Source organism: Lagopus muta, chromosome 17 (genome assembly GCF_023343835.1).
Source record: "Lagopus muta isolate bLagMut1 chromosome 17, bLagMut1 primary, whole genome shotgun sequence".
Taxonomy (NCBI): Eukaryota; Metazoa; Chordata; class Aves; order Galliformes; family Phasianidae; genus Lagopus; species Lagopus muta.
The window spans coordinates 7,347,084-8,477,022 of record NC_064449.1 but is presented as its reverse complement, the minus strand read 5'-3'; the positions used below and the strand labels follow the sequence as shown (position 1 = coordinate 8,477,022).

The following is a 1,129,939-nucleotide window of genomic DNA, read 5'->3' as shown; positions in this document are numbered from 1 at the left end:
GAAAGATTCCTAGTGGAACAAATTGTCCAGATCTGCATGTCACATAAAATGTAATTCAGGCAATTAACTGAATACACTGTGGGCCACCTGGGCATGTGCAGAGAAACCATTTACAAGACCAAAGACAACCAGTAATGGCAGATATTGTGGGAACACTGTGATATGTAAGTCTTGGTGTAATGAAACCTGCCCAGCCCTCCACTAAAACAAAGAGCAGAGTGAAAATGAGTAAGAGTCTGGAGCAATAATAGACTGCACAACACAGTAAAGGCAGTAGCTTAAGAGACAACTGCTGGCCAGTTGGCCAGGGGAAGAAACAATGCCATAAATCATTGGGCTACAGGAATCCAGCTCTAGGCATTCTTCACAGCTTAGGCATTTGTATCACTATTTACTTTCACTTGGAGAAAAACTCTAGCTAGCTGTAGCAAAGGCATCAGGAATGTACAGCTCTCCCCTTTAAATGCTGTGTATCTTTAGGTCATACGCTGTTCTGGGTATTTATCCCATCCCTTTTCCCTAGCAGTTCCAGGAATTCTGAATATGGGTCTGTGTATCTTCTGCTTCTCCTTTACCCTGAAAAGCAGGGCCAAATCTCAATATTTTCCTCCTTCCTTGATATGAAGGTGTGACGGAGATGCACGGATGTTTGAATGGACATTTGAGTTACCAGTCCTTTGTCATTCATTGTATAATTTTATCCCAAGTACATCTCTGTGGCCATTCTGACGTGCCCACTTGCTCTGCCAAAGCAAATAAGTGAGATGCATGGATTAGTTCTGTGATGCGCTTTATATCTGCCCCTGCACTGAGGAAGCCCAATGAATTTCAACTCACTACAGGAATGAGAATTCAGTAATGAACCAGAGAGACATAAAAAGAAAACTTTAGTCATTCTAAAGCAACAACTACGTATTTGCTATCTAGTCTACAGCAACATCTAGCTCTTCCAGGCAAGGCTGAATGTGTAGTGTGAAAACCTGTCTGTACGTACAGGATCTTGCAGCATAAGATGTCAAGTGGCATGAAAAAAAATGTGAGGAGAGTAAGGCAGTCAATTATATCTATAAAGAGCCTGTTCCCACACCCATTATGGAATCTTTCTATTAAAATGAACCCTAGCTTTGGACTAAGGCCAGGTATATTTGCAGTGGCAGTGAATCTATTGTTATATCTTTCTGTCTGTGAAAGCAAGCTGTAGTATAGGGAGAATTCTTATAGTGCATAATATACTAAGCTATCACCTGCTCTTGGCAAAAAACCTGTAATGTAGTTTTCCTGTAATAAAAACAATAATAATTCTTCAGTCATATCTTTATGATTAAACAACATTGAGACAAAGATTTTTTTCTTGCCTTAATCTGTATAATTCCCAGGCTGCAATGCAGAAAAACCTTTTGAGATATTAACTAGATTATAAAAATGTCATGACAGATTTGAAAACTGCCACTAACGTGAGAGTTTTAATTATGAATACGTTGTTTTTTTTTAAGAGAGAAACTGCTTTTCCTGTGGCAATAAGATTTTGCATTATGCACAAATACTAAAGCTTAGAAATGTTCAAAAGCTGAAAAGTAAAAGTGAGATAAGAGAATGGATTATTCTGGAAAATAGGTGAAAATAAAACTGATAAAACACTACTATTCAAATGATATATTTATAGGAGTCATTACAACAGAATTAACGTTGTTGGAACATAGAGGGAGGCAAGGTTATAAACCATTCAGGCCTGTATGCCAGATTTATTTCAAGAAATGAATCCTAGTGCTTGTAGCAGCACATTAGAGCCCTGATCCATACAACAGTGGGCAGGAAATGCATGGGAACTTATGCTATAAAGCATACATGCACAGCTCAGCAGCAAAGAGAAACTTTACACTTGGCAGGAGGAGATTACCTGAGTGCCATGAAGGATTCACTGGGGTTGCTCACATGCTTCTGTTCATCCCTCAGCTCTAATGTGAGCACCTGGCTATGTCCTGAACATCTGTCTGCCTTCACAGCTAACAGACATCAGCAGTTTCCCCAAATATTTAGCTACTGAGTAGATCCACGGGCTCCTCTCCCTCATGAATGCACCCAGAGCCAAAGCTGACTTAATATGGTCAAGATAACCAAAAGAAAAAGGCAGTACAATATTCAGCATCCAAAGGGAGATGCTGTTGGGATACAAACTATGTCACAAAAATATACTACATCGAGAGGGAGCCACAAACTCTTTAGTATGGGTAACCATGCACCAAATTCAAGCTGGAAGCAGTTTAGCTTCATTTGCCCTAACTTGGCAGCCGACTGCCAGCATTGCACAGGCACAACTTGATGCCAGCCAACCCAGTGCTGCTCTTCAGCTCATGGTCCTGCTGGCTTTGCTTAGTGCTAGCCTAGTGCTGGCTGCATCACACCCCATTGTACAACACAGAAATACTGCAGGGGACACCTACAAGTATGTACCCACCAACAAATATGTGCCTTATGCTAATTGATGCATCTTCACTGCTGCTGCTTTCTCTTGTTGCCAAATAAAGCATCTCCCGTGCTGCAGCTACAGTTGTCACTGCAGTGTAGGCAAAACCTTGGTGAATGTATAAGGAGTCTTGGGAAGACTGCTTAACTCACAGCAGCACCATCAATATCACTAATAACCAGGGTGGAACCCGTGCATCTAAATCAAATAAAAACATTATTCTCTCTAGAGACAAGAAAGATTTGCAATTGTTGAGATATATGATTAATTTAAAGCCCCCAAATAAATAAAATAATTATTGCCATCTATTCTTGAGACAAAGATTTTTCAAGACAGAAGACTAAAGCATCAGCAGCCCCCCATTTACATAGCAGCTGGCATATCTGCTGAAGTGGTATTTCATGTTTAAACAGACTTGAATTTAGCAGATCTAATGGATAACAATATTTCAAAAAGAGACTTAATCTATTTCATTACATTTTATATGACTTTGTTTAATAAATCATCTTCCACTGGAAGCCCGGTTTAAGATGAATTTAACAGACTTTTTAAATAATGGGTCAATATCAACTTTGTCGTAAATTCATTTTTACTTTGGATGCAGGCCCAGTGGGAACTTTTGTATTGCTTTTTTGCAAATGATCCATAATTCATAATTAATGTTGACTTAAAAATGTGACAATGAATTTTCTTTTGTCGACTGTGGGTTTTTTCCCCTTAATTTTTCAGTAAAGAAAAATGAATTCTTCTTTAATTAAATTAAAGTTTTGATAATGCTAATTTCAGTTTACTTGTCTGTGCTACGTGGAGTGGTTTGAAATCCCTCTAGCGACAAGAAGAACAGGATTGCAAACACAGACTGGCAAAAACAATACATGGAGGAACAAGTTTAACGGTTGTCAACAGTTTGGGGAAATACAGAGGGGATTCGTGTTCTTAGTGCAGCCAAAAAATTCTCTCTTTAGTTCTCTTTATTACCCAAAAAATCAGCTTTTGCAGATGTTTAGAGCAAACTTAAATATACCTGTGTTAGGATGGAGAGGACACTGAGGCAACAGGTTTGTAGTGCAGGTAAGACCACTGACTGGAAAAATCCCATGCATTTGTGAGACCTGAGGTTGCCACTTGCCAAGAAAGACGAGAAGTAGATGGCACCTGAAAACATTTTGATGCCTTTCTATTGCAAGATGATTGGTTGTGATTTGTTTGGAACAATCGTGAAATTTTATTGTGAGGGTTGAGAATGTCTCAGGTTTATTGTTTGGATGGGAGCAACTGTGAGCTTGGCAACAAAGTGGTGGGGGGTTCAATTTAGAAAGCAAGTCAGCTAAAGAGATTGAGTAGAGTCTTCACCTATGCATTGCACAGGCATGTGGAATGAAAGAGGAAAGGAAACCTAAAAGCAAAATGTCAGTGTTTATTTTTGCCTCAGAAATGTGACTTGATATCTGCTGACTTTTGTATTGTTTTCTTTTCTGCAGTTAATGATTTACAACAGTCAGTCTAGAAGATGGGACTGTGGATCTGCTGCTTATGAACAACTCTGATGTGCGTGTCACTGACAAGAGTTGAGTTGCTGAATCCAATCTCTATGCTTCTGTTTTCCCTTAGTTTCAGTGATCACAGTGCCTTCTTCTAGCTTGTTCAGCCCCTACAAAGGCAGCTTTGAACCAACCCTCTTGTGGCTATTTCTCATTGTCCTGGGCATGGAAAAAGCCTTTGGCTGTGCAGGGTTTTCATAAGCTTATCATCACACCAGAGATGGGATGCCAATAGCATCTGAAGAGAATCCCTATTAAATTCTCATATTTCTTTCTGTTGTCTTCTTCTTTTTATTTTTTTTTTTAAAGCAAAATTATCTTTTTCCCCTTTGTGTGTACTCCATCTGAACTGAGGGTATGGTAAATTTGTCATACCTTGTTATCTTATTTGGTTACACTTATCAGATCACAACCTGGAAAAAATTCTCAGTGGAAGTCTTTTTGAGGAGTGATGGATGAGTTGCAAAGGAAGAAGCGCGTAGCTTTGGGAGGGATGGATCTGTTGTGTGCTGTCTTGGCCTGGGCACTGCTGTGTTTCAACTCTGCTTCACAGTTCTTCCCTACCTGATCACTGATGCTGTTTAGAAAGATCTCCCTTTTCTTTACCATTAATCATCTCTGGCACATCACTGGTACATATTCTTTCTTGTGTTCAAGGTCAGCCTTGTCCCATGATAGTAAAGCACACCGTGTCTTTCATTTGTAGATCTGAAAATGTATAAAACCTGTACAACTTTGATTTCTTAATCTGTTTTATGCAAGAAATCTTCTGCTACTGCAGCTTAACGTGCTGCCTGATAAATGCATTGCAGGCACATCAGCAATCACATTTTTCCCCTAGTTTTTCCAGTAGGTAAATGAGGAATGATTTGACTGAGGTCAATTTGAATGTTGTAAGTTAGACCTCAGGCCCTCTGTAAGAGCATGGTGCACTTGCTGGGACATTGGTGAGTTCTGCAAGAGCTTTCAGATCCTAATTGGTTCTCTCTGTTGGAACTATGTGCGGAAACACAGCACTTACAGTTATTGCTCCTTTGCTCAGGGCTTTTAATATATGGTGGCTAGAGCTGCTTTTAATCCCTGGTGGGAATTTGAAAATTAGCCCACAAACATAGGATTTTAATACCTTAGGTATCTTCAGGTTACCAGAATGTCTTCGCCTGGCCACCTATCAGTCCAGTCTTTGACACTGTATTTCTGTTGTAATAAAGCATCATGAGAAGCACTGTCTTTATAAGCAAGCAAGTAAATACAGAACCAAATCTAAGAATAGGCAAAATGGGTGTCAACTTCACTGGAAGTCAAGGATGGAGAAAGAAAATACAACAAAAAGAAATGCAATTTTGCTTGTTTGCAAGCCAAATTTGTTTCTTCTTAGAGCTGGTGAGAGATAATTTTCTTAGTAATTTCCTGGAGAGTTTGGAAGTAAGCAGGGACAGGGACCAAGAAAGAGCCTTTATTCCCAAAGCAAAGACCAAGCAAACATTAGGACTGGGTAAATGAGCAGAAGAACTGAGTTGTGTTGTTTTGTTGAAAGTCCTCTGATTGGGCTAAATTTCATTGCTAGGTTAAGAATGACAGCCAGGTCTGCACCCATTGAGAGGTGCAGTTATGTTCAAGTTTAACTGGCCACTTTTTGTTCTAGGTTCCTGTTGCCTATGCATAGCTGGCCCTTGGCAGCACAATTTCTCATAGACCGCTTTTCGTACAGATGGATAAGCCATCTCAATCATCACAACCCTCTGAGTTAGTGAAAGGTGTTCTCAGAAACAGACATTTCCAAATGCCCCAGGGAGATTCAGGGAATGTGCTTCTCATTGCAGAGCCCTTTGAACAGAGCTTCAAAACAGAATTACTAAACCTTTTTCAGTTTCAGATTCTTGGACAAAACCTCTGAGGTCTTGTTTTGTATACCTGTCACATTTCAAACTCACTTTGAGTGTCATACTTAAACAGGAGCTTCATGTAGATTTGGGCCTGCTGCCATTCTCCATTTTCAGAACAATTTGAGAGCAAATTTCAGAATTCAGAACAATTTGAGAGGGACCAGACAAAGTCTTCATAGTATTCATAAGTGATAGGAATGTGGGTTTTTTTGCCTTTTGCAAAAGATAGAAAAAAATCTAGAGATAAAAAGTGAAAATATTCTGCATGATAGCATAAAGCATTGATTTTGCCAACTTAGGAGCAGCTGTAATGGTGTGAAACATTTATTGACAAGTGCTACAAGCTTCTTATGAGAACTTGGCCATTTAATAAGTTCCAAGACAGCAAAGTAGGGGGAAGGTGGGGAAGAGATGTGATAGGCCAACAGGAGTGTTGAACCTTGCTAAGATAATTCCAATGTAGCGAAGGTTTACATCCTTCCTCCTTCATAAAAATAAATCAAAATCTACTGAAGAAGCTAAACAGTACTTCCAGATTTAATTATTCTTTAGCTGAATAAGCAGAGAACAAGTGGTTCAATTGATCATACTTTCTTGTGTACGCAGGGCTCCTCATGCATTTTTCATCTTTAACCTTACTTAGCTCATGGTCTCAAGAAAATCAAAATGATTTTTTTTTTTAAATAAAAAGCAAAAACAAAGGAACAACAACAACAACAAAAAGACATGAAGTCTGACTGGCATGTTGCTGGAGGGAGCTAGCAGTTGTAGCTGTGCTATTCCTCACTTTTTTTTGTGTCCCCATTCTGCAACCGTCTGTTGTTTTTACTGTTTTGAGCTAACTCCTGCTCTCCCTGGATTCCACTGTCTTTAATGGAAGCAATAATAAGCCTTGAGATATTTGTACCATAACAGCCTCTGTTCACAAGTGCCTCTTATATCTTGAGAGAACAATCCTGGAAGGAAAAATCTGTTGTGTTTCTGAAGCACAGGAATTGGTACTTTAGACAAGTTGCTGCCCTCAGCTGCCATTTGAAAAACTGGGATTTTAATAACACTTTTTCTCCTGCCCTTGTATTTTTAGGCAGAAAACTCATTAAATTACAGTAATTTGTTGCTTTCCTCGTGGCCAGTGAGAGTTTGATCTTGGTCAGGTCCTCAGCACACTCCAACTATATACTGAAATATCTGATTGCGGTTAAGTTGTCTTGGCAAGGGATTTTCAGAAATGTGCAGCTTTCAACTTGAACCCGTTCAAAGTGAACTTAAAGGCTGGATGTTGTGTTGAGGGACATGGTTTAGTGGGAGCTATTGGGAATAGGTGAACGGTTGGACTGGATGATCTTTTAGGTCTTTTCCAACCTTGGTGATTCTATGATTCTATGATTCTATGAATTTTACCAGTGACTTTAACGGAATACTAGTGACTTTAATGTGAGGCTTATTAGGCCAGCTTGAACCACGTTTCAAAATCCCATCAGTAAAGATGCACCACATTTGCCATCGTCTAAGGCACTGAACTGGACTTCACTGGTTTGTTTGTGCAAACACTGAGCACAGAGGTGAGTTTCACTGTTCTAGTATTACAAATCCATTAATGTACCCCATGATCATAGGCAGTGGGATGTGAAGAATCCGGCCTCTGCTATTAGCTGAGTAGGTTCTAATGGAGCTGATGAACGTCAGATTTGAGTAACACCTGTAGGATTTGGCTCCAGTATTTGTACTGTTATTAATTTACTGTTGTGAATTGTAAGCAATTTTTCATCTTTAGGGTTTTGGGACGTCTTGCCGTGTCAGCAGAGACAAGATTGATGCAGGAAAGGACATTCCAGTTATTTTCTTTCTGATCATACTGCTCAAGATTCTGGCATTTCTGACATGAGTGAAGGATAAGAAAATATGAGAAAGTCTAAAATTTTATTCATAACATGCCACAGACAACAAATGGCAGATAAATTGACATGTAACAAATTTCACAATTAACCACATTTCTGCCCCTGTTCTCAGTTGCAAAGTGAAAAAACAATTCAGGATAATGCTAAGACATGCAGAGAGTGACCTGCTATGTCGTGTATACATGAATAGCTTTTATGCATTTCTCTATGGTGATGTAGGTGATATACTTTGCTTTGCTGTTCACTCGAGTAACCAGGAGTAGAGCATTTTATCTACCTTGTTCCTTGTTTATGATCTCCATTCCTTTTGCAACACAACTAATTAACAGCTGTACTGAACCTCCACTTTGCATTTTGGAATAATACTTCAGAACTCCATTTTTTGCTCAGTAAGCTTAAAAGTGGAGTATTAAAGAGGTTAGGAGAAGGATGGTTTCCACCAGAAAATAGCCATGTATCATGTTATGGACTCATTGTCATAACAACTATATGCACATCAGCATTAAGTTCATCAGAGTGGAGATTTTTTTGTATGCTTGTTTCTTGGCTGGATTGTTATTAAGAATGGAAAGCTTTTTTGACTAATAGCTTAGAACAGGTGCATCTGCTGTCTTTGCATAAGGTATCAAAGTGAAATCTAATGCATTGCCCCATCTCCTAAATATTAATGGGCCTCTTGATTTTCTGAGTTTCTATCTTCAGTAAGTACTTTCTGTAATCTATTCAAAGATCAGCTTCAGATCCTGAATAATAACAGTTTTCCATTGAAGGAAATAACATCCAGGGACTCCAAGCACAATGCTTCATATTTAGATTGTGGGCATACAAGCATAAGAAAAGCAAAAGTCATTGCTCTGAAGGATGACAATGAGCCTTTGAACAGCTCTTCCTAAATGGTGGGTTATATTCTCCTTCAGCTACAAATCACTATGTTAAACGTGAAGTGAACAAATAGTTTATTGATATTCCAATGTACCACCCTAGTATTTACTCTGAACATTTGGGAAACCCATAGAGGACTTTCTAAAACTCATTATATTAAAGAAAAAAGGGATTTCAGTTGCACGATGTGAATCATTCGGATGAGTGAGCACCAGTAAACAAGCTTATTTTAAACTGATACCTTGGAAAACCTATTTCTAAAAACAATTAGTGATGAATTACTTCTAGCATTTGGGAAGGTTATAAAATGGTGTTTGCTACCTGAGAAAATGCAAAGAAAATTTACAGCTCAGAGATGAGGAATGGGAATCTGTGAAGTTTTTTTCCAGCCAAGAAAATGAACTGGGCAATCTGAATTGTCAGCCTGGGTTTGGGAAACAAAAAGCGTTCCTGCATTCTGTGCATATGGGAGAGAAGTTCAAAGAGGCCAAAACCTACATATAACAGGAAACTATTTGAAATCCTCCATCAGCTCTCAAGCATCACGTTCATCTTAAAAATATTTCAGGATTCCAAATTGACTTAAAATTGAGGTCAATATTTGTTGTGCTGCTGTAGCAGTTCAAAAACATATCCATTCTCTCTCCTTGTAAATGCTGCTCTATCAAACTCTTCTGTCTCCATCTTGCCACTGTGAAGCCAGAAAGCAGAAAAATGAGGAGACCAAGAAAGTGCAATAGATCTACTGTCAAAATTGTATTTGAGGCAATCCATCTGTAAAATGACCTAGGAGGGGTTCCTAGGGAGCCTCAGCATTCTGAATCTGCTGGGTTTGGGTACCAAGATAGTTTACAGAATTCAAAATTGAAGCAAAGAGCTTACTAGAATTTTTTATTCTAATCACGTGTAAATTGGGCTGCATATTATGATTGTCTGAAGGAAGATCTCCTGGATACAAAATCTACCAGAAACAGAAGCAACAATTCACTAAGGCAGCCTGTGTTAATTAACAATGTGGATTAAAAAGAACGTGGATTAAAATATTTAAAGAACGATGCCAATTGAAGTGGCTAGGTGTGAATAAAACAAGGGACTGGATCTGTGGATTCAGCTCTGCACTTGAACTTCAAATTTGTCATCCTTGAGACTCCATCTGGGATTCAGCTACCAACATGAAGAGGTACAGGAACTTCCCTTCATTTACTCACAGATCATACCAAGGCAACAATATCTTTTAGCACACCCTGCCCATTTAGACTGCAGTGTATACCATGTGCTCTATGAGAGTAGCTCATCATTTCATCTGCCATAAGACGCAGGTAACGCAGGCTGCAGCGGGTGAGCTATCTCACCCTGGTATAGCAAGAATGTAACCTGAAGAACCTCATGACTGGGCACGCATTGCAAACTCCAAAAGCAGACTTTGTAACCTTTCTGAAGCACAGAAAAAAATCCACAAACAGGTTCAGAGGTTTTCACGAGCATCTGCACATCAGAGCTGCTTCTCTTCCTCTAAAAAAGCAACAAAAACATATGTGCTCCTAATAAGTTTGATGCTTAAGTAAAAATTGGGTTAATAACTGTGGTTACTATAAACTGTCCTCTATTTTTTCTCTTTTGTGACAGGCAAATACTCCTCTGTATAAAACCTGGAAGATTTGACAACTCATACAGACAGGATTTGGTTTCAGCAATCACTGAAGTCATTTTAAAATAAATCAGTTATTTGAAACAAATTTAGTCAGAGAGGAGAGGCAAAAAAAAAAATAATCAAAAAATGAAAGATAAAAAAATTAGTTTCAGGGTCAGATATCTGCCTCAAGTCATGTTTTCTTCTGGTCAGATAGATTATGATGTCAAAGGTTTTCCTCATCATACATCAGAGCAGCATCTGCAAAAGAAGTTCTCATTACTTTAAATGTTTGGCTTAAATTGGCAAAGAGAGAGAAGTAGGTTTTATCAGAGCTCTTCAGCATGCATAAACAGCTTGGTGTCTAATGCTGTTTACACCTTTGACACTCTCTCTTGAAAGAGCCAAATTGGACAGACTTTCCTTAGGTAAAACACCCATATAAATCAGTGCATGGGAGGCAAAGGGACAGGAGAAGGAATGAAATTGAGATCCTTTGGGCTACGGAATATATGAATTCCTTTTAATGAGATTTTGATTACAAGCAGTAGTGCCTTGGAGCAAAAACTACAGCAATAATCTCTAATGTATTATTTTGAAGGAGAAATTTAAACATCATAATGTTCATCCAATGAATGTCCATTTAGGCTAGCTAATGATGGAACACTGTATATTACACAGTGCTAACCAACTAATATGAGGAAGGATGTCTTTTATGGGATTATGTAAAAAGAGATCGGGTTCATCAAGAATGCAGTTCCTCACTTGGAAACCTTCCCATTTACTGAGTCTTGAAAATCACAGAGAATAAAAACCAGATATAACGAGATCATTTTCCTCAAGTAAAAATGGAATACATGCCTAGCAATTATTGATTATTACATAAAATGGAGTTCCACGTTCTCTCACCTGGTGAAATCTGGCTTATAAAGACCACTTTTTTGACTGGAGGATCCAAGTTGTCTCATGACGAAGTTCTTCAATGGGAATGGTGGTATTATAGCCAACAGACAGTTTCCTCATCCTGTTCCCGCTCAGCAGTATCAGCAGCAGCACACGTTATTTGTGCCCACACATCATGGTGGGCCATCCATTGTGATGCTATTTTTTTGACACATCGATCAACCAGAAAAGAGGACAAGGGATCCAAGGATCAGGACTGCGCCATGCAAGAAGGCCATCTGCAGCGAAGAACACAGGATAGCGTTTTCCTTACTACTCTCTCAAGCCAAGTTAAGAATAGAGGAGAAAACTGCACATCTGCCACATCTGATAGAACGAGTGTGATCAGACTGTGTGTTGTGCCTGCACAGCTGAGAGATCTCAGCAGAAACTGCAGTTCCCAGACAAAAGCTGGGGCATGCTAGCGTGTTGGGGATCCTGGGTGGGTGTATGATGGCTTCACGTCTCCTCTCTCATGTACATCTGACACAGGAAAAGGAATAACTTCCCATAGCATCTAAAGGAACTGTTCCACGTGATAGTGCCATCGGAAAAGTATCTGGTGCTTTTCTGTTGTATTTCAGGAAGGTTTAACTGCTGGAAATGGGGGAAGATACCAGATACTGCCAGATACTCAGTGGAATACCCAAAGCACCTCACACTCCTCATGGGAACCCAGCAGAGCAGGAGCTGTTGGTGGCACAGAGCTGCTGATCGAGGCTTGCCTCTCTGTTTGCTTAGCGGATCACAGAAGGCAGCGAGGCTGGGTTTCAAACAAACTCCGTCTGCATTCTACAGACCCAAACACAGAGCGTATCCCGACACAGTCAAATGGAAATGAGTTAAGATGAAGCTGTAGACGAGCTAAAAAAGTTAAAAAAAAAAAAAAAAAAAAATCTTTTATTAAGCAAACACAGAACACAGCGGAAATAGAATCTGTTGCGGACAAGATGAACGCTGCTGGAAAAAGAGCAGATCAGCAGGGCAGGTCACCAGGCTACAGCAAGAGCAGAGCGCTAACGGTCAGAAAGCAGCGGCCCAGGAGAGCCGTGAGCATCGGCAGCCTTCATCCCCCGCAGCTGCGCCCGGAGGCGGGGCGGAGCGCGGCACCAATGGCGGAGCGGCTCAGCGCCCTGCAGGGTCGGCCGGCAGCACGTGCGTCCGCATCGCGGCACAGAAAGTTCCAGCAGCAGCTACACGGGGCAACCGGGGGACGGCGGCAGCTTAGGGACGGCTTTCTTGAGCGCTTTTCGGCTCGGCTGATCGAACGCCCGGGGCTGAGGTGAGTTGTGATTTTTCTTCTTGGTGCGCCTTGCCTCCCGGGCTGCATGCCTGCGTGGAGGAGATGCAGCAGACCCCCGTGGGTCGTCGGTGTCCCGTGTAGCATTTTGGGCAGGAAAAAAACTGGAAAAACGGATGAAAAACCCCGTGCTGAGATGGCGGTGAGAAATGTGTGGGGAGCGTACGTGTGTTTATTTGTCAGGATCCCAGCTTTCCGTTCAGAGTTTTCTGGTGCAGGTTGACTTTTGTTAGTTTAAGAATGGTGTGTTTGAATGTAATGGATGTCTTTATCTTGAGTTTTTTCCTGTGTCTTCAGGATGTTATCTCTGATTCATAGTCATAAAAAGCGTTTCTTGGGAGCAATCATGGCTGCTTTGCTGCTGAGCTTCTAGTGTAATCAGTTGGTTTCAGCTGGAGAATCCCTAAATGCTCTGGGTCACACCTGCTAAAATCAAAGGCAAAATCAATATCCAGCCAGGTGCAGGGCTGGGAGAGCTGCAGAAATCAGTGATGTAATTGAAAGCAGGTGCTGAGTTTTAGAACTAGAATCATAGAATACCTCAGGTTGGAAAAGACCTTAAAGATCATCAAGTTCAACCACAATCTAACCGTCCTATCCGAACTCTGACAACCCTCCACTAAATCATGTCCCTCAGCACCACATCCAAACGCATCTAACAACACATGCAGGGATGGTGACTCAACAACCTCCATGGGGAGCCTATTCCAATGCTTAACAACCCTTTTCTATAAAGGGTTTTCCTGATATCAACCTACACGATGTTTAAGGTCCCTTCCAGGCCATTGCTGGGTGGTTTCTATCAAAGGGGTGGAGGCAGCAGGGAATGGTGTTGGGTAGGGGCTGAGCATGAGAGAAGAGCACATTGAAATCTGTTCTTGGTGAAACTGTGCAGTTGAGCTTCTCTTTACAATTATCTTAGGAAAAAAAACAACATTCTTAGCATGAATCCACTGAAGGAAGCACAGCAGTATGTGTTTGTGGCACCTGAAACTTGATGGCAGTTTTAACATTTGGTGTCTCTTTACTAGAATCAGAACTAATAACCACTCATTGACTGTTAGCATATATTGAACTACTCTTCTAGATTTTGGTCTTACTATAGAGTTGGTGTATTTTGGTTAACTTTGTGCCCAGTTGTGCTTTTATTCCAAGCTCCCAGGTATTTTGTGTCAGTAGACTACAAAACTAAGGTAACTTTTTATGACTGGGGGCTCGCTTCTCTTCGACTTTCTCAGACTGTTTTCCTTCTGCAAGGCATACATTCTGTCTGTAAGTCTTACCTGGAGGCTTTTTGGTAGCTATTGGTATCAGCTGATGAGAAATTCCTTCATTTTGGTTACATTTCCTTTCAGATCTTTAGCTTAGTAGCCCTTGCCAATAAAGAAATACACTTACATACTTTGTTACTCTCAAGAGGCTGCCTTGAAAGGTGAAGCTTGGTCAAGCTGGGGCTCAGCAGCTTTTTTACCTCCTGCTTGACACAGTGGTATCAGTTTAAAAAACAAGGCATCTGTCCTTGAAGTTGACCCAAAATATCCCTCACATACAGCTTTCAAATTATTCACCCCAAAGAAACCAACACTTATGTGATAAATTACTTCTCCTGCTCCCTGCTTACACTGAGGACTGTTGCACTGTTTCTGTTCTGGTCCTGAAGTCTCTTCTGTCTTTCAGATGAGATGTAAAACCGGAGAAGCAGCCAAAGCGTATTTCAGTGTCCTTTAAAGGCAGTAGGGAGGCCACATCTTAAGAAGGGGTCATTTCCTACAGATACCTCATTATATATGTTTGCTTTGTGGGTACACCACAGCAAGAAGGTCTCACTAAGATATCTGACACACTGGAACAGGCTGCCCAAGGAGGCTGTGGATGCCCCATCCCTGCAGGCATTCAAGGCCAGGCTGGACGTGGCTCTGGGCAGCCTGGGCTGCTGGTTGACGACCTGCACACAGCAGGGGGTTGGAACTGGATGATGTTTGTGGTCCTTTGCAACCCAGGCCATTCCATCACGATATTGCCACAGAGGTCCACAAGCTTCTGACAATCAGTTGCCTTATTCATCTCCAGCATGCCTTGGCCAAAACCTGATGGTTTCTCTAGAGAAGAGTTTTGTTTTTTGTTGAGCTCATTTGTGATTGTTAGGACAAGTTTACTTTCTTAAAATGGTTCTCACAAAAATTTCAGAAAGGAAAGGAGAAAGAAACAATTTGGGTTCAGTGTATTAATGAAAAATTACTGCTCCATGACTCCAACAGATAGCTTGAGTATTAGTCCTAGATAACTTTAGTGAGGATTAATATAAATTGCTGTCTTTTGGCTTACATTCCTCTTTTGTGTCTGAAAGGTTTTTTTTTCTAGCGTTTGTTTTCCAGTGTATTCAAACATTTTGTTCTCTACTTTTTGAGCTTAACGTTGTTTCTAAGGAAACCTTACAAACCATTGACTATGATTATGTCTGTCATTATTTCTCATTTTTTCAGCCCTACTGAAATTACTACCATTGTGTATCAGTGCAGAGAAGCTGCTTTAGTACACCAGCTAATTTATGGACAGCGTGGTTTAATGGGAGTGTCAGTAGAAAGGCAATCAAACCAAACAGTTCTTATGGCCCTCATTATTCTTTTAATCAGGGTTAGAGGAAAAACGTGTAATGCGAGGTTCTTCGATGAGAGGGAAAAAAAACAGTGCTGAGCCAGCCTTAAGATTTGCTGTTTATCTACATCATCCCTAATATCAATCAAACAACATGAGTAGCATGGATATGGCTTATTACAGCTGTGACAAATACATTTGTTTTCTCTGTTATAATTTACCAAGTTGGCAGATGCTAATGCAGGAAAATAATTACGGGTTAGGTATACATGCTGTACACAGTGTTATTCTAAAAGGTGCCAAGTGGAGCAGAATGAAAATGAGAATTTCTTACCTTTCTGGCAACTGGGAAATTCGGGATGAAAATTACTCTACGACTTTTCCCTAAAACCGCCTTCATCAAGAAAGCAGGTGGAAATTCCTGAAGTTTTCAGAATTGTCGTCTTTGTTAGTTTCTTGGGGTCTTCGTTTGTTTTCTTTTAACAATAAAAAAGAAGAAACGAAGGTGAAGTTAGAACCAAAATAAGCTCTCACGTTTTCTTTTGAGTTCACTGGAAGTATTTTGGAAGAAACATTTTTGGAGTTTTGAGAAATAACTTACTGTGGAATTAGGCAGAACAGATTCTTGAGATTTCACACAACTCATGATGTGGAATCTGCATGCTGATTTTTTTTTGGGGGGGGGAGGGGTGGTAGGAAGTCTTAGTAAAAATTCTGACTGGCCATGTATGACTTTGTAGGAGTATGGAGAGACAGATTGTTGTGATATCATAGTGGGTATGGAGTAGGCAACATGCTCTTCAGCATTAGCTGACAATAGGCTGTTTGGCTTCTGAACTACAGCTGAGCTCTCTGCCTCCCACAGTGACTGCTCCACTCTTTGCTGCTGCTTCTTTTTTTGCTGTGTGCTTCCCATTTCCATTTAGCTTGGGTGATGATGTGCTAGAAGAAAGTAAATAAGCAGTGTTGTGCATTAGATAAAGGATCTGATGTGCTCAGTGCATTGTATGTTGCAGCAGATGGATGTGTATGAGATCTACTGGTACAGAGTTAAAACTGTACCCTCTCCTGTGTCATCCAACTGGTTCCATTCCCCTCTGACACCTTTGTGCCCCTTTAACCCATCTAGAGCGGGTGTTTAAAAGAATATCATGATATCATGTCAGTTCCTCCCCTTTACAACTGTACTGCGGTACTGAAAAGTTGTATAGGAGGTGGAACTTTTAAAATATGTTCATAGAAATAATTTTAAATCACAAGAATAACTCAGTACAGAATGTTCCTGGCTGCAGGAAAGAGAATCCGACTCAAACACTGTCAGATTTCTGGAATCAGAAAGGTATTGAGTGTTGGAGGTAGTTCAGAGGGAAGAGCGAGCTGTAGGGGCTCGTATGAAAAGCAACATTAAAGGAGTGAAGTACGTGGAGTTTGGCTGAGCAATGGCTATAAAGAGACAGAATGGCACACAAATGTTTGAAGGATCTGAGCACCAAGAAGGGACTGGTATTTTGAATGCAAAAAAAGACTTTTTTTTTTTTTTTTTCCTAAGCTAAGAGCAGTGGGTGAGGCTTTAAGCAGCACATCAGGAAAACTTGAGCCCTGAGCTCTGGAACCCTGGTGTATTAACCACCCCAAGAGAGCTCTGAAGTGCCAGAAGTACTTGGCTAGACTGCAGTTGGCACTGGAGGAACTTCTCAGTACCAGGCAGGCTCGTGTTTTCTGGTGGGTTGAATTTTCTGAATGTTATTCTTTGTCTGCCTCCTCCATCAGCTTTAAAAAAAATAAAACATGAAATATCTATGACCATTAATTTGCAGGAAGGCAGACTTGGTATCAAAGGAATGAAAAATTCTTACCTAATCCTTTATTCCCTCATAAGGTGGGAGACCACTAACTGCCATAAAACAGGAGTCATTACATATACAAATGAGCACCTGCATTAAAGGCTTTACCTAGAAGATGGTGATGAGAGCAATGATCTGCGGTCCTTGTTCAGGAAAGAGAACAGCTCTGTGCTTTGAGCTGCAGATGTCCCAGCCTTAAGCAGCAAAATGCATCACCTATTCTCTGTGTAGTTTCTTTGGGAGTGGAGTGACCTTGACAAGGCGCTGTCTTTGTTGAGCCATCCCCCAGCCAGGAGTAAAACCAAGTCCTACCATGCATTTTTCTACCAAAGCTTTTCCATATGGCTTGTCTCTGATGTTGTTGTTGTGTATGATGGAATATCATTTACCTTGTCAGAATAGCTCTTTCTAGCAGGTCATTTTCATATGCTCATGAGATAGAAATGAACTAATTCAATCACTGAAGTAATACAATTTGGCAAGTGAAGAGGAACAGCATTTCATTGTGGAAATGCCTTCTGTAACCATTAGCAACTCTGATTCAGTATCAAGTTAACTGTTCCTCCAAACTGAAATTCCTTGTCCTTTGAGATGCTGTATAACATCAGGTATCTCTGGTAGCAAACAGCCGTGTCCATCTGTCTTGCTGTTGTGTCTCTTCTAGATGTAGAGAGATAGCTGGGCAAAAAGAGCAATCTCCATACAGAATTAGTAGCAAGAGGGACTGCCTTAGATAAAAATATAATTACTTCTTAGTTTTTCATTTATCAGTTTTCCAAGCAGGACAACTGATGAATTGGAGGTCTGGTTAAATACGTCCACTGCCTAAGGTCTCACTGAGAGAGACTCCAAGAGCTCAGTGGGAGTGGTTGGAATAGGGAATTAAGAAGATAATAAAATGTGTGTATATAATAGCTAGTGAAGTGAAAGTCAGAATGTGATTAGAAGTTGAATATCCTGCAACGCTGTGTTCTGTTTTCATCTGAAAATGAAATAACTTTTCATTGGAAGCTTCAGGGAAGAAAGTATTTTCAAGTTTACAAGTCCTGATGGGGGGGAAAAAATCAAGGTATGCATTACTTGTCTGGAAGTCTTATAATGCCCTTGAGATAATTTGTTTTCAGGCAGAGAATTAAAAATGCAGGGATCTCTAGAAATCTGTTGAATGCTTGTATTTCTATGTAAGGCTAACAGTTAAATTTAATCCAGCGTTTACCCTTTTCTTTAGTGATGCTTTTCAGTAATGGGAGAAATGTCTAAAATGCATTGCCTTTGATGCTACTTATAATATGCATGATGGCAAGGCATGTATAGCCACACCTTGTTGTGCATTTACCATCTCTCCTTGCAAAGTGGAGACGGGGCAAGTGATGCTCTAGTGTAAATAGGTGTGGTCCTTGAACCCGTTTACCCTTTCTTGTCTAGGTCAGCATACAATCCAGAGAGATAAATATGTTTTCTGATAGATCTGGTGTTTGTTGTGGCAGAACTTGATCAGAATTCCCACTGTGTGTGATCAATAAATGTGGCTATTGAAGCAGAAATGGAACAATTAGTAACCCAAGTGAGCAACACTGGGGGATGGGAAGAGCAGGCTAGTGAGGAATGACACAGATAGATGCCAGCAGTAAAAGTGGGAAAATAAAGAAAAACATCTGTCCAATTTACCTAATTGTGTAATAAAAATAAAGGAAATCTTCTCGAAGTACTGCACTGGAAGTTTGTGCACAAAATATTCAGAGCATGGCACAGTTTAAGGAAAAGGAAAGGTGATGATACCCTGTGTTGCTGGAAATGTGGCTGGCAGGTTTTCTTCTGGTGAAGGTCACAGAATCGCAGACAACTTGGATTAGCAGGCTGAATGCTGTCGACTTGGTTTCTCGTTCCAGGTCTGCTCCTAGCCAGCTATTTTCTTATTATTTTTACCTTTTGTCTGCCGTGTATAAATGACAAGATCAGGGAGGTGGTGGATTCAGGAAGCTGTGACCTCAGTCCTGGCTGGAGCCAGCAGATGCTACAGCGCTACAAACAGTATCTCTTAATTAACAACTTAATTTTTAATATATATATATTAATATATATATGTATATGTGTGTATGTATATGTGTGTACTTAACCTGAGAAATTTGTGCCCAAATATCGTTGTGTAAGTAAGAAAACAAATTTTTCAGAGCCTGTGATATGTAAGTGGAAAGAGAAGAAATGAGTCTTGATAAAGCAGTAAGGGAATGTTCTGCCTGAATTTATTTCATTCCTTACTTTGAAAAAGTTCAGGTATCTGTACTGTGAGATGGTATTAAAAAATAAAAAGAAGCAATAGGTATGGCCAACCAAAACCTGGAAATTAGAATTCAGAACTTTATAAAATTCCCTATGTCTTTACTTACATGGGAACCCTAAAATGGAGAATTATTCTGATTCATATGAGAAAGAGCTTTGAAATGTTGGTGTTTTCTGCAAGGTGAAAGCTGTGGAGTTTGACTCAGTAGTGATCTAATGCAGCACAGGTAGACACATATACATATGTACACTGAGGCCAGTACACGTTGTGCTCCGTACCATGGCAGCCATTAGCAAAACAGGAGGAAACAAAAGCTTCAGAGTTGTGTGAGGAAATTAGGCTTTGAATTTCTAATAATAAGGTTAATTTTATATCCAGAGCATTGTCCAATGCCCCCGTGTTGAACAATGGGAAGTGTGAGAATCCCATAGACAATGAATGTTGAAAGCTGTATAATAGTCTTATCGCTTTCTGTAGCAGCCTGGTTTGAGAGAGCTGTAATTAATTACAAGAAGATGACAAATGGTCAGGGCTATGCTGAAAGCAGTGGCACTGGAACTTGACATTGTAATGCAATTGAGGAAAAGCTTGTCAAATCAAGGTTGTGCTAATTTATGAGGAAGATATTTGTGCCAAGCTGAATGAAAGGAAGAAAAGAAAAAGGTGAAACGCTACAGCAACTATTAAATATTTGGGGGATTTTCATCTGTATACTTTAAAGAGTGAAGGAACTTTATTCATCTGACTTCTGGCCTGGATGTTTACTTGCCAATTGCACTTCACACAGTAGGCCACCACTGAAAGTCCGTGCTTAATTATTTGTTGGTTATCTGCTACAGCCTCAGTGCAGTTTAGACGTTCAGCCAAGTGTGGGATCAGCTGCTTGTCAATAAGTGACAAGTCTTTCACACCCTTTCTGGTGTAATTCTTGTCAAAAATAAATGTTTCAAAATATTTCCTCCAGCTTGTCTGATTCTTCATCCACGTAATCTGCAACATCCAGCATGGTGCCATGGTTAAATTGCTGGGTTGGTGGTCAGGGGTGTTAGAATCCAGTTCTGGATGTGCCTGTTGAGTTCCCATCTAGTCTTAAGTCACTGCTTATTACGCTTTTCTTTAGTGCCATATTCTCTCTCATGTCGATTCCAATCATGATTCCTAATGACAGGAACTTTTCTTTAGCTATACAAATCCCACCAAAACTTTCAACAGGAGTAAAAGAATCCCGAATTTATTTGTCCTTAGAAAGTGTCATTGTGTTCTTAGACTTTAAAGAGCGTCGTTAAACTCTCCAAAGAAACTTGTGTGGGAAATATCTTCTAGTGCAGCCCTATGATACAGTGAGAACTTCAGGGCAATAATCCTAGAACCTGCAATTTTGACTTTGTGACAGAGCACAGATAACAGTTGTTATTTAAAAAAAAAAAAAAAAAAAAAAAAAAGGATCTTCAGAATCCTCTGATCATGAATCTGCCTTGCTTTTTTGAAATGTATAACAGTTTATAAAGCATTTTTTTCTATCTCTACAAAAAAGATGACACATGGCTTGTAATTTTTTTTTCTCTGAATATTGGCTGTCTGGCTGTTTAACTAGATAGATTTGCATTTGACCACCATCACATTTTAGGCCATGATGCGATAATGTGTGATAGTGCTGCTTTTGCAAGCTTTCTGTGTGGCTGTCACCAGCTCATCACTCACCATTCATTAAATCATACTGGGAAGAGCTGAATGATCTAACTGAAAAATTACTCCCCAAATGAGTAATTTTTTGCTCCATCAGTTGATGACTACAACTTCTGCCATTTTGCAGCATATGCCTAATTAGAAACACCTTTGGCTGAATGTTAAGCATACGTTACTGTGATGCGTTTCCAAGCTCTGCTATCGATGCCTGTGTATGTGTCTAAGATATGGCTAGCTTGCAAAAATTGGTTGAAGTGATGAATTCCCAGTTAATTTCTTCATTTATTCTGTAGCCTCCAGTGGTGTGTAATGTTTCCTCTAGCAGACTCGTTCAAAGGATTCTCTTTGCTGTATTGGCTTGATGTGGTCATAGTCCTCAGAGTTGCATTGTGGGTTTTTATACATATGTTATGTGCTTAAATACACATACCTCCTGGTATCATATTGTACTGGTGATGATGTACCAAAGAGTGGTGCCACAATGCTGAAGTAGCACAGCAACCCACTGCTCTTGCTTGCAAAGAGCTGAGAGACAGACTGGTTCCTATGGCTCTGATGAGAATGGCCAACCTCTGAACAGTGAGCAACATACTGCAGTCAGTTTGTGACCAGAGGTGGCCGTTCTTATCCAGACATGGAGAGGTATCTTGGTGTGAGGCAGAGCACTTTCACTGCAGTGATGCAAAGCTTCCCCAAAGCAATTGGCAAGCTGAGATGAGGCTTATTTTCTTAGTTCTGACTGAAGATGAGTATGTTGTTTTTTTGTTGTTGTTGTTGCTGAGGATCAAGGCATGAAAATGTCTAAAGACTTTCATTTCCACCTATTGAAAATGCCTTAAAAAGGAAAGAAACAAACAGATGGCTCTCATTAGCAAAAGAGTGCTTTAATCCTTTGCATGTTTTAAATTTTATTTTCCTTTCGATGTTTGTAAGTAAATTGGTATAAAATTAAGACTTCACCAGAGCAATTGAATTTCGCACATTTCAGTCCATGAAAGGAGAGGTGGACTCCATCCAAATTGCAACAGCTGATGTAATCCTGGCATCACAATTACCTATTATGATCAACAAATGCATTTTAAGTGAGTGGAATGCAGTGAGACTGGCCTTACGCATCTTACTCAAGCAAAACTCATCTGAAGTCTGTGTACAACTGGGTTTCTTGTCTCTACAATTCAACCAAATTTTTATTTTAAGCTGGAAAAATGCAGGGCTCATCATTTTAAATGACACGTGCAAGAGACTGCATAGAATTTGCAGTTGGTGCCACTTGCTGAAGTGGCAGGGGGTCAGCAGTGCTATGCAGTCCTCACTACAAAGCCATCTTCTAGCAGGGGGCTGTAGTGATCCCTTGGCAGATGCTACAATGCTTAAATCCTTCTTGTGGCTCTGGAGCTGGTTGGGGTCTTGTTGGTTGATAGCTGTCATATAGACGGTATTATATTTTTAATGCTTGTTTTCTAAAGTGGAAATGAAGCTCTGATCCTGTGCTGTTAATTTGGGGGGGGGGGGGGGGGGGGGAAGTTGAAAACTATAGAACTGGTGGGTTTGAAACAACAAAAAATGAAGTGGGCTCTTAGAAAACATTTTTATTCTGTCCCTTTTAAAAACAGAATAGAGTGTAAGGTGGGTTTTCTAAGAGCAGCTTTCTTAGTTTCCAAGAAAAAAATCTTTATTTTCGGTACTGCTGTACAACATTCTAATTCAAAAGCAAACAAAATCCTTAGCATTTCGTTTACATTGAGGCTTTTTATTTTGAGCATAACCTTTTAAACTACAATATGTTTTGATATGAGTACTCACACTTAAGTACTACAAGAACTTCCAGGTTTTGATATTTAACTGCATTTCTTTAAATATGGGACGTTTTAAAAATTGCTTGTTGAAATCTGAGCAAGTTAGAAGAGCCTGGCATGATTCTTCCTTGCAGAGTTTGCTTCCTTGATATTTAAACAAAAAGCAGAAATACTATTGCCTTATTTTTAATGCCACTGCTTTTGGCTTGAAGACCACAGTCACGTTCCTCCGTCAGTTCTTCTCCCTGTGCATACATGGATGCCCATCTGAGGCAGGTTTAGATAAAGCCATGGATCTCTCTGCTCAGGGTAACTGCTTGTTTGAACAGAAAAGAGACCTTCCTTCATAAGTGTTTTACAGAGCTGTCTTTTGCCATCTGAGCTATTTCTTGGATAATCCAGATGAAGTTATTACAGTGACAAGTCAATTATATGGCAACATTGTTGCATGAAAAATAATTTCCAGTAGAAAGTCATACATGGCTCTGATTGACTTTAAATCCACGAGCACGCAGCTGATTTTTAAAGAAAAATGCTGCCTGCTCTGTGTGCTGCATTTAGTTTCAAACACAGATGTCCATATTCTTGGATGCCACCTTCTAAAAAGCTAATTTTGCATTGTCATGTTGATACCTCTTTCTTCAGCATTGCCTTTCTTTGGCAATAATTGGCACACTGCAGCTACTGCTGCTGTGATAGCTGTGCACTGCAAGGGTTGGTGCCACGTTGGAATCCATCCAGCGCATGTCAGCTGAGGAAAACATCTGGAGGTGGAAGCACACAAGTAGCAGATCCCTCAGCAGCATCGGTGTGGTTTACTTGAAGACTAGGAGGTTTGGGGGATTCAGGGAGAACCATGCTGCTGCTATTTTGCCCAGTCAGGAAGTACAGCTCATGATTTCCCTTCTGTAAGTCTAGAACCCCACATGGTGTCGGGCAGAACCTGCCCCTCTCAAGCTATGTATGCTGCCAAAGTATCTTTATGTAGTGTAAAGATACTGAGCTAGAATAAAACTGCCTGTTGACTATGTGTTTTCACTTTGGCTCAGAAACTATTTGCTTTGCCTTCTATGGACAGAAAAATGCAAGGTCTGATCTTGGACTCGGTCAGTCCCATTTCACACCATAACTTCATGTGCTCTTACTGAGTTACTTCTTGCTTTCAGCAGTGTGCATTAGGTAAGAATCAGGCCTCCAGCTGGTTGAGCTGAAGTGTATGTAACCAAATGTCAGCAGCAGTTATCTGATCTCAGAATAAGAGATAAAAGGCAGTCCCAGGAGTAGAAACCCCCTTGAGCTGATGGAGAAAGAAAAAGGCAATTTTGTGAACTGCTTGCTGTTCTATCAAGAGCAAACACTAGGAGGACTCGGCTGAAATAAACTTGGCAATACAGTTTCAACACTTTCTGTACATTTATTTCACAGGTCCAGAGGAGCAAATAGAAAAAGGGGAGAAGAAAGGCAAATAAGAACTTCAAAAATTAGAATTCCAATTAAGATTATTGACTTTTCATTTTATTTGAAGAGTGAAGGTTTTTCTGATGGTCTTCCCTTCCTCCTTTTCTGTTTCCTGGTAGCAATCAGTAAAGAGTCTTTTCTTTCCTACGTGGGGTCTACAAGCTCATGAGTTCGTGGAAAGTTATTGGAGACTACGACCTCTATTCTGAACACTTGAGTGTGATGACTTAACAGAGGCCTTCTCACACAACCAAAAGAACTGACATTGTCAGCCTCAGAAGTATTTATTTAGTTAGATATCCATTTTTCTAAAACTGAGTGCAAAAAGTCCTTCTGGCAAACCTGAAAAACATTTCCACAGTATTTTTTTTAAAGTTTTATCCAGTCAAATCTTCTACATGAAAGGGGTTTCGATCTCTGAACCTTTGGAGTATTTGAAAAGGACACTGAAGTCCTCTAAAGTACCAGACCTTTCCAGTTCCGTTGGATGAGTTGTTGGCAAACCATGTATTTATGTGGGGTGGTGACTTTTTGGATTTTTTTTTTTTTTAATGAAATTTGAAAAGGCCTTTTTAAGTGGGGAAAAAGTCTTTTTGGTGCCAGTATTCTGAATATGTATTTATATATATATATTAAAAAAAAAAAAACCCAAAACAAAATTGCAGCTGCTAGAAGAAAGAGTAGCTAATTATCTGTATAGGTGCAATCACATGTCTTTCTGCCTAGCAGGTTATCCCTCTGATGTTTACTCATCCCCTGGAATGTGGGTTTGGTATTATTGACTTGTCATCTTCCATTCATTCCGTGCATCTCCTGTCTTTTCTAATAGGCCTTTCTTCCTTAATGCTGTCTGAAGGCCTCTTTCACTTTGTTCTCAGTAAAGCGGTGTTCTTCTTCTCTTCGCCAAGTTCTGCCCCCTCAGACATCAGATCACCTCCCTCTTTGCCACTGTACCCTCCTTGAGCTGTGTTTCTCCTTCTGCCGGCCATCATTCCTGGCATGCTGTCAGCTTAAAAAGTCCTCCTGTCTGCCACAGCCACTGTCTTGGGTCATCGCTGGCTTCCCCTTTCTGTTACAGTGCATCTCTTCTCTATCTCCAGATGAAAATGTAATCTCTCAATTTAATAATGTGGTGATTCTGTAGATGTATCTCTCTGAGCCCTTGCCTGAGCTTTTGTACTTCTGTCAAATTCCTGCCAAATTCAGTTTCTTAGCTCTGATATGAGGATAGCCCATGTAAGGAAATGCAAGGTGATAACGGCAGTGAAGCTTGTTTTCCTGAAAAGTGTTTAACAAGTGTTTTTATTCCTCTGGGTCTTTATTTTCTAGCTGTCCTGACAAAACAAAGTGAATACATTTCATGGCATCGGGAGACTTTGGTTGAAATTAGGGCAATTTGGAACTTTAATATTGTTGCTTTGCTGGTATTATTAGGGCTGCTGCTGACAGACTACTGAAACAGTGTGTGGGACAAATATACAGTGCTTGTTTCCCTGGGCTCCTACTCTAACACACAGCATCTGTGCTCACATGCACTGTTCTTCTTCAGCCTTTGTTAAGAACTCTTCAAGTTTAAATAGCAGAAAGAGAATATGATTTCTGTATTGTTCCAGGAAGAGTGAGACATTGCAGTTCTTTGGTATGGGTATTTTTGTGTCTTTTTTTTTTTTTTTTAAAGTGCCTTAAAGAATGCAACTGTCCAGTACTGATGCCAAACCAATTGCTTTGCCAGGCTTTGAAGCACTGGCTTTATCTTTAGCATTGATCTAAACCTTAAGGAAAAACTGTCAGGAGATGAGCTGCTTATTGATTTGGGCTTCAAGGCTTTCTGGTGTGTCAGCTTCTGTGAGAAAGCTGTGCAACATAGAAAACTGGCCAAGTACAACTTTGTTTTGAGTTGGCAACCCTTCATTTTGGGCACACATCGTATTTCAGTGTTTAGTCTTTCTTTTGAGCTTGTGTTACAATTTTGGTCCATTTCTAAATTTTGTAATGAGGAAGAAAACTTCAGGGTATGGCTTCCCCTTCTCTTAGTATTTGTGTCCCAAAATAGGGATTTCCTTTATTCCTAGCAACATATGATCTCTTCTGTTGCAGTGATAAGATCTGATACTTTGGTCCAGATTTTGTGTTTGGTGTTGTTCTACTAATGATCACTGTTGGTGCCATGGCTGACATTGCGGCTAAGATACAAGTACCTGTGCTCAGCACTGTACTTAGCAGTCTAAATAGCTGATAAGTGAAAATGTCCAAGAAAGCAAGTTACCTTTAGAAGTTCAGTGACAGAGCAGAACATAGCTGCTCTTGAATCTTGGAGCTCTATTCCTGGTTCTACTCTGTCTGCAGGTGAGTTTGTTAAATCAGAGTTGTAAGTCTAATGCTGTTAAGAGGAAAGATGTAAGAGCAGGTCAGAGTATTTATGGTATGCTTACACCTCACTTTTTCCCTATTTTGAGGTACAAACTTGCCATCAGGTTTAGCAATAATGCTGCTTTTACTAAGTAGAAACTAAACTTAACCTTGATCAAGTACCTGTTTGGATGAATTTATTGCTCGCTTATTAAGATGTTGAAAAGAAGTAGTCACCAAAGTCGAGTCAGAAGCTAGCATTCTTTGCATCACGAGCTACTTCCCTGTCATTTGAATTTGAACTTTCAGCTTTCAGAATAGTGCTGATTGGAGAAGCAGTGCTTCTCCAATGCTACTGAGGGAAAATGTCCATCTGTAGCCAATGCATCTGAAGACATGAAATAGTGAGAGGAGTACAGACTGGAAGGAATCTCTTTTCGGCAGTTGAAAAGAGTACAGACTTGCAAAAGAAGCTTTCTTGCACCACAGAAGGATGAAGTACAGGAAGGATGAAGCACAGGAGTCCTTAAAATCAGAGCACTGAGTTTCTGCAGGTAATGCTGTAATGAAGAGAATGACCCTAAAATACCCTTGGCCAAGTGGGCTCTGGGGCAGCAGTAGGTGTGATTTATCACTGTAATTGACTTGTGGGAGGTAGCATCCAAGCTCACCAGAGTTGCAGCTGCAGGCAGTGTGCCAAGTGCCGTACCATGTGGCCCCAGTTCTTAAGATTACTTTAGAAGGAAAAAAAAAAGAGAGAAAAGAGTGCTAGTTGGGCATGAGCTTGAATGCACCTTAGCTTTTATGTCCATTACAGAAGTAGTATTTCAGGCAGCCTTTCTTGCAGCACTGGGTCCCTAGGAACTGGGATGGGAATCTAATGGAGGAAACAAGTAGTATATTCCAGTGCATCTATAATAAAACACTAATTCTGCCTCTTTTTTCTGAGTTAAACTTCCAGAAGTACATTGCTCAAATTGGGTGCAGAGTTGGTTGTTGGTTTTTTTGTTGTTTTTTTTTTTTTTCCTTCAACACAATGACTAACCAGTATATTAAAGTAATGCAATTTGATGGGCCTGCATTCCCGTTGTCTTTTTTCCCAACTCAAACGTTACATCTGTTATCGTTTGTGCTGGAGGGTGTGATTATCCTCTATAGATAGAAATGTTCTATTGACTGAGTCAAAAGCGTTTAGTTTGTCCAGAGAAGTTATTGTTTGGAGGCTAGAATGTCTCCAGTTCATATCCTAGTTCTCGTTTCCATTATTACATGTGTGATATTAATTTCTGTCTTTGAGAGTACAAAGAAATCCATCTACTGCTATGAGGAGAGGGTGGAAATGAAAGCGAATGACTGTGGACATCTCCCTTGGCACAACTTTTCATCTTGGTAACAGCATATCAGAAAGGTTTCAATTTAAATTCACAAATAATGCAGAAAAAAAAAAAGTAGTTGAAAGGTGCTACAATTTTTATCTGGAGTAACTCAGTTTTCTTCTATTTGCTAGGACAGGGCTTAAATCTTTGTATTAAATAGTAAAAAATCTAAAAATCTTGAGGAACCAAAAAATCCACTATAATGTATATAATGTTTATATGAGAGAAGTAAATCTCTCTGGCAGGGCCTCCAATATCAATGTAATCAAAACAGCAACACAGATCTTTGCAGTACATAGGAAAGAAACTGTGAAACAGTCAAGCCAAGTAGTAAAACAGCTGCTGTGATTTATAGTTAAGAGAAATGCATTATAGTCATCGTTGCCTTTTATCTCAGCTATAGCATGGTAAATTTCATTCTACCATCACTGCTTACAAAATACTCTTCTGAATGTTTATTGCCAATATGCAATCACTACAATGGCAGAGAACAAGTGAGATTTTTTTTTTTTTAAGAGCTGTACATGTTATTCAAGTGGTGTTTATACTAAAATTAGCCAAAAATCAAGAGAGACAGAAAAACAGAAGTAATTAAATTAAGTTACTTTCCACTAATGAAGACTTAAGAACTGCAAAATATCCCAAAAAAAGTACTTCATGTTGAGTAAGTGTGAATGTTCAGAGAGGGTAAGTGAAGCAGGGGCCCAGCTGATTGCTGTGCTCCCTTCCTCAGCCTGTAGGTCTTCCCTCAAGCAATGTTTTCCTGTCTTCTTGTGCTGTTACTGGGAAAATTCCTTTTTAGCCTTAAAAGATCCACACCTAAAATACAAATCTACTTTTTCGGCATGCTTCCTCCATACCCAAAGCCATTTAGCTGTGTTGCTGTATGGCTGACAGCAAGCCAGAGCAACTTGAGTGTTGTGGACCAGCCATCCAAAACAAAACGTGCACAAAAAAAGATTGAGGGCAGAGAGCATTTGAGTGACTACCCTCTCCCTTGCCTCTGTGGAAGGCAGCCAGTTAATTTATTTAAAATAAAACTATTTCAACCAGCTGGATAGTTGCACTTGGCTGCCCTTGTAGGGCCTCCTTGGCATTTACTCCAGTCATGAGGTGACATAAATATTCACAGAGTGTGGAGGTAGCTGTCAATACCTAAGGCTGTACATAAGAGGAAGCAATACAATGCAGTAGCCCAGCAATGGGTAATTCAGCATAGGAAGTGAAATCACCCGAGCCTGACCTGTGTAGATCAGCCACTATGCTGTGCCTCTGCTTGGAGAAATACCCTTTGCTTTGGGTCTGTATGCAGTATGGAGCAGTGTGCTCTGGCAGGTAGCAGTGGTGCTCAGAGGATGCTCTTCCCCTTGCACTGCAGGCTACAGCAGATCGGAGCTGTGGGCTGCAATGTGCACAGAGATCTGTTTAGACTTGAAAAAGATGCATTTTCATTAATTCTGGGATTCAGCACAAGAACTTGCTGCTTTAAAAGTGCAGCACAGGATTGGCATTATTTAAGCAAGTATTAGCCCAATTTCTTCTGCTCCCTGTAAGAGGCTGATGTATGCAAGGTCATGACTCACTCTGCACCAACTTCTAGCCAAGGGATTTAGACCTTCAGTGAAGAAATGTATTGTGAACCAATAATCTCTTTCAAAAATTACTAAAATTTCATGGTACACCTTTTAATTGTTAATATTTAACCAGTGGAAGTATCACTGCCCTTTTCTATTACTACACCCTTTGGAAAGACCACTTAAAAGACAAAAGCCCCTATAGGTGACCTGCCATGATGTTTGATAGCTTTAGTAAATACTTTCAAAAATGGTAAGCATGATCAGCCAGGTCCTTAGTTGGTACGTATCATCCTCTCCCCACTGGATTGCACCAGCTGTCACCCTCTGAAGAGTTGTCCAAAAAGAGCTTTTCAGTGGATACCTGGCAGAGTTCAGCTGTGTCATTCTGAGCTCTCGGTGGCTCTGTGTGAATTGCTCCTGATGTGAATTGAGAACTGGATCATCCTCCCAGCGTCATGGGCACTGGGAGACTTCATGGAAGCCAAACAGCCTCACTGCTATGGGACGAAACTACAAATGATAGCATCCATTAACTGAAACTGAGCTTATAGGTCTGAACCACGGCTAAGCAAAGCTTGGTTAGTGCTTGTTTGAATCTTTAAACCAGTTTTCTTCAGCCATGACTTCCCCATGTTTAGTTTTCCACCATTGTTCTGAGTCTGACTGCGGTAACACGCATGCTTATTCATTTTTCTTATTTTCTCGTTTTAATAGAGGGAAATAGAAGCAATAAAGCAGTGTGGCATTCATAACCACAGAAATTCATGCCAGGAGCTGATCTCTGTAGATTTGCCTACTGCACCAATTTGAAAAAATTTGAATATCAGGGTGAGCAATGTCCCAGAAATGCTGCAAGTTCAGGAATTATTCCTCAGAATTACTTTGTTCCGATTGATTTGGGATCTTTTGGTTCCTTTTCTTTTTTTTTTTTTTTTTTAACATTTTGATTTGTTCAAAATAAAATTAAATAGGTGTAGGTGTGTGTGTTTTTTGTTTTTTTTTTTTTTTTGTGGTTCTATGCATTCTGTGCCCAGTTGTGCTTTGCTCTTCATTTACTTCTTGGTCGTATCTGATATGTTGATACGTTTGGAACAGCATCCAGACATTCAGGCAAGGATTTTTGGCTACAAAGATGGGTGTTCAGTGAAGTTAGGTGCAAAGCCCTTCTCACTGTACATACAGTTGCAAATGGATAAGTGGATTTTGGCTATCCATTATCACAAGAGTGAAGGAACATGGCTAGATCAGTATGACAGAAGGGGAAGACAGATTTTGTCTGCTGTTGCATTCCATGGATGATGGTGCTGCTTGTTGTTACCATCCATCATTATCTCATGCTAAAACCTCAAGTATCAGCATTGTGATGTTACAATACAATATCAACAAAAAGAAGGAAATTGTGTTTCTCTTAGCTACTCTTTAAGCTTGCTTTCTCTGTTCTCCACTCCAGTACTAAATATAAAGGAGAGTTGTGGCTCTGGAGTCCTCAGTTTTTCCTCCTTTTTTATGAGCCTCTGCAGGAGGTTGCAGAAGGACATCAATTTTTCTGCGTCATTTGATGCTATGCCACTGCAGCTTGCTTTAAGAGCAAGTAGTTGGGTCCTTCAAGCCTCTGCTAGAAGAAAAACTCTGACCATTTCCTCAGGTGATTGCATTCTTACATGGAATAAAATGAGCTTGGATCTTGGAAAAATAAAACCCTCTCCTCCTCACCTACTTTCTGTTTAGCATTCCGCACCATGGATTGTAATGCTCAGGCTCCAATAAGACTTCATCAGTCATGGGTTTTCAGTCCTGCTGAAAAAAGTTCAGATGTGATTAAACAATGCAGCACAATGAATTGATAGGGTAAAATTTAGTGAGATTAGCTGGGCTACCTTTTAGATGCCAATCATATTTAAAGCAATGAGCAATGTCAAGATATATGGTGTTCTGGAGAAGTGTCCCCATTGGGAATGAGGTAGTGACTCCCACATAGAACCAGAGATGTATGTATTTGTTTTTAATAATGCCTGAAAGAGAATCTCAGTTTTAATTTTTCATAATGCTATTTGGCAGATTTTAAAAGCTGATGTTTTCAGGAAAGACTCAAATCTCATATGAGAGGTGAGCAGGAAAGAAACCCTTCACCAACCTTTTCCTGTTAATTGTGTTATTATTCACATACTCTTGTAATTATTTTAGGTACTGTTCCAAATATATTTTTTTTTAGCTGGATCCTGATGATAATGAACTTCCAAGGTCTGTTTTCCTACAGCTGGCAGTGTCATGCTAAATGGACTGCAACAAGAAACATTGCTGTGCCGGAGCCAGATCATAATTTGCAAATGTGTTTTTTGGGAGCTGCTGAAATTTCTCACCACCTCCTTGCAGGGAGAGCAGAACAGTGCGGAACACTTCCCACTGCTCAGATCTGAGTGAGAATTTCTCAGGCTGATCTTCTTGACAGTGACCAGTAAAGCATAAACCAAGGCTTTCAAAAAACTTTCAAAAAAGGCTGGGGAATTTGGGATACAGCATTTCCCTTTTGCTCTCTGGTAGGCATTTGCAAACAACCTGGCATTTCAGAAAGACAATATCTGCCTCCTAACAGATAAGCCTCACCTTAGGTATCTCAGGTTACCAAGATCACCAGTAACATGATCACTCAATTACTGGATTATTTAGGATTTTCTCAGCCAGGGATGTGCGTGTGTATATTTCATACAACAGCACCTTGTTCACAAGTCTTCCTGTTCAAAAAAAAAAAAAAAAACCAAAACCTAAGGAAGGCAGAAATGGTGAGAAGTAGGTGACAGAAAGATCAGAGCACTGATATAATGTGATTAATAACTGAATGAGATGCATTAAACTATGTGGAGCTCAGGAGCTTTGTTATGAGATAATGCTTGCTGTCACAAGTCAATGAAAACTGAATGTAGACCACAGGTGCTCAGTAATGCTGCAGCTTTAGCTTGAGTTCATGGATAATACAGAGAGGATGGAAAGGCTGATCCACCATTTGTTTAATTGGCAGTCATTATAGGAGCTTGGGTTTCTGCAGCAGTCAGTAGAATCCTGCAAACCATTTGGACACGAGCATCTCAAATTGTTTTGGAGGCAGTCTGGTTATCTGGACTGTCATTCTTCCTGGTTCTAATGGAGCACTTGCAGTCTTGCATATTTTCCACTTTTCTCACAAAGAAAAAAAGCTTTATATAAAAGATAACAACTTGGTTTTGTCCAGTGGTATCAGGAAAGCAATGAAAATGGCAACGTTCTTAGGTGAGGTAATAAAATTAACATATTCTTCCTGCAAAAGGACAGTGCATTTTCTTTTTCCCTGTGACAGAGGTGTCTTGATGGCAAAGTTGAGACAGAGGGCAACAACATACTGTAGTGAAGACATGCTGTTGGTTTTTTTCCTCCCCATTATCACACATTTTATTGTTCAGGAGAAAGTTTTTCAGACCAAAACGCAGCATGGGATGAATGAGCAGTGTGCCCACTGCTTGCAGAGATGAGCACGAAACAGAAAGGAAATGAAAGGCTCCCCCCAGAAGGGTCTTTTTTGTTTCTTATCACAGTGCAAACGTTTTCCTCAGCGCCATAATAGAAACTTCTAATGTCAAATATTAAAACACTTTCTGAAAATAACTGCTGTGATGTGACTGGAATTTATATGTAAATGGGTGACTCCTACCACGTGGACCAAAAACGTGCTTTGATTGCCAAGCCCAAGATTGTCACTATTAGCATCTCTCACATCAGGCTGTATTTCTGCAGATGCTTGTGCCCTGCCCCACGGAGGTGTTTGGTTGTTGTGCTGCTGGGGAGCCGTGCTTCTCAGTCTCTAACTTAGCACAGTAGCGCAGGAGAAGCGCATTGACAGATCTTGTCTTCAGTTCTGCTCTATTCTTAGAGGAGCTACTTTAGGAAGATGGGTTGTTTTAAAGAGTTTGCCAGCAAATGATAGATCATCTTCTGGGTCGTGAATTCTTGCCACCTTGTGTATTAATAGGAACTGCCGAGGTTTCTCTATAAGTTTCGTTGGTTACAGCAGGTCATGTGAGTAACAGAACCACAGAGCTGAGCAGCTGTGACCCATATATTGGAGAAGAGAAGGGAAGAACAGTGGAATGAGGACACAGTGTTTGAGTCGGTACTTGATTTGGCTAAGCAAGCGTGTTTATGCAATACTCTGAGAACCAATTGCAAAGTGCTGCAGCAGCGTGGAGCGTTGTAACAACTAATGGGTTTTATCCTGATTACCGTGAGCCACCTCACACAAGCAGCATGTGGGTGTTGTAGGGAGATCTGGGGGTGCCTCTCTCAAGCACTGTCCCCTCCACCTTAGACAGAAATCCTTGTGAACTTCAGGCAGATTGCTTGTCCTGCATGTAGGGACACTGGCACTCATGCATTGCTCTCTTTCATGCTGTACACGGGGAATGTTCATTTCTTGGTTGTTTTCTTGCATTTTGAATGGTCAGATATTAGAAATGCTGTAGAATAGAAGCACAACAGACACACCCCTGGGGCATCTGCCATGCCAGGTTTTAATAGGATTGCCTGTTGGCATACAGAACGTGTTCCTTGGCAGGCAGAACATTTTGGTTCCATTGACAGTCGATCCAAAAAGACTTCCCAGTAGGACCAGAAGAAGGAGGAATGCTGTGACCACCACGTATGTCTGTCACTTTGAGATCTGATGTTGTGGTCGAGTCAGCTTGCCAGTTTATTTGAATGAGAATAGGTGGTACTGGCTGAAGATTTACCCTGTTAGAGTTGTTCTCTTAGTGATAATGGAATTCCTATTGGGGAAGGGGACAGCGTCCCTGCTGCCCTCCATTGCACTGTTTACTATCAAAATCTGGAAGCAACTGGGATTATCCTCTGCTTACCTCTAAGCATCACAGATATTTCCTCTGCACTGCTGTCACCCATGGCAGTGCTTCAGTTTCAGAGTATTGCCCTATGCAGTAAGCTTCTCTGTGCTCCGTGCCACGTTCCTGCAAAATGATCGTGGCCCTGTCCTTCCTGCCCTTCTCACGTGGAGAAATAAACCCCCCTCCAGAGTCACTGAGAGGTGATGTGCCAGATGTGACCAACAGCGTTGTTCTGTGAAACAAGGGAACTGCAATGTGTCTGCTGATGGCAATACGGAGCAGCCAGCTTTTTAATTAAACAGTGAAGAAACAAGTGAATAATTAGCATATAGATAATGTAAATTAGCCCTTATGTAATACATGAAACTGTTCCACTTATTGGACTGTAGTGCACAGTTGCGAAGTATTAAGCTGAAATCTGTGCCCTAATTATTTGCCATGATGTGCATGTCTCAGCTTTTATACTAATGAATGTAGGTAAAGATAAAAACATATTACAAAAAGCTGGGATTCTAATGTAAGATAGGACAGTGCTAATTACTGGCTAATCATTGTGTTAGAGTAATTATATTATATGCTTTCGCAGCCTTGGTTAATGCCAAATTGAACACCAGCATGTAATTTTCTAGAGAGAAGTTAATTTTTTTTGTTATCATAACGAGGTAGTATTTTCCCTTTTTTTAATCTATGGTCTTCAGAAATGTAGGACGTTACCTTTGTTTTGAACAATTTTCCCACCTTGTTTGGTATAAGGAACCATTTTAGTGTCAAATTTTAGGGTAGTTTTCATTCTTTGTTGTGCTAATGGGGGAAAGCACTAGCAGGTTGTGACCCATCAGTGAAGAGGTTGCAACGGTTCTATCAGGCAGCATTTTCAAATTGATTTTTTTAGTAATGACCTCCTTACTGCAGCTGGACAGAACTTTCCTCTTGAAGGTACAAGAGCAAAGAGCCACTATTCTGTGTAGCTGGCTGGGAGATGTCCCAGGCCTGATCCAACATACCTGACAAGCCATGACAGCCTTTCTTTCCTGGACCCAGCTCTTGTTCTGCAGTGAGTATCTGAAATAGGCACACTCATGCAAGCTGACTGTAGTGAAAGCCAACAGAGTATTTTTAAAGTACTGCTTACCATGATAGCAATTATGGGAAGATGGATGGTGCGAATCTGTAGAGTAAGCGAACAGTGAGAAACAGCTATCTTCCTTGTTTAACTTCTGTTCCCATTATTCCAAAGGCATGTGGAATATATCATTAACTTTAAAGAGGGAAATAAAACCAAATTGAAGGACCTAGATCCAAAGGTAGTACCTAAGCATCGCCGTTTATTCGCTCTGTAATGGCTTAAAAATCTGTGTTGAGCTTCTTATGACAGAACTGGCAGAAGAATGCTTCCAATTACATACAGATTCTTTGTGAATCAAATTGAAAACCTTTGCTAGCTGAAGGGAACAGCGTTAAACTTGGTGGGGAAAATAGTTCTTGGATTCCTATGTGTTATAGTATGTCTGCTTTCTTTTTTTATACACGTGTACAGGCAGCTATTTCTGTCTGGCTCACCTAACACAAAACATTTTCTTTTTTTTTTTAGTTTTACTCAAAAGTAATGATTTAATTTCTTTCCTGTGAGATTTCTCTATCCTTGACATCGTAACTTATTTTAGTACTTAAGATAGACATAGAACTCTCTTGAAAAATCTTACCCCAGCTGTAATCGGAATACATCTGGCATCTGACTTGTTGTTTTTCAGCCAATAGATAGTGAGATAATTATCTGTCTCTAATATTAATAGTGTGGGAGAAATGTGCTCCCAGTGTCTTGCCTGGTACTCCGTGACTGCATCTGTACTGATGAGTGGGCTTTGGGCACAGGCACCCCCAGTGATGCTTAGCGTTCAGGTTCTCCTAAGGGCCCTTCAGCTGGCTCTCTTATAGACAGTTCCTAGCCAGGGTTTGGGGTGGCAAAGGACACTTCCACTATGGATAAATATATTGCAGTGGGGCTGAGAGCCTGAGCATTTGTATGGGTAAGAGGAGGAGGCAGGAAAGAGGCAGGATTAGCTCACCATTTAAATGGGCTGGTATCTGAACAGGCTGCTGGATCTGTCCAGGGAGGCTGACAAGATGATGATGTTGATGCAGGACTCTGAAACAATACTTAGTTTTATCTACTGGTAATAACAGATTCTCACGCATCTACCTGTTTACAAATGACTGATCTTTTAAAGAGGAATGTGCTCTTCCAGTGCTGCCCTGAATGGAAAGAGTACTACCTTGTCTGATTTATGGAGAGTATATATCTAAACTGATGTCCTAAATATTGCCTAAAAGGGGCTCTTTCTCAAAGCGTGCTGCTACCTAGCAGTTTGCCTCCATGTTACAGGATGACAGAGGAAGCTCATAGTAATGGGTCTCCTAAAGATGTCACCAGAGTTGACTCCCATGATAGAAAGTGTTAGAGCTATCTGTTATATGTAATATTAATGCCTTCAGTTTTGAAGAGATGAGCTAGAATCTGGGCTGTCAGAAAAAATACCCTCTTAGATGAATCCAAAGAACTGCATGAATCTGACAGTGGAATCTCATTAATGGGGGAGAAAATGCAGACATGTGAAGACTTCACAATAAGCAAATCTGTGGCAGGAGATCTCACCTCTCTTTTATGTTTATATTCTAAGAAAATGTCACCTAAGAGACTCTACGCATCTTCTGCAGAGGCATCAGAAACAACCTGTGTTATGGGAAGTGCGCAATAAAGCTTGATAACTGAAGGGACAAAAGTTAAATGGCCAAATACTTCCAGTTAAGTGTGTAGCAGCATTAACTCATGTATAGGTATTCAGTGTTCCCTCATTCTAGCTTGATTCTGTTGCTTTCCGAAACTGGAGAATCTGAAGGAGCTGCACCCTGAGTCACAGCCAGAGCTCAGGAATTGACTGCTGTGGTGGCAGAGGCAGGATCACAGCACTGACCTTCTGCAGGTTCTTGGACAGACCTTTCCCTTTTTGAGTTTCTATTTGCTGCTTCCACTATTTGCCAATGTAGATTGCCAGGCTCTGAGGAGCAAGGATTGGTTTTCATAATGTTTGCTGTGCTTTTCATAATAGCCTGAATCTCAGGTGGGCTGCTATCAGTCATGAATTATGTATTAACTGCAAAATTATGGAGTCGAATCACAAAATCTAAACTGATAACTGACGTGGATCAGAATTACAGGCTATATTTTACAGTGATGTAAATGATGCTGTAAGTGGCAGAGCTGGGGGATTCAAGGGCAGAGTTGCTATGGGAATACTAACAGAGGGGGGAGAGGAAAAAGGTCTTAACATTTTTTTTTGAAGCCTCTTCCAGTGCGTGTCATTTCTCAGGTTCCTTTGCAACCTTATGGGAGATGGAAAATCAGTTAATCTAGCAGGCAGGGTCATCTTAGTAATGACTGAAGGAGAGAGAAACTCTTGAGCAGCCCCTTGTAACTTTGAGGATTACCCCAGCGTTGGTCACTCTGAGTCTGATGGTGGAGTTGTTGGCACACACAGGTGGGAGGTAGACCTGCTTCACAGATGGTGGTAGTGCATGCAAGAAGCCGTAGGAGGGACACGTAGTGCAGATTATGCCTGCAGTTGGGTACAGGTGCAGAAGGAGGAGGAGAGGACACACAGTACAGTGAGGTAGATGAGGAGAAACCTGTATGCTGCAAATCTCCCAACAGCCATGGATAGCTGCTTTGGAATTCTGATGTAAATTGTGTTGAAATTTCCCTTTCTGTGAAATAAACAGCGATACAATAGAAAAGGAAACATTTAAAGTAGTAAAAAGGAGAACAACTGCTTCCAGTACTTAAGCAAAGCAAAGAAATCTACAAATAAATACAAAGTGTTGTATTACCAGAAAAGAGAACTGCCTTCTCCTAGAAACAGTGGCACAGATCTCATCCTGACCATTGCAGTAAATTTACATCTGTGGTGAATCAGATCCAATGAACTGAGTCTCTGGCATGCGATCCTTGGGTTTCAACTGGAGGGGAGCTAAAGTGTAATGTGCTACATGCAGGCATCCCTGGACTGCTGAAAGACAGGAGAATGCAACAGAGCAATATCTGTGAATGGAAATGTTTGGGAAACCGCTACCAGGCCTGAAATGCAGCGTGTTCTTACTGGTCACTTTAAAATCTTGATGAAGGATGGCCAGCTTTGCGCTGTGCCTCTTGCAGAGGGTTGCTTTAGAGCAGAAATCATCACCCTATGATTGACTATAAAAAGGAGGATGTTACTAAAGCCTTGGTCAGAGAAATGCTACACTTAAAAATAGTTGCCAAATTGGTCCCTGAGTTGTAATTTGCCTCTTGATGTGCTTCTGGGCCCATCCAGGAACACCAGGCAGTGTGCAGCATATGGCCATCTTTCTAATCAAGGATTTAGTGTCCTGAACCTAATCCAGGCTCTGGCTGGTTGCTTAACGCCACTGGCACAAAGCGTGGAAGAGGGCAAAATACAAAATAGATGTGACAGTGAAGGGTGGCTCTTTGAAGAGAGCCTCGGTTTGCCTGTGTTAGCTGCAGTCAGAACTGTGGGAATGAATAGAGAAGGCAGAGGAAAATAAACATAACTGTGCTTTCCCCAATGTCTGTTGCCTCCATCTCTTGGCTAAGTGCTGTGCAAGGTCCTTGTCCCCAGACCACACATGGTTAGTGCAGAGAAGTTGCAAAGAGGCAGAGATATTCCCAGGCAGGACATGGCTTGCAGAGAAGGAGAAATTAAACAGGGCAGGATCCATCGGCTTGAGACAGACTAAGTGCAAGGTGCATGAAAAGGAGCTGGAGAAGGCACATACCAAATAATTATTCACTCCTTTATCACTTTTTGTAACACAAGAGGCAGGTTTCATTGCTGGTTCAGAACAAATATGAGGAATTAATTTTTTATACAAAATGTGATTGAACTGCAGATTCTTGGTATCAGAGGATGCTGTAAGAAGCCAAAGGAGGTGTAAATGGTGTCAGGCAAATTCGTGAGAGATTGGATGGGTAAAAGTGATTCTTAGCAAGATGTCCTGGCTGCAGTTTCCAGCTGAGAGGTCACTGAGGCTCTGACTGCTAGCAGCAGCTCAGAGTGCTTAGCAGAGGCAGGGTCACTTACCTGATGCCTTCTGCATTTTGCCTGGGTGGTCTGTCTACCTTTTGCCAGAGTAAGATGCACTTTGATCTGATGCCATGCTGCTGTTATGCTGTTCTGTGGCATAGCCTGTGCTTGCATTCATTTTCATTTAAAAAAAAAAAAAAAAAAAAGTTTGTAAAAGCTTTGCTTTCTTTGCTGTTGTTTCAGGATCTTAATATTGTTTAAAAGTTGCCTTAGCAGCTTCTTTGAGTAACTCCAGGAGCCTGACGTGATGCTGTGGTGTGCTGCCAGGGCTTGAGCAGAACTTCAAATTCCTGTACAATAAATCCAATAGTAAGAAGTGCTGCCTCATCTAGAGTCACAAATAAAAGCTAAACTCGTTCAGCAAAATCTAGTAAATGAAAATGAAACATATATATATGACTCATTCAAAAAGCTCTGTTTTTCTGAGGTTGAGCCACTTCTCAGTTTTCCTTAGTTTATGATGTCTGAGGAAGGCAAAATGAGATGTTTCAACTTTGTCCAAATTAGCTATTTTGGAGTGCTTTAATGGTAGTTTTTTGCCTTTTTTTTTTTTTAATGTTTCAGACTTTTGGCAGTCACAAGAAACAAACCTTTATAATTAGATTGAGCTACTTGCACTAGCTTCACTTGTGCACACCAACACCATCTGTGTTGTTGCTGTCAGTTTGCACTGTTCCTACATTTATCTGCTGCAATATATTCCCAGGTAGACTTGTCATGGAAATGCCTTTGAGACTTAATTTTCTTGGGGATGGGTAAGGGATGTTTGTTTGAAAAGGCTGTAAATGGAAAGAGCACGCCTTGCTGCTGTCCCTTTATTTCATGCTCCTTGAAACATCCAGGTAGATGCCAATGTAGCAGTGTTAATTTGTCTCCAAGTTATGGTACTAACTTCATTGTGGTATTAGGCTGTAACTGATCAGCAGAGATTAAGATGAAGGCTCCTAATGCTTTCTGGCATATGACACTCCAGCTACCTTTCATGTTCTATTATGAGGATAGAGACAAGGTAGCAGTCCTACTACAGCAAGGGTGGTGAAAATTATCCACCATCCCCTGCCATGCTGCTACTGCTGTAGCAAGGTGGCCAATGCCATGATGTTGTTCAGCAGGCTCTGGGTGAGAAGAGCCAGCTCATCAGCTGCAGTGTTCTGCTCAGTGTTAATTGCAGGACAACACTGTGACACCACTTTTCTTAAAGAAACGTGGAGCTGTGAGTGTTGCGATGTTGCAGGACTTGTGCACCGACCGCACGGCAGCAGCCAGTGGATGGCACTGTTGTTGCAAGGAAACTTTAAAAAAAAAAAAAAAAAAAAACAAAACCCACAAAAACTCAACACTTCCGAAATGTTTGGATGGAAGTTTTCCATTGAAAACAGCGGTTGTGTCGAAATGGAAACATTTCATGGCACAGATTGCTTCGCAGTGAATTTCTAATGGAGGAGAATGTAAATGACTCAGTTTGACTTTATAATTTCAGTTTAGCTTTTTTTTTTTCCTGTTTTATTGATTCAGTTTACTCGTTCCTGCGAATACACAATTTTAATGTAATTATTTATTTTTGTGGTGTTTATTTATTTGATTCCAGTGACTTGAACTCTCAAAATGAAGCGGTCTTCCTTAGTGGAAAAGAAGCATTGCTTCCCCCCATTTGTAAAACTAAAACACTTCTTAAATGCTGTCGCAGAGTAAAAAATAATAATAATAATAATAATAATTAAAAAAATAAATTTTGTTCTCAATGTTGGAGAAAAATAAGGTTTTAGGGTCAGAATCTCAAACAATCTGATGTTCTGTGTTATGCCCTCGTTCAAATGGAGCTTCTTGCAGAATGTGCCTGGAGGGGCTTTTGATGTTATCCAGCAACATGTGTTCTAGGAAGGATGTTGGACAGGTGGTACAATAGCCCAGGATCATGGTAAGCTGTCAGGAGCAGGAATTGGTGCCAATGTGGGCTGGAATCTCAGGTAGCTGTTGCTTTTTAAAAATAGCTGGCTGATGGGGTCTGACTGGGAACAGTTTGCCATCTGCATGAGTTCATGCATCCATCATGAGCTGCATGATGGGTGTTTACAGGATGACTGGATACAGTGCAGAAGGAAAGAACTCAGTGAACTGGAGAGGGAACACCTTTCCTCTTTCTTGTCTTCAAACAAACAAACAAACAAAAAAAACCACCATTTATTCATATGTGGCTTGTCTTGTTATGGCAAATATGCAAAATGCAGTTTTGTTCTACATAGACAGGGTAAGTTATTTATAGTGAATTTTAATACAGTCTTGTTGGAGGAAGCCCAAATGCTTCGTTCTGCCATATGAAAAACTTACTGCAATTATTGCAGACTTCTCAGATTCTGCCCACTTCATGTCAAGTTAGCAGTGCTACATCTTCACTCTGCAGAGCAGTAGGATTTGGAGCAACATACACGGGCCCTATGAAAATAAAGTGACAGGGATGTTGGCTAAGAGATCCAGATCTGATATCCATAAATACACTTTTTTTTCTTAATTGGAAGTGAATAATGGCTTTATAAGCAAATGTGAGCAGCCCATGTCTCTCTGGGGTGTATGGCACAGCTGCTGTAAGAAGTGTTTAAGCACACACAAGTATCTCAGTGAAATGAAGATTCCTGCTTAGGTCAAAACAAAAAAAAAGTTGTGTTTTTTTCTTTGGAGCAGTTGCTGTGGTATCTGTCAACAGTGAATTACCACCTCTGTCAGTTCTCGAATGGCACAGCAGAGTCCCCTCTCCTCCCCAGATGAGGAAGAGAAATTCATGCTGTAATATTAATAACTGTAGGCCCTTTAGCCTTTAATAATTAACACATTGCTAACTGTAGCTGAATGTTCCTTCTTCAGATTCCAATTACAGACCCATTTGGACTCAGCTCAGCAGAGGGAAGTAGTAAAGCAGTAGTGTTATAACAGAGACCTACATCTGAGTGAAATTGTTCTCCTTTGGCCCACGCAGTAGATGAATGAAAATTCTGTCCCTCTGACAGATGTGAAGTCGAAGTATCAGGTGTTACAGAAGAATAAAGTACTTTTGTACTGCAGTTATTCCAACCTAGGGGACTACTTGAGCATCAGAGCCAATTCCTGGAGCCTGCTGACAAATACACTCATCTATGTAATGAAAAATGTTCCTTTCTGCAGATGACAGCTGTTCATCAACTTGATACTTTTCCCCAGGTTACTGCCTGGTAGGAAGCTCTGTGCTTTGTTCCTTGTGGGACGGCTGTATGTCTTCGTTGGTAGGGGATGAGAGTCCTGGTCAAAAAACACTGGTCTTACATTGGCTGGGCCCAGTATTTTCAACCTAAAATAGAATTGCTAGTGGAGCTCTAACAAGAGGTTTAGCATGTAGCAAACCTACTGTGATCTCTGCAACCTGATTTACAAGTCTTAGATAAATGTTGTTTGTGTTTACTGCAGCATCGTGATGTTTTGGCAAGATTCCTGCTACCTCAGACACTCCTGTGAGCAGAAGGGCTGATTTAACCATAACAGCTCAAATGTTTGTCAGCTTGTAGCCTTATTTCAGGTCTGCTATTATGCAACCAGGACTGGGAGGAAGGCAACTAGCAGATTCTAAGTGGTGGTAACCTATCCGCTAGAACTGAGCAATGGAGGCTGCCATGTATCCTGGGTTCTGCAATCTGTATATTGAGAAAATGGAGGGAGCTGATCCAGCTGAAAACCAGGCTAACGAAAACCAATTCCAGTTTTGTTGGTGTGGCTTTCCAGTTGTGTTCATGTTAGCCTAAGCTGTTGTGCTGTTATAGACCAGGAGTAATCAAAAGAGCTGGTAGAAAAGGCTTGGAATTGTATTGGAATACATTATGTAGTGGGATGTTTTTAGTAATTCTATCAGTTCTATTGTCAGGCTTTTGTAATGCTTGATGAAATGTTAATTCTCACTGTTTGTGGCCTAGCCGTGGGTGTGATCATTTTCAGCTACCTGCTGACAATTAATACGAGCCTCAAGAGATCTTCTGATTTTTCAAATTATTTTCTAGCTGCTTTAAATTTGAGAAGTTGTGAAGTGGAAACAGAGTAGGACTGAGTGAGAAGTCCTTTAGCTCCGTGTAAATGTGGGTAGTAGTTTTCAGCAAAAATCAGATCTTGCTTGAAACTGAACGAAACTGATTTTTTTTTTTAACTGGGTATCTAGTTCTAACAAAAAAAATCTGATGGATCTGTGCTAACTCCTTTATTGACTTTCTGTCTCCATGGATGGGGCATTCACCACCTCTCTGTGCAACCAGTGCAGTGCCTCAGTGCAAAAACTTCTTCCTTGTATCCAACCTGAATCTCCCCTCTTTAGTTTGAAGCCATTTCCCCTTGTCCTGTCACAACAGATTCTGCTGGAGAGTCTGTCCTCTTCTTTCTTACAGCTCCTTTAGATACTCTATAAGCGTTTGTTATGGAAGCATAAACACTGGAGTAGATGAAACCAAGAAGGGTTAAATTTTGAGTATAATCAGATTTTTCAAAGATGACATTTCAGAATTTTTGGCATATGTGCAGAGTTTTTTTTTTAAAGTTTTTCAGATGTTTTTAATTAAAAGAGTTCTAACAAATTCGAGTTGGAATAGTGAGCGCTCACATTTTTATCTAACGGCAAAACAGAGACAGGATTGCTTCACACATTTTGGATGTTTTGGTTGAGGTCACTTTCTGGTTTCTCCAAGCCTGCTCAACCCATCTGTGATCCTCTCAAATGCCATTAATTGAAAATGTTACACCAACAGTGAAGAGAAAAAATCATTTTTAATAAGAAAGTATGTTGTTTGGCAAAGCAATAAAAGCAGAAGAAATTTGACTACAGAAGAGAATCCAGTGAGGAAGATGACTATAGGCTAAGAACCAGTGGTTTCATCTGTACCCTGTTAGCACTTTATAGACTTATGCTGGAAAGGCAGTCAGCTGGATGGCAGATGGATGATGACTACTTGAGAAAGACATTGGACCAGGTTGTGAAGTCATGGGTTGGCCTTTCTCCACTTCTGAGACAAAGATGACAATATTTAGAGAAGAGGCTGTGTGTTCATTTGAGTCCTGGTAGCAGCTAGCAGAGCCCTGCTACTACTTCTCACCAGCTAAGGGAGTCTTGGAGGTTTGCTTTGGTTTGGATGTTGTTCTGCTGTGCAAGAAGCAATTTTGGAAAAAAAATCTTAGCAGATTCCAAGTAGTATAAAATCTGGGTTAAACTTTCCTGAAATGCTGGAAAACACCAGCTGAGTTCTCCTGCTTTGGTGCCTTATGTGTGGATTACCCCCATTTTATGGTCATGCAGATCCTAAGAAGGCAGTGGGTTAGCAGAAAATGCAAGTCAGAGGGTAAAAAGTTGCTATGTAGGAGACATTTGAAGTTAGAGTGCTGGATTTACCTCACTACTAAAGTGAGAGCAGAGCTGTGACACAAACTCCAAAGTTAATGAGAGGATGGGCACAGGATGTTTTGTCTGCATTTTGGTATCCTTTCAAAGTCTACAAAAGGATGCACATGTCATCACCATAGAAAGTCAGGATATTCTTAGGAGAAATGGCCAACATAAGGGCACGTTTTAAAGGTAATCCATTTCCAATGAAAATGCTTAAGGGGAGAAGATCACATTTTTAGTGTCAATCTTTTCTCCCTGCTGACTATTGCTCCCACCTTATCAATGTTTTATGAAAGAAAGAGAAACCTTCTGCAGCTGCAGAGGCAATTTGGAGGGATTAAAAATTTATCCTGTTTTGAGCAGAGTGTTCAGCAGGTGCTAGAATACACTTAATCACAGGTGGGCAACCTGCATAGCTTCCCCTTCCCCGGGCTAAAAGATGGAGTCAAGGTCTGGGCAGTTCTTTGGGGCTGGGGTCTTCTGTCAGGACCTGCGTTCAGTTCCAACCGTATCCATCCTCAGGCTTTTCCTAGAACAGCAGCAAACTGAAGTCCAGGGAGGAAGAGACTTCTTTTCTCCTAGTTGGTTTCATTTGGTGAAGCAGCTTTCAAGCACTCCTGGATGTGCTCCGTTACTGCAGCAGGATTTCACTGAGCTTTGAATTTGGATCAGCATTTAAAGAGCGTAGACTTTATTAAGAAGTGTCTCCATTGGCAATAATTGCTGAAATTAAATCAGCTTTTTTTTTTCCTTAAGCTAGTTCCATATTTCCTTAATACTAGTATAGAGTAATATATATAAAATAGTAATTTATGTTCCATATTTCCTTAATACTAGTAATAGAGTGGTGGTCATAGCATTTGTCAACTGGATTCCATTTGATGGCAGATGGTCACTTCTTCCAGTGCTATTGTAGAAGACTGTGTGGGGATCTGATAAATGTTTTTACATATCTAAATGGAGGTGGGAGGGAAATAGATGAGACCAGGCTCTTCTTGATGGTGCATAGCGATAGGACAAGGAGCAATGGCCTAAAACTTGAACGTACAACATTCCATGCAAACATGCAGAAATACTTCTTTACAGTAACAGCGATGGAGCACTGGAACAGGCTGCCCAGAGAGGTTGTGGAGTCTCCTTCTATGGAGATATTCAAGACCCATTTAGACACCAACCTGTGCAACCTGTTGTAAGGAACCTGCTTTAGCAGGGGATTGGACTCAGTGGTTTCTTGAGGTCCCTTCCAGCCCCTGCCTTTCTGTGATTCAGTGGAAATTTAATTTCTAAAAGACTCTTGAGCATATGTTTTCTTCCCATCTCTAAAGGGAACCTAATTAAAGCATCTCCTTTCAAGTGTCTTTTCAGTGAGATTTCATGATGATTATAATGTTAAATGGAACGCTTGGCTTCAACAAACCAGCATCTCTGGGCTGTGAAAACGTTACCTGGGAGGTGAGGAGACTCCTTCCCTTTGTTAGTAGGTCTGTTGGCTGCTATCGCGGTTGGTTTCCTAATCCATATGAATGAGCAAATATTCACCACTGCTAAGGACAGAGTGCTTCTAAGTTTTATCTCCAGAGAACAAGTGGTGGCTGACAGTGACACACTTGGTACGCTCTGTACCGTTTGTTTACAGATCTACATGTAGTTTCCACCCACCAGAACTAATTGCTTTTATCAACACCAGTAATTAGAAATGCCAAAGAGGCATCAAATTTCTTAACTTAGCACAGTATAAAACTGTGCATGGCAGTGTGCTGTGACAGGTTGGACTGGGGAAGGCAGGGATTGGGGGAAAGATTGTAGTCAGAGGGCTTGTTGGTACAGAGAACTGATAATTGGAGCTTCCTGCTGCAGCTGTGAGGAAATAGTGTAGATCTCTCTCTGAATTCTCTTGGTCATTTTCTTTAGAATGCTGTGAAAACACAGTGGGATTTGCAGGGCCAGGCTGCTTTTGGGGAGCCTTTTGTTGAGAAAGTTTTCTCAAATAATGGCACGACAGAGCAGAACTGCTGTCTGATGCAAGTGGAGCAATTGGATTGCTGGGACGGACAGGTAAAAGGAGAGAGCTCCAGCACAAAAGCAGCTCTTTGAATCTAAAAAAGCCTTTGAATCTATATCTCCCACAGCATTTTTATCACCAGGGTATTCAGGTGTTGTCAAAGAGGTGTGTCTGTCAGCCTGTTCCATCCTAAAATAGGGTCCTGTCGCATTATAGAGTGTATTGGAAAGCTGGAATGCGCATCCTGCTTTCGGGCTGAAGGTTCAAGCTTCCTACCTCAGTGCCAGACAGGTTTCTGCATCATTCCTGATAGGTAATAGTGGAAATCAATTTCTGACTAAGCTCTAAATAATTGCTGCCAGAATGCCATCGTGGTGCTGATGAGTATTTACCCAACAGAAGAAAAACAGCATGTTGATTCTCGAACCACAGAAAGCCGTAATTGTCATTTAAAATCTGGCATGTTTAAAATACTAAATTCATTATCTTTCAGAATCTTTAGATGTATAATTATAAACTATCACTCTGAATACATTTGCAAGGGTAAAGAAATAGGCGTTGTTTCTTTCTGACAAGAGATGAGGCTGTTGATTTGCTCCATTTTTAAGATCTTCCCTAACCCAGATACCCGAGGCCCAAGCAGAAAGCAACACTTCCTACCTGCACAGAAAGTAAATCCTGCTCAGTTTCAGAGCTATTTATTCCCATTAGTTACTCCCAAAGTTACAATTTTGAGGTTGCAACGCTTGAATTGTGTATGTTGCTCACACAATAACCAACGTTCCTGCCTCTCCTCTTTCACCGTAACAAGTTGTCTTTCTTTTTTTCTTAAGGTGTCGGGATAAAAAGCCAACAGAACATTAAAATTTCTCAGTTCCAGGGGTGCCAAACTGCTATCAAGGGCTGTGACAGGGTGTACGTTTTCAGAAGTATTGAAAGGAGGGGGGGAAAAATTCAAGCTTTGACATAAAGGAGATGATAACAGCCATTGGCTCTTGTTCAGTAACTGCCAGCCCTGAATTTCAGCACTGAGACAATCCGACTTTCACTAACTTGGATGGGAAGGGATCTGACTTAGATTGTGCTCTGCTCTGATCTGGCTGTTCTTATGTGCAGTTATTTGCTGGAAGAATTTAGACAAAAATAATAATCCCAGAGTATGGTTTTAAGAACAGAGAATCTGTGGTAGGCAGGTAAATCACAGACAGATCCAGATCCTGGAATTAGCTCTGCCCTTGGGTGCTTTCTGTATGTAAGGAGAGCTCTTGAAAATCCAGAGCTTTGAAAGCTTGAGAGCCTGAAGGATCTATCTGGTGTAATGAAATGAGGATCTCAATGTGAAGTATTCTGCCAGTAGGATGGGAGAAAAAAACAGATGTTGAACCCACTCAGCAAAGAGTGCTGTGGCTTCCTTTTGTCATACTTTAAATAGTGAGAGAAACATGCAAGGCATTATCAAAAATTGGAGAGTGATAGAATCAGTTTCACATCATTTCTTCCAGTTGCAAGTGGAGAGCAAGAAGCAATGGCCTCTCCAAGCCCAGTGGTTTGGTGCATCTGCTCAGTCACTCCTTGTTCCCATTCTGCTCGCCTGCCTTTGCTTTATTGCAAGGCAAGTTATTACTTAGATAACACTCCTGTTTCCTGGAGTAATAGTGTTTTGGACTTCAGCTGGCTATCACCCTAAAGATCAGCAAAGCTTGGTTTTCATAATTGCAAGCTCTGGTGTGTTTGGACAGCTGAGGCATCTTTTATATCTTGGATGTCTGGAGCATTATTTGTCAGCAACACCAGGAATTTACAGACTGGGCGTCAAGATTAGACAGGGAGCTCTACAAATGAGAAACATGACAAGAATGTGGCCAGGTGCTGTTAGCATGTGTCTGCAGGCATCCCCATATGTGCTGGGCTGGAAACTGCATTTCAGCATCATTGCTATTGATTACACATTTTGTGCTAGGTGCTTTTGGGCCTCAAGTTAATTCATCTCACACTTACATTTGAGATGATCTAGCTATTTGCCAGGGAGCATCATATGTGTTGTTTGTGCGTTCATCATACAACCTGTGCCATTTTGGCAAATAGAGGGAGAAGAAAAATAGTATTAGTCTTTGCTTTAAAAGAAACTCTTCCCGAACTTCTGGTGTATATGATGGGTTTCGTAGAAAGGGAATTGAGCTAAAATAGTACTACAGTGAAATGCTTGATCACTAAGGAGAGGAGATGTAATGATTTTGGACAGCAGCTGTCAGGGTTAAGAAAGTTATTTGTTCCATTGGTTTATAGCACAGACCAGTAGTATTTTATTGTCAAACAGAATTAGTTTTATATCAAGAAGAGTGATTACTTGGGTTCACTGTGTTTGAGATTAAACTTGATGATTTCATGTCCATTATTGATCTAGGCTTTACATTCAGAGAAGTAGTGGTTTATATTTTACTTAAGGGGATTTGATCACAGTAGATGTAATCTTCAATGGTTTCTGCAAATAAATTAGTAAAGTTGCAATGCCTCTTACAGTGTCTGAAGGAGAAAAGTGAAAGCGAATAAAAAACACGTCACCTCAATGAGTCTAGTGCCAAAAGGCCTAGAAAAATGGCAGAAATACTTCTTACCTTTTCCTGTGTAGAGGGGACATTCTATCTAGTACATGAGCATGGCATGCACACAAATGGGAACCTTACAGAACACAGCCTGTCAGTGGCACACTGACACCTCCAGCTTGGATGGGCGTTTGACAAAGGGATACCAGAACTTGCTGCACATCATCTCCTCTGATTTATCCTGAGATTACACCAGAAGAGAGAGGGACAGCCAAAGTGCTTTCTAGCATTAGAACAGGGTCAATGAAGCACCAAATGTGGGCTGCCTCCGTAGGAGGGAAATGTGTAAATGTATATAATACGACCCTAAAAATAGTCCCTTTCAGAATATCTTAAATCAGGTTGTTGGAACATGCCAAGCAGTGCAGCCTGAGATGGCTCTGCCTTTGGGAAACCTGTAGCTAAGAGAAGACAGGTGGTTGTGGCACCTAGAGCTCTGCTCTGCTGGGCAGTAGTGTGTGGCTATAAGGGAGGGAGAGAGAATGTCATAGAAGGCACTGTAAGCTGGCTGTGTCAACTTGAGAGCTGCGCAGCATTCCCCAGGAGATAGGTGGTATGGGATGTTGTACCTTCACTGTGAGCTGCGGGAGCAGAAACAAGTCCTGCTGGTGTTATTTACAGCTGTCCCATTCAGGCCATCATGATCCCTACCTCCAAAATGCAACACTTCGTTTGTGCTCCCCACATTCTCTACAATGTCTTTGATTCTTTAGGGAATCAGTGGTGTACAGATCTGCCCTCTCTATCATACCTCTGTGTCAAGTGTGTGATCTTATTCTTCATGCACCATCCCTTGCTGCATGGCAGAGCGTGTTTCTCTGTGACTGAAAAGTTCAACATCTGTTTAATTGCTTACCTAAGGTAACGCTCACATTTTGTTCATTTTGCTCAGGATGCAGCTACAACAGAACAGAGCAGTCCTTATGTGTCACCTATCCCTGATCCACCCTTCCTCAGCTCCATGCCAGAGGAACAGGTACGTAGCTTGCTCTGAAAGTAGTGCCTCCTACTTATTTCCACAGGCATGCATGCCACGTTCATAAAAATCTATGCGGCCATCTGGAACGTGGCATCTTTCACATCGCTGCCACTGCTGCTGCAACACACCACCCACTGCCTCACAGTGCTCACATCCACTGTTTGGTCTCCATAAACATTCAGTAGGTGTCAGTGGGTGCCATTTCTTAAGCATGGAGGAATTTGGTGATACTTCTTTGATTCATACACACGTCCATTTGACATACCGCTTTGTCAGACTGCCTCTGGTGAGTGCAGAAGTGAAAACAGTATTCCAGGTTTAGTCTTAGCAGTGCTGAGTAGCTTTTCCTGGCCTTGGAAGGATGTATGTAGACCAAAGGAAAGAGAAAAGAGAAGGAGAAAGCAGGTGCATGGTTTTGAAACTAATTGGATGGGTTCGATGTGATGGGAGTTAAAAAGATGTTGCCTGAGGCATTACGATTATTATTTTTTTACTAATTTGGGGATTTGTTTTTCATTTTAGTTTCTCTGCTCAGTGAACTGGTTCATATTTAATAGCTCACTAAGTTATGACTATAGTCGAAATGACAGAGCATGTGTTTTCTAATTTAGGAATAAAGAGAAGTGCCCCTTTCTGCAGCAAAGAGGAAAAAAGCTCGCATTGGACCAAGTCCTTCTCAGCAAAGGTGGCAAAGTCAGTGGCAGGTTATCTGTCCTTGTGGCTCCCATAAGCTTCTCTTGGTGCATGCACTGCTTAAGCATAAAAAACTGCAAATGTGACCGAATGGTGCTGCCAGACTGTGAGGTTAAGGTCGTAAATCATTGATGGCACTTGGAGAATGCTACCCACTGGAACTGGGGAGCACAAGCCCTGTTAGCTTTCAGGATGATCTAAGCTTATGCCTACCTAAAAGGTTTGTTAAAGGCATTTGAATTCTATAAGGGATGTCAGAAAGGATGTAAATACCAAAGAGTACTTCAGAATCCCAGCAGCTTTTTAAAGAGGGCTCAGCCTGGGCCAGAGTCGGCTGTCAGCACTGCTGAGCAGTGCTCTGGTATCTGCTGTTTCCTTCCCACCCGTGTGCTCTTCTTTCCCTTTGAACAGTTAGAACACCTATTGCTGCCTTCTTTCTCTCTGGTCTGCACCAGTGTAGGAAGGCAGCTACAGCATTTTTACTTGATGGGATGTGGGGGAGGAGGGAAGGGAAGGGGAGGTTGTTTGTTTGTGCTTTGGTTTAACTTTAGTGTTGTGGTGTGTTGTTTGTTTGTTTGTTTGTTAACATTTTGAATGTGTCCATACTTAAAAAATGGCAGAAAATAAAAGCAGGAGACAGCCCCACACAGCTGTATGTCTCCCAGCATGGCCCCAGTTACCAGCTTCTGGCAAGTCGAGGGAACTAGCTGCTTTACAAACTCTATTATATTGACAAATGCATGCTTCCATTATTCAGACTGCTGGAACACACAGTGCTTACTAGCATTTCCTTCGAAAATACCATACATCCTCATGAGTTACAATGACCAAGAGCCTAACAAAGTAAGCCATTGTAAAGAAACATAGCCCAGTCAAATAATAGCTGAACATACAGCAAAATCCTTGCTTTGATCCTTGTTTGCCTTCGGAAATACTATGTCAAGTGTCTTTATTTAAATGAAGCTTAGTTTAAAGTAGAAGCAGTTGTTTCAGGAATGCCATAGTGGCTCCTGGGTGTGTAATATCTTTTCCTATTAAGAAAATGGTTGACTGATTTATTCTTTGTTACTCAAGTGCAAAATCCTTACCAGTACATTGAGCTTTGGAATTTACTATAAACATTTTCTTCCTGCTCCCCTGCTATCCCTGTCTGGATTCTGATGCACCATATATCTTCACCTGTGTGCAGGAAAGTCACCCTAAGGAAGCATGTCTCTGTTCTACTTTGGACAGGGTCCAGAAGGTGGTGCAGTTGCATGGCTTACAGCATGGCAGTCATCAGCATCTTCCTCTTCAAGAAGTAATTGGGAATGCTGAAATGGCTCCTTACATCCCCACCGTGATCAGCTATCCTGCCAACTTTCCTTTCTCAATGTATTTTCTGCTTGTGTTGCAAATAGAAAGAAAGACAGCAAGAATAAAAAGAACTCTTTCCAAAGTAGGGAATGCCCTTAGAAACTTTGGCTTTTACTAAACCTTATCTAAAGGAATGCAGCTTTTGTGGGGCTGCAAATTAAATCCCTTTAGTTATTTGCTCAGCTTCTTCTGGCACAAGCCCTAAAAGCCTGAAATCCTTTTCTAATCTATATTTTGGTGATGCATGCTTTGGTCCTTTTACAGCAAAGTTAGATTGCAAAGTTAAAATGAGGCATTAGAGATGGCTGAAAGCCAGAAAAGGAGTTCTGCACTGGGCTAGAACTAATATGAATCAATGTAGGCACGACACACCATATTTACAAATACATCAGACAGAGGAGCCACTTTTATTTCCAGTAACCACGTAAGCTTGTACCTACACAGGTGTATATACTTCCATGTTTTTATATTACGGAGCATTTGTTGTATTAAACCACAGCCAGTGTTTGTGGTATTGGCCAGACATTCTGCCTGTTGGTCTAACAGAGCTGTTACTGCAGACATCCATGCTGTAGGTTTTCTCAACGATTGCTGTACCATCTTATTGTGGTTGTGGACTTTAACAGGGTGTAAGCATAGGTGGCAAATTACTGTGAGCTGATGTAGCAGACCTCAAGGTAGATCTTTCTTCAAAGAAGGCTGAATTGCTCTGAGCCCTGCGTTGTCAGAAAGTCCCTTTGCTAACTTGCTGGATAACACAACATAGTGGCCATTGCCTTTATGCCACAGGATGTTAAAAGAACATCAGTAGAAGCCCTCTCTGGCAAAGACCAAGAAACAAGCTGAGAGCTGGGTGAGCTCTCTGATTTCTCCCACTCCTGCTGAGCCCTTTCTCTTACTGTCCAGAGGTTGCAGGTGCTCCTGCTTGTGCAGTCCTCTTCCATTTCTCTGGAGGCAGATACCTGTAACACGTCAGGACAGGAGCAGTGCCAATGTCTTATTACTCTTAAATGCAAAAAAAGCTACTGAAAATAGCCTTTTGTGCTTGCTGCAGAGTGGGTGGGGATCCCAGCTGACCCATCTTATTTGGTAGCTGATCTCAGTGGAAAGCTCCCAATTAACATCATCTGTCTTTGGTTAAAGTTCTTTAATTTTGTGTATTTTTTAAATATCCTGCTCTATCCCAGCCTCTTTGGTCCTTGCTTCACTCCTCCAGAAAAAAGCTTCCTGTAACCTGTCTTCATAAATCAGGCCTTTGGAAGTGACCTAGCAGTTTAGATTTAGAAAAGATTTCACAGTGTTTTCATTTGTATGTGTCAAATTTGTGCAATCAGCAGGATATCAGTGATGCTGCACTTACAGTACATGCATATTTAGCATAATGCAACTAGAATGTTTACCTGGGATTAAAATGGACACCCATACACAGTTTATACCAAGGGCAAATGTTTGGACAAAGTCTTAATTACTCCCAGACAAAGATATCCCTGCTGTGGTTTATTTCCTTGCACTAGCCAGGTGGCTGTGTATGGATTCTCATCCTGTCTGGTTTTTGGCTCTGAACACTCATCTTATTCAAAATTGAATTAAACTGAAAATGAAGCACTCCCAATCTATCTATTGGAAATAAAGTACTTGTCAAAATTAATTTACCTGGGAAGGTGGAATATTTTACCTCAAGTGAAAGATTGATTTATAGCCTGCAGTATAAGTGGCACCTATTTATATATGTGAAACACTTCAGAGTGTTTAAAACAAGTTGCTAATTTACAACAAACAGTAATGCCTCCTTGGGATTTAGCGAAGAAGGTAAGCTTTCACTCTGGGGTTATTCTTGTTAAAGAAGATGCAGCCAACTCATGTATCTGTATGCCAGACAGGGTCTGGTTTGGGCCGATCCAACTTTTGCAAGCCTTGGTCTGGCCAGCAGCATTGCACAAAATACTGGGAATGCCTGACTGGCTCTGAAATCATAGCGATTCCATGGCACCGAGTTTATATTTTATTTACGACATCCCATAATGCCTGCCAGCAGGGTGTGTGGACCCAGGAAATCATTAATGGATAAGGTTTCTGTGTAAATATACTATGAAATGGCATCATTATTTGCAACGTGTGTAAACTAGAGAGGCAGACTTAGTTGGAAATGAATGCTTTTGAGCAGTCATATATTTCAGTAGGACCACAACGTTGTTCACGCTACATTTTTTTTAGTGAATGTTTCTTAAAGTCTACTTATTTTTAAAAACCTTCCTAGAGATAATATTGAGGCATCAGAGTGTATTCTGCTCTCCTCACTGCAGCTTTAAATTGCAGGATTAAAAATATCCACTGTTTATTTCCACTAAATCTTGAGCTCATTACTTGGGTTTTATATCATCAGATCCCATTGATTTTTTTTTTTAATAAGACTAACCCAAGATTATCAGAAGGAATGATATAAGCCTTTATCCATATTGGTTTATAAATCCTTAATCCAATAGGTATGCTTTTGGAAGCAAGTAACAGCATTACACATTTGAGGAGCCTCAGAGCTCCCTCACCTTGGTGCAGTTTCATGACTAAGCTGCCTCTATCAAGAATACAGCTCAGCTTTATTCCCTCATAACCTGACTTCTGCAGGCTCTGCTCACAACACATCACTGGAACGGAAACAAACAGGAATGTACTGCTACACTAAAAGGAATGTAATGGGAGGGTGTAGACTTACAAAGACTAGTTCATTTTGCAACTTGCTCCACTTAAGCAAAACAGTATCTCCATTCTTTATGGATGCCACACAGTGCCAGGTGTCATCAGTTGTGCAAACTCTCAGCATGACCACTTGTTCTGTTTGCTACAAGCTAGAGGTGTTACTGACTGCAAACAGCAGCATCCAGTGCTAGGTGCTATGAGGCCGTATCCGACCTCTCAGACCTGATGGGTAATTGTCCATCTCTGCTTTTTCCTGTCATAGCCTATCTCCTAACAAGGCCAGAGGGAGTTTCAGCTGAGACAGCCTTCAGGATCTGACCTATTTCATCTGTGACACACGGCACTGTGAACTCTCGCCTGCCAAATTCCAAGGGCTTGATTTCTGGAAGAAAAAAAACGTATTTCTTCGCCTCTTAGATTTTCTTAAAGGAATGCAGGTAATTATTTTCAGTTATATGGCACGTACACATTGGGAGTTCAAATTTGCTCCTGTGATAATTGTTTAGAAGAGGAGACTGTTTGACTCTTGTCTGGTAGCTTCAGTAGCACTGTGGTGTGTGTAGACGTACTGGAGATCTCTTCACTAAGATGCTACCAGGGAGAAAGGTCATAGAATGGGTCAATTACGGACCAAATATCACTGGTTTTAAAAAAGTGTCATTTACAATACATGCTTCTTATTTTACTGTTGAGAATACTAAGTGGTGACAGTGGAACCTGTGCCCAGAAGACATTAAAATTGTTTCTCTGAGGTACTTTCTAAATCAGCATTCAATCTATTCATTCAATCGACTCTGTATAACAACAAATTTCTATAAGCTAGAAATGACAATAGTGGTCCTTAAATTATTCACATGATGTTAAATTGCCCCTATTAACACAAAAACAGCCGACAGGTTTGCCTGAGTTTGTACAACTGGATCTCAGCTCTGGTCCACTTGAAAACAGCAAAGGACTTTAATAATTTTGAGGCTCTGTGATTCTCATGGGAACATAAGACATCTTAAAAGGAAATTAATAACAATGAAGCGAAATCTGTTCACAACAGAGAGCTAAAGGGGCAGGTTAAGTTACCTTTTTATTGTACTTTGCAAGACAGTGGTCATCTAATGATCATTACGTTCTTCATGATCACTGGCCCATTTTTTGCTGAGGAAGGATCACTTACTGCAGAAAGAGATGGCTGCACCACTTTGCAGGGAAGAGTGAGTGAAACCCCTGGATATAATCTGTAATTCATGGTGTTTCAAGCAGGGAGACACCCAAACAGTTGGCAGTTGGGCACATCGCTATTTGCTGTTTGCACTCCAGGCCACATCACCCTCAACCCAACCAGTAGATCACCTCGATCAGTACAAATGGAAAATGCCTTAGAGTCAGTTTTAAAAAATCACACCAACAGTATGTTTATTTCTCCAGAAGAATCTGTGTCTTTTTCACAGTCTTTCAATTGCTTCTTTTCTGAAGAGTGAAGTCTTTATTTCAGACATCTGCCTATAGAAAATCAACGTGGTTGTTTTAAGGGCACATTTAAAGATGAAAACTGAGGCTTGAATAACTTAGCATACAAATTACACAGATATAAAAGTTGTCTTTCATTGTCTTAACTTACAGTTTATTTTGTACAGAATTCATTATGTTATACATCTAAGACTTATTATATCGTATAAACATCTTGGGTGTGATGTATATACATATTCAGTGTTATAGATTCAGCAGTTAATGTATGCATTTCACAATACACTATAGTGTATTTCAATGTAGTGCACATGATATATTTCAGAAAAGAGCATTTCCTCTATGAAAAAATGGTATTTCATTCATAGGGCACTCTACCTTGAAATACAGTTTTTGTTTTTTCTCCACTCTATCATGGACTGTTTGTACTGTGTCATATGGCTGTAGGATTTTCTTGTACATTCCCCAATATGAATTAAGAAACAGCAGCTCAAAACATTACTCTGTGTGGTTCTACATCAAGAGGAGAGCAGGGCACTCGTTTCCTTAATTCTTATTAAATGAGAAAGAATGCATAGATGAGCCACATGGAGCTAGGCTGTGTGTGATGTTCGAATGGAGTAAGTTCCAAACAGATGAAAACCACTAGCTCTTCAGTGTTCTCTGAATGCCAGCTCTTCAGCTGGCATCACTGCCCCAGCTCTGATTTACAAGAGCTGAGGGTCTGGCATCAGCTCTGTTTTCACAGTTCACAAACTCCCTATTTTTCATTAACCCTCTCTTTGCTTGTTGAATTGTTCTTTCTTTATGCATTGACACTACATATTGTCTTTTCTAGGTATCAGGCAAAGAAACTCGCCTGCTGTGCCTTCTCTCTTTATGCTATAAATAAGATGTTCTCTTTATTCAGCATTAGATTACAGGTGTTGCTTCCCTGGGCACCTACTGAAGCGCAGTTCTAATTAATCTGTAGAGTTTGTTTTCTTTTCTAGACAATTCTAGTTTCTTGCATGCTTACATATTATGCCTTTTAATCACCTGACTTCCTCAGCTCAATAATCTCAAAACCAGAGACTCTTTCATTAACCTACAGATGCTGTTCATTTCACAGCAGAATATGATATATTCCATGAATAAAAGATTTTTTTCATTCCTTTTTTAAATAACGAAGAGCTTGGACTCCCTGGGAAAAAAAAAAGAATAGGTGCATCTGAAAATGGTTTCACTTGTTTTGAATTATTTTAAATTAAATTTACATTCAAAGCAAGTTATTTTGATAGTAAAACGTGAGATATTGCATTTTAAAAGTACTGCACTTCAGCCCAGGGCTGTGCTTCATACCTACTATGTTCATCTAAATTCTTTTCCTTCCCGTTTAGAAGCGGCTGTTGATTTCTGTTACGTAGCAAAGATTCAGAAGAGCAAATGAGCACAGCTGTAGGTCTCTCCATTCAGTGTGCCATAGTGACTGGAGTTGGAGTCCTATATCATAGGGCCAGAATTCAGCATCTGCTGATGCAGTTGGCAGAACTGCGGCCACCATGAAGTTGGTTACAGAGCTGAGTACAGTGCATACAAGATCCTGGTTGCTGTAAGCTGCTGGGTATGCATTCATGGAAACAGCAATGCTGTTTGTCCTGCTCAGGTACCATCGCCGTGCTGTCTCATGTCTAGTTTGGGTTTATTGGTGATGGATTTATGCAGGGGAGGACCAGACTGGGTATCAGGACAAGGTTAATCACTGTGAGGTGCTCTCAGATAAGAGCATGTTGGGAAGAGATGCTAAATCTTTTTCCTGTTCTTATTAACAAGGATCATAGAAGGAATTAATGGTTCCTCGTGAGATCTGGAGCATTTAAAGAGGAGGGAAACGTTTGTTAGACAATCTGAGATTTCACTTCAGTACAAGTACTGCATCCCTTATCAAATGGAAGCATCGTGGGGGTTTGGTACTTTATCTGCTTAAAATTGGATTATAACAGATGCTTTTCCCTGACTTTGCAGTTCAACGCCAGCAAGCAAAAGTCTTTAATCACTTTCATAAGCTTGGTGTCCTCATTTTGCTTTGTAGCCTCACTATCTAAATTCTAGTATTCTACAGTAGTTATACTAAACATGTTCCCAATGGTGGATTAGGATCCAAATGCATAATTTGCCAGAGTAAAGGTTATCTGGTCTGTTCTAATAGCAGAACAGAATCATAAAATTAAGGTTTTATCTCAAAATGTGGGAGCAGCTGTATGTAAGGCTGTCATAGTTTGGATCTTATCCATCAGAAGAACCTGTGCTTTATTGTGTGTTGGTTTTTTCAGCTTTTTTCTAAATGTAATTTTCAACATATTTCAGTTATTCTTCCACACAAATACACACATAATACCTGTGCAAGGGCAGCTTTGAACCTTCAGCATGTGTTCCTTGTTACAACTGCAAATAATCACTTCATAATGCGCCCAGTGGGCCTTTTCTTTCCTGCTCCCTTTTTAATGAAAAATGACTTTATGTAGGTTGGTTGTGTGTTTTCTTCTTAGCAGCCTTATGGTCAGTGATGGCTTAGTGGGTGTCTGGAGCATAATCTGATGTCCTGCTAAACTCTACCATCAGTGCATTAATTTATTAGTAATGTGCAACACTGACTCCAAGCCTTTGCTTCTTTGCTATTTGCTCCTTCCTATTCTATGCATTTCAGTACCATATTTGGCTTTCTCCCTCTGATAATGTGTATTGTCAACGAAGCTGCTGTGTTTTCCTTTGAAGTATGTGCTGTTTGTTTGCAGGTTACCTTTTCATGTAAGCAGTGACAAAAGTAAACCCGGAGTTGCTCCTTGATTTTCGTATTCCAGGGTTGTTTATTATTGTATTTACAGTTCCCTGTAAGATAAAACCCTTTCCCAATAAGAGTTCTAACACCTTTCTATGTTTCTAATGACCCATATACTGACATGGAAAGAAGGAAGATAATCAGTGATGAAGGAGGTATCTCTAGGAGCTGATGCCAATGAATGGAAAACCTAAATTGTTATAAATATTACTGTACTTCACTTTGGTACAACAGAAACAAAAAAGATCAATGGAAATAATGTTCCCTAAGTCAAATAAAATTCATAAACAGTACAAAAGGAAATTAACCACGTGGGGTTTTTTTATATGTGTAAAAAACAGTAGGACTACTTGGCTGCATTGCACGTAGGCAATAAGATAAGATTCATTCATATCCCTTTTAATATAAGCCATGTTTCAGGCTGTAAGCAAGAAATGTCCGCTGTGCTTTACAAAGAATGACGACTAGAAAAATCAATGCAAACAAAGATCCCTTTCTTTTCTGATTTACCATTTATCATGAGAAATGACAAACAAATGAAGTCTCCTCTGAGTCTGAGCGCAGTTGTATTAGCATTTTGCTAGTACCAGGCAGTATACAAAAACAGCCATCGTGTGTGACACCTTCAACACCTACAGGTAGCTGCTTTAGGGGCACATCCTGGTTTGTGGTGAAACAGGTTTAACTCAGCCAGCCTCTTGTACCTGCTCAGTGATGCCAGATTATCATCTCAGTAACTCCAAGGTTGAACTGTCTTGTTCCTATTGCTGACTGGACTGACCGCTCCACCATCCATAAACAGAAGGCATAAAGGTGATTACAAACATAAGAAAGTAGTTTTACATATTGTCTTGCAGTCTTTCCATATAGTCCCTAAGTTCCTTGGAATCACCAAGATTCATATCTTGGCATACCCATTTAATATTATCATCACTGTCAAATAGAATTGAGTTGGTGTAGGGGCCTCCATCCTCCGGCAGTATTGTTGTGTAGGAAGTGAACTTCACTCGCTTCTGCTTTGGCCCAGAAGGATTTATAGGTTCACTTTTAACTTCTTTTTCACAAAGGTACTCAGAAGATCTGAGGATGTGATTATGAAGAGTCTTCTGAGAACTCCCATTAAGGAGAAAGTTGCTTTCTTCAAACTGCATTCCTCTGTCAATCATGGTAGTGCACTCCTCTGATGGGAGTGAAATGTCAACTGGGTTCTCCAGCAGTTCAACCTCATTTCCAAGCCAGACCCAATCATGGGAATGGGGGATGTTGCCTTGCTCACTCACAGCAAACCTTTTATGCCTGTATTTCCAAGCAAATGCCACACAGTTAATCAAAAAGACCAAGATTGCTAAGCAGAAAACACACAGCAGGGCATACATGCCGATCTCTAAATCTGTTAATCCTCTTGAAGTCAATGTGAGATCACTGGGATTGTTCTCTCCTGGTATTTCTACTTGGGCAGGAAAACCTGTGAAGGCAGTTGGGTTATTTTGGAGCTGGTCATCCTCCAGGGACTCCTGATCAATGGGAGATATGAAAGTTGTGCTTTTGTTTGCATTGTCCTCATGATTACTAAGGACTCCATTTTTGGACCATTCTTGTGCTGTCCTCTCTTGTTCTGCAGTTTTTTCTATGGAATTGCTTGCATGGCTTTTAAAATCTTTATCTGTATCATCAATGTCATTGGTGCTTTCTTTTTGATCAGAATCTTTTTGACCAAACTTCACTTTGACGCTTCCCTTTCCAACAGCCAGAATGCTCTTTCGCTTTGTCTTCTGACACGGTTCGCTGATGACCATTTCAATTTTAATTAGAGGTCCTTGACCATCCCCTTCTGCCACCACCCCAGGCCATTTTGACTGAAGATTCTGGTGTACAGATACTACCATCTCATCCAGTGAAGTGATGGTGATTGAGAAATCCTTGGAGTCATAAATATCTAATGGTGTCACTGACCCATCACTGAACAAAATCCAAGCACTGACTATGGCTTCCTGCAGGGAAAAGAGGATTAGAAAAATGGTGTGTGAAATGTAAGCGAGCACATAGGCAGTGCTCAGTTTGTTTGTCATCAGCTAAATAAATACACAGTTTGGATTTGGTTTATCTTGTTGTTCAAAGGAAAAAATGAAATTGTCTGCTCTGCTTCCCATTTTTGCAGTTTTGAGCTCTCTAGGCCATTAGGCATTTATCTCATCTTTAGGAACTATCAGACAACAGTCATCTAACTTTAATAAAAATTACAAAAAAAAAAAGTCTTTTAATCTTAAGCAAGACTCTATCTTGGAACAATGGAGCGCTGCTAGGAAAATAATTGTATTTTCAAAGTCCTGGTTAATTAATTTTACAAGTGCCTTATAATGGGAAATCTCTGTAATGCTGCAGTTCCATTGCTATCTTTAGTACAACATGTGGAGGGGTTACAGACTGGAATGGTGATTCCCATTCAGCCTGCTTAAACAAACTAGGTTAAGAAAACAGCTCAGTGCAGCGTTTTCAATGTTCTACCATGCTTCCAAATGCACACAACTACATTAAATACGCAAAAGTGATTGCAGTTCTTTATGGAAACTACAAGAAACGCTGCAATCCCCCCCATGTTTAGGAAGATTTCAAAGAAAATGATTTGTCTTACTGAAAACTGCTGGTGTGAAAATAATAGTTGCACTTTTTCTTCTGTTACAGAGTATCAATTCTATATAAATATAGTGAAAAATACTTAAGATACTTCATTCAGTGGTCGTATCCAGAACTTTGTAATTTCCCATGTTACATACTCTATTCCATACCTGTTTTGGTGTATGAAGGATATCGTATGCAGAGGTGGTGGATACAATAGCTCTCTTATTTCCTTTGCTGGTTTGTAAGGAGAGGGACAAGCCTGAAACTAGTTGTACTCCTAGATCTGTAATAGTTACACGGTCATCTAGAACTACCACTGTCTTCTCTGCCAAGATGGAATCAGAAAGAGGTGACAGAACCTTGAAAGAGAAAACAAAAGCCAGTCATGAACAGCAACTGTGTTAGAAAGCATTAGTCTCATCAGCATAACACTGTGGTTAATCTCCAGTTTGTCACAGTTATGTATAAACTGTAAGTCGTGTTTCCCCCAAGAGGTTGGACTCATTTGCTACTGAATTACTATATTTACAAAAATAATTTAATAAAATGTCATAACACTTCAAAAATGGCCACCTCATCTCAACTATGGAGCATGGTTTCAATTAAACAAATTTGTTTGACAAAAAAAGTCATTTTTGTATTGTCTATGACATTTCCAATGAATGCAGTGCAGCACAAGACACCATGTTAATCTGGTATGTTCAGCATCCCAGTTAATGCTGAAACTCATTAAGGATTAGTGCACAAGGCTGAGCAATGGGAACTTGCCCTGGTGCCTTTGTGAGAACAGAGGACCTCCATGAAGTGAGAGATCTGCAAAATGGATTTTGAAAAATCCCAATGGATGCCCATCTTCATTTTCCTTGTGCCAAAACAGTCCTGTCAGTTTGCTCTAAGACCTTGTTTCTGAGATACTCCAAAGGAGATAAATCATCTTTCAATTGATTCCTGAGTCAGCTGGATCAAGCCCTGAATATTTGACGTGTAAATCATCTACCATAACATCAGATACCTATGTTATAGATACCTGCATCTGTCCTGGCTGCCTTCTGCACTGCTATAGTTACTAGGGAGAAAGAAGTACTTCAAGGGCAGAAATCTCTTGCCTTCTGTGTGTTGTTTGTTGTAGGCTGACAGGAACTGAGCTCTGTTTCTGCGCATTGACTACTAAGGAAATTTAGCATGACTGGAACATTATGAATGCTTACAGTTTATCCTTGATGCTTGTATTCCTTTATTTTGATTTAAAAATCTGAATTAAGATAGATGGGTGAGCATGAACGCTGAAAGATTTCTCAAGATTGTTTTTGTGTTTATTTTTTGTGTTTCATTTTGTGAATGTTTAGAGACCAGTTTTTCAAAGACATCTAGGCATGTAAAAATGCTGGTAAATCTTAGGTAAATCTTTCTAACCAGGAAGTTAATAAGGTCCCAATTTAAAAAGAAGCTGGTTGTATGGATGATGTAACCTTCATTGTTCATAAAATCCCACTGTATTCCTTAGTCCTTAGTGAATACAACCCTCCCAAAATTTCACCTAAAGGTATTGCATGGAGGTGACAAATAGCAAAAATGAAAACCTGTTCCAACTTCTTTTTAGGCTTCTACTAAAGCAGTGACACCCGTGGCAGTACCTGGACCGTGGTGATGCCATGCTCCCGACCCACCAGAACTCGGCCATCTTGAAGCTTAGCAATCCTGGGATCTTCCACCTTCATGAAATCAGTCACAAGGTCAGTGATGTCAAACTGCCACTCAGAGCCTAGCATATAGGTCAGGTAGCCTCCAAACTCAGAGGATTCGGCTACAAACTGTGTGAGGACTCGCACCATGGCATGCTGATACTGAAGAGTGCAACCTCTTCCTTTTTTCTCATCGTCTTCTTCATCCTCGCTGTCACGGGTAGGCCTGTAAACATAGTTATGTTTATTGAATTGCCACAGTCTCCACTCAACACTGCAGAGCTCCATTTGCACAATATTTTCAGTTAGATTAAGGTTAGTGTCATCTATTACTGCTTGATAAACAGGTAACCAGATTTTGGAAGAACACTTAAGTCTGAGGGTTACGCTTCTGCAGATTTTTGTGCTGTACAATTTAAAAGCTGACGCTGTATCAGTTAGTTAGCTCTTTGTTATTGGAGAACTGCCCAGCAACCTGCAAGTGTGGCTGTTGGTGCTGCTAGTTCAGTGGATCCACCACTCGCTCTCCTTACCATGGTTTGGCAATCAAATCTTGTGAAGTGCTAAGGAAAGCAGTGTGAAAGATCCATGAGAGGGCCATTTGGGAATAAACCCCTACAGTAGCTCAGCAGGGGTGGGAGCAGAAGTTTTAGCATCCCTTCCTCCACCCGTGCTCATAGCATTTGTATTACATTGCTTAAGTCCTCAAAATGCTGCTCCACCTCACTACTGTGTTTGAGAACCTCATATAGTCAGTGCAAGTGCTACATTTAGACCACGCAGAACTTCAAAAAGCCCAATTTAGGCATTTAAATTATGACATTATTCATTATGGTGCTCTACAAACATCATCCCAGACTGGTGAGATTCACCCTCAGGAATAGGTACAGCGTTACATACACTCCTATTAAAGTTTTCTACCTTGTCCCCTATGCAAAATATAATTTCTGCCAATATCACAGTTTTGCATAAGCCTTTTATCAGTGATTTGTACACGGTGTTAGGGCTGGTTACATCTCACAGTTTTCTCTAGTTTAAAACTTAGTTTCCCATAAATTCTTTGTTGTTATTCATTCCTTGAGGGAAACACATGGATTTTCCTTATCTATTGCAAGTCAGGCATTAAGTCCTAGGTGGTCAAATTTTTACTCGTTATGCCCTCACACTGTGGAATTTATTGTTCAGAAATATTTTGCCTTTCTCTTTTGCTTGTTTATTGGAGCTGAAGCGACTTTATAGCAAGGATGTGAAATACTGGGTAAGCCTCTTATTTTTCACAGTATTTTGGGAAGTAGTTTTGTGTTTACTGTGGTCCTTTATCTTCCTTTTTGAAATACCAGCTATGAAAAACTATTATAAAACAGAATTGCTTTTGTTATAAATTGTTTTATGACAAAGTTGGCAAACTGTAAGCTGAAAATGTATCTAAGAGAAGCCCTTGTGCTCTTCAAAATGCTATAAAGTCCTGGTGTTACAGAATCTCATTCACTAGAAATATATTCTCAATGCATCATTTTGTTAGGTGGATGTACGTATATATTCAGCCTGAAATAAGCAGCATTTGGTACAGCCCTTTTGGTTTTATGTGTGCAAAACAGCAGTGTTCATCATTAGTCACTGAATGAAGCACCGATGGATTTTTATAACAAAAGAGGATCTTAAGATAGGATTTACATTGCACAAAGAAAGGAGATCAGCTGAGCAGCCAAGGGAAATTTTCAGTTGTTCTCTCTTTCCCAGCCTAAGTTTCAAACTGGACCATGAGCTGACACAGCTAGTCAGCAAAACAGCCACAGAGGCAGAAAAGGGACGCTGATAGAGTTTTCCTGACCTATTTGGATGTATTTTGGCTTTATAGTGTTGTAAAAGAGTTCACAAACTCCTTCAGGTTCCCACTTCCAAACTATTCCTGTATTCTAATGCTCTTTAGCTCACCTAAACTGTAACCCAGCTCTGAATAATCACAGGCTTTGGGAAAACCAAGCCCCCAGGATGTGGAGCTTTAACCCTGCTTTTTGACAGTGCTATTAATACCTGTGCAGAACCAGAGAAGAATGTGCAGGGGCCATTCAGGTGAGAAGTACTTGCCAGATTTGGGGGAAAAAAGCTGCAGAATCACTGGGAACCAATATTCTTATGGGAAAAGACATCACAGCACCACCATGCTGTGATGTGGAGAGAACTGTTCACATGTTCAACATCCACAATGACTCATTTTTCTTACACCACTCTGTTTTCTCCTCACCTTTATACCACCAGATGTTTTGCTCAGTCAGATCCAAAGCGTTTCTGCTATTCACATTTCTTTGGTACTGATTTACTTTTAATTTCACTCTCTAAAACTTGAGACTAGTAGACTGCTTAGGAGGAAATACATTTCAGACAAATTTGAGCAACCCATTGTGGGCAGCATGACCAGGAGTTAAGGAGCATGGTGAAAGGGCAGATTTTCTGGGCAGCCAGTGCTACCAAAAGATGATTCAAGCCCATGTATTTCTGTGTGTTACCTGACACAGACAAAGGTAAGGGCTCTGTTTCCCCTTCAGTAATATTTATAACTCTTAATATCTGTACATTTCACCTTAGAAGTTCTTGGCTTCTACTGCATGCAAATGTGGAACAGTGGAAGAGCATCCTTAAGTCATGGACTGGGCAAGACACATTCATATGTCAGTGCAAAGGAAAAATAGAGGTGTTTGAATTTTCAGTACATGCTTTGCAGTTCTGCTTTACCAGGTACTGACTCAGGTTCTTTTTTTTTATTTAAATAAATGATATCCATTTCCACTTCAAAGCCACAAATCCCTGATTCAGTTTATAAGAGCATTTGAGTGTTCTGTCTCCACAGACCCAACAAAATGTTTGAAATCTACTGAATCACATCGTTCCCTTTAGAGTCTTAAATTTCTTGTTCCAGTGTTTTCAGCAGGATTAAAATCCTTCCCTCCTTAAGCAGTGAGCTCATTTTCTTTCTAAGACGTGTCCTCATGAATATGAGCTATGGCTGCATATTTTGCTTTTCTTTCCCCTTGGTCATCTCTGAGGTTAGCTCTGGAACTTGCTCAGAATCCTTATTATCCAATTTTGTGCGGCTTTTCAACCTTGTTTGGAAGACTTCTTTATTATTATTATTATTTTTAATTTTCTGGAGCGAAGCAAGGTTGCCAGAATTACATTTCATTTACATTTCACACAGAAAAGCCTTTGCCAGAGAGCTGAGTGAAAGCAGCAGCCCTGTAGTGAGGGTGCCTGCTAGCACTGATCTAATCAGTGATCTGTCAGCTCCATATTCCAGACACGGCCTTCAAGCAGTTTAAGTATGTCCCTTTTAATTTGCACCACTCTCAAACCAGGCATCAAGTTCTTGGGCCAGATGCTAATTCTCTGCTTAAAAAAACCCCAACGAGATCAGTTTTGCTGGTCTTGAATTGGAAATATCCATTGTGAAGAGACACGTATTTCAAAACCATGTGCAACACTCCCAGCTGGAAAAAAAAAATCCATTTCAATACAAAACTCAAGCCACCAGAAGGTGATTTAGTGGAAGATGGCAGAAGTTGTACATAGCTCCACTCAGAGCTCAAGAAGAGAAACAATTTCACCGATCCCTCTGCAAATCCTGAAAATGCAGCCTGCCTGTGAACAAAAGCCACCGTGGCCTTATCTCCATAGCTTTAAACTCAGTTAATGGAAGGTGTGGATCTATAATGTTCAGGCTTTGCGCAGATGTTACCACTCACAAGTGAAATGGTTTGAATCCAGTCTCACTTGATTCTCATTAAAAAGATGGCTTCCTTTCCAGGTGACAACGCTCACAAGGTCTAGTTCAGCACTTCTTTTCCCTTTGTTTAACTCCAGCTGACTTCCCTGAGTTTGTCTCCAGAATGAGACCAGACTGAAGTAGACTCACTGCCAAATTAACCATATGTTCAACAGGGTGCCACTCACAAGCATTGCCATATCTGGCTTAAGTAGGTCGTAGAGGTGTATGTGATATAAGTCACCATGATCGAGTAAAGGCTTTATTAGCTCCTGCTCAGTGACCAGATGCTGGTACAAGTCCAACACACCATGTGCCTGACACTGAAGCATATGCTGGAGTCCTGCTGTGTGATGTCTGTTTCCCTGGGAGCCTCACAAAAACAGAGTGCTATTCCAGTTGCAGATATGTACTTAGATTAAATTTTGAGCTTGTTCTGTGAGGCTTTAGCCGTGCAGTTCCTATTAACACAACTTAGAGCCATTCATCACATGTAAATGTACTGGGCATAGAACTAGTGCAGGAGCTTCAGAAGAGGATAATTATTTTTCAGATGCATGAGGAATCAAAGTAAATGTCCTTGTTAGACTGGCAGAGACTGGCTGGACCTCTCCTCCACTCCAATATTTGACTTTAATTTAAACATACACCTTCTGTTTGCTACAACTGTGAGCTTCTCTGCAGCCCATTACAAGGAGGAGCATTTCTGTAAGCCCATGCTGGATCAAGGACCCTTCACCACACCCACGTAGCTCACTTCCATCTGCTCTTCCTCCCTCAGAGCATTAGGGAAGAAAGCACTTATGAAAGAGATGGAGGAATAAGGTAGGTTGAAAATCAAAGAGAAAAATCCAAAAAACAACAGAAGAAAAGCCATTAAATCTCAGGTAAAAATCCAGCCAGATCTAAAAATAAAAGAAATGTAAAATCCTTAGGTACAAAGTAAATAGCAGACTGAGCAAAACTGATGCTAGTCCTGGGCTGCTTGTTGATTTATAATATCCCCACAAAGTTTAAAAAAACAAAAAGAAAACAAATGAACATTCCATAAAATAAGGGGTACATTATTTCCAGCTCATAAGTGCACGGATTGCTGACATGCAGTGTCATAAACTTACCAGCTGCAGTTCTGGGGAATGGTACAAGAAAGTCCCTACTCCCACCCTTGATGGCAAACGCCTGCCAGAGCCATGCCAGCAGTTCAGATGCAATGTGAGCAGCAGCACACTTCCACAGCTTGCCAGCTTGCAAACAGAGCAGGCTCTCAGACCACGTCTTTATTTCAGCTGGCCAAATAAATCAGAACTAGGCACCGGGGGGTAAATTTCCAGCAATCTGTATAATGGATTTAAAGTCAGAATGTCCACGACTGTTAACCACAGTTGAAAGTCTAACTTGCTGAGCTTTCTGCTGGAAGTTTACTCCTGCAATAAACACCAACAGCCTCATCCTGCAGCCATTTACTCAGCGAAATCCCCACTGGCTTTGGTAGGAGTTGTGCCTAAGGAGGTGTTACAGTATCAGGCACACTGCATGCAGGAGGTAAGTTAAGTGAGACTGTAAGCAGCTGGCGTGTGTTCATTCACTGCCTAGCACATCTCCTCCTTCCACAAACAGCAACTTTGCCTTTATCGCTGAAGCAAGCACACATTTCTTCTGCAGCAGATCCTCATTGTGTATTCTTCTGTTATAGCTGGAAAAAACATCCACATAGCCAAGAGGAATGGCAGTCTCTTTCTTCTGAGCTCATTACCTGAGTTTCTTGTAGGTTTTCTATATTACCCTGAGTTTTATGCTCTCATAAAGTGTTAGATAACTCTCCTCTGCTGCAGTCTGCCCAGGCTCTGTAAGGCTCTTCAGTAGCTGAGATGTTCTCCTGGGCAAACCGAGTGCTTTAGTTAGAACTGCCACAGTGTTTAGGACTCCTGGTACTGCTTTCCCACTGTGTTATAAATGTGATTTGGTGTCATGCTTTGGTGCCCTGTACCATTTTTCAACTTCTCCTGAAATCCACCAATATAGTAGCATTCCTGGAAGTTATTAATCTAGCAAGTTGTCCAAATGAGTGTTCTATGAGAATGGATATTTTCAGTAAGGAAGGATAAGAGAATAGAACTTAAAATCCACATGTGTTTATTGTCATCATTGTTTTTAATCTGTGTGAGTCCTGGTAGAAACTATTTGTATGAAGATAGCCTTCTATAATGGCGTGGGTTTTGTTTGTTGTTGTTGCTTTTGCCTAATTCAGATCTGTTAAGTGGTGCTTCACCCAAGTCTGCTGTACAAGGGTTGGATAATCATTCAGAGCCCTGTTGATCCTTCTTGTACCTCTTTGCCACCTGCATGATTTCACATGTTCCCAAGCTGTTCCATCTGCCTCTCTGTGAGACTGCTGATAGTACAGAAATTTTGCCTTTGAGTCAGTTTTGGTTTTGCCTTCACAAGCATGCTGTTTTTTAGTTACTGTACCTAACCTGCTACGGTGCAAAACTGTATGGGACAGTGAGAGTGTGCAGAGACCTGAAATATGGTCAAAGCAGGTCTTAGAAATCACTGTTAAGAAGCCATTATTCTGCTCTGAATTTGTTAATATTAAATATTATTCATTGCTACAATCAGAAAGGTCAACACAGTGGAAGGGCGATACAGCAGCGTAACAGCGAAAGAACTAATGTGAATAGAATGGTGTTACAAAGGAAAAGGAAAGATGCTCACCTGTCTCTGAAGATCTAAGCTCACAGAAAAGACTCCACAAGGAAGGGATCTCCAACCAGAGATCCTTCCCCAGTAGCAGTCGGCCCTTAAATGGGGTCTAAGAGAGGGGCAGCTGGGCTCCACCCCTTCCTATCAAATAGCTGAACTGCCTTCAGCTGTGTACCCAGGGCTGACTGGCACCTTTCCCCAGGTGCTCAATCAGTGCTTCAGGCTGGGACTCCACAGTTACCATACACTCATTTATAAAAAGGTGTCTAGCACATAATCCAGAGCAACAAAACAAAACGACAGAAAATGTACTGTGTAAAGTGTACTTTTGCTGCTGCTCTAGGATTTGGAAATACCAAGTTATGCTAAGGAAAAATACAGAGATATGCTTTTTCCAAGCTTCAAAGTCTCTCAATTTTTATGAAATTTAAGTATTTTGCATAAAATGATGCCTCACACTACAGAGGAATGGGCTGAACAGCAGCCTCCCAACACGATGGTGAAACCAGCACATTACTCAAGTATTTAATGAATACAGGAAAGCAAAATCAGAAACTCTGACTGTTCTTAAAATCAAACAGCCACAAAATATCTGGATTTTCCTTCCCAAGGCTCACATTTCCCTCTCTAAATGCTATGGTAGCCTGCTGAGTTCATGATGAATGGCTATTGCTGTATGCCACACTGAGATGTGCATGTCCTCTGGACCTGTGTGGTGCCCTTTGGTTTCTGGTGTAAGCTGTCCCCTGAGCCGTGCCCAGGTTGAGTCCTGCAGAGCATAGCCTGACATGCACTTGTGCAACATCCAAGTGCTGTGTGTTCTCAGTGAATGCCTGACTCCTCCCTTGCCTTCTTTTATTCAGCCACATACGCAGAAACCAGCACTGGTAGTGCTGAACATCACACACACAAAAACTTTTGTATATGGGGCTGCAAGAGGTCCAGGTTCTTTGTGTCAGATTTGCACATTGGAGTTTGTGGTAAAATTTCCTGAGATTGCGTGGAATTGATTACTGCTCTAAGCAGAGCTACTGACTTTTTAACTATACAGGTCAGGGTAAAATGCAGCCTACTCGCATCATTGTTGGGCACTGTAATGAAGGCAAAGATGGAGCATAGATCTCATTTCAAACAGGAGAGTTGAGATTCTGAGAAACACTAAAAATTCGAAGCGTTCTAAAACCAGAGGCTCAGGATGGTGCTCGTGCTGTAAGCATACCTCTTATTGGAGGTGACGGGTATCCTCCAGCCTTTGATCTGGCTGAGCTCTGTGTCAGAGATCTCTATCTGCAGCGGCAGCCGTGGAACCCAGACCGTCACTTCTAATTGGGTGGTAAAATGCTCATAAGTGAAGTTAACAATAGTATCCACTTTGCTTTTCATTTCCTTGCCATTAACGAAGATGGAGTCACATCTGTCAGAAACCTTAAAAAAAAAAAAAAAAAAAAATTAATTGAGGAATGAATAAAAGTTCCTAAGGAAGCACAAGGAACAATGCATCAGTCCAAAGACAGCGCAGATAATGCGAATCATGCATATTGTATTTTCAGTTTTCTAATTAGGAGCAAACAGTGATAAATGGACGCCAGGGAAACAGTTTTGCCTTCCTCAATGGAGCCTACTCAAACTACAAAAATAATTTAATGATGTTATATAACCTACGTGAATCTTTTATACTAGGCAAATTAAACTCTTCATGAATCAAACTCCATATGCATCAAAGTTTACGTTTACAACTTGCTTAAAGAACCTGGAAAAATGGGGCCATATGTTAGTAAGAAAAAGACTGACTCAGAACCATAAAATAGAATCCTTTTCTTTTTCCTTGAGCACTGTAATACTGAAAGACAGAAGCTCCCCGTATGGCTTGTGAGCAGAAGTGCAGCAGAAGCATTAATTTTTAGAACTCTGTAATTGTTTTAGCAAAATGTATTCATAATTGCTGTGTGTCATTATATGAAATTATATAAGGATTCTGGCATAGCGTTGCATTTGACTTGCATCCAGGAAGGATGGAACTTCTTGATAAGGCACGTTTTTTATATTCTTACTTGTGTATACGTACACTTTTAGACCATGCATACATTTAGATTAACATATTGAGTTTATATATATGCATATTCATGCATATACATGTATATAACACGCCTATGTACGTGTATTCATTACACATCTTCACTCTGCTTTGAAGCAGAGCCGTGGGTCACACGAGGTGGGTCTGTCACTGAAATGGGCTCCGTTCTCCCATCAGGACTGTTCTGTATTGCATTGTACTGAGGCTCCGGTATAGAAACACAGCATCATTAAGGCTGGAAAAGACCTCTCAGATCATTTAGTCCAACCATCCACCTACCACCAGTATTGTGCACTGTGTCAATAGGCAAAGATACGAAGAGATACTGGCTGAAGGAGGGTCTAGATTCCGGTTACGTGCAGTTCAAAGAAGCACAGAATATCTTAATATCCTACAGCCTTGTTAGGAAAGCTCACTATGTGATGGTTTTCTCTCCATATATGATACTCACACACACAGCAGAAGAGCTGCACCTCCACTTATGCCATTTGCATGTCAGCTTGTCAGATTCTAATCAACATACCCAAACTTGAATCATTTTTTTGCAAAGTAAACCAAGTTACAAGGAAAGGAGCACAGGAACCTAAGTCACTCTCAGAAAGAATAATCCTTCCACACCAATGCTGAATAAATACAAGAATTAAAAAAAAAAAAAGAAATTTAAATATGAAAAATAAACTCTATCTATCTGATAAGAGAGCTCCTAATGGATTCCAGTCTCAGGAGTATCACAAATGAGATGGAGCATACTCAGAATCCTCGTTTCCCCCTCATAATGTGTCACAAGTGTCTCTGGGAAGTTTAAGCACGTTAATCAAGCCCATTAATTGAATGAGCAGTTGAGATTCTAAATCATAAAGCCCACATCTAGGGAGTTTTCTGAGAATTAAAACAAGGCAGAAATAATTAAGAAAACCCAAAGAGGGAGGGATAAACATCAAGGCCTGATCGAGGGAATAACTAATACCTGACAAGACGGCGGCTAATATTTTAGATTACTCTTTGTACTGGCTTAAAAGGTCCTTGGATTTTTGTCAGCAAGCAGGCAAGGCTCTGAACTGGGGAACAGAAAGATGGACTTTAATTGTAGCTGTAAAAGTATCATCAGGCTTGGCTTACACATTTCACAGATTGCATCGAGACAGAGCCATCCATTCACATATATCCAGACCAAGAGGTAAGTGTACATCTTTACATCTGTGCTGTACAAGTACAGGGGCAGGACAGGAGACAGAGGGCTGCAATTAACCTCTCTGGGCTTTGAAGCAGGTGGTTGGCTGCAATCCCCACAAGTAATTGTGAGAAGCACCGTTTGCCCTGCGCTGCCTCTCACAGCCTCATCAAGCGCTGGCAATCCAAAGAGTAATTGGGAAAGCATTCCCTGTAAGGGTCAGCGCAGGTTTACACACTCTTTGGGAGAACAGGTGAAACAGAGGGGATGGGAAATGACAGGAAAACAAATCAGCTTGCTGTGTGGTTAATTTTTATGGCTTTCCATCAAGGTTTTGATGAAAATCTTGCACTTCCTCCTCAGCTTGCAGGTCATTCATTGCATAGGGAGACCGAGAGACAGATGTGACAGAAATCCAGCCCAAATCCTTGTGTTCATTAACCAGTGAGCAACTGTTCCATTTTTGGACAGCAAAGCCCAACTTGCTATAGCTCACCTAATAATCTTAAAATGCTAATTTTGTGATATTCCTTGAATGCCTTCTTTTCCCCTTTTCTGCTATGCTGTTCTTGGTGTTGTCTTGTTAGCCCATTAGGAAGGACTTGCTTGCTACTCCTAGCCCTTATGCTGCGATTTTTATTTCTCCATAAGCCTGAAGAATTTGATTTCCTGTATGAGAAACAAGCACAAGGGGCAGTGAGTCTAATGTCCTCCTCCTCTGTTGGTGAGCACAGTGCCTCCCTGGCTCCACTCTTTGCATTGCTGGAGTCTTCCCTCAGCCAACAACAGGGTGGGAAGATAGGGCTTATGACTTTATGTCTGGAGACAGAGAAACAAAGTGTTTTCCCAAGCCTTTTTCAGCTCAGCAAAGCTGTTTTTATTTAAACTCATAGTTCTGCTTGATAGTAGTCAGCCTAGAAAATGTCAGACTTCTTGTTTTGGCTGCAGTCGTACTTTATGTCACGACACATTAATTAAAGCACAGTAAAATAAAAGGTTGTCCATTGTGTTAACAAAGCATTGGATGCACTGCGAGGCTTCTGACAAAGCACGCAATTCGACCACAGGCATTTCTCTGTGCAGTTGATTCTGAAAATAGTTCTGCTTCCCTGTGTCCCAGCTCATGGTGTGCAGTGGGGTCTACAGATACTGTCTCCAAGCAATTGGAGGCAAATGGTAGATTGAGAATAGACAGAGTGCAGGGAGGCAAAGGACACGGTGCTGACACTGGAACTAACGAAAGCAGAAGTTTTATTCCCTTTTAATTTTAGACACGTGCAGAGTAGTCTTGGAAGTGTCATTTTTGAAACAGCCTCTTCACATGAAATTGTTTTTATTGGCAAATCAGTTCTCCAAATACTGTTCTCTGGAATAGCTGCCGTAGTTTCAGATACAAGGGTTGGCCGTGAGAATCCCTCGAGATATGTTCTGAAGTTTGTTTCCTACTTAGAAACAAAAGCAAGAGTTCAAATCAAGTATTCCCCAATGCGGTGTATGTGTTTGCTTTTCATCTTAGCAGTGAGTAATAATGTCACATATAAACGATACACAAACAGCATGATTCAGTGCACTCCAATAGCTATACTTAGAAATATCATTACAATGGAAGTTTCTCCCATCTACCAGCTTCCACGGGTCAAGACGGGCCTGAGAGATTTCCCATGTTCTACATCTTTGGATGTCAGATGCAGACAGTAACATCCATAACTCAATTTGCCAGATTGGGCCCATTCTGAAGACTACTTATTGACACTGGTACAAAATACAAACTGTAATTTATGCTCTGAAGTGTAGCGACGGGCAGCTGGAAGCTAGAATGAAAGGAAGATCCTCTGTCCATGGAACTGAAGGTTTGGAAAGCTGCATGGCAAATGGAAGAGCTGCATGAGCAACAGACCACAGAAACGTGATGGTGTGTGCCATAGGCTTCTGGAGGGATGATCAGTCACACGGCTGCACAGAGCTCTACATGGACAACGTGAGATCATTTCAATACAAGCTCAGCAGCAATTAGCACAACAGAATTAGTGACACTCTGTTGTCTTATTAAAGAAGCTTCATTTCTCTCTAGATGTCACTGTTTACTGATGAGGAGAAGCAGGAGGAGGGAGATGGGACTAAGTGTAGCTTCTAATGATGTCAGTGCCTATTTGAAGTTTTGGAGTGCTTTTACCTTTTAACCCCCATTGAAATGCACTGAACTAGAGGGAAGGACAGCATGGAAGACATTAACATTTGGGTTTGACAATAGAGACAATTGCTGTGGCTTAGAAAAGGTGCAATGATCCATAAATGTACAATGAGAATTTAAAAACCTGCTGTACTGAATGAAGTGTGTACTATTCAAAAACTGTTGATCTATGCAAAATTATTAAACAACACATGAGATCTGCCAAGATTTGAGTCCCAGGTGCAGAGCAGCTGCTCTCATTCACTTTCCAGCATGCCATGCAGGGGCGTTCCTGCTAGAGATGATAAGTTTGTTGGGTGCACAGGTTAAAAGAGGAGGACCAGAGAAGGTGGATGTGCTTTCAGGCTCCAGTTTGCTCCTCGGCCTGACATAATTCAGGCTCAGTAATAACCGCTGTGCATTCACAGTGGCTGTGCAGCTGCAAGGATGGGCAGACACTCTGGCATTTTGTTCTCACTGATTCTGCAGAGTGAATGCTGGAAGTGGTTTGGGGCAGCTAATAGCAGTACATGGTTCCTGCCAACATGATTTCTGCTCCATGTGCAAAGACCCTTTACTAATCAGCTGAGCTTTTATCTGCTTTTTTTCCTACAAAAATCTGAGGAATTCTCTCAGAATTAAACACAACCATTTCTGCTCTTCCCAGTGATTCAGCACCACTTTGTACAGATTACAAATGAAGAGATCATCTTCATTAGGTGAGATCAGTGGCCAGATTAAGATGATATCTTTGGAACATCTTTGCTTGCAGGACCTGGTGGTTGGTCCACCAGGGTTGTCAGCTCCCCTGCATATGAAGAAATGATGCTTGATACCTTTCCCACTTGCTATGCAAGTGGTTCTCATCCTTCCTCCCGGAGTTTCTGTTGCTTAGGCAGTCTGGTACACAAGTCAGCTTGGCTTCTGCTTGTCACTCGAAGCAGTGCTGCTCCTGGGCTAGCAGCCTTCTCAGCCAGCCATGCTTATCTCTAGACAGACATCTTCATTCTTTGCACTGAGATAAAGCATCTCTAACCAGCACAAATTCTAAGCACATACTTGTATGAGGTGTCTTTAGCTTAAGTGTTTGATCCTTAAATGTCTGCAGATTAAGCATTACCAACACTTGGTAGTTTAAGTAAACATCCATGTGCTTCATATTCATCAGCCGGTGTCCCAGGAGGGATTAAGATCTGTTTACCTGGTGAAACCCCAGCAATATGGTGCCAGCTCTTTCTTGCACCAATTCTGATTTCGAACGCTGAACCTGTACTGTAGAAACTGGTCATTGGATGAAACTAACACATGTGTTTGAACAATAAACTGCTCTTTTCCTCAGTTGTTTCTTTTTTTCTTTCTTTTTTTTTCCCTTCTCTTGAATTACACAAATGGGGTTATAGGCTGACAGTAATTTACACATTGTTGAGAAAAGTGAGAGGGGAGAATATTTAGGCAGATACAGCATACTCCAGTTGCACTGAAGTCCTTTGTTAAATAATGGGCTTAAAAAGTAATCTTCTGTGTACTAAGTAAACTTATTGTTCAGATTCATGGCTCTAATCCCTGTGACTGAAATTTAAGATCTAAGGCTCCATGAAATTAAAAGAAAAAGAAACAATTACATGCGTATTCATTCAATTTCATATGTTGCATATCCTTCAATTTTCCCAATGAAATTTTAAGAGGGAAAATAAAGGTTTCTAAAGAACGTGTTATTAAAAAGAAAAAAAAAAACCTGCAGGTCAGCTGTAATTGCTGAAGCTTATTGTGCCTGCTGCTTTCTTCTCACTCCTGGCAAACGCAGGTCACCTCCTCATTTCCCCATCTCTCACAAGTGCTTCATAGGTGCTACAACACAGCATGCAGAAAGCTGCAGGACACTCAGTGTGTTGAGCCCTGGTGTAGGACACGGGCACCCAGCCCTCCCACTGCACAGTGGAAAAGAAGGACTTCAGAGCAGGGCCAGGACTGCATGCCACGTCTTTGTGCTGGATTATTCCATAGGGAAAAGGAGAATATATGCTTGCTTCTGCATCTGAAGGACACCTGCACCCCTTCCCTTGGAATGGGATTTGAATATATTGCAACTACAACAGCACCATAAAGCCACAAGACCATCAGACCAAAAGAGTAACAAAGCTTGCAGGCTTAGTGTAGTATTTAACTGATGTGTTCCATCATGAATGTTGGCCACACCAATACAGCCTTTAATCTTGTACCAGTCAGGAAAGGAGACACCATTTTTAGCATAAGGAATCACTTGAGAACAAGAAAAAAAAATCCAGGAGGAGTTTTTAAATACACAGCAGTACACTTCTATTTTGCAAAGGAAGCTTTGGTCCTATGCCTAGATTTTAGTGCATCTACATTCATAAGTCTTCCCTGCTAGCTTTTAGTTTCTGAGCAACAAATAATTCATTAATTAGGAAAAATAAGGAAAAGGGGACATTTAGAAAGCAAACATGGCCAACAAAAACAGCCCTTAAACCACTTTCACTCAGCCAAGTGCTTCAATATAATTATCCAGAGAGAATGCCAAGTGCTAAGAAATTGTCTTCCTTCTCTGGTCACATAGGTATATATATTTACCCTCTTACCAGAATGCTTTATACATTTAATACAAGTTGACAGAGAAATTCAGCATTAAGAGAGAGAGATCCCTATGCAGTAAGTGGAAAAAGCCAAGGGATACAGCTGGGTATTGTTCAGAGAACCAAATTTAGAGCTGTACAGACAAAGATGGGCAAGATCCTCACACGTACAAATACTCCCAACAGCCTCTAGACATTGCTGGATCACACATCCCAGGGTATTCCAGCAACACAGCACCTGCCCTTTGAGTCCCAGTTCCTGTGCTGGTGTGGCTGTGCGATGCACACTGCTGAGCTGTGCTCCTGCAGATGGAGCTTTGCAGGGAGAGCTCTCGGACAGACACTGAAGGAAACACAGGGAGGTCCTTCAGGGTGAGTGCACTAGAAAGAACAGAGTCTCGGTGTATCAAAAATGCAGCTAGGTTTCCATTCAAGTGCAGTCTCAAGGCTCTTGAAATTGTCAGGAGGTGACTGAGTGACAGAGCAGATTTTTTCGAAGAAAATATTTCATCTCTCTTTAATGTCAGAATGACACAATTGTGAGACTGAGCTTAACTCCTTAGTGCAAAGTGCCAGATTTGCTTGCTTTGGTATGTAAACAAGACTCTAGGACTGGGCTAAAGATGGCATGGTTCAGTCGTGACACAACCTTAAATTAGAAACTTAAATTCTGCATAAAAATTCAAAGGAATTACTACATCAGACATACATAAACTGCACCTCAGTCAGCTGGAGTCTCTTGCAAAGAGATCCTTACATAACCTGCTGCCTTATAGCCCCGCTATCCCTCCCACTCCTGGCTGAGGTTCCTTGCCGGAGCAGGAGGAGAAGCCCAAGAAATGAGGAACAAGGAAAACTCACATGCAGAGGGATCAGAGGAAGCAAACCAGAAGGGGCCTCAGGGCACAGCTCACCTCTTGCCACCCACACAGGGACAGCAGTTGCAATGCTTCTGAATCACAGAGGGGTTACACACAGCCCATGAGTTAAAAGCATGACAATCTGATCACAGCAGCAGCTGCTTTTATGTTCTCCAGCTGCAACAGCAGAGGAGGGAATTGTCCCTCCAGTGCAGGGAGTGGAACAGGACAAATCCTGCAGGGCTTAAAAGCAGGAGCAGCCCTGTTTGGGGAGAGCACTCAGGTGAAGCGTGTTCTGTTGCTGCCTGTTGTCTGACTTTGATTGCATCAATAAATCCACACTCCAACAAGGGGGAAGGCGACACATCTCAGCTACCTTGAACAGAGCAGAGAAACAACATGCCTGGTGCAAATGCCTGTCATACTGATGTTTGTCCACTGCACTGATAGAAAAAGAATCTGTTGTACCAAAGATGAAAATGTCTTTTGATTTACAAGCTCTCTAACTAAACTCTCTACAAGGCTAAGAAGGGTCACTGCAATCTCCCACCATCTCCATCTGTTGTTTGGTCTTTTCACTGAAGTTTAAGTATCTTCCAAGGGCAAGGGACAGAGTTAAGGGGCATGGCATAGTCAAGGATGGCATCTCCCCCACACAATCCTTTTCACCAGTGAGGGAACACAGCTTATTGAAACCACTGACCAGAAGAGGAATCCTGAGGATTGCTGTGGTGTTGGCCCAGAATTTCCAAATCTCCAAGACAAAACAACGACAGCACAAAGGCCGTAGAAGGGGCTGCAGACCTAAGGACTATCAGGATCTGCAAAATGCATAAGAGGACATGGAGTTTTCTCTTTGGAAAAGAATCTTACAAACTTGCTAATGACAGTGAGAACAAATGTCAGAACACCTACGTTTAGGATGACACAAAATCTACCCTTCTTCCACAGAGCTCTTCAGGAACAATGATGTATCAAAATCCATAGTTTGCTATTGACTTTGATTTAATGAATTGTCAGGAGGATCAGTGTTGAGCTACCTGACTCCTCCATGGCTCTAAGCCCACATGACCTGGGTGGACTGAACTTCTTGCTCACCAATCTAAGACCCTGTTAAAATCCAGCTACAAATGAATGTTTTTTTTCTGTCAATCTTTCTGCCATTTACAGCTGTTGTGCCTTCATGAACTCTATCTAAATGCCAAGATAGATCTGCAAAGCTCTCGAGCTCCCCTGTCAAATCTGGGCCAAAACAGCCATTCCAACTCATGCATGAAAGATAAATGACTAACCGCAGAGTATTGCTGTTAGTTTTCTGTTATACTTTTGGATTTTTCCTCTTTTGGGTTGTTTTTTAGCATCTCCCCCTAGGGCTGCATAGATACAGAAAAACAGGCTGCAGTCAAAGAATGTAAAAGCACAGGAACACGAAGAAATGTTTTTTCTTTAGACTAATTATCTTAATCACGAGACAAGTATATGTAAAAGCTATCTACAACATAAAAATGCATCCTAAACCTTGGAATCACAGAAGACATCCACTGAGTTGGTGCTTCTACTAAATGCTGTGATTTCTCTTTCCTAGCCTAAAGGTACATTATGGAATTAAGAGGAAAGTATACTCAACCAGTGGTATAAGCAAAGCATGAGCAAACTGGGAGCAGTTACTTGCTTTGACCCACATGCATTTCTTTAATAATGATACTATCACTTTCTCCTTAGAACCCTCTGGCATGGGACTCAGCAATTATGGGCTCGTATAGTGCCTCTGCCATGTAGAGCCCATCATCCTTAGATGGCATCCCCTTGTGCATGTCTGCAGATGTGTTGCCACTCCCCATGCAGTGACAAGTGAGGTTGGAGCTGCAGGTCACTCCAACACTGAGGCAAACAGGCACATAGATGGTAAATTTGGTGGCTGAATATCAATAAAATATCTTCTATGTATATATGTATATATATATATATGTATATATCTTTGCCCTTTGCAAAGATTCCAAGAGAAGTAGCTGTCATTTCCTTATAGTGAGACTTCATCTCTAGAGGTGCCCTTTCATTCTGGCCTTTCTTTGGACAGAGGATTCCTCTGATGTTGGAACTGATCTTTAAGGGCCCTACCAACCCAGGCCATTCTGTGATTCTATGAAAGCATAAAAGAGCTGGAAACAAACAAACAAACACCAAAAAAACTTCTAAATTAAGTTTGAATGGAGCTACATTAAAAATCTCAAGAAAGAGGCAGGGAAAGTCTAGGTTAAAAAAACCCTGGAACAAGAGAGACCTGAAAACCAAAATGGAAATAAATCAGCCAGGTAATCCAAATGCACAGCAGGTTCACAGCTCTGGCAAATACACCTGAGCAAGCTGTGTATTAGCTCACCTGGGTTTTGGGAAAAATGTATTACATCTGTCCATGTCTTACATGTATCACTGACTCAGATCTGTTAGCCCAAGCTGAACTGTTTGCATTGGCTGCTACCAAAAGTAGTTAAAGTTAGCATCGATTCTGTGCAAATGTTACTCACACTGACAATCCAAAACAGGCTTACTCAGAGGGATATCATAGCTCTACCAGATGAACGACCACATAGGAGCAATCAGATGCAAAGTATTCTGTGCACAAACACAGAAACTACTTTCCCATGAAATCCTAGGTTATCTTTCTTTCTTCTCCTAGCTTGCTATAGCTACCAAAAAAGAACAAGTTACAAATTAATATGAAATACTGATTTCATTTTTCTACTTAATGCATAATTTTTCTTTTGTGCTATTGTGCTCTGAAGACACTTTCTTCCCTGCTTGCATTAAACAGAGAGACAAAATTAAATAGTGACAAAGAACCCAGTGCTGTGGCTGTCACATTTCTGCCTAAACAGAACACAAATCCTGTGCAGCTAATACTGTATCCCTGGCATGCCCTACGCAAGGTAACCAGTGCTGTCCTGTGGTTTTATAGTTATGAGCACAGCACTGAAGGCTTTGTAAATTATTTTGCTCTTAAATGTCTTTAAGAAGCTCATGTTCTCTTCAAAACTACTGCTTGACTTCAAACTTTCAGCGAGAGAGAGAGCATGACTTTGAAGGAAATTATTCCTGCCTGCCAGTAATCTCACCTTGATAGCAGGGCATTCTCTTGCAGCAGGCATCTCTGAAGTCAACTTGTAGCTACCAAAACTATTAGATTCTGTTTACTGCAATGACTCTATTAAGGTCTCATGTTTTATGCAGGTCAGAGATGTAGTCCTATCGATTTAATGTGAAAGAGCACTTTTTCTGTGGTAGTAAGATGTTTGCTTTTCTACACTTTGCAGCCTTCCTTGTTACCTAACATGGACTGTGTCTGCAGCAGGTCGGTGGATTTTAGTGAACTCATGTTCAGTGCAGGTGTTTGTGCTTATTGACTCAGCATTAAGGACCATTCTTGTGCAGCTGTACGCTGCCTCCTCAATCTGCAGCCCACACCACTTCCATCTATGTCCATCACACACACCTGTGCTGCTCAATGGCATGCTGACAAGCAAACATGCCTGCACTCTGCAGCTCACATCTCACACACTTTATGGCACTGAAAGGTACTGACCAAGCATTCCTAAGCCAAAACCAGAACAAAATAATTCAGTGGACAACAGCTGGGCATCCCCTCTGCCTTCCAGAAAGCATGAGCACAGCAGCTGCAGCACAGTGTGCACCAGTGTCCAACCCTGAGCCAGGAGGGATGGAAGGGCTGAGCTACTCTGCTTCCACCCCTGCTTTTCTGTATGTGTTGTATTTCTTTCCTTTAGTTTTCTTTTTACCTTTCAGTCACATCCTATCTTTCTTTATTTAGAATCACCTTCGCTTTCAGGTACCTCCGGCTTTTTCCTGCTGCAGCTCTTTCTGAACTCCCAGTGACAGAGAAACAGTTATTTGAAACACAGGCAATGGCAGACACCTTTCCAGCTCTTTTCCAGTCTCACTAAATAGGATCCCTTCCTGTCCTGACCCCACAGACACTCACACAATGCCAGCAGCCTTCTCTAAAGAGTCACGATCGTATACAAAACCATCTGTGTCTCCTTCAAATGGGATGAAGCTGGAGGCATTTTCTTACCAGAATTAAGGAGATCAGAGTTGGCAATAATACATTTTTCCTCGGCAAAAATTAGTTAGAGAAGATGAAAATATCAATAATAACATAAGGCGATTAAACAAGCCACATTGTCAAGTTTGCAAAGAACAGAAGGTCCCAGCAAATGGCTGTCTACTAGACTTTAGACAACCATACTCACCAACAACACTGTAAAAAAACAAACAAGCTGTAACCTAAATAGTTGGAATCACATTGCATTGCAGAGAACAGTGGGAAGGATGCATAGGTTGCAGGCATTGGCTTTGTTCTACAAAGTGCACCCAGGAGAAGCCTCCCAGCATCTCCACAGTGAGGCTGCTGGATGGATCTTCCCAATCTCAGGGTAAATGCGGTCATTCAGGACTCAGCTGAAGGGGCTGCAAGGAGACACCCAGCTCTGGGCATCCGCTGCAAGGAAAACGCAGCTGATATCCCCTCCCCATCCTTATTTGCTTCTGTGTTACTTTGCCCCTGCCTGTGGCGCTCTGGTCCTGATCACCACTCGCTAATTTTGCAAATGTAGCCTTGGCATTTATAACGTACAGAATGTGCTGAAAAGCACAACAGTAAGCACTTTAGCCCAAGGAAGGATTATCTTATTTTACGCTGATAATCTTTCACGCTAAACTCGCTGCAGGTTGGGAAAATCCAGAAGGCTGCAGCTTCTGCATGACAGGAGCTCCTCAGGTCTCCAGTTTTCCAGTACTGGCATATTGAAATTTTTGATTTCATAGAATCATAGAATCATAGATTTGTGGGGTGGCACAAAAAGAAATGGAAAAAAAATCTCCCCTGGCAACGTGGACTGCTGGAAGGCCCCTTCAAAGCATTCCAGCAGTGAGAAACCTTTGAGCACCCTGCATTCCCAGCTTCTCCGCCCATCCCTCCCTGCTTCCCCACCCTCAGTACTGGAATCATGCATTTCTTTGTGCTCCATATTACACCATTTCTGGAAAGAAACTCTTTCATATTATTTTCACGCATTCGGCCAGGGGAGTCCTCACAACCAGGTTATTTTCTTTCACGCAGCACTGTTGAGATTTTATGTTTCTTTGAAGCCAAGTGTCATCAGTTGGCCATACAGCATTCATGTTGGGGGGGAAAAAAAATCACTGTATTCTGAAATGCTGATTGCATCAAATGGCAACTAGATTGGAGGACAGTAATCACGCTGGGCTCAGGCGATTAAAAACTCGCTTGGAAAATTGGTCCTTGCTGAGCCTCTATAGAAAGAAATGAATTAAGAAGGAAAACAATAAGGAAGGGTGTGCATTAATTTTGCTCTGCAGCAGATAATGGTGAGTGTAAGAGACCTAAGGAAGGACTGCATGTCTTAAGGATTTTCCCTTATTTTTTCAGGAGGAAACCAAAGAGTCACTGGGGAGGGGCTGTAAATTAAATCCAGGCAGTAATCGTAGGAGCAGGAATCGGAAAAGCGCAAATAAATACAGCATATAAATAGGAGATCGTGCTTCCTGCTAGGAACTTATCATTTCTGCCAGTGCAGCTCCAGCACAGCACTCCCCCTCGCTGGCAGTCCTGCTGGGCAATCTCTGTTCTCTGTTCCCTGGGCAATGCCATTCCCTCCTCACTGCTAAGCTGCTCTGGGTATTTGTACAAGTAACTCAATAAAGGATTACCTCCCAGAACGTCTATATTGTAGCAAGCCCTGTGCAGCTCTCATTCAGCTGTGAGATCTGTAGGATAGGCACAGCATCTGCACTGCTTTTTATACAGAGCTGAGTACGTCGTCAATACTCCACAAATAATAAATGCATGCAACTCAAAGGAGTGCTCAGATCTTCTTCAATGAAGGATATGTGTATTTAACAGCCCATTCTTGGCACTTCAAGGAGTTCATGCATCTCTGCTCAGCAGTCTTTCATTGATTACAGTACATCCCTTTTTCTGGCTCATGACAGATTTCTGATCTGCACTCACGTTTAAGGGAGGACTTAACACAGGACTGGATGGCAGCAGTTGTTACTCACTGCAAATGGGACCATTTGCACAATAATTACCACAGCAAAAATAGAACAGGAGCAATAATCATTATGCAGTCTGTACTGTATACGTAACACAGATTTTATATACAGGGATGCATACATCTTTATTTCCAGCACAGATCTGTCTGCCTTTGCTGCCTTTGCACAGTTAGTCGTTCGCTGGCCAGAACATGCTTGTATGCTCTGGCTTCTCCCCATTTGGAAAACTGTAGAGGTAATGGATTAAGTTGGTATTTCCCATTGAACAGATGTAAACTTTAAAGATCTAGAGATGCTTGTGCTGTGATCCCAACACACAAAGGTAACTGCTGACCTCTAGCAATGGAAACAGATCTCTGATGTGGGAGTGAATTACGTGCGTTACAGTTTTATTCCTCTTCTGTTTCAGTCCAGTGACATTTGTATAAATCAGACCTTAAGCATCCACAACACAGAACAAATGGTTAAATCCTGCCACTTAGGGACCGCTCAGCACTGCTCCAATGGAACCTGGCGGGCACTTGCAATTACAGCACACAGCAGAACTGGAGGAGGACAAAGCCACACCCCAGCAAGCACTTCCATTCCCTGTACTTCATGTAAATAGAAAATACCACTGCTAATTTCTTTTTGTTCCTTCATCCTTGTCTAACTCACTAATCCACTATTTAGCTACCATCCTTTCTGGCTGGATTTTCCCAATTCCCCTCTCGATCACAGATGCACCCCAATCCTGATGCAACCATCGAGCTAAATATATTTCTCATCCTGCTGCTGTTTCAATGGAGGCAACATAGTTCTCATTCTGGTTTCCAGTTCTGTACAGTAAGAATGTAAAAATGCTTATTAAAAATAGAGCAAGAACAAAACTGCCTTCTCCCACAGCAGAGGAGGGGAGCTGGTTGCTGTCAGTGGTAGGTGCTTTTCATGTCAAATGAATTAACTGCACTTCAAAACGTGTGTCAGGCTCATCATCCCCAACCTCTGCTGTTAAGTAGCTCAATGGAGTGCATCTTGGAGTCACTGAAATGTGGGCGTGGAGCAATTAAACCCCAAAGCAAACCCTCAAGTTACATTCTAACACGCAATTGAGGCCCACAGAACCAGGGGGAGGGATGGATGCAAAGGTCTGGTAGCAGAGAGTAGTGGTTGCTGCCTCAGCACAAAGCTCTCTGCAAATAAAGCCTGTTGGGAGGGTTGGAAGATTCAGCATCATATGCCCATCTTGCTGCTACACAGCACCTCCATGCTCAAAAAATTGTTGCTTAGCTAAAATGGGAGGCTCTGCTGTCCAGAAAGCATCATTTGCTGCCCAGTCCATCTTCTCTCAACTATGGCCTCTGCAAAGAGGGTGGAGATAAGGACTTTTTCCTCATCCCTTTGCTAACAGCTAATGGCTGTTGTCGCATTCACATGGAGCAGACTCTGCCCTCTGGAACACCTCTGTCACCTCAGTGCCTTTCACACAGACATTAGCTGGAAGCACGTTTTGGCCCCAGTTATGATGACAATGGAAATCTGAGTTAATTTGCCCAGCCAGAATGACAGTTCAAGAGGTGTAAGTGCCTGAGAATCCATGAGGTTCACACAGCCTCAATTAAAATATTCAAATGGCCCCACCGCATCAAAGTTTATAAAGCAAGGTTAATTTCCTACAGAACTTGGAGAAAAAGCCTCCAGATATTTGTCAATTTTCTCTCAACAACAGTTTCTCATCGCTACATTTGCTTCTGTTGAGCTGTTTACTCTGTGCATCTCTTAGTATAAAATATTCAGAGTTGATCCTGAGCAATATTGCAGTTCAGGCTAATGATTGTTTCCCAGGACTGGGATCCATGCCCTTTGCATTTCTGCTCTCAGAGCAGCCAAATGCTACGCCATAGAATTGTTTTCTTCCTCTGAAGCAGCAGCTGGTCTCTTGGAAGACACCATAAGCATCTCTGCCGAAATCTGTGTAATTGCACATGTCGGCATGGTCTGTTCTTAACGGATCCTCTCCCAGACTAAACACTGTTTTCTCAAGCTGGCTTTGAAGACTGTGTTTAAAAATAGCTTCAGGAAGACACACACATATATTTTGCTATAAACTGTGTACAATGTGTACTGTGTACAGAATATTAATTCTTCAATATGTGATCTCGTACACTGCCTCGCTGTCATCCTTATTGCTATACATGGAGCTGTTTTGTGTGCAAATATGATTCTCAACCCAATGTTTTAGCTTGGCACATTCATAGAACACTATAGACTTCAACCTGTTGCTGTCTTACAAGTGTGTTTTAAGAGAAATCTGTTAATATTCAGTAAGTGGCTGTGCTATTCTTTTCTGATCGTGCTTTGTCCGGATAGGAAACTAATTAGCAGAACTGGTGACCTAAATGTCAGAACCTCTGATATTTTGACAAAAAGCAAAATCCTTAATTCAACAGCTGACATATTGCTGAGAGATCTGCCATGTTCTCCTGTCTCTCTCTTGTGACTCATAGAGATGAATTTTATTTGGGGGCAAAGAGGCTGTTTTCTGGCAGAATAACTAGAAACCAGCAGCTCTAATTACAAGTTTAATGCATTTCAAGCAGCTCAGTGATACTCAGTTATTTCCCTAACTTAGGTAAACCTGTCCACAGGTATAAAATAAGACAATCCACAGTCTCCAACAGGTTTCTTGCCAATAAATTCTTCTGAGATAGACGTATTCTAGTCATCCCTGTGGCACTAGTGCTACAGACCAGTAACTTCACAGAGCAGGGCTGGAGTAATGCAGGGAAGTAAAGCAAACACCTAAATCCAGGGCGGGATCCTCACCTCCTAAATCATCCTTGTGATTGGCCAAGGAACACATTGCTGCCATAAGCATCATGGTTGGGCCAAGCATCAGGGGGAGTCATTATTTCAGGATTTGTGATGGACCGCAGAGTCCACCGCCTCCCAGCTGTCAAAGATAGATGAAACAAAGTCAACAGTGACTTCAGGTTGCTACCAGCTGATTTCATGGAGTTGATGATACTGACCCAGTGGCACTAATCAGGTGAGATTAAAAGCACTGCTTGGGCACGGAGGTGGATTCACCCAATTAAACACCCGCACTTGAAAAGCTTTCTAGCTGCACAGCTGCCTGCTGCAGCCCCGAGCTGGCCCTGTGCTGGGGTGAGCAGAGCAGTTAACCCTCCGGTGCTGTCAATCTCAAACCCCTCAGCAGCACTAAAGAAAAAAACAAATCACTTAAAAAATACGATCCAGTTCAAAATGAATTGTGTAATAAACCAACTGGCACCAAAAGTAAATCCATCATATAAATGAGAACGTTTTCACTGCTTACTGAGTTTGGACTCCTAGAATGAGCTAATTTCTGAGCGAGTGATGACAAATAAAGCTCTCAGGTAATGCAGTGATAGGCACTCAAAAATATGATAAATGGAGAAATAAGATTAGCTCCACTTTATGTACATTACATTCTTGATCGCATACTTTAATGGTGATGCAGCTGCAGAACTCGCTAATTACAAGCACTGCTTTTGTTTTCAGACCTTCTGCATAAACCACTGTGTTAACAACTGCAGGCAGTTGCTTCTTTCTGTAAGCTGTCCTAAGAATGTGCTGCAGGTTCGTTCCCAAAATTCAGCATAATCTAAGTTAAAGAACTGCAGTATCTCTCCCCTATCCTTCCTCTTTTTCCCCCTTATGGCCCACGTAGCTGTGGCTAGAGATCACTGTGCTCAGTGGTTGAATAAGGTCCTCAGTCATTCATCTGCTTTTCTCTGAAAGAGGGAAGAACATTCTGCAGATTCAATCCAGTTCAGCTATTACCTTTCCTCCCTCTCTGACACTTGTTTTACTGCGCATTAGATAATGCCTAGCCTACTGCTGCTAGCAAAATTAGGTCTTCTATTGTTTTAACATTAATTATGGAGAGTTCAAGATAAGGTTTGTGTTAGAAAAGTAGGGGGTGGGAATGGTTTGAATTTGACTTTCATTATAATTAGGCAGGAAATTATGAAAAGGTGAAAAATAATTCACTGAAGTGCTTTTCTCTAGCAAGCTAACAAGAGAGTGCATTCTTGCACAGATGGAGTTCATGGTATATTATTGTAGCACCACTGTTTTAATGTATGCCACTGCTTGGGCACATTGAGCCTGTTGCTATTGCACTTTACATGTGGGCAGAAATGAGAAGGTTGAGGCCCTCTGGTTCCCTTATGTTCCATTGAGGTCCTGTTCTGTTACAAAAAAATCAGGCTATATTAGTCCACTGCATAACTCCATGGAAGCCATGTGAATTACAGCAGACATTAATTTGAACCATCAGTCAATTTCTGTGTAACTTGCAAAGAACATGAAAATATAACTACTGAAGAATGAATTAATTGGGCAGCTGTCTCCCTTTCATTTGTACACTACTGAGATAAACATTTGGACTAAGAAGCTGTCCTCATTATAATTTCCTCACTTGATGCCGCTTTGTGGCTGATGTTTCTGACCAACATAACTACAGTGTTTTCAGAATTTTTCTTCACATGCAATTATTACAGTTCAGGCTTTTAAAGGCAGGAAAAGGAGTTCACAGACTTTGCATGGAGCATCTGTGAAGCTGTAAAGACTGACAGCCACCAAAGTTCATCAGGTTAGACTTCTCCATGCAATATAACCATCCCGAAGTGCCCCCTTCATCACTGCCACTTCTCTCTAGCAATGGCTCAAAGGCCAATGAGGAGCATGCAAAACTCACTGTAGCAGACCAGCAAAACTTCAGCAGTGCTTGTATATACTGACAGGATGGTCAAGAAAAGGAGGTCCCTGCCATGGTACTACTGCTTTAATCCTTTTCTTCAAGGCTTTTTTTCCCCACCAGTGAGGACTGAAGCCCCATGGTTTGGCACACACATAGAGAAAAGCACATCCCTCTTTGTCTACAGGCTCCTTTATCTCCCAGAACAGAACAGCTGAACAACTTGTTTGTAAGCTTTTTCAGCTTCACCCCCCTATTCAGTTCTGGTTTGCAGCAAAAACAAGACTTGGGAGAAGACCTTCAAGAGAGTCCATGGCAGAAGACCACTGAAGTTAATGTGGCTTTTGGAGATAAGGATTTTGTCCGTTCAGAGTCATGTAGCTTGAAAAATTATGTAAGGCAGGCTGAGGATGGGAAAGATTTTTTTTCTCAGCCTTGTTTGCGGATAAGGAAGTGAGATTCCAAGAGGAATGACTGACTTACCCAAAATCACACAGGAAATCAGCAGAAGATATGAAAATAAATGCTGAGAAGCATTTCAGCGCCTTAATCATAAAGCCATTCTTTTCTCTCAAATGCCAAAAACATTAAACATTCCTTTTCAATGGTGGAATAAACATGAGAGTTTCACTGACTCAAGAATGATGTTTTCATCTCAAATTTTCACAGCGTAAGCCATTTCAAGGCAAAATGGTTGGTCAGTATTATGGCCTGTGCCCAACTGCAGGAACCAGGGATGCCCACCTGAGTGCATTTTGTATCAATACATAACAGCCTAGGCCAAAGTCTGTTTCTGTTTAAATTAGCTTCAGTTCATTGTGTCTTAATTGAAAATAATGGTGTTACAGCAGTGATCAAAGAATCGTCTCATTTATCGTCTATTGAATCATTAGCTATTAAACAGAAATAAAAGGCTAAGAATGCAACGTTCTGTTCTGCCCAAAAGAATATGAGTATCTCTCCAATTACAAGGAAACAATAAAGGCAGAATTAACAGTGGAATGATCAAAATTAGGTAAATACATCCAAAATGCCTGACAACTCTTATTAGAGGGTTTAGCAGTGTGACCATGACAGAAAAGTCAACACAAATCCAGAAGCAAAGTCAGTACTGAGTTTACCAAAGGGGCTTCTAAAGGCAGATACACGATTTTGTGAAAAAAAATATAGGCACATCCAGCATGTACTAAATTTTAACTCAGCTAATTCATCGTTATGAATTCAATCTTGCAACCAGTACCTGTATTTCCAGTTAAAAAATTAAGCCTGAATAACACGCAGCCTGGAAGCACCTCTCAGTGGTCTGTGACTGAAATCCATTGTAAGGACACTCAAATTTTCACGAGAATAACATTACACCCATTTTGAGACTGTTTGTATCACCAAGATGGGGTAAGCAGAACTAAATAAAGACCATATTCAAACCTTTGTATTTTCATTAAGTTAGCAAAGTTGGGTACCAGTTCTGGGAAAGCATCCCCAAGGCATTGTCTTCTATCAGAGACTTGATGCCCAAAAAATTGCACAGAGGAGTGAAAGGAAGACTGGACTTGTCCCAATGTAGTCATCAGAAATAAGTAAATAAAGGATGAGTTGGGGGAAAGTACAATGAAAATCTTATAAGACCAGTGTGGCATTTTGGCCATTGTTTTGGTCTGGTCTCCCCAAATCACTAAAGGAGATGGAAGGACTCTCATCAAGTTGAAGGTGTTTTGGAACAAATCTATTTCCACCTAGAAATACAACTCATTTTTAAAAGCTGGAAAAGATGATGGTCAAAGGGCAACAGCTTTGCTTTCTTGAAATCCAGGAAATCCAGGAAAGCAACTGGCAATCATGTCTCCGCTCAAAGGGATCACGTCAAGCTTTAAGTAGTTGCCAGCTTCAGTGGACCTTTTAAATTCAGGAACCAGAACAACTTCATAGCCAGCTTTGACAGGACATCCATACGGTCAACTGCTGATTGAACTAAATGGACTTTAAACAAGCAGCGCTTTGAAATAATGGAAGGGGAGTTCTTTCGCTCATCTTTTTGTATCTGGTTCTGTCCCATATTTTCTCATAGTGAGTCCTAGAAATCCAATAAACTCAACAGAAATAGAAGTCCACACATCATCTTTTATATCATTTTATCGTTTTATCTTATATATCGTTTTCTGAAGTGCAAAGAGGAGAAGCCTGAGCAATATGTTGATGATATATAACTTGGTGCCTGTGTTTATAACACGAACACTTCATTGTCAACTGATAAATAATAGCCACAATTAGAGACAACTAGCTGCATAGGACACAGCAAAAAAAAAGAACAGCAAAATGTATCAAAATAAATTGTTCCTTTGAGAATTAAGTCAGTTATAAACAAAGACAGTCATTTACATTCTTTTTGGTAAGAGCTTTCATGGAAATTTGGTTACTAGAAAAACAAAATGTGATTTTTCTTTCCCCATCCAACATACAGCGAGAGCTCAGGACAGAGATTTGAGAAGCTGAAGGTAAACATCACTTTCATGAAGAGTCACTTTCATAACAAAGGAGTATTACACTGATTTCCTCTGCAGAATGCTTTGAGGTTTGGAAAGTGCCAGACATCACACTCTGAGGATCCAACTGCACATATGCCTTTTCTCACTAACTTCATTCTTAATTATGAATAATTTGCCTTTGTGATAAATAGACATAAATGTACATGAAAAAGGTTGAAAGAAAGTAGAGTTAGCCTGACTGAGGCTTTTGCCCAAACCCACAGCATCTTTCCTAGGGCTACCTAGGATCAAGTGAATGTCATCTCTCATGTGAGAGTCTCCAAAACAGGACAGCCCTGTAAGCAGTTTAACTGCATAGGAATTTCTTTCTTGTTGGAATTAAAATGCAATTTAAATGTTGTTTGTTTGTCTTAGAGGATATCATTTCTTCCCAGTATTGGTAATGAGCTCATTCGGTGTGTCAAAAATAGGAATTGTATTTAATAATGGATGCAGAAAACCCACACAAGAATAAAGATTCCTGCACAACAAACTGACTTTTCCCAAGAAGGATGTATCAGACAACACATTCTTTCTTGCTAGCTCTGTCCAGCAGCAAAGACCAGAAACACGTTTTCAGCATCCCTCACCCTCTCCCACACCTTATGGAAAGCACCAGCACAAATGGCTCCATGTCAGTCTACAGAAATGTGCTAATCCTGCATAACCTCTGGAGTCCTTATTGCACAGTGGAAGCCACCCACAAGTGGCTATGACTATAAAAACCATGCAAAATCCCAAATGTGGGCTAGGTCCCGGTATACTGGTGGTGGAGAAGGCAACAGAAAAAACTTGCGATTCCCTCGCGCTCATCTCACGTGGGCGCCTTACCTTTATGACGTCTTCATCAGCTGATTTGCACTCAGTGGACTCTGACACATCGACCACCGACCCATCCTCCTGCACTGCAACAACCTTGACTGGAACTGACACCGTTTTGCCCGTCAGGATGGCCGTGTTAAGGACTTCCGTGTCCTGTATGCACACACACACAATTATGGGACAGGCATTAGAGAAGCAAAAGGCACAGAACACTGCAGAGATCAGACCACAGAACCAAAACCTTCTTTCGGACAGAAAGGGGAGTGACACTTCCTTGCACACAGCCTGTGAGCTCCCTGCAATCAACACTGTCACAATTTTCCAGGCCAAGATTTGTGTCTGGACCACCAAGTTCTGGTCTGACAGACATACAGATTTATTCTTTCTGAGCCCATTTACAGGTTTGGCTGTTATGGAAATGAACTCCATAACGCAACCATGCGCGAAGGCACATCTGTGGGTTGGCAGAACCTCAGCATGTTTCAAGCACCATCTCCAGGGGTGTCAGCGGCTCAGCCCACCCTTATGTCCCAAATCATGCCCTGGGTATAGGAGGCAATTGCCAAGCACTACAGCAACAGTATTTCTTTCATGCTGGTTCAGCCAACAGTTGAGCCAGTTGTCCCTTTTCTGGACATAAATATATGATTAGAAAAACCACTCATGAGGCATGCTATTACCAACTAAGCAGTGTCACATACAATTTTTCTAATCTTTCCCCATCAAAATCCCACCTGGAGACGTTTTACCACATTTCTCTCTAATCCTGACGAATTCACAGCACTGGCACTTTAATGACTGCATTAACACAGCCTTCCTCGGCATCTCAGTGTGGCTGCAGTTTGATTAATTGTGCCAAGTGAGTTGCCCAGAGGACCCTGCCTTGCGTAAGCAGAGCAGACGGGAGGGGAACAGCTCTGATGGAGGCCTGCAGAGGAACACGTCTCTTCTTAAGCACTGCTCACTGCAGGCCCAAAGCTTCACACCACCTCTGCATCCGTAGAGATTCAGCTCAGCCTTCTAGAGAAGCCTTCAAGAGGAAATACTGCTTTAAATCCATCTGCTGCTCATTTTTCAAATTCCATAAAACTAATTGCTTGCCAGTTGGGGGGAAAAAAAAAAGTTGCTTCCAACTAATCTAACTTTAAATTCCATTATTTGAATTGGTGGAAGAATAAACAGATTTTAGTGGAAAATCTGATGGCAACTTGCATAGGAAAATATATTCACTATCATTTACTTCTGTCTGCTAGCTAGATTGATGGAAAATAATGGGCATTGACCACCAGCTAAGGACAGCTGGAGAAGTCCAATAAATACTTGCAACTAAGATATATTATTAATCAATATTCGGAAAGTTCTACAAAAAGCACCCTGAATTAAATGAGTAGAAGTACTAATAATACTGGTGCCAGCTAACTAATATAGTCTAGTAGAGCTTTATGGGCAGTCATGTTCCAGAAAGGCACTTAAACGTGTACTCCAGTCCATTTCTGTTCAAAACAGCACTAAAAGTATGTGGCTCAACTTGACACTTAGACTTCTCTGTGATTTAAGCACATGTGTAAGTGCTGTCCTGAATAGAGATGCTTTTCTGAATTACACCTCATGAAATAAATACAATCCTCTTTGTCCTGCTCTCTGCCAGGCACCGGCCAGATGTTTCACACAGTAAATGACTGGGTTTTGTTTATGCTGAACGGGATCATTTATCACCAGCTGCCACCCATGACAGAGGGACACCAGCAAACAGAGATGTGAAAGAATAAAAGTGTGAAAGAACAAGTGGAGAACCTTTAGAAAGACTGAGGCTCCAACAAAACTAAGAAAATTCACTGCTCTGTGAGAACAGTTAGCTGCAGCACGGGTGGAAGGGGGTTGTGTAAACCAGGTGAAGATGAGCGGAGGATGCTTGACGCGCAAATACATCAGAGGTAGGCAGATGGCACCAAACCAATGGCAAATACGTCTCCACCATCAATTTGATATAAACGTGCTGAGTACGTGATGTGGACATGGTGTTTTTGCATCCTGGTTTGTCAGCAGGACACTTCTAAGGTGCTCCTCAACAACCGCCTTCAGTGCATCAGGAGAAGCAGTATTCTTGCCAAGGTCACGGGCAGTGCACGTGTGCCTAATTGTGCTTCCAAACCCCCTATTCTTAGCACAGCTCCATAGCTCCTACATGTCAGGGGCAGGCAGCACTCACAGTCCAATCCAAAGCCCTACTGAACAACAGATGAAAGATTTCTTCTGACTTCAGTGGACTTGGAATCAGGTTCTCAGCAGAGCTAGCTGCTTTGCTTCTGCACCGTTTGTTGTATCACCCAACTGCTGACTGTCCATGTGACGACAGCCAAACAACCTCTAGTCTAACTAGAGAGCTAACTAGTAAGAGCTGCTCAGTTTCCAAGCTGAAGTCACACTTTGATGTTCTGAAGGATAATGCAGAAAGATTTACATTCTTCTGTGAACTCAGTGTGAGAGAAAAGGGCTCAGAAGTGACACATTGCCACTCCTCCATTGGTAGGTGCACTGCAATATGCTCACCTCTCTCTTGACACAGCACTGTCCCGAACCTCCCTTCCATCCCAGTAAGTGCAGATACCTATCCACAGTGCTAATTAGCTGGTGCTGCTTCACAGAGCTGCACTTCACTCGTAAGCAATTCTACCACAGAAATCAATGTTTCAGGTGCCTGGTGCCTGCATCGGGTGTTACAATAGCATAATAGGCCGTGTAAAGACCTTTTTAAGAGCTGGCTATTTATAGACTGACAGAACGTGTTTCCTCTGAGGAAGAAATATGAAGGCAGAACTGAACTAATTGACTGTCTGTTAGATTTATAAGCAGAACTCTTTTTTCTTTTTATTTGCATCTTCAGTAGATTCTGTTAGGTTTGTCTTCTATTTCCACAGCAAGGTTTTCTGCAGAAAGGACTGTCACTGCGTGTAAAACAACTCTGCTGGTTACTGTCAACATCACTGAGCTCTAGAGAGAGGTAATAACACTGGTTTACATGGGCAGGTCCCACAGCATCCCCAGACATCTGGAGCACCACCCAGGGACCAGCGCCAGCCTCTCACCTCCAACTCCTTGCAGCTTCCAGGTGAAAGATGGAGTCCTTTCCTACTTCCTCTGCCATGGGTTTATGATGGGATCTTGACCAAGATCTGGAATTTAAGCAGCTGGGGCAGAAACTAGACATTCGCGTTGCAGCACTATCCTTGAATAACAATTATGTGTGTGTTTATCTCCATTCCTTCTCTGTACCTGAATGCATTAGTACTTCAGCAGAACTCTTCTTAATTACAACTGTAACCTGCTAATAGCGTTTCTTTGTTGTCTGAAGGAATCTACTTCTTATCCAGCCTAGGCTAAATTAAAATTTAATACAACATCAGGTCGCAACAGAACTAGGAAGCAAATGACAGCTGTTTAATTAAAACCTAAAGCTGATTAGATGGCACTACTGAGAGAAATACTCAAGAGGAAGAGTAGAAAACTACTGAAACTCAAGGCCAGGATAATGGCTTTATTTAAATATAAATAAACCCTGCACACAGCCTTGGTAAACGTTTGACAACTCATTGCTTTGGACAAATAGGGGAGAAATGTGAATGGGAGAGGCATCAAGAGCCACAGCAGGCTGTTACTGGGGATGTGAATAGGAGTAGGGATCCCTGAGGAACTCCAGGCACTGAGGTCTGATATTTAGGCTTTAAACAATGCCACGTTGACCTAAATCCTCACCAGCTCACTCACCCAACCAGTGCAAGCCAAGAAGATAGTGATGTATCACACAAGGAACCATCTCAGGGGCCTTATTACTCAAACCCCAGCCTAGGACCACCAGCACACCTTTCCTGCCCTTCTCCTTTCCACAGAAACCCTGCACTGACCCAATTTACTGTAACAGACATCATCCTAGTGATTAATATACAAGCTGGATGTGCTTTTTCAGAGGTTAACCAAACACGCTACAGTACAGCAAACCCAATAAACACTCAATTGTAAATCAGGAGGGAAACCTAAAGCCAACCCTATTCCACTGACAAATGTTACAGCTAAATGCCTTTTGGCATTTAGTTGAAATGACTGTCTTTAGTGAGGAAGGCATAGACCCGAAACATTTGTCTGCAGAATTGCATTGCTTCGTTATTATTTTTTCCCCAGAGTGTACCTCATAAAAATTCATTTGTAACATTGGAAAGAATCTTTAGGAACCAGTTCTCCTGCCTGGAAATGGCATCTCTTAGAAAATGGAAATTATAGGGCAGGTTGTGATGTGTGGGCCGGGCCAGGAGATTTTTTTTTTAATATTTGATAAATTATTCAGCACCTTTTTCTTCAGATCAAAGAGCAAAGCAGTATAAGCCCATTAAGCAAGCTTAATATATAAATTAGATGCTTTGCTGAAATTATTATAATCCAAAGCAATTCTGTACTTTTTGCTCTCATAGCTGACTACTGTTTTAGATTTCCAATACATATTAATGAAGTCAGGTTGCTGGAAAGCTATTTCTGTGTACCACCATTAGATCAGGTAAGATTTACCATTTTGCAACCCACTGGTGAGAACAAACAACTAAGATTGTGTTTATTAAACGCATAAACAATCTTTGCAAAGAGCTCACATTGTTCTTTAACATTTTTCCTCCCTACTTTTACACAGCCAGTCCACATCACACATGGAACCAGGCCCACAGCAATGCAGGTGGTTTTGGTGGTCGGTGCTGCTGAATGTCCTCAATGAAGAGCTGAACAGTGCTAATTTCTCATCCTGCAAATTTCACTTGTGGATTCACCTGCAAAATCACCCGCTTGCCAGCTTTTCAGGTGTCACAGCTACACACAAGTCCTTCAATGGGCTGATGGCTGACTAGATGATCTTAGTGGTCTTTCCAACCTTAATGACTATGATCCTGTGATTCCACCCCACCAAGCCACACCTGCTGCTTGAAGCTCATCCCCATTCCCCTCCAACTCCCTGTCTCCAGCTGTTCCCTCATTTCAGCTTTTATGCAGTATATTACTATCAGGAGTCATCAGTTATGGCAGATGGTAAATCACAAATGCTGCTGTCAGAGTTAAAGGTCATCCTTTACCTCCTTTTGTTTACCTGCAAAATAGCTTTACTTCATATTGGGATCCCCAAGGAAGAATAGGCAGGTGTATACATTCTGCAGGGGAAATTAATTAATGGAGATTGAACCACACAGAGCAGTTCTTAATCACTGATTCTTTGGGAACAATGTAAGCAGCAACTATTAGCCTAATTGAATATTATTCTGGATGCATATTACAGTGCAGGCTGCAAAAACAATTTGCTACAGCACAAAAAAAGCATGATACAGATTCCAAAGCGGAATCTCATTCTATAGCTTGTCCTTTTGTCACAGATACACTGAAGGAAGCTCTTATCTTGGCAGAGTGTACCTAGCAAACGTGATCAGACATTGGAAACTCTGCCTTGGGAGTTTGCAACAACTGAAGTTGAGATTTATGCCATTTCCGTGTTGGTTTTTTTTTTTATGATGGAAATTCAGCTCATTTAGAGGTTTATGTAGGATGAATAAGCAAAAGCTGCTGCTGAAGGTGAAACCTGATTAGAAGCAGACACTGTCATATCTAGGACCTGAGGCAGTTTTGTTTCATTTTTTTTCATAACTCAGAACAGATCTGCCCCCATTAAGCAAAGGTTCAGAATGCAGCCTGGTGCACTTGGCAGAAGTAATTGCAACCTGTCAGGCAGTCTCCACTGGCTCAGCTAAGTACCAGTGCCTTCTACATCAGCAACAGACCTTTCACGGGACGGGCTCCTGCTATTTCCTTCAGCCCATTATGTCCCAGCAGACTCTATTCTCCAAACCTATGTTAAACATCATGACACCATCACTCCGAAGCACATGCCTGAAGCAGCAGGAATGGGAAATTCTTACAGCTGAAGAGCAGCTATCACACATCTGATTTTAGTTGTTTGCACAGAGAATACAGACTCCAAGAGCTCCTGGCTTGCATTTCTGGCCTTTTTTAGCATGCTATGAAATAAAGGACCTAATGTCAGCCTAAAAATATTATGGTAAACTCTGCCAATTGCCCACACTGGAATCTGCACTATGTTTAACAATCTGCAACACACCTGAGCATTCATCTGATAGATCTGTGCCAGTTGTTCTCAACAGAATATCATAGATCACTTCATGCTGTTGGTGTTTCTTTTATTCCAGACAAACAAGACCATATTCCGTTGTTTAATAAAAGTATGGGCCACCTCCATTTGAAATTAAATTATATCTCCCTGACCTCAGGAGGACTGCAAGTGGGTAGAGCTGTCTGCTGCAATGACGTATGCTTCCATATGAAGAAATAATTCTTTTTAGATGACCACAAAACAGTCACCTGAGAATTTGTCAAAGGCTTCTTGCACTGACGAATCTAGGGAGGCCGTGTTTTGTCTAGTTTATGAAATGTAACTTGGATCCACCTGAGTATCAGCAGTCATCAAAGATAAATTCTCCTAATCAACATGAAATTTTGTTTCTCTATCTTTGTCCCACCAGTTTTAGAGCATTTAACAACATTCCTGGTAACCATTTCTAGAATTTCTTTTCTACTCATCATAATTTCGGCTGGATCGGGCTGCAAGAAGGGCTGGGTTTTTTTGTTTGTTTGTTTGCTTTGTTTTCTTTTTTGAGGAAATTCTATGCTATGGGAGCAATGGAAAAGTTGGCAACTCACCAGCTTGAAAAGGCTTCAGTTTCACAAGTGCAAAACTACAGACACTGAAACATAAGGTTGCGTATCACGTGAGTTTACTGCTGCAATCTGTGTGCTCATCATCTACCATGAGCACTACCTGGGCAGAAATCCACATCCTTCTGTAATAACAGCTGCTTAATGCTATAGCAGAGTGCACAAATTAATTACGGCGTGTCTCCATGACTTCCAAACATCCTGCAGGAGCATCCTCTTAAGGAAGGAGCATGGCTCTTTCTCCCTTGGCACACATTAGGCCATTCACACAATGGCTGTGGCATAACAATACTCGTTTATGAGCAAAACAAAGTATGTGGGAAAGCAGCTGTGACATAGAATCATTGAATTGCTCAGGTTGGAAAAGTCTTTCAAGATCATCAAGTCCAACCTTAACCTAGCCATGCTACCCTAACTCTAACCTTAATGATTCTGTGATTATCCAAACAAGATTTTGGGGTTTTTTTTTCCATCATGACCAGATTGCTACACATACATACTTCACCTGTGGAAGTAATTCCATGGGCTTCCATCTGACGGCTCCCAGGATGTAACACCCACCAGCACAGCACAGCAGCAGTGCCATTCAGCAGACCATGCCAGCTCTCACTCACACAGCAATCCTCCCAGTGCCCACAGTGTGCCATTCCCTGCCTCAGCCACGTATCTCAGGACAGCATAAGTGACACTCTGGAAGTTTTCTCTCTCTCTGTTGCCTCTTAAAGGGCTCACATGTCTAGTTTAGCCTTGATGGCTAAAGGAGAGAACTCTATTCCCTCCTGTTTTCAATTACAAACAATCAGCATCTATACATTTCTGGTGTAAGACAACATTAGCAAGTACTTATGCCACTGCACGATTCCTAACTGTGACACAGACTTCTACAGCCATGCTTTTTATCTACTTCACTTCACAAAGCTGCCTACCACTGTATTCAGTGCAGCAAAAATACAAAGCAAGAGAACATGCCCATAGCCAGCCCAGGCAGCAGCCATTACTAAGGTTGCAAGCTCAGAGCTTTCTGGTGCTTCATTCCCTGATTGTGGGAGCATCCCACACTGTACACCCTGTGTCCTTGCACTGCCACTGCCCAAACAAGCTGCTCCTACTTTTTGCTTAAACAGAAACCACAGAAGATGCCTCCTGCTTGTGTTTAGAGCTGCCCATAAACTTTCTGGATGTGCCAAAGATAATGAGGCAAAACCCAAGAATGGTAAGAGAGCACCTGTGAGAGCGTTTGGGGGAAAAAAAAGAAAAAAAACCTGAAGTTAAAGAATGATTTTTTCAAATGACAACATCCATTTATTTGAGAGTTTGAGAGTCTTCTGGCTGGCCTATGGATCTCTGGAGGCTTTTCCTTCCTTCCTTCCCCTGCTGCTATGTGACTTGCATTTTTGCTCTTCATTTTTATTTTTCTATTTGTTCACCTTGTACCTCTTCAGAAGTGCTGTCAGATCCATCCTGCCTCTATGTCTGATTACTTCTTTTTCTGCTCAACTTTATAAAGAACGACCTCTGCTTTATTCAAGTTCAGAACAAAATCCCATTTTTTATCTTTCATGATTGAATTTCGCAGCACAGCGTCTGTATTTGCTGCAGAATAGGACAATATCATCTGTGTATCACGAGAGTTGAGCCACTGCTTTCAGAACCACGGTGTTCTTCCAGAGTCCATCAGCTCTGGGGACACACAGACCCTCAAACTGAAGAACTTCTGAGTAAAGACTGGATTCTGTTCCTGACTAGACTGGTGCAAGAGAGCAATTACAGCAAAGACCATGGAATTACACAAATGTAAAAGTCCTGTGAAATCAGCATCAAACTATTTAATCTTTCATCTTTTCCCATACGGCCTTCATCTGTTCTAAAAATTACATTCTGAATGTTTAATTCTAGTTACTCCTTATAGCATCTTATCCTTCAACAACACTTTAAAAACAGCTCTGAGCTTTGCAAGGGACAACAAGATGGTTATCTCCATTTTACAGGTCAAATAATGAGGCAGGAAAATCCCACCAGGCCAATGACACAATGAGAAACTGAATCCCCATTTCCCATGTCCTAGATCCATGCCTTTCCTGCAAGATTACACTCAAACCTGCTGCTGTTCTGCACAGTTTAAATACCAATTCTCTCATCTTTCCTACCAAATGGCCTTTTTGCTGTAAATGCTGAGCATGCAACATCTCAAACAGTTAATTTATTGGTTGGTTAACTGAAATTCAGCTGTGCAGCAAAACAAATGCCAGTGATTGTAAAGAAATACAGAAGGCCACAAATAAAACGACCAGTAACAGATGCAAGGAAAGAAAGACTGTCTTACTTGCTGCCTTTCCTAAGTGGAAAATGATAGCAGCATACTACCATGTATTCTAATGCAGTAGATGACTACATGCACTCAAGAGAAAAGAATACCTCTTAATTTGAAACTACTGCAGAATGTTCCATTTAAAGAGGGCTTCTGATGCCATCCCACAGGTGGTTTGAAATGGGGCAAGACAATAAGAAGACAAGGGGGATGACATTAATGCTTCTCAGGAACAGGAATAGAAGGTGACAGTATTATTGGTTTTTGATAGAAGCATTCTGTAAGCAGACAAAGGTCTTCACTTGTGATTCTGTGAAAGCAAGCACGTATCAAAATCACAGCATGTTTCTTTGATAAAGAATTTTTAACAGTGGTTCCTTGTCCTTACCTCTGTGCCAAACTCAGTTCAAGTAGAGACTCCAAAGTAACATTAAAACGTTTAGTTTTAAAATGTCTGCAAACTGCACAAAGTAGTGGCTGCTTTGGTTCCCTGTCCCAACAAAAAGCACTGAATGATAGGAAGAAGATGAAAAAATATCTTCTATCTTTGCTTGCAAAGCATTATCTTCATAATTAGCCTTTAAAGCATTAAGGCATTATTCAATTCAAACTTTACAATTATTTCTTTAAAACCTGCTACATTATGAATAATGGAAAAAACACCAATCTTCCAGAAAGACAAGCTAGGTACAGTAAGTGAGTAAAAAGAGAATTACTCACTTCACGTTAAAGAACTCATCGACAAGAACTTTCATGGAGGAGGAGAATGTCTCCCATTTGCTGCCATTTTACTTACCATGAAATAACTATACAGCCCAGCTCACTGGCGAGGAGAAAATAGATCGTCATCACTGGACTGTTCAAAGAGAATTAATAGTTGCCATTTTCATCCATTAAGGAAATTTATCTTCCTCAAAACTGGCTGTGTCAACTATTCATTCCTTCCTTTCTCTCTAAAAGTGGGCAAATTTCCAAATGACAGTACATGTATTTCTTCTTTTGCAGTATGAATTTCAAATTGTTTACCGTTGTGAGGTAGGAAGAAGGCCAGGTGTAATACCCTATTCTTTCTTGTACTGAAGCTGATGGGGTCCTCTTGCTATATAGTCATTGCTCCTGCTACAGGGACAGACCAGTACAAAAGAATATGCTTTTTACAGAAGATGGAGCTTAAGAAAAGATACGGTTCTGTGGCATTTTGACACATCATTTTAGTGAAGGAATGACAGGGAGAGAGTGTTGCATTTCGAGGTCTTTGTAAATGTACCACAGAATTCCAGATCAGAAGTGCTCTCACTTGAAAGCACCCCTATACATTTACGGCTTCGAAAGGAGCAAGGGCTCCTTACTTTCCATTTCTTGTTATGCTGGCTTTTTCTCCTCTCTTTCTTACACCACGCATTATTCAGCCCTCCCTGATGGCAGCTGACCTCCTCAGTGCTTGAGATGGGCTCACAGGGCACTGGTAGGGGCCAGTGCTTCCCACAGGTGGAAAGAAAATGAAAGAAAATGCCCTTTTCCCCCCCACTTTCCAGTAGTCCTTAAGTCCCACTGTAATCACCACCTGTGCTACAATTCTCTGAGAGCCAGCACTGCAAATCTGCTTTCAAAGTATTCCTTTAAAATGGCAGAGCCTTAGATACAGTGAATGGTAACCCATCATTCAAAGAACCAACTTCTTGCATCTGTTTGCAGAACCTCAGTGGGGGCATTCACCTACAAGAGCTGAACCTCTGACAGCGAGGAACAAGAAAGAAAAGAAAAATAAACAGAGCACAGTGTCTCATTTAGTAATTTCAGATTTCCTTGGCAGTGGGAATCTTCTGAAGATGGATAAACTGGATCTGGAAACAAAAGCTGTTTCAATAAATCTTTGAGGTTTTTTTTTTTTGCTATGCTGCAATATCATCACTTTCCAAAAGGCCATTAATTACTGCCAGAAGGCATCTTACCACAAAACACAGAAAAAGACAGTCAACAGCTTCACTCCACATTCTCATGCTTCACTGCAAGCCAGCTTTGAGTAACAAAGGTTTGTTCTCATGGCCAATACAGCACAAGGTGGCTAACTAAAGCCATTCTTCTAAGATCAGCAGCCAACACAAACGCATTTTCCTGCATTGTTTCATTTTTTCTTGTTGAATGACACTGACTTTAACAAACTGTCCAAAGGTTGTGCGTTCTTAAATGAAGCAATACCTGGCACTTTAAAATTCTTCTTCTTCATTATCAGATGTAATTGTGTAAGCTGTTGATTTAGTTTTGGATCTTTCCCTCAATAATCTTGTAATTCAACTGTGGTATGCACATCCACTGCAATGTGACAAAATCTATTACAGAGAACAACCCAGAATGAAACTGCAGCCCTATTTCTTCCTAATGAGAAGCTGAGACGGGAGAGGAAGATGAGGTGAGCTTGCTCTGAGCAAGTCACAGAGGGCTGGAAGCAGGCTGACTCAGCCTTGGCCACATGAAGCAGGAGCCTGTCCCAGCTGCCACCCAGCAGCTCCTTCTGCAGGCTTTACAATCCATTCAGCACGGCTGTGCATAGCTCTTGCAGCCTGTGTTTCCTCAGCTTTTACAATATATTCTTCCCGCTTATTCAATATGGTCTCTTGAGGAAAACAAAGCCAGAAACCCTACATTTCATTAAAAAAAAAAAAAACTGACACGAAATGTGGACGGGGATATGAGAAGTAAAGATTTTGCTATTTTTACATGAGCGGTGATATTTAGAAAGGTTGGAAGCGATGTTTAGGTTTTACCTATTTCTGGTCACACGGATTGCCCGTGGATTTTTTCTGAGAATGTCTATCTGCAAATTGATGGTACTGAACACGTAGAAAATGTGCTGGGTTCCAAGACTTCATTCACAAAGCATTGCTAGTGATTCTGATTAACCATATCCTGTCCTGAAACTACCATAATCTGGCTGCTGAGATTAGCTCCTATGTTACCAACTTGCATTTCATGAGAGCCAGGGTCAGACTGAAGACAGCTTTTCCACGCACAGGTTTTCCAGCACACATTTTGGTGCTGACTAGTAAAGCTTTGTATTTATCATTCTGTCCACATGCCCACAAAGAGTGCCATGAGCATTACTATAAATTGAAGGGAAAAAAAAAGGACACGGTGATTAACGAAGCAGATTAACCTCCAAAACACTCGGACAGCTGTTTCGACATACTGAATCTTGGAGGCCAATATGCTGAAACAGCTGTTCTTATACACAAGGCAAACTTCTCTGTGTTGTTTTTCGAAGTGTATCCTCTAGGTCTGTTTCAGATCTCAGTGACTTCAATGCACATCTGGAGCACTGTCAACATTTTTGAGTTTTTATCCTTCTTTTTCCCCCCATGTTCTTAGCAATTTCACCAGTGTCAACTCATTCATTCAGCAGGATGCTCAATGACAAAGTCAAGCGGCTTCCCAACATCTTACCAGGGACCTGCACTCTCAGGCTGCTGCCTGCCATAAGCAAGACGTTACGGAATGGATGAATGAATGCCATCATTTTTGCATGTAGCTTTATAAGAGCACAAAGTTCTTTGAATGGAAAGCATGCTATGGTTTGTGATGCTTTCTCCCTTTGTTTCCAAGGCAACCCAATAGACACACGCAAACACACACATGCATGCTAATACCCTTCATCATGTGAGAGATTTCTTCATTTTTCAATGAAGAAACAGCTCCAGCAACAGGGAACGCCTGAGCCAAACTTCTCACACAGTGACACACATCAGGGAAGCATTCAAGAAACTTTTCCTTGTCACTGTATGCTTAGACAGTTTGTTGCATCCCTCTGCTTTCTACAAGGCAGTGCTTTCAGGCAAGCTCTGCCAAAGACAAGGTAAGACCCAGGAGGTTTGGTTTGCACACGGATGACACAATTTCCTCCTAAGAGAAGGAAGCTGATGACCATGGAGGCAGTTGGTCCTATGGAAGGTCCTACAGCCTCGGGAAGCCCCGCAGGAGCTGAGTGCAGAAGTTGCACTGACACTTGGCACCCAGACACAGCCGTGTCTGTCTGTGCTTCTAAATGAAACTCATTTCAGAAAAGCAAGGTCTAGGCACAAAAATGATTTGTCATGCTCAGCACTCCATGCTAAATCACTTTTATACCCTCTGATTCTCAGTTGTAATCCTCTTTGGAATTTGCTTAATTGCTGGGCTTTTAAGAGCTGGAGGTCAGATACAGACACTGAGTAACAAGTAAAAAAACGTCAAAGGCAAAGCGAGAGCCTCACAAATTCTGCTGTTTAGCTGAGAACTGAGATGTGACAAAGAGGAGAGGCAGCTGGAAATTGCAAGAGATGTTTTGAAAGAAGCACTTTGAATCATTGTTCTGTTATTGTTGTTTCCATCTATCTGATTTTATCCTCTGCATAACAAAAAGCCCTGCTGATTGCTTTACTGCCTGGGGTTTTGTGCTTGTCCTTCCCACTCGGAATGTCAGTGCAATGCAGGTTTACAGAAACAAGTCAGACTTTGGCCCAGAGTTGGCCCTGGCCTATCTAAATATGATGTTAACCACAACAGGACACAAACCTGCTCTGTCTTTAGGGGTCAAGTGCCATTTCCATATAAAAAACCTTGCTGTCAACATGGCAGGAGTATTTGGAGTTGCATTATGTTGCACTTCTCGTTTACAAATAATTCTTTTAAAAGTGCAAAGTGCTTTTTACTAAGAGCCATCAGTAACTTCAACAGGGGCTGCACTAAGAAAACAGTTTATGGATACAATTTGCTTAATTCATGCACTCACTAATTTTTCAAGATTGCTACTATTAAGTTGCGCACCATGTAGCCTTAATGATTTTATGTTACATTTTATATTACATGCTTCTATTTATAAATGGTTTATAAGAGACTAATCAATATTTAATAGGCACTTCAAGTGTGCAGAAGACATGAGTAGCATGCGTTAGCAAAGGTTATGGGCAAGTCAGTAGAGGGTCATAAACACCTATAAGCTATGGCTCATAAGTAGCTCATTGGGTCATTTGGATTTTGTAGCAATTATCCAGTTAATTTTAAAAGTATTAATAACTATTTGTAAACTGTTTGTAAGTGGAGTCCTATTAAAAGGAGGCAGTTCCATGACCTGTCCTGCCTACAAGCATTAGAGGGAAATACGTAGGTTTGTTTTTCCATGCCACGCTCTTCCTGTAAGCTCAAACTAATGCTTGTTTCCAGTGCAAACAAGTTACAGCATCATTCTGGGATTTGGGCATTTTATCATACATCCTTAGGGTTAAATTCTGCTTGAAGATGCATAAATTTAAGTCTCACAGGAGCCACTGGAGCTGCTGGCTGTGCATATGTGCGTGTAGGAGGATAGAACTCAGCCCTTTTATTTACAGTACCATTAATTAAATTACTGCAATTAGATATCAAATCAAATTGCAGTAAGGTAGCACTAAGAACCACAGCTTGTATGAGGGTTGATGAAAACACATGGTTTTTAATGTGCCACTCTATAAACCATGCCCCAAAGGATATTGCTTGAAGTAACACACATGAAAATAAAACTTCATGCAAATACTTTTTAATGATGTCCCAGTTTTTGTTATCGTATCCAATCATTCATGTGGGCTTCCTGCTCTTGTTTTCTTAAAGGCGAAATAAATAAGTAAGAAATGGAAGAGCTCTGATCAAATGGAAGAGTTTCTGATCAACTCAGAGCAATTGACAGCGTGCCACGAAATTAACCTGCAGTTAGTCCAGGGCACATGCTCCAATAACAAATCTATCTGACTTTACGATTTTCTGATTGTGATTATAAAACTTACTGATTTTCTAATTTTCTGTGACTTTCTAATTAACTTCAATAATAATTGACATTTTTGCAAACAAGCCAAAGGATTAAAAGCAGAAAGTTTTCTCCCGTGCCAGCCTTGCCCTGCGCTACTGCTGAGTGCTGCTGACTCCTTAAGGAGTCGTACAACCACTCAGTGAAAAACCATCACTGAAACAGAAAAAAATATTACTATTATTGCATCACAGCCCTGGAAGACACTTGTTGTGCTCTGAATTTAATGGGGTTTTTTTTGAGAATTTGACAGCAGAATTTAAAAAGTTTGCTTCTCCACTGATCAAATCAAACAGAATTGTATGGGCCTCTATTTACTGCAGGAGAAAAACATTAAGGAGGTTCAATATTTATGGAGTATTTCATGGAAGATCACTAGAAAATTCCAATATAATTTCCCAATTAAAATCATCTGCTAGCTGTCATATCCATTAATATTATCTCAAGTCACTGTATACTGAAGCTATCCACACAACAGTGCTATGTGAACATCCATAGCTTAAAAATTAGTAATTACTGTCTAGACAATTCAGTTAGCTACAGCTGAGAGAATATAATGAATAATTTATTTGATGAATTTTTACATTCCTTTTCCTCCTTGTGAATTGTTCATGACCAGTTAGGACAACTTGAAAATGCACACATTGCTTAGAATTATTTTCAGCGAATAATTGTTAACCTGAATATCTTTCCACTGGATGGAACCATTTGAATTGCAGGTTTGATACTCACATTATGGTATACAGACCAGATTTGAACCAGAAACCCAGAAGTAAAAGGCTAAGCGACCACTGCAACTCCCTGCTCTGACAAGGAATTCAAAGGTATGTTTTTCCCTTTGAAATTCAATTTTAATTAGGTGAGCCTCCAAATGGAGGCTGAAACAATGAGCGTTTTAACTCTGCAGCAGATCAAATGCATTTTGACATCCATACAGTAAGGAAGAAATTGCACACTAATGAGAGCCTGAGATCAAATGCTCCGCATTGTCACCCCAACCTGAAGCAAGGTGAAGTGTTGGGCCGTTAACCCACGCCTGGCACCCTGTGCTGCTGCAGTTACTCAATGGCCCACGGTGCCTTCATATCAAACTCCAGCTCTTGTGGCCTCTCCTCTGGCAGGAATGGGGATGAATCATAGAATCATTAAGGCTGGAAACAACCACAAAGATCCCAAAGTCCAACCCCAGCCCACCCACCATGCCCACTGGCACATCCCTCAGTGCCACATCTCCACATTCTTCAACACCTCCAACTCCGCCACCTCTCTGTGCAGCCTGTGCCCATGCCTCCACACTCTGGGAAAATAAACATCACCTAAAATCCAGCCTGAACCTCTCCAGCACAGCATAAGGCCATCACCTCCCATCCCGTTCAATGAATGAAATGCTCTAAGCAGTCTGCAGTTTCTCAGGGACATTCTCTTCCTGCATAGAACACTGTTGAATCCCACTATCAGAAAGCGAGTGCACTTATCACCTCTTGAGTAACTTGGAACTTGTAACTCTGCTCCCCCAAGCACTGCTGGCCCCACTCCTGCTGTGGGCCAGTGCTGCCTTCTGCACCAGGCTCAAGTCTCCCAGTAGAGAACACAGTTTTACCTTCCAGCTCTATAGGAGGTGTAACTGTGAAACTGCTAAGCCAAGGTCTTCAGATCAGAGCAACACAGAAGATTATGAGGCTGTCTTATCTTCATAAAGCTGTAGCACAGCACTTTCAGTAAAGCTGAGGCACCTCTGGAAGAAATTTATTTAAGCACAATAGCTGCTTATAGGCTACCTTACAACTCCTACCACTCCCTGATTGCTGCTCTGCTCCATCGTTACAATGCTGTTTTAATTGAGTTTAAAAAAAAAAACAGAAATTACATTTAAAACAATTAACAAACCCAACTGATACTGGGGCCACAGAAAGCAGAAGGAAGCAGATGGAGGTCAGTGCCAGCCCTGAACAGGAGCTAAGTACAAATGCTTAAAAAGAGAAGCTTTCCATGCAGCAGTGTGTGCACAAGAAGTATGGCATTGTGTCTGTCTGGCAAGCACGTGGGTGCTTAACTATAGAACTGTATGTATCACTCACACATAACACACCATCAGTACATGCAGAAGGGACCCAGTTCACTGTACATCTCACTAACACAGGCTGACAATTAAACAGTCCTACCAGGACTTGCTCTCCAGCTAGCAGAACAGTTAACAAACAAACATAATTTTGTTCATGTGTGCCCATTACACTCATGTGCTGATTTAATTAACAATAATTTCAGCATCTCTGAGATTTCTTCTCTGTTTTACAAATGATGCTGTTTTGATGAGGGCTGTAGTTCAAATTACTGGCCAATCCACTGCAGCCCAAGACTGGAATGCTACATTAATTGGCAGTAAAACCAAAATGAGCACTCTGGAAAAAGTTATTGATGAGCCAAATTATTGGGTAATTGCTAAGGAACAAGAGGAGTCTCGTTTTAGGCAGACAACATAGAAGCTTTGGAGCTCCCCTCAGCAAAGTGTTGTTCCTGTTTTGAGTCTGCTCACGTGCTCTCAAAACTCAGTGCAGGTTGGCTTGTGACTTTCCTCTTGCAATCGCTCTGCCAAAGGCTCCCCACGTCCCCAGCAGCCTGCCCAAGGACCCAGGCATCCCTCTGACAGCTCACGCTGAGCTCCCACCAGCAAATCCTTATAAAGACAGAAGCAGCAAACCTGAAGGAACGGAGGCAAACAGCCCTCTGGAGGCAGCACAGCCGTAGCAGCTCAGCAGCAGAGCACCTCTTTGCATTTTCCTCTGCGCAGTTATTATTGGAACCACTTACTTCTAACAAGAATTTAGTGCCTATGCATCCTTGGAGAGGGTTTTCTAAGAATAGTAACTCTGCAGATGGAACAGGAAGACCTGAGATCGCGCTGGCTACAAGAATACCTGGATGTCCTCCTACCCTTCGTGCAAGGAGAATGTGGCAATGCTTCCAAACTCAGCTTTATTTAGAAACACCTCACCGGAGTCTCTACTGCTCTTTGTCAATCAAGTCGGAGCTGCTGTTCCTTTCCGCTGATGCAGGTGTGCAGTGCAGACTTCATTTGACCAGAAGCAGAATCTCCAGAACAGCACGCCTTTAATAAGGAAGCAGGGCAAGAAAACAGACAGGCAACGCATGCAGCCTCATAGAATCACCAAGGTTGGAAAAGACCTGCAAGATCATCCAGCACAACCATGTGCCTATCACCAATAGCTCTCACTAAACCACATCCCTCATCATGTCATGAAACAAAGGCACTTGGGACACTCCTGAGCATGCTACACAAGGCCAGGTGCAGGTGAGGGATGTAAGCAGGCACTGCTAAGGCACAGGCACCTGTGCTCCACTCCTGGTGGCTGAGAGGTGGGCAAGTTCTTAAAAAGAGAATACTCAAAGCCATCTTGCTGGGCTGGGAGACCTTCATTTCGTGGGGTAATCAGTGCTCTTCTGATCTGCAAACAGCTAGCAATATGTGGTCAATCACTGCAATCATGAAAGCATCCGAGTGATTTCCAAGAGGGGAATTAGTGGAAAATAGTACCTTTGGGACTTGATTCTGAGCTAGCAACAGGATCTCTGAAGCTCTTGGCATCAGCATGTCCTGCACAGTCATTAAGGTTTTGGACAACGGTTGTAACAAGTATCAGCAAGCGTATCTAATGTTATGAAAGGAAATTATTGGTTCACAGTGGAACAACACGGTGCTTTTACCCAAGCAGGCATCAAACATGGGTATGAAATCCCGCACATAATCTCTAGCTGTTGTCATTCAATGTTTATCATCCAACACAGTTGAATACAATTCTTATCTTTGATGGATGTGGCACACAATAGCTGTTTTCTTGAGTGCTTCATAAATATTAATACTATTCACAGAGCTTCTTAAAATTTGTCATGTCACATCGCTTTCATAGGAACAGTCAAAATGCCATTATTTTTGTCCCACCAATAGCAAACTCTTTTTTTGGTTTCTTTCATTTTTGCTCTAAGAACTAAATGGCAGAGTATGTTTAACTGAGCAGAGGGAGAGAACAAGGGACAATGGATGGCACTGATCAATTCCAAGAATGAGTTCAGATGCCCAGAATGAGAGTGAAAGGGACAAATTGTGATATTCTTTGGAAAATACAGTTCAGCCAAAACTGAAACACTTCACGAAACAGAGGAGAATTGGCTGGAATTTCATTTTTGGAAGAACACCAACAAAGAAGTTTGACGTTATTAAAATTGTCCTGCTCTACCACATTCAGAATGGGGTATTTGCACTTAAGGAAAATACTTCTTTTTTTTTTTTTTCCCCAAAATTAAATATTTGCACATTATTTAATCGACTTTAATCAAACAGCTGAGTACTGCAAGGAAAGATGGTTTTTCTCTGTTAAACAATTTTGATTAATCCCAAATAGCTTCTCTGAATGTTCCTTCCCAAACGAGGCCAAAATTGCCTGGCTCTGAACAAAGCCCATTTGGGCGCCCTTCATGACGTGCTTTCCCCACACACAGCTTTCAGCACAGTCAAAGCCTTCCCCTGGATCCAACTTCATCACATCTTCAGTGGTTTGTATTTCGGCTGCTACGTTTCAAGGAATCCTTTTGAATTTAATCTTTCTCCATAAAGTTCACCCTGCACTTGTACAGAACAGCCGTACCAAACAAAGCCACTTAATTCCCTACAACAATTAATTTGACGATGGTAATAATTGCAGAAGATCCTATCTCTGCTGCAGAGACACAGAACGCTCATTGTGGGCATGAGAAATACAACAATACAGATGAAGAATTTCTGGGTTTTTTCCTCTCCACAGTATTTAATTTGCTTTGAGTTGAACATCTTCCTCTGTGGGGTTTTAGGGATGCTCAAGGCTTCAGTCCTGCTCCCATTAATCAGTGTTAAAATACGCTTTGAAATCTGTGATCTGAGATTCTCAGATTCTGATTTTAGAAGGAGAAAAGGAATACAACCTTGATAGTCCTTGATATATCCAGAAAGACTTACTTTCTGCTGAATGTACTTTTTAGTATTTTTTCCCTTGCAATTTTCTGACTGTCACTATCATGTTCTCGTGGTTCAGGTACAACAGAGACACACTGACCATCTTAAGGGGAAGTGGAAGGCCAAAGGTCTGAATGATTTCAGGTAAGAAATACACATACAGCGCAGTGGATAAACGCATACGGGACTCTGTACATAAATCCATTTTAACCAACCATTAAAAAAATATGTAAATCAGAACTGACTGACCCTACTCTGAAACTTCTGCCACTCCAGCATTGTGCATTCTGAGGTTTTATAACTGACACAAGAGAGAGGGAAGAAAAGTGGCTGCTGCCATTGACATTTCCTTCATCTCAATGGGCTGAAGGTAAGCCTCTGTCAGAGGCCAGGTCAGCTTCCATCTTGGCTTGGTGCTGCTCTTTGCTAGGCATGCGAATGCAAGCGATACTGCCATCAGCAAAAATGCTTTCTGGAGGAAAAACAAAAATCTTTAAAGGCTGCTTTATTTTTAAACACTCCCTTTCAGACAGCGGGATTCAGCAGAGTTCTGTGCAAGAACATGGACGCTCCAATTCACCTTACTTCAGACATCCTTCAGCTTGGACTGAGTTAAAACAAACGTGCCAGAGAAATCTTTTCCCCAAAGAAGGGCTCAGGAGCTGTCACGACTGAAGGCTGCCTTTGCCTTCCTATGGCTCATTGCTACTTGGCAGCCAAAGCGAGATGTGCATAAAAAATAAAATAAATAAATCACCCTGCATTCCTGCTTTTCCTAAAACAAATAAGCAAAGTGTTGCACTCAGCAATTCCCTTTCAGCCTGAGTTATAGAAATGGGCATCTTTGAGGACCATTTTTCCTGGGTGTTCTTGTCAGCACGTTTGCTAGCAGCAACTGGAGATGCTATTATTCAGGCTCCTGTTTAAAAGAACCTTACTAGAGTATATACAGCCATCTGTGGCTCTAAGTGATTCACAACATTAGTCAACCATTAGTCAACCAAGAGATTACATTTTGGGGGAGAAAACGAGATTTCTGAAGACACAGATTAAATACTTTTAACATATACAGGAATGTTTCAGGCTGCGAGAACCAGTGAAATATTGATTGCTGCCTTTGAAAAACAGTTTAGAATAATGACAGGGAATTACAATCCTATTACTATACCAGAAAGGCTCTGTACCATGTATATCTAAAGCACTAGTGACGCCAGTCACAGACCAAACCATCATTTTCCTAGATAAGACAAGCACACTAGAGATTCATCTGTTATTAAACCCATTGTTCCTCAAGCCTTCACCCTCACAAAGAAAAAAAAAAACAGCCCCAAAACCAGCTGTATGCATCTCCTCAGTATCTTGTGCTTTACTTTGACAAAGTTCCTCGTTGCCTAGAAACCCTCTAGAAGAATTGGAGTTTCCTTTTTCTCTTTTTTTGCCCCAACTGTTAGCTAGATAACAGATTAATCCAATCACGTTTATTTGTGACAGAAACCTTCAGGACTGGCTGAGGACTTGTGAAGTGTTTGCTCCTTGTACCCTAGGAGCCAGGCTCTGCCACTGGCCTCGTTATCAGGAGCTTTCTATAACCATGGGAATTCCAGCCTACAGCTGGTTAGATCAATGGAGGTCACTAAAGACTGCATCCCTGCTGGACAGATTGCATTTGTTAGTGCCATCAGTTTGTGTGATTAGCAGGACATACACTTCACAAAACATCACCCAATCCACAGCTCACATCTGACTTCACTGCCATACCGTTTGCTTTAAAAAATCCCCCACAGTGTTTATATTTAATAACTGTAATACCAAAATGCTGATTCTGATATTCACTAGCAACAAAAAAGACCATGCAAAGTAGTTTACTTCCATTTTCTACCCTCAGTCTCTATTCTGCTGGGCACAATGAAAATGGATAACTTATACTTCTGGGGACTTCAGCTCCACGTGTCAATCTGCACACCAGATGTTGGAAGAATCAATTACCTAAGGTCGTTATTGTCAAAAAGAAAAGAAATAAGCCTCGAAGGAGCACAGCAACTGACATTTTCACCTGACAGTGCATCAGTGAACAGCCATACCGATCCTCAAAGGCTTTTAGGGACCTCTCAGCACCATGCAGCAGTACCCGAGCTGGAAGGCATCACACAGCCAGCCCAGGCAGTGCTCCATCCCATTCACTTCCTATGGGCCACACATCTCAGCAGTTCTTTCCTCTTAAAAGCTTACGGTGAAACATTAAGACAAAACTCAGTCTTCCTCCTGTTCTCACCTAAAGAAACTTCCTGGAGTCAAATATTGCAGCTCCCAAGTAAACTTCAAATTAAGGGAGTAATCCCTCATCCATACATTTTTACCTGAATTAAATCAGCTTAAATAGTTCTGCGCAGCATAAGACGATAAAGCAGCATTTACATTCTTCAGAGCCACTCATCTGCGCTGTCATTAGCTCTTGACAGAATAAATTCTACCTCTTTCCTAAGCGAAACGTTTTTAGGGATATTAAGCAGTATTACTGTGAGATTTTTTTCCCTAAGTGTTTTAAAAAGTACCTTTAGGGGTATGGAAAGTGACTCACGCATCATTCAGGAGCAGGTAAAACTGAGCAAGAGTGCCTTCATTTCCATGTAATTTTCCATTCTTATTAAGCTTTGCTTATTCAGGTCTGATTAATTCATGCCTATAAAGTGTTCTGAAAATATATAATGCTACGTAAATACTAAATAATAACAGTGCACTTCAAGTAAAAATAATTTGTTAATTTGCATAGAGTTTTAGGAATTAGCATTTACTTTCCCTAATGTAAACGGGTCCACCCGATCCCTTTCAGCTATCAGAAAACGTGCCAGCAGTTTCAGGACAATGTGGCATTGTGTATTTTACGTGAGACAATTCATACAGAATGAATTCGGAATTATTTGTGATGTTGTATTTACAGAGGAACACAGATATATCCTGTTTGCATTCGTTTTCAAATCCACATTCCATCTCAGCAAAAACCACGCTGCGCTGCTTATGGGATTAAAATCATTAGAATTATTCCAATTTCAGGGGTTGCTACAGCTTGGAGCTGTGTTTTCTGAGTCCATTGTCCAAAGACCCTAGAATTTCACCTTCTGCTTCTAACGCAGTCTGAAAAAGGGCATTTCCCTACATCTTTATATCTGGGCATCTTATGACACCTGCTCTCAATACGTTTATTTTTATGCTTCTATATGAGAGCACAACTATGCATATACCCAATTAGGAAATCCTATCAATAAGACTTCTTTGCTCAGAAGGGGTGAATTTTCCAATCTAGCTCTATCTACAGAAACAAGACCTTCCAGGAACAGAAGACAGACTATGAGTATCAGCGCTTCCAGGACACACGTCATCTTTTAGTTTCAAACACACACAGGAGGTATGATAGGTATGGAAGACCCTGAGTCCCCTTTGATCATCACAGCATAAGTCAACGAAGTGTGAATACCAGACAAAATAAACAGTCTGTTTCTAAAATGGTGTAAAATGCACACAGCAATACCATCTGGGATCAGCTCCTAAGCAGGGCTGGAAGCAGTGCCAACGGTACAGTGAGTGCTTCACACTTGGAATTGATTTTGAAACCAGTGCTCATCACCTGCTAAGAGGTACTAAGGCCATGCATAGATCAAAAAAAAGGGTTGTTTGTGTGTGTTTATTTGTTTCAGAGGTGCCATTTGCCCTCTTACATCCTTCCATGTCTTCAAACAATCCTCACATAAAACCCAATGGTTTTTCCCACAAGGCTTTGGTTGGTTCCTCTCCCACACCGGTCTCAGCAGCCACAGATGATGGAAATGACAGCATAACGTAATGAGAGCCTTCGCCACCATGGTCCTGTAGTAAGTGCTATAGGACTGAAGCTTCTAAGCACTGATCCGATTTACAGGAGGAGACAAAAACAACTCCACAAAGAAAGCTGGTCCTTCCTGCAGCACTGGGGTTATCACAGCTGTCACCCAAACCCAATCCTGAGACAGCAGTAGGATGCATTCAATTGTGATCACCCCCTTGGCATTTCTCTTTTCTTTGTTGTGTCAGCCAGCAATGGTCTGCGTTCCCACTGCATCCTGCCCATGTGCTTTCCTACTGCACACAGCACCTACACTGCCCACCCAGAGGCAGAGAGATGACTTTCAGAAAGCAAACCCTGAACCACTGGACTATGCCATTTCCATCTGGCTGTCATTCCTCTGGAAATCCCAACAGCCTGGCCCCGTGCAGCTGTGGAAAATGGAGGTTTCAATTAGAAGGAGCTTAAGGACCTGGGGAGAAGCGTCCAATGATGCAGAAAGAGGACTCTTTTCCAGTACGAAATTTGTTTTGTTTTCTCTCATTAGTCCTAATGTTTATTTATCTATATATTTTGAATGCACTGAATTTGGCAAGAAATAAGTTAAAGAGATTTATTAGATGGAGGATCATCCAAATGAAAATGGACAGTCTGGGGCAATTCCCTGCGATTACGTTTTAGTCCTCCTCTTCCAACTAAAATGAAAATAAAATCCCCCATCTTATTTACAGGTATCATATAGAGAGAACGAAGCGTAGAGCAATTGGTAGACCAGTGTCTCACCTGGAGACCCTCCCTGACCATGCCATCTTCTGTGCATCTCAAAACAGTGCCTATTAATGTGCTTCTGAATCGACACCAAAGGATTAGCCAGAAATAAGCTGCAATATCAATTCATTACAGCAAGATTGTCTGCTAATAAGGAGCTATTTTCTTGCTAGACAATGTGCAAAAATCAGCTGTCTTCGCTCAGAAACCCCAAAGCGAAAGACAAAAAAAAAAGACAAAAGCAACAAAAAATGCCTTTCAAGCTTGCTACAAAATGTAAATGTTAAGAACATCAGATTTTATGTTAAGGGCTTCATAAACCCACTAAAGCAAGAAATCAGCTCTTTTCATCAGGCTATTATTCAAATGTTACTGTGCAGTCTGCCACATCTTTATCTACCACAAAAAAATAAAAAAAATAAAATAAAAAAATCAGGCTGCTAATGAGGAAAATATCCCCACTGCTGTTTCCAGAGCCACCACAATGCAATGACAGAATAAGTCATCTGCAGCTCTTTCTGTTTCCTATCGCTTGTTTAAGAAAGTAGCACAGAAAACGAACTTCTGATCGACTGCAGCAACAAAACAGATACTCCAAACAGTACAGATGTGGATGTCTCCACATTAAAAGGCCCAAAGCAGCCTACAGAGGCACACACATCTTGGAATGAAGGAATCACAGCATATCCTGAGCTGGAACAGACCCACAAGCAGCACCCAAACCCAAACCCCATGTCTGAGAGTACCATCCAAATACTCCTCCTTTTGTCCCTGACTGTGCAACGTAGTGCCAGAACTTGCATCAGTCAGTGACAATTAAATGGAGCAGCACTGCAAACTAGCAATCGTAAGGGAAGGAAATGCAAATACAAGCTGCTGCTCCTGCCACTGCTGCCATCAGTTCTTCTATCAGCCTAGCGCCAAGCCAGCCAAGGATGCTCACATGCAGCAACAAGTGATAGCCCACGTGAGACCCCTAATTAAGGGGTAAGGGCATAAATCCATAAAGCTTTTTGCCCTACTCCACAGTTATCTTATAACGATGAACTGTGTGAGATTAGCTCCACTTCAAATTCAGGTTTTGCCTCAGATTTTGTCCAAGGACATTTAGAGATTGCTTAAAGCAGCTGCCATAACTGCAAAGAGATGAAGTGAAGCCCTGGCCAAACCCTGGCAGAGAAAGAAGCAAAGCTCTGATCCAGCGTTGACAATGAGCTTTGGGGTTGGATCTGCTTTTCCTGCATACCCACAGTGCTCTGCATGGCACAAAACCTGTGCTATCCATTTGGAACCAGCAGTGCTATGTGCAAGTCAGTTCACGCACTACATCGCTTTTATTTTATATCTGATTCATCACTGCTACTTGATAACGTTCCATCCACACAATTAGAGGGTTCTTTCATCTCCTCTAGTCATGCTTACTGTTTATTAGAAGAAAATTCTCTATTGACTTTTCCACACATCATTTCTCCTCTATCCCTTGCTGTCAGTAAGCATAGCCTTTGGCAGTAGGAACTGGAAATAGGATTTATTTAGGGCCTTGTTTACCTTTAGAAGTATCTTTCCTTGTTTTTGCCATATTAGGAGAAGCCAGTGGCCATACAGAGAAAAATACCAATATTCCCTGGTTAATTAGTAGCACAGAAAGAAAAGCAACACAGGCAGAGGGACAGATTGGAAAAAACAATTTACCCTTCAGAAGTGCTTAGCTCAAATTTACAGAGATATGGCTGTTACCCTAGTCTATGCACCTTAAATCCTGCCTGGAAAACATGTCCAGTACCTGAACCTTCAGAAAGTATTTTGTCCTTTTCCTGTAACTCCAAGAGCACCTTTTGTTAAACGGACACTTTGCAGCTCACTGGTCTGCATGGTTCTCAGGGGAAAAGCAAAGCAGAAACCAGCCCAGTTGTTTGGTTTAGCAATGAAGTTTCTCCTCACTTGCATGATAATTTATTTCATTGAAAATGTCCCAGCTAATTGCAACATTTACCCTTAGAGCACATGCACGGCAGTCACATTAATACACCAGAAGACAATGGCTCCAAAGGAGCTATTACCATGTACCAGGCCAATAATCCACAAACACTAAAGGATTTACACAAAAGACTCAAATAGTTTCCTAGGAGCCATTATGGCATATCAGGTAAATAAAATATTATTGAAAAGTATTTTTTGCATTTAAATCATTTGCAGCAGGTGCACAGGAAGTAGCACATAATAAAACGGTTCACATTCCCCTGAATACTAACGAGAATCAGCGGAAGCACTGAGCAGAAAGAAGCAGCAGCAGGTTCTTACCATGGCAAGAGGAACAATTCCAGCAAACACCGTTCGGCTGACAAAGATCTCAGAGACCACCAGCTCGCTCAGAGAATCATCTCGAGGGTATTCCACCTGCCAGGTGATCTGCTGGGCCCCCGCCAGGCTGCTGGTGTTGTCGATCTCAAAGTCCATCTGCAGGATCTCGTAGGAGGTGATGTTTGCTCTGGGAAGAAAGAAAACAAAATTGTCCATAGAAGAAATGTCAGTAGGATGTTACTGACATTCTGACTTCTCTTTTCAACAGAAGATTTACCATTCAATTTAATGTGCAGATTTGAAAACGGAAACCTAAACCAGGCTATACACTGGCAACAGCCAGTATGGGCAATAGCCATCCTTTATAGACAGGTGACAACATCTTCTAGTTTCCTGACATAGAGCCATCCTTCCCACTAAACCCAAACATTCATTCCATGTAATCGTGAAGAACACACAGAACAAGCCCCAAACCCTGGGAACTGCATTGCTGAATTACTCAATATAATACATTATTATAATGGTGCTGCAAATACTGATGCTCCAGAACAACAGAACAGGCCAGAAACTTTGGTGTGCCCCTTCCCACAGCAGTGATTCAAGGGCTGTGCTCATAGCGGGCTGCCTGTATGCTGCTACAAAGAACAGACACTTAAACATCCTTTTCCTCTTCCCAACTGCACAGAGGCAAGAAACTGTTTTTGCCATATGTTTTTGAAGGCACATTGTAAAGGGAAAAAATGAGCAGGAATTATTGATTTTCATGTTTTCTTTCTGACAAGAAACAACACAAACATATGCTTCAATGGCTGGAGGATAAATATTTTCCATGGTGACAGAAGATAATATCCACCTTCAGGCAAAACTAGAAGCATCTTTGGGTGGCCAACCAGGCAGCCAGCAAAATCTCTTTAAGAGAAATATTATTGTACATTACTATGGATGTAATTAAGGCTGTTCTGTTAAAAGATCTAACCACTGTGGGCACTAAGACGGCACACTCAACTTCATGGTTTTCCACTTATCACTTCTGGCAGTTTGTTTTATCTACACTACATAAAATGAATTTGCTTGCAATGCAGAAATAAAATCTTGAGATGAGCTTTACATTAACTATGGATGTGGTTATTAGCCCTGTTAAGTATGTCTGGATCTGCAATTTAGGTTCAATCTGTTCGAGCCAACAGTTGCCACTCACAAACACCCACAAGCAGCTTCCAATTCTGAACAAAACTATTGATGGAGGGTTTTGCTTTGGATTCACCAATGAAATAAAGTCCAAATACTGTCAGGTCAGTCTGTAGTTATCAATCAAATCAGCAAGTCAGCAAGTTTGCTGACGACACCAAGCTGAGTGGTGCGGTTGATACGGTGGAAGGAAGGGATGCCATTCAGAGGGACCTTGACAGGCTGGAGGGCTGGGCTCGGGTGAACCTGATGAGGTTCAACACGGCAAAGTGCAGGGTTTTGCATTTGGGCCGGAAGAACCCCAGGCACCTGTACAGGCTGGGAGGAGCGGTCCTTGAGAGCAGCTCGGCAGAGAAGGACCTGGGGGTCCTGATGGACGAGAGACTGAATATGAGCCAGCAGTGCGCTCTGGCAGCTCGAAAGGCAAATGGGATCCTGGGCTCCATCAGGAGAGGGGTGGCCAGCAGGGACAGGGAGGTGATTGTCCCTCTCTACACGGCTCTTGTGAGGCCCCATCTGGAGTACTGTGTCCAGGTGTGGAGCCCTCAGTACAAGAAAGACATAGAGATTTTGGAAAGGGTCCAGAGGAGGGCGACTAAGATGATCAGGGGGCTGGAGCACCTCCCCTATGAGGACAGGCTGAGGGAGTTGGGCTTGTTCAGCCTGGAGAAGAGAAGGCTGCGGGGTGACCTCATTGCAGCCTATCAATACCTGAAGGGAACCTACAGCCAGGAGGGGAGTAAACTCTTCAAAAGGGCTGACAACAGCAGGACTAGGGGAAATGGTTTTAAGTTGAAGGAGGGAAGATTTAGGTTAGATGTTAGGGGGAAGTTCTTTACTAGGAGAGTGGTTAGGCCCTGGAACGGGCTGCCCAGGGAGGTTGTGGATGCCCCGTCCTTGGACGTGTTTAAGGCCAGGTTGGACGGGGTCCTGGGCAACCTGATCTGAATATGTATGTTGGTGGCCCTGCTAGGCAGGGGGGTTGGAACTACATGATCCTTGGGGTCCCTTCCAACCCGGGTGATTCTGTGATTCTGTGATTCTGTGAAATTTGTATGTCCGACTGATGGGCCTTTGCTCTGTCTGTCACGCGTTAAAGTTTTCCTTTCCCCGTTTTTCTTCTATACACTCCCAAGGTAACCATAATAGCGATTTTCTATTTTTATGGCACACCAGGACTCAGATCTCTATAAGAAGAACATGTGCATCTTGTCTATATAAGCAAGTTAAAGTAATACCTGGGAGTAAATGACTCCTGCCCCTACAAATACGCAAAGGCCTTCACTGCATCCTTAGAACAGCGAGGAGCCTTCACCAGACAAAAGTTTCATTTAAAGACAGACGTGACCATTCACTGCTGGGCTGGAAATGAGCAGTGACACAACAGAAACTTTCCTCAGATCCAACTGATAGTTCATGCACACTAAAGCAGAGCTGACTTTCCAGGCAGGCGGTGGTCCTGCTTCAAAGGAGAAGCCTTATTGTTGCCTGGAAAAACAACAGGGCTCACCAACTGCTTTCTGTTTTTGTCTCAGTAGCAAACCATGTAAGATGAGATCATAATACTGCATGAAAGTCCATTTCCCATTTGGAGTTTTGCTGAAAGGCCGGGACTTACTGTATGCAGCTAGCTTTCACTCTGGAGTCTCCATCGATTGTGCAGCTTTAGCAAACAAGTGCTCAACTTTCTGCACCCCTTTGTTTGCCAGCAGGTTTCCAGTTTCCTCCAGAACAGCGGGTCAATGGATTTTCTCAAAGCTATGGGCTCTTTTTTACCTCCTCAGGACAGAGTCAGCTTTCATGCAATGCCAAGTGTGACAATATGTGGGTCACAGAGTACCCCCATGGACTAACCCACCGTCTTTGTTCTGAGCCTCTTCCTGGGTTACAGCTCGAACAAAACCATGATAAAACCTGAAAAGTTTTCTCAGAGTTGAGCTTTTCTGCTCACCACTGCATCTCCTGCAGAGGCTTCTTTCCTAGCAAGAGGATCGGCACTATATTCATACTTCATGCAATTTATTATCCACCCTCTATAATACCATGTGGGAGAGCGCTGCCTTTTCCAATGAAATTGAATGAGGTTGCCAAAGTAAAAGCAGAATTATATTAAATCATAAGCAAGACTTTAAAGGTTAGCATTTACCTCTACCAGCTCCATCAGCTGGTAACTCCACATCACAACGCCTGCATCTAGATTTCTCTCCTCAGTGTGCAGCACTGCACCCCTTTATCGAAGGAGACATCCCACCCTGCCATGGCCAGTCCTCAGCTTCTCCTTGATGTGACTTTCAGCAGGTGACCAACGCTGGTCCCTGTGGTCACTGTCAATGTGAAAGTGTTTGGTGAAGACAAAACACTACGAGTGGGAAAACCCACTAACAGAGGAGATGATGAACGTAACTCATGCTGTTATCAGTCGTTAAATCCCACTAAACCATATTTTATCCTTTATCCTACTTCAGCTTTTTCTTGAGGTTTATTCCATTTTTCTCTTAAGTAAGTCTGCACTGTTGGGAAGAGCCTGATGGAATCTAAGGACTATAAATCACTTCCCCTTTCCAAATCTTTCTTCTCTTCTTAGTTTAATACTTCTGTTGCCCGGTGAATTCTTTTCTTGGTTTAGAAGGATTTTGCCAAACCTCAGTTTGAGTTTAGAGGAGCCATAAAAAATAAAAAGTCAAAATTACTTTTATAAAAAAAGATTATTTCCTGCAAGCACAAGGAAAAGACCTTATAATTTTAGGCAGCTGGCATGGTTGCTAATAAGTCCATTTCTATGGAAATGAGTTCATAACTATTAATTTTGCCTGCTCCTGATCTATTCTTGATGAGCCTTTCAAATTTAGAAAAGCGCTTCATGATTCTCTCAATTTGGTAATTACTAACTCCCTTTGATGAATCCAGCCCAGTATTTCAGACATGAGACATTCATTAGACATTTTTCTTTCTGGTGAGAGGAGAAAAAGAAACCATGGCCTTGGATTTATTTCCTCTCCCAAACTCCAGCAAGTAGACCTTCTTCTTCCTACTGAAGTTTATAATGCTCTTTGTGTACTTTCACAACACCACCTTTGGTGCTGGAAGAACCCCCACAAAGCCCTGACATTTGGGCTCAATTTCCTGATGTCGCACCTCATGTACCCCTCACCCACCTCACCAAGCTGAAACTTAAGTATTTCCACTGGATGTTAAGCCAGAAAGCAGCATGCACCCACCCACAGGCTGCCTCTTCTCCATCAAAAACACTCTCCCAACACAGCAAAGCACAGGCTGCACAAAGAAAATAGTAAGACCTGGGTTTCAAGTGCTTAAGGAGCTTGAAGAGGTCTTCCATCCCTGCATTCAGGTGCTTTTTAGAGATTCACACTATTTTGGAGGGCTGTTACCTCCTTACATATATTCTGATGGACTCTCTTCCTGAATCTGCTAGTATATGCAAAGAAATATATATATATATATATATATATATATATATATATATATATATATATATATATATAAAATATATATATATATATAATCTGAATCTAGGAAAAAAAGCCATATTTTGCTTCTCCGCATTTATTATCTTATTAGGAATTAATATGGAATGGCACAGGCTCATCTCACAAAATGACAGATTACTGTGAATGCCCACTGTAGCATTAATATTAGCGATTTCTCTAAGAACTACAAAATCACCTGGCATTGAAAAAGTAAAGAATTAAACTTATTCCTAATTTTTGTCAAAGCAAAACATGGGATTACTGAATTAAGTACCGGAACGGTGCACAGTGATTGATGTTGTGGTGTCAGTGGCAGTATAAATAGTAGTTATCACAAACAAACACCCACTATTAGCTATAAAGACTTGCATTGCTAACCTAACTGAAGAGCCTGCCCTGCACAACTTCAGAGAGAAGGAAATCTGGCCCCCACCACAATGCATCGACAACTCAGCTGACAGACAGAACCTCCTGCTGGTGCTGTTGGCCACTAGAGGAAACCATGAGCTTCATCCATTCATAAAATAACTTTTCCTGTAAACAGCAAACTAACTGTTTTTGAGGCACACGGCAGAGTAAATAAACTCATAAAAAATGGAGCAGACACGAGGTAATTGAAAATAATAAAACGTCTGGTATCGTCTTGCCTCCAAGTCTCCTCGAGGTTAATAATGGTCAATTCCACTCTCGCTGACAAATTGTCACCAAATTCAATGAGAACAGGATTATATAAGCAAAGTACATTAGTTTATGAAATATTTCAGAAATACAGGTCTCACTCCTTTGATCTCAAGAGGATTAATTTCACAAGCACGGCTTACCAAAGAGCAAACACAAGAGGAGAGTTTTCAACAACTGATTGGAAATGCTCGTGACCCTAATTTCATACTGAAGTCAAAGGAAGCAGCAGACGGCCAGGATGTCTTGGGGAAAAGATCCAGATTGCAGGTCCTGACCTTCTTCCCCTTTAGGAAATTAAGACTCCAGTAGTCCAAAACGAAGGAAATGAGACTCAATGTCTCCTAACAGAGCAGCATCCAGTTTATGAATTGCAAAGATTCACGTACTGTCAGTCCTTATACTTTGCTGAGTGTTGCTCTTCACAGACACATGGGCTATGTGAACAGTATATAGGATAAAACCAAGCTGTTACATATGTTAAGAATGCATGGACTGACAGAGTAGGCTTTAATAATCTAGTAAAAGGTATAAAAAACAAAGAAACTTTTGTTTGAAACGCACCACCAGGACCAGGTATTATTCATGGTATTTTTGCTTAGCCAACATTTTCCCACAACTGAAAACAATAAATCTAGGTAATGAGCAAACCTTTTAAGCTTTTCAGCTTCATCCACTGCCAATTCACAACTGTGCTGCTCACTAACAACTTGCAATAACTTTATTTGATTTTATCAACATCATCATGACAACCCTGGAGACAACTGAGACAATTGCTTCAATTATTTTTATTTGCTTCCACCCTTGTGACAGCACACAGAAATTCTTCCAGTAAAAGAGTCCTTAGATACTATTTTAGTTAGCCTTTAGCAAAACAGGACTTAAAAGAACCAAAATCAGTCTGGATGTAATTGGAAGAGTCCATTGCTGGGTACTGGGACTCCATTTGCTCCTTTGTTACAGCTCTCCCTTTTGAAACAGCATGTAAGCTTTTCGGGGTTTATAAAAGCACTTTGATTGCACTGAATATTTTTCTGGCTACTATTTAGAGCCTCTTTATTGCTGTGCTGTGTATTTCTTGAAATAAAGCTCCTCTGCCAGGAGAAAGCATCTTGCTGGGGAGTGCAACAAACCCATCCAATAAGAAGCTGGGGCCAAAGTTTAGCTGATGTTGGATGCAAATATAGAGGCAACTATTTTTGTACACAAATAATAAATGATTTTTTGATGAAAGATTTACACTGAATTCTAACCAGTTAATAAATACCAGTGCCCAAATGGTGCTTAGAATTTTTCTCTCAACTGTTCAGAAATCTTTGTGTATTTACCTACCATAATCACATGGTGCATGTTCACACTGTTATGCAAGCTGCTGAAATACACCATCAAGCAGTGATGGCTTTTTAAGCAACCAATGACTAAATTTTCAAGACAATAAATCCAGTGATACAAGAACTTCTTTGCAATGCATAACTTCCATTACAAACATCTCCCTCCAGAAACTCCCAGAAGGCCTTTAAATGAACAAGAGTGCAATTCTGGGAGACACTTCTTTTACCATTTCTGATACTGCAGTTTAATAACCCAAGGCATGTCTATATTCAGCCAAGCTGCACATAACATCAGGGCAGCAAACACTGCAGTTAACCTTCAAAGAGAACTGAATGGTCTGGGTCACTCAGGGAATCGATGGTGCAGCCACTGAAAATAACCCAAAAGTTACTTGCTAGAAATCCATTGCCATGCAAGGGGACAGGCTCGATCTGCCTATAAAGTCACCACCTTACAGCCAAACAAATGTGCTCCCTGCAGGTAATTAAGTAGATGAAAAAGGCTGATCTCCCACACAGCTCCTCCATCCTCTCTACCCCATATGAGTGGCTACAAGCTCAGCATAGAAAAGGTGCTTCGCTCCGTCCTGTTCCTCCCCAGCCAACTATGAGATGGAAGACATGTAATTTAATTTCCCTGAACACTTCCAAATTTACCACAGGTTATCAGGAAGAACGACTCTACACGGCAGCTCCTGAGCCCATACCACTATGCAAGGCTCTTTGATCCTTACAAACACACACAGGCTCCTCATCTTCCTGAGTGAAGAGCTTTGTAAATGAAGCCTGGGTTCATCAACCCCAGGGTTGAGTTCTTCCTCAACTTACACTTGCAACAAAAACTTTCCTTGGCATTTTAATACCTTACGATTTCCACATGGCCGACATTGGTACTAATTGATCAAACTCATTCATATACACCAGCTGCATGGGTACAGAGAAATGTGATTTGCCCCAGGAGATGTTACTGGTGATCCAGTTGCTCTTTTGATTTCAACTGAAGCTGGCAGCCTCTCGGCTGGGCAGAAACAGCAACCAGAGGGGATAATCTAAAGATGCAAACTCCCCACGTGCTGCATTTATGAATGAAAGGGAAGAGGAGACAGGCTGCAGATGGTAGCACTCACATACCTAATTCGCTGGAGGATGCATGAAAACAGTGACAAATGGTGCTCTGTTCTCGAGGACTTTAAAAGCCTAATGTGACACCTTCAACTTAATCCTCTGCTTAATGGGCAGAGGGTGGAAACAAACATGTAGCAGAATGCCAAGCAGTCGGCAAGGACAATGGAAAGTTAATAAGCAATGGTTTGTTCCAAAACTTGCTTGAGTGCACAGAACTCATGAATCTGCTGCAGAAGATACCCTAATTCCAACTGCACAAAATAAAGAACAAATCAAAGCAGGAGCACAGGCGAGAATTATTTGCTTCCTCCTACATTCTGTTCCAATTTCAAGAGTCAGCATCTAAAGAATTAGACAGCTATCTTCGAACTTAACGTGCACTCACATGGAGAAGTACAAGCTGGGCTGTCCTGTGTCTAGTTCACATTTCTGCTAAGAAAAACATGGCCATGATAACATCTTCAACGAAGCTAACACAGAGATCAGTGCTGTCTGTCAGCGTTAACACAAACAGGACCTCCTCTCCCTCCACGTCCTTCAGAGAGACCTGGGGCACATATGATTGCTTTATTTTGTAGTCTGGTAATTAGGAGAAAAAAGAGCTATCTTTTTCCTGCTGTTACTGATATCCACTGAGCAGACAGTGAAACTGTTAAAATTAACTGGCATCTAAAAGTTTCCCACGTTTTAAATGATAAAACAGGATTAACTCGGCTGAGCAAGCAGGGTAAGAGCAGAACAGGGCCAATCACAGTTCCACTCCATACCCCTTCCTCTTGTAACAGAGATCTGCTTACAGCCCTCATCTTCACAACAAAACCCAAAGCAAGAGAGCTGAGCAAGGAAATTTAATGTAATCCACTCCCATAAAGCCTATTTTTCTCCAAGAAAGGAATCCCAATTTCTCCAGAAGTGCCAAGATAACTCCAATTGACAAAAAGCAGAGAGGCGGATTTAATATTTCTCTCTCTCTTCTAAAATCATTCCACAATTAGCTTCTAATGGCATGTAAGTGAGGTCAGCACAATGGTCACCACATAACATCTCGGGGTCACCTTTTTAAAGGGTAATCATTACTTTGTCACACTTGCAAGACAATGATTTCCCAACATGTGATGGATTCCCATGCAGTGACAGCTAATGACGTGCACTGGGTGGCTGCTGGGGTATTGCTGAGAGCTAAGGTCAGCCCATGAATTAATGAGCCTGGCTGCAAGCTAGCAATAAGTGAGGTTAATGCATTTAGGCTCTGGAAGGGAATGATTAGAAACAGGAAGGGGAGAAGAGACGTTCCATCCCACCTTCTCCATCCCTCGTCTATAGGACAAAATGCCCCCCAGAACCACAGTTCCATGGGTTTCCTCAGCAATGGAGACTTCACTGCTCAAAACCATTCCTTCCTCCCTCCTGCCCCCTCCCAGCTCTCTCCTTTCCCCATAAAAGCATGTTCAAGCCTGGAAAATTGTTCAGCTGAAATCCTCAGATTTTGTTGAGTCCTGGCGTTCCCTGAGACAGCCATATTTACACCATTGCTGCTGGAAGCAATCCACTCTCAAGTTTTCTCAGTTTTCCCTTGCAAAAACTTTGAGGTTCCTCACTGCTATCAGATGTAGAGACACATCCCAAAATAAATAAAATATTCTATTAACCTAATTCCTCATAACCTAACTAACAGCTGGACCGGATGATCTGAGATGTCTTTCCCAACCTTAATGATTCCACGACTCTATGATTCTAATTCAAATGCAGCAACCTCAGCTCTCCACCACCTAAATACATCCCTCCACATCCATGAATGTGTTTCCAAGGCTCTGAAAAATATCACCAAACTACCAGATCCGGCTTCCAACCTGCTAGACCCACCAACCATACCAGCAGCCATCTCTCATTTGGATCTACAGTCACATTTGAGCATCTCCATGGATTTAACAGCATTTTCAAGTGTCCTCTATGTTTACTGAAAGAAATTCTGTCGTTGGACCATTTAAAAGGAAAAAAAAAAATAAAAAAGGAAATGGAAAGAAAAACACGGTATGATAAGACAGCAGCTAAACGTATACTGATTGCAGTAATTGCATCCATTCCTCTGTTGGAAAGCCTTGTATTGTATTTCTAATATGTGCTGATAAGTGCATTCACAACATAAGATTAACAGCCTCCAGACAAGAATGGCTATTATGTTTAACAGACTGATTAGCAAGTGACAGAGCTGCAAACTGTAGTCCTCGTAAATCGGTTGCTTTTAAATTACAGCAGCATTTTATGGTCCCATTTTTAAAATGCAACGGTTTGTTACACATATGCGGTGTAATTCCTATCTGACAATAATAGAGGACAGCAAGATTTGAGCTTTTAATCTTCAGATCTCAATTAAAGCACTGCTCATTTTCTTTTTAATTACAGTAAAATCTGTGCTGTACGTGGCACTCTTTATGGAACCTCCTGGCTTAAACATCTCCCAGACACCATCCCCAAGCACAGGGACAGCCATTCTAGCCAATGTCTTTTATAAGTCCTACTTCAATCCAGCTGCCATCTTTGTGCCTCCACCAGCCTTCTCACCTCCTGGAACAGAAACCAAAGCACAGATTTCCAACTGACGTCCATTCAGATTTGCCAGAGCAGGCTTGCCCCTGCTACAACCAGGTCTGCTTACACCTCAAGTGAGTGGAGCTCCTAATTAATTCCCTGTATTTTCTAACAGCCAATGGTAGGATTTAGGCACATCGTTCCTTGCGGTGCTTCTGAAAATCCTGCCATCAAATGTGTGATTCTGTTTTTGTTGACTGCTCTTATTTTTCTCGCTGTAACATATGAGAGCACCAGTCTTGGATTTGGGCCCTCTGTGTATTTCGTACAAACACAACTATAAAGGCAGTCCTGACCCCACAGAGCGTGCAGTCCACAAGACAGAGACAGAAAAGAGATGCAACAATCTGCACCACTTTAAATTCATACACAAAACAGAAACCCTTTAAGCATGAATTTATCTACAGACTTTCAAGCTCAATGACATCATGCACTTCAAACCAGTTTATTTATAACATAAAGCTTAGTATAACTTGTAAGGAGACAGAATAAATGAATTTGTTCTATCACAGAACTTCATCAGATACAATACAGATGGCTCTGCTACCATGGTTAAAAATAGCCTACACATTTTGAAATCAGCTCAAGGCATTTATCAAATTAGGAAACCGGTGAAGGAGGATGTCTAGCTTGTATACTGTAATTGGAATACCCACCCCGTGGTTTGGTGCTTTTGTTTTTGGTTTGCTTTTATTAATTCTACCTCACATTGGTCCCGGACAGTCAACTGAACTGGGAAAACTCAGTCTCCCAAACCATTTTTCTTTGCTAAACAGCAGGAAAGAACAACAGAACAACTCGAGGTTGTTTACCGTACGTAGAAGAGAAGGGGGAAACCATCCAGAGAGCAATCCAGGGTAGAGCAGAGAATCACAGAGTGCTTAAGGTTGGAAAGACTTGTCAGCTGGTCCAACTACCAACCCATCCCCACCATACCCACTAACCTTGTCACTCAGTGAGACAGCTACCCTTTTCTTGAAGGGTAAAATACTTCAGAAACAAAATGACTGTAAAGCAAACCCGGCATCCAGGCTGAGCAGCCCAACGCATCATGCAGGATGTAAAAGGAAAATTGCAATGAATAGATCCCAAGCGGTAAGACCTGCAGTTAATTAATTGCCAGTGAGATTGCACCACAGAAGTGGCCTCGTTGATTGTGGCTTCCTCCTGCATGCTCCTCGAGCCATCCACGTATGTTTCCCAGCTAATCTGGAGCAGAAGGGAGACAGAGTGCAGACCCCCCCCACAGTCCTGCAAACACTGCTGTCTGAGGAACAAAATCCATTTGCTTCTCAGCTTTCATGGCTCTTTTCTCACATTCCACCCACAGATGGAAATTAGGTGTTGATGTTCGCTGAGAACTTATTTACTGAAGGATTGAAAGCAAGATTTTTGAAGGAGCTCTGTCTTTACTAAGCTGCAGCAAACCCTGGGGTCTCCAGAGCCCTGGATGCCTCTGTGTCCTCTGCAGCCCCCATGTCACAGCCCTGCTCCCTGGGGGCCTCCTGCAGAACCTTCCTCACTGCCAGCTTCAAGCCACATCTATTGGATTCCAATGACAGGGAATTCCGTGCCCAGGTCCTTATGCAATCACCTGAGGTCAGAACACCAACTGAAGTATGATCTATTACCAGCTATCTGACCAAGAAGTACCTCTCATATTACCCTGCAGAGCAGGCGTACAGAACAGGACCACATGGAAGTTTGAATTTCTGACATCAGTGTGAGCTTTGCAGCTGAGATCCGTGGGCAGATGATGAAGATCTGTTTTCATCTAAATCTAATACTTCCTCCGGAAGGGGAACATACATTTTGAAAGATCAACATATAGTAATTCCTGGCTGGAATATCGAGTTCAAAGTTTACTACTGCCTTGGCAGGATGCATTTAAAAGGCAGAAAGATACCATTAGAATTCATAAGATCCACACCGTGGACTTATTGCTTACTAAGATAGGTATTAGCTGCTTCCTCCTACTTCAATTTATCAGCTGCAGTGTGCCCATATTTTGTTTTCAAGAGGATTACAACAGCACATCTAATAATATGAATGTTTCTGCAGGTAATAATTGAAAATGATATCAGTTGATAAACTGCTTTGATAAGAATTCCAACACGTATGAGGAGAAAAATATGACATGCATCCCTTCTGGACTTGCTCCTTTGCAGTGACCTTAGAAATGAAGGAAAATTGCTTCTCATCAGCTCCTGCTCATGTAAAGCCTACCTCAGTCCCTCTGGATACTGCTGCTCACAGCATTCCTCCCTTTGCTGCCTCTATCTCCATCTCTGAAACATCAGGAGAGCAGGGAGAAAAATGATTTAAGAAAGCAATGGAAATTCCTTTTAGTGAAAAAGGGGGAAAAAAAAAAGATTTCAAAAAATGCTTTCCAATTTCTGTTGGTTTTTTTTTTAATGCAAACCACTTGCCTCCAGAATCCCAACCATTCAAACTACTTAGTGCCCAGGCACCAAGCACACAGAGCAGAACGTGGGAGGGAAGTGTCGCTTATCAGCTTTAGCTGCAAGATTTGTACTTCTGCATTCTCTTTCAGCGGAGGAAATGCAGAAAAACAAAAACAGCAAAACCTTTAAACTCAGGAAGCAGGTTGGAAGGCAATCCTGCTCTCATCATAGGGTTTTCTTAACGTCTGTGAGCGATTGGAGGAGTTACGACTTTAATTTCATATAGAGCAATTTTTTATTTCAGTGCTAACATGTGGGTGTTCCAAGGAGACCTACAAAGTAGAATAAACAAGATAAAGGCTCTCTTCCCCTTAATCAGTACTTGATGACACATTGGCTTTAGACCTCCTTTTACTGGTATGTACAGTTTGTATTTGGCTTATGAAATAAGAGCAAGAAGATCTTCACTGAAGGGACCTCAAAGATCTTTCAGTTTCAACCCTGGCATGAGTCCACAGCCCTGCCCAGAGCCCACCACAAAGCAGAAGTGGCACAGAAAGGACAAACTATGCACTTAAGCGAGGACCACCTCTTCTCCCCACCCCGTTTTGAGCCGCATTCACCGAGCATCCAAAGCACAATTGGAAACCTGCTTCCAGAAAAGGAAGAATCAGCAAAAAAACCCCAAACCAATAAGAACATCAACCACGCAAACATCTGGAGAACAACCCAGCAGGGCACAACATTTCTTTGGAGGTCTGCAAGCAGCCAAGAGATGACAATACTCTAATTAAAACGGCAGGCTGCAAAACACATCCAAATGGCTTTCGTTCCAACCCAGCCCCTGCTCAGATCCTCGGTGCCGAAGAAAACATCAGGTTGCACTGCGAGTTGTTTCCATAAAGAAAGTACAGATAATGATGCATCCCTAAAACTCTCTTCTTTTAATTTAAAACTGAGAGGACCACGTGCATAAATGGGGCAAGAGGCCAGATGATTCTGCTTCCAGAGCAGTGCACAGAAACGAGGCTCATCGCAGGCCTTTTATTTTACCCAGGGTTTCTTTTTTATTTATTTACTCTTCTTTCTCTCTTCACTCATCTATTCATCTACCCACTGGAGTACTGAAAATTCAAGTTCTTGTTCTTCTGATTCATATTCAAATTCAAACACATATAAACACACAGCACAGCCTACAGTGTGAAAGTTTGAAGAGTTTTGTTGTGGATTTAGGGTCTTTTTAAGTGTATAACAAGCCAATTAAAGAGGCTGAATCAGTACCTTTCAGATGAATACACAGGAAATGAGAGGAACATGGCAGTAGTGATACATTTTCCAGCCTGAACTCCCAGGAACATGTGGTATGTGCTATTATTTTATGTATAATGAGTAACTTGTAATGTGTTTACCTCATCAAGGAAACCACTTTTCCCATCACTTTTGCATTCCCTGTGTGCTTAATGAAGTGGGTTTGCTTTTGATGAAGGTAACTGCATAACTAATCTCTTCTGAACGACTCCTGTGGTTTGGTCACAGTCTCCATAGATGCGCTCATGTCCTCAGCTGCCAGCCAAACACAGCCGAGGCCACCTGCTCCAAAGGTCTGAGGGTGCAGGAGACTGTCTACAGAACACCGCAGTCAGATACAGTCAACACCATTCTCATAGTTGAATGCATGCACGTTACTGATGCTGACACCCCACTCATACGACAAAGCAGACCCCAACCCTTGCAGCAGCTCCCAGACACACGGGCTCAGGCCAGGTCACACAGCACATCTCAGACCCTGCAGGACAAGGACAGTTTGGCCGCACTGAGCTCTCTGCAAGGACCCCTGCCCAGGTCCACGACCACCAGGTCTCTCTGGCTCTGCCTCAAAGCAGACAGCTGAGTCTAAGGCTTCCCAAACAGGCAACAGGAAAAGCTTTTCTCTCTGGAATGACTGATCCAGAAGAGAAAGGCAGCGCCAAACAGAACAACGTCCTGCTGGGAGCAAGCTCCTCGATGTTTCTGTTGAATGGATGTAAATCAACACATTTCTGACAAGCCCAATAAAATTAAAGACTCCAAGTCAGAGTATTTTGCCCCAAAGGGAGGCACTGCAGTGATAGTTTACTTACTGATCATGTAATGCTTGCATAAAAGCTAGGATATCCAGGATTTCCTGCTGGGAAATCATTCTGAAAACAATTCCAACCATCACAGAGATGGGTGGCCCCTTCAGTGGGGCTTGGCAATTTAAGGGACACGGGCTAAGGCCTTCCAGATGGCCCCTGCTGTCTGAATTCTCTGCTTACAATAGAAGCACCAGAGGACCTGCTAACATGGCAGGCAGCAGCCCCACAACCACACTGCCATACAGCACCTAAATTTGGAATGAAAGGGAAATACATCCAGCAGAGCACGCAAGAAAAGTTTAGGGAGACAGAGTACACTCAATCAACCAGGATGTGGGAACAAATAGCAACATTTCTGCAAATACCAGAGACCTACAGATAGGAAAAGCAGTCAAGAGGGACCTCATTTTGTCATTTATGAGAAAGTCATCCTGGATCCACCTGGATAACGCTCCCTTTCTGGAACAGCAGAGCAATTGCTGTCAACCAAACCATCAGGACTACAATCTGTAACTTGAATGATGCTTTTTCTCCTGTATATAACATATTTCCTCCTTGCACCTTTCCTTCTGTCTTCCACCTTAGAAAAAAATACATATGATATTTGTAATAACAATAATAAAAATGGATTTCAAATGAACAGTCCTTAAGATCACTGAAATAAATATATGGAAAACACATTTAATTATTACCACAGCAATCTGGGAAGTGTTTTGCTATAATTAAAAGATTAATTACCTTTCTCTACTTTAACAAACTCATGAATTAATAATTCAGGGCAGCTTTGCCAGAATAAATTTATTTGCAAATATTACAAATAACACGCTCTCATGGTATGATCACTTTGGATCTGCAGATCCAAACTCACAAGCTTGTCTTGCTTGAGCAAAACAACTGCTTCAATAAGCAAAGTAGGACCCCAGAAATCTCTAGCCAGGGTGCAATCCTTACTGCATGGGAAACGGTACCGGATGTTGGGCCATGAACCTACTTGCTCATCATTAGTACCACATGCAGAAAGAACACTTAGTACCACACTCGTGCCCAGACCTACAGGCTATGGTCATTTATGAAATTTCTTGCAAAATCACTTCAGAAGTCAAATAATGTGCTCAAATCACAAGCAGCTCACAGACAACCCAAACCAAGCAGAAGCAAAACAAAACATTTAGTACAAATTGTACACCCAGCTCAAAAAATTGCCTTGAATAACTCACTGTTATGTTTTGGTTTGTCACCTGCTATGATACAGTAAGGAACAAAAATCTTTGCTGAAGAATAAATGTATCCTATTTGGAGTTCCATTCAGCAATGATGTTATAAGGTCTGTGGGTGTAGGTCACAGATGAAATATAGACCGTGAGCTCTGTTGCTTGAAATATAGATCACTATAAAGAGTATTATAAAGCTAGTGCTGTCTGGAAAGCTGCCATGCTTTTTTAGATAGAAACAATGGACACGTGTTTGTGTCTCAGTTGAAATAAAGATGCTTATGAAGACTGCAAAGGGAAACAAACTGAAATTACAACAAAAACTGAACTGTAAGGATGTTTAGTATGTAATTATTGAAGCAGAAACATTGAATCATTCAGTAAGGAAAGACCGCTATGATCATCCAGTCTAACCATCAGATCATCTTGTCCAGCCATCAAAGATCCTTAATAAGTTACACAAATAAGCTTAGTATATAAACTTAGGTTTAAAAAACTAGTTCAGTTTCTGGAAGGGAAAAAATGAACTATTGTTAGGTCAGTAATGTACATTAGTATGGACCCTCAACTTGATGTATGAGATATATAATATTAAATGTGTCATGTTGAAGTGGGACAAAATTATTTATGGCAAAGAATCAAGACAAAGCCCCTACAGACTTGGTAAGCCCAGGCATTGAACAATCAAAGGTGAAGCACGATTTTCCATCGGACTCTCTCCACAAACAAATGGGAAATGTTTGACAGTGCAGTGCATGTACCTACGTACACACACCTTCAACTTGTTTCACTCTTTCTTCAACACAAAAACTTTGGAATGTCACATCCTGATGCATGCTCGTGCATTCTGCACTGCTCTCTCACTACGAAGATGATGCACAGGTCTCTGTGGGTCAGCACTAAGCCTCCCACAAGGGCAGCTTCCCAGCAAACGGAAAGCCTGAAGCCCATGTCAGTACATCTGCAGTCTGGCATCACCACGCCTTGTGGCTGCCAATTTGAGATTCCCATGGATGGTGGTGTTCAGCAACACCAGTGACCATCTGTTTCTTCCTCCTCCTCCTCCTCTTTCTTCTCCTTATCTCTCGCTATAATAACCCAGGTATCCTGGAAGCAAAGGGAGTTTAGAATTTGCAGGGGATGACACAACATCTGCTGATGTAATTCCCAGTGAAAGGAAGGAAAGAAAGGTTTTGCAAGAGGGTGTAGCGTAGAGGGTTAATGGGGAAGATGGAACGGCTTGGAGCTGCAGTCAGGCAGCAGTGTGATTTGACAGCCTGTTTCCCTGCATGGAGGGTGGAAGAGCAAGGCTCCATACAGGGTGTGTCGGAAACAGGAATGATGTGATTGCTGCAGGCAGGAATCAAAAAGAAAAGCAAGCTGACCCCTGGCTATCTCTGCAGCAGCATGCTATGCAGGGGGGGTGAGCAGGAATGGAGATAAATACCTTCATTCAAGTGCATTGTCTCTGCTTTCCACATTAAGCGCTTTAAAGCAAGCGATCATTTTGATGCTTTGCATTTCCACGCTTGCAGCCCACGTTCTCCCATGACAATGTACCAAAGGAGTTTCAACTTTCCTTTTAGAGCTTCATATTAAACGAGGAATGCCCACACCACCTCTCACTCTGCTTTGGAATGAGATAGGGCTTTGCCTCAGGAGAACTCAAATCTGGTGTCAGCACTTCATCAGGCTTCTGGCTAAGGGAAGTATTAGAGGACAAGACCTGGTTTTGCAGCCAAACGGCCACAACAAGGCCAACAAACTGCACACTACAGATTCCTGTTACCCTACTGCATTCAGGTGAGGGAGAAGGGCAAATATCCCACATGGAGGAGCCCAGCCATCTCCAGAACTGCCCCCTCCTCTAGGAGGCACAGAGCACAAGAAGTGCTGTGGCTTCAGCATGCCTCATCCCTGCCCCATCCCACTTTGTTCCAGGGCTGTCTCTCAATTAAGAAACAAGCAGTGCTGTGCAGAGGAAGGAACAGAGCCCCTTCTTTATACCATAGGTCTGCCTAGCATCCAGGCTTTGTGCTGCTCCCACTGCTCTGCTCTAGGGCTGAGGCAGACCAAGGGCACATCCCTCTCCTCACTGTGGCCCCAAAGATTCCTGAGGAAAGGTGTCTAAGGGATGAAGGGGGGTGTCAGGACAGCTCAAGCATGCAGCAGTATATGTCCCAAGCCCTCCCAAAACTAGTAGTGACATACTACACAGATACTTCCCCCAAGAAATGAAATTTAGTATTATCTAATGCATTTTTCAAAATATATCTTTTGATCTTCCAAAACCCACGTAAACTTTTATCATCTCCAATATCCTCTGACTTTCATGGGTAATGAAACGCAACACCTTCTTTCACACCAAAGCTGCCAGCTGCCAGTTTCAGCTGATGCCACCAATTCTTTTTTTGGATAAGAATCTCCCTATTCACCTGACACAGTGTTCGTTTCTTCAGACCACATTTTCTCTGAGGCAGGCATCCACATTCCAACAGATACATTCCCTTTCCTGCAGAACACAGATGCCACCTTCTAAGCTGCTAATTTTTCTCTTTCCACGTAATTAAAAAATACCTTCTGCCTCTTCAGTTTCATAACCAAATGTCTGCTATATATAAGGTAAAGGAATTTATGGAAATTCGGTTGAAGAAAGTACATATATTTCTTTAAGTAATAAATACTTAGAAAGACATTCATTAAAGCAAATTAAAATAATGGTACTCTGAAATGAAAAGGCTACAAGTAATAATTTCTTTCAAATACAGAAAGCATTCCAAAGCGGGTTCAGTCTGCAGCAGCAAAAGATGTGGCACTGCATTATGTTTTATATGGGAGTATTTCAGGCAGTCAGCCTGGCAATTTCAGCTCACTGAGCATTATGTAAGGATGGAAAACTAAACAGTTCTCACATTTAAAGAAATGGAGTCACTTTGACTTTGCTCACCAAGATTCTGCTCCAAACAGCCACGTGTGCTGATCCCCACCAGGGCCTGTTTTGCTGCTGCCACTGTTACCTCCTGGAGAAGAGGACTTCCTGCCTGTGTGGAAACTAGAGCCTCTAACTTTTCTAGTTGTGAAGGTGAGACGCCAAGATACAACGCACATCTAACATAACGATGACTCAACAAACAAGCAACCTGTCCTGCAAACAACTGGAGGATCCAAAAGAAAGAAAACAGCCTGAATCTAAAATAAGATGGTATGCTTGAATGAGACAGAAATCTCAATTGCTTCAGCAGCAAAAAGCTGGAGAAAAACAACTGCCAAATATCACAAAACCTGTAACCATGGCGTGTCTGAGTTAGCTTGCAACCAAGCATTACAAGAAAGGAATTTCAGTGCTGAGCACAACTTAATTTTAGAGGGAAGTGGATGTTCTGTTGTGATATAACATAAATGAATTAAACCTCTTTAACGGGTTCTCAACAATAATGCACGTTAAATGCTCGGAGAAATTCCTCCAGGCAGCAGTGATTAAATAAACGTAAAATGATTCCACATTACAAGGGCATGATCCTGCATCAGGAAAGAGAGGTTTGGCTTCCTTTTAACTGCTGCTTCAAAGCACCTGCACTGAGCACAGTGCCATACACACGACAGGTGAGGCAGCATCCAGCCCTACACGGGAGCAGCACGAAGCTCATCAGCAGCGAGATGAAAGCAGCACCAGCTGCCTCCGTGCCGCAAGGAACATGATGCTATCAGCCCCACACAGGTCCCAAGGTGAGTAGGACCTAATGGGAAGATAATGTGAGGATGGGAGCTCTTAGAAAAGAGCCATGCTGACCAAGTGCTGGCATTGGTCAGTGGTTGCCAGTGCAGTGCTATCAGTGAATGGAGACATCCCGCCATCGCCCCAGGGCAGGGCACAGCCCAGCTGTGCAGCCAGGTGCAGGGCTATGGGTCAATCACACGCTCCAGGGCTCAGCTACAAAGGTCTCTGTGCTAATGACTGGTTTCACAATTATTTATGCACAAACAATCTCCCAAACACGCTCTGTTTAAAAACGTTACGGCAAGTTTTTCACTGATTCGACCCCAGGCATTCCACATTTGTATGACTGGGATGAGGTTGCACACCTAGTCGGAGGCAACTGAGCCATGCCTTTGAGCCGGTTAAAACATGAGACAGCTTGCTGCTGAGATGCAAAACATTCTTCCTCTGAACAGCATCTCAGGAGCTCACCTTGTCTGGGCTCCCCTTCCCAGCCAGCGGGCAGCAGTGCTGCTGTCAGGGGGCTTGCAGGAGCCTGGCAGCTGTTCTAAGGCCTCTTTAGTGGGCATATATAATTCAAACCTCACTACTAGTTTTACTTGAAGGTGAAACATAAAGCAAACACCAGGGATGTCAAAGCCAGAAGAGTGTTTTCACATGTTAAAAATATATCCACAAAACCACAGTTTTCAACAGATCTTCTCAGGAGCTGCTAGCAGGAATTCAAAATGTTGCTCCTGAACATGGCTCCTAAAGCAGCACCTCTTGGGACAGGAGATGCCCCATCAGTAAGACAGGAGCAGTCAGCATCTTCCCAGCACAGGAACTGCTGTGATGCCGTCTGTGGTTCCAAGCAAAGCCAGCTGCAGACCCTCGCACTGACACACATGGACAGAGCTGACTCATTACACATTCAATTCTCCCACCTCCACATGCCAGGGAAATAAAAATATGGCATTTCAGAGACATGGGACATAAATTTGGGCTTGGTTTAGAACCCTGTGGGCAGTAAAGTGTTTTGCCCATTAAAACATAAATTACCATTGGAGGATGGCTGATGAGAGTCTGGGGCTAAAAGGAAATGGCACTAAATCAGAATTATAGGGATGCTCTTTCCAGGCTGACTATGGGAATTTACTCTCCTCCCCAGTGTGTCTCGAGATGACAGATGAAAATTAAGGCTGGTTTGTATGGGAGATCAGGAGTTACTCTCCCCAAAAACACCCTTATCAGTAAAACACCTTCTTAATCCCATCGGCTGTGAGCATACAATACCTGTCACTCCCCAACCTCCCAGTCTTTATAAAAATGAGGTATTTATTCTCATAATCGTCTCCTGCATTAGGTAGCAGCAGCTCAGACATATGATGGAAGGCAGGTGGACCTTCCTCTGTACCAGAAAGTGGCACAGCCAAAGGCAAACCTGGGAACAAAGTGGGTCCTCCCGAGCCTTCCTCTCGTTAAGGATCACAGCTGAGGATCTGTAATGAACAGCAGCCTTAGAAAGGAGCCCTGCTCTCCTCACAAAATCTTACTGCTTCTTTTGTAACAGTGCCTATAGTATTGCTGTACAGGGAGTCCTGTTCCCTGCTTGTACAGACAGAGCATCGGGGCAAAATGCAATAACTCAGCCATGTACCCAGCGCAGCACTGAAGTCCACAACAGACCCAAGAATTTAATCCAAAACGTTTCAACTTTTCCCTATGGTTTTAACCCAGACCAGCTCTTAACTCCTCTTCTGGGAATTAGAATAAAGTAATCAGGACAAATTTAAAGTGCTCAGAGGGATTGAAACTGTCAGCTTATGTATGATCTACAGATAAATCAATACATTCAGATAAACTTTCTATTTGCCAGTAATAAGTTCTTTGACTCTTGAATTCACCCGTCTCTCCAGATGCTTGTTTCCTAAGCAACACCAACTCATACTTCTTATTTATGGCCCATTCTTTGCTAAGATTCCACAACAGGGCTGAGACACAGCTCCGAGAGAAGGGCTGCTCACCAGCTCACATCCAGAAAGCACTGGCAGCATCGTAATGGAAGATGGCAGTTTGCTGCCATTCCTGCAATCTGCACAGCATGCTTCTGGATCTTCTGGGTACGTCCCAGGGCACCGCTGGGAAACAGGACTGCTGACATGATGTATAGCTCAAAAATGATGATTAAAAGCCCAAACAAATCAAGTGTCAATGTTTAGAAATAGAACATAGCCATGGGTTCACCCACAGTTGCTGTGTACAACTCTTTTAAACTCAAGGTTTGGCTTCTTATGCTGCTGGTTCTATAACTGATGCTCCTTAAACTCTTTTAGAGACATATTTAGAGCAAAATAGACACGTTAAGGCACACTGCACTGGCTTCTTGATTTTTTCGTCCCAACAAAGTGAAGTCCTATTCCCCATTATAAGTGGAAAATTGCTCCTGCATTGGAATGGCCTCTGCAACAAGCAACACAATTGAATTGTGTGCCCATGCCACCAAAACTAAACAGCTAAGGAATGGTTTACACAGATCCCAGGATGCCCACTGATGCAAGATGTGGTTCTTATTTATTGGAGAAGAAAGACGCTTGCATGCACTGGGAGAAAGTTATTTGCTGGCCTTAAATCATCCGCACAGGAACAACTGAAGGCAAGTACATCAAAGAAGGGATTCAGGACTGAATACGGCAAGACAGGGCTGAAGCAGCCAAAAGAGCTTAAGCAAAGTTAGGTTCAAAAGCCAGGGTTGCGGAAAGCAGAGTAATGCTGCCTCCAGTGCTCCCAAAGGCACAAAGGTACTTTGCACTTTCAGAGCAGGACTGCAGGCTGTGGGGGGGCTGGATGCTCAGGGTAGGATTTGGAGAGGACCAAACCAAAGCCACCACCTCATTTGTTTCATAGCGCCCCAAAATGAACCACCGGGGAAGAGTCCAAAATAATAGGAATGGTAAATGCTATTAAATTCCCAAGAGTGCAAAGTATGCCTAACCCAGATATCACTTCCTTGTCATTAATTTGTACTCTACACCTCATAAACTTTTATTGTAAAGAGTGCACTTGGAATTTCAAGAAACGCTGAAATTCAGCAACATTCAATGCCCAACACGTCCCCTGGATGAGAGAGAAATTGTTGTGCTTGTTTGCTCTTGTTGTTATGAAGTGGTAACCCATATGTTCCTCACATTAGGAAGATATTTAATGTATGCCCTTGGCAAACAGCAGACTATGGAGCATGTGAGACAAACAGAACCATCACCCAAAGATGATGCATATTTCTGTTGAGAGAGAGGGAGGCTATTTACAGTAAATTAAAAAGATATGTATCAAATCTCATTTATGGTAATATAAAACTATTTCTGAACTTTAATTATTATGATGAACTGGTCTCCTGTGGCTTGTTCATTTCATGCAGTTAAAAAAAAATGTTAACAGACTTCTAATTATATCAGTTTTCTGTGTAAAAAAAAAAATACAGCTCACATTTATTACTCTGTCTAGGGAAGCTATGGATCATCTTGCTATTCACTTTATGCTTTTAATTTACATATCAGAAATACTAATAAGTACAGCGTTATTAGATCATATTCCCATTCGCTTCCCATCCAAGAAAATGGTCCATTTTGTTTAGCTGCCACGATTAAATTAATTTATTTTTTCTATGGCTGGTTTTTTGATAAGGGCTTTTATCAGAAGTTTGACTGTATTAAGCCTAATAGGACATCTCATTAAAATAAAGTGCAAAAAGAAAATGCGTTTCATTAAAATCAAACAATGGCTTTGACCCCCACCCAAACCCATTTTAGGCTTCATTAGCATTTTTAATAGAGGACGTAATTGCACCTTTCACTTGAACAAGAGCAACACAATCTGAAGGTTTGGATTTGTTTAAAATTCAGTAGATTATTTTGGTATCATTTGATGAGCAGCACTGCTGTGCCGTGAGATGGCCAAAGCAGAAGTGGCAAGGAAGCTGGATCTGGCATGTTCTGCATGTGTTTGACACTAATTTTCTGTTGCACTCACAGCACAGTACCCAATAATTTGGTCTTCAGTCCCTAGAGTATTTACAATATATTCCAATGCTATCAATTATAAAATATCCTGTAGTCCACTCTTAACAGACATAGAAGCATCTGTTAAAAAAGGAATCGAGCCCCAGGCTACAAAATCGACTCCAGAAACCTTTAATTGGGAGAGCTAGTTCTTCTCTCCAGCAGAAACAATCTCTAGCGATCACTGGGCTCATTCCTGGTTGGGCTGACAAAAGAAACAGGAAAATGTAAATCACTTAACCAAAGAAAAAAATAAATACCTGAGAAAATCAGCTTTCAGAATAACACGGTCTTTGGGAGAGGTGCTGAGGTTTCGCTTGCTGTTTCATCCTAACTTCAACACCTCCTTCTCATCTGTTCCATCAGGGCAGGGCACAGCATCCCCTAACGTGCCTGGATGTCCAAAGGCTCTGTGCTTTTGGAGCTCCCCCACTGCTTCCAGCACGTACTTCCAATAAAAGACCAACCTTAGGGGCCCAACAGATACCAGCCTGACAAAGAAAAGAGCACATTCTGCTTTTGGTTTGATGCTGGACAGGGACAGAGAGCTTAGGAAAGGTCTTGTGGTTGATTCAGAGCCAAACAGTGATCCTTTCCCACTGCCAGAACAGCAGTCTCAGGGCATATGAAACCAGGGCCACTCTCAGAGAAGCAAAAACCGCTAAGAATGAGGTGATACACCCTTCTGGTAGGCAGCAGACAGACTAAGGAAATAAAATGCACACTGATCAATGTTGTGTACACATCCCATCCATCATTGCCTGAGTGGATCCAGAGAGCGATTTTATCCTAATAACGCTTTTTCAGTTAGCATCATTCTTTTGTTCTTCCCCTGACACCCACTTAATTCTTCTTCTCTGCCTCCTTGAGAAGTTTCTAAAGTTGAAACTTTCACCTAACCAGCTGCACTGCTATCTTACAGTCTCTTTAAACAGATTTCTGCTCCCAGAGGAGCAGACATGAGCTGCCGTAACAAAGCAGCAGCCCATATGCAAAGCGTGCTTGGTTGCACCACCATGTCCCGTGCCTCAACTCCAAGCCAAAATGCCCATATGGCCCTGGAAAAAATGAAGGGGGGGGGAAAATGTAGAGTAAAAACGTCGAGTTGCTTCTGCTGGAAGGAAAGAGGGACTGTCAACACCAAAATTGGATTAACACCTCAGCTGTGCAAACAAAGTTTGTCATTCTGCCATACACATTACACCAACTGGGGACTGAAGAGCAGTAGCGCAGCAGTTTCTCCTGAACACCTTCCTTTTCTTAACCCCTCTGAGCACTGAGGGAACCTCCACGACCTGCAGGGATTACAATGCATACTGCTGGTGTGAGCAGCCCGCACACACCCAAAAGGTGAAATTGCACACTGAGTTCATCACTATTTGCATGAGATGTTTTTTCTACATGCTGTTATCAAAGAGTTCTTATGCTGCTCATTTATCAGATCTGTATGTAGAGGAGCTGAATAAGGAGGGCTGCCCCCAGTGCCAGCGTCTCCTCTAGGAGAGAACTCAGGCCTATGGTTACATAGACTCTCTGTTTGAATTTTATTCTAGTAGTTGATGAAATGTAGTCTCAAAATTCCAGCCAAAAATAAACTTTAAAAAATCCAAAATTCAAGTCTCCAGATCTCAGCATTTCTGGTTTCAAGGGCTGGCTTGGAGACAGCACCTTTTAAGCAGCAGTCCTCTGAGAGCCCCAGCATCAGGAACACGTAAAGCAGAACTGGAAATGATTGTGTGGGTTTGAGACCTGCATTTGGGCAGGGGAACAGCAGCAGCAACACAAATGATTGCACAGAGGAAGCAATCTGCCAGCCCCTGCGGAGAGTACCTAGAGCATATGTTCAGTGCAGCATGCAAACATCTCTGATTGCAGCAGGCAGATCAGCAATGCTCTGGCTACACGTTTTTAGCAGTAGGAAGCAGGAGATTGTGGTATGAGGCTTCTCTAACTCTGCTGCTGCTGTCTGAATTTATTACATTTATACCTTTTATGGATCATCACTTCAGCAACCCCGAACGTAGAGCGTGCAGGTCACAGGGAGGGGAGATGCATGGGGCACACAGTAGGTCCTGGTGAGAAGCAGGCTGGCTCATCTGCTTCTGCTGCAGATCTCTACAGACTCTTGCCTGTGTGCTATTTGCACTTGCAGTCCTGCTGCTGCTTGCATTTGCTCCTGAGCCAGGCTGAATTCTGATGTCCTTCCCACCTGCACAAGGTTTCCCCATGCACAGCCCCCAGCCCTTCTTCAGGCAAAAACTTATGGACGTCTACACAGCCGTAACATTAAAGCTTTGCAAAGAATACACACGTTTTTTCAGTATGACTAAATCTGAAAAACAGAGAAGTAGCAATATTTTGAAACAACAATGAAAATGTTGATCTGTAAAATAAAATCACCCAGTTCACATCTGGGCCAGGACATGGGCTAATAGCAACATTCCTAAGAAGAGAACGCTGACATCCCTTCTATCTCCATGTACAACAGACTCATTTTTACAGCCAAAGTACAGCACTAAACCAGCCTTTTATTTCCTGCTCTTCCCAAGAGGGAATGCTTTTCCTGGGGTACGTTCCCCTATTTACCACTCGTGTCATTTATTTTCTGAATCTTGCCGAGATGCTCAGCTGCTCTGTAAGCACAGCCTGCAGTCCTCCAACCGCCAGACATCAGTCTCTCTGCTTCAGTCACTCACCCACCCCAAAAGCTGACAGCTTGAAGAATTACCAGCTCCCCGAACATGAAATCTAACTACGCCCGGACAGCTGTACAAGGGAACAACCCTGTATTTCCATGTTCTTCGGGCCCTGTGTGACACAGAACACTACAGGTATTCTATCAGCTTGTCTGGGAAAGGCATTCAATCTCCTTACAGGTATAAAGCAGGAAAGAGACTGCAGATTTTGCCTAACTGATTTTACCACGCGCTTAGATCAGCATCTATAGCTAAAAAGAAATGAAGAAGTTGACTGGATTGGTGGTAGGATTGGGAAATAGAGACTTCCCCCATCTGAAGATGCCCAGTTACATGGGTTTGCATTGAAATTTCATCAAAATCCAGCACAAAAGGGATGTCAGTGACATAAGAGAAGAGCCAAATGCATCTGGCTTTACTGAGTATAATTGCAATATCAAATGCCTTGTTGGATTGTGTCTTTCGGAAACAAAAACAATCCATTGTGATACTTTGGAAAGGCTCCTTCTCATCTGCATGGAACTCATTTAGAAAGGATGATTTAAAACAAAAGAAATATTATCCAATATTAGAAGTAACCGTTAGCAAGGCTCATTATTGCAGAGCACTGAAGCTACATTCTCTGCAATTCCATTGCACAGCTAAACTACTGTAATTAAACCATAGTTCCTCTGTGTTATTTAGCAAAGTAAATAATTACACCATGCCCCTGAGGCTTATTGTTAATTTGCAGCATCAGGCAGAAACCCTTGCAGTCATTTCCAAGCCTCCATTTTATGGGTCCATATCCCTGTAGCACTGCCCTGCAACTGCACAGAACATCAAAGTAACTGCACTGACATTCTGTGTGTTCCACCTCGTGAATAGTTGTCATCATACAGCCTTAGGTACACCTGTATCTGAGGCAGCCATCAAAGCTTCCTACCTCACAGGTAGGGCTGAAATGATGGGTGTGGGTTTATTTCCTAGTGTGGGACAGCTGGCATTTCCCCCCATGCACCAAACCCAGCCTGGATTCACGCACTAATTGCAGTTTAACTTTCTGTTAAAAAGAGCAGGGTTGGTCCCTTCCAGCATCGTTCCTGCTTCAATAAGCACAGTTCCTCCTGTACTCCTGTCATGGGCACAGCTCTAGCCTCAAGGTCCCAGGACTGAAAGCCAGCCCTTTGGGGAATAAGAGCACAGCCAGCAGGATTCCAGCCTGCCTCCCAGCCCAACAGCAGCAGCAAGAGGGCTGGCACTGCACAAAGTGACATTGCTAGTGACACACCTAGACAAACGACCAACATTCCTATGCAGTTTTCGAGCACAATGACCTAATAATACCACAATTCAAGCAAAAAAAAACCAACCACACGACAAAACAAAACACATATACACCGCTATCCCAAAAGAAGAGACCGCTTAATTCTCAATATCAGCAGTTAAACTGAACGCACGGCAACTTCAGTCTCTCCTGTCTGGGAGCAGCAGCTCTCTGCTCCTCGGGAGGACGACGCGGTTTCTCTTGTTTTCATGCACCTCCCAGTGGCTGAACAGAAAGCCCTGACTGCTGCTGCAAAGCAGAGAAGTGCTTTATTCCTTTGCTTCGGCCATCCCCACTGTCCCTTATACCCAAGAGCCAGAGAATACTCATCACAACGCTCTCTGCGTTCAGGATGAATCAGGAAAAAGCTCTTGTGCAGAAGCACGAATTTATTATTCTGTTTTCTTGGAAAGCCTGTGACTTACATATCACATTTCATCATAGTACAGGTGATGAAATATAAGCACCCAGGGAAGGAAAAGGGAAGGAAAAGATTATTTCCCCAAGACTTGGGTTTGCTCTGAGACACTCCTCAGATCCACTAGCATTTAAATCAGGAGTTTGTGCATACTTGCCCAGGACAAGAGATAACGCTGTGCTTCCTCCCCAGTTTAAATCAATAGCATCCTCACTGTACTGTGCATTACTGGAAAGAAAACAGTGTGAGTTGTGAGATACACCTCAAGTGACTCCTGAACACCAGAATTTTGCCTCTGAGAGTAGTGCACTCTTTTAATACCTTTACCATGTTTCTCATGGTCTTCTCAGTCTTTTCCTTCTGCTTTTCTGGTTGGTATTTAATTTACAGAAACAAAAGAATCACTGCTGGATCTAACCATTAGACTGTGGTGTTTAAATGCCTACCCACCACATTATTTTTAAGCAGCACTTTATTTAGCCGCACTGATTTGCCACATGTCTAAGCCAACTTCACTGTGTGTTGTCATTTGGAGGATAAAATATTGTCACTGCTAATTAGTGCAATACACTCTATATTGACTCAGAGAGTCAACACACAGGAAACAACTAAGTAAGGCTGTAGGTGCCCTACTGGAAGATCTGAATGATTCGGCCTGTTCAGAAGGTTCCACAGGCAACTGCCCTGCATCATGCCATTTGTCAGCTCCTTGCAGTGCACAGTTGCAGTCCATTATTCACATGCTTACCATGTCCTTTGCATTAGCGGTCCTTACAAATCAGAATACCTCAGTAAGGGCGATATTTCTCTTTCGCTGCCCATGTCTGATTTCATTTAAGTCAGTGAAAGAACGACAAAGAGTTATTTATGGAAGGATTTGTCTTACAGAGCTTTATAGGCAGCAATCCCTCATCTTGATAGCTTTTAAAAGTTGGTTGCTTTCTTTTTTCTTTTTTTCTTTTTTTCTGTCAGTTGCTCTCTCTATCAAAGTACAACTAAGCAAGCAGACTGGATTGCAAAGTTTTGACAACAGAAATCCCACTTCTCTTGCCTTTTTGGCTGATTCTGTCAAGTCTGTCTTTAAATAATGCTTTAAAATGTTGCTTCTACCATGAAAACAAAGAGAAGAAATGAGAACAGAAAGAAAGAGGAAGAAGGCAAAAAAGAAACAGGAGAATAAGAAGGAAAAAAAAAAGATGAAGAAAGAAAGGAAAAAAGGAGGTGGGAAAAGGAAGGGGAAAAAGAAGAAAAGGTCTTGATGGATTACAACCACGGTCCTCAGAGCTTCCTGCTTACCTCAGTCTCTTAGGAATTCTGCTAATTCAACAGCTCCGTTAGAACCAAGCTCTTTTCCTAAGGAAGTGAAGCAGGAGTCACGTTCCCAACACCTCTGCCCTCTCCCTCTCTCTTGTTTCCACTTAAACCTGATGGACGGAAGGTTCTTGGGTGCCGGCCAGGGGAGGTAAAGCAGCAAAAGTTCACAAACCCTGCTACGTCAGGGAAAGAACAGCATTCCCATGGGTGATGTGTGTGACAGCAGCAATAGGCCAGGGCTTTAAACTCACTTCTACAACAAAAACTGGGCAGTCTCCATCACTGCTTTACAAATAAAAAAATCCTTAATCCTTAATCCAAAAAACTTGTTCCTATAGGTCTGCAGAATACTTCCTTGCCTTTTCCACCCTCCCCCCCCCTTTCCTGTATACGCCAAGTGCCTGAATCCATTACCTTGACAACACTGTGCATCACTGTAACAGCATGAGTCAGACTTGTGATTTTTGTGACCATAACAAAAGCAGACTCTCATCGATTGGCCTGGAGCTCCCTGTTCAAAACTATAATTTCAGAAGGATACTTGTTTTAAATCTTTCTGCTCTTTGCTTTGCATCTTGCCAAACTTGCACATACACCAAAGCCCATGGCTTGTTTTATGGTCTCATTTTAATGGGTTTGTATGTATTCCAAGGCCCAGCAAACAGAACAGAAACCTTCTACAAGGGTTTTCACCTGGGGCTGTTTCTTCATCCTTTACATATCCAGCCTTCAGAGGCTCAGTTCAGCGTTTGGAACTACCTCCCCTGTTTCCAAATGAAGGTTGCCAAGTCCTGTTTCAGACTGAACTCCAAGCATGCAGGTGCTTCACTTGTAAAGCCCCTTTGGCATACACGGAGCTGAACCAAAGGCTTAGACTGGCAAAGGAAGGAATGAAGGAAGCAAACAAAGCTATATGTCACATTTTCTATTGGAAAAACTACTGCTACTAGCAGGTATTGATCCAAAGACAGGGAAGACTGCTGGCTAGCACGTATTTGGCTGACAAGCCAAGAAAGTGAACAGGTTACAATAGCGACAAAAAAATGTAAGTCACCACAAACACACAGCAATACATCTTCTTAAGAGCACCCAGGAGAAAGAGGGCTCAATTTCCTGTGGTTCAGTCTCCTTCCACTGTCAACAACCTCCTTTGATCAGCTGTGCTGTATCGGGTTAGTTCTCAGACACATGGCAGGGACATGTCTTGCTATGAGCTGCTGGCAGAAAAAAATGCTGTTTCAAGGAAGCATGTAAAAAAAAAAAACCAACACGTGCAATCCAGTGGTGACCAGATTTCTCATCCATAACGTGGGTTATGAACTGGCCTATAGGGTTTTCAATAGGTCATGTTTTAGTGCTTTTTTCTGGCACCCATTCATCAGCTTGGAAACATCTAGCACAAGGCAGAAAGGTACAAAGCTCTCTATCAATTGCATAAGCCGCTGACTAGTGAATGCTGAAGCAGTGAGAGAGGTGATGGATGCCTCTGTCTTAGTAGATATTAAGATCAGAAGATGAGGCGTGAGCACCACTGAATACTGGTGACTACTGTATGTATGACAAGAAAAATCTTATAGTACCCATCAATGTCGCTTTTCTCCTAAAGCCAAAACATAGCACCATATCAGACACCACAGAGAAAAAAATTACCTCCATCCCAGCTGAAACTAGGACAGTGGGGAGCCTCTAAGGTCAACAGGAGCCTGCAGCACACCACAGGCAGTAGGAAGGGTATCCATGCTGGACCAGCCCAGTGAGCCTCAAAGGGGAGGACTGGTATTGATGGTTGTACTTGTGAGGGGGTACACACCATGGAGGACCACTCCTCAGGCCTCTCAGGAGACCCCAAATATTTCAGAGCCCTGAGCCTCCCATCTGTTCTTGAGAAAGGGATGAAGGATCTAATTAAGGTGAGATTCACAGCAAAGGCTTGAGGCAGCAGAGTCCCTGCTGGAGAGAACTCAGTAACCTGCTGGAGCTCTTTGAACAAGTTAATACAATAGTAGAGAACTGTGAAAAGGAACATAATTTTCCACAAGTTTTCAATAAGTTTCCATGTAATAGAGCAAAGGCCCTATCCTACCCTTAGGGAATACAATGTAATAGTTCAGAGGAAAAGAAAAGAAGGAAAGAAACAGGTAAAGCAAGATAAAAATTGACTTTCAGCTCAGCTCTGACGTACTTGGTGATGCACAAGCAACAATGCACCATCGTGTCCCATTAGAAAAAGGTCCCATCTCTGTCTTTCAGCGTCCCAACATGCACATCACATATTCTACCTGTACAGCACAATGACAGCAGCAACCAGCCTTTGCTGGACTAGCCAATGGCCACCAAAGAGGATGGAGAGGCTCTTGGGTCAAGTCCCCTGAGGGGAGCAGTGGTAGTAGACACAAATAGAGGTTTCTTGGGATCATCTGTTATACGACTGCAAACTTCAGTGAGTGTTAAGTATTTCTGAAAAGCCCAAGGAATTTCGCTGACATGCTTGTGCAGGAGAGCATAGATTTTACAGCCTTCTCTTGATCATTCCTCTTGCTACAGAAGCTCTGTAACTAGTGCATTCATTTTCCTCAGCTAAGAAAACAGGCCAAACCAGACTCAAACCCACGGGTGTTGCTGCCTGCCTGTCTGAAGAACTCACGCCATTCCCCACAGCACTCTCGAAGAGCACTTAATACCCTGATTTCTGTAGCTAAGTCCCTTGTAAGACAGGTAGATGTTCATATTTGCATTTTATGATTAGAAACTGAGGCACAAAGAGTCTAAGAGACTTGGCCAGAGCCTCAGAGGGAGCATCTGGCTCAGCAGCGAGCTGCAGCCCAGCACCAGGCTGGCAGCCAAACTCCTGGAACAGCTTCTGTCGGGAACAATTCCCATGTGGAAACAAGCCATGAACACAAGGACAGCCTAATTACAATTAAAAAGGAATCTTCCCAGACCCAAATAGGGTATCAGCAACCAAGGTACGGTTAACCCCTTGCAGCAGGAACCAACAGCAAGCAGGAGGGGTCTTGCCACCCAAAACACTTTTGGAAAGAGTCTACTCCCCTCTGTCACTGCCAGGAGGTGGACTGAGGGCCCAGCAATGGCCCAGGCCCTGTGGTGCTGCTCAAGATGGCCACACTCATCCTACAGCATCCTCTCCCCACCGCCTCAGACATGCTGCCATTTCGCTGCAAATACGCTTGTTCACTCTACTTAAATCCTCTCTGTGCTTTCCTTTGGAAGGGAGGATTTCAAAATTTGATTTGTTTAAGTCACTAAGTACTCTCTGGTATTCCCAGCAGCTCCTCTAGCTGACAAGGTTTATCCTTGTCGCCACTTTGTTGTGTTTTATGAATAGGGACCCAGCAAAACCCAAGACACCATTTAACACAGAACACATTAGTCTTCTACCCGCCTTGCTCGGCGCCTGGTACCACTTTCTCTACCAGAGTGTTACACACAGAATGGTCCCTCTAGGCGATGTTCTTAGTCAGGAAGGATATTAGCTGCCCCCAGCAGAGCATGCGACTGAAATTCCCACAATCCCTGCAGTTTACAGCACAGCTGGTAAAACATTTGTGCACGTCAGAGAGACCCCAATCTGGTTCCCACCATGGCGGCGTCAAGCCAAGCACCCTGGGTGATGCTGGGAGGTGCCACCCAGCCATGTGTGAACGCCTTGGTGCTTTCCTCCCAAATTCCCCATCCCTTTTCTTACAGCACCAGGGTCTACTCTTGCCTCCTTCATTAAGGACACGAGCTGGGCAATGTGGAGTTGCCACCAGGAGGCATAGTATGCACAGGGTGAAAACCACGTCCTGCCCATGGTGGGTCCCCTAACTGCAGATAAAGAGATCAGACACTCTGCACTGATAAAGATAAAAACCTCAAATGAAGGTGCTACCCAGCAAAACACAACAGCTGATACCAGAGGCACTGCAGGCAATCAGAGATGGTGAACCACACAGAAACACAATGAGAGCAAACCAGAGCAAGGCAAACACAGAGTGCTGCTGAGGCACTGGGAGCTGATGCTTGGCCAACCCCATACCCATGCACCAACCTCCCACAGCAAACAAAGAATCAAAACCTGTCTGTCCATCAGGAGAGGTGCTGCACCCACCTTTGGCTGGCAGAAGAATCAAAGACACTCTTCCCTTCCCATAATTCATCAAAAGAATTTGTAAAATTCAAGAGAATCTCAGTTATGCTTAGAACACCCAGAATCTTACTTATTTTCAATATAATTTCTTTTCAAAGCATTTAACAGGGTGAAACTAAGATTTTCCCAAGTATCACCATTTTCAAAAATTATGATGTATCACATTCACTATCATCTGTCACACTGTGCTTTGGGATGGAGTTTACTGTGAGTGACAGAACGTGGCAGATCAGGAACATGCAGGTGTGTGACAAACAAAATCAGTGTAATCACAAGTCTCAGAAAATTGCTTTTAATGTTATGTTTATACGTGTAATTCCATTAAATTACTTGGGCAGGATATAGATGGATTTCACTTTATACAACTGCCTAGAAATCCTAAAATTGCATGTATAATTACTATACAGTTATGATGCAGACTGCAAAGACGTGTCAAGTAGAAAGATGACACTAAAAATGCTGGTAATAAAACAACATTCAGTTGTTGCAAATCAATGATGGGAAACGGTTTCATATATACTTAATTAAAGAGTTGAGCAGGTGAATGTATTCTCTTCCAAATAGGGACATAAGTATTACCCACTTCAAATGTTTTACTCACCTTGACCCTTAAACTTTAATGGGAAGATTTTCAGGGTAGTCGGTAATGAATTACTCGACTGACCTCTGTTAAGAGCTCTAGAAATCGCCCCAAGCCTCTTGCTAACAGCATGAAGTGCCTGCTGAGAGGCTCAAGAAGTTGATAACGGGATACAGAGCGTTTAATTGCTGGTCACTAGTTCAAACCTCGCGTAAAGCAGGGATGGCCAGGAGTCATTGCCACGGAATGCAGTTTGGCTCCTGATGCGAAAGGAGATGTGGAAAGAGCTATGAATCTTCCCCTCCTCAGCAGAGCCCATAACGTAAATGTCCCTGCCACATTCAGTGCTATATGGTCCCTTACCATCAGTAATGGGGACACTGCTACAGGTAATTGTCCATGGGCAGAGCATGGGGGGCTGCTCTGCACTGCTTCTGTCCCAACCTCAGGCAGCCCCTCTCATCTAGACAGAGTGGAACCTTTAGCAAAAAATCAGGGGGGAGGAAAATACATTTGTAACTAAAAATAAAATGCTATTTCATTTGGTGACTGTGTAATAGTGATTTTATACAGTGCCGTTAAAAGTAAAATTCAGATAGGAGGAACTGCTGACTGCTGCTAAACTGCAGAATTTTTACGTTCTTTGAGGCAGGAACATGTCAATCTTTTATATGTCTGCAAAATGCCATGAACATCTATGGCACTGTATAAATCACAAAGAGAACGATGCAAGCAAACAGAAGTTATGGGATCTTATCTCTTCGGCAGATTTTGCCCTATGGATAAGGTAGCTTACAAAGCAATAATGAAATACTATCAGCAAAATAAAGTTTTAGTGGCTTTTTATTCTTAACAGCATTTTGCTAGCACCCTGTCAATAGAAGCAGAGCTTCAACTGGGACCAAAAAGTTCTGATTTGCATATGTTATCATGCAAAATGAGATTTTATTCTACTCTTGCCTTCAGAAACACTGAGCCATGCATAAGATCACATCACCAAAATTAAAACAATTTATTGTACTGGAAGTCTCTTCTGTTAGTTTTGGCCAAGTTCCCAGTTCAAGTGATTAGTGAAACCACAGAAATACTAATTAGCAGTGCAGGGATCCTCAGAACTTCCAGTGTTTGTGTTCACGGTGTATTAGCAAGTAGACTGACCATGTTCATCTTACAATTACTGACTGCTCCATCACTAATTGTCGAGACAAGAAATCAAATCACTAGCAGAAGACAGATGACTTAGGGCTGACCATGTGGAAGCCTGCCCTACCACAGCATGCAGTCCAGCTGGGCTAATGCAAGAGCCCTCCTCAGCATCACCAACGTGCAAAAATCCCCTGCACATTCATGAACTCATCCTAAGGAGTTTTTTTCACTGTTCTCTCTTTGCTTTCTTGTCTTTTGAATCTCATGAAATTTTCATAATTTTTTCATGACGAGAAGAATCTTGCTTTTGCCTTTAGATCTGAGATGAATTCTTTTATTAAATCACACCAGGAGTCTGTGACTTACTGAATAAGCATTTGAGGATACATGATAAAAACTGCAAGACTTGTCAATATGCATCACCAATACTACTTAATAAGGCTATGCATCACAATTGATTCCTCCACAGCACTTTGAGAACTTAGAGAGGAGTTCAACCACTGGCCCAAGGTCAGGTGCAGACCATGGACCCATTCGATCCTGATCAACTCCCCAACACTTTGGTTTCTGAACAGCCACCGTTATACAAGACACCATTTTGACCAGAAGTGAACTTAGATTTTCATCCAGAGACCCAATTAAAGCCATCTAAAAGACGATTAAGTTGGGTACAGTGTGTACAAATGAGTGATCTGCCCCAGTCTTTTGGGGCGCGTTTTGACTCCAGTATTACACCAATCCAGCACCAAGCATATTATTTGCAATACTGACAACTGAACAAAACTTTCAAAGGCAAAACATAGAAAGCAGCTATGAAGGGAAATGGGTCTTTCCTCGCCTCATCAGATGAAAAGTGCATTGGCAGCTCCACAGAAGATATCCAAAACTCTAATTAAAATGTTCTTCCTAGAGCAGGCCCTAACCCTGCCATATCCCAACTGCAGCACACACTTCATATTCCAGAAGGCATCTCCCACATAATAGTTTAGCAACCTACACTGTTGCCTGGAATAGAAAAGTACATCAGACTTGAGCAATTAAGCTTTTCTGTGCTACATAAGCTGGAGAAGAACCACACAAAGAAAATAGCACAGAAAATGAACCGATGGATTACAGGCATCAGCACTTGCAGATAAAGGAGTAGTTTCTTTCCCTCATTCAGTAATATATTTGGAGGAATAAGGCTCGTGCTGACAAAGAAAAATGTAACAGGCAGGACTACAAATAAACATGCATTTAGCATTCATTTCATCACAGAGAGCTCCAAGTTCAATTTAGGATTCACATTCTACCTCTGTCACAGAGATATCCTACAGTTTAGGGTATGGAAACATTTAAAATGAATTTTATTTGAAATAGGGAGATAAGTGTCGTTAGGGAAGGTCATGCATGCTGAAAACATTTTATTTCTGTATTTAAGCGTGGGGTCTTATTGCAAAAAAATAACAGAATAAAGCTTAAATTTGGGCTTTTGTGCATTAACACGCTTTGTTAAAAGTTCCTGATGTACAGAACTGAAAGATATGAGAATCAACCACTCACGGCAGGAACCCAGAAGCACACTTGCAGTGTGCAGCAGATTGTCGTTCCACCATGGCTGCAGCAGCACTACAGCTCACATTGCCACCTCAGTTCTGCTGATCTCTGCAGAGGGAAGGAATCCAGCAGACATCCTCTCATCAGAAGAGGTGAATATAAGTGAGGACTAACTGACAGCCCAACCAAAAGCTCCAGGAATTCACTGGATCACGAGGCATGAGCACAAATTGTCCCACTGCAGGTGGTCAACTCCTTATTCCATTCAACTAGTTGAATGAAATCCTGCCCCCGGCCACCCAGTTCTCCAGCTTGTTACGATACTTACTGTTATTATATTTTTAAAAAGTAGAGAATTTGTACTGTAAACCACAAGGAATGGAGCTCCAGTGCCTTTAACCTTTAAGCATTTGTGCTAAGGATAAACACACAAATGGCTGAGCACCTCCAAACCAATGCAAGTCCGCTGGTACTTTCAGCTCCTACATATGATGTGGTTTTTTAATTCCTCCACTAGGGATCTTTTGGAACATGCAGAAGTTCACCTGGCCTAGGGCAACAGCGTACATAAAACCTGAATATTAGAAAAGTTGAGTGAATTATACACTGGGAAACAGGAGGGAGCTGCGGTGCTGTGCTTGACCCATTCTGCAATGGTGTCAAACCTCTATAAAAGAAAAGGGCAGTTTCTGCATCCATCCAAGAACTGCCACCCATGCTCTGATCCCTCACGTGCTGTGACGTGGATGACATTTATTCAGCTGAATAAGGAAGGAAGTGGCAAATTTCCAACATCACTAAACACCAAGCAACCCTTAGTCCAGCTGAACACAGAGCAACTATCCAATTACTGGATTTCAAAGGAGATCAGCAACCCCTCAAAAATGATACAAAAAAGTGGAATCAAGGTGTGCAAACCAGCATGGATATCTGCTCTTTGCTGTGTGAATTTCAAAGGACTGCAGAATTCTAAAATACCCCATCTCTCATGGTAGACCCTTTCTGAAAGGCTCCTGAAGGAAATTCTCTTCTACAGCGTGTTTCTCAGGCAAAAGACTCAAGGTGTTGTTCATTAAATAAAAAACAGTTTTCATTATTAAAGCAGTCACAGTCAATATGTCCCATACTCATCCTGAACATTTTTATTTTCTTCTTAAAAATTATTATCTACTTTTTTTTATGGCAAGGCTCGGCAGTGACAGATGATCCATCAGATTATCTACTGATTTTTAATGACAGCATTTTGCATTCATTATTCCCTACTTAAATCACTCTTTTTAAAAGAGGAGTAACTTATTTCCTACTCCTGTCAGCAGAGAAATTAAAGAGTACACCATTAAGAAGAGTGCTTATCTAACAAAAAGATCCACCAGTCAGATGTAGAAAAGCAGCATGGCTGAAAACTGCCCAGCAGGGAGAGCAAAAATACCTCTGCTGCCCGCTCACCGCTCAGACCGATAACTTCTGGAGTCAAAAAATCCTAAGAGAACAACCTAAATTTCTTTTTGATCGCACAGTGCTGAGCGCACCCTTGTTTAAAGAGTTGAAGCACTCTATTTGGGTGGGTGATGCCAACCCAAAGAGCTGCATCACCTCTGCGGTTACCTCAGAGGACCAGAGGATTTGCAACAGTGACGAGTCTCCATTTACAGATTCATCGCACCGCTGAATGTGCAAGGGCTCTTAGCTTTCATCTGGTTTCATGTTCTCCTCAAACAAAACATTGAGGTTCTCCTCAAACAAAATACTGACACTCAGCTTACTTTCTCTTTTTGCAAGAGTTACATTACGGGTTTCAAAAATAATCTTTTCAAGTTATAAACACGGGTGAGGAATATCAATGGGAAAATGACTGAAAAATTCAAACTAAAGCAAGAACTAATTCATGCAAACTTAATGCTGGGATATTATATAATTTATTTGGCACAGATGATTCAAATAAATCACACTAACAAACTTAATATTTGCCTGTACTTAAATAGTTGCCTAGCAACATCACCTCCTAACAATAAAATGAGTTCAATTTTTGGCCAAACGCCTAATAAATGAGTTGTTAGCTTTGGTACTTTCATGCACTGGCTGTTAAGTAAGCAAGTCAACACACACTGCATGGAATTCCTACGTGTGCAGGAGGCTCTGCTACAAGTCGAGCTCATAAGCCGGTAAAGGTGCGAATTAAACATGCCACACATACCAGCTCTCCGATTTCATACACATTCAGTAATCTCTTCCAGTCCTATTATATCAAGGAACAATCCAATTATGGCTCTCAAATCTCTGTGTACAGTTGCCAAAAATAAATCCCTTAGTAACATTTCTAATATGCTCAGGAACATTTCTGTGCGACAGGAGAGTTCAATTTCCAATTTCAACAATATTTTCAGGTGTGACACACTAATGCCTCTTATTATATATAGTGTGTCTTACCATCAAGACCTGTATTTTCCACACAGAGCTCTCCCTAATTGCTGACTCCAAGTACCTCCTTTATCACTGTAACAGGCATCAACAGAACCAAGTTAGGTACTTAAGAGCAGGCAGTTACTTAAGTGGCACTCTTCTGAATCTAGACTTCGGTTTGCCAGAAGAACAGGTTTTATTACTGGGAGTATGTGCCTAAGTACAATATTTACAGAAGAATCAGGTCACGTTTGTGGGTAATGGTATTGACCATGTGTTCTCCATCCCTCTCCACTAAGCTCACTGAAACTTTCCTATCAGCAAGGATGGACCTTCTGTGGTAACTCACATGCAGTAATTCAAACAACCATGAAAACAAACAGACTGGCAGAGCCTCAGAGAAGCCCACTGACTCTTGAGTATGTCATACTCCCTTTGGCAACTAATATGGAAAAGCCATGCAAGCACCAACGGATGAATAACAATTTGAAGTCATTCACTCATCAGCATGCATTAGGTATTTGTTCCCAGCCTTCCTGCTATATTCTCTCAGCCCTAATTATGCAGACTATCCTACCCTGAAATTAAACTTTCCCAACTGTTACATTAAGATTCGCATCTAGGAATGATATACCCAAAATGAAGTTAATTAGGTCAAATTCAAAAACAAGACTCATTTCAGAATGATCAGGCTCATCTTTCAGAGGAAATATCACTCAAAATATGCACTGAATCAGGTTTTGTGGAACACACTGGTGAAGAGGTTATTGAAGCCACTTGGTATATTTGCTGTTGAACTGAGAAAACCAAAGTATCATTGAGTTGCACATATGTATTTTTTGCTATTTAACCCAGATAATATACAAAATCAAAGACACTTATTAAGAAATGGCTTCCATTGGCTTACACCTTCTGAACTGCCAATATACATATATGGAGATCAAAATTGAAAGGGCCGAAATTAAAAGCTCAGTGTTTGTCTGTCAAACCGCTTCTAGAACCAGGAAACAGACTAAAAAAAGCCTTAAGCCTCAGACACAGCTGTGACCTATCGAGTTGTCAGAAATCAGAATCAGCTCTTCTGATCCCAGCATCACACCTAGAGGTGAGCAAGGCCTGATGATCTAACTTAGATACTCCTTATGTCAGATGTTACCAGCTGTTAGTTTTCCACATCATTTTCAAGCCCCTGTACCACGTCATCTTAAACCACTGAATACAGGTGAATACTGTTGAGTTCTTCCAAAAAGAAGTTTCCCACTTTCCAGATTTTCCAGACAACTGTCAAAATCCCTTGCTGTACTGCTCGACGGGTTTTTCCAGTTATCAAAGATGCATTTGTTCAAAAACATCTCCTTGGGCCATAATAAAAGTACTGCACCAGCACAGCACGGCTGCCTTAAGAAGAGCCACTACTTTCTTGGATGCATGAACCACAGTAAAGAAGCAATTATCCAGACTAGCAGTAAGTAATCCCTCTGACCCATCTCTTCTGGGGACTTTACCAGAGCAGCAGTGAGTTTAACTAAGATAGAGGAAGAAACAGCCATCTGAAAAAGCCGGCTGGCCAGGAGAGGAATCATGTGGTTATCAGGCTATTAGGCTCCCAACAGGAGATGGACAGACAATTTCATTGTTCTTAGCCTTGAACGAAAAGAAGAAAAAAAAAAGAAAATATCCTCCTGAAATGATACATTTCCATTTGATCCTAAAATCGCAGCTTTCTACACTAAGTGGTCCTTCCTACTGCTGTTAATTGTCTATTATTTTTTATGTCCTCTTTAAGCTACTGCGAGGTGTCAGCACTTTTATCTCACTGAAACATTTCCAAGCCTGCTTGGATTCTTTCATACAAAAAGGCACACATGTAAAGAATAAAGGTTAGTTAAAATTCTTCTTATCGGGTTTCCTGTGTGACACCATTGAGTCATTTGTGTTTGAAAATGTGTGTGGATGCTTCTCAGTGGAACACTCTTTACACAAAGCAGAGCAGACTCCATCACTCATAATAGAGGTCGCAACCTTAAAACCGGTACGTTGAAGATAAAAATTCTCTTCATCAATGGCTCAAGAGACGGTGCAGCCTTGGGGTCTGGCCAAGGCCAGAGAATGAACTCCTACAGGATCTACAGGCCACCCTCACTCCACATTCAAAGCACATTTCTTTGCCCATGACACTTCTGACCTAAGCAAAGCAGCAAGTGCATAAGAATAGCAGAGGAACACCCAAGGCAGTACACTGCACCACACAGTCTGCGACTTCTGCCCACACCTTCAGCTCCTCTTTTCCTTTTCAAGCAAAACCTTCCTTCCCAAAGATCCAAGGCTGCTGTGATGGATGCAGTGCCCAAGGACAGGAGCTCACACTCTTTCTGCCTCCCCTACCTCGGTCCAGGGCCAAGCTTTAAAAACAAAACCAAACGATACAACATTTTTGCTCAGTTCATCAGCTCCAATAACAGATTTACTTTAAATAAATACGTGCCCATATCTTAACTGACAGCCAATTTCACATCTTTTTTTTCTTTTTTTTTTTCTCCTGAGATTTCAGGTTCAAAGGGCATTCCCAAGTGCAAAGAAAAAGAAGTGAATTATTTCAAAACAGCGGGCTCTATTTGCATACCTATAAATACATGAAACAACTGCTTTCCCTGATTTAAAGATACATATGTATAAAGATACATAGCACACGCTATGGTCATAATTTTTTAAAGTCATTTAAATTATTTGAATTCTTTGAACACCTTTTAAAATGGCAGAGAAATGGAATATCATTGCAGAATATTAATTTTTTATTCAAGTTTGAAGATAGATAAAGTCAAATGCCGAACAGCTGAGTTGGTCTGCATCAATTAAAAAAGATATAAATTGTCCATGCAGCAGAACAAATAGTTCTGACAGAAACTTAAAGAAACCTCTGAAGCTTCCAGCTTCCCTATTTCTGCCTTCTGAGCGTCCCTCACGCAAGTTTAATTTATGCAGTGATGGATATCCTGAGAGATGGAAGCTGCATTATTGACACGGAGATAAAATAATCCCTGAGTGAGAAGAACAGGTTTGGTCACTTTATGCTCAGCCTGCAGGTGAAATCAATTTCAGTAACTTCGCCAGTTAGCATAAATACAACCTTTCTGATTAAAGTACTACTTTGTCATGGAATTAGATTCTCCCCCAGCTAATAATCCAATAAAATGTAATGACAGTTATCCTGAGTGAGGAGAACGACGTCTCTTATACTCCCTTCCAAAGGAGAGCGGACACTTCTCAGCCTCAACTTTTGAGTCTGTCCGCCTCGTTCCTGTGAGCCAAAGGTCAGGTCACACCAAGGTGCTGTCCTTCAGCTTTCCAGCAAAGTAGAAACCCAGCACCATGAAACATTTTGCTTTGTGGGGCCTTTCAAATGAGAACACCAGCGGTCTGAAATAACCCAATCCTAAAACAAGCAGGATCACGGGCAAAGTTCCTGCTATACCATGCCTCTGGATATCAGTGCAAAGTTATGGGGCACAGCAGCTTGCAATAATCCAACATGTCACCCTACAGCACAGGGTAAGATGCCAGTCCTTCACACATACAGCTGTTCTGCATGGACAGCTGGGAGCTCCTGATTCTTATCTAAGCCTGCCAGCCCTGACTTCCTCTGCTCCTTGCAAAACGCACTCTGCACTCAGCACAGAAATCCATTAAGGTTCTTTCCTATGAACCTTTTCCCAGTTGCAGGCATCATCCAGGAGTGTGCTTGAAGTAGAAGCTGTATCTTTTTGAAGCAACAAACTTCTGATCCAACTAAGTCTCCCACAATGAGATTCATGGAGTTCCGCCCCCAGCACAGAATAAGCACAGAGGACAACCCATCTCCTTGCTGAATGAGCTCCCAAAAAGTTCCTTTGAGATGACAGCAATGGGGGCAAAGCAAGGCTCTGCACAGAGCAGAATAAGTGCATGCAATATACTTGTGTATATTTAAAATAAATCTTTTTATACCCTTTGTTCAACTACGTTATCAAAAGAGGTTTTAAATACAAGCTTCTGGGACGACTAAAGAGGTGAATTTATGAATGTATTCCTAACAAAACACACTCTGCAAAGCTTTAATCTGTGAATTGTGACAAGCTTGGACAAAATGGATTTTTAATAGAATATAATGTAAACTGCCTGAAACATTGTGATAAGGATTATTTTTTTTTAAAGTAATGCGCAGAAAAGGCACGATGCACTCCGCATGAAAGGAGGAAAGGTCTTAATTTAAACCATTTTAATGAACACTCAATTTGCGTAGGGAAATGTGAGAAACGGAGATGAAAACCTCATGATAACGATAACATTGCGGAGGGGAGAAGGAGAAGATTAGGAAAGTAAGCAAGTTTGAAAAGGCTGCCACCGATAACAGCGGCTGAAGGGAATGGAGAAGGGATTGCCACCGCATTGCAGCCCAACAGGGCAGATCTCCTTGCAGCAGGGAATGCTGCAGGCTCTTACTGGGGTCATGCACTGGGGAGGAGGGAGCAGCCCAAGTACAGAGCAGTGGAGAGGCAGTGGACAGACAGACATCAGCATTGCAGCAGAGACATGGCAGGATGGTTCTCGTTTTCACCAAACCTCTGCTCACATATAAACTGCCCTTAAGAAGCTCCCTGAGTTTCTCACAGGCAGTTTTGCCACACTGACCTCAGCAGCAGCAAGTTCAAGCCTCCGCTTGTTTACCCAAAGCATCAGAATCCCTACGAAACACTTAACATCTCCAAAAGAAACAAGAGGGCCACCGCTATGACCAAAAAGGCAAATTAAAGTAAAGATCAAAGCTAAATATTTACTCTAAGCACTACAGTATTTGCAAATCTGGAAGCGATCTTTCAGCAGTTTCCATTTGCATACTTTAATTAATCCAAAAATATTAAAACTAATCTCACAAAGGAAAGGGTCAAAGTATTAATTAACTCGAGATTCCTTGCTTTTGTGCAATTTAACAGTTCAATACAAAGCAAAAATCAGTTTTAATAAAAAGTAAGTTACTGTGACAGGTATAATTCCATGGATTAGTGAAACCACGTACAAGGCAGTAAGTTTCAGTACCTTGCCTGTTCTTTTTTAACCTTAAAAAAAACCAGTTGCATTAGGTAGAAAGTCTCCTCTGTCCCACCAAACCATCTTCAGTCTTCCTCTTGCCTCAGCATTTCACAGCGCTGCACCCCCAACCCCAGAGCCACCGTACCATGAGCTTTCCACCACCAGTGGGTCCAAGGCATTGGATGAGTGAGGAAATGTAGTTGAAAGACAAAGGATTTGGTGACAAAGCTTATTCCAGCCGCCAGAGCCCTGCTTCACCACTGCAGGAGCTCACGGAACCCCAGCAAAAAAAATAAAGCATGAGAGGCAGCCACAATTTGCAACAGCACAAATTGAGACTTGCAACTGTGATGAATGGAAACAAGAGGGAAATCTTTATCGCTGATGTTTGTTTTTCAGTGGGCAGGAAGGGCATGAAGCAGGTAACAAACTGAAGTGTTTCTGTGACTTTTAATGCCAGAAAACTCTGCATCACTTAAGAGACTAAACGCATAGGAACCGCCTCCCCTCGCTTTGTGTGTTTGCAAAGCAAATGCCCACATCCCACTCAGTCACTTCCACTCTCCATCCTTACTGAAGAGAAACAGGAGCTTTCAGTTTGCCATGCGCTAGGCCTGTTTTACACATCCAGCAGTTTTCCTTTTTGTCACTGAAAAGTGAACCCAAGGTGAATAGCTCTCACCTCAGCACTCATACTGCAGGTACCCAGAACTCCTTTGCTCCCCAAATACAGCTCCAGAAGTTCAACAGAGCAGAACTACACTTTGCATGCCAAACCTTTGGCAATAATCTTCCTAGCTCTAAACAAAGAGCTTTCAGGAAGAATGGGTGCAGAAGGCTCCTCAAATCAAAGTTTTGACAAAAAGTTTTGTGCTTTTCTAATTATGATGCAATTTAATGCTAAATGTATGCACAGTGTACTCTAAATGTACAGTAACTGCATGATAATGAAGAGAAATTGCTTGTATTGTCAAATACATAATTCTGACTAACAATATAAATTTCTCATTATGTTTGATATAGCTGGCGGGAGCATTACCATAACAAATGCACCCAGCATTCACTAGACAGTTCATAGATACTCATAGGTGTTCTGCACCATTAATAAGGAACACTTAATAGCTATTACTTCTGCAGCTTTTCAAATAAAAGAGACAGCATTGTCCTATTTCGATTATTTCTCAATTATTCTCCATATTTTTCTATTCTAATCCACTTATTTATCCATTGGCTCTTTGGCAACGGGACTTCTGCTGCCCTTAAGGTGCAAGAAAAGAAAATGTGAGCCAGGACGAGTTGGCTGCCTCTAGTTACACTCAGCCATCTATTTCTCAAGCTCAGAAGCGAAACGAAAGGAACAAAGCTCTAATCACAGCACTTACAGTTCTTCCAACACAGACAAGAAGGAGCAAATGCTACCGTTAAAAGAGCAATAGTACTCATCAGGAAAGTTTCCATCAGCATTTCAGCAAGAGTTAATGCACAGAGGAGCCTACCTGCTTTCAGGGTCTGGGTCATTGTGCATGCAGGTGATGGTGGCAGTGGTCCTGGCGCTGTCAGTCTCCTCTTGAACTCCCCACTGGTCCGCATCGCTGACTCTGACGTCCAAGATCTTCACACCTGGGGCAGTCTTAATTCTGTTGGAGAACCACAGAGATCTCCTTAGTTACAGACCCCATACAAATAAATCCACAGAGGTAAACAGAGGAGATGAAAGAGGAAATATTCCCTCTTGCATTAGTAATAGACTGATACGTTGCAACTGCAAGTCAGCCTGCTTCAAAAATAAAACAGGCCCAATTATTTTAAACAGATGAAGTATGAGTTTCATTATACGCAAAGGTGGTTAATTTTCAGCTGGAACAGTGTAGAAAGAAGAATAAGAATGCTTTCTGCTTCAGTGGCACCAGTTTGATACAAATGAAACAGATGTGACTAAGCATAAGTTGATTTAATTTGTTGCATCTGTCCTGAGATGGAGGTTCAGAGCACTGTGATATAAAGTAGATCCTCCTGCCTGCAAACCTTTGGGAGTGAGGTGGCTCTTAATATTAGGGGGATTTGCACGGAAAAAAATGTGCTTTGCTGCTCGAAGACCACAGCACGGGAAGAGAAGAGAAGGAATGTGTTAGGATAAACCCTGGACACAGGCTGGAAATAATGATGCCATTGCACTGGGATCTACCACATGGAGTATGCAAAACTAGCTGATGGAAATAGTGTGTTGACATGAAAAACCTTAACTTCCCAAGCACAAGTAGCACTAAAAGCATGCAGTACTTGGTAAACATCACAATTTTTTGCCATTTGCTTGAACAACAAAAAAAAAAGTCCACGCTCCAGCAGGGCTCTGCATTAGGAACAGATTGCTAAGGAATAGGAAACAAACTGCTTTTAATAGCAGGAACTTCATTTGTGCAGCTTGACTCCAGAAACAAGCCTGGGATTTCGACAGGAGTGCTGCAAATATGCCTGGAGAACAATTAGGCTGAAAGCAACTGCTATCGTGCCGCGTTCGCCACTACTGTGACTTAATTAATTAAAAGCAAGGCCAAGAGGGACCTCTTAGTTGTATGGTGGAATTAAACGGCAACTGCTGTGACATGAAGCGTTACTTAACAGTGAGTTGTGATGGATTGGCCCCAAAGCCTCGTGGCCAGTCGGCCCTCACTCCACTCGATTAAGAATCTCCTTTAAGTTGCAGCTGAGTTCGTGGTCCGGGATCAAACTCACTTCAGCACTCAGTGAGTGGTCTTTTCCTCTGAGAAGGAATTAATTTGTCCTGCTTTTATGATGCCCGTGTTTCTCCCTGCGAGGCTTTCCTGACGTGATGGACCAAACCCATGCCTGGCATAACCAAGCTGATGAAAAATGGTTCCTGGCGGGAGAGAATTTCATTTGATATTTTTCTAATTGTTTCCTTCGTGTTTCTCCGCAGACATTCATATCTCCAGACAACATGCCTCAAAGCTTATGTGCCCTTTCCGTATCGTTTCCTCTTCTTTTTTTCCATAGGAACATTCATTTATTTTGTAGTAATTACACTGGACCAAATCATTCCTGCAAAACACCTACATGGCTTCATTTCAGACGGGCTTGTAGTTTACATGAGAGAAAGAACCAAGCCTTCAGCAATGGAGCCCATCCTTTTTTCTTTAGACATAGTCAACTGCACTTCAGGGGGATCAAAAAAAAAAAAAAAGGATGCTATTTTAATTTTCTCTTTCCCAGACAAAATTATATACTTTCAACAAATTCACCTCCCCACTGTCCCTTCACTTTACTAATTTTTTCTTGACAACAAGCTTGGAAAACTCTAACCCAGCTTTCCACCCAAGTCAAGGCCCTGGTGAATAAAAGTTTCATTGAAGGGCAGGAGATGCATGGGGCCAGGACAGCTGGATTACACCACGATTTCAGGATTCATCAGCCTCTTCCCATCTGTCAGAAGCCTGTTACGCCCTCCCACACAGCTCTTGCACTATGGATACCCTCACTCCACAGCACGCTCTGTCTTCTGCTCCACTCTGAGCCTGGTGGGTCTCAACACCCCAGCAGGACGTGGTTCAGGAGGAGTGGGACCTTTGCACAGCTCCATCCTCCCTCTCCTGGGTCTGAATGCAGCCCATCTGAGCAGCAGCTGAGGTTCTCCTACTGTCCTGCTCACCGCTGGGCTCGTCCTTCAGAGCACTGTTCCATAAGAGGAGCTCATTGACCGCGCTTGCAGCCTTCATTCACTGCCTATCCATCTACTGTCTTGCTGGTTTAGCATCAAGTGAACATCACATCCACTGCTTCCCTGCTCTGTTTTCCAAAAACATCTCCAAATGCTGCATTTTAGGAAAATTTCCAGTCTAATCCTTTGCAGTGCGTCTGCTCTGGTGGGCTGAGACAAGATGTCATTTTGCATTTTTGGATATCAGTACAGCCAGAAAGGTTGAAAGAAGATAAAAAAAAAAAAAGTGAATTCAGATTCTCGCTTAGGAAAAAGTCAAGAAATTCAAATCGAGCAGCCTACATATGGAAGGTCGGAGCCTACTACTCTTCTGATAAGTGATTCATGTCTTTTAGTCAGCCCCCAAATCCTCAGGCACAAAACTGCTGTGAGAGTTGCTGACTCAGAGCATGGAAAAGAATGGGAAAACCCACTGGGAGTTGACAGGAATTGGAACAGAGATGGTGAATGGCCAACGCGAGAGCCCAGGCGTTGGGTGTACTGCCTGCTATGTGCCAGGCTTCAGTGACAAGCTTGGGCAGATTGCTTCATTTCCTTACATCTCCTTTCCCCATACAAACTACAGGGAAGTGCTGTTCTTCCATCTCCTAGGGAGCTGCAACAATGCACAGAATGGATCGGAAAAAAAAGAAGTCTGACGTCCTTTAAATTTACCACCTGTATTCACAGTCTGTACCACAAAGGAGGTGACCATTTATTCATGATGCTCTCTTCTTTAGGGCTGGAGGGAGCCCAAGAGAAATGTGACATTCTCAAGCACAGCCTTTCATGACACTTATGACTGTGAGATCTTCAGAAGAGAGAGCTGGTGGGGATGGAGGGGGTAGTGTCAAAGCTATTCAGAAAGGGAATCAATGACAATTACTTCACGAGTGAATCTTGCCCTCCTCTCCACCTATAAATGCAGAATGGAGGAAGCTGCTTTCGAGTTAGATTGCAGAATATATTTGCTATCCCCAGCAGAGCTTTTTCCCCAAGCAGTGTGCCCTCCATGTACTGGGTAATATAAAGCTGGAAACATGATGGACTGAATGGAGTGGGTAAGAGAAGTGTCCCCAGCCTGCCAAGTTGGAACAGCTATTTTAAAATGCAATCCCAGCCTTAAATGTATGCGACCCCATGAATTCAGCAGCTCTCTCATTTAGTACAAGAGGAGGAGAGGGGAAAGTACGAGCAATCACCAGGGCTGGGATGTAACTGAAAGGCTGCAAGAGGGATTTAGGCAGATGAGCACCAGTGAAACAGTGCCGGGACTGCCACTGCCTCCTGGTCAATTAGCTGCAGCATCTGAAAGGTAAATGTGGGCAACACACCCAGCACCCCTCCTAGCAGCAGTAATTGGAACTAAAATCTTGGTTAAAAGAACTTTAAAATAGAAACAGAAGAGAAAGATGTTTAGGAAATAAAGCAGGAATGTGCTCACAGCAGATGGAATGTGCTCAAAATGATAGGAAAAAGACTTTTCCAGAGCTATTTTAGAAATCCGCTCATCTCTCCCCAGCCCATTACAGGGGAAAACATAATCCGAGTTAAATCCTCTCTCAATAACGTACTAATAATAATGGTTCTGATCATACATTTCCTTTGCAGTTTCCAAGCACTTCTGCATTCAGTCCTTCAACGCTCCTTTTTAGCCCAATTAAAAATAAAATCATCGTCCTTCCCATACAGGCAATCTAAGCTGTAGGCCAGCTTAGCTAACCCACCCAAAATCATACAGCTTGTGCAGAGCCAGAAAGGCTCCCATCCACCCCAACTCCGTGCTCACACATCGGCTAGACACCCCGACCCATCTTTAACTCCACACACCGTGGAGCTGAGTAATTCCAAGCCCTCACAGAGCATTTTACAGATTTGAAGAATCGCACAAACAGCGAGCAATTAGTTCTGAATGAGGTCCCCGGGGAGTTTCTAGTTAAAATACATGTGTTTTAAGATACATTAAGCCAAGCATTATAAATTAAAATAATCACTGAACTCAGACGTAACAGCTGAGAACTTTCAGGAGTGTGGGAGAAACAGGCAACTGCTCCCGTATGGCAGGGACACAAGCAGCCCTACATAGGGGTAGAGCATATTTTCTGAAGTATTTATCCAAGAATGTTATTTCTTTGTTCTCTTATGTTTTAAAAGACTTGTCACAGCTTTATGTTCAAGCTATTTCCCTATCAAATTCTTCTTAAAATAGCAATGCTAGGCCAGCTGTGTTTGTATTAATGTCACAGCGAGTAAAGCTATCAAAGTATTTAAAATGCACATCAAAATACACAAAGATCCTGGAACGAACCAAGCCTTCTTCTAGAGGCCACAAGTATAGGAGCACAAACAATGTGCCTTTTTGTCACATAAGTGAAACAGGCAGCCTGCAAAGCCTGGAGGAGAAGTGTGGGCAGATGTGAAACAGAGGGCATTGCAGTGCACCAAACAAAAGGAAAACCCCAAAGTGTTAGAATGATGACATCAGGCGGTTGAAAACTTAACGTGACCCTGGTACAAACCCAGTGACAGTATGTACTACCAGTAAAATGAAGTGGGAACTTATGGTGGGACAAAAACCCACCATATTTGGCTTTATCCCTAAAGAGAACTCAACAGAGACAGAAACAACGACATCCTGGGTCAGCTGGAGTGTTACTCAAGATGTTGCCTCTTCATTTCAACCCAGCTGAAACCTACTCCACAGGCCGCTCCTTCATTGCCAGCCCAATGCATAACTGCTCCAAATTATTTATCAAAGCAAGACATAGATTCACTGCGCTCTGCCTGTTCTGAGACGCCATCATGGGGCCAAGGTTCCTCGTCACCAACCCACAGAAATGCCTCTCACCTTCACACCACATCAGGAAGTTTGCCTTTTCCTCTCTCCAGGATAACTCAATTTCTCTCAGCGTCTGCTATTTTTATATAACCTTTTGTAGCTGTCTTATTTAACCCCATCAAGCAGTGGGGATGCAGTTGCTAGGAAAGCAGTTATTACTGCTGTATATCAAAATATCTCCATCCAACAGGCGCTCAAGGAATAAAAGTCAATGCCAAAGTACCAGGAAGAGCAAAGTAAGAGAAAATAGCTGTGGTGACCAGTGCAAGGCAAGGCAGGAACAACGCTGACATGGCGGCCAAAAAAGCAGAAAGCCCTGGGGAGGTGGAAGCCCTTTGCAACCTCAGAGAGGACTGATGCTGAAGACTCAGAACGACACAATTACCACTCTTCTAGACAGACACATGAAGCTATCAACCTATTTTTTCAGCCCAGGGAATGGATCAAAATGTGCTAGGCATCAGACTCGCTAGCATATTGGATTTTGAATAATGAGAAGAGTAAACAGGGCTTTTCATTTGGATTCTGACAGTAGAGTGCTTTCCACGTGATAAATCAACTGTTAAGAAAGACAAATTAACACAGCCTACCCTTGAAGCATGATGGCTTGTGATTCAAAGGAAGCTTTTACAGAAGCACAACCAAAATAAGGTGTGGTATGACCAACAGGAGGTGGTGCTGGGCAGACCAAAATCCTCCCCCCGCCTTTCAATCGAACTCTACATAGAACTTAGCTAAAAAAGTACTCCAAATTTTCTCCAGAGGTCCCACTTTTCCTAAAAGCTTATAAATATTTTAGGAGAGATTCTCTGCTCTGTTCTAAAGCACCAGAGATCACTGAATTTCACATGGAATTCATGATATCGAGAAGATAAATTTCACATCTGAGAAGGTGAGCCAAAGCAGGAGGGGTCACTTCTCATGAGTTTGTTCAAAGGGAAAGTGCCTCAGAAACTCTTACTAGATATAAGACTGCATTCATAACATCAGCAAAGAGCATGTGAGCATCTCCAAAGCAGTCCAACATTATCATGTCTTTACACATCCAAAAGGAAAATTCCAAGTTTTTGCCTTTTTTCTTTTAAAGGAAAGAAGGTATTGAGGTATTTTTAAGTGTTATCGTCACACGGTAGCAGAAAGTCCATTTTTCAGTTTGCTCTCTCTCTTACTCAGGTACATAAAACAACAGTGGAAAGACACTCTAATAGGCTTGAAATTAAAGCTATTAATTTTTATCCTTATTTATTGCTGTCACAAACCAGACCTGTTTATATGGGTTTGCAATGCTGCTATGGGAATCTGAGAGGTTCTGAAATCTTTCTGCAATACAAAATCAAAACACTGTCTCTCAGCAATCTCCATTTCTATCAAAATATGTCAGCAGTGGAATGTTTTCCTTCAGGGAGAAAAAGGCTGCCACATACCTGGGCAGGAGATGCTGGGTGCAATCCCTTTGGCTCACAGCACTCTATTAGCCATTTAACTCAACTGGCACATTCAAAATGGGAATAAGCATCTTTTCTTGCCTTGGTATAGAAATCCATTCCAGGGGAAAAAAATAAAATAAAATAAAATACTGCAGGTCAAAGAGTTCTGTAGCAATTGGCATTTTCGTAATAAAACTGAAAGCTGTAATTTTTATTTTTTTTCAATCCACCTGAAAATATCGTTGGGTCTTTGACACATTGATGACTATAATTGTAGCATAAGCAGATGTGGCTTGAGATTGCGCTGAAAGCTCTTCAGTCCCACAGCCCAGCCCCCTGCCCACACCACGGGGAAGCGTTCCAGGCCTTTTGGCTTGGCTCACCTGGAGGGCAACAAGCACAGAACACCTGCAAAGAAAAACCCAGATCCAACAGCTGCCTGACGCTGTCAGAGCATTCAATAAACACGAACTCAGTATTATTACTATTGATCAAAAGGGAGGGGGGAAACCTTCCCCAAACTCTGATTCTTGTGCTACCGAACAGCCCTTCCTCATTGGTATGCACACCCTGCTCTGAAAGAGGAGCGATGTTTTCCTTTCCTCCACTCAGTTAGCTGAGTTATGATGCAGTGATCGTTATTCAAAGAGCTCAAGAGTGCCTGCTGCCCTGCACCCCTCCAACACCTGCAGGAACTGAATTATGTGCCCTCTCTTCTGCAACACAACAAGCCGTGCCGTCCCTCCTCCGTGGAGAGGAGAGGTAAAATGCTATAATGGTTTCCTGTAACATAGGGTTGTAGAACAAAAAATCAAAGCCTGCTCAGACTCTTCAACCTTTCTCTGAAAGATCTGATGCACTCCCACTATGTCCTTTACCTTGAAACCAACGCAATGCTATAATAGATGAAACTATCCCTTCAAGCCTAGAAGCACAGGAGAAAATGCATTATCAAGTCTGAAGGTGTCCGAAGTATTTGAACTTGGGATTCTTGCAATCATGCAGAAACACAGCTTTGAAAACTGTAATGAAAATATCAAAGCAAGTCAGAGGTTTCTTCCTGCAAAGACAAAGATACTTATAGGTTTCCTTTTATTGAAAGGCTCCTTTCAGAAATCAGTGCTGCGGAGATGTTTGCAGCCTGAACAGAGTGCAGTCCTCCTGGGAGACGGCGAATCTTTGTGAAGGGGTCATTTTTCTGCCTCTACAAGTGGGAGGGAAAAAAATATAAAAAAAAAAAGAAATAAAAAAATAAAAGAAAGAGAAGAAAAAAGCCCTGAAGGTCACAGTTTCTGAAAGCACCCAAACAACAATAAAGAAGAAAAAACTTCCCATCCATCTCTCCTTGCAAAACCAGATAATGAGCTCCATAGCCCTGTCTTGGCCAACATGGGATGGGGTTTTCCAGCATTTGAAGTCATTGATCACGGTGGCTAAATTTGGTCACCACCTCAGAGACTCATACATTTCCTACAGGGAACAAGTCTATTCAGTATGTACAACTGAAATCAGACTGTGACAGCCAAGCCCCAAGGAGCAGATGCTTGGGAAGCCCACGGCAGCCCACCTGCAGCCCATCTCTACATGCCACAGCACAAACAATGCACCTTTAGGGCACCTATCACCATTTTTTGATTCTTGCTCTGTACTCCAAACCAAAAAGAAAAACAATAAAGGAAGGAAGGTTGTCAGGAGCACTGCCCAGACTGTGGAGAGGAGACAGTGACCTGAGCACAAGGGAGGGGGAAAACAAAGCGCTGCAATGAAAATCCATCCGGAATTAAGAAGGCCACGAGAACTCTGCCTGAACTAGTGGTTGTTGTTTTTATTGAATTATTTTATGGCGCTTTATGTTGTTTAATCGAAGAAAGAAAATGGATGCCATAAAATATGCAGAGCTAACTGGGGCTGCAGAGTACATTGCTGAATATTGCTAGTAATGCCATTTCCCCTTTACTGTCAAAAAATGAAAATATTGTTCTTTATATCCCTGTCACACGGAACAGAGGTCCGCCAGCGCTCACGATCAATCTTCCTAGAGTGCACCTTTACCTTGAGCAGCGTGTGCCAGGATGGAGAATAAGCAAAGCTCAGGAAATAATCTCCCTTTCCACAAGATAGAATTCAATTTCCAGTACAGCTCAGACCAGTACTTTTCTTGAAAAGGTGGTACCATAAATTACAGTAAGAAAGCATTTTTCTGCTGCTAGCAAAAATTTTAGTGAGCATTATGATTACGTGGTTTGTACTCCAGGCACCAATGACCACCAAGCAGGCTAATAATGCGTGAATTCTGATGAGAACCAGCCCTCCAGCTGGGATAAGCCATCAAAGCCTTCTTTCCTGCTTTTTTCCCTCTGCGTTCCCTCTTGTAACAATTTTTTTCTACCTGCAGACAACAGCCTTCCAACATTCTCCTAGAGAGCAAGCATTTCCCAAAGAAAGGGGCACCCCAGGCAGCCCTTTGACCATTGCCCCAACAGTAGAACGAGGCCATGAGGATGCACCCCTGAAGCCACCCAGCCCTGCACTGCTGTCAGGAAGATCTACCGGCCACAACACAAAAGCTGCTTGCCATTTGTGACCGTGATTGATGGTAATGCAAGAAACTAATGGCATTTCACTTGCTCGTCAAAAGAAATTACTCACCCCGCACCAGCAGGATTGGGAAAGGATTATTTAATACCTGCAGCAATTTTTAATGTAAACTTGAGTGTTTGTAGAAGAGCAGTCAGGCAGCAGCCTGCTTCAGGATGGATCCAATCATGAAGGAGCACATGGCAGATCTGTTCTGTTTGCCAGCAGGGCTGTGCTGCTCAGCTTTGTCTGCAGACCCCATGCATGCAGGACAGATCCTGCAGCCCGGCTCAGCCCCAGGATCCCTCCTGATGAGAGTCACACCAGTTTTGGGACAGGTAGCACTCCGTCATCAGCCACCAGGACAAGGGGTTCTGCAGTCCTTCAGCAAGAACTCATTCCTACAGGTGGGCTCCAGCACTAAGTGCTGTCCCTGGGAATTTCAGTGACACAAACCACTGATTAAAAAAAAAAGTCCCTTAAACCTTGGGTATTTCAAAGCATGCACTGTGTTTGCAATAACAAACGCACTAAAAACAGGCTTTTCCCCTGGGGAGTCGGGGGGCACTGAATCAACTGCCAATAAAAAAGGCTTTGATGCTTTTTAACATGTTCAGTGGTTTTCAGTGAAAAACACTCAGTGAGATACTTTGTCCCACTGAGCATTAAGCACTTACCATCCCTGTTCTCCTTTTGCAATCTCAACTCCCCACCCGTCAGCCATGAATTTGCGATTAATGAGCCTTGTTTAGAGGATGCAAATGCTGAAATAGTTCTGATATACTGGGCTGGAAGCACAGAAAGACGAGCTCATTCAGTGAGGGAATCTGCTGTCCTTGGGGGGAATCCAACCCTCCCAATAAAGGAAACCAGCTGCTCAGTGACTGCAGCAGGGCAGCATGCTGTGCTCTGCCCCGAGGTGCCCAGCCATGCTCTTGCAGCTTGGGATCCAGGACAAAACCATCCCTGTGCATTAAGGATGCCAAACATCTACTTGCAAGTCTGGGGCTGGCCAAAAAAAATGGCTGTGATTGGAAGGAGGATGGGGTAAGCATAGTTTCATTCTTAACTACAAAAAACAGGCACAAGCTTCAGGTTTAATATAGCAAAAGACCAACAACCTAGGGCCAAAATAGCTATGACCAGTTACACTTAACCAGCAAAACAGCAGCCGCTCCCCTATTGCTTCTCCCCGTGCTGCTGTTTTCCTGCTTCAAATTGTCTGTTACGTGCCCATCAGTACTGACGTAGAAATACTGGATTGGAGGAGGAGAGGCTTCAGTACTTTTGACCAGTTTACGAAGCACAGCAGGATGGAATGCACTGCTCTGTTGCAGCATTCACTACCAGACACGTTTCAGGAAGCTGACACTGGACACCAGGAGACTCTGCACCTCCAAACTGCAAACCAAGCTGGAGCTTTCCAACCAGTCTCCTGCAGAGGAAGGGCTGTCAGTGCCTGTGCCCTGTGCTGTAATTGTTTCCTCCAGCAGTTACTGCACTGCATCCAACACTATCACAGATTCACGCGCCAAGGCATTAAAGTGACAATATCTTCTTTGCCAATAATTGCTGACTCAAAACCATATTCTCAATTACTTGCATCGATAGCTTGCGAATACTCAAAGGGAAGCCGCTGCTTTACTTTGGCTGAGTTTTCTTTCTAATCCGGTAGTTTGGGTATAAATTACCTGATTTGTTGATGAAAACCTCAAATGACAAAGGCACCATTCACAAATCCACTAACTGCAAGGATGTGTTCCTTTGATTTTAAATGGCGTTAAGAATAGCAGTCCGTTCCTCCTGGTACCGCAGCCTCCCTGACTTGAATCTTCACTGTCAAGCCATCACTCTCAATTAACTTCAGGCCCAAAGACTTCAGGTGTAACACACTGCTTGCCAGCAGAGCAAAGCCCTCAGAAAGTGAGCCTTCAACCCACAGCACAATGCTCATCTGTCCAAAAGACCAACACCGTCCCCCTGAGCTACCAAACACCCTCAGCACTGCTGGTGCAATCAGGCTGTATTTCCTCTTGGGGAGGCTTTGCCTCATTTTCACTTAGGAAAACCCTTTCTTTAGAGATCTTTGCAGGACTTGGCAAAGCAAAGTGGCTAACATCATGCACGAGGTGCTACAGAGAGTAAATTGTGGCATTAAGGGAAGTCAAGGTTCAATTTCCTCACACGCAGCAGGGAGATATGTGCCCTGAGAAAGGCCAGATCTGGGGAATGTAATCAACAGCTGCAGATAAATATAAAATGTAACTGCAAAATGCATTTCTTCGTATTTATTACATCTTTCACATCTACATCAGGCAGATTTCATTCCACAGATTGAGCCTGATCTGAAGTCATTTAGTGGGAGGCTGGTAGCTGAAACAAAGCCACATTTCTAGAACAATGTAAGTACACTGAATTTAATGGGATTTCCTGCCACTGGTTTTGAGGTGCAGCCTCTTCCATACCCTCCATTTACACTGAGCATGGCACTCAATGTCAGACCACTTTTACACCATCAAGTAAAGCACCGCGCAAGGGAAGAAGTGCTCTAGGATTGCCTGAGTTTTCTCCCCATGTCCCTCAGGCAAAAGCTGCTGGCAGAGTGCAGAACCAGAAAGCACCAGGAAAAATAAGAAAGAAATGCAGTGATTCAAACCTGAACCAAAAAATGAGACAACAACTTGGCAATGGTGAGAGCCTCCCTACATCAGCAGGGAGGTCTGTAGGGCTCATCAGGGCTTTCATTACACAGCAAAATGACTGAAAAAAATCTCTGCTCACCCACCAGCACTACAGCAGTTAAGTATTGAGATTTCTTTCTGGAATAAGTGCATATTCATTTTGATTGACATTTCTTCACTTCATACATTCAGATCATGTCAGGAGAAAAGTTGACTGCATTCACAGTGTGGTTCCGATTGAGTTTCTAATAGGTACAGCCGTCAGGAGGATGTGTAGGAATAACTTTCAGAACCACCCTCACTTGGTCTTTCAGCACAAGGGGCAGGCAGGACGTGCTGGGACACACAGACAGCCCTCAGTGCCTTCATCCAACCCAAGGCACGGAGCTCGTGAGGGACCAGAGGTGGTAGGAGGGCCCAGCCAGAGGGAGCAGCCCCCAAACTGGGGCAAAGACGCCAAGGAAAACTGGCACAAGAAGAAACTCAGCTTAAAGTTTGAGCCCTTGGAGAGCCCCAGCCTTGGGCTGTGCTTCCTGGCGCAAGATAGGCAGCTCCCATTGATCTCAAATCACTGCCTAGGAATCAAAAAGCCCCATGGTTTTCCTCTGCTCATGATCCTTCCTCTGAAGTTTTCTCATTCCCTCAGAAAGACCCTCACGATACAACTTTCAAATATGCCAAGGCTTGTCCAGATGTTCTTCCTTCTCTGCACAGATCTGGGCGACCACGAAATGACCAACCTTCAGCACTCACAACATGGGCACACAGGAGCTCTAGCAGCCTCCACCCATTTTAATTTAGACAACGGAGAAGGGAAAAAAAACCAGGGCTCTTCAAACTTAAAACCAACTAGATTCAATAAAATATTTAAAATTGCCCTGCCTGTTAGAGCAGCAGCATCTGCAAAGAGACTGCAAACGTTGCCATTGTTTTGCAATACGGTTACCTACAGCTGGAGGCCCCGGGATGCCATTTCAATCAGAAATGTTCCATTCCAAATGCATTTGGCAGTTTGTTCGTCGTGAGAAGTGCTTCTCAAGGCGGGAACTTTCAGAAAGCTGCGAGGAGCGGAACGCAGGTGGCTTTTCTTAAAGCCTGGGTCAAAACACAATTTCTCAGGTTGCTGTAAACATTCTCGTTTAAAAATAAATAAGTAAGCAAATAAGAAAGGAAAGGTGCTGTGCCATGCCTTCTGCACTGCTATTAGGAAGCCGAGAGGCTCCCGCTACACCAGACAAAGCCTTCAGTCAGTCCCACAGAATATTCACAAGACAGAATGAAAAGAACAGTGGGAGGAATTGGCTTAAAAGTGCATTCATTGTACTTTCCTTTGCTATAAATGTAATAATAGGTAACAGCTCCTTGCAGCGGTGAACAGACAATGCCATTAACTCTTTTCTTGCTCCAGCATTCCAACCAGTTACACCCACTCTAAGTGCTAATATCCATCACGTACTACAGGACAGATCTCGAGGTCCTCGCTCGAACCCTTCCTTAGATGATTTCCTAGGATGATTTTTGCATGATGCTTTCATATTTTTCCACAATGTCACTCAAAAGCCTGAAGGCACAGAAGCCCTGCAGGAATTAATGAAAAGTACCTGCACGTTTGTACCAGGAACCAATCCCCGAAAGAAAGAAAAAGGAGAGTGGAAATAAACCTGGAGGATGCATTAGCAGGAGCAATTCTGAGCAACTTCCCATTTAAAGCACGTATGGGATAAATTCATCTTAAGCATCGCTTCAAAGGGAATGGCTCATAATCGAAATAAATCACCACTGATTTGGCTGGAGGTTTGTGCCCCAGGGGCAGGCAGGCTCTGCAGCCGCAGCCACAGGCAGCGCCAATCCCTCAGCTGTGCTGGTGCCACCAGAAAATGCTGCAATGGGATTCAGGCCAGATTTGCTTATCGGCTCTGAACCATGAGGCCAGCCGGCAGTATGTGCTGAACAGTGCTCTTTTTGAGGATGTCATCTTTCTATTTATGTTACCTAATTCTTCTCGTCCAACTCCCCGTGGCAAACCAACAGTTGAAATCACGCAGTATAAGCTAATAGGGTTATGTAAGTGTCCATTTGCTGCACATATGCTCTCTCCCCTAAGGCAAGCGATCACCATGACAGTCTGCAATAAGAGGCACACCTTCCATTCCTGATGCGTAAGCACGTGCAAGTTGTGCCCCTTTTGGAGGGAGAGGTGTGGGTGGCTGAGCACAGAGACACCTGAAAGCACCGACAGGCAGAGGGAAACCCAAAGGAGAGATGTCCCCAGGTCAGGCACCTCCTGCCTCGTGTCTGCCCGAGATACAGAGCTGCACCGAAACAAGGCAGCTCCACACACAGCAGCTCTCCGTGCAGCACAGGACAGCACAGCCCTCCTGCCCAGCCCAGCTCCTGGTACTGCCTGCACAAGAAACTCTCTGCTTTCATGCTTGTCAGTCTCCACAAAGCCAGACTTGCTCTTCCAGCTAATCCTACAATCACAGAATCATTACGGCTGGAAGATACCTTTAAGATCATCCAGTCCAACCATCAGCACCATGCCAACTCTTTCCTCCCCTTCTGGTTTTCTCAGCATCATTCTCCAACTCTGCTTCTACAACATAAAGGCAAAATAATTTACATAAACAACTAAACTGTTTCAAAGCAAATTGTGTGCATGGACATAGATACTTCCTTAGTTTCAAATGCATTTGCCTTTGTCTACTTAGAGCTCCACATAAAAATACTCATCTCTGTAATGTCTTAATTCCTGCACCCTTCACTCCAAGGTGCACAGAAATGGTGTAGGCCCTACTTTGGAAACTACATCCCTTGCTTTCTGGAACCTCTGAAAACACACCTAGAAAATATAAGGCCTTGCAACATAAAATTTTAAGTATACATTTTGCTTACACAGATTCACTTTTTTTTGTTGTTTTCTATTTTTTACCATTCCATTTCATCTCTAGTTCTGGAACGACCCCTTTCCAGATACAGTCTGAACTTTTTTCCAGAGTGGTCCAAGCACGTAACCCAGTGGAGGTGGGGGCTTTGCCCACTTGCACGTACACCTGCTGTCTGTACATCTTCCCCTTCACACCTCCCAAGACTGCCGCCGCTCCCTCCTTGGCAGTTTGCAGGGTGCAGATGCTCCAAGCACACAGACAGCAGTGCCGTTCCCAAACTGGCTGCTCCCTGCGGTTTTCTGGCCAAATCCATTAATCAGGCCTGATCCAGGGAGCCTGTGTGTGCATGTACTGTGAAATCCCCTCACAGGGCACTGTCTTACACCAAAACACACTGCCCTTTGCCAAGCTCCCCCACGGCACAGCAGCAGACAGCACCAGCATGCAGCCATTTGCCACACATATGCTCCACGTGCTCTCCAGAGCCCTCTGCTTGTCTGCTGGACTGAAGGGAAGGGACAGTTTCATAGAATCATACAAAAGACCACTAAGATCATCCGACCAGCAACCCGTTATCACCAGGCCCACACTGATTCATACTGCTCATCCTCTTCCATACTGAACACGTCATCCAGGGAGGAGGCTCTTCCCAGGGCACAGCATCACCAAAATTCACTCCAAAATATTAGTGTTTGAATCTAAGTTTATGTGGCATTTCCCCAGGACACGTGAAATTCAGAATCCAGCATTTCCAGCTGCTGTTTCTTATTGCATTTACCTCCTGCCAGCAGACAGTCTTTACTGAGCCTAACAAAAATGATTCGAGCCAGTGTCAGGCTCCAACATCACACAATAAGAACAAGCAATCGCAGCACACAAGGAATGTGTCATTTTCTTCATCTTTTCTTGAATAGTAAAACAGAAGCACAGGAAAAGCAAGGAAATCATTCAAGATCACACCAAAATAGCACCAAAATCCCCCACCACAGGACAGGCTACATACTTGTAGTAACATAAATATATATATGCCACTGCACGTCACACAAAAGCTCATTCAAACCAAAAATTTATCACTTGCTTCGGACTCCAGCCAGGTGACAGCACATACATCACAGAGCTGTCAACAATCTGCTAATCTTGGCTGTGAAATGTAGGATAAGAAGCTTAAAAATACACTGCTTCTCCAGAAGCCATAAATTTTGCTGGCTCTCTCTTACATACCACTGGGTAATAGGTCTGCTCCAGCCATTTCACTCCCATCCAATGCAGTTAAACACTTCCTTTTTAAAAGCCTGTTTAGGGCATGGCAATCAGACAAAATAGTACAAAATAGCAGAAATCAGACATACATGACCAGATAAGTAACAGAGACCCTCTTTCACTCTCTTCGCTGAGAAGAATTACCAACTTGCACCTTTCTGGAGGCAGAGCCCCATCAGTGTAGGTTCAAGCAGTCACTTCAGTGTTTGTTCATGGCATCTCACATTGGGCACATGTTGAGGAGAGCCTAAAGAAAATGCAAGCCTGTCTACAGGTCAAGTTACGATACTTTCCAGTCAGCAAGCAAACCAATGACTACATTACCCTGGCTTAGCTTAAATGCTACCCCTCCAGCTGCACAAGTCGGCATTCAACCCACCACGCTTTGTGCAAACCCACTTCTCTGAATGAATTTCTCTTCCAGCAAATGGCTCGGTGTGTACCTGCCATTCTTTATTTCTGACTCTGGCCACAAACTTCAATTTCTCTCCACAGCACTTAAACAGCACATAATTACAACTAATTATCGATCACTGAGGAATTACTAGTTGACAAATCCAATTTTCACACTGTTATCAAGCATGACGGCAGACCAGAGAGGGTCAGGGTACCTGCAGGTCTGTACACAGGATGGGACCAACGCTGTTACCACAACCATTCTTTAACCCAACGTTGGCCCCTGAAGATCATTATGTTTAGGGACCTATAATGTAAGGCACCACAAAGCTATAGGAAGTGACAGCTCTCACCCCAGCGAGTTTTACAAGCCTAAAACAACCCAAGCCTTCAACACCTGTAAATATATTCAATTTGGCTGCGTTGATACCACCCCTGAATTCCATTTCATGCAAGCTGGCTGGCAGAGATGCTCAGAAACAGCTCATTTTGGGGAAAAACACCCCTCGGTTTTCCTCAAAGCAGATTTCAAATTTGCACACTGCAGTGCACCTGCTGAGCCCCAGCAATGGATGCAGCACGGAGGGCAGAGCGCTGCACAAGGCTCAGGCGGCCCCTGCCCAGCCCACACGTGAGCTGCAGTCGCCATCAGCCACAAGTGGGTTGGCTCTAGGACTTGGGGACTGTGCAAAGGGGATCTGAGAGGGGGGGAAAAAAAAAAGCATTCCAAGAAAGTCCAAGGGAACAATACATGGAGCCGGTCGCCAGGCTGAAATGGAGCAACTTGTTTTAATAAAAAGTCGCCTGATGGATTTTTGTTCCCCCCAGCTGTATTTCAGTGGAGTTATTCGCATAATTCAAGTAGACACAAATTCCAGTGAGACAATATCCGCGCTCTCATAAGCCCAGTGGCAGCCCTTCCAACATGACATACAACCAAGGATAGGGAAAGTCCATTTCCCGTGGTTCACACAAATTGGTTTATTATTAGAGCTCATCCAGCACCATTATTTTCTGACAGAAAATGTGTTTTTCACAGAATTGAAACTCAACGCATTATTTCTTGCAAATGCTTAACTTTTCTTTTGGGAAAAAACGCATTTTGTTTCATGTCTGGTTAACATTAAGATACATTTCCCCTTCTCTTCAGTTCCAAAAGAAGCACAGCACAATTTGGAAAACGTGGCTCTAAACCTCCCTGGCTCCTCAAGCACTGAGCTGAGCACGAGTCTCATGTACCTTACTGAGGGCTCCATTCTTACACCAGACTCAATTCTGCTCTGTTTCCAGTCTATGCAAGCGAAACATGATTTTATTAAATGAAGCCCTTAGGACTCTGTCACCCTGAACATTAACTACATTTCCATTGTCTTGCAAGTTCACAAAGAAAGCAGCCCTGCAGCAAGACAAACTCATTCCCAGCTTCTTAACCTATAGAAAGAAAAAGAAAAAAAAAGGTTGCATGTATTTAAATTTTGGGTACATTGATTCCCTGGGACAGGACTGCCTACATCAAGTCTTGCCAAAGAAGGATCCATTCCCCCACAGCACTTTGGCTTTTTGCTCCAGATGCCATCAAACCTGCTCTGCTCTCTTCCAGCCTCCACACAGGTCCAAGGCCATGCAGCCCTCCCAAAATCACACCCAGAGGTAATGGAGAGGATCCAGGTAGGCACTGACAGACACAGGCAGGCAGAGCCCCCAGTGATGAATGGAGCCATTCCCACTATGGGGCAGCGTAGGGGGTGTGCATGGGATGGCAGCTCCCTGCCCAAACTCACCACCCGACTCTGGATGTTCTTTTGGCCATTCAGAATTGATCTTCCCTGGTGAGAGAGCTACAGGAAAGAGCAGGAATGGCACTCAGCCCCGTGGTCCTTCTTTAAAGACAGCAGAGTTTAGGGGTAGAGGTGCTACTGCCTTCCTACTTTTGGAAAAAATCTCATTCTTGAGAAGGACCTCTGGAACACGAGCAATAAAAATAGCAATTTGTAAAACGAAAGCAATGACTGACTCTTCTTGTAAAAACACTGCGAGACATCACAGACAAAATAACATTACATAAATAGGCCAGGCATTAGAGCCACGATCACCGACAGCAGCACGGGGCGCACAGCACTTTAGCAAAGGAAGTGAAAAATAGCGAATGCGATTTAAGAGACAGACAGAATCTCCACTGGCAAGTTGTAATTACTGCCACTGAAACCCAGCCAGGATCCTGCTTGACTGCCTCTGGGCTTGTGAAATGCAACCCAGAATCTTTAAATGACCAAATAATTGCGACCCGGGCTTCGTGTCGCTGGTGAGATGCTGCCATCCACCTGGCCCTGCAGGACACAGCCCAGTGCTAAGACAGAGGAGGAACAACGCTGGTGATTTCAGAAGTCTCTGACCAGATATTGACCTGAACCAGTTCTGCACTGCGTGGTCATTTTTCTTCCCCAAGCAGTACAGCTGCAGGTTTCTTTCAATCATTTCTCAACTTCAACAACCTGTAGGCACCCAACGTCTCGGCAAAGGACATCATTCATCCATTTGATGTTCCCAGAATGCAGGGATATCTACCCAATTTCCTAAGAAACATTAATATTACAGTATGGCTTTCTCAGCCCAAATCATGAAGGCTGAATCAAGCTCTCCTGACGTTTTATGACAAGGTGATTAATAATACCAAGAGAAAGAATGAAATGATACCAGATTATAAACTATTGTAAATCTTTCAGTCATCCTGGGAATAATGAATGTACATTTCTTAGGAGAGCAGTACAGGTTTAAACAGAATCCTTTTAGTTTTCTTGTCAATCAAAATGCTATTTATATAATAGCAGAAACAGACAATGAACTCGTCTAATCTTAAAATGAAGGTGCAGCATATTGAAGGCAAGGGTTACCAGTGCTTTAACTTTTTTTTCCCATTAAAAATGGGAACAGAAAAAAAAACATCTTAGGCTGTAAGCTCCAAAGTCACTGAAGAAAATGTTCCACCATTGCCAGCATTTCTGAGTACAATCAGAATTTCTGGTCAGGACCCACAACAAGAAGTTCAGACCTCACACCAACCAAACTCCATCCAACTTGGAAAGCCTGAGCTGACATGGCCTATTTTTCATTTTTTTTCCCCCCAAATACTTGAGTTAAAGTTTAAGAGTACGGTCAAAACTGAAGCAGCCCAAGCATCCACTGGACCACAATGCCCCACGCTTCCTTGGCATGGATTACGGTGTCAAGCAAAAAGCAAACGCAAGCTCTTTGTGAGCAGTTCCACAGATGCCACTGACCTGCAGCCCCCACCTGGGACAAGGATTGTGCCTTGTTCTGCTTCTGGCCGCACAGGGGACCTCTGCTCTCCAACCCCTTGTAGGCTGTCCTAGACATTACCTCTATACAATAATTAATAAATAATACTGAACTTGAGCTCATGCAACTCATACGAGGCACAGTCTTCCAAAGAGAAATGAATAATGCATGTAGAAAAGATTCATTTGGTGGGGAAAAAAAAACTAACTTCAGTTTGAAATAAAGCCCTGGTTGCCTTGGCAAAGAGGATTTAATTGCTGTAATCACTACATCTCCCATAAGGTCGCTTTGAGAGAGTCCACAGTACTCTATTCATTCTGTGCCTGCTCCATAGCAAATGAAGGATACTGGTCCCAGGAGCATCGGTCAAATACTTCTGAAAATGCTTACGTTATTTTTAAAGGGCTATTAGCTTTGGTAAATGAGTCAAAAGTCATCTCAGTTGGAGAGGAAAGGTACTTACACCAAATTATGGAGATAACAGCAGGAAACGCCATAATTAAGATGGTACTACCAGTGTAAGTGTGTGTCATTAACATCAGGACCCAAAACATGACCACTCCCTGTCTGACACCCCAGGGCCCCCGCTGCCCCCAGCACATCTCACAGCACTTATCAGGTTCACAGCACCAAAGCACTGCCACACACGTGTGCCTTGCACATCACCAAATCCACATTCAAACAGTTTTACTGGCACAAACCCTAGGCAACTCCATGGAAGTTAATTAAATCAACCCCCCCTTTTCTGCTCATAAGAGAGAAGACTCTGGCCAGGCAAATTAAATTAGAGATGGGACAGAGCCAAACTCCCAGACCCAAAGCAACCCAAATCTCACAATGCACTTGGGTCCCGGTCCAGGTTCTCACAGTCTGCTCCCACTTCTCCCTCACCCTCTGCCTCCTCCCAGGATGGGACAAACCTTTCAGGCTGCCCCCAAGCACCACTCAGTGCATTTTATCACCATCTTCCACTGGGGATCTGTACCAAAGCGCTCATACGTGTGCTTCCTGTGGCACATTTCTTGCCCAGACTCTGATTAACTTAAGCAGAAGCCCCTGAACAAGGCTCCATCTATCCCTCACTTGTCCTTCTCTTCCTTTCCCACTTGCTGTCTTCTAGAAGCGGCGCAATTAGAGATGGAGATTGAATGAAAACACATTTGACTCCTTCATTAATCCCACAAAAGGTTGGGCCACACAGAGAGAAAAAAGCAACCGAGAAAGTCTGCTTGCCAGGAAAATGAAAACAAAATAAAAAGAGAGAGGGAAGCAGGGAGGGGAAGGTATATATTTTGTATGGACATTCTTCTCTTACGTCAAACGAAGCACTGCTCTGCACAGGGTGCTGATACACAGCCTCCATGGGCTTGAGAAATAGCTGCAGGTGCCAGCCCTGCTCACTGCACCATAGAACGGCACATCATTTGTCACTGCTTCCTTCTCCTGCAGCTCCTCAGATTCACCTGAGATCCAATAACTTTGTTAATACGATTGCTTTCATACACTGGTCAAGTACAGCATCCAAGGCACACATGGCTACTCTCTGAAGCAGAACAAGCCACACACTGAGCACAGGTCCCTGCTCTGCTTTTTCCAAAACCAGATTTTCTCATGAGTTCCTTATGGCCATAAATTGCAACGGGAATACGGAATGTATCTTCCAAACCAGGAAGATACACCAACCATTTTCTTGCAATACTACATCTCCTGTCTTCCCCAAACCTTCCCTCTGCAAGGCCACCAAAAACTTATGGGGAAACACAAGGATAAAAGCAATGCTGTTGCAACAGCAGGAACACAAAGAGACTGAGATCAACTGCTGGCCCCAAGCAATACCTCACTGCTTTGTGTGATTGCACTCGGACAAAACAACAGCAAGGCACAGTCTGAAACATCATCTCAGGAAGTAAGCAAATTTCAAAGTACACACATTTTTAATACGTTTAATACTATTCATTACACATGAGAAGCAACTGCAGCAACAACTGAACACTGTTGTGCCTGAGTTGTTACAACAAGCCTGTGATTTACTGCACTGCCAGCTAATGAAGAGCCCTACAATGCCCCCCTTGTCAGGCAGCACAAAGCAGAGACCCGCAGCAGATTGTCCCAAAGACCCCCACCCTGTGCTCCCTTTCAAGGGCTCATGCAGTGGGACAGCATCCTTGGCTGGAAGCAATCACTCCAAGACAGCAACCTGTTCTGACCTGTGTTCTCAACATGAGTATACAAGGTGCAAAAAATATCATCAAAATAAATAAAAGCAGATGAAGATGATGTTGATCTTGTCAGGCGCTCAAATTCTGCAATCCAGATGCTCCTCCCAGTGCTGACCTCTGTCCACCCGCGCTCAGCTCCCGGCACATGGTCGCAGTTGGGATGGGCTGATGGTTGGACTGGATGATCCTAGAGCTCTTTTCCAACTCTAATGATTCTATGGAAACCTGCCCTGGCACCAGCCCCAGGCAGCCCTGCATACCCACCTGTAGCTCTGCACCCTGGGGAGAAGATGCCCACCGCATCGGCTGACTCAAAACCCAACATAAATGACATATATTTTCCTTCCTGCTTTATGGTTCAGAATACGAGATACAGCAAATCCATTTACACAATGTTACTACATCCCTCAGTGCTCATAAACTCAGATGGGCTGATGAATGAGATAGCTGTGCTGCTGGCAGGGCTGAATGCAGTGCATGGGGTCTTTCCAACGCACTGCGAGGCGCTGCCCCATTCCAGCTGCATTCAGTGTCCATCCACCCCTTGTCATAAGCACGGAACATCCTCCATGAATCACAAGTGAAAACAATGAGACAAGTTATTCATCTTCTTAGTGAAAAAAAAACACCCTAGTGAAGCACATCCAGAGGCTAAATATTGCCAGTTAAGAAATCAGGTTAATGCTCCCAGCTCCTAGGAATGGTTCCCTTCTTTCACAGGATAAGAAAGCATTGCTCAGCCATGACTGCTCTACTGGAAGGAGCACCTCTATTCAGACACAGCCATCCAGCTGCAGTGATGACCCCAGCTGCAGTGCAGGGCTGCTGCTCCCCACAAAATCCCTATGAGGAGTGACTGTGGGCAGGCAGCTCATTTTTAGGTAAAATCGCACCAAACTGCTTTATTGGCTGTGGTCTTACAGGTCTTTAAGGATTCGCTCAGTCATTAAGTCACTGTCAGTTATTTGGTGGCTTTTAAGCTTTTAGGACTGTTTGAGCTGTAGGAAGGAGCTAATTTATTTTTAGCACCTGTAGCTGCTTTCAAGACAGTAAAAAGGGCACGGATTCTCCTCTCTAGGTGCCTGGGGCAGAAAAGGTTATCTCAAAGCATGAGCAAAGGAGAGAGCCTGGGGCCTTTGCACTTCAGCCAACACCAATTCCAGTCCAACTACGTTATGCAGTGCCCCAGTGAAACGTACAACTCCATCCCACCCATCACAAAGACCATCGATTAAGATGCTTAGAGCACTGCCAGGCTTTCATCAGCTGAAGTTTCTTCTTCTGAAACAAACGCCTGTCTCAGAAATCAGAAAAGCAAAAGAATGGTTCAACCCTCTCACATTTATAGAAATGGTTTATCCGAGCTAAAAAATCCCAGTGACAGGTCCCAGGCTTCACAGGAGGGCCCTGAAAGGATGTCATTCCATTTTCTATCTGGGGATGAAAAGAAAACAAAACAAAACAGTGGGAGCAAGACAGTCTCTATATCTAATGAGGCAAGCTATCTGGGAAAAGGTAGTGTGAATTCAGCTTTGAGGAGTTAAGGGGCTGAGTTAAGACTGCACGGATACTTCTGGCACTTCCAGACTTGCAGTGCTCAGTCTTTTTAATTGATATCGAGCACTGGTGTTTCATATTTTACATTTAGTACAGCGTGCATGTAGACAGAGGAGAGAAATAATCACTTCCAACATTCATTCTGGGTTTATTAACGCCTTTAAGTAAAAAACAAATATTCCCAAGTCGCCGGTAATGCCTTAATTCCGTAATTATTTCTAAGTCTGAATTAGCATTTCTGATTAGTTCCTGAAGTATGTTTTTCTCCTTCTCACCACTTTTGCTTCTGCTGAATTTTCGTCCTGAAGAGATGCTTCAGTTAATCATTTATTCCTCTCGCCAGCAATAACCCTGCCCTGCATCCCCCCCCAGAACAGCTTGCTCATGGCAGCAAGAGCCATGCAGAGCCCACTCCTCTCGCTGCACTCCCCACAGTCTGCACTCTCATTTTTCTGTGCATCCCCAGATCTAAAACCTTTTGTTTTCTTTCCCTTGTTTGCTCTCGGCAGCTATTGGCAGGAGACATCCTCTTAATGATCTTTTTCTGGCCTTCTAGACGACTGCTCAGACTTCTACGGATCTTTCATTATTAACGCGGAAGCCTTGTAAGTCAGTTTTAATGGCCTGTGCAATTTTTATCCCTTAGCAGGAGACATAACCTCCTCCATATGGATATATGTTTATTAATATAAATCCTTAATATCATCTTTCCTAGGGAGAATAATCAGCAAAAGCCAACCGGCGTGTATTACACCTTGTAGCGGTTCACCCCAAAATCAAAAAGTCATCTTAGCCCTGCAAGACGTGGAGCACAGCAGAGAGGATAATCCTTCTCCCTCGGGTTGCCAAGGCACCGACGACAGCCAGCTCTCTCTGCAGCCCCGATCCCCTCCAGACGGAGGGCCACAGCCGCTTTCATTTCTCTGCCGTGGGATTCATTACCTGGTTTCAGTCCCTTCCTATTATTCCTGGAATATCTCCAGTCTCCGTGTCTATTCTGACCGGGGATGAAAGAAGGATGGGCCGTTCGCGTTGGGGACGTGTAACGAATGCCAACAAACCCACTTTTTTGTCTGCAACCCGACAAATTGCTGCGAGTGCTCAGCCCTCATTACTGGAACATCCTTGCGGACGGTTTAAGAAGGGAGACTTGGGAAACAGGACAAAACTCCGCCATTCATTTACAAAGAGTGCCCTGGTTTCTTTCCTACAGCTGCTCTGCAATTGTCCATTTTTTCCTTTAGATGCTGTATAAAATGACTCTCATCTTTTCCTCTAAATGCACTTTTGAGTCTCAAGTTGGAGATAAATAATGCCACATCTCTCCTTTTTACCATTCTCTCATGTGTTTCATGGGACTTCTTTAGTTTAGCAATTAGCTGCTGTCGACCCTTCTTTCATGGCCATTTCCAGCTTCCCCTGTTCACTATGTGACAGCCACGTTCATCAGTAAATGAGATATTCCTGTGCATGGAAAGACAGAAAGTGCCCACAAATTGGTGACGAATGTGTGTCCAGTCCTGCAGGATTCTCAAAGCTATGCTTCGTCTTTGCTTTTTTCAAACAAGGCATCTCATTAAAAAGTTTACTCACAGTAACTTAGTGCATTTTGCCTATCTTTACTGTCATACCACACTCAGTAGCAGCCCGCCTCACATAATGGCCACAATTTATGCTCACAGATGGCAAATTTTACAGTACGAACCAGAGAAAGGCCACAAATTAATCTCCAGTGTCACAAGAATTTCAGTGTACACACATACAGATCATCTGTCAACAAGGGGAGCAATATGACTGTCAGACACAGCAAAAGCATAACATCCATACTTAGCCTCCAAATTCTGCCCCTTGACATATTTCAGCCCTTCAATTACACCCAGCAACACTGTCTAGATTGCAGAATAAAAAGAAATTCCCTGGGGCACAACCCACAGCTCTAACTCCATCTTAAATTCCAGTTATGGAATGAAAACAAATGAAAAAACTTAGCTTAAGCTGAGCAAAACCAGTGAGGGGTGAGGAAGGGAGCTTCATGCACACCCTGCAGCATCCATCCTCTGTCCAGCAACACCAATGGAAGGATGGGGGTTAACAACTGAGCACAGTGCTGGACCAGGAAAGTGCTCCCACTTGCTCTCCAGTTTCCCACCTTAATGAAGAGCCTGCGATTTTCCTCCAAAACGAGGAAGAATTGGCTCTTTTAAGAGAACAGTTCTGCTAGAGCAAAATGCAACACCAAATTCAATACTGCACAACGCAGCATGAAACTGTGAGGAGATGCATAAAATTGAGCAGATCTGTTCTTTTGCAGTGCCAGAGCCGTGCAGAGGATGACGTAATTTTGATCCATCATCTCCTATGAGCCAGGCTGCAGTTTCCTCCACTCCACTTATAACAGATATGATTAAAAACAATCAGTTATATTAGGCAAAAAATACTTTTCCCAAGGCAAACATTTACTTCAGTGTATTTTTTCCTCTGTAACACACAGAAATTCGATGCATATAAAAACCTTCTGGGTTTTTACATTAACATTGAGCTCCATCCTGCAGGATGGGTGAGCCACCAGAGCTGCAGTTTGCTTCTTACTTACAGCTTCCAACCCAAGGTTAAATAGAAATAATTGCAGTTTCTGTGATGAAAATCACAACACAGACAAAGCCAAGGAACAGACAGGACAGGCCAGGCTACCAAGAGCTGACTGTGGCTTTTCCAAAGCAGTGTTTCTGGGTGCACCTATTTATTCTAACAGAAACATCTCCTGGAGACACACTGATTCTGCACACTTCTCCAAGGAAATCCCCATGGAAACTGACTGCCTTCCCCTTCCCAGCAGCTCAGGAGCTCCATTGGCTCTGGGAAGCTGAGGTCACAGCAATGCCTGTGCTCCTGGGGCTCATCCTGGGGCTCATCCTGGGGCTCCTGGCTTGGAGGATCCCTCTACTTCTGCTTCCTCAAAACCTCACTCTGTGACTGTGCTCAGGAGTTCCAGACACTATTTTGGTTTTATGCTTTTGAGGACAGCATTGCAAAACTATTCCCTAAAGGTGAGTTTTGGTGCTTTCCTGACCAGCAGAAACTTCAAAACAACCATCTTCACTGCCGTTTGTTACAAGGTTCTCTAACACCTCAGGAATTTCATCCATGGTGTGGCAAAGGACAAAAACCTGACAAGAGCTGATGCAAAACCTTGAGCAAATCTCATCACCTCTCTGTTTTAGAGCTGAGGATCAACAGGCAACTGCTCAAGTCCATGAGGTCCATCTACTGCCCTGCTCAACAGCAGCTGCTGACCAAAACCACATTTAGCGAAGAAAAACCAGCAAACACGGACAGAAGTAATAACAGAATAACTTGGTTTAACAGGAAGAGTCTTCCTCACCCAAACCATTTAAAGTCTGCTTAAACCCTATGCTGTGATATCCTGTCTCATGTATTTCACCCTACCGCAACGAAACCTAAGAGTTTGACTCAATGATGCTCACGGGCCCCTTCCAACTGAGGATATTCTATGATTGCATGAAAAATGCTTGGGTGCAGGTGGCCCATGACCTACTGACTGCATACTGTGTCCTGGTTTGTGCTGCAATCTCATCGATACGCATGCACTATTTCACAAAAGCTGAACGCTGTGCAAGCACTGCATGCAGCTCGCTGTCTGTTTTCTCAACATCTGTCCCTGAAGTGCATTTCTGTCATGTTCTGCTCTCATCTTCCTCAGATCAAAAAGTTAGAAGTAAGGCACGAATCTGTCTGAGGTTGCCAGCGTGGACTGCAGCTCCTTTCCTCCCCAGTGTCTCACATTCTCACTGCAGATGACACTTTCCAATTACCTTTTGGCCTCTCTATTCCCCAAGTCTGGCTCACATTTCTCTCTGAATTCAATCTCTACGCAGCTCTGTACGTAGAGTCTGACAGCTAAGGACGTAACAGACATGCAGCACTAACCCTCAGGGGGGTTAGAAATGCCTGATTTCTCCTATTACAGGCATATTCATGAGTAAAGGTCACCAAAAAATGTCTAAACTTAGAACAAAAATGGCTCATGCAACAAGCAGTCATGAGTTCGAGGAGGTCAGACAGGCTGTCTTGCAGCAAAATCAAAGCAGGACTTGAAAAGCTTGGGTTTGAATGTTGGCTCTGCCAAAGACCTCCTACACAAGTTGAGGCGCATCTGATTTCTCTCAGCTCCCCTCCACAATGCAGTGAAGTAGGTCCTTGCTGCATACAACATGCACAAGATGCAGCCTGTGAGCTTTGGAAAGATTATCTGGGAAATTGAGGCTACTTCACCAAAGCAACAGAAAGCACTCCTGCAAACCACTTAGCAAAATGGGTTGTGGCAACTATGCTGGCAGACTTAAGAGAGGAGTAATTTAAAAGAAAGAAGCATTAGGAGAAGCGAACAGAATTAAAACAAAAGATGATGATGCATATGTTCATAGCACATACTTTAAAATCAATTGCCACATCCCAAACAGAGTCATCCACACAGATAACTCAAGAGTATTTATAGTTTTCCCCAGTTGGAGAGCTAATACTTGAGTTCTCCAAGGAAAACACTGAATGTCACCAAAGCAATTACATCTGAGATCAATTTGTCCTTATTTGTAAACTGCTTAGCATACAGCACTTCAAATATTCTCTTACCTTAATACAAACTGGTCTGCCAGAGAGTCATCTGCCAGGGAGACATGGAAGGTCACAACGTCCCCTTCTTTGACCGGGCTGAGTGGCAAGCGGATTACGACATTCTCATCTAGCCTCAGTGCAGACTGTTTTAATGTGTCTTGATTTGGGTAAACAACAATGCTACCAATCCTCTCCATAGCTGGCAAAGCCTTCCGTGCGTTATCTTGATCCGCGTGAATATTGTTCTCCCACTTTTCATCCTCTGGAGAACATTCCCCATCTGCTGTATCAATCTTATAGAAGAGCTCCACGGTAATCCCTTCCAGGGGAGCTGTATCCTCTGACACCAGGGGTGGAGGGGAGCTGAACCAGCTGGGAGATAACTCCAGCTCTGCAACGCATAATCCCAGTTGGCCTGTCAACCTGCAGCTGGCCACCACTCCTCTAGATTCCAGGAAAGCAAACATCTTCACGCAAGGCAACCTCTCCTCAGGGTCATAGTCGTCCCAGTCTTTCCCCGCAATATAGAACAAGGTTTGTATTTTAGGTTTGTTGGAATAAATCGAGCTGTCTATTATGTGCGATTTTAATTTCCAATTGAAAGTGAATTCATTTGTGAAACCAAAAGATGTAGAAGACAGCATGAGGTCTAAAGGAACAGCCTGCTCCACAGAAAAGGGTCCGTACGTGGCATTTAGGACAGGCGGCAGTTTGGATTTGTATATAAGGAATGAATCCACCCTGGACTGCAAACTGGAGTTCCTCGTGATGTCCTGGTTGGTTTCCTTAAGGAAGAAGAAAACATCAGCGTTGCAGATGTGATAGCTGGCAGGGAGGTACGTTGGCAGGTTTGAGAATCTCTGTACGCTGTCCATGATCCCTCCTCGGCTCTCCACCACTGCAAGCCAAAGGAAAAAGGAAACAAAGACAGTTCTAACGTTTGCTTAGCATATCCCACAAGAGCAGATCGGTGCTGTTATAGGTACTGTGCAACAAACACAGAACCATCTGAGTTCTGTGATGGGACCCTTAATGGCCACCTGGACCCACTCCCTTGCAGTGCATGGGAACACATACAGCTCCATTAGGTGCTCAGAGCCCCACCTCTGGAAACACCCAAGGTCACCAACCACCACCTCTCTGGGCACCCTGTGCCAGTGCCTCACTACCCTTAGCATAAATGTTTTCTTTATATCCTGCCATTGTAGAGCCAATCCTCCCACTGGATTGGCTCTAGTAGGCAATGAAACTGTTCCTTTTTTTTTTTTCACCTCCAACTAAAGACAATGCAGGCTGAGCTGGGGTTTGCAAATCAGCATCACTTCCCCTCCACTTTTGCTAGGTCAGTAGTTTGGAAGTTAGCTGCAATCCAATAAAAGACTGGTATTCGTGAAAATCAAAGGAAAGGGGAAAAAAAAAGAAAGAATAAAAGGAGTTTTCATACACAAGAAAATATAGGGTTTGGTAGAGTCTCAACGGGACAGATTTAAAGGCTAGGGTGAGTTTGAGAGAAGGAGAAATCCTTTACATGCAGAAGGTTCACAGATGCTTGGAAGGATTTGTGTTTATTTGTTTAATTCCAGAGGAGAAAGAGATGCATTTGTAAATCACAGAAGTTTCTCTACAACACAATGGTCAATCCTCCAGCCAGCACTGGGCAATTTTTCCTGGGCAAGAAAAGATTCCAGAGGGAGGAAGGGTTCAGACTGCTGCCTTTGGTTGGGGCTGATCTCTAATTAATAGTGAGATACATTCAATCTGGGCTGTGAGACTCTACCAAAAAGAAGTGGTGGGTCTTTCAGACTAACAATTCATACGCTGGTGAATGCAAGCTTGCTCCTGGGAGCACCACAGAGGAAATAAACAGGAGGCAAATGAATCAAAATGAAGCGGCTCCATAATGCAGAGATAACAAAAGCAACAATGACAGATCCTAAGGTCAGAGCTCTTGTTGTCTCCCACTGGAGCTCAGCGGCGATTTCACTGTTTGTCAGGGCTGGGGATGGCAGATACGCAGCGCAACAACTGCAGGAACAAGGACACCTGTTAGCAGCTGGGCGATCGCGTCCGTACAGCCACAATTTAGCACAGATAAAAGCTGGGATATTTAAGCTGTTTTTTTCAGGTTGTGTATTTTAAAGCCTGCACTCCTCAATGACAGCTGCTAGGGCAAACCTCACCCATCCGACTTCGCTCCATTCTTGTTCTCTGCTGAAATTCTGCTCATTTACTTTCAACGGCTGGGATTCCTCCCAGCTCCACGAGGCTGCATTTGAAAGCAATACTTTTTAACAGCCTCATTTATCATAAAAACTGTGCTGCTGTATATACAGAGGACAGACAAAAACAAGAGTACCTTCTGCTTTTGGGGGAGGACTGCTAGGATCTGCCCCCCCCCAGCACACCCCACATTGCAGAGGAGACTGACGCAGCTCCCGAGCACGCAGTGAAAGCAAAGATGAGCCAAGGCTTAAACGCATCTGTGTTTATATGACAGCACTTTTTCCCCTCTCCTTATCCTCCACGCAGATACTTTATCTCTCTCGAGCACTGATTTACAGGAAGTTTGAAATGTGTGTTTTTTCCTTTTCCTCGCTGCATTACAGTGGCGACGCTCAGTGCTGCTGCTGAGAGCTGGTGTGAGAGCCAGGCCATCAGCCTGCTGTAACTCAAACTAAACGAGACACAAATTTTGTCTGAAAGCTTATATGGGAAGCCATAAACACCAGTAGACAGGGCTGGGCTTTGTCCTAGAACCAGCCTGCAACAAAATATGATGTCTGAATTTAGCAGCATTTTACGATGCTGTAGGAATATCTGAAAAAAAAAAAATACTTCATAGGATGGCAAGGCAACAGCCCGCCTTTTTAATTCAGCACGTCAGCCCCACAGCATCCATCTCCTTACAGTAACCATCACCAGCAGAACACACATCCAGCTCCTGACAGACAACAGAGCAGCTATTCAATCACCTGCTCCTTTAGTAACCCCTCCAGTGAGATCAAAAGTTGGCAGGACGTGTTTAGTCCTAATTGCAAAACAAAGGAGAGCACGACTAGAACAAGTCAATGGAGGCCAATGGGCAACTCCAGAGCTCAGAGCCACCTCAAAGGCCAGGCACCATTTTCAGATGACTTTGGGACTGAGGGGTACGTGGGAGCAATAGGGCTGGATGTGATCTGACATATTAAAATAAGTCCCGTTGGAACACAAATATCTGCCCTCTCAATTAACTAGCTATTTAACAGGAGTCAAGTCTTCCATCAGCTCCAGAAGCTGAAGGAGCAAGAAGCATTTCAAATATGCAACTCTTCCCATATTCTTTTTTTGGGGGTGGAAAACAAACAAGAAATCTAATCTCACACCTGTGAAAGACTGAAAATGTTAAAATTCATCTTTTCTGCAGCATCATCAGAATTGTAGCGTGAGATCATACAGACACTCCTCTTTGTAAGAGGAATAATTTCAAGTAATGTGGTGCCAGTAAGTACTATGATGTTATCCATGACTCATACGGAGGCAATCAATGGCTTGTCTGTATAGGAGAAAAATCACCAGCCCTTCCCACCAGCCCCCACTAAAGACCATAAAGACCAAACTACACATGTACATTATTCCACGATAAAAATGGCTCTATTCATAATAATTATTTTGCTCGGGAAAGGAAGGCATTATCCTTGAATAAAAACACACTGTATCCCCAGAACGGGCCGTCCACACAAGGAAAGCTATTCTAGAACTGCTAAATTATAGGAGAATATTTGACTCTGGACAAGTTTAGTAGGTTCCTTTCTCTCGTGCACACAAAGGCTGAGACCTGCAGGCTGAGAGGACCCCAGCCAGGAGCAGCTCAGTGCGCAACCTGCCCTGCATATAGATCACCCAACACTCCTTTAGCTCTAAAGTCAGCCCAGAAGCTGTGAGCATACCAAAAATTGTAATGTAAAAAAAGATGATAGGATCCCTTTAAGCTTCTCATTTGCTTTCTAGTTTGGTGTGAGGATAGAACTTGATATTGGACCCATGAACAGTTTCAATTTGGTCTTGATTAGACTTTAGTGGAGACGTTCACTTTGCTAGCTGGGCATGTTGTTATGAAAGATGAAGAAAAGAAAAATGATGCAATTAAAAAAATAAAAAATCCTATTTAATCGAAATATCTAAAGCTGAAGAGAGGTTAATTAACTTCTGTAGTCTTGGGACAACGTCTCGTCGGCTTATCCCCAAATGTCTCATCAAACTGTTGTTCCCCAGATGTCCCTGCAGCTGTGCATCACAGTCATCACCAGCAGAAGTCCATCTCTGAACACTCCCATCCACCAAAACACATTTTTCAGTGAAAAATTAAACCATGCATATGAATAAAACCCTCTGAGCAGATCACAAGTTCACCAACAAACTGCATTACTGCACTTGTCAGCAAGTTCAGCAGCGTGCCTGCTTTCTGCTGCCAAAAAATGAAGTTGCATGGGGAAGTTCCTGAGCTGTGCTTACTGCACTTTCAGCTCGTGTGCGTTTTGCACAGTCACCCAGACTGAAAGACACACACACAGCAAGGCCACCTACAGATAGTAATAAAACCACACTGTCTGAAAGGCTGCCTATAAATCTTATTAAAGTAATCCCTTCCCTGAACCCAGATTATTACATTCACCTTTATGGCAGAATAAAAATTAATTTTCTCAGCTATAATAAGTGTATGATAAGAAGGCATCACTTGAGACTAAATAAAGATTATAATTAACTCCAACTGAATAAATTTAGCTTGGACTAGCAATTTGTTTTCATAGATTTTCCTCTGCGGCAGTGAATAGGTACAGCAGGATTAGCATCCCATGCCACTTCCAGCACTGCTGGCACGGAAAGGAACGAGGAAGAGTGTAATCCAATACCCAAATGGCCTGAAGATTAATTCAGGGTTCTCTATCAGCAAAAGCTTAGAGAAGAGCTCAGAACTGCCTTTAGCCCTGCAAAGGAAAGCTCAGAAACCACTGGACCCCAGCGAAAATGATGCTTGCTGCGCTGCCTAAATCAGCATTAGCCAGGACAGGACCTCTGACAGAGGGTGCTGAGAGCACATTCAGGGGAAGTACCCCCCTGTATCTGCCTGAGCTCGCTCATCCAACTGAGCAGCAGCCTTGGGGTGCCTCAGCAGTGGGCTGGGCCAGGCAGATCGCTGCAGCCTTACCAGCCTGCTCCCCTCCACCATGCTCAGGGCAATCCATAGAGCAGCTGCAGAACAGGACACAGCACTGCACAACACAGATCCAAGTGAGCAAACAGAACAGGGGGAAGCAAAGGCATCCAACAGCTGAACAAAGTTTACCCTGAATTATTACTTCTTTTTTTTTTTAAGTCACAAATAAAAAGCCTTACAGCAGCACAGCACATCACAGCTTTATTTATCTTTCAAGGAAACGAGGCTCTGCTTATACAAGGTTGAGGAACTGCCTTGTTAAGCCACTGCCTCATTATTTGACATTCTCGGAGAAGATGATCGTTAACTACTTTATTACGGGGAAGGAGGCATTCAGGCTTGTTTATCAAAATAGATCACATATTTATCCTGGCCAGGGAACAGCATGCAAACCCAAGCAATAACACTATTGTGTTTGCTCCCCTGATTGCCATGCTGGCCCATGCAGACATCAGATCTGCCCGCAAAAGAAGATTTTATCAGGCATGCAGCTGAAGCCGAGCCATTATCATTACAGCAGTATGGTTCTCCGAGCGGATATGTTTATTTCCAAAGATTGGAGTTCTTTTAGCTTAAAGTTGACACAGTCTGAAACCAGAAAATAATCTTTTTAGGGTGAAATCAGCGTGTGTATGTAAAGCATTACACCGCTATAATAACTTCAATTTGCATCTCGTGAGGGTTTAACTTTCCTAGACCTTGTGCTGAAGGATGCAAGCCCCAATCATTTCTTTCTGAAATCTACCACACGTAAGCACAATTCCTGCCCAAATGTGAAATTTCTTAAAATTATGCTCTCTGAACCCGAGGAGTGAAAATTCCCCCTGGATTATTTGATTTGTCAGAGCCTCTAAGCCAAAGGTCCTGCACCGCTGCAAGCTATGAAGTGGGAAGTTTATTCCACCATGGAGATGTGAGATCTCCTTTCCTCCAGATGTTCCATCATGTCAAGGCCAGGAAGGACCTGAGAAACAGGACATCAGACCTGTGGCATCTATAACTGCAGGAAGGCAATGTTAGCTAAGTTTTAGAGGTTCTGTTGCTCCCTCTGAATCCTGTACAGTGGGAAACATGGTAACCGATGCACCTGGTTTTACAGGGAGGAGTGATGGAAAAAATAAGTCACAGTAAAAAGAACGCTAAAACTCTCTAAACATCCCCAAAATAGCTTTTCTTGATAAATATCATGGATGGTTTCACCATCCGTGAGCAATGTTGCCATTCCCACACCCCATAAAAGCTTTGTGCCACCACAGTCTGTTTATTAATCTCACACACACGCTTCTGGCCAAAGTCTTCCTTCCTATAAACATCTATTCAAAAGTGTCTGATAGTAAGAGCAATAAGTCAGATCAGGAAGCATAAATTACGTTCCTGTAACACTAACTGGGAGTTCTGCAGAAGCACTGCTGGTCCCATCCATAGATCATGCAAAGCACCAAGCAGTCAGTGCAGATCCTCAGCCCTGTACTCATGGCCTCCATGGCCAGCAAGCTCTTGCTCCAGTCTCTTTAGTCCAAAATATTCTCCCCATTAGGAAAATGGGATCATTCCAATGGGTGAAGGACATAGAATAAACATCAGAGTGAAGCTATAGGAAAACAACGAGCATGAAGGGAGCAGAGATGAACGCCTCTCCAAAAACCAAGCAGATAACTGATAAATGGCAGTGCAGGGAGCAGGCAGGAGGGAGGAACCTTGTTGCATTACCTCCTGCAGTCGCCTACAACAGAACCTTCCCAGAAGTTTTCTCATTTAAGCAACCATTGCAATCACTCCAGTTACTCCGTCGGGCTGATCACTGCCCTAAACTTGTCATTTGGGTTTCACTCACAGGCATTGATACAGTAGTTAAAAGTCACAGGTTGCTCTCGGTGAGTTTCTCTGCATCCCCCCTACAACGGCAACGGGAAATTGTCCTGCCAGTTACAATCAGAGGCACTGGCACGGCGGCTAAAGGTCACAAATTCATCAGCTGAATGAGCTGAGCTGAAGCTTAAAACACACCTGATTAACCAGGCAGGGTTTCCATTCTGCTTACCTGCGGGGGAGAAAGCTGCTAAGGCTGCCCACGTGCACACACACACACACACACAGAGGTTGTGCACACCTGCCCCAGGTCCTGCAGCTCTGCTTGCGCTGCTGCTCCCGGTCCCAGAGCACAGCTGATGCTTCCAGCACAGCAAACCCTCCTGAGATCTGATACACAGGGTTTGTCAGGGCTGATGCAGGGCCTCGCTGCTAGCAGGAGGTGAGCAGAGGGCTCCCTGCTGCCGCTGTCTGAGGCAAAACTCATTTTCCCGTGGTGGTATTTCATAAACAACAAAAAACGAGTAGGAGCGTGTGGATGTTTTCCTGCACAAAAGAAAGGCCTTACAAGAGGAGCTCATTCACCAGGCGATTGCAAAAAGTAAATCTCTTAAATACATGCCCCAAACTATTAGCCAACTGTGAAATATTTGTATTCAGAGTCAAAACATCTATGTCACAGAAAGCCAAGAGACTGACAGGAGAAAGGCCAGGATTTATGTTCGCTGGGGCCTATCTGTCATAGAGATAGGAAAGCTGAGCGAGAGTCCTTTTATTAAAATCACTCTCCTGCTGCAGATATTGATCTCAGCAGCTAAGGTTGAATAGCAAAGTGCATCCCCGTCTCTCACAAAGTTACTCACCGGTACAGCCGCAAAGGAGCGGGGGAAGCTCTCTTACACAGACATGGAGCCCCACAGACAGGGGCCAGGGAATGGGGGGCACTGATGGAAACTGCATCCTGCAGTGCCACAGAGCCAAGTCCCACTCAATCCCACTCAACCCCACTTCACCACTTTCCACGAGGCAGTTTTGCTTCCCAAATCACTAGCGTAGGCTGCCTTTGACTCCCAGACTAAATTCCCCATTAAAACAAGGAGAAACACAGCGCTGACTGCATTACTTATAATCCCACGCTACCCAGATGAAAGAAAAAAAAAAAAAAAAAAAAAAAAAGCCATTTCATAAGCATCCATCCCTAAATCTGCTTCAACATTCTCAATTTTTCCCCAAGCAACGCTAGCTTGGCTCCATACTTCTGCTCCTCTCTGGGCTGACCCTTCCTTGGCAGCTCTCCCCTGCTCCTGGAGGACCTGCTGGCTGCGTGTCTCTGTGCAAAGCCCAAGCTTGTGGCTGCCATCAGCAGCCTCAGGCGTTACACCTAACCATGATATGAAGAAGAGCAACTTGAATTTCAACATGCAACAGACTATCTGCACTCATAGGATACACAGATGCATCATTTTATAGCGCTTCTGATTCTCCCCTCAGAATCTTTAGAGATATTGAGAAAGTCCTTGCACGAGCCAGAAATTAGAGGATCCTGAAACGCTGGCAGCAGTTCCTCATTAGCACTGTCACAAAGAGGTGATGTTGGTCCAAAGGCTTTCCCCAGAGCAATGGGCTTTCTCCATCCCCTTGTTCTGGAAGTCCAAAACAATGGGCCCAAACAGCCACGGGAAACTACAAAAGCAGCTTACAATAAAACCCCTGTAAAGTTATTAGGAACACAGATGTGTCCTGAACGCACAGAAAATCCTCTGTCTTACAGCACTCATCCATATCCCACAGTGACTGTAATCCCAGAAAGAGGACGTGCCACACACAGCCACACCTGGGGCTGTGATGAGGCAGAACAGGATGCACAGACACCACAGCCAGGTCCTGGGGGCTGCACCAGCCCCACGCTCTGCCCCAGCACCAAGTGCTGCTCACTGTGCTCCCCACTGCTGTTGGATTTCCCATCTGGACAGCCACGTGCTTCCAATTTAAAGCACAAACTGTGAAGTTTTCAGGATAGGAACCCATGTAGCCACCAGCCTTTAGGCCACAGCAGAAAAAGGCAAATGAGAGCACCACAGCTCCCGCTATTAGATCAGGGACATTAACCTCTCATGTCTCTGAACCCAGCCTCTACCCTGCTCTTCACATTGCTCTCACAGGCAGCCAACATCACACCAACCAGGCTCCCAAAGCAAGATGTGTGCTCTGGCTCTCGGGGGAATAACCACACCACCCTACTTCTAAAGTTCAGACAGCATTTCATTATCAGTTCATAAGTTATCAGTTTATACCAACCTGTCAAGGAGCAGTGCAGGAAATATGAATTCTCTCCTTTCTAATGACAGCAGTCTTTTTTTTCCCACACCCAGCACACCCAGAACAAAAGTTTCTGTGCTCTCTCAGATTCCTTTGCTTGATTCGACTTTTTATTTTGTAAATGACAACAGCCTCGAGCAACTCCATTAATTTGTTACGGAGTAAAAGAGCTTTGCATTCCTGGGGTGATTGCTGACCTCCCCCCTGCTCCCTCGCTTACTGAAACACTTCTCTTCAAGCACGTCCCAGTAGCAGAACAAAGCATAATTTTTCACACCCGAATGCATTATTTTATGTTCTGAATACGACACTGACATATTTTACAAATTCATGGCAGATGCTGTCAGAAAGGACAAAACAACCATCCCTCAGTACCACTTTTCTCTTACTACAACCACCAAAGGCTGCAGCTTGTCACTCACGCAAGGAGAGCAGCTCCTTTTGGGGAGAGGAGAAGCAGCCCGCAGCCTCACCCAGATCTTCCTGGCTGCTCGTTTGGCTGCCCGGTGCCCTTCAGCAATTTAGAGTTCCATTTCCTAAGCACCAGGACGATTCCCAGCTGCTTCGGGAGGCAGCAGTAGGAGATCCTACCAAAATACTGGCACACAAAGAAAGCGAAACCGTACTACAACCTTCCTACCGCAACACACCAAACACAGTTATCTCCACCACAGAAATTACAGGCAGAGAATTAAAACTATCAAGCAGAAATCAAAGTTGGATAAGTCATACAAGCTGCGTGGTCCTCGTGTGTTCACATGAGGCAAATGCAGAGTTATGAGTGCCTCAGCTAACAGCAGCATTCTGCACAAGGACAGCACTGCACCCACACAGTGCTTGTGTGCACTGGGGATGCCATGCCACGATAGCATTTGCCCACCCAAAGCTGCCCAAACTGGAAGCAAGAGTGAAGTGAAAAAAGCTGCCTGGTGGCACCTCCAATAAACCTCTGCGTGGAAATATCACAAGTGCACTTCAGGTTTGAGTCAACTCAAGTTCAAGTCATATCTTATCACATCGGATATTGCTCATCTCCCCGTAGCCTGGAGAATCAAATCCTGCAGGAGCTGGGCACACAGGTCACCTCAGTGCTCTGCTCCGCCTGGCATTCATAAGCAGAGCTGAGCCCATCGTTGGCACCGCATGACTTATCCATGGGACTTAGCCCTTGGAACACGCACAGCACATAACAATTGCTTTGTGTCTGTTTATTTATTTAGAAAATTCAGTCAACTTTTCCTCTGCTTCATCTGAACTCTCCAACAAGAAAATTATGAACCTCTGGCTACATTCTTCCAGGGCTTGAGCTCCTGGATAGCTGTAATGTTAGATTAATTCATCTATTTTTCAGTCTTATTGCCCTCAACTATTCTTGTTTCCTGAGAAGAGGAAAATGTGTGCAAGCATTAGATCTCAAACATGCCATTCCAACATTCGGATTCCGTTATCCTAGAGATAACATATAACCCTGTAACGATATGTAATAAATTAACATTTCATCTCGTATCAGAAAGTTCAAAGGGATCACAGCCAGCTGGTGTTAAAATAAGCATTTGCTAGAGGCTGCAAGTGGGAGCCGACAGCGAGAAGAGAGATCTAAGCTGCTCTGATGCTTTGGCTTGGCAAGGCTGGTTGGCAAGGAAAGGATTAAACAAATCTCTGATATGAAGGAAAACATCTCCAAAATCAGCCCATCTGAATGCAATCCCTGCAGCCCACCCAAGGCAGACAAAGGGAAGGTTTCCTCTTGCAGAGCTAGCAAGGAAGGTCATTGGCACGCAGCACTGAGCAAAGGACTCAGCTGAGTGCTGGATACATCCACGGGTTGTCAAGGTGCAGAGATGCATTGAAGCCGGGCACTCTGAGCTCCCAGCTGCACCCTATGGCACAGCACACCTTGCTGAACATTTGCAGACCTTAACGTTTAGTTTTTGTTCATAGGAAGCAATAGAAAAAGAAAAAAAACCTGCTGCCATCAGTCAGATTCAGGTCCTTTCTCCGAATCCACAGACACACTTCATTGCTCCATCTCATACCGGAATACAGTATAAAAAAATAAATAAATCAGGAAGCCAAGAAAGCCAAGAATCCATCACACATAGAGACAGTATTTTGAAAAACTACTGCAAAATCTTTTTGCAAGCTTTCAGAGGAGACGCATCCACCTTGCTGCCAAATTAGCTAGAAAGTAAAGGCATTTAAAAAGAAAAAGAAAGAGAACCCCAGACATCGCGGCCAATAAAAACGCACCACAGGCTGAATTTCCCAACTCCTGACAGTGACCACAGCTCTGTTCTGAGGAAAACTTCATAAATAAATGTAACAAAAAAAATCTTAAGTGTTATGGAGTTGTCGTTGCTCTAGCACATAACACAAATTTCTACTACCCTTTCCAGATTAGCCAATTGAAGATCAATGTATCTATAAAACTCAATGGCATGTTAATGCAAACCTTAAAAAAGATAAAATGCCTTTTATCTCAGTGTAAGGAAAACCTAATAAAGAATTAACAGTCCATGAAGCCATGGAATTTCACTCAAGGCTTTACTTTATGCCAGGACTTCCTACTCCATTAATTTTTAACAGACAGGTTTCCCCAGGCTTTGGGACATGTAGGGCCAGTTTTAATGACAGTGTACAATTGCACTTACATTTTCTTTAGGCAGGATAGGAACTCACTGCAATACACAGACTTACAATACAGACAACCCTCGCTATGAAACCTAAAAGTCAATCCAAAGCAACTCTTGAATAAATACGCCAAAAAGGAGGAACAAATATTGATTTTGAAAAATCATCTTTTTGGCAGATAACAAATACAAAAAGCCAAAACTTCCACTCCTTCTCACACCTGCAGAAAGAGCACTTTGGATCAGAACTCATTTGTAACATCAGCATTTCAAATTTACATCAGAAGCGACTGCTGGGAATCTACTAACCCGACACCAGGTGTTGAATCTTTAAAGGGATGCAGTCAAATATTAGTCTAGGATTTGGTTCAAGATTGGCTGCCAGAATTAATGAGCCATTAGTGACAGCCACAGGCTCACCTCCTCCTCATTCTCTGGGGCACGAGGCGATGCACAGTCATGTCCAAAGACTTCAGCTCAGGGTAAGGAGCTGAATGACTCAGTTGTTCTCTGTGTGAATGCAGAAAAAGGCCTGAAGACGGAGCCATGGGTACTTCTGTTTCTACCTACAGGTGTTGGATATGGAACAACAGCCCCGGATGCATCCTGTGCAGCAAAGCCATTTGTTGGCAGAGGATGCTTACTGTGCCGTCTTTACTCGACAACATCTCACATACACCAAGTACACTTGGATCACCAAGGGGGGATGCTAAATTAATCAACAGGAAGCGCTGCCTTCCAAGGCAGCCTCTTCTAGAGCCATTCCTGGCTAATCTTCAGGCAAAGCTCTGCCACTCTTACTCACACAGAAATATTTTAAGAACTGTAAACAAGAAAATATGGCTTTGTGCAGCAGGGAGGGGTTCACAGCAGTATCATTTGTCACCTGGCATGGAAAATTCCATCACCAGACCCCGGAATCTGAGAAGAGTCCCTTCTAATAGTCACTAATTCTGAATTTCATGTCAAGATCTGCAGTAAAATTCTAAAAAATTAGTATAGACAACAAAAATAATGGTAAAAATCTCAGCTCTTCAAACTCATCCTTTAACCTCACCATCTTCATTGAATTTTAGATTAAACTCAGAGCCAGGAATTTCTAGGCACCAGACTCTCCCTTTTGCTGTTGCCCTCCTAGCCTTCAGTTCCCAGCCGTGCAAGACAGGGACGTGAACACAGAGGGTGAATCAGCTCCAGGGGGGGAACCTGTCAGTCAAAGCTGTTAATGCAAGCCCACAATAAATCTCCAGTTTAACCTCAGTGGTGACCGCCCGTCATAATGTGGCACTTTGACTGCTTGTCAGCAACCTGCTTTGAAGAACAAGGGTGCTGCAAAAAGCCCTTCTGAAACTCAGCAAGGAAAAAATGCACCTGTCCGCTGGTCAGCCATCAAGGCTTCCCAAAGTCTGCAACCTAATGAATTCTCAACAAGGTCCAAGTAAGCTATAGGGGGAAAAAAATCATGGTATAAAGGCTTTATACAGGTACAGGCTCTGTGATGCTCCCCTGTATGCAGCTCCTCCTTCCTCTTGATAGGGAGCTGCTGTTCAGCGGCCACAGAAACCGCAGGTACTTGAGAGGGAGATGGCAGCCAGGTGAGTGGGCATTCCTGGGCATTCTTCTTGCTTCCTGCCTCCCATACTGGGTGCAGCTGTTAAACTGGGCCCTACAGATGGACTGCAAGCAGGTTCTGTCTTCATCACCTTCTTTACATCTGTACAGCCCTCAAGCTCCCCGTTTTCTCCAAAGCACTGGTATCTTAGAGGCTGGTCTGAATACAGGTACATACGGGATTGACAACAGATCATCATATTCTAAACAGAACATGTTTGCAGTTTTCTTCAGGAGCATTAAGTTTTCAGAAACGTAGCATATTTATTCATACAATTATTGATTAGATTCCAATAAAATCAAAAATATCCATGCGTAGGAGCAAAGAGGAATAACACAATTCTAACTGACCAGGGCTCTCTAATCTTACTCCTCCTCCCTGACCGTTTAATCACATTTCCAGCATATGCAACTTGTAGAAGAGACTCAAACTAGTTAATTTTCCAAAAGCAAGAGGCGTTGCAAAACCCTGCAAAGCAAATGAGCCAGTTCTTCACTTTTTGAATATAGACATCCCACAGGAGTGGGAAACCCACCCCAAGGGAGCACAGGCTGCTGGCTGCACCTCAGCTGTCCCTGATGGCAAAGCTCAGATCGGTGGCAAATGTTGTCGTTTTAATCAATGAGAACCAGAGATGCGAAAAACAGCTTTCACTGCACTTTATGTTTTTTAGCATAAACTAAAAATCGACAGTGTCTCGTTAACAAAATTCCGCCACAACGAACCAATTAGTGAGACTCATTAATTTTTTAAGCGTGTTACTGATGTGCACAAAGCCAGCTCACCTTTCAGTGACGAGTGTAGCATACATTACACACTTCACGTCTCTCTCCTTCTTTTCTTTGATTTACAATAGTTGCCATGCATTTTTCAAGAAGCAAAGCCTGGCTTTTCAGTGCCACTCAAAGCTGAATTCTCCACTCCACCTCATCCAACCACACTTGCCTCATCCAGCATGGCCAAAGGACTGGGGAAGCACAAACACACCTTCAAACTACTTCCGACTGTAGAAGACAGGTATGGAGACAGTCCCTCTACAGGAGCAGATAGTGACAAGGCAAGGGGGAATTTTTGTTTTCTATCAAAAGAGGGAAGAGTTAGATTAGATATTGTGAGGAAATTCTTCACTCAGAAGGTGATGTAGCACAGGTTACCCCAAGAAGCTGAGGCACCCCATCCCCTGGGGCTGGACTGGGCCCATTGCTGCCCAATCTGGTGGAGGAGCAAGCAGCCCACGGCAGGGGTTGGGACTGCATGACCTGTAAGATCCCATCCAACCCAACTGTTCTATGTAGCCCGGGGATACAGTTGTCACCATAAGATCTCCATCCCTGCAGGGACCAAGAAAGGGCAGCCCCTGTCCTGCTCACCCCTAGCCAGCTCTCAGCCCACACACATGCTCACAGTAGAGTACTCTTGCTGCTGACTTCCTAGCAAATAACCCAAATGCCAGCCAGTCCACCTCAAACTGGCCCCAAAGGGCGGAGTGCGTGGCTAACAGATGCACACGGTCGTTAAGCCAGTAAAGCAGAAATAAAAGAATTCAGAAATAAAATGAAACTTCTGCCTGGCTAAGGACCTCTGGATCAGGCATTAAATCTATCTGGTATCTCTCTCCAGTGTCACTGCACACCTATTTTCTCCTTGTAAAGCACACTATCGATTTTTAAATGTTTTCATTCACACTTAAAAGCCTTCCAGGATTGGACTTTATTCCTCAATATTATCCACTGAACGGTGAAACACTGGATCAGATCGCCTGGCAGCACTGCAGGCTCTTCATATCTGGGAGCCCATAAAAACAGACTGCACAGTGATGTCTGCAAGGAATAGCTGAGCTGTCCTTGGGACAGAGGGATGGGCTGTTTGATCCCACACATTCCCTCCCAATCCTATTTCCCTATGAGTAGCCAAGCACAACAAACAAAAGTGTTGTGTTAATCCGCCCTTTGAAGCATCAGCAGTATCTCAGCAGCTGGGAAGCCCAGAGGTTATCTCACCCCTCAAAAACCTGGTTATCTCAACATTTACCTATGAACACACTGAATTTTCAGATCTTACCAGCTGCCAAAACGTACTGCTCAAAAAAGGGCAGTAGCTCTGCAGAACTCTAAACACATCTGGAACAGTTCCTATTGGATCCCTTATGGTTTCATCGCAGCATGGGCCAGTTCAGCTCAAGATTACAAATACACACACACCATTTTTAGCCACGTGTGGCTTTGAATTTGATTATGACAGAAGTCAAGGGCTAAGGGTCCTCTTAAAAACAGTCCACAACCACCAGAGAGGGACTAACCAGCAGCTTTTTGTCACCCATGGGTAGGCACCAAGCCCTTGGGAAACCCAACCCGTATTCACCATGGCTATCAGTCATGTTCTGAGGGTTAATGTGTTAAAACACAGCAAAGCAGCGAGTGCTAAGGAGTGTTATCCAACAGACAAGTGCTTATGCATATTTTATGAAGCATCTTCAACCATGGTTCACTGTATCCAAGAACGCGGATCTGGAGAGGAAATAACATATAGAATAGAAGGACAGATGTTGCTAATTTACGATGCAAAGGCCTCTACTGAAAAGTGCACATTTCACTTAAGATTCTCTACAAACGCTATTTTAATGCTGATTTCCTCCTCTTTAGAATTTCACAAACTCTTCTCTATAAAAACTTCAGCTTGGCTCAGAAGTTTAGCTTGGATCAAAAGCAGCATCTGTAACCAGCAATTAAACCAAGGCTTCAGTACTGTGCATACAGGCATCTTTGAAGCATATCCACTTTTAATGATGCCATTCGGAAAAAACATGGATAAGATGTTGTAGGAAACGTGAGAGCTCATTCTGCCCTCCTGCCTTCCATGTGCACCAGGATGATTGGAACTTTCTGACCAAGGGCTAAATTCAGAGCAGTGACAGAACAGGAGCTCTGGTTCCTAATACCCAATAAGGTCAGAAAATAGAAGCGAGATTCTCTCTCAAGAAATAAATATAAAGCAATATATTGGTCCAAGTGCTTCATCAGTCTCTCATGTCTTTCTTGCAGGTGCTGTGTTCATTTTTTTATAGCGTATCAGCCCTTCCACACATGCTCCTCTGCAGCTTTACAAAGATGATACACATGCACTACAGAGCAGATTATTTTCTACAAGGGGTTCACTTGCTGCACTTCCAAGAGTCTGTGAAAACCTTCCTCCTATGTAAATAAGTTAAAAATAAAAAATAAGGAAAAAAACAAAAGCTATACCAAGTTCTGCTTGCTGGATCATGGCAAAGTGCAAATGAGTGGCCAACGTGGTCGAGTGTAGATGCTGCACTGAGAAACCTGACATAATCCAGGGCTTGCACTTGATTGCAAGACAGTTTCTTCTCCTGAATTAAGGCTGCATCAATATTTCACACAAGGTGTCATAAAAAATAAACAAACCAAGGTTACATAAACCAACAGCCACAAGTTTTAGAATTAAGATTCTCCTCACAACCCTACTGAGGACAGGGATGGTAGCACCAGAGCTTGTCACAGCTGCTTGGCTTCACATCTGATGATACAGCTTTTAGGTCATACAGTTTTTCCACCAGCCTTGATTAGGATGAAGCAAAATCAGGTGCTCAGTTAGGCAGCAGCAAGTCTCTGCTTCGCTCACTGCATTCCTGTGTGCTTTGGTTTTTGGGCTGCTGAGATGGAAGCCTAACACACAAGGAGAGGCAACCAGAAATCCTCTGGTTGGGTCACATGGATTTCCTTAACATCACACATGAAATCCATGGCAAAAGCAAGGGGTAGAAGTCTTACAGCTCAGTGACAGCTCTCCAGCTGTGGATCATTACTACCTCAAAGAAGTAGGAGAGCAAAGGAGGCTCCATGCACACCCATAACACACGCGCTGCATCTCCAGCCAGCTGCCCTGCTCCCCACACTGACAGTGTCACAAGAAGGGTCACGTTACTATGGACCCCATGTTGGCAGAGGGACTCAAGCAGGGTCCTGCTACCACTGGGCACAGGCTGCACTGCAGGCACCTGGCCAGATCCCACACAGCCCCTCAACAGCTGGAGCTGAGCTCAGCAATGCTTCACACTTGGGTATTCCCACAGTGCTTTGGAAGAGAGTGATTACCCTGCAGAATGCTATCTCACCCATCACAAGCAGAATTTATATATTTTTATTTTATTTTATTTTTTTTAATCTGATAAGTTCAAATTTCAGTGCACTTGGCTACAAAAACACTGCATTACAAAGACATATAACAAACAGTGATTGTTTATAGACTAGGTTATTTATTCCCAGTGCATCCTCCTGCCTTTTACTGGCCGCATCTTTTATCAGTGATAACCAAGTACCTTTCAAGTTGACAACCCGTTTGGTTTACGGCAGGGAAACGCATCCGAGTACGTTTCAAGCCTCCTCTTGCTGTGTTGAATTCAAATAACTCAACAAATACCATTCTTGCAAAGTTTAGTTTTGATATGAATCGTGGTCTCGTTTGTTTTAATATCAGTAAAATCTTGAGATGGGTTTCTTAAGGTCAAGAAAACTCTCAAAATCAACAGCGACTACTGTTCCAGAAGCTGTTCCCCCAGTCCACATAGTGCTGTAAATGATAGAACCATAGAATTACCGAGGTTGGAAAAGAACTCTAAGGTCGTCAAGTCCAACCATCTACCCAACCCCACTGTGCCCACTGACCACATCCCTGTGCCACATCCCCAAGGCTCATCAACACCCCCAGGGACGGTGACCCCACCACCTCCCTGGGCAACCTGTGCCAATGCATTACCACTCTTTCCAAGAAGGCATTTTTCCTAACATCCAACCTGCATTACAGCATTTACAATTACAGTGTCTAAAAAGAATAACCGTAATCACGGCCAAGATAATTTTGACTTTATAGGCCAGTTTTGGTCAGCATTAACACCCAGACTGCTGGGACCTGCAAGGGACACGCTCAACTGCAAGATTTCAGGGCAAGAGGAAAAACCCTGAAAAGAGACGACGTGTGCAAGGCAACAGAAAGGAATGCTGAGAGCTGGCCTGCAGACTTGCTACATCAGCTGCACCACAGAGTTGTTTCCATTTCCACATGCAGGGGAATGGCAGCATTGGAGCACCTCCTCCAGCCATCCCTCCATCTTCTCACTGCAGCACTGCACATCACTCTTCCCACCATTTACCATTTGAAAGAGCTGATTCATAAGCGACAATCAGGCCTTTGTATTTTAACGCTTTGCTTGTACTCAGGCCCTCCTTTTCCCTCAAGCCCCCTCCAGATTCACTGGTGACACCTTCCTTCAGATTTCCTCTCCAAGAGCTTTCATTCACTTCTCTCCCTAACCGAATTGTTGTCATGGAAATCATTCCTCCCCTCTGCCTAACTGGGCGATTTATGACAGCAGCCCCGACTCCATCCATCGCTGTGCCCAGCCTGCCCTACCCCACACCACAGCCACCCCCACAGCACATGGCCATCTCCACAGCTCCTCCATCCCCCCCCAGAAGCACAAAGTCCTCCCAGCTTGGGGAGCCCTCGCTACCGAGCACAGACCAGACCACTTCAAGTTCATTTGATGGAGGCAAAGACAAAAGCAAAGGTTGTGAAGCCGAGGACAGCTTTCAGATAGGGCTGCACAGAGAACCACCATTAAAACATCCCAAACCCCAGCGAGGAAGGCATAGGCAGGCACTCAGCCATGACTAATGCCCCAAATACTCTCGAGATGGAAATCTGCTCCATGATCATTCACTGACAGACTCCCATAAAGCTACTAATTAGAACGGTGTTTACAGTCTATATTTCATTTCACTTCATGTTTTTACTCTGATTAGTTATTCCATCACCTGCAGAGAGCTAGTTAGCTGAATGCAAAGATGCCATTGGACTTAATCAAGTGAAGTAGCATTTCAGTGACGGAACTCAACAAACTCTGCCCTGCTCACTGCTGTCACCTTTTTAGTAACTTCTTTAAAAAAATCAGAATTGAAAGCTAAACAGAGTCAAGCTGGGGCAGTGCTCAAACGAGACACCTCCAAGGCAACGGGTGAGACACAGACAAACTGTGCACTGCGGATCATTTCCTCTGTATAAACACTGCAGCTGGGCATCACGGTTTCTGGAGAAGATATAAAGCAAGGCTCAGCACTCCTGCAGAACCAGATGGCACAGTGCACCTCCCAGAAGAACGCTCCCCCAGCACCTCCTCACACCCAGCCCACGTGAATTGCTTTGAGATTTCCAGCAAGACATGAGGGCTTCCTCCCCTCCCAGCCCACAGGTCAGCAGCCAGGCTCCCACACCACTGAGTCCCCCCAGGCTGCTGGAACAGCAGCATCATCCTCATGTCTTCCTTGCACACAGTCCTGCAGAGCGCTGCTTTCATCACTGCTGATTTTTGTCCTGCTGATAGCCTACTGTAACCCCAGATCCTTTTCCTGAAGCACTGCCTAGCCTGCTATTTGCCATCTGCAGCAATTCTCGCCCCAAGCTATCACTTGGCCCTTTTATCCTTTTTTCCAGATCACCATTTCAATCTGTCCAGATTATTTTAAGAAGGCACTCCAGTACTTTTTTCCCCATGAATCTGCAGTCCCTCCTGACTTTGTATCACCTGTCAGTTTAACAAACGCATTCTCCATTCCATTAACCAGATTGATAATGAAAATATTGAATAGAGATGGACAGGAGCCAGCCCTGCAGAGACTCACAGATTTTCTGGGAATCAGAGATAAATGTGCTGCTCCATAAAGCCCCGACTCCTCTTTTAAACAGCGGTACCATTCGCACCATTGGCTTCCTTACAGGCACCATGCCCTCAGCACCCACAGCAGTGCAGGGCTGCAGCCAAGTTTCTGTGGTGTCTGAAGCTCTGCAGCCCCTGTGCAAATGCTGAAGTTGCAGTTAATGGAGAAGTGTCCCCTTTGTTGTAGGTAAACGTGGGGCCTCTCGCTCACAGTGAAGCACTCCAGAGCCTCCAGCACTTTCCTGCACAGCACCCACCACCAGCACACAGGTTGGTGGAGAATGCAAACATGCACCTCCCTTAGAACAGAAGTTGCTGGGTTTTTCCCCCCCATTTAGCTTTCTAATCACAGCAAGCCAAGCTTGAAAATACAGCCCTGCATTATGCAATAATGCACTGAGAGCAGGGGGATTTTGCACAAACTGTGTGCAGTAATGAAAGGCTTCCCCTCCCCCCCCCCCTCTGCTGGGGGGCAAAAGTAAATAAAAAAATAAAAATGCAAGAGCATACAAAGCAACTAAAACCTACGTCCTCTAAGAGATGCTCACTTCTAGCAGCCTTTTGTTCCATTTTAGTCATCCATCTACTGACAATATTCAGAACAAGAGCAGAGACGGCTCAATTTGCGGAGAGCTGGGCTCACCTCTGCAGAAGCCATACACAGTTTTACCCCAAATTCTATTTGCAATAACTAAATAAAACAAAATGCAGGAAAGGTTGGTCCTCTGGCTGAGGGTCTGGAGTTTCTTTTTTGAAGGCAAAAGGCCATTATTGAGTCATTAGAGCGGAGAAACACCACTCTCTACAAGAAACAGAGCAACAAAAAGTTCCAGAATTAATAAACTGGACTACTTGGGGCATTTTAAAATTATAGAATCTTTTCAGAGAACCCGTATACAAAGTTGCAGCCTGATGCAAATTCAAACAGTAATAAACACTTCAAAAACACATTTATAATGGAAACTCTAACAAATCCTAAACTAATGGAAAATGGCTTGCCAGGCAGCTCCACAATGTTAAATTAATCCTTAACATGTCTTAATCTTTTTTTTTTCCACTGGGTCATTTAATAATGTGATAACTCATTTCTTCCCTCTGCCTTCATCTCTCACATTGCCATGGAGACAATTGTGAATCAGATATAAATAAAAATACTCTAACGCTGTGGCACCACATGTTCTTTTGATCCGCTGCCAGGACGATTTTGAAATTACAGGAATTCACAGGAGCGCAATAATTAACAATTCATTTGCTCCAAAATCACTTCTTTTTAGCCAGTTTCCTGGTGATTTGCTAACTCAGGGCCGCTCGCAAGCATGAGCAACAAATTAAAAGTTCTGTGCTTCCTTTCCAACACATGCCTTGCACTTCCATCTGCAGCAGAGAGGCAAACAACCGGTGCACCCCCAGCCCTCCGCCAGCACCGCGCTTCCTTCTGCGGCCTTAGCAATCTCAGCTGCTTCTTAATGGGAATACGTTTTAAGGCACTTTTCACCCGTTTGAACTAGTTTATTGCTTCCTTCCACTATGAGAAGTGGTAAAACCAGTGCAATTTGTTTGTGAAGCCCGCATAGCCGTAGGAAAAGCAGGATTAATTATGTGTTAGTGATCCCGACAGCCCCTAACTGCTGCCCACTGGCAGAACTTCCCCAAGTGTTTCAGCCCTTGAAGTCAGGGAAGAGCTTGCTGTCCCAGCTTTTACATAGGCTCTTACCCAACCCAAAATATTAGTTGCTGTCCTCCCATTAAGCAGCACTGTTGCACATCATTCAGCCTCACCAGACGTGTCCAGTACAGCATCCCAAGAGCAGAGCTTCGCGTTTCTCCGCACAGCATCTTCTGTCTTCCACTTCTTTGGAAGGAGAAAGGCCATCGTGGGCTGGCCGAGCTATTAATCATTGCTACATCCCTGTCATTACAACACATAGGCGGCCGCTCTGCAAACACCTCTGTGTGTCACAGGGAAGTTTCACAAACATGAGGTCTTGTAAAAAAAGCCCCCAGTTCTAATAACTACTTTGTCCATAAAGAGTCAAAGTGATTTAAGAGCTCAACTCTGACTCTCGAGAGCAACATAAGCACCTACGGAGTTTAAGTAATTGCATACTCAACAGCTCAGAGCTTGCCTGCCCAATATAACTCCTGCTGTAACGGCTCATTTTAATTACTGATACAGCAGGTAACGGCTTGATACCAGCCCCATCCTTTTGATGACCTGCAGCGATTCTAGAGCAGACCGGAGGAAGGAAGGGGGAACAAAGAAGAATGAGGAAGAAGAAAGGTCACAGTTTAGCACAGAGGAGCTGCTCAGGGCTGTCCCCTGGGGGCACAGCACACGGCCTCCAGCCCCACCAGCTGTCTGCACACACAGCTTCCTCAGCAGCTGCTCCAGCACAGCACTGCCCTCTCCTCCTCCTCCTCTGCAGGAACTCGCAGGTGGACCCGATGCTTCAGAAATGGGGACATCGGTGCACTTGAGGTATTCACCCTTTCTCTGTCAGCACATACAGGATGAAAGCACTCAAATCCAGCTTCCAATCCAAATACTAAGTACATGCAATAGTTACTAATTGGGTCAAACTTAATAGGGTCCCTATGGCTGGCAACCAGCAAAGAAAGATAAATACAGAGCACCCGTTTCGCTGAAGGTGAATTCAGTCTTTAGTGTTCCCCTGCCACTAGGTGAGAGACCCGGTACCTTATCAAGCAAAGCAAGCTGCTGTAGTGCTGGGAGACACAACCTAAAGAAACAGGAAAAACACATGGTGTTTTGTTCTGCCTGGCTGATAACACTCAGAGAAGGGACACACGGGCACACTGCACACAGGCAAAGCACCTTCAGGTTCCCAGGAAATGCCAAATAGTGCAGGATGACAAGGCTGAGGATGGGGAGGGCTGAGGCAGAATGGAGTCTTTCTCACTTTTTGCAGTTTTACCTGAATTATGTGCTCACACTAAGCAGCCATGAGTGGATTCAGGGAAAAGTAGAGTACTACAGGAACCTCAGCCTCCTTCATGGCCCTGCCACAGGAAAGCTACCTGATTCCTCTGTCTCTTAATGGGCAACCTTCCATTCTGCTCACTGCCTGTGTCCAACTTCTCCCCTTGATCTGGCTCAGGAGGCTAAAAAAGCTTTAAATATAAACAGCAACATTCATATCACAAAGAGCATCAATGCAGGGCAGGGTTTTTGGTTGAGGAAAGGGCTTAATCTACTGAATAAGTCTGACAGTTTGTTGTACTTGCTAAAAACTTTTTTGAGACATACAGCTTGGGTAAGAAATGTAGAAATACAGATGAGCTTCTAATCAACACACAGCCTATCCCTGGAAGGAAAGCAAGGTGCAATAGTGCCACGCTGTATATCCACTATCCCAGTCAGGCAAATCAATGATCAGTGGTACTTCTGAACACCAGGCATCCTCCACCCCACACATGGAGCTCTGAAAGAGACTGAAAATATTTCAGCGATGGAATGAATCCATCTACTGGTCTTATCCACCCCTGGAGATATTCAAGGCCAGGCTGCATGGGGCCCTGAGCTGCCTGATCTGGTGGGAGGCAACCAGCCCACAGCAGGTGATGTGAATGGGTGATCTTTAAAGTCTCTTCCAACCTATGCCATCTTATGATTCTCTGACCTCAACCGTAGTGCTTGCTAAGAAATCTCAAAGACTAACCCCAGCCTCAACAGCGGGCTGTTAGAAAAATGAACTGCCCCTTTAAGAAGCACCTTGCATGGATTGGGAAAACCATGGGACACAGGGAAGGCTGCAGCACAGAGGTTGCTCACATCCCTCAGGCACAACGCCAGCACTGCCCTGCAGTGCCCGTCCCACGTGGGGAAGCAGCAGTGCCCTGGGTGCCCAGCTGGCCGCACAGCCCTCGCTCACAGCACAGCTGGAGCCGGCAGCTGTACGAGGTCCTCTACCTGGTTCAGGGCAGCCAAGCAGCAGTTACGATGGCAGCCTCATTTTGCAAACATTATCTCTGCTTTACAACCAGAGAATTGAGACACGCACAGACCAAGCGTCTTCTGAAATTCCGAGCCGGCTGAATGCAGCTCTCCCGATCCCAGCCTAATAACTTAAAACGCACGGCTATCTCCTACTCTCCTCTGCTGAAATACCTCAGTAATCATTAAAGATTCAAAAGGGAGTAGGAAAGCTTACGCACCAATTAAGCCGTGTTTCAGTAACGTATCATTTCTGTGATGGATGCCCCGCTATGTCCCGCGCGCTCCTTCTGCAGGGCTTTGCCTTCCATCAGCTGCCGCAGCGCGCAGTTAATGACACGCGAGCTTCCACCCTCGTTAGGATGCTGTTGCCTGCCTTTGCCCATGACGGCTCCCCGTATTTATTAGTGGTTTGATAACAAAGCGAAGCATTTGTGAAACCGGCCCCAAGCTCCACTCGGTGACCTGTGAATTAACTGTAAATATAATTAGAGCTGTTCCTCACACTCGGGACTGGGAGGAACAGGAGGTCTGCCCCAGAGCTGTTACTACAGAAAGTCCAGGGCCGATAAAAATAGCAGCCTGAGCTAAAAGAGCAGAATTAATTACATCAACTGCAAAAACAAGCTCCACAGAGTTAGTAAGTGGTTGTGCTCCTTCACTTCAAAACCAAGAGGAAATTTCTCCATCTCCTGCACTGTATGAGGAACCAACGATGGCTCAAGAAGCTGCAGTCACCTCCTGCTGCATTACTGGCTTTACCTATATCTGGCTCCATACTGCACTGCTCAGGCATGGAGGAAAAACAAGGCCAACAGATACCCCAGCTGAATGTCATCTGCACCCTTCCAGCCAAACCCAGACTTCTGTAGGATGGCAAACACTGCCATCATGAGCAGCCAAAGCCCAACCCCAACAGCGATCCAAAGCAAGGTGAGCAGTGCTGCATTTCCCATCCCCACAGCAGCAGCAGCAGGGCACAGCGTGGATAAACGCCAGTAATCCCAGGTCCCTGCACCCACCCTCACATTTCCACATAAATCTCAGACCAGCAAGGCAGGCAGCACGCCGTAAATCGAGCGAAAAGCCTCGTAACATAATGTCTCCTTGTGTTGCCTCCTCCCATAAACAAGCAAGATTTATGCGTTCCTGGGGCTAATAACAAGAGCCATTTGTCTTTATTTCTGCACGTAACTAATAGAGACACCAGCAACATTGATGAGCCTCGTGGGATTAATTACCAACGCCGTTTTCAAGGGGTATCTCTGGACTTGCCTTCCTTCATACTGCAGGAAACGTCAAGCATTTTTCAAAGCACAGGATGAAATTTCATTTAAGAGCCCAATGGCCCATGTGAGCGCAATCATTACCAGGCTCAGGCGCGGCCCAGCGAAAAATTACACGTGTCCAAAAGGTTGACGACTTCCTCAAGTTTTCTTTAATTCCTTTGTTTTCCAGATATTAAAGCAACACAGTGAATCCAATCCGACCAAAAAGAGAAGACAATCCAGCAGGTCTGTGAGGGACCAGTCTGACCCGACGGTGGCCAGAGTCATGCTAGTTCCCTCAGACACCCATTCCAGCCTGGAAACACAAAACTTACTTCATCTGCATAAACTCAGTGCTTTTTACCTTACAACTCCAGTCCTAAACCATCTCCAAGGCATAATTCGCCCAGATTACCCAACACTCAACCTTCACATGCTGCTCATCCTCAATGAGTCCCATCTATACATCTACACATCTATACAGTGCAGCAGTTCCTAGGACCCACTCCCAGTCCTTCCTTGTGGATCAAAACCCAAGACTTCATCCACCTTTTGCACCTACAACCCTCATGTGCCTCAGCCCCTGGTTTGAGGATGGTCCCTTCTCCAGGGAGAGCACAAACCAGAAAAAAATAATTCAGAAAATCTAACAGTGCCAAAGTAAATCAAAGAGTCAGGAGGGCTCAGGACCCCGCACAGCCTCATGTCTTCCATAGGTTCACCCTGCTGCAGGGCAGAATAACCAGACAAGGAGTGCAAGGACAGGGACAGGCTGGAGATACTGGTGACAAAGTTTAACTTGGTAAATGTGAGCTTTCACCAAGGCGACACAAACAGAAATGAGTCATTAACTTAATTTATTTTACGAAAAAGTTGAATAAAGGTTAATAGAAAATTAGTCATCTTTCCTCCGTTTTTTTCTACCCTGCCTACATAATTTAATTAAAACCGTGCTATGGAGTTCCAGAGGATGATTAAAAATAACCTCTCATTTTCTATTAAACTCCTTAGGTTTGCACAGGAGTTCCTATAGAACCTTATTAAATTTCTGTTTACCTCTGCTACATTTCATTTTTATTCTATACATCTTTTTCTTAAGTCCAAAGGGATTTTGTGATGGGGATGGCTTATTAAATAAATATTATTTCCCACGGCTGGCAATCCAGCCTTTAGATCAACATTAGATCAGTGCAGGAGAACATCCACAGGGGGAAAACTGTTTAAAAAGCAACATCATTGGCTTTTTTTCCCCAAATGGGAGACAGAAAGACCTTTTCTAGTTATGGCTGCTGTAACCCAGCTGAAGAAGATGGTTGGTACTGCTGTTGGGTTTTTTTCAGCCTTCTCTGTATTTTAATTTCACATTGGCGCATGCGAGAACACAACCCACAGCAACTCAGCTCTGCAGGCTCACAGAACGCCAGGAATGTTTTTTTTCCCAGTGTTCTCACCCAGTTGCTGTGGAGCTAAAGCACAGAGCTACGTAGCATTTATTAAAACAAGGCGAGGTTGCTCTACAACAGGTAGGGTATATTCAGCAAACCCAAGGAAGAACGCAGAGCTCGCAGGCATAAGAGACCTCTGCATGATGCAAAGGACAGCCCCATGTCCTTGCTCCAGCAGCAGAGCTCATGCTGTCACCCTCCCTGAAAAGCTGCTTGAGCTAATTCTGCTCTCAGTCCATCTGTGCTGAGCTCGAGGCAAGTGGGACACCCGGAAAGGCTCAGACGATGCAGCCCGGTTTGTTCTTGGACACGAAGGAGCTGCGCTAGACCTATTTCTTCTTCATTTTGCTTTTAAGGAACACCAACAACTCAGTAGGGGCTGCTGTCCCTTAAGACACACAATGAAATCCCCAGGGCCTCGCAGCCCCATCTAGCTGCCACAGACTCTGTTCCCTAACACTTTATTGGCATTGAACATTGCCTATCTCCCCATCTTAATATAAGATTTTCTTTTCTGAACAGAATAGAATTATCCCTAATTTGAATTCCACAGCACAACAGAAACAGCCTGTAAAACCTTACAAAGAAGCCAGTTCCCTCCAGCAGAATGGAAGATATATTAGGCTTCAGGACTGCGTAGAGCAGAACATAAAATTAAAATAACAGACATCATAGAGTTTGATAGCATCTTCCAATCTCAAAGATCCCAAAAATAACTAAGGAGTTACACGACAGCCATTCCTCTGTTAGATGACGACCTATCTCCAAAGTGAATGGTACGTTCAGGAGGGGAGTTTAGAAGTCTTCATGCGAATGGGAGCTGGTTGCTGAATGCTCCCAGTCCTGCAGGGAGCCCAGCAGCACACTAAGGTTAGAGCAGCCCCTATAGGTGCGCCTGCTGCCCCAGCCCAGCAAGGGTACATCTGCATTTCCTCTCACCGGCAGAGAAACACCATCCCATCAGCGTATTTTCATCAGCATTATAACTCAGGCTCCTCATTTTCTTTGCTCTCCCCGGTACTTAATGACGAAAGAACAAGTTCTGTGGTTAAAAATTGGTATTGCTATAAAACGGCATAATAATAACATCCTTCCTCAAACCACAGCTCCCAAAGGCTCCTTGTGAGATGGTTTAATCGAAAATGATAGTTAATAGGTGCTTCAGAGTTTTCATTAGTGCCTTCTTCTTAGCTTTAGTTTCCGAGGAGATAAAAAGAAAACAAGCATAAACTGTTCTAAAAAGTCACTCGAGCTCCCAGGTCAGTGCTGGTGAGTCAAAGCGGGCCGACAGAGGGGGATCTTTAAACTCTCATTCCTCTTCTTATTATATGTCTTTAACAAATAAGCTTGGTTTATCCTTTATCCTCTTCTGACAGACATGGGAGAGTCAGATCTATACTCAGTATCCAACTTCCACAAAGAAAAACTCATTCTAAGAGGGTGGGTTTTTTTTATTTCTTAATGCAAAACCTAGAATTCAATTTTTAGGTCTCTCAAATACCTCCCGATGCTGATAAACAGGAGCATAATCCAAGCAAAATAAGTCTCTTGAATCCTCACAGCTAAATTCCAATTTCTGTGCAAATTTCCAGCGTTGCCCCTCAGTCCCAAGAGCCTCACGTTGCACAGCAGATAGGAAAGGCAGCGACCCGATCTGCACCACTGAGTGCACAGCGTGTCATGGAGCGCTGCTGAGGAAGGTGCAGAATTAGCCACTGCAGCACCTCTGTGATCAATGGCAAAAAACACAGGGCTCTCCCCAGCCACCCAGCAGGGCTCCAAGGCCTGACATTTGCTTTAGCAGTGCTCTCTTTCCAAGTGTTAATTTGCTTGTGCAGCATTTCACAGCTCCAGAACAGCAGCCAAGCATGGCGCCTTGGAATCAGAAGCCCAAGTACCTCCTTATTTCTCCTACCTATCCTGCGAGGACCTCTTGGCAGCAAATAATAAAAGGGAACCAACATGGTCTGATTTTTGGGTGGTACTGTGAGGAGTCAGGAGTTGGACCAGCACTCCTCTCTTATGGTCCCTTCCAACACCAACACAGCCCCAATCCCCAGCCAATCCCACAGAGCAACCTTCCCCACGTCCATTTGCACCAGGAAGCCCTGTCCTGCATTTCTGTAACTCACACTCTCCCTTGTTCTCAACATAACAACCACAGGTGCAGGCTGCAGAACAAGGAGCCACGCAACCTGGGACAGCAAGCAGATGCAACACGGCAGCCCTTTTAATAAAGCACGACTTTATTAGTTAATCCTGTCCTTGCACGTGGCATCAGAAGAGCACAGCTACATATGGGAACTCACAGATGGTGGGCACGAAGAATGCTTTACCAATAGCACCCCTCCCCAGCACCAATAAATACATAAACAGGATTTCATACTTTATCAAAACGCACTTCAGCTTTGGCTATGCCCTGTGCCACCCACCTTCTGTATCCACTTTCCATTCAATTTAGTGCAGTACGATGAACATGAGCAGGGCCTCCATGCTATCCTCACACCACTGGACAATCCTGGCTGGCACCACAGCTCAGATAGCTCTAGACTGCCTCACTGAGATGGTAATTCCCTTTGCTTGGACAGAGGGAAGAAAAACCATTGCAGGTGAGGACTGGGAATACAACAGCTTCATTTAGACTAATCCTGCAAACCAGTGCCAGAAATGCCATCCCAGCCAACACACTGCATGTTGACCTATGGAGGAAACACGTGAGGACTTACTGCAGAGCACAACGTTAAAGCATCTCAGTCAGCATGGAGAATCATCCTCAAAGAGGTGAGCAGAAGCAGGAGAAAACCTGAGATGACCAAAGTTTCCTTTGCTTGCACATCCTGCCAGCCAAACACCCAAGTGCATCCCACCTCCCCAAGGTTTTGCCTTTCTATAGGCACTTACAGGACAAGTAGGAAAGGAAGCCCAAATGTCACAAGGAGCCACTCGAGGCCAGCTAGGCTAAAAGGGACACAGCAGTGCCTGCTCCTGCAGCATCCCTGCCAGGACAGTGCCAAACAACCCTGCATGCACCACGCTCTCCTACACGCCATGCACGATCCGTAGGGCTGCACGCACTCCATTACCTGGGGACACGTCGGAAACTGCTACCAAGGTAACACGGACAGGAATACAGAGCAGCCAGGGGAGCACCGCTGCCAGAAACACGGCGCCTTTCCTCAGGTTATGTTCCTATTTCCTCTCTCATAACCTCCTTGGTTATTAACATATCAAATATTGCGTTTCTATAATTTGACATCTTTTGCATTTATTTGAGAACTAAGATCCAAGGTTCTCATAGCTCCGCTGAAAGAAAGACTCATTACCGACGGGGAACTGAAGGCTGAGAGATTTCTTACACAAGGGCTCTCCAGAGGAGACATATTTTTGTGAGTCAACAGCATATGTCGCTCTCAGAAAATACCGCATCTGAATGAGATATTTCCCCGCTCCTTTTATTTAACGAACAAACAGAACCAATCCTCAGCACGTCCCCTCGCAGCGCTGCCTGGCGAAGCAGCAGTTAAGCCAGCGCTCAAACTTCTCCACGACAGGCAGAGCGTTTCCTGACACCGCCACGGGTCTGGGGAGAACGGATGCGCAGGGCAAACAAAAGGATTTATTTCCCTTTTTATGATAAGATGACAATTCAGGAGCCCTGCAAATCCTGAAAAAGAAGTCTCTGGAGGATGGTTTCAAACTGAAATGAGCCTGGGAGCCGCCGCCGCTGTTTTGCTGATGGCATTTATATCCCCACTGCAAGCAGCAAAGGAAAGACTGGATCTGGAGGAGGGGGGGCAAGGCTTGGTCAGAGAATGCATGGAGAGCTGTCCCACCTTCAGCCCCCACCCCATGCACCTGCCTCACACAACGCCTCCTGCATCGTTCACACCATTGCCTTTCACTGTTACCCTTGCTGAAGGGAGGCTGAACCAACAGAGGGAGGCAAGGTGGAACTGCTGGGACCAGGCACACTGTCCTCAGCCACAACCGTCCCCGAGGTGGCAATGGGAGATGGGGACACCAAGATGAAAACCTGGCCACGGTGAGCTGTGGCTGCTGCGCAACACCACAGAAGAGAAACTAACATTTGCCTCCAGTTCCCCATCGTGCATCTGAAAGGCTTGGAGTCATCCCCAAGGCATCCAACGAGATGTGTGTGTTTGCAGCATGTTTGTGCATGGAAAATGAAAGCTCTCTGAGAATCATCTCCAAATACCAACACTGCACAAATGCTGTACCAACAGCACTATATCTATACATATCTAATGTCCCTGGGCTCCAAACCATGAAAAGAAAGTAAAATCAGCAAGCAGAGGTATGCCGAGCACCTCCCTTCCAGACACAGGGTAAATGCAAAAAGCATTTTATTCCCACATCTCCATTTTGCTCAGAACCGATCGCGCAGCCGTTCCACTCCAACTCAAGACCAACCAACGCAGAGCAGGATGCTCAATGACATCCATACATTCATGAACTAACCCAACCGCCACTCAATGCGATGCAAAGCGTTTGGTGGTCAATAGCTGCCAGCATCGATCCCTGCAAGCAGCATTCCCCAGCCCCTACAGCAGCCTCTGCCTGCACAGCGCCACAGTCACTGCCATCTCCCCTCGTCAATGCCATCGATGGGGCTGCAGATGGAAGCCCAGCGTGAGGCCTTGGTGCCCACAGGGGTTGCTCAGCAGCGCTGCCTGCACCCAGCAAAAGGAGAGGTTTGGGCAGCAAGCAAACCACAGGCAGGGAGAGGCACGAGGAACTGCTGCATGCAAAATAAAGAGCGAGCGCTCTGCCTTTTCTAAGAGGTTTGTAGAGATGTAAAGTACGCTGGTTATTATTAAAGGTGACCTGCAATGAGCAGAACAAATCTTCAAGCGCCTGCCAAAAGCCCCAACCTTGTGTTTGGGAAGGGCCTAAGGGAACTCTTAGGCCCTGCTGTGCATCTGCTGTGTGTGAGCAGTGAGATCCTGCCCGGTGCCTTCAGCGCTGTGGGGCACGGCATCATCGTGGGGCCACGCGTGTCCCAGCAGCGCCTCATGGGCACAGCCTGAGCATCCCCGTGTCAAACGCTGTCAGAGCAGCTGGGTCCTCAACTAGTAGCTGTCAATCTCCATTTGTTTGCAAAGCCACGAAGAGGGCTTTTATATTCCTCTTAGAGATACGGAACAGGCACTCCGATTTGGCTTTAAATGAAAGCATGAGATAATGCTGGCTGCCGGTAGAGCTCAAAGACAGCGTTTAAACAGCATCAGAAACATCTGCAAAGACAAGAAGGAGGCACCTTCGGGCTGCTGGACCTTCAACTCCGCAACCAACATCCCACAAACTTCTTCAGCACGCTGCAGGGCCCATCAGCACTGCCATCCCCCAACAGGACCACGCTTGGGCAGAGGAAGCGATGACAATCTGATGGAATAAGGCATGCTATTCTCTTAGTGATTTAATTTTATTATTATTTGGAGGAGGAGCCCTGGCATGCATGGCCACAGCTCCTCCACTGCAGTCCTTGCCTGGAGGCCAGAGATGACACTGCTCGGCACCTTCCTCCTGCAGACTGCAGGGCAGTTCTGAAAAGCACCAGGTGTGGAAAGGCGCTGGTAGGAAGTACGGTTAAAAAACCCCAAAACAACAAAACCACCAAAACCCTCTAGGTGAAAACCTAAAGCACAGCAAAGCAATGGAATTGGATGCAGCCCTCCAGCTACACCAGCCCTGTCGCTTCTCCTCTCCCCTGAAGTTAAATTGAGGCAATTTTCATGAATATGTTAAATTGGCAGGAAAAACTCCGAGCAAAGAACAGCTTGTTTCTGCTTTGGAAATCCCTCTCTCAGCCTCATCGGGGTCCTTGCCAGTACCCAGCATCTCCTCCGCCATTAAGTTATGCTGTGTGTTAGCAGAAACCCTCACTGAGAAGAAAAAACCACCAGTAATGACTCAGCCCTCGGTGCAGGGTCATTTTATGGGGATTTCAGCTGCCCATCACGGTGCGACCAAGGACCCCGGGCTGCCCGTATCGATCCCACAGGTGCTGACCTGCTGAAATCAAAGCAACGCCCAGGGTGTGATTTTCAGATGGGAAGATGTAATGCTGCCTAAAACGACCCCCAGGTTCTGCTGCGGGGATGGGCATGCCACCATGTGCCTCTGCTTTATTACGTTAATAAGCAGCCATTCAGCTCTCACGGTGTCTCCAAGCTGAAGTGACACACGGAGGTCTCCCCCTGCTTCTCTTCCCCATTTGATTTCTTGTTCCCACAAAGGCATGCCCATAAAAACGCTTTTTTTTTTTCTTTAATTATTATTTTTTCCTGTTTTCCTCCAAGACACAGCCTCAGGAATAATACGTTTTGTTGTGGAGCTTTTCTGCCTTGGCAATGATGGGTATTAACTCACAAATCGTGTCACACCCAGCTGTTCACCTTTGCTACAACCACAGTTATTTTAATGGGAATGGTAAAAATAACTTGGGGAGAAAAATAACAGCAACTTTCCAGTTGGGTTTCCAGATTGAGACCTGACCTCACACACGCCACATGCAGATGCTGATGTTAAAACCAAACTGAGCTTGTCCTACATGGAGAACAGAGCTCAGTGTGCCAAAACAGGCCCCAAAAGGCTCAGAGCTCAGCCCAACTGCGTCTCCCTGCCCATCACAGCCAGGGCAGCACCAGGCACACATGGCAGGGACAGAAATACAGCAGCAGACACATGGATGTCATCTCCCCACTCTCCAGTGAACACTGCAGGGCACCCCACACAGCTGGAGCATCCCAGCCCCAGCACTGCAGGCAGACCCAAGGCACAGAGTTCTTTCATTTGCAGCATCTGGTTCCTTGGCAGGCTCCTCGGGCTATTCTGTCCCTAGCTGTTAAGCTGTCTCTAGCTCTGCTTCACGGGTTTGCTGCCTTTGGCATGTAGCAGTCTTTTCTCATCTTTCCAGTTCGTTATTTTGGCTGAACGTTGCTCTTAGAGCACGGCAATCAGACTACTCGCATCTCCCTCTAAGAGCCACGATGCTCTTTCAACACAAGCACTTGCTTTACTTCCCAGCCACAGCCACTCTTGTGAAGCACCATGCACTTGCAGCTCCATTGCAACCACCATTGCATCCATTGCAACCACCAACACACCATAAGCAATTGCACCCCAGAGGTCTCCAACAGCACAGAGAAGGCTCTGCACCTCTGACAGTGGAAGGTGGCAGCTGGAGGCCTGGGACAACCAACAGGAGCAACTCAGGCATCCCCAAACCTGGGAACGTTTTTATGGAAAAACACCCTTCAGCCCTTTTCCTTGCTTTTGGGGCAGACTTACAGCTTCTCTGTCCCCATGCAGAATCAAAGCCTCCACAGTGAAGAACAGAAAGACCAACACGAGCAGTGCAGCCAAGGGCACTGCTATGAACGGTTTGAGTTGGAAGGGACCTTTGAAGGCTATCTGGTCCCAGTCCCCCGCAGTGCACAAAGACACCTACAGCTCCATCAGGTGCTATGAGCCCTGTCCAGCCTGACCTTGAGTGCTTCTCTCCCAGATCACAGCAAGGACCCACAGGATCATTCGTCCTGGGACTCAGGGCACATTTATCCCTCCTGAAAGAATAATCCCATAAAGGAAAAATTACAACAGATCTCAGAGTATTTAAATGCATTTCCACAACCATTCATAACGATTCCCAGACAGCAGCCTTCATTAAGCTGGAGCAGAGGCTGAGAGCACCAATTAGCAGCAGAAGCATTAAGGAAGAAGGATGGAAGCCATCCCCAACCTGCCTGGCTTTGCAGGAAGCAGCGCAGGTCGGCACTGGTTGGGACACAGAACCAGCTCAGGTCCCATGAAGGAAATAAAATAACACCTTTTTCCCTCCCATTCTCCTTTTCAGCAGATTCCTTAGCTTTACGCTGTGCAGTCCTGTTGATGGACCATGGCAGCACAACCCTGCTGCTGAGCTCCTACATACAGCAGCAAAGTCACTGACTTTGACCCCTTCCAGCAGATGCAATCTGCTCAGCCCCATTAGAAGCTTGGTCAAGTTCAGCCTCAAACCGACAGCAAAGATGCTCACCAGCGCAACATACAAACCAACAGAAAAGATCAAATCAGCTATTTAAAGGATAAGCGTTATGGATTTTTGTTTTCCTAAGAGCCACGAGCAATTATTTTTGAGCACAGAGATCTTAGCCATTCGTTTATCCCAAAAATAAAAGTGGGAGAAAGAGGAAATGATTGCTTTTTCACTATTTGTCAGGCTGCCGGCACTGAAACAAAGTCAGAGGGCTGCCAGGAGATCTCCTTTGATCCAAGTAAGAATTGTCCTCAAACATTTCAAACCCACAGGGGAAAAAAAAAAGAAAGAAATAAAAAAAGTCAAATCTTTCCACCACGATTCTAAAGATAAATACCCGAGCAACAAAAGAAACCCTCCTCCCACATGCACAAGATGCTGCTGCTCACCCCAAGCACTGAGGCTTTATAAAGATGCTGTTGGGGTGCACCAAAACTGGACCAGGAACGGCCAGGCCCAACATCATCATTCACAGCGAGTTAGAGATATTAAAAAATATATATAGAAAAGATTCTACATCAGGAACCAATTTACTTTTGCTGCTCCACAGAGCAATCATGCCCCAGGACCTGCAGCTAAATGGCTGGAGCTCACGTAACTGGAACAGCAAAGGCAGCGGCAGAGAACTTGAATGGCTTATGAAATTCAATTGAAATTGATGGTTGGGAAAGGGAAACATTTAACACCCTGCCAGTTTAACGTCAGAGCGCACATGTGTGCATTTATACATGGACTGAGAAAGGTGGGAGCTTGTTTTCTGCATGCTTACAAGCCCGTGACCCCCCCACGGTGCTCAGGGAAGGAGGCTGCACCTTCCTGCAGCAATTTAGCCAACACTTCGGTATCTCAGCACCCCAGACTCCTCCTCCCTGTGAGAACCTTTAACACAAAATCCATCATCAGTGCATTGCCGCCTTCACAACCTGCAAGGCTGGGAGCCCACATCCACGCAGCTGCAGCATCCCCACCGCTTGGGAGGTGGGAGCAGCGCCGGCTGCCGCTGTGCCTCCAGGCGCAGATCACTTCAGTGCAGAGCCCATCTCTGATGAGCGATAGAGGAAAATTGTTGACAGGGCCGTGCTTCTCAATCAACTCAAAAATATCGTTTTGCAGAGTATTTTCACAGCTCAGCAGAAGGGGGAAGGAAAGACAATATTACAGTTGCACAGGAAAGAATGTAAGTCGTTACAATTTGCTTACAGTCATTTTCTTGTTGGTTCAACCTTCGGAGATGAGGCCCCCTAACTGGTTCCCCTTCTGACTCAGACATCAAACCTCACATCAGATGGACACAGGTAAAATGTTCAGGATTGGGCCCCCACTCCCAACTCCTCCAGGACCCCCAGTGCTTGCTGGGGTTTGCAGTCAGTGCTGTGATCGCAGCAAGCACTCAGCCACGTGGAGGCAGAGCTCTCCTCCATGGCGCTGCCCATTGGTTCGCACTGGTGAGAACCAAGCAGCCTTTATGCTTTGTGCCCTCATGGTTAATGGGAAAGGAAAAAAAGGAGAAATGCACAAATAATGAAATGAGGTTGTAAAAATAAAACAACGCTCCTGGACTTCTCCATCCAAGGCAGCGCCTGGAGCAAATTCTTACAAACAAATTAAAAGCTTTGAATATTAGGCCTTTAATGCAAACACAGCCAAGCAACTGAAGCAGGAACGCACCTGCATAACGCATCACCCACTGCAAGAGACACACAGACATCCACCACCTGAGAAGCATCCCCTGCCAGTAATGGCTCTGGTCATCCACTGGGGAGAGCGTGGGGGAGGAAGGAATGGCCCTGAAGTGTTACAGCAGATACGGGCTACCCAAAAACCAATGGCAATCTATTGTTTCTTGTATTATTTTTTTTAATTTGGTACAGTTTCTATTTGTCAAAAGATGCTTTAAAAAAAAAAAAAAAAAAAAAAAAGCCAAGCAAAGCCCCACTGACTCTGAGCACATTAATGGGCTTTAGATTTTGCCCGTTCTCTACATTAAAGCAAGAAACCTGCAGCAGTTTTGTTTCTTTAAACACCAGGGGACTGATTACTGTGCAATGAGCACAGGTTCCTCCCACCAAGCAGACAGATGGGCTGCTGCTCTGCAACCCCTCCACTGCAGGGCTGAGCTGAGCTGCTGGCAGGGGGACATTCAGCCCTCACCCTAATTGCCAGCAGTGAGACTCACTAAAGGCCCTGAGCACCTTGGGACACCTCTGTTCTGATGGGGAAACACAGGGTGAGGAGGAGAGCTGGAGCAGGGCGCTGAGCACCAAGGGGCTCTGCAGGAACCCACTGCTGGTCTCCATCCCACCAAGCCAAGCAGAGGCCCACAGCCCTCAGCCCTGCCCTCCTGCACAGCCCTGTGTGCTTCACCCCGCTCATCCTCAGGGAACAGCAGCAAAGCAGAGGAGGAAGCAGGCAATTCCCCGCCATCTGAAAGCTCACTTTCTAAATCAAATCAATTTTTCTAACATAATTTGCCTAATCTAAATCACTGACCCATGCATTTTCTCACAATCCTTTGACAAGAGCTGCACCAATTGAAGCAAAGCTAAAACACTTCAACCAGACCAATTCATAGGAGTCTTTAGAGGAATTCTTTCATCACTGTAATTAATTCTTTAAGTACCACAGTGGGATGCTCAGAATTCAAACCCAGTCCAAGGAGTAATGATTATACTAATGGGAGAAGCTGTGAAGTAAATAAATGCAAGTGCCCCACTGGAAGAGAGAGCCTTCATAGGAGATAACAGCAGGACGGGGTCCTGCACACTGACTGGGGCCCAGCTCACACCAGTGAGCTCATCACAGCTCCAAGGGTGTTGCACATGCAGATGGCTTTGCTGTGTGTGATGCGGATGGGTACCTGGGCTCTAAAAGGCTGTCTGTAGAACGGCTCTGCAGCACAGCCCCTCAAAGGACAGCCAGGGTTGGGTGCTGATGTCAGCCGTAAGAACGTCACCTCCATCTCTCACCCTGTGCCAAAGACTTCCCATAACTCTTGTAATGGGGCAGAACCCCACTCTGCTCCTCGTGCCCATAGGTACCGTGCTCCCAGCACATGGACTGCAGCCCAGCAGCACCTGCTCTCATCCCCCCTCTGGGAGCTACAGATGGAAGAATGAATCATATTTGAAATGGGGAAAAAAAAAAAAATACCTCAACTGCAATAAAATTCAAGCTGTCTTATGTTTCACTTGCCTTCTCCTTTTGAAATGATGGAGTTGAACCTTTCTTTGCACCAATATCACGGTAATAACTTTCAGCGGGCTACTCCTAAGCAAAAGACAGAAAATGAGTAACTGAGCTGCATTAAAAAAAAAAAGAAAACAAGAGGAGGAAACCTTTGTATATTAATTCTCATGGCTGACAGCGATGAGGGTTTAATGTTAGTAACCAAGCTGCTCCATTACTTCCAAACACCTTGGAGGAGAATGCCTTTGAGCAAGATGAGTGCCAACGCAACGGCCTGCTCTGCACCTGTGGAGCACAACCCACAGCTCAGCACCACCAGCATCCCTCACCCTTTGTTCTGCCCACAGCCTCCACCTGTGCATGCAGGCACAGCCCAGGCTCAGCTGCTCCTCCCCAAGCAGCTCCCACCCCTTCAACCATTGGACCCATTCTGTGACAGCAAATGGATCGAGCGGGAGGCTGGGCTGCTTTTGAAACTGAACAAACTGATGGTCGACAAAGGATGGTGTTTATGTTGCCTCTCCATAGACTGCTGACACACGTCTCTCTCTCTCTCTCTCTCTCTCTCTCTCTCTCCATCTCATGGCCAAGATTTGGGAAGAAAGCGTTTTTAAAGGAAAATAATAATAATAAAATAAAGCGAGAAAGCTTACTCGAATCTGGAGCACATCATAAATTCATGAAGCTTTCTGAACGCTGTCAGAAATCAAACACGTTTACATAAACAAAGAAAAGCTGAAAGTGTGCAGCAAGAGGATTTCTGGATAGCGTGAAAGAAATGTTAATATTTGCACTGCACCTGAGCCTGCAGCCCAACCTGTGCGAGTAGGAAACCCTCCCAGGGAGCGCTCCATGCATCACAAGGCCCTTCCCATCAATTCCAGCATCCCAGTGGGGAACGAGAACTCTGAGAGAGAGGAAATGCACGGAGATCCCCCACCCCGCTCAGAGGAGCATATCCCTGCCCAGAGGGTCAGCGGGTTGCTGATCCCTCCTCCGTGAGACGCAGAGGGGATGGGGATAAAAGCTGGAGGAGGGAGAGCAGGGATGCCTGCAGTCACAGCAACTCACATCACAGCATGAGAAGTGCACGGAACACGTCTCATTGCCACACTAAGCTGCCTTAAACACAGAGCTAACAGCGCTCAGGGTGAGAGCTGCGGAGCCCCTATCATCCCCTGTAATAATACAGCACATTAATTGGACTGTATTGATTTGTTTTTTAATGTAACTGTTTTGGCATCCAAACCTCAGGAGAATCTATCGATCAGCTGCAGTCAGGTGTCAGTACATGGAGCTCTGCAACCGAGCTGCAGAAAGCAAGCAGACCCAGGGGTAGTGAGGGCTCTTCCCTCTCAGAAGCCCCACGGTGCCCAGGTCACAGCGTTGCCCCCACGGTGCCTAAACCCACAGCAGCTTCACCACCTGCACAGCAGCTGCCGGAGGATCGCACAGACAGAAAACAGAAGCCAAATGCCTGAAATGCGTTGCCCTGATGGGTGTGAGAGCTGGAGGCAGCTGGCGATGTCAGCCTGACCCCGGCGCCCCTCAACCACATCCATTTGGAGTCTGATTGGGCAAAACGCTAAAACCTGCACCGATGTGCAGAAAATAACCCACAACTCCAGGACTGCACTCTGCAAACCTGTTGTGCAGCAGCCAGCACAGCTGCTCCTCGTTGCTCCTGACGAGCCTCACCACAACATGGAGGCACTCGTTATGCAAAGCAGCACGGGGACAAACACCCCGAAGCATGCACACTGCCTGCCCCACAGCTCTGCTCAGGTCTGAACACAGCAGCCAGAGCCCTGCAGGAGAACTTTGGACCAATGGGTGGCTGCATCCTTTGGCCTCATGTTGGAGGTCGTGCTCCAGACAGCTGCCCCACACTGAAGCCGTGGCTGCGCACCCGCCTCAGCCCCACAGGGAGCCATAGGGAGCTACAGGTGTGCATGGCACACACCCACAGCCTGCTGTGCCCCCAGAGCCTCCACCCACAGGGCGCAGCACGGCCCGGCGGGAGGCCCGCAGCCACAGCCGGCTTTCCATATGCTGAAGCACTCGGATCCGTGCTGGAAGCATTACACCCACAGCCCGATCTCACCATGGTAGCTGCCCACACAGGAGGAGAGGGGAACAGCAGAGAAAAGATTACCATTAACGTGGCAAAGCAATAAGGAAAAAAAAAGGAAAGAAAGAAAAAAAAAAAAAAAGAACGAGAAAGAACACATTCCTTCGCTGTTTTTAACTCTCTCCTTGGTTAAACGCTGAGGACTCAGAGCGGAGCATCGCGGTGCCCGCAGGAAAGCATTGCTGTGCCCATCACCTGGGCTCGGCGGGATCCTCATCACAGCCCGGGCAGGGAAAGGGCCCTCCTGCCCCACGGGAACCCTTCCCACATCGTTTCTCCTCATCCTGCAGCCGCTGTCTGCGTCCCTCCGCTCGGTTTTTCCCCCCCCGGTTTCGTTTCGGAAGTTTTCCCGTGTCGCGGCCGAGCGGAGCGCCGCGCGACTGCAGCCCCGCCGCTCCGTAACGCCGGGCTCCGAGCAGCCGCTGCCGGGCACAGCGGGCGGCACGCGGGGAGCTGCTCCGGGAGCCCCTTCCGAACCGGGACCGGGGACTGAAAGCGCAGAGGAGAAGCGTAGGAGGCATTAACCCCCCTAAGGGCCCGACCCTGCCCGCGTAGCCCCAGTTTTATTGCAAGTAATTGCAAGAAGCCCCTCGGCAACAGCAGAAGAGCGCGTTCCCGGAGCGCTCCCCACGTCTTCCTCCCCAGCGCCCGCGGACCCCCAAACTCCTCCACCCCCCCCCACACCCGGTGCTCCCCGACCCGGAGCGGGCAGCGCACGGAGCCGCGTTCAGAAAAGCGAAGTGTAGAGGAGGGGGAAAAGGAAAGGAAGATTAAGGATAAAATTAAAAAAGAAAAAATAATAAAAAAGAAGAAATAAGAAGAGTCGCCGGGTCGCGGCGGAGGGGTTACCTCGGCAGAGGAGCAGCAGCGGCGGCAGGAGCAGCGCGGGGCCCGGGGGGAGCATCCTCCTCGCTCCATGCCCAGAAGTAGTCATGGTGCTGATTTATGGGCGCGGGGCGGGCGGGGGCCGGGGGTGTCGCGGCGCCGCCGGTAACCACTCCCCCGCCGCTCCCCCGCTCCGGAGCCCCGCGGGGGGTGGGGATGGGGTTGGGAATGGGGGGGGGGGGGGCACGGCCCCACCGCCCCGCTCTCACCGCCGCATGGCCGCCGCTGCTCCCCGCTCACCTGCGGGGACGGGACGCTGAGCGAGGGCTCCGCGTGCGAGCCCGACCAGCTCCCCGCTCCTCCCCGCCCCTCCCCCCCCGTCCCGGGGCCCGCCCGAGGCCGCTGCCCCCGGGGCCCGGCCGGATCCCCCCGAGCGGCGGCGGGGCTGCCCCGGGCGGCCCGAGCGGAGCGGAGCGGAGCGGAGAGAGCAGAGCGCGGTGGGGCGGAGGGAAGAGCGCGGCTCCCCCCTCGCGGCCGCCGCCGTCACTGCGCGGGGCTGGCGGGCCGGGAGGGGCGCGAAGGGGTGTGCCGAGCTGAGGGCGAGGAGATGGGAGAAGCGTTCTGCAAGGAGCGGTGCGACAGGGTTTGCGAACAGCCCTGCGAAGCGGGAGTTTGCAAAGCGGCGCGCGCAGCGGTTCGCCGAGAGCCGTGCAAAAATGCGCTGCGAAAGAACGCGCCGCTCGCGGAGCCTCGCGAGGCGCTTTGCGAAGGGGCGCGCGGAGGAACGCAGGCGGCGGTCAGCAAAGGGCGCAGCCCCGGACCTCTGCCCTTGAATGCCGCGCTGCTGGAAACCAGATGGCGCTGACAGCCAGCGCGGCCCTTCGGGAAGCCGTTGCTGCGATTGCCATCAATCCAGCAAGGTAAAACAGGAGAATAACTGAAGAAAGCGTCCCTCTGGGATCCTTGCAAACAGGTCCCCGAGTTGGGTTTTCCGCTCCCTGCACAAGCATGCTTTTCTGTTCCACTTGCTGTCCTCTGGTTCGCAGTTGTTGCCACTCTTATGAATGTGGTACCAAATTGCAGCCTCGTATTTTACTGCTGCACCCAAACAGAGCGATGACGGCTGGGAGTGAGGCCTCTTCTACATTCAGATCATAAAGCATCCTTTGGTTATCCCTTCTTTATTTGCCATAATAGCTGGTCGTAAAACCCACTTTTAAGGAAATAATTGTGTACAGAAGAATCAGTCGCATGCCACAGAGATGCTGTTATTTGCATAATTACGAGGAGCCTGATTTTATCTCTTAGTTTTGTCAAAACAAAGAGGAGCAATCTTGCACCATGTTTCTGATGCCCTTGAACCAACCAGAACATGCAGCCCTTAATTCCACTGAGCCTGGGCTCATGGGCTTCACACACAGTTTGTGCTGTGAGGTCTCCTTGCTCTCTGCCCGAGGCTGGGGCAACCCAGCTCCTGCTCCCCTGTGGCAAAGCAGCACAGATGCTCAGCGAGGGGCTCTGTGCTTCTCTGGCTCCACAGCAGGTGGAGCAGATATGGGTTTAATCAGCACCTCGATCGGATCCAGCTGTTCTTTTTCACAGGGCTCCATCCCTATTAAGAATTACCTTTGCATCAGAAGCATGCCGTGCTGTCACCTGTACTGCTTGGTGCCAGCAGGTGGGTGGGAGGGCACGAGCAGCACAGAGCCCCAAGGGAGGGCAGGGAGGTGTTCCAGGCCAGATATAGAAAAGGGATCTTCTCAGCACAAGCCCAGGCAGGCAGCACTTCACCCCCCCATCCTCAGAAATTCAGGTCTGCCTCTCTAATGAAGAGGAGAGACTCCTGCCACCAGGAGCACTGCAAAAAATTAATGGAGATTACAGCTGTAACTGCTCGAATCGAATGCAGACCCATGTGTGGCACGGCCCTTTTGCAATTTTAGCAGCTTGCGGCGGCCCTGTTTACAGCTGTCCCTGCCTGATCTGAGCCCAGCAGGAATGAAGCTGATAGAAAGCGAGCAAAGTGAATTAGGAGCAGAGAGGCTGTGAGCGCAGCGCATCCCGCTGCAGCCGCTCCGGGAGATTCGTCTTTCAGACAGCACCAAGTGCTCCCCTCCCCTTTGTGTGCAAAGCGCCCCGGCGTTGGCACTGAAAGGACAGCACAGCCCCCGGGTCCGGCAGGGAAGGGCTGATGGCTCTGAGCACGGCCCCGCTCCTCTGCGAGCTCCGGGGGAGGAGAGCTCAGCCCAAGCTTTCCTCCTTCCTTCTATAGGAGCTGAGGGAGAGCTCAGGGCACCGCTGGGGCTGCTGGTTGAGCAATGCTTGCAGGGTGTCTGAACGCAGCGTTCGTTGGGATGCAGAGATGAGGAGACCTGAGGGCAGAAGGACCCCGCTGCTCACAGCTCAGCCTCAGATCCTGCTCTGCGGGACAGGGGCTCCCAGGCACAAAACTATTGATTTTCACCTCTACTTTAACAAATGAGTGGGGAAATTTCCACCCCTTAGAGCAGGAGATGCTCTGAATATTTATGTTATTGTTCACCGATGGAAGAAAAGAAAAAGTGCCATAAATGCACATATTTGGTGACCCAATTTGAGTGGCTCATTACAATCAGATCAAGCTAATTGCCAGCCTTGTATTTCATTTGGCAACTTGTTAAGCTAATTGAACAAAATAAAACTAATGAACAATTATAATGAAGTTTATAATTAGACCATTGAAAAAACCCAGTGTGAGAGTGTTTAAGGCATAATGAATGTTCAGGAGGCGCGGGAGGAGTTGGGCAGCGAAGCCAAATGCTCCTTCCCAGGCCCAGAGATGGTGGTGTGTCACTGCTCCCAAATCACATCAAGGCAGCGTAATATTAATTACATTCATGCCCTTCAAGTATGCACATGGCATTTAGCGACCCTAAAGCGAGGGCTGAGCCTATTAGAGAGGCAGCTGAGAGCCGGGTGCTGTGCTGAGCTCCTCGCACTGCCATGCATGTCTTGGCCCCATCAGGGCAGGGCTGTTGTGCTGCAGGGGCTGCATCCAGACAGGAGGATGCATCGCTCCAATGCAGAACTGCTTTGCCAGTTAAGAGCCAGGGAGACAAACCAGGAGGAACAGAAAGAGTGGGAGATGAGAGAGCGATCGCACAGAAATCCAATGGGGCAGCACCAAGCGCAGCTGGAACAGTGATCCCAGCACACAGCAGCCTCCTCGTGCTGCTCTGGGCTTCTCCTTCCTCGGTTCCCTGTTCCTGCACAGCAGCACAGCTCAGCAAACAGGAATAAACCCTAAAGCAAAGCATGAAACAGGCCCCGCGATGAGAGAGAACCGGGGCCATTTGCAGCCTCGCTTGGCATTTGCATTGAAGAACAAACCCTGTACCAGAACTTCTCTCCATGCTTTACACTCCTGCATTAATTCATGAAGTGTCGTGTATCTGGCATATTTCATTATACATAAGTACCAGGCCAATTAAAACCCTCAGGTGAGTGCAGCAGCCGCACAGCCAGGCTGGCACAGCCAGGCCCATGGAGGCGCAGAGCCGGACCTGCTCAGCTCAGCTCCCTTCCTGCAGGCAGGTTATTTCAGCTCAGTGGCACCTTTTTGTAGCTAACAGCAGCTGAAGGGGCTCAACCCCACCGTGGGGTGGGAATGTTACCCTGCACCAACCACTTCTGCCTTTAAATGGCTACAGGAAGGGAATGGCACTGACAAAAGGAACTGGAGAGCAGATTCCTTAGCAGTGTGAACCTCTGTGTGCTCTTCAATATGTCATCATAATCAACAATCCTGAGTACATTTTTTTTCCTATGGGTCCTCATTGTGTCAGCCAGGACCTCAGGCAGAACGCTGATAACCCTCTCGAACTCTGCAAAAGCACAGCTCAAAGCGTTAGGGCAAGAAAGGAGGTCTTGTAATTATGAAGTAAGGAGGCCCAATTAATTCTTTGCTAACACTACAGAACAATGGCTCAGCAACAGCACACTGAGGATTCCCTCCCCCCCACACTGCTCTGTCCCCAAACTCTGTGGCTGAGGATTCCTCTGACCCACGGAACCATGAGGAGAATTGCACGGACAGCTGAGGCTGCAGTGCGAGTGCTGGGGGCACCCTGCAGTTCTGCAGCTCAAATTGTTCACTACGCCCTCAGACCCACTAACAGCAATTCAGGAGCTGCTTCCCACTCCTCTGCACACCAATTCACTCCTGCTTTGCACACAGCCCATCAGAGCAAGGTGCTTCAGCTGAGGCTGATCAGCACTTCAATGGAGCACACGCTATCAGCAGCTTGGCCACGCTGCACCAAGCTTGTGCATTCCTGCTACAACGCAGGACAGCACTCAGCTTCTTTCTGGTGACCCTACAAACCCCCCAGCCCCGCAGTTCCATCTCAGGATGAAGCTGTTACACTCCACTAATGCATTTTAATATTGCCTTAACGCTCATTTGCCTGTGTGACTGACTGCTCTGCCTTGCCAGCAGTATCCTTCTCACTGTGCATGCACTGAACAAAAGACATCAACAGCCCCAGGGAAGGTGGACTCCATCAGGCAGTTACCTTTGTCTTTAAAATCACCGACTTTGTAATTCACACAACCAATTTCTCTTTTGCACATAACTTCTATCAGCTCCATCCTGCTCGGGCAGTGGCCCTCCTGCTCATTTTCTTTGGAACCACTGCTAACCATGGAAATTAACTGAAATCAGAAGGCAGTGAGAGGGAAAGTACCTGCTTTGAGAGGAGCTGACAACAGCACGTTTATGATGGCAGCAATAAAACTGTGAGTCAAGGACAAATGGATGGGGCCATACAGTTCTATGGAGGTGCTCTCAGATTTGCAGAAGACCGCCTGAGAAACGCCCCCAGCTGTGATACTGCTGCTCTGAAGTTCCCCCTGTTGAACACTTATGCCAGAGGCTTACAGTGATCTGCAGTGAGCTCTCTGCATCCCACACGTGCCACAAGCATCTGTACTTTCCAAGCAAAGCACTGCAAACCCCAGATTGGGAATAGGCAGCACGCATAACTGGGTGCCACTGGTTACACACTGACGGCCCAAAGGCAGCAGATCTTGGGACAGAAGACCTGAGCTCACAAGAATCCTCCTGAAACAGCATTTGCCCCCTATTTCCCTATGTTTGATCACTACTTCCTTACATCCAGGCTCTGAAGAGAGCACAGCGAGCTTATAGCTGTAGATGGGCAGCAGGAAACTACCTTCTCTGCTCCTTATTGCCAGCTGGTGAGCTGCCCCCACCTTCCCAGGCATTCTGAACTACCCCCCAACTGGACAGAGCTGTGTTGCAGTACCTAAAGAAACAGGTCACTTGCATTTCTCTTTGCTTACCTTTGGTGTACATTGGCTGTTTGGAGGACAGTAGGAGCCGGCCTCAGGAAGCCTGAACAACAGCCAGCTCTGCCTCCACCTCCCTCAAGGAACAACTCACCCCTCATCTCCATCAGCTGCGTCCCCAGCACTTCTGAAACTCAGTTCTTTAAAACCAGGTGAGGCACTCAGAGCTCACTGTCAGCAGGGCATTGAATTTGTATCACCTGTCAAGGCTTTGCAGCTAGCAGGTCATTTCCAGCACACAGACCTACACACACACACACACACTTTTTTTCCCTGTTATACAGTCTGGGAACACCTTTGTACAGTCTGACATTTGCAGGAGATCAAATTAGATCTGTTAAAGCTTCCTATAATTTTTCCAGTATGATATAGGATTAAAAAAAAAACCCAGCCTGTAGGCACTGTATATGTTTTTAGCATATCTGTGCTTCTAAACTATCTTTAATTAATGAAATATCCCCAAATTACTTATTAATAAGGGTCTGTGGGCTTTGTAAACAGACATTTTGCATGAATTAAAGAACAATATGATGAAGTTTTAATGAATACAAAGTCACAGTTAATGTAAAATTTATATATAGCACGCCAGAGGGGAAAGGAATTTAAAAATACTTTTAATCATAGGTTATTGGCAGCTGGATAGCTCATTTTTATACTTTCCTAACGGGTGCTTGGTATTTATGTGCTAGCACTTCTCACGCCAGCATCTATACTGTCCAACTTGGTACAGTTCAAAAAGTCAAATGGAAACCAACTCATTTAAAGACTCATTTGCTAATGAGGCATTTCTGAGCCCCGCAGTGGGTGTGGAGCTGCTGCCCACAACGACTGCGTTCTTCACACTGTCACAGAGGGGCATTTTCACCCTGTGTGAATGAACAGCCAGACTCGATGAGCTCTGCAGCAGCATCCAGCTTACTGAGCTGGCTGAGATTTGTCACAGGGGGAGGAAACTGCAGTTCACATCGACTGTCTGCAGCAAAACATCACCACCACCAACTCCTTGATCCTGCCCTAAACAACAGGCCATGCCCTTCCTCCCCTGTTAGCAGCATGAACACATTGCAGCTCCTTCCCATAATGCCACCAGCACACGTGCAGCACATCTTCTCCTGTTTACCTGTGACCTTCTAAACGAGCCAGCCAAGCATACATAGCCAGCACCTATGTTTGCTTGTCTTGGGCTCTGCACCAGAAAGAAACAGGATAAAACAAACAAGAGCAAACATTTTGCTGTGGGGATAGACTTGGCTTAAAAACCCATTAAAATCATCAGCAGAAATTAAGTTACAAATGGTTCCATGACAACCAATCTAAAGAAAATTAAGACAATAGCTGAGTGAAAGTGTAAACAAATATATATTATATATATATATGTATATATATATAAAGAATCAATTTATTTTAATTAACTCTATTACTGTTGAATGCATTCAACACAATTGTAAGGACATCCATTACTTTAATGCATTAAATACTTAACCCACAAAACTCAAATAGTGCAGGAGATGCTGACTGCCAGAGGTTCAGTACAACTGCTGCCATTCTATTTTCCTCGTGGGAAAAGAAAACAACGTTTTAGTGCTTCCATTTCACTGTTTTAGTATGCTCACTATGGTATTTCTCCCTTTATGAACTGGAAGGGTACAGGGCTAGAAGACATGTTAGCCTTTCATTTTCACGGTGACATTTAGTAAAAAAAAAAAAGTGTTACAAAATCATCAGCTTTCAATAAATGGACACACTGGAATCCTTCAGCTAACGTAACGGTGGATTGCTGCCAGTAAAGAACTTCAAAACAAGGAGGCAAACGCTGCCTCCAACTACAGTGATGTTAAACTCAGAGTAATTACAATCATTTCCACAGACAGACCCCAGAGCTACGCCAGCAATACAGCAGCGATTGCTCCTCCACCTCTGCAATCCCCTGAAGTCTATGGATGAAGAGCTTGAAACAACAGGAGGGCTCCATCACAAAAGGGAGCAGCAGTTGCCTTCAGAAGTACCACCAGCTGTTTGGGGCCTGGAATTATTCTGAGTCAAGTCAGATAGATTCAGTGCATTATGATTTGGCTTTATAAAAACATGCAAACGCACGCGTAGGATGCCTCTGTGTTTCACAGACAAGTAGTTACAACTGCTGCACCTTCCTTGCAGGTGGCTCTAAAATGCATTGAAAAAGAAAAACGTTAAAAATCCAGTTTCCTTTTTTTTTTTTTAAAAACGTGAACATTTTGTGAAAGAAATATTCTATTATCAACTGTAACATCTGCTAATGGTGCTCCCATCTGATGGGCTGCTGAGGGGAGTCTAAACCAGAAACAACGCATTCGGCATAGATACAAAAATCAGCACAGGCAGGTTCCTCCTTCCAGGCTGGACGTATGGCATACTGAAGCAATAAAAGGGAGCTAAGCTTCACCCGAGCCTTTCAGAATGCACTTTACAAGATATTTCTTTTTCTTCTAAAAGAACCACTGGTATTAAATAGAGCTTTTTCTTTACATACAGCATTGGTATATACAAAACAAACACAGAACAAAGACAGACGCAAAAAAAAAACCCCAAACCAACAACCACAAACACGTGGCTTCAGAAATTCTGAAGCTCAGGAATATTTTGGTAGAGGTCCAAAGTCTCTGGGTTTGAGAAAGCTCCCCGCTGCTCTACTTCTTTCCCCGCAATTATTTGCTTCACGGCCACTTCCACTTTCTTCCCATTGATCGTATACTGAAAAACAAAGCCAGCAACGACAGAATTACACTTTTCATGCAGCAGCTTCATGGAAGGATTAATAAGAATGCCTACCTAAGAACCCAGCCACAGTGCAGCCTCACACCTTCCCTTTTCTGCTACGTTTGATCAGTGTTTTTCAGGTCAGGATGGGACGGTGAAGATTTGCACACAGAGCCCACAATGTTTCTGAACACCTGGAGATCTCATGAAAAACAATGCTCTGCATTACTGAAGCACAGCTGTGCTATTTCCACCAGTAGGCAATGGCAGCATAAAGTCAGGATTAGACAGGTTTCTATCCCCCCATCAGAAAATACATTCTATAAGTAGCAGAAAAGAGGTTTCCTTTCCAAGCAAAACCTTCAAAGAAAGATAGGAGACAGCTTTGATCGTTTTACCACTGGAATATTTACCTGAAATGTAATTAAAATTCACTCCATTTTAAATTCAGTCAAAGTGTGAACTAATTAATGATCTAAGCATGCTTTCCTGGGGGACAGACCGTCATAAACACTTCACTGCCATCAACTTTATGCTGTACATCCAAGTGATTTATGCAGCTTACAAGTTGAACACTTCATGCAGAAACCAAACCACAGCCTGGAAAAATCTAACCTTCACCATTTGTCAGATGCAGGGGCTTTTATGTTCATGCTATGACAGCACTGTAAAGCTAATACTATTGGAGAAGAGCAACTTGATTCAGAAATAACCCAACAGATCAGATCCAGATCGCTGTGTATTATGAAATTGGCAGTCCTGTGCCCTGGAACAGTAGATGAGGTACCAGAACACAAAATGATTGGTCTGAAGCCTCAAACCTATGTGCATGTGGCCTCAAGACAACACAGCCTGCATCCCCATCCTGCAGTAAGGTGTCCATAGAGCTGTTGAGGAGGCTGTAGTATCAGAGAGGCCTAGGTAAGAGATGGGCTTCCAAATAAGAGTTCATACAGCAAGGAGGAGTAGGGTAGAATACTACAGCTCACAATTCCAGAAGACTGAGCATGCGGTACCTTTAGCTGTACATTTTTCCTCTCTGCCTTTCACAAGCAGAAAGATTTTTAGTTATTGCTACTGGGAAGACAGTGATAAAGCTACGTTTTAAATGGCTAAACAGATGTACAAGTGAAACGGTTTGCAAAATGATTTCATAAATTTGCTCAGCGCTCTCAGCTTTCATAAGGATGTCATTTGAAACTGGAAAACAGAAACAAACCAAGCTTATGGGTAGCGTGAAAAGCTTAAGTTAAATTACCTTCCTAATATTTTCCTTTAAAAGACTTCAAGTATATATTACTGAGGAAAAGCAGCTCGTATATTTATAAGCTGAGAATGGGCATTTTTAGGTATTGTTAAAAAAAACAAAAACACACTTAGCTGAAAAGGAGATGAAATGATGTTGCTAGGCAACATAGACAAACTATTTATAAAGCTCGAATACACTTTTGAGATGCTAAAATTTCCATGCATGTGGGCTTGAAGAGCAATGACAACTGCTCCTTAATTACTATTCAAGGTGACAAAGAAAAAAAGTAGGCAGCATTTTTCATGACATACCGGAATGCCTTTGGTTTCTAGAATGAGGCTTGGAACATGCCTGGCAGAAAGTGCTACACGGATTGCATCTCGAATTCTTTTCACCAGGTCCTCGCTGAACGCATGGTCTGAAGCCATCTTCAAGAAGAGTATCACCCTTTCCTCCCCATCCTTGTTGTACTGAGGGACACAGAGGCTGTCAGAAACCTCCTCAAAGGCCTCAACTGGAAATCAAAGAAGAGTCATTTTTTAGTGCGTGTTTTGTTTTATTCTGAACACAGGATTTCTATGATTGCAAAAGAAAGCATTACTTCCTGGGATGTACAAAGGGAAAGCAGACTTCCTGGCTAGGTCATTCTGCAAGCCTTGCCTCCAGGAGCTTTGAGATTCTAACTCCTGCTCAGCTGAAGTTTTAAGGGCCACTTGTATGTAGGCCCAGGACAAAAATGGAGCTGATGGCGGTTTTTACACAAAACTATTGTCTTTGGTTTGTCTCCTGATCTCCAGTTGCTGCTTAGACAGAAATCTAACACGTCTGATCACATAGGAACAAGGTGTGGCAACAGGTGCCCAAGGGAAGATTCACACCTTGGCACGCAGCTACACCGCCCTCCACAAGGCAGACGTTTGAGATACGAAGCAGTTTGCATCTTGACAGTCTCATGGAGGCTGCACTAGATTCAAATTGTAAGGATTCAAACCAGTCCCTGCTAAAACTGCTATTTATACTACAGAACCCTGTTCCCTATTCTGGGGAGGCAGAACCAGACGTCAGTTGTACCAGGGTAAGCCTTCCAACACGAGAAGCCTGTTACCCAGCTAAAGCACCGCAGTGCAGAAATGGAGCATGACCCAGGGCAGCTGCCACAAACACCCACACAGCTCTTCTGCAGCTAAGGGAACTTGATCCTCCAAACCTCACACAGCACTGGGAAGACACCGTTCCCAGCAGAACACTATTTCAATTGAACAGGCTTCAGCAGTGCATCCTAGCCTCCCCATCCCTTTGCACTTTCGGCTTCACCTGCAATCCTTCTTTTCAATCAGTTACTGTAACATAAGCTCAAGTACTTATCAGGAATGATGAGATAAAACAAAATAGTGTCAAGAGCTTGGCTAAGGGAAAAAGAAAGCATAGCTTCAGAAGTACTCTCTAAATTTGATTGAAATACCTGTAAGATCTTGTTATATGAAAGCAACATCTTACAGAGAACGTCTCAAGTCACCTGCAGTGACTTGACTGCAGTCACCTGCACTATCTGCTCTAGATGCTTTAGGAAGGCAACCAATTTCAAGTCTACAGGACAGACTTTTATTGTTCATGTTAATATGTACCATTTTCCATTTGAAAAAGAGCAAGTTTTATCACTCAGCCTTTCCAGACACCTCTATAGCACTCGTATCTCAGATTTATGGCAACAAGGTTGTAGTTAAAGGATGTGAAAAGTTGATTTCATACCTATATTATAGATTTCAGAACTTCCGAATCTTACTCCATTTGGATTTAATGTACCATCACTGAAAGTCACACACAAAACAAAGAGGCATTAAAATGTAATTACAGCTTGATCAAAAGAAAAAAATGATGCAGTTAACCAAGTTTCTCCACGTTTCATGCAGTGAACATGCAGACAGCCACATAAGAAACAGAATTTTAAAATAACTCGATGCTGTGAAAAAGGCCTTTTGCTCATTACAACAAAACTGTACAGAGAAATCCAGCATTAACCATTCCCATTTCCCCCCTCCTCCTCACAGTAGCCCAAATGCAGCTAGTTCTCTCTCCTTTGCTTAGAGGTGTACACTGACAAAACAGGAAGAAGACTTCCTAGAACTTCACTGCACTGCAGTTGTGTGCCATTACTTCTCAGCAACTGAGAAACTCGTGTTTCACACACAGCAGCCTCACACCTTATGCCTGCAAGTAGACCTGTTTGTGACAGAGCCACACAGCTCCAGCACAGTCACTCACCTTTATTTTGAACACTAGAATGCAAATGCAAGCATAACATTTACCCCCATTTGTGACCTCCAATTTTTCTATCATCTCTAACAACTCAATGGCTGCCTTTCTGCAATAAGGGTAAGTTTGCCAATTTTAAGGCCCGCTTATGGAAAACCCTTTCACCATCATACTGTACCTGCGCCCAAGCATGACAATTCCTCCTGTCTTGGGATTAATTTTGCAATAATCACCATGGGCCCAAACACCTGTGAGAGAATGACAACGCTTTTAGCAGATTTCTCATTCTTCCACTTACAAAATTCATTTGTGTAATAACTCGTGTAATAACTCTGCATCTTCTATTGTACAGCAAGAATCCTACTGCATCAGATGTACCTGAAGAGCCACCCACAGCAAACACAGCAGTACTTCAACACAGCGTGGATTGTTTCTGCAGTTATCACAACAAGCTGGCACACACAAAAGCAGCTCACACGTTCTGATCAAACCCCAGATTATTTTCTGATTGCCTGTTTGCAGGCTACGTAGCAGTTTTCCTCTAGAAAACTGACAAAACTCTGCTCTGAACACCACAATTTAAGGAAACAAAGAATCTTTCACAAAGGTAACAGTATTCCCGTTGGTCTTTCTTGACCCACTTCTTTCACAGTGTACAATTGTGTGCAAGAAGCTCTCTGGGTTTGCACAATAGGTCTCAGCAGTTCACTAAGGAGCTTATGTGCTTAATACTCTTGATAACATAGTATCAGATTTGACTCTTCAGAACAGGAATAATTCTCGTATTATTTTTAAGACTGAGACCAATACAGCAGACTGTCACAAGCAGAAATTCAAGCCAGCTCTATTAAATTTTTCCTAAAGAAAAACAAGCCTCGATTGCATACATCATGTAACACAATTTGCCATCATTGCTGTTACAACTGCAAGCCTACTTACAAGGAAAAGAGTTTCACACAAACCTCGGAACCATCATTACTTCAGCCCAACAACTCTCAGTGTCTTTCTACTTCTTATTGTCACACTCATGCTGACCAACTCCCATATTCCCTCAATCTTCCTATATAATTATCTCCTCTGCACATCCCAGTTTTTCTTGTGCTTCTACGCTGCTCTTTATAGAAAGCCTTTCCAGAAAGAAAGGGCTCAAAGACTTGCTCCTATGAGCCCCTGTCCGGTGGGCAGCAGGGAGTACAGCATCACCACTCTGCATATGCAAAAGCTGGATGAACAGAGTTCTCACAATGATTAGGATGAAAGCCTATGGCTGTCAGCATCATTTCCTCTTACTCTTAGCAGCACTGAAAGCCTGGATGAATGCAGAATATGCACGTCTGAGGCAGTGCATACCTAAGCCTCATGCAATGGAAGCAGCAGGCTAGCACTTATCCCCTAGGATCCATTCCTGCCAGGCAGGAGCAGCCTGGCAGAGGTGCTGTAGAACTCATTAATGGAGGATTGCTCCCTGACCTATCGAGCACTTTTGCTTCACACTCATGCCAAGCAGTTTATGTCTGCATTGCAGATTACCAAGCTGTTGTAGCCATATATCTGCCTAATGAGAGCACGAGCAAAATAGGATTGCAGCTTTCCAGACATTCTTATTAAAGTGATTTGAATCCGTATTTAAAACACCAAAAATAATGGAGTGAGAATTATCAGATATGCCTTGGAGTTCCCATCCTCACAGTCTCATTTTAGAGCTGCACCTGCCTATCCCTGGGCAGGAACAAACCTGTACCTTCCCAATAGCAGCAATACAATCTTTACACTTGGCAGCTAGAGCGACATCCAACCCCCTCCATCACATACCTGGGAATTTTGAAAAATAAGCCTTCCTGTATTTGCTTCCATTCTCATCATTCCAGAAGTGTGTAGGCTGACAGGGAATGGGCTTGGTACAAACCAGCTCTCCACTCTCACCCCAAACTGGTTTTCCTGTTTACAAAGAAAAAGTTACTTCCTGCATTTCCCTTCCGTAAACAACTGAATAGCAAAGCAAAAAGCATCTTGCATGTAAATAACAAATGTTGATGTAGATATGAGGTAAGGGATGACTGATGATCTTACAGTTTATTTAATTCATGAACTCATCCCTACCTCAGCTTAAGGACTTATTAACTTAGTAACTTAAGGACACTTATACCACAGGGGAAGGACAGACTGGCATCTACAACAACACAGCTGATTAGCACACACACACACACACACAGAGGCTACAACTTGGCCCAGTGTGCTTCCTCAAGGCAATGGAAAAGCAGGGTTTTTTTTTTGTTTTTTACACATTTATTTTCATTGTAATGCTTCCCACTCCAGATCAGACAGATCCAGAAAAAGGTTTTGTGGAACACGTTTCTATAGTGAAATCACTACTCACAGCTGACAGCCATCTGATGACTGGCACACTTAACATCATAACTGCTGTTCTGTAAGTGCAATAACGTTTTGAGAATAGGTACCTTCATCATTCCATGCTTCCACAGCCATCCCAAGATTTCTGGCCTGAATTTCTCCTTTGTAAACTGGAATCGTAACATTCTGACCCATGAAACATGAAATTATATCTGTCCCACCTAAAACAGAAGAAGTCTATAAGAACTCCAGAATGTCAGGCTGCTGCCTTTGTCAAATGTTTCTAACCACGTTATGCAGCACAGACAACAGTCAGTACTACCACTGCTATATGATTTCTCACAGCAGAGCTTTCTTCTCCTGTTTTGTGTGTGCAATTCTTCAAACATGAACACCTTTCATGCAGAAAAGTTCCTTAAGGCATAGCTTTTCTTCCAGTAGATCCATATCAGTAGGTTCTTGAGGCTCATTAGAAAAAATCCATTTATGTAAGAATGAGAAAAGAAACAAGCCCTACTGCACTGACTTCGATATTCAAGACCACTTGGAAATCTTTTCTTGTTTGTTTTCATTAGCTTGAACTAGCTCTTCCACTCAATACATAGCTTCTATTCCTTCTTCATATTGGCAGCCAAGGAGGAGGCAACCACACTCAGAGGATGAGCAGTTCTCCCAATAAAAATAGGCGTTGAGAAAGTGCACACAACTGGAATACTTACAGGTCTTTAAAGATGTAGAATTCTGAGACAAAATCAATACTGCTGGCTTTAGTTATCAAAACAGTTTTCCACATTTGAGACCATCAATGTCTGTAGTAGCAAGTCTAGAATCCAGCACTACTCTTACTAAGAGCAGAGTGACTTCAGAAGCAGAATAGTCAGACTATAACATCAAACTAAACGAAGCTTAAAAGCCCTGGGAAAACTCAGTCTTCATTACAAAGCAGCATGAGGAGTTATGAGGGACCTTCTATGTACAGAAGTTGCCTCAGCCAGCACTCCTCACAACAAACTACGCAGTATGTGGGCTTGATATTTCTCTAATTATATAATTTACAAAGATCTGTCTGCTGTGCCAATTATGTGGCACAAAAGAATTGAAACGGGAGCATGGAAAAACCTCTCTAAGAGGCATTTCCTGCTGAAGTCAGCTATTTTCAGAGCCCTATGTTCTGTAGGTTAATAGACTCTTTTCTTGATCTCACCCTGCAACCCCTAAGGACAGCGAGTCAAAATAAATGATCCTGCTTCAAAAAAAAAAAAAAAAAAAAAAAAAGAATCTAAAATGCAGAACATCCACCATATCAGAAACATTCAATCTAAAAGCTTTCCTGTATGAGCTTCATTATGGCATACTGAATTACTCATAAGGTATCTGCACAAGAGAGAATTAATTCCAGTTTAACTCTACCCAAGCCCGAATGCTCCAACGTCTAGGTTTCCTGAAGGCACAGTAGGAAACAAGCAAAAAGGAAATATAAAGGCAATGAACAGAATTAAGATGCATATAGCACAGAAGCATCACCTGAAATGGATCCCAGGAGGACACTGCTCTTTATGTGCTTGTAGACATACTCATAGCTTTGAGATTTGAGAGGCGATCCTGTAGACAGTATAGTATGGAGCGTTTGGAGGTTGTGTGTTTCACCTTTAAAGGAGGAAATCCACAAACTAAGGTCAGGTTGAATCTTCACAAGAGTTTGTAACCGTTCAACACTACAACCCACAAAAATGAGGTAAGATTTGTTTGTGACAAGGGCTGGAATCTGAGAAGAAAGGCAGGGCAGAGGGTAAAAAACAACAAAGGAGATGCAATAGCTTTCAGAAGCTTACATGGTTTTAAGTTTTTCTCTTCTAGCACAGCAAGCCACTTGGCACCCGTTCCAAGGATGGTGATCCTAGAGGGAGAAAAAGTTTAAAAGTTTTACATATTTAAACACACTATGATTCAGAAGGTTGGCAATCCCCATTGCAGTAAGCAGAGGCTGAAGGCACTCCATGCATTGATTAGTCAAGCAATGAAGTCTCCCAAAGCTTTAAGTGCAGGGGAGCATTCCTTCGAGCCATCAAAATAATTCAGACCACACGTCATTTCTGTAGCTTGGAAACTTTTAATTCTATCTTTAAATATTAAGCAAAGCCTTCCCACCTCCTGGAAAAGGTTCACTTTCATTTACAGGAATTCTTAACTGCCGAACGCTCCAAAGACATCACAAAACGTTACAACATTTACTTCATTAATTGGGCATAATTGCCACTGAGCTGTTTAACACAGACCTGCTGCCTTGTTACACTGCAACATAGCAAAATTTTGCCGTTTTGGGGCACAGTGTAACAAAGAATACTTGCCTCTGAACACAGCAGTTGGGGATTTGCTCTGTAGATACATGTTCCCACTGATGGAAGTCTGAGCTGCAGATGTCTAACTGAACATGAAGCTTGGCCTAGCTAATTTAATAAATGAATTCTGTCACTGCAGTAAGTACATGCAAAGGCAGTATTCAGTATCTGGCTGTATGTATCCTTGAGAGGGGGGAAGGTTCAGGGAGAATTCTTATTTCGGCTGCTTTTGGCTTCTCATTAAATCACAGTAATCCTATGTTACAACAGCCAGTGCACACATTAAAGTACAGACATCATGCTTAGCATCTCCAGAACCGAGCAGACCATTCTACCTCCCAGTTGCACATCACTGGTCTTTATGACAATGCAATCAGACCCAGAGCAATTACATTAAATAGGACGTTCACAACAACACTGAAGGCACCGTGTTAAATATTTCAATTAATGTAATAAATAAAATACAGCCTTGAGAATGTTGTCCATTTTGCACATTGGACAAATTAGAAACATGACACTCCTCATATCTGTACCCAGAGCAGTGGTGTGGAGAACAATTTGTGCATCAGCAATAGAAGTACTGAACTGAGCAGACAGCAGGAACTGAAGTTCAGAACCAGTGCACCCATCCTGCAAGATCTGAGAGAGTTCTGGGATCTGTTCCCTGTGAATACATGAGGGATGTAATCTTCTGTGTCGAATGCAATAACTGCAACTCTGGCTTTCTGATCAAAAGGGGCCTTTTAATACATCCCTATCTTAATGTATTAAACACCCAACTGAACGCTGGGGGGGAAAGAGAAAGAGAGGGAAGACATTTACCCCGGGCTGATGAAGGAAATGCAGCCCAGAAACACCACCTCCCAGTTCCTACATACTTTCTAGAAAACCCACAAAAACAGCACAGCACAGCGAATCCTTCCCAATCCTCCAGAAAAGTAATTACTGCATTTGCAAAAACTGAGCTATTTTCTGTAATCAATGAAAGCCAGTTTAAGAAATCAGCAGGCTGAAATAGAATCTTTGTTTACTCCTTTAACAAACAGGCTCTGAGGTCCCATTAATCTCAACAGGAACCCAGAGAAAGTTTAGAAAGTTGCTCAGGAGCCTCCTATTTATTACCATGGAAGTTACCACAGATACAAACTGCACAATAGCACTATTCAATAGAGCAAATTCTCAGCTGCTTCAAAACACTGTTTTTCAACATAGTTCTAACCATGAGCCACTCCCATTTGTCATACAGCAACAAAATGTAGCAGAATATTGATGGGGAGGTTCAACTTCTACCACCCTACCACCACCATCTGACATTGTGAGCAGACATCATAAAAGAGGAGGCATTACTTTCAGAGCAGCCCTGGTAATTTTTGGAACTCAAATCAAGTAAAGGAAAAAAAGAGAAAAGAGCTTTCCAGTGCAATGTGAAACGAAGGCTCTACCCCTTCCAACTCCATCAGGGGAAGTGCTAGCTGGATGGTTCTGCTGACCTTCAAGAAGCCCTGCTCCCTGCTAATTCATTTTATGTTACAGCAATAAACTCACTCAAGAACAAGAGCAGAAACAAACTGGGATAAGGGCTATGGGCTGAACGCACAGAGCTAGGGCAACACATACATCAGTATAACCAAGTTAAAACAAGGTCCTATCTTCACTCCAAAGGCAAGATGCAAGGTAGAACAGCACTTGAGATAACCACACCATTTCAGAAATGGAAAGAGAGCTACCCCACTGCCATCAGGGGTGCCTTTCTTCACCGTTCAGGTGGATGAGATGAGTTGAGAGGCTTCCACCCCTGGGCAGGAAGGAAGAAATCTCTCCTTCATTTACCATGCAGCCCAATCACACCAACTAGTTTCACTCTTGTAAAAATCTCTCTTTTTACTGGATCTTACTTCTCTTCCATGCTTCAGGTTACTTCTTGTTTTACAGATAGAATACATAATACTTCTCTATTTTTAAAGTCTTTCTCTCCAGCACATACAGAGACTAATCTGCTTTTATTCCCTTCCAAATGCTACATAACTGATGGGTAATTATTAAATACAGTTCACTTAAATAGATCTTTCACTGATGTCCACAGAAGTAACTCTTGCTGAGCAGCACGATAGCATTTTTATAGCACCATCAAGATAACCAAAGGAGAGCATGGTGCATCTTCAGTAAAGTGAGGAAGTCTTAACATGTTGAAGCTTTTTTTTTTAATATGTAACACATAACTGAGTTGGGAACAGACTGCATTATGAAGCACCACACAGATGGCCACCGCTTTTAGCACCAGATTACAAAAGTGAGACATGCAGACACATTTGAGATATCTTCACTTACTTTTTGGCATGTAGAAACAATGCTTAAAAATAAGCCATCTTATTTCTTGAGTCTACATTTCTGCCTGTTCCAATGTTTTTTTAGGGGGTTTGTGGGTAGGGGAGGAAAGTTGTGTTTGTTTGGTTTTTTTTCCCCCAAATGGAAGCATTCTAACAAGATATTAACTTTCAGTTATAATACCCAGAGACTAAATGACAGTCTTTAAATATTACATGGCACAAAAGACAGAACAAAGTTTAAATTATTAATGATCGAGAGTCAGAAAGTCAGGCTTTTGGCATCCACCTTCTGCAACAAATTAATTTTAATTACCAACAAAAAAATTACGCCCATTTTACTATAAAGTAACAGCACTCAGATCTACACTCCTTACAGTTTGAAAAATGGGTGAATAGCAAAAATCCAAGTTTAACCAGTGCACTCAGCAGCTAAACAACACCACAGGATTTCAGTTGTTCACCTGATCATTTTCCTGGGATTGGACAGAGGGCACTTTGAGCACTGTTAGGTACAAATAACTTTGTAAAACACCTAGAAAATGGCTAAGAATTCAGCACTATGAATTAAAAAGCAAAATATGGAAATATAAGTAGCCCTGCTGAGCCTTTCCAGTAAACTTCTGTCTTGAAGTAAACATGTTATATTGAGTCATACATTGAGCTGCTTGAAACAAAAGATTCTTAAAAGTTTGGAGTGTTCTGAGAAATTTCTCTTCAGATTGCTCCCAATTACTACATTTTGAAAAGGCTGCTCTTGAAAACTGACTACTGAACCAAAATTCTTTGTTTGCTGGGAACCCAAATGTCTGAATCCATTTTTAAATGATCAAACTTTGTCTCTTCTGCTTTCAAAGACTGTTTATAATGTGAAATTTAAAGAATCTGTTCTACTCAACATCAAGCCAAAACTGTGTCACCCCACATACAAGCTTTTGACCAAGAAAGCATCCTTAATGGGGTTGGTTTCACGTGAGCATTTTAACAGAAGACCATTTGACTTAAGATTTGTTACCTACCCTAGTCGGTCAATCAAGTCCCAGAGCACATTTGGTGATGGGACTAGAGGAGAGCCATCATACAAAACCACTGAAGCTCCAGTAGCAAGCGCCGTCACCAACCAGTTCCACATCATCCAGCCAGTCTAGAACAGAGAAAACATCAAAATTACTTTCTATCTTTGTCAGCTACTTGTCCACTTTACTGGCAGCTCTACCACAGGCCCAGGAGTATTGCTGTCATACAGATATAGAGGAGCCAAGGGCAACTAGAGAAATCATGACTTTTTGCACAGTCAGCTGGCACAAAGCATGCCTCTTGCCCTTGTGCAAGATATGCCATCTACCCCTCCATTTTCCTCATCCAAAGGTTTGAAACTTAAACCAGCATGTGAGTTTATACCTCCCTGCTGATTATCTCCAATCACACAGTTTAGAAATCAGAAAACAAGGCTGGAGCACTGATTCTCCTCTCACCTGTCCCAAGACTGGATCAGGCACCCATTACTGATGAATGCTCATAACATATCCTCATGAGTACCTATTGAGATAGGGATCCCACATCTCCCTATACATACAGCTTTAAAGCACGAGTCACAATACGGAACAACATTAGGACAAGGTAATTACAGTTCCCCTGCAGAAGTACTGCAGACCAATTAGTGGTGTCAAAGTTTCGAAAGGAACACGAGGAGAGACATGAGCCTTCTCACACTGTTAGAGAAGACTGCAGAATCATTTTCTTCACTACAACAACGTTAAAGAAAACACAGCTGAAGTCCTCCAAAGGTCACTCAGCTTTATTCCTTCCCTCTACTGAACTCAGATGTGCAAATGTTTCCTTCTCCATCAAAACAGAACAACAAAAAATTCTCTTCTTCAGTACGGTCAATTACATGAAGAAGGAAGGTAGAGTCTGTTTTGCAGATTAAATTGATGAGGAGGTGAGATCAATGACCCTAACAGGCTGTAAAAATAAATTAGTTTTCCTCACTAATTAGATCAGAAACATTTAACGTGACGTTCATCAGAAAGGTCAAACTTTTCACCTAATACTTTATTTATATATTTATGTAAATCCCAGTTAAACAGGATGGCTCTTTACAGAGCAAGAACTAAAAGTACATAAAAGTGAACTTGTAGATTTGTGGGAAAAACTCTCAGACTTGTAAGGAAAATGCATTAAAGGCTTTTTAGAAGTGCCTCAGTGAGCCACACTTGCCGTTGTGTAGTACATAATGATGTCACTGCTGGTCATGTTGCCATGAAGAATGTGTTCCTTCAGGTGCTGTATTAATGTACCCTGAAAAAAAAAAAGAAGTAAAGAATTAAGTTTACATAGAAAAAAACTGACAGTACTCAGTCTTCCAAAAACTAATTTGTCAGGATGCAGTCCAGGATTACTGACAAGCATTTCCTCCCAACCACAACTGAAGTAAATCCCAGGGCCTATCTAAAGCAGCAGCAGCAATTGCATTCTCCATTTTCTCACGTAACTTTTCAGACTTTCTCATTAGACCTCAGCAATTCCCACTGCACATCACTTGTAATTTTGTGGAGTAAACAGCTTTCTTCCCTTCCAGCTCTATTCAGCCATCGGAGTTGCAGAATACTCCATGCAGGCTATAATTTTCACAGTATGGCTTCACCAATCAGATTTGCCAGGTAGGTAAGCAGGAGGATTTTATCCTCAGTACATCTAGACAGGTTGGAGGGACCTACAGCTGCTGTGAACTGTAGCAGCTACCATTTATTATTCATACAAATCAATTTTCCTATTAACTCTCAAGAAACAAAAGACATAACCATACATATAGCTTGTAAATATTGAACTAACTAGCAATGTGGAAAAATCTCACTGTTCAAAGCATCAGCATTAACAGTGGAGCAGTGAAATATCTTCTTTTCACTTCTGTTTGAGATCCAGCTGTAGTTTCCTAATCATTAACATGTAATATGTTAAGCCAAGGAAGTTTACAAACCACTGAGTCACTCCACTGCAGTGACACAACATGCCTGATTTTAAAATTAAGTGGGGTTTGCATTTTTTTTTTCCATTGATGCAATGAGTTGTAGCCTCACAGCCATGCAACAAAATTTATGCTAAAAGAAAAGAGATTACAGATAAACATTTGAAATGAAAAAGTCATGAGAACAGCACACACTTCGGGAGAAAAGGCAGAAAGCATCAAATAAAACTAAAGGAGTAAATCTGATTTTCTCTCTGGTATGAGGTCCAAATTCACCTGCTACTGCTTGAATATACAAAGCTGTCACTATGCTGCCATCTAGCTATACACTACTACTATCTACATTTAAAATGCTTGTATTTCGGATGTAGAAATGTTATGAATAACTTCTCAGCTTTGCCAGAAGAAATCCAGGTGTTAACATAAATATCCCATATACAAAAGCATGCACTCTGGAAGAGCCACACCAAGTAGTGAAACTGAAAACCAAATTCAATTAAAATTACATTTTGCTTTCCATTTAGTTATTACTTTTTCACAACTCTGGAGCCAACACAACAGTGTGTTTTTAATCTAATAATGACTTTAGGCACAGGCCATGAACAGTTCCCCAAGGAAAACAAACTTGTAACTCTGATAAAAAAAAATAAGCATACTCTGGGAGAGCGCAATAAAGTTCAGAAGCTTGCAGCCTAACATGCTCTCTCATGCTCATTTATTCAACTTGCTTCACTTCCACTTCCTTATAGCACTAGTAGGACACTCAATTTACATCTTAAGCATTTAGCATTACAGGACATAGCTGGCAGCTGATAAAAACCCACTGGTCTGGGTGACTTCACTATGCTTAACATGCAGCTAATGCAGTGCTGAGCATCTGGAGTGTCAAAGATCAGCCAGGGGCACTGAGGCTCCTGAGTTGCATCATCAGCACATAAGGATCAGTGCCAAGAAGTGAGGCAGTGCAGAGAGCAGCATCTCGTGGCTGCTGGTCCTGAGTCACAGCGTTTTGTTCAACATTCAGGCAGCATTAACTGAAAACATCATTGGGATGAGGAGCAGGGGCAAAACTGAGAGTGAGCAAAGTGGCCACGTGGATAAAACAGGAGGAGAAAACTCCTCAACAGAGAGGAATCCTGTTGGCTAATCCACATCTGTGTTTTTCATCTCCCAACTGCTTATCATGCATCACTGAACAAAACACCTGCCCTGCTCCTGCTAATTCATTTCTGCAAGTATTTAACCAGGCTGAAGCCAGCACAGCTTCCAAACAGCTGTCAGACTTCAAAAAGCATTTCCTTCTTTCTCCAAACATAGGACGTGTCCCAGAGGGACCATTTCACATGTCTCACACTGCCTGGTATGATCTATTGCTACTGTAGCAAAGCAGAATGTTGCAGGCAGTGTGGAATTTGTTTGTGGGCAAACATTCCAGCCCTTGGTATCACAGGGAAGCAGTAACACACAAAGTGCATAAAGCAACCCAGCCTTAGGGCTGTTTGAATGACTCTACAGGCAGTCTTGCAAGATGCTCACCATGACTTTCAGAGCAACTAGCAGAAGCAAAGGACAGCAGCTAATAGTTACACAGCTTAACTACCACAAGTTGGCAAGAGGGTTCTAGACAGCACCTTCTGCCTGCCTTACAAGTAGAAAAAATCCTGCCTGTAATGGAGGGCTACACCAATAGCAGAGAAAGTTTTAACATGCTCTGAACTGACAAAAACTTAAGATCACTGAAAAAACTGAGATGATAAAGTGCAAACTCCCCGTGAGTCTCAAATTTGACAGTGTCCAAAAATTGGTTCCAAGCAGCCATTCAAGTTCTTTCAGTTTGCTGCTGCAAGCATCAACTGGGCCACTTCTACCAGCTTTGTGACACATACACATTCCCAACAGCTGACATCTCTGAAAGGTCTCCATAGCAATCAAATTATTTTGTTTCCTCATTAGTCCATATTTGCTTTCAATCAGTCAACAATAAATTTGAAAGTTTAATAGTGGGTTACTGAGAAATTGATTACTGTCAGAAATCAATTCCTCCTTGAAGTACATTAAGATTTAAGATGCTGTTAAAGGAAAAAAAAGCACAACACAGGGAGTTATATACGGATAGCATAGTTCCATAGGGAAGACATACCCCTGCTGAATGCACCATGCATTTTGGTGCCCCAGTTGTGCCTGATGAATACATGATAAAGAGAGGATGACTGAAAGGCAGCTGTTCAAATTCCAGCTGGGGTGCCTGGTCTCCTTTCCCAGTAGCAAGGAAATCTTCTAAAAAGACACTGCATAAGAGGGAAGAAAGGGAACACCTCAATGTTTTGTTTGTTTTTTAAAGCATTACCCCAACTCATATGTAAGATTAGCTCTATACCTGGTAGCTCTTTTACTATCAACTATACACACAAACTGCACATACTTTTTAAGTTTTAGCTGTTATTCTGTTTAAATTGCTAACAGCTCTGGAAATGAGTGTCTGTGTGTTAATTAGTGTTTTGCTTAAAAAAAACAAAAAAAAGAACAAGGTTATGTGTAGACCACAAAACACATTACAGTGTGGGTATTATCAGGATATTCTGCCTACCATCATGACAAAGCAAAGAAAAGGCATCCCCTGACCAAAGCAGTTTGAGATGGCACACAGAGAGGCAGAAACTGCTGCCCAGCCAACCTCCTTCACACGCTGAGTGCAATTCAGTTCAAGCCTTGATCACCTTTAGCATGGGGACTGTGCTCCAAATTGAATGCCTCCCTGCATTCCCTGAAGATAGAAGAACTAACAGAGAAAACAAGGGAAAGAAAGAATGGAAAAATCCAGATCTTTTTTTTCCCCCCTGTGCTTTCTCATCCATCCCATGATACATTTTTGATTTGGAAGGGAAAGATCATGAGCCTTCATCTGAGAGCTATTAATACCAACAGGTGGTTAGTAGAAGTAACACATCTATAGAGGCATAATACCTATTTCAGTATGGACCCACCTCAAGAAATCTGGCTAAATCCTAGCTTTCACGAGTTGAAAAGGTCATACATTTTCAAGAGATAGCAGTATTCATCCCTAGCTCAGAGATTCACAGCTCAAAAGCTCCCATTACCTGTTTGGAATCTTAGAGATATCTATAGTTTCTCTTGAGGAGACATAAGGGATCACCACCACTTTTTTTAAATCTGGAAGCCCTGGAAGGAAGAAAGAAAATATTGACCACATTCAGTTATATAAGTCTTTGAAACCCATTTGCATCACACAGTCTAATTTCCTATTGCTGAAATAATTCTGATGCACAGAGTATTGATATAGTTTTAGACATTAAAAAAACTCCCCCAAAAATCTGTTGACTACATTTATTGCCAGCCTTTAAAAAAAGACTTACATGTAAAAATCAAGTTTTAGTGCTGTAAAACCTCTTCAGTTGTTTTCAGCAGCACTTCACATAGGCATAAAAAAGCAGCATTAACAGCTCCTGTTCCCCCACTCAGACTGCCAGCTAATGCATGCTGATAGAGCTATCAACAGATTTAAACTAAGCTAGCAAAAGACTATGGTAAAATCCTGCAAAAAAGTTTCCCCTCATATCAGCTCTGCAACTGGAAGTGGCCAAAAAGACTTTGTAAGGGAGCAAGGACAGCAACAAGCAGCCAAAGGTGTCATTTTTAGTGACAGTGGAGACGCAGTTATGGTATAAGATGCATGGTATGCAGTGAAATACCTTTTACCACACTAAGCAGCTTTTCCAAGTGGTTATGTTCTTTGCCATTATACACAACAGCTTCAACAGAGAAGATGAGCTTAGGCTGAATTTGAGAAAATCTGTCCAGCACACCCTAGGGACAAGGAGAAAAACAAGTTAAAAATGAATTACAAACCAAAATCCACTCGATGTTAAATTCAAGTGTTGTTTCAAGTCAGAAGCAAGGGCAGGACTTTGCAGAATCATGAAAAGGCTGCTTGTCCCTGTCCTTCACTCATCCCAAGATTTTCAAGTATAACACAATTCTAACAACCTATTTCATGTCTCCACCATCCATTAAATCATCTGCATTGAACTCCTTCCCAAGCTGGGTGAGTCAGGGTTGCAATGAAATAATAACAAATAAGAAGCCTACTGCAGAAGTGTGGAGCTCTGAGCACAGCTGATCTCCACGTTGTTAGGAAAGCTCTCTGAACAGCACACATGAGGTACAGGGGTACCATTAAAGATGAATAGCAGCTGACTGCTGAATGCCACTTTAACACACTTCTTCCTCAACCACTTGAAGGAAAACGCTTTCTGCTATGCAGAAAAGCATGAAGGTGCATTTCCTTTTCCTAAATACACATATACACACATGGTGACAACGCACTGACATCTAACTATATCAATTAGCTTTAAAAAATCCCCAGGTTCACCAACAGAACAGGTTTTTAATAAAGCATTAGCACATTAATCTCCAAGGGAGTACGGAATCAAACTTCCATCTGTCTTAGGGATGTCAGCATGCTCACTCCTCTGCAACAATTCTGAAGAGCTGACCGATCAGCGCACACAGTGTGCATGTCTGTGTGATAGACACACATGCTGAACACAGATATGCACCCCAAATCCACACTGCCTGTTTAAAAACCAGAGGCTAAAGGTACTCTAGCAGAGGAATGAAATCCGAAGCCAAGTGTGGATCAGAAACAGAGGTGACAACAACTCTCAGGGTCTTGCTAATCCTGCTAACATACCCAATCACACTCATTAGCACCGGCAGGATCAAATCCCACAGGGCAGTTTGGTGTGATACAAAGGGAACACAAACAGATGGAACGTGTAATTGCTACACTGGAACTTTAATCCAACCAGATGGCTCAGCAAGGAATTGCTTTCATGAAAAGCCCAGGTACACCAAATTCAGCTCCTTCTAGTTGATAGGCCTCAAGCCCTGCGCTATGTATTGTGAAGGACCCCACGAATTAAGCCCTTTGCTAAGCCTTACCAAAGGCTCCTCACACATTTCTAAGAGCAGATCTTCTTTCTAAACTTACATATCCATTAATTTCTTACATACACGGGCCAAAAAGAAGCACCTTCTTGTTAATGCACTTAAATGAATAGCAGGGACAAGAGAAACGAAGCTCAAGCTGCCAAGGGCAGAATTCTGTGTGGGAGGAAACTCACTGGTCCCCTGACAGCACATTTCCTGAATGCTTACAGTCTTTGGATGTATAGCATTCAGAGCTTGCAATGTGTAGGCAGCTCTGAAAAGAGACAGTTCTAGAATTCAGAAAACATACACACACAATCGGTTTGGAACGTCGAAAATGTGACGCTATTTCCCCAAACACAAAAAAATCTTAATTTATGTTAATGAGACTAATGCAAGTGCACAGGAGGAACACTTACTCCTTCGGGTAGGAGTCAATCTCCCTGAGGAGCTCTCCTGATCTGTTGAGATTTTAGGGTTTGAATTCAAGCCAACACATGCTGCCAAGCCAAAGGAGGATAAGTGATACTGATAGCAATGCTGCTCCACAGCTAAGTTTCATTAGAAAAACCTATCACAAAAACAAAACAAAGCTGGGTGCTGAAAATAACAGCACATCAGCATGGACAAAAAGCATACCAGGACTCTGTAACACAAACAAGATGAACAACCTCTCCCCAGATGAGAGATGAAATCACACCATAAAGAAAATACTCCATACTGTCATTTTCTACGCAAGCAGAAAATATTTGTAGAACAGATTGATCATTACATGCTGCAATGATTTCTTTTTTTTAAATCATTTTTCTTTCCCAATGTCAGAACCTCAACTACAAACCAATGGAATGCTGCTGCCCTCTAGTGCTAACCCACAGCCAGCAGCTCCATACACACAACCAGCTACTGGGACCATGAAGTGAGATTGAGGGGCATACACTGCCTAACAACTCTGGTAGTTTCTGCATTCTACAATGTACAAACAGTGTATTTTCCAATTGCTTTAATTCAAACTATTAAAACAGAAGAAAGATTCACGACTCTATTTTAAAAGCAGTTTGTTACTGTTTATGATGTGCTAAGGGCTATCCAAATAAAGCAGAAAGTATACCCAAACCTTCCAGAGTATGCTGTAATGTCTGTTTGGGTATCATGATTTTTTTTAGCCTTTTTTTCTCTATTTTTCCTATTCAGTTTTTATTCAGAAGCTACAAAGTCACTCCACATACACTTGTCACACTCAGTACTCATTCTTCAGGGCCTTGAGAAAATGAGTTGACAAGATGCAACAAAAGCTCACCAAGATTATGGATTGTCTGAGAGTCTCCCAGCATTGAGTTTGTTGAAGATACTCAAACTGCTGGGCTGCAAATCCTTACTGCCATCTGAAAACACGGGGCTTTTGCTCAGTTTGTAGCTGCTAGAAAAAGAGAATCCAGTGTGCCACAAGGTGGCAGTAAGATTAAAGTGAACAGAATCCATCTGCCACTAATTTGTCCTCCTCACGGCTGTCAAAAACAATGACAGCTTTCCTGAAATGCACAGTAGGGCTACTCACGTTAATGCCAAAGTCTGGTGATGTTGAACTCCAGATAGCACCAATACTCGCCGCAGCCAGCATCGCCTCTACTGCATGAATGCTGTTTGGTAAGTAACCTGTGGTGGAATTTGAAGGGTTAGAGATGGAGCAAAAACTACCAAAGCTTACAGGAAATATGTGTATAATAACCAGTTGGCACAGAAAAAAATGAAAGTTGTAGTCTGAAGCATCCTTCAACTCTGCAAGTTTGCCACACGGTCATACCGTCCTCTTTCAAAGTCCATGCAGTTCATTCTTGTGTCACTAGAGTTCCATTTATAAAAAGTTATATCAAATTTTATAACTACAGAATTATTTCCAATTTACAAAGGTTTCTACTCAATTAATGAGGCTTCCAGGACAAGAGGGTAGCATATTGAAGAGAGGAACTAAGAGAAAATAAATGTATGGACTAAGTATGTTACATAGAAACTCTGCACGGAGTACAGCACCATTGCAGCTCAGGGTGTTAGAAACAGAGCTGTTAGGAAAAACAAACACCAGGAAGGATAGCTGAATCCTCAGCAGTGCTTAGAAAGGCAGGGCTCTCAGAGTACAAGGAATTTGGCTGCTGATCTTGTAAGGTATTCTGGTAGAGACTACCAGAATCTTAAATAGAAACAAGCAAAACCGGAGTGTGAGCTGATAAGGGAACATGGTGGGACGAGCCCTGGAACATTCCAACACAAATGTAAATCCTCAGCTGTACTGCTGGCTTGCAGCAAGCCTTCAAGATTTCAAGTCACTTTATTAAAGCACACAGAAGAAATGAAAGTCAAGTTAGACTTCCAATGGGCTCAACTGGAGCAGCCCTCCACAAAGCCTGCCGTGGCACTGAGACTGGCTCAACTGATCAGAGTCCAACCCCCAGATCAACAGCATGCAGCTGAAATTCACACTGAAACGACCCTAACACAGATCAAAGATCTGCAGTTTCAGATAATCCTTTTCAAGCAACTGAAAGATGTCCAAGTACTTTAAAGAGGCAAATGACAGGCCTAATTATTTGGACATCTAATTAGAACTCAGTGTTTGAAAGCAAACTCAAATGGCCTTCAAAATGCTTTCCAAGCCATTTCTACAAAGGTGTCGAGAACAGGGAGATCTTGGACTTCTGGGCAAGTTGAAGCACTGCTGAAGCATCTGCCAGGCAGCAGAAACCCAGCAGGGCCAGGTACTTCTCAGTGAAAGACATCCATGGAAGTTTATGGAGATATTTTTCAGGACAGGAACTAAATCATACATCTTAACAACAGTTTAACATGTTTTAACTTCATCAAGAGGGTGCTGAGCTTCATTCCTGTCAATTTTTCTACTCAGCTTGAAAATCTACCCTAAATTTAGAAGTAATAGATTAGAATTTTCTTTGCTGTGATTCAAAACCTTGAAATCAGTCTTTCAGACCAGCTTGACAATTCAGTGAGCTGCTGTGCTTCTGGGAGCAGCAACTTGGAAAACAGTGTTATGATTTGGGCTCAATGGCTTATTTAAAAGAAAACAGCTGAATGAAAACCTCGTATCATTAAAATGCAAATTACTCCCTAGAAACACGTACACCTTCTAATGCTTTGTTCAGGGAAGCTCTTATGTACATAAAGTGCAGCAAAACCTCAAGACCATAAAGCCATATCTATTTTGCTATCTCTTCGTTAGGGTCACAAGTTTACAACATGAAGTACAGCATTCCAAGATTGGATTTTTTTTCTTTTCAGATAAATCTCCATCCTAGAATAATAATTTAAGTGTATGAGCCATTTTAAACCACCAACTGCCTGATGGAAGCATTTATTTTTAATTGATGAAAAGTAATTCCACTGAGCCTTTTTTTGGAGGGGGTTTTGCTGTAGTATGGCCCACAGGTAAGCAAAAGATGTCTCTTCAGGCTTCAGAGCTGTTTGATTACCTTGCCAGAGCTTAGGAGCATCACTTACTACAGGCAAGTTCTCTTCACTCTGAAAAGCCCACAGGGCAAGTACACAAATCTCTGCACGTGTTCGTGAGCCAGACAATTCAATCACTACTCCCATCTGTCAGATGGCTTCAAAGTGGTGTTTGAGCAAATCAGCCAAAACTGCCAAAAGGTACGAAGCGTGTAAAGCAACTTACTCTGCATTCCTCCACCTTTATCTGATCAGTGTAGGCAGGCAGCCTGGTGAGCAGGAATTTCACCAATCTGTCACAATGCCCAACAACAACAACTATGAGTAAAGATGTAGTTCTGTTCTGGAAAGAGATTCTCCCAACACAGCACTATAAAAACTCATCCTTCTCATCTCTCAATGGCTCCCAAATTTAAGTGACACAAACTGCATCTCCCCTCAATCTTTCAGATTAAAACTGGATTCTCAGAAATAAAAAGTGATTTCTTTTCTCACAGAGATCCTGCGAACCAGTTATAGCAAGCATCATGCATGACAAACTCCCTGCATTTGGTTATGGCCCTTGAGGTAGCAACCAAATCCTTAAGAAGGGGCAGAACTGATGGTCTGTTACTGGAAAGGAGGATTTTCCTTTGGGTGATCAAGAAAGCAACTGAATTAAGGGCACAAAACACAGGAGCTGGGAACTCACAGCAACCAGGGACTGAGTTTGTAGTAGCAAGGGTCCTAGCAGCAGCACTCCTCCCCCATAAGTACACACAACATTTTTAAGAACAAATGAAATAAAAACTTCTAGGAGAAAGTGACAAAAGCCTCCACTAAGCAGGACAAGTGATCTCTTGGCTATACTGTATGGATCACTTTAAGAGGCACTTACAGCCCCATCCGTTCTGGACAGCATTTGCTGTTCATCACTACTTACTCAACCTAGCATATGCTGAGGTTAGATTTACCTGTTCATTTACATCACAGTATTTTATCAGCAAAATAGGTGACATCTCTGGTCCAAAAATTCCTGGCACAGTCATGTTGGCAAAAGTCTCGATTTCCTGTGAGTGCTGTGAACAACTCCCCTGAAGGCACCCAGTGGCTCAGAGCAGAGCGTGCACTCAGCTGCACAGCATCCAAACGTTTCTAGCTGTCTGGATGAAAAAAGCACAGACCTGGCACCAAAGATGTACCACAAGCCTTAGGAGAACGCACTGGGAGGAAGTCAGGAGCTGCAAGTAAACACTCTCCACGTCTCAGGCTACTCATCTACATTAGCTCACAAAGAAAGTCAATTCAAAGACCAGCCTCTCAGCTTCTCTTCCTGACATTAACATAAGATTTTGTACTCCTGTTGGATTTTGAAAGGGTCATCCCACCTAGCATTACTGTGGCCTGAGACTATTAGTAACACGCTAATCTTCTTACAAAGCTAGCTTTAAAACCCACGTAAGCAACAGGGCTAATGCAGTTACTATAGATAAATTACCAGCTTTAAACAATGTAACTCATTGATGTTTTGTTAAAGATTTTTGTGTGAACACACGGGGAAGATTAGTTTGTTGCACAGCTGACTTGTAAGAGGACAAAGCTGGCTATGGGATAACGGCAGCAGAGTATCTGGAGACCCATAGCACAGATACTTCCAGTTTCATTTGACTCGCTCTGCAGTCGTTGCTACTTGCCAAACAGATGGCCAGTGGGAGACCACAAGCACTTCCCATTTGGATCTGTGTGACTTGGATTAGCTGTTGTACCTGTCTCCTCCAGCTGTTCAGATATCATGGACAATATTGCAATGCATCTTTCGAAAAGAGATGTTTCACTATGCTTCTGTTTCAATTGTGTTTACTATTAAGTGCCATCTCCTTAGTGATAGAAATGGAAGACTAAGAAGAAATGAAACTGATAAAAGTGCTGACATTGCTGCCTGTCCACCCACACTCACCCATCTCCAACTTAAATTGACTATTGCTGTCATGATGCAACCATTAGCTGTACTGATCAAACTAGTGGATATGTTAAGTAATGGAAAGTTAAACTAGTCTTATCTTAGAGATGGCGAAGAATGGAAATTAAATTCACAAGAAAAAAAGTAGCTATAATGGTCCTGTGTGATCCAAACTGCTCAAGACTTCAAGTAACTTCATGAGAAAATGGCAACAAAGGGCATCAGAACTTGACAGGCTGAGTAGGAGTTACACAACTGAAATAAAATTAGTAGAAAATGTCCCTTCCACTTAAAAGCTGATTTTCCAGAAGCAGCGAAAGCATGCTCCTTATTATACTTCCATAAGCTATGTGAAGAGTCACACTTTATGCCATACGCTACAAATTTTGGAAGAAATCAGGCCCCTGTAGCTTTTGGCAAACACTGGAGAGCCTCATCTTTGATACCACAAGGGGCTGCAGGACTGAAGCCTTCCCACACAACACTTCTCTCTCTCCCATGTCAATTTGGGGTTTGGAAAACAGCCAGTAGATTCAGCCTCCAACTGTGAAGTCGCATTTCAGCTCTCCCAAGGACTGCCAGTATCCTCTGGCACAGGAGAGACACATATGAACAAAGCTGAGACCCAATTTAATATGTGTGTGTGTGTGTGTGTGTGTGTGTGTAGCTCAATTGCTGTTAAAATCCCCACCAGATTTCTTCCAGGTTGAAGCTCTCCCTAGAAAGGGGCCATCATCCAAGGCAATGCAATCTGTCAGTAGGGAGTCTTGGGTACCAGGGACAGAGAGTGAGGGGGAACTGTGCAGCAGACTAAGTGTTTGGAGTTGGTATGAGTTCATCTGACTGGAGATTGGTGAGGAAAAATGTCTCTCAGCAGCCAGAGTAAAGGGGGAGGTCAGGGAAAAAATTAGAATACAAGACATCACAAGTTTCATATAAAATGAAGGCATCTTGATAAACCCTGTTCTTAAAGGAGCAATCAAAAGGCAAGGCTAAAAAAGAGAAAAGGTAAAACCATCACTTCACAAGGAAATCCTAGCAGCTGCTATTTAGGAAGAAGTCTGAGAGCAGTTCCCATCACAATCTTGTAGGTACATTCGCTCTGACAGCAGGAAGTGGACAGAAGCAGCACAACCTTTACAAGTGAACCAACCTGCCTCCCCCCATCCATTTTAGGTTGTCAGGAAGAGCACAAGAGTAATTTATAAGAAATTTCATCGCAGCGTAACATTTGTGAAAGTAGAGCTTCCTATAGTAATTCAAACATGCTAATAGATTACAAGGCTTAAAAGAGTCGAGTCAGAATACATCACACAACTTCAATTTTTCACTGAGTTTTCAATGCATGCTTGCTTTTCTTTATTCTTTGTTTTAATAACTGCAATCCTACTGCATTTTGCACCTCCTCTACTAGAAGTCCAGGCTTCCCATTGGAGTCAACACACATTTTCTCCTCCGAGAACAGGATGCTGAAGCATACAGTTAAGTCCTACCTTTTATGTGCAAGGAAGCATTGACATTAATGACAAATTGTCAACATAAACTTGGAATTGCTACCTTCCGCAAGCACATCAATGATTCCTTTTGATTAAAATAAGCAGAGGTGAGCCAACTGCCAAAACAAATAAGATTCAGAAGACAGCCAGCCTCCCGCTGTGCTAAGCAAAATACACTCATTAGCTAGAAGAAATTGTTGTTGAAGTTATGATAATAGTGGTAATAATCATGCTAATAACGTTGACTACAATTACATTTAAATAGCACATTTTCTCTTCCCCAGCTACAGAGAATACTTCTCCTGTATATTAGAAGAGCTTAAGTTCTATTGGCTCACATGGTTTCACACAGAGGCCACTGCTCCTCAACAAGATGTCAGATACAAATATGATTATGTTAAAATTGAAATGGAAACGAAATTAGATATTAAATTCTTCATTCAGGCAGATCTTCCTGACTTTGGTGGATGGTTTATACTAGATTAAGGACTTGATTCTATGTAAAACAGCAAGCCCATAGCTGTGATAATTAAATGCTCATTTATAAGCTCTGTAGAATATTCATAACGTACATAAAGCATGAGATACCTTGAGTGTATTTTACAGCCACATTTGTAAATCATATTTATGGGTGCAATAAAAGATCATAATGCATACCCTTCTGGTTTTGGGGACGTGAGCTCAGGTTCAGGTTTATAAAATGCAACAAAACAAACCAAGTCGTTTCATCACTTTGGGTTTGCACCATACATGAATTTACAAAGACTTAGGACAGCTGCCAAGTGTTGCTCAAACAACGTGTGATTCCAGCAGCCAGATGGATAAGAACACACAAATACCAGGTAGGCGTCAGGGAGCTTCAAGGATACTGCAGGTTTGACTGACAGAACCACAGAGTATGTTAGAGAGTATGCAAAGTGTATACATGGAGCAGATCAACTGCAGATCAAAAACAACAATTAAAAGCAAATGAACTTAGGCCAGCTTCAGTAATGCCTGCACACAAAGCTGTTCATAAGAAAAAAAAGACATTTGTATGGAAAAATGTGTGTGAGTCTTAGGACTGAGAATCTTAGATTACTCCAGAAAACATAATGAGTAACTGAAATCAAGCCAGGGCTCCAACTGCTAAGCCTGGCACTGAGATGACATGACAAGCTACTGCTCATCAGCTTATTCACTACCACCATTCTGGTGGAAGTCCCTACTCCCAAAAGCACTGATGGCACAAAGTAGTACACATCTGTTCCTCAAGAACTGCAGCTCACAATGCAGTGCATTACCTGGGGCTGTAGGCACTGTAATTGCCAGCTGGCACCACAGCACACAACCTGCCATCCTAATTTCCAGGACTGTCCCAGTGTGACTTTGCTGAACCCGGTGAGTCAAAGCTCAGCTAGATGCAGCCTCCAGCACTTTTGCTTCTATGGAGCACTTATGAAGCAGACCTTAAGAAAGCTATGAATGAGGTATTCCCCTTCCCTCTACAGCACTTAACTGCCAGGCTAATCCAAGTTCCTTCTCTCTAGAAGCATGACATACAAAATTAAGGAAACAGTTCTTTTACTCCTACATTTAGACTGTTTCTATGGAATAGAAATTCATAATCAAGTGTTTGTAACTCTGCTCATCTGCTACGTCAAAAAAACTTTACCTCCTCTCCTTTAAAAAAAAAATACTTACCCACAACTCTGTCTCCTATTTTTACTCCCATCTTTCTCATGGCTGCAGCATACAGGGCTACGGCTTGTCTCAGTTCTTCGAAAGTCACTTTCAAGATTTCTTCCTTGCCTTCCTCTGAGGAAAGATTTATTAAAACAACCAGTCACAAAACATACACTACAACCTGGAGTCAGTAGCAAGCAACTAATTATGGAATTAAAAGAATATGAAGCAATTTTAGGAAACCAGTTCCCACTAATATCTGCTCTTCTGAGTTTCCAAGTTCTTCCTTTGCCTTTTGTTTTGATGGGAACCCAGCATTAAGTCATATTCACTCATTAGACATGAGAAACTTTCTTAAAAATTGGAACGTCCATCTGAAAATGCAAGCTGTTCACCAGAGAGGTGTATTCTCAAAGAGCATTCAAAGCAGAGTGCACCTACCAAGGCTGCTTTCTAACATGGAAAGAACAGCCTCATTCTCCCTACTTGCTCCACTTTCTCATGAGGTCTAGAAAGAGGTTATAAGGTGTTAATTCTGTTTTATTATGCCAGATTGCTGATGAGAAAAATCACAGGACTTCCAATATGTTTTTCTTGGAGTATCTGTGTTTGCCAATATACCACAAAGCAAATAAACCAAACTGGACTCCATTCGCCTGCGAGAAGGTCTGCAGGAAATTTTTATTCCTATACTGAATGTCAGATGCACATAAGCAGTTAATAAATCACTATGAAACAAAACAAACAAGTTAAACGTTAGGAAAAGCAAAGTTTGTCATAAAGCCCTGTAATTCTTTAGCTTGGCTTCTGTAAACCATTTGGCCCATCCTGTTTCCAGTATCAAGCATTTCTCACGACAACAAAGATCAAGAGCATAGCAACAGAAATGCACTGTGTGCTGTGGTCCAGCAGGGCTTTGCAGAACAGCTACAGTTATTTCCTGTAAGCAGTGAACAGTGCTTTTAATCTCTTGATTTCTTAGACCTCTGTTCAGGTACATTTAGTCCTACATGGAACAAGAGAGCAGGTGGTACTGGGGAGAAGAACAGAAGGAAACAGAGTGCAGTTTATAAACTGAGCAGCACATCTACAGATTTTGTGTTCCCCAAGAACAACGGGGAAGAGGACTGTGACCTTGACTTCATGACAAATGAAGGCCTAGGAAAGCTATACTTCTGTTCCTGTGCTCTATCAAACCCACAGAGCTCCCACAGGATCGACCCCAGTGATTCCAGGAGCCTGACACAGGTTCCTTAAGCACCACTCTGACCTAGCAGTGATTGGTTAATGAAAAATACTCTGACTTAAGAGATCTTAAGAAGATTAAATATAGCAGGTCATGCAAAGAGGTGCAGGTGCAAGTCTGTCCCTCGCAATGAAGTAAATGCATTCACTCTACTTGGGCACTGACACACTATTCAGTGGGAAAAGAATTTCCCTTCTTTTGGTATCATTCCCTATGATTGAGTTACACAAAGCACAGAGTGAAATCCATCGTTTCCTAACAAGAAACAAGATCTTTATGGACAATGTAAATATATATCAAACTAATAATTCACTGAGTTGCTAATAATTCCACCAATAATTTAAACCACTAGTATTTAATTCTACTTTTTCTAAAATTGCAGCACGTCTAAATTAACATTGAGAACTTCACCAAGGACTTTCCTGAGCTATCAACGTTCCCAGAGCATGCCTTCCCATTTTTTGATGAGCTGCACCCCCTGTATTCTGTGGAACTGCCACCTTTACTTCCTTTTCTGCTCACTGAAGCCGGTTCATTACAAGCTTTCATCAAAAGCAGGGCTGCTTTATAAGGCCTATAACTCCTACGGGTTACAAATAAACACCATAAAGCCATTAAATCATACTCACTTGCTGCATACAGTGCAATTTTGTCATTGTCCTTGTGCTTCAGAAGATTTTCTGCATAGTTCAGGCGGCTTCCTTTAAACCACTCTGGGACATCTGCAATACTTTTGGACGTGTCAACCACCTGGAGAAAAGCAGAAAACAGCCAGAGACAAAACTGTAATATCACTTCATGTTTAAGACCATTCTACAGACATCAGCTACTTCCAAGGAAGAATGATTGCTCCCAGTTTACAGATGGCAAACACTGGAACTGTAATTAAAAGCCTAGAAAAATTAAGGATTTGTCAGCAAAGCCAACACCAGAACAAGACTGGGAAGCATTCCTTGCTGACAGCCCCACCTCCAGACCAGCCTTAAATATACAAATGAACCAAAACACCACAGCCAGACTGCAAGATGCATGCAAACTGCTAGAAAACATGGAAGTACTCCACAGCTTCATTCAGAGAGCAAAAGCTTCAGCAGCCTGCATGAATCGCATCACAAACAGCGCTCACAGTTCTACCATCCTTGATTTGGTGTTTTCCCAAAAGCTGCCCCAATAACCCAGTAACCCTGTGTTAGGAAAGAACACAAAGAATTGAGAAATACAATACACAGAAGTCCCCAGAACATATTCAGCTGAAACAACAACTCCCCCTTGTGCCTTTAATTTGGTCTCAAATATTGAGTTACCTGTTACTAAGTTGTAGGCAAGCATATGCCTTTAAAAGCAGTGACAGAGCCCCTAACAATTACCCATGAGGGTCTGCAGCCCTCTTCTCTTCACATCCCACTGTTTAGAAATTCCACTGCCCAACAGCACGCATTTTGTGCTCTTTACACTGCAGCTTTATTGCATCTGCTGTTTATTTTATAAGTTGTGCTTTTGAAAGCTTCAGTTCATGCCCCTTCTAAGGGCAGCACCAGCAGAAGGTGCTCGACACAGACAGCCCAGTGCCTCAACAAACACCTACAACCCCATGTCAAACTCAGTCCCTGTGGTACTTCTGCACATGCACAACTTGATCTCCTCAAGGAAGTTTCTGCTGCTTGCTGGTAATATCCCCTATTTATTTAGTTATTCCTAGTTTTAGCATGGATATGAAAAGTTTTGCAACAGCCCTTTCATTCACACTTCAGAGTCACACAATAAATGCTTTGCAAGCTCTTGGGAAAGGGAAGAAATTGTACTCTACAGTATTGCCAGCTGCAATCCTCATTAAATGAGGATCGTTAAATTTTGACTCTTACAGCAGGGGCATAAAAGGCCAATTTATGTGGTTAGGCAAACACAGCAAGTGTCAGCTGCACTCCCACATCCAGGTGCTGTTCTGTAACTGCTCTTCACAGCAGTCACCACATCCTTGGCCTCAGCAGTTAATAAGCACTGTATTGCAACACCCCCCCCCACCACATTTCTCCCACATGAAATGGTTTGCTTGCCACGCTATCACCATCCCACAGATTATGTTTACCCTAAACAGAGATTACAGCTTTGAGAATATATTTGACCATTATCATGAAAAACTGTCATTGCCTTGCACTGTGTACGTGGGATATTCTGTATGACCTGAAGAGCTGAGCAGCACACCTCATGAAAAGCAAGAGCAGATACCATCAGAATGCTCAAAGCAACCCTTCCACAGGAAGGTCAGCTGTCAGGAACTTCTCACAGGAGAAAGAACATAAGTTTAAGCTACATTTCTCACTTAAAAACCAACAGCTACTTGCAATTTGACATAATGGCAGTGCTGCCATGTCGGGATGGCTTCATATGCTGTGAGCACCTTCGTTCTTGTCAGAAGTTACGTGGATACTTAACTCCTCCACTGAGTTTAAATAAAGCACTGGCTGCCTGTGTTATACACAACATTTTATTGTTATTCCAAGAATGACTTACAGAAGTAGGGGCTGTTTCTAGCCAGCAAAACAAGAGTCAACTCTAGTTTGTGAAAACTTTTATTCTCCTCCCAGCGTAACGCTTAGTTTCACTGAGCAACAGGGATCCAGCCTTAGGACAAACGAAAGCTCTTAGCTGTCACACAACAGCTCAGTTACTGTGAGCAGCATTTCCTCCTGATATCCACCAGAAATTGATTAAGAATTACCAGCAAGTCAACTTCAAGGCTTGACTCTAGCTTTGTGCCTTGAAGTTGAGCCTCCTATGCTCACACAGATAAAGATACAAACACACAACAAGCTCTGTATTACACCAAGTATATTTGTTTGCAGTACTTGCCTATACAACGAACTTCATCTCTCCCCGTTTAAAGACCCCATATCACAGCAAGCCCCTTCTTGAGAGTTTCCAGGCCACGGGATGCCTGCTCTACAACAAGTCTAGTTAAAGCTTTCCTAGGCAGCCCTATCTTTCAGCTTTTCATCCTCAGGAAACATCCCCTTTTAGGCTACAATTGCCTTTTTCAGTCTTCCTTCCAGCTTGTTGATCATTGGTGGTGCCTTGAGGGACAGTCTACCAGAAAGATGAATCCTGTAAGACAAAAGACCAAGAATTACTCTTCAGTTTGCTCAGAACAAAGGTAAAAGACAGTTCTGAACTGCTTGCTTAGGATAATTCACATTCTCACGGAAGTCTGGAAAATAGCCTTGCTAACAGCACAGAGGAAGGGAAGGGAGGGTAAGGGATTATATCCCAATTACAATCTGGCTAGATTTTGAACTACTGCTTACAAAATAAGTTATTAAAATGACTAGAAGAGCATCTACCATCTTCAAACTGCACACTTAGGCTAGCTCTTGCGTTCTAAATTCACTCTAAGGACATTAAGACATCTGAACACACAGTTTCACAGCAAGAGTTCTGGAGAGACAATCTCCTGACATCATCTCATGCAGTACAAAAGCTTGCAAAACAGGAAAAGGTAAAGAAACGTACCTGCAGATCACTGCAGATCCGCAAGCACTCCATGTTTTTGGTACAGATGGTCTCCAGGGATTAATAACCAAGTCCAGTTCCTTCCCTAGAAGTCCCAGGAAGGTTCTTCTGCATTAAGCTTTTGAAGTGATTAATCAACCCGTGCCTTCCTCAAATGAGAAGCACAGGCTGGTGCTGATATCCCATACCAGGACTGTAGAAGGATTCCAGCTTTGTCTTCCATTTGCAAGAGGAAGTCTCCTTTGTCTCAAAGCAATGCTGCAGCAAGGTCTGCTATTCCATTTGTGATTGCATTCAACTGCTATTGTTTCTCCAGAGATATTTCCCCTACATCTGACTGCAGGTAGCTGCAGAACCAGTCGCACAGAACTGGTGGGTAACAGGTACACTTACCAGAAAAGCTGACTCAGAGAATACAAACATGAACTTGGGGGCATGCCAGCATTTCATGATATACTATCAGCATAGCTCTGATACAGAAATCAGTTTATTGATAGACTCCTTACAATCTGCCAGGACTGCCAGGGTATTCGAGGGCACATAGCCACTAAAGAATGGTGTAGGACAACAAAACTTGGGGATTTCACTGTACTAGAATTTATCAGCAACAAAACACCACAATCTACTATGCAAGGAAGTTCAATTTTTCGTATTAATGGAAGAAGGTTTACAGCAGCAGTTCAAAAGATCAGCTGTAAAAGAGGTTGATCTCCCCTCTGTGTTGTACTTGATTAGTAACAGCAGCTCACCTCATCGTACAGGCGAGAGCACACGATGTTACTGTACTTCCAGAATTCTGCCCAGAAGTCCGCAAAGGATTCCACTGACCACTGGTACAAGTCGTTGTAGTTGGCTAGAAGTAACAGAGGGCTGTTAGTGTTACACAGAATTACAGGAATGTAGACCAACTATACTCAGGAATGCCCTAAATCCAGACAAACTGTATCACTCGTGGCTCAGCTCTGGCCAGCTGCAGGTTGCTCTGGGGAGCTGGAACTGCTTCTGACCCGCACTGGGCAGCTGCTGGGCTCTGCTCACACCTGGCCACCCCTGCAGCCCCCCACAGCAGAACCCTTGCTACACAAACACAACACATTGTTCAAGGCAAGCGACTGTGGCATCAACAGACATAGTGTGACTTGAACAGATGGCATCATTTCACCTGACTGCTTTACGAGCCATGTGCAACCAAAGAGACAGAGAGGGACCTTTTCTAATAGCTGTGCTACATCACGAATTGGATCCACTCACTGTCTAACAGCACCATATGAAGCAAGAACGCACTATTCCTCACCAAGTGAAGGGTGAGGGATAGAATCATTTTCATGCTAAAACAGTATTAATACCTCTTGTGATAAAACAAGTTCACTGGCCAGCCATGACAACTGTGAGGGGGTATTAAGAACATGGCAATGAGCAGCTGAAGTTTCACACAACAAACAGAGGGAGTAACCTGAGGAATCCACACAAAAATTCCAGCACAACAATTCAAACTGAAACTCAGAACTGTAGTATTCAACAAATCAAAATGCAGCATGTAAAGCAGTTTTGGGTATGAATAGCTGAAGCAAATTCCTCATTCCTCAATTTAGGTTGCTTGAGGATGTCATGTCCATGCTGCCTGAAGCTGTGCCAGTAGCCAAGTTACACAGAGTATCTGCTATCAGTAGAGGTAGTAACAGTTTCCTACCCTGCCAACGGTTTCCTATTTGACACTTTCAACTAAATCAATTGGAGTTATTTTCTCTAATTCTCTTTGCCTTGTCAGCCTGTTATCTGCCTGATTAAAAGTCACCTTTGTCTTCCTTTGACAAGGAAACTGTCTTTCAGCCTCATAAGAGAGCATCTGAGCCATCTCTACAGCACTATTCACACAATTTTTGCTGTTTCCCTACCAGCCCGCCCCTTTCACATCATCTTTATCAGTGGAAGATTACTCAGATACTACCGATATAGCAGAAAGTCAAACTTGACAAGGTGAAAGCAAAGAATGTCCCTTCCTCAGTGCCCCACTACTACCTATATGTTGCCACCAGCTCAGCCTCCAGTTCTGTTTTCTTACAGGAAGAACTTCCACCCAAGTTAATCTTTGATATACTACTCAACGTCCATAAGTTGATATGAGGACAGGTTTGACTAAACTCACCCCCCTCCTTCCCCTTCGAAAGGAAATTGCAGCACGTGATCCAAACCATTCAGTAAGTGCTACAAACACCACCACCATCCATCTGGTTTCTTCTAACACGATTAGCTTGCTCTGTCTTGTCTGTGCAGTTTGTCCCCAGATGAGCTTTGGCACACAAGTCCTTCAGGGCCCAGACCTGTTACTCAGCAATTAAACGTTGCATTTCATTGCTACGTTTCAGGGATGGACAGAACTGTGCTGTTCAAAGGGCTCTATTGCCTTTGGCTGTCCACAGCGAGGCCACATCTTGATATTACATAAAGAATCCATTCTTAGTTGCCGAATAGCGTGCAGACCAGTGAATATCAGTTTGTATCTAATGGAAGTTGACAAAGGCTCCTATACAGAGGAATCCGTTTTGAAGTGGTAGCTGCATTGAAATGAAGTGAAAAATTCTAGCTCTTTTGACTAGAAATCTGCACAGCCCACTTGAAACTGCATTTGGTCTCGACCATCCGAATAGCAGTTGTGACATCCTGACTTAAGGCTTGGCTGAAATCCTGCAATAACTTCTTTCCAACATAGCCAAAGATTTGGGCACTGTGTTTACAACAACAAAACTTTAACCTAGTGTGCCTGGACATAAAGTTCCTTATCAACAATAATAAATAATAGAGTTCCTTATAAAGCTTTAAGATGGCTTCTCAGAATGGAATTGATTGCTGGACTACATGCTCCAGAACAGTGTATATACTGCAGACACTCATAGACAGATGAGCCAGTGAGGCCACTTGCCAAACTGCTCCCTCCATCCCTCATCCCCTGGTAGAGAGATAGGAACTGAGAAGCTACACAAGCAGCCCGTTGCCTAAACACTGAGGGTGTCCAGACTGCACCAGGGCAATCACAGCTATGAGCTCAACCCCTGTCCCAAACATGGTTCACACCACAGATGTGCCCCCGAAGCCCCGCTGGTTCCTGAGACCTTCAGCACTGCTCACAGCCTGCACTCAATAGAGCTGACACAACTTGGGTTTGGAACACTCCCCTGGAGGCCTCACCGCCCACCCAAAGCAGTGCTAAACTCAAAGCTGGTGGATCGAATCAGAGGAGCACACGCCAAGGCACAGCCACACGGCTGAATGGGCACGAAGCAGAGCTAGAAGAGCTCGTGCAGCCATACAGCAGTAACCTCACCTCCACCACTGAGCCAACATCACATCTCCCTCCCCAGACCTCACAGAGGCTACAAACGACGACGCTCCCTTCATAAACAAAAAGAAAGCAAACACAGCCTTCACTCCCGCTCCCAGCTCAGCACACCGGATCTCAACACCCCCACCACCACCACCCCTTGGGGACCCCCCGCCCTGTGTCGCCCCGCGATGCCCGCAGGTACCGCACAGCTCGGTTCGCACGCTCTGCCGCCGCCCAGCTCCGCTCCAGCCGCGATGCGGCACCCGAGGCCCACGCGCGAGGCAGCGGCACAGCATCACGCCCGCAGCCGGCACCGCCCGAGGGGATGCGCGGCCCTACGGTGCCCCTCGGGCCGCCCCGCCCGTTCTCCCGTGTCGCTCACCCAGGCGGAGCCCGCAGCTGCCAGCCACGGCGGCGCGGAACCGATCCATGTGGGTGTTCCGCTTGCTGTTGGGCTCCCACATCACTTGCGACTCCATGATCTCAGGCTCGCGGGACATGGCGGCGCAGAACGGAGGCACGCGAAGAACCGTCACCGCTCTCACAGAGCCGCCGCACACACCACTCCCGCCGCGGCTCTCAGCGCGCACTGCGCGGCCCCGTGCGGGGCGCTGCGCTTTAAGGGTCGCTTCACCGCCCGTCGCGGTAACCTTCCGCGGAGGCGAAGGAGTGCGCCCCGCCCGTCAGAGCGTGTCCTTCCACTGCACCGCCGGCCGTCCGCGGGCTCGGCGCGGCAGCTCGGCTGCTTCTCGTCTCTTGATAGCCGTGAACTGGCAGACGTAGCCCAGAGCGGGACAGCGGCGTGTAACGCGCTGCCAAGTAAATCTGGCAGGCCTGGGAAAACACGGGATTGAGGCAATCGCGCGGCCCCGTGCCCTCCGGCTCGGCGCTGGGGTCACCCAGGTGTGAAGCGCTCGGTCGCAGCCCGGGGCGGGGAGAAGAGCGGTCGCTGTCCCCGTGCCCTGCGCGTGGCCGCCCAGCCGCTCCCCTCGTGCGCTGAGATGTGACATTTTGGGGCAGCCCCTCCGAGAGCCTCGCCTGACGCTCCCAGCCCGCCTGTCACATTCAGCTCGGGCACAGACCGACGCAAAAAGGGGCGATTCCCCCTTTCGCCCCGCTTGCCCTGCACACGCTCCCCCCTCCGGCCGCCGCCCCTCAGGCGGCCCCGCGCTGCGGACGGATCCGCGCGGCGCACGGCGGTCACGACGCCGCCACGAGCGATTGGCCGGCGCGCGCCTGGCCCCACATCAGCCCAGAGCCCGCTCTCCTCACGGCTAGGCTGAGCGGGGAAGAGCTGACATGGCGAGGAACCAATCAGCGCGGACATTTTGCAAGCCGTCGTCTCTGCCGACCAATGAGCTGACGCATCGGAAGGAGGTGTGCCCAATCCGGGGGGAGCTCTTATTCTCAGCGGAGGGTGGAGGGCTGGGTGCTGAGGGGTGCTGGTTGTAAAATCGTTTTCAGCTCACAAAGTAGGTTTGCAACCAAAAAGAAAACGTGGCGCCGAATGACCCGAGGAGGGACCCAAAAATTCTTCTCCCTGAGGTCAAAAAGGCCCGGTTTAAAGCAGGCTGCCCCAGTGGGGAGAGGAAGGAGCAGGTGGGGTTTGTGATAGAAGTCGAGTTTTAGGAACACCTGGCGCCCTTCTCATGTACGAACAGCAGTTGCACTGCTGCATCCTCGCTTTGGATCTGTCTCCCTGTACCTCACTGTTATTCCTCTTTTTCCTTATCCAAATAAAACATTTTTTCATCTTTCAAAAGTGGCTTCAGAGAAGCGGGGAGAAAAGGGAGAACGAAACCTTTCACAGCAAAAGGAGCTCAAGGAGGAATGCAGTGACTGCTAACGATTCAGAAGCTAGATGAGAATAGTGAGGGGGAAAATAACCCAAATGAGGTTAACTGGAATTCACAATTTCCAAATCTTTTCTTACCCTGGCTTTATACCTAATAGTGGTAATAATCGGCTACAAATTAAATCACAGTTTGCGCTCTAGATTAGATTAAGAACCCTTCAAAGGACATTGCAGGAGTTATTAAGAGGAACGGTGATGATACTGCCTCATTTGTGGCACAACTAACCTGCAGCCAGCCTGTTAAATTAAAACAAGGGATACAATCACTGTGAGCTAACAGTTTTGTAATTATACCTCAGGGCGCTCTGTGCTCAGGATTGATGGTGATCCACTGATCCAACAGCTGCGTTAAGAAACTGTGCTCCAAATCCCCATATTCGGAGTGGCCACCAGCTGGTTAATTGGTCTGTAGGAGGGTGAGAATCTTGAGGCACAGCTGGCATTCTTGGGCTCAGCTGCCCTTGAGTGGTGCCTGAGGTAACGGCAGCAAGAACAAACAGCAAAAGCATCTGCAGAAAGTAGGAAGACAAAAAAGAAAAGAAAAGAAGCAGTGAAGCACAGCAGCCTCATAGAGATAACAGCAGAACGCGAATAAAAAAGGGCACAGAAGGAGGTTGTATATAATAAGTTATGGCAAAGTGAGCTGTGAGATGAAGGCAGAAAAAGAAGGGCTGGGGAGGTTAAGGACTGGTTCACATCAACGCCACTCAGCTCTCTTAAAGGCTTTGCCCATTATTTTTCAATGTAAGAATGATTTTAAAAAGAGAGAACCTTGTGACACGATAATAGTTTGACATTGCAAAGACCCCAATTTATTCCCAAAGCTGTTAAGAATGTTGTTAGACCTCTCTGAATAAGAAAACACGTGCAGTCTCCAGATCAGGAAGCACAAGTGCTGGCGTGCTGCTCACACTGCTCATCCTCAGGGGAAGATCCTTCTAGAAGCCTCACAGTTGTCCTAATAAAAAGTTCAACGTGGTTAAAGAAAAACGAGATCAATATTTCATGCCATGAGGCAATGTATTCTTTGAGCAGACATGGTTTCATTTATTTAAACAAGAGAAAGGTGAAATATTGTGTAATTTCGTAAGAGCTGCGGTAAGGTGAGGTGAATTTACCTAAAATAGGCTCATTGAGACAGATCTGGCAATCTGTGATGTGCCAGGGGTGATTCCCAAATTAACCTGACCTCTTGTGAAGGACAGCCACGATCACAGCTTCCAAAGGCAGCCTCTAAAATTGGCCCACAGGCATCTGCAAAGAGCGGACGGAAGGAAACAACAAACATTTTGCAGAATGGATTTTGGGGGAAAACTCCCAATGAAAATTCACACAGGGAAATAGGAACTGTCCCAGATCCTCAGCATCAAGACCTGCTGGACCAGAAACAGCGCAAGGAGATCCAGAAGAAGCCATGCCAGCTGAGAGCAAATGGAGCAATTGTAACTGGCACAGAAAACAACATTTGTGACATTTAATTAAATTGCAGATATGTTTTGCTAATGCGAAATTTTTACATGGAGGAAATGCTCCCAGAGTGGATGCTGTATGCTGGGAATCAATGCATGACACCGAGGGCAGATAACCAGAGACCCCCTGACAACCTCCAAGTAACTGTTATCCACTGCCAACTCATTTTGGAGAGCACGACACAGATATCAGCGTATGTACAGGTATGACCAGGTCCAGGATTAAAACAGAATGAAAGCAGCTTTTATGAAAATATAAAGAATCAATGTCCTACTGAAATCACGTGGGAGCCTAAGTGCCTCCCTGGGTCTGAGCCCAGCGCCTTCAGGGCCAAATATAAATAAAGGCTGAAAGGCCTGAGCTATTCTGCTAAATGTGAAAATAAGCATTTTGGCCAGACTAAAAGGCAATAAGAAAAATATCTATAATCTAAATGTCTGCTTGACTACTTTGTAACAAGATTTATGCTCAGCTACGAGTTTAAGCATCAAGGACATGGTTCCAGTATCACAGATACACAAAGCTGAGGCACAGGTGCACCCTGAGGCTGTAGAACTCCCCAGGAAGGGCAGACAGGAGCAGTTTTCTCTATGGGGGAGTGCAGGTATCAGAGCAGAGATCCCAGCGAATGCTGTACACGCACGGTCACCTCCCCAAACACAACCGCAACTCCTCGCCGTGCTCACGTCCCGGCTAGGTTTCGCTACCCAGAAGCAGCAGGTAACGCTGCCCAACTCGCACTGCTGCGCTTTTATTGCTCCGATAGCTCGGGAAGGACCCACGTGAAACCGCTCCGATGGAGCCGCACCGCCCCGGCTGCCCGCGCCCCGCCCCAAGGACGGCGGCGGACCTCGCGGCGCGGCCTGAAGGCGGCGCTATAACCGCGGCGCAGCGTGCAGCGCGGGCGGCCATGGCGGCGGGTCGGCTGCCGGCGGTGCTGCTGCTCCTCGCCCTGCTGCTGGGCGGCACGGCGGGGCCCGGCGCTCGGGCGGCGCGGAGCCGTGGCGCCGAGAAGCAGAACAGCTTCCGCCGAGCCGCCAGCGGCCTCTACCAGGGCGTCAGCGGCCTGTTCGGGGAGGACAACGTGCGGGCCCTGCAGAAGGTGAGGCCGCTCTTCCCGCTCATACGCGCGCACCCGCGCTGCCTCCCCTTCCCCGGCTGTCCGAGGGCCGCGCGTCGCACGGCGAGAGGCCGCAAGGAGCGAAGCCCGGTGCTGGGCTCGGCCGAGCGGCGGGAGCCGGGCTTTGGGGAGGGGAGGCGCGCGGCGAGCCGCAGCGCGACGGTGGCGAGGACACGTCCGGTTAAAGCCGTTCCGGGTGGCGGAGGCCGGCGGCTGTTCGCAGGAGCCCTCCGGCCGGGATGCGGAGCGTGCTGCGCTCTGTGGGTGCGCTGGGGAAGGAAGCGGTGCTGAGTCCTGGCGTGCCCCGGCGCATCTCGGTTCCTCAATGAAAACGCGATTCTCTGGCATGCTCTACCGTATCCGTCGTGTTTTCTTTAAGCCTCTGAACGATGCACAGCGAACAAAGTGCGTTTTTAAAGTCTGTTAACCTGCAAGTTTGCGTGCTAAAACATCTTAATAAGAGCAACTGTGCCGACTAAGTTTGTGATTACAGAATCACAGAATGGCCGGGGTTGGAAGGGACCTCAAGGATCACAAGTCTCCAACTCCCTGCCACAGGAAGGGCCACCAACCTCCCCATTTAATATCAGCCCAGGCTGCCCAGGGCTTCATCCAACTTGGCCTTGAACACCTCCAGGGATGGATGGGCATCCACAGCCTCCCTGGGCAGCTGTTCCAGCACCTCACCACCTTCATAGGAAAGAACTTCCCCTGACATCCAACCTAAGTCTCCCCTCCCTCAACTTAAAACCATTTCCCCTTGTCCTGCTGTTATCTACCCTTTCAAAGAGTTGACTCCCCTCCTGTTTGTAGGCTCCCTTTAGATACTGAAAGGCTGCAATGAGGTCACCCCACAGCCTTCTTTGCTCCAGGCTGAACAAGCCCAGCTCCCTCAGCCTGTCTTTGTAGATAAGGTGATGCAGCCCTCTGATCATCTTTGGGGCCCTGCCCAGGGCAAAGGCTGGGACTGGGTGCTTTTAAGGTCCCTTCCAACACAAGTCCTTCCATGGTTCTCTGGTTCAATTTTTTTCCTTGGGGTCTTCCAAATATTCTGCAGTTTCTGCTGCATGACTTACAGTTCTGCTCATGACTAGTAAGTTGCAATAATTGAGGGGTTTTATTATTCTTTCTTAATTTTCAATTTTATTTCTCAGTTTTTCTCAAGGTTGACAGAGAGGTTTGTGAATGGGGTGGATGTATTAATGGACACGTTCTGGAGAATATGGACTGATTTGTTAGATGTTCTTGGAATTGATGGTAAGTGTGATGATGCCATTTAACCCCTGAGCTGTATCAATCCGTGTCATTGCACACAAACATAGGCTGAGTGGGAAACTAACTGTGTTGTATCATGCTACATAGAACATTCACCAGTGGTATCTCTGCCTACTTCACGTGATTTTGACTGTGCTATCGTGGCCTCCAAACCAGAAGCTTAAACCCAACTGTTGTGTTTTGGTGTGAGTGCTTATAGGATGTCTGTAATAGGGTGACGGGTCACAGTCAGCTCTTTGGTGTCATCATTGAATGGATGCAAATAGTCTGCAACAGTGCATGGAAATGAAGGAGAGGCGCAGAATCTTCTTTAAGAGCATTAATTAAATTGCATCATTAGAGCTGGGCCAGTGATCAGAGAAAGATCCATCCAGAAATGGGTAACTGAAGCTGTGCTCATGTTTCTGCCGTTCTCTCTTGTATGTGTGCTTGTTAACACGCTGTACATTTCCCTTTGTTTTTCAGCCTCCAACTTGACTCACTATTTCAGCCCAGCAGCAATTGCCAACAACCCGACCCGGGCTATTCTGCTCATCGGTGCCATCTTACTCGCCTATTGGTTTTTATCTCTCTTCCTCGGATTCTTCTTCTATCTCCTGCACATGATCTTCGGCCGTTTTTTCTGGATAGCGAGGGTTGCCCTCTTCACCCTCTCGTGCATTTACATCCTGCAGAAGTACGAAGGTGACCCGGAACACGCGGTGCTGCCTCTCTGCTTCGTGGTGGCTGTCTACTTCATGACGGGGCCGGTGGGATTTTACTGGAGGAGAAACAGCAGCAGCAGCCTGGAGGAGAAGATGGACCACCTCGACAGCCAGATCAGACTGCTGAACATACGTCTGTCCAGGGTGATTGAGAACCTGGACAGAGGCGGTGACCAATGACCCCACCCCCATAGACCACCGTACACCAGCTCTAGAAAGTTCCTAAGCACTGTCTCATTTGAAGTTACAAAGCAACAAAACATCACATGGTAAAAAGTGTGCAGAGTTATAACTTTTCATCATGTGTAAGACTAATTGATCTAGATTACACACTCAGCCATTGTACTTGTAGGAAAGAGAATTAAGCCGTATATTCAGAGTTTTATCCAGTACTAGAATTTTATCAGTAGAGAAACGCTTACTTTTACAAGCATTTAAAAACATCTTTTGTAAATTTTTTATAAAAGCAAATCGAGTAGTCTTTAAAATACTGAAATTCAGCTAAACATATGCAAATTTGACACACAAAGTTAAAATCTAAAGCTACCGAACACTTCTGTTGAGAGGTAACTGCTGTGGGTCCACCCTTTGCTGTTGTTGTTTGTTTGTGCAAAGTCTCAAATGGTTTTCTCTTACTGTTGGCTTATTTCATTGCCTTGAAGTTGTCTTTCATAGAATATAAAGTAATTTTCTGGTATCCAGGCCATAAAATTCACGCCCTAGATTTTAATAGGAGGCAGGGAATAAGGGAGAAGGATGATTTATTAAGTTTCAGGTCCTTAAACGCCAGTCCCACATAAGGAATTGAGAAGTGCACGTGTGGCTTTATTTCATTGCTTTTCCTATCAGGAACTTAGATTTTGACATCCGAAAGGAAATCCGATTTAATTGGTTGACACAAGAGGAAAAGATGTGGCGTGGCAATCTGTAATTCCTATCTGACCTTCATAGTGAAGTGTATTTCAAGCATCAGTGCGTAGGATGGAATAATGCAGTTTTTAATCTTGGGACCCATTTACACAAAAGAAGTCAGCAGTTAAACCACTTGCAAATGCATCGTTGCTGAAAGCTTTCTCAGGACCAATAAGTGGCAATAAATTACCTGCAGGAAGATCTGGATTTCTTTTCTAATTTCGTTTTGTAGGCGCTTTTATCCTGAAGTCTGTGTCCTCAATATATTGGGCTTTGGGGAAGCGAGTCTCCTCATGGAAAGGTGTGCTAAACAAAGCCACGTAGGAGCTTGGAGCAGCTGTATTTTGAAGGATTTATGTGTTTGTAACCTTGTGATTAAGTAGCTTGGTAGGTGAGCACTGGTTTTGTACAGTTTGAAATGTGCTGAAACAAAGGTGACCTCAGGGAGGGAAGTCAGTCAGAGGTTTGTAACCGATGGCGCTGAGTGCTGAGCACAGTGACAGTGCCAGCAGAGGTAAAAATGGGCCACAGCTGAGGAACAACGCCTTGCCTAATTTCTGAATGATAGGTTAAGAGAACCCGCAACAAGAACTGGGTCTGCAGCAGGGACTGGCCTGAAAGCAATGGGAGCAAATCCACGTGGCTGCTGAGCGGGGCCGCGGCTGCCCAGGCAGGGCCTCAGTGTGCTGCTTTACTGAATGTATCGTGGGCTGAATTGGTTTTTTCCTTTATGCTGAAGTTTAATGCTCTTCTGAAAAAGCGTTTTACTTGCCTAACCTCTTCTGGTCTGTCTGTGGCATTTACGTGAATGGCTCTTTTATAATCCATTCTTATGGCCTTCGTGTCAACCTGCAGTCGCTGAAGTTCGACGTGGTTGAAGTTGATATGCAGTTGGCACTGCTGTAACGCAATTTAATTTTTTTATTGCATCTGCAGTTTCCTCTGAGTCTCATTTTTCAAGAAATACATGGTTAGAGTTGCAAAGAAGCCGCTTTTTTGCAACTTAAAATCCTTCCCATAAACAGATAAGCTCTATGGAGACAAATAATCTGCCTTGCGAAGCTGAGCATTGGAATGACGGTGTATTCATTTGTTACAGCTCATTTTCTGTAGTATTGCAGAGTCTTCCCTGTAAGCTCTGGTTTTGCTGCTGTTGTGCACAGAGGACTGAGCTAAGCACCACCGTGGACATTAGGAATTGGTTAGCAAAGGTGGTCACGTCTCTTAGTTTTGCTAAATCTGAGGCCTGAGGACCAAAGTCTGCAAACCTTACTCCATTGCCTTCAGTAGGACTATGTGCATGAGTCAGATTTGCATAGATTGTATTTTACGTAATCCATATTTAATGTTGAAGTTAAAAATGCTGAATCGTTTATATATTAAGAGCTGTCTATTATAAAGATTTCTTTACAAATACTATATGAAACTTGATTATAGTTTCTCCCTGTGTCTCTAATCGTTTATTTTAGTTTTGTAAAAATCAGCCCTCCTGTATTAATTCTCTTAGTTTTGATCGCCCTGCTGCTTGGAAAAAGTATTTTTGTATTTACTTGCATCCCATGTATAGCAAAATGTTATGTGAAGAGCAGTATATATAAAATTGGATATTTTTAATCAGTATTTTTCCCAGCACTCAGTTTTCACGTTAGTCAAATTCAGAAGTAATCATTTTTTTTAAAGCACAATCTAGTCTTCAATATATCTACTTTAAAAATGCTCTGTATTTTTAAACATGCACTGTAGTGAAAATGCTTTTGAGATATGAATGTGGTATTTAACCTCTTTCAACTTACTTTTGTAAATACCTTTTACAGATACTTTCCATTCCAAGTCATGTAGTTGACCCACCAAGTGTTGGCTCTGATTCGTAGACCTCGTTAAGTGACTGGTTGCACTGCTTTGCTATTGCCATGAGTGTGAGCATCTCGGTTAGGTGTGCAGGTACGGGCTGTGGGCACAGCAGAGCCCTGCACGCCTGCCTGTGTTGGTGGCACAAGGAGAGCCCCGATCCCACAGCTGCCAGCCTGGCTGTAACACAGCACACAGCACCGGCTGTGGGCTCCACAGCGCCTGGTACCAAATTCCAAGGCTGGTCTTCAGCGTTCTGAGCTCCGTGCTTCGAGGCCTGATGTTTGAAACTACCGTTGTGTTCTCAGTGCATTGGCATTTTTGTTCAAATGACGCTTGTAGGGGTTTCCTTGCAGGTAGGCACCTCACCTGTAGATAACCGACCCGTCGCGCGCAGACTGTAACGCTTCTCCAAGTGCTGTTGGGTGTCGGAGTGCCTTGTGTGCCCTGCTGTGGCTCAGTGCTGTGTTAGTGCGTCCTCCAACTCGTGGCTCGCTTTTAAGATGTGTTGCGTAGTGAATGTGGAACATAGACCAGTGTGTAACCGTAGCTCTTGGTGGTGTAGAAGTTTAGGTGTGATTTGCTCACGTACCGATCTGTATTTGGCAGCTAATGACGTGAATGACCACGAGTTCTCTTTGTCTGGGCTGGAAAACAAAAGGTTTTGTTGTATCCGCATGTATTTTAAACTTTTGGATAATTCCACCCAACTGTGATGACAGCACATTAAAAGTTGATCTTTTCTTTTTAACTGGACTGGTGTTTGCTGCGGTGGGCCGGGGGGCGGGATGGCTGTCTTGGTGACCCACGGCCCCCAGCCCTGACGGTGCCGAACGGCGCGCCAAGCGCTGCGGCCCCGCCCCCACCCCCTGGGCCCCGCCCCCTAACTAACAAGCCACGCCCCTTTTCTGTGCTGCGCCTGCGCGTACGCGTCGCCCTTCCTCGCGAGACCGCGGTGCCCGGAAGTGGGGCTGCCTGGCGCTGCACGTGGGCCGGGTCGGTTCCGATATGGGCCGCGCGCGGCGGCGGCACAACTGGAGGGCGCGGGCGGGATGCGGGACCGAGCAGCTCCCTGCGGCTGGGGCCGAACCGGCGGAGCTGCAGCTGGAGCTGGGAGGTGCGCGGGTCGCAGTGCAGCTTGGGGTGGCTGCGGTGTCACCGCGCTGCTGTTGGGCCGTTACGTGGTCTGGAAAGGTCGTGTTGGATGGGTGGTAATGGCTCTGCATCACTTAGACTGTTCTTTACTAAGGCAATCCAGTTATTAAACTACCTCTGTGCTTAACGCTTGCATTATCAAAGCCATTGTTTGTGGGTTTTTAAATCACTTTTCTCATGCAATTATTATCAAAGCATTACTAATGCAGACTTCTCTACTAGAAGTCGCTTGTCTCTGGTAGAGACTGTGATGTCACATGTGGCCCTGAGCTGCTCTACATCCTTTGGCTGTAAGGTTGCAAAAAACGGAGGAAAGGTGCTGTTAGTGCTGTGCCATAAGCCTAGGGGATGAGCTGAGCAGCCACAGCAAGCATTGCAGCATTCCGCCCCCCATGCCATGGGGTTTTTGTTCCTACTGACAAGAGGGATTGGTTCTGACTGGCAGGGAGGGTTGTGTTTGCCTGGAGTGGCTGTATCCAGTACAATGTGTGATTTGGCCACTGAGCAGTATGCTGACACCGGCCCTCTGGGTTCTGCTGAGTAACACATGGATGCTTGCAGATGGGGCACCACTGAAGGGAATTGATGGGAGCAATGCCCTGGTCCTGCCAGCAAAGAAAGAGAAGAAAAAGAAAGCACCGAGTGTCGTGCAACAGCAGAAGAAACCTCTCAGCAGGAAACAGAAGAAAAACTTGCAAAGAGTTTTAGAACAGAAGGAAAAGAAAAAACAGGTACAGTGCTGCTTGTGAGTAATTCTGGCATTGGTTCCCCCTCTTCAAATGGTAGTTAACTTGGGAGCCAATCTTTAAATGAAATTACTTCCCGCTGACTATCAGTACTGACTGCAGTTGGTTTTCCCACGCAGCGCGCTGAGCTGCTGAGCAAGCTGAGCGAGGTGCAGGCTTCCCAGGCAGAAATGAAGCTTCTGTACACCACTTCTAAGCTTGGCATCGGGGGACGCATGTATCAGCCCAAAAGGTAAAGCAGTGCAGGGAGAAAACCTTTCTGACTTACTGCTGTGGTTGTGGCAACCTTTGCATCTTTCTTTTCTCGCTCTGCCTGGGGAACCTGTCTTAGTGCTGCATGATGCCCACTGTGCAGGAGTTCTTTCTCCGGGTTTGGGCTCACCCAGTGACTCAGTGGTACAACTGTTTGCTGTACAAGATGTGTGAATTCCGCAGTTCTTGAACGCCTTTAGGGCCAGTGATCCCATCACCTCTCTGGGCAGCCTGTTTTTTTCCTAGTGTCAGTATGAATCTCCCCTGGTGCTACTTAAGGCCATCACCTCTCATCCTGTCGCTGTAGTTCACGTGGTGGTGTGTTGTTTTAGGGTATTGCAGGAGCCAGGCAGTGCTGTACCTGAGAAGATCAGGAGCATCAGCGGTGCAAATAAGAGAAGACACAGCTCAGATTCAGAATCAGAGCCTGAGGATGGATCCGATTGCTCTGAGGAGAAGAAAGAAGAGAAACAAGAAATTGAAAAGCCTTCAGCCAGTAATGTGAATTGTGCTGGGAAGCCAGAGGAAGACACGAAGAAGCCCATGGTGAGCCAGCAGGCTGCCCCTGCTGTGTCCAGCAAACCGTCGTGCAAGCCTGCGGTTTTTGTTCCAGTGGACAGATCTCCTGAGATTCAGGTGAGGCTGAGCAGTTACCTACGGGCTTAGGAATGAATCTTGCAGTTCACTGCAGACACTACCATTCTATTCCATTTGATGTGAGTAGGCTGTTCTCCAGAACTGGGAAGAGTTCTGTGTGCCTTTGAACGGATGCAGCAGGGTTATGGAAGGACTCTGTTGGAAATGCGGTATTGATAGGCTCAGGAGATTCTGTAGTTTCACAAATTAAAGTGCAGAAACTTGTGGCTGCTTTCTGAGAAGCTGTTTGGGTGAGTCTAGTTCTAGGCATGGCAGTGGTTCTAGGCATTCACTGGTTTGAAGCTTTTTGAGCCTCAAACCTTGCAGAATTCCTGTTTGGGGATTTTGTCATCTGAGTTAGGAAACACTTTTCAATCCTTGGGAGGACTAAATGATGTGTGTAAACCATGTCTTTTATTTTAGGAAGCAAGACTAAAGCTGCCCATTCTGGCTGAAGAGCAAGTCATCATGGAAGCCATTAATGAGAACCCCATTGTCGTCATATGCGGAGAGACGGGCAGTGGTAAAACCACCCAGGTCCCCCAGTTTCTCTATGAAGCTGGTTATACCAGGTAGGAGTTGTCTTTTGTATGCAGCAAATGTAGCTACAAAAGTTGAGGCTGAGCTCGGTCACTTCTGATTTGTCTCCTGCATTCTGAAATGGCTGAACTGGGAGCTCACTCTTTGATTTGCAGTGGCCACGCTGAAGGAGCTTTTAAAAACCAGAAGGGAGTACAGCTGTGACTTGCAAAACCCTTTGCACATAAGTAATCTTTTGAAACCTTTAAACAACCCCCCCTTGTTGTTCTTTGTCCCTTTAGTTCAGATGGCATCATTGGGATCACGGAGCCCCGGCGTGTGGCTGCAGTGTCCATGTCTCAGCGCGTCGCTAAGGAGATGAATTTGTCACACAGGTGAGAAGGAAACCTGCTGGGACCTTGCTGGGAAGGCTACACTGAGATGCACTGCACATGTGATAGATTGAAACAGAAATGTGTGTGTTGCTGTTCTGCCTCTGGTGAGAATCTGTGGCAGGTTACTTACAGACTGCTGTGGTGGTATCTGTAGAAGCACATGCAGATGCATGGGGTGGAATTGCTGCATATCCCAGGTTCTGGTGTCTGTTGTGTGTGAGGCCCTGGTGGGCTGTTGGGGTGCATCTTTTTGTATGTTGGCATCGAGTCCTCATTTAGTTAGGCTGAAGGCTGCTTCCTGACCTGCACGCTAATTTCCTGCTTCCCTCCATGCCTTGTGTCTCTCCTCTATTCCCTCACAGAGTGGTTTCGTATCAAATACGATATGAAGGAAATGTCACAGATGAGACACAAATCAAGTTCATGACAGACGGTGTGCTGCTGAAAGAAGTGCAGAAGGTGAGGTACTGCCCTTGCTGCTGGGAGAAGAAAGGGATCTTCAGCCTGAGGAGGTGCCAGCCAAGTTGTGTGGGTTTGTTGCCAGCCTTCCAACCAAAATCCCTTTCAGCACTGAGAAGTCTCTCAGCTGGGGTTCTCTTGCTATGTAAAATGAGAGCAGGAGTCTTGGGAACTAGGCTGCTTCGCATGGCCTTGAGAGTTTGGGTCTGTGCTACACTGCCTGCGCAGGACTGCGCCTGAGTGTGGCAACGAGGGGAAATGCCTGCGACTCAGAAGAGGCTTTATGCAGTGCAATCGATTTTTCTTCTCAGGATTTTCTGCTGTTAAAGTACAAAGTGATCATTATCGATGAAGCCCACGAGAGAAGTATGTACACGGATATCCTGATAGGGCTCTTGTCCCGCATCGTGCCTCTTCGGGAGAAGGTGAGAAGCTGTGGGGCAGAAGGCACACGAGGAAGGGGTGCCAGTAGATAGCTTTTCACACAGCATCTGATTGCAGTGCCACCAGGCACAAGTAATTAAAATTTCTGGCTTATTAGAAAACACTTGTGTCCAATGCCAGTAGTTCTTGTGCTGTATAGCCTAAGTGCCACATGCTTGCAGGCAAAGGCTGACAACTGTGTGTCCCTGCAGAAAGGGCTGCCGCTGAAGCTGATCATCATGTCAGCCACCCTCCGCGTGGAGGATTTCACTGACAACACCAGGCTGTTTGCTGTCACACCTCCTGTTCTACAGGTACGGTTCTTCTCGCTGGGATCTGTGCCAGGTGGAGCAGCTGAAAATACAGCGGGGGTTTCCTCTATGAAATAAGAAATGAGATGCTCTAAACTGCCCATTTCGTGCCTAAATCTTTTGGATGTCAGTTTAAAGTATGGGTTTGTTCTGGTTATACTGTTCTGTCATTTGGGACTCAGTGGTTTTCTCTCCACTTCTATCAGAGAATTTGCCCTGGCAGAATTGGATTACTTTGGAAGACTGGAAGTTATGGTTAGGAAGCCTCAATCCAGGAGAGAACTGTTGAGTTTCCCTCTTGGTTTCATGGTGTTCAGCATAGCCAACACAGATCACTTACATGGGTCCTGTGGTTTGTAGGTTACCAAACCAAAAGCTGCTCAGACTTCAGGATATGCATATCTAGTTCTGCCACAAGGGCTGCAGTGACTGTGCTGGCATTACAAACATGGCTTGTTTGCTGTTGGATTCTTCTCTAGGTGGATGCGAGGCAATTCCCTGTCACTGTTCATTTTAACAAGAAAACTCCCCTGGATGACTACAGTGGGGAATGCTTCCGAAAGGTGTGTAAAATCCATCGGATGTTACCCTCAGGTAAGGGCACTGTGGAGCCTCTCAAATTCTTCACACTTAATGTACCTGTAGAATTTTTTGAGCTTTTTTTTGGTAACTTAAGCAGTGGTGCATGGCATTTAGAGTGATCTCATCTCTTGCAGGTGGGATTTTGGTGTTCTTGACAGGCCAGGCAGAAGTTCACTCTCTCTGTAGGAGGCTGAGGAAAGCCTTTCCCTTCCAAAAAACCAGCACTGCAGGTAATGCTACTGAATAAGACCTGGGCTTAAATTAACGGAGTTAAACTTGGAATTGAATTAAATTCCCCTCTCTGAGAAATGAGCTTCCTTTGCACCTAAAATAAGAATTTTTATTTTAAAATTTCTCAAGACAAGGGTTGGGGGTACGGTCTAGGATAGTGGAATTTCCCAGGATGGATTTAGAAAGCGAAATCCTGCCATAGCTCAGCTAGTTGTCTTCTCAAGCTCATGGCACATGCTTGCTGTGTGCTGCTCTTGGTCCTCAGTATGGCTCCTTGTCCGCTCTGCCTTCAGCAGTGCCTTTGGAATCCTGCAGGAGGTGGGAGTGGGGCAGATTATACACTCCTTTTTCTGAGATGAAAGCGTGCACAGCTGATGGTGATTTGATGGCTGTTTTTGTAGGAGATGATGATGACAGAAAAGAATCAGTGGAAGAAATGCGAAAATTTAAGAAATCAAGAAGGCGGAAGAAAGCTGCGGTACTGTGATGGCTGGGATTCCTCCCAGAGACAGAGCAGGGCCCTCCCTGCAGCAGAGCACTACTGCATACTGGTGTTTCTCACCAGGCTGGTTTAGGCTCGCATGAAGCCTTGTGGCCTGCATGCATCCCTGCAGAAATACAGTAGCACTGCTTGCACTCCTAAGTACTGCCTTACAAGCAGCAGAGTGCTAAAATGTGTCCCTGGATACTGTGGGTAGGAGACAGATTTCAGCTAAGTACTGACCTTAAAACGGTAATGGAAGGAGTTGCAGACTTGCTGTCTCCAGGGCTGCCTCTGCTCTGGCTGTTACCCAGAATTGAGTCTGATGTGTCTGTGATGGATGGTAGCATTTGGCTTCTGCCCAGCTCCCACATGCACGGTGCTGGGAGGAGATCTTGATGCTGCAGATGCACTGTCTGCTGGTCTGGGGTCCTGGTAGCTGGAGTGGTGTGAAGAAGTGTTAATTACCCTTTGCTAATCCTCCCTGTGAAGAAACATGGCTCAGCACAGAATGCTGTTTGAAATTGTGACTTGGGCTGTCCCCTGACTCTCACAGTTAAGAAATGCTGAATCTTAGCCTTGAAACACAGACAAAATCTCCCAATCTCTGTTGAATCTCTGTCAACAAGTGCTTGGAATAAATGCTCAGCTTTGCTTTCAGAGCTGTATGAAATGCTGTCAGTGTTCCCACTTACACTTCATCGTCTTCTTCCCCATCTTCCTCAGACACTTCCCCAAATCAATCTGGACAGTTACGCTGTTGTACCGGTGGATGAAGGAGATGAAGACAGAGATGCTGACACTGATGATGATATTGCAGGATCTGATGTTGACCTCGACTTAGGAGATGGAGACTCAGAAGAAGGTTTGGCATTCACCTACAGTTAGCTGTGAAACGTGTGACATAAAATAGCTGTCCCTTGCTAGGCTGGTGTGACAGCACATTGGGTTTGCATAATGGAAGAGTGAAGTTTTTCTGATTGAGATTTATGCCAAGTAATTTGTTGCTGCTTTTTAACAAATTATGTTCCTGGAGACATCACTGGGGATAAGCCTAGAAGCTGACTTACTATGTATTAAAGATTATTGCTTTGTTTCTTCACAGAAGAGAAATCAGATTCATCCCTTCCTCTTTATGTGCTCCCTCTCTACTCTTTGCTAGCACCAGAAAAACAAGCAAAGGTAAAGGATTCACTGTCACAAGAACAAATGACCCTGACTGATAGGTGGCATTGCTGTCTTAAGCCTGTTGTGTTTTGTGAGCTAAAAGGTCCATCTTGAACCACTGCCAGTGGGCAGACTGGAATGGCTCAATGGACAGGATAGGCTGGGTTTGGAGCAGGCATTGCTTGGCCTGTGCTCTCCCTGATGTCCCGGTCCAGTGGGCTGGGAGAGATGAAAAGCAATAGTCTGTAGCATGTCAGAATTACTCACAGCTATGGGATGCATCAAGGGTTTTGTTGGCAATGCATTTCACACGCCCGTCTGTTTGTTGTAGGTGTTCAGGCCTCCTCCTCCTGGCACGAGACTCTGTGTTGTAGCCACCAACGTGGCAGAGACGTCGCTCACCATCCCAGGCATCAAATACGTGGTTGACTGTGGAAAGGTGAAGAAGCGTTTCTATGACAAAATCACCGGGGTTTCGTCCTTCAGAGTCACCTGGATATCTCAAGCATCAGCTAACCAGCGGGCAGGTCGTGCAGGCCGGACTGAACCGGGGCACTGCTACAGGTCAGCGAGCTGCTGGGAAGAGGGCTGTGTAAATGTTACCCTCAACTGCCTTTTAATTTTAAATCCCTTGCCATTTTTTTTGCACGCATTTCATGAGTTAAGATTTCTTGCAAGTTTCCAAGCAGCATTTCTGGTCCACTAGGTTGTATTCTTCAGCTGTCTTCATGGACTTTGAGAAATTTTCTGCACCAGAAATTACAAAGCGACCAGTGGAAGACTTGATCCTGCAAATGAAGGCACTCAATATAGAAAAGGTGAGGTGTCAGACTGGCTCTGTGCTATGGAGCTCCTTAAAGTAGTTGCCCTTTGGAGCCAGAAACGAACAGAAATCCACGTTAGAAATGAGGGTCCTGGGATTTGGTTTCCATTCTGTGAAATGCGGATGCTGTTACGAATTCAGCAGACCTTACCAGATCTGTTCTGGTCATAAGAGCTTTTGCATCATTTCACTGCTGAAAAGTCCCCTGTCAAAATAGGGATTGTGTTTGGAGCTATGTGTGTGCTTTCAGAAAGCACAGTGCTTAGAGTTGGACATTAAGCAGCCTGCTCTAGGCGGTGCCTGCAGTCAGTGCCAGCTGAGGGTCATGCTTGTTTCCACATTTCCTAATGGTTTTGTTCTAAGCATTTCCTCCTATTATATGTCCTTTCCTCTTGCTTCTGGCACACATTCTAAATGTTTTTCTTTGGTCTTTGTAATGGAAGGTGAGGTTTTCACTCCCTTCCAGGGCTTCTTACTGATCCAGACTGCCATGTCGGTCATGTACTGAGAGGCATTTTATTTGCTACCTGTAGGTAATCAACTTTCCATTCCCAACACCACCTCCAACAGAAGCACTTGCAGCAGCTGAGGAGTTACTGATAGCCCTGGGTGCCCTGAAGGAGCCTCCTATGACAGGAAGGTAATGGCTGTGGTCCTCAACATATTTCCTCGTGGGGATAAAGCACCCACAAGGGCAGAAACACTGGTTTTCATGAATGCAGATGTTTCTTCATTGCATGACTTCTCTCCCCACAGGCTGAAGGAGCAGCAGGCAGCAAAGCTGAGCTGCCCTATTAGTCCCCTGGGCAGAGTAATGGCCACTTTTCCTGTTGCCCCCCGCTATGCAAAGATGCTGGCACTAAGCAGGCAGCATGACTGCCTGCCTTACACCATTACCATTGTGTCTGCCATGACTGTTCGGGAGCTTTTCGAAGAGTTTGACAGGTAAGTGAAGGAGCCCAATTCCCAGTTTATATGGAACCATAGCATCATAGGACAGCTTGGTTTGCAAAGGACCTTAAAGCCCATCCAATTCCAATGCCCTGCCATGGGCAGGAAAAGCTCCCACTAGTTCAGGCTGCCTGGGGCTCCATCCAGCCCAGTAGGGATGTTGATGCCTCTCTTGAGCACAATCTGATTCATGCCGTTCTGTGTTTCTTTTAGGCCAGCAGCAAGTGAGGAAGAGACAGTGAAGCTGAAGGGGAAGAAAGGAAGGCTTGTACAGATGCAGAGGATCTGGGCTGGGCAAGGGGAATTGCAGAAGCTTGGAGACCTCATGGTGATGTTAGGTATTGCACACAGAACTTTCCCTATGCTGATAACTTCCATTCTCCTCTCCCCATCACCCTGACCTCAGCTTTATACAAACCCATCCTGCTGTAGGACTGAGTGTAGAGGTGTAATTCCTGGGCTGATCAAGGCAGCGTCGAGGCATCATGGGCTGACAAATGGCCCTGGCTGAGTGGGAACTGCACTATGCTCATGCTGACTGGGACAGCACTGTGCCACAGTTGGTTTAATTAGAACTCGTTTGTGAAGTTGTTTTCTCTGCTTGACTATTCGCTTCCAGGAGCAGTGGGGGCCTGTGAGTACTCTGGGTGTACTCCTAAATTCTGTGAAGAGAACGGGCTCCGCTACAAAGCCATGCTGGAAATCAGGCGATTGAGAGGGCAGCTGACAACAGCAGGTAATTGGATTCTAGGGGGAACTGTCGTCTTTTGGGAGCAAACCAGTCAGCTGAATCTTAACTCACCTTCTCTTTTTCCTTTTCCCCCTGCAGTGAACTCAGTCTGCACTGATGCTGGCCTCTACGTTGACCCGAAGATGAAGCCCCCAACAGAAGCACAAGCGACTTATTTGCGACAGATCGTATTGGCAGGGCTGGGGGACCACCTTGCTCGGAGGGTTCAGGCTGAGGAACTCCTGGACGATAAGTGGAAGAATGCCTACAAGGTAAACAGCTCAGCTGACCTGAGTTCCTCTTCGCTTGTGTCTGTAGGGCAGAGGGGCACTCTACAAAGCCTGGGCTTCTGCCATAGGACTGTGTGTGTTGGCTTTCTCCAGCTTCTTGCCCCTGAAGTTTCCAGTGTTGCAGTTTCCAAGTCCTTGTGCAGGAATTGCTGTAAAAGAGTAAAAGGGCCATTAGTCCATCTCACAGAGTGCTTAATGTCCCCAGAGAAAACAGAACAGAAAAGAAAAGTGTTATTAAATGCCTCCATCGCTTAAGAAGTTATAAACGTGTATCCAAGAGTGAAATTTGATGCAATCAAGAAATGAGGTTGCCAGTAACTGTTCCTACTCTGCTTCAATCCTCTGTGCTTTCTTACAGACCGCTCTTCTGGACGACCCAGTGTTTATCCATCCAAGCTCAGTCCTTTTCAAGCAGCTCCCAGAGTTTGTGGTGTATCAAGAAATTGTTGAGACTGCAAAACTGTACATGAAAGGTGAGACTGTGTGTGATGATCCATTCTGCAGACTTGATTAGGAATGCAGAGTGGAAAACTTCCCTCATAGGACTGCTACTGAGTGGCAGCTCTTGGCAGCAAGGCTTCCTTCAGGTGTGTTTTCCCTTTCTCAGGTGTGTCTGCAGTTGAACCCGAGTGGATTCCTGCTCTGTTGCCACCATACTGCCACTTTGGGAAACCTCTGGAAAATCCTCCTCCATCGTACTGCCCTGAAACAGGCAGAATTCGATGTCACAGGCCAAGTGTCTTTTGTAAGCTTCTTACAATGTCTCTCTCGGTCATTTTGCCTGAGAGCTGCTCTGTAGTCAGTTACTGTAATGTCTCTTAGTGATGCTGTCCACAGTATCAAAGGGTAGAGCTCAGTTTGGACTCTTCAAAGGGCTTGACAGCGATTTGAGCAGATTCACAGGATTTAAAGTGTTTAAATGTTAATGTCTTCCCATTGGCATGGCAGTTTTATATCCATCACTAACTTTTGTTAAAGAGAGAGGCTGCCAGGGTTGGTGGTCCATGTGGGCATTTATATTCATCAGGTGTTGAGGAGACTTTGTGATCTCTTTCCAGATCGAGTTAGCTGGCAGCTCCCTGCTGTCGAGGTTGACTATCCAGAAGGTATCGACCGCTATAAATACTTTGCCAGGTTCCTGCTTGAAGGAAAGGTATGTGTGGTCAGGTTGCAACACTTCTTGGACATTAGCAGTGTTTTAGCCCAGTTTCTGAAGATGAGGCTTGCCAATGGCTGCTGGAATGTGCTAAACTTGGTGAGGTGGGATAGAGCTTGAAAATACAGAATGGCATGAGAATTAGCTGGTGGGTGAAAGAGACCCAAATTTAAGTCCTGTTTTCTCAGAGGAAAAAGGCTGTGGTTCTTGTGTCTCCATTCTGAGAGACGAGTCATCAGGCAGGGCAATCAGGTCAAAGTTGGTACGGAGATCTGCAAGGGAGAGTTGGGGATACAGGATATGGGGCTGAAACCTACAGCAATTCAGGTTCTTTGATGATTGCTTCCACAGAACAATTTACCTTGTTTGTTATGTGCTTTCTGCAACGTATCTCACAGGTCATTGAGAAATTGGGTTCTTACAGCCAGTGTCTGCTCTCCAGTCCTCTCATAATGCTCAAAACGTGGTCCAAGTAAGTTGTGAAAAGCTTTTCTCCACTGAATGCTTTTAACTTTCTCAGAAAAATAATAACAAAAAATTAAACTCTGGGAAGGGTGTATGAGGCAGTGAGCTGAGGATTCCTTGCAGAGAGGTGAAAATTGTAATTTTGGGTGTTTGCTTTTGTTTTTTTTTTTTTTTTTTAATCAAGAAAAACTGTCTTGCAGTATTGTATGGGCTGGGTGGAAGCACACAATGCACTGTTCACACTGACCTCTGTGGGTGGCTCAGTACAAGTGCATGAGGGCTTTCTTGAGCTAAGGAAATGTCTCTATATCCAGAGTCCTTGTGTTTACAGCTGTATTTAGCCCTCACTGATAACGAGCATGAATTCAGAAAGGTGAGCTGAACGCTGTAACTCTGCTAAACTGAGCTGATGGTCATTGCTTCATTGCTTTATGGTGCCGTTTTGTCTTGGACTCACATAGGCTTCAGCCCAGGACAGAATTCCTCCTGCAGGCTCTGGTTGCTGAAAATTGTGATAATCGTGATGCTTTGCTGGCTGCATGGAAGAAAAACCCCAAGTGTAAGTGACTTACTACTTAAATATTAGTCCTATCCGAGGACTTTGTCGTTTCTGAGGTACATGTAAGGTGGACTGTTTCACTTGATATACTCCAAATTTTTATTTTTTGAATAGAATCCATCATGCTGTGAGTTTTGATTCTTGTGAAGGAGCCAAATGGATGTTGATCAGTATTAGGCCATCTCACTGCTGCTCTCTTTCTATTCCAGATCTGCTCGCGGCCTATTGCCAGTGGATCCCTGAGGTTATGCACGAGGACATAGCCAAGCAGTGGCCACCAGTAGCAGTGTGACACCCAGCTCTGTTCTTGGGACGCTCCTTTTCTCCAAAGTGTTTTTGGAGCATTGGTTTCCAGGAAGATCTGATGATCAGAAGGACTGCCTGGCCGCTAGCAGTGCCTTTCTGTGGCTCTTAGCTGGCTCTTGGCTCCAGTTTTCAGCCTGCTATGCTCTCAGAAGCCCCACCAGCTGTTTGGTGGGTGCTTTATATTGTTAATATTTGGATAATTTTATCCACTGTATTTTACCAGTTATGTTTTGCTGAAGTTTCTCTTTGGACTATATTAGTCATAGGGACTACAATAAATATATGTAATTCTTGGTTTGGATGGGAGAAACGTTTTCTACACAGTGCGTCGTAAGGAATGTTAGACCTTCGCAGGCCCTTCCTCACATGGTTCTGCAGGTTCCAAGGATTGAGCCTTCCCCTCATGCTGGGCTGGCTGCAGCCTCATAGTGCTGCCCAGTTGCTGCCTTTCGCCCTATAGAACTGTGTGGGGAAGAACTGAAGTGAGAAAATGTGTGGGTTATGTGAGTTATGTGAGTTACAGCACACTAAGAACTAGAGGTTTTTTGTTTCGTAAGCTTTGGTGTTGTAGAGCCATGGTGCTCAGCACTAACTCCAGCAGCAGGGGTTGTAAATGCACTTTGCAGCCTGTTTGGGAGGGGGAAAAAAAACTAAGCGTGGTGTTGATTTACAAACAGCAAAGGTGAGATATTTATATATAGGGAGTCTTGGTGAGTGAAAGCAAGGTAGCTGGCTTTGCAGAGCGCTTCCTGCCTCTGAATCGAGGAAGGGGTGTGGAAGGTATGAAAGCGGAGCCGAAAAACGAAGACGGAAAAACGTGGAGATGCCGGGGATTGAACCCGGGGCCTCATACATGCAAAGCATGCGCTCTACCACTGAGCTACATCCCCTTGCTGTACGCACACCGCCCGCAGAATGTGGACATCCTTCAACAGCCATCGCGCGCCACCAGCTGAGCCGCAGCCCTGTAGCAGGAGCAGAGCGGGATTAGACTGCGTGCCTGTCCTCGTTAGTATAGTGGTGAGTATCCCCGCCTGTCACGCGGGAGACCGGGGTTCGATTCCCCGACGGGGAGGCAACTAACATTTTGACCGCCGGCGCAGCTTTTTCTTCTGGACGCCCCGGCACAGCGACGGCGCTCAGGGCCGTGGCGGGGGGCGGTTACCGCGGGGTGCCGGGGGCCTATCCGTTTTCCGGGGCTTTAGAGCAAAGCGATGGGAGATATGGGGAGGATCCCAGGCGACAGCCCACCCCGGAGCCGCGCACTGCCCCGAGCGGCCGTCCGCACGTGCTCGCGCCGCATCGAGCTCAGGGACGAGCGGGGCTGGGCGGGGTCGTATTGGCAGCCCGACAGCCGTCGTCTCGCCGCCGAAATAGCTCAGTTGGGAGAGCGTTAGACTGAAGATCTAAAGGTCCCTGGTTCGATCCCGGGTTTCGGCAGGGCTTTCTTTTGTCCCTCGTTTGTTCCCCAGTTCCCCCCGCAGCTGTCGTTTTGCAGCAGAGCAGCTCGCAGTTCCCCCTGCCCAAGTGCTCTGGGCGGCAGCAGCACGCAGCGCCCGCGTGGGGCCGAGCTCTGGACAGGCCTCGGGAAAGGGTGCGCACCGTCCTCGTTAGTATAGTGGTGAGTATCCCCGCCTGTCACGCGGGAGACCGGGGTTCGATTCCCCGACGGGGAGGTGGTGGTTGTTTTTTGTTTCTTCCTGAGGTTTTTCCTCCACTTTTTCTCCCTCGAATTTTTCCGGCTTCCGAAGAGGAAAAAAAAAAAAAACAAAACCACACACAGCCAGCCGCGCGCGCACACAGAACGCTTCTGTGCTCCAGGAGACACCCGAAACCCGCACAGCGCCGCTCCCCGTCTGGCTCCGCGGCGCGCATCGTCCCCTGCTCAGATGAATGGACGAGGGAGCACTGTGGCTGGGGGGGTGAGCAATAGGGGCAGGGGGATGTAGCTCAGCGGTAGAGCGCATGCTTTGCATGTATGAGGCCCCGGGTTCAATCCCCGGCATCTCCAGCGCCGCTTTTCGTTTTAGTGAGTTTTGTCATCGCGTTCACTCAGCAGCAGCTGCCGCGCTACAAGGCTCTGCGGCACGGAACGGCTCATCTGCCCCTCGGTTCTCCTCACCGCTCAAACACCACGTTCTCGTTTTTCTCGTTGCAAAGCACGGCTCTGCGAATGCACGGCGGCCCGCAAGTAGGAAGGCAGGAGGCGCCGAGCCGAGCAGCGCTGGTGCAGCACAGACCTGAGCCCGTGCAGATCTCACACGGCTGAGCCACCGGGTGCCTCATCTCCTCCGTTCCATCAAACTGCACAACTGCTCTGTTCACAGCAACCGTTATTTCTTATTTATGTTTGTGGCAGATCTCTCCTCAGCTGGCAGAGCCACGTCCCAGGACCACATTCTCACTTGACACAAACCTTACCACACGGCGCTCCGCACCGGACGGATGCCGGCCGCGCTCTGTGCCCCCCCGCATTGCGCGCCGAGCGCCAATCCCCTCCCAGCCCTCAGAGCCGCATCACCGCGCCGCGACAGCCGCTGCTCCCTCCGCGCCCCGCCCCGCGCTCTCTGCCGCCCGCGCCGCACAGCGGTGGCAACGGCCGCGGGAAAGTAGTGCGTGGCGGAGTGATCTGAGCGGCGCGGGGCTGGAGGGAACGTGTGGCGTAGTTGGAGACTTAGGCGGGCCGCGGTGTGCCGTGGGTTTGGCCTGCGAGCGCCGTTGTGAGCGTACCGCTGGGATCAGCCGCGGTTCGGCGGGGAGGAGAGGTGGCGGGACGCGTGTGAGGAGCGGAAGGGCCGAGCGTGTGCTGCTTGCTTGGACCGGAGAGCGCTGGGGGGGGGGAAACTGCGGCGGGCCAAGATGGCGGGCAGAGCCGGCAGCGTGTGGACGGGGTGTGGGCCGGCTGTTCGTTTTCCGCTCGCGGGCGCAGCGCGATCCGGAGACGGGATAGGAACAGGGAGCCACCGGGAAAATGGCGGCCGCGCAGGCGCAGCAGCGGCCCCAAGGATGGAGGAAGTGGGCGCGCGCCCTGAGTGGGAAGGGGAGGAGACGCGTGGCCCCGCCCCTCGGGGTGTGGGCGGGTCCTCCTGTGACGTCACAGAGCGGCATGGGCGCTGCTTACGTCATCATCTCGTGTGCTGACCTCCCTTCCAGACCAACATGCACATCTTCGTGAATACCCTGACTGGCAAAACCATCACCTTGGAGGTGGAACCCAGTGACACCTTCGAAATTGTCAAGGCCAAGATCCAGGACAAGGAGGGCATTCCCCCTGAACAGCAGAGGCTGATCTTTGCTGGCAAGCAGCTGGAAGACGGGCGCACTCTGTCTGACTACAACATCCAGAAGGAGTCCACTCTCCATCTTGTCCTGCGCGTAAGAGGAGGCATGCAGATCTTTGTGAAGACCTTGACAGGTAAGGCCATCACTCTGGAGGTTGAGCCCAGTGACACCATTGAGAATGTCAAGGCCAAGATCCAGGACAAGGAGGGCATTCCCCCTGATCAGCAGAGGCTGATCTTCGCTGGCAAGCAGCTGGAAGACGGGCGCACTCTGTCTGACTACAACATCCAGGAGTCCACCCTGCACCTGGTGCTGCGCCTGAGGGGAGGGATGCAGATCTTTGTGAATACCGTGACTGGCAAGATGATCACCTTGGAGGTGGAACCCAGTGACACCTTCGAGATTGTCAAGGCCAAGATCCGGGACAAGGAGGGCATTCCCCCTGAACAGCAGAGGCTGATCTTTGCTGGCAAGAATCTGGAGGACGGGCGCACTGTGTCTGACTACAGCATCCAGATGGAGTCCACTCTCCATCTTGTCGTGCGCCTGAAAGGAGGCATGCAGATCTTTGTGAAGACCTTGACAGGTAAGACCATCACTCTGGAGGTTGAGCCCAGTGACACCATTGAGAATGTCAAGGCCAAGATCCAGGACAAGGAGGGCATTCCCCCCGATCAGCAGAGGCTGATCTTCGCTGGCAAGCAGCTGGAAGACGGGCGCACTCTGTCTGACTACAACATCCAGAAGGAGTCCACCCTGCACCTGGTGCTGCGCCTGAGGGGTGGTAACTGAAGTAGAGATTCCTTGCTTCCAAGAAAAAGTTCCTCTGCGCATGTTCATTCCAATAAAATTCTTGCATCCACAAAGATTGCTGTCTCTTAAATCTTTCAAGCAGCTATTTTAGTTACTTAATTGCAATCTAATAAATTCTGGTTACTTAATTTCCAGATAATAAAGGTGTTATAAAACTGCCTTATGCAAGGCCTGCACGTGCCTGGCCAGTGACGCAAGTGGTGCTGTGGTTGTGTAAGTGTTCCCGTAACTCCCTGCGGGCTACTGAGCTCAGTGCTGGTCACAGTGCTCTTCAGCTACTACCATGTAATGTAACACAGAATTGCAAATCCTTTTGGAGTTGGAAGGTTCAGTAATACTGCTTTGCCCCGTGGAAGGCTGAATACTGCATCAATGTAGTAAAAACCGTTGTAAAGATACTAAGTTCCTTCAAAAGCCAGTGAGCTTCCCTGCTGGCTTTGGCGATCTGTTTGCTGGGTGATGGACAATTGTGAGATGTCAGTAGTGAGTCTGCAGCCTTTGTTGCAGGCGCTTGGTTCTGACAGTGGGCTGCGCAGCTTTAGTCTATAAAGCAAACTTTGCAACTTCAGTAGTGGCTTATAGAACACCTCTGGGAATGCTTTCATCCCAGCTGTGTGCTGTGTAGGAACGGCGCTGTGTTGGTGAGCTGAAGTGCTACAGAGTAGTTCTGGGTGCTAACAACAATGGCAAGGGATGTCTGCTCACCTCCTTGCAGTTGGGTGTCTGAGGTCAAACGCTCGCATAGGGAAAGTGGAGAACAGGCTGAAGAGTTCAGTAATGAACGTGCAGCTGTATCCCGGCAGTACTGCGCTGCCTGGCTGCGTAAGGGTGTGCTTGGAGTTGGAGTGAGGGTTTCAGCTGCGGGGCTCCAAGTGTCAGCTCCATCCAGAGCAGAAGGGTGGGATCCCCGGGAAGAAAACGAAGCACTTCCTAGGTGATGCTGCTTGTGGATTATACGTGAGTGAGAACGGTGCGAAGGGAGGTGTTGGCGCGTCGTGGTTTGCGGGGAACAAGCCGGGATAATGAAGAAGGGCTCGTTTGGAGGCAGCCTTTGAACACCCCTGCACAGCGCCGGCAGCCGTGAGCGGACCCGCGGTAACGCCGGAACGGCCCGGCCGCACGCAGCGGCAGCTTCCGCCCCGCTCGGCTCGGCCCACGGGGGCGGTGCCGCCCCGCCCCGCCCCGCCGTAGCGCCCCGCCGGGCCCGGGGCATAAAGCGGCGGCGGGCGGCCCGCTGCCCGAGCCATGGGCGCTACTCGGTGGAGGGCGGTGGTGGGCCTGGGGGCGGTCGGGGCCGTCTGCCTGCTGCTGGGCGGCTGCCTGCTGCTGGCGGGGCCCGCTATCATCAAGATGCAGGTCTTCAAGGTTAGCGGGCCGGGGGCTGCGGACGGCGGCGGTGCTGCGTGGGGCTGGGCGTGCTGCTGTGGGTGCTTTGCTCGTCCGAGCTCTCCGGGGGCGATGAGAGCCGCGCACCGAAACGGCTGCTTCGGTGCTGCTCTTCCAGTTTGCGGCATCCTTAAAATCTCAGCGCGAATAAATCTAGGCTCGGCTGTTCTGTGCTCTGTTGCAGGAGGGCTGGGGCTGCCTGGGACCGCGATCCTCCTTAGCAGGGGCTGTGCTCTGCTGACGCTGACGGGTGATTGCTGCTGGGAGAAGCGCTGGATGCTCTTTGCTAACTGCATGGGAAAGCTTGTGCTGGTGGATTGCTCTCTATTGTCCAGAACAGCGTGGGTGATGCGCTGCAGTGCTCGGATGGAGTCCTTGCCTTGTGCGTGGTGTGGTGTCTGAGAGTGAAGCACAAGAGTTGCCTCTCTTTGGGGTTCCTGGCTGCTGGAGGGGGCCCTGCTGCTGGTTATGGCACAGGGGTGCGGGCTGAGCCCTTGTGAGTCTGCCCTGTGAGTGCTGCACAGAGCCCCGGGACCAGTGCTCAAAGACAGAAAGGGAGAAAATACAATGGAAAGGGCTCAAGGACTGAGATGAGAACAGGGAGGTTGCTCACCAATTACTGTTGCGAGCAAAGGAGTTCTAACTTGGGGCAGCTGCTGGGCTTTCCTCACAGAGTCCCCTCTGCAGCCCCCCACTAGCAAACCCTTACTGCATCAGCCCAATACGTGGCTTCATCCCCAGTTTCACCCAAACCTTTCCCACTGCCCACAACGGAGGGTCCCTCTCCCTTGGAGTTCCTTCAAGCTCACATCTACCCACATCAACAGCTAGAAACAATCCCCTGGCACAGGAGATAATTAGTGAGTGGCTGTAGCTGTGTGTGTCCCTGCATCTTTGTCAGGAACAAGCTTCTGCTGGAATGGATGCTCTGGTAGTGCCACTGGCTGTGCAGAGCCAGGCAGACCTTTGCCGTAAGCCAGAGTTGGTCTTTGTCCAGTCTGTTGGCTGTGCAGAGCTGGTGCTGGCACCTGTAAACATATGGCATGATCAGTGCAACCAGACTTCCCCTCTTTTGGGGAACTACTCGATTCAGCTACTTTCTAGTGAATCTCAGTGAGGAGAAGCCTGACCCTTCTTTTTCCTCAGGGCTCACTTCATCTCAAGTATGCGGTCTCCTCATCTTCCACGTGATTTGAAGGATCCCAAATTCTTACATAGCTTAAAGTCAAATGGAAAACAAACAATGGACTGATATGCAGGGTGGTGAGAAGCGTGCAGGGCCTTGCTGAGATTCCTGGGGCAGTGTTTGGAGTGGTGGGTGTGAGGAGTTGCTGGTGGCAAGGCTTGGGCAGGGCTGGAGGCTGGTTGGCCTTTGGCAGGCACTTATCACATAACTCCACGTAGGAACTGTTGTCCTCAGTGCTTACGCTGCTGTCTTTGTCTGGAGGAGCCGCATGGTAACCCGTTGCTTTCAGTTCTTCAGGAACTTAGCATGGTCAGGATATCTCAGACCACCCAGTGACCCTTTGTAACCCATCTGCGTGAAAAATAATTCTATTTTTATTTCAGACATGAGCCACATCTATGTTGATCTTCATGTAGCTTGACTCCAAGGCTGCTCTGATCAGCGTATCTTATTTAGTGGTAGTTGTTACAGTTGGACTTAATGAGCTTAGTGCTCTTTTCCAACCTCAGCAACCCTGTGGTTCTGTGCAGGGCCTGGAGCTGCTGGGCTCCCATGAGAGGAGGCTGAGAAGGGCAGCAGGCGGTCGGGATGCAACCTGTGTGTGTTACATAAATGCATGCATATGCAACGGGAAGCCCGGGGAATGCAAAGCAGAACAAAAAAGTAAAGAAAAGCAGATGTCCGTGTTCAGACTCTGCTGGGTGCACAGGAAAAGGGTTATAAGACAATCTAGATGAAGTCTGGGTTGCTCTTGTCCCATGGTTGCTTCTCTGCCAGTGATGCTGCTGGCAGCTTTCTCCTTGTTCCTGCCATGGGGTCAAAGCAAGCAGCTGTGGGGCTGAGCTGGAGCTGGATAGTGCCCGCGTGCCTTTGATGATTAGTGGATCAAACGCAGTTCTGAGCCGAGTTACTTAACTGCAGCAAGAGTTTGTACTTGCAGAGGTAATAGTGGAGTGCCCCAAAATAGGTGATTAAGATGAAATGAGTTTTTGGTTTGCTGGTCCGTAAGGCAGCTCCCAGGAGACTGGGAAGGACTGGAGGCAGGAAGCCAGCTGCCAGCAGAGTGCCTGCAGAGGAGGTGAGGGCTTGGGTAATGCCTGTGCTTCAGTTGTGCACTGCAAACGGCATTAAGATGAACATGGATCTCTGCAGGATTACATCTGAGAGGAAGCAAAAGCAACTTGGATGCAGTTTGGTTGACATCACCATTCTCCTCATCTATTTTGGGATAACCCAAGAGCTGCGTGGTTTGTAGTTGTAGCTATGGAGCTGCCATACCTGGCAAGCATGTGGAAGATTTTAGGATGGGCTTGTTTGTGCCAGGCAAGTCAAACCTCCAGAGCTGTGAAAAATTCAGTGCTGGCTTGTCTAGCACGGTGAAAGCCTCCAGCACTTCAAAGCAGCTTTGAAACCTTGTGGGTAGGAGTCTGGCAAGCGGAGCCTCAATAAATAAGCCTGCAGACATCCTGTGGCACATACTTGATGCTTCTGCACGCATAAGTCTGGAGTTTAGAACTGGCTCTGTTTCAGTTTGCATAACGTGCTGTGTCCTCTAGAGATCCACTGCTGAAACTTCTGCCTTCAGCTAGGCCTGGTGTGGGAAACAGGAGTGGCTGTACTCAGCCTCCAAGGCCAAGCAGCCCATCTTCTTTCTCTTTCTTTGCAGAATGTGAGGATTGATCCCAGCAGCATCGCCTTCAACATGTGGAGGGACATCCCTGTTCCTTTTTATCTGACGGTGAACCTCTTTGAAGTGCAGAACCCTCAAGAGGTCCTCCAGGGAGCAAAGCCAAAGGTGACCCAGCGTGGACCGTATGTTTACAGGTCAGGTACTGCTTGTGGTCCAGCTGTGTGTGAGCTGCTGTGCTGCCTGCCAGACTCTTGGCTGGCTCCTCCAGGAGGACAGAATGGCAATAGTGCAGCCAGCCTGAGTCTGATGGCACAGGATTTTAAAGCAATCCAAATGTGAAGTAATTGCTCTGATCTTGCTCAAATAATCAGTAGGACCGCTGGCTGGCAGGGCTGTGAGGCTGCTTGGTGCTTCAGTGTGAGCTGTGGAGCTTGGTCCTCTGCTGAGACCTGCTAGCTGTTAGTATGGTGATGGGTGAGCCCCATCCTCAGCTTGGGCTTCAGTTTAATCTTCACTGTGCATTTAGGAATCTAGCTCCAGAGCTGAAATCTCCTTGATATGAAGCTTCAGACTTCCTGCATTGATCTAAGACCCATCATCTACGACAGGATGCAGAATTTGCCTAACATGAGAACCAGTGCAGAGCACCGTATCTTGGCTAGGTTCAACAACAACAGGGCTTGATCTATTTGCCATGGCTAAGAATGGTGGCTGGAGTCCCTCTCTAGACCTGCTGTATGAGGTGATGAGAGAGAATGAACTGAGCACATAATCCTACCTGTAAGTAACAATGTTTGACATGTCAGTGCCTATACATGTAGGCAAGGTCAGGTCAGCAGCCTAAGCAAGCTCATGTGGGAAGATTACAGGTCTAATCCCAAAGCTGTTTGAGTAGTGTTGGGGGAAACCTGGCACTATGTATATGCCCTCATTTCCCCTGGTCTGCTGGTCACACCACAGAACCGTGTAGGTTCTGTACATTGTGATTGGATCAGTCACTTGGCTTGGGGAAAAGGCTGCACTTACACTAAGTAAGAATGAACAAAGGGGTAAAGCTTATTAATGTTCTTATGTTCCTGTTGAGCAAGATTAGTGCCTTTCCCTATCATGGACCATAAAATAGGCTCCACAATAAAGGACTTTGTTTCTGCTTGTGCATTGAGCTGCAGCTCACCATGGAGCTGTGACTGGCTTGGGATGCTGGGGACAACCTTGGGCTGCTGCAGCTGGGCTCCCTAACAGCATGCAGCAAGTAGGAGCTGGGTGGTGCACAGGAGAGTGACCCAAAGAGAAGAAGCAGAGCCAGAATGCTCTGTGGGGGTTGAGCTTCATGTGCGGCTGCCCAGGAGCCAGTAGGGAGCTCTGGGACAAATTCACACGGATTTGACTGTGGAGCTTGTGCCATCTTATTTGGCTCTCCTCTGTTTCAGTGCGTGGGATGGTGTAGATTGACTTATCTGTGCATCTCTGTCATAGAGATAGGCTTCTCAGTAGCTGTTCTACTGCCTCTCCTGCAGCTTGGTGCTCCTGACTGGGGTTTGCTCTCCTTCTTCTGCTCTTCAGCAACAAGCCAAGGCCTGCCCTTGCTTCACACACAGTGCAATTGGCACCATGTGGGGCCAGGTTCCCAAGGTCTCTTTTCTCTTTGCAGAGAGTTCAAGTATAAAACAAACATCACTTTCCATGACAACGACACAGTCTCCTACCTGGAGTACCGGCAGCTCTTCTTTCGGCCAGATTTGTCCAACGGCACCGAAGATGAGTACATAGTGATGCCCAACATCTTGATGTTGGTAAGGGCTTGCTTCCCAGAGACGTGCTGGCTGGCGGGCAGGGTGGTGATGCTCTGTGTTAACCTGAAGCTTCTTTTCTTGTCAGAATTGAATTCAATCAAGCTGCAAAATTAAGCTTACAGAGTACAGTTCTTTGTCTATCGGTTGCCACGTTGGGCTGCTACCTTTCCAAAATCAGAGTGATTAGAGGGGCTGGGCTCACATCTTCAACCTCATCTGACCTTTATCTGGGGAAATGAAACCTGTGAGCTCTTTGTGGCTGCTGCCACAAACTGCTTTTTTTCCCAGCTGTGGGCTGAATGGTGCCCCGCAGGCTGTCAGAAGGGCTTCCATAGAGCGCTATGCTGTGTGCTGAAGATGCACTGCATCCTCTCTGCCAAAGGCAGGGCTCTGATCTCAAGGATTGCTTTCCTTCACAGGGAGCAGCTGTCATGATGGAAAACCTACCCAGTTTTGTGAAGTTCTTGCTGAGCGGGGCCCTGGCTGGCCTGAAGCAGGAGGCCTTCATTAACCGGACAGTGGGGGAGATCTTGTGGGGCTATGAAGACCCTCTTTTAGACACAATAAATGCCATTGTCCCTGGCATGATCCCATTCAAGGGAAAATTTGGCATATTTGTGGAGGTGAGTGAACTCCTGCTGGGGACCCTGAAGTCCTGGACATATTGCTCTTGTTACTGAATATGCAGGCTGTCTCCTTCACAAACTGCTTGGAGCAGCCATGTGTACTTGATGGCGGTTGTGTAAGGCGCCTTACATTTCTGCTTGAGGGGAAAATTGTGTTGGAAGCTGTCTCTGGCAACCAACGTGAAACTTCAGAAGCTTACAATGTGTGAAGTGCTCCTAATGCTGATGAAGTATGCAAAGGTGTTAACACCCTGCAGGCTTTCTGCATGTGATGGATTACAGGTTAATTTCTTCTCTCCGCAGTTTAACAACACCAATTCTGGATTGTTCACAGTGAATACAGGCATGAAGAACATCAGTCAAGTTCATATGGTGGATTCGTGGAATGGCTTGAAAAAGGTAAGCATCCGGCAGCAAAACTCAGGTACAGGGGCAGTGCCTGATGTAGAGCAAGGCTAACTGAAAGCTTTTGGTGCTGTTGTATCAGTGGGTCACAAGTTTGGAAGTGAGTTCCTATGGAACTTGAATGTCAAAGCAAAGGCAGAATGACCAGAAGGCAGCCCAGTGCAAGAAGCATTCAGTTGGGCCCATCCTGAAAGCTCTCCAGCATTGCTGTCCCCAGCTACTCTGGATGGCATGGCAGGGATGGAAGCTGACATCGAGCTGATAGAGCTGAGCTCCTCTCTCTGCACCCATCCAACAGGTGAACTACTGGCGGAGCAATCAGTGCAACATGATCAACGGGACTGCAGGGGAGATGTGGCCACCATACATGTCCCCAACGTCACTGGAGTTCTACAGCCCCGATGCCTGCAGGTGAGGCTGCAGCAGGCGCAGAGCTGCAGTCCCTGTGCTGATGGTGGGAGATGCTCTGGTGCTTGCAGAGCGCTGTGTGGTGATGCAGAGGACTTGGGCAGAGTTCCTGCAGTTGAATGTTCTGCTGCAGTTCAGTGTTGTAGTGTTAGAGCATTGCAAAGAGCGTAGAGCTGTCTCCCTACTTGTGATGTTCATAAATACCTTCTGGATTGCTGGGGAAGCCTAACTTAACTGAATTGAAAACCAGTCTAGACAAAATTTGGGAAGAAGAAGGCTGGAAATGAAGGTTGTCAGAAGGAAATGCTGTTTGGCCACAGAACTATTGCAGAAGTAATGCTGGGGGCTGTGCCACTGCTCCTACACTGCTTCATTTTTGCTCATGCATAGCTGTGCCTGTGTGATGCCCTGGTCTCAGCTGAGTGTGCAGAGGTTAAAGTACCTCTGGAGCCTGCCCTGCTACTGTGGAAACACCCTGAGACTGGAAGGAGGGGAAGTGAGGTGGCCAGATACAAAGCTCTGTCCCCAGCCAGGGAAAGATAATGGTGATTTCGGCTATGCAGTTGCTGCAAAACAAGCAAAGTGCTCCTGCTGAATAGAGATCAGTGACCTCAGCCAACAAGCAAAGTCAGCTGAGCCCAGTATTAGTGCAGGAATTCCTCTACACAGGAGTCATCAACAAATACCAAAATGACTCAGAGCCAAGGACTTGCAGGGATGTTTACTGGTAGTCAAAGTTTATTTAAACATACCTGTTTTTGTAGAACTGTGGAGGTCTTGTAGAGAATGTAGTGTGTTTTTGGCAAGGTGTAAAATGGAGCAGGAGGCTTGGTTTCCTGTGATTCTTGCTGAAGGGTGAGCACAGCACAGAAGCGTGCACATCAGTGCTGTGCAGAAGGAAGCTGTAGTGATGGGCATCCTTCTTGGCTGGCTGGGCTGGCTGCATCCCCACGGGTCTTGCTTGAGTGCGAAGGAGCAAACTGCCTTCCTGGAAACATGCATCTACTGAGGCATGCAGCATGAAGTCGCTGCTCTTTTACCTGGATTAAAATCTTGCTGTACAGTGTAGTTCAAAAGATGAAATCTTCCACTCTCCTGATGGCTGTGTGCTAGAAAACAGATTTAGCCAGTGTCCATCTGCTGTGACAGAGCTCTTCTATCTCGGGGCCAGTGCCAGCACAAAGACAGCATTATCTCTGGGAGAGCAGCCATGGGGATTACTCCATGCCCTTAAACAAACCCATTCTGGATTCTGCAAACAGATGTATAAGCTTGTGTGGTTCCCTCCACAACTAGTCCTGACCAGCCTTGTATTTGTGCTTAAAACATGGAAAGCAAATGGCTTAGATACTCATTCCCAATCCAAAGCTCTGCTCGGAGTGTTTATCTTGATCTCAAAGTCTAAGTTACATTGCAACTGCATCTTATCCGGTGAAGATAAGAGCCTGTTTCTGTGCTAAGAACCTGCTGGCTAATCCTGATCCTTCTTCACCAAAACCCTTCCAGATCCATGAAACTGGTGTACGAGCAGTCGGGACAGTTCAAGGGTGTGCCCACCTATCGCTTCGTGGCACCGAAAACGCTCTTTGCCAATGGCACAGATTATCCCCCCAACGAAGGCTTCTGTCCCTGCAGGCAGTCTGGCATCCAGAACGTCAGCTCCTGCAGGCTAAGTGAGTCCTGCAATTCCCCTTTCCATACTGATGTCTGGGGCAGGTGGGATGGGATTACCTGTCCGAAAACTTGCTTTGCTGCCTGGCAGAGGGCTGGAAGGTATCTCTGGGGTATGTGTGCATTCATCTGAGCAAGGGGAGAGTGAGAAAGCCGCTGAAAGAGCCCTCAGCTTGTTCATGGAATGGCTGAGGGTAGGATGGAGCATCACCTCCCCCAGGCTGAAAGCTGGCTGTGTAACTGCCATGCTAAACTTTGACTTTGAACAGTGAGATCACTCAGGAGTGAGAATTCAGTCTTCAGTGTTCTGTCCCACATCTGTGGCTGATGAGTGTTTGGTGGTGTGTGGGATGAAGGTGGCTTAGAGGTGGAATCTGAACCTCTCTGGTGTGACAAGCTGCTGGGGGAAAAGAATAGAAAAGCATGAAAAAGCAGAAGAAAATTCTGCAATGGCTTAGAAATATCAACGTGCTCTCAGATGGACGAGCTTAAGTTGTCTCTGTTCTCACCCAGATGCACCGATGTTCATCTCCCACCCTCACTTCTACAATGCTGACCCAAGCCTGGTGGATGCTGTGGAAGGCCTGCATCCCAGCAAGGAGGAGCACGCGCTCTTCCTCGACGTGCACCCGGTGAGGGGCTGGGGGGTGGCTGCCCCAGGGCAAGGCCAAAGCTGTTCAGTGGGGGTGGGGGGAATGGCTGCCCTTAGGCTGGGCCTAGGCTGTGCAGTGGGGCTGGTAAGCACCCTGTGGTGGGGACTGGTGGGATCCTGCTCCGCTGAGTCTGGACCTGGGCTGGGCAACACCTGATGAGGGGCTGGGAGGGCTGGCCTAGGCTGTGTGGTGGAGATGGGAGCATGCTACCCTGCCTGTCAGCCCCATGCTGCTCTCCTGGTGCTGACTGGAGCAGGTTCCAGAGTGCAAAGTGGTAAGGACGTGTGCAGATAAAAAACACCAAAGTCATAAACTAATTGAATAACTAGCTTAGCTTCTAGGGAATTGCAGGACTAATTGGAATCATAATTGTTTTGATAAGCGCAGTCCTTTTCTTTCCACTGACTCAGGAAGGCCCGTGACACCAGGAGGTGTATCTGGCAGCAGCCCAGGTCTGTAAACATGTATGACCATGAGAGATGACTGGCAAAGTCTGAACACCACTTTGTAGGGCACCTGTTGCTGCTGTTTTTGGGCTGGCTTTTTCCTCCATCCTGACTAGCCCATCTGACTGGCTGCTTCTGCTCTGTCAGCCTTGGTGCTGCACCTTGTGCATACTGAACAGAAGGATGAAGCTGCTCACCAGTGCCATCTCAAGTCATCTTTGTCTCCCCAGTTGAAGGGGAGAAGACATGGGGCTCTTCCCCTTGTGGCCCACTCTGCGTGTGGCCATGAGTGGAATGTTTCCAAGTGTTCAGTGGTGCTAACTTGAGCAAGAAACCAATCCCCTCTTGAAGTAAGTCAAGATAAACTTCTTACCCAGGCATTGGGTTCTCTCCTTTTCTTATCACATTTACGGAAATCTAATTAAGTTTATTACAGTATCAAAGCTCTTCTGATAACAGTACAATTCACTGTTATCTAGCCCAGCCTGCTGAGTACAAATATGGGCAATCCAGGCAAAATACCCTCCCCTTAGTATGTCAGAGAACTGCAGTGTCATGAGGAGCCAATGCCAAAGGACCATCTTAGAAGTGTGATGTTGTGTGCTGATGTATTCTCAAAACAAGTGCAGATAGGTTCAACAACAGAAGAGGCTCATCAGGCTCAGGAATAGAAACTTCTGTTAAAACACCCTGCCCAAGGAATCAATTGCAGGTTGTGAGTTCTACGTGGTAACTTTAAACTTGATTGGGTTTGGTCCCACGAGCCCTGTGTCCTGTAAAGCACCTCCCCGTGTTCATGCAGTCTGCCTGTTAAACACGTGCACTACGCATGTGAGCAGTCATCCTCAGAGCCTGGGGAGCAGCATGGGGCTGACCAGCACTGGTACACTGGAAACCTTGCTGCTGGCCATGTGTGGTGGATCTCTGAGTGATCTGATTCACTGCTTCATTGGGAAGGTGGCACCCGGAGCAGCTGGGGAGGAAAGTGGAGAGCCAGTTTTCTGCAGAGCTCTCACAATATGTGTGAGTTGTACTGATGAACTGGTTGGTCTCTTCCTATGCAGATGACAGGCATCCCCATGAATTGCTCCATCAAGCTCCAGCTGAACCAGTACATGAAGCAGGTGTCTGGTATCCTGTAAGTGATTCGCTGTTAAAAGTGGCTATCTCTTCATCCAGCAGGGAGTGCTGCTGGCTCTGGGGTCCCAGAACTCACCCTGACAGATGAGAGAGCTTTGATGTTAGCAGTGTCACCACTGCAGCAGCCAGCTGGCTGATGTGTAGGTTCAGCTGTTCTGGCAACCTCCAGATGCTGTCCCCTGGCAGTGCTGTGTGCCCTCCTGTTGGCTCAGCTCTTGCAGTGCTTCATGCACCTGACAGAACAGTTGAAATACAAATGCTGGCCCTGTTGTGCATGCTGGCGGACAATCTCTGTGCTCTGAACTTGGCAGTACTGCCCTACAGTGCCATGCAGATGACTGGGACGTCTCAGATCTGCATAAGCTCAACATTCCCGTTCACTGAATCGGTGTACCCAGAGCCCAGGTTTGGGATGGCACTTCTTGCTGTCATTAGACAACTAAATTCAAATGGAAGTGTTGGCACTGCTTTTGCACAGAAGGCCCGAGATGAACCTGGTCCCTGGAGGGGAGGGAGCTCCCTGAAGCAGCAGGAGTTGCTACCTTCTTGCATCAGTGTCCTGGCCACTGCTGGTCTGCCAGACTCTTCCCATTAGGAAGAATTGCAACAGTAGCTGTGGTCTGATGAACCAGGAATCTAAATGCTTATTTCTTTTCCACCCCCACAGTCAAACAGGGAAGATTCAGCCAGTGGTGATGCCGCTGCTGTGGTTTGCAGAGGTGAGCTGCCTTCCTTGACCAAATTCTGAAGAGTGTCTCGTGCAGGAAGGGGGAAACCATGGTGCTGGGGAAACTCCACTCTGAATAAGGCTTTAAGCCAGCCAGACTGAGCAGCCAACAGAAGGCTTTGTACTGCTTGGCTGCATGATTAATCCTTCTAAGTCAAACAAACCCTGCACTGTACTTGGCAAACCTCTGGCTCTGTCCTGGATGTGGGGTTAAATAGAACCCAGAACAGCACTGCTAGCATCTGCATGCTAATGTGTGCTAGGGAGTGCAGTCCTACAGCTGTGTGCATGTCCAGCTGTTTGGTACAAGCTTCTGGCCTGCCTCTGACCTAAATTCCTCAATCCGTGGTGGGAGAGGCATTGCACGAATGGTCTGTCACTGCTCTGGATGAAAGAGAGATGCCTATCACAACTTTGCTTTCTTGGGCAGAGTGGATACATTGATGGCTCAGTCCTATCGCAGTTTTACACCAACCTGGTGCTGATCCCATCCATCCTAGACTACCTGCAGTACATCTTCCTCGGGCTCAGTGTCCCGCTCATCATCTCAGCTGCACTCATGATGATGAGTCAGGTAAGAACGTGCAGATATCAGATGGGAAGTGCTGTTAGTCAAACCAGATTTAATCGGATGGCAAAGACTGAGTTGACAATCTAACACTCCTGATGGAGCATTGGCTGATACCGTGATTCTGTTACAACTGTGTCCTGATGACACCAGTAGGTAACCACAGGACTTCCTCAGCTATCAAGAAATTGGGCTGCAAATGTTTTAAAAGCAATTCTGGTCATCTCAGTGCACAGCAGTGACCAAAGCAGGTTCTCATGGGAGGAAACATTTCTCAGCTCACCCAGCTAACACACAACCCTGGCTCATCAATCTCATTTCCATGTAAAGCATCAGGTCTGTGCCGTCCCCCAGAAACTCATTTATTTCTCTGCAAGTGCAACTGTTCCAAATAGCTGTGGGAGTCAGGCCTGCAGGGGTCTGTGGGTGAGAAGTCCTGACCTCTGAGGGCTGCAGGGAGCTTTGGGTGGGTGGGAGCAGTGCAGGGGCCTGGCTGCCCCATCCGTCTGAGTGTAATGCTGTGGGGACAGAATATAAAACAGCTCAGGCACTTGGTGGTGATCTGTCTCCAGCTGCAAAACACTCATCTGATAAGAGCTAAAGCTTTTAGAGAGCTTAGCATTGAAGTAGAGATCTAGCTCCCTAACCTATATCAAAGCAAGCTTATTGAGCTTGGAGTTACAGCCAGACAGCTTGAGCTGGCTCTAAAGCTGCAGATAAGAAGAGGCTGCTTGTGGGGATGAAAAGGCAGTGAAGAGGATGAGTGGGTTGAGGTGAGAGCATGGGCGAGAGGCTGCTTCTGCTCAACCTTTAGCTACCCTTACTGAAATGCTAATATCAGCCCACTTTAAATAGCTCTAGAGTTCTCCAAGTATCACATAATTGGATTTCTACCAAGCCTACAACTGCTTAATTGACTTAAACACATGATTCCAAATCCCCTTGTTCCTCCCTGCGCTACCTGGCAGTGGGGGAGCAGTGTGAGGGGCTGGGGCTCAGTGCTGACCCTTGTGGTGTTCCCAGAGCAGCTGAGCTCTGAGTGTGCCACCCTCTTTGTTCCAGCAGCTGCAGGTGGCTGCAGGCTTCATCCTGCTCTGCAGCACCACTGTATCTCAGCACGTGCTGGTGTTTCCTGGGCTGCTGTGTCTCACAGCCTGGGCTGCCATTTCCTCACCCTGCTTTGTGCAGGTTTCCCTGCATCAAAGAGCCTTACCCACTGTGCTGGAAGGGGGTAGGAGAAAAGCTGCCTTCTCTATTCACTTGAATTGTCTGAACAGCTGCTTTTGAAACATCCCAAACCTGGGCATGAGACAGCTGCATCTGCGTGCTCAGCCAGAGCCTCACAAAGTGCTAGAACTAAAATAAACCAGAAGAAGCATCTGACTACCTGAAAAATAAATCAGTAGCCCTAATGGCTTTATAAATCTTGGAGGAAGCCATGCAACAGCACATTAAATTCTGTGCCTAATGAACAGATAAGAGCTTGTAAACTGGAAGACAGCAACTTGCAGCCGAGCTGTGTTCCTCAATCAAAGTGCTGCTGATCTAGTGATGATTGCTAATCACCCCCGTTCCTCTCTCTGGAGGCCACAGGTGATGTCTGAGGGGCATTGTCCACATCTTCACGTGTCTGCCAGCGTGAAGCTCTTGCTTAACCTGTGCCTTCCTGGTGTGTCTCACATCCCTCTGGCTTCCAGAGAGAGCAGTGGGCTGTCAAACCAGTCCAGATGAGGTACTGTGAAACACTTAAATCTTAGGCTAGTTTACACAGGAGCCAGTTTAAAATGCATCTGTTGTTCCAAAACCGTGCGTGTCTCCTGTATGGGCACAACATGTGCCCACATGCAGCATTAAAGCTCTCTGCTAATGGGACCCAAAGCTTATGCAAGAAGACATTTAATATGCAAACAGACCATTTTTAAACTGGCTTGGTGCTGATCAAAATCTTAAATAGGGCTTAGTTTAACCTAAATCTTGAAATCTTCCTCAGTAGCTGAATTATAGTTAAACAGTGATTAAAACTTCTTTAAAATCGCCTCCTGAAATCAGACCCTCGTGGAATTCATGTCAAAGTGCACCATAAACGAGCCTGATTATCTTCTAGGAAAAATGCTCTTTATTTTGGAGTAGCAATAAAAAGAAGTCAGACAGTAATAAGGCCACCCAGGCCCCCCATGCCAGAAAGCTGCCTCCGGTTAAGGTGTTGCGGGAAGCCAGACTATAGGTGGGTACCCAGCCAAGGTAACACGCTCTTCTCTCATCCAGAGTTGATTGAACTTTGCTAAAAACCAATCAAATGGAAATGTTTGCTGTCCATGTGTACCAGAAGATGTGTCTTCTTGGCAGTCTTTGACGCAGCCCTGTTATCTCCTGCCTTTACTTGGGACGATTTAGCTGTGTTAGTACTGGCACTTAACCAGGCTGCGAGAACACACTCTTGTTTCTGCTCCCTGTGTACTTGGTCTAATGGTATCAGCAAGGATTGGGATAAAACATAAGTGTGGTGTGAGGAGCTGCTTTCCTCACCTCTCTCCCCTAGGAGAGTTTGAGAGCTGGAGGTAAGTTCTTCAGAGGGCCCAGCGGTGGGGGTGACAGAGGCACCCTGCTGGTGCCCTGCAAGGGCTTTCAGTGGGCAATTTGATTTTGCAAACATCTGGGTTTGTATTACAGAAACACAAAATCACAGAATCAATGGAGTTGGAAGGGAGCTGTGGAGGTCATCTCCTGCAACCCCTCTGTTCAAGCAGGGCCACCTAGGCCTGCTTGCTCAGGTCCATGTCCAGGTGCCTCTTGAATCCCCAAGGATGGAGATTCCCCCACTTCTATGTGCAACCTTACCCAGTGCTTGGGCACAGGGTTTTTTTTTAAAAGAAAAAATTAAAAAAAAAAAAAAAAAAAAAGCATTTTCTGATGCTCAGATCACAGCTGTGTTTTAGTTTGTGCCCATCACCTCGTCCTGTCTCTGACAACCACTGAGAAGAGTCTCACTCTTTGGGGGTTTTGCAGTCTTCATTGAGCTCCTGAAATAAATTAAGATCCCCCTGAGCCTTCTCTTCTCCAGGCTGTACAGCTTCAACTTTCTTGGCCCTCGTATGAGATGCTGCAGTCCTTTAATCATCTCAATAGTCCTGCTTTGGCCTCTCAGTAGATCCACGTCTCTGTGGTGCTGGGGAGCCCAGAACAACTTGGAAACGGTACTTCAGGACTACATCAGTGCTGAGCAGGGGGGAAGGACCACCTTGAGCTGCTGGCCGTGCTTCATCTAATGCAGCCTGGGGCTGCCCCTTCCCACATGCAGACTTTGCACTTCCCCTTGCTGCAGCTGGTGAGGCTCCTGTTGTCCATTTCTCCAGCCTGTCAAGGTCCTGTGGGATGGCAGTGTGACCCTCTGGTGCATCAGCCACTCTTCCCAGCTTTGTGTCACCTGCTAGGTGCTGAGGTTGCACTCCACCCCCACCATCTAGATCATTAATAAAGATGTTAGGTGTTAAACAGGGCTGGACCCAGGGCAGATGCCTGAGGTACACTACTCGTATCTGCTTTCCAGTAACTTTGGGCCATTGGCAGTACCCTTTATGAGAATCACATAGGAAATGGCATCGAAAGCCTTACTGAAGCCAAAGTTGGCAAAATCCACAGCTCTGCCCTCACCTACTGAGCTGCTAATAATCACACAAAGTTATCGCGTTGGTCAAAGGTGACTTTTCCTTGGTGGATCCATGCTGACTGCCCCTGATGACTTTGTCCTTAATTGCCTGGAAATAGTTCCCAGTGCTTCCCAGGGATTGAGGGGAGGCTGCCTGGCTTGTAGTTCCCTTCTCTTAAAGACAGGTGCTTCTTTTTTGTGTGTTTGCTTGGCCAGAAGCAGCTCGTTCATCCACGCAGGCCTCCTGGTCTTTGTCTGTGCCCATGATAAGACCCTGTGTGTTTCACAGAACTGTTTGAGTTGGAAGGGACCCTTAAAGGTCATCTATTCCAACTCCCCTGCAATGAATAGGAACACTATAGCTAGAAACAGGGACTTGTACAGCTAGTAGATGTCTGAGGCTGTGCAGCTCACTTACAGAATCCTCTGCCTGATGACACAGCTCTACAGGCTGGCTGTTCCTGGGTTGTTACAAGGACTGGTGGGCAGGACCAGAGATAATGTTCTGTTGGGGCAGGAGATGTAAAAGCATTCAATTTGAGATCTGTCAGGGAAGGATTGCACCATGCAGAAATCCAAGGCGCTGGGGCACAATTCTTGTGCATGATGCATGCTGTACGGTCTGTGCTGTGGGGTTGTAACCTCTGCCCTCTTCTCTCCAGAAGTCTGCCAAGGAGAAGCACCCACACGACCCCACCACGCAGAGCCCCCCGCCCCAGCCCTCTGAGACCACACCGCTCCTCCAGGACACCTGCACACAGAGCCACGACACCGCCGAGGCCTGAGCTTGGGATGGGAACTGCTTCAGATCACCACCATTCTCCAGAAGGGGACGAGTCCTGGGCTGCCCCACGGAGGCACAGGGAGTGCACAGCCGGAAAGGCCTTGTCCAGGAACCCAAAACACAGTGTGTGAGGGGCCTTGGCCAGACTGTGCTCATCACAGCCCTCTCCCCCCGTGGGCAGGCAGGGCTGAAAGCAGCTGCTGGCTCATCTGTTGTTTTGCAATGTAAAACTGCCTACTGCCAGGAATAAAAGGCACTTTAATAGGAGCCCTTAGAATAAATAAGGTTTGTATAAGTAGCACTGGTGGGATTTAGTGATCTTTTTTAAAGCCACTGTTCATCTCGCATGACCAGGGCTTGCTATCCCAAAGCCACTTAAGGGTTTTATTGCCACTCGATGTGACCAGACTATGCCACAAATCAATTCTGAGTGCTGTCACGGCAGTGATGTTTCTCCTAGAGGCTCTTCAGGACACTGGAGCCTGCCCAGGGTTACTCCTGCCTTTTCATGTCTTATTCTGTGCTGTGACATTGAGCTCCAGTGATTCCCTTCCAGAGCCTTTTCACTCCAACCTGCCAGATCCCTCCTTGCTTTTGGTGACTGACACACAGGCCATGCCAAAAATCTCTTTGGTGTATCCAACTTTCCACATAAATCCTGCTGGAGCAGGTGTCTGCCCCTGCTCTGCCCCCTCTACCCCCCACCAGCACTCAGTTAGAGAGTGCTGATGAAGATATTTGTGCCTTCAGATGGAGGAAGCTGTGTGGAATAATGGCAGTCACGATGGCTTTGGTAGGATTTGGAGAAGTTACTCCACATTTCTGAAATGGGGCCTTGTGGTACATAGGGCTGGTTGTTAACTGCGGTGTGAGGGCTGGGGCCACTCTGTGGTGGGAAGGAATCTGCTACATCAGCCTTCACTGCTCCCAGCCAGGAGTCAGGGATGCCAAAGGGACCCATGCTGGTGCCTATGCAAACATGGTGGGGCAGGCCCTGCTCTCCCCTGCGTAGCAGGGGACTTGCACATCACAAGGCATGGATGCTGTTGGGAATGGAAACCACTGCAGCTGTCCTGTGCCTGCTGACCTTTCAGCTGGGTGAGCAATGCTCTTCCTCTCTCACCTCCATCCCACTTACTAGGTGGGAAGAGAACAGGAGTTGAAACAAACACTGTGTGCTGTATGCTGGTGCATTCCTAACCAGCCATGTCCCCACTGGCCACATCCTGCAGCAGAGCTTGGGCTGATGTGCCACAGAACAGCTGTGATGTAGCCCAGGTGATGGAATGGGATGGTCACAGCAACCCAGAACCTGGCCCACCAGCAGAACTTGCCTGGAGTATTTCTGTGGCACAAATGCTAATTGCTATTGCACAGGTGTAGCAGAAATGCTGAGCCGTGGCCTGAAGCAGTGGTGGAGCACCTGGTGGGAGGGCAGGGCCAACGCAGGGGAGCTCAGGTGCAGGCAATGGACGTGATTGGAAGGAGTGAAGCCAGGATCCAGCCCTTCCCAGACCTCATTTAAGGCTTGGCAGTGGAGGTGAGGGGGTCTTGTTGGCGATCTCTGCTGGAAGCCTTCCAAAGGTAAGTAGATTTTCTTCCTTTGTTTTTATGTCCGTGGTTGCTGTGTTTGGGCTTGCTCTCATTTATCGCAGCCTAGGATTGTGCCAATCTGCCATTGTTACTCTACTTTCCATCGTGTTGCAGCTGGTAAGGCAAATCTGCTGCTGGGAAAAACGCGTTGTGAGAGTTCTTTTTTTAAATGCTGCTTTGCACCTTGCGCTGCTGCGTCGTGCTGGCCGGGGCTGCTGTTCTGCGGTGCGGCCGTCAGGGGGCGCTGTGGTGCCGTGGAGGCGCTGGGCTGGAGGCAGCCTTGGAGTCAGCAGGTCTGGGAAGGGCCTCGAGGTCCCCCCGCGCACCGGCGTGTCTATCAGATGCCCTTACTGCAATGTGGCACGGAGGATCCTGGAACCCCAGGCAATAGGTGCTAGAAGGGGGCCGAGTAATGCCAGAAGCCGGTTTCCCTTGTGTTTGGCTGCAGTGAACCTGTCCAGGTGGGAAGTAGCTAGAGGGACGATGGTTTGCTCACAGGAGGTTTAGGAGAGAGCCTGAGAAACTTCTTGTCTGGGCACTGCAGGTTTGACTGTGCTTCCATGCTGGTGGGCTTTAATCCTGCTTTGAGCAGGGCTCTCTGCTGCATCGTACTGGTGCAAAACTTAAGACAGGTGCGTGCAGCTGAAACCAGCATCCCTCCTGCCAGCAAGCTGGGCGTTCACAGTTCTAGGCTGTGCGTGGTGTTGACCCTGTACTGAGCCCTTTCTCAGGCTGACACCAAGCAGAAAGATGCTTGCAGCTCCACATCACAGCGTTGGTAATTGTGGTGCCCGGCAGTGCTGCTCCTCAGCTGCCCTCTATGCCATGCCAGCACCCCTCTGCAGCCTCCTGCTGTCCCTCCTGCAGCACCGGTGTGAGTTGTGCTGTTCCCTGTGCTTGCATGTGTGCTGAGTTGCCCAAAGCAAGTGCAGGCTGCAGGGCTTTGGCAAAGAAGTCTGTTCCCAAGTGTGTGTTGGATGGCAGTGTTACTCTCTACAGTGGGTGATACCATGGAGGGGTCCGTGGGGTGGTGATGTGTGGTGGCACAGAGCCAGACCCCCCTATTTCCCCCCTAGTGCTCAGCGGCTCCCAGGGAGCGCTTCTTTTCTGGAATAAGAGTAACAATTCCTAAAAAGGAGCAGTCAGATAGAAAATGGATACCAAATGGTGATATCAGTCCCCTGAGGGAGAAGGTTTGATCTCTCAGCCTGTGGCTCCTGGGGGTTAAGCACACAGCGCTATTTTGGAGGAATTAAACAAAAACACCAAAAAGTTTACTGCTTTCCTTTGGTAAGTTCATCGCTTTCCCAGAGGCTGCAGGCGTGCTGCTTGTGGCAAGGACCGTGCTTTGGGGTGTGCGGTGTCTGTGCCCGGCCCGGCTGCTGCCGCTTCAAGGTTCTGCGGTGCCAGGCGCTGCCCCCAGCTGCTGGCGTTGGTTGGCCGAGCTGGCAATCCTTCCCATCTCCGCTGTGGGGCTCTGTGACTGCTGCTGAGCGCCGCTTCTGAGCTGCCAGGCTGAGTACGGAGCAGAATGTGATGCTTGTGCCTGCGCTGCTCTGTTAAAGAGCCAGAACACATACACGGCCCTGCTGCTTTCTGCCTTTTCCATCCAGACTAACTTCTGGATGAGTTCTGATGGAGGAAAAAGGCTGCGGTGCAGCTGATGCTTCACCTCGTGCCTGCAGATCTCAGTTGGAGCTGTGGGTCACAGCATCCTGCTGCTCACAGCATGGAGCATGAGATATTGAGTGGTGGTGAGCAGCTGAGCCTTGCAGCTGAGTTTCCAGGGAAGGAATTTCCAGCAACTGCAGACCTCTTCCCCAAAGACAGCATTTCAAGGAATTTCCCTCCTTCTCCCCCCCGTCTTGATGGAGACTTCCTCTGCTTTTCCAAGTAAGCCTTTGGCTTGCAGCCACATGTGTGGAAACTGGAGCAGAGAAGATCCATGGGAACGCAGGGGCTGGGGCTGGTGCTGGCAGGTTCACAGCTCCTATCTGCACCAAGCGCTCTGAGCCCAGGCACTGAGCTGCTCTGCATCCCTTGTGAGCACTGCTTTTACAGTGTGCTGAATGTCACAAAGAGCAGGGACCTTCTTTAAGGGACATTTGGTGCCAATCAAAATAAAGGATTAGGATTTTTTTTGTTGTTTTCTAGCAAATTGCAGATCCTGGTGCTGTTGCAAACTCAGTCCCCTGGTTTTATCCTTCCAAATTGGGGTAGTTCTGGGTCCAGATGCACCCTGGAGCAGTGCAGGGAGCACTGGTGAGATCCATCTCACTGCATCCCTGATTGCCACCCACAGAGCCACTAAACAGCCCCATGCTCACTCCTCTTCCTCCACAAGTTGCTGTTTGGTGCTGTGACCAGTGCAGGGAGCTTCTTGCCACCCCAGCCCTACCTTCTGGATTTTCTTTGGCTCATAAACACCCCAGTGCCCCTAGCTTATCCAAAAGTACATTTTCCCCATTTCAAAGCCTTGTGAAAGAAACCAGAGAGTTTAGCAGCCGTGCTGTTTGCATACCATCCAGCCATTTGCATTTGCTCTACTTCATCCTCCGTTAGGTAATCCTTGAAAGCCGTGGTTGCTGTAGCCCCTCTGCGTGCCTGTAAATCACCAGGGCACAGCGGGGGCTGTCTGACTCCATCTGACATGAACCATCCTCTGCCTCAGGAAGAAACCACCCCTGGGCAATCAGAAACACTCTCTGTGAGGCCTGCATGCACCCAGCCCACAGGCTCTGTCCTTTGCTGTAAATCAAAGATTTCTCCCCTTTAACTGCAGACTCAGAGCGGGCACTGGTGGCTGATGGTTGGCTTTCCAGGAAAGCTTTCAGCATTACAAGTTTCATGTGGCACTGATTGGTTTTCCCATTGCCTCCCATGCATTCTCTTCTCCTGTCTCACTGGGGACTCGTGTGATGCTTTGGAGAGCCTGCATCCCTGTGTGTGGTGCTGTGTGTTTTTTTTCTTGCAAGTTAATTAAGTTGGCACAGATTAAATATTAAAAATGCTCTTCTCTGTTGTTTTCCCCCTTCTGGGATGGCAGCTCTGCAGTGCTGCTGCCTGTGACTCAGGGAATTCAAGGACGAGAGTGCCATGGTTCACTTTCTGATGGGTTGTTCCCTGTGCACAAAACGGTATTGCAAACAACTGGTGCCAATGGGAGCTGCAGACAGCAGTGCTGGGCTCTGCTCCTCAGGGTGCGACCAGTGGGAGCTGACACCAGAACTGAAGGTGAGCGTGTAACTCAGCTCGGGGCCTCTCCTGAATCCCTGAAATGGGAGGTCTAAATCCCTCAGACAAATTTCATCCAAATGCTAATTGCATTCTGAGGTGTAACAAATGCCAAATTCCTTCTGAAATTTGCAAAAATCTCATTTAAAGATGCACAGAAAACCTTTCTGTCTTCCCGAAGTCCTCCTCACTTCTGCAAATTTCAGTACAAAACCCCTTCCTGCTGCAGCCCCCAGGCAAAGCCTCTCCTGGATCCCCTGACAGGAGGAGATGCAGAGGCTCTGCCTGAGGAATCGGTGGGCCCTGGCTCTCTTTGGTATCGCTCACGCTATAATTAAGAGATAATGTCAATAGAATAAAACATTGTCTCAGGATAATGGTCTCCCGCTGCTACGGAGGTGTCAAGGCGAAGTCAAACCATTCATCAAAACTGAACATCGAGGCGAGCCCGGGCCATTTGTTTTTGCAGCACGAGGCATTAATCCTGGGGCAGCTCTTCCTCTGCACCTGGTGATGGATGCCTGCGGTGCTGAGCGATGGGCTCTGCCTGCACTGCTGTGGGCCGCCTGCGCTTGGACCTGTTGGCAGCAGCAGGCAGCGGAGGGGCAGAGCACGGTGTCACACCTGGAACCGGGTGCTGGCAGGGCGTGCAAAAACCCTGCCAGGTATTTTTCCCCTGGCTTTGTTAGCGGGGAGGACTGCTCACTTAGCAGACAGTGGGGCTGCAGAGGAGCAGCAGCGTTTTGTGCTGTCTCTGAGTGGCACATGTTTCCCCAAAGCAGCTTCCAGAACCTGGAGCACAGAGCATGTTGAATTTCTGTGTGCCTGTGTTGTGCCCCTTCTGCAATGTGCGTGTTGACTGGGCTGGAGCACAACCCACTTTGTTTTACACCTTGAGAACAGACTGCGGATGGGTTGGCTTTGTTGCATGGTGCTGAGTGGTTCCCTAATACTGATGCATTTTGTGTATGTCTGGCTTAAAGAGTAATCATTAAAAATTAGATTCCTGGACTTAGACACCCAAACCATGGAGCTGGCACCTTTGTGAGTGGATGGGGGAGATGGTGAGCTGGTTGTCCAGCTGGGATTGAGGGTCGGGAGCTTGTAAGAGCAATTAGACTTTCGCACAGCATTAGGCACGTTCATTGCAAATGGGGAGGTGAGAAGCCTTGCTCTGGGCTGCTGTTTGGCTCAGACCAGAGGCCTCCAGCTTGTTTGGGGTATGTGGGCACTCACTCAGGGCTGCCCATCACCATGGCCTCGGGGTGGGTGCTCTGTATCCTTGCTGCAGGGATTGCCATTGCCTAACAGTGGTCACAGAACAAAAAGATGAGGTGGTAAGCAGTGTGATGGAGTGCTGGGAGCCAGCCCTTTGCTGTCACTGTGAAACAGCAAGCCTTGATTTAAACAGCCCCTCCTATGACTGACCTACACCGAACAAATCCATTTACAGTGTCCTGTTTCCCCTCACTGTTTAACTACCAGAGTTCAGAGATGATTCCTTAAATGTTAATGGTGCAGGAATTTGGAAGCCTTCCCAGAGTTGCTCAGGGAGCCATGTAGGACTGTGCCTGACTTGCTTATGCAGTTCAATTTCCTGCTGAACATCAGACTCCCTGCTCTCGCCTGCTGCTCTGTAATTAGAGCACTGAAGGACCATCACTCTTCAGGGCTGCTCATCCCGGGTTCAGCCCAGGTGAAGTCCAGCTCTGTGTTGGGCTGCTAGCAGTGAGCAGTGGGCCAGCACTGCACCTCCTCTGCTCTGCCTGCAGCTTGGAGCCTGCTGCCTGCACAGCCTGGATGACAACAAGTGCTTGGCCACAGCTGTGGGGCAAACTTTGACATTTTGGAAGTGGATGCCTTTTTTTCTGCTGGTAACTTAAGCTTGTCTGGTTTATCAGAGACATATGGAAAGTTTTTTGCGTTCTTGTGATGGACCTGGCCAAGTGAGCTGACTAATGAATGTGATTTTATTTATTTCTCATTGCAGCTAAGACTTGGCATGGGAGACCTCCTAGAGGGACGGCTTAGGTCTGAGGAATAAATTACTAGGACTTTTCTCCCTCTGCATGGCAAATCCATGGGAAACCATTGCTGAAAGGCTTTGTTCCAAAGCTCAGGGGACGCAGCAGCCCCACGGGGTGGGCAGGCACGCGGTGCTCGAGTCTGCAGGGTGACAAAGCTGTGCATGGCTGTTGGCAGCTCAGCCAAGCGCTCAGCTCCTTTTCCAGGCTGCTCAGGGAGGGCTCAGCCCCGTGCCAGGTATGAGAGAGTGGAAACACAGCCTCACGCTGGCAGCTGCCCAAGCTGCTGCCTGGGGACGCGCCGGGCTCTGCAGTGATGCATGGCTCCAGCACGGCCATTACCAGTACAGTGTGACTCCAGCATGGCCCTGGGCAGCCCCTGCCCTCGTCTGGGCATGTGCCTGCACTCGTCTCTGAGGGCATTTGCCATTCCCATCAAATGGTAGCTCAGTCTCACAAATCCCAGGTAACCCCTGCCTGGCTTCAGAGAGAGAAAACCCAGTGCTTTTCGTGGAGTCCTGATGGAAGCACCAACCTTGGTGTTTGTCCTTTCCAGTTCTGTCTCAGATCTTTTTGAGGCAGGAACAAGACATAGCTGCTCACATGGCTCCATCAGTATCTGGGTTCTATTGCTGGGTGGGAAAGTGGGACTGGCTTCTCCTCCATCTCTGCCAGTCCCAGGTGTTGGCCAGGGATCCATGGCTGCTCACACACATTTTCCCAGGTTGGTGCTGCAGTGTGGCAGTGCAGGCTGTTCCTTGCTGCTGTTCCCTGCCACAGCACCCATGTTCTGAATGATCATAAAATCATTGATGTTGGAAAAGACCATCCAACCATTGTCTTGTCCCCACTCTGCCATCTGCCACAGTGCTCTGGCCCTTCCAGGTCCTGGTAACCCCATATCCCAGGTCTGGTTTTCCCTCTGCAGAAACCAAATGCTTTGGATTTAGAGTCATTCGGCTCAGGAATTCAATTGGGTTCAGCTGAAATTGTTGTTGGTTTTCTACTACTCCAAAATAATTGCCTGTGTCTTTCCTCTGCTGTTCTGCAGTGTATGGTGCCCACTGAGGTTATGACAGCAGCACTGCAGAATGCCAATTTCTGGCTTGGCTGTGGTGTTCTGACTGCCTTGCCTTGCTCTAAGCAGAGCTCCTCTGCCAGCTCCCCCTGCTTGTCCTGCTGCACAGCTGCCATCCCACAGCTCACCGTGTGCTACCTCATTTGGTGGCTGACCTCCATCTTAAATGCTCTATGTTGTGTTTCTACCATCTATAGGCAAAATCTCTTCCCCTGACTCCCTTCTTGGTGCTTTTTCCCCTGCTTTGGTCTGCTGATGCTATCTTGCTGTGAGCATTGCAGGGTACTGTGTGTGGAGCATGCCCCAGGGAGAGGTTCTCTCTGCAGCACGATGGGGATGAGCCTTTGCTGCTGCTTCTGCTTTGCTGTTCCTTCTGCTTTGCCCACTTTATGCTCTAGTGTTCCCCAGCAGCTGCATCTCCTGCAGGGGTCCCATAACCCTCCCATCTCAGCTCAGGTCCCTTTGCTCACTGCCTTTGAGTGCCTCTGTAGCCCTTGGCAGATCCAGAGGAGGGTTTTGCACCACGTCTGCTCCATCCTCCTCGCAGCTACACACCCTGAGCCCTGGCTAAGTGCTCTGCCATGCTCCTTATCCCTGTTCCTCATTGAGAGCAGATGAGAGCATCTCATAAAATTAGATCATCCCCACATCAGCCTTCTAGCAACACAAAGACCCATTGTTTGCTCGGGAATCCTCCTTTTGGCAGGGTACCTCTGCAGAGCTCTGTGGGAGCGCCAGGCCCTCCTGCCCTGCTGGCAGGTGCAGCCACCCCAATTCCCAACCACGGGGCTCAGGGGGTGGCTGGGCACAGGGTGGCCATCTCACAGCAGCCCCTGTGGGTTTGACTGGTGAATGCTGACACACGGCGTTTCCCGGCGTCTGGCTGGCAGGGCTGTGTGTCTGCTGCACTTCCAATCTGTCACTGTCGCGCCTGGCCCCGTCTCCTGCTCGTCTCTGAAATGCCTTCTGACCAGCACTGGGGAAGTTATTGGCACATCGTTTATCTTTTCATATTATCACAAGGGTTTTTTTCTACAAACAGCCTCCAGATTACTATCCAGATTATATTGGGTTGTTCTTCCCTTTACCTGCAGACATTTCTCTTGGCACGCTCGGTGCCCTGCCTTCTTCAGTGCATTCCCTCTGTGCATCCCTGTAATGCAGGGAGTGGGAAGGATGGGGTGTCTGTCCCACAAATGGGCTGATCCCCACATTCCCCCCCTCAATGTTGGGGATACCACGGGAGCAGTGAGGTCTGTGCCTGGTGTGCAGGGAGGCAGCAACTTGCACACAACTCCCCCCAGCAGGCAGCAGAGGTGGAACATGGAGGCAGCTTTGGGGGTTAAAATGCAATATTTCTCAATAGGAGCATCCCAAAAATGCCTCTGCACGTACTCCTGCAATCAGACAAGCAGAGGTGCAGGGTGGGGGCTACGTGCAGCAGTGGGTTTTCTCCCCAGTTCCCTCTGAGCATCCCTCTGCCCATGGGCTGTGCCAAGGTTTAGGGCTCAGCACTCCCTGCAGCTCCTGGCTGCTCCCTGCGCCGGCACAGCCCTGGCTCATGGGAAGCAGAGCTCTTCTTGGAAGCTTGCTCATGGTTTTATAGCTCTGCTCTGTTAGAGATATCAAAGCCATTTGGTTGCTGTTGCTGTTTTACGAGCCAGGCTTCAAAGGATGCAATTCTGCATGCCGGGCAAAGATCTGCTCGTATCTCATGGAGAAGTGTGGAAAATCCCTTCCTTGTAAGCCTGTCCTGCTGTGGGGCATTGCTGTAGCCACATCCCCACTCCATCACAGAGCACGCTGTTGGCCCTGCAGAGCAGCACAGCCTGGGGGCACCAACCTGACCCCCTGGGTCTGAGTGCCCGCACCCTCTGATTGCCAAAGTGATGCTGGGCTCAGGGTCTGTGCCCTGCCCCAGCCCTGCCCCAGATTCTCCACACTGTGAAACTCTCTCAGTGTCTGGGAAGACCCCAAAGCTGCGTAAAAGCTCAACCCGTGATCCACTTCCTTCTTCTTCAGGACTAGGCTAATTTGAGAGTGTGCACTGAGCATTAATTACTGTCCTTCCCATACTTTTCAATCCAGGCATCCTTTATCAGCTGGCTTTTTGCTCGCTCAGGTCCAAGGCCATAAAAACTCCCCCATTAGGAAAAGAAATATTTTACATCAGGTTTATACTGTGTGCCTGAGGTCATCAGAAGTACAGATCGAGTGGCAGAAATAAACACTGCGCTCTCTCTTTCTAGCATGAAAAAGGAATCAATAACTCATTGATTTAAATTAAAATGTCTTCTTAGCAAAATGCCTCTGAGCAGTGATGTTTGCAGCCCCGTGTGTTGTGATGGTGATGGAAAGCAGCTGCCCCTGTGCTGCAGGCATGGCTCCATCCCCGGTGAGACACCCACAGCTGCGTCCCACCCCCTGGAAGGATGCAACATGGGCAGCTTTTGGAAATCACCTCTCCTGGGGCATGAGCTACGCAGACAGGACGTGGTGGTCAATATATCAGCCTTCTTGGTGAAGTAATTAAGGATAAATGCAGGATTTGGGGCAGAACCCACTCCCCAGAGCAGGAGGTATGACCCCACGGTGCATCACTGGGACACTGCTGGCCATGATGGGGTGCCAGGCCCTTCCCTCGTGCTGCACCACGTCCCTGTATGGCACTTTCACTTCCATCCTGAGCTCCAGCAGCTCCACCCACAGCTATTCCCACCAACTAATTACAAAGTGACTATGTTAGCAAACGCATTTAGAGTCATTAGCAAACAGTCAGCTCGCTGATTTTGAAGATTCATGGCACTGGTATTGGGTAAATGATGGTCTTTGGAGAGTTTTCTTGCAAATGAGCTTAAAGCAAGGTTTGCTTTAGCCTTGGGGAAACATAAAGGAAGTGCAGTCAATAGCTGCAGAAAGTGTGTGCTGCCGGTCCCACTGAGGCAGGCAATGCCTCCCTGAGGTCCTGGCAGTCATTGGGCCGTCCCATCCACCAGCAGAGGCTGTGCTCAGGGACCACCTGCGAGCAGCTCCCGGGGGGTTCCTCCTCTTACCCGCGGGAGGCAGGCAGCAGCCATGCGTTAGCAGTAAGCGTGTGGCTGTTGTTTCCCACATTTGGTTATAAAAACCTGCTGGTCTCCAACTGTGACACGTATTATGGTCTCAGTTTCGCAGTTGGAATAATGTTTAGTTTGGCAACGCATGCTCTCAATGTGCTTATAGAGGAAAGGGCTCTCTGTGTTCTCTGGGAATTGCTCTCAGCCACTCTGGTCCTTCTTTCTGCCCCTTCCACCTGCTCTGATGGGTGCCTGCAGCACTGCCCCATCTTTCGCTGTTGCCACGTTGAGGCGCTGTGTGTGCTCACGGTGGTTTTGCAGTCTCCATCCAAGAGTTGAATGGAGCAGTCCCAGAGCTCGGCATGCCTTTATTTTGGGGCACCTGACTTAGGATCTGTCACAACAAGGCTGTATTTCTGCAGAGGTTTGGGGCGTTCCCAGAAATTGGCGTGGGTTTTGGAGACGTGAGGGTCCACCATGTCTTTATGCAGTGCCTGTGTGCCCCGAGCTGCAAGCAAAGCTTCCCTGGGTATAGATAACTCGCCTGTGCCTCCCTGCTTCCTTCTCTTTCCATAAATGCTGACGGTGAATTTCTGCCATGCCTCAAAACCTTCTGGAATAAAAACATTAAAGGGAGCAAATTATTTAAGAGCTGGGAGCACGGGTGGGAGAGGCGGCAGGAGGCCAGAGCTGAGCTTTTTGGCCATTAAGCTGCATATCATGCTTAATATAGCAGGTGATAGCTTCAACCTCCCCCCACGTTCAGGACAAGAGCCAAGAAATAGAGGAACTGGTTCTTGTCAAGGGAGACGTGCTGGTGCTGGGGAACCAACACAGCCCTCTGTTGGGGAAGCACCAGAGCTCTGACACAGAGGACACATCCCTGCAGGAAGGGACAGCTGTGGGTGGGTGCTGGGTGATCTCTGAGCTCCTTCCCAACCCACCCATTCTGTGATTCTGCAATTGCACCAAGGTGCCAGGGGCTCTGGAAACATTCCTGCTTGGTGCTAGGACATGTTGCAATCCCATAAATGGGAACACTGTGGAGAGAATGGAGATCCTGCAGAAGGTGCTGCTCTGTGCAGTGCTCCCAGGTGGGCATCTCCTGTTCCCACCCGTTTTCTGTTGGCTTTTTCTCTTTCCCCAGAACTCTGCCTTCCCTTGAACTCATTCAGTGGTTCTCTTCTTTGTTCTTGTCCTTGGAGAGCAGTAACTATTGCAGTGCTGAGGTCGGAGAGTTGCCTTTTGCTGCCAGTGCACTTTGGGGCACAGCTGAGGCCATCCGCTCCTCCAGATGAGTCAATATGGTGGCACAGGGCTGCTCTTCCGTGCCCCAGTTTTGTGTCAGTGCTTAACCTCCAGCAGAGAGAAATAACCAGCTTCTCCCAGAGCAGCACCAGCTCCCAAAAGGAGCCTTATCAGCCCTCTCATCACACTGCAGGACTGACTGCTCGGGGTGAGGTTGGTGCTGAGCTGCCCAGCCTCCCTGGTGTCACCTCTGCTTTCTGATCATTTTAATTCTTTAGCAGCAGCAGCCCCATCTATTAGCCCAACACACTGTGTGTAATACTCTTGATGCTGATTAAATTAAAGAATGTTTTCCACTAAACCCAAGCGGTGATTCTGAGCATTAATCCCTTCTTCCCACCACGGAGATGTTAGCGGCGGTGCTCCCACAGTGAGGGGCTTTGCTCAGCACTCAGCCTGCAGGATGAAGGCACGGTGCACACAGGGGAAAGGAGCATTTCCTTCCAAGACAGGAGAACCCCGCTTTATGCTGTGCCTGTGTCTCCAACCTAACAAGATTTTGCTCATTTAACTCTCTAAAAACAAGTGATCCCAGCAGTGCCTGCTCTGCTCCAAGGGGACAGCACTGGCTCCTGCTACACTGTGCTAGCAGAATGAGAAATGCCCTTTGGTCTGCCAGGCTCCACCTGTGGCTCAGCCATCTCCATTAAGATGGAGAGCTGTAGGGAGTCATGGGAAACTCCTAGTAACCCCACGAGAGTTCTTTTCCTACCTTTGGGGAGATGCAGCTGAGGGTTCTCCTGGAAAAAAAAATAGCTTAATGCTAATTCAGCACAGCTTTTATTAAAGGGAAATGTTTTGCACTTCAAAGGATCTATCAAATATGCAGATTTAGAAACAAAAAGTGACTTTATCTGACCATAAAATCTTGTCAATGCATTATCCATTTGCCATGGGTAGCCGGCTTTGAAACGGAGTTCTCATCGGGGTGGTTCTTTCCTTCCCGGTCAGGGAATGAGATAAGGCAGAAAAGAAAAACCCACTAATAAAAAGTCAATATTTGGTTTGGCTTAGAGAATTGAAACCTCTTTCTTCTGTGAAACTGCTGCTGACCTCGCAGGGATTACTTTTATCTGATCTGGGGCTCCCTCCCAGCAGAGAGGGATGGGGCCGGGAATGGGGTCTGTCCCCACTGCTGGGATGAGCCATCCTGGTGCTGGGTGCCCTGCCTCTCCCAGCGGCTGCTCGGGGCTCTTAGCTCCCTGCATGGTGGGCCTGGAGCATTTCTCTTTAATTTATGAAGCTTCTGTGAAAGGGCATTGAATTAAAGCGGGGATTTGCCAAATCGGTGCACCTTGCTGAAAGCCTGAAATGCAATCTTGCTTGGCCTGCCTATTAGGAAGAAATATTATTGTTTTCTGCAGAGAGGGGTGGTTAATCTATACCTTTCTGGTTTTAATCTGAAATGAGAAAATAAAATATTCCTCCCTGCTGCTGGTGGGAGATGTTTGCTGAAATCCCACTGGCTGCTGCTTCTCCTGCAGCTCTGGGCCGTGGGTGCAAAGCACTGTGTGCCCTGTGCGATGCGAAGCAGAGGCTGGAACTCCTGCCTGACGAGCCCCAGGCTGCCGCCCTGCTGGTTCCAGCCCCCACCAGGCACCTCATGCTGCACAGGTCTGGGCTGCTCTGCCCAGCGCCGCCCGCCGGAGCGATGGCTCAGCTCTATCGATTGTGTCAAAGGCAGTAATTCGAGAAAGCTATTTAAATTCACGAGAGGAAGCTCTCGCAATTATAAGTGTCTGCAGCGGATTATTAATCACTGCTGTTATGGCTATCGAGCCACGAGGCAGACACTTTCTGTAAGGCTGACGTGAGCTCGTGCCTCTCAGTAAGGACACGGGTCTTGCTTTGCTGACTGGTTCGCAGTGCGGGATGAGAAACGAGCAAACCGGTCGTTGTAGAAATCAGCACAGAGCACTGAGTGTGTGAGCTTTCAGGAGTTTAAATTCATATTCCACGGTCTGTGGGGATGGATAGAGCCACTGATGTGTCCTGCGGGCACCTGGCTGCTGCTGGGGATGTCGGCTGGGCAGAGCAGCACCGTGCAGACCTGCTTCCCCAGGCCCAGGTTAGCAGGCAGCTGAGCAGAGCAGTTCCCTATAGAAAGCTGCAGAAGAGATCAGAACAGCTCTCCCTCTCCTCTTCCATCTCCTTTGCTCAGTGACCTAGAACTAAATGTTTTATTATTAGAAGGAAACGTCTGTGTGTGTGTGTTGCATCCCCAGCAGGCCTTTGGTGCAGGTTTTGCAGGGCTCCACTGATGTGCTGTGATGCTGCAGAAAAGTAGGGACCTCAGCATCCCATGGGAACCAGCCATGGGTCCCCACCCACAGGACCATCCCTCTGGGTTCTGGGGCTGACCCCTTGGAGTAGTATTATGGGGTGGCTGGCACAGCACTTTCCCCTCCTGAACTTGTGCTGATTTTGATTAAAATCCTCATCAAATGTTTGTTTTGCCTGAAAGGAAGCTTTTGTTCTCATTTCGGGACCTCTCGGTTATAAAAACTTGAGCTGAAAGCACTTAATTAAAGATGTGTTTTTCCTGCTCTGTGCAGGTTATCTCAAGGCACACCATGTAACAGGGTGGCACTGCAGCCTGGATGGTTCATCCAGGGACCCCTCCAGAACCCCTTATTTTGGGCGATAGGGTTTCCCCTTGCAGGAACAAAGCGCTGCACGTTGGCTCTGATCGCCAGCAGATACATGACTGTGATGGAGCAGAGGAGAGTGTTTGAATGGAAGGAGAGCTCTCCCCCAGAGGATGCTCCCAGCACTGGGTGTGGAGCTGCCATTGGATGTCCTCGTGCTGCCAAGACCTTGGATTTTGCTCATCAGTCATTGGTGGCTGTCAGAAATTCTCCTGCAGGAGCCAATGCGTAGAGCACTTCCGATTCCACCCCTGTTACAGAATGGAAAGAATTAGTGCCTCCGTTGCAAGCATAAAGCAAAGAGTTTTTCCTATGGAAACTGCCCTGGGAACCTTAGGGCGTTGCTGTGATGTGTTCCATCACGTCTTTCCCAACTTCATTTCCCTTTGGGCTGGGGTGGGTGCAGTTGTCCTTCCTCAAATTTAAGTGTCTCCTAAATAAATGGAATTCACTGTGGCTTATGTTTTAGCCATCTTCTTTCTCCATCCTTTTACATCTTTTTGGGATGGAAAGGGAGGGGTTGTGTGGCACAGATGGGAGAAAGCCGGGTGGGAAGAACACAGCAATGTCCCCTTTCCCTTCTCACCATTTGCAGCAGTAACAGCCTGAGCCCACACGCTGTGAGCAGCCAGCTCAGCACTGATGGGTGCCGCCGTTCTACTGCGCTCTGCTTGGGTTGTGTTTGTATTCACGCTTCCCACCCTCTTCCTTCCATTAGCCCCGACGTGTTCAAGTCTCATTTTCACATGGAGTTTGCCATGCAGAAGTGCTGCCCCTTCCCACCAGGACTGCCATGGGGAGGAGGAGGTGATGGCACTCGGAACGAATGGGGCAGGAGCTGTGCTGGGGGCCCCCGAGGCACCGCCCCACGCTTCCCTCTTCCATTTCATGCGAGACGAGGACAACGTATGCTTCTGCTGCACCAGTTCTTGAGATGTTAAAAAACAAAAAACAAGAAGAAATATTGCAGACAGCCCCCGGACAGTCTGTTCGAGATGGAAATCCAGCTCTGCGCTCAATGCGACATTGCTGGCTGCAGGAGGGGCTGCAGTTCTCAGACAGGAGCCCCGCGGAGCAGCAGCGGTGCAGGGGGCAGAGCTGCAGGGCCGTGTGGGGTCATTCCTTTGGGCACCGCGAGGCTCTGATTGATGGCCTGGGGAACAGCTTCTGGTTCAGAGTGCACATCCGCCCCGTTCATGCTCCATGATCTTTACCCCCTTGAGGAAACGGCAGAGAAAGGGCAGATTATCACCACCAGACCGGGCTCCGGGCATTACCATGAGAAAGGCACAGCAGCCCTGCTCAGCACTGCTCCCCAGGGCAGGCTCCCCCATTTGTGTACCAGCAGCATGGTGTCCTGTGAGGACCCTGCAGGACGGGGCTGTGCTGGGGAGGAATGCTGCTCGCTGCTCTCGGCTTGACATGGACCCAACACAGGGACACGCGTTGGGTGCTGTGGGTTTGAGTCCCTCCAGGATATGTTGAGGTCTCCGGGAGGGAGCAGCCCCATCTCCCCACGGGGCTGCTGGGTGTTATCCTAACGCAGCTAATTAATACAGTGGTGTCTATAATCCCACGCAGGGAGAGCTGAAGCGTTCCCCAAAGCTTCTTTGCATCATAAAACTCCTAATCAAATACAGCGTAGATCCCTGCCCTCTCCATAGCTTTAATCCCACTTCTCCTCCAGAACTAAACGGCTTTAAATTCTTCAGCCCCTGCCGTATTCAGCTGCAGAAGCAAAACCGTTGCCATTTTTAATTCCTCCCCCAGCGCCAGACCAAAACCTCCGCAAACACCGCCTCAATAATCCCCACTAATTTATCGGAGGTGCTCGTGAATGCTAATTTTCATGTGCAGCGCTCCTGGATCACAATTACAATTGACTGGCTATAAAATGATAATTATACACTGGGAGCTTTGCGTTGTGTAAACACCTTAAATTGATTCCCCTGCTCTGCCAATGGTGAAATTCTTTCCATAGCATGCTGGCGCTATCTGAGATCGAAACGATTGCGCCTTTTCAAAACTTTTCTACCATGTATGGATTTTCTTGCTGGAGGCAGTGAGCACGGCAGGGAGCTCTGCCTGCAGGCGGGGGGGCTGGGGCTGCAGGGTGATGCTGAGCTGGGGACTGGCAGCCCAAATCCCATGGGCTTGCTCTAGGCCCTCCGTTCCCCATGCATGGCAGAGTTCTGTGCAGAAACAGTGATTTCCCCTTTGGCCCAGCAGCTCCTGAGCATCCTCCTGAGTGCCATGAGCATCATCCTGCACCGTGGCTCCATTGGGCACAATGGTACCTCTGGCAGACAGCTGGTAATCCTGTGTCCAGTATGAGAATGTTTGGTACAACAGTGTGTTTCTGAACTGTTGGTAGTTAATCAGAGTTAAATGTTAACCAGAACTGTTAACCAAGATAACCAGAACTGTCCTGCTCTTAGCCTGTGTTGGTGCATCCGGACCCCTCATGCTGGGGCAATGCCTATCCATGAGGTATTTCATCAAACTGCAGAATATTTCAAGTTGGAAGGAACACAGAGGTATCACGGAGTCCAACTCTTGGACTCATGTGCCTCCTATCTCAGGGCTGGGTGCTGTTCCTGTGCAGATGGGGATGAATTGGCCCAGGGGCTGCAGTTCAGCTGTGTTGAGCTCCTGGCCATCCGGCCCTGAGCGCTGAACTCGCTGCCTCTGCTGAGCCCGTCTGGGGAAGCAATGGCTTTACACCATGTGTTACATTTCCCAGAATGTATGATCCATCCATTTAAAGTATTTCCCTCCTCCAACGGCAAATAGCACGGAGCAGCCCACCCCACCCTGCCCTGCCCAGCTGTGAGGGGAGTTCTGCCAAATTTTGTGCAGGGGAGGTCGCAGAGCATCGTGAGCACCATTCTCTGCAAGGCAATAGCTCCAGACAGCGCTCCGACCCACGCCAAGCATTTAAAAATATGTTCGTGGCACAATTTTGTACCCCAACGACACGGCAAGGCATTGTACAGCTCAGGTGAATGATTGTTTTGAATATATGGACAGCTTAGCTTATGAAATACATAACTCATCCGGTGTATGGAATAGCAATGCATCTTCCATATGAGCAACAAATCAGAGATCGCTATCCTTGGGGAACAGAACGGCTGTGCTGCACTGAGCATTTCAACTTGGAGTTGACGCAAGATTTCATTCCTGCTCCATGACCAAATTTCCTAAGCCGAGCCGTCGAATGGAATGAGCTCACTCTCTCCCTGAGCCGTGCTGCAGGTCTGCTGGAAGGCTCCTGCTCTGCTCCAGCAGCTATGGGGAGAGCAGTGAGAGCATTGCACTCCTCGATGGCAAAGACCCATCTCTGGGAGGTCATAGGATGGTGTAACTGGGACGTGGCTGTGGGCACAAACCCGGGGCCACAACCTTGGCCATGGCTGTGTGTCCCTGCACAGTGGGACATGTTCCATGCTGGTGACACAGCGACTTCGTGCCCGGCCCCTCTGCTGCTCTGCCCACCTGGTGCCCACCGGTGCGTGCGTCGGGCTCAGGAGATGATCTCGTTACAGGAAGATTATGCTAATGAAATGTTTCCTGAGATCAAACTCATTTTGTGTTCAAAAGCATTAAAATAAATGGCTTCTAATTGAATCTTATAAATGGTTCCCTCCTGATAATGAGCTGCTATTAATTATAATTGAAGGAAGGCAGAACGTAAACACACAGCGCAGCGCGGGGGGAAGCGGGGGCACTGCGGGGCGTCCCCACGGCCCCGGCCCTGCTGCTGTGCTGGGACTGCAGCGCCCTGTGGGCTCTGCTGGGGACACTGCAGGGATTCTCTATTGGTGAGGAGGAGACAGGGACGTGTGTGTCACCCGCATTGGCTCCTGTAAGGTCTCAGCTCTGTTTCACTGCTGTTTTCTTTTTATTTTGGATAAGCCCCGTCCTTCTCACTGCAGCGCTCTCTGCAGCGAGGGTGACCTCATCTGCTTCAAAGCAGAGAACGGGCATCTGAGCTCCACCAGAGAAAATTTACAGGAATCCATCTGTCAACAGGGACGTTTCCATTTAATAAGCGCTGGGTTTGAGCTCACATCAGCCCCTCCATTATTTATAAGCTGAGATCGTACAACTTCTCCACTCAGGTCTAAAAAAAGCAGCGAGTGTCTTTTATTCTCCTCTCACACGGAGCAGAGCCGGGGGGGCTGTGGGGCTGCAGGGGTCCGCTGGGACCCAGTGGGGATGCTCAGCGCTTTCTGCAGTGCGCTCTTTTTGCTCGGGGGGGGGCACCCTCAGGACCCTTTCATGTCATCCGTTTGCTTTTCTCCCTTTGAGGTCTCTATTTAGGGCACGGTGTGGCCGTGGCCGGAGCAGCTCGATCAGGAGCCGCTAATGGCCCTGGCTCTGTGTCTCGTCTGCTTGAAGGGAATAAAAGGGAATAATTAAATAGCCAGCGAGGCAGCGATCGATAGCACTGCACTGGTAATGATGGAAAAAGCACTGCCCGAAGGATCTGCTGAGGGGTGGCAGTGCTGGAGGGCTGTGTTGCTGTGGGTCAGTGCTCTGTGGGATCAGGGGGAGTGGACTGCGTTTCTGTGCTGGAGCAGCACCAGTGCTGTATTTAAACATGAGCTCATTTGTGTGGGTGAAAGGTAAAAGGAAAACTCCCTGGGGCGAGGGGTCACTGCCCTCCTCCAGGAATCCCTCAGAGCAGTGCAGGCTCGATGGGGAGCTCCATGGCTCTTTGGGGAGATGAATGGCTTTGGGGTGAAATTTGGCTTTCTGGGGCACAGGAAAGCTGCTGAAGCACCATACCATGGTGCCCAGCACTCCCCCTGCAGCTTTATGGCTGGGAAAGCCAGTGCTAACGTGCTAATTGGCTTTAACACCCGAGCTAGGAAAGAGGCAAATTAGCCCAAGCATCGCACTTAATCCCACAGCGGGGTCCAGTTTGTGCAGCCCTGGACCCACTGCATGGGATCCCACTGAGCCACCAGGTAGGGTTCAGCATGGTGCAAAGCATCACTCCCTTCCCAGTGCCTCCAGTGCTGCTGCTGTGCCGCACGGCTGCCTGCAGGGACCCCCGGCGCCGGCGCTGTGAGTGGAAGGCATGGGCTGCTTCCAGCAGCACGTCAGCCCCATCCTGCTCCAGTCAGCTGCTCGCTTCAGCATGGCGTGGCAGGGATGGTAATTGTATGTTGAGTGCTCTCCGGTTGATTAAGAACATATTTATTGAAGTTTATCTACTGTAATATGTATGAGTCTCTTATTAGATAATTGCCAAACCTCAAACACCTGTTTAACAGATCATATATATAACCCATTACATAGTTGTGAAACCACACTTGCTTTTAATTCCTCAAACGCGGATGTGAAATCCATTCCCAATTAAATTCATTCTGAGGTGCTCCTCTGCCAAAGCCTTCCCCCTTCCTGTGTGAAGGGACGTGAGAATGGCTGGTGGCAGTGGTGAGGGCACTGTCTGCAGAGGCTGTCATTCCCAACCTCAGTGATTCTGTGACTCTTTGCTGGCCTGGGGATGCAGGTGGGGGATGCAGTTGGTGGGTGGGCACAGCTTGCTGGTTGGACTGGATGACCTCAGGGGTCTTTGCCAACCTTAATGGTTCTATCATTCTGTGGAGGAAGACTGGTAACCTGCTTACTTCCATTTCTGCAAAAGCCTTGCCCAAAGTGTTCTCCATGCTCTGGAGCAATGAACCAGGCTGCAAAGCACCAATTCTGGCAGCTGGCAGCTCGCTCCTTCTGCCTCTCTCTGGTTATTTTCTGTTCATGATAAAACAACGCAGAAAGGAAGCATGAAAGCCATGGGGAGGGTGAGAAGAAACACGATCCCTTATCTATTGCATGCCTGACCTGCTCAAATGTTCCTGTATCAGCAACTATTTTGCCTGGCTCTGGGTTTTCACAAAGCTCTTGAGCCCTGAGAACGTAATCTGAGATTGCACTGGTGAACTGCAGGCCCCAGTTCCTCTTTGCTTCCCTCTGCAGCGTGCTCTGCTCAGGGCACCGCTCAGCCCTGGGGTTCAGCTTTAAACCTAAGTGGCAAGGAAAGAGAAAAAGCGCCTCACTCTTACTAGGAAAGGAGTAACCTCTTCATCTCCGTCTGCAGCCGCGCTCGAAGCCGTGTATACGTGCTGTCTGTCAGGAGAAGCCATGTGCGGGGCCCAGAAAGGCGGCAGCCCTGCGCTCTGCCCTCGCCCCCATGTTGATTTTGATATTTTTAATATTGCATCCAGACAACGCAGCCTGTCAAACGCCATGCGAAGCATCCCTTAACTAAGCCAATTTAAAATGTGTAACAATTATAAAGAGATGGGTTCAGATGAGTCAATTTGTCTTGAGTGTTTTCTAGCTGAACTTAATAATACCGGAGATGTGAGAGAAATTGGAAACAAAATCACCCTCTGCTTTCAATCCTTTTGAGAAGTCGAGATACCTAATTCGCTCCGGCAAGTGACAAATGTCCCTCCCCTCTCCTAATTACATCTTGCCTTAGTCACAGCGGTGCCTGCTAAATCTCCTTTTGTGCCTGCACACACCGCACAGCGCCCTTCTTTGCAAAGGAGGAAGAAAGGAAAAGTTCTTGACTGGATTTAATGGAAGAGCGATCCACTGCGCTCACATGGGTCTGCTGTGGGTGCGGGACATGCAGGCTGAGCTCTAACTACAAAGTGGTGCCCAATGGAAGATGTTGTGCTGGGGGTCCTATGGGGAGCTGAGGCTTCCAGAGCTGCAAGGGAAATGAGAGCAAGTGTGTGCCTGGTGTGTGTGGGACCAGTGGGGCTCTAACCATGGGGCAGACGGGCATGGCACCGCACCCAGAGCCCCAGCAGAGCTCCTCCTCCAGGAGCTGCAGCTCTATTTGGCCATTTGTCTTGCTGGGTCTAATTACACCAAGAAAGCAATTATAATGTTATGCTCTTCGGATTATCATTCTTGCTCAGGGCACCTCAATTAGAGTATGGTTTGTAGCTTAATGATTCAGTGCAAACTTCCAAACTGCAGATCAGCCATGTCTGGTCGGTTATTTACTGCTCACTGGGCTGCCCTGAGCTCAGGGATGCTGGGCCAGACAGCTGCCATTGGCTGGTGACACACTGCTGGGGTCCATTCGGGAGCTCCTGGGAGAGTTTCACAATCTCTTTTCCACTGGAAAATTTCATTAATTAATTACAAAATGGTAAATATAACCAGAGACTCTGGTTTTAACTGGAGAATATTCTCATGATAAATGCCATGGTGTTCCTTGGGTATGAGTCCAGGAGAAGGTTAAAGAGCAGCAAGCAGGAGCCAAAGCCCTTTGCCTGCAGCACCGAGCATCTCTTGCTGCTCACGGTCAGTTCCCAGCAAGTTTTCCCACTGCAGAGGCTGGCAGCCAACCTCGGAACACTGGGGCCATTAAATTTTTATGACATTTTTGCAGGGATGTCTTAAAAACAAAGCACTGTCACAAACAGGGTGTGGGATGTGGGAAGGTGGCTTGCTGGGCTGCCAGGACTCCAGGTCAGGGTTTGCTGGTGGCCCTGGTGGCACTCACACAGCATCTCCTTGAGGCATGTTTCGCTCCCCGCAGTCGCCCATGGCTGCAGCAGTTTCCCCCTCTCCCTGCATCTCACTGAAGCTCAGCACCGTGCCGAGCACTGCAGGCACTGCTGTCTTTCATTTCAGTGGTGGCTGCATTTCAGGAAGCTAATGAAGTGATGATTTGCCTTAATTGGCCCCTCGGATCTGCCGATCGCTCCTCGGGCTCTCAGGTCGAGCAGAGAGCTGGTGCCTGCTGTTACTGGCAGGGCAGAAGGGCTGTGCCTTGTGGCAGGGAGAGTTTGGTGTGTGAGCAGCACCGGGTGCCATGGTACCCACTGCCATGGGGTGCCCCTGCGTGTGCCAGTGGCAGATGTGCAGCATGTCCTGGCACCACAGCCTTCTCCATCTCAATCATAAGCTCTTAGAAAGGGACAGATATCCAAAACATTCCAGGCATTCTGAACATCCTCCCTAAGAAGCCATCGCCTGCGTGGGACATGCCCTGGGTCATGGGGCAATGGCAGGAAAGGATGGAACCAGAGTCACAGGGGGCTGATTTGGGGTGGGACATGTGTGTTATTGCTATAGGAATAAATATTTTGCAGGAGAGCCAGGTCCACAGCTGATGGCCTGACGTGGGCTGGGCTCCAGTTGGTGGTGAGCAGGGAGAAACCAGCTGAGGCAGCACAGTGAGAGGGGATCTCAGCAGTTTGCATCTTCTTTGGGTGATTTGGGCAGCACTGCTGGGGACACAGCAGAACGATGTGAGCAGCAAAGCGCTGGGCTGGGTTTCCTGCTCTGCTGGTGTTGTGTTTGCAGCCAGAGCTCATCATGGAAAGTGAGATTCAGGAGGAATCCGGGGCTGGTGGGGGAGCGGAGGAGCCCTGGCGGCAGGGGAGCAGCTGGAGCTCAGCCGAAGCCACAGCTGCGGGGAGTTGAGTTACTCAGCTTCCAAATCCACATTTTTCTGCGGTTCCCTCATTTGAATGTGGAATAATGCAGGAATTGTGAGCGGGGCTGGGCGGGAGCACCCAGCCTGCAGCTGGTGCATGGGGCTGCCCATGGGGCACCGACCTGAGCCCACCACAACATCCCCCAATTACGCAAGGGGAAGCACCAAAAGGTGCGATAAAGGCTGCTGATGTGCATGTAGTCCTTGTGCAGCCCCTGCTTGGGATTATGCTCTCTCTTTGCATTGTGCTGTGCCCAAAGGACCCAGCCTGCACCCAGCAGCCCCCCCCTCCCCCCCTCCCGGTGCAACCCAGTCAAGGGAGATCCAGCCCTACTGGCATTCCTCAGATGCCTGCAAGGGTTCGGGTTGGCCAAAAGGGAGCCCTGGCAGGGAAGGCAGCACACACAAATACTTCTCATTCCAGATGCTAACCCAGCCGGGTTTCTTTTAAGCATTCCACACCTGTTTTCCTCCCTCTCCCTTCTTAGAGCTCCATGGAGGTCCTGGGTTCTGCTCGGTGACATGGAGCAGCAGGCACATCCCTGGGGAGCATCCTCTGTGCCATTAGCAGCTGGCTCAGGGCTCTGTGGGGTTTCCTGCTGCCTCCTGGTGTCCCAATCTCTCCTTGTTTCACAGCACTTTCACTCCCCCAGTCTGTGCATGTTACTCCCAAAGCCTGCATTGATGGGTAGGTAGTTGCACTGGATCATCATCTTAGAGGTCTTTCCCATCCTATAATTCTACTGACTGCATTTCTCAGGTATTTGTGCTTTACTCCATGCTGCAGCCAATAAGTGCACTCACTAATTGGTGGTAAGTAACGAGGTGAGCCTGGCCCGACCCATGGGCAAGGCAGCAGAGCTTTGTCTTTTGGATACACATACAGCTTCAGTGTCCTCACCAGGCACAGAGACATGGGGAAGGTCTGGTCCCACCGCAGAGCGAGCGCTGTGTCTCCAAAATTAAACACAGTTGCCATAGAAATATTAGTTGGGAACAAAATCTTTGAGATGACACTTCAGCAGAAGATGGAGCGTTAGGGAGAGATGAGGACAGGGATGAAAATAGAACAGTTAAAAGGGAAAGCCTTCAAAGGAAGCACGGTGTAGGTGAGCACAGAACGCACCGCAGTGGGTCAGTGTGTTGGTAGTGGTGAAATTGTAGGGCCTTGTGGGGAGGTGTGAGCTGCAGGACTGAGGGCAGCTGCAGGATGGATCTGAGATGGAGCATGCAGCAGAATCAGGAGGATTTAGATTGGATACAAGGTAGAAGTTTTCTTTGCTAAGGGTGATGAGGCACTGCACAGGGTGCACAGACAGGTGGTGGTGCCCCATCCCTGCAGACAGCCATGGTCAGGGGACGGGGCTGTGAGCACTGATGGAGCTGTGCGTGTCCCTGTGCACTGCAGGAGTTGGACCAGATGGCCTTTAGAGGTTTTCCTTCCAACTCGAGCGCTTCTTTTGCTCATGCTTGTTGGGAAGTGCCAACATACAACCCAAAAGCCAAAGAGGTGTCACGTTCTGCATTTTCTGCCTTCAGGTTGAGGCTGGAAGGAGGCTTCCAGCACTGAATCTGTGCCTCTGCCCCAAAGGAACGTTTGTATGGAGTGTGGGGAGGGAGGTAGAGAGGTGTCGGAGTGGTGCAGAAGTCCTGCTGAATCTGAGGTGGGAATGGGGCTGAGGATAGAGATGGGAATGGGTGCTGGGGTGAGAATGGGGATAGGGATGAAGACGGAATACTGACAGAAATGGGGTGAGAATGGAGATGAGGATAGGGATGAGGACGATGATGGGAATAGGGATGATGAAAACGGGGATGGGGATGGAGACAGCGGCGGGGATGGGCATTGGGCAGGCAGCCCAGGGGAAGCAAGGGGCCACGACCTGGCAGAGCAGTGCCTGCCTGGCGCACCCACCTCCTGCGATCTTCCCACTTAAGAGGCAGAGGATTACCACAAAGTCGTAGTTTTCCCATGAACCACCTCCCACTGTGTTACGCTCTGAAGTTAATTGCAAATGAGGAGATGGAAATAGCTTATTTTGACTTTCCTTAAACAGTGCTTCATTGATTTTTCTTTGCCTTATTTTTTTTTTCTGTCTCGAGAGGCAGGCCCATATCTATTGGAAAATAGCAATTATTTCTGTAATTCCCTAGAATTAGTGGAATTAGTTGAATGGGGGAAATCTGAAGCAAAATTCTGGTTAGGAACACACTGAGGTTGGAGGCGCGACGCGGTGCTGCATCACAGCCAAACACAGAAGCGGCATTTTTAATAACCTGCAGGTTTAACTCAATGATGAGAGCATAATTAACTTGCTGAGATGAAACACAGGATAAACCTTTGATTTCTTTTTCTCGAAGGATGCTGCAGATAGATCCCGAACTTCGTGTTCAATTACTTAAAAGAGAAAAAAAATTAGCAGCTTTCTGATGAGAAAAGCACACTGCCTCCTTCATAAGGAGAGATTTATGAAGGACAGCGGAGGAGCCTACCTCGGGGCTCAGTCACTGCTGGCTTTTTTCAGGGGGTGATTCAATTACTTTAAGACACATCGCCTAAAAGAACAGAGCGGGCTCTGTTCCTCGGCAAATTAATCAAGTTCCTTGGGTGGTTTCTCCGGGTTAGTAATTCTGTTGAGGCGGCCTTCTGTTCCCTGCCTCGTCCCTGCAGAGAAGGCAGCAGGGAGAAATGGCTGTTTGTGCCCCTGGTCTCAGTGCAGAGCACCGGGGGGAGCGCTGCTCCAAAACCCGCCCGCTCGGAGCGGCTGTGAAAGCAGCAACTGGTTGGGAGGGCTGTGAAAGCAACGTGTGAAGGGTAATATTTTCACTGCGCCAAAAGGCCGTTTGGGTTTGTTGTCATCCGTGAAGGGCTGTGGATTTGATTCGTAATTACCGTGAGTGATGTTTGCTGGAGAGCGCGAGCGGATCCTGGAAATGTCACCGATTTTTAACACCTTTTTTTCTTCTTTTTTTTCTTCTCTTGAATATTCATAGCTCCGCTGTGCGGTGCAGGCAGACGAGGAGCAGCGCAGGCGGTGATGTGGGCAGTGCCACAGCCTGATCCTGGGGCGATGGTCCCTATTGCACCGTGCTGAGTGAATCCCCACCCCCTTATTCTAGCGACCAGCTCTGCGTGACAAGGTCAGGATCTGAAGGTGAAGGAGGCTTCTGTGTCCTGTGCAGCTCCCAGCAGGAAGATGGCATAAGGCAGCACTTGGGTGCCACCCTGCCCCATGCCAGGTCTTGGAGCTGTTTTGCTTTTTGGGAACATGCATGGAAACACAGCTGTTTCTCCATTAGCCCTGAAGAGGCAGCTTCATCAGGGATAGCTGACAGCACCTCATTGCCTGTCTCAGCACTCAGCTCCAGCACTGCCTCTCTCCCAGCCCTCTCTGCACTCTAGGACTGTTCCCCCCATCGCTCAAGGCTGGGATGTGGCTGCAGGGGGATTTGTTGCTGGAGCAGTGCTGCGCTCGTGCTTAGGAAAGTAGGGCATCTGCTTGGCAGCTCTAGAAATAATGGGAGATTGGTTTAATTATTCTACAGAAACACTCAGATTGTGCAGATGCTGAGCGTAGGTTTAATATAATTAAGACAACTCACGTCTATAAACATGTCTGGGACAGCCGGCAGTGGCAGAGCAGTGCTCCCCCTCCAGCCACAAGCTGGAGCTCCCAGTGCAGCACCATGGGACGTGGCTGTGCCAGATCAGTTTGGCACTCTGGCTGAACCCGATGTCTTCCCCATTGCAAGGTGAACACACCCCAGGCACAGCACCACCCACCCATCCCACCCCACAGCCACCCGGGCTGTGCTGTTACCCATCCCAACCCCAGCTTCACCCCCAGGTAGGTGGGAGACCCACACATGGCTGCAGAGTAATTAGAGCGAAGGCACACACACAGCAGTGCTGATTTCTGCATTAGCATGATAATGAATGTTCTCACTAGAACCTTGTAATTATGTTTCCTCTTTTTTTTTTCCCCTCTCCCCGTGAAAGTATAATTAATTATGAATAGAGCCAGAATTTGACGCTAACGCATATATTTTTTTTTTTAAATCCCTTTTGGCTCCATTTCTGCCCTATTAAAAATTTATGAAGGAAACCAGAGGTAAAGCCATTTTCCCAGGCAGTCGCTCCTATAAATTCAATGGGAATCATATTAAAAATCATACTAACTGGAAAAGGCAGGAGGGCACTTTGCAGATGGTTTCTGCCCTCTTCATAGGACCTTCTCCTGGACAGGACGTGGGGTTTTGCACTCGAAATAAGAGAGAATCCAGCCTGGGAGAAGGCAGCGGGTGAGGGGATGCAGCAGGGCGTAGGCCAGGCGCTACAGCCTGGTGGTGGCACAGCCACTGTGTGGGTTCACTGTGGGCCAAGAGATGCTGGCCCTGCAGCTGCTATCCCTGGAGGTGCCACCCCCATAGGTGACACTCCTGCAGGTGCCATCCCTGGGGGGTTTGGGGTGATGGGGTGACAGCATCCCACACACAGAGCAGAGCCCCCCAGCCCTCCTCCTCTGCCGGCTGCCATTCACGCAGCCTTCCCTTGCTGTAGGTGGGAACTGTTTTTCTTCCTAAATTGCATTTATTCTAACAAATGTCTCATGCAAACACAATTGCAGGTTTGCTGGAGGGAGATGCTATTTGCAGGCAGCCTGGCCCAGAGGTAGATTTATTCTCCTTCCTTCCATTCATTTGAAGCTAAAGTAATAGCTCTAACTACATCTGACTTCTAATAAGCGTGTTACTGGGAACAAACCTGAGTTCTGCATGTATTTCCCTCTTTGTCAGCTCTATCCAGGCACTTTTTCTCCCTCTCTTTTTACAATAACAGAATCAGAGCCTTGTCAGCTGGAAGTTTATATGCCCTACTTATAGCACTGCTGTACTCGTGTCCTGGCATACGGAGCTCCTCACCCTCCGCTCACGGAGTGGAGCTGTGTGTGCACCCTGGTTCAACTGCCTGAAGCACGCTCTGTGCTGTGAGCTTTGCTGCTTAGCAGCAGCTCCTTGAACTCGGGGTTGCTGCAGAATGGGCATTCTGCTGGGCAATGCCTGCAGGTTTGCTCCTCGCACCAATCAGTTGATGTCCATTGGTTCCGACTTGAGGGCCGGGCACCAAACCTGGCTGCAATTTGGCATCCACCTAATGGTTTAATTAATGAGCTGTGTTAATTACGGGCTCGGTGCCCCTATAACAGAGCGGTGGTACAGTGCAGGGCACACAGCTCTGCCACTGCTGCCTTTCCCATGTGGATTTCTGCTTGCTGAAGTCGGCTCTTCTGTTAAATATAGCTGATGAGCTGTTCCTGAATTGCACCTAATTACGGCTCCTCTTCAGTGCTTCCTGCCAGCTCGCAGCACCAGGAGAAGGGAGACTCGAGCTCCTCCACTATCCCACAGCTTGTGCTCGGAAGGAAGGAGAAGAGAAGTGGTATTCTCTGAGAAGAGAGGGGGAAATAATCCTGGCGAGGCTCCTGCTGAGCTCTGCCTGTGGAGATGTCAGAAGTCAGATGCGCAGCATGGAGCAGGGCTGCAATGGTCACCGTGTGGAGCATCTGCAGCTCCGCAATGGTTCTGCCTCACTTCCACAGCTCGTCCATAGGACCTTTGGTGAAGATGTTTTGCACCTCTGTCCTCAAGTGGGGCTCTTGCTGGAGCTGAAGCACTTTTTTCCCAGCTGTGGTAACTGGGCCACTGCCCTGTGTGGGTGTGCACTGGGCATTGCCTGCCTGGTTCTGCTCAGATACCAGAGCTCTTCCCTGGAGGAGGAGGGGTAGAGCCAGCACGACCGAAAATATGCAGATCTGCTCTCTGGTTAGAAGTGGCCTGGCTACCAGTTTCAGTCTCAGGCACTTGGCTTTGCTGTGGGAAGCCCTCATAATTTTCTGCTGTTTTACTCATAGCCAGAAATATGATGAAACCAGAACTGAATGTGTTTTTTCTTTCCGTTTCATTACAGTAAGCATCATAAATTATTCAGCCATGAGACTCAACCACATTTCTTACTTTAAAGGAGCTTCCTTTTGTCTCCAGACGCTGGACCTGGGGCAGGGCAGGGCCCTGCTGGTGGTCTGGAGGTGGCTGGTGTGCCCCCGGCCCCTGCCTGGTGCAGGGATGGCACTGCCAGCCGTACCCACTGCCCCTGCAGTGCTGGGGCCATATCCCAGGGTAAGGTGGGGGATGGACCCAGGTTTGGGGCCACCAATGCGGTGCCAGCTCCTCCAGCACCACGTGTCCTAGGACAATGTCAGCCTAATCAGCGCACTCCTCGTTAGCAGGGCCCTATAATTAGAAGCAGCAGCCAGCCATCTGCTTTTATCTCGTCACATCGCACAGTGCATCCCTGCTGCCCTTTATGACCGGCCATCGCTTTAGATCAACATTTTCGCTCCAAACCCCCCCAGCCATGTCTTATCCCACTTTGCTATTGCTAATGACTGACACCAGCGATGCTCTGGCACGAAGGGCAGCAGGCAGAGCTGAAAGCAATCCCATGTCTGACACCCTACTGCCTGTTTTCCTCCATTCTTCCTTGTTGTCCCTAAGATGTGATGTTTTTGAGGTCCCAGCATTGTCACGGACCTTAGAGGAGCATAGAGAAAATGGAGCTGCATTTCCATCTTATGAGTTTCCTCAACTTGTAAAATGCTTTCTCACGTTTCTCCTGACATCCCACCCTGCTGAGGACTGCACAGTGTGCCTTTAGCCAGCGCTGGCGGCCACAGACACGCAGGGTGGGGGGCACAGGACCCTGTGATGGAGCTTCGGCGACAGCACCCGAAGAAAAGCATAAGGCACATAAATGGATTAACAGCCACGGTTTATTAGCGCTCCTTAATTCACTTCACGGGGCTGAGGGAAAAGTTATTAGCAGATGTATGGCCAGTAATAAGCTAATTATAACCCTGTCAGATCAGAGATTTGAAGAGGTGGGGAAATTTGCGTGCGCGATAACCGCAATTGGGCACTGAAGCTTAGGAATTGATATCAATGTCACCATGCAGAGGTGATCCCCTGCTGGGGGTCCTCGCTGTGCAGGATGCCCCGAGCTGCTCACCCTCCTGCCCACCCCACGGCCCTGCAGACCCCACCGTGCCCACCTGCCCGCCGTCCCCACACAACACTTAGCAGTGGCAGCATTCACCCGAGCAGGGCAGCCCCCAGGTGGGACCTGGGGTTTGTTTGGGATCCGTGGGTCACACGTTCGTGGGGAGCCTCCTCGGTGTGCTTTTCACACACATCGCTCCCTGCGGGCCGACGCTCCAGTAAAGGCAATTACAGGCTGACTTTGCTTCCAGGCCGCGGCTCGCAGCAGATTTAATTACTTTCCCCGAAGCTTTCCATGGGAGGGCGGTTTCAGGGCGCGGGCGGTGCTGCTTTGCATCCCGCTGCTTTTCCTGGAGGAGTTCAGGTGAACCCGAGCGAGAAAACGCCCCGAATTGGCGTTTTGGTCGGGGAGCGGGCGGGGTTCCAGCCATCGGGTTACCCCGGCAGCATGCGGTGCGGCTCCGGCTCTCCGCTGAGCTCTGAAATCCCCGGGTGTGCGGAGATGGACGGCTCCGGGACGGCCCGGCTGTTGTGGCACAGAGCCCTGGCCCCGTGAGTGCCCAGACCCGGCCCCGCGTTCCCTGCCGAGCGGCTCTGGGCCGCGAACACCCGTGGGATTTCCGTGGGAGAAAAAAAAAAAAAAGCTCTCGGCTTCCAGCCATCCGTGGGAAGTTTGGAAACGCCGCTCGGGGAGGGTCTGAGCGAGGGCGGTTCGCTGAAACGAGGGCAGGGCTGTGGAGCTCCAAACAGCCCGACAGTGCCGCTGCAGTACTGACCTACTGCCTTCGGCTCTGCAGCCCTCCGGATCATAGAAATAAGGGCAGGAAAGCCATCCGTGGGGCACACGGTTTTGCTGCACGGCGTGTTCAACCCTGAATTTGAATACATTTGCTTACAGCGTCGCCCTAAGGCCCCTGGAACCGAAACCCCCGGCTGCAGAGAAACGAGTGCCGGGCAGCCTAAGCGCGAAAACTCCCCGAGACAAGCGAACCGGGTCGGGGGCTCCGCGCCGCTCCCCTCCATCCGCACGGCCTGGCGCGCGGCAGCACCGCAGGAGGGCCGCGGCCCCTTTAAGGCGCGCGGGCGGCACGGCCCCGCCCCGCCCCGCCCCGCCCGGCCCCGGGCCGCTGTGGCGCGGCAGTGAGGAGCGGCGCCCGCCCCCCCCCCCGCCTCCCGCCGGGTTCGGGCAGGGCCGGGTCAGCGCGGCGCGGCGGCCTCGGCTCGGAGAGCGGCGCGGCCCCATGGCTCCGGATTTATAACCGCGGCGCGAATGGAGGGGCCGAGCCCCCGCGTCTCTCGTTGCCCGGCCGGGCGCTGAGGCGGCCCCGCAACGGGAGGAGGAGCGCGGCGGTCGGCGGCCATGGGGGGCGGCGGTCGGCGGAAGGCGTAGGTAGGGATGGAGGGATGGATGGAGGGAGGGCCGGCCCCGCGCGGGGCGAGCGGGCGCGGGAGGCGGGGGGGGCCGCGGTTACGTAAGGCGGAGCGGGGCCCGTCCGTCCCGCAGCGCTCGGAGCGCCCCGGGGCCGCCGCGCCGTGCGGGGCTGCGGGCCGCACCTCCGCGCCGTGCCCGCTCGCGGCCCCGTGACCCTGGCGGGAGCACCGGCTACGGGCCGGCCTGGGGTTGCGCTCTGCCTCCGTGCGGCTCCGCGGGCGCACGGCAACAAGTGTGCGCCGTGCCGCGCCGTGCCCTGCACGCTCGCCAGCCACTGAGCCGGGTCCCCCGTTCTGAAGCTGCGCGTCGGGGCGGCTTGGAGCCCTGCGGCCCCTCCCGCGGGCAGTTTCCTCCGCCGCCGTCCGCGGTTCGGGCTCTTCGCGCGGAGCGTGGATCCTCGCGAACAGAAGTGCGTGGCGCGCTCGAAAACGTCGCGGTTGTGTTGAGCGCGGGGCTTCGGGCCGGGTTTGGGGACGGGACGATCCTCGGGTCGGGGTCGGCGCTTCCGTTTGATCTGAAAGCGGCGACGAAAGCGGGCGGCTGCGGGGAGGCCGTCCCGGAGCTCCGGGCTGCGCTGCTGACTCACCCCGGGCAGCGCCGGGCTGTGCGGGGCTGCGCCTCGTGCTGGGAGCCGAGCCCGGCCGCCATGGTGGGGCAGGGGGAGTCGCTTCGCCGTGGGGGTCTGTAACGGCGGCGATAGGTGGGACTGAGTTTCGGTATGAAAGATAACTCTTGCAAAACGCGTTCGGTGTATTCAAAGTGCTCTAGCTCTGGTTTGTTGTTGCCAAAAGGGAAGAAAAAGTAGAAGCTATTTTTGGTGTGAGAGAGGAGATGGGGCATGCATGCGTCTGGGGCAGGAAAACAGTGGTACTTTGTTCTTCGGGCTGTCTGTGGGTGGTGGTTTCTGTTTGTAGCTGCGCGCTGCCAGGCTGCATGGCGTACCTGCCTCTGCCAGAATGCTGTGCTGAATGCCGCCACCGGCCCTGTGCTGGGCAGGAACAGTGCTGTGCCCTCATCTCCTGGTGCAGGCTTCCCCCCAGGAGACTTTGGACTGAAATCATGAGCTTGCTCCCTGCAAGCCACCCAGCGCTGCTGCTTGGTGGTGTCTCCCATTTGCCAACGGCTGCGGTTGGATCAGACCCAAGTTGCCCAGTGTGGGAGTTGTGCCCATCCCTGCAGCCATCCTGTGCCAGATCCAAAGTGGGTTTGGTTCAGCTGTGCTCAGCTCCTGAAGTTGCAAGCTGCAGGCTGGGAAGGCGGTTGTGCTGTGATTGCTGTGTGTGCAGCTGTGCTGATAGCAGTGTGTGAGGATTTGGGAGCAGCCACTAGCCCCCCCTTTCCCTCTTTATCTAGTGAGGATGTATCAAGCTGTAGCCCAATATGTAGTATGTCCCAAGAAGATACCTCTGTGATTTGTGACGTACCTGTGGGTTGTTTGTCCCCCTGACACCTCCTGCTGATGGGCTGGCTGTTGCAGACCCATGTGCTGACACATGTTCTGGGAGGGTCCTGTCCAGAGCTGGCCATGGCTTGGTGTTGGCTGTCATCTTGCAGCTCTTGGGCAAGGAGGAGAGCTGTTGTCTCCCCGGGTTTGAGTGAGTGGGGAGGGAAGGAGGAATTAATGGGTAGCTTTTTAGAAGTAAGTTTTGGGCAGCTGGCTGACGGCAAAGGGGTGGCAGAGGGGTCTGAGAAGAGCTGTTTCCTGACATGATGCCTCACTGTGACCACATGTCCAAAAACACCCGAACATCGTGGGCAGAGGGGTGACGTGAAGTGCCGTGTGTTGGAGTGCCACAGCTGGGAGGCTGGGGAGAGGAGTCACTTCCCCATGAGTTCCTTAGAACTGCACAGCGCTGATTCCCTCTTGGGCTCGGTGCCTGCCAGCAGCCTCCTGCAATTGCAGACCTTGGGCTGTGCGTGGGTGCATGGTGATGGAAACCCCAAATCCAGGGCAGCGTGTGCCTGAAGGACTGCTGTTGTCGTGTGAGCTGCAGCTGGTTTTTTGAGAGACTTCAACAGAGGCAGAATCGGCACTGATGGAGCAGTGAATGCAGCAGCACCCACAGCCACTGGCTGCTGCTTCTGGAGTTCGGGTGTTGTGAGGGATGCGGTTCTGGGTCTGCTGGGCAGCACGGTGCTGGTGGCAGCACTCAGCAGAGCACTGAGCGAACGTTAATGAGTGCAAAGGATAGCAGCACTATCTGCTTACGGAGAAGGGAAGTTAACTCCAAATTAGCTTTATGATCCGTGAAACTGAAGGTTATTTAAAAAAATAATAACGCAAATGAAAATGCTGAAGTTTCCCAGAGTCACTGAGCGCGCTGCTTGTTGTTTAATGCCTTCCATTTTTTTTCCATTCTCAGTCTGTGCTTTTGGCTTGGGAACAAATTACAAGCAATATCAGCTTACGCTTGGATTTGAACCCACATTACTCTGAGTCAGCTGAAATATTTCCCCTTATCGCCGCTCCCATAATGTTTATTTTAGAGTGGATAGCATTGCTGTGTTTCTGCTGGCTGTGGGGAAGAGCCGGCTGTGACACGGCCCAACACCTCGGGAAGCAGTGATCTCAAAGCTTCAATTTCTGAATGAGATACAGCTTCATTTTCCGTGGAGGGCTTTATGCAAGGCTGTGTCCCAGAACCGTTCTCCACATTGAAAGCCCAGGAGGCGGCAGATGGATGAATTGCTGACAGATTTAAAATCGCATGACGAACATCAAGTGCTCAGTCTGGAGGCCAAGGCTGGAGGGAGGGAGGGAGGCTGCAGGGGAGGCAGACGCAGGAGGGTTGAGTGAGTTGTGGGCGGCAGTGCAGAGCCCCGCAGGTCGGGCTGCAGGGGAAGGGGAGGCCTGTGTTCAGGGGATGGGATGCAGTGAGGAGTGCGTGCTGCCGGGCAGTGAGCCCTGCGTGTCCTGGGAGGAGGAGGAGGGGAGCTCTGGACCCAGGCTGTGCTGCACGGGGCTGCAAATGGGCCCAGCCCTGGAAGGAGGTGGCCCATGTGCAGCATCACAGTGCGTATGGTGAGGGAGGAGAGCCGGCAGGATTTCCTCTCGGCAGCGCTGGCTCCTGGGTTAATGGCTAACCAGGCAGCCGAGGTTTGTCCTTTCATTGTGGAAGGGAGTTGTTTACATAATAGCACTCGGCGTAGCCTTTATTTAGCATTGTTGCTCTGTGTGACACCGGCAGCGGCGGTGCCCAGAAGCGCCATTTCAGCCCAAATGGAAGTTAACCCTTACGCCTTGGAACGCTCTGAGCTGCTTTGCCCCGTGTGTGTGAGGTCCGGCGCAGCTGGAGGAGCGCTGAGTGGTGTGTCCTTCTGCTGTGCACTTCTGGGAACCTTGGTGGTTTCTAAGCCCTGCTTTCTGTAGGCCCTGGGTGCTCTGCAATCTGCATGCCTTTCCCTGGCTCTCAAAGCAAGGCAGCTAGGGTTTGTTCTGTGCATGTTTGGGCAAAAGAGTGTTGTGATCGTTCGTTTTGCTGTGTCTTTACATTAAAGAAGGCAAAACGAAAGAAATGTGTCAGCCCGTGGGTGGGGGATGACAGCAGCGCTTGGGCTGCTGGTGCAGATCATCCCTTCTCCTGCCATCAGTCCCAAGGACGGGTTTTCCCCTGGGCTGTGTCCTCTTCAGAGTGCATTGCTGTGCTGGGAGAGCGTGGTACAGGGAGCTGGGGGGGGTTCTGGGCTGGAGGTTGGTGTGTGCTGCCCTCTCCACCAGCCCTGCTGTGGAGCAGCACATGTCAGCTCCATGCTGCTGGTGCAGGCGCTGCCTGCTCAAGACTGCAACTTGCTGGAACAGAGGTCACTGTTAACACCTCCTTAAGCTGATTGTAACTGGCAGGGTGAGTTTGTGTAGGATCCGTGCTGGGTGACTGCAGCGTTCCTGCTCCACTGCTTGCAGCCCTAAAGCTTTGTCTACTGACTCGTCAAGCCCTTGCCATCACCGTCATGTGTTTCATGATCTCATGTGGTATGTAAATCCTGGGTGTGTAGCAGTGCTGGAGTTTACTATCAGAGCTGTGTGCTTGGAAGTTTCTTTAGTTTGCTGGAGGTTTTTTTCCTGCACTGAGGCCTTAAATAACAGCATTCCCTCTTTGGCACAAGGCTTCCTTCTGCTTGCAGGGGGGTGATTTTCCTATGGAAAGATCTCCTTGATTAAGCATCGCCCCTGTTTTGTTTTAGGTCCCATGCCCTACAGTTCCATTTGTGAGCATTTTCCAGCTCCATCTTGAAAGCAGCTATGCTGTTGCTTGCCTTTTGCTGCAGAATTTCAGGCTCATGCCAGAGTCTCAGCTTGGTTTCTAGGTCACCCATCTGCCCTTTCATTTCCCCTCGTGCTGGAGCTGGCCGCCTTGTTTTGATTTGGTGAGAGGCGAGGTGGTGTCCGCAGACACAAACAGGCGGGCAGCGGAATTCGCGTTCCCTGCAGCCTTGTTCCTGTTGTGTGCGTGAATAATAATTTCCAAATGCTGGACCAGCGGTGATTAAAAGCTGTCAAAGGAATAAAATGCAGCAAAGTCTGCATTATAGTCTGTGTGTCCAGTATTCTGGGAAAACTCTGAACTGGCAGTGGAAAAAAAAGCCTTCAGTATACTTGAAAGCTTTTTAATCTTAACTCACTTGGGAAGATGCTGAGGAGGCAGTGTGAGTGTACCCAGGCTGGGCAGGGCTGGCTGTGTTGGGGCTCAGCCGTTGTGAGCTGCAGATGCTGTCACTCAGCATTTGTTGTTAGCTCTGAGCAGGTATCAGTGGTTGGTTTTTCACTGAGAATCCACTGCCCTGTAGCTCCAGTGCTGGGGCCATGGAGCAGTTGTCAGATGCACAGCTAACCATGTCTTCATTTTTGGAGTAAGTGATCCTGCTGACGGCGTGTCGAGGAGGTGTCAGCCAGCCTGAGCTCTCCCTCCTTTTTCCTTCATTTGTGGGTTTTCGTCTCAGCTTTGTTTTGACAGGGTAGCTGCTGAAAATTTGTGTTGTGTTGTTGGAGTTTTGCTGTCTCTGTGACTCAGGGTGCCGTGCTGAGAGGTGTGGTTTGGTGCAGCACCCAGCCAGCTGTCTGCAGCCTTCAGGGCTGTGTGCTGCTGGGTGAAACGCTGCAGGATTTGGGGTTTTTTCCATTGCTATGAAATCAAGAAGAGAAATGTAAGTGCATATGCATTAGGGCTTGTATTTCTGTTATAGCTCTCTCTGTGGAAAGGCAAGGCTTGCATCTTCTCCATTGAGACCAGTGTTCGTGCAGTCCCAAATACTGCTGTGCACATCCTGAAGCTCTGCCAGCAACAGGCAAAGGCTGAGGAGTCATAGGGCCATTTGAGCTGGAAGGGACCTCTAAAGGCCATCTGGTCCCACTGTGTGCAGTGCATGGGGACACCCACAGCTCCACCAGGAGCCCTGTCCCCTGACTATGGGTGTCTCCTGGGATGGGGTACCCCCACCTTTCTGGGCACCCAGAGCAGTGCTCTCCTGGCCCTGGTTCCCCGCTGTATGCGGAAGCACCCTGAGCCTGGCAGGGCTGCTCGGGAGCAACATGCCTGTGCATGAGGCACTGTTGGCTCTCCAGGCGTGGGACGTGCTTGGCCCAGGAATGTTGCTAACCTGAGGCCTGATCCATTCCTCAGTCGCTTCAGTTTTTGCATAGATCCAGTGAAAATGCCTGTGCTGCCTGGAGGACTGGATCACGGCCTGCCCCACGGAGCTTCTCAACCCACAGAAGAAATTTCCAAATAAATACAGCAGCCTCACCTTGCAGCCTTGCCAACTCGGTGCTGTGTGTACATTGGGTAGTCAGAACAATTACTTATGGAGACAAACGGGTCCTCTGCACTCCATGCTCCATCACACAGGCTGTGATTAGCATAGCAGTGAGACCTGCATTAAGCAGCCAATTAAGGCATCTGCAAAAGGTGGAGGAAAAAAAAAGGAGCAGCTTAACATGAACCTGCTGAGAAAGGTGGCACTGAGTGGTGCTCTTAACAAGTCTGGGGCTGTCTCTCCAACAGGGCTGAGCTCTGGGGCCTTTTGCTGCCTGCAGCTGACTCCAGGCTGTACCTGGGATGTGGCAGACTGAGCTGCAGTGCTGGCTGAAGGAGTTTACTTCTAGAGAAGCCGTGTCGAATTGCAAATTGCCTATGCTCTCCCACTTCTCTTAATCTGCTATTCCACTCTTCTGGGAGAAGTGGAAGTTGGTGTTGCTCGTGCTCAGTACGTGGATAGAAGTGTGCAGCAGAGGGGAGTTACGAGCAGCTGAAATGTTGATCATAACTGAGCAGAGTGTCACTGATGGCACTCAAAGCATTTGCTTGTTTGGGAAGTGCTGTATCTCAGTGGTCTTTCTGCAGACACTGCAGCAGTGTGCTGAGGTGCAGGGAGGCAGACAGCTTTGTGCTGCTTCTGACAGCAGGTTCTGCATTTCTGAAAGAGCACAGCATCTTTCTGTTTGTTTCCCACATGCACAGGCCTGGAGGCAGATCTCACACTCGTTCTGTTTGTGGCTGTGTGTGAGTGCATCGTCTGGCTGTGCTGTGAAGCTGTTTGCTTCCCTGTGCTGCTCCATTATGACCTGTGGCCAAGGAGTGCTCCCCATCCAGGGCACAGAGAGCTGTGTAAGTCCTACTGCCTGGTGCTGTGCTCATGGTAACCAGCTTGCTTACATCAAACTCCACTAATTAACCTAATGAAGAGCAGGTTCCAGGCTGAGTCTCTCCTGCTGGGTCTCAGGACAGGACTGATGCTGTCTGATCCCCCAGTGCTGGCTGTGTCAGCCCACTTCTGCTTTCCACAGCCACTGAGGCCTCCAGGCTGGGCAGAACTTCAGGTGGGTTACTAAATACTGTTAATCTCTTATCCTCAGAAATCACAAGGTTTTCATTATTGTTTTTTTTATGCTGCCTCTGGCATGCTTGAACTTAAAGGATTTGCATGCCCACGTCTCTTTAGCTTTAATTGTAAGGGCTTGGAACTTCCTCACTCACAGTTTCAGCATTCTGTGTTTGTTCCAGCAGAGCTGAAGTTACCCCCCCAGCTGATGACCCTTTTGCTCTGTGCGTCTGACCCTGCAAACAAATGTGCTGAGAGAGGAGCATGTGAGCCCTGCGCTGGTCACTCATTGACCAGGACCCTTGTTTGCTTTTGTTTGAAGCTCTGCTCATCACTGTGAGGGTACTGGGGCTGCTGGCCCTGCGTGATGTGTGAGATAGCACAGGATCGTAGGAGAGCTGCAATCAGTTTGACTGGGGAGGAGATTGTCATCGATATCCCTGGGCTCTGACGTCTGTAGGAGTACACTGGCCAAGCTCTATTTCAGTGGGTGGGTTCATCAGTTAGTTTGCCTTGGAATGGGGCATGGAGCATCTCAGGGCCTTTTGTCTGTAGGATGGAAGTTGATGCTGATGAGGGAGCATCTCAGCGTGGCAGCGGCTGAATAGAGATGTAGGGCTCATGATGCCACTGGCTCTGAGGTCTCATCATTCTGTTTTCCATCCATACTTCCCTTAATACCTCCATGTGACCCCACGTGCTCAGGAGATGCTGCAGAGCTCGGTGCAGCTGAACTCATGCGGAAAAAGTGGAAATCACTTCTTTTCCTTGGGGAACCACATCTTGTTTCAAATGCTGGCCATCTTTTCAGCTCATGGCTTGGTGAACGGGAGAAGCTGCCAGGGAGGGCTGAGAGGTATGTAGAGAAGTGAGGCCGTGTCTGTGTGCCTTGTGCAGTGAACTTGTTTGTCCCTCGGATGTTTGCTGTTGTGCCACTGGAACTGAATTTTATTGGAAAAAACGTGGTTTGAATGGCTATTTGAATTCACCCTCTTCGGCTTGCACGCATTGGCCCTGGCAATTAGTGTGTTGCTCAGACAGCAGCGCTTTGGGGCAGCTCTCAAATCATTTTCTGCTGGTAGATAGCTTCCCCGTCCCCCCCGCCCCAAAACAAAAGGGCAGATGAAAGGGTTCATTAGGAATTATTCACTCAGCTCCGCCGCCTGTCTGAGGTCTGGCTGCCCGCTTTCATCCCCCAGCTCGGGAGGGGTCAGGGGGCATCTCCCCGGGGAGAGGTTGCTGTTGACTGAATTGCACTCTGTCATTATCCTCAGGGATAACGAATGCAGCGGCCTCATTGGCACCGGCTTCAGAAAAAGCGGGGTCATCTGCTCACGGCCTTGAGGCGAGGGGTGAGAGCTCCAGGAGGGGGATGCAGAAATGCCATCCCATGGGGAGGCGTGGGATGGGGCTGGGTGGGACGTGGGGGCACAGCAAGGGTTTGAAGGGCCCAAACCCTGCTGGTGGGGTGAGGCTGCTTAGGTGTGCTCTTCTTTGCTTTGGTGGAAAACATCGTGTGCTTGCGACCTGTTCTGAAACCTTTTAATGAGATTTAAAGCAGTTCTTTTTTGTTTTGTCTTCAAATAGGCTTCCTGAAAGAAAAACCTAGAAATCCCCCTGAGCTAATTGTGATGTGATTTGAATTCAGCTGCTATCTTGGAAGGGATCTTCCCAGCAGCTGATTTAAAAGGCACCTTTTTCACAATATCCTGTGCTGTCAGCCCGCATCGGAGGGTCCTGAAAGTGCTGGTGGGAGGGGAGGCATCGTGTTTGTGCTGCGTCCTTGAGTCGGGTTATGCAGCATCTGCAGTGAGGAATGGGGGGATCATAGAGTCATTAAGGTTGGAAAAGACCTCTGAGCTCAAGTCCAGCAGTCAGCTCGTCGTTCCATGCCCACTCGCTGTCCTAGCAGTGCAGTATGGCACAGCAGGGGGTGGGCCTGGGGAGATTTAAATCTTATGTGTAAAGCAGGGGAGTAACTGTTTGAAGCCATCATAATTCTGCTGCCAGCATTAGACGAGCTAAAATTACCCTGTGCTGTAATAAAAAGAAAAATTAAAATATAGAAACCTGGAAAACTCTTGTTGGTGTCGTCCGGAAGAAAATGTGTGGGTCTGGTTGTGAATGGCTTCGATTGCTGCTTTGAATCTGATCCTCCGGGTCCTTATTGTTGCAAGAAATCCTGCTCAGAAGGGTGGTTTTCTTTGGGCTGTGTCTGGCTGTGCAGTGCATGACCAAACAGCAGCTTGTAGCGTTCATGAACTAGGACAGAAGTGGATGCCTCTATTCAGGCAGACTCACATAAGCCTTTCATATTCTATCCTGGGCCCCAATTTGCCTATGTTATAAATAAGTCTGTGGCTGCATGCTTGTGTGTGTTTCTTTTTTAAGCTGAAGGCAACCCCTTAAGCTCTTTTCTGCAGGTCTGTTCAAGCTGGGGCATGGGGAATTCCTAAGAGGATTATCATGGTTTACTTGATACAGAACTTGAACTTGAGCAATGGCTTATCTTATCAGTGATAAAAGACATGGAAATGAAGTTTACGTAACTGAGGAGGCCTTGAACATGGCTTATTTTTTCCCTCCTGGAATGACAGATCTGCCGAGCTCCTTCCCTGCTAGCAGTCGCAGTGCTGTCTGGCACGTACTTCCCAGGTGCTGGGGACCAGTGCAGGTTGTGCCTCACTTCTGCACGTTCACCCCGGTACAGCCCAGCCCCAGTGCTGTGGCTCGTGCTATGGGAGCTCAGCCTCCTCTCCCTCTTTGCTAGATTTGATGGCCTGAGTGTCCGATTCCTGCCTCATCTGCAGTGTGTGGGAGGAGTTTAATTTTGGAGCTCTTGCTGTTGCAGATGGTGACAGTGGCACTGGGCAGTGCCGTGCTTCCCACAGCAGGACTCGCAGCCTGAGGCTGGCAGGCTGACAGCCCTTATTAGAGGTAACCTTCAGGAAATGCCACATGCAGCCCTCGCTGAGCTCCCTGGCTCCGGGTGTGTACGATATTAACACCACATTGCTTGAGCTTCCCTCCAGGCTCTCAGCCTGCAGCTGCCTCTGCTCTGCCACCTGCCCACGTCCTCGTGCTCTGGCGCCTGAGGTGGGCCGGGTTCCTGCAGCAGTGGGCTCTGCTCACCCTGTGCTGAGGCCATTTCTTTTGGCATCCTGGCCCTGGTGCAGTCCCAGGTTAAGCTCTTTCTGTGAGGACATGGAGAGGTTTGTGCTTCCTGTTCTTTAGCTCTCAGGCTGAGGCAGTGGGTAAGGGCAGCTGCCTTTGTTCTCGCTTCTGCTGCTGTGAATAAACAGAACGTGTCTTCTGAGCTGTTCCTCTGATGTTTTTGCAGTGGCCAGATTTACTTAACAAAAGGAAAATATTGATCTTCCTTCACTAGATTTCATAAAAACTGACCTTGATAGGAAGCTTGCAACCCACTGCTCTCACCCGTGAGTCTCACCAGTGGTGAGCTCTTGTACCAGCCCTGGAGCATCAGCTGGCTTGGGGTGCAGCCCGCAGCACCCCAGGGCTCTGCTCTCTTGGCTGTGCTTGGGATAATCCCTGCATTGTGCAACGTGGATCTACGAGGCTGCTTGCTTTGTGTGCTGTGAATGAAGTTCAGGATCTGGAGTGCCACCTGGACTCTTGTTCTCATGTCTGGATGTATCAGTGTGCTCCCTTTGTAGGTGAAGGGAAGCTGGGGCTATTTGCTCTATGAAGGGGCCTGCAGAGATGGGTTGCCAGGGGCAGCACCTGAGGCTTGTGATGGAGCTGTGCATGCACTACAGAGCTGCAAGCTTTCTGCCCAGGATGTAGAATGAAGGCTGGTATCTGTGGGGTTTTTCTCGCCTTGATTTCCAAATGCCTTCCAGGATGGTTGGAGGGGCATGGATTCTGCAGCCGAGCTGTTTGGTCAGAGGTGTGGGCGCACTTTGTTTCTCGTTTGCGGTGCTATGTTTGTAATTTTGTTGATGCAGAGACCCGCTGTCTCCAGCAGGGTGGAAAGTCCCTGCAGCATGCTGTGAACTCATTTGTCTGTTGTAGCTCAGGCTGTCCAGCCCCTCCTGCAGCCCCCAGCTGCCCTGTTAATGGCCTGGTGGCCCGTAAACCATCCTGGCACCCGGCAGAGGGACGGCTGCTGTGCATCGTGGCTCTGCTGGAGGGCAGCCCAACCAAGTGCTCTGAGCCCGTGGTGCTGCAGGGTGCTGAAATGCCCAAGAAATCTGCTATCTCTGCTGTCTTGTGGAATAATTTATGTGTCTCTTGACTCCAAGCTCGTACCAATCAATAACTTCCCTTGTTTTTTATTTTCAATAGCAGCTTGGTTAAACTCTTCTATTCTGCTGGTGTTGGGAGACTTTGACTTGTGCAGTACTGATCTCAGCTGTGCTTTTGCAGCAAAATTGATTCAGGGTTTTACATGGAGCTCACTGCCCCTCCCCAGGACCCCCGGCTCAGATTTCTGCATGCAAGAAGCAGCCTCTCTGTCCTTCCCTGTGCTTTCTGGTCTCGGTGCTGGGACTGGTAAAGCTCCTTCTCCGAGGAAGGGCTGGGAGCATGCTGCTGTACCATTCCAGCACTGGAAGAGCTGATGGGAGTGAGTGGCAGTAGCAGGAGGCCAGCTCCTGCCAGCAGATGCGCAGCCCCTGCAGCCCAGTCATTGGAAATGGATATGTTAATTTATGCCTGCAATTTCTGGGCCTGTCTCTGAACGCTGAAGTGCTCCGATGATCTTTGCTCCCTGTCAGACTCGGAGATGAAGCCTGAAATGTAGCAGTAACAGCTGTGCCCTTTGTGTTGGGTTATTATCCCTTCAGAATTTAATAACGTGACACCCCTTCTCACTGGATAGCTTGTCCTTCCTTCCAGGAACAGATCGATAACAGACCTTGTATCTGTGATTTGGATGTAATTGCAGGTGTCAGCTGATGTCTGGTGCCACGTCTCCAGCCGGTCCTGGAAGCACAGGGCTGGGGGCATCCAGGATTTCTTTCCAGCCTCTACGCCCCATCCGCAAGCTGGGAGAGCACGGATTGTGTTAGAGAGATTTCCCTGCTCCCTTCTCTTGTGCCTTGTGATCTGTGGGTTGTATGGGAGGGAGTGGAGGAATGAGCAGGCGAGAGGGCTCTCCATTGCAAACAATTATTCCGCTGGAGTCTTTAGGGTAATTGAAGAGGGTAATTGCTGTACTTCCATGCTTGTAATCTACAGGTTGCCTGGGGAGGAAGGAGGAAATGATTCAAGTGTGTGTGTGCAGGTAGTGAGAAGGGGAGGGCTGCTGCGGGGCTGCTTGCTCCCTGCTTGCTCTGCTGTCCTCATTGCTCAGGTTTCCATCTAATTGGTAATTAGGGGGATGCAGAACAGTTGGGTTGTGAGTGATTTGAGGACTGTTGTTCAAGGAAGTATTATGTTTTTCATAAGTGGAGTTGAGAATTTTGTGCATGAAAACACAGGAATATTGCAACTATAAAAAGTCTGCAGCATCTAGTACTAAAGAACTGTAAATATTTCCTAGCAGTGAGGTTCCCACAAGGAAAGAGATGCAGTGTGATTCATGTCCGGCTCCATACTGCTTGATCTCCAGGCACAGATTGCTGCTCTGTGCCCAGCTGTCCCCTGCTATCGCCACACAGGGCAGCACAGCATTCAGTTGCAGTGTGTGTAGTGGTGGGCTGTGTGATGACATTCCTGCCTTGCTCAGTGTGAGGCACAACTCTGCAGATGAGTCAAGGCCAGGCCCTTGCTGTGCATGCTTGATGGCCCTGTCCCCAGAGAGAAGAACTGCTGGGAAGTGCGGGCGTGTTTCATTACAAATACTCCATGCCCATCTTCCTTGCTGGCAGCTGTGTGCCGTGGTGGGCATGGCTTAGTTTATAACACCTGCGCTAAGAGTGCTGCTGGGGGTGGGATGAGCTGCTACAGCCGAGCTGGGGGGGGGTGGAAATACACAGCTGCACGGGGCAGGCGCTGCGCTGGGACAGCCATGACCCACCACTGCTCTGTGCTGCACCCCTTCCCCTTTTTGGTGTTCTCGTTATTTCCTCTATTTCTGTCCCCAATTAAATAGCGGTGGTGGAGGGGAGGGAGAGCAGAACAAGACAGATGGAGATAATGGGGCTAAATCCTGCCCAGCTGTTTTCTCAGCAGCCGTCTCCCTTACGATCCCGAGGAAATAAATGCTCCTCTGGAGGGTCCTGATGGTTAATGATGATGTGAAGAGTGCACACAAACATCCCTGCAGACGCAGCCCGCCTGCGCTGTTCCGGCCGTGCGGAGAACCCTGGGAGCCCGCTTCTCCCGCAGCCGGTGCAGTGATAAATCATTCATAGCCCAGCAAATGCGATGCTCCTCCTCGCTCTGCACATCAGCAGCCCCAGCCCCTGTGCCTGTGGTCCTCTGAGGCCGCGCGGGCACTGTGACAGCTGCGAGAGTCTGAAATGAAAGAACGGGGAGGGCTCTGGGTGTGCGGCTGCAGGAACGGCGCTGTGTGGTTTTCTTGTTTGTTTTGTAGCAGTCCCAGGGTAGTGAAAGGAGAACAGGGATGTGCTGTTTCACGGACTGACAAATCAAAAATTATTGCTTGTTTTGTAGAAATCTGGTGCTTCCTTCCTCTTGTGCATGGGCTGGTTGGTGTTTCAGCTCTAATCCCTGCCAGCCCCAGATGGGAGGGGTGCCCTTTCTGATGAGACACTGCCAGGCCCAGCCACCGTGTGTGACAGAGTAGGGTCCCTGGGCTGGAATAATTTACTCTTGCTGTTTCAAGCAGAAGTTCAGCCCATAGGTCTCCCTCCTCTCTGTGACTGAAGTCATTTGGGTTTCTGGTTATGAGTGTCGTGCGGTGAGGTACTACAGGGAAAGGGGAAAACACACATGCACCTACACACGCTCTAGAAATACGTCAGAGTTGGGTTGCTGAGAAATTCAGGCCCAAACCTGACCTACTTTAATACTGTTACAGTCTGCTGGGGAATGCCCTCTGGATCAGGTCAGCACATCCTATCGACGTGTGCTTTGGGCTGGAGGAAGCAGTGGCTGAGTTGCTTATTTTCCCCTTTTGCACATGAAATGAGGAAAGATGCTATCTTTTTTTTTTTTATTGAAGCTCTCAGACCATCTCAGAGCTCAGCAAGGACCTGCATGTCCTCAGCAAGAAGGAAATCAGCAGGCAGGCTGTATTTGATCTCAGTGTCCCCCAGAAAGGGGGTCCTAGCAATTGCCAAGGAAAGATTTTTTTGGAAGAGAGGTGCACCATACTTTGGTTTTTCAGGAGGTTTTCTGAAAGCGATGAAGCTGGGATGGAAATAAAGCTTGCTGTGTTGAAGAAGTGAGAGTTCAGAGGTGGCTGTGCCTTGGGTGACCCTGGGACTTTTCAAAGAGGCTTTCTCCTCCAGTACCCATTGAGAGGAATGGGGTGTGCAAGGGATGTTCCATCCACTGGTGTGAATTGTTCTGCCAGACTTCAAAGAGATGTGGATAATACCTCATCTGTCACTTTCAAAGGGAAGAATAAAATATTCTGATAGATTCTAAATGAAATTGCATCAGCAGTGCCTCTTCCACTGATGCCTTTGAGCTGTTCACTGATCTTTCTGATTGGGGTAATGCAGTGAGGAGGATACAGTATTCCCTTGAGGGGAGCAGCTTGTGAACATTACAGCTCAGTCAGCCTGAAAAGCTCCATTACAGGCAGATTGAGACCCATCTCTGTGCACCGCAGGGCACGGCAGCAGGCTTTGTCTGTGGGACAGGTGCACGCTGGGCCCAACGCTGCGTGGCCTTTCTGCATTCTGTGTGCACACGTTTCACCTGCCACCTCAGGGGCTGCCCAAAGGTGTTGGGCTGATGGCAGCTTTGCTCTCTTGTGTGTTTTCATGCCCTAGCCCATGAGTTTTGGTCTTGAGATCGGGTTTGTGCTGTCACACAGTGGGCGCTGCACTTGGGAGGAAGTCCCAGGAGGTCTGGGAGCCATTGGGAGCTGCTGAAGATAAGTGGAGGAGATGAGTCACATGGATAAACCAGCAGGCTCATCCAGAGTGCTGTGAGTGTCTGCAAGATTCCCTCTGTGATTCCCAAGCTCTGCAGTAGCTTTTGCTGATCTGGAGGGGATGTCATGTAGGAGTATTTTGGAACAGCATAAATATGGAAAGGAGAGGATTTCCTGAAAACACAGTACAGCTTGTTCCTGATGTCTCTCAGCCATGCTGGCACGCTGGGAAAATGCAGGTTTTATTTCCTTCACTACTCTCTTCACATCAGTCCCTGGAGGAGTTTCAGTGGGATTGCACTGTCCTTGTGGAGGTCAGCCCTTCTTGTTCCCTTTGGGCTGTGTCTTGGGTGCGATTTGGATATTGTGCCTCCTGACTGTTCTGGGCAGACCACTGGCTCCATACCCCTGCAGGAGCATCTCAGTGCTCCGAGTGCTCGTGGTCCTGTGGCTGCAGCCTGTCCCATAAGGGCTGTGCTGCTGCTGTGGGGGGACAGAGATGGGACCTCATAGATGCGCTTCCCCATTACACTCACTGGGATGGGGTGGGATGCTGGCTTGGCAGCAGCTTCCCAGCTGCAGTGAGCCCTGCTCAGACAGTGCAAGGAGCCTGGGGAGATGCTTGAGCTCAGGTGAGTTGCTGTCCCAGAGCACAGCATGCAGCTCTGTGCAGCAGCCTGCCAGATCCAACTTAGCACGGCCGCAGCTGCTGGCTCAGCTGCCAATGGGGTGATACAGGAGGGGCTGAGGAAGGAGAAGTGCCCTTTGAAAAATGGCAGCGGCAGCAGGAGAGCAGCGAGGGTGAGGCCTATTGATTACACGCTCATCTCTGCTGCTTTTGTGCCCATGTTTGAAGGCACACTGCGGACAAAGGAGCCCTGTGTGGTGGCTGGGAAGGAGAGGGGTGGAATGGGGTCTGGGAACGGAAGCGGCAACGTTGTTGGACTTAACCAAACTTCCCAAGTGAGGATTTCTTGTAGGCAGCAGAATGTCCCAGGTGGGATGAGCTTCCTGGAGGAAGAGCGTTGGCTCTCGCTCTGGTGTCTGAGCTGTCTAGTGAAGGGAACTAACATGTGGGCTTGCTGAGTAGTCTGAAATCTTGAGGATATCTTTGTGTATTGTCCATAGAAGTCCTATTCATGCAGCTAGCATTCGGAAGCATAAAGGACTACTTCTGCAGGGAACTTGTCTTTCCTCCAGGAAGAAAGAGCTCAGCAGCTGCACGCAGCCCAGCCTTGCTGCATGGCCTAGGGTTTATCCTGCATTTAAAGCATCTCTTCAGCCCTGAAATGCGTTCGGAATGCCACTTGTGTGGTGTTTTGCTTTGAGCATATTCCCTTATGTTTCATCTTGCTTTCCCGGCGCAGTACAGATCAGCAGTGGAGCAGGAGGTGCATGCCCTCTGCCTGCATAACACAATGGGTGCCACTGCCCCTCTCCCAGCATGGTGCCTCTCAGAGCTGGCTGTGTCCTCTGCGTGTCACTGACCGAGTGACACACTTGTTTGGTTGATTTGGAGTGGGAAAACATAGCGGGAGTGGGAGTGCACGTGGCAGATGCCTGTTTGCTTTCAGAAAGCCTGGGGACAGTAAAGACCTAATTAACATTCTTGTGAAGGCAAGTCGTAGGGAGACTCCAGGATTTAGTTCTGCAAGGAAGGACTTTGCGTTGGTGAAAACAACAGCTTGCTGGAAATGTGTGAGCAAAGCACTTTGTGCCATGGTGGAGGAGGGAAGGCGGCACGCTGGGTGCTGGGAACAGGTATGTGCTGGTAGGACCAGCCCCGGTGGAGGGCTGGCTGCAGCCAGTGCCCTGATAGTGCCTGGTGCTGCCCATGGTCAGCCCTGTGCTGGGACAGGGCAGGAAAGAGCTGCCCACGGTTTCTGCCTCTGGGGAAGGCTTTGAATGTCACCAGCCCACGGCAGTGCCAGGCTCCTGATGGCCAGCACAGCAGCTAGGGGCTGCTTACTTCATCTCGCAGTCCCATTTCATTTGCTGTTCTGGAAGGCTTGCTTTGGAGGTGATCCAGGGATAAATTCCCTGTGTGAAGCAAATGATTTCCAAAAGTGCATGACTGGTTTTTTTGTTGGTTTTCCCCCCTCCCCCCCCCCCTCCATGTCCTTTTGTCTCTGGAAGGAGACTGTACATCTGCTTGTGTTGGCTGGGAGAAATGCTCTTGGAGAATACAAATTAACGGTGAAGACGTTGAACCTCCGGTGTACATCTAATCACAGTATTTCTGCCTTTGCAGTATGTTCAGCGGGCGTCATTTATCATGGTGAAGCTTAGCTGCGCGCGGCTCTTTGCTGGTCTTCCAGTCCTCTGCCTGAGGCACATATGCTTCCATTAATTTTCTGTTATTATCCACTCAGGTGTCCTGTGTGATCCAACATGCTTAATTTCATTCTACTGAGCACCAGCTCTTCCGATCTGAAGTTAGCGGTGTGATTTGCAAGCATCACACGGAAATGAATCTTTCTGTTCTGGAGATAACTGCTTCCTGAGTTTCTGTTCTATTTGTAATGTGCTAATAATCTCCATCCACCAAATCCTGCTCAACTGGAGATCCTGTTTGTGTCCCTTGGGCCTCTGCTGAACTGGAGCATTCCTCGTTGTGTTGTGGCTGAATCCAGAGCCTGCTGAGGGCTGACTACGCATGGTGCTGCTCTGAGCAGGAGCTGTTGGTGCTTTGGTACGATGTGGGCTTTTCGAGGCATGGCGTGCTGTACAGCTGCAGCCTTGGAAGAGGATGGATGGCCCCGTTTAATAGGCTGAGCACACAGACCCAGGGAGCCTGGTGCTGGGCGTGGTGGAAACCTCTCATGCAGAATGAAGATGATTATATGAAGGCTGACTTTAAACGGGCCAGGTTTCAGAGCTGGCCTCTCTACAAAGCATGTCCAGGGGCAGAGTCTCCTTGGCTGATGAGGAAGCTCTGAGAGCTGGGCTGTGGCTCCACAGCTGTCGGCTGCTTCCAAGGCATGTCTTTCAAGGCAGTGCCTGGGCTCTGTGCCTGAACGCGGAGCCCGGCGTCCCTCTGGGCTCACACCCATGGTGCATCCCCCGTGGCTGTGCCCGTCCTCGGGTGCCGGTGCTGCAGAGGTGATGTGGTGCAACATCCTCCCCTGGTTCCAGGTTGTGTTGGGGCTGCTGGCAGGGTGGGGCTGGGGGCATCTTGGGATTGCCTGGCTCTCAGGCCCTGGAGCTTGAGTAAAAATGCAGAAAATTTGTGGGCTGAGCACACATCTCCTGCAGCAGATGGTTTGTGCAGAGGAGTGAATTTGAAAAACAGAAGGAAACATGCAGTGGCTAACGGAGAGGATGAGGCAGGGAAAAATGCTGAGACACATTTGTCTGCCTTGGGATCCATTTCTTTCTTGGCTGCTCACAGGATTTAATGCTGACGCTCCAGAACCTGGCAGCATTTTGGAGGAGTTCACTCCTCCAGCCAGCGCAGCATGGCTGAACCCAGGCTGTTTGTGATGGTTTCTGCCTGCAGTGGTGCTCAGGGGTCTGTTGGGGGTCTCTGCTTCTGGTCGTGCCTTTGGCATACTGGTGTGGTTTCAGAGCCTGTGGGCCTGCGAGGCAGCAGCAGGAGGCTCATGTAAGGATGGACCCGAATATTTCATTAACTAATGGTGTTCAGTAATGCAATTAGAAGTGTCTTAGAATATGCAGGCAGCAGGAGGGATCTCTGCCTCCTTCAAACCTGCTGCTGATACGTGTGTTGGTTTGCATTCATTCTGTAAGGCACGTTCCTGTCGGGCCTTCAGGAAAGTCTGCTCTCTTTTAAATGGAATGAAGACAACCAGGGACACCTGCATCCTTCATGGCACCATCTGTAATCATCTGCGTGAGGGAAGTTGTGTCTGAGGCTCTGTTTAATGTTTCAGTGGTGCAGTACATGGCTGACTGCCCTTAGATTGCTTTGCGTATGTAATTTGTCCCCTAAGATAGTTTCTCTGTAGTGATAATGCAGTGCTCAGAACACAGTGCTGATGTGGCTCCGTGTGAGTAGAACAGCAGTGTGCACTGCAGAGCTCCTGCCCTGAGCAGTTCATGGCCTGAGCCCCATGGTAACGAGCGCAGTGTTACTCGTGGGAAATCTTTCTTACAGGTGTTTTCCACTCAGCCCTTGCAGTGGCAAAGTTCTGTTTGCTGGGTTTTTGGTTTTTTTTTCATAGCTGGAGAAATAGAGATTTGGAGATGCGAGTGACGCGTTGCAGCGCATGCAGGCAGGCAGGATCAGAGCCAGCAGTGCTGGTGCTGGGTGGATTTCCACTTGTGCTCGTGCTGCAGCACAAACACTGGCTCTCGTGCAGGGGACAAAAGCGCTGGCTGCCCAGGCTGGGCCCGGCTGTGGACAGGAGGTTTCTTGCAGCAGAGGAGCCCCTTGCTGAAAAGGGCACCATGTGTAATTGGGCTGAGCTGTGTCAGCTGTTTCCTGCTTGTATGGCATTTGATCTGCAGCAGAGATCAAGCCCTGGTGACACAGCCCATTGATGCCTTTGCTGCTGTTGTTCCTAGGGAAGCCTGCATGACTTATTCATGTGGCTTTTAGAAGTTGTCCCATGAGAATATGTTTGAGGGTCGCCTTGTTTTTGTTGTTCCTTCTGTACATGCTTCCAGCCTTTAAGTGCCTGTCCTTCTCCAGAAACAAAAAAATTTTGGCATTCTTGGTAGCTTGTTTAAAGAAGAGTTGAAAACCAACAGAAAGACTTCTATTTTGCATGCATTTATTTCTTTGTGTGCAGGGTTTTCACTGCTCAATTCTAAATGGTTGAATTATTAAACTTGAAAAGCATCTGCTCTTTAGAAAGCATTCACATGTACTGTAAACATGATGGATAACGAGGCAGAGCCTAATCTAATTGACACAGCTCTGTTGATGTTGTAATGCAGGCTTGTGTGAAGCCTGATTTTCAAGTCGTGGCACTTAGTGGTGCTGGGGATGCTGGTGGCTGGGCTTCTGAAGCTGCTGTGGGTGCCCTGGGCAGCCTGAGCTGGGGGAGGCAGCCTGTGGCAGGGGGTGAGGCTGGGTGGGCTTTTGGTTCCTTCCAACCCAGCCGTTCTGTGATTCTCTGATCTCCCTCCCACAGGGCTGCATGGGGATGTTTGGAATGGCTCTGTTGTGCCGTCAGTTGGCTCTGCTAAGTGCTGTAAGCTGGGCACTGTTGTGTTCATAGCTGCCCCGGCTCCTCGACCCTCAGTCAGGATTTGCACTGGGGTGTTCCTAACCAGGGAGGCCAGGCCGGTGCTGACAACTTTCCCACATGAAATGCTGTGGCTGTGCCAGCAGAGATGAGGGCAGGAGGAGGCGGCTGTGCTGTGCCAAAGCGCTCTTTCATCTTCTGTCAGCTCTCCCCATTAGGGGTCCTGGCTCACAGCACATTAGATGCCTTGTGCAGATGTCTTGGCTGGGAGAGAAGAAATGGCCCCTTCTCCCTCCCGAGCAGAGAGATATAAGAAAGCTATTGATTTGCTTGTAGTGAAAGTGAGCCAGGCTCTGCAGTGCTTTATTGAGTCTGGGTTAAGGCTTTGTTACTGGAGGGAAGTGGGGAGGTGTGTGGGGGGGAAAGCGCTTCAAGGTTTTGCCTTGCAGATCACTAGCTATTTGCTTTGGGACTGACCAGCAGGTAGGTGAGAGTCCAGGACGGAGTGCTGAGCAAAGCTCCCTTCCTGCCCCATCCCCGGCCCTGCTGTGCCGCATGGCAGTGCTCCAGTGCTCGGAGGGCAGGTGCCTCCTGCTGCTGGGAGCGGCGGCCGGCTGCCTTGCGCTGCCGCAGGGTGCCAGGCGGCAGCTGAGCTCAGCTCCCAGCCCTGTGTGCCCGCTGCTCCCCAGCCGCTCCATTTCACTGCTGCTGGAGGAAAAACAGAAGCAGTGGCCCCTGGGGCTCCTAATCTGCTCTTTTTGCTGAACAGTAAATTCCGCCTTGAAGGCTTTTCCCTCTGGCTAACGGGTATTGTAGAGAAAAATGAATTTTGGGAGCAGCGTGATTTATTTATCGGTGCTATGCTGGAGAAGTCCTTCATCTCTGCTTTGCGCTCCCTCTGCTGTGGTCACGGGTGCTGCTGGAACTGCAGGTAGTGTGGGCTGGCATTGAGATCCTGCTGCCTGAGTGCATTGGATTGTAGCTGTTATTGTGTGGGGTGCACAAGCAGCTGAGCCCTCTCAGTGCTTCTGTTGAAACCCCATTTGTGGAGTCTCCTTCTCTGCAGATATTCATAACCCTCCTGGATCCTTTCCTGTGCGTGGGAACGTGCTCTGATAGTGGTGTTGGACTGGGGGATCTCAAAGAGCAGTGAGGCCCTGGCACATGTTGCCCGATGAAGTTGTGGCTGTGTCTCTGTGAGGCCATTGTGGATGCCCATCCCTGGAGGTGCTCATGGCCAAGTTGGATCAGGTCCTGGGCCCTGATGGGGGGGGGGGCAAGCAGCCTGTGGCAAGAGCTTGGAAGCAGATGCACAAGTCCCTTCTAACTGAAGCCATTCTGTGATTCCATGGTTCCGTGATCTCCAGAGGCCCTTTGCAGCAGTTCTGTGGAGCTGTGATTTAGTGCACATGGTACAGTTGCTTTTGCTTTAGCGTGTGACATGTGGAGGTTGGCCCCATTGTGCCTCCCCCTTGTGTGAAGAGCCCTGCCTAACTCACCCAGTAGTATTTTGCTTTGAGGTACGGGTGGTGCTTTGTGGAGCAAGGACCCCACAGACCTCATGGGGATGCTCTCAGTGTGGGGCCTGTCTGCTGTCATCACACCCTCCCTCTGCTCACAGTGGCAAAAATGTTCCTTGTACCCAGGAGGGAACAGGGACTTTGCTGAATGTCATCGCTGCTAGAGAGCCGTAGAGATCTTTAATCTCAAGGTGCAGGCTGTCAGTGCAGCATTTTCCTGGGGAAAAGCAGCCCAGAGAGGCAGTGGAGCTCTTCGTGAGCCTGGCTGCCCGCTGTGCAGGTGCAGGCAGTGCTGGCACTGCTGGTGCTGGGCTGTGCTCCCCAGGCAGCCTGGCATTGCTCCGTGCCCCTGGCCCAGGCCCTGGCAGCACTGCTTGGCTGCGCTGTGCTGGGTTGGAGCGTGTGCTGGCACTGTGCAGCTTACCTGCAGGCTTTGAAAATCTAACCTTGTGATTTTAGCAGCTGGCTCAGCTCTGCCTCTGAGCTGATAGGCTTGTTAAAATAAATAAATAACAATACCGGCCTGTGTTTCCTGCGCGTGTCAATATTGGAATAATTTTAAATGGTGTGTTTTCCCCTGGTCACTGACCTATAGTTTATTCCATTATTGACTGCTGGGTTAGTGGCTCTTTGTGTGCTGTGGTTAAGTGAACTGTAAGGCTGAAATCATTTGGTGGGGATGGTGTTGCTGGGCAAGAACTCGTGTCTGGCTGACTCAGATTGGGGTGAAAGTGTGCCCTCTGGCAATGCGAGTGCTCCCTTATCTCCCCTCCCCCTGATAAACGGGTTAGGCAGCATAGTGGAGTATTGATCCCGCTCTCAGCTGACAGCCCCGGGCTGCAGCAGCCACCTTTGTGCCGCATTCCTGCTGCCTTCCCAAGGATGAGGTATGCGCTGCCTTCCCCAGGGCTCCCTCCTTGTGCCTTCAGGATGTGGCACTGTGGGGCTGTTCCTCGGGCTCTGCTTTGGGAGCTGTTGGTGTGAGGTGGGGGAGCTGGGCCTGAAACGTCTCGGCTCTGTTCTCTTGGGGCTGTTAGAAAGGCATACTGCTGCCCTGCTTCCCGCAGCACGCATCTTGCATCTTCAGAAGAAGTGGGGAGAGGGATGGTCTGTATATCTAGGGGTTTTTGAAGCAACTGGAATTTGGCATCCAAATAAACAGGTGTTCTGGCACGGGAGAAGAGGAATACTTATCTCAGAGCTCCTGTTTCTGATGGCAGTGAGGATCTCCAGGGAGTTTCTATCAAAGAGTTGGGTTAGTAGTTCTTTATTCTGTTTGTTTCTGCCAAGGGATTGGTGTGTCTGTGGCTGGGCAGGCTGGTCCAGGTGGTAAATGCCTCTGGAATGCAGCCCACTCATTTCCTTAGATAGTGTTAATCTCTGGAAGTAAAGAGCAAACCTGCTGCTCTCAAACCTGTTGGCTTTGCCATGGGCTTGTCTGGTGCTTGGCAGGTCCTAATGCTGCGCCCCAAGGCCATGCCTGCTGCTTGGGTGGGATGCTGGGGGTGAGCCGTGGGCCTTTGGGCACCCAGGTTGGAAATGTTTTGGAGAGCAGGAATTTTCTGGTGCCCAACATTTGGACACGTGGGAGGAAATGCTGCCCAAAGAGCGTGTTTGCCTATGCTTGTTGCATTTTATGTGGAGGTCTTTGCAGAGCCCAGTTTCCTAGCTTCAGGGCCCAGCCCTAGAGTTTTGGCTGCTTGATGTGGAACAAGCTGTGATGGATGGTACGGGAAAAGCTTCCAAAGTCAGTCCTTTCTCACATGAGCCCCACCAAGTGCGTGTGCAGGAGGTGGCTAAGTCCTCTGCCAGACCCAGACAGCAAGCCCCGTGATTGACAGCACTGCTCACTCTTCACTTGGTGTCTGGGCTCCCAAGCTCAGGCAGACCCTGCAGTGGTGCGATGGTGGGCCCTCGCTGCCGCCCATGTGTGCCTGTCTGTTACCCTGGCTGGGCTGTGGGTCGGGTTTCTTTGAGGGCCGGGCACTGAAAGCGCAGAGCTGAAGGGCAGGTGGGGTCATGGCTGCCTTGGTGGCTGGGGCAGGGACCCGGGGCAGGCTGCAGGGAGGTCACCCAGGTGGGAGCAAAGGCACGGAGTTGTGCACTGCCCTCTGCTTTGAGCTGCTGATGGGCCTCGCAATGCTCATCTCACTGTACTGGTTTGTTTGTCTGTGTGTCCCTGGGGCACTTTTACATGCTCTGGATTGCCTCAAAGGCAGGAGGCACCCAGTCTGTGCACGGGGTCATTGCTGCAGCAGGGCACGCTTGGCTTGTTTTGTTCTTAAATAAAAGCAGCTCCAAAGCAGATGGAAACATCAGCGTTAGAGAGCTGTGTGCCTTTGTGTTGTAATGCTGCCTGCCCAGCAGCAAGCAGACACATTAGGAAGCTCTGGCTGCTAGAGCACTTTGCCAGGCACAGCATCAGCAGGACTGCGTGCCCCTCAGTGCTGCTGTCTGTGGGACTCATTGCAACTCCTGGATAAAGGAAGATCCATGTGGGAGCTGTGTGAACACAACAGCGTAGCTGGACACGAGACAGTGCTGCTCAGCTCTGAAGCTCAATGTAGGAAAGAAAGAACAAGAAGTAACAAACATTGGATTTACTTGGGAGTAATGTGAGTTTGCTTTTTATTGTAAGCTGCCCACAGTACTTTTCGCCCAGTTTGACCTCCACTGCGTCTCCCACCGTCTCTGCACATAGAGCTCACAGGTGGGCATCTGCCCCTCAATCCTGTTCTCATCTCATCCATCCCTGTGCACCTCAGTGCTGTGCTGGCTGTCCCCTTGTCCTCTGCACCCCTGTGTGTGTGTGTGTGTGCATTCACTGCTCCCTCAGTGTGTTCTGGCACCACGGGAAAGGTAAAAATGGCTTTAAAACTTAAAGGATTCCTGATGTGGTCATTCTTTAGACACTGCTGGTGGGGGAGAAATGTGTAACCCCCAGAGGTGTTTATATTATGGCACAGACACATGCTGTGTATGGATAAACACATCCCAGATAAAGTTGCTTGTTTTTGTAGGTTTGTTTCCTCTCCCTTTTAAACTGTAATTTGAAATCCAAACCCTGGGGAGCATGCAGCTGTATACCTGTTAGCTTCATTCCCTGCTGCAGTGTCAGCTTAGTGGCTGGGGCTTCACATGTGTCAGTGTGAGTGATTAGGTGCAAGCAGCCTCCTCTTCCTGCTGGAGGAGGTTGGAAGAGACCCCTGGGAACCGTTTGCTGAAGGAAATGGGAATTGCCAAGATCCTCTCCTTCCTATGGAGTCTCTGATCTCTTCACCTTTTGGCGACTGGAATAATCCTGGCGTTGCCATGCAGCCCCTTTCCTGGCCGGGTGGCCAAGGCCGGTCCTTCTGGTGGTTCTGTGTTGGTGTTGAATGGTTGTCAGCCCCCGTGGCAGTGCCTGCAGTCCTGTTTACCAGGAAACCTCCAAATAAAGGGCGCTGCCTGCAGCTCTGTGTGTTTCTGCTGACATGGGAGATCCCAGTGCACATGGGTGGGGAATGGTCTGTTCGTAGGGCTGCTCCTCTCAATTCTGAGCTTCAGGCCATCCGGCTCTTTGTTCTTGGTTTTGGAGGGTGCTCACAGTGCTTGCAGCAGTTTGATTTAAAGAAGACTGAAGAAAAAAAACCTCTGAGCAGAGGATTACCTAATTTCAAGCTAGTGTCTATAGCATTTCACGCTTTCCCCTGTCCGTCATGCCTCTTTTTTTACGCATGAATTTGCTGAGACAGACCTTGCTGTGAAGCCTGAGGGATCTGACTACCTACTGCAGGCTATTCTGGGGCTCTGCTGGAGGTGTGTGCCTCCTCTCTGCCGTGGTGCTGTTTCCCTTCTGGTCAGGAAGGAACTGAAGCTTTTGACTTCGGTTCTCCTCTAAGGCTGCTGGAGTGGACTGGATCACCACTGACCTGCCTGGTGAGTGATAAATCTATTTGGCTTTCCCCCCCCCCCCCCCCCCCCCCCTCCTGTAGAACAACAAAGACTAAAACCTACGACCCGAGAAGTGGTAAATGGCTCCGTCCATGGCTCAGTCCCAGGGGAGGTGAGCGTGTGGATGGGGCTCAGCTTCTCAACTGCGCTTCCCACCGAGGTGGGCCTGGAGCGGTGAGCTGAGGTTGTAGGAACATAAATTGAATGAGCAGTCCGGTTAAATAAGTAATGAAGTTAGCAGGGTGCCTAATTAAATTAAATTCAAAATTATGTATGGATGATGCATTTCTAATAATTGCTGTAGGTTTGTCATTGAGGTACTCCACACTGCCCTCTTGGAAGAAGTTCCCCCTTTCAAAGATAAACACACGTCGGTACCCCAGGGGGATGTATCTTATGCTTCAGTTTGGTTTGGCTCTTTCCTCATTCCCTTGTGAATATACAGCAGTGTTGTTCTGCTTTACTGAGTTGTGTGGAGGGGTTTGTGTGGTTTCAGCCTCTGCTGCTTAAAGGTGCTTTTCCCTTTCTGTGAAGGGTTTGTGCTCTCCCAGACCAGCCCTGGGACGGTCAGGATTCAGGCAGCTTCTTTAGAGACAAGCTGGTGCTTCTCTGGGTCTCTGTGCCACGCTGGTGTCTCACAGATAGTGCCGGTCCTTCCAGCCCCTCTTCCCAAGACGCACTTCTGGGTTCTAAGGCACCTGGGAGAGTGCATGGCAGCCCTGCTGATGGCAGGGGTCAGGCGTGGGGATGTGTCTGGGCAGGATGACTTAACCCATTACTTGAAAGTAATCTCTGCTTTCATGTTACCAAGCTTCTTTCAAGCAGCAGCACTGAGAGGGTGCGTGTCAGTCTGTCTCGGTGCAAGCATTAAGCTGAGGCGGAAGGACTATTTTGAAGCGAAAGAAAGCCGCTGAAATTAAAGACACTTGAGAAGACACAGCCATCGCAGCTGCCAAAGGAAATTCTCCCCTTGCCAAACAGCACATTAACAGCAGGCTCTCCTGCTATCCTGGGCACAGCCGTGCGGTCAGGCTCTCAGTGCGTCGCAAAGATGGGCTGTCAAGGCCAGAGCTGTCTGTGGCTCGCAATTACTGACCTTTGAGGTAATGTGTCCTTAATAGAAGGATGTGAGTACATGGGGAGAGAGGGAATTATCATAGTCAGAGCCGTCTTTTCACCTCTTTGGAAGAGGACAATTCTGTTAAAGCACCTGTGCTCTGGCTGAACTGGTTGTACTCCTCTGGCAGATGGAGGTGAGAGTAGATGTGCAGGAGCAGAGGGAACCCAAATAGCTGCAGAGCTTTGCTGTTGGCTTCTTAACAATTTTTCTCCTGCTCTGCTGTTAATTTTGCAACAGGGCTTGTGTATAAAATCTGAGACATGGTCTTCAGCTTTCATCCAAGCTTGTCTGGACCTGAGGATCCCCATCTGACAGAACACGTTGTGGAAGGGGGGCTGTTGGGGTGATTCAACATGTTGGTTGCGGAGAGGCGTCTGGGACTGCAGCTCCAGCGATGAATAATGAGAGAGCTCGTCATGTTTGGGCAGTCTGACTCTGATCATCTTCCTGAGGAAAGGGGCCTCCAGATGATGAGCACGAGGCTCTTACACATGGTTGATTTTCTCCAGGAAAAGCAATGCTGTGCAGCGAGTTGCTCTGTGCCTCTTTATCAGAGGATCTGAAGGCCCTTCGCAAACCTTTAATTAGTCTTTGATTTGCCTTGGCACCTCGGTGTCTGCTGCGCTGCGATGCGAGGGGCAAGGCTGGTGAGCCTGGTTACCCCACAGCTCTGGAGCTGGGATGTGGCAGCAGGAGGTCGTGGCCGGAGCTGGAGGAGGTCAGAAAGGCAGAAGGTGACTGACAGCACTGAGGGACTTGCGTGGGTGCAGTGACCGGAGCGAGCTCTGCACATTTCATGCACAGTTGCTTTAAAGGGATGCTGATCGCTTTCAGCATGACCTGCTAATTATTAGAGCAGATGAAAGACTTTTTTTTTTTCCCCCTGTAAATCCTCCTCCTCCTGCATGTTCCCTTCTCCCTCCTCCTTTCCTAAGCCTTTATCTAAGTTAATCAACACAATACAAACAGCCTAAAAAGCAGTATTGTTGTAACAGCTATTAACGGGGAAGCAGACAGCAGGCATCTGGAGCCTCTCAGGATGGACTTGCCTGGTATAATACATTATTTTTAACAGCTGAAGAGAGCTGTAGAGTCAGAACAGAAAAGATTTAACCTTTCTTTTGATATGTATCCTATGATGTAGATTTTTAAGACCAAAGCATGGATATTTTGTAGCAATGAATCTTTCTAAATGTCTGATATGTTCCCCCCCCCCTCCGTACAGATAAATATCTGTCTTTTGCTGGTGAGTGTTCATGTACTCAAGGGGTAGGGCTGGTCCTGCAAGGAGGGTCTTTCCATCCCACATAAACTTCTAATGTCAGTACAGCAGCAGGCAGAACTTGGGAACTTAACGTTGATTTGGTGCTGTTGCAGTCTGTGGCTGCATCACGTTGGAGGCATCAACTTCCTTTCTCCCATACTTCAGGACTTTCATTCTGTAGGGTCGTGGACTGGCTTTTCCAGTGTCTGTTGCTCAGTTTAAAGTGATTACTGAAGAGTTGTGCTGATGTGATAATGCAGATCAGCTCAGGTAGAGGCTGAAGTCGTCTCACACGTTTTAGCTGTGGTGGTGCCTCGGAAGGAAGCTGAGCAAATGGACACCATGTTTAGATACCGTGTCCTGAATTGCTTTCATTTGGTTCTTGTTTTGTAAGGCATTGGCTGGGTTTTCTGTCCTCTCAGAAATCAGCAGCTTCTTATGAAATATGGAGCTGTTTAAAAACAGACAGCAGCTGCTCCATCCTTGCGTCAGCGAGGGCTCGGCAGAAGGAAGGGGAATGGTAGACGCTTGTTTAGCTGTGATATTCCTCCCTTCATTGCCGTTGTCATATTGTGTTAACAGAAGGTCTGATCAAATGTACACCGGGAAAGTAAGACTTAATGTTTCTTTGTTCTCCTGAAGCGGTGCTGGGAGGGAAGGGGGGAACGTTTGAATGAGACTTTTATTTATGTGGTTCAGAGAGCTTGGTGTTGCCTGTGTCGGTAGATGTGTTTTTGTGCTCTTTTTTCTGAGGCTATTCACAGCGTTTTTAGCTGGGAAAAGACTTTATTTGTTGTTTGTGGAAATCCTCTGCTGTGCGATACAAAAACCCCTCGGGGGGTAAATATTTAGTGGGGTATGCTCTGTTGGTACGGACTTCCTTACTTGTTTTAAATTCTTTTTTAAAATCTCAGTCGGATTATTTAATAAAAAGAAAAATGAGGAACGCTGTTGCACAAGGATTGGAAGGAACCCAAGTAGTTTGCTTACTGTTACAATTGCGACATGACTGAAAACATTTGGTAAAGAAAAATTAATTGCCTGGTGTATTTGTGGTTTCCTGTTGAATCTCAGTTTCTAGAGGAGGCTGAAGAACCTGTGGATGTTTCCTCAGATTACTAGATAGCACTACACCTTGTGTGCCTGACGAAGGACCTTCAGCAAAGCGTGCTGGATCGCAGTGGGTTGGTGTATATGGGCTCCTCCATCCTGCACGTGGCTGATTTCTCCTTGTAGAGGATGAGCAGAGGTAATGAAACTTAGCCTGGTCCAGTTCCACTTCCCTGAATGGAGTCTGAACGTAGGTGCTGGCTTGAGGGCCATCCTTCTTGGACTTCAGTGTGAGGGCCGCGGTTTCCGAGCAGCTCCTTGTGCCCGCATCGTTCTGTTAGCCACCTGCTGATGACTTTCTTTCAATCAAACGTCACCTGAAGAAGGATGATCATGGTTAACCACTGGTTGTGCCTTCTCATGGACTTCAAAGCAGTGGGCAGGGCTGTTTTTTATGGAAGGAGAGGGCTGAGCAGTCTGTCAGCAGAGAAGGGATCCGGTGCTTGGCCCGGCTGTGGCACGCTGTGCTGGGCCCACCAGGTCATGCAGGAGATGCTGGTGTCCAGCCTGGCACGTGGCTCCAGGTTGTGAGCTCTTTGAGGCTCCTCTGGGCCTTCCTGTGGGAAGAGGTATCACTCGTATGGCTTCTGTGTGGAAATTGTTCATCTCATTAAACAACAGGGTTGGTTCTTTAAAGCATAGTCAGGGCTGTGGGGGGAGTGTGGTTAACCGTGCAGGCTGGAGACGGGCATAAGCTCATAAAGGAAAAATGTATGTAGGAGTTTATAGCTGCGTATGAGCGCATTAAAGCTTTAATTGGAGATCATTTACTGAGATCAAAATGAGCCTCCATGCAGCTACACAGCTTTCAGGGAGCTGGAAGCAGCTTATGTAAGAGATGTGAGCCCCACATCTGTGGGCACAGGGTGCTTGGGAACATGCACAGTTGCTTAATGTCTGCTCCTTGTGGTCCTGGAAAACTGGAGTGGGTTTTTTTTTGTGTCAGTTCCAATAATGAGAAACGTATTTACACACTCGTCCAATCGTCTGGCTTTCTGCAAGTTTCCCATCCAGTTTTCAGCGTGTTTGCTCTTGGGACATTGGGAGTTAGATTTTCATCTTGACTCAACAGTGGAAACTGGCTTCATTTATCGCTTCCCAGTTTAGCTCCTGTATTAAAATTATAGCAAGGCTGGGGTTTATTTTTGTCTTGTGTACATTCACCTCCTCTGTATCCTGGTGTCTATTATTAGAGTCCTGCTCTGTTGCTAAATGGGTTGGCCGAGCTCCTGGGGACAAAATATGGAAGCATATGACTGGTCTGCACTACCCCTCAGCCGTCCTGCGTTTGGAGTATTCGCAGTGAGCTGGTTGAGCCTGCCTTTGTCACAGCTTTCTTATTGTAAACACTGAAGATGAAGAGGGCAGAGTGAGTAGAGGAGAATGGCCCACGGGTGTGTGAGTGGAAGGAGGTAGAGGTAACCAGAGGTAACAGAAAGTAGTGGTGCACTTGGAAGGCACCCGAATGGCATGGCCGTGGACAGCCCTGTCCTTGCTTTGATGTTGTCTTTGTTGTTGGTGGGATATTTCCATTTCAGACTGCAAATAAGGCCTCTGAAAGAGGCTGTGGGCTGCAGGCTCACCATTTCCTGAATTAAGAAATCAGATGGAATGTTTCTATGGATTTCAGCCTTGTTTCAAAACCCTTGTGACGACCACATCTGCTGGCTGGCAGCCAGGCCTGTGTCCTCCAATCTGTACCTAGCCTTATGGCTTGCACAAGAGCCGTGTTCGTACTTCCTCTGATGTCACTTGCCTCCTGTTTCCACATTCGGCCTGAGCCTAGTGGGGGTGGTTGGTTTGTTTTGGGGTTTGTTTTTTTTCTGGGATTTGATGTATTTTGTAACTGGCTGTTGACCGTACAACTGTGTTCTTGCTTTGCTTGCAGTAACTATTAGGTCATGCTTGTTTAAGTGGCCTCCTGCATCTTCTGCTGCTGTGTCCCAGCTCTTAGGAAGTACGTAAGGGTCTGCAGTGGTGTGCCATTCAGGGGTGTAGTTCTTGGTGCCTTTTCAATGTTTTTTTTAAATAGCTTGGGCAGTGCCTTTGGCAAGGGCACAACCCAGAGCTTGCTGAAACAATTGAGAGGAGTTAGTGTTGTAGCACAGCTCTGGATCATGTCCTTAGTTCTGTTTTTCTTTCCTTCTAATTCGTTGCTCTAAAAAGGCATGATGAAATGCTTCCCCTGCTCCCCTCTGCTTTTTCCTTCTCCTTTTAAGCTATCTCACCAATGTGGATTTTCTCCCTCTGTGGCCCTTTGCCATTGTGCCAGCTCTGGGTGTGTGTACACTCAGTTCTGCTCCACTGACATGGGCTCATTAAGTGCACATTTTTCTGTAGAGTCTCTTGATCCAGCAAGAGGAAGGCTGCCTGGGATTGCCAGCTCTCACATAGATGCTTGGATGAATTGTCTTTCCATCTCCTCTCCTCTTTGTGTTCCCCATCCAGTGTCTTTCAGTTCATACATACGTGCCACGTGCTTCCTTGTTTTGCACGTGCAGGCAGTGCTTCCTGACGTCAGGATGGGTTCCTGGAGACGCAGCTTGGCCCATGCTGAGCTTTCTCCCTGCTAGCAGGGGCAGGTCTGCCAGGCTGGGTGTGCTCTGAAGGCTTTGGCTCATAGAGTGAAGGCTGGCTAACTCTTCCCCACGGCCGTGGCCATGTCTTTGGACTGGTTGCCAAAGGGTTTGCTTCTGTGCCATAGAATGACTTGGCAGGTGGGGAGAGGAGATCGACCAGAGCTGCTTCCACTAACTGTCAAGCTTTTGTATTTGTTTTTGTGATTATTTTCTTTTAATAATTTTATGAACTTTAGAGCGTGCATGACTGAACAGTTTAATTAGCTGTGGGAACTGTTTGAAATAACTTCCTGGGGCTTTCTGCAGTCCTTGCTGCCTTTCCATGTTTTCAGCACAGCAGTTGCCATGGGCATCCTCTGCTTCCGAAACTGCACTCTGGTTTGTTAAGCTTTGGATCTTCTCTTCTTCCTTCTGCCGCCCCAAGGTGTCTCTGGGGTGTGGAACTGCTGACAGGAGGAATACCAGCAGTGCCATTAAAGCTGTTTGGGCTTCATGGAAAAGTGAGGCTTGGCAGGGCCTGCCAGCACATGTTAGAAGCTGCTGACAGGTAATGTGCTGGAGACCAGCATTGGAGTCCTGCTCCTGCTGCGGGGATGGGGACTCCAGTTGACTTTGCAAGGGTTGGCTGGTTCTTCTCCAGGTCCTCATGCTGGGATTCCTTGCTGTGGCCCAGTGTCTCTCCAGAGCCTGGGTGCTGGGATTGCACGTGGTCCTGGCCCAAAGGGACCTGGAGAAACAGCGAGCTACCTTGCTTTGGCAGTGCTAACCATAGCAAGGTTCTGCCTTGTGGTTCCATAGTGCTGTTAGCAGTGACCAGAATTGGCTTCCTGATACATTTTTCTTGTGCTTGTGGTGATTTTCTGTGGTCAGAGCTGCTTGTTTCTTGTTTTCTCCCTAGGCATGAATAGATTGTATCTGGAGCTGGCCTCTGTGTTATGGGGCCTGCTTTGTCCTGATGCATCCAACCTGCAGTTGGGTGCATCCTGGTCTTGCAGGTCTAGAAACTGTACACGATGAGCATTTTCAATTAGTTTTATATTGTTATGGGTCGTGGATATTATGGCAGTTCCTTTGGAGGAAAAAAATGCGTCCTGTAAAAGGTGCTGTTGGTCGTTTTCCTTAAATCCTTAGATTTAGGGTTTGAGAGGAAGAAATCATTAAATGATGTCTTAAAGCTGAATAAAGAAGTCAGTACTGAATGTTTTAATGTCTTACAGATGCAGTGGGCTTGCAGGATTTTATTTTAAATTTAACAATGGGAGTTGGAGTGGCTCCAGCGCTGTAAAGAATAGCCTCTTTAATTAGGGTCTGAGCGGAGCGGCGTGCGCTGGGCTGCCATTTTGAAGTTGAAGCAGGGTTTGCAGTTGTTGTTCCCCATTTTGGATCACACATCTGAGTGCCTGGGATCGATGCGGGGATGCTCCCTGCCCAGAGCAGCAGGGCTGGGCTGTGGGAGGGCAGCAAGGTTTATCCTGAGTTATTCCTTCTTAGCTCTGGGCTCACTTGTATCCCTTTCCTGTGGCCCGTTGCAGCTGCAGGCGTGTGTGTGGGATACGTCAGAGCCAGGAGGAAACATCGCCTTTGTTTTTCAGCTTCAGCTCCCCCCAGCACACAGCACGGCACCGTTCCCCCACGTGTGGCTTCCCTGGCACGGCAGCAGCACTCCGTGCATCCCGTTATTGGAGCAGTGACCGCTGCTGCTGGCCCTGGGGGTTTGTTGTGAGAACCGACTTCTGCGGGGGTTTGCCACATCCTGGTCTGTGCTGAGCTGGAAGAGGACTGTTTGACTTTCTGGTTTTTTTTTTTTACTCCTTGAGATAGCTTCTGTGCAAACTGCTTTTCTTTGGCATAGGGAAATGCAGCTTTGTAGCAAGGAGTGAGCCTGCCAGACTGGGTACTGAGGAACCTTTGTGGTCTGCATTACCGTGGTGCCATATTTGTCCCTGTCAAATAATCAATAATCAATGCAGCCAAAGCTCTGAGCAATATTATCACCTTGGTGCATTTAAAAAAAAAGATAATTGTGCTCTCCAGTTGAACAAGATTTAGAAAGCTGTGTTGCTTTTTGTTTGCCTTCTGGTCTCTGGGTGCTGTCGGCTCCCAAAGGCCATGCACTCAGCCCTCCCCATGTGAGCAATGCAGGCTTGTTGGGCCTGCCTGTGCCATTGCCACCACCCCCAGCACCCCTGGGGCTTCCATGGCCATGCTGGGAGCACTGCAGCGCCGTTCTGAGCGCTCCCAAGTGAGCTCACTGTATTTTTGTGGTGGCCTTGGCTCTGCTATTTTTTAATTTTCTCTTTAATTTCTATTGTTTTCCTCACTTATTTGCTAACTTGCAAAATTCAGCACAGGATCACAGGATCTCCCAGCCCTGGGGTGAGCGTTACAGGGAGGTGCAGCGAGCAGCTTCTGCTCAGGTGGGTCTGTGCTGTCCACACAGTGGCTGCAGTCTGGGGCTGTTTTTGCAGGCAGACATTGCCGTGCCTCTGCCATAAGGCACAGGGAGGTTCTCCAGCACTTCCCACAGCTCCAGGAAGGTGGAGGAGCTCCTTGGGACGTGGGAAGCGCCGTGCTTCCCTGCAGCCCGCGAGCCTCAGCCCCGCTCCCATGAGACAGCACGGCACGCACCAGTGTTGTTTTGCTGTCTGGCTGCTCTCCTTCCAAACTCGCTGGATGCCTCATGCGCAGCTCGCACAGCAGCAGGAACGTACCTGCTGAGCTGCAGGAGCAGACGCAGCCCTCGCTCAGCCCGCGGCGCTGACTGCAGATGCTGTGCTGCAGTCCCTCCTGGCTGGGATTTCGGCGCGTGGTGAGAAGTCAACAAACCCATTAAATCGGAAACGTTGCCGATGTGTGAAAGCAGTGCCGTGGCCGGGGGGGGGAGCAGCCCCTTCGCACTGCCCGCATCCACGCCATGGGGAGGAGATGGTTAACGTGGGGCCGTCGGGCCGGGTTGGCCAGGAGATAGCTAATATTTTAGAGGGTTTCAGAGCAAAGCTATAAAAAGGCCTCGCAGTATTTCAGCTCCCCCATTGTCTGCTGGAAGCCAGCCAGCGTCACCATGGCTACGAGGAATTATTACTGGCTGCCAGAGCTGGAGGAAAAGCTCATACTTTTGGCTTCAAAACAGGAGGGGTGGACTTATGTAATCCACTGTGTTTATAGGCTGAGACTGGCAGGAGCATTGAGAAATAATTACAGGCTTTCCATTTCATTTCCAGCTCGGTTCTAAGGCTGTGTGGCCTCTCTTATTTATTTATTTTGCAGCCGCGACGCTGGCCGCGCAGGATGCGGGAGGGCTGCGGGATGCTGCCGGGTGAGTGCCCCGCACCGCTCTCCTTTCGGAGGCGTTCTGTCTGCGGCGGGCCGAAATAGGCCACGGCAGAAACAAGTTCCTTTGAGAAACTGGGACTTGGCCCCGCGACACAGGAGCACTGCTGGGGCTGGAGGCCGGGAGCAGCCTCTTGCTGGAGGGGATGAGCTGTGTGTCCCCGTGCCGTGCTGCTTCCTGCGCAGATCCTGTCCGTCACTGGTGGACAGCGTGTGGTTTTTTGGGAAGGTGGTGGGAGAGGGGGAAAGTTTTCGTGTGTTTTCTTCTTTTCTTGCTTTCTCTCCTCTCAACCTACTGGTCTCACGCGTTGCCATGCCGGCTGGAGACAGATTTGTCAGCGCAGTCAGACAGTTTTGCTGATGTTCGGTGCTCCGGAGAGGTGAATTGCAAAGTTAGCCTGTAATTAATGTGGGTTTGTTCGTCCCTGGAACAGTCAGCAGACGACGCTGCAATTTGGGTTTGCCTGAAAAGCAGCGCACGGTGTGTTTTGACTTCGGTCAGGCCAGTGGGAGTTTGCAGCTGCTGTTTTTGTGCTGGCTGTTGCATAAAGGCAGTGATTGCTGGCAAACTGCTCGCAGAACTCTCCCTGTGGGTGGGGGCAGTGGGGAGGTGCTCCTGGTGCTGGTGTCTCTCCTGCCCTGTCCTGTGGGGATTGCGGGGCCCTGCTGGAGAGCTGCGGCTTGGTGTGGGGTGGTGGGGAGGTGTGGGCTGAGCTGTTCCTCGTGTCCTTCCACTCATGTCTCCTTCAGTATGTGAGAATCACATTCCAACCGTGTCTTGTTAAATCCCACTGGCGCTGGGTGTAAAACTAGGAAGCCTGTTTGTGGAGGGCTATGGAAAAGAATGCTTTGATGCACCACAAACTTGCTGTAGCAGTTAAAAAGCGTATCAAAGCTGTAGATTGCTGTGATTCTGGCATCTTCCTTCACTGTATGGGGGACCTGCTGCAGAGTTGCGCTCTCAGCCCGTGCCTGCAGGGCTGACATTGCTGTCGGAGTGCAGTGTGACAGTGGGACACCTCTGTGCAGCAACATACAGTGCTGTGCTGTTTGGGTACAATCCCGGCCCGTGCTCCTGTGCTTGGCCCCAGCTTGAAACACACAGAAGATGTAGGGCTGGTGTAGGTGAGGGTTTATCTAATGCATTCTACAGAGATAAATGGTGCTTCACGTGTTTCCTGTGGCTGCTGTGCATGTTCAGGACGGGCAGAAGCTCCGGAGCTTGGGGCAGCGCTGCGGGGGCAATGAATGCCCCTTGCAGGAGCAGGCACAGCTCATGTTGGTGGGGATGCACGGTGCTGGACCAAATTATTCAATAACTTAATGATCCTTAATACTATTTAACTCCTACTGCAGATACTGTTGGACTCTATTTGAGTTAATTTGTTACTGCGAGGTTTTTGTGTGTTTTTTGGTTTTTCTCTTCCTCCGGGCTTCGTGCCAGGATGAACTGCATGTTCTGTTCTTAACAGTTATGAGTAATGTATGCGTGAATCTGTAACATAAGTAATACGAGGATATAAAACGTGTGAGTGTGCAGAATTCATGTGTCCCGTGTCTGCACACATGCTCTGTGTGTGTTCGGCATGGTGGAGCATCGCACGCCTGGGCAGAGCTGTTGGACCGCCTGGAGCTGCGCTCAGCACGGGGCTGGCTGCGGGTTGTGGCTGCAGGGTGCAGCGCTCTGGGTGCTGCCTGGTCCAATGGGATTTCTTTATTTCATCTTTTTTATCCTGGTGAAATGAGCTTTCTCTGGTTAATTATTATTATTATTATTTTTCTTAATTTGAAAAAATGAGAAGGTGGCACGTCGCCAGCTCCCCCGCCTTCCTCTTCCCAGCTCCGATGAGGTCATTGCCTCTTAAAGTTTGTGCCGTGCATTGTGAGCCATGGCAGGAGGGGCGAGAAGGCGGCCGGCTTCCCTGCGCCGTGCCAGGAGCCCTGGGGCACGGCTGGGCTGTAAGCAGCACCTGAGTGAGGGGCTCCGTGGGCTGGGAACCGCTTGGGGTGCAGCTGTGAGGGGGGAGGAGCAGGGCCACGTGTGCGGGGCTCAGCACGGCCGGAGGTGGCTGCCACAGATCTGGCACTGCTGGGCTGAACTCGCTCTTGTGTCCATGTACTTTGGGAATTTCCTCAGTGCTGTTTCTGAAGCAGGCTGCTCAGCAGGGTGTGAGAGTTCATGACCTCACCGACGATCTCTCTGGGACCTTTGTGGCCCTGACCGAGCGGCTGCAGGGAAAAATTGTTTATTTTCTTGAACACGGTGCAGAACTGCTTGCAAATTCCTGAGCTGTTGTTTTCTTCCCCACTGCCCTGAGTTCTTGGCTCGGTGGTATGAGCACTGCAACCCATGGGGACTCCCTGGCTGCAAGTTTGGGGACCTGCTGCTCGGTGCTGGGCTGTGTGTGGAGCTGCTGTGTGGAGTGGATAATTCAGCATAGGTATGAAAGCACAGTTTTGTATATGCTGTATGAATGGCTCTTCTCTCAGAGCATATTTACTGTCTCATGCCTTTGCCATGGGTCTCACTTAGGCTGGTTTGCAATGCATTGCACAGCACGAGGATCCTGGGTGCACCTCTGGCTCTTACTGTCCTGCTGCTGCTCTTGGCAGTACAGTGGGCTGCATCAGTTCTGTGTGATCCCACTGGCTCTGCTGCTGCCCAGAAATCAAAGCTTTGCTGTGTCAGAAAGAGGAACGGCAGATGATGGGAGGTGTGCAGGGAGTTGAAAGAGTGAGAAGTAGAGCTGCTTTGGGAAGGCCTGGAAGGAATCACAGAATCACAGAATCACCCGGGTTGGAAGGGACCCCAAGGATCATGTAGTTCCAACCCCCCTGCCTAGCAGGGCCACCAACATACATATTCAGATCAGGTTGCCCAGGACCCCGTCCAACCTGGCCTTAAACACGTCCAAGGACGGGGCATCCACAACCTCCCTGGGCAGCCCGTTCCAGGGCCTAACCACTCTCCTAGGAAGACCTTTCTCCTAAGGAAGGCCTGGGAGATGCTTTCATTAGCTGACACTGGGAAATAAAGCTGCTTTTAAAAGGCAAACAGTAGGTAGCTGCCCTGAACATGACTGGGGCTGGAGCTGGGTGGCCTTTAGGTCCCTTCCAGCCCAAGCCATTCTGTGACCACAGCAGGGGCCCAGGTTGCGGGTGGCAGCTGTGGGCTCCATATACTGGCAGTGTGTAGCAGAGGTGCAGTGCTGCTCATCCACAGCAGAGTGCTGGTGGGAGGTAGCACAGGGGTCCAGCACATTACTGTGCTTCTGTGCAGGGAAAACATGTTCCATCACAGCTGCTCTGGAAGCCATGTCAGCATCCCACTAATGGCAACCGCTGCTGCACCCCAGCACCATCCCTGTGCAGTTGCTCTTTGTCTCTGCGCTGCTGCTTTGCAGCCTGGTTGATTTTTTTTCCTGTCCACACAACACAATCGCTCCTTGTTAGCCTGCCGTGCTCTTTCCTCTTTCAAGGAAGGGAAGGAGCAGGAGAACCAGATCTGATAATTCCAGCGAGTGGAACTGTTCCCTTGAGCCCTTTAAGAAGAAATAAAAGGCTCTCCTTCTCTCCGCTTCTCTTTGAGCACGAGCACTTTACCCTCTTGGATTCCCTGCAGGCTCCTCACACTGCTAAAATTGAAACATCAAGATGTCTGAGGCAGCAGGAATTACCATCAGTGTTTTGACACCTGGAGGTACAATTTCTATTAGCTTTTATATGAAAACAACACCGGTTTTGCCAACGGAGTTCCCGTTAAATAATGCACGAAGACCCTGCTTCTGACAGTGGATATTTTTCTTTTGCCTTCTCAGTCTCTTGGGTAATGGCTTAATTTTTGTGACCGCTCAGGAAAAATACACACAGGCTCACAGAGTGCAATAGGGTTGTGGGCACACACGTGCTGGACTCCCAGGCACAGTCAATTATCCTGTTTGCTAATTAACGTGGAGAAAGGAGGGAAGCAATTAAAGGTTGGTTGGTCGGATTATCGGTTTGGCGTGGAAGCAGGAGGATGCCCTCTTCCTGAGATACCTGATGGTCGTAAGGCTTCACTCTGTGTGGTGTGGGGCAGAGATGAGCGCTGGGTCACCGGGAGCAGAACATGGGTGACTTTTCCTGGCCTTGATGGTGCTCAGCATCAAACATGTGCTCAGTGCCCGCTCCTGGGGGAAGCGACGGGGAGCAGAAGGGCACAGCGTGTGGATGTGACTGTCAGAACTTAGAATCACAGCGCGGTTTTGACATTTCTAACCTAATAAGTGGTGCTGCATGTGTGCGCCTGCTTATTTTCCTTTTCACCGTGAGATGCTTTGACAGAGGAGTAAAGTCCCATTCTGACGTTTCTGTCATTTTAACCAGAGAGAGATTACAATAAATTGGATTAAGTGAAAATCTTCTTCAGATGTTTGTGGTTTGGGCTGATTTATGGATAGATGTCATTTGAACGTCATTCTGCCTTTTTTAAGCATCTGCTTGATGGCTGCTGTACTGCTGCAAAGAGCAGCGGGGTGGCTGTGGGGCTTCTCCCCATCCAGTCTCCAGTGATGTCACTGACGAAGCAGTCGGCCGCTGTCTGCTGGGGCCATCAGGGTGCGATGCAGTCTGTGTGCATGGGAAACCAGGAGTCCTGCACCTCTGAACTGTGTTATTTGCATGTACCGCTCTTGATTTCCAGCACAGTTTTGGGAAACACTTCTGATCCAACCGCAAACCCACGAGGTTGGAGTCCAGGCATAGAGGCTTGTGGATTTCGGCTGTGGTCTCTGGAAGGTTATTTGCAAGTTCCATGTTGGTTTAAAGCTTTGTACCTGTACTGTGAGCTCATAGGGTCGTGTTCTGCCAGCTTAACTCTGTGGGCCACTCCTGCTGGATGCCAGGTAGAGAACAGGAGCGCAAAAATCCCTCCTCTCCTCATAAGGTGCCGGATGCCTTATGCTATGACCATGTCAGTTCTGAAGGTGCAGCCAGGAGCCCGAGCACAGCCTGTCCCAGCTCCCTGCTGGGCCTCACCCAGCACCCAGTGGCACCCAGTCTGCCCTCACACCTCCTGTTGGCACTGTGCTGGGTCTGTTTGCTTTTTGCACCTGTGACCCCACACCGTAACTGATGGGGAGAGCGCACGGGCATGTGTTGCCCTCACGTTGAAGAGATTCTGATTTCTGTGATTGTACTGGGAATTTGAAGTCCGGTTCTTAAAAACCTTCTGCATTAATTTCCATGATACGATTATTTGCAGAAGATCGCACTACTGTGGGAAGATAAATTTGTAATCCTGCTTAGCAGCTGATTTTATCCCCCCAGAGTGGCTGCGGTTGCATAAGGCACAGTGACCTGAACTCCACTTCTTAGGGCTGCGGATGGGAGATGCTGTTCCCTTCTCCCCATGGGGCCACATGGTGCAATCCCTGCTGCCCTGCAGCTCCCCCAGGCCTGGGGGCTGCCCGCGGCCCCAGCTGCTCCCACAGATGGGCTCTTTTCCTCTCTGCCGTGGGTGAATCGGAGCTGTCTGTGATGGATCCTCACTGCGACAGGCTCTAAGTGGGAACTCTCGGGGGAAATTAGCCTGCAGCTTTTGGCTTTATTAAATATTCTCCAGCGCTGTCCCAAAGGACTGCTTCTTAGTGCTTGTCGGTGTTTCATTTGTATTTTGAACATCACCTGCAGGAAATGTGACCGTGAATAGCCTGTACTGACATGAAAGTCTACATATGAGTGGTGGACAGCTGGCAGACGGCATGCTGTGTTCTGCAGGGCTGAGTGCTGGGGTGTCCTGCAGCAGAGGAAGGACCCGGCCAGAGGTGCTGCAGGTGACTGAGAAGCTGGTAGCTGCCTTAGAGCTGCAGCCCACACAACTGATGGAGCCTTTTATTAGAACACCCATCTAATGATTGGTTGAGCACATATAAACTATCTGTAACTTTTAAATTGTGACTGGATGTATGGTAGCTCATAAAACAGACCAAGGGTCTGAAATGCCTATTAGGTTGATGGAAACTGTATTTTCTACCATTGTCTGTGTATTAGAAGCATTTTTTCCATGAGCTGTTCAGCTTTCCATCTGCCTGAGCTGCACGGAGCTGGCCGTGGGGATGAGCTGTGTAATGGGATATCTGAGCTGGAGGAAGAACCCGCTCCGGCTCAAGCAGTCCTGATTTGAAAGCACAGTTGGCCAAAGCTGTGCAGATCTGCACAAGGAGAAATTGAAATTGCTCTGTCTGATGGATGCTGAGGTTGGGAGCTGCTGCCGAGGGATGCTCAAGTGGGCAAAGAGCAAAAGCTGCCAAGTGCAGCTGGTGGCTGCCCCTGGGGCTGCCTGTGCTCCTGGGATGCACTCGGGCTGCAGGAGGTGGGGTGGGTTTGCTTGTTTCATGTGATGAAGGAAGCGAAGGTTGATTTGCCTTTTCTGACTGCTTGAGTATTATTTTCTTGACTTTTTGCCTGCAGAGCATATAAGCCCGGCCTCAGAGTGAAGTCATGGGAGATGCTGATTAATTGTGAGGGGGGGGAAGCAGCAAATTCCCCGTTGGGTAAGAGTTTACTGGTGGAGCTGTGACCTTGTTAAAACATGTTAACTCAATAAAAGCCTGAGTGTTTAAAGACAAGTGACTTCTTCCTGCCTCGAGGGGCATAATTAAGCCATTCCACACCCCTGAAAGCAGAGCTGTGGGAGGATGGAGGAGCTCCCATCCTGCACAGTAAGTCACAGCTTCCCATGAGGTCAGGTCAGCTCTGTGCGCAGCACCCCTGGAGCTGGGCTTTCTTTTGCTAGCAATAATTGTTAATAACAAAGAGATCTCAGTTTAGTGATCATGAAACAGGGTGGGCTGATAGAAAGTGCTCTGTGAGGTGGTGGAGCCCCTGTCCCTGGAGGTGTTTAAGGAAAGGGTAGGTGTGGAGCTGAGGGACGTGGCTCAGCAGCGTGGTGGGGATGGGTTGATGATGCTGATCCACGCTGCCTGCCCCACGAGCTGCTGCGTATTGGTGCAAATGTTGAAAGTGTTCTGGTGCCACTGCAGAGGCTTTGACCTTCTGTTCAGAAGCTGTTAATTAGCCAGAACAGGGAAGCAGAACGTGCCCAATTAATGGCTCCCACCTCAGCCCTGGCTCTGCCCTGAACTTAATGAGCTGCTCCTTTCTCTGGGCCATGGCAGCCGGAACTTGGTTTTGAGGGGAGGAATGAAAGCAGCAGATGTGTGCGGGAGCAAACGGTCATTCCAGCCTCACCAACGTGAGGATTGACTCATGGCCCTGTAATCACCTCAGGATGTTAGGAGTGCCCTGTGCAGGGTTCAGAACTGGCCTGAGCTGTTGGGTTGGCATGAGGATGATGTGGGATGTGCTGGGTGAGGGTTGGTCTGGGAGCCCCTGTGGCTCTGTCATTTACTGATTCATGGCACAGCCGCGCGGCATCGTCGTACGGTTCTGAGTACCTTGGTTTACAGGTCATTTAATTTATTTGCAGGCTTTGTTTCAGTTCCCCAGGGTAATTTTGCTCCTTTGCACATCTTCCTATGGCAGCATTAAATAGTGCAGTTTGTCACAACAGTTCAGCTTTTATGCTGGCAGCCAGAGCTCTTCAAAGATGCTCGTGTGAAGTCGAGACTCCTGAATCATTAGAGGATCATGAAAGAAAAAGAATAATTTAGAACACGGAGATGTTTTGTCATCTTTGAAATTGGGAACGTGTGAAAGGAGAAAATGTTTAGCAGCGCGATCCGCCTCAAAGAACTTATCTTAGGGAATCCAGAAAATGAATTTCCCCTCTTTATGCAGGATGTAAATAATCAAAAGTGTCACTCCTGAGCCGAGTAATTTGTTCAACAAAAGGATGTGGAGGAGATGACTGAACGCTCACGGCGCGCCCCAGACATCAGAGGACCCATCTTGGCAGCGGTGGAAGCAAAGTGTTTGAAACCCAAATGAGCAGTGTGTGCTGTGCCATAAATGCAGAAGGTTTGCAGGTGCTCCGCGCTCCCCCCGCGCCGCAGCCTGGGCTCTGTGTGTTGTTACAGCACGGCTGTTAATGTGCTGTTTAGTGTACTTGGGAGCATGGCTGAAGTAGTCATCGTTATCACACAGTGGTGAGGAACTGCCTCTTTTTTTTGTCCCCTCTTGATTTTAAGTTGTGTGTGTCTGTGAAGCTGCAACCTGTGGCATGGACCTGCTGTGCTGTGAGCACTTGTTGCTGGGGGCAGCAGAGCTGTGTCCATCCTGCTGTGCTGCTGTGCTGTGCTGCCCCACGCTTCCCTCCTTGCTGGCCACTCTCAGCCTTCACTACTGCCTTCTCCCTCTCCTCCTCCAGCCCCATTTCCCATTCAGCTCCCAGTGCCCCAGTGGTTGTGTTTGTTTGGTTTGCTCTTTTTTTTTTTAGTTTCCTCTTCGGGCATTTCCATTCGTCTTTGCGGATCATCTTCAACAAAGGCCTCACGTGGTCTGTTTGTCTTCTATTTCCAGCCTACACTTAAAAATAACTCCTTTGTTTCATGAATGGCCTGTGCCTGGATCCAGATCCCTCTTTCTCTGGGGGTTTCTTTCTCCTCGCTGTCGGCTGTCAGGACCTTTCCTGGGAGCATCCCATCAGGGCAGCTTGCCCAGCCCTGCCCTGCAGAGCCGTGAGCCCCGTGTATCAGCTCCACTTGTGAAAACTGGCAGAGGGCAGCTCAGGGCAGAGCTGAACACCGTCCCAGGCCCAAAATAGCTTGGAAAGATTGGAAACACAAGTCCTGAATCCTGCTTTATGGCTCTTGGTGCCAGCAGGGGCAGAATGGAGTCCCCTGGTGCTGGGGTTGGTACTGGGGCTGCCGTTCCCACTGCGGCTCCCAGCAAGGAAGACCTGTTGTGTTGTGCCCACAGCTGCAAAGACAGGAGAGAGGTGGTTTGCTGTGAGCAGCCCGGCCTGCAGCAACTGCAGGAAGGATCCGGGAGCAGGGCAGTGCTGGGCCCTTGTGCTCCCTGAGCAGCCAGCCCTGCGTGTTGTGCCTCTCCAAAGGCAGCGCATCCCGTGCAGGTAAAGGCTTTGAGCCCAGGGCTGGAGTAACCTCTCATCCACACCGTGCAGCTCAGGATGTGCCTGATCTTTCCTGTTGACCCTGTGCTGCTATTTTAATTTAGAGCCTCCGTACCCTGCTGCGATTGAATGCTACTGTGGATTTCTGGGCTGCAGACGCCGACGTTGTTTGCTTTGTTATTCTGAATAGAGCCTTAAATATATGGCAGGCGGCCGGCTCGCCTATTGAAAGGACTTAACAGATACAGTACATACAAATATTTGTGTCCAATGTCAGCTGTCGTCCAAGAAAATTTCATGCACGTGTGGGTAAGACAAACCCATTATCATTGCGGGCTGGTGTGTTTCTTAGGAACGTCCTTCAAGTCGTTTTCATTACATCTTAATGATTTTCTGCTTCTGCCCATTCTTTAAAGAACTCGTGGGTAAGCTCCTGAGTGCTGTGCCCATGCCTGGGCTGGGGGTGCTTGTGTGGGTGCAGCCTTGTGATGGGGCTTTGTGCCATCATGTTGTGGGCTGTGTTCTAACGTCTTCTGCAGGCCATCCGTGATCCGTAGACCACAAGTTGAGTAACATTAATTTGGGTTAAGAAATAGAATATTCTGTTAAGCTTATTTCAGCGTGTCTTTTTTTTTTTTTTTTTTTTTTAATGTTTTAAATTCAAGAAGTCTGGGACCCTTACAGCTTCTGTAAGGATGGGTAAGTGGGTACTTTCTGTGAGCTGGCAGTGCCTTGTCCTCACCTTCAGGCAGGGGAATCGAGGCAGTCCCTGACCCTTGTTACACTGCGTGTAAGCCAACAATCAGGCCCAGGAATCCTGCCTTGCTTTGGAGCGGGTTCTTGGGATGTTCCTGGGCAGGGAAAGGCACAGAGGTGTTGGGTATGGATCTGGGAATCTCCTTGCTGGATGGAAGCAGAAATGAGCTTGGAAACCCTCCCCTCAGATTCCGCAGCTCTGCGTTGCCATCCTGGGGCAGGTTTGCCAGCAACCTCTTGCTTTCTCCTGTTTCTAATTAGATTGTAAATCTCATACCTAGTACTGTAATGGCTAATGCAGGTCTGTGGATAAAACATTCCCTGATCAAGACTCCAACCAGGGGGGAGAAATACTTTTCCGGTGAGACAATGTCTGTTCCTCATCAAAATCAGTTGAGAAAAGTAGTAACCAACCAGTCCAGATTTAAAGAGCCTGGCTGTGCTATTTCTGGTTTATTTCCTATTAATCTGTTCCTATTGTTTGCATTCCTCTCCTTCAAACAATTAGTTAACAATGCGTCCCCAGCGCAGGAGCGCTCCTGGAGCGGCTGCATGCCAAGGTCCTGGTGTGCCCCGTGCCCACAGACACCAACGTGCCCTGGGGATGAGCGCAGTGGCACCAGCAGGGCTGTGCTGTGCTGGGCTCCTTCAGTGGCAGCATTGAGATACCTCTGCATTTCTGTCCTCCGTAGCCTCAATGGATGTATTGGTGTATTTTCAAGCTTGGCCCCTCTGTCAGTGATCTCCTTTGCCGCGTGTCGCCGCTGGAGCCGTTGCTGTGTTTTGGTTTGGTTTCTGGCTGTGTGGACGTGGGCGAACCAGCAAGGTGGCCCAGTGCCTGCCCGGCACAGATAGCGAGCGCTCCATCAGTGTGGGCTGGTCTGTGGTCTTGCAGGAAAAGAAACTCTTCCTCTTTTTTTCCTCTTCTCACCCATTGTTGGTTTTTGCACATGCCAACTGCTGCTTCAGTTGAACTGTGCTGGCTTGGGCTCGCTGTTCTCCCTGTGGAGCAGAGCTGGGCAGCTTGCAGCCCTGTTGGCTCCCTGCAGCTCCCTCTGGGCCAAGGGGAGTTCTCCCACTAGTTTCCCAACCGTGCTGCAGCTGCAGAAGGAATTGCAACACACGATAAGCCACTGTGTGTGTGGGCGACCAGTTTGTGAAAATGCCCTCTGGGCCGTGGTGTCTTCTGTGGCACTGGCTCTAATCAGAAGGGCCGATTCAGTATTGATGTGGCACCGGAGCTGTGTGACACAGCTGTGGGCAGCGCGGTGCCCGGCTCCTGCTGACAGAGACTCCTGCCTCATGTGGGTGCAGGAATTGCTGGGGTTGGAAGGAGGGCACCGTGTTATGGGCACGTGGAGGTGCGAGCAGCACGGGGTGCTGGAGGAGGAACCTCGGGGTGCAGAGTAGGGGGAGCGTGCAGGAAGCAGGGCTGGTGGAGAACCGTGAGAGCGGTCAGGTTTTGGGGATCGTGTAAGCCTCAGTGTTGGCTGTCTTGTGGTCGACTGAGTTTTAATCTACCGCTTTCCTCTTTGCTTGCAGTTGTTGCGCGACGAGGAAAGCACACTCATGATGAAGAGGAGCTCTTGGCTCTCCTAATCTTCTGTTGGTGATTTGGAAGCAGCCACCGCCACGTCTGCTCTTTCGACATGTCTGGATCTACTCAGCCCGTGGCACAGACCTGGCGTGCCACCGAGCCGCGCTACCCCCCGCACGCCATGTCCTACCCGGTGCAGATCGCCCGGCCGCACGCGGTAAGACAGGAGCTGCCTCCCTGTGCTGCCCTTGGTGCTGGGCAGCAGTTCCTCTGTGCTGGTCTCAGATGTGGCAGTTAAACAGAAATGCTCGTGATGTGGGATTTCACCCTTTTTTTCCCCTGTGTCTTCTGTTTAGTGCTTTCAGCTCTTCCCTTTGTGCCCCTTACGGCAGTGCTGTCCTTGCGCACCGGCTCACCACCTGCGAGTGCTGAGGACTATTGGTCCTCTGGAGAGCACAGCTGGTTTGGTGGAGAGAGGGGAATGTGGTTCAGCCCCACTGGGAACCAGAGCACAGCGTGGTGATGTCCTCAGGGCAGGGGTGAACCTGCTGCTGCTTTGGGTCAGGAGAGCAGCCCTGCTCTGTGTGTCTGGTGGTAGTACTGTGAGGCAAGGAGGAACTCTGCTGATTTTCTTAACGTTTTGCCTTTTCTCATGCTTTTCCCCTCCCTCCTTTTTGATGTGTAGTCTTGTCTCCTGTAGGACCAAGCCATGCATTGAGATGAGGGCTGGCTGTGTTTTGCTGAATGCACTGGGTTAACTCACCCAGATCCGGCCTCTCCCTGCGCCCTGTCACTCATATCCCTGCTTGCTCATCTTGGATGTTTGACTGCTTTAGGTTTAAGCTCTTAACAGAAAAAAAACCTCTCCTTACTGGAACAGCTTTAGTCAGCTCAGGCTGCTTAAATGAATCTTATTAGGTGCTGGAGTGTGGTGTGCCCTCTCCTTGGTGAGCTGCAGCACGGTGACCGCAGCCGGTACGGTGCATGTAACAGGAGTTAGCGAGGTGACCTTGTCTCAGGGTTACTTTGCTGATGGTGAAGGCTATTGAACTGTGAAACTCCTGCCGTGATGAATTTAGGGTTTGACTTGAAAGCCTGGAAATGCAAGAAATGTCAACGAAGAGGTGAAATTTCCCTGTCTGCCCTCTTTGTTGGGCTTCAGCAGAGCGGCATGTAGAGCAGAGCTGGAGTTTGGAATGGCTTTGAAATAGGAACATACAGAGGGTGCAGGACGAGCTTTTGGCTGAGTTAACTGGCTCGTCTAGATTGCTTGGGGTCTGCCTGCTTCAGCACAAAGAGGCTTTTCATGCAGGCTATGAGACAGGCTGACCTGGTTTGATCTAGAGGAGTTTTGCTTCCACTGGTATGAGCGTGTTTATTTGGGCGGTGGGTGGAATGAGAACGTTTGTCTCAACAAGAAAATCCCTGTTCTGTTTTTATCAGAAATTTGAGCAGGAGGATGTGACCAGGTGAGCAAGGTCTGCTGTTGCTGTAAAGCCTTGACTGAAAAACAACTCCTTAAACCTCAAAGCTCAGGTTGGAGGGGGATTTTAGAAGAGGGCAGGTGGCTTCTGGTTTTGGGATTGAATCCTCATCCCTTGCCAACCCACAGCTCTCCCTTAGTGTCACGTCAGCAGAATGACCCGAATGGGGCAATTGTTTGCAAGGGAGGCTGAGCTCTGGGTTTCTGCAACCTGTCCTGCTCTCTGGCTGGAGTGAATGCTGTTTTTATTCTATCCTATTAATGTTGGAAGAAGTTGCTGGCTTTTGCTTCTAGCAGCTATTTTTACTGCCATGTGTAATCTTCCGAAGTTACGCGATACCCTGTAGGTGTCTGGGTGCAGGAAAGCTTGAGGTTTTCAGCTGGAAGGCCAAGCAGATCCTCTTGCCTCTGGGTGGAAGCGTGCCAGCCCCATGCACCCTGAGCACACCCTGCTGTGCTGGGGGGCACCAGCCCCGTGCCTTGCTGGGAGCTGGCCGGGCTGTGGCTTTGAGGATGGGGCTGCTCTCTGGTGGGGTTACTTGGGAGAGCTCCGTTGCTTTGAAGCTGCTGTGCTGCTTTACCATTGAAGTCAGTGGTATTTGCTTGCATGTCTTGGCCAGGTCGGTTTTGTCATGGGGTGTGTTTGCACAGTGGGAGCTTGTTTGGAAGAAAGTAAGAAAGGCCAAAACCAACCCAGCGCTGGCGTGCCTTGCATCTCATTAGGTCTCAGTGCTGGGTTGCTGCATTCCACGACATCCTTTCATGCGAGCTGGGAACTTGTTGGCCCTGGGTTCCTTCCCCAGCCGCGGAAGCGGCCCGGTCACCTCCTGGGCACGTGGGGCTGAGCACAGCGGGGCTGCGAATGCCATGAGAACAGACATAAATAATTGCAGTCCAACTGTGACGGGCGCACCCAGGGAAACGTGGTGCAGCAGAATACTGAGCTCCGAAATGAGCCGTGACATTATTTTAGGCTTGGAGACACTTTATGAAAAGTGATTTAAAGGATTTCAGCTGTTGGATTTCACAGATGAGGCAAGCGGGATTGGGCGTTGTGAAGGGGCATTAGGCAGGGGAAGCAGGCTGGGTGTTTTTCTGCTCGCTGCTCACCAAACCTGAGGGAATATCCAACAAAATGGATGAAAAAAGAGGCGTTTCAAGCAAACTCACAGAAATGCACTTGGTGTGTATGGGTACCGGCTCCCAGCAGCGAGAGCCAGGAGCTGCTGCTTAGCCAGGGGCTGCTGGAGGAGATCCAGCACAGGGTGAGCAGGGCTTTGCGTGCTGCTGTGGCCTGCAGGTGCCAGCTGTGGGGAGGGCTGCTCCCGCTGCCCTGGGGTCTCCTCCTGCTTCTCTGCCTCTTCCTTTCTGATTTGGTGCCAGCTGCTGCTCAGGAGGCAGACCAAGTGTGGGATCTTATGACCTGAGATTTAATTCCAACGTATTAAAAAATTGCTTACAAAGCAACTTTGCCAAGTGTGCATGCTCTCAAACAGAAGTTTAGAGAGAAAGATTCTGTTAAAAATCACCAGTGAACTGTTTTGTTTTGTTTTGTTTTTTTCCCTAAGAGGATTATAGCACTGTTAGCCAAAACTGCAGGTGAAACATGTTAGTTTTCTGTATTAATTAGCTTCAATGTTGGGATGTTCAGCTGATTCCATCATGTTCTGCTTGGGAACAGAAGAATTGTTTGAATGCTTTGTGACCTTTAGCTAAAGGTGAAAAAACACATTACTTACGCTGTTAACCTTCTAATGTGTCCGAAGTTCATGCTCTCTCAAAGCAAACCTTGGCATGATGGATATTCCTTTTCAGGCAACCTGCAGATATTTTCTGTAAACAGATCGATGTCCCTGCATGGCCACGTCCCCTGGAGCCCCTCCGTGGTCACTGTTCCCTGGGGCAGCAGGGTGCCCCTGGTTCCTCGCTGGGTGCCCAGTCCCTTGCTGTGCTGCTGTCTGGGTGCATGCTGCCATTGCCAGGAGCTGGCTGTCCCCACCCCAGAGCAGCCTCTGTTTTGAACGTGCTTGTAGTATTTTGTTACTTACTGGAGGTATTAATCAGGGTTGGAGAACAGTTGGGGTGTATGCACGTGCTGCATTGGCATTTGAGTTGTGGCGGTGTGGCATCCCCTTCCAGCAAAGCCCTGTTCCCCACCCAGCAGGATGGAAACATGAGCTTCCCTGCTTAACCCCTGAGCTCCAGCTTCCACAGGCCTTTGTGCTTTCTGCCTGGCCTCCCCTCCTGTCTGGCAGCAGCTCTCGGTAAGCCGCTGTAGTTCCTCTGCTGACACCTTGCAAAGCACCTCCTGTGCCGGAGTGATTGCTCACTTCTTGGCCAGGCGCTTTCTCATCCATCTGAACCAGAGGCACGAGGTTGGTGCAAACTGGTGTGCTGATGCCTTGGCCAGGTAGTGGAGCGTGGCCTTCCCTGCCTGAGCTCCTCCCGGCAGCTGCGGCACAGCAGGCTGTTGTGCACGGAGCTGCATGTCTCTGGGATGGCAGGAGCTGGCGTGTGTCCACAAGGCAGGGAGTGGCAGCACGATGGTGGGTAAGCACAGGGAGGGCATTACAAGTCTCTGCTGCTGTGGTGGGCTTTTTTTTTCTTTTTTTTTTTTTTTTCAGAATGATTATTCACACTTTTATCTCCAGCAAGCAAAATGCCAGTCTGTGTTGGTGCTCTAGGAACTTGCAGAACGGAAGGGTTTATGGTGCCAAATGCTAAAATCCCCCAGCCTGCAAAGAGCCTCCTCCAACCATCTCCAGGAGTGAGAAAAAGCTGCCTGCTCCCAGCTGTGCAGCCGGGCGGGGGGCATCGCTGCCAGCTCTGCAGCCCACAGCCTCCAGCAAACAGCCCAGGGAAAGGCTTGAGCAGCAAAAACCTGCCTTGGAACTTACCTGCTATGATCAGTTCATAAGAACACAGAATAATTCCTCCTGAATTAACCTGAGATTTGCAGTGCAGTATTGCATGAGGTTGGTCAGGCTGAGTGGTGGTTTTGGGAGAATTGGCTTTGTGATTTAGGATCAGGAGGGATGCAAGTGAAGGAACAGAACACCTAATTCCCTGCCCCGGGGTCTGTCTCTCTGTGCCAGGAACAAGGAGCTGGCTTACAGTAGCTGCTGTGAGCAGGGCTCATTTTCCCTAGGAAAATTCTCACTTACACAAAACAACTTTTTTTCTTCAAGTACAGTTTTATGGCAGTTTCCTAATCTACTTCTTGGACATGAGTTGATGTAGAGGATACTTTGCTTTTTGTTGATTTCAGAGTTGTAAATCCACAGGGGAAGAAAAAACTTGCTGCATATGTGGTTTGGCAAAGGTAGAGCTCCAGAAATGCTGCTTTTGGAGACATAAAGCACTGCCAGCCTGACTCTGTCCATGTTGCTCCACCAACCCCTGTGGTGGAAATGCCTTTTGCAGGACTGGGGGATCTGCTGCTTGTCATTTACACACAACTGTGAGTGGGTCAGGTCCCTTAACCTGATGAATTTGTTGTGCAGTTGTAAGGAAGTGTAGTTGGGAGCTGAATGGGGGATGTGGGAAGGCAGCAGGTCGGTGATGTGTGGTGAGGGACTGCTGTGGGAGAGAAGTGATGAGGAGCAAAGTGACCTGAAGCTTTCAATGTGGATCATAGAATTGCTTGGGTTGGATGTTTGGGGTTTGGCACGTTGCTCACCCCACAGCAAGGCTCGTGGCTGAGAATGGCTGCAGGAAGCAGAGTGCCCAGCATGGGGATGGGGGAAGGGCTCAGTGCTGGCTCAGTGGTGCCGGGACGTGACTGGGGCAAAAGAAGAAGCCAAAAGTCTTGTGATGGAGAGAAATTCAAATGCAGCCCTGCGATGAATGTGCTGCTGTTCTGCGTGCGGCCCTGGCTGCGGGGGCAGGCTGGCTGCTGGCCTGGCACCAGGCTCCGGTCAGATGACTGGGAAGCCAGGGGAGCTGGGGGCTGCCCCCAGCACGCCGTCACTTCTTGTCCGTGAATGGCACATTCAGTTGGGACAGCCACACGTCGCTGACAGCCCTGGTGTGTGCAGAGGGAGGGGGAGAAGGCGTCAGCAAGGATGCATTGCTGTGCAGCTGCTACAGACGCTGATGGTGCCGGCAGCAGCACGGCCTCTGTGCGGGACAGGAAGGGGCCACGTGCACTGTGGTCACCTCCTAAAACAAAAGGCCGACTCAGCAGCCCTGCGAGGTGGATGGCAAAGAGGCTGTGTCAGAACAATGAGGGCGTTTGTCTTTTCAGCACATGTTGCATCCCCGTAGGCAAGATAAAAATGCGTGCATTCAGCCAGGTTTTTATGACTGACCTTATCTCCAACAGTATAGCTAATTGTGAAGCAGTTGGTACTTGTTTTTATTTTTTTTGAATCTGCAATGAGCTTGACCCAGGCTTTTGGGAAGGATGTGGGGCAGACAGCAAAGCGCCTGGGGACAGCCTGCTTTGATCAGTAAGAGCGATGATGCTCTGTAAGGTTTTCTCTTGCTTCCTGGGTGGATGCTGCTCCTTTGTGCTGGGGCTCTGTCCCCATGCAGCTTCCTCCCAAACCTCCTCCTACCTCAGCCGGCTTTGGGCAAGAATTTTCTTCAGGCAATGGCTCAAAAGTGCATTTCTCGGTCTGATGAGCAACTGCTGCCAGCACCAAGGGGTATCCAGGCACCAGAGAGCTTTTCCTTTTATTGCTAAAATAGGTCACGCTCATTGCTGGCAGACTGAGATTTAAAGCAACTTTTTTTTTTCTTTTTTTTTTTCTGGCTAAGTTCAAGGTGTACAAAGTGGAGTGGAGATGGCTCTCATTCATTGGGGAGGTGCTGGAGGATGGGTATTCGGAAATGGAACTGGCTGCCCTGGGGCAGTGGGCAAAACACAGAGCTGCTGGAGCTCAAGGGGTGTCTGGACCATGCTTTTGGACCATGCTTTCAGACGTGGGGCTTGGGTGGTTCTACTGTGGAGCCAGGAGTTGGACCCGATGGTCCTTGTGGGTCTCTTCTGATCTGGGACGTTCTGTCACTCTGTGAGCAGCTGGCCCAGCTGGCAGATGGCATGGTGGACCTGTGCTGCTCCTGCTGGGTGTCAGTGCAAAAGGAGAGTGGTGGTTTTAAGTGAATTGGTCTTATTTTGCACTGAAAGTCAGTGGGGAGCTCCTAGTTACTTTCTCAAGTGGAGATGTGGTGAGCAGCAGGGCCAGGCCTCGTGCAGGCAGCTCGAGCTGTGCTGCAGTGCTCGCCTGGCTGTGCTGGACATCCTGTGGGCTCTTTCCAGCTAAAAGCCCTGGGTGTTTACGCTTGTTATTCTGCTGGTAGGAGGAAGAGAGGAGCAGCAGCTTGCTTATTATACTGCAAGAGCAGCTCCAGGCTTCTCTCCTGCAGGCTCCTTTTCCTGGGGCCCGATGGGGATGGATGGAGCAGGCAGTGGTACCGTGGCTGCACTCAGTGGGGCTGCAGCACTGCCCAGTCCTTGTGCTGCAGGCAGAGCCCAGCTTTGCTCCCAGCCTCCATGTGCTCTCCTGGCTCAGCTCAGGCAGCTGTGAGTGGGGGAAGAGCAAAGTATGCTGGTGAGTGCACGCGTTCAAAACAGAAAGTGAGAGAGGCAGGCGGCCTGTGAGCTGTGCACAGCCATTGGTTTGGCGCCTGGGTTATCCTGAGGTCAGAGGGCACAGGGAGGAATTTGCTGGAGATGCTGCAGTAGGTAAGGCAGCTCACTGAGAGCTCTCACAAAGCAGCTTTCTTTTTTCATGAGGCTTTCTGTATTTCTGTGCCACTGAAAGCTTTTCTGCAGCGCTGCATTCGGTCTCCTGGCTTTAGAGAGTTTGATTACTGTATTTAAATGAGCCCGATAGAGCTGGGTTATGTGGGGTGATAGAATCTACCGGGGGAGGAGAGAGACGGCGCTCTGAGCGCTGTGGCATTGAGGAAGAACACAGAGAGTCCTTGAGACTGAGTGCACTCCAGTCCCTGCCCAGCAGCCCCAGGCAGGGGAGGTGCAGCACATCACACTTCCCACTGGCAGCGCAGGACGGCTTGCTGGGAGCCTGCTGGGGCACCTTCTCTGTCTGCCGCGTGAAGAAGTGTATTTTAATGAGGCCGCTTTTGGCTTGTTAGCATTTTATTTATCTAAACGTTGGCCTTGTGCTGTATTGCTCTGTCGTGGTGATTTATGGCACCATAGCACTCTGTGTCTGTCCGGTCCAGGTGATGCTGCTGTTCTTGCAGGCTCAGCCCAGCCAGCTGCTCCATGTGCTGCAGGGCTGGGAGCTGCACAGAGGGACCTGCTGCAGTGAGCGTGCCCTGGGCAGGTTTCTGGCTGTAAGGGAGGGAATCCAGCCGCACCGTAGAGGCCAGGGGGTTGCAGCAGCTTCTTCTGACATTGCCTGGGATGATGTAGGCTGCCCTTGGCTCCAGCTGGATGCTAAATTGCTGTGTGGGCTATGCTGTGGGCTCAGACCTCACTGTGAGGTGCTGCTGGTGCTGGTCGCCGTGCTGTCCCTGTGCTCTGTGCCGCACAGCCCCGTGCTGCTCTGTGTCCTTGGGGAAAGGCGCTGCCCCTCCGCATCGTGAGCTGAGCCCTGAGCAGCTCTCTCCTGGGTTTCTTCAAGGTGATTTGTTCCAGTACTGCTGCAGGTGCACGGTTTGAAAGTGGATAATGTAGATTTTCCTTGTCTTTTTTCTAGTTTTACGTAGCTGGCTTCACGCGAAGCTTTGGAGATACGGCTTACTGCTTTTCATGCGTCTGTTCCTTGCTCACAAGATGGATTGGCCTGGGCCAGGGCAGCGCTCCAGCACGGCGCAGTGCCAGGTGCTGTGTGAAGGACGAAGAGCAGTGTGTTTCTGGGCCTGGAGGCACAGACAGCTCGACCTTTTTGCTGCATTTCGGTGTCACGCTGCTCCCAGCAGGGCTCCAACCTTCCCCTCCTGCCTGGTGGCTCCTGTAGGTTTCCAGGTCTGCTCCTGTGTCCCAGCAGGTCTCCAAAACACTGCTGAGCAACACCGAGGTCTTTTCTGGAGGCAGCCTGTAAACCTTTCTGGTGTTTGTGTCTGAAAAACACGCCCCTAGCTCACAGTGGAGCATACTGCAGTAACTTTCTGAGCAATTCATCCACCTATGTCCTGCCAGGTGTCCCCTGGTTCCTTTGACGGTTCATCACAGGACACAGAAACCTGTCAGTTTTGATTCCTGTCACTCATTTTTCAGGTTATGTTTTCTTCCACTAAAACTGAGCGGCGATATGAGCGGAGCAGTCAGACAGTGGTGCCCTGAGTGGGGATGTGCTGATGTGAGCAAAGCAGAGCAGTCAGACAGCGGTGCCCTGTGTGGGGATGCAGTCCTGGCCCCAAGGTCGAGCCTCACCTGCTGCTTCTGGCTGTGCCAGGAAACTCTGAGCTCCAGGAGCTGTTTTCTGGAGGGTGTTGGAGGAGAAGGCAAGGCTTGTATGGGCAGGGGGAGGGGGAAGGCAGGGCTGTTGGGACACGCAGGAGCCCTTTTTTCCTTTTTTCCTCTCAAGGGCACAGCCTTCCAGTCTCCCGGACAGGTAATTCTCGTTTGTACACCCACAGCAGGTGAGTGCCCTGGCAGTAGGCCTGCTGGTGTGCCTTCCCAGCTGGCACGAGTGCATTTTGTACACCGATGGCAGGCGCTGTATTGCTCAGGGTTTGGTTTTGTTTAAAAAGACAGGACGAATGTGAATAGGAGAAGCATGTTGTAGGCAGCGGCTCTGCCTGGCCAGGCCATGAGGTCGCACTCCCTTGGTGCCTGTGCTTCTCCTGCTGGTGTGGCATCATGGTATGCTCTGACCCACGGTCCCACAGGGCTCCACGTGTGGGACCTTCTTCCCGTAAGGCCTGCATGTACGGCAGGGCTAGAACGTCCCTGCTAGATGAGTAGATGGAGCCTTCCCCAAAGCTGCCCCAGAGGTGCCAGGGGCTGCAGGGGCCCTAGGTTTGCTTTCCTTGCTTCCTGCCCTTTCCCGTGATCTGTCAGAGCAGAAGGGCAGCGGCAGCACACAGCTGCTGCGTGTTGGAAAAGATGAACCTGATCCCCGGCTTTCATCTCCTGATGCACCTTACAGAACCACCATTCCCCTTCCTCCTCCATGTGTGTTTGACCTTTGCAGCTCCTGTGAGAGAGGGGCAGGACTGGGGCAGAGGTCTGGTTTTGTTGGCTTCCCTGTACTGAGTGCTGAGAACTGGTTTTTTCTCCCTGGATTTCCACAAAGGGAAGGTGCAGGTTGGTGGAGCATCAGCTCCAAAGTCTGCTCTGTGCCTGCCCCTCCCCATGCTGAGGCTCTTTGCTGCGCACTGGGGTTTATCAGCCCTGGTTACATCTGATCAAATAACACCGGTGCAGCTGTTCAGGCTGAGAGGTTTTCCCCTCCCAACTGCAAGTACTTGGCGTTATATTTGGTGGGTGGTGGTTGGCTTTGGTTTTTTTTGTTGCTGTTGTTTTTGACCCTGACATTTCTTTTCCTTTGTGAGGCAGTCCCAGCTTTTGTTTGGTGTTGTTCTGAGTGAGGGCTGTTTGAAATAGACTCCCAGGTGGGATTGGTTCTAATGTAAATAAGCGTCGGTGTTACCACGGATATTCTGTGGCAGGGCTTTGTGTGCCACTGCTGAAGGTCTCAGTTAATTAGATGATTAGTCTTCTTTTCTGGTCAAGTATCTATCTGCAAATAAAAAAAGAGCGATTGAAACATAGGTGCTGAAATGCTGTTGCTGGAATCGGTCTGTGGCACAGAGCAGGAGGGCTTCTTATTTAATTAAAATCGGGAACATACCGTTCTGTACTCTCCAAGGGTCAAGGAACAAAAGGGACGTGCACATAATAAGTAGCATACTATCCTTCTGAGCCCCTTCAGCTGTGCCCAGGGGAGCTGTGTTTAAAGGAACAACGTTTTTGATCCTTCCTCTCTTCTTCATTTCTCTCTCTATGCCACAGTGTGGGTTACTGAAGCTGAAAGCATCCTGTGACGTTTCATGTTCTCTCACCTGGCTCTGAAGCCATCACCAGTCCAGCGTGGGTGCCAGAAGCCCGTGTGCCCCACGAGCAGCCTGGGCCAGGGGGCTGTGCTCCTGCAGGGCTGGGGGGAAGCACTCAGCTCCAGAGGAAGAGCGTTGGCACAGTCTGCTCTGAGCTGTTGGGGCTCACTGCGTTCCTGAAAGCTGCCATCAGCCTAACGAGCTGTGTGTGTTTCCACAGGACGTCGCACTGCTGGAGTACCAGCACCATTCCAGGGACTACGCTTCGCACCTCCCGCCCGGGTCCATCATGCAGCCGCAGCGGAGGAGGCCGTCCCTGCTCTCCGAGTTCCAGCCGGGCAATGAAAGGTACCTCGGGCTGCTCCTGGGGCTGGGGGGCTCCCAGCTACGGCAGCGAGTGTTCGCACAGCACTGGGGTGTGCATGGAGCTCTGCACAACCTGCACTGCGTGATGTTGGGTATTGCTACCGATTGTACCTTAGCTAATGCAAGCAACACCTTCTGGTTTCTTCTCTTGTGCTGTCACACGTTTCATAGATGTGCTAAAAATCAAGCACACCCCTCTATTTATGAAGCTGCATTGCTGGTTTAGGCGAGTGACTGCCTGTGCTGATGGGAGGAGTGCAAATAGCTCACTGCCACTATTCTTCCCCACTTCCTCTCGGGTTGCTCTTCCTCTCCACTCTCTCTGTTATTGTTTCTCTTTCTGTGCTCCTCTCATGACTTTCCCCGAGGTGCTGTGCTTTCTCTCTCTGCCCTTGTGGCTCTCCTGGTGTCACCAGTGATGATTTCAGTTGCCTCTTGCCTGAGGCTGCCGTGTTCGGGTGCCGCTCAGATGGGTGCTGTGGGGCTGCAGCTGCATGACCCGCAAGAGCTGCTCTGTTGTAAAGGCCGTCGCTGTGGCTCTGTTTCATCACAAAATGCTGCTCTTTCACAGTTTCTCTTCTGCATTTGATGCTTTAGTGGTTCTGAAAAAAAAAAAAGAAAGAAAAAATTGCCTGGAAGTGAAATAACCTTGCAGCGGTAGATGTATGCAAAGTGGGTCTTTTTGATGCTTGTTCCTTAGGCTAAGAATACAAGTAGTGCAGAGTCACTGAGCCGCTGCTTGTGGCCAGCCAGAAATGAGTCTGCTTCTCTGAAACTGTAATTGTTAGGGGAGAGGAGAAAGAGCTCAGGGTGGTGGTTGCTGAAGGGCACAGAGCAACTGGAGCCCCGGGTATTTGGTTAGAAATGCAGCCAGCACTCTGTGTCTGGTTGGGTGGATTCAGCTTGGTGCTCAGCAGAAAGAAAAAAAAAAAAAAGCAGCCCTGTGGTAACCTGGGGACAAAGCACAACCTCTAAAGCTCTGCCCTCCTGGATGAGCTCTGCTGGCTTTGCCCAGCCCGAATCTCCAAACTTACTTTTGAGCTGACAATCAAGTGAATGAGGGTAAATGAATAGAACTCCAGGACTCAAACTAAGTGGAGCTGGGGTCGGGGAGGTGCTCATCCCAGCTCCTGTTTCTCTTTAAGTGCTCCATGTTAAAAGGTCTCCCACAGACTTTGCTTTTCTGTCATTGTGGCATGAGGATCTGGCCCAAACCAGAGCCTGCTGTGCTGTAAATGGGCTCTATGGGTGTGTAGTTGCTCACTCCAGAGCTACAAGGCCCTGCAGCTCCCGGAGCAGGTCAGGTTGGGAATTGGCATTCAACCCCCAAACCCAGTGCTGATTCTGGCCCAGGGAGAGAGTGGAAGCAGCTGAGTCCCCTTGACAGACTGATGCCAGGAGCATCTGTAAGCACTTTGGCTCCGTTCCTGCACTGGGGCTGCTGGGTTTGAGCTGAGGCAGCTGGCTCTCAGCACAAGGGCTGGAGGAGGGAGCAATGGCAAACAAATAATGTCTGCAGAGGGGCCCGGGGCATGCTGTCTGCAAGCAGGAGTCTCATCCCACCCCAGCGCTGCAGTCCCTGCCTGGCACCAGCTGGTGGGTGTCAGGTTATGGATTTCCAGACTGCTTTTCTGCTTCCCTCCTTGAAGCAAGTGTGAACCGGGGGGAACCCTTCCAACCTGCTGGAAGAAATGGGGCTGAGGTGGTCCCAGGTTTGGGTGTATCCCAAGTGGATCGGCTTTGAGCCATCACCACCCCACAGTGGATGGGCAGAACTCCATCTGTAGCAATTCTGGCTTGAGAGAAGGAAGGAAAACTTGAAGCATTCCGAACATGTTGCTATAGGGAAAGTTGGCCCCGCGTTTCCCTGCAGGGACGTGCTGCTTGCTTTGATGGCTCTTTGGTAGCAGGCTTTTTCTTGGAAGGACCCACGGACTTCCCCTCAGCTTGTTCAGCCGGCGCTGCCAGCAGGGCTGCAGGAGCGAGGAGAAGTGCTTCAGGGTCTGCTGTTGGTACACATCGTACTGGCAACGCCTGCAGGGAATGTGCTGGCAGGATGACAAGGAGAAGGGTTTTTCTCTTCTGCTTGTATCTTGATCTGCAAAGGAAATGAGAAGAACTGAGGTGAGCACTAAATGGCAGGTGCCGGTGGGTGAGGGAGCTGACAAATCCAAGAACCAGACTCCTCTGGAGCAAAATTCCATATTAAAGCAGGAATGCTGGGGTGGATGATGGCTTCACCAGCAGATGCGATATGCATATTAACACAGATATTCTGCCTTTATCCAGAACGAGATGAGTCACTGTTTTCAGAGGAGATTGCCTTACCAGTTCATGAGACCGTGCCCTTTATTCGCAGCCGTGCTGCTTAGCAGTCATAAGCACTTTGCAGAGTTTCCCAGCGTTCCTCTGAAGTGTGGTATTTTGGATACGCTGAGCAGCTGCCATGTCTCTGCAGCCATCCGAGATAGCCGTGTGCAGTACAGCATGAGAGCAGGCCTAATTACTGCGCTCGTTGGACGTGATTAATCCTCTGGCTGTGGAGCACAGGGAGCTGTGGGAGCCCAGCGCGGGGCCGCTGGAAATAATGGGCACTTCTCAGCCCTCATCTGTGTCGGGCCAAATGGCACCAACTGTTCCAGAGCGAGCTGTGCGACCGAGCGCCTCTTATTTATGGTCTTTAATTAAAGTTTCCCTCCTTAAAGGTGACCCTTTTCTCAGCAGTGAGGCTGAAATCCCCTGCGACTGCAGAGCTTCGTGTCTTTTCCCACTCGAAATGGCGATGCAGGAGGTGGATTATTTGTTTTTTGTCCTCCTTAAATGAACGTGGGAAAATATGGGCTGCAGAGGGCAGCTCTGGTGTGTGGGCACACAGTCCGTGGCCTGAGCACCCGCTGCTCTGTGGATGAGCGAGGAGATGTGGAGGCAGCAGGTGGAACAGGTCAGTGTGCCCCATGGAGCACCTGGGCTCTGCGTTGCTGCTGATGGAAGGATAACAGCGAATGGAGCAACTTTCCCACGCCTGATTCTGGACTGGAGTTCCATTAGGAGGGCAGGTGATCTCATGATGCATGCAGAAGCCTGGCCAGCACGGGCTGTCCCTGGAGACACTGAGCCAGGGAGTACTCCAGCAACCCAGTGCTGCCAGGAGGATTCTCCAGTGAGGCTCTGGGTTTGGAGAGCAAGGTCAGGAGCTCGTGGAGATGCTGGGACCTGCTGGCACAGCCCTGCTGCTGGAGGATGAGGGCACCCAGCTGCTCCACCCAGACAGACGGGCTGCTCGCTCCCTTTCCAACTGTGTGAAGAGGGAATGTATGGGCTGGCCCAGCCTGTGTTTTTTAGCTGCCCTGGTGGCAGTTTGCTCCCACAAGCCCTCTGGATTCTCTCTTTAACAGGTCTCAATTTGCCCAGTCTCCTGCTCTGGATAACATTGGCTGTAAAGAGGTTGCTGAAACCTATTGCAAATCTTGGCACTGACTATAAAAAATTCACATCAGCACTGGTGGTTTTCTGTGGTACTCACTCATTTTCTTGTCTGTCTATACCTGTGAGGGCTGGAGATGTATATATATTTATTTATGTTTGGAGACCATTTCCTACTCATCTCGTTCTGGATAAAGGCAGAATATCCATGTTAACATGCATGGCCAGCATCTCAGCCAGAGGAAATAAACAGCTGCAGTAAGGCTGTCACTTACCTCGCTTCTCATTCCAGCAGTCGGCGTGGGCCAGCTCCCCACCTGCCCGTGTTTGTCCCCATGGTATGGGGAGCAGTATTTGTGAGCAGAAGCAAAGCTCCAAGTGTCTTCTTGCTGGGAAGGTGCCCTCCTTGTTTGAGGACTGGAGTGATCCTCAGTTGGGCTGGGGGCTGGGAGGTTCCTTTTTGACCTCAGGTGGAGTTTGTACTTGCCCATTTCTCTCTGAATTCACTTCTGCAGACTTAGGAAGATAAAGGTAAGATCCAGGTAGATCTCATCAGAGCTGCTCCTGCAAACTCCTTGAGGGCAGTTCGGGGCATCTGGTTGGCGCCTCCCTCCTAGGAGATGAATGCTCTCAGCTTCCCTTGTACCCAGCGACCAGCCAGCTCTTTTTAGCCCTATTTGTGCTCAGGTGCTGTGTATGATGTAGCAGGCAAGGTTGTACCAGGTCTCAATGCTCAGCAAGTGCAGGAGCTTCCAGCCACGTGTACCGCTGGGGAAAGGGCTGTGGTGTGTGAGGAATGCAGCTGGCAGTGTGCAATTAATGGTGTAGCTCAGCAGTAAACCAAAGATCTGATCTTGGGTCATCTCGGTCTTCTGGCCTCAGACCTGCTCCCCCCGCCCTCCCCGGCTATGTGCAGTGCTGTGCTCATGACAGGGACTCCAGGGGGTTTCCCATGTCATTGAGTAACACCTTTACCCTTCAGCAAAGTAGGAATCTCTGGAATAAAGCAGCCGGATGGGAACTGCTTGGAAAGTGCAGCAAAAGCCCACGCTCGGTGTAACAGGAGGGTTTGCAGACACTGCTCCTCCCGCGCCGATAGCAACGTTGTGGCAATATAAAAGGCTGTTGTGAGGAGCTGAGTGCAGGTGTGGGTGCAGGGGGGAGGTGTGAGGGCTGTGAGCAGAGCGCTGCTGTTGGCGTGGGGCGCTGCTGGGCAGAGTCATCCCGGGAGCGGCTGGAAATTCCAGGGCACGGAGTCAATGGCAGTTCCCGTGGATGTGGAAATGGAAATAGACATAGAATAGCACCCTGTAGCATCGCAGCTGCTTTCCCCAGCGTGGCCCCTGCCTCTCCGTGAGGAACTGCCTCAGCAAAGCTGCGTGCTGCTCTTACATTACAAACGGCGCTTTCTGAGCGTGGTCCTCACAAGCACAGCACTCTGCAGCAATTAGCAGCTTCTGGGTAACGCAGCCTTTAAAAAAAAAAGGAAGAAGTGAGAATAAACACATCAGATTTTTAATTGCTGTGCTACGGAAAGCCTTGGGTGTTGGAATATTTTAACACCTGCCCAGCTCAACAGTTGCCGATTGTGGCTGGCTGTGCAGGAGGGGCTGGACAGGCTGCTGGGAAGTGCATGCAGTGCCTGGGCTGCTGTGCATGGCTCAGTGCAAAGTGTGTGCGGGTGAGCTGTGCTTCGGGGCCACACCAAAGGGCTGTCCTGCTCGAACGGCTCACTGCCCTGGCCTGTGTGTTTTGGGTCTGGTGCTGAGGTTTAAATCAAAAACATGAAAATACAGAAGGGAAAAAAAAAAAAAGGGGGGGGGAGGAGGGTGAGGGAGAAGCTGTGGCTCACTTGCACAGAGCTGGGCTTGGGTCACGCTGCGGGGAAGGTGATTTCCACCCAGCACTTCCCTCCCTTGGATGCAGTCCAGGGCTGTTAGAGCTGCTGGAAGGGCTCCCATTGCCTTCAGAGGGCTCTGGGCCCGTCCCTTCCTGCTGTGCTTCCAGAAGCTGAGTTAGCAAGGTGAGCATGGCCATCAGCAGCCCCAGGTTGGAGGGGACACCGCACAGCCCCCTGCCCTTGGTGCTTGCTCTTGACATGCCTGCTATGTGTTTGCTTTCCCCCATCCCCGTGAGCAGCTTCCAGCCTGCTCCCTTTCTCATTGCGGAAGGTGTGCTGCACTGTGCTGCCTAACTCAAGAGAACTCAAACAATCTTGCTTAAAGGAAAAAAAAAAAAAAAAAAGAAAAGCCATGTTTTTTCCTAGCTTTGAATCTCTTGTGTTTTGTTGTAATTTTTAAGAGACACATCTGCCTGAAGTGTTAAAAACACCTTTGGAGCTGCTGCAACAAAGCTGATCTTTGGGCATAGTAAAAGATTGAGTGTGTTTTTGTAGGAACCTTTTACAATTCCCAGAGTAGATTCCTGCGAGGAAAAATAGAGCTGCAAAAAATTTTATACTTGCTTAAAGAAAGCAGAGCCAATTTCCAGGTATTACCAACTGCTATGTATGTAACAGGTGAAGAGATCTCAGGCTGGTGTACAAGAGAGGCAGAGTGCCCTGGGTCGGTGCAGGCTGAGATGTGCGAGCTGGAGCTGTGTTTCTCCATAGGAGCCCAGCGTCCTGCCCGCAGTCTCGGAGCAGGGGGAGCAGAGCCAGCTTGTTCCCTAAGGTCTCCTTTCTTTGTCCGCAGATCTCAGGAGCTGCACCTGAGGACCGAGGCTCATTCCTATCTCTCTGACCTGACCAAGCCATCGGATTTGGAGTTCATCGAAACGAAGCGGCCGCGCCTGGAGCTGCTGCAGGACCCGCTGCTGCGGCACTCGCCCCTCCTGAGCCAGGGCCAGCAGGCGGGCGGCGAGGAGCTGCCCAAGGTGAGCGCTGCGACCCGCGTCCCTTTGTGCAGAGCTGCCTGTCACACAGTGTGTGGTGCTGTTGGGTGGCACGCACTGAGATGGGGCGACTTCTAGAAAAGGGTGTAGGGTTTTCTCCTAAACTGTTCAACTCATGGGCTTGTCTTTATGGACTTGTATTTACTGGCTGTTTGCTGCGCAGGAGCATTTGGGAAGGTTCCTGTGGGCTGGGCTAGGGTTGGTTGTGTCTGGCTTTTGTGGATACTGTGCCTTAATTTGATTTTTACTTGACCTTTCTTATTTATCACATCTCCTTATTTAATACTGGTGTTTGAAGGGCTGGAATTGGCTGCTGGTGGTTCCTAATATAATCTTCCCCAGGAAAGCCTCCCTTGCCTTAGTCTCCTGGAACAGAGCAGATTGTTTACTTGCAATTACCTCCTCTGCTGCGTGATAAATATTACAAACAACAGCCCCTTGCTTGTGTGCCTGCTCGGATTGAGCTCTACTGGGATGGATAGTGCTTGACTTCAGCGTGAGCTTGGGTTTATTCCTGGTGGAGCTTGCATGATATCCCGCTGACTGTCATGGGGGAGAGGAACATTTAACTTGAAATGGGGCAAATGAGGGCGGTTTGGGTGGATGGGGTTCCAGGAGAGGCCTGGCCAGAGCTGGAAGTTGTGAGGTTGTGAGGAGCAGCAGGGACCCTGCAGTGTGGGGGCTCTGGACACAGAGTGATCCCTGTGGGTGCTGGCCCAGGTGTCTGTGGGGAAAGAAACTGTTAGCCATGAAACCAAAGATGTTTTCTCTCCAAAAGACGTGAGGAAACCAGGACAGCTTTTCTGTCTGCACATTGTTTCCATCAGCAGTTCTGTTCTGCTTCTTGCCGGAAAACCACGCATTGTCTCAGCTATTTGTTTCTAATAGGCAAAGCCACTCTTGAGGCATTAGTCGCTGAGTTAGGGGCTGCATTTGCTTCTTGGTCTGTGACACATTTCCAAGAATTACATCGCATTTTATGGGGCTTAAAACATTTGTTAATGAAAGAGAGAGAGAGAAAGCTGAGATGTATACCATTCAGCAGGACAAGATTATGCTTTTAGTGGAGCCATTGGTAATGTCGCAGTCTGGAAGGAGAGAAAAATGGCTGGGGAGCACCTGAGTGGGCTGGGTTGGCTGGGCTGTTCCTGGGCAGGGCTGGCTGAGGTGCTGTGTGTGCTGCTCTTCCTGATGGCTTTACAGATTGTGGCAAGTCCTGGTAACAGACTGTGGAGCTTTTCCCATTAACACTCCCAGGAAAGAAGTGGATCTTAGATGGTTTTTATCCATTTTTCTCAAGCAGGGGATTGAGCTGGGGCCCCTGTGCCCCGTTCTGGATCACAGCAGCCTCACTTCAAGTGAAGATTAGTAAGCAATGCAAAGGCAGCAGCTCTTACTAGCTCAGCTCTTTGTGGCTACAGAAAGCAGATGTGTTGGGGAAGCGTTCCTTACAAAAGCAGCAGCTTTCCAGCCATGTCTGCCAGCAAAAGATTACCTTTTTATATGAACCTCGTATTGCTCATACCCTTGATCAGTTCTCTTCAGGCTGGGAAACAGAAGGCTGTTTTCCTACCTGTTTTCTCCACTCAAGCATCTCTTCCCCATGCAGGGTGGCTGTCACATTGCTGCAGGGCACAGAGTGTGCAGCTCCCACTGCTGGCTGGGCTCAGGAGAGCTCAGGGGACAAAACATCCTGGTGCCCTCCATCCAGGCTGACAGTGCCCCTGAGAAGGTGCTCCCCTGAGCTGGCCAAGAACAGCAGGCAGAACTGAAGTGGGCCTGCTTTCCCTGTCATTGTGATGTGTGTGTGGGACCTGCTGGAGGAGCGGCCCTGATGGGGATTTGCCAAGCATGCTTGTAGTGGAGGTGCTGGAGCTGCTTCCCAGGGCCCTTGGTGGGTTTGGTGTCGGATGGGGAAAGCCGTGGTCCTTCAGCAGATCAGAGCAGCACAGCAGGCCTGTTATGTGTCTGTGTGATCCCTGTCCCCCCACAGCCATGGGTGCTGGTGCTGTGTGCTGTGTCTGGCCACCCAGCACCTGCTGCAGAGCTGGACCTCGGTCCTGCTACCCCCCCTTCCCTTCCAGCTCTTCTTATTTCCCTTGTGCTTCCACTTGGTCTTCCCACTTCTGAGACTGCTTTTCCACCACATGTGTGGTTTGCTACTCTCCCTATAGGATGTGAGTCAGTCGTGATCTGCATTTAGTCCCCTTGCAGGGGCTGGCTGCTGCAGTCCAGCCCATTGCTCCAGTGGGATGGTGCTGCAGGAGCTCTCAACCCTGCTGTGGGGCCGGGGCGGGCTCAGGAAACCTGAACCTCACTGCCATCTGCCCCAGCAAGCTGCTGGCCACCGGTAAGTCTCTTCCCCTTTCTGTGTCTGAGATTTCCCCGTCGGTAACAGGGACAATGCCACTTCCCTCTTTTGTAAAGGAGTTAACAGCGTGAGTGCTTGGACTCTGCTTTGCATTGTTGAAGGGTTTTAATTTCTTCCCTTTCTGGGTGAATGTTTTTGTGCTGTGAACGAAAAGCTGGGATCTGAAAGGAGAAGGTGGGACTCTGGGGAAAGGCAGCGCTAAGGCCAGGAAATATATGCAGCAAAGCAGAAATTAGGGCAAAGGGCACTATGCTTTGATGCACATTAATGCAGCTTTAAAAGCCATTAATTGAAAAAGGATGAATTAACACGTTTAAAATGTATTTTTAATGATGCATTGAAGCCAGCACCACGCATGCCAAATTTCACACCAGCTGCCTGTTCCAGAGCCTGATGTACACCAAACTCCTGGAGAACAGACAGGGAGGTGAGAGGGCTCCTGGGCAGCCCTGAGCAGCCTGGCAGCACCCCAAAGACCTGTAGGGGCCTTGGGGAGCCCTGCCCCCTCTCCCTGCTGGTGAGGGGCGGCCTGGGGATTGGGCATCATCGGCTGGGATCCTATTTGTGAGCAAGGGAAGCGCCCCAATCCCAGTGCAGAGCTGGTAAATCACCAGCCTGCTCTCTCAGCTCCGTGGTTTTCTGCATGGCTTTGTTATGGGAACATTGATCTGTTGCTGGGATTAACCTCTCAGAGTTTCCAGTGGGCTGGTCTCACAGTTATTAATGAAACTGGCTGGAACTCGTGTTGACCTTGGCAGAGGCCCCAGTTGGCTACGAGGGAACTGGCAAACGCATAATCTCTAATTGAGTAATCCAGCACAGGGGGAAGGGAGCGAGGGGGTGGAAGCAGCAGTGCTTTGAACTCGGAGAGCCGCAGCACTCCGGCAGGATGTGTGGGAGCAGCTCCCAAACCTGCTGAGCGTGGCCAGGAGTGGCACGGGGCCCCCTGGGATGGAGCTGTGCTGGGTGCCATTGCCTCCCCACACTTAACGGCCATTTACCGAGTGTCTGGGTGACAGAGTGATGCCGTGAGCTCCAAGCACTTGTCCCCTGCTGTGTGCTTCCAGGGCTGGTGGATGGGCACCCAGCAGCAGCACGTGGAGCAGCAAAGGATCCCACTGCAATGTGTTCAGTTTGTCCCCTCCCTCACCCCTACCACGCTGTTGCTCACGCTGTCAACTGATGCAGATCCAACTGTGGGAAGGATCCCATGGAGTGGGGGAGGACTGCGTTAGGACAACAGTGATTCAAGGCTATTTCTGGGAAGATGAGGGAGATGTTGGCATTCTCTGTTATTCCAAACATATTTAAATGCTGAAATATTTGCATTGTTCCCACTGTCACACTGCAAATGTTTCTGGCTGGGTTCCTTTCTGCCCTGCTTTCCCCTCGCTCCATCTCACCATTTTCCACCAGGGCAGCACGTGGCAGCCCCTGCTCGCTGTGCTGCCTCCTGCATAGCCTGGTACTGCTCTGCTTTGAAGGGCAGAGCTGCCAGGCTGCAGGGCAGGGTGCTGCAGGCAGGGAGCTCTGACCCTGCAGCTGACAGTGTTTGATTTTTCAGTTCTGATGGCTGGAGAACCAAAGCCAGCAGTGTGCTTGCAGCAGGGCAGTGCTGCACAGCTCCATGGCGGTTATCCTTTTCTGTCTTTGAAGTGTTTGTACATCTGTTACTGAGTGAAATGCTTTTGAAGCCCATTCTTTCTTGAACAGCACGGATTGCTATGTGCCCTGCTGTTATTTCCTGGAAAGGAGAGGCAGGGTTTCTGTGCTGCCCAGCTCTGATTTGGGCTCCTTCACTGGCAGGGAGTTGGGTACTGTTAGACCTGGAGCAGTGCTGCAGGATGGGGTGTGCACTGCTTCCCATTTCTGCGTGTTCTGCCCAGTGTGTGCAGACAGCAAGGTGACAGAAGGTTACTGCCAGCTCACCAGCACTGCAGCTATTGCAGAACATCCTGGGCTCCCTCTGTCCCCTCACTGGGGGTCCAGCATGGGGCGACGGGTTCGAAAGGTGCCCGGGGCAGCCTCCATGAGTGTACAACACAGCACATCTGTGCTGCTGTACTTTTCCATCATTATGAAATGCTGTAAATCCACAGCAGTGACTCATGCACCAAAAGTTGTGACACCGATCAGCTGAGTGCTGTGTGTGAGGAGGAGGGCACGCTCATCCTCGCGCCGTGCCGGCACTGCGCAGTGCTGTCGATGGGGCTGGGGGTGTGGGAGTGACTCTGGGGCTGGGTTTGGCAGGGAAGCTGCTGCTTTCAGCTGTGGTGTGGGAGCTGTCATAGCACCGAACGTGGCAGCAGCCATCGCTGGAACTCGGGGAGCTTTACCTCCTTGCATTGCAGAGCCCCATCTCCCAACAGCATCCTCAGCACCAAGTGGGTGCCAAGGGGCCCCTGTTGCGATCACTCTCTGAAAACCTCCCCTCTTTCTGGACCCAAACCCGCTGTTTAAATGCAACATTTCTTTGGCTGTGTTTGAGGCAGAGCACATCAGAGGTTTCTGGCTCACTGCATGACAAAGTGGGCTGCAGCTCCGTGCTGATGGACACTTGCGGGCAGCAGGAATGCTGGCTGCACGCAGAGGGGTTGTTCTAGGACAAGCTGACAGGCCCTTGGCTTGTTCTGCCGCTCTCAAAAAATGTAATTCTAATTCTTGGCACCTTCCTCCTAGAGGATAAAGAGTGGGAATGCAGTGGAGTCTGTTCTCTCTGCCCTTGGAAGCGTGCTGTTACCCACAGTGAGCTGGTGTGGGGCAGGACACTGTGCTCCATCCTCCTTCGGGATCTGGTGAGGGTATGGCAGAAATTAACACTGGAAACGACCCAGGGCATCTCCTTTATTGCATTAATATCTTCTCTGGTCAGTGTTGCCTGAGCATCCTTCTGTCTACGTGAGCATGCAGCCCCACTTCTGTGAGCCTGCATGCTGGTGGGGGCTGCCAGCTGCTGTCTGGGCTTCCTGGGGTGGCATTCCCAGCACAGCCCGAGAAAGAGCCTGGGCAGAGCAGCTGTGCCACAGGGTTACGGAGCAGGGCGAGCACAGGCTTTGATTTCAGCCTGTTTTTCAGGTCTGTGCTGTTTTATCTCCTGCCAGCCATCCGGGTGTGACGTGGGGCACACAGCCCCCAGCAGCACGGCCAGCAGAGGTGCGTGCAGGGCTCTGAGCCTTTCTGACACCAAAAGCTACAGGAGACTATGCAGGTTTGTGTATGTAAATATATTGTGTATTCTGATAATGGCTTTCAGTATATTTGGAAGGGGGTATATAGATTATACATTCTTAAATGTTTTGTGCATATATGCTTTCCACAGTTTAATTGAAAGACCTGCATTTTTATGTATATAATGTATGCATACACACATATATGCCACCATACACTTGTAAGCTGTGTTTTCAAAGGCTTCTTACAGTTGTGCTATCAGTGATCCAGGCAAAGAAAGGCTCACAGTCTCGAGCGAAGCTAAATATTGATTTGAGCTGATCTGGGTGCACTTGGAGACACCACCAGTGTGCATGAATACAGCATAATCTCTGATTGGAGTGGGGAAATTTCATCATGAAGCCCCAAAAGGGAGGTTTGTTATTGCTTTCTTCCAAATGCCTGAATTTTATTAGCTTCAGTCATTCTTGGCAGGGCGGTGGAATGGGATTTTATAGTTAGCAAAGGAAAAGTAAACACAGTAATCATTTCATAGGCCTGTGCCTGCCAAACCAAGATGGAAATTCCAGCCTTGGTGGGAAGCTGGTGCTTTGCTAACAGATAATAACAAATTCACTGTGGGCTCATTCTTGCTATGGGAGCTGAGATATTGGGTTTTTTCTTTAACGTCCTGGCCTGGAAGGGCAGAGGTGCTTCGTGCTGTTCTGCAGACTGGGCCTAAGCTGGGGCTTGCAGTTTGGGCAGCTTGTGCAGCAGCTGCAGCTGGAAAAGGTTCTGCTCCCACGTCCTCCAGGGCGGTTTGGTCCCGCATTTGTTCTTCTTCTGGTTGGTCTTTCTGTGATCACGGTCTTCTGATGCTCGAGACCTGCTGGTTGTTAAACCCTGAGACCATCTCTACCTGCAAAAAAAAAATATTCCTCCAAATACGTCCAGAAGCGTCTTTGACAGGTTTTCTTTGCACATTTTTCTGGGCACATCGAGCTCGTGGGGCTGGCACAGCACCCAAGCACGCTTCCCCAGCCTTGCTGCCCCGCTGCTGGTGTCATCCTGGGGGGGCCACGGTTCTGCAGCCCCAGCCGGGCTCAGATGGAAAGCAGGCAGGAAATGGCTGCTCAGACAAGCAGGCGGTGTCGAGGCAGCCCTTCCACGTGTCAGCACAATTATTAGAACAATCTGGCACCAGGCACAGCAGCGAGCGGCCGTGATGGATAGGGCAGCTGCTGGGGACGTGCGGAGCCGGGCTGGCAGTGCTGCAGCTCCAAATGCAGCACTGGGGAGCCGTGAGGACACTCAAAGCTCCATTAAACGGCCCTGAGAAGCTGTGTGAAGGGAAGGGCTTTTTCTCTCCCCCAGGCTATTTTCACGATAGTTACCTCTTTTTCTTTTCCAAAAGCATCCAAGTGACTGTGAGCCTGTTTCACACCTACACAAGTTTCCCAGCACAGCCACCTCTGAATGGAAGCCGGCCCAGCTTGGATTCCTGATCAGAAAGTTCCTTGTTTTTTCACTTGTTATCTCAGCTGGAGAAGGTTGCAGGTCATGTCCGCACAGTGACCCATATCTGTGCCCAGGCTGTTGAGTTTGTGTGTGTTTGAGTCTTAAAAGGCATGTATGCGTGTGTGTGCTCCACACTGTTCTGATGGGAGTGACAAGGTCTTGCTTTAGAGATGGAACCAGAGTCTTGGAGTATTGCCATTAAGTCAAATTTTCTTGCAGTGTTGGAACTGCTGATTTTTACAGATCAGGGGTGCAGGCTCAGCTTGCCACTTGGCAAATGAGTGGTAGATCATAAATCCCTGGCGTGTGGTGGGAGAGTATCCATTAAACAACCCCTCCCTGCAAGGAAAGGCAGTGTGTGGTTGGTGAGAGGAGCTCGGCACAGCAGTGGGAGCAGCAGCTGCTGGTGTTCTTCAGGGAGTCCGCATGGTTTGAGGAGCAGCTGTGCCCACCAGAGCAGCCCATTCCTGGATGCCTCCAGGGGCACTGGCTGCCTGGCTGGGTGCTATGGCTCCAGCAAACAGGCCGGTCCTGCAGCACGCCTCAGGAGCTGCAGTTACCATCAGAGGTCTCTCTTGAGAGTTCTTTTCCATCTTACGTAGAGTGGTTGGGTTGGAGAGGACCTTAAAGCTGACCCAGCCCCAAGCCCTGCGGTGGCCGGGTGCCCCCAGCTCAGGCGGCCCAGGGCCCATCCGTGGCCTCGGGCACCTCCAGGGATGGCTCCGCAGCTCCTCTGGACGCCGTTTCTGTCTCCTCAGCAGCCCGGTCTCCTGCATCTGGAATAAGGCAGCTTGGGCGGTCGTTGCACTGGGGAGAACGGAGGAAAGGAGCACGAGCCGGGCAGCCTTGGAGTATATCTCACTTGCGGTGATTAAATAGAGCTGTCTTCATTCATTCATTGCCGTCTCTCTAAATCGGATGCCCGTCAAGGCAGCTTCCCGACGGCAGCGCCGTGTGCCGCCCTGATTAACTCCCCGACAAATCCCTGCTCTGCTGCCTGAATGGACCCCGCAGGAATTTGCATGGCTGAGGAGTCCCTGCTCGCTCTCCTGCGTCCTTCCTCCTCCCCGGCAATAGGAGGAAATTTAAATGTTTCTGAAGAGCGACATTTCCATTTCAAAAGCTGTTCGCTCAAGTGCGTCTGGAGTGGGATTTCTCTCCCCCCCACTCCTCTCTGAATGGGAGCTTTAGAAGTCTCATTTCCTCTGCTTGATAACACCGGGCTGAGAAGGGCTTTTGTCTTCTCATTTCCCCTCGGTTTTTTACTTTTCAATAAGCGCTGTTTTCAGAAGCTGGCACCGTGGGTTTGCCATCCCCGGGCTGGAGGCTGCACCTGGTGGGCTCGCCGCCCTCTGATCCGGGAGCACCCCGAGCACACCGAGGAGGACGAGCAGAGCCATCGCCACGGTGCTTTGCAGCCCAGCTCCTGTAGGCAGCACGGGCACGTCTAGCCTGGCCCACCATCCGGCCCCATGCTGCAGGCACGGGCTTCCAGCATGTTGCCTGTGTGCTTTGTGGCTGGAGCTGCTGTGCCCGGCGGTGTGAGCAGTATGTGTTTTGTTCAGTGCCTGCTGGAGGGCGGTTTTAAGAGGATGCAGTTGCCTGGCAGGAGCGATGCACAGCAATGCGCATCCGTGGTGAGTGGAGGATTGTAGTAGCAGGGAGTTTGGCAAAGCCCTTAGAAGAGCTGAGCTCTGGTGTGGCGTACAGGGCTCGAGGGTTTCTCTTAGCATCCTGAGGACTGGTGAGGACACGGCAGGTTTGCAGGAGGCTGTGCCAGCACCCCAAAACTGCATCAGAAGGAATGCATTTGCAGGGAATGAGGCTGACCCCGAGGGCTGCGTGCTGTGTGCGCTGTGCTGTGTGGTGAGGGTGGCTGCTGCAGCAAAAAGAAGCTGGAGGTGCATCTTCCCCTGCCTTGTCCTCCGGGTGACAGCCACACAGGGCTGTGTCACCGCCTCCCGCTTCCAAGGAAGTCTGTGGCAGGCGTTGCTGTGTGGTTCCTGTGAAGCCGGTTCTGTGGAAGCAGGGTGGCAGTGAGCCTGGCTGTGGGTGCTGGGTGTGAGTGGAGGCGGTTTCGCAGCCCGCGGTGCTGCAGGAGCAGCCCAGGGCTCACACGTCCCCTCGTGCTTCCGTTCCCTGCCGTGCCGTGGTGCGCTGGGCTGCCGCTCCTTCGCCCTCACACCCTGATGTGTGCTCATCGGGCCCGGGCTCTGTGTATGCAGGAGGTGGGGTGGCTCTGGGTTTCCATGGGAGTTTCCTATTGCCGCAAGGCTTCATCCACGGGGCTTTTCCTGTGTGTGAGTTTGCATTGGTGCTGTATTTTGGAAAGCAAGGAGCCAAACCCCACCTTGTCCCCCGTGACTGGGTGAGCTCTGCTTCTTGAAATCATCCCCTGCATTTCTTCTTGGCATTCCTCAACTCACGCTTTGTATTCCACTCCCCTGCTTGGTGCCCGGCTCAGCCCCTCAGCTGCAGGTGTTGGCTGCTTTACTTCATCCTTCCCTCGGAGGCAGTGAGAGTAGAGGTACAGCTGGCACAGCACAGCCTGCAGCTGGGCAGTGCCGTGGTGCTGTGCTGGTGGAGCTGCTCGGAGAAAGGGAGGCGTTGGGCATTCCTTAACGAGAGGTGGATGAGCTCCTCTTTGTAACGAGGAGATGATGGGGAACGTCTGAGTTCAGCCCAATTATTATCCACTGGCATGGAGGTGCCAGGCAGCAATGGAAGGCACAGCATCCATCTGTCGGCGCAACACCTCGCGCTTTGATCAGCCCTGGCAGAGCAAGGCTTTCCAGGTCTGCCCTGCTCCTCGCAGCCTCTCCATGCACAAGGCACACTGCTGTAAGGTCCTGTGATCCTGCAGCCCGCAGGCAGTATCTGCTACGTGTCGTGCTGCAGAATGGCTTTTTTTGGGCTCAGGCAAGTTTTGCAAGAGCAGATACTGTGCTTTGGTTAGTGCATGTAACTGTAACGCCAACTGGAGAGGTTTTACACCCTCCAAAATCTGCTGGAGGGGTGGGGAGGGAGGGCCAGCATTTGTTCTTGCTTTTGCAACTCAATTGCTTCAAGCTGTTGAAACACTGGGGAAGTTTTTTGACCTACTTTTGTGAGAGCTTCGGAATCGTTGGGATATTTTCTGCCCTGGCTCGGTGGAATTCAGCTGAGTTACAGGGGAAAGGAATTTTGTACGCCTTCTCATAAAGTCATATTTATTTAAAGAGAAGAAAAAACAACAAAACATTAAAAAAAAAAAAAAGGACTTTGTCTGCAGGCAGCTCCTCCTTCTCCAGTGCCCTGAATTCCCTGAGCACGTGCTGGGCTGCTGCCAGGGGAGGCCGTTCCTTCTTTGGGTCTCTGCCCCACTGTTTTCTTCAGCGCCAGCTCTCTTCCTGCAGCAGTGCCTGCCCCCCCTCGCCCACCCTTGTTATCATACAAATCACATCATAATAAGGCCGGGGATAAACAGGAACTACAGTAGCTGTTAGCCATGTATAAAAACAAATCGCATGGAAACGGTATAATTACTGAGAAAATATCAACTTGAGTAATGCAGTAATTGCTTTCTTTCCTCCAGCAGATCTATTCCAGCTCTCCTGGCTCGTGCTGGTTTCAGAGTCTTGTGACTTCACGTTAATAAGGAGAATTTTACGTTTCACACTGCGCATGTTTAGAGCGTGGGTGCGATGCTGGCTGCAGTGCTGGCATTGCTGGGGGACGTTTGGAGCAGGGATCCAGCAGCAGTGCGAGCACATCTGGCCCTGCCCATGGGATACCCTGGGTCACTCCTTGCACAGCTCTGGTTTGCACTGTGCCAGCCAGCTGTGCTGAAGCTGGGTTCCCCAGCTTTCCTCCTGCCGCCCTGGGCAGCAGAGGCTTCTCAGCAGGCAGCGAGCCCTGCATGATGGGCTCAAACTGCTGCTCTTTCCTGGCTTGTCCCAGAATCTGTGTCACTGTGCCCTGGGAGGAGAGGTTCCCTCCTTACAGGGAGCCCCACAGTGGGACCCACGCGGTGCCACCTGCTGGGACCCAACCTGCTCCCAGAGCCCAATGCAGGGCTGGGGTGAGCCAAGCTCCTCACAGGCCTCTCCTCTGACAGCTCTGTGTTGTGGAAGAAGGGCTTCTCCTTGCCTTGTGTGAGTCCCAGCTCTGTGCTTTGGGCTCTGCAATTGCATGGCTGAGATTTTTTTGCCTTCAGTTTTGTGTTTTCCTTTCTATGCTCCTTCTCCCTTCCTTTATTTGGAGAGGTGCTCGTGAAGTGACAGTGACCAGTTACTTGAGGTCTGGGGACGCTGCCTTTATTTATTGCTGTCATCATCTCATAATGAGTGATGATGATGGGTTCTGTGCTGTAACTTGCAATTGTTTGCCTTACTCAGCTTTGCTACAGGCTCTGCAGTGTAAAATGATACCTATTTATCAGAAGGCAGGTTTCTAAAGGGGTTATGCCAAGCAGCAGTGTAAAGATGCCCTCTCTTGCGCACTGGCAGGGATGAGAGAGCACCTTTTGTTTGCTGTGCCCAGTGAGAAGCCTTTCTCTCTGTTTTTGGCAGGCAGCCTTCTGTCCTTTAGAAAAATGCGCCCAGCTCCAAGCCATGGCTGCTTTCTGTTCCTATTCCCTAATTTGAACTAGATTATACAAGCAGCTCATTTGTCTTTTGCTTCTTGTGGCTGCCCTGCTGGTATTGACTTAAAATGGAACAGAAGAGCCGACTGCCCACCTGTGGAAGACACTGAGCTTCACCTTCCTGCTGCAGCAGAGCAACCAGATTTGCTATCTGAACCTGGGGAAGTAAAGCAAGACAGAATCTGCTCTATAGGGCTCCAGCTGGAGAGCAAACAGGGTTCTCTGCCATCTTGGTGTCACCGAGGGCATCGTGTCATCCTCCTGCACAGGGGCCAGCCAAGCTGGGCTGGGTGTGCAGCCTGCAGCCATGGTCAGGAGGTGCAGAACAATGTGGGCTTTGTCCCTGTGCTGGGACTGAGGTAGTGAGGCTGCGCAAACTTCTTCACTTGTTTGCTTTCCCTGTCCCTCCCCTCGGAGCAGCTGCAGGGTGCTGTGTGCAGCCTGATTGTGGTTATGGACCCAACTGCAGCTCCTCTTCCCCACCTCCTGCCCCCCAGGGGAAAAAAAATCCATCCACTCACTATGAGCAAATGAACGGATAAACCTCTAATTGAGGTAATGGGTGGCTGCCAGCTTGGAGCGTGGTGCCATGGGGCGGGTTGTGCTGGCTCCCCTTGAGCTTTGTGTTTATCAATGCCATGTGAGCCCACCTGAGCACGCAGCTCGTGTTTGCAGGAGTTGGGCTTCTGGATAGTTGGGAGTCTGTGGGATGAAGGGTGATGAGCAGAGGAGGTGCTGTGGCTGTGGGATGCTCGTGGAGTACTGGCATGGTGCTATCAGCAGGAGTGTCACTTTGCTGGAGCAGGGGCTGAGTGCTGCTGTGTTTGCTATGAGCTGGGAGCAAAGGGAAATGAGAGCTGCCCTCTGCAGTGACCACAGAGGTTTTGCCATTCCATCTGCTCCTGTTCATCTGAGAGCTTCTTCACCTGGAATCTGAAAAAATCTGTTTTCCATCAGTTCTGTTTATCTAAGCTGATCTCACCTATCCCCATGGTCTTCATCTCTGGAAGGGTGTGTTTGTCACCTGCCACTCAGGTTCCCCTCACTCTGCCAAGTTTTTAATGGGGTTGAAAGGATCTTTTTTGTGGGTGGGTTCGGTTCCATGGGGATGTGGGCTCGTTGAAGGTGCCAGGAGTGGGACGTGCTGCTGCAGGGCATCCAGGTGAGTAACCCACTGCTCTCTTGGAATGCTGAACGTCACAGCACAGGGTGCTGGTGGTGGCTGGTACTGCTTAGCCATGCAGGTTCTCTGAGGGATGTGTGTGTCTTAAAGGGCTGGGAGCGGGCCAGGGAGCTCGCAGCAGAGGCTGAGAGGACGATCCTGAGCCTCCCAGCACTGCTGACCTGTAGCTTTTGTGCTCCCCAGGACCGTGGCCTGCCTGGCAAGCTGGAGCCAGTGTCTCCTGTCAGCCCCGCGCACCCCGAGGCTGAGCTGGACCTGCTGCCGGCCCGGCTGTCCAAGGAGGAGCTCATCCAGAACATGGACCGCGTGGACCGCGAGATCACCATGGTGGAGCAGCAGATCTCCAAGCTGAAGAAGAAGCAGGTAGGAGGCTGGGCTCTGCGGGGCAGCTCGTGTCTGTGCTTCTGCTCGCTGGCTGATGCCCTGTCCCTTCCCATGTATGCCCACAGGGGGGAAGTGGCCGTGCCTTTGCCACCAGGCTGGGCTGCAGCCATGTTCTTGTCATGGCGTGGGGCACGGCTGCTGTGCTGACAGCCTTGTGTGGTCTGCCTTCCCCTGTGTGAGAGCATGCCCCAGCTGAAGGATCACCTGCCTTATTGTAGCCACATATACAATTACCATAAACCCATTAAGAGATTAATGTGACAAAACCTTGGGGGATGCCTGTGAAAAACCCACAGACTTTTACTTCCTAAAGCAAATCACTTCTGTGTCTCTCTTGCCAGTGGTTTTTCCCTTTGCTTATGGCAAATTTCTGGTCTCTTGATGGCTGCTAATCCCAAACTGCCTCCCCGGAGATGCTAGTGTAAAGAATTTCTGAATAGGGTGAACGTGTGCTTGGGCTGTCACACTGTGTGGGAAATGGGGATGAATGCAGCTCCTTGGGGATGTGCTGGGGCAGCGGGAGCAGCGGGGACCATGGTCTATGCTTTCAACTCATGTTGAGAAAGGACGTGCAAATTAATAATTTCCCATTGCTGGTGATGTGAGGGGCTTCCAGGGAGGGCAGCATGCTTGGTGTGGCAGCAGCCTGTGGCCTGGTACCTGCAGGTCCTCAGGCTTATTTCAGAGATGCTGATGAGCTGCTGTTGAAGCTGACGGGAGTCAGCATATGCATATGCTCCTCACCATTAAAATCAAACTGTCTTTCCATAAGGAAATAGATTTTTATTGTTGGCTGCTTGCTTGGTTGATTTCTTCCCTCTGAACAAGTTTTATAATTCTTCCTCTCCACAAAAACGCTCTGATGAGTGGGGAAGAAGGTGAAAGTGGTTGCTGGCAGTCATCCCCTCCACTTTTTTATTTTGGCACGTGGTAGCAAACCCATTTGGTACACCCAGTGCAAATGTCTGCACAGTGTGGCTGCTGTCTGCTCCCCAGGAGAGCGCGGTGCCAGGCAGGGGGTCCTGCCTGAGGTTCTGCAGGATCGCTTTGTCCGTCTGCACGTCTGAGCTGTCAGTGCTGGAGGAAAGCGAGGGAGGGGAAGTGATCAGCCTGTAACTGATCCCACTCCTCCCAGAGCAGGGGAGAGATTGTGCACAGCTGTAATTTCCTAATGCGTTTCCCCTCTGTCTTTGGGAGGCCTTCTCAGGGTAATTAAATGCACTTGTAAGGAAAGGCAGCGCAGAAAAAAAATACAACACCCCACCATCCCTCTCTGCTCAGTTGTTCCAAAAATGGCAGTGAAGGCTCTGCCCAGCATTGCTAACAGGAGGGGTTTGGAGAAGGACGAGGCTTGAGCAAGCTGAGAAACCGTCCCCAAATCCTGCGCACCCCTGGCAGAAGGCTGCTCTGATCAGCCATCCCCTGCTCATTCATGTGCCATATGTGCTTCAGTCTTTCATTGAGTTTGTTCTCCCCCTCTTTCTGACAGGGAAAGACAATCTCTATGCATTTATTCCTGGCAGCAGTTCTGGGGATCTTAACAAGAAATAAACCGCCGGGCTTTTCTTCGCAGCGCTGCCTGCGGCTCCGTGGAGCTGAGCTCTGCTGAGGGCTGCTGGAGTACAACACTCCCACCTGGTGATGGAGGTGCAGCTGAGCCCTGCAGCCCTGCTGGGTTGGGGAGCTGAGGGGCTTTGGTGTCCTGCAGGGCTCCCCCCAGCTCTCCCACAGGCTCTTTGGAGATAGCTTATGTAACACATGGTGGCTGGAAGCCCTCTCCTCCCTGCTGGGTTAGGGAGGCATTGCAGTGCCTACTCTGGCTTGCCACGCTGCGTGTGTGTTTGTGCACAGCTAATGATGACGTTTTGTGTCCCTTTGTTATTGCTGCTATTGGTTTTGGGGAGAGGAGGGGACTTCAAGTTACCACTGAGGGAGGGAGGGAGTGTGGAGCTGTCAGGTCTCATTTCCCATCCCTCTTCTCTCCCTGTAAAGGTCACAGTTCCAGCCTAGCTTTTGTGGCAGACCTTTAAGAAATCCATTTTGTTCGTGTCTGAGAACCTTGACCTATTTCGCTTTGCCATTTCCCACAGCTCCCAGGGGTAGCTGTAGTGTGCTGGACCTGCTGAGGTCAGGTTTGCTGTTCCACTGGGTGCTGGTGCCCACAGAGTGCCCGCATCCCTAGCCTCCAGCATCTGGCCCTTTAATGACTGTACCATGTTACACCACAGAGAGCAGTCTAATTCTCTACTGTATTTCAACTATAATTAGATTTGTATTTTTTTTCTCTTAACGAGCTGCTTTTAATGAGCCTCCACTTACTGGCAAACTTTCATTTCCTGATATGCCATCAAATCCTCTTGTCTGAAATCAATTACAGCAGACCCGACCACTTTGCAGGATTTTTGTGGGTTTCCAGAACAATGCAGCCAAGTTTTGGGCATTTTTACCCAAATATTTTCTCCCAGAGGAGGGGAGGATTGACGGATGCCTCTGTGGGAATCCCTTCTGAGCGCTCAGAGCTCGTGGTTCAGGAGCAGGGTGTGATGGAGTGCCCTCAGCAACCTGAGAGCACCGTGGTGTGGCAGAATGAAGGTGCAGGGGGTGCCGGGGGGCTGGTGGTTGTTGGCAGCTTTGAGCTGATGCTTGAGTGTTTTCTTGGACTGTATCCTACAGCCCAAGTGTTGCTCTCAGCTAGAGCAAGGCTCTGGATGAGTATTCTATAGAGACCGGTCATCCCAGGGCAACTCCTGCAGGCACAGCACCAGAAGATAAAACCTGTGATGGGGAGCAGCCTTGCTCCATCCCTTGTTCTTCGCTGCTCCCCTTGCAGGCGGCAGCTCCAAAGGCAGGCTGGAGCTGTGGTTCCCCTCTAGGGTTTCCAATAAAGCCATTATTCCCAGCCTCAAGGCTCTCCAGGAGGCCTGCTCAAGGCTGGTTCTGTTGTCCACAGTTGAGGACAGGCTGCCTAAGCTAGGACAGCATCGTGCATCTGTCGGCAGCTCTCCTCCCTCTCCCTGTCTCTAAAGCTGCCCATGGTGGCTCCCAGTAAGCTTTCTGTATTGGTCATGGTACCGCAGAGAGTCTCGTGTGGACGGGGATGGCAGCGTTTCTTGCTGTGACTCACTCTCCTCCCCCCTTTCCTTCCACAGCAACAGTTGGAGGAAGAAGCAGCCAAACCACCAGAGCCTGAAAAACCCATCTCCCCCCCTCCTATCGAATCCAAACATCGCAGCTTGGTGCAGATCATCTACGACGAGAACAGGGTAAGTCTGGAAAAGATGGAAATTCAAATGTGTGGTTGTGCTGTGTCATCCTGGCCTGGGCTGGGAGGGTTTTGTGTGGGGCAGATGGGGATTGCCCCGGGCGAGTTCCTTGGTGAAGGCTGTGGGCAGATGTGATGGATGGAGCTCTGTCCAGAGCCATGATGATGGAGGGCTGAGCCCTGGGGCGCTCTCTCTGCTCTGTGGATTAAGTGCCACGTGAGAACCTGCTTTTGTAGGGTTTCCTGCTGTATGTGTTAGATCGGAAGCATTGGAATCCTGCCTGTTAAACAGCTTGCTTTATCTTCTCCCCCGGAGTGAACATGGTAGAAAATTGTCTTTAATGATGGGCTTTGGCTTGGTGGGCTGCACAGGTGGAGGGGGACATCCATGCTGCTCCAATACTGGCAGCCAGCTACGAGCCCTCCTGGCTGCCCCTGGGCCGTGGGGCTGGTGCAGAAGAACATGCATTGTGGGTCTTTGATGCTGGAAGTGGCATTAGCAAAGGTCATGCTGGCGTCACTGTGTTTGGATCTCTGCCCTGACCGCTCGTTTGTTGTGCTCAGCCATCGCCTGCAATAGCAGCCTGACGAGATGTGAATTTTGCTGTGTGCTTTGGAGGGATGCTGGAAAATTGGGCCCTTTGGAAGATAATCAAGCACATTCATTTTCATTTAGGTGTTGGATAAAAAGGATGATTTTGCATAAAAGGAAAACTACCAGTCGCTAATTATTTTGAATTGCGAAGCCTGAGATTTTACTGGGAGCTGCAGAAATCCAGGTGCCTGATGCTAAAAGAAAAGAAAAATAAATCACATACTCTGTGCTCACAGGCAATGCCGCTTCCCTGGTTGTACTTTTCCCATCTGCCTCTCTCCATTAGCAGTAGGAAGCAAGCTGAGGGCAGCACGACTGAGGTGTGAGAGCACAGCAGAGCTGGGCTGGCCCTGCAGAGCTGGGCCTTGGAGCCCTTCTGCTCCACAGCACGGCCAGGCATCCTGCCCGGGAGCCTGAGGCTAGGCAGCTTCTGACTGCCATGCAAGGGTTGGGTTCACAAAAGGAGACCTCAGATATTTTCATTGTTATTCTATTGACCTCATCCTCCGTGGATGCTGTTTTGGACCTGGTCCACATGGTGTGGGGAAGAAGCAGGTGTTGGTGAGGCAGGGAAGGAAGGGTGATCTTCAGAGGCTGCATCTGTGACAAGCTGCTTTGCAGCAGTTGCTGTTAGCGGGAGCTGGCTCAGAGCACAATCATGCTGGGCCCGTGTCTTACTGTGCTTCCTCTGCTCGGTCCTGCCCAGCAGCAGGGCCATGCTTGCCCTCTTGTCTCTCTGAATCCCCTCCGCCTCTCTGTGTGGTCTCTGAATGAGTGAAGATTCCTCCCACTGAGAGCAGCGTGTCAGCAAGCTGTCTGCGGGCAGCGGGGCTCAGGCCGAGCAGCCCTTCCCTTCTGCCTGGCAGAAACCACAGCGGGTGGTGGCAGAGTTCCTCCTTTGGGGAAGGCACGATCCGTTCATGGCTGCAGAGCAGGCAGAAGCCCTGCTGTGTCCTCGTCCTGCCTGCAGCTCGCAGTGTGGGCTGGTGGGTGGCTGTGTGGAGCAGTGCAGGCGGCGCAGCTTGCGGCATCACTGCAGGAGCACGTGTGGGACCTGGGAATTGCTGTCCCCTGAACGGCAGCCTCAGCTCTCAGCTGGGCAGCTCTCTTGGTCGGAGCAGCTGAAGGGCCCCGCTTCCACACCTTTGGAGCTGAGCTGCTGCCCGGCACGGGGTGCCAACCTGTTCCCAGCCCTGTGCTGAGCACAGCACGGAGGGAGCGAGAGCCCTGCAGTGGGGAGAGGAGGTTATGTGAGGACAGAGCAGCTAGAAACGCCGGAAAATCGAGTTAGCCAGCCGTTCTGTGACCTACTTTCCTTTTGGCGATAGCTGTGGCTTTTCAGGGGTGAATGGTTTCTAATTTTAGCCCTGCTTCATCAGGGAGGTCTGTACGTTTCCTCTCCACCGTGCTGGGACGGCTGTGTGCCGGGCCGTGGGCTGGCAGTGCTGGTGCTGCTGGTCTCAGAACCTCATCGTGCTGCCTGTCCCACCTCCAGCCCTCTTACTGTGTGCCACTGGAAAAGTTCCTCAGCATCAGAGAGCGTCACTGTGAGAGCCTGACCTGCAGCCCCGCCTGCTGCGCTCTGCTGGGCAAGTAATTGATTTCCAGAAAGAAATCAGTTGGCTGTACAGATTGTGCTGGGGGCGGAGGGAGAAGCTCCGGTGACCACGATGGAGTGCTGCGTTGTCAGGGGATGTGAGGATGGTGCTGAGCTCCTGCAGATGCCGGATTGTGCCGGGCATCCCACGTGCTGCCTGGGGCTGTAGCTCTGCACAGCGGGCATCTCTGAAATGAAACTATGCTGGTGACCTTTAGAGCCATCCCTGCGGGAGAGAAGCTGATTCCTGCAGGGTCTGCCACCTCTGTGCTGGTAGCTATGATACAGGCTCTTCGTGGGCTTTAATTTGCTCCTCTGGGATGCATTATGATATTGAGAGAATTTATCTTCCTTCCATGTCGAAGCCCCGTGACCAGGGCACGTCCTCTGTCTGTATTTTTAGCTGTGGTTTTATCCTGCTGAGTTGTTGATGGGCTTCCTAACATCCCTCTTCCCTTGGAACTGATTTAGCATACCTGGCCTTGAAGACATTCCCGTGTCCAATTAGCAGGTCCCTCATTAGGCAGGAGGGCAGTGCTGCTCTGAACTGCACCAGTGTGCCTGGAGCAGCCTTTGTGTTAATCCTCCCTAAGGGCCCCTTCGTACCCTGGCTCCCCATCAGCTCCAGTGCACACAGCGCTTTCTGCCGCTCTCTGTTCCCTCACAGAAGGAGAGGTCACCTGAGGACACGGTGTGACTTGTCCCACGTCAGCACGGGGCCGCCGGGTGCTGGGACCCGCAGCAGCTCTGCACCCTGCGTGCCGTGGGGCCGTGCTGCCCTTTCCTGCTTTGTTGTCAGCTCTGTGAAATACCAGGTTTGATGCAGTGCAGGCAGGGGAAGCAGGCAGCACCGTCTGTCTCGCTCTGGGGATTGAGTTGGTGGAAATCAATAAGATTAAATTTTAATTCGTTTTCTGTCTCGGTGCATGTTCCTTCAAAAGGGCACAGCTATCTATCTATAAATTCAGCATTATGCTGTAAAATCGGAATTCAAAGGGTTGGTTTGAACTTTTTCCACCCCCTGCTGCTGTTGTGTCTGTGCAGAGCGTATTCCTGGCTATCCGCTTACCTTCATCTGCGCGCTCATAAAGCATTAATGCCCCATCCATAAATAAGGGAATAAATAAATGAGCGCTTTTAGCATTGCAAAGTACAATCTAGCTGCTGGCTGCTCGGAGCCACGGAGCGTGACTCAGATCCCATGGCGATTTGGTGTCTGTATAACTGATTTTCTATGAACTCCTGATTTACATGAGAAAGGGAAGAGTTGGGCCTGCATCGTCAGCGCAGAGCTGCAGTGCACGGAACCTTATCAGTGAAATGCCTTTTCAACATTAAATGGGCAGGTTTTTCTTCCAGTCCTGGTTGATGTGGGCAGGTAGGACGGGACAGTCTGTGTTTGACTGCTGAAAGAGCCCTGTTTGTTTTGCTTTTGATCCTGCTCATATTTACCCTGGGATTGCCTCAGTACAGCTCGGTGGTGCATGAGGAGCTTCCCAAAAGTCCAGGGGAAAACAGAGAGGTCAGAGGTCGGGTGCTGTTAACGCTGCTGTGTAACAGCAAGGTTGCAAAAGAGATGAGATTTGAACCTTCAGCCTGGAGCTGTTCAGAATCCTTTCACTTCTCAGATATCAGAGAAAATAGCCAGATCCAGACCAGATACTGCAATGTCCTGCATCTTCGAGTCCTGAAAATAAAGCCCAGCAGCACACAGAGCTTGGGTACAGCATGAGAGAGAAGCATAAGCCCCGTGGCACAGTGCCTGCTCCTCGATGGGGTGAGCAGACTCCTCCCAGCACAGCCTCAGTCCCTCTGAACTTCTCCTGCCTCAGCACGGCACTGCAGCAGCGTGGTGCTGTGCTGTGTGCCATGGTGCCTGTGGGCTCTGCCCTCAGCAGTGGGCACAGTGTGGAAGCAGCGCCCACAGAACGTGGCAGTAGCCCCAGGAGGGATGGGGGCAGAGCTGCTGGGCTTGTCACGCTCTCACAGGGTGCCGGCCCTGCTGGTGGCACACGGACCCTTCCCTCAGTTTTCGTGTTAGTTACAGTGAGTCATTTGTCACCTTTGTGGCACGCAGCCATGGCGGGGAGTCCCTGGAATCTGCACTGCCAGTGCTCTGCAGCGGGGTGGACAGGGTGTGAGGAGAGAGCTTGGAAGGGGGGTTGTCCCATGCAAGGCAGCACGCTGCTGGGGATTGGCTCTGGGGGTGAGAGGGAGAAGAGGTTGGTACCCCTGGTCCTGGGAGGGAAATCTTTCCTCAAGAACCATTAAAGTTGGAACAGACCACTAAGAGCATCTAGTCCAACTGTTGGCCCCCCGCCTCGTACCCACTGACTGTCCCTCAGTGCCATGGCTCTAGAGCACCTCTGGGTGACCCCCCCAGCTCCCTGAGCAGCCCATGACAGTGCTCACCACTCTTTCTGAGTGCCTGACCCTGTGGCCATCACCTCTTGCCCATGAAGCCAGCACTGTGAGGTCGCACTCTGCTCCCAGCGGGTCAGCGCATGAATTTTCCTTTTAAATCCTCCAAACTGTTTGTCTTTCTGCACCCTGCAGAGCACTGGGGGTGTGGTGTCTCGCCTGAGGTTTTTCTGCTGTTTTCAGTGACACCACTTCTGAATTCCATCCCAAACAAGCTCCATTTCAGCCTGCTTGCTTGGCACGCCGGCCTGGCCGCTCCCCAGGCTGTGGTGCAGAGCTGCTGGCCGACTCAGAGCTGCTCCCTGCACTGCTGGCTGTGCCGTATCGCCGTGGGATCCCCAATAGGAGCGCTCCTGTCCCCCAGCACGCCGGCTGCCTGCGTCCCACGGGGCGCTATAAATAATGCTGGGAGCACAGTTCAGCGGCGCAGAGCGGGATGGAATGATGGCTGGAGCCATTCCAAGAAAGTGCCGCCTCCTAATTTCAGATCTGCTTTCTCAAAATAACCCCGTGTTTCCTTCACTTCCATTTTTAAACTTCGCTTTAAGAAGAGCCCCCCTGAGATCCCGGCCGCTCCCTGGCTCTGGGTGCTGTGATATGTTATGGGCTGAGATGCTGCTCTCTCCCTCCTTGTTCCGTTCCACTGGAGCAGACCTGATGTTTCCTTAAAAGGAAGCCAAATGCTTTTTAGGCTGATTGACCTTTGTGCTTCAGCTGTGCTTCTGCTGACATCTCCATCCTTCCAAACACAAGTGCAGAACTGCGGTGCCAGGGGCTTCACCTGTGTGTGGATGTGCCCCAGAGGCTGTGCCTGTACCTGAGACGTATGTGTGCCACTGCTGTGCTGCTGGAGCAGAGCCACTCTGATGTAAATGGGAGCAAAATTGAGCCCACGGCTTTGCTTGTGCTGCAAACACTCTGTGCTGCTTGCTGTAGCAGTATTTCAGGACTCCATACCAAATCTGGAAAAGGGGTCATTAGCTGCTTGCTGGGGAGCAGCAGAGGGGCTTATAAAACCAGTGGGGATCTTCTTGCATCTCACCAGAAAAATGGCTGTGTTTGCTTCCTGATCCTTTCCCTTCTGTTAAATAACAGGGGTTGCAGGCACAGCTGGCCGGCCACGATGTTCAGCTGCTGTAGGGTGAACCCTCCAGTACCCTTCTGCAGCAGGTCACCCACTAAGCGTGCTCCTCACAGCACAGCAGCAGAGCTGAGCCGTGCTGGCCATGCCTGTGGGGAAGGGTCCGGCAGGGCTCACAGTGCACGAGGAGCTGTGCTGGTGCTGCCTGCTGTCAGGTTGGGCTGAGCGCCCCGAGCCTGCCCACGGGGCAGTGTGTTCTCCATCTGTGTGTCCTTGGTTCCCTCCTGCAGGTGACACCTGCCGCTCAGCTCTGGGTGGTTCTGTGATCTGGTAAAGGCAGCGAGGAGCATCGGCGATTAGCGTGTGTGTCAAGTGCTAATTGGGCAGCCTTCGTGGCAGAGGCGTTTCTTTGTGAGCATACAGAGACGCCCCGTGCTCAGAATAGCTTTCCCTCCTGATCTTTCGTTCTGGAGATGTGTGCTTACAGTCAGTTAATGCAAGACAAATTATGTCATTCTTCTTGATTCGCCACATGTTCTGCCTTTGGTGTTTTGCCTCTGGCTTGTCTCATTAAATTGTCTAAACCTGGCAAACATAGCAGCTGAATATGTGCAGGTTTTTCTTGGAGTTAATCACGTTGCACACACAGACCTCCGGTGTCATCAACTCGTGGCTGCAGTTCTAATGCCCTCATCCTTCCCTGCACCAAATTTTAGCCCAATTGTAACGATGTGAAGCTTCCTGGTGCTCTGAGGTCGGCAGGTTTTATTGCTCTCAGAGACCAAAATGTTGAGCACTGGCTGTGAGCACCCTGTGTCAGGATGGTTGGGTTGATGGTTGGACTCGGTGATCTTAGTGGTCTTTTCTGACCTTAATGATTCTATGGAGCTATGAATATTTCAGTCTGGCAGCTCCCGGGGCAGACTTTGCTTCTTCCTGCTGATGAAGTGTGAAGTTCTGCAGTGCCTTCTGGGGAGCTTTGGACGGGCTCTTTGGGTTTCTTAACTAAGCTGGGTTTGACAGCACTGAAACTTTTTATTTCCCTTAATTTCTTCACGTGAAGTCAAACAGAGCAGTTCACTAAATAGCTGAGGCACACGTGAGTGTTGAGGCCTGTGCACAAGTCTGCCCAATTTGATGCCCCAAGAGGAGAATTCAGGATCAGAGCTGGAGCTGTACATGAACCCCTCACTGCTTGGAGCTCCCTTGGTGGCAGCAGAGCTGGAGCCTGTAGGAGCTGAGACCTGTTTGTGCCCTGTGTGCTCAAGGGAGTTTGAGGTAGTTTATTACCCCATGGAAAATGTAACGGCTGTAAATCCAGGGCTGCAGGGAAAGCCAGCCCCTGAGCCATATGTTTTCCGATGCTCATCACTCATTTTCACAGCCCGGCTCCTGGTTTTGTTTGGGGATGCCCCATGTTCTCCCTGCTTTCTGCCACCAGGCGCACGGCCCAGCAGCCGGCACAGGGCTGCATGCACACAGTGAGGCCGCTGGGTGGCTGCGCCGCGTTGCTGCCCGAGCTGCGGGGCTCTGCGCTGCACAGCGCGCCCTGGGCAGGCTGCTCCGGAGTGCAGCCCAAAGCTGCTCGCCGCTGGGAGGTCAGCAGCAGTGGGGCTGAGCCGTGCTTCTGGTCTGCTGCCGTGTGTGTGCGTGGCCCCAACGGCTGCTCACGGCACAAGTGACATCCAGGAGTCTCCGTGGGCTGCGTAGGAACCCCACAGCAGGGTGTAGAGCATTGGTAACGGTGCTGCTGTGCTGCATGGGGAACGTGCCAAACTCGTGGTTACATCTCTTGTAGCATCCTTGAAGTCACTTCTGAATTGCAGAAAGCACTGCGTCCTGCCGGGTGTGCAGTAAGGGAGGAGCTGGCAGCTCATCTCAGCACCACCTGGGTTCTGCAGCCACTGGGGACCTGCAGTTGGCTGTGGGCACAGTGACTCATCCCTCTGGTCCCCTGGCCAGGTTTGCAAAAGTGCACGCTCACAGCTCAGACTGTGTGGGTGTGCGAAGCCCCAGCGAGGAGCTCACGCTGTGCGGGGTTGGCGGGCACCTCCTGGCACAATGCAGCGGCCATGAGCTGGGGCTGATATGCCAGAAAGCAGCATGAGTGACAGCCCCTCCCCTGCTTGCTGCAGCTCCTGCCAGGAGCCCGGCTGCATCTCCTGCCAGCTGAAATCCCAGCTCTCAGATCCTGCAGAGCTGTAGTGCTTACTGGGTTAAAGCTCTGAATGCGCTTCAAAAAAGGTTGGTTTTTTTTATCCTCTCCCCTCCACACGGGTGAATCCTGTGAAGCTCAGCTGCCCACACTGCTCCTGCAGCCTCTTGGAGGCAGCCTGGATTTCCTCTCTCCCTACCCCATGTGAAAAAGGACCTATGTGATGGAACAAATGCCTTTGAAAATCCATCTCCGTGGCCCCTCGCCGCCAGGTATCCGGCTGTACCGCGTCGGTCCCAAAGCGATGTGGATTTATTGGACTGTTAGTAACAGCAATTGAAAAGCCCGGCTTTGCAGGGAAGTGCTGTTTACTGAGAACGTCACCTTTTATTTAATGTCCTGCTGCAGTGAACCCACGTCTCTTTTCAGGCCTGTTTGATTAGGAAGCACCGCGCAGCCCCCCGTGGGTTGCTGTTTTCTCTAACCCGTGTGAGGGATGGGGGGCATGGAAGGGGCAGAGCAGGGCTGTGAGGGGGGGGAGTGGTGGAGATGAGGAGCCTAGAGCAGCTCCAACCTGATGATCACATGCTCACCGATGGATGGATCCTAGAAAGGGCATCTCTGTGTGCATGCTGACTTGCTCTTGCTGAGGCTGTGTCAAGGTAACCTGCACGGTGCTGCAACTCCAGGGCTGGGCAGGGAGAGGACAGAGGCTTCTGCTGCTCCTGAGGGTTTTGCAGTTGGGGTGGCTCTCTGCAGTGCCAGGAGCAGCTCAGGAGCTGTGCGTTGGATGTGTGATACCTTGCTGCCCGCAGGGCTTTCCTGCTGTCCTCTTTCAGGTGCAGGTGGGTTTGGTTGGGAAGGGGTTTGGGTGCTGGGTAGTAGTGCTGCTGTAGTCAGTGGTAGAAATAACTTCTTTTCTTTCTTCCTCTTCCCTTTCCTCTGTGCAGAAGAAGGCAGAAGCTGCCCACCGCATCCTGGAAGGGCTGGGTCCGCAGGTGGAGCTGGTGAGTGTTCCCCATGGCCGTGGGCATTGTGGAGATCCCCGGGAGGTGTGGGGCTGAGCCACGAGGAGGAAACGCTGTGGGCCAGGACAGGAAGCAAAGTGGCTGAGCTGAGCACTGAGCACACACAGCCTCTCTGGAGAGCATTAACCCTTTGCTCCTCTGTCTTGTGCTGCAGTAGGGCAGAGTGATGCTCCTGCACAGCCTGCAGTGGGATGCTGCGTCTGAGGCAAATGCAGGAGGTGCTGGGGAAGGGGCTCGGGGAGCACGCACCAACCATAGTCTGCAGGTATCAGGATCTGCATGGATCCTATGTCTGTGATTCTGTGCACAGAAAAGTTGAGAAAAACACACTTACTAAATTGTCATTGTGGGGCTACTCCCTCATTCAGCAAATTACAGCTGTAAGTTAAGCAGCTGGATGCTGGAGGGTGGCTGAATTTAGCACCTGAGGGGCTGTGAACTGAAGAAAGGTGCTGGAAAAATAGGCATCGGGAGTAATGCTGCAGGAGGGAAGCAGCTGGAAAGGTCAGAGCGGGCCGTATTTGGGTCTGGTAGCACCTCTTGCATTGGCCATGGGGTGCAGCAGAGGGAGCCCTGGCTGCTGGGTGAGCACACAGCACAACTGTGCTCATCAGCTGTAATTAGGACTGGTATTGTGGAGGTGGCACTAATCACTGTCCTCCCCGAGGGCGGAAGGGAGAGGTCACAGAGGAATTAGTGGTCAGCAAGCTGCAGCCACTTCCTTGCCCAGGGAGGTAGGGCACATTATACTCCTTTGAGTCACTGGGGTCAAATAATGCATTGATGCTTCCTCACCTAAAACATGTTGTGTTGCCTTTCTTTTCCCCTACACTTTTATTTTGATTTGTGGAAGCTTTGCCTTCGGGTGCTATTGCTCCAGAGCCAGCCTTGTGTGGTGGAGAAGGAAATCTTCCAGCACACCTGCTTGCTCGTGGAGGCTGCCTGCAGCGTCGGATAGAAGAAGTTTTGACAGGGATCTGCTGTAGTTCAAATGGGGGCTTACCCAGCAGTTTGGGTCTGTGTCATGGGTTTCCCCTCAAGCTGGAAACTGCTGGGTGATGGCCCAGCTCTGGTAGGAAGCTCAGACTCCTGGCTTCAGTCTTCTCAGCAGCCTCTGTGCTCACCAGCACCACGCTCTGGGAGCTGAGCGTCTCAAGGAAGCAGCTCCTCCTCTGTTCCCAGCTTCTTGCTGCTTTGATCTCACACGATCTGGCCGTGGATTTGTACCCCGGTCCCTCAGCCTGTTACCGCTGTCTTTCTGACCTGCCTGGGGGCGGCTCTGATGTGTGTGTCCTTTGCCTTGTGTTAAAGCCCAGCTGTGCCTTTGGCAGGAGTTCTCTTGTTCTGCTGCAAAGAGAAGTTTGCTGTTCACTGGGTTATCCCTGCAACGTACTTGAGACCCATTAAACTGACCCCTGCATTCCCCAGGGAGAAATTTCATGGAGATCTGTGCTCTGAGCGTTGCAGTGACCAGAAAGCAGTTGATGGCTTTTGTTGTGTTTAATTTTTAAAGACCTTTCAGTAAATCCAAGATTTTTCCAGTAATAGCTCGCGTTGCAGTTTTGTTTTTCTTAAGTGTCATCCCCCAGAGAAATGCATTACACGTCCCTTATGAGGAGAGATGCTGCGAATGCTGCCAGCACATCCCTGGCCATCTGACCGGTCAGGTTTACTCAGTGAGTTGCTGTCTGTGCAGGCTGCGGATGGCTCTGAGGAAGGGCAGTGGTTCTCAGTCCCTGCCCTGGTGAGAAGGAAATGTTAGTGTTTGGCTGTGGGGTAGGTGAGCAGCCCTCCTGGGCTGAGCTGAGTGACAGGGCTCTCTGCGGAGTCCCCTCTAGATGCTCTGTTGTGGTGGTTTTGTGTTTGGTCCCTGAGTTTTGTAGTTGGGAAGGCTCGGGCTTTTCTCTGTCAGCAGTGCTTGCAGCACTTGTCTGTTAGCACTTAGGTTTGCTAACCAAGTAAGTGGCCACTTCTATCAGAGATCAGTGATGGTGGAAATGAATCAGCAGCCCTTGGTGAACTGAGCAGCAGCAGGGCATCCGTGACAATGAGAAGCCTCTAACCTAGGCACAAAATGTTCCTCCGCCCCCTGCTCTGAGAGGAAGACACTTGTGCCTCATCACGTGCCAGCTTGTTTGCTTTGGTTTTTGTGAGCGCAGAGGGAAGGAAGGCGCTTTTATTTACCAGCATTTCCAATTCCTGCAATCCTTTCCCAAGAGGCAGCCGCTGGTCAGGGCAGCCTACTGGATGCTGTGAGCGTTCCCAGCTTACCTTCTCTTGATCTTCAGCCGGGATGGGCACCAGCTAGCGTACAAACCCTGCCATGCCCCAGCCCGTCGGGTCCCCGTGTCCAGGGGCAGCTCCCTGTGCACTGCTGGGCACCGCCGGGGCGAAGGCTCACCCTGTGCTCAGCGCCTCGCAGAGCTGCGGCAGCTTTCGTAGCGTAGCCATAACAATTTGCAGGCTGCCTCTTCCCTCTCCCCTCGCCTCCCCCGTGTCGTATGTTCCAAAGCGCGCTGCCTTTGCAAGGAGCGCATAACAACCACGTACTGAGCTGCGTCTGTGGGCACTGCGTAGCGAAGGAATCGCTGTGAGCAGCTCAGTGCCTGCCTCCCCCGGGCTGCACGGCGCCGGCAGCCAGCCCTGCAGTACGTGTGGGGACGTGGGGACGGGGCTGGGTGCTGCTGCAGGAGCATTGCTGGAGGGGATGGGAGCCCGCGGCGGCGCTGCTGACAGGTTGAAGTTTCTAAATGTCAGACCGTACCCATTTATGCCTTCATTTTTCTTATTTATTTCAGCCGTTATACAACCAGCCTTCAGACACCAGGCAATACCATGAAAACATTAAAATGTAAGTACGTGGCAATAAAGGCTATTTGAAATGTCAGGTTGTGCGTTAGGCTGCGGCAGGGGATGCTCGCTTGCTCCTGGTTCCCATTTCCTACCGTGATTCTCCATTGGAGCTGCAGGGAGTGCAGCTCTGTGTGGTGCTGCAGGGCTGCTCTGCTTCCCTGGGGGCTGCCAGCATCCAGGGCTGTGTGGGGCTTTGCTGGGTGTGTTTCACACATATGAAATTGATCGCCTGTGTGTGTGTGTGTGTGTGTGTTTGCATGCAGGGAGCAGGAGGGAAGTGGAAAGTTGCAATTACCATTCGATTTTTGCGAAGCACCTCTTGAATGTCTGACAGCAATTGGTTGTTTCAGAGATACTTATGAGTCTCATTAATCATCTAATTTATGGCTTATCACCTCGATCCGTGATTTAATCATCAACTTGCATTTAATAACCACAGTGACTTCCTGAATGGAGGAGAAATAAAATAGGCAGTGAGAACAGTGGTAATTGTGATCGTTGTTGGAAAAGGGAATAGTCAGACCTGGTCTGGAACTCCTGTCTGGCCGGAGGGAGACAGTGGTGGCTCTAGTCTGTTTTGATATGGGCTCAGTCAGCTACTGATAATCATCTTTAAGAATCTATTAACCAAAGTTAATAATCTTTGGTCTGTTAATTGATGCTGGGGAAATTAGAGGGGAAGAGTTAACAGGCTCCTGCTGTTCTGTGTGCTGCCAGGGCTGTGTGCAGGGGCTGAGGGGTCCCCTGTGCCCCTCTGTGTGCTGCTGGTGGGCTGGGCCTGGGGGGCGTTCCGAGCAGATGGGAGCTTTGTCCTTGAGAGAACAAGTTAAAGGAGCTCCTGGTACTTCACCTGCTCCCTCTTCCCCTGCTGATATTTGTAGTTTTGCGATCACGTTTTCCTGCAATTTGAATCAGTTCAGCTTTATTTCCTGCATGGAAGGTGGGCACTGGGAAGGAGCCTCAAGGAGTGGGGCTGCCCTGAGCCCCCAGCGGTAACCCAAGGGGAGGCAGCAGGTACTTCTGCTGATTAATGCTGCAAAGTATGGGAAGGAAAACACATTTTAGTGAAAAGCCGCCATCTCCTCCTAGCAGAAGCCCTGCAATTAGCTGTGCTCAGCTCATTATCGATGCCAGCTGGGTGCATTTACTGATGTAGGTCAGGGAAAGGCCCTGCAGCTCTCCGGGCTCCAGATGCTGCTGCTTCTGCCCGAGAGCCCGTCCCAGGGGTCCTGGGTCCACTGTGCCACCTGCCGGGATGCGTAGCTACAGAGCATCCTGTTCTGCCTCGTGTCCGTGCTGGGTATGAGCCTTGTACCTGGGTACAGAAGGGCAGTTGGGCTTATTCTGTTCACAGATGCCTTTTTTCTTTTTCTTTTTCCCCAACTTCTCCTTTGTAGGATTTTTTTTCTCAGTTTGCACGTCAGTGGGAGGGCATTTGAATATCACAGTGCCAGGATTCCTCGATTTCTCTGCAGTGACACTCTGCGTTGCAACACTGCTTTAATCCCTCCTGCTTGTTTGCTTTGCCTTCAGCTGGAATGAGTCACTTGTGCTGATGGAGCTGACTGGGGACTTACGGAAAGATTTCCTGCTCTTCCAAAAGCGTTCCCTCTCTTATTTTCATGGAGCTTTATGGCTTGTCTCCTATTCAGTACACTTAGAATTAATTTCATGCCCCAGTTCATTCCAGTGTCTGTAGTTTCCAAAGGCTTTTAAGTCCCATTTAACGGCCTCGCTGTGCTCTGCTGCCCGGCTGCTCGGGTCCCCTCGGTTCACCCAGGAGCGCGGGCTCCAAGCAGACGTGGTTAATGTTGTATGGTGCAGCTGCTGTGGGATGGAAGGCACAGCCGAGCGGGTTGTGGCAAGGAGCTGACCTCCCTGGGCCGGGCTGGTGTCCTGTGTGTGCTGCTGGGCAGGGCTCTGCTGCTCCATCAGCACCAGGCAGCACTTAGGGAGCTTATAGTGATGGGGATGGGTGGGCAGCCAGCAGGCGGTGCGGCTGGCTGATCTTTAAGATCCCTTCCAACCTACGCCATCCTGTGATTGTTTGACATGCAGCAGCACAGAGGACACCAAATCCTGCCCTAGCAGAACCTGTTCGGTCTCTGAGGTGCTGTGCCAGGTGAGAGTTGTGCTCCCCAGCTCAGCAGGGATCCTGCGTGTTCTCCTGCCACCAAAGGCATTGACCATCACTGCTCAAACACTTTGCAGAGAGACACGGTGCTGCTCACAGAGCAGCATCCATTACCTGCTGCCTACCTGGGGAGGGATTCTCAGAGGGGGCCTTCATTTGGCTGCAGCAGATTCCTGACCGGTCAGCCGTGAAAAACAGCCCCAGAGGGCTCTCCTCCCCTTCATAAAGCAGTCATGTTGAAATTGGTCTGTGAGATTTGGGTTTGAAAGCAAAATAGGAGCTTCTCAACCTTGAAAAAGCACGCTTTTCTGGGGAGGGAAAGCCTGCTTATGCAGAGCCTAAATCTTTGGGTTTTCAGAGAGGTTTAGGGGTTTCTGAACCCATTTTTGTTTTGAATTGCCTCTCCCCGTTTTCCCAAAAGAGCAGAGCAGCTTTCTTCTGAAAATCTGCTGCTAACTACAGCTTTCCAAATCACTTGTCACTTTGGCAAATTTAAGTCATCTTTTCATTACTGACTGTTTAGGGGGTTTAGTAGCATTGGATTGCCTCTGAATTCATAGTAGAAGCCTGACATGTCGCACAAATGCTCCTCCAAACCCTGTCATTACTAATGCATTCTCTTTCAGGTCTTTTTATTACAGCTTGTAGACATTTTCCTCATTAGAAATTCACCTAGCAGCTCCCTGCTCATCCCATTCAAGGTTCCTCATCTCTTTTATTCTCTATTTGCACACGCTAGGGCAGAAGTAATGCCTTGTGATGAATTTCTAAACGATGGAGAAACACTGCAACCTTCTGCTCGTTTCTCTAACCAAGACCACAGGCTGGTTTTGCTGGGACTGTGGTGAGGAGCTTGGGCTCACAGCATCAGCGCAGCTCCCAGGGGACGCAGGGGCCGTGAGCATTTGTCTTGCAGTGCTCCTGAGCTTGTAGGTGCTGAAGAGGATGGGAACCAATGCCCAACCTATGCTATGAAGCCTGGTTGCGGCTGTAACTGCTGTTGGGGGGCAGGCAGCACCTTGGTGGCAGGTGGATGGGCATGCTGTGCTCGCAGCCCCGCTGGCAGCACTGTTTGGTTCCAGCTGCCAGGAGGCTCCTCCGTTCCCGTTCCTTTCCTTCGCGATAAATCTCACCCTACAATGGCTTTGCCAGCTGCTGGTGGCCTCCTCCCCACAGCTCTCTGCAGGCTTGGTCCGTGCTTTGTTTGCTCTGGCTGTTCGATGAAAGACGTTCCTGTGTAATTAAATACCCGTGATTAGTTGTGATCAAACAGCAAACTTCCTTTCATCTCATCCTGCGCCGGCCCAAGGTCTCTGCAGGCGATCAGGGCCAGGTGTGCCGCAGTGCATCGGCCTTTGTGTCCTCGGGAGCCTTATCCCAGCCCCTGGCAGTGCCCGCACCTACATATGCACCGCACCGGCACGCATGCGTGCGTCCTTACTGCAGGAGGACCACAGCCAAGCAATTCATGTGGAGCCCAGCCAAGTATCTCGAAAGTCAAAGTTACAGCTTCTCTCCTTGGCTGCCTGCATCGTGAAAGCCAAAAACCAGCGGCAGCCTTGCGCCGAGGCGATTAAGGTGGAAGCAGTGGCGGCCCTTTGCTTTGCTCTGCGTGGGAGATGGTTTTGCTTGGGTGCTGAGAGCAGTGCTCAGGTGTGTGACCTATGAGCAAGGTCAGTGGGGGGAGGATGAGGTATGTGAGGACGTGCAGTCCTCGCAGTCACACCCCGAATTACAGATACTTGGATCCTGCTTCCTGTTGGCAGGTGACTCCTGGGCCTCTGGCTTGTTTGACTTGTTAAGCCTCTGCTTGCTTCTGCCTGCTGCTGCTCGTGGGGCAGCGCTGGGGAGGCTGTCCCAGGAACCCCTTTGGTCCCCCCGGAGATTGGGCTCACCCTGTTCCAGGTCAGGGTGCTGGAGACCGGCTGTGCTCATCCACCCAGACCCAAAGTGGGCGATGTGCCTCCCGAGAGCTGCTGCCACCCTGGGTGCCCAACAAAACGGGCTGCAGGATAAAGAATCCCCCGTCACCCCCAGCTTCCAGCAGCCACGTATCCATCCATCCCAGCTCTGCTCATCCCATGTGTGGCACCGCCAATAACCAGGACCTGATGCTACAGCCCGACCCGTGTGTGACGTGAGCATCTCCTGCAGCACAGCAGTACTTGAAGCTGCCCCCGAGAGTCACTGTTGCTTTATGTAAGGAGCCTCCCTCTTCTGCCTGCAGGCCATTTGGCTTCTCCGAGCCAGCTAGGTCTTCAGATGGGATGCTTCACTGTGTGCCCAGGTGGGGAGATGAAGGATGCAGGCAGCTGGATCAGCTCCGGATGGGCTGCTGGAGGACAGCTGGCACTTCACAGAGTGAGCGTTCCATCCTGCTGCTCCGCTCTGTGTGCCTGTGCAGGACAGCAGCACGCAGCCCTGCCTTCCTGGTGCTGCAAGAATTCCGTGTTGCTGCTTGATGTGCCCGGGGAGCACAGCGTGCGCTTCTGAGACAAGTGGCCCGAGTTAACCTCGCTGCAAATGGTTTCTAAGTAACAGCAGCACGTGTAGCAAGATAAACTGTGAAGCCTATTTATATTTACCAGGATTTTATTAACCTTTGAAAGGACCTTATGCAAAAAAACCCATCAAGATAGTGGGGGAAAACATTTAGGGTTCTTAGCAGGGGGTTGTTGTTGTTTGTAATCCTTTCACTTTTTGATTACTTCAGCCTTCACAGTAGTAAACACACGGAGGCTTTCAAGGTATTCCTGATACTTGCAGCTGCAGAGCCATTAAATCTTTGCCTGTATTTGCACTTTCAAGGTCAGCCATGATGCAGAACTCAAGGCAATGCATCAGCTGTGTAAAAGCTTCTCATTTTCTTCCCTTGCTCTCCCCTCTGCTGATGAGTTTTGTGCCAAAGCTCCACGTTGCTCCTGTGTGGACAGGTATTGATTGAGCTAAGCTGCCCCTTCCAGGGCCAAATCCTTCCCCAGGAGCACTCCCACTGATGGATTTCAGCTGAACCGTGTCAGCCAAAGTGCACCCATCTGAGCTGTGCTGAAGTTACCACTATTAGCATCATTCCAGCAGAGTTTCCATCTGAGCTGGGGTAAACAAGCAAACAATGGGAATGTGTCTTTTGGGCACAGCCTCCTGTTGGAGCTCACTTGCACAGAACCGAAGCCCTGGAACACAATCTGTGGGATGGAAGGAGGGCTGCCTGCTGCAGCACCCCACAGCGCTGGAGATGGAGAGCTCTCACTGGCAGAACAGGACACAGGGACCCAAGACTCAGCTGGGTGCAGAGCCCTCAGGAGGGCTCAGGAGTGGGCAGTGGGTGCTGTTGGGCTGCCTGTGGGTGCTGGCGGAGTGCTGGGCTCTGCCTGCATCGGTGTGCCTGTTGTCATGGGCAGTTTGCTCAGAGCTGAGTGGTGAAGTTAGTTCAGCCTGCCAAGCTGCTCTGTGGCTCCTCGGTGGATGTGCCACATGGACAGAGACGAAAGAGAGCAGCATTGTGTGATACAGCAGAGAGAAGCCTTTGGCAGTGATACTTGTTAATGCATCTAATGAAACAGCTTCTGATCTTTGTGGTGCAGCCCAGAACAACAGTGGGTCCTTTGTAAACACACCATCAAAAATAAAAAGAGCAAAAGCTGCATGTGCCCCATGCACTGATTTGTTTGTTCCCTGCACCTCCCTGTGCTGATCAGTGCCCCTTTGATTTCTGAAATGGAATCAAAAGACAAGGTCTGATCTCCAAGCCCCTGCTTGGAACTTCGTTGTGTATGAATCCCAGTGTGATCTGCAGGGCCCAGGAGCTCACCTGTGGGGTCTGCAGTTACTGCTGGTAACTGGGAGAGCTTGGGGGGCTGCGTATCCCCACTCCTGAGCTGGGCAGCGCAGGGCCTGTTTCAGCCACAAGTGGGAGTTCTCTCCATGGCAGGAGGAGACCCGAGCCCACTTACTACAGCCCCACCTGGCAAGCAAGGTCTGCTTGCGCATCAGTGTCAAAGGGAATGGAGGTGCAGCACGGTCTGCAGAGACTCCACGTGTGATTGGTACCTCTGATAGCTAAGGGGAAAGCAGAAGGTTTCCAGGTCTGAACGGTGTTACCAGGACTGAGAATTGAAGTGTAAAGATTGAATGCTTCCTGTGACATTCCGAGTTCCCTCATGAAGCCAGGGCTGCCGCTGTGCCAGGGGAGCTGCACCCGCTGCCCTGTTTGGGGCTGCGTGGGGCTGGGGGTCAGTGGGGGAGGAGCGTGTATTTCCAAGGGTGCGAAGCAGCGGATCTGAGGAAGCGGTGAGGGAATGCTTCCCTTTTGCTAAATCCCACAGAAGGTGCCTGCACGACACCGCTGAGCTGGTTGCTAATTGCATGCTGTGGCTCAGGCGCTAATCAGGATGAAGGGTTAAGGAAACTCCCTCGTCCCTGGCTTCTACCTTTCACCTAGAAACTTGCTTGCTGTAACAGGAACACCCGCAGCTGTCAGGCTCACACAGAGCTGTGCAGCCTTCCCAGCATCCTGCTGCTTTCTCTTCTGAAAGGTTATTTCATGCTTTCTTGAAAAAGTCAAAAGAAGAAGCAGCTGAGTGCTGGGCAGGGCTGGGCTGGCTGTGGTTCTGGGGCTGGTTTCTCAGGACACTTCTGCACACAGCTGGGCTTTCCCAGCTGCTTCCCTTGCAGCTGTGTTAGGCACAGAGGTCAGGAGATGGAGCCCTGCTGCAGCCCAGGTGCTGGGGTTGCTGTGGCTCCAGGTTAAGGTGGAAACTGCTCTGTGAGCCCCTCTGTGCTCCAGGGCAGCCAAGTGCTGAGTTTTAGCTGGCTCTGTAATGGGATCTCATCTTTTTTTCTTTTACAGAAACCAGGCAATGCGGAAGAAGTTAATTTTGTACTTTAAGAGGAGAAATCATGCTCGCAAACAGTGGGTAAGTGATTCCCCTATACCTTATTCTGAAAGTATAAAGCAGCTTAATTCATTATGTCAGAGAGAAAAAGAAAACTTTCCAGCAGAGATCTGCCCAGTGCCTTGCCTGGTGCACTGCATTTCCTTTGCCATATCTCCCCTGGACACAAAGCAGAGGTCCCCCAGTCCTGCTGCATGCACTGAGATCAGCGTCCTGTGGTTTGTGGGAGCTAGAAGGGAACCAAACAAGAGCTGTTTTCTGATGGAAGCGACTGGTTACTGTGCTAAACTCAGAATGAGCTGCTCTGTTGTGCATATCGAGGAGCTGGGGGAAAAGGTTTAACTGGGCTGCAAGGGCACGGGTCCTAAAATATGGCTCACAGTAAAGTCGTCTGTCATGCAAAATAGGTGAATTTCTGCCAGCCAGTTGATTCAGTGCCCTTGAAAGGGGATTTTTCAGTTTAGGGAAGCATTTTGCCTGTTCTACAGAATAGGCAACAGAAGGTTGCTGATTTTGCAAAGTGAATGCATTTGCTGATTCTGTTTGTAAAATGGGTCTACTTAGCTATTTTTCTGCCTGTTTTGTAGCAGCCCCTATTTTTAGCAGAGCCTGTCTCTGTGCCAGCCCTTCTTCCTGGCTCCTGCCCTCTGTGTGCTGGGGTGCCCTGGGCAGGGCTGGGGCAGCCCCACGGGTTCCATTCCCCATGAGGAGCCTGCAGGAATCCCTCCTGCTGCACCAGCCTGCCTGGCAGCAGTTTCTAATTGCCATCAAAGGGGTGATGCTGCAGGGAGGGAAGGGTAGCGAGGGAGCGGTTCTGGCCATGAAGTGTTTCTCTCCGTCAAGCAGGGGAACAGAACAGTGCGGGTTGCACAGGGGTTAGACTGGCTCCTTCTGTTGCCTTCTCCTCCTCACCAAGCTGCCTCTCTGTTCCCAGAGCTGCGGGAGCGTGGGCTGCAGGAGGGCTGGGGCTCAGCACCGCCTGCAAGCTGCTTCAGTGCTACGGCGGTGTTACTACTCTGCTGCTTTTAGCTGCGTGCGTCGGCTCCTGTTTGGCTTTCCATAAGTTCTGGGGTGATGGAGGGGCTGGTGGCACAAGGAGCTGAGCTGGGAGCTCACTGTCCTGCTGCAGTGGCTGACATACCAGCAGAGCGTTGCCTGCTGCTGAAACCAGCCCAGCCTCAGAGCAGCACTGCGGGGTGAGCAGAGCAGCCGGGGTTTGCCATTGATTGTTTTGCAGAGCGCCATCTGCTTTCAGTTCCGGCTTTGGGGCCTGGAAGGCATTGGCTTCACTCAGAGTGAAACCTTAAAATCCCCACTGTTTGCTGGCTGTGTTCGTGTGAGGGCTGAGCAGGATCTCTCGTGTTGTTGAGCTGTGCTGTGTCCCTGCGTGCAGCAGCACGAGGGCTTTAGCAATAATCAGTTTTGAAAGCACTTAATTACTTCCCCCAACCTCATCCCCTGAAGAACTGAGGGTCCCGTGTAGGTGGGATCTGTCCCTAGCTGCTCCTTGCCTTGCACTGTTCGGAAGCGATGCTAATGTGGAAAGCATCCTATGAGCTCTGATAATGGCAGTAATGATAGGGCCACGCGGAGCACGTGCTGCATCCCAGCAACGCTGTTGGTAATAGCATGAAACCCCACATTAGCATCTGAGAGCTAATCCTTCAGGGCTGTGGAATCTCATTGTGTCCCTGCCTGCAGCAGGAGGGTTCTGCACACATTTGAAAGCTTTTCCTTCCTAAAACTCCAGCCTGTGGGGGTGAGCCTGAGTACAGCATCCCTGGGAGCAAATCCCTGCGAATGGCTGGGCGGCTGCACTCAGGGCTTTGGTAACAGCAGGCTGCAGTGTGTCTGAGCTCCCTGTGCACCTGATGAGATGTGCTGACAGCTCTGCTTCTGTTACCGGAGCAGCAAGCTGTGGTTGTAGCTGGAGAGGAGTTTCTTTGGTCCTTTGGATGTTGGAGGATGGCAGAAGGGCGGTGGGAGGGCACTGCCATGCTGGGCGGCAGTCCTTGTACCAGAGCTGTTGGGCTGGGAGAGAAAAGCCCAAGGGCACCCAATGGGTTGTACTGAGTATTTACTCTTGGGTTGAGTAGACCAGACCCCGCAGCATGTCTGTGCCCTAACAAACCACGTTTCTGGAAGCGCCGTGACTCACGCTCGGCACAGGCAGCCGTCAGGAAGGACTTCGGGGAGCTGCCCTGCCCAGGCACAGCACTGAGCTCCCTCTTGCTCTGCCCTTCCAGGAACAGAAGTTCTGCCAGCGCTATGACCAGCTGATGGAGGCCTGGGAAAAGAAAGTGGAGCGCATTGAAAATAACCCCCGGCGCCGTGCCAAGGAGAGCAAAGTGCGGGAATACTATGAGAAGCAATTCCCTGAGATCCGGAAGCAGCGGGAACTGCAAGAGCGCATGCAGAGGTTAGAGGAGAAGCGGTAGGACGGGGCTGAGCCGGTAGCGGACAGCCTTTCTTTTTTGTTTGTTGATGGGTGTGGGGTTGGTCTGTGGGAGGAACGGGCCTGGATGGCCGTCAGTCCCATCTCTCCCCTTCGAGGTGGATAACCAGCAGTTGCACTGAGCGCAGGAGCCAGCAGAGTCGCTGGCTGCTTTCCGCCCTGGGCGGCCTGGCTCAGCTCCATCAGAGGAGGAAAAACGTCAGGAATGTGGCTGCCCGCTCCTCTGCTGCTGCTGAATTCCTGGGGCAGCTCCCTCCTGGCCACCTGAGTGGGACGGCGCTAATTGGTTCCTCATTGCTGGGCTCAAGTGCAGACGTACACGGTGTGCGGATGGGTTTCATCATGTCAGTGGCTTAAAACGCACCCGTGCTCTGATGGAGCATGGGCAGAGGGAAGGGATGTCTGCAGGTTGTAGGACTGGCTGCAGGCACCGAAAGGAGCAGCGCCTCACTGACAGAGCTGTCTCCTATCTGCCACCCCCGTCTGTTTTCTGCCTCATATTTAAAGCACATCTGAGGTCACATCGTTTCCTGCCAAGAGGAGATGTCATATTGTGATCCTGATAGAGGCTGCTTTAGCAACAGGGAGCAGTGTTTTAGTTCAAAGGCCAGTATATTAGTTTCCAAAAGGAATCAATGAGCGCTTGTGCTAAAACTTTTGGGTTTAGCTTTGCCTTAATGTGTGAACAGCCTTGTTTTTTCTCAACAATCCTACTTCACAGAAGCACTGGAATCACAATAGACTGCTTTTATCTTTGCATCCACCAGGTGCAAAGATAACTTCGGGCTTTTTCCTCGGATTTCACATGTATTGTTTGGGGTCATAGTGCACTCAGAAAGAAAGTTATTCTTTATGGCATAACAAGTGATGGAAATTTGCCAAACTGGGGAAAAACAGCTAAAGGTTGGCCAAAAGTCACTGTGATGAAGCTGATGGTGGAAAAATGAGGAGAAAGTTAAGCAGTCTAAGACTGCCATAGGCTTCTACTACACCTGCCCAGAAGGATATTAGAATATGTTAATGAGATCTTGGGGAAAAAATGAATATGCTAGTGTATTGCATATGTATGTCTTAACTGCTTAAATGTAGAATTTAAACTCTGAGAGCACACGCTTGATTGTCAAGTCACCTGGTATGTATTGTGAGGAATGAAGGAATGCTGCTTTCTAACACCACAGTGGGGTTGGAGAGCTTTCTTCCTGGATTTCGGATGACAGTTCCCACCCTTCTTGCTGAAAACTCACCATCCTTTCCATCTGAGCCCAGAGACACCTGTTGTGTGCAGAGTCATAGAGCCGTTTGAGTGGGAAGGGACCCCCAAAGAGCATCTGGTCTCACTGCCTGCAGTGCACAGGGGCACCCACAGCTCCATCACCACCTCTTTGGGCACCCTGTGCAGTGCCTCATCGCCCTCAGCGTGAAAACTTCTTCCCTATTCTCAATCTAAATCTTCCCTCTTTAATTTGAAGCCATTTCCCCTTGTCCTGTCACAACCAGCTCTGCTGAAGAGTCTGTCCCCTTCTTTCCTATAGGGGGGCTATAGAGAAGGGAGCAGACTCCGCAGCAGTGTCTGTCTTGTCTTGTGTCCACCATCCCTGACCAGTGCCCTGCAAGCAGCTGGATGTGTGAAATGTTCCTCTTTGGAGGCTTTATTTTATCATGAAGAAAAGGGGAGAAATGGAACTGACAAATGTTTTAAACTTGTACCTGTTCAATAAGGAAAGCTTGAATTTGTGTGGCTGTGATGTGTGGTGATGCTGGAGGGGGGATAGATGCCAATGGGTGATTTTTATTTAAATGTTCCTGCAGCATTTGCATACCAGATGTGATGGCATGGCACTGATTGCTCCCTGTTAGCACAGATACGTTCATGCTGTCACCATTGTGTGATGAAGTGAGCATGAGAAAGTGTGGGAGGGTATGGTTGGGTCCTTGTGTTGTAGTGATGCAGAGGTGGCTGCCGGCACAGGTAACGAGCAAGGGACAGTGAGAGCTGTGCTTTGTGTCATGGAGTGTGGAGCATCAGTTCCTGAGTGTCCCATTGCCCTTTCCCAGCAGGGTAGGACAGAGGGGCAGTGGAGGGCTCTCCATGTCGGCTGCACGCAGTGAGCACGAGGTGTCGGAGATCATCGATGGGCTCTCAGAGCAAGAGGTGAGACCAGGTTCTCCTTCCTCCCCCCCTTCACCCCTAGTTCCGCTCCAAGGAAGCCAAGAGAACGGGAAGAGAGGAGGGCTGGTGCCCTGGCTGGCGTGTGGAGAGGTTTTTCTGTTTCACTTTGTTTTGAATGGGCTGTGCAGCCTGACACTGGGGAATCCTATGGAATGAATGGTTTGTACATGAGCCAGTTGGCCCACGTCTTCTGGGAGTGCTCCATTCATCTTGAAACATCCCCATGACCTTGGCTTCAGTTGGATCTGGTTTCACAAGGGTTCCACTCTCTTGGCACGGAGGCGAGCTGCAGTGAATGGTTTCACTTGGGAGGGGAGAGCCTCCGTCTCCCAGCCATGGCCGAGAACATCAGCTTTCAGCCAGGGCTTTCTGCATTCATCAGAGTCAGTGTTTTGGCCCTGAGCTGTGCCTCTGTCCTCCCATGACGGGATAACACCCCCCAGGGTGTTCAGAGCCGCCAGGTGCCACATGGGCAGTGTCCTTGCCCCCTTCCAGAAAGCTTCCAGCATGATGCTGGCAGTTAGAGGGGACCGGGCCTCCACATGGCCCTGGGTAGGAGGGCTGCTGCTCCCCGTGCCTCTGTTGCTTTGATTCCTCTCCCACTGTGGGCAGGAGCTATTTTCCTTAAGTCAGGCATTTCCACGCGGTATCTTAAAGCCTTTTATTTCAGAATGTAAGATTAATTGCTTGCTAGCTGATGGCAATAGCCTCTTTCAGCATTTCATTTACAATTACCCTAGCAATAAAGCTGCCTAGTGCTTGCTTTTCAGTTCTCCTGTTCCTCCACCTGTCCTTTCCTCTCGAACATCTGTCCCCATGGGTTCCCTCGGGCCCGTGCTGCTGACCAACTGTTCTCTCTGCTTTCCCTGCAGAACCTGGAGAAGCAGATGCGCCAGCTCGCCGTCATCCCACCCATGCTCTACGATGCTGACCAGCAGCGCATTAAATTCATCAACATGAACGGCCTCATGGACGACCCCATGAAGGTCTACAAGGACCGGCAGGTGATGAACATGTGGAGCGAGCAGGAGAAGGAGACCTTCCGGGAAAAGTGAGTGCAGCCCACATCTCGCAGCAGAGCCCCTGCGAGCGGTGAGATGTGACCTGTGCAGCACAGCCTGCTGAGCTGAGCTGCTGTGTGATGGTTGCAGAATCACAAGGTCTCAGAGATGGTGGGTAGTTCCCAGAGGAGCCCAGGGATCCCTCTGTGTGAACAAGGGCAGTCTCACACTCAGTGCCAGGACCTCCCTTCCCTCTCCTGCTCGCAGCAGCTCCTGCTTGCAGCTGAAGTAAAGAATTGCCGAGATGGACCAAAAAAGAGCAAATAAGCAAACCAATTCCAAGCCTATTGTAGAGGAGAGCCCTCACTGCTAATTAACCTTAAAGTGCACCACTCCAAACAGCCCAGGCTTGCACACAAATGACGCAAAGGCTAATTACTTGGTCTTTAATGCAGGGGCCATGCCTGGCTAATGGAGCTGGGAGAACCCACACCCAGCTCGTGCATCCTGCTGTGCACGGTGGTTTCTCTGTCATTACTGTGGGTGATGGGAGCTCAAGGCATAAATAGAGAAGAATTTCTCACAGAACTAATTGAGGGAGATGGGCACTCAGGAGCTATAAACAAGGCCAAAGGATCGCAGCTCTCAGGTAGCTCAGAGCAATTGATAACATGGTCTTGAAAACCCCCTGCTTTGATCAGCCCCCTGGTTCTTGCCATGTACAGCACAGCACATAAGATCTCTGATGTGATTCCACAGCCCAGCTGCTTGTAAAAGCAAAAAAACAAAAAAACATTATTACAATCTTTGTGCTTAGCATTACTGATGTCTCCTTTGTTATCCTCTTATTTATTCACTCACATGTCTTGGGAGATCTCCCTTGGGTGTCTGTGTTATATTTGGATAAGTTTTGCCCTTCAGAACCCTTGAAGGAAGAAAGGCTGCAGCATTTTTTGGGGTAGAGACTGTCCTCTGTTAAGTGCCCAAGCATCGTGCTCTCGTTGCTGTCCTCCACTTCCCCTCGTGCCCCCAACCTCACACTATCACCCACGACCCCCATTCCATGCTGGAATCAGTCCAGCTTGGTGCCCCAGCAGTGACTCTGGTTGAGCTGCTCACTGTGTCCTGCCCACATTCCATTCCACTCCTCCCACTCAGGGCCCATCCTGTCTTCAGGGCATGTTTTGGTGGCCGTGGGGTCGAGCAGAGACAGTTTTTGGGCACTTATGATCCCCCTGCTCTCTGCCATCCTGTGGTGAACATGAGCCTATCAGAGCCCCAGCTCCACTGTTAGGCTAAATATCAGTTTTCCATCTTCCTGGGACGCTGAGCAGCACCAAGTATGTTCCCAAATCAACAGGTCCTTCGGGAGCTGGCCTCCCACCCAGCCAGCAGCTGAGTCAGAGTTGGTGCTTGCACTCACCCTGTCCTTCTGCTCCCGCAGGTTCATGCAGCACCCTAAGAACTTTGGCCTGATTGCCTCCTTTCTGGACAGGAAGGTAAGCCTTCTGCTTTCTCTCCTTGATTTTACATTCTGGTCCTGTTCTGATCAAGGCCACGTGCCTTCTGTGGGACAGGCCATATGGGCAAGTCCTGGGTGGATCCAACCTGGAAGGGTGGAGGTGGACCAGGTGGTAGAAACAGCCGTAGCTTCTCTAGTCCTTGTAGTCACCTCCTTTGCCCATCTCGTGCCACATTTCATCCACGCAGTGTCTGTTCAGGCAGGGAAGCCCTTTGCTTTCAGGACATTGGGCTCAGAGGTCCCTTCAAGCTTAAGTCACTCTGGCTGTGCACGTCTCTGCCTGGGGAGATGGTTTGTAAGAGCTCAACTGTCCAAAGCAGCACTGCGGCAGCAGCCTCGTGGTGCTGGGCATGCTGTGAGGCACCAGGCTCGTTTCAGCCGTTCTCACTTGTTAACGCTGAAAGTGTTGGGACTTGGATGATGCTCACAATCCAGCCTGTGTTCCAAGCTGTAAAATGTCTTCTAATTTTATTTGTACTCGTTTGTAAATCAGGCTGTAATTATGATACAGAACACATCTATTATCCAGTTGGAGAGAGATGCAAAGTATGGCTCAATGCAATGAATTAATAGATTTTTAAATTGCATTAAAAAAAAAAAAAAAGTGATCTTAGCCCTTGGAACAGATGACTGTAAGTTTTTGTGTTCGTGTGTGTGTGTATAATCAGGGCTAGATTAGAAAGGCATCCAATTAACACTTTAAAAGTTACAATCTGTTGCTGCAAATGGTTCTGCTCTGCATAAGGGTGGGGAGAGCGCAGCCCTGTGCCCGGGCACAGAGGGATGTGGGGGTCTGCAGGTTGGTCCTGTTCACACAGCCGCTGAGCCCCTCCGTGGGGATGTAGTTCAGGTGCCCACGCTGTGAGGGGAGGGATTCGTGGGCAGGAGCAGAGTTGCATCCCAGCCATAGCGGCTCCCCAGTGCGCCCAGCCCAGCACTCAGAGCCACGGGAGCTGCAGCTTGATGGGGCTCGGAGGCACTCAGGCAGCGGGGCTCAGCTCAGCAGCTGGAAGTAACGGCTGCTGACAGCCGCGTGGCAGGTTGTGCGCAGCACCGCCGCAACAGAGGGTGACAGGCAGCTCTCCTTGTTCTGCTTTTAGTTGCCACAGTCATCTGGGGTCAGCCCTGCCCCCTGCCCCGGGCTGGCCCCGCGCTCTGCTCCAAGCACAAGGCTCCCGTTGTTCTGCATCCCCGTCTCTGCACTCCTGTGGGAAAGGCCCCGTTTTGTCCCTTGGAAGCGCAGGGCGATGTCCCTCATCCCCCTCGGCCGGCGGGCAGAGCGCTGCTGTGACGCAGGGAAGCTGCTCTGGCTGCAGCCCTTCAGAAGCACTGGATCTGGCGATGGCAGGGGCTGAATGCTGCTGCTGAAAGCCTTCCGCTCCCTGACCTGCCTGTGTCGTTGCAGACGGTGGCAGACTGCGTCCTGTACTACTACCTGACCAAGAAGAATGAGAACTACAAGAATCTCGTGAGGAGGAATTACCGGCGGCGTGGGAAAAGCCAGGTAAGGGCAGAGGAGTGCACGGAAACCTTGTCCCTCAGGAGGTGTGGTGACACGTGTTCTTAGTGCCAGCCTGGGGCTGAGCATCCCCAGCTCTCCTTCCACCTGCAAATGGAGATCACAGTTGTGAGCTGCAGTGGGCTGTGATTGTTTGCGTAGCCTTTCAGAACGTGCTGTTTTCTGGCAGTTGTTTGTGCTCTGGCAGTTGATGTTTGTCTGTCCTCGTGCCAAGGTCACAGTGGCTTGAAAAAGCAAAGCCAAGATGCTGGAAAGAGGGGTTGGAGCAAATGGTGACCATGCGTCAGGAGTTGCGTGGAGCTGACTGGATGAACCTGTGGGTCCCACGGCCTAGGTGTGAAACTCAGCACAGCTGTGCTACCCCAGCTGGGTGAAGTGAGACACTGTCCACCTACTGAGGGGGTGGCACGGGGCATCTCCCTGGATAACGTGGGAATAGGAATGGAAAAACTGTCCTGTCCCATATCACCATGACATAAACAGCTCCTCGTGCTGCATGGCCATAAAAAGCAGCACTTGGATCTAGATCCTGATTGGGAGACAGATAGGTAGCCTTGCTCCAGTTTGATTTCTGCAGCATTAAGACATCAGAATAGTTAGCACATGACGAATGTCATGGATGGGGCCCAATTTTCCCTTCTTTTTTTTTCAGAGACATTAGTGATGGATAAAACCCTATTAGATTATCCAGTCCCTCTCCCAGCAAACCCAGGGTGGTTCCCTCCAGTACATTTTTATAGTGTTTACCAGGGTCTGTTTTGTTAGATCACAGCAACTAGAACATGAGGCCACATTTGTTTCTTGTTAGCAGTGGAGACGTTTAGCACAGCTCCTTCTGCTTTCAATGTTAAGCTGAGCAAGGAACAAGTGTGAAGGGGGAGAGGCGGTCTGCAGGGTCTGTGTCCCGTGGCCGCTGCTACACCAGCAGGTACTGTTCCTGCTTTGGTATTTGAAACCATCCCAAGGTGTCCCTGGCTGCAGGGGTGATTGCCCTTTGTCACAAGTGTGATCCAGCACGGGGAATGAGAATGTTGGGCTGTTGGGGCCAGAGAAGTCAGGACGGCTTGGGAGCATGAGCGTGGGGGGACAGCTGGGGGCAGGCTGTCGGCAGGAAGGGCACTGGGGTTTCTGACCGTCCTCCTGTGCCTTCAGGAGAGGTTGCTCTGTGTTCCCAGTGCCATGTGTGCTTCGTGGTCACTCCTGCTGCTGAGGACATGTGGAAAATTAGGGAAAATTTCTTCTCTGAAAGAGTGGAGAAGTATTGGTGCAGTCTGCCCTGGAAGGCGGTGGGGTGACCATCCCTAAAGGTGTTCATGAACCGTGGGGATGTGGCACTGAGGCATGTGGTCAGTGGGCACGGTGGGGGTGAGCTGACTTGGTGATCATGGAATCATAGAATGGCCTGGGTTGAAAAGGACCACAAAGACCATCTAATTTCAATCCCCTGCTATGTACAGGTTGCCAGCCACCAGACCAGGCTGCCCAGAGCCACGTCCAGCCTGGCCTTGAATGCCTCCAGGGGATGGGGCATCCACAGCCTCCTTGGGCAACCTGTTCCAGTGCGTCACCACCTCTGTGTGATCTTAGAGGTCTTTTGCAACCTTAGCGATTCTGTGGTTCTGTGAGGGCTGAAGTGGTTAAATGCCAGAGGTGAGATGTAATTGATTTATTGCTGGGGAGGGGAGATGGGCATTTCATCAGATGAGAGGAGCAGTGAGGTCAGATACAGTTGTGTTTCCAGTGGCCCTGCACTGTTGCTTTATGCCATTTCTCATGGAGAGGTCGGAGGTGTTATTTGCTTCTGGAGGCTGCGGGGGGCTTGTGAGAAAAGGAGAGATAATTACCAGTAGAAATAACATTCCTCTAGTGTCAAGATGATCATTGTGGCCTACTTATTAAAACATTAAAAAAAAACACAAGAATTCCTTCGTTCCCTGGCTGCTGGTCCCCTGGCAAAGGCTATTCCTCATAAAGCTGCTCCTTGCTGCTAAAAACCTCCTGCCAAAAGTGGGGACTTCACACAGCTCTGCTTCCAGTTTGTCACCAAACACACGGGCTGCCGGTGCGAGGCACGGCCCTGCAGGCACTGAATGGAAGGGGCACACATCCAAGGCATCATTGTGCTCAACGTTCGGCTTCCTGAGATGCAAATGCTTCCAAAAATAATCCTTATTTAACCCTGAAAGGAAGGAATTGGTGCTAAAAGGAATAACTTCCAAGTGCGTAATTTCGCAGTGGGGAAAAAAAAAGTTTGAATTGTGGTATGATGCTCTGATCCCGTGCTCGGTGTATGATAAAAAGCACACATTTTGGTGGTGCTGTCACAAAAGCTGTGCCTGTTCAGGTGTGTTTCCTAGGGGGCTCTGCAGTTGCTCTGCAGGGGGTTTCTGAGCACATCTCACTGCTGACAGCCCCGATTCTGTAGCAGCACACCGGCCCTAAAGCTGCCGATTGCTGCCATGAGCGGGGCTGTTGGGCAAGCTGTTCAGCCCGGCTGTAGCAGCATGAATGCTGTGCTGAAACCGTGCTGGAGGAAAAGGGACTTTGTGTAGTTATCCCTTGTGGGGAGCACCGTTCCCTTTCTGGAATAAATCAGCACCAGGCATGGCCAAAACACTGGGTCGTGCTGAGCTCTCAAAACTCTGCGGGAATGACATCTGTCCTGAAACAACTCCCCAGTTCTTCTCGATTTGGGGTTTTTGGAGGGGATGGGTCTGGCTCATTCTGGTCCTGGATGTGCAGGTTTGGAGGTGGCTGGAGCCCTGCTGTGTCCTCTTGGGGATGTCACAGAATCACTGAAGTTGCAAAAGACCTCTAAGATCACCAAGTAAAACTCCAACCCGCCCCCACTGTGCCCACCAACCACATCCCTCAGTGCCACATCCCTGTGGTTCCTGAACAGTTCTGGGGACACTGATCCCACCAGCTCCCTGGGCAGCCTATGCCAATGCATTACTGCTCTTTCTGAAAATTAACTTTTCTTAATATTCAACCTGCCCCCCCCCCCCCCCCCCCCCCCCCAGAACATGAACTGCGGTCAGTCTGCTGCTGGGCTGTCTCAGGAGTGGCAGTAGAGGCTCTTCCTGTCCGTGTTCCCTTTGCTCCTGAACCCCATTCCTGGTGATGCCCCATGAGGTGCACTGTACGCCCGGTGCAGCCCCATCACAGCTTTCCCTTAGCCCTGCCACCCTCCAGGCAGCTCAATGGGCGAACACAGTGGAAACTTACATTCCTGAAATCCCAGCTGCAGTTTTGGGGGTGATTACATGAGAACTCTGTTGGCCATATTTGGGAAAACCGAAGGATGCGTTGCTGTGGGAAGATTGCTGCTCAGGTCCCCACAGCTGCCACACAAGGACAGCAGTGAGAATTTGGGATTGGCACCAGCTGGTGGGATGTGGCCACTCTCCTTTGTGGTGGCACCAGCATGGAATACCAGCTGCTGATCTGAATTACATCTTGGTGGTAATTTAAGTCATGTAACAGTGAGGTGACCCCCCCGGCTCACCCCACGCTCAGACCAGTGTTCCTGCAGCAGCAGGTTGGTGCAGCCCTGAGGCGAGTGTCCCATGCTTATGTGAGTAGTGATGGGGTCGGGACCACTGCTCTGCATGGGGATGGCATCCTCCTGGTGGGGCTTGGGTAGGAACAGATTTGGGATGAGCTGTTTTAATGACAGTTTTTGACTGAGAGCTGTGAGCCCATCCCCTGTTTTAGGGAGCCAAGTGGGGGGGGTCACTGCGCATCCAGGAAGTGGAGCCTGGCAGTGGGGCAGAGCATGGCATGCAGACCACAGAGAGGAGGAAACATGTGTTCCCTGCCTGGAGCAAGTGGGGCTCCTCTCCACCACTTCCAAATGCTGTGCATTCATCCCCTCGGGTCATTTTCCCTTTGCAAGCAGTCAAATCACTTCTCAAAAAACTCAGCAGTGACCCAGAAAAGAAACATTTCCACTTATGGAAAAGCCCTCGGTGATGTTAAGGAGGGATTGCGTGAGCAGGATCCTGTACAATTGCTTCCGTGCTTGGGTGAGATCACTGTGCCATAGGAGGGTGTCCACCAGGCCCCACGTATCAGTGCCTGCTGGGCTTGGCTGTGCCAAGAGGCTCCCAGCCATAGAACCATGGAATCCTTATGGTTGGAAAAGACCTCTGAGGTCATCGTGTCCAGGCATCAGTCCATCAGCATGGTGCCAAGGGCCTACCAGCTGCACTCCTCCATTGTCACTGTGCCCCAGTGCTGTCCTGTGGTTACCCAGTGGAGAAGCAGCATGGCCATGGGGCAGCCCTGTGCTCCCTGCTGAGCTCCCTAACATTTCCCTTATCAGATGTGAGCCTGTCCTCCCATTTCTTGTTCACTTCCCCAGCCAACAACATCCAACCCAACGCTGGGCCGTGAGCGATCAAAGTGGTGCAGCCAGCAGACATTCCTCTTGCCCTCCTTGTTTTGGCAGCGGCTTGTTTGGATTTGTGGTTTCTCCCAGGAGCAGAGGGTGCTAAATGTGACCATGAGAAGCCTGGCTCTGTGGCAGTGGGTGGCAGCAGGGGCTGAGGCGTTCCAGACCAGTGCATCAGAGGCTTCGGGCTCTGGGAGCCACTTACATGATGCGTATATACGTATTTGTGATACATATATGTGTATTCATAACCCCTCCTGCCTGTGCTCTGCATCCAGTGTGAAAGCGGGTGGAAGGAGGCACGTGGTAAGCCAGCCCCAGGCCTTTGCCTTATCTTGAGCTGGTTTTAATTTGCAGCTCTCTGATTGTGTGTGGTGACCTCGGCCCCAGCTCCCCTGGAGAATGTTGTAAATGCCACGAATCTGAAGTCACCCATGGGAGAAGGGAGTCAGCAGTGCCCCAAACATGGCAGAGGCACAGCCAGGGGTCTGCAGAGGGGAGGGGGCTGGGGGCAGCTCTGCCCAAAGCGTCTGTAGTGACATGGTCACCGCTGGGAACATGTTGAGTGCAGAGCTCGTGGCTGTGGTGCTGGGGTATGCTTGTGGGTAAGGGACTGGTGTGTCCAGCTCTCAGTGTGCCGGGCAGTGCAGGGTGGGGGCTCGCTCCTTTCAGCTGGAGGAGCAGATGAGAGGTGGTTTTTCATAGAATCATTGAGGTTGGAAAAGATCCCCAAGTCCGTCTCCAGCCCACCCCCACCGTGCCCGCTCAGCACATCCCTTAGTGCCACATCTATGTGGTTCTGGGGCACCCCAAGGGATGGCGAACCCCCCCAACCTCCCTGGGCAGCCTGTTGCCTTCGGTAGGAGCCCAGGGCGTGGTGATGGTGGTGATGGAGGGGATGTGATCCAGCTGCCAAGTGGCATCCCATGAGCAGGAAATCCAGTGCTGGGGCAAGAGTTCCTCTGAAAACTCTCCCATCCCTGTCCCCATCCCAGCAGGATGGGGCTGGGGGCTGGCTCAGGGTGGATGTCCCCAAGGACCCCCATGGCGTCAGAGGAGAGCGGCGCCCTGGGCACGGGGCTGGGCCCGGTGGAGAGTTCTGGGCTGTGCTGTGGGCAGTGAGGTGTCCGCGTGGCTCCGCTCGCCTGCTGCAGCCCGGTGTGTGTGTGTCACCATGGAGGGGACGGGGAAGGCAGGAGCAGTTGGTTCTCTGGAGGTTTGGGAGTTTGCAAAATAAATAGCCCTGCGCTGTAGGTTAAAGCTTGGCATCCTCACGGATTAATCATGCCGGCTGCAGCCAGCGCTGAGAGCCCTGGTGACGAGAGCTGTGGTTTATAGATGATGATTCATCGACTCGACTTAGAGCGACCACGTTATTCCAGCAGATTGCAAAATCATAAGAGGAATGTTGTGGTTAGTTTACGGCTTAACTATGCAAATCGTCAGGAAGCCTTCGGAGCCGGAGAACGTAAGGCACAGCGAGCCCGGATGGCTGGGCGCTGAGCGGGGGCCCGCGGCCGGTGGTGGGGCTGGCGGGGAGCGGCCGTGAGCGTGAGCCGGGTGCTGGGGAGGTGAGTGCTGGGGACTGGGGCGCAATGGGGCTGACGGCAGCACGGCGGCCCTGGCTGGATCCGTATGGCTCTGTCACAGTGCTGTGGGGCTGGGGAGGGTGAAGGTGCGGAGCGGCGTCCCACATCCTCCCACCGAGGGAGGAAGCAGAATGGGAGGAGCCGCACCTCTTCCTCGCTGCTGCTTGTTCCCAGCCAGACCCAGGGCGCTGCAACCTGGGGGGCGGTGAGCAGTGCTGCGAGTTGGTCCGTTCTCAGCTTCGGTGTCTTCGGACCTACCTGGAAGCGGGTGTCCCCTGGATGCGATGTGCCAGGCAGGCAGGGCGAGACGATGTGGGCAGCCGTCCTTGTGTCGTTGCGTGGGGCGGATCGGTGGGGCTGCGTGGGGGCTCCCAGCGGGGCTGGCACCGCTCTGCTCCTCCCACTGCTGTGGGGTCGGAGGTGAGCAGATGTTTGGCATTATGGAGCAGCAGTGAAGGAGGCCGCGTGGCTCTGCGGGTTCGGAGTGGGACTGGGCTCTCGCTTGCACGTACAGCATGCAATTTGTCCCGGGGCCTTTTTAAATAAACAGGATGTGTTGGCAGCAAAACCAAACAGCGCGATGCTGGGGAGGAAGGGCGGGCGGCAACAAGAACGCTTGGCCTGGGAGGGAGGGATGGAAGGGATGGCCCTGCTTGCTGCCACCAGCCTCTTCCTTGGCCTTGAGCGTGTCCCTTTGCCCCCTGGGTGCCTCTGCCTGGGGCCATGGGACTGTGCTTGAAGGGAGGCTCCATCGAGCAGTTTTGTTGCTGGCCCGCAGCTCATCCCACGGCCAACCCACCTGCCGGCCCGCCTCAAAGTGGGGCAGCGTGAATCAGAAGGCAGCATGGGCTGGTAATTGGGGAAGCATTTCCTGGCCCGTCACGCTTTGGGATGGCGTCCCATCCCTTGAATCATCCCGAGCTGGGCCACAGCCAGGGCTAAGAATAGGCGCTGTGCACCATGGGCAGCCTGAGGACGGCCGCCTTGGGGCAAGGGGCTGGCTCCCAGCTGTCACCTCCCTGTGCCCAGTGTCGGTCCCAGTGGCTTCGGGGCTGAGTTTTGGGCATGCAGCACTGGGGCTGGGTGGCCTCTGGTGTTTCTGTCCCCACGCAGTCCTGGCATTGAGCACCATGCCCCAGCTGGAGCAGGGCAAGCACTAGAGGGCATCCTTGGATTAAGATGCTCTCTGCAGTGGGAGAAGCGCTGGTTGGTGTCCCACCACCTTGGCTTAAGACCTCCGCAGAACAAGCCTGGAGTCTGCTGGCCCTCCTCTCCAAAACAAAACACTCTTGAAGAAGGGGTGGAAGCACTACAGAACTAACGTGGACACCGCTCCCCTGCTGCAGCACATGGGGAAGGGCAGAAGCATGGGAGGCGATGGCTGGGACACAGCCTCCTCCTCACGCTCCCACGCAGCCTGGCTCTGGGCAGGTCCCTGCCATCACCGGCAGCTCCTCCTGGGGCTGAACCCATGTGGGGTTCACTGCTGCCTGCAGTGTGACTCAGGGGGTCAGGGAGTTCAGGGCAGTGCGTGTTGGGCCATGCCCCTTGCTCCTCTGCAGCCGGACTCCAACTCACAGCCAGGCTCCCACCAGGTGCCCACTGCTTCTCTGCGGAGTTTGGGACTGGCATACCGGTTCTGACACTGGTGCTGGACCACCTGCTGGGTTTGATCCTTTAAGGCCTCAATCCCAACCTAATCCTGGTGTTGCTGGCTGCATAAACTAGGAGCAGGATAGCTGAATAAATCATTTCCGCCTCTAATTTTCTTTTTCTCTGAAATTCCTCTCGTTTGCTGGTCACCAATGGGAAGGGAGGTCAGGGGAACTGGGCCTCCCCAGCATCCTCCTTCCTGCAGCTGTAGAAACAAAATCTGGGAACACCACAACCACCGCATCCCTCCCTGGTGTCACCATGTGCTCAGCCCCTGTGCTTTGCTCTGCCCCCCAAAGGGCACAGAAGGGCTGCTGCACTGTCTGCCATGGGAGCCAGAGCATGGCATGGCCACAGCTGACCCCACAGCCCCTTAATGCCCCCAAAATGCTTTCAGCCCTGCTGCGGATGGGCACCCCACAGCACGTTTTCCTCCTGGCCACTGCCCCCTGGTGTAGTTTGGCCACAGTTGTTTGGGTTGGCCCAGGTGCTGCCGTGTGTCTGGCCCTGCACTGAGAGTTTGTTTTGTTTTATGTGCCTTGTTTTGCAGCAACAGCAGCAAATGCCCCGGAGCAGCCAAGAAGAGAAAGATGAAAAAGAGAAAGAAAAGGAGAAGGAGGGAGACAAGGAGGAAGACAAACAGGAAACAGAAAATGACAAAGAAGAACTGACAAAGTAAGTGAAGCCTTCCCAAGGTCCCCGCTGCCTGCAGATCCCAGGGTGTGGGAGCTCCCAGCTCCTTCCCAGCAGTGCTGGGATGTGGGATGGAGTGTGGGATGGGATGCAGCGGTGGGACGTGAGGTGGGACACGGGGTGGGATGCAGCAGTAGGATGCAGGGCAGGATGCGGTCCAGGGCTGCCTGACGCCATACAGGACTGCGTGTGCTCACCTCCTCCTCTGCAAGGAGGGAAGGAAGGGGAGCGCCTGCCCTCCTGTTCGTTCTCATCCCTGCTGCTCCCAAACATCTCTCTGATGTACTTTTATTTTTAAACCTGCTCAACCCGCACAGCCGCCCTGTTCCTCGGGCTTGTTTTGCTGTTGTGAGAGCCTCCCCGCGCCGCTGGAGCTGGCTGAGCGCAGCCGAGCGCGGCGCTTCACCTTTAGTGTTATTGATGTCAACGTGAGAGCTTCCAGAGTGAGGGATGGGAGCGGTTTTATGGCTGCACCCGCCCCGCTGTCTGACACAGTCATAACTAACAGGGAGCGCCGGAGCTGCGGCGGGGAGAGGCTGGCACGCGGGCTGCTAGCGCTCTGTAATGGGCTTAATGCTTGCTTTAAAGGAACATCTGGCTTCATTATATCCAGGCTGCTGAGACATTTACCAGCAGGTCCTTTTCAGGAAGATAAATGAGGAGGAGGCAGTGATGAATTTGAATGGCCTGGTATTAAACCTGTCTCTGTCAGGTCCCTGCGTGCACGCGGTGGTGGAGCTGCAGCCAGCTGCAGAACGACCCCCGCACCAACAACCCCAAATTAGGCAGGAAGAGGGTCTGCGTGTGCAAAGAATGCTGACCCGCCCCTCCAAAAGCTCCCCGAGCACGTGCAGGGAGACGGTTGTGTGACCTAAAACCGATGCCAGCCCAACGGTGATTTCTTCTCTCCCTGGTTTTGCAGGGACAAAAACGACGACACGTCCGGGGAAGACAACGATGAGAAGGAAGCCGTCACCTCCAAAGGCCGCAAAACCGCCAACAGCCAGGGCCGGCGCAAGGGCCGCATCACCCGCTCCATGGCCAACGAAGCCAACAGCGAGGAGGCGGCCACGCCGCAGCAGAGCGCTGAGCTGGGTGCGTAGCTGGGGGAGCGGGGGGCACGTGGTGTGCTGTGCTGACCAGCAGCAGTGTGTGCCAGGAGCCAGCGCCCTGGCTTTGCGCTCAGAGCAGCATTTCCCTGCTCGGTTCCCTGATCTCCCCTTGTTTGTCCCCAGTGCTCTTCTGCCCCATCCGACGGCCGCTCGGGGTAGGCAGGAATTGTAGCGTCCGTAGCCCCGTTCGTGTGCATCTGCCTCTGGCATTTGCAGCCCTGATAGTGGTTACCCGTGGAAACTGACTTAGAGCAGCAAATAAATGAAGGAATTTGGCTGATTTTCCAGTGTTTTGTACTCCGTCAAGTACAAAATTATGACCGCACCACCTAAGGCAAGTGAAAATAAAGCAGGGTGACTCCTCTCGGTTTCCTTTCCCCGCGGTTCCTTGCTCGCTCTGTTCCATGTGCTATAAATCACCCGGAGGTGTTTCGCTCCCTGTTCTCTGCTGACAACTGGCTGAAGCCTGATGGCGGGCGCTGCTCTCGTACCGCTGATATAAATAGTGCTGTACACAGTGGAGCCCTGTGCTCCGTCTCAAACTTGTTCAGCAGTGCTGCAGAGAAGCAGCAGATAACGCCAGTAACTCAGATGGGATTTTTCATCCTGGTATCCCAGAGCTGAGTGAGCAGGGAGGAAAGGCTTCAGACCATGTTTGATTGAGAAAAGGAAATGGACGGATTTCAGTGGCAGATCTGAGCAATTGGTTACCCTTTTTGTCTCCAATCGTGCTTTAATTTAGGTTGGCGAAGGAAGTTATTGCATTCTAAATACTGATTGAACATTAAAAAACAACACAAAACCATACTGTGGTTTAACTGCAGCATGCCGGAGCTCCCAGTAGGCATCTGTTACATAACTGCACAACCTCAGTAAATATCGTTAATCAAAGCAAGCGGGCCATCGCTCTGACGGCTCCTTGCCGTGCAGTCACAGTCATCTCAGAGTTGAGCCTTGTGACACACGGCTTCAGGTAAATGAGAGAGCACTGGGGACACTCAGCTTCAAGGAAGTGAGAGATGCAGCCCCGCCTGGTCCCAGGGAGGGCATAGCTGGGAGGTCTCCATTTCCCTGAGCTATGGAGCTGGAGGAAGTGCCCTGCTCGGGTGGCACCTGCAGCTGTGCCCCACAGCCTGGGGAGGGAATCCCTCCATCTCAGGCACTGATGCATCCTCCTGCCAGGTTCAGGCCCTGGAAGGTGCTCCCTTCCTTGTCCATATCCTCCAGTCTAACCTACCGGCCTGTTTTCCATTCTAAAAGGACACTGTCAAAACATCTCTCATCACTGTTGAAATAATGCTTCGCCTGTTGTTTAAAGTAATAACCCATTGGCAGCCCAAACCGGAAATCTGTTTCCTTACCGCGTTGTTTTTTTTGCCTCTGACTCACAGCCTGGCTTGTTATTGTAGGGTTTGCTCTCGTGCCAGGCTGCCAGTGGGACGGGTGTGCAGTGCTGCACACAGCACCCTGGGGTCCCCACACCGGGTGTGGGGTGGTGACAGCCATCCCTGCTCTCCCTGATGCCCTCTACTACTGCACATCCCTGGGTCGGTCCCCCCCAGATGAGGCTCTGGGATGTCCCAAAGCGCAGTGACAGGGTTGCTGTCCCCAGCAGCCACTGTCAGCAGGGCTCCCTTGGCAGATGCAGTTGATGTGCCCGAGTCACCAAGGTGACGCTGTTTCTCCGTCTCTGCTGAGGGTGATGGTCCCACCCCACGTCTGCCACCTCCAAAGCACGCAGCCGGTGTCGGCTCCAGCTTAGGTACCTGTTGTTGGCGGGCCAGAGAGCGTGGCACCCGTTCAGCAGGAAATATGGTGCCTCCCTCGAGCCATCTGGCCGTGCTTCTAGCCCCAAAGAAACCAAAGCGGAGCCGTGCGTCACTGCGCTGCATCCCGGGAGGGTGCTGCACGTGGGCTGCGGTGCCCCTCCTGCGGGAGGGCCGGGGGCACGGCGTCTGCGGGTGGGTTTGGGATGCGGTGCCCACCGCATCAGTTTGAGATGTCTGTGTGGTTTGGTTTGGAACGGGTTGTGTGGGGCGGATTTGGGATGTGGTGCCCATGGGCTCGCTCAGCCCATCCTGCTGACTGCTCTCCTTCCTCTCCCAGCCTCTCTGGAGATGAATGAAAGCTCTCGCTGGACTGAAGAGGAGATGGAAACGGCAAAGAAGGGTAAGAAGCCACTTTCTTTCTTCCTTGCATGGTGCTGACGGGTTGGGGGGAAGCGAGAGGGGTGTCAGGTTGTGCCGTGTGGGCCCGAGGAGCTGTTTAGATCCCTGGGATGGCAGCATGGGCGCAAGGAGGACGCCTCACTGGATGTTCCAGGTGTGCACGGTGCCAGGCTCAGTTCTGCACCTCTCCAAAGCTCCATCCTTGTGGTGACAAGCCCTGGCGCAGGCACTCAGCATTCCTGAGCTGATTCAAACCTTTGCTGAGGCCATCTCTAGAAGTGCTGTGCATGACACCTCCCTGCCTGCACTTCTCCTTGCAGTAACGGTGCTCGCCATTCTCTTGGCCCAACTCCCGTCCTGTTGCTCTGCTGCCGAGTTGCCAGCTGTGCGTCCTGCCTGCCTCACTGCTGCTCCTCCTTGTCCAGGAGGGCTGTAAGCGCAAAATTGAAATGGAAATGAGTGCTGTTTGGGAAGTGCACCTGCTCCAGGGATGCTGGTGGCACGTTCCAGAGCTCCCAGGTGCTGGTGGAGCTGCGCAGTTGGATTCCTTTGCCTCTGAATGTCCCAAAGCGCTTGGCTCACTTGCCTTAAACCATTCCAGCCCTCTTTGCAGCCCAGTGCCAATCCTGTGTGTTGCTGCACGCTGCTCTCCATAGATGCAGACTTAATGGATAGACGTTAATCAGGCAGCGTGGCCCGGTGCCAGGCGTGGGGTGAGCAGGTGCCGGGAGGGGAGCGCTGCCGCGGGGACCTTTGTTTTGGAGATTGCATCTGGTTGCAAGAAAAGTGCCTCTCGCTGTTTGATGCTGGATGTGCACTGAAGGATTCCTAAAAGCAGTGAAAGATGAAGTGTGTGAGCACGTTTCTGCTCCTCTAAGCTGGGCCTGGGGACCTGGATAGGGTAGGGGTTTGCTGCGTGCTGATGGCTGGTGGTGTTCCGGCACCCACCCCGTGCTGGGGAGCTGGCAGCAGGGCCAGCAGCCTCATGAGGAAAGAGCAGAGCTGCACAGAGCGCTTCCAAGTAGGAGAGGGCAGGAGTGTGTCTGTAGGGAGAGACAATAAAGGGGAGTACCGTGTTATTAAAGTTAACCGGGGGAACGAAAACCTAGCGAGAGGAAAGTTCTTGCTTAATGACACTTTTATTATGCAATAAACTTTGATTCACTCATCTGTCAAAATGTGCTGAGATGGGTATAATTACGGGGTAGCGTGTTTTTCTGGTGCTGTCTTGCTGAACAGGGGCTGTGATTACAGGTAAAAGCGGGAGGTTTTGGCTAACCAGGCTGCTCAGCACTGATCCCCGTTGCATTTTGGGTCTGGCCGAGCTGGGCCAGCTCTGTGCAAGGCAATATCTGGGCATCTGGGGGATCCCAAGCACGCAGGAGCCGGAGGCAGGCTGGGGAGGATTGCCCCATGCCCCACCAGGGCTGTGCCACACAGCAGCAGTGGAGTTGAACTCAATGAACCAGGAGGTTTCCACGTGACCTTCGTTACTCTTTAAGCCTGCTATCTGTTCTCGCCCCAGCTCTGGGTTTTCCCCCACTGCCAGCCTCTAACAAGTGGTTTTGCAGTTTTGCACTCCCAAAAGTTGTCACGTGCCAATGGCAGCTTCTTGCTCATCCGAGCTCCTCCCAGGCCGTGCCAAGGCTGCGTGCTCCTGGCACAAAGGACAGGCAATACTGTGCTCCCTGTGCTGTTCCTCCTCTGCTGGGACGGAAGGGCAGGACTGGGCAGCCTGGTGCTGCCTGCAGCACCGTGTGGGCACATCCCGTGCAGGCAGGGCAGTGTGGGAGTGCTGTGAGTTTGCTTTCCATCACTGTGAACGTGAAACAGCAGAGGAAAGGGCTTTTGGAAGAGCTGAGGCTTGTGGTGACGTGGGGCCCGGTGTGCTGGCTGTGTGAGTGCTCTCATGTGAGCCTTTCGGTGTTTAATTCAGAACGTGAGAAGCCAATGTCAGAGAGCTAAATAACCCGTGAAAACTCCTCAATAGTTCATTTTGGGCAGATGCACGATATTTCCTTGGATACAGGAGGTGGGTTTTTTCTGTTGTGTTTTTTTTTATTTTTAAGGGCTGATTTCCAAAGCAGCACAGAATGTAAGATGAATTTTGGACCAGGCTGAACCTTTTTTTTTTTCTTTTTTTTTTTTCCCAGTCCCCATTCTGCCCATGAAACTAAAAAAAAATATATATATATAAAAAAAAAAAGTGGTATTTTCTTTACAAAACATTCATCTCTTCCCATTCTGGCACTGCCAAACCACATCAAGCATGGCCCCGCATAGCGCTGCCACTGTGCCCCCCCGGTGCATCTGGGAGGAATGCTGCTGCCTCGTGTAGGAGAGAGCTGCGAGGATTTGCTCAGTGAGTGTCAGCGAATGGCACACAAAAGGCCTGTCAGGGGGAAACGCTGGGTAATTACTATAATTTACAGCCCACATTTTAATTTTGAGCATTATTTTTTCAACAATGAGGGAGCGGGAGTAATATCCGAACGAGGTGAAGAGAGAGAGCGCGAGGATGGCGCCGGGCTGCGGGCCGGGGCAGGAAGAGGGGAGGTAGGAGAGGGGCTGGGGAGGCCGCGGCGCTCCGGGGATGGACGCCCGCGCGGCCAGGTGAGCGCGCTGGGGCCGATGGCTTCCCAAAGGCGGGCTGTGTGCCCTGCCCGCCCCGTGGGGCCGTGTGTGCGCTGCCGGCTGCTGGCTGTGCGCATCACTCACCTCTTCGTGCCGCGGTCTCCCACGCGTGGCAGCAGGGGAGGGCGATGCACGGAGCTGCTGTCAGCGCTGCCGACCCCGCGTTCGCAGCACCGCGGGCTGCGCGGTGCCAGCGGTTCTCCAGGGCCGGGTTATGGCACGTCTCGGCTGTGCCAAAAGCGGCTCCATCCCTGTACTCCGGGTGCGAGAGAGGCCGGGTGTTGTTCTGGATACCGAAGCATCGCACCCAGTCCCACCGCCGCGGCTCCCAGCCTCCCGCTGCGCCGTGCTCCTCCGTCCCTCCTTCGGGGCAGGGGCTGTGCCCGCCCTGCGCGGTGCCGTCGATGCCCCGCGCTCCCTGCGCTCGTCCGCAACCTCTCCACGGGTAGCGGGGCACCGCGCCGGGCTCGCGCCTCCCCAAAGAAACGCGCCTTTGATTCACTTCGGAGCGGAGGAAACTATGAGCCCAGCTTTGTTTCCCTGGATCCCTCCCCCTGCGCCGACATTCAGATGAGAGCGAGGGAGACAGAAAGTGAGAGAGGGAGGGAGGGAGCCGGTGCCAAGCGGCCGCACCCCTTGTCAGCTTGGGTCAGCGCCACGTTCGTTATTAATGCTCTGTCTAGAGGTCACATTCAGATGCAATGAGCCCTGGGTCAGCCAGAGGAACAGATTAGAGCTCGCTGCTCCGCACACGGCGCGGCACCGGCTCCGTCCACGGGCTGCCAGGAGCGGGGCTGCGGCTGCTCCCTCCCCTTTGCCTTTCTGCTGCTTTTTCTTTCTTTTTTTATTTATTATTATTTCTTGGCAACGTCGGGCATCTCCTGAAAACTGCACAGCCCCCTCCCGGAGCTCGGGGCTGCGGAGCGAGGAGCCGGGGAGCTCACACCGCTCGTGCTTCAGACGCCCGCGGAGCGTTGCGTGGCCGGGCCATGCGTCCCCCCCGGCTCCGGGCGGCGGGGTCAGCAGCCCCCTCCCGCCCCTGACCCGCTTTCCAGCCCCAGCAGCCGCTCCAGCCGCCCATGGCTCTGCGACCCCCCCCCCCCCAGGATTTAAGGAACCGGCTTTGCTTTCTTCTCTTTCTCCGCCCGCTGCGAGGGAACGAAAGCAAAATGAGCGGGGAGGGCGCGAGCGCAGCGCTCGCAGCGCTTGGCAGCGGGCAGCCGTGCCCGGGGGGGCTTTGAGGAGCGCCCACCGCCCGGCCCGCTGCATGCTGCGGCTGTGCTCCCTGCCCGGCGCAGCGCGACCTGCGGCACGTAAGTACGGCAGTGGGGTCAGCGCGGGGGGAGGATTGGGGCAGCGCCGTGCCGAGCCTCTGCCGCACCCGTAACTCCGTTGGATGGGGCTTTGGTGAGGCTGCCGAGCCGGGTGTGCGGCGTGCCTGTGTGCGTGGCGTGTCCCGTGTCCCTCCCCGTGCAGAGGCAGCAGGTGTTGGGGGTTTTGTGTCAGGGTTTTGTGCGTGGCACCACGCGTCGGCAAAGATTGCTCTCCGGTGGGGACCGTGGGCTCCATCTGCTCCCGTTTGCCAGGCTGGGTCCCGCTGCGGATCCCAGCAGAGCCCGGCTGCTGGTGAACCTTTGCCCTGGGCACAGCAAACCACCCTGGCCCCCAGCATTGCGCTTGGTGCTGTGCTGAGCCCAGGGGCACTGAGCCAAGGGGACGATGAGCAAGGGGCCGGTGGCTTGTTTGCTTTGGGGCAGCAGCCTGGCTTGTGGCACGGGGGGAGGGCTGCCCTGAGCAGTTGGTTACCGGACATCCCCTTTTTTTTTTTTTTCTCCCTTTTCCCTTTTTAAGCAGCATGGTGATGGAGGTTGCAAGTTTTGCAGGCTGGGAACTGCAGAGTTAAAGCTCCAACTTGCTTCTTGGCTTGCCCCGGCCTTTTGTGGTGCTCAGCGCTGTGTGATGCCTGCGTGCTGCGTGCAATTCGATAAGCCCCGGTGCTGGGACAGGGCAGGATACAGCACAGCTGCGGCTTAACCCTTGCTGTGCCGGGTCGCAGGAGTGGCTGTTGGGCTGTCAGTGGGGCACAGCTCCCAGGTGCACGCATGGCCACCACGGGAGCCTTAACCTGGGACATGCTGAACTCTGCAGCACCAGAGCTGGTAGCAACCTGGAGAAAGAGTACGGAGACATGCGGGCAGTCCCTGCTCCCATGCTGTGTGCTTTGTGGCCTCTGTTCTGGAAAACCCCTTATAAAAGAGGAAAGTGGTTTTTGCAGGTTCATTCCCTGCAGGTTTTCAGCTCTTGCAGTCACCATTTGCAGCAGCACCGTGCTCAGGCTGCCTGTCCCATACAGGTGGTGCTGAGCAGGAGCTGGGAAGCTGTGCCTGCAGCATCACACTGAGTGGACCCGGGGCATCCATCCTTGTGCCCATGCCCCACGTTGCTCACTGCTCCAACACACCATATCTGCATGACCTGCACAGTCCCAGGGCTGCAGGATGGGGATGGCACCTGTGGGTGCCCACGCAGGGATGCTTCCTCATCCACCCTGCCCTGTCCTATTCCATGCTGGCAGGGTTCTGGACGTGGCAGTGCTGTCCTAAGGGGAGGGAACACCTGCCTCTGTGCTGTGGCTGCGGGATGTTCTGTTCCTGAGGCACTCAGCTCAGGGCCTTTTTTCCCCATGGAAAGACAAACAGGCCATCCCAAGTCATCCTGGGAAGCCCTGCAGACGGGTGCTGTGATCATACTGTTCCTGCAGAGCTTGGCGTGCGCTGAGGGTGTTTCCCATCCTGTGCAGATAATGCTGTCCTCGTGCTAGCCCATCTGGCCCTAAACCCTTCTCCTTCCCTCCTGCTACCACAGGTCTCCTTGAGCATGGGCGGAACTGGTCGGCCATTGCCAGGATGGTGGGCTCCAAGACCGTGTCGCAGTGCAAGAACTTCTACTTCAACTACAAGAAGAGGCAGAACCTGGATGAGATCCTACAGCAGCACAAACTGAAAATGGTGAGCCTCGTCCCAGGAACCTGCCCAGTCCTACTGGGGCACCAGGGTGTTTTGGAGAACGGTTTGGGGTGGAGACCTGGGAGCACGAATGGTGCAGATGGGGCTGCCCAGCAGATCCTAGGAGCTCTGTGGGAGGGCAGCTGCCAAAGGGATTCAGGAGTTTGGGACAATGCATGGAAAGGAGGCGCTGAGCCCAAAGCTGTGGTGGTAGGACAGGTGTTGTGCAGGGAGGGCTGGTCTTGGTGGTTATCTCTGTGGCATGCGTGCATCTCTCTGCGCCTTGGTTTCCCAGTGAGAATGGCTGACGCTGCTTTTCTGCCATACGGTCCAGAGTATGAATGAAGTGGGGCTCATTGAGTGTTCTGGAGATAGCACAGACCACTAAGAGCAGCCGAGGATTATAATTATTTCATCTGTAGAGTATCCTGGGGTTCCCGGTTTCTGGCTAATAGAATTCACATGGCTAAACCCCCAAGGGGTGCTTTGAAAATGCAAAGGACAATGTTCAATGCAGGAATCTCTCCAAGCAAGCTATTACAGCAAGAGTAAAAAGAAAGACAGGAAAACATTCAATGACTCACCCAGGAATTTAATATCCTAGTCAGTCTATAGGAATGAGAGAGAGAGAAGACATTGGTGATTCTTTTCTTATTAATTCTCTATGCACAGAGACACTCCTGTGTTCCTGTATTTCACCAAATTGTTTTTAGAAGCAGAGCAAACGATACAAAAGGCAAAAAATATAAAGACTGCAATGAAATGTGCATAAAGCCCTCTGAATGTAAAATGTTATAAAGATATCTTTGTTCATTACGGGGGAGCATCTGAAATAAGATCATGCTGCTTAGCTGGCAGTGGACTCGGTGTTTATTAATTTACTCCGCTTCCTAATGTCTCAGAAATTATATCACAGAAGGGTTTTTCTGCAGAGCCACATTTCTCCCTGCCTCCGTCCCTCCAAGGCAGCGCTGCGCTGCTCCCGTCTAATTGCTCACTCTCACTTGCAGTTGATATCAGCATCATCATTTTATTTTCTGAGCATTTGAGGCAATGGGATTTGGTTTTGTCAAAGAACAATGAGCGTTCAGCTGTTATTTATTGTTCTCTATTGTTTTGTGGCAACAGCAGATGCCAGAAAGCTGAGTAAAATGAAAGAACAACCGAGATTAAATTGCCATAGACCTTCCTTCCTGACTCCTAAATATATTCACGAGCAGACCGAGCCTCCTAATCCCCTCCTGTAGCCAGCACTGGGCCTTGGCCTGCGCACAGCACGCATGTGGCCGTGGTGTCGTTGTGTGGGTTTGTGTGAAATGCCCAGATTGCCCCCTGCCCTCACAGCAGCTATCGCTGATCGTGTGCGAGGAAATCACTTGGCACTGCCTTTCTTCCTTTTGCTTAATGAGAGTAAACGCAATTAGCAGCTCTCATTAGTTTCCCAAATGGGGCTTGCTAATAGTGCACCCCCTCGTCTTGTAGGTGTGAGGTGGGGCTGCAGGGCTCGCTGGGATTGGGGAGCTATGGGGTTGAGCAGTGGCCATCACCAGCTGAGGATGGGTGAGTGGAGCCTGGAGGTGTCCTCGTGCCCCAGAACACATCACAGAGTCCTGCAGAGCCTCGAGGCCTCGCTTTGTCTGCACAGCATGTTTTGGCTCAGGCTTGCTGTCGGGTAGCTCAGATGTGTCCCAGCATCGCCGTCTCGTCGCCTTGACCTTCTGCGTGCCGTGCTAATCTCAGGGGAAAGGGGGGCACATGGATACGTGGTGTCCTCACACCCTTCTTGTCAGCAATTGGAGATAAGGTGCTGTCTTCACCACCACCTCCTTGCTGAGTGCTTGCTTTGGTCCAGGACTTGGTGATCCTTGTGGGTCCCTTCCAACTCTGGATGTTCTGTGATTCTAGACACTGCCTGGGCTTGTTGTGGTGCGTACAGCTGCGATGGGTGAAGGATCCCCAGGCTGCTGCCAGTGCTGCTTGGTTGCTGCCAGCAGTGTTTCTGTGATTCCCTGCTCTTCATGGGATGCAGGACAGCCTGGCGGCCTCTTAGGCAAATCCAGCATGGTTTGTGCAGCGTGCCAGGGTTTGGGGTGGGAGGCTGAGGCTGTCCCCACCGTGGTGGGCAGAGAGGTGCTGGGATCACTGCTCTGTCCTGCCACCCCAGTCTGCATCTCACCCATCTGTGCTGTCCCTAACTGTGGCATTTTTGAAGCTGCAGTTGAATGGGATATCTCCCATTTTGTTGCTGTGAGCCTGTTCAAGTGGCACCACCTCCCAGAGTGCCAAGAAACACCTGGTAGGCAGAGAGTAGAGGCTGGAATAACACAAAAGGAACTGGGCAAATGGCCATGGCACCTCCTTGCAGGCTCGCTGGTGGTCGCTCAGATTAAGTGGAGCACGTGGTGATGGCGGGGATGCCTGGCTGCAGGCTCGGTCCACGGAGCCTCTGGATTGCTGGAGGTGCAGAGGATCCCTGGGTGCAGCTGGGATCTGGATGCCGCTGCCCCAGGGCCGCTCGTGCTCTGCTCATTCCCCAGTGAGGAGCCCGCTGGAGGCTTGCACTGAGTCACAGACCCGTGAGTGAGAGGCAGAGAGAAGCCTTTGCCATAGTAACGTAGGGCTTTGTCATCTCATTAGCATGATGGGGAACTGCTGCTTCAGAGCAAAACCTGCTGTTAGCAGAGTGCTGCTCGGCCAAGGTGCGAGCGCAGGGCACAGCGACCCGGCACAGGGGGGATGGAGTGGGATGGGGAGCTTGCAGCACACAGTACTTTCTCAAGTGCCTTTTTTTCCTCTCTCCTGCCCGGTTTGATAAAAATAGCCTTTGAGCAAGCAGCGTTTCTAAGCAAAAAGCTGTATTTGTTTGTTTTATCTGGAAGTTTTTTAAAGGATTGAAAAGTCGGGGGGAGGGCAGGGCCCAGCTCTTCCCAGCGCACAGATCCAGCAGCAGAGTTAACGTTTCCGCCATGGCTTTATCTTCTCATCCATGTAAATAAACGTCCTACACACGTCATCCGTGTGGGGCTTGCAGGGAGAGCCGGAGATGATGGGCCTGTTCCTACTGGTAATATTTACTTAAGCAACAAGAGCAGGAAACAATAGCAAAAGTGAGACTTTTCCTTGGGGTGGGCAGCAGGCAGCAGCATGTGAGCCCTTGTGGCTGTGGCACGTGGCCCCTGGGGCGCACAGCACTCGGACACCACTGAGTGGAAGGCAGAATCCTGCACCCACTGTCTGCCCCATGCGTGGGGTGCAGCATCCCCAGGGCTCCCCCACTGTTGTGCTCCCCAGGAAGGGGCAACTCTGAGCACAGTTGTGTACCGGGTCCTTCTCTGCCCTTGGGTGAGACTGTGCCATGGGGCTTCTGGATGGTGAGTGTGCTCCTCCTCCTTTTTGAAGGGTCTGTCTCATTGAGGCTCAGGGCTGGGGTCACCGTGGTGTTGGTGGCCCTGTTGTCCATGCCGTGCATCTGCTGTCCTCTGCTTTCTGTCTTACCTTCCTTTTCCTCTTCCCCAGGAGAAAGAAAGAAATGCTAAGAGAAAGAAGAAAAAAGGCACCGCCACTCAGAACGAGGAAGCTGCCTTCCCTCCTGTGGCTGAGGATGAGGAGATGGAGGTGTCGGGAACGAGTGGCAACGAGGAGGAGATGGCTGAGGAGGCCGAAGGTGAGGTGCCCAGGGACTGCAGGGGGGGCGCAATGCTGGCACTTGGAGGGCTGTTCCAACATTTTTGGGTTTCAGGCCTCGAGGGTTTCAGACTGCACTGGGTCATTGCCCTCCTGCTGCGTCTGTCTGGGGGATGGTTGTTTTGGAGAGGTCATGCAAAGGAAGAGCTTCAAACATGGCCATCCCCATCCCGTTGGGTGGGTGAGCTCTGGGGGCTGCCGCAGGTTTGGAGCAGTGAGGCTGGAGGGCTCAGCCAGTTATTTCCTCCTTGTTCCCCTTTTAAGGGAGCGTTTACCTCTCTCTCAGCCCTACCAAAGAAAGGAAACAACTTGAAAGTGACAATTTTCAGCTATTTATCGCTTAGAAAGCACGGCAGTGAGTTTGGAGAAAATGTGCATAATTTTCCAACAATAGCCCCATTTGACTTTTGTCAAAGTAATTTAATAACTTAACCAGCAGTGCTGGCACCCTGCTGCTTCCTGGCCTTAGCACCCAGGCTAATGGGACTTGAAATGGGAAATCTTTTCAAGTCATTGTTGAAAGTGACTCATTACGAGGCAGATTCCAGGTAAATCTTTGTGCGAGGTGATACGTGACTCAGAGGCGCAGAGCAGAAGGTGGTTATTGCTCTTTGTAAGAGCAGTTGAGAGGAAACAATGTCGTTTTGAGCTTAAAGACAGATCTGACATGCTCAGAGGCTTTCCCTTCCCGGTCCCCAGTTCCCATTCCTCCTGTTGGACGGAGGGGACTGGTGCTGGAGCAGCACACTGTGCTCACATGGCTGAGCCCTCGGGATCTCTGCAGCCCCTGTGTGCAGAGCAGCACTGAGCAGGAGAGTCTGACCCCACTCACTGTGAATCCCATTCCTGTTGTTCCTGAGCAACTGCATTTCACTCATTCATTTCATTCTTTAATGCTAAGAAATAAATGTTGGAGAATGGTGAGAATCCCAATGTGCTCCTGGCACATTTTGCTGCCAAGCAGAAGACTTTGGATGTGCGCAGATGTACGACTCTCAGGACACATCGTGTATCCATGTCACTTGTTTCCCTGCGAAACATGCTGCTGTAGAGAGACAAAAGGGAAAGCTGTGGGAAAGCTCCTGTGTCCATTTGGAGATGAGCCTAAGAGTTGTGTCTGAGAGCTGTGTGGTCTCCTGGCCCTTTATAGGTGAATATTGGTCACAGACCCAACCTCTCAGCAGTTTCTTCATCTGCCACGGTATGTGGGCACTTGCATTTCCAACTCATTTCGAGCCGTTAGATTCACAGATGATCCTTCACATTTACGGTGGCACAGGCTGCCCAGAGAGACTGTGGGTGCCCCATCCCTGGAAATGCGCGAGGCAAAGTTGGATGGGCCCTGGGCAGCCTGATGGGTGGGAGGCAAGCAGCGCATGGCAGGGGTTGGGGCTGGATGATCTTTAAGGTCCCTTCCAACCGTTCCAACCCAATCGTTCTATGGTTCTGTGTTTTAATGATTAACCTGTCCTGCAGCACTGGCAGAGCTTTGCTTTCTCCGACCCTGACCTCCTTTCTTTTGCCACTGGCAGCTTAAGCAGCAACAAACAGGCGCGGTGTTTTGGGCTGGCCCCAGCTGCCCTGGGGCTGGCAGAGCTGGGGACATGGGCACCATAAGTCACATGCCGTGCCAACAGCAGCCCTGGGAGTGGGGCCGAGCTGTGGGGCGATGGGTGAGAGAGGCCACCAGGGAGCGGAGCCAAGCAGCAGATCCAGGCAAGGCATTCCGTCTGCACCCCGGGTCCCAGTCGCTTGGTCTCTGAGTTGGATGGGTTCAGTGGGTTTTGAGGGGTGAGAGCCCGGGTTCATCCCCGCTGCCAGGGATCCCAGCAGCACGCTCCGAGCTTCGGGATCGTCTCCTCTTCGGAGCGCAGGCGTTCTCCTCCCTTGGGAGGGGGCGGAGGCAGCGGTATGGGAAGTGAGAATCTCAGCCCGATCCTTATTTTTATTTCTTCCCTTTTCTCAGCTGCAGTAAATAACAGCTCCGACACCGAGAGCATTCCCTCGCCAAGGCCCGAAGCCAAAGAGGGAGGCGAAAGCGGGGCCAAGGCACCGCCCGGGCCGGGAGGTGACTCCGGCACGGAACCGGCGCTCAAGTTGGAAGAGGCTCCCACACCCCCCGACACCGCTGCGGCCCCCGCTGCCCCCGCCACCAACCCCGCTCCCACCGCCAGCCCTCCTCCGGAGGCCCCCAAAGCGCCCGGCAGCGAGGAGAAGGCGCAGGAGGAGCTGGTGGTAGACGTGGTGAAAACGGAGGAGCCGGAGGAGAAGGCGAGCGAGGAGCCCTGCAAGAGCGAGGTGAAGGAGGAGGGCGAGGACAGCCAGGAGAAGGACAAGGGGAATGACAATAAGGCAGAAAGTGGCGTCGGCAGCGTGGGGACGGCGGAGGCTGAGGGGACGCCCAAGGCCGAGAAGAAGGAGGGCCATAAAGGCAGCAAAGGCCAAGGGGTGAACCCTGACAGCGACTCGAGCGCGACCTGCAGTGCCGATGAGATGGACGAGCAGGATGCCGTGGACAAGAGCAGGTAGGAGAGGGGAGAAGTGTGTGAAAGATCACTTCCCCAGGCTCAGGGACGTTCCGGACTGTCCTCGCATGGCAGTGGCCCTTTGGCAATTGCATACACAGGGCCCATGGCAGTGTCCCTGGACAGTGGCTGCAGGCAGGTGCTGGGCGCAGAACCGCTGCGTCTGCTGCTCACAGCCCATGTGGGTGACGCAACAGAGCGGGATGTGCCCTTGGGGACAGCTGAGTTATGCGGAGGCGTAGACTGGGCCGCCTGTGATCAGGGCTGGGAACAGATTTTCTGTCTGAGTCGATGCTGGCAGGGGAGCGGTCGTGTTCCCAGCGCCAAGAGGGGAGAGCTGCTGCCCCTGCGGGGATGCTGCTGGGATCTGTAGAAGTCCTGGTTGAAAGGCAGCAGAGTGGTGAGGGCTGTGCGAGGAACTGCAGGAACAGCAATGGGCCTGAGTCCCACAGCCCCCCAGCATCTGACCATCCTGCATTGCTCCTGGGACAGGGAGGGGAAGCACTGCGCTCTTCAGAGGATGAATGTCCTGTTCCCCTCCTGTCCCTTTCCAACATGGCCTGGCTTTCCCCAGCCAAGAGCCTCACAAATGGGACAAGGTTTCTTGTTGTGTTTTGTTTTTTTTTTTTTTTTAAGAATATACATAAATACATGTGTCTTGTAGTGTTGTTTTCTCTGGTAGCTCCTACTTCCATCCATACGGCTCTCGGGTCAAGATGGACCTCCTGAATTCTCCCCTGCATGGCACGGAGGGACGGAAGCCCTTCTTTGCTTTTGTCCCGGTGCTGGACTGGGACCAAAGCTGGTGTCCTGCATCCAGTGTTCTGTGTCTGGTGTTCTGTGTCCCTCCTGAGATGGATGCCCCAAGGCCAGTCAGGCTGTAACGCTGCACTATGCGTGGGGCTATTTACAGCACAATCAGGTGTAGCAGTGGCATGAGATGATAGGAAGCTGTCATGCATCTGTACCACCTGTAACCCAGGAGGGTGCTGGCTCTGATGCAGGAGCATCCATCTGTCACATGCCCATGGGAGCAGCCCCTTGCTGGCAGTAATGCAGGCAGGGATAGGGATGCTGTGGATGCAGCTGGCCATGGCCCTGTGGTGAGGCCAGGGCCTCTTGGCTGGGTGCTACTCTCCAGCAGTGGAAGGAGGCCAGCACCACCCCTCCCCGCCCTCTCCTCCTTCCCAGACAGGAGAAGCCTCCCTACGAGAGGGAGCGAGGCCAGCAGCAAGGCTCCACGCCTCTCATCCAGCATTAACCCAGCCCAAAAGGGACAGCAGCACATTTGCCAGCTCCCAGCTGTGAAAGAGCCACATCTTCTTGGGAACAACTTTTCCATCCCAGGCTCTTTCATGAGTCAGTGCCTATCAGCTCATCAAACAGTTACCAGTTTCTAGGAATATTAAGCATAACAGGAATCCGTCTGCTGCTCGGGCACTGCTGATAGCACTCTGCCGTAAGGTGCAGGTGATGTCAGGGCTGCTGGTGTGCTGTGCCTGCAGAGCCCAGCGAGACACAAAGCTTCAGCTGCCATGGATCCTCGCAGGCGGTTACCGCAGCGCCGCGTGACTCACGAGCACACAGGCAGAGGCGAGGAATGGGATGGGGGTGCCACGTGGGCCACCCCGTCTGGGACGGCGCTGGGCATGTGGGCAGTGCTCACCCACCCACCCGTGGTGCTGGGCTGGGTACCCAACCTGTGCTGGGGACAGCAAGGGATGGAGGGTGGCCGAAGGATGTAGCGGTCGCTGACTACCTTGGGTCCTCCTGAGGTTTGTGCTGGGATGGAGTCACAGCCTGAGCTCGTCAGGGCTGGAGGAGGCAGCGGGTTGTCTGTGGTTACATGCAGCATGTGCTGTAGGAGGGCTGCCTCTAGCACTGCCAGTACTGCAGTTCAGTGGGAGGTCACGCCAGATGGGAACGCGTGTGTGAGGCCACGCACATCTCCCCAGTGCAGATCTGTGGTGTCGGGAGGCAAGGAGATGCTCGCTGTACCGAGGCTGTGTTACCTTTGCGCAGTGGTTATGCATGAAAGAAATAGAGTTTGGGCCACCTGGGAAGGGCCGTGGGATGGTGTGATGTTGGGTCATCTTGCAGTTCAGCCAGCCCCTCATGGAAGCTGAAGGAGTTTGGAGGATGCAGTGCTCTGTTCATCCCAAAGCTTCATCCCAAAATTTGCAGTGGCTCTTGGGGCAGAGCATCCATCCTGTGTTGCTGTGCTGCAGAGAGCTTGCTCCTCTCCTGCTGCTGGTGAGAGGTCAGGCTCCAAGAGAGCAGTTGGTATCTCCAGCATTGGGCACCTAAACCCAGTCCTGCAGGAGCTCCCATCTTTGGGGAACCCATTCCCCCTCTGGTCCAGGCCCTGCACACTGTGGGTCTGGGGCAGTCTCAGCACAGCGCTGTATTTATTCCCCACACATGGCCCAGCCACGCTTGTTTATTCATCCAAGGGTGAGCGTGGAATGACCTTGAAATTTATAGGCTGAAAAGAGCAGTGAAATAACGGCTAAAATAAACAAATCAAGCTGTAAAACTTAGAAACGATGTACTGGCTTCAACAAACCAGAGTCAGGAGGGAGAGAAAGTGGAGATGTCCTGGAGTGACATGGCCCCAGGGTCTGAGTAAGGGCCTGGGAGCTGAGCACCTCTCAGCCCATGGGTTTTGCCTGTCTCCATCCCCTCGGGTGGGACCTTGGATATACCTGCATGTCTTGCAGAAGAACTCATCTGAGGTGGGTTTGGGAGCAGGCAGCAGCTCGCAGGGCCAGCAGCCCAGCTGTGCTCACAAGTCCCACAGTTGCCTAGCTGGCCCTAGTGATGGCAAGCATTTCCTCCAGGCTCAGCAGAGGGACAGAGGGGATGGGGGAGCACCCAGACATGTAGTTCATCCACGATGTTCCCCCTGTAACCCATGTTTTGTGTGCAGGTTGCTGTCCCCCCGGCCCAGCCTGCTCAATGCCGCCAGCGAGGCCAGGCTGAACTCCTCGCCACAGAAACCGCTGGACCTGAAGCAGCTGAAGCAGCGCGCTGCTGCCATCCCTCCCATCGTAAGTGCTGGGACTGGCAGCAGGCTGAGCTCCTGTGTTGGGTGGTGGGAGCCCTGTGCAGGCAAAGTGCTCTGTGCACAGCGCGTTCCCAGCTGCTGGAGGCTGCCAGCAGTGTTCGAGTGTCCCTCAAGATCTTGTATCAGAAAGTGGTGGGAGGTCTGGACAGAACAAGCTGCTCATTGCCATGTGACTGCTGCCTCCTTTGCTTTAAAAAGCAACCAAGCACCCTCCCAGGCTGTGCTTCCCTTGGTCTCATGTGCTTGAAGATACCGTGCGAAAAGCATTGATGCTCTTCTTCATGTGAAAGCTCTTCCGTGTTCCCTTTTTGGCTGTCCAGCAGCCATGTGCTGAACACACTGATGTTTCTCCAGAGTCCTCCAGGGTCAGCAGCAGAGCAGCAGCGTTTGCAGGGTAGGGAGAGGAAATCCCTGCTCTCATATGCTGGGTTTGAGTCCTCGGGGAGGACCCACTCCTGCTACTCTCTCAGTTACAGCATAGATGTGGCTGTTGTAGTATAATTTCTTGCAAAAGCCACAGGCACTTAGCTACAGATTGCAGGTTTTAAACAAGGGCAGCCTGAGGCTCAGAACAGAGCTGGTGCTCTTCACCATGGGACATTTCAGTCTCCTGTGCTTGGTGGGCTCTGCAGCGTGCTTTGCCATGACCATGGGGCAGCTGCCTCTCACTGTCCCTGCGGCTGTTGGGGATGCTGACAGCACACAGCAGGCATCAGTTCTTCCTCTCCCGTTGCAGATTTCCGAAGGATTCTCAGAGGGGATACTGCAGAGCGGAAGCGTGAAGCCCCCGGTGCCTCCCCACGCCTTGGCTCTCTACCAGCAGCAGATCACAAAGGCCCACGAGTCCTCCCGTGAGGATGTGCCCCCCAGCAAGCAGCAGGAGAAGGAGCAGCAGCAGCCAAGCAGCAGCCCGAGGGGGAAGAGCAGGAGCCCCACTGCCGGGGACAAGGAAGGTAGGGCAGCGTGCTGGCGGTGTGTGTTTATCTGTGAGGAAACGTGCTGTGCTTGGCCAGCAGCTCTTCTCTTAGCTCAACGTCTGCTTCGGCCCCTGAAAGCTCTTTAACAGCACCTTGAAGCGGGAGCGGGGAGGCACGGCTGATCTGCCGTGTTCGTTAGACAGTACATCATGTCTCACTGAGCCTACGGCAAACACCGCGCTGGTGTCGAGCGCCGAGGAGGTGAAGATTGCCTTTATTACCCTTTCTGCCATTCACTTGAGAGCAAAGGGGCCTGGAGGCATGCCAGGGCTTTGGGCACAATGGCTCTTTTCTACCTTGCTGGCTTTTTATAAAGAATGCTTTTAACGCTCAGCAGGGACCATTATTTCATTTAAAATCAATGCTAATACTGTGACTCTGAGTCCGAAGGTTCCTGTAAAGATTCCCAGTGCTTTTTCCCTGGAACAGCTCTGATACGATTTGGCTGCCTAATGAGCAATTCAGAGTTTCCCACCATTGAGCATCTCAAGTGTTATTAGCTTGAGCACCTGGGGATGGAGGTTAAGGAGAGTCAGGAAGTCCTGATGAGCCCATCCTCTGGATGTGTTTTTAATCTCAGTGTCAGTCTGCTCAGTCCAACATCTGCGTCCCTGCCCCTCGTAGCCTGCGCTGCAGATGTGCCATGGGGATGTTGTCACCGGCGATGCTGTCAGGGAGCAGGGAGCTGGGCTTTAGGGGTACTGCCCCCCGTCCTGGGATGGAAGTGCAGGGAGATGGGGCTGGAGGAGACTGGCCCTGGCCCTGGGCTGTGGTCTGTGCTGGAAAATGGGTGCCCAAATTCAGCTCTGGCAGCTGGGATCTCAGCACTGTGCTGTGTGTCCTGGCCCGAGGGTTCTTTCAGCAGCCACGTCCCATCGGGCAGAAGGGTGTGCTTGCAGAAGAAGTTGGTTTCTGGGTCTTTGCCAATTTTTCCTTCTTTCCTTAAACAACAAATAGCACTGTGTGCATTCTGCCCTCCAGAATGTTTTGCATAGAAGCCAGGAAGGGGACTGCTCACCTTGAAAGCAGGGAGTTCCCTATGAGTCACAGTTGCCACCCATGAAGTGCCATCTCCAGCTGATCCCATCCTGCTGTGCCTGCTGCCCGGGCAGAGCACCTCCCTCAGCTGGGTTTCATCTCTTCCTGCACTGCAGTCATGTGCAGATCTTGCACAGCTCAGCTTCCCTGTGGGCTGTGTGGCACAGGAGCAATGCTCTGTTCTGTTTCCAAACCCTTCATACCCATGAATCAGAGTCATTAAGTCTGGAAGTGACCACTAAGATCCCCAACCAGCCCTGATCACATCCCTCAGTGCCACATCCCCATTGTTCTTGACCACCTCCCTGGGCAGCCTGTGCCAGAGCCTCACCACTCAGAAATTTTTCCTCATAACCAGTCTGAACTTCTCCTGGTTCGATTTAAGGCCATTACCTCTCATCCTTGTTTGTGTGCTGGTACCGCCATGGGTCTGGGTTGCGTGAGGACCCTTGGGAACCTTCTGTGTTTGGGGTGTAAATGCATGTCCATGAGAAAATGAGCTTTGTGCTGAGAATCACCTTGAGGGGAGAAGCCAAGAGCCCAGAGCCCGGTTTCAGTATGGGTATGGAGTTAGGTGGTGGCTCAGTGGTGTCCCTGCCTGCAGGATCCAGGGCTGCTGGTGAGAGATGCAGATAGCATTGAGAGATGTGCGTACCAAGGGAGCCCCTTCCTTCCCCTGCATCCGGATGGAGCTCCAAGTCTCCACACTTGGCCCATTGTGCCGTCACATCACGCTGGAGTTGGACTCGATGCTCCTTTATGAATCCCTTCCAACTCAGGCTATTCTGTGATTTTATGGTGGTACTGCACGGGAGGCTCCAGCCCCGCAGGCCTGCACCAGGGCAGCCATAGCGAGGAGCAGCAGCAGCTCCTCCCGCTGCCCCCGGCCTGCCGAGGCCCCATCGATAAGAGCTTCAACTCTCGCCGCCGCTCCGGGGATCAGCGTCCTTCGCACCGTTTTGGCTCCGCTTCAAAGCAAAGTCTTGCACACATCCTGGCTGAGGCGTTGGCTGCCTCGCGGCCCCTGGCTGGGACAGTATCGCCTTGGAGGGCAGCCAGGCCCTCGCCGTGCCTCCCCGACCCCAGGCAGGACGCGCCACGCAGCCCCGCCGGGTCTCGCCGCCGGGCAGACGGATCTCTCCCCCCGTTGCCTTCAGGCGTATCTTCGGTTATCGCCCGGCGGTTGGAAAGCGGGCGGTTTGTTTGGTGTTGATTTAGTTGGGTTTCAGTCGGCCTTTGTAGGAGATGGGGAGCCAAGAGCATTAATTTGGATGACGGATCGTATAAACTCTGACTCCTTCGCTTCGATTCCAGGGGTTTGATAAACGGTTATAGGAACTCTCTCTTCCCTGTGTAAGTGCTATTTTATCAAAGCCGGCTGAGTTATAGCCGCCCTCTAATGCGGGGGCAATTAGGAACTGGCCGCATTTCACAGCCCCAGAGGCGCAGAGGGGAGGGAGCAGCACTGTGGGGCTGGGGAGGACGTGGCTCGGCCGGGGTGTGTGGGGCCGTGGCTGGGAGAGCACTGCCAGCCCCCATGTCCCAGTGCCTTCCAGCCCTCAGATCGGCCCCCGGGAGCTGGGAGAACAGGGAATGCTCAGGGACCCAGCGTGGGATCTTGAGGAGGGAAGATGCTCAGACACCTCTGTGTACTGAGAATGGATTTCTTGCCTCACTGAAGAGGACAAGAATAATCTCCCAGCTTCTGAGTACACTGAGCATTAATAATGATAATGCAGTAAAGCCTCATTAAATTGGGCCTCTGATAATCTACTTGCCCTATTATTAGGCTTAGCAGAATTCAGGCATCTATTTTTATCAGAAATTGATGGGTAAAGCCTGGGTGCACTTGTGACTGCCATTGTTTACTGCCCAGTTTCTAATTTCTGGTCGATGCAGACGTTACGCCGGTGGGTCTGGCAAAGAAGGGCAGTGCAGAATTAAGCGTTTATTGATTAAAAGCAAATCCTACCGAACCTGCCTGGGATCTGTTCCAAAAAGACTGCCTCATCTGTCTGCTCAGCTCAGCATCCTCAGTGAGGATGCACCTGGGATGAAGCTGGCACAGATAAAGCTCTTTTCTTGCACCCCGCAGGGTGCTCAGGTCAAGAGGGAACAGCTCCTCCACCACCAGGCACCTCTTGGCCTTGGATCAGCTTTCTTATAGTTGGGGTGAACCCAGCCTGGCATCCAGTACACCTGACCCAGAGAACTTGAGCAAGCTGCCCTGCCTCCAGCCCAGCTGCTAGGCAGCAAGGAGGCATGCAGCCATCCCACAGAGCCCGTCCTGATCTTCATTTGCCTTTGACAGTCCTGTAAAGCATGCTTGTCCAGGTGCAGGGAGAACATCTGCGCATTATTTCCCCTTCATCCAACAAGCTGACACCTTTCTTTCTGGCCCCTCCAGCAGGCTGCAAATGGGTTGTCACTGGCGAGCCAGCCCCTGTTGGTACCTGTTAGGAGTGTGAGCCCAGGGAAGGCTGTTTCACCTCCCCACGGATGGCTGTGGCTTCACCTGCTTGCTGAATCTCCATCCGTCAGCCTGAGGGTTGCCACTGAGCAAAGTGTTTGTTTCTGTTTTCTCTGCAGAAAAATCCGTGCATTTCCCATCCCTCGCAGAGGCTCAGAAGCTGGGCACGGAGCCGCCGCCCACCTCGTGCTGGCCCCCCGTCCTGTCCTACTCCCGGGATGTGATAAAAACCTCTCCCCAGGCAGAGCCTCACCTGTTCCAGTATAACCCACCAGGCACGTGAGATCCCGTGGTGCCCTGACCCAGGGCTGGGGGCAGAGCTGTGATCGCAGCTGGCATCGTGTGCTGCTCTCTGAAGTCAGTGCAGCTCTTTTCTTTTTGGGTAGGACAGAGCTTGGCAGAAAGCTGCCACCTCTTGCTTTGCTCCAACACGGAGCAGCCTCCCAGCTGCTGCTGGGGCAAGCTGAAGGCAGCAGGCAGGGCTCCTGACTCCCACCAGGGTGGGTTAGGGATGTTATTTGTCCCAGGATACCATGAGTGTTCTCTAAGACACCCTTGGCACCATCGTGGGGGTTTCAGCCCTCGCTCTGCTGTGCCTTTCTGGCTGGAGAGCACACAGCTTGGATACAAAACCAAAGGGGAAGAGGCAATAACTCAAACAATAACAGAGGCTTTCAAAGCGATTGTGCTGCTTGGATCCTGGAGCAGGGTCAGCCTGTTCATGCCCTGCTCTCTCACTTGCTCATTGTTTTCCCTCGGTCGTGCTAACACTCGTGTTTCCCACGCAGGTCACCCTATCCCGCTCAACCTGCACGAGAGCTCCCGCTCGGGGCTGCAGAGGCTGGCGGGCATCTCCAACCCTCCTCCTCTCATCTCCTCCACCAAGCATCCCTCTGTGCTGGAGAGACCTGTCGGCTCCATCTCCCAGGTACGGGCTTGGGTGTGGGCAGTGGGGACACATCACTGGGCCGCCCCCTGACCTCCCCTCTCACACTGCAGGGAATGCCCATCCAGCTCCACACACCCTACAGCTCCGAGCACGCAAAAGTTCCCGTCGGCTCCATCACCATGGGCCTGCCCCTGACAATGGATCCCAAGAAACTGGGTAAGGAATGAGGGGGTGGTGAATGCTGTCTTGCAGGACGTGGCAAGGAGTAATGTTCTGGGAGAGCAAAGCCAGGCCTTGGTGCAGGCTGCCCAGGGAAGTGGTGGAGTCGCTGTCCCTGGAGTGTTTAGGAACTGTAGAGATGTGACACTGAGGAACGTGGTCAGTGGGCATGGTGGGGGTGGGGGTTGGTCAGTGCACTAGATGACCTTAGTTGTCTTTTCCAACCTTAAAGATTCTGTGATTCTGTATGTGCAGTGTAGGAAATTTGGTCAGGAACACTTCCCAGGCTATAAATACCACCTGGCTCACACTGGGATTGAAGGAAGGAAATCTGTTGCCACTCCTCAGGCTGGTAGGATAAAGAGTGAATGGCCTCAAGTGAACAAAGAAAGTGCTTAGTTTGCATATTTGGAAGCATTTCTTTACAGCAGAAGGAGATGGGCATGGGGCCACGTCTGGAGGGGTACACGCATGCCAGCCCCACACTGCAACCCCTGAAGGGACATTGATGGCTATGAGCACAGGAGGTGCCAGCAGGAGGCTGAGGAAGATGAAAGCCACACTGACCTGTGCTTCGTGTTTTCCAGTGCCTTTTCCTGGAGTAAAGCAGGAACAACTCTCTCCCAGAAGCCAGGCCAGCCAGCCTGAAAGCCTGGTGATGCAGCCGGCCCCAGAGGGCTCCGTCCTGCGGGGTGAGCATGCAGCTGCGTCCTGGTGTGGGAGGGAGGGGGATGCTCCACTGCCACACTGCCCACGGCTGCCATGGGGCTTCTGGGGGGATTTCTGGGTTTCCCTTTTTTCTTCCCCCATAGCAGTGCAGGGGAAAATAAATACAAAGGTGTTGCTTTTACACGATTTAAGTAATTCTGGTTTGTAAGCTCTCCCAGGTTTGTGCAGCCATACACAGAGTGCACGGTGCCTTGGCTCCAGCCCAGCACAAATAACACACAAATGAACTCAAACCACCCTGAGCTGCATCTCTCTGGAGATCTCTGATCACATCAGGAGGAGCTGAGACATGCTGTGCTTTCTCCCAGGCCCATCAATCTGCCCAGCTCTACTGTGAATGCACCATGGAGTTGGGAGCTTCAAAATAACGGCTCCTTGCACTGCCCAGCCCCATGGCTGCATCCCTTAGGGGGCAGGGTGGGGAGGGCTCTGCAAGGTGACATCTCCTGGAGGGCTTCCCACACTTGTTTGGCTGACCACAAATCACAGTTCGCCACCTTTATGTCCTGCAGGTACATCCCTCAGCTCTGCCTCAGGAGGGAGCATCACCAAGGGGACACCCACATCCAGACCCCCTCCAGAGTCGCCCATCACGTACCGAGGCTCCATCACACATGTAGGTCCCTCGTCTCTGTCGGGCTTTGCTTACCTGGGTGCTGCTCATTGGGCACGTGGCGTGGGACTGAGCAACACAGGGAAGCATCACAGTTCCCTTGCAGACAGCCTCAGCCTGGCGTGGCCCCAGCCCCGTGCTGTGAGAAAGGCAGAGCTTAGCAAGCAGCAATGCACGTCTGAGCTCCCCCATTGAATTTAGTAGCTGTCAAGAGCACAGGCAAAAGCAGCTTTAAATGGCTCTGAGAAAGTAATCCTGCCAGGGCAAGAAGTGGTGAGGAGGAGGAGATGGGTGGAAGGCTCTGCCCAGGCAGAGGGAGGGGGAGGCTGCGGGGTGCATGTCAGGTAACGAGCTCTGCTGCCAGCGCTGTGCTGCTCTGTGGGTCCTGCCCAAGGGCTCTCTTGAGCAGAATGATGCTTTGGCCTTAATCTCCACCATCCATCTTTAGAAGAGCAGCTGGCAAGCGGGCAATAGTTTTTGCAGCGTGAGTTATTGCTCATCTGGTTACGGAGCGGAGAGCATAAAAAAAAAGTCATCTGTTTCCCTTAGGGATTTTATCTGGCCATCATTCAGCTATTTAAAGCCACTCGTGCTCAGATTTTTGCATGCTTCTTTCAAGCAGGGTGACTGTGTCCCTTTTGGCCCTGGGGACCTTCACCTAAATCCTGGCTCAGAGCAAAAGCTTCTCCTGCCTGGTGCCCCACATCCAGCAGCTGCCAGGGCTGCAAGTGACACAGCAGAGCAGTGCATCCCCCTGTGTGCCCCTGCAGCAGCAATGGGCAGGCATGGAGGGCCTGGAGCACTGGTTCAGACAGTGAGCAGAGTTTAAGATGCTGTGTTACATCCAGCTATTTGATCCACCTACGTTCCTTTGTTTCACTTGGGATTGAAGGAACCAAACACAGAGCGAGAGGGCACTGCCACCCCCAGTGTGTGTGCAGATGGAGCACCCAGCCCTGCAGCAGCCCCCAGCGCTGTCGTTGATATTTGATCTTGCATTACTCATCCAGTTTGCAGGAGGCAGGTCTTGAATAGACGGTCTCTGCTCTGAAGCCATCTGTCATCATTTGCTCTCAAATCCCCTCTGAGCACGTCCACGGAAGGAAGATGACTTTACCTGGGGCTTGGAACACCAGCACCGGGTGTACCCTGCACGCCAGCAGTCAGAGCACTGAGCCTGGATGCTGCAGTGGGGTTTTGTGGACTGGTGTGGCTCAGATGGCTTTGTGCAGAGCACGAGTATCTCCACGTTGGGGTAGGGGAACAGTCTGCAGAATCTCAAAACACCGACAAAGCTGGTATTTTTAACTTGCTTTCTCTAAGGCCAGTTAGGCTCAGAATGGGTGCAGCTCAGCACAGGTGTTCCCTGCCATGGAACAGGGGGACTGCTGCTCCCACGGTGCCTGTTCCCACTTGGCACCAAGCAGGTTGTGATGGCAGAAGGTGGCAGAGGGGTGTTAAGGGGCTGCGACATCGCCAAGGACACCCAGCTCTGGGTATTGTGAAGGGGAGCCCCCTGGAGCACAGTGCCTGCCATCCCCACGCTGTCCTCACCCCTGCCTCTTCCCAGCAGCCTTCTGCAGCTCACGTACCTCCTTACCGCTCCTCGTTATTGTCCTCATCAATAATTAAGCCGCAGGTTTCTCGCTGATGGCTGTCAGGAAGCGGAGGCCGGGTGCGCTCTCCTCCGCTCAGCTTCCCCGGTGGAACAGAGTGTTCCTGTGTGCGAGCGCACTGCTTGCTTAATTGCTTGTGACACTGTTAAATATGGATCTTGGTGGCTTTCCAAGGGCACCCCAGCAGAAGTGCTGTACAAAGGAACCATTACCAGGATAATCGGAGAAGACAGCCCCAGCAGAGCGGAGAAAGTGAGAGAGGATGCCATGCCAAAAGGACATGTCATTTACGAGGGGAAGAAAGGCCACGTGCTGTCCTACGATGGTAAGTCGCAACCCTCGGCCTTTTGGGGGCAGGTGCTGGAGGGCTGTGCAGCGGTGCTGGGAGTCGGGAGCTGTGTGGGGAAAGGCCACGAAGTGAGGTGGGATGACCTCATGGGTTTACTTCCAGTGTGGTTTCTCTCTGCTTCACCGCACCTCCCTACAGCTGGGTTTCCCTCTGGCTCATGCTGTCCTCTTGCCTTGGTCACGGTGTTATTGGCCCCATCCTGGTGTACTGTGCCAAAAGAGGATCCTCAAGGTCTTAGGCCAAAGCAGAGCCTAAAGAACCTGTGAGATGGAGGCAAGTCAGGTAGCTTGGCATAGAGACATTGGGACATCAGGCTTCCTCCTTGGGATGTCTTGGGCACAGCAGCACCGTGGCTCTGTTTCCCTGTGGCACATGGGAGCTGGTGGCTCACTGTCCATCAGGAGCTTGGCCATGTGTCCTTCCCACATGGCCTGTGTGACAGCCAGCAGCAGAGCAGCACAGCACACTGAGCAGCACAGACAGATGCTGCCTCGCTCACAGAGCTGTCTGCGTGCCGTGCTGGGGCTCCTGTGCCTCCAGCTGCTGTGCCCAGTCCTGTGTGTTGGGAAGGACAGCACTGGGACGGTGTGACACAAATTGAACTGCGTTAGGGATTGGCAACAAGTGAGCCCCCAGCTCCCCTGGCTCCAGGGCAGGATGGAGGTGCTACTTGTTAGTAGGCTGACCCCTGGCTGCTCAGAGAGCAGTGAGATGCAGACCTGACAAAACAAATGTTGGCCAGTGGCTTCACTGAGGATGGTGCTGCTGTCGGGAGGGCTCAGCACGCCCTGCAGATGCTGCACTCAGACCCCCTGCACAGGAATATTGCCATGGGAGGTGCAGGAGCTGTGTTAGCAGCATCAGCACGCAGCCAGCAGCTGCTCTGTGCCTTTGTGCCTGCTCAGCAGACAGCAGCGCTGCCCATAAGGGCTCATCCTCAGGCTGTGGTGGCCTCCATGGGAAATAAGCAGGTGTTCATCTCCAGTGAAGCCAGGAATGCCTGCTGTGCTCTTCTTGGGCCAGGATAAAAGCAGCTGGAACTGCGCTCTGGCTTTGGCATGGCATGGCCATCTCACAGGGCTGCATTACTTCTCTTCTGAGTCAGATTTACAGAGATGAGTAAGGACCAGATCCTGCTCTCAGTCACCTCAGTGCTGCGCTCGCACGCCTGCAGCCCTAAGAGGGCAGGAGCTGCTTCCACCCTGCTGGGTCAGCCCAGCCCATGGGGGAAGCTGCTGGGCTCCTGCTGTGCCACCTCCCTGCAGGCGGCTGCAGGGCCTCTGAGGACAGGGCTGTGCCATGTGGAAGCCGCCTCATGCCACGGCCTCCTATGCTTGCTGTCAACTCTGTCCCAGATGAGAGGTGTCACCACGCAGGCGTGTATCTGTGCACCCTTTGGGACAGTTGGCAGTGCTGGTGCCAGGCAGGGCACAGGAAGCGCTCTGGGACTTGTTGTGCAAGCAGCTATTTCCATCTCCTTCACAGGGGCTTGGCGTCCCCAGCTGCAGCCATCTCCTCTCTCTCTGCCCTTTGGGGTGTGGAGGAATTAATGCCTTCCCTCCAAACAGCCTACTACACGCTCAATAGCATCGATCTGACCTTAAGCCATCCCTGCCCTGCAGCCCAGCCCCACTGCCTGGCTCCTTCCTGCAGCCAAAGAGTTAAAAAAAAATGAACAAACAAACAACAACAAAAAAAAAAGAAGTAAGAAAAATGAAATTGTTGTTGATGATGAATTTTGGCAAGCCGAAAAAAAATTGCAAATTCTTTAGTGTCATGAGGGTGCTTAAAATAAAAGAGCTGTAATGAGGCGAGATCCTGCAGCATGTGCAGGCTGAATTGTGCTAGATTGGTTATTCTCATGCTGCATATGATTGCGGATGGCTGCTGCGAGGCAGGGACGTGGCTTTGGAGTGGTTTTCTTTCTGTTCAGTCTCTCTCTTTCCCCAGTACAAAAGGGGCCGCATCCCCTCTGCAGGGCACAGATGTGCTGTGCTGGGGAGTGGCTGCGTGCAGTGCTTGCTGCTTTCCGAGCACCCCCAGATCTTTGCCCTTGAATGAAGCTGGATTGAAGGCTTAGGGCTGAACTACCTTTTGTCCCCGTGTACACAGCCCCAAACTCTGCATCCCAGCTCCAGTTTGCAGAAGAATTGGCTCCATGTTTGTGTGAGCGCACAGCCTGTGCTCTGTGGTCACTGCAGTTCTGCCCCATCATGGCACTGACGTGTGAGATTTTCACTGTCTGTCCCAGTCCCCATGTGCACTCATTGCTGTTTCAAAGGAACTCTCTGCTTTGCCTCTCCCCTCTCTTGTTTTTCTCGCCCAGGGAGTGTCTCAGCAAATGTTAAGACTGGAGAGGATCCCAAACAGTAGGTGTCTAATAAAAATGAAAACAAACAGCAAAACTTCCCGGAACTGCAGGGTTGCGCTCAGTGGAAGTGCAGCTGCCGACACAGGGGCTGGCCCCAAGCTGTCCCCTGCCTGCATCAGGGAGGGAGCAGAACGCAGTGGGGAGGATGCTCTACCCACACAGGAGGCACAGATCTGGAATCAGAGCAGGCAGGGAGGGCAGAACCAGCAGCTGGATTTCTTGGAAGCCAATCTCATGCAGCGTTTCTTGCGTTGCCAAGCGGTGGCTGTTGTTCGGGTGGGGTCTGATGTTGATTCTCGGTGTTCCCATTCCAGGTGGAGTTGCTGCTTCTCAGTGTCCCAGAGAAGACAGCAGGAGCTCAGGAGCTTCACATGAGCCCACGGGAACCAAGCGGACCTACGATATGATGGAGGGGAGGATCAGCCGTGGCTTGTCGTCCCGGGATCCGCTGTCTGCCAGCATTGAAGGTAGGTGTGGGGAAAGCCTTTCACCCCTGTTGCGTCTGCAGAGAGCCCATCTTGTCTCTTGCCTACATATCACACCTTCCCATGCCTGGCTGTGGTTTGCTGGGTCCCTGTTGCACATCCCAGCAGGGCAGCATGGCAGAACGGGGGCACAGACCAGCCTGTGTGCCTTTGGCTTCTGTCCTGGTGTACCAATTTCAGGACTACAGAAACGGAAGCACATATAAAAAGAGAAATCAAGTCATTTAGAAACTCCCCAGCGTCTGGCAATGCTGTCATTATACATTGGTTTTATATGAACTTCTGTGCCACAACCCAAGTTTCCCACTGTGATCTATCCTAGGTCTCATGGGTCGAGCCATCCCTCCAGACCGACACAGTCCCCATAACCTGAAGGAGCAGCACCACATCCGGGGCTCCATCACACAAGGTGAGGCTGCAGCAGGGCAGGGCCATGGCCAACAGTAAGATGGGGAAGTCTTACAGACACAACCCCTTGTTCCTGTGGTCAGGTTAGGGCAGGAGGAACCCACAGTGCGTATATTGGGGTCCAGCTGCAGGTGTGAGAGATTTTCAGTTGTGCTCAGTTTCTACCAGTCTACAGTCAGGAGTAGCATTCCCATTGACTGGCACAAAGGCAGGCTGCAGGTGGTACGAAATGAGCCCAGAAAGTGGTGGTGGTGGACAGTCCTGTTGCATCAGCGATGCAGCTGCACGTGTGTTTGGTTGAGCAGCAGTCCTTGAGTTACACGTGTTAACTGGAAGCCCCTTGGACTGAGCATTCCCATGGGGACGGTGTGTGTCTGGGAATCACCCTCAGTTTGTCTGCTTGGGGCTGCAGGAATACCTCGGTCCTACGTGGAGGCCCATGAGGACTACCTCAGAAGAGAAGCCAAACAGCTCAAGAGGGAAAACACTCCACCACGGGACTTATCCGATGCGTACAAGGTCAGGTCTCACGAGGGCCTTACTCCCCTGAAAATGAAGCCAGCCCATGAAGGCCTGGTGGCCACAGTGAAGGAAGCAGGGAGGTCAATCCATGAGATCCCCCGAGAGGAGCTGAGGCGGACACCAGACATCTCTCTGACGAGGCCTCTGAAGGAAGGCTCCATCACACAGGTGAGCACGTGGACGAGCAGCAGGTGGGCTCAGACCTACTAACCCCGCTGTGCTTGTAGGGAACTGCTTCCAAAGCAAAAGGGGAGAAGAGGGGGCTCTAGGACTCGGTCAGCAATCAGTAGGTAGGCTCTGCCTGGGTATAGGTTCCGCTTTCCCATCCTGCAGTGGATAAATGCAGTACCTCAGAGCTCCCTGGCATGCTGAGAAGGCGATGCCCTGTCCACACACACTGGAGCAGACACATTTGGCCCATGTCCAAGGCCAAAGTCAACATGGTGCCCTCAGCAGCTGTGACTCTGTTTGTGCACAGCCTCGGTCTCCTCCCTGTATGGGCAAGCGTCAATTCAGCAAGGCCAGTATTTAGGATGAAGTGTGGCATGCTGTCTCCTGTTGGGCTGCAAATATTTGCGAGGTTCCCATGGCACCTCGCAGTCCTACCTCATTTCACGGCATGTGTAGGAGAGGCGTGATGGGCACAGCCAGCCTTCAGTGGTGACTCATCTCCATCTTGTTGGAGCACAACAAGACATGCAGAACGGGCACTCCACCCTGCCCGTTTCCATGCGGTGCTGCTATCTCTGCTTTGCGGATGGCTCTCGTCATTTGACCAACTAAACTGATGTCTCTGGTGTACTGACCTACTGGCGCGGGAAGCATGAGTTCCACTGAAGTTTGGTGGGCTGTTGAATAGGAATTAGGAATTTCTTTTTTCTCAGAAAGAGCAGTCAGGCTCTGGCACAGGCTGCCCAGGGAAGTGCTGGGGTCACCGTGCTTGGAGGTGGTCGAGAACCTTGGGGACGTGGCACTGAGGCACATGGCTAGTGGGCATGGAGGGGAAGGGCTGCGGTTGGACTGAGGGCTCTTAGTGATCTTTTCCAACCTCAGTGATTCTGTAACTCTGCTTTATGCCTCTTTGACCCCTCATGTTCCTTGTGACCCCAGGGTACCCCACTGAAGTACGACAGCGGCTCTTCCTCATCGAGTACCAAAAAGCACGATGTGCGGTCCATCATAGGCAGCCCTGGGAGGACTTTTCACTCTGTGCACTCAATGGATGTCATACAAGACCCAAGGAATCTGGAGAGAGCTTACGAAGAAAGCCTGAAAAGCAGGCCGAGCCCAGTGACCAACTCGGGTGGCTCAATTGCCAGAGGAGCTCCTGTGATTGTACCTGAGCCAGGAAAGCCCCACCAGAGTGCCCTCGCCTACGAGGACCACCAGGCTGGGCACAGCACAGCATTCAGCAGCCACTTGCACAGAGGGTCTCCGGTCTCCACAAGGGAATCCACGCCACGGCAGCATGAAGGTAACTGCCAACTTTGTGTTTGGTGCTGGGATTTACAGCAGGGCACGTGGGAAGTCGCTGCTGATCTCACCTGTTCCCAGCAAGTGCTTGTCTGACCTGTTCTGTTCCAGCACCCACTCCTGCCTGCAGCCAAGGCTGACTCATGGGAGTGAGGGCTGCTGCCCTCCTGAGTGTCTTCCTTGTGCCAGACTTGGCCCTGGCACTCCTCTTTCTGAAGGTGGTCAGGAGAGCAGTGCTCTGGTGGAGGGGATTTCCACCTTTTTCACCAATCTGGTAAAATGAAATGGAAATGTGGTGTGTTTATCCGTCACCTCTGCAGCTCACCTCTCACAAGTGGGCCTCTGTGCCCATAGAGCCAAGCAGTGATCTGCTGGGATGCATTCAGAACCAGAGCACAGAAGGTCCCTGGCATTACAGCATGGCGAGAGGCAGTGCAGATCCCATTCCATAGGACACTGCCTATCAGGCCTGCTAGCTGTGGGTAACTGCAGCAGCCTGGGAGCACTGCTTTCCTCCAGCTTTGTGGCAGTGTTTGGGGGATGTTTGCATCTCCCACCTGCAAATCCTTGTCCTACACCAACAGTCTTATGATTTGGGGGTGTGCGGCACAAGACACTGCCATCTGCCAAAAACCAATGCCAGGATGCAGCTTTCCTGAAGGACCATAAATTTGAGCTGCACGTAGCAGAGCTCTCCAGAAATCTTCCAGCATCACTCATGGCCAAATGATGAGGCTCTGGACACATTTGGGGTCTCCATGGTCAGCTCATCCCTTTGCTCTGCTGTTTTTCCAGTGAGGTCCATCACTCTGGGAATGCCTTCAGCTGCTTTGCGGCTGATGAGGTTTGCACATATGGTGAGGATGGCATGAGGGAGGCAGCACCCAGGCTGTGGGAAGGGATCCCAAGGTGAAAATAAGTGTTCCTGCAAAACACCAGCAGGGAAGCGGGTTCCTACATCGTTGGGCTCATGGGAAGGCATGGGCTGGCTCTTTTTCTGAATGGTTCTGGGCTCATATCTGTGCAGTTTAGTGCAAGAGAAGTGTGTTCACGCTGCTTTGGGGTGACTGTCAGTTGCTGTCCACACTGTTGTTACAGCCAAGAACTGGTGATCATTGTCCCGGGTGGGGTGAGAAGTGCCACCAATGTCCAGCACAGGTTGGGAGAGCCAAGAAAAGGCCCTGACATTCCTCCAACCTCACTGTGAGCATTGGGCAAGAGCTGACAGGGCAGCTGGTGCCTGAACCCTCTGAACTGTGTTTCGTCACTGTGGCTGGGAGTTTCTGGGACTGCTGACTTCCATCGCTGGGTGCAAACATCCCCAAAACGCTGCCTGCAACTTGCAGGTTGCACGAGGTGGAGGAATGGGAAAGTCCTGTCCTACTGCTCCTTGCATCTGTGGCTCCACTCCCCACTTGGAAGAACTGCCTGTGCATGGCCTCCCTTTGGGGGTGGAGAATGAGGCCATTTGTCTGTCCCTCCCTGTGCAGATGCTGCACTGAACCATGCATAGGACTGGCATGGGTCCTTCAGGACCATATGCAGTGCTGTCGTAGCAAAGCCCAGCGTGCTGCACCTGGTGCCTGTGCCCTGTCCCAGTCCTGTGCTTGTGGGACAGTTTGAATGCTACATGGAGAGAGTGGGATGCCAAAGGGAGAGGTCCAGGCTGCGTGTGACGCAGGCAGTGAAGGGTGGGAGCCCCTCTCCATGTCTCATGGGGCACAGATGGGCTGGGACACGCTTCTCCTGCGTGCAACCAGGGCTTGGCTGCCTTGGTGTTGGTGTTGTAATGTGGCATGGCAGCACAGCAAAGAGGAAAGGTCCCTCGGGTTCAGGGAGAGCTGTGGGCGTCCCCTGAGGACACACTTGGCTCAAGGCACCCCTCAGAGACATGGCTTGGCTGCAGTGCTTGGTCTCTGACTCATTTCCTTCTGCTCGCTGCAGGGAGCATCACTGCTGGGAAGCCAGTGTCCCAGGACAGAAAAATCACCCCCACGTCGAGAGAGCTCACCAACTCCAAGTCTCCACATGCCCCTGTGCCCGACCACCACCACCCCATCTCCCCCTACGAGCACCTGCTGCGTGGTGTGAGCGGGGTTGATTTGTACCGAGGACACATCCCGCTGGCTTTTGACCCTGCTGCCATCCCAAGGGGAATCCAACTGGAAGCAGGTACTATTAGCAGGGGGGTTAATTGTCTTGGGATCATGCTCCAAAACCTAAGGTTATGCCAAGAAAAAGCACCGCTGTAGGTTTAGTTGTGGTAGATGTGATACCTCCCAGAAACCATTCCTTGGGAAGCACCGCATCGTTTCTCCGTCCATTTCTCTCCCAGCCGCTGCTTACTACCTGCCGAGACATCTGGCTCCGAGCCCCACGTACCCCCACCTCTACCCCCCGTACCTCATCCGGGGGTACACGGACACGGCCGCCATGGAGAACCGACAGACCATCATCAACGACTACATCACGTCGCAGCAGATGCACCACAACGCTGCAGCCACGGCCATGGCGCAGCGGGCAGACATGCTGCGCGGCTTGTCGCCCCGTGAGCCCTCGCTCGCCCTCAACTATGCAGCAGGTCCTCCCCATCCAGGAGGGGTTGGGGCTGTTCCCACGTTTTGGGAACCGGGGCCAAGTAACAGTGCCTCGCTGTCACCCTGACAGTCCTCTCGCTTCTCTCTCCAGGAATCATTGACCTGTCCCAAGTGCCACACCTGCCTGTCCTCGTGCCCCCCACCCCTGGCACCTCTGCCACCTCCATGGACCGCATCACCTACATTCCCGGCCCCCCCCAGACCTTCAGCAGCCGGCACAGCAGCTCCCCGCTCTCCCCAGGTAATGCTGCAGGTTTCTTTTCTCAGGGGAAACCGATTGGGCAGGATTCATTCATGGCTATGAGCTCAGCATGCTGGGAAACACTGGGGATCACAGAACTTTCCTACCCAGTGATCAGGACTTCCTCGCAACAGCTCCTCCCGTTCTGCTGTGGGGAGGTTCTTTGCTTTTCGTCCTCCTTCCCCAAAGTGGCAGCTAGCAAACAGCTTTGTGAGAGGTCAGACCCAGGAGATGTCGCCAGGACTACTACTATGTGATTTTCCTGGGCTTTGTCACTCAGGTCACTCTAGTCTGTCCTGCTCCAGGTGACCTTGGATGGAGCCATCTCTTATCTGCTCTGCAGACTCAGCAATGTGAAGGACAGGCAGCATTCCCTGTGGAGAGTGACTTTGTTTGCAGCCCTTTCATTGCCTTTCTGTTGTGTTTCAGGAGGTCCCACGCACTTGACCAAACAGTCGGGATCGTCAGAGCGGGAACGAGATCGGGAGCGTGAGCGTGAGAGGGAGCGTGAAAAATCCATCCTCGTTTCCACCACGGTGGAGCACGCGCCTATCTGGAGACCTGGTAGGCTGGGGGGCAGAGCTGGCACCATGCCTTGGGGCCTTGCTGGGTGGAGGTGGAGTCGGAACTCCAGAATGAAGGGCTGAATCCTTGGCTGTCTGCCCCCAGGTACAGAGCAGTCCAGTAGCCGTTCCTCCTCGCACTCTCACAGCCACCAGCACTCTCCCGTCTCACCCCGCACCCATGAGACCATCCAGCAGCGCCCCAGCGTGCTCCACAACACGAGCATGAAGATCATCTCCTCGGAGACCCCCACTCCTTCCGTCCTGCGGTACGTTCCCACACACCGTCCTGCCTCTGGGATGGATAGGTTGCTCATTATGAGGCATCTCGTGGGCACCTTGGAGATGCAGAAGGGTTGTTTTGGCCTTGTCCCAGCAGGAGCACAGCTGGGACTCATAGGAAAGTTGTGATGGGGAGAGGGGGTTATGAATGTCTCTGGGCTTGTCCCGTGGGCTTTGTTCTCTCTGGTGAATCCATCCAGGCCACATCAGGTATCACACAGCCAGCTATTCTGGCAGGCACCTGGTTGGCAGAGGCTTCATCTGAGCTCCCTCACTTGCTCCAGTATGTGCCACCTCTGTGACCCACGGCAGGCAGTTGGAGCTCAGTGATCTTTAAGGTTCCAACCTAAAACCATTCTGTGATTCTGTGCTCAAAGCCCACTGAGGATCACAGCCAGACAGTGCCAGTCTTTGGCCAAGCACTCCCCTTTGCCGCGTGCTTTTCTCTGACCTTTTCTCCATCACCTTGCAGAACCTCCTCCACCACTACCACGTCACCCATCCGCTCCGCAGCCTTCCCCTCAGCCTCCACGCTGCGCTCCTCCATCAGCGCGGCAGACGGCTATGCGGCCATGCTGGACCCGGCCGTCCTGCAGAAAGAGGCCTCAAGGGCACGGGAATCAAAGGCAGAGCGAGCCCAGACCGACAGCAACGTCTTCACCTCAAAGCTGCCCAGCGGGGCTAGCCTCGAACAGTCGCCTTCACCTATTAAAGCCATGGAGTCGAGGCCTTTACCTTCCTCCGGACCCGGTTCTTCTCATCACTATAGCAGAGGACAGGGGAAAAGCCAGCAGCACCACCACCCTCTGGACCAGCAGCACGCAGCCTCGGGCCCTGAGCACAGTAGAGAAAAGAGTCAAAGTAAACCCTTTTCCATGCAGGAACAGGAGCTCCGAGCACTCGGTAAGACCGCCGCGACAGCGGCCAACTTCATAGATGTGATTATCACATGCCAAATGTCTTGTGATAAGGGGCAGGGAGAAAGAGGCTCGCTGAGTACCAGCTCCACTAGCGATGGTAAGCCACGGGAGGGGAGGGAAGAGAGCTGTGGCCTGGCACCAATTTTATCTCATTATTTCTTATTTTCAATTGTACATTTTGGTTATTGGCTTTGTCAGCTCCCGAAGTGTGTTTGTCCCTCTCCTCCCCGATTGTTACGTTATTGCAGTCATTATTTAGGGATCTTCTCTTCTCCCACACTTCCCAGCCAAGCTCTGTTTTGCAAATGTCATGCAGTTCCTGGTGTTGCTTTTACAGACAACAGCAATTTGCTAATTCTGATTTCCCCACCATTAGAAATTCCCAGGCAGTCTGTAACAAACAGTTGTGGGCAATAAATTGAAGGAGCAAAGAGGCAAAGCAAGCATATGAGGATGATGTGGCCATTGGCCACTCAGCACACACGTCCTCACTCATGTCATGCCGTTGGGGTATCCACAGGCTGCAGCTCAGCGTGGCTCTGACTGGGTCCCCTTGCTACAGCTTTGGGCCTGAGAGGTGGGAGCTGCCAGCACGCCCTTGCTCATAGAAGTCGTAAGGAGGGCCGTTCCAGTGAGGGTGGCTCACCACACGTCGCCTTTCCAGAGGACAGCCCAAGGCATCCTACTGGGGCTGGGGCAGTGTGTCAGTGGGGCAGGGTGCATCTGGGCACCGCTCAGCATTGCCAGCTCTGCCTGGAAGGGGCGGTTTCTAAGAATGGATTACAAGGAGGGTGAGGGTCTGTAGGGCAGAAGTTGTGAGTGTTGCCCAACCCTGGCTGAGCTGACAGGAAAACAAGAACCTTCTCCAGATCCTTAGCCCCACTCCATGGAATTCTGACCCATCTTGCCTCAGTTTCCTCACTCTTAAAAAGTAACGTTGATCCATTGCAAATCAGCACATTTTGAACCTTGAGTCTCTGCAAAGTATTTAAAAGGCAGACAGAGGACAAAAAGAACATCTGTGTATTTGAGGAGGTGGGCTCAGGGGGAAGAGCATGAGGCAAACCTGCAGGGGTTGAGTCTGGGTCCTGACTCTTTTGCTGTCACTGTCAGCTGCATGTCCAGATCTGCGGGAATGCGGTGCAGATCCCACTGAACCCTAGGGTTCAGCCAGACCCCGTCCACTTCTTTCTTCCCTCTTTGCTGAATGCACAGCTGCCCACCAGCGACCACGCAGTGCTAGGGAACAGCTAAGCAACTCCCAATTTTAATGCCCTTCTCACCTTTATCCAGGCTTTCACAGCGGATACAGCCCTGACCGGATCGAAGCCGTGAGTCCTGTCAGCTCGCCCAGCCTATCCCATGAGAAAGGGGCCAAGCTGCTGCAGGACATGGAGAAGGGGCACGGGGAGCACGACCCAAGACAGAAACAGCAAGGTGAGAGCAGGGGCCCGGTGCCGTGCTGAGATGGTGTTCAGCCATCGGGAAACGGGACACGAGCGTCACCTTACTTCAGCTCTGCTCTTTGTGCCTTCTCCAGCCTCTCTGAAGGCCTCAGGCCCTGAAGCAGCCCACCTGCAGCACCTCCGGCAGCCTGACGGCCCGCAGCCCCAGTGCCAGCCCCTGCAGTCCAGCCAGAGCGTCAAGGGCATGAACCAGCGGGTGGTCACACTGGCCCAGCACATCAGTGTAATTAACCTGGTTTTCTTTCCTCTGGAGGGAGGAGGGAAGGGCCATGTTTAGAGCTTATATGAAATATATCTGGTGGGGAGGGCCCGGGAGTGATGCTAGAGACTTGGTGTAGAGCCAGAGAGAGCAAAGTGCATTGGATGCGTTCATCGCAGGTCCTTGTGTCCCAACCTAGCTCATCGCAAGAGCTATTGCTGACAGGACACAGAAGTTACATCCCTGCAAGGCCTTACCAGCCTAATTTCCTCCTGCTAGTCTTTAGCTGACTCCTGTAAAAAGTAAGAAATAAAACCCAACTCTTCTTCTGACCCAAGGATTTCTTCTTCTAGGAGGTCATCACCCAAGACTACACGCGCCATCACCCCCAGCAGCTCAATTCCCACATCCAGACCCCAGTGTACTCCTTCCCTGGGGCTGCGTGCCCCGTACTGGACCTGCGCCGCACCCCCAGCGAGGCATACCTGCAGCAGCAAGAGCATGCAGTGGCTTCCAGGATCTCCCCACAGAACGAAGGAGGCAAAAGGTGAGCTCAGAGAGTTGAGTCACAGCAGACACAGACAGGTTCTGCCAAGCAGTTGCCATGGCCATGGTTGGTTGGGTTTTGAGTATCTCCATTGATGGAGACTTCAGAACCTCCCTGGACATACTGTCCCAGTGTTTAAGCACCCTCACAGTCAAAAAAGTGTTTTGTGTTCAGATAGAGTTTCACTCATTTTGGTTTGTGCCCACTGCTTCTTTTGCTGTCTCAATCCTCAGTCTCTGGCACTGAGCAGTGACCTTTCAGACCAAAAATGGTTCCAAAAAAGCCCACAAAGAAACATACTTTCCACTGGTTCAGAGTGAATTTTACCTTCGTTGTTCCTAGTGATTCTTGTTGCTTCAGGCAGCACTGTTACTTCTTTTGTTATTTTTGCCAAATCATGCAGATAGCACTAGAAAGTATGATTGAGTTGGAAAAAGTGGGAAATGTGGGGATGGTGTCTGTCCTCCCACCCCAGCATCAGAGTTCAGTGAAATCCAGGTATGTCCAGGAAGCAGAAGGTCTCGAAACTTACAGTTCCTTGTCGGTAAATGCCATTATTTCCCTCAGCTCTGCATGGTCTTAGGGTTGGATTTGTAAAGTCAGGGGAGAGAGCCCAGCCTTGGGCAGCCAGAGATGAAAACAAAACTGAGAAAAAAAAACATAGGAAGAACAAAAATGTAAATTCCCAGAACCGCCTATGAGGAATTCCTTGTGGGCTCAACCCCGGCCACCTCCCAGGCTGCAGTTGGAGGGCTGCGTCCCCCCGGCCGTCCCACACGGGCCCACCATGACCCTGCAGTGAAGTGGATGGAGATGGTGGGTGCTGCCCTCCTGTGCATTAGCAAATATAGTGGAGAATCACAAGCTGTGTCCCCAGAGCATTGATGTCCACCCTCCGGAGGAATTGCGTCCCTGCAAACGCAGGAGTGGACAGATGCTGGGGCTGAGCTCCAGCTCTGCTCCCTCGTGGCATCCCCCCCTGGGATGTTGGGGGCATCACTGCCTGACTTGCTGCCTGGAAATCTGGGCCGCATCTCCGCTCAGCGCTGCTCAGCAAACGCCTGCAGTTCAGAAAAGCGCCCAAACTGCACTGCTCCGAGGGCTTGTGTTAAACGGTGCCAGGAGCCCACGAGGGTGGGGAGCTTGGCTTCATTCCTGCTGTACTGCAAGCTATTTCAGTCCTTCCCCATCACCCCACACGGAGACTGAGCGTGTTGCAGTGCACCGATCGCATCTCCCCATCGCCGTCCTCAGGTCCCCGGAGCAGAGCAAAGCCTCAGCTGGCGGCGGGTCGGACAACTGTATCGAGCCCGTGTCTCCACCAGACGGCGTGGGAGAAGCGGAGCACGCCAAGAGCGCCACGTACCCGATCCTGTACCGTGAGGGCGAGCAGCTGGACCAGAGGTACTGCACAGCCATCCCCACGCTCACCTCCACCCAGAGCACGACCCCATCCCTGGGCCCCATCCCTGCTGAGCTGGAAGCTCTGCTGTTGGCGGCTTTGATAATCATGCAGCTGGGCCAGCTGGCTCCCACAAGCCATCCGTGGAGCTGGCCTCTGCGCTGCGCCTCCTAGGACATGGCCACGCTGCTGCGTGCTGCTCAGCACTGCAGCCTGGTTGTGTTCCCATCCCTTCTGCTGCTGCTTCCCAAGGGCCCTCTTCAGTCCCATCTGAGGCATCTTTCTGTAGAAACTGACTCCCTGAATGTTTGGCTGAGCAACAGATCTGCTCTTGGGGAACTGATTTTTAGGTCTGAAGTAGTTGAATGGGCTCATTTATTGAAAGGTGGGAAGAATTAGGGCATAGATTTTTTCTTGCAGATGGAAGCAATGTCACATCCCGGGTCATCATGGAAGGATATAAGGAAAAAGGGATTTTCGGATATGAGGAGGAAGTTTTTTACAATAACGGCAGTGAGGCACTGCACAGAGTGCCCAGAGAGATGGTGGTGCTCCATCCCTGAGGTCTGTGAGCACTGATGGAGCTGGGAGTGTCCCTGTGCACTGCAGGAGTGGGACCAGACAACCTTTGGCGGTCCTTTCCAACGCTAATGGTTCTATGATGGGTTGGATATCCCAGATATCTCAGGAGCCCTGTACTGATGATGAGGAGTTGCACTAAGAGAAAAGTGCAGCTCTAGATAGGACATCATGACCTGGACATTGCAGAGGTTTCTGATGGCTTTTTGCTTTGCAGGATGGGGTCCAAGTCCCCAGGAAACAACACTCAGCCTCCAGCTTTCTTCAGTAAGCTGACAGAGAGCAACTCTGCCATGGTGAAGTCCAAGAAACAGGAGATCATCAAGAAGCTCAGTACGACCAACAAAAATGAGACGGAGTACAGTAAGAACATGGGGATCTTTACTTTGGGGCACAAGGGGAAAAGCCTTGAGGACACATGAAGCGAAGGAGGTTTGGGGAAGAGTGCTGTTGTGTTGCAGGCTGCGAGCTCCCAGCCAGCTCTCTGCATCATGCCGTGGTTTCTTGGGAAGTGCAAGCACCAAATGCTTTTCATTGCATCTGGGGAAGCAATGGGAGCCTTCCCAGCTGCACATCTCCATGCTGTGGGGCTGTCAGTCCCACCCTGTGGCAGCGCCAGATAACCTCAAGAGGAAGGAAATAATGAGCTGAGCATGGAGGAGACTTACAAGCAATTGATATTTTAATGAATGGCCAGCCAAACTGAATCCTTCCTCCTTGAGGTGCATCTCTCCCAAACGTTACTTTAATCCTTACGTCAATATTGGTGTAACTCTGTAAAACTAACCAGGCTGGCTTATATTAAAAATCCAGCCCATTCATTCATTAACCACTAATAGAGTAGATAGGATCATAATTTAATTTAGCCCTGCATTATACAGTCAGTACTAATTCAATTTGAATCCATCTTACAACAGCTGCATTGGATAAAAGCAACTGAGCTGTCTCGTCTCCTGGATGATGTTACCATGAGCCAACAGTATTGTTATGCCCCTTTGGGGACGTGCAGCTGAACCCCATGACCTTCCACACTTTTCCTTATCAAGGGAAAATATACAGAAATAGGAAACACCTTTTATTTGATGAGAATTTCTGTTATTCTAAGGAAAGCATTATCCAAGTCAAATAGCTCAGCTAAGAGGGAAAATATTGATGTAATGTTTCTTCTCCTCCTCCTCGCCCTCCCCACTGCCCAGACCTGCTCCTTGGGTATGGAGGACTGGAGCCTATGGGAATCCCACAGGCGGGAGAGGGTTTAACTTCATAGAGCTCTCAATCCAAAGGGCTGGAGGGAGGGATTGCAGTGCTGGATGTGAAGGCATCGCCCTGGGATCTGCTTCTCTGCCATTTCCCAAGATGTGACTGCTGGCCTTTAGGCAGAGCTGCCCCGGGGCTGGGGGCTGTTGTCAGCCTGGGCGCTGCTGTGGAACACGAGCTCCCCCAGCTCCATGGCTCCAGAACAGCGCTGCTCTGTACTCAAGAGCTTCTTTGTTTCTCCCCAGATGTTGGGCAGCCTGGGACAGAGATTTTCAATATGCCAGCGATTACTGGAGCAGGTAACTCATACTATGTCTGTATTATGCCTCATTCCATACCAAGTTCACAGCTATCCAGAGCAGGAAGATAGGGTGGTTGGAGCGTCTCCGTTTTTCCTTCTGCAATAATGCCAAGAGTGGCATTGCTGAGGCTGCAGCCTCACTGCCCTCCGTCGCTCCCTGCTGCTGTGTGCAGTGTGACTCCTCTGAGAGCTTCACAGAGGATGAGAAAGAGTCAGAGCTGTGCAGAGCTGAAGGGCAGTGCAGGAGCTAAACTGGAGGTCTGGAGCTTCCCGCAGGCTCAGCACCCTCCCCAGATCTGCACCTGTGGCTTTTGGCCCAGCTAGGAAAGGAAGAGAGAGAGCAAAGAGGGATTGAAAGCAGTCCTACAGGGTTGGGCAGTGGGGGCTTCCCAGACGTGGGGCAGGTCAACCTGAGGGAGGAAGATGGCGTGAAACCTCTGCCACCAGCTTCTGGCATAGCTGCAGAGAGGTCTGTGTGGGGACAGAATGCCAACAGGAGAGTCCCAAAGGACTCTCTGCCAACCAAAGTTGGCAGCACTCGGCCCTCACTGTCTCACCTGCCCAAAGGCAGAGGTGGATGCACTCCCCCAGCAGCACCTCGAGGAGATAGGGCCCCTTGCTGCAGTGCTGTGGCATAGCCATGCTCTCCCAGAGCTGTGATGTACTGCTGGACAGGAGGCACATCCCATAGGTGCTGTGTACCTGCCCCCATCCCCATGGAGATCCAGCCCTGCCAGCAGAGCAGCTTTCTCAAAGGAAATCCCCACTGAGAAGTATTAAATAATACTTCATAAATGATTAACACCTCCTCCAGTGGAGGATGCCTCTGGGTTGTACTGTTTAATTATGAGGAGGAATGACCAAATTTCCCCCACCAAGGGAAGGAGCAGGGAGTGCCATGCACACTTCTGTGCTGCTCTGCCTCAGCGCAGGTCCCGAGCCCAGGGCTGTGGGCACGGATTGTGCTGCAGGAGGGCAGTGCATTGTGGCACATCTGTGGCAGGCAGAATTTGTGGGGTGAAGCCCAGTGTCCCAAGAGCATCGCCTGGTTCCAGCTGCTCATAAGCACAGGGAGTGGGGGGTCTGGAGGGGGCAATGGGGGCAGCCTGCTCCTTTCCAGGGATATGAACCCCCTGGGACGGGGCGAGCTGGGGGCTGTCAGGGGATTCCAATGCCGGCCTGCTGTTCTTGTGTCTGTATTTTGCCCTTGCTTGTTCCCTGTAACCACCGCGTTGGGAATGACGGTCGCGTGGCTGAGCCTAGTGCCCTCTGGTCCCTGCGCTGCACTATAACTGCATGGCTTCTGACACTCACTGCCACTCGGACATACACCTTGCCTCTGCAGCCTGTCCCGCAGCTGCGGCCAAGCCCAGGGGGACCCCATGGGGGGGTTGGGGCGAGGAGGGACTGAAGGACCCACCCTGCCCTGCAGGCTGCGTGCCCCTCTCCCACCTCCTATGCTGATGCCAAATCTGGGCAGTTCTTTCCAATCCAGTTTTTACGTTTTTTTTTCTAAGTGCCCCCTCTTCCTCCCTTGTCTCTCCCTCCTTGGGAAGCCCCAGCCTCCAGTTTCTCCACACAAACATATTGCATCCGTACGTGCATCTGTGCGGACTCCCCACAGCCAGGCACTGAGCCAGGTGGGAGCGCAGCCCCCTCCTGCTGCACCCCAGGGCTCAGCGTAGACCCTTCCCCACTTCCTCTGAGCCCTCGGCCCCATCTCAGCCCCTTCCCCTGCCAGGCCCTGGGGCGGGATGGAGTGGGGAGGAGGAAGAGGAGGAGGAGGAGGAGGAGGAGGGGGGCCAACATGCGTTGCAGAGCTTTACAGAACAAGATGACAACATTTGTTGCTTTGCGAGAATGTGCTGACTGTTTGTTTCTTCCCTCCTCCCTTGTCTCCTTTCTCCCCTTTCCCCGTCCCCCCATCTTTCTTCTCATTTGGCTCCCCCCCACCTCCCGTCCCCTCTTTCCTCCCCTTCCCGTATCTCCCAGGGCTAATCAGTTGTAGGAGCCAGTCGGTCCAAGAGAATTCCAGTACCAACATGGGGTTGGAGGCAATAATTAGGAAAGCCCTAATGGGTAAATATGACGAGCAGTGGGAAGAGCGCTCACCTCTCAGTGCCAATGCTTTTAACTCTCTGAATGCCAGTGCAAGCCTGCCCGCTGCTATGCCCATAACTCCTGCTGATGGACGAAACGAGGACGTGCGCTCCTTGCCAGGTCTGCAGCCCTCTCCACCTTCACTCTCTCTGTATTATTAATTCTCAGCATTTCTGTTTCCCCTTTTGTGGGTGGATTTGTTTTTCCCCCCATTTTTGTTCATTTTGGTTTTCTTTTCTCCCCACCCCAGCTTCAAGCTTTGTGAATCCGCTGATTAATCCCAGTCTTGTTTGATGTTCATTTAATAGTCTCAGAAGGTGCTGATGCTTTCTCTAAACCACTGACCGTGCTCCTTTCCCCATTCCCCACTGTGTTTTTTTAATACCTCCTTTTTTCTTTTTTTTTTTGTTTTAATCACGTAAAGGAGGTTTATGGGATGGGGAAGCCAACACCCAAAAGACTAAAGCAATAAACCTTTATTTAGAGCCACCCCAAACTATTCATAAAACCCCATCCCATGCCCACACAGCAGGAGGGAGTGTTCAGATCCAGCACTGCCTTCCCAGAGCTGGGCTCCAGAGCTGCTCCAAGACATGAGCAGGTGCAGGGGACACAGGGGAGTGCCATGATTCTCTCCCCAGGCTCAGGGTGTCAGTGCTGAGATGGGCAGTGCCTGGAGGAAGAGAGAGGACTCACATACAGAGCCAGGAGGGATAGATGGGGAGGCCATCTGAGAACAGGACTGGGGCACACCGAGTTTTTAGTGCCTCGGGGGATTTGCTCAGTGTCGGTTCTGCACACCCTCAGCTTGGGAAGGGAGCCCCAGTTTGTTTGAGGTGTGCATTTGTGCCCCACACAGAGGGCTTGATGGGTGCTGGGGCAGTCTCCAGCCCAGCTATGTGTGGGGGCATGTGGTGCTGAGCCCTGCCCAGCTGGCAGCCAGCGCTCCACAGCTTGCTGCAGGCACGCTCTCTGGCTGCTGCATGAGCCCAGCAGCTTCTGCCACCCATGCTTCCCTGTGCCCGCTGAGGTCTGCCTAGGGCAGGTGGGGTGGGACAAGAGCCCATCCATCCCCTTCTGGGAGCTCTGTCCTCCTTAGCTGGGCTAATGTTCCCAGCACAGAATGTTCTGTCTCCTAAACCTTAAAAATCTGGCTGAAACATGGCCAGAGATTGTGCTGTAAGGATGGATTAACAACCACAGAAATGAGGGACTACAGCCCTGTGTAGCTATGGGGTCCCTGGAGCTCCCATCGCCCCGTGCAGGGCAAGCTTGCCTCCTGCCACCAGCACCTTGCAGGCTTCAAACAGCACGCGGGGCTGGGGAAGCGCAGAGGGGTGCACGCACTCTGTGCCCAGTTTTCCCCCAAAGTCAATCACGGCTCCATCCTAGCAGGGCCGGCTGATGAGCAGGCGCTTCTCTTTGCAGCAGGAGGGGGGAAGCCAAAGATCGCCGCCAGACCCAACAGCCGCAAGGCCAAGTCGCCGGCGCCCGGCCTGTCCTCTGGTGAGCGGCCGCCATCCGTCTCCTCGGTGCACTCAGAGGGGGACTGCAACCGGAGGACGCCCCTCACCAACCGTGTCTGGGAGGACCGGCCGTCATCCGCAGGTATAGCATGGGGAGGGGGACGTGTCCCTGAGGTCTCCCACTGGTCCCACAGCACTGACCCTCTGCTCTCTGCTCCACACAGGCTCGACGCCGTTCCCCTACAACCCGCTCACCATGCGGCTCCCCAGCGGGGTGGTGACAGCGGCCCCGGCTGTGCCACTGCCACAAGGAACGCCTGGCGGGCAGCACCATGCCTGGGACGAGGAGCCCAAGCCCCTGCTCTGCTCCCAGTACGAGACCCTTTCGGACAGTGAATGAGGCGAGCCAGGGGCAGGGAGACGGCGACCAAAACGAAGGCGCGGGGAGCGAGGTGCCCGGGGCCTGGCCCCGCTGGCTCTCATGAGCAAAGATGCAGGAGCAGAGCTTTTTTTTCGGTTTTTAATTTTTCTTTCTTTTCCTTCCTCTCCCAACCGGCCAGTTTGGTGGGGATTGTGGGGATTATTTTTCTTTGTTTTTTTGTTTTTTTGTTTTTCCTGTGTTTTTTTTTGTTGTTGTTGTCGTTGTTCTTGTTGTTCTCAACATCTGGAAACGTCTGCATCTTCTTCAGTCTAAGAAAGAAAAAAGAAGCCTTAACGAGACAAAACCCAAGGATCCCATCTTTGTCCTTGCCAGCATTGCTGGGCAGTGACCCTGCACACCATGTCCCAGGGCTGCGCGCACACAGACGCTCTGCTCCATGGCGCCGGGCTCCGTGGGGCCGTGCCACGGAAACACAAAACCTTGAAACGGTTTAACAACAACAAAAACAAAAGATTTAAAATGCTTCATAGGATTGAACCCGATTTGGTTTCCCTCGGCAGGGTGGGAGCTGCCATCCCCGCCGCGCAGGACGCGTCAGCTCAATGCGCTTTGCACGCAGCTGGGGGAGCAGGGAGGGCGTGAAGAGCCATTTCTGAGAATATTGCTTGTCCCTTCGGTGGCAGAGGGCCTGGGCTCCATCGGTGTGGGAGGAGATTCCCCGTGCTGCCCGCAGACGGGCTCGGTTGCTTTAAGTGCATTGTTTTCTGAATGGTGAGAAAAGGCAATTGTAAATTGTATTGGTCTACAGGGTATATTTTTGATACCTTCGGTGAATTATGTCGATATTTTACGCAAGGAAGGACTTAAACAAAACACAGTATTACATGCTGTAAAAGAGGTTCTGTTCTTACACGCAGGCTTTGATGTGTTTGTCCATTGTATGGAAATGTTTAAAAAAAAAAAAAAAAAAAAAAAGAGATGGTAACAGTGATCCATCAAAGTCATCTGTAAGTCAGGAGAATGTATAAACTTAGTTTAAAAAATAATCTTGCCATGGTTGCAGGGCCCCCATGACGTACACCGCTGCTGACTGAGCAGAAAGCCTTTGCTGGTTGCAGGCATTGGTTCTCCAGAGCCCTCCGGAGCTGCCGGGTGTGGGGCAGCGCGGCAGGGAGCCAGCGGGGCAGGGAGCTCACAGGAGAATTTAAAAAGAAAAAAAAAAAAAAAGGAAAAAAAAAAAGTTTTTATTGTATTTTTGTGATACACATGAATGCTCTACTTTACATTATTTTTTTCATTCCATGATGTTGGATCATATCTGCAGTTACATGGTTAAAGAACAAAAATATTAGACTTTTTTTTTTTTTCATTCACTTCTGCTTTCTCGCTCCGGGGGAAAAAAAAATGGCAAAAAAAAAAAAAAAAAAAGTATTAAATGCTTTGCATTCTATACGCTAGAGGAAACAAGAGCACGGCACAGACTTCCCGCAGCCCGCAGCAGCTCTGACCTGCCAGGCAGTGAGCATCGCCCAGTCACCTCTCCATGGTTCTTTCTTTTCCCCCTGCAATGATTCTGATTTCAAAGCAAGAGAACGATGGTGTTTGTTGTTTGTTTGGGGTATGGTTTTGGTTTGGTTTTTTTTTTTTTCGTTTTTTTTTTTGTTGTTTTTTACAATGTACAGGTTTTTAACGTTCATCGATGTTTGTGTCTTTTCTGTTGTGCTTTTTTTTTTTTTTTTTTTTTTTTAAAGACAAGACAATGCACAATGACGTGGAAGCGTTTCCATTCCCAGGTTATTGCTGCTGGTATCTCCCCGGCTCTGAGACGCAGAGCTGACAGAGCTGATGTCTGGGCATAACGCTATTCAAAGTGTCACAGATTTTTCTGGGAAAAGTCCAGGTTCGACCCATCTTCCAAACCGCCTCTTCAACCTTTTCAGAGAGAAAAAGAAAAAAAAAAAAAAAAAACAACAAAAAAACCACAACAAAGAATAAAGTTACCACTTGGCACAGTAGTGCTGCTTTGGTGTCTTGAAGAGAGGCCGAGAGAGGCGCAGGTCGCTGCAGGTTTCGTGGAGCTGCTGGATGGGGGGCAGCCCTGGCAGCGCTGGCCATGCCGGTGTTGGCACTGAGGGACGCAGCCTGGGGCCGAGGCGCTCCTCAGCACAGCATTTGTGAGGGCGGCAGCGGGCAGCCTTTGGGTTGCTGTCATGGCGCTGCATCCTGTCACATCTCCTCCTGCCTTTTCCCACAAGCTCTGGCTGTAGCCAACCCTGCTGCCACCAGGGCTTGGCTGTGGGACATCCCGTGCCGCGCGGCCTGAGGCACGCTGCCTGAGCCCTGTCACGTCACCCCGCCTCCCCTGAGGAGGCCTCACAGCCTGGTTGTTTTCTTCTCGTTATCCCTTCGTGTGCCCAAAGCAAAGGCGCTGTCAGGGCTCCCTGAGCCCACGGTGAGGGGCTGTGGTGCTGTGGAAAGCTGTGAGGTTTTGGTGAGGTGACGTCCGCCATTTTGGGGCCGTTGGTTCACTGGGCTGGGAGCGTCCCTGGCTGCAGGCAGGGGACAGGAGGAGCTGCCTTTGGCAGTGCGTGTGGGGTTGGCTTCGCCCGGGGAAGCTCTCCTCCCTGCCTGCTGCTCTCTGTCCTGTTCTGTCCCTGCTGTCCCTCCGCAGGCCCAATCCGGCAGCACAGGGGGACAAACAAGGAGGCGGCAGCTCTGAGCCGCTTTTGATGGAGCAGAAAGCACCCTCCAGCTGGAAGTTGATTAACTTGGGTAAAATCCATGAGTTTACCACACGCTGGGAAGGAGGTGCATGGCCATGCAGAAGGATGGGCCGTGAGGCTGTGTTTTTGGGAAGCGGGGAGCTGCTGCTCCTCCAGGCTGTGAGCACAGCTGCCCTTCCTTGCCCTGCTGGTCGCAGGCTCTGCTGTCACCCTCTTTTCCCCCAAATCACCCACCTGCTGTGGCTGCAGCCCCCAGCACCCCATATACCCCCAAATCCCATGGCAGGTCCTTGCCGATGCGTCCTCGTGCTGCCAACCACCGTGCATCCCCATCCAGCAGTCAAGGAGGAGGAAGGCGTGTTAAACCATCAAAAAAACCCCAAACAACCCAAGTTTAAAGGTAACATTAACCCACTTTGTAATTTGTACAAACAAATTATTGGGCAATTTATTATTTGAACTGTACCGGGGGGAGGGGGAGGGAAGAGGGGAAGGATATCTATTTTTTGTGCGACCAAACTGTGCATAGCTGTTTTGAAGTGAGCTGTATGATAGACAGGGCTGTACATAGAAACCATGAGGTGTAAATATTTACCCAGCTTACTCTGAAGGGGAGATGTTCTGCTGCTGAAGGTGAAGGGCTTGTTCACTGTTACTTTGCTCAGCACGCCCACCAGCAAGCGGTGTGGGCAGCAGTGGCTGAACACTGCCTGACTGTTGAAATAATAAAAAAAGCAAACAAACAAACCAAAAAAAAAAAAAAAAAAAAAAAAAAAAAAGCTTATTTGCCAGCAAAATACAACTCTCCTGCTTCTTTTGCATGCATAAAGCCAGGGGAGAGCAAGTTGGTGGCACAGTGGGGGTGGCAGTGGGGGTGGGGGGGGAGCCTGCAGCGATGGGGTGCATCTGTAGGTGCCAACAGAAAAATGGGCTGAAAAAAGGGGGGAAAAAGATATTGGTGACTGTGCAGCATCCCCAGCCCCAACCAAGGCCTGGTAGCAGTCCCGTCTGCCCCCTTGGGACACATGTGCCTCTCTCTCCCTGTCAGTCAGCCTGAAGTATCTTGCTCAGCTCTAAGAAGGGGTTCTCCTCTCTCTCTACTTTCATTTTATTTTAATAAGCTACTGTCTGCAGCTCCCCAGAAACACAGAGGCTTCTTCCCCGCTCCTTGTACCCCCCAGACTGTTTCTGTTAGTTTTTTTGCAGGGGAAATGGAAAACCAGCCCAAAACAGCCCCCTGGAGCTTTGGGAGTGGGGAGGGGGCCAGGATGACTCTGGAACCACTGAAATAAATGCCACAAAATGGACACCTTGGCTTTGATGGTCTTTGAATAGCAGCCAAGGAAAATATTGTCCCAAATTAAATGAAAGAAAATAGACGTTCTGGTGATGGATAAATCCTCACAAGCCCCATAGGGAATTATTGGGGAAGCTAATTAGCTGCTACCTAATTAACAACTGCAACAGAAGCACTGGTAGCTGCTTGCTGGTCTGTATTACTTTACCCCTGATACCAACCCCATGGGTTTTGGCTGACTTCGACTGGGGTGCAGCCATCAGCAACCCTTTCTATGTCTATCGCTATGGGTTTGTTTTGTGGCATGAGTAGTTTGCGTTTATATCTCAGAAATGGCTCAAGGAGCAAAGAGCCCCTGGGCTGTACTGCAAAGGGGCCTGGAGGAGGTTTTATTTCGTAGCAAATGGGCTGTGATGGCAGGGCAGAATGGTATGTCCATGTGTGATTATATAGAATTTTTCTCATTGGAGGAATATTACTTGGTTGTGCACTTGGGGCCTTCAGCTGCCTTTTCTGGGGGCCCACAAATTGTTTTATAAAAAGTAACGATACTCCAATTTTCCTCCTGAAAGGAGCAACAAACACCCCTGCTTACAGGCATAAGGCACAGCATTTTGGGTGCTCGAAGTCTGTAGTGAAAATGCTGAGTCACCGCCTGAAGCAGTGATGGAGCACCTGGTGGGAAGGCAGGGCCAACCCAAGGGAGCTCAGGTGGAGGCAATGTGCCTGATTGTCCAGGAGGGGTGGAGCCAGGATCCAGCCCTTCCCAGACCTCATTTAAGTGTTGGCAGTGGAGGAAGAAGGATCTTGTTGGAGATCCCTGCATACTTGAGGCATTCTGAAGGTAAGTAGATTTTTTTTTCCTTTGTTTCTATTTCCGCAGCTGTTACATTTGAGCAAGTTGTCATTTGCTGCAGCCTGGGGCCTTTGCTATTCTGCTGCTATCGCTGTACTTTCTATTGAGTTACAAACCCAAAGGGACTGTTAGGCTTCTCCAGGCTGTGGAGGGTGCTCTGAGGCTGTGCATAGCCCTCGTTGCTTTATATGTGTGCCTGGGGCTGTGTGGTGTGCTGAAGGCTCCTGACCCTGTGGTGGGGAAGGGCACTTGGGCATCCAAAATCCCAGGCCATACCCTGAGCCATTTCCTCCAGCCCCATGCACGTCCTTCAGCCAACCAGGCAATGTCTGTGGTAGAGATCTGCTGGCTTCTTGGGCTTTTGGACTCCTGACACCAGTGATGGTGTTTTATTGAGGTTGGGAGAAAGGTTTGCTGCTCTGAAGACACTTGGAGTATGTCAATAAACAGCACCAATTGAAGTGGCAATGCTTAGCTTCTTGCATCAGGATTTTGGCGGTGATGAGGTCTGACAACCATTGCTTTCATTGATAACTCGCACTGATGTCGACAAAACAGAAGGTGAGAAATTTCCAAGGCCAAAAGCTTATGATTTAATGATGGAAAATGTTAGACCTGCTTAAAAAGCTCTCACATACAGAGAGGAAAATGAAATGGGATGAAAGCAGATGGCTTTGAAAACCAGCAATAAAAGTCAGAAATCCAGACTTGGATTTTGCTTTGGTGGCAGATAGGGATTGTGGAGGGGGAAGGGAAGATAGAAGGATAGTCCCTGGTGGCTTTGCCCTGGATAGGGCTGTGAGGAGGCGCAGCAGTGTTGTGACTTTCTCCTGATGATGAATCGATATTGAGTTACAATTGAGGGGTTGGTGTCCCTCCCATGCAGTGCTTCCCTTTGTTAGCAATGCTGCGATGTCCTTGGCTGTAAGTGCACAACCTGTGGAGTTGCAGGGTGCTGGATTGGGAGTGAGCTCCATCTGGAGAATGCCCTGCTTTTGTGTCAGCACCATGCTGAGCTTGGCAGGGCGCTTTCACTTAGAGGAAGTAGAAGCTATCAGTGAAGATCAATCTTTGGCCAGATATTTCTGCTGATGCTTTCCAACTTCTTGTATTTATTAGTCATTTGCCATCTCTCTGAGGACTGCACACATGCTCAGTTCAGAGCAAACCCTCCTGTGGTATTTACTAAGGAGATGCTGGGGAATAGGAAGCATTGACTGCACTCGCTGCAGCTGTGCTAATGATAACTTATTTCCAGCTGTCATGTGCTGCTCTGTGGAAGCAGTGGATAGATGCATGAGACTTGGCCCAGCTTTGTCCGACATCCAGCCAGTGTTTGCTGCTACTTTGTCCTGAGCTGCACAGAAGGCAGAGTGTCTGCCAGAGGTCAGAGCAAGGAGGCTGGCCGGTGCCTGGAGCTGGGCACCAGCTGGACCCAATCAGGTCTTTTCCCTGTGGGGTGTTAATCCTGGGCCTTGGGTGAGGGCCATCTCCAGCTTTTGTGGTTTTGGAACAGAAAAGAGCTCCATTCTGTTCGACAAACCCTCATGCCTTGTCTCCGTACCCAGATAACAAGGCACAGCCATTTCAAGTGGTGCTGGCTCCTTAGATGAGAAACACATCCAACTTCCCTGCGCTTACCCCATTTTTAACCTACCAGGATTCTCTTAGTCCCTTCAGGCTGTCAGAGCATCCTGCTGCCTGTCAGACTGGAGCTGCCTCCTGCACCCACTGGGGAAGGAGAAACCAAGCAGCAGAGGTTCCTCCTTTGTGGAGGTGAACAGTCTTTTTATTAGGTCCAGATGTTCCTTTTTGCCCCAGGCCATGCTGGGAAGTAAAGCAACGTGTTAATGTTGGCTGGGAGAGCCTTGCTGGAAACAGGCTTGAAGGAAGTGGGGTTTCTCCTGCACCCCCTCTTTCAGAGTGCCGTTGTGAGATGGAGCCAGCACAGGAGACACAGGCACCAGAAATGGGGTTGATGTGAGCAGCCCATTCCTTTCGGTGACCAAAGATCTTCCAACAGCAAGTGTGGTTTTTGCCACCCACTCCCCAGAGCCATCTGGTACCCTCTGCAAGCAGCATTGCAGTACAGCACTGGTGGAGCAGACTCAGCTGGGCTCACACAGGATGCAGTGCCAAGCCTGGGGGCTTCTGAAACACATGGCTTGTTAACAGCGTGCTCCAGCCATGGCTGGGGCTTGTGCCGAGGGCTGGTGCTGCCAGATGCTTATAAGGGCTGGGGGACTTGCAAAAGGCCAGGGCTGCAAAGTTCAATGCAAAAGCAGTTCTGTGCTAAACCAAGGGCCTTGAGCCTGGAGTGCTGCCCTGCTGCTGTAGCCTCTGGTTCCGTCTGTACTGATAAATCTATGTGGCAAAGGGTGCTCCAAGATACTGCTACCATCCCGTAATCATGGAATGATTTGTGTTGGAAGGGACCTCAAAAATCATAGTGCCCCACTGGAAGCTGGACCTGAAGCTAATCCCCACCTTGTGGCCCCACACGTTGCAGTCAGGAGCTCCATAGCACAGCGTGGCTGGGCACTGGGACGTCCCTGCGATGCCCCACAGGAGGCAGCTGAGCTGTGTTCACTGAGCAGCCATAGCCAATGGCCTGGAAGTGCAGGTGCTAAAAAAAAATCCCTGTCAGAAGTGAGTGGAAGGGGAAGAATACAAAGGCTTTTATTTCCTGAGGCATTTGTCAGTAAGACAAATGTGTTTTCTGAAATGTGCTGCCTTTTCCTAGCTGGCCTCCCACACAAGCTCCAAATAGGCTTGCACAGCATGAAGCGGGCTGGTGGCATTTGTCCTTGGTGACCCAACGCTCGTGGCCTCGGATGAAGAATTGTTTGGATCACTGTTTATTATCAGTAAGCAGAGCGTATTGGAAGGAAGTGACAGATTTCAGCACTACATCTAGAACTGGTTTATTGCTGGTGTGCACCTCTTGCCCTTATTATTTATGTTGAAAATGATAAATGAGGGATTGATGATTCTAGGTGGTTTATGAATAATCAGGTTATTTTGCTGGAGCGCCCCAGGGGAGGGTAATGTTTCTACAATCCTCCATCAAAGGGAATGCAGCTTGCACTCACATGTGTGCATGCATGCTTGTGCTGTGCTGCGTTGCACTCAGTCTCCTTCATGTTTCAAGGAGCTGCAAATAGCCACTGAGCTTAGGGTCTGATGTGAGAGAGGAGCCCCTGGGAGACTGTTTGAATGTTTTTGTATATAGAAATGTCTGATCACTGGGCTGAGAATGGGCTCGGGAAGGGAATCTGGAGGTGGTTAACTGAGAGGAGAGTATTTTTACACCAGAAATATGCTGTCCGCCTGTTTGCAGAGTAGGAAGGATGCAGTGAGCACCAAAAGCTTGGCAGGATGAGAGTGTTCATCCTTGTGGATGTGAACTCTCCATCTGTCTGAGGGTGGAACTGCGTGGATCCAGCATCATTATTAGAAGCAGAAAATAGAGTTCATGAAACTCCTTTCTTATGCCCCAAAAAGTAATTCAAGGAAACCTACTTGAGAACAAACTATTCCTGCATTGATTTCCCCCTGTGGCTGAGGGCACTGGCAAGGGAAGGAGATGTGGTGCTTGGCGGGGGCTGTGCAGAGCTGGGGTGGGTCCTTGCTCCTCTCCTGTGTAATGACTGCAGGGCAGTTAGGAACAGGAGCACAGCTGGGTGCCTGCTCTTATCAGCCGGAGCTTCCCCTGGAGTGTGGCCCTGCAGGTCTGCATCACAGGACACGAGGAGGTCACAGAGCTGTGGCTGGAGTATCTCGGGGCCAGGCTGCGACATTGCCATCTGCTGAGCATGAGGAGCTGAGATGGTCACGCACACAGTGCTGGGGAGCTGGTGGACTGGCAGTGGGGAGGAGCTTCTATTACTCCAGGATCAGGTTTTTGGCTTTCTGGCAAATTGCTCTATTGTTTGCTGACCGTACGTAGCTGTGGAATTGAATTTGATACAGGCATCTGTTTTGCTCTGCTTTGTTGAGCAAAATTGGGATTCCCAACATGGGGGTTTTGCTGTTCTTATTTAATTTGTATTTGCCCATTATCAGTAACTTTTTAGGTGAGGCTTTTGGCATTTCACATGCATCATTCGTGCTGTCTGTAAAACCATCCTAAACCTTTCCTTGTGTTCATAAAGGTGTCTAGTCCAAATTCAAAGTCCATCCATTACAACTTCAGCAGCTTGTAATCCCTCAGAGATATGTGCAATTGCACTCTGAAATATCCCAGGAGCAAAACTAATACCAAGCTTCATCTGCTTAAATTTACAGCCTCCAAATGGCACAGTAAAAGCCGCTAGCTTAGGAGTTAGCTCATCTGAGTGTGCTTGCCAAAACACATATCCTGCATCTAATGCTGCTTTTGCTTCTGAGATTTAGCTGCCACCTCAGGAATCTTCATTGGACAGCATTCGCGTTTTACGGTTTCATTTCAATAACAGGAGTGGATGCACATGTCCTCCATCCAGCACTTGGGTTTCGACCATCAGACTCACCCAGGCCATTCATCCCCTGCCTTCCCCGTGTTGTTGACATTCCTAAGGAGCTTGAGCTTGTGTCTCCCATCCTTCACTTAGGAGTAGTTGAGCCATAATTTGTATCAGAAAACTTAGGATGAGGACAAGAGCACTTCCCGTGCACCTGAAGCAAGCCTCTTGCATAACATGGCTTTCCTTCTCCTTTCCATTCCTCGGTGTTTAACAGCTGTTTTCATCCAAGCCTATTGACTTCATCCCTATAAATCCAATATGCTTTTTCCATAAGGATTAGTGTCAGATTCTCCCTGCAGACATCTTAGGTCTTGGAATACAGCTGAGAGCTCTACTAATAGCTGGCTGGTGAGCCTGAGGCATTTACAGCAATGGCTTTAAAATGAATGTACTTCATGGCTAGGCAGGGTTTTAGCCTTGATGCAACCCATCTGCCTCCATGATTTGGAAAGCCAGGAAGTAGCAGGGGTCCTGACAGCCTGCTAGGATGTGGATACCTGGACGTTAAATCAGCATTATGTTGGTTCTGCCTGCCCTTTAAGGCATGGAAAAGCAGGGGGAAGAATTATCTAGCCTGAACACCAGCGTTTCAAAGCTGGGTAGAAAAAAGATTGGGAGGCAGAAATTTAGAGTGAGGAAATGGTAAAATCACTCAAATCCAGAATGGCGAAAGTGCCTCTGCACAAAGCAGGAGTTCAGTGCCCTCTGCTTGAGTACTTAAATTTCACTGAGCCCACCTGACAACTGATTCTTACTAATCAGGGCACTGCCCTAAGAGCTGGCAGCTGGGCCAAATCCCACTGGCAATGGGGGGGGAGACACCAGAACATTCCCTGTGGATGGGAAAGGAATGTGAGGCACAGGCAATGGGTAAGTAAAGGGAAAGAAACTCAGACACAAGCCTGACAGTTTGGGCATTTTATTACGAGATATAAATTTTGTCGTCTTAAATTACTTTCTATGAGTTGAACAGGAAGGGATTATTATGGAAGGGGGAATATACAAAAATAAAAGGATATTGAAAACTACTGCATCACCACATATACAACAGTAAAGTACTTTACAAGCACTGCAAGAATCAGAATTACAAAAATAAAAATATGACACATCCTTATGCATTTCCACCAGCAATATGTTCTCTTCTCCCTTCTCTAACCTTCAGACATCTTTCAACCTCCTCTCCAGGTCACACGGGCTCACGTGGCAGGATACTTTGCTCATTTTGATGGCTATCACAGTATCTGAAAAGGGACGTGTGCCTCCCAAGGCATCAAATACAATGGTTATTGGTGAGCTGCAGGGGAGACGTTTGAAACGGAGCGATTTGTGAGAAAAGGAGTAATCCTCAGAGAGCACTTCATCTGCCAGTAGGAATATGAATCTGCCACACCAAGGTCCATCATTTCCTATGAAGAGTTCCCCTGCCTTCACGGGGGTGTAGCTCAGTCTGCGTAGTGCACAGAGGCCCCTACAAGCCCAGGGAACAGGGAGATCCACAGACTTCAGCGGAACTGAATGACTGTGGTAGAGAAGGGATTTGACTTTGTTTCAGCTCTAAAGAAGGCAAAGGTGCCTTTCTGTGCAGGGAAAAAAGGCACGTTAAAACCTCAGTGGCTAAATATCCTAGCTCACAGTGCTCGCACACTCAACCATTCACCTCTGCGTCAGACTCATGCTGCCTTCAGTCCCCAGTTTGCTCTGCAAAGTCTCTCTTCATCAACCCTTTAACCATTCCCTTTTTTTTGTATGACTCACTCAACATAAATAGTAAATAGCACTCACTTCTCTGACCAGCAGCTCACTCAAACACTGCTATCAACACTCAGACCTCATTTCATCATTCCCAAAAAGTCTGCACCTAGGGGTGCAAATCTGTCTCTATTTCACATTGAGAAAAGGAAAGAAAGAAGCAGTAAATGCTTTTGGTCAAAGTTTTCCTCTGCATTTTGTGCAAAGTATTTTGTAAATTCTGAAAAGGCATTAATAAGCTAGGGTTCCCCTCTTTGGCCCCTAATGCAATCACAGCAATGCAGGCACACCAGATGCATGTGTTCTCTGTTGCTTTTTAGGGGTAAAGCAATCACAAGAAAGAAGGGGTGAAGGCAACCCCTCCCCTTTGTGCACCCTCCCCCCCCCAGAAAAACAGCAAACAACGTACAAAAAAAAATGACAACATAAAAGCAGAAGCCTTTTGTGAAAGCTTCTGATCCTGAAATAACTACTGATGGAAAGGAATTCCTACAGGCAGTCTGACTTAACCCATCAGGTGTGCAGGACTGTGGGCAACCAGCAAATTAGGATCGTTGGGAGAAATCACGTAGTCACAGCTGCTCAAGGGAACTCCTCTTTCTGAGCAGCATTTTCTATTGTCTGGGTTTATCATCTGTATCTTTTAGAAAATTCATGAACAAAGATCAGTTGGTTGAGATAAATAGCGTTCCATTTAAAAGAACAACATCTTTCTAGTGGAACTAATCGTTCCTTTTAGATGCACAAAACATACTACAAATAAGGCACTTCTTGGCTCCTGGGAGCAATTCTTAATTGGCAACATGCACACAACATTCAAATTTTGCTCTTGGAGCAAAACAACAACAAAAAAACTCAGCACTTTTGAATTGCAAGCAAGGTGACTTTGGACTCTTCCCACTGCCTCACCCAGCCATGGGGCTGGCAGCAAGAGGGACAGAGTGTGCAGGGAGGTGGGATCCGTGGCAGGGTGAGGACTGACCTGCTGTGGTTTTGCACAGGAAGAACACAGTCTCCTTCTGATGCCAACTTTTACTGACAAGAAAAGCAGCCAATGGAGTCACCATCTAAGAAGGTATTTTTCAGAAGTTTCTACAGCTCTCAGGCGCTTACTTGGCAATATCACAGTTTTGGATGTGGCCCAGGTTGGTAGCCCACCACAGTCTGTCCGTGGTTATACAGCTCTGTGTGTTGGCAGCCTAGGAAGCCAAGCTGCCTGCTGGCTTTTTTTCCTGACGTGGCAAGATGAAAAAAGCTGCCTATGCTCAAAGGAGCAGGAGTATGTTGGGTCATTTCTAGTCTATTTGCAGAGAAAACAAAGCATAACGATTCAAAACAGTCTGGTCAGGGAGGGTGGGGACCCTGCACCTGTGAGACTTTGCCTTAGTGACCCCTGTCCCCATGTGATCCAAGACCAAGCTGTGGTTTAGGTCTATTTGCACACTTGGTTTTTGAGTTGTTTTTCAGTTGTAGCCAACGTTGAGAAAGCAGAGCAGAGACAAAGCACTCAGAAGCTTGCAGTTAGCCAAGATAAAAAAGCCCATGAGATTAACCTGGTACGCTGGTTCTGTCATACGCACGATGGAGAGAACTTGCTGAAAAGTTGAAGCCAGGTCTGTCATGCAAAATAAATACGTGGCAGGATTCCTGGAAAAACAGGGAGTCTGCGATGGACTCATCTGCTTGGGAAGGCCCACATGGCTGCACAGCTCTCTATCCATGAACCAAGAAGCTGGGCCTTGGAAATCCAGTGAGACGTCGCTCTCTACCAAGGCCCAACTCCCAGATGACAGAGTTCCCCACTGCCATAGCTTACGTCTCTCAGTACTAGTGATGTCATCAGGATTTAAGTTTGTGTATAAAAATCTTTTATTCCCCTCTGGTAGACAAATTCAGCTTCATTTTAAACAAGAAAACTCTGTTTCATAAAGGTCACAGTTCTGGTCACACCTACCAATTGCCTTTTGAAACTGATGGAAAAAGTATCTTTGCAGGTTACTATTTAATTCTTCTTGAAGTTTGCCAGACTGCGTGGTGGTGGTGGTTTTTTTTTTTATAAATCACTGTGGGTTTGTGCGTCAACAGTTCTGGGCAATCAGCTATGTCTTGTTGACATTGTTAATAGGTTTTCTGACTTGGCTGCTTGGCTGTGTTCTGCAATAACTTGATCAGACTTGCATCAAGTCAGAAACAACATGGAAAGTTTAGAAGAACGAAAGCTGGAAATTGATTTCCAGAACTATATGGTTATTTTCTAAGCCTGGTCTCTTCTGAGCAGCATACAAAAATTCTTGGTAAGATTTCTGGAGACAATTCTGTATCATTTTCAAAGGTTATTAGTAGGCTCTTGCTGTTTTTCAGTAAGCTACCAAAATAAAAAAAACACTGGGAGATGTGATTCATCAGCGGGAATGGTTCACCTTAGAATGGTTGAAGTGACTACTGTTTCCTCTATGCTTCTTGGTCCTGTTGCAGAGGCAGCTCAGCTAGCCGTAAAGTACCTGTGAACTGTTGTAACCTGGCTGATTAAGAAAATCCTGCATGGATTTTGGCTCTTCAGTACTTCAGGCCATACTTAAGACAGTCTGGATGCTCCTCCACAATCAGCCAAGCTGTCTACAACAGGTATGGAAACTCCTGAGAGGATGAGCAACCTCGCTCTGCAGTTAACCCTGTACCAGCTTCTTTAAAGCCAGGTAACATCTTGCTGTGCTACATTCCTGTCTGCAGTACCCTGAAACTCAAAAGGGTTGTTAAGCACGTAAAGATCCCTGCAAACCGGATATCAGATGCAACAAACAGCAGGGCACACTTCAGCTACCAGTTATTTCATAAAAAGGGCGCTGGGCTCCTAAACTCTTTGGACACTTTTAGAAAATAGCCCCACAGCTTTTCCCTCTCCTCAGTCTCCTCTGCACCCTCTTGCTTAGGCTGGGCTCTCAGAAGAGCTGGCTGTGGGTCAGGGCAGGCCTTTCTCCAACCACCTGCTTCTGGCATCCCCTGTCATAGTACATAAGCATCTAGCTGCTGGCAAGAGCACTGTGCACCTGCTTTCCTCCTTTTTCTCAGCGACAGTCCTCCCTCCCTCAAGCAAGTTAGGCCTGATGGTACTGCAGTGGTATAATATTGCAGCTATCTCCCAGGTGAGTTGTTGGAGGCAGGTCGTGAAGTATTGACACGATTAACATCATCTGCATTTGAACTCCAGGAAACTTGGCTTGGTGTGTGCTGGGCAGGCTGGTCTTCACCACTTTGCAGGTGGTCTTCTCTTTGCAGAGACCAAAATATTTCTGAAGGCTACAGTTAGTCTCACCTATGTGCTAGACAAGATGTACAGAGCTCACAAAACAGCACTCTGCTATGGGTAATGGGGCTCTCCATCATCTTGATTTCATCTAAAACATAAGTCAAAAGTAGATGTGCTTGGAAAAAGAAATGGAATAAAATAAAATCCAGATCACAAACGTCAGGAACGTCAAAAAATTTAAGCCAGCCTTTCGCTGATCAAAACCATCCCATGCCCTGCAAGCCTCCTCCCAGCCAGTTCAGCCTCACCCAAGACGACATTTCCTCCAGCCATTAATATTCAGTCGTCATCAATGAGGGCCCGGCCAGAGGCCCAGTAAAGGCCACAGCCTCCTTGAGGTCACAAGGTTGCCCGCGGCGGGGCGGATCAGAGGGTCTCACTGCAGATGACGCATGGGCTGGTTTCCTCACAGAGTTCCAGCTGCACGCTGGAAGAAAACCAGCGCTTGGCACAGCCCAAGCTGTAGTTGAGGGTGGTCCGGTAAATGTTCTTGGCACGCTTAGGAAAAATGATGGTCGTGCTCTGAAACCTCAGTGGCTTCTGGCGGGGCTCAAAGATCAGCTGGGACTTGTAGTTCCGCCAGGTGCAATTGGGTGCAGCAATGACTGTCTCACTGTAGGTGGTGACGGTGGGGATGGGACCGTAGATGATGTCATCCCTGTAATGCTTCTCAGAGTCGTACTTCACCTCAGAATTACACCTAGAGAGGACAACGAGGTATCAGAAACAGCCCAGGCAGCAAAGGAAAGAAGATAAACAGAACTCTTCTCAACTCTTTGGAGCTGGGAACATCTGTGCTCTCTTAGTGCACAGACATTAGAACAGATGTAAACCCTACAACCCAAAGCAGAGGGCCAAGAGGGCTCCTTCCTGCTGGGTGCATCTTGGCGGAATCCCACCTTGTGAAGCCACCTCAGCATTTCTGCAGTCAATTTAGCCAGCCTGTTTGTGCCAGGACAGAAAGGACCTTGCTGCACTGCCTCCAAGCAACCTGCTTCTTCCTCTGTCTTCCTCTTTGTAATTTATACTGAGCCATCAGAGCACAAAGGTAGCTAAAATCAGCTTTATGCTGGGAGATGAGTGAAGCTGCTCATTGGGGCCTACAGAAAAATACAAGCAAGGGCCAAGCTGGTAAAGCAAAGGGATGCTATGGACTATGGCTGGGCACAAAGGAAGTGGTCATGTTAAGAGCTCTTAAATGAAGAACCCACGAAACACAGGATGTCACTGTGCTGCATCTCCAGAAGGGATGGATGGAAACTGGGCCATGCAGAGTGCTTTCCCTAGAATCTATGGCCACTATGAGCTGTAGGAGTTTCAGTTGTTTTCCCCACTCCCCAAATGCTCCTCTGGCATTCAGCAGCCAAGGAATGTGCAGCTCCGCGTAAAAAAGGAAAAAAAAAAAGATTAAAAGCTGGGTGAGCTGGGTGTGTGCTTGTCATTACCTCTACCCGGAGGGGGGTTGACTGATTGTGCACTGTATGTAATCCGAGCTGCTGTAATGTATTTTGCACAGCTAGGGTGTAAGCAAGTCATTCAGCGCACATAAAACAAGACTCCGATGTAATCACATAAAAACATGCCCGCCAGCAGTTCCTCAGCAAGCAGAGATTTACTGGGGTACATTTCCAGAGAGACGTTTGCATTGGTTGGGGGGGGGGGTGGGAATTGGGTTTAATCCTCCCACCATCCCTGCCCTAAGCTGTGTGTAACTGTGCTCCATGCTGTTTGCAGAGCACATTCCACACCGGCAAAAGAAGAGCAGAACAATGTTTATCTACAGGCCATTGCCTCCAGTTCCACAGGAGGCAAGAATACCTCAATCACTGGCTGGAAGGATCACCTTGTCATGAGGAGGAGATGGTTCTGTATCTGTGAACTCATCTGGTGTTGGACTCTCTGCTGCAAGGGCTATCAAAAACAGGTACCAATTATAATGGTGTAGCTGAGGATACAAGTCAGCAGGGCACAGCGTAGATCAGCAGACCTAAAGAAGGTCATAAATTTCTCTCATTGCCTTGGAAATTAGCTGGCCTTGGAAGGAAAGTCTTCTCTTACAACCTCCCCCTCCACCTCTGCTGCTGTCAGTGTCTTTTTAATTCAATCATTACCCTCCTACCTGTCTCTCCTTTCCTATCCAAATAACCATGACTCCCATTTGTAATCACATTTAAATTTTTGGAGAAGAAAAAGCACCAAGAAAAGGACAGACATCCCCACTCCCCAACCCGATACCATCTGTACCTAATTTCCTGCACGGGCTCAGGGTTGACCTCAATGCTTTCTCCAAAAAACACGGGGTACATTCGAGGTCTTATCTCCGACATGGACGGGTTCAGGAGCAGGTAAGGCATCTGCAGGGAGGAACAGTGCTGTGAGTGATGGGACACAAGAGATGAGGCTGGCACAGTTCACAACATGCCGTGGCTGGGAGCTGAACAGACATCAACAGCATTCACAGAGACAGCAATTCTTACAGCCTTGCTGAACTTGATCTTTTCAGAGTTCCATAGGAGATAATGCAGGTGACAGCTCTTTAGCAATGAGAACAGGTGTCTGCAACAGCATCAGAACCAATTTCACTGCACACAAGCTAAGCTCACCCTGCTGGTGCTCAGCATCGAGTTTCCCCCTCATCCCTTTCTCTGGGTTTGTAGGAAGGCACTCCACTCCACACAGAAGCTCAAAGGGGAGGGCCACTCTCAAGTTGGAAAAAAAACCAACCTGAAGATGGTTGGCAAAGGTGAGCCCTGCATTGACAAGTCTCGTGCAGGCCTTGCATTTAAGTTACCTTGATTCTGACATGCCACCTGTGCTGCCTCTATTTACAGCTTCCTTCCAACTCTCAGGACTGATGTGATGCAGCAGGCTGCCCTCCAGGTCCCTCCGCTCCCCAGGTCCCCACCTCGCTCCTCCCAGCTCACCACCCCAGGTATGGGACTGCCCAGATCTCTGGCGCTCTATGCTGTGGTATCTGGTCTTTGAATGTTAACCCCTCCTTACCTTCTTCCTTTCTTGTTTCTTGTAAGAATTGCAATTTTTTAGCACTTTTCTTTAACAAGTGGTCAGCTCTAACTGACCAACAAAACCAATGAAACAGCTTCTCTAGCTGCAAGCTCTTACAAAGACTCAAAGCATGAAGGAGGGCTCTGATGTAACACAGAGATATGGCCCAGATCTGCCAATTTAAAGGATGTGGTGTTGAGTAGTGTGTATATATTCTTTTACATACACATGAATACGTATGTGCTGCAAATAATGTAACCCTTAGAACAACCCCTTGGTAGGTTAGCAGCTGCTGAAGTCTCATGCCAAGAGCAGCTGGCTTGCTCTAGGGGGGTGTTCTAGTTAACCACACACAAGTGAGCGTGGGGTGAGATAGTGAGGCATCCTGTGGTGTCTGTGATGCAGGAAACAAGCTTCAAGCCAGGACTTTGTAATAAATAGAGCTTCTTCAAATCATGGATTGTTAAGACTAATTTCAAAAATGAATAATCCTATTTCTCAATAGTGGAGCACCCACTCAGATATCAGTTCTGACATCAGAGATACAGAGATCTATAGAGATCCTGTGTCTACACCCAGCCCAGAAGCTAATTAAGCCTAATCCTGTGAAAATGTCATTGTGGGTTTTGGTCCCTGCCACTTCTCTGACAACAGCACTTCATGACACACAGGGACGCAGGGTCTCTTTAAAGGCCATGGCTGTCAGCCACTGGCCAGGGCTGAAAGGTTTCTAGTGACTTAAAAGCTCACAGTTTTTCCACTTTTCACCATGTACAAGCCACGTGTGCTGGAATCAGGCATTTTTCATCAGTCTCTTGGTCAGTCAGATGATCTCGAGACTCATGGTACCACTGAAGGTAGCTGAGGATACAGAGAAACTGGCTTCTCTTCCCATGTCACTTCCCTCTGCCCTCACCAGCACCTTCTGGATGGCAGGTACAGGAGCAACACTGAAGCTGTGGCCCAGTCCCTGCTTCCAGTGCTGGGCAAGGTACTCCAACTTGTGCCCTGTCCTGTACCCCATGCAGATCCCCACAGTGTTCCCAGCTCATCCCTCAGCTGGTGTCAACTGGCAAAACTCCCCTGAGCCTGTTCAATAGCATCAGATCACACTGTCTGAGGTCTGGTTTTCTCTGGTGGCTTGGGTTTTCTGCCTGAGGCTAAAGCAGAAAATGTCATTGCTTCATCTGAATTTTCTCCAAGCTCTTCAATTCTGCATCCCAAAGCCACAAAGCTATTTACTCTTTCCATACTGAAACATCCCTGCACTCTACTAGGGTGTTAAACTGCAACATTAAATGGCTCACCCTGCGTTAATACTGTTTCTATTCCACTGTCAAAAAAGGACAATGACTGAATGGGTGTGGGGAAAAAAAGAAAAGGAGCTTTTTTTGCTAGATTAGCACAAGAGAAATCGCGGTATTAAAGAGTTCTGCCAAGTGCTGCGCTAAAGAAATAACTTGAAAGAAACAATTCCAGTGTTCCCAGGGAAACAAACCTTCACACCTCTTGCTAACACTGCTGACACCAAGCATGCTCTGAGTGTCCCTGGAGACAAGGGTGCAGGAGGCAATGTCCTTCCTGTGCTTTAGTGGGAATATTCCCAGGGCCTGTGGCCCCCAGTTTTGCTGCTCAGTCACAGGGCACAGAGGCCAACGCTGTCCATTGAAATCCCAAGTCCCGCAGCAGGGAACAGAAAACAAGAATATGCTGCAGAAACAAGACCCATCTGCATGGAGGAGATGGGTCATGCATGACTGAAACCAGAGTCCAAAAGTTGCCACTGAGTTTGGCGACAGTTGGATTAACTTCCCTCCAAGTCAGCTCTGAATGGAGTGGCAATGAGACTATTTGCACTGTAGGTTAGCTCACCTAGACCTAGGCAGGGAAGGCTTAAAAAGGGAATAATTGCACTTTATCCAACTAGCATTAACTTCAGATCTGCAGATGAGGCTTGATTAGTTCAGAAATCCGGGACAACTGCAGACCGGAGATTTCTACCACCCACCAGAGCCCATAGCAAATTCTCACTTATCTGCCACAAGCAGTGCCACGAGATGCTGCAGGTGGGAAACCTTGAAAGTCACCCAGAATTCTGCACATGGAAGACTTAAATAATTTAAAAAGCATGCTCTAAAAATAGAGATCATCTGTAAGAGCCTGCAGTCTGCTCACCAAGCAACTGCACTGCTTGCACAGAATTTAAGGGTCACTAAACAGTGAGCACAGATTTTATAGAGCAGCAAGTGAAAGGAGCTTCAGGTGACTTCTTGTTCAGCCTCTGGTGATGTTCTGAAATACCTGCTCCTGAATCTCACGTGGAGTTTGGAAGCAAGTAACAGGGCACCCAAGCTTTCCAAAAGATTTGTGTTTGGGGCTGAAATGTTACATGCTTGACATGTGCCAAAAGCTGGCTTTTTGGCAACAGTTTGACACTCTCTCCTTCCAATCTATTTTAAGGTAGAAACAAAGCAAAAACTTCCTGCTTGTCCAAAAAAAAACCCCCACTCAGTTATTCCTCCTTCTGCACAGGAGTTATTGAAAGAACAGAAACACTGGACTTCTGACCTCCCTAGCAAAAATGATGACCTATGGTTCATTTCTATCAATCACTCAGCAATCTCAGGACGCTTCAGAAATAAGGTGAGTTTCCTTCCAGCCCCACACTGCAGATGGGCTGAATTGAGCAGAGTTGGTTGATGATGGAGAGGAAAACCCCATGTCTTTAGAGTAGGCTGCCCAAAGTGATCCACAAGTCAAGGTCTATCTATCCAAAGAAACCCTAGTGTTACTTAGCTGGAACTACAGATAGGACCTAATTAATCCATCTTAAACAGCAAAGAGTTAAAGTAGTATTAAAATGCTGAAGTGATTTCTCGTTTGGCTGCATTTTTCCCTCTGCCTTTACCTCTGATGCCTTTCAGGCATGTAAAGGCCTGGGCAGCTATGTTCTTTATTCAAGCAGTACATAAATAAATACACCCCCAAAAATAATTTACTGAAGGGAATTCAATCTGCTACTGATCAAGTGTGCTTCTTTTATGCTAACATAAGTATTGTGGGGGACTTCTTGCTTTAGAACTGATGCATGTCCTTCAGTTCCGTGTCAGTGCTTCATACCTGCCAGAAGTGACATATCAGTGCCTGGATCCTGGGGGCATTTAGACCTCAGAGTCCCTAAAGAGCAAAAAGAATACAGTGGGCAGAATAATCTTATTTTACACCTAATAATTAATTTGAGTTAGTGGGTTCTGTTTAAGGTGCTTTTCACTTGGGTGTCTTAAAGGAATAGAAGCAGAGTTACGGTAAATAAAGCGCCATGAAATTGGCCCTGACCGTTCCTGTAGCTTCCAGACTTTAGGCAGCAAAGCAACAAGGAAGGAAGGAAATTAATGTGACTTGAAAAATATAAACTCTCCAAAAAACTGTTCCTCAGAAAGCAAGACAGATCAGAACAGACTGACTTCTTTAGCTATGGTCATTATGTGGAAGGCACTAGGATTTGGCATTAGCTCCCTAGGGACTGTAAGGGGAAACAGTTTTCCAAGCACCAAGGCTATAAACAGGATACAGCTTTCCAAATTCCCAGCTCCTAACTTAGCTAGGGCATAAGCAAATCTCTCACCACGTTTTCCCACTATGGCAACATGTCAGGTCCATGAAAATGTCACTTTACTCAGCTGTTATTTACAGCTGTAATGAAAGATCTAGCTGAATTATTTGACACACATCTACATTCTCCGCTCTAACTGATAAGCAGTATTTGTTTAACAGACCATTTATTTTCCCAGTATCTGCATGTATTGCATATTACAAGTAATTTATACTAGAGCCGGATGAGATTTTATTTGGAAGTGATAACAGTAAATGCAAACCTCAGGTCTAAAGCACGGCTTTATTACTTAAAAGAATTAATCCTTCCTGCCTGTTTCCTCTTCTATTTCAAGTGGGAAATTTACTACTTTGCTTATTGCCAAGTGTTACATACAAATGCAACTGAAATTAAACAGCTACAAGACACCACCCTAGATACAGCCATGTTTTTTTAGGATAGATGAGGAGACTCCTATGACATTTCCCTGCTTGCTTTAATCACAAACTGCCTGAATCAAGACCACATGCCTGCCCATCCCCGTGACTGTCATAGAAGTGAGCACACTAACTTGTGTGTGCTACACAACCTTTTCTCTGCTGATTCCACTGACAAAAGACTGATGCCTGCTGAAATATTTGCCGAGTCCCATCTCATTTCCACAGCATTCAGAGTCACTTTGCGGCAGAAGGCACTGTGCCAACAGTGCATTTTCAGTGCAGTTACACATATTTGCACACCAGTCCCTGGAGAAAGCCTTCTGCTTGGTGCTAGCAATGCATGCTGCACCCTGCTGACACTCCTTCCTCCATCTGGGACTGAGCCCTTAACCATTGCACAGCAGCAGTTCTGTTGGGACAGACTGGAGCCAGGATCAGGTGGGTCTTAGAGGAACCAGACCTTGACCTGCCTAGAAGGAATGTCTGTCACAGCTTGCAGATTAGGTGAGGCCCACTGCCATTCCTCTCTTCCCTCTCCTTCGCTGCTGGTGTTGACCCAAGAAAGAGGGGAAGTGGGAGCACATTCAGAACCAGATGGGCCAAGGTGCAGAGAAAAGCCAGCTGTGGTTACATTCTTCCAGGCTGCAGATGTGGTGACCAGCAGGCAAGAACTGAAACCACTGCCAACATCTGCAAGGGGAATTTCTGCAGGATCCCACCCTGTGGGTGTAGTTCAGAAGTGGGCCAGGATGCCAGGCAGCAAACGCCAAGCTCTGAGGCAAGCCATGTTGCTGTATTAGATGGATGCCTTGCTCTCCATACAAGCCTGGAGCTTTCTTTGGTTGCTGGAAGCCATGTAGACTTAGAAAGACGTCGCCTGCTTTGCTTGCAGGCTGCGAGCTGGCTCAGGTTGGGGTGTTTCTCACATGTGCTTTCACTGGAGTTGTCGGCAGGTCTGCAAGTCACGTATTGCATGGAAACATCTTGATGGCTACATTCCCCACCCAGTTCCCAGAAGACAGCCCCCTTTCCTGAAGCTTTCAGTGTAGAACAAAATGCAGGCTCTTTGGCCCCAAGAGTTCTTCAATATGCGGCAGTTCAGGAAGAAGGCATGCAAGCTAACCTGGACTCCATTGATGGAATTGTACCCATCAAGTCTACACTAAAGGGCAAAGAACACTCCTGCACAGTGCTAAAGATGAAGCTAGAATCTCCTCCCATAGGACTGACCCCAATTCTGCATTGCTGTCAACAGTGTAAATCGGAATTCCCATCTGACAGCCCATCCACTGGGATCAGTGCTCAGCGAGGCAAGTTGAATTCATAAATGTTCAGTTTTTCAAATAAAACTGAACTTGTTGCAGAGGCAACAGCAGTGGGAGAAGACAAGAAGTTTGCTGCCTCAAGAAGTCGTGATGGATGGTTCTGCAGAAGAACGTGGTCCTGATCTCCCCTCAGACCCTGGAGGAGCGATACTAGTGGATGCTAAGCACTATTTCAGTGCAGCGTTTGCAAGAGCTCACATTCACTCCTTCTGGCCTAAAACTATACACATGGGCAACAACAACAGGGAAAACTCTAAGCAGATCTGGCTACCTTGATGTGATTTCATTCCCTGCCCTTCCAGCAATTGCTTCTTTGTGTGCATTATTAGAGATTTATTTCATTGTATGTATGTTCCTTTTGGCCCAGCATTACAAGCAAAGCCTAGGGAATTCAGTCTTAAGAAGAAATTTAATCATGTTTCAGATTTAAAGGGCAGAACTAGGTAAAAGTCACCTTCTATTTTCTTTAGGATATTTGCATTTCAGCAGAAAGCAATTAACAAATTCCCTATGTGAGTTTTATTTGAATAAGTAAAAGCTAATTTCTCCTGCACTGCAAGTAAAATGCAAGGAGAAGAAAAAGAAAAAAAAAGGTCCCTAAATGGTGTTGAACTTGTGGTATTTATGACTCTGGCCCCAATTGCCTTTCATATTTTCTTGGATCCTAAAGCTGTAGCCAAATTGGCTGGTTAAATGGGAATAAATGGTGCATTGTCTTTGAAACAAAGTCACACTTATTAAAGAGAAAGGAGTTTACTTTTTCAGAGTCACAGTTAATGACACAAAGCAGGGAGAGCATGGATTTTACACACAAGGAAGCCTTCGATACGAGCATGCAGCCTCCTTTAGTCTGCAAGAGAAGAGCTCTCAGAAAAATCCTTCAACATATTTGTGAAGTTAGAGCAAAACAGCCGACTGCAAAAGAACGCAACTGGGTTCAGCCTGGTGGTTTTGATAGGTCTGCAGCAAGGAGCAGTATGAAATCCTTCCCACAGATCTGGAATGTTGTTTTCTTCACCTGACAGCAATTTATTGTAACTGTACATACTAAAACGTTGGCCATTAGTAACTGAGCTTATATGTGGTTTTATAGTATTATACCACAAAGAATGCAGACTGCATTCCTGGTTCTGTCGCATCTGTAAGCAAAATGAAGACTAATATAATAAGTGACTGAAAAAACCCATGCGTCGGTGTGCAAATAGCTGCAATTATTGATTTGCCAATTCTGCATGCTCTGATGAACAGCAGAGTAGCGGAGTTAAACACATTCATGGATTGTGTAATTGCTTATAGATCTGGAAGTCCTTGTTAAATGGTAAGGTTAAAGCTAATTAGACACTGAAATGCTCCCCGTATTTCTCCCATTTTCTTAACAGCTGCAAGTAGAATGTTGGAAATTAGATGTGAAACTCTGTGCAGTCAAGTGAAAATTCCTGCCAGTTCCATATACCAAACAAGCAGAGTTAGAGAGTACAGTCCTGCACCACTCCAATTAAAGCAGTCTGATTAGTTTTTGTATCAGTATCTTTTAGTCTTCTGTACCTACTAAATGTACAGAAATATCTGCAGTACATGGCACCCATCTGCCAACAGCAGGAGCACGGGGCTGCCCATACTGCTGAAGTAGGGTATAAAAATCAGAAAAAAAAAAATCTAAGCGGTTCCTCAGAGATGTTTGAAATGTTCATTTGTGTTCAAAGAAAGAAAAATAATTTGTAAATGCAATTTTGCTTTATTTAGATCGTTGGAATAACTTTTTCCCCCCTGCAGGAGCACTAAAACTCTCAGTCCTATCAGACCAAGAGCCAGAACAGTTTTTTCTTACCCTCTTTCATCTCCAATACCTAAGGGCTTTCTTGAGAGCAGTGGTGGCTGGCTGTCACGATGGCTGCAATGGAGGCCATCACACCCCATTGCTGACCTCTGCAGACACCTCCACTCCAGCTGCTTTCTGACCCAGCAAGCGTTCATTCATTTTCCTCCCACATTTTATTTTACAGACATGTAGCAACAGCCTGACCCCACCAAACCAGAACAACGTGGGTAACTGAGCACAGGTCCATCAGACGGCACGCCTGCAGGTAGGGCTGTGTAGTGGTGAGAGGTTGTTAGTGGGCTTCGGATTTGATTTCCCTATTTAACATCTCACACCCTCCCCACCGTACTGTGCTGAGATGTTGCTCTTGGGGATGGATCTGGCATTACCTGACAGCAGAAGGCAGCTGCGATTAATATGCAAAAATAGCCTTAGAACTTGAGAAAGAAAATGAGGGCAGGGTAAGTCATTGCAGAGCGTCTCTGCTGGGAGGAAGCGTGAACAGCCACCATCGCACAGGTAGATGAACTTTCTCCACGGCAATCTCAGTGCTGCTGACAGCTTTTATTCTGTATGGAAGCCAATTAGCTGTGTGCAATACACTTCCAAACGTCTTTGATACGTCAAAGAAACCCGAAAGGCCCCTGGGGTGAAGTTCCACCGTCCTTTAAATCCCTCTCCCCCCTCTCCCACCATCGCTTCTGCTCTTACCCCTCTGCCGTCCTTGGCCTCTCGCCGCTGCCCCGGGGCCGGGGGTTCCGCGCCGCCCCCGGGCGAGAGGGAGTAGAAAGGGGGGCTGGGGCTGGGGGGCAGCCCCGAGTCCGGGCTGTCCAGCAAGCCTTCCCGGCTCTTCTCCTTCAGGCTCTCGTCCATCCCTTGCAGCTGGAGGTGCCCTACCATGTCTGGGGGGCAGCGAGGCGGCCGCAGCGGGAGAAAACCCTCCGGCCGCGGAGGGACGGGACGGGAAGGGCGCCCGGGGGGGCTCCGAATCCCGACGGCCGCCACCGGCCTGCCGCAGCCCGCGCCGAGCCGAGCGAGGCGGGGAGAGCCGGCATCGGCCGCGCTGGGCTGCCCGCCCCTCACCCGGCCCCGCGTCCGTCAGAAGGGACGGGAAGCGGAGAAAAGCCGGCGGCCCCGCCGGCAGAGAGCGCTGGGCGGGGAGCGGGAGCGCGAGCCCCGAGCCGCTCCACGCGCCGCTCCACGCGCTGCTGCCGGCCGCCCGCCGCCTCCCGGCGGCACATTTATCCGGAGAGGGTGGGAGGGAGCCGGGGAGCGCCCTCCCCTTTCCTCGGCCCCCGGCTCTGCCCGGCTGTACGTTTTCAGGCTCTTCCGAAGCTGAGAGCGTCTCTGCCGGCGCCCTGCCGTCCTCGCCCGCCGGGCTTCGTCCCCCGGGGAGACGCGAGGGTTCCCAGGCGCCCGCCTGCCGTCGCGGAGCTGTGATTCGACCTCACCCTGAGTTATCCCCTCACGCCTGGGTTTTCCTTCACTTCTGTCAGACGGTTACCTCCCTCCTGTCAGGTTTTTACCTCACTAATTTCACCCCCACCCATCAGCCACCCCGGCAGCTTTTTCCCTCAGCGTGAAGGCCCGTGGGCACGAGGGAGGAGCTCTTCCCAACAGCCGCCGTTCCTCTTCATTCCTCTTCATTTCGGGGCGGCTTTGGCCAAGCACTGAGTGGCTGTGTCAGGGCATACACAGCTGCCGTAGCCCCCTCTCTGGTGGCCATGCCCTCATGGCAGCCCTTTAGGTATTGCACAGCCTAAAACGTGAGCATCTCTTTCTTTGACCGTCTCCACAGCTGCAGGTTCACAACCACAGAGGCAGTAGCCTCGCCATCCCGGCCACCACGTGCTTGGGCCACTGCAAGTGTGTCAGAAGAGCGTCCCAAAGCCCAGCACACCATTACCTAGGAGGAGCAAGGTGCCAGCACTGAGGTGGATGGGGTGGCCATGTAAACTCTCACAGTTTGGAGAAGTAGCAGTGGTTAAGCAGCTCGAGTTCACAGAAGCCAAGATGGATGTCTGTTGCACAATAACTGGCTGATGTTAACGGTACCTTGTCCACAGTCCTGGTTACGGTTTTCTCATCATGTTTTCTCTCTATGTAGAGTCCAGACTGTGAGAAATTTCAGGCAGGCCCACTCATAGTTCTCAGCCTGGTGGAGCATTATTTGCAGCGTGTAGGTTTTCCTGGGAAGCTGCTGACATCTAACAAGCCCAGCACTGAGCAGAACAGGATCATGGCTGTTTGTGCTGCTCTAGTAACAGAGTCCACAAGCACAACATTTGTTATGGCAGCTGACAAGAGTGTGGGGTGTCTGGTATGGCATCTAGTGATGATGACTTTTGTGACCAAGCCCTGAAGATGGCACAGAGTCCTCAGAGGCAGTTTTGATGCTAAAAGAGTCCTCACTCCATCTCCAACAACAAGCCACACTTAGGGTGGTAGGTGACCTTGCCAGCTGATAAAGCTGGGTTTGTTAAGGCGTGTTCTGCTCAACTCAAAAGGAAAGGCCATGGATGCCCAAATCCACCCTTGACTGAGATGAGGGGCCCTCCCCACAGAGACTGAAGTGATTTGTATGTACTGAGCTGTGCAGAGGAATGTCACTGATTTATAAATGTCAAACAGGCTCTGAGCAGCCCACACACGAACCTCAGTGAATTCTTACCTCTGACCCACTCGCTGGCTCCAGCAGCCACACAGGCTGATTTAAAGCCCCTTACTGTAAGAGCTTTAATATCTCACACAGGCTATGGCTGATCTGAAAATGTCAAAGGGGACCAAAGGTCAAAATTTCCATCAATTAGGCCCTGGCTTGCTACCTATCATGTAATTGGATTCTCTAGCCCGTTAATGCTGGCTACGCTACAGACATTCAGCACAGCAGTTCCCCTGCAGCCCTGTTCCCCTGCCCCTCTCCTGAACTGCAGTGACTGTACGTGTAAGGAGAAGGAGTATCTTCAAAGCTGCTTTCCCCCAGGAGAAAGAAGGAAAAGGACTCAGCAACGGGCAGGAGTGAGTACCCTATTCTTTACTTCTGTACAGATATATTGTAGTTTGGATAGCAATGGGAGGAGAGACTTCTTTTTCTACTTGTTTTGAGAACCTATAATGCAGTATTTCCTGGATCTAAGTAACATATATTTTTTAAATTAAATTTGAGCATAAAGCATATTTTCAGCACAGTAGTGGATGTTCATAGTTTAGTTTTCCAAGTCCCATGTTGTTGAAGTGCTAGGCAATGTTGTGCAGCCCCAAGCATACACAGAGGTACAGACTTCGCTTATAACTGGCTAAACTGCTGCTGGCTTCTGCAGGGCATGTGTAGGCATGTATTATGGTGGTATTATTATTATTAATCTGTTTAAAGTTAGTACTGCGCAGCTCAACCAAGATGGGGTGCTCTCATGTAAATCACAGGGTGGCAGATAGTAAAAAGTGCCTCTTGTCCTGACAGGTATGATGGAAATGGGTTGTTTGTTGCTCAAAAGTCCTTCTGAAGCAACAGGGTCTGGTTCCTGGCAAGTGAAAATCCAGCCGAGTAGAAATTCATTGCGGGTGAAGTTTGCAGACACAGATATATATATCATAGAGTTGTTAGAGTTGGAAGGGACCCCCAAAGGTCGTCTAGTCCAACTCCTGTGCAGTGAACAGGGACATCTACAGCTTAATCAAGTGCTCAGAGCCCTGTCCAGCCTGACCCTCAGTGTCTCCAAGGCCAGGACTTATGCCACCTCTCTGGGTACCCTGTGCCAATGCTTCACCACCCTTATTGTAAAAAACTTCTTCCTTCTATCCAGTCTAAATCTTCCCTCTTTAGTTTGAAACCATTCCCTCTGTCTTATGACACAGACCCTGCTAAAGAGTCCATCCCCTTCTTTTTTCCAGTCCCCCTTTACATACTGAAAGCTTGCTCTCAGGTCTCCCTGGAGCCCTCCTTCTCCAGGCTGCACAGCCCCAGCTCTCTCAGCCTGTCCTTGTAGAGGAAGTGTTCTGTCCCTTGGAACTTTCTGGTGGGCCTCCTCTGGATACACTCCAACAGGCTCCTGTCTCTCCTGTAATGAGGACTCCCCCTCTGGATGCAGTACTCCAGCTGACAGGATCACCTCCCTGACCTGCTGGCCATGCTGCTTTGGATGCAGCTCAGGATACAATTGGTCTCTTAGGCTGCAAGGGCACATTTCTGGCTCATGTCCTGCTTGCCATCCGCCAGTACCCTCAAGTCTTTCTCAGCAAGGCTGTGCTCTATCCTTTTCTTCCAACAGTTTGTATTGATAGTGAAGGTTGCCATGAACCACGTGCATACCTTGCACTTGACATTGTTGAACCTCGTGAGCTTCGCCTGGGTCCACCTCTTGAGCCTGTACAGGTCTTTCTGAATGGCATCCTGGCCCTCAGGTGTGTTGACTGCACCACTCAGCTTGGTGTCACTAGCACAAAATGATGTAGCACAGGTGGGAAGTCCTGAGGGAGGGACGCAGAGACCTTCCTGATGTGAGCAGCTCAGCTTCTGAACAAAATCCCATGCCCTTCCTTGAATCCACTGGAATTTGAATCTCTGCATTCTTGGGTAGGTCCACTGCCTCCTGTTTCCCTAGCTATTCTCTTAGCTAGATTTAAGCACTTTAATAATCTGCCATCCCACAGACATGGCAGAATGTCAGCATCACGTGCTAAGTTTCCTTCCACTGCTGCCAGGCTTGAAAGACAAATACTGTGAGAGAAGAAATAGACAGGATACAAACACCTACATCAGGACTTTTTCTGAAACAGGCTGGGTGGCAAAATTGGAAGAATGCTAGGAATGTCCATTCTGGTTCACTGTCAAACTTGATCCTTCAGAACACCCACAGCATAACTAGCCCCAGTAAGAATGGCTCAGGCCACAATTGGAAGCAACTATGCTCTCTGGTTCCTTCCAAAGAGGTTCAGCCTTTCAGCCTTTCCTCTCCTTGTGAGAGTGGTACTGAAGGACACCAAAGCAGCAGCATCGCTCCAGGCAAGGGGAGGGTAATCACAGTGCAGGATCCACATATATCAAACCCAGACCCCCCTTGCCTGGCACCTTCTGGAGGGTTTTTTTCCTCAGCAAAAAAAGGATCCACAGCATGAGGATGCCATACTGCAATGCACTGCAATGATACAGACGTTGTTACAAGCTACAGGAAGCACATCCATAGTGCTGTACCTGGAAGCCACATGCCAATTTTTGCAGAACGGCTTGGATAAGTCCAAATCAAAGGAGCCTTTTGCCTGAACAAGCAGAAACCTTTTATCAGGAGATAAAACCACCTCTCTCCTGAAAAGTCCTGCTCTTTCTTTGTCGGGCAGTCCTCACATCAGAAATTCTTGCAACCTGGACTCTGAGTCTCAGCTGTTTGGTCAAGTGAAGACCACAGCACAGAAGGAGCCAGTCTGACACAGGGATCACAGCTTCTGAGAGCTCTCTCAGGAAAGGTCTCCTTGGAGCATCCTCAGGTACAGCTTTGCCAAGCCACCGCAGGTTCTTGTAACTTGTTCCTGTCTCCCTTTAGTGCACTGCTGTGTCAATATTGCACTGTGGGAGAAACCAGAATGCTGTGCAGTCCTTTCAGGTCTTGGCTGCACCTGCCATGGCCCTGTTACCCTTACCAGTTAAACACTCCCTCATAGCAGTGACCTGGAAGAAACTGTCTAGCAAGAAATGAATGCCAAAGCCACAAAAACTGTTTTTTTGGGTTCAGGAATGGCCGTTCTTGGCAGTAAATCAAAGGTAGAAAATTTTCTTTGAATATTTTGGGCTTGACATAAAGGCAGTTTATCTCCCAGCAGTAGACTTTGCTACTGCAGTCAGGAAGGATGATCTCTAAAGGACATGCACAGAGTAACATGCAGCAAATGGAACTTTTCATTTGTTACTGCACAAAGTGCAGTCATTGCCACAACCAAGGCAAACAAAGTAACTGCAGGTTGTATTACAGAATGAGCGAAGGGTCCAGAGCTGTGAAAAAGTTACCATAAAAGCTTCTGCTGACCCTGCTGACCTTTGAGAAGGGCACTACGTGTAATCTGCTCAACTGCCTGTTGACTCCAGTCAGCATTTGCTGATGCTGTTACACACTTGAGTCAAAACACTTCCCTGCCTCACTGCCCTGCCAAAGGACCTGCCCGTTATCCTGTAAAATTTCCTCTGCTTGTCTGTCAGGGCTGCTATGCTGTAATCTTGGGAGATAATCAACAGCAAAACCATTCATAAATCACAGCTAACAGAATAGATGCTGATAGCGTCTTAAATTTCAAGCCTGAGAAGCCGTCATTTCAACAGTGACGGTCGAAAGGGAGATTAGGAATTCCTTTACATGGAAAAGTTTTTCTTGGAAGAGCAAGCCTCTCTTTGGTTGCCTATAAACACAGTCATGTGGATTTGATTTTTACATGGCCCTTCTGCCCGCCTGCAGGGAGCACTCTGCAGCCCCAGTGGGCCTGTTCTAGCACCGGACTGCGGTGGGATTTGAGCAAGTGAAGCATCAAAAGCAAAGAACTGAAGCTTTGCTAGGAGCCAGTAGAGGACAAAAGGGCTGTTTGGGAGGCTATGGCAGGATGTCCCACAGAACCAGATGCCTCTTGGCTCCAGTACTGATTGCAGAATAGGAGTGAGACTGTGTCATTTCATGGTACGAAGTGGAGCATTCAGATTTTGTCTGCACTTGGTGCTGGGTATGGTGAAATCTGTAGCCAAAAAGTGAATGCAGGGCTCAACTGACACCTCAGCTAGCAGAGAGGTGCCTGTCTCTGATCCAAATTATCTTGTTCTGTTCATTTGAAGAAACCACTCTGCAGAGGAAGAAAGAGAAGGGAAAAGCCTCTGTATTGTTCTCTGCCTCTTTTGGGTATAGTATGTGATCTAGCTGTCTCCTTTTCCATCCATGGAGCAGAATAGGAGACCTAATAAGAAAGTCAGAGAGGAAAGGTCACGTGGACAAGCATAAGCTGTTAAGAGGTCTAATGTGTTTTCCTTCAGTTACTCTTCCATTCACAGTGGGAACTGGGTGGCACTCTGCTGCTATGTTTACACCCCCTGATTTATAGATGTACCCTGTGTCCCTGTCCTACTTAGTTTTGTGACTAGGCAGGGAAAAATATAGTTTTAGGTAGGACACTTTTATTCTAAGCATCATCAGATAAGTACCCTAGTGAATGTATGAATGTAAAAGAAAAGTCAAAAACCAAATGTTGTTTTTGATTTTCTGGTGCCTTTTTTTTTTTTTTTTTTAGTGAAGCCTGGATAACAGTGAGGATAACACAGCCCAAGAAAAAACATCTTCCTCAGATTTTTTTAAAGAGTGCAGGACCAGAAGGGAAATGTAAATCCTCACTGAGCAGCTTACAGATTAAATTCTTGACTCAACAGAAGTTACTGTAAGAATTCCTGTAGTTCACATTTTTGGCTAGTCTATTGGAGTAGTGTTGTGTCTCTTTGATTTATGACATGTTATCCCTCTTCTAATGTCTCACAGTCAGTGGCTCATTTCTTCTCCAGGTATCCACCCCATCTGGCATGTTTATAAAGGTTGGAAGGACAGCCACAGCTCTCAAGTTGCCTGTTGAGACATGGCATGTTGAAAACAGGTCGTTGCACAGTGACATGTGATGGACAGTAGGAGAGATGGCCCCATTCATCTATTACCTCTATTTCCTGCAGCTCTAAATAAGGTATGACATAAAAGAAATGATTTGTGCACCATATGGTGGCCTGAGGATTGGAAGGCCATCTTCTTCCAAGACCAGTAGCTGTCAACTTGTCACTTGTGGAAGGAAACCAAGAAAAGCAAACCTATAGTCAAGTTAAATTCACTGTACAGAAGCTGCATCATTGCTGAGAGTCCACAAATGGAAAGAAAAAAAAAGTCAGAATTCACTGTCCTAGGGAACTTTTCAAGTTAAAAGTCTTTGCTTCCCATGTCTTAGCTAAAATACTACTGACAGCCAGTTGTTTCAGGATCTCAGCATCTATCCTAATAAAAAAATAGAAGCTGTTAATTGAACCTTCTTGGAGATATCAGTCCATAGATCCTGCAACTCAGCAATCTCCAGAATCATTCTTACCAGTCATTGAGCTGAAAATCTGTTTTCCCTCTTTTTTATCCTTATCAGCAGGCTCTTAGCATATATCTCACACACGCACCTCCTTCATGGCAATCTGGGAATAACCCTGTGCCACTGGGGCTCTATTCAGCCTCCTTTGATTTCTGTAATAACCAGAGACAAACCCTCTGTGGTGCTCAGAGGGGCTGACTTTAGCACTACTAGTCAGTGTCTGACCATGTATCCAGCTGCTTAGCAGTCTGAAACAACAGCCCCATACATGACACAAGCTTGGGCTACACTGGTTAGCCAAAATCCTCTAAGTTTACTTAATTGCTTTCAAGAATTTAGCAAAGGTTGATGAGGAAGTGTTGTCACCTGTCCACCAGCAGCTGGGCTGAGATCTCTGGAGTCATCAGCTAAATTACCCTGAATTGATGACCTGTAGAATAAAAGCACTACAACTCAGCCCCCATGATGTACCCAGTCCCCATTTCCTTTTGTATTTCTTTTATAGAAAAATAACAGGAGAAGTAATTACTGGCCATGTGAAATTTAAGTTCATACAATATTTCCTGTGAGGCTTCAAGCAACTCCTTGTAAAAGCAGATAAGTTAATCTATCTTTTGGTTTGGGTCACAGTAGGTTCTCAGCTTTAAATCACTGTGGCACGGTAACTAATGGCATTTACCATAGAAATGATGTTGAAAAAACAAGGAACCTGACCAATTATTAGGTGTATATTTCCAGTGAAAACAACCCACATACGGGCAGTGTCAGTAAAAAAAGGATGATTGATCATCTGGACTTTGTTCCCTTGCATTTTCCTCCCCTCTTTTTCTACAATGCAATATTAACTCTGGGGCAATTATTGTAATGAAATCTGCCAGCAGACCTTTCAGCATGAGGAGTTCTGGCACCACCAGGAGGGGCTCAGCAGGGCATTTTACCCGTGGAGGCTGAAACCGAACAGCAAGAGGAGCGTGGTCCTTCCCATCATTCAGCTTTCAGAAAGACCAAGGTGAGGGTTTTACCAGAGGTGGGGCTTTTTTCCACTTTGAATTCATAGTAAAATGCTGTATGTTCCAGTATTGACTCAGAGCTCATTAAAGTCAGTGCAAAGATTCTTGCTGACTTTAATGAACAGTGGTTTGAACCCTAAAGCTATTATGTGATCAAAACGCCCACTAAGCTGTAAATATGGAGGTGTTTTGTTTGCATTGCAGATATAATATTTGGCTACAAGGCAAGGATGCTTCAGATTGTTTTCTGTAGTGGTTTTTGTGCCTCTGTCTGATGCTCAGTGTTTTTACTGCACTGTTTATAATTAGAATTTTGTTGATTAGGTTAAATAAATTGGCCAGATTCGATCTCAATGTAAAACAGAAGCAATCAAAAGCTATTGAAGTCAGTGAATTAAACTTGGCTTATCTTACAGAGTACGTATGTTGAACTGTTCACTTCTAGTGTGAAGAGAGCTTGCTCTCATGGTACAATATGCAATACGCACAGATATTTTCTGGTCAGAAAAAAAGTCAAGGACAAAATGAAGGCTTAGAGCTCAGAGCTTCTCACTGAGTGGCATCATTCTGAACGGCCTTTGGAAAGGAGTGTCACTTGTTCTCTAAACTGCCACAACACCCTGGGATGCTGTAAAAATAGCTGGCAGTGCCTGCCTGACAGGCAGGAGACGTGTGACCCTAAATTATGATGTTTTCATTTACATGATGAAATGAATGCTGCCTTAGACAGAGGCTGAAACACATCTGTTTGCGGTGGGAATGCCATTTTAGGCCCATTTCTTTTGAAAGTAGGGTTGGAATTGCCAGGGATCAGCAGAGCTCCGGGCTCACAAAGAGGGCACTGTCTTTGAGGAGTCTTTACATAAACCCTGCACAACCGAGGCAACAGGAGTTTGCACAGCTGCTGCTGGAAGCAAACATGTACTTTTAGCTGACCTGGGCTGGTGACTTTGGGCGTTAAATCTGACGCTTTCCAGATGTAAAGCCCTCTCCTTCCACGGTCCCCAAACATTCAGTCCCCAGGTAAGAAGGAAAATAATAACAATAATAATAATAAAAGGGTGCTGTAAATCCCACACTGTAGTGTGTATTCCAGAGCTGACTGTTATAAATTGCGCGGTCCGGTTTGAAGGTGTGTGGCATTATCCTCTCCCAGGAGTTGTGTTTTGAACATTTGATTCAGAGCTAATTAGCGTTGCTTGTACGTTCAATCCCATCTCTGTCTGAGCAAACCAGGTGGCTAGATATTAAGAGTTCTTTTGACCTGCTGGATTTGGTGAATATGGGTCTTTGAGTATAAGACTTCCATGGAATAGTCCTGTGCTGAGCCCCAGGTCCATTCACAAGCACAAAGGCATCTTGCCAAATAATCAACAAATGAAGCTTTGCACTTCATAGCCTTGTGCAACAGGAGACAGACTTGGTGGTGAGGATGTGATGGGATGCTTGTGAAGAATTCACTGCAGGGCAAGATACGGAGGAGGGGCTGAAGAGAGGCTGTGTCCCATGTCCTGACTGCATCTGTGCAGGTTTTGAGCTACGCTGCGGAAGTTGCCATGACTGCACAGCAGGCCCTGGGATAACATTTTTCACTTGACTCTCAGTAGGAAATGGAACCTCAGCCTTGCCTCAGGTCCAGCATAAATTGTTCTCCTGCCCAGATGGGTAATTTTTAACAGCAATTCCCTTTGCATCTCTCTGCAGCCCTTGGATGTTGAGAAGTTCTTAGGGAGGGTGATGGAAGGGTGTGGGGTTCCTAAAAAGAATCGTTTATTTTATCCCATTTTATGTAGGTGTGGTATTTATAAAGGCTCCGAAATTGGCAGCAAGAGAAAGACAAATATTCTCTTAAACAGCAGACTGTCCCTGCATAGACAGCTGCAGCCCAGCCTCTCCTCGGTCTCCTTGCCAGTTCTCTCAAGCGTGACCTGGTTTGAGGACCACCTTCAATGAGATCAAAAGGTGATTTTCCCAGTGCTTGCTCCACATACCATTTACTGCCTGTCAGCTGGGCGGTGACTATATATGATGATGCTGGCCTCCCTTATCTGAAGTACAGATAACTCCAGGGAAGACAGTTGTTCAACGAAGGTCAAATGAGCTTCTAGAGAGCTTTCAAAGCCCTAGAGATGTGTTCCATCCAGGGAAGTGGCTACTCAAAACTGGGCCACTCTCTTCCAGGAATTTGTTGACTATTTCTCAGGGGACAGCATGCAGTTGCTATCATTTCTCACAGACTTGACAGAGTCCACTTTGCATTATGGAGGAAGAAGTCCTCAAGGAAATATGAGACATCTAAACCACAACCCCTGTGAGGCGGCACTGGGGATACTTACAGGGAAATGAGGTTTTAATGGTTTATTGAACACATTCAGACTAAAACATAGTTTTCTGATTTTGTTCCAAGTGGTCCTGAAGAAAATACTGCTGCTTGACTTTCCTTAATTGAAAGAAAAGAAGAAGTGTATTTTTATTTCTTTATTCTGAAAAGGAAATGGAGTTCAGAACCAGGATGTTTTTCTCCTTGAAAATTTCAATTTTGTGAAAACCACCTCTTTACTGGGCAGCCTTCCCAAAGGGAATCCCCAGCCAGCCCCACTGCTAATATCAGTGCACACTCTTTGGAGCTGATCCAAAGGTCATTCACGCCATTAGACATTTTTATCACGGACTTGAATAAACTTTGGACCAGGCTCTTTTTGGCAGGAACATACGCAGTCTGGAAACCTAAAAATAAATCCTGATTTCAAGCCATCCACAGCTTTTCAGCCACCATGATGGTCCGAAGGTATGAGCTTGTCAGAGAGAGGGTGATGAAGTGATTTGGCCATCTCTCTGGCTGGTTATCTTTTTCTTTTTGCTGTAATAAACAAGGAGGCAGAGAGCATTCTACAGCCTAAAAGTTTAGAGTTCTTTATTCATTATTTCTCTTTGAATCATCAACTACAGACTGAAAATGTCTCAGGAGATTATCTGGTTTTTGTTCAGAAAGTTTTTTCAGCAGTAATAGCTCCTGAAATATGCAACATTGTCATCCTCAGGTATAGGAAAAGGAGAAGTCCCTTCATGGTGCAGTTTGACTGCAATAGTAGTTCTGCAAACCAGTGAAAGGTATTGTCCCATGAGAGAAGAACTGCTCAGAGCAGCGCTTTTCATTATTTTATCCTGTCCATGGTCTGAGAGGTTGGCAGGAGTCAGAATGAGGAAAAAAACCTTGGCTGCAATGAATCGTTATCATCTCATTCACTCTACCCACTCCTCTTGCTACACACCATAAAGGGATTGCTCTACAAATACTGATAGTGAGTCTTATCTTGCAATTATTACGCTTAAACTCCATCTAAAGCCTGTTCCAGCTGTCTGTAACAGCCTGAGTCCAACCTTTGAGCAGAAAAAGCAAAATGTTTCCAGCATTTCAATTAATTTCTCCTGCCACAAGTGCTTAATAGGCTGTCACTTCTTGCTTGCTGATGAATCCCTGAAGCTGAGCTCAAGTAACTGCCTACTTATTTGTATGGCCACATTTTCTGCAGCATTTCTGGGACTCAAAACGAACAGCAGTCCTTATTTACATGATGTATATTTAGTAGTCTAATTGTAATGGATTTACATTTATGCAAATCGTCATGGTCTAATGCATCTTTAGATCAGTTGGAAAACTGGATGTGGAGAAAATTACAGACGTTTTGGCTCTATGGACCCTTCCCAGGATCAGTAGGTCTCTGTGAGGCAGTTCTTCTCAAAATGGCAATTGCTAAGGAGAAGGAGCTTGTTTGACATGTGAAATTAGGGAGGGCAGAGTGAAGAACAGGTGGATATACAATATCAGGACATGAAGGCAGTGAAAAACAAGATGTTGACGAGAGATGGAGAAAATTAGAGGCCGTTAGTCAGAAGGGCAGTGGGCTTGCTAGCACTGACAGCCTGCTGGATGGGCACAGTGCAGGTGGCAGGATCCTGCTGGAGCAGTGTGCAGGCACAGCAGTTGTTGGCTGTGGTCAGGTCACCAACCAGCGTGGTTGGTCCATCCGACTGCTGGGTATTTTGTTCTTCACACCTAACAGGAAAGGAAGCGCTTGCTTCATCCACAAGTTTCACAGCAGCCATTCTTCTGTTTCCTCCATCAACTTGTTGCTGCAGTTGTCCCCATTCCCAAGGCAGCTCTCGCAGCTGTGGCAGTCTCTGTTTAAGGGTGTTAAGTTGTGGCAGTAATAATGCTGGCTCTAGTGAGAATGCAAACGTGTAGTTTGTTGATCCTGGACTGCAGAGCAGTACTACTGCCTGGCAACTACGCCACAAGAGCTGGCAGGCAGAGCTGTTTGCAGCACACTCCTCTGAAAGAGGAAAGGGTGTTTTCAAATTTCCTCTTTCCCTCCCTGTCCTCCAAGTTAGAGCCTGCCAGGAAGCTGTGGAGAGAAGCTGTGGTGCTCCAAGCTAACTACAGATGTCTGAGCTCTTGCTTCAGGACGTGGCCCCCCAGCAAACTTGCTGTCTCCACAGTAGGTGTGCATCACTGAAGGCTGAGGATGGCACTGGGTCACTGGACCTGTCCCCTTTGCGAGCAAATCTGAAAACTCTTTTTGGGATCAGCATAATATCCTAAACATAATAATGTGTTCAGTGCATAGAGGATTTAAATGTATCTTTTAGGTGCCAACTTTTCATTGAAACCTGGTCCCATTTCAATCTCTCCTGAATTTTCAGTGTTCAGAGGCTGGGCTGAATGTGAGTGACAGTGTACCAGGGAATTTCGCTGGGTTTATTCACCAGCAGGAAATTGATGCCAGCAAACTAGGGGGAGAACAAGCACAGCTTGATTTGTTCTTCCCCAGCAGCTACCTAATTCATGCGTCTTGTTTGCTCTGTTTTACGTGGATACACATGATGCTCCAAACAGCTACAAAAATGATGTGAGCAGAAGCTGTGGAGGACTAGCAGCTCAAACACAAAGAGGCACCAGAGCGTGGATGGAAAAGCTGGTGGCCTGCAAGAGTATCTTTGTGCTTTTGCCCGCAGCTGTCCTGTAAGAGCAAAATACCAATCCAGTGCAGTTAAGGAGACACTGCTTCCCAAGCAGCCAGGGGCCATTTCTAAGTGCATCTTATGGTGTATGAATTTGAGGCAGTTTCTTCATTAATCTCCATCTTACAGCAGTAATTTTTCCATCTTGGTTCTAGAATGCTTTTGCAGTTTGAAGTGTCAGACTTACCTGTCAGTGCTCTTGTGAAGGTGGAAAAGCCTTTGTGTGCAGAGGGACTGAGGGGAGTTCGCTCCTTATAACTACAGCGTGGCTTTGATGTGGAACTGAGTTAGGATGGCAGATTTCACCTGACTGTCAGAGTTTGCATGAGATGTAACCAGGAACCAACCACCTGCCCCCGAGGTACAGCTGCCTCAGAGAGACAGACAGCAGCTGATCCATCATTCATAGAAGTAATGATAATTATACGGCTGAAAATTCAGAGGGACGTCTATGTTGACAGAAGTTAGTTGTCCTGTTTGAAAATGGTCTAGAGAAAGAGGATGATGTGCAGAGGTTGTGCAGTCACAACCTCAGTTATTCATCTCCTTTGATGTCTCAATTAGCAGAACTAGGAGCAAGGCCAGGAGTGCAACTTCATGGTTGTTTCCAGGTTTTTAGGGGTAAAAGAGGTATATTTATTAGAATAGGCAGGTCACAATTTTACTGAGAGATTGCTAAAGGAATTCAGAGCCTGTGGGGTTTATGACAAGGTGATGAAAGAGGAATTCTGATAGTTACCCAATAAGCTTCTTTTTCCAAGAACATAAAGTTAAAAAAAATAATAATAAATGAGGATTTTAATTTATTTATTTATTTTTATGAATGGGTTCTTGTAGCGTGCAGGCTGCTAACACTATCAACATTGTTTCTGGGGAACTCCAGACATCTAATCAATCTTCATTCTGTAAGAAAATGTTCCAAATTATACAAAAACCACATGGCTTCTCCTGTTTGTAGGGAAAAACCCGACCTGACCCCATCTGTGTTCCAGGATGGTTCAGTCCCCATCTTAGGACTAATTCCAGCAAGGCTTGTGATCCATTTTCATTGTCCTAGCACTCAGCAGAAAGCACTTTGTGTAAGGATGCAGCTTTCCTTAAGTAAAGAGGGAAGCATTCCAGGGAACACAGGGAAGATGGTGTTAGGAGCACTGCATTACACCTCCCAAGCTGCTCGTGTTCTTTAGCATGCTGAGGCCACAGCAGATGCATTCATGATCTTGCCTGCTACAGAGAATGCACCATTTGCCTCATATCGACTGTATCATTTGCTCCCATTTCTGAGAGTTGTGCCCAGTTTATCAGTAGGGGCAGCGTTCAGAGTGTGTTGGGTCAGGACAATATCAGCCACTGCTTCCAAGGCAGTGGATGTGCCCCAGAAATATTTTTTTTGGTGCCCCAGAAATATTGCTATAGGAAGAGGGGAGACGTGAGCCTGGATAGTGAGTCCAGCAGGGCAAGGCCCTAACTTCCCAGGCCAGCACTGCAGTCCTGCTTTCCTAATTGCTCGTGCTTGTTTTCCATGAGGACTCCTTGCTGCCAGAGTTCCCCGCAGGTTTCATTTCTGTTCCAGATGCCAGCATGCTGTTTGCTCCTGCTTTCCTGGACCAGGAGAGGCCAGCCCCTGCTGGTTGCTTCCATAGAGCTTGTTACAACCCCTCTTTAGGTTGTGGGGAGGTTGAGAGCCGTTCTCTTCAGACAGTATCTCTTCCAAAATGTTGAGGGCTTTTGTTTGGCCTTTATACATACACACCTCATGCTGTAGACATGGTGAGAGTGAAATAAACAGTAGTTTTATTTTTTTATATATATAAATGCAAGTTCACAAATTGCAAAGGCAATTTTTCCTTTGAAGAAAAAAGGATTTCTGCTGAAAAGATGTTCTTTGAAGACTAATCACTTCTCTCATAAATTACCCTGCTGCTTCCTATGGATACTGTGCAGAAGAGTGGTGCATCCTATCCTAGTCACTAGTTTCAAAGCCCAGTTCAAACCAAAGCAAATTGCAAGCATTTTGTTGCTTTCTGAATGGAGCAGGAAGTGTTTGAGGTTGTCTGGCAGAGCTGGTGCTTCAGAGGACTCTTAGCAATATGCTTCTCAGTTTGTTAAACCTGTGTTAAATGCAGCAGTCTAACTGCCTTTCTCAGCCCATTAGGAGGCTAGAAGGCTGACAACCAGTGTCGCCTCTCAGTGATGTTTATTTCTTTTTAAACAAATATACAAATGGCTACAACAATTTGAAACTGCTTCTTGTGTGCATAGCCAAGTTCCATCTGCATTGCCAGGCACGGTATCTGCAGGTCTCACCCTCCCTCCTCAGACTGCTGGTACCAAGCATTGGTGTCTCTTGGGAGCTGGCTGTGCTGCTCTCCTCCATCAGCACCGTGGCTGTGCAGCACAAGTCTCACCTCTCATGTGGTCTTACTTGCAAGCAGCTCCAGGGTCTGGTGCAAGGCACTCTCCTCCCACAGAAAAGGGAGAAAGAAAACAAGTCCCTTGACGTCAACCTGCCTGCAGAAATGTTTTCCTACTGAATGAATGTTTTTCTAAATATAAAATACCTGCCATCTGGCTAAATATACCTAAAGAGAAAGAGGTAGTGTATGGCACAGGTAAGCCTGCCTGGACCTTCTCTTGTATGTTTGGAAAAAAACAGTCAAGTGGAATATCCTACATACTGGTGCTTTAGCGCTGCTGTACTGGTTTCTCTTGCCCTGAAAGCTTTGTCACCAAACTGATCACCTGGTGTATTTATTGTTGTGTTTTGGCTCAAAGGTCTCTCAGAGGATCAGTTTGGGTCACTAGCTACAGAAGCAACATCTGCCAAGGTGCTTATCTGAGTGCTGTGCTGGAAGTAATGTAGCCTAAATGGGGGACTTCACTCCATCCTGATAACTTTGCACCATGTTCACCCTTCTCAACAATCAACTCTTTTTCTTATTTTCAGACATTCCAGGATCAGATATGATTAAAGGCCTGGGCATTCAGTGTGCTATGCACCTCAAAGCATTTGAGGCAAAGGTAGGTCAGGGAAGATGCTGAGGGTATTCTAGCTCAAACAGCTACAGAAACAAAGACGTGTCCCCTCCTGACTGATTGTGAGCCACGAAAGGAAGAAGTTTGTCCTGGGGGCAGGGTGAGACCTAGATTGCCCAATTCCTGGTTCTTTCCTTTCTATCCTGCACTTTAGTGAAAAACTACAACTGTATCCATCCAGGAAACTAAGGCTGATCTCAGAGAGTCAAACTGCTTCCCTCACTGAGGAGGAAAAAACACATCTTGTGAACTCTTTATGTATAAAATATTTGCTCACTCTTTCTTAAATAATATCAAGGAAAACTGAGAAACCTCAGCAAAAAATCTGTCCTGCCCTTTCTTTGTCTACATCCACTGTTTTTGTTTCTTTCCAAAAACAGTTGGATTTCCGGACAAAGAGAATTGGAGCTTTGCTTTGAGTTTTTTGGCTCTTCTCAGTTCATGTCTCTCTGGCTATTCCTTTATTCAAACAGAGTCTTTTGTATGAAGTATATGAGGTTGAACCAAGGGCAAATATTTTTACAGTCTCATATTCTGAATTGACACCAGCCAACCCACCCTTCTGCACTGCTCTAGCAGAATTTAATGTCAAGTTGTTCCCCTTCTTCAAAGGTCTGACTGTGCCCTTCAGCAAAGTCACAGGAGTCCCTTGACTCCATAGAGCCTCTGAACTGTACTGTCAAGAAAAAAGCATTGCCTTGCAGTCACTCTGCCCTATCTAGGTCTGGGCTGCACAGCCAAAATCCAGGTGCTTTGTCTGAGTGAGGTGGGTGCTAAGATTTTGAGTTACCTTCTCAGACGAAAGAGAGAAAACAGCAATGAAATCTGGCCCTGTTTGTGAATGGGAAGAAGTAGAGAGTTTGAAAATGAAATAGGATTGAAGGGAAGCTGCTTTTCTAGGGACAGGCTTGAGAGAAGGAAAAACCTAGGAATAACTGGAGGAGAACATTCAAGACCAGCTTTGAAGCTGATAACAGACTGCTCATTATCTTTCGTTATTTCTCTCTACTTCTTTCATCTGTTTGTTGGTTTGTTTTTGTTTTGCTTTGTGTTGGTTTGGTTTTTTTTGGTGGGGGACGTGGGTTCTTTTGTTGTCTGTTTGTTTTACCATTTTGCCTTTTCTCAATGCCTTCTTCTTTCCACAGATTACTTCCTTGCTTTAAGTTTCAAGCCCTTGGTGTCTGTTAGTTATTTTCTCTTTCAGCTACTTAATTGTTTTCATCCTTTTCTTTCCTCTTTGGCAGAAGGAGGTGACAGGCATGAGAAAGTCTGGATGAAGGAGATAAACCAGCAAGGAAGCCGGTTCCATTCTTTTATGAAGAGACATCCTGAAGTCACTTGTGTAGTCAAACATTCCTGCAATGGCAAGTGCTGTGGATCTGAGGAGACTTGTGGTATGCTGTCGCTGCAATGGAGTATTTTGGAGGGTGGGTTGTTGTTTTTTGGGGGCAGGATGTTTTTCCATTGTTCAGGGATGTTATCCCACCCTCGTCTCGGTGGCACATAAACTGGGATTTGTTAGTAGTACAGGCAGTAGTAAGGCCTACGAGGTGCTGAAGTGCTGGACTTGACACTGGAGGAAGAGAGGGAACCACTATGGCTGCCTCTGGACTCAAAGCAAAAGGCACTTTTCAGTGAAGTCCTTTGGAATTTGAAGCCAGTCACTGCAGTATCCACGTAAGTACTCATCCTCCTGCTTCCTTCTCTGTCTCCATCAGGTTCCATTGATGTGCCTGTTGACCCATCTCTTCCCCCTCATTGCAGTTTGTATTTCAAATGCAGCCTTTGTGCTGCCTGTCTTGTGGAAGCCTGAATGCCAAGGTAGTTAGGCATGGGTCTGTGGGTCTAGATGCAGTTATGTGTGGGTCTGGCCATCCCTGGAAGATGGTCCTTCTTTAGTGTGATTCCTGTGGGACTTTTTGTTAGAGCTTTATTAATCTTCTGCATTTTGGAAAGTTTCCAGACTCTTTCTGCCCCTTGCAAACTTGTAGGCTAATGTGCATATTGCTTTAATTTGTTCTTCAAATGAAACCCAATTATGCCTGTAGGTGCCTGGCTGTTAAGTCAGTAATTTACTTCATGGTAGCTTAGCATGTTTTTTAAACGCCTGTTTTGCTATGAGGTTTCTGTTCATTGAAGGAATGTGTAAACCTGTAAAATAGCACTGGAAAGAATTTCTTTGGAAAAAAGAGACCCAATGTGAACCATGTATATATATATATATATTATTTTTTTTTCCCTGTTCACCTGTAGGGCCATAAAAGAGCTAACTAAAGAACTCAAGGTTTGGTGCTGCTTTAACAAGCTTTCTTAACTTGTCAACTCTAACATAGTTGGTCTGGGTACAGATTGAGAGTGAAAGAGAAGGGGCAGAGGCTGTGATGCAGGCTGTCTTTCTGTATTCTCAAAATGGTATCAGCATAGATTGTGAGGGGTGGGATGAGATGAGTTTCAAGTGTCAAAGCACTTCTAATCTCAAAACATCTCCAGCCCTGCTGGAGGACCTAGAATCTCTCTCCTACGAGCAACCTTATCTTTTAAAGGCTTATTAGTAAAATTGCATTTTTCAGTGTCCTTTGCCCCTCCCCTGCCTTTGATTTGAACTGTCCTTGCTCACATAAAGCAGATCTTCTGGTGGAGGTAGTACGTACTTCCTCAGGGAATTTTCACGGCCTGTTTTGCCATGGCGATAGAGCCTTGCTGCACAGGTTGGACCTTCTCGTTCTGGATGAACAGAGCAGCCTCACTTACATCAGTGATGCGGTGCTGGTTTGTGCCTTGGGTGAAAACCGAGATAGGGAAAAAGTGGGAGCGGTGGTCCAAAGAAAGGAGTTGAGATGAGAGGTGCCTGGGAAACCGTGTGTTTCATTCTGCTCCGTGCCAGTGATGCTCTGGAACCCTTGGCAGAGCTGCAAGGAGTAAGTGCACTTGGAAGAACCAGAGCAGCAGCTGCTGGCAGCTGCACCAGCAGTTGTGCTGAAGTGGAGGAAGCAGTCCTGCACAGCCTGTGAGGACTGCATGAGCAGTAGTAGGTTTATGCTGCAGCAGCCAAAACTTAGTTTAAACAAACGAAAAGCTGTCTAACCTCAAAGCTGCAGGCATTCATCAGCCTCCACAGAGGCAATGTGTCCTGGGGCCAACTAGGACTTTTTCTTGAGGATTTATCCCAGCAGGAGCCTTTGGTTCCCAAGTGGGTTAAATCTCCAGGCAGTCTCCTGCACAAAGCTTCACAGACCTGAAAGGATCTGCTTCTGAGGCTATTTGAAGCAGGACCGAGGGTCTTTATTCTGAATACCCAGCATGGATACAGCAGTACCAGTCTTTTTATAGCGGCTAAATTGCAGTCCTTTCTAACTCATGTGTTTTTACTTGGGTCTCTAGGGACTTGTGATCCCCCAGTGCAATAACTCTCATTCAGCTCTCATTTGCATGCGCATCTTTAAAACAGGAAAACAAAGTATTTCAAAGCTTTCTCTGTGTTAGGACTGTTTGGATGGTGTGGCTTAAACTGGTTTGCTGTATTCCATGTTATTCTGTTCGTTAATAAATGGTGTTTACTTCACTGGCAGTATTCCCTTCTTTGCTGGCTACCCTCTTACACAGTAATCAATGACACTTAATAGGAGGTTCAAGAAATCTGATAGGGGCAGGCATGTCTCAGATGGGATGAAATGTGAAGAGAATCAAAGGACATTGGTGCTTTGCTGGGAACAGCACAGGGCCACCTCAAGATAATGGGATGTTCTTTATGACTTTCTAAGAAACAAGGCTACATTTTCAGCCCTGACATCTTAGTAGCCTCAGGCTTTTGGAAAGCTCCATTTCATTTAGATTCTGGCATTTACTTTTGTTTGCATGGACTGTAAAGATCTTTTTATTCTGATTCTCAAGAGCTGTTTACCATTCAGCACATGTGGTCTGCATTCTCACACTAAAATCTTTTGAGAACTTGGCGCAACCCTTTTTAGTTCTCTGATCAATGCTGGCTAAGGAACAATGGGAAAAGCCCATGAAAGTCTGTTGCTCAAAATGTGCTGCCCCTATTCTCATTAACTAGCAACCTCAGCTGAGGTAGGGGTTGCTGGCTTGGCTTTTTCAGTGGTGCTGGCACTGATCAGGAGTCGCTGTGCTGAACTGGAAGGAGGCGTGTCGATGTAAAACCAGAGGACAACTTCACCAGCTGCTTGTGTGTCTGCGCTGAGAGCAGAGCTTTGCTGTCTGCCTCCATTTACAGTTTAGCACTTCTGCATGCTGTTGGTGCTTTCATCTGATCAATTACATGGGCAGCTGCCCTCAAATGATGCACGAGGCTGTCACCAAGGCCTGTATCCTGTAGGATCCAACCTGAGCATCAATTGGACTGAGTTTAGCTGAAATCTTTTCTGCATGAAGACCAGAGTCTGGACCTTGGAGTAGCTTTCCTCAGGGCTCTTCACACTCAGGGTATCTGAGATTAGGTTTCAATCTCTTTGCATAGTTGAGTGTAAGAACATTAATCCAGTGGGAGTAAAATATTGCCTTCCAACAGCAATTCTAGATTAGCAGCCTGGAAACTTGTTAGTCACAGAAGTAACGCCTCATTGCTGAGCATTCCACTTCAAATGGCTAGGAGAGGTGTTTGTGAAAGCAGGGAGGTAATTGGCCACACTGGTTTTTGAAGAGAAAGAAGACAAGGAGAAAGGAGTGAAAGATTTGCAGTGACTGCTGAGAGTGCAATAGCAACAGAGTCCTAAGGGACCATTTTGCTTGTGCCTTGGGTCAGTGTGTGCTACAGAAGCAACTGTTGTCTGAGTGTGTAAGATGCGATAGTCTTTGAGCTGACATGCTGCAGTGGGAAGGTGCTGTACTGTAGGGCTGAATCCATGTATGCACCAAGGATGGGTGTCTTCTGTTTGTCTTTTAGCAATGAAATCCCCGTAGCAGCACCAGCACATCTACATGAGGCTTTGGAATCCAGATCTCTCTACTCTGAACTGCAGGATTTGAGGATCAGGTGTAGAGCTTGTCACCTTCTCTATTTAGGTCTTCAGTTTTTGAGATCTCCAAATTTGAGTGGAGAAGCAAGAATTAGATCTGTTAGTGGCAATAGGCTGTGGCCAATTTATAAAGTTATCCTTACATGAAGGCTCATATATCCCCTTCTGTGAGGACTGCTCATAATTGGGATTTTGTGTTCATTCAGCACTGCCCTGGGAGGACCAAGCTGCTGGAGGAATGGAGGGCTTGGAGTCCTCACTGTGCCCTGAGCTCTAAAATCAGAGAACATAAAACCATCCCCAGCCGGATGGCTTCCAGTTGCAAGAGCGCTGCACTGAAGCACAGCCATAAAGAAACTAGATGGCATTTAATTGCACTGATGCTTTTGTGTGGGTTAGAGGCTGTAGCTCAGTGAAGCACCTGCCTGAAATTCAGCACACTACCTTTAATCCCTGCTTTTCTTTACCGAATTGGCATTAAAAACGTCTGGTTCTCTGCCCATCGTTGATTGCACAAATCTAAATAAGTGTCCACTGTGCTTGCTTGCTGTTCTTTGCTTGTGCCCCTCAGACTCTGTGCTTGAAGAGAAAAAACAAAAACTGAAGGGTGTGAGACTTGAGGGGGATGGAGAGGGAAAAGCCTGTCACTTCCTCAGGAAACACCTATAACAACAGTGCTTGGAAAAAGTATTTCAGAAAGCCTCCCTGTTTTGTTTCTGGCTTTTTTCTTTGAAAGCCACTGCTCCAACTCCTCTGCTTTCTCACTTTATTTATTTGTTTTTTGAGACGTGGCCCCATTTTTTTTTAATTTTTGAGTTAAATGAGCAGTAAGTTGTATTCAGATGTTGACACAAATTTATGTGTACACCTGCTGAGTGCCTCATAAAGAATGAAAATGCTTTCATTTAAGAAATGGCAAGTAAACTAAAATACTGCAATTACGTTCACTAACAAGAAATTCAAGCAGCTAAATTATGTATGTCTTTATGAAATCACACAGGACTTCTGAATGACCTTTTTCATTTGATGGTGCTTGATAAAAACAATAATGATTTCAGTTCTTACTCAATGATCTGATATCTTCAAGACTTATCAGTCAAAGTTTATACTTAAGGGATCTTTCAACTCAAAAGGAGAGGAATTGGGTGGCTGCACATCAGTGTGAGTTCTTATGTCCCCAGAGCTGACTGTGTGGGGTGTGTAACTGTTGGACTACTGATGCCTCCTTGAATTCTTAATTTACAAAATTATCACTCAAAGCAGAACGGATGTGCAAAGCAGCTAAAGAGCAGAATGGAGAAGGCGAGTTTCTTAATGTAAGCGTTGATTCCTTTCTAGTTGTAGACATCTTCTGAAAAGTTCTTCAGATGGCTTTCGAGAAATGGTGTTTCAGAGAAAAGAAGTTAATCATGATGGTCTGGGCAGCTGCTCCTGGAATTTGACTGTGTCTTTGAAAGTGCAATGCCAAGCAAAGATGAGCTTTGGAATGCTAAAAACAGAACAGTTAGTGTGGAGCCAGAGCAGCAGTGAGATGGGGAAGAAGGGAGGCAGTAGGAACACAGTCTTGTTGACTGGCTGCTACTGGAGGCTCTTGCTACTGAGCTGGGAGAACGCAAAGGCATCTGAATTCTCCTTGGGTGTGTTGCAGGACATGGTAATAACAGCCTAATGGAGACTGTCATCCACAGTTCCCACAATATCAGGAGCAAACTGAGGGTCTGCTCGAAGAGGTAGCTTAGTCTCTCATTTGCTGTGTCCAGGTACAAAGCCTTCTAACACTGTAGATTGTTTTCATTATATGCTCTGCTTTCATTCTCAATGTGGTCTTTCAGTGCTCTCAGGAGATGTTTGTACTTGGACTAATGCAGTCTTCCCAGTTTTAATATTGTCTGACTTACTAAAATTGTTGGTGTTTTTAATCAAGCAGTCCACTTTGGACTTGTACTGGACAGTGTAAATATGGAGCTGCTTTTCAACAAGACCAGACTGAGTTCAGAGCTGTGACATGTCTGTGAACAGCATGCTGGTTTTTAATGGTTTTCCAGTTAAAAGTAAAAAAAAAAAATCACAGCAAAGGGTGAAATTAATCTCCTTACCGTGGGGTGAATGGGAAGCAGAGAGGTGGTCTTGAATTTCAGGCATGAGGTTTGGGTGTCTTTGAACTGAAACTCTGGGCCAAGAACAATATCTCAGTAACAGGATATGTGATGTGAATTTTACAGCCTATAACCGCTTCCCAGTTAGGACAGATACTGATAAACTATATCCATGAGTGCACTGTAAACTCCAAAGACATTTTTGGTAACGTCTCTGTGGTCCCTTTGAAATGCAATGAATATCACTTGGCTCATTTGCAATCTATTAGTGCCTGGGGAGTCTGGGAATTCATGGCTTTTGGTTAATGTGTATAAACACAGGGGAAAAAAACACAGGGTTTTGGTCGTGAGGGTGACACAGACTGTAGTGGCATAACATGCGAGTGTCTCTGTGGCAGTGAATCTTGGGTGCTCTGCGTAGTGAAATGCTATGGAACTGCAAGGCTGGAATCTGAAGGACAGCTGTCTAAGCAGTGAAGGGTCAGGGGCTGGTCTGCTGTCACTCTGAGCAGTTTTCCTAAAGAGGACCTCAGTACTGAGGGCAGCAAGAGTTCATGGCTGGAATTCATACTCGGCCAACATTTCTATGCTGAGCAAGCCTGGTCTATCAAAAGGCTGTTTGACCAGCCTGTGTCCTTCTGCTCCTCTCTCCATCAGGGAACTTGCTTGTACAGCAGTTAATGGGGATGCTGGGACAGAGCCTTGCTTGTTCAAATTTCAAAGAGCATTGCAAGGAATGTGAGAGTGAATGGGCATGTTAATCAAAGAAGTCTCATATTTGGGAGTTTGATTTATACCTGAGCACCTGATGCCGGTCATACAGGCTGGTGGTTTGACACCAGGTTATAAAACCCCTCACAGAGCTCTTGCCCTCCACCCCTTCCAGACACACCAGGCTGGAAGCAGCTCGTATCTGTGTCCCACATGCCTCACTTGAGAGTTGCTCTCAGCCTGTTAATAGGCAGTTGTGAACTCAGAGCCACTCCGCGTCTTCTTTCTGTCCCCTCCAGCCCAAATCTGTTCACTTTACAACACATGAAAGAGACCTCTATAGGATCAGACCATGTTACACCCAGAACAGACTGCAGTTCCTAAATCAAAGTCACGCTCAAACTTTTTTTGCTTTTCTGCCACATCTATAAGCTCTAGCTGGGATCTAGAAAGCTAAACTAAGATTTTTGTTGTCACTAGTGCCTTTGTTGAAGGTCTGGATTTCACGTGGGAAATCCTGTGCTATAATTACTTGCAGAATCTATCCTTCATGCTGGGAAACTGATAAGTAGCACGATGTTTCACGATGCTGTAGCCTGCCCTCAGTCTGCAGCTCATGGCATGTCTAACATGACAAGGAATGGCCACCAGATTGCCTGCAGTGTGCTTGTGGCACTGTTGTGGTGATTAGGAGCCAACCTTGAGTTCTGAGCTCCCATTACCAAACCAGTTCATTCATGAGGCTTCAGAAATGCTGGTAACTTTGATCATTTCAAGTCCTAGCATATAAATGGGGGTGCCAAGCTCAGACTTCAAAGTCTATCGGTTCCCAGATCCATAAAAGGATCAACAGTGTCATCGAGCAGAAGGTCTGACAGAGGACGGAGGGGGGAAGCACATTCCTTTCTTCCCCAGAACTCAAAACTCCTGGGCCGTGCCTGGAGGAGGCTGAATGCTTTGGTGTGATTGCTTCTGGTCTTTTCTTTCCTTCTTCACGTTGTAAATTATTTAGGTGACAGCATCAAGATCAGAGAGAAGCACAAGAAAAAATCTCAAGTAAATGCTTTATACTCCTTGGGATCATCTGTCCAAAGAGCTCTGCTTGCTTTGTGGGTATGGGGTTGTATTCAGCCACAAAACATCCCTGTAATAGCTTACAGCTGGGGAAACTGAGGCATGAGGCTGTTAAAACGTGACTTGGCTAAAACATCTGCAAAGTGTCTGCCAAACTGGGAGGAGCGTGTTGTCCCCTGACAGCTCCCCTGCATCTGCAGGAGCATGCTTCCTCCCTCCAGCAGCTTGCCAAAGGCTGCATAAGGAATCCCCTGCTCCTACACGTCTTGCCTTTACTTTATTACATGGCAACTCTGCTTCCATGGCAGCTTGCTGAAAGGCCCAGCAGACCTGCTGCACAGCAACACCCAGCCTGCTGGCCAGTTCCTCAAGTCCCACATCTCCAGTATATTACATATACCATCAGCTCTCTCTGCACTCCAGCTCTGAAGCATTATCAGCCTTTTTTTGCAAGCCTTGGCCAGCATACAGTCATTTTGTGGGAATTCTGATCCACCTAAAACTCTCCAAATGATGGTTCTCTCACTCGTTTCTTCTCTTTAGAATAAGATATGGGATTTTTAGAGGTGCTCTCAGGAGCTGCTTTCTGCTGGGCTTGATGCTGTACTATTCCTTTTCTGAGTCAACACACAGCGTTGAGTGTCAGCCTCCCTCTGCATGCTTCCATGCACTGCTTGATTATCTAGCCAGCTGAATGGGGACATTGTCTTGTTTTGTTTCTCTGCATGTGCGGAGTAACACAGTAGGTTTACCCTACCATGAAGTTCAAGGTTGCTATAAATACTTTCTGCCTTGTCATGAGAGTTATGCATTTGTTATAGTTCCCTTCCTTGTCAACAGCCTTTCTCAAAGTTGGCTATAGCAAAAGCTCTGGGATGCACACAGCTCGCCCAGAGCACCTGATCCACCATGACTGCAGCTCCCTCAGTGGCGCAGAGATGTCTGGGCTCCTGAAAAGCCATACCTGCTCCAACCATCCAGTTTTAGTTGTGTACTTTAATAGCACAGTCTGTAGCCTGTTCAGTGGTGCTCTTCTGCTTGAATTGATTTTCTAGTATCCTACTTCTGCAATTTCTTTCTCCTTCACCTAGGAAAAAAATAAGGGGAAAATTATTTTTAATTGCAGAATAGGAACAGGAGATTTTCCAGTGTGAGTTCAGCTGCACAAAACCCCTTCAGGAAACACATGAGGGTATGCCTCTCTTCTTGGCCTCCATCTCCTAGTCCTGCTTTAAATCAGTGATATGCAGTCACCCTAGGGCTGGAACATGGCATCCACTGAGCAGCATGTGATAAAACCACCTGTCTGGTTGTAAGGGCAGAGCAGCAAATGATTTTGTTCCTCTTGGAAGTTACGGAGAGTATGGGGAAGCAGTTTGTAGCTGGCCCAGAGGGAAGTGCCTGGCCATGGCTCTTAGCTCAGACAAAGATTGCTTGTGCTGAGAAAGGTGATTATAGGTGAACTGAGGTTTCTCACAGCCCCAAGCCAGTAGGTAACCCTTGTCTGGAGTCTGGTTGTTGTTGGCTCTGGGCAGGCTGTTGGGTGCTGGAGGAGGTAGGTGTCCAGTGAGAGGTGATGATGTTTGTGCTGTTGGCAGCAGGCAATCTGCCCAGCATGCTTGTCCACCAGAAGGGTTTCTGTATTCCTGAGTGGGATACAAACCTTTCATTAGGAGCCAAGACAGACTTACCTGCAAATTCAGCCTCCAGCACTGTAAGGGCAAAGATCTCAAAGTTCACCCCTATCATTAGAGAAGCAGAAGCGGTAGTTATGGCTAGGACAACAAAATTAGGCTTTTGGGGCCTGCCACTGGATATTTTCTGGCTTGGCCAAATCACATTTATCTTTACAAAGTATCCCCATTTCCTCACCTCTAAAATAAGAATGACTCCTTCCCCACAGCTACTGAAGAAAAACTTGATAGGTATTGGCTTAGATTGTGCAAAACTTAAGTTTTCCCTCCTAGAAGCAACTGCTGGCACCCCACGTGTTGCAGGGCTTTCACCTCTAGCACTGTGTGCCTGCAATGCCTTAAGTTTTGAATTCTTATAATCAGAGAGTGCCTCGATTTGCTGACCAAGTTACAGCCTCAGTGATGGCTTTACTTCTCTAAAGAGATGTTGCAGGCTGGAAATAAAGTCTCTCCCAAAATACAGAAAGATAACTTCTAAGAGGTAGATTTGTATTGAGACTTGAACAAACAGATTTTAGTTTCCATATGAGTCTGTTCCTTTCTATTTCTTCTGCAATCTGAAATGTCACCAAACTTGTCTTGTTATACTCCTATGGACCTATAACCCCATCTTTGGGGTCTTCACTCTGCTTTCTGTGGGCTGCTGGCATCACTGCTAAGATCAGCCATGGCGCCTCTTCGAACAGCCATATCTGCAGTCAGGCTGAGGGGAGTGCAGAAACAAACTGGGGAAATGGCTTTCCTCCCTCCTTGGGGTATAAAACGTTCTCTTCTTTCAAGTTAATTTGTTCTGTGAAAGTTCCCCTTGAAATCATTTTCCAGCAACTCTGAAAGATCAAATAGATTATATTGAAAGCTACTGTAGGATGGAGCGCCCATTTGGATTTAATAAATGCTGGTTTATGGAGCTAGCCTCATTATTTCTTTGGGATAAACCTATAGAGAATGGAGAGGAGGAAAGATTTTTATGTTTCTGAAAAATTTATCCCACGAACAGTAAAAACATACCATAGAAATATACCAGCCACAAAAATGACATCTTAAACACAGTATTTATGACTTTCTATATTTGTTTTGCATAAACTTTTCTGGTTTCTATTACTAAGATTGATTTATAGAGTTTATTTGGAATAAATGTAATGCATATTTAAAACAAACAAAGCCCCGATCTGCTAAGCACCCAGGAGCTGTAAAAGCTCTGCACAGTTCAAACTGGGACCCTCTGAGTCCTTTTTATTGGAATACCTTTTTCCATTTAAAAAAAAAATACAGGAAAATGGTATGAAAGGAGATGAAGAAAAGCAGTTTGGGAAAATGCATCTAGCCAGTGTTTGGGCTAGAATTGGACTGAGCTCTTTATTCGGCGTCATGTTCTGTTCCTTAATGAAACGTTCTTTATCCAAATGGAAATTTTACCACGAATATCCCTCTGCCCTGATTTGTCTGGGAGGTGTGGGGAGCTGAAGGCTTGGAGGGAATTGAAAATTTCTCAGAAAGTGTTTTGGTTTTACTGAAATTCACGTAGCTTTGGAAGACACACCGAACTAGAAACTTGTTAGTAATTTTTCCATGGGAGCATTCATTTCAGCCTTCAGAAGTTATGGAAAGCAAACAAGAACCTGAAGCAATTTGCCTATAAGCCATCGGTGATTGATTTGTAAGTGAGCTAATTGCGTGTTTTAGCGAGTGGGGGGAAAAACAGTAAAACAAGGGTTGTATTTGTTGATTTATTTTCAAAATACGTAAGTTGCCTTTATCTCCTCTTTCTTCCTGTTCCCCTAACAGGCTTGGCATCTGCCCTGTTCTTTCCTATAACTGAGTGCATTCTTAGTGCATTTCTAGATTAGCTAAAGTAGTACTTTTTCTGTATATCTTAGGTGGGTTTGCAAGTCATCACAGCATAAAGTCTCTCTCAGAATCCCAACTGATGTTCTCACGTGCCAACAGCAAAGCACCTGGGTCTTGAATATCCAAATTCAGCGGTATTGGGTGAAGAAAATTTAGGATCATCCTGAGTTTGTTATTAAAAATATGCTGGCAGATTAAAACTGAAGCTAATCAGCTTTTAAGTAACTTAAAATTATAATTTCAGCTACATTTGCTGAAAGCATGCCTGCTGCCACAGTGTCTAAGTTGATGCAGACAGGAAGGCTGCACGCTTGTGTTCTGTTGACAGTTAACCAGCGGGTCATATTCCTGCCTTTGGAGTTGTTATTCCACACCTCTGAGATGGCAGTAAATGGCAGGAAAATGGGGTATTCTTAGTCCAGCCCAAGATAGCACACTGGCCTTGGTATTGTCATAGGCCTATCTGGATTAAACCACACTGCTTTGGAAGCCAGGGTACACTGAAAGGCGTACTCACATGCTGCTGATCTCATAGACCATGTTTGGTGAATTGTCTGCTTGTGCTTGTTGGGCTGCTGTTAAGCTTAAACCATCCCATGTGACTCCAGTGTCTTGTCTGTGACACCTCCCAGCAACTCCGCATTGCTTGGGCACAGACAGCACTGACTGATGCAAAGCGTGCCTCCCACCTTGCCAAGCAAGAACGCTTCTGCTGAAATAAATGATTGCCCATAATGAGCACTATTTGACAGAGAAATAATTGGCTGTCACACATCAGTACTGATGTAACTGGATTTAAAAAGCATCTTTTTCAAGTTGGCTGAGCGCAGAGCCATGGGGGACAGGGCCCTGGAGAGCAGCACTGTGAAACACGAGTCATCTCCTATGACCTTTGTGCACAAAGAACTTTCACCTCCTGCTACCAGTTGCTAAAAGGACATGCACATACTTCTAGTAAGGCCTTCTGCTCTTCTGTAATTGTCTGATGCTGCACTCAACAGGAGTTAACTTCAGCATCAACAAGGATAGCAAAGGCTGGGACCATTGTCCTCCTCAATCAACATGGCTGCAGCAAAAATATGGCCACTGCGTGGGGAAAATGGATCCCTTGAGGAGGGACAGAGTCACTTGTTTGTGTAGGCACCAACTAGCAAGACAGCAGGTCTGGTTTGAATTTGGGAAGGAATAAACAACAATTGGGTGACTGCAAGCAGGTTCACCACACAGTACAGTAAATTCCATTCCTTTTATTTTTCTCCTTTTGCTTCTCCATATTTCCCAGCCCTTTTCACAGATCATCTTTTTCCCCCTTCCTATTCAGAGGCTCTACACTTCCTCACATTGCCCTGGTGTCTTTCAGGCAAACACAGAAAATGGAGCTGTTGAAAGAAAAACCCCAAAATGCAAACAAAAATGTCTTCAGATTAGGCAGATGATACCAAATCTCACCTGTCTGCTGGTGAACACGTGAAGAGCAGATGTGCCCTCTGGCACCAGTGAGTTATTTAGAGAACTGTGAACTGAAAGGCATCAAATGGCCCTTGTGGGGCTCTGCAGCAAAGCTATGTCTGCCAAGGACAGAATGGCTATGATTAGTAGCAATGATCATGTGCATTTGGTCCAAGCAACCGTGCTACACTGTGCCCTGATAGCAGGGAGAGAGGCTAGGAAAAAAACATGTAAAGCTTCACTAATAAAACTGATGGTTGTAAGGGCCCCACAGCAATAGAATGGGTAGGGTTCCCAGAAAAGAATTTGTTGGGGCTCGAGAGATTGCTTGGGGCAAAACTCAGGAGACTGGATGCCTACTGCCTTCACCAGCTGCTGGTTATCCCCTAGAAACTTGTCTTGTTCTCCTGGATAGAAATAACTGTGATGTACTGTAGCATGTGCCTTGTTTGTGATGGCTCCCATCCAAAGCCTACTGATATCAGAGGAATGCTTTGCAGAAACTCAGAAGGATTTCAGATCAGACCTCAACCTTTGCAGCTACTTTTATACTGCTTTCCTGCCAGGACTCGCTGACCAGCCACCCAATGTAAGAAAATCTGCATGAAGTGTCAGTCAGGGTTCAGTTCAAGTGACAGCTAAATATGCCTCTCTGGAGATGAATGAGAGCCGGTGGGCCTGAAATGCAAACAGCCTCAAACAAAGCCAGCCAGTGTCCACACCAGCTAGTTTTTAAATCACATCGTAGCCTTCGACCATTAACACTTCAAACACCATCCAACTCTTTGAAAACTCAGCTCGTTTATTAACGTTCCTATTAATGTCCCATCCATATTCTCTTCACAGGTTTGCATCCTGAACTGGTCAAAATGCGGCTGCTCTATCCTGCATGGGCAAGGGTAAGGAGTAGCCCTGAGATACTTTAGAAGAGACAGCACGATCTGGTGATGGGATGCAGAGGTCTGAAGTCTCCCTTTGTCTGTCAAGCATGTGCTCTTCAGGTTTGGGTAAGTCATGGTTCCTTCCAATCTACTTTCAGGTTGAGTCATTGCTGTGAGGCCCCAGGTTGGCTGCAGATGCCTCTGGCGTGGTATAGTTCTGGGAAGAGCAAAGAGTTTTAAAGCTCAGTGCTCTACTGCTGAGTGCCATATACAGGCACATGCCTGGAGCAGTGCCTATAGGTCTAAACTTCATGCCAGACTTATCCAGGTAGCATGACACAATGAAAGAGACACAGTTCCGAGCAGGTACTTTCAGATCTCAACATCAAGAGCAGGACACTCTCAAGTGATAGCCCAAACTTGGCAAAGATCTACCTAGAGAAATAGTGCTTTTGAGATTAGATATCTATTGTACTGGTTCACTCCTGGCTGAGGGTCTCCCCACCAGTTTGTGCCACTCTCCTCCTTTATAGAGAGAAAGAAACAAGCCAGTGAAGGTCTTAGAACTGCCATGATCTGAGGAACTGCCCTGGCTGACAAGAAACGTTCTCCATGCAGAGTGGTACAGAGACCTTTCCAAAAGGCTCTGTGTTCTCTGTATATCACAGCATGCACACCTATGTTTTCTGGGGCTCCCCACACAACAACTGACTTGTACACCCCCCTTGCTGGGTTTGGAGCTCTTCTGCTTTCTGGATATAAAAATGTTCTTCAGAGCAAGAGAACTTAACTGTGTTGTTTTTTTTCCTGCTCTGTGGACAGACACAGTGCAAGCAGAGCGAGCATGAATTGCACCACACTTGCTGCTCACCAGCTGGCCAGGGGAAAACAGTGCTTGCTTCTGTCTGGGCTTTGGGGCTGGAAAGGTGAGGCCAGCAACAGGAGTCAAGACAAATAGGAGCCTGTTTTTGATTTGTCATCTGACCCCTGCCAGTTCAGAGCACCCTGTCTGTAATCGTGACCTAAATTAAGCCCAAATGCCATCAGCAAGACTTTCTCTCACAATGCAAGTGTTTCCAGGTACCTAGCCAAAGATTTATAATCCACCTCTAATTACATTCTTGTTTGCGTCTGCTGTCATGCTGGCTTGGTCTTTCTGTGGTTCGTTAAGTCAAAGAGCGTGCCTGGCCCTTTGTGCTCCCAGCCTGTGTTCACAGACAGCAAGGGACGCCCATGGCTGACAGTTTAGCTGCTGGAAGAAACCTGCTGTGCTGGGCTGTGTGTCTTTAGTAGCCCAAATATCATGGGAAACATTTTGGCTTATTAAATCCTTGACTGCACAGTCTGCTGTCCACGGTGGGTTCATTTGATAGAAATAGCTCTGGCAGCAGCCCAAGAGCAAGAAAGCTGCTTTTCTCTTAAATGTGAAAGGAGACAAAGTCTTGGTGTTCCCTGCCCAGCCAGCTCTTGCCTTTTGGATGGCAGATGACCAGCATCTTTCCCAAGCTGTGTTTTTGCTGTGAAGCTGAAGATTTAGATCCTTAGAAAGGCAATCTGTATTTGATTACCAGTAATTAGTAGAGATTCTCCAGTCAGGGTGCTGGAAGGACCAAGATGGAATAACATGCCTTGTGACAACGCACGTGGTTACAGCAGTAATTATTACAGGCCTTGCCCTGCTAGGGAGCATGCTGGGCAAGGAAAGTTTTTATTCTGAATTACAAAGGCTCTCTGCTCCCCAGAAATACGGGAACAGTTTCTGAAGAAACCTAGCTGGGTATATGGAAAACCAAACATAATCTGTACTATTTCCTGCCCCTTCTTTGTCTGCCGTATTTTCCCTCTCAGTGCCAGTAGTTCAAGTCTGTGTGCTATGATTGTGATGCTGGGGCAGAAAAGCCAGGCAAATATTTCATATGCACACATGTGCACGTGCACTGAGCAAACCAGACATCCGGTATTTAGAAATAAACAGTGTAAAGAGATTTGGAAAAGCCAGCGTTCATGCCAAGATGTTTAAGAGGCATCTTGATTCAAGTAAAAGCCTCAACTCATTTCCATCTTTATTTTTTTCACTGTTGAGTTAGTCACTTCAAATCAAAACGGATCATTTCTGTTTCCAGTTCATCAAAACAAAGTGCTTTGTCTTCTACTTAGATTTTAAGGTGCTAATTGCATCCAAATATTTTCTGTCAATAAACAAGCATTTTACTGATATCAGAATGTTTTGTTAAAGAAGTTCTACCTTGGAAACTCTTCATCTTTAACTGTGAGGTGCAATTGCTGAGGAAGAAAGACTCCTCCCTGCAACCCAGTGCCTGGGCTGGTGGTGTTGGAGAGACCATTCAAGAAACGTCTGATTCCACTGCTGTCTCCTGTCTGCATCACTCAGAGAGCTAAAATCTACAGATGCTGTAGTCTGTAGAGTGGAAACTGCTGGTCTGCAGTTCAGTAAATTTGAATTCAGATAAGTTTTTCTCACTGATTTTCTTTGGATTCAGCAGTCATTCAAGGTGATGAGAATCTTGAATGAGACCCAGTTAGCTATCACTAAACATAGGAGTACAAAATTGATGAAATTATTTCTTCTTAGAAGTAAAGGAAACCATAGTTATGTAGTGCATCTCTCCTGAAATGTATGCTTGGTTGTGGGATTGTGGTTTGTCTTTGGTCATGCGGTGTATTTTTGAAGGGGAATTTGGACCAGTGGTATATACATTGCCCCGTGTGCATTCTAGTTTTATGTGTAGTGGATTTGAGTAAACATGACAGATTGGAACCAGGCAGGTTGGCCGTACTTTTACCTGCTAGTCTTAAAGAGTGGAGGCTGGGTGATGACCAGACATAACACGTTCTGCTGATCTGACTGTGCTTTTCAAGAAGGGAGCAGTTGCTTCAAAATCTGCTCTCCTAGTAGTCAGCACATCAGGAAGCTAACTTCTAGTTCGGATCAGTTTGTGTCACCCATTCTCACTCTGCACATCCTGCAAACAGCTCACTGCTGATCAGGACCAGATAGTCCAAAATGGCACTTCTTTTTTTTTTCCTTTTGCCATGCAGAGATCTCCTGCCCTCTCCATCCTCCCTCTAAGCCCCCATGCTGCTGGTGGGACTGTTCTGGGATGCAAATATTGTTGTTTCTGGGAACCTGACACCTGTTTTGTTGTTTGTTTTTTAAGGAGGAGAAGTTGAAGGGTAATCCTAGGACCCTCCAGTGGCCAAACATGGGGTTTTCATTGCAATCAGGGTAGGTCTCTAAGAATCCTCTACCTGCAGGAGACTGGGGGGACATCATGGCAGCATCCTTGTTTGTTTTTTGTCTTGGCACTCCTTCATAAAGATTCAGGCACCTCACTGTCCTGGAAATCTCATACAATGCCAGACCCTGGAGGGAGAAGTTCTCTAATACCATGTTCCACAGTGCTGTTTGCACAGCTGCAAATGGCACATACAGAGCAGATGGCTTGCTGCTTATAGAGCAACATTAATTTTATTGATTGGCACACGATACACTGGGAAACATCTCCAAAAAAAAGAGTAACGTAGGAGAGAAGCATGAAGTGAAAGCTGTATGAGTCCTGGATTTGTACATTTGTTGCATGCAGAATGTTGTACTGAAGGAGATGATGTTCATGTCTTCACTTCCCTGCATGCTTTGAAGATATCTGAGCTGAATCCTGCCGCACAGGACTTTTCATCCTGAAAGCTTGGGCTCTTCTGTGGTTCTGCTGGCAGTTATTAAAACACAAAACCCTTTCTTGCCTACAAATCTGTGTGCTTGATCTTCCCAGCCCAAATCCTACAAGTAACATGCACTTGTCCCCAGGGCAGCTTGCTCAAATAACCACAGCTCTGCCGGAAAAAGGGCTGCTTGAGCCTCAGGGAATTAGGAGGAGAGGTTGAATTATTCCCAGCATCCAAAGACCAAGAGGTTCCTTCTTCTTCAGCAAATGTTTTCAGTTCCCACTTGGTGAATTATTGCTACGGATTTTTTTTCCCTTCAGTGTTTCCATGAATGTGGTCGAGGCTCTGATCCAGGAAATGGAGGGGGGGGGGGAAACCTCTGAAAAATGTATCGCACCATTTCAAAACTCAAGTGGAATTAATTAAATCCAAATTTCAACAGTGTGTCCAAACTTGAGCTAGGCTCAAGATACACTTCATAAGGTTCAATTTCAAAACAATCCCTTTGCGCACATGCAGATAATTTAGGGAGATTTCTGTGCATCCAGTACAAAGCAGGAGCTGCTTGGGTACCTGAGCTTAGAGGGAAAAGGTTTTATTTGTAGGCCAGCCTAGAGAAAACCTTTTTCTGCCTGATTCAGTTTCTCCTAATCCTCTGCTCAGCAAGCAACAGATTGGAAAAAGAGTCAGGAAATAGTGTTGTGGAAAGGAAAGCCAAACCATTTGAAATGGAGATGCTGTGGCTGGTACGCTCACAGCTCTGCTTGCTGGAGAAGTAAATAGAAGTGAAAGGAGGTAAGGGACAGTAGAGAAAGCATTTGTGATGTCAGCTGAAACAAAACAGTTCGATGATAAAAGCTTTTCTAATTGTGATTTCGCCAGTGAAATGAGGTTACATTGCAGCTCTCTGTCCTTCCATCAGTTAAATTAACACAATGGAACTTTCTGCATCATGGAAGACAGAATGGATTTAAAAAATAATGCTAGTAGGGTGGAGCTTTCTCAGATGTTTTTCAAAGTCCAAATGCCAAATTCTTTCCTTATTTTCATGTGTGTGTCCCAGCTAGCTGTAAGGAGGTTACACATGGGTCAGTGAGGAGCAGGACTTGCTCTCTAGTGTTGTATTTGACAAATTATTTCTGTCATGTCTGTTCTTTTTATTTATTTTATTTCTTTCCTTGGGGAGGAAACTAGAGTCTCTCATTTGCTTTTGCCTTGCAGTGGTGGCCTGGAGGAAAGTTGAAGGGGATGACTCCTACATAAAGATCAGTTCTGCCTCTTTGGTCTCTGCAAGTAGGGAGATTGTGATTTTAGAGCCTGGGAAGATTCTTCCTCACTTCTGTGAAGCAGCACCACATGTTGTCAGTGAATTCTCTGCCTTGGCAGGGATGTTGTGGGTGGATGTCCTGAGACAGAAGTGTCTCTTTTCTATGGAATTTCAGGTGCACTGTGAGTTGATAAACTCAGTTTCAGATGAGAGTAAAGCATTCCTACCAGCTTGTTTAAATCAACAGAAAGGAAACGGTTGATCTGCAGCCTACAAGAAGATTCACGGACTAACTTCAGCATTATCAGAACAATTTTATCTGCAAATGTGAGTCATCACTACATGTAGTGTATAGCAGCAGCTGTACCTTGTGGAAATACTGTGGGCTTTTTTGATGGGGACTGCACATCGTCTGATCAGACTCAAATTCTAGAAGTGAAGGAACTGAATTCAGGGCTCTGATTCACTCTGATAGGGCTGGGAATCCATCCTGTTGAACTTAAAAGCAGCTAGAACTGTCAGTACAGTGTTTGATGATTTGAATGCATTTGTTCTAAAGACCTCCCAGCCAGATGCTACTCCTGCTATATTTCACACGGGGGCAGAGAGTTAACACCAAAACCTGAGCCAATTGATAACAAAAGCAGGTAAGAGCTAGCTGGCTCTGTGGCTTTACATGTCTGCCTTTTCCTTGTGGCTCCAACATTGGAAAGACATTGAAACTGTGATTCAGTAGAAGTTCAGGAGCTGAACTAATCACTATGCAAGCATTACTCGCTGTGAAACAGCTACTGACAGCCTGTTTGATGCTCCAAGACTTTAGCTGGGGAATTGGTACTTCCTTCTGCATTGCATTAACAGTGTTGCAATTTATGTTGCCTGATGCCACATGGCAGCAACATGACCTGAAACAGTACAGCAAAGTTGCTTATGCAGTGTTTTTAAGTTGAAGAGAAGCCCTTTCTCCCATTTTGTTTTTCCCTCTTATCAACTGCTCAGTGAGCTTTGATGCTTTATTTTTGTAGTGCAGACTTGTCTTCTGCTTGTCTTCTGCTGGAGCTGGACCCTGCAGCTACCCTGACAGCATCTGGACCCAAACTGCCCAAGCAGCAAGTCTCCCAGCTCAGCCAGCACCACAAGCCAGGTAAGAGGCAGCAGAGTGCTTTGTAATGGTGGAGGAGCAGAAAGAACTGCGCAGATTGCTGCCAGTGGCACGGAGATTGCTCAGCTTTTGTCTCCCTTTTCTATGCACCCCACCAGTTTTGAAAGGACTCAATGTTTCCTAGAAAATCTTGAGCCTCTCCTCCATAGCTCCTTCACAGCTCATCCTTTCAGACTACACTCCCCTTTCGCCTTCTCTGTTTTTCTTTTCATGTCTGTTGCTTTCTTTCTCACCTCTGGAGGAGAGAGCACGTGCTGGTATTCCTTCACAAGTAGTCGCATTGTCAGCCACTGTTTTTCCCTCTGAGGCACATTAAGAGTTTACATGTCTCCTGGTACCCCCCAAGCCCTGCTTTCTGCTCCTTCATGCTGATGCTGAGGTCTCTCCTGTTTGTCTTCTGTCACTGCACTCAGGTACCCTGCATCTTGTTTCCTTGCACATTTTTAATGTCTTTTGGAGGTTAAAAAACAAAACACAACAAAACAAAAACAATTATACCAATATAAGAATAGTAGTTTTGTAGTCCTGTTTGACTGCTCCTGGGATGCTTTCACATGTGGCAGGCATACTCAGACAATCAATCATGTGCATCCACAGGGTGTAACTGTAAAACGGTGCCTGACAGATGAAGATGTCTCTTCCTTTTCTTCTGTGCTGTGTTTAGGATATTTTTAGAACTGCTGCTTCTGTTGTGCCAGGGCTAGTTTCCCCTCCCTGACAACCAGGCATATCCTATTGGATATGAGAAAAGCAGATAAAGGTGCATCTTTTGAAAATTAAACATTAGGATCTTCTTTTTCCCTACTGTTCCTCTTTGGAGCAGGGAGGTAGGCAAGGTTGACAGATGCTCATAAACATGGAATAAAGTTGGGACAGGGATGGTTTACAGTACACTTGGTCTAGCAGAGCATAATCTCAAATGGTTCAGTTCATGGGGCACAGTGTGAACAGGTGGGCAGTAACCAGCCTGTTGTTCTCTGTAGAGACTGCTGAGCAGGTACTGCTTCCAGTGAGCGTGCTGAAGGGGAACACTGGAAAACTCATATAGCAAGAGCACGTGCTGCAGCTGTGAGTGCTGGGGCATGGAACTGCCAAGTACAGGAGCAGTGATTTGCCTGTTTGTGTCTCTCTTCTGTCTGACTAAAAGATTTTGTGCCACTACTCTCTGCAGTTCTCACTGTCCCGCTCAGATACTCCAAGTCCTCTCTGACATTCTGACTTGCTTCTCACATCTTTTTTCACTTTCAGTATCCTCTATTTCCCTGCATTATGAGCACATGTTCTTCTACCCAAGGCTTACTACATGCATAGGTGGGATTCATCCTCTACACAAAAGGCCTCATGAAATTAGGGCACTTTGAGAGGACATGTTAGACAGCCACTCCAATACGAAACTGAACCTGCTGGGTGTGATAGCATACTTTGTTTTATTCTACATTACACAGCTTTTAGAATGTTAATTGCTTGTGTCCCATAGGTTGTACAAGCAGGGCAAGAGGCATGATGGACAGGGTTTTGCATTACATGTTCTCCATACTGTAATTAAGCTAGGGCCCAGTGCAATTCATCATCCTCCCCAGCATTAGAACCCCTTCTGGGATCTTTTCAACCTACCTCCCTTGTATACAGCCAGCCTGAGAGAAAGGACCTCAGCAGGCAGGGAGGATCCAGGCAACAGACATTTCTGCTTTATGCAATAGACAAACATTGAAGTAAATAACACGTGTAGCTTTGCTATTAAGCTTGATCTTGTTAGGGGGCAATAAATGTTCTCTGTGATCATTTTTCTTGTAGGATATCAACAGGGGATAAAATTGTGGCTCTGGCTTTGCTCTTCCTGTTCATTAGTGCTTCATGCCCTCAATCTGTGGCTGTTTGCTATGACAGCTGCATGTCCCCCATTTCCTTCAGAGTCATTTTGCATGATAGATGCTGGCAGCTCTTGGGTTTTGCTTGTCCCTTCCCCTTTGCTCCCTTCTCACTTCTACAAAACTAACTTTGCAGCAAATTGTGTCTAACTTAAATGGAATGGTTTGGGCAAGATACCTGTTTGCTGGAAAGAGAAATCAGAAACATCTGGCATTCATTGACTTTTAAAGGCAGAGAAATGACACAACTGAAATGCAAATACGGAGGATTTCCAACTACTTCTAGAGGGATGTTATTTTAGTAAATTAAACTCAGATAGATTTGTTCTAATTGCCCCTAGCCATAGCTCAGAATATAGCATAGACTGGGCTACTCGTGTGATTATATACCATGAACAAACTAGCTTTGTTTCTTCAGACCCATATTTTTCATCTCTGCTCATCTGCCTTTGTCTTCTCTGCACAAGATGGCTGCTTTAAGTCCTGAGAACACTACTGGAGCAATCCCCTGAGTCTTTATTCTCCATGTTTCTGCTGAAAAAAAGCTGCTGTATCACAGCCAGAGTCAGGTATTTATGCAGTGTCTAGGGGAACTTGAGCTGGGGACAGAAAAAGCATTTGCCTCACCCCCCACTTCTAGGCTGATTTCCAACGGGAGATCCAGTGAATCACTTAGTCTGCTTATCTGGGCATGCAGGTGGGAATGAGACAGATGCTTCCTCTGTCCAGCCAGAGGCAGCTGGCCTGGCAACGTGGTGCAGAGGAGCTGAGTGGTGGCCTGATGGCCTAGAGCTGCAAGGCACTGATCAGTAGTTAAAGAACAAAAGCCAGCCCTCTATAACACTTCAAAACAGTAGAGCTTTATTTAAACTTGAAGAGAAGAAATGAGTCTTTGGCCTTATGTGGGGAGAGGAGACTGTGCTTCTAGCTGCCAGTAGTGCATACTTTCTAATTCAAGAAGGAGCAGTAAGGCAGATCCCAAAGACAGCAGCAGGCGCAAGCCCAAAAAAATCCTGGCTTTGTCCATGGAGAGACTGAGAAGTTGGATCCTCTAAAACAGAGGCTACTTTATGAGTAGTCAGAAACTGGGCCACACACAAATCGGGTGTACGAGGGTAGCAGGGCACGACTGTATTTCTTTTGCTGAGGGATCTCCTGACAGGTCAGCAAGTAATAGAGCACACTGTAATGTCTCCCTTATTCGTACACAACAGGTTCTAAACTCCCCACATCCCCAGCAGTGGCAACGTCCAGATGGATGTGAACCCACAATGTTCTGCAGGACAGGTGTATGTGAGGAGATATCTCCCCCCACAGCCTTCCCCATGTTTCTCCCACTGCCCTCTTTGCCATTCCTGGCTGGATTCTCTACTCTTGGATCTTCCCCTGAGAACTGAACTGATTGAAACACCTTTAATGGTTTAATCCAAGTTGTCTTTCAGTTCCACAGCCCTCTCGGTTGTGGGATACTGCAGATACTTCAGGACTTTTTCTTCCCCCATCCTTGAATCTTATAGTAGAAACCTTAAATAATTTTTCCTCAAAGTAACCCACGTAAAAAACATTATGTCTGATAAAACTGAAAGAAGTATAAGGAGTTAAAAGTTGAGCTGAGAGCTGGGGGAACTAAGCAGAACAGTGTGAGCTTGGGTATCTCTGCTTGCCCATTTATTTGACGGATGAGCGAGGGGAGGACAAAGATTGGAGTGCTGTAGGGCTCTGATCCCTGCTACCTGTCAGAACTAGTCGTAAACAGGATAGGGAGAGGTTGCAAAGATTTGGTCCTGTTGCCCTAAGCTCTAACCAACAGTGTCCTCCTGCCCACGCAATCTGTCGCGGTGAGAGCAGACTGTGGCAGACACTTTGCAGATGGACTCTGAGCCAAGGCTGTAAGACCCAGTTTGGCTGGTCTTCCTTACAAAGGGGAAGCATGTTTTGTTTTTCCTGGGCTGTTTTTTGCAACACCACTCACTCTTGTCTGGGAGAGATGCCAACCCCTTCCAACGCTTTTCCCCAGTGAGTGGAATAAATCTTCTTTCAACCTGTCTTGAGCTCTCAGAATAGCATCCTCAGGTATGACATGACATATTCTGTTGCCGGGCTGTCTGCCGCAGGCAATCTCCTCTTTCTTTCTCCTTAGACCTCTCCAATTTACACAGAGCCATTGGGACTGGCATGTTTTGTCCTATTAGAGATGCGACAGGGACTTCAGGTAAAAGGAGAAAGCCTTGCTAAGGGCTCTGGCGTCTGCTATGCAGTGCTAATTCCCATAGCACTAGGATGTATCTTAGAGGGCTCCTAGGCTCATCATTTCACATAGCTACCAAGCTTTTATTGACATTAGAGCACAACACATCCCATAGCTGACTTTTATCTGCAGTGGGAAACCTCATCATTTCCAATCCTTGGTTGAATTTTTGCAGACTATAAAGCAAATATGATCACAAGCCTTTCATCTTCATTTAAATGCTGACTCTGAGTAATGCCAGCCCCAAGCACGAGTACTTCAGTAGATTGGAGCAGCACTTTCTTGGCTCACTGCTCCCCTCTCAGACCCAGGCAGCCAGATATCAATCTCTGTTGCCAAACTAAACCTTGCTATGCTTTATGATGGGATAGGCTGCTCGGCACCCAACCAGTGATGAACCACTTCTCACTCAGCTATGAGGCATTGCAGCAGATACTCTGGTTATGCCAATATGCATCCTACATGGCCTTCCATACAGACCCTCTAGAACTGCCTCAATGTAGAACCACCTTTTCCTTTAAAAAAAACAAAAGTTTGCTTCATCCTTTCCTTTCATCCTTTCCTTCTAAGAAGCTGCATCTGGACTGCTGTTGCCCGATAGAGAAAATTGAATGATTCCTTGATGGAACTGGCTCCTAGGCTAATAACCTGTCCCAGCTGGTTTGGCATCTTGCAGATTCTCTAAAAGACATCTCCTTCTCCCTTCTTCATGTTCCTGCCAAGTGAGCATTGCTGCACTGCATCCCTGATCTTTTCTGACATTAAATACCCTTTCCTGTCTTGGATTGCCCTGTCTGTGGCCAGGATACTGAACTCACTTGAACCTGGGATCAAAGAAACCTCTGGAGTTAGAGGGAAGAGAGTGTGCGTAGATGCACTCCTTGGACAGCTGACTGGAACAAGCAGGTGTCTCAGAGTCCTTCCTATCCCAGAGAAGAGAGCTTCTTTGCCTGTTGCAGCCTTGTATGGATCAGGCCAACTGCTGCATCCCAGCAGTGCCAGCTGGAGTGGCTGAGAGTGAGGGTAATTGGCCAGCTTTGAATCAGTGCCCAGCATCTTTAGAAATACATCAAGTAGACCCAGCTCAAGTTCAGTTAGAAACAGCAGTAGGAGTAAACCCTGGAGGTAGCTAGAGGCTAAGTCAGAGAAGAGCAGACATGGGCACACAGCATATGTCCTGACACACTTTCCATGGTGCCCTGAAGTTCCTTTCACCCACTCAAAGGAAACCAAAAGCACCTGGAGATTTTAACTGGCCGCTCAGCAGTTGTGAAATCAATCCATGTTAAATCCTATGCTATAAAATAGCAAACAAAATCCATACTTCCTTTGAGAGAGAGCAGTGCGTCTCAAAAGAAGTATTTGTGTGTGTCTGCCACATCTCTGAGCCCTCATCAAATATAAAAGGACCCACAAGGCAAAGATATTTCTAAAATACAGCACCATCTAGTGCTGCATTGCAGCACCTCATTGCAGGCAGCCTGCCTGTCCCCACCTTGGCACCCCAAAGCACTGGGGGTCCACTTCTTTCTTTCCCTCCCCGCTGTGCCTTTCAGAGTGGGTTTTGATTTGGTTCATGTGTTGGATGGCAGTGTGTTGTCTGAGTGCTGCCTGAGCAAGTCTCTCTGTGTACTTGCAGCATTCCAGCAGCCTCTTGCATAATTCATGGAGAAATTCTGTCAAAACTTCATCCAAACCCCAAATCATATGCGAAATGCAGCTGGAACCCATCTTTGCAGATTAGAGCCATTGCAAACATTCCTTCCCCCTGCTCCACCACACCTTGTATTCCTGAGCAGTAAAATAAAGGCAGAAATGCTGCTGCTGAGTGACGCAAATAGGGCTGGTTATGCGAGCAGCAGCTGTGACCCAGTGCTCCATAGAAACACAAAGGGAGTGGACTATTGCTGAAGGCCTGTGGTGGGTAAGAGAGGTAGTACCAGCAAGTTCAAGTTCACGATTTAAAGCTATGCATTTGTACTGGGGAAAAAAATCCCTGACAGGACTGAAAGCTGCTGGTCTGAAGTATCTCTTAAAGTGGGATTAGAGCTGCTGCAAACTGCACCTTTTAGGTGTGCAAATTGTTTGGCCAAAAGCAAAGCAAACTAATGATTATGGAGTTAATTTCACCTAGCTTTTCACCACCTCATCATAAAAACCAACCTGACCATGCTTTTTTTTTTTTTCTTACACAAAATTCAGAGCTTCAAATTAAAAACAAATTCTTCTCAAGTTGTATCTAGAACTTATGTAACTTAATTCCCGTAACAGAGCACTAATAGCTCCTGTTAATCAGAGCAACCTTTAAATCCCAGCACTTCACCCTTTCAAACTCAGGCACTAGGAGGTGAAACCCTTGGGCTGTGGGAGTGAGGAGGGGGCAAACAGTAAAGCAGTAAATGCTTGCAGTATTGCCATCTGATTGACTTACTGTGCAGGCAGGTTTCCTCCTGCTTTTCCAAGGAAAAGGAATGTTGTGTGAAGACAGCATAGCTTGGAAGTAATTTTGCATGATGTATCTCTCTGTTGTACTTGGGGTAGAAAAGGTTTGTTCTGTGGTAATATTACTATGGGAGATGATGCTGTAGGAAAGTTCTTTTCGCAGGCAAGTACACAATGTTTTCTCATGTCTATTCGACTACTTAACCTGAAAGACAGCACGTTGTTTCTTTGCACCAGACTGTTATTTCCAGTTTCCAAGAGGATAAAACCAATGTCACCATGAAGGTGAGAAAATTTGGAAGTAGAACTGCTAACCGTGTACAAGAAGGGAAGAGTTCCCTTGTGACACCAACACAACTATGTAGTTTGGAGCTAACCACAATGGCTGTAAGAATTAAATTGTCCATTTAGATTCCTTTGTTTATTATAACGCAAAAGCCAGCAGCACAGGAACTTGCTTTCCATGGCTCACAGCAAAGACAAGGTTGAGGGATTGGTACGAACTGGTTCTCATACGCAGCTGCACCTCGAAGACTCCAGGAGGTTCTCCTTTCAGAGACGGAGACCATGGTCACAAATGGTGCAGACCCATAAATCCAGATGGTCACCCATCCATCAGGTAACATGTTCTGTAGGAGCCGTGCCACATGCATCTCCCTTTGGTCTCACCTCCATATGGCAAATGAGTCTCTCACTGATTTTTTTTCACTCTGTTCTCTCATAAACAGTGTCTGCCCCGCTATATCCAGCCCTGATGGATTGAAGTTCCCAGTGGCAGACCAGGCCACACAGCAGCTTCCATGTGTGGGTGCTCCCTGCGAGTCCTTCTCAATGGCAGTCTGAATTCAGCTGTTCACAAACACAAAGTTGTGGTAAGCTAATATTCAAATAAAAATTGTTGGTAAGGCGTACCTCTGCATAACCTTCCTTAGCACTGTCTTGGCCTTTCTTGGGTCAATGTTCTTTATGTTTGCTTCTAGAGTTTTTATTTCCACTCCTGCCAAACTAATTGTAAATGTCTTAGCTGAGGCATCTTTCAGGTTCTGTCGTTTGCTAAGCAACCAAATGTCCATACATTTCCATAGGGGTCTGTAAACATCCCATGGCACATTCTCCTAATTAGAAAACAATGTCTATAGTTGTGTTTATATTGCTACGTTTATTAGAAAGATAAAAGGCCAGGTTGGTTTTGTGTGCAACCTGAGATTATTCATTTCTGTGCTGTTTGGAGAGGGTTTTTAATTGATTTTTAAGAAAAGTATCTTGGGGGTTCCTTGGTTACTGAATCAACACAAGCAGAGAGTTTACAGTGAGCTATTGTATGAAATTACAGATCACATGTTACCTGTGAATTTTCCCTATGTTCAATTCCAAGGAAAAAAATTGCAAGGCTTCAGCAATGAGCCACCTACCTGGGAGACACAACTTGTGGTGGAGCTGTAAGTTTCACATCAGTTGGGCAAAGCTGGTAAAATATGTCTTAAAGTCAACAAATAGTTGCATAAAGGAGAATCAGAGGTTTCCCAAATTTCTAGGGCGATTCCTCATTTCTTAGAAACCTAAAGAGAGAATCTAACAGGCCATCACTTGTACTCCTCCATGTAACGCAGAGCCTAGCAGTAAAAATCGATTCCAGATCAGTGTATTTTGAAGTGAATATGTGTCTGGGAAAGGAGTCTGGTCTCGCTTCAGAGGTAGTCAGCAGTGAAGAGCCGATTACCTTCATGCATTGCTCCAGTTGTTGGAAATCTTCACACCAGGCCACAGCCACCAGATCTCGCTTGTATCTCTTGTCTGCCAGAATGAAAATCCTAAGATCAGTTTTATTCCCAGTATTTCTGCTTCGAGAGGATATAAGAATATTCTGTAACAGGAAGAGTAAGTTGCAGTCCTGGTTACTTCTGCCTGAAAGCTATTTTGCAACCTTGTAAGTAATCTCGTGGTCCTTTGAACCTTTTCCAGTCTATCAACATGCTCTGAACGGTGGGCTCAGAAGTTGCACGCCTCCAAATGCAAAAGGTGAAACCACTCAGTGTTACTGATGAAATCACACTGTAGAGTCACAGAACTGTTGTCTGGAGGGACCATTTTTGAACACATGCTATAACCATTGGTTGTCCTGCAGGGTAAGGTAGACTTCAGTTCCTTTCACAGTCCTGCCCTGGCTCTTGCCGCCCTCACAGACGGCTGAAGGCTGTAGAATGGAGAACTCAGAGGGCTGTCGTGTCTCTATGAGTCCTCATTTTGTTAGTCATGAAGGGCACAGACATGCAGCACCGAGCCTCTCTGCTGGGCTGCAAAAGGAAGAGCTTGATTCGGTGCTAACACTTAAGCAAATAGTGCTCTGACCCACCAATTAATAGAGCAGCCCTTCTTGCTTATTTTTTTTCCCAGCATTTAAACTGCAGCACATTCTGCTTGTGTAAAAAGGCTGCTGTTTGGAGTGTGCTGGAATCAGGTGGTGAGCATACCAACAGCCAGACAGGATACTGTGCTTCCTGTGAGAGTAAACACTGAAAGTCATGCAAAGCATCTTTCATTCTGGCTTGGCTGCAACCACCAGTACAGCCGCTGGAAAGGAAGGGACTTCACAGAGACAGAGAGATTATTCTCTTCTGGCTTGGAGGCTACCTGGCCTTTTAATCATAATTGAAAGCCTGTATTTTTTAAGATTGCTTGCTTTGTTGGCAGAATGCACACCTACAAGCCTCCATTTTCTGGGAGCTTGCTGAGAGGTCTGACACATAGGAATACAGCTATTGTGTGGATGCTCTTAAGTTTGTGGGCAAGACTGCAGCTTGGGAGGATTGAAGGAGCTCTTGGACTTATCCCAAGTCTGCATTCAAACATAAAGTAAAAGAGAAATGTGCAACTAAGAAACAGTCCAGATTTGCCTTCAGAAATTCCCTGCTGGATAGTCTCTCTTAATAACTCTGAAGTACCATTACCACCAGGAAAGTGACACTGGTTTGTCACTGGGCACTGGTTTGTTTTAAAGACGCAGTTCAGAAAATCTTCAGGAGAATATCTAAAAGTTTCAGCAAGTTTCATATAAAGCAGAGTGGAGTTCCTGTGGCAGAAACTCCCTGACCTATTAAGTTGTCTTCAGAATTTTCAGGAACTAACCTGAAAAGCCACATTCCTCCCCAAAACTATATGGGAACCATTTGCTAGGCATTCAGAACACCTTCTGCGTGGTGTGGTTATTGGCATAAGGACGAGCTGGAACAGATACCAATGGTGTCCTTATTGTTGCATTTTACAAGCTGCATTGCTCACAGAGGACAGAAGTCATTCGCAGCCATTCCATGTGGTTTGCTGACACTTCCAGCCAGTCAGAGTGAGGATGAGCACAGGAAAGCCATTGGGATCGCAGTAGCCAGCATATTCTGCAACAGATCACTCTGATCTTCCATCATAACGTTCAGGTGTTGTATTTTACACTATTTAGAAGGCTCCCATTGGAGTGGGCTGGAAGGAAATCAAGCACCCTGTATGAGCATGTGAGAGCTGTGTTTCAACAAATACTTTAATTTCCATGAACAAGGGCAGTTGGAAATCTGGCCCATTACTGCTGTCTGCCTTTGCTCCCCACCTGTAGGGTAGACATGGCAGCACAGACTGGCTCATGGAGGTGTCTGGGGGGAGAAACATAACCACCACACAGGAGCAGTTCAGCTAAACAAGTCAGTAGAGTAAAACAATTCAGTATCCACAGCCAGGTCCCAACAGGATTTCTCCATCACCTTGTGCAGGGAGCTTTTCAGTTTTCTAACAATCAACAAGAATGAGGTGATACTATAAAAAAAAGCTTGCCTTTCATACTGATATCCACATGGTCATTGAACACATTTTCCCTAGCTGGTTTATTATCTGTGTTTTCCCCATGGAAAATTCAGTATTTTCATTTTAACTTGCAAAATCATATTTCTATCAAACTTTGTTTAGATTATTATAGAGTCTAACACTACTTAATGCTATTGGAGTCATTTTGATAAACCAGACTTCATGGCTATTTTCATGAGATCCAGTGTAACTTCAGTCCAGGCTTTTGGAGAGAAATGGCTTTCAGGTCTGCCAGTTAATTTGTGAAAAGATACTACAGGGATAATTTCTGTCCATTCTGTATTTCTTCCCTAATAAAACTACAAAGTATTCTATTAATTTCATGCCTGGAAATGTTTTAGTATCTGTTCCCTCCTGTCTAGCAATGCTTTAGGTGAAGAACAAGATATGATACCTTTTTAGCAGAGAAGGGAATAGCTTAAAAACACTGATATTCTTGGAGTATTTCCAGCTGATCTGTGCAGTATGTTTGAAGTATTTTATTGCTTCCATAGTGTTAGCAGAGATCTTTGGAGAAAAGAAGGCTTGATGAGGATATTTTGAGTGTTTTGAGGTCTGTGTCCTGCAGCATGCTCTGCTCAGTGAAGTTTTATTGTGAACCTTGATGATAAAACCCCATTCTCTAGAGATGCAGATTCCAAAGTTCTATGGCAGCACAATTTGCCTTCAGTATTTCAGTGGGATGCGTATTAACACTGAACATCCTTGTCACAGCCCAGGTGCATTGCAAGAAGTGCTTCAGGCTGTGATCTTTTCGTCTGTTGCAATAGTAATCTCTGTAGTGCAGGTACTCTGTGGAGGGCACAGGCAGGACGTGGACAAGCCCCAGCTGTGTTTGTGATTGGTATTGCACTAAAATATCAGGAAAATGTGATAATAATTCTGACTCTTAGAAAACCACAAACTATGCTTTAGAACTCTGTTCCCCTGGTAAGGGGCAAACCAAGTAATGTAATCAAGTATTTGGTAAAAATAGTAATAATCACATGTTCAACAGCTTGTGAATCTTATTGGTTTGGCACCATATTGAAAAAAACTTTTTAAGTGCTGCAAAAACTGTTGGGCTTTAAACCTTTAAAACTTTTCCCATAAATTACAGCTCCATTATAATCTAGTTCTATATAAATGTTGTCTTAGTGCTTCAGAAAACTACCTGTCCTGAAATGAAACATGTGAAATTAATCTATTCCAATTCCTTTTGCATTATTCTCTTTACAAGCTGGAAATCTAACTTATCTGTATCTGATCAAGCGCCAATAATGTGAGTCTTTAAGTAAAAACTCACCCAAATTCCTGACGTGGTTTAGTTTCAAGATAACCAAGTACAGATTTCCAGGGTATTCTGTAATTGATTTTGTATTTGGTGTCTGTTTATGAGATTTTTGTCATAGGAGAGTGTCCAAGGTCATTCTGAAATCACTGGTGTTGGTATTTACTTCCTAGTCATTCTCTTTCAGCTATGGGAAGATTACTGACGGCCGATTGACAAGAACTGGGATATGGTGACCTGCATACAAGGACATTCTGATATCTTTGTTCTGGTGAAGCGAGGAGTCTGGAATTGAACTGCATGTATCACACAGCAGGGCACAGGACAGCATTCAGTCTCGTGCGTTGGTGCTTACCCACTTAGAGGTAAAGGATCTCCCTGCTCAGCACTGTGGAAAGACTCACACAGCAGCCTGCTGGACAGACATTTATTTCCTTTCCAGAGAGTATGGAGGTGACACGTCCATGTTAAGACCAAAAGTGCAAGTCCTGCTCGGAGGCTGGGACTGTTATGATTGCTGGACGAGGATTTTGCTGCGCCATTCAGCCCTACCCTTGGTGGCCTGCATTCTGCAGTCTGGTTGGGTGCTATGTACAGCATGTCTTTGGGTGAGTGATTCACTTGCTCCTTGCAGTCTCCAGCTAACCCCACAGGAGCACAGCTGTTTGTACTTACATCTGTTGTTTTCTTTTTCTTTGGGGTCAACCTTTGAAACAAAATTTGCCTTGAGAAGCAGAGGGTGATGTGGGAGCCTTTCTGGTTCTGCTCTTACTGGAAAGGGTACAATCATTCATATTTTGTCCAAGACTCAGTGAAATAGCTGAATGTTTTCTAGACAGCTGCCATGTCTAATCACACTTATTTGGGTCTAAGTTCTGATGGCTGATTTCCATTTCTGGGGCACTTTCATGCCATCTAATAGACACAACATTATTTTAAAACTGTGGACATGGACAGAAATATTGCTTAAAATGAGACAGATTCTGAAACAAGGTAGCCCTATTTAGGGTTAATTATGTTATGTTAAGTTAATTATGACCCCTTGAGGGGACTTGGCATAAGAAGCCCTCAGAATATTTACCGAACTGGGACGTTAGCCCAAGGAACACTTATTGGGCTTGAAATAAGCCCACTTCTTTTTCCTTTTTTTTTTTGTTTCTTGTCTCTTTTTCTCGTTTGTTTTCAGTTTGAGAGGAACAAGCATAATTGAGTTGGCAAAGTGTTCTCGCTGACATTGATTTTTACAACATCTTCACCTTTTAGAAAAAGTTTCATATGTTATTGATTTGAAAGTTCACCGTGAATGTTTAAAGATTTGTTTCTCTCTGCTCTGGAGAGGAGAAGGAACACTGTGCAACATCGTGGTGTGTAAAGCACAGCTCAGGAGCATATGCCATGTTCATGCTTTTAAACCCTCTGTCTGGGTGTGTATGTTTCCAGAATTTGTTGTTGCTGACCTGTTTCTCTCTGCAGCTATGGCAGTTTTGCCAGGGACACAAGTTACCTCTGGCCTAATTTAAGTGTTTGGACTTGTGCCCACACAGAGCTCCGCTCTTTAAATTGTCGAACAACTCGGGGAGGAAAAATAGCAAGTAATCTTTGGAAAGCATTCTCTTGCTTTTGGTTTTAATTAACAGCGCTCAGTGATGCAAAGTCATTATCACTGTGTCATCAGAAAGACCCCCACTGCCTCTTGCGAGGTCTGATGCACCAGCTTGCATCAGAGAAAACCACCTCACATCGATATGGCAGCAGTCTTTCCCCAGAGACTGAGAGTACTCAGCTGTTAGATGTGGGGTCGCTGTATCTTTCTTGACTATTTAATTGCTGCCTGTGGAGTCCCATTCTCCCTGTGTTTTTTTTCCAAAGAAGAGTTATAATGGCACAGGACTGGACACACACTGGGCATGCTACTTACACAGACATTAGGATTTGGATTGCTTAAGTGCTCCTCAGTTCCTGAGTTTTAATTATTCATTTTCTAAAATAATGCTTCCCTTTGCAGTGAATCACTTGTGACTCTACCCCTGTTGCTGGATCTCAGGATGGACGACCTTAGAGACTTTGCAGCCCACCTAAGCCTTCCTAATTAACACATTCTCAAGTTCTCTTTGCCTCCCTACTCATGATATTTGTGGTATTTCATTGCTACATCTTGTGGCAGTCATCAGGGGACACTGCAATTGGAAGTGGGGCTGTGCATTGGAGAGGTATGACATTATAATTCCTCCAATACACTGAAGTAATGGACTGGCATATGTGGATACTGGAGTTGAAAGTGACACCTGGCCTTTCAGGCTGTAGGTATGTACAAAGGCATTGCCATGCACTCTCCTGGCCTCTGAGGGCCATGTTGTGTGCTGTTTTATACATACATCCCAAGTTTATTCATATTCTGGAAATCTGTGCCAGGAATGTCTACAATCTGGCATGTAGCATATTACAGCTGCACTGCTTAAAGCAGCCAGCAAATTCCACTCTGTTCCTGTACAGAGTCCTCATTGTAGCTGCAGGTACAGATGGGGCACAGGGATCCTTCCCTTCCTCTGTTCCTCAAACTTGCTTAGGAAGGAGGTGACCTGGAGACCTGGTAGCCAGTACTCAAAGCTGAGAAGAAGCCAGGCCACATTTCCTATGTGACTCCTCTAAAGAGGAACTGCTTCAGGTGGCAGTGTCTATAAGAAATACATCGGAAAAGAATAGAACATGTTCTGAGAAAAAACAAAACCTGAGCACCACAGCCCCCTAATTCACACATCTACCCAAATAGCCAGAAGCTCGAGGAGCTGCACTGTTTTTTTAAGCTGAATAGTTCATCTCACTGGGGACCAAGGTAATTAATTGCCTCAGCAAAGAATGACATGTACTGCACACACTGCTTGCAGAAGTTGCTGATGCCCAGAAGCAAAGATAATACCACATTCCCTTTATTCTCCACTGTCTCCCCTGAGAATTCAGATCAGTAACAACCCATTAGATCGCAACGCTGTTTCCAAGAAATGCGGCTACAACAGCATTTCTTTGGAGGTAACAAAAATAAATGGGACTCAAAAGAAAAGCAATTTACCTAGGAAAGTCTGAGAGCTCCAAACATCAGCATATCTCATCTTTCTTGGGATTTTTTATTTTTATTGTGCATTTTCTAAATGGCATTGATTCAGTCCCTGTAGATGGGCCGTGATGGCACACATCTGGTTTTACAGTGAGGAAAATAGCTGATTGAATCGATACGCTCAACACAGCTGACTGGAGTAAATAAGAAAGGATTTGAAGGAAGCTTTGTGATCCCCCAGATGGACAAACCCACCCTCAGTGCTGCTGCAGTTGCCCAGAAGCCAGTGAAGTGAATGAAGAAGGAAGAGCGGCCAATAGATTTCTTCACAAGGCAAGCTTCCGTGCTCTCTGTCCATCACAACTTCAGCAAAGCCAGTGGTCCGGATTCTGCAGAAAAGTGGGACCATTACCCAACAGGTAAATGATTTCCACTGCTGGACTCCACGATCACACCTAGTTATTCTGCATGGAGCAGTTGTCAAATAGAATAGAAAGTGGTGTGTCCGACAGGGAGGCCATCAAGGTGTAGCAGTAAGAAGTCTTGGGGGTTCAAACCTGGCAGCAAATCCTGCCTCAGATTAAACAAACTGCAGAGCTCCTGTGGAGTCCCAGGGTTTCAGCTGCAGAGGTCATGGGTTCATGTTTCTCTGCTCCAACCTTTGGAACACAATGTGGCTGTAAAAATTCTCGGTGGAGACATTTAAAAAAAGTCCACATCACCTCTGGCAGTGATAGGGCAGCCAGAGAGTGGCAACTGATCTGTTTCTGGAAACCCACAAAGAACTTGACATGCAAGGATGGTCCCTTGGGTGGGCAGAACACTACAAGCAACAGCTCACTGCTCCCTGTGCTTGCCAGGTGTGTATCAGATTCCCACAAAGCAACTGGCAGCCTGTAATCATTCCAGCAACTTACCCTTGAGCTGATAATTGAAAGTAAGGAACAGACCTTAAAAAAAATGCCTGTTTTATTTTGATGTCTTTATTCTTCATGTTCAGACAATACACAGAGTCTTTCAGACCCCTGCTTTCTTTCAAAGCCTGTATCAATCACAGCTATAAAGTTATTGTCCTAGGAGTGTTTTTCCCAAGCAGCAGGAAAGTTATTTTCTTAGGCACCTCATTCTCACTTCATATTCTTGGGAGCTACTTAAGAGAAGGATCTGTTAGCTTTATGACAATTCCCTTTACTTATGTGCAGGGATGGCAGTTTTCAGTTTATCCCCTTGAAACATTGTGCACTGAGTGTTTCAGGAACAGATCTGCAAGCAGAAATGCTTGTGCAAGATTTACTCCAAGCCATCCCCAGGGCTGTTCATCTCCCAGCTTTCCCTCCTGCAGCTCAGATACCTTCCTACAGATCCAACCTCCCCATGCACCTTGGGGTTTATCTTCTGCCCTTGCTGCACTGCCCATAAAGCCCACTTGCTCTATGATATCTGAGAAAACACAAAAATGTGTTGGTATAGTTTAGTAATACCTATTTCTCCCCTAGAAAATACTTGGCTCTGGGAAGAGACATGGAGGAAATGTCTGACAGATTTTTGTGACAGAGAGCAGCGCTCCCTTGGTGAGGAAGGAGTGATGGACATCCTCACTGTGGCCACTTTTGGTTAAGGTTAGTCTCTACTTGCTTCATATGGCCTTTTGCTACTGAGTTTGTGTCTCTGTTCGGAGCATTTGGCTCAGCATTCAGATAATATATCTGCTTTTAAATGATGAATTAAATTAGAAATTCTATTTGTGCCTGAATACCAAGGAGGGGCAAGGAAGGAGGCTTCCAAACTCTGGTAGTATTTTAGTGCAGTGTGTGATCTGGAGCAAAACAGGCTGCCTCTCCACACTTCGATTGATCACTCTTGAACAAAGTGGACTCTTAATGCCTACTTGCCCACAGAGACATTAAAAAATGTAAAAAGTATTTGTAAATTAAAATGCTGGAGTGGAAGTCTCTGGTATGTGTAATTGTAGAGTATCATATTAAGTAGGAAAGAAAGCTGTCTGGGGAGTTCCTGGCGTTACATGAAGCCTAGCTTGTCTAACTTAAATAGATTTAATAAGCTCTGCTAGTATTAAAGAAAGGTGGCATTTAGGCGTATTTATTTGAATTTACATAAGCATGTATCAAAGGAAAAAGAATCCAAGCTCTCGGTTTCTTCAGTCTAGTTTTTGATACTTCACCCCTTCCAGCGTATCATAAAGTTCCTTTTCATAGCCTCAGAATAACACGTGGAGTTGAGTGAAAGGAGCTCAGCTTGTTACTCTGTGTGACTGTCTGGAGGCTCAAAGTGGAGCTCTGTCTGTATTTGATCGATTTTTCCATGTTCGTGTTGTGTCTGACACTCCAGTGCTGTTAGAAAGATGAATGGCAAAACCTGACAGAACAGAACTCTTTATTTGGTCTTACTTCTCAGGATGAAGCAGTGACTTTGATGCAGGCAGAGGAGACTGCCACCTTGGGAACAAAACAAGTGACCGTGCAGTGGTTGATGTCACCGAGGAACCATTTCGTGCCCTTGAGCTTCATTTAAGCTCTTCATATGAATAAGAGCAAAAATGTGTGCTATGTACTGAAGGAGCAGCAAGTTCAGTCCAGAAAGCCCTGCCCTAATTGGAATTAAACTTCTGATGAATGGCATGTAGGTAAGACTTACACGTTGGCCTGCCTGAATTATGTCATGTCCTGAGAATGAAAGATACAGCTCTCTTTCTCTCAATTGGAAATCAGTTTATTCTCCCACTGTCTTATTGGAAGAATGGGTCTGCTCATCTTGCTCCCCTCTGCTTTTGCATGAAGCTATATTTGTTCTGACAGCAAGTGTTATGCTCCAAAGGTCAACCCTTAAAACAGCCAGCTACATCTTGGATGACACAACCTCATCCTAAAAGCTATGAGGAGCCCTTGGCAATTGCAGCCAGAATCTAAAGGGCAGTCTGTGGTCAGAAACAAAACCTTTTTTTGCTAATACAAGCTACAGTCAATTCTACCAGCTGTTTCCAGACTTTAGCAAGTGTTTCCTACTCAAATGGAGAGAATGGTTGATGGGAACTGGACTAGATACAGCCATTCTATCGAATGGTCCAATGTTACAACCACAGCAAAGTTGGAAAAGATGCTGGATGTCTCCAATGCAGTATGTACCAAAGTGCCAGATGTTTGGGATCCCTTAAGTCATCTAACAGGCCTTCTCAAGGCAATGTTACTCTTGAGTATCTTGGTTCTCCTGTAAAAGCATTAAAGTGAGCTAATTTTAACTTTGAATTATGAGATTTTCTCCAACAGAAGGTGTCCCTGAGGACACCAGGGTAGATTTGATTTCCAAAACGTTGCCTTTGTATATTTTAAACGGAGCATCTGGATGAAGTTCTAATGGCCAGTTCAGACTGTCTGATTTATAGCAACAGCTGTTCACCTTTGTAGATGGGGAGATTCACAGAGATACAGAACACATTTATGAACTTGATATTCTGTGCCAAAGGTCAGGGTTTTTTGCCTCAGTTTTGTGCAGGTGTAAATCTAGATAGGCTCCTGTGAAGTCAGTGAAATTGCTCCATGAAAGGCATGGAAATTGGAGTTACAGGAAATAGCAGATCAGTTATTTCTTTCTCAAGTAGACTGAATTTTAGAACCCACAGCAAATGGAAAGTGGTTAGGGTTGAAAAATACACTGGAGTAGTGATAGGGTGTACCTCTGAGTGATGGGGAAAATGTTAATTCCTTCAAGGGGAGCGACCTCTTCACATGGCTTTCAGATGGCAACCAGAAAGCCCAGCATTAGGAAGCAGAAAAAATGAAAGAATAATAACAGGGAAGGTATCCTGGATGTCCTGTTGTACCTTTGTAATATTTTAATTCCCATTTCAAAAGGTAAAGCTTCTACTGTGTGAAACTTCATGCAAGTATTTCTTTAGTAGTTGATGATTCCAAATTTAAAAGGGGCTGGGGGAGAACACCTGCTTTTAGACAAGTGTATCAGCACTCTTTTCATCTTTGTAGCTTTTTATTATTATTTTTTTCCTTTTCCCCAATAAAAAAACAATGCTTCAGATTTCTCCATGACACTTTTTTGTTTGAGTTGAGCAGATACTTTCTGCTTTCAAAATAATAAATGTTTTGACAAGAAAAAAAGAAGTTAAGTGCCTCCAGATCCTACACAAGATCCAACCTAAACTTATCTTTGGGGGCTTGGTTATGCTTTCCTAAGACAAAGTGTTTCTGGAGCATTAGAAGCCAAGTGAAGAATCAAGGCCATATAACTTTATTATTACCAAATCTGCTGTGTTTCACACATTCACACTCTCTTCTCTTTCAGCTACTCAATCCACCTCTATGTTTTCCATAAAATACTCTCAAAGCTGAGCTGCTGGTGCCAGCTCTGATCTAAAAAGCTGTGACGATTGAGAGTCCTGCATATCCATATCCCTATCCTCCATACTCCACCAAATGGAATAAATAACATTATTAATTCAGTATGCAGTTGTCTGGCTTACTGCACTAAGCTTAATAGTTAATACAATGTAATGGAGCCTTATTTCCAGCTACTGGATGCCTTCCCTTAAATTGCCTCTTCAGCCATCAGGCTGCGATAGCTTTGTTTGAAGCATTGCTCCACCTGAACTACAGAAAGGAAATTCCCCGCTAAAGCTGAGATATTAGAAACTGTTTTGCTTTCCCAGGTGGAGGCTTCCAGGGCTGCAGACCACACCAGGAGCACAGGTGTAGGTGCTGGGTTTGTTTGGGTGGTTTTTTTTGCCTTGCTGACTCATGCCCTAACTGTGATAACTCAGGCTCACTCCTGACTGCATGAGAAGTGTTGTTGCTCATTTGGTTTACGCTGGCAGCACGGTCCTGAGCAGAGGAACAGGGGCAGAAGGTGCCTGAATGCCACTGACATAAATGTAAACTCCCAGAGGATCAGCTAGAGGTATTGCTTTGCATGGATCTCTGTCTGACACAGTGGTAAGGTGCAGTCAAGATGTGGAGCTAAGTCAGAGACCTGGGATTCTGCCCAAATGAAAACCAATGGGATGAATTCACCCTGGTACCTTTTAAGCAGGCTGAATACAAAGCAAATAGTTCAGAGCCAGCTACTGTGTTTCAAAACCTTCAGCTTTATTCGTCTAAAATATTCCAGCATAAGAAAAAGCAATTAAGGACTATTCTCTGCTTTGTCTGGTTTAGATCTTAAACTCCTGAGGGCAGGGGCTGCCTTGCAGTGCCTGTTGCTGAGGCCTTAATGTTGATCCAGCCCATTCAGTGCAGAGATAATAAAAAAAAAGAGCTCTTTGCAGCAGTTTTGTATTGCTCTGTAGGTCTGGGCAACAGGAGGTCATCTTGTGTAAGGTTTCAGTGATTTGGCTGATGAAGCACCTGATGGTGGAGTTCTGTAGCCAATGCTGCTGGTGAGTTGCTATTAGCAGAGACCTAATCTGAATACAAATATCTGTGGAAACAGTTTACTGCACCTGGCAAGTTTGTGCTGGAACTTCTCATCCAATCCAGGGATCGAAGCAGGATGATTTACGGGATCTTCCTGGCCAATAAGCAGTATCTTATTGGAAAGGTTTGAAATTCTACCTAAAATCACAGAGTGAAAGGTTTGTAAAATTGCCAGGAAGTTATTTTCAGGGTTGACCTGGATTTGCACAAAACAGGTAGCACAAAGGAGAGAACAGCTGGAGGCATAGGTGGGAAGAGAACAGCATCTGACAGATTCTCATGGGGATTATTAGTATTTTTTAAGGGAGGTAAATGGCATATTGTTGCCTCAAATATCTGACAAACAGAGGAGGAAGGCATGGAGCTAGCAGCTGGCAAGGCAGCCAGGTCCAGTGTCTGCTGGCAATAAGTGGGGTCCAAACCACTGGGCCTCTTGCAGAAAAGGATTTTGCCACTGGTTATCCTGGGATGAGGCTGTGATATGAACTCTCGTGTCTAAACATGACTGCATTGCTTATCTCTGCTGGACGCCCATGTCTGCTGTCAATGCAAATATTGTTCTTAACATGGATCTGCCAGAACTTCATGCTTTGACAGGTGTATTTTAAATGTCCTAGGCAAGATTCTTCATGCAGAGAAAGAGGATTTGAGGGATGTGGCCACTGGTAATGCAGAAATCCATCTGAATTTCAACCCAGGGCATACCTGGGAAGCGTAAGCATGATGCAATGCTCTTTGTGCGTGGCTTGTTCCTAGATTGGACTCTGGAAAAAACAGCATCCCTCATTACTGCCAGTTTTCCACTACAGTCCCTCTTATGTCCCCCTTTCCTCTGCTGTCTGCATTTCTAGCCCCAAAATGCAGTCAGGGCCAGAATTGTTCCAGAAGTACAATGTGTTCATGTATTTCTTTGGATTGGAGATGGTAGGATGGTGCCACATTTTTCCCAAATATTGAGAGTTTTCCAGCTTGTTCTGGCTGGTCGCTTTGCTGAGGTCAAAACATTGGCTGAGGCAAATTTGAAGATGTTTTGTGCCATTTCTCAGTGAGTGTGGTTGGTTGTTTATCTTTCAAACATCAGCACTTCCTGCATCAGCACAAGATTTTCTCTAGGAAACATAAAAACACCTTTTCATTTTGGCCTTTGGAAACCTTTTGAAGTCTTCCAGCTGAAAAATAGCAAGGTCCCTAGGCTTGAGTATGAGTATTTGTGGGTGCTTTACAACTGTTAAGGGCTAAAAAGCAAATGAAAGTCCTGAGATCTGTGCTAAGAGGGTGCAATAAGAGATGAGTGTGCAACAGCAAATTGCTTTAAGTCCTTCCCTACTATTTTCCAGAAGAGTCTTGATGGAAAATTGTCTTCTCAGCCCCAAGTGTGAAAAAGCATTGCTTTGTGTTGCCTTTTCTTTTAGTAACTTTAGTGTCAAATGTATTGGTTACACATTGGACACATTTTTAATGCTCCATGGTGCATATTCTTCCAATAGGAAAAACCACCTAGAGCATCAGCTGTGTCTTTCTTCTCTCTCCACAAAGACCTATGGGGCATCCTGCATCCCTGTAAGAAAGGAGCTTTGACCTTTTGTCTGTTCTGACTGGATTTCTTTTTGCAGACCTTGCCTGACATTGCTGTCCATTTCAAGAGATACTTTCCTGTCTACTTTGCCTGTCTAAGGCACCAACAATCCAGCTTCTGCTTTTGGTTGCTTCCATAGGTGCTTTGGATCCAGCCTGGTAAATGGTATATGGTATATGCCTTTTAAATGGCATACAGCACAGAGTCTGAATTAAGATCATGGACAAGTTTGATCAGCATCAGAGCTTAGGTGCCTACTCCCTTGGTTTAGCACATTTGCCAGCATACAGCAGCCAGACACGATCCCTTCCTGCACTCACGCACACAGACCATTAGTAAATCAGACATTTTAGTAAATCTTTCTTTGCACAGCATTTCAATAATATCCTTAGTGTTAAGGATTTGGTTTTGTATCAGTTTTGTATCTGTTCAAAAGGGGATGCTGCAGGCTTAGTCACCCATTTAGCTCTTACCTTTGCTCATTGGAGCTGTCTCAGCAGATAAGCTTGCTGAGCTGCCCAGATGTCACCCCACAAGTGCCCTTCTCTTGGGCTCAGGGAACAGGGGTGCAGGGAGCCTGCCTCTCTGAGGGGCCCTGGACTGGACGGTAACACGAGCAGGGCACAGCCCTCCAGCCAGCAGTGCAGTGTTTGGGAGGACTTCTCTCTCCTCAGGAGTTGGTCTGCTCTCTTCATCCACTCTCTGACATGATCCTATATCCAGACTCTTTAGAAGAGGAAAAAAAGAAGCAAAACTGAAAGCTGCTATTTTTAAACCTTCCCTTTGGCTGTCTTTGCAGCGCTGCCTTCCTCCCCGCGTTTCAAACAGTGTTCTTTTGAGAACTAGGCACCAGGGCCCTGCGGTTTCCTGGTACTTGGAACATAAAATCTCCTAATTCTTCTCTCGCAGCAAGCTTCAGAGGCCGGGGAGTGATTGATATTTTCTATCGCTTCATTAATAGTCACAGCACAGTAGTTTTCTAATCTGTTTTTGCACCGCTTTTTATTCTGAATAATTTGTCTTTCAAATTTTCTCAGCCCTCTGTGTCACACAAAGCAAATGCTGTTTGCTCCCCTCCTGCCTTTTAACCACTGGGTTGAGACCTGCGGGAGCTGCTGAGGCAAAGCGGTCCAAGAGATGGGAAGCTGGGACCTGCCTCGTGGAGCCTCCTCATGTGTGCTTATAGCACAGCTTGGCAAATATACTTGGGATATGTCCCAGAATTGGATAAATTGGAAGTAACTGCTACAAGGGAAGTCTCCCCTTATCTCTCTGCTGACTGATATCAGGATCCATGGTGTAAGTGGTGCTGTTGCAGAAGATAAAAGGTAAGCTGTGCATAAGGCAACCTGCAATCTATTCAGGCAAAGGGGAAGAAATGTGAGGGTTGAAGTTATTGAGAGTCTGAGGCCTATTTCTGGTGGCAAACGAGGTGCTCAGGGCACAGGAGAAAATCAAACAAAAAGGATCCAGGGAAAACCTGGGGCATCTGCTGCTGATCGTGTGTTTCCCAGCACATCTCCAGGAGCGAAGCTCTCCAGGATAAAGATAGAAAACTGCAATGGATCCATTTGCCAAGAGGCTTGGGCATTATCCCATGAGATGTGGAGAAAAGCAGAACAAGGGCTAGCTGTTGTGAAGCTGTGAGCCGGCTCAGCTCTGCCACACTGTGAGCTATGTCTCTTCATTGCCTTTTGAACACCTGGAACCTTTACCTGCAGGTGGGCTGTCTCCCTGGGTTAAACAGCTCACTGTGCTCTGGCATGTCTGCATTATTCCTGAACGTTCTGCACACTGTTTTTTCATTCAACCCAACTTGGAAAAAGGCAGACAGGCAGTAGTCTAAACACCCCAAGAGTCTGTATTTGCTTTGTTCCTTATGCGTTCCAGCACAACCTGCTCTCCTGTGATTTAAAACAGTGTGTCTTTGTGCTTATCTTCTGGGCTTGGCAAGGCGATTTTTACCTTTTCGTTTTTGTATCAACAGGAGAAATTGCTGTCTAACTGATCCTTTGTGGACCTCTGACCAAAACCATCCAGTGCAACAGATGGTAAGTCATTCAACTTTTTTTAAACTCGGAGCCTCAACTGCAGCTATTTGTGGGTGGAAATTGGCGTATCAGTAGTTCCTTTTTGATTGCAAAAATGATGAATTCTGGATTATGTTATTATGACAACTCAGTTTGGGTTTCTCTAGCCTTTCCTTACATTATAATGCCTTTGACTTTACGTTTATTGCTTCTGGTGCCTGCCATAGCAGCTTAGCAGTGCGGCATGTTAGCAAGGGAAGAATTTCAGCCGTGCTCCCCTTGCTCCAAAATACACATGTCCTTATTACTTATATTAAAGAAGGTTTGTGCCCTGATGTTACACATGGCAACAGCTTGTGAGGAAGTAGCTTTGGGTCATCCTGTATTTCACTGGATTGTTGGAGCCATTCTTACTCATGTCATCCTCTGAAGAAAAGAGGGGTAAGACAGTAGATAAAGGAGCATCATTCATTTGGTGTTACTTTAAGTTCTCTTGACTTAAGCCATCCACAGCTGACTGCCTGTAGGAGATAACAGTTGGGATTTATTACAGCCTCAACCATTGTGAGAGGTACAGCATAGAACGGTGGAGACAAAGTGGAGTGAAATTGTGCTGGCATTCTCTGTGCTAGTCCAGACAGGAGGGCTGGTATTGCTACACCAGCAGATTTCTATCAGTGCAATGACACAGCTTTCAGACCCAGCCTATGGAGTTGTTGCATGACAGATTGTTGCACCATCACTTCAGCACTTGTGTGCTGTACTTTCAGCACAGGTTTAGGACGTAAAACCTAATTGTTTGAATCATATGAATTTTCTCTCTGTATGTATTTCTGGAATCTTGAGAAGAGTTGCTGCGTATTGCAGAGATTGCAGGGAAGCTGTGGATACCCTCTGAAAGGTGGAACAGAGTCTGTTTGGAAGATGGAGCCAGCTTCTTCCCTCTGTAAGAACTTTCAGGCTTTTGGAAGGAGATCTCTGGTTTTGCACTCCCATTGACAAATGAAGTTTCCAGTCTGTTGGGTTGTTCGTGCAGCACCTCCTGCTAGCACTGAATGCACCATGTACATTATGCAAATGTTTTTTATTACTTCCAGATATAAGCTCTTCTTGTGTTTCCTTTGTGGTTAATGCAGCCCATCTGTAGTTAAAAAAAAATGATGTTCAAGTCTTCCTCTTGGTATTTTGTGTAGTGCTGCACTTGGGTTAACACTATAAATATGTTCCTCTTGCTTTCCACCTGCTTTCCCCCAAGTTTGGAGCTTTGGAGTTTCTTAGTTTTTCCAAGATACACCTATTGTCTCAAGGACTTTTATTTTGGATGTGAGAGAAAGGAGTGACTATAAGGGGCTTAAGGAGAATAAGAAAGGTGGAGTAGAGAAGTCCATACTACAAGCAGCAGGGTGGCTTGGAGCTCTCTGGACTTCAAGGGCCACCTGCTGCAAGGAGACACAAGGAATTCTGGATCAACTGAAGTGAGGAATGCACACTTCCAAGGAGGCCTGCTGTGTTATACTGCACTAAAATGCATCCAAGTGTCTGTACAACAGTCGTCTCTCCAAATTCTGTCTTGCAGCAGCCAAGGAAGAGGGAGGTGTTCAAATGCAGCTGTACTGCCTGACAGTTTTTCTGGTTTTGACACAGCCTTTTGCAGGAATAACTGTAAAGAATGGATTGTTCTTTAACCTAGGCTTATACAATAAGGAGCTATAAGGAACAACTGCAGTTCCTTATGCTGCAATTACACCTTGTAATGGACTGGAGCTGGGAGCAAGCCCAGCAGCTCGGATAAGGGATGCCAGGCTAGAAGCAAGAATGACAGACCCTGGCTCCTTTTCCAGCTCTCAAACTTTCTTTTCAGTGCAGTGTTCTGGGAGCACCTCTTGGAAATACGGTGGCAAAAGTCACACAGCTCAAAGGGTGCAAACCAAACCCTGGTAGAGAGGATGTCCTCTGCCTCCATTTCTTACTTGTGCTGAACTGGGCACAATGTGATTCTATGGTAGCTCATGCACACGGTGTCTTGTGTTCATTCTAGAGTCTCAACAAAGGAAATCTGTGGGCTTTTTGCTTTGGAGGAGTGGGGAATTTGCATCAGTAAGGATTAAAGTCAGCAGAGTTTAAGGGCAGGGAGGATTAATTCCTCGTTTTGTGGCATTTATTGTTGATAGATGTAAAGATGCTGTTGCAGGAAATTAATTGTATTGTTTCACTTGCTGCCACTGTTCTAATTCTCACGAATGATTCTTGGGCTAACTATTGGCAAGGGCTACGAATGGGGAATAGAACAGGGAAACCTGAATGGAGTGAGTGCAGACACTGAGTTTCTGCAACAGAAACATGTGTGCCATAGCAAACCAAGGGAGAGCAAGCCTGGAGACTGCTTCTGCTGAAATCAGTGCCAGTGTTTCTTGCAAGCACCACTTTGGCCCTGGGTGCTGACACAGGCTGTATTTTGGCATCATTCATAGCAAAGGATGGTTGTTTTGGAGATCCTTCAGGTTTTTGCATATCAAACACAGCCAAAATGTTTTAGAGATGCTTTTTTTCTCCTTAAGCAAGAAAATTAATTTGTCTAGAGGTTTGAAAATTAATCATCAGTCGCAGTGCTTACATGTTATCTTCAGTAAGTTCATCAGTAAAAAAAAATCCCATCCCACCCCCCCCAGCAGTTTATTTAAGGGCTCACAATATGCCTGCACAGCCTAATGTATTGAACCTAACAACAAGCATGAGCTGTCTCTTAAAAGTAGAATGTGGAATTATCACAGACAAAACAAGACTCGGACATTGGCAAGGAAAAGCCTCCATGCCTGACTGAGCTACATTTCCTAATTGCAACCAGAGATCTTACTCTGTGTAACAGTTTAAAGGCTTTACCTTGTTTTCCAAATCCTATTAGTTTGCCTCTATGAAAAGCTATTTCCCTCTCTGTTCTTTGGTGTAAGTTACCAAATAGCAGTCTTCAAACTGTCATTTCCTTTTTTTCTTTTTATTCTTCTTCTTTTTTTTTTTTCTACCTGCCACCATTTCGGTTCTGTAGCCATCCTACTTTGGTGCTAATCCAGCAGAGGTGCCCACGATTCTGCAGTGCTCAGAATTAGGTTAGGAAAAGGAGGTTGACCTGCCAGGAAGCTGCCCTAACCCATGGCCTTCGTCCTTCTCTCTTGGCCTCCAGGGTTTAACTCCCACACCAAGGCAGTGTGTACTGGAGTCCAGACTGTTTTGCACTTGGGGCAAAACCTTCCCTCTAACTTTCACATTCCTGCGTTTCTGAGCTCTGCCTAGCAGCAGAATTAGAATGGGCAGAATACCATGGGAAAGATGATGCTGAAAGAAGTATTTATTAACTGTCTTACCAGATGCAGAGCGGTAGAAAGCATATCCACTGCAGATCTATCTAAGCAAATTTAACAGAAGGCCATGAATCTGCAGTTTCAGCAGAGCTTCTCTGACTACGTGCTCAAGAGACATGCTCTTGCTTAAGCGTGTTACCTCTAATGTAGGAGTTATCCCACTGAAATCAGTATTTTTCCCTTCCAATTACCCTAACTGAAATTCAGAAAGGTGTTAAGAACCTAAGAGCTTAAGTTTTCAGAGAGGATTAATAGTTTGAGAAGTTTCAAGCTGGGGGGGAAGCCCGAACCTTTAGAGACGAAGTGCATTCTGTGTGAACGTTTGCTCTTTCTTGCAGTGCATGGGGCTGGTTCTGGCAAGTCGCTGGTCACTCAGACACACAGTAGGCCTTGCTTTCAAAAGGCACAATAAATGTCCTGCCCTGTTTAAGAATATGGCAAGTCCCACTGGTCAGTATGTGTGCTTATCTTTGATGATGTGCTTTCAAAGGATCTTGGATAAGAACCAAGAGGAGAGCTTTGAAAATTCACTCGTACAGAATAATTGTATTTATCTTGTCAGTTCTCACTGTGTCATCTTAAAGAATAATGAATAAGCAGTTGAAATTCTTATGGTAACCTTTCACTATTCAGTACCAGGAGGTGAGGGGACATGTGCCTTCACAGACATCAGGTATGTCTTCATGGTGGTGGGAGTGCTTTGTTTCGTTTTTAAGCTTGACGGTAGCAGGGGGGAAGAAGTTAAAATGCAATCATTCTGAGTCAGATGGTAAGGCCTAGAAAAACAGATGTGGGGTGTGAGCCATGAGCCAAGATCAACTCCACAGAACTTAACAGATTAGTTCTACAAAAACTGGAAGGGGGAAAAAATGAGCCAGTCAACGGTGTGATGGATGGGAGCAAGGAAATAGCTCAGAACCGTCAAACAACAACTGCATCTGCAGCTCAAAAATGTTAACTTTCTGGTCCCGTTATTTTGCCGTGGATAGGAAATTCTTTCAGTGCTATCTGCCCCAGCCAGCCAAGCTGCCCATATCCAAACAAGCACTGGTTCTCCTGGCATTTCTTTGTTATCATCAGTGTGAATCTGACCACATTCTAGAACCACTTCCCACAGCAAATTATCCATCATTGGACATCTCCTTCCTCAGGTTAGTCAGGTATTTGCTTTCAAAACCCCATGCTGAAACACTGTCCTTCCAGAGGACTCTTTTAGCTGCTGCTGAACAGCATCCAGGAACATCATACTGTCCCTCACAGAAGAAAATGTGAGTTCTCTATGAAAGTGACCAATGACAGCTTCATCTTCTCCATTAAAAGTCTTTGTGTTTGCATCCAGACCTTTGGCTGTCATTGCTGACAGCAAGCTTTCACTGCTATTCATGGGAAGAAGCCCCAGTCTGAGCACCACACGTTCCTCTACACAGGTCTTGCAAATGTCACTTCTGTTTATTTCTCTTACACATCCACTGAAAGCTCAGAGCAGTTTTTCAAGGCTTCCCACAACCTAAGCCAAGCCAAAGGTTCACTGGCTAATTATCATCAGTAATGAGCCTCTACTTAAACTCTGCTGTCCTTAGATGAATTGACAGCCCATTCCTTCCAAGGGAAGACAACATCCTTGCTTTTAAATGAGATGCCTGTTGCTTGGTCTACCATGTTTGAAGGTTTTCATAGAAGCAATGGAAGATGTTGATGTATTCTCCTATTCCTTCCATGTTTATTTTGCATTAGGACGAGGAAGTAACCACCAAAACTGAAGCAAATTCCTAGCCAGGGGAAACTACCTCCAGGTGTGTATCTGTTGTTCTCTCCCTCTGGACATTGGTGCTTTTCTGAGAAGGGCTGGCTGCAGCAGGCCTGTTATCTTTGTTTTGGAACTCCCAGGAGCCTCTGTGCTCTGAGTTTGTCCTAATTTCTTCAGAGGATGGAGGTGCTGAGGAGGAAATTTACAGATATTGTGGAGACAAATCACTTAGCCTCAGCCATAAGTGCAGTCCTGGTTGCTGCATCTTCTGCTAGCTTAGAGGAAGAGAGATCCCTGTAAATCATTTAAGGAAATAGCTGTCAGGGCTCCAGGCTGGAGGCTTAGAATGAGTCTTTCTTGCTCTCTGTGAGCTTTTACTCCATAGGGAGCAGTAGCTAAATCTTGCAATCTAGAAATCCTTTGGGCTTTGTTGTAGTCAGTAAAAACAGGCCTTTGATTGTTTGTCTCCAGACATAAAATAGTCTTCGTGAGGTCCTAACCTCCAGTTTTTGGGATTAGATTTCTTTTCCACACCAGAAAACCAGCATCTCCAAACTACGGGAAGCTCATTTGCCATGCTTGCGCTGAGGGCTTATTTTCCTCCACAGTAGCATCCAGCATCTGGCTGAAAAGCATGGCAGATGAGGCTCAGCAGGCTCAGTGAAACCTCTGTGTCCCTCACCAGAACACAAGACAAAAGAACTGCATCTCTAATGAATGGCTCAGACTCATATCTCCCTCTGAGGAGAACCATTACAAAAATATTTCCCAGATATTTGGCTGGGCATCTCATAAAACTATCCAGTTTCATGATGCTAATTTTTCCATTGTCTAGACAGTTGCAAATCCAGACAGAGCACTATCACTATGAGCTTACTGCACACACACACATGCACACAAAAGCCCATTTTTCTGCCCATGGTATTTTCAGGTATGCTGTTACTGATGGGATGCCAAATGGTAAAATTTGGATTTGCTCCAAAGCGTCTGTATAAACCTCTTGGGATCACAGTCCCACACCAGAGCTGGCATTTTATTTAAGCAGCACTGAGCTGTGAAGGTACTCTGAAGGCTGAAGAGAAGGATCTAGCCCCTCTCTGCCTGCCTTCTGCACCCAGAGGAAAAACAAAGAGTGCTCAGGGTGGGAGAGCACTGTGAGCCAAAGCTGGACATCCCTCCTGGGGTGAGAGTCTCCTGCCACAGCGCTGTTTGAAGAACAGAAATGTTCTTTAGCACTGTGCATGCTGGAAATATTCATGGAAAGACATTCTGGAGCTGCAAGCATGTAGATGAGGTCCTGCTAACGTCTGCTGATGGTTAAGTGGTCTGTGGGCATTTGTTCCCTCTGTCTGCCTTGAAATGTTAAGACCTGCAGAGAAAAACAGCATGTACTTGTTCTGTGCATCATGGGTGCCAGCCCACATTCTGAGGCAGGCTGTAGCACTTTCCCCAGATTTTGGCATCATCCATACCTGTATTTATAGCTCCTCCGTGATGCCAAGGGGCAAAAAAACAGCAGCAGCGAGAGTTGTATTTACAAAGTATTCACTTCTGAATGAAGATATTTAGCCAGCATCAGCATTTCCAGTCCTTTTTCTTCTTTATCCTGCAGAGTTCTCTTTCTTCCCAGGGCCACGTGTGCATGTCTTTCCTGAATCACTGATGTGGGAATACCGTTGCCACTGGCTGGGCTGTACCAGCAGCCCTGATTCTGTGCCCTTTTAGCTGAGAGGCAGACCCTGCTGGAACACCAGGGGCTTGGCTGCAGCTTATCTACAGCTTTTTCAGAGGGCTTATGGAGTCCTTGTGCTCATTGTGTGAATCCTGCTGAGTAGCTCTTGATTGTGCATGGCATTACCAGAGTGAATCCCTATGACTGAAGCAGTAATGTTGCACTACTAATGGGAGTTCAGAACTTGTAGAGTCTGAACAGCAATGACTTTGGTCTTTCCCTGCTGAGGACTCCAGCCAAGCTGGGCGATCTATGTCCTATTGGCTCCAGAAAGCAGACAAAAGGGGAAAAAACTGAAATAACCGCAGTGTGATGGGTCCATGTGATGCCTCAGAGCTATCTGTTACTGCAGCCTGGGAGCTGCATGTGGAGAGAACCTAGTGGGACCTGAGCAGAGCTGAGCTAATGTCCCAGACAGACAGTCCATGTGGGAGTGGAGGAGGAGGAAGAGGGCAGTTGTAGTTCAAAATGTGTGAGCCTTTGCAGTGAAAATGCAGGGAAAGAAGGGCTGGAAAAGTCCTTTCTTCCTCCAAGATAGCTGTGGTCTGTTTCCCAGCTGCACTCTTGCTCTGTCTGCTCTAATCCACATCTTCTCTCCACCAGCTGGATTTGTTTTGCAAATTCAAATCTGATCTCCTTAGTTTGTCCTGAACGTCTTGCTCAATTTTCTCCATCTTTCCACCATGTAACCTTTCCACCAAACCATCCTACCCTTCTGCAACTGAAAAGGGGAGTATTGCTCTTCAAGCCATGCTTGAATCTGCCTGAAACCACACTAGCATCCCACTGTAGGCCAGAAACAGAATATCAGGCCTTGTGATTTGAGGGGGTTGTCCTGCCCCAGTCTCAATCTTCCTATAAGCCCCGGAGGGCTGGAATGGAGTGGAAGGACTTAGTTAACCCAAACTGGCTGTGTTGGAAGGATGTGAACGTGAGCAGTGTTTGACTAACAGGTGCCTAATAAAGGGCATCAGAAAGACAGGTCCAATGAAAGCAAATTCAAGGCTTTTTTAGCAGGTGTGTAGAACCACTGCTGAAAGATTTGTAATAACTGTTTCTACAACTGTGGATGCCCCCAAGGAGAACCCGTCTTGGCAGCAAACTGGCCTTCTGTTTCCTGTCAATTGTAGCTTTGTTGCTTTTGAAGCATCCTGCTGCAAATGAGCAAACACCTGGCTGAGAAAAGATGAATGGGAAACATTGCCTGTGCTAGAAAGTTAACGGCAAACCCCGTGCCAGAAGGAACACTAAACAGGAGATTATTGATATAACTGTGCTTGTCTCCAGTAGGTTTTCCACGAGGCATGTAGAATCACCTACACCAGTGGCTTTGTCTCCACTGTCGCTGCAAGGGAAGTGGGAGACATGAGTTGTGCCTTGCCCCAGCCCAGTGCAGGAAGGGTGAATTTGTGTCTGCAAAATTGATCAGTTTCAGCAGACTGAAGAAGGAGCAGATGAGCTGTTGCTGGGCTGTCAACTCTGGGATGGACTGTAGATGTCCAACAGGCTGCTGCTAATCAGCCAGGCCCCTCTCTGAGTCCTAGGGGATGTACTGGGAATTGAGCTCTAGCTTTGGGTCTGATGGCTTCAGTGCATCTTGTGCAGAGCCACAGAGCATGGGTGCTGACTACCCGTTTGACATCTGTGACAACGTGCAGATTTATTGGTGTGCTGGAATCTGTGTTATGGTGTTACCACAACCCACACAAGGAGATTTTAGGAGCAATGATGAACGTATTTATTTCTAGCAGGAATTAGATCTACAACTGAGTGCAGTTGCAAGTGTCCAGATCTACAAGCAGTGTAACGCAGAGATGGAGGGCAGATGACTGTGCTTGCTCCCTGAGATCTGTCTGTGACATTGTTGTACTAGAGAAGGCAGGGAAACTTCCATAGATGTAAACATCCTATCTCTGGGGGCTTCGCAGAAACCTCATCTGAGACCCCAGCCACTTTCTCCACTCAGTCATAAGGAATAGGGAAGGGTGAATCTCACAAGCACATACGCCCTGTTGTTTTGAGCATTTGCATACCAGGGGTATTTCTTCTCCATCCTCTCTCCCTGTTCTCCTCTGGCTGCAGATAGCAAAGTGCCTTGTTTCCAGTTTGGCCGTCTGGTTCTTGGAAACCTCCAGCAGACAGCAGACTGCTCTTCCAATGTGCTGTAGAAATGAGTGGGGTGGGAAGGAGGAGAACTATTTCCTTCAGTGAAACTCAATCCTGTTCAACTTAAAAATAGCAGGAAAACAGAATCCTCAGGGACCTGCTGCAAAAGGGTTTGATGGTTGCCTACTCTCCATCCCACCTCCCAGAGCTCCTCATTTGGTAAGAGCCTCTTGAGCACAAACACAGATCTGTTGCCTGAAGTCCTGGAACTGGGCAAAGGAGCTGTGCTCCATGCTGGAGGTCAGCTGTGGGGAGGTGTAATGCACTGTCACAAGTAGCCAAGCCCACGATTAACTCTTCTCTGTGTAGGGACTCCATGCAGGTTTTTCTGGACCTTTTATTCTTGCTGGAAGTTTTGTTCATACCATTATACAGGAGCCTGAGAGTTCTGGGCATTTTCTGGGATTTTTTGCATGACCTGGTTGTCTTGAAGCTCCTGTTCCTCTCTAGGGAGGGAAGAATGAAACTTTGGGAGGCAGACGAGATAATGAGGAAGACTGTCTAAGTAATGAGCCAACAACGTTGGCAATGGAAGCCCCAACAGTTCCCCTGTCCCGAGATGCTATCAGCCCTGACATGGCTTGGCCACCTGACAGACAGGATGAGGGATGTGCCATCCCCTGTCTGTTTCCCACCAGCAGCCTATCAGGGATCGCTTCAGCTCTTGGCTATGGTCGCTGCTGAAACAGGTAATGGCTCCCAGCAGCAGTGAAGCACCGTGCCTCCCGGCCTTCTTTAACCTGCCTCCAGCCAGGTCGCCTCAGGGTGGGTTGCTGCAGCAGAGTAGCGCTGGTGCTTCCTCATGGCCGTGCTGGGGAGCTGCCATCCATCTCAGTGACCTTCTTTAGACCTCCCAGGTTCAGGCCGTTAATGATTCACCACTTTTTTTACAATTCCTCCTTCCTGAGTCAGTGATGAATTGCTTCTGGTGCCAACCTAGGGGCTGTGCTGTCGATACGGGTTCAGAGCTTGGCTGAAACAGGACCGCACATCTCTAGGTCAGCAGCCGGCCTTGCTCCTCGTGAGCTTGGGGATCTGTGCTTCTGGAGCCAGATTAGCTGTTAGACCCACTGTGCTGGAGCCAATTAACATTACTTGGTACTTTTCCAAAAGCAACCAGGGTTTAGCCTATGAGTTCAGGCCAGCTTCTGCTCTGGGTAATCACATTATGCCTCGCTGCTTGAAATCAGCCTTGAGCTAATGCACTGTACTTTGTACCTTCAACAGCAGAGTCAGTTACCGCAGCTCAGCTGATGAGCAGTAATTCATTAAGCCTCTGTAACTCAATCACTGCAATCATCTTTCTAATCTTAACGGGGCCAAATATATTCCCACTGTGATGTCACAAGAGTACAAAATTCCTCTTTAAGAAAAAGTATGTCTGGTGTTGCTCAGCCCTGATAAACCTCCAGCACTCTGTTGCCTACCCAGCGTGTTTCCTCAGGCTGGTTCCACCTGTGTAGCCAGAGCAGTATGTGCTTAAGGAAAACAGGTGACTTACATGAACGTGTGTCTCCTTCTTGTACAGGCTTGTGATCAAATGCAATTAAATTATGGTTGCTCAACAAATAACTGCCTTTCAACTGAAGCAACATCACCACTGCATGCATGCTGATGCCTGCTGAACTAATCTAAACCAGCTAGGGCTCCTGAGCCTCTGCTTGGGCAATTGCTGCTGGTATGTTACTTGTGCTGCTGCTTCTTTCCTCCTCTCTGTCCAAAAGTCACTTTAATTAATTCCTCTCCTGCAGGACTCTTAACTGTAATCTTCAGACAGCATTCATTTAATTCCTTTAACCAGCTCATCCTCATCAGCTGCCCTTTCTTTAGCAAATATATACTTGCACTACTGGCATCAACTTTGTGTACTGGTTGAAATAAGTAACCAGTGGCTTTCAAACTAACTTTCATTACGCTGCTGCAGTATTGCGTGTAGAACAACCTGTATAGATAGGTTGCAGGAAGCCCTGCAGAATGCAAGCAATCCATATCTCTAGCAGAGGAAACACGCGTGCCTTGTGGTAGGCCATGCCTCATCTGCATGGAAGGCTTTACAGATAATTGTGTTGGTTTTTTTGGATTTTTTTTCCTTTTCTTTTTAGCTTGGGTGGGAGAAAAAGAAAAACAACAGAGGATAGTTTCCAATAGGGAGGATAAAACAGTACAAATTAAATCCATTCTCTGGCCAGGGTAACAATTGCAATTTCCTGCTATTCCTTGGAAGCTGTACAGCCCAAGAGGGAGATATTTCAAGACCGGTGTGTCAGGGATAGAAATGCATGCATCTGGTTATTTTTAATGGCAGCTCTGTCCCTAATTTTCAGCGCTGGCCTTGATGAAATGCCAGCTGTTTCATTAACCTTCGTCAGCATGGCAAAGGACAAAAGGTGGCTCATGATGTCTGCACCTGAGACAAAGCTTCTTTTCCCAGCAAGCTGTTGAAGATTCTTAGCTGTAGCAGGCAGCACTTTGAGTAGAGAATGGAGAGAAGGGTAGAAGAAAACGCTGTGCCTCCATGAAGATTTGTGTAACAGAGTCTGCACAAGTTTTGTATCTGCAGTCTTCACTACTGCTGTCTGTGAGCTAGAACAAAGTTTCAATCAAGGTAACCATTTTCCTCTATAGGCCAAGAAAAATATTAGGTTTATTTTCAGACCATTAAGAATGGTCTTTCTGAATAGCCTTGTTTTCCTTGCTTCATATGGGCTGCTAAAACAGAAAGAAAAAGCACAATTTCACAACTATGGCAGCTGTGAGCTGCCACATGGGTTAGACCCCGACAAACAGAATCCTAACTGTGCCTTGGAAGAGCTTTTTCAGGGCCTGAGATTTAATCCACGGCCACAGCCAAAGGATTAGTGCTCCAGTGGTAGTGCTGGGCAAAAGGCAGGATTTTTGTTCCATGAGAAATGTGGTGGGCTGGGGGTGGGAAGGGGGAGAAAACACAAAGTCAGATTTCTTCCAAGCTCTGGTTTGTAGTGGTGTCAGCACTAAGGAAGCAGCACAGTGCTGCTCTGGCCCCCTCCTCCCTGCACGTTCTGCTTTGCAGCTACGACCAGTTCCTACCAACCACAGTCACTGTCATGGTTGCTACCTCCTCCCTCCGCTTTTTGCAGAAACACAATCCATCACTGTAAGCCCCGCTCATGAGACAGCAGTCTGAACAATGTGTTCAGTCGGGCTGGTGGCTGCTGGTCATGGGAAGGCTCCTGGTGATGCTGGAGATGTTGTGTTGTTTGGCACAGCCCTCGTGCACCCAGAAGGCTGCTTCCAGCCCCGGGTTCCAAGTGGTGAAAGACAGAGCTGTTTGGGCTGCAGCCTCAGGAGGTTTGGATTTAGCTTATCGTTGAGATCAGACTCGCTGATCTTAAAATGTCAGCAGTGAGCTATGGAGCAAGAAGAGGGGAAAAAAGAAATCCTTGCCCAAAATTCAGGCAGCGCTAGTAAATGTCAGAGATTTGCACAGAAGGAAGTCTCAGGGCTGGGAGGCGTGCTGACATGTAGGCTTTTGGTGAAAGCATCTCCCCCAGGTCCTCACCATCTTGTCTCATGGACACCGAGGCCTCCCGCTGGGAGCAGCCCAAGGCAGTGCTGAGCTGGCCCAGGGCTGCCACAGCTTTGTGACCCATTCCAGAACCAGGCGTGTTGAGTGAAGCATTGCTCTGCCAGGCTCCTCACCTCCAAGTTCTGCTCATCAGGACAGGCATCAGATTCCTAAAAGAAAGGGCTTTTTTTTCCAAGCAGCAATCATGACTATACTTTAACAGGGGACAAACCGCATTTGCCCTAGGCATTTCCAGCACACACAGAGAATCGTAGAATGGTTTGGGTTGGAAGGAACCTTTAAGATCATCCAGTTCTAACCCCCCGCTGCAGATGGCAGAACTCTTTTGACACAGGCTCTGGCCACCAGCTGCATGCCACGTTCAGGGAGCATCCCAGGGGCAAGCACAGCACATCTGAGAGCTGAGGGAAGGCCCTGAGCCGGAGCTGTTTCTACTGCTAGACAGAGGGCCTGTAAGAAATAAGCCAAGTATTCTTGAAAAGGAAGCAATCCAAGACAGGAGAAAGTTAATTACATTAAGACCGGAGATGCTGGAAATACTGATTCTCCAAGCAGTGGTACAACCCTAGCTTCAGCTTCTGGCACATTTAACAGCTAAACTCTCCCAGTCTAGCTGCAAACAGCAGCAGGTCTTTACCTCATAACCAGGTCGGGTTAGATTGAAGGAGGTGTCGTCCATTTAAATGCAGTCACCTGCAGAAGAGAATCACAGAATCACAGAATGGCCAGGGTTGGAAGGGACCTGGGCTGCCTTGTTCTTGGCATAGACAAACAGGCTCGCATCTGGTGTGCCAGATCTGGAAGGGAGCCTGCTGAGATCACTGGAGTCCCACCTGTTTGCACTGTAGCTCAGTGCATCCAGGTCATATGATTTGCCTTGTCACACTGAAATGGGGACGAGTGTAGAGACAGGTTCTGAATTATTAGAAAATCCACTGAGAATAGCAATTGTCTGAAAGCTTGCTTTCCTGCAAAACAGAACTTCTCCTCACCACGGCATTTAGCACATTCAAAGGCAATGCCAACATACAAAAGCCAAGAACTAGAGGCCTGTGATTTGCCTTTGCCATCTCTGTGCTACTGCACTTGGGAGAATGTTCCATAAGTTTCATTAAGGTCTGGAACTGTGAGCCAGGTTCTCCAGGACATCCGCTGCAGGCAAGGAGAAAAAGAGTTGCTGCTGTTTGCAGTGCCTGGGCCAGGTCTTGGGTTGAGTTTTGAGTGAACCTGGGCCATCTGGGTGGGACCCACTGAAGCTAGCAGGCTGTGTGTGGTTTGGATTCAGGTCCTGGTAAAACTAAGCTCCAGTCTTGAGGAGCACAGCTTGCTCCGTGGGCCTGGAGGACCCTTTCTGAATCCAGCGGTACAGCCGAAGGAGAGGTGGTGTGGGAAGTTGGCTGGCTGTTCATTCTACACCAATGCAGAGCACCTGGGCTTCTGGATGAGATGGGATTTAGTCAGAGGGATGGAACATGGCATTGTCTGGAAGCAAAATCTTGAAGCTACAGCAACAGGGTTTCATCAGAACTAGTATGTTAGGGCAGACAAAGACTTGACAGTAATGCTGGATTATACAAACCGTGGCAAGATCCCACCAGAGCATTCTTCAGGGCTCAAACAGCCAGCTGCAAAATGCATCCATTTAGAGAGGGATGTTCGTGGGCAGCCTGTGTGAAAATGTGCACATCATCTTGGCTTTGGATCGGCTGGAAGGATGTTTTTCTTGCAGGCTGAGAGCAGCAAAGGTTATTAATCTCTGAAAAAATCTGGGGCACTATGTTGAAGTGGGTTTTCATCAGCCTTGTGCTATTGTGTGTGTATATCTTGGTTTTACTAATGATTCAAATGAAAAGTAGTCAGGAGCAGTGCTTGGAGAAGGAGGTTTTCCTGTATTTATTTTGGATGCATGTCCAGTGGAAAAGTATCTTCCAAAGCATTTTGCTTGGCGACATGGGCTGTTTCGTTTGGAGAACAATTGATGGTGATGATGAGTGGTGTTAGATGTGATCACTGTTCGACAGCTTTTTGACTTGCCTGCAAGTCAGAGCAGCAAATTCCACATGACTGCACACGTGTGCCGAGGAGCAGGCATGGAGACAGTGGCCATGGATGAGCTGCTGGACACGTTCAGTCAGGTCTTTGCCAGACTCTCAGCAGGCACAGCACAGGTTGTTGGTGCGTTGCCTGGCTGTGGTTTGTTCGCTGTGCACTCTGCGTTTTGGTGAGCTAGCCCTGGACAAACACTGCCCGACAGTGTGGGTATGCTGCAGAGATCAGTTTAACCTATTGGCACTGTGCATGGTACATGACATAGTTGCTGGAGCAGTCTGCTCCCATTGACTTCCCCAAATGTAATGAGGTAAATCCTAGCTGATGCTATCCTGGCACCCTACTCATGCCTTCCCAGAACAGTCGTACCAGCTGTAGCCCTGCCTACCTCCAGAAGCAAGGATGAGGGGAGTGATATGCTCATACTCATCCTGTCCCCTCATTTCCTGCACAGGCCATTGGCAGCTCACTGCAGAGGGGCAATAAGGAGGGTTAAATCAGTGAGGGTTAAGCCATTTGTCTGTCTTCATTGCTGAAAAAAGAACAGCCATCTGCCACATTCATTTCCTCCCTTTCTGCAGACTCCTCCAAGCAATTGCCTGCGGTCTCAGTGGCACAAGGAATAAATCCAGTGCAACTTTGCTGAAGTCTTCAGAATTGCTCCCAGGGAGCAGAGCAGGGCCTCCGAGAGTTTCCTAAGCTTCACAGCCATAGCCACAAGGCAAATAAAATGAGATTAACCAATTACAATTAAAATGAGAGAGAACTGCTTTTGACAGTAATTTTGAATTTCCCCTAAAAGCAGTTCCAGCTGTGACCTCTGACTCGTGCAGCGTTCGCCTGAGATCTGCCCCTGGTTGTTTGTTATAACTGACGCTTTCAAGGACATTCAGTCCTGCCTTAGAAGGTTTCCTAGGTGAAAAAAAGAAGTGAAAAATGGAAGAGGAACTAGCACAGGGCATCCCTGCAGTGAGGCACAGACATGAGAGACCTTCTGCCAAGCAGACAAGAACAGCCAGGCAATCTCCAGTGGATTAAGTAGGTTAGTGCTTGCATCAAATCCCCCCAGCCCAGTACTGCTATGTTCCTATCATGCAACTGTGAACCCCATTCTGGCATCATTCATGTTGCCATTGAACAGATCTTTCCCACAGAGAAGCTGGCTGTGCACAGACCTTGCCCTCGCTTTGGGAAGAGAGCAAGGCTGTGTCTACAAGATTGGAGTAAGTATCATCATTCTTATTCAGAGATTTTGAAAGGGTTGTTTGTTATGCAGCCGTGCTACACAAACAGCTTTCAACTTAGCAATAGCACCCAGTCCTTCCCCACTACTTGATTCCCTCAAATGAGTGGGTATTTTTGACTCACTCCTTGGCCCGTTCTGCCATCCTCCAGCAGAATTTATCCCAGTGCTGTCCAAAAAACTATCCTGGAGGGGGAGATTTTGGAGGACTGATGAGGGATGAGTAACACAGTGGGGTGTGGATTTTCACCCAAATATCAGCACCCTGCAGCCTTCACTCATCCTAGGTGCTGCTGCTTCTTCCCATGCGGAGCGTGGAACAGATTTCTGCATGGGCTGGTAAGCAAGTAGCCTCTGTTGCTGGTATTGCCCATGTATCTGCAGACACATTCAGTGGCCGTGTGAGCCTCCTACACACCGTGTTTCTGCTGGCACAGTGTTTCCGCATTCTGACCAGGAGCTGACACACTTGAACCTTCTCCATCTTGCAGCACAGCTGGATCAGTTTCCCGTGCTGCAAGGAGACAAGGCTGTGAGAACAGTGACTTGAGCCAGTGATCAGGAGTGTAAAAATACATGTGAAGTTGCTATTTTTACTCTTTGGGCACAGAAGATGAGAGGGAGAGCAGACAGAGATAAAGAGAAATGTGCAACTCTGAAGGCTGCCTTACCTGAGTCAGACAATGGAGTAGGTTATTTGTGCTCTGCCAGATTTGAAAGCCTTCCAGGTGCTGTAGCACTCTGCTGTTGAGGTCAGTACAGCAGTCACCTTTCTTTCTAATTTCCTTTGTCATCAGTAATTTTAAAGGAATGCATTATGCTACAGAGATGAGGTCTGAAAGCAATTTTGGTGACATTAATGCTGTTCTCTATCTCCACACCACTTACGTTTATTTCGTTCGGAATGATTCAACTTATATTCAGTGCTGTCACACATGGGTGACTTTCAACACCGCTTTGTGTAAACAACAATCTGCCCATACTCAGCACAGTCTGATATCTCTGCATCTGCAAACACCATTGTTTGATTTGTAAGATACCTGGGTTTGCATATGAATTGTTACAGTCCATTTCCTAAAAGCTTCCCACGATGTACGTTTCCCATTCTTCCAGGCAGCTCATCTGAGGGTTTTGTATTGATGCGGCTTTTCCTGCAGTCCTGCCTTAAACGTTGTTGCTATAAATTGAACTGATATCTTCTTGGCCCTCCCAGACTCTGGAGAACAGTGACTGTCCTCCTTGCAAATATTGGAAAACCATTATCGTGTTCCCCTCATTCTTCTCCCTTCTAGACTAAACAAACTCATTTCCTTCCACCTATCTTTACAGGTCATGTTTTCAAAACATTTTTATCATTCACTTCATTCTCTGCACACATTCCAGTTAGTCTATTATCTTCCTTAAAATGCACTTCCCCAAACTGGACCTAGATTTAACACTGTAGGGATTAAATCTCTCACCTCAGAGTAAATCTCTTACTAGCTTCATTACATCCTGTTTGGAGCTGTGGCCTGTGCAGCCAGACAAGGCATTCCCCAAACGGTTTGTTTTTCCAGCTATGCTCCATTTGGAGATACTCAGACCAAACGTCAGGGCACCATTAGATGTGTTCCTCTCCAGTTCAGAAACCCTCCACTGGAGCTCATCAGGGGGCTCCGCAGGTGTTCCTAGTTTAGTTTTCACAAAGCATATCAGTATGCCTGAAACCAAACCAAGAAAGGATGCATCTCTTAGTTCTCTGCCTGACTTCTCCTATTTGTGGAAAACATATAAAAGGAGGGAAAAATATATCCTGGACAAACTAAACAGCCCCATACCTGCCTCGTAAGATCTTACAGCCCTTCAAAATATTTGCTTAATCTCCCAGTGTCTTGGCAGGATACATAGGTATTAGTGCTTGCAGGTGTTCTTATCCATTGATCTCAAAACATTCTCCTCCTTCTTTTAAACATGGGGAGGCTGAGGTGTTTGGAGTCTCAGTTTTCATAGGCAACAAAGATCCCCTGCTCCATTTAAAGTCTATGGAAAATGTGGGTTGCAAGCCAGCTGGAGAATTGAGCTTCAAGTGACACGCTGAGGTCCCACTGAGAGTTAACACACAGTCAGGAGTTGGAGCCCAGGCTTCCAGAGCATAATGAGCAGAACCAGGCTGCCTTCCACTCCATCATATGAACACACTAGCACAGCCACATGCTCAAACCCATGCTTAATAACCTACCCGGTCATGGTCGGCGTCACAGCACTCTGGATAGGAGTTGGGTTGATCGCAACTTGCTCACCAACTACAAATCTTCTTGTTCATCTCATATTTGGTTGCAAGCTGCATAGCTGAAAAGCACGTTAAAGAAAACAAATGGCACCTGCACCAACCCTGCCATATACCAGCAGTAAAAGATATTAATAGTTTCCAGGTCTGTATTTCGTAAGTTGGCTTGCCAAAACTCACCTGCCCTGCGTGAAAGAGGGGGCTGCTCAGTGCTGGTCTGTGAACAAAAAGCTGGTCTGTAGAAGACAAATCTGGGGGAATTTTTTAAATTCCAAAAATAGACAGAGGGGGAAATATGCCAGTAAGATGGATCTCATTTCATTTCCCAAATCCCTCTGGTCTCCAGAGTTCATTCTTTGCTCTTAATGTTTCATGCTACGGCTTATTTTAGTCTCCTTAGTGGAAAGTTTAAAGGATTTACTTAAAGGCAAATCTTCAGCTGGCATAAACTGTCACAGCTCTCTTGACTTCAGTTGCCTTCAGTAGAGGAGCTGCCCTTTAGCATTTAAATTGCTTATTAGAAAGTGGAAAAGCAAGTTGCTTGAAGTCATTTGCAAAGAGAATGGGGAGTATAAAGCTAGGGGCCACAGTATAGATCTCAGATGAGAAACAGCCTTTCTGCATGGACAGGTGCAAATATAGAGCAGTTGCAGCACACACTGCTTCTCAGATCGCCCTCCACAGCAGCTGTCAGTGCCCCCCAGCAGCACCGAGGGGTCCATAGGGTGTATCTGCTGAGCAGAAGGGAGGAAGGCTGCAAGCATCTCTTGCAGAGCACTGAATGAGCCAGCCCTGGTGTCAGGTAAATTGGCCACATCCAAATAGCGCTTCATTGTGCCAGGGAGATGTGTGCAGAAGCACCAAGGGGGTTGTAATAAATATTTTCCAAACTGCTGATTAATTCTAGGGGGGAGTATGTCTTGGAACACACGAACCCACTTGCTACAGCCTCCCAGCCAGCCAGGAAAGTCACTGCTTCAGCCATATGTCTTGGGATAGAGGCTCCCTCTTGTATCTGGCAAGTGTCAGTGGCCCATCCAAGAGCTGTCTTGCTTTCAAACTCCATCTGCACTGACCTGTTGTGCAGCAACACGGTACTGTCATCACTGCTCAGTTCCCAGCTCATCTCCTTGTACTGTTTTGTGCCTCACTGCGTTGTTTTCTTTGTTTTCAAAGGAACTTTGTGTGAATCTATAGCAGAGTGGTTCAGAATTATCAGTGATCCCTTCATGAATACATCCCTCTTCTCTCCTTCAGCATCACTTGACTCTCAGGCCGCAGATGTTCAGTTCAGGCACAGCTCTGCTTCTCACTCCTCTCTCCCTGCTCTAGCGTGGCAGTCTTGATAACAACATCCATCTGGGCTTCCACCATGCATGTTGTCTTCCTTCTCTGGTTCCTCTGTCCTGTACCTCCTGACATAAATTTGAACAGTCACAATCCTGACCTCGCTGATTCTCTGCTCAATGGTATAAGCAGGGCTGTTCCGGATCGACACCAGCCTGACTAAGACCAGAGCAGATTGTCAAAGCCCAAAGGATTGAAATGGGGTTTTTTTGCCAGTGCCCTGGCTGGATTTGTGTCTCTGTAGGAATGTGTACACTTCCCTTCGCTTTTGCAATGGCACCAGGGTGTTGACGAACTGCAGTGCTGCTATTTATCCCTTAATTACTCCCATGACTCACATTAAAGTAACAATTTTCCATATAAAAAAACACAAGCAGAACTGACACCACTCGAGCTGCCTTTATTTTGAAACACATTCTGTACTTTGGGTTTCAAGGGTGGCAACTCAGGAGACAGCTTTATCCTTCTGGTGTCAGGGTTTGCTGGTCAGAGGAGTGAGACTCACTGGGCACTTTGCTCCAGGCCAGGGAGAAAAGGTTGAGCTGCTGTGCTACAGCCATGTGGGGCTGAGAATCACTGCACATGCTGTGAATTTTGGGGCAGATGAATGCTGAGCACGGCTCCAAACAGGGTGGTTCCTGTCCCCAGTGGTTTTGAGGTGTTCTTAGGACGTGTTCATCTGCTGATGTTCTTGCCAAGACGCTCCCTCTATTTGGTTTCCGTGCTGCTTTATGTTTTTACATGTCTCAAGATGCTCAAGCAAAGAGAGCAGTACAAGCGCCGCTCCTGGATCTTATCTGGGGATATTTATCCTGTTCTGTGCATTGTATTAATTACATGTGCCACAGCTGGGTGGGATCGTCCCTGCCTGTGTCAGTTTCTTTAAACAACTGATGCAATAATTAGCTGGCAGATATCACTCACATCCTTTGGGCCAGTCTGGCATCCACTCCTATGGGGTCTTCTATGGACTTTGATGGAGTCAGTGTCCCTGGAAGCTTTCAAGAGTTGTGAAGAAGTGGCTCTGAGGATCATGGTTAGTGGGCATGGTGGGGATGGATGGATGGATGGACTCAATGATCCCAGTGGTCTTTCCCAGAAACCTTCTGAAGCTCCTCATACGTGTTTGATACTTGTAAATTAGCATATACATGGGAGACAGGATCATCTGGAGGGGTCCTCATCTTTTACAAACATTCTTGCCTTGCCTTGGCACTAGACTTGTCAAAAGTTGTTCCAGTTCAGCTGTGGAGCCAAGAGAAACAAGGCAGAGCCTGAGCTGTCTGTTTGATTTCCCCACTTGCCGCTGCCATTATTTGCAGAAATTAGGTGTCCCTGGTGATGGTGGCCCAGGCCCTCCCCACTTTGTGAGGCAGGACCAGAGATGTGCACATGATTCCTCTGAGCTGTGCCTCAACGCTGAAATCATACAAGAAAGGGAGCACCCATGGCAAATCAAACACATCCAGATTTGGGGACATTGCCTCCCTGCACTCTGACCGGACAAAAACCGTCCTTGTGCTGTCCTTTCCCAAGTCGGGGGATTGTAATATCGATGCAGATGTAGACATGGGAGTGCTCAGAGCACTTTGCCATAGCATGCTTTAAGAGATTTGATGTATAGTCTGTTAAACTTGGCTGGTAATGTGCTTAGACTCTGTGCAGATAAAGTTGCCTTGGTGTGATACCTCTGCGCTCCCCTGACACACACTCTTTAGCTTTGCAAAGTGTGGTTTAAAACAAAAATTTTAAAAATGCAACTTTGGCTGTGCAACCTATGCAGGAAATGTGTATAGGAACCGTCTGCGCAGGAAATACCTACAAAGGGAAGCTGGGGGAGGGAGTGAAGCCGGGCAGACCTGGGTTCTTCTCCCAGCCCGTGTGCAGCTTCCCTTCAACTTCTGTTGGCTGTCTTTGTTTTGCTTCCTAGGCCCCACATGTTACAAATGTCCTTAATGAGGGTTTGTCAGCTTTCCACCACACTGGAGTCTTGTCATGGCTCTTCTCCTCTGAAGCAGAAACCTGCAGCCGTGGCTTAAGCCAAACAGAGCTGGAGCTCAGGAAACCACTGGGCTGTTCTGAAAGCCTGCCTCAGAGGAGAGCCCTAGGTTTCTGAGTTGAACTAGGACTGAATCAGTAATATAAGCATTAAGCTGAATCTCTTTCCCTAGAGGCCTTGTCTCTTCATCTCCCCTATTGCTCCCGAGAAGCTGATGAAGTGGGAGTGCCTCATGGCACTGTCTCCCTCACACCACCGGAGCCCCCTGCATGGGGATTTTCAGCCTGGGCTGAAAGGATACAGGGAAGGAAAGGACAGTGATGTCTGAGGAGCATCCACCAGAGAGGGATCAGGACAGGAGCAGACAGGATAGGAGATGGGCCAGATAGGGGCACACTGGCCATCACCTCCTTTCTGCCCCACACAGGGACAGCTGTTGGTCCAGGGACAGCTGCTGCTTGACTGACTGCAGCACAGTGTCATGGGGCCATTCCCATGGTGGGTACATGTGGGTACAGCAGGCAAAGACAAATAGAAGCAAAGGAACTACAGGGGAAAAAAAAAGTCAAAAAAAAAAAAGCAAAGAAACAGAAAACACAATAACTATCTCCCCCGTGAAAATCTTCACAATTCAGTGTCCTGCTGCAGGGTTATTGCCTCGACTCATCTCACGCATCTGCCAGCAGCAGTTTCTGCTTTCAACAAGTGACTTTGAAATATGTCACCATTTCAAGTGGGAAGGCAGAAAGATGGGAACTGCCTTGTTCCCTTTTCTACTCTGGGTTTAACAGAGGGCTGAGACGCAAAGCACAAAGCAGGGTATCTTCACACCTCCACTTGACCTGGGCCATTCAGCCACAGCAGCCAGGCTGCAGCTTTGCCCTGTACATGGAGATGGCTCTGCCAAACACCCTTCACCTCCCAGCTTGCAGAAATAACACCTTCCTCAGTTCTTTTTCCTCCGTTGATCAGTGTGAGGTGACAGCAGCAAGTGGCTGTGCTTTCACAAGCATGGGCTCCAAGGCTGCTCTAGGTAAAGAGCTTAATCACCTCTTGCATGTCTCTTGAATCAGGGACATCTCTCAAGCCCAGCAGCTTCAAAGACACATCCCCTGCACTCTATCAAAACAACATTCAGAAAGCAGCTTGAATTTCTTCCAGCTGGCCTCATGTTACACAGATCCCTATCAGCACCTGGGAGGAAAGAATTAGCAAGAAAAACAACCGTCTCTTTAAACTGGTGAGAGAAAAAATAAAAAATCTAAGAAAATGGCCATGTAAAACACATAGATTTAGCCCAATAATGTCCAACCAGTGCAATCTTTTCCTAAAACTGTTTGAGGTAGAAAGCAGCCTAATGGTTGGATTTTCTTGTATCAGCCAGAGACTTTGAACACTAATAGCAGAGCTTTACCAAAGCCAGGTGCTCTTGCACAGGTACTGCCTGTATCACCTCCCTCCTGCCATTTGCAGTGAGCTGGGCCCTCCTAGGCAGAGTGCTAACACGGCAGGAGCACGTGCCTGTGGAAGCAGAGGTCAGCAGAGCAGACAGCCCAACACACTGGAGTTTCAAAGGCACCCACATGGCTCTCCTTGCCAACCCAGCCAGCCACCACCAGGGATTTCTTGTGACTCTTTCCTCAGCAAAGCACCACAGTCGCAGACATTTCCCTTTTAGTGGGAGATGAAGCAGTCGGGCTCAGGGTGAGCAGTGGGAGAGCCTGGAACAGTCAGCTCCCTTAGCAGCAGAGCTTCCCACACTCAAAGCTCTCCCCAGTCTCCACGGGTCCCTTTTGTTGTGGTTTGCTGAGCCGCTTCCTCCTGCACAGCTGTCCCACACCCTGCCCAACCCTGCAGCCATCCTCAGCATCGCTCCTTTGGTGCACGGACCGACTCACTGGCACACAAACAACTCCTTTGAAAGAACAGATACCCTCCATTTCAAAGAGCAAAGTCTGCAGCTGGGGAAAACTGGCAGAAGACACAAACTGAATTTGTTTTCGCTTTGTGCTCCCTGTGGTTCCTCGCACAAAGGGAGGAGAGCCCTGCAGCACGAGATGGGATTTGGGGACCAGAACTTGGTGCCTTTGCATGTTAGAAATCATTTCCGTTAGCAAGCCTTACAAGTGCTGTCTCTGTTGGATCATCAGCGGATACAAGAGTTGCACTCGATGATCCTTATGTGTCCCTTCCAACTTGGATTGTTCTGTGATTCTGTGTTTCTGCATTTGGGACCCCACAGTGCTGTTTTTCTGTCTTTCCTAATACTGTCTCCCCTCAATTCAGACTGCTGATGGGCCCAGCTCCATGCTGGCTCACCTCCAAGGAGGGCATTATATTATGCCATCACTTCTCGTGCTGTTCTTTTATCTGGCAAATTTTCATTATGATTGGGAAAAAATCGCATCCATCATGGTTATTTAGCTATTACTCACAACTGTCTTCCCTTCCTATACCTAAATACAAAGGTGGATAAACACATAGGCAGATACGAGAATGAAAAGAGAATGAGAGAGAAGGAGCAATTCATGGTGATTACTGACCCAAATCAAGCCAGAAAGGGTGAGGAATTGCACTGAGCTGCACCAATTTACACCTTCTGAGATACTGACTTGCCCTGGCAGTAAAACATTTCTAATTACCTGAACTCAGCATACTGTCTGCTTGGATTTAGTGTGCAGTTAAGGGAAAATTCACAAGATGCAATTAAAGCAGAACTTACAGACTGATGTTTCAGCTTCTGAGAGTCAAAAAGGTGAGCTTGAGCACATGTAACTTCAGAGACAAACCTGATCTTCCTCTCTTGCTGGGAACATGCACATAACAACAGTGAGTGGGGCTTTCTTCAATTTGCTCTGTCCTGTGTGTATTTAAGATAACCCTTTTTTCCAGAATTTCATTTAGCTACTCATACCACAAACACAAGGACAGGTGGCCACCAGATCCAACTCAATTCTGTATGCTGGATTTCAAGCTCAGAAATTCATCTGGTTCTAGTAAAACATAGTCTGAAACCTGCCTGATGTTTAACCCAACCAGAGAGTTGTATTAAATTTCTAAGCCTTCCCAATCCTCGCAGGAGATTGAGAAGGCATTTTTAGAAAGGAGTTGATTAGGAGTTTAATTATCAGATATCAAAACCCATTCTGTTGCTGAGGTCTCACTGGAGAACGGCATTTTTAATGGGAGACTCCAATTCTGTTTGTTTCTTCTTGAAATTCAATGTCCGGACCTCGGCGGTGCATGCTCGGTCATGGCAATTTGAGCTGTTTTCCCATGGCTTCTTCTCATTCCTCTTCTCATCAGATCTTACTGCCATTAGCTGTGGGGTAGCAGGGCTCAGAACCTCAAGCGTGCCCTGTTCTAGGGAGCTGCTGTTGCACAGAGAGGACAAACAAGCCATTCTTCAGGGCCAAGGATGATGGAAGAGGACTTTGAGGCTCCACCAGACATTTGCACTTCTGCAGAATGGCACGTCCATGGGCGTGCAGGTGTCCAGGAGCATCAGAGCCACAGCAAAGCCTTCTTTGCCTCACCCCGTGTCCTCAAATCCTCTGTCCTTGAAGCTGACACGGTGATCATTTCACCCTCTTCAGAAACACCCGGCTATTTTATCCCTCATGCCACAGTCTGTTAGAGTTGTGTATACCGCCGCATCAAACGCTGTTGCTTCTATTTGCATAACTGTGGCATGGGGATGGCTGGCTGGAAACCAAACACCACTCCAAATGGCACAGAGGCGACAGCCATCTGTGTCTTTTTCACATTCGGTTTCATTGTTTTAGGATCGGATCCAACCGCTGCAACCTACAGTAACTCTAGACTTGTCAAGCCTCGGAGCTCTCCTTATAGCACGATCTGTGGTTTCACTGTGGAGAAGCAAACCTGGAAAAAAAGACTTGTTGGACTGAATCAGAAGTATTTTAGTTAGTGCAGCAGGAGCTGCCAGTGGTGAAAATAGCACTCCAGAGCATGAATGAACGGAATGGTGTTCCCTTCTGCGCACGTCAGACAATTTGAGCCTCACTCAGCATTACGGGTGTGCTGGGCAGTGTTCTCTCAAGATGTATTTCCATTGCCACGTCATAAATATAAATGTTCTTTATGAGATACCCGTGGACAGAAGGAATCTAGTGTTTGCTAAAGGTTTTCTTGATGATGTGCATTGAAAGCCTTCCTGTTTGGCATTAATTAACACAGTGTACTATGTTGCAATTTCCCAGCACAGACTTATCCAGACTCCTGCTAGGAACTGGAATTGGCATCGAGCAACATGCACGCCTCCACCCAGACCAGAACCCACCAAGATGTCCCTCCCTCAGATGAAGCTCGTGTGTCACTCACAACCCATGGCAGAGGACATGCAGCAGCTTGGAGCAGGTACAACTTTTGGCAATACAAAACCAAGCCATTTCTAACAGACCTGAGACTGGGACCTTCAAGAGGAGCTCTCCCTTGTGTCCCCAATGCCCAGTGCCTTTGGCTGGGAGCAGTGATACCCTCTTGGTTTGGTGTGTCCTGTGCTATTTCTAATGGCTAGATTCTGCCCTTGCTAACAGCCAAGAGAGAAGGGGATATGTGTGATTTTCCTGCTTGCTTTATCCTTTCTAGAACATCTAGCTATGTCTGAAAAGCATTTGCTGTCAGCCCCAAGCTGCAGGGATAATTCAATGTTGTGCCAACCCAACTGCCAAATGGTGAAAACTTTTGACTCGTGTGTCAGTAGTGTTTCAGAGAGCACACCTTAACATAGCTGAATAGCCTCTAAACTACCCAACTTTCTCCTTCTGCTCAGACATCCCACCACAGTTAGGCTGACCCATTCCTTGGCTCCCAAGCTCCCTGTATCGGCCTGAGGTGATTCTCCCACTGACTCTGGTGCACTCAGCCCTTCCCAGCACCATGCTTTCTGCATCCTCAGGGCTGTTACAGACAGGTCTCTGTGTACCCGTTCATCTTTTTTACACCAGCAGCCTTCCTTCGCATCCATTTCTTTTTTAACTCAGAAATACATTTGTTGCAAATAGATGCCAGCAGCTCTCAGTGCCAAGAAGATTCAGTGCTCCTTCTGCTTGCTCTGTTTTCCAGTGAACTGTATCAATTTTTGCTTGTTTCCCCATGACCTTTGGAGACCATTCAAAGTCATCTTCCTTTTGCTTTGCTTTAAGTTCAATCCCATGCATGTTGCCAGCTGATTTGTTGCCTGTTTTCACACGTCGCCAGCAAATCACCACCTCTTCATATTGTTTAGACAGTCATCAAATGTAGGCCTGCCAGCAGTCTTTGTTAATGGAATAGGAAGTCTTGGTACATCTCACTCATGTGGCCTGAAAGGAACCAGAAAGCTGTTTGATTCCAGCTGACAAATCTTTAAAGTCCAGTGTGGGACTTTCATGGCCAGAGCAGGGTCACTGAGCAAAGACTTTTGGTCTACTGATACGGATCCAAGCTCTGCCTATCTGTCTCCTGATACAGATCGTGCTTCAGCATGCTGGAATTTTGTCCTTCAAATTGTGCCAGAGGTTTGGCTTGTGCTAGCTTTGGCTGGAGACAGCTTGTATCATGGAGCCGGGTGGGTCTTTCCAGCTCCTCTCCTAAGCTGGTCCCAGTTACAGGCAGGTGGGATCACTGGAAGGTGAGGGGGCTGGTGGCTTGTAGCTCCGTCTGTCCTTGCAGCATCAGATCAGCAAGAGCCAGGGTGGACAAAGGAGCTCCAGGTAGGGTGCAAAGACCACAGAGCATGCTCAGGCTCAGCTCCAGCACCACACAGCCTGCAAAGTGCTGTTCCCATGCTTGGAAGGCTCCACCATTTTCACATACTCCTCAGAGAAATATATTAAGGCTGGTTTGTGGTACAGATTAGTTGAATACTGATTGATCCAGGTGGCTCAGTTAAAAGCAAGATTTCTTGTGATTCAAGACTAATTATTTCCTTCCAGAGGACAGTTGGAATGGGAAGATATAGCATGGTTAACCAAAATCCAGACTCATCTGAGCTCCTTGGGCATCTCCTACTGCATCATTCGGGACCTGAGGTATGTATTTATTTCTGGGAGCACAAACATGGTGCAAAATTATTCAGGCTGTATTTTCTGCATATGGTACATTGAATCCCTAGAGGAAATGGTTTAAAGAGGCATGCTTAGTGGTCAGATAGGACTGATAGTTTTACATAGCACAGTGGGTGCAGTGTACTTCAAAGGTTCCCTGCACCTTTAGGGCTTTCCACTGAGGTTCCCCTTTTTTTTCGGGTACCTTCCCACAAATCACCAGCCATGCAATAGAGAGCTTTACTCAAGCTCAGCAGCAGCACTTGCCAAGGCTTTGCATGTTGCACTGAGATCTGCTCTGCTACCAGCATCCCTGATGCCAAGTCCACCCACACGGCCTCCTGCCACCCAAGGAATGAATCGTGGTGACACCACAGCTGGGGGCTGCAGACAGGAGAGGACAGCCATCACATGGCCCAGGGAACACAGCACAGCCCACCCCACATTTACAGCGTGCTGCAGGCACATCTCAAGCTCCTTGTGAAAGGCCAAGGAAAAAGGCACCACCAGACCCTGGGGCCAGAAGGCCAGGCCCATCTCTTGCTATTCCAGTGCCCACATGTGGCCAAGTTCTGAATCTTCTCTTCTTTGCCTTCTCCCATCGAAGCACAGGGCAAGCTTTTTGCAAAGAAAACAAGTGTCCTCTGCTGGCTGCAAATAAAAAATGCATGTGGCGATGCTCTGCCTAGGGATAGCATTGGGTAAGGATGTGTTACGTGGAGTTTGCAATCTGACTTGTTTTACAGATGGACAGTAATCCAACCACGAATTGGAGCTAAGCTGGTTGCTTGCAGTGCAGACAAAGGAGGGTTGTCAGGGAGTCTGTGCCTTTAGGCTCCGAGTACTGGGCAGAGTGCAGCCCTTCTCCATAAGCAGTTCCCCAGTACAGCCTGAATGAGGCATAAGATGGTGGGGGCTGGTAGGGGCAGAGCAGAGAGGGGCAAGAGATTGGAGCTGCCTGAGGTGCAGGGGCAGAAGAGCTCTCCACCAGCATGAAGCACATTTGGGGCAGTCTTTGCAAAAAGGACATGAGAGAAGGGGCCAGCGTGTGCTTGTGCTCTGTGTTTCTGAAATAATCCCTCAGAGATCAATGGGGTTTCACATCTTTTCCCATCTGTTCTTAATCTGTTCACTTGGCAGATGCCAAACCACCATACCCTGTATGGGAAAACACAAAACAAAACACAAAGCCTTCTATCTCTCCTAGTTTTATTCAGAACCATTCTCTGAAGCCCAGCTCTGCCCACACCCCAGCCATGCATGGAGACCCACGGAGGAGCCTGCAGCAGGAACAGCTCTGCCTTCAGCAAGTCCAGAGAAGGGGTTTGTGTCTGATGGAGCAGCTTTGTGTTTATGCAACCCAGTGACTTCGGGCTGGTGATTATCTTCTGCTGGCATCCCTCTGATGCCAAGAATCCTCCAATGACATCTCAGCCCTATTATTCCAAGCACCAGAGTTTTGCACAGCATCAGTCCCAGCCAGGAGATGTGCCGACAGAAGGGATCTGTCTCACAAAAGGGCACAGACCAGCAGTAGGGCCAAGGCAAAGCAGCACATGGGGCCCCCGGTGACTCCTGCCTCTTGCTCATGCATCCTTTCCTCCTACCTTTATTTCAGAGTTCATCACTGCAAAATCTGCTGAGGACATGAGCAACAGCGTTTTAATGGCATCCATGAATACTTTATTTAAGGCAGAGACTCAGTGACTGCAGCACTGTCATTATCAGTGGCTGGACCAAACCATAATAAATAATACAGGATTACTCCCAGCATCTAAAAATATCCTAACCTAAGCTGTTCCCATCCTCATCCCATCAATTGGAAGGGCTGAATGTTTGCCACAGCTTATACAGTAAATGCAGTTTAACTTTCTTCTTTCCAAATGCTGAAAACTGGCTCTTTTCGGGACGCTTCAATGTAATTTACAGCTGTATTACCAACTCCTTAATGGTTGCCAGGTTCTCTGGGCTCCTTTGAAATCGAACACGATAAAAAGATGAGAGCCAAAACTGACCACAAGTTCTGTGTCTGCAGGTTCCCATGTGCCTTTCTGGTCTTCTCAGCAAGCTAATGGAAACAATCCTGTAACTTCAAGGCAGAACGATGAGGTTTTAGAATTCCCCTGACTGGTAATGAGAGAGTTGATACAGCTTAACAGCAGGCAAGTGTCAGTGCATTCCTGTGTCTCAGTATTACTGCTAGGGTAAGGTAAGAGGGGGCTGTGAACACCACAGCATGCCCTGCTTTGTTCTCATGCAGCTCTGCACTCCCTTGGACCTGTCAGTTTAATCAGTGAACACAGCCTGTGCCTCTCCAGCTTGGCAAAGGCAGGACTTGGGGTGAAGGAGTTCTCCTGAGCCAACCTGGTGCGTTCTGCCAGTGACTCCCAGCTCCCTGAAACTTCAAGAGGAAGATCAGCACAGTGAAACACAGTATTTTTACATGTCCTCACAGCAGTCATCATCATAAAAACACAAACCTGAGGTTTGTAAAAGTCTAGCAATAAAACCACAGACATCTTTACAGCTCCCAGACATGCAGTGCTCCTCAACAGCAAGCACAAACCCTCCCAGATGCAAGGAGCAAAACTAACTGGGGAACAAGCCTAATTATTTTACAGTGTAGGAAAAAGGAAAAGAAAAAAGAAAAAAGCCACACACGACACCAATTTGCAGGTCAGTACCAGCCACTATCAGGGAAGTGAAAACAAAACCTGTTTGTTTTTTCTCACCTGGAGGCAACAGAGCACTGAGTTGTGTAGAGGCAGAATGCTGCACCTCTAGGCTAGAGTGTGTTTTCAATTCACAGTGCACGCTCAGATCCTGTGCTGTTTTCTGATTGTTTAAGCCCATTTTCTTTGCAAAGCAGATTACAGGCATCTGTACTTCCCTAGCTAGCAGTAAGCCTGTTCTGTTCCATGGGAATAGAGATCGTTTCTTTCAAAATGTGAGGCAAGCCCTCCAGCAGTGTAGCTCAGCTTCCCAGTGTGCTGTGGCAGGTTATTTAATATTTCCATGCCTTGAATCTCCCGTCTGCAAAATGAGTGCTGTGTTCCTCCCTCCCTCTGTCCAACAAGGTATAAAGCTCTGCAGGATGGGCACAGGCACTGGCTGCCCGGGGAGGTGGGGGATCACCATCCCCAGAGGAGGTCAGGAACCATGGGGATGTGGCACTGAGGGACTTGCTCAGTGTGCACGGTGGGGGTGGGATGGGGGATCTTAAAAGTCTTTTCCAGCCTTGATGATGCTATGATTCCATGACCTGAGCTGGTGGTAGGACTGTGCACAGAGCCATGGCGACTCAGTGGGGTGCCGAACACTCAGCAGGGTTACAACACAGTGGTTGGGGGAGGATTTTCTGGACCCCCTGCTGTAGTTTTGCAATTCTTCTGCGCTTGAATTCACTGAGGTGCAGGCAGGATTTTGTGCTGTCTGCCTGCTTGTACCCTGTGGGGAGGAGAGCATCAGCTCCAGCTCTTGCTGGGATGATGGTACTGATTCAGCTATTGACAGCTCCAGTGCCTCCTCTCTTCCTCTGCCATGGAAATGAACCCATGTGGTAGCAGTGATGGGAAATTACTCAGAGAGAAAAAAAAAGCTCTGTGTTAGCCAGGCAAATACTCCAGAATAAACACAGCCTCAGCCTAGTACCGTACAGCTGTCAGGTCCCATTGCAGGAGGTTTCTTGATGCTGATGATTTAACAATTCTCTGGCCCAAGGGTGCATCTCCCATTGAGAATCTGTTCCTCCAGAGCCACTCCATCACTGACCAGAGAGGAAGCAATCACAGATTTGTGTGTGAGTGTATGCAGTGAGAGTTACTGCAAGGTAACAGCTACAGCAAATCCAGCAGGTCAGACAGAATGCAGGTGGTTGTGTGTCCATACTGTGCTCCCTGAACACAGGGGTCACTGCCCTTTACCCTGGTGATCTTCAATAGAATGCAATGGGCAGAGCCTGGGCATGCACACACGCATCTGTCAGTGACTGCTGATAGATTTTGCTGTTGTTGTTGTTTTTGCAAAAGCTTTGAACATGGCATGCAGATGTCACAGGTCTTCTTTTGCCCCAGAAAAAAATCCACTTGGTCTTCTGTGAGTGACCCGAGGTTTGGGCTCTGTGTCTTGTGGACTGACTGAGCTCAGCTGTTCAACTGAAGAGCTTTTGGAAAGCAGATTTGGACCCTGATCACACATCTTCTGATTGAAACAGGAGCCCTGGCTCCTGGGAAAGGCCCATGATATAATTGAAAGGTGGGAAGTGCTTCACATTGTTAGGAAATGTGCAGTCACCGTCCTGGCTTACATCCACCTGATGAGTTAGTGCTGAAAAATAATGGATTGTTCAAACGCGTGGTTGGTGGGTGGAGATAAGGAGCCGACCCAGCAAAGGGCTGCTGCCTCCTCGCAGCCACAGCAACGCTTTACAGCCGGGCAGCAGGTCAGTTCACGCGCACATTTAATGGATAAGGGCAGCGCGCACTCGGTGTTCTGGTCAATGCATGTCAAGCATGCAAAGCCCTTCCGGCCACCCGCTGCTGCAGGGAGCAGTTTGCTCCTTCCAGAGCAAGGCCAGGCAGATCTATTGGAGCCGCTGCTAAAAACTGAAAGCAAACACCGATGCTCACAGCGCCCCGCTAGAGAGCACAGCACCGCTGTGCCAGCAGCGCTGAGCTGCGGGACCGCGTGCCGGCCGTCCCTACCGCACCGCTGCGCGGGGGCCGCTCCGTCCCGTCGCAGAACCGGTGCGGCGGGAAGGGATCTCCAACCCCACGGAGCAGCTCCCGGACGCGCCACGCACGAGGCGGGGCCCGCGCAGCTCAGGCCGCCGCACGTGGTCCTGCAGCAAACAGCGCAGAGACACGGCGCGCGCGCAGGGCGCGGATCCCAGCCTCGCTCTAGGTCGCGCCGCTCAGCCGCGCTTCACGCGGAGGACTTGCGGGAACGCGTGCGCACGTGAGCTGTCGGGAGCCGCTCCGAAAGCGCAGACGGCTTGTACGTGCACGCGCAAGTGCACGTGCCGCCCCCCGCACCAAACGGTGCGCGCGGTGCACGCGCAGCTCGCTCCCGGCGCGCGGGGCGGGCGCGCGCCCTCCCGGAGCGGGCGTGGCCACGGCAACGGCCGCCGGCGGCGCTGACCCGCGTCGCCATAGCGACGGGCCGGGCTGCCGCAACCGCACCTGCGCCTGCGCCGCCGCCCCCGTACCTCTCCCCCCCCCCGCGGCCGGTGGGCGAGCGGCGGCCCCGCGGGGCTCGGCGAGGCGATGAGCGGCTGAGCGGCGGTCCGAGGGCTCCTCGGAAGGCCGAGAGCAGGTGAGGGGCCGCGGACGAGGAGACGCGGCGCGGCGCGCGTCCCCGCCCGGCCGAGGGGCAGCGGGTCGCCCCGGCGACGCCCGCAGGGGTGGCGGCCCCTCGATGCCGCGCCGCACGGCGGAACCGACGGGGGCGGGGCCGGGCGGCGGAGGGCCGGGGCGGGGGCGATCTGCATTGCGGGGTTGGGGCGCGGCGGGTGGCCGCGCCGAGCGGGGCCGGGGCGGTGCGGACGGATCGGATGCGGCTGCGAACGCGGCGCCGGTCTGCCGTGTAGTTCGCCCGTAGGCGAAGGTAATCGTCTCGGCTTTGTTGGGAGCGAGGCTCGGCGCTCCGGATCCCGGCGCTCGGGCCGCTTCACGCTTGGCGAACCCTTTGGGGCGCGCCCGTGGCTGCGTGCGGGGGATTCGAGTCCCGGCGCGGCGCGGTGCCGGCTGCCGACGGAGCGAATGTGGATTCGGCGCAGCTCCGCGCCCTTTGCTTTCCGCCCTCCCCTCGCTCCGCTCGCTGTGTCTGCGCGGTTCCTCCCCGTTCCCTTCCAAAAAGACGGAGGTCTCCCGAGCGGCCCGGAGCTGGGTGCAGTCCTCAGCCCCGTCCTTGTTGAGGTCGTTGTCGCTGAGTTTATTTGCGTTCCTTAAAGCTGCGCCCTTTATTTCAGATCCCAGGTAGAACTGCACGCTTTTAGGGCTTTCAGACCAATTTTTTTTTAATGCGTTTTATCATTTCACGGACAAAAATCAACCTGCGGTGTGTGCTCGAAGGCTGCAGGTATTGAGGGCAATGTGTTCATTCGGGTCTGCTGCATTATTGGGTTCTCTAACAGCAGAACAAAAACTCCCCGGTGCTGTTATTCCAGAACCTGGGGCGTAATGCACACCAAAATATGTCCTGAGCGTTACAAGCGGTGTAGTAGAAGATACACAGTTGCAGTGATCGAGTTTGAAGCTTTACTTCCAGTACTATTGGGCTCCAGTGCTATTCTTCCTGGGTTAAAAAAGTGTTCTAAAGCAGCAAAATATTCAAGGATTGCTTTTGTATCCTTGAGTTTGGCAGTGCCTTGCGATGCTCCCTGGGTAAAGGGAACATTTACGTAATTCACCCCTTTGGTCAAGTTCCCGTCTCACCTCATTTCTCACTGTAAGGAAAGAAAGGAATGTAACTAGTGGCGCTGGCTTTGCACAGAGAACTGATAGCTTCATTTGTCTGCAGCATTCCAATGCTTACCAATGGCTCACAGGTGACAGCAGCTAACACTGAGGGGCTTTTATGAGCCGCAGTTCACTGAAAGACCAGCATATGGGATCTGTGTCTGAAGGAGATGGGTGTGCTCTGACCGGACACAGCACTGATTGTCGTTTCATTGCTGCCGTGGTTTAAAAAACAAACAGAAAGGGAAGGCTGAAGGACTTTGGTGCTGAAAAAGGCAGTGGCACGAGGCTGGGCTCCGTGCGGCCTGGTTCACGGTGCTTTGCTGCAGAACGCAGTGAGCCGCTGTGTGCGCCGGAGCTGCTGCGAAACAGAGCAGCACGGAGAGCAGGTTGTGTGCCTGTGTGCCTTCTGCCGTGCTGCCAGCCGTGGCGGGGTGCTGCAGTGAGCTGTGCTGGCTGAGCTGCGCTGCCCGGAGCTGCAGTGCTGTTGGCCACAGCCTGCCCTGAGTGCATGGTGCTGCGCTGCCAAGCCAGCAGCAATGTGGGATGTGCTCCTGTATGGGTGCTGGAGGCTGTGCTTCCCTCTGGTTGCTTCGCTTGTTGGTAGGAGCCAGCCTCCCTGATACATCTGTATTGTCTACAGTGAATGGGTGCCTCGTTTGTCTCTGTGTTCGTTTTTTAATGATAGCAGTGTTGTCTTGCTGTAAGCGAGGGCATCCAGCAGGGCCACAGCGGGTGTTGGTCAGGATCTGCGTGATCAGTGAATAACTTTGGTGATGCTTTCCCAGCTCGTTTCTCCTGGGAGTGTTAAAAGGGGTGATAATAGAAATGGGAGCAGTACCTTGGTTTGCTGCTAGAAGCGTCCATCTGTGTGGGAAGAACACATGAATTGTGTCAGCAGTGGCAGGGCTCCTTGGTGATGGAGGTGTGCATGTTTCTCACGTGTTTGATTGCTCCTTGCTCCTCGTGAAGGTGCAGTGGAGCTCTGTATGGTTTTTCATTCTCCTGGATCCTTGTGAGGGCATCAGGTGCCCACATCTGTAACTGTCTCGGTGTTCTGTGTGTGCAGTCAGACTTGGTATCCTTGCTTACAGGTGGGTGCACACACAAGTAATCACTGCCACTGCATTCCCTGCAGCAGCTCTCAAACCTTTGCTGCAGCCCATTTTCACATTTCGTTGTTGTTCTGAGGCCGTTGCTGTGCAGTGCATGGCATGCTGAGGGCAGGGCCGTGTGTGGGTCTGAGAGCCCGGCTGTGGGAAGTAGTGCCTGGTGAGAGGCTCCATCCAGTGCACAGAGCACTGAGGGGTGACTGTAAATCTGAACTTGTGCAATAGGAGGGAATGGGACTGTGCTACTGCTGGGGCTGCTTCAGTAGGAAAATCATGGCATTGGGTTGGCTCTAGGGGGCAAAGCAAATGCCTGTGCAGGATAGCAGAGCTTGAGCTGACTGTGGAGAGAGAGACTGCATGGTTTCCTTCAGGACGTCCTTTGAAATAAGCTGAACAAACACTATTGGGATGGCATAAGTGTGTGGAGATGGGAGAGCTGATCTAAGCAAAGAACAGCTAAGTGACTGTTGGTTGGCATTTTGTTGTTAGGGATACATTTAGGAATGTTTGGTCAGTTCAATATAAGGTTCTTCCAAGAGAACTTATGTCCTTAATTGGTTCTTGAGGTTGTGTTTTGTGCTGCATACAGAAAGCGTTCTGGCAGCTCTTGTCATGTTCCAAGGGAGCGATGGCTGGGTAGCAGTGGAGAGGAAGATCACAGCCTGCCCATATCTGCTGGCAGGGAGCTGAGGTGGCTTCCCAGGTGACAGTCACCCCGTCTGGTTTGTGCAGTGGATACCAAGCGGGTGGCTTTAATAACTACAGTCACTTGGGCTTCGTTCTGGTGGTTTCCTTTAGGCTGTGTCTAAAACCACAGATGAGCATCTTCTGGCTCTTCCCTTGCAGTGGGGCGTAGGTGTGCTCTGACCTTGTGCCCCAGCACCGAGCACAGCCCCAAAATAACACTCACTTCACTGATGTACTTGGAACTCCATCCATGTGCCTACGATCAGAAAAGGCCCACAGCCTGCTTGGCTTCTGCAAGGCAAGATTTGTCTGTTGAAAAGCTAGCAGTTGTTTGTGATGAGCGTGTGATGAAGTTGGGCCTTGGAGTCTCTTGTTCATAGGCTTCATCTGAGCTGCCTCCAGATCTACATCTGCAGCTATAGCTAGAGATGTTTTGTGATGGTTGCGATGCTGGGAAATGAGAAATAGTGCATGTGCAAGGATGGAATGCAGCACACCATACAAATAAAGCTTGGGAAGCGGGCTTTGGTGCTGGCCTCACTTTGTAAGGAGAGGGCTGTGTTACTGTTGTGGTGTCAGACAGTGCTCTGCCCCTTTTAATGCGTTGTCATCTTTATCCAATGACACCTGCATCCCTGGCTGCTGTTTGCCAGGTAGGGATGGTGGCTCAGTGTGGTAGCTCTGCACCACGTGATACTTTTTGTATAAGAACATCATAAAATAAATGAAAAAGCACTGAAGAGGAAGGAGGAAAAACCATGGTGACAGAGCTGTTCTGTGGTGTATGCAGTCACAGCTTTCTTTCCAGCATTGGCTTAATCTGTCTGATGAAATCCAGCCAGGAGTTGGTTGCTTTGAAATCTGCCCCACTGATTTCCATGGTGAGGGTGAAGATTGCTCATCTGGGCTGCTAAGGACTTGGCTGACACCTGCATTTTTACCCCTTAAATTCACTTCTTGATTGTAGCCAGTGCACATTCACTATGGTTTGGAAGAGCAGGAGTTTATTGCAATCTTGAAACTGCATTATAGCAGTCCCTGTTAGCACGGTGTTTCATGGAGGGGGCACCAGCAGTGTTCCATCTGTGGAGCTCCTGCTCTGGGTGTGCTGGGTATGGCCATGCTGAGGACCATTCCCTCCTAGGTCAGCTGGGCTGCTGGCCTGCTTCACTGTGCATCCTGCCTCTGTCTCCAGTCATCCTGTGTCCAATTTGGCTGTATTATCTGTAGGGCACATGATGCCATTCTAGGAAGAGGAGTATTTTTTCAGTAGCTGGCTTTTGCTTTGTTAGTTTGACCTGGTCTCTAGTTCGGTACTGGCTACAAAGTTCCTATGGGGGAAAAATAAGAGGTGGGGAAAACGCATGTGATGCACTGGTGTGTGAGAGCTGTGCAGACTGCGGTGTGAATGCTTCTGCAGCTTAGAAGGAAATTCCTAGTGCACGAATGAGGGAGGAAAAGCACTGGAGCTGCTGTCTGTGAATGCTGTGCTGTGGCTGCACCACGGGGCACTTCCCTTCCACATCACCTCTGCCATGGCTGCGGGCGGCCTGGGGGAATGCCAGCCCTGTGATCTCCATCAGAAGGGAGGGAGGGAGGGAAGGACTGCTGACAGAGGGGCTGCAGCTGAAACTCATCAGAGCGGATTGGTTTAATTGCGCTCACTGATTAACTTACCAGTGCTGCAGGGGAAATGATGCTCTGGTGCTGATCATTTCTATCTTCTGCCTTCGCCAATAAAGCTAGCCTGCCTCTGATTATTCTCCTTCGGACTAGGTAATCCTGGTGTGATCTTTAAAATGCAAGAAACCAAAATGAAAATGGAAAAATAGATGAAGAGATTAACAGTGACAGTCTGTTTTGCTTTTTCTCACATTGGAACTTAAAAGGTTAAAAATAAGTGTATTTTTGAGGAGTCGAGTTGTAAGTACTTCTCATTTTTGTTTGTTGCTAGGGGTGAATTTGTTGTCTGTTGAGGTGACAGAGACACCAAACCTGGCAATGCTGAGTAACCACTGGTAGTGAAGGTTTCAGAGTGCCACGTATGGGCGGCTTGGTTACGTAGTGCTGCTGCTGCTCAGTGTTTGTCAGGAAATACATTTGATAAACATCCCTTTGAGCCTTGGTGTTCTGTGCACTCTCGGCTCCTGCCCTGCTGATGGCATGTGCTCTGAAGCTGGTTCTGTCCTGCTGTCACACTCATTTCCATGGAATTGGGAAGACTGCATGCAGACATGTTTGTATCAAGACTTACAGCCCTGATAAAACATCAAAAGTTCCTTTTGTAATGGAAGATGTGCATGGCTGTAATGGAATGTAATGGAAGAAGCAGGGCTGTGTTATCTTTATGAATGACAGAAGCGTGTTGCTTTCTCAGGGTATGTGTTCTACTTATTTTAAATGTGTAGAATGAAATTTGTGTCTTAAAACTACACACCACAAAGAGCGCAATGGAAAACATTTCACGTACCAATATGAACCAATTAAGGTTGTCTGTGTCTCCTGCCAGGGAACAGAATTAAGATATGTCTCTTGCACAGCATGGGGTTCCACAGTTGTACACGGTTGTCCAGGCAGTGAGAATCTCTGTAATCTAAATAGTGCAACTTGCTTTTACAGAACGTAGATAACTGAAATAACCAAATAGGGCCTTAGTAGTGACATGGCAAAGCAAAGCATCAGCTGTGCTGAACCCAGCATTGCCTCCTGTCTCCTTGCTGGATGGCGTGGCTCCCAGCAGCACTCCAGTATCACCAGCTGCTCCCACAGACCTGTCCTTGCTGCTCCTGGGAGGAGGCTGCTGTGCTGTGTGCTGCCCTGGGGAGGATGGCATTTCTCCCCCCGATGGCTGTGAGATTCCCATCCATTATGTGCTGCTGCCCATCGCTCTGGCTCTCCAGAACTTGCCCGTTTTGCAAGTTTACTATTTAAATGACATGTTCTGCTTGTCCCCCATTTTACTCACTGTGTCACTGTGTGGGATGCCAGGCTCTGGTGGCGTGGGGACTGCACTAGTGCTGGCTGGAGCACAGTGAGGAAATGCAATAGCAGGCAGCAGCAGCCAGAGAGCTCTCCTCCCAGTGCAGTGTGTGGCTGCACTCAGCTGCATTAAGGACCCCTTGTTTTGTATTTCTCTGTAGTGACGGTGCAATTTAGTCCTTTCTCCTGTGTTACTGTCCAGGGATGTTTCTAATTCCTGTATCCCCAGAGGTAAATGGAAAACCCCCAGCTAGACAGAGGCATTATGGCCAGGTTTCTCAGAATTCTACTTTTATCTTATAACAGGATTAGTGACTTTGTCTGAAGTTAATCCTTTAAATGTGTTAACTCCAAAAAAATGAGTTCTCTATGCTGCTCTGGCCTAGAGTTAAATTAGGCTGTCTGAAATGAGAGTACTTCCAATTGAAATAGCATGAAACAGGAAAACCTTTCACTTTTGAGGCACTTGCTTGGTTACATATTAATTCGTTGACAGTATAATTCAGCTGTTTGTCTTGAACCAGGTTGCAGAGTGAGGATCTTTATATCTATCTGCAAGTGAAGTCATTGATACAATTCTACCTCTTGTTCACTGGCAGAGTAACTGCATGCCAGGATGGCAACTTCAAACCTGGAGAATCAGCTGCACAGTGCCCAGAAGAACCTCTTGTTTCTCCAGAGAGAACACGCCAGCACCCTGAAGGGCCTGCATGCCGAGATCCGGCGCCTGCAGCAGCACTGCACAGGTAGCTGGCAGGGTGCTGGGTCACTGCTTGCCTCTTCTCACAACGATGGGGGAACTGCTGTAGAGCCCATCACAGTGTATCTTTTGGATTTATGTATCTCAGGGCATGACGAGTGTGATCGTTAAGCAGTGATTTTTTTATTATTATTATTATTTAAAAAAAATAAAAGCCTGTTACCTTCTTGTTCTGGTTGCTTAAGATTTGGTAACTGGCAGTGCATCTCCTGTTATTTTAAGTGTGCTTACTGAGTGGCTTATATGTTGCTGTCCTAAAAAAAGTAATTATTTATTTCCCTCAGACCTAACCTATGAGCTGACTGTGAAGAGTTCAGACTTGTCAGGTAAGGAATACATGGCATTTTGCTTTGATGTTCACATTAAATTGCCTTATGTTTTTTAATGTTTTATTTTCTCTGTTACAAGTAGGTGAGAATACTTTGCACATGGGATATTGTTGGCTATAAATTCAAATGGTGTAAGAGTAGCTTTTTCCTTTTCAGAATCATTGTTATTGATGAAGTAAATGTCATAAGTGTCAAATATTTACAGGCTGGTTAGGCCTGGTTCCGTGGCTAATGGGGGGGGACCCACAACCCAGAGGGGAAAGGGTAGGGAGATAGGCCTAAAAAGATGGAGATGGGCTTCTTATTGGAGAAATTCAGGCTGCAGATCTCTTCTGAGCAGCTGGGAAAGTGTCCAGCTGTAATAACTAGAGACATCACCCTATGGTGGGGTCAGCCTGTCCCTGAGGGCATGCCCTCACCAGTGCAAGATCCCCTAGCTTGAGTGATGCGTAGTGTTCTTGTGAAGAGAAGGCAGGCAGGCTCAGACACCTGAGCCCCAGGGTGACTTCTACAGCAGCAAGGAGAACCCACTCTGCCTCCGGAGTCACAGGCTTCAGCCATCTGTGAATGGCCAAAACTAAAGCTTCAGCCTCTCTTGGTAAGCTGAGACAGCTGTTCCATCATGCTCACCAGCCACCTGGCATTAACTGGGGGAGAAGTTCTTCTTAATGACCAGAAAATTTGCAAGATAGCTCCAATTTGGAGCAAGTTCTGCAAGAGTAATTTCTGTAATCCCTGTTCTCAATGCATGAAGCATCTTTTAAACTATAGTGAGTGGCACTAACTCCTCACTTTTTCCAGTAAAAGCCATCCTGCTGCTTCTGAAGATGAAGCAGTTGCTACAGTATTGGCAGAGGTTGGTCTTTGGGCTCTTCCTATGGCTTTGGAATGCCAGAAAGAACCCTGCTGCAGCATTTTTCTTAGTGGCTATCCTTAACTTGGAAATGCTTCTGCTTTTCCTGTTCTTCTAGGAAGCATTAGTTCAAGAAGTGATGAACTCAAAAGAAAGTGTGAAGATCTTGAAGCTCAGCTGAAAGCCAAAGAGGCTGAAAACAATGAATTATTGAAAGAACTTGAACAAAAGAATGCAATGATAATGGTGCTGGAAAACACCATTAAAGAAAGAGAAAAGAAGTATTTGGAAGAGTTGAAAATGAAAAGCCATAAGCTCAATATGCTGTCCAGTGAACTAGAGCAGAGAGCAAGCACGATCGCTTATTTAACTTCTCAACTGCACGCTACTAAGAAGAAGCTGATGAGTTCCAGTGGGACTTCGGAGGGGACCCCTTCAGGCAGTCCGGTGTTGTCCAGCTATAAGCCAGCCCCTCCCAAAGACAAACTGCCCGAGACTCCACGGCGCAGAATGAAGAAGAGTTTGTCAACACCGCTCAACCCGGAGTTCGAAGAGGCCTACAGAATAGGGTCGGATAGTCGGAAGCTGCTGTTAAGGGAGCACGTGGATGCCATGCCTGATCCCACTCCGTTTCTGTTGGCCAGAGAAACGTCGGAGGTCCACCTCATTAAGGAGAGGCCGCTGGTTATTCCCCCCATCGCTTCGGATCGAGCAGCCGGCGAATCGCACAGCCCAGCGCGAGAGAAGCCGCACAAGGCGCACGTCGGAGTGGCGCATCGCATCCACCACGCTGCGCCCCCCCAGCCTCAGGCAGAGGTTGAAACGCTGGCGGTGGATCAGGTCAATGGAAGCAAGGTGGTCAGAAAGCACTCAGGGACGGACAGAACTGTTTGAGTCAAATCACTGCTGCCCTGTTCTGTCGCTGTTTATGCACTGTGATCCCATAGGATAAATAGCACCTGCAGTAAAGTTTCTTTCGATGCCCCATGCATGCCAAACTTCTTCCAGATACATCATTAATAGATTATCCTCCTCTATTGATACCTACTAGGACTGTGTTCATATGGCAAGGTATATAACTACTAAATGCTGTGGCCAAATCAGGGGTACCTGACTGCTTGCTTCTGAGCACTGCTCCATTTATTGTATCTACACGTGTGGACAAAGGCACATGCTGCAGGCTGTGTTATTAATATTAGTGAAAACAAGCCTATTAACCTGCAGCAATAGGTATTGGCTGTTAGCATTTGAAATAGCAATGGTTCTTTTGTCTTCACTGTGTATGTAGCACTTCATACACAAACATTAACTTTCATGACAAAGCCTTCCTCACGGTAGCATTGAAAATCCATGGGCTGTACATACACTTTAAAACAAACTAAGGACTTTTTTCCTTCAAATGCTCTCAGTTGTGAACTGTGTTCATAGTTTCTCAAAGTCCTGAGAGTCCCAGTAAGCATTGTTTAGTCCTAAATAACTTGGTTTGTGGCTTTAAGTAAAAAATGAGGAAGAAACATGGGAAAATCACTGTCTTCAATGGTTAATGGTCCTCTCAGAAGGAGTATGAACATGTTTTTGTTTGTTTTTTTAAACTGAACGCCCTCAATGCACATTTTACACTAGTCAGTGAGTACACTGCACTTGTGGCACCTTCCATACTGGCTCAGAGCTCCTTTTTTTCAGGGAGAAAATGTACCCGACTGTCCTGTATGAGAATGGTTCTTTATGCTCTAACCTGCACTTTTTTTATAAAGATTGCTTTTTGTGTTTTGGTTTTTTTTTTCTTGAAAAGTTTAGACTTATTCAGGGTATCAGTGGTCAGTTCTGACTTCTAACAGCTTAGAAGCCTGAGCTGTGCCTCTAAAATGTGTGTACTCAGTTTTAAATGTAACTGACTTACCCACTTCTTACAAGAGGAGAACCTGGCATCCTTGACTTCTATCCAAGTCACTTGGGATGCACCTGCCTTGTACTTGTCCTGGTTCCCCTGTCTAGTTAGCAACAGGTAGACCCTGCATCTGTTGTTAGACTACTTGATTTTTGTTTCTTCTTTTTGTTCTTTTTTCTAGGAAAGAAAGGCATACTGAGAGCTGTGTATGTAATTTTTGGAAAGGAGTTTTTCTTAAATTCTGATCAGCACCTCCAGCTTGCCTCTGCTTCACTCTTGTCTGCAGCCTCTGAGTAGGACCAGCAAGAAAAAACGGCTCCCAAATGCTGCTAAGCTTATGATGTGCCTTCAAAAATTTGGAACACGTAACCTTTGTAAAAGCTGATGAAGGATCCCTGCCTGCCCTCTTTCCTTCCCCTTGCCAGCTGTAATTTGCCCCTCCAGCTTTTTTTCTGCAGCTGTGTGTTGGTGTGTTTCCCTCTGGAGCCTTGGGTAACTATCTGTCAGCTTTCTCCCTCCTCCCCCCCAAAAAAGGCACTGACAGGATGAAAAAAGCTGTTCTTCCTACCTGTGGTACTGCTAACTTCCCTGTGCAGCATGCTAACTTACAGCAGGGTTGGTCCCAGTCAGAGAGGATTTGAATGTCCACTGACCTGAAGGCTTCCTGTGCCCTGTCCCTGTGCACCCTCACAGCTCAGGCACTTGCTAGTTTGAGAAGCCCAAGAAATGCTTGTCAGCGTTGTGCCTTGCCAGCCGTGTGCTAGGATTTGTTTCATGAACTGTGGGGAGGGACAGGCAAAAGCTCTGTTCCTGGAAAATTGGCTAAAGAAAGTTTGTTATCCTGGAGTGCTCAGTGTATTGTATTTACCAGCAGTGTTTTCGGTTTGGGGATTTTTTTGGTGGTTGTTGCCATATTTTTATGGCTGTTGTATGAGTGAGCTACCCTGCCACTTGTTCAAGGCTGATGGAAGGCATCGCTTCCAAACCCAGCAGAAGTGATGCTTTGGGCAATTAAAAACATTTCTTACAACCATACAGCCAAACCTTAGTCTTTGTGTCTGCGAGGCTACCTTACTACATCGTTCCCATATATATATATGTATTTTTCCCATATATATATACACACATATACGTACACGTATATATATACACACACACATACCAGTTTGAAGTGTTTCTAAGAGGAAATACAAATGATAAAACTCTTCATTTTTAGAAGTGTTTATTGATACCATTAGCTCACAGTTGTAATGTAGTACTGGAAGTCAGGTGTGCCTAATGGGACCCCACCATGGGGCTCAGTCTTTGCCTCTTTTTCTTTCTTCCCCTCTCTCACACAGGGGATGCTGTGAGGATAATGCAGTGCCTAACTGCAAACTGTCAGTCTGCATTCAAAGTGAGACAAACGCCTTGAAGCACCCAGTGGGAAATGTGCTTTGTGGTGTAAAGATCAGCTTCAAAAACAAGGCCATCGCCCATGGCGTTCCTTCTCTGGGAGGTGGTGTACACCGGTGTCCGGAGGGTGTTCTAAAGAGGAAAAGAGGCACTGAGTGGTGCTCCAAGCACTGCGTGAAAGTGGAAGCCAGAGGGGTCTCTATAAGAGATGGTTGTCTTCAGAAATTCGCTCTGAGGACTGAGGAGAAGCTTTATGCTGCACATTTTACATGCTGAAGGCAGTAGTGGTGCTGCTTGTGCTAAGAGCAAAAGGACTAGCAGCTACTGAGATTTAAAATAGGAGGAAGTTGATAAGCAAATCTATCCCTGTCCCCAGTGGAAAGGTACCTGGAGTTTGAGCCTGTGTGCTTCAGTGGGTATTATCTTCAGGATGGGTAACTCCACCACCAGCACCCCAGGCTTGCTTTTTGTTAGGCAGCTGTTCTCCGTGTCCCAGTCTGCCCCTTCCAGAAACAGGCCAGAAACAAAGCAGCCTGCAAAGGCAGAAATGTAACATCTTGTGTAAATCAAGCTGCTACGGCAGTGTAAGGCAACTGTTCCTGCAGCAGCTGTCCTGTCCTCAGCACCGACACAGTAAGGACAGAACTCACAAACTGTACCTGCAGGGAGGTATGTTACTGACCTGTGGTGTTTGTTCTTAGCTGCAAGCTCTGCCTTTAAGACAAATTTCCAATTGAAACTGGCTTAGCTGCATTATGTATGATAAACAGCATTAGGACTAAATACTGATTTTCTTGCAGCTTTCTTTCCTACAGTGGATGCTGTTCTTCCAGTTATTTGCTTGTGTAACAGCCCAGTTCTGAGCAAGCTTTGTCACTCTGATGGTGACATCATGCCAACAGAAGGTGGAGGTTTGAATGTTAGCAAATACAGAAAAGAAAGTGATTTGTTATTAACTGAAAGCTGTGTTTGGAAATGGAGGGGGAAAGCATCTCTGTTTTCGTCAGTCAGGTCTAACACTCAGAGATGCTAATCTGGCCCTATATCCTGTGTGCATTGTATTTAGTCATTAGAACATTGCGAGCCATCAAAACTTCAAGGATATCTTTACATAGTAAGTAACACATAGCTGTATGTTTACACACATAGCTTTTTGTTTACATACATTATTTGCACTGTAGATGTATCTTTAAGAATTTGCTAGGATGAAGTAGTATTTTCCTTATTAAGAAAACGCATATGGAGAAAAGAGCAAAGTAAGTTGAAGAAATACTTGAACGTGTGTGTGAAAAAGCTGGAGAAAGAATGAAGCGTTCAGTTTACAGCAGCTCAGCAGCAAAGCAGGAACCTGAACCTGGCCCATTCCCAGCTCGTAACCACGTGGACTGTTAAATGGCATGACTGCATGCGTTGTCTGCAGAGGTATAATCAAATTAATTCCACCCAGCAGGCCAAGCAGTTTCTCTTTCTCCCCTCCGGCCTCAATTAACCTTTTTTTTTTCCCTCAAATAATCATAAAGTCACCTACCTTGTGTAGGCCCTTCAGTGATGTCTTCTGCAGTCCTGTATTTGGTCACCTCGGTGTACAGGGTGGAGTGATCCAGGGGCCACCTGTTTTTCCTGCAGGTGGCTTGAACAAGAGCTGTCAGGTAGGATTCTGGAATGTGCAGGCCTGAGAGCCACATCACCTTTGGTTCACAGTCATTAACCTGTAGTCAGGAACAGAAGACAGCCTGCAGTGCTTGCTCTGTTCTCCCACCAAACCTCCTCAGCTCAGAGACCAATCTTAAAGGTTAGCCAGTGGTTTCATTCTCATTCTGGGTGGTGACTGGTTGGCATAAGTTCAAATTAAGTAAAGCAGTGAAATTTCAATGACTTCCATACCCCATCACTAATCTGCACTGCGTATAAAACAGACACAGAAAGAGCTTTCTGGGGTCCTCCATTTACTTACCCAGGTGCTGTACTGGTTGTACCTATCTGTGAAGAAAATAATCCAATTTCCAAGGGTTTTTAGCGTGTCGGGGGCCAGCCGCCTCCAGATGCCAGGAATCTGTCCATTGAAGAGTGCCCGAGCCACATCGTCCAGTTCACTGCTCATTCCAACTTCCCCAGCCAAGGCCTGGAACGACAGTGACAGTCCTGAGTGCCAGAGCTGAGGCAATTAAAGCCTGAGCTGATTGCAGCTGCTTGCTGTGAGCAGCAGTAGCAGCGCTCCTACGTACGCGCTGCAGTTCAGCCAATGACTTTGCCATGCAAATGATGAGTTTATTAAAACGTTCCAGTTCCTGCAACAGCACCACAGTTGTTGGGGGCAGCTCCAGTCCAAAATGTTTTCTTATCTTGTTGAGATCAAATACTTCTGGTATTTTGTTTTCTATATCCTTAGCAACATGAGCAATATATTCATCTCGACTAACTCCTGTACCAGATTCACCTGAAACAAAAACAGCTTAGTGAGACTAATCTGAACAAGTATCACCTCTATTATTAATTTTTAACGAGAGAACTTTGAAGGCTGACTCTGCCTGGCGCCCACTTCTTTACCCACCCTGTGCAGCACTGACCTTTGCACCAGCAGCCTCCCTGCATGCCCAGCACTTCCTCTGAGCACGTGCTGAACTACTCCCTGCTGCCAGGGCTCAGCAGCTCAGTTGCTTTCCTTCCCTCTCAGTCCCTGTTCTTTGCTGCCTCTGCTCCATGAGGCCATTACATGTGCTGGCAGGCAGAGCCCAGCCGTGCTGCAGCAGCAGCTCCTCAGTGCCAGCCTGTGGGAATCCAAAGGACCCAGACTGCTGTGGGGCTGCAGCATACTTGGTACCACAATCCCTGCAGTGCAGTTCATCACCTCGTCAGTTCCTATTTGCAGTCCAAAGTGGTGGTGGATGTACCTGTTTGAGGCTGCAGTTCAAGAAGATGAGACCATATACCACGAACTGCCTGTGTGTAATACCCGATCTCAGCATTGGCATGAAGACCAAATACTTCTGGAGTGTTGGCAAGGGGCAGACATTCTATTGCCACTGCAAGGCAAAACACACCTCATAGTGATGCATACATTATGCTACAGCCACCAGAGCACATATAGAGCAAGTAGAGTTCTTTTATTTATTGCTAATTTACCTAAGAGAAAGCATTGCTTACCAACAAAGTCATCTTTTACCGTCCCTTGTGGAATCCTATAATCAACCTCATCATTTTTGTAAAAATGAAATGTTTGGAATGTGTCAAATATGAAATCACCAAGGTACTCATCCATGTAGACAGTCAGAATGCGACGATCAAAGCTGTCAATGGCACGGCCGCCATACATGACCTAGACATAATTACACTAATTATAGACCACTTTTGAGGCAGCAAATAGAGTTTAACAGAAAAAAAGAACAAACACTGAAAGGTCCAAAGCATTTTGCTATTGCAGTGGCTGCATAGTGTGAGTACAATGCTGTCTCCCTTCAAGGTTTCCTCTAGCTCCTTCTCAAGGGAAGCTGTTCTGGGCAACTCCTGATAGCCAATCTTGGTGATGTATTTACATACACGCAACAGTAACTTCCTCAGTAGCAGCTCAGGATCAGCTGTGATTAAATGCTGCCAAATAATAACAACTTCCTGTAAGATTTTGTGTGGCAGCAGCTACTTTGAACCGGCCAGCTGCTACAGAGCACACACAGCAAGGACAGCATGCTTTGGAAATACCTGTTTGTACAGCTCTCACATCAGTCACGGTCCACTGCACTAACAGTACTGTAAAGTTCTGCTGTTCAGTGCCTTTCCTCAGAGGATCCCAAAGGCTCTCTCAGAATTAAGCATCATCACTCCCCTCTTGTACAGTTAAACACAGTGGCCCCTGCTAATTGAGGCAGTGAGAGTAAGTGACTTGCTCAGGAGTTTCAGGACTGCCCAGAAGAGATTCTGAACCACCTCTATGTTATGACACGGCTCAGGGATTATTTAGTGACAGTGTAGGTGCTCACCTCACCAATAAGATACTTGAGGCTGCTCCAGGGGATTTTATCATCATTTTGCTGGAAAGCTTTTGTCAAGTATGTGTGAAGAATTTCCATGCAGACCTAATAAAGATGTTAAAACAAGACAAGATTCAAAAATCAGCTACACACATCCATGATTTTACTTAACACAGTTCTTGTTTGAAAACTAACAACCATTTCTTCCTCAACAAAGTGAAATAGAAAGCGTACATCTTGTTAAGGAAAGAAACCCCTAAGGGAGGGCTATTAAATAAATGCATTTATGTAAACAACATATATAAATACAAACATAAATGACTGAGAATCTCATTAAGTTCTGTGGCCTTAGTGTGATCACAATTGACATTATAGAAGATCGTGAATCTACATGAGACCACAGCAACAACAAAAAAGAGTTAATATAAATTATATTGCAAGAAAGGATTGAAGCTGGATAGATTATGTGTTTTCAAAAGTAATTTGAGCAACTCAAGAACATAAGAGCCGTTGTCATTATTTTCTTACCTGGAAATCAGATTCATTAAAATCATATGGTACGTTCCAGCCAACCTTCCCAAACTTCCTCCTCTCCTGAACCACGGCATGGAAAAATGCCAGCACATAGACCAAGGATTTGAAGGCAGGATGTGGGCACTGCTCCAAGGCCTCTTTGGGAATTCTGAAGTAGGTGGCTCGCATATTCAGTTTCAGACCATTTGGTGGTTCTGTTACAACCTGTCACAATAATCAGGGACACCATCAGTTACTGAATAGCATCAGGAAAACAAGCAGTAAGTGTATCATGCAAAGTTATACAATGCAAGCCTAAAAAACTGATCAGCCTTCTAAATTCATGCCAATATGGGACTTTTTTGTATGTAAAGATATGCACCTGACCTTTTCTCAAGGTTAGCAGAGATGTGAAGAGAAATCTGGTATTATTTTAGAAATAGCTATTTATTGGAAAGATTAATGCTTTATCATACTTTTTGATTTAATCTACTGAAACATTACTAGTAATTTACATATTTTGCTGTTTCCTACATACCACAACATTAAGATGGCTTAAGTCTTTATCATGACTTTACTAATTATCAAATGAAAGCAGGGTCAGCTTCCTGGCAGCACTGTCAAAGTGCTGTAAAACCATGCTGCCTATGGTTTGACCTAGAAAGTGCATGTGTGCAATCTTAAATCAGAAAGATGTTTGTGCTCACTTCTCCCCACTGAGGCAAGAAGCAGTGCTGAGGTGAACAGTCCAGAGCTATCAGTGATAAAGCAGAGCACGTACTGGGTGGATCTGATACACCACTGCCATCTACTCTATGAAATAAAGTTATTACATTACGGACCGGTTCACCACAGCAGAAGTAAAGCAGTCACACAATAGAAACCTAGAACTGCATCATGGCTTGTGCCTTCAAAATAATCAGCTCAGCTTGCTTGTGATAAATGCTGCAGCCTGAAGTAGCAACTGGAAATCATTATCCTATTACAGTGTCTGCTCCACTGACACTACTGCCAGGCTAGACAGACCTCAGCTCTGCACCAGGGGTGACAGGACTATTTCTGGCTCTCGGATATACTGTATCTGTGACAGCATTTGAATGAATGTAAAGAGTATTTGTCACATCTCCAGGTTTACTCTCAAAGCTCTATTCTAAAATAACAGCCCCAGAAAAAAAAAAAATTGCTTAACAGCTGTTATCCAAAGGAAAAAATAATCACCAGAAAATAAACAAGACGATGAAAAACCTATCTGGACAATGAAAACAAAAAGCTTGTACACAGCCCAAGTCAACATGCTGCATTCAGGTCCCACTCCTCCCCAAATCAGCCTGTTTTCTGAGCACACAGGACATGCTCTGCCCCTGGGCTTCCACACAGCACCTTCAGTGACTTCTGCAGAATCCCAATGGGGAAGCCCTCGGTTGGGTCTGTAGTCAGCCAGAGGCGAAAGTCTGGGTGAGGATTTGTGATTTTCTCCAGGGCCTTTTCCAGAGTGATAAGCCACCTGACCAAAAGGTGACAGTTCTGCAACATCAGCCACTCTCCTCTGACCACCACGTTCTCCAGCATCTGCAGGGCAATCTTACGAGACAAAAAGAACAGTCTGTGAGGAACATTCCCCTTACCATAAAAGCAAACCAACTCTCAGGGTCAGTGCAGGAGATTTCTTCTTGCCAGCAAACATACCCAGTCTTTTAGTTATAATAGAATACTCTTCCCTGCAAATGGAATTGCACCAATATCACAAACAGTTGCTGTTTTTTCATTAATCCCTTTTGAAATTAAAGTCATGTAGATTGCTGAAACACTTCAAGACACTGAAGTAGTGTACATGGCCCAGAAAAGGATGGTGATGAGAGTCTAACAAGGGGAGATCTAAATAAGCTTCTCAGAGTTCTTCCACTGTCTGAAATCACAGCACATTCAGCAGTTGCTAAGCTGTGGATGTTTCAGCCTAAGGGTCCATAATAAAACAAAAAAAAAACCTACAGGAAAGACAGAAAGAGCAGCAGAACATGTTTTTCTAATACTGTGACTTCAGATCAACCCCTGTCCTTACTTTGAAAGGCTACAGAGCAACTTCTTTTCAGCTCAACTACTTTTTAACAGCTGAACACAAAAGCCATAAAAGCAACCTAGCAACCAAATGCACTTTACATAAAAGCATTATTTCTAGTTTGGCAAATTGTATTCTATTTCCAAAGCACAAATTAACTTCATTTTCAATGGCCTTCAGAAAGGAAATTTGGACAAGCCCATGACAGTAAAAGCATGATTTGCAATTCACATGCCAACTCAGTGCCCACAGAACGTCCCAACCCTCCCAACTGAAGTTACCTGTTCTTGGCCTTGTCCCATGGCTAGGAATTTGAGTCTGTCCCCTCCAAAGCCTGTCTTCTCAGCCAGTTTCATGAGGTCACTAATGGGATCACAGCCAGGACTTAAGATAAAGACAACTGGTGAGTAAGGACTGCTCTGCTCAAAGACAGCTTCAAAGCTGATCACGGGGGGCTGCACATACCTGGTAGGAAAAGAAGCACAGTGAGCTGCTCTACAAAAAAAGTATCAATTTTGTTGTGTAAAAGACAGCTTTAATACAGACACCAACATTCATTTCAGACTGCACATGGAAATAATACAGAGAAAAAAGATGCTGCACTGTGTAGGAGAAATGCACAAGCCATTTACATTTGAAACAAGAGCGACTCACTTCTCACTCATGGTCAGTGTCACATAGCCTGTCACTGCCCGATACACTCGGTCCACTCGGAAACACCGCAGGAGGAGGAGTTTCTGAAAGTTTGTGAGACTGTTCTGGTAGTGCATGGGGAATGGCATCTGCTCCAGAGCATCTGTATCGTACCACTGGCAAGAAAAGGTGGGAGACAATGCAGATCGATCAAGTGGATCTATCAATGAAATTGCTAGGAAAAGCAAAAACAATTCGACACAAGAGAAACAAAGAAGAAAGTCAATTCACTGCCAAGAAATTTAAAAAGTTTCAGCTTTCTGAGTACAAAGCATTGGTTGGAAGGTTCAGCCTCTACTGCCACACCACCACTGTCCACCTCTGGTGTTATGGCAGGAGGCACTGCTGTCAGAGCAGCCCTCGTGTGATGCAGCAGTACAATAACGACAGTGAAATACTGACTGTTGAAATCAACAGCAAAAATTCCACTGGCTGAACAGGGCAAAGAACTCAAAGGCATATGACTGGAAAATAAAACACATACAGTACAGCACAGAAGATTTGGGGGGGGGGGTTATTTCATAACAAGAACCCTAATTATTCTGCAAATAAGCCAATCACTCAGTTCAAGAAGAAAAGCAATGCCTTGACAGAAAGCACCAGTGGTGACATGCCTCCTACAGAGTTCTATGGCACACTGCATCATACTTGAACATTTAATACCAGAAGAAAAACAAGGAAAGAGAATAGCATTGCAGAAAAGCACGTACATTTTTCCATACATCTGGATTTTTTTCCACATCATCTGGAAGAGATTCAAATTGCTCAGGAAATAGTTCAGACAAGCGAATTAGGTCTTCCCAGCCTTGATCTGGAAGCCAAGCATACGGTTTCTTTCGTGCACTCTTCTCCAGGGAAATATTGCCTAGTCACATTGAGAAACTGAAGTGAATGTCCATGTCATAAATTCTCTGGTACATGACCACACATACAGTCCCAACACACAGAGAAACCGTTTGGAAATCTGTTTCTGGAAGCACTGTGAGATTAAACTGGTCTGCTGAAGTAAACACAGCATTTTACAAGTGCTTGCAAAAGCCAACGTTGTATCTTTGCACGCATTTCTACTTATAAGTAGTTAGAAAATAACTAGAGATTACTTTCTCAGGTAACATTCTCATTATCTGTAGCTAACACAAGATTTGTCAGCATTTATAGTAAAAAGAGATTCACCTCTTCACTGTTTAACAAAGTGAAAAAATACCAATAGCAAAATCCACAACTCATGTAAAACAACATATTTCAGCTGACTTCATGTGCTAGCATTTATCACAAATCATCCTCAGTCAAAATCTATCTTGGAAGGATCTTCTAGCTATCACCACATATATATTTCTATACAAATATATTCACATTACCTTTTAAAAAGAAGTCAAGTTCTTCATGGGGAACTCTGCCATCAGCTTGCTCTATCTTCACAGTCATATTAAAGGAGAACAATAACTTGTGCTTCTCAAACAAGCCTATGTTAAAAGGACAACATTTTCAAAAATCTGCTCCAGCCCCACATGTTTTAGATCTACATCCTGCACCTGGTCACCCCACGAAGATCAAGGTGAGTGAAGACAGGGGTTTGGATCAGGCTTACAGAACTACAGACCGAGTACAAGTTTGTCAAAATGGCATCTGTGAGAAATACCCAGGAATGTAAGATCCGTATCTGCAACTGGCCGTTTGCAATTGGATTAAGAAAGGTTTTATTTAATTCAGTTGTAATACACATACTTCAGATAGAAGGGAGTGATTGTAAGCCAGGAACTATGCTGAAAACTCAACATCAGTGAATTTGTTATTGTTTGAGAATTTGCCTCTCTACTGCAAACCAGCTGAAAGCTGGTGAACAGCAGAGCATCAGCTTGTCATTAAACTGCACTCACCTGTCATTAAACTGCACTCACCTGTCATTAAACTGCACTCACCTGTGCAGCCGTAGTTATAGGTGTTGAAAGTCAACGTGTCCACGATGTTTTTTAACCTCTTGGGAAGAATAGGACTGGGCATGGATTTCCGAAGAGAGAGTCCAAAAACCTCTAAGAAGGAGACCAAGGAGTACTGGTACATGATGTTGACCACTGCCATTTCAGACAAAACAGAGAACAAAATGGCCCCTCTCCTGGCAGCTGGTCTGTAGCCGTCTCGAAGCTGATCAATATCTGCCGCCGTTGTCGCAGCCAGATGAAGTTTCTCTATCACCTGCCAGTCATTGATTTTATACAGGTCTAATTAATGCACTGACATACTAATATACAAATATAATCAGTGTACTAAGCTATTTTGAAACAACAATGATGAACATATAGGATGTAAAAATACTGCAATTAACAGCATGTGTTACAAGCACACAAACACCAGGAGGCAAGACACTGAAGACTAGTAATGTTCACATATTAGCCTACTTTTAAGAAGACCGTATTTGTGTAAAAATGCCAGTCATTCATCTTTAAATGCTTTAAATACATTAAATTTCTCTTAGGACTCTGTACAAAGATAAGGCTCTATAGCTTGTGGAGAGGAAAAGACACTGCTGAGTGCTGAAGCACAGTCCCCGTTCAATTGGAGACACCTGAATTAAGTCAGAAGAATTGTGCCCTCCCACTGCCTGCCTCTCACTGTTGACTATGTAGGGAATCTGGGCAAGAAAACCTAAAGAAGGATGAATTTCAAAAATCATAGGTTAGAATAAATGAGTCCCACTCCATGTATTTATGGAAATTAAGGGCAAAGATTAGCACAGGATCATAGAAACAGTATGGGAAAGGCCCTCTGGAGTTATTTACTTCAATTTTTTGCCCAAAACAGGACTACTGCCACCACTAGGTCATGTCATCTGTGCCTTTGCCCAGCTAAGGCCTGTAAGCCTCCAAGGACAGATACCCTACACCTTCCCTGAGCAACAAATAACTTGAAATTCCATTTCAGATCCAATATGATACAAGACAAAGATCGTTCCAGAGCTGAAAAAAATACATCACCTACTCTTTGTTTTAAAACTGTGAACAACTATTACTTTGGTCCTAATAATGACTTTCCTGAAAGCTGGACTATGTTCTCTGATGCAAAACAAATAGTGCTCAAAACTGAAAGATACAACACGTTCATTCTGGAAGCTAAGAACTAGGTTGAAAGGAATGAAGAGTTCTCACGAGAGAAAATGAAACACAATGAGAAAGAAAGAAGAGATTCCGTAAGTACATATCCTACAAAAACAAAAAAATTGAAACTAACAACCAGCTGGTACCTCAGTAGCTTTGGATTTTGTCTCCTCCATGGTTTGCACCAAGTCTATGTTGTCCAACATGTTTCCTGTGGAAGATGTCAGTTCCCGAAGGAGAGAGTCTTCCAGATCTTTCAGTAAGTTCTTATTGTCACTCGTCTCCTGGATGAGTTGTTCTCTCTGTTCTTCCAATTCCCTTCTTTCAAAACCCGTAATAACACTGAGCAATTGATCCTCGAGGCCCTTCAGCGTAACTAGAGATAAAAGACAGAACACAGCCTGTCTTAAAAGAACAAGGATAGCTTTTTAAGACAACTCATTTCACGTTGATCATCTCATAAAACTACAGCAATGCCATGAAGAGGCTTGGATAATAACTGCATATGAATTGTACCAATGCATCCCAACCTGACAGGTATAAGACTAGATCTTCACTTGTGTTTCAGATTAAGAGAGAGAAGTTAGAAGAATTTTATATTAAATCAGATGATCAGTATTAGGGAGACTCTTAAATGTTACAGTTTGTTGTTTCAGATAACCACCCAGGCCCCAAACTGCATAATGACTATTTTGTTAATAGACACACACTGCTTACCTTTATAATTGATAACCATAGCTTTCCCAAATACAGCAGGAGAATACTTTGGGTTTGCTAATTTGGTGTTCAGGTACAACCTAAAATTACTGTCATAGTCAACCTCTTTGTCACCCAGCACAATGAATTTTCGCCCCTGTGCAACTTTGATATTCTTCTCTAAGACATTGTCTATCACAGGATCAATGTATTCATCAACACCATGCAGCAAGAAAGGACTTCCATACTTTATGGCAAGTTCTAGCTGTTTAAGGAAATCTGGGTCATTGAAGGAAGCCATCTGCAAGAGAATAATGGAAAGATATGAAAACAGAACTTCTGACTATGCTTCTGACTGTGACATTGTCCTACATGAAATTCCATCCTGGAGCTGAGAAAAAACACAAGCAACACAGCCTTTTGGTTACACTACTTTGCTTGTACTGAGGCTGGCCAACATCCCAAAAAACCATCAGTCCCCAAAAGGTGAAATCCTTGTTTATCTTTACCCTCAGGTTATTTTTTTCTTCTTTCTTCTTAATCCAATTTAAAGCCTGTTGTTGTGGGTCAATACAGAGTGGGAAACGGCTTGCATATGTTGTCAGAATGCCATTCTGGATGGAGAGCTCATCCGGAGGCAATCCTTGGGAAACCCACCTAGGAAGCAAAGACCAAACTGGAACAAAAACTTGATGGGAGAGCAGATAACTTCAGTAGTCCGTAAAACCATGCAATCCTTTGTGTGTACCATTAGAAACACAAGGCAAACATACAGCGTATGTGATTGCAAGAGCAGTGCCAAAACTCAGACTGACTCATTGAGACATTTTAACTACACTACTCAAAACTCAGACTGCTGCATTTGCATTTGAGGACTCACACAGCAGCTGAAATTTGGGTTACTTGGTTATAGGTTTAATTGCAAATTTACTGAAGTGAATAAAAAGACTGCTGTTAAGCCTTGGGTGGAATACATACTATAGATAATTAATAAAAAGGTATGCATATAGGTTCAGTGAGTGCCCTTGCATTACAAAGAGCAATGGTTTGTTATAACAAATAGCTTCTGTCTACCAGGAAAATCACTGTCTCCTTGCCACCTTTGTGGCATGAAGTAAAATGGTCTTTCCACCCACACGTCAATGCACAATGCCAATTCTGTGCTACAGATTCAGACTCCCACTTCATGATTTCACATACAATAGTCACTAACTTCTTGACTGGACATACCTGCTAACCTCCACCTCATTAGTCAGGAGGCTTTCTAACCTAAAAGGCTGGCTGAGAGGAATCTCTCGTGAAAGAATGTCTTCTTGCCACACTTGATAAATCATCTCATTACGAAACTCCCAGCTGAATGCTCCTTCATAGCTCAGAAAGGCAGCACAGAGTAGACAATCTCCAAGCAACTTCACCTTTCGCATTTTGAGGTCTTCTAGTTCCTTTGCCCACCTGACAGAAAAATAAGGGGATCCTGGGTGAATCTGTAACAGGGGGTGGGGATTCTTTTCCAACTGCTGCTACTTTGTCTACTGATTGAGAAAGACAACCACAACATTTACTGTCAGTCGTTGTGATGACACTGAGTAGGATTGAACCATCTCCCTTTTAACCTTAGTAAACCTTTTTGTCCTGCATTAAAAATTGTTATTACTACTTTTCAAGATCTAATGAATATTATTTAGAATGCATATTAACCTCTAGCAGCAGGGAAAACAAAAATCAGAGAAAGACATTTCCAAAAATATCTCAGTTTGAAAGATTTTATTCCTGGCATACGATCTTCTGAGGTCAACAACATTCTTCTTTGAATCTACGCTTACCTCTTGTTCTCAGATCTCAAGCCAAAGATGAGCTTGTCAGCAGCTTCCAGTCTTCTCTGCATAATCTCTGCTTCTTCTTGTAACTGTTGCTTTTCTTTTATTGCCTCCTGGTATTTGTCCCCCAAAGCTTTAAGCTCAGCCTGAATTGTAGATAGCTCTGCATTTATCTTTTCCAGTTCCCTCTTACTTAAGTAATAGTTCCGTTCTAACCTTGCCACCTATATTATGAAGGAAAATATAAAGAGTATTATCAGAGAAAAGAGGGGTTTTGGAGAGAAATCTCAAGTTCTTCCTTCTGGCTATCTCGTGTATTTTAAAGCATCATGGTAATAGGTGTAAACCAAAATAACTGCCATCATTCCTCATCCACCTCTCCCCATCCTAAGCATTTACCTCATGGTCTGAAACTGCAGTTACAAAGCAGACAAACTTCCTAAAGCAGAGTTCTCACCACATAAGCTGTAATAAGCATGTAAGCAGTCCTGCCAACATCAGAGGTCAGCAGGACTATCATCCCAGACAAAAAAGGAGGTTTGTCTGCTTAACAACAGTGACCTTAAGACCTTAAAAATAGTCAGGCCCACCACCTAGTGAATATACTTTATCAGTAGTCAGCTGCATGTAAACAGATTTTCTGTTAGAAATTTTCCCAGTGTCCTCAGATTTCCTTTCATAACACAGCTAAGGTCCCAGTCTTTCTAAAAAATGTTAATTAAAAGGTCTGCACTCAAGGGACATGGATGTGTAACAGAGCTCTGCTCTGTCCAAATGTCACGTGCTTTCAAGCATGTTTTCAGTAGACAGCTAAAAACTGCTTTTTTGAGCATGTTAAGACTATCAAATTCCACCTGGCCCCATTTCTCTCACCTCCTCCCAGCACTAGAGTGGATGGGAACCCATACCGCAGCATGACAGCACAACAGACACAGCACATAATAACTGCACATTCCTCACCCATGCTGCAATATTTCTAAACACCTCTTCTGAAGCACTTCAGAGACTTCACGCTATGAAATCGCCAAGTGTTATTTTTCTGATGATTCATGTTTCATCCTCCTCAGAGTCTGAATTCACGCACTGTACCTTCTCTCTCTTTGGCTTGACTTCTCTAACTACATCACAGTAGCTCATCACCGCTTCAACAAACTTCAGCATTCCCAGGCCAGCTCTGCTAACAAGTTCCATTTCAGTGAAGGTGGTATTAAGACTCTTCAACACAGCTAAATGGACAAAGATATTGCAAGTGAGCCAAGTTATAGTGCAGCAATCCTTAGAGAAATAAGGCTTCTGTACAGCAATATTGAGCAGTACTGTAACAGATCATATGAATCGTTTGTCAGAATAGAAAAGATTCCGAACTTATGATGAAGGCACTGGGCTGTAACCATACAACAATACTGCTAGTGATTTCTCAAGTTCCTACTCAAAAAAAAAAAAAAAAGAAAAAGAAAGAAAAAGAAAAAAGTAGCACATTCAGTTTTCCAGCATGCCTCATGTCATGGTTTGCTTTCTCTACAGCAGTCCATTTTGTTAAAAGTGCAAAGTTCAACTCTTAATGGGAATACTCCAGATCACATCCTTGTGATCATCTGCAAAGCTTGACTCATCAGTTTTATATACAGCTTATCTTCTTCTCACTGTGTACAAATCACATCTCAATTGCCACATGATGATCAAGATCACAGTGCTGCTTTCTGAATATCCAAAGGCAGAACAGCAGGCCTGCTCCACTGTCCTGCTTGCTTCTTGCCTGCTCCAAACCGAAGTGTACGAGGACTGGCTGTAACACAGAGCAGAAGGTCTCTGCACTCTGAAAAATCCAAGTCCCCAAAAGAGCGACATCGGCAGCAACACAGATAGTGCTGTCCCTTAGCACAAGGGAAATCTCACCCTCCCGCACAGCCCTGGCAGCATTGCCATGGAGCATTGCCATGCACACAGCTTGCAATGTGAACCAGGGCTGCCTTCATTCCAGCTACAGCTGATGGAATCACAGCACACAGAAACGCAGCGCCCTCGGAGCTGGAAGCGACGCCCCACAGCTTGGTGCCAAACCTGCACTGTCGGTGTCACTGACAAAGATATTTAAGACTAAGCTCCAAAAGTGGAGATGCCGGGGATTGAACCCGGGGCCTCATACATGCAAAGCATGCGCTCTACCACTGAGCTACATCCCCGTTGGTGAGCCATGCTGGTCAATACTTTACCTCGAACAGATTTCACTTGGCTGTAAGTAATGCCATCAAAATCTAACTCCATCAGGGATCGCAGGAAATTGGCCTCTGACATCATTCCTTTGGCTGTCTTCCAGTTTAATTCTTTGTACCCCCTCATTATAAGAACACATTCCAAAACAGCTTGCACCTGTTTAGGGGGTTTTGCAAAGGATCTAGGAAACAAGTGAAGAAGACAATGGAGGAAACAAAACATGATGCTAGATCTGTGCTTCCCATTAAGACTGCTAATGAAATGTAACAACAGCTACTAAATAAGACATTTTAAACAAAATGAAAAATATAATCCAGCCAAAACAAGAAATAATTAGCTAGATGAGAGCTCAAAACTGGTTGTTGCATTCAAACAATTTGATCAGTAAGAGACTAAGGAATTTCAGCAGTGAAAGGCCTAAAACAATGATGCATATTTCTCCCTCGTGCAATCAAGCAGCTGTTCACTAGGAGGCATAGAACCAAAAGAATCCAGAGATCTACCAGAGAAAAGAAACCAGACAAGTGTGACAGGGAACGAAAAGCTCTTACTATTTTGGGGAGAGCCAAGGACTGCATGCAATTTCACACCTGTCCCCAAATACAAAATGTATTATAAAAACAGTAATAGAAGCAATTCAGCAGAAAAGAACATTTTCATGCTATCAAAGCAGCACTGAAAATAGAAAGAACAGAAGGAGACGTTCTAGGCTAGGAATCAGAGGATTCTGTTGTGACATCTGCACCTGGGAAGCTGCTGTCCTGATCGTAACCCACATGCTGTGCCCATGAGGAAATAAGGCTGACTCTAAAATGGTCTCTCCATGAATTTCCAAGCATTTATGCTATTGTACATCTAAATGAACTACCTGATCTCAGTAACATCAGACTTGTCAAGCTTCTGCAGCTCCAGTTTGGCAGCTTCTAAAATAGGCATGACTTCAGCCAGAGCTGTCTCAGCAGCCTTTTTCTCCATAGCAATAATCTTATTCTGTTCCTGTATCTCTGCAGCTTTTTCTTCAGCCAGTTTTTTCTTCACTTCAGCTACAAATTGTAAAAGCAGGACGGTAAGTAGATTATTCAAATTTGCTTGCAGAACATGTACTATGTGCTTTTGGCTCAAAATCAGGAATTACCACCAAATCAGTACCCTCTTATTTCTAGCTTGCCAGTGTTTACAGGGCTCCATCCATCACCAGGATGGGAATACCATTAGCATTCCACACAAAGCATAGATAATCTCTCTTCACACTGTGCTTCCCTCTGATTTCCTTCTGAAAGCATTTCTGAAGCAGAAGATCCCTTTCTTGCTAATGCCTCTTTCCCACTTTACTCCTTATACCTTACGAAGGGAAGACAAGGGCTGGAGAGCATAGTATTGAGGTACACAAAGTAAAGTAGACCAAATGTATAGGAAATATGTCAATCTAGTTAGAATGCAGGACCTACTCTTCTAGAAAGATCCTACATCAGCACAGGCAGAACAAGAGGGTCGTCTCTAAAAGCATCTGAAGCTCTTAAAGTAGCTTCCAACCCAACACAGACTATGTAAGCCTTGCTTAGCCTGAGGGACACTTCAGCAGTTGTAAACTACTTACCTACTTCTGTGTTTGCTGAAATCTCTTTTAACAAAGCCTCACAAGCAGCTGATTTTTCTGCTAGCACGATCTTTTGCTCTGCGAGTTTCTTGTTCAGCTCAACCAACTGCACACTCGCATCCTTCAGTTTATCCAGGCCCCTCTCCAGCCGTTTGCATTGTACTGGAAAGGAAAAAAAGTGAGAAATATTAGTGACTCCTTGGTATTATTGCACAGCAGTAGACAATGTCACAGAAGGTAGACATGCTTATAGGTGCACTTTGCAACAGAACAACCTCAGTTATGACAGGAAAATCGCTGTGAAAGATTTTTTATTCCATAAGCCTCCCCCAGCATTAAAGTCACCTCCATTGCCAAGAAGTGGCCCTGCACCTCTACTTGCTTTCACTACTGCACTGTTGATATCTGATGCTCTTTGCATACCTCAGTACTCACAGAAGTATGATTAACAACTGCTGTTTGAGGAAGAATGTCAAGCCTTGGCTTAGGCTGAACTATCATCAGATCTAATCACCCTTCCTCAAGCAGAAGAGTGTCTGGTTTGGAAATCCTGGCTCAGATTCATTCACAGAGGAATCTGGGGTAAACACAGCACTAGACAGAATCCAAACAATCACATGTGGCCAGGATGTTAGCCAACATCAAAACTGGGTATCGATAGCATCATTTTTGGATAACATGGGTAACATTAGGGATCTACACCCATTTTCATCACATTATACTTTTTCTTTTTTCCCCTTTTTTTTCCCCTAAGTATTTAAATCACTTATTAAAAAGGAGAAAACATCCACAGTCTTACCTAAAATGAACTCATTTTTCTCCTCAAGCAATCTTGGATACGTATGGATAAAGTCAAGGTAATTTTTTGGTGTGACATGGTTACTACGTCTTAATTTCTGCAGAAACCTCTTGCTGAAAATGCCTACGGATTCATGCACCATGACCATGTGCTCAACCACCATCTTGGAGCTCTCTGCTGGAATGCGTGTGTTACTTCCTAAAATTAGTCAGAATAAAAATAAAATAAAACAAATATATGTATTATATAGCAATCTATATATAATTTTTTATATTTTATTTATTTATTTTATAATTGGCATATTCTTAATATACTTATTTATTTTTTTAATAGTATGCCAATTACCATCTTCTTTCTCTAATGTACATTGAAGCCAGGCTTAAAAGTCTGCTTCCTGGGACAAGAAGCAAGGCCAAGATAGAGCTCAGAAGAGAACAAAGGCATCCTGATAGCCAGGTAACATCATCTACAGAGTTAAGGGCTTGAATCTTAGCCATTTCTTCTAAACCTATTTGAGTAAGAAACTGGCAAACAAAAACATTTTTGTTTACTGGGATATTGCTTCATCCTTGTAGGTCTATGGTAGTATCCACACCAGGAAAGCAAGATAACATCTACAATAAAGTCAAAGTAAAGAATTCATTTCTTAGGCTTATCCAAGGATTAATGGGTTAAAATACTGACATCTTACTTACCAACAAAGGATTTTGCAACTGCATACAAAGCTTGGGAGGGCCAGGGTAAGAACCAGTCAATACCAGTATTGTTGACAAGACCTTAAAATAAAAGCATAGTGTTGCCTTAGTGTTGCCTGAAAAGTTTCTTTGAAAAGCTACATCTTAATCTGCCAGACAGCCCTAAGTTTAACTTTGTTTGCACCAAGAATTTTCAGGTTTGGTCTTATTTGGTTCCTACTTAGGAACAATAATTACCACAAAGCCAGTACTTCCTTCTTGATAGTAAATAATCAGCACTGCATCTGTGTCCAGCTAAACCTGTTGCACTATTCTTTAGGCTATACTATTCCATAGGATGCACTCAAGAGCAACAACTAGATATTTTAAAGCCCACACTGGGATTCCCACCAGTACACCTCAATTTGTGAGTCTCCTCAGTCCTTTTAGGACATCTTTCAGCCACCTGTTCTGCAGTAGCATCCACCAAGCCCAGGTGGTTTTTCTCTTAGTTGTGTCCTTCTTAACCCACTGTTCTTTTAGCATTGGATATAAAAATGTTTCTTTTACCACCATATCCTAATGATTTAATATGTCACATTCTTCTGTAATCTATAGAGGAGAGGCTGCACACATAGGCAGTCTGCATACTTCCACTTCAGTGAGGATGACTAATTGCTTTCTAGCAGTTCAGCTGGAAAATGAACTGATCTGCTAAACGTTAGCCAATAATATCCACTGATACATGGCACTTAACTGGAAAACATCATGCAAATGTGTAATCATTAAACCTGCTCCGCTTCGCTTTAGCTGTGGCAGTCTGCTGGAGATTTTGTCTTGCCTACAAACCTGTGTTTGACAGGGAAGGGATGAAGCAGTGATAATAATTGATACCTGGGAAATTTCTGCACCACGTTCTCAGACTGTCCCCAACTGGGGACATTCCCAGGACAATATGAAGGTTGCTTGTACATTTGTTTACAAAATATTGCCAGACGCTCTGTTTAGCTGGGTTCACACCAGCTTTAATAGCTTCGTCTCCAATCTGACTTAGTATGGTGTCTTTTTCATCATCTGCAAAAAGGGCTGGCACCATTCCTGTAACATATGGACAGAAGAATGCTACTGAGAACAATTTATAACCATATGGCTGGGGACAGAGCAAATGGGGAACTAGAGTGACAAGTATTAAACCTAATTCAGCAAAAATGATTTTGGGCAGTTCTAAATGAACCTATTAATCTCTCTGTGCTTCTCCTCCTCACCCATAATGGACAACATACAGGAAATACTTTAGATGATGCAAGGGGATTTAGAAGAATAATTGCTTTGGTTTTGTTTGGGCTTCAGCAACATATACAAAATGTCACAAGAACACAAAATGCTTTTACTCATGTAAGGAAAACATTCATTTGTGTCTCAAAACTACCAATCACATTTTCAGTCTCTCCATCAAATGGCCGTATTGCATGAGTTACCTAATGACTGACATAAGCAGTACAGAACAGAGAGAACCATACCAAGAAAAGGGATCAAAAAATCAGATTCTGTATGAACTTCTATTGAGAGGATGGTCATACAGAGCTGCTAATCTTCGCCAGCTGCATACAATAAAAGACAGTAAACTATAGCTTAAGATTATATATAAGCAGCTGTTGTTGCTCAGGTGAATGCTATTTAAAAGCAAATGAGAGAAAAGAGAGCTTGTGATTAAACACAACTGAAGTTCTACTCTGGTCTTGGAAAAAGCATGAGGTTCCTGCAAAACTATGATCAGTGTGCACTTTTAGGCTCCCCAGATGCATATAAATGACAATACAATGTCAAAACGCCATCATTAAGGCTAAGATAATTTCAGGTAGTATTGAAATGTGTAACTAACTACAATAGCAGAGAATACAGGGTGAAATAGTAAAAGCTGGACCAAGGGTGCATTTGAGTCACAAGCAAATACTATACTGGCAGTAATTCAGGCTGTGTGTGTCACCTGAAGTTAACATGTTATTGATGAGCTCCAAGAAACTCTCATCTGCTACATGGCCATCTGTAAACAAGAAGACTATTGACTTGTTCTCAATACCAAGCTTCTGGTACAGGCTTTTCAGGTCTTCTCGGAAGTTATTTTCTCTATATCCCCGAGTCAAGATGATTTCAAATACCTAGGGATGCAAACAAATATTAAGAAGAGACAGATGAACCCAAGACATCTTGGAAACTCAATTTGAACTAGATTGGATGAAAGGTTTTGGTTTGGCCTCCATCCATCAGTAAATTTATGCACTGCACTCTTTCCAAACAATTACATTTGTACAAACCTACAGGATTGCAATTTTAAAATTTGACTGCCCTTTGTATTCACCCTCCCTTTTCATTCTTCCCCTCCAAATCAACAGTTTCCTTAAGAAACTCTTGAAGGAGGAACATTTCCTATCTAAAATATTACAATATCAATCACAATAGGGTTCCTTGAGAAGCACCAGAGTGATGCTGTAGTACAGATAAGCAACAAAAGCAATAATTAGGTACTATTAGATTTGACCCTAAAACCCATCCTTGTTTTCTGTCCCCAAGTGCCAAGATCACCCACAGCCTCCTAGCAAACTGTTTTCTTCTCTTCACATGGAAGAGATGCCAGCCTAATCTTATCTTGACTGCCTTTCCCCTCCTCCTCTCATCCCCATCCAATTTAATCCTCATCCCACTGTTGCTTTCCTTGTCTTCATTCACTGCAAAGATGCACAGACACTAACCTCACATCCAGCTGTAAAGGCAGCCAATCTTGTAAGAGACTGCTTTCCTGAGCCTCCAACTCCTATGAGTAGGGCATGGCCACGATCCATCCGTATGATGCGATATACGTGGATTAAATGTTCCAAAGCATCATCAAAAAGAACTAGATTCATTTTAACATTAGCCTCATTATATTCCTCCAAAATCTCCTGCAGAGAAAGGTGGTCAGAACGTTACTAGGAGACCATGAAAACAATAACATTAATAAAATAACAACCCATTTAGCCACATTATTGCTAGTAAAGATCATCAAGGAAAATAAATAATTAGAAAGCACTGCCATAGCTGACCCCCTATTTTCATAATTCCAGATGCCAAATGAGAGTCTTCTGTGCACACTGTTGTATGTGTGCACATACAAACTGATTTCACCTTGTTTGGTGCAATTTCCTGCCCATTGCTCATGCAAAGACACAAAAATCACACACAGTTCCAAACTGAAGCACACTACCTGAAAGAGATTTTTTGCCACATCATAGGCTTGTATATCTTCATAAATACGAGGCTCCCCCTCATTCAGTGCCATCCTGAAATCCCCAAAAAGAATAGGATCCCTCATAGCCTGCTCCAATTCATCTCTGAAATTCTCTTCAATCAGGTTTTTGATATGTCCTTGTACCTTTGTGTATAAGAAATAAGTTAGGCAACGGAACAAAGCAGGTATTTTTGAGTCCAGGAATACTTAAAAGAGTGATATTAATGATGCACATTCTTGCTCAAATATTGACTTATTTCCAAGAGTGAAAGCTAGTGAGGTTACCAGAAAAACCAGACCACAACGTGCTTTGTGTTCTATGATACAAAATGGCCTAAGAGGAAGTTCAGGAACCATTCAAGTCAATGGACTGCAGAAATTTAAGACAGAAAGCAATACACCTTATTAAAAAAAAAAATCTGTTCCTTCAACAGATCTGCTCACTTAGTCTGCCATGGTTACTTTATTTCAGAGAGCTCCACAGATTACATTTTAAGATAATGTAGTAACAACACAGCAGTTAGACGAGTCTGCAGTATGACTGCAAGACCTGAATGCAATAGTTGACAACACTGCTGTGGCAAATTAGTTGCCACTGTAATATTCAGTAACTAATGAAAGTTGAAAGAAACTACTCACCAAAGCTTTATCTGCTTCATTAATCAGCCTGTCATGGAAAACCCTCAGGCACTCATTTCTCCAAACTCTCACCATCTGGGTGACTGTTTGAAACCTGCATTAATATCAAAATATCAGAGTGAACCAAGCAAACTGATTTGATCAAAAGTCTGGACTGATTTTTTTTTAAACTCTTCTACTGTTTTGGGTTTTTTTTTCCCCTCTTCATAAAGATAAAAAAAATTGCATCACTACCTTCAGGTATCTTATTTAAGGAAGATTAATGCAATAGCATTTGTCATCAAAAGTAGTATTGTAATTAAGGATGTTCCTGCACATCTTCTCACTCTGGTGAAAGTTTAATGAAAAGCAATGAGATGTGATTGATTTCATGCACCAAGCTTCCTCATTTTACCCCAGCTTCATCCAAACAAACAGGTAAAGGACTACTGAAGACAATTTTTATGTTCTTACCTCTCTGGGGTTGTAAGAATAAGTCCATTATAGACCCTGGAAAGGTCCCGCAGGTTAAAAATGTAATGGAATTTGGAAGGAGTAGGGGGTAGGTCACAGACAATCCTTTTATAAAGCTCCAAGGTGCATACTGTTATGGTCTCAGACATAGCTGATATAGACTCATTAAACGTCTGCAAACATGAGAGAAAAAAGAGATGTTTTCATGCAACTGCCCATAGAAAATTGAATACTATCAAATATTCTGCTTTCCAGCTTTTCAAATAACTTAAACATTTCTAGAAATTTGTATTCCTGTGCAGCATTCCTGCACATATACAGAAATTAAATGTTTTTGGGTACGGTGCATCTTCACTGAAAATAACATCACATTCAATCACTGGAATTTCTACAGTGTTTTCACAAGAGAAAAAATAAATTGGTCTAAAACTACTACTTCTCTAAATGAGAAGGAAACTTGAAAACAAATGTTTTTAGATCCTGTGACAACACAAAAATGAGTGTATATTTCAAAATGAACCCGTTAAGCAATCCTTCAACAAGAGTGAAATTACCGCAGTGTGGCCTTTCAGGATGGAGGCATAGATCAAATTCAGTGACTGCTCAGAAGGAAAAGGTACGTTAAAAACACTGAAGAGCGAGATGAATCGAGGGTCGACTTCATTCCGACCTCCTCCAGCTTTCCCCATGGCAGCGACAAATCCCAGATCTCGGAGCATTTTGCAGTTCATCTCCTTACTGCGGTCATACAAGAAACCTTTTTCTAGCAGCAGCTTCAACAAGGCAATGGGTTGCTGCGTGCCATACTCATCAACCTTTGTAACACAAAAAGCAGCAAGATATTTAGAGCACAGTATATCAACATGCCAAATACTGCTATAAACATGAAAATATTGTGCTCCCTACTTGGGACAGCGTTACACAGACTACACAACACTTGGTAGAGCTCTGGCACTGACTGTGAACATTCATTCTGATGTCTCATACAATAAAAGTGCCTCTTCTCCATGATAAGCTAAAAATGCACATCCTTTCCTGCTCCAATTCTAAAGAGAAAGGGAGGTTTCTACAAGAAACATCCTGCAACCAATATTAGGCCACACGCAAATGATTTTAATGCCATTTACAGTTGGATTTAATGATCTTGAAGGTCTTTTCCAACCTGAGCAATTCTATGATTCTATAAGAAGTGATTCAAAAGGAAATATTTCTTATCTAGAGGTCAAATACTGCAATAGACAGAAATACCCCATACTGCAGACAAGTCCCACAGTTCTGAAGTTCCCAAACTAAAAAGCAGTTATGTACTTCCATAAATCCCCTTGACTTGTGATATAAGACCTAGTCCTTTCACACAGTTGAATCTGTATATGAAGGCATGACATCAGTGCCACCATAAATGTTTCCAAAATACCTTGCTAACCAGTGGCAGCTTACCCTTGGCATATTCATATCATCCATGAAAACAATGAGACGTTTTCCCATAGGAGGGCCATAAGTGTCTTTAGTTCGTTTCTCTACGTTTGTTTCTAGATTTCTCTGGACGTCCATTGATGTTGTACGGGAAGAGAAGTTCATCACTAGGAGAAGCTGCAAAGAGGAGGAAATTGATAAGAATGGATTTTTACCTTTTTTTGTTCCCCTCCAAACTAGAGTATTCTACAAAATATTCTTTATATTAAGTTGTCAGACATATCAAAAACACTCCTCTGGTTCAGTTACTCATTTGAATTACAGACAACAAAGAAGTACAATTCTTCTTAAATCTTTGATAAAGTAAGAGAACAAAATATTTCTTTTCTTCAAGAATTCTCAAATCATCATTACAATTTGGGCCTGAGCTTGCAGTTAGATCTCTGAACCTTCATGAGGCCTCAAAGTCAATACTGCTACTCACAGGCTCAGGCTTCAGAACAGAAATTTAACACAGGGTCACAAAATGAAAATGCAGCTTTATAAACAAGGCAAAATGCCTCATACGTACATTAAGGTCTTCGTTCAGACTGCTTAAGAAGTTCTGTGTTGTTGCTGTTTTAGAAGTACCTGATTCACCTACAAGAACAACTGGGTGTTTTATTTTTACCATTTGTTCTAGCAACCAAGTAGTGCGTGTTGTATCCACTGTAGGCACTGAAAAAGATCGTGAATAGAACAGCAGGTTAAAATTAAAGGCAGTGCAGCCTGGGCAATTTATATTTATGGAACACAGCTGGATCAGACTCACAATTAACATGCAGTTGCACAAAGACGTAACCTGAAATATTGACTTACTAACAATGCTGAAGAAAAACTTTAATTGCTTAACCACAGCTACTCAATTTTTATCACTGGGCTCTTTTTTCCTATTGACATGTAAGAAAATTAGTTCTCCACATAGCAGCACCACAGACTGGTTAAATTCCACGTAACCCCTATTCCAAGGACATAATCAGGATATATTTGGATCAGGATTTATTTTTCCCTGAAACATACAGAGATGAATTTTGTTCTATGTGAATAGCCTGCCATCAGGAACAGTTTTATAGACCATACCATTACCTATTGTGTCAGTGAAATTAATCTATGCTTGCTGAATCTTACTATAATATAACTTGGACCAATTTAGTCTTAACTATGAAAAGCGCTTGTCATCATTATATAGTATTTCAAGTAACAACCAATAATGGCCTTAAAAATGAATTTTTTATCTACTGAGCATTTGAACCGGTGATGTGAGATTTTTTCAGAGTTTCTGGCCAAGTACACCAAAAAAAAAAAAAAAAAATCAATCTTCTGCTCTTCTGACTCTTTCAAAATGCCGTAGGCACTGAAAAAGGTTCTTCCTCATTTCATTATTACACAGTGCTGTAAATATCAACTCTATTCCTGCTAATCTACTCTAACAAGAGCATTAAATAAATTGGTTTCTGTCATCACAAGAAACTGAAAAAGAGTAGATGCCCTTCAGCACACGGTGAGGATACTTACGTTAAGTCCACTCACATACTATAAAGTAAAAGCACACTGCCACTTTTTTTATCTTACACTCACCTAGGATGTCAAGAAACTTCTTTTGAGGATTATGAATATATCCAGGAACAAGTTGCATCCAAGGTACCCACTTCTTTTGAAATCCATCAAAATGAAAGTCATACAAAGTTGGCAGCTGACCTGAAAACCATTAAACAGCTGAAAAGTTCCTAGGACACTTCAACATTTCATAAGACTGAAATGAAAGTAAAGGATGTGATTCTGGGTCAAGTAGAGCAACACTGTTCCACTTGCCATTTAACCTAGAAAAACACCTCACAAAATTCTCCTAGTCCAGTATTTGAATCATATTATCAATTAATAAGCACTTTTCCAATGGTTTTCATTTCCCTTTTTGTTTTTTCTTTCACTTTTTACATTTTCTGGCTGGCACAGTTCTGTGAAGGTAAGCCAGTAACTAAGAGTCAGCCAGCAATAGTATCTCTACACATTTTCAGTGACAGTCCTTCGGAGAACATCAAACATTTTCATGGCAGATAGCTGTAAGGAAGTACAATGTTCTCACTTCAAGGAAACCAAGACTTTTCCAACATAATCAACGCGATTTGGAGTACGTTACAATAAAATCCTACCTGGCAGCTCCCCTGGCTTAGCCAGGATGTTCTCATCATGAACAGTTGACATACAAGAAATATGTTTAATGTATTTATCAAATTTAACTCTTCCAGCATCAAGAAGAGAAGCACCTAAAGAAAAATATAAAGCTTCCAAGAAAAAGCACTCTAGAACATCAGGATCATCAGGTTTTTCTACAAGAAGAGCTTCCAGCATCACAGTCAGCTGAACCACCTGTTGTAAAAAAGGTCAAAAGTGTAAACAGAATCACTATTTAGATAGGTAAAAACTCTTACTATGTTTTCAGCTGTTTGAGTGTTTGCTGATCTTTAGTCCTTACAGATGTATCTACTGATACAAGTATTAATCATAGCAGGATGGCACTGGCAAGGAACTGACTGTTTCTATTGTTTCTTGGTAGCAAACTGAGATTTCACTGTGAACTGTACTCTTGTGATTTCCTTGGAAGATTTTTGCCTTCATTAGTCAGCTCCACTTCTAAGATAAACTTTTTCAACCTTTATTTTCTATTCCTCACCATGTTTAAATCTGTTTGAGGAACAATGGTCTTCAGCCTTTCTTCTTGTTTGCCATCCACAACTCCCTCTGTAATCATATCAATAAGGCAGGGCACATATTTTTCAAAGAGACGATTCAATTCAATTCTCTCTTGCTGAGGGAAAAAAGGGACAATAATTAAACACACAGAAAAGTGGGAGGGTGACTGTGAAAGCAGAGTTTCCCATCAACACCTGGCTGACCAAGTATAATTGCTTTTACAGGAGTGACAGAATACAGGCAAATTAAGAAATTTAACAGTTATACAGACTGTTTTTTTGGCAGCTGAGGATCTGCATTCATCAGGTGATAGTAACTAAGTTTTCTTACTTCAGAACTTAATGACAGATGAACCATAAGCCAATTCAGAAGATGAGACTGACTTTACAAAGATGTTCTGTGTTTTGTTTTTTTCCCTCTTCTTTCTACAGTTCAGTATTTAATAAAAAATACTCTATGACCAAATGCAGAAATTCCCACCTCATTTTCTCTTCCTCGCGTCCACTTCTGCCAGTAAGGCTTGTATTTCAGATTTTTAGGATCCACAAAGACCATTCCACAGCGGGATACTGTGGCAGGAGATGCATACTGTAAGTCACCAACCTGTAAAATAATCATACCACATAATGATGCCTTCAAAGAATAGACAGAGTAACTACTTTTACAGGCTGTGTAGATCTAGCCTCATCTAACCCCTCCCACATACAGCCATTTCCTACCTCAAACAACAGTGCACAGTGAGACTGGAGTCTAATCCTCTCCCCGTTTGCCAGGGTCAATAACTTATTGTCATCCATGACAGAATTCATGTTTTCAACCCATAGAGCATCTACATCTCCATCAAACAGAATGTACCTGTGGATACAGGAGCCAAGGGATATATAATCTCTGACTTCAGTCACATATTTCAGAACTCAGACATTCCATCAAAGGCATCAATGTCAGCCCAGGTGTTTTGAAGTCTCCCCTGCATTTTTGATCAATGCATTGTTTCTATTCATCTCACTGAGGCACACAACTCACAAGAAATAGAAAGATACCCTTAGACACTTTGCATTCACTTATCATTTGTTTCTGAACTAGCATAGTATCATATACATAGTATTGTGTATTATATTAAAAAAATAAAAGTTGACATAAAATTCAGCACCTAAAAGTTATCACAGTAATTTCTAGCTGTCTACCTTCGTTCTTTCTTGTCAGTAGGCCTGTTGATATCCCGAAAAATGTTCGACAGGACTCCATCTGTCCAGTCTCGTGTGGTAGGGTCAAGGATCCCATATAGTTCAATCACAGACATAGCTTTAGGATTCAGTGTGTAAAGCTTTGTCAACAATCCCAGCCTAGAAATACAAAAGGAAAGCAATATTATTTATGTATACATTTATATTATGAGAATACCACCTCATGATAACCCAAGCATACGTTATGGCTAGCTATTAATGATTTTGATATGACTACACAAGTCATTTTACAGCCACCTTTCCAGGTATCAAATTGTATACTTACTTGTTCTGGGCTTGGCACAAAGCATTAATGACAACCGATTTGCCACCTCCAGTCGGCCCAACCACCATTGTAGTGTGTCTAGTTATCATTGTCTCATACATCTGAACAACTTTATCCACCTGAAAAAATACATATTAATTCAACAGACTGCTATCCATAGGTCTATGGACAAGATCAGCAGCTGGTCTATACCTACTAAGCTTTCCTGGAGCCTTTCTGGAGTGCAGCAATGCATATCCAGCCTAATGTTTACAACAAAAACTCAGGCAATTAACATTTTTTATACCTGAACTGGTAAAACAACATAACCTCCTTCTTCCAGCACTTGTTCTACAGCATCATTAAAGTCAGGGTAGCGGACTCGAGGGCAGTCCAGGCCAGGAAACAGGTCAGAGATTAGGCCAAGGAAGAGAGGTACGTCTTCAAACACAAATTTAGGAAGATTCATATCTCGTAGAGCTCTCATCAGTACAACCTCCTAGACAAAACACAGCAGAATCACTCTCTACCAAACAGCTAACCAATTACATAATACGTAGTAATTTCAAACATCACCAAAAACCATTGCACAATTACTTTAGTACAGCTTTGAGAATGCTTTCTTGGCTTCAGCTACTAGTGGAAAAGAGGCCATTTTGAAAGGATTAAGTTGACCAATAGTTAAGAATGCTGCCTTTTTCAACTATATTAACAAAATGCTGTGCGGCTAGAGTGATCATACTACAGTTTCCCTGATTTGATGCTAAAATAAACAATTGTTTTATAAATATTCCCAAATTCTGCAGTTATTGCAGCATCAAAAAGCTTTTGTTTGTAAGTACGATGCACCACTTGAGCTACCAAATGAACAATATGAATGGAGCACCCACTTTGGGTATTATCTTCAGAAAGTAGTTTTCACTATTTATCCAGGATAAATAGTGCATCCTGGACTTAATATCAAGACTGCACATGAAGTAAAACACCTCATTTTTTATAGGTTTCCCTACCAAGTTCTGATGCTACCTTGCTGGTAGAGGACATCATGAAGCTCAGTAAGAACACAGTAAAATAATAAGACAAAGAACACCAATGCTTCTATTTCAAATGCAGACAAACTACAGCGAATGTGTAAACATATACTATTTCCAACGAAAAGTATGAGCTGCAAAGGGTAAATAAGTAGCAAGCCCACCTCACTGAGGTCTGGTGATCCCCTTTTCAATTCCCCAGCCATCACCAACACTGACTTAAGGGCCCGCAGCCCAAAATCATAATGATGTTGTTTAGAAAGTTGTTCTTTTGCCAGCTTGTACAGCACTGTCATCTTTTTGGCAAGGACCTGTTTGAGAGTTAAATAATCACAGACGTGAGGTTACAACAAAACACAGAGCACACATACAAGGGTATGGAGAGCAATACAGTTTTCTTACCTTTGCCGTAAGGAATCCTTCAGAAAAGAGCATGATTTCGCAGATTTGCTGAAGATCTGGTACAATAACAACCACAGGCCTGAACAAAGCTTTTACAGACTCAGGGAGCTCAGTCCGGCCAGCATAACCAGGATTCATTGTAATAAAAATGCCCATTCGGCTATCAAGGTTTATTTCTTGTCCTTCAAACTAAAAGCACATGAAAACTTCAGCACAATGTGTGTTTGTAACTGAAACATTACCAGTTGCTGAAAGAGAAAACCGGCAATACTGGGACACCCACTTGGGACAGTGTGTTAAAAATGCAGCTTTAGATATGAATGTAGGTACATTTAATTACTATTTTCTATTTAGCTTACTTTTCTCCTACTTCACAAGGGGAGAATCTAGCAATGAATTAGAAAATAAGCAAAGCTTTAATATCTCTGAATCTCAGAGTACATATTCTGGAGTCTGAAACACTCAGCACAAAGCAATTACCACAGAAACAGCCCTTCGATCTCCCAGTTGGGCCCAGTCCTGGATCTTTGCCTCTAGCACAAGATCAGCCTTCACAATTACTCTTCTTTTTCAGTGTTTACCTGAAATGTTTTCTGATGATTCATTAAAGCATTTCGAATAACTTGAATCTGAGAAGAAATGACTGAAAGCACAGAAGCATCGATACGATTGAATTCATCAAAGCATCCCCATGCTCCACACTGGGCAAGACCAGAGAAGATTTTACCAACTGCCTAACAAGAAGAAGAAAAACATCTCAGCAATGAGTACGTTAAAGAATCCACCACCAGCAAACTGGAGTATGCTAAAACTCTTAATGTCTGGGTAAAAAATCTCTGGATACATGCAGGAGCTAGCAATCCGCACTAGGTAACTATTTGCTAAGTGCAGATAGCCCATAATGAGCTTAGACACACTTAGCCATTGTTTCCCTGTTTGAAAGAACAGATAGAATCTTCAAATTCCCTTTAACATTTATTCAAAATAGTTATTTTTTACTCTATTTCATTGGCATGGTAACTCTAAAGGAGGCACATGTTCAGAAGTTCAAAACCTGTGCTTATTCTGTGTGCTGGAAAAGAACAGTAAACGGCTCTTTCCATAGAATGCAGATCTTAAAAACTTACTTTGAAATCCATGCCTTCTCCACAGTTTGTCACCACACACAGCAAGCCCAGTGCTTTGGCCAGATCCTTGGTTGTTTCTGTTTTCCCTGTACCTGCTGGCCCTGCTGGTGCTCCTCCCAAAAACATTGATAAAGCCTTTGAAGACAGACCAAAGAACAAAGTGTAACACAATGGAAAGTGCAGCAATAGCAGCAGAGCAGCAAGAACCTGGCTACAAGGAGTGAGGATTTGCACAAATACAAAAGCTGTGGGCACAGAAATAAAGAAAAGAAGCTGCTTACCTTCAGGCCTCGGGTATGCAGGAATCTCCAGTGAGATCTGCACTTGAACAGACCTCATTTGAACAGACCCTAGCTTGGCCCTGACTTCCTACCAGGTGATCAATCACGGTTCAAGCCATGACTTAGCATTTCCACTACAAAAAGGATTTTATTAAGCTGGTAGCAAATTCACAAACAAATCCATGGGTACAACAAGCCTTAAATCTCATTTCTGCATGCATTCTACGTTATCTTCAAAGCAACTAGTTTAGAAGACTATTGCAACCTATTTATTATACATTTGTGTTCACACTGTATTTCTTCTCCTTTCTTTTATGTCCCAGTTGCCAACTATGCGACAGCATGGAAGCATGTTTTACAAGTGTACGTCAGCTAAAAAGAACTCCTTTAACACATACCTGTGTGAATGTGAGATAGATACGATCAGTAAGCGGGGTGATCACGAGGCGCCCGTTCAAACCCATGTACTCATAACCATATGAAAATGTCCCTGTGCACTGCCGCACACTCAGCTCATCTGGTTCTCGGTCCCAATAAAAGCGCAGCTGGCTTTCCCATTCAAATTCCTGAGCCTGCAGAATGCTACACAAGAGACGTGCACACATGAGGTGAAGGGATAGATAGATAGCTTATGGCTCTGGTATTTTCTCAGGAGGTTGAGGATTTACCTGTCTCTGACAAATGTATCCACGATGTCTCTGGCATGAACATCAATGATGAGAACAGTGTTGTATTTTTTCCTGTCGTTTTTGCTCAAAGGTGCAGTAATGCGAGTAACCAGCTCATCAATTTGTTGGTGCATTTTTTTAGCATACAGTTTCATTGCCTGTTTTTCTCCTTTCTTCACTTTCCGAAAGACATCCTCAACCTCCCACGTCCACCACACCTGATTGGCAGCCAGCACCATCATGCCTTGGTAGAGTAACATCCAATCAACTCTATGGGAAATACAGTATGGGAGTCTGAGTTACTGTTTAAGTAAATGATCACAACAAAAAATAGGAAGTCCCTCCTATTTCTACAACGACAACATGACCAAAACTTTATAAAGATGAATAAAATCAAGGTGTGAGGTATTATTTCTAAAGCCTAGGAAATACTCTCATGGAAAACAACCTATGCCATGCGTAACAATGACAAGACAGAATTTAATAAGAAAAATTGTGCACACGTTACTAAAAATGAAAATTCAAGCCTTATAAAACCACTGAGAGTAAATAAAACATTTTTTCTGGTTAAAATACTACATATGCAGGTACGCATACTCCTCTGCATTACAGAAATACAGGCTAAGCTGTGTCTAAATTAGAAAATGAAGTTTCTGTTTTTCTGTATCACTAAGGGTTCATAGTAACATATAAGTACTTGTATTATCTTTGACACTGATGGTTTCACCTGCTTCTGTCTTCACAGTATCGAAAAATAGCCTCCTTAGTAAGAAGTCTGTTTGTTCGTCTCATTTCTCCCAGCACTGCTGTCATCCAGTTCTCCACTCTGCCTTCTGCAGCTACAGCCTGCCGGAAATCCATCACCTCCCCCTCAGCTGAAATCATGGCCGTGGCAATTTTCTTATCACCATCACCATCCTGAAACCTCAGGGAAGCTATGTTATCGTACATCTGAAATGCACCAACAGAGAAATTGACATAAGAGAAATCAAGCTTGAAAGATTCAAGTGTACCTAGCCCTCATCTTAATGTTGAAAGGAAGTTTTCACCATCTCCAGAGAGAAATGGATCTGACTGTAAGTAATCAAATACACACACTGAGGCATACAGCCCAGCAGCCCCACTGCACAGTAAACAAAACAAATGATCAGGTTCAAGTGACTTTTTTTTTCCTCGAAAGTAAAGACCTCTCAGGAGCTACAGGAAGGTTATTTAGTGATAGGTCATTATGTTGTATCTCGAACCTTCTTTACATAACTGGTTGATTTGTTTGTTTAGAAGTTTCATGAAGAAGCTGCCAAGATGTTCTTTGTATGCAGGAAATATTAGCACACACTTAGCAGCATGTACAGAATGGTCTATTCAGCTCTTAAAAGCACTTAAAAGTGAAGGGCACTTTGGAAAACCAGACACTGTACCTTTATCATGTGTTCCTGGACACAAAGTGGGTTACTGCTGCCAAGGATACTGAGCAGCTCTTCATCAGATATAAAGAAAAACCTTGGGAAGGCATTTCGCTTCGAATCCAAATAATCATTCAAGCTTTTCTGACATTTCTCCAGCACATTATTGATATGGTGGAGGTCTGATAGACGATTTGGGGCCTCACAGGATTTTTTAATTATTGGTTCTTCTGCAGTTTCATCCATTATCTACGTGGGAAATAAAATTAGAAAATAACAAACAGCAGTGAATTACACTAAATTACATCTAGTGACAAAACAGACTGCACAAGCAGTACAGGTTCTTTCAACAATGAATTAATTTTAAATATGGTTTCCTATACTGCAGTACTGTACGAGCACAGAGGTAAGTATGCACATTCTTAAAGCTGAGAGCATGAAGATACTGTAAAAGCAAGTGAAAGAGAAGACTGTATCCCACGCCATGCAAGCATAATCACATACCTGACTTTGCTCCTGTGTACAGCAGTACTTCAAGAGCATGTATAGCACTGTGGAATCACAGTACAATTCAGTTACTTGCCTTTTTGAACATACTGTCTACACTGTCAAATATTTCAGCTTCTTCTGAAAGCTGTGATCTTATATCTCCACCAACAAAGATGCTCTCCAGGTACATCCATTTTCTCTGAACCACCATCCAGATCTAAGAATTAAATGTTACCAACAAAGATTAAAAAAAAAGAAAGGAAAATCCTGATCATAAATAAATGTTAATAATTTAGCCCAACACTTTCTTCCCTACCTCAATTACTTCACCGATCAATGACAGAGTTTTTTCCAAATGGTGAACAGTTGAAAGGAAAGGACCCACGAAACGACTGCCCAAGATGCTCTGAAGATTGACACTGTTGTCATCAAGAATCTCTAAAATTTCATCTACAGATCCCAGAATAAAGCCACGCTTCTCAGTGCCTTTGAAATATATTTGCACAGTAAATTTCAGCTGTTCCCATGTTTCTGCTATGTCCTTCATACTCTGTATGTGCACAGAAAAAGATGTGTTTCAGTCTTCAAAACCTAGAGAACTGTAATTGTAGCACAGAAATGAAATCAATTAACTCCACAAAACTTTTGCACAGATTTCCAGCACTGGTTTATAAAAAGGTTTATTTCAAAACATCATGATTAAGACCAAATGAATTCCATTTTTCATAGACCAAACTTGCTTATTGTGACAGCAAAATCCATACACTGCTGTGAAAGCAAAGACAGGTAGGATTTTGTGCTGTTTTGTAGCTTATTAGCAGAGCTATTGATTTATTTACATTACAGCACCTCCCTGAAGACAGAGGAACTTACTGTCATGCCACTCAAGATCTCACATTAAAAAAACTGTTGTCATCGATGTGTGTTTAGTTTTATTATGATTTTTAAATTACCTTCTCAACACTAAGCTCCTTAACAGCTGTTCCAACTATTTCATTGATAATATCTGAGTGCCTGTGAAGTTCCATAGCAAACATATTCTCCAAAGTAAACGTTTCAGTTGTCATTTCAAACCTTGTGCCTGTTCTCTCCATAAGGTCTTGCCAATGCCTGTATAAAATTGATGCATCAGTAACTATACCACGACACAGGAAAATGAAAACAAATGTTTTCCATTTGTTTGCATTATTTAAATAAATAAAAGCAAACCTTTCTCTTAGAGCTTCATTTTTCAAATCAAGCAACAAAGGAATGGAGTCTCTAAATGCCTTCAGTTTTGTTTCCAAGTGACAGGCTGCTGGCATACTGCGGACTTGTTTGGGCAGCTTTCGAAAAGCTTTAAGAAATCCTTCAATTCCTTCCTGAAGAAACTGCACATTGAGGTTTATCCAGAGTGTCCGAGACCATTCCTCTTTAGCTGCCTGGGAACAAGGTTATCAGGAGGAAAAAAAAAACGTATTTCTCTTTGTTTTCTGGTACAGCAGGATCTAGAGACCACAGTCAGGATGTGATCGCATTAACATTTTACAAACAGAGAAAGAGGCAGGTTAACATTCAAGGCAGATTCATAACCAAAACAAATAATGAATAAATCAAAAGTAAACATGGAGAAGAAGAAAATCATTCTTAAGAGCATACTTTACAACCAGTCTGTCTGCTGGCTGATCAGGGCATTTTAATCTTGGAAAAATAGAATTTCTTAAAAATTCTAAGACCAAGCCTGAGATATCTGCTGTCACCTGCACATCCAAAAGTTGTCCCACAGAAATAATCAGCAGATATGTACAACATAAGACCATCCAATAATTTCTGAGGAATGAGTGGCTGTATCTATCTCATAAATGTATGTGTTTGGTTTACTATGGAGACATTCTGTTCTCCTCTATTAACATCATTAAACTGACATCATGATGGTAAATTACAGGTCAGTTTACTTCGTGCGAAGGAACAGAGTTCATAGTAACTAAAAGACAATGCAAGCTCTTCTATTTTGCACCTTTGCATGTGGTATGTGCTTGAACATGAGCTTGCATGCACTTACCTTCTGTAATTCATAAATTTCATAGACTTGCTTTAGACCTTTCATATCATTCTGCATTTTCATTAAGTCAGGATACACTTTAGCTGGCAAGTCAAAAAGTTTCTCAACACTGCCCAGTTCCTGATGAATTTCTTCCAGTTTTTCCATTTCTTTTTCAAAAATGGCCATGAGTTCCAGCCCTGGAAAAGGATGGATGTTTTTCTAGATAAACAATCCAATGCATTATGGGGAACAAATAAGACAGCATTTGCACATAGTAGAAATTACAGTACTAAAAGTGTCATATTGATCAGTTGATCAGTTTGTATGTTAATGAAAACACAATTTTCTTGTTTTACATAAAATTTGATGAATTTTCCAAAAACCAATATTGTTAAGACATCACTTTACACTCTTAATTTACCTTTATCAAGATCTTCTCCAACAGCACCAGGCCCCTCAGCCATGAATTTACAGAAGAAATCTGCTACCTTTGTAGTGTAGTCCTCAATCTGTTGCTTTGTAATCTAAAGAGAACAGAGTTTAAATTGTTTTCCTTTCTATTTCTTTTTTTTTTTTTGTCAATTTAATTACAAATACTACCTCTGTGAACATTCTTTTTATGCCTCCAAGGTTGTGATCAACTTCTGATGCTTCAAAGAAGAGAGTCTCCCACTTTTCCTTAATCTTGTCAGCCATCTCTTGCTCTTCTTTAGCCACCTAAAACAAAACAGTAATATCTCTCACAAGCAATAAATACACACAGGAAAGTGAGAAAGGTGTGCATTATAAATATGCAAAAGATGGAAACAGCACTGAAGTTAGTCTCAAGTTGCACCAAGAGATGTTTAGATTGGACATTAGGAAAATGATTTCACATAGAGAGTGCTTAGGCATTGGAACTGCTTGCCCAGGGAAGTGATGGAGTTCCCATCTCCCGAGGTAATTAACAGATGTGTGGAGGTGGCACTAACAGACATCAGTAAGGCCTTAGTGTTAGGTCAGCAATCGGACTTGACAACCTTGAAAGCCAAGCTAGATGATTCCATTAATCAGATTTAAACACATGCAATATGTCCATTTAAAATGGAGCTACCACTTTGAGAACGGAGGTTGCATTAGACAATCTCCAGATGTCACTTCTAACCTCAACAGTGCTGTGATTCTGTGAAATGTCTTAATAAGAAAACAATTATTCATTCACATGGGAAGCATTTGTGAGCATAGCTCAAATCTGAAATGTTTTATGAGACAAGACACAACATTCACCTACTTGAATATCATACATTGCAAGAGTTCGGTATCTCTCCCAGATGTCCAAATATTTCAGTTCCACCGTAAAGGACATGCCTCTGATAGCTGCAATTGTACTGAGGACAATTTTCAGCTCTTCCAAGGAATCAGGAGGTGTCTTAAGATTCTCTGATAATGTCTGTAAGAATAAGATAATAATTTCCAGAGGCAACACTGGGACAGTAATTAGCCACTTCTTACTGAGACACAAAACACAAGCAAATGACATCTGACTCTTTCATTTTTAGTTTATGTGATGATAAACATAATACCCCAAAAAATTTATAAATCAACAAAAAGTAAATACCATAAAAACATAAATGTTTTTGTTACACCAAAAAAGAAGTTGTGAAAGGTGGTTTAAAAGGAATTTCAGAATTACTTACATGAAGCATTCACAAACACAGGACTGAGAAAGCCTCTTTTTTTGCACATTTCTGTTCTCTTTTGTTTCCTAGCTCATCTCTATACGTATGGCATATTATAGCACATCACTCAAACTAATTCAGAGTGGTTCAAATGGTCACCTACTAACCAGTGAAAGCTGCATCTGACAACAAGAACAGGAAACACCTACCTCGATCTCCTCCTGAAGACTGAAGAGTTCTTTTCTTGCAAACTCATTAAGCAACTTTCCAAGGGAAATCATCCAGTCTTTAGCTTTATCCTCCACTGCAGAAACTAAAGTACTCAGATAAAGCCTGATAAATTGTTCATCTTTTATTAAGGGTTGTTGAGTGACTTCTTGAGCTATCTTCATATAGAACTGCAGCTTTTCATCAAAGGTGACATAGGAAGGCTTTTCAGCAGCTAACTTCTTTATGGCCATGTCTTTGTCCACAGTCCACAGAAAACAGTATCTCTCCCAATGGTTCAAATACGTGCTGAGAGAAGCCAGGACTCTGTGGACATTCTGAGTGATGAGAGCAGCCTGCTCAGTTATCAGAGGGTTCTGGGAGATGTCACTGTAAAAGCTGAATGTGATCATTTCATCATCTGTAACACGCTGAGGAGGGCATTCAATGCATGTGCCATGCATCCACCGCACAAAATGCTAGAGTTTTCAAGACAAGTTTGAAAAGTAATTACCTTGTAGAGAGTCACATCAGTCAAATAAGTCATCATTATTTAGGACACTGTGTACAAAGTAATGTAAATGATTTCTTGAATCAACTGTTATTCTGACAGCATGAAGTTATTTCATACATGTTCAACCTGCTAGTTTTATGTTTTTGTTGCCCTCTTTTTCTATGCTTTAATAAAGAATATTAAAAAATAGGAGAAATTTTGTTACTTATACACATTAACCATGTCATACATTTTTTATGTGGCCCAAGACAATTCCTCTTTGCTCAGAGCAGCCATGCCAAGCCCAAAGATTGTATACCCCTGGGTTATATTTTCCCAAACAGTTGAGGGAAGAGTTAATTTCATCCTAATAAAATCTTTCCATGCACTATTTAGTCTATTTTTTTAGATCTCCACTGGGAAGACCACAGGGATAGAAAAATCACGTGATTTCTTTCCTGTGTTATCAGTTTGCAAAATTAGGACGGTCTGTAAAATTAGAACAGTGTACTGGGTATTTTTATTTCACACTAAGTCATTATGAATCTTCCCTTTGACATTAACTCTTGCCCAAAAGTAAAGTGAGATAAATTCGGTACAATCACAAGCAAAATATGGCAACAAGTAAATCTTAATGGAATATCACCTTTGTGACCTCAACACAGTCTCGGATACATTGTGCTGTCATTTTGTCGATTTCACTGGCATTGGGTTGCAAGATTATTTTTGGAGGAGACAAAACAGCTTCTATTTGGAACAGTGGCACATTTGCAAGAACAGCTGCATTAAAAGCTTGCAAATTCCTGGGAAAGGAAAAAAATCGTGTCAAAGATAGCAATAAGCAGCTCAAGAGAGACTGCAATTATGAGGTATGCATTCAGATATGTGAGCGTATCTGCCCAAAGTCAGCTAACAGTTATTTCAGCTGGAAACACTGATGTGTATCTGAGCAAAACTGTCCCACTAAGACTGATGTAATGCAAAACCTTGGCTAACTAAAATAAGTTACAGAAAGGAATGAATGGGGATATCTCAGTGCAAAAGGATCCTAAGACTACAGTTTAAAGATGTGGACCACAAGAGGGAGAGATGCTGTAAAAAGCCCTTATAATATTTTGCTAGAGGAACCTCCTTTGCTCCAGGTAAAGCATAATCCAACAAACCATTGTTCTCATACTGCTGGTCCCTGTTTTACAGGGATGCACTGGGCAGCCAGACAGCAAATTTACAAAACTGCATTCTTCAGTAACACAAGGTTTTGATTTTAGAAATAAAGCAGAGATACGCAGCTCCACACCCTGCAGAAAATGTACATTATTTCTGTCTCCTGCTGACAAAACCAATACCCATTTTCTCAGAATTCAGGTCTCTCCTCTACCTTGTTAGCAGTTCTGCACTCTTTGCACAAAAGCAGTACAAATACAAAAAATACAAGGTGTTCAAACAGAGTATGATTACACGAGTTTACAATAACAGATTGAGAAAAACCTAAGGAGGAAAGACTAAAAATTGAATTAACTTACTTCAGAATTAACTGTATCAGCATCTGATAAATCCTATTTTCCCAATATGCATAATAGGAAGCCAATTTTGAAGATTTGCCACTCTTCATATTGACAAGTCCTTCCAGCTGTGCTAACAGTTGTGGAATGGCAGTATACATTCTAACCATGTGATCTGTATCTTTTGTTCTTTCACATTTTACATACTCAAAAAATTCTTTCACATCTGCAAAATATTACAAAAAATAATGTTAAGAATTGCAAAAAACTTAACAGACTTCAACAATGGAATAATTTGCTGGGCTTTATTTGTGAACATGAAATTGGTCTTGTATACTAATAAAATTTCTTCATTTAATAACACTAATTTATTAATTTTTCAGTCTCCTATTTTATATGGGTTCAGTTATTCAACAGCAATTAATAGATGTGAAAGTAACCTCCATAAGAGTCAGAAATCACAGAATCATCTGAGTTGGAAAGGACCTTTAGATGTCACCCAGTCCGGCTCCTCTGCAACATACAGGATCATCTACAGCTCAGCCAGGTGCTCAGAGCCTGAACATCTCCAGGGCATCCACCACATCTCTGGGCAACTTCTTCCAGGGCTTCACAACCCTTATCATAAACAACTTTTTCCTTTTACCTCATCTAAATCTCAGCTTTTTAGTTTGAAACCATTTCTCCTTGTCCTGTCACAACAGATCCTGCTGAAGAGTCTTAGTTCATCATTCATACTTTGTCACTGGAGTGATAGGGATGCATGGAAGACAATCACCTCAGTGCAATTTCCCCTTGAAGAAAAGATCTCAGTTGAGCTGGCACTCAAAGCAGTTTGCAGCTCTAAGATTACACTATTGCACACAAGGAAGAGGAAAATAAAGGGGAAGCTATGAGGAAAGTCATCAAATGCAAGTAGATACTGATCTATTTGTATAATTATCCCTAAGTTCTTCTCATCAACGCTGTCAGCTTTAGGTTACTGAAGTTCTGCTTGTGCATCCTGTGTTACAGCATGAAATACCACTGTAAGTACTGCTGGAACTGTTAGATGGTTTTATCTTAGCATCCAAAAAATGCAGATAGAACAAAGTAAAACATCACAGAGCATCTCTCAGAAATGAGAGTATGTAGACTTACTGGGAAGCACATCAGCACTTTCTGAAAGTGGAAATTTGAAAAGATTTGTTGATGCTATTTGCAGAAGGTTGTTGTTTATATCTCCAGAATTCGCATGAATCTGATGGACGAGGATTTCAAACTTCCTGATGGCTTGTTTACATCGGACTATAAAGTCAGCAATACCTTGAAATAAATCATAATCATTTGCTTTCTTTCTTTTACCAAAACTTTCATCAATGTTTCAACAATCAAAATTATCACAACCAGATGTGTCAGAAATATAAAAAAATACTCTGCAGATAGAATAAATGTTTTCACATCTAATCCTTCATCCAGTTCCCTTCCAGACTTAAGAATCTACATCCATTTCCACTTAACGTTTTACATTTAATGAAAACATAAGAAATATCCTTCTGGATCAGACCCTGCCTAATGTGTTATTGGACCATGGCAACAGCATGTACTATTTAGGAATATATTGATTTCATCTGGTATATCAAATGGAGTGTGGAATTGAAGAGACTTTTTAAACTGAAAATCAGTATCGAAGGCCATTTTTAAACAGGTTCACCGTTACCTAAGGAGTTCCAGTTGAGTCTTCTTTGCCCTACTTTGAACACTTTCCAGAGTTCCTGAATATGGTCATCAAGAAGTTTGGTTTCTGCTTCATTCAATGTTCCTACTACATTGTGATAGTCATCCAGCATGTGTTTTAATCCATCTGCATACCTAGTAAGTGTAAAACACAGTAACAGCAACAAAAATATATAAAAATTGCACACTGGAAACATCATCTTGAACATAAAAATCTGCAGGAACAACTATGGAATATGTATTGATCATGTATGCAGTTCACTTCCTATCAAAAACAAAAGAAAAGTCCCACATGATTCCAGTAGCAGCTAGACCAAACTCTCCTGGTAAACAACAAAGTGTTTAAGACAGCCTCAGCCTGAAGCACACAAAGGAATAAAGTAAATGAATTTTAAAGTCCAGTTAGGGCTCTTCTTGGCATTTTTCTGTGCCTAAACGCCTGTGATAATTTGGGCAAAAGTGACTTATTCAATGCCACAAGAAAGCAGCAGCAAGTTCAAACGTCAACTGAAATTTACATTAGATTAACAATTCATGGCAAAAACAAACAAAAACAACCTACTTTCTTGCTTTGTTTTTCCTTCAGATTTTCTTCTCATATTCATTTGTAAAACACAGTCTTACAGGGTGAAGGATGTAGACAGCACCAGAGGACAGACTGTTAGTGTGCCATTGCCATTAGCAATTTTGTATTTCAAAGAAGTAAGAGCTCTCCTATTCCCAAAATGTGCGGACTCAGGGCACACTCTGCAGTGAAATCACTTGAAATGTGGATGCAAGTGTGTATGCAAGCAGTTAAAGCCTTACCTAAGATATCTGTCTTCCTGTAGTGCCACATTTCTTGCTATTTCTGGGACTGGAAACCCCAGTTGCTCCATGTACTTTGTTTCAGTGATAATCTCTTGGAGTCTGGGAGAAAAATTCACTAGGAATTGGACACTTTTCTCTGTGGTGACAGACTCCTCTGTTACTGAGGTCTACAACAGAAGAAAGCAGCAGAAATCAGAAAAACACGACCAGACAGTTCCAATGCAAGGAAAATGTTAACTTTTGGGGACATTTGATAAGATGGTAGGTAAAAGTCAGACAGTATGGCTGACATTCAGAGCTGGTGAAAATGCCTTTAATATTTGATAGCCATCTCAGCATTCTGTTTTCAAAAACCTTTTTGTGTAGTGCTGCAATCAGTTATAAAGAAATCCAAGTAGAAGCTCACAGTCAAATGAAAGATTTATTAAACAGGGTTCTGAATAGTCTCTGCTGGGAATCAACCACTACCTAACTTCAGTCCCTAGTTTTGTTGTAATGTCCCCAGAATATTGCACCAAATACCTAGGATTAATAGGAAATACAGTACAGGAGAAAATAGACAGAAACAGCATTCATGCATCCACCAGCCAGGACATTCAGCAACTGAGGTCCTATGAAGGATCTCAAAAAACATTGAGTTCAGACCTTTTAAAATTTTCCTTTAAAAAACAGCATTCCTCTTCAAAACATCACTCTCAGACAAATCCCACTGACCATCAGATAGATTTCAATTCTTTCTCGCAGAGAAGCCTAGTATATTATCTTTCTATCTCTTACCTGATCAAAAGTCTCTAGACTAACATGGGTTGCTGACCCACCAGTAATGACTATCAGCAGAGTTTTTTCCAGTAAGAGTGGGAGCATCTTTTCTGTCTCATCTCTCCACTGATTATATTTCTGATCTTCATACTCTTTCATCCTCCTGGCCACTTTAAGATACATTTGCTTTACCTAGAAAGGAAAACTCTATCATCTTAAAGATCAAGAAAAATGTTTCACTATCCTGACTTAATAAGATTTGTTTCCAATCGTTATTAAATGAGAGGGCAAGTAATGCCTTGTCATTAATGCAGACAATGAAGAATTTAGGTTTTTGAGTTCTGTCATTGATTCTGTCACAATCTCTCTGAGAAACAGTGGAAAGGTTTCCAATCAAATTTTCATGCATAACATGGATCACTACAGGCAAATACGTTCTTCGAACTTTGTTCACGTAAGAGCGTTTTCTCATCCCTAGAAGAAAGGTGTGAGGAAAGTATTTCTTCCTTCATTAAACAGCAAAGAAACCAACATACTTCTTTTCCACGTTCACTAGCAAGCAGCCCCTCTACTTCCCGAAATCGAACAATAGTGTGTTTGATGCGATAGAAGAGCGATCGGGCCCAGTATATTGCTCCAGCCAGTGGAGGATGATTCTTGAACAAGGGTGGATCCGTGAGGTTTTGAACAAAGATTTGTCTAACATTTTCAACCTAGAGGAGAATCAAAGAATCACTGTTAAGAATAATTTCTCTATTTGCTGCTCCATGGTCAGTATCCAGCTTGGTACAAAACACAAACTCTGAAGCTCATTCCAGCAACAGGACAAAACCAATGATTTTTTATTCCTCATTAATCTCTTTGCTGTTGTATCAATTGCATTACAGAGAACGTTTTCCTTTCTGTATCCCATGGAACTGCTATGTTGTCTTTGTGTTCTTCGTGAGACTACATTTTATTGCAAAACTTGGTGTCCTTGTACATTTATCGGAAACATCAAGATAAATGCTGTGATAGCAAAGGCTTTCCAATGTATATGCCTCACAGAAGTTATTTGCACAGAACTGAGAAATTATTTCTGCCTTCACTATTAAGCTCAGGCACATTTTGGTCATGCCACATAGTTGTGTCTGGCACCAGTAAGCTAAAAGATAGCTTTTTTCAGGAAGGACTACTGTTGTACTGCTGCTCACAAGGTAAAGGAACAGCCACAAGCCTCACAGTACAGACAAACATCCTTCACTTCCCATACTGTGCTACACATATTCTGATATGTACATCATTTCAGTAAATAAACTATACTATCTTGCATGCAGGTTCAAAAACAGGAACAATTCTTACTTCTTTAAAACCTGTCAGTCTTTCAGATGGTAAATGACACTATACTTCTGTTGAGACACGTAGAGAGATATACAGATTTATTATTTTCAATAAAGAACTTCATACATAACTAAATAAATCCTAAATTAAATACCTCTTTACAGTATTGGTCCAATATGTCATTGAACTTCATCATCAGCTGCCTATTAATTGTTTCACGACAGCGAGTGTTTTTGAAGTTCAACAGCATGTCAAATGCAGCTTCTGCTGATCGAAGAGTCTTGAAAGATTTATCAATAAAGTTTTTGGCATCTTCTTCAATAATCTAAATGGAAACAAGCCAAGAAATCCTGTTCTTTAGACCTTTATCTTATGAAACCATGTAAGGAAGGCATAATAAAAATACCTTTTTGTAACAGTTGTAAGGCATATTTTTACTGTTCTTTTGACTTATAAATGGCCTGCAAACTGATGGCTTTCCAGTAAGAAACAGAAAACTAATATTAAACCTATGTTGCTGGGCAGGTATAGGAGTCACAAAAACACTGTAACATCTTTCATTTGTGAAAGACCTTTCATTATCTGAGGGACAAAGGAATAAATGCATCCAAAAGAGTTTGACTTCTTTGTGGAACGTGATTAAGATACGCAGTGTTTGGGCACAGGGAGGTCACACCAACCCTCCAGTCATGCTGTAGTGATTTTTGCCAATGAACACAAAGCATGTTTTATCAGTTTGCAAGATAAAGGGAAACTATAAACAAAAAGAACTTGCAAATAAAGTACTGACTAAAAAAAAATGGTTGAATACCTCCCGTTTTCATTTACATATTTGTTCATATATATATATATATTTGTTCATATATATATATATATATATATATATATATATATATATACGTATCAAACATTTTCTTTAAATGAAAATATTGACATTCTAGAAGGAATTTTTATATAGAAAGGAATAAGGGGGAAACAAATCACCATACGTGATACTTACTGAAACTTCTGCTTTAAATTCCTCCATAATTAATTTCCAATCATGTGCACTTTCAAGGCTAAAAGGGTCAAAAGCCAGTTCTTCCATTGGACTAGTTAGTTCATCTACCCTTCTCAGAAGATGATCAATGTGCTTTGGATCACCTGTGACAGCTTTCAGTTCAGAACAAAATACATTGTAAAACTCTTCAGTGACCTGTTAAGTCAGAAGAACAAATAAAAAAACGTTATTTTTAATGGGTTGTTGATTTCTTTTACTGACATTTAACACTTCTCTGTTATTATTTCCTTTTAAATAACTATACACCAGAGAATGATCCATTCTTGTTTAGGATTTACATTTTGTATACTCCTATACAATACACTGAGTACCTTTAAGAAAAACAGCCCTAGAGGCCCCAAAACTGCAGCTGTCAAAACAAAAAATACTCAGCTATTAATAGTTTTTATTTCACAAGGGTTTTTACATACACAGGCTACATGGCACCTGACCATTGATGGACAACAAATAGTTCTAGTTATCCTCTTAAGGAGGATAAACAGAGCATCTGTTCATGTATGTTATCTTGCAATTGTTACACTGATTTATGTCAATTTTTACAGTCAAATTTTATACTATGGCGTACTTAAATGACTAGTCCATCCAAAATGACACCACAAGCCATGAAAATTGCAAATCTGTCAAACAATTATTACAAGTCTGTATGCTAACAGCAGTACTGTACACAGCAATGCCTTTCCTTAACAAATACTTGAAAAGATTTATTTCATCTCCAGAGTTAAGAGCTGGAGATTGTTAAAATCAAAATCACTGCTCAGGTCCTGAGCTTAAACACACACAGGAAAAAACTAACAGCTAAAGGCTATTAGCATCTCAACAACTACAGTAATAAAAGAATCTCCTCTACATAAGAAAACACTGATGACACAATCATACTACATAATTATTCTCTATACAACTACCTGCAAAATATCATACAGATCTTGACAGACTGAAGTCATATAATCTGTTTTTCCAAATAAAAGTTTTCGGTCAAATTCCCAGTGTTGCTCTCTTCCTGATGCTTCAATCTGGGCACGAACAGCCAAATAAGATTTCTTCCACTGTTCAAGAGTACTTTTGGCCTCTGCTATTTTCTTTTTCGCAGCAGCTCTATCTTCTCTATTAATTAAATCAAAAGAATTAATATAGTACAGATAAAAAGATTATAGGTATTAAATGATATCTCAGCTGATTAATATACCCTGGTTTAGCAGCTTCTAATTAGATCTAAATTAAACTTTCAACTGCTATATCTTAATTTTCAGTGGGACCGATTTTGAAAGGAGGTATTATTTCTAGACTGATTAATTGTATTTATGCCACTTCTGTACCACGGTAATTGCAGGGTGTTTATTGATTTTCATCCTCCCAAGAGAACAGAGGACAAACACCTGTTTCGTCAGGACCGGTTTGGCAATTTATGAAAACTACAACATAAATTGACTTTTAATTGACCTTCTAATAGAACTTGAGATAAACACTGAAGCATATTTGATGCTATATCTACTACACTTTCCATAAAACAAGTAAAGCTTTAAAAAAATACAGACCAGGAAAGTAGGAATCCAGTACTTACTTAAATAGTGTATGTAAATCCACAACTTTGCACACTCGATTTGAAATTTCCCATGCAATTCTTTCCATGAGGGGCACCATCCTTTCATCTGTGTTGTAATGCCGTGACATAATCCACACCATTCTCAGAGCATTCATCAGCGAAGGAATTGTATCCAAGACAACATTAAACCCAGTGCCATGCGTTAGATTCTGTTAAATATATAAGTACTGTGAGTAAGCTGTCATGAAAATACAGATACACATTTTATAAACCAATATTTATTCTACAGTTAAGAAGAAAATCCATCACATTAGTAAATGAATAACTCAGTCAAGGAAACATCCTGATGACTAAACTACAGAGATGGCTAAAGATGTGCAGATCTGCAAAGAGTTTTCTTAAGATCACATACCTTCAAATGGTGTTCCAGAGTTGAAAGAAATCTAACATTATCGAGAGCTTCCACACAGTGTTCTCTGAGGTCATTGAAGATTACATGTAAATCTCTGACACACTCAGACTCAGCTTCCTGCAGTACTGCCAAGACTCTTTCCACTTCTGGAAGCTTTGTCTGTTCATTAAGATGACTTAAAACAGCATTTCTTACACACCAGAGGTCAATTTCTGCAAGTGGACCACTGCCCTACAAGTTAGGTGGAGTAAAATAAGAATTCCAAATTACCATTAAGGGTGAGATCCTATAAACAGCTTTACATTTGTTCTTTTTTTCAGTAAGTAAACCGAGAAAACTCAGATGTCATTCAACCATGAAAAGAAGACAGAATAAACTCTGAATTCATAGGTTTTACACAAGCAGAGAGGAACTGCTCATGGGGAGTGTACCCTGGATTTGAGGATGCCATGCTTGCAGATATACGCACAAATAACTTCATAGACGTGTAATATCTCATATTTAATTGTATAACTGTGTGTTTGCAGAATGAGAACATTGCAAATGGATTTCATTTTGTTTGAAAGATGACTTTTCAAGGGAAAATATAGTTTCATATATATGTATATATACACTTTAATCATTGTATTTTTTAATATTTCATGGCTATCTCACTGATTTTAGAAGTAAGAATGCAACTAACAAAAGTGCCTTAGCTTTCCACAGTTTCCTAGGTGGACAGGACCTACACAGAATTGCTTTATTTTCTGCTTCCCAGAATCACATTCCTCACTACCTTTATCCTACTTTTCTTCAATTAGTAAATAGTCTTTCCAACAATCAAACACAAAGACATTAAAACAGAGCACAAATCATCCAGAGAGACTCTTGTGGAATTTCTGGGAGTAAAGAAGCTTGGTTTAATGGAGACATTACCTGTGGAACCTTTTTCAGTTGCTCCTCTAGAGCTGTGGATATTAGTTTTTGCCAGGTCATTGCACAACTTTCAAGAGCTTCAACCATTTCTGGAACTGCAGCGAGAACACTCACTTCTCCATCTAGATTTACAGTTGGCATGTCCAGTTTAATCTCTTCTGTCAGGAACAAAGGCACTTAAAATTAACTGTCTTGTTCCACCAGCATCATTAAAGTAACATCACTAAATGGCTCACACTTTCCATTTTATCAGCTACTTGAGTGTAGGCAGCTTACTGCTTGCTCTCTGTTTGACAATATGGCAAAAGGCATCAGTTGCTCTGTAGTTAACACAATACTAAGATGTATTCATAGAAATAACTTAAAGCTCTGACCTTTCACCCCTCAATCCATTCACTAACCATTAAGAATCAGGATTAGGGCTTTGCTGAATAAAATTATTAGTCTTCCTAGTATACGCCATTCAATTTTCCTCAATGGCAGGTATGCTAACCCATGTCAGAGAAGAGATGCTAAGCCACACGTGAAAGCCTCATTTGGTCTTCCACTTTCTGTATCCAGCAATGGACAGAGTCTTCTGAGCAGTGGGAAGAAATGAGGCATGCTGACTTTCTCTCCTATTCTTACTCCAGGCTGACAGAATGTCACGGAATTAGTCCATTTCCCCATACTGACTGCTATGCTTCAGAGCAGTAAAATACTACTGTTACCAGCAAGAGAAACTTTGGTCAGATCTGCAGCTTCCCCAGAAACTGTATGTATTTGTTATTCCAAGCAGAGCCATTCCTAGGTGAACCTATTTTTATTGTCTTGCAGTCTGAACAACACAGCACTAGCATAGGTAAAATACTCACCTTCAGTTTGCTGTAGAGTTGGATGAGAAGTGCTTAAGAATCTCTGCATGTTCACATGATCATTCCTTATCTGAATATCATGGTATTCCACAGGCTGCACTTCCTTTTCTGCAAAGGAAACTTCTGCAGCCTGCTGATCAGAGGAGACAGCAGGCAGAAATTCCTATAATTCAGACATGTACCATAAATTAGATGGCCTACATTTGGGAGTGGGGGGGGGGATGAAGCTGGTATGCTTTTACAAAAGTCTATCAGCACAAAAATAAAAAATACCTAATATCACATTCTTCAATGTTTCTTAGATAGGCCCAGACAATTCAGTTAAATAATGACCGTCTCCACATACTTGTGTGATATTTTGTTTCCCAAAATCTTCTAAGTATTAGCATAAACTTCATTTTGGCATATGAAGGTCAGTCATGAAATATTAGCATTTCATACACTTAGTCCATGTAGTCAGCAGAATACTAAGCAGGCAAATCACTCACAGAAACACTGAACACTCCATACATAAAAGCAGTAATATTTACCTTTGAGAAGATATTTTTTAGCATCAAAAGAGCATCATCAGTCAGTAAACCAAACTCAATCACTTTAGGAAGAACCACATCAGCTTCAGTCAGGTCATTAGGTTCAGTAACTGCTTCTAAACAGCATACAAACAATCAGCACAGATCTAATTATTTGGTACAAAAAGTAATTATTAACACAATTGCATAAATTCTTACCCATATTAAACTCCAACAACACCAAACTGTCTTTGCAATAAACTAGGTTTTGTGCAAGCCACTTTCAAAACTACTGCTGTGTTTAATATTGTAGATGGCTTTTCAAAAAGGGTAGAAAAGTGACTCTTTATAACCCAGCCTTACAGTGAACAGTTTTCTGTTCAAACCAAAAAGTGGCCATGATTTAAACTTCTGTAGGCAGACCAGGAAAACATTCTACAGAATTGATATAAAACAGCTAGATAACATTCTCATAGTTTACTTTTTTTTTTCTTCTCACATTTCCTATTTCTATAGGAAATAGTCACATAACAAAAACTTTGCAGCTTCAAACTGTGCGTGCTGCTGCTCAGCGAATCCATGTTTATGCTGGGGTGAGTGGCTGGCACTAAGGCTCAGGTAACAGGCAGCTGATTGCTCCCAGAAATATGGCAATACCTGTTTGCTGTTTCCCGTTGGCATGGAGCTAGATCCCAAGGTCTGACCGTGATCAGTACCAGTCATCAGTTTTATATTAAATGATTGAACTATCAAAATAGAACTTCTATTTCAGATGTTCCTGTTGTGTATCAGAATTTAAGTCAGGTCAGGAAGTTTGATACCCAAGTTGTGTTTATCACCACCCTGTGGTCTAATTTTCACATTCAGCTCCTCACTGTCAACACACTTCACAGAGCTCTAGCAGCTACTATAACTAAACCTCCTGTGCTCCCCCAAGAACAGCACGAAAGCTTCATCCCTGTTGGTAAAATGTGGAAAACATGTTTTCCATAAATTTAATATGAATAGTGGTCCTGAATCCTGGCTCTAGTCTGAGAGCATTCATGCCAGTTAATCAGGCTGGATAGGCATAACCTGAGTCCCAGTCACTATCAGCTTTCCTCAGTATGAACCATTGCTCAAGTGGTTCATAGAAAACAAGATTTACAATGAGCAGCCAAGAGACCTGGGGTTGTTCACTCTGGAGAAAAGGAGGCTGAGAGGAGACCTCAATGCTCTCTACAACTCCCTGAAAGGAATTGCTGCAAGGAGGGTACTGGTCTCTTTTTCTCGGGTGACAAGTGATAGGATACAAGGAAATAGTCTTAAATTGCACCAGGGGAGGTTTAGTTCAAATAAGAGGAAGAATTTTTTCTCAAAGAAGGTGGTCAAGCATTGGGAGAGGTGGCCGAGGAAAGTGGTGGAATCTCCATCCCCAGAGATGTTTAAGATACAGGTGGACATGGACTAAAAGACATGGCTTAGTGACAGCACTCAGCAGGTCAGATGAATGGTTGCATCTGATAATCCTGAAGACCTTTTCTGACCTGAGTGGTTCTGTGATTAATGCAAAGACTGGAAATGCTGAACTTCAGTTATTCAGGACAAATACCTTTGGGGTCTCTTAAAAAATATACAGTAGCATCTGATACAAATTCTTCAGGAATTTCATCAAGAGCCACATAGAAATACATCTCATCAGCTTTCTGTTCTGTTATCTGAAATAGAGAATATAAAGAAAGAATGATTTGCTATTTGCTGACATGTTTCTTAACAGCAACAAAATTTTTGCCTTCTGTGAGCAAAGGGATAGAATGATTAGTTTAATGACAACCCTCCATATTGCTGTCCAGGTAAATGACTGGTATAAAAAATAAAATGTTAAAATAAATAGCTTGGCTAACAGTAAAAATAATCAGCTTTCTAAATGTTAATTTCCAGACCAAGAGCATTTGGGCCTGAAATACAAGAAACTGGAACACACTTAAATACCCCCCATAGTGCCTGTCTGGGAATGTGCAAGCATTTCATCTCCTTCCACTGCAATTCAATCATAAACTAAGTTTAGTAGATACCCAAGACTCCATTTCAGCTGCCTAGTGAGGTAAAAGCCTCGAGGTACAAAAGCATTTGTCCCCTGCTTGCTCCTCCCACAACGTCTTTATTTTGCAGTTACTGTAACTGCAACTTTTCTTTTAGAAGCAACTCTGGGAATAGCTAATAGGGTACCTGAGTAACTCACTACTTTATTTCCTCACTAAAAACATCTTGTTTTACCCAGTAGATTATCTTTGTAATTTCTTGTCAATTTCAGAGGCTGTGGCAGACATCTCAGGACAGTGCTTTCAAATGAAAACTGTTTTATAGTAAGATGTTCTGTTCTGCTCTAAATACTTGGTTTGCACTGCACTCCATAACTTTACTGGAACATTTGCATCAGAAAGCTTGTATCTTCATACCCCAAAGGATCAGAATGAAATGCAGCACACCTGCGTAGTGTGTTCCGTTGCAAATCTTTGCTCCACTTCACCCAGTGCAGACTCAGCAGGGAGAGCTGACCCATGACCTGAAACATTTCTATCATCTGAAGATTCCAGATCGGATGTTTTGCTTTTCTGAATCATGTCTAAGAAAAAATAACACAAAGGAACTATCTTAAAGTACAGGTATTATAAGCACACAAGATAGATCCTTCCAATTTCCTTCTGAATCTACTGAATTGAGCATTTTCTTCCTTCTTCATCACCACATTTCAACAACCAACCATCTGTACGTTTCCCCTATAGGACAGCACTATTGCCCATATTAGGACTGAAACCTAATAACAGAAGAAACCATATTACATCCTACATATAACTGGGTTTCAATTAGAACACTCTGGGCTACAGCCCAGGCAGCCTTCAATCCTGATGTCACCAATCAGTTTGCTTGTGCTGGTGGGTAACAGGCCCAATACTGCATCTCTGTTGCTAGGGCTTTCTATTCCTTGGCTAAAAAAGTCTCCTGGATCACCTACAGCTCACTGTGCTACCTTTTCAGCAGATGTCAGGGTGGTTGAAGTCCCCCAGCAGGACAACAGCCTGCAATCACAATGCCTCCAATAGCTGAAGACTTCTTCAAGAGGCTCCACTTGATCAGGCAGCCTGCAGTAGACACCAACTACAAGGTTCCCTTCATTGCCTCGGTCTTTAACTCTCACCCACGTGCTTTCAGTTTGCTCACTGAAAGCCATTCTTCAGGGAAAGTTCTTCACACTCTATTCCTTTCTTGACGTAGAGGGCAACACCTAATTCCACCCTTCCTTACCTGTGTCTTCTGCACAACTTGTAGCCATCAACAGCCAGATTCCAGTCATGGGAATTAACCCACCAGGTTTCTGACTGCGACTACGTGGTGATTTTCAAGTAGCATGATGGCTTCTAGCTCCTCCTGTTTGTTTCCCAAGCTGTCTGCATTGGTGTAAAAGCACTTCAGCTGGGGACCCTGCCCTGTCATCATCTCCCAAGTGTAATTCCTTAATTCCCCTGGAGTTTCTCTGTTGCCTTATCCCAATTGCCTCAATAAAATATAGTATAAAATGGTATAAAAAAGCAGATCATGACTCTTTGCTTCTGCGATCCTCTAACTATGACCCCACTCACAAAATCAGATCTGCTTTCCAGGCATTAGAAGCTGCTGATGTTACAAGTGCTTTGCTGGATCTGCTCTGAGGGCCGCATTGAAGAGCCACACCAAACCCCTGCAGCAGAAAGACCTGAAACCTGCATGCTTTGGCTGCTCAAATAATAGTATCATAAAATGGCTTGGATTGAAAAGGACCACAATGACAACCCAGTTTCAACCCCCTGCTATGTCCAGGGTTGCCAACCACCAGACCAGGCTGCCCAGAGCCACATCCAGCCTGCTCATGAATGCCTCCAGGGATGGGGCATCCACAACCTTCTTGGGCAACCTGGTACAGCGAGTCACCACTCTCTGTGTGAAAAGCTTCCTCCTAATATCACCTACTTCCTTCCAATGCCACAGAGGAGGCCACCTCAGACAGCTGCTCAGAAAATGAATTATCAGAGCCTTCTTCCTCCTCCTCATCTCCAAACTTGCGTGTACCGCCTGTGTCTGCACACACACACACACACAAATCAGGAACGCAAGACAGAACCATCCCATAACAGTGATGGTGCAAATCACTCCAAGACTGCTGGAGAGGAGGAGAAAGGGCCTGCAAATAGAAGAGGTGAGCAGGGCACAAGGGGATGGGATGCAGCTCAAGGGAGATGGGGACGCGGAAAGGGGTAAAGAGAGAAGAAACAGGGCTGGGAGATGGGACACAGAGCAGCCCGTGAGAGGAGAAAACGGGGACGTGGCGAGAGGACCACAGGAGGGCCCCGCAGGCTGCAGGGCGGCCTCACCCGCTGCCTCCCCGCCCTCGTGGGGGCGCCGCTCGGCCCGCAGCAGCAGCAGCACGGCCGTCACATCCTCATCGTTCTCAGCACCGCCGTTGAAGAAGCGCAGCACGGCCCTCCCGGCCTCGCCGCCGTCGCGGCTTAGCAGCTCCTCGAAAGGCTTCGCGTCGGTCAACCCTAAAGCAGCGAGCGCTCGATCCCGCAACCACCGCACCCGCACGTCGCCCAGGTTCATGGCGGCAGCCGCCGACAGACGCCGCCCGGTCGCCACAGCAACAGCTCCCAGAGGAGCGACGGCCGCCGTCCTGCCGACCGCCGCCTCGCAGCGCCGCCTAACGGTCGCCACGCGCAGCGCCTCGAGCGGGCGGCGGGAGGAGCGGCTGTGTGGCGCGGGGCGTTAAGGGGCTCCGCAGGAAGCGAGGGGAACAGCGCCAAAGGGGCTTTATTGGGAATGGGTGTGATGCAGTGCTGTGTACAAGTTCGTGTTCTGGTATGCCGCCGCGATAATACTGAATAATACTGAAACTGTCACTGCTTCTGAGTTCCAAAGTACACGAGATGGTGGCTTGCTGAAGTAGAGGATAGAGGAGTAATTAATGTTCAGTGTGATCTTAATCGTTTGAGAAAATAAACAGCTTTAACAAAAGGAAACGTAGTGATTTTAGAACATGTGGTAACAATTTGTGAGAAAATTAATTTACAATATTAGTTTATTAAGGAAAATGTATAGTTTCTAAGCTCCAGATCTGCTGTGTATTTCCGTGAGAGGTATATATGACAGTTTTTGGCTGTGGTATAAGGCAATGGGTAAGAAACACTTTGTCCTACAAGAACAGAGAATCCCAAACACTTTGCTGAGAGCAACCGAGCTATGCTATATCATCTTTATTAAAATGTAAAGAAATGTGCTGAAAAGAGAAAGGCGTAAACTTGTAGCCTCCACCGGTATAGAATTTGTACTGAAATTCCACCCTGAAACAAGATAAAAGGTACAAGGCCAATATTAATCCAAAATTGTCAAAGGAGAGAAGCCTGCAACGCAAGAAACCAAACACCACCACTCCGAATCCCAGCACTCAGACTTCCAGTGCAGCTGCTCCATCCACAGATACAGGCAGATTTGGTTTTTCTCAACAGACTAAAAATTCTGCTGTCAGTTTATTTCTCATTTCTGCCTCACTAATTTGTTTTGGCATTAGTTTTGCAAATCTAAAGTCTCACGATGACAAAACTCTTCACTAATAAAACTCTGACTACATTATGTGTATACACGTCTGCCTTTTCCCCTACACTGCAAATACGATCAAGTTTCTGCATACAAAAGTGCAAAGCTCATGATGTGAAGACGAGGAAGGATTAAAATATTTAAAGGCTGGCAGTCTCACTTGAATGAAAGTTCTTCTCACAGATATAAATGTTCTGTTGAGTAAAACAGACTGCAGCCATTTAGTGACACAGTTAGACTGAAATTAATATTTATCACAGCTACTAATATTCTACAGTATGAAAAGCTAAAATGGTGTAAATCAAATGTATTAATTCATAATTTGCATGATAATTAATTCAATGTGGCAGAGGTCAGTATAAATCATAAGCCAATAAAATATGAGTTCACTGAAAATATCCAAGAATACTCAAACTAATAAGCCATGTATTCAACAAGATTAGATAAATTAAAAGAGGATTGGGCTGTTAAAATTTTCACTTAATGGTCCCTAGTATTTTGACCCCAAATCCTTCTAGAGCAGCCAGTATACACTGGAGTGAAGTAATCAAAAAATGAGCAGTTAAAACTTACCAGTGAAGTCGTATAGCATGGAGAAAAGCAGAAAGCCCCTCCATGACCAAAAGAATAAAAACTGTTAGTGCAGCAAAAAAGGCTAGAACAGGGACTAGCAGTAAGACACCATAGGTTGTGTCCACACGAAGACCCACTCTCATCACCATTTGCCACAGAACTTCTGACAATTCTATTGGGGAAAAAAAACAACTTTCATAATTCACGTTGGTACAGCATACATCAAGTGAGCTATTCTACCTAACCTGCATTCTGGTTTAACTAGGATTACAGAATCTGCTGAACGTGGGAACTACAGGAAACTCTCCACCCCATCCCACATTTTTCATGGCAGCATCATTTCAGCAGGCCAGCTGAGGGTTAAAAATCAGGACAGATGAAAAAGCAACCAAAACCAACACGAAATACTTACGTGCATGTGCAAGACTTAATGCCCAGAGTCTCAGATACGAGGCTGTATTAGAAATACATCCTAGACAGTACTCAATGGTATGAATGGCTTGATTCATAAAAACATCTGCAAAATTAAACTGAAAGACAAAAACACATCTGTATCCATTTAAACAATGCAGTGCAAAGTGAAACAAAAACATTCATCTGCCAATCTTGGTATACAAAAAAAAAAAAAAATCCATCACAGGGTCATACGCTGATTTCATATCAAGGGGAAAAAAAAGCTTATGCTTAAGATTCATTACAGAGAAAAGCAACAACAACCAGTCTATTGGTCCAGTTAGTTTCCCCAGTTACTTTGTGGATAGATAAAAATGTATGCAAATTTGTTTTCCAAAATAATATGATCTAATTCTTGAAAACTGGAGGCAGTAAAAAACAAACACCATTCAAATTCCTGTTCCACCAATGTCACAAATTTACAACGTCGATTTTGAATCTTTACAACTAGGGTTAATTATCAGTAATGTTAGTCACAGAGAAATAACCGTATTAATAGAGTTAACTCTAAATATGCATGTTTGTTGCCAACAAAGATACCAAGATGAAATTCACCACCACAAGTTTCAGTGTTTACTTCCAAGAAATTATTTAAGCAAACAATTGTATTTTTTCAGATACAGCAATACTGGCATTAAGGTCTTTGTAAAGGCTCTGCTGATTTTCTTGGAAGTTTCCATTAGCTCCTTGATTTTCTACTTGTAATTTCCTTTCAAGAACCAACTAATCAGAAATTAACTAATTACCTCCTCTCCATCCTCTTCTACGTGCCCACTATCTGAATGACTGCTTCCTTCCTCCACATCATGAGGCTGCAGCAGAGAAAGCTCTTCTTCACTTTCTTTCCGAACTAGCTTGTAGCCACGCTGCAAAATTGAAATGCATTATGTTTGCTGGTGGACTCTTGGTGTCAATTTTTAGATTTGTTTAAAGTAGTCACAGAAAATAACATTCTCCAAGGCAAAAATGACCAGAGAACTAGAGGAACAAAGAACTATCAAAGTTCTGTAGAAGCACCTAATTATGGACATTATCTATAAGCAATACACCAGCTGAATTTTCTATCCTTAAGAACTGTATGAGCACATATCAATACTTACCCTGTATGTTCTAATGCCTCGACTTCCACTGTGCAACCAATATAAATAAAGTGGTTTTCCAAAAAGCATTACAGGAACAGAAAGAAAAGCAACACACAGTAAAAATCTCTGTAGACCAACCTGTTCATAGGTGGGAAAGAAACAACATTAGACCAGATCACAAAATGAAAATTAAGCCTCCTTTAATAAGTCTAAAAAAATACTACTGATTTCAGTGCATATGCAACCCAAATTGAAAACGTTTCATTTTCAACAATTTCAACAATTCAACAAAATTGAAACCTAAATATTCACTTAATCCTCTTAAATGGAATTACAGACACCCAGCATCTTCAAGGCTGAGTTCCAGATAAAGGCATTACTGAAGCTCGCTGCACTAGGATTATTTACAGCACATAAGCAAGCAGCAAAACTATAAAAATACGACTATTCTCTCACCTCAATTCTAAACTGGGAATTTTTGTTTGAGAAAACTACTTCCACAAGTCCCCAAGAAGAATAAAAATAATTTTTAATGATCATGTTTCTCCAATTTCCCCTTAGTCTGAGACATTCCCCTCCCCAGGGGAAGGCAGAGCACACCCAGCTATCAGCCTTTACAACTGGTAAAATAATAACTGCACAGAGAGCAAAGGATCCTTAGAAGCTTGTAAGAAAACTGCTAACCTGTCCGGTATAAAAGACATCTGCTTCACCACCAGGGAACAGGAACATGTTAATGAATTGAATCAGAATGCTTGGAGCAGTTGTGGAGTCCTCTGCAGAGTATGCTAACCACTTAAAGAAAATCATGAACACAAGGTAGCCAAAGATGCACATCATGAACAAAAGTTCAGGAAGAAAAACCAAATAAATATTGTACTTCTTCTTGAAATGTCTAAAAGAAAACAAAGAGAAAAAGGGATAAATAACTTTTACAAAGTAAGATCAAGGTAAACTTGGGACCAAACGTGGTCACAATGCCATTTTAAAGAGCAGTACTGAATTTAGGACTTAAAGTGATTTCTTCATACTCAGTGACATTTTAACGTGGTATTTTAGTGAAAATCAATGCCATGTGAAGCATGTACTTGCATTTAGCAAGAAGTGAAATACTTTTTGGAATAATACTGACCCATCATCTAATTTTTGTGAAAGAGAACCTCTGTTACTGCCTTTTTTTTTTTTTTTTTTTTTTTTTTTTTCTTTTTTAAGATAATTACTATTATGCTGGGTTTTGTTAAAGAAAACACACACCTGTCCCCAATTCTCTTGCCAGGTTAACTGGTATAATTACAGCCTTGGCAAAAAGCATTATGGTTATCATGACTTCATGACTTCTTGTACTTACAAGTGGTTAAATACTCCCAACACAACTCCAAATGTCATGTGAACCACTCCAAGAATCACAGACATTTTCATCTTGAAAGAATTTAAAAAACTGAGACGGTTGCTTGCCAAATTCCAAATCTGAGGAAGAAACGACAAGATACAAACCCTTCAGAGCAATGTAATGGAAGGAATACAGCAATATCCTTTCTCTATTACGAGACCAGCATTCTACGTCAAGCTGAGATCACAAACTCGGTCTGAAGTGTGTGAAAATAGTTCAATCTTTGACTCATTAAGGGGAATCTCTTTTCTACTGGAGAAGGAAAACAGAAATGCTTCTTCTTTTCCCCCAGAGTGTGTTTCTCTCTCTAATACACGTACCAAAATCTAATTTAAAGATGACTGATCATCACAACAGAGAACAGAGAACAGTAAAACTAACCGGATCAATTCCAAAGGGATAAGCTCCATTGTACACACCAGTAACATTTGGATCCAGCATTAAAAGCTGATGAGACTTCAGATCCTCAAGACTGCAGTGAAAGAGAACCACAATCAGATCTGATATGACCATGAAAGAATAAAACAATTTCTAAGTAAAAACGGTCTGGCTAGTTAAAAAAACACAACAACCTGGGCACCTTTTATTTGGGTTCAATTCACACCGTCTTTGAAAGACACATTTTTAGATTTTATTCCCCATTTCTCTGGAACAAAGTTTTGTTTTGAAAGCTCACAATCTGCTTTTAGATAAAATGCACTAACATCCACCCGAAGGATTACCTATAACCTCTCTTTTACTTTCTTGTATTTTTTTTGTTTTTAAATAACTATTACTGCATTTTTCAAGTGTAGAAGAGACGGAGCCCACAGCCCACTAGCCAGGTCTTGCTACATTTCATTACATTTCATTTGAGAGCAACCTCAAATAAGAGAACAGCTGAAGGGCCAAGGGCTGAACCTGCTGCAGGAAATACTCTTGCTTTAATGGCACAGCAAACAGAGGTAAACCACTCACCGCCAAACGTTCTGTTCAAACATTGCTGAAACATTCCACCCGGAACCAAATATATTTAATGACTTCGAAAAACAATCATTGTAAATCAGACCAGTGTATATAGAAAACAAACTCATCAATAGAATGACGTATCGGCCATCAAATAGCATTTTTATTATCTGCAAATATATATTAAAAAAATAAAAGAGGAGTCATGTTACCCATGCATTACAAAGAGAAACACATTTCCGGCCACGTACAAACTTCAGAAAGCTAAACAATACTACAAACAGTCATCAAATAAAACAAAGAAACCTGAGGCCAATCAAAATGGAAAACAATCTTTCTTTAAGCATGTAAATATGCAATCTACAAGGGACAGTCACTTAATGGCAGATTCAGCTTTGCACATTATAGCTTTATGCCAAATGATTTAGGAAACAGAACTTGCTGAGAGCAAATTCAGAGAGACAACTTTGGTTTAAAGGGAATGAAGAGATCTGGAGTCCCATAGGAGCTCCAGTGACACAAACTGACACTTCTCTCACTGGCATCACTACAGTAACTAATGGTCCTCTTAAGCCACATTTCTTCCCCTAGACTTAACTCAAGAAGTTAAGCCACCTGCAATCAATCTTAATTAAATATAATTCTAATAAGATATGCAAGAGTTCCTACTTTCTAAGCCCCTATAATTAAAAGATTAAATGAAACTAAGTCTTGTGAGTTTCAAACTGCAACTGTTATTCAGAAACAACAAAAGATGAAACTTGAAGAGACATTTTCTCCTCCTGCTAGAGGCTGTAACCACATTCTGTAAACAACATATACCAATAAATAGCTTTAGCAGAACTAAAGACAAGCCCACCAATATTATTTGCTGCCAGTTCTTCTTCCAGCTTGGCAATTTCTGACCTTTCAGGAGAAGAAGAGCTCAAGACACTGCATTAATCTTGAGGAGCACGGTAATACTGAACACATGAAATCTTAGGACAAAAAAAGCCTAATACATGCACAAAAAATAGCACTTAACAGGAACATAGCAGCTATTTAATTGGAATTATCTTGCTGGTGGGGTTTAAGTTTATAACTCCTTTTACCTCATCCTGTGATCTTCGTAATCTAGGATGGTTTTCATACAGTATTGTCAGGAGTGCAAAGATGAACATTAGCAGACCATGCCCAAAGTCTCCAAACATAACAGCAAACAAGAAGGGAAAAGTGATGATGGTATAGAGAGCTGCAATGGCAACGTGATACATTTCAGACATACAGCACAACAGATGATGCTGGTATCTGAATTATGCATAAGCAATCAACTATTTTTAGCCTCCCAAACAATTTGTTTAGTCATAAGTTTGAAGGACAATTCACCACCTGCTAACAGATCTGCCACACCATATAAATTTAACTCAATTTAAAGCCTGCTTTAATTTATACATAAGTATTCTTCTGTACAGCATCACATGATGCTATCAGAGTCAAGGTAGCTACAAAACACAGAAAGATATTACACTAACTGGGCTGTATAAGCTAGGTTGTTGTCTTATCCAGGTGATGAGCTTCCCACCTCAGCAAGAGCAACAGCCATTACCAGTTTTCCTCTTTTCCCTAAATATATGCTCTTATCCAAGGTAAAGCATATAAACATACAGTCGTTCTCACTATTTATAATGCTGAAAGAACACCTCAAAATCAAATCCCAACTTACCACATGGCAACCACCTGCACTTTGGATGAGCTTCTGAAGATTTACAGCACCTAATAACTAAGTAGTACGGTTGCCCCATTTTGCCCCATTTGGTGTCCCACTTAGCAAGGCATTTAAACGCACAATTTTACAAACAAGGTGAGCAATAATGACAATACAGTTCAGATTTCAGAGAACCAACCTGGATTCACTTCCCCATAGTTTCCAACTCCATAAGCATCAACAATATTCTGGAACCCTGAGGTGAATTTATTGGTACGTATCAGAGTTGGAGGAGGTTGCGTTGTTGGAATGGTATTCATGAAGGAAGAAATCGTGGCTCCACTCTTCCTCTATTTACAGAGAGAAAGAAAAGAAGCACGAAAACTCAGTTGATGTTTAATCTAATGAAAGTGAAATCATTTTCTCTATCAGTAGTTTCACCAGCCTTGAAACATCACTAAAATAAGGCCCAAATTTAACATTCATCTCTTTGCCTAATCTTAAAATAAATAAATAAAAACATCTGTTGATCTAAAAATATGAATTAACGTACAGTGCTCTGGTCTGTACTTTATAAGGAATACCAGATGTGGTTCAGATAAGGAACTTGGGACCAACGTAGAAGTTCTTATTTAATAGTAAAGTAGTTCTTATTCAAAACACTAAATAAAGATTGTGTTTATAAAGAAATTGTTTAACATTTCTTGAGTATGTTGAGACCCAATCCTGCCCGCACCCAACTTTTACCCTGTTTTAAATAAGTGTTTTCTTTGCCTATCTGTACAGTCAGAAGACAGAAGCTTTAGCAGCAGTGAGCATTCAGCTGACTTACAGAACCTTCCTCCAACGCATGGCGCAAGTTCTGCAGATCAGCCACTGGACACCAAACCTCAGCAATCAAACATTTGTTTGTGACATCAAAGCTGCACAGGTTGAGTACGTGATAAATGGCTTTCATCTTCTTTACTTGGATAACCCAAGTATAGATGGATTCAGATGCTTTACACAGAACTTGGCGTAAGTAATCCTCAGTTTTATGCAGAACCTTTGTCCAAGCAGAAAAATGAGAAGATTTCATTGAAACAGTTATGTTAACTACAGTAAAAGCACAGACTGTTTGTCCAAAGATGAACCACATTTGCAGGGGGCCCCAATGAGCACTGCCTCCTGTTCTAGGCAGCAGAATTACTCTGAAGTTTAATAAATACAGGCAACACAAGGCCACAAACATTATGTATGATCATGTTCAGATCCAAAGCTGTCTGCATTTCAGAAACATATTAATGTGTTTAATACTGCAATACATGAAGTTATTGCCTCCAGGGCAAATGGAAAACACCACTGTAATTTACTCACTGTACGAAGATCCTGAATACGAACGCTCAGCCCTTCAACAACCGCCAGGCGCTCATCCACAGTACTGGGGTAGGGGTACACGTGACAGCGGTAACTGCAGAGACACAGATGTGCGTGAAGAGCCAAACCAAAGCAAAAGGCAGCCAACATCAAGTCCCAGTCAAATCTGCAGCATGCCACCTAATAACTATAGGCAAGATTCTGCCGAGTCTCACTCAGTGCTTGGCCCACACTTAGTAAGGACTGCAGATAAGGTGATCCACACGTTTATTTGTACACTACGAATTTATAAAGCTAGGTGCAGCTGAGGGGATGGAAAAAAAAAATCAAATTCAAAGCCTTGCATAAAATCAACGTTTCTAAGGAAGTGGAGGAGAGGAAAAATAAACAAGAAAAGAACTCGGATGTAAAGAAACAACATATATTCATTTTTACCAGTCACAAATCTTCTTAACTTTCTGGCCAATTTGTTCACCCCAATAGGACACTAAAAACACAAACCATTTTGTGGTTTCACCCTGAAAGAAAAGAAAATAGTTAATGAAACTTGTTTTCAACCAAGAACTCAAGTGCACTGTCATTATTCAAATTTGTTCTTTTATGGAATAATCAGAAAAAAGTGTCAGCAGCAACATTAGCAATCCATGTTTTAATTAAGATCAAAAATGAAACTCAAGCATGCCAATACTTCAAAGGAGTTTCTTTTTGTAGATCATTAAAAAAAATAAAATTTTCAGGGAAGAAAAAACAGATTGTATTTCATCACCTCTGAATGATACGTTAGAAAAAAGCTCTGGAAAACTGAAGAGTTACAAATCAGAATGAAAGCAAAATTTCATTCAACTTAGCCAACTTTTACTGGTGATGGACAAAGTGCATTTTATAACTTCAGAGATATTTTTTAATAGAAGACAGACAATATCCCAGACTTTTTTTTTTTCCTTAGCTACTGAATGAACAAATAAAGGGACATTAAGAGGTAATACCATGTACAGACCTAGTTAATAAATATCCAAGCATTCATTTGTGCTTTTTTTTTTTTTTGGTCACAGCAGCCAATCAAAGTCACAGCTACTGCACAGCAAAAGGTAAGATGTATGAGGGGTGGCTGGGGTCACTGGGTTTGCCCAGCCCAGAGCAGAGGATGCAGAGAGGAGGCAGCCATGAGGCCTCCAAAGGCACTGGAAAATCATTTCCATTTAGTGCAGAGCCGAGCAGCAATTATTTTAAGTCTTTTGAAAAGCACAAACACAATAAACTCCTTCATAGTATTTATTACTCACAGTATCTGGATCTTCCAGACATTCATCCAGCTCCGCATACGTCAGAATAGTGTATCCTTTACAAGCTCTCCACAGCATTTTTTCAAATGCTTCAACTTTTGCTCGGTGAACCAACCCAGATATAAAGCTACAGAAAAAGAGAGCTTTGGTAAATAGGTCAACATCAAGTCGAATAAGGCAAAACCAAGAAAAGCTAAAATCTCAGGAGTAAATCACATCACAAAATAGCAGCCACAATAATTTAACACATCACCTCTAAAGAAGGAAACCACTCTCTATAGGAACTACCTGGTATATAAAATGAAGGCAATTTCTATTCAGAAAACAGATTGACTATAGGCCATAGGAAACAAATAGAATATTTGACATCACCTCCACCTATAGCAGTAAGGTTCTTGATTTTTCACTCATTTTTTACTTTCATAAAGCCAGTGCAGGGATTTGTATCCATACATCACTTTAAAAGCAAGTAGGCAATACCATTAACAATAATGTAACATGTAACATTACTAGTGACTCAGTGTGCTAATCCCTGAAAAACGTTTGAATAGCAGAAGTACCAATTCAGGGCAATTTGAGACTTCTCCTTAGCACACATACTTAGTTTTATGGGAGCTTTGTGACAGTTTTCTTTAACATATCTCTTCAAAGAATCCAGTTTCGATTCAGAGGTACAATTGGGCCCCTCACCCTGCCTAAAATAGTTTGGCTTATCTGAAATCACTGGACTCACACAACACCCCATCTCTTGAGAAAGCAGCCTGTTATTTACAGCAGCTCTTGAAGCAGTTCTGAAGCAGCACATCACAGCAATCTGGCAGATATGGACTGAACCATACCTACCCTAGCTTGGCACCCAGTCTGTGCATACAGTTGTAATCTGCAAATGGCTCGTTTTCCACAGATGGAAATTCTTCGTAATTTATATGTAAGTGGGACTCATACTAGATAAGAAAAAGAAAGATCAGCTGTAGCTCTCAGGAAAAAAAAAAAAAAAACTGATTTATTATTCTCAAGAAGAAAAGTTAGTTAAATTATTTCAGTGAAAATACAAAATTATTTCCCACGTTCAATTCAGGCAACGGGAAGATCTTGGAATCCCAACTGAATCGCTCAGCAACTAACAGGCACTTTTGCAAAAGTGACCTAAATGTTCTCAGACCAATTTATACATCGACAGGATGTGTAAACAGGATTGTCACACAACACACTCAGATGCTGCAGGATTACCTCAGCTGTTCTCCTGACAAACGTCTGTGTGACATCCAACATGTACGTGTACTCCGTGAGTTCAATCAAGTTTTTCCTCAGCTTCTCCTTGTTTTTATTTACTTCTCTCAATTCTGTCTCCAGCTTCTGCAACTGTTCCTGTTACACAAAATAGAAGTGACACAGAATCAGGTTTGGAAACTGGGGGAGGATTCATTTGAAGTACATGTTAATTTGGCTGAATTATTAGTTTTCCAAATTCCTAAGTGCAATAAATGCTATTACTCAGTCTACCAAAGATTGCTTCATACTGAGTATGCCTGATTCAACACCAGAATCCATTAAGTCTGCTGTTATGGCTCTAATTTACTTCTGAGCTAAGGCACACTTGGAATTAGAACCTGGAATAGCACGGAGTGTGAGACATTTACCTATTCTATTGACAGACTTACAATAAAAAGGAACATCATTCAAAAGTATATTTGCATTTTACAAGCTTCTCCTTCCAACAAAATACCAGGAAAAGCATTCAGAGAAAAGAGCACTCTGTACTCACTAGGAAACCAACATGGGAAACAGCAGAGCCTTGGGCTAAGAACTAAGAACTCCCACATACCCTGAAAAATAAGGATGCAGGAAAAGTCCTGAATAAATCCCAAAGCAATAAATGAGGCTGAAGGACTACACCTACATACAGCAATTTATCTGAACAGTGCAACGCACCAATCCATCAAAACAGAGGTGACTACAAACCTCTAAGTTAGCTTTCTGCCTTTCACAGGAATTTTGTGACAATACAACATCCTCAAAGCAGACTTTGAAGTAACACTGGCAGAACATGACATCTGGATAAAGAGAAGTAAAGTCTGCCCCTGACAGGTCCCTGTGTAAATTAGGTCATAAGTGGTGAAACAGAAAGTGATCCAATTTGAAATAAAGTTCTGAGATCCAGTACTACAGTTTTGGCAACTGGTGCTTGAACAAGTTACCTGGATTTCTAAAATGTGTTTCAGCAAGGGGGCAGGAGGAGCAACATCTCCCTCAGGAAGAGGAATATCCGCCTTTTTAATTTCTTGTACTAAATAGCCTGGAGCGAGAAGAGAAACAGAATCAGAAATATAAGCATATCATCTACACTTGCAAGAACACTACAGAGCCATTGTGAGGGTGCCAATCACACTGCAGCATCAGGCCTTAACTACTTCATTCCTTTATTTCTGCAACCATACACAGAGTCTTCAAAAAGAACACAAGGAAAGGGTGAGCCCTGTGCAGAGGAAAGGCACTGACAATGGGCTTGGAACACAAGACTTCCCTTGGAAGCTCGCAGAAGGAACCCATCCTCAGAGACGTCTGACTGAAGCCTTCCCACCACCTGCATTTTTTAAGAAGCTTTTAACATTTCGCAGTATGTTTTTGTTGTTGTGAGAACAGCTTTCTAATGCCATCTGCAAAAAAACCTGACATCCTGCTCGACGACTCATGTTTGGAATATACAGTGTTCCAACAAAGAGGCTTAAGTAACCCAACAACACATGCAGCTCATGCTGGGCAGTGCGATTGCCACAATAGCTGCTGGGATGCATGGCATGACCAGCACATGATTCCAGCAACACACTCCAATAAAAGGATCCTTCAACAGTAACCTTTCCTCAGGATACACTGCAGTGAAATGCATCTTGGTGAAGCTCTGCAGCCTTTCTTCTATGCATTGATTGCCATGTGAAAGCAATTACTATTAGCTTGAGATGATCTGGAGAATGCTTGGCAGTTGGACAGTGCTGAATTGTGTAATGTGACCAAAAAAAAGAAAAAAGATTTATCTTATAGTCAAGAGAATATCCAGAGCAAAGCTTCTTTTTTCCCAGCAGCATTTTAACCATTCAGTACAGAAACAGTCTCAACTATTCATCAGCAACAAATCAGCAACTCTTCTTCACTTCTGAGCTTAACCAAAAAAGAAAGAAGAAACAGAACAGCAATAACACATGCATGTTGTACAGCAAGTAAAACTTAAAGCTGAGAAAATTAAGAGACAGACAGCACCAGAACACTGGAATTGCCCACTGGCTGTGCAGTCTCCAGCTGTAGATGTACTTGAGTTGTATGTTCTGACCCATTTCAGTACAGGAGTCAAATAAGCCATCTCTGGCTCTGAAGTGCACATGAGTGCACACAGGCCTTTGTCACAGATACAAGAATTTTATAAGATTCTGCAAAATTCATACAGTACAACACTGGGAAAAATCAAAAAGAAAAACTGCAGCTGAAATCAACACCTCAGTTGATCAACACCTCCACTCCAGCAATTGAATAATGCCTCAGGTGAAAAAGGGCAGGTAGGAAAATAAAGCTCACCAAGAATTCTTTCCATTTCTTCACATTTCTTCACTTCATTCACAAATTTTCTTTGGAACACGCTTACATTTGGGTTCAGCTGAGGAAGGATGAAATACTCATTAGGTAACATGAAAACAACCACCCCTACAAAACGCAGCTGTCTGTGAGACTTCATGGAGCCAATGCTGCACATGCACTCTTTCTAGAAAGTGCTTTTCATCTGGGAAGCTACTAAAGGAGAAAAAGATTTGGCTTTCAACAGCAAAGCTTTACTGGAATTGAATCAACATCCTTTCTTTTTTTTTACTCAAAGAACCAAATAACTAGATCTACCAGAGAAACCATTCCCAACCTTATTCCTACCATTTTAAAACACTACTTAAAGCCTTCAAATTAACAAGCGTGAACCTTGATAGAAACAGCTTTTTTGTTGTTGTTTTTCGGTTTGTTCAGATTTTTTGCTATGGAGTTTCACAGAATCTACGTGGAATGTTAAGCGTTCATAGATATTTGCATGCACCTCCCCATGAGTATGCAATGCCTCTGGCTGCATAATCAACTTTCAAATCAGGACTAGATGGAATAGCACCTCTAGACATCTCTACAACGATATACTGATGAATGCACATCCTCCTACTGCCATATTTGCTAACTAGCTGTTCATTTAAGTTTTCCTTGCAAAGACTGTCGCCTGCATTTCTGAAAAGAAATTCCAAACTCTGTCACCAAGTAAGCATCACATAATTACGATGAGACAGCTCAAAAATGAAGCTAAGTATTACCCAACCCATTTTCTAAGCCATGCAGTTGGCTTCCTCCAAGGCAAGTTGCCCTGTGGGAGCAGACACAGCACACCATGACAGTCAGTGAGAATGCAGAAATAAGCTTACAGAGTACTTGGGTGCTTCTATCAACCTACTGGGGATAGGCACTCTAGGGCAGCAGGTGGGCAAGAAGGCCAGCAGCAACCCGACTTGCATCAGCAACCACGCAGCCAGGAGCAGGAGGGGGTCTTCCTGCTGTGCCTGAGGCTGGCGAGGCCGCACCTCGAGTGCTACGCTCAGTGCTGGGCCCCTCGCTAACAGAAAGACATCGCGGCCAGGGAGCGAGTCCAGAGAAGGGCAGCGGAGCCGCGAAGGGTGCGGAGCACAGCGCTACGGGGGGCAGCTGGGGGAAGCGGCCGGCTCCGTACAACTCCCAACAGGAGGCTGTGGGCTCTGCACGCAGATATAACGGCGGCAGGCCGAGAGGTGACGGCCTCACGCAGCGGCAGGGCAGGTTCGGGCGGGTACGAGGGGAAGCTCTTCTCCCAGAGAGCGGTCGGGCACCGGCTGCGCAGGAAGGCGGGGGCTGAAGAACAACCCCGCGGGCCCCTTCCAGCTCGGGCCCGGAGCTCAGCCCGCTGCCACACGACAGCGACGCGCGGCTCAGCAGCGGCTCAGCCCGCAGCCCCCCGCCCCGCCGCCCCTACTCACATCTCGGAACTCGGCCAGGCCGCGCTCCCCCACCTCGCTCAGGCACTCGTACGCCGAGCCGCTCTGCAGGAAGAGCTGCGCCAGGCACATCGGCTCCCCGCGGAACAACGCGCCCATGGCGTCCCAGGACGGAGCGGCTCGGCTCAGCGCGGCCGGCGCGCAGCGGGCACGGCGGCAGCTCCCGGCCCGGCCGCCATAGCGCAGCGCCCCGCCCGCCGGCTGCGGCTTCCGGGGGACGGGGCGGCCAACCGGCGCCGGGAGAGCGCCCAGCTGTGAGCCCAGCTCTAAGCCCAGCCCCGAGCCCAGCGTTACCCCGCCCCCGGCCCGCCCCCACCGCCTGCAGTCGAGCAGCCGACGTGATGAGTTGTTTTTCCTCGCTTTTTAAGAATATGAATCCGTGCACCTTTGCTCGTTGTGAAATAAAAATCTTTCTGTACTTTTTTTTTTTTTCCGAAAAAAATAAAAATACTTGAAATATTTACAAAGTGGTTCTTTCGACATCAAGGTTTTTAAATGGAGAAATTCTCCCACACTTGAGAAAAGCACGGGCTCCCGAACACTGCTGCCAGGACAGCCAGGAAGGCCAGTGCCAGGCCTGCAGCCAGGCGGCGTGAATATGGCTCTCCTGCAAGGGAAAAGGACAAAAACGAGCATGAGCACGAGAGCTACATTTCAGTCTCGACATCAACCCGAAAGAGAGAAGTTTCTTCTGCTAACTAAGAAATGAATGCATTACCAAGAAAGCAAAGCCCACTTCTGGACCACATTTCTGAGATGCGATTTCTTACTACAAATCATTATTCCACAGAAATTGGTCACATTTCGTGATGTTACAAAGCAATACAGGCAGTTTGAGGTGCTCCGTGCTGCTGTTTTTACCTGTGTAGAACCGTGTCAGCGGGTAGAACAGCTGCGGCCAGCACACGTCATTTCGATCACAGTCAAATTCTGTGTAATTAATCTGAATCCTGAGGAAAAGAAGCACTTGTTAAACTACAGTACCATCAGAACAAGTAGAAGAAAAGGTAGAAAGGTGACCGGCTTAGAGGGAGAAAAATAAAAACTGCTCTCCTATACACTTTTCCTCTGATGAGTGCAGAAGCCTTTTTACCTTTACAAGGTAATTTACAGGCCTTGACAAACCGCCTGCTTCTGAGGGAATCCCCTCCAGCAGAACTGTGACTCAGTGTGTATGAGGCCCAGGCCTTCTTGCTCTGCACTCCAGCAAATCACGATAACCCTTCGATCAGTGTGAATTACATTTTATCTGCTTAACTCAACGTCAAGGGTCAAAGATCTCACAAAAGTTACCTGGTCAGGGGAACCGGTGGCTGAGCCGGCACTCGGATGAACTGAACAGCAGCAGTGATGGGAAGCAGGCTGGCAGTGTTTTCACAGGTGAGCCCACACTGGAACTGCCATGTGACTGTTGAGTAACTGGAAGCACATGTGTAGGTGTTACTAGAGGGCCGTATGCAGAAATGTAAAGCTTAAACAGAGTCATGAAAGGAGTATTTAGAAGGAGGCTGATCATCTCTAGATCTTCACCACCGTGGAGATGGGGCAGATTGAACACAATCCTATTTATTTGCTTTGGATTGACTTGGGAAAAAAAGAAAAAAAGAAAAAGAAGTGTTTGCTGCATGAAACCTCCCCAGTTCAGAAAAGAATGAATCATTTACCACAGCTTTTTTGCTGTTTTCTAATTTCAGGAAAGATGCAAATCTAAATTTCAGTTTCTCATTGCAATCAAAGGAATTTGGGTTCCAGATGCAAGTAAGAGGCACATACAAACCAGAAGTAACATCTCTGTTTGTCAGATGCAAGTCTCAAAAATGAAACATTTCTTTATCAAAGACACAGCACTGCTCCACCTGATCTGCACGGCGAGTATCTCTTCCCTGGGAATCCCCTGCACTGCACCCACAGCTGCAAAAATGATGCGGATGTTCAGACTGGCAGGAACATCTGGGCAAATGCCTGTCAGATCTGCAGGGCTTGCACTGATATTCGCATTAGATGGATCGAGGCCTGTGGAGGAACAAAGTTAAACAGGAATACTATGGAAAATGATCTCTTCCATATTTATATTTCAGTCACATTGCAGTGAAACGTTGGTAACTGTCACACAAAAATGTTTTTTCTATATGAAATATACATGAAGATGTAGTTCATCAACAGAGCAGTAAAATACCACATCATTACATCAACAGACTGAGTTATACACATCGTTCTGCAGTGTCCATGAAGTTACACACATCTGTGCATATCTGGATGGATGCACCCAGATATCTTCAGGCAGCTGAAATTACATTGGATGGTTTTATTTGGAGATATTCCAATCCTAAGTGCATATTTTTATAACGACGTGGACTATGGATAAAAACACAAGTATCACTTACGTATAATTTCCACCCAGTCATTGAGATCACTGTCATTGGAATTGTGTCTCTTTCCAACATGAGTAGCTTGTATTAACGAATTCAGTTTCTCAGTTACATTTCCTCTGCCAAATAAAAACATCAGCTCACACAAAAAGCAAATCCACACCGTGAACTGGGTTACAGTATCACTATGCCATAAAATCAGTTTCTCCTCTGACAGTTGCTATCACTCAGTGAAAACAAACCTCAGCTACTGACTTGTCTGCCAAAGGGAAGCATTCCACTGCAACGTAACCCTCACCCAATTCCAAGGAAATCTGAATGAAACCATTATAGTAAATTTCCCTTTAAAAAGAATAAAAGAGTCGACCACAGAAACCTGCAATGCATACATGAGCTTTTGAAAAGAATGCAACAGTGCTAATGGCAGAAACTTGCAGCAAATGAACAATAAATCTACGTGGCTCACCTTAAAAGGCTGCAGTTTTCATTGATGCCAACTTCCAGCACACATCCAGAGAAGGAATCTACCCCAAACAGAACTGGTGCGTGAGCAGCTGACGAACACAGACCTCTGTCAGCTATGAATTGAAAAGACCTGATTTGGGGATTCTCACACTGACTTTTCAACCTCCATTTCTCAATTTTGTGCAAAAATTGCACACATTAGGATGCAAAATACCAAGCAGTGTAATTCAAATACAGAATGAAGTCTACTCAAATTCCATTTTCCAACCCAAACACTCAAGAATCTTGTGAACTTAACAACTGCTCAACATTTTAAACCTTAATTTTATACCAAATGCTCAAACGTTTCAGGGTACCTAAGCTACTTTACATTCATTTAACGGAGATTCTTCAATTAAGCTGGAATAAAGGCCAGAGAATAATGTAGAAAAGCACAAGTTGGCATAGAATAGATTCAGAAGTAAAATACATATACAAAGAAAGCATTTTAGCATTAACTAAAGTTGAGGATGCAACCTTATGAGTCGGTACCTGGCTGCCAAATTCTTAAGCTGCCAGCAGTATCAGAAGCATTCAGATTTGCAGCTCTCACTGCATTTCCAACTCGATAACCTAAACGCAGAAGGAGTTGTGAACATTAACATTGATTTAATAATGCACGCAATGAGTCTAAAAGCAGACAGACAGACTTTTCCATTACAGTAGCCTCATTTGAAATAATCAATACTGAGTCTAAAAGCCAATCGCTGTTATTACAGCTGACAACAATAAGAGGGAAAGAGGGGCACCAAGAGAACAAGTATGAATGAGGTATAAAACATGGGCACTGATAATGACCAATCCAGTACAAAAATCTGTTCTTTTAAGAAGCAAAATGAGGTATTACTACCTGGAGTATCAGACACTTCTAATGCATTAGCACTCTTTAAGCTCACAAATTCAGCTGTGAATCTCTGTGTCAGTGTTTCTGGTAAAAGAAAAAGGAATGAATTTATTTTCAAGTACATAAATTAGCACAAAGCATGCTGCTTACACAGGGTACAAATTTCTGTCCTTCATTAGCACCAGAAGATTCAGGATAATGCAAACTGGCAGAAATTTGTCCCATACATTTTCTTGACAGAACCCAAAGAAAATTCTTTTCAATTGATATTACTAATTAAGCTATCCTATCAAAGAATTTGCATGCTAAAGAAATAAAAAAGTCAACAGAAAATCTGTAAAAGAAATGTCCTGATACCTCCATCACATAAACTTCCAAGGAAGACTGTGACATTGACTCCCTCTATGTTGTCATCTTTGCACATGAATACATAATGTTCTGCAAAGGTTACATTTTGACATGGAACCCCCGCTGTAGGAAGGCCTTCTGCAGAAGAAAGAAAAAACTCTAATCAAAAGCATTGCCAATTAGAGAGCTGTTACTGAAAAATAACTTAAAAATCTCTAACAAAGTTCTGGAAAATATTTTTGGCATTTATTTTAATGTTTAAGTCATCATACAAGGACAGTGTGCTGCTTTCGTAGAGCCCCTTGGTTTCTCAATATTCTAACACCTGCAGTTCCTGTTCCTGTTGTAGCAAAACTTCTCCTTATGAACACAGCACAAGGCTTTAATCCATCAGCTGCTGGGGCAATCTGGACTCAGGAGTTCCTTTCCTTTCATCCCAACCCACTGAGAGAGCCATCATCTCCCAGAAAAACATGCCAGTATGGATTCAACACAATCCTGTGTTACTCTCTCCCATTGACTGGGAGCCACTATTCTAGAATAAAAGCTGCTTCATTGGCTCAAGATCCTTAAGAAGAAACAAGAGTGTTCAAAACACATCCAGTACTGCTTACAGGCTGCCTGCCCTGCCTGTTTTATTTCAAATATTAGAAAACTTACAAGATCCTTCCTAGGAATCACGACAGATTTCAGGCACCCAAGTCACTTGAGTCATCCAGGTTAAGTAAGAAACACACTAATTACAGAAGAGCAGAAACATACCACTTCTAGTGACGAATTTGCCCGTGTCAGTGATGGTTCTGTACATCACATTTTGTTGGATGAAATCTGAGAATAAAAAACAAACACTGCAGTAATCCTGATAAAAGAGGCATATAAGATATTCACATCCAAGGTACGTTCCTTTTCGTTATGGAAATTGTGCAGAGAAGTATTTAGAAAGCTAGTTTTGGTCATGAACCAGGCAGGCTATGTATTATCTCATGATCCTACTAAGGTAGCATAGATAAACAAAATTAGACAACTTCATTAAGCAGCACAAAAAAAAAATTCTCTTCATGCTGGTAACTGCATCATCTCAAACTGCAGAGTGACATTTCTTACTTTCTGCATTACAAAAGCATAAATATAAGCACTTCTAAAGTGACAACACTGCACCCTCTTGACAGAAAAAGGAGGCTACAAGAATACAAAAGCAGTAAGAGAGATGCTTCCTTGTGCCACGTGCAGCTGCATGAGTCACCAGAAACAGGTGAATGAGAAACAAAGACTAATCCCACTATTTCTCCTGTCCTAAATAATTTGGGGAAGCTTGGTAGGTGATCAGAAATGGAACTATAGCATCCCTCAACTCTGAGCTATAGCCACGTAGCTGCCGTGTCAACAGTCCTCTCGCTTATTCTATCTCTGAGGAACATAAATCCATTTCTGTTAGGACTATGCAACTTACCTCCTGCTCCACTGTTGATTCTCACATCATGGGGCAGTCCTTCCTTGTAAGATTCTGCCTCAGAAAGGCACTTCACATCAAACTCCTGCAGATACGCTACAGGGGCATTCCCAACACACAGCCCTGCCAGGGACTGCTGCAGGTAGTTGAACAGAAACACGCGGGTTAGCCTCAAAATGAAAAGCTAGGAAATAGCACATTTGTCAGTGAAATGCCCCAAATATGCACTACAGCCACATGTGACTGACAAACAAGTAATCTGCATAAAAGAGAGGTTGTAACTATTTCGAAAGCTATCAGCTTTAAAGCAGGCTGGAGTCATCAAAATTTGATAAACCAATTCTAACTGGCAAATCTGTAACATGTAGAAGGACTGAAAATAAAAGAATACAGCCAGACAAAACAAAGAGAAGGCAACAAGTGGTCAGCAGTGCAGCAGGCAGAGAGGAAAAAATAAAGAAGCCACAAACCACTAATTGGGATGCAAATCTTGTTTTTATCTCCTGCAATAATTAAAACTTTACTACCTGGAGGAGTGGGCAGGGGATTAGGAAAGATAATGATTGTTTTTAACAATGATTTTGTTAATGATTGTTTTTAACAATGATTTTGTGCTTGGTGAAAAATATGTTCCACCAGTTCACAAGAGCAAGTTACAGAATTTGGCTACAAATACAAAAGAATGTGATAAATGGAGAATTTCAAACTGGCCAAGAGGAGTCAGAAGCTCCTAAATATGAAGCGATTACCTGAGGGATGGTAAAATACTCATCATCCTCTGTCATAATTGGATCTCCTGGTCTGTAACCAGTGAAGAGTTTCCCAGGAGAAGCTTGTACAGGGATCCTAAATGGAGGAACTTTGGGTGCAGAACTGCAGATAAATTCAAAAATGAAACAATTCTTTACTCCTTTATAATACACAGGTAATCAAACATCTGCCTTCAAGCCCCACGTTCTCATAAAGTACCAATTATATTTCTCCATTCGCATTTAAAGTTCCCAGTTTAAAATTATAATTTCAAAATAACCTTCACTGTAAAAAACACGCTACAGTTTCAACATTATGTCTAAAATGTGTGTTAAGGAAAGAAATCTTCTAAGACTTACATAGAGCCATCATAAAAATAGCCAAGAAATGGTGTATTGCTAAGAGAAGACTGTACACAAAGGAGGGGAAACCAATCAGGAGTATATTCTGTTGTCTTTGTAGAGCACAGCTGATCAAAAGGTGGGTTTACATCCCCACCAAACACTCCAGAGAAACATGATCTATTGAATAACTGCTTCAGGTCTGCTGTACACTCCTGGAAGGGAAAAGAACATCTTAGAACACTAATTGCACTACCACAGCCATTAGTGCTGTATTTGCAGGTAACCAAGCCAGTTCTGTAGATCAATGTCATATTTACTATTAGAAATACCAGAAAAAACAGGCAAACCCTCCTAAAGGAGTGTAGAAATTCTGAAAACATTTCATTAAAGTTTAATATGAAACAAGTACCGGATCACAGCAACAACGAACATCACAAGCTCCATCTGTCAAGTCACAAGGACAGGAGCCCAAGGGCTGAAATGCCTGGTTAGGGATGACAGATGCATTTTCTGTAAAAGAATTACAAGAAAAGAAGAAAAAAATTATCCTTAAATGCTAATGAAATTTAATCTCTCATTGCTGCCCAAATCCCTATTTATTTATTTATTTATTTATTTTGTATGTAATCAGAAAGTAAATATCATTTCTTCTTCAGGATATCCAAACACTTACCTGACACATTTCCTATGAAGGAAGAGTTAGCATATATTTCAGCTTGAATCAGGAGATGCGCCAGCATCACTGAACCACTGCAAGCTGCAACCTGAAGAGTTTCCACCACACAGAGAGGTGCTGTGCAGCAGTCAGTGGCATTGGGCAAACATAACTGCAGACTTCTAGTGAAGGTTACAGTCACTTTGGATGCACCCTGCAAAACACAAAATGACAGATTCAACAGCTTGTATCAAATTACTGTTCTTTGTACCACTATCTGCCAGGAAGCATAGGCAGCTCTGGAGAGGAGGAAGACAAGAAGCTAGTGTCAAAGCTGCACCTTAGTAACTTTGACAATGTGGGTATCCAGATGATGGGACGTGACAAAGGCAAAAAGGCAAGGCACTCTAACTGAGTAAACTAGTATTATGTTAGCACCTCATCAGCCTTTAATATATGATTGCTCAAGCTTTCCTATCTTAAGGAAGAATCAGTGTTTACATACCACACCAGGTGTTACACTCAAATCCCAATCACCAACTCTTTCACTTCCACTGCAGCTTGCAACTTGCACATTCCCTATACCAAAATAAAAATTAAAATATATCTATGTTACTGTCAATTCAAATTTCTCACGTGGCTTCAAGCAAGCACATCCCTCAGCCCAGACAACACGGAGTCAGCACAGGATAACAGCCTGAGTACAGAGTCCTTCAGAGTTTGGATTCCAGTGACTCTTAAAGCACTGGACACACCGGCAGGACAGGACGGGCTCCGAGCCTGGGGGGCTGCTGCCCCTGAGCACTGCAGGCGGCGGGAACAGGGAGGTCCATCAGAGGCACCCTCCCAAATCAAATCATCACAGCTCAGTGATGGTTCTACGAAACAGCACTGCGGTTACTTGGGTAGTTTTAGTGGAAGGGAAAAAAAAGTTAAGAATTCAAATATATATATATATATATATATATATATATATATATATATATATATATTTCGAAATAGCATATAAATAAAGTGTTCTTACCTGTCTCTTTATCTATAGCATCTACAATAATGGAAAAATTAACTCCTGAAGAATCTCCAAGAAAAAATGAATTAACTCTTAGCCCAGACATGTGGATAAAGGAAGGCTGAAAAACTGCGGGGTGGGGGGGGAAGAAAGGAAAAAAAAAAAAAAAAAAAAGAAAAAAAAAAGAGAGAAAGAATCACATTGTAACACGCACAGAAACCCACAAAGCACCACACTTGTGAGGCACGCCAGGCCGTGCCCGCTCAGCACGCGTAGGATGCTGCGGCCCTTCCTCCCTCCCTCCCTTCCCTTTCCATTCCCTTGCCCCCTCCCTCCCACCTACCAGGCTCCCCATGTCGCTGCCCCGCGCACGGAGCCGCCAGAAGCAGCAGCAGCAGCAGCAGCGCCCCGAGCCCGGCGGCCGCCATGGCGTCAGGAAGCGCCGCGCCGCCGGGCCGCCATCTTGAGGCGGCGATGCCGCTGCCATGGCGACGGGGAGGGCGGGAAGCGCTGAGGCAGCGCCGTGTCACAGCGTGCCGCCCCGCCTTACAAACACCCAGGAGGCCGAACGGTATCCGCGTTTGTAAAAAGAGCTGCCTTTATTTCAAAAGGTTTTGTAGAAAGCGAATTCTAGATACAGCCTTCTAACAAAATGGCTCCCAGCTACAAGGATGGCACTGATGAGAACAGCTGCACTGACCGAAGCCAGGTGCACAGCTGGATGCGCAGACACAGCTGCACACAGGCAGATAATTTTGTGCTTTTTTAACCAAAGCAGCACATGAAGCACACCATACACCCTCATACTCGGATACAAAACACATTGATCCAAAACCTTTCCAGTTTCAAAGCACAGCACTGCAGTCTAACCTCCTAACGGACATTTACCGATGTCATTTTACAAAAGTAAGCCCCTTTTCACACATAAACGAGGTCTTAAACTCCCCTGGAAAGGGTAACTCCATATTACTGTTCCAGTGATATTCATCTGCTGAGGAGCAGCTATTCAAGAGAACCAAAAGCACAAAGGAAATAAAAGTTTATGCAACGTGAGCATGTATGTAACCACAGAATTCACACCCTGAACAGGAAGGTGTGTTCTAAGCCATCTTGAAACAAACGGCTTTCTTCTTCAGAAGCTGCCCCCATTTCAGTGCCCAGACAGCCACGGAGAGCTCACAGAACACTGAAGTCCTTGAATAGCAGTACTGAGATTCAGACATTGGCAGTGGTCATAACTTCTCTCTACACCAACATGTGATTAAAAACAATTAAAGCTTTCTTGTCTTTGAAAATAATTTGGAGGTTTGAAACTGCAGCAGCAAGAATACTTCTAACTTTGCAAGATCTGTATCTTAACAGCCTGTAACTTCTGGTTCTAATTACAACAAATAATCAGTGTTTAAAACAGCACAGATTACCAGTAAATACAGTGATTTGTTACTACACAGAAAACATGACTTAAATGCTTTAACAAAATAAGCTGTAAGACCACACACAGGTCTCTTTCATATCCCATAAAAAGTGTCATCAATTTCTCAAGTATGTTCCACGTCACAGAATCACAGGAGGAGATAATGGTGTGTTTAAGTTGCATTAAGCAGCTAACTTTAATTTCTTCTTCTTAGCTTTCATGACAGGAGGCAGTGATATTTTGAAAGCAGTCCTGAAATAATATAAAAAGGAACTGTCAATTACAACAAACATATTTTCACACCCATTCCTGAAATAAGAAGAAATACTTACTCGCATGTACTGCAAATAGGACTGAAGTTGCAGAATACTGGAAAATAAAAGAATTAGCTGTCACTAAAATAGTTCATTTGAAATGTAGGAAGTTAAACTCATATTTATTAACTTACTTGACAAGCACACAGAGCATACATAACCAATTTCAATGAGATTTCGATGACAGAAACATGCAGCTCTGTAATCAACATGAACAGGAGGTGGAAGCACAAGCTGTGATCTTTGCTCTTGATCAGGGAGAAAAACCCACTATATAAACAGAAAAAAAAAAAAAGAAAAAAAAGTGTGGAAATTGCTGTATTACCGTGCCATTGAAGTCAGAAAGATTTCACATCTGACATAGGAAAAAGCTAGTGAACACATACCAACAAATACTGCAGGAGGGATGGCAGGTGGGGCACTTTCAAGTATATACCACCTGTAATGTCACAAGCCTGGAACACAGAGAGAGATCAGATAGTTCAGTCCTAAAAGGAAGGCAACAGTTTCTACTAGTCAAGGAAAAAGAACAAAACAATAACAAATTGTTACAAAATAGGAGGGCACAAAAAGACTGTCAAAAAGAGACAGCATTTTACCATCATAAAATACCCAGAGGTTGTCACATAGAAGGGTGTAATACTGTCTCTTTCTCTGGTTTAAAAAAAGTTGAGTGCTTTAACATACCAAACTATCTGTCATCAAGTATCCATGAATTAAAGTAAATAGCAAATAAGAATAGGAAGCCTGTACCTGTTGTAGAAGGCCTGAATCAGAGTCCAAGACACAAGCATCAATCAAAATACTCTGCAAGTAAAGAGACCCACAAAAAAAAGGAGTTCAGCTAGGAACAATGTAACCTCGTCCATCTCATACATGTTTTACAGCTGCAGAACCACCACAGCAATAAGAAAGCTCCTTCCCTTGGTCAGAACAAACACCCACATTTCTAACACCTCCCTTCTCATGCATGGCGATAGAAGAACATCAGCAAAGGCATCCTGTACACAGCACCCGTAGGACAGAAGCTACCATCTACTCTTTCATAGCAATCTCTAATTAGTCCAGCAAACCCTTCATGTTAAGCAGTAGGATCTGACTTTTAAACTTGGTTACCTTTCACTCTGGGCATGACAGTCTTCACTTCAAGGACACTTTAATCAGATCACAACCATAGCATAAATGAATTTTCTTTCACTCTTTACACACTAATAAAAGATTATATATACACCAAACAGCTTCACCTGTTTCTGTGCTGCAAAGATCACGTTCATGAAATTCATATATTGTAATGCACTGTCTTCTGCAGCTTTTATGACCTAAATAAAACAATTGAGACTTGTTAGCCCACATAGCATCGATGCATTTTAAGACTAATAGTAGACTAACAACAAAGCTCTTACCAAAATTCTTGATTTCATTTCCTGATTGGCTGATTATCAAAAAGAAAATAAAAGCACATGAGTACATCCATTCCCTGTAATTGTCCTTACGATGCTATAGTACCTAACATTCCAATTAATCTAAATCCAATTAATCTAACATCCAAAATGATAGATCTACCATCTCAGTTGGTGTCAATGTAAACATCTAATAGTCCCACTGGTACAGAAAACACCAGAAATAAGTGACAAATATCTGTAGAACTTGTTATGAAAGTGGGCCTATTCCATTTATTGTCCAAAAGCAATTAGGTATTGGTCAGAAAAGAAATACTGAAGGCTGTTCATTAGCAACTCATCAGTTCAATCAGCCATCTTGAGTTAGAAGGTATATACACATACTTGTTTGTATGCAAATATGCATTTTTTTCTGCTATTGCAATTCAAATACTTGTGGAAGCACTCACAAGGCATTACCTTTCACCTCTTTGCTCATCTTGTTAATATCTACATTAGATGACATTAAGGAATCCACTTTCTTTTCATGGAAGCAACACCAATATCCATGCAATGAATTCATTACCTCAAACAATACACACTGTTCAATCCACAGTTATCAGGATAATGTTTCACTTTTGAAAATTATTGCAGAATGCACTGATAGTGAGACTGTGTTGAAGCATAATTAGCGTAACGAGAAACAGCCTTAAAGAAACAGACAAAAGCTTCTAAAACATCCATCATCAAAAGGATACAACAAAGTGCTTTAGCAAGAGACCCTGCTAGTAGAGTCTCTGTTTGCTGGCCCATCATGTCAGCTGCAATGCAAATTACAGAAATTACTTTCATACACAAAGACATTCAATAAGCCTGATCTCACCAAGTGCTACAGTTTTATCTTTGCCATACTGGATTAGTGCAGAGCCACAAAAACTCACCTACTGTAAACATATTAAAACTCAAATGATTTTGAATCATTTGAAATGATGAGAAAAGAAATGAAATTCCTACAACTCCTAGAGAGCATTTCGCAATTCCACATTATGAAACCTAGAATTTTCTTTTCCTTACTTTTTGTCATGAGGTCTTTAATCTCTTCTGCAATTGCATCATTTATCGCTGTTAACAATTCATATTTTCCATCCTTGCTGCCAGAACAATTCAATTCCACAGAATTACCACCATCTCCAAGGAGATCTGCAGAAGCCCAACGCTTCCCAGGGTACAAGAAACGGCTGAAAGAGAGGAAGAACAAAGTACTGTGGTTTGCTTTAAGCCTGTAAGAAAAAAAAAGACGTAAGCTGACCACTCATAAACAGCAATATTTTGAAGTAAAATTTCAAATAATTTTAAAATTTTAGACATTATTTCAGATACATTAGGCAGGAGATCTTCACGCCCCAAAAGGTTCACTGCCCTCCTTTCAAGACACATCTTAAGCAAACTGGCAAACAGGTACCACCCATTTGTACATAGATTCCAAGACAAGAATTTCTTCAGAAGACATCAACCAAATGGGAAACTTCTGTCACTTTCATTGACTCTTCCTTGCTTTGCAAAAGGCACTAAAACAGATCATTTCTCTCCTATGCTATCAGGAGACACAGAAAAATGCTTCAGGCTTTTATAGTGGTGAGAAGCTGCTGTACCTTTCCTGCGTGTGACTGGCTATCACAGCAAGTTTGTTGGTGCGACTCATGAACAGGTGTGAATTTCCCAGCACCATTGCTGCGTCGATACATTTTGACAGGGTGAACTGCCCAAAAAAAAGAACAATTCAGCAAGTCAGCATCTACAGTTAACTAATCCATGTAACTGCAGATATAACTTGAAGGCGTAGTTCCCTTTCTAACAGGAAGCATCGAAGGAAAGCTTTGACAGCTGTAGAACCATGGGACGATTTCAGTTGGAAGAGACTCTTCAGTCTCGCACCCTGTTTGTGAATATCTTTCGCATTTCCCACCACGGTTTCCCCGAGGACTTCCCTGAGAAGCGGCCCCGCCGCAGCGCCGTCCCAGGACGCACCTCAGCCTCCCCCTGCGCCCGCTTCCCCCACCAGATGGGGTTGGTGTCGATGACGATGACCAGCAGGCTCAGCTCCTCGTCTGCAAAACAGACAGGGGGTCACTGCAGAAGGCCGCGCCCGGAGCCCCGGGGCTGCGCTGCGCTCGGCTCCGCCCGGCCCACCCCCACTCCCGGATCCCCCGGCCGCCGCCGCTCACCCGCGCCCATCCCGCCACCGGCGGCGCGCACCGGTGACGTCACGCGGAGCACTACGTCATCGCAGGGCGCCGCGCGGGGCCGGGCAGGGCGTGGGCGGCCATGAGCACGGACGGTAACGGGGCGCTAGGAGGGAGGCGGGGGACCGGGTCGAGCCGAGGCTGAGGCGGCCCTTTGCCTTTCAGATCTGATCGAAACCTTCAGGGCGCAGCTGAGGGACGACCCCGACGTCGCCTCGGCGGTGGCCGCCATCCGCGCGCTGCTGGGCTTCCTCCGGCGGGACCGAGGTGGGCGCCGATCCCCTGCGGCCGAACCCGAACCGGGGAGGCCCGACCCTGACAGCGCCGCTCTGTCCGCCCCCCAGGAGAAACCATCCAGGGCCTGCGGAGCAGCCTGCGCGATGCCATCGATACGCTGTCGCGGGTGGACTCGTCGGTGGCCGTCAACTCCGGCGGGGAGCTCTTCCTGCGCTTCATCAGCCTCACCTCGCTGGAGTACTCGGTAAGGCGCGGGCTCCCGCCCAGCTCCGTGCTACGGGGCCGGCCGGCTGCTTCAACACTCGCCGTCCTTTCCAGGACTACTCCAAATGCAAAGAAATCATGATCGAGCGTGGGGAGATCTTCCTCAGGAAGGTTTCTCTCTCGAGGAACAAAATCGCCAAGCTGTGCCATCCTTTCATCAGAGATGGAGCCGTAAGTAGGCCAGGGCAGCTGCTCTCGTCCCGGCTGTGCTGCCTGTGCTGCTGGGAAGGCAGAGGAGGAGGGGGTGAAGCTCACCAACATCCATAGAAGCAGTGGAGGAGGGGACAACGTTATTATCCCTGTGCACTCACAGAAGCTGTGGCTTTATTTCGTAAGGGCTCATCACCTCCCCTCCTTCTGTTTCCATGCAATGCATTGTCCTGTGCTCCACCTGTGCTGAGACATCACAACATGCAGTTACCATTTAATGTACTGAATTGTTGCCCTTTAGTAGCAGGACTGCCATATCAAGCCCATCTCTCAGAGTGGTTTCCTCTCCTACAGTCTCTAGAATACAAGCAACATCATAGAATTATAGAATCATTTCAGTTGGAAGAGATTCTTAAATCTCATATAGTCCAACTGCCCGCAGTGCACAGGGACACCCACAGCTCCATCAGTGCTCACAGCCCCATCCCCTCACCATGGCTGCCTGCAGGGATGGGGCACCACCACCCCTCTGGACACCTGGTGCCAGTGCTTCCCTACCCTTATCATAACTAACTTTTTTCTTATATCCAGTCTAAACTGTCCCTCTTTTAGTCTGAGAGCATAACATCATATGTTAGATATTAATTAACATCGACACAAGTAAAGTAAAAACCCTGACACTCCTAACTGCAATAAATGTTTCAGAGCTCAGCAAGAAGTAAGATTTTGTCTTTTTTGACAGAGGATTTTGACACATGCCTACTCAAGAGTGGTCCTCAGAGTGCTAGAAGCAGCTGTTGAGTCAAAGAAGCGATTCAGCGTTTATGTTACTGAATCACAGCCAGACCAAGCAGGGCAAGTATTCATTAACTTGTGCTTGATCTTGGTTAAGAGGATAGGCTATAGCTAGCATCAAATCTGTCATAACTTAAAAGCTGCTAGCCTTGTAGGAACACAGGACATCATGGGTTTCATTCTTTCAGACGTTATTTTTCTAGCATCATCTTCAAAGAAAGACTTCTAAGCTTCATATTTGTTTTTTAATAGGCAAAAAATGGCAAAGGCCCTGAGGAAACTGAACATTCCTGTGACTGTGATATTGGATGCTGCAGTTGGGTAAGCCTGATCATTAAATCTTAATGTTGTTCATCCCAACTTTATTTTAACATTGTTACATTTAAGTTCCATAGAAGATTGTTCTAAATAGTTGTCATAGTCATCAAACAAGCTAAGCAAGTTACACCTTTAGGTGCATAATTAACCAAATACGCCTGCTGCAAAGCCTGTACTTTGATGTTTGCCTATTAGGCCTGACTCCATCAACCCAAGTGTAGAACTTGGGGATATGTGGAGAAGGAGCTGCTGTACTAAAGAAAGCTACTTTGATTTTTCTACTTTATAAATGTTGTGTTTGTTTTTAAGCTAAATTATAGCATATTTTGTCATGTACTGGCTACAATTGATGAATTTCTCCCAGCACTTGCACAATTGTCAATGTCAGACATGGCTTGTGCCATTCTTGCTGAGCAGGCAGCTGAAGGCTCATTCCAAGGATGTCTAACAACACAGCCCTACTTAGCTAACAGCAGCTAAAACTACATTAGCAAAGTGAGAGACTGTTTGAGTTCCTTATCTCTGTTCTGTTTCATGAGTCATATTATTTACTAAGACTTGGATTTTTTCCCCTCCTTCAACAGCTATATTATGGAGAAAGTGGACCTGGTCCTAGTTGGTGCTGAAGGTGTAGTTGAAAGTGGAGGCATTATTAACAAGGTAAAAGAATGCATTACATCAGTCTGTAAACTCTATTAAAATTTTCTTGGATATCAATCAGTGAAAGTGTTATCATTGGAAATGTGGCAATATTAAGTCAAACTAGCACTGAATCTGCATGTTATTTTTTGTGTCTCCACAGATTGGCACCAATCAGATTGCTGTGTGTGCCAAAGCTCAGAATAAGCCATTTTATGTGGTAGCAGAAAGTTTCAAGTTTGTAAGACTTTTCCCCCTCAACCAGCAGGATGTCCCAGATAAGTTTAAGGTAAGAGAAATACAGGTTGCTTCCTGGCAAACTGAGATCCACTTACATGCCTGTGAGTAATTTTCTTCTAAGCACATCTTCGTTTATTTGGCTCTCTCTGCTGTAGTTAACTTGACACAGTACAGAGTTGCTCCACGTTCAGCTCAAACATCCACAGTTTGTCCTAATGCTCTCATTGAGTTACTAAAGCAGTTCCTTTGGGGCACAGCAGTAGCTGCAGGCAAGAAACAGCTACATCAAGACACTTCAGCACTATAAGTTGTATGGTGGATAGAAGGTAAAACACTCGAGACCAAGGTGGCAGTGTATGCCTCATTTAGAGCAGCTGACTTCCTTCCATTTTACCACAAATATCTGCTCAGGATTACAGTACTGCCCCTGCCCAAGAGAGGTTTTAGCTCACAACTGTGTCTCATTAATGGTCTCATTTCCTTCTAGTACAAAGCAGACACTCTGAAAACAAGTCAGAATCTAACAGAGGAACATCCCTGGATTGACTACACATCACCATCACTCATTACATTACTGTTTACAGACCTCGGTGTGTTAACTCCATCAGCTGTCAGTGATGAACTCATTAAGCTCTATCTGTAACATGAGGACATGCTGTGCAATGTACCATCTTCCATGACTTCACAGCTATAAGAGCCTGGCAGGTGATGAAGTGGCTTGGACGTGGTAAGGAGACAGCATTACAAGGATTCATGTCATTACTGGCCTTCTTCAGCTTAAGGCATTACCTGGGGGTGGATCGCTGTTTAGAAACGAAAAATCCAAGTTGCTGCAGCTTCTGAATACCTTCAATGAATTTTCTGGAAGATGGGCCAAGTACTGCAGTACTGAAAAATAAAGTAACTTCTGGTGTTTGCGGCCTCATTCGGAGCTGTGCTGTCACTCACTGATCTGTGAACAAAAAAAAGCCCTGAAATAAATGCTCCAAAAGAAAGCTGTAGCTCCAGCCAAATCATACAAGGGCAGTGCTTTTAGCTTTGTTCTTAACTGTGCTTATGGAAACCAGGTTTCTTTACGAAGAAATTAAATCTGTTCTGTTCTCTGCATCATTATTTTGTTATAAAAATACAGTTTTATTGAAACAAGGAGTATCTTAATGTAAAAGTCCAGTTGGAATAAACGTCAACCTTCAGTCTCAGTTAGCAGCAGCTTCTTCTCTGAATTTACTCTGGCTACCTGTTAGCCTCTTCTCAAATTCTTCTTCACTTATTTTCCCCTTTTTTAATCTCTTCAAGAGTCTCGTGTCATTCAGCAGCTCTTCCATGTCCTCATCTTCCATATCAGAGCCCTGTTAGCCATTGAAGTACAACAGATTACACACAACACCAAAAGGCTTCATTTCTATGTAGCTGAACACAACAGAATTTTACAACGTTTTTTTTGCCAGCAGCATCCAAGCAGGAAATTACACTCAATTTCTACAACCAATCTATCAAATAACCTTGTTAAGATACAAAAATAAAAGCAACAACAAATAAGAACCGTCCAGTGAAGTAACTGCTGTATCCCTTACAATCCATGCAGCCTATGAGCCTATGCTGCCAGCAGTTCACCATGAGTGATGAGAAACTGCTTCAACATTTGGCTTTAAAAAGCTTTTTTTTTAATGCTTTGCCTGTCAAGGACCTGGAAGGTTTCTTTTCAGTAAGTAATTCTGCAGTGCATCTCGCTCCTGTCACACTGAAATCCCACTGCTCTGCCTTGTGGCAGTTCACACCTATGCTAAAGCAATGACGTGCACTTTAATAAGATGGGCACTGTTTACCTCTTCACGCTTCCTTTTAGCTGTTATTTTCCTCTTCTTCTCCCTTTTGGCTTTCTGCTTTGACCAGGATTTGTTTTTTATGAATTTCTTTTTTCCTCCACTTTCTTCTCTTTCCTTTCTTTGTTGTTCTAGTTGCTTTTGCCTCTGTTTTTCTCTATTTTTATCCTTAAATGGAATGGAGTCTGTATTAACAGTGACTGGAGTAAAGTCTGGAAAACATTTTCCTCTTAGTTCAGGCATCTTTGGCATCTTTAACAAGGCAAAACCTTTAGCAAGACTAGCAAAGTCCAGATCTGTTAAGATAAGGATTATAAAGTCAGTTTTCTGCTGGATAAAAAGTTAACTTACAGAGTCACAGGAAAAAAGATTATCCTGAAATTTGTATTTAATAGCAGTAACAACCTTAGGTCACATTTATGCTCAGGTTCGTTTCAGTCACTCTTGCTAATTAAACATTTTCTCTGAAAACGAAGAGAAATTGCTTAAGCAAATAAGAATTCTGTCACAACTGGATACTGCAGAAAGTACCTCTGAGAACACAAATGGGTGGTTGTAGCTTCTGGATAATATTCATAGCTTTTTTTGCCAAACCAAATATTGCCTTCTGGAGAACAGAAAGAGATCCCCAGCTCCTGCTGGGAGTTACCTTTCATTCGGAAGATCAGATTGCATTCATGCTTGGCGTAAGCCTGGATGTAAGAGACAAAGGCTTTCATCCCTTTCTCAAACACTGCCCTGTCAGCGAGAGCCATAGACTTCAGTTTTGGAAGAAGATCTAACACATCTCTCTGTGGTTTCATTTCCTGCATGGGACACTGAAAACAAAAAAAGAAATACAAAAAGAAAGGCAAAGTTGAGCTGAATGACTTGAAATGTGCTATGAAGCTTCAAACTCATTTCTTCTCCAGTTAATCTTCAGTACTTTCTGAGCACCTTTCCCTGCCTTTTACCAGGCCGTTCTATGCACTCAGTAAATGACACAGGCAGCAATCACATTCTAACAACTGAATTTGGTGACTAATAAGCAGCTCTTCTCTTTTTTTAATTATGCACCTCTGCTAAAACTTTATCAGTGCATATGATCTTAAGCACAATGAATTCTGACTTCAAAATGCCTGTCATTAAATGTCTGATGAGTGTCTGCTCCGTTGCCCTTTTCTGCAGAGGGTTAGAATAAAACTACTGACCTTTTGGTTGATTGAGAGAAAGTTAATATAAGATTCTTCCATGGGAAGCAAAAATACAAGTGCACTGCCAACATTTCCAATCCGTGCTGTTCGACCACAGCGATGCACAAAGGCACTGAAACAAAGCAGGGATAATTCAAGGAGAGATGCTTGGTCTGACTTTAAAGCATTAGTGAGCAAAAGGGTAAATCTGGAACTGAACTAATAACTTTAGCTACAGGAAAACTACAATAGAAGTAAAAATACATGGAAGAGCTCCCCTCACATGAACTCTCAATGTACCACCCTTAAACAGCTCTGCTCTCTGCACTCATTCACACCTCAGCGTGTGACATCTCTACTCTCACACAACCCTTAGAACAGAAGGCCTCTTTACACAAGTGCAAGTGGCAGCCACCCATTTCACTTCTGCACGTTATGCCCACAAAGCCAATTGACTTCTCCCACATCAGTTATGATAAAAGTTGCCACCTTCTTGTTGGCAGGTCGCTCAGACTTCCAGGCAACAAGGAAATCCTTTTCCACAGCTGTGTGTTCTCAATTTATACCTCAACAGTACAGCAGCACGAGCGCAAGCTGGTAAGATCTGAAGTTGTACCTCGCACTGCTGGGTGGGTCATACTGTAAAACCCAGTGTACTTCTGGGATGTCTATGCCACGGGCCATCACGTCAGTGCAAACTAAAATCCCACTAGGAAGAAGAAGAAAAAAACCACTTTTTCACTACCTGTCATTTAAGAAAAGCACACTGTATCAGACACAATTACATCTCTTACTGTTTCTGCTTCTGCCTGGAGTAACTGCTTGGTTCTTACCCTGGGAGCCTTCGAAACTCAGTAAAAATCTTGTTACGCTTGTGTTTCATTTTCCCATGAATGCACATTATTTTCACTTGTTTAATTAAGGATTCCAAAGCCTTCCCATAGTATTCCACACAGGCACACGTGCTGTTGTGATGAAGACAGAAAAGTAGAAGATTATGCTGTATATTTAATCTGCAGCTGAGTCAGAACAGTCTGAGCCCTTTCAAAAACACCCACTTGTCTATTTTTATTTGAAATATGGACATCACTTTTATGATTAACACATCATCTATAATCTTCACTTTTATAATCTTCTGAAGTTCACGTTCACTGATCATTGCTTCATGTCAGGATTCTATCTCCTTCTATCCTCTTTCCATAAGACAGCTATTAAAATGAACCACATTTAAAACAGCCATGTCCTTATCAACACAGGGCAGCTTTGGAATTTAAGCAATAAAACTCCTTGTTTTCACAATGAAACACTAACACAGAATTACCTGAAAAAGACCAGATGCTTTTCCTGCTTGTGCTGTCGAAGAAAATGCACCAACTGATTAAATTTTTCATCCGCTTTGCATATCTACACAATGCAAAAGAAAATCAGTAAGAAAATGGACTCGATACAAACTGATCTGCCTCCTTTCTTTACACACTGATGTTTGGTCAGGGAGGCACAGCAGTGCAGCAGTTTGGGTCCTGGCCAGCCAAACAAAACAAAGCTGAACTCATACAGCAGACAACTACAGCATTAAGAATTAAGGGCACGTGCTTGCCAATCTTCAGATAACCTACAAGAGCTTCACATCTTAGAATCTTCTGGTTCATCTGTTAAACTGACTGTAAGTGGCCATGACTTAAAAACGTGCTGATGGAATCGGGGCAAAGAGAGAAAGAATGCCCACTAGCACAAAGCACAGGGTTCCCACCATGTAATAGTTCTCCAGGCGCGTTGGAGTTTTCTGTGTGTTGGTTGCTGCCACTCCCTTCTCTTTCACTGAGATGCGGACAGGATTCCGGAGCCCTGCTCTCACCAGGTTCTCCACTTCCTGAGTCTGAGTGGCTGAGAACAGACCCGTCCGCCTCTGCTTGGGTAAAAAGGCCAGAATGGCATTTAAACTGCAAGTAAAAACATGCAAGACATAAATGCGCCAAGATTTCCCTCAGAAATAAGTTTAATCACTGAAAGTATGAGCTTGTAGACAAAACAGTTTTTAATCACTAAATGTCAAGCATCTTCTGTTCGAGAATTTGTCAGAGCACTGCAAGTAAGACATCTGTGCTTAATTGTTGCAGCATTTTAAGCCAATGCTGATATTTAAATGATGACATGCTAATATGCATCAGAAAAAAGAATCTTAAACTTTGCATTCATCAAGCAAGCACTCTCCCCTGATTCCTTTCCCTTTACAGCAATTGCTTTATACAGGCTACGGAGCAAAGAGAGGCCAAAGAACAACACAGTGTTCATTTAATGATGAATTCATTTGAAACTTCATATGCATAATGAAAGCTTCTTATTTAAATATTAAATACCTTGATTCAAAGCCCATATCGAGAAGCCTGTCAGCTTCATCCAATACCAACACGTCGAGAGACTTCACACAGCTTGCTAGATCCAGCCCATCTGCTTTTCTTCTGAACAGATCCTCCAGTCGACCTGGTGTAGCTACAATGATGTTCCCCCTGTTTGCAACACACAGCAGTTTTGTAACCACACAGGTAATGCCTTTGGTGGAGCTGTTAACAACAACCACAGCACAAACCTGCACTCAAAATGAATGCATTCGTCAGTAGAAGAATTTCAGCATGCTGCTTTCAAGTGTATTTATATTTCAGGGCCTTTCAGTCATGCTGATGGGAGGAAAAAGCCCTTTGTGCATGCTCACCACTTGTGGTAATAACAGTTCAGAAGATAATTAATGACTATTGAAAGCAACTATCGGCTAGAAGAAACATTTCATACTCCTGTGCAAAAAGACAGAGGCAAAGAAAATGGCTTCAAAGTTTCCCCATGAGTATCAGCACCGAATCGTTCCAATTATTCAGCACAGACTCAACCACACCAGAGTCCACTGCTGGCAGAAACTTACATGAAGGAACTGAATTATTCAGCTTTCAACTCGCCATGCAGTGCACGGCTCTCTACCTGCACAGCATGGAAATGGGATTGATTTCACACGCCATCCTCGCTTCTTATCTCACTGCAATCTGGTTATGGTGCATTTTACTGCAGTGAATTAAACCACAACTTCTTTAGCGTGTACCCAACATATTTATGCAGTATCATCAAACAGCAGCACCAGCAAAACCAGAGCCATAATTTGTGTATTCTAATGACAAGGAAAAAAACACAACAGCAAGGCACTGGAACAGTTACAACCAACTTACCCATGTTCTTTAAACTTTTCAACATCTTCCATGGGATTCCTACCACCAATTAAAAGAATCTGACTAAAACAACAGAACAGAAAGGTTTAGGACATCTTTAAATTCTGTGACCTTATGAATGACAGAAGTCCAAAGAAAAAAGAACTGTGGTCATGAAAAGCTTGAGGTTCACTCACCTAAACTTGGGGAAATGTTTTGTGAAGTGTGCCAACACCTCATCAATTTGAATTGCTAATTCTCTCGTTGGTGTGATGATTATAGCTCCAACCTGCAAGCAAAAGGAACTTATGGAAAATAGCAGAGGGAAGATTGTTGCAAAACTGTCACTGGTAAGGTAAGGGAATGTGAGGCATGTTTATGACCCTGGCTTTAGGCAAAACATTCCCAGCAGAATCTTTTAAAAGACTTCTGAAAGAACTGCTATACCAATATGCAAAATGGTCAAGAAGTAGCAGCTGATATCAATATTTAATCAAGAAAAGTGGCACAAGTACCTTACAACCTATTCAAAGTCAACAGATGCAAAAAGCACTCAAAGACTCTTGCTTGCCATACATTCTCTTATTTGATATTCTGAGATACTTTTCTAATAGCTCAGAACAAGTTTGATCATTCAAATAAAAACCTGTAAGTGCACAGAAAGCGCCCCAGTATTTATTCTTGTTGTTACCACTACACCAAAGGGTCACTTCATGTATTCAATTTGACTTAGTGGTGCTTCTACTGAGGTCCTCAATCTTATTGTATATCACAAAAACACATTCAAACTGCACAACTTCACCTTACCTGCATTTTCTTTAGCTTTTCTTCCCGTCTGAGAAGAATTTCTAGTATGGGAATCACAAACGCCAAGGTTTTGCCACTGCCCGTTACCTGGGAGAGGGAAACAGAGTCAGCTCCCCCAGCTCCACAAACAGAGAAGGAAAACCGACCCGAGCGGATGACACCCACCGCTTCCGCAGCGACGTCTTTGTTACTCATGAAGAGCGGGATGGTCGCAGACTGAGGAAAGAAAACAGAAAAGCAGCGCACGAACAGATTAATCGTTACGTGGCAGAGGCTCGGTTCCCCAGGAGCACAGAGCTTCCCCGCGATACCCGAGCAGCGGCTCTGCTAGAAAAACCCGGCGCAGCGCCAGCCCCGCCCGGATTCTCCTTCCTCGGGCTTCCCGCCGCACGGCCGCCCCCTCACCTGCACCGGAGTCATGCGGTCGAAGCCGAGCTCCTGCAGCGCCCGCAGCACGGCCGGGCTCAGCGCCACGGGCAGCGCGGACCAACTGCCCTCGGTCACCGCCTCCATCTCGGCGAGCCGAGCGCACCGCCGGAACTCGTCCCCCACTTCCGGCTGCGGCGGTGACGGCCGGAAACACGCACTGCAGCGCTTTGGTTCCGCCAGAAGGGAAGTTCCGCCGCCTCCCCGGGAGCCTCCACCGCGAGCACCGACCCGCAGAGCGCCAACAATTCGAGTTTTATAGCACGGGAACCGTCAGACCGCTTCTGTCAGCCCTACGGAAGCACCGTACACCCAACGGCACAGCGAGCAGCACCAGCACGGAAGAACCATAACTTCTTCTACCTGCCCACCAGATGAATTCTGGACACCCAGGGATGTTGATAAAAACGTTTAAACAAAAAACAAAAAACAAAAAACAAAAAAAAACCCCTTTAGAGTGCAAAGCAGCACCTCCAGCACCTCCTGCAAAGCATCAGAAAAAATAAATACAGCGTGGTGTTTGGTTATCTTTTTCTTTTTTTAAGAATTTGTTTATTTATTGAACCTGGGTCATATTTAGATTCACAAGCAATTTTAAATGTACATCTTATAATTCAATTTAAGTGTTTTTTTTACACAAAAATATTGGCACACAACAGTTGCCATAAGGTGTAACACCACCTTGCTAAGGAACTGCTGCCAGTGTTTGCCCAAGGTTGCAAAATCTTTACCTGGAACATGAAAACCTGTAACAAATTTTAAATTAATTGTACAAAACTGCTGTGTGTAACTTGTAGAGGCTCCCCCCTGGAAAAGGTCCCACCCCACCCCAAAAATGATTACAACTAATGTACATCAGTCACAACAGAATCCTGGCTCAGCACCCACACCAGACGCATCTTTAATTTTTAAACCAATCATCAGATACCAAGGAAAGTAACTTTATACAAAAACAAATCTACACGTGCCTGAAAAAGAAAACACACCAGTACTTAGCATTATGCTAACTGTGACCAGAAAATGGCAGAGACTGCCACTTAACTTAAATACAAGGGCTGCATAGCATTGCAATAAACCCCAGAACCGTTAACCCTTTGGCATCAGGAATCCAGATGTCCTGAACACCGCTGCACTCTGCAGGAGCAGCAACAGCCTCAGCTTTGGAGCTGCACGAACCAAAGGGTTAACTGCTGTTTGCCAAGACACTGCACACAATGGGCTCCGATTTAAAACCTGAAAGAGACTAAAAACCGCGTGATGAACATTTGGTAGAGGATCTATTTTGATACTGGTTATTTCGTTAAAAACCTCCATGGATAAGTTGGTGCAATTAGGAGAGTTACTGAACACCTCCTTTTAAATTTTAATCAGGTACGTATACGAGATCAGAAGTTGTCAGATCTACTCATTATCAAAGTTCCAATCGCTCCTCCTTGGCAGTTTGCAGAAGTGAAGAAGGGATTCCTTCAATTTCATAACACTTCCTGCAGGGTTCATGATGTGAGAAATGCAACAGTCACATCAGGGCCTTGTACCGCTTCCCTAGATAGAACTGCAAGTACTTATGGAAACAGAACGTTAGAAAAGACACAGACATTGCTTGTTACTACAGTTGAATTACAGCATTTGCAGCTTGCTTGGATCTTGCTTAGCATACAGACTAGGCAGGTTTAAGTGAAAAGAAAAAAAGAACAGGCCAATTAAGTGATGAGATTTCAGCATAGCTTTTGCTACAGAAGATATATAAAAACAATTCATTTTTAACTAGGAAGGAACGTAAGCAAATAAGTTTTACAGTTCAGTAAAGAGGGTTTCGAAACTTAGTGACTCTTTTTTTTGTGACCAGGATGTTTGGTAGACAGTGAACTGAAATCCAGGACCAGGTACAGTACTCTTAAACAACTCTTCGGACTTCAAAAAACCTCTTCAGATAGTAGATTTGTCCCAGTGTCATGGCAACTAGTACAAGAGCTTCAAAGAATGACCAAAGGACCACTCTGCTGTTTGTGTTGTCATTAACTGTTGAGGGAAAAAAAAAGGAACAAAGAATTTAAAACAAACTTATATCTCCATCATGAGATATTTTGTCACAGGATCCAAAGAATTGCATATAAGCCTTACAGTGACATCACTGGTATTTGTATCACGGCTGTACAAGGCTTCCAGGCACTGAACTGAGAACCTGCACAGCCTGAAGCAAGCTGTGCAAACAGATGTTCATCTCACCTCTGCACACACACTGCAACGTCCTGCTGTGCTTTTTCTGTATTTTGCATAACAATCTTCATTACATGAGAGACAAGAAAATGTAGAGACTGCAAGTGTTGATCATACTGGGTCTGAATGGGTCAGGATTTGTTCTGAATTCTTTTCAGTAATTGAAATAGTTCTATAGACTTAGAAATAAATCTTAAAAAAAAAAAAGAAAAGGCATTTAAGTCAAAAGACACCTACTTGCTCTATGTATTCTCTCACGAACTTCCATGTACTCCTGTTCATGCTTTACAGCTGTCATGGCCACTGCTAACTCGTTAATCATCTCTTCTAGCTTGTTCTGATGAGCTGCAGAATAATTTCAAAAGCATCAGAAGGTTATTTACTCAAAAACCCATTTTATTAAGCATCTGAACAGTTATAATCAACTTCCCATCACAGAGGGAGTTCTGAAAAATGCAGTCTGGACAATGAAAACTTTCTATCCTTACAGCAAAATAGTTTTGTTGTCTCGTTGCCACTTTTCACAGCACGTCACTGGCATTTACTGAGTGGGAAAACACCTCTCACCACATCCAACTAGATGACAGCTGGCACCCAATTTAGTCAGTGCAGACCACTTCTATCCAAGATGGGCACACGACTCCAGAAAAACAGAACGTAACAATACATGAGATCATTACCACACTGTTACCCACTTTGCAAGTACGTTCCAATATCCTCCAAGCAAATTATCTTAACATAACAGCTTTTTTTCTAGTTGTTAAGTTTGCAAAAAGAGAACAACTGAGAATTTAGCTTAAGATCATGATGCTGGCAAAACGAGATGACTGTCTGAAGCAACGTATCACATCTTGTGCCTCCCTGCTTAGCTGTAGCACAGCGTTCAGCACAAACAATGCCAAAGGGGAACAGCAAATGGCAGGAACTGGCCTCAGGTTCTGGTATGTCATGAAAGCAGAAGAGTAAGAAAATGAACTAACGATAACAGCAAATTAGCTTGAGACAATTCAGCACATGGAAGGAACAGAGATCCAAGATTTAGTGATTTGTCAACCACAGGATCCTTTAAATACCTTCATGCTCAAAGAACTGCCCACTAACAAAAGTTATGAATTATGCAAGTAATTTTCAGAGTTTTCTAGCACCAAGAGAAGTTTGAGCAATCATTCCACAGACACACTCCAGGCAAACATCTCTTGAAGGGATATATTGGATTTTGAAGCCACCTAATATTATTTCTTTATAAATTCACGCTCTGAAAGCAAACCTATTAAAAATATACACATTTGGGTAACAGACAAAAAGATGGCCAGAGAATAGCACTCATACAAGTCCTAACTGGAGTTTAAGTAGATGTCAAAACTACACTCACTTTGCTAACATAAATCTCTTCTTTCACAGCTGGTCACTGCCATACGTACAGTTTATTGGAGAAGAAATTAGCCTCAGGTATTGTTTAAGCTCATTAAAAAAAAAAAACACAGGGAAAAGTGTTTATCTTAAAATTTAAAGCTCTATTAGTATCCCTTAGAATTGATGCTTATGATGTCTTTTCACATTCAATAAGGAGATTTAACTGAGATTTAAAAAAAAAAAAAATCAAGTTAAGAATTTGTTAAATTTCACCAAGAGGTAACAATCAATTCACACAATTATTTACTCAATTCACACAGTTATTTACTCACTAAAATTAAAAAAAAAACAACAAAAACAACTTTCTTTGTAGCTTCAGTTAGTGATTTCTAAAGAAAACTTTACAACTTGTTACCCAAACACTTAATTTACAGCAAATGGCAACTTTCCAGTTTTCTCCTCTTGTAACATGTTTGCTAATTCATATCCTAGGTGGAATTTGTTGCTTCCAAAAGCCCTCGATTATCCAACATTCACTTTAGTAAGTAAATATAGTTTAATGCTCCTGGATGCCCATTGTTTTAGTTCAATTCCACCTAAAACATCTAATCAAGCCTTCTGTTAGCCACAAGTAATGACCTGAAGACAAAGTGTCAAGGCCAGTTTGAGGACCTGATCCCAAGAGCTGCTAAGTATTTCAACCTCTCGATGGAAGCTTGCAGTGCTCAGCATTGCTCAGAATCAGACCTTTGATGTAGTTTATTAAAGACATTCTCATGCTACAAACAAACATTACAGAGAAAAAGCAAACGTTAGCTGTTAGTGAATAAACATATGCAAAAGACAAGATGCTAATGAGCTTTCAAAAAGCAGTACACATACCATCCCAGGTATCTCCACCACCTAGAGAAAAGTGTAAGAGATGAACACAAGTACAGGACAAAAGGCTGCAGATAAAACAGTAACTTACATGGCCATGAGAAAATATTGTTTCATTAGCACATTTACCAAAGAGCTCAACTAATGCATATGGCAATCTACATACTGCTGAGCAAACTAGAAATCAGAGAAAGAAACCGATGAAAAGACTAAAAGATGAAAGCATTTGTTTCTGCAGACGGCCAAGTGATGCCCTGGTGATTTTGCATTAAGTTGTGCCACGAGGTCTAAAAACATCCATATCCATTTTAGCTGTGCAAGAGAACAGCCAACTAGACCGCCTGAAGAAACAGGAATTCTGAGAATCCTAGTCACATTCACAAGTCATGCACGTAGGTAAAAGCTCCCAAAAGAGAGCCTTCTTCTTAGGAGTCTTTCTCACCTTCTGTCTCCATATCTTGCCCCTTTGGAGCTTCCCCAATATCAATTGTGAACATCACTATCTTGGGAGTCATGGTGGACATTCTGTTACTAAAACAAAACTTGTAAGTTCCATCCATGTGGGCAGCAAATGTGTATTTTCCACTGGACTCTCGATCGCCTTTATAAATTCCTTTATTATCAGGCCCTGTAATCTGGACAATGAAAACAAAATATCATTCATTTTATTCAAAATACAGTGTTTTAAAATGCATCAATATCAGTTGTGCTCATATTTTGAAGTCATCCAGTCAGATTTACCCACAGCACCTTTAATCTGACTGATGGTGATATTTCTATTTTCCTCGCCACAACTCAAAAAGCAGTTCTGTGTTTTCCTGCACAGGAATCTTTAGAGCGCCCTCCCTGTAAAGAAAGCCACGTGAAAGCTTTGCTTATTGACCGCCTGTCCTCAAGATAAGAAGCACTCCATAACAAGAGAGACATAAGCTGCGTACAAGCCTGGCTGTTCCCCAAATTCACAACTGCAGGGGAAACCTTATCTCTGTTGTGTGGAGGGAAACAAAAGCCAATAAAGGACATTCTCACAGTATAACGATGCACAGTTGTGCAGTGCCGCAGCTGCCAGCTCAGACAGAAGCAGGGCACAGTGCTAAGCCATAAGAGTCATGGTGACCTTACATCTTCCAGGACACCAAACCCAGCCGCTAAGCTTCCATTACCGACATGCAAATGGAAGCTGGCAGCATCCCGCTTTTATTTCCCGTATCAGAATTGTGTAACCTTCAACAATTACATCTGATTTCACCAACAGCTCTCATGTTGAAACTATCACCAAACTACCTGCTCCTCGCTAAGATGAAAAGAATGCTCATTCATTATTCTCCTATCGACTCAACGCTTTACTGAAGAAAAGCACTCACCCACAGCCTGAGCTAGCAATCAACCTGATTAAAGCCGGCAATCAGTCTCGATAAAGTCAGCGTTCATAAGTGGAGGAAGAACGCTCTCAGAACGAGCAACAAACCACTTAATTCTTCCCGCCAACAAACGCTGCACTACGCCAAGACCGCACGGAGCAGGACGCCCCATAAACCCGGAGAGAGGCTCCAGCAGTAGCAGAAGGGCTCTCCTCCCGCGGGAGCACCAGCCGCCCCAACACCCCAAGGAGATGGAGCTCACAGCGATCCCACGGCCCCAGAGCCGGGGGCGGCCAAACACGGCCCACCCCCCCCAGGCCCCGCCGCCGCCCGGGCCTTCACGCACCGCTTCGCCTTTCCGCACCGCTCCCGGCGCGCAGGGCCCGGTCCCAGGGCTGGGCCCCCACTCAGCACGAGGCCCAAGGTCAGGCGGTCCCGCCTCACCTCTACGTCGATGTCCAGGAAGCCCCCCTCGGCCACCTCAAAGATGAGCCCCATCTTCGTGCCGGACGGCACCCGCTCCAGGAAGCACTCCTCCGCGTGCGCATCGATGCTGACGAAGTAGGCGGCGGCCGGGGCCGCCAGTGCGGCCAGCAGCGCCAGCACCGCCCGCACCGGCGACATGGCGGAGCCCAGGGGCACCGAGCGGCGGGCAGCAGGAAAAGGGGAGGGGGACTTCCGGCTCTTGCCACGCCCCTTCCGGGGCACGGGGCCGCCGCTCATAGGCCGGCGCGGTTCCACTGCCACGTACGGCCCTGCGCTACGGTGGCCGTCAAAGGACTGATGAGGAAGGGACGTCCCGAACCCTGAGGAGAGAGAGGCGCGAAGTAGGAGGCGGAGCCTGTGCTCGAGAGCAACCAATGAGCGAGGAGCAAGTTGCGGCGAGAAGCCAATCAGCGCGAGGAGGGGAGCGCGGGCCTATCAAAATGGAGAAGAGCGGAGGGCGGAGCGGCATTGGATGAGCAGCGGAGGAGGCGTTGCCTGGCAACTGCGCAGCACGGGCTGCGCACTTCTGAAGAGTCCTTGTCTTTGCTGGGCGCGCTGTGCGCGTGGTGCTGCTCAGGCGTTGTGCCTTTTTGCCCTCAGCTGTACGACAGCTGTAATCCAAGTACTCCATTTGTGTGGGTAAAGCACCTTCACTCCGCAGGGTGGGAGCTGCAGTGCTGACGTGGCTGTCACGCCCACAGCCACAGCAAACCTTCATCGTGGACTGAGCCCACTGCCTCCATGGCCTGAGCCGCTGCCTTGGGTTTCCATTGGTCTCCAAGTGATTTCAGTCTTGCCAGTAGCATTCATACATAATGGGGGGAAATTATTTGCTGCTGTATCCTGATGGTGGTATGAACACCTCCTGTACCTCTGACACAGTTCTCACTTTGCAGCCTGTCTGCTCCCCAGAGGTAACACAGAGCACTCTCCAAATACCGTGCTCATTTCTGCTGCCTCTTTTCGTGCTTTCCTAAGTGGCGTTGGCCAGGAATGGATGACTGTGTTGTGACTCATCCCCATGCTCTGCAACTTTGGGCAGTATCTGTGGTGTTCCTTTGGCAAGAAGCTTCATGAACAACAAGCAGACATCATAGGACAGCACTGTTGTTATAAGTTAGGCAGCTGAATATCAAGCTCAGATGTCTGGATGCTTATGACCCAGATCAATGCAGATGAGTGCCTGCTGGCACTAGGATAGAAAACAATTAGAATAGAATCATTTCAGTTGAAAGGGGACCTGAAAGGCAGTCTGCTCCCACTGCTCGCAGTGCACAGGGACACCCACAACTCCATCAGTGCTCACAGCCCTGTCCCCTGACTGTGGCTGTCTGCAGGGATGGGGCACCACCACCTCTCTGTGCACCCTGTGCAGTGCCTCAATGCCCTCAGCGTAAAAACTTCTTCCTTATACCCAGTTTAAATCCAACCCTCTTGGTTTGAAACCGTTTCTCTTTGTCCCATCTCCATCTCCTTTATCACAGCCCTTTTAGATACCGAAGGGCCGTTCAGCTCACTCCGGAGCCTTCTCCTCTCCAGGCTGCACAGCCCCAGCTCTCAGCTCACCGACGAGACGTTAGTTATTCCTGCAGCACGCACAGCAAGATGTTGAATTAGAACCTACAATCACTCAGGGCACATTAAAAATCCACCCAGAGCACCTCTAAGCACACTAAAAACATCCAAAAGTGCACATTCACCCCCGAAGGTAAAAATCTTGAAAATCTTAAACACCAAACCGCATCCCGCTACAGCGAGACCCGCAGCCGAGCATCCCTCCCCGGGCGCGTCACGGCACGGCGGCACAAAGCCCCCGGCGGCAGTGCGCATGCGCGGCACCTCCTCCGGCCCGCCCGGTGCGTGCCATTGGCCCCGAGCGGCGTAGCGAGGGCGGGAGGCGAAGCGGGGCGGCCGCGCCCTCCTTTCCTGCCGCCGCTCCCTTCCCGCCGCCCGGTCAAGTTGAAACCCCCGCCCCGCGAGTTGGCCGAGTCCCGCGGAGCCGCGGCCCCGCCGGGCAGCGCAGCGCCGTATCGCGAGGCCCGGCCCGGAGAGCGGCTCGCCGAGGGAAGCCGGGCGCTCCGCCGCCGCCTATGAGGGCGCCGCGGGGTCGGGAGAGCCATGGACGGCGGCGGCGGAGGGCTGCCCACCGCCCTGGAGAAGAACGCGGCGGAGCTGACGGTGATGGACGTGTACGACATCGCCTCGGCCGTGGGGCAGGAGTTTGAGCGGGTGATCGACCAGCACGGCTGCGAGGCCATCGCCCGCCTGATGCCCAAGGTGGTGCGGGTGCTGGAGATCCTGGAGGTGTTGGTGAGCCGCAACCACATCAACCCCGAGATGGAGGAGCTGCGCCTGGAGCTCGATCGGCTCCGCCTGGAGAGGATGGACCGCATCGAGAAGGAGCGCAAGCACCAGAAGGTGGGGGGACGGCGCGAGGGATGGCCGTGCCGCCGTGCGGCTGTTTGTTGTTTGTTTTCTTCCTTCCCTCCTGGAAGTTTCCTTCCTCCCTCCTTTTCTCCACCCCTTCCCTGCTCGCCGCATTTCCGTCCCCTCGCTTTTCCCCGCTCCGGGACGAGGAGGCAGCGCTGCTTCCCGCCGGGTCGCTGCGGTAGTCCTCCTTTCTTGTGTAGAGCTGGGGGTGATGTTGAAGCCAGGCTTCCTGGCGCTTTCGCGGCTGTTCGGTGCGATCTCAGGTCGGTGTCGGAGCTGCGGAGCGGGAGGAGCGCTCACCCAGACTGCGATCCGTAGCCCGCTCCCACTGAGGACGTTCCCCCTATCCTGTTTCTGTCCCGGGACACCGCGAGCTGCTCGGCTCACTGCGGTGGAGGTGGCAGATCCGATCTTCACATCGTTCAGATAACAGAGCAAAAGAATTGGTTCTTCCAGCAACTGACCGTGCTCAGTCACTGCTGCCTCATTCCATTCCTGCTCATACGGGGAGGAATAGGGAGGAAATAGGATTTCTGGAGGAGAGACCTCAAGTTTCAAGAGTTGGGCTCAGTTTATGTCTTTTCAAATAGTTCTCTGGGGAACTTTTGCTTAGCTCATGAAAAATCCAAGGTAATTCTTGCATTATTTTGCAGAAGGAATTGTAGGAATAGGGTCTCTGAACGGACTGGTAGAGGATCTGTACTGCCTAAAGCCCTGGTAAGACTCCAGGGTATGAAGTCTACTGGTCTAGAGAATAGACACAGCATACAGCCATGCTTTTGCCCTTCTTGCACATGGCATGTGGAGGTGAGTGGGTGGGCTGTTATGCTGGTCCAGTGCTGTCTATGTAGTCAGATGTCCCCACGTACTTCTGAGACCCCTGCATTGTCAGCCAGCAGGCTGACATTCTTTATCTCAGGTATTAAAAGTGCTGCCTGGTGAAATGAATACAGAACTGGGCCAGGTAGCAACACACCCAGTATCCTTGCACAAGTTGACAGCCTGCACAGAGGCTTCTGAAGTCCATGTATGTGTTAAAAAGTTTCCTGAAACTGTCAGCTGCCAAAGGCTGCCCTTGCCAGATGTCTTCTGATCCCTGCCAACTCACATCTCTGCTCTGCCAGTGTCTGTAGTAGTCATGAGATGCCTCTGGGTGTGTTCAGACAGACCAAATGGAACTTTGCTGGGAACTCATTGAACAAGGAAAACAAAATATGCAATGCATACAGATATGTTTTTTAAATCACGTTGATGGCCAGCACACTGCATCACTGCAGACCAGCAGTGTCACATCCAGTTTATTCCCACCATAAGAAGACTCTTATGTCTCAGATACTGGTAAGCAGAAAAGGCCAGAGACTGAGAAATGTTTGTGCACAAGAAGCATCCAAAAGCCAATCCAGACATGTTTTTAGTGGTCCTTTAGCACTCAGCTTTCACGTGGGAATGTGTTCTGCCTCCAAACCTGGCTGAGCATGCCTGCAGTTTCCTAAGCTGACTGGCACCCGCTGGTCCATCAACCTCCTGCCTTCTCTGTCTGATACTTCTGCTAATGAGGGCTCAGGAGCTCATTTCTGCTCCAATTCACTGGGCTCTTCAATAGCAATAAATAAGAAAGTTTGCTGAGTTAATCCTTAGTATAGCCTTTACAGTGCAGCCACATATGAACTGTGTAAGTTCAGAGAGTCTGGTGGGGTTTTTTTGTTTTGTTTTAAATCAGTGTGCTTGTAACTGAAATCTGCTGTTTCATTTTTCAAACTAGGTCAGCACGTTGTTCTAGCTGCAGAGTTATATGCAGCCTCATTGTAAATAGTCTAGGTATTTGGCAATATTAAGTTTCATTGCAGATTTGTATTTCTCAAGATAAAGGGTTTCGAGTAAAATTAGCAGTGATTTATGAAATATCCTTAATGAAGTCTATCAATCATGATAGACAATCTGTTGTTTATCATGTTATTTGTCATGTTGTGTTTTCTGCAAAACAGCATGCAAGGAGATACTGTAAAATGACAGCAATGCCACAATAAATGCTGGAATAACATAGTATTTGGACCTGGAAGTCAATAGGAATATGATTTCCCATTATTGAAGCATACTTTCAAAGCAGAAAGCTGTCCTTTAATCTCCCAGCAGAGCTTATTTTAGCCTGGAGCTGTGCTTGGCAGGGTTGTTTGAGTGTTTTGTTGTTAGGTAGGAGAGGGACGTGCTGGATGAATGCAAAAGCCAGCGAGTGACTCAGCTGGCTCCAGTGATTTGCGTGCAGGTTTTTTTGTTTGCAGCACATACATGAAATGGAGCAGAGAATGTCCCTCACTGCAGAAGCATTGCTTATGGCAGATACGTTTTGAACAAGCTCTAAATGGAACGGTTTCTTCTTAAACACTGATACTTTTTGTCCTAATTTGACCTTTACTGGGATTGGTGACAGCTGCTGTTGACACACAGCGTTCTGACAAATGGGAGCTGTTGTTTTGGCCAGTCTCGCTGCCACTAACAGAGATGCCACTGCAGCCTTTCATATAGAACAAGTTCTGTAAGAAGCAGCACAGTTTTGCCTTGTTTATCATTTGGATTGGCAGCTCTGGGTTTGCTGCACAGTGTCACGTGCTGGTTTTACACTTGTGCTCGTAACAAAAATTTAACTGAGAGATGTTACTCCTTCCAAAAGGGTGTGCCTAGCACTGACCCCCCATTGCCCACGCTGTGATGTTTCTGAGGCATTTATAACAGCCTTTGCAGCTGCTTCCTGAGATGTGGAAGGCAGCTCTTGCTCACGTTTGGCTGTCTTGACCAACACAGCAATCCCTTTCATCAGGTCCTCACAGTAAAATGAGGAGAATTTCCCTTTGGGTAAATCGTGTGTCAAAAATGTTTGCACCAAGTAGTGACCCTGTGTATTATATATGTGCATAAATGGCTCATGTTGGAGCAGCACAAAGACTGGGGTTCTTCATGCTGGCATTGGAAAAGTAGATAGAAGATATTCAAGTAGTCTCATGTGATTGTTTTCTGTGAGAGTCATAGAAGAATTGTAGTGGTTTGATCTGTACATCGTTCAAAGACTCTTAGTATGCTCAACGTGTTGTCCTGGTGTATCCTTTAGGAATTAGAACTGGTGGAAGATGTCTGGAGAGGTGAAGCACAGGACCTTCTTACCCAAATTGCACAGCTGCAGGAGGAGAACAAGCAGTTGATGACAAATTTGTCTCACAAAGACATTAATTTCACAGAAGAGGAATTTCAGAAGCATGAAGGTAAGTTTGATATTTCAAATTCAGCACCTGTTTTTGTTATAAAAGCAATACTTCATCAAAATATTTTGACTAAACATTCTGGCTTTCTGGCTTTTTTTTCCCCATAACACAGCAGGTTTGTAGCTTTTTTTTTTTTCTTTTTTCCTTTTAACCTAAATAGAAAATTTCTGAACAAGGGATTCCACTGGAGACTCAGGAGGCAGGAGCAGGAGGGAGAGAGAAGCCTGAACAGCTTTGTTGGGCAGGAAGTATGTCTGAAAGTAAAGTCTAGCACCATTTTTTGGTCTGTTGCTTTTTTATCTTTAGGTAGCGTTTTGCAAACAGAATTCTTCATCCCTCCTTATGTTTGCTAACACAAACGATGATCCATTCAGCAATGTTTATTTCACACCATTGTGCACAAAAAGAAGTGCAGCTGGCAATCTATTCAGGATGTTTGTTTGTAAAGCAGAAAATCAAGATTTGTCTCAATTACAGCAATTCATCATACAGAGATATTCTAAAAGACTAAATTGAGAGACTTTCTTTGGTTTATTTCCCTTTAGGATTCCTTCACCCGTTCAAGACTCTTCCAGGCAGTTTAGAGTAGGTGAAGAGATGTATGAACCAGGGAGTGGGTGAACCCTAAGGAGCTGAAACAACTGAGTAATTCATGAGCAACTTCTTTCTTGAGGCAGAATGAATTTTGAGACAAAAGGTTCTGACTGGCAACTGCAGGTAGATTCCACTGCAGTAGCTGAAACAATTGCCATCCTCAGCTCTTACCCAGCTCAACAAGCAGCTCTTTGCTAAGAGTGAGGGCAAAGGAGCAGATGTCTGTTTGCTTTCCCAATTCATAGCACGTGATTTGAGCCTGCTGGCTATGAAGTCCATTTCATGATACTTTGCTAGGAGTTTAAGCTGAGGAGTTGAAAAAAATGACTGTTTAGCTTTGAGGATGAAGCAGCCTTGAGGTGGGCAGCTGAGAATGGTGACAGCAGCAAAACCTGGCTGTGATTAGATGAGTTAGTCTGGGAAGGATGGCTCTCTGAACTATTTGTGCATGAGCAGGACTCTGGCACGCTGCTTCAAGCCACAGCTTCACTTTCACATTGGGTTCTGACTGTCAGTGAAGTTGTAGCTCCCTCAGAAGGCTCGTGTCACATCTAGCATGCAAAGTCACTGGCCAGCCTGAAAACCAGACCACCCAGCTGTGGTCCAATAAAGGAGGAACAGCTGGATATCCTTTTCAGACACTGGAGGGTTGGGCTTAAATTGCAGCTCACTGTTGGTGGGTGAAACTGTCTGACACTGCTAAGTTACCTCTGCTTTCCACTCAGGAGCTGACTACAAAGAATTAAATTTAAATTATAAAACCGGGAAATTAATTAATTTTTTTAATTTTATTTTACTTTTTCAATAAAAATTATTATCTCTAAAACAAATGCAGCTCTTTCAGCTTAGTCAGTTTATCTCCTAAAAGTAGCTCCATGTCAGCCCACAAACTCCATGTAACGTGTCAGAAAGGCAGTTATGAGTCACAGGCCGTGAAGGCTGACGTTGTTATAAAGAACCATCTTCCCCTTTGTCTTCTCACCTTTTTTTCCACTGGGTATCTAGCTCACTGGAGCTCATGTGCTTGTATTTAAATATAGCCATCCTCTTTACATTCAGCTAGCCAAGCAAATGCCACACATGCTTTTCATGTTATTTTTACTGTGTCTACGCAAGTATAATAACAAACAAATCCATTCCAGAGATGACATTCTGGGGTCACTGATATTTATTAGCTGAAATGCTCAACTTAAGTGAAGTCACATTAATTTACAGCAAACTGAGCTTGTTATTGGGACCTGTTATATCAAACTCAATTGCTTTCCATTTAGGAAATTATGTCATTAATGAGCAGGTTTGTCTCAAATTACTTGTTTGGACAGTGTCAGAAAGCAGTCATGTTGCTTTTTTTCTCCTCTCTGTCATTTGATCTGATGCATATAGGCTCTACAGAGGCTGGTTTTCAAGTGAAACGCTTTGTTAGCTAGATTAACTTTGACCAGGCTCCAATCTTCATATCTCAGCATGATTTGGTGCTGTGATCATGTCTCCCCTTAGCTGCTAACTCTCCCAGGATTAGCAATTGGCTGCTTACTCACCACGCAGTTGGTAAAAGGAATTGTTCTCAGCTCAGGCAGCAGAAGCCAGTGATTTAGGTGTGCTAAGGCTTTGAGATTCAATCCTTGCCAATTAATAGTCACATTGTAGTGCACAGAGCCTCACTTCAGCTTAATGAAGATGTTTATGAAGGAGATCAGCACCATCACACCTAGGGTCTCTGAACAGAACATGCAGGTGCTCTGAAAATTAGAGCAGAGCAGCGTTCATAGAAAAGGGCACATGTGGCAGAATACAAAATAAACAGGAGGGGTTAAAGATAAATTTGCAGCATCCATTAATGCTACTCCTCCCTGAACTCAAACAGAGCACTTATGTGGAGATGCTGGCTGATCACACTCTCCTAGCAAAATGCCACAAGCAAACTTGACCCATGTGTCAAAACTGGACAAGCAGGCTGCTGTTTCTCTGCTGGGAGAGGAGGTGCTCTCTCAGACTGGCCATGATAATACAGACAAGCAGCAGGATGCCAAGAGTCATGTACACCTCCTGTGCTTGGCTGCAGAGAAGCCTACCATTCCCTTTCCAAAGTGAAGGCAAATTTTTATTGTGAGTCTTTAGGAAGTAGTAGTGCCACGACCTCTGATCAGTGTTTTGGTCTGCTATAATGGATGTTGTATAAATACATCAGTAAACAGTTTCCTAAGTATAAACATGAAGGATGTTCTTTTTTGCCTTTTCTCTTTTTTTTCCTTAATGTTTTTCTTTCTTTACTCCCTGGAACAATGCTGTGATCTCAGCAATTAACAGGAAGCTGTGAATTCATAGGATGTGTCTAGGGAAGCCAGCTGGGTGTGCCATTTAAGATCTTGCAGATATTAGACTTGGAGTCATTTAGAGATAATTACGTTCAGGGCACTTAGTGATTTCCCTCCCCACTTCCCCAGTGCTGGAGAAAATGGAAGGCAATGTGATGTTTCACAAACACTTCCCACCTGTCCTTTCCCCTCCTCCTGAAATAAAAAGGATAATGTAGTAAGCAGTGCACACGATTAAGTCTTTGATGCTCACCAGATGTTAGAGAGAAAAGTGAGCATAGTGGGAGGAGAAGCAGTTAGCACCAAAATGGTTCTTTATCCTTTAAATAGCACCTGCTATCTAAAGATCTCAAAGCATTACACAAATACTAATGAATATAGCTGCACTCGCTGTTCCTGGCTCTTACTGGGGTAAAACTGCTGGTTTGAAGCCTTGTTGCAGCCCCTCTGTACCCCATGGCAGTTTAGGAGTTTTGTGTTTGTTTGTAAATACAGCTGATTTTTTAGACTCAGCCCTGAGACTGCCTGCAGAAGAGTGGATTCAGGAACCTTTTTATAGATGCAGTGGTTCAAGAACTGCAAGTAAACGAGAGCAAGTTGTGGGAAGGAACCAGTGCTCAGTTGCACTGGCTGGTGTGAGGGTCCTTGTCTGGCGCTGTTTTTTGGCTTCAGCACAGCTCCATCCAGCTGTTACCAAGTTTCTACGATCTTGTCTGGTGTCACTGTGAATAGGGGAATAAATCAGAGGTTTGGGGATCTGTCCAAGATCAGAGATGTGTCAAAGCAGGGCATAGGCTGCCTGCACTCCAGACCTTGGTTTTGAGAGATCACAGATCTTTGAGAAGAGCAAGTAGCAGTGCGTATCAGTGTCCCTAGTGGGTGTGAGCCATTATCACAGTGAGGAATTAGAAGTATCATGGCCCTGTTAGTGTTCTCGGTCTCAGCAGCTCCTACTTGTCCTTAGTTTGTTTTCTGTGTTCTTTTTTTAACCAGGAATGTCAGAGAGAGAACGGCAAGTTATGAAGAAGCTGAAGGAAGTTGTAGATAAACAGAGGGATGAAATCAGAGCAAAGGACCGGGAACTTGGACTTAAAAACGAGGATGTAGAGGCTGTAAGTGGCTCTTGCTCTTCCTGTTTCCCTTCTTTCTCACCCATGTTTCTATAGCCTTCTTTCACATATAATATCAAATTTGTAAGCAGTGCCAGATATCAGTCTGGTAACTGAAGAGTGCAGCGTAACTGGAGCGTCCAAAATGATCAGGCAGTCAGGCGGGCACGCGGCCCCTGCTGCATTTGGATTCAGTTGCATTTAGTCTTAAGCAAGTCACAAACTCCACTGTGACCTTGGGAATCAGTTGATGACTTACATCCGTCTGTGTTACAGCCACCTCACATGTATTTTGCTTCCCATCCTCACCCAAGGGATCGAAGCAAAGTACTTACAAATTGAAGAGTAAGAACTTCTCTGTCTCATCTTCCTCTCCTCTGCTCTGTGTTAAGATATTATTCAGAATCCTGGAAACCACCCTGTCCTTGAACTTTGCTTTTACAAAGTAAAATATTGGAAAAGATGAACTTGTTTTTAGCTGGAGAATTCCCTGTGCTTGGGGGAAAGTACCTGATTTTACTCTGGAAACCAATTAAAGAAGTTTTAGTCTAATTTTTAAACTGCAACTGTGGTAGGAAATTAGATATTAAAAAAACTGCCTGGGGAGTGAGGAGAGTTTTCCAGATTAAATTTAATAGGAACCCGCTACTTGTTCTTTAATGCAGTGTTTGGGATTTGGTCACCATGGGCGATGGCTGAATGGATGTTGACAAACTGCATCAATGTCTTACAGCTTCAGCAGCAACAGAACAGGTTAATGAAAATTAACCATGACCTGCGGCACCGCATCACAGTTGTCGAGGCTCAGGGAAAGGCACTGATTGAGCAGAAGGTGGAGTTGGAAGCATATCTGCAAACCAAGGAGCAGGAGATGGGCACCCTGCGAGCAGAGCTGGGGAAACTGAGGGAAAAACTGCAGGGTGAGGACAGCCAAAATGGGGAGGAGATACAGGTAAGAGGCATTTCAAATAACTTTTTAAGAACAATCTTTTACAGAACCTCAGTCTCCATACCAAGCACCTCTTGTTCGGGGAAGTGAGATTGACATGAATCAGAGGCAGAGGTGGGGCTCAAGGACAGCATGGTTTTATTCAGGTGTGGAACAGAGGTCAGTGTCACTCACTGCGCTGTCACAGGAAAGGCCCTGAGTGGATGACAGCCCAATGGAACAGAACCCTCCTTTCTAATGCACAGAACCAGTTGTGCAAAAGGCAGAGTGGCAGGACAGGTTAGCACTAGGATGTCTGCATTAGAGGACAGCTCTCCCCTGAGACTTGGTGTCACACTGCACTTTCTAGGGAGAGTAATTTTTTGGTCATGCACTAGACTGCAGAACTCTCCAGATAGCAGAACAAATCATTGCTTACTATGGCATTCTACTAAAAGCATCGTAAGGGAGTCCAAAATCTCTGGAGTACCAGCTGTTAGTTTGTATTCACAGCAGACTGTTTTGGTAGTGCTGTGTCAGTACATTTGGGTTTATTTTATTTGCTCAGATCAGCCCCTTCCCCTAAAGGAAAACAAACTGATCTTCTAGCAGTCTGGATTTTTGAAAAGATGAACAGCTGACAGGTAGTTTAAGCCTTGTTGAGTATGTATGCAAATCTGCAAGTCCTAGTGGGTCCTGAAGGTGCAATGCACTACGATAGCAGAGGCACAGTACCTCTGTACCACAGTATGAAGCACAGTAGAAAGGGAATTGTAGCAGAAGTCCCAGAGGGAGAGCAGAACTCTGCAGTCAGATCATACCTGAGGGCAGAATGCCAGCATGCAGTGCAATGTGCCTACTTTGCCTGAAATCCCTGCTTTATTTCACATTCTCTAAGTACTACCTACCATTTTCAGGCTTTTGTGCATGTGACACTACTTCTGTCTTTCTCAAGTGAAAGTGCTGTTTCCCTTTCCGAATGCTGCCTTTAGAAGAGCACAAAGTAGGATAAGGAGTCTTATGATATGAAAGAATTTGGAGGAGCACTGAGGCATAGTGCTCTTTGGCTCTCTGTGTCGATAAGAGCTCCAGTACTGAGCCATGTGAGAAGCACAGCAGCACTGTATGTGCCTGAGAGACTGCAGCTGAGAGCATAACATTTAATTCACTTGGAATGGGAGAGAATGTACATCAGAAAGCAGAGGCAGAAGCTGATGGGGTAACCTAGTACCCCAGGAAGGCAACAGCGACTCAACGTCACTGCTGAATTGGGCAAGCACTGTATTAATAATGACAAGGATGACTTCATTGCTTTTAATTCAGCTAGGACACCCAGCTTTGTAAACAGGGCTGCAGAGCATAGGCCTAAAGCCAGAATGTGTGAAAGTGTCTTCAGTCTTTGGAGAGAAAGGATGCATTCTTTACCTCTCTCTGTTCCATGGCAATGGTGCCACTTCTAATTAGAGTCGTTGTCCACTTTCTCTGCCAGGATGATAGTTAGACAGGAATTGTAGTGGTAAGCAGAAAGCTAGAATAGCTGCATGCTCTGGAATGGATGTTGCTTCTTGGCTTTGGTCAAGTACATTTGCATTGGCCACAGACAGGCTGCTCAGTCTTTGATTTTAGCAAAATACAGCAAAAAAAAAAAAAGGTTATTTGGGGAAAGGTGTGGGACAATCAAAAGAAGAGGCATCAACTCAGATTCTAATTAGAAGCGTGAAGAAGAAGTGAATACTTTGGGTGAGCTCCTCAAACTGTCATTAGGGTGCATCTATATCTAGTACAGTCTGTGTAAATAAGTGCATTTGGATTAAGGGGGAATCAAACAAATGGAAAAATGAGCATTGCTCTGCTGTTTTGTCTCTGTGTTTCTTCAAACTTGGAAACCCTGGTGCTAATATCAATCCTGGTTTTTTAAACAAAGGCATTGGGGTGACAGAAACTTAAATCTCTGCTTCATATATTCACATCCAGAGACACTTTCTCTTTGTGGGAAGAACTGGAAGGAACTGTCAGGATTTTTGCTATGCTATTTTTTCAGTGTTTACATAAGGGCTGGTGTTTGATACACCTTATTTGTTAAAAGTATTAATCCCTTAAATGGATTTGTTTATCAGAAATTAGACCATACATTTTCAGAGGGCTTTCTAGCAGTCTGCACTCCACGGGAATTTCTCCATAAGAAATCTTACCTCCTGTGTGGTGGCTCAGGTTGGACCCAGTGTTTAGGCTGGTAGAAGCAATCAGGGCATGTGGTTTTGTGTTCCCACTGTGTGTCGTCGGTCCGTCTGAGCACAAGAAAGAACAAAGGGATCAGATCACTGAGCTATTCCTGCTGACAGTCTTCAGCATGAATTCCTCCTACATTTTTTTCCTCTTAAAACTGCTGCTCCTCTTGAAAGTGTATTTAATAGTGCTAAAAAGAAAGAAGGGTAATAGGCTGATAAATACTTTCAACTTCTCAGAAATGTGTTCACACAATGAATTCAAAGCCTGTCTTACACTTCCTAGACAGAGCCAAACAATGATGACTGCCTCTCGGAGTCAGAAAAGATGGCAGTGGACTTAAAAGATCCGAATCGTCCAAGATTCACCTTGCAGGAGCTCCGAGACGTCCTTCATGAGAGGAATGAATTGAAATCTAAAGTGTTTTTACTTCAAGAAGAGCTTTTATATTACAAAAGGTAAGTTAGATTTCCTCTCCCGTTGCATGCTACACACAGAGGAGCTGTAGAGCAGCTCTAGGAGACAGCAGATGTGCTCCTGAATGCTCTCAGCAGACAAAGGCTGGAAGTAGATACTGAAAGCATAAGGGCTTTAGGTACTTTAGTTTATAACTGTTTTCTCAATGCTGGGAAAAACGATGTCCTTCTTAACTCCCAGATTCTCCCCCAGTTTTGGAAGAATTACAAGCACTTAATAAATGTTAGCTGAAAAAAACAAGGATAAGACTGGGACTAAAATTGAGATTGTAGAATTTTTATTCATTGTCTTCTTATGCTTTTTCTCGTCACAATGGAAAGTACTGAAAGGAGGCCCAGTTTTAAGTGCTGTTTCTTAGTTGACAGAAATTTCCCCCATTTAATTTAATAAGCTTGGAACAGATCTTTTACCTTTCTTCATAAGTAGTACTGCTTTAGATTGACTGTTAGAACTTAAAGCTTCCATGACTTGAGAGGACAACATTAATTATCTTTTCATTCTTTCAAGTGAGGAAACAGAAGAAGAAACTAGACCCCCTCAACCTACACCCATAATTCAGTCAAAACCCTCAACTCAGCCTGAGTCTGGAATCAAACGACTGTAAGTAGCAAATTTTCTAAGGATCCTGGAAATAGTCTACAAAGGCAAAACATTTCTTTTGGGTAGGGCAGTTTTTGAAGATATTCAAAATTAAGGTAGCCACATCCCTATTGTATATGGGACAGATGTTGAGTGGCTGTGTTTTCTCCAGAAAGGAATGTTGGAGCTTTGTTTAAGTTCAAGTCCCAGTTCCTTAATGCACAGTCCCTAAGGTGGTGGAATGTCACAGGCAAACCACTGGGCCCCAGTTCATGCTTGGGAGACATGTGGAAAGCATTGTTCACAAGTAAAACCAACCGCAGACCTTCAGCATTTGGGTGTGGAGAGTCAGCTTTCCCCGTGACCTTGCTGTGCCTGTTTCCTTGTTAATCTAAGCCTTTAGATTCTGACAAGCACTTATAGAGCACAAAAACTTTTTGTTTGCTGAACTGCCTGGTGAGAGAGGGTGCCAGCTTTTTTGGCTATGAAGAATCACACCCTCTTCTGATGAAGTATTTAATGGTGCTGTCCAAAAGCTAAGATTACTGTCAGTTGTACTAGTTACAACTTGGTTATAAAGTCAGTGTAAGCCAAACCATTTGTCTGTCAAAATTCTTTCCTTCCATGTTTTTTTTTTTTCCAAACTAAGCCTTTGGAGTTGTTACAATACTGGAAGCTTAACTTTTTAAACTGCATACATTATTTTATTTGTTTGCCCATAAAAAACTCCTCCATCCCCACGTCCATAAACTCCAGACCTTGTTTTGTCATAGCAGCAGCCCTGTGAAAGTTTCCTGGGAGATCTGGGCTGATCCAAAACACCATAAAGTCAGGAGGGCACTTGTGATTATTTTCAGAAGTCTTCAGCTTCCCTCTCTGCTGCTTTGTTTGCTGAAGAACCCTTGCTCTCAGATGGCTGGAAAATACACTGAACTGGGACTTAAGTTTTCATTCTGCACCTGCAGTAATACTTCATCTCGCAGGATCTGTCTCTGTTGTAATTCTTCTCCTTTCCTTTAAATTCTTTTAGTGCTTTTTTAGGAGGTTTTGTGAGTCAGAGCACGTGCTCTCCAGGTGTTAGCCTTGACTCTACGTTCTGCATGCATACATAAGCAATGCAGGGAGCCATGACAGGAGGCATAGAAGTGTTTTCACCAAGTTACTGTGATGATTTCTTCTCCTCAGTTAGTTTATCATTGAATACCTGCTGAGCATCATACTAATCATTCAATCAGTGCACATTTTCAGACCCTTATCTTCCTGTTGCTCACATTCTGTGTTTAAATATATTTAAATGAAAACTCACACAATAAAAAGTAAAAGCTTGTTGTGTTGGCCCCTGTCAGAAAAGGCAACAATCCTGTTCTTTCTGCTCTCTCTTCACTTAGCTCTCACGTTAAATAAGGGAAGATAAAGCCACTGAGCTACTTAACTAATCCAAACGGTGGTAATTGTGTTCAGATTTGTCTCATTCTTACAGCCTGGATGGGATCTGTCAGGTTTATTTTCTTTGCCCCATCTTCCCTGTGTTTGTCATCAACACTGTGCTTGTGGATGGGTTACTTCTACAACCCAGACAGTTCTCAGAGTGGCTGACAAGGGGCAGCCGTGACCTTTGAAAAGAGAGGAGATTTCACTGCTGGGAAAAGCAAGGAACCCATATGTGGCATCTGCTCTGTTCTATTACTACACCTCCACATACTCTTCTGTTCTCCTTGTCACAGGCAGAACACTGCACCTCACCTGTGACTGTGTAGGTAACACACTGACACACAAAGTCTACATACTTAATGACATGAGGAAAACTTGTGCCTCTGCTGTCTGTGTTCAGAGTACTTTTATGAATGAAAGTAGGGTTGCTTTGCCTTCTGTTTCAGGCTTTTCCTCCTGACCAAACAAAAAGCTGAGTACAAAAACATTTACAGACTGATACTGCAGTCCCAAGAGAAGTTTCACTCTTGCTTGTATGATGTGCCCTTTTTTTTCTCTCCCATCTCAAGGAATGAGATGTGTCCCATGCCATCTAAGATGTTTCTGTGCAGCACTCACATAAAGAAAACAGAAGTTAGAGTACTCAGTATTTTTTTGGTCCCAGTATCTGCAGGTTTGGCGCAAGCTCTGACTGCGTTCTGATCTTGCACTCATTTGTTTCTACATCTGTCTGCCTCATTATATGTCAGAGTTTTGCTGAAATAACGTAACCAGGTTTACTGAGGAGGAAGAGTACAAGGATTAGAAATGCGCCCTGTGTTTTGAGCAGAAAATGCCCTATTGCTTTTACTTCAAGGATACGGGCTTGTTTGTCACTGACGTAATGCCTGAAGCAGCCATAAGTTCCCTTGCTATTCTTGCAGTCTACAAAAGCTGATGTGTCTGTCTGGTTGCTGCAGCTGAGTGTGTCACAGTGCTTAAAAGCAGATGTTGTAGCTACTGCAAATGATAGAACAATGTTTACTTGTATGTTTTCATTTTGAATTTAAAATTAGCAGTTAAGAGTGGCTGTGTTGGGGAGAGCTGCATTTGGTCACACGTGAAATGCCTTTCCTGATTTCTGCTTAATCTTTAACTGACATTAGTCCACAGTTCAAAAAAATATTTGGCACAAGGGAGAACCTCTGAGGAGAATCCTTAGAAAAACAGAGGGTGTTCCAGGTATGGATGAAGGTTTGTTGGCAGGCTTGTGTGGGGCTGGCTGGGCACTGAGCTCCCAGCCAGCTTGCTCTCTCAGGCTCTAAATTGCATGAATTGTACAATCCTAGTAGAAGTGCTGAACTGTTACAAAGAAGTGGTCTTGCTGCTGGCCAGCTAGGAAATACTTCTGCTAGAGTAGTTGCAAGGTTTCAGACAAACATTTAGCTGCCCTGCAGTTCGCATCTTTTTGCATGTGAAGCAAAGCAGGTTCTTGTGGAGCAGATATGCAGGCCCTTTAACCAAGTAGCTTGCTTAGGAGGTTATTTTAAGATTTCAAATGTGATGTTGGTTTTTAACTTAAAACTATCAGCCGTAACATTTGTAGAGTCTTTATGTGCAGTGCTGGTCCTGTCTAACCCTGTTTTCTGTGCAAGTAGCCAGTAGTCACAGCACTGTCCTGTTTTGTATTTAACTTACACCTTCATCCTTCATTTCATTGTGTATGTGCCTGTTTGTTTCTTGGGAAGAAAAACGTGCACTCTGCTCTGCATTGCTAGAGGTGGTAATACCTTGAGAAATCCAACCCAGATGTTTCACAAGAGAAAAGTGGTATCTTTTAGAAATTCAAAAGCAATTAAATCTGTTTCAATGACTTCATTTTCTAAATAAGAGGTTTTCACTGAGGAGAGCTGTCTTGGGTGATGCAGATCCACCTCTCCCTGTAATACGTCGTGTGTGATAATTCAGAGTAACCCCATGTATTATGTTTGTGTCTTTTCTTCTTAATGGAATGCTTTTTCTTTCCCTTGCTCCAGTCTTACCTCTTCTGTGTCTGTACTTTCCTGACCAGGATCTTTACAGCCATAATGCCCATGGTAGCAGCTGGATTGATTCCAGATGATCCCACATTGCAGCCAATAAGAAGACTTGTGTCCCTTGTAGGATTTATTTTTTGTTAATGTTTGGTACCGTGTTTTCCTTCTGCATGGCCCTGTTAACATGGACTGCTGGTTGCATTCTCATCGGCTGCCTGTGGGATCACAGAAGCACAAAGTGCCCATCAGAATGACCAGTCAGTGCACCACCTGCCATAGTCCTCCGTGCTCATCCTCGAGTACTGACATTTTCTCACCTTTTGCCTTACTGTTACCGTGCTAAGCCAATCATTACTCACCAGAAAACCGTTACAACATGCAATTTTAACCCGAATCTCTGAGTTTTACTTAGCTTACTAAGACAGCCTATTGATAATCCACACCAATGCTTTTAAAAGAACCCACATCATTCTAATTACTTGTTACGAGTCAGTCAGATTCACAGAACATAACGGTTGAATCTCTACATTAATTTCCAGTGTTAATAATAGACTGTTGCTTCCATGTCTTTCTATCTATGTGCTGTAGATTTTGTCTCTAATTATGTATTTTGGGAATAGAGTGTGCACTCTCAGTAACCAATTCTGATGCCCTATTCTTGACTCTTGCTGGAGGAGATGCTGGTAACTGTTAAAGCAAATTCTCTTTGCATTGGAACTGCTGCTTTGGAGGTCTTTTTATCTACAGCAGCAACACAGTATTTACATTTCTTTCTTCTCCATAAATATGCTTTTTTGAAACATTCTCCATAAGAAGAGGTGTAAGAACAGTTTTCACTGTTTCAGAAGGAATTAAAAATAGGCCAATCCTGCCTGGTGTCAAGATTTTACGAACGCTGTTTTCTCTTACTTAATTTCATGATAAAAAGTGGAAAAAAAAGAAATACTGAACAGTTTCATTGGAAACTTACTACATAAATAGAGGCACTAAGGTACTAAGCCTGATGGTGCCCAGCAGAAAGCCTCAGTGACTGGACACTTCTCAGCTGAATTGACTCTGGCCCTGAAAAGAAATACCATCCATGTGTGAATTTATGGGCTGCTGTGATGAGGGTGGTAAAAAAAATATATATGAGACTAATTAAGTGCAGAAAGACTGATTTCCCTATGAAGTCTGCACACTTGGAGCCAGGAAATGCAAAAGTTCAGGTCCTGTTAGTTACCTTGCATTGCCCTTGTGCAGCCTTTTACAGCTTTCAGGTCAAGTTACCATGTTAGTAATATTAGTAATTACCAATATGCTTAGCTGTGTATACAATTGGATGTTGTTGGGTTTTTTTACTTCATGAAAGCTGCCTTAAACATTGTCTGACACTCACGTGCAGCCCCCTGTGTGCCTGGGGACACTGAAGGCAGAACTCCCTGCTCTGCACAAGGCAGTGTGGAAGGTTGGGATCCTGGTGCTGAGAGGAGACTGAAGGGTGTGTGGGTAGAGAAGTTTGGATAGAGGGTCAGGTTTATGCCCTGACGAATATCCCACCTTCTGTCAAAGCTGAGTTTATCTTTACACAGAAGCATTCAGCAGCTCTCTTGGTACTGTGCAGGCAAACCAGTATTTAGCACAGAGAGTGCAGCATTAAAACCAAAAGGGTGTGAGGCCAATTCAAACCTTTGGTGTGTGGAACCAAAACTTTTGCATTTCTCAGCAGACCTAAGCACAGTGCTAACAGCTCTTCTACTGAACTCGTTACAAGACTTGAATTTGCTTAATCAAGTAACTCCATGCTATACAAAAATGATACTAAGGATTTTTTCCAACTGTACCGTTTAGCTGTGTTGTAAGCTGGCAATTTGTTGTTGTATTAAATGGCTGTTGGTTCACGTGTGTCATTATCTTACAGCACCCAAGCCATGTGACAGGAAATGACGTGCACACTTGTGTGCGTTTGCTTAGAGCCTCCATCCTGCACACTCTTGTGCACCTGAGTGCAGTTATTCATTTACATTTGCAGCAGTTGAGTCTATGCAGCAAAATGTGCTCACCTGGAAAAAATTGTGGAGGCTTATTTTCTTATGAATTTCTCTGCTGGCACCACTAAGAATATCCTCTATTTCTGCTTTATAATAAATTATACAGATTTAACACTAAAGATACCACTTTACTTATGCTAAGAAACTAACCTCTATTTTGTGGCTTCTGTATTTTGGGGCTGGGGGAGGAGGAACATACATCTAAACTGATAACTGCACTTGTAGAGTCAACAGCATTTAGAGCTTATCTGAAGCTTCCATAGCAAAGCTGCTTGAGATTTTGCAATGACTTCATCTCTAATAACATTTTGACATGCACTCCCATCAGGCTTCACCGCCTTGGTTTTTGTGGATGCCAACAGATTTTTTTGCTCTGTGTTTTGTTGTGCTGTGTGCTGTGGTGGGCGTGGAGGTATTTTCAAGATGGTAAACAGTATTCTTTCTTTTCCCTCCTCTCCCTCCTTCCTCCTTCCTACTCGGAAGGTTTAGTTTCTTCTCTCGTGATAAGAAACGTATGCAGGCATCACAGAAAAACGTCCATTTCCAGGATACTTTTCGTGAATGGTCAAATTCAAATAAAGATGACACCTACACAGAGCAAGGACAAGAAGCCCTGCAACACCTGTGACTAAAAGCCTGAGCTTCCTGCAGAACATCTCAACAGAGTAGTAACAAGAAGCTTCTGTGAACAGATCTGGCAGTTCATGGTCTTTATTTGCCTTGCACGCTGCAGTGGTTGTGTTCCAGATGAACTCCTCAAAAGGGATCACTCACTGTTTACTTGGTGACTGCTGAAAACGGAATCCAAGATTTGTAGGAGCAGTTGATACCCGGGGACACTGAAGCTTCTAGATGACTTGTTTTGTGCTGAATAACAAGTCTATGGTCTTGTTTGTGCATTAACTACAGTAACACAAGCTTATCTAAACCAAAAAAAAAGACCTGTGCCATTATTAGAAGTTTGTTTGCGGTGTACAATATCTATTGGCAAAGACCCTGTCACCTTATTTGTTAAAACTTTTGGTTGTTTGCTTTTTTGTAACTTGGTAAGAATTTTTTCAAGAGGGTTACCACAGCTGGCCGCTCTCCCTGCAGATTGTAGCACTGCTGTGTCCTGTCCAGTTCACTCCTGCATTTTGCAGAGTAACCCCTTGGAAATCCACCTGATAGAAAGTGACAAACTGGAGTAGCCTCAAGAGGGATAAGGAATGTACATTTCCCTTGATGCTTACAGTGCCTAAAGCATGAAGAAACCCACGTGTGAGGTGAGCGTGCCTTGCTTTTTGCCATGAGTTCTGCAGTAGTAATGGAAAAAGAATTGCTTACAAGGAAGAATTCTAACACTTGAATTTTTTCTTTCTTACCAGAGACTTTTCCCTAGAGTAGCAGACAGCTGCCATTAAGGAGTTAGGTCCCCTTCCCATAGGCAGGTTTTGATTTAAGTCACACTCCACTTTTCTGTCTAGGTAAGACTGCCTAACTTCAGAGTAAAAGACATCCTCAGCTGACATGAGCTATCTTAACTGACTCTGAGATGACCCCAGCTCAAAATGTTTTCTTTTTTCTGACTACCCTAAACATTACTTAGGCTGGCAGAGATGTGTTCTGTATGTGCAGGTTGCTCCGCTGACATTGACTGATGCAGCCAGCAAGTGGAGGGGGCTTAACTCTTAACTCACCATCAAAAGCCCAGCACGTGAATGCATCTGAACTGGCAGGAGGTGGGGTCTACATCTGCTTTGCAATTAATCATGCAAGACCCTTGGGGCTGACCAAGGTCATGCTTGCCTAAACCAGAACACTAAAGCCCCACGCAGCATAATTACTACGTGTGCACGGTCTGTGGCAGTGCACAACCCAGCTTTGCACCTGTGGGCAATTTGGGCAGGCAGAGCTGGATGCAGGTGGCTGAGGATGTCCTGAAGAATACTTAGATAAGAGCAAACCAGAAGGTTTAGTGCAGGCCAGTTGTACTCAGTCCAGGATGATCCAGCAACGGGTTCGTTAATGCATACAGGCAGCAAATCCAGGCTCTTAGCTCATCTGATGTGAAGCTGTGAGAGAAAATCAGTTTTCACAACAGTGGGCTGAATGCTGCTCTGCTCCTGTGTGTAACTGCTCACGTTGAACACAGACCTTCAGCACATCATAGGGTGAGCATTTACTGTGCCTGCCAGTTGTCACTGACATTGCCTGGGGCAGGAGGGAGAAACGTGGCCTTATATCAAAGGCATTTCCATTTGATGTAGCAACAGTAGCATTTGATGCTAGTATTAGGCAGAGAGAGAATTTTGCCTGGTTACGTTTTGGTAACACTTCTTAAGTTTTTTATGCTTACAGAAAACTTTTCATTAAAGCATCACTTCCCTCCCTTGCATGAAAGGCAATTCTCAAACGGAGGGAAGACTTGCTGTAATACTTTAGTTGTGAAGATCCTGATTTCACTTTCAGATTGAGTGGGGAATATAAAAAAGCACACTATAGTTGTAGGCAGTTCAAATAAATTGTGAATGATTCCCATCTCTCTCTAGCATAGTTTACAGTCATTTGACACATTGAGAGATTTAGAGATGCAGTGAACAGAAACAATGAAAGATGCAGCAGATTCACAGCCTGAATAAGCACATCACTTTTCAAATTAAGCTAAGAGCAACGAACTGAGACAACAGAAAGACAGGCTGAGCTGTTTTCCCCCAGCATCTAAGCTCATATATTAAAAACCAGCTGTCCTGGCCTAGTGCATGTAAAGCTGGTTTCACACACTAGAGCCCTGCGCACTGTTGTTGGGTCAAATCCGCAGCCAATTTCAAACAATGACACTAAGCAGTACAACCTTCCCCTATTTATCTCTGAGCCCATTACCTCAAAAATCTAATTAGTTACTCCTGCTAGCATTAACCACTCCGCTCCTCGTCCTCATGTTAGAAACACCAAGTTAATACACATAAAGCGCCATCAGAAAGGATGGCAGATAGGGATGAGTACGTAAAGGGTTGAAGACCTATCGTGTAGATTCTCAATATTTAGCTAAAATCTGCTTGTAAAAAGGAAGGCAGGATGTTGCCAGGTAAAGGGCGTAACAATCCTGTCTCCAAAGCGCAGGATCACTGAAGTTGTTCTGGGGTTTTTTTGTGTGTTTTTTTGTTCTGTTTCGGTTGGGCAGTAAATCATTTTAACAGTTTAATAAATATTTCTGAGAAATGAGCATTTCTTCAAGACTTGCATCTTTTTTTTTCCTTTGTGTGGAATGCTAACACTACCTGCTTTGGGGGCGCACTGCGCAGATCTGGCTTCTTTCCCCTGGAAAAGGGTTATGTCACTGCTCATGGATATACAGCCTCGAGCTGGGCCAAGTTGAGGGTGCAGCTATTTAAAGGCTGACAGAAGTACAAGTTAAAATGCAGACAGGATTTTACCTTCAGTGAGGAGGAAAGGACAGTGGATGCAGCTGCGACCACATTTAACCATGACAGTGTCCTTCAATGATTGCTCATCTATTGATCAGGAATGTGGTTTTTTTCCTCCTTACTAGTCTGTAGTCTGCATTCCTCTAATAAAAGGTAATAACAATTCCCAGTACATAAAAAATTGATTTCTTACTACATGCTTCTCTCACACCTCGCAGAACTACTTAAGGACATAATATTACTACAGATCTCACCTGTCCCAGTGTCCTCAAGAAAATAAAGTCACTTCCTTTCAGCTTCTGTTTTGGGTCACATGTTTCAGAAGCTTAGTTTGTTGCTATCGTTTCATTCCTATTTCTTCATAAAGCGACTTCATAAAGGGCATCCATCTCACAAAATGAGAGGGGGCATCTGGCACATTAAGAATGAAATATGGAGGTCTCTAATGAACAGTGATCCCAGCAGCAAAATGAGGTGAGCACTCAATTTTGATGGGATGGTAACGTGCATTTCTTATTCACCACTTTAAAATATTAATAGAAACGTTTAATTTCTCTGAAGAACAATGGCACTAGAAACACACTATAGAGAGCTTCTAGCAGATAAAAGTCAAAGGCACAAGACAATAACATGAAACTGCTCGTTTGGGTAATGCAGCTCACAGCCCCATGCTGAAGGTGACACCTACAACAGAGTCGTGTCCACATCCTCCAGAAGGCACAGCGTTTTCCTGCATCATCTCCTCCATAGCAGTTCATTCACCATGACAGCAGAGGCATGCCCCCAGGCAGCATTAAGGGCAGTACTGCGTGTCACACTACAGAAAAGAGTAGTCACCATACTCAAGCTCCCCATCATTCCCTTAAGACAAGGTGCTGCCAGCTATCGATACTTATCATCATCTCTTTGCTTCTTGGCATCTCTTTCCCTGCTCCGGTCTCTCTCTCTGTCCTTTCTGTCTCTGTCCTTCCTCTCTCTCCCTCTGCTCCTCTCCTCTTTTGAGTCTCTTTCTCTCTCGCTGTCAGCCCAACCCCACGACCGCTCTCTTTCTGGCCCCCTCTTCTCTCTGCTCCTTTCATGCTCTCGGTCTCTTGTTCTCCAGTCCCTTGCTCCCTCTCGAGACCAGTTTCTTTTCTCTGCTGAGCCTTCTCCATAGAAATCATTTTTCACATTTGGCAAATTAATAGGTTTCCGGAAAGGTCTGTCCCGTCCTCCGAACCGCAGCTGCCCAGATTCTTTTTTGCCTCCAAAACCTCCTCCAAGCCTCCGAGGAATCCATCCTTTGAGAGTTCTTTCCAATTCGAAGTCTACAAAGACCTCGTGCTGATCGACAACCAGCCTGTTGGCATCTCTATGGGCCTTCAGCAGAGCGCGTTCCTCCTTGTACTCGATAAACGCATAACCCTTGGAAAATCCCGTGACCAGATCTCGAACCAGACGGATCTTTCTGATGTCTCCATATCGGGAAAAGACCTCCTTTAATTTCTCCTCCGTCGTCTGCAGATTGAGCCTCGCTACGAACAGGGTGAGGTGAGGATCTCCGGTGACGCCCTTGTTGGGGACATAACGCGCCAGCATGGCCCTCCACACGGCACGGTCGTGGGGCTCCTCATCCGTGCCGTCGATGCTCCCGGCTTTCAGGGGGTCGTACTCCTTCGCTATGGGCGCCCAATCGTTCATCGCTGGCGGGAAAAGAAATCAAATTAGACACAGCTCGCTGCTGACGTTTTAGAAAGGTAAACAGGCGGGGGGAAGCGCTTCCCGGAGCGCAGCGATCCTCACAGAAACCCTCCGGAGCGAGAACCGGGCGCGGCCCCGCCGGCCCCGCCTCAGCAGCCGCTCCCCGCGCGGCTCCGCAGCCCTTCGGGATCTCGGGCCTCACACGGACAGCGGAGCCGCCCTCGGAGCCGCCCCGTTCCCGCCCTCGCGGCTCCCTCTCCCACCCCTCACCTCTCCTCACGGCGCGGCCCCTCGCGCCGCCAGCTGACACCGAGCCGAGGGACGCCGCGTTCACTTCAGCCTCTCCCCCCGACCCTCCCGGCCCCCACACGCCTTTCGGCAGCCGCGGAGCAAAGCAGCGCCGGACGCGCTCACGTCCCGCTCCGCCCCGCTTCGGAGGCGGTTCCGGGGCGGGCACAACGCGGCTCCGCCCGTCGGAAGCCGCAGGGCGGGGCGGCGCTGGGCCGCGGCCCCTCGATGGAAAGCCGCGGGGTCCGGCCCTGGGGAAGGAAGTTAGTAACGGGCCGCGGACATGCGGCGCGGCGGGGAGGGGGAGGAGGAGGACGGGGAGGAGGACGGTGGCCCCGAGAGCGCGCTGCAGAAGAGCCCCTTCCAGCTGACGGCTGAGGATGTCTACGACATCTCCTCCGCGGTGGGCCGGGACCTCCTGCAGCTCAGCGCCGGCACCGAGGCGCCCGCCGCCGCCGCACGGCTGCAGTTCAGCATGGTGCGGGTGCTGGAGATGCTGGAGGCGCTGGTGAGCGAAGGCAGCCTGAACGAGGAGCAGCTGAGGATGGAGCGGGACAGCCTGCGGGACGAGCTGGAGGCGCTGCGGGGGCGCGGGGCGGCGGGGAGCGGCCAGCAGGTGGGTGGGGAGAGCAGCGCTTCGACGCTTTGAAACGAGACTTCGCCGCCCGGTGGGCGCTGCTGCGATAGGGATACAAACAGAGCGTGAACAATAGCAACTGACTGCTGGGGAAACAGATCGGGGTGGTGAGGAAGGGATGCTCGTTGTAACAATCGCAGTGTGTTTGTAACATAGGATCGTTAAGGTTGGTGAAGACCACGGAGATCACCAACACATCACACCTTGCCCACCAACTGCATCCCTCAGCGCCACATCCCCACAGCTTCTGAGCTCCTACTGGGATGGTGACCCCAGCACCTCCCAGGGCAGCTGTGCCAGCACTGACCGCCCTGTGGGAGAAGATTCTCCGAATACCCAGCCAAATCTCCCCTGGTGCAACTTACCTCCCATCCTGCTGTGACCGGTTACAAGATCACATCCCCTACTTTACATCTCTTATTTTGCAGCCCAACTTGGGACCAGATAAAATGGTGATAGACCTCACAGATCCAAATCGGCCTCGGTTCACATTACAGGAGCTGCGAGATGTATTGCAGGAACGTAACCAGTTGAAAGCTCAACTTCTCGTGGTACAAGAGGAGCTGCAGTGCTACAAAAGGTATATGGTGTGGTCAGCAAAGAACAAGCAACATTTACTTCTTTCTAGGGAGCTTATCAGATGATGGCATTGCAGGTTTGAGCACCTAAATTGAGCTGGGTACTGTCCAACCCTAGAAGAAAAGACATATCTGCTCCCAAGAACCTACAAATGAGCAAAGAAAAGTGTGGGAACGATGAAGCTTCTATGCAGAATTTTAAGACTGAACTGCCTCTGACTTTGTGCAGTTGGCAGCCTATTGTAATAACTGTGCCCCTGAAAACCTACATGTGGTTTTTACATCTCTGTATACAAGCTGAGTTCTCACGCAGAGAAAAAACCTGCATAGTTACAGCAGTTGCACACACTGCTCCTGTCTAAAGCCACGCCACTTACTGGAACATCATGGGGGTTTCCATTTTGTTGTAGCAGAAATTTACTTCCTCCTCCAACTTGCTGTGAGTACAGATGGGGGTCTGCTAGCATATCTACTGTTCCTCTGCTCCCAGCATGTGTACAGCATTAATGTAGAACGCAGCCTGTTGAGCCCTTCTGCTATTATGGAAGAGAAGCATTTTTTGTTTTGTGTTGTTGTTGTTTGTGGCTTTTTGTTTTTTGGCTTTTTTTTAAGAATGCCAACAGCTACAGTTCCTTGCACAACTCTGTGCTAAGTTTCTTCAGAGCAGAATCTCAGTCTTTCTAGAAGGGAGCAGCCTGGGAGAAGACGAGAATCAGGAAGGGTCTTCCTTTTGTGCTACAAACTGCTTCACCTCCAAGGCTGTTTTCCTCTCCCACCTCTGCCCCTCATGCTTCTGGCTGTATTATATGGTCCTTGGAGCAATAAATTATTTTTTAATCTAGACTCACAAAGTTTGAGAACTAAGGATTTCATCTGAGATCACAAAGCAACAAGCTCTTAGATTCAAGGCTGCCCTTTGCCTTGTTTGTAACAAGTCAAAGTTAAAGTTAAATCCAAGAAGTCAGTTTACAAACTGTCTGCACAGCTGCAGTTCTCCCATAGCAGTGAGGCAGCAGCTTCCCCCATCTTGGCCAACTACCTTCACTGTGCAACCACTGGAATAGCTTCTTGTCTTTGATTTCTCATGTGTGACACATAGCTTACTACAGGACAAGTTAAAAATTGGTAGGAAAGTTTAAAATATGCTGTTAATGACCCAGAGCTTTGTTCCAAGATGGAGTGTAAATGCTGCTTTGGGGTTCAGATAATTTTATACAGAATTACAGGATAAGCCAAAAGCCACCTTCTCTCACATCCCAGACTGTGCACTGGACAGCAATACCATACTAAGCTAGTGACAAAAATAGCAAAACCAAACAAAATCCACTTCTCTTATCAGTGGGATCATCTCACAGAGAAAGGATGAGACTAAAGAACTGGAGAAGGAACCCCGTGGCAGCAGAAAGGACAGCAGTGAGAAGACAATTGTCAAACGGCTGTAAGTTTGTCTAGTTTTTTTTTGATGTTGTTTTAGCAAAGCATGAGATGAGGACACACTGCACACACAGTGAATCCAGGGGGGAATTTTGAACTTTGGCCTACTTGCCTGGATATTTTTTCCTCCTCCTCTCTATAAAATTCAAATGTGATAGAGAAATCCTTTTCTGTTCAAAAAGCAATGGACAGGAAGGCAAGCTCCACCTAGAGAAGCGGGGTGACACTTTTTTCTACAAAGAGTCAGCATTTCAGAACAAAACTATGCAACCTGGGACCTGTCAGCACATTAAGACTCATGATTGCTGTCCCTGGGGGTTTGTTTACAGTGCGTGCAAGCAGCTGCATGCAGCATCCACAAGCTCAGGTCACGTCCTTAAAGATCCCCAAAATAGCAGAACACACCGAGATGGCAATCACACAGCATGATCCTTCTTCTCCATTTGTATTTTTCTTTTGCAGGTTCTCTTTTAAACATGGAAAATGAACATTCTTGAAAACTTGCCACTTCTGTTCAGAAATGGCCCCAGTGAAAGCATCTGAAGGAGCAAGGAGTCAAGAACTGGAGAACAAAGCATCACTCTTAGTGGTAGAGAATAAGCAGTCTCAGAACAATTGTTGTACAATATTCTTTCAAAATAGGCTTTACTTTGCTTTTTTAGCAACCGTTTAACATATGTACACTTTTTGCATTGTTGGATTCCTTTCAGACATTACTTGTGAAAAAAAAATAAATGTTTATATATAAAGGTTTTGTTTGTTCTTATTAAGAGAACCTATGATGGAGGTGTACTCCTGTACATTGACCTTGTGTACATCCTGGAGTAATCAGCTCAAAGTGATTTTATAAGATTAAGATGTGTTATTTTTTTTTAAAGATATGTGACATCCACGTGCCTTCACAGTGAAGTGCTGGGAAAGAATTCCAGCTGACCCCTCACTGATATGACATGAAAAGTAATTCCCCATCTTATTATTAACCAAGTGCTTGAAAAAAGCCCCCACAGTGCTTGTGCTCTTTCTTTGCATTAACTGGGCATTCACAGGAGTGGACTTTTAGGGTAGGGATGGAAGAAACTAGCACAGCAAAGGAAGAAAAGCTGTTGCATCACACTCTGATCACATCAAGGACGGGTATTATTTCAGAGGTGCAAACAAGCTTCAACTGGAATAGATGCATCAAACATTTTACTTTCAACAAAGGGTTTTCTGGGCTAGACAGTTGTCTTTTTCACAAGCTTTTTTCCCCTCTAATTAGCAGATACAAGCTGTTGTTGCTTAAGTTAATACACATTTGTCACTAGTAGAATCATATAGGGCAAACAATAGAAGAAAAGCTTCAAAATACCAGTTAAAATTTCACATTTAGAAGAGCAGAATTTCAAGAGCAGTAGAGTGTGAGCAGACATAAAAAGAGCAGTGACAGGAATCAAGCTATGATCTGACACTCCTTAGAAGTGAAAGCAAGATCTGAAGTCTTTTGATTCCCTCCCGCATGCGAACAACATGAAAGGTGCAGGGCACCTCACACATCAGCTCAAGCACAAAGCAGATGAGTCTTTGCAGATGACAGACACTGCAGTTTCCTTTCAGACAGAATTTATTAGCAACTGTACACCAGCGAGACAGATGTCTGGCCGAGGTAGGCTGGTTCACAGTTAGTGTAGCCAGTGCACAGAACTCGAATTTTACCATCTCTGACACACTAATGAGGCTTGTTCATGTATCAGAGACATTTTCTAGAACATAGTAGTAAGGAAGGAATTCAATGCATCTTCTGGAGAGAGTTTATGTTTAGAGGGGGAAAAAAAACTGCATCAGCAACAGCCAGGACACATCTCTGAAAGATGTTTGCACGTGCTCTGAACGGCCTCTTCCTGTGTGGTTCATCCTAAGATGTATTTTACAGTCTCACAGAGGGGAGGCAAACTACACCTAAAACCACAGTTCTCAGTTCTACCATACCTTAAGGAAACAGCTTCAAGTAACAACAAAGCGCACAGATCAAGTAGATGCATGTAAGTGTACCAGCTTGCCAAGGAGGTACAGAGACTGCAGCACAGCCCAGGACCACTCCTCATTGGCAGGTAGGAGAGGAAACAGTGAATGCTGCAATTGTTCTTTTCAAGTTACCACTGGCTATGTTCTTTAGTGAAAACAAGAAGCAGGAGTTCACCAGTTAATGTAGACAGGAGACCACCACAACCTTTTGGGGCTATTCTTTTTCTGGCACTAAAGCTGCATGCAATCGGGTGTGGAGAAGAGAAGCACAGCTTCTCTCACAGAAGGGAAGCAAACTATGGCCACAATAGAAGAGCCTAGGGTCTGTTAGAGCAACTATGCTGCCTTCAGCAAAGACAAGCAAAGAAGTTTAACTCCCAAGCCCAGGGCACCTTTCCCTGCTAAGTGCTTTACATCTCGTTAGAAGATGAATCTCCTGTAAGGCACGAGGATAAAAATCATAGCTTCATGTTCCTCTGAGAAGTATTAAAATATAGACACAAGCATATACATACATACACACACATACACACACAGCTCCTACCAAAGCAAAAGACACCCTCAGTGCAACATCAGCTTTATTACTATCTTCTGATGCAGTGCTACTTGATTACCAGTTAAGCATTTCAGAAGACAATTTTTATGTAAAATAGGGAGATTCTCCCTCCTTGTTATTTACAGAAGTGACGCCAAAGCACAGAGATGTTAAGCTATTTAATCTGATAGAGAACAAGCAAATTCTTAAACAAAGAACAAGAGGAAGCATTTGATTCCAATTTTGACTGAAGGGAAGCACTCTAGTACAACAGATGCTACAGCAATGTACGGTAGTATCCTGTTCTTGATACCAGAGAGAAATCACTGCCAACTAAAACAAGACAGTGAAAGAAGCTTACCTGGAACTCCTACCAAGGTAACAGATCTCCAGTTAATTCAGAAATTGTGAAAATACAAAGGCTCTCTGCTGAGCTGGCCTGGTGCTAAATGCTAAATAACATCAAGCAGTTAATGGCTAATGATTTTCACAGCTTTCTTTCAAAATGCTAATGATCTGCAATGGAGACACAGGTACTATAACAGCCACTTCATAAATAATAAATATATTCTTTATTTTACAGAGACGTTGTCTTCAAGTTTTTCATTTAAAAAATACATCACTTTGCCACCTCTCTTGCTGCTGGAGCATACAACCACGATGTCCCTATCTGACCTATCACACAGGCAAGCGTGCAAGGTTGTCCTAGAGGGCATTAGCTGGAGCAGCTGCAGCCTTCAAGACATGGAGGAAAAAAAGACAAGCAGAGCCACAGATCCCTTGCTGACATCTTCCAGCAGCAAGCACGACAAATGGCTCACAGCCATCTTCATCTACACACATGCCAAGCCTTCCTTGGCAAAAATTCTAATTGGTAAGAACTCATCTTTAACATAAAGGACCTGCATTGTATATTGCCCGCCCACGTGACAGATTTGGTGATGTTAAAAACATCTGCAAGATGCTAAGCACACAGCTCCCATTTAAGACAGTGGGCCCAGACCATGCTGGACAGACCTACAGGACCAGGCAATAAGGAATATACCTTTCTTCATTGCACAAACACCATCATTACCATTTGAAGCTGCATATAAAGATGACTTACAGAACCACTATGCTCTACTTCAAGCATTCACAGTAAATAAATAACTTCTGATGGAGCTATAAATAGCATAGGAAGGTAATAAAATTTTCAGAGAATTTTTTTTTGTTTGTTTTGCTTCTTTAAAACCCTCTAGGAATCACTGCCAAGAATCAGTCATCAACTATAAAAAATACCATCCCAGATTTTAGAAAGGTGTCTCCAACGTTGATTCTCTCATAAAGTTAAATTCCTACATTTTTAATCAGTATCAACCCAGCCTATCAAAATCCATCTTTGTCTTGGAGTCATTTCTCTGAAGAAAAGCCAGTATGACCATCCATTTCCCTCAGCACAAGTGCATTTGAAGTTAATCACCAATGAGACACCACAGTGGGGAAAAAAAAAGAACCCTACCACAAGTTATTTGAGAATGATAGAAACAATAGCATCCATTAAAAAAAAAATCTTTGCAAGAAGTCTAACAAGTAGTCAAGCCATTGACATAGGAATCAGCATAAAAAAAGCACATTTGCTGTCATAAAGCTAATGTCAAGTTCACCACCCCAAAAATTGGAGTATAAGACTTCACTGCAGTTGCAGAAGCACAATCCAAATGACTAAGTTCCAATCTGTGCAAGTCTTCACATGCTCAGGTGGCAGTGGTCACTATGCAGGAGGGTTCTGATTTCTAGGGAGGGCTTCCTTTTACAATACAGAAGTTTTGGCAATCTAAGAGAAAACTTGAGCCTGCTTGGAAATCTGTAATAGGAATTTAAATACTGCAAAGTAAAAATGTAGTTTTCAAAGAGCTCAGAACCATAAGCAGTTCACTAAGAAAGCTGAGGGAAGCGAGGATGGAGGAAAAAAATCCACTGACTCCTTGCAGAGCGCTCAGCCTCCACCACCTCCCCCAAAAAACAACCTAAAGCCACACCCAGAAGATGAAGAATTAGTGTTTTAGCCATGGATGAGCTTCAATGGAAGCCTTGCTCCTGTCTCCATAGTCATACAACAGTTCTTCACCTGCTTTAATGTCTCTGGAAGCTATCAATATGAGATGAGGCACACCATCAATGTCATGAAGCTTTGTTTGACAATTGCCACATTTGCTGTGATTAATCAGTCTTCCCAGACGATTAGTTTCTTTTGTAGCATCAACACTGGAAGAACAAGAACATTTCATGCACAAATCATATTAAAGGACAAGAAACAAAGTGCAAACTAGATAAAGAATTAGGAATACATACAAGGCTTGGAAATTAAAATTCAACAACAGAGAAGTTGTCTGTGCAATGGCTTCGGAAGAACTGAAGTTTAGGGTGAAAAAATAAAGAAAAACCACACTGGAGTGATGAAGCATGCATGTGTAGTTGGTGACAGGCACTGAAGAAAGAAGCACCCAGAGACACCTGAAGGAAGTGTTTTTCTCTTCCTATCTGTTCCTACTGCTTTTCTAAAAGAAAATGATCATAACTCAGGAAAAGTGGCTAATTTCACAAGACAGTAAGTTTAGGAAGAAATCCATGGCAAAGCTGGAAGTCCCATCCAAAGTAGATACGTCTCTCCATACAGATGGTGCTGTGCTTCAGGGAATAGGGCTGAGAGTTGCCCATCACTCCCTTTAACCCAGAGGTACAGAGGGCTCTTGGCCAGCAAAACAGCACTCCAAGAGGATTCCCTAACTTGTGGTACCCAACCAAAAAGGACCAACAAAACTGTATGAAAACAAGAAACAAACAAACAAACAACAAAAAAACAGCATTCAAAAGTTTCTACTGCTCATCTGTAACACACAAAGCAAAAGCAGCTTACCAGTACGTTTTGCTGAGGTACTGAAAATAGTACATATAGCAGCCTGTGGATGGATCTTGAGCATACACAGCCTCCCGCTTTTTAGCATCAGTGATCTCTATGAGATCTCCATGATATTCAACTACAAATTCTCCACGATTAAAATGTTTAGTAGCAATTACTCCTCTCCCTTTGCCATCAATGTAATCAATCTGTTGAGTTGAAAAGAAACAAATCACATGGGAAATGAGAAGGTACTCATGACTGCCAGTAAGCTGTTTACTAGGAAAGGAGTGCATGACATTTGTCATTAAAGTGACATGGCACAGCATCTGAATGTCACAGACAAAGCTGTGGAAGCACAATTTACTGTATTAGAGAAACAGAGCGACTTCAGGAGGCAACACAGCTACCATGCATTTTGCATTAGAATGCCTAAGCTTTTCCATTTCAATGTTACCATTAGCATGCACAGGAAGAGATGACAGGAGTATAGAAAGGTCAATCACACAAACTGAATTAGTTACCCACTAGTACACTTGATTCTTCCTGCCTCTACCTGTGAGCTGTACAACTCCTACAAGGATGCCACTGTCCTAGAAGCCAGTGTGAACTGCACACTGCTGCTTTTTGAGAACCACTGTGCTTTTAAGAGCTATACTGCATGAACAGTACACAGTACTCAGGTTAGCATTGCTGTTACCTTCATTCCTTCTTCTTTCCCACTTGTAATTAGTGCATCGATTTTCCTCCTTTCCTCAGTCTGAGGAAGTAACAAGACAAAAAAAATAAGACCAAGTTATTTGTTGGTAGCTTTTGTATTTTATTCCATAGCTAACAGGAAATGATTGGCCAATGGCATTCAGTTTTTCCAAGCCATCCCTCTTTCCAGCAAAACTAAGTTGTACAGAGACAGAATAAAGAGACATCCCCCAAGAATGCATTATCATTTAAATTCCATCCTAAAAATAACTGGACCAATAATTCTGTATTTAGAAACATTCCTAACAATAATTTCAGTGAACATTTGCTACTGCATTAAGTACTGGTATTTCATCAGGAAGCACTACCTCCAGTTCAGATTTGCTCTTCCTGGAGCTTCTTCTCACTGGGTAATAATCTGTCACCTTTCGATTCGGTGCTCTTCCTTGTGTTCTAAGGAATAAGAAAAGCAGGAAACATTTCAAACTACTTCTGAAGTTACACCTCTGAAACGGGTATCTAAAAATATATACATATTTTTAAGCTTATGTTAAATGTTGATCAGCATGAATCCATGTTCTTACCAGTATTCTGCATTCCAAGCCAGAAGCTACATACTCTATTACTAATCCTTTAACCACAAGATTGAGATGCCACTGGAAATCAACTGAAAAATCACATTAAACTCTGAAGTCCCCACCATGTGCCTTCCCAAAAATGTAGGTCATTAAAGCAGCTTGGCCATGAATTCATTAATGTTAGGTTACATTATTCCATTAACATGAGTGAAGTTATCAACTCAGCCAGCACTCCCCCAGCTACAATAATCTAACATTGTGAATCTGTCAAGACAGACTCCATTTGTCCACAGAACAGTGAGTCTTAGTGGTTCCTAAATTAATTTTTGCCTTGCTTGCTAGTGAAATAGTCATCTGCAAGACTGCAATACTTTGGGTGCTATTTAGCATTTTCAAATATGCTATTTTTGAAGAAAAGGAATCTTCTTTAAAATCTGTCCCCAAAAAAGAGCAAAGCAAGGGAAACATTAATTCCAGGTCTGGCTTATCTATAGCCTCTCTATTTGCCTATCAAGGCAAAATGTAGATAAAGGCCCCCTTGGGCAAAATGGCCTAAAGCAGAAAAGCTTTTACAGTTCCAGAAGTCACTTACTTCCTTCTTGGTCCACGCTTTGCTTTAACTGTCTTCTTCTGAGCTGGCTTTGCACTGGCCTCACCAGCACAGTCTGAGGGCAGGAGCGTCTTCTCAGCTTCTACAGATCCTTGGGTTTTTGGATCAGAAGACAGCACTGAAGTATTGCACCCACTTTCTTTATCTTTCTGGTCTTCCGGTTTCGTAGCACCTTCAATTATATTGCCACCATTCTTTTTTTCTAGCGAGAAAGAAATAAAGAATGGCTCTGAATTCAAGATCATCTATACCAGAGTGCTTTTATATGAATCCCAATAGTTTCTATTTCTAGTTCCGTCAAACAGGAGAAAGAGGTAGGAAATAAATGATACAATCTCTTTCTGCTAGAACCCAGGCAGACTGTCACTGGACTTTCAAGTAGTCATTGCTATGGTATAGAAGGAAGCATAAGAAAAGGAACAGGTAAAAACAAGAGCAAGTTCTTTGTCATGGGTGTAAAACTGAGCAGTGAACCTAACCCGAATCACAGTCCATGGTACAAACAGCCTGCCAGCCAGGGCACTTGGCATACTGAGTTCTCAAATTGCTATAAAGGAATCAGCAACCTGCCCTGAAGGAGCAGAAGTGCCTGCACCCCACACTGCTGCAATCAGTCACCACAGGAGCTGGTGCTAAGGGGCCAATACCACTCAGACCAAATCTACAGGAGCTTACAAGAAAAAGTTCTGTTACATTTTCTTGGTTGAGCCTATCCCACCTTGAGGTGACCACATCCTCCTCAGCTGACTTTTGATTCAGGGTAAATGAGACATGTCTTAAAGCTGACTAAAGTTTTCATTTAAAACCAATTACCAGGTTTAATTTCCTTGGGCCAAGACAGATGCTTCAGTCTCACTGGAGAAATGAAGTACTGCTGAAAGGCCACTGATCCACTGTGGGGAAGACTAAAGCCATCTTCACTTTCTTGGTGGAATCTGGGAGTTACAGCCTGTAAGTTTTCCTGTGCTCAGTGGGGCTTAAAACATCTACTTGCAAATAACATTTGAATCAAAACACTTCAACAAGTTACCACACTTAACAACCACACCTTTAAGCACAAACCAGCTGTGGGGTTTTTGTTTGTTTTCCATAATCACCTGGTAAATCTGTGACTTCAGTTCTGAAAAGGATAAGGACACCGCCATCCTTGTAGTTTCTTTGCTGACAGAGCCATAGGATTTGGGAAAGCAACTGGAGCAGGGGAGCTGCCCACCTCCTACAGATCTAAAACTGGGGGGTGGGAAGGAAAGCACACCTCACAAAGCAAGCAATCCAAAGATCAAGCTTACCATCTCCTTTCCTGTTGGTTTCAGTTAGTGCTTTGCCCTGGCATTTCACTTCGTGATACATGACAGAGTTTTCTTCCTGAAGTGGGGAGCGAGCACCAGGAGACTTGTTGGGATTCAGGTAGCTGTAGATTTTGGATTGACCAGTAAACACATTCTCCTAAAACAGATTCACACATACAAACAAAAAAAAGTGTATCACAGAGATGCTGGGAGCCTCCAGTTGGTATCCACACCGTGCTGCAAAGAGCAGGGCTGGCAGCTGACTGTGCTAATGCAAGTTGCACTGCTTTAATGCATCATCCTTGCTACCATTATCTCTAGGATGTGAAAACATCACCAGGGTAAGCACTCAGACCTTTACTAATGCAAACCTCTTAGTTCAAGAGGATTTTCATTTGCAATGTGGTAGGATAGGAGAGCCATAATGAACACCAGTTTCCACCCTCTGCTTCAAGATTTGAACTCTGAGCTGCTCAGAGAGCGCAAGCCAAAGAAAACACCAATAACAGCAGAAACTGCCCAAGCCTTGCACATACCTCACATAGCCAAGGAAGTATGAGCTTACCCAAATGCTCACTGTGTGTCAAATGTTATTGCAATTAATATGCTCTACAGAGCAGCACAGAAGACAGTTTTTGAAAGTCCACTTTGAGTGACACCTCTCATTGAGGTTTGGGAGATGAGCAGTGCTATCTATTTATCCATTATATTGTATGAAATGGAGTGTTAAGACTGCTGATGGCACAAGAAACATGCAATAGTCTAGTCAAAGCACTTGGTCCCTGCCAGCAAAATGGTAAAACCCTCTGGTATGGTCAAACAACACAAAGCTGGAGCTCAAAAGCTGGTTCAGGCTGAAGACCCCAGTAGGGAGGAGTATAGACTTAACAAAGCTTACAGGAGTTGTGACATCTTTGCTTTTATGGTTCTCTACAACCAGGCCAAGCTTGACTGTGCAAGTATGTCAGGCACAGGGATTTTAGCTGTGAAACCCCAGTGTCAGGACAAACAGCTGTGAGTTGGCCAGAACAAATTTGTCTTGGCTGTATTTTGACTCAAGTGAAAGCACTTACAGATACTGCAACTCAGTTGAAATAAAAAACAATCAAGTTCTGCATGCATTTTCTTTTAAAACATTCAAAGGCTCCCATTTGAGAGTAAAATAGCTCAAATACAGTCATTTCACTAAATAAATGCTCTAATATGTCTCATCACATAAGAACTAATGAAGTAAACAAAGCACGCAGCACATAAGAAAATTGTACTTAACGAAAACAAGTAACAGAGTACACAGCTACACACAAAATAAGATCAGTCAAAAGCTTCAGCAAGAATTAAGATCACAGCAGAACACCCTGAGAAGCCAGTCAGAGCTTTCCACCTTCACAATGGGAGAAGTCCATCAGAAATGAGACTCGCTTATTTACGGAAGCAGGGCTTTAAGGATGACGTACAACAACGCTGGATTTTAACAAATACAGGCAGTGAAACCCACACTGAGAGACTGCTGACATTTAGCAGGAGCTCCACAGCCGGCCGTCTCCTTGAAGGCCAGCAGCAGCCCACCTGCCCACGGAGCTCCGTGCACACACTGACGGGGCCACGCCAGCACGTCCTCGGGCCGCTCCCTTCCCCCCCAGCCCCCGCCTGCAGCACAGCGCTCCCGGCTGCCACGTCTTTGTCTATGCCGAACGTCAGAGCCTCCGCGGCACAGATTTTCTCAGCACAGCAGCACACGTTAAGGGCTGCTAGGGATCCCGGGGTCTCGACGCAATAGCCAAGATTCGTCCTAGCGAGGTTTAAACGCAAAGTGATTACCAAACCCGGGCCCGCAGCCTCTAGGGGAGATAGAGGACAGCGCGGATAGCAGAGGAGCAGGGCCGCTCGCTGACAGCAGCTCCCGCCGCTCGCAGGGCAGGGAGGACACGGCGCACCCCGGCAGCGCCGAAGCCCGCCCCGCTTCCGACTCCGACGGACAGCTCCGTACCGGTGGCTCCTGGGGCCGCCGTCCGCCCCCACCGCACGGGGCGCACCCGCAGCGGACACCGGGAGCCGCCCGCCCCGAACCCAGACAGCACTTACCCCACCGGCCCGGGAGCGGCCGGGGCTCTTCCTCTCGGCGTTCTCGGGGCTCGCCTTCTCCGCGCCGCTCGCCCTGGCTTTGGGCATATTCCTGCCTAGGAGCGAGGAAGGAAGGGCAGCATCTGAGCCGTGTCCCGCGCCGCCGCTCACGGTCATCTCCCGGCCCCCGCGGCCTGCGCCATGTTTAAAGGGCTCACTGCAGCAGGGCGAGCCGCGGCGGCCCAGCCCCTTCCCGGCGAGCTGCGCACACCGCGCGGGGGAGGAGTCCCGCCGGCCCCGGCGCTCCGCGCCTCCCGGTAGTGGTCTCCGCGCCGCCAGCGGCTCCGCGCCACCCGGCCCCGCGCCCGCGCCCTTCTTCGACCCATCCGTACGCGCCGCGCGCCGCCGGCCCCCCATAGCGGCACCGAGCGCTCCCCCCTCGCCCGCGCACCTTTAGCCATGGCGGCGGCGGCGCGGCCCCCAGGAGCCCCCGCGGCGCGGCTCCCCCAGCACCGACCCCGGGAGCTCCCCCGCCGCCGCCAACCGCCCCGCGGGGAGACGCCGCGCTGCCTGCCGCACCCCCATTGGCTGAATCGGGTGTCGGATAACAGCTTCCGCGCCGCCGATTGGCTCGCAGAGCTACGCCCCGCCCCCCCGGCTGTCAGACTGAAGAGGGTGCGAGCTCCCGGGGCCGGTGTTTAAATGTGCGTCCCCTGGGCGCTGATTGGCCTGTGCGAAGGGCAACCGGCGCGCTGATTGGCGGCCCCGGGAGGAACGCCCTTCCGCGGCTGTGCCTCGCCACGTGAATAGCAACGCTGCGAAATCGTTCGACTTTTTTTCATATATAAAACGTGAGAAAATCAGCAGCAAAGCTCGAGGGACCCGCAGCATCAGCAGATGGCTCAGCACCCAGGGGCAGGCCTGGGGTACGTGCTGCAGAACAGGTAAATGACCGTTGCAATGATTAAAGCATCAACGAGTCAACATGGCATGCATCAAAGGACCGTGGAGCAGTGGCTGTCATCGTGGAGATTTGCAATATCTCACACGTCACCTCTTTAAATAGGACAGTTATGGAGGTTGCTCCAAAAGTAACCATACTTTCCATCACTAGCTATGCACTTTCACCATGAAGGAACAAGAGCCTGCACACTGTGCTCAGAAATACCTGCATCAGTGAAGGTGACACACTGCCACTGTCACCACTGCTGAAATCCACACCCACCGCCTCACTGTGCTCACATTCATCCACTGCTTGGTGTCCATCAATGCTCAGCAAGCATCAGTGAATGTCAGTGGGGGCCATTTTTTCCGCATGGAGAAAGTCAGGGACACACCTTTGCTCCATACTCACTTCCATGTCAAATGCCATTGTGTCACACTGCCCCTCTGCTGCCATCTGTCACATAGCAACAAAACGTGATGGGATATTGGCAGGAAGGGTCGACTCTTCTGCCATCCCACCAATATCCAATATCCACCTCTGGTGTCATGGGGCCAACACCATAAAATAGAAGGTGTTACTTTTGGAGCAGCCCTTGCACATGTATAAAACATTACGAAAATATATATACATTAAAAAAAAAAAAAAAAAGCTGAGCAAAACCACAAGAAAGGTATTTCCAGAGCTTTCTCAGGGGGCTGTGAAAAGCATTCCTAAGTTATTGCAGGGAAGAAATCATCATTAGTAATTTATGCAGTATTTTCTTTGGTGACATCCTAGTTATGTCAAAACAACAGTATTAATTCAGATGGAAAAATCAGACCAGAGTCTGCCAAGAGTTCCAGGAGTAGAGAAGTAGCTCACCAACGTGATGGCCTATCGATGCCCTCCCGTATCTGCGTCCTCTGCAGTCACGTTGTGTTCCTGGCTCTGGTTGATAATGTCACAAATGGGTGCCCGAGGGACAGTGAGTGGCCTGTGGCTGCTGATAAGCTGGCAGTGGGTGTCCACTGCTCCTGCTGGCAGCCCACCAGTATTGGCCTGTAACCCGAGTGCACCAGTAAATGTTGTTAGATAGGTCTTCAAAGAGCTAATGCTGATTAGAAAGTTTGAACATAAACCAGCAGTGCACCCAGACAACCAGAAAACCCAATGGCATCCTGGCTTGTGGCTGTCTTTTGTTGCTCAGTATACAAGAGCTGCTCCAAAAGTAACACCTTCTATTTTATGATGTTGGCCCCATGACACCAGAGGTGGATATTGGTGGGATGGCAGAAGAGTTGACCCTTCCTGCCAATATCCCATCACATTTTGTTGCTATGTGACAGATGGCAGCAGAGGGGCAGTGTGACACAATGGAATCCGACATGGAAGTGAGTATGGAGCAAAGGTGTGTCACTGACTTTCTCCATGAGGAAAAAATGGCCCCCACTGACATTCACTGATGCTTGCTGAGCATTGATGGACACCAAGCAGTGGATGAATGTGAGCACAGTGAGGCGGTGGGTGTGGATTTCAGCAGTGGTGACAGTGGCAGTGTGTCACCTACACTGATGCAGGTATTTCCGAGCACAGTGTGCAGGCTCTTGTTCCTTCATGGTGAAAGTGCATAGCTAGTGGTGGAAAGTATGGTTACAAATAATGCTTTGTAGCATTTTCTCTATGAAACACTGTTATTTTGTTCTTTGCATCTGTTGTCTTTTCCATGGAAATAAATAGGAGGCATTACTTTCGGAGCGACCAGCGTATATTAAACAAAGCGCTGAAGCTGCGCAGGCCGCCGCTAGAGGGCAAAGCAAGCTAAACAATCATCATCCCTAGAGCGACAAAGAAAACGATGTCACTCTAGGAGGCCTCTGCCATAGCACGCTGTGAATCACCAAAACGGGCTTACCCGGAGCTAAGGCCAAAAAGGGGCACCGACGGGAAAGCCAAGGCTAAACACGCAGCCTGCAGCCCCAGCAGGATGTGTCCGCCCGCAGCTGCCAGGCACAGTGACTCAAGGACAGGCAAAGCACGGCCTGCTTGCACGCTCTGGGCTTGACAACCCAGTGACCTACATCTGTCTCCATAGGACTGAGAGCAGCTCCTCGCTGTGCAACGGCCTGGTGCTGCAGTGTGCATCGTGCAGTGGGGGGTGGAAGGCAAATTAATTAGGAAAGCATTGGATTTGCTTGGAAAGAAAAACATTAACTGTAAATTAATTCAATCTTGATCAATGCTTACCCAGTTTGGTTTTTTTTTCTTTACGCATCTGTTTTTAGAACTGTCTAATTTTGAATTTGAGTACCACCGAATGTGAAAGCTTCATTTCTTTCACATCCACCACAGACACTTGCTAAGTATTTCTGAGAACTTGTTGCTGTAGTTCTCACTTAACCAGCTCCTGTCGTACTTACAAGATGAAATGCTGGCAGTTTTGTGTTTTAGGCATTGTACCACTACATCAGAAAGCAATTAAAACAAACGCCTTGACGATAACTGCTGAGCTTCACATTAAGCAACATTATTTTATACCAATACAGGAAAATGTCAGTAGGTGTTAACTATAAAAGAATATTCAGAGCAGCTCCTAGTATTGGTAAAAAAGGAGCATATCTAAGCAAAAAAGTGCACTCAGCGAGGTACTTGTCAGAGACACAGTTACAGGGAAATGAAGCCCCACATTAATTGCTTCTCTGGTAGTTATGTGTAATAGCAAGTATCTGCCACAACTCACCTCTCCCAGCTGAGACCATACACTGCTACTTTCTGGCCACAACAGTATGGAGCTGTACAGATGCTTTCAGTGCTACATGTGCTGCACATGACTGCACTTCTTTGTGCCTTTATCTGAAGAATACAGAGGGCAGCAGCTGAGACATGAGCTCTATTTAAACCGTTCTCATCCCTGCCCACAGCTCTCATCTTTTCCTCTATTTATTGTCTGAAGCATCACTGATGAATCTGAATCAGTTAAATTGACGTCGATTTGCCTTTGGACAGCTTAGTCTAACCCTCATTGGTTATTTTGATCCTCCTGTGTAATGAAAAAAGCGAACTTGGATAAAGTTGAATGAGCAGTACTTAATGTTTTAAGCAGATTTTAGGGCTTCCCACAATTTCCTTAAATTTTACGCTAAAACTCTTTGAAATTGTCCTTACAAAAGCAGGAAAATACTTCAGGACTGCTTAACAGAAACGTCTCAGGGGTGTAATGGTAAAAAGCTCTCTCCAGACGTACAATTAGCCCGAGCAGTCAACCAGGACCTGCATTCAGCTCTTTGCAGCAGCAACGCTCACATCAGCAGCCCGTAGAACATCGGCAGGGAAAAGCCGTGGGCCAGCACATCCCCCGGCCGTCTCTTCCCCGCACAGCTCTGCTGTCCCCTTCCTTCTCCTCAGGAGCTGCTGTGAGGTGAAAGCCGGAGAGCCAGGGAGCTGTGAGGGCACAGCGGGGTCGGAGGCACTCCCACCACACCGAAACGCTCGGAGCTTCCATCTTAGGGCAGGGCACGAGAGCCGGCTCTCACAGCAACGCGCCCAGAAACGTCAGCGGCGGCGAGACAGGAGCGAGCGAGGCGGCTGACGACTACCAGCCCAGAGACGCAATACGCGATACGCGCCCCGCCGCGGGACGCCGCCCGCCGCCTCACAGTGCGCGTGCGTGTGAACATCGCGCGCTCCAGCAGCGCGGCCGCGGCCTGCGCTTGTGTACTACGCGCCCTCACGTCAGCTCCCCCTCACTCCCCTTCTTTTTTTTTTCCATCATGCCTCGTAAGGAGCCGGCTCTCGCGAGAGAGCTGCGTTCTCGCGGCAGCCGCCATCTTGAAGAAGGACGATCACGTGACCGCGTGCAGCCGTTCGCCTCCGCCTTCCCCTCCCCCACCCAGTGGGAACCGGGCCCGAATCGTCCTTCTCAACTGCCGCCGCCGCCCTGGGGCCGTGACCGCTCGCTCAGACGTCGCTTTTTGAGGATGCCAGAAAAGCTCGCTGGTTTTATTTTTATTTTTACTTTTTTTTCCGGAACGAGCCGCCTCAGAGGCGGGACGAGAAGAGGAGCGGCACGTCACGTGATGGCAGAGCGCAGGGCGAACGCGCCAAGACCCGGCAGCGGCGGAGAGGGTGGGGGATGGGCGCGCGAGAGAGCGGCGGCGACCACGTGACCGGCTAGATCCCGGAACGTAGGGGGGTCGCGGATCACGTGGTACGGAGCGCGCGCCAGCGGCGGGCTAGGCGTCACGTGGGAGTGGCGCGCGGCGCCGTCACGTGGTGCGTCGCGGCGGGCGGCCCCAGCCCCCTCCCTTCCCCCTCCCCTGCGAGAGGGGAGGGAGGGCCAAGATGGCGGCCGGGAGTTAGAAAGCGGCGAGCGGCGGGGCCAGCGGCGGAGACTTTCAGGACCGGTCGTGGGAGGACCGGGGACGAGAGAGAGTAAGTCTGCCTCCGCCGTTTCGTTTGTTTGTTGGTTCCTCGGCTTCGTTTCGAGATGCGGCGGGGGCGGCCGCGGTGCCCCCGGGGGTCCGCTCCTCTCGGCGCGACGCGGCCCGTGGGGCGCTCCCAGGTGCCGGGGGCCGCGCCGAGGCGGAGCGCCGTTCCCGCGGCGCCTCTTGGCCTCCCGGTGCCATGCGGGCCCGCGCCGCCGCCCTCGCCTTGGGGTCCTCGCCGGGCCGGGGCCGGGTGCGGGGGAGGCCGCCGCCCTTCGGGTGCCGCGCGAACTTCGGGGGCGGGAGGGCGGCCGGGGCTGTGGGGATCGGGCGGCGCGGGGGCGGCTTCCGTGCTCGGAACTGCAGCTCCGGGCCCGGCTCGGCCGTCCGCCTTTGTGCGCCCATTTCGGGGCTGCAGGGCGGAACGCCGCCGGAGCGGAGCCGGGGGCGAGCGGGGGAAGGGGCCGAATGGGTTCGGCGCCGTTAGGCGCTGCCGTGCCTGGAGACTCTTCGCCTTTCCCCGCGGTCCTGACGCCGCGAAGGGGATCCGAAAAGCGAGGAAGGGGCCGAAAACAAAAGTAGCGCACGGGACACGATTACGCAGCCAATTCTGATCCCAACCCGGAAGTTTATGTCCGGAACACGTGTTGGCGAGGCTGCGGGCTGCGACCCTCCGGCTGCGGCGGCTTGGGCACGGCAGAGCACCGGGGCGGCCGTTGGGAGCGGCTGCGGCTCGAGCCCCGCCGCGCGGAGCGGCCCCCACCCTGGGGCAGCCGCAGCGCCGCGAGCCGCCGCACACGGAGCTCGGCGGGGTGAGCCGTGCGCGGCGTCAGAACGCCCCGATGGTCTCAAAGTGGGGAGAGGGGCCGCGTTGGTTTCTCTTTTATTTCTCCGCTGTTTCGTTCTTAGTTTCAGTTGATGTCGTTCTGTGTTTTCAGGGTGTGAAATAGAGCTCTTGCAGTTTATATATTGGTAGCCTTGCTCTTGGTGTTTGATAGCTGCTGAAACTTAGCGTGGTAATTGAAAGGCTTAAAGAGCAGTTGACACAATCTAGCACATCATTTCAACTGCCTGTGCTACTTTTTTAAGGAAAAAAAAACCCTCTAGTTAAGAATTAACTTAATGATAAACTTTGAAATACCTGAGTTGTCTGGATTAAAATGACAGGTAAAAAGATGTGAATGTTTTACAATCTTGTTTTTTTTCCGTGAATTGTAAGCCTTGAGCTCATTGTGTAAAGCAAAGAATTTACTATGGTAGAAATTTTGCAAACAGGATCATATTCAGCTCATTTTTCTGCTTGTTCCTTACTGGCACCTTACATTAATGCAATATTATAATGCAATACATTGATGCAAGCTTAGAAACAAAACGTGGGGGGTTTGTCTTTCTGCTGAGCCAGTTCTTGGGAGTCAGAACTGGCTGCTTGAAGGCTGGGCCTTGGGCTATGCCTGCAACTGATTCCATGTGAGAAATGAGAAAGGGTTCTAGTGTTCCAGTTCTGTTATTTTCTCTTCTGGGCTTCTACTTCTTAAATTCCTCTTGTCAGTATTCAGCTCTGGGGCCAAAAGCTGTGAGATGAGCAGAATCTGGGTATTCAGAAAACTCTGTTCTGTGGGGTTGGAAGCTAGCATCCTTAAACTCTGAAGTTGTGCAAGTAGCATGCAGTCCAGAGAGCCAGGGGACTTCTCTGTTGTTTTTAGTACTGCATCAGCATTTGCGTGGTATCTCAAATGGCTTCCAGAGTATTTTGAGACCTCTGTTCCTCAGAAAGCTAATAAAAAGAGAACGAGTTGATTTAACAATGTCTGTGTCCCAGTCAAGTGCTTGTCTGAAGGGTTTGGCTATGGCTATGCTATGGTGATGGTGAAGTTCCGTTTGTGCAAGCTGTGGCACTGTAGTTCCTTAAGATTTATAGCTGAGTTCTTCAGCTGCACAGTGTTGTGAAGTACGAATGGCAGACTGAGGACTTGAAAGCATTTTCATAGCTTGAGATTCTGATATGTTTTTTTCTTGGAGGAAGTGGAGAACAGGTTGTTTGACATGAGCTACTGAATGTCTTTTGTTTTCCTTCTTTCTCCTAAAGCTAAAATGGAGGGAGGGGGAGAGCCAGGTTGGCATGGATACGTGTCATAATATTAAGCGTGGCATTCTGGTTTTGTTTCTTTAAATCAGGAGTTATTTACATAATACACAGTGGTAATGAAACTGTCATTTTATCAGGGTTTCAGGCAGTGTGCTTGAGCTGTGTAGGGCCTTACAAAACATCAGGTTGATTCTGATAGTCCTCCTTGAAAAGGCAGCAGTATTTTCCTTTTAATGAGAAGAAAAAAGCTGGGATACAACTGCTGTGCAAACGTGACAAAGATGTGTTTTTTGGTTTATCAAACAGGTTGATTCTCGCTTTGTGACACCGGGCAGCCTGAGGAAACGTAGCCAGCCTTGCCTGTGAGCTCCTGCTTGCTCAGAGCAGTTCTTTGACTGGTGAAACGTTCAGGGAACAGCTTGTAATATTCACAACTTTTTTTTATAAATATTTTCTTCTGGGGTTTTTTGAAATGTGGCAAACAGGTCCTTTATATAGTATTGCCAAAGCTGAGCTGCAGAGCTTGATAAAGTTGTTTTCACTTATGTTAACTAAGAAGCCTCCTACCTTGCAAGATTACGGGGCTGTTTCAGCTTGATAACGGTTCAGGCTCCATTAGTGCATGTCACAGAAAATAAGCTATGGAGATACTGCTGCTCCTGTAACTTCATCATGTCTTTACTGACCTGAAGGTCTATGAAGGCAGTAGGGAAAGGCATGGCGGTGTGGTGGCACGCACAACTTTGACCAAATCTAAAATGGGTGCCACGAATTCAGTGCTTTTAATGTAAAAATTCTACAAGTTCCAAATTCCTTTTGTTCTAGTTTGAAACAATGTCACTTTGTTTGTGGCATACAGAAACAAAATAAATGAAACGAGTTTGTCCAACTTTCATTGTCTGGGCTGACAGATGAGCGAACAATTGCTGCTGTTTCTCTAAATGGTTGCTAACAATCCAGCAAAGGCCAATTTTTAAGGCTGTTAAAAGAGAGGTTAGGATGGTGGAAATGGTGTCTCTAAACTAGTCAGATATACTTTGGAATTCCAGGAGTTACTGTCCCAGCTTTTATTGCTGCTCATTCAGCATAAGTTTAGAAGTGGTGCTTGGATTGCTTGCTGCAGTGAGTGATGTTTTGGAACTCGTTTGTTTGCAGTACTGTAGCATTTTTTTAAGATTTAAACATGAAATATGATTGAGGTAATGTTCAGCTTGACTTCAAATGGACTTGACAGGTTGTGGCACCATTTTAGGGCAGTTGGTGAAGATGAATTTATGGCTTTTTTCTTGTGCTGGCTTTGCTCTGAAATTGGGACTCACAGCAAGCCCTTTCCTTGTGTTGCAAGAGCAGACTAGAAGTTGTTGCAAGTGTTCCTTTGTCTTTTTTCTTTAAGTAAACAGCCCCTAGCTTGTGATTTCCCACATCTGAGTTCTGTATGGAGGGAGGTATTTATCCCTCAGCCAAGTCCCAGCCGTGCCTCCTTCCAGAGATAGCTTGAGCAGAGCGACATGCAGACTCAATAATGATGCAGCTGGCAGTGTTTTTTCATTTGTATGTTTAGTTGTTTTTTCTGACAGCGTTGAGCAAAGATGTTGGTGCCATGCAGAAGTGTCAGCTCTCTCCCAAATTAATACTGTGATGTTGTGCTTGCAAAGTGTATCAGAATCTTCAGTTTGAGGGAGTAACTGGTGTAAGCTTCTAAACTAGATGAGATGGCTGCTGTCAGTGTTTGAGTCTGAAAATAAAGAATTTATCGTCCCCATTTAAGTGTGTGTATATGTATAAATATAAGCCCCTTTCTTGAGATGGGACTTAATACTTCTGAAAAGTGAAGTCAGCAGCTGGGTTTGCTCACTCTTATTGAGCCACTGGAGGATGTAGGAAATGGGCTGGTGGGAGGGGATGTCCTCTGAAGGAGCTGACACGGAAATTTTCTGCTAGATGTCTTCTGGACCAGTGAACTTCAAACTAGGCAATTCTGCTGATCTAGATGATCACCTCAAGTGCCTTAAAGGAAAAAACCCAGCAAAGTCTAGTTCAGAGCTATGGAGTGGCCTTTGGGATGGTGCTAGGGCATTGGCGGTTCTGCCAGTCATCGTTTGTTGCTTTGGTATTTCTGTGGGCAGTGCAGGCTTTGATGTGAGGAGATGCATCTTTCCTTCTCCCCAAACCTCACCTCTGCTCCTCAGTTGTGCTGCTGCCACATGAGTATTCCTCCACCAGACAGGGGGTCTTTCCCTGCTGTTACTAAAACTAGGGAGAATGAGAATCAATTGCCTGAGGTTTTATTTACTGCAAGAATTACCTGTTCTGCCAAACGTGCAAGGTAACGTGTGAGCAGCCAGATGGATGGGGCTGAGCTGCATGCAGAGAGAAGGGCATGTGTGCAACTGAGTGCTGTTTCGGTCTGTGAATGTGTGTCTAAAATGACAAATGTTGTTGTGCTCTTACCTGCTGTGGAATATATGATCAGCTTTGTTACCAATGGTGGTAGTGAGGGCGTGGAAAGCAAGTGAAATGAATTTCAGCTTGAGTTGTACTTTAGAATATATGGTTCTCTTACTACTAGGGCAGAATGCCCTGGGGAGAGCATTTAGAAGAGCAAAAATACATCTGTCTTAAAACTATATTTGGCTTTTTATGTAAGGTTTTTATGCTACCTAGAGTAGGCTTTTGAAATTAATTTTGCTTGTCCTACGCGTAAAGGAGCTCGTGACCTGATGCTGGTGTCCTATTTAATGTGTAGTTGACAAGCTATAATAATGTTGGAACATTTGATCTTTCCAAAACAGAATTTCTCCCATGAATGAATTGCTACCTAATGAAATGGCACGCGAGAAACAAATGCTTTCCTTACAAGCTTTTTATTGCTAAGTTGTTGTTACAAGATAAACTAAATGAATTTTAATTGTGCTTCCCTTGTGCAGTATGCTTCACTGACAGACGTGTATTAGCATAATAGTCTGTGCCACTTCTGCTGCTTGATATTTCTTGTGATGCTTGAAAATCAAGTATGATAAAGCCTAGGGAGGCTATCTTTTTTCTGTAAGTTTATGGGTGTGACAGCGTTTTGTGTAGCAAACAGTTCTTTTTTCCTACATCTGAATTTGATTGACACAATGAAAAGATTTCAAAAAATATGCAAGTGAGCAAATACAGAAATTGAAACTGTGTATGCAGGTCACTGCACTCATAGAATCCAGGAAAAGTAATTTAAAATAAATAAAATCAAAATTAAATGTAACTTGTATTTGTGATCTTAATTTTTTTAGAGATGGTGGAGCCAGGACAAGATCTGTTGCTTGCTGCTTTGAGTGAGAGTGGAATCAGTCCCAATGATCTGTTTGATATCGACTCTCCGGACGTGGTTCTTGCAACTCCGACTCCAGCTGTCCAGCAGGTTACAACAAAACCCAGTTTGTCAGAGGACAGAAGAGTTTGTGCTTCATATAGCAGGGGGATCTGTAGCAAAGGGTTTAAGAGTGTGGGATTTCTATAGATGTTGTTGCTTGGCAGTGCTGGGCTTAGAAAATGACTTGTTAATTCATCTAAAACTTTAATGTAAAGCAGTCTGAAATGAACTGTTTCTGTAAGTGTGATATTTTCATCTTATTTGGCTTTACTACACTGAATGGGGGTCATGCATTCTTAGAGAGCTCTTTGTGTTGATTGAGTCTTGCTGCTTCCTACCAAATGTGCAGGAGTTCAGCACGGGATTTAAACCTCAGGACAGCATTAAATCTGTGAGAACATGTTTTAGATGTGTTCTGGGAGCAGCACTGTCAAACAGTGACATCACAAAACTAATTACATTTTCTTTGTAGTTAACTAACATGGTGTTCAACGCTTTGTAGGGGAATCAACTGCTCTCATCTTTATTTTCAGTGCAGCTCTTGTTAATGGGGAATTCCTTAACTCATTAACTTGTGTTTCGGGTAGATATTAAGGCTGAAGTTTTCATAATAGACATTTGCTGATACAAGTGCCTACTGATGCTTCCTTTCATTCCTCTGCAGTCAGTGCCACTTAGTGCGTTAGATCTAGGGTTGGAAACTGAGGCCTCAGCTGCTGTGAAACAAGAACCAGAGACTGTATCAACTCCAGCCTTATTAAATGTTCGGGTAAGAACATTAAATATGTGTGTATATACAACCTCATGAAGTGTAACAAAAAAGGCAGGGTGATAAAAATGCCTTTATCTCAGTACTGTGTTGAGACTGAAAGCTAAAATACCTGTGAGTTGCTAACTTTATTTCTGTCAATGAGGAGAAGCAGCATACAAAAAACAACATTCTGGGGTGTCTATTGTGCCTTTAGTTCCCCTGTATGTGTATGCTGGGAGTATGGAGGTTGTGTGAACTTGGTCCCTGAACTGTGTATTGCCTTTTATAACTGCAGGTAATTCTCAGCACCACAGTTGTGGTGGTTGCAGCTGAACTGAGAATGTAAAGGGCAGATCTGTAGTGAGGTGGATGGAGTTCAGTGTGCCTGAAAGGCTGCACGAATCTTAGAAGTAATTCAAGTTATTCACTCCAACAGCTGCAGAGCTGGTTTATATGGTGTACATTCTCTTTAGAGTTTCTGTACCCTTAGTAGTAAATGTTTCTGCTCAGATGATTAATTTTCATCGCTTTCCTTTAATTTGAAAGAATGCAAAATCTGGAACACTTATCAACACAATGCTGTACTTAAAGGTACTTTGCTCAGGCTGCTGTACCACAGAGCAGCTCTTACAAAGAGTTCTCAAAGCACTGATGTCTCCTGGGCTCTATTTGAAAGGCTTGCGGAGTTTGTTTTTTCATGGTCATCTAAAATCTCCTTGGTTCTCTGTTGGTAGCAACCACCATCCACCACAACCTTTGTGCTGAATCAAATAAATCAGCTTCCAACGTTGGGGACTACAATAGTGATGACAAAAACAACGCCAGTTACAACTACGAGGCAGACTATTACTGTAGCAAAAATCATTCAGACCAGCACAACTACTCGACCCTCGGTTGCAGCACCAGCAGTACGGAATGCCTTGACCACTGCACCTTCGAAGGACCAGATTCAGCTGAAAGATTTGCTGAAGAATAACAGTCTTAATGAACTGATGAAATTGAAGCCACCTCCTAATATTGCCCAACCAGTAGCAACAGCAGCAAGTGAGTGTTCTTTTTTTCGTAACAAAATTGCAGATAAATGGTGAAACGTGAAGATACCTGCACACCTATTTTCATTCATATTTAGAGTATCAGAATAAAATGAAGTGTCCAGGAGACCTTGTAAATGCTATTCTAACTCTACAATTAATACAATTCAGGGTGAAAGGAGTGGAAGATAGCAGGCTTTGAAAAATCAAGCCTGTGGTTTACCATAAGGAATGAAGAAAATGACATTTTAGAATGCAGCTGGCATGTTGGTAAAATTAATTCATGAACTGCACTGAAGTTGATAATTTAGCATCTTGAGCCTGCATGAGTTCTTGCTGTTTTAAATGCTTGATGTGGAACTGTGGCAAAAGAGTACATCTAGCATCTTATGAAAGAATTCATGGTATATGCTGATATTCTTATTACAGGGTGTTTCTCTAAGATATCTCCCATGAGAGGGAAGTCTTTATCCCTGTATATTTCATGGGAAGCATCAAACCTGTTGTGTATAAAACCTTGATGTACTGAAAACTTGCTGCTTGCTTTTCATGTCCCTGCTTTAAGATGTTACTGATTTGGTAACTTTTGATAGTCTTTTCTTGTGTGTTGTTTCTAACATGTGGGTAGCATACATGGTCATCTTAAATACAGAAAACTGCATGTGTATTCTTAAGTTGCAATTTGATGTTAAACTTGCATGAAACTGACTGTTTTTTTTCACGTTACTTTTATTTTAATATGAGATGAGATCAGACCACTTGAATTTGCTTGAAAAGATCTCTGCTGCTTTGTGTGAGGTGCACAGGCTTCTTGCTATATCCTCATTGTCTTTCAAATAAGGTTTACTGCTTTTTTTTATAGGCAGAATTGGAAGTAACATGTTCTTTCATAGGAGAAATGCTTTATAGGATTTCTGATGGAGCCCTCTGCTAAGTGAAAGCTCCAAGCAGCATCTAAGTAATAAGTAATTATCAAGACCCAGTAGGTGTTGCAGCAGCACAGCTGTAGGAAATAGTTCAGTATGGTTCTTTGTTCAGTGAAAAGGAAACATGCAACTTCTACAACTGCATTTCTAATCCTGTGTGTGTGGTTGTGTTTCAGATTCTTTTTTGTGCTTATTCAAATGAAATTAGACAAATACCTTTAGAAAATTCAGTGGCAGAGAATTGTGTGGAAGAAAATGCAGTCTCTGTGTAGTTCAGGTAACTGAAGTTCTGGACTGAAAGCAAACAAATTATACAGCCTCTGTAAGGCAAATGCTTTATTTGTGCAGTTGTCTTAATTGTTTTCTGGGATCATTTGCACGAAGCACATTGACTTAGCAACCTAATGGACCCTTGACAGCTCCTCCAAATAATTTACATCTATCCTTGTATGAATTCAGTTCAGTACGAAGTCCTGTTTCTGGTTGCTCTCAAGTGTGGGTGAGGACAGGCAAGTTAACAGAACCCTTCAAGATGGAGGCTTTATTTTGTAAACTGAACAATTGAGACCAAAGTTGATTTTCTTTTTTTCAGAAATAATTGTAGTTCCGCCTAAGGTGGTAAATGCCACCAGCCCAGGTAAGTTCATTTCTGTTGAAACATCGGACTGTCTGGTTTGTTGTTTAAACTCCAAAGATTCAGTGTGGAGTATTTCTCAGTGTTATGCCTAGATTTGGTGAAGGTATCTTCATTTTGAAACTAATACACACCTGGCAGATGTGGTATTGCATGGGAAGTTTCTGTTAGTAGCAGTAGGATTTAACTCCTTGTGTGCTCAGGGGCATTTTTGGTTCTGACAAAAACCTTACTTGTATTTTAAGGCATCTGTGTCCTACTGGACGGTAGCATCCTTCCCTTAATGAGCGAGAGGAGAGGTTGTGCAGTCTGACTCAGAACATCTGAAGGGGATTCTGGTTGACCACAGCTGTTTCTGTTCTTGTTTGGTAGCTGATCTAAGCAATGGTGCGGTGAAGAAGGAGGCTTCTACAAAAGAGGTAGCGAGAATATGGATAAATGATGTTAAAATGAGAAGTTTTTCACCTACTATGGTAAGTAGTACAAATAGTTAATTCACCAAATGAGTGTGTATTTTATTGGCCACAGCCAAGTGTGACTAGTTCTGGTGGTTACTCATACATGCCTTTTGTGCAGTAGAACAGTACTGAGTGCATCTGTTGCTTCAGAAGCTCCGTTCCTCTGCTGGATGAGTACTTGATTGGGTGACTAAAGCTAACAGCTGTGCAGAGCTGACAACTTGTGTATGAAATGATAGCTTCGAGTCACTGCTTTTTACAAGCAGGAAAGTGTGTTCTGGTTAAAGTTGATAAACTGAGTTGCTCTGTTTTAAGACAATTTGATTTAAAATATCCCCATCTGTGTAACTAGCAATGGGGAAGCTAAAAGACTCCAGCATGGCTGATTGTTTGGGTGGTTTGATCTAGGACAGTAAACTGAATATCATTCAATATTCACAAGCTGTAGGTAGAATTCAGGTGCTGTGAACTCTTGAGTAACCAGTGAAGATGCTGAAACTAGAATCAGGCTGGTTTGTGATAGCAGCTCACACTGACTGGCCTACAGAAGGCTGTTCAGGTGAATTTTGTAATATTGAACATTAGAATAATAATAGTGAAGGACTTTGAATTGTGGTTGAGTGTACTTTAGAATTTTCACAGATTAAGATGACATTAAAAACAGAATTCAGATTTTGGGAATGTAGAATCTGTGATAACTGTGGTAACTGCTCCCTGGAGTTGTGAAACTGTAATAAATCTGTAAGTAGGGTGATGTTATGGGAGTACTTGGAAGTTAGATTTTTGACTATTAACTAATTGTTGTTTGTTAAAGGCAGTTCTGTGCTCCACGTTTGACTTTAATGTATTGTAAGAACAATTGTTCTCTCTGCAAAAGAGAGGAAGCTCCCTCACATTGTCTAGGTTTGCTAGAGCCTAAGAAATTCAGATTTCCTTTTGTAGTTTGCCTGGCAGCTCACTGGTTCATCTTGTACTTATGATGGGAGGACATTCAAGTGCAACTTGATTGCATTTCTCAGTTCAATTTCCATGACACAGTCAAATATCACATTAATACTCTAATGCAGGTATTTCTCTATTTTAGAAAGTTCCAGCTGTAAAAGAGGAGGAGGAACCTGAGGAGGAAGACGAGGAAGAAATGGGCCATGCAGAAACTTACGCAGAGTATATGCCAATAAAATGTATGTCTTGGCTGTGACAAAAAGCTGAACTGTTGATAGCTATAATGTAACTATGGCAGAGTAAATAGCATATGCTAAAATTCCCATAGGATTTTAACTGCATTGAGTAAAACAGGCCTGTAATTTAGAGTGTGTTTTTCTCTAGGTATTTTTTTCTTCCATAGCACTCAGTTTTGAAAGTACACAGTATTGTTTTTGAATAGGAAGAGAATTCTTTCAGAAGTGCCTGTTTCAGAAGTGCAGTTGAACCAAAATGTTTTGATTTGTTTTTAACCTGTGTGAAGCTTTCTTCAGCAGAGAAAATAACCTTGTGAAAGGATTAAGTGTTCACTGCTACGCTTAAAAATTCATTTTGAGTCTTTAGGAGTGAAACTTATCCTAAGCATTTTCTGCCTATGTTGTTCCTTGCTTATTTTCCAGAACTGACTTTTTTTCTTTAAAAGAGAGATATTTTCTACAGATGTTAATTGCAGTTTCCTCCTTTTTTCCTCTTTATTGTCATTAGTGACAGAAAGGTGTGATCTTACTTCCTAATTGCTTTGTGCTGTGAAAGCAAAGCAAAAAGAAAACATTGCATGGGGTTTGTAGTTAAATGGTTAAATGTTTTTAGTCCCAGATTAGATCTGCCAGCAATTAAACTATGTCTGTTCTAAATTTCTTCTCCTTTCATTCTACTTACAAACAGCACTACATAAATAGAAGAATGTTGCTTTTGTGATTCTGGCATCTTGAGTCTGCCTCTTTGGGGGGGAGGCAAGGTTCAGGGCAGTTTCTTTCAAATATCAAATACATATGTTTTTAATTTTTTATGACATGCACTTCTGTCTTTTTTTAAAGAAGGGTAAGATGGTGAGAAAAGAAACAAAGTTCAGAATTGCAGTTATATACTCAGATTTATGTATTGCTTTGCATGTGGAAGTTTAACTCAATTTTGAGTAATTTTGTGCAATGAAATGTGTTTGTCAAGTTCAACCTTTGCAGTGGACAACTGCAGTTTATTTTAACAAATACAATAACCTGTGTTGCAGCAACAAAGCTGTTTGTTGTGCTCTCATCTTTCCCTCTTTCCCTTCCTCCCATTACCTTTCCAACCAGTGAAAATTGGTCTGCGTCATCCTGACCCAGTAGTGGAAACCAGTTCGTTGTCCAGTGTAACCCCTCCTGATGTGTGGTACCAGACGTCGATATCAGAAGAGACCATTGATAACGGATGGTTGTCAGCTTTGCAGCTTGAAGCAATCACTTATGCAGCCCAGGTATGCTGGATAGATAGGTACAGCTTAAAAACTAACATGGGCTATCTGACAAGTGCAGCCATGTCAGTTTTATAGTGAGGAGATAACAGAAGCTCAGAGCTTTAAGGTGCATTAAGAGGTTGTAGGTGAGCTTCACTGCAGATGAATGTGAGGTGCTACACCTAGGGAAGCACTGTCCAGTTGACTTCCACAAAGCAGATCTCAAACTCTTACAATTCACAAAGACATTTCAGTTATTTATTACTGTGAAGTAACTGAATGGGCTGCAGCAGCCCTAATTAAGAAAGCCAGTGGTGTTTGATATCATTGGGAGAGGTATTGAGAAGAAGACTAGATATTATTTTACTACTGAATTAAAATCTCAGTAGACCAACATGATTATGTTGACATGCAGTGAGCTGCATACAGGGAGGAAATGGAGGTTAGCAGACATGGGAAGATCATAGGAATAAGTTGCCTCTTAGTCTTTTCTTGCCTGAGATTTCTCAGGCTGGGGAAGAGAAAAACAAAAGGGGATACAGCCAAGGTTTGCGTAGTCAAGAAGACAATAGAATTGTTGTTCACATTTCACAGAAGTGGCAGTAATGGGAGCTAGGTGACTGACAAAAGAATGCTTCTTTACACAGGGCAGTGATCATCTTGGTCTTGTAGCTGCGAAAGGCTGTGGAGAGTTTTAAAACAATAAATATAAATCTGTTAGTGGCTGCTGCATTCATATCCACCAATTCCTGACACTGAGGAAAGGAGATGGGGATCAGGAGCACATAAAGCAGCTGAACTCATACCCTATATAGGAACACCTCTTCATGCTGCCAGGGACTGTTTGGCTGGGAGGCTTGCTGGTCTCATCCAGTAGGATGCTTCTTAGGCTTGTTTGTTGATGACGATTTGCAGTGATGTATTCTGGAGAATGAATACAAATTTTTGTTCTTTGTCCTACAGCAACATGAAACATTCCTTCCCAATGGAGACAGAGCTGGATTCTTGATAGGTGATGGTGCTGGTGTAGGAAAAGGAAGGACCATAGCTGGGATCATCTATGAAAATTACTTGTTAGGCAGAAAACGAGCAGTCTGGTAAGTGTATGTGAATTCCTTAGAGCAGACACTGCAGTGTCTGTGTACTTAAATTCAGTGTAACCTGTCTTCTGAGAAACAGTTTCCAACTGGTCTTTGAACTTCTACTGTAACTTAAAGTAAATGCTTTTCTTATATTTTCAGGTTTAGCGTGTCAAATGATCTGAAATACGATGCTGAAAGAGATTTGAGAGATATTGGAGCAAAAAACATTTTGGTTCATTCACTAAACAAGGTGTGGAAACTTTTTTCTATGTACAGTTGAGGCAAAACTGTAGGTACACCTGTGTGACAAGTTGTGTGTGTTAACTGTTGCAAGAATATACTAATTTTATTAAAATTACTGCCTGGGTCTTGTTTGACAGGCCACCTTCTTACGAAGATCCGTGCAGTAGTTCAAGTTAATCATGTAAATAGGCCCCTTGTAGGATTAAGTCTTAGCATGTGATATTTGTTAAGCACTGTTCTTCAAACCACTACTGACACTGGTAGCAGAGTATTTTCCAGTAGTTGAGATCATCCTTAAATCTTCCAGACTCCACTACTTTTTTTTACTCCCCAGCATGCATTTTTTGTGTCATACACTTCTTTGTGTATGATGGCTGGATAATAGAACTTCTCAGTAACGTATTAAGGCAGCAGTAGAATATAAAGTTATTTTCTATGCTGGCTGCTTAGATAAAATGTGAAATGTGATTACTGTTTGAGTTTGCTGAACTTAAAATTCCTTTTGAGTTACTGTTCTTGCTTTGTGAAGTCTTAATTTCTAAAAATGCAGTGAAGCTTCTGGAAACTGTCATTTACAGTCGTGGCCACGATACACTAAATAGCTATAAGGAATGCATCTGAACAACAACAAAAGTTAACTGTATTTAAGGAAGCCATGTAGTTGGAGAACCCTGACGTTGATCTTTGAGGCCTCAAATCTCGTCCTCAAGCACACGTTTAAGCAGAATGCTGTATGACCTCTTAAAATTTCCCTTAGGCAGATGTGCTCTAAGCGTGAGGTGGGGGTCCAGGAGTTCTGAGTACACAGATGTTGAGATCACCAGCACGCCTGTGTGATGATGGTAGATGGCTCTGAGAAGGAATTCCTTAAATCTATTTCTGTTGCAGTTCAAGTATGGGAAAATTTCTTCTAAACATAACGGAAGTGTGAAGAAGGGGGTCATCTTTGCCACGTACTCTTCTCTTATTGGTGAAAGTCAGTCTGGTGGTAAATACAAGACCAGATTAAAGCAGCTTCTTCACTGGTGTGGTGAAGATTTTGATGGCGTTGTATCCTTTATTTGGAGTTAGCTGTTATTAGTGTACATCTTTAGAAAACAGTCCTGTATTCTTATTTGCTGGTGCTTCTAGGTATTGCTCTTTTGTTGTGATAGTAATGAATTTATGTCCTTGGAGAGTAGACTCGTGGCAAATCTATTACCATTATATCATTATGATGCAACTGTTGTACCAGAGATTAACTTCTGCTTTTTCTACAGAATAGGTGAAACAGTGCTCAAGTTTGCACTGTGCCTCTCTCCAGGACGTTCAGTTCTTTCTAGGAGTGTTGCTGATACTTTAAAGAACTCAGTTGTGAAAAGCATGTGTAATTGTCTTATTAAATAACAGTGAAATGTTTTTTTCCTGAGTTTCAATTGAAAAATGTGACTGGTGTCTTTAAAATTTATTATTGTAACCTATCTCTAACTTGTGGCTTTTCTTGCTATCTCCTTTTAATGCTCCATTCAAAACAACAACAAAAAGCTTGTCCTTAACCATGGTTCAGATAGTATTTGATGAGTGTCATAAAGCCAAGAATCTCTGTCCTGTTGGTTCATCAAAGCCAACGAAAACTGGTCTGGCTGTATTGGAACTTCAAAATAAGCTTCCAAAAGCTCGGGTTGTTTATGCCAGTGCCACAGGTATGTACTATCTGGTGTGTATTAAATGTCACTGTGTGCTTTCACAGGTGCTGTTACAACTTATGTTGTTCTCCTAGGTGCGTCTGAGCCAAGGAATATGGCGTACATGAACCGTCTTGGAATATGGGGTGAAGGGACTCCATTTAGGGAATTCAGTGATTTCATTCAGGCTGTTGAAAGAAGGTAATATTTTGGAGAGCTATAGCAAGAATGTTTGTCATTGAGTGTGCTTTCCAGTTCCTTTGTTGTCACTCACGTAATCCTCTACAAACTCATCCTGTCACACACGAAGGTCTTTCTGCTTCTGGATTCTAAATCCAGCAAAAATGCCACTGATGTGGTGAAAGAAGGACGTTTCCCCTCACTTGAAGATTTTGAGACTTCAGAAATTGGTTACGAATGTACTCCTAAAAATGTCATTGGAGTGGAGAAGAGAACATTTTGCTACTGATGATTAAAACTCAGTGTGTACTGAGTAAGTGCAGTATAGTCAGAGTCTCACTGTGTGCTAAAGCCCTCCAATGTCTGAGTGCTCAGCTTAGGCAAGGACTAGTCTTGTTGATTTGCTTTCTGGCAGAAGAAACCAGAGAAATTATGTATGCTGTTGAAAGCTACTACGTATTTCACAACTTCTTCAAAATAAATAAATGTGAGAGAGGTTGGGAAATAATGCCACTGCAGTATTCCTTGTTAGGTGAACATGTAATATATTCTGTTTCTGCCTCCTTGACAAGGATTTCAGACACCTGGGAATGTTACAGTAGGGTTTTGTGTGCATCTTCTTGCACACCATCTACCTGATGTGTGATTTTTGTAGACTGCAAATGCAGTCTCCATGTTTATTAGAGTAAGCATTAAATGAGTGTTAAAGAAATTGGAGATCCAAGCTTGTGAACAGGTGAGCTTTGCAGTTGACATCTGTGCTCTCAAGGTGATATTGCTAAAGGTGCTTTGCTCTTAAAGAGAACATAATTATTTTCCTACCAGCATAAATCTCAGTAACTTAACACGGTTTTGTATGTATTTTAAATCCTCTCTGGTGTGTATAAAACTGCAATGCAGTATTTTGTTGCATATTTGGCCAACCTTGTTATCCACATACGACTTAATGTTTGATATCTCCTAGTGCATGGGGGGGAAGCAAGTGAATGTTTGTGCTTATTGGAGTCATACAGGACTCAAGAGTTAGGGATCTCACTTTACCCAGAGGACAAATTTCACGGCCCTCTAATTAGCACTGTTTAGTTAAACACAGCTATTGACTTTTTGCAAGCATTCCTCCACATCCCTAAGCAGCTGTTGTACTTCTTCAGCAGTAAAGTGTTTTTGTTTTTTAACAATCATTGCTCTTGAAAGTGGACTTTTAATATGGACCTCATCTGTTTTTATTTTAGAGGTGTTGGTGCCATGGAGATAGTTGCTATGGATATGAAACTGAGAGGAATGTACATAGCAAGACAGTTGAGCTTTTCAGGTGTAACCTTCAAAATTGATGAAGTCCTGCTCTCACAGGAATACGTTAAAATGTACAATAAATCTGTGAAACTGGTAAGAATGACTTAAACCTGCTTCATGCCTTGACTTCCGAGTTCTGAGCTACTTGAATTAAATCTTAATGCTCCTGAAATAAAATGTAGTACTGTTGAAATACAGGAATGGCATCTGCCTGTCAAGATTTCTCCATTTAAGACTTCAGCAGATGCTGCTAGTTCTTGTTTGGAGTCATAAAAGCTGTAGTTTTTAAATAACTATGGTACTAGGAGAAAATTAATTAGAATGATGGGGTATCCTGAGTTGTAAATGATACATGGGTGTCACAGAATCACAGGGATTGGAGGGGACCTCAGGGGATCGAGTCCAACCCCGCTGTTAAAGCAGGTTCCCTGTGATAGTTACACAGGTAGGTGTCCAGGTGGGTCTGTAGTGTTTCTGTGGAAAGACCCTTGGCAATCTGTCTGGGCAGCCTGTCCCAGTGCTCTGTCACCCTTACTGTAAAGAAGTTCTGCATGGTTTGTGTGAAACTTTCTGTGTTCAGGCTTCAGACCCTTGCTCCTTGTCCTTTCTCTTGTCCTGGCTCCTCGACCTGGCTCCTCGTCCTGGCCTCTATTGATTTGCCTCCCACATCCCTTTAGATGTGTATAAACATTTATCAGATCCTCCCTCAGTGCTCTCTTTCCCCAGGCTGAGCAGACCCAGGTTACTCAGCCTTTCCTTACAAGGCAGATGCCCCAGGCTATTTCTTATTTTTGATAGTCAAGTCCAGTTCCTAACTCTACCTGTGAGTTAAGCCACCTATCTGAGAGCACTGTCAGAATGTATTTTGAACACAGGCTTAGGCTATGGTGGCCTCCCTGGATGTTTGTTCCACTGTTTTTCCATCACACTGAAGAGCTTTTTCCTAAGATGAAGCCTGAACTTCCTGACAAAACTTAATTACCCCTTGGACACAGATTAAAATGAACAGGGTCTTTACCTGCTGAACAAGTGCTTATGCATGACTCAGTATTCACGTTGCATAGCTACAGTAATTAATTTTAATCTTGGACAGGTATGACATGAACTTCAAAACAGCAGTTTACTTGACGAGGGTTGTTCAAAAGTCATTAGATTCATATCCAGAGCTTGCTTATTTGCATGTAGAAGTCTTACTTTAACATTCTTGTCTTAGGCAAGTTTTAAAGGTTATAAGAAAACATTGCAGAAGTGAAAGTGCAGCGGTTTTCTTTTGGATCTCGCTTATACTTAATTATAGACAGTTCTCTTTGCTTTCTTACCTGAATGCATTAATGTAGAAACTAGGTAATTAGAAAATGCTATGTATTTGCATTGGCAGTAGTGTAAATATACCCACTTTTCATTATGAGAGTAATTATGTTTCGAATTTACAAAGCCATAACTATTTTCTTCTTTCTGAGTTGTGTTTGATGTATGAGGAGTTTCCTTGACTTGCAGTCCCATAGTATTGTAACTTTAAACTTTGCTTGCCTTTATTTGGATACCGAGGAACATAACAATGTAGCCTTGCATCGCCAGGTGTAAAGCAATTAACACTCTGTTCTTCAGTGGGTCAGTGCTAGAGAGAGGTTCCAGCAAGCAGCGGATCTCATTGACGCAGAGCAGCGAATGAAGAAATCCATGTGGGGTCAGTTCTGGTCTGCTCATCAGAGGTTTTTCAAGTACCTTTGCATAGCATCTAAGGTGAAGAGGGTGGTGCAGCTTGCTCGGGAAGAAATCAAGAATGGGAAAGTAAGTTGATCAAAGCTCACCTTTAAATACTTTTGTACAACATATGGCTCTGGTTTTCTTGGTTATGGGAAATATTTCCAGATGTGTGATAGCTGCGTGCTGTTGTGCATCCTGGTGTAGAAGCTGCTCAGTGAGCAGAAGTTGGGGCAGAAGTCAACTTAGTCATCTTGGTAACACCTTGTATTTGTTTGTCCTTTAGTGCGTTGTTATCGGCCTGCAGTCAACAGGAGAAGCAAGGACATTAGAAGCTTTGGAAGAAGGAGGTGGTGAACTGAATGACTTTGTTTCTACTGCAAAGTAAGATTTGGTCAGAATTGTGTTTTTTAAAAAAAAAGTGTGTGGTAAAAGCTGCATGTGTGCAAGATGTCAACAGAATTGCTGTAGTGAATTGTTCGTTAGTTTAATTCCATGTTAAATGGTGCTTCATGTGGAACTGCTGGTCCTGTTCTACTCCAAGTGGGAGGGGAAGTAGGCTTGTGCAGTATGTGCTATGGTGACACACAGTCTTTTATCAGTGAGCCAAATCCAACTCTGAGGCCACCTTGCTGAAGATCTTAAGTGTCCGATTACATTATTTAAGCAGTAAGAAAATGCCAGTGGAAATAATGTTATATACCAAAATGAAATGTAACAGGTTGAAGTCTCACATAACTGCTGTTTAGAGGGTGATGAATATTATGATATGGGTGATAATTACACAGGGTGCTTCTGTAACAGCATTCACAAGGAATAATTGTTCACAGAAGTCACACAAGCTACTGAAATGCCACTTAGAGGTTCTTCAAATGAGCACAAATCTGACTGAAGATTTCTTTTTTTTCCTTAAACAGGGGAGTATTCCAGTCTCTTATTGAAAAGCACTTTCCAGCTCCTGACAGGAAGAAGCTTTTTAGCTTGTTGGGAATTGACTTGACTGCTCAAAGCAACAACAATTCACCCAGAGACAGCCCCTGCAAGGAGAACAAAATCAAGAAACGGAAAGGTAATACTTCTCTTCTTACACTAATACCACAATGAAAGTGGCAGCTTTAGAGCTACTAGAAGTGCACTTTAGGGAAAAAGCATGGGGATGTAAGTATCAGTAGCAGTTGCCATGAAAGAGCATGTTGCCAATAGTTCTAAAACTACTGAAGAAACAATGCTGTAAATTCTAGTTGCCACTTTGCTCAGAATCTGGGCTGATCTAGTTTGGAGTTGTATCCCAAGGTAACTTGTGCATCAGATGACTTGATGCAGTCAAGAAAATAATGGCTTGCTTTTTCTTGTGGCTAAAAAAAAAAAGTCTGGTGCCCTTTCTGGTGGTACTTCTGCCGAAAAACTATTGATTATAAAAGTACTGGGGGAGAGATCCTACTGGAAAACATCCAGCTTCTAGAAATCTGTTTCAGTATTTTTTTTTTTTTTTTCACCTCAACTAACTTCTTCTTTCTGTCCTTTGGTGGTGGTGATGGAATTAGGTGAAGAAGTAAGCAGAGAAGCCAAAAAGGCTCGTAAAACAGGTGGCCTTGCAGGTAGCAGCTCTGATGAGAGTGAAAGTGAGTCTGATGCTTCAGACAATGAAGAAAGTGACAATGAGAGCTCCAGGTTTCTCAGTTCTGGAGATGATGATGACTTCAACCCATTCAGAGATGAATCCAGTGAGGATGATGAAGATGGTGAGGTGCTTTTAGTGCTTGGTCAAGCAAGTAACTGTACTTTGGGGAAGTGAGCATGTAAAGTCTGTCTTCAGCATTTAATTGAGCTAAAATGACTAATGACTTGGTTTAATTCTGAGATGAGAATTCAAGTGTTGACTCGTATCTCTTTATGCTGATTTTACACACTAAATTGTGGACTTTATAGGGCCCCTTTTGTAAAGAGAACATTGTTTTTTCCAAGGAAGGATTTTAGGTGAATGCTTGTTAACATTTTGAAAATATTTCATTTATTTCTAGATCCCTGGTTAATTAGAAAAGAGCATAAAAAAATTAAAGAGAAGAAAAAGAAGAAGAGTATAGATCCTGATTCTATTCAAAGTGCCTTATTAGCTTCTGGTCTTGGCTCAAAACGACCTAGCTGCTTTACTTCCACTGTTGGCACCACCACTTCTAGCACCAACACATCAGGTAAGAATAAATTTATTGCTGTTGATTTAATTTTGTTTTTTGCTAATAAGTAGAGAAATTCTGAGTTGTAAATACTTCTGTGTTTCAGCAAACAGTAACACAAACAGCAGCTTTGTAACAAGTCAAGATGCTGTTGAAAGGGCCCAACAAATGAAGAAAGAACTGCTTGATAAACTGGAAAAGCTGGCTGAAGATCTTCCACCAAATACACTGGATGAGCTTATAGATGAACTGGGTGGTCCTGAAAATGTTGCAGAGGTGGGCTGATGTTCACAATCAGAGAAATCTAATGGGTTTTTTGCTACAGCTGTAGATTACTGTCATTTCCTTCTTCTAATAGGCAGAAGCCTCTTCAGCTCAATACATAACTTCAAGATTAGTCTATAGAATTATTTGACTAATATAAATCATATAAATCCCATGTAGACAGTAGTATAATTCTGCATTTCTACAGAAATGTGATTTTGTTCTGTGTTTCTCTGAACCACCTCTGAGTTCCACATGTCAGTTAATGACATTGACTGAAAAATAAGCCAGGCTCTCTTGGTAGATTTCTGAATTGATAACACTTGTAAGTTTTAAGTGTTTTAAGATGGGTACATGAATAAGTAACAGTGGTGCTTGAAGGTTTTGGTCACGTTGTAGTTTTGGTATTGCCATAATGAGCTTCTGTTCACTTTCTGTTTTCAAAGATGACAGGCCGCAAAGGAAGAGTGGTGAGCAACGATGATGGCAGCATATCTTACGAGTCAAGGTCTGAACTTGATGTGCCTGTTGAAATTCTGAACATCACGGAAAAGCAGAGGTTCATGGACGGAGATAAGGTAGCTCTTAAATACGATTTAGGAGAAGTTGCCAGATGAGTCAGCCATGAAGAGCCACGACTTGTCTGTCAGTTATCTCACGGTGATTTTAAGCACTATGAATGCTAGCTAGAAAGCATTTCTGTTCTGTGCTGTATGTTTTTCAAACCAGTGTGTTGAGTAGTGCCACCGAGTGTGTGGTAGAGCACTCTGCACAGACCAGGCTGTAGGTTGGGTGGGTGTGGAGGCCATGTGTCAATAGGGAAGTTAGCACCCCTAAACTAGTCTTGTGAAACTGCGTGTATTTAAAAAGCAAGTAGGCTTTTTGTGTATTCCAGATTCCTTTATCTGAATTACTGTGTACTTGTGCTAGCAAGAGAAAACTAAGTTGAGAGAGAGGGGAGGAAAGCACAGACTGGCTTGGTGTGCAAGGGAGAAAAGCTTTCAGTGAGAGGTTAGAATGAAAGGATGGAGGCTGTTTATCTTAACCTTCGTTGAGAAGTAATGCTTAGAGTGATAGCTTTCAGCCTTTATCTTGCACTCTGAAATACAGACTGGAATAATCTTAGAACTTGAGCTAATAAAGAAGGAGAGGAGAAAATCCCTGATGACTGGTTCATTTGAGCATGCTACCACAAGAGGGCAAATGAAGCAAATATAGCTGTTGTGTGGTCTGTTACTGCGTTCAGGGAGAACTATTTATGTTCCTGTAAGTGACTTCCACACAGACCAAACATTTACATTCTTTCAAGGTAAATGGAAATAGCAGAATAGCCACATGTGCTTCCTTTTATGGCATTAGCCCCAACTTTCTGTCACTTTTTCCACGTTGCTGTCAGAACAAGTCTCCCCCTGCCCCCTCTTTCTTTGTGACATACAGGCCAGTGTCAGGGAAACGTGCCCTTTGGAATGGCAGGGCTGCACTGTGCTATCCCTCATTTGCAAAGGAAGGTGTTGCCAAAAAATAAATTGGGAAAACACTTATTGAAATAAATGAACTATAGAAAACCTTGCTAGCATTTCTAACTTGGATAACCATAGTTTTCTCACCTTCTCTTTTTCTTGAGGTATTAAGAACAAATGGCAGTTGTTTCTAACATATCTGGAATATTATCCAAAATTAAATTTTTCTTAGAATCTGAACAAACTGAACCTTGATATTAGATTTCTCTTTTGCTAAATATTTTTTCCTTACTTGAAAGAACATTGCCATAATCTCGGAGGCTGCCAGCTCTGGTATCTCACTGCAAGCAGACCGTAGAGCTAAGAATCAGAGGCGGAGAGTTCACATGACTCTGGAGCTGCCGTGGAGCGCAGACAGAGCAATACAGCAGTTTGGTAAATGACTTCTTTGTATCTTTTCCTCTGAATTCAGTAATGCTGAGTAAACTTACTGCTCGTTCCTGTGAAGTTTGAAGCAGCCTTTGAAGGATCCTTCCAGTCTCCTTTACCTGTGGCAGAATTACTTTTATGTACAGTCATAGCTAATAGGCTCAAAAGCTTTCATAGAACCCTAGTGAACAAGTTCATACGGCAGCTTAGCTTTGTGTGCATCAAGTCTCTTCATGAAGTTGCCACAGCTCTGGTTTGTGTACTGTTGGCTGGTTTACAGCAAAAGCTAATTTGCAGCAGGATTGAGTTCTGGCTATTTTCTTTACACAATTCATAGTTTATTAAAAATGCTAATTGAAGTGGAATTTATTTTAACATATGTTCTTGTATTTAACTGTCCAGGAAGAACTCATAGATCCAACCAAGTGACTGCTCCAGAGTATGTGTTTCTAATTTCTGAGTTGGCTGGAGAGCAGAGATTTGCATCTATAGTTGCAAAAAGACTGGAAAGCTTGGTAAGATTGTTTCAAGAAATGTGATCCTTCATGTAAGGAGAACAAACTTAAATTATTGTTTCTTTAATTTGTTCTAATCACAAAGATGTGTCTTAACAGGGAGCCCTTACTCACGGTGACCGGCGGGCTACAGAAACTCGAGACCTCAGCAGATTCAATTTTGACAATAAGGTGATGGTTGTGTTTTGTTTGAGAAGCTCATACTGTGGTGCTCGTTCCGCAAACAGCGTGTTGAGGGAGGATCTCTTCTGTCTCCTGTTGTGTTTTTACTCTAACTGCAGTACTGTCTGATGGGAGGGAGCCTTCTTTTCCAGACAGCCAGAGAGAATCTTAATTCTATTTGTAGAACTGTATGAAGCACAAATGTGTGCAAATTACTTCTCTGCATTTGCTCACAACTCAAGTATTAAGTAAATGACGTGTGTCCTTACAATTACTGTTAAAAAAAATTAATTTGGCAGTTGTAATTAGAAATTAACATTGGGCTGGTCACATAGTATAACTTAAAACTAAAGCTTTTAAGCAGTTCCCCTCAGTATTGTTAAACAGAAGGGGAATGTTTTATTGTAAATCAAACATAGTTGTTTGCCCCATGTGTGCTTGGAACTGAGACACAAACACTTGATCACAGAGCAACTTTCTTTCTCTTATGTAGTATGGCAGGAATGCTTTAGAGATTGTTATGAAATCCATTGTGAATTTAGACAGCCCGATGGTCTCACCACCTCCTGATTTTCCTGGAGACTTCTTCAAAGGTAATTGTAATCTGCTGGATGTAACTGCTTGTCTTTCCTCATTCTCCAACATGCAGAAAATGCTAGCAGTGCTAGAGCTAGAGAACTTTGCTATTTAAGCTGATCAGCTGGCCCAGATAGGTTCGCACCGGATTTATTTCTACGTGTTGTGCTGAATATTGAAGTTCAAATAAGAAAGGATGTGTGAACCCACTCAGTACAAGGCTTGTTGTTTGCTGCCAGTAAGTTAGTTTTCCCTGTAAGTTAGCCCACTAGTTTTCCCTGCCTGTGTTTCCTGCCTTGCTTATCACTGTATTTAAGTAGCAATTGCAAGTGATGTGTTTGAGGTTGTCAGTTAAAATTGGATCTTGAAGCAAGGTTGATAAGCTGTCACTGGTGTATTTTTAGGTGGTAAAGGAACTGTGATCTTTTTCTTTTTCCTAGATGTTCGTCAAGGATTGATTGGTGTAGGGCTGATAAACGTAGAAGACAGATCTGGAATTTTAACTCTTGATAAAGGTATTTATGCTTTCTGTGTATCTGCAAAATGTCACCAGAAGTTATTTGTCCTCATATATTGTGAGAGTGATTCCTAACAGCAAAACCAAAGTTGTAATTATCTTAAAACAAAACTTCAAAGACCTTGGGAATGTTTTCCTCATTTCTGAAAGAATGGATCTTGTTCATTTTCAGATGCTCTGAACACTGCTTGAAAGCTTGTCGTCATAAAGCTTAACCTGTGACCTGATGTATTTCTTTTATTTTTTTTTTATTTAAGATTATAACAACATAGGAAAATTTCTGAACAGAATTCTTGGTATGGAAGTACATCAGCAGAATGCTTTGTTCCAGTACTTCTCCGACACATTAAATGCAGTTATTCAAAATGCAAAAAAGAACGGAAGATACGATATGGGCATCTTAGGTGAGTTACTCAATATCTCACTGTTCCTATGCTTAAGAAAAGAAAAGAGGAGTAACTCTGTTCTTTCCTTTCAAGATTTGGGCTCTGGCGATGAGAAAGTAAGGAAAGCAGATGTTAAGAAGTTTTTAACTCCTGGATATTCTACCTCTGGACATGTAGAGCTGTACACAGTAAGTTTATTTTTTCCCCATTTGTATGATTGAATAAGACTGGCTTGCCCATAATTTCATTAAACACTTCAAATCTGCTAAGCTTCCACTGAGTGGAGGAGGAGGGGGAAGGAAGTCCCATGTGTTTCACTGGGTATTGTTAGGTTTTCTGGTTCTTCAGTTCACATACCAGTAATTATTCTACAGGTTCTTTCATTTCAAATATGTGTGGTTTTCTTCTAGATCAGTGTGGAGAGAGGAATGTCTTGGGATGAAGCAACTAAGATCTGGGCAGAGCAGACAGGTCCAGATGATGGGTTCTATTTATCGCTGCAGGTAAGATTCTTTGCTCTTGCCTATGTGTGTTCTGTTTTAGGGTGACCAAATAAGCTGTCATCTCTGAAAAATGTTTGAATCAACCACTGTTCAGACTTGAGAAATGCTCAGTCTTCAAGATTAATACTGATTTTATTTCCAGCTCTAATTATGAAGCACTCACTTTTAGTTGTGCCTGGATATCTGCTTCTAGGCTTGAGCCTAAGTGAATGGCTCTTATTCAAACCTGTATGAGAAAAGCAGGTGAGCTCTCTATAAGGTGAATGTAAATTTGGTACAGATCACTGTCTTCCAAAGGCATCCTTATTAATGGTTTGATTATTGTATGTCTGCATGCACTTGTATTCTGCAAAAATGCAGTAGGAAATGACCTTAAGGCAGGTGCTGTCAGCATGTTGACACTTACAGAGTTCTTTGGTTTTGTCTTTTTCCAGATAAGAAATAACAAGAAAACAGCTATTTTAGTGAAAGAAGTGAATCCTAAAAAGAAGCTTTTTTTGGTATACAGACCAAATACTGGGAAACAACTCAAACTAGAAACATGTGCAGACCTGAAAAAGAAATATAAGAAGGTAATCATTAAATGATGCTAGTTTCAATTTCAATGCAAGTATTTTTTGTTTGTAACTGTCAAATCAGGTATGGATTGCTTTTTCTGCAGCATGGAGCGTTCTGGGACTTTGCAAGTTATATCTGTATGCTTTCTGTATTGCTGTATCCCAGGCTGTCTGAATACAAGCTGTGTTGTGATGTGAAGTGAGGTGTTTGTCAGGGCTAGGAAGGAGAAGGCTTATTTCTATGTGAGGTGTATCAGCATGCTCTTATTAAGCAGCTGTGTGCAGCATATTCTTAATGATTCTGAAACTTCAGCTGCTTGCTGCTAATGTTCTTTTAAATACTATAATGAATTATTTGGTTTAGAGGCTGGTATGATATGACTTCATTTAAAAACAACTTCATGGTGATGATCTCTTTCACTTCCTAAGAAAATCATGTTAACTACTGGACAGCTGAGATTCCGATGTTCTTCCCGAGGTTTTGCTATGTGAAGTGTTTTGCTATTCCTTGGAGACTGCATTTTGACTGAATACCTTTTGGAACTGCAGATAACTTACCTTCTTCCACCATCAGGATGTTGTTACTCCCTGTTTTCACATAGCAATGAGCAAATTGGTTTTGTTATCTGCAAATCTTATGTCTTCTACTTGCTAACCTTTAATATTCCATTCTGAATTACTTTACCAGGTACCTTCTGAAGATGCTCTGCCACACTGGTTAGAGCAGTACAACTCTTCTGCAGACACCTGCACACATGCTTACTGGTTAGTATTTGCATGCACATAGAGATGCTTTCTTCAGCTTGAATTATTTACCTGAACTCATCGCTGCTGTTATAACTCAGCTTTTCTGTGTGGAACTTAAAGGTGTTTTTTTCTCTCTGTCCTCTAGGAGAGGCAATTGTAAGAAGGCAGGCTTGGGATTGGTTTGTGAAGTGGGACTCCGCTGTCGAACTTACTATGTCTTGTGTGGTTCAGTATTGAGCGTGTGGACAAAAGTAGAAGGCGTTCTAGCCTCTGTGAGTGGTACAAATGTGAAGATGCAGATAGTTCGTCTAAGAACTGAAGACGGGCAGAGGATCGTAGGTAAGTGGCTCGTCTGCTCCTTTATTTCCATTCTGAGGTGGAAGGGAGTTGTACCAAACTCTGTTCAGAGTTGTTTAGGAGGCTTTTCACAAAGATGCTTATGGGAGAAATGGCTCCTCTGTTGAGGAAGGGCAGAAGATACTATAGAATCTGGGTTTGTCATACAAACATCAGTTGGAGTCAGGTTGTAGGCTTTGGAATGTTTATTCTCTCAGTTCTTTCTGACTGCGGACAAAATTCAGACTGTTTCCTGTCAACCTGCCTTTGAAACTGTAAGAGCTCCACTGTTGCCATTTCTGGCAAAGAACAGCCCTTAAAATGATTGTGAGCTTCTGAGCTTGTGAAACCAGCTGCTCAGAGTGATGTTGAGATCAGTACGTAATTTCTTGTCTCCAAGCCTCTGTAGGGGAGGTCTCATGGAACAGGTACCCTAGAGAATGTAAATAGCCTTGTTTTTTTTAAGAGGGATTTCTTGTGATGCGTAAAAATCATGAGAGCTCCTACTCCAGTGCCACTGTGATAAGATGTTGCAGCTAGCTGTTTCATGTCTAAACTTCCATGCTGTTGTAAGTTCTCTGAGACAAAAGTGGAAGTAGGTGACTTGTCATTTTATCCTTAGGTTACTGGCTATCACACAGAAAACAACTGAATTCTACTGATTTAAGACCTCTAGAATCTGAGGCTTCTGAAGATAAAGCTCTTAGAACAAAACTTGTGGCTGTGCTTGATTAGATTTGACATCAAAAACAGACACTGAGTGTTGCATAAATTAAAAGGTGGCATTAAATCAGCCTTCAGCCTGAAGTTTTAATGAACTACGACTTGTGTAAGCTTGTGAAACTGATTTCTTGCTGTTTTCAGGCTTGATCATTCCTGCAAATTGCGTGTCGCCCCTTGTCAACCTCCTGTCAACATCAGACCAGTCTCAGCAGCTTGCAGTACAACAGCAGCAGATATGGCAGCAGCATCACCCACAAAGCATCACCAACTTCAACAACGCGTAAGAGGACAAAGTGCAGGTGTTGACTTTGGTGTTTGAGGAAAAGGCTGTAAAAGCATATCACTTGCATAAAAATCAGGGACAGATTCCAAAGAAATATAACTTTTTCAGTTCAGTTGTGTGCTCTCAAATACTTTGGGAATAAAGAGATCTAGAAAGGTTGGTAGAACTGAAAGCCAGCAGTTGTTTATGGTGGTGCATCTGTCTTTCCTTATGCTCTCTGTAGTGCTTCCTGTTTGCTCTTTCTTTTGGCCTTTTAAGCTACAAACCACAATTTGTTTGGAAGTGCTTGAAAGTCCCCAAGCAGGCTTTATTTTTATCTTGTCATACAGTGCTCAGGGTTTAACGCAGTGCATCAATGCCATTGCTGTGGGAGATATCCTTGAATGCATGTATTGAGTATATATATAGAAAATATATATGAGGTTTTTCTCTTCAGTTTATAAGTTTATAAAAGCATGAAACCTAAAGGTTGCACATCATGCATTCAGGTTCCTTCCCAGTTTCTGTTTGACAGTGCATGTCTTTGGAAACGGGCATGGACAGGATAAACACGCAAGACAGGAATTCAGAGAGAAACACAATCTTAGTTGTACAGCATTGGTTATTATTGCATTTTTATAGTGTTTATACCCAGGTGTTGCATTTTTTCTGGTTCTCTCCTGGGGGTTATATATTTGAGTCTACAACATGTTCTTTTTGTGATAAAAACATCTTAAATTAAAATTAGTTCATTTTTAATGTATTAATGGTATTCCTAATGTGTACTGCAAAGAAGGCTAGATGCCTGTTTTCCTTAAATTGAAGCATTTCCTTAATCCGAGGTGGTTATGGAAACTTAAGTGCAAATTCACTTCCATCTCGCATACAATCTTATATTTTTTACTTCATTAATGTAATTTAATTTGTCACTTGTAAGATGAAACCTTACTTGAGCTGTAAATTAGAGAATGGGAAACACTTAAGGGTTCCGCTGTATGTGCTGTTTCTGTTACCCAGTAACTTGAATACTGTTTAATATGTTGTAAGACATTGTAGAGTTTATCTGGAGCTGTTTAAAAGAAATTGTAATGTACAAATGTGAATAGTCACTTATCTATAATATGGGTAAGTTTTGTTTTGCCTATAATAGTAGATGTTTATAAGAAAGTGAAGGACAATGTTTGTCATTTCTTGCTTGCACAGGTTGCACTATTGAAAAATTGAGATTGTATAAACCTGTCCAAAAAAACTACAAGATAATGATCTTGTAGATGTCAATAAAAGTTATTGTACTAACAAGAAGTGGAGTCTTGTTTAGACAATGTCTGTGTTCCAAAAAAGCTAACAGGGCTGTACAGTTGGAATGTGACAGGACTTGGCATGTTGCAGCCTGCTTTAACCAGACTTCTGCCTCGTGCTCCAGTTTCCTTCTTGCCTCAGTATTTAAATGTTGATGCAAATTTTAATTAATCTCTCCTGATGGAGCAGCAGTCCATCACTTCTGTAAGTGTGCAGGCAGCCAGACCTGCGTGTCAGTGTGTGTGTGCAGTGGGGCCAGAAATGCTGCAGCTGCAGGCTGAAGTGAGCCCCTCAAATGGATGGTTTTGCTCGGGGCTCCATTGACAGTGCTGGTGCCGATGCCCTGGTGCGCTAATGGTGCACGTGTGTGGGGAGGGGAAGCTCTCAGCTTGCTTTCCTCAAATCTGCTGACTGCAGTGGTCAGGAGGTGTTTGAGACAAGTTGTACGTACCCTATGGCTGTAGCACCTGCTGCTCTGCTGAGCTGTGTGTAATGCAGGTGGTGGGTGTGTTCTGGGCTGGTATTTGCTAATCCTCTGCTGGTGGAGGGAAGCTTGCCTGAATGCTTTGATATCAGTAGGAGCTGATTATGCATTGGAAAGCTAGACCACAGACAGGGAGTGGGGGAGGATGTTCGTGTTGTGTACCCACTGCTCTGTGTGTTTGGCATCCATTCCAGAAAAGATAGTGGGATTTCTAAGAAGTATGTTGACAGATCATACTGTAACAGATAGTGAACCAAATTGCTAGGAGCAGCAAGCTGTGTGTGTGGACTTCACTTTACAGAAACTTGGATCCTTTCAGATGGTGAAACAGCCCTTCTATCTTAATCCTCAGTAAAATGGGTTGGTAGATGCCCAAGGTGTCCCTGCTCCAGGATGGAGTTGTATTACATCTTTAAAGGTCTCCTGCAACCCAAACAACACCATTCCATGAAAGGGCAATTTTTGTAACTAAGGGTTATTTAAATACACTTCAGCTCCTAAGTGCTCTCCTCAGCCTACTGCATCAACTTTGGTGATACTAAATGGGTATTGTCTGTATTGAGAGCTCAGCGCATTATTTCAGGATTTTAACACTGTTCATCCACATCATTTTAAATCTCTCACAGCTGTGTTCCATAGATTAAAAATAATAATAAAGCAGTAATTTGTGTTCTCCACTCACTGCTCTCTGCCTGTTCCCTCCTGCTTGCCATCAGTTCCTTGGTGCTGTCACTGAGTTATTAACGCATCGGCATCCACGGCTCCAGAGCGTGGTAACATCTCAAAGGCCCTCATCCAAGGTGGAAAGTCAGTCTTCAAGCTGCAGAACTGCTACTTGTCAGAGCCTCTTGCTAGATGGCTGGGGCTGGTTTTGTGAGGGGCTTTTTATTTGGTAGTCGTTTGTACCTTGCATTAGGTGCTGTTAAAGCTTGGGCAGAAGAGGACTCTAAATAGCAATTTAGATGGGAGAAGGACAATGAGGAGATAAGGTCTTGCAGTGCTGCCCTTAAGAAAACATTCTCAAAAGGGGGGGAAAAAAGGGAGGCGACTGTTTTGTCTCATAAACTACAAGGTTAGAATTGTATTGCTATTTGTTACTTGCGGAACACAGATCTGCTTCGCAAAAAGTGCTGTCTGAAGAGGAGGTAAGATTTACAAAGGACAAATACCTCTGATAGCAGAGGGAGGAGCTGAATGTAAAATGCTGGTGGTGATGTCTGTGCTGTGGGAGTTCTGGAAGTAGGAAGGGAGAGGTGCTGCTTTGAGTTGTCTGGGGAAATGAAGGGATGGAAATGTGGGGTTTCTCTATTTCTTCAAACATCCCTTGGCTGCTTAATAACACTGCCAGGTTCATATTTAAAACGTCTGATGCAGCGCATGCAGTTACAACCCTCTGAAAACCCCCTGCACAACGAGCTTTCAGTTTCTTCCAGTTGATGTATGGTCTGTTGGGAAAACACACCCCTCAGAAGGACTGAAGTTTCCCCAAAGAAGCTCAGTGCTTACCCAGTGTGTAGCATTTGCTCCACAAATGAAGAAAGCTCTGCAACCTGTGCGCATCTGACGAGTGAATTAAGGGGTTTTTGTATTTTCCTGTTGTGTTCAGATCCTATTACAGCCTGTATGTGTATATCTAAGGAGTATGTATATAGAGAAGTTAAAGGCTACTGAGTTTATGAATGTAAATAATTGGGTTTTTTTTGGGGGGGGGAGGATGGAATCTTCCCCAGCTATGTTTCTATTTTACTCAACTTGCCATCCAGACCGTCTGTGTGTACACTGCAGCACACACAGTGCATCAGGAGCTTCCACAGGCTGTCTGCCTACATCGCAGGTGTTCTCTGATGTCACAGGAGCTGTGCCTTTCCCCTTATTCCCATGCTGGGATGTGTCTGTGCAGTGGTTTCCAGGATGAAGTGTTTTGCAAAGTCCATTGACTGCAGGAGAGCCGCTGTGAGAGCCATCCAGCTGCAACGAGCAACAAAATACCTCCAATGTTTTCTGTGGCCAGTATGAGGTTTAAAAGCAAGGGTGGAGAAAAAAGCTTTGTGTTGTGTACTGGCAGCAGTGGCGTATGGTTCTGTGTCAGAATCTCATGGTACAGACTGACAGTTGGCAGAAGTAATAAAGCAGTGCAACCGCAGAACGCGGAGTGCAGAGTGAGCCATGGGAAACCTCCAGGGCTGACACTCCCGACAGCTGAGTGTGGTGTCGGCTCCGTTTGCTGCTCAGGGTGTTTGCCCTGCTGGAGAGAGACAACTTCTTTGAGCAGGAAAACAAAGGAGGGAATAAAAACCTGGAAATGTCGGTGTCTCGGCCACAATGACGGCAGCTGAGGGCAAATTACCACTGAAATCTGATGCTGAACTGACAGATAAGTTAAAACCTAGTGAGAACGTGGTCAGATTTGCTTCTATTTCCTAATTAGACCAAAATCATGTTTGGATGGATGGGGTTTGAGGCCATAAGAAGATTTGAGAAGGATGTGCTGGGAGTGTGGACTGAAAGCAGTGCGGCTGGAGCACTGGGGCAGTTAGCTTAACCCATAGAAATGCGGGTAGGTTTAAAGGATGCATCTTGAAAAGGGTCCTGCGGTGCTGCAGGACTTGAGCCAACACGTTGAACTTCACCCTCTGAGATCCAGATTTGGCCTGCGCTTCTGAACGTCGTCGTTCTCAGGGCATACCTTCACAGGAGCAGTTTCCCCGTGTTTCACTGGCACTGTTAAGGACAAAGAGGCACTTCTGCTACCATTTCTCTACGCCTTTAAAAGTCCAATGTGACAAAATGCAAAGGTGTGTAAAGTTTAAGATAATCGTGTGTGGGTTTTTGTATTGCTTATCCTAGAGTCAAACGTATGCCAACCTCAAAGACTTCGCCCTGCAGCGCAGTACTGTGCAGACTGTTCTCCATTGAGCAGGCAGTACCTGTGTGTGCCAACCTTTCCTACACAGAGCAGCAGTACTTTGCTCAGCAATAAGACAAGGTTTAGAAAGACTTAAACTCATGTAAATGAATTGTAGAACGTGATGAATTCTGTACTGAGGTTTGGTTTGCTTGTTTGTTTGTTTTCTTTTGGTAAAATGTCCTCAGAGTGTTTTTGTTTTCAAAATATGTTTAATTACACTTTAAAAGGCCAGAGAGCTGGTGAGCTGAGGGCATTTACCCTAGAAAGCCCAGGTATGGTATATTTGTTCCTTCCTTGAAGTCCTGTTACACATTTATAAGCTGAGAGATTTGACTGTACCTGCTAAATTCACAATGAACTGTGGGGCACGAAGCATAGATCTGTATCAGCTTAGCCAAAGTGGCCAAGTCATAAACAGGGTGCAAGTGATTTAATTACCCCTGGGAAGGAAGCCCTGGCCCCTCTAGGCAGCAGCAGCAGGATAGTGGACAAGACTTCAGGGCCTCTGCACTGCACTCCTGCCTTTGTGCTGGATTCCTGTCTGGTCTCCCAGCTTTGCCTGCACTACTGAAGTTAGAGGTGACGCTATCTCCTGTGACAAGCATCTGCCAGGGTTGTAAATCCCTCACATTCAGGATTGCCCTTCCCACTCTGTGTGTACCTAGAGCCTGGCTGGGCTGGTGTGTGTGGCTGTTGTTGGGCTGGCAGGCAGCTCGTGGGGAAAGCACAGAGATTCTCTGCTCCAAAGCACCCTGCAACCTCCTCCCTGCTTTTGTATGGGGAGAAGAAAGGTTCTGCAGGCATTAACAGGCAGCATTACGGGGCTCTGCGTTCTGCACTGAGCAGTTACCCAAGGCAGGAGCACAAGAGGTGTCACACATCCTGCCAAAATCTGTGTCTGAAGTTTGCTGAGAGCCATGCAGCCTGACCGGGGTGCTCTGAGAACCTGCAACAGCGCTGCAGCCATTTACCCCTGGTTTTCCTCCTTCTCCTTTCTCCCTCCTCTGCTCTCCTCTGCTTTCCTCTCCCCCCAGTCGTTGTGAAGCTCCACATTCCTTTCCTCACAGTCATTTCCATTTTCCAGACCTGGGCTTTGCTTCCACTCTCTCCTTCACTTCCTTTGGTCCAGTGACCAATAACAAAATAATTAGGGATGCTCTCTTCAGGCTTTAAGGTCAATATATTGTAATAAGGCTATGAGAACAGAGGAGTTTGTGCCTCCCAATTGTTTCAGTAGTCTGATGACGCTCATTTTCTACTCTGAAGGCATTCTGTGAGGTCAAAAAAGCCAAAAGCTTAACCCCGAAGCATCCTTGCAGAGAGTGACACGATTCTGCATATGTTGCAGGGGCCACTTGCTGCTCACCTTCCCATCAGGGCGTGTGGGTGTTGGACACCGGCAGTGTGTGAGAAGCATTTTAAGTGAGGCAGCACGCAGCTTTGCTGTGGATTCCTCCGGTCCCGGACACAAAGCAGGTTCAGGAGATTCTGCAGACAGCATTGGGATGAAAGCATGGCTCCGAGCCCGTCTGCCCCAGCCAAAGGGCGGAGTGATCCCGCCTGGGCCCGCAGCCACACAGAGGCAGAGCGGCGCAGCCGGCTGAGTGCGCCCCGGGCTGCCCGCCTTGGCACGGCCTTCAAGGATCAGCAGTGGGAGGGAAGCAGGAGCCCAGCCTGCAGGGCAAGGCAGCGAGGTCCTGGCAGACAAAGCGAAGGCATCAGGCAGGGCGAAGCTCTCGCCCATCTGGAAGGGCGATGCAGGCACTGTGGGACCCGTCCCTGTGGGTGGCAGCAGGACTCTGCATGGCAGGGCTGCCAGGCCGTCCTGCTGGCTGCGCCTCTGCAGCTTTGCTTGCCTGTCTGTAACCAGCAAAACGATTTGCTTTCTGTTCTTATTTTTCTTTGCTGGTTTTCATTGGAATCTGGTTGGTTTTGATACTGATGCCTGCTCCTTGTTCCCCTGGCAAACGGCAAAGAGGGAAACTCTCATTACAGAGATTCCAGGCCTGTGCTTTTGTGGCCGAGGGTTTGGAAACTTCTTGTTGCCAATCTGTGGTCCTCCAGGGAGAGCTCCGGCCGGAGCAGGAGAGAGCAGGCTCGCTTCTCGCGCCGTCTCTAAGGTAAAACCAGAGAAGCATTAAGGCTGCCTTCTCTTAAACGTTTCCAGTCCCTTCTGACACCTTTACAGGTGCTGCTTCTTTCCTCCTTCCTGTGCACGCCATTTCCAAAGCAAAGCATCCCCCTCAAAGATGGAACGAGCCTGGAAGCAGCTCCTCGGCCCACAGGGCAGCACCCGCACGGCGATGCTGAGCAGCTGTCTGCCTGGCAGGGCTGCTCCTCTTGGCAGCCAGACAAAGGACGCAGGAGTAGGAGGAAAACAAGGCTGGGAGGGAAAGTCGCTCCAGATAATACAGCATCTGGCCTTGGGAGAAACCATCTGAAAGTGGGGAGCAGGGCAAGGCTGGGAAAAAGTTTGTCTGGGAGAATTTATGGAGTCTGTCTGGAATGGGGATTGAGTGTCCAAACTTGCATCCAAAATCATAGCAAGCCTGTCTGCTGATGTGGGCCAGGTGTTGAAAGAGGATTTCCTGGGGCCTGGCTTGCTGCTGCTGCGGTGGCATTCTTGGCTCCATTGCATTGCAGCCTGCTTTGCAGAGGATCTCAGAGGGCTGCTTCTCCCTGGGTGAGCGATATGGACCCTGGATATTTGGTATCTGGAGGTGTGAGGAGCAAAGTTACCAGAGTTGAACTGAGGAATCTGGATTTCTGCTCAGGATCAAGTGGTCCTTGTCTGTTTTCATGAGGATGGGGCAGCAAGCAGCTAACATCAGCCAGAAAACAGATGACAGCAGAGGGACACACCGATGGCTATCAGCTTTTTCTCAGGAGCAAATCGAGTAGTAAGGAAGCTTTGTATCATCAGGAGGATGCAGTTGTAGGGAACAGGGACAGCAGTGTGAGAAGCTGTAGCAAGCTGATAAGGGAGTAACAATGGAGCCAAAAAGAATAAGATGCACAATTTGCCCACAAATTGCCAGAGTCCCAGGCGGCTTCAGGAGCAGGGCCTGGGGCAGGAGTTCTGTGCCAGGAGGTGGTGACTCAGTGTTATCCTACAAGAAAGGTGCTTGGCTTTGTAAAATACATTTTAAAATAATATTTGCTAGAGCTAACACTGCAAAGAAAGAGACAATAGTATAGATAATCTTACGTCCCTTCAGATGCAGAAAACCTGGATTCAGTAGTCCTCTGATTGGCGTGCAGCATGCCAGGAAGGCCCTGTCTGTGGAAAAAGCCCATTTATTAGACTTTATTGAAAGACTTTTATTGAAAGAAAACAACTCCGGTCATCATTTCAGCTGTCAAACAGAACGAATGTTCGGATGAGAACTTCTAGATAAAAGTAAGGCCATGCGGGTGGCGTAATCACCAGTATGAAGTGGGACTTGCCTGCACGTTGCCCTGCTGTGAGCTGGCTGGGCTCATCCTGCAGACACAGAAACGCACAGCACAGCGCAGGCCTGAAGCCCAGGCTGTATGTGCAGCACAGTGCAGCGCAGCACAGGCCTGGGCTTCCTCAGGTCAACTGTGGTGCTGAGCTCCTGGAGGTGCTGGGATGTACCCTCCAAAATAAGCAGCACTGCAGGAAGCTGCTTTGCATATCTTCCTCCAAAGGCTGGGTAAATCCTGCTACATTTACTGCATATTCCCAGCCTGCAGCCCAACTGATTTGGATGGAGCCTGGGCATGTGCATCAACCACCTGTGCTCTTCTCAGAGAGGTTAACTCCACCCGCACCAAAGAATTCAAAAGCAATGTTTTCAACCTGGGCAGGTCAGAGGCTTTTCGCTTTGTTTTGAATTTTCAACAGAGTTTAGCACAAAAGAGCAATTTGGAGATTTGCAGATTGAATTAGAGCTCAGAAGCCTATGAAATCAATGCACAAATGTAATATTTGCCAAAGACATGCTGGGGGAAAAAAAACAACAGGATCTCTCTTGTGCCATCTTTTATTCTTCTCATTGTTATCTTAATCCAAGAAGAAACAATACTAGCTTGCAACCCATTTGCAGGTCTCTGACTGTGCTGCAGGTGCTGATGACTATTCAGCTTTATTTCCAGATGCAAGGGGACAAACGAGTTTGTCCCAAAGCAGAGGCCAAGGCTCTGCCTCAGAGGCGCCCTGACAATCTGCCCTGCCTTCCCACATCACACTTTGCATGCACATTCCCTACACCCTCCTTGCCAGAGCATCCAACCCCGCAGAGCTTCAGGAAGGGAAAACCTCCTTGATCTCGGTCAGAATTTGGCTTAGCAGGAGCTGGAAGGCTCACTGCGGAAACCCTGTCTGCTGAGTGCTCCCAGTGGCTTGGGAGGAGCAGAGGTAAGAAAGTCAAACCAGGAGAGGGAACAGAGAGAATACAAAGAGAAAAAGGAGGAGGAGGCAAGGTGAAAGCTGCAGATCTTAACACTGTGAATGAGGTAGCTGTACCTGTAAAAAATAAGAGCTTTTGTGGCAGTGAGCACAACTTGCAGATGATTTCAGAGACAGGCACCTCTTTCTGTCCATCTTCCTTTGCTGAAAAACATAGCAGCATTTATTTTTAAATTACCTCTCAGTGTGGAGAAGGCTTGAAAATGTCACGTGCGATAAAATGGCTCTGCTGTATTTCTCTCTCTGTGACTTGGCCACTTGGTGATTAAGAGCTGCTTTTACTGTCAGTAAATGAGGCTGTGCCATCAGTCTGCTGAACACAGGCCTGTAGCTTGCAGTAAGCAGCTTGGTGCATGCACACTGCTGGAACTGTAGCTGTTACACTCAATGCAGGGCATGCATGTGCAGAACACGGCTCTCATCAGTGCAAGCCATACTGGGATGCAAAGGAAGTTTAAAGCTGCTAGCAGCCCCCATAAGGCAGCTCGAATCTGTGGTCATCTTGCTAAACTGCTAGCCTGGGGCACAAGCACAGTGGTGGTTTTATTCTTGTGGCCACAGCTAGTTCAAAATAACTTCAGTAAATCCACAGACCACATGGCAGATAGGAAAAACTCATTTGTACTTTCCGTGCAAGCCAATGTCAGCAGTATCTGCAGGAATCGAAAGGCAGCTAGCAAAGTCAGTTGGAGCTTGCATGGCTTCAGAGGTCAAGCAGTAAGGTTGTCATTTACCAGGGTCTTCTGTCTCATGTGTTTCAGGATGGATATTAGGAAAAAATTATTCTCAGAAGGAGTGGTAATGCATTGGCACAGGCTGCCCAGGGATGTGGTGGGGTCACCCACCCAGGAGGTGTTCAGGACTCATGGGGATGTGGCACTGAGGGGTGGTGTGCTGGATCACTTGATGACCTTAGTGGCCTTTTCCAACCTTAATGATTCTATGATGCTGCCACTACTGCCTGTGCCCAAAGAATGGCACAGCAGGCACGAAATACAGAGACTGCAGTACTGCAGTATTGCTGGATTCTCAAAGGACAAATAATCTGGCCCTAAAAGCCATGACCATCTCAAGTCACGTTACAGCTTGCTTCACAGCTACCAGTATCCTATGCTGAAGGAAGGATAATTTTACAGGATTGTTTCCTTATTCTACCTCAGCCCTGTCCCGGCATATCATATAATTTTAAACCATCATTACAAAAACAAGCGAAACACAGGGGAACTTGTTCTTCACGGTGATGCAAAGCCGTGAAAAACACTGTGAGCTCAGAACACTCCCATTCGCACTCACTTGGTGTGACTGTAAACAACTGCACAGCAATGGAAAATCCCAGTGCGGCATTCTCACCTCTCCTGCAGGACTTCACTGCTCTTCCAGCAGAAAGGCAGTGAGTTATAAACCTGGCAGTGAAATTTGAGGGATGTGGAATTCCAAACGACGCCGCACTGGGTTTGTGGGTTTACCTACACAATCTTTCAGGACTCTAATGAGAATTACACAGTTAAAGCCTTATGCACCCGTGTGAAAATACTGTCACTGAGCACGTAATTGTGTGCCTGAGGCTCTCAGGTCCCTTCACTAAGAGAAAAACACGGATCTGTTGTTGTAAAAGCTGCCTGTGCCATTCTGGGTTCCACCACAATAGCTGCAGTCATGCATTTGGACTGAAGATAAAATACAACACCGTGACAAATTTGTGTACTTCATACAGCACCAGCCCTAATTTTCAGATGCCACTTTCATGCAGCGTGCAGTTGTGAGGAAGAGCTCAGCAGCTGGCTCGCCTCTGCTCTGCCTTCATTCCCTGTGCTGAGAACTCCCCCAGTGCCCCCTGCCCACCCCCTGCAGTGGATGCTCACTGCCTCCCTTCACACAGCACTCCACCACCGGAGATGCTACAGGCCCCAGTCCGCGTCACCTCAAAGGAATTCACCCCTGACTTCCAAGGAGCAGAGTTGGGCTCCCTGCCCTCGCCGTCACTGGCATTAAAAGCAGCAGATAGCGTTGGGCAGACATTGCCTTGTGCAATAAAACTGCTGCCTCCCTCACCGGTCTCAGAACGCTCCTGGTAAGGCAGATGAGGGCTCTCGGTGGGGCTCTCCATGGGGTCCCTCCGTGGGGACTTTCTTTGGTGTCATTCCATGGGGGCACCCTGTGGGGTCTCTCAGTGAGGCTCTCCATAAGGCTCGCCGTGGGGTCATTCCATGGGGTCACTCCATGGAGCTCTCTTCGGGATCCCTCTGTGAGTCCCTCCATGGGATGTCCTTTGGGGATCTCTGTGAGGGTCTCAGCTGAAGCTGTGCGCCTTGGGAGAGGCTATCCATATCCTGAGCAGCTGTGTTGGTCTAAATCAATTGAAGGACGATAGGGGATGGAGGAGATGAGTTCTGAGTGGCAGATGCAGGGTAAAAAGCTTGATTACCCAAAACATTTGGGGAGGGGGGGATAGATATTTGTTGGGGAAGCTGTACAGCTGCTTGCAAACAGAAAATGAGCCAGTGATCAGCAGGATCCGTATTTATTTGTTAATCCCTCAGCAGCTGCAATGCACGTTAACCTTCACCCTTCAGGCGGGCAGAGAGAGCGATTCAAAAGGCAAAAAAAAAAAAAAAAAATCAACCAAAAAAAACACATAACGGGAAGGCGGATGGAAAAGCTGATTTTTTTTTCCTTGGAGGCACCGGAGGCGGTGTCGGGGTGCGTGTGTGTGTGGGGGGCTATCGTGAAATTATCAACAGGTATTTTCCACAGCAAACGGCGGGGCCGCCGCGAGGTTCGCCTCAGCCTTTCTCCTCAGGCGTTCCCTCAGGAGGGGCTCCCGCCCGCCGCCCCCCTTCCCGCCGCCGCCGCCCAGGCGCAGGCAGGGGCCGATTCGGAGCAGAAGTTGCGCCCAAACTTCGCGAAGTTGAGCGAAACGCTCCCCCCGCCGCCGCCCAGCTCCCCCCGCCCCTCCCCGCCCGCTCCTCCGGCGGCGACGGCCCTGAGGGGCGCTCCATTGTCTGCCGAGGGGATGGCGGCCGTGCCCCCCTCCGCCGCGCCCCCTCCGCGCCCCCTCCGCGCCGAGGTGCGCGGGGCGCCGGGCGGGCGGCCGCCTCCTCTCCGCCAAAGTTTCGGGATCGGCGTCTCCTCGTGATGTATGGATGATATATTGCATTGTGGGTGTCAATATAACTGACGGCCATATTTGCCGGTGCCGCTCCTGCTGTAAACAACCCAAAGTGTCTGGGAGACGCGGAGACGCTTCGCTGAATTCCATCAGGACGCCTCTCGTCCTCCCGCTGGCCATGTCGCTGGGAATGTCGTACAAACCCAACTTGAACGCCCACATCCCCGGGACTCCCCTCGCCCCGGGTAAGTGCGCGGCGGGAACTGGGCACAAGTTTGGGAGGCGGGCGGCGGGGCCGCGCGGCACCTGGGGCAGCGCCGGGCTGCGCTCCTGCCCGCTGCGCGATGGCGGGGCAGCGCCTCCGAGCCGCCATTACCGCCGTCCGCCCGCCCCGCGCCGCCCCTCGGCGGGGACTCGGCGCCCCGCGGGCCGACCCCGCGCCGCCGCCGGGGCTCCGTCCGCCGGCTTTCCTCCATGCCCGGCTCCCCGGGGCGGCTGATTGATCTGGATCAGGAATATTCCGCCGGCGCCTCAGCGAGGACCGCTGCTGGCGGGACGCCGCAAGTGCCGCTCGCAGCGCCTCGCGGCCGCCGGGCGCTCTCCTCATCCGCGGCCGCCCGGGACCACCGCGACCTCCGCCCGCAGCGCCGGGCTCCGTCCCACCGCCCCGCGGCGGCCCCCGGGCCCTCCTCACTCAGCCCCGTTCTGGAGGAGGCGTGGAAACCGCTCTTTATCCCGAAACAACCTTTTTTTTTTTTTTAAAAAAAATTATTATTATTATTCTTCCTTCCCCCCCCCCCCCCCCCAGCCCCATTCCTCCGCAGTGGATCTCTACGGGAGCTTTTCCAACTTTCCTCTCTGAAAAGTTTCTCCGATGAGATAACTTTCTGGCTTTTTTTCACCCCCTCTTTCCCCCGCTGCTGCCCGGAGGTGCTGAGGGGCTCCGTCCGCAGCCCCAACAAAGCCGCTTCGCCGTGGGCTGTCGGAGGGGATCTGCGGCCGCAGCGAGCGGAACCAAAATGGAGAAGTTGGTTCTGACGGACTCTTCCCCTGCTGCAGGGCTGGCACCGCACCGACCGCGGGCTGATGTTTAAATCTATTTTATTTTCGAGAAGTTTTGGCCGCTTGGGTTTGAAAGGAGGGAGACCTGCCCCGGTGGTTTTACAGCGTTGTTCTTTCGGGATATCGGTGTGGGATTGAAGGATGCGCTCCGTCCCGGCTGCCCCGAGAGCCGCAGTCCGGCCCTGCAGCCGCCAGCGGGTGACAACCGCCGTCCGCTCAGTGCGGGTCCTGCGCTGAGCACAGCGCGGTGCGGAGCGCCCGTATCGCCCCACGGGCACGGGATGTGCTGAGGATCTTTGACAAAAAGCAGAAGTGTCACCGGAGCGGGGAAGGGGGGGGCAAAAAAAAAAAAAGAGAGAAACAAAGCAAAGCCCGGCGAGGGAAACCATTCCGCTGCCGGCTCCCACGAGAACCTGTGCCTTGCTCTCCGCAACAGCCATAAAATTGCAGGGGAACAAAGGTGGTGTTCTGCGCCGGTGGGGGGCTGTGTGAGTGTCACTGCGGGGGGACCCGGCCCCATGCCCGGCACTGGGGCTGAGTGGGGAAGTTTGTGCTGCCGGTGCTCTGCCCGTGTGCTTTCTGCTGCTCGTGCTGCGATTCAGATTTCGATTTTTTCATGCATTTTATCTTTCCTACCTCCTCCTCCTTTTTTTTCCCCCCCCTACCCTGTAGCTGTAAGTTTACTGTCATGCTGGAACTATTCTTCTCTAAGTTGTCCTCTCTCCTGAGTTGGGATCGCCCCCGACACCCCCAGAATCTTTGCAATGAAAGAATGTCCTCCTCTGAATCCAAAATGGGCTCTCTCCTCCCTCCCTGCCTTCTGCCATTATCCTCACGCACCAGCTCTTCCTCTCGCTCGTGGTATTGCCAGCACCGTGGCCTAAGGCCAAGGGAGTTAGACAAAGCAGTCCTTGCAGTCACACATATTGCGTTTGGAGTGATAGGACTGCAGATGGCCCCCTCCTTTCTGGATCTTAATTCCAAGTAGAAGGAGATTGCTTCTCTATTGTGCTGACATCGAATGCCCCCATCCAGGAGGAGAAACCCGAGGTTTGCTTCCGAACCTGGGGCGAAGGAACCCCCCTCCCCCGTCCTGCAGAGGAGAGGAAAACAGGAAATCTGTCCCTTTTGGCCTGAGATCAGCCCTGCAGAAGCTTCTCCGTGTGAATGCTAAGTGTTGTGGTCTCAGCCGACCGAGGGCTCTGGCCAGCAGTGGATCTCGCAGGGATTTTCCTCTGGGAGGTGACGCTGCTGCCCTGCAGTGCAGGGTTTTGGTGCAGGGCTGTTGGAACCGCGTCAGCTCAGCTCCTGGAGCTGCGTCCTTGCTGCAGAGAGAAGTCCTCCCAAGTTTGGGCTGAGAGTGACCACTGCAAAATCAGATTTGTTCCGTGCTCAGGGAGTGGCCCGGCTGGATGGGTCTCTGTGCTGTGTTGTACAGAAGCATGTTTGGGATGCGCAAACCTAGGCTGAGCCCTGAGAGAGGGGCTGGCTTGGGATGGGGCAATGTGGGGAGAAAGTCTCTGTGAGGCTGTGGCAGGTCTGGGGATGGCTGTGGGCATGGAAAATGGGGCTGCTCGCTTGTTACGTTGAACCAGACTTTGGGAAGGGTGTTGTGTTGTCAGAGCAGAATCTGGTACCTGTTCCTCCTGCCCAGGTCTTGCAGCATTTTGCCTGAATTATCCATCCCCTTTGTGGATCCCACACACTCTGCAGGGTGGAGCCCCTTATAATCCACACAAATGCATTCTCTGCACAGAAGGTAAACAGGAGCTCTGTTAGCGATCTGGGATGCTGTGGCTGTACCTTCACACCATCACCTGAGCCTACCACGTCCCCAGGCACCTCTGTTACCTGTTTTAACATAACGTTTTTATTTATTTTCTTGCATATTGTACTGAATATTGCAAAGTAGTACTGCTTCCTCCTCACCTGCCTTGTATCTCATATTATTTAATTCTGTTCCTCTGTAAGAGGATCAACCATTGCACTGAGGTAAAGTGGAGCATCTCTACCAACTTCAGTTGAAGCAGAGGGATTTGCACCAGCTGTGACCAGGTCTGTAGTTTGTCTTTTGACTGACATTCATCGGTCGGATGGGTGCATTCAAAGAGTTGCAGTCAATGGCTCAATGTCCAGTTGTGTTCAGTGAGTTGATGTTCAGTTGCAGTCACCATCTGGATGACCAGGTAGAGATCAGGGACAAGCGGTGCTCCTCAGGGCTCTGCAGTGGGACTGGTGTTGATTTAACAGATTTAACATCCCTGGTGAGTTTGCCAGTGACCCACAACTGCGTGATGTGGTCAGGATGCTGGAGGTGCTCGAGGCTGGGCTGGGTGGGGCTGTGGGCAGCCTGGTCTGGTGGGAGGTAAAGGTCTGATGGTGTGTGACTAGGTGAGCTTTACAGCCCCTTCAAACCATTCCGTGATTCTGTGTTTGCATGGTTTTCTCTGGTCCAGGGCGTTTCCTGGCTCTGTTGTGGATATCTACCAGTTTTGTTCAGGCACATGTTCGAGAGCAGTAGTTTAAAGGTCCAGAAACCAGCAGAAAGAGCTTGGATTTTCCTTTGTAATTTCAACTAGAAATGTTACCATGTTTCAAGACAAACCCTGTTCCTGTAATAAAGCTTGAAAACTTTTGTGTTTAGGAGCTGGAGAAGCAAGATGCAGCAGACTTTGGCAAGAGAAAGGACAGTGCCTCAGCTCCCGGTTAGCAAATGGTGCTGCCATGCTGAGGACCAGCGGGGCTGTCAGAAGCTTTGTGGCAAAAAAAAAAAAGAAAAGAAAGAAAAGAAAAAAAAAAAGCAAATTCTCAGAGAGAGGTGAATGAAGAGGTGAATGAGGAAGATTCTTCCCTCACTGGGGCTGGGCTGCAGCTTGCAACTGGGGAGACCGATATTGTTCAGCCCTGAGATGTGATGCCCAACATGTTAGCTTATTTCTTATTGAGACTGCAGTGCAAACTTGCATGAGCAAATGGCTTGCTTGTTGCCCTGTACAGACAGCTTGGGTTTCACGGTGTCTGTAGTGAGGGGCTGCTTTTTTTGGAATGAGGGTACTGGAAAGAATACGATTACAAACAATGTGGAGAGCAAAGTGTTCATGTCTTAGCAGAGGGGATATTTTTTAGGAAATGTAGATGATGCTCCACTCCCAAACCCTCATGTTACAAACTAAAAATGTCAGGTTCCCAGGTCACTTGAAATCCACATGAAGCCACGAACAGAAAAGAAACTCGCTAAACATGTTTCAGAATGAACAATTTTTCAGTGGACTTGTTTGGACATTTAGGAAAATGGTGTTTTTGGCTTTGTCTACCAGAGCTCTTAGGTTCAAAGCAGTGACTGGCATGGTTTTCACAACCAGCACATCTCTGCGTCATCCCCACCCACCAGTCAGTTGAGTTGCGGGGTGGTTTTGGTTTGTGCTTCATTCCTCTTGCGTAAAAGTAAACCAGAAGCTGTGCTCCAGTTATGCAACTGGTGCTCCATCCTTTAGGGGAACATAGAGGTCCAAACCAAAGGCTGGACAGCTTTGAGCCATATTTGTGATGCAGACACCCAGTCTGGGGGATCAGACTAAATTCCAAACTTAAATCCTGCCCCTCGCCCCAGCTACATGTGGTATACACGTACCAAAGGCTTTGATCTTCCGATCCATTCTCACTGTGCCAAATAATTTGCTAATGTAGAAATGCCCTGTCTTCAGCTAGAATAGAAGAGCAGTGGGGAGGCAGAGGGACTGTCTTCTGTTTGTCTGATTTAAAAAGAAAAAAAAGAAAAAGGAAGAAGAAAGGGAGGAGTTGGAAAGAGAAGAAATAAAACATGACCGTTATCCACATGGGAAGATTAAGTGGAACGAGAGTACTAGAGGAAAGGCCCTGAGTGTGATGGATCAAAAGAGCAAGGCCTCTGGCTGTTACGAAAAAGAATGTCCTATTTCTTGAGAACGTATTTATATGTGTGTGTGCTGAATTTTTTTTGCTTTCAAGTGAAATAGTTTTATTCAAAGAAAGGTCTGTTTCTGCCACACAGGCTGTTTAAGGTGGGAAATAGCGGGTGAAAATAAAACTTTCACAGCCAGTCCTATAAGGAACGTTTTGTGCAGATGAGAACTAGGTCCATTATTTTAAAATTAAAAAAAATAAATTCTTTGGAGGTTGGGGGAAACGGGGGCTGACAGCATTTTTGCTGTGGGTTGGCATCTTCGTAGTGCTCCATGTGTTGCTTGGCTGTGCAGTGGGTCCGCTTGTATAGACGTGCGTGTGGTGTCCCATGGATGGCAGGCAGCTCTCGTTGAGCTTAAGCCAAGTTGTGCAGAGGGCTAAGGAATCAAATAATCCTGTAGTCAGCCAGAACTCTGCAGCTGCGGTTCAGGCTGTGTGCAAATACTGCAGAGATGGCTGTGGTAGGTGAGGATGTTGCCTCCCATCCTGTGCTGGAGGATCCTTGCCTTGCAACGTACGTTGTCTGCGCAGCTCAGAACATTTCTCACGTGTTTTAATGCAAACTGGGCCACTTCAGGGCAGAGAAGTTGCATCCTCTCAGTTAAAATATTCCATCCTGGATATCTCAGACCGCATACCTGCAGGAATCTCTTACATTCTTGAGTACAAAGAGTTTGTAAAATGGCAGGAGCTTATACATGCCATTTTATAGGACCCTGCAAAGCGCAGTTACAGGGAAACACACATCCAGTAGGGTTAGCTCTTAAGTCAGTTCTACATGAGTAACTGGGCGAGGTGAGTAACTGTTTCTGATTTTGCTTTGCTGTGTCTGTGAGGGTGAAGCAGAGTGCTGTGTCCACCTCAGAGGTGTCCCTGTGGACATCTGGGAGCGGATCAGGTGGGTCAGTGGATCAGTGGATCAGGCACACACGTTCCTGCCCCCGCTGCTTCCTTGTGGGGTGCACGGTAAGCTGCTTTTCCAGTTAGCTTTTCAGCAAACAACAGCAGTAGAGGTAAGATCTGAGACTAGCAAACTGGCATTGCTGCTCAGGCTTGGAAACAGTAGAGAAGAAACTGGATGGATCTCTGCAAACCTGTTGGAAATTGATGGGGAGATTCCTGGTCTGAGGGAGTCCAGGGAAACAAAGGTTGGTTCTCGATCCTTTGTCTTGCAGGATGTTACTGGAAGGGAGAGATTTTGACAAAAAAAAAAGAGAAACAAACAAAAAAACCCCCTCATTTCTATTTGCTGTATTGTTACACCTTATCCTAATTAATGACGAATTATGTTGATTAGCAAGAAACTCACTATATTTTTGTGGGGAAAAAAAAAAGCCTCTGTCAGTCTTCTGTGTGAACACAGAAATAAAAGACATTGTTGGCACAAGAATAAATGAGTATATAAAAGGTTTTGTGTACGTTTAATTAGGAAAGTGGAGGCAGGAAAGTGTGTACATTAATTTAGGTTTAACGCAGCAGCAAGCACTAAGACAATCTGGGAGGTGATGCAGAGTGTCACTCGAATTCAGTACAAGCACACTCCCTTTTCTGTCAGTTCCTAACTGTCTTGTCTCCATTGTTACTTTAACATGACAGAGCAAGCCTCAATTTAGATCCCCCCTCCTTTTTTTTCTCTCTCCAGTGAATACCTAATCATCAAACGGATTTTTGACTGGGTCTTGGCTCTGAGACTCGTTGGCCTAATTTTTCCTCCTAACTGTAACAGCAATAGCTGGTGATTTTTTAATTGTTATTATTTTTTTTAATCTGCAGCGTACAGAATGTTCAGGCATGCAGATGTATTTCGGGTTAATTGACTAATAGTCATCTGAGACCCAGGGCTTCTCTTTGAGATTAACATACAAAGTGATAGGTCAGAAAGCCTAAGGTCCATTACCCCGTGAGATAATAATATCCCCGCAATTAATTTCATTTTCATGATTGCATCATCTTAAAATGAGGTGAAATCCAGGATTTTTCATCTTCCTTTCCTCCAGCAGAGTTTGGCTGGCACAACTTCTGGCTTGGGCGTGTGGAGCCGGTGCCACGGCCAAGCCAAATCCTTCCTTTGTTCTCAGGGCCTGCTGCTGCTGATAAAGTGGTCGGCGCATGGCATTATGTCTTATTACATTTTTGATGCAGACTGCAAAGAAACGGGTAAACTCACCATGGTTACCACGATCTGTCACTTGGCAGGGCACGCCGTACTCAGCAATGGCCTCTAGTGTCTGCTGCACAGCTCTGCATAGCGTGGGTACAGCAGACAATAAGCACCCAGCTGTGGAGCAGCACCAGGTAGGGCCCTGGCTGCTGGCTGCGGGCAGGAGCGACGTCCCAGCTCTGTCCCAGCTCTGTCCCAGCTCTGGCAGTGGGTTCTCCCTCATCGCTGCCTGTTGAAAGTTCTTTGCTTGTGAAACTCCTGTGCTGAGTCCTGCTGCTGTCCACTGCGGTACCTTATGTGTGCAAAGTATGCTTCGGCCCGGCTTCGCTGTTTTATCTTGCCACATCATGTTTCTAGTGGAGCTTTCTTTTATGTAGCCATGCCCTGCTGTGTTATTTCATCCAAATGAAGCACACATCATTTAAATTTGCATAACCTCAAATGATCTCTAATTATCTGTACTATTTTATCATTAGCCAATGATATGCTGGTGAAAACGGTCCTGTTTGCATGGTCTGCAGCTGTGGGGTAAGTGTTGGTGAGGTCTGTTGAGTGGCCAAAGCAGGATTCCCGAGCCTGGCCATCCAAGTCCTTGCTCAGAGCCAGGTTGGAGCTTCCAGGCCCCGTATGCGTGGTGCTTGCAGTAGCAGCCTGGGAACAAGTCTTTACAGGATGCATCTTTTGTTTTATTCTATGGGAGCAGAAATCGCTAGAGTCTGTCTTTGCTTAATTGAGGTAATTAAATCTTTCTACCTTGCAGCACAAAGGGTTCATTAGTGTTTTGAAGCATTTTGAAATCACTGGAGGAAAGATGCTGTTTGCTGTTGTGTCATGTTTGATAAGTGTTGAAATTTCAAGTCATCTGGACTTGGAATATTGGCTGAGCTGTAGGTACAGAAACCTTGCCATTGAGCATGCACAGAGGGAAGGGCTGACTGGGAGCACAGTTGACTACTGTGGTGTTCCTCCCCAGTGCAGGACCCATGCTCTGTAGGTGTGTTTTAATTTTGTTTTGCTGTTTGTTTTTACTGTGCTTCAGAAGGATGCGACTGTTAACTCCTCATGAAACCTTAGCAGTATACATGCAGTATAGTGCCATAAAACTTAGCGGCTTGGTTTGAAACAAAGATAAACCTTCCTTTTTTCAAATGGACCTCGTGTTACCTTCATTAGGATTTCACATCCAGTTAACTGGGCAGGATGTAGAACATACTCTCTTCCTAGAACAAAGACACCACCACAGTGATGACTTGTGATACATTCTGAAATGGAAAGAGTTCCCAGCCGAGGTAGAGTCTGTTCCACTGTGTTCAGCAGAGCTTTTCACAATGTAACTACTGGCTTTCTGTTTCTTGGTGAAGAGAAACAGGGAATGAAATCTCTTGCAACTTCTAAACAAAGCTAGTGGTTTACATGGTTCTGAGCAGCAGTGACTTGTCAATGGTATAATTCAGGTTCATGTGGAAGGTGGTGAATAAGATCCCTTCCTCTAATGAAGGGCAGTTGGGAATTTTTAGCAAGGAATTCTGCAAAGGGAAGATTTGCAGGCAGCAGGAGGTCTGAGTCTGTGCCTGCAGGCAAGGAGAGCAGCACCAGTGGGGGTGTGGGGGCTTTTAACTGCAGGAGTGAAAGAGCAGCTAAGTCGAACACTGCCTCAGCCCTGAGTGTGCAATTCATCACCAGCCTGTTAAAGTTGTTGTAAAATAGGGAGCAGGATTAAGCCCTCCAAAAGAAATCTTATTTCTCGGTAACAAATGCTTACCATAGTGGGGTAGTGAAGTGTCTTGCTTCCCTGTTTCTGAAGTAGTTAATCAGTGATTGCATTGGTAGAGTCTTTGAGCTGACCCATAATCCAAAGAGATGGTTTTTTGCCTTTGATTTACTTACGTAGCACAGTTTGACAGGCAAAAGATGTTTGATATCTCACAAAGAGGAATAATGCTTAGCAGTCTTCACCTCAATGTCATACAATGAGCAGCAGATCTGATAGACCTCAACTGACTGTTCTCTATGAATAGTTTTGGCATCAGCTGAAAATAGTACTGAGGATAACTTGCATTGACCATGTGATGACACTTTGAGTTGCAAAATTGCTTTCAGATAACTTGCACTGAAAAAGTAAAAATAGCGCAGGGCGTTAGACTCATCTACGTGGAATGTATATATGCAAAAATAGGGCTCCTTACGATTTAGTTTGTCTAGGCAGAACAACTTGTCATGTTACACTGCTTCACTTTTAGACAAACAATTTGCACTGATAAGGTTGCAGGCTGTGCTATTTTGAAGTGTGCAGCAAACATTGGGGAAGCAGTAATTTGTCTGTTAGTAGGAAGTAGTGTGGCTCTGGCATCGGCTGGCTTAGTGTAAGGTGAGAATTCACAGCTTAAGAAAAGAGGAAAGCCACCTGAAATGTGTTCCCATGTAACCGACTCATCCATCTGGAGATAATAACAAGCATTTTCTCTTTTTTCTCTGCAGCTGGGAGCGTTCACTCTCCCTCCACAAGTATGGCAACGTCTGCGCAATACAGGCAGCTGATAAACGACTACGGGCCCCCATCGCTAGGGTACACACAAGGGATACAGGTATGGCTCTGCTGCTTGTTTTTTCTTTCACCAGATCACTGACCCTATGACTGCACAGTATCGTGGATAGTGGCCTGTAATCTGAGGTGTTCCTCCCTCTCACGAAGGTCTGAAATCAAACCCAAATGGCAAACTGATTCATCACACATATCTTGGGATCGAATTAGACTAAGCAGAGTGCTGAGTGAGATTAGTTACTAATTAACTGTTAGTCCCTTTCCTTCTGAGTCAGTGAACCATGTCTTGAGTTATGTTCTGGTAGCAAGGGCTGTTACATGCTTTTTAATCGTTAGAAAAGTAATAGTCCTACACCTTTAACTGTTTGCCTTGGACAAACTGCTGATTTAAGATTGACAGTCTCATGAAGCGTGTTACAGACATACCTATGGGCTGGTGAACTTTCTGTGACATCTGTTTACCACTTAATAGGATTTCCCCTACTCTATGGACAGTTTTGTTTTACCTGCTCTTCATTCTCTCTAATACAAAATATACATCTGAACACTGATAAAGACAGCAAGAGGGTTCAACAATTAGTTCTCAGTTTGCTGTTTTTGTAGGACTGTTCTAACTTCTGCTTCATCTCAGGCTCCAATCGTGCAGCTGCATCCTACATGACTCCACTTTTTGAAGGGCACGTAGCATTGTGTCCAGCTATAGCAGCAAAGGCAAAAAGAAAATCATGTTTATGTAGCAAACCTGACAACTTATTTTAAAAAAAAAGTGGCTTCCTGGGGTATTCAGTGAATTTCCAGGTGCTGTTTGTTCCAATTGTTTTGGTTTTAGTAGTGTTTAATTGAGATTAATCTACTTCCAATTACAGGGTACCAGCAGCAGTCAAGTACCGCAGAGCAAATATGCAGAACTTCTAGCTATCATCGAAGAATTAGGAAAAGAGATCAGACCCACATATGCTGGGAGTAAAAGTGCGATGGAGAGGCTAAAACGAGGTAATGTTTAAAAAAGAAAAATATCTATTTTAAGGTATCCCATATTCTTTGTGTACTGACTACTTGTAGGCAGCTTCATAACAATGGTCTCCCTTGAATGGAGACAGCTATATTGAGCTTGTTGTTAAACTGAGTGTATTAATGAGCAACTAGAGCTCTGGTATGCTCTATTCTTGCTGTATTTAATAGTGGCCAAATGTGTTCCATGTGCACAGGGAGATTTTCAGTTAATAATTCAAACCTTGTTTTAGAAGCTTTAAGTTGTCAGCTGGACATGTTCTGCTAGGTTCTTGGTGACTTGCTTGTCCTTTAACTGTGTCTTCTCTCTAACATCCAAAATACACAACCAAACATTGTTTTCATCCTCTGATAAATGTCACTCACCTCCTTGACCCAAGAGCTCTTACTGAAAGGCTTAAGGAAATATTGCTTTGTGTTAAGTTGCACTGAGGCTGGTGGAGAGAACAGCTGGGGAAAAACAGAAAGGGTTTGTCAGTGAAGGCTGTTGAGAGTGAGATGTCAAACATACTCCTCCTCTGCATGGTATGGGGCCACTTAGACTCCATTACCTGTTTCAAGTGGATGTCGTTAGGAGTCTGCTGCTAAAGGACATAGAAGCTTTTAGGTCTGGCTGATGAGGTCTCTTCAGCTTTGCTTAGTCAGCTAAAAGAGGTCACATAAATGCCCTTTCCTTTGCAGTGTAAAAGGAACCCCCACATGCCCTGCTGCTTACATCAGCTTGACATTGTCCTCTGCAAAGGACGTGCAAGGGGTATTTGTGAAGGAGCAGTGGGACATTCCATTGCTCCTAAAATGACCCTGAATGCCACCTACAATGGATGTGCTGGCATTTCTGTCCTTGGCCAATACACAGAGTTACCTTTTCCTCCCTTTCCTTAGTCCTTGTGCTGAGTTTGGCTCACACACTTCAACCTGAACGGGAGCATTACTGTAACAGACTAACATCTCACCACCTTGCAGATCCCCCTTACACTCACCCAAGACTACAAAGCTTTATTTAAGGCTCAACCATTATGGGAGAGTAATATATCTGCCGTGACGTGCAATAAAATGACTAGTAGCTGTTCTGGGAAAGGATGCAATAAAGTCTGCTGATGAGTGGTAAGTGGAATCTAGCCCAGCTAAAATCAATGTTGCTGGAGTCTCTCTTTATTGCATTGCCGGAGTCAGTATTAATAGATCATGAATGGCAATAGGCTAATGGGGACAACTTGAGAGAGAGCAGGAGAGATGCAGAACTGTTCAGAGAATATCAGTTGGGTGAGGAAACGTTGTTTTGCTACTTCTTGCACTTGCATTGATTTGATCGCTAATGTAGGCTTAAGATTCAGTGCTGCCACTGTGACTGACTCACAAATGATGCAAAAAATCCACATTAAGTACTTTTTGCTGCCATCTTTTGGTCACAAAGGTACATCTCTTTGCATTTTAGGAGCTATATGGCTGAAGGAGCATGTGCAAGTGTGAGAGCAAAGTGAGTGAGGGTAACCACGTGACGGCAGCCTCCATGGCCACGAGGAGGTTACTGCTGAGTAAAGTCCCTGTCCCCTGCTCCATCTGTTCCTAGGGACAGAGGATACTGACCTCTAAAACTGGCTAAATTCCCAGCGTTCTACATAATTCAGGGTAGTTCTTCTGCATAAACTGGGCATCCTGCCATTAGATCCAGGTCTAGTATACTGCTTTGATAGGCGTTTCTGCCTCCCACAGCTGTAGGAGGATGCAGCTTTACTTGTCTGCCTTAATTTAACCCTGAGCAAAGCCATCCACCCATCATGTCCCCAGTCTCTACTTGAATGTAGAGGCTGTTGCTGTGATCTGGGCTAGCAGCCTTCTAGAGACAGAATCCATTACATCTAACAAGAGATTAAATCTCTTCTATTGCCTTATTGTCATTTCCCCACCTTGCTGAGGAGCATGACTGAGCAGAGAAATCACCTCCCATCTTTTCCTGATAGTAAAATATAACCTTGTTAGTTGTAGAAAAATCTGTCACCCATCATAAAAATCTAACTTGAGCTCTGTTCTTTCAGCAGCTCTGTGAACATGAAGTTCCAGCATTAAGACTTGAGGTCCATACTGCTAGAACTCAAGGCAGAAGGACTCTGTGGAAAATTCCACATAATGCCTATCAGAGTAGATATGGCAGCATGTAAAGCAGTGATGATTTATACTGGGAGCTGAGCCAGTTAGGAGGTACCTTTATGCACATGGCATTACAAGATTTCTCTTATACAACTTGTGCTTAGGCAGTACTATGAAGGCTTGGATTTTGATGCATCCTCTTGTAGAAGAATTGTTCCAAGGCATTAATTAAGGCTCTTAGGCCTTGCTAAAATGACTCCCTAAATAAGTTCAGATGTTTTTCACCCCACAATACCAACATAACTGACAGGTTGATTTTTTTTTTCTTTCTAATTAAGTTTCTAATTTTAATGAGATACTGCACATTACAATGTACTTCTCACTGCAGCCCTGCAAAGCTCATAATGCTCTGATTCCTTGTTTGGTCCATTTTCAATCCCTAACACCAGTTTGGGAAAGCAAACTTCTTCAGCAGTGGCTGATGTTAGGGCAGGGAGGGCTCTCTCCATTTTCTGTGTTATGCTGTGGTAGCCTTGGAGACTCGGCAGAAACACATAAACCTTTCTGTGAACTGGCACTGCAAATGTCACCTGAATGAGATAATTTAAAATATGCTCAATTCTTTTGCAGGCATTATTCATGCTAGAGGATTAGTTCGGGAATGCTTGGCTGAGACTGAACGAAATGCAAGATCCTAGCCCATGAATGCAGCTACATCTTCCATCTCTTAATGAAGAAAAAGTAATGCCTACTCATTCTGACTCTTGAAACATTCAGACAAATTCCTTTATTTTGAAGGTTTTACCTTTCTTTTTGCCTTTAAAAATGTATAGTGAAGAATGACAAAACAAGGATTTTTCAACTTGCTGAGGGTTGGCATTTTGTAAAGACACTAAAACTCCCTAAGGCGTTTCTAAACCATGAAAACTGAACTGCATGCAGAGGAATGCTCTCTCCTAGGCTATATTTCAGTTCTCTTCCTATCCAGCCACAATCCCGTTGTTGGGTTTTTTTTAATCCTTTTTACTGTATCAACGTAACCCCAAACTGTCAGTCTTTCAAAGTTTGACATAAGCTGTAAGGACTTTTTTTTTTTATTAAATAAATGCAGAATAGCATGCTGTACTTAGTAGTCTGCTATGCCACAATTTGCCATACAGCATAGACCCTGCTTAAAAATAATAACCTTCTCCTCTTACTTTTCCTTTTTTGTTCATTTTGCATAAACACTTGCATGACTAATAGTGCTTTGAAGTCCTTTTAAAGTGCATGAATTATATGGAAAATAGGGAAGCCTATTAAATAATAACAAGGTTCTGGAAAGCTAATTTCTACATTAAGGCTGGAGATTTCAGTTTTAAGTTTGCAAAAAAAAAAAAAAAAGAAAATTCTGGATAAATTACTAAAACTTATTTGCATCTTTTTATGTATTTATTACTTGATGTAATAAAGCTTATTTTCATTAACAGTTTGTATTAAAAGTATCTACAGTCACTTTGTTCAGATTCACACATCTGGTATGAAAAGCAAAGATTTAACCTTCATGCAGGAGGCTCACATTCAGGAAGAAGGGAACAGGCCTGCAAACTGTTGGTCTGTTTTCATTGAAGGTACAGTCCTGCTGCAGTCGACTTCTGTCAGAGGATGGTATTGTTGCTAGTAGTCTACCTTGCTTTCAAAATACACAGACAGCTTGGCTTCTTGAAGCTGTTTGCCTTTGTTATCGAAGGTCAGAACGCAGTTAGCAGCCTGTGAGGGTTCTGCTGAAAATTAGAGAAGTTCTAGTTAAGCAATTAGTAACTATTAGCAGTATTAAAATACTGATAAGCCCTCACTTGTAGGAATGCCTGCCTTCCCTCCTCAACAATGCTCATCATCACTGCAGGTAAAAGCTGTAAAGCTATGTTTAAAATTCCTTCAGAATTGAGGGAGCTGGAGCATTTATGCAGGAAGTTCAACTAACAGATCTGAAGGAGACAGTCAGTGACTGGTGGTGCTTTGTCTCAAGTCTGTGTACTCGATCAGAGTATCACAGAGCAGCTTTTTCAGGTCCCATCTAACCCTGGTCACTTTATGCAGGATTTATATCAGTGCAGGCATTGTCTAAGTAAGGATGGAATGTTAAAACCTGTAAGGAATGTTCTCCTTATGTACTGGAACGCCTATGAAATAGTACAAGGCAGAAACTCAGCAGATAAAAGATTCTTAAATACAAGTAATGAGATGATGGCAAACAGAAGTAAGAACACACTGTGCTTTAGCTCTTCAACTTTACTGTAAGAGCAGATCAGGTCACTACTCAATACTTCTGTTGCGCGAAGCTCATTGTTACACATCAGTCAGAAAACTATGCACAGCTATGACAAACTTCTCCTTTATCCTACCAGAGCCAGTCAGTATTTCATGTTTATTTCCTGTCCAATTGTAGCATCTCTTTAAACTGCTTTTTCCGTTCTAGGTTTTCTTTTGCTCTTCTTTTTTTCTCCTGCTTCTTCTTCTCTGATGCCTTCTTCTCTTTATAAACATCACTTTCTTCACCCTTGTAGAAGAGGTCAACCTTTTCCTGCAGGATTTCTCTGGCTATCTTTCGGTTCTTCTCCACTGATCTTGTTTGATGGCACTGAAGAAATACAGGAGGACATCCTTATCACAACGTTCAGCTGTTTATTTTTCTGTTTTCCTGCTAAACCTTTACATCCAGACAGCCCCAGGTTATTTATCTGTTAACCAAACCTGCTTCTTGCCGAGGTACTTCACGTACGCATAAACCTTTCTGCGACAACCATGCTGAGATTATGACTGACCATAAAAGCAAACTTGAACACCATGCAGCCCTCGCCGTAATGAAAGAAAACACAATTACCTTCACCACAATCCCTGACGGAACGTGCTTCAGGACAACACAGTTGCTGGTCTTGTTAGTGGCCTGCCCTCCTGGGCCATCGCCCCTCACAAACTGCTCCTTCAGCTCCGCCTCGGTGAGCGGCACCAGCTGCAAGGAGCTCCTCTTCCCGGCTGCCCACGGCGAGGGCCCCCGGCTCAGGGACAGCCGCTGCGTCCTCCATAGGGCTGCGCTGCGTGCCGCCAGAACGAACGCGAAGGCGAACGAGTTCGGAACGCTCATACAGAAAGGAGCTTCTCTGCGATGGAAGTTAAAGCACAGATGGGGAAACCAACGCGGAAGCTTACATCTGCAAGTAAGCGTGTCTGCTTGGTGGCACTAGAAGGTGATTTTTTTCTTCCGTCGCTGAGGCTGCAGCTGCAAGAGAACCAGAGGCGCTGTCCCGCATCGACCCGAGCGGAGGCGGCAGCACGAACCCCCACGCAGCCCCGCCGCTTACCTCAGGGCCCCGGGCCGAGCGCCATACTGCGCATGCGCGTTTCCCTGCGCACACGGCCCTACGCGCACTTTCCGTCACATCTGCACATGCGCGGCACTTGGAGGCGGGGATGCCACCCCGCTAATTGGCAATCACCACAACCAATCGCTGCGCACGGAGTCCTTATGCATGCCCCCCACATTCTTTACCAATCAGGCTCTGGGAACCGTCCGGCGCGTAGTCGCAATAGCCAATCCCCTGGCGGCGACATGCGTCCTTACCCTCTCAGCCAATCCAAGTGAAAGGCGCGCCCTGGAGCGCGCACAAGGTATCCAATCAGCGTGCGGTCTCCTCGCCGCAGCGCCCCCCCCGCCTCACCGCGTTCGAAAGTGGGCCGCCAATCGTCGGGGAGGAGGAGGGAGCCGCGCTTGTTTATCGCTGAAAGGTCGCTGAGCAAAGCCGCTCCCGGAGGGCTCTCGGCAATCTCCCGGCAATGCGGGTAGGCACCGGATGAGTCCCGAGGTCAGCTGGTGAGGCGAGAGTCCGGCAGTGCTGCAGCGCTTGGCCGTACCTCAGCGCCGCGGGGCCACCCGTACCGCGCCGCCCTTTCCTTGCAGAGTGGCAGCGCTTCCGGCCAATCAGGGTCGGCGCCGCCGTCAACATCCCGGAACGCAAGGGGCAGTAGCCAATGGCAGCGCGGAGGCGGGGCTTCGGCTTGAAGAGAGGCAGAGCGGTGGCGGGATGGGGGGCCGTCGGCCGTGAGGGGACGGAGCCGGAGGGATCGCGGCGGGTGAGGGCGGGGGGGGATCGGGGCCTGAGGGGCTGTGGCGAGGGAAGGAGAGGGAATGGGGCAGCGCTGGAGGCAGAGGGGCAATTAGTGGGAGGCGAGAAGGGGTGCGGGACCCTGAGGGGACAGAGAGAGGGGCCGCTGTGAGGGGGAAGCGGGGGTCCTGGGGAGGGCCTGGCAGCAGGCGCTCTGCGTGGGGAGCAGGGCGGGGCCTGGGGCCGTGCCGGCACCCGGAGCCGTGCCGATGAGTTAAATACCTCCCGGCTGACTTAATCCTGCTTCTCCGTGCGGGGGTTTGGCAGAACGAGGGCTTGTGCTGCGCTATGGAAACAGCAGGTGACAGCTGAGCTGCTCTCGGCCCTGTTGGAGCTCCATGTATGTTTCATTGCGGGCGGACTTCTAACGAGGTTATGAAACGAGTTTGTGCCACAGCTAAGGCCCACCTGTCTGCTGGGGTAACTGGGGCACCATGGGAACAGCCCGGGCTGTCTGAAGGCCCCCCACCTCAGCTGCATGATGACCTTCGTGTCCTCGCACTGCTGGCCCTGGCAGAAAGAAGAAAGGAGCTTTTTCGCCCTCACTTCCATTTCTCCCAGGAAGCTCTGTCAAAGGGACGTGTGGATCTGTGATAACTTCCTTCCAGGTCTTGCATTTTAAGCTGTACTCTGAGGAGTTCGAGTAGCAAGCTGCCAACAGATCATTTTAGTACAGGCTGCTTCACTTTAGCAGTAGGACAGAGATTAATTGGACAGCTGTCTAGCGGTTTCCTTCTGGTAGAAATGAGTTTTTACACTTTATCAGTGTGAGATGTGCTGGTGTACTTACAAGTAATGGAAGCTTAAATCCCTGAAAGTCAGCAGCGTGTCCTTGTAAGCCCTGTAAAGAATGGCTGTGCTTTGAAGGTATTGGGCTGCTGCAAGGCAATGGGGATTTATTCTCTGTATGACCACAGGCTGCTGGGGTGACGTTTCTTAATGCCTCCTTTTGTTCTACCAAACAATCATAAGGTTTTCCTGCAGTGTAGAGCATGAGATGGATTCACCAGGGCACAGCAGATGCTGAAGTAAGCACTGTAGAAGAACTGATTAATGTATGTATTTCAAATGCTTTTGTTCTTGATGAACAAATCGAAACTGGGAGCATACTTAATGTTGCCATTCTTGTAAACTGCTGCTCTGAGTGCTGCAAGACCAATGCACAAGTATTTTTTATATATATATTTACAATGTAGGAATTTGGTTTGTGCTTAATTGGTTTAAAAAAAAAATCTCAAGCAGTTGTAATGCTTTTTGAATTGATGTTATGCAGTAATAATAAAACAAGCTAATGTGTGTGGGGGGAAAATTAAAAATGAGCCTGATATTGAGTACACAACCATCTATGCTCGAATTGGGCAGCTGCAATCTAGCTCAGTAGTTCTGATTCTGTTTTTTGGGGTGGGCATAGAGCCTCTGGATTCTAATGGACTGAGAATAGGCCCCTACTTTTTAATTGTACTCTACAGAAGTCTCAAAAACTGTGGAGCCCCAGCTTTGAAACAAACCAACAAAACCCACACCTGTGCTCTACCTGCAGTTTTGGGTTCAGACCCCCTTATAGGCCATTCTTATGCGGTGGGAATCTCCTCTAGACTTGTGAGAATCACAGCAAGTACAGTACTGACTAAACAGCAACTGTTAGCAAGCATAGCTGGGGGCAAGGGAGAGAAGTTCTTGGAATGCTGCGTGCCCTGAGGTGGTTTGACTGAAAGAACTGCCTCTTCAATCAAATTCTGTTTCACCAAACTACGGAGTCATGTTATTATTATTATAATTTTTAACAGGAGAGTGATACTTAATTCATGTTTGCAGGGTATAATCATACTTGGATCTAAGATATGGAAAGTCATGACTCGGTGAATGCTGTGCAAGAGATCTCTTCGTCTTCTGCAGACTCTGATGTCAAAAATACCCACAGCTCTGTTTGCAACTTGAATTGTAACAGGTAACGATACAGATAATGATGGAGGAATTCCTAACATTTTTAATCTTTTTGCTTTGTGTAGATGCTATGCTTGCTAGCATTGTTACCATGGTGGCACTGCAATATATTTCAGGTTTTTTACAATTGCAGATAAAATGCTTGATGAGAAAAGCCTCATTAAAAGAAGACTTAAATCATCCTTAAAAACTTACTGACTTCTGTTGCCTCGCGTCTCCTTGAGTGGAGGAGTGGGGAAACAGTCTTGGCCAATTTAGAAGTGATTATTCTTTGTAAAGACCGTGTAGAACATTAAGTCATTTGTGGAATACAGTGGCTTAGAAAAAGGGAGTTGTTTTTCCATTCTGTGCCCAAGGTATTTCCTCTGAATAAGGAGGGCAGATACAGAGTAGCTGCCCACCTGCCAGATCAGGGGAGATTCTTCTTGACTTGCTGTAAGAACTGCAGGTCGCATACTGGTGCAGCTTCTCAAAACAAGGCTGTGGAGCTGAACTTTGTAACTCATCGTTTCACTGCATTTTGGCATTTTCTTGAAGAACGTCTTCATTCTGAACACAGCGCTTTTATCTTTCAGCTGGATTAGGATTGCGATGTAAATTAAGCATGTAATTCTTTGACGGCTCTGTAGCATCATCGTGGCTGCTATGCTGGACAGCTGGCACAGTAAATAATTGAAGTTTTTCCTCGTGTTTCACAAGGAGCCCCTCAGCCAATCCCAGTGGAGTTTCTGGTTACTCAGGGAATACCAGGTCCTCCTTAGTTGCTGCCTCTGTTGAGCTGCTCTCCTCCTACATGCGGGATATCCAGGACAGCGGGAATGCTGACTCTGAAACTGTGAAGAACTGTGAGGTACTTGTTAAGGCTTATTGAAAAAGAAATAAATGGATCAATGCATCTGCTCTGCATTTTGGAAGGTGGATCCAATGGTGGTATTGTGCAGCAGTAAGGGATTACATAAATGTTTATTCTTTAATGGGGCAGATCCACTTATTATGCTGTGAACTGATCACACAGGTGGATTTTGTTGTGATTTTTCTTATGTATGAGTGTGTTACAGTAACAGTACTCTGTTTTTTTCAGTGTTAGGATAAGGATTCCAAGTTTTTTTTAATTAAAACTTTAAACCTTTAAAACTGCAGCACTTCACACTCAAGTCTGAAGTGATCCTGGAAATGAGTTGATGTTTTTTCTTCTATGAATGACACTGTTTCCCTTCTATCATTTATTCATTCAGTTTGTAAACAGGTGTAGATTATTAGTTTTTCAGATTAGGAACAACACAAAGGTAGTAATTTATGTACAGCCAGCTCATTTGCTCAAGCCCTTTTAAAATGTTTTTCCCTCTTTATGTTATGTTTGATCATTATTTTTAGCCTCCGTAGGGAACATCAAGTTTCCACACCATGGACTTGTTCTTGCAGAATTTTTGAGCTTTCTGGCTGTGGTCCAATAAAATGTCTTCTGACAGATGCTTAATTTGGTGCTCTTTAACAGATCCAAGGAAAGAATGTAGATGTCTGTGTTCTGTGTCCTAGACTTCAGCATTACACAAATTGGGCTGTACTTTCCTTCTTCTTCTTCTTCTTCTGTCTTCTTTCTGTAGTGTTATTACTGTCTCCTCTGACTGAGGCAATGGGGAAGTGCATGTATTGTGGGGTGCACAGCCCAGTGCATAGTGGCACAGCCAAGTTTATATGATGTCCAGCACAGAATTGTAATATTGCAAAACTGTTGTGCACTTAGAATGAAAGGTGAGAGGTGCAACGTGATCGTGCTTTAATTGTTCTACTTTGTGATTAAACAGGCAAGGTGGCTACAGCTGTTGAGACTGGTAGAGGAACAATGCCAGGAACAAATAGCTGCCCAGCAAGAACAGTTCCACCATCAAATCCAAGTAAGTAATGATTTATTCATGTGGATAGGTGAGGCTGAATGTTTCTTTTTCTTTCTTTCCCTACAGTATGGCCTCTGGCACTTCCCAGCCTTCCCATGAGTGTGCTGGGCCTGTAATTCAGGCTGGTAGTGGAAGTGGGTGTCTGGATTGCCAGTTTACAGGATGAATATTTGAGGTAGTTGTGGCTAATTAAAATTGTAACTGGTAGGAACCATTTCAGCAGTGAAATTTCTTGGCTTATTTATCTGTCTTCACAAGCATACGATTTTGGATGCCCTCATGATAACTGGACTTTTTGGGCACAAGCTGTTTTTAGTTTGGAATCTTGAGGCAATGCAATTTTCTTCTGGTAAGAAAACATAATTTCCTCATCTAAACAATATAAAGCATAGGAAAAAGCCCTTGCTGTGATAGCTGAGCACCTCTTTCACCTTTTAGTTCAACATTCTCCTTACTGAGAATGAAAATTGACACACATGATGGTTCATGTTTTTTGCAGAAGCATAATTATCAATGAAGCCAGAAGAAATGTGTATGTATGCATAAGAGACAGTATTCTGTAAATACCAAATGCTTAATGTCTTCATCATTTTGGTTGCTGTTTTTCCCTCCCCTTACGCCCTCTGCACTAGTAGTAACCAACAGTTCCTGCAGTGAGTTAACAAGAGGTACTGTCCTTTTATCCTATCTCCTCTGTTTTTCCCCTTCTGCCTTTTTTTCTTTTCCCTCTCCCACTCTGTTGGTTTTGTCCCACCAGTGTTTCCTTAGCCTGTATTTCTTCCCTCTGAATGTAGTGGTTTGATTCACCTGTTGCTTATGGTAGTCTTGACTAATCTGTTGTGTTGGCTGTACTGTTTTTTGTCTTTATTAATAGGAAAGGATACCTCTGGAAGAGTTTTGGTTTTGGTATCAGCAGGGACTTAGCAGCTGTGTGAATTACCACACTAAATACAGAGAGCAATGAGCGTAACTTAATTGCAGTTGTGTGATAAACTAGAGGGAGCTATTCCTAACGAACCACCATGCAGGTGACCTAATAAAAAAAGGAAATTCAACACATTCTAATAAGAATAATAGACAAAATTAATAATCCTTAATGACAAACATTGAGTGGCAGCAGAGAATCATCTTTTTTTCCCCCAACAACTCTGTTTCTTCCCTTTTTTTTTTTTTTTTTCCTCCCCCTCAACCTTTTTCAACAGAGTTAAATCACAGAATTAAGTCTCAAATGGCTGCTGCACTTGTGACTGAAATTGCCAAAAACCTCCGTTATGGCAGAAACATCACCCCTCATTTTCTTTTTTCATTGAAAGACTGACCTGAAATTGAATTAATTGTAATGCAACTCTGTGAAACATGCCAAGCTTCATTCAGACAAGCATTACCTGTAGTTTCTCTGAAACTAAGCCTTTTTTATTATGTTGGCAACTTCCAGGCCAAAGGACTCCCCCATGGGCACTGGTACGAAGGCTTTTTGTAGCCCTTGACAGAAATGTAGCTGTTTCAGTATAACACTGCACAGCTGTAAAACAAGCAACACTCCCCCCCATCTAATACACTGAAAGAACTGTGTGGGCACTGCACACTGAATCACCTGCTAGATCTCTTCAAGTGATCTCCTCGTAGGTTTGCTCCACTCTCAGATGCCAAACCAATCAGTTATTTTGAAGCCAAGTTTTATGTAAATAGTCTTACAGAGGTACATTATTCCTATTAGTGTAACAGAGTAATGGTTTATACTTCCATTAAAGCATCCTTGCAATCTTTAAAATTGTAAATCCAAATTATAAATTCTTCTAGAATTAAATTTAACCTAAGACTTCATCCACTTCTCATGATATGCCCAGATAACTTGGATTTCTTGAGGTGGCTGTGGATAACTGGTGTCCTAAAGGCATGCAGCCAATACCTGCATGCACTGTTTTTTGCACTGAGAAATGACTGCTCGAAACTGTAATTCTCTGCTTGGAATTGGGAGTTGTTACCATTCACCTTTACTGTTATGCACAGTATGCATTCTATCTACTACATGCATGAGGTGTCTGCGCATTGCAAAACAGGAATTATTTGAAATAAATGCTCCAGTTCTCTCACTAGTAACGTGAATTGAAATTGCATCAAAATGTAAATGTGACTTAGAGCACGATCTCATGGGAATTTCCCCTTTTGTTTTTCTTTAGCTGATTCAGAATGAAATAAGGCAGTTAGTGAAATTGCAGACCAGCAGTTGGGGCATTGGCAAGAGCAGGAGTTTGCCTGGGAAGTCCACAGATGCCTTCTCGTCACTAGAAAGTCAAATGGGGATGCATTCTGAAGTCTCTGAAGGAAATGGATGCGTTGCCAATCAGCTTAGATCTGATGAAATCGAACTGCATCCCAGTGCCTCTGATCCGTATCAGGAATGTCTTGCAAACGATGCTTCCATGAACAGTGGGTATGGCACGCTGTCAGCCTCTGAGCTGAATGCTGGCACATCTAATGATGTTATCAAGTGCACAGACTGCATGGAGAGCACTGCACAAGGACAGGGTGATGCAGCAGGATTGCAGAGTAATGCAGCTGTAGGCAGCATTCAGCGTACCAGAGAACTTCTATCCAAACAAATTGGGGACTGCTCGTCAGGAAGGAATCGTGCTGGGGCTTTTCCTGCTGAATTGGAACATACGGTGAATGAAGATCAGTGCAGGAAAAAAAACAGGTAAGTAGTAAACTTTCCTAATCTGCTGATTTATTATACAGTCCCCATTGTTGGTAACTAAGAGACACTAAAGAATTGAATGGAGCATCTTGATGGTAAGAAGAATTAGTAGAAAAATCTGCACGAAAATCCCCCAAGCCCTCTGCTTAGTAGACAAATGCATTTCTTTAGCTTGACGTTTCTGGGTGATGCATATTTGCATGTGTTGTGCTTATCTCTTGTTGTGCTTGAGGAAAAATACAAAACTCTGCTTCTTACTGTAAATACAAGCTGAGCTGCAGCCTGCATAGTGTTCTATCTGTGCACTGGAATTTTAGGTGCTGATTACTGACCTTACAAGGCATTTTGCTGTTGTATCCAGACTTCTCTGCTAGTTTACATGCATGCATTGCAGTAGTACTTTGTATCAGACAACACCCAAAAGTGTGACTTTTCCTACTGTGTGTCTTTTCCTGTTTGGTTGATTTATTTTTGGTTCGTTTGTTCTGCACTGTCCAGTAGGTGAATAGATTGTAGCTGAACCAAAGTAGTGGTCAGTAACACTGTCCAAATACTCTCTGGTTATGCAGAATTTAACAGTGTGCCTTACTATCTCTGTTGGGCTGAAGTATAAAGACAGTGGCTTCATGTAAACATGGGCAATACCAGAGTTCACACAGGCAGCACGTTGTCTGTGAATCCTTGATGGTATTTGGTGGAGGTAAAACTTCCTGGCTGTTGGAAGAATGGAGGCTGGTAAAGATGAACTTGGTTTGGTAGTATGTCGTGAAACTGATGCTGCTTTTAGAGGGTTGGGTTTGGGGGTGTGTTATCTCAACGTACAACATAGGTGACAGTGCCAGTGAGGTGCATATTTTCTCTTCCGTTCTATGGAAATTGATTTCTGGGGGGATTATTCCTCCATTACAGAGGGGAATATGTATTTATGGTATGTTTGTGTGTTGCTTGCTGTCCAGTAAATCTTTAACATCGTGGGCACAAAAGTTGAAACAAAACCACCCAAAAAGACTGAACACAGAAGAAGTACAAGTGAATTCTATGCGAGGAGACGAGCAGGCAAAGAAATCACTGCTTGAGAATGTAAGTCTTTGTTTTAATTTAATGTTAGTTTTAAATCTTACTCTTGTTCACTCAGATTATTTTTTTTTTTTTTGGAGTTGTATGTTCTGATTCACTACATGCTTTCATACTTAGATTTAAGCATTTGAGGAGCAGTGTTCCCATTCACATCTGTAGTTCTTATGAGCAAAACTTACTTACTGGGTCATCCTATACCAACGTTGTCATTTTGGCTTACTGTATTCCTTGCCTTGTTTTTGTCTCAGCTTGTCTTGGTGGCAGACGTTGTTTCCTTACACAGATAGCAGTCACATTCTCAACTGAATCTTCAGATGGTGGTAACTTATGGTGCCCCTCAAATGAGAGGACTTCCAGCTTATTGTATCCCTTTGCCTCTTCTCTATTTTTTCCTCATGTTCACAAACCTGGTTATTTTTGGGATAGAGGTTTAACCACATAAAACATGTCTGACCTTAAAAGATAGGATACAGCATAATTGTGCAAACATTCATCATACATGTCACTGTGAAGTTCTGAGATTACTTTGAGGGCATTAATCATCACAAACCTTTCTCCTTACTCTATTTTTAAGGAAATAATTCCCAAAACTGTGAATGACTCCACCTATAAGAGAATAGGAGAACTAGAAAATATGAATCATTTACTCAAGGCAGGGTCTCTTTTCGTTCCTGTGGTCACTTTGAGGGTGATCCAGGAAGGGTGAGAGCAGCTGTTTAGATTTGCTCTTTTGAGTCTGCTTCCACTGTCAGTGGAAACATGCTGTTCCTCTGAGGGGATATTTCAAACCATGAGTCTAATTACTGCTGTGGATTGTCTCCTTTCTTCTCTTAGCTTCAGGAGGGTGCCTGAGGAAATTAGTGCCAGAAACTCAGATCTTGAATAAACCTCTATCTTTCTTTTCCTTTGAAGGGAAAGCAATTGAATTCTTACATTTTCCTTTCTCCCTCCTTAGGCAAAGGAGAATACCTAAATAAAAACATTAAAAGGGACAAAATAGCCTTGAGGTGAAAATCTACTTCATGGAAAATGATGAAAAGCTTTAGGCTTTTTTTTTAATCTACTTAATTTTATTAGCTCAGTGGTTACAGTCCTACTTTAGTTCTCTGAGCTGTTCGAATTTGCCAAGCTGTGTGTCTTATAAGCTGCTGTGATGGAACAAAAAGCCTGGGGTAGGGTAGAAAAGAGCAAAGTGAGATGAGTGTTTCAAAGGGGGTAGGGGTAGTCAGTTGCTCTTGTATCAGCACATAATGGCAACGATGTTTCTTCCTTGGACTACTGAGGAGGATTGTAGCAAATTTTTTTCCACCTATTGCTCCCAACTTTGTCAGAATTGCTTCTGTGTCTGGGGAGATTGCTTAGAAAGTTTGGAGCGCAGAGAAGCAGAATATGCACTATCTTAGGGGGGATGTAGTTATCTTGTCTATCTGTGATGATAGGCAATATTTACTTCCTGATCTGTGGTAGGTGGAGTCGTAACAGCTGACTGTAAGCAATTCCAGTCTTAGGATGAGGAAAGAGTAACACTGTATTGATGAGCCGTTCCTCAGTGCGCCTCTTAAGGAGCAGGGAGGTTTAGATGTGTTCTTGTGTAACACTTCAACTCAGAAATGCTCCCAAGTGCTCTGCCATGGGAATTGGAAGATGTCAGTGTTATTTAATTACATGGCTCAGCTTGGTTCTCCTTGTGGTGGCAATTGTCCTGCATACAAATTGTATAGATTAGGGCCACGATGCATAATTAAATGTAGTCTCACTTTTAAAATGATCTAACGATATTTCCATTCTTTTTTTATGGTTATACCCTTTCTTCTTTTTTCCTTGCTGTGCAGTTTTTGTTATTAACTTCTTTTTCCTGTTTAATTTTAGACAGACTCTACCAATGCTGCTTTGCCACCTTATGCTTTTTACCTCAATCAGCCATCTGAAAGCCCGAATTCTGCAGTGTCTGAAGCCTCAGGTACAGTCAATAGCTTGTACTTGAAATTCCTTTTCTCTTGAATTCTTTGTTTTTAGAACTCTCACTGGAGCACACCTCCAATAATTACAGGGAGCCAAGGAATGTCTGAGCACTGAGAAGCTGATAACTTTTAGTGTAGATAACTCTGCTGCTCTCAGTCTTGTTTCAAACTTTGTGTTGCTGCTGGCACATTTGGGACACTTCTTCAAATTCCTCGGTGTTCCAAGGCTGAGTTTTGTATTTAATATGGTCTTGTAACATAACTCCTGTTAAAGTTGTAGTGGGAGATAAAATGACCTTTTAAGATATTAATATCATTTGTTTAGCAATCACAGGAATGCATGATAATAGAAGCAGAATTTCTGCAAGCCAAGGGTGTGATTCCATAGCTGTGTGAATAAGCACATCTCTCAGTCCTGGTAGTTTGTCTCTTTGCATACTGTGGAGTGTGGCTGAGCACCAAACAGAAGAGTTGGTAACATCAAATTTCTGCCTAGAATTATTCCTTGGGCAGTGTAAGGTTTAAGTGCTATGTAGGAACTGTTAGAAATATGGCAGTTTGTGGTAAATGAGGATAAAACTTGAACACCTAAGAGTATATCCATGTATTTTCACAAATTTATACCTTGGGTTAGTGATGCTGTGTGATATAACACTGATCATGTATATTGCTTCTGCTTTGGTTTGAAAGTTTTTTAACTTCTGCTAATGAATACTTCATAAAATCATTAAGCAATGGATGCAAATAACAAGTACATCATTCTTGTTAACTGGCAGGGTAACATCCTACTAAAGTTTTTTGGGATTCCTGATCTGTGAGTTTGAAATTTGTGATTTTTTTTTTTTTTTCCCTAATGATTCTTTTCATCAGGACTTTCATACTGGAAACTAGATGTGAAGGAGATGTATCACTCTTTACCAGAGAACTTCAGAAGCGAGTTCGCTGGTGTTTTCTCCACTAAAGTATCACCAGACCAGGTGAACTTTGCATGTTTTAGGAGTTGTCTTACATTTGTTTGTCATCTTTGCTCTCTTCTACAGTGGAATCAGCCCTCCAGAAGTGAAGTGTTCTGTGAAGCCCCCTTTGTTTTCCCCCTGTCTCATATTCTGTTCCTTCATTATTTGTTTTCCCCAGCTTCCTTCACTTAGAGTTTACTGACCTTCTTTCATTGAAAAGAAGTGGTGTAAGGGTCAAAGAGACTGCCTAGTATATTAAAGGCATATTTGCCTCATTAAAAACACTCAAATTAGGTGCTGTGGATAGAGCCTGTCTCCATTCTGAGCTGTTTCGTTAGCTTCTACCCCCCCAAAGGTTACTTACCTCACTGGGGATAGAGGACTGTGTTCAGAAAGACTGATGTGTAAATTTTGCCTGTTTAAGTTGTCTTCTGCTGATGAAATGAAGCCATCATCACTGAAGGATATTTACCATAAAAGACAAAGGGAAAACAACCAGCTGCCAGAGATGAATTTTATGCCGCATTCTCAGACAAGTCACCCACCAGAGGTAAAGTTATTATCTGTGTTTCACATCTCAGTTTGAAGATAAGATAGGTTATGGCTTCTTTCCCATTAATTGGCACCTGCTGCCACCTCCAGTGTTATGCTGGAACAGCAGTTTTTGCAGCTGTGTGATGAACAAGATTGGGAAGTGATCCAGCTGAAAAGAACCTCTAAGAACACTGTGGATGAACAAGCTCCTTTGCAGCACAACCTTGAAGATGGTGCAAGGGCACACGTGGAACTGCAGCTGCAGAAGCAGGGTTTTCTTCCTGCTACCTACAGGACAAGTTCCTTCTACCTGTAAAACTGAATAGGCATAGCCTGTAGAACTGTTCTTTAGAAATCTATTTCTATCCCACTTCCAGGATACAGTCTGCAGTCTTTGCTTGCATGTGTGGCTGTCTTGTCTATGTAATCCATGAAGCAATTTTAGTAACTGTATAAAGCTGTTGTTTCAGCCTGCAAACAGACATCCTAATTCTTTTATATTTAGAACTGAAGTCTTGGAAGTTTTCTGGACAGCTACAGATGCTAGATGTGTCTTTTATTGCTATTGGGAACTCAGAAACAAGTTGCAAACTTTTGAGTGTGTGTGCCTTGTTCTAAGCTGTCACACATCTCCTCTGCAGTTGCTTGTCAATATCAAATAATTGTAGTAATATTCAGTGTAATTCCTGCAGTATATTACATGGACGAGTAATGCCTTCAGAGTAACTCCATTTGCAAGAACAGAAGTTAAAACGTGTGGGGTGTTTTTTTTTTAGCATTATAACTTATTTCCTAGATCTTGACATTGGACCCAACCCTGCATATGAAACCAGGTCAACAGAATCCAGGACATTGTTTTGTCAATATTCCTGAAGAGAGTGCTCCTTTTTCTCCAGACTCTATGGCAGATCCTGGATTTTCAAGTCATTGTGACACTGACTCGTTTTCACAGACAAGCAGTTTGTCTCAGTTTGATGATTCTCCAAAACATCCTGCCAGCAGCAGAGCTGTGCACGTGGACTTCTGGAAAAATCATCCAATCCAAAATGAAGACAAGGCCAGCTCTCCCTTTCCAGTGGCATATGCTGATGCTAACAGTGATGTTTTAGTAAACACTGAGGAGGAAGAAACGCTGACTCTGACTCCATCCTCTGTTACTCACTGTGGTGACAGGAGTTTACCAGACCCTGGTCCTTCAGTGACATCTGCTGAAGACCCTGTGATAATGTCCAAGTAAGTTCTTGTTTTGTTTGGTCTTGCTTTTTAAAAAGTAGAGTTCAAAGCTTAGAAGATAGCTGTGCATTGCCACCCCTCCCCCCCCCCCCCCCCCCCCCATCCCTTTTCCTTTCTCCCTGAATTACAGGCAGTTAGCTTGGAGACAGAACAGTCATTTACCACTTCTTGTAAATGCCTTTCAGACCTTGGTGTTTCATCTAAGGCACTTGAGCTCCATAGATGTCACAGCCTTAGCTGAAAAGCAGAACGATTTTCTGTTTTAATGTTTTTATTATGTCTGTTTATATATAAAAGTAAAAGTACATGCTTGCTCCTCAGGCTGCATGAGGGAGTTAATTTAGGTAGAGATTTCAAATTCCTATGGTATGGTATTTATGGTATTTGTGGACTTGCATATTTAATTTTATGCACGTTCTTCTAGAGAGTAGAAGGGGAGAGAAGGGAGTCTCAAGCTTTGTATTATGCATGTGAATACTTCTGTGCAAGCCTCAGCTGCCTGTGCCACTGCTTTAGATGACTAAGGTTTCTTTGCTTGAATTTGACAGTGGCAAAGCTCTGTAAGATGTATTTATGTGCTGAGTTTGTCTGAATGAATACAGCTGGCAGTGCATGGCCGTGTTGATAGCTGGAAATTTGTTTTTGTTCTTACTTTTGAATATAGGATTAGGCAGAACTTGAGGGAAAAACATGCTCGACACATAGCTGATCTACGAGCTTACTATGATGCTGAGATCCACAGCTTAAAGCAGCAGCTAGAGGCAAGCCACAAAACTGCTGCTTCTGAAGACCTGAAGGAAATCAATCAAAATCTTGCAGACAGGTACTGTTTCTTCTGCCTCTGTTTCAGGATGTTATTTCTACCTTAAAAGCCATGTATGCTTGTTTAGAATGTCTTTAAGCATTTGTTGTCCCTCAGTTCTGAATGTTTTGTGCATCTGTGATACTGATATTTTACTATTAAGCATACATTTTGTGTTACTTAATGCATCTGTTTAAGATTAGTTTAAAATTACTGTTAGGGCAGCAAGTGTGATGTTCTGACCAGAGGCTTTGTTGGACCTGGCTTTTGCTGAAGGCAGGACAAGTTTTGCTTAGCAAAAGCTGGCAGGCTGAGGTAGTCCTAAGCCATTTGTAATGGAAGAATCAGTGTTGTGAAATGGTGTTTGCCTGTCATGCTGGTGAACGTCAACCTCTTCATCTTTCTTACAGGGAAAGTCTGAAATTCACTGGTAGCTTTATAAAGGCAGTTTGGCAGGCAGTGCTCCTTGAGCTGATATTGCTAGTGGAGGCTGCATGCCTCACCTGTATGTTCTGTTTGTTGTAGCTTGAGTGATTACTGCAGAAGTTCAATGTGATTTTAAATCATTATTCCCAGCCAAAATATGTGTTAGACATTTAGACAGTTAAAGTACTTCACAAAATTTATGGCCTTCAGAATAATTGAAAAAGCGTGTGGGTAGCCAGCACTCCTTTGTACTCGTCTTCTAGCACTAGTGGCTCCCATCTATTAAAAGTGACTTCTGAGCAGTCATTTACTGAGTTACAAGAAGCCTGTGATATGATTTCAGTCACTAATTATCACACAGCATCATCAATTAGCTCAAGTGGAAGTGGTGCCTCTCAGCTGCTTTTGGCTACGGAGCTCAGAGCCATCTGGAGTCTCTGCACGTGTGCCCAGTGGCTGCTTGCCTGGCGCAGCACCGCAGCCCTGCTCTGCAGAGGTGCTGGGTGCTCGTGGCAGTGGCTGGATTCTGTGGTAGGAGCTTACAGGCTGGGCACTATAAGTAGTGGGGATGCTTGAGGAAAGAAAGGCAGCCCTAAAATGTAGCTTTATTGTTTGAAAACTTTGAGATTACAGAAATCTATCTTCCAAATAGGTGTGACCAGTTAGATGCAGCTCTGAATGAAGCGAGTGCTCGCATAAAAGCCCTTGAGAATAAGAATAGTATGCTAGAAAAGCAAGTGGTAAGTATGTGCTCCTGGTGACATGTATTAATTCAAGTTGCTTTTCTAACTAAGAGGGTAAGGAAATGCACCTGTTCATTGTTAGGCTGCTCTATATTCCTATATTTTGTTTTCAGCCTTTCTCCATAGCGCATCAGCCAGTGTGTTGCACGGATGGCTTTCCTAGCTGTGTTTCTTAATACTCCTCACTTGAATCAAGACATGTTTGCCTACGTGCAGTCCTTTTCAGAAGCCAAAGGAAGTTTAATAGTAACATACTGTCTGATAATCTCTCCTTGGGAAGCATAGTCTTCATTTCAGTTCTTTCTACATAACAAAATGAGCAATATGTTGCATAGTTCACCAGCAGGTAGACCCTTTTGTTCTATTTAGATGACTTCAGATTCAGAAATCATACTCTGCTAGGCAAGCATTTTAATTAATCTGGCTTTTCTTCTTCAGGCAGATTGGAGAGAACGCTTTTATGGAGTTAGTAATACCTCCAAAGTGCTGCAAGAACGTATTGAAGAGATGCGCATCAGCAATAAAGAGAAGGATAATACCATCAGTAGGCTAAAGTCAAGGCTTAAAGATCTAGAGGAAGCATTTGAAAAAGCTTACAAATTATCTGATAATAAAAATACAAGGTTAAAAGAAGAAAATAAAATGTTTCAAAATGTAAGTTTAAAAAAAAACACCTGTGTTTGCAATTAGATTGCGTCCTATGAATGCAGCACAGCCGGGGGTGTTCTGTAAAGCTACTCAGAATGTAAGCCTGGCAAGTCTGAATGCACATCTGAGAGAGCAGAAATACCTGGGTGACTGCTTCCTAGGCAGCCATCAGGTGATGGTAGAACATCAGAGCAGAACATCAGGTTTGGTAGTCACTTTTAAACAGTTGAAGCAGCAGTCATGGACTTGATGTGATAACGTTTGCTGTAGTCTTTCTTGGGTATTTTATGTACTGTTAGTTTATCTTAATTTTAGAGGTACTATTGGAAATCTCTTTTAGAATAAGTTATTTTTTATCTTTCTAATAACTGAATTCATAAGGCAGCACAACTTGCTCAAGCTGTTAATTTAATGTATAATCTTAGTCTGAATTGCAATAATTGTTTCTCTGATTCTTTAGTAATGACTTTATGGAATGTTTAAATTGGTTTGTTTTGGGAAACGTGGTTATTAAGTGGAAAAGATATTTGATCTGCAAACTTTTCTTTTTACCACTTCTTTTTATCAATTAAAACTTCAAAATACAAAGTCAGCTTCAAAGCCAGTGATTAACTCTGCTGGTTTGTTCAGCTTCATTGTTTACCAGCTCCTTTAATGATAATTCATTTGACAATTATAAATATTTTAGTAGTTCCTGCTCTTTATTCTGAATAGAAGATACCAGAATGTAACAAATAATATTAAGATACTCTGTCTACCCTGCAATGTTTATGCATGCATTAGACAAGGAATTCAGATGGTTTTACAGCATCCAACAAAAATGTTGGTTCTGTTTACTCTCCTTATGGTTTGTTGTTGTTGTTGCAGCTTTTAGGAGAATATGATTCCCTTGGAAAAGAACACGAAAGGGTAAAGGTGAGTCTGCACTGGCTACTTAAAAATAAAAAAACCCAAGCAAGTGGGTAAAGGTCTGTCATAATATGCCATAGAATGATCTGAATTAAGTATTTAGGAAAAGATCAAACAGAATGATCTACACTTGATTTTGCTGGAAGCTTCTGACTGCATCTTCAGAGCCCCTGCAAAGGGAAGAAGAGGGAGTTTCAAGTGTGTAATGTTCCAGTCATGGGCAGGCAAAATGCTGTGAAGTTAAAGGCATTTAGTGGGACTTTATTTCAAATAGAAAGGCATGTTTAGTGCATTACTTTTAAGATTGAAGTTACTTTTTTTTCTTCTGTATACATTCGAATAGTTTCCAGACTTGTTCCTTTTTTCACTTGTGTACTTTGTAGGATACATTAAATGCAACTGAAAACAGACTGCTTGATGCAAATACCCAGATTGCTGATTTGAAAAGGTAAGTGTGAATGTGTTGCTGCTGCTTTAAAAACATGCAATACAGGCTGTGGCCCAAACGTTTACTCTTAAATTGTAAAGGCTGTAGATTTGCAATTTCAGTTGCATGGTGTGAAGCATTTCATGTTGCTTTCTGCTACTCTGCACATACTGCATGAATCTTGTTATTTTTCTAGATTCCTAATCTCGGCTTCTTCCAGTGGGAGTTGCTTCCCCTCTGTTGTCACCCAGCTAGTCCAGCCAGTCTTCTGCTCAAGCTTTTGCTACTGCAGTTGTCATCTTCTTTCTAGCTAGGTTACTTAACTTAGTCAGCCTAGAGTTCAAATGCATATTTATGTATGTATCTGTGGATACATAGAAATTAGTTATTCTTGTTCTTCTGCTCCACTCAGGATATCTGAATAAAAAAATGAGTGAGCTCCAGGTAATGTGGCTTTTAAATCCTCTTCCTTTGCATCCTTGCTATTTCTGCATTAGGACAGTTTCAAAACTCGAAGCTCAGCTCAAGCAGGTGGAGCATGAGAACATGTTGAAACTTCGTCACGTTACCGAAAGTCGTCTAAGAACCTCTTGTGCCAAGTAAGTGAATTTGCCAATAGGATGAAAATGGGTCACGTGCTCTGCAGTGTTCTTTGTGTTCTGTGGCCAGACGTGGTTCAGGATGTCAGTCCATGGGCTAAACTGAGTTAAACGCATGTGATGAAATCCAGAGACCTCATGTGCCAATAAATGATTTGAAAAAGAATAAACGGATAATGTGTGATTTGGGAGACTGTCTCCAGTCTTTCTACATGCCTTTGCTGGGTCTCAGTTGCTCAGCTGATTAGCGCTCAGCAAAAATTGTTTAAAAAAAAAAAAAGTCAAATTGTCCAATGAGACAGAAGAGTTTTTCTTTGTACCTTTGTCTTTGATTTTGAAAGGCCAGTTATTACTTTGTTTTTCTAAATATAATTTGTACAGGTCTGCTGAGAGTAGTATGGGAGTTCAGTTAAAAATGCATGATGTAGTTTGGATTGTGAATTTATGTTACAAAAATCAGAAGTTGATCTCTTCTGTTTTGAGGCTGCTATGTCTTAAAAACCTGAATAGCTTTGCCCCCTTGGGTTTTGGTACTTAGCTATGACCTCTTGGGTGTCTGTCCCAGTCAGCACTGATGCTGTGAAATATAAAATGATAAAGTAATGTGTTTCATAGATGCTATGTGTATATATTGAACAGCAGCATTTTGACTGTTGTAACTTCAGTATTAGTCACTGACAAGTGCAGATTTCTGTTCAGAGCTGTTGTAGTATTTATGACTGAGATTCCCCTACAGTGAGGGAAAGGGGGGAGGGAAGCAAAAACAGAAGGTGGAAGATCGTGTTTGTCAAGGAGGAGGGTATGAGAACCAGTTTGTATTTGGAAGTTGATTTGTTGCTTATTAATATTTTAGTGATCTTAAAGCTGATTATTTTTTTTTTTTAACTTCAGAAACCATTTAAAAAAGTAGTTATTTACAGATTTATTGCATGTTTATTTCTGTCTACCTGGAATAAATAATTAATACTCCTATTTCATTAAAAAATAAATATATATGTATAATTCAAATCCATTCAGAATTTGGAATTATATTGCTTCCACAGCAAGTTGGCTGCTCCTGATGTCAGCAGGCGAAAGTGGTTGATACCAGGAGCAGAGTATTCAATCTTCACTGGCCAGCCCCTGGAAGTCCAAGAGAGCCCCAAAGATAACAGGCTAGAAGAAGCCTATATTCCTTCCAGGTGAGCTGGTGTCTTCAGTCTCCACTGTGGTGTAAGGCTGAACACTTCTAAAACATAATTTTATTCAGATTGACCAGACTCATGTCCAGATTCTGAAAACATTAAGTAAAGGTGTAAAAACAAATAAATAAATTATATACATATACACACAACATATCAATGTTGTAAATGCTATTCCTCAAAAGCTAAACAACATTCTTTCTAGTATGAAGGAACCCAGTGCTAAAGAAACAGCTTTCAGTATGTATTTAGTTTGAATGTCAGGTCACCAAACTTAGGATTCTTGGATTCACTGTAACACAATCCTCTGAGGTTCCTGGCTGAAATTAAGACCAACTCTAAAATTCTTGCTTTGGCAGCTATAAACTCAAAATTAATTTCTCTTTTTGGTGGTTTTTTTTTTTTGGTCTGTTCAGTTTGCACTTGGATAGCTGAAATAAAGGTGATAAACTTGATATCTCCCCCTGCTCATTCTTTAAGGTATCATTCTCCTCCTGAAAAAGACTCCTCACAAGAAGACTCTTCACCAAACACAGTTGAAAAGAAGGACAGCGAGATGTCAGAAGCACCAATTATAAAAGCCTTTAAAGAACTTGAAGAAATGAAAGCTTTTAAAGATTGGGGTACACAGACAGAAAAAGATGACACACCAACTAGTAATTGTGGTTTTTTTAAATCATTTTTATACTCCCAGACTTGTCTTTACTGGCTTTTCTCTGCACCTACCTTGGTTTCATTGTTCTAAGCATTAAGGCACTCGGACTTCAGTGATGGAACAAGATACATACTTTTTAGCATACAGATTTCTGGAGTCTTCCTAAGAAAATTCCAAATGATGTAGCTAAGTGGCTCGTTTAAAAAAGAGGGGGTGCAGTGGTTGCTGTTAGGTTGATGTTCTCTTTCTAAGAATATCTCAGTATTTATAAGCAGTCAATGGAGTCTTAACAAAGTTCAGGCTGGATGTAAATCCTTTTTTTTGTTTTGTTCTTGTAGTGCTGTGTCAGAATGTTATTATGAGTGCTGCTGTTTGTATTGTAGAACTGCACTGAACTGTTCTAATAATGCTTGTTTGGGAAGCCTTGTAACTAGAGAATGTTCTTTTTGCAAACACTTAGTTTTGGTTGAGGCAGGTATGCCAGCCTTCTTAACCAAATGGTGCTGCTGTGCAGCTTTGCACTGTTTGTCCATTTAAACAACCATTTACCATCATTTGTCCCTTATGTTCTGCAGAGCATCCTCAGTGATAAGCTAGTTACACGATCTGCTTCATGGAAATGATGAGCTGAAGTGAGTCTTCAGCAAAGCAGCACAAACTTGTTTGCACAGGGCAGCCTTAGGTGTGGTTGTTGTGAAAGCTGGGTGCGGGAGAATGTTTTTGGGATCTTGTATCAAAGAATAACCCTTTCATTCTGAATTAGAAACATCAAGTCGACGTCAAACTGTTGGGTTTGTGGAGACTTCTGTTGTTGCCAACCGATCCCCAGAGAAAGGCAGAGACCAACAGAGACCCAAACGCTACAGCTCCCCTTGTGGCCAGAGGTCTTCATCTCTTCCTCCATCAAACAGGAAATCAAATACTCCAAGTGAGTGCTTTTCTGAAGTTTAGTTTGCATTGCACAAAAAGAAAATGCAATAAGGGTATGTAAATAATGGGAGTCTGCACTAAAAGAAAAACAGTGAGAGGTATGATGTCTGTCTTAATTTAATAGATAATATGGGGGGGGGAGCTCTGCTGAAATCATAGAAAGCATGAAAATCTCACTTATGTGTCATGATGTACTTCTCATATAATTCAAATAAGCATGCAGACACTTCAGAAAGCATTCTTCAAATATGTAAGCATCGGATCACATAAGTGGGAGATACTGCAAAGGGAGAAATTTCAGGTACTTAAACACACTTTGTCTCTCACAGCAAGGCGAGAGATCATGTTGGCTCCAGTGTCTGTGACATACAGCCCGAAACGATCTCCAAAAGAAAACCTCTCTCCTGGATTTAGCCATTTACTTAGCAGAAATGAAAACACAGTGACAAGGTATGGATTTTGCAAATACAGTTGTTCTGACAATTGCAATAGCAGCAGCATGTTTATGCAGGTTTAAGACTGCTCCTGCTGTTTCTTGGTCCCCTAAAAAGTCATGGGAAATGTGAAGCACCTGAAGATTTCTATGTATAAAGCGAAGTTTTACTTTTTAAAACACAGCAAGGAAGAATCTGGAATCATTTCTCTTTATTCAGAGCTTCCTAGGGGGAGATGTATTTGTTGTTATACATCCTGATGTGACACTGATCAGTGACAAAAACAGTGGAACAGTTTTGTAGAGTGAGTCTGTATTCACATGCAGCTTATCAGGGAATGTAAATCAATGCTGAGAACAGTATCTACCTGTCGTGGCATTTGTAAACACGTTAAAAGATGCACCAGCTTAATTTTCTGGTAACTGGAACAAGGTAACCATGGTTTCTATAGAGAACTTTGCTTGGCAAGGCTTGCAGAGTTTCAGGGAATGTAGTTAACTGCAAGACTAAGGTGTGTGATTTGCACGAAGAAGAAATGTGTGGCACCACTTTGGTTCTTGAGGGCAGCTGTGTGGGTTTCTCAGTGTGGTTGGGAGGAGTGGCTTGGCCTCTTCCAGGAGAAAGTGACAAGAATGTACAAACAGGAGTAGAGCAGGGGGTGGTGCCAGTAGCACTGTTCAGAAGACCTGGAATTCCTGTGGGGTAGAAATTGTTCTGTAAGTAACTTATTTAGCCAAAAACAGGAAAAGATAGGGAATACTATGATAAACCTGATAAATTATTTCGGGCAATTAATTGTTGTGTGCTGCTTGTTCTGTAGATTTGATATACTTCTAGATGACCTGGAAAGTGGTCCTGCATCTACTTTACAGCATAGTAATCCAAGAAAAAGGCTCCAGTTTCTTTCACTCGATGACACAGAAGGTAATCAATCCCTCAAAGGAAGGGAAAACTGTCCCTTGTAATTTTAAGTTTATAAAATGTACTTTTAATCTCCCAGATGAAACAGTTTGTACTGTAATTCAGAAAGCTGGCACATTGTTCTGTGGAGTCCAATTTCTGAAAATCATCTGTATCTTGTCTTATTATTGTAAATTGAGAAATACTATTCATACATTTTATTTTCATTTGTGTGTGTGCACAGACACAATAGGGAAACAAAAATAATTGAATTGAGAAAGAAGGGCAATATATTCTCCTGTGTTTAACTCAGTTATACAGTGCATAGCTCACAGGGGCCTATATTAAGATGTGCATGCTCAAACTAATAAAATTCCTATCTGTAATGCAACGTTTAGCAATAGAAAGAGTAAATATAATAAAGCCAGTTGTTTGAGATTTTTTTTCCACAGTGATTGAACCAAATCTTTCTCACTTCTGTCATTCTTGTCACAATGTTCTGCTTTTGCTTTTATTAATGTATTTATTTAGGCTAGTGTTTTCATGACAACTAGCCTACAAGGTGGTATTTAGAAACGTTGTACCAGTGGAAGTCATTCTTAATGAGCACACTGCACGAGGCTGTTGTCCAAAAAGTGTGCTGTGTTAAAAAGATGGCTTGAAAGATGACCCATTGGAGTGGGGAATGCATTCTGCATTCTGCTGGGAGATGTGCTCATGGGAAGCTAACGAGGCTTTGCTGCTCACTGTCCTCAGTTCATATAGTGCTGCTTTGCTTGTTTCTTTTGCTGTCTTTAGTAACAACTGAATAGGCAATTACAAAACAAATAAAAGCAATGTTGTTTTTTGATAGGAAGGCAAGGCTCAGGTGTCAGACCCAGCTCTTGTGCTGAATCTGTCAGTACCAGAATGAAGAAAGCAGCAGCTTGGGATGAGAGGAGCAGGGCACAGAACTATGAGCCAACGCTGTCACCTTGTGAGGGGGACTTCCCATACACACCAAGGACTCAGACTCTGGCTGAAACAGAGAGGCTTTTCGATGACCTGACTCAAGAAAAGCAACAGGCAAAAATAATGTTTATTTTAAAGTTACTGTATGAGAGGTGCATGGTGTGGCTGTACACCGGCACAGCGCGTGGCTGAAGTTCACATCTGATTTCCAGTGTTAACATAGGAATGTGGCATTACCATTCCTGTTCTACCTCTGAAACTAGAGCCATTCCTGTCCCTAATGTTGTTAAAGGAGAATCCCTGTAACATGAGCACACTGTGGTTGGAAAGGTTGGAGTAAATTTAAACGGACAAACTAAGAAGTTTGAACTCATTCAACAGTTATTTCTGTTCTCTTCAAAATGATCTGTGAGAGCGGCTGCTCATACATATTAATTTGGTGTTTGTGTGGCATAATATCATGGTAACAGAAGTTAGTGTTTAAGAACAACGTTGAGCATGTATCTGTTTGCCCCTCACCTCTTGCTCTGTAAGATCAGTTAGGAAGGTTTATTGGCACTTGAAACTGTCACTTACAGCTGAAGTATTTTCTGTTACTAGATTGAGGCTGCTTTGAGTCGAATACCTTCTTCTGGCGGGAGAATGACCTTGCAAGCAAGATTAAATCAGGTGAAAAAGCTTCTACCAACTGCTCTCTTCAGCTGCTTCTCTGGAATCTGAGGCTACGTAGCTTAGGTGAAAGTTTAGGTTTTGAAATGGGTATAAATACAGTGACTGCAAGTATTCTACCACAACACTGAGTGTTGTTCCTTTGTGAACATGGCTGAAGTTTGAGCCTACATGAAAAGTAGGCTCTGGACTTCATAGATTTCCTGTAATCTTTTAACACTACCTCAGTGTAATCATAGAGAGTGTGCATCACTTTGTAAGGTGTGTAAGTTTAGATGATTTCTAGTGATTCAGGGGGGAAAAAAAGTGTGTATATATATATATATATATATATGTATATATATATATGATAATATATATAATTATATTTATATTAATATTATATTAATTTATATTTTTATTAATTTATATTTTATTTATTAATTTAATATATATATATTATATATGTTATATATATAAAATATTTATATATATTCATACGTTTGTTGATCTGAGTCTTGAAAACCCATGCTGGAAAAAAAAAAAGCCAACAGCCCACAAATGCACCCACAAAAATAATCAGAGAAGTCTGCAGGTCTGGCTCTTGGTTTTGGGTAAGGCAGTGCATTGGGATGGATACCAGCTGACTGGATCATTGGATTTTGTTGTCTGTTATTAAATCTTTTTTTTCCCCTTTTTTGTGAACTGTTTCTTTTTAGGAAGCCCTGGAAGATCGCTTGGAAAGGATTAACAGAGATCTGGGCTGGATACGCATGACCCTGAAAAGATTCCATGTTCTACGTACCTCTGCAAACCTCTGACAATTCCCTCTTGAATTCCAATATGCTTTTTATTTTTATTTTTTTTTTTTGCACTAATATATAATGATGCACTTGGTAAATGCAAATGTTTTGTATTTTTATAAACCCCCAATAGTAGTTTTACAACCACGTTACCCTTTACACTCAGCAATATTTTGTACTTCAAACAGCCACCTATATTTTAAACATATTTTTGTTACACTTGAGAAAGCAATGTTTATCCTGTATTGTAATATTTTTAGAAATATTATTTTTAAATAGTGATAATTTATAATAAGAAACTAAAAGGCAGCTTGTTTTCTGAGAGTGATTGCGTTTTGCACTCGTTTTCGTCACCATTTTATAAATGTCTGTGGCACGTTGTAAATACTGGCTAATAGGAAGTCTTTTAATATAAAACATGACATGAGTTGGTGATGTTAGACAACTACTGTTATGTAGCAAATCCTTTCCATTTACATCTGGTGGGTGTTTGTCACGGTGACCAAACTACAAGCAGCAGCAGTGCTTTGATGCCATTAGGCCAGGATTCGTGCAGCTGACAGCAGCCAGCTTTCCCAGCAGCGAGCTCAGCTGCAGCTGGCACTGCAGGACAGCAGCTCGCTCAAGTTGCTGCTTTAACATCAGGGTGGGTTTTGTGCCACGCCAGAGTTCAGAGCACACACTTCCAAGTGAAATCTGAGCTGTCATTGTGAGCAAGACGTGCATTTTTTGTGGTGAAAAATATAGATTTGCTCGTTGGCATACTGTTGAGTTACTGTTCGACATTGATATTTTAGTTTGTATTTTGATATTAAATAAATGTTTAATTAGATTCTTTCTCCCAGCCCAAGAACAATAATAGGATCTGGGATATTACATCAGCAATAATGTAGGTTTTAATCATATTGTGTGTTTCAAGTTCTGTCCTTGTTCCAAATGTTTGGCCACTAATGATGTGATTATTTTGCAGTGGAAAGGCCAGAATAGCTGTGGTGAAGGAAGATCGTGAAGCTCTGATTCTAATTCTAGAGTGCTGTTTTTTAAAGATATTTAATGAAGAAGTGCCCTATGTTAATGCACAGTACTTTTTTCTTAGAAGAAGCTTTATTTATTTATCAAGAGCTCTGTGCATCTCCTCCTGCCCTGCGGGTTGTTCTGATGCAACAGCAGAGAAGTCAGGCCTCCAAGTTACTCATTTTCCCTTCTGCTCTAAAATGTTGAAATTGGGCCTGAATGCTTGGCAGCAACTTGCTTGAATATACTTCCAGGCCATTCTAACAGATGCTTAATTTTGATGGTATTTCATATTCTTACTTGAGGAGGAAGGAAAAAAAAAAAAGCTTTTCTACTTTCCTATACAACTCCAGCCTTCAGCTGAATAAGTTTCTTTCCACCACTTTGAATTATGAACAGGTAGAGTGTAAAAGTACCATTCTAAAGCATCATTGAGCCAGCAGCAGTTCTTCCAAGGCACAAAACTTCACTTGGGTCCATTTAATGGTCTTGTTTTCTTTCATCAGTGCTGCTGCAAAACAGGCACCATTTTCCTGACAGGCATTCGAAAGGAGCAGGTAAATCAATTCAGCTCTCACTGCCTTTCCTCATAACCTCCCTTTATTTCCATTCCTTTCTCTCCAGCACTATTCATATTCATGTTCTCTTTTTTTATTACCTCCAGAAAACTGAAGCGTGAGTCACAATTTATTTTTTAATCAAAAGCCCTCCTCCATCTGTTGGAGCTCTTCAGGCTATTTCTGTTCTATTCTAACACTGAAAGGGGGGGGGGGGAAGATTCTAAGTGGTGCCCTGAGTAAACTTTTAGGCCCCCCTTTTAGCAATAGCTGCGAGGCGCGGGCTGAGCTGTGGCTGCGCGGTGCCTTCAGCCTCATCCTTCCGCGGGGCGGAGGAGCTGCAGTTCCCGCTGGAAGCGGTGGGAGGCCTGAATGCTCGGCGCTGCTGAACAATCGGCCCCGAAGCATCAAAAGACGGGAAAGTGGGGCACGTTTGGAAAACACGGCCGAATCGCTGTGTGCTCTGCTGGACGACGGCTTATTAGATTTTTTAATAAACCTCTGTAAAGTTCGTTGCCTTCAGCACAACCGCGTTGCCTTTTTGTACAAGAAGAGCAGCACAGGCTGCTTCTGAGCAGCGCTGTAACCGCCGTCCTCGTGCCTGCACACCGCCTGCACTGGACCTGCAGCTTTTGCTCCACCTCGGCGTCGTCGACACCGCGCGCCCTTGCAAGGTGTAGTTCTTGGCGGTAGCAAACCTCCTAGCGCTCCTGTCCTTCCCGCCCTTCCCTACAAAGCACGCGTAAAACGACCGGCCGACGATCCCGCCGTCGGCCGTAGCCGCGCTCCGCAGCCCCCGCTCCGGGGCCGCCCCCTCCCGCGTGGCGTTGTTCCGCGCGGCCGCCAGGCGGCGCCATAACCCCGAGGCCCGCCGCCGTGCGGGAGCGCCGGCCCGGCGCGGGGAAGGAAGTGGCGGCTCCCCGCAGCGGGGGCACGGCTCGGCCCGGGGGATAAAGCCGTCCGCCGCCGCGGGGCAGGGCCGGGGCTCCGCGCGTTCCCCGCTCTCTCCCGCAGCGCGGAGCCGCGCAGAGCTGGCGGGCGAGGAGCTGCCCGCGCCCGGCCCCACCTGCGCCGGGGATTATGCCAGCGGAGCGCGGGCACGTCGGCGGGCAGCGGCTCGTAGGCGGCGGCGGCGGGAGCCGGGAGCAGCCGGTGCGTGTGGGAGAGGCGGGGGGCGGCGGGCGGACCCTTGGGCGGCGCGGGCCCGGCGTGCTGCGGGATCCCCGAGCGCGGGGCTCTGCGGGCTCCTCCCGGGGCCTCGGCGGGGCCGGGGGCCGCGGGGTGAAAGTTTCCCGAGTGGGGCGGTCCGTGGCGGGAGCGATGTGTCCGCCGCACCGCCATCCCCGGGCGCTGCAGCCATGGCAGCGCCGCGCCTCAGCGATTTCGCTCCGCAGAACGGGGCGCCGCTCGAGGTGGGCGCTGCGCGCCGCGTTCCCTCGTGCCGGGACCGAGAGACCCGGGGCCGGGTCGGCACGGCCGTTCTGAGCCCCGCTACCGCCGCTTCCCCATCCCTCGGGCCGGGATTGACCTCGATTTCGTTTTCGCGGCGTCGTGGGGAGCGGTCGGGGCGCGGCGAGCCCAGCCCTGCCCCGAGGAGGGGGCGAAGGAGCCGCCCGCGCAGCCGCTGCCCGAGGAACCGCCCGGAGGCGCCGGGAGCGGAGCAGCGCCTTCGGGGTACGGCTGTGCGGCCGTACGGCTGTGCCCTGCGGGGTCGTTTCGGGCCTCGGCGCTGCGGGTAGCGAGGAGCTGGGGAGGCGGCCGAGCCCTGAGCGCTGCGTGCTCCGGGAAGGAGAGAGAGAGAGAGAGCGAGGCTGTGGGACGGCTCCCTGTGCGCCAACCGGCCCGGGGCTCTCGGAGCTGCCGAGCCCCGCGGGCAGCATCGCTCCCACATCCCCGCTCCCTCCCGGCAGCCCGGCCCTCTCCTGGCGCGCTGCCCTCCGCCCCGCGGCTCGGCCCTGCCGTGCTTTTGTCTCGCATCGCCGCGGCTGAGGTGAAGTTGATGCAGGTTGTGCTTTTGGGAGGAACAAAAGCTTCTCCCTTCGTTAATAACCGCTCTGAAGAGAGAACTTACATCTTCCGCGCGCTGTGGAGCAGCAAGGTGGGTGATGGTTGTGGGATCCCGTGACACGGTGCTGAAAAACGCCTTCAGTCTTTGGCGGCGTCATTCGCTACCGCTGTGCGCAGGAGAGCGGCTGAGCCGCGGTAACAGATGGACCTTTGCAGGTGTGAGAGCTCAGACGGGCAGGGTTTGACTTGGCACTGAAATAAACGCACACGGTTTGCAGGACTCCTCATCCCGCCCTGCCTCTCTCCGTGCCGTTTCTCTGCTCTGCTGCCTTTTTGCTGCGTGGTTTATTTTTGCCATGACTGCGCTGCGCTCCTGAGTAACACAGGAGGGCTGATGGTGCTGCAGAGTTCAGCAACGGCACCGGAGCAGTTCTCCACTGCCGAGCAGGAGGCTGCTGCCTGTAGGACAGCCCTGCCTGACCCCGCAGCCCTCGTGCCCCAGGTGCCCGCTGGCCGGGTCAGGTAAGCAGCGCCATCACCCCAACGTGCCTCGGGGACACGCAAAGTGAGCAATGACCCAGCAGGAAAGCGTGCTTGCAGGCGTGTCCCGGCTTGCTGTTGATCGGAGGAATGCTGCTCTGTAGTCCCTGCAGCGTGCTCTGTTTGTGGCGTCTGTGAGAGGGAAGCGGAGGAAATGAGCAGGGCCTGAAGCGGAGCTCGCTGTGCTTCTGACAGAGCGGGCTTCTGGCAGGCCGGTAGCTTGCATTAATCATGTTTAAGTTTCTGTCACCAACTTTTAATTAAAAGCATGGTTGATACCGTTTTAATGAATGTACGGATGTTAGCCATCTTCATGCATAAAAATGCGTTTTAATTCCCTTACTATTCCCTTTATGGCCCTTAGATGCTTTTGTTACCATTTAAACAGCATACAGGAGCAGCTGTTTATCTTCTTAATATAACTTTTTCTTGCATCTGTGTTCAGGAAACAGTAATGGTTTGAGTAAACAGTTCTCTGGTATCCTTTAGCAATATTTTGTAAGTAACTTGGCAGGAGGGTTATAAATGATGTCTGAATGGTGAACTCCAAGGCCACGCTGACAGCAGCCAGACATAACTGCTCAAATCACAGGCTGTTACATGAGGAGCGCACGGAGTCCTCAGTGCAGGACTTCTGGTCCCAAGGAGCTGCTCCCAGAATGACAACTTTGTGCTGAAATACCCCTTCTGTTGTCAGTGCTGTATTTCTGTGTGTTTGCTGCTTGTTGTGCATCTAACAGCCCAAGCATTTATTGTGATTTGCCAGCTGGCACGTGGGAGTTTCATCCAACTTCTCATCTTAGTTGACAGCAACCGGTTTGCAGAGATCTTGTCCTGATGATGATGATTATTATTTAAAGAAATACTCAAAACTTACAACTGACAGCGGTGCTGAGGGGCTTTGAATTTAGGTTTTTTCTGTTCAAAATGAGTTACTGCTCCTGCAGTTGGCCGAACAGAGCATCACATCCTGCAGCCGAGATAATGTAAAGAAGGTGCCTCCAATTAGTCCAAACCAGCGCTAATTTCCCCCCACACCTGAGCAGAAGTCTTGTCATTTTCTTAGGAGGAAAAAGCAATGTAAAAAAAACATGGCTTTCTTAGCCAGTTTCTCTAAGCGGTGAAGATATTTTCTAATTAAACCCTGATGTTGGCTGATATGGATACACAGCTAATATTTCTGCTCATCCCCAAATTAGTGAGATGTGACTGAATGTAATTCTGAGCCTGAAAGCATCATATAAGCAGAAATATCCCAAAGCGCGCAGCGTGAGTGCAAATGGAGTAATTAACGGGTGGGAGGAAGGGGATAAATAAAACGCTTTATTTTTAGCTTTGTTTCCTGGATGTTGGAAGAAATCCAAGTGCCACAGCGTTGTGCTGGGCCTGAAGAGAGTGAACTCAGCCCTGGCCTGAAAGGGATGCATGCAGGGTTGTGCTGTGTCAATGCGGAGCTGCTCCTGGTAAAGGCAGGGCAGTGAGCTGGGATGGGTTTGGATTGCTGGCACTTGCATAAGGACAGCTGAGCACGGGATGCTAATTCAAGCACGTGAGCTGGCTTAACCCACCGAGCAGTGACCTGAAAAGGCGTTTCTTGTCTGCAGTAACTAATTTGAAAGGTGGAAATGTGTAATCGCGTCAGCACGTTGAGTGCTCTGCCATATCAGTGTTTCGGGGTGAGGCCTTGTTATCTGCCGCTCTGGCTGAGTTTGATGTTTGCACGACTGTTAAGCTGGCAGCGTGGCGGGGCCGTAATTCCATGATGAGGGATCTGGGGCGCTTAGGGCACGGCCAGGTGAGCTCTGTGCAGGTCGGCCGTGGGGATCTGCTGCAGGGCTTGGAGCTTCCGTGGGAGCCTCCTGGGCCAGGGCTCGGAGGGCAGCACAGGGGCTGAGGGAGCTGGGCTGCAGAACAGTCCTTATGTGCTGGTGTGCAGACACGTGTTCTGTGCACCAGTCTGCACAGTGGGTATGACCTATGACTGCAGTTTCTTTTGAGATCATAGTGTAACTTAGCTAACCTCCTTCTAAAGGTAGAAGCGCCACGGAATCTTTTTCTCTGTGTGGGTGGTTTACCCACTTTAATGCTATATATACTTTTTTTTTTAAAGAAGGAAATAGGCGTTTTATATTTATCGTATCAGTTGAAATCGAAATCTAAATATTTACATCTTTTTTTTTTCTGGATCCGAGGTGGGGAAGCGATGGTGGGCGTTCCCAAGCTGTTCAGTCACCCACTCCCCTGTGTGGGTCGCTTCTGTTACATGGTGCAGGGATGGAGCTCCTGCTTCTCCTTCATGCCTTCTGCTCCACAGCCGGAGCATCGCCCCAGTAGGACCTTCCCACCTCGACACACTGAGAGCCAGACTCGTGTGATCTCTAACAGAACGTGGTTAGCAGCAAGCTGGGAAACTGGAGGGGGAGTTTAGGACATGGCTGTGTGAATAACTGGGAGATATTTTGTGAAAAATAACAAGAGGGGGAGAAAGGCCGCGCGCTTGCTTTCTATCTGTCATCCTCATCTCCCCTGCAGTGCTCCCAAGGCTGACTTTCCAGGCTTTTTACAAAGGTGGGAGATGGCTTCTGTGCTAAGCAAGGACAGCCTGCAGCGGCCGTGTGAGATGCTGCAGGTCGGGGCGCAGTGGGAGAGGCAGTGCGCTGTGGCCAGGTGTGCTCCTGGTTTCTGGGCAGTGCAGCACAGTGCCTGTTGTGAGTCCAGCACAGCAAACTGATGGAGAAGGACAAGAGCAAAATAGCTCCTTTGTTTTCTTACCCTTCTTCTTTTTTAAGCGTCGTTTATCCGGGCTCTTGGGACTCACTATTTGTCTGACCTGTATCTGGGTTGTAAAATCTCATTCCACATCTTAACTTTAAGATGGCAAACATCTTTCAGTGACTATCCTCCAAAATGTGTTTAGTATGGACACCATGTGTCCTCTATCTGTTTTAGGACTACAGAACCATTTTTAATGCTGTCTTTTGCTTACGTTGAATTCCTATAAATAGGCTTTTCAATAAAGCACATTCATCTCCTGCGCTATTGCTGTCAGAGGGAAGTGCATATTTGGGCAAGCCTACTTGAAGCACTAACCTTCGTAGTGCAGCTCCTGTGTTGCTCCAACTTCCCATTCCAGTCTGTCGCTTTGTTGAGGAGTGGTGGTTGCCTTGCTAGAGCTGTGCACCTTGGGATGCCTGCATGATGCTCTGCTCAGAAATATCAGTATTGGAAATGGCAGGGGAAGACTCTGGATGGTAAAACCTCTCAGTTACAGCATCCTACAAACTGGCTTCTTGCAGCAGTAGGGCTTTATGCAGGGCTGTAAGGAGAACTGCTCCCTGTGTTTCCTTCTGTGCCTTCAGTGGAGCTCATTAGGTCAAGTGCCAGATCTGCTGCATCACATCTGCACGGCATCTGGGCTGCGTGCGCAGAGGAGCCGTATGAGCAGAGCCTTCTGTGCTGCTGCTTCGTGCCACTGCCCCCAGGAGAAGCAAAGGGGCAGGATGCAGAGCTGCACCCCGGGGCCAGGTGAGTCAGCGTGCCTTGCTCTGCTCTCTCCCATTGTCTGTATTTTCTTGTGCTGGCAGAATTTGTGTTTTACTCCTCTTTAATGACATAGAATGGAAAAGAGATAAAAATGTTTTAGCTTTAACAACATGACCAAAATCATCAGCTAAGCTGTTTGGAGAGACTATGTCTATTCCAGGCTTAAAGGCAAGAGTGTCGTTTGTCTTTGCATCCCCTATTCTTCCTAAATGAAGTGTATGGCACCAGCAGCTTGGAGAGTCACCTCCTGATAACGAGCCTTGGGGTCATCAAAAGAAGCCTTGAAATCAGCTCAGCTAGCATTTGTGAAGCAGCTCGTTGAGATTCCTGGCAGGTACGCTGCGGAGGCCTCCTGCAGTGGAGTCATAGGTGCTGGTTGTTCCTGCCTGTTTTATTTAACTTGCTGTTCAACTTTTGAGGAGGTGCAGATGATGCAGCCTGCATCCTCACAGCCCGTTAGGCAGCAGCTAGCCTGAGCTGCCCACCTCCCTCGAGCCCTTACTGAAGGCAGGATAAACACAGCCACTCAGCACAGAGCCCAGGGGCTTGGTGTTGCAGCTATCAGAAGGTATTCCATCTGGAGGTGGAAAAAACAGCCCTTACGGGTTTCTTTATCTTGAGGCTGGCAAAGAGCGCCGAGTGAGTGACATATTTCCATTTGACTCATCTGTTGTCAAAGCAGTGGCACCCTTGAGTCACATTAAATGCGAGGCCTTGTAGCTGGATTGGCACATGGCTCTGCTGACCGTGGAGCAGCAGTTTGCTGGTTGTGTTTTGCTTTCGTCCTTGGTAAGAGAATTCCCCCCTCCCTCCTTGAAATGAGATTGAATTGATGAATGCTATCGCTATTATTATGGCTTAAAAATGACAGGAGAGCCTGATTCAGGTGTGATGCTGGATGTGAGCTCCAAAGGTGTTCAGATAACAATTTAAAACCCTGGGGAAAAAAAAAAAACGAGTGCCCAGTAGCCAGATGGTTGGAAAAGAGCTCCCCACGATCAATGAGGCAATATGTAAATATTTTCAATCATTACCACAGTACTGCTGTGTTGACATTGAAATTCAAAGTGCTATTCCATGGGGCTCCTCATTGATCAGCAGATGAGCTCTCATAAAACGGAGGATAAAAGCACGATGCTGAGAATTATTATGGATTGTGGGCTTTGTTGACAAGGACAGCCTTCCATCAAGGTCTGCAGAATGGATTTTGAACCCCCTTTGTGTGTTTCTAACACACAGTGTTTCTTTTCTGGCTGTCAAGTGTGGATTAAGTGGTATGTTATTCCTTGAGCTGTTTTATTTAAGGTGAAATGCTGCATAGCCGACTAACTTTGCTTTGTTAATTACCCTATTGATATGGGAAGTAGTAGAAATGAGATTGGTTGAATTAAAATAGATTTTTTGGGCGGAAAAGTCCTTCTGAAAGCAGGCTGCAGAGATCTGAATCTGGCTGATTCGCTTAGCAATCTTTCCAGGGGTAACAGCATTCTCATGCATAAAGCAGTGCCTTTAACATAAGCAGGTGCTGAGCCCACCAGGAGGCCTTTTCTCCTCCTCCCTTTCTGTTTCCACTCATGGAAGTGTTCTTGCAGCAAGGCCTACACCTGGTGCTCCGGAGGTGCAGATACTGCAGCATCAGGCAGGGGCAGATTTATCAGGTGCCTTCATGAGCCGCTCAGGTTTTCTCGTTAACTGCTCTGTTTATCTTGTGTTCATTAATTCTCTCTGCTGCCTGGCACATCCTGGAGCCTTTTCATTTGATTGCAGAGTTATTCAGGGTTCTGATACTATTTCTCTCTGGTTCATTGCTTTTTAGTTGCTCCTTTATATCCCCTGATTGTTTTAGGGTAAGTAACTGTTGTGGTAATGGAAAACACTTTCCCTGAGGATGGAGGACTGGTGTGACTACCCGAAGCTGATGCCTACAAACCAGGGCCATGGGTGTGCAACCACGGCTAATGTGAGTCAGGGTGACTGCTTAGTGCAGGTAGTAGGAAGCAGTAGGCTGAGCTGAAACATCTGTGGTGCTTGCTAGGAACGGTTTTGACCCTGGGTGTTTCCCAGGACAGGACCTGCCATGCATATGGATGTGTCTGGGTTACATAGGGCTCTGCTCCTGAGAGCGTGTGCTGCTCTGTGGCTGCCACTATAGTGTGTTCAGGCTGCAGCCAGGTGGGAGCTCTGCCTGCCCTGCCGGTGGGAAGTGCCTTAGAGGTGGCTATAACTGGTCCTTCTGGGAGGGTGGGCTGATAACTGAAGTGCAGTGTGCTGGTTAAGCAGACAAGGCTTCAGAAGCCAGCAGAAAGCATCTTGTGATTAATCGTCCTCTTTGGAAAGGTAAATGCCAGTTAGTTCTATTAGTATAGTGCAGCGTTTTCAACACTTATACTAAGCAGGAGCAGCTTGCTGCTTGCTGGGTAGCACCTTGTCCTCCCCCAGAATGTGTTTGCTGTGATACTGTCTGCTCACAGCTGCACTCTGCTTTGGTTTGCCTCGCAGCGTACATCGTGCTGCCGCAGTGCTGATGTGATCACTGCAAGGGTCTGGTCCTGGGCTGCCCCAGCTCCCCACACCTTCCTTGGAGAGGGTGGGAGAAAGTTTGTAATGATCAGCACTTGCTACTGACCCATTATAGAAGTGCTCCTCTGGGAACTCTTGTATTAACTCAGAACTTACACACGTTTTTGTTGGGTTGATTTGTCCTGATGGTTTGTTTTGGACAGACGTGCCCTCAGGTTCCAGCAGTGCAGTGACAAAACAAGCAAAAGTAACTGTGTTTGATTACCAGTTACCACAAGATACCTGAAACATAGGGTTAATTGTTATTAATCTGAAACAGATTAATTTTTATCTTGATGTTTAGGATTGGAACGTAATACTGAAGTTTAAATTTAGGATTGATAAGCTGTTCTGACACCTATAAATAAAAGCAGCAGTGGCATCGGTGAGACCTCTGCAAACTGCAGTGATGTGCTGAGCTGGGCATACAGCAAAGGTGAATTTGTATGACTGTTCCAGCAAACAGGTTGTATAAATGTCTCAGTGTCCCAAGCTGCATTCATTACCTGCTGCTTACTGCAGAGAAAATGCTGGTCTTTACATTTCTCCAAAGGGAGTACTTTCAGTTTCTGTTGCTCATAAAAGCTTTTGCTTTTAATCGCTTTTGATTTCAGTATGACTAGCAAGCAGATACAGACCTGGCCTTCCGTTTGGAGCAATCGTTTCAGACACGCTGTCACTGAAAATAAGGAAGTTTGTCATCTTTCCCCAGTCTACAAAAAAAAAAAAGGAAAACCCAACCCTGAAACAAAAAATTCAGGTAGAGAGGTTGCTTTCCTCAAAGAGTCTTTGTGTGTACCTTGCATGTTGATATCAGTGCCTGACGTGGAACCTTTGAGGCAGCCCCATGATGTGTCAGCTGAATGATGACATTTTGTCTGAGTCCTTGAGTCCCTGCCCTGTGAGAGGCCGGGCAGATGGAGCTCTGTGCTGACTCCATTTTCAAGACACATTTCTTTGCCTAGCATCTACCCTGTGAGAAGAAGCACGGAATGGACATTACACCCTGGATTCATCAGTTCTGTCACAAATTACTGCATGACGTTAAGCATAGCAAAGCTTGCTCAGATGCGTGTCGGCCTGTTGGGCTGTTCCCATCGTAGCCCAGGTTCACTCACAGCTTGTGGTTGCGTGGTGGTTGGTTCTGAGGTGGGCTCAGCCACCTGAAATCCAGCTGTTGTGACAGTGTTGCAGCCAGGCTGGCAAAGCAGAAGTGGCATTTGTGCCCCGTGCAACTGGCTCAGCTGTGAATCAGCAAATGACGTTAATAAGCGTTTGTGGACTAAATATATTTTTAAGCTGCCTGGCTGCTTGCTCTTGGCAAGATCTCTGAGATTAATGGTCCCAGAACATTAGCGAGACAGGATGCATCAACCTGTGCAAGAAGGAGCGAGAGTAAGGAGCAATCACACTTCTTTTCTTCTGGTCCTTAACATTTGTGGCGAGGTCTAAATGTTCTCTGAAGCAGGGTATCCCAGCTAAAGGTATCCATTGTTTTTTCCACTCTTTTTGTTTTGGAGCAGGAAACAGCAGATGTGGGAGTATTATTGCTGTTTTCCTGTGGCCCTTTGGCTGCAGGTGCTGCTTGGTGGCTGGGATGCTCCCACACACCACCTGCCCCCAAAACAAAGGCTGAGGAATTAAACAGACTGAAGGAACCTGGGGATCCTCGGGAGGAGCTGAGGGAGGGGAGCACACGTGTGAGCTGAAATGCTCGCCAAGCACTGCAGAAACATCGTTCAGAATAGCTTCTGGTACTTGGTGGGAGGACTGCGCCCTTCTGCAGGCGGTGAGGGGCTCACAGGGCAGTGAGGGCAGCTCTGCTCCCACAGCGTGCGGCCCTGCACGTCCCTGGGGGCTCTTTGGAAGAAGGCTGCTGTGCAATTGGGTTTTTTTTTTTGCTATTTCATTGTAATTTTTTAAATTTATTTTGATGTGGAATGAGGTCTGCAGTGGTTTCTCCTTCATGGAAATCCTTCAGCGCAATATTTTAAAAGGGAAATGCTTTAGGGGGAAGCTGTTCTGTCGCACAGCGAGAGCGCAGGAGAGTGGTCAGCGTGCTGCATGTGTGTGTTTGTCTTCCCTCTGTTTTTTTCCTTCTTCTTTTTTTTTTTTTTTAAATTTCCATGAGTTAGAGATGGCGATGACTCACAGCTTGGAATGTGCTTTAAATCCCCGAGGTGCTCATTGCCGCCTACCATCACGTATTGAATTTCTGACATACCGGAGGGATGTCTGCAGAGAAACTCTGATGTGCAATTATAAAACGTTGTAGCTGCGCGTTGTTTGCATAGGAGCCATTAGCATGGCATAACTGTGAAAATAATGCAGCTTTATTCTTGCAGTTGATTTCCCATGGGCAAGGCAGTTAAGCAGCTGTGCTTTATCGTTTCCTAGGTTGTTGACACGTGGACCAGCAGTGACATCCTTCTTCGGCAATGCTGTCTTTACTCCCTCCTGCATTCAGAAGCATCTAGAGAGATTTCTTGCCGAAGGTAGGTTCTGGCAGTTCAGCTGCATGGCTGTTCTGTTCCTTCTGTGCCAGAAAAAAAGCATGTAGATGTTACTAGGGAGAATGGTAAGAAGTCTGATGGAGACTAGTGTGCTGCTGCTGAGAGAAGGGATCAACCTTACCTTGGGTTGCCCTGGAATAGATAGATGAAATGAATAGAGTGGAGTCTGGAAGAATGGCCTGTAGGTTGCCTTAGAGAAGGGCTTGGCAGTCACAGAACGTGGTTGGCTCATAATGCTTAGATGTGGATTGGTAATAGAGCTGTTTTCAAAGAAAATGCGCTCCACACCTTTTTGTGCTCGGTCAGCGTTCTCATTTATTTGAAAGAATTCAAATAAATCAAAAGGGGAAACGGCCATGCAGGATGTGTGATTAACATACATTTTGTGTTTAAATCTTTTGTGGGTCTCACCCCTCCTCCCACCCCCCCTCTCCCCTTGCCAAAAAAGGGGTTGGTCTGAAATAAACAAGTGTGCACCTCCTGGTACTGCCATGACATTGTGTTAGCTTCTCATTCTTATTTTCCTCTCTGAAGTCCTAACTTACTTGACGTTTTCAAGAGAATTGAGATGCAAAACTTCCACAGCAAAAAGTGTAGATGGGAGCAGAGTACCCTGTGGGTTCTTTAACAAGCAGTTCTTAAGAGGTTTGGTGCTTTTTGTGATTTTTGTGCACCCTTGTGCTTCAGCTTGCAGAGCGTAGCTTGTGGGTTTGCTGGGTGCCTTTCCAGCTCTACTGAGCTTCTTTTATGTGAGATCTAGAAATATGTCTCCTAGTCTGTACACAATTACTGGCTAAACGGGAAATTTTCAGTAGATGGAATGGCAGCCTTTACCTGAATTGGATGTTTTGCATCTTCTTGTTTTCCTCCAGTGCATTCCTTGCCACCTAGTTTTTTTCCCCTGTTAAAAAAGGAGTGTTTTTAACTCTTAGATCCACCAAACATTTTGTTTTGTGTTGACATGGTGATACAGCAATTTTGGATTTTTTGCTGCTCGATGCTGAAACTCAGAATTGTTGGCTTCTAGTTTAAGAGCAATGGACTGCTGCAAAGACCAGAGAAAGGGTAAATGAGTTTGGGTCTGAGCTGTTTGCGTGTCAGACTAAAATATATTTTCAGTTCCTCTGGACTGGTACTCAAGTCGCAGCAGTTACACAAAAACCACAGTGACACCAGCTTTGTATCGACGTGCAAAGCCAGAAGCCCTTGAAAACTAAGGGTTATTTGACTACCTTCATTATCTCTTGTCAGCAAACTGACTCCCAATGAATTAATTGACATTCCCTGTGCTGATTCCCTTTCCAAAGCCTTTTTTCAGCATCAGCAGGATCCAGGGCCAGCTTAGGCAGACTGCTAGCCACACTGCAGCCCATCCCTTGGTGAGATACCCATATTTCTCTTGAGAGTCCAGCAGCTTCTCTCCTGCACACTGCAGCTCTGACTAAGCTGTGCACAGCTCTCTGTGGGAGCAGTCGCTGCTGTCAGCAACTTTACTGGAGGAGCTGATGCTGCTGTAAGAATTTGCTCCTGGACTGAGGGAGGGCACTGTGTCTCAAAAGCTGCATCTCCCTTGTTGTAGATCACTCCAGGTCTCCTCACTCCCCTGTAGGCTGTTGTAAAGGAGAGAGTGTCTGAATTAGTGGTAGCAGCAAAGAAGCGCTGTCCTAAGCCATGTTTAGGGTTTGCTTTGTTTTGAGGCTGTGGGACTGCTCTTTTTGCTTGCCTGAAGGACTTGGCACTGTTCAGGGCTGACATTCCTCTCTGCAAGAGGTGCCTGAGTGGTCATTAAGAGCCTGCACTGGTGAGGGGAAACTGCCTTGGTATTGTGTTTGCAGCAAAATGAATCCGTGCAGCTTGCGTCACTGGAGAGCAAGTAATGTCCCTGGATTGGCAGGTAAGGAACATAGGGAGAAAAATGACTTTTAAACCGTGTCAGGGAATGCAGCGTTCATGAAAACAAAGAGCTGAATAACAATGTCCAGAGCACAGGGAAGTGCTGTAGGCACTGAGTAATTTCCTCCTGTCCTATCAGCATCCCTGTGCAGCAGGACCTCTGAGCAGAGGAATAATGAGGAGAAGAGGGGCCTCTGAAAGTTGTACCTGGAGTATTCTGCGTGGGATTGTTTTGAAATCTAGGAGTGTGTGCTGAATCCCTGGCACAAGCAGAAAAGCGGAGCAGACACTGAGGGGTGCATATGAAAGTGCCTGTGATGCTCGAGCACAGCTGTGGGACCACAGCAAGAAGTCTCAGATTGTGGGAGCAGCATGATGGGGGAGGTAGATGATGGTGGTGCAGATAAGGAGATGCCTGCTGCCCTGACCCCCTCAGCACCCTTGCTTCTGGCTGTCCAGGGACACTGCACTGCCTCTGACTTCTGCCTTACAGCTGCAGGAGCTGGGGTGGAGTGAATGATTGCCTCTCTTTAAGAAGGAGCAGAGACTGAGGTTGGGCAGGAGGCTTATGTATCCATAGTGTGCTGGGGAAGTGGTGTCCCCTCTGAACTGTGAATGTACTGTCAAATGGAAGCCCAGGTCAGCTTTGCACGTGGCTCCTTTGTGCCTTGCTGTCAGTACCTGCACATGAGCCTGTAGCACTGTGCTCTCTGAGGTACATTTCTGCCCAGGTTGTGTAATGTGATGAACTTTCCCTTTCTAGAGCCTTGTGTTCTTCTACATGGACACAGTCTAGGGCTGAATCTTACTTTTTTTTGTGCTCTGTTTGTATCGGGACTCGCTCCGCAACCTGTGATGTCAGAATAGTAACAATTGTAAGGGCTGAGTTTAATGAAAGTGACTGAATTCAGCACCATCTGTTGTCGTGTTGGATCCTTCGCAGAGCATGCTGCAAAGCACCGTGCAGTGAGTTAGATTGAGGTGATAACACTTCAGAGAGGTGGGTGATGGCTGCTGTCGTACCAACAAGGAGGGCAGCCCTGCTTGGCAGCCTGATGGCACAGCTGTGATGTTCCCACACCTGTGTGGAACGGCGTGGCTTCGAGTGGCACTTGTTACGGGGCCAGGCAGTTTGGTGTTAGGAAATTGCTAGTGTGTGGATGGATGGGTTTTTTCTCTTGGTCATTTTCTTCCTTTTTATAATAGAAACACTAGATGAGTAGTGGAGGAACTGTTTGGACATACGTATTTAACTGGGAGGAAAAAGCTGTGACGCTAACCACAAACTGACGGTTTCCTGCTGCAAGTAACTTTCTATAGATCTCAACCTCATTCGTTGTGTCTGTGCTGCTGTTTAAATAGCTGAGGAAGATTCTACTGCTTCTAGGCTGCTTATTTTTGACAGTCTTTGTTGTAGCAGTTTGGGGATGGTGGCATGAAGAGAAATCATTACAGATCTAATACAAATTCAGGATTGGTGAAGTCCAGAAGGCTTCTGAATCTTATGATCTTGTATAATGTAGAGGTTGAGAAGCAAAACCTTTAAACACATGGCAGATTGATTTTTGTAATTGCATTTGCATGTGTAGAGCTCTGTTTATTTCAGGGGAGATGGGATGTAATTGCATGAACCTACCTGTGTGACTGAGACCTCTTCACCCACGACTGCAAGCTTCTGATTCGCCTTCCCCTCCCCATCCTGCTTTGCTGTGATGTGTTAAATATCACAGCTGCAAAAACCAGAGCAAGTTTCTCCCTGCCCTTCCCATTGCAGCTGGAAAGCTTGGCCAGATCCTTCCCCTGTGGTTTGTGACACTGTAAATAAAGGCTTGGGAGGTCACACGTTTTCCATTTCAAGTTATTTTGTTTCCAGCACTGGAATGGGTTTGGGGGGTGGGGGTGGAGAAGGAAAGGAGGGGGGGGGGGGAAGAAAGAAACAAACAAAAACCCAAACTGATCTGGTTTATTGCAAGAAAAACAACTCAGCAATACCAAGTGAAAAACAACAGGGGGAAAAGAAGGCTTCAGACTTTGACTGAAGCTGAGAGTTGGAGAATTGGAGTCGAAGATTTCACAGGAATCCACTATTAAGATGTGAAAGAGAAGCTATCTACAAAGTGAGAGCTCTGAACACCATGCTCCTGTGATCTGGTGCTTTTCCTGAGGGGTTCTGAAAAATTATCTTTAAAGGCATGTTGATGTGACTCTGTAAGCATACTGGTGAGTAATTTCACCTGCGTTCATAATGAGCGAGCCTCGTTAACACGGTTACTCATGTGCCTAAATGTCAGTTAAGTGGGCTTTGAAATGTGGAGCTGAGAAGTTCTGCCTGTGGGTCTCACAGGCTGTGATGCATTCTGTGGTTTGGTGCCCCTGAGTTGCCTCTTCCAGGGCCAGAGCTGACCATAGTTGGTGGAAGCACGCAGTGCTCACTTTGCCTGCTGCACATAGGTGCACAGGTAGAGTTCTGCCCTGATTTGCAGGAGCAGAAGTGCTGGGATGGCTGTTAGTGCTGTTGCTCTCAGCTGATGTCTTGCATTGGGCAGGCTTGGTCTTCTTGGCTGTGGTTCTTTCCATGTTGATGTTTGAGGTTTTGGTTGTTCACAGAAAACACTGCTTAGGTTTAAACTTCTATTTCATGCATTTAATTTTGATACTTGCAGCATCCTGTTTTGGATTTACTGAGAAATGAGCTGAGAACCAGGTCTGGTGGGCTTTATTACTGACTGGTGCTATGCAACGTGATTGATGTTGGCTTGCTGGGGAGAGGCAGTTACTGGCAACTGTGTCACCTATTTCTGTTGAGTTTTGAAGAGACCTTTTCCTGGCAAAGATATTTTTTTTTTCTTTACCTTTATCAAAACAGGATATAAAAGTGAGTATATTTGCTGCTAGAGAGTCCTTGTTTACCTTGATGCTACGGAAATATTTCTTCTTCCGTAAATCATTGCATTTATAAGTGTACAGCAGAATCAAAAGAGAACCGTTCTCTCTCTAGATGTTACTCTCTGTGCAGATGGTCTTTTGACTCAATGACTTTTCTTTCTTGGTCCTCCTTTGTGTTTTTTCTTTAATGGGCACGTGACATATGGCCATAAAAAATACTGGCCCAGTTTCACCCTTGCTGAAGCTCATTGACGTCATTAAAGCTACAGCAGGGATGACTTGGCCCAGATTCTTTAAAAATAAGACCTGATGAACAACCCCTCATGGAAAAGCTCTGTAGAGGTTGTCCTGAGCATAGTTCAGAGCAAACGCTGTGCAATGTGCTGCCACATCTATAAAATTCCCATTGGCAACCTCCCTACGAAATGGGGTAGGACCCTTCCTGGAGGGGTTGCAGGACTCATGGACTCGCTTTTGTGATTCCTTACCTGTGGGATGGAAAGGGACCAATAAGGAAGTGGTTGAAGGCACTTACGGGCAGGTCAGGGTGGAGATGTCACTTGCCTGGAAGTTTTCAGAGATGGGTTCTGTCTTTGGGCTCTCCAACATGCAAGGGCAGTTCTTGGGCAAAGCGAATGCGGTTGAAACGATCTGGGGAAAACCGTTGCCTTGAGCAGATTTTCAGGAAGGTGATTTGTATCAGCTTTGTCTCCCACAAGCCAGTTTGTTCTTTATCCTGGCTGCTGCCCAGCAGTAGCATTCCCTGCCCCATCCCAGGACTGGCACCCACAGATGCACTGTTTCCCTTCCCTGGTGCATGGGATGCTCCTGGGCTCAGCATCCCGAAGCAGCTCTCCGGTGGAGCTGCTTCTGCAGCCATCCTGCCCTCTTCATAGCACAGGATATTACAGTGAATGCACATGAAAGAAGGCAGCATAAACTGTGGCAAAATAGTAAATTCAAACAACAATGCTTGATCCTGTGTAAGCTGAAATGCAGCTTTAGATCTGAACAAGCTGAGAACAGACACAAATATAAAAGTTCTCAATAGCAGATGCTTTCAATCATCTTTTTTTATGAAAATGAGTGCGGCGGTTCGTGGATGGCAGTTCTGCAGAACTTTGCACTAACTTAAAGTCAGTGTTTTGCTCATATAAATAACTGCAGGAAGAAACAACCTTTAAAGAACGGTTGTAGCCCTGAAGCCATATCTGTAATGGATGAATGCTTGATGGCTGTTTGCAATGCCAATATTTGCTGCCGAGAGCACCTTTAACTTACTCAGCTGAATTTTCAGTTCTTGGTGGTAATAACTGTGTCTGGCCAAGGCAGGGCTCTTGCAGCTAGTCCAAGAAATCAGATAGTTATTTTTCTGATGCCAGATTCTTCTGGTCCAGTGAATATAACTGCAAGAACATATAGTTCCCAAGAAGGAAAATGCTTACTGTGAGTTTGGTGACAGCTGAAGATAACTTGGGAGGTGGGGGATGGAGAGAATAACACATTTGTCTGCTTTAAGAGCGTGTTTGTTGTAAGGGATTTTTAAGTTGGAAAGTTTTTTGCAGACGAAAGCCAGAATAGGCTCAAAGTGACATTGGCTAGTATAAATAGTGAAGGGAGAATTAGGGCTTTAAAATATAGTCGATCTTCTGATTAGTCCAAAACTCTGCTGGTAAGATAGAGAGGGAAATCTGGGCTTAACCTGATAAATGTCCTTGCTATGAAAGAGTCAGAAACAAGGAGCACTCAGCTCGTGGGATCCAGAGATCACAGTGCCAGCAGGCTCCTTAAGGGAGGGGGGGGGGGGGGGGGGGAAGGTGACTGTGGAGATGGTCTTGCTTTGAGCATCTCTTTCCTTGTACTGCTTTCCTCCTTCCATTCCAAGCTCCCTTATGTTATTGCCTGTGGACCTTTTTAGGGTGGTATCCTACCAAGACCAAAAGCACAGCATAGTGGGTTTGAGCAAAACCCTCCCTGGGACCTGAGATAGGTAGAGCCACCACAGCTCCTCTGAGCAGACAGCTGGGCAGCATGGATGGGCTTGGATGTATGGCAGCTCCAGGAGTGCTTCTTTATTGGAGAAGAGGGTTAAAGGGTGAGGGAAGGTGTGAAAATCCTTAAATTCAGTCTTCCCAGCTGGCTCACAGCAGTTCGTGTTCTGGAAGCAGACTTGCTTGGGATGAGTCCTGTTGTTGTCTTAGCACTCAGGTATTTCTTTTGGCTAAAAACATGATTTTCAGGAAGGTGTGTAAGTGCCAGCAGGTAGCTGCCAGTGGCTGTGCTGTGCTTGCACATACACACATACAGTGTGCACAGCCTTCCATCTGAGCACAGCACACAGCTCAGGAGCAGTGCTGGGAAGCTGTCTGTTGCACACAAGCTGTGTCCTTTAACACAGCAGCACATGGATGTGCACGTTGCACAGCTGTCCCCGGGCTGCGTGCCGGTTATCAGTGAGATAACCTCAGCTGAGCCCAAGGGCTGGAAGTGTTGTCAGGGGCTTGCTGTCCGGGGACCGCTTGAAGTCTTCAAGCTGACACTGTCACAAGTGGGAACTGCCCTAAGTGTCACTTCTAACAGAAGGCAGTGGGTTCTGCAGCATGGATGTGCTTTCGTCTCGGGGCCTGGCCCTGCTGGCTGCAGGCAGGCAGAGAGGTGCAGCAGCAGATGGGCTGTCAAACTCTCATGCACCCTTTTTGCTTATGAAGAATGAATGAAAATCAGTATGCAGATCAGGAGCGCTCTGTATATCTGAAGAAAAGCATCCTGGCAGTCGTGTTTGCTTAAAAAAATAAAAGGAGGGGTTGGTGTAAATGCTGTATTTAGTCGGATTAGGAGTGAACTTGGAGAAGGAGCTCCAGAGAAGGGAATGGTCCAGTGCAGGAGGAGAGCTTTCTGTTTACGGGACTGGAATTCTAAATTTATTTTGGATGATTTGTGCGTTAAGCTGGAGAGCAACAGGCTGACTTCAGCTCATTGCTCACTGGGTGCTTGGCTCCCACTGGCTGCTGTAGGCCTTGGGGTCTGGCTGTGTTCTTGAGGGCTGCTGGAGAGCAGCAATGAATGATGGAAGGGCAACTTTCTGACAGCGCTCTTCGTGCTTATATGAGAACTGTCAAAGAAAATAAACTTGAAATGAATGTGAGCTATTTCTTTGATCAGTGGTTCTTGTTCATATTCTAATTATTGTTTATAGCTAGAATGCAATCCACCAACAAAAAATTCTTTTTTTTTTTTTTTTTAAAGTTTTTTTTTCTAATTTATTTTAATGAGGTTTATTTTGAAGGATTATGTTTCTAGGTAACTGTTGGAGGTTGTTTTGGGGAAAGGCTGCCAAAATGCTTATGAACCCATGGCTGCACCAGGTACATACAGTCTCCTTTGGAAAGTTTGGCTGTTCCCATGTGACCTCATGGAGGGGCCGGGGCTGCACTGGAGTGTGAGAGTCCTCCCAGATCCCTGCCCACGCCGAGCCTGGAAATAGCTCTGCCAGGAGCAAGCAGTGTCACAGCGGGGGTGAGTCGCTGGATGGGCCCAGTTCCACTTATCTAAATGAGCTGTGATCTTGAATTTAACATGCTGTTTCATAGCTAAGATAAGAGGCGCATGAATTAGATTATTGCTGGAGAAAAAAATAGAGGGGCGATGTTATAAATACTTCTGTGAGAAGTTCAGCAAAGCATTAGCTGGTCTTTTTATATTTATGAACAGCAGTGGACAAAGTACTGTCTTTCCCTTTCTTTTAGATGTAAGCTAGCTTACATCGTGAGCAAGTGTTAACATTACCATTGCTTTGAACAAAGCAGTTTATTGCTGCCTAGCCTCCCGTTGCTGGCAGCTCTGGAAGCACTGTGCCCAGCAGAGCACTGAAGACGTGCTGGAGCTGCAAGCCCTGCGCTGTGAACAGCGGCCTTTCCCTCGCAGAAGGGCAGGATGTGGGTAACAGCCTTACAGTGAGGTGCTTCTGGCCCCCAAGTTGCAGTCCAGCACCCAGCCTTGCCAGCGTGTCACCCACACTGCTCCGAGCCAGCCACAGAGCTGCTGGACGCAGCTTCCCCATCTCAGCAGCTGAGAAACTCCGGCCAAGGGCTAAGCTACATCAAGCTGCACTTCCAGAGGCTAAGCTGATTGCAGATCTCTCAGATATAAATCTTTCTGTACTAATAAATGAATGCCTGCAGTAGTTACTGTTAGAGCGTATGGAAGTTCTCAGAAAGAAAAATTTCCCGAACAAGCTGTTTGTGCAGTGTCTGCTGACTGTTAAGGATGGGTGTTGTTAATTGGGCTCTGCCCCCTCCATGGGAACAGGGTGCACGCTCTGCTGGCACACGGCCCTGTGCTCCTGGCAGAGCTGCTAAGCACTCAGAACCACTTGCATTGCCTCCATGGTGGCTGGGTTCGTGGGCAGGCTGGGTTTCTGCTTTGTGCTGGGGAAGGCAGGCAGCCTCACAGGGAGATTTTTGTTGTGCTTGAGTCTTTGAGAGCCGTAAGGCTTCCCCATGGGTGCAAATCCTGGGCAGGGCTGGTGGTGGGGACATGGCTGAGCATCTGCTGCTGATTCATTCTTCCTGCAGCTTTTCTCCTAAAAGAATACGTTGTCTGTATGGTAGAAGTAGCACAGTTCTTCTTACTACAGGGAATGAGACTTGCTGGAAGTCAACCTCACCTAATCCAAAGCATCACAAACGTAATAATAAAGATCATCTTAAATTTTGCACTTGATAGGTGGGGAGGCAGTAGTTTGCTCTTTGAAGCTGCGCTTTGTCTTTCGAAAACAATCTTCCCCATTTTGCATAAATGCTGTATTGCAGCCCGCCCTTAATAGCCACTGATTAGAGGGTCCTTTGTGAAGCATTGTCTGTTTCTGACTTAATTTAATTAATATGGAACCAGTAAAATTTCTGTGGAAACAAAGCAGGAGTGAGGTTAGTACCAGATAAACGTGCGTGCTGGGTTGTGAAAGTGAACACAGAACTAATTTCTTAATGGGACCGCTAGAAGAACAAACAAATCTACAGAGCCACGGTTGTGTGCCTCAGCTAGAAATATGTTTGTGGATATAATTAAACTCCAGTTAATAACATATTGTCCTCAGCCTTGGCGAAGAACTACTTTGGGCTGTAGCTGAGTGCCCAGAGCACTTTAGTTGATGAGCTCCTCCATGCGGCCTGCAGCTCTGGTGGCTCCTAGTGGTACGGTGCCATGGGCAAGCTGGGCAGGTGGGGGGCTGCCATGGCACGGCATGAGGAACGGCCGAGCACGAAGGTAATGTTTCAGGCCTCACTTTTTGCATTGCAAATCCCATTTCCTAAATAAGCTGCTTGCACTGGTGTGTTAAATGATTGATTATCGCCGAGCTTTTCTTCACCCTGGAAAAAACCAGAAGGTGAGCGGTGTGTTTTAAAGCTCCGTGTTGAACGTTATGTGATGAAGTTGTTCTTTTGAAGTGACGCACTTGGGAGGATCATTCTCAAGACCATCTTTGGTTTGGGGGATCGTAAAGGCTGGTTCCAGCTGTAATGAAGTGCCTTGCTGCTTAATATGCTCCTATCATTGCGTGTGTTTTTTGTTCAAATATTAAATCACGGTGTCTATGGCTATAATAACGCGGTTGTTTTATGTCTTGGAACAGGGGAAAATAATTTGATTTCGTTGGAATAATGTGATTGTAACGTGCCTCTGGGTTTGAATTAAAGGGGGAGGTGTGCAGGTGGCTGGCAAAGCAGCACCGCACTCCTCATGCTTTCCTGCTGAAATTCCGCTGCCGTGGAGGGCAGCACATTTGTTTCTAATGGAACAACTTGTGAGCAAACACTAGGATGTTTATGATGACAGGGAGAGCAGTAGAAAAATACAGGCTATAAAATCCCCCTCATTAAGGTGTAATTGGCTTGGCGAGGTGCAGAGCTGGGTGCTGGCTGTGTGCCGCGCTGGGCAGAAAGGCTGCCTGTGGGCAAGCAGCTGGCTGCGTGCATGGCCGGGGGAGGCTCTGGGATCCTCTGGCACTAACTGCTTTAAAAATCAAGGGTTTATTTCCCCTTTTGAAGGGAAAAGAAGCGTGATGGTTTCTCGAATCAGGATGACTGCACCAATTGAATTGTAATTTGATAAATGAAGTATAAACGCCCAGGGAATGACCTCCTGTAAAACACAGAAGTGCCTGAATCATTTGTGCTTTGAATCTTGCTCCACATCTCTGTATTTCCTGCTCATGCTGTTCATTAGAGTAGTCTCCTGTGCCCTGTTGTTTTGGGGTTGGTAATGGATAGCTAAGTGATGCATGCTGAAGAGAATATTTCTGTGTAAGTAAAGTGCTGTGCCTTACTTTGCATAAAGTGTCCTGTGGATGTGGGGTGGAAACCCTTCTGATTTCCTCTCTTTTGTGTTCATAGCTAGGCCCTGAAATGGAGCTGTGCTGTCTGTGTACCCCTGGATGGCTGTTCATTGGGACTTCCCATCCTGTACAAACCTACACTGCAGAGCAGCCTGTGTTTCCTTCCAAGTGAGTCCTGAGGGTTTTACATGCTCTCAGGAGCTCAAGGGTTAAGCTCATCAGCTTACCAGCAAATATTTTCTTTGCTTTTCTGGTTTGGGGCTAAACATATCTTGATTATGTTTAATGCTTCCAGTTGCAAGCATATCAGCAGGGATTTTGTTTTGCCCTTCAGGTAGGTGCAGCATAACGTCAGCCCTTCTATAGCTGCCTGCAAAGCTGTGCTGGTCCTCCTCTGAGGGCTGCATGTGGGAAGCGATAAAACTTTATTGGAGAGTTAGTTCCTTTATTCTTGGTATACTTTTTATGAGGAATCAGCTTATGCATTTGAAGGACAGTGGGGGAAAAAATAGTTACCAGGCTTTCTGGGGCTGGGCTTTGCTTGAGAAAAAATAGTGTTTACTGCCTTACCTGCTCTTTGCCCAACTTCAATGCTGCTGCCCCCCCAGGGATGCAGGGAGCTCCTCCAGCTTTGTCTGAGCTGCTTCTCCAGACCACAGTGTTAATCAGTGGGGAGGAGCATGATGTGAGAGCTATGCAGAAGGAAGGCAGCTAGGGCTGAGTTTGTTTCCTTGGGTGCCTCGCCGTGCCACTTTGCTGCAGTCAAGCTGTTAATGGGATCTTCTCTATGGGAATCTTTGCAAACTGGTGTGTGTGGCAAACACAGCACCAAGGTACGCAGTGTGCTCCATCACCACCTGCAGCTGGAACATCTGAGCTGACCTGGGAGAGCTGTGTGTCCTTTTGTCTTGATGTTGTGCTCTGGGCATTGAAAGCCTCAAATCAGGGGATTCTCCAGAGGAACTGAGCTCTGGATAGAAACCTACGTGGTGCTGCTGATGGCTCTGCTGGGTTTCTACTCTGCCTGAACTAGAAAGTGGGCTGGCTGCCTGGAGAGATGCTCTGAGCAGGGCACTGGCCAAGAAATCTGTGCTGGCAGCAACATGGTGCTGACAGAGAGCAGCCTGAATAGGTAGGAACTGTCAGGAGCTTGGGCAAATGAGAGGAATCTTTATTCCTGTTTTTTTTTTGTTTTCTTTTTTTCCTGGGATATGCCAAGAATAGGTGATTCAGGAAGGGAATACCTGGCACAGCATGATGGCAGCTGAGCCAGCTGCCCCAGCGATGCTTTGCCAGGAGCCTTTGGGCCTGTTATACTTAGTATAAGTACAGCTAACTAAATAAAGCAATTGTTACTATCAATAAAGCTAAATGAGGGCTAAAAGCCTTGAATGCATCTTACCTGTTCAGCATTTGTTCCTTTCCGCTTCTGCAGGCGGTTAATGGAGCACGTACAGACATCAGGCGGCACGATGGCCCATCACAACTTCCTCCCAAGGTGAAGGATTTGTTTGTATGGTCCAAAATCTTTTATTCTTCTGTCTCCCTGGTGGGGAAGATTTGCTGCTGATATTTGTAGGTTGGCTTCTTTTGGGAAGTGCCGACTGAAGGGTGGAAATCGGTGCACTTTTCCACCTTATTTAAAAAGGCTGTTTGTAGCTAAGAGCTCGTTGGCACCAGGACATGGTTTTGTTGCAGCACTGTGTTATTGCATGAAAGCCTGGCAGTCTGCTTCTGGATGGTGGCCTCAAGAACAGCCCCTGGATAATGCTGTACGTAGGATTTTTTTTATTTATGTAGAGTTTGGTGCAGCTTCTTCCCATGTAGTGGATAGAGCAGCTTGGGTGAAGTGCATGTCCATGTTTGAATTATGCTTACCGTTAGCAGCAGTCAGTCCTAGTGCACTTGTCCAGGGTCTCTAGAGGGCTGCTGGATGGGTCCAACCCCTTCCTACAGCCTGGGGACAGAACCCCAAGAGCAGGTCTGCGTGTTGCCCAGCTGCGTTGCAGCATCTCTCAGAAGCTGTTAGGGAAATCTGGTGGTGATTTTTGCATAAGATACTAAAATTGGAGGAGCAGAGCTATGCTGCGAAGACTTCTGATGAGAATAATCCTGCCCACAGCTGTGCCAGTAGTGAGGAGCAGTCAGAGCTCTCAGTGCACACGTTCCCCCACCCAGCAGCAAGTAGCACAGTAACCGGTAAGGGGTGCAAGGGGAGGGGGTGGTTGTTCTGCCCTGAGTGCTTGCCTAATAGTAGTAACAATTCTGTACTTAACCTGCCAAGTTTTTCTCTAGAGTAAAGGTAAAGAGATGGGGGAGAAGTGTGTGGCAAAAAGGATGTGGCAAAAGGATATGGCAAAGATGAAGAATTGCTGTTAGATCTGAGTTTAAATTATCTTTACGTGTGCTTAAGGAAAATGTAACGTGTTCCCTAATCTCTCAAGCTGTCATGTCTGCAGGCTGGCTAATGCAAAATCTCTGGGGGGAAATACAGTGGCAAGGAGGGTCATATGTATTTTGCATCTTCCCTATCTTCCTCTCCCTCCAGCTAAAGAGCATTCAGGCTCGAGTGCCCTGAGCTACCCAGGTGCAGAGGATATTATGGATTCTCTGTATTGCCAGCCCTGCTTTTCGCTCCATGCAGCGCAGCTCATGCCAATACTCCCCCACTTGCGTTTGCACTTCTGGCAGCAGTCATTACACAGTGTGAGCTCTGCACATGTGTGCTTTCCCTGCAGCTCCGCTGGCAGCAGCACTGTGTGCTCCTTGCCACAAGGCAATGGGGTTGGCTTGGGCTGGGGCTACTGGGAGGCTGCATGCACGTGAGCCGCGCTCCTGGCAGCCATTGGAGGCAATGGAATGGAGGAGAACTGCAATTCCTTTCTGCTTTCCATTGGAGTGGAGAAATAGTGCATGTTCTGTCATGCACTGCCACCATTCGAGGGCTCCCAGTCCGATTTGCCAAGGCAGAGGCTTGACGTGAGGCCAAATGCACTTGACGGAAGTCTCTCTGCTGTCAAAACCTCTCCTCCTCCTGTGCTAAAACAAAGCTCCAGAGTAACGCTGCTCCTTCCTTCCCATGGCTCTGAGCAACAGAAATGCTGCACATTCTGGAGCTGTTCTGTGCAGGGCTTTTGTTACTGTTATTCAAAACTTACTTTTCCATTTAAAAAAAAGGTGATAGCAGTGCATTTAAATGAAATAGCCACAGAGAAATGATGTGCTTTCTTTAATTGGACCATGTTAGATTTTATTTACTGATAACGTCCAAAGAGAGCTTTTGGAATAATGCAGGAAGAGAGAATGTGTCCGTTGTGGTAAAGTGCTTTTGGTAAATGCGTTATGGCAGAGTTATGAAGTCAGAAGGAAGCCTTAATTACACTTATGAAGCCATTAGAGTCTGAAGCAGCAATCCAAGCTTTTGCTGCAATTGTGTTTTATATTTCTCCACTGAAGGCCTTAGTATATATATATTAAAAAAAAAAAAAAAAAAGGACTTGTTTTAGAGGGTAATTTCTCCTTTTGTTTCCTTTGCTTTTTTTCAAATGGTGCAGAAGTGATGCTTGCACATGGCAGCAGTAAGCTACAGAGATTCACAGCAGTTCTCAGAGCACACGCTGCTCCTGCTCATCCAATGCTGAGGGACCCAATGTCCACACCAGTGCAGCATAAGAAACTGCTGAACTTGATTCTCCCACCTTGGGGAAAGGAAGGGAGGGCAGGGTTAGTCTCCAGGAGCCTCGTGCACAGCTCCCTCTGGGTCCAGGGAAGGGGAAGGATCGCACCGGGAGGCTTTATTTTAATCAAAAAAGGCCTTGGCAGCTCAGCAGTGTGCTAGCACTCTGTTACCACTGAGGTCAGCACAGCAGAGCCTGTGCCCTGCTCGGGTCTCTCTGAGTTCAGTTTTCAGGTGTTGATGAGCATTTGTAATGCTCTTTTTTGAGGCTTTGCAAATGATTCCCTGATAGTACATTATTTATAGCAGATGTTAATTTAATAGAGTGAACTTTGTTACCCTTCAGGATATAAGCATCTTAATTAAAAAAAAAAAAAAAAAAAGCACCCTGACAAAAATGTAGCTGTAAATCAAAGGTCAACAGGCAAACAGCCTGAAGGTATTGTTTGCTCAGTTGTTAAATTGATACTGTGATGCTTTCTTAAATGTAATATTTCTTTAGTGACAGGAAGGTTAAGTACAAGTTGTACTGTTATGCGAAAGGAGTAATGAGCCTTATTTATTAGTGTTTTTCTAAAGCTGATTGCTTGAAATAATTGCAAGTGCAGCGCAGTAGTGCCAGAGCTTTTCACTGCGGCTCTCAGCAGTGGCTCTGGGCTCCCCTCTCTGTTCTGCTTTCATGTAAGGGCTCTGCCTCTCAGCCATCCCCACCTGGGGGTCCGACTGCTGGCAGAGAGGTCAGGCCTTCATTCATCAGCTCCTGGGTAAGAAATGAACTCTTGGAAAAGCGCTTTCCAAGAACGGCTCCGTTCCCCAGATACCAAACCCTGCGTGGGGATGGTGGGCTCCTGCTTTGCGTTGGAGGGAGGTGAGTCCCAAGCTCTGTTGTTTGTTCTGGGCATGGGATTCAGCCTTTTCAGTCTGCAGTCAGAAAGATAATTTTAGAAATCTCAAGAATGTCTGCTCAATCTGTTGAAACAGTTTTGTCCTTCTGCGAAAGTGTGTTTATCTTTACCGTGGGACAAGGTCTGCTACGTTGTACAGACTGCTTCTCAGCCTGTTTTTCTGTTTTGATGGAGTTATCAGGAATAAAACAAAACTCCAAACATTTAACCGTTCCAAGGCCGTCTGCTTTCCTTTTGCTCAGCTCTCAGCATACTGAGCTGGGGAAGGTATGACGGTAAATATTACCACCTTGTTTCCAAAAGCTGTTGCTTTAGATCTCTCACTGCAGCATCTGAAGCATTACTGGGAATATTCAGAACTGTTATAACAACATCTCTGGTGTTATTTTTCTTTTCCAAAAGTCTTTCCCTTCCTGCTATTTCCTGGCAGAGAATGCTAATGAGCAGAGCTCCAGGTGAATCATGCAGCAGCAGTGAGCAGAGAGATGCTCCCCTTCCCTTCAGATGGCAGTGGTGATTCTCAGAGTGCGCTGGCAGCACTGCTGCATTTTGCATTATGTTTGTGCATTTCCAAATTGTTAAATGCTTCTTTCAGTTATCAAGTTTGTTCTGATTGAATGTTGGTAGAGGCTTCAGTGTTCTGAAATTTGGGTCAACGACTCGAAGCATATGGCAGTAGAATTCCCAGTGCTGCATCTCTTTAAGGCAGCAATGCTCTGGGTTAAACCCAAGTGCTCCTACTCCCAAGGAGATGGCTGAGGATGGCTTCCATTCCAGCAGAGCACCCTAGAGATAGAGATACAGACTGTAATTGTAGAGCTACGTGGATAATTGGATACCCAGTATTTCCTGTTTGTTTTACATTTCAGTAGTTTGAGCTAGCTCTGTCTTCAGGGATCTAAATTAAATGAAGTTGTTTACAGCTGTAAGCTTGGAGATGCATCAGTCAGTCAATGTGACATGGAAAGAATGACTTGGAGAGCACAGAGAGATCAGCAAATGGTCTGCTTCTGTCTGGGCATGGTTTTGTGGGGTTGTTGTTGCTGTTGGGCTCATCAGACTTCAGCATGTTCTATTCAAAACAGCATCTATAGTTTAAAAACATAGGTTTATATATTTTTACAGGATTTTGAGTTGATGCCTAACTAGCACTGCTCAGTAGTTACCTGATTTAAGGTCTTTACCAGAAGGCACCCAGTGTTGCTGCAGTGGCATGGTGGGCTCTGCATTTCCTGAGCAGATTTGAGGACAGCTTTGAGGACAGGTACCTTCTGGTGGGGGCTCCTCACCGGGGGGTTCTGATCCCTCGGGGGGCTTTTTTCCCCTTTCCTGTGTGCTGTATTGATCAGAGAGTGCAGAGCAAGCCAGATTTGAATGTTGAGCTGGAGAGGAAGCTGTTGCCAGCCCTCCACTAACAAAGCTTTTTGCTTTGTGAAATCCTGAAGAAAGCTCGAGGCTGTTTCAGGTGTTGGGGATGCCCAACCTGTGTGGTGCCCGTGCAGTGTGTGCCCAGCCCTGCTTCCTGCTGCTCTGCCTGGGCCGTGCCTGGCCCTGCTGCAGCCCCCTGCCTCATAGAACTCCCTGCAAAGCTTCAGCCCAGCTGCACTCAAATGGTAGCAGATGCTGGTCTAACCATTTGTCTTCAGGCATTTGGGGCAAACGCCAACAGATAGAGGCACTGAGGACAAAAAGTAAATTGGCCTTCTAAAATCCTTTCAGCTTTAAGTATTACAGATATAATTAGAAACAGAGGCAAGGATTATTATCCTATAAGTGCCTTTCTAGTCTGCTCTGCTTTTGTAACCTTTCTTTTCTTCATCTGTCATTCTGTCTTGCTGCATTGTTTCTCCGTGCAGCCTGGTGTCTCCACCACCGTGTCCCATTGCTGCCTTTGCTCTTAGCACTGTCTCTATTTGCTTTTCCCTTTGCTTACGTCAAGGCTGTCGTCTTTTGGCTCTGCACTGGTGTTCCCGTGAAGCCACCATCATTCAAACAGATAGGGAGCTCTTTCTGCTGCAAGACAAGGAAAAGATGCTTTCTGCAAGTGCTCCTTCTCAGGCTACACAGCTTCCCCCTCTGCTATCAGGTGAATTAAGTTTGTTTAAAAAAGGAGCAAATGCCTTGGAGGTGGGGGGCTGGCGCATGGTGTGAATTGCTCCCTGCAGGTGCTGATGCTCAAAGCAGAGTGGATTCCTTGGACCGGGGACCTGGGCTCAGCTCTGCACTGCAGTGGGGGCTGCAGTCTTTGCTCTGTTATAACAGACCTTGGTTCGCCCTGGGTTTGAACTGCTGTCACTGTCTTTAGGTTCTCTTACACCTGACAAAACTCCAGTGGGACCTTGGAGTTCAGGGAGGGGAGTGCAGTGGAATTCTTGCAGTTGCCGTTTCCTCTGCTCTGTCCCTTGCTCTGTGCAGGCAACATTCTGAGTCCTGAAGCTTCTTTTACTCTGCCATCCATTTGTCAGAGCCATCTGGTTTAGGACAGAAATATTATTTCCATCATCCTTGCCCAGTTTGACAATTACTCTGGTCAGGAGTGTGCAGTTCTCAGCCAGCTGGAGGGGCTGCATCTCCTACTCTGATGGGAGAGAGGAATGAAGGGTCTGGAGGGGGAAACCAAATGGGGAAATAAAAATGGAAGGACACAGATATCTGTGCAGATCCCCCCGTTGGGCAGGGGTTGTGCAGCTTTCCTTCACAGAGTTGTTACTGCAGACAGGACTGAGCAGGAGTTGGTGCCACAGTGCCTTTGTGTGAGCAGCTTGTGCATGTTTGAATACTGAGGGTTCTCAGCAGCTCCCGGCCTGGTGCATGAAGCCCGTTGGCTTGGGTACCCTGAAAGCAAAGCCAACTGCTTTCAGAACAAACAAACCCCCTACAACGCTCGCTCGTTATTTCCCAGATACAGCTGAGATGTTCAGTCTTGCCCCAAGGGAAATCGATGGTGTGTTTGGACTCCCTGTTGCTTTCCGTGTATGTGAGTGTGTTTATTTTATTTAAAGAGTTGGTACATAATCAGTCTTAAAATTAACCGACTGCCTGTTGACTTGTTACCCTGTGAATGAAAACACATTGCTCGTAATTTGTTTGACATTATTCTGTCCCGTTGTCAGGCTTCTAATTACTTCTAGAACATAACCCAGATGTCTGTCTGTCTCTTTATGTCTCTTCTATCATCATTATTATTATTTATCTCTTTTATTGTGAAACATGGAAGGAAATATTTCATGGAAGTGGTAGAAGTTTGCTCCCCCGCCTCCTCAAGAATTTAGGAACTGGCTGTGGGTTTAACCCTATAAAGCTGGGCTCCTTTTGAAGGGTATCCATGTGGGCATCCAGAATTGCACATCCTCTGTGACTCCAGGTCTGACCCTCTGTGCTTTAGGGATGTTGAAGTGTGTCTGTCCACATTAAAATGCTTCTTGATGATTGCATCCCCCACCTAATTTATTTTTAAAGAAGAGATAAATTACTGGTGCTTTTAGAAGATTAAAATATTAATGCATTTAAATATAACAGAAGACAGGTGAGGCAGAAGGGATTGCCCTTTCAGAATGTGCAAGATGAGCAATCTCTGGTTGAATCCCTTGGATAAGCATGTGGTGCTCCTTGCCAACATAGGCTTTTGATAATTAGCAATGGGAAAACTCAGGTTGTGCGATGCAAGGTTTAGTTGCTCAAAAATCTTTCCCATAACTTAAATTTTCCTAGAGCCACAAGCTTCTAAGCACTGGAAGCACAGTTTTCCAGTGACACACTGGATCACCAATGAACTCAGGGCTGTTTCCCAGAGGCATTTTAAGCCACTCAAACATCACAAGGTTGCTACACTTTTAGTGGGACGCCTGAACACTTTGCATTGATCCCTCCTAGAAAGCTGTGCTGTCCAAGGAACCAGCTCTGTTCCCTGGGTTGGGTCTCATTTGGCTGAGCTAAATTTGTAAGGTAAGGGGGGAGTGTGGAAGCTGTTTTTAGCTATATGAAACATGATTTTAGCTGAAAGAAATGACCCTGCTGACTTCTTGTTTTTGTATTGTTGATTGCCAGCTTTCTTAGCTCCTATTTGTGAAAGATTACTATTATATTTAAATGCTGTTTCCTTTAGGGAAAATAGTCTGTTCTGGCTGGGTGCAGTGGGGGACAGATTATTCTATTCTGCAGAACTTTGCTCTAACAGAGTTCGTGGTGAGGGAGAAGACAAAAGCATGGGAAGGACTCAGTGAGTTGCTTTAGGAAAGAAAAACTCCAAAGCAACAATGAAACTAAAACACGCATTCGGTACAAGCTGTTCTTGTGAGACTGGGTATAGAGACTGCAAATTACTATGCGGTCCCTGCCATTAAATGCAAATACATCCCTGTTTTCCCTTATGTCCTGATCAAGAGGATTTCAGTGAAGGATAAATGAAGAAGTCCCTTACAACACTGGTGCCCCAGCTTGAAGCATGCTGCCTTTTGTATTGCCTTGGCACAGTGGGGCCCTGGGCTTCTCTGAGCACAGATTAGCACTACAGGGGGACCCTCCACCAGGACGGCAGGCAGTCCAGACTTCTCATGGTGGAAGAACCGCTTACCTGGAGGGTTGGAACCGATGGGTTGATGCACTGCTGGGGTTTGGATGCAGCATTCACAGTGAAAATTGTGGTTGGGATGGCAGCTGCAGGGAAGGATGTTGTCACTTGAAGTTCCCCTCTGATCTCTTCCTGCTTTTGTTGGAAGGAAGAAGGGCGTTTGAATCTCTGCCTTCTCCAGGATGGCTGCCACCTCAGCCCAGGGTCTGCCATCCCCAGCTGCCCTTTGCCTTTGCAGGAGCTGACAAGCAGGAGTTAATTGATGACTCACCAGCACAGCCGTGTCAGAAACGCTAGCTTGGTTTTGCTGCTCCTGCATGTTCTTCAGCCTGCAACTACTTGATGTGGTTTTTAGCCCGAAGAGAGGTTATTGTGTCCATATAAAACAACGGTTGAAAATTGAGACTATGCACTTTTGGAAGAAAAGTGCCTACAATGCAGAACAGTGTGCTAGGTAGATCAGTTTGTGTTGTGGGGGGTTGCAGAAGCTGTGCTGAGGCTGCTTTCAGTCTGGGCTGGTGGTGAATAGGGTTTCTTTAAAGGGAGGTGGAGGGTGGTGAGGGGGGAGTTCTGGTTTTGGCACAAAAGCCACCGGCCTTCCCCACCTGGTTACAAGGGGGAATAAGGTTAATACAAGGTTAATAATCTTAACAGAAGCATCTCCCCCCTACCCCGGGCCTTCCCCACCATGACAACAGTTTGATCATTTATTTGTATGAATTTTGCCTTTACAACTGCAGCCTTCTGGATAATGGCTTTCAAACACCAAAGCCAAAGAAATCCTCCAAACCATGAAAAACCCAACCAGCAAGACTTTGAAGAAATGTCAATTCCATTTTAATACGTAGAACACACGCTCAGGCTTTCTCTATGTACCTGCTATGTAATTTCCCTTCTCTCAATAGCTCTGACTAATGCTGAGGTCTTTCTCTGTTTGAGCTCTGCCATTTATGAATACACCAAGTCTTATCTGAAGCTTTGTGAATGCTTACAAGTATGAGGCGCGTTCAAATGAACAATGTGCATAAATAGCAAGTAGTTGAAGGACCAAGCCCTTGGAATAACAATCAGGAGCAGCTGACCCTGTTGAATGCTTGATGAAGAGAATGTCTTCTCTGCTTGTCAGCTCTTTGGTTGCTGGCCCAGGCTGGGGTGATTCTGCAGGGTGCCATGCAGAGCTGAGCTCAGCCAGGTGCTTGGGGTGATCTCCCAAATTCTGCTGCTGGAGAGGCCCTTTCGGTAGCGTGACATTTAGAAACATTTGGGGCACCTGTGATAGAATGGTGATTTGTTTTCCTTTGTAATCAGCTTTCTGACTGAGTTAGCCCCCTGTTGTCTTGCTTGCTGCTTTGCAGCAGGCTGGTCCTTCTGCATGTGGGTGCACCAAGGATTGTTGGTGGAGTTCTGTAGGACTGGCTGTGTCTGACGCAGTTCTCTCTAGCGCCCTTCCTCCTCTTATTGCAGCCCTCCTGTAAGTATTTGCTCTGCCAGCTGTCAGCACTGCTCTTCATGTTCCTCTGTATCCCTGAGTTGTAAGGGAGAAGGCAAGAGTGCTTGTTAACCTGTGTGGTGCTCCTCTGGACGTGGATGTGTGAACCAAGCTGCACCACCTGTACAGTGAAGGCATCTCTAAGCACTTCCCAATCCTTCAACTGAAAGGTCACCAGAGTACAGTGTTGTTGCTTATTTAATTACTGTTACCAGACAGCCTGTTTAGGGCAGTATTTTAAGTGGCAGTGGCATAAGGAGTTTGGCCAACTCATTACTTATGTCCTGCTTGTAACAATTCCTGGGTTGCTGTGGCCCTATTTGAGGAAAATAATGTATTTATACCATTTTGAAGGAAGGAAGGGCTAGGGGAAGCTTGCTGAGGGCAGGACCTTTCCAAATCGGTGCTGGTAATGCTGAAGCTCTCTTTTTTTTTTTTTTTTTTTTTTTTTTTTTTTTTGGATACCTGCAGATCTGTTAGCATAAAAGATTTGATGCACTGGTTTCAGTGCAGATTAAGCACAGAGGTGCCCTTAACTGTGTTTCCAGGAGGCAGCTAACGCACATGTGTGTTATCTCTGTAACATTTCAGTGATGATAAGGCATCTGTAGCTCTTTCCGTGACACAGTTTAGTAAATCCAGCAGCAGCCCTTTGTTTCTACCATTCCTGCCTTGCAGAGTTCTGCAGAGCTGCTGTTTTTCTGACTTTGCTGCAGAAGGTGGTATGTGATGAGCGCAGTAAATTGTGGTGATCTATATATTAAACACAAGTTCTTGCACTGTGGTCTTGTTGAACACTGGCTCCTCAACATCAGTGTTCCTTGGTCATCCCACCTGCTTCCCATCAGGGACACAGACCAAACCCTGTCACTTCTTTGTTTTAATGGAAGCTGTTCTCTGCTTTCACACCCTGTGGACACTGTAGGTAAATTCTGCCTTGCCCTGGCAGAGGAGAAACACACTCCTCATGTGCCCAGGGAGCACAGCATAGGGCCAGAGCAGCAGCTCCACTTTGAAATGTCACTTACAGCCCATACATGTGGTGGTCATGCTGTAATTAAGGTATTTGTCTCTGCATGCTATTTCTGGTACTGTCAGTAGGTACAGTAGAGCTTCATTAGTAATGCTGACCTTTTCCCTGCCCAAGGAGCCATCCATCTATAGCATCTACAGGAGAGATTTGAGAGAAGTGTATTCTGACACCTGGTGTGAAAATGGCCCCTTTTTCCCTTGCTGTAAACTGTTGTTTTAGTGATATTTTCCAAATGGCAATGCTAAGTATGTAAAGATGCGTGTGTTTTTGTGAACACTGCTGCTGCTCTTGACCCATCTGTCGGAAATTTGGCTCTTCAGACACAGTTTGCATCCTCCCAATGTGTCTCCCTCCTCTATTGCAAACAAACATTTGAACACAGCTTTGCTTAATGCAAAAGAACAACTAGCCCTTCAGAATATGAAAAAGTATGAGGATGGGCTGAATCTACTGGGGATTTTAGGTTGGACAGCTGTACAAAGTATCTGTCACCGTGGAAAATCTCTTGTTCCACTGCATGTAAATGCCTTAAGCAAGTGTGATTGCACAGCACCAGACCTGGTTAGCATAGGACGAAGCTGCTGGAAGCTCTGTGCTCCCTGCTCAAGCACTACCTGTGGCCATGCTTCATCTTTTAGTTTGAGATCAGTATTGCTGTAGTGCAAGGACTTTCTCAGCAGCACAACTGGCAATTGTTAAAGGAGGGCAACCTGCCATTCATATCACTACCTAAAGTAAATGGAGAAAGAAAACAAAACGCACACTGCAGCCACAAAGCATGAACTTGAGGGCAGACTGCTTTTAAGACACTTGTCCTCTGCTCAGAAGGGCACTGCTGAATTGCAGAGGATCATGCAGTCAGCCCACATTGTGCTCTTCTTGCTACCGAAGATGTGCTCGTGAGACATCCTCTGACTTGAGAGGTGCTCTTCCATTAAAGCCCACCTCTCTGCTCTTTGGGGCTCGCTTTGCTTTGCTGGGGAAGACCTGATGCTGCAGCAACAGCCCCATGAGCTCATGGAGTGGCCACAGCAGGGTGAGCAGCAGCTGCCCTGCCTGCTGCCTGTGGTGCTGTGATGTACGTGCCCTGCCCAGAAAATAGCTGTGCCTCTTTACTGTAATCATGTTTGTGCATTCAGACCAATTTGGATGGTTACAAAGGTTTAAAAAATTCCAGGGATGGTAATAAGCTAATTTGGTAACTGTTTGTGGCTTTTGTTGTTCCTCTTTGTTGTGAGGACAGAGCTGGTTCACAATGAGTGCTCCATGAAAATTACATTATTAGTAATTACTGGTAATTTCTTGTCTGGAAGCTTCAGGTTTGTGGGAGCACTTGCATCTGTTTGCTTCCATATTCCCTCTGGCTTAGCTGTGATATCTGGGCACTGGGGACCTCAGGGCACTTCAGCAGTTCCCCTTTCTCCATGGCACTTTCCTCTCTTTCTGCCCTGTGTGCATCACGGTGCCCCTCAGTGCGGGGCAGCCTGGGCCCATGGGCCCCAGCAATGGGAGCAGGGAGGCAGGAGCCTCCTGTGCCCACATTTGCACCTCCCTGGAATAAATTGTCATTTTGATTTTATTTTTTTCAGCTACGATGTGGTAATGTAATGGATTCTGTCAGCTGGCAAAGCAAAGGATTAGTCACAGAGGCTTGCTTCCTTCTAGAGAAGCTGGCAGAAAGGTAAAAAGAAAAAAGTGTGCTGTTAAACAGAAGTCCCTGGAAAAAGCCAGCTGTTCACAGAGGAGTGCAGTGCTGCTGTATTTAGTTTTGTCTTAAAACTCTGTTTTGGCTCTAAATAAAGGATACTTCTGATTTTTGACTCGTGTAGGGAAACATGCAGTGGAGGTAATCTCACATGGCATAGCTAAAGAAATGAGAATAGGTGAAACTTTGGCTTGCTTGTTTAAAGTTAAGTTTTTCCCAGTATCAAATACCGAGCTCTTTCATCAGAGAGCATCTTTAGATTAGAAACGTCTGCTATCCATCCAAACTGGGAGTAAATGGAGTGGACTCCAGGCCAAATGTGGGGATGGGGGTTTAAGGATTCCAGCATCCCAATTATCCCTTCCCATGGCCTGGCTCCTTCCCTCTTGCCTGCCCAGCCTGCATTGGAGCCCTCTGGCTGAGCAGAGCCGGTGCTCCAAAATCTGCCTGGGAATGGGAAATAGGTGTGCCCTGCTGGGCAACTCCTGCAGATGTTCCAGGCTTGTGTGAAGTGAGCAGCCAGAAAAAGCAGAGCCTCTTTGTTTGTTTGCTCCTGTTTTTTGGCAAGTCACGTGGTGCTGAATGGAGCCGTGGTAAGTTTATCTAAATTTCAGGCCTGTTTGTTTTTAAGGTGGAATTGTAATCACCAGTTGTTCTTGATAAACGTTGGATTTCCTCCCGGCATGAGATGCAGAAGGGCTGGGGGCCTGGTGGCAGCTCCCTCTCAAGCCTTTTTGCTCAGCAAGATGAGTAAAGCTGAAGGACGCGTGGCTTGGCTTGTTCCCTGAGCAGCAGGTTTGTGGTCCAGATTGGGTTTGTGTTCATAGCGTTTGTTTTGAGTTTTGTTTTTATTGGCTAAAGCAGTGCTTACGCTCTTCTTGTGCTCTGTGAACGCAGCTGCTGTGCCCTTCAGTGCCTCCGTGCTCGGGGAGGGAGGAATGCATGCTATTTGTGCAGGGGAAGTGCCTTGCTGATTTCTGGGGTGCAAACTCTGGGTTATGTAAAACTTCCAAGCGCCAAATGTCTGCAGAGTGCCGCTGACCTTTCTTCTTGCTCAGCTAAATCATAGGAGGTTTGCTCTGATTTGTGACATAACAATGTCTCAGTGATTACCTCCAGTAAACAAGGCGTATTTTATTATGTTTTCTTTATGAGTTGATTTCCCCCCGCCTCCCCCCCCGCAAGCGATATTTAACAACACATGGAAAATGTGACTGACCCTTAAAGGTCACGTTGTAGTTTACCATTCTGCTTTTATTATCCTGCATGTCAGCGAACGCAACGTATTTGCTGTCTCCTGGCCAGAGCTGCCTTTTCATGTATACTTAATTTTTTCTTTGTGTGTGAATTTAAAATAGAATTTCTGTAAAATATGGTGGCAGCAGAGCTGTTCTCAGGAGGAAATTTGCTGTATTTTATAGCTTCTGCTGAGCTTTTTTTAGTTTCTTGCTGATGATGATATAGATCGAAGCGTGGAGTTTTCATGCAGCTGAAAGGAAAGGTTGTGCCATTACACAGATCTTTTTTTAAAGGCTCTCCTGCAATAATAAACATACACAGACAGCAGTTACCAGAACTCATTATTAAATAGCTGTAAAACTGCTAACAAGATAAAGCATTTAATGTATTGACTTGTTAGTATCCAGCTCTGCTTCTGATGGAGTGGTAGCTGGACTATACTGTTAGGATCTAATTCCAGGTAATACATATCCATCGGGCTAAAGTATTTTTCAAATCTCAAAAATCAGTCATGCTTTTTCCTAAGCAGAAAGTCCTGTGCTGTTACCTATGAAGGGTTACATGGTGAAGCTTTGGCTTACCAAAGGGAAACTCAGGGGCAATCAGCTTGGAGCATCGCAACCATCACAGGAGAGTGAGATGCACGCATCACATTCTTGCTCCCATTTGATGGCTGCTGCACGTTGTAGGCTTGGGGAAGGTAAGCAGGGAAGGCTTGGGAGCAGCATAGGATGTGAATGCATGTGTGCCTGGGGCAGGGGATGCTTGGCAGAGGTGTGCTGATGGAACAGCTGCTCCCTACGTGCTGCAGGCAGCCTCATGTTGTTTTGTAGTAAGCCAGCTTGCTTTTGCATGGAGAGGGGGTTTGTCGTGAGGATTGCTGCATGGTCCCAGTGACAGTGATGCTACAATCTTGTTCTTTGAGCAAATGAGCCTGAGCCAACATCTCTGACCTGAAAAATATTCACGTCCAGATTTGCTTTCAAACCTCATGGAATTTGGCTTAGCTTTGATTTCTGGCTTTTCTGAGAAGGTTGTGGGACATGCAGTTGATTGAGTTCAGCACCAAGCCAGCAGTGACTGCCATCCCTCTGTCTGGAGAGGGCTTGGAGATGCAGCGGGCACCTCACTGAGTTTGGAGCAAGCAGCCTCCTTTGTGCCCGTTTGTATCGTTCTCCATAGAGCCAGCTTGCTTCTGTCACGCACTGGAATGTGACTGGTTTTCCAGAGCAAGAGCAGAGCATCCTGAATTATTTAACAGCCATTGCACTCTTGACTGATTTTCTTTTCCTTTTTCATTTTTTTTTCCCCTTGATGTCACTTAACATTTCTCTGGAGCAGGCAAGTGTGTAATGGAACATACTTAAGCTCTTTTTTGCTGGAAGTGTCTTACTAGTTTACAGCTGAAAATGCATACCCTTACCATGAGGTGGTTTTTGGTGTTTGTTTTCCTACTCTGAGCAGGGAGGTTGCTTGACCAAAAGAATGAATTGCTTCTCTTGCATATTCCAGTATTCATTTGTATAATTAATTCTGCAAGGCTCTACATGACCTAAGAACATTTCAGTAGGTGGCAAGGAATGGTGCTTGTAACGAGCTGAGGAGTTGTCCTTCAGAGATATCCCCAGGGGTAAATATGCTCATTGCCATCACATAACCTCAAGGACTGAGACTTGGAGAAAATTATTGGCATACTGAACAAAGCTCTTAATCACCACCCTTCACTTAGGGGTGTGTGTGGAGTGCTGGCAGGTGGGTCTTGAGGTTTTGTTGGTGTGGGGTTGGACATGAATGGTTACCTCTGAATGCCAGCCTGCCAAGTAGTTAGGGAGGATCCTGCACACGTGCATTATTTCCCTCCAGAGTGAGTGACTTCACCATGTGTTTCTTCTCTTGTCAGCTTTTTTAGGCTTTTTTCTTTCATGCTGTGGTTTCTATGGAAATGTCATGGGTTTGGGTGGTGTGTTGTAACCCTCATGACTGCAGCACAGTCACTCTGTATTGCTTAGCTCGTGCTAAATTTGTGCTTGAATCATCATTTGGGAAAGAGGCAGAGGGTGTTTGACATTCGGAATGCCTAAAGCCACGGGCACCAGGGTGCCAGCTCCAGAAACTGCAACCCAAACCAGATGCTGAATCTGCTGGAGCTGAGAAGCTGAAGCAACCCAAGCCAACATTGCTGGGCAGGTTTGAGGATGGTCACTGTGGTCACCATGCATGGTGCAGGCTGAGGCTGTTGGTTTGGGAGTGGAAGAGGCAGGAAGGGCATTTCTACTGTTTGTCTCTGCCACCTTTTGCAGAACTGGTTCTGAAACGTTGGAGGGGGTTGGGGCAGCATTCTTATCTCTCTAACCAGAGCTGACTGCATTTTTAAATAAAAACTAACAGCATTTCTTTCAGCCCTCCTTAGATTGAGTCAGAGCTGCACCAAAGCTCGTTGCTTTGGGTGAGATGTGGAGCAGCCTCCCCGGGGGTTCCTGTACCCATGTGCTCTCTGAAGGCATCACAGGAGGTGTGAATAGGACAGGAGGCGTCAGTGCACACTTTCACCACATTGTTTTAACAAGCAGTAAATGTGACAGGCTAACCCAGCGCTGCCAGCGGGGCTGAAGGAATTTGCCTCAAATCCCAGAGGAGCTCAGTGCTGAGAAGAGCTGGGAAGGCTGATGCTGCTCAGATGTTTGGAAAATCTTGGAGGTGATTGCCAGGAAGAGGAATAGGAGGAAATTACTTCCTTCTCCTCCAGATACCGTCAGTTTATGACTGCTTGGCTAATCTTATTACTGCAGCTTGCCTGGCATGATGGACGGCATAGCTGTGGTCTGGGTTTTGGGGCCCTTTTGTGCTGAAGAATGACATGACATTGTTTTGAAAATGTAAGGATTCTTGCAGTAACAAGCTGTTTGAAGGGGAAAATGTGGCTTTCTCTGCTTCTCGCTGTGTCAGGCCTTGCAAATTCAGGCATTGCTCAGTAACGCAGTGTGGCTACAATCTTGTCAACATGAAACTGGAAAATATTTTCAACTCAAAATAAACTCCACAAGAATAGTTTCCATGTTATCTCCTATTCAGAGGAAAGCTACTGCACTTCAGTCCTAAATAAAGATTCTGGCTGACTTCAGCACTTTGAGAAGCAGCTCTGGTTGTCTTAAATGTGACCGTTGCCTTAATGAGTCTGCCTGTATGCCTTGATCTCCGTGCAATCCTTCGACTGCTGTTACTGCTGTCAGCAGGATGCTGCTGGGGCCCAGGCTGCGCTCAGCCCTGGATGGAAGCACCTGGTTTGGGGGCAGCTTGCCCATTTTCTAAGCCTGCCAGTGTCCTCTATTCCTCTTTAGCCTCGCTGGAAGAAGAAAAATTAACCTATGCCTGAGGAGGCAGGGATTGATATAAAGTGACTGCTTTTGTGAGCTGTTGGCATACCTTGAAGCCTGCATTGTGCTGCTCTCAGTTCCATACCAGGTAAGATGGATTATGAGCTGATGATCCATTGGCAATGGCAATCAGGCAGTGGCAACGCATCTTTTTTATTTCTATTTTTTCCTTGATCTTCCTCCAAGATTTCTTCATGCCACGACGGCTTGGTGCCCTGCTCACTTCTGGGAGCATTACCAAGCTGCCTCTTGGGAGCAGTTGACTTCCAGAACATGAAAACTTGTTAGCGCTGTGCTAAGAGCGATAGAAGAGGACAAACATGAGTAAATCATTCAGATGAAGCCATAAGTCATCAGTCTGAAATGAGTTTAGCTTGTCTCAGTTGCATGATTTGCACACCTGAGCAACAGAGGTAGTCTTTCAGAAACTGCTGTGTACTTAGGGGAAAAAAATTGTTAGCAGGGTGTCACTGAAAGTATGGATTGCTAGTGCTGCCATTGCTTATGCTGTGCTTTTCTTTCTTGTAATTAGCAAGACTGGTATTTTTAGGTTAGCTTTGCAGCTTGTCTATTTTCTGCCAAGTTGGCTAAGAGTGTTGCTCTCACGTGACACAAGAAATATTCTCTTGGAAACCAATGCTGTATATATCCTGAACTTCCCCTTCTGCTGATGTCCGGATCTGTTCTGTAGGATTCCAACAGCAGGAGCTGGGGGAAAGGTGTCCCTTTTATTGAAGCCTGTGCATATGGCTGTTATGGGCTTAAACACAGCTGAGTATGTTTGCAGATAAAGCTGGTAGACAGGAATGGTTTTGTTTTCTTTAGCTTTTGAGTAGTATCAGCCTTAGCTGTAACCTCTTTCAGCTTCTTATCTTTCATAGGGGCTTCCTGGAGCTCTGATCCTGCAGTGAAATCCATGCAGATGAATTCTTTCTGCTCTGAGGTCTTAAGTCAGCAGCGAGGCCAGACGCAGTGCATGGTTGTCCTTAGTTTAGGGTTGCCCTGGCAGGAGCTGTTCTCTGCTGCTGTGTTTCTTGTCTGAGGGACATCTAGGTGCAGATTTTTGTAAAGGCAGTGAGTGTGCAGTGCTGAGCTCTGAGCAGTGGCAGTTATCCCACAGTGCGAGGCCTGGAGCCTCAGTGCAGGCACGATGCTGCTTCACATGGCTGCCCAGAACGTGTCTGCCTGTGTGTTAAGGTGTGTGATCATCCTTAATCTGAATATTCAAGTTAATGGCAAATGAACCTTCTGGTTCAGGGGGGTTTCCCCCCTGGCTCCTGCTCCAGCTGATTGCTGCAGCTGGCACTGCTGGGGGCACGACATCAAAGTGCCATCCAGAACTCGTAAAAAAACAAATGCTGGATTTGTTATTGATTTCGGGGCTTCACTGTCATTCGGGATTTTAGATTACTGACAAAAAAAAAAGCAGATCTGTGGAAATGCAGAAATTGAACTTTTAGGCTAATGGAACTATAATGTCTGACAAATAGGTAGCTAAGCTGCTAGGAAAAGGTGGGGGTGATATTTGATGAGGAAGTTAATAGATACTGAATAGCCATTAAATCAGTAAAATAGACAATCCTCTCTAGCTCGTCTCCTTTAAGTATTCTATTAATTAAGAACCCCTTTTTATGCATATTTTTAAAAATTAATTACCGTTTTGGAAAACACTTCTTTGACTGTACAACTTGATCCAGATTAAATTGGGGCTATGTGGTGCCTGCTTTCTTTACGTACTTGGCTGCATTTTATGGACTCTGATAACACCAACTTCACATACAAGAGCCTCAGACTTCTAAGAACAAATCTAATGAGCTGGCACTTTTGTCATAGCATTCTGAGTTGGCGACAAATAGAAACGTGATGAAATAATGATCTGCTGCCTGGGGTGAGAGCTTGGATATGGTTTTCAGTTCAGCTATTGATTTCTGGTTTTGGCTGAAGCAGTGCTTGCTGTGTGTTTTGGTCTAAACTACCCATTAGTATCTGTCCCTCGGACACTTGTACTACCCATAAATTGTAGGTCAGGTGTACAGTAATCACCCTGTCTTCTCTTTTCCCTTTTCTTTGTGCAGTATTGTGACCAAAGCTGAAATCTTCAAGCCCTTTGGCTCCTCCATCCCGATCCCATCATATTATCAGCAGGTGAGGAAGGTGAGCAGCATCTCCTCCTGCAGCCGGGCAAGGCTGCTGCTGCCCGTTAGGGACCAGCATGCATGTGCTCCTGATGCCACAGTCTAAGGAAGTCCAGATCCCGAATCAGGTCACTGTTTACAAAGCAGATTTATGTCAGATATAAATACAGCTATAATGCCCTTTAATGAAGGGCATGTGTGGCTCTCGCAAAGGCTTTGTGGTACTCCTGCTCTCTGACAGCAGCTGACACACAGAGCTGCAGTAGCGACGTTGGAGCAGTTCTCAGGGCATAGAACAGCAGCCAGAGCAGGCTGAGAATTGTGTGGCTGAGACAACCTGAGGAGTGTGGCTGCCTCAGTGGGGCCAGACATGGTTCTCACTGCTTTAAGGATTGCAGAGTTGTGCAGCCATGGTCAAAGCCTTCAGGACTGACCCCGAAATCTGAACTGATGGGGTCTGACGCTTCTACTTTGTGCTTTGCCTCCTCAACTGTTGCTGGGTAGGAGCAATGTTTCCAGTCCATGCTACTTCTAATGGAAAGGAAAGTTTTGGGCTTTGTTTTTTCTGGACTGGCTTTTGTAATTATAAAGAACACTTCAAAAAAGGACATTCCAGACACAATTTGGATGTTTGATGGGGAAACGGAGGGAAAAAACACCTCCTTTGAGCTGGTCTTCCAGGTCAGGAAACATTATAATGTTATTTGTACAAGTCTTGGTGAGGGTGCTGCTTTGAGTGAAGGTCTGACCACCTTTTCTTCCCAGCTTTTTTTCCTTGTCCTTTATAGAAGTGCACAGGAGATGCACAGGAGGTACACGTTTGGTTATGGCCATGCTCATCCTAAGGCCACAAAGCCATGCGCTGTGCCAGGCTGCATCCAAGTGCCTTAGTCAAGTTGGTGGGTTGTGCTTCTGAGCTAGAAACTTCAAAAAGAGAGGCTCCTGCAGCTTCCAGGTGCAGCCTGGACCTGTTTGTGTGCTGCTGAGATGGTGTGCAGAGGTGCGTGGAGGAATCAATGAGCTGTGCTAATTTCCAAGATTCATTTTATTTTTGCAGCTACTGATAGCTCCGAAGGCAGTTGGTAATAAGAAAAAAATTTCTTTTGATTTTGTAGCTGACAGCTGGCTTTATTCCTGAGATGCTGGTGGGAGATGCATGAGGATTGCTTTATTCTTGCAGAATTATGCCAGATATCAGCAAAACTTGATGCATTTGAGCTCCCTGACTCCCTTCTCTATTTAAAAAAAAAAAAAAAAAAAAAAAAAAAAGTTTTTATGGCAAAAATTAAACCCAGAAACTGAATTGACGCTGTCATTTTTTCTCTTTTGCATGTTGGACCAGATCACTTCTCTCTGTATCTCGGTTTCCCCAGCAAATGAGGGATAATGATTCTTGCCCTGTCTCCTGAGGCCAGGTCAGAGCTTCCAAGCATCTCCCACGAGCTGTGGGTGGCTGCAAGGGGCACAGCTGGGCACCAGGCACTGCTGCTGCTTGGGGTTGGAGCTGCCCCTCCATTCTGCATGCACTCAGGTTGGATGGCTCAGTTGAATGGCACTGTTTCCTCTTCTTTCTTGCCGGATCTTACCTTGACAGCTGCATTCATCTCCACAGCAGTGTTTGCTGTCCTGGGCTTGCATTGAATTCGTCACTTTTCTCCACTTTTCCCATTTTCCTCCACTTCACAGGAGGATCCTGATGGGCAGCTCAGGTGATGACAAGCTGCAGGTGCTCACATACCTTCCACAGTGCATTTCCTTTCCTTATTAGATGATGTTTTATTTCACAAGTCAGCAAACATGTGGGGAGTCATAGCTGAATTGCATGTCAAGAAATCCGAACAAATACAAGGCTGTGTAGCTGTCCCTGAGTTCAATCTGGAGAAGGGTTTATAAGTATTCTGTAGAAACACACTGTACTTTGTGCTCGGAAAAGCTTGTACAGAAGTTAGATATACAAAGGTGCAGCTGGCTTCCCTCCTGGGAGTGACAGTGCCACTCTGCAGGGCAATCAGCCTTCTCTGGCCCAATTCTGTCTCAGCACCTGCCTGCTCCATAATGAGCAGCATTGCTGCAGGTGTCCTCAGCCTGAGGCTCCTGAGTGTTTCTGCTGCTGGGATCAGGAGGTGGATGGCTGCAGTGGTGAAGCATTGGGGTGGATGAGCAGATGGCTGGTGGGGTCAGGGCAGGGATTGAGGAGGTGACTAGAAAAGTAAAACCTAGCAGGTAGGTGAAAATGGGTGTGAGGTTTGTGTTTTTTAAACTAGGACCTCAAATGCTTTGCGGATATCTGTTGGGTATGGGTTGCTTTTAAATTTCATGCCTAAGGTTTGTTTGCATTGGGAGTATACAGACGTTTTACTTGTATTTTCCCTTCCCAGTACTGTGTGGCAGCTCATCCTATGTTTCTGTCTTGTCTCTCCAGCAAAGAACCTGTTCAGCATCATGTCAATTAAAGTGTCCATTTCTATTTCTCTGCCATGAAAACCTGGTTATTTAAAAAAAAAAAAATGTGTGTGAGGGCACTAACAAGTGCTCATTTTTTCACCTTGGTGCTGCAAGTGCAGAGAGGTAGGAAGGGAGATAGAGGACTTCACCTTGCCTTGTGGTCTCTCATCTCCTCGGGGGTCTCCACGACGATGGCCCTGGGCCTGGAGCAGCCACCACCAGTGCTGCAGGCAGTGTGCTGGCAGCCAGCAGCTCCAGCAGTGAGTCACCACGCTGTGGCAAGGAGAGCTAGCACCAGGAATTGTTCTCTGCTGTTATGCATGCTCTGCAGGGAAACTTGCCTGGATGTGTATTGCTCCTAAGGTGCGTAATGGAAAATAACAGTGCTACGGTTAGCAATCAAGGCTTGGACCTTGTAGTGACCAGCGTTGTGTAGTCCTTGAGAAAAGCTGCCCTCCTTTAGGGCTTTAATACCTCTTCAGCCTCAGTTAATGTGTGCTCTCTGATGGGAAGGCAGTGATCAGCCTCCTCCCGACAGGACTTTCTTCAGAAGGTCCCTAACTTCCTCCTAACTTCTCCCTGGAAGATGTTGCCCTTGGTCCAGGAAACACCTTCAGAGGCCCAGAGTTTGCTGGAGCTGCAGGTGTGGTCCTGGAGCAGTGGATGGATTTGGGGCAGGGCAAAGGATCTGGCCCCACCGTGGACCCAAGCAGCCAACACGAGTTCAGTGTAGTATTGAGTATATTTGCTATATATAGGCACCAGTGGAATGACTTTGCAGAACAGAAACTTTGCCTTTCAACTTGAGAGACAAGCAGTAGAAATTACCCAAATTGAGAGGAAACTTAAAGCAAGATCCAGGCTGAGCTGGTGTGTATGTGGGGAGTGCTGAAGAAGTGCAGCTATTTGTTATCCACACCAAAGGAGGAACTCTACCAGTCTGAAAGCGCCCTGGAAAGCTGTGAGTTCTGTAGGCATAATTAGGGGCTGGGGTGCCATGCAGTGGTTAGCACTGAGGACCATTAGCAGTGGTAAGTGGTAAGGTCTGATGGTTTAAAAATGCTTCATCACTCTGCGTGTGGGATGCAGAATGATGGAGGGAGGGAAATAGCACCAGCCCAAAATGTGCTGAATAATGAACTGAAAATGGTTATTGATTATCTGTGTGCTTTCATTATTGTGCTGCAGTGCGAGAGCAGCTAGCAATTCCTTTTCCTTTATTAACCAAAAAACTTTCAAAGGCACTTATGAAATATTTAGTGTAATTATTTCCTAAGTCAAAATTCCAATGGAATTAATGCAGCCGGAGAAACGTTGTTAATCTGTTGGTGTTATGGATGAAAGAAGCAACGGAGGTATTGAACATTTACCTCTCCTGTGCAAAATGGCCTCTTACTTTCTATCTCAATTGCAGCATTATTCATCAACCTTCACAGCTACGTTTGTGTTGCTTCCCATGCAAGAATTTCTGCTGTCATTACAAGTTTCCTCTGATGGAATAGGGCTTTTCTCTATCCCTGTCTTGCCTTTGGGCAAGGTAAATCTCAGCCTAATGAAGCCAGTGTGAAATATTATGGTGCTGTAACACTGACTTTGAGTCGTACAGTGTTCCTTCCCTCTATGAAAGTCTTTTAAAACCAGCTGTGAATGTTCCTTTCCTTTTCCACATACATTTGCGTAAGTGAGGTAATAAAATATTATTTCCACCTAGACTGAAACTGCTAAAAAAGTGGAGTAGCAGCTGATGTCTCAGTTTATAGAGAGCTACCAAGGAAGCGATCCAGAGTCTGTCCATTGCTGTCTCAAATCCCAAAATAGGAAATACCCATCTTGTGTCTCAAAAACAGTTTCAGTGGATCTGCAGGTGTTTGAGGACAGGGTAAAAATTCAAACTAACCTTGAGCAATAGTCTGAAATGAGCTGTAATTTGGTAAAGTTGAGTGCTGAGTATAATGAATGAACTATAAAATAAGGAATGAGTGGTGTGGGTGCCATTGTACAGGAGATGAGATGGGGCTGCAGTGGGGTCTGCACTGAGTGGCCATGGATTGCTTTGCAAATGGAGTGGGGGGAGACGCAGAGTAATACTCTTATCTTCAGGACTGCTCTGGTGGTGGATCAGTGGAAGAAGGGATGAAGAAACAAGGATTAAATGAGGGCTGCTAAATGTGACCCTTGAGACAGAGAGAGAAAAAGAATCAGGGTTTATAATCCAGGAGACAAGGGAGAAAGGCAAACGGTTTTGGATATGAAAAATGGGAATTGCAGAAGAGTTGTTCACCTCTCCTGAGACTGGCACAAGAAGAGAGACTTGACTTGTGGTGAGGGTAATATCAGTGAGAGAGCAAATGTTTTTTGCTTCTGCAGATAATATACGGACTGAGAGATTTGGCTGATGAAGAGAGAAGTGGATGGAGAGGTGTCATGAGTTGTACAGGTGGGGCCATCTCTTGACTCTGGTTCATCCTTTGTCTTTCTGCTGGTTAAATTCCCATGTCTTGCTGCTGCCAGCACTCCTGCAAGCAAAGTAAAAGGGTTGTGCCAGAGACCATGGAGAGCATGATTATGTTGCACCTTGGTTGGCTTTTTGCTTCTTCCACCCAAGGGAAGCCTTGAGCAACCAGCAGAGGTGGTACCACATGCACTGTTCACTTCCCTCGTTTCTTTAGGAAGAGAGTGACTGTAGCACCCGCAGGCACACAGTGTAAGTGCAATATTCTCAGAAATGTTTAGTGTTTCGTTTTTTTTCTGTTTAACTTGACCATTTATCCCCTCTCCCATCCACTGCAGCCCATTGAGCACACAGACTTGTGCTTTGAGCTGGCCTTCCCCCACATAAAAGTGAAATGTTTCCCATCGCTGTGTGCCTGCAGCATTGCACACATTTTCCTTTCCACTATTTTATCCCACCCCCAGCAATTTTCAAGCTGTTTTCAGCCAATATGCTGCATTTACTAGCGCTTTATTTTTGTTTTTGTGTCTGTATGTATACATGCATACGTGTGTCTGTATGTACATACAAATACAAAATAGGACACATCTCTTTGTATTTATTTATACGTATTTATGCATGTGCAGTCTCTGCCTGTTAGCAGTATGTACCCGTGCAGGATTTGTGCTTGGGTCTACAGGAGGCCACCAGCTCTGTGGCCACTCTGTTCAGAGCCCAGAAACTTACAACCTTTAATTTTTTTTGTCGCATTCTTTTTGATATTCAGCTTTATCCCCAGTATCAGCAAAAAGGTTGGAGAGTGGTTTGTGTTTCCCTCCGCGCTCATCGGTCAGTTCACTATGCATATTAGTTCTTTTAATGACTCCTTTATTTGTTCATTGCCACGTAATCTCCTGGCATGGCACAACTTGAGGTGTTAATTTTCCAGCCCAAATTCAGCTGTGGAACTTCACCTGATCCCCCTGGAGTGAGAGGTGAGCATGGGCAGGCTGCATTGCACTGCAGCACTGCTTGGAGGGCAGAAGGAAGCTGAGATTGCTTCTCCCCAAATGTTAAAGAAGTAACAGGGGTGGAAACTGTGAAGATACAGGACAAAACTGTGGAATATGTAAAGAGAAAAGGGATGTGTAGATATGGTGTGATTATTTTTTATTTTTTTTCTCTTTCCCTCCCATTGCTTAAGGCTAGTATTTGGTTGCCCAGTGAGCTACAACAAGATTTAATAGCTCCAATGTAGCTATATTGCATGTGGACTGATTCCATCCTTCTGTTGTAATAAACATCTGCTTTACAGTGAGCTCTTAAATTCTATAAGTGACGTCAAATTGTATCTAATAATGGAAAAAAGATTAAGTACAGCAAATGCAACTCGCTCGCTCCGTGCCTTCCTTTTCGAGCAGTGCTGTCCCCAGCCCCTTGCCCTGCTATCTGCATTTGAGATCTCTCAGTGAGCCTGCCCTGAGGTTTGCACAAGAGGAAAGCTGTTTTTCGGGGATGTTGCATTTTTCTTCCTCTTCATTTGATTTCATTTACCCCGCCTTCCCTGTCATCCTGCCTGCAGCCAGGGCTGTGGGTGCTCCCCAGCTCTGTGCTGCAGCTGCGTTTGGGGAGGTGCTCATTCACTGCCAGGCGTGCTCTAAGCTTGAGTGTGTAAGCACTGCGTAAGGACTTCTGCTTAAAAAAAGATGTGACAGCTGAGACGTGTGATTAAGATGAATGATTAGAGAGAACATTACTTACTGCTACCGTATCCCTTAATCAGTAATAGCGTGAACTTTGAAGGAACTTTAACTTTTAATTTATTTTTTTCAAGGCCTGATGAATTTTTAAATCTGCTTAGCTGTCAGTCAGCAGGTATGACCGGAGTACTAAGCCTGAGCACTGCAGATTATGAAAAGCCATCTCATTCAGTTTTATATATTGCACATGTGCATGTGTGTGTGAGTGCAGTGGTGAATCTTATGCAAGTGATGCCAGCCCCAAAACAGAAATGTTGGGTTTTTTTTAACCTTTAGGCGAAGAGGTGCCTGAAAGAGGGGTGATGTGATCAAAGTTAGCTAAGGGTCAGTGTAGCAGTGATACTGTGCTGAGTGAGGCTGCTTCTGGGCCAGAAGGAGGGTGCCGCATTAATCAAGGTGTGAGAGTTGAGGCTGCCTTGAAAAAATGCTGACTTATGTCCTAGGAATCTGATGTTTCTGCTGCTGCTTCTAATGGCAACAATAAATCAGAGCGCAGTGTGGACGCAGTGCTTCCTGCCCTGGGCGCTGGGCTCTCTATCAGGGTGTTTGCAGGAGTTGAGGCTGCCCAGGTGGAATCAGTGCTGACATCTCTCCAATGCCACTTTGCCCAAGGAGCCTTCTGCTTGGGGTGTTCAAGAGATGTAGAAAACCTAAAGGAAGCCTTTAGGAAGGTGGATGATATCATCAGGTAATACCTTTGCTCCTTGTTTTGCCGCTGTGTTTGGCTGCATTTTCTCAGTGTTAATTGTATTTCACTTCTCAGCGTTGTGAAAATACTCAGCTGCTGAATGCAAGGCAGAGCCTGATGCTGCCGTCCTGGGGCTGCGACCTGCCTCTGCCATGACTCTGCCTGACCCTCTGTGGTGACTTTTTTCCTCAGGGGAGTCCTTAAACTTTATCATAATGTAAAATGAGCTTCCTATGCAAGGCTCTGTGCTTCTAGGACTTTATTTCTTCCCTGTGGAGCACAGGGACCAGCAGCCCTGGCACAGTGCATGTTGTGACCGTGCAAAGGAGCCAGGAGTTTGCTTTAATACTCAATTCCTGTACTCCTCAGGGTCAGTCTGTCAGTCTGGCTGGGGTTTGGCCTCCTGTTTAAATACCCTTCACACACTAAATCTTATTCCTTAATTACAAGCTGTCAGTTGTCATCAGCCCTTTGCTCCCTCATCTACTAACGGTGAGACTGGCCATCACCTCCTGCAGTGACTGCTGGACACTGCATGCCTTTAGCTGAGCTGAGAGATTTCCGTGCTCAGCTGCTGCAGATCTTGATGGCTCCCTCCTTAAAGAAGAGCACTTCCTTAAGAGGTTGGACATTGTTATGAGAGAAGCTGTTAAAACCAGAGATAAATACAATGCACCACACCTTAGCCTTCAGCCACAGCCTGAAACAATAGCTCAGAGGTGGACCTGACTCATCTCGGCAGGATATTGACTCTGCAGCATAATTATACTTCGAAAGCCTGATTCTAAAACAATTGTGTATGGTTATGTGCCTGGCTCTCGCAGTTACTACAGCTCTGCGTATAAATTGAACAACAGCCTGCACCAGTGTGCCCCTTAGCCATGGCAGAAACAGCAGCAGGCACAGCAGTGTCCTGCATCACCATGCAAAGCCCATGGGCTGCCTCCAGACCTGTGGGGCTTTGGCAGACCCCTGGGACACCCAGTGTGGTGCTGGGTATTTATCTTGTTCCACCTGGTTCCTCTGCTTGGGTAAAAGCTAGGGCAGATGTTTTGCAGCTCATTACTTGGTGGTGATGAGTTAATGGTTGATCTTGATCTTAGTGGTCTTTTCAGGCCTTTATGACTCTATGAAATGTGGTTCTTGCTGTTGGCCAGTGTGCTTCAAGGGCTGTTCTCTCTCTATCTGGTGTTTGGGGCTGGTTGCAGGAGATCCAGTGATCATTTTTCAGGAGTTTTGGGCCATTTTTGGCCTTTTCTCAGCGACCTGCTGCCCTATGGGGACCTGCAGGCTGAAGCAGAACCTGGGCTTTGAGCACTGAACACAGGAAAACAGGAATGTGGAAGGAACTCTACAAAGAAACCTCAGCTATTGGTGGCTGCTGCGTCTGTTTCGGGCCAACACTGCTGGGATTTTAGTCTGTAATAAAATAGTCTCTGTTGTGTCTTGGCCATCTGAATTATTACCTCTCTGGCACTTCATTATAAACACATTTTTTCCTCCTTGGTACTGGTTTCCTGCCATTTTATTGCTTTTAAGGTTCTATTTTTGTTTTATTCATCTCTTCCAATCGATAGGAAATATCCTGTTCTTAGCAAGCAGCAGAGGCAGACATGAATGATGTCCTTATGGGAAAGCAGAATCACTTTCAGAGCTTTTTTGGGGGGGGAGAAGCTTCTAAACCCAGTTTTCAAAGTCTCTGAAGTTTAAAAAGCCACTGCAGACATTGCTTTATCTTCCACTGCCATTAGCTCCAGGAGTTGGTATCCCATCATTGCACCAGTGCAGATCTGGGATGGTGTTTTAAGATCCATCATATGGTAATTATTGTTGTTCTTTGCCATGACACTAATTAAAAACACCTAATGAGATTATCCCCACCTGTTCTCTAGGATTAACTTGATGGAGGAAATCCTGCACGTGGGTGTGGACGTGCAGCCTCCTGCATGGCAGCGTCAGGAGGAAGGGCAGCCGCTCCAAAATTACTTTCTACAGGGTTTGCATGGCAAAGATGTATCATTATTTTTTATTATTTTTATTATTTCCTCCCTGCACACAATACATACACACAGATTACTCTGACAGCAATAAAATGAAACAGAGAATTGAATTTGAAAATAAATTGTTGAGATGATGCAGCAGCAGACAGATAGCTTCTTCCAGAAGAGTTGGTCCAGGATGGATGGGCCTTGTAGCCAAATCAGAGCACAGCAATCGAACAGCAGCAAGCTATTGACAAAGCTGTCAAAGCTGGGATGCCAAGGTCTGTGCCCCCATGTGAGCTCAGCACCAGGCCAGGTAAGGCAGAGAGAGAGGTTGGAGCCAATCCCAAGTCAGTAGACCGGGGCTAAAGCAGTGAATGTTGTCCCTGGTTGCTGTGAACACAGGCATTGGGTTTTCATCTCTCTAAGCCTCGTGAGAAGCCAGTGAAGAGATGTACAAGTAGTGAAAGGCATGGATAGTGGTGGGAGTTCCTGGTTCCCAAGCTGCACTTCAATCCATCACTTTATTGTTGGACATTTTCCTCAACTGCAGGGTTTGGGGCTGCATCTGCTGCAGTATTGCAGTATCTGTATCTGGAGACTTTCAGTAGGCAGAAAGGTGATGTCTGGTGATGAAAAGGATCCAGGCACATATCCTTCACATCCTGGTATCCTTCACATGCTGGTAGAGTGGCCATCAAGTCCTGCTGAGGCTGCATTGCCACTTTTTCCTCAGTCTTAGTTTCTCTCCCCTCCCTTATGTTATTTTCCTGCCTTTATCTATCTTATTTTCCTATCTTTATCTAATGGGGATACCTTAAGGGTATTTGAAAAGTTACTGCTTTGACCCTTGGTGTGGTAAATGCTCTACTCCCTATGTTCTTAAGCAGTAATTTTATTGCCTCAAGGCTGGGTATGATAGGATTTTTTTTGTTGTTGCTCTTTGATCTTTGGCTGTATTCTTAAGCAGCAGTGTAAAGACAGGTCTGGCATTGACATCAGTGACAAGAGAATTTTGCCTGTAGATTACTTGGAAGTGAAAGAGAATGGATCCTACCAAGATGGTATTTCTGAATTGAAATGGGAGGAACAATGCATTTTGGCCATCCTCACTGTTAGGATCCCGATGACGCTCTCAGTCACAGTGTTTCTGAGGGCTGAAGACGTCTAATTACTGCCTTTTCTTGCAGCTGAATGAACGTGAGAGGGTAAAACTGATACCTTTGATTAGATCCATCTCTGGTGTGTTGCTGACATTGGAGAGGTACATTATTGTCTAGCAATGAAAGATCTGCCTGTTCATTTTGAGCTTTTGTCACATCTCTCCTATGGAGATGCTGTTGCATAGGATGGTCTGATTGATACAGTGGCAAAGATCAGGAGGGTAATAGCTTTGATGGCATCCTATGAAATAGATCAAAATTTCCCTGAAAGATTCTGTTCAATTTGATATTAAGGGTCTGGTAACGCTCCAGGGATTCTTGTCTTTGCTATTAGGCTTATTGCTATTATAAAAATTAATGTTTGGGCTTTTTTTTTCCTGACAGCACATTCTCCAACATGAGTGGAAAATAACTGCTGCTTCTCTCTCTCACTCTTTTTCAGGGATCCTCAATGCATTTCCTTGCCATTATTTAAGGAGCCTTTACTAAAAGCTTCTGGATTGTGTTTCTAAGTGGACAAAAGATTTTGTATTCAAAATGCTTATAAAGGAGTATCGTATTCCTCTTCCGATGAGCGTGGAAGAATATCGAATTGCACAGCTCTACATGATACAGGTCAGTCATGTTTCACTTGGGATCTTTGGGCACTGGGCTTCGTTTGGGAGAGTGGAGAATTGCTGCAGAAGAAGATATTTCAAATGTGAGGTTTTCTGCGTGCTTATAAAGAAGTGGGGGAGAAAAGGAATATAAACTCCAGTTATACAGCCCTGAAGATCTGTCTCTTTTGTCCTTAAAACACAAAACGTCTGATTGACCTACCTGGCAAAATAGTGGCTAATGATTGGGCTATTGCAAAGGAGGAAAGCACTGAGCCATAGGGCGTGAGTACCTGAGTGGAAGGGCTGTAGGGCTTGCACAGCCACTGCTAATGGAAGCAGTGTAATAGCTGTGTAAAACGTCAGTGAGCAGTAGAGTGTGCAGGAGAGGGATCTTATCAAGGAGGAAGATTGCACTTGCTTTAACGAGGCTGAATGCAGAAGGTGTGCTGCTGAGTAGACTGGCTGCAGAGGGCTCAGTTGATGGGATGGGTTTGCTGCTTGCTTTTAGCAGTTAAACTGCTTGTTTAATTAATGCACAGCACTGAACTCCGCTTTGTTCACGTGTGAGTGATCTTGGTTGTATTTTAATGTCAAAGGACTGGATGAGCCGTTAAGGCTTCATTGGCCAGGAAAGTGTTTGAGAAACTGTGCATCCATCCAGCCCTGCTGCACAGCTGCTCTCATTTTGTAGTGCACTGATATGCAGCAAAATAAGGTTTCCTCTTAGGTCAGAGGGTGTGCTGGGAGGTGATGTCAGGTCTCTGATCTTCCACCTACAGAGGCTGTGGGCTGGGCAAGCTGCATCTGAGCTGAATGCACACGTAATGAGCAAATGACTTCACTGCTAAGTGTGCAAGTGGAACGAGGGGAAAAGTCAGCTTTATATTTGTCTTAGCTCAAATTAAAAAAAGTAACGAATACAGAAAACCCATTTATAGTAGCATATGGAGTTTTTGCTGTGTTTTTTAGCATTTGGTAAGAATCTGTTTCAACTCTTCTTGGAACTGGTGGAAAGGTTCCTGCAGGCTTCAGTGGGAACTTTTCCTACACTGTGATATCAAATATCTTTTTTTCTTCAGTTATTTAAAAGTGGAGGTTTTGTCTTTGAGGCAGCTGACAGGGAGAGAGCAGTGGGGAGCATGACTCGTGTTCTTTTCATAGGATGAGGATATGCTTCATGTCTGTCTTTTATTTTTCCTCTGAAATGTGTAGGGCGGCCACAGGAAAAGCAAGTTATGTTGAACTTCCTCAGGGGAACAAGAGATATCTATGTAAAACAGCAGTGTAGAGGCATTCCTTAGTAATTGTTGTCTGAAACATGCAGAACAGAGAGATTTGAGGTATTTCCTGGGGAGACAAGTGATTCTGAAGAGCAGAAAGTTCATTATGGAGATGTGTGTTGTGTACAGTTCAGCATGATTAGTGCTGGAGTCAACTATCAGCCAAGTCCTGTATAAGAAGCAGTTTTCCAACAGTGTAAAAGGATGTCACAAGTATTCCTCAAGGATATGCATACACATGAGTATGTATATATATCCATACAATCTTAAGCATGTACTTGATCATTTGTTTAATTTCAAGGCCACGAGGGAAGCTCCCTATGAACTCCAAACCAGTTGGAAGAAGGTTGCTCTTTCAAGAGCAGTCAGATCGTTGTCCTGGACTTCAGCACTCTTCAAACTAAGTTTTCCAAAAGGACCTTCTCACTTGGGGTTGAAACAGCTGGCCTTGTGCAGCTACCCTGGGTCCCCTTTCTGTGGAATTGATTCCTCCAAGCCATGTTGGCAGAGATGTTCAGACTCAGGCTGTAGTATTATGGTCCCATCTAAATGTTTCCATTGAGGTTTTTGCCTTTGCAATGAATAGTCCTTTCATATCCTTGCATGTGAGAGCAGTCCCTCCATCTTGCTTGAAGTCATAACAGAATTTCCACCAGACTTGGTTTCAGCAACATCATGCCCAGGTAGCAGAGGATCTTCCCGTTAAGCCAGAACAGGCTGTACTCACATTTACTGTACTTAATGGATGAGAGCTTTAAAATTGTGCAGCATATGATCTGTAGTTGGTGTTCTGTGCCACTTGTTAGGCAAGACGTGCAATGAATCATTGTGTCTCTGTGCATGTTGCGTTATGCTTGAAGTCCCCCAGGCGGGTGTGTAAACCTGTACAAACTGAGAAGAGTGGCCTGCTGCTTCCTTTCCTTTGTTTCTCCTTCCTTTTTTTCTCTTGTGGGAGGTGAGGTGGGGGAAACGAAAAGTCTCTCAAGAATTGCTTCCTGCTAACTTCTGAAACGTTATCTGCAGAGACACTGGTTTCAGTACTTTAAGGAGCACTTAGGTCTTTCCCTAAACGAGTTAATTTTACATTACAGCAGCTGACTGAATGTACTTTTGAGTTGCTTGAAGCCTAGCAGGTTTGAACCGAATGGCTTTTCTCTATTAAATTTTAATCTATCAGTGTCACTGCTTTCATGGGTAGCCTCCCATGCAGTGTAGCCTGTGTGTTCAGACTGGGAGCCCTTGCTGCATTAGCCACCGAGCTGTCTTAGCTCTTCCATGAGCATGAATTTATTTTTATTTTGTTTTCATTGTAGCTGCCCTTTTCTCTCTTTTGCTATCCAGTTAAGACATATTAATTTTTATATCTGAACTCAGAATGAGCGATCTTTCCATCTGCTGAGAGATGCTGTTTTGGTGCATAAAAGGCAAAATACTTCAAAACAGTAAAATCATTAGTTGCATTTCTTTTCTGGACAATAGTTTTATACTCTAACTTTGTTCATAAAATCTGTGCACACGTGAAAAATCCCATTCCTGCTACCGAAGGTGAGATGTGTGTAGACAACCCTGACCTGCAGACATGCCCACAGCACTGGGAGAGCTGCCCTCTGCAAACTGCAGCTCCTGTCCCCACATAAGCAGAAACTCACTTGGAATTTAAGCACTGGCAGTGGAGGCCTGAAATGAAGCACAGGCCGTTGATGGAAGGGACAGCTTGAAGCATCTGCAGGGATTTCTTTCTTCCTGCAGAAATGCTGAACTAAGGACTCTGCTATGGACATCTTCCTTGTACATCACATCAAAGGCATGTGCAATATTTCTGCCTGTGTAAGGACAGTGAAGCCTATTGGATGTGAAGGATAGGACCGTTCTGTTTTTATTGTGTGATACTTAGGAGGCCCTTTAATAAGATTTATCTACATTTTTTCCTCTTCTGGATGTCGTGCATATTTGTGACTCAGCAGCTGTCCTTTCCTCCAACACATGCTTTCTTTTTCTTGTTTGTTTAGGGAACGTACTTTCTGTGTGCCTCCCCTTTATCCCAGAAACAGCACACATCTTAATGTTAAATCTCTATCTCCTAAAAGCTTGTGTTCCAAGATCTGTATGTGTTTGTGGAAAGATCAGTATGTTATTAGCCAAAGGTCAGCCCATTTATCATCTTAATACCATTCATTACTACAGTTCCATATGGCATGGGATTCTGGGAGGCCATTGCCCTTCTGATTCTTGCATAAGAGAGAGAATTCCTCATGTTATTAAATCTTATTTTTATACTGATGTGTATAGCTGGCTTTCTCTGTTATAAATAACTTCAGTCCTCTCTTGCTCCACGTAGTTTTCTCAGTGTTTGTGACCTTCCTCCAAAGACAGGGAGCTTGAAAGATACTCATTTGGATCCAGGGATTGCCTTTTGGGGATGAGAGTTACTTCCAGCTGCTATGTCATCATTATAAGCTAATAACAGTAACATTTTGTTACCAGCTCTTGCTTCAGACCCCTGCATGGACCGGGGCTCTCCTTGGATGTAGCTCTCAGGCAGCACCATTGAGAACAGACACCATCACTGAGCATGTTTGTAGTTCTTGAGGTGCAAAAGTCGCATCCCTTAAACTGTTAGTGATGCCTAGCAGTTGCCAGCAGGCTCAGCAGATGGTGAAGGATTGATTGAGTGGGTGAAAACAAACTAACCCTTCATCTCTGGACACTGAAGAACAGGATGGCTGATTGTTTCTTGTTTCGTTTGCAGATGCCTTGGCCATCTGGATAGACAGACACGTATGCTTTAATTTCAGAAGTAGATGACACTGCTGAGCCCTTGGGAGATGCATAGTTTCCTAGAAGCAGAAACCTGGTTTGAGGCTTGTCTCCAATGTCCATGCTGCAGCGTTCTAAACCTGTGACTCCCAGGTTCTTTGCTCCCCCTCTGGTTTTCATAAACTTTTCTTTGTGATCACCAGGGCTTTCATCCCTGTGAAAGAGGAGGCTGAGATGCTCACAGTTGCACAGCTTCAGGAACAAGAGAGGGGTCTGTCCAGTGTTACCACGCTTGGTCTAATTTGCAGAAGTCAACAGTAACACCCATATGGGTGAGCATTTTGGAAAAGCCTACTGTAATAGCAAACATCTATTTTGCCTTTTTTTTTTTCTTCTTCTTTTGTAGCCACTATCTTGAAAGAGTCCTTAAATTGGCTGTTAATCCACACCTGGCGGAGAAAGGATTGACTGTAGAGTAATGAGTTGTGTTGCCTTGACAGTTTGCCTGTTCATGCTCTCTAACAAAACTCAGTGATGCTGAGATAAGGATATAAGATAAATAGGATTTTAAACTTCAGATTTGTATTCCAGTATTTTAGCATATAGACTATTAGCAAATTAGTTTCATTAGGTTCCTAAAATCTCAGGGATATGTTCAGAGGATCAGAATTGATCCAGAATACTGAATTGAAATTTCATCTTGCAGCATGATAATGGGCAGCTTCCTTTTCCCCCCTTTAGATCCAGGGACAGTAATCCTCATGGACAGTGTCTGTGGGATGGTTCATACGGTGAGAAATCCATTTAAAGACAGGGGAGTAAATACTCAAGGTAAGATGAAGTATTGTGCTGAAAGTGTAGCAGACATTTTGAAGGATGAAGCTTCTGGGGTAAACAAGTTTGAGGTATCTCCATAATAAAGTGATTCCTAATTCATGTGCCTCTGGCACATACAGCCTTGATTCTGTAGGAGTGTGGCGGGTATCTTTGTAAGGCGCAGTGATTAATGAGTAGCCATGAGAACGATTCTCCTAATGCTTGAATTATTTATAGTCCTGCACAATTGATTATCCCCAAAATATCCTGGTGTTGTGCAAACAGCTTCATTAATTTCTAGACCTGATTCTAAATAGCGCAGTGCGTACAGCGTTGTACAAAATGATGCTGTGTATATATCTGTCTTGTAGGAGTCTGCTGATGACAACCTGTCCTGACTTTAATTTTAGGGTTTTGGTGGTGGTGGTTTTTTGGTTTTTTTGTTTTGTTTTGTTTTGTTTTGTTTGTTTTTTAGGAATATATTTTGCACTGCAGGAAAAGGAGCCCAGTGATGGCATTGCTGAGAAGGTACAGATAACTTGTGCTGGCTTGGGTGAGAATGGTCATGTCTTCAGGATGAGGCCTTCTGCATATCCACCTTCATTCTGCTGAGACAGAGTCAGTGCTGTTGATTTCTGATCCGTCAGGAAGTAGCATCGCTTCCTGACAGTGTTAGACAGTGTTCCTGACAGTGATGCAGTGTTAGATGGGTCTGCAGAGGTGCTCTGTCGATCTGTAAAGCAAGTGAATCTGGAGGAGTCTGGGCTGATGGTCAGTCTGAGATCTTTTGTGAAGTCTCCATATTAACAGAGCTGTCCTATGTGGTGACCTCCTGCAGCAGCCTGAGAGATGATAGTGCTGTTTTGTGGTATTATAGCCTGGTTTCTGCCTGTCTGGGCAGGCTCCAGATTTCTGCATGCATGCTCTCTACAGCTCTCTCTCCTTTTAGCACTGCCTTTGTTTTTGAATAAGTGGTGTGACCAAGTTTCATACTGGGGTAAGGGGCTGTCCAGGTGAAACAAAGCACTGTATGTTTCCCAGCTATTGATCAGGCTTAGAAGGAAGATGGGTTATAACAGTTGCTCTTTTGCCTTTATTAATAGAACTATTGATGAGGTTCAGACTTCCTTCCCCTCCCTCAAGAGTTTCGGGTCATTCCTATGTAGTGCTGTGCAATAAGAAGTCAGAGTGCTATGTGAAGCTTCACATTCTGATCACTGTCTTGTTGACTCAAACTAACCTTCCTCTGCTAAATAAGTATTGACACTGGCCCTTTGTGTACTTTTTTACAAGCCCTAATTGGATTAAAATAATTGTCATGCGTGAAGGATGCATGTTGGAGCGCAAAGGGCACATGGAAACCTCAGCTATGGGCACCATGGTTACTAGTGACATCACTTGGTTTGCTATTAACAGTAATGATTTGTGCACAGCGCTGAAGCCAAAGTGAAGATGGCCTAAACTAAACCGAGTGGATTGCTGATGCAGTCCCATTGCCATGGAAACAGATGTTGCAGCTTAAAGTTGCCTGCATTCGTAATGCAATGCCCATGATATAAACAAAAACACAGTCCTGCAGTGTCCATGTCTTCTGAAAGGATGTGAAGAGTGTACCTGGAGAGAATGGGAAGTTCCATTGTGGTTCAGCTCATGCCAAATGACGTGTGTGAGGAGATGCAGTAAGCCTTGATGTGAGTAACAAGAGCACAACTTTCGGGTTCCGTGCTGTCCTCCAGCAACGTTCTTGGAGGACTGTCAGTCCTGCTCCATGTGGATTGTTTCTGATTTGTATTTCACAAAGCACAGGTTCAAAAGCACTGTTAAAACCCACCCCTGGGGGAACAAGGTTCCTCTCTCCTGCCTCCTTTAATACTGTCTTTCCAATATAGCCATTAAGCCTACGCTCAGCTCCTGCAAAACAGCAGTAGAGGAGCTCACCTGCCTTCCTTGCTTTGGGGCTGCAGAGTGCTGTATCTGGTTCAAGGTTTCTGCTCCAGCCCGCTGAACGTTGCCGTATCACAGTTAATTTGCTCGAATGAGGCTCGGGAGATGTGCGTTCTGCACGTAGCCCTGCCAGCAGCTCTCTCTTCAGGTTACTTGCTCCCTCTTTAAAAGAGAGCTCCTTGCTGAGTCCCTGCTCTCTGATGCACAGCACTTGGCTATCAGGAGTGCAGCCCTTTGTCTGACTGCAAAAGTTGTGCGTACTGTTCTACTTTGGCAAACTAATGCATTAATAACAGTTCAGGTGATTTTTATTTTTCATTTAATTCGTGTCACTTCCCATTTGCTCTTAGATTGCACTGTGCACTGATGACAATTATGTCAGTTTTAATCAGATGAGAAGCTCTCTGGTTTCTGTAAGAGCAGAATAGGTACTGTTTCCCCTTTTCCCTTCTTTTCTTTTCCTTGGGTATCAGGTGATAGCATCCAAATTGAGTGTTTCAACACTTTGATGATATACATTCTGGGAGAAGATAATTTGAGAAGTGTATATTTTCAGGATAAATCAACATTTTGTTTTCATAGTCCAAATTTTGATTACCTACAGTAATGCTGACCCCAGACGGTGCCTGGTGTGTCAGATGTCTATCAGCAGGCAGCAGGTTGGTGGTGGTGAAAGCTGATTACTCGTAATGAATTAGATGTCAGTTCAGATGGTCGAAAAGGAGTGGTTAACAGAACACAGAGCTAAGTCATACCACAGCAAGAGACAGCTGAGGGTAGAGAGGATACACCCATGTGTGTGTTACCCGTGGAGAGAAATCCTGTTCTGGAAAAATGTGTTAAGAATAAACCATGCATTAGTTTTAGGACCTTTAGGTATTTTCCAGCATCTCTATTGTTGGCCTGCTAGTTTTAGGTGCAGTTTAATTCTGGCTTGCAGCAGCTAGGACAGAAACTGTGCATCTGTTGTTGTGCTGTTTTTCATTTCTGGTGGCTAACTGCTGGGATAGCCACACTGAGCCCAGATATGTGGCTGAGACTGATGGGCTGTATTGCTTCTAACCTCTCCCAGCATTCTGAAAAGGGTTGTTCACCTCAAGGATGAGGAGGGAAAAAAGGCAATTTTTAAGCACAGAAGTGAAGGGGAGAGAATTTCATTTCCTGCCAAAGTGTAATACTTGAATGTTGTGTCCTAACAACAAGATAATGGAAAGAAAAAAACAACCCACGAGAGATGGGATCTTCTTGTGGGTTCTCTTGAGGGCTTTTGTTTGTTTTGGTCTCTTGTTTGTTTTTCTCGACCTTTTACATCTTACTAGTATTTGTATTTCCTTTCTAAAGCTGAGCAGAAATACCCACCAAAACAGTCACGATTAGAAAAACCAGTCTTAGAGGCTGGCAAAGACAGATCGGATTCATCCACCCTCAGCAGCTTCAGGCGTTTTGTTTTCTGGTGAGTTGTGTGAGGCAGTTGAGGCTTTCTGTTTCCCAAAGGACCAAACTGTTTTTAGGATTTTCGTTGGCACTTCTGGTAGCCTTGAGATCTGAAACAAGGAAACCCAGTAATTGGTCATTGTCAATCTCAGCCTCCTTTGCCTCAAGAGCACATACAGGTCTGTTAGAAGGATCCTCTGGGGAAATCTGCTGTCATGTTCTTGTTCCATGGATGCAGAGCTGCCTTTGTTTGCTATCCTTGTCAGCTGAAACCATCTACCAGCAGTAAGCTTCTTGCATCCATGTCTAAATGGGATGAGAAATGCTGAGACTTCAGTGTTATTTTAATGGATTCTCCCAGGAGAATTTGTCTGGTTAATAAAAGTGTCCTGTTGCCTAATGGGAGCCGGGAGGGAGAAAAGATCTTCTGATCATTGTTTCCAAACAATGGCCTATGTCTTCATTATTCATGGACAGAAGGTCTACTGGTGTAGCAGTGTCAGTCTTTACAATCTGAATAATCTCAAATCAAAACTGTCATGGGTCGTCAAAGTCAGCCACTGGCACAGGGTAAATATATTGCTGTAAAGCACCAGGAGACTTTGCCGTGATGCTGAAACATGTCAGCTCTTTGTAATCACTGTCTGACTTATTTGGATTGAGATGAACTGTAAGCACTAATTGGTGGTAAACAAGGTAAGATTATAGCTGTAGTTTATTTTTTTTGAAGCTAGAACAATGCTTGGGCTGCCCATCAGCACCATGCAATGCACCTATCTTTACTCTTCTCTGCAGTTGCTCAAAGTAGTTAGTTACAACTGAAAAAAACCAAAACTTTAGAAGAAATGAAACCACTTAACTGCTTTCAACACTACTGAAGACTTTGCAGAGATTCTGTGTATGGAGTAGAGCTTGTTCGCATCTGTGCTGTACTCTGGAGGTGAAATGCGATGAACGGGGACCTGGTGGTTTAGGATAATACCCTTCTTACTGTGTTAGCACATGAGTTACTGTGCTGTTATCATCCTGGTGAGAAAGACGTTCAAAGTCTGTGAAGTATCAAAGTAGTATCTGAGATGCTACTTATCAGAGCTAACACTACAAAAAAAAAGAGAGGATGGTACAGATAATCCTATGTCCCTTCCAGGTGCTGGGACCCCCCAGGCTGTACAGCATTGAGTGCTCTGATCATCACACCATGCTGCTGCAGTCTGCGGAAGGGATCTGTGATGTTCCAGAGGTGCAATTAGCACTCAGAGCATGCTGAGTGCATTAATATCGAAGTAAATGCAATATAGAGTTAATGAGGCAGATTTTCTCTCCGTGAAATAATGCTGTGCAGGGGATGGCAGAGATTTGAGACTGCTTCCAGGCTGTGTGGCAGAGTTCACAAAAGCCTGGATTCAGAATCTTTTGTAAATGTTTGTCAAGCTTTTTTCAGCGTGTGTGATTCCCCTCAGGCCTCTTGAAGTGGATGCTATGAATGGATACAGCCTTCTTCAACTTTAAGCCTCCTCGGCAATAAACTTTCACCTTATTCACCTTTCACACACCTCCTAAAAGCTGACCTTTTTGGTGGATCTACAGGCACGTGTGGAACACGCAGTAGAAACCAGGTTCTTCTGTAGTTGCAGAATGCAGCACAGCACCTGTAGCACCTCCTGATGGTGTTTCTATTGCGCGTGGAGCCTGTGTGCACCGCCGCCGCCTGGATGTGCTCAGCATGGCCTGCAGGGACAGGTTGGATCTGAGTCACTCCCGAATAGCTGAGACATTCAGAGTGTCTAAGAGGAGTGGAATTAAACTAATTCTACTAAAAAGCCTAGAAAGCAAGTTTTGTTTCCACAGCTTGACTTACGCATTTCTCAAGATGAATCGTCAACCTGGGGAGTTCTGTTGCCAGCAGCTGTCGTTCCTTCACTGAACTGACCCTGCTAAAAACCACACAAACTGCATTCATCTCCTCATATCACTCTGCTGGGCCAGGACGGCTGCAGCACAGCGTTGCAGGATGCACTCCATGGCATTTGCTGGGATCAGGGAGCTGGTCAGCCTGTCTTTGTTCGCAGCCTCATGTCTCCCATCGTGAAGGACAGATGATAGTGGGGTTAGGCTCACCTGATGTGTAACCGACGTTCACTGGAGTTATTCATGCTATGATTATTACAGTGAGGTCATGTGCTGTGTCCCATGCTATGCTGCTGTGCCAAGAGATTTATTTTAATAGAACCCTTTAAGTAACTGACATTCTTGCTAATCATGGTGCATCTGCTTCTCTGGGTTCCCTGTTATGAGTAATTTAATGCTATTACTTTAGCTAGAAGGGATCTGTGTCACCATCTGTCCTGGAAAGCTATTGATGGGGCTGTGCAGAACATCGAGTGTCATCAGCAGAAGAGAGGGACTTCTAAAAGGGATGACTAGATTTCCTGTTGTAATACAATATAAGGCGGTTTACTGTGATTACAGCTTAGATATCTTGCATGGGGGCCGTTAGGTACTCTTTGATGTTGGAAACTGTTCCTCAGATATTCATGTAGAGGGAAAATAGTGTTGCCAGTTGGTAGCAAATAGCAATAACACAGGCAGTCTACTAAGTAAAATCTCTACTTTTTGTAGGAGTGTGGTCTGTGAAGCCAACACTGACCCCAAATGCCTGCACAGCTGCCTATCCCAGCAGATGAGTATTCTTTGGAGAGTGTATGCCCAGTGCTTCTCAAGCCAAATGTTTTCCTCATCAGTGGTTATTTTTTAAATGGTTGTTTACAGACCACTTCCTTGTGATAAGCTCTCTCCATGCTGTAGCTGAGTCACAATAGCCATGAAGAGGCTGTGGTTGAAAAGCAAATTGCTCTTCGCTCCCAGAAGTGGTGTACTTTCACAGAGCCACTTGGGCACAGAGCATCAGACTGGTCTGTTGAGTGCGTGTTGCTGATGTCTTTATTTTATTCTCTCAGATATGTATCTTCCTTTTGTCTCTGTGACTGGTTGGTGATTGTTCTGTTTGCCATCTAACCTGGCCTTGTTGGTCCTTTCCAACCTCCCTGTGGCATGCAGCCTTCTCTACACACAAATTGGGAAGGAGGAGAGCATACAATGCTGGGAAGCAGCCTTGTGAGGCTCACAGGAAGTTTCCCTTTGGTTGCACCACTGTTCCAGTGATAAGCTGTGTTGTGCTTTGAGTAGAAATTGGCCTGGCTCAAAAGATAGATCGAGGTGTGAACTTTGCTGCTCTGATTTTTGTCATGCAAAGGTGCAGCTCTTTCTTCACATTCATCTAAGAAAATATTCTTGCTGTCCCATCATAGAAAATTGACAAGCAGGATGTACATGTTGGGCTTGGACTCACCGAACATTTTCAGTTGACAAAAAGGTCTGTGGACTGGAGTTGGTTATCTAGAAAGACCAGAGGAAGACGCCAGCACTGTGTCAGAATAGGGTTTGGGGTTTCTTGCAGGAGTGGAGAAATGAATAAAGCAAGAAAAAATCAGAAGTGCGATGCAAACTGACTTCCCCAAAGAGTGTCAGTTATTTTTTTTCCATCAGCAATACGGGTGGATTCAAAAATGGAGTTGTGTTAATCAAGAGCTGGGTTGATCCCTTCTTGGAGAGGTGACCAAGCGAGTGCCTGGTGCTTTGATAAAGGAAACAGCGCAGAAGACATCCCTGCCTGCTGCTGTTTGGTGGGAGCTGGAGTTGGAATCAGCAGCACCAGGTGCTGAGTGTTCAGGCTGAGAGCTGAAGAGCTGTCAGAGAAGGGAAGGCACAGTGCATCTCTGTGAGGGAGCTCTGAAAGGAAGAGCATCAAACAGTATTCTGAGAAAGAAAGCCTGTTTTAATGTCAACCATGGCTATTAAAATTCATCTTCAGTGTTTTGGTTTTCCATTTCAATACAAGCAGTTGTAAGTCTGGGAACACCACTCTTGTGCACTCTTGGCTTTGCATGCTCACAGCAGTACTGAGGCTGCTCGGTGCTGTGGATTTCTTTTGAAGTTGAAGAACTCCTGCATGTGTTTTGGTCCAAACCAAGGACCTGCAGATTTGACTTGGCACTGTTGATACCCATGCAGTCTAGAACAGTAGCTTTAAACCCAGCAGATCTGTGATTCCACGTGCGATAACTTGGCACTAAGAGAATCTGCATTTCCTCTGCTTGTGATTTCCTCGTGCTTCTGCCATATAAAAGAGCTCTAGATCTCCATAATTTGTATCAACTGCTCGGAGCAGATGCCATGTTACTGTTCTGTCTGACACATTCGCTATGCCTGCTGCGTTGCTGCCTTTCACGAGACCTCTGAATTAATCAGATTTTTGGGTTATCAAGATTATTTAATGTTATTGTCATAAATATTTGTACAGGACTTGGTCAGTGCTTACATAAGAACTGAAATGCAGTAATTTGTTTTAAGAGGATGTGTGTTTTTATGAACTGCCAGCTGAATTTTAGATATAAACTTTACAAAAGCCCTTCTCTTTCGCAGTACTTTGCAGTTTGTGGGGCAGGAAAAAGTGACTGTTTAGATTGTCAGTTATTTGGATTTGTTGGTTGCAGCTGTTTAACTTTTAAATCACTTGAGAGTTATTTAGGAAGAAAAAGTTCTCTTTTTAAATAGCTATGTTGGCTTATCATCCTGTCCTGAATAGACGAGAAGCTGATCTCTTGCATCTCATTCATCATTTTTTTGTTAAATCTCATTTTCCTTTGAATTGTTTGTATGCCAGAACTGAGAGTTTGTTATTGCGTTATATTTCACAGTTGATTCTTGTATACAATTCCAGTTTTTTTCTTAATTTCCAAAGCCTCTCAAATACAAACAAGAAACTCAACAACTTGAAACACCATGAATCTGTTGTTTGGAAATGATGAAGGTTATGCATAATCTGATCTGAAGTGTGTTATAGATGGACAACTACTTGGTTTCCCTCTAGCTCTTCTTAGAAACAGTGAAATCAGTGGTTTTCTGACTGAAGGAAACTCTGCCAGGTCCCTCAATGAGGGGCTCTGCTACAAATAAGCCAAAATGTGGAGGCTGCCAGGGGGTGCTGTGTGCATTCTGGCAAATTTGGGTTATTTCTTCTAAATATCTTAATTAGCAGAGCACAGTCTCCAAGCTATTCTTGGAGAGCTCCTGCTCTGCCAGACCACAGGCAACAAAGCCCCAGATCCTATGGGTTTGGGTCATAAAACAGTTTTTAGTACTGCAGTGCTGTGCTGAGTGTGTGCATGATTCTTCATGCTCATACAACACTGCAAGGATTTGGCAAGTTAGACCAACCCCCCTTTGCCTTGTTACCCACAGATGTGACAGTTTTCTGTGCTGTTGGGTGATTCAGAGCTGGAGCCAAGGGACAGTGCACTCTCAGAAAGACTTATGTGTACCTTCTTGTAAGTGTAGGAATTTGTGTCGTTACGTCTTCATTCAAATTCTCTCTTAGCTTTAGAGATGTCATCCAGGTTTGTATTGGATCTTTAATAAATGATGTCTTGCCTCCTGTGTTGTCCATATGAATATCTAAGTCTTTCATTTATAATCTCTAGTTTTAGTACTCCTACTGCCAGGGTCCTGCTGCAGTTCTGGTGGCTGTATGAAACTGTGGTCAGCAAGAGTCCTACAAACCATGCCCAGTCTCTGTGTGCTTTGAGACCTCGCTGTGTGCACTATGTTGTATTGATTAACTCTGTGGTATATTTTCCCTTTCAGAAAAAGAGCAGAGAGGAGACATGTGGGGAGGGCAGTGGAGTAGAGATCCTGGAGAACAGGCCATACATGGATGGGCCAGGAGGGAACGGGCAGTATACTCACAAAGTGTACCACATTGGTATGCACATACCCAGCTGGTTTCGGTCAATATTGCCCAAGGCAGCTCTGCGAGTCGAAGAGGAATCGTGGAATGCCTACCCTTATACCAGGACAAGGTAAAATTGACCACAATGTTCAGAGTTCTATCCCTACTTTACAGAGAGGATTCATTGCTTTCTGTGACAGTGGCGTGTCTTACATCTCCAGTAATGTCCTTCAGAGAAAATGAGGTGCCAAGTCCTGAAATTCTTACACTGTGCTTAATCTCAGAAGCTTAAGTGTTGCCAGGGCTGACTGCATAAGTACTTGACAGTTTGTGGCTGGTTGCTCTAAAATGTGAGCTGTTTGTCCATCAAAGCGTGGGAAATCTTGAATAGTTTTTATTTAGTCTCATCTCCTGCACTGTGTGTTCTACTTACTGTTGCAGTTATCTGCTAGCTCAGTAAGGATATAAATGTGCATAGCGATGGGAAAGTTGTCTTGCTGAACACAATCAAATACAGCAGGATTTAGCATTCCTTTTCTGGGAGCTATTTTACTGTTATCAAGACAGAAAATAACAAACTTACACCCTATGGTTTTCTCTCTGAGAAGAAAAGAGAGTTGGAGGCTCTGTGGAGCCATCTGGGTCCTCCGTTTTTGTCTGGTAAGACTTCAGATACCCTGAAATAAATAACTGTCCTACCAGTTACTCTGGTTTAGATCATTCCTTCTATTCAGTCTGATGTTCCTGTTATCTTCCATAATAAAAAGGCTTCAGAATCTTTTGATATTTATCAGAAATCTTAAGTTTTATAGATTTGTTTTAGCTGGTCTTGACACAAGTAACACGAATTTGGGGAAAGAGAAAGTGTCATCATCTGTGTATGGGCAGTCATTCATGACTAAATGTAATGGAGCTGTATGACTTTGAAGTGATTGACGTCCACTTTCAGTCTGTTTTTATCCATCCTCTTGAAATGCCTGTGAGTGAATCTCCTGGCCAGGAAACATGGCCTTGTGCCAAACCAATCCATATTTTATTCTGCTGCAGATTCCAGGCAGGAACTCTGCTTTTTTTCTTTCATTTCCAGGGTACCGTATCAGTAAAGATAATAAAACCTGTTGATACATCGGACTCTGTAGTTATCTCCTTTCTGAAAACTGCTCCTTCATATATAGTCTGCTTTGATAATCATCTTCTGGAGGGAGACACTGTTGCCCTAATTCACGGGGCTTTCTCCTGCCAATGTTTGCTTCTTGCTGGCTGGGAAGATGGTTCTTGTTCAGTTTGGGTGCCCACTCATCAGTAACTGTGGGGAGCACTGGAATCCTCTCACTTGTAACACCTCATGGGGAGCAAACTCCTTTGTGTTGTGGGTTTGGGGTTTCACTGAAGTCATAACTCCAAGGCTAGCTTGTGTCTTAAGTTACTGAAGTCTTTTTAATCTCTACAGTCCTTAATTTAAGTATATCTGAAGTACAATATGAGTGAAGACTGGCTTGAATTTGATTTTGAACATTTTATGCAAGCATTTTCTCTGCTTGCCAGACTGAGGAGAGTTTGCTCTAACTGTGTTGCTCTCACTTCCAGGTATACGTGCCCTTTTGTGGAGAAGTTCTCTATTGATATCGAGACATACTACAAAACCGATCCGGGAGAGCACGTCAATGTTTTCAACCTTTCTCCTGCAGAAAAAAGACAAACCATTCTAGGTGAAGAGCCCTTTTCTTTTCCTTTATTCTGCTTTGTGTTGTGTAAAGGATTTTTCTTGGTATGTCCCACCTCCCTGTTGTGTCCCATCCACCCCCAAACATGGAAATGCACACCCATCAGAGGTTTGACTGCTGGGCAGGGTTACATCGAGTAGAATGAGAACACCTGAGTTCTAAGTTTGATGTAAAACTCCTCCTGTCTGTAAAAGGAAGTGAATGCTTTTCATGCTTTGAGACCTCGCTGCACATCTAAAGATTTGAGGGTTAACAGAAATAACCACTGAAGAGGAAAATAGTGCTGTGTGATTGAGTATCTCCTTTGTGTACATGAAGAACATTCCTATCTGCATTTCTGAAAATGGAAGGTACATTTCATTTCATTTTCCTCTTCTCTTAGTATTACCTTGTGCAGATTAATACTCCAGCTTCACAGCTGTCTGGGAGATTGCATTAATGAGCCTTACATTTGTAAGGATTGAACAAGAGAAAAGGCAAAAACAGGATAACCTGTCGAATGGCAGAAAATGGCAAGTGTTAGAGCACCCCTCTGTCTTGCTGTCCATGCTGCCTGTACCGACAGCATCTGCTGGAGCCCAGCTGCACGGCAGAGTGCTGGCACGTTCAGCCCTGCAGAGCCGAGGCATCCCTGGGGCTGCAGAAGGGATCCGAGTTCAGGCTGGCCCAATGGGAGCCCTGGGGAAGGACACCTAGTGGCTGCTCTGGCTCCTCAGGCTCTGTTGACAAACTGACCGTGGCAGGTAATTGTGCAATTACACTTGAGTGTTACTTCATTTAGAGTGCTTGTGTTAAACTTCACTTTGCTTGTCTGCAATTCCTAAGCCTATCTCCCTGGCTTTCGGTCTGAGCACACAGGTTTGAGACATGCTGCCATGCTGAGAATGTTGGAAGAGCAAAGGGAGATCCTGCTGCTGAGGTCTGGGGTCGGGGTTTCAGATCTTTGCAGTGGGAACAGAGCAAGCATATGTTGATTTCCACTTCTCCATTGTTGAAGCATTAATTAGGACAATTTGGATTTGCATTGAACTTTCTACCTTCCCTATTACATCTGGTGTAGCAGTAAGGTTTGAGGAGTTAACAGTAATCTCATGTAATGGGTTCCAAAGATACAACATTCAGAGGCAGCCCCTTTTCCATAACAGTAGTCGGGGAAAAAAGGAGGGGAGATGCTGTGTTTGACAGTCTCAGATTAGGCAGAGCTGTATCACGGTTAGTCATGTTTGAAAAACCGAGAGATGGAATAGCAAAAAAAATATATTTTTGGAGCTGGAAAGAGAGGAGTGAGTAGATCTGCTGTGTACCTGTAGTGACTGGGCAGAATGATTTGGAGCAAAGCCTTGGTTTGCTGGTTCTGTGCATACAAGTTGCTCTGGCAGAACTGATCTCTACCCAGCAGCAGCATGTAAACAATTTAAATATCAGTCATATAAGTGTAAGTCAAAAAGAAACTAAATTGCTATGATGCTTCTGGTACTGGCTAAAATAAATAACTCCTGAAAAATGTTTCTTCTTTTATTCAGGAAATGTCTATCTACTTCTGTTTTTTCTACAGATCCTATTGATATAGTTAAAGATCCTATCCCTCCACATGAATACAAAGCTGAGGAGGATCCAAAGCTGTATAAATCAATGAAAACTAAAAGAGGCCCTCTATCAGAAGACTGGATTCAAGAGTACAAGAACAACCCTGGGAAATACCCCATCATGTGTGCATATAAACTTTGTAAAGTCGAGTTCAGATACTGGGGGATGCAGTCAAAAATCGAGCGGTTTATCCATGATGTTGGTGAGCATTTATAGACTTGCAAGGTTCACTGTCGACTCATTAATGTTGTTTCTGAATTGAAATACAGTGTTGAGGTATGTGCAGTGTGTGATATCCCAGGATTGTCAGATCTGATTGCTCTTTTGCTGGGCTTTTGGTCAGTTCGGAAAAATGTAGTTCTATTACTTATAGTCATGGCATGCATGAATTTGAATCACATGCGGCCATCTAAAGGGTTTCAAGTTCATTTTTTTAAATAAGGATTTGTCTGTTAAACTTGGATCTCTTTCAAAATGGGCCATTTTTCTTTATTTTGGATGATTTCCTCAAGGGCAGCTCAAGGAAATGAGTTTCGACTATGAGTCCTAATTAGTCCCAGGAAACCAACCCCTGGATCCTGCCTGCCTTGTGGTGGGGCAGGTGGGTCTTTGTGTGGCCTTACATTCTGTGTTCCACACTCCCCACCTCACTGTGCTATAACACACCATGGGGCACTGACAGCTCTCAGTTGTGAGTAAATGTGCTGCTTTGATTGATGCATCATTCTTAGGTCAGTGCTTTTAAGGAGGCAGCCTATTGTTTGTGTTCCAGAAGAAACTAAGTGGGGACTGTGCAGGTAGTAGCAATACTGGCAGTAATTTGTTCTTGCAGAAAATCTATACACAACAGTGACAGACTTTGTGAGCCTTGCCACGGGAGAGAGGCTCTATGGCCGGGTGGGTAACTTAAAGAATGTTTTAAAGAAACATTCCTATCTCAAAAGAAGTGCAGAGCAGTGTCTGTCCCAAGGAAGACTATGTAAAAGATGCTTCCTGCTTTCTGTCTACAGTGAATTTTCCTCTACAGCTGTCCCTTTCCATATGCAAAGCTTCTTTGAAGGACCTGATGCCAGAAGTAAATAACTTTATAACTCTTCTTAGTGATACTCTGCTCCTGAGAGCTAATGTGGAAAACACTGATAGAGCAGTGGAGAATGCTGCACAGCATTTTTGAACAGTCACAGTTTCCTTTCTTAGAGCCCCTTTGGTTTTACTTATCCACAGATGGAAGTTTTTCCTGCTATAGGCTTCATTACAAGTGGCTCTCTGCAACGAACTCCCTTGGTGCTTCAGAGACATGGGTTAATTTAGTGTGTGCTGCAAAACATGGGGGCAGAATAACAACTCCTTTGTATCTGCTAAATGAAAAGGAAGCATGTGACTCCTCTAGTTGTTCAGAGGTGTTTGGCATAGATTAAACCGTGGTCCCTTAGAAATGTCTCTTTTGTGTTTCATGAAAGATTGCCTGCCATTTTCCTCTTGATTGAGGCTTTGCAGAGAGCCCAGCCAGCTCATTGTCTGCCTTTCAAAAGCCTTTCCACTCTGTTACAGTGATGGCAAATACTGTTTTTCAAAGTGGTTAAGATGCATAAAATGAGAGAAGACTTTGAGGCAAGACAAAGATGAGTAAAAGTGAAAGCAAAAGCTTTGGGGGTCTACAAATGTGTAGCCTTCCTGTGGATGGGGCAGCCCTGGACGAGCGCTCTGTGAGTGGGAAAAGTGTCTGAATTTGTGTGCAAAGGATGGCTGGATGTGAGGGTGTTTAAAGTGGGAGAATGTGAGCTATGGCAGACTGGCCAGGCTCGTATACTGGGTCATGGACTGAGCTACTCAGGTGCTGGAAATGTTTGTCTGCCAACTCTTCCTTGGCATTTCTTTGCTGGCTCCTCTGCTGCTGGCTTCTGCAAATCTGATCCTTATTTAGCTCTCCCTATGCAGGGTCATCAAAATGGGGAGAAAACTGAGGCAGAAATCCAAAGCAGGGTTGAAACTTTCCCTGAGGTGGGAGCAGTCCTTCAGTGGTGCAAACTGTAACTAGAGAATGACCTGTGGGAAGGAAACTTCTAAGTTAAGAGCTGGATGGGTTGTTATATGTGGAGGGGCTACTGAGTGCAGAGGGAGTGACTGGGGGATGGTGTTGAAATGTTCTCAGTCTTACTGAGTGCAGCAACCTTTTTTTTTTTGGATGACTAATTGGACAGTTACTCAGTGCTTTGACAGTCCGACACACAAACTAAAATTGTGGGCTGTTAGTCTGCTTGGCTGTAATATTTGTGTGCTTTTTTACTCCTTACCCATAGAATTTAAGTTTAATTGGGCTGGCACTGCATAATGTTCTGCTCCCACTTGCTTCCTAATCGTGCACGTGGGCTACAGTTCTTTTGTTGCTAAACAAGAGTGTTGACTGTATATTGATTATATATGGTGGCAAAGTGTGTTCCCATCCCAGAAACCAGAACTTTGAGTAAGCCAGTGTGTCTTTGGCTAAATGTGCCCAAATTGTTGTGCTCTGATGAGGTGGAAGAGGTTTTAGAAAGCTGTTTTGTAGAACTCTGTCTTCATTTAAGCACTCCAGTACAAAAGTTCATCCAGATGAGCACTGCCCACTGTTACCTGTAGGTAGGCTTTGGTCTTTTGAAGAGAAGGTGGATCGTGATTAGCACGATACAGATGTGACAACACGCTTCCCTTTGTGAGAGGTCTGAGCAAGGGAAGGCAGGGAGTCAGCAGATACAGCTGCAGTCACCTTTGATCAGATACAGTCAGACAGCCAGAACTGCGCTGACAAGGCTATCAAATCTGCTGTGACCATCAAGGAAATAATGTTGCGTGGAGAAAATCAGACATCCTTTATCAGCTGCCAGGAAACTGAGAGAGTGCATTATAAAAGCTCTGGGATGTTGCCACTGTGTGCATAATCGATGGGCATCTGACCAGTTGCTTTATGTAGACGGTTGAAGGAGATCTGGGCAAGATTTGGTGGTGGTTTTTGTTTGTTTTATTTTAATTGCTGTAGTTGCTACTTCTAATTCAAATTGAAAAACAAACCCAAGCAGCAAACAAATGCTTTTTAAGTTCAGCTATCCTGACTCTTGTCATATTCACTTTCGCTTTCCTTTTTGAAATTAAGTTAAACACCACATTCTACAGACAAGTCACTTACAAAAGCCAGCACCTGAAGGATTCAGCAGAGCTGGTGAGTTGAAAGGTGAATGATTTAAATGTTTGCACCCTGCTAGACTCTTCACAGACCATCTTTCTACACGACGCAGTGGGAAATGTTATAATTAAATCAACACAAAAATGATGAATACTTCTGAACTCAATTTGAATGTGTACTGATGTGCATGTGTGGCTTCCTTTTTTTTTTTTTTACCAAAGCTTTGTGCACTTCAGAGAAATAATGAAGTCTTGTTAACTACTCGATATCGAAATAATTAACAACTTGTTATCTACTACGTGTTACTGTAATCAGCTGCTACCTGCATCTTTTCAAAACTTCTGTCATTCTCACTGACTTCAGTGGCTGACTTGCCTGCCAAGACTGTGGTGTTATCCATCAGTTCTGAAGAGGAATCACAGAATGGTTTGGATTGGAAGACTTCAGCACTGTGCTGCTGGGCATCTCTGATCTGTTAAGAAGAGTTTTTCACAACCTCACTCTGTTTCCTGATCTATGCCCTCCCTTTCACTTTCCAGATAAGCTTGTTTTCTCTGACATGTTGAGGAAAAACTGTAAGACTCAAATTTTTCCACTGCATCTGTTCAGACATGATGTCAGTCATTTGTGGTTGGATCTTGAATTCATATGACTGTGTAGAGGCTCATCAGCATTTGTTTTTCAATTTCTTCTGTACCTGGACATCCTTGCTCTCTTTCAGGTTTCTCCCTGTGCTTGAAAAAAAGAAGAGCAGCATTGCTGGTGTCCCAGTTGAAGGCCAGAGGCTAGGAAAATAATCTCAGTCTTTTTGATTCATAACTGATCTGGAATGATGAATCATGCCATCTTGTTTTCAGAAGAGAAGGCTTTAGAAAGAATGATTTGGGGGATGTTTAATCAACCTGACATGAGCAGTGCCAGTAGGGAGGTCCATAGATTCCATTGGGCTGGGAGCAGGTGAGCCCAAAGGACGGCTGTGATGTGAGCTATAGCAAAGGAAGGGTTTTCTTGGCTTTCTGTTGGATGTGATGAGAGTTTAATCTCTGTTTTTTAACCTCTGCTGATTGTCAGTCATAACAGGAGGTGAAAAAGGCTAAAGTGTTCTCCTGCAGTTCTGCAAAAAGTAACCTGGTGGGGGAAATAACACTGAATCTTGGCTGAGGCTGAATAGAATTAAGTGGCCGATGCCCCTTGTTCAGCCCCCAGAAGGTCACATTCTGCTGGTTCAAGTGTGCTCCTGTTAAATGGAGCTCCCATCTGAAAGTCAGGCAGAGAACTGCATAAAATATTGATAGACTTAATCTTACTGTGCAAATGAAGTTCAGGTTGAGCTGATCCATCCTGTTAGCTGCTGATCTCTGTGCTTGTTTCTTCCTGATAGGGTGGCTTGCATTAGCTGGTGACATGGAGGACTAACTGAATTGCAGAGCAGAAAACAAAGTGCCCAGGCCTGGAAAGAAATAAACATAGAAAAATAAACTTTTATATGCTTCAGATAAAAAAGAAAAAAAAAAATAACTGCTGAAAACAAAGATAGCCTTTAGGCATAAGATCACAGAAGGCATGACAGTAGTGAGATCTAAGGGTCTCTTTACAACAGCAAAGCAAATATTGCTGGAAACAGCTTAGAACCCCTGTGCATTGGAACCATTATCCATGGTTTTAATGTTGCCTATTGATTGCTTGCTGTGGTGTAAAGGCAGCGGTGGCGCTGTGACCTGTGGTGCTCAAATAGGGTCTTGTTAGAGTTGAGTGCTCGAGCACCTGCACACCAGCAGAGAGCTGCAGCCCACAGCCCTGCTGCTGCCCTTGGCGTGTCTGTCAGTTCACCACTGCCTCCCAGTAATTAAAGGGGGAACAATATTCATTGACTGGTACCTGAGGATTGTCAGTATTTGTAGAAGCTTTTAAAAAGCACTGTTACTGCTGGGTGTTCCCATCGGTAATATATGACAGTTTGGAGCTTTGACCTGATGTGAGCTTTAAGCAGTAAAATAGGTAGAAAATCCACAGCAATCACTCTGCTCTAAAAGTCTTGGTGATGTGGTGATGTTGGCCGTTAGCTGCAAGTTTGGGGAGAGTTTCTCTTGCCTTGCGAGCACTGTGTGTTGATATTGAGATAGTTACTCATTTCAGTTATGTGACACATAGAAATCAAGTTTTAAATTGGCTTTACACACTTCATTTTTCTTGTGCTACGGAAGAGAGATCGTATCTGCAAAATAAAGTATACTTTATTCCCTCCTTCCCTTTTCTTCCCATTCCATTCTCTCTGAAGCTCATATTTGTAGTGGTTTTTTACTGATGTGTAGAAACCAAGTGCAGGGTTTCCAGGAAGAGGAGAGCTTTTGGTCATCTTAGCATAACCAATATGGGAAGCCCTTCTATCGTGTCCCATATTGCTGTGGATTATGTGGTAATTGTGAAGGAACCACTTGAAACAAGCCTGGATTAAAAAAAATAGTAATTTTTAAATGTGATTTTTTTGTTGTTGTTGGCTTTGTAACATTCTTCTGGGAACATGTCCCACTCATGTTGAAGGCTGGATCTACGTGTTGCAACTTCCCAGTTTCATGAGGGTGCTATCTGTGGCCTGTGCCTGGCTCTTCCTTGGCAGAGCAGGCAATTGCAGGCAAAGTCTTGGATGTGAAATCATGCAATGCGTTCCCAAGCTAAAAGCAGAATACCAGCTAATTTGTCAGTGGATGATTGTTTAGCAAGAACTGAGGAGGTACAGCACAGAAATGACTGATTTTCCAACCTTGATTGATACACAAACATCCATATCTACAGCTCGATGTGTTATGTTGTCAACGCTTCTGTAATATCAATGCCACGGAGTCTTGAGGTTTTGGGGAAGGGAACACACTTCCTCCTGCAGCTCTCTAGCACTGCTGACTGGGGCATTCTGGCTTTGCAGGCTTGCGGAAGGTCATGGTCCGTGCCCATCGGCAGGCTTGGTGCTGGCAGGACGAATGGTACGGCCTCACCATCGAGGATATCCGGCAGCTGGAGAAAGAGGCACAGCTGATGCTGGCTCAGAAGATGGCCCAGTTCTGTGGTGAAAATGATCCCGAGCAGCACGGAGTCAAAGATGCTCCTGGTGAGAAGGACATTGAAACTGACACAGTTTCACCCGTGGACCCAGAAGATGTCTCTGGTAACAGTGAAACAGCCTCTGGGAGATCGCTCACCAAGCAGTGGTCCACCTCTTCCAAGTCCTCCCGGTCTTCAAAGAGAGGAGGTAAGATGCTTATCTGAACTGTGCTGAGGCTGGGCTTTAGGAAATTATGGCTGGCTGAAACCTTTGGGACAGTGCTTATTCTTTTTGTGGGCTCTTTCAGCTCTCATAAGAAATTTCTGCTGGTATTTCAGGCTCAGTCTTCTCAGGTGGCCTCCTGTGGGTTTGGAGATGTTTGTCATTATCCCATAAGTGTGACTGTCAGAAGGGCGTATGGCAGAATTCATATTGTGCTTTCAAGAAAGCCACTCTTGAAAGCACAGAAATTAGGAGAAGCAGTAGAAGAACAGGAAGCAGCTGGGTAGCAGTGTTGGGTGTCAGAAAATGACAAACAAAGCAGCACAGAGAGGCTTTGGCCCTGTTCCCCAAGAGCCACCGGTGGCTTTTACAAGCCCTCATCCTTCAGCAGAGCTCCCTGCCTGCATGCTGTGCTGCTCCGGGGTGCAGAACCCAGCAGCAGGTGGCAGTTAAGTGCTCATCCAGGAGGCCGTTACCAATGGGCACCTTGTGCCCTTGGCTGCAGTTACACCTTACTGCATGATGCTGCAGTGCAGCTGACGCACCGCAGGACTCCATCGGCTGCTGGAGAAACGAAGGCAGGTGCTGTGAAAGGACGAGGGGCTGGGGTTCGCTGCCTTTCACTAGTGGTAGTGCATGTTGGCTGTTTGGGAACCAAAACTCATAGCTAACTTGAAACCAGTTGAGACCATGGATCATGATCACATTCCCCTTTAAATACCATTCAGCAAGCTTTCAGGCTTTTGCTGTTAAAGCCCCAGCAGATACCCTGTTTAGGGTTCAGTTACAATGCAAGTTACAGGGAGACGGGGCTTGAATCCCCAGCAGCTCTCTCTCCTTTCAGTCAGGCGCAGCTGGTAGATGGGGTAATAGCTCTCTCAGCAAGAGGGCAAAAATCTTGGTTTTTTGGAAGCCCCAGGAGGCAGCATTTCTTCCAGGGACGGTGGAAGAGGCATCTGGGTGAGTGAAGCTTATCCATTTCTCACATGTACTGAATATTGGAGTTGATTCTCAATTTTTATTTACCACTCCATCACTGATTTCATCACATGGTGAATGAGATAGGAGCAGCAGTTTTACCTTGCAATGACTCACCAGTGAGCCCCAGGGAAGAACCTACCAGACGCTTCATGAATCCTTGTGTGGAGATAAAAATGCTACTTTGCTTGCACTGGGATGTTTTGGCAATGCGCCCATCTCTCGCTACACCCTTTGCTATGAACCCCCCTTCAGTGCTGATGTATTCGTTGGCAGCTGTAGGTTTCAGACCCTTTAGGATTTTACTTGAAGGTTTTCGCTAAGAGCAAAGCGTGGATTTGTTTGAAACTGCAGACTGCCTCAGCTTTTACAGGAAAAAGTAATGGAAGAAATGACTTGTGATGTGCTGAGAAGTACGTCATGCAGATATTTTAATCTTTCTGGTGGCACATTAACATATGGAAGCAAGGAGGGCTGTGTCGACGCACCGCTACCTCCAACAGGAAAAAAGCAAACGCCTTTCTGCCAAAGATCTCGGTCCTTTCTATACCATGCGAGTGAGACCTCTGGTGATAGCAGGACCCTCATCGCCATCCCATATGTTATTATATGCTCTATTTTTAGCATCCATTATGCGAGTGCTTTGACGTCACAGCAGCGTGAATGGGCTGCGCTCTGCCAACCTCCTCGCTCCCAGCTCCAGAGGGGTGGGCGGTGGGGAGCTGGGGGCTGCCAAACCCCTGCTGGGCTGCAATTAGATGACTGTGCAGGGTGTCCTTCATCTCTGCACGTGACAGTCAGGTAGCAGAATTGAAATTGGAAGCCTTTGGCTTACATGTTTAACGATGTTGCAGCAATAGCATGAAACGGCTCGTGCAGCTCTCGCAGGAATTGGAGCCTTTCGGAGGCTTTGTACTGTTAAATGAGAATTTGTCAGTCTCCTTGGGTTTTTGCTGTGTTGGGTGAGGTGGGCACTCCCCTCTGTGACATGTGAGAGGAATCTGAAAGGGGAAAAACCATGTAACTAATTTTTTGAGCTGTTCCCTTCACTGGACTACATTTCTGTGATGAGCTCAGACTCCGTCACTGCTGAAATATATCTGAAAAAATAGTGCTGTCACGTATTTCCATACAGTGTAGGGAACTCCGGAGAGGGAAGAGAAAGGGAGCAGCTAGGTGTGAGGAAAGGGGGGTGAACAGGGACAGGAACCAAAAGGTTTGTTGGGTTTTCTCCTCGCTGCAGCAGGACAGCTGCTCCGACAGCTCCCCTCCGAAGTAGTTGGATAGCATGTTGTTTAAATCATTGAAGTTTAAAGTTTAAATAGATCTCTAATCCAATTTGTGTGGAAGCAATTTCCTTCCAGAAAAGAGATTATTTCTATCCAGGCTGCTCTGCTTAGCTACCCACCCAAAAGTTAGTGAAGCAGAGGCATGGCTTGTGTGCTGATTAGAGGAACGAAGAAAGCTTCCAATCAGCCTGCTTCCTTCCTAATTGCAAACTTTAAAACCCAGCTGATTTTGCACGTCCTACTAACAATTATAAATAGCTGCCATTCAAAATAGCTTAAGAGTGATACAAACAGCTTGCTTTAATGTAGCATCTTGCTGGCAGGTTATAACAACAGTAAACAAACAGGATCCGTAAAGTGGTACACTGACATCACATCAGCATCATCAGGGTTTTGTGTTTTTAATATTGCAGCAGTGCATTTTTGCAGAGAACACACAACTCTTCCTCCAGCAAAGATCATGTTGGGAACTCTCTGTCTTGTCGAAGTAGCGTTTCGCATAAGGCTTTTCTGCTTTTTCCAGCAAGTCCCTCACGCCATAGTATCTCAGAGTGGAGGATGCAGAGCATTGCCAGGGATTCAGATGACAGCTCAGATGATGAATTCTTTGATGCACATGGTATGTGGAACCTAAATCACCTTGTTCATTACCTGAAGCGGTGGGATAAGAGGGCGGAAAGCATGAGCTGTGGGGAGTGTGTGGGGAAGGAAGCGAGACTTCAGTGCTTTGTTTAGGGTCTGTTCCTTTCTAACCAAGCTGTCTGCAGCATCAGTGCAGCTTCTTCAAGCTTCCCCAGCACTACCCAGCAGATTCCTGTATTTAACACGGCAGCATTTCAGATTTATTGTGATCTATCTGATGTGATCTTGAGCAATCTTAACCTTTTGGAGCTGTATTTTATTTGTTGCAAATGTGTGGATAAAATTTAGCAATGCTTACTGCTCTGTGGGTGTGTCTTAATGATTCTGATTCAGTAACACTGATGTTTTAATAATTTTTTTTTATCAGTAAAGGATATGATTAATTGTTCTGACTGGGCCTGAAGAGGCTGAAGTTTGCTTTTATTAACTCCTTATCCTCCTGTTCCTGGAAGTACAATAATGAATGCAACAGGGTAATTCATGTGCCAAAATTAATCAGTGTTGATTCCAGAATTTCCAAAGCAATTTTGACTGCTCACATTTGGTGAATTCTTTGGTGTTCTTTCTTCTTTTTTTCCATGTAATTATACGAAGAAGCTTTGTTCCACTGCATTCATTTTATATGTTGTACTTAATATGTATGTAAGCCTGGGAGGCTCTGTCTCTGCCGACAACAGATGGACTCCTCTCAGCTTGTAATGCTAATCTAAGTTACATGTGCAACGTGTGCTGATGAAGTTGGTGACCTTTCTCTGAAATGAAATTGTGAGAAGATCACACCCCGATTTTGTAAAGCAGAATTTCAGTGATGTTGAGCTGAAGTTCAGATCCACAAAACTGATGGTATCTTCTAGAGTTCTCACATCAAGTATTTAGGCATGCATCCCAAATGCTGAGGTAGAAAGTGGCCAGGATGCCTGTGAGTCAAAGTGATGAATTCATCTTGTTTGGAAAGAGAAGGGCCAACTTCAGGTCAATTTATTGACTTATATAGCACCTGCAGAAACGGTAGAGGATTTATTGTAGCAATATACATAACAAGAAAAGAGGAATGAGTCATTGAAATGGCATCACCGCTATCCACCCTTTTTTTTTTTTCCTCTTTTTAATTACTCAGTAATAAAAAGGAGATAGATTGAGATAGATATTTGGGATTCAGGCCCATGGGGAATCCCAGGAGTGCTCCTAAGGTCCCTAGGAGGGAGAATTAACCCCAGCAGCAGCCAGGAGGCTCGTTGTGCTGGGAGATGCGGGGTCAGTGCTGTGGGAAGTGGAACTGATCAGGGTCAGCAGCCAGCAGAGCTCCTCAGCAGTGATTCCCATGGACACACACGTTCCCTCACCATGCAGTGGGTGCACTCTGAGCTCGGGGAGGTTTCTTGTCTTGGACTTCCCACTCTTCCTCGTTCACTGAGTCTGGTTAAAGAGGTGACGAGTACAGTAATATCTGATTCCTATCCCGTAATAAATGCTAATAATGGGAGTAATATCCCTTTCAGTGATCACTTAGGTAGCAATAAGGGCTGCAATTAAACCTCTCAAGGAAATAAGTTCAATATTAAGCTTAAGTTGCTGAAGGAGCTTTGAGTGCAATCTTCTTAATTCTCCGCCAGCACATGTTCTGCACGCACGTGCTTCCCCTTGCTGGGAACAGGTACTCCATGCTCCCTTGCGTGGGGCACAGAGGATTTACTCAGCTTTTTCCATAGCTGAAAAAGGAAATGGCATGCCAGTACGAAGTTTCCAGGTTGCTGTCTTTCTGTGGTCAACGTGTAAATAGAAACTCCTAAAAATAATTGGTCTTTGCTCGGCCGTGCACTCAGACCTAGCTAGATACACTGAAAAGAATAATAAATTTCATAATCTCTTTGTTTCCTGATCCTGGGATTCTTCCAACTGATTATTTTCTTAGTGACTGCACAGCACCAAGAAAGGGAGAACCCTCGTTTGGGGCTCTAAAGATTTTAGATCAAGACATCTGTAATTGCTGCTGTTATTATTATGTTTATATCTCGTTATTAAATTTATGAACCCAAAATTTTCAGGAAAGGAATAATAAGCACAGTGCAATAAATAAATTAGAAACCAATTAACCTCTGTAACAGTTAAAGACACATCCCTAACATAGGGAAAAAAAGAAAAAAAGAAAAAAAAAGAGAAGGAACCAGCAACTCATAGCAAAAGCACCGCTGTAAGCCTTCAGCTGCTGCTGTTGGCTGTGGGTTCAGGTACAGCCCCGGGGCTCTGCTCCTCTTCCCACAGCATGTCCTGGTGAAGCACTGAGTGTGGGAGTTGTGGGAGTGCTCTGCAAGGGGCTCAGCCCTGTTCACCTTCCTGGATGCTGCCAGGGAGTGTTTTAGAGGCTCTGTCCCTTTTATGCCTCTTCCTTTTCGTTACATTTCTCTGAAGGTAGTGTTCTGGGGAGCCTTGTTCTTTACCAGCTGTAGCTGAAATTAGCCTGGGAAGAAGCTCTTGAGGTAGGAGGGAAATGGAGGACGTGGAGGCAGTGTGGCCTGTCTCCTGAGGAAATCAGGCTAAAGATAGCCGGCGGAGTTCAGTTTCCTTTGTTACTTCTGCCTTTTTAGGTATTTGGTCCTGTTAACAACAGCGATTCTTATCACTGCTTCCCCCAAAGACCTCACTCAGTTTTCACATAACTCAGGGAGGATCCCAACAGCAAATGTTGCTTTGTCCTCTCCTTATGGAACCTGCTGGCTGCTCAGCATCACCAAGCAGCCATACAGGGTCATGCTGTGCAGAAAGTGCGGCCGGAAAAATGTCTAACTTTGTACTTCAAATGGTTGTTCTAAGAACCTGTGTCATGTTTTCTACACCTTAGGGCTTTTGTTTGGAAACAGAACCTTTTCGTTGCATGTTCTTGACTTCTTCCAAATAGGCTTCTTTTCCTACATAATGAAAGCTGAGAAAGTATCGTGTTTTAGTATGACTTAAACCATCAGGATGTTTGTAAGGTTACATATAGCTATGGGGTCTTTTGATTAAAATTCTGTTCTGTGCTCTTGTCTGTATACATAACTGTATGTGTGTGACTCAAAAAATCTGTTTTTTAAAGAGGACTTGTCTGACAATGAGGAAATGTTCCCGAAAGAAATAACCAAATGGAGTTCCAATGATCTGATGGATAAAATTGAAACCCCCGAATGTGATGATGTCCAGGGTAATTTTTTTTTTCTTAAGTCAAAACCGCATGTGATATTTCACGGTCTTTCCAGGTCACTTTTACAGCCCCATTCTGAGCAATGTAAAACTTGTTATCTTCATCTCATGATCGGAGAAGCTGAGGCAGAGCGTAGAGATGACTGCCTAGCACTGCTGGAACGGCGCTGCCTGGTGGGAGATGGGAGAAGGAAGCTCTTGGTTCTCTTCGTTTCCCATGTTGGTTAGGTTCCTTTGTGTGACAGGCAGGATTCATTCATATAATGATGAATACTTTGGCTCTGTCTGGAATTACTTCAGTTTCTCCTTGCTTTTCTTTTCTCTTGCTCCATCCTTTGTTCTTATCTGTACCCACCTCAATTTTTTTTTCAATTTTTTTTTTCCTGCTCATCCTTACGAAACTTTGAAAGGAATTGGACTCCTCAGCTAGCTCGATTCATGTAGCGACACAGTGAAGGATGACACTTAGGCTTTCTAGTACAATGCTGTAGACACAGACATGTGAGTGCCTCAGATCTCTGCTCCCCCAGTACAGTTGCAGTGGTTCCTTTTATTTTCCCACATATGAATCACTTCTGAGAATGGTGCAGGGATTTCCCATTGATGCAGTGCCTGATGGAATGAGGATGCTTGGGTTGCTGTAAGGAAAGTAGAACTTGCCAGTGTCCTGAAGTGCTTATTAAGGTTATGAGAAATTGCTGGAAAATAAGTGGCCTGGCATTGCCCAGGTTCTCAGCTGGAAGGATGGGGGAGGGAAGGAGAGGGCAATTTGATGAAATAATTAAGGCAATCTGAGGCAAAGAGGCTGAGAGGCATTGGCACTGTCTGCCTCTGAGGGAGAGTGTCTTTGCCAAAGTGTCTTGCATTGCTGACATTTTAAACCTCTGTGCTTGCAGGTGACTTGTATCATGAGACATCAGCAGAGTACCACGTTGGCTCCAGTGTGGAGAGGCTCAGCATCATTGAAGTAAGCACTTTGGTTTCTTATAACAGGATCCCTTGTTGCTGGAGAGTCTCCATGTGGGGTAAATGGGGTGAACTGCTCTCTTCGCTGCGAGTGGTGTCTTGTCTTTGTGTATCATTTGAAGCCACACTGGTATGCTGTGTACTCCCTGGCTAGGCTTAAGGGATTATTTCACCTGCCTTTTGAGCATCAGATAGAAAATTTTCAATCGTTTGCAGGCAGTGTCAGGTATCCAGCTGGAAAAAACACTGATCCTGTGGGGATAACAGCTGCCTGAGGCACTGCTGGTAGAACTGCCCTGATAATGCCAAGTGAGCTAGTGGAAACAGGAGTGCTGTGTAACTGCAGGCTGCAGTAGTCCCACTGACACAGCTGAGCTGCAGCCCACTCATTTGAACTGCTCAGGGCCTTGTTTGGAAACCAGTTATAGCACAGTCTGTATCAGAGCTCCGGATAAAATAACAAATGATTACCCCACTGGCTTTCCAGTCTTGGAGTATGCAGGTTTTTGCAAGCCAGTGTCCTAGTAAGATGTCCCTTAGAGTCATGGTAGTCATCCTGCCCCCCAGGCAGTGCCTGTTTGTGCTGCACAGCTGATGTGGCTGCTTACAGAGTCCATTGTGAACTGCTTAACTTATGTTACGGTCAGTTAAAGACTGTGAGCATGGATTTGATATTATTCTACATGCTAGGCTTTTGTTGTAGAGACTGAGAGCTTGAGGGCTATGGGGAAAGTGGGTTGCTGGAGATGGAGTGGTTCTAGCCACCTCACGGTGAGCTGTCTGCAGCTCACAGCCCTAAGATTTCATGCAGAAGCTGAATTGGTGCGGAGAAATTGCTGTCTTCTTCAGGTAGTCTCCTCAAGTCATTCTTGTTTCTGGCTTAATTTTAGGAAAGAAACTTGAAAGAGAGCTGAAAATGCTTTTTCCCTGTAGTTGTTCACAAGTAGTCCACTAAAACAGTTTGAAATTTCTAGCCACCTCAGCAGGGATTTCCTGTTTGGAAACTCCCTCACCAAAAGGTAGCCCAAGATTCAGTTGTCTTACACGAATCCAGATCTTACAGGAAAGTTCTAAGTAGCCACCACCACCCCTAAAGTAATCAGCAGTTGCTTGCATGTTCCCCACTTCCTTTAAGAGCAGAGGTTAATGAACTGGAAGGGAACGGCGCCTCCAAATGACTGATAAACCTCCGGATGACCTGAGCTTGGTGACTCATGTTGTTCTCCGAATGAGCACTTAAAACATTTGTCTGAAAGCAGTGCTCAGATGCAGAGAGGTCCTCTGATGCCTCCAGCCAGGGAGAAGTTCACCTTGCAAGCACTGTAAACTGGAATCGGAGAAAGTTTAAAGAGCAGACATTAATATAATGTAATGGTGCTAAATAATTAAAGGCTGTTCTTGTGCAGGAGGTCTGGAAAATCTTTATTACAGACTTGGATGTGAATTTTAATGCTTCTGGTGGGCTGCGTATTAACACATGCTTTAGCATTTATCTGGTAAAAATGCAAGCTAGCTGTTAGGTTGCTAATGTGTGCCTGGGCATGCTTCCCTCCCACCATTGTGTTTGTCAGGGGCTCAGTCACTGCTCAAAAGACAGCAGGTGACTAAAAATGTTAAAATAAGAAAAAATTGCCCAATGGAAAATCCTGCTTGCCCCCCACTCCCCCCTTTCCCACCCACTCCTAGTGTCTTCTGCAATGCCTCAGCAGGGAGTTGCCTTCCCCTGGGGAAGCAGCCAGGATGTCCTCAGAGGTTGTCTCTGTTAGATGTGGGGTGAGACACAGGAGAAAGGATCAGTACCTGCTTCTGCATGTCACAGGTTTTGGGGTGGGGGGATTAGAGTCTGCAAAGGAGCTGTTAACACTGAGAGCCCTGATAGTGGAGAGATACCAAAAATAGGTTATGTTCCATTGCGTTATAACACGTGACCAACACAAATGGATGTTCTGGACCTGATCTTAGGGCATCAGGATCAGATTGAGAGCTGTTCTGCTAGGAAACTTAACAATAACCCTCCCTGGAGTTCAGATACAAACTGCAACCTGTCTTTTAAGGCAAGGAGTTTATTCAACATCGTAAGTGAACGACCTGGGCAGCCACTATACAAACCTGTGGTGTGTCTGTATAGCAGCCACTGAGCCAGTTGTTGGCCAGCCCTTTGGTTATGGAGAACTTTTTTATAGGGAGTTTTTTTCTCTTCAGTTCCTTTTTGCCAACATTATAAGCAAATCTGAAGTCTTAAACCTATTTAACTAGTGCATGTGTTGTAAGTACCATGTATGAGTTTGGGGGAAAAAAGTTGATAAAATTTCCTTAAAATCCGTGTGGGACAAATATAATTTCTTTGCAAAACCAACCTTTCTACTTTGCTCTGTTCATTCCCACCTAGGATGAATCAGTGCAGCCATTAATGCAGCCAAGTAAAATCCATGTCCTCCTCTTAGTACTCCATGGAGGGAACATCCTAGACTCGGGAAGTGGTGATCAGAGCTCTAAGCAAGGGGATGTCAACACCATCACGACTGTCTTTGACACGGTGATGAGGGTACACTACCCAGCTGCTCTTGGACACATTGCCATCAGGCTAGTCCCTTGCCCAGCCATCTGCTCCGAAGCCTTTTCACTGGTGTCCAGGTAAGTTGATGCTACTTTTTTTCAGACGTGTAAAATTTCATGCTTGTTTTTTTATTTTCTTTTTTGATCTGGCATTCATTAAATACTCTGCACATTGAAAGTTCTGACCACACTACAAGAGTGCACTTATTAATATACTAGAGAAGCATTCAATCTCAATTTCATACTTAGCTGCAGTGAATACAGTAATCATGCAGCAAGACTTTTGTCATTGATTTACTCTAATTAATCCAATAAATACTGAGGCTCTAGTTCCTTGTCTGAAGGTTGTTCTATCCATGTAAGGTGCTGTCCTTGAAGATTTACGTTTGATGGGAGGGAAAGACTTATTAAATTTCTTGTGTGTTCACTTTGGAGTAAATGGCCATTCTGTCTTGTGGCTTTTTTTTTTTTTTAACAGTCCTCACAACTGACTGTACTGCTTGTAAATGCTTTTCCCAATCTGCATCTTAGTATTTCCAATCTCTCTTGCTCTATCCAGCCTCAGCCCATATAGTTATGATGAAGGCTGCCTGTCCAACAGCCAGGATCATATTCCCCTTGCTGCCCTCCCTCTGCTAGCAACATCATCACCTCAGTACCAAGAAGCAGTAGCCACAGTGATCATCAGAGCCAACCAGGCCTACAGCGAGTTCATCAGATCCCAGGAGGGCATGTCGTTCAATGGCCAGGTGAGCCACAACAAAAGGAAGAGCAAGTGAAGCAATTTCCTTCTGAAGCTCTTTCCATTCATTTCTTGGGATGGATGGAAGCGCAGAAGTGTTGAGCTGCAATAAATGTGCTTCCATTGCTTTCTGAAAGAGAGATTATTGCTTACGCTCTGTCTTGAACCTTTGGGATTCAAAGTAAAGTCAGAGCTTGTGTTGAGAAATGAAGCTACAAGGCTGTGAAGTTAATCAGTTTTCAGCATGACACACTTTTCCAAATCAGGAAAGCTACTTTTGCTACTCCCATTGCAAACCAAGGATGTTTCAGTGTTCCCCTCAGCAGCTCTCACTAGAGTCGTCTGTCACAAATACAGGTTTCTTTTTCGAGGTGGCACAAGTCCTCTGTCCTGTAAAATACCATCACTGAGCATCACACTTCTGTGAGCAGAGTGACCCTGTAGCCCAAGTGGAATTTGAGCTATTGAACAGGCTGTGCATGTTGTGCATATTATCCACCCTGAGCTTGTTCCCAGCCCCAGGGCTGCAGAAAGCCACCTTCTGCTCAGGGCTCTCAGTGCTGTGTTGTGCCTATCTACTGAATGCTCTTGGAGGCAGGACAGCATTATCTCCTGACAGCACAAACAGGGAATAGAAGCACAGCAAAGCTTGCCTGAGGTGGTGTGGGCAGCTGGTGAGGAGGGATTCAGGCTTGCTTTTTTGACCCTGGACTTAGGGCCATAGATAGTCTCTGTGTTGCTTTCACCTTGCTCTGGTTGGCAGATGGGAAAAGGCAGAACATGATAGCTGTGCTGGCTAGCAAGAGTCTGCAGGGTATGAGCGGATGTTTTCTGACAAAACAGTCTTACTGGTAAAAACACTGGTTATCCTGTTACAGCAGCTTTTCCAAGTATAATCCAGCATTCCTTTTAACTGTCATCTCTGAACTGAAGTCCAAGGGCTCTTCCCCGCCCCATCTCTGTTGCCTTTTTCAGGTCTGCTTGGTTGGGGACTGTGTTGGAGGAATTCTGGGATTTGATGCCTTATGCTACAGCAATCAAACTGTGTCTGAGAGCCAAAACAGCAGTCGAAGAGGGAGTGTTGTGAGTGTCCAGGTAATGCTGTGCCTGCTGGGAATAGGTATGCTGGCCACAGCCCCTGGTTTTAGTGAGCATCTTTGCACAAAACAGCAAAGTCTGTCTTTGTAATTGATGGCCAGCAGGTGTGTCTTAGTGTGTGTGAATCCCAGGACTTGGTGGGCTTTGCTGTGAATGAGATTTTGATGTAGATGTGTTGAGAAGGATGGAAGGAGGAGGATATAATGTGGATGATTCAGTTGTCAGAGTGATAAATCCATGTATTTCAAATCCCAGGATACCGACCTGCTATCTCCTGGAATAACAGTGAACAACAGCTATTGCTCCAGCGGCTCTAATCTGGAAGCCAGCAGACACCTCAGCAGGAGCAACATTGATATTCCCCGTAGCAACGGAGAGGATCCAAAGAAGCAGCTGCCACGGAAAAGGAGCGATTCGTCAACCTACGAACTGGACACGATAAAGCAGCATCAGGCCTTCCTTTCAAGGTAAGATTTCTAAGGAACAGAGCCAGCAGTGCTCCGGAGCTGAGATGGTGCACCTGTGAAACTCGAATGTTGCTTTGTTATCCTGCGTCAAGGAAGGTGGAGGAAAACGTTATTTTAGATTAGAGGAATATAGATTTCATTGAGTATGTTGTATATACAAAAAAAACTATCAGCGCCCTTACTCAGCAGCAGTGAGAGAATCCAGCTGCTCTACTGCATCAGTATGACAGTGGAACAGCTCTTTATCCTGTTTCTGACTGGCCAGACAGGTAACTGCTTTTTTCTGTGCTGCAATTGCAGCGTGGAGGTCATATGGCAAATATGTTAACAGCATGAGTGAAGAGAGTGAAGCAGAATTGTGACTCTGATATTGTTTTAATTTCAAAGGATCTCCAAAAGCTGACCTGTTGTCACGAGTAGAGTGCTCTTTAATTTTAGCTTAGTTCAAGTGTGAGATTGAACTGCATTGTCCTTTCCTGTCACAGTAATAGGTTTCTGGTAGGTCAGTCACATGCTCTGAGTAAGTCATCGTGAGCCCCTCACTGGTTAGTTGGTTCATCTCTACTGTCCTGCATGACTGTTTGGCAAAATCATCCTTGCCGTTACATGAAGCAGGAGCAAGGGATTGGGTTTTGTCCTCTGCCAGAGCTGCTCCATTGTACCTAGGTTGTATTTCAGATTTGTTACTCGCTGTCAAAGCTCTCAGTATCACATTGCAAAGCTTCCTCAGATGGGCTTTCACAACTGTATCTGTTAACATAACCAATAAAATTTTCATAGTGATCTTTCCATTGCTGCTGATCATTTGGGGATTACTTCTGCAAGCTCAGAGGCTTTTTCTGGCTGAATCATTTCGCTCAGCCTGTGTAACTGGACAGCCCATACCTCTGTCTCCTATAGGACCAGAGGAACTGCATCATTCTCCTAATCCCTCTTCCCTCTACATCCCCAGCATTGGGAGCAGTGTCTCCCCAGGCAAACACCATTATCTGCATTGTGACTATGTTCAGTTCTGTTCCTTTTGCCCCATGCTGAGCTGAAATCTCATCCCACTCTTCTTCTTCTCCTCAGTTACTTGCAGTGTTGTCCCAGCACAGGGGCTCACGTTGTCCTGCCTTGTCAGGGGCCCATTTGCAAAAGATTCATAGCAGAACAGAGTTTTTGTTTTCAAAAAGGTAACTGCATTTACGAAAGACAAAACAGTAACTTTTCAGCTGTTCCTAGCAGGTTAATAAAAGACAATCAGTCTCTTGTTCGTACCTTATTGAAACAGCCTCCTGTAGTACAGGAGTCATGCAGAAATGTACTTTCTCTTCTGTGTTCTTGACCTCAGGAGCACAGGCTGAGCACAGGAAAGTGGGCTGGCATCTTGATGCATTTTGCATCTAGTTTAGCAGAGGCAGTGAGCCTGGAATGGCGAAGGGATTGTGCAGTGCCATCTGTCTTTTCAGACAGATTTGTCCCAGTCTTTCATGCTCCATCTCTTAAGGAGCGTGCCAGCTCCCTTTGGAATGCATTTGAGGGGAGCCTGGAAAGGGCTGTCAGTGTTCAGTGTGCTGATGGATTAGGGCACTTTTACTTCTTTGGGGCTTTGCATCTTTCAAAATCAACCTTTAAAACCTGAGTCAAAAATGAGCCTCTCCCAAAGCTCAGTAACAAGATTTATCCTGGAGAAATGCATGAGCTCCGTTTGCATCTCTCCCTCTCTGGTCCAGGGCGCAGGGGCTCAGCCCTTCCTCTTGGCAGGGATCATCCAGCCCAGTCATTGGCTGAATGCCCCTTCAGTCTCTCTGTCATTAAATAATGATTTTCCCATATGAAAACCAAGCTCTGATGCTACTCAGCTTTGTGCAGGAGACTGGCAGGACTGAGCCAAGTTTTCCTAATGGGCCCAGCATTCTGGCAGCCTGGCATATCGGGGCCTTTCTCTCCATGCCTATTGCAGATTTCAACCTGTGCCAAAGACACTAATTTTTTATTCATGTATCAGATCAACTCTCTTCTTTGGGATAATGCCCAGCAAGCCAGAGCAGCATCTGGAGATTACAATCACACATTTATTTTTAAATTCAGTCCTTCTGCACAACTACATTATTTCTGGCTGTGCTGTACTTGTATTATTGTAAATGAGTTGATTTGCTTCTGAAATTCATAAGCTCTTGTTTAATTAATGCACACAGTACATCTGCTGCTTTTTAAAGGGAGAACAGGGCACTGTACATTGCTTGGAGCATGATGGATTCAGAGTTCCCCTTGGCTCTCATTTCTTTTGATTGCAGAAAAGACTATCAAGATTCCAGTAAAATGAGAGGAGCCGTCCAAATTGCTTAGCAGTATGACTGTTCTCATTCTCTTCCATTCCCCACAAAAAGATGCCGTGGGAAGATGAGTGAATATGCAAAAAGCCTTGTACTTACCCTGCTGCAACACATCTGCCATCAGGATCCTTTCTGTTGCATGTTTTTTTGGATCACACTGTTGTTGCCCTGTCTTCAGCAATGCTGAACTTATTCTGAGTAACTTTGTATTCCTTACATGCGGCAAACTTAATGTGTTGCAGTCTTGACAGTTAAAATAATTGTAGCTTCACCAAAGGTGGCTTGTTTTTAAATCTGTTTGAGCATCTCACATCCCAGCAGTGTGATCTCAGGGAGGCTTGTTCACATCACAGGAATGGGAACATACTCATTTTAGCTGTCACTGCTGCAACCTCCTGTTCCTCTTGCTTTTGACATTGCTGTTTTGACTTTGTGATCTCTGTGCCTGCCATAAGTAAGCTGGTTATTTCCCTGTGGATGGTAACCAGGAGAACAGCACTGTGATTGTGCATGTGTGCACCTTCAGAGAATACATGGCAGTGGGGCACAAGGAGAAGGTATTAGCACCCTTAGGGGGCGACAGCCAGCAGGATGCTGTCCCTGGAGTAACGTGCTGCTTGCCAAAGTTCTAAAGCTACAGATGAACAGCCCTATTTCCATGAGCCCCACGCTGTGGGACATCACTGCCCACTCGGGCAGCCACATGCTGCCTTCAGACATGGCCTGATGAGCAATTGCTGTGGCATGTGCTGGTGGCCACCTGGGACTCTGTGCTGGGGCTGGGTAGAGACTTACATTTACATCATCCCTGACTCCAGGCCTGTAAGCCTGTTATTCAGCCTGGCTGTTTTGGTATTCATTTATCCTACATGTTTTATAGGCCCTGTTCAAATGCTTTTTAAAGTGTTTGAAAACACCCTGCAAAGTCACTGCTGGGAGTCTGTCCTCAGCTCTCCAGTTGCAACTGGTGACAGCCCAGCAAGGCTGCAGTCTGAATCTGTAGAATCTGGAGAGGAAGAGAAATTCAGCTGTATTGCTTTGGGCTGGTGAGAGAAGAATGTCAGAAAACCTTTTCTGAACCAGGTTATTAGTGCTACACATCTGTTATTTCACTGTTTTACCCCAGACCATGACCTCTTCCAAGCATGGGGGTGGATTCCTGGGCTTGTTGTCTAAGAATTCCTGTTTCCCTTTCCTTAGTGTCCAACGGATATGTGACGTCAAGTCTTTGTTGTAAACTTATGTATTGGCCAGCCTGCACTGTACATGAGTTTAATTTTTCAAGGAGATCTGACAGATAAAAGGAGAAGGCTGGACACATTTGTATCTTTTTTATTTAAGTACAATTACTTGGGGTTGTTGGGATAAGGCTGAGGGATAATTTGAATGGTAATAACTTGGCATATGTGACCTCAAGGGAAAAACAGAGGTGAGAGAGTCCTGGTTGCATGATAAACGCAATTTACATCATGGCCACTGAGTTAATTACCTTGGATTACCATGTCCAGTGTGTGCTATGCACATGTTTGGAAGCTGTAATGTGAATCTGGTACATGAGTATGTTAGAAGCCCTCATGCAGATTTTGATCTTTCCTTTTCTCTTTCTCCTCCCATTTTTTTTCCTCTTCTCTTTTTAATACTGTAACATTTGTCCAAATATTTCTATGAGGAAGAAATGGATAAGCGCAGTTTTCTGTAACATTTGAGAGTTAGGTGATGGAAGGAACTCAAATGTTGACAGCCAGAAAGCACAGCAGTGATGTGTGTAATGGAGTGAATCATTGTAAATCTGCTTTTTCCCCCCTGTTTGTTACTCTAGTAACTTTGGTTTGCTGGTTATTTTAGCTTGGAAATGGCTGTTCTACAAGCAGCAGCCCAGATTTTGACTCCTCAAAAAACCAACATTTTGAGGTGATTGGAAAGTGTTAATGAACCCACTCAAGGCTTGGATTTGTACAGTCTGAAGTATACCAATGAAATGAGGTCATTGTTTGGGGGGCACATCTTGCTGGATAGGAAATCTACAGTACAGAGGCACAGTGGGTTGATTGGCACAGTTCCTTCACAAGAGAGACAGAAATTACACTCGCTGTCAATCACTTATCTGGCCTTCAATTATGACAAAATAGCATGGATGAAATTTTGACGTTGTTTTCTGGTCTTCTTCCAGTTTACATTCTAGTGTTCTGAGAAATGACCCGGGATCCAGGCGGTCAAGTAGCTCCACTATGCTGGATGGAGGAAATATTGGGAAGTTTGAATTTGAGATCACTGACTTCTTCCTCTTCGGTTCTCCCCTGGGTCTGGTTCTTGCACTGCGAAAAACTGTCATTCCAGCTCTTGACAGTAAGTCCTGATGTAAACTGCTGTGTTCCCTGAGTAATCGAGTCAAAAAACCCAAATATTGGTAAAGGAAATGTTTATTCTGCCACAAGGGATCAGGTCACCCTGTGATCTGGACAATACTGAGAATTTATTCATTTGTCCTTTACTTCCAAGTGTTAAGAATACTGGGAAAATTATTGAATCTGTAAATGTACTGATAAATATTTCAGTTGATTAAAATGGAATAAGAGGAGGTAATAAATCATCAGTACTTAAAAAAAGAAAAAACAACCACCCTCAACAGTTTTATAGACTAATAACTGTGTGATACTTGAACACTTTTTTCTCCATCTCTTTAGTCTTTCAGCTCAGACCAGCTTGTCAGCAGGTCTATAACCTGTTCCACCCTGCAGACCCATCTGCTTCACGCCTTGAGCCTCTTCTGGAGAGGAAGTTCTACCTTTTGCCCCCCTTTAATATTCCTCGTTACCAGAGGTTCCCATTGGGTGATGGCAATTCTGCTGTTCTGGGTAAGTCACTTTGGATCCCTGTTTAGCTGTCTAAACTTCACATGAAGTTATCGAAGCAATTGGGAATGACAAGAAAGAGAATTGGCCCTGTAACATTAACTTCATTCTTGATTTATCAGAAAAGTAGGCTTTTTTTTCCAACAAAATCAGTGCCCTGTGTCTCAAATGCCTGTCATTTGTCACATAGAGGCCATCAGCTGCTGAGAGTCAAAATCTAATGAGCTCCCTTTGAAGTCCATGTTTTACACCCAAGCTGATGCTTGTTGTTGGGACTGAATGGAACATGATTAACTTGGCTGAGTTTTAGGGCCTTGGTGTTTAGGGTGCCAGTGAAGAGAGGAAGGAGCAAAGTCAGCAGTAAGATAATGAGATGATTCACTTGGTTGTGCCCTTTGTTTTTTCATGGAACCAGCCAAAGGACTGGCTCCTGCAAATGGTCAGGCTGCTGGCAATGCCTTGCCTTTTACACCTTGCCCATGAGACACTCAGTCTACTAGGACTCCTCTGCCATCAGCGGCCTTTTCACTTGCTCTACCCCAATTGCACAGTAACAATGTCTAAAATGGCTGTGTGCATGTTCTTTTGGCTGGCTAGGTTTCATCTGAAACAATTGTGTCCTGACCATGCCCTGGCTCAGCTCCCATTACATCAGTGCTCCTGCAGTTGATCTAATAAAATAAATTCTATTTCCTACCATCTTCACTTCACTTCTGTGCCTAGACTCTCATGGTCTGTTGCCATTTTAATGCAAGCTCTCATTGCAAGGAGTTCTCGGGGAATTTAACTGCTGCACGAAACTAAATTTGCCCTTTCCATTTCACCTAAAGCTTTAGCTCCTTCCAGAGTAAGGGCTTTGGGGCAAGGAGGACAGCTTCACTGGTTTTTCCCCTTGTTAGAATACTTACTCAAAGAGTCCTTAAAATCAACAGACTAGCTAGGAGTTTCTACTGTAAAAGAAATCATGCTGGCAAACTGGAGTCAAATGCAAAAGCCACCATCTAGGAAGACTGGGATTGTGTGTTTTGTTTTTTGTTTGTTTTCATTCCCCTCTAACACTCTGGTAAATTTCCACTTACGTGGTCTGCTTTGTATCTGTATCTTTAAAGATGGTTTCAATTGCTGAATCAGGAGGTCTAATTTGTTTAAACAGGCATAAACTAAAATCTGTAATTAGCAAAGCGAATAAATACTTTCTGCAGACCCCACTCGTCAAATATAGCAAAGATCTTGCTGCAACACCTCTTAAAAATGGATCCACCCACAACTGCATTTGTACTCAGTCCAGTTACAGCAGCTTGGGGAATCTGTGGCAAGTTGGAAAGCAAATTTCTGGGGGTGTATATTCTTGGTATCAGCTGCAAGTAGCCTTAAAAATATATATATATCTTAAACCTGCATTCTGGTTATCATCCCGTGCTACAGCAGTGATCTCACTAATTTACTGTGCCTCCCTACACCTCTGTTAGGTTGGCTGTGTCTAAGTTTAGAGATAAACCTGTATGTGATGTAATGGAGAGAGTGAAATGGCAGTGAGCTCAGCTATAGGAAGGGTAGGGTGATTTCAAAACCCTCTTCAGGTTTGAGCTGTGTTACTGTAAGAGATGCTGCTCTGACATGATGAATAAAACTGACCAAAAAAGCAACTTTCAATTCTCTGACTGTGTAAAACAACACCTCTTCATTTGCTTACTGTAAAGTAACAGGCTCTTCCTTTCCATTAGAGCCAAAAGTGGCTGTGATTTGGGCATTATCTAGAAGGGCTGTTCTGACCATGGTTTGCAAAGCCACTAATAACACAGAAGTGCTCATTGTAGGATGCTCCAGAAAAGTAAATTGTTGCTGTAATTAAGGTATATGATTTGATGATCATGTGGAATTCAAAAACTCAATTATTACAATTAGTCATGCACAAGATGTTCCATAATGCCACTGTGTGCATTTCCTTGTGCAGGTGGCTGGCTTTGTGTTTCACCCCATCCAGGACTCTTAGACTTTTTTCCATTATGTTTTTCCTTGTGCCATCTGTACTAGATATTGGGTCCCCATTTCATTGCAACCAACTCGCAGAGTGGAATCAAATTCACAGCTCTGCTTACTCCTGTGCTCACTGTGTAGGCTGTAAGTCTGATTCAAGTAAATCTTCCCATGGAGCATGTATTTCTTCTCATTTTTCTCTGGGTCTGCTGGCTATTTGTAGATTTAGCTCATTTGGAGAAGCTGCTGAAGAGGCTCCCTTTTCTTTTGGCTTTGAAATACCATCGTTTTGCTCTCATCTGCTACCAGCCAATCTCTCCAATGTGGGTCTGTTTGGAAACCCACCCATGTTTCGTTTCTTTTGCTCTCTTTGAAGGTTGTCCTTTCATTGAAGACCGTTTCCTCATAGTTAAAGTGCTCAGTTGTAATTGTTTGTACGTTATTACTTCGTGGCCACATGTCTGTTGTTCTTTGTCCTTCTGTATTTTTTTTTTCCCCATCTGCTTCTAGTTGAGACAATCCAGAACAATCCCATCCTCCTCATGGAAAGTAGCCCTCTGGGTGCTGCCCAGCACCAGGACAGCTTCATGGAAACAAGTATCCCCGTTCCCGTACTGAATTGGCAAGATGTTTCCAATAAAAGTGCTGGCTTTGCTGAGTGTGTGTAATCTACACTTTTGTATTGTCTGTGGTACTCGGGGTGCTTTTTGGAGACCATTCTGTTACCTCCTGGAGCTGAAGTCTTCATGCTGTGTCTCAGACTGTGCCACGTGAAATTACTGCTTGGGGTCTGGGAGACCCAGCAGGAAAAGAATGAGTCAGAACCACGGTGCTGAGTTCGGAAGGGGAGACTGCTGCCACATACTTCATTTCTTCCTCTTCTAGTGGCAGTGCTGCTGGAAGAGGCTTTGGCACAGCAGCACAGAGTCTCTGGGTGCCTTGCTCATGTGCAGATCCCACAGGACTGGACTGCAGTGTGCAGCTCCCCAGCACTCAGCCACACTGTGCTGTGGCCAGCAGTCTAATCAATGCTGTGTCAGACCAGATTTTGTCCATTTGAGTGTTCCGTGTTTGGACAGTCCTTGTGGCTCTGCTGAGTACACTGAATGAGGCTTTCAGACCCCAAGGTGGCTGTGTGTTGGCTTTTTACAGTTAATTTCTGGTCTTCTGCCTTAAAAGCAAAGTTCAATGCATTTGTTTTGCTTTGTTCTACTATGGTAAATGCTGCATGGCCTCATTTATTCTGGTGGCGGCTGGTGCTACAACTGCGATCTTAATGAGACTTTTAGTTTTCTCTTTCCCATGTGTCACGTGCCCATTCTCACTTTTTTTTTTCTATTCCCAATTGAGAACCCAGTTCTGCTGTCATTTTATTTGTTTAACAAGCTGACCATCACTGTCCATGAGTAGTGCAGTATGTTATGTGGTCACACAGGATGGCAACGTTGCAGACTCTTCCAGATAGGTTCTGCCTGTGTCTTCTGAAGGTGCAGGTGATTAGTAGGTGTGCAGTTGCTGCGTTGGCTATGATGTTCCATAACAAAGCAGAGGCAAGGGATCTGGTACTATTCATTAATCCCTTTGGAGGTCACTGATGAAGTGCCATTTAGCTGTCATCTGATACATCCTGCTGTCAGGACAGTGCTTTCAGAAGATTCTCTGCTCTTTACCCTGTGTTTCAAGAGCACAATGTGGCCGAGCAGTGCTTGCTTTGACTGCAACAAGTACAGCCTCTGGTCTGCAGGAGCTCCACAACCATGAAAACATAAGGACAGCAGCACTCTGCATGGCTCTTGATCTCAGGGTAGCAATTGCAGAGCGCCCAGCGCTGGCCGGTGATTGATGCAGGCAAGGCCTGGCTCTGCTGAGCAGCTGGCTGGCTTTTGTGTTTTATTGAACCTTACATATTTTTAGTGCTTTCAGCATTCCCCGCTTCTGTGGCAGAGCAAATAGCACATACTGAAATCTGCCACTCTGGTACCCTCAGGACTTAACTCAGTGCCAGCAGTACATTAGGAGGATGGCCTGGTGCCGTTTGCTGAGTGCAAAACAATCACTGAGGACATTGACAAATGAGTCCATAAAAAAAAATACAGCGTAGAAATGAGTGTTAAAAGATCTATAGCTGGGGAAAAAAAAAAAAAGTCGTTTTGTTTCTTATAGCACCTCTTCTGGAAGTGCAGTAAAATCTCAATTCATCCTGCTCACATCATTCTTAAAGAGAGCCCCTGTGGTTTCTGAAAGGCAAGAACAGTGCTGCCCCAAAAGAAATAGGCAGAGTTTACTGCTACAAAGAATAGGCAGAGTTTAGGAAATAAGTTGTTAGGTTTCTGTTGTTTGTTTGTTTGTTTTCCTGTGAGTTGTGTCCCAGTATCTCATCTGGAAGTCGCTGTTGCTGCAGCTTTGGGCTGAGGGAGCCTGGCTGGAGGGGCAGCTCGCTGCCCCTGCTTCCTGCCCTGCTGTTTCCTGGCCCTCCTTTTCTTTATAAACCGACATCTTTCAAAGACAGAGGGAACGTAGCATGGGGAAGGGGAGAAATGTGAAAGCAAAGCAGGTGGGCTGGGCACGGGAGTGACTGCACACCATCCCCTAGAGAGGAGCAGGTTTCTGACACCAGTGCAGGCAGTGCTGAATTGAGCACTTCAGTGACACTAAAACAGACTGGGTTTTTGTACAAGTGAGAATCACTGCGGTGATGACTTTGTGGTGGTTTGGAGGGGCTGTGGGAGGTTGTTTTTTTGTGAAGATACGCTAACAGAGCCAGAGCCACGATCAGCCCAGGCAGCCCCATGTTTGCCCCAGCCTTTCCTCCTGAGTAGCACTGTTGTAATGCTCTTTAGAGTGTCTTCCAGCTGCTTCCTAATTCAGGCCACAGATGTTTATTTCTAAGGGAGAGGAAAGAAGTTCAGGCTTCACTGGTCGATACTGGCTAAAACCAGAGCCTGGCACTTTTCCTAGTACAGACAAAGCCAAGCTCCCTTCTCACTACATCTGACTGAGTTCAGGGAAGTTGATGGGCATCATCTGTGTTGCAGCTGTGCTGGGGCAGCCATGTGATGTGATGGAAGAGAATAATTGCAGAAGGATCTCACAGTGTGTACAGGCCAGGGGTAACCTGGAGAGCCGAGGAGGTTGTCCCAGCTCATGCAGCCAGTAGATACCAGCAGTGGGACCTGGATCCTTTACCCCATGTGGGTGAATGTAGCCAGCCCCTGGCTTGGCTTGTGTTCTCCAAGTACAGCCTGTCCTTGAGCTGTCTGCTCATGCTGGTGCTTTCCACAGTAAGAAAGCCACGCTGGCACATGGGCTCAGAGGTGCTGGTTATGGCAGCCAGCAGCTCAAGGCAAGGTGAAAAGAGGAGGAAAGTGCTGAGAAAGTGATGCTGGTAATGGCTTTTCAGGCACAACGTGGGCAGTGTGCGAAGCTCATCATCAGGGCAGGCTCCCACTGTGGCTCAGATCATCCAGTGCACAAAGCTTTTACACAGAGCAGCTTGTGGCCTGATTTTCCCTGCAGAGAACAGAACTCTCACACCAACACGTGGGTACAGGTTTCTGCTTCGAACGCTCTCTTTCCCTCTGCTGCAGCAGGATTTGTGTGGGCACAGACACTGCTGCTGGGAACTGAGAGATTGGAGGAAGCAGATCAGTAGCCCTAAGCAAAAAGATCTGTGTTAAAATAAACCAAAAACGCCCTGAGCCAACCATGTGCTAGGATCAAACCCAGGGATATCTAAAGTGGCTGAAATAGGTGGAGGATGTTGGTGTGGGGGAGAAATGTGCTTGCTTCCCTGTGGCATTGCTGCCCCTGAGGACACCAACCTTTGCCCTGTCTTGATAAAAGTTCAGATGCTGCTACTCAGGTACAGCAGAGATGGGCAGTGTTAAAACAGGAGTGAGTAGCTTTGCTTGTGCATGTTACTGTCACACCTGTGCTACCTGCTATGGAGTGCACTTGGCACCATAAATCCTCTGCCCTGCAGAATCAAAGGATATCCCAGAGACATTGAATTTGGCCTCATCGCATCTGCAGAGGGGTGGGTGCTGGCACCACTGGTAGAGGGGGAAAACTGAAATGCAGAGATTTTATTTTGACTTCCAGCATCTCTTGGTTTTGCCATTTGAGGTCTGTTTCCCTCTGATACACGTATACAGTCCACATCAGCGTGACTTGAAATCCTCCTGCTCTGTATCGATGTACTGGAGGGTTAAGGCACACTTGGTAGACCTCAGGTTGGGATCTAAAACCCAGGCTTGCAGCTGTACAGAAGAAGCTCTGTTTTCACAGTCTGAGCACTCCCCGATTCACCAACACCGCCTGGAGATGTAAGAGCTCAGCACTCCTTTCTCTCAATAGCCCTTGCTTCAATTTAATGAGTGTTGGCTGTATCAATCAGCAATAAAACACAAGTTCAAATTTAATCCCTGCCAGGCATGAAATGTTTTCTTGGTACTTTCTGTATTAACACTTCTGTCTTGGAGATGTTTATTTAAGTCTAAATGTTGCAAGAAAACAAATATCCCTTTTTAAACATTGTTTTTAATTGTTCTCCCTCCCCTGATTATTTTGTCTCTGTGGATATATACAAAGCTGTATATATTCACATCTGTATGTATGACACATGCTTCTGCTATAGCTGCTTAAGTAAGTCTGCCTGGATTATTTTGTTTGGCACTTTGGATTTGGTTGGGTTTTTTGAGCTAATTATTTTGCTTTCCTCAATCAAAGGCCACTCTCCAGCCGCATGCCTCTCTGCTTGCTGCGGTGTTTGCTTTCTTTCCAAACTAGAGCTCCGATGAAATGTTTTCCATTCAGATCAGCTTTGAAAGGTTTTTGCATCTACGGGCCTTGTTTTCCTCCTCTTCCTCCTCTCGAGTTCATCTTGCCCCGTCTCTGTCTGTTGGTCTAATATTTTGATTTCCCTGTTTCAACTTTGTAGCAGATGTTGTTCAGTCTCATGGTGCCGTCTTCATGGAAAGCGCGTCCCTGTCCACCCCCATTTCAGCCCCTCAGTTCAGGGGCTTCCGGAGAGCCAGTGAGATCAGCATTGCCAGCCAGGTCTCAGGAATGGCAGACAGTTACACTGCTTCCAACATAGCCAACAGTAAGTGTTTCACCCCCTCCAACACCACTGCTGTCTCAGCACCACACCCTGAGCTGGCCTGCTCCAGGTCAGAGCCACGCAGCTTCTGTCTGTCCGTCTGTCTGTCTGGGGTATGCTTTCCATTAATAACAACAAATTGTTCACCTGGTTTTGTCGTAGCAGTGCATGTTACCGGCTGCCCTGGAGGAACCGGATGGTAATACAGGGGTCAGAGCTGCCTTATGCATGTTGGACTGTGCTGACGATCGTGGTGTAAATGGTTCAAAATAATAAGAATTGATAACTGTGAGCATTGTTTGGCTGCTGTGTGTGGTGAGGGTTGATCCAAAGGGATGGTTGTGCACTGCTGTTGCTGAGTCTGGCAGAACAAGTCAGGATCAGCGCAATAAAGGCAGTGAGGCACTGCACAGGGTGCAATGAGAGGTGGTGGTGCCCCATTTCCATGCAGACAACCACGGTCAGGTTGGGCTGTGAGCACTGATGGAGCTGTGGGTGTCCCTGCGCACTGCAGCCAGTGGGAACAGGCGGCCTTTGGGGGTCCCTTCCAACTCAAACAGTTCTGTGATTCTAGATCTATAATGCAGGGTGGTGTGCAGCTTGATGCTGATCAGTAAACGTGATCCACAGAAGCAGGGGACGAGTCAGCTTTTCTATAAAGCTGGAAGGGGGAAAAGGGATCAGGTTGTTTATTACTTGGCATTGAAAATTGAGCTCTTTTGTAGCCTAGAGGGCAGCTCCAAGAGTCAGTGAGTTCTGACCTGTGGGCCAGAGCAGAAGGAGGAGAAAATAATGGCTTTAATTTTTAATAAAAACCTGTATAACTTTTTAGCAAATACCATAAGGAACAGCAGCCTTTGCTAACAGTTCACCCTGTTCTTATTTCAGCTGGAGTGTGAATTTAACAGCGCAAGTCCTAAGGGACTGCTGAAAACCAAACAAACTTAAAAACCAAAAAGACTTCAGCCTGTACTTTTGCCCCAGAAAGTGGTGAAAACTTAAGAGATGCTCCATTCCCAACACGCTGTATTACAGGGCTTTGAATAACTCACTTCATAATTAATCACTGAGCTTAATAACGCTCCCCAGGGGAAGTGTGAGCTGCTGAAAGGCTGTGGGCACTGGGCAGAGGCTTCTGTCCTGTTTGAGATGACCTCTGTAGGAAGAAAACACTTGCCCTTGCACAAAGGAGGTTTTGTTCCTCAGCAAGAGCTTCTGGAGGATGGAGCTGGTGTTGCCTGCAGCATGTGTGCTGTATTAAGTGTGACTCCTGTTTTGATTTTTGTTTGTTTTTGTATTTATTTTACTTTTTAGAAACCAAACACCACCTTAACCATTGTAGAGGGTTTAGCCTTCTCTCCCTACTTGCACTCCCTCACAAATCCCCCACCCAAACTTCATCCAAGAGACACAGGCAGCATAAACACGAAGTCCCTTCAAAGGGAAGGAAACCCAAAGGGCCATCGAGTCAGGATGCAGACTATGCTCTTCGGATACCTGACATGGACATCAGAAAAGGTATTCTGGAGAGAGCAGCTCCAACCGACCTCCTCTGTCACTCAGTGGCCACACTTTGCAAGAAATCTTTCTGCTTTCACTGAGGCACTTGCAGTTTCTGGTTGCATTTTAACAAGTACTTCTGTCACTCTGCTCCAAAGGACCGTCATATCACTGCTAACACCTGGCAGGAGCTTTTCTAGGCAAAGCTTTGGGGCAGCGCTTCTGCCTCCACTGCCCTCATACTGTCTTTTGAGCATGGAAGAAAATCCTCTCTGCTTTGTGCAAAGATTCTGAAGTTACCCAAGCTGGGGACTTGCACATGAAGTGAAAGGCTGGGACGTGACCAGGAGCTGCCAGTTGGGAAGGCAGGGAGCCAGAAGTGGCTGCAAGGAGGTGCACGTGTGATCTGGAAAAGCCGTGTTGATTCAGCAGTGCCCTCATCCTCTTTCAGGAGGAGCCTCTCCAGAAACAGGATAGGACAACCCCAATGGTTGTCCCCAGTGGGCATTTGGCACACCAGAGCTGGGCACAGGGATGTGCTGATGCTGTCAGTCTCTATGCTTTGCTGTGATATAGCAGGTCTCCAGAAGGGGCTGCTGGGTCTGTTATTTAAGTTCATCATCTGGGCTCATCACCAGCTAGCTTTCCTTTAATAACAGGGTTTTGTTGGATTGTACCTTATATCTGGCAGCCTTCCTGGAAGTCCATAAAAACTGGTCACAGAGAAAACCAAGTTTGAGGAAAAAGGCTGTCAAAGCCCCAGCTTGCAGTCTGCATGCAAACACAGCTCTTCCTCTTGCTGTCTTGACCAGGTTCATCTTCTCTTTCCATGGCTGTTTTTCCAGGCTGGAATGTGCAGGAGTCAAGGACTCCACTGCCATAAGGGTTGGAGGCTTTGGGCTGAAATGTGCTTGTTATGGAGCTGGAAAGGATGTGCGCATAGGCAGAGTTCAGAGCAGTGCTGAAGTGTGATGGTGTCCCACCTGAGTATGGCAGCTGCCACTCACTTGTGCCTGAGCTGTTGACTCTGGGGGAAGAAACTTTTTTCTGTGTTTTCTTTAACCTTGCCCACCCAAACTGTGTGTTTTTAAGTCCCCTGTGCAGCGGAGTACCAGAACCTCTGGATGCTTTCTTCATAGCCTGTGCTCCTAAAGAAAGGGTGGGCATCTGCCACCTGCAGTTTGGTAGCCTGGGAGGGCAACAAGGATTTGCTGGGGGTTGCCAGTCCTGGCAGCACGTGCCATAGCACCCTGCCTTGTGGTGGACTACGTATCTCACATGGACTCCCAGTATTCCGATCCTGTGCAGTGTGGCCAAGATCTGGATGCTGAAGTCTTTCATTCCTTGGTGAAGGAGTTTGAAGCAGGGTTGGAGATGATCTGGGCACATGCTGCAGTGGGAAAAATACACACACATCCTTCATCTCCTGTCTCCAGAGGAGACATGTTTTGTCTTCTAGTTTGGCACGGGGATTCCCAGGCTGCATGTGAGCCTTGGGTCCCTCTCCTGGGGTCTGGACTAGTGGCCAGTTAATACCTGCCCTCTGGTGCCTTCCTATCTCCTTAAAATAAGGAGAGCTCAAGTGCTGCTGCCCCTCCATGTTCCTCCCTTGGTCTGGGCAGGCTCTGAGCCCTGGGTTGTTTGTTGCCTCTTAACAGTGTGACCAGCAAGGGACCAACCTCCCCATACCTGGTGCCAGGATCCAGAGCCCTGGGACAGAGACCGTGCGTGTGGCCAAACCTGCTCTGTCTAAACAGGTCTTTTGCTTCCAGTTGCTGCCAAGTGGTGGGGAACCAAAAGGATCGACTATGCTCTCTACTGTCCCGACGCTCTGACAGCTTTCCCTACGGTCGCCTTGCCGCATCTCTTCCACGCCAGCTACTGGGAGTCCACAGACGTCGTCTCCTTCCTGCTGAGACAGGTCCTCCTGCCCCTGCTGTCCCTGGGTCCCCTTTATGCTGTGGGAAGAGAGGAAAAAAGGGGAGGGGGCTTCTTTGCTTTTCCATTATAATTCCCATAACTCTTGCTGCTGCAGGTCCATCTTCTCCCCTTTCTTTTTGTTTCTAACCTGTACTGCTAGCAGAGCCATGCAAAATTACTGGACATATGCTATGTTTGATGTGTTCAGTTTGGGCCCAGGTTTTGGTATCAGAGCAGATTTTAGACAGGCTGACCAAGGAGCCTTGCAGTGAGCCTGGGGTTGTTTCCCATCAGATCCCAGCGGCAGAAGATGGTGGTTCTTGTTTCTTGCAAGTGAGCTGTTCTGTGTGTGTGCCTTTGGATCTCCAGTCTGAAACTTAAAAAAAAAACTTCTTGGTGTGTAAATATAAAAAATATAGTAAAACCAAAGAAGTTTTGTATGAATTTAACATGAGTTGGTAGATAGAGTTGGGTTCTCAGTTTCTAAGTTACCATGGGGGATTTAGTTTTCATTTCTCTAATACAAAGCACTTTTCCTGGGGCTAGGTGAATGTGAGTTTCTGGAGCCTGACACCTCAGACTCTGTCAACCTAAATTTGGCCTGAGATTTCAATTTACTGTTTAAATTATGTTCTTTCCTAAAACAGATGTGTTTTTCTTCAGCTCCTTGGAGATGGGGGGGAGCTTTATGCTTTACAAAGTATGAACCTCCTTAAGGAAAGGTACTTAAGAGCATGGAAATAGGGAATAGAAAACTAAAACCAGGAGTGTTGCCACTACGGTGCTTGGGCTTGCTTTGTGTTAGCTCAGCTGTTAAGCCGTCCCCGCTCTCTCTCAGCCTCCTTCACTGCGGCTTCAATTATTTATGACTCTGCTGGCAAACTTTCTTTCAGTGCTTTTCAAAATTGTGTGGGAACCATAAACAGCAGAGATGTCAGTGCTGGAGGCAGCAGAGCTGTAGCAGTAATCCAGGGAGACCCTTTCTCCTCTGGCTGTATCCAACCCAGCAAGATTTATGCTTGCTGGATAACTGCTGTGAAACCACATTGAACTTAACTGAATGGGGACAAAGAGAGCAAGAGACCCATAACTGTGCATAGTGGGAACAGTCATCACAGTGTCATACACAAAATGCCCCACTGGGTTTAGCCCAAACCTGGCTCTGTAGCACAGTGTGGCACTTCATATCCTGCTGCTCTCCATCCATTCTCAGCCTGCTGGTGACTGCCTCTGTGGTGTGGCATCCCTCCTCCTCTGGTGCCTGTCTCTGTTCGTTCATCTTTGCCTTGAAACTCTAATTTTTCACATTCTTTGTCCTCTTGCTGTCCTTACAAAATGCCGAGCCACTTCTTCCCCTAATAAGGACTTGTTTCTAATCTCTGGACAAGGCAGAAAACTGTTGAATAGTTTTATTCTCCAAAGACTGAATCTTGTTAAAACAAGCCGCAGTGAGACTCAAAATAGGTTTCTGATCTAAATAATTTTCAGTAACATTTGTTTTTCTGCTTACCTTGGATTTCTATGAAATCTCTTCCCAGCAAGCACATCTTCCCTGCATCCTTTTTCTGTTTCCCTGGAATTAAAACAGCTTCAGCTCTGCAAAGCAAGCTGTCCTGTGCCAGACTACCACAGCCTGGGCAACTGGAGAGCTCCTGGCCACACAGGCTGTGTAAAAGAGCCCGCACATAAGAGTCTCCTCACTATTTTGGAAGGTCAGGATCACTAAGGACTACTGCCAGTTGTGGAGTTTTCTTGCAGGGTCACCTCCCAGTCTTACAGCAGCCTTTGAGATACCAATTAGCCTTTGAGATCTGTGGTGTTCAACTCTGAGTGGAAAGGGGAGAGTAGGAGCAATGTAGGTGGGATTAGTGAATGCCTAGAGGAAGGACAGGGCTCTGGCACAGTGCTCTTCCTGCTGTGTTTGAGTCAGCTTTGTGCCTCCTGACAGTCTCTCCCTCTTTTTTTATCCGCATCCCAGCTAGGATTAAGGCAGTGGTGGCCACAGGCTTTGCTAGTTCAAAAGAAAACTATTTTCCCTTTTCTTATGGGAGGAACTTCTAAAACCTGCTAGCTGATGAACCAAAAGCCCAGCAGTAAACTTGGGCCATCTCTGTCCAGGCATCATCCTTAGGCAGGGCTGGCTGGGGAGATGAAGGGAGTTCAGGCAGGAGAAGGGGCACTGTGCAAGTGACTGATCTGTTGGGCTCTGTCCTCCCACAGGTGATGAGGCACGAGAACTCGAGCGTGTTGGAGCTGGATGGGAAGGAGGTGTCTGTCTTCACTCCCTCCAAGCCCCGCGAGAAGTGGCTGCGCAAGAGGACACATGTGAAGCTGCGGGTAAGGGGCTGCCCCTGCAGCAGCAGGGAGCACTGCCACAGAGAGGGGCTGAGAGTTGTGGATGAACTGGAGGGAGAAATCCACACTCTGATTTGCCTGGTTGTGTTTGGCATTTCCATGTGAGATGTTTCATCAGTGAACTCATGGGACTGACCCTTTGGTTTTGCTTTTTTCTTTTTTCCTTCTTGACTTGTGTAGAATGTCACAGCCAACCACAGGATAAATGACACCATTGCTAATGAAGATGGGCCCCAGACTCTGACTGGAAGGTTTATGTACGGTCCACTAGATATGGTCACACTCACAGGAGAAAAGGTACCATCTACTATGGGGGTTGTGCACTGTGTGCTGAAAAGAACGGGGAACAGGGACAGACAGCACTGGTCATTGCTCCCTCACTGCCTGCGTGGGCTTGCTGCCCTTGGCCAGGCTCCCCTGCTTCAACTTGTGTGGTGCCTTCTACCAGGAACAGCACTGAGCACAAAGGTCAGGTTTCATCCCTGCATCACAGTTCTCCGTTGCTTCTCAGCTCAGATCTAGCAAGGCACAGAGGGTGGAAGCAGGACCCAGGCCAAAGGGGCTTGGATGGAAGGTCTTCACCCTTGGCCTGTTTTACTGCTCATCGGGGTCTTCAGTGCTGTGTTTGACCCAGACTCATTGTCTTCCCAGGTGGACATTCACATCATGACCCAGCCGCCATCAGGAGAGTGGGTTTACTTTGACACTGAGATCAGCAACAGCAGTGGCAGAATTTCTTACGTCATCCCTGAGAACCGGCGCCTGGGCATTGGCGTGTACCCCGTCAAGATGGTGGTCAGGTGAGGTACCTTGGGTGGCCATGGCTTAGTCTGTGACAGGATACAGTAGACTTGAAACATGCCATGTGGGCTGCGTGACAAAGCCATGGAGCTTTTACCCATAACTAAAGAGAAATTTGATACCTAGAATATGGTGCCTCCTTGTGTGGCAGCTCTGATTATTGACTGTGATCAGAGCCTGGTTTGTTAGAAACAGGAACAAAACTGTGCTCTGCAGCTGTAAGAGGAGGGTCTGTGTTTTATTCTGCCTCTTACATCATCAGAAGGATGGTAATTGAGCTCTAGTTGCAGAAGCAGGCCTTCTGCGGCTGTAGGTGAATGGCCTTGCTGTCTCTTGCAAAACTGCACAACTGAGTGTATTCTAAATGATACAGACTTGTCCTTGAAGGACAGAACTTTGTACTCAGGGTAATTTACAGCCCAAGAGGTTCCAGCTGAGCTCTGATTGCTGGCACTTTAAGTCACTGAAGTACATTGACTGTAGGTCTCCAGAGCACAGTTTTCAGCCACACTTTAACACACAATCCTTCCTGCAGTGTCCATCGCTGCTGGGTGATAACTGAGGGTGGCATAGCTCTTACAGGCTTTGGACAGGTTTGGGTGCTGCTCAGGGCTTGTGGTGCACTTCAGTACTCGGTGATACCTTCTGAAAGAACCTCTGTATATCAAGGACTGGAAGTACCCATTTCCCTTCCAGGGGTGACCACACATATGCAGACAGCTACATCACAGTTCTGCCAAAGGGGACAGAGTTTGTGGTGTTCAGCATCGATGGCTCCTTTGCTGCCAGTGTATCCATCATGGGCAGCGACCCCAAAGTCCGCGCCGGAGCAGTCGACGTTGTCAGGTGAGCATCAGGGGCTGGGGCGGTTGGTTTGCTTTGACCATAGCATTGCACTACGTCTGTAATCCATGGGTCTGTGGATTTTCTTCTAGGCACTGGCAAGACCTTGGCTACCTCATTATCTACGTCACGGGCCGCCCCGACATGCAGAAGCAGAGGGTGGTAGCGTGGTTAGCACAGCACAACTTCCCCCATGGGATCGTCTCATTCTGCGATGGGCTCGTTCACGACCCACTGCGGCACAAGGCCAACTTCCTGAAATCCCTCATCACGGATGTAAGTCTGTATCTGCTGAAATACGACCGTAGCACAGGTGGAGATTGCTGCTCATCCAATTGCCCTTGTCAGCACCAGACTCTTGGAAGCAGTGTGGCCCGCAGTAGAAGATTAATCTCTGTTCATTTTATTTTCATCCTTTTATTGCTCCACAAACTGTCCATGCTGTTAAATTGTGTCATTTCTGCTCTGCACTGTTCCATTTCATCACAGGTTCTTCCAATCGTAAATGCCAAGTGAAACAGAGGGAGCAGTGCCTCCCCTCCTCGGGTGCTTTAGTCACCCGTTCAGTGCCTCTCTGTCTGCCCAGGTGTAACCTGCTGCTCTGAGGTGCCCTTTGAAGGGAATGGGGAATGGCTTTGCACCACCCAACCTGGAGAGGTGCGCAGAGCATCTCCCAAGTATTCAACCCCAGGGAGGTCTTAATGTCACCCTGCACAGAGGCTCAGAAAATGTTTGGATAAAGCAAGCTTTTCTCTGTTAGACAAGTGGATTAACTGCTAGCATCCGGAGTGTGTGTGCCCTGCCTTGAACAGCACTGATCAGGGCTTTGTCCAGGAGCTGCCCTTGCTCTCTGCCCTCAGAGGCACTGTATTTTGCTGCCTGTCCCTTCTCCCTCTGTCCTGCAGCGCTGAGTAGCAGTATTGCATGTGGCAGCACGGCCACTGGAGGGGAACACTGCATGCTAATGCTAGCTGTGCAGGGGGTTGCAAAGCTTTCTTTCCCCCATTGACAAGCAGGCAGCCAAGTGTGCACCATCCCTGCCCCCTGTGGACCCAAGGAAAGGCAGCAAGGGCAGATCTGCTTTGCTCTAACTCCTCTTGTTCAGGCCTGTAAACATCCTCAGCTCTGTTAATTAATGCTTTGCTCAGCGATGCATTATCCAGCTGGGAACTTACATAAGTTATTGACCTAAGATTCCCACAAATGCTATTAAAAAACAACAAACCCTGCCTGTTGAGCAGCATGGAATGCCCATATGTTCCAACCGCATGCTGCTTTTTCTCTCTGCAGCTCCACATGAGGATCCATGCGGCATACGGATCCACCAAGGACATCTCTGTGTACAGCTCCATCAGCCTCCCACCCACACACATCTACATTGTTGGTCGACCCACCAAGAAGCTGCAGAGCCAGTGTCAGGTAGGAGCCAGCTGGTCTGAGCCCTGCAGGTGCTGCCCAAAGAGCCATGGGCTTACCATTGGAGGGGACACAATGGGAACTCAGTCACCCTAGGACTGGATGATGAGCTGGTGTTTGCTGTCTGGTTATTGTGTCCAGTTGTAGAGCCTTCAGTACAGGAAAAACATGGACCTGGTGGAGTGAGTCCAGAGGAGGGCCACAAAAATGACCAGAAGGATGAAACATTTCCCTGCAAGGACAGGATGAAAACTGGGGCTGTGCAGTCTGGAGAAGAGGAGGCTCTGGGGAGGCCTGTCAGTGTCTGATGGGGCTTTAAGAAAGAGTTGAACAGGGTCTATGTGATAGGACAGGGGGAATTGGTTTCAAACTTAGAAACAGATTTAGACTGGGTAAAAGGAGGAAGTTTTTATAATAAGAATGATGAGGCAATGTGTGGGGTGCCCAGAGAGGTGGTGGTGCTCCATCCCTACAGATAGCCACGGTGAGGGGACGAGGCTGTGAGCACTGATGGAGCTGTGGGTGTCCCTGTGCACTGCAGGCAATTGGACTACATGACCTTTAAAGGTCCCTTCCAACTCAAGCAATTCTGTGATTCTAAGAGGACAGGAGCCACCCTGTGTACCAGGACCTATCATGTCTGAAAGGCTCGGTGTCTTGTGCATCGCCAGCAAACCTGGCACACCAAAAAGCTGCACAGTGCCTACCATGATGGGTTTCCCTGCCCTCGTCCCTCTTGTCTTGCAGTTCATCACGGAGGGCTACGCGGCCCACCTGGCCCAGCTGGAGTACAACCACCGCTCGCGCCCCGCCAAGAACACCACCCGCATGGCGCTGCGGAAGGGCAGCTTCGGGCTGCCCAGCCAGACTGAGTTCCTGCGCAAAAGGAACCACCTGCTGCGGACCATCTCCTCGCAGCCCTCCGCAGCCGGAGGCAGCGCCGGCCACCGCCCTGAGCGCACCCAGAGCCAGTCCGACGGCGACAAGGAGAGGGACAGGGAACGCAGCCAAAGAAGTATGAGCATCGCCACGGGGTGCTGGGGCCGCAGCGCAGCGTCCCGCCTGGAGTCTGGCCTCCTGGGGCAGAAGTAGCCGAGCCAGAGCCAGCGACTGTCGGCTGCAGCCACCGGAGGAGAGAACAAAAGGAAAGAGGGATGAGGCCGGCGTTAACGTGGAAGGGTAAATATGGTGCTACTCTCATAACATCGTGGTATTCTGGGAAGAGATGGGATGTTTCCCACACAGAACGTGCAGGCCTTGCAAGCGGGAGCGTCAGGTTTGTACGGCATGAGCTCAAGGAACAGCTGGAAATTGGAGGGGGAAGTCTCCAGGTCAAGATTGTGCTCTTTCCTGCCTCCTTCTCTTATCCAGGTATAGTGACTGTAAATACGTGCCTCCTCACCTTCTTAGCCATCGCTCCGATATGCGTGACCGAGTGCTGTCCTCAGAGCCACAGAACAGGGGCTGAGGTTGGGGAATTTCCTCGTGGCTCCCAGGAGCTGCCGGAGGGGCTTTGCTGGTGCTGGGGTGGGGTTGGGGTCAGTGAGCAGCACGGACAGCCCCAGGTGTGGGATTTGGCATGGGCTGTGCCAGGCAGAGCGACCAAGAGCTTTGCCTGTACAGAGGGCTTCACGTTCAGCCACGTTCTCAAGGAGTATGTGCAGTGGCAAAGCAGAAGGGTGTCGATGCTCTTGGTAGGGGCAGAATGTCAGCAGATTCACGCCCAAGCAACTGGGGTCGAGACTACTATTGTTTTTTAAAGAGACATTTTCGAAGCCGATGGAATTGAATGCATTGACCTCTAAACAGAAGAATACAGGCTATTCTGTTTGAGCTGTTGCAAGCCTCAGACACTTAATTTGCTGTTAAATCTCCAAATATTATTGCTATATATAATTTCCAGAACTAACCACCATATATTTGCAAGCAGTTCTTCTCATCCAAATGCAGGGTCTGACTCTCTCAATACCCACCTCGGAGACATTTTCTTCTTCCTGGGTTCTCTCCAAGTTCAGTAGCAGCTTCAGTGGGAACCAGACTCGCTTCTTTGACCTGTAGTTACTGAACTGTAAAACCTCATTGTTTTTTGCACTGATGATTTTTAGAATGGAAACCTGTTACCATCTCATGTAGCTACACCCAACTGTTTGTAGTGCATGACAATTAAATATCGCTACCAGGGTGTGTGTGTGTGTATATCTATGTATATAGATGTGCATATATGTATGCACACACACACGTATATATATGTATGTGTACATATTTAAAGAAAATAATCCTGTGCAGAAGTTTTTCCAGCAGTAAGGAGACTGTAAGGAAGTGTGCCAACAGAGTCAGGCAAGCGTAAGAAAAGGCCATATCTTAATTCCTGGTGTGTCTCTCAGTGGATGTGCCTGAGCCGACGGTCGCTGCGCTGCTGGAGCCGGGGCCGTGCGTGGCAGAGGGAGCTGCCCACCGTGCTGCAGGTGAGAACAGTGCCTGGTGTGGGGGCTCAGCAAAGAGCCCCACAGCCCCGAGCCCCCGGCCAGAGGCCCGGCTCCCTCCTTGCACACACCTGGGGGGCCCATTTACAGGCTCCAGTTGGCCTCTTCACATGGAGATTTTATAGTCCTACTGAGCTCCCCGACTACGTGTAACCCAGCTTCCCCCCCCCCCCCCCACCACACCTTCCTGTATTTATATCACTTTCTACTTCCGATGATCTTATTTATAACAAAATTTTTTAGACTGGCTGCTTCATTTTATTAACTGATTCAATACGAAGCGCAGGACGGCCGCGCTGAGACACGCAGCACTGTGAACACTGCTCTGCTCATTGGCCCTGGGCCGCGGTAGGCAGATCTCGCATCAGGCACCTCAGACCTCGTGCTCACAGCGCTCTGGGTCGACTGAGGGACAGTGCTGAGCCGAGGCCGCTGCCCGCACAGTGCAGCTCCCCGTCCTGCAGCCTGACTGCACACCGCATAACCACTTCTCTTTGATAGCTCTTCAGTGACAGAATGTATCTGATGACTTTTATTACCGAAAACTGACTTCCCTTTCTGTGGACTCAGCTGAGCTCCCTCTGAATGTACACCTGGAGCTTACTGGGTTTAAAACCAATGTGAATTGTCCCAGCTTTTCGATGGAACAGTTGCCATCCGAGTAGGAAGCCAAGCCACAATCCATCCTCTGAACTCACCAAACCACGTCACAAAATAATTTCTGCTAATTTAGATATGGCCTTTGCAAAATTCCTCTTTCCTCAACGTCCACCACTGAGGCGAGGCACAATCTGTGCGTTTTCCAATGCTGATGAGATGTTCACATTTTCTTATGTGTAGATAGTGTAAAACAGAGGCGAATGTAAATTTTCAACATAAAAAGTGGGTATGTAAAATTGAAAGTTATTTATTTATGTAGAGGAAGAAATGGCTGGAGGGACTGGAGCCTAAAGGGTTTATTAATATTTAAAAATGTAGCTTTTTGTTTCAGGCATTATGTACAAAGCAATTCCTTCATGGACCAACTTTAATGTAACTGTCAATGAATGCAGAAGTGCAATATTATACTCACCTCTCCATCACTTCACGTTCCCAGCAGCTGCTGACCAGTTAGACTGACAATCATAGCGCTCTGTCCTCACCCTTTGTTCAGCTTCTTGAAATTCCCCGGCTCCTTTCCTTGCCCCCCATCTGTTGCCATTGTGCAAATCCAACATGGAGAAGCAATTGTAGAGCAGGACCTTTATTGCTGCAATAATACCAGATGACGTGGGTGTAGTTACCAGGAAATATGCCAATGAGTTTTCTTCACCAGTTCAGTCCATCACAGTCTACATCAGTCTATCTTCAGCCACCCCCATCTGGCACTCATCTCTTCAAAGATCAACGTGCTACTCACTCAAAGAACAATAGCAATAGTTTAACTCTGTTTATAACCTGTTTGTTCTGAGCTGTTTTGGAGAGCGATGCGTGTGACTCAATGCCTTTCCACATGTCTGGAAGAGGATCCATTTGGATGCAGGGAGGGAAACCAAACGTATATTCCATCCTTACTAAAGGGGCACTGTCAGGTTAAAGACCTAATTTATCTTTGTTACAAATAACTCATTTGCTTTGAAACAAGATTGTGAAGAGTTTCTTGGCCTCCTCCCTCTGGCTTTTGGGCAGTGCTCAGCCCATGTTGTTCCCACACACCCTGCACAAGCTGCCTTAGGCTTCTCTTTTTGTTTTGTTTGTTTTCCTTTTCCTCTCTTTTTTCCATTGCTTCCATCAGTATCAAACTCCACCGTGGAGCTCAGATTTTTCTAACAAGCAGCTTTTTGTACTCCCAAACAATTGGGCCAGACTTTGTACCTGACGCTGTCCCTTTAAAATCTTAATTTTTTAATTAATAAAGAAAAAAAGCCCACGCGTTCATTCCGAGTCACTTTCCTGGGCTGCTCACTCCGTCAGACGAGGTGAAATTCTCATACCAAAAACGTTTACAGTGTCCGATCCGCGAGCCGAGCGCAGGAACCAGCCAAAGGCTCACCGCCGCCGCCGCTCCGCCAGCAGCCGCCGTGCTTGCTGTAGCAGCCCCTTCTTCAGGTATTGCCACTTTGCTGCATTTCCTATTAGTTCTAGAAGCCTTACGGTCCCTTCCCCGTCCTCAGCACCCTCTCTGCCTGTTGATACCCTCGACTGTCGGTTTTATATTCAACGATGTTAATTCTATTTTATTTATAAAAAATTGCTCTGGGGGAGCGACAGGTGGGTGTGTGGGGAACCACCAGAGGGCACAGCGCCGCGCCTACAGCGCCGTGCAGACGCCTTGCTTGTGTGTGACAAACCTTCTGTACAACTTCCTTCTCCTCCTTGCTGTTAGTGCATCGTCCCAATGCCTGGGTGTGCTTTGTGTACAGTATCATTGTGAGTTACACAGATTAAAGAAATGGGAAGGCTCGTCTCCGTCTGCTTATTTGGGAAGCTCTTGAAACAGAAGTCACAAAGCCCAGGACGTGAGCAAGCGCCACTTTAATGGGGGTTAGAGCAACAAACAGAGCATGGAAATCTGTGCAGAGCAGTCCTGCGTCACTCATTTGTCCTATAACCACTTTTATTTTATTATTTTAAAGTTCGTAGATGTATGAACTTTGCAGTGGGGGAAAACAACAGGCATTTGTGTTACTGTGGGTGTGGGCCCCCAAGCTGCTGACAGCATTGCTGCCACACTGCAGGAAAGGGCAGGAAGAGAGCGAGGCAAAGGTTCCTCTCCACACAATGGGTGAGCAAAACCCCTGTCCCCAGGTTCTCAGCGTGTGGGGCAGACAGAGCAGCACAAAAGGGACCGAAAGCAGCCCCTGAAGGGAAGACGCAGCTGTCAGTGTTGCAGCCCTGCTGCAGACCCTGTGCCAGCTCCTGCCAACAAAAGCCCAGAGATAAGGCATCAGCATCTCTGTGCTGCTGAGCTCCTCAGGCCTTAAAAGGGTCACAAGGGCAAGCAGCATTACAGCCATGCTGGCCCCAGTTATGAGAGGAAGGAGAGAAGCTGTTTAATGGGAGATGAACCATTAAGGTCTTTCTCCTTCCCAGGCAGTAACTTACAGACTGAATGGCACTGCCCCAGGGAAGCATACCGATGCAGTGCTGCCTGCAGGTCCAGCTCATCAGTGTGCCAGGGCTGTGCCCGCAGCAGGACAAGTCTCCAGCACAGCTACAGCACAGGCTCACTGCAGCATCCCCGTCCTCACCTGGAAGGCCAGCCCATCCCCACGGGTGGCTTGCTGGAACAGGAGAGATGGCACTCAGAGCACAGCCTTTACCGGGACAGTAGACCACAGCACTCACTGGCTGGGGCTTCCGTGGGGCTGCCAGGACTCTTTGCCCTGGTGGGGCCCCCTTGAGGAGCAAAACAACCCAACCATCAGCCCCAGTACCTTGTTAATCTCCTTGTGTCTCTCCTTGCTGACGATTTCCTCCAGCACTTCTCCATCTCCCTTAATAAGCCTGGAAGACAAGCACAGGACCATGAGGTGTGAGGACTATCTGCCAGTCACACTGGTTCCCCCTGCCCCATGCAATATGTGCCAGGAAAACAAAATTGAACAAAATGCTCCAGTAACGTATGGGACAGATACATGAGGACTAGGAGCTGGGCTGGTGCACCTCTGCTAGCCCAATGACTGCCCCAACCCTTGAAGCTCTATCAGGTGCCATCTTGTCTTAGTTTCATCTGGATGGATGGATTTTTCTTAAGAGCGTCAGGTATAATGATATATTTTGGTTCTAGGAGAAAAACAACGCTGATAACACACTGATGTTTATAGTGTCTGCTAAACAGTGTTGTACAGAGCCAAGGTCATTCTCAGCAAAGGGCACAAGGAGCTGGGAGGGAAATGAATTAGGACAGCTGACTGAAACTGGCCAAAGGGTAATTCCATACCACACAGCATCAAGAGGAAGGACTTTGGAAGGGGGTGGGAGTTCACCTCTCTCTCTCATTGCTGGGCATCAGTCAGGGGGTGGTGAGCAATTGCTTGTGCATCACTTGTTATATATACTTTTATATGTATTTGTCATAATTATTATCCTTTTCCTTTTCTCTTAGTAAATAGTTTTATCTCAACCCAAGAGTTCTACCTTGTTTTCTTTCTCCTGTTTCTCTCCCCCTTCCCACTGAGAAGGAGGGGAGTGAGTGAACAAACAAGTGGTGCTTAGCAACCTGCCAGGTTAAACCACAACACATCGCTTTGGCCGTATCAAACTTAGCACGGCAGGTTTGTCCCTTGCTCTTATGTGATGAGCATCAGCAAGCTGCAGCCAGCACAGCTGTGTCCCTTGAGAAAGCAGCATCCCCCTGCAGGACCAACTAGCCCTGTCCAAGGCTGAGGGCCCTGCATCTGTTATGTACTGAGCCAGTCACACTTGCACACTGCAGGAGAAAATACCTATAATAGAAAAATCTCCTGCCACCCCACCATCTGCAGAAGCTTCACTGTCAGCAGCAGTGGACTCAGCTTCTGCAAAACTTTTTTTTTTCCCCCTAACTGAATTCAGGTCTGCTCCTGACTGCCTGAGGGAGCTGCAGGGCCGTTCAAACACGAGCCAGTTTTGGCCTGGAAGGCAGCCAGATCAGGACATCTCACCCAAGCACATTTCCAGCATTATCAAAGGCAGCTCACAACCCCTAGCATGAATAGGAATTTAAATGTCTTCATTACGTGCTTTACATGGAACTGACCTTTGTTCCACACCTCCCTAAGTCCTGCAGGCTGCCTTCTATTTTAAGACTGGACTTGTCATACCCAATTCTCCTCACCATGATTTTTTCTGTTTGCTGGAAGATGCAGCTTATTACAAACTGGGTCATTTCCACTTGGCAGCTATATGGAATTCAGTCTGTTGTCTGTAACTCCAAGGGGAACATACTCCCTCCCCACTTACATCTGCATGCTAACTGGAGCTGGGGCACCTGTAGCTGAGAATAGCATTTTGCAGCTCTGAAACTCGGTATAAAATTGCCACTTTCAGGGTAAGCTACAGCAGGTTTGATGGAGAGGATCTGCATGGCAGATTTTGCTGCTGAGGGGGACCTGACTCCAGGCAGTACTGCACATCTTCCAGTATCCCATCCCATTCAACCTGGATAGCAATGGCGATGGATCCATCACCTCTCTTCTGCCCAAAGCAGCCATACCTGGTTCTCCCTGTTTCAGGATCCACCACTCTTCTGATAACGCTCTGCCTCGCGTCCCATTCCTCCTTTGTCATTGGCTTCATAGCCTGGATTCGGGACTTCTGCTCATCTGTCAAAACTGGAACATGTCCATGAGTCAGAGCTGTGCTGGCAGAACCAGTCTGCAGGGAGCAGACAGGAACACAGCACCAGATACTGGTGGTTTAACAAAAAAGGGACAAGGGACAGTCTGGGTGTGCTTCACATCCCAGATGAATGTGGGCAGCAACTTTATCATAGAATGGTTTGGGTTGGAAGGGACATTTAAGATCATGCAGTTCCAACTGCCTGCTATATGCAGGGACACCTCCCACTAGACCAGGTTGCTCACAGCCCCATCCAACCTGGCTGTCACTTCTGTTACTGCTGACAGCATCCTTTCATCCAGCATCTTTGTTCCCAGCTCACATTCACAAATCAGAATGAAATTTATCAATGAACTCACAAGCGTGGCTCCTTACATTCACTGCTGTGGGCCACAGAAGGAGAAGAGCCAGGTGCCTCTCTGTGCCCAACCCCAACCCGACCAGGGAGGCAGCAGCCATTCCTCAGCCTGGAGTTACCTGGCCCGGGGTCGACCTGTAGCTCCTTCTGCCACAGCTCCAGTGAAGGGCCGGGCAGTGCCTCACTCACACCTCTGTCCTCCTTAACTCTTTCTTTTGACTTCTTCAATTTCTTCTTTATCTTCTTCTTCTTCTTCTTCTTGTCTTTGTGTTTCCCTCGCTTCCTTTTGCCGTGCCGCTTCGCTCTGGTGTCACTGTCACTGGAGGAGGTGGAGGAGGAGGATGAGGAGCAGGAGGACGACGAACTGTCAGAGGACGAAGCATTTGCCTTCCTCTTTTTTTTCTTCCTACCCTCCTTCTTCCTTCCTGCAACACACAGTGGGAGTTCAGCACAGCACCACGGGGGGGGGAGGGGAGGGGAGGAGGGGGAACGCGGGTGCAGGGCCCTCCCTACCTTCCCTGGCGGCCGCAGAGCTCGGCCGGTGCCGGGGACCCGGGGAGGCCGCACCGCTCCTCACGCCGCGCTTCTCCCGTCCGCTCCCAGAGGGGCTGCGGCTGCTGCTGCTCCGGGACCGCTTCCGGGACCGCCCGCGGGCCATGGTGCGCCGGGGCCTGCGGAGAGAGGTCGGCGCTACGCCCCGCCTGGGAATGCCAAAGGGATCTAAGATGCGCGCTGTCCCTTTAAGAGGTGCGCGCACCCCGGCCCTTCGACCGCCGTTCCGCGCCGCCGCCACGCGCACGCGCTCACCGTAGTCCCCGGGCCTCGCCGCGCGCACCGAGCACCGCGCCGCCGTTACAGCCCCAGACCTCACTTCCGGTCTCCCCCGCTCACTTCCGGTCCTCACTCACAATGCGCCGCCCGGGTCCCTGCGCCGCCCTCCGTGGTTCCGGGTTTCGGCGGAACCGACAGCGAAGCGCTCGCGGAGCCACTCACGGCGCGGGGACACCGAGCGCGGTAGCCAGAGCGCAGCGCTTCTGCCGCTGGGCTGCGGGCGGAGGCCCTCAGGCTGCCATTCCTCCTCCCGCGGCCGGTTGCGAAGCGTCCCTGCGAGCTTCTGCGAACAGCGCCAAGCGGTGCACGTGGGCGTTTATTGCACTGCTCTTTCCCACGTACACGCGGAGCGCACCGCCCGCCGGCACACGCGTCTCCGCAGATGAAAAGCAGCGTCGAGGTCTGTGCTGCACACCTGAACGTATCGGCAGTCCTTGCAGTGAGTCAGTGCTGGGGCTTTGCACGTCTCCGCGCTCCTCCAGCACTCCGATGTGGCTGCGTGCCCTCGCCAGCCATCGCAGCAGCAGTGGGAGCAGCTGACTTCCCAGCAGGACCGGTTTGGTGCCACCTTGCACGGTGACAGCTCCCTCTTAAATGACTCAGCGTCCTCCCGAGGCTGTCAGCACGGTCCGAGAAGGCAGAAAGCAGCTGGAGGCAATCTGTTCTGCAGAAGGCATGCCCCACCTGCTACCACACCGAGCAGAGATCCACGGTCTCAGGCACGTCTTCTTCACAGGTTTCTGTGAACCCGTCTCCAAACCCCTCTGCCTCCACCAGCTGGGGTTTCTGGTTGCACATGGGACACAGCTGGTTGCGGATGGCTGATGATCTCATCCAAATGATGAGGTTCCAGCGTTCCCCCGAGGCGATGGGAAGCGCCCCGTGGATCTGCCCTCCTCGGTGCAACAGCCCGTGGGTTCCTACGTGTTCCACCTCTATGTAGTTTGGCACAGGGGAAGGATCCTGGAACAAAGGGAGGTAGATACGGCGTTACATCAGAAAGTCCTTAAAAGAACAGTGTTCAAGTAGTTGAATTTTCTTCACCCACTGTTCAACCACTTCAGTTACAGTAAGCCATTTTCAGTGCTAGGTCCAGAGGGAATTTAAAGGCAATTAAAAAAAAAAAAAAAAAAGCAAACAAAACAACAACAAACTAGCTTCACCAGTGTGGGGTTTTTTAATCCCTCTCTTGTTTAGAATTCCCTGGAAATAGGGGATGTGGAATTAAGTCTCGTCTGAAGTAAGTAACTTCTGTCTCTCCCTCTCAGCACCTCTTTGATCGTTATTTTCCTTGTGGGAAGACGGGTTGGTTTGCTACACCCCAGCTGCTACTAGAATAGCTGTGTTTGTCCTCTCTTTGAATTGGTTGCAATTAGCTTGAATATTGCTAATTCACTTACAGCAGTAGAGGTTCTTATTTAACCACTACATTTTAGAAAAGGGGAAGGGACAGACTGGATTTGACTGTTAGAAGTGAGCAACTGCTTTTTAGAAAATAGTTAATGCCCTGAAACTGGAGGACAGAGGGGAACAGAAGCTGGGTCCAGATGAGGAATGTGCTCAGTACCTGTCTGAAATCCCCAAAGTACAAATTGCCTTCTGTGAAGTCTTTTCCCAGTGAAACGTTTAGGGTGACTTCTGCATTGTCATAATGAGAGCTCAGATCCAGATCTTCGTGCAGTGAGTACTTGACAACAAATGCCTTATGGCTGTCCAGGCAGGCACCCCCCAGGTCAGGATAAAGCAGGGCTGTGATGGGACGCAGATATTTTTCACGCAGGGGGGTGATGAAATTTTCATCCATCCCCAGCTCATTGAGTAAAACCTGTCCGAAAGAGAGGAGATGGAACAGCTGACCAACAGCTGGGTACATCTGCTGCTTCATCAGAGCAGCTGCTGAGCTGTCTTGCACTCTTCCAACTCTGATGCTTGCTCAAAGAAAGGACCGAAAAGCTCCAGGTACAGGGAAAGGAAAGAGGATCAAGGTAGAAAGTGATAGTGAACACAGTAAGATCAAAAATTGAGTGTCCTTTAAAAACATACTCCTTGATTTAAAGATGTGTTGCTTAAATGCAAGGTGCTCATTGCTTTGAGATACCAGATCCCACCCCAACTCCCTGCTTTTGCCCATCCTTTTGCCTCTGGACAAATAACATGCATTCCTTCAACCCTCTCATTTCAAAGAGTCTGTACTCAAACTAGGCTGCACTCAAATTATAGACAGTTTGGATTGGAAGGATTGTGAAGCAAGGAGGTAAACAGTGTGCTCAGGAACAGTCCCCCTAAAGAAGCACAAGAGCTGATGAGTCCTACCCCATAGTTATTCATGCTGTTGGGCCGGCCTTTAGGCATGTCTGACTGCTCAAAGTTCTCCAGCTCCTCAATAAAGGCTTGACAGAACTCCTCTGTGAACACTGGGAGTCGAAAGATCCGCTTATCTGTCAAGAAAAGTGAGACTGTTTGCTGGGGAAAATAACATGAAAGTCTTCTTGGCTGTTGTGTTTTCTGCCTAGACTATGCTGGTGTTGGTGAGAATGCAGCACCCAGACTTTTCACTTCATGCTCTGGCTGCTCAAGGAGTTGGCAGTGTTCCTCAGGATCAGCTCTGGGATGGATTTGTTATTTTTCATGTTGACCCTTTGCTTCCAGGCTTCCCCATCCAGTTGTGAAACCTGGTACTGATTTACATGCCTGCTGTAGGTGCCAAGGAAATGCTCTGAGGGCCCAGAAGCTGCAGAGGGAGGGCAGTAAATCAACAGCAGTCCTCATGGATGAAAGGGACTCGAGGACATTCAGAGGATGGTGAATTTACTTGTCCAGCCCATCTTCCCTTTCTGGGAAGGCCAGGCCGCCTGTGCTGCTTTTCAGGGTAGAGCCCTAAAGGTCTAAGGGGAGCTCAGTATTAAGGATATAGGAGCTGTGATAAAGACAGTGTGAAAAGGTAATGTGCCTGGAAACTACTTCTTGGGAAAATAACCAACAGCAGCCTTGTACACACACACTTGTTTCTTTCTTTTTGTCTTGAGAAAAAGAGGCGACTTTGCAGCTTCCCTTCCAAATTTTGTCAGTGTTTCTGGCAGGGAGAGATCTTCAAAAATGCCACCAGGGAAGCTGAAAGCACAGATCTCTTTAAAAGACTGAAAACTAGACTGAAAATATTTCAGCTCAGACTAACCGAAGGGAATTGTCTGAAATGGGGAAGCACTGGGGAGGGAAAACCAAGCCCCTCAAGCTAAGTGTTCCTTCACAGCAGCCCTCCTTGTGAGGTTATGATACAAGCAAAACCCCAGCCCTGCTGTAGTGAGAGCCTCTGATGAGACATCAGCAGACTGGGATTGGAAGAGCAGAAAACAGGATCTCATCCACAACATAACTGCTGCACAATACTGCCTCTCCAGAGACTCTCGTCAAGCAGAAAATAACATCCTGCTTGTCCCAGCTGTGAATCAAAACCGAGCTGTCAAAGACAGGGCTTGGAAACAGCTGCCATCACTGAAACTGCAGCATCACATGGGTGTTCTCTGTTGATGATGGGTTGTTTTCTGTACCTGAGAAGGACTCGGTGTAGCGCAGGAGGCCATGGAGATTAGCATCTGATGATGTGCAGTATCTAATGATTTCTAGAAAACCTGGGGCCAGAAATGAATCCTGGTGCCAAGGGAAGATGACAAATGTAAACAGAAACACAATTAGCCTGCAGAGTCTTTTACAGCCTGAGAGGGAAACAGACTTTCACATACACACAGGAAAATATGTAAAGCCTAGGGAGCAAGGCTGATAGTTGCCCTTGGCTTACTTCTGTGGCAGGAAATGTTACCAGTAAATTGTGTGTAGTTGTAGTTCATTAGTATTTCTAAGTATAACTGGCCAGATTTATTCTTAGTGCAATGGGAAAGAGCCTGGCTTGCATTACAGACACCTAAAGGGTAAAAGCAAAGACATTTCTACAAGATTTACCATCTTTTCCTGGCCTTAACACGACAGAACTCTGCTGGAAGCACTTTCCTGCACAGATCATGACAGTCAATGGCAAAACATGTTACTAAAGGGTTATGGAGCAGTAAATCTGTGAGAATTTTTGTGTGATTGATAATCTAGGAACACATCTGTCAAACATCAGGAAATTCAAAGCAGAGCAGCCCATAACAAAGGTGGCTTTGCTGCATTTTCAGTGGGGTACACATAGACAAGCAGCCTGCTCCCACCCTTCAGCTGAGAGTAATTATTTGTTTACCTGTGCTGATTTCTGTGGCTGTCCCTTACTCTTCAGTGACCCTGTTGGTGCAGTGGTACATTAGCTCACAATTACTAACTATATTCTGCATTCAGCACCAGGTGGTGGTGCAGCTTCCATAAAGAATGACCCTCACTTGGCAGAATCCTGCCTGGAGAAGATGCTGGGCTGTGACAGCTGTTTTGGTTTTGATTCAGTCCAGCTCTGGAACTGCACACACTCTTGATGATAAAAGGGCTCCCTACTGCAAATATAAGCTCTCAGCCAATTCCTTGAATGCAAAGGAGATTTCAAACACAGGATCTACCTGAAGAGTGTACACTTCTGAGTGCTTTCGTTTGTAACACTGAGCGATGATGGCTTTGCGCTCCGCTGACTGACGAACCAGGTGTTTTCTTCTCTGCACTTCTGCTTCAATCTAGGAATAAACAACAGAGCCTTGTGCTGGAGAATCAGAACAGATAACAAAGAAGAGGATAACTAAAACAACTCCAGGAATCTGCTTATTGTTCTAAAGCAGTTATTTTTGTTCAGGGCACCTCTGGGAGCCTGAGCGTGCGCTTTTGCTTTTCTGTAGTCAAGACAGGATGAGTAAATATTTAAAAACCCAGATGCCTAAGAGGGATTTGAGACGCATTTGCACAATGGATGGCTTAAGAAATAGGTGAAGTCTTTCCGCGGATGTGTCAGGGGAGCGGTGAGTTTTCATCCCTTTCAGGCATTTCTGACACCTCATGAATCGCTCTGGGTCTGGTTTATGTCCTGACAAGAGCAGTTTTGTCCGCAACAAAGACGTTTCCCGGGAGGGATTAGCGTTAAGTGGTGCCAGGACAGGCTCGTCCATCACCGCACAGCAAACAGCTCAGGCTACAACTGCTCTGCTGCGCCCCCCGCGAGGTCACACCGCCCGCCGTGTGACGGACCCGCGGGGCATCCCGAGCCGGCCGGGACCCCCAGAAACTGGATGCTGTGCCGAGAGCATCGCCACACGGCGGCTCGGCGCTGGGAGGCTGCTCCGGCGCAGCCACCAAAGCGGGCTCTTATAAGTAGCAGGAAAGGGACCGAGGAGCTGCCAGCCCTCGGTCCCCGCCCGCGGCTCGGCGCTCACCTCCCGCAGCACGGCCGCCATCTGCTCCTCGCCGCCGCAGCCCCGCTCCCTCAGCGCCTGCAACGACACGACCGTCAGCGGCCGAGCCCGACGCCGAGCCCGCCGCCCCGCCCCGCCCCGCCCCGCCGCTACCCGCCCGTAGTCCCGCCGGAACTGCCGCTCGTCGCGGTAGCAGACGTGCATCCCGCAGCGCCCGACGAAGATGTTGGCGGAGAAGAAGCAGGCGCAGGCTCGGAACGCCCGATCCGCCGCCATGTTTCCCGCCGGAGCGCAGCGCTCGCCCGGGTCCGCCGCCACAGCGCTTCCGGAGGGCGCGGGGGAGCGTCGGAAAATTCCGGGCCGAAAGAAAAACGGGGAAAAGGAGGCGGCCGTAACGCCTCTTCTGCTCCCTCTCCGTGCCGGTTTTTGCAACCTCGACGCCGTCGCCGCCGATCTCCGTATCTCCAGCCCGTAGCGAGGCGTTGGCCGCGCCTCGGGGCGCGCACGGACCGGCGGCTCTTTGCAGACGATCCCTGCGCTGCACGGCAGCGTCCCCGCCCTCCTCCCGCCGTCCCTCAAGGCCGGGCACGCGCTCGGGCACGCGCGTGGCGCTCGTCGGGCACGCGCCCGGCCCGGGCCCCCGCGGCGGCCATGGAGTCCTCGCTGCAAGTGGCCGAGGAGGAGGTGGTGGTGGCGGCCGAGCCGTGCGTCCCCAGCAGCAAATTCGAGGACATTTACCGCCTGCTGGCCGAGGGCTGCTTCCCGCCCAGCTTCTGCTCCATCAAGAGGAAGAACCTCAAGCGCTACGCCCAGAAATTCGTCGTTGATGGTGGGAACCGGGGGACCCTCGGGGGATTGCGGGGGGGATCCGCTGAGGGAACCCGGCGGTGCCGCGCCGTTATCCCGGCGTCGCTTTGGGGGCGAAACGTGGGGATTTGGGGCGCTGTGTGGGTGCTGGGACCCTCTGTTGGAGGAGGGCCGTCTGCGTAGGTGAGGTCCTTGGGTCTGCGTGTGGGCTCAGCGCGAAGCTGTGCTGCTTTTGGGAGATGTCCTTGTCACCCTCACGGGAACGGCTGTGGGATCATCACGGGAAACAAAGCCGTCCCGCCCGCAGGTGGCTGCCTGTACTACGTGGGGCCCAAGAAGGAGGAGAAGCGCGAGGTGATCGTGGACCCCGAGCGCAGGCGGCAGGTCTTCCTGGAGAGCCACTTCACCGAGATCGGGAACCACCTGGGCCAGAAGAAAACAGTGCACCGCATTCAGAGCCGGTACTACTGGCTGGGGATTGTGAAGGATGTGGTGGACTGGGTAAGTCTGGAGCGACGTCTTTGACTTTCCCAGGAGGTTCAGGCAGGAGTGAGCAGCTGCCAGAGCCCTGGTGCAGGGATGGTGTTGCTCCTGGTGCTGTTGCTTTGAAGCCGTGCACTGGGCCACGCTGCAGGTGAAACTGCTGGAGCGTCTTGAGGCAGCTGGATAGATTGGATGTCTTTTTCCTTGAGCATCAGTAAACCTGCACAGGTAGGCATCCTCATGCAGGACAGTTTTGGCCAGTGTGGGAATATCAGATTGGTTCAGACAAAGCGTTGCTGAGTTTAGCTTTGAGCAGGCTGCATTCCTGCCAGAGCTCCTCAGCTCCCTGAACTGCTGTAAAGAGAGGAGCACAGGGTTTCCACCAGCTCTCCTGGGCTGCTTGGCCTCACCTATTGTAATTCCCCTGCAAGCAGGGCTCTGCAGCAAAAGCCTGCTTTGGAGAAGTGTGGCTACATTACCTGGTCCAGACAGTACCCCTCTGGTATCCTAGGGATGATAATTTCTCTAGCCGTTAGAAAAAATGCAATAAATATTTACCCCAAACCAGGGTAAGAAATGTCTTTGCTATAGGCCGCATTGAGAAAGTCAGTTATTGTGTCAGAGAAGGCTGTCTGGTGAGTTTTGTCAGAGATGAGTTGTGTCAGCCTGTTGTCTTCTGTTCTTTTTCTTGTGTCCTTCTGTTTTTATTGGGTAGAAGGAAGCTGCACAGAGGTACTGTCCTTCTTACCCACTTATAACTTGTTCAGAATCTGACATAACTTGGCAGCGTATTTTAAAATCCTTTGATACAGTTTTTCCCTTTCCAGATCAAAATGTGCGAAACATGCCAGAACGCAGAGCACAACAAGAACGTATCACGGAAAACCAGACCTGTTAAAGTGGAGTCCCCCTGGGAAGTGCTGGGATTAGCTGTTCATGGTGAGTGTTTGTGGCTGTCTCACAAGCTCTTCGAGGTTTCTGCACCCGCTGTCGGGAAGTGTGGCAGATTTAAGGTCACATGTGAGTGACAGCCGCCTCCCTCTGTGGTGAAGAACTGCCAAGGAAGCCGTAGCAGCTTACCAGGGTGCAACCTGATCCGAATGCCTGGCACAGTTCCCACTGCATACACAATGGGAGTTGTGTGGGTGTGAGTTACCACTCGGAATTGAGGCTGTGATGGGTGTGCTGTTATACTAATGAAGGTCACAGAACTGTACTGTCTAGATGACAGCAGAAAAGAGTTAAAAGTATTTTGCCTTTTGGCAGCAGTTGTTTTCTGGGCTTGGTTTTTTACCTTCCCTGTTTGGGTGATATTACAGCATCACATTTATTTATTTATGTATTTATTTTTAAATGCTTGTTTATGCAGGACCTTTTCCTGAGACGAGCCAGAGCAATACACATGTCCTCATTGTGACTGACTACTTCACTAAATGGATTGAGGCTGTTCCTCTGCAGAAGAAAGATGCCTTGTCAGTGGCTAAAGCACTAGCTACCATTTTTTACAGGTGGGCTCTTCTATTCTTGATTAAATTGCAGCTCTACAGTGAGATAAGGGATGCTTTAGAAACTGTGTTGAAATATGTGTCCACAAGATGGTTCTCCAGAAGAGCAGGAACTCTTCTGCAGGACAGGCTGTGCAGTGCCCCTCTCTTGCTATCTACAGAGTCCTTGGGAACAGCATGTTATTCTCTTATTAGCAGTGGAAAGGAGAAGGAAACATAAGTGGTTCACTTTTTGGCTCCAAGGTCAAGAGAGCTGGTGCCCTAGTTCTCTACAGAGTTATAAAATGTACTCTGATCCTTTGTAGAGAGTGTTTGTTTTACACTCGTGTGGTACCTGCCGCCACTGTACCCTGTGGGAAATGCATGTGGCCAGCAGATACTTGCACAGGAAACTTTGCTTGCTTCTTCAGCACCCAGTCCATTGGAGGACCTTTCTCCCTTTTGTATCCTGTTTCCTGTGCGGATTGAATGCCTCTGCTTCTGCCCTGTGGTGAGCAGAGTAAAGCAAGTTGTGTGTCCTCTTCTTATTCAGGTTTGGAGCATCCAAGAACATTTATGCCGGTGAGAGCTGGGACTTCTGTGAGGAGGTAGGTCAGGTGCTGGCTGTTTGAGGGAGAAACAACACGATCTTGAGTGTTTGCTTTTGATCAGAGCTACAACATGCCATGTACAGGGTATGAAGAGCTGAAGCTGCCATCTCCCTGTCCCAGCCCTGTTGCCAGCAATAGGTGCTTTGCCAGTGCTTTCATGCTGTCAGGATTTGAAGCTGTGGTTATGTGGTATAAAGCCTTGAGCCACACTGCAGCTTCTTTGCCCAGAAGGAAAAAATCCTGTGAGATGATGGCTGTGCACTCTCTGCCCTACCCTGGGATTAACCCAGCTTGCCAGTGCTGTGGAAAACCACAGCACTGTAATATTTGTTGCAACATGTTTTCTCCAGCTCTGACTTCTCTAGTGAGTTTTTCATGCCCAGTAATACTTTTCTCCCTCGTCTGTAGTATCCTCATGCTGCCAGGGGGATTTCTACTTCAGTCTTTTTCATTATAAGCAGTATTTTGTTTCCTGCACTCTGTAGCTACATCCCAGTGAGGCAGTGCTGTCTCATACTGTCTCATAATGCTGCGGTGCAGACCTGCCTTGTCCTCCTGTGGGCATGACCCCCTGCCTTTGCAGGTCAGCCGGCTTCTCTGTGAGCGCTGGAACATCTCCCAGATTCTCACCCCTGCAAACCCTGTGGACTGTGTGGGCCTGGATCACCGCAGTGCTGAGGTGCTCAAATCCTCCATCTGCAACGTGGTGAATGAGAAGCCCAGTGAATGGGATGCCCACCTCGACCCTGTGCTCTTCGACTTCCGCACGTCGGTGAACTCTGCCACGAAGTACACCCCTTTCTTCCTCATGTTCAACAGATACGTGTGCCTGTCGTCTGAGGTAACTCTGCAAGAGAGCACAGTTGTGTGTGAGGTTTGCCACTGACACTGCTATGGAGTAGTAACCACGTGTCTATGCCTTGCAGGTGGATTTTGTCAAGGACTCAAAAGAGCAGAGCGTTAGCTCTGCTAAGGCAGATGGCCTCCCACCATTCACCGCTGCAGTTCAAGAGCAGCAGAATGCGGTGAAGGAAATTGTAAGTCTTGCAGTGCCTTGAAGGGGTTTTGCAGCTAAGCCCCCATCTGTCCACAGATGCCATCCCACAGGAATCTCTTGCCTGCAGGCTTTCTCCCATTGCCAGGCACAGCAGGTGGTGTGTTGTGGCAGTGGCAGCAGAGCCCTGCTTAGGCAACGCCCAAGTGTTCTGCCCTGGCTGGGTCACTGGTTCTGCTTGCAGGAGAAGCAGGGCGAGAGCTGTGGTTTAACAGGAGGTGTTGTGAGCTTCCAATAGCTTCAGCCTAGATCCCATTCTGCCCTCTACTGATGGAGAACTCTGAGCACAGCCATTAAATAATGCTTTCTTAACACAAGGTCTCCTGGAAGTGTGGGGTTGTTGAAATGAGGCCGGAAGGTCCCTGTTTGGTCCCTCCCTTGCCCTGAGGTGCAGCAGGTGGTGCTGACGTTGGCACAGCTTTTGCCATCAAAGTTGCAGCATGGTTGAGCTGATTTTTAAGCTACCTCTCCTTTAAGCCCAACCAAAGCTATCCGCTTTGCAGGTGATCGCCAATATGACCACAGCCTACAAGCGGGAGCGGAAGACCATGAAAAGGAAAAGTCGGGTCCTGCCCTCTCTTACATTCAAAATGGAAGAAAATGTGTTTGGGAGCAACGGTGCCTCTTCCCTGAAGAAGCTGAAGAAGGGCCAGTTTGTGTCCTTCCAAATTGAAACAGTCCTGCCAAATGAGCAGAGTATGGCTGAAGTGAAGAAAACCAGCTAGCTTCTGGGGCTTTGCTGGGTGTCCCATGGGGCTGGGGACAGTAGTGTGAACTGTTCCCAAGGTTCTTGTCCCAGCTGTTTGAGGGTCCAGGCACAGACACCTGCTCAGTCTGGGAGGGCAAGGAGGGGGAAGGTTCAGACAATAGGGTCTGTTCCATCTCATCCCAGTCCAGGCTGGGACCATCCCTACAACACAGTGAAGTGGCACCATCTTCATTTATGCTTGGGCAGCAAGGGACTCTGTCTTGGCAAGAGCTCCACCTCAAACACAGCTTGGAAACTGCCCCACTGGGGGTAATTGCAGCAAGGCCTGGGAAGGGCTATGGGTGCAGGTGAGGAAAGCACCAGGAACATGACTCAGCCAAGTTGCAGTCCATTTCCTGTGGTTTAAAACAACCCTTCCCACTCTTCAGTGTGACATGGGAAGGGCCATGCTAGGTCTGGCAGCATCCCGGGGACGCGGGGATGGCTCAATGTGAGCTTTTTGGTTTCAACCACTCATTAGCAAAAATAAAATCAATAGAACACGAGATTTTTATTTTCTGTTTATCCAGGCAGAGAAAAACTTCTTCCTTAGTAACATTGCTGTTCTGTACTCTACAGAAATGGGGTGAAATGTAGTCTGTGCTGGAGGGGTTGTTGAGGCTGAAGTACAGCACTGAGGAACCCTGAATGTTGCAGTGGTGACCCAGATGAGCGTGGTGTCACACATCACCCACCTGAGAGCACAGGTCTGGTGTCACACATGCTGCCCACCTGGGTGCACATGCTGAACGGGCAGGAGGTTGAGTGCTGCCATCTCTCTGGAGTTGGCATGCGCTTGTCCACACTTGAAGACAGAAGTATTTATAAGCTGGATTTCTTGAAAGGAAGTCCTTCACTGCACTCCTGGCTTTAGGGGTTAATTTAAAACCCCATCAAGCTGCATTAGAGCACCTTTAGATTTTTCCTACTCGCTCCAGTGCTGTAGAAATAAAATAAACTCCCATCCTTGGACCTTCTGCAGCATTTTGCGACGGGAAGGGAGCCTGAGGGTTCGGGTGGAGCGGGATCCGGTTCCCCATCCACCCCTTCGCTCGTCCCCGTTCCCAGCGCACGGAGGCGCTGCCGGGACCGCTCCGCAGCGTGGGGGCGTGGTCAGCGTGGAGGGGCGTGGTCACAGCGGAAGCCCCGCCCCCCACCGACCTTCGCCCGCATCGGTCGCACAGGGCCGGAGCCGCAGCAGGTAGGAGCAGGGTCGCGTCTGGATGCGTGAGTGGAGGCGGGCACGTTCCGGGTGGGTTTTACCTTCTGACTTTAGGATTTGCTGCGTAATCCTCTGTGCATAGAAGGGAGAAAAGGGGTGAGTGCTGGGGGGGCGGGAGGGGGGGAGGCACTGCGTGGGGAAGAGCTGCCCCCGCGTGATGGTAAGGGCGGAGTCCCCGCTCGGAGCTGCTTTGTAATCTCTTGGGATATTTATTGGGTGCCACCCTATTGCGTGCTGACAGTGCTGCCCGTTCGTGGCTTGCTCCAAATTAATAAATATTCTAAAGGCTGATACGGCCGCTGTGGCCATCATTCTTTTATTTACTGGATTGTATTTAGATATTCTGCATTGTTTTTCAAAGAGGATAATCTGTTGCAAAGCAGAACTGCTCTCCCGTATGTTTGCTACACCTTGACACTGGTTTTTATTGCATGTTTGATTTCGGCTTCATCCCAGGAAATCGGGGAGGGACCCTCAGACCACAAACATCTGAGCCCAGAAACTCTGCAGCCCCATAGCGCAGGGCATGAGGGCTGCATGGATGTCCTGTGCCCATGTCTCAGTGTCACCTAGTCAGAATGAGGTTTCACAATGAGATGCAAGAATCCCAGAATGCTTGATGTTGGACCTCTGGAGATCATCCAGCCCAAGCTGCCTGCACAAGCAGGTTTTAGATTTGTGATAGCTGGAGTCGTCTTGGAAGGGGTGGAGTTTGTCTTCATTTGTGCTTGTGACTTTGTAAAAGTCAAAGTGGGCGTATATAGAGAGAAAGAGCAGAGGATGAAGGAACAGACAGCGGTGTTTGAGATCAGGACAGTGGGTGGCTGTTGTGGCCTTCGCAATGGCACTTGCAACCCCATTAACTCCTCATGGCTAATAACAACTCTGCCCCTTCCTCTCGCCCTGTGCACAGGCTGTGGCCATGTCCTCACTGCGCTAGGCCTGTCCCCCCCCACCTCGAGGATGCGTGCCTGGAAGGCGGTGGCCAGCACGCTGGTGCTGAGCGGGGCCGATGTGGTGGTCACCACGCTGCTCTATGCCCACGGCCGGCGTGGTCGGGACATCCTTCAGGACCTGCGGCACTTCAACATCTTCAACTCGCTGCTGGACATCTGGGGGGGCTGTCTCTACCGTAGCTGTGTGCTGCTGGGGGCCGCCATCGGGGTGGCCACCAACACGGCCTATGGCCCCCGGCGCCTCAGGGCTTCGCGGACCTTCATTGCTGTCGTCTGCCTCCTCATGGGCATCTACATGATGGTGAAGCTGCTGCTCTACTCTGAGGTGCGGAGGACCATCAGGGACCCCTGGTTCTGGGGGCTCTTTGCTTGGACCTATGTGGCGTTAGTGGCCACCTTTGGGCTGTGGCAGCTGCTGGCCTGTGTCACATCTTCCCGTGAGGCGCTGGGTCATGGCTCTGAGTCCCGCACCGAGGCGGAGGAGAGTTGCGACGCCCCACGGGACAAGCGAGAGGAGGCAGCGGGACCCACCATCCATAAGCTGCTGTCCTACACCAAGCCAGATGCTGTCTTCCTGGGTATTGCTTCCTTCTTCCTCCTCGTGGCCGCACTGGGTAAGTGAAGGAGCTGGAGGGGGCCGTGGGATGCTCTGCTGTTCACTGGGAGGGGAGGAGCCATGTTGCTCCTTGGAAAAATGAGGGAAAAATTAAATGGGGCAAAAAAATGCAGTGGAGGATAAAATGCCACGGGAAATTAAACTTTTCCATTAGTTGCTAAGGTTCATGCCTTTCTGGTACATCTTGTGTGATGGGTAAATAACTCTGTGGTTGGGATGGAGGTTGACTGTGGGCTTTCATGGTTGGGAATATGAACCCGTGGTTGGATCCTGGACCCAACTGGTGTGTCTGTAACTCTTTGTCCTGTGCTTCTGCATCAGGAGAGACCTTCCTGCCCTACTACACAGGGTTGGCCATTGACGGCATTGTGGTGCAGAAGAGCATGGACCGCTTCTCCACGGCGGTGCTGGTCATGTCGCTGCTCGCCATAGGAAGGTAATCGCAGGGGTCGGAGCCCAGCAAGGATATATGACTGCTCTGTGCTCTTACAGTGGTGGCGGTCATGAGATCTTCCATGTCCTTCTGCCAGTGCTGGGGGAGCAGGCACAGGGGATGGGCTCCCTGGTGATCACTGTCCCTGCCTGAAGCTTGTAATTACTGTGATTAGGGCCACTGTCCCTATGTTGTTAGCACCCGGGGGGGCATGGGCTGATTTAATCATTACTACCCAGGGTGGAAAGCGATACCAACACAGCATTGCCCAAGCCCTCGATACGGGCGCTGGTGTGTTTGTGTTGCTGAGGAGTGGGTTTCGTGTCCACCGGTCTATAACGTTTCTTATCTGCAATTAGCTCATTTGCCGCAGGTGTCCGGGGCGGCGTTTTTACGCTCATATTTGCAAGACTGAACATCCGCCTTCGCAACTGCCTCTTCAGGTCGCTGGTGTCTCAAGAGATGAGTTTCTTTGATGAGAATCGCACAGGTGGGTTCCTCTTTCCCCTGGGTTTACTCTATTGCAGCACGTGGTATTTTTCCCCCTTAGTTTACCCTCTCTTCGGGTGCTTTTAGAGGTGGTGTCTAAATGCTCATGTTTAGATACAGCAACAGAAAGCTCTTCCCTTTGGGTGCTTTCTTGCCACAGGGGTCAGGATTGCCCAGCACCTTGGGAATGCCACATTGCCTCCAAACAGCCTGATATCCAGCAGCTCCAGGGCTGGCATTTTTAACTCCAGTCATCTCATCCCCAAAATACTTCCATTTTTCTTCCTGTACCTCCCTTCAGTTCCCACTGATCAGCTGCCCTCCATCTCTGCTCCAGGCACTGGAAACCTCAGACATGTAAACCTCGCTGTGCATGCTTGTGGCTTTTCCTCCTTGCCATCTAGTCCCGTCCCCATCTGTCATTCTGGTGTGGTCCCAGTTAGCTGCAACTTTTCCCATACTTAATTTCTTCTTGGCAATATTTTTAGTTTTGAGGCTGTTGCCATATTTAGCAGTTGCTGCCTGTTGCCCGGTTAGCTAAGGACACTGGATATGTTATTGTAAGTGGGATATGGGTAACCCTCGACTAATAGTTATGCAATAGCATGGGACTTCAGCCCTGGCTGCACTGGAACACAGGCCAACTACTTAGAAATTCAAGGTGGCATTTGACTCCACTGAAGGAGCTTTGCCCTTAGTGGCTGCACTCACATCCTCCAGGTCACTTGGGTCTTCTCCAGGCTGCAGACACGGCTAAACCTCCTCTGCCCTCTCTGAAGCTGCCTGGCACTCTGTAGGGTGAGCTGTGCTAGGCATACTCCTGGTCCTCTGAGGACAGCAGGGAGAGTTGCCAGCAGAAGGCTGGTGGAGGGCTCCTGGCTTCAATTAAAAATGAACTGGTAGCTGTGTTCACCTCAGCGAACAGCCACTGGTGCACGTGGGATGCCCTCCAGATACAGTGCAGAGCCAGTGCCGTGTGCTATCCTGCAGCCAACCTGAGCGACCCAAGGATGTAGCTCCTGCTTTCAGACGGGTTTCATGTCTTTTGCGCATGCAGCAATTTGAGCTCCTCTGCTTTGCTTCACATCCCCAACAGCAGCCATCCTCTTCCATGCTGCCCTGCAGACCCCGTCAAGGGGCTAGGTTGGATGAGGAGCTCCATCTGCCAGGAGACTGCTATACAGTCTGCGGGATGGGACGCGGAACACGGACAGGTGACGACCTGCCACAGTGACGTGTCCCTGCTCTCCCCTTCCCCAACCCTTCATTCTTTTAGGGGATGTCATCTCCCGCCTGACGTCGGACACAACCATCGTGAGTGACCTGGTCTCCCAGAACATCAACATCTTCCTGCGCAACATGGTGAAGGCCACAGGGGTGATCTTCTTCATGTTCAGCCTCTCATGGAAGCTCTCACTTGTCACCTTCATGGGCTTCCCCATCATCATGCTGGTGTCTGACATCTACGGGAAGTACTACAAGGTAGGCAGGAGCAACTGCCATAACTGTGCCACAGTGCTGGCCTGTCCCCACTGTGGGAGTTACAGGTGGTTTTGGAGCTTGTTGGGTTGATACTCAAGTGTTTTGCTGCCTGCAGTACGGGCACGAGGGCAGCATTATAACTATGTGGGCAGGTGGCACAAACTTGGCTGTCAGCTTCACACTCGGAAGCTGAAGTGTCTCAGGTCTGACATAGGAGGTAGCTTGGCTGTGCACTGTCCAATCTGTGCCTGCTTGTTCCCATGCCATCTGTCCTGTCCTCTCCCTGGAGTAAATCAAATTGGGGTTAAACCCAGCCCAGTGCTTCCTTCCTATGCCAAGGACAGTCCCTTGTGGCTAATGCTGTGTCCTGTGGACTGTGCAAGTTCCACACCACATGCTCTCTATGCTGGTTGTTAATGCTGTCATTAGCACAGCCCTGCTTTCCACTGTCCCAAGGTCAGGGCTGTATCCCATCACTCAACCTTGGTGCCCATGGACTTGGAAAAGTCACTGTGCTCTCTCCAGAGCCTGTGGGAGTGCTGCCATGGGCAGCTTGGGCATGTGTTGAGCACCCTTTGTTTCTGCTTCCCGCAGAAGCTCTCCAAGGATGTGCAGAATGCCCTGGCCAAGGCCAACAACACTGCCGAGGAGACCATCTCTGCCATGAAGACTGTCCGCAGCTTTGCCAATGAGGAGGCAGAGGCAAATGTGTACTGGCAGAAGCTGCAGCAAGTGTACAGACTCAACAAGCGGGAGGCCCTGGCGTACACCTACTATGTGTGGTCCAGCGGGGTAGGTGGCCTGCACCAGGGACTGGCAGGGGACATGGCTTCAGGTGTCAAAATGTGCACAGAGAGTTGTGTGTGCTGGGCTCAGGGAGCTTTGTGGGATGAGCCCAGCCTTGATGTCTGCTGCCCTCTGTCAAAAATATATTCCATCCTCCCTTAGGGGAGCATCACATCGTGGTGCTGAACAGTTTGTTTTCTCTTGTAAATAAGAATGGAATTGGTAACTGCTCAAGGTCATGGAAAACCTCATGTTTTCAGGCTGCTGCATTGCGTGCCTTTGCCAGCTCATCTCCGGCGGTTCCGGCTGGGAAAACAGCCACAGTGTTGGTTGAGATTCTGCTCAGAAGCAGAGATTTTCTACATGTGGGCGGTGGTGAAGGGAGGCTGCAGGTTTGTTGTTTGATTTAGGTTTTTTTTTGCAAAATATTTTTTTCTTTGCTGAGAACAGATGGTTTGGGGCTCCTCTTGTATCTGCTGCTAACTAAGGCTGTGCAAAACCCTCACGTGGGGCCTTCACCCTGTGCGTTTAGGGATCCAAATAGCTGCTGTTGAGAGTTGTGTGGGTTATGCCTTCATACAGCTGCAGGAGGCTTATGTGCTGACAGCAAGTTCAGAGCATTGTTAGCATTGTTCCTGAGCATCCAGGTGAAGCCAGCAGTGGGAACTGGGACAGAATGGATCCCACTGAGTCAGAAAAGGCAAAACTGCTCCTGTGGGGCTTGTGTAAAAAGAAGCTGACAGATATAGCACAGCCCTGGTGGAGTCTCTCTCAGAGAAAACAGGATCTTAAGGTCAGATCTTGGCAGAGAGAAAGAAGAGGAACTTTTTCCCCTGTTTTCTGTCTGTGTCAGCTCATAGCCAACAGCCCTTCCCACTGACTGTGATCCCAGCAAACTCCGGGCACTGATGTCACCTTGTTACAGGCAGCCTGTATGCCAAGTGTCGCGTGGAGCGCTGGGCACTGCAGAGGGTGAAACATCAGGATCACATCAGGGCTGGTCTGATATCTTTGCTGAGTAGGTGGTGCCCCCATACACTAATTGCAAGCAAGAGTTGAGGTTATCCTTCAGAGACTTGTATACACAAGGAGGACTTGTGCATTAGCTTTTGGCCTGGCTCTGTGCTCTAAATTAAAATGTGTCATATAACGCAGAGGTTATTTTAGCGGTGAGGTGACTGTATGTGTTGGATAATTTGAGTGTGGGTTATGCTAGTCCAAGAGATGTCCATGAGATGCTCTGTTATTTCAGATAAATCTGTCTTCCTTCACTGCTGCCACTCCAGACTTGTATTTTGTTGAATTCCTTCAGTCAGCCCAGCTAACCAAGTTGTTTTTCCCTTCTCATACCCAAGCCATGTGCTGACAGGAATGCTGGGTTTGGGGCTCAGAGAATAAGTACCAGCTGCTGAATTGCAGTCTCCTGTGTGAGTAACTACAATTGCACTCGAGTGTTGTCTGTCCTTGCTGATTTTGGGCTGTTTGCTTGCTTTCAGCTCACCCTCCTGGTGGTCCAGGTCAGCATCCTGTACTACGGAGGGCACCTTGTGATCTCTGGGCAAATGACGAGTGGAAACCTGATATCCTTCATCATTTATGAGTTTGTCTTAGGAGACTGCATGGAGGTGAGTTTGTTTGATCATTCCAGGCAACCCCATATCACAGTGTTTGACTTCGAGATGATCTCAACCCCTGCAGTCACAGGACTGGAGCCAGTGTTGCCTTCCCTACCACCTGCTGTGGCTTTGCCCGTCTGCAGTCTAATTCTCCCCTCTGCTTCCTGCTCCATTTCTACTGTGACCCCATGAATACAACCACTGCTAACACCTTGACACTTGAAAGCATCTGAAGTACCTCGTCACAGATAAGACAATCAGTACTAAAAGGGTTGGGCTACCCCTGCTGAAGGGGAGAGTCCTGGCTGCCTTCCAAGCATGTTTTCTGGTGTGAAGGATGCAGAGATTGCGTGGCTGCCTGTTCAATTTCAGAATTCATTAAGAGCTTAATTATATTACATTTTTTAACTCTCCCTGGAATAGGCTGCAAGCTGCTGCATTGGCAGCGCATTAGCAACTTAGGATTGTGGGTGGGATGGGAGCCCACTCAGGGCTGCTTTCCCATTGCAAAGGCGTAAGCCTGGCCAACTGAAGCAGAAATTAGCAAATCCAGATTTCCTCACAGCCACGCCTGGTTTCAGTGCTGCTTCATCCTTCGTGCAGCAGCACAGCAGAGCTGGAGGCAGCTCACCCAGCTCTCACCATCTGTGCTGATAGCTACAGGCTTTGGTGGTGTTTCCAGGCTATAGTTTTGGTGCATTTGAGGCACTTACAGTACAGGCTGTTCATCGGTTCTGAGTTTAACACTGAAATTAGCCAGCAAGATGGAGGCTATTCCAGCAAAGCTAGTGTCAGTGTACAGCAGTTCTAGTGGGAGGAAGTACAGTAGATCCACTGGGACCATATTCCTATGGGGAACAGCCATACCAGCTGCCTAATGGTGATCTAGAAAGGTCCAGCCTGAGGCTGCTTTGCGTATGTAATGTGTGTGCTAGGGGACAAACCAGCTGCTCTGGGGCTGGTGCAGCGCACTGTTGTATGCAGATGCATTCAGCTTTTGGATTGGGAAGCTGCTGGTCTTGAGCAAAGAGACATGGGAAAAGATTACAGTAGAAGTTTGGGTTATGTATCTCTTGACACACCTCTTCCCAATCCATCTATTTACTTCTTATATTCCCGTGTCGACCCATGCAAAAACCCCTTTAGATGATGCTTCCTCTACCTTGGGCAGGGACAAAAGTTCTCTTTTTCTGCCTCATGACCATAGTTAACATCAGAGAGTGCTTCAACTGTTCTCCTTATAAGTGGTTCCAATTGCTATTTCCATAATGAGAGGGTCTAACCATTGCCTCTTCCCTTCCAGTCTGTGGGCTCTGTCTACAGCGGCCTGATGCAGGGGGTGGGTGCTGCTGAGAAGGTGTTTGAGTTCATTGACCGCAAGCCAACAATGGTCAACGATGGGTCACTGGCCCCAGACCATGTGGATGGAAAGGTGGAGTTCAGAAATGTGACATTCTCTTACCGCACTCGTTCCGCAACGCAGGTCCTCCAGGTGAGCCCCACTGCTGCAGAGCATTCCTTACCACAAGGCAACTTGTGATGTTTCTCCATAATGACCATAACCAATCCTCAACCTGTGGGGAAGGTCGTTTGCCCTTTTTGAGATGCATAAAGGCAGCCTCAGCAGCATGCTGGCAAGCAGATTATAGTGAACAGCAGGTGTTTAGGGCTGGCTTTCCTTACAAAGAATTAGATTTATTAATAAAACCCTTGTTCCCAGCTCAGACATTAAACACGTCAGCATGGTGCAGGGCTTTGTGCCAAGCTGTCTCAGGCTGCTTCCACGTGAGAGAGGCTGAGGTCATGGGGCAGGGTGAGCAAGCAAAGAGGTTGGTTGCTTTGCAGCTTTTTGGAGGTCCTGCTGCACAAGCAGGAAAATTCATAGCAAAATGTGGAGGCTTTATGCTTCCTCAGAGGGAACTGAGAGAAGAAAACAGTTAAGTCTTTTGGAGGTGAGATGGCCAAAGCAGCACACCAGAATGGTTGGTTGGGGGGGATCTCCTTAGCCATCTTTTGGTCACCTCTCCTGTGCAGTGCTCAAGCCACTGCTCCAGGACCCTGATGAAGGCCAGCACCTGAGCACATTCTCCCATCCGTGTTGCAGAACGTGTCCTTCACCCTGCACCCTGGCAAAGTGACAGCACTGGTGGGCCCCTCAGGGAGTGGGAAGAGTTCCTGCGTCAACATCCTGGAGAACTTCTACCCTCTGCAAGATGGGCAGGTGCTGCTGGATGGGCGTCCCATTAACATGTACGATCACAAGTACCTGCACTCAGTGGTACGAGCGACTGATAAGTGTATTCTAGCTATCGCTTGCTGTGGTCAGAGGGGATGATGGCAGCGTTGTATATGGCTATGGGTTTGATCTGGAAACCTCTGAAGTGCCCAGAAAACTGGAGGTGGTCCGGGAAACAAATTCAGATAATTTGGGGTGGGAGCAGAAAGGAAGAAGATGATGATTGGTTTTAGGGGAAGGGGGAAGTCTGCTGAAAACAGAACAAGAAATGTGTTTTGTTTTGTACTTTTTTGGCCAACCCAAAAGGAGTACAGTTTTGGTTGTTTGATTATTGATAGTCTCAGTTGGTTTTGGAAAAAGTGTTTTGCATTCCCGCAGAATATTCTACCTTAAAATCTATCTATAAAATCTATAAAATTCTATCTTAAAATCACTCTCAGATTGTGAGGAGTTAAACTACTTGGAATTCTGGAAGCAGCAGAGGAGTGCTTTATCCAGTCCTCTAGCTCTGTCTGTGTGTCAGCACAGATCAGCCTCCATCTTCCCTCCAAGTAACTGCCCACTTTGTTTGCCCCCAGAGTGAATGGCCTCAGGAACAGCAGGAAAACCTGAAAACAATTGATCAGAAGCAGGCTGGAAAGCCAGAGTCAGTGTGACTAATTGACATTCTCTGCCAGTGCTGAGTGAAAATTAAAAGACAAGCAAGTCTTTCAGCTTAGCAAGCCTGGTGTCGTGCTAGGAGCATGGGGAGAAGTCAATTAAAATATGACCGTATCCTACTGGTTCTCTCCACGTCCAGTTCTAAACAATAATTTGGAGGGTTCAATTTATTTCAATATAGACTGTTTAACAAAGCAGGCTGAATTCAAGAGTGAGCAGCAATGTCTGTACAGTAGAACAGGGAGGCTGTTGCTAAGCAATTAAGGAATTGCAACAGCTCTTAGCTTCCTAATTTGCCTCAAGCAGAGAATTGGCAAGACTGGGCAAAGCTCCCTCCAGCCTGCATTTTCCCTGCAACTGGTTTTCCATACTGAGAAGTGCAAGGAGTTCTGGGAGTTCTGGAGCAAAACCACAACAGGGACCTGGAGTTGGGAGCTCATCCCAGGTGCCAACATACCAACATATCACACATTTCCTTTTCTGCACAGCAGCTTCCAGCAGACAACATAAAGTGGACTGGGACTGCCACTGGGCACCTAGCAGTGTTGCTGGAAGCTCCCATTGAGGCACTTCTGTGCCTTGGTCCTTACCTAGTGGGAACAAATGCTGATAATCTGAGACTCTGTTTGGCCATTCTGTCTTCTGCTCCCAACCCGCTGCTCTTCCCTTCCTTTCTGCAGATCTCCCTGGTCAGTCAAGAACCAGTGCTGTTTGCTCGCTCTATTGCTGATAATATTTCTTATGGCTTAGCTTCAGCCTCCTTTGAGTCGGTTGTTCAGGCTGCCCAGAAAGCTAACGCACACGCCTTCATCACGGAGCTGCAGGATGGCTACCACACAGGTACCAACAGCCCTCTGTTTGCACCAAAAGCATTCTGTTCTGAGGGAGCCATGAGAAGGTAGGGGCTTCTCCTCACTGTTGCTTCAGCTGTGCTGCCTCCAGAGCCCATCTTACAGCAATACAGCCACAAGGGTCAGCACAAGAGAGAAGTCGGGGCTTGGATGATCTCTCAGTGTTAGTGACTTCTTGCTGTGGGTCCTTCCATGTTCTTCAGTCCCTCGCACACTGGGACAACAGTGGAGAACTTTCTGCTGGAGGGAAGGACTGTGGCCTTGAAGGTGTTTAGTACATATAAACTGCTTTGTTAAGTGAATAAACAGAATAGCATTTGCCTCATCTTTGCTTCAGAGCATTATACTGTCCTGGTGTTGTTGGCTGGGTGCTGAACTTAATGGCAATTGTTGATTTTTATCTTGACTGCTCCTTCTCTCTCTTGATCCAACAGAGGCAGGTGAAAAAGGAGCTCAGCTATCAGGTGGCCAGAAGCAGAGAGTGGCTATTGCCAGGGCCTTGATCCGAACCCCTCCCATCCTAATCCTGGATGAAGCCACAAGTGCACTGGATGCAGAGAGTGAACATGCGGTGAGTGGGGGACTTGGGTGACTTGCGTGTCTGGGCTGAAGAAGCAATCTGGGGTTGGAGGAAAGGTTACAGCTTCAATTTCTAGCCCATAGACAAACTTGCAGTAGGGAGGAGTACCCGAGCTAAAATCTGAACTAAAGCACCAAACAAGCCATGCTGAACCATGGTTTATCTGGCTGGGATGTGATGACCAAACAGTTCTACCAGTAGTCTCCTTTGGTCTGGCTAGTTCATTGGCATAATGAAAAGCTGGTTCAAAGTGCTGGCATGAGGACAGGCCTCCCAGTGCTAGAGGATGAGTGCTGCACAAGTGTGATCTCAGAGCAGTTTGTGGGCTTGCAGGATGGGGTGAGGCTCTTCAGCAGGGCTAGCGCTACATGGCCTCCAGAGTTGCACCCCAGCTCTAACAAGAGCTCAACATACAAGATCAGGCCTGTCACTTTACTACTCTGTTACCAGCAGTTGGAGGTGTGCATTCCCCATCTGAAGGCTGGCTGCACTGAGAGAGAATTTGGGGCTGCACAGTGAGACGGATGGCCATAAGGTTACAGGGGGCCCTGCTTTGTGTCCCCAGCATAACCAGAGGAGAACAAACCTCCTGTCCAGAGATTTCTTAACTCGGAGCCACCAAGCTGCTCTCCTCCCCTCCCAACACAGTGCCAGCGATGCTCATGCACTAACATCTTTTCTTCCCTCAACAGATTCAGCAGGCGATTTATGGTGACTTGCAGAACCACACAGTGCTTGTCATAGCACACAGGCTGAGCACTGTCGAGAAGGCACACAACATCATTGTGCTGGACAAGGGCCGCGTGGTGCAGCAGGGCTCACACAAGGAGCTCATGGAAGAAGGAGGTCTTTATTCCAAGCTGGTGCAGAGACAGATCCTGGGGCTTGAGGCGGGTAGCGCAGACAGCTGCCAACCCACAGCCCGGGGGGATTCAGCAAAGGCGCCCGGCGGGCTGGAGGGAGAGTTCAGGATAGACCATTCCCTCCCAGCTGCAGCACAGGACGACTGCAACAACACAACTCCTAAGTGAGAGCAGCGAGGGCTGGGGCTGGAGACGCATGCTGGGACGCAGCGCAGGAGGTGGCTTCCCGACGGGCGGCGCGCCGCACAACGTGCCCGTCTGCTCATCCTGCGTGCGCCGCGCACCTTTGCACACACACAACCACACACTATAGAGCTTCCTGCATTACTGCCCAGTGGGCAGATGCCTGCTGGTTAAACAGGGAAACAGATTTGGGAGTTGGGTCTTTAGCAATTCCCAGCATTTCTACCGAGTTTCTTTTCTTACTACCAGTAATTCCCCACAACTGGGACTTTTCTTCCATTGATATGCATGTGTAACTGATATTAACTGTAATGGATGTAAAATGCATGCACGGAGGGGAAATTCCCCTCCAGGAATTCAGGGGGTGGCTCTTGTAGCCAGATAGAAAAGCAGCGACTGGAGAAGGTCCTGCTCCTGCTGTTGATCTGTGGAGCCAGTCTGAAGTCTGTAGGGATCTCCCTTTGGCTTTAGTGAAAACTGGATCACTCGTGGGGCTGAATGCCAGGAGAGTTTTGCACTGAGTGCCTGCAGGCTCAGGTTCACAACCACAGCTGCTGGACTCTGTTTCATGTAGTTCCATATTCGTGGAATAAGCCAGGGGACCAGGAGGCAGGTGTTGCATTTAGATTTGCTTGTGGTGCTTGGTGGGTATTTGGTTTTATTTTTAAGGATGAAGGGTTTTACCCTAATTGGGTTAGGGTGAGGTGGCTTGGTTTGGTTTTGTTTTCTTGTATTTCCATGTGCACTACACAATGTCTGTCTGGCTCCAGCATCCTCTCAAATTTAGTCTGTTATTTCAGTATTTTTTTATATCTCACAACCCTGGTGCTGGTTTGAAAAACACTTCTAAAGACAGGCATAAAATACTAAAAGACAGCACTTTATAAATCCCACTGAAGCTTTGTTCAGCTTCAGGCAATGCTGCTGACTTCATTGCATGGGAAACCCATACAGTCACTTTCCTTGAAGTCAAACTTCCTCTGCCTGAAGTTGAAAATGTATTTCTTTGAATACTATTTATTAACTTTGAGTAAGAGTGAAAGAAAGAAAGCTGTTGCTCCTAGCCCTTCTGCATAATGGCTCTGGCTTTGTAGTTTTATCCTGCCATAGATTAGTGGTGAAGCTTATGCAGGCAGGCAGATGCTATTGAAAAATAGCATTGGATTTTATATGGGAATGATTGACTTAGAACGTGCATTGTTAAGAAATTATCTCAAGCACTTTAGCTCTCATGTTTTCCAATATTTGAATGCTGCTTTGTTTTCCTTTTTGGCAGTTTTGTTGTTGGTAATGTTTTGTTTTTTGCTCAGTAATGTTTTACAAACTCTTTAGTGTCCTTGAGGAGGGATGCTCAAAAGAAAAATAAAATACTACCTCTGCCACTAAATACTGAGCCCCAATGGGGGCTGTGTTTTTGCATTCAGAATATCTGGAACTTCAAGGTAACATTAATCTGGGGGTGATAGACAGACACCCTGGAGGGGAATAAAAAGAACTACCTACAGAGAATTGGGTTTCTAACAGCTGTGAAACACTAAGAATAACTTATTCAAGAACTTGTTTTCATCCCAGATCCCATCTGATAGTCAGTCTCACACAAAAGGACAGGCTGTATAACCTGTTGTCAAAGCACAGTGCTCTGTAGCTGAAGTCTTTTTAGCTGCTTGCTTTTGTGATACGATGAAAAGCTGTGCCTCAGGAGGAGAGCTCTCTTTGGCTTATCTCCCTCAATTTAGGAGGGAATCACAATCCGAAGCCTAGTTTGAGTCATTCATCATTCATCACTTCCCTAAATGGCCAGTATATTTCTGCCTGATGAAAATCTTCATTGTGGGTATGAAGAGCTTGGAGATTCCACCCAGCACCAGAGGGCAAGCAATTAAATTTGCATTCTTATCAGTAGCTGTGAGCAGAATGCAGACAGTGGTTTGCAGAAGTAGAATTGATTGCTGGTTAATTGGAAAAAAAAAAACTGGGGGGGGGGGGGGAATAGGTAACCTGGGAATGAGGGAAGCCAGCACCTGGGAAGTGCTGTTAGGACAATGCTTGTTACGACGTAAGATGGCAGAAAAGAGGAGATCCTGTCCTGTGTGCCCCACCAGGCAGTGCTGCAAGAAGGGGAGTTGAAGGATATGCAGGGATTAGTTTTATTGCAAAGGCTACAGGAAATTTTGAGAAGGGATCCCTGCTTCCCAACCCCGGTGTGCCAATAATCCCAGCACTGTACTCCAAAATCCAAAAAGCTTCAACTGAAATGACACACAGAAAGAGCAGCTTGTCTCTGCTAGTGGCTCCAGGCCAAGCTGATAACAGGAACTGATTTTGTGCATTGCTGCGGGTGCTGAATTCTGTCTTTTGCATCCAGATAACTCAAGGCTGCTTTTCCCTTGAGCTTTACAAGTTATTTTATTGTTCTGTTGGCATGTGACAAGTGGATCTGCGTGCATGCCAAAGCTATGAGGGTTTTCCATCCAGCAGTACTAATCTAACGCAGGCATTTCTGCTGGCCAAACCAGTACAAATCCTGTGACTACTGAAAATCCTGCTTCTCAAAATCATTCCAGATTTCTTTTTATGATGGGTCTCCCCTACCTCACAAATCTGCCACCACCTCAGAATATGTCTGTGATGTGATAACTGGGGTCAGAGGTGCCTGTTGGCCAAACTAAGCCCAGCAGTGAGGATGTGCTTACCTTGGTGCAACAGTGGCAGTTCCTTTAGTGCTGGAACCTGTTTGCTGCAAGTCTTTGGGCCGCACTGTCTGTGGGCAATCTGTGCAGCCTGGAAATAAGGCCACTGTTCCCTCTGAAAGCCTGCAGTGCAGTATTTTATGGCTGTGGGTTTGCCCAGAGCTGATGTTTACATGGGAACACAAAAAAGACTGTTCAGGCACTTACTGATGACAGTGATGCAGATAAGTTTCTTCTCAAAGGGAACTCAGATGGGTTTATCTGAAACCTTAGCTTGTGGAGTGCACCTTGACGACCGTCATGGCAGAGCTGGAAACAGTGAGTCACCTGACAGCATACATGACTGAAAAGGTTGACTCCGTGCTCCATAGCAGGTTGTTTTCCACACTGTTAATAAGCTTAAACCATTCTCTGTAATATGTCTAACCACAGATTTATTAATTATTAGAGAGCCCTATCCAAGATAAAGTTCAAGAACGGATCCTGTAATACCTACAGCCAGAGACTGATTTGATTTAAACATTGGAGGGCCTTATCCAAGACAAAGTTCAATAGTAGTTTCAGCCTATAGTTTCAGCCATCCTCCAAAGACACACGTTGACCTTTGTACCTTTGCACAGATGAAGCGTGTGGCTGAGTGACCCAGTAAACTGAAACGCAGCGTGATGGAAAAAAACACAGCCATGTTTATTTCAGCAACTCATCTCCCAGTGCACCAAACTCTGCCTCAGTATGCAGCTGTGTGTGTTTCAGTGGCTGGGCTTTCTAGGTCTTTGGCAGGTCTGGAAATACCACAAGCAAATACTCAGAGTGTTTCCAGTTCAGGTTCAGAGCTGCATCTTAGTCTGCCCTTTCTGCTCTAGCTTTACTGTGAGCCCAAGGAATGCAGATGCAGGTATAAAACCTGTTTCTCTTTTCATGCCTGTGGATTCCTGAGTGGAAAAAGCACTGACAGTTAATTCTTGCTCTTTCCAACAGAACTACTCCTCCTCTTCCAGAATGCTGAATATGCAGGTCTTTTTCATATGTGAAGGAATTTAAATCATAAAATCTAGACAGAAACATGGACTTCAAAATAAAAGGAAATTAAATTGCAAATAAGCAACTTACCTAACTATTGAGCAACCAGTCTAATAAGGGTTAATAAACTCCAAAGATTAGACTTGCAAATTCAGTCTCTACATAACCAACCAGTTTTTCCAGGAAAAGGAAAGAAGTTGTTGTGAAGGTGACTTGCAAAATATGTCTAAATATAATAAATATGCATACACATAGGGCTACTGACTGTAAAAGAATACGAGATGACAGAACAAAATCCAGGATCAGATTTAAAAAGAAAAAAAAAAAAAAGAATCTAACATTTAAATTAAACTGGGCTGGATGCCAGCTCTCCCCATGACTGAAGCCTGACTCCTTATTAATCATGACATGTCTTCCACTGTAGTGTTCTGAATGTTTTTTGTTCTACTTCTCCTCTAATAAGAAATCACAACTTCTGTACTTTGCCTGCTTTCATTTTTAATGTTCATGAATACTGTCACCTTTTGAAAGGGTTTTAGCAAAAGTAAAGAGGATTCAGGGCTTGGATAAATCTGATAAATCTCAGATATACTCCGTTATTTGACGATCCCTGTGGCCAAAAATCCTGCTTTATCTTCTATTCTTCACATTCTGCCCAAGTGATGAGCTGCCACAAAACCTTTCAAGAAAGCTGCTGAGTTGAAAGCCAGCTTCCAACCTGCCCAAGTAGAATACATATTCCAAAGCAGCTGACCTTTATTTTGTCTCTCAACTTCAGTTGCTTTTCTGGCCAAACTTGCAGGTGCTGATCAAAGTACTAACAAGCACCAGATGTTTAATACTGACACTCCTCTCCAACATCTCCAGCACCCAAACTTACCTGCATAGACATATGTGTGTTTTCAAGATTTGTTGTACTTGAGCACAAATAAATTATGTTTTCCTTGTGCTATGTTTTGTCAAGACTTCATTGTTCTACATGATGAGACTCTTAACTAATTTAGTACTTATTACCATTGACAGATTCAAATAATCTATTCCATAACAACTAGAGCAATAAAACAGAGCAGATCCCCTTAGAAGATCACTGCAATACTGAACCATCTTTCCTGACAGCATGTTGACAATGCAGTAATAACACTGATAACAATACCCTTCCCCAGAGATACTCACCCTCAGTACCTCTAGAAGCATTACTCAGTGTGAGCTCCCCCTCTCCACCCTCAGTGTGGGACTGAGCAGTTATTATTAATTTTCATTTTAAGCAAAAGGCCTATGGTTAACAGAAGCTGAGAGCATTCAGGATCACACAGAAAGGCAGTGGCAAGACTAGATTTACAACATGAAGCTGAGTCAGACTCTTCTAAACCACACTCCCCCATGCCAATTATCTAGCTATGTTATGCTAAAATCATCCTTGAGAAGAAGGGCTTTCTTTTAACTCAACTAATTCCTGTTTATATATGTGTGCATATGTGTATTTGTATGTGTGCACAGATGTACAGAATGGGGTAACAGCAGAGTGTGACTGCATTTTTGACAGGCATGTGCAAACACACTGTATGACATCATGTTGGCATTGCAGCTATCTCCTGGTTTAAGTATCAAAGTCAGGCTGTGAAAACTCATGTCACCACCAAGGGGTACAGCTGCTTACTCATCTTTGCCCAGAGGAAAGCACCCACATGAGGAACAGCACAGCACATACCACAGCACCACATGGGCATGCTGACGTGGAGGAACGGACACATGCCCATATCTTTAATTGTGTTCTCCCCACCCTCAGCAAGCACAGCTGCCAGGTGCACGGGTCTTTCCTACCTGCCTCTGGGTGTGCTCTACTTGCAACACACTCGGATGAACTGTGACGAATTGCTGGTCCTAAGACCTGTGGGATAACAGACAGCTGAGTTTAGTTGCAAGACAAACCTCAAATATACAGCTGTCATGTCTTCATTCAGGTCTGCCAAGAGGTACTGGGTCTGAATGAGACTCATGTCATTATAACTAGATAGGATTACAACAGAGATTGATTCAGTTTACGGTATGATTTTTCAGTTAGATCAAAAATGCTAAACACCAAGGATAGTGCCACACAGCCATTTCCTATCCGGCTCCTTTGGCTCATCCTGGTTCTCTCTGCAGTCACACATATGGGAACCAGCACACCCACAATCAGCCACAGAACCAGTGCAGGAGGTGGTGCGTGCCCAGAAATGCATACAATCTCAGCTACGCTAACACAATTAATTATTTCCAGGCATAATTGTATGCATCAGCCATGCTATCATCAGCGGTAATTGGAGAGCTGCTGCTCCCAAGTGTTACCACAGAGCACACAGCAAAGTGGTGATGATATGCACTTTTGCAGGTGCAGATTCACTGAATCATTCCAGTCGGAAGGGACCTTTAAAGGTCATGTAGTCCCACTGCCCGCAGTGCACAGGGACACCCACAGCTCCATCGGTGCTCACAGCCCCGTCCCCTGACCGTGGCTATCTGCAGGGATGGGGCACCACCACTCCTCTGGGCACCCTGTGCAGTGCCTCATCACCCTTCTTATAAAAACTTATTCCTTTTACCCAGCCTAAATCTCCCGTCTTTAAGTTTGAAGCCATTTCGCCTTGTCCTTTCACAACAGGCCCTGCTAAAGAGCCGTCCTTCCTCTCTCACAGCCCCTTCAGACAGGCAGCCCACTCTCAGCTCTCCCCTGTCCTCCATGCTGTGCAGCCCCAGCTCTCTCAGCCTGTAAAAATACTTCTTTTAAAATACTTCCTTGTTTAAAACACCTCTATGAAACACATCTTTGTTAGATCACTTCTTGACCTTCATGCTTGAAGAAAGTGCTTAAGGTGGACAAAGGGGCAGCACCAAAGCTGGGCAAGATACCATGTTTAGCTATTTTTAACCTAAATGGGTATTCAGCCTCAAACAATAACGCAGTCCCTCTTTTGTGCTTCACTGTGACCACGTCCCAGCCAGGGGAGGAAGCGCGAGTTCAACAGTTACACCGATTTCCCTCCTCACTCACAGCTGCACACGGGCGCCCACCGACCGCCAGCGCGTCTCTGAGGCACTGCGCGGAGGCACCGCACGACACCGGGCGCAGCCGGCACCGCGAGGGCGTCGAAGATCGAGGCGGACAACGCGCTCGGCGCCAAGGGCCCGGCTGTGCGGACACACCGTCCCGCTTCCCGCTCTTTGGGTGCCTCCCCCCCGCGGCGGCGCGGCCCGGCCTTCTCCTCCCCTCCCGCTGCCGCTCCGCCCCCCCGGCAGGGGGCGCCCAGGGCGGTGCCCGGCGGGGCCGGGGCGGAGGGGCCGAGGCACTTCCGGTCGGCGGGAGCGGGGCCGCGCCGCCATGGCGCTGGACGCGGGGCGGCTGGAGGGGCTGAGCCTGCAGGAGCTCAGCGCGCTGCTGGACGATGAGGAGCGGCTGCAGGGCATGGCCCGCGAGATGGAAGAGGTGAGCGCAGCGCTGCGCGGTCGGACCGCCGGGATGCGATTTGCCCTCGGGGCGCCCCGGGGATCGGCCGCCTGTTCCCCCCTTCTCCCCTCCGTCCTCCCGGCCATTGTGCGGCGTCCGGGCCGGGGGGGGCTGACAGCGCCCGCCTGCTGCTGAGGAGCCGCCGCCGGAGTGAGGGTGGCACCGCGTTTTTCCCTATTTGTTCTCGGTTGTTTTTTTCCCTTGTTGGGTCTCCCCCCCCCCACTCCCCCTTGCCCTTTCTTTTATTTCCTCCCTTATTTTTTTCCTGTTTATCCCCGCTTCCTCCGTTTAATGCAGCCCTTTTTTTCACGCCTGGGCCAGCAGGAGGGGTTCTGTCAGGGCGTTCTGGCTGTCCCAGCCCTCGGACCGTGAGAAGAGCGGCTCTGTGCGGGGCTGCCCGGCCTGCTGCTGCTCCTCTGCTCTCGGAATGTCTTTGTCAGCGTGTCAGGCTCCGAGCCGTACGTCTGGGGCTGCGCTTGTTCACGTTAAATAACCCGTGTGCTTCGTGCTGCTGCCTTCCTCCTTTATGGGGTTTTCTGTGTGCCAGTGAACGCTGTATTATGGTGTTGATGGAGTCTCTCCCAGCAAACATTCCTAAAAGATTGGCCAGCAGCAAATACGAAACAGCTTACGTGAAGATTTTGAAAGAAATGTTCTTTGCTTCTCTGGCTCTTGTATTAATTCCTTTTGCTTCAATGTAAAGAAGTCCCAGGGAAAAATTCTTGTAGCTGTAACCTATTTTGGTGCTTCCAAGGAAATCGTTCTGGGTGACCTCCAAGCAAACTGCTGAGGAGTCACAGGTGGGGCGGCCCTGCAGGGCTGGGCTGGGGCAGGAAGGTGACCCAGGGTTCTTGCTGTGCTGTCCATCTTCTGCCCTTTGTGTAAATAGATTTGTGCATTGAGACTGAGTGTAACGGCTTCTCAAAATACAGGCTTATATGAAAACTTAGGAAACTGTTGAAGATACTGATACTGCTGTAAAAGAGTAAAGCGGGGAAAGACCTTAGAGATGCTGGTGGGTTGCTGGGAGGCAGGAGAACCTTTCTGTGTAAAGACAAAATATTTAGGGAAAGTCAACAGGTTGTAACGGGCTTTAGCTCAGTGCAGATGTGGCTTCAGCTGAGTGCAGTATCACTGATTTCACGTAACCTCTGTCCAGGTATACTGGTAGGTGGCCTCACTCAGCAGTCCGCTTGTTTCTTGTCAATACGTGCTTCAGACTAGATCAGAAGCAGCAACAGACTCATGACCTCAGTACAAAGATTCTCTTTTACTGCAGAATTAGAGCATATTCACAATGTGACCCTCCAGCTTTCCTCTTTAGTTGGCAGCAGGAGGCTTTTAAATTGTAGAGTAAAGTTCTCTGGGCCCGAGGGAATATTTTGTGGTGTTTGGAAAGTGTGGCTAGGTTTGAAGGTATTTGAGCTGTGTGGAAATACAGCGACATTACTGTCTGCTGTAATCCTCTTTTGTTGTGCACGGAGGCTTTTAGTAGAGCCTGTCCAACTCAAAAGTGTTTGTACATCTTGGAAGTGGCCATTCTTGGATGCTTCGTCCTCATTCTGTTTTTGCCTTCATTGAAGGTTTTGCTCTCTGGCTTTGTGCTGCTGGGTTCCAGTTTTGCGCTGTGAAGTATGCAGCAGGAAGAGGGAGAGGGAAATCCTGAGCATTAAGGAGGAACTGTGCTGACTTCACTGCTGCTTGTGTAGAAATCTCATTTTCGGTCTGTGTGTACCTTTGTCATAGGGTTGTTCCAAAGTCCTTAAATTGATAACTTAAATGGGGCACACTAACTAAATTGTGGTTCCTGAGTCACTCCTTTGAGGTCACTTGTATTTTCGGTGGCAAAATTGGCTAAAGCTGATTATTTCATAATGGAAGAAACCTTTGTACTCCTTGTTGCAAGGGAAACCCAGCTCAAAAAAACAATGTTTTGTTCACAAAGAGGAGGATTTGGAAAATCACTTGGCTTTCTTGCTAATAGCTAAAAATAGGCTCTTTCCCAGCCCTAAAGGGAGTGTGCAGCACTTGAGCAGCATTTGTATGTGTCATCATGGGGGTGTATGCACATATCTGTCTATCTATATATATAAAATCTGTCTGGCTGTGTACACATATATATTTCACTGGGGTAATATGCCTCTACAGTGACCTGTGCATCATAGCCCCAGGTATGTGAAAACAGGGCATCAAAGAGCTAAGATCCTTTTTCTGTCTGTAAGGTTGTTTTTGAAGCCTCTGGGCTTCCAGCTCCTGAACAAGGAACATCTTGTCTATTGGAAAGAGGAAGGAAGCCAATTGTCTGGTACTCCCAGGCTTTTAAAACGGAGGAGTTTTTGTGATAATCCTTTGAGGCTAATCTCTGCTGTACATTGACAGGATTCATCTTCACGAAATAAAAGCACATTGTTCATAAAAGTCAGTCTCAGCAAGTTTGTGATGTGATACTGGTGGTGCTTCGATGAATTTCTGTGGTGAGAATTGGTTTTCTCTTGACCTGTGCTGGAACGTTGCTTTAGGAACAGTGCAGCATTGTTTTACTGCGTGCTCGAGTTCTGCTGCCAAAAGTTGTTTGCTTTTCAAGACCTTAATGATGTGAAATGGAGTCATCAAAAAATGTATTGCCTTCCTCTTGCTCCAGCATTTCGGAGTACACTGGCAAGCACAGGAGGGGTTTTCAATGTTATCCCGTTCTCAAAAACTGTTTAAAGGAAAAGTCCAAGTTCAAGCTGTGTGAACGCGTGCCTGGATTCCTCATCCTGCCCCAAAACCACATGGTGTAAGTGGTTGTGTTCTTGTTTGCCAAACGTGAAATTTAGCTGCAGAGTTAGGGTTTAGACGTGGTGACAATGACGGAGTTCTGTGTTCCAGCAAAGCATCTGATGATAACCTGCCTGCGTGTAATGGCACCGATTGCGGCTCTGTGCACCGCCTTCCTCTGAAGCAAACACCCAGGAATTGAAACTCGCCTCTTAACCTTTATTTCCTCGTTTTTAAAACCACTGCGTGCATAATTGGGAGACCTAAATTTAGCAAATCTAATTACTTTGGATTATGTATTAATATTTATTACCAAGCTGGTGCCGTTAGAAGCTGTGTTATCATTCAGCATACCAGCGTTTGATGAAAAGCTCTCATACGTTTTCTGTACCAGAAGTCTTTATTCTCCTCCCCTGCACCTGTTAGCTCCTATTTCAGGGGTTAATTTGTCACTCCAAATGTGCACAGTTGCATTTCTGCAGAGTGACAGCAAGTTTTGTCCCTAAAAAATGGAAGAAAGAATGTGGGAATGATAAAGGCTGGAAAAAGACCAGAGAAACCTGAAACGAAAGCGTGGATGTCTGCTATCTATAAAGCAATCGAAATGGAACAGTTGGATAGTTTGTTTGGGTGTGGGGTTTTTTTTTTGTTGTTTTATTTGTAGCTCCTTAAGAGACTTCTTTTTGGAAGTATCAGTAGGTGACTAGGGCACTTTTTAAGCACCTGAATATTAGAAGGGCTGCACAAAGCTGAATTTGGCTTTGTTAACCTTGCTGTGCGTGCAGTTTGGTCTCAGAGTGCTCCACTCGGTCCATCTGCCCTGTTTGCCCCAATTAGGATTCATGGGGAGACCTCAAAAGTAAAAAGAAAAAAAAAAGTAGTACCATCATCCTGTCTCGTTATGTATCATAATTCTGACTGGTATTTTTCATCTGTTTGAAGATCAAGGTTTCCTGCTTGCTGAAGTGCTCATGACCTCAAAGTCTCGTTAGCAATTCCGCTGGCTGTGTGCTGTTTGCTTGCTGCTTCCATTGGGCAGGTGAACGTTTGATGCCGTGCAGCAGTTCCCTTCTGTATCAATTTTTTTGTCACACAACAGGTCTGACAACAGAAGAACTCAGGTTGGATTTATTCCTTGCCTCTCTGGTTGCAGCTGTTGTGCTGGGCTCGTGAAAGCCGTGAAGCGAAGCGGAGGGCATACGTTTTGCTCGGCTGGTGATCTTAATGGGCTGATGGAGCTGCACTGCTCCTTTGATGCTCATGTTATTTTGTAACTCTGTGTTTGTTGGTTTTTGAGTCGCTCCACTCTTCGGAAGTTTCTCTTTAGGGCTATTTAGGTTACATATTTGCTTTTCGGATTCCTTGAATTTACTCCTAAGTAGCGGAACATTTGCAGGAAAGATTATTAAACTGAACTCTCATCCGTGCCAGATATGTTCTGTTTTTTTTTTAAATTGTGATTGTACTCAAGTTGCTTTGGTTTGTTCTATTTGTTATGAACAGAATTTCGTCCCTCCACAAACTTCAAACTTCTGCCAGAGGTGAAGCATTCACCTCCTGGTTCAACATCCCATACAGATGAATGAGTCTTCCCCTTTGCTTTGGAAATAAGCTGTTCTTTGGTTTGCCTTGTGATTGAAGGCTTGCTTCTTCTCACAGTTTTAAACAAGATTCTATACAAGTGTCTCATCTATTCAACAGAATATTTTAGAAAAGAAATGTGACACAGAGTGTAACGCTGGAAGTGAGGACACCTGATCATGACGTGTGAATCCTGGTTTTGATCAACTTCTGCAGAAAAGTGTGCCCTTGTTAGCAGCTTGTGGAAAGCTTTGAGTCACTGAGTCCTGTGTAATTTCAAGAAAACCAAGAATATGTCAACTTTTCTTCTGCTTTAAGCTAACCTATATTAGGCTTTCACCTAAACATGCGTTAGGCCACAAGGAATAGATGTCAGTAGGTTGAGATAGCAGAGGGAATCGCTCCCTGTTACACCTAGCTGGCTCACCTTTGCTTGTTTGCCATCAAGCCGGGTAAATATGTCTTTACAAGTGCTGTCGTAGTACTGACTGTTCCGTATATTTACAAGATACATCCTGTTATGAGGATATTTATTCATCTTTAAAGATCCATCATGCTGTAAAAGTCCTTCAGAAAGTCCTTGTAGAAAGTTGGGTGTTTCCTCCTTCACAATTTGACCGAGGACGTCAGTCAGGGTGCATGAGAGCTTCTTCTGTTATTCTGCCTTTCTTCTCTTCCTTATAACATATGATTTGAGCAATTTCCTTTCCCTGGGAGTTGTACTTGAAACATTTATAGGTTTGTGTATCTTTCATTCCACCCTTTTTTCCACTAGCAAAAATGTACCTAACGTCTTCATCCCAAAGAAAGATCAAAGTCCACCCATAAAACTGGTCCTCCCAGGCTGACTGCACAGCTGCTTTGAAATGAGAGCATCAGCCTTACGAGCTGAGAAAATGCAATCACCAGATCAAATCTGAGTTGCTTGAAGGAAGTTGTTTGCTCATTAAGGAGCTGAAAGAGGAGCGGAGTCAGAAAGCATTAATCTTTTAGTGCAGTCATTGGCAGTGCAGAAGGCAACTCAGTAACAAAACCTGTGGTGGAGGGAGGTTGGTTGGTAAGAAGCTGGGTGTCAGTTCAGCTGTCATTAAGCTGTGAAATAGCGTGCTTTTTGGTTCCACTCATAATAGTTAGGAAAATATTGTAAAACAGGGACTTCAGCTTTTGAAAAGCGAGTCTAGCAGAGTTGGATCATGTGGGAACAAACACACGAAAGCAACCAGTTTATATTAGTTTGCATTGGATTTGAAAGTGAGAAGAGAGAGTTCTCTTTTTATTCTTGGAAAGTGTTCAAGTTACAGACAAGCAGAGGATTGGAAAGTGTTGAGGCTTTAAAGTTGCTTTGCAAGAACTGGGGAAAAGAAAGTGCAACTTTGGTATTTCAGGAGCAGTATCTGGGGCCAAAGGTGTATCTAAGCCAAATGTGAAGTTTAGCAGATTAAAGTGGCGTATAAATGTTCCTAAAGGAAGTGCTTTTGAAGATACTGTTGTACACTCGGGAAATATTTTCACCTGCTGCACCTCCCAGTGTGCCCAGAGTGCCAAGAATACCTGAGTTCTGACCCCCTCACTTTCAGGGGCTGTCAATAGCTTGTTCAGGTTTCCTCTTTCTCAAAGCTGTGGCACTCCTGTATCAGCCCGTGAGCATGAAAGGAGGAAGGCACTGTGTTTCCCACTTCTGCCCTGTACAAGGGGTGTATTGGTGTAGGAGGTCACAAAAAGTGCACCAATGTGTCATTGATTTTGAGGGTGAATTAACAGAATCTGTCTGTTGTGCCATGGGAAAGTTGTCCCACTTGTTGAGTCAGACTGAAATTGGATCCCTTGCTTTTTATTTCCTGGTTTGTTTGTTGTTTGGCTTTTTTTTTTCCTGTCTGAATCTTTTAATGACTCTAATGTGACACCCAGGGCAGAGTTCTCCAAACCTGGCTTCCCCAAAGCTCATGAAGGCTGCCTTGATGAAATCATGAGCATATGTAGGTATGAGCAAACTACAACAAGTCCAAAAGCATCATTTCAGGTTCGATGCAGTTGTGCTCACTCCAAAAATTGCCTATTTCTGCCGTTCACATTTCGAAATTCTGCAGTTGTCTACATAACCATTAATGCTGCTTAATGTTTGCACTGTCATTTCATGGACCTTTCTTCTTGCAGGCCCAAAATGTTCAGCACAGCAAGGACATGACACTCGCCAGTAACCGCAGTCTGGCAGAAGGCAATCTTCTGTACCAGCCAAAGTTGGAGTCTTTGAAAGCAACTTTGACTCAAAAATATCAAGAGCTGCAAGTCCTTTTTGAAGCATACCAGATAAAGAAAACAAAATTAGGTAACGTTTCCAGTTGATTATGATGATTGGCCATTCTGTCAGTGAATCTGAAAGCTGTTGTGCGCTTTGTTATTTTTGCATGCTGTCATTTTTAGCTTTATAAGTTAAGGTAGGAAATGAAATGTCATTCTCACAAAGCTCAGAGCTAGATCATTGCTAAGGATCTGTTCCACCCAGAAACACGCTGTGGATTCTTTCTGTTCCTGCTGTGGTTACCTAGCTCTTGTTGTCTAAACGACTGAATTTGTCCACCTAGTTTAAAAGCAAAACATGATTTGAATTCTCTGTGATTAATCATAAAGCAAACATTCTTGTACTTAACGTTCTCATTCCATACTGAATTATGAAGCATTGTGCATCTGATTCTGCACTTCTGAAGGTGATTTCTTTCATTATTGTGAACATAAAATTAGAATTAAATCACAGCTTTGTAGCACTGTGCTTATATTCTTAAACTACTTAAATGTTGTATTTTCTCACTGTAGATCACCCCATCTAAAACATGAGAGCATGCTGTTTGTACATACGCACTGCAGACAATTTCTGTGCTGGCTGACACTTTATAGCTTCATTTAGAAGCCACATACAAACAGCTGTAATTTATTCTTTTCATGCCATTGCAGATAGACAATCCAGTAATGCCTCACTGGAGACACTGCTAGCTCTCCTTCAGACCGAGGGGGCTAAGATTGAGGAAGACACAGAGGTAAGGAAGGGACAGTACATTTCAGTTCTTTCTAACCATTTCTAACCTTTTAACCATTAGTGAAGATTTTGGGTGTGCGTAGCTGAAGTATACTGTTGAACATGTAATAATCTAAAGGGATGTTTTTGAAAATATGATTTGGTCTTTGCTTTGAATGTCATTAATAGTCATTTGATTTCAGTGAGATTTCTTTGAGTAATTTTTTGCTCTTGAGCCCATTGAAGTTTAAGAAGATGCTGTTTTTCAGCAATGAAAGCCAAACCCTCTTAGTTCCTTGGCACTGCCTTCAAACTAATAACGAATGAGCGTGGAAATCTTTTTAATGGTGTCTGCCTGGTGTATGTATTGATCCATTACAAATGTCAATTATTAACCTAATGAAAGACTGTGCCTGTGACGGTTTGTAGGATGGGAGGGCTGATTTTGTAGCAGTTCTGGTGGAATATTCCATTGTGATTTCAACGTATCTGTCTAGATGCCAGTGGTCACTGCTTGCTGGGATATGAGTGCTTGATGGGTGGTTTATTTTTAGAGCAGTGGAAGTGGTTAGTTTTGTTTGCAGATCTGCCTGTAGGATGTTCTCTATAACTACATAGCATCAGGGAAAAGATCTTTTTGGCCCTGAGTTGTGATTACAAAAAGATGTTCCCAGGACGAGTTGAATTTCATGATTATATGTGTGGTCACGTCTTTTAATTATTAAAGCATCATTTACCCAAAGGTTTGCTTTGCTGCAAGTAAGCATGAGTCTTAAACCTGCCTTAGCAATAATCTGCCTCCCTGTGCTGAGTTCTCCATGTTTCTGTTGGCATTGCAAACAGTTCTAAACTGTGATTCAGCTTTGCTGGCAGTCTGGAAAGCTGTTGCGCTCGGTTCAGTCCTGTCTCTGATGATCAAGGGAATGATCAGAGCTAAATTCAGATGTTCGTACTGCTGGTACTTCTGTATAAATTTCAGTTAAAATGGTATTTAGCTCCCGGTGCATCTGAGCAATAACTGCTTCAAAATCCTGCTCACAGTTCTTAGCATGCTCATCATTGTGTGCGTGCACATGGGGAATCAGAGGCAGAACGTTATTTTTAGGCTGGAGCTCTTTAGATTGCCTTGGAGCGTGCTGATTTCTAAGAGGTTATCCCATATTTGACAGAACATGGCAGAAAAATTTCTTGATGGCGAAATCCCCCTGGATTCCTTCATTGATGAGTACCAGAGCAAGCGAAAGCTGGCTCACCTGCGGCGGGTGAAAATCGAGAAGCTCCAAGAGATGGTGCTCAAGGGACAAAGACTTCCACCGCCGCAGCCTCAGCCACGGGCAGCCGATGCAACGCCAGCACCTCAAGATTCCTACACTTCGGATGCAAACCCTCCTCCTTCAGCTGCACCCCGACGAATACCTCCCCCTCCTCCTTCCGTCCCAGCAGGACGCTTTCCTACTCCGTTTACTGTGGCCGCGAGTTCAGGACCAGCCGTTTCTTATCCAGGTGCTCCGTATCCTCCTCTCCCACCTCGAGCTGGAGCTCAGGCCGCAAGTCAGTTGCCACAGCCAGGCTGCCCATCTCAGTTTGTACCACAGTATCCTCCAGCTCTTCCCCAAAGACCGCCTCGCTTTCCACCACATCCTGGTTTTATCCTCCAGTGAATATTTTGGTGCGCCTGACTTACGTATTGGTGCTTACTGTTCCTTTTTCTCCCCCTGTCAGAGGCTTAACGTAGGCAGTGGAAAGCCTCTATTTTTTTGCACAATGGAGTATAAAATTTGAGCTCTGGCACAGAGGTCTGAAATTGTGTCTGGTGGATGTTATTGTTTTCAAATATCAGTGGCAACGAGGATTTTCTAGGAAGGTGGTAAGGGCTCGATGTGCAGGAGTGCACAGTGGATTTCCTGATTTTATAAATCTTTCTGAATTCTTTAGTGATGGCAGATCAGTGTCCTGTTCTGTTCTGGTGTGTTCCCATTGCAGCTGGATGTGCGTGTGGCAAACCAGGAGCTATTTGTCTCCCTAAAGAATTCTCTGTCAGTGCCAGTGTTTGTGTGGTAACAGCCATATCTGAATCCTGGGTGAAGAGTTTTAATGGACCTCAATAGCAGCTTTTGCAGTGCATCCAGACAGTGGCAGTTCTGGCCAGGTGCGCAGCGAACTCACTGAGGTGAAGCTGTTGTTGGATAAAGTTCTTTTTAAATATTGAAAGTTACAGGAGTTTTGTTTCTACATTTCAGTTGTTACCTTAGACTTTTCAAAATAAAAGTACACGCTCTTCCCATTCCTGAAAAGCTGGTATCCTGAGAGTCCTGGTCTCCTGAAATTTATCTAAATTGTACAGGCAGTTCAGAGTTTAGAGAGACTTCAACAGGCATTTCTATTTCTTTACCTTCTGAGACTTTCTTATGTTTTTGTTTTTTTCCTCTTCCATACCCTGCATGCAGAAGTGATTGTTTTGTTCTTTTAATTTAAACTGGTGCTTAGCTTTTCATATCATGTGATTCCAGGAATTTAGGCAGGGTATTTTCTTAGTTAAGTATTGGATTTTCCTATCATATAATTGCCCACAATTTCGTTGTGCAGTTCTTGGCACGCCTGTCTATTTGGAATTTGCAGTTAATATTTCTCCATGCGAGAAGTCACAACAGAGGAGGTTTTTGAGTTCTGTGGTTGCTATTTGCCTCTTACATAATCTGCTCTTGGCTTTTTGTGCCTCCAGAGGGGGCGGCTTCCTATGGCAGGGCCTGTTTCATTCTCAGTATGAGTCTGGAAGCCTGAGGTGCAGGTGCGTGCTGGTAATGGAATCCTGCAGCAGGGGAGGTGACTCTCAACACTTGTTGCTCATGCAGAATAGGAGCACAGATTAACTGTCACTTCTGCAAAAAAAACATCCGACTACTTCATGGCAGTTTAAGAAAGGCATCATCCAGAATTTGTCACATATCTTCTCTATTATTTAAAATACTTCCTGATCGTTGTCCTGGAATACGCTGCGTAGTTTGGAAGACTGCACTACAAACAGCTTCAGTCAAAATACAACATCTGATCTTGTTTTTCTTTATGCAAGGCCCTAGATTGTCCCTTAATCATTTCCTCTGGAGTGTGGTGGTTGCAAGCAAGTACTAATCTGAAATTAATCTCATAACAGGAAGCTGTCTGTTCCGAAAATACGGTTATTTGGCTTGCTTTGCCTTCTGATGACAAAGGGCAGAAGGCTGGTCACTGTGACTGGCATCTAAACCCATTCCCCAGTGTAGATCTGGAAAGTTTCTGTAGATGGGGGAGTTTGTGAAGCAACGTGCATTGGATTTGTTTGCAAAGTGTGTTTTCTCTGTAATCTAGTGATGGTACAAGATGTGTTTTTTACAATAGTGTAATATCTTCTTTTCTTGATATTATTTTATCATTGGAGCTTTGTGTAAGCATGGTTAATTATGACACGTTTCAAAACAATTTTGCTGTGCTTTTAGTGCTGGTATTTGGATGGCAACTGTTGTGTCTGAACGCTAAACATAAATCTGCTGTAGAAAGGATTTGTGTCCTAGGAAGAAGAAAGGTGGCTGGGAGCTCCTGGGGTGGTGACTGAGTACAGAGATCCATACATGGAGCCTGCTACACCAACTCCACAACACTCTCCAATCAGTTTTGCTAGCATTTAATAAAAACAGCCAGGTATATTTTACACTTATCCAGTGCCAACTTTTTTTCTGAGAGTTGCAGATCCTCAGAAGTCACGGAGGTGATAGGTAAGTGTACTGTGATTTTGCACTGCATTTTGTGTACCTAACTTTATTGGTGTTAGTAGTTGGAAAGTATTTTTACTACCTGTTAAATTTTCTGTCTTTTGGTAACTTTTGTGATAACGAGACCTTTCAGGGATACTTTATCTAAAAACAAACTCTTGTGCTAACTAAATACAGACAAAGCTAATGCAGTTTTTCTGTGGAGAGCAAAACAATGCATTGTTGCATATGCATGTGGCTGATGTGCCTTAGGATCACTACCTGTGATTGTAATACTAGGATACTTTATCATTTGAATAGCCATTGCTTAACTGACTTAAGGGCTCTTCAAGAGCACTTTCTTCTACAAAACTCTCACCCTTGTACTTTAGGAAAAAAACTGTATCTGCTATTTGTAAGCTTATAGTTGCCTTCACTGATGGGTTAGTTTGAGATAGGTGATATAACTAATGTGATGTTTCAGTTATAGCAATCCCATAACTGAAATCCAGCTGCTCACAGAAAATGTTTTGCCATTAACTGCGTGTGGATGCGCACAACCTGTAAATATATACTTGACTGCTGGTGATGTTTAAGGGTATAGGAGAAAAACGACCGTGGGAAGCTGTTTAAACCCTTTCAGAAACACTAATGTGAATGAGTGGGGCAAGAGGTGTGCCAGTGGTTTAAACTGTTGCCCTTTGACAGCTTCTGTTCTGTTAGAGCTAATCAATTCTGCTATGGCTAGGATGTTTAGGACTGTACTAATTTGCACTGTTGATAAGATAGATTATAATGCCATAGGCAAGCAGAGAGTTGGGGGGGGGCTGGCTCAGTATGCTTGCCAAAATATATATTATGTTGTCTCGAGGATTCTTAATGTCTGCTGCAAATAGCATATACTTCCCCAAAGCAATTGGAGTGGAGAAAAATCTTTTAAACATGATGTGTAACACGGCTTTAGAGTGTTGGTAGCATTGAAAATGCTCTGTTAGGATGGCATTACTTTTGCCAGTCTTTTTGTATGCAGATTTTCTAAGTTATGACTAATTCAATTATATGCAGATAGGGTTGTTGGTTGGTTTGTTGGGTTTATGGTTGTTTTTTTTGGGGGGGGGGGGGTGGGGGGATGTTTTGGGGTTTTTTTGAACAATGATCAGCATTGAAGGGCTCAAACTCCAGGATGAGTTCTCTGCACTTCTGCGCTGTCCCTTGGAGGCTGGGTTGCACTGAGCTGCTCCACGTGGGTCGTTTTTGTGCCACTGACCCTGAGGGACCGTTTAGGATAAGAGCTGTGTGGTTCCAGGAGGCAGGGCCCTGGGCACAGTCACTCATGGGTGGCTGAGTGCCCCCATCTCCACAACCTCAGCCTCTGCCTCTTTTGGACTTCTTTGCCCCCTCAAACTGGAATGAAGTAGAGCTCACACAGACAGTTGGGAGCTACTTGGCAAATGCTGAGCTCAGAGGAGGCAGAGTTGTCCTGCACCTGAACGGTTCCTCTGTGTAATCCTGGACAGTCAAATAAAGGGGCAGTTTTGTATGCCTGGCGAGTTGTGAAATGTACAGTGGATTTGTTTGCATAATGTCTTTCTGTAATCTACTGTGGTCTGATTTTAAATAAAACATCGTATCTCTCTTGGTGCCACGCTCCATTGTGGCTTCATTTAATCATGTAGACTGGTGTTTTTCAATGCTAATGATGTGTTTTAGCAAGGTAACAGTAGTAGGTGAATGCGGAACTTAAATTAGCAGGAAAATAACTTCATAACAAAGCCATTGCTCATGTTCTCATCAGCTGGTTATGATGAGTCCACTTGGTGTGCCACTGATAACGGGCAGCTCTACTCAGACTCTGTGCATATCAGTCATAGCAAAGTTGGAGTCTGTTTTTGTTTCCCACCATTACCTAGAATGGAAGCATCTAAATTCTTGCTCTGGGAAAAGGGGGAAGCCTGCTTTTCTTTTGTTAGTGGAGGAAAAAGAATTCAGCCAAGTCAAGTTAGGAGAAATGAGTCAACCAAAGTTATTTAGGAGTATGAGTCAGATGGCAGAAAGAACATGATGTAATATCTGTCCCTTGAATAGCGGTGTAAAATAGAAGCCCTCCTGGAGAAGAACTGATGTTAATAGATGGAAGAAAATCCCTTTAAAAATGCTTTTCTTGCTGTGTTCCATTTGTGGTGGCTGCGGAGCCGCGCTAACCTTCTGCTAACGCCGAAATAGCAAACAGCAGATAGAGCAAACCGTGCTGACTCAGCCGGGTGGGCGAGGGGAGGAGGTGCTGTTATATAAAAGCTGCAGCTCCTTCACAGCTCTTGAAAGAATTCACTGCAGCCCCTGTGCTGTGGGGCAGAGGTGCACCCTGAGCTTCAGGAAGTGCCTGTGCTGAGGCAGGGCTTCAGGTGGGACCGTTGCTTCCCCAGAGGAGAAGTCACACAGCTGTGATGCTGGAGGCACCCGGCTGTGTCACAGGTAACTGAACGGAATGGCACAGATGCGCAAGCTGTGCGGTGTTGGGTACATGGCAGCACTTTGCATCTTGTGTCCTCCCTTCTCTTTGAAAGGTGGATTTGGGTGCTGTCCAAGCCCACCCACACCCTTCTGTAGCACTTGCAATCCCTGCCTGCCTATTAATCAACCCTGACACAGGGCTTTCGCAGGTTTGCCCCTTTCCCTCTGCTCACGTTTTCACAAAGCCGCCTTTCACCTGGCCTCCTAGAGCAGTGCTTCCTATTGGTGTGCTTAATTTCAGTGCCCCTTTTTCTTGCCAGTGATCAGAGATGGGTGTTTTTTAAACTCCACTCTCAGTGGCACTGAACTCGAGCTGCTCTGTGCTCGTGTCCAAAGCAATTTGTGGTTACGAGGGGTTGGCTGCAGCCCCAGTGGTGCATGCAGAGGGAGGAAGGCTCTAGGATGAGGCTGCTGGAAAACTGCTTCAGGCAAAACCCGTACAACAAAATGTTGTACAGAACCAACCTCAGCAGAAGGGAGGAAATGTAATATTTCACATCTTTCTTTTGGTGATTTTCCACTGTCTTTGTTGCAGGTACACAGCTCTAAGTATCTCCCTCGTTCCACAGGTACAATACTGGCATTTAAAAGTCATTACCAAATTTGATCCTGTACAGCAGGATTCTTGTGGAGTCTCAGAACACAGCTTTGTGTACAGTTCACACTGTGGTTTGTTGTTTTTCTTAATGGCTGCTGCAAATACTAAATACTTTACTAAAAATGTTGGAATTGAGGAATTCATAACACTAACAGCAAGCTTAATTTGATAGGAAATTACTTTAGAACATAGGTGATGCTCTAAGTGACCTTTGGGGCTTGGTTTCACTGTTACTCTCTGAGGCTGTATGTGCCTGCATGGGTTACTTTAAGTGCAGCCTAAGTATTGCTTTCAGTAAGTAAGAATGAACCAGCAGCATTGATCAAAATCCCATTCACCCTCAGCACTGTTTTAAAGTCCTTTTACCATACTTTGAGTTCTTTAACCTCTAAGTGGAGCTACGGCTAGACTGATGGGCCTGACATTTTAAGAACTTTGCATTCTTGGCTAATCAATGTTTCCATGATGAAATGTACTACCATGAGAGGTCAGCATGACATCAGCCTCTCAGCAAACACACCTTTATCACCACCTATAAATAGAGAAGAAACTGCTGCAGGAAGCATTTCCTTGTGGGCAGAGGTTTCAGAAACGAAACCAAGCAGTGCTGAGCTGCTGTGTGTGTGGCACCCAATGGCTGCTCATAGCCCCATCATGTGGTTTGTGGTGCAGAACTGGGAAGGCCTGACTCACCAGGAGGCTGATAGGGCCGAAAATCAATAACAAAATGCCTTGGAACTGCTTCTTTCTTTAGATAGAACAACTCATAATTGTAACCAACAGCTTTACAGCCTTTTGTTAATCACATGAACTGAGCTGTAGGGGCTTTTGTTGGTTTTAATTTAGCGTGCCTGAATCATGATTGTAAGACAGTATTGCAAGGAACGGGATAGAAATGTTGATTCTGTATATTATTACTATTATTGAAGGACCCTCCCCCTACCTTGCTCACTGTGCTCACCTTCTCTCAGGCATCCTTCTGTGTAGAGATGTGTATTAGTTAGTATTTCCAGGTGTGGGGATGACCAGTTGGTGGGGCCACCATCCCTGGGGGTGCTCAGGAGCCATAGGGATGTGGCACTGAGGGATGGGGTCAATGGGGGGTGGGGGTTGGTGCTCCTAGCAGTCTCTTCAAACCCCTGCCATGCCACAATTCCACTCACCCTTGGCTCCCAGCAGTGACCCGCTCTCCCCAGTTAACTGGCTGTTAGTGCCAACCCTGCTGCTGACAGAGCACTGCACACAGTTTAAATATTGCTGCTTTAATAATCTACATCCAGTAGCAGTTCGAAGAGAAGATAAGCCAGCTGTGTTTCCTGTGCCCTCACGTCTCCTCACATTGGTTTCGTTATTGCTGCAGAATTCACCACATGTAATGGACCTGAGCTCCTGCAGGCCACATTTAGATTTAATTCTGCTAATTATCTTAAATATAAAACATAATGCAACTGCTCCTCTGGTGTTGCTGTAGTAATAAAAAATAGAAAAGGAAATAAAAAGATGCTTGTATCCTTATTGCCAGTGTGTGCCAGGAACTGCTTTCTCCCTTCTGAAAGCCCAGTAAAAGAGACGTTCCCCTCTTTGCTGAGAGCTGATCCCACACCAAAACAAGGTCAAAATATTCCTGAAGGGGAAGTTAAAAAAAAAAATACAGGTGCAAGAAAAGCCCAACAGTTTCCTACTTCAAAAACACCTCACATTCTTCAAAAGGGTCTGAGCAGTACAGGAGAGCTACATTTACTGAAGGCGTCTAGTGCTGATAAAATAAAATAAATCAACCCAAATAAGTCCTAAATTAAATTAAACCAAACGAAGTGCGGGGCTGGCAGCCCGTGGGGCCTGGGAGCCCAGCTGCTCCATGGAGAGGAACTGATGGGAAAAACAAACAAAATAAGTTTTTGGCTGGAAAAAAAAAAAAAGAAAAATAATAATTCCAGTTTCTCAGGCCGGGTGAGGAGGAGACCCCCACGCATGAAGGCACGCCAAGGCAAGGCGATCTGTTTAAAACACAGATGTAAGAGCTCTGATGGCGCAGGCCTGGCCCCTCCGTCCTGCTAGAAGTTGACGGCGTGTGTGCGGTGCAGGCTGGCATCTCGCTCGGGCTGCAATGAGAGGGGACACGGCTCATGGCTCCTGAGGCACAGCTGCAGCCCCAGCTCTGTGCTCCCACCCTGCAGCCCCTACCTCCCCGCCTGGCCCTGGGATGTGGCCGGGCTTCTGGGCGAGGGCCGGCTTTTTGAGGATGCCTCTCCTGGGGGCTGGTGCTGGCCGTGCCTCCCCATCCTCCACCGCATCGTAGGGCCCAGCCAAGGCGTAGTGCTGCTTCCTCAGCTCGCCCAGGCGCACCCGCTCGCCTTCCAGGCGCTTCTCCAGCTCCAGCACCTTCACCTGAACCACAAGAGCCCACCTGGGTCCCCACGTCCCTGGTCTGCCTCAGGGACATGAGGCACTGAGGGAGATGGTGGGCGGGCTGCAGATGGGCTCGGTGATCTTACAGCTCTGCCCCCCTTAACGATTCTATGAGGCTTTCTTTACCTGCGTCTCCATTTCTTCCTTCTTCAGCTTGATGAGGGACATGCCCGAAAAGTCCATGGTGTCTGTGGAGAGAAGCAGGGAGCATTTGCCAAGTCATTAAGGAAAATAGAGGGGTTTGGTTTTTCCTGCCCCCCCACTTCTTCCTGCTCTACCAAACCTGACCTTTATCCTCAATCTGCTCCTGCCCCGACCTGGTGGAGGCCACCACATTGGCTGCCATCTCGTTGACGTTGCGGGAGCACTCCTGCAGCTTGCCCAAGTTCCTGCTGCTCTTCTCTGCTTTCACCTGCAACGAGAACTCTGACGGCTGCAGGTCCCCAACAAGAGGCTGGCTGATGCCACCACAGTGGCCAATCCCTGAGAGCAGGGACACATCACACCAGGTGGATGTAAAAAGGAGGGATGGATTTGCTGAGCCCATCAGGGACAAGGCAACCTCCTTCAGCCTGGGGACGCCAAACCACCTCTGCTCTTATGTGAGACAAGGATGTATGAACAAGCAGCATGGGTGCAGGCAAATTTTTTTTTTCAATGCTTTTCCTTTTATCATCATCTGGATCAAAAGCAGCCTCAGCCCTCCTCCCTCCAACCCTGCATCCCTCTGCTTGCTGAAACCCCTACGCATCCCACAAACGGGAAGGTGGTAAGGACCAGAGCTCATCACTCATCAGCCATCAACCATGGGAACAGAATCCTGAACCCGCAGGATGCTCACCTTGGAGGCAGCCACCAGCTGGGCCGTGCTGGCAGCGATTTCATGGGAGCAGACAATCAGCTCTTCATATTTGCCTGTCTGCAAGACAACTCTGTCTGCCGACTCCCTGCAGTTGGAAGGGAGATTGCATTACAGATGCACTACAAGTGGGTGATGTGCATCCCACCACACCCTTAGAAATCAGCACTGACTGAATCAGCATTGATTTGTCAGCACCTGATGGCATTCGGACATCTAGCCAAACAAACCCCACACTTTCCCCACTCGCACAGCCCAGGGATGTTGTGCCCTGACCCCAACCATCCCCAGCCCAGCACTGTCTGCATGCAGTGCTGTGGTACCTACACAAGCTGTGTGGCTCCCCAGCCCACGGCCTTGGAGGCAGAGATCAGCCCTTCGGTCCAGCGAGAGTTCTTGGCATAAAACTCCTGAGTTGTTGCTGCCCCCTGTTGTTATGACAATATTATAGCTTACGTTAACTTCCTTCCATATATATGCATATAATAAATCCACAATCGAGCTGTAGATGTTTGTTGCAGGGGAGTTGGACTAGATGACCGTTATGGGCCCTTTCCAACTCAAACAACTCCATGATTCGATGGAGTCATATAAAAATCCGTACATCATATTAAAAAAAATCCATTTAAAATCCCACATCTAACAATACAGAATACCCTACATAAACTCGCAAGTCCAGGGACTGGCAGCACTTCCGTGCCCTTCAGGATGCTCTTACTGGCCTGCTTAAACCCAAACATCACAAGTTTGGGGCTCCAAATTTAGGCTGTGTGTAACACAGCCACGTTTGGGTCATCATCTTTCAGTGGACAAAGGCAATAACAAGGTCTGCAAAGCACACCGGGCTCAGCACCCCCACTCCAGGCAGCAGGACTGCAAATATGTCATCAACATGGGAAAGTGCAAAATTCAGCTTTTTTTTTTTTCCTTTACTTTGTGGAAAATTCTGTATTTCACATCAGTGCTCAGGGATGAATGCAAGGGAGGACTCACCCGACCACTCTCCACAATCTCCTTCTGTAAGTTCGTTGACGTCATTACAAGAAGCCTAATAGCCTGGAATGAAGAAGAACAAGTTTAGGTGGTGGATGGGGATTTTATACAGAAGGACTGACTTTGCCAGTGGTTTTAAGTGACATTTTTGCATGGTTTCTGGTCCCCTGAGGAGAAGCTCAGCTCTTGCAGCACTGACCTTCATTAAGTCTGTGCAGGAGTTCAGAATCCTGTAGGGAAACAAGAAAAAGCATTGAGCACTCAAGAGAGCCCTCTTTGGACTTAGCTGGATCTTCCAGAACCCAGCCTGCCTGAAGGTTACTTTTAAGCAGCTCATGAAGAAGCCACCAAAATTTTTGGCTTAAATGCACAACACAAAGACCCACTCTCCAAAGGAAATGCTGAGCATCATGAAGATGCAGCTCCAGAGTGCATGTGGGGCTTTGGAGCAGCACCTTGCTGCAGGACCGATGGGCCACCCAAATGGGAACCCCCAGCACTCACCGCTCATTCACTTCAAGTTTGATGCCGGAGCTTTCGTTCCTGGCCCGGCTCATCATGTCCTGTTGGGACATGGGAAAAGGGAGGTGGGACACAACGCTGCAGCAAGCAGGGCTGCAGGAGGGGAGGAGGAACTGGGGGAAAATTAGAGGTTTGCTGCCCTAAGGGCCCATTCCGTGGCTTTGTCCTCACCTCTATTCGTCTGACAGCGTCTTCAATTGCCGCAGAGGTGGAAGCCATCTCCTTCTCAACCATGTCCCCCAGTTCCTCCTGCTTGATGTCCAAGCTTTTCGGCCTCAGCTCCTGACAGAGGAGGCAGCAACAGCCAGGAGGTTTTCAGCAGAGGGGAGAAGAAAGTATTCATAATGAATAAACACCCCAAAAAGGCATCTGGCTAGTTTTTTCCCCCTATACAAACATAGTTGCAAGACAGCAAGGGCAGAGGCACACGTGTCACCACCCGGCAGCAAACCCAGCACAGGGACCTCAGAGGGAGAAAATGTCCCAAACCAAAACTCAACAGCAGCTATAGTTCTGGCACAGCTAACGTGGCAGGGCTCCGGATAACTGACAGCATCTGAATTCACAGCATGTTATTGGAAAGACCCTCCTGCCTTAAATCACCTGCTTTGATTCTTCCCTTAGGAAATCTCTAAGAAGCCACCCACCCCTCCAGCCCCACAGAGCACAGCAAACCCCATCCCCTACCTGGGCCAGCCCCAGGACACCCCGCAGCGCCTGTCGCACATCCCCCAGCTCAGCACATCCCAATGTCTGCTTGTCCTTCAGCTTGCCCAGGTAGTCCAGGCTGCGCTGCCCGCAGTCGCGGCACGTCTCTGTCAGTCCTGAAGAGAGAACAGGTCAGCAATGGGCCCCATGTCTCTGCTGTCCCACATCCCAGCCCTGCCACCCTCCTCCAGCTGTGGAGCTATCGTACACCATAAAATGGTGTAAGTTGGAGGTAATCTTAAAGATCATCAAGCTCTAACTCTTGCTATGGGCTGGTTGTCGCCCACCAGATCAGGCTGCCCAGGGCTCCATCCAACCTGGCCTTGAATGTCTCCAGTGATGAGACATCCACAAATATCTTGCAGAAGACGACCAAATGGTGCCCAAGAAGCAAAGGAACACTCTTAACCCAAGAAGTGGTACCACAAGGAACAGAGCCTGAGAACCCTATGGAAGGTCTGGCCCATATCCAGCCCCAAAACTGAGAACAACCCCCTCCAGTCCCTGCTGTGCTCACTCACGGTCAGCGTGGTCAGTGGGAGCCAGGTGGGATGTGGCACTGCCATTCACGATGGTGTCGGCTGTCAGGTGAGCAAAGAGGGCCAGGGCACCCACCAGTGCTGCAGCATCTGTCAGGGGGATGCAGTCAGGCACAGAGAGCCCAGGGCATTGCCGCCCCACAAAGGCACTCAACAGCTCGGTAGTGACCCCTCCCCAGCTTGAAGGTGGCTCCATGCATGAGCTCATGGGGACACACCAACTCCAATCCATGTGCTCCCCCCTCCCCATGGGCACTGCACAGCCCCAGAACCTCCGAGGGCTGCTGGATACATGAAAATGACAGCAAGGTTCCAGCAACGTTGTGAGTTCCAAGCCCCAGGTACCTGCCATGGAGGCCACGTACTGCGCGTGCCCGCTCTCCAGGGCGTCTGTGGACTCCAGTGCTGCCTCTGCCCGGCTGAGCAAGTAATCTGCAACAAATTTCATTAGGATCACAGAATGGTTTGGGTTGGAAGGGACCCTTTAAAGATCATCTAGCTTCAACTGTCCTGCAATGGGTAGTGAGACCTTCCACTAGATCAAGGTGCTTTAAACCTCATCCAAGCCAATGCCTGAACACCTCCAGGGATGGGGCATCCACAGCTTCTCTAGGAAGACAGTGCCAGAGCCTCCCCACCCTCATTAGGAAGAGGTTCTTCCTTATATCCCAACATTAGCAGGGTCAGGCTGACAAGCATCCAAACAAGCACAAGAGCTGTCTCCATGAAATGCCACCAAATGGTAGCACTTCAAGTCCTCAAGGCTCCAGCCACGGAGCAACACCAAAATTTGTACTGTTACAACAAAACAACGCTGAATCCAGAGTTTATCACTTGTGGGAGATGTGTGCAGGAAATGGAGATACAACATTATCAGTCTGGGGGCAGAGGGGCTGCAGGGCATACCTGGGGAGCTGGTGCAACGGACGTGCAGTGGGTCATCCAGCTTTGCCACCGCATCACGGAGGATGCCCTCAGCTTCCTGTACTGTCTCCTGCAGGATACTGAACTGCTCATCCAGCAGCTTCTGCTGCAGGCTCTGCTCCTGATTGCACTGTGGGACAGGAAAAGGAGGCGTGGGCATGCTGCTGGAGTGCTCAGCATCCCCACTAAACACAAGGGACACAGCCCTGTACCTTCTCCAGCAGCCTGCCCTGCAGCTCACAGATCTCCTTGGAGGCCTTGTCAGCCTCCTGGCTCAGCTGCAGCTCCTTCTCCTGGACGAGGCTGTGCACTGAGAGCAGCTCGCACTCCTTCTCACTCATCGACCGCCTCAGCTGCTCCTTCTCAGCCTGCAGGGTCTCCAGCTGGGCGCTGAGCTCCGTGCCTGCCTGCCAGTGGGGCCAGAAACCCCCATCACCCACTGACCGCCACCCCACGGTTACACAGAGCGAGCCCAGAACACTCTCAGCTGCTGATGCCAATGGGCTGCACCTGCCTGCAGGGACCCAGCAGCTCAGCACTGGGCTCTGCAGGTTTGTGCCCCCAGCTGTAGTAAGTACCTGCTTGGCGTGGCCAAGCGAGCGCTGGGCCTGGTCCAGCTCATCCCGCCGCGCCTCCAGCTCCTGCCGCAGCTGCTCCATCTGCACGCTCTGGTCCTCCAGCTGCAACCCATCACCCAACCCAAGGTCAGCAAGAACGAGCCCAGACTTGGTTTGCAGGGATCTCGGGGTCTCACAGTTGGGATTGCCACCACCCACCACCCGTAGGCTCACCTTCAGCTCTGCTTCCCGCTTGACTTGCTCAACCTGAAACGCCAGCTGCTCCTTGACACGTGCCACCTCCTCCTGGCTCTGCTGCGTCACCGTCAGCTGCTTGGCTGTGTCGGCGTTCTGCGCGGGGACACGGGCTCACCTCTCTGCCATCCTGCTGAGCCCCCAGCACAATGGCACCCCACCCTCCCTCCTCTTGCCCAGATGCACCCAAAACACTGACAGACATTGATGTGAGGATGCTGAGGGGCTCGGGGTGCAGGAGGATGGATCAAAGCGAGGTTGAGCATAGTGATGGGGGAACGAAGAGATCACTGTGCCCTGTGAAGTCCTACCTTCCTCAGGAGCTCAGCGTGAGTATTGATGAGTTCACTGTGCTTCTCCTTCAGCTTCGTGTAGCGGATCTCAGTGGCACTGGCTTTCTCTGCACAGGATGAGAACACATCAGTGCCCAACGCTGGGCATTCCCATGGCCACTGGACTTTCACATGGTCACCAGGCCTTTGTGTGGCCAGTGCACCAAGCACGTACTTTCTGCCTCGGCGCAGAGCCGCAGCGACCGCTCGCTGTCCTGCTTTGCCTGCTGCAGCCTCTCCAGCTCATCCCGGAGCTGCTCGTTGTCCACCAGAGCCTTCTGCTTCTGCTTGCGCTGCTCCTCCACTTCTCCCTCCAGGCTGTTCACCTGTGCCTTGAGCTGTGTGATGTAGCGCTGTGCCTGTGGGCAACCCCCCAAAATCCCCCCCAGGTTGTGATTTGGGCACAGCAACTGCGAGATGCCCCAAAGGCCTCCCCTTGGCAGCTGGATCCTGAAGGGATGAGTCTCACATGTCCACACCCTTCCTCAAAAGCTAGGTGCTGGCAATGGGAAAGGGCCCAAAATGGTACACCAGGCCTGCATGCCCCAATCCCATTGCATCCCATTAGGATTTCCACTATACAGCCCTACAGCATAGTACCACGGCCTTACCTCCAGCTTGATCTTCTCCATCTCAGCACGGAGTGTGTCCACCTCCCTTGTCAGGCTCTCAATCTGTGCGTCCCTGCAGACAGCAGGCTGGCACCATACCATGCCCATCCCTTCCCCCTCCACCATCCCCCCTTACCTGTCATCCCGAATGCCGTTGGGCGGCCCAAAGGTATGCTCAAAAATATCTGAGGTGACCTGGGGAGGATGGAAGGTGCCAGGATGAGTTCTCGCTCCCGCTGCAGGTCTCCTCCCTACCATGTCCCCATCCCATGCCAGTATCCCCCCCCACCTGTGGCTCTGTGGTGGAGGCTGTGCTGATCTCAATGAGGTTCTCTGGCTCCTCATCTTCAGGGGCCTCCTCAGGGATAACGACCACCGGCTTCACATGCTCCGCCAGTGCCGAAGCCCGCAAGAAGTTTGGGGGGCTCTGTGGGGACAGGAGCATCACAGTGACATCCCTATGGGTTTTGCAGCCCCTTTGCAGCACCACCAGACCTCTTGGCTGTGAGCAGACCCCACACACATCCCAAAGCCACGGGTTCTCAAAGCATCACACACCTCAGGCAGCCGGGGGATCTGGATGAGCCGCTTGAAATACAGCATGTCAGAGGCCTTCTTAAAGAAGTTTTTGAGGCTGGAGAGGGGGAGAAAAGAAAAATGGCTCAAAGAGGAGGCAGAGGAGATGGAGAGGATCTCCCTGCCCTGCATCAGCCCTGGGTACCTGCGGAACTGCTCGTGGAAGCGGTCTCGGTGGCCCTGCAGCGTGTCAGCCGGTAGACCTGTGGCAATGGGGACAGCAAGGATGGATCCAGGCTGCAAACTCAGCCCCAAATTTATCCCCATGCACCCCTATCCCTCCAGACTCAAGCCAGGACCAGGCTGGGAGCAGGGCATCCCCATGTACTGCAGTGACTGGGGACTCACAGGAGTGCAGCTTGAACATGAGCTTGACGGCGTAGTGGTAGAGGTGGCTGCAGTCCTGGATGACCTGGATGAGGGGTGCCAGGCGGCACTGCACCGCTGACATCTGTGACACTGCCATGGAGGTGTTGAGCTGCCGGAAAACTGGAGAGGAGAGAGCAGTGAATGCCAGGGATGTGTTTGCAGAGCCGTCCGGCCGCAGTCAAACCGGCTTGATCATTAACCAGGACAGACGTGGCTTCGCCAAACACCATCCATTGTGCTGAGCTGGGAACAACCCCACTCTGTGCAAGAGAAACACCTGAAGGGACATTGGTAGCATTGCAAGCAAGGGTGCTCAGCTCTGCCATGCACACCCCAACCCCAAACAGGAGGTATGTAACCTGGAATGATGTGTGGGCTGCATGGCTGCCAGCAGTAGCTGCCAGCACTCGATGCAAGCAGGAAAAGCAAGAGGTTTTGCTCTGGTCCTTTTAATCCTGCAAAGAGCTGGGACAGAATCACCCCAGCCTCACCTGCCCAGCACAGAAACAGATCCCTTCCCCGGGCAGACATCCAGCCAGCGCATCGGCTGACTCCTTCCCTGCTCAGCTTTCAAGTACTTCTGAATATCAGTTCCCATACAGCTGGGTCAGGAGGAGACGTGGATGGCACACAGAGCTGGGACACGGCCCCTCCCCTACACCCAGTTCCCCTGGGCAGCTCTGTGCTCTGACTGACAGTGGAGGGGAAGGAATGGCACATTTTTAAGCCATTGAAAAATTCCTGGAGAATGAGGCAAGAGAAGCAAACACGGGCAGGGGCTGCTGCCAGAGAGGCAATGAATATTCATACAGTAGCACAGCCCCCATCCTCTCCTCCAGTGGGTGGAAAAGATTTGGGTAATGCACTAAAAAGGAATGAAAAGGCATTTCATAGCAGCATCACACGCCCTGCATGGCTCAGGTGCACTATAAATAGCCACACTTCTTAAATATTTTCCTACAACCACTCCTACAGAGCAAAAATCTCCATGCCTTAACCAAGGAGGAGGAGGAGGAGGAGGAAGGATGCAGACAAACTCTCTTCCTGACCAAAGAAGGAAACTATTGCTCAAGAGCCCTGGGGCAGCTGGGAAGGAGCTGCTGCCACTCCTCACCTGATTCTGACAGCTTCAGCTCACAGTCCAGGTAGTCGAAGAGCTCCACTGTCAGCTGGAAGCTGCCAAAAACCAACACCATCACTGCGCTGCACACACATCAGTGCTACAGATCACTGCTTGCAGGAGCCCATGGGCACTCCAATGGGACTCCACTGCTTCTGGATGCTTTTCCCCACGTCAAGATCTTTTACCCCATCCCATGAGGACACTCACATGTTATTCACGTCCGTGCCTGCTGTCTTTTCTAGGACCTCATCTGAGACCTCAAGGCCTGCGGGGAACTCGGGGTGCTGTGCCAAAGGAAAACAGAACAGCAGCTGCTGCTAATTGCTCCTGCAACAGCTCTCAGCGGTGCAGATGCAGCATGGGGTCTTACCTTGGCATGGAAGGAGATCTTGGTGAGGAGCAGCCGTGTGTAGATGCTCACCAGCTGCCCGTAGCGGTCGTGCAAGTGGCCCTGCAGGAGACACAGGGGAAATAAATTGAACCCAGTGATGCCAAAAATGCCCGGTGCGGTGACAAGCAGTGGATGCATCCATCCCATGGGTGTTGGTCAACCTGCACCAGCCCCACAGCTCTCCCCTCTCCCGCTGCCCCTTCTTGTGGGTTATTTCAGGTGGTTGCAAGCTTCCCCAGTGCATACAATGCTTAGGGCTCAACACCCAACTCAAAGCCCTTCACCCAGGAAGCCCCACCTCCAGCACGGCACCAACCTCTGCTCCTCCCGTCTGCTTACCCACAGGTCTCCCACCTCACGGATGTTGCTGCGGTACCGCTGGCAGTCCTGCAGGACCTGGGGGCACAAAAGGGCAACAGGGACTCAGCCCCTTGCACCGCTACAGCAAAGCTTGAGGGGACAGGTCAGCCCCAGCGTGGGGGTGTGCAGGGGGAGGTTCTGAAGTAGTGAGATAACAGGCTGATTTATGAATCACAACATCACAAAGATTGGAAAAGATTTCTAGGATCACCAAGTCCAACCATGGCGCCATCCCGCCATGCCCAGTGCCCACGTCCCACAGTGCCACATCTCCATGGTTCTTAAACACCTCCAGGGACGGTGACCCCATCACCTCCCTGGTTTTGTTGAAGCTCATCCCATTGGCCTCAGCCCATCGATTCAGTCTATGCAGATCCCTCTGTAGGGCCTCCCTACCCTCAGGCACATTGATACTTCCTACCAACTCGGTGTCATCTACAAGCTTACAGAAGGGGCAGAGCCTCTGGGGGGGGGACACTCACATTGGGGTGGCCGTCACGCAGGACTTTGTGCAGGACATGGCAGAACTTCCAGCTGAGGATGGAGCTGCTGGGCAGGGGCAGCCCGATGGCGTAGGACCAAAAGGTGAAGGCGCCCTTCTCGTGGTGCGTCCCCAGAATGATCCCTTTCTATCAGTCAAGGCCAACCCCACGGAGAAACCCATCTTTCCCCAGCCCTGCAACCCCAAGATCTCCCCTGTAGGTGAGGATGGAGCTCCTGCACCACCCAGATGGCAGAGGGAAAGGATACGGCGTGCATGCTTCTCCTTCACCGGCGCCTCCTGTGTGTTGATGGCTTTGCTGATGCTGATGGCCTGCGGGAGGAGGAGAGCGGTGTCAGCAGTGCCACAACCCTTGGGACCCACCTCCCCCTCATCCCAGCTCTGCCAGCTGGGAGCAACCCAAGCACTCGGGGGCTTTTGGAAAATATTCTGAATTTTCCATTTGTCAAATGTTTGGGACGGCAGTATTAGGCTTTTTGATGCAGAACAAAGCAGCCAGGGCCAGGCTGCCCTCAAAGCCACAGATGTCTTCCACTGTCCCAAGGAACAAGTGGCACTTTGCAGCCTGAGCTCAGCAACGCACCCTGCCAGCAGCAACACACAGCGCGATGCCACATTCCTGGGCTGTTTGTGCAATCACAAGGAGCCTTTGAACTGGGTGTTTTTCCACAGCTTTGAAGGCGGCCCTGCGTGAGAACAGCAAGCAGGGAAAGGGAAAACAGCCCCCAAGCATGGAGGGAGCAGCAGCCATGATGCCACAAACCAGAGCAGTGCAGTTCACAGAGGAGTAGCTGTATCAAGAGGATTACCTGTATAGCAGTGCATTGAATCACGCCCTAATCAAATGAAGGTTTTATTCCAAAAATAGGCCCCAGTCGCTTTCTCCAGCTCTAAATTTGAGCTGCTGAGACCACGAGGACTTCCCTTCACTACTTCACCTTTGCACAAGAACTGGGGCTGTGCCCACAGCTGTGAGGCCCTTTGCACAGCAAAAACCAGCAGGCCAGAATGGCAGGAAGCAGCCAGGCTCCCGGCGCTAGTGCCGGAAGAAAAACATGGTCCCTCCCTGCACACAGGCTGTAAAACCTCATAGAGCCCCAGTTCTGAGCAGCATGCACAGCACCGGCTTTGTGCCACCAGGGAGGGAGGAACCCAGTGCAGCACTGTGCCACTGACCGTCAGCCAGGAGCAGGAACTCGCCATATAGAGCTGGTCCCACACGAGGATCCTCATCCCCAGCACTGTTTTGGGGTGAGCAGCCCCAGGATCGGGTACAGGCTCAGTTCATGTCCCCACTTCTCAGCACAAGGAGTGACAATAGAGGTGTTGGTGCCCCCCATGGCTGTGCATCCTCAAGGAGGCTGTGCGGCTGCAGGCAGCGATTTTGCTTCTGCACTCGGGGAAGCCCTGGCGTTAACCTGCCATGTGGGTCAGTATAGCAGCAGCAGAGTTAAGCCGGCGACTTGGCGTAATCCTCTTAACTCGAAGGTTAATGAGACTCAAGTGCCTGGAAAAAGGCACCGGCACGAGGGCAGTAGGGCTGAGCCATCTGCTGGGCACGGGAGTGACAGAGAGCTCATCCCAAAGCACCAGGAGGAGCCCCATGGGGCCGGGACAAAGCAAACCCCATTCCATATCCTCACTGCTCGGCATCATGGGCTGGAACCTGCCCCAAAACCTGTGATGCCCATTGGGATTTCACTGAGCTTATTGCCCATGAACCTGCCCAGACAAAACGCAGCCTGGGAGCTCCAGAGTGTGCCTAAGGGGTGACTGAGCGCTGAGGTTTGATCTGAGCCACTTTACATTCATAATGGGAGACATCACATCCAACGTGAGTCCCACTGATACCAAAGCAATGCCAGCATCCCGGGGCTGGCTCCAAGCCCTGAGTCAAGAGGATCCCCCATAAAAACAGGTCAGAGATGGGAACACCCTGGTGGCGAGCGCCAAGAGCCAAGCTGAAACCTTCATGCAGCTGCAATTTCCCCACCACCACCCCAGTGCTGATGGCTGCGGGTCAGACCCTGAAACCTGCGGGTTACAAAACCACCATGGGTGCAGCCCTGAGCACCTTACTCACAGCCCCAGCGTACCGAGCCGGTGACTAAACAGGGATCAAAGCATCCAAAGGAAGGAGTGCAGGTTACATCCACCCCTTCTTTCCAAGCCGCTTTAATTACAGCATGATCTTCTCCACCCACGGCTCCCCCCGGCCCCAGCATCCCCAGGAGGTGCTCCATCCCTGACATTTTTGGGGCCTTGCTCCAGACGCTCTCCAGCAAGTCCGGGTCTCTCCAGGACTCCACACATGGACCAGAACAGGACCGCTCAGCATTCACACGTGCCGTATTCCTGGGGGCTGCCCAGCGTGTTGGGTCTTAACCTTCCAGCAGACACAGCCCTCACCCTTCTGGCAGATGTAGTCAAGAAAAGCAAAAGTTGGGCACCAAAACCAAAAGTTTTGCCTCCAATGGCACTGCGGAGCGAGCACCCGGAGAGGACAGCAGGGTCTCACCTCCAAGGCAAATGCTGACACCAATGCAGTGTGACCCCAAAAAGCATTCTGAGCAAATCACATCGCAGACATAAAATGGCTCAGGTCAAACCTCACGCTACCTGCGAGCACCGGGGGGCGGAACGATACCACACAGCAATGCCGGGAAGGTTCTGCATAGGACGAACCTCTTTTAGGACACCGTGGCTCTATAACGCGACTCTCGCTCTTCGGGCACAGTGGGGCAAAGCCAGAAGGGACGGAAGGAAGAACGGAGGGGACACGGGACGCTCCCGCCCGGGGCAGCGCTCTCCGCACCGCGGTAACTCCTCGGCGCTGCCCGGCGGGACGGCTGGAGGAGACGCGTCCCGAAGGAACCGGAATTGCAGGTTTATTCGTGCTGCTCCCCAAACCCAACGTTGCCACTTCCCACCCGGCACCGCGACCGCACTGCCCCGAACGGTCACCGGCCCTCGGACGGAGCTCTGCGGGACCGCAGCAGCCGACGGGACGGGGAGGGATAGGCGGTGCCACAGGACAACCGGGCCGAGTACCGGCAATGCGCAGCTGAGCGGCGGAGGACGCGAGGGGGGCAGCACGGCCGTCCCTCGAGAGAACGGCGCCTTTGCGTCGGGCATCCCCGACGGCTGCGGGACGGCTCCCAGCCCGGGGCGGACATGCGGGACACAGCGGGGTTTTGGCCGCGCTCCCGTTGACACCGCCGTACGACTCTCCCTACGCGCTCCCACCGGTGGGGCCAGCGGGGAAACGGCCTCCTGGCGCTCCGTCCCCGGGGAAGGCCCCACGCGGAGCTCCCGGAGGCGCTGCCCCACGGCTCGGGCCGCTCCCAGGGGACGAACGCCGCCGCCGGGACCCTGGGACACCCCCGCCTCCCCCCTCACCTGGTTCTTATCGAACTGCTCCCTCTCCGCCTCCAGGCTGTGTCCGGCCCGCCGGCTCAGCACCCGTGCGGGAACGCTCTTGATGCTGTTCATGGCTGCGCAGCGCACACGGCGCAGCACGCACCGCGCACACCGGGCACCGAGCGCTCCGGCGCCGCCCGCAGCTCCTCCCGGCCGCGCGCCGCAGCGCCCCCCGGTGTCAGCGCCCGTCCCTGCAGGTTCGGGACGGCTCCATCCGCCCGCGGCAGCGGAGGGACCCGCGGCTCCTGTGGGCTGTCCGCTCCTGTCGGCCTTCGCTGGCAGCAGCACGCCCACCCCGCGGTGAGCTGAACGGCAGCTTTGTTTTCTCCAACAATAACTCAAGAGGAGGGCACAATAGCAAAGTGATTCCCTGGAGGGTTTGTAATGCTTCCAGAAATCAGGCGGTGCAGCTCGACGCAGCTGGAGTTTCCGCGCACACGTGGGTTGTAAGTGACTTAATGACAGAGTAAATTAACCCCGACGATCCGCTCCTCCCAGCTTCAAAGCCCCCCACGTGCCAGAAGCAGCTCTGAGCAGAGCCAGGAGGAGTTCTGCCTTCTGTGGGCACAAACTCGGCCCCAAATGCAGCAATGTGAACCCAGGGCAGCACCTGAGCTCAGTCTTCCACCCCCATCCAAACGCCACTGTGAATTCACAGGGGGTCAGGGGTGCCACCGAGCAACTTAAAGCAGAAAGCACAGCCTGCATGAGTTTCTCCAGGCGCTGCTGTGCTGGTTTAGCTTGGTGATGGCAGTGGGGTGGCTGCAGGTGAGCTCTGTGCTGACACCAAGGACTGCTCCTGGGAGACCTGCCATGCCCACAGCATCAAACTGTGGGGACGGAGCCTGGAAATGTTCTCTGCAGGTTATTAACGTGTGGGAAATAGCCTTTGTGTCCTGAAAAAGGAACAGAGAAGCAGAGTGTGATGCTCAGAGGCCAACAGCAGTCGTGATCAAAACAGTTCCGCTCATTTTGAGGCCAGTCACAGAGGATGGAAAGCAGGCTGGCAATGAGGCAATTAAAGAGGAAGTGGAAGAACACGTGAAAGAGTTAACAAGGAGAAACCATGGTGCAAGTGTTGTATTTCACTGCAATTAATTCAAGGCAGCAGATAGGGTGAGAGCTCAGCTGCACCCCCAGCAAAAACACAGGGGCAGAGGTGCCCTGAGCTTGTGGTTCTGGGGGGAACAGCCAAAGGAAACCATCCATGGAAAGCAGTGTGCTGGGCAGCATGTGAAACGTGAAGAAAGGTGCAGCAAAAGCACTGTTTTTACTTATTTGACCTTTTTGTTCAAGAAAGTTCAGAACTAATTCTGTAGTGGAAATGTCTTCATTTCCTCCAGAAAGTTAAAGATCTGCATGGAAAGACAGGAACATTTCCTCTAAGATACATTAAGCAATCACATCTATGTCCTTTTCCTATACATTTTCACCCTGCAGACTCACCAGAAAACAGAAAGAGAAGAAGGTAAGCAAAGCACAGCACAGTCGGACGATGACCTCAGGGACAACACTCGTGTGTTACAGAACCAAAATCTTTCTGGTTTGCTTTGCAAGTGAGTGATCTTTGTGCCCTTGGCCACCTCCTGACTCACAGCTCACGAGCAGTGGCACACGCTTTGCTGCCCGTTTTCCTGTTGCTGTCCTCCTTTGTGTGGCTCATCAGCTCTCCCCGACTCAATCTTTCTCTAAAGGAAAAATGATCAACCGCTAGAAATGGCCGCATCGCTGCCAGCAGGCAATTCACCTGGTGTTTGTCACAGCACCTGCCACCAAGTGACCTCAAAACAATAAAAAACCACTTTTCTGTATGAAACATGTCTGTTCTTCCTGCTCCTTCTATGATTGAACTGACCACAGCTGATTCAGTGCCCTTTATTAAGAGAAGGTACTGAGACTTATTCAGTAGCCAGTCACTTGCAGGTCACTAAATCTTGCTGTGGATTTACAGAGAGCTGTGGGTATGGCTGTGCCATCAGTTCTTTCTCACTTGAGGCAAATGAGATTATTTCTGTAGGCTAAGCATGTGCTTACCGCTGTGCTGCATCAGCACGGCGCTCAGCAATTTTGGGGATTGCTCCTGAAACATTTAAACATCAGTGGTTTCAGGATGCAAGTCATAGCGCTGGTTTCGATCTACAAAACCTTCTTTTGGCCTAAAGCCCATCTCTGTAGGGAAAGGAGAGATCTCCACACAGGAGTATTAAAGCAAAGTGAGGGCATTCTGGCTGCTCAGCATCCACTTCCTCTGAGAGCCCCATTAGTGTGCCCTAAGCAAACCCAGCTTCTTTTGAAAGAAGACCAAGCGTCTCCAGACTTAATGCACTGCCTACCTGCAGCAACAGCAGCAGAGCAGGGCTGCAAGGGGCACAAAGAGGAGAGCTCCACTGGAGACAGCCAGCGCAGGGCATGCAGTGTGAACACAGCAGCAGCTCCATATTGGACTGAGGGGCACAAAAGCATCCCTGCTGTGCCCATGAGGAAGGAGACAGTGCCACACAGCTTGGCATTGCAGCACGCTGTGTACCCACCTCCCTTTGCAGACATGCTCTCTGGTTGCATTGGTAGCACTGGAAGGTTTCCTTTTTTGTTAATTTTTCCCTCGCTGTCGCTAGTTCTAATTCAATTTCATGTGGTTTTCTGGACTTTCACCATATCCAGTTACCTTTTGTCCACAAAACTAGACAACGTGGTGCCTGTTGCAAGCATCCCATTCACATCACTTGAACAAATAATCAGACAGTGAGAAATTTCCGGGATTTATACAGAAGAAAAAACAATCTGCTATGGGCAAGGCTGCTTTTTGAAACAGCTCTATTCAATACATTCTACTTCTGGAGCTCTGAGCCCCAGAACAATATATGCTGACACAACCCTTGGCCGTGGCACTGAAAAACACTTCCCAGTCTCTTATTCAACAATGTTCGTATCCTTGACTGTGTTATCTGTAACGTGCAGAAGGACTCTAATTACAATGAACTGTGTGCAGGTACAAGGGCTGCAGCTCAGGAATGGAGCACCAAGATGTGAGTGGCCAGAGCTTTTTCTGGGCAGGGAGCATGAGGAACATGCTTGAGAAAAGTTGAATTGTTGGACTGAAGGAATTACTGGCTGCCTTTGTATCTGCTTGCTGCTATGGGACACACAAGAGTTTTAATGGAAATGCATTGAGAGCAGGGCACCTGGAATTCTGAAAGGCTCGTCTCAGAAATCCGCTGACTTTTGATTCATGTTGCAAATGCATTTATAGAAAAAGGGGAGCAAACAAAAATTATTCAAGTGTGAAAACAAAGAAACAAACATCATTGAGAAAAGAACGGGAACTTAAGCATCTTGTTCTGAAGCAGATAACTGCGTCCCGTTTTGAGTTTCTGCAAGTTGGGTTGTCTGTATTGTAATGCAAAAACACAACATGGAAATCAAAGAACTCAGACAATGCAAAATTATGGAGCTGCCAGATTTAAACTGGCAGGCAGCAATGCCACGCTTTTCAAGTTGCTTTTCTCCTCCCTCCTCCAAACAGGGCACAGAATTCATCAGGCACAAATTCTAACTGATCGCATTTCAAGGGTTAATTTTGATAGAGTGCGTTTTGAAGTGGAGTTTAAAACAGCCTCAGGTAGAGCTGCCTGTAAACAGAGATTAGTTAGCCTGCATAGATTAACCAGAACACGCTTGGCAAGTTCCTGTCCAGAACTGCTCTGAAAGTAGATCAAAGTCCCACAGATGTGGTTCAGAAGCCACCCCTGACAGTAAATACTGCGGTGCTTCATTTTCTACAGCAACCGTTCCAAAGGAGAAGCTAATTTCCAAGCTCACAACTGCAGCGTCAGGCTGTAAAGCAGCATCGTGCTCTGACGGCAGCGCGTTGAGCTGAGCTGCGATGTGCCAATCAGCCAGCAGGAGCCAGACATCTGATGGGGATGGGCCACAAGCAACCTCTGTTTTGCAGAGGGCTTTTCAGGAATCCAACCCACAAGACAGTCTTTGCAAAACACTGCACTGCTGCTGTCTTTCACACTGCATGAAATCCTGCTGATGAACTTCGGAACAAAATACCCTTTCAGTTGATGCAAATGCTGGCACACAATCTTTACACTCTCTCAGTCAGTACCAGCACAACTAAGGTTTTCTGGTTCTGAATGTTATCAGAGTTCCTTTTGTTTGTCTGGTACTTACATTGTTCTGGTCAAGTTCATCCAAGGCTATAAGGTGAAGTAATACCTTTCAGAGGAAAGCAGAGCTGAGGATTCAGCACGCAGCCTTTTCATTAGCACCCTGATTTAAAACCAAAAGCCCAAATCCTACCTTTACCATACACATTAGTTTACTCATTTCTAGTGGTACAATCATTGCAAATCATGACCAAAAAAAGGCAGAAATTGATATGGATATTTATGAGAACAAACTAATGCCACTTTCTCAAATTACTTCTATTGCTTACATATTTAGAACAGAAGCTCCCAATTAGAGTTCACATTGATTGTGTGCACTGCCATGACAGCTACACACAGGTTCTTTCCCCCTTCGGCATGTTCTCTGATCCTGTAATGAGAGAAACTAGAACTATTAACCCACACAAATTCTATGGTTATTCACACAGAGAGTTAGGCTTAAGTTCACAGAAAACTATTCTATATACCACCTTTTCCTACAGTGTCCTCCTTTCCACAAATACAGACAGATAATAAACTAGTTCTGAGTGAAAGTCACACTTGTGTTCACTTTCTTCCAGACCTCCTACAGCTTGCTCTAAAATGACTTCTTCCTCCCATCTGTTTGGATGCATGAAAAAGTCAAATCCTGTCATGACCTTGGCCAGCCATAAAGAGTCCAACAGAAATATTCAAGTGTTGTCACTAAGTCATGTGGAAACGTGTTCTACAGCAAAGCATGAGGGGAGCATTATTTATCATCGTGTCATTGCACAGGTCAAGCATTACGTTCACAACCACTCCTCCCAGCCACCTCAATCCAGCTGTAGATGAGCAGTAAGTACCGTGTTAATGCTGCTGCTGTTTGGACTGCAGCGAGAGCTCAAGCGGAGGAGATTGCTAAGCTTCCAGTCTGTTGAGATTCAGGCAACACACACTGCAGTTTACTTATGTGGGAACTGGCATCCTGGAGGAGACAGAAAGGAAGTCAGTTTTTTTGTACCAGTGCTGCTTTGTTTGTTCTAAATAAACTATTCTTATATACTTGCAGTCAAATCACACTCAAAGCCTTCTGAATCGACAGGGCCATTTCTGCATGCATTTAGGAAAACACTGCATAGCAATAAACAGCATTTCTATTGCAGAATTGCAGTGATCCTCTAAAAGCAAACCATGCCAAACCAAAACTACAGAATCTTCATTTCTATATGATGCTCAGCATAAATTGTTATTATGTGCTTCCAAATTTTGCAGAATTCCAGAACAAGGAACGACGACAGAATTTTTTTGGAAAGCTAACATGAAAGATAACACACCAATTATTAGCAACAGAAAAACTGAGCATGCCTCACAGAGCTCAAATGAACACAGCTCAGAAGGCTTGTAAGTCTCTTGAAAGCCATTTTGTGTAATGTTTTTGTTCACCACGTCCCTTCAGACAGCACGAGTCCTCTCAGGCACACGTGCAGCCCTACCTTCACCTCCATCTGCCTTTCACGGGACTTCGCAGCCTTTCTGCACACACTGTTATCTCATCAACGTGCCTCGCTTTCTTGCTATGACGGTAATGTTTGCTCGTTGCAGAACTGAGCAGATACAATTGTACAGCTATGGCTAAAACCACGTGCGAATACAAGGAGCCTGACATTGCTGACAGTGAACTCCAGGTGACTTTAAGTCCGAATGTTTTTGCGTTACAGCGCCCACCCCCACCGGGCGGTCTGTGTGGGGCTGGCGGGCGCTGCCTGCAGCGGGCAGCACGGCGTTACCCCACAGCCAGCGCTGCCTGAGGAGAAGCCGAGCGCGGCAGTGCCGGGGAAGCTGCGGGGACGTCGGGGAGTGATTCTGACCGGAGCACGCAGCAAACAGGCAGCCGACGGCCTCCGATGCGTTAAACTCCGGAAAAACGGATTAAAACAAACAAATCTCCTCTGAAATCTGTGAGGAGATCCCGCCCCGCCCCGCCGCACGCTCTAATGCTCTCGAGTGACGTCACCGCGCCGCCCATCCCAGAGGGGACACCGAGGGTTCGAATCCCGCCTCGGCCAGGAGACCGCGGGCTGCCAGCTTAGGATCCGCGGGACGGCAGAGCCGCTCGGAAATGAATAATGCTGAGCCGACACGTGTGAACCCAACCGGAGGTCGATGAATGGAAGTGACTGCCCTGCTAAGCTTTATAACAGAACAGCTACCAGAGATCCAGTGAGCTCGTTAGAAACACCACTATCTTTTAAAATACATTTTCCTGCAAGCAGACCTGTGGAGCGTTCCTCCCGCTCTCATTTCTCAGATTTTATGCTGGCAAGGCAGAGGTGCATGCTTCTGTACATTTGATGTATGCTTTAAATACTTAATTCAGCAGAAAACTCTTAATTACTTAAATTATTATTTCTCTATAAGATTAGGAATGAAAATAGCTCTTCAGAAAACAGAAGCCATCTTCAGTGAAGAAGAGGAATTTTATTTAAATCTTCATGCGTAGGCATGATAGACCCCAATTTTACTTCAGCAAACATCACAACAAAAAAATCCAAGCAGCCTATACAGAACAGTGAAATTGCCAAGGATGTGGGCTCTCCACAGCATCACTGCAGAATCCATGGGTTTAGAAGCCTCACTTTGGCTATGCCATTTATAACCATGTAATTAAATAAAGGTAGTCTTCAACCATCACTTCTTGACTTCTCCAAGATCTTCAATGCTATCATCATCCACCTGGGGGAGAAAAAAAGCCAAAACACCACATTAAATATATTTCTTTCTTGCATGTCTCATTGCTGTATGTGTAATGAAGTGGGGAAGCTTTCAGCACTCCATGCTCTGGGAGTCTGGTTTTTTTTTTTGGACAGTTGAAACAGCATTCAACTTTAATCACTCCTTAACCTAATGATTCATAGGTTGGTAGCAGGGCAACAGTGGGTTACTTCTGCACACCAGCCTGTGCTGCCCAAGATCACATCTGTCTCTGAAAATCACTGGAAACGTCACAGGCTACTACTGAAAACTAGAGCTCTTACAGAGAAAGCCACTGGTTACCTCAGGCCACTTCTCCTGGATTACATCGATAATGTCATCTGTGAAATCGCCCTGGATGATGATTTCATCTTCTCCTGTTACTGAGGCACCGCAGGAAAATTTCTGAGCAAAAAACCTTTGTGCTTCCTTAAGATCGATTTCTGTGTATGGGAAAACCGACAGTTGAAGAACAGTCATCGTCCAGATAGCAGATCTTCTCATAATCAAAACTGTTTTAACCATGGTAGTTTAAAGTCCAGACTTCAGTATTTCCATTGAAATTCTGCAAACCACTCAAGGTAATACAATCAGAAGAAATACCTGAAAGGTTACCTTTTCTCCTCACATTAAAGAAGCTAAGACTCTAGGTAAGATGAGGTTAAGGGCAAGCACATCTAAAATCTACACAACACACCAACAAATGTCAACTCACCAAACGTTGCAAGGCCACAGACTCTTGTGACATATTTTTTCTTTGCTCTAGGAATTTTAGCTATTGTGACTTTTTGTGGTACAGTCTTCTTTTTCTGTTTTATCTGACCTCTTCCACCTTTAAAGCAGAATATATTACATGATTAATTAAATGATGTAACAGTTAAAGACTGTAAGGCTACATTTCAGTCCTGTAAACAAAAAAGCCTATCTCCCAGTCTGTGTATGTAAACAAAAAAGTATTTTGGATGTTAGTCATCTCCCATTCCGAACCTTCTAGTTTAATTTCTTAAAAGAAAGGTCCCAGGTCAAAAGTTAATGTTACAAGAAATCACAACATACGCATGTCAAATGTGCATTAAAGAACAGAATGCACAGCAGAACCTCGATGGGTGTTTCCCACATTCCACTAACCACTGCATTTGGTCTACATTTAACCCCTCTTTAAAGGATTTTTCTTTGGTACCATCTTAAGTTAGGAACAAACTGTTACTTTTAAATCCTTATGGCTTTTGTGTAAGGCAAAGAAAATTACTTATGTCTATTTACTAAGGCTAAGAAACCTTGCCTGCTTAGACTGCTGCGTCAAACAGCACATGAAGTTCTAAGTATCAACACAGGACTGCAGTACAAAACAAATCTATATAAAGGCTAGCAGGAAAAAACCCACACCTCAAGCAGAAGGCAGCTACAGCAATTGACTGCCAAACTTGCACATGACTTCATTTCTTATTTACTGTCTGTTCCTAGGTCAACTTGAGGGAATGCTTCACACATCAGGTAGATATAAGTCAGAGTAAGGCATGCAGAAGATTAATCCCACTCATTAGAGTCCTTCAAATCAGATTATGATCTCAGCTAACTTTGTATACACTCATCAAGTACCCCAGGGTAACTAAAGTCCTGTTCCAGAGCTTTCTCACCAAGAAAACTTAAAAGAATCTATGTCAAGCAGACTCACTTCTTGTGAATGCTTTTTTCCCCCCTAACATGCAGCACTTTCAATTCTGCATTACTAGAAATTGGCAAATAATAACTTAAGACAGTAAATTTCTCTCTCAAAGTTTCTTCGGTCAATACCTGCAGTAATTTTCTGCTTCTTTCTTTTCTTTTCATCCTCTCTCTTCAGAATTGTGCCATCATACTTTACACTATACTTTAAATTGTCACAAAACTTGAGGTTCCATTTCTGGATTTCCATTTTCACCCATAAATATTTTAAACACTTATTTTATGACCAAAGCCAAGCTGAGAACTATCAGCAGCATGCCACACAATGACATTATATTTAAAGAAAATGGTCTGAAGTGTCTGGAAAAAAGCACCCAAGCTAGAGAATTTAAAGCTACTTTTGTCACTACAAATATCCCACAGACAAGGATAAACATGACTGGTTCCCAAGGCACACAAATAAAACATCTGCAGGGATATGTGGCTTAAAATATGAATCTCAGTGGGCTACAAACCATCATTTATGAAGCACTACAGGCACAACTGACATCAGACAGGCAAATATGTATTAATAACCACAGTATTCTAATTTGTGGGGGAAAACTATGTTAATTAAACAGAGAAATCCAACAATAAAACAGTATCTGTTCTTAGATAGTGTGAAGCTCTATCTATGCTAGAAGAGACATAGCTGCTAATGGAGACAGGCAGTAGTGCTGAAGTGTAAAACCAAATTCTGTTATGAGAATTCTGAGAGACAGAAGGAAAAAAAAAAACAAAAGTAGTGGTCTGAGGCATTAAGAGAGGAAAGCTTCTTTGTTCTACTCTGCAAGCAACCTGTGAACTGCTGCTAAACAAAGCAGAAACCTTCTGGGAGGTACACCAGTGGATTGCCAGTTAAGAATAAGTACTCTCTGAATAAGTGCCACAGCAATGACAAGAGCACGTAGAAGCAGCTCACCTTTCTCTTACTGCTACTACTGTACAGTTCCTTTGTTAGCATCTACCTACATGCAAACTCTGCTGCTAGTTGAAAGCAATTTATTTGGTACTTTTTCTGCAGTCAAAGCATAGCTAACAATCAAAACGCAAGGAAGCTGTGTCTCAGTCTAAGCCCGTAGATAAGGAAAAGGTGACCCCAAGAGCTTATAAATCAATACCACAAGCAACTATTTAGACCTTGCCTCTCTTTTGCTTCTTCTTCTCTTCTTCTTCTCCTGCAGTTCCTTGGCCTTCTCCAACCCCAGCTTCCTGTTTCGGTGAATTTTCTTAAATACATCAGAGAGGAATGGTGAGAGAACCAAAGAACAAAATTAGCAGTGACTAACACATGCCCTTAAAGAAACAAGAAATCAGCTACACTGACATTTCACTGGGCCCCTAAGTAGCTTGCTCTAGTGCAGCATCCCCTGACTGATGCGTGTTCCCTAAAGTCCTTGGTCAAATTAGGCTTGTGACCTTCATATCAAAGATACAGTTACAACTTTAATAGTCTCCTTCAGTAATCTCAGAAAGAGACAAAAATTACTGGCACTGGAAATTCAAATCATCAAGTTCCATAGCACTAACGACCTGCCTCCCAGCAACCCGCTGCCTGCACTGCAAAGACATGAAATAGGATAAATCAGCTTTGACAGGAAGCAACTGCATGTTGTCACAGTGCTCATTGTAGAAACCTTAGTATGGGCCAAACATCATTTCTGATTTTTTTTTCTGACGTAATCAAACTTGTTTTCACAGCATCCAAAAGCAGGCTGAACTTTTGGGAAAATAATTTAATTTTCAGACTCAGTGCAGATGGAAGAGATGAGAAATGGGCAAGCTCAAGAATTTGTTTGTATGTCCAAGTACACATATTAACCAGGAATAAAGGAAAATTCTCACCTACTGTAAGTTTTGCAAACTCATCTGGAAAGTTCTTCTCTAACCATTGTCTGCATTTAGTCACATCAGGCATGTATTCGCAGTACTAGAGAAGAAAGGCCACATAAATGCTGTTGGCAAAGTAATTACAAGATACATCACAAACAAAAACAACAAAACCCTTTTGCTATTTATTTAGCTCAGTCATTTCTCCTTAGTCCTCCAAATACCAATGCTTCACCAGCACATAGGAAGACACATGACATCCTAAAGATGACAGCAGATAAAAGCACAGAATCAATATAACTGAAAGCAAGAAAAGATCAGAAAGAATCATTGTGGAAGTCATACTGGAAAGAAGAAACAAAAAACTAACTCACCTCTGTTGGCAATGAACAGACTGGAGCAAGAGGGAAAAAAAAAGAAATTACAATTGAGTTCTCAACGCACAGCCTTAGTGTTCTAGTTAAACTGGTATTCTGAAGCTTTCTTTCATCACAATATCTTGTAATAAGCATATGCTGATTCAGAAGATGACAATGATACCATTATAATTTTTCTCTTAGTCATTTGCTTTCATGCTGTGCATTAAGATAAATCTGTCAGAACAGCAGCTTCTTGGGCAGTCTTCATCCTACAGAACACACCCAAACCAACAATGCAGCCTCATTCACAACAGAAATCCTGCAACAATATTCAAACCCAATGCAAAATAACATACTTATCTAAAGCACAGACCTCAACATTATATCCTTCAAAAAATCCAGATGCATGACAAATATGAGTAAAGCATAATTCCAAACAGTGCATCAATTACTTCCCTTAACTTTATTCCTTGTTCTCATACCAACAGTCAGATGGCTTTTCTACGCTAAAGGTTTTACCAGCTTTCTGCAGGTATAAATCTTTGCTCAAAATATCTGAGCACCACTCCTCTAACAGAGCTTTCATATCCAGAAGGCCATCAGCACCTCCATCAGAAAGGTCACCCTGACCATGGTCTATCTGACTCGAAGCTGACCAGAAGAAAACCTCCAACCATCTCACTTTTTCTGCCTGGCTGCCCTTACTAACACCCCACTGTAAGAACTGTGGGCAGCTGCCCCTCAGCACTTGCCTCCGCAGTAGAGGACCCGAAGGGGGTAGTCAGCATCCGACCTGGCACCACTCCTTATGTCTCCTCTACAGTCAGGGACCACAGGCTCAGCTACATCTGTGGCCATGTCACAAGCCTGCAGGTTACAAAATCAAAGAGTCAGGACTCACGTTTTGTATTATTTACATCATTCCCTACATAACAAACTCCCGGAGACTGACCAAACTACAAAGCCCAGAGAAAAGAGGTGTAACTGTAAGAGCAGAAGTAGTCAAGGAGTTAAAAAAAAAAACACCTGTCAAGAACAGTGGGGCTGAGTGCACGAGGGAGCCCCGGGACCACAAAGGCTGTGTCTGTGAAGACTCGAGGCCAGCAGGAGCCGAAACACAGACAAGGGAACGGACCCGGGAGCCCGAGGGGCGTGGAGGGGCAGGGAACCCCCGAGAGGCAGCGATGGGCCCCGGGCAGCGAGGGGTAGGCAGGCTGCTGGGCACCGACGGGGACCGGGAGAGTGCGGAGGGCCCGGGGGACAGCAGGCGGGGTGGGGAAGGGTGCCATGAGGAGCGCGGGAGGGGTGAAATGAGGCAGAGAGGCGCGCGGAGCTCTGCGGCCGCAGCACCGTGGCGTTACCCGGGCGACCCCTCAGGCCGCGGCTCCTCCTCAGGCGGCGGCTGCAGCTGCACGCACCGCGCGGCACGCGCGCCCTCACAGCGCCGCCACCGAAATCTCGCGAGAGCTGAGCGTTCCGAGCCCTCGGCCGCTCCGTAGCCGGGAGGAGCCCGCGGGACCTTCGCGCTACGGAGCGGCGGAGGGGTCAAGCGCCGCTGGTCTTGCGTTGCGCGGAGGCCGGCATGCCGCGCTACGCGCAACTGGTGATGGGCCCGGCGGGCAGCGGCAAGGTGAGAAGGGTCGGAGAGGCGGGGGGGGGGGGGGTGAGGATGGCGACGAGCGGGGTCTTACAGCGTGTGCGTGCCTTGCAGAGCACGTACTGCTCCACCATGCTGCAGCACTGCGAGGCGCTGGGCCGCGCCGTGCAGGTGGTTAACCTGGACCCGGCCGCCGAGTTCTTCAGCTATCCCGTCATGGCAGGTGAGTGCTCTCTGCGCCTACCTGGCGTCCGGAGAGAGCTGGGGGGACAGGAGCTTATCATGGCAGCCTTGTGCTACCCACGTCCGTAAGCGTACTGTCGTTGCAGATATACGGGAGCTCATAGAGGTGGATGATGTGATGGAAGATGATTCCTTGCGGTTCGGTCCCAATGGTGGCCTGGTGTTCTGCATGGAGTATTTTGCCAATAACTTCAACTGGCTGGAGGAGAGCCTCGGGCACGTGGAGGATGATTATATACTGTTCGACTGCCCAGGTAAACAGATGTGTGTGTTTTGATGTCATACTTGGTACGCAGAGGTTGGAAAAGAGCCACGAATTGGTCGAGTCCAACACCACATAATGCTGCCAGGACCACTGCAGAACTGTGACCTGAAATCCCGAATCATAGAATATCCTGAGCTGGAAGGGACCCGTAAGGATCATCAGGTCCAATCCAGGGCTCTATACCACACCACCCAAAATCCAAACTCTGGGTCTGAGACTGTTTTGTCCAAATGCTTCTAGAACTCTGGCAGCTCGGGGCCGTGCCCTCTGCCCTCTGGTCATAATGCAGAACCTTTCCCTAATACCCAGTCTGACAACCCTCCCCTGACACAGCTCCATGCCATTCTCTCATTCTTTTCATTCAACTGTCAGTGGTTCAGACAGTTCCCATACAACATCCAATCTAAAGCCCCCTTTGTGCAACTTGAGGCCATTTCCTCATGTTCTATCTCTTGTTACATGATTTGCTGCAGTCTCCTTTCAGGTCCCTGTAGTGAGTGGTGAGGTCTCCCCTCAGCCTCATTTTCACACATTTTTTGGTTTATTAATGGTTGTCAAGAGTCAGTTTCAGATGCTCCAGAAGTGAACTTGGCCCCATTTGAATTTGGGTGACAGCACTGACTTTTGGTAACATCATACAGTGGGTGAAGTCTATGGCAACTGCTAACAAATGCTAACTGGAGATCAGGAGAGGAAAATGCAGCTGTTTTTTCCTCTCCAGATTTACTGTATGATTCCATCCAAATACAGGCAGGGTTGTCTGAAAAGAGACTGTGTTTTATTAGCTGTTATTCGTATTAAGTGTAGTGCCAATATTTCTGTAACTAATAACTGTGAGCTGTTTCTATTAGCTTTACATTTCTGCATACTGATATCCCAAGTGTGTCTTAGGTCAGATCGAACTCTATACACATTTGCCAGTGATGAAACAGCTGGTGGAACAGCTTCAGCAGTGGGAATTCCGTGTCTGTGGAGTGTTTCTTGTCGATTCGCAATTCATGGTGGAATCTTTTAAGGTATCCATTTGAAATCTTGTACAAATTCTTGTAAAGTTTTACAAAAGTCCATACTGGTATAGCATAAGAAAGGGAACTTGGTTTGTTTGGTCCAAAGGAAGGAATGCTAAGCGGGGGAAGATCTGATTGCTGTCTTCAGCTGCCTCAGTTATAGAGACCAGACAATGTCTTAAAGTCCATTTCAACCTAAATTGTTCTGTTGTTCTATAAGAGCTTTCTCAGAGAGAGAATGACCCCTTTTCCTGTTGAGCAATAAGAATCCTGAGAAAGGCTTTCAGTCTTCTTAATGTCCTTTTCGGTGGCATATAATGTGCTTCAGAGCTCTGGCAATAGATTGCAGCCAGGTACCTTAGCACCTCCCTTTTCCAGCAGAGATAATGATTCTTTATGCCCGTATGCAATATATTCATAAGTTAGGCTTGGTCTGTGGTAGTGTCCTGCATGAAGATTTTGTGCTTTTCTGTACTTAACTACATTTTTCATATTCCTTAAGTTCATATCTGGAATTCTGGCAGCACTCAGTGCAATGATCTCTTTAGAGATTCCACAGATTAACATCATGACTAAAATGGATTTGCTGAGCAAGAAAGCTAAGAAGGAAATAGAAAAGTAAGTTCCAAAGCATTACTTACTCTGTAGTGTAATATCTTGATATAAACTTCACTCACAATCACAGAATGATGGGTGGTTGTGGTAGTTGTGTAAAAGCATAGTGACTCATTTGTTCTGTGTTTCGTTGTTAACGATGGCTTTGTTTCTCTCAGGTACTTAGATCCAGATATGTATTCTATGATTGAAGATTCTACTGATATATTGAAAAGCAAAATGTTTAAAAAACTGACTAAGTCCATATGTGGATTGGTACGTATCGTGCTCTTTAACTGGTATTCTTCAATTCAGCTGCATGCTTGTAAACCATACTTTGTGGTTACTGACTTCACTGCTGTGCTAGATATTGTATGTACTATAACATTCTCCCCCTGCCCCCTGAGGCCATGTGTTTACCTGCAGATTTATTAACAAAGCCTGAATCTAAAAGATCACCAGGCACTTGAACATTTTTCTTTTTGCCTGTCCTAACTCAGCTTTTGATGTTTCAGGTTAGCATAAGATTCTTATGCTGTAGCCAGTAAAATCCATGGAATCATATTCTATTAGCAATTTTGGGAGACAGCTTTATTGACTGGGTGAAAGTTTGGACTGATAGCCAGGAATTTGGAGTGGGGAATTGCCATTAGCTTGCAGTGTGGCTTTAAGCAGCCCTAGATTTTCCTTGTCCAGATTGCTGAGCATAGCTTGCAGCAATGGTGCAGTAAGAAAACTTAGTGTATTTCCCTACTGATGTCTTTTGAATCCTTGCTGCAGATTGATGACTATGGTATGGTTCGATTTCTACCTTTCGATCGCTCTGATGAGGAAAGCATAAACATAGTTCTGCAGCACATAGACACTACCATCCAGTATGGAGAAGATCTTGAATTTAAAGAACCGAAGGTAAGGTACTTCTGAAGATAAGATGAAACATTAGAAAGGATCCATAATACAAATGATAACTGAAATATGTCCTTTGAATTCTGAAGATCAGAAAGGATGATTGTATACCACTAAGATCTCTACTTGTGTGTCTCCTTGAGCTTCCCCTAAAATTTCTGCATTGAGTCCATGTGTTGTAAAACCATTCCTAATCTTTTATACATCTGTCATGTAAAATGCATGATGGAAGATCAACGGGTTAAAATCAATTCTGTTTACTTTCATCATTCAGCTCACATACCCTAAGCAATAAGTCCAGAAGTTCTATCACATTTTTTTTAATTCAATTTTCTACTCTCTAAATATTCAAAATAAATGCATCTAGATTTTGATGTATACATTTTGGATAGCTTTAGAAACAAATTGCTTTTCAGAAAGTATTGCTCCGTGTTTTGTAGAACAATGTTGGACATTGTTGTGGTGACTAAAATAAAGCATCACAGAACTGATGATGTCCAACAGTCACCGGAGAAAAGTCAGGTTTTATGCTTTTTGTTTTTTTGTTGGCAGGAGTATGAAGAAGATAAATCTGCACTTGTGGATGAGTATTTTCAAGATCACGTGAATGAGTAAAAAGCAAATGTTGGAAAAGAGGAAGAAAATACATTGCTTGTGTGTTTTAAAGGAAACAAAGACATTCCCTTCCACACAAACATATTTATTTGATGTTTTGCCTTTACTAACATTTCTAGTGAAAAATGAGCTATATGACAGTTTATATGATGGAATATAGCGATCTATATTACTGTTTATAGTTCTTTTGTAAATACAGAATGTTCCTGGATTCTCAAGTGTTTTCAAAATATTTTTTATTACTTCTCCTAAAATTTATTAGTCTAATTTATTAGCTACCTTCAGCTGAATTGGAGGATGTTTTCCTGCTAGCCATGCCCACGTATTTATAAACCTTTCCTTGATCCTAAGAAATGAGGTTTTATTCATGGAGTTATTGAATAAAAGTATTTTCTATAAAGGGCCTCACGGTTATGTAAAGCTTAGTATCAGTAAATGTCCCTATATAGGCATGTCATCTTTCTCTATGTAATATATAGTTCATGTTTTAGAAATTATCCCATACAAAATGTCAGCCAAATACCTTAGTAGAATAAGAGCATCTAAAGTCATTTTGGAGGAACAGCTTGGTAAACCAAATCAGTGATTGAATACTTTGAGGCTGTGGCACTTATCTAAACCTGAGGATGTACCAGACCTATCCCAGCACTGGACAGTTAGTGAGAGCTCAGGGTAGTCATTGCCATAACGAGAAAGAGGTTGGAAAACGCAGCTCATGGAGACTTTGATGCACGGAGCCAGAAATCCTGACCATGCTTAATAGTTACAGTATAACCTCATTATGTGGCAAATCGTTCGATGCCTATGCTGAATTAATCACATCCTGGTAGGGCTTGATCTGGCTTGATTCCAGCCTTGCGCATCCTTTGGACATGTCATCAAATCGTAGAATGGTTTGGGTTGGAAGGGACCTTCAAAACCATCCAGGTTTCAACCCCACTGGCATGGGCAGGACTGCCAGCCATCAGATCAGGCTGCCCACAGCCCCATCCAAGCTGCCTTGAGCACCTCCAGGGATGGGGCACCCACAGCTCTCCAGCAGTGCCTTGCCACACCCATGGCAAAGAATTTCTTCTTAATATCGCATTTAAACCCACCCTTATTGGTTTAAAACCGCCGACAGAACACCTCCCAGCTGTTCTGCAGCACCCTTTGTGTCGCTGCAATGACTCCTTGCAGCCTTCTTCTCCTCCAGGCTGAACACCCCACCTCTCAGCCCGCCCTCACAGCGGAGGTTTCCTCTGCTCGCGGAAAGGAGAAACCCAGCCCTTCGGCTCCAAATCTCCCCAGTTTTTCGGTCTGACTCATGCGACGAGGCAGTGATTGGGGGCCCACAGGGCACTGGCTCACAAGAGGCACTGACAGTTCCCCTCAGACGCAACGCGGGGATGGGGGGAGGTCGGCTCTGTGGCTCCCCGTCAGGGAGCGGCTCCTCGGGGCGGTACAGGCAGGCAGCACCGCCCCGCTGCCTCATTTCCTGAAGGAAGAGGAAGGTTTGCTGCGAGCTTAGCGACGCTGCCCTCGCACCGAGCTGCGCCTTGCCCTTCGCCATGCCGGTGAGGGGAGCGGGCAGGGAAGGGGCAGGGCCGGCGCTGAGCGCCGGGGCCGCGCTGTGGGGCCGGGCTGGGGCGACTGCGCGGGTGGGAGAGGGGCTGTAGGCGGGAGCCTCGCACTGAGGAGCGGATCGATGTGTTTAGAGGCTGCCGCCTTCCTCTTTCTTCCTCTTTTTTTTCCCTTCTGGCTCAGCTCTGCCCAGATCCTCCTCCTCTCTGGGCAGCAGAGCCCTCTCAGCCCGTCCTCTTCCACCACCGCTGACATGAATGGTTCCAGGATGGTGCTTTTGTGGTTATCACCAGAATGGTGCTGAGTTACGGAGGGCCTCGTTAAGAAATGACTACTGTTTGTGCAAGGAAAGGTTGCTGGAAACATCACTAACCAACAAAACTCTGATTTGTATTTGATGACACGGCAGAGCTGCGATCAGTCTGTGCCAGCAGGATGCTGGAAGGGCAATTTTCTGCAGCAATAATAACCAGCCTTCCCCCGTCTCTAGGCTTACCATTCAACTTTAATGGACTCAGATACCAAGCTAGTGGGTAACATGGCACTGTTACCCATCAGAAGCCAGTTCAAAGGCCCAGCACCTCGAGAAAGTAAGTTTACAAGAATCTGTGAAAAGCCCTTTGTGTTTCGCTAGTAATCATCTTTCACAGTTTGCTCCAGACCAGGCCTACCAGAGCAGAAAAGTTGTGGCTTAGAAATTGGATGTTTTATAGAGGAAGACAGAATTTTCAGATACTGAAGTGGTGCAAACCACAGAAAATAACGCTGCTATGGTTGTTATCTGGAGCAGCTCCAGGTAATTCAGTTGCTTTAGCAATTAACACTGCCTACAGATGCTATTTTCACACTTCCTCCTGTGCCTCCGTGTTTTTTTCAGCAGGCTGTGAGGAGGACGTGGTGGCGTGAACCCTTTGCTGTCAGAGGAAGTGGAGGTTTAGCTGCAGAACTCAGCTTTGGTGCAGTGGCTGAGGATGCTTAGCTGCTCTAAAGGAAGGAGATAGACAATGCTGTAGGGCAGCAAAAATTAAGCGTCAGCATTAAGCATCTCTGTACTGAAGAATTTTACAATCTGCTATGAATTCCCCTTAGCACACGGAGTTGAATTTCCCAGGCATGGTATCCCCCAGTAGTGTGGCAATCAGTTTGAAAAAGAAAATATTTCAGAACTCAAGCAGTCTTCAGTGAAAGAAAGCGAAAGCTGCGAGTCAACTTGTCACTATATAATCTACCCTTTCTCCTTTTTTTTTTTTTAAAAAGAATAACCAGGAAGGTTGTTTGATAGTGGTGTAAACTTCTCCCAAATATATTTTTGGGTCCTCAGAAAGAGTTTTAACAGCGTATTCTATACTGTTAAAACTCTGGTGAGTCACTCAACTGGTAGGAAACTGGGGAACTGCCAACCTGCTGCCCTGTGTGAAGTCATAGTGAGAGAAGAAAAAGGGGGTTAAAACTACTAAGAGTAAGAAACCTGAATATTTTGGCCAGAGTTCACCACCAGTCTTTCATATGGGTAAGATTTAGTGTAGTCCTCTGCTTTTTGTAAACAATTTTGCTTTTGCAAGAATTATTGTTTGTGTAGTTCAGTGTGTAAAAGTTATGACCAAATGTGATGTAGCAACGCACTGCTTAATTTTGGTTTTCTTTTGTTTTCTTTTTTTTTTTTTTAGCTAAAGATACAGATATTATAGATGAAGCCATCTACTACTTCAAAGCTAATGTTTTCTTCAAAAATTATGAAATTAAGGTAATTTTTTTTTGCAATAGTTCCCCTCTTATGAGGATATTATTGGCACAAATGGCATGAACTCATTTCAAACTCTTACCAGTTCCATGAAGTCCCCTATAGTCTAACAGACTAGGCTCTGTGCTTACTCTTATTTTGCAGAATGAAGCTGACAGAACGCTGATCTACATAACTCTCTACATTTCTGAGTGCTTGAAAAAGCTGCAGAAGGTAAGGAGGGAATCAGTCTGTTCTGAGGATTGTACTCAGGAGAGCATTTGCTGATATTCACCTTCTCTAAAGGCACAACAAACTCTGTTCACTGCCGTCCCAGTTGACAGAACCACAAATACTTGTGGATCTGCATGGAGATGTTGTGTTGCTGTTCTTGATCAGCCTTCATGTTTTAGTGAGCATTAAAATATTTTACTCCAACGTTTTCATTTGTAACTTTTAATCAATTGTTTGGTTGGTTCTTTCAGTGCAACTCCAAAGGCCAAGGAGAAAAAGAGATGTACACACTGGGAATCACTAATTTCCCAATCCCTGGGGAGCCTGGTTTTCCACTTAACGCCATTTATGCCAAACCTACCAACAAGCAAGAGGAAGGTAAAACTAAACAAAGAACTCTGAAGGCTTCTTTTGGTCCATGCTTTACTAGCTGCATTTTTGTTACTATGACTAGAAAATTGACCCTGAAAACTTCTGGCTCTGTTTTCTGAGGTTTTCTGACCTTAGGGGCCTGATGACTCCCCTTTATCTGTAGATCCAACAGAACAAAGTGATAGGAGTCTGAGTTTGCCTTTTGCATCAATGTAATTGCTAGATAGATTCTGTAACAGAGCCTGAACCAACTCCCACACTGGCAAAGAGGAAGCCCAGAATGATGGGCAGAGGTTTAATTGAAAGAAGAAAACAGTTTGGATGATCCATTTCACTGATACAAATATCATAAAAATTCCAAGTATGGCTGTAAATTGAACAGGCAGCCAGCAAGAGCCTACAGATGTGAAAGCTCACATTTTCTGCTTTAAGCAGTGTTGTCTACTGCTTCCATGTTCAATTTAATTTGACTTAATGCTATTTTGTCCTTCTGCTGTATTTCAGAGGTGATGAGAGCATACTTGCAGCAGCTCAGGCAAGAAACTGGTCTTCGACTCTGTGAAAAAGTATTTGATCCTCAGAGTGACAAGCCTAGTAAGGTAAGGATTCGGCCTGATCATCACAGATTTAATGAGAGGCTTGGATGTTTTTTCCAAAAGATGGAGAGAAGCAAGAGAAGAGGGTGAGGGATCAGACATAGGTAACTCTGGAGCAGGCTTCCCTGGTTTTACCAGGCTAGCAAAACAGAGGACTGACAGTTGTCAATAAATTTCCAGCTGTAACATGGTAAGACGACAAATTCCAATTCAAGTACTTTAAAAAGTGGGGCAGTAATAGGCAGTTCTAGTTTAACTCTTCAAAGTATTGCAATTGTGCCGTTGGGTAGGGACTCTTTTCAAATAGAAATTAAAAGGCATGAGAGATGCTGTTTATATTTCCAGGCAGTTCTGATCTCATTGCCTCTTTGAAGTAGACCATTTTGCCTTTTATCTGGATTTTAAAAAGTAGCCAATCAGTGCATGAACTACCTCCTGATCACGTATTTCATGTGCAAATATGTTTGCATTGAATAATGAGATTATTCAGGCTAATTTAGTTTCAAAGACATAGCTTTCTGATGCAGTCCCTGTTCATTATTATACTGCAATAAATACACTGGAATAGGTAATAAACATACTTTTAAGTCACTATTTCATTTATAAGACAGAAACTTCTTTTGCCTGTTTTCTGATCATGTGTTTTCTCCTGCAGTGGTGGATCTGCTTTGTGAAGAGACAGTTCATGAACAAGAGCCTGTCTGGACCTGGGCAGTGAACAGGCAGAGCAGCAATATGAAGTATTTCAACAGCAAGCTGTATGGAATATTTTGCCTTTGTTTTGGATACATTTTGTACCAAGGAAAAAAAAAGTGTTAATGAAGAAAAAAGTCAACGAGGGAAGAGGGATGTAAAGTAAAAAGATCATTTGAGTACTGTAAGCAAGTATTATTAAGCTGGTGCTTAATAAATGATTCCTAACATGCTGTTTCAGGTGCAGGCTGCTTTATTATCAGTGGCTACAGCTAGCATTTACAGCAGGGCTTTTGTTTAAAGAGAAGTGTTTGTGCCTGGAGTTGTGTGGAATTGCTCTGCTGGCTAGAGTCTCAGTATCGTGTTGAATGCAGTGATTTTCTACTTTTTTTTTCCTCCAATAAACTTAGCTTGTAATTAATGTGATAAGCGCTTTATGTCTTATGGTTAGCTTTCAAAGAAATAAAAATGAGATTTTAATGGAGAGGCCATCATGATACGATATTGGCAAATACTGTGTTTGTTTTGAGGACCTGCTGGTCCGAGCTCATTTTGTCTCCTTTGTGGCAGTACTTCCACCGTCACCACACAGCACTAACATGCTTTTTTGTAGTACTCCACTGAAAGGAAAAATCCTGACACGACTGTTTTATCGCTGCACAGGATTAACTCTCCTACAGAGGTACTGTGTGCTTCGTAGTTTACAGCAACACCAGTGAGGTACTTTCCCCGACTGTGGGCCAGCAGCAGCCTAGGTTTACAGGTCTTCCTCCTCAGCTGTCTTACAGGCACGAGCTTTGCCACCTCACATCACTGCTGCAGCCATCAGACAGTGACATCTGTGGAGAAAAGCGTCTGCACTGCTCTTGAGCCTGGACACAACGCCTAAATCTTCAAATACAAAGCATATATACGGTGCTCAGCCAGGAAGGGACGCACCCAGCAGCGACGCCTCCCTGCTGCCGCACACCGACACCTCACAGCGCCGCTGAGAAAAAACACCGCTGAGCGTGCGCGGAACCATCGGGGGCCTCGCGGGGCGCCTGGGGCTGCCCGCCTCGCGCCTGTCCCGCCATGGGGGCGGTGTTAAGGCACTGCGCAGGCGCATGGAGGCAGCGGCGCGAGGCCCCCGCCTTGGCGCCATTTTGGAGTGGCGGCGGGCGTCCTGTCGTGCGCCGCGTTCTTCCTTCTGTCCTGTTCTTCCTCCGCCGCCGGCATGAGCGTGGTGGAGCACGTACGGGAGATGGCCTCCGCCGGGCTCCACTCGAACGTGCGGCTCCTCAGCGGGCTTCTCCTAACGATGAGCGGCAACAACCCGTGAGTGGCCCTCCCGCCGCGCTGACGGGACCGGGAAGGAAAAGGCCCCTGCGCTCCCGTTGCTCAGGGCCCTGAGGGGATGAAGCTGTATTCTGTCAGCCCGCCTCTGCCCGCGGTTGGGCGGCAGCAGGGGTCCGCGGCTCTTTCATGAGCTTCCCCAGTGGAGATGCAGCGATTTCCTCCTTTCTTACCACGGGTGCCCTGTGTACATCACCGCTCTTCCCCTCATTCTCGCCGTTCCCGTCGTTTTTCAGGCCTTTCCTGCATCGTTTCGGGTAGTTTTGTGAGGTACTGGTTAGAACCACGGTCCCATTCCGAAATCCTCACATTTCAACACAGCAAGATGCAGCTCTGTAAGGAGCTGTGCTGTTACCTGCATAGCAAAGCGGCAGCAACAGCTCAAAGTTGAAGCTGGATGAATAACTTCGGTCTGTCCGTGGTTCTTAGGCTGTTAGCTGATCTCAGCTTGTCTGCATCTTTTCTAGGGAGCTGTTTTCACCATCTCAGAAGTACCAACTCCTTGTATACCACGCAGATTCTCTTTTCCACGATAAAGAATATAGAAATGCTGTCAGCAAGTATACGATGGCTTTGCAGCAGAAGAAAGCATTGAGTAAAACCTCAAAAGTAAGGCCTTCTACTGGGAACGCTGCATCAGCTCCCCAGAGCCAGGTATTTAAAAAATGAGCAGCATGCTGCATTGTGTTATCCCCCCTCTGCTTTGGTTAATGTTGAAGATTCAATATTGTAGCATTAGACTGTGGGCTGCCTTTTTTTCCTAAGATGTGTAATTCATGGTTTTGGAAGAGATGAGCAATGTGAGCCAGCAGTAGGCTGCATTTTTACCTTTCTTGCACTAGACATTTTTAACTTACACTAAACATTTAATGTGATGGGAAGTACAGTAATAATAGCAGGGTGGCCCAATCCTAGGCTGCAGCAAATGAAAAGAAGCCCTCATGCAGCAACTCTGGATACAGAAACAACAGAAGAAAATCTGCTTACCTTTAGATGACCTCCAGTAGGCAGGATCTCCAGAGAGATCCCCTTACCTCCACTGCCAAGCCTTAAATGAGGCTGGGAAGGGCTGGGTTCTGGCTCCGCCCTTTCCAATCACATCCATTGCCTGCACCTGAGCTCCCCTGGGTTGCCCTGCCTTCCCACCAGTTGTTCAGTCACTGTTTCAGTCTGTGATATAACATTTCCACTACAGTTGTCCTTTAATATTACATTTTATTTCAGTGTTTACCATCTGAAATTGAAGTAAAATATAAAATGGCTGAATGTTACACGATGCTGAAGCAAGATAAAGATGCCATTGCCATTCTGGATGGGATTCCTTCCAGACAGAGGACCCCAAAGGTTTGTTCTGGCAGAGGTTTGTCACTGGCACTTGCTCAGAAGGTAGAAAAAAAGGTTGAGGAAAGCAAACTTCTAATCTATACACACTAGGATAATAAAATCTTGTAGCGGGACCCAACTAGTTGGACTGCACAGAGCTTGAATCATTCCTGTTCTTTTATCAATTGTTACTGTTTAGAAGCTAAACAGAAACATTCCGTGCCTTCCTTCTCTTGAGAGCTTCCATTGACATAAAGAAATGAGCTGAAAGAAAGTTAATGCAGCGGATGTACAGGTTCTTCTCATCATGCTTAAGACACTCACCCATTTTTGGATGTCACAGTGCTGAGATTTCCACATGCACTATGTAAATGAAAAAATATAAGTTTTATATTTGGACTCAAGAGTCAATATTAATTCTGTAATCCATGGTAGTAGGTTACAGTGATCTCAAAAGCTACTCAGAACGGAAGGGAGGGAGACAGCATGCTGGAGGGAGGACAAAGTTGTCACCTTATCTTAACAGGAACTCCTTTCTAATTCTTGCAGATCAATATGATGCTGGCAAATCTGTACAAGAAAGCAGGTCAGGAACGCTCATCTGTTACGAGCTACAAGGAAGTACTGAGGCAGTGCCCATTAGCACTTGATGCCATACTAGGTAGGTTTCTCCACACTGTTAGGTACATCAGTCCTAAGAAGCATTATAATTTGAAGCATGTTTGGGACTGGGTAATTGACTGCCATTCTACGTAATATTTAATGCAAATGTGTTTAATGCAAAAGATAAATTCACAGCAGACTGCTTGGTTGTGCTTCCTACTCTTCAGATAATTTGTAGTAATGATGATTGAAAATGTTCTTTTTATCATTTTGAATACCTCTCTGAACAGGTTTGCTCTCGCTGTCGGTGAAAGGTGCAGAAGTGGCCTCCATGACAATAAATATCATTCAGAGCATTCCAAACTTGGACTGGCTTTCAGTGTGGATCAAGGCATATGCTTTTGTGCACACTGGAGATAACACTAGAGCAATCAATACAATTTGGTAAGAATTGAAAGAGCATGATGTAATGAAATGCCATAAAATATTTCTTTAATGTTATTTTAATATCATTACACATAAATAATAGCAATTTATTTCTCTTAAAGCTCTTTAGAGAAAAAGTCATTGCTGAGGGATAATGTAGACCTACTGGGGAGCTTAGCAGACCTGTATTTCAGAGCTGGAGATAATAAAAACTCTATTCTAAAATTTGAACAAGCTCAAATGCTGGATCCTTACCTAATAAAAGGTAAGTCGTAAAGGAACGTTTACCTAGAATAATGACCTGGTAAATTAAGTTAGAGTAGCAAACAAATATTGAGTGCACTATTGAGTATAGTTGTATCTGTCTTTCAATGCAGTTTACATTCAGAAACTGCACACTTACCAGTTGCTGGTAGTTATGCAGTTTAAGTGGTTGCATTGCAAGTTGTTTAAAATGGCAGATAGCTAGAAGGTGACACATCCACTTATGGGGTTTGTATATATTAGGAATAGTTTAGTTAGGAAGTTTGAATTTATTGCAGTGAATGAGCTGCCTGTTTCTTGATGATTGACCTTCCATGTTTTCACTGCAGGAATGGATGTGTACGGCTATTTGTTGGCACGGGAAGGTCGACTGGAGGATGTAGAAAACTTAGGCTGCCGTCTCTTCAATATTTCAGATCAACATGCAGAACCCTGGGTGGTGTCAGGGTAAGATGCTCTCTTTCCTTTCTTACCCTTGATTTGAGTGAGGTTGATTACAGCTGATAGAGCGAAATCAGCTTATTGTCCTGTTTTGGAGGTTACTACTCATGAGTAACTATTTTGGTTGGTTTCTTTAAGCCTAAACTGGTTTGAATTACTAAACCTTGATGCATTAAATAGCTGTGATGGTTAATAGGTTTCTTCGTTTTCACACAAACATTTATTTCTAACGTAAAATACTGCAGTTACTTGTAACCTGATTCTTCCCTCTCTCTTCTGAGTCTCTGTGAATGTACACAGGCAGTACATGTTTACAATCCATCTTGTCTTTCCATAGGTGTCATAGTTTTTATAGTAAACGATACTCCCGTGCCTTATATTTAGGAGCCAAAGCTATCCAGCTTAATAGCAACAGCGTTCAGGCTCTGTTGCTGAAGGGAGCTGCCCTCAGGAACATGGGCCGAGTGCAGGAAGCAATCATACACTTCCGTGAAGCGATACGGCTTGCGCCTTGCAGGTTGGATTGCTATGAGGGTGAGTGAAACAAAGCTGCTCAGACTGCATTGGTGCAGCACTCGTGGCTCTTATTATTAAGAAAGAGAACAGGCGAGCTCTTTTCCCCTGTTGACTTTCTAACACACAAGTTGTTATTACCCAAAAACCCGCAAAGTGCTGGTTGAAGTAGTCAGACAAGAGATACTAGAGAATGCATGTATTTATAAGAATTATTTTCAGAAAAGTTGTTTGCTTTTAAGTGGTTTAATCTGAATGTAAACAGACTTGGGTGCTTTGAGCAGATGATGACATTCGATGTCTGGTTAGTTGTACCAGGAGCCTCATTTTGTCACACTGTCTCCTAAGTAGGAACAAGTTTAGATGGTAAGCAGTTAAGGAGAAATGCTCATGTGTTTGGGGGAATATGCATTTTCTTATAGAATTAAAAGTTGTATTAACTTCTCTTAGCAAAATAAAACACCTCAGGAGATATACAGAATTAAATAAAAATGGATGATAGTGGTCCCAACGTACTGTTCATTGGCAGTCTTAAGAATTGCTTGTAGAATATTTCAACTGTTGGCAACAGTTACATCTGGATGTTCACTATGGTGTGTAGTTTGCCAATGGAGAACTACACTGCAGTCCTCTTGATCCACTGTTACCTGCTTTGCATGGTGATAATGTGAGTGCTGATAATTGAGGAGGGGCGATTGACTGCAGTACCAAATGAAACTGAAATGCTGTTCTTTATTATCAGGTCTCATCGAATGTTACCTAGCATCCAACAGCATCCGAGAAGCTATGGTTATGGCAAATAACGTGTATAAAACTCTGGGAGCAAATGCACAGACACTCACTCTGTTAGCAACAGTCTGCCTTGAAGACCCAGTCACACAGGAGAAAGCAAAAACATTACTGGACAAAGCACTGACACAAAGACCTGATTACATCAAAGCTGTGGTAAAGAAAGCAGAACTTCTAAGTAAGTTCCTTTTTTCATGTTGACTTTCTTATAACATGCTCTGTCACATACAGGAGTGTTCTGCAGCTTCATCAGTGCAAATAATACGACAGGGATGTTGCACCACAGGGATTTGTCAGTTCTGTTTGGAAAGAAAAAGCACAGGAATTAATTGTACCTAGCAACTGACATTATGGCAGCACTTTCGACCATTGCATACAAAATGTTTTGCCTTCAAAGTATACGTGTTAATTTGTGTAGCAGTCGTTGCTTACAAAAAGTGTATTACTGCCATCCTTCCTGCCAGCAGCTCTGAGTGAAGAAATGCTTTTGTGTTGTGATGCCCTTAGCGTACAGTCTGCTTACTGCTTTACCTAAACTATTAATTGAAACTAGTTTTGCAAATTAACAGGTAGAGAGCAAAAGTATGAAGATGGAATTGCTTTGCTGAGGAATGCGTTGGCTAATCAGAGTGACTGCGTTCTGCATCGAATACTGGGGGACTTCCTTGTAGCTGTCAACGAGTACCAGGAAGCAATGGACCAGTACAGCATCGCCCTAAGGTAGGCCAGAGAGCCAAGCTGTAGTGTATAGGAATGAATAACTGACAAGCAAAAAGTTGAGTGCCAGGCCACTGGTTGATGAGGGCATGCAGCAGGTAGCTTCACATCATGCTTCCTCAAAGCAGACAAACATATGCATCGTGTTCTGATAATGAATTACTTGCACAGGGCTTTGTGCTGAGGAGTGCAAAGTTTAGGGATTGTGTTCATTGCAGACATCACTGGGCATGGAGTTCCTTGGCTGCTGAAGCGACTGAGGCACGGATGTATTTATAATTAGTAATTATATAGACAGGCTTCTTGGGAGCTGTTGCACTAGAGCAGAAGATGATGTATAAACAGGAGCTACTATGTAAATTTAAATAGGTAATAAAGAACCTTAATGTTACATCCTGAAGTTAAGTGTTACTATTTTTTTTATTTCAGAAAGTTAAATTTCCCTTAAGTCTAGCCCTTCATATCCTCAGCAAACACACATAACATAGACAGGTCAGCTATTTTTTCCTTGTATGTGATGTGTTTAATCATAGCCATTGACATCATTACTTTCTCATTGCTTTATGATTGATGTGGTCTGGAGGAGCTGACCAACTTTTCTTTGAGAGTGTGGTGTTTAGAAAAGTGCACTCTTGAGGCTCAAAATGCTTTTATATGAGAGTGTAATACTGGTGTTACCATCAGGTGAGGCTGTGCCTACCAGGCTGAAATTCTTGGTGGTGCTAAACAGGAAGTGCAGAAAAAAGTGATAGGTTTTTATGGTAATGTTACAAATATAAGAAAAATAAGTCTTAAGGCAATACTTGCTTTTCTTCTCTTTCCCTCAGCTTGGATCCAAATGATCAGAAGTCACTAGAAGGAATGCAGAAAATGGAAAAAGAGGAAAGTCCAACAGATGCAACCCAGGAAGAAGACGTGGATGACATGGAGGGAAGTGGAGAAGAGGGGGACTTGGAAGGCAGTGACAGCGAGGCAGCCCAGTGGGCAGATCAGGAGCAGTGGTTTGGTATGCAGTGATGGCTGCTCTTCCCAGTGGCCAGTTTGGCACATGAACACACCACTAGGGCCGTTCCTTTCTGAACTCTGATATTTGCAGGAGCAGAAGACTTTTCCTTTTTTACCTTTTTTTTTTTTTTAATTTAATAGAACTATTAAATGGTTTCAGTCTACGCATCTCAATGCCGTGAAGATTCTTGATGCTTCTTATTTATTAGGCGTAAGGAATTAACTGCAATGGAAGTCATTTGCATCTTTCATTTGCAAAAGCCTCAATCTGCTAAATCCAGAAGCATTAGAATCTGAAGTTCCTAGAAGCCTGTTGTTTTTGATAAAGCTGTCTAAGCTGCCTTTAGGGCTAAGTGTGCTTTATCAGTCTGTAAATGGTATTTCAGCATGCCCTTGTGAAAAAGGCCTGCTTCCCTTGTTCGTACGCTGCGATTTGGGCTCACACTCCTGCTGAAGTTCTGAGGAGTCACTCGGCTGTGGCTGAAGGCAACACTTTTCTCTTGCTGTGTTGGTTTAATTACTGTCCTTTTGCAAGGCATTGCATGTGGTATAAAGAAGTTTGGTACCCCAGGCAGCTTTGAGCTAGAGGACACTCTTGTAGCTGATTGATTTCTGTATGTACAGAATCAAACCAGTCCTTACTAAACCTTGTAATCTGCCTGTACATAAACATTTCTTTTAAATGCAGTTTACTTTTACTTTGCTGTGTTATGTAAGGGTTTTACAGCAGTGACTCAAAGCACTTCACGTTCTAGCATACAGGATGTGTAAGAATTCATCCTGTTCCACTTTGCTGTAGAAATGTTAAATCGTACAAATATGTACCATCTTGTTTTTGTCATGTTTATATACTTTTTTGTCAGACAATATTTGAATTCATGTTATCACTTCAGCATCATCTCTTTGAGGGTGATCTTTGTGTAATCTAGAAATTGTTTCAGTTCTGTGGGCTTGATGCGTAGGAGGAGGAATTACCTCGTGCTGTTACGTTTCTTACCATTCTATTTCCTGAATTATCTTTCTATATTGCCAATTCAATTTCTTTTGTATTTATTCTGTTCCCACAGTTATGCTGGAGCAGACAGACCTTAACACAGGCCTAAAAAGCAGTTCAGAGTAGCAGCTAACAGAGGAATACCTATTTTGCACAAATACCTGACACAGAACAAGCATCCCCTAACTGTAGGAGTACAATGCCAATAAGGGTAACAGCTCTTCTGTCGTGTTCTATAGATTACTTCTCTTACAGACTATTTTTGAAGTATTTTGCTATGTCACATCCTTACAAATGAATCTTAATATTTTATCCATTTAAAAACAAGCAGAAGAGCTGAGTATCTGTTCTCTCTAGAATCCTGGGGGCTTTGGACTTTCTAAAGTATTACATGGAGTTATGCTTAATTGAAGATTCTGTGGGAGGAACAGAAAAGCATGTGCTGCTATCTTGGTGGTTGAATTGGCATGAGCTATGACTGCTCTGTAATTAAATAAATACACTGAACAGCTTCATTTCAGTTACAGTGAACATTCTGCTAATTGCATTCTGGTGTATGATGGAGCAGAACCTTTTTTTAACATGAGGAATTTAACTGTTAGAGGCCTTGCTGTGTGATGCAGTGAACAGCTTTCAGCTCATTATTTTTTTTTTTTTTTTGTAACAGAAAAAAAGTACAGATTTGCAAGCAAATTGAAACCCTTTTTTCCCCTCAGGCTCAAGCTTTCATCAGATCGTATTCTATGTCTGAAAGGTAGATAGGGTCAGCAGCTTTCTAGGTGTTACTCCAACCGTCCTACTCAAGGGAAGAATGGGCTTCTTAATGTTGTTAAAGCAACTAATATTTGACAAGAGAAGCAAATGAGGTACATGGTGCACAGTTTGAGCTGCTCAGCCTTTTCATTCTGATATTCCTTTAAATTCACCACAAGCTACAGGTAAGAACCACCGGTCTTAAGCATTTCTCTGAAATGATGTTTGCATAGAACAGGAAATCTGAGAACCACAGTTCTACTGAATCATCCTGTAGTGTCTCTGTTGATTATCTGATGAAGTGAAGCTGAGTGTGCTACTAAACAAAACCACAGAATATCAGTGTGCTTATGTGTAACTTCAGGTACACCTAAGAACACCTTAAGAGAGCTGTAAAAATAGAGTTATATCCTTGCTGCTTTGTGTTTCTCAGAACTTTGCTTCTTACTGAAAGTTTCAGTCAAATAACACATAGATCAGTATTGTAATGTAATGGAAAGTACAGCAATCATAGGTAGGTAGCACAACCCTACGCTGCAGCAAAGGAAAACAAGCCCAAATGCAGCAGCCATGGACACAGAAACAAAACAAAACTGCTTACCTTTAGAGGGCCTCCAGTAGGCAGATCTCCAGAGAGATCCCCTCACGTCCCCTGCCTTAAATGAGGGCTGGGAAGGGCTGATCCTGGCTCCACCTCTTCCAATCACATCCATTGCCTGCACCTGAGCTCCCCTGGGTTGGCCCTGCCTTCCCACCAGGTGCTCCATCCCTGCTTCAGGCTGTGAGTCAGCATTTCTGCTACAAGTACTTAAGAAATGTTTGCATTATGGTTACATGGCTTGTTATGATATTTGCTGTTAATGGTACTGCATGGGACTGAGGAACTTCAACGTTACATGTGCTGAATGCATTTGATATTGTATAGATAAACATACTTTGCACCAGCTTCAGTAATCCAAAGGGATTCTTGTCTGTCAATGAGCCTTCGTTAATTGCTTTAATTTTAGAGTCTAATCTCTAGATTTGCATAGATTTTGTGCTCTCAAATTCATTTACTGGTTTTCTGGTTTAGGGACCAGAACAAGTAGTCCCTAATAAGCAGTTGGCCTCATTCTGTCCATCAGTCATAGTGCACCCTAGAAGAGAAGATAATAAAGCCAAAACCAGACGTTCCATCTGTTAGATTGTGATGTAAGCTCCCAGAAGTGAAGCAGTACTTAGGTGACACCAAAAAGCAGTTGACATCCAGTTGTATTCTGCAGCACTGCTGTTCTCTGGGGCTGCATAAGGATAAAGAGACTGTGCTTGAAATCCTGACAGCTGGGTTTGACTTTGAAATGACAGACGTCATTAGCAGGTTTTGAATTCTGTCCTGCTTTATGGACAGAAAGACACAGAAGTGTCGTCAGGGGACAAAGTTTGTTCAGACCTAAGGCCTTTATATAGATGTGTATGGGCTAAAAGTCCTAATTTACCAGGATCTAAAAGCATCGTGCTCTGATGATGCGGCTACCAAACATGTGAGTATTGCAGCATGTGGCTTGGCCACGCTTTCTGTGATGTGCTGATAGCACTTGGAATGCCAACAGCGTTTATAATTCTGATGTCTAGATCTTGAGAATCTGGAATTGCCAAGTAGAGATAATAGAAGGAGCTGAGGACCGCCAGCCAACAGATAGTTTTCCTGTTTGAAGTGCTTTTTCTTCTTAAATGAGTGCTGATGATGGAGATTATTTTGGATTAACTAGGGCTTTTGTTTTCCGTTGAGTGATTGTTTTCCTCATTGGTTCTGTTTTCTGTAGTGATCCTTCTATCCTTTCCAGGAGCTCAGTGATGCAGAAATGGATCCCTCCAGAACAGAGGCAAGAAGTATTTTTTATTCAGCAAACCCTGCTTTAAAACCTGCATGTCAGGAACTGCACTGCTACTTTTAGATCCCCAAACTGTTTGCACGCATCAATATTTTGACAGGATGACAAAGAGAAAGAAGGAAAAGGAAACTGATCTCCAAACTTCTGAAGCCCTTTGCCTCTCCTGGGAGATGGTTCAAAGCAGGGAAGCAGTTTTAAACGGAGGCTTTTGCAATGTAAACATCTGTCAGTGACCCACCACAGTGAAAGCTTCCTCTGCACATTCCACGCAGAGCATTAAGCAGCCATTAGCATTAAGGTTAGCAAAGCATGCGCACGGCTCTAGACAGTAAGTGAAAACAGACTGTTCTTTCTATTTTGCATCAACGGTGGTGAACGTGGACTGGCCAAACAGCTTCACTTGATACACACAGGAAATCATTACACTGCAGTTTCCCACATGAACAGTTTGCTCTTCATTGAGATGTTTCACCACAGCCTTAAGCCGCAGCTCCAACACAGCAGTTCCTCACCATCACAGCTCCCAGCCTCCTCCTCGACATGCTCAACATGCCTTTTGCAGGGCCACGAAGCAAACACAGAAGGGCTTTAAGAATAAAGAGTAGCATTAGAAACAAACAAAAGACAAAGGGAAAAAGTTCTGCAGTTAGAAAGATAAAGTTGAATGAGAGAGGAGCGTGAATATTGCTGAAGGAAGTTCAGGATTCAGTTCCTGTGTGAGAGATACCTAGTAGAATATTCTTGCATAACATGGAATTGCAATAGCAGACATAACCCTGAAGATTTCCTTACAGCTGGATCCTAGGGTCGCATCTCCCAGGAGAGGCAAAGGACTTCAGAAGTTTGGAGATCAGTTTCCTTTCCCTCTTTCTTTTTGCTGTCCTGCTGAAGTATTGATGTGTGCAAACGGTTTGGAGATCCAACAACAGCAGTTTAGTTCCTGACGTACAGATTTTAAAAAAAGATGGAATTTTTTACCTCTGTCCCTTCACAGGCAGCACCATTTCTTAAGGGAGCACAGATGACATCAGTCCTGCTCTGCGTCCTGCCTGCACGATGCTGGACCAGTGTGCGGCATGGCAGGAAACAGCGTCCTTGCATTCTGAAATCTGCCTTTGGACACTTCAGCTGTCTGTTTTTTTCAGCTGTCAGCTGTGTGTTTCAGAGCACAGTGAGCCTCAGAGTGCTTGTGCAGAGGAAAAAGGAGGGAAAAAAGCCCACATCCTGAGACTGGGACTTGATTTAAGTTTCTGAAATATTTATAGAGAACAGAAAGTCCAGTTACATCAAAGTCGCCTGACAGGCGGGCAGCAGCAGCGTGTTTTGCTTAGCTCACAGGGGGTTTGGCGACTTGGAACGTCTCCCAGTTGGGCTCCCCAGGCTGGGAGAGTTCAGCAGTTGGCAGAGGGGTGATGCTTACACTGGCAGTTGATCCGAGAGCTTGGGTTGAGCTGGCGGCACAAAAGGCCCTGCTCCTCTGTTGGCTGGAGGGGTGGCACGTTGCCCCCAAGGTCATTAAGATGCCAGCCCTTTCCCTGAGCTGTTTAACAGATTGTTGTTGTTCTGCTTTTAGACTAATATTTATTGTATAATATTTTGTGTTCTTCCTTGTCGTGCAGTAGTTTGATGTGTTGAAGCTGGTAAGTTGGCTTCGTCTTGTTGGAATACTAAGCAGTTTTCCAGGAAACTGAAGCATGATGACATCAGTAGAGCAGCAGTCTGCAGATACGAATCTGCTTTATACTGGTCTGTGTAAGCTGCAGTGCATATGGTTCCTGAAATAAATGTTTTAAAGCCTGGGAAGGCAGCAAATAGCTGCAGTCTGCAACCGAGGAGCTTTTTCAGCTTTGGGGTCCTAGCAGTCAGACAGAACTGGAAGATAGCCTCAATGTTTGTGTTTCCTGCTTAAGTCCATCGTCAAGGTGAGAAGGAGGCAGCATTGTGCCCTGTCCCGTCAGTCCGGTGGACCTGTGTGACCTAGAATGCAGGCCACTAACAAACGTGCACAGAACACACACGTTCCTGCCTCCACTTCAGTTGTCTCCTCTGCTGAACTGTCTGCCTGTCTGGTGGAAAGCTGGCATTATTCTGAAATCTGTATATTGGCTGAATTCTAGCTGACCTGGTGCCTGCTGGATTCTGGTGTTGTTACTGCTTGTTACAAAAGGAGATACGTTGTGTAGACGGTCTGTAATCTTTCCTCAGCTCCTCAGAACAGCTTTTAGCGTGTAGGAAGGAAGGGGAGTCCTGCTAACCTGTGTCTGTTCTGCAGGGGATGCTGTGCTGAAATCCAGCCAGTTCAGTGAGGCTGGAGGATTCTGTCAAGTGTTCACTGCCCTTACTGCAATGCTGGGCTTTAAGTAGTTTCAAGGACCTTCCACCCAGTGACACTCCAGCCTTGGAAATATCTGAGTTTTTGCAAAGGGAGTTTAACTCTTCCTCGGCTGCACTTTGTTTTCAGCTTTTGTTCTTGCTACCTCCGTTGCCTGAAAAGAGCGAACAGGAAACAGACTGCTTTCATCTCCTTGGTGCCATCATCGGCCATCCATGCTGTGAATTCTGATGCTTCACACGATAAAAAGAACATGTTTTATCTGCATGAAGGGAAATGTTGCCTGGACTCTGCTCACTGCTGTTGGTCTCCCCTGCCCTGAGGGGAGGGATGAGTGTGAGTCCCATGTCCAGCCCTTAGTGCCCATCTTAGTGCCCACCCCATGAGTACTGCCTGTTCACTGGGATGTCAGCATGGGGAGATGAGTGGCCTGTGGGATGTTGGCAGTGGGGCTTTCATTGGGATGGAGTGTCTTGTGAGGGCTTTAAAGACAAATGCCAGTTGTCCAGGGGAGGAGAGGAGCTCTTAATCCTATTATGCTTTAAAAGCGATGGGAGAGCAGCTCTGTTTTGTGGAAGGTTGGATGGTGTTAGTGTTTCAGCGAACATCTGTCAGATAAAGGCCCTCCTGGTTAAAGGTGGGAACTAATGTGAGAGTGGAACCTGAGTAGGTGCAGGGAAGAGCTGAATGTTGAGCTGGTCTTACCAGTGCAGAGCTGAGTATATGCAGAAAGGCAGCATCACATGTGAGAGCAATTCCAGGAAGAAAAGAGAAGGGAATCTGTGCTCCAGGGTCAGCATCAGCTTGAAAAAGGAGTTTTCCAGGATTTGAGGTGCTTGAATTTTATTTCAGCACAATTATTAGCTCTTTCCTTCCATCCAGACAAAGGGAACATCTTGTTCCCCACTGCTATAGCCAGCCAGCTGCAGCTCTGGCCTTTCCCTGCTACATGTGCTACTATGGATCTCGTGCTGTGCAGCATGCACGTGCATCCTCCAGGCCAGTTTTGGCACTTCACATACAACTTTTTGCTCTTTTATTGTGGAATCTGATTGACTCAATGCTGCAACGTCGGTAGGAATGTCTGCAGTGTGGTTCTGTAATTGTGGAAGGCGGAAAACTTGTTAAAGCAGGTTCAAGGTGCTTTGGGAGCTCGGCCTTGTTTTCTGAGAGGCCAGCTACAGGCTGTGTGCACTGTCTGATGGATGGAGTCAATGCCATGGCAATTTCCTTCTGGTTTTCTTTTTGATCTGCGAAAGGTTTGGGAGATGTGTTCAAGAACAGCATGGGTTTTGGCAAGCAGTCTGTAATGAGTCAGTAATGTCTGACTGGGGCTGAGGCTGCAGCACCTGCCTGTTGTTCTGTGGGTGTGTGGCTGTTGTGTCATCAGCTCACCGAAGGTCCAAAGCCTACATGGTGGGATGTCTGAGAAGAGGCGGACAGAGGCTCAGGTGCTGTGGTGGTACAGGATTTGGTGTATCTTGTCTCCTGAGACAGACAGCATCCTCTGTGAAAGGAGGCTGTGGGCAGTGGGTTTGATCCGCCAGCAGCAGGACACACCTGGATGAGCTCCCTGTGCGCCCGTGTTTCACCCAGTGAAGGTTATTCTCATACCTCAATGGCTGTGTCTGGAGGAAGGCAGTGATAAGAGAAACTTTTATGTTATGAAATCTGTCTGGGGCGTCATGCCTCGCTGAATACAGGGGAGGGCAGGAATAAATGCAAGACCAACACGCTTGGTGTTTTGCAATCGCATCATGCTGGAGCTGTGTGACTTGGTTACGAATGCATGAGCTGGTTGCAACTTGATTGTTAGCCTCCGATGTTATCTTACCCCAATGGTAAAGCAGTGTTCTTTGCCTGCCTCTGTAGGAAAAATTGACACTGCCACCTGCAAAAATAGCATGGGTTTATAGCAGTCCAGGCTTATCAGTTTGTGGCTTTTGTTGTTGTTTCGGGGCGTTATTGCAGTGATTATGGTTGCCTCTCTGTCTTGCAGAGCTTGACACACCAGGTAGTTCCTGGAGGCTGACCGTTGTTCAGGAACAAAGCTGGGGAATTTTCCTTCTCCTGAAGCTGGTGAGTCAGCACAATCCACTGGTGGGATGATGTGCAAGTGAAAATTGCACTGCCTCCACAAGACCTGATTATAGAAATAGAAATGGAAGTTTCTAGATGCTCTTGTGACACTGCACATTTCTCTTAAGCTGCTCCAGGAGGCTGATGGGGTAACTCACCCACATGAATACAGGTCCCACAGTCTCTGTTTAAACAAGAGCAGGGACTCGGCCTTACCCAGCAAATAGCCAGTGCCTGCTACGAGGTGCAAGAAGGCTTCCGTGCCCTTCCCAGCCTGGTGACTGCTGGTGCTCAGCGAAGTGGGCTGGGTTTGAAGTGGCATCTTTAAGCAGGAGTCTCTTGGTTCTGCTGCTGCTGGTCGGGGTCAGAGAGCTCTGCTGCTCTGCCACAGGCTGCTGAGGAGCACGGCCCCTCACCCCTGAGGTGAACTTGCGGTGCTCCTTCAGCAGTAGAGCTAACCTGCATCTTTCACGTCAGCCTCTGCTTGCTGCTCTTCATGCTGCCCCACTTCTCTCTGTGTTTTGTGCAGTGTCCTACAGTGTGGGCTTTGCAGAGCCTCTGGTCTCAGCTGCAGCTTACTGCTAGTGAGGTGTGCATGGATAGCCATTAGGTTTGCTCCCTATTTATTGTGCAGCTTTGTTGGGGGGGCTAAATAAGCTGCAGCAGGCACAGGTTAGGTTACTGAGGTTGGCCTGTGGTGGGGATTGCCTAAAGGGCAGCTGTGGCTGGTCAGGGATATATGGTGCTCCAACAGCGTTTACTGTAGAGCTCTTAAACTGTTGCAGGTGAATTGTTCCAGTAAAAGGTCTGCAGGAGCAGGAGAGGGGCTGCCTGCTTTCTTCTGCTGCTTCTGCAGGCTTGGCCTGGGGGTTTTCCTGAGGCTTTTTCCTCACCAAAATTGTGAAGCAAATCTGCTCTCTCCTCTACCAAATGCTTTACTCAGTTCTCTCCCACAGCTGCGGAGGTGGGCGTGGGTTTTAATCTCACACAAGTCAATTCACCTCAGGGTAAAAATGGGGCCATTTCTGCCCCCTGTGCTGTGTTTGATGCAATGTGTCTGTGATGCCTGAGAGCTGGGGGAGCTGGGGGCGCGGGCCCACCCCTGCACTGCTGTAGGGCCAGGGTGTCACAGGGAGGTGAGGAGGGGGAAGGTGAAGCTGTTCATCTCAGCATCTCTTCCCCCATACTCTCATGTGTGAGCACTTAGCAGTGCACTGAGCTGCTCCGAGTTTTCTTTGCTTGTAGTCCACTTGGACTGGCTAAGCCTGCAGATTAAAAATGTTTAAAGAGTTTGGTCTTTGCAAAACTAGACTTCAGCTGCCTTTAGCTGATGGAATGAGCCTCATTTTTCTCATGCTTTCCTTAAAGCCAAGCTAGTGGTGTTGAAATGAGGTGCTTTCTTCCACCGTGGTGTGAGCAGATAATTTCAGTTGTTGAACTCAGGTGTCTGCGCACAGCTAACAGGCACGTGCCGCTGCCTTCCGGTGCTGTGAGGAGCAGAACAGCTTGCTGGGTTGTTTGGTGACAGCGCTGCGGTGCGTGCTGAAGCCAGCCCATAAATAAGGCAGAGGGAAGAGCTGCGGCTGCAGATAAGCACTGAGCGCTGCTCTCGGCTCTGACAGCTTTGGCCCAGAGCTTAGGAGCAGAGCTCAGCTCGCTTAGAGCAACACTACCATAGTAGGAAGCAGCCCAGAAAAGCAGTTCAGCGCCATGCATCAGCGCAGCACCCAACATCATATAGTGGAGCTGAGCAGTGGAATTCAGCTTTAGTATTTTTAAACCTCACGCTGTTGTTTTTGAAGGGTCTCAGCCGTCACCTAATTTGGATAACGCTGTGCTGCTACCACAGCCCAGAGTTTAAGAGGCATTACATTTAATTTAAAACACATTACTCGCTTTTGAAGTTGCTTATTTAGAGAGGCTCTGCCTGTACCCTCACTCCCCTCCTCTTACTCCAAACAAAACTTAGTTTATGAGATTTAGAGCAGAGCATCAGAGGACACTTGGCAGATGCAGCTTTTATCCCTTGAGTGCTTTAGTCTTGCTTAATGCTTAAGGAGGTCTGGGAGCCTGCGGGTGTGAGCAGGGTTTGGGAACAGAAAGAGCCCCAGTGCAGCTGAGTGCAGGCTGGCCAGTGCAGGATGGAGCAAGCACACAGGTGGTTCATCTTCCTTTGTCTGGGAAGAAGAAAAAGCCAAGCAGCTACAGAAGCTCTGAAAGCATTTAGAAAACAGAAAAGGACAAAAAATGAACGTGTAATTGGGAAAGAAATGTTTATTTTCAGTTCATCAGAGGGATTTACAAACAATGGAGCATTTAAAAAAAAAAAAACTGAGTGATCAAACTACTTGACAGTGTCCCTTAAACACACACACAAGCCCCAGGGCAGAGGAAATCACACCAGCGAGGAGGTCATAGTGCTGGAAGAGCAGCTGGCATCTGCATAGTTCTAGAAGGAAAGAGTGCAATGCTGTTGGTGTGAGTTTGTGCCATCCGGCATTAATGGCAGAGCAGCTGAAGGACGCACGCACGTACCTGCAGAACACAAAGTGCATCAAATAACACGCCAGGTATGTATTGTAGAATCAATTTATTTACCTGATACAAATGAAACTGGGTGTGATGCTTCTTACTGTCAGCATGGAAGTAGACAACTGATCTTATTTACAGCTTCTAAAGGTCATACATGCAGTTGTGGCAACTGGCTGAGTCGTTTGCTGCTGTCTAGATGAACGCATCACGATATTTTGTATTGCACCAACATCTGTCTCACTGCCTTAGATTTAAATAAGTTACATTACAGTGCAAAACAGGTCGATTTGCACGCGTGATAAAAACCCAAAGTTATGAACTGGAGGCTCACAGTTTAACATTCAGCTGTAGTCTTGTCCATGAATCGTATAAATAGGATCGCATTGTACATCAGCTGTATAGAGCAGGATGTGTGATGATACAATACAGGTTTGTCCACAACCCAAGGCATGCATTATCCCAAATCGTACATTGTATAAACTGACATTTTACATACAGGAATATGGAAAATCGGCTGACAGCTCAGCGCTTCTCGTTCAGGGATAAAACAGCTCTTCTCCATGCAGCACAGAACCCAAACTTCTCTGGAGAGAGTTTCCAATTCTGTAAGCTATATTGCACGTTTGTACATCTGAAGTCCTACTGGTACCACACATTTCTTCCACAGAGAACACAATGAGCTTTGTTTTGAGGGAAAGCAAAGAATCTTTACACATGATGCATGCAGCAGTTTTGGTAGATGTGTTGCTAAAAACACATGCACGCAACAAAACAACCTCACATTTCTGCAAAATTGTTTAGGAAGCGATTACTCCAGTATTGCTGAAAAGGAAAGAAAGAAAAGGTATCAGTTAATGAAAGGATGAACGCTAAGTACCGTTCTAAAAGCAAGACTAAGATCTACAGTGACAGAAGAAAGAATGTTAAGTCTGATAACCGACTGCTCTGTCATTGAAGGGACACTCTCAGGTTACTTGGTTCTGAAAGCGGGGCGTTCTGGAGCTCGACTCAGCTCTCCTGAACGCAGCAGAGCCGCCTTTATCAGCAGCACAGGGCAGCACTCCCTGCCAAAGGCCGCAAAGGGAAGGCAGGGGCGTTTGGAGAGCTCCTGTGCTTCCCTGCCTCACCTCCCGCTTCACTTCTTACTTCCAAGTTCTGCCATTACACAGTCGGAGCTTTTTTCTCCCCCAATCTAAAAATACCTTCAAGGTGTTGTTTTCTTTTTTCCCCCCTAATTGAGACATTATATTGCAAATTCAGCCCAGGAGTGACCTAACAATGTCCCTCTTTCAAGCTTGGCAGCTCGTTCTGTGAAGCAGTAGGAAAGCTTTAAAGAAGTCATTAACTAAGCAGATTAATGTGTAGGCAAAGGGTAGAAGTACAACCCAGCTCCGGGCGTACTTCACCCCGCACCACAGCACCAGGTTGGCCTTGTGTCAGGAAGGAGGGTGGATCTGACTGCCTGGGACTGAATGCTGGCTCTTCAAAACTGCTTCAACACTAAAATTTAGGTTCTCCTGCTAGGATTTGAGAATGCATGATATTAATGTCATTAAGGATGTAAATAGCAGAGATTAGGGAAACAGTTAATGGTTAGAAGTGCAAAGAGGTAAACAAGACAGGTGCAAGAGACAGACAGGTTTGTATCAGTTTTACCTCCCTTCATCTCAGCGAATTCAACAGCCTTTAAGCAGCTACCAGATACATTCTGTGCATCAGCTGTGTTCTTGGAACTGTGACAGATGACTGCTGTACTGCATTTTATCATCAGATTAAAAACTCATTTTCTTACCATTAGCTTTTTCCAGAATGGCCCCTCTACAACCACAAGCTCCGCAGCACTCTGACAGACTGGTGTGCATTTTTCTGCAGCTTCTTTCATACTGAGTTGGTGGTTTGGTTTTGTTTTTTTTTTTGCAATAATGCTTTGGGCAAAAACCATGAACTAATTTCAGTGCCTGGGCAACAAAAAGGCACAGCTAGTTGTGGAGCTCTGAAGTGGGACTTGGAACCACTCACATGTGAAAGCCAAGAGAGCCCGGGGCACGGGGAAGATAAAAGCTTTTGTCTCCTCGCTGCTGACACATGACTGCAGCTGCCTGACCATCATCTTTGCTCTGATTTGGACCAGCCCACAGAACACTGAATTCAGGAGGAGCTGCTGTCATAGCAAAACCCACTGCTCCCCCAGCACAGACCTGCAGCCTTGATGCTCCATGCACAATGGATACTAATCTCACACCCCCCCCAAAAAAAGAAAAGCAGCAGCACTAAGAATGCTACAGAATCCAGAAGACTGCAGAGATGAAGCAGCTCAGTGAGATGAGAGCACAGGGAAACAAAAGGTAGGAAGTCACCTTCTAAAAATAGAGTGAGATAAACCAGATACCTTTGTGTTTCTTCTACCTACATAAGTGCTTCTGTTAGCGCGCTCACACTGCACCAGGAGTTCCATTCCTGTCCCCACGTGACCCCAGTACCATGAGGAGGCCAGAAATACAGGACAAGGAGATTGAGCAAAAACTTCAGTTTTGAGATGCTTGCTACTAAGTCTATGCTAAGTCCACATCAGCCTGGCAAACATCTTATGGCAGCAACACTGGGAAAGCACAAGTACTGAAAGCAGAGTGACACTGCTGCTGAATGGCATTAAGAGCTGATCACGGGGAAACCTGCTGCTCCAGCTCCACAAGGAAATCCAGACAGGAGCAGGAGAAAGGCAAGAAAAAGAACAGGTAGATGAAGACAGCCTGAACAAGCTAGGAATATTCTAACAGAACTGGGCTCCTGAGGCTGCAGGTGCCATCAGAGGGATAAATGCCACATTGACCCACCAGCTGCCCAGCTCTCAAAGGTAAACTCCAAGCAACAGAAGGCTCTAAATAGAAGTGAGATACCCCGAGTTAATTGCTATGAGAGCTCTCAGCAAGCTTTGTCTTCGACACACAGCTGTGTGTAAGACAGAGATCCTGCAGAAGGTGTTGAAAGACCAAATTTCATTTCTCCAGCCATTTTCCCCTTCAGCTTCTCAGAGACAGGAAGAAAGGCATTAGGTAGCAGAATTGTCAGGAGCGTGGGCACCGTGCTGGGAGCACCTGCCAGTGTTCTTTAAAACAATGATGACAACACCTGTGATTTAGGATTCCTTCAGACCAAAATAGATGCATGTGACCTGTTGGTTTCCTGTTTCAGGAAATAGGCAAGCCTTACTGCTCATTCAATAGTGATACAGCACCTGACTGGTGCTGGCCTTATGGTAATGCACAACATCCAGGTTCCTTCCACACTGAAGGGAGCATTCAAGGGAGATCAGTGCCTGCAGTCCTGCAGAACACCTACTTTATCAGGTCCGTGTCCCCAAATCACTTCAGCATCAGTGAAAGGAAGTCAGTATTTCTACAAACAGCAAGTGTTTACAATGCAGTGGGATTTCAAACAAGTTCTGTGTATTTTGGGGTTAGCATGTATATTTGAAGGCTGAAACCTAAAAGGATTAGCTGTGCTCACTGGATTCCAGCTGGCACCAGCAGAACATGGCTTTTAACTACCATTTTCCTCTGTGAGGAATAAGAAAGCTGTTGGAATTGGATTATTAAAGTCAAGCCAACACAAGATAACACAGCACCTGCTACTCCACAAAAGCACAGCGACCCCAGTACAATTTTCAAAGCCTATCCTGTTAAGCCACGCCTGTTCTTTTGTCTGATCGTGTGACTGTGGTTCAAAGTGTTTCCAGGCTCTGGAAACAAGCTGTTTTTGCAAAGAGGAGCACCTGCACATCCAGCACTGGGATTAGCAATTAGAAGAGATGGGCCAGTCTGCTCTGAGGGGATTCCCACATTTCAGAGCAGGAAAAAGCTTAAGGATAAGCCAGCATTTGACCACAAGGGATCTGGACACTAAAAAACTCATATAAACAGCTGTCACCTGTCTTCAGTAAGAGGTTTATCCAGTTTTATCTCCAACTTAAGAGCAGAAGCTAAGATCACGGAGGTGCTAAGGCTTATCAGTGCTACAGCGTAAGATCTAAAATATGCCAAAACAAAAGCAAGCTCTTTACCTTCAGAATCAATAAGTGGAGCTGCACACCATAAGGCAAGAGTCTAAAGTGGTGATAATAATGTAGCACAGCAGAATTTGACAAAACACAGCATGGGAATGAAGGAAATTACTATTTATTCTTCAACATGAATACAGTATACGCTATTTTACAGCAAGTCACCACTGGCATGGTGAAATGGAAGAGAAATACTCACTTTAGTCGATGAAAGTTGGAAGGCATTGGAGAAAAACACCACAGTTAGGACTGTTAATGACTTACACGTTGTTGGTACAGGACTGAATTTGAAAACATGCTTTAACATTTACCGTAATAATGAAGGTGGTTAGTGCCACATCAAATAAAAATAGTTCTATACAATATGTTCAATTTGGTCATGTGCTATTTACAGATTTTACAAAAAACACACACGAGCTTGTTACTTCAAGTCAGGCTAACAACAGGCCAGCAGAGCAACTCCATGTCCACGACGTATCATTAGTGCCCTAAGTGAACTCAATCCCATTTCTAGCTATGCAGTGCAAGTTATTTTTCCAGGTCTTATTACAAATTCTGACCTTAAAAAATGGTGGGGGAGAAACAATCTGACACATAAGGTATTAAAAAAAAAAATAATCAACTGAAACCCTCTTTTGGAAATAAAACAGGTTGTGTCGGTTAAAAAGGCTTGGTTTAGATTTAAGTCGACCTCCCTATCCCTGCATCACGGGCAACGCTGGCAAAACAAGGTCTCTCACAATAAAAATACAATAGACACTTAAATAAATAATCTTTTTTAAAAAACAAAAACCTGTGTGTGTTGAGTATGGAAGAACCCCAGCAGGCTGCACCTGGAATGGCATTTTCTGCACGAGCAAAATCAGGCATACCTCATACAGAAACCGGTGTAAACAAGGACAGTCAAGAACCCAGAGCAAGGGAGCAGGAAGAGGGGAGACGAGAAGAAATGCTGACCAAGGCAGCAGCACTCTCTACCCAGTGCAGAAAGTTTGGCTTATGAATAAAATCAAATCTGACCGTATGACAAATTAAGTCTGGATGACCATGCAGAAGACAAACAGTTACATGCTTTTGTTTTCTTTTTAGTTTTAGACGACACACATTCATTCCCTAAAATCTGCTGCCAATTTAGTTTGATAGTGTCCGCTGGCTCAAAAGAAATTTGTTTTTTTTACATGGTGAATGAACTATTGAACAGAACGCTGTACATGCTTTTCATCTACAAAAAAATATTTGCATAAAATAGTGTTAGTTCTCTGTACATGTCAATGGACACTTTAACTGTGTATAAAAGAGGAATATATTGCCCCCACTGAAGAAAAAGCAAAAAAACAAAAACAACCAAAACCTAGAATATGAAACCTCCATCACCGGCAAATATGTTCATGTGAAAATTCAGCAGAAATAGACAGTTGCTCTAAACAATAAAAAAAATTGATTAAGTTAAACTTTTTCTTTGAATGTAGAACTGTCACCATGTCAGTCAAGACCAGAACATATCACTAAAGTTAGTGTCTGTGCTGTAAAGCCAGATAACCAAGGGCAGGGTAATGAACACAAAGGGCCAGGAAACTCCTTCGGTGCATGCTGACAAAGAACAGGGTTTGGTGGCAGGCCGCACACTATCTTTACCAGGTTCCAGGTAGTTACGGGCCACATATTTAAGTGTTTCATCCAGCAGAATGACAGGTAGTGAAATTTTCAGTACCATCAGCCACTGCGTCACATTTAAAGGCGTGATCTGGAAGATAATCTGAAAGAACAGCCGAGCATTACAGCTTTGCTTCACCTCGGCCCTTGCCTTAAGCTCCACACAAGGATCGCTCTCCATCTCTGAGCCCAGGGATGGATGCAAGACAGAAGCACTCACCGGCAGCGGTTCCACATAGAGGATGAGGAAGTGGAGTGACATGGACAAGCAAATGGCTCCCACCAGCCAGATATTCTCCCATGGGGGCATCCTCATTAGGGACTGATTTTCTGACAGACTGCAAAAGAAACACGGTTCACGTGTGTACATACAAGGCACCAAAGGAAATTCAGTCAATCAGTAAGTCCAACTTATCCGAGTCACCACGGAAAGGAGGACACCAGATTTTGTTTAAGCAGGTTACAACTTTGATCCTGGAAATGCTGGGTACAACAGCACATGACAGCCTTCCTGCCTATCCAGTCGTTCCCTCAAAGCTCAGTTAAAGGCTGCACATACTGAGGGTCAGATCCTTGCACCTTTGTAATGCTTATTCTTAACATCTGCTTTCCAGATTCAGTCTGCATTTAGGCTATGCTGCAGAAGAGCCTGAGATCCAGAACATCCAATGTAGATCAGTGTCTTATTATGTAGGACTACTGCAGTACGCTTGTATTCAGTTTGTTTTTAAAATTAACTGACCTCTAAGCTATTTGAAGAAATATACCCTTGACACTGTGCTATTTAGTGGTTTCCATTTATAATCTAACATTAATTGGCTAAACCCACACTCCCTTAGGGCAGGAAAAGTTATTTTCCATATCTTCAATATTCTTATTTTAGTTCTCCTTGGTATCACTTAATACCAACATAGGAGGGATAATCTGATTGATTAATCTTAAGATTAAAAATAATGGAAAATATTTCAGCTGCTCATGCTTACTAAAATGCCAGAATGAACTGGCAGGCTTAACAATATACCTTAAGATAACAGGTCTCAAGTGTTATCTGGGAGAGTCATTTTGTTTGCACTACCAGGATTGGAAAGAAAACATGACTCAATATTTACCAGTTGAGCAGTCCAGAAACTAAAAGAGCTGGGCTACACAGAAGGTACAACTTCAGATAAGCTATGCAAAAGCTTTCCTTCTTGATTTGGAGATACAAACCTGTTGAGGGCATTGCACATCTCTATGGTGACAAGTACAGAAAGAGCCATTGTCATTGGATACGGAGACTCAAAAACCACACAGTCGACACCAGAGAAGTCTGGGTTGTCCTCTTTGCACTGCAGAAAGTGACTCTGAAACAGGACAATGGGAACTCATTTCTACTGCTTAACTTTCAGAACGTAGAACAGGCTCAGGAAGTCAGCAGTATTAAGAAAACTTTCTAACATGAATCCTGCAAGCGCTGAAGTACAGGAGCAGTGTCTCATATGACACTAAAAGCAAAAAAAAAAAAAGCCCCAAAGCTGTTCAACAGCATTAGAAATGTTCCTGTTAGTCTCTACTTGCAGGACACCACTTGGTCCTTGAGATGCTTCACAAGTTTAGGCACACCAACCTTCAGCTCGATATTAAGACTAACGCAACAACAAAGCCTGAACATGAATCAAGTTTGAAAAAAAAGCCATTACACAAAACCTCTTTACACAATACTGCGTTTCTCTACAGTCCTTTCAAGTAGAAATTGTAAGTGTCCTTTCCCTCCCACCTCACCCCCTCCAAGAAGTGAAACAGAGTGCATACCAGCTGGTAAAAGGTAACTCTTGGACCACCATCAGCAGCAATAAACCACCAAGCAGCAGCACCCACTGTGGCAGCACCAACGTAACCTTAAGGACAACAAAGTGCTTTTTTCAGTGCTACGAATCCCATTAAAAGATCTCACTTGTCAAAAAATCAAAAGGTTCTGATGAAGCAGTAAGTGTCAGGCTTACGTCACACAACTATGGCTTTTTATGCCTCTGCTGTTACCAACAGAAAAAGCACGACTTTTACCGTTCTGTCACAGCACCACATGCAAATACACAAAAAAATGAACGTTTGCTTTGCAAACAAAACCAATCCCATGGAATATCTATCGCGAGCTTTCAAGACTTGAGCATAAAAGATAAGGTGCTGTTTTCAAAGAGGATCACAAAGAAGAAGTCTACATGCTTTAGTTTCCTTCTGAAAAACCAAGCAGCTCTGACCACTTACATCCAATCGCCAGGTAACGGAAGAAGAGCCACCCACTGATCAGTGGCTCCTTGGGGTTGCGGGGTGGTTTGTTCATGATATCCAGATCAGGAGGATTGAAGCCCAGAGCAGTAGCAGGGAGCCCATCTGTCACAAGGTTCACCCATAACAGCTGGACAGGAATCAGAGCTTCAGGAAAACCCAGGGCAGCTGTCAAGAAGATGCTACAAGAAAACCAAGCAGTTATGTAAGCTTACAAGCCACTGCCTACAAAACAAGCTTCTGCAGAGATCATGTTATTACAGCTCAAATGATGAAGCTCGATTCAGCTGGATTTCCATCAGCATCTCCAGAAAAGTACTGGGCATTTAACTTTCACAGCTCCAAGAACACAAAGAGGGCCTGCAGCAAAAGCCACACAAAGGACAGCTCCAAAGCTTACAAGAAAAACAGGGCAAGTCAAACATTGTATTGTGTTTGGCTCTCAGAGAAGGTATGCTTTGATATAAGAAACTGTTAGGGGACCAATATCTGCATTCTGTTACCAGAAATGTATTCTGTGGCACTGAGGCAACACTCCTCCCCAACATAAGACACGTTCCTCTGAAACTTGAGGTTGAAGTTACAGAAACACTTAAGTTACACACATGGCAAAGTTATAGGAAATAACAAATCTTCTTTTGAGAAGAGAAGTTATTACTTTCCAATTTTTAAAATTAAGTTTCACAAAGATGCACTTCAAACACAGAAATAACCGTACAGCATTTGGTCACCTACTGAGCTAGAACATTATATGCAACTCTATGCTTATGTTTTTTCAATATACTAAAATTCTCCAGAAAATATTAGGGAGCTTAGAAGTATGCAGACTCCACTGTACAGTCACAGCGAGCCACCGCCTGGACAGCCTGTTTCTCTGGTTTTGGTGAGAAATACCAGAATGAGTAAGGAAAGACAAATCCATCATCACTATTCCAGTCCAAAGAAAACATGTTGAACTTACCAAACAACTTCTCCAACATTGGAAGAAATCAAGTAACGGATGAACTGCTTCATGTTGTTGTAAATTGCACGTCCTTCTTCCACAGCAGCTACAATAGTTGAAAAATTATCATCTGCTAAAACCATTTCAGAAGCAGTTTTAGCCACTGCAGTACCAGAGCCCATAGCAATTCCAATTTCTGCTTTCTTCAACGCAGGGGCATCATTGACACCATCACCAGTCTAGAACAAGAAGTTCAGAGAAAATATTTACTTGCACACAGGACATGAATTGGACATTGTGCATTCTGGATCTCTAAACATCACTTAAGGGCAGAACCATTCTGAGACAGAATTCAGGAATAAGCAGAATCTCAGAAGGAGGCACGAGTCTGCCATGGTGAAATCTGGGTTTAAGAACAGCACTGCCTTTCAAACCACGTGAAAAGTGCCATTACTCACCATAGCTGTGATCTCGTCAAAAGATTGAAGGAACTCAACAATTTTCGATTTGTGAGAAGGCTCCACGCGGGCAAAGCAGCGCGCATGGTGGCAAGCATCTCTCTGGGCAGCGAGTGAGAGCTCGTCGAATTCACGGCCAGTGAAAGCTTTGGTAGAAACATCTTCATCTTCCACAAAGATGCCGATGCGTCGGCAAATGGCCACTGCTGTGCCTTTATTGTCACCGGTTATCATAATCACTCTAATGCCAGCTTGCTTACACAGCTTTATAGAGGAAGCTACTTCAATTCTTGGGGGATCCAGCATTCCCACGCAGCCCACAAAGGTCAGATTGGTCTGAAACAACACACCACTGAGTTTCAGCACAAAATCCTGTAGACTTTTCATCTGACATTACCAAAATAATCACGTCTGTTCAGCATGGGAGTAACATCTCAGCACAGTGACCTCAGTGTTTGCTCCCAGTCCACCATACCCTGTGATTTTACACTGAACAATCACACACTGAAGCCTATATCATACTGACATTCAGTAAAAGCCAGTGTATTACACGTGATGTAACCACCAGTCAAAGTCCTTCCAAGTCACTTCTGAGAGGTTCTGCTTCACCCTACTAAATTTTCACAGCACTTCAGCACTGACAATGAATCCAAACAGTGGGAGAAGAACTGAAAGGTCACATCGACAAGCAGATTAATAAGAGAAGGTAATGCAGCAGTTGATGTTTTTGGAATCACAATGCTGCATGAGGGGTCTAAAAAAAGACACAGTTAATTCCTGAAGTACAACCACACACTGCAATGACAATCTGTAGTTCCAAATCTTGCTTCAAATATGCTCTTTTAGTTATCTAGAGCACGATCTAATTGTCAATCATGCAGATTTGACTTGCAAACAGTCAGGTCTTTCTTGTTATCGGTTCAAGAGCACAGTGCCCAAGACAAAACTCATGCAACTGCTGTCATTCCCCTGCCACCCACCCACTCCAAGTCCCAGATGCAGGTTCCATTGGAAAATTACAGTAGCCAGGGTAATAACAGAGCTTTTGCAGCTGACAGTATGGAGGAGGGGAGGTAAACCTGATCCTCAGAGCACAAAATGGCAGTTCGGTTCCCCCACAAAATCCCCAAAGGGGTCTTTTGCAGTTGAGCAATGTCAAACTCAGAAACTTTAAAGCTGAAACTACAACGTGGTTCTTAGAAGACTTTTCCAGACTTAGCCTCTGCAATTAGTTTACAGTGCTACGACCTTAAGAACTGTATGTGTACATGCAAAACAGCACAACTTGCAGGTGGCAGCATAGCTGGTTTCTTACATTTGTAGCTTGGCAGCAGCACATACAACCAGCCACCAAGAACCAAGTGTTTTTTCATTTAAACCTCAAATAAGCTAGGGGAACAAATTAGGAGGCGGAGGCAATTATCATAAGCCATGGAATATTTCTGAATTTTATCCTCTGAATTTCTTCAGAGCCACATACAGTCTTCTCTCAAACTGACCATTTCCTCCACAGATGTGGCTAACCATTGTCTGGCATCAAAAACATCTCGTAAGACAAAAATCTCAGCCATAACTTCCTCAAGAAACAATAAAACAAAGAGTCACCATTCTCCACTTTAGGAGAGGGAGAAGTGTTATAAACAGTCCTTTACTAAAACTTACCTCATAGTTAATGAAGTTAGAGGAGTCCTCAAGATTCATTTCTTCTTTCCTAGGAGGATTGTCATGGGTTGCCAGAGCCAAACAACGCAGTGTGTCTCTACCAGTTCCCCACTCTCTAATAACAGACATTATTTTCTGCTTGATCCCTGAGGATAATGGTATCTTAGCATTTCCAACACGGACGTGTGTACATCTATCAATTACACCTTCAGGAGCACCCTTGCAGAGGCAAAACAAGGAAAGAAAACCTTAGTTTAATAAATCCAACACAACATTTGCTCAAATTGCTGAAGTTTTTCCATTTTCAAGCTGAAATGATTTCTGTCACAACGTTCAGTGTTACGTCACCTTTGCAGCCACCCTCCACCTGCACTTGCCCAGCACAAACCCACCTTAACAAACATCTTGCTCATGGACGTGCGGCTCGGTTTGTTGGGTGTGCAATAGACAGACATCGATTTTCTGTCTCTTGAGAATTCCAGAGTGAACTCCTTCTTCATAAGTTGTTTTATCACCTTGTAAAAAGAGCAGCATAGCAATACATTTAGGCAATACATATTACAAAACTCACTCCCTGGTGAATTCCAGATATGGGTACTGACCGAGTTGCAAGCATTTGCACGTTCAATTCGAGAAAGTCCTTTCAGGTCTGTGTCAAATACGTTCATCTTTTCAACCAGACAGGTAAGTGCTGTTTCTGTGGCTTCCCCAACTTTTTCGTATACTCCCTTAGCCTTTAGATAACACAGAGCAAACAAAAATACAGGAGATTATTTTAAGCCTCAATCAGAATCTACCAGAGACAAAGTTTAAGTTTCACAGCTGGGAAAAAACCAACCTTACTATAGCTTACAAAACAAGCAGAGCTATGTTTAAAAAGCAACCCTGAAGTGCAATTTGTAGAATATTTCCAGATTTTCCTCTTAATACGAGCTGTGAAGGATGTCAGTACTTTATTAAGCATTTAAGTCATTACCTAGCAACCTTGAGGAGGTGAGGTAAAGCAACAAAGTGGCAGAGCACCATACATAACAAGGGAGCTCCAAGTTCCAGATTACACTTACTGCCTGGCTTAAGCTTTCCTGGTGTTCAACGAACAAGCCATTCCCTGAATTAATACTTAAGAGGGCCTAAATACCATTCCTTGAATAGAAGGGGATTTACCACTGAAAGGCATTACACAGACAGATGAGAACAAACACCTATCCTCATTCTCACTCTCCCCTGTCCCAGGATATGTACTTACCTCATTGTAATCCAAGGAGGAATCATTACAGAGCGCACAGATCGTTGCCAGTTCCACAAGGCCATCATATTGACTGCATTTAATAAGTTTGTCATCTTTATGCCTTTCCAAAGGAAAAAAAAGTAGGAAATTGTGTTTGTTATTTAGCAGCAGCATTTCATTCTTTTCCCCCCTCTTTAAGCCCTCACTGTATTGTCATTTAGTACTGTGCTTAGTAACTAAGGACTCGGAACTATAGAGTTCACCAGGCAATCCAAATACCTTCCAGGAGAACATGGTATCAATAGAAATACCTTAGAAAAGCACATTTGATCTGCAAAATATGAATTTTAGATCAGACATCACAGAACATGATTACTGATGGAATTACAACCTGAACTGCAAAACCTAACTTCCTCTGGGGGCCGTCATTCAGCAACGAGACACACAAAAAGCTTGGTGATAGCAGAATATGGAATCAGCATTAGAGCACACATGACTTGGAGGGGAGTTCCAAGGAGAAGGATGTAGCTGGATACATTAGGACCTTACTTTCCTTAGCATTACTGCAGATTCTGCATATTTACTGCTATGCACCAACTGGGCAGGCATTGAAGTACATTCATACTTTGCCATTTCTTAAAAATTAATCTGTGCTCAATGTGAATCTTCTAAACCAATGAAAAGCTAAGTCATTTCACAATACAAATCCCACCAGAAAGTTCTGCTGAACATCCCAAAGCAAAACACCACTTAGGGATTACAAATAAAAAAAACCAACTTCTCTGCTTTCACATTTAGAAAGAGATGGATAATAAATGAATTTGTTTTCTCAAACAACAGCACACTTATGGTTCTTTTATGCTTACTCTACAAAAGAATCCAGTGCTGTTATTTTTTCTACTACCAAAACCAGCAAGCCACAGTTCTCATGCAACACCTCTCATTGAAACCCTCAAGGAGAAGAGAAGTGTCTGATAATAGAAAAAAGTGGATGACTACCCCCTAAGAGTGCTTAACATTGCCTATGACATCTGATTATGTAAGCTTTTGTTCAGCCTCTTGTAGTACTGCAAATGAATTTCAGCGTTGCATAATACAGCCTACAAACAAAATGCATTTTCAAAACCATTTTGGCCTTTAAAGTCCCATTTTGCATCCAATTCTACAGCCACAAGGAGAATTCAGTAGCTTCAAGCTCTTAACTCTTTTACTTGGTTTGAGAACCCAGCTACTCACTATCCCATGCCAAAAAATAACTCGTGGTGGTGAGTTTCCCTTTCACAGGGTGTTCTTTAAGTACACGAATGCAATGCTCTTAACGTCCTTGTCCACAGCCCCAGTCCCAGCAAGTGAAAACAGAACATTAACATACACCAGTCTTCTTGTAATCAGCATTTGCCACCTCAATGAATTGTATTATTTTACTTACCCACAGTTTTTGAGAGACCAGTTAAAGCACAACAGCTAGATGTCTTACAAGATCTAGAATGTCACCTTGTCTAATTCTGTCTACTGAAATGACAGCATAAGCTTTTGACAGCAATTAGCTTCGAAACAAAAAAAGATTTGGGAATTAAGATTTCCAGCTGCTGAGAACATTACGGTCTTAACTGCTATGAAAATTAAAGAGAGATAATTGCTACTGAGATTGGTGAATACTGCACCAAGTCAGAGGCCTGTATCTGAAATTCCACAAGCTTGAGATGTTTAAAAATAACTGAATCCAATTCCACTTCACACATAGTAGACTTCTGTTAAACTGAGGTGATAAAATTGAAAACGTTACAGCCTGGCCAAACAAAAGGAGCAGTAAGAACCAACGGAGAGGCCTGCCTTCCAAAAGCAGAACCCTAAGGACCCTCAAAGTTGTCTCGGTCTACCCCTAACTCATTCTTAGAAATGGAAAGCTGCAATATTGGAGTATATAAAAGTTTCATGAAGGTTCACTTTCCTAGAATTTAGCTGCATTTTACTGCTAATTATGTTTCCCCAGCCCTTCAGCAGGGATTCTCACTGCTTGAGCTTCCATGTATTAACAAATATTCTATGCCTCAACTTTCCAAGTCTAAAGCAAGAGCCAATGAATAAACAGACAAATATTTAACTTCAGCAACACTTACACTTCTCCCATGGGAGCGTATGTCGAACCAGTTACAGTAAACTCATTCAGAGAACAGCTATCTCCTTCCACTTTGTCCAGGATAAACATCTGCAATTAGAGTAAGAGGCATTATTGCCTTTGAGCAGTCATTAATACACAAGATTTAAAAAGGCCTTAAGCAAGCAGGTACAAGAAACAACTCTGTGTTCAATATGCAAACTAGACAAAACCAGACTTAGATCCTACCCGTATGTGAACATCCCTATCCCTAATGCACAGAGATCAGCACTTCTGCCTAACGAATTGCATTTGAGAAGTGAATGGAGGCACAAGGAGACCAAAAAGTTGAAAAGCAGATGCTGTGTACACTCAGTATCAACTGATAATTAAGCGCATCATCCTGGCTATGCCTCCCAGGCCTCAAACTTGCGAGTTAATTCTTATACATACGTTTAAAAGAGTTCCAGTCAAAAGCAGCGCAGGACAGCTTGGAAATTCTTGCCACAGCAAAAATACAAAGCATCTACAAATAGCAGAAGCTTTCAGAGGTAGAAGCCAAGAGCTGAAATACAGTGAGTTTCCCTTAATACCACTGAAAGCATTTTCCATCCCGGTTCTTGCTAAGTCCTTTAATACGCAGTGCACTGATAGATGTGAAACATTCAGACAGCTCGAGTGCCCAGGAGCACAGGAAGAAGTTATCTTCAAATGAATACACTGATTGAAAGGATGCATCCGTACTCTGAGCTGCAGGCAGACTCAAACCTGGGCAAGCGAAGATAAAAACATGCTGGTACTCTACCAGGTCTAGCTGGAGCGGCAGCAGAGATAAAATACACCTCCATACAATTTCTTACTGGCTTTTTGGTATGAGCCATTTTGCCAAACCATACTTGAGCACCATCTCGCTTTGCCCTCGTTACCTTGCCTTATTTTTTAGGGATGCATTTTTGCAAAACACAGCTTAACATTTAGCTGATGCACACGTGGTCTTCATCAATGTCTGGACACCTCACACTCTTTCAAGTCATTTTAAAAACCAAAAACTCAGTAAGCTGATGATTTAAGAGGCCACAAGGCAGAATAACTGCATTCCTGCCTGACAGGACAGGTCAGGACATGAAAACAAGACCTCAAATCTTCTCCTTTCCCTTCTGACTGAAATATTTAGGATATCATTTAACATCACGAAAAACAAAACTGCAAAGTGAGTTACTACTGTCAAAATTCTTCTTCACAACTTAGACAAGCCAACTGCTTCAAGAGAAACCATGAATCCACGTACTGTCTACAGGTTACTGGGATTTGGCCATGTTTTGCAGAACTTCACAATTAAGTTCAACTTGAGACAGCTACAGAATAATGAGGATCCAACAAGTAGCAAGGCACCAGACCTGGAGTATTCAGCCCTCCGAATGTAAGGAGCAGTGCATTTGCAGCTTTTAAGTAAACACATCTGAAGGATCGTAACTGATGAGTTTACCATGAAGCCTTCTGCTTTTGGCATCTTCCTTTTTGGCAGCATTCATTTGGTGATAAAAAAACCTCCGCAAAGACTAGGGCAGTTATGCAACTCTACTGCAAGTAACCTCCTCTGGAATACTGATGAGCAGCTGCTTTGTGTTTCCTAGGTATAAATACTAAAATACTTAAGCAAGTAGAACAAGTCAACTGCCAGTTAAAAAGAAGAAGCCAACAATCGCATGAGAATAAATTCAGACTTGCCAAAGACACCAGTCTGTAACGCTCAATGTTTATGCATTTGGAATTCTAACCCCACGTAATAACTCTGACCAAACATTTGATACCAGTTGCTATGTTGCTGAACATCCACAATTATTAAAAGAACAGTGTTTTCTCCATAAAATTCCTGTGAAGACTATCAAGTATGTGGGATGCACAGAAAATGGGAACAGAACATGCATGTCATGAAGTGAGTAGCTACAAAAGCTACAAAAACCCTGAACTAATTGGCACAAGAAGGAATACTTGGGAGAAAGGGAAGTGGGCACACCAGCATTATGCTAATATAAAAACATGCCATACACTGAATATGACCATGGCAATGCAGATGATGGCATCACTTGCAGTGCCAAGATTAACCAGACAACACCGCATGTTGAAAAATGCTGCAGCAAAGCACATCAGAGCAATAGTGGCTAGAGAAGGTAACCAAAGGAAGGCGGGAATGTTCAGTAGTGAAAATGCCTCAGACTATCCAAGTTACTGCCAGCGAGGCTTTAGCTTTTTCTTGACATCTTCGTACATAAATAAATGTTTTTTATGCTTACAACGTACCCCACCCCATCTTTCTGAAACAAGACAAACCAGAGTAAATCATCACCAGGAGACTGAATTGCTTACAGCCAGCCAATGGAAAGCTGCTTGCAAACAACTGTCCCTTACACCAAATGGGGGTGCAGCTATTTTTGGCCATGACTAAGTAAGGGAAGGAAATAAAAGCCTTCAGTACTCTACACTGGAAATCTGACATCAACGTAGAAGCTTATCTTAGGAAAATAAAGGCAGATTTTGATGATATGAGAACCAAAGACCTCACCATCAGAAGAATTCAAGTAATGCTGACTATTCAGAGTAGCTGAAGAGAAAAAAATGAGCAAGTCATTTCAACGTACCCTGCAGACTGACATCTGATTGGTGGTCAGAGTACCAGTCTTGTCAGAACAAATAACTGAGGTACAACCCAAGGTTTCCACGGAGGGAAGGCTTCTAACAATTGCATTCTTCTTGGCCATTCTGCGGGTTCCAAGAGCCAAGCAGGTGGTAATAACAGCAGGCAGGCCCTCAGGAATAGCAGCAACAGCAAGAGCAACAGCAATCTTAAAGTAATAGATAGCACCTCGAATCCAGGAGCCACCATGAACCGGATCATTGAAGTGACCGATGTTTATTATCCAGACAGCGATGCAGATCAGTGAGATGACTTTAGACAGCTGCTCTCCAAACTCATCCAGCTTTTGTTGGAGTGGGGTTCTCTCTTGTTCAGTAGCCACCATCTCATCACGAATTTTGCCAATCTCGGTGTTGACTCCTGTTGCAATTACCACTCCCATAGCTTTACCAGCAGCAATGTTGGTACCCTGACGTAAACGAAAGAGAAGAAAAGCTTGCAGTCAAATGGCAAACAGCAATGTTTACAAGGGCAGACTAGAGAGGCTGTGTTTCAGTTCAGTTGTGAAAGAGGGGAGCAGGAAGAATGACATTCCCCCACTATACACAAAAGAAAACTCCAGTGTAGGATTTCTATTTAAAAAAATTAGGGTCAATATGAACAAACATTGATCTATTATAAGTAGTGTAAACAAATCCATCTGCTGGTAAGTACTGGCATCTTAAGAGCTTTTGTTTGTTTTAATCTGGCAAAACACAATCCTAATAATGTTATTTACTGCAATACATGTGTTCTCTGGGACCCTGTGTGTGAACATTTAAGATGAGTAAGAACAGTTTGGCTTTCTGCAAGGAGTTCATCAACAATAAGAATTGTTATTTCAATATCTGAAAGGCATTCAACCACTTCCTTGGAACAAATTTCAATCAACAGTTTCTTTCCCTAATAGCAAGCTAGTTCTCAACTTCATCTACACAACAGCACAGTTTAGGTGAGCATTATTATCACTTTTAAGAACAGGTACTTTATAAAAGTAGTTTATGAGTCCCTTAGAGTGTATGTCCTTCAGTATATTTCTAGTGAAGGACAAAAGTTACTTTCCTCATATAAACTGGCCTCAACAACCCTCCCTAAGGACAGCTTTTATTAGAAGCCACTTCTAATCTTTATTTCATTCAGTTGATGCACGTGGAGACATGCATACAGATGTGCACAGAGAACAGAGCAAGGAGTCCCACAGCTTTTAGATGCACACCTTGAGTTCTCTTTGCTTTAGTTTACCACCTTCTGTATTACTTCTACTACCTTTTAAACTTGCACAGAAAACTTACAGAAAAAAGCATGTTCTTCTTGTCTTGGTTTACAGCACGAGGATCTGGGACAGGATCAGTGTGCTTAATAACAGACACAGATTCACCTAAAGGGAAGGCAACAGTCTTAAGAGATTACACATATACCACTTAAATTCTGTAAGGAATCAAAAGTCAATCTAAACATTTTTACAATGTCCCTTTCAAGGCACATAAGCAGCAGATGATTCACTCAGCACTTTAAAGCAGCAGGAACCACTGCATGAAGGATGACCTCTCATCCTTACTTCACAAACAAGTTTCTACTCCAGCGTTGTTCTGTGTGCTTCTCACACAGCCATAAGCTTTTCTGTTCTCTATGTATTGGAAGAGTTATGTTCTCATTTAAATAATTACAATAGTAGTTACATATTCATTGCCAGACTTTAAGATTTTTATTCTTATTTTTTCAACAACAGAGGCATCTCAGTCACTTCCTTTAGATGCAAGTCTTCAGAAACCTCTTCCATTAATGCCTTCAGTGCATCATTTCTCATGCACATGGCATACAGTAAAAAAAGGTTTCTTTTCAGTAAAAGCAGATGCCAATTACTACCCATCAGATTTCAGAAGGGTGGAAACTCAGTGACTGATGCACTACTTTTTTGTAAGAAAATGCAGGCACTCCTTACTTATGCTAAATATAAGCAAGCTTGATCACTCTTACGCTAGTCAAGATCCATAGTAAGAAAATGTGCAGCCTGTTTCAAGACAGATCAAGAATATTTTTTTTGTGATGAATAATTACTGCTTTAAAATTCACGGCTAGTTGACATTTACTGTTTATGTTACCAAAACTGGCAGACAGATCTTCATGTTCCAGCTGAGAGAAGGCTGCACTAGCATGCCTGGCTGATTGATTCCTAGCTTCTTTCCTATATTCAGTAGTACTGTTACTTTGTTTTGTTTTCAACTAATCTGAAAAGTGCTCTAAATATAGCTCCTGCATTTCAGCCTGCATCAGAAAACACACGAACATGTGTGCACAGCATTTCATCAAATAAGGCTTTAGAAACAGCAGTTTAAAAACTGCCTGTATTTTAAATGTTACACTGTCTTGTGCAAGAAAACAGGTGTTAGAGAAGACATTTAGTAAGAGCAGCAAGGCATCCAATGTAGAACACAAACTTGAATAGAAATTATTCCCTCCCCACCCCCCAGGTTTCCATTATCTCTTGACTAAAGAAAGCACTACAAGTCTCAGGAAGAATATTCATCTCAGTAAGGTGAACACGAATGACAAAGTCAACATATTCAACCACTAAGATTTAACTACATCAGAAATTCGCTGTACTTAAATATAGTACTGGTATAGCTACAGACTGGTCTGTAACATATCCTAAAGCAGTTAAAAGGCACTTCCAATGTATGCATAATAATCCAAAAGTCACAACTCATACCTGTGAGAATGGACTGATCTACCCTTAGAGTTGTAGATTTGATAGAAGTGATTCTTATATCAGCAGGAACCTTGTCTCCAACTGCAAAGAAATGAGTAAGGCAAAGTTCCAATTCAGTTATTTGAGAGATTTCTAACCAAATGCAGATTAGCTCTATCAGCCAGGAAGGTGATCTTGCAGTAACTGCTCCAATGATTACGGTTACTACCAGCTGCTTATTGCTTCTGTGGCTTGCAATACCCTACTTTTACGAGTTGCCAATATACTCTGGCAAATTAAATTTGTCTTCAAAATCTCTACCTCTACTTAATTTCAACAAAATATTCCATAAATCACTACTGGTTCTCATCACATGACCATAACATGACAGCAGAGGGAGAACATCCTTGCAAGACATCAATTTCAGAATACATTTCAATAATAAACAGATTTAATGCTAAGGTAAGAATCAAGTCCCCTCCTCAGGAAGGCTGACCTAACAAGTTGTTTTCTTTACACAAAGTCAGTTTTCTGTTCTCCACAGATCAGAACACGACCCATGTTTGTTTATTTGGACACTGTTTCTGCAGATCTGCTTCTTCTGTGTTATACTTCAAATACTGCCAGACTTGTTCGAGTTAGAAGCTAAGTTCAGATCACACACCAACCTTAAGTAGTACAGCTGTATTAAATACACCCCAGACCAAAGCCCTGCAAGATTTGGCAGAACTCTGTGCTGCGTTTATTCGTTAGACGTTTCTGTTCTGTAGAGCACAAGAGCCTACAATTAATCATAGGGCACAAAAGACCCCTCCTGCAGCTCCTGCAGCACTTGAGACAGCAAGGCAGCACGTGGTGCAGGAGCTAACAGCAACTCCTCCAGAGGCAGAGTTCTGCTCCCACATCTTCAGCATCCCAGAACTGATTCTTCCACCTTTCTACCTTCTCTCATCTTGTTTTTCCTGGTTATTAAGAGGAGTGGAAGAACTAAAGCAGTGCTATTTAGTTCTAATAGACACACACAGTCAAACGTACCCCTAACATAATTTACCAGCACTATTAAAGTGTTAAATTATTTTTATTATTATTATTATAAAACAATGCACAATGACAGGGGAGAACACTTCACACTAGCTAATAAGAGACGATTTTCTCAGTAAATAGACTCTGCGTCCCTGCAGTAAAATTAAACCAAGCTGCAATTCCTGCAGGAACTGCTTATGCAACTGACAGCAATAATGAACATTAACAAATAATGCCATGAGAAGGCAGCAGTGGTGTTACAGCCTTGCAGCATACACTTGCTCAGACAGGAAAGTTAAAGAACAAAATGCTGAAGAGGATTAAGTGCTGCTTTGAACATTAAGTAAACTTGTAGCACGTGACTTTTCCTAAGGTCAAAAAAGCCCCCAAATCAGTAAAAGCAGCAAAGATGGAACAGCTCTGCTTGAGGAGCGAGACATGTCCTTGGGTGAGCATGTGTATATGAAGGGATCCCATAAATAGACACAAATTGTCTTTTTGTATCATTATAGCATGTGAAAACTAATTTAAGCCACCATGCCCTTGAGCAGCAAGAGAAAATAGCATTAGACAAACAGTGACCTCAGCCAAAAATGGCCAAAGCATTCAATAGACTCTCCTGATGTCATGAGGAGGTTTATATGCAGACATGTAATGGCAGCTGCCTTTCAGCTATCACTGAACAACAGGCTAAGACCTCAGTGCAATGGGATGCAATGCCCATCAGCCTGGGTACACATTTTTTTGCATTCCTACCAATATTCAAGCAGTGATATTTCAATGAAAGCTACTCCTCAGCATCATCGGCCGCCTCAATCATCAGCACTGTTTACCTCAGCAGCTTAAGAGCAGCCATCATATTCCCCTACCATCTCCATTTAGAAGGTGGTAGAAAAACATTCCAGGTATTTCCAATAGGTAGGAAAGCTTTACATCAGGATCAACGATGGAACCATTCTGAGAAGCTCTCTGCAAAATATTAGCTACAACTCTGAGCCACGTACCAACTTGAACACTCTGTTATGAGCATAAGAGAAACTATACAGAAAATTATCCTGCAGTAGATAGGAACCCACAGGAAATTTTTTGTGAGCAGTTTGTTGCAGTTTGCATCTACAAGCAGGCGGCTGTTTTCCACATACTTGAACACAGAAATTCATCTCCTGTTGTTTTCATGCTGTTTGTTTTGTTGCTCAATTATATTTTAGAGCACAGGGTCAGAGGTATTACCCAAAGCTGTAATTTGAAAGACAACAAGAAATCGGGAGAAATGTATTTGTGTTGTTTAATGAAGAGCTACCACAGTCTGGATATAACAAAACTACCAGCTCACAGCATTAAGTCTAAAAGCTCAAGCCAGTTGCAGAAGGAATTTCATCAATTGTTTAAAAAATGAATCCAAAACAGTCCCTTGATTTCTACAGCAGCTCCAGAGAATCAAGCAAGCTGCTTCCAAAATCATCCGGATGCATATTGTTGAAGCATGGTTTAGCCAAATACTTAGCAACTGAGAACACAGCCCCTACAGCTATAAAAAGCACTGCTGCTGGAAGAGTCGGAGCAGGGTTTGTTTCAAATCACTGGTTTTATTCACAGAATCCTTTTTGTTCCTGCACAGAATACTGCTTCAGCATTAATATTGAGCTTCTGCTTACAAAGAAATGCAAGAGGAAAAGTGTGTTAAAAAAAAAACCCACTTAACTGTGTAAGTCTATGTTGAAGCACACAGTTTACAGTTTCTACCCCTTGACAGAAACTGGAGTCACGTTTAGTTGTGATATAAACAAAGTTATGTCAATTATTTGAAACAATTGACACAACTTCACTCAAAACATGGTCAGTTTAACATCTGAAATCACCGAATTCTGCTAGGTGCTTACAAGGAGATGAAACATTTCCTCACCACAGTCCCAACTGATTACACCTTATGCCTTGGCCTTTCCTCCGGAGTTCAAAGCTCCCCAGCTCTTATCTCACTCCTCCCAGTGCTGTGGCAGCACTACGGGTCAACTTCCACTCCACACATACAATCATTTACACAGACACTCAACTTGAAGCCTGCTGTAACTGTAACTCCACCTGGCAGCTGGGCATATTTCAAGTAAAGCTGGTGTCCAATTGCAGGAATGACTGCAGCTCTCTGAAAACAGCTTCCTTGTGAATAAAGGGCCTCAAAAGGCAGCTCAGCGCCCAGGCTGCCCAGCATGACTTGTGAAGCTGGAGGGAAAGAACTAAAGCCATTTGCATTTCAGACCCTGCTACATTATCAGAAGTCCAGCCAGAAGATCATGCATCTCCCAGGTCTCAAGGGCTCTTCTACATGTCCTGAATCGTGGGCGACTGGAAGCTCAGAGAACAGAATCAGCCATATTCCAGAATAAACACATAACCCCAAAGGCAGATCCTAAAGTCTTCAGAACACAACTGCCACTTGAGGTGAGTACTTCGAACTGCTATCAGCTCTGCTGACTGCCTCTGATCCCTCCAACACCGAACACCAGGAAGCAGTTTACTGATTTATACTTATTTAAAGTGTTGCTACCTCTTGGTTACTGCAAATTTTACAATACGTTCTTGAAAGTGACTCAGAACATCCTGATTACTTTCCACAGCACACCAGACGGAGAGAAAGAAGTACAGAACTGTCACCCTCCCCTTTACTTCTAAAACGTGTTCTTTGATACGTTCCCTCTATATCCATTTTTCCCCTTACTTTGATAGCATTCCTGTCCAGCCTTATGAAAGTACAAAGTACTTAATGCTTCCTACACAGGGCATAATAAAAACACTATGAAAATTCAGGAGCTCTTCAAAACAGGAAGATTAAATCCATCCAGTCTTTCACACAAGGTCAAGTGTGAAGTTATCAAAATGAGGAATGCCTATGAAATCCACTAAGTGCAACTTGCTCAAGAACTGTAAGATGGATTGCTTCACAACAAGATGAAGACTGAAACAGCAATGGTCTCTTCAGTCTTAACCATACTTGCAAAATGGAGTTTGCTTTAATTGCCAAGACAGAAGAACATATTTTCTAAATATATTCATTCACAAAATCACCAAGGTTGGGAAATTCCTGCCAGATCATCCAGTCCAACTGTCCACCTATCAATTCTTGGCATTGATGATGCAAGCTACAGGTTAGGTCATGCTCACAGAGTAACCTTCTCTTCCACATGGTCCTCAGAACTTACTAAACAGTGCATGAAGAAGTGTACTCATCCAAATCTAAGAACTGCCAAAGGTAGGCATTAAAACAATAGTAATTAATGCATAAAGATATCCATATTGCATTGTTGTCAGTGATGACCAGAAAGACTAGAGTAAAAAAGAAACAGAAGAATCAGCTTTCTGGATCTAGTATGCATTGAGGTCCAAACAGATGCTTTGAGTTACAAGAAATGCATACTGCATTAAGCACTATGTAAAATAAATTATTCCTATCTTAACTCTTACTGGTTAGGAATAACACTTCTACATGTCATTCTCTCTGAAGAGGGCACCAGAACGTAAAGAGCTGTGCCAGTGGCCAGATACCTCACCTCCAAAGCTGCACTCATTTCTAACCTGACTTTGCCTCACTTCAGCTTTCAATCAGTGTGTTCATTTATAACACCAACACCACCTTCTGGGTTTGAAGCTCTTGTGATCAGCCTATAAAAGCACCTACTAGGAAAAAGAAGAAACTAAGCTTTAACTTTTGCTAGATCAGATAAAGGAGTAGGTGACATCCACCCATTGAAGCAGAAGTCCCATTTCCTACCCAGATTCCATCTGAGTAATACATGAATCAGTGTTCTGGAAATGCAGCACAGCACCAAGGCACAAGTTCTCCTTTGCCTTAAAACACTTCCCTTGCCAACGTGATTACAGTATTATCCTGATGTTCAAGCATTTTTCAGTACTATTTATGCTTATAATAAACCCCTTTGCAGTATCAGTTCTATTCAGAGTATAAAATACCAGATACACCATTGAATCGCCACAATTAAAACAGAATTCAATTCACTATTTTTATGCAACAGTTCAGCAATTCCAGAGGAAAAAGCTGTGAGAATCAGCAAAAATCAAATGGAGGTAAGTTTAAGGTCTCAAATGTGTGCTGCAGGTGACCTGGGTTTAGGCTGTGTCCTGACTTGAACCTCATGCACAGCCACAACGTGGGCATGATGTCAGCAGAGAACGGAATGAAGCCTGGGCTGCATTTGGTTATCTCAAAACTGCCTCCCATATGCTAGGAGAGGCTGACAGCCAAAGCATCCACTGAAGCCCACAGATCTATACACGTATACATTTACTAACCACTGATATTACTCCCCTGTTTTCTCTGGTCCAAAAGCAGTACTTTATGGAAGAAGCAAAACACGTGCTTCATTTTTACAAGCAGACCTGACACCTCACTCTAAGAAAGAACAACATGCAGCTGCTTTAAGCAGAGTGCTTTTGGGATAAGCCAACATTTTGGATTTAAGTCCCACTCCATCACATCACTGTGTGTTTTCTGCTCCCTAAGCTAAACACTTTTCCATGAGAAAAAGTAACACAGAGAAAGATCTAAGAAGAAATATCTGCAACACTGATGTTTGCTGAATAAGGCCCGTAGGTCTTTTATAATCACTTTGGAGTTTGACATGATTTGGCTCAAGAACGTTCCCTCCCAGCTTTCCTGACACCAAAATCTCTCCTTCCTTAATTACGAGGTATCCACGCTTCAGAAAGTATTGGAGAGTTCTACAGCTAAAATTAAAAGCCTTGCCAAGCACACTTGCACACTCCATGCCGGGCATAAACTTAAAATTAAATATTTAAGCATATCCATCAATTAAATAAGCATGAAATTCTGGGAACTCTGGGTCAGTTCTTACGCTGTTGAGTATTTCCAGACTGAACAGTAAATCACAGGAACCAATGCTCAGAATCTCAGGGAAAGAGACTGCTGTGACCCCAGCTTGGTCACTTACAGATTACATCTAGTGAACATTGGTGTATTAAAATACAGCAATTTAGATCCACTACTTAAAACAGAATGTTTCAGACAGGGGAACGTAACAGAAGCATACAAAGTTAATTTCCATTCCCAAATGTACTTTTCTAAAATTAAGTAGTTTGCAAACTGTTTATCCCAACCTGTCAGACTGGGCTTCAGATAGAACTTCTAAGAACTACGGCCATGCTGTTTTGTTTCTCTTTAAAATATTACTTTAACCATGGCAAACAAATTCAATTAAAACATCAAAGGACCTCTTTAATCTATTAAGACAGCCACCAGCTACCAATTTAGAGTGCATCCTTCAATAAACTTAAGGCTTCAGAGCAGGGTGGTTAATCCATTTAAGACGGGCAAACTGAAAAGCCATTTGAGGACAGCATCTGGATTTTTTTCAGTTCATCAATTCTAAGAAACAAACAATGTAGCCTGGTAACCTTTACACACCACAGCTCTCAGAACTATGCCCCCCAGAGCACTGCAAGCCAATTTAAGGCAAACCCCTGAGCTCCATCTCCATCCCAAAGATTTCCTGCTGACTGTACAGCATCTTTTCACCAACTCTGCTTAGGTGGACATGGAAGAAAGTTCTCTTAACACACACAGCTAGGATATTCATGTCTGCACAGTCTCCAAGCACTCACGCACAGGCAACTGACTGTTGGTACACCTGCAAATTTTTACTGTGCTATTTACAATGAACATTGGCCACTGAGCATAATAACCAGTAATTGCTCATCAAGTGCTCCACAGTATCTACGTGCACACCAACTCCCAAGAGAAGTACAATACACCACCACTCAAGTGATAGATGGCTTCATCCATTTCAAGGTACTCCACATTCACTGCAAGGTGACAGTGCAGATCTGCAGTTAAACTAGCTGGCAGAGCAATTAAGACATCTTGTCATCACTTTACTTCTGAAGGCCACAAAGCAGACTGAGCAGTCTAGGTAATGAATGCAGTCTAGCTCCACAAATAGGAGCCTTAACGAGTCCAAATGAAAAGTAATGGTACAAATCATTACCATGCTGTCTTTTTGTTAAGCTGCACACGTCATCTTTAAAGGTTTCAAAACTACCAGAAAGATCAAATGACTTTTTAAACAGTTCAATGCTATTTACTCTCAGAGAATTCCTGTAGCATAAAGAAGCAAAAATAAATGTGTATTTTTTTGCATAAATTACAACACCAATTTACTAACTCCTACATGAAAGTCATCTCACCACCAGAACCCAATGTAACAACTTCAAATTATCAAAGATGTTACAACATTAACTAACAGCTACTCTGTAATGGAAGACCTATGGAAAGGTCTTTCAAAATTAGATATCAGCACAGGAGAGAAACCCATCACCTGGTTATTTACGCCACTCAGTTGAGAGAGATTTGCCTGGACACACAAATGTCATTGGCACACTGCCTAGAATTCCATACCCAGATATGTATCCTCATATGAAGAGCTCCGGCACTTCCCTACATGGTCATCTTTGTGCAAACACCATGTCAAAGGCCATCGCAACAGTCCTGTGCTGGAGACACAGGCATGCACACACTCTCTCTCACCTCCAGGTCTTGACACCAACACTGGTACAGCCTATTCCTCTCCTCTACTTGCCTAGGAGCCTTTCTGAGTTTGATGCGATTACGATGTCATCGTTCTCTAACGACACGTTACAATTTGTTCCAATAGCAGCAGCCATATTACACCAAAGCATTTATTTCCCGTCTCAAACATCTATGTGACACACTTATTATACACGTGTAGTCACCTTCCCTTCAAGATGAAACCAATTACATTTGCCAATGCAAGCAAAGTATTCTGAGTACTTAAGAGTAGCCAGGAACTATCTGGCCCACCAGTTTAAGCAAATATTTTAACTAGCATGAGCTTCTACAGTCAGTCGACAGGCTAGACCACTTATGTTAAAATTCAATCATACAAGCTGGTAATTTGTGCTTTTCTAACGAGCATATTGGTTTGTCTGCTGGTTTTTTTTTGTTTTCAAATCAGTTCCACGTGCATCCCACTATCAAGCACTGCTTTACAGGCATCTTAATCATGTTTAGCGTTACTGTACTGTCAGTAATTGAGATGAAATTCCATAGTAAGTGACAAGGTATCATAATTCACTCTTTATTTCAGTTATCAGCACTTTGTAGTTGCACTTGCTCGTCAACCAACAGATACCAAGAGAAAACTAACTTCAGCCTTCATCAGATTCACACTTACTCAGTAAACCCAGTCAGGGCTGCTGTAGCTGTACCAACCTCTGCTCAAAACTAAACCTTAGGGCTCAACAAATTGTTAAAGTATCTCAAGGAACAAAAGCTGGGCAGAGAGCCAATGCCAACTTCATTTTGAGTGCACTCTCTCTCTCTGCCTACTAATTAAAACAGCAGGATGACCAAGGGTTTATATTTACCTGCTTTAGAGATCTACCATCTCTAAAAGTAGAGGGACAGTAGCAGAAGCAAAGTTTGATGTACACCCTGCACTGCTCCCAAAAGAACAACCATGAAGTTAATAGCTGATAACGACCTACAAGATGTGAGTACGCAATTACCCCTGACATTTAACAAGAACCACCTACTTTCATCTGGGGAGAAACCTGAAACATTAAAGTCACTGACCAGACCAGTTTAAAAAAAGGGACTGCTGTGCCACTATCACCAAATGAAAGAATTTCATATTCTACTTCCTATTTATGTTCTCACATTTCTTCAAACATATACCTTTTAGGACTAATTTAGTATCTAAATTATTAAGTTTGATGTAAGAGCACAATTTTTTAATGCAAGGCTTTATTTTTCTTTTTGAAGAAGGAAATGCACAGTGCTTCAAATGCTAAACTTTCCTTAACCATTTCTGTCTGTGGTCCCCAGTACATCAATAGGCAAAAGAAAGAAACAACAAGGCATTATGAACACAAAACAACCATGTCCCACACAAGGCACATGTTAGCTGAGAGGACAGAGGAAGACATTTCTAATAAATGGGATAGGAAGCAGACAAGATAGTCTGAATCCAGACTGCAGAAAATAGTTATAGACTAGTGACAAGTGTTAAAACTTGTACTCCAATTAAGATGCTTTGCTCTTAGACCTACTAATTAAACTAAGAGGCAATTTGAAAAACAATCCCCTCAGTGCAAATGCACATTTAAGGTAATTACAGATGAACAGAAGCAAGGTTGTTCCAAAGCGAAGCATATACTTAGGCTTCTCTGCAAAGTCCCCCCAGGGCCTCAAATCATTAAGACAAGGCCCTCACAACACTTTTACAACACACACAATATGTACCACATCTGTGAGCCTTACCTGCCACTTCCACGATATCACCTGGCACGATGTCCCTTGCTTTGATTCTCTGAACGCTCTTTCGATCTTGTCGATACACTTTCCCCATTTCTGGTTCATATTCTTTAAGAGCTTCAATTGCATTTTCAGCATTTCTTTCCTAAAAGACAGCAAAACCATGTAATTTAAGAAGCCTCCAAGGTATGGAAAGATAAGCATGTCAGACCTGATCTTCCAAATGCAGTATCATATGAATAGTACATAGCTCAGCTACATTTATTCACACAGAAAATGATGTGACACATCCCCTCACTACGTGGCTGACTGAAAATCATTACAATGCAATTCAAGTATTAGTGGGCATTTAGAAGCCACTTGATGTTTATTTAATCCAACAGCATCTCCCATAAAGAATACCCACTGTGTCTTGTTACAGGGAGGCCACAAATAGTAGTATGTAACATAGGGATTCATTTTGGCACTAAAAAAAGAAGAACTAAATAGGATTACAACTCAGAGATATAGTCTAGTTTTCATACGTACCTCACCACTTTGAGCAGCTTACAGTCAGACTGCAGCAGGCTAGCAATACTGAGTTCCATTTACTAACAGAAGACTAGAATCCAACTATTTAGTTATAGCCTACTATGGGTCAGCTACAGAGCTAGAACTTGGTTCCCCCAAAATTATTACCAGCATCATTTCTGCAGATCAAATAACACCAGACTGAAATCTAAGCATAGTAATTAGAAACTTCACATCTCTAACAGCTAACAAACTTGGATGAATCCTCACACAACGAGACCTCCTCACTTCCTATCTCAAGTGCAGCTCTCTCAGTGAACCACTGCTAGAAACTGCTATCAATGTTGTGATTCCGCCCAGATAGAGGACAACGTAAGAAATCAACAGCTTATCATTACTGCTGCTCTACCTCAAGGAAGAGCAACTTATTCCTTATTTTCCAGCCTTTTGACAAGTACAGACGTCATACAGTCCTGACGACTGCAGATAAAGGCATGGGTACATACAGTTATTAGAACATCTGCACTTCAAACGCGTATCAGCCTTTTCAAATACAAACCCTAGCCAGCACACAATCTCCAGAAAGTCAAAGGCTGAGGTACTTCCATACAACAAAGCAGCTCACACAGCACTCCCAAAACTCCCCTGAAGGACTTCTGTTTACACTGTATACAGCTCTGTGCCAGGCAGCACACAGCTACCAGCACAGGTTCCAAAAGCTGGGATTACTCCTAGTCTGGTATTTAACCAGGTAAATAAACTCTTTTCCTCAACACTGTAGCAATGATATCATCCAGCTACAACATACAGCTCAGTGTCTGAAACAATGTTTTTTTTCCTCCCCCAGTTTGCTTGATTTTAAGGTAGCTACCAGGTCCTCTCAATCCTTCAAGTATTAATAAATGGCACTTTGGGAAAAGTGCAAGTGGAAAAGAAGGTTGAGAAGGGCAGAGCTAAGGCAATGACTCACTTGCTCACATCTAGTACCTGTAGCAACAGATACACGTATGGGTGGAGACTTCGTGCTGTGACTCTTTCCATGCCCATTTCAAAAAAGGTTATGAGTCATTTAATCCATGCTGCAGTTGTTTCACAATTCAGTTCACTACATGGAGGCACACAAAGATTCTCTGCACACTTTTACCACAGCTGAAAAACTGATCATTTCTTGCACGAGTTTCAACATTCACGGAGGAACATTCACAAATATACAGACAGCTTTACCTTACATCTTATGCTTCAAATTATTACATGCAGAGTTGTAACTCAAAGATTAATCCTTGTGCAACAGCTTCACAAAGGTTTGAATACAAAGGGACAGTTAAAGGTGCACTGCTGCTCCTCATTCTACATTACCTCTTCGCACCATACCAGCTCTAGCTGTTGTGCAGCAAGTTGGGTGTTGCTAAAAAGTGAGTCTGAGTGTCTTCAGCCAGCTTACTTGTGTTTGCACAAAACAAAAAAAGCCTGGAGCCTAAGACAGCAAGTAATTATGTCACATTAATCCCAGCTCTTTAAAAAATTTAAAAAGAACATCAATTACTCTAAAACCCTGCAATACTTTTTACCTGCAGAAAAGCAATTCTAAGAAAATGTGCTTTGTTTGAAATGATCAATTTGGCAAAAGAAAGCTGTTCACATAATTCTGACATCTTAAGTCTCAGAACACGTTACTGCCAACACTATTTAGAAGAAGTAATCCAATTAATCTCACAACTGATAATGCAATATCTTTCAGAAATAACTCCTACCTCCTCATGAAAACGCAGTCTTCATAAGTTTAATTAAAATTGCAACAATTGAACAGGTAGAATGAATACCTTGTTAACTGTACCAATTGTACCTAATTAACTGTACCAATAAATGCACTAAAGCATAGTATTTGTTGTCAACAGGAAACAGACAAACAAGACAAGAGTTCTGACTTTTTTTGTTGTTGCTTTGCCAACTGATCCAACTGGTTGCTTCTTAGCTTTGCAGTGTTTGATTCAGTTCCTGAATTTGGGATTTCATACTGGACTGTTTAATTCTTGTGTTCATCAGCATGTGGCCAAACACACTGAGGTCCCTTTGGCAAAACTTGCAAAGCTTTTGTTTCACCTTTAATCAACTCCTGCTGTCCTGAATTTATACGGTACATTGACTCTTAAAAATCTAAAGCTGGCAACGTACATTGCTTGCATTGTATGAAGCATCTGACAGTACAATGTGCAGTTCTTCATCTCAAACCAAAAAAAGCCAAGACACTTGTGATTGGTGTTGCAAAAAACATCTGCATACCTGCCACACTCCCACAATTGCATTGGCTACTAATATAAGTAAGATTACAAAAGGCTCTACAAATGCTGTGATTGTTTCTTCACCTTCTTCAAACCAGGCCAGCACCTGTGAGAGAAAAACACCAATTTTAAATTAAGTGATTTACATAGATACATTGCAAACCTAAGACCAGATAGCTTGAGGTTCAACTCCCCAGACCTGAGCAGTTTTGAAGTGTCTTCAGATCTTCCAAGCTCTTGAACAAGCCAGCAATACACAATGGAAAAGGAGAAAATCTTTAATGAAGTAGCACAGAGTTCATTCCCAAGCCTGCTCTCCTTTTTGGGAACCACACTGCTACTCTTGCTTCGAAAATGAAAGCAGAAGTTACTGTGAAAAGGCTACGGCAGTGAAAAGTTGCTAATTCTTTTTTTCCCCCACAACTGTCTGAAACAAAATGTAGATTGATTAGCTCAACTTCTAAGTTACAGCACTAGAGCTGTGCATGGTGAAGGTTTATGGATGGCTGGAATCTGAATTTCAACTAAACCATTCGTCATCCAATTAGACACATAAATGAAAATAGCTTTATAAATTTTCAGTGAGATATGAGAAAGAAACATCTATAAATTAAAATATAAGCAGTGCCTTACTGAAGCACTTAAGTGAACTGTACAATTCCATCTGAAGTTGAATTCTAAGCCAAGTACCTAATATAAATTATAACACATTTTTCCTTTAAGTAAATCAACTGGATGACTTGCATAAAAGGCTCCAAGATGTTTAGTTCATTTACTTTCTATTTGTGCTCTAGTTTTAGGATTCTGCCATTCACTTCACTTCTGGAGAATGGGTGAGCATCAGGCCCCTACAGAGCTCTGCAGCTACTGAAGAAAAGTCAAGCTAACGTGACCAGAGAGGAAGAGCTTTTTCGTCAGTGTATTGAGCAACAGGAAGCCTGGAAAGTGACAGTAAATAGGAACAACGTGTTGAGATAATTAGGGCTGGTAGTCAGGCAACAGTGCTCTGAATCACTACAAGACTGCAGTGAGCAAACCATTACTAAAGCAAGCACCACAAATCCACTAACATGCTGCTCAGAGCTATTGCTCAATTGTGAAACACTCCAGGATGTTAAAAGGAAGAAGGAGCAGCAGCATGAAAGCCTCAAGCAGAAAACAGACTGTCAGGCAAATCCAATGCAACAACAAATTCTATTACAAAAGGATAAACTTGTAAGATGCAGGTTATGATTAATAAGAACGAAGCACCCCAACTGGCAGTGCAATATGTTGAGGGTCTGAGCGATCCATCTGGAGAAGAGATGGAGTTAGGAGCTATTACGCTCTCCACACTCGCCATCAACCCCAACTGGCTTCTGCCATCTGACCTGCTGAACAACGCAGACTTCGTGGCAGTCTTCAACCATCACATCACCCTTACACCATGGACAGCTTTTACTCTGCCACCCCTACAAAAGCTACACAAACGGCTAACAGTACATCTCACTTTTCCCACCATAGACAGACTCACACAACCATTAGAAAAAGCTGCTTCATGTGTTTCTTTCCTCCCTTTCTTTATTGGAATTCCCAACATTGAGTTACCCTGTCAATACATAGTACTGAATCAGAACCTGTTGCAAGTTGAAGACCATATGGGCTGTAAAACAACACTGAGAAACCCTGCAACTTTTAGAGGTAAGGAAAGCAGCTACAAGGGAGGGCATAATACAAATACATCAAGGAGAACCAGAATTCATTACTCAAAGGATCTTTCCTTCGATAAACCACTACTTCAAAAAGAGCAGATAGATTAGAAGCTCTAGTAGCACAAATCTATTAAACTGTTTTAGATCTTCAGCTGCTTGTTGGGTGAAATTATCAATTTATAACTAGATTAAAACTAAATAACCCATTAATCCTGGCAGCAAGACACCCATCTCCCTGCAAAAGTTTCCATGCAGTTATTAACAGGGCTCTAGTTCTAGAATCTAAATATAGCCACATATATTACAGAACACATTAATGTGAACGCTTGGTTCTACTATAGCAAATTACTGCTTCATTAACACTCCATTTAGGACGTTTGTGACAGGCAACACATACTGCTGTGAGATTTTTTATTTGGTACTAGCCTGATGTTAAAACAAAAACCAGCAAATCCAAAAGGTTGAGCAAGGGGTTTTTAATGAGGCAATTTCAGTAACAACAAGATCTTATGCTAAAACCTGTAACTCGTGTCCAAGGTATTGAGCTTATGTTACAAAGCTTCCACTTGCACACTGAGACCCTCAAGAGGCTTTCCTGAAAGCTCTTGTCTGCTACTGAGAATGGCCACCATCACTGAAGTTTAGAATAATAAGAACAAAAATAAGTACTCAGGAGAAATGGGAGTCTGAAAGCGTAAGGGAAATTAACAGCAATACCCAACAGTCCCATGCCAACAGGCAAGACAGGCAGCTCAGAGGACAACTTTCTTTCAGCACATTGACTTTAGGTTGCTGGAGTTACGGTGTGCAGGAAGAAGGAAAGAGGGGATCAGAGATACAAGGCAGCAGTCAGCCAGCAGTGAGGGAGAATGCTGACCAACACAGCTAGGAAAGACACATCCTTACAGCCTTTGGCATTTCTACAAATTAAGTTACTATGGCAAGTTGGCCCAGGTGCGTATTTATCATTAAGCAGACAACTGAATTAAAAGAATGGAAGTTTCAAGATAAAGTTCTGTTGCCCAGCAGGCTGTAGCCACCAACAGAAGGAAACAGGTTTATTGACATGTCAACAGAAAGGTTTTTTGGGAACTCAGAAGCAAGCAGATGGAGTAGGAGCTCATCCTGACCAAAGAAAAGCCTTGAACTAATTAAAGCTGGTGATGCAGAACTACAGTCAACTTTTAAGTGAGTTTTCTTTTCACAGGACACTTTGAATTAACATTCAGTACACTTTGGACAGAGTACTAACTGCTGCTCAGAAAGCCCTCCTTTAATGATTTTTCCTTTTCAATACAAATTAGCTTAAAATGAAGCAGATGCAAACTATTTTAGTAGTCTTGATACTCGCCCCAGTTACTTTTCAGGTACCTGAACACCAGGAAACACCAAAGAGAACTCCTCCAGTTCAAACAGGATTATTATTTGCTACCCAAGGAGAATACATATATAATCTTGACCATAAATATTAATGGAGCATTATATTGAGTTAACAGATCCTAAGCACCCATCAGATAGAAATGCTACTCCGTATTTCTTAAATGAAAACACATTCCTGCGATCAGCATTAACAAAACCAAGGAAAAAAAAGAAAGATACACAGCACTCCTGTTCAATTTACACAAACTAAAATGGAATCACTGCTGTTATGCTACCCCACCACTTGGTATCTCTAGCCCTATTGAGTAACTTTAGTTTAGCTAGAAGAGTGCCAGTGGGAAATACCTCAGCCACTGCTCTGGTGCCACATGCAGCTCCTGACCTTAACAGGTAGCTCTGGGGTGATCCCAGGGCAAAGCCTGCTGTGTTCTACCGGCACACCTTACTGCCTCCACCAGCAGTTTGCTCACCTTTTACCACAAATGAGGCCATACTCGCTGTAATTCATAGGCTCTAAGTTTCAACAAGTTTTTGGTCGAGTTTCCAGTCTGTATTTCATTTTGTAGAAAAGAGTTCCATAAGGATGTGATGCAAAGGCAGGACTGTGCAGGGCAACACACACTGCTCTTCAAAACATTATTCTGAATTAAGATACAAAAGTAACATTTTGCAACTCCTAGAAGTCATTTACAGAACAAGGCTCTTTTTTTTTTTTTTTAAACTTAAATACAGCAGATTTCAGAGAATGTTATAGAAGGACTAAAAAGCCAGAATTCACCGAAAATTAAACATTCTTTTACTTGTACCTAGAATTCAGGCTACAAAGGCCTCTGAACTGCTGAGATCTACTCTGCAAATGACCTCTGCGTAAGCTTCACCGTTGTCTGACAAAATATTGAAACAACGTCCAAGTCTGCATTTAGCTCCATTTACTCAACATCACACATCACACAGTTTCCCTTCAAAAGCCATACCTTCAGGCCAGTAAAAATATTGGAGAAATAACAGTGTGAGAATTTAAGCAGTTACTAACTTGGCACATCTGTAACAGCAGCTCCAACCTGGAATGCAGCATACAATACCTACAACCAAGGCAACAGGCAGCAAATGACCCCTACAATCAGCTAGGGTGACACAGATTCAGCTGCTAGCCTGATTTATTTTTACTGACACATACCTGACAGGCCTTGTGGGAACACAGGACACAAAAGGCACTCAGAACAGAATGCTGCGCTGCGCAACAGGCGAGGTTTCTACACCAAAACGTAGCTGGATGAAGACCTTGATATTCAAGACTGTTGTTTTTCTATGCCATCAACTGTAACATTAAGATTCATGGCCACAACCACCAGAAAAGCTTCCAAGATAAGAAACAGTAATCTAACACACCTTGATGTGCCATCTCTCACATCTGAACCATAAAGCTTTACAGCGTACAGCTGGTGAAGAAATGTTCCGCTCCTTGCACTGCCCTGCAGCACTTGTGCCTTCCTGAAAGCACGCATTACAAACGTGTGCCATAGCACAGCAATGTACGTTCTCTATTTGATCTTCAGTAAGCATAACTGTTCAAATTCAAATTAGAGCAAGTTTTCACTGACACTCAGGAAAGCTTAAAAACACGGTCTTGTTCCTGATTCTAACACTCTGCTCTCTCACTAGTAATTCAAAGGCTGAGCAAGAGTTTGGAGCCAATGCTTGGTAAGCCATTTTTCCCTATTCACTGCCATTTAAAGTAAACTACTCATTTAAGCATCTTGACAGAAATCCTCCTTCGGATATACACCAGGTCTAAAAGTCTTCAGCTGCAAGTTATTTCAAAGAGGAGCCATTATCCACGCTTACTTCTGTTGTTACACTACATGAAGTCCTACTTTCTACTCCAATACTATAGTTTAAGATCTATCAAACAGTAATTCACAGTAAAAAGCAGTCACAGAACTGAAGTGTGAATCAGCACTTCACCAGGTTCCAGAGTATGATTCTGAGGGGTCCAGCTCTGCCCCCAGGACGTCACAGTCTTGACTTATTAAATAAAGAGCAGTTCTCAATGGTATTACTCAACATTCAAAAACAACAGAAGTTTAGCTGACTCCATTTTAAGCCTAATTATCCACTTCAAGATCTTTAAGGTACAGGGAGTTCTGCGTGCTTTGCAACAGAACAAATGGCAAAATTGAATTCCTAAGGCTTGTAAAAGACAGCACAATGCACACACGGAACTTTTAACATTGAGCTATTCCATCATAAGAATGGTCTAGCATAATTTACAGTTCCAGCTTTACCTACAGCTCCAGTATTCAGAGCAGTGCTTTAAAGTTCTCTGTCCACAAGTCTAACATAGCTACACACTGCTCAAACATCTTCAGGAACACAAATTACCCAATGTTAACTGCATCCAATTTTACAGCAATCCAGTTCATCTATCAACATTTTCAACAGCTCCTTACTCCTACCATGAAAGCTTCTAATATTCTTTCATCAAGAAGCTTCAAAAGAAAAGAAGGGAACGGATGTTCCCTTTCTGAACAGGAAAAAAGACAGAAACAAAGGGGAAGTGCTTTACCAGTGTCAAAAGCAAAATATAACAGGATTTTTCCTTTATAATTCACTGAAAAGAAAACCCTTGCCATTTCTGAATTAGTGTTACAGCGCATAGCCAGAACTCTTAAATGGGAGACACAGCAAAGGCAAAGCAGCAGTCCAAGGTCATACACCATCCCAGCAGCACAGAAGCAGACAACCTAGATCTCTCCTCCCTCCGTCCTTTTGGAGCTCAATCTCCCCACAATTAACAAAACTAAGCATACTGAAAAAAGAAACGGAACCCACTTATTAAAAGGTTGCAGTGTGTGCTTGGCAGTACACAACCTCTGTCACTCTGGCAATGCGCTCAGTACTCACATTCAGCAATGAAATCTTTTAAGTTTGGGGAAGGCGATTTCTTCACTTACCTGGTTATAATAAAAACAGGTAATTTGCAATAGAATAAAGGTTAACAGTATTCTGTGCTGTCATTTATCTCATTCTCTTTTCCAGTCCTCCGGGAGGAGAAAATGAGAAAAGAGGATGAAGGAGAGTTTTAAAATGACCTGCTTATCCACATTTCTATGGGCAGCTTGATTTCCTCTTCAGGAAACAGAAGAGTGAGTAAAGCACATCAATCCCCATGGTCAAGATCAACACCACCAAGCATTGCTCAGCTGGTAACGGCGTACACACACCAAAACCCACAGCACTTCAGAAGAGGTGTCTGCATGGTGATAGCTAAACCTGCCTTGGTCAAGGAGCAGCAGCACAATACGCTGCAGCAACCACACCAGGACAACCTTTCCCCCACATCTCCACAGAACTGTTTCTCCTCTGCCCATCGTAATTACTTTGCCCTTAGCTAAAGAGTCACCACAATTTCCACAACCCCCAAGAGCTGCTGCTTTATTCTATAAAGCAGTTAATTACAACTCCGGGGCAAAGTCTACTATAAACTTTGACTTCTAAACAATTTAATATTCTGCACACTTTTCTTTCTGTCACCCAGCTCCCTAAGACACAGAGCTTTCATCTTCCCTCTATACCTAAAGAGTGTGTTCAGTTTTCCAGTTTTTCAGCAATGCACTCTTCATGTATTGCGTACAAGGACCAGCTAAACGTGTTCACAAAGAAATTCAGTTGAACTCTTCTTGTTCTTTCAAAACTGTACGCCAAGCAAGAGGTCCATTTTATGACTATTCAAAGGTCAGTTACCAAATTTGGTCAACAATGGTGCCATCACAGCCGTCATCATTCTTGTCACTGTCAAAAGCAACAACTGTCACCTTGCTATTATCAGGAAGGGAAGGCAACTGGAATACTCGCCATGTAATTCTATTTCCAGTGTGCACTGCATCCAAAAATGTCTTCCAATGATTACACATTGAGCTTGATAACGATTAACTCAAAGGCAAGAAGAGTGACCAGTTAAACGCTTACTCAAGGTTAGTTTTCAAAGCCAACAAAAGCATTGGGAAATCCCACTTCAAACATGCAAGCTGGGTTGAATGAGAAGTGCCTTTAAAATACCTGTCTAGTGTAGTTATGTACTTCTGACTCATACCATAACAGATTCCCTGAAACTCTGTTTTCAAGCACACAAAAGTCTCTTCACAAGGTAATTAATTTAAAAGAGAACAATTTACTTAGCATCTTCTACTTCTTGGACGAAGAAGAGCACTGTGTGTAATTCCTATACATTAAACACAGGTTGGTCCTGAACCTGCTACGCACAGATCGATGAAATAAGAGCTATTCATACTTACAAAAGATATGCAAGCTGCCAGCAACAGAATTCTAACTAGTAAGTCTTCAAATTGTTCAACCACAAGCTCGAACAAGGTTTTTCCTGCAAAATGTACAGACGACATTAAGATTTAGTCATGCATGCAGAAAAAAAAAATCAATTACTGACAAGAATTTGTAGAAAATTTTACAAATACTTACCTTCCTCAGCTGGTAACTCTATCAGTCACGGATTTTTTCAGGCAGCATGTGAGAAAAAAGAAACGATTGAAGAAATCATTAGAGCGTTATAAGACATCCACCAGATACTGCTCTCAGTTTGTGGACTCAACTGGGCTGGAAAGCCATACTGAAATAGCTATTAAAGGGGCTCTGTTCATCAGAGCATCGAATGGGCCTGCTAGTCGTGTGCTTACGGCACACACAGGTTAGCTGGGATCTGCTGAGGGTTATGATTCAGCCAAGTCATCACTCCAGCCAGCTGTGTGACTTCTACTGTTGCTGCATACAAAGGGTCAAAGGCTCAGAATGCTTTCCAAATGCTGATAAAGATTTTTTCCCCACCATCGCTCACAAAAATAATTTTAAAAAAAAAGGAAGCTTGGTTTAAAATATTTCGAGTTCTTTTCTCCACTTGAGGGTTTTCTTATTTCTGCTCTCCCTTTATTTCCCCACGGCTAGAGGCGTGGAAGGGACGTTCAAGCTGAACAAAAAGAAAAAAGTGTAACCTCACAGCTTTTTATTTTTGTACAACACCGTGAACGAGGCCGAGAAAAGAGGATTTATTAAAAAATACACGACAGAAATACCTCATCAGCATAATTTTGTGCCACGGTTCGAAAGAAGAATGTAAAAAATTGGGCCAAAAACGCATAGGGAAGCACGGGAAATTGAAGGATAGGGAAAAGAAGAGCGAAGAGCAGCGATCGCTCCATCTCAGCACGGCAGGAGCCCCGCGGGGGGGGGCGGCGGAGCTGCCAGCCCCGCTCCGGGCTCTGAAAGAAACCCACGAGGTGGAGTTGCAGTCAGCCATCTTCTCTGCCGCGCTCCGATTCCGGGTCCTGCAAGAGATGCCGGCTCCGCTCGCACAGACACGTCAGGCCTCGGAGCGCGGCCCCGGGAAGGACGGGAGGGCAGGAGAGCAGCGCGAAGGAGGGGGGGAAGAGGGGAAAGAGCCGAGGGCGGCATCGCGCCGCTCACCTACCGTTGGAGCCCCATTTCTCCTTCAGCTTCTTCACTTGCTCCAGGCTGAGCCCGGTGCTTTCGTTGACCCCGAAATACGCCAAAACTTCCTCCACAGTCTTTGTGTGCGCGTTCTCCATGGTCGGGGCGGGGAGCGGCAAATGGAGCCTCGCTTCTTCTTCCTCCTCAGCCGCGGAGTGCCCCCTCCTCAGCCCCTCGCTCTCTCCCCCACCGCCCCCGTGCTATCACCATAGACCCCCCCAAACACAGAGCCGGCTTCACTCTTTCCAGAGGAAACAAAATTAAAAAATAAGAAAAAAAAAAAAAAAAAAAAAAGAACACTGACGAAAGAAAAAAAAAAAAAAAGCCCCCGCCCCCCTCCCACCCCACACGCCCTCTGAGGGAGCCGGGCCGCCTCTCCGGAGGGGAAAGTCACGCAACCCCGAGCGCGGCGGGCAGCTGAAGAGAATGGAGAGGCGGGCACCCGGTGCCGCTTATCCTCAGGGGTCGCCCCTCGGAGGACGATAACGGCACGCCTCGCCCCGTTCGCCTCTAGAGAAAAATGGAAAAGGCGCTGTTGGGGAAGGCGCGCGATCCGTCCCTCCCGCCCTCACTCAGACCGCTCGTCACGGCTCCGGCCGCCCTCCCCCTTTCACCCAGCCCCGCCGCTGGCTCCCGCTCGCTCCGGTCGCGCACCGGCGGCGGCTGCTCTAATGTAACTTACGGGAGCTGGGCCGCCGGGGGCCCCACTCGCCGCCGCGGCATGTGGACGCCGCTGATTGGCCGGCCGAGAGAAGGGGGCGTGGCAAATCGGGGCCACGCCCCGCGGCGCTGAGGCGCGGTCCTGCGCAGCGCGGCTGCCCGCCCTCGGCTGAGGAGAGGAGGAGGAGGAGGAGGGTGGTGATGCAGGCCTCGTGTGGCGGGCTGAGCGCTTCCGCTCCGCTGTGGGAGAGGCCCGCAGGTGGGGTGGCCGCTTTCCCGCCCCCCTGGCCTGGAGTGAACCGCTGTGGCCGCCCTCTGTCCCGGTCTCAACCCGCGCAGCGGCTGAGGGAAGCGGGGCCGCCCCGGCTGAGGGGAGCGCGCTCGGTGACAGGACTGAGAGCCTGGAGCGCGCGTGTGGGGCTGCCCGGCTCTGTCGTGACAGGAACCTCACATAAACGGCCACGGGGTGCGTGTGGGGCTGCGCGGCTCTGTCGCGACAGGAACCTCACATAAACGGCCAGTGAGGGTTGGGCTGCCGCCACCTCAGTGGTGAGGTGGACGCAGCCAAAGGGTGAGTGAGGGGCTGCAGCCACTTCTGTGGGTACGGGAGCCTCACCCAGCCACGGACCCGCCAGGGGTGAAGGAAGGAAGCGTGGCTGCGCGCCTCCCTGGCGACACCGGACGGGTTCGTTCCCCGGAGGTCCCGCTGGGCTGCGCGGGCCCTGTGCTGGCAGAGCCGTGTCTTCTACACGACTTCCCCGCTTCCCGCTGCGCCGCACGCCGCCCTGCCAGCATAACAGTGACACGCACACTCAGCCCTGCCT

General features: G+C 46.1%; 36 protein-coding genes, 2 long non-coding RNA genes and 6 other non-coding genes across 116 annotated transcripts; 24 read left to right on the top strand and 20 right to left on the bottom strand.

Annotated features, from left to right (window-relative positions):
• Positions 1 to 12,369: 12,369 nt before the first annotated feature.
• LOC125701789 (uncharacterized) lies at positions 12,370 to 52,516 on the top strand. The gene is made up of 3 exons (XR_007380360.1): positions 12,370 to 12,525; positions 50,395 to 50,478; positions 52,408 to 52,516. It is a non-coding gene; the product is annotated as an uncharacterized LOC125701789 (long non-coding RNA).
• A 5,354-nt stretch (positions 52,517 to 57,870) lies between these two features.
• TMEM132B (transmembrane protein 132B) lies at positions 57,871 to 240,666 on the bottom strand. 2 transcript variants are annotated; one of them, XM_048963875.1, is made up of 9 exons: positions 240,558 to 240,666; positions 194,067 to 194,946; positions 166,057 to 166,197; positions 120,061 to 120,247; positions 93,303 to 93,446; positions 71,484 to 71,689; positions 63,754 to 64,027; positions 62,287 to 62,478; positions 57,871 to 61,491 (listed from the first exon to the last, which is right to left on the bottom strand). In XM_048963875.1, exons 1-9 carry the CDS (start codon positions 240,568 to 240,570, stop codon positions 60,340 to 60,342), a joined length of 3,189 nt encoding a protein of 1,062 aa, XP_048819832.1. In that variant the 5' UTR covers positions 240,571 to 240,666; the 3' UTR covers positions 57,871 to 60,339. The 2 variants fall into 2 exon arrangements, with proteins under 2 accessions (XP_048819832.1, XP_048819831.1); XM_048963874.1 differs by lacking the exon at positions 240,558 to 240,666 and adding an exon at positions 235,239 to 235,370.
• A 1,596-nt stretch (positions 240,667 to 242,262) lies between these two features.
• Positions 242,263 to 279,341, bottom strand: AACS (acetoacetyl-CoA synthetase). The gene is made up of 18 exons (XM_048963876.1): positions 278,748 to 279,341; positions 275,793 to 275,896; positions 272,166 to 272,286; positions 270,309 to 270,422; positions 263,290 to 263,387; positions 260,495 to 260,609; positions 259,883 to 259,964; positions 258,925 to 259,072; positions 256,037 to 256,117; positions 254,836 to 254,960; positions 250,986 to 251,050; positions 250,678 to 250,800; positions 249,261 to 249,374; positions 248,614 to 248,739; positions 246,980 to 247,049; positions 246,298 to 246,356; positions 244,860 to 245,062; positions 242,263 to 243,293 (listed from the first exon to the last, which is right to left on the bottom strand). The coding sequence occupies exons 1-18, from the start codon at positions 278,863 to 278,865 to the stop codon at positions 243,156 to 243,158; spliced, it is 2,004 nt and encodes a 667-aa protein (XP_048819833.1). The 5' UTR covers positions 278,866 to 279,341; the 3' UTR covers positions 242,263 to 243,155.
• A 3,232-nt stretch (positions 279,342 to 282,573) lies between these two features.
• Positions 282,574 to 288,300, top strand: LOC125701774 (BRI3 binding protein). Its single transcript, XM_048964258.1, has 3 exons — positions 282,574 to 282,792; positions 283,965 to 284,067; positions 284,551 to 288,300. The coding sequence occupies exons 1-3, from the start codon at positions 282,601 to 282,603 to the stop codon at positions 284,967 to 284,969; spliced, it is 714 nt and encodes a 237-aa protein (XP_048820215.1). The 5' UTR covers positions 282,574 to 282,600; the 3' UTR covers positions 284,970 to 288,300.
• Positions 288,301 to 288,498: 198 nt separating this feature from the next.
• On the top strand, positions 288,499 to 300,487 carry DHX37 (DEAH-box helicase 37). The gene is made up of 27 exons (XM_048964349.1): positions 288,499 to 288,666; positions 289,266 to 289,435; positions 289,570 to 289,682; positions 290,035 to 290,338; positions 290,762 to 290,910; positions 291,160 to 291,252; positions 291,615 to 291,711; positions 292,023 to 292,136; positions 292,347 to 292,448; positions 292,925 to 293,039; positions 293,162 to 293,257; positions 293,660 to 293,736; positions 294,466 to 294,604; positions 294,845 to 294,921; positions 295,238 to 295,470; positions 295,613 to 295,724; positions 296,263 to 296,369; positions 296,486 to 296,674; positions 296,894 to 297,018; positions 297,300 to 297,416; positions 297,510 to 297,682; positions 298,059 to 298,173; positions 298,308 to 298,445; positions 298,759 to 298,853; positions 299,255 to 299,328; positions 299,783 to 299,880; positions 300,090 to 300,487. The coding sequence occupies exons 1-27, from the start codon at positions 288,558 to 288,560 to the stop codon at positions 300,170 to 300,172; spliced, it is 3,414 nt and encodes a 1,137-aa protein (XP_048820306.1). The 5' UTR covers positions 288,499 to 288,557; the 3' UTR covers positions 300,173 to 300,487.
• A 517-nt stretch (positions 300,488 to 301,004) lies between these two features.
• TRNAA-UGC (transfer RNA alanine (anticodon UGC)) lies at positions 301,005 to 301,076 on the bottom strand. Its single transcript has one exon. It is a non-coding gene; the product is annotated as a tRNA-Ala (tRNA).
• A 113-nt stretch (positions 301,077 to 301,189) lies between these two features.
• Positions 301,190 to 301,261, top strand: TRNAD-GUC (transfer RNA aspartic acid (anticodon GUC)). The gene has a single exon. It is a non-coding gene; the product is annotated as a tRNA-Asp (tRNA).
• Positions 301,262 to 301,553: 292 nt separating this feature from the next.
• Positions 301,554 to 301,626, top strand: TRNAF-GAA (transfer RNA phenylalanine (anticodon GAA)). Its single transcript has one exon. It is a non-coding gene; the product is annotated as a tRNA-Phe (tRNA).
• A 164-nt stretch (positions 301,627 to 301,790) lies between these two features.
• Positions 301,791 to 301,862, top strand: TRNAD-GUC (transfer RNA aspartic acid (anticodon GUC)). Its single transcript has one exon. It is a non-coding gene; the product is annotated as a tRNA-Asp (tRNA).
• A 263-nt stretch (positions 301,863 to 302,125) lies between these two features.
• On the top strand, positions 302,126 to 302,197 carry TRNAA-UGC (transfer RNA alanine (anticodon UGC)). The gene has a single exon. It is a non-coding gene; the product is annotated as a tRNA-Ala (tRNA).
• Positions 302,198 to 302,778: 581 nt separating this feature from the next.
• On the top strand, positions 302,779 to 304,372 carry UBC (ubiquitin C). The gene has a single exon (XM_048964020.1). The coding sequence runs from the start codon at positions 303,346 to 303,348 to the stop codon at positions 304,258 to 304,260; it is 915 nt and encodes a 304-aa protein (XP_048819977.1). The 5' UTR covers positions 302,779 to 303,345; the 3' UTR covers positions 304,261 to 304,372.
• Positions 304,373 to 305,453: 1,081 nt separating this feature from the next.
• On the top strand, positions 305,454 to 321,640 carry SCARB1 (scavenger receptor class B member 1). Of its 3 annotated transcripts, none has more exons than XM_048964347.1 (12): positions 305,454 to 305,646; positions 308,520 to 308,677; positions 310,135 to 310,276; positions 310,696 to 310,899; positions 311,206 to 311,301; positions 311,606 to 311,718; positions 313,222 to 313,388; positions 313,900 to 314,018; positions 315,550 to 315,623; positions 316,293 to 316,344; positions 316,783 to 316,926; positions 321,232 to 321,640. In XM_048964347.1, exons 1-12 carry the CDS (start codon positions 305,527 to 305,529, stop codon positions 321,349 to 321,351), a joined length of 1,509 nt encoding a protein of 502 aa, XP_048820304.1. In that variant the 5' UTR covers positions 305,454 to 305,526; the 3' UTR covers positions 321,352 to 321,640. The 3 variants fall into 3 exon arrangements, with proteins under 3 accessions (XP_048820304.1, XP_048820303.1, XP_048820305.1); XM_048964346.1 differs by having other exon boundaries at positions 321,229 to 321,640; XM_048964348.1 differs by lacking the exon at positions 305,454 to 305,646 and adding an exon at positions 305,886 to 306,049 and having other exon boundaries at positions 321,229 to 321,640.
• A 31,346-nt stretch (positions 321,641 to 352,986) lies between these two features.
• On the top strand, positions 352,987 to 516,764 carry NCOR2 (nuclear receptor corepressor 2). 11 transcript variants are annotated; one of them, XM_048964374.1, is made up of 47 exons: positions 352,987 to 353,210; positions 399,364 to 399,575; positions 410,035 to 410,162; positions 416,297 to 416,477; positions 429,522 to 429,701; positions 432,872 to 432,985; positions 441,784 to 441,840; positions 444,660 to 444,712; positions 451,698 to 451,764; positions 453,990 to 454,162; positions 456,257 to 456,350; positions 457,241 to 457,419; positions 458,814 to 458,868; positions 460,297 to 460,395; positions 468,599 to 468,723; positions 469,664 to 469,836; positions 471,960 to 472,022; positions 477,521 to 477,663; positions 481,177 to 481,324; positions 483,311 to 483,869; positions 486,799 to 486,919; positions 487,673 to 487,889; positions 491,541 to 491,696; positions 492,210 to 492,349; positions 492,421 to 492,526; positions 493,117 to 493,221; positions 493,771 to 493,874; positions 495,662 to 495,812; positions 498,522 to 498,674; positions 499,015 to 499,101; positions 499,513 to 499,790; positions 500,733 to 501,096; positions 503,040 to 503,267; positions 503,431 to 503,676; positions 503,784 to 503,933; positions 504,363 to 504,497; positions 504,603 to 504,765; positions 505,251 to 505,681; positions 506,992 to 507,135; positions 507,239 to 507,387; positions 507,717 to 507,910; positions 509,165 to 509,314; positions 510,109 to 510,254; positions 511,394 to 511,447; positions 513,442 to 513,528; positions 514,978 to 515,157; positions 515,240 to 516,764. In XM_048964374.1, the coding sequence occupies exons 2-47, from the start codon at positions 399,471 to 399,473 to the stop codon at positions 515,413 to 515,415; spliced, it is 7,311 nt and encodes a 2,436-aa protein (XP_048820331.1). In that variant the 5' UTR covers positions 352,987 to 353,210; positions 399,364 to 399,470; the 3' UTR covers positions 515,416 to 516,764. The 11 variants fall into 11 exon arrangements, with proteins under 11 accessions (XP_048820331.1, XP_048820326.1, XP_048820330.1 ...); XM_048964369.1 differs by having other exon boundaries at positions 513,442 to 513,669; XM_048964373.1 differs by having other exon boundaries at positions 456,254 to 456,350.
• An 11,804-nt stretch (positions 516,765 to 528,568) lies between these two features.
• On the bottom strand, positions 528,569 to 541,226 carry RFLNA (refilin A). Of its 2 annotated transcripts, none has more exons than XM_048964386.1 (3): positions 540,728 to 541,226; positions 532,079 to 532,188; positions 528,569 to 530,534 (listed from the first exon to the last, which is right to left on the bottom strand). In XM_048964386.1, exons 1-3 carry the CDS (start codon positions 540,914 to 540,916, stop codon positions 530,201 to 530,203), a joined length of 633 nt encoding a protein of 210 aa, XP_048820343.1. In that variant the 5' UTR covers positions 540,917 to 541,226; the 3' UTR covers positions 528,569 to 530,200. The 2 variants fall into 2 exon arrangements, with proteins under 2 accessions (XP_048820343.1, XP_048820344.1); XM_048964387.1 differs by lacking the exon at positions 540,728 to 541,226 and adding an exon at positions 535,961 to 535,980.
• Positions 541,227 to 542,771: 1,545 nt separating this feature from the next.
• LOC125701846 (uncharacterized) lies at positions 542,772 to 597,156 on the top strand. 3 transcript variants are annotated; one of them, XR_007380373.1, is made up of 15 exons: positions 542,772 to 543,034; positions 547,539 to 547,711; positions 548,977 to 549,104; positions 557,075 to 557,148; positions 558,408 to 558,557; positions 571,858 to 572,018; positions 576,798 to 577,170; positions 577,869 to 577,987; positions 585,292 to 585,435; positions 589,867 to 590,044; positions 590,122 to 590,287; positions 591,685 to 591,983; positions 592,841 to 593,150; positions 594,228 to 594,350; positions 595,147 to 597,156. It is a non-coding gene; the product is annotated as an uncharacterized LOC125701846 (long non-coding RNA). The 3 variants fall into 3 exon arrangements; XR_007380374.1 differs by having other exon boundaries at positions 548,974 to 549,104; positions 592,973 to 593,150; XR_007380372.1 differs by having other exon boundaries at positions 548,974 to 549,104.
• Positions 597,157 to 597,704: 548 nt separating this feature from the next.
• Positions 597,705 to 645,377, top strand: CCDC92 (coiled-coil domain containing 92). Of its 4 annotated transcripts, XM_048964380.1 has the most exons (7): positions 597,705 to 601,799; positions 627,472 to 627,628; positions 629,188 to 629,283; positions 631,334 to 631,460; positions 641,134 to 641,280; positions 641,579 to 641,620; positions 642,595 to 645,377. In XM_048964380.1, exons 5-7 carry the CDS (start codon positions 641,151 to 641,153, stop codon positions 643,368 to 643,370), a joined length of 948 nt encoding a protein of 315 aa, XP_048820337.1. In that variant the 5' UTR covers positions 597,705 to 601,799; positions 627,472 to 627,628; positions 629,188 to 629,283; positions 631,334 to 631,460; positions 641,134 to 641,150; the 3' UTR covers positions 643,371 to 645,377. The 4 variants fall into 4 exon arrangements, with proteins under 4 accessions (XP_048820337.1, XP_048820336.1, XP_048820338.1 ...); XM_048964379.1 differs by lacking the exons at positions 597,705 to 601,799; positions 627,472 to 627,628; positions 629,188 to 629,283; positions 631,334 to 631,460 and adding an exon at positions 634,465 to 634,611 and having other exon boundaries at positions 642,595 to 645,374; XM_048964381.1 differs by lacking the exons at positions 597,705 to 601,799; positions 627,472 to 627,628; positions 629,188 to 629,283; positions 631,334 to 631,460 and adding an exon at positions 634,798 to 634,902.
• A 250-nt stretch (positions 645,378 to 645,627) lies between these two features.
• DNAH10 (dynein axonemal heavy chain 10) lies at positions 645,628 to 699,659 on the bottom strand. Its single transcript, XM_048964362.1, has 79 exons — positions 699,431 to 699,659; positions 699,030 to 699,137; positions 697,511 to 697,647; positions 696,634 to 696,739; positions 695,064 to 695,179; positions 694,534 to 694,666; positions 693,680 to 693,837; positions 692,765 to 692,995; positions 692,371 to 692,561; positions 691,715 to 691,913; positions 690,753 to 690,947; positions 689,907 to 690,077; positions 688,969 to 689,145; positions 688,451 to 688,624; positions 687,671 to 687,840; positions 686,847 to 686,998; positions 686,288 to 686,452; positions 685,169 to 685,373; positions 684,292 to 684,448; positions 683,155 to 683,631; positions 682,558 to 682,716; positions 681,888 to 682,004; positions 681,709 to 681,811; positions 681,306 to 681,484; positions 680,474 to 680,685; positions 680,218 to 680,374; positions 679,581 to 679,814; positions 679,359 to 679,481; positions 678,791 to 679,024; positions 678,100 to 678,323; positions 677,373 to 677,642; positions 677,103 to 677,286; positions 676,424 to 676,558; positions 675,878 to 676,030; positions 675,297 to 675,485; positions 675,059 to 675,205; positions 674,171 to 674,362; positions 673,885 to 674,003; positions 673,560 to 673,718; positions 673,095 to 673,230; positions 672,856 to 672,978; positions 672,356 to 672,490; positions 671,835 to 672,051; positions 671,263 to 671,382; positions 670,217 to 670,362; positions 669,670 to 669,822; positions 668,787 to 669,047; positions 668,233 to 668,405; positions 667,780 to 667,873; positions 667,117 to 667,284; positions 666,626 to 666,814; positions 665,863 to 666,034; positions 664,770 to 664,973; positions 663,897 to 663,977; positions 663,202 to 663,399; positions 662,403 to 662,564; positions 661,674 to 661,848; positions 660,805 to 660,986; positions 659,681 to 659,817; positions 658,598 to 658,815; positions 658,005 to 658,226; positions 657,284 to 657,431; positions 656,796 to 657,075; positions 656,225 to 656,454; positions 654,906 to 655,179; positions 654,345 to 654,449; positions 653,697 to 653,851; positions 652,948 to 653,102; positions 652,575 to 652,758; positions 651,618 to 651,818; positions 650,253 to 650,462; positions 649,734 to 649,829; positions 648,904 to 649,075; positions 648,651 to 648,782; positions 647,985 to 648,196; positions 647,714 to 647,881; positions 647,288 to 647,468; positions 646,147 to 646,292; positions 645,628 to 645,891 (listed from the first exon to the last, which is right to left on the bottom strand). Exons 1-79 carry the CDS (start codon positions 699,657 to 699,659, stop codon positions 645,745 to 645,747), a joined length of 13,803 nt encoding a protein of 4,600 aa, XP_048820319.1. The 3' UTR covers positions 645,628 to 645,744.
• TRNAA-UGC (transfer RNA alanine (anticodon UGC)) lies at positions 660,703 to 660,774 on the bottom strand. The gene has a single exon. It is a non-coding gene; the product is annotated as a tRNA-Ala (tRNA).
• A 490-nt stretch (positions 699,660 to 700,149) lies between the features above and the next one.
• On the bottom strand, positions 700,150 to 714,646 carry ATP6V0A2 (ATPase H+ transporting V0 subunit a2). The gene is made up of 20 exons (XM_048964375.1): positions 714,440 to 714,646; positions 712,983 to 713,061; positions 711,614 to 711,711; positions 710,646 to 710,783; positions 710,259 to 710,359; positions 709,416 to 709,542; positions 708,568 to 708,650; positions 708,133 to 708,226; positions 707,609 to 707,821; positions 706,976 to 707,126; positions 706,184 to 706,323; positions 705,105 to 705,262; positions 704,529 to 704,619; positions 704,106 to 704,224; positions 703,442 to 703,652; positions 702,776 to 702,895; positions 702,422 to 702,541; positions 701,635 to 701,752; positions 701,223 to 701,394; positions 700,150 to 700,396 (listed from the first exon to the last, which is right to left on the bottom strand). The coding sequence occupies exons 1-20, from the start codon at positions 714,554 to 714,556 to the stop codon at positions 700,294 to 700,296; spliced, it is 2,553 nt and encodes an 850-aa protein (XP_048820332.1). The 5' UTR covers positions 714,557 to 714,646; the 3' UTR covers positions 700,150 to 700,293.
• A 275-nt stretch (positions 714,647 to 714,921) lies between these two features.
• TCTN2 (tectonic family member 2) lies at positions 714,922 to 723,214 on the bottom strand. The gene is made up of 18 exons (XM_048964376.1): positions 723,074 to 723,214; positions 722,746 to 722,859; positions 722,227 to 722,300; positions 721,740 to 721,935; positions 721,476 to 721,576; positions 721,082 to 721,278; positions 720,722 to 720,845; positions 719,973 to 720,105; positions 719,285 to 719,350; positions 718,532 to 718,660; positions 718,181 to 718,258; positions 717,823 to 717,903; positions 717,293 to 717,404; positions 716,842 to 716,945; positions 716,314 to 716,470; positions 715,751 to 715,876; positions 715,319 to 715,407; positions 714,922 to 715,064 (listed from the first exon to the last, which is right to left on the bottom strand). The coding sequence occupies exons 1-18, from the start codon at positions 723,156 to 723,158 to the stop codon at positions 714,949 to 714,951; spliced, it is 2,082 nt and encodes a 693-aa protein (XP_048820333.1). The 5' UTR covers positions 723,159 to 723,214; the 3' UTR covers positions 714,922 to 714,948.
• An 82-nt stretch (positions 723,215 to 723,296) lies between these two features.
• GTF2H3 (general transcription factor IIH subunit 3) lies at positions 723,297 to 728,090 on the bottom strand. The gene is made up of 13 exons (XM_048964383.1): positions 728,063 to 728,090; positions 727,866 to 727,945; positions 727,490 to 727,596; positions 726,912 to 727,075; positions 726,596 to 726,658; positions 726,318 to 726,347; positions 725,862 to 725,890; positions 725,703 to 725,777; positions 725,212 to 725,265; positions 724,845 to 724,913; positions 724,593 to 724,728; positions 724,477 to 724,513; positions 723,297 to 724,396 (listed from the first exon to the last, which is right to left on the bottom strand). The coding sequence occupies exons 1-13, from the start codon at positions 728,070 to 728,072 to the stop codon at positions 724,327 to 724,329; spliced, it is 924 nt and encodes a 307-aa protein (XP_048820340.1). The 5' UTR covers positions 728,073 to 728,090; the 3' UTR covers positions 723,297 to 724,326.
• EIF2B1 (eukaryotic translation initiation factor 2B subunit alpha) lies at positions 728,064 to 731,922 on the top strand. The gene is made up of 9 exons (XM_048964385.1): positions 728,064 to 728,175; positions 728,246 to 728,347; positions 728,425 to 728,561; positions 728,636 to 728,752; positions 729,474 to 729,586; positions 729,779 to 729,847; positions 730,429 to 730,504; positions 730,647 to 730,772; positions 731,211 to 731,922. Exons 1-9 carry the CDS (start codon positions 728,163 to 728,165, stop codon positions 731,364 to 731,366), a joined length of 909 nt encoding a protein of 302 aa, XP_048820342.1. The 5' UTR covers positions 728,064 to 728,162; the 3' UTR covers positions 731,367 to 731,922.
• On the bottom strand, positions 731,916 to 738,494 carry DDX55 (DEAD-box helicase 55). Of its 2 annotated transcripts, none has more exons than XM_048964378.1 (14): positions 738,122 to 738,494; positions 737,882 to 737,932; positions 737,717 to 737,803; positions 737,107 to 737,198; positions 736,931 to 736,993; positions 736,076 to 736,225; positions 735,469 to 735,658; positions 735,040 to 735,071; positions 734,552 to 734,683; positions 734,335 to 734,427; positions 733,737 to 733,851; positions 733,196 to 733,364; positions 732,550 to 732,842; positions 731,916 to 732,072 (listed from the first exon to the last, which is right to left on the bottom strand). In XM_048964378.1, exons 1-14 carry the CDS (start codon positions 738,227 to 738,229, stop codon positions 731,920 to 731,922), a joined length of 1,728 nt encoding a protein of 575 aa, XP_048820335.1. In that variant the 5' UTR covers positions 738,230 to 738,494; the 3' UTR covers positions 731,916 to 731,919. The 2 variants fall into 2 exon arrangements, with proteins under 2 accessions (XP_048820335.1, XP_048820334.1); XM_048964377.1 differs by having other exon boundaries at positions 735,040 to 735,122; positions 738,122 to 738,493.
• Positions 738,495 to 738,673: 179 nt separating this feature from the next.
• On the bottom strand, positions 738,674 to 744,690 carry TMED2 (transmembrane p24 trafficking protein 2). 2 transcript variants are annotated; one of them, XM_048964279.1, is made up of 5 exons: positions 744,397 to 744,690; positions 743,034 to 743,226; positions 742,595 to 742,615; positions 740,597 to 740,704; positions 738,674 to 740,161 (listed from the first exon to the last, which is right to left on the bottom strand). In XM_048964279.1, the coding sequence occupies exons 1-5, from the start codon at positions 744,673 to 744,675 to the stop codon at positions 740,037 to 740,039; spliced, it is 726 nt and encodes a 241-aa protein (XP_048820236.1). In that variant the 5' UTR covers positions 744,676 to 744,690; the 3' UTR covers positions 738,674 to 740,036. The 2 variants fall into 2 exon arrangements, with proteins under 2 accessions (XP_048820236.1, XP_048820235.1); XM_048964278.1 differs by lacking the exon at positions 742,595 to 742,615 and having other exon boundaries at positions 744,397 to 744,637.
• A 1,680-nt stretch (positions 744,691 to 746,370) lies between these two features.
• On the top strand, positions 746,371 to 767,030 carry RILPL1 (Rab interacting lysosomal protein like 1). 3 transcript variants are annotated; one of them, XM_048964077.1, is made up of 8 exons: positions 746,371 to 746,856; positions 749,972 to 750,122; positions 754,025 to 754,143; positions 754,874 to 755,092; positions 757,580 to 757,752; positions 758,279 to 758,371; positions 761,832 to 761,919; positions 764,310 to 764,427. In XM_048964077.1, exons 1-8 carry the CDS (start codon positions 746,557 to 746,559, stop codon positions 764,313 to 764,315), a joined length of 1,149 nt encoding a protein of 382 aa, XP_048820034.1. In that variant the 5' UTR covers positions 746,371 to 746,556; the 3' UTR covers positions 764,316 to 764,427. The 3 variants fall into 3 exon arrangements, with proteins under 3 accessions (XP_048820034.1, XP_048820035.1, XP_048820033.1); XM_048964078.1 differs by lacking the exon at positions 761,832 to 761,919 and adding an exon at positions 760,927 to 761,002 and having other exon boundaries at positions 764,310 to 764,423; XM_048964076.1 differs by lacking the exon at positions 761,832 to 761,919 and having other exon boundaries at positions 764,310 to 767,030.
• Positions 755,139 to 770,220, bottom strand: SNRNP35 (small nuclear ribonucleoprotein U11/U12 subunit 35). 5 transcript variants are annotated; one of them, XR_007380314.1, is made up of 3 exons: positions 769,184 to 769,387; positions 767,488 to 768,915; positions 755,139 to 757,356 (listed from the first exon to the last, which is right to left on the bottom strand). XR_007380314.1 is itself a non-coding variant. In XM_048964070.1 (2 exons), exons 1-2 carry the CDS (start codon positions 770,208 to 770,210, stop codon positions 768,116 to 768,118), a joined length of 807 nt encoding a protein of 268 aa, XP_048820027.1. In that variant the 5' UTR covers positions 770,211 to 770,220; the 3' UTR covers positions 767,154 to 768,115. The 5 variants fall into 5 exon arrangements, 3 of the variants coding, with proteins under 3 accessions (XP_048820027.1, XP_048820026.1, XP_048820029.1); XR_007380315.1 differs by lacking the exon at positions 755,139 to 757,356 and adding an exon at positions 761,994 to 762,011; XM_048964070.1 differs by lacking the exons at positions 755,139 to 757,356; positions 769,184 to 769,387 and adding an exon at positions 770,204 to 770,220 and having other exon boundaries at positions 767,154 to 768,915.
• Positions 769,406 to 772,599, top strand: RILPL2 (Rab interacting lysosomal protein like 2). The gene is made up of 4 exons (XM_048964082.1): positions 769,406 to 769,817; positions 770,267 to 770,418; positions 771,756 to 771,854; positions 772,313 to 772,599. Exons 1-4 carry the CDS (start codon positions 769,485 to 769,487, stop codon positions 772,335 to 772,337), a joined length of 609 nt encoding a protein of 202 aa, XP_048820039.1. The 5' UTR covers positions 769,406 to 769,484; the 3' UTR covers positions 772,338 to 772,599.
• Positions 772,600 to 774,935: 2,336 nt separating this feature from the next.
• KMT5A (lysine methyltransferase 5A) lies at positions 774,936 to 783,084 on the bottom strand. 3 transcript variants are annotated; one of them, XM_048964075.1, is made up of 8 exons: positions 782,953 to 783,084; positions 782,523 to 782,617; positions 780,441 to 780,597; positions 779,134 to 779,353; positions 778,332 to 778,416; positions 777,965 to 778,024; positions 777,283 to 777,473; positions 774,936 to 776,630 (listed from the first exon to the last, which is right to left on the bottom strand). In XM_048964075.1, exons 1-8 carry the CDS (start codon positions 782,960 to 782,962, stop codon positions 776,420 to 776,422), a joined length of 1,029 nt encoding a protein of 342 aa, XP_048820032.1. In that variant the 5' UTR covers positions 782,963 to 783,084; the 3' UTR covers positions 774,936 to 776,419. The 3 variants fall into 3 exon arrangements, with proteins under 3 accessions (XP_048820032.1, XP_048820031.1, XP_048820030.1); XM_048964074.1 differs by having other exon boundaries at positions 782,523 to 782,695; positions 782,953 to 783,076; XM_048964073.1 differs by lacking the exon at positions 782,953 to 783,084 and having other exon boundaries at positions 782,523 to 782,931.
• Positions 783,085 to 787,687: 4,603 nt separating this feature from the next.
• Positions 787,688 to 816,575, top strand: SBNO1 (strawberry notch homolog 1). Of its 2 annotated transcripts, XM_048964052.1 has the most exons (33): positions 787,688 to 787,854; positions 793,206 to 793,333; positions 793,950 to 794,054; positions 794,771 to 795,080; positions 796,586 to 796,630; positions 797,000 to 797,100; positions 798,170 to 798,266; positions 799,362 to 799,522; positions 800,465 to 800,598; positions 800,743 to 800,833; positions 801,715 to 801,876; positions 802,373 to 802,508; positions 802,586 to 802,691; positions 803,903 to 804,056; positions 805,572 to 805,754; positions 805,954 to 806,051; positions 806,585 to 806,736; positions 807,212 to 807,409; positions 807,689 to 807,859; positions 807,948 to 808,117; positions 808,552 to 808,683; positions 809,865 to 810,000; positions 810,397 to 810,509; positions 810,609 to 810,680; positions 811,165 to 811,264; positions 811,688 to 811,762; positions 812,022 to 812,168; positions 812,244 to 812,338; positions 812,561 to 812,653; positions 813,088 to 813,225; positions 813,899 to 813,975; positions 814,103 to 814,296; positions 815,158 to 816,575. In XM_048964052.1, exons 2-33 carry the CDS (start codon positions 793,208 to 793,210, stop codon positions 815,298 to 815,300), a joined length of 4,215 nt encoding a protein of 1,404 aa, XP_048820009.1. In that variant the 5' UTR covers positions 787,688 to 787,854; positions 793,206 to 793,207; the 3' UTR covers positions 815,301 to 816,575. The 2 variants fall into 2 exon arrangements, with proteins under 2 accessions (XP_048820009.1, XP_048820010.1); XM_048964053.1 differs by lacking the exon at positions 796,586 to 796,630 and having other exon boundaries at positions 787,689 to 787,854.
• Positions 816,576 to 818,182: 1,607 nt separating this feature from the next.
• Positions 818,183 to 841,797, top strand: CDK2AP1 (cyclin dependent kinase 2 associated protein 1). 6 transcript variants are annotated; one of them, XM_048964085.1, is made up of 5 exons: positions 826,385 to 826,472; positions 827,624 to 827,755; positions 837,154 to 837,260; positions 838,084 to 838,210; positions 840,947 to 841,797. In XM_048964085.1, the coding sequence occupies exons 2-5, from the start codon at positions 827,689 to 827,691 to the stop codon at positions 841,012 to 841,014; spliced, it is 369 nt and encodes a 122-aa protein (XP_048820042.1). In that variant the 5' UTR covers positions 826,385 to 826,472; positions 827,624 to 827,688; the 3' UTR covers positions 841,015 to 841,797. The 6 variants fall into 6 exon arrangements, with proteins under 6 accessions (XP_048820045.1, XP_048820043.1, XP_048820042.1 ...); XM_048964088.1 differs by lacking the exons at positions 826,385 to 826,472; positions 827,624 to 827,755 and adding an exon at positions 818,183 to 818,206; XM_048964086.1 differs by lacking the exon at positions 827,624 to 827,755 and having other exon boundaries at positions 826,342 to 826,472.
• Positions 841,371 to 844,032, bottom strand: MTRFR (mitochondrial translation release factor in rescue). 3 transcript variants are annotated; one of them, XM_048964092.1, is made up of 4 exons: positions 843,918 to 844,032; positions 843,180 to 843,575; positions 842,701 to 842,936; positions 841,371 to 842,076 (listed from the first exon to the last, which is right to left on the bottom strand). In XM_048964092.1, the coding sequence occupies exons 2-3, from the start codon at positions 843,438 to 843,440 to the stop codon at positions 842,724 to 842,726; spliced, it is 474 nt and encodes a 157-aa protein (XP_048820049.1). In that variant the 5' UTR covers positions 843,441 to 843,575; positions 843,918 to 844,032; the 3' UTR covers positions 841,371 to 842,076; positions 842,701 to 842,723. The 3 variants fall into 3 exon arrangements, with proteins under 3 accessions (XP_048820049.1, XP_048820048.1, XP_048820047.1); XM_048964091.1 differs by lacking the exon at positions 843,918 to 844,032 and adding an exon at positions 843,658 to 843,798; XM_048964090.1 differs by lacking the exon at positions 843,918 to 844,032 and having other exon boundaries at positions 841,371 to 842,079; positions 843,180 to 843,802.
• MPHOSPH9 (M-phase phosphoprotein 9) lies at positions 844,030 to 868,642 on the top strand. Of its 7 annotated transcripts, none has more exons than XM_048964059.1 (25): positions 844,043 to 844,135; positions 845,431 to 845,486; positions 846,274 to 846,406; positions 847,102 to 847,252; positions 848,208 to 848,297; positions 850,478 to 850,995; positions 851,952 to 852,075; positions 853,942 to 854,032; positions 854,904 to 855,010; positions 855,414 to 855,539; positions 856,320 to 856,756; positions 857,421 to 857,579; positions 858,637 to 858,724; positions 859,166 to 859,381; positions 860,243 to 860,290; positions 860,668 to 860,732; positions 861,209 to 861,310; positions 862,354 to 862,491; positions 862,972 to 863,147; positions 863,910 to 864,074; positions 864,406 to 864,526; positions 865,331 to 865,434; positions 866,264 to 866,475; positions 866,962 to 867,030; positions 867,729 to 868,642. In XM_048964059.1, exons 3-25 carry the CDS (start codon positions 846,300 to 846,302, stop codon positions 867,828 to 867,830), a joined length of 3,516 nt encoding a protein of 1,171 aa, XP_048820016.1. In that variant the 5' UTR covers positions 844,043 to 844,135; positions 845,431 to 845,486; positions 846,274 to 846,299; the 3' UTR covers positions 867,831 to 868,642. The 7 variants fall into 7 exon arrangements, with proteins under 7 accessions (XP_048820012.1, XP_048820016.1, XP_048820013.1 ...); XM_048964056.1 differs by having other exon boundaries at positions 845,431 to 845,513; XM_048964055.1 differs by lacking the exon at positions 845,431 to 845,486 and having other exon boundaries at positions 844,030 to 844,135.
• Positions 868,643 to 870,259: 1,617 nt separating this feature from the next.
• PITPNM2 (phosphatidylinositol transfer protein membrane associated 2) lies at positions 870,260 to 984,526 on the top strand. Of its 21 annotated transcripts, none has more exons than XM_048964035.1 (28): positions 870,261 to 870,535; positions 880,430 to 880,527; positions 908,676 to 909,737; positions 922,696 to 922,868; positions 936,787 to 937,001; positions 938,459 to 938,580; positions 940,151 to 940,384; positions 946,263 to 946,586; positions 949,392 to 949,487; positions 952,584 to 952,688; positions 953,584 to 953,654; positions 956,043 to 956,287; positions 956,769 to 956,958; positions 957,927 to 958,046; positions 958,305 to 958,516; positions 963,005 to 963,180; positions 963,519 to 963,689; positions 966,174 to 966,323; positions 970,603 to 970,767; positions 972,079 to 972,282; positions 974,037 to 974,185; positions 976,405 to 976,521; positions 976,720 to 976,836; positions 977,191 to 977,339; positions 978,037 to 978,186; positions 978,276 to 978,459; positions 979,474 to 979,602; positions 980,347 to 984,526. In XM_048964035.1, the coding sequence occupies exons 4-28, from the start codon at positions 922,791 to 922,793 to the stop codon at positions 980,689 to 980,691; spliced, it is 4,218 nt and encodes a 1,405-aa protein (XP_048819992.1). In that variant the 5' UTR covers positions 870,261 to 870,535; positions 880,430 to 880,527; positions 908,676 to 909,737; positions 922,696 to 922,790; the 3' UTR covers positions 980,692 to 984,526. The 21 variants fall into 21 exon arrangements, with proteins under 21 accessions (XP_048820001.1, XP_048819992.1, XP_048819986.1 ...); XM_048964038.1 differs by lacking the exon at positions 870,261 to 870,535 and adding an exon at positions 871,828 to 871,912; XM_048964029.1 differs by lacking the exon at positions 908,676 to 909,737.
• A 55-nt stretch (positions 984,527 to 984,581) lies between these two features.
• ARL6IP4 (ADP ribosylation factor like GTPase 6 interacting protein 4) lies at positions 984,582 to 988,758 on the bottom strand. Of its 4 annotated transcripts, XR_007380317.1 has the most exons (7): positions 988,549 to 988,758; positions 988,255 to 988,412; positions 987,861 to 988,166; positions 987,259 to 987,376; positions 985,499 to 985,568; positions 985,199 to 985,345; positions 984,582 to 984,980 (listed from the first exon to the last, which is right to left on the bottom strand). XR_007380317.1 is itself a non-coding variant. In XM_048964081.1 (6 exons), the coding sequence occupies exons 2-6, from the start codon at positions 988,397 to 988,399 to the stop codon at positions 985,289 to 985,291; spliced, it is 696 nt and encodes a 231-aa protein (XP_048820038.1). In that variant the 5' UTR covers positions 988,400 to 988,412; positions 988,549 to 988,758; the 3' UTR covers positions 984,582 to 985,288. The 4 variants fall into 4 exon arrangements, 2 of the variants coding, with proteins under 2 accessions (XP_048820038.1, XP_048820037.1); XR_007380316.1 differs by having other exon boundaries at positions 985,167 to 985,568; XM_048964081.1 differs by having other exon boundaries at positions 984,582 to 985,345.
• A 117-nt stretch (positions 988,759 to 988,875) lies between these two features.
• On the bottom strand, positions 988,876 to 991,012 carry OGFOD2 (2-oxoglutarate and iron dependent oxygenase domain containing 2). Its single transcript, XM_048964083.1, has 3 exons — positions 990,886 to 991,012; positions 990,140 to 990,397; positions 988,876 to 989,535 (listed from the first exon to the last, which is right to left on the bottom strand). The coding sequence occupies exons 1-3, from the start codon at positions 990,922 to 990,924 to the stop codon at positions 989,260 to 989,262; spliced, it is 573 nt and encodes a 190-aa protein (XP_048820040.1). The 5' UTR covers positions 990,925 to 991,012; the 3' UTR covers positions 988,876 to 989,259.
• A 112-nt stretch (positions 991,013 to 991,124) lies between these two features.
• On the bottom strand, positions 991,125 to 994,230 carry LOC125701896 (2-oxoglutarate and iron-dependent oxygenase domain-containing protein 2-like). Its single transcript, XM_048964450.1, has 5 exons — positions 994,047 to 994,230; positions 993,915 to 993,971; positions 993,114 to 993,224; positions 992,121 to 992,220; positions 991,125 to 991,303 (listed from the first exon to the last, which is right to left on the bottom strand). The coding sequence occupies exons 1-5, from the start codon at positions 994,167 to 994,169 to the stop codon at positions 991,125 to 991,127; spliced, it is 570 nt and encodes a 189-aa protein (XP_048820407.1). The 5' UTR covers positions 994,170 to 994,230.
• Positions 994,231 to 999,684: 5,454 nt separating this feature from the next.
• ABCB9 (ATP binding cassette subfamily B member 9) lies at positions 999,685 to 1,016,641 on the top strand. Of its 4 annotated transcripts, none has more exons than XM_048964065.1 (13): positions 999,685 to 1,000,281; positions 1,001,216 to 1,001,872; positions 1,002,196 to 1,002,310; positions 1,002,667 to 1,002,797; positions 1,004,073 to 1,004,278; positions 1,004,873 to 1,005,070; positions 1,005,325 to 1,005,456; positions 1,006,561 to 1,006,689; positions 1,007,984 to 1,008,172; positions 1,008,785 to 1,008,958; positions 1,010,257 to 1,010,416; positions 1,010,862 to 1,010,998; positions 1,011,700 to 1,016,641. In XM_048964065.1, exons 2-13 carry the CDS (start codon positions 1,001,266 to 1,001,268, stop codon positions 1,012,036 to 1,012,038), a joined length of 2,517 nt encoding a protein of 838 aa, XP_048820022.1. In that variant the 5' UTR covers positions 999,685 to 1,000,281; positions 1,001,216 to 1,001,265; the 3' UTR covers positions 1,012,039 to 1,016,641. The 4 variants fall into 4 exon arrangements, with proteins under 4 accessions (XP_048820022.1, XP_048820024.1, XP_048820025.1 ...); XM_048964068.1 differs by having other exon boundaries at positions 1,000,121 to 1,000,332; XM_048964066.1 differs by lacking the exon at positions 999,685 to 1,000,281 and adding an exon at positions 1,000,288 to 1,000,398.
• Positions 1,016,642 to 1,019,038: 2,397 nt separating this feature from the next.
• On the top strand, positions 1,019,039 to 1,031,150 carry VPS37B (VPS37B subunit of ESCRT-I). Its single transcript, XM_048964079.1, has 4 exons — positions 1,019,039 to 1,019,226; positions 1,025,743 to 1,025,914; positions 1,026,538 to 1,026,620; positions 1,027,768 to 1,031,150. Exons 1-4 carry the CDS (start codon positions 1,019,122 to 1,019,124, stop codon positions 1,028,257 to 1,028,259), a joined length of 852 nt encoding a protein of 283 aa, XP_048820036.1. The 5' UTR covers positions 1,019,039 to 1,019,121; the 3' UTR covers positions 1,028,260 to 1,031,150.
• A 271-nt stretch (positions 1,031,151 to 1,031,421) lies between these two features.
• Positions 1,031,422 to 1,050,624, bottom strand: HIP1R (huntingtin interacting protein 1 related). Of its 3 annotated transcripts, XM_048964063.1 has the most exons (32): positions 1,048,862 to 1,050,611; positions 1,045,711 to 1,045,774; positions 1,045,443 to 1,045,585; positions 1,044,940 to 1,044,996; positions 1,044,580 to 1,044,660; positions 1,044,417 to 1,044,493; positions 1,044,201 to 1,044,262; positions 1,043,066 to 1,043,206; positions 1,042,863 to 1,042,920; positions 1,042,700 to 1,042,775; positions 1,042,431 to 1,042,568; positions 1,042,278 to 1,042,336; positions 1,042,142 to 1,042,214; positions 1,041,706 to 1,041,889; positions 1,041,510 to 1,041,598; positions 1,041,178 to 1,041,294; positions 1,040,965 to 1,041,066; positions 1,040,599 to 1,040,793; positions 1,040,369 to 1,040,516; positions 1,039,808 to 1,039,894; positions 1,039,445 to 1,039,552; positions 1,038,903 to 1,039,039; positions 1,038,387 to 1,038,497; positions 1,038,198 to 1,038,256; positions 1,037,893 to 1,037,923; positions 1,037,694 to 1,037,756; positions 1,037,028 to 1,037,128; positions 1,036,683 to 1,036,788; positions 1,036,130 to 1,036,253; positions 1,035,968 to 1,036,029; positions 1,035,617 to 1,035,820; positions 1,031,422 to 1,035,534 (listed from the first exon to the last, which is right to left on the bottom strand). In XM_048964063.1, the coding sequence occupies exons 1-32, from the start codon at positions 1,048,952 to 1,048,954 to the stop codon at positions 1,035,487 to 1,035,489; spliced, it is 3,198 nt and encodes a 1,065-aa protein (XP_048820020.1). In that variant the 5' UTR covers positions 1,048,955 to 1,050,611; the 3' UTR covers positions 1,031,422 to 1,035,486. The 3 variants fall into 3 exon arrangements, with proteins under 3 accessions (XP_048820020.1, XP_048820019.1, XP_048820021.1); XM_048964062.1 differs by lacking the exon at positions 1,031,422 to 1,035,534 and having other exon boundaries at positions 1,035,557 to 1,035,820; positions 1,048,862 to 1,050,614; XM_048964064.1 differs by lacking the exons at positions 1,031,422 to 1,035,534; positions 1,035,617 to 1,035,820; positions 1,035,968 to 1,036,029; ... (4 more) ...; positions 1,037,893 to 1,037,923; positions 1,038,198 to 1,038,256 and having other exon boundaries at positions 1,039,441 to 1,039,552; positions 1,048,862 to 1,050,624.
• A 4,852-nt stretch (positions 1,050,625 to 1,055,476) lies between these two features.
• Positions 1,055,477 to 1,061,142, bottom strand: DENR (density regulated re-initiation and release factor). The gene is made up of 8 exons (XM_048964269.1): positions 1,061,024 to 1,061,142; positions 1,060,415 to 1,060,529; positions 1,059,678 to 1,059,697; positions 1,059,319 to 1,059,403; positions 1,058,619 to 1,058,702; positions 1,056,485 to 1,056,601; positions 1,056,073 to 1,056,212; positions 1,055,477 to 1,055,751 (listed from the first exon to the last, which is right to left on the bottom strand). The coding sequence occupies exons 2-8, from the start codon at positions 1,060,518 to 1,060,520 to the stop codon at positions 1,055,707 to 1,055,709; spliced, it is 597 nt and encodes a 198-aa protein (XP_048820226.1). The 5' UTR covers positions 1,060,521 to 1,060,529; positions 1,061,024 to 1,061,142; the 3' UTR covers positions 1,055,477 to 1,055,706.
• On the top strand, positions 1,061,140 to 1,065,100 carry GPN3 (GPN-loop GTPase 3). The gene is made up of 8 exons (XM_048964268.1): positions 1,061,140 to 1,061,292; positions 1,061,374 to 1,061,482; positions 1,061,589 to 1,061,756; positions 1,062,659 to 1,062,783; positions 1,063,277 to 1,063,392; positions 1,063,548 to 1,063,644; positions 1,064,149 to 1,064,277; positions 1,064,827 to 1,065,100. Exons 1-8 carry the CDS (start codon positions 1,061,245 to 1,061,247, stop codon positions 1,064,887 to 1,064,889), a joined length of 855 nt encoding a protein of 284 aa, XP_048820225.1. The 5' UTR covers positions 1,061,140 to 1,061,244; the 3' UTR covers positions 1,064,890 to 1,065,100.
• A 1,216-nt stretch (positions 1,065,101 to 1,066,316) lies between these two features.
• On the top strand, positions 1,066,317 to 1,070,301 carry ARPC3 (actin related protein 2/3 complex subunit 3). The gene is made up of 7 exons (XM_048964230.1): positions 1,066,317 to 1,066,445; positions 1,066,943 to 1,067,042; positions 1,068,120 to 1,068,196; positions 1,068,338 to 1,068,406; positions 1,068,658 to 1,068,784; positions 1,069,283 to 1,069,377; positions 1,070,030 to 1,070,301. Exons 1-7 carry the CDS (start codon positions 1,066,440 to 1,066,442, stop codon positions 1,070,090 to 1,070,092), a joined length of 537 nt encoding a protein of 178 aa, XP_048820187.1. The 5' UTR covers positions 1,066,317 to 1,066,439; the 3' UTR covers positions 1,070,093 to 1,070,301.
• A 977-nt stretch (positions 1,070,302 to 1,071,278) lies between these two features.
• On the top strand, positions 1,071,279 to 1,080,183 carry ANAPC7 (anaphase promoting complex subunit 7). Its single transcript, XM_048964229.1, has 11 exons — positions 1,071,279 to 1,071,384; positions 1,071,870 to 1,072,056; positions 1,072,627 to 1,072,746; positions 1,073,275 to 1,073,386; positions 1,073,619 to 1,073,772; positions 1,073,877 to 1,074,019; positions 1,074,348 to 1,074,465; positions 1,074,797 to 1,074,993; positions 1,075,715 to 1,075,939; positions 1,076,331 to 1,076,481; positions 1,077,306 to 1,080,183. The coding sequence occupies exons 1-11, from the start codon at positions 1,071,284 to 1,071,286 to the stop codon at positions 1,077,493 to 1,077,495; spliced, it is 1,698 nt and encodes a 565-aa protein (XP_048820186.1). The 5' UTR covers positions 1,071,279 to 1,071,283; the 3' UTR covers positions 1,077,496 to 1,080,183.
• Positions 1,080,184 to 1,087,766: 7,583 nt separating this feature from the next.
• Positions 1,087,767 to 1,128,635, bottom strand: ATP2A2 (ATPase sarcoplasmic/endoplasmic reticulum Ca2+ transporting 2). Of its 2 annotated transcripts, none has more exons than XR_007380389.1 (21): positions 1,128,436 to 1,128,635; positions 1,127,433 to 1,127,450; positions 1,127,252 to 1,127,334; positions 1,119,887 to 1,119,991; positions 1,117,103 to 1,117,241; positions 1,107,793 to 1,107,873; positions 1,106,375 to 1,106,460; positions 1,105,048 to 1,105,512; positions 1,102,431 to 1,102,519; positions 1,100,329 to 1,100,431; positions 1,099,685 to 1,099,816; positions 1,099,475 to 1,099,597; positions 1,099,083 to 1,099,301; positions 1,097,421 to 1,097,756; positions 1,096,981 to 1,097,201; positions 1,095,999 to 1,096,201; positions 1,095,546 to 1,095,631; positions 1,094,964 to 1,095,097; positions 1,093,975 to 1,094,092; positions 1,092,301 to 1,093,857; positions 1,087,767 to 1,088,866 (listed from the first exon to the last, which is right to left on the bottom strand). XR_007380389.1 is itself a non-coding variant. In XM_048964420.1 (21 exons), the coding sequence occupies exons 1-21, from the start codon at positions 1,128,551 to 1,128,553 to the stop codon at positions 1,088,853 to 1,088,855; spliced, it is 2,994 nt and encodes a 997-aa protein (XP_048820377.1). In that variant the 5' UTR covers positions 1,128,554 to 1,128,635; the 3' UTR covers positions 1,087,767 to 1,088,852. The 2 variants fall into 2 exon arrangements, 1 of the variants encoding a protein (XP_048820377.1); XM_048964420.1 differs by having other exon boundaries at positions 1,093,737 to 1,093,857.
• Between the last annotated feature and the right edge of the window lie 1,304 nt (positions 1,128,636 to 1,129,939).

Coding starts and splice junctions, on each gene's coding strand:
- TMEM132B (XM_048963874.1), bottom strand. CDS start 235,323: ATGACTACTTCTGGGCATGGAGCGAGGAGGATGCTCCCCCCGGGCCCC. Junction 120,248..166,056: donor GACCCAGACCCTGAAAGCAG/GTAGGCTCCTCT, acceptor CTTTCTTCCCAG/AGCAAACATCACCTCCTACG. Junction 93,447..120,060: donor GAATTGTTCCTCTTGCCATG/GTAAGAACCTGC, acceptor GTGTGCATACAG/GACACGGAAGTCCTTAACAC.
- AACS (XM_048963876.1), bottom strand. CDS start 278,865: ATGTCCCGCGAGCCTGAGATCATGGAGTCGCAAGTGATGTGGGAGCCC. Junction 247,050..248,613: donor TTATTTTTCAAAATTCCCAG/GTATGTGATGGA, acceptor ATTCTCTCACAG/GTGTTTGGGCCCATGGTGAT. Junction 246,357..246,979: donor ATTGTCATGCTTGGGCGCAG/GTACAGTATGAT, acceptor TGTGACTTTCAG/TGATGGTACATTAAATCCAA.
- LOC125701774 (XM_048964258.1), top strand. CDS start 282,601: ATGGCGGCGGGTCGGCTGCCGGCGGTGCTGCTGCTCCTCGCCCTGCTG. Junction 282,793..283,964: donor ACGTGCGGGCCCTGCAGAAG/GTGAGGCCGCTC, acceptor TTTATTTCTCAG/TTTTTCTCAAGGTTGACAGA. Junction 284,068..284,550: donor AGATGTTCTTGGAATTGATG/GTAAGTGTGATG, acceptor TTTGTTTTTCAG/CCTCCAACTTGACTCACTAT.
- DHX37 (XM_048964349.1), top strand. CDS start 288,558: ATGGGCCGCGCGCGGCGGCGGCACAACTGGAGGGCGCGGGCGGGATGC. Junction 288,667..289,265: donor GCTGCAGCTGGAGCTGGGAG/GTGCGCGGGTCG, acceptor GGATGCTTGCAG/ATGGGGCACCACTGAAGGGA. Junction 294,922..295,237: donor CACCAGAAAAACAAGCAAAG/GTAAAGGATTCA, acceptor TGTTTGTTGTAG/GTGTTCAGGCCTCCTCCTCC.
- UBC (XM_048964020.1), top strand. CDS start 303,346: ATGCACATCTTCGTGAATACCCTGACTGGCAAAACCATCACCTTGGAG.
- SCARB1 (XM_048964346.1), top strand. CDS start 305,527: ATGGGCGCTACTCGGTGGAGGGCGGTGGTGGGCCTGGGGGCGGTCGGG. Junction 311,302..311,605: donor CGTGGAATGGCTTGAAAAAG/GTAAGCATCCGG, acceptor CCCATCCAACAG/GTGAACTACTGGCGGAGCAA. Junction 316,927..321,228: donor CACTCATGATGATGAGTCAG/GTAAGAACGTGC, acceptor TCTTCTCTCCAG/AAGTCTGCCAAGGAGAAGCA.
- NCOR2 (XM_048964363.1), top strand. CDS start 399,471: ATGTCTGGATCTACTCAGCCCGTGGCACAGACCTGGCGTGCCACCGAG. Junction 416,478..429,521: donor GCGGCGAGGAGCTGCCCAAG/GTGAGCGCTGCG, acceptor TGTGCTCCCCAG/GACCGTGGCCTGCCTGGCAA. Junction 499,791..500,732: donor AGGAAGGCTCCATCACACAG/GTGAGCACGTGG, acceptor TTGTGACCCCAG/GGTACCCCACTGAAGTACGA.
- RFLNA (XM_048964386.1), bottom strand. CDS start 540,916: ATGGTAGGGCACCTCCAGCTGCAAGGGATGGACGAGAGCCTGAAGGAG. Junction 532,189..540,727: donor AGGCCAAGGACGGCAGAGGG/GTAAGAGCAGAA, acceptor TCCTCCCTGCAG/ATGCCTTACCTGCTCCTGAA. Junction 530,535..532,078: donor GAGCCCGTGCAGGAAATTAG/GTACAGATGGTA, acceptor TGTCCTCTCTAG/GTGTAATTCTGAGGTGAAGT.
- CCDC92 (XM_048964380.1), top strand. CDS start 641,151: ATGGCAACTTCAAACCTGGAGAATCAGCTGCACAGTGCCCAGAAGAAC. Junction 641,281..641,578: donor CCTGCAGCAGCACTGCACAG/GTAGCTGGCAGG, acceptor TATTTCCCTCAG/ACCTAACCTATGAGCTGACT. Junction 641,621..642,594: donor GAAGAGTTCAGACTTGTCAG/GTAAGGAATACA, acceptor CTGTTCTTCTAG/GAAGCATTAGTTCAAGAAGT.
- DNAH10 (XM_048964362.1), bottom strand. CDS start 699,659: ATGAACCTGGGCGACGTGCGGGTGCGGTGGTTGCGGGATCGAGCGCTC. Junction 682,717..683,154: donor GTCTTCAGGAGGAGATCGAG/GTAGGTGTTTCC, acceptor TTATTCTTACAG/ACATTATCAGAGAATCTTAA. Junction 658,227..658,597: donor TTGAGATCTGAGAACAAGAG/GTAAGCGTAGAT, acceptor TTTTTCTGTCAG/GTGGGCAAAGGAACTAGAAG.
- ATP6V0A2 (XM_048964375.1), bottom strand. CDS start 714,556: ATGGGCGCGTTGTTCCGCGGGGAGCCGATGTGCCTGGCGCAGCTCTTC. Junction 708,651..709,415: donor GTCTGGAAGATCCAGATACT/GTGAGTAATAAA, acceptor CTTTTCTTTCAG/GGTGAAACCACAAAATGGTT. Junction 704,225..704,528: donor ATCCCTTTGGAATTGATCCG/GTTAGTTTTACT, acceptor TTTCTTCCTCAG/ATTTGGAATTTGGCAAGCAA.
- TCTN2 (XM_048964376.1), bottom strand. CDS start 723,158: ATGGCGGCCGCCGGGCTCGGGGCGCTGCTGCTGCTGCTGCTGCTTCTG. Junction 720,106..720,721: donor AGTATTTTACCATCCCTCAG/GTAATCGCTTCA, acceptor TACCTGCAGCAG/TCCCTGGCAGGGCTGTGTGT. Junction 716,946..717,292: donor GAAAACTGCAGCCTTTTAAG/GTGAGCCACGTA, acceptor TTTATTTGGCAG/AGGAAATGTAACTGAGAAAC.
- GTF2H3 (XM_048964383.1), bottom strand. Junction 726,348..726,595: donor TCTTGCTAAAGCACTTTGTT/GTATCCTTTTGA, acceptor CATCTAATGTAG/ATATTAACAAGATGAGCAAA. Junction 724,514..724,592: donor ATGCTCTGTGTGCTTGTCAA/GTAAGTTAATAA, acceptor TTTATTTTCCAG/TATTCTGCAACTTCAGTCCT.
- EIF2B1 (XM_048964385.1), top strand. Junction 728,562..728,635: donor TCACCTCGCTGGAGTACTCG/GTAAGGCGCGGG, acceptor CGTCCTTTCCAG/GACTACTCCAAATGCAAAGA. Junction 730,505..730,646: donor GTGGAGGCATTATTAACAAG/GTAAAAGAATGC, acceptor GTGTCTCCACAG/ATTGGCACCAATCAGATTGC.
- DDX55 (XM_048964377.1), bottom strand. CDS start 738,229: ATGGAGGCGGTGACCGAGGGCAGTTGGTCCGCGCTGCCCGTGGCGCTG. Junction 736,994..737,106: donor AAACATTTCCCCAAGTTTAG/GTGAGTGAACCT, acceptor CTGTTGTTTTAG/TCAGATTCTTTTAATTGGTG. Junction 734,428..734,551: donor GAGTTTCGAAGGCTCCCAGG/GTAAGAACCAAG, acceptor TCTTCTTCCTAG/TGGGATTTTAGTTTGCACTG.
- TMED2 (XM_048964279.1), bottom strand. CDS start 744,675: ATGAGCGGCGGCCCCGTGCCCCGGAAGGGGCGTGGCAAGAGCCGGAAG. Junction 740,705..742,594: donor TGGTGGAGATACCTGGGATG/GTATGTGTACTG, acceptor ATTATTCTGCAG/CTCATCAGAACAAGCTAGAA. Junction 740,162..740,596: donor TGAGAGAATACATAGAGCAA/GTAGGTGTCTTT, acceptor TTCCCTCAACAG/TTAATGACAACACAAACAGC.
- RILPL1 (XM_048964076.1), top strand. CDS start 746,557: ATGGACGGCGGCGGCGGAGGGCTGCCCACCGCCCTGGAGAAGAACGCG. Junction 746,857..749,971: donor AGGAGCGCAAGCACCAGAAG/GTGGGGGGACGG, acceptor TGTATCCTTTAG/GAATTAGAACTGGTGGAAGA. Junction 754,144..754,873: donor AAAACGAGGATGTAGAGGCT/GTAAGTGGCTCT, acceptor AATGTCTTACAG/CTTCAGCAGCAACAGAACAG.
- RILPL2 (XM_048964082.1), top strand. CDS start 769,485: ATGCGGCGCGGCGGGGAGGGGGAGGAGGAGGACGGGGAGGAGGACGGT. Junction 770,419..771,755: donor GAGCTGCAGTGCTACAAAAG/GTATATGGTGTG, acceptor TTCTCTTATCAG/TGGGATCATCTCACAGAGAA. Junction 771,855..772,312: donor AAGACAATTGTCAAACGGCT/GTAAGTTTGTCT, acceptor TTTCTTTTGCAG/GTTCTCTTTTAAACATGGAA.
- KMT5A (XM_048964073.1), bottom strand. CDS start 782,918: ATGGGGGGCCGGCGGCGCGCGGCGCGTACGGATGGGTCGAAGAAGGGC. Junction 780,598..782,522: donor GCCGCTCCCGGGCCGGTGGG/GTAAGTGCTGTC, acceptor AATCTGTTTTAG/GAGAATGTGTTTACTGGTCA. Junction 779,354..780,440: donor AACCAACAGGAAAGGAGATG/GTAAGCTTGATC, acceptor CTTTCTCGCTAG/AAAAAAAGAATGGTGGCAAT.
- SBNO1 (XM_048964052.1), top strand. CDS start 793,208: ATGGTGGAGCCAGGACAAGATCTGTTGCTTGCTGCTTTGAGTGAGAGT. Junction 808,684..809,864: donor GGTTCATGGACGGAGATAAG/GTAGCTCTTAAA, acceptor CTTACTTGAAAG/AACATTGCCATAATCTCGGA. Junction 813,976..814,102: donor ACCTGCACACATGCTTACTG/GTTAGTATTTGC, acceptor TCTGTCCTCTAG/GAGAGGCAATTGTAAGAAGG.
- CDK2AP1 (XM_048964084.1), top strand. CDS start 827,545: ATGATATATTGCATTGTGGGTGTCAATATAACTGACGGCCATATTTGC. Junction 837,261..838,083: donor GGTACACACAAGGGATACAG/GTATGGCTCTGC, acceptor TTCCAATTACAG/GGTACCAGCAGCAGTCAAGT. Junction 838,211..840,946: donor GATGGAGAGGCTAAAACGAG/GTAATGTTTAAA, acceptor ATTCTTTTGCAG/GCATTATTCATGCTAGAGGA.
- MTRFR (XM_048964092.1), bottom strand. CDS start 843,440: ATGAGCGTTCCGAACTCGTTCGCCTTCGCGTTCGTTCTGGCGGCACGC. Junction 842,937..843,179: donor CGTCAGGGATTGTGGTGAAG/GTAATTGTGTTT, acceptor GTATTTCTTCAG/TGCCATCAAACAAGATCAGT.
- MPHOSPH9 (XM_048964055.1), top strand. CDS start 846,300: ATGGAAAGTCATGACTCGGTGAATGCTGTGCAAGAGATCTCTTCGTCT. Junction 854,033..854,903: donor TGCAGTGTCTGAAGCCTCAG/GTACAGTCAATA, acceptor TCTTTTCATCAG/GACTTTCATACTGGAAACTA. Junction 855,540..856,319: donor AGACAAGTCACCCACCAGAG/GTAAAGTTATTA, acceptor CTTATTTCCTAG/ATCTTGACATTGGACCCAAC.
- PITPNM2 (XM_048964037.1), top strand. CDS start 922,791: ATGCTTATAAAGGAGTATCGTATTCCTCTTCCGATGAGCGTGGAAGAA. Junction 972,283..974,036: donor TGACATGGACATCAGAAAAG/GTATTCTGGAGA, acceptor TTTTGCTTCCAG/TTGCTGCCAAGTGGTGGGGA. Junction 976,522..976,719: donor GGACACATGTGAAGCTGCGG/GTAAGGGGCTGC, acceptor TGACTTGTGTAG/AATGTCACAGCCAACCACAG.
- ARL6IP4 (XM_048964080.1), bottom strand. CDS start 988,399: ATGGCCCGCGGGCGGTCCCGGAAGCGGTCCCGGAGCAGCAGCAGCCGC. Junction 988,167..988,254: donor CTCTGCGGCCGCCAGGGAAG/GTAGGGAGGGCC, acceptor TGTGTGTTGCAG/GAAGGAAGAAGGAGGGTAGG. Junction 985,569..987,258: donor CCTGAAACAGGGAGAACCAG/GTATGGCTGCTT, acceptor CTTGTCTTCCAG/GCTTATTAAGGGAGATGGAG.
- OGFOD2 (XM_048964083.1), bottom strand. CDS start 990,924: ATGCCTAAAGGCCGGCCCAACAGCATGAATAACTATGGG. Junction 990,398..990,885: donor ACAGCATGAATAACTATGGG/GTAGGACTCATC, acceptor TCTTTCGGACAG/GTTTTACTCAATGAGCTGGG. Junction 989,536..990,139: donor ACTTTGGGGATTTCAGACAG/GTACTGAGCACA, acceptor CCTTTGTTCCAG/GATCCTTCCCCTGTGCCAAA.
- LOC125701896 (XM_048964450.1), bottom strand. CDS start 994,169: ATGGCGGCGGATCGGGCGTTCCGAGCCTGCGCCTGCTTCTTCTCCGCC. Junction 993,972..994,046: donor TCCGGCGGGACTACGGGCGG/GTAGCGGCGGGG, acceptor GTGTCGTTGCAG/GCGCTGAGGGAGCGGGGCTG. Junction 993,225..993,914: donor TGGCGGCCGTGCTGCGGGAG/GTGAGCGCCGAG, acceptor GTTTATTCCTAG/ATTGAAGCAGAAGTGCAGAG.
- ABCB9 (XM_048964065.1), top strand. CDS start 1,001,266: ATGCGTGCCTGGAAGGCGGTGGCCAGCACGCTGGTGCTGAGCGGGGCC. Junction 1,002,798..1,004,072: donor CTTTGATGAGAATCGCACAG/GTGGGTTCCTCT, acceptor TCATTCTTTTAG/GGGATGTCATCTCCCGCCTG. Junction 1,006,690..1,007,983: donor TCTTAGGAGACTGCATGGAG/GTGAGTTTGTTT, acceptor CTTCCCTTCCAG/TCTGTGGGCTCTGTCTACAG.
- VPS37B (XM_048964079.1), top strand. CDS start 1,019,122: ATGGCGCTGGACGCGGGGCGGCTGGAGGGGCTGAGCCTGCAGGAGCTC. Junction 1,025,915..1,026,537: donor GATAAAGAAAACAAAATTAG/GTAACGTTTCCA, acceptor ATGCCATTGCAG/ATAGACAATCCAGTAATGCC. Junction 1,026,621..1,027,767: donor AGATTGAGGAAGACACAGAG/GTAAGGAAGGGA, acceptor CATATTTGACAG/AACATGGCAGAAAAATTTCT.
- HIP1R (XM_048964062.1), bottom strand. CDS start 1,048,954: ATGAACAGCATCAAGAGCGTTCCCGCACGGGTGCTGAGCCGGCGGGCC. Junction 1,044,494..1,044,579: donor AGATCTCCTTCCATGCCAAG/GTAAGACCCCAT, acceptor CCTTTGGCACAG/CACCCCGAGTTCCCCGCAGG. Junction 1,040,794..1,040,964: donor CGCTTGGCCACGCCAAGCAG/GTACTTACTACA, acceptor CCCCACTGGCAG/GCAGGCACGGAGCTCAGCGC.
- DENR (XM_048964269.1), bottom strand. CDS start 1,060,520: ATGGCCACAGATGTAGCTGAGCCTGTGGTCCCTGACTGTAGAGGAGAC. Junction 1,059,698..1,060,414: donor TCGGGTCCTCTACTGCGGAG/GCAAGTGCTGAG, acceptor CTCTTGCTCCAG/TCTGTTCATTGCCAACAGAG. Junction 1,058,703..1,059,318: donor GTTTGCAAAACTTACAGTAG/GTGAGAATTTTC, acceptor GATGTATTTAAG/AAAATTCACCGAAACAGGAA.
- GPN3 (XM_048964268.1), top strand. CDS start 1,061,245: ATGCCGCGCTACGCGCAACTGGTGATGGGCCCGGCGGGCAGCGGCAAG. Junction 1,061,483..1,061,588: donor CAGCTATCCCGTCATGGCAG/GTGAGTGCTCTC, acceptor CTGTCGTTGCAG/ATATACGGGAGCTCATAGAG. Junction 1,063,645..1,064,148: donor CTAAGTCCATATGTGGATTG/GTACGTATCGTG, acceptor TCCTTGCTGCAG/ATTGATGACTATGGTATGGT.
- ARPC3 (XM_048964230.1), top strand. Junction 1,068,197..1,068,337: donor TCAAAAATTATGAAATTAAG/GTAATTTTTTTT, acceptor CTTATTTTGCAG/AATGAAGCTGACAGAACGCT. Junction 1,068,407..1,068,657: donor GCTTGAAAAAGCTGCAGAAG/GTAAGGAGGGAA, acceptor TGGTTCTTTCAG/TGCAACTCCAAAGGCCAAGG.
- ANAPC7 (XM_048964229.1), top strand. CDS start 1,071,284: ATGAGCGTGGTGGAGCACGTACGGGAGATGGCCTCCGCCGGGCTCCAC. Junction 1,073,387..1,073,618: donor AGCACTTGATGCCATACTAG/GTAGGTTTCTCC, acceptor CTCTCTGAACAG/GTTTGCTCTCGCTGTCGGTG. Junction 1,074,994..1,075,714: donor CAGGTTGGATTGCTATGAGG/GTGAGTGAAACA, acceptor CTTTATTATCAG/GTCTCATCGAATGTTACCTA.
- ATP2A2 (XM_048964420.1), bottom strand. CDS start 1,128,553: ATGGAGAACGCGCACACAAAGACTGTGGAGGAAGTTTTGGCGTATTTC. Junction 1,107,874..1,117,102: donor TGATATCGTGGAAGTGGCAG/GTAAGGCTCACA, acceptor ATTTCTTTGCAG/TTGGAGACAAGGTTCCTGCT. Junction 1,099,598..1,099,684: donor GTGCAAATGCTTGCAACTCG/GTCAGTACCCAT, acceptor TCTTTTTACAAG/GTGATAAAACAACTTATGAA.